This window comes from Mirounga angustirostris, unplaced genomic scaffold (assembly GCF_029215605.1).
Source record: "Mirounga angustirostris isolate CCGP_5_RB_7025 unplaced genomic scaffold, mMirAng1.0.hap1 SCAF_6, whole genome shotgun sequence".
Classification (NCBI taxonomy): Eukaryota; Metazoa; Chordata; class Mammalia; order Carnivora; family Phocidae; genus Mirounga; species Mirounga angustirostris.
In genome coordinates, this window is record NW_026991714.1 from 105,358,651 (window position 1) to 106,512,083 (window position 1,153,433).

The window sequence follows — 1,153,433 nt, forward strand, 5'->3', positions numbered from 1 at the left end:
ATTTAAAGTTATTCTGTACCCCTTGAGATCAGAGTTATGCTAAGTGAAGATAAACCAGATAGTGTAAATGGAAGAAAAGTAGTTCTAACTGCTCACAGAAATTTTGGCTTTTGCCTTTCCTTTATTTGCTATGAGATCCATTTCCCCATTTGGATTTAGGGCCTCATCAAACAATGGGCTGGGAAATGCAGCCAAAGAGCAGTGAGTTCACAGTGGGAAACTTACTGTGAGATCCCCACTAAGCTGAGTAATCGTGGGCATCCCCTTCTGGGCCTCAGTGTCTCCTCCCATAAAATTGTCTAACATTGTGAATTTGTGTGGTAGGTTTTCTCCTCATTGGCTTCCCCCACCACCATTCTCCTTATTTTTTACCTTCCCCACTTTTTTAATTAGAGGGTAAAACAGATGAAAGGAAAAAAATGAAAGAAAAAGCAGAAAATTAGCATTTTCTTGGCTGCACATTTCAGTTATTAATATTGCAATTTGAGGTAATGAAATTCACAAAAATGCAAAAGGTTTAAGGTTTGCCTGGTAGGGTGAACTCTGCTGCATGGTATATGGCTTGAATTTCAAGGTGAGGTTCATTATGCAGAATGCACAATGTGGGCAAGCTAACAATGCCATAAACCCTTCACTTTTGCATTTCTCGACTTTAATGTTGCATTACTGTAGGTTTTGGGTTTTAATATGCTGTATAAATACGGAATACATATTTGTAAGTACAGGCGCTATGAAAGAGAGGATTTTTCTGTTTTAAATCTCGGGCTTTGAAAGCCCAACTCTGTTTGCTCTCTGGTTGACTTTGTTAGAAAGCTGGTGGGAGAAAGTAGGGCAGGGTGAGTTACCTAGGAACAATCCTCATTTATGCCCAAATCCATTATGAAAGGCACAGGCTTGCTTTTTGCCCTCACTGCAGTTTGCGGAGGATTTAGTAATGGAGACTGAGGGCTCCTGAGAGGGGAAGCACCAGGATAAAGGGAAGATTTTGCTTGGCTCATCCCTGGCACCTGCCCAGGCCGGCCCTTCCTCCGGCTCTGCTGATGGTCAGTGCCAACTCTCTCCCTGATGTCTCTCCGATTAATGATGTTGCTCACATGGAGCAGGGGGTAGAAGTCTCTGGGCAACAGAAGAGATGAGAAAAACAGCACAGTTCATCTCTAGCAGAGGATGTGGTCAGTGAGCATGGGATGGATGCTCTACGGGATAATGTTGAGTCCTCACTGCCAAGGACATTTCAGGCCTCCAACCTGTCTACCCAGGTGCTCTCCACTGTCAGAGGCAGCAAAGGGACCACTCTCTTCTCCCTTAGGAGACATCATCACAGCCTCGGCACTCATGGTTGTCTGCTGGGAGACCCTTTGTCCAATGGCTGAGGTGGTAAAGGGCTTCTCATCTGGCATGGACTGAGGGGAGAAGGGCTCGATTTGTAAGAGAGGCTAATGTTGTTGGAAAGGCAGGTTTGGGGGAGGAAAGGTGAAAACCAACTTTTTTAAATTCAAAGAGAAGATGCCTTATACCCCAGAACGTCATTTGTGAGCCCTTACGCAGGGCCCACCAGGTTGCCCCCAGCACCATTCTGACCCGTGCCATGCCTCTATGGTGACAGCATCCCGCACGTCAGAATCACACATGCTCGGGGCCAAGGGAGGCCCTCAAGTTAACACAACTCTTCTCAGTTCTCTCCTCACTAAACTGCTATAATCTTTAAGACAGAAACCTCTGGGGGCACCTGGGTGGCTCAGCTGGTTAAGCGACTGCCTTCAGCTCAGGTCGTGATCCTGGAGTCCCAGGATCGAGTCTCGCATCGGGCTCCCTGCTCAGCAGGGAGTCTGCTTCTCCCTCTGGTCCTCCTCCCTCTCATGTTCTCTGTCTCTCATTCTTTCTCTCTCAAATAAATAAATAAAATCTTTAAAAAAAAAAAAAGAAACCTCTGTTAAGTGTCTTGATACTTTCTACTTTGCGTTGGAACCATTGGCATAATCTCCTATCTCCTTTAGTTTCCTTTGAGGTAAGATTTTATCATGTCACATTCAAACCACTCAGCATTTATGGAGGACCTACTGTGCGCCAGGCCCTATGAGATCTATGATACCCGCTTATTAATGCATAAAACAATGGTTCCTGCCCTCAAGGAGCTCACAGCCTGGTGAGGGAGGATATCACATGAATAAGCAGTGCTCATTCATTGGGATGAACGCTGTGATAAATAAGTACACAAGTAGGGAAGAAGGAATTCTCTCTGCCTCAGGGAGCAGAAGGGTGGAAGAATCAAAGTGCATAAAGGGAATGTTAAATAGTTTAGTAGGACTGTTACTTAGGACAAAAGGGTGATTCCAGCTGAGGTGAGAGTGGAAAGTAGGCCAAGGCCAGGAGGTCAGGGGCGTATTTAGGTCCTTGCCTAGAGTTGCAGATTAATACCTGGTGATCTAGTTCTTGAGACCCAAGAGGATCCACTTCCTCATCATGAGACCAAACTTGGGCCTTAGAAGGCATATGGAGCCAACCCAGAGGCCATCAATGCTCTCATTAGTGTGGGTCCTCTCTGGTCTACATGCTATATTTTGAAGAATACACAAAGTCTCCCCTTTCCTGAAATACTTTTCTTTTCTTTTTTTTAAAATATTTTATTTATTTATTTGACAGAGAGAGAGAGAGAGAGAGCACAAACAGGGGAAGTGTCAGGCAGAGGGAGAAGCAGGCTTCCCGCTGAGCGGGGAGCCCGATGCAGGGCTCGATCCCAGGACCTGGGATCATGAACTGAGCCTAAGGCAGACGCTTAACCGACTGAACCACCCAGGCGCCCCCCTGAAATACTTTTCTATGAGCTTATCTTTCAAATACTTTTCTAGGAGCTTATCCTAAAATTCATTGGTGTTACCCATGTGGATTCAGGCACAGCGTTAAACTAAAGGCATATATTAAACTCCAAATAATTTAGCAGGTAAAGGTAATGTATTCTGATGCTATTTGTCATGAAAACCTTAAACATTTTCAGGACAACTGCCACCACCACAAACCTAAAAGATCACACACAGGCATGCATGTCGGGCATCTGCTGCATCTAGAAAATACTAAGTCTGTGCTTGAATGAACAAAGCCCCTCTTGAAGGGGGCAGAATGGTGGCTCTAGAAGCAATGATTGCTATTGTCCTGGCCTAGAGCATCTTACCACCTCTCAAGAGTCCTTCTTCCCTAAGTCAGTACTGGGGACCTTCACTAAACCACCCTCTGGAGCGTGTTTGTGGGTATGTGTGCTAATAGGAAGGAAATTACACTCTCAGTGCTGGGATACAGAGGAGCTAGCTGTTACATTAGCGTCTTGATCTGACATGGCTGTCAGAAAAATTATCCATGACCCAGAAGGGGCCACACTAAAGGTGATTTATCCTCTTCCTTGGCTTAGGCTGAGCTCTCCCCAGAGAAGGCCATGCCAATTAAGCAAAAAATAAGGCAAATAGTGTGTGTTGTGGTGCCTGGTGCCTCCACTCCCCTAGAGAGACCTGCAAATTAATTTTCTTATCCTCTCCTTGTTCTGTAACCAGTTCCAAAATGGAAACCTCAGCAGTTTATCTCCTTAATCTCTTATTCCCTTCCTCATCCACTTTTTTCCAAAACAAAATTAAATCATTTAACAACGAATTTAATAAGCACTAAAAAGTGTAATGAACCAGATAATGAAGAAGAACTCATATTATTTTCTTTATCTACTTTGTACTTAATTTATTTTGTGTGTTTCCTTTGCATGCCTCTTCCCTGAGAGTGTTTCCAACATTAGGGTTGTAGGTAAATGTTTCATTAAGTTCCATTGAAACCTGGTAAAAATTCTGAAAGCTGGATGGACTCCTGTCCAGAACACCTGGGACAAGGTTTCAAAGCTCATGTCCAGGACCCAGCACCCTTTTTTGGGATTTGGTGTCTCTCAGGCTCTAGTGAATTTCCTCTCAAGTCTCAAATCAAATGGGTCCCTCCTGGGGCTAAGGAAGCCATACGGTTTTCCATTTTGAGTATGTAGTCTCCAGTATCTATTCTGTCTAAATTCCCTAGGCTGATTAGTCTATTTCACTATAAGGAATGGAGACAGTTCTTTTTTTTTTTTTTTTAAGATTTTATTTATTTATTTGAGAGAGAGAGAATGAGAGAGAGAGAACACCTGAGAGGGGATAGGGTCAGAGGACGAAGCAGACTCCCTGCCGAGCAGGAAGCCTGATGCGGGACTCGATCCAGGGACTCCAGGATCATGACCTGAGCCGAAGGCAGTCGCTTAACCAACTGAGCCACCCAGGCGCCCGGAGACAGTTCTTTAGAACAGTACTCTTCCATTTATCTGTTCGCTCTGCTTGTCTCATCACCCGGACTATTACTACAGGGAGCCACAGAAGGATTGTAAGGAGGAATACCTGGCTAATTTTCCCGACCCAATCTATATGCTTCACGGGCTATGGAATAGTCATGAGCATCTTATAGAGAATGGGCAAATGATGCTCAGCCACATAGCAGAACTCCTAGGAGCTCCAAGTACTTGGACTTAGGGTTTTGTATCTCATTGCTTCAGTCACATCCTAGTTTGTCTCTCTCACCCAAGTATCGAAACCACAGACAAAGAGAAGTCCAGTCCAGCATGGGCCACACTTCCTGTTCTGACTGTACTCCACACTCAAAATATATAGTATTTCTGTAAAAAGAAAATACAACTATATTTGTTAAACCCAATCTCTGGGTTTAAAAAAATATATATGAAGGAAGAGAGGAAGGAAGAAAAGAAGGGAAGGAGGAAGAAAGGGAGGGAGGTAGATTAGAAGGGTGGAAAAGAAGGTAACTCACAGATTGTGTTATATATTAGGACTTTTTATAAAGGAAAACACATCTACTAAATGACATCAACCATGACCCTATTGGGAATAGCCTTGAGGCTGGGATCAGGGCAAGGTTCCTGGAGACTGCTCCGATTACAGGATTACCAGCATCTCTGGAATGAATATGAAAGGATGGGGAATGGATGTGCCGGATATTTGCCTCCCAGCAAAGCAATTTGGGAGCATGTCTGAATGGAGGCACAGAATCTGTGTGGGGAGAGGACCCCGAGCTCATGGACTATAAGGAGAAGTGTGGACCGGATTGTAGGGAACTCTTAGCTCTCTCAGGGTCTTTCATGGAAGCCCCAGCGGAGCAGAATGAGTCACACACCGGGGCTAGGAATCCTGGCTCTGTCTCCGCACGCTAATTCCTCAGGGCCTCAGTTTCCTTGTCTGCACAGAGGCGCGATGAAACGGTACCTATCACACGGGGTAGCGATGAGCGCTGCATGAGCGTAAACCTGTGACCCAAGACCACAAATGCTGGTGGGTCTTCAGAGCCACTGTGGAGCAGTTTGTGTGCTCCCTGTCGCTCTGAACCTGTCCCTCTCTTCCCCTGCAAACACCGCATGTCCTCAGCTCTGTGCTAACGAGGGGTTTTCTTCAGCGGAAATTGATTAAAATGTAGTGGCATACCCTCATTTTGCGTCAACCATGTGTGTGACTAATAGCCACGGAATTCATGCCACAGATAAATAATTGGCCCTTCAGCCATCTTCCGTGTCTTCGGAGACACGCAACCACAATCTATCACAGCCGCAGACATCTCAATGAGCATCATCTCCAGATCATAATAGATCATGTTACATTTGTATATGCTCAGGAACATAATTTACTATTAAACCGGGCCAAGATCAGCACCAAAGAAATTATCCTTCCGCGGGGGCGGACTCTTCGACTGCATTATATGCACGCTGCGGTTTTTAAAATATTAATTATATTGTAAACTAAAGGTTTACTTTATATATCATAAATCTGGGTGTCCCTTCTTTCTGTGTGCCCAATAAATATACTTCTCATCAACTTTTAATTATGCTGTTTGCATTATTCTGTCCCGAGGATGAGAGTGCATGCTAAATCATGGCCTTCTAATGTGGACTACAGCATAAGTTTAGTTAATTAAACCGTATATTTTATTAGTTCTTGCACCTTCATCTTGTAAAACCATGCATTATTATATTGAAGTCGGGGGGCATAAAGTAACAGAGCAAGGGTCTTGTTTATTGTTATTATTATTATTATCATCATTATTATTTATTCTGGAGATTCAGATAATTAAAGGAAAGTTGAACTGTTTTATCTCTGGGTGGTTCTGCTGCCCTATAGACTCTGGGCATGCTATCACTCCAAAAGCAGGGGAGCTTATCAAAGGGCCAGGAAGTTCCAGAGCCAATGATGGAAACGCAAGCGTGTAGTAGGCTACAAGCTCTCTGCCAAGCTAAGAGCAGTTGCCCAGGCAGGCCCATCCAACCCAGTGCTATTCTTCCTTTACTCCGTATCTCTGGGCAAGTGGCCTGTGGTGTTTAGGACCATTTCTCTGCTCTTTAGTTCATGCACAGAACAACAGGAGCTTTAAGACACGATAATTCTTGTTCCAAGTTTAGAGAAGTCTAGGGTTCTAGAATGGAAGCCTAAGATGTCCCCGAAGGCCAGAAGCTTGAGAAAAGGATGAAGAGATGGAGAAGCTCAAAGCCTGATTGGGTGACATTGCAGGTCTGCCCCTGCATTGCAGTTCACAAGGTGCTGACATGTAAAAGCTTCGGAGTCAAAGGAAATTGAGAGCTGATATCCTACTTTGCCACTTCCTAGTCCTGTGACCATGTGAAAAAGGGGTGCGTAAAACTACCCCTCCAAGCTATTGTGCTGATTAAGTGAGATATACTTTAAGTCAAGTGCTTAACCCAGTACTGATATACAGCAAATGCGTAAGAGCAGAGCACCTGTTGCTGTTACTGCTGCTGCTGTTGTTCTTGACATTCTCAGGATCTAGCAGGTCTGATGAGCCGATGCACAGCACTGACCTGTGCCGCAGTCCCGGGGAGCCAAATCTGTGGGCGCAATCGATGACGATACCACAACACAGCTTGACTCGAGCCACCCTTGAGTAAAGGCAAGTGGCACTAAGAGCTAAAACTATTGTTTCTGGCAGATTCTCTGTGTTCTCTCATGTCCCCATGTTGACCACTGAGTTGTAGTGTCCTGTGGACCCCAACCTCCCTCAACACACCTCTTGGCATTGTCTCTGGCCATTCCCTTGGATTTCCCATCTGGACGCGCATGCCCAGGTGCCCAATGCCCTGTGCCTCCCGTTCTCCAGCCAGGTGCAGGTGACTGCCATGACAGCCCGTTCAACAGCGAGAGGGTCCCTAAGGCATTATGGGACCCTTTCGGTTCCTGCTCCTTTATAAATAACTCCCGAGGAATGTACTGGCTTTATCAGCTCCCTTGTTCTCTTCCCCTCCCCTGCACCAAAAAAATAAATAAAGAGCAGAGGCAAGATCTGTTTTATTTCAACTTTTAAAGGCCTTTGAAGGCACAGCTATTTGAGAACAAAAAAAAAAAAGGCATTTTGTTTCTTAACTGCAGCTCAGGTGGTGAAGCCCCCCAGTTCTTTCCACGGGGTGGGGAGGGTGAGGGGTGGCTGTGTTTTATGGTTGGCTCAGGCCCTTCTCCTGCACTCCCTTCTTCAAATGTGCTGCCCTCCAGGACAGAGTCCGAAGCAGAGTTTGCAATAGACAAACGCAGTGAGTCACAGCAACATGAACAGGGCTGACTGGACGTGCCTTTGCTGTCCCCCTCCCCTCCCCACCGCCGCGAGAGTGTGGGTGGGGACCGGGGAAGGAACTCCCAGAGGAAGACTTCTTGCCCCTAATGGATCCCATATGCCAAGGGCTGAGTTCTGATATTCTCCAGTCCTGAAGCACCTAGGCTTTGATTTTTATTTTATTTTGGATGGGTGGAGGGATAGAATCAGTATGCTTGGGCCTCAGATCTCAAGCTGACAGTTTGGCATTAAATAAAGCATTAAACACAAACATTAATTTTTTTTTTCTAGTGTGCTTGCGTGTGGTCTTACCTCCTCCTTCTGCCTTATGGCTCTCAACTCCCTTTCCTTAAGACTTTCTTTATCTACCAGTTTTAAAAATTACAAAGAGGTTTATGCTCTTAACTATGAGACTGTCATTAGCCTCCCCTAATCTGAGGATACTGAAGGGAGGCTGACACTTTCTGTAATTTATCTTCCTGTGGAGGAGGGAAAGCTGGAAAAGACAGGAGGGTGGAAGGTAAGGGACTTCACTGGAGGTCCCATACCCAAGTGTCAACGTTTCTAGTCCAACTGAGGAATTGACAGCATAAAAATCTAATTCGGGAATTTTCTGTGTCTTGAACTAAACGTTACACAAGCTCCTCCCTTTTCTGTTACTATTTTGTAGAAAAAAAAGCAAAGAAACTTTCAGTAAGATCTAGCCTGTTGACAAATAGAAATACCTCAACTATGTGCTAAAAGTTTCTAACTCCTACAGCCAAGCTCCCTTGGCTCTATTTTTACAATCTAATTTCAAACTCGCACCCCTTCGTGAGTCTGAGGAATTTCAGCAATAAGGCTACAGGCAGAGAACTTCTGAAAGAATGTAAGCTTGAACCATCATAGACTGAAAAGCCCCCACAATCCATTCTGTGCTTGACGAATCCAAGAGGACCCGGATAGAGCATAGACCTGGAGTGTTTTGCGTTTGATCTGATGGACTCTGCATCTCCCTCAGGACAAGGGGGCTTTGCAGGAAAGCAGAAGCCAAACTGAATTCCAGATGGAAAGGAAACCCAAGTGTCACCCTGGGATGCTGATGATCTGGTTTAGTCATTAAGAATGCCACAGCTAACAGAAAGCTTCATTCTGAGCCGTTAAGAATTTACTAGTTTTGTCTCTCAACCCCTAGTGCGGGAGACCCCTGAACTTTTATTTTCCTTCGAGGCTGTCCTGGGTTTTCTTCTTTAACATTGTCCCTGATTTATGGTATGTCCACATTTCCCTGGATAGTACCATCTTTTGAGTTATACATCATCAGAGTGACTCATTCTGATGATGTATGGCCCCAATACATCATCAAAGCTCCTTGCTCTGCCGTTGCACTAATGATATGTTAGTGTAATACATCACCGGGCTGAGCTGCAGCGGTGATGGATGGCACCGAGTGTGATGGGAGCCCATGGAGAGGGAAGCTGAGGAGCAGGCTCCGGGTATGAACAGGAGGAAAATCAGTCAATCCCAAGTCTACCTCCCTTCCTGGTACCAATGCCCATATTGAATTAGTACTGTGACATGGGTCCTGCAACCTTAAAGAAACACAGAAGTATGCATTTTCCCCAAGGGAGGGTGAACTCGAAGCCCATGCACAGATCATAGGTACCTTAGGGGTTATATACGTATGGCTATAATTAAGAGATAGGAGAAGTCTGTTGGATTAAACTGGGGCAGTGAGGAGCAAAACAGAAGGTGGGCTCTGTACAAGGGCTTCTTGGGCAGGAGGAAAGTGAGTGCTCATAGAAAAACACAGGAATCAGAAATCTACTACCTGGATTCATAACGGCCTAACAGATTTTGGATGGGAATTCTCCCATGGTTTCTCCGCTGCTTTTCTCTCAGAGCACCTTTCTGTTTGCTTACCTCCTCCCAGGGCTGTAAATGTTCACCTTAAGGGAACTCTGAAGTGTGAGTATTTGTTGATGGGCAGATCCAAGTGCTAGACTGAACCTGTATCTACTCAGTTTCCTTATCTATCCATGGGGAAAATAAATAATAGACTCTACCGCATGGAGATGGTCTGAGGATTATGGGAGTTAACAGCTCTAAAGTGCCCAGATTATGAACACTCACCAATGTTATCCATTACTACCACAGCTTCTACAATATCACCACTGCTGCAGGTACTGCTACCACCATCTGGGGCTAGTCTTTAAAGTTGGACTCCCCAGTATCACTCCTCACCCTCCAAAGGGCTGTTTATTCCATCTCTTGCTTGGAAGGTGCTGGTGTACATTAGCATATTAAAACAGCTGAGGAATTCTGCAGTTAAAAAAACAAAATGCTACTTCTAATTCCAGTGCAAAATGGACTAGGTACTCTGAAAAATCCCCCTGCTAAAATACACCCAGAACTGGGAAAATTACTGCAAATAATTTTTTATTGCACTGAAATTCACATTACATAAAAGTAACCAGTTTATAGTACAATTCAGTGACGTTTAGCATATTTCCAATGTTGTGCAGCCACCACCTCTATCGGGTTCCAAATTTTCACCATCCCAAAAGAAAATCCTGTTCTCATTAAGTATTCATTCCTCATTCTCCCCTCCCACAACCCCTGGCAATCACCAATTTTCTTTCTGTCCCTGTGGATTTAACTATTTTGTATATTTCATATGAATTGAATCTTAAGATCTTTTCTGTCTGGCTTATTTCACTTAGGATAATGTTTTTTAGTTTCATCTACACTATAACATGTAGATTCATTCATTCATGTTTTTTTTCTTTTTTTTTTTTTTACATTCATGTTTTTCATCTACATATTTTGTTTCTGTTTATTCATTAGTCCTTGGATGGATGTTTGGGTGGTTTCCACCATTTAGTTATTGTGAATAGTGCTTCTACGAATATTCAATACAAGTATTTGTTTGAGTACCTGTTTTCAGTTCTTTGGGATATACACCTAGGAATAGAATTGCTGGGTATATGGTAATTCTGTTTCTGACTCTTTGAGAGCCACCAGTTCCTTGAATTAATGTGCATTGATGAAAATTGTCTAGAAATCTCTGTTTCATTTTCATTCTAGAAAGATGGTTTTTTTGGTTACACAGCACAGCATTTTATATCTATTATCCATCATCTTTTGGCTTCAAATATTGCTACTGCTTTCATCTCGTATCTTTTTTAAGTGTTTGATTTTTCTCTGTTGCTGTTTTTAAGTCTTTTTGTCTTTAGTGTAATATAGTCTTATTATTGTATTGTTAATTATAACTGTTATTGTTATGTGTTCAAGTGCAAATTTTCTGCTACTTATAAGAACATATACTATGTTCTTATATCTGTGAATTCCATTAAAGAAGATTAAATATAAAATCATTGAACTAAATATATAATTATAAAATATATAATTATTAAACTAAGTATATAATTATATTATTAGAGAAAAATTATTCCTATTAACAAAAAGGAAACAGAACACAATGGACAAACAAAAAGTCTTACAAATAGAAGTGTCTTTCCTTAACTTTATGAAAGATGTTTAACAAAATAACTATATAAATAGAATTCTAAATTGAGAAGTTAGAGTTATTCCCTAAAAAGTGAGGCATGGGGGGAAATGAATCCCAATATCACTACTTCTACTAAATATTGTAATGGAGATCCTAGCTGGTACAGTAGGAAAAGGGTAAAAAGTAATAGGTATAAGGATGGAAATGAGAAAATAATATTGACAAAATGATATAATTGACTACATTGAAAAGACGAAAGAATCTGAAGATAAATTATAAAAATTAAGGACAGCCTTCCAAGGTGGCTGGATATAAGATCAATATTAAAAAAAAAGTCAATTGCATCTCCTTATAAGAAAAACAAAAAGATATAACTTAAATAAAAGTACACCATATATAATAACAAAAAATAAATACATAGGAATAACTTTAACAAAAGACTTGCAACTTCTTGATATAGAAATTAAAAATATATACTAAAAGACATTAAAGAAACTTAAATAAATGGAGAATATTCCTTGTTTATGAATTGAAAAACTTAAAATCCCAAAGATGTCAGTTCTTCTAAATTGACTTGTAGGTTTAATGTACTTCCAATAAAAATTCCAATTGAGGTTTTTAAAAGAATTGATAAACTGTTTCTAAAATATATACATAAGACTGATGAATCACAGACCTGTACCCCTGAAACAAATAATATATTATATGTTAATTTTATATATATCTATTTATATGAAAGATACAAATAGCCAAGGCACTCCTAAAGATGAATACGATGAGGGGACATTCCCTACCAGATATCAGTACTTATTTTAAAGCTAAATAATTAAGGTACTGTCACTATGGTGTAAAGAAATTTACTTTGGAACAAAGTAGAGTCCATACAGAATTCCATACATGAATGAATACTTGATAAATGCCAAAGGAAGCATGACACATCACTGAGGAACTAGTAAATAATTGGTACAGGGACAGATGTCTTTACTTAAAAAAAAATGATGAAGAAAAAAGAAATAAAATTATATACTCACCTCATACCACACAATCAATTCTAGATAAATTAAATACTTATGAATATTAAACTTAAAATTTGGAATGATATGTAAGGGAATACCTTCATAATGAAATTGAAATGGGAAATTATTTCTTAAAACTTAAAAAGTGCTAACCAAAAGAGTTAAAATGAGGATTTTTGTTCCTCCAAGGACACCAGAAAAAGAATAAATAAAAGACAAACCATAATACTGGGAAAAATATTTGTGTTGCATGTCACCAAGAAAGGATTAGTATCTGAAAAACATAATGAACTTCTCCAAATTAAAAAAAAAGGAAGAGGGCGCCTGGGTGGCTCAGTTGGTTAAGCAACTGCCTTCGGCTCAGGTCATGATCCTGGAGTCCCGGGATCGAGTCCCGCATTGGGCTCCCTGCTCAGCAAGGAGCCTGTTTCTCCCTCTGACCCTCCCCCCTCTCATGTACTCTCTCTCATTCTCGCTCTCTCAAATAAATAAATAAAATCTTTAAAAAAAAAAAAGGAAGAAACATTTTTAAATGGTTAGAGGAAACCCTGAAGATTCCATTAAAAAAAGACTGTTAGAACTAAGAAGCAAATTCATCAAAGTTGCAGGATTCAAAATCATCATGCAGAAAATTGGTTGTATTTCTATACACTGATACAAACTATCGAATAGGAAATGAACATTCCATTTACAATAGCATCAAACAGAATAAAATACTTAAGAATAAACTTAACAATGGAGGTAAAAGACTTGTACACTGAAAACTACAATATATTGCTGAAAGAAATTAAGACAACACAAATAAATGTAAAGACATCATGTTCATGGGTTGGAAGGCTTAATATTTTATGTCAATACTACCCAAAGTGATCTATAGATTTAATGTAATCATTATCAAAACCCCACTGGCATTTTTTTCAGAAATAGAAAAATCCATCCTAAAATTCAGATAGTATCTCAAAAGACTCTGAATAGTAATCTTGAAAAAGAAGAACAAAGTTGGGTCTCATGCTTCCTAATTTCAAAATTGATTAAAAACCTACAAAAACCAACAAAGTGTGATACTGGCATAAAGATAGGCATATAGACCAATTAAATATAATAAAGAGCCCACAAATAAGCTTTGCATATATATGGTCAAATGCTTTTCAACAGGGTGCCAAGACGATTCAATGAGGAAAGGGCAGTCTTTTCAATGCATTGGTTTTTAATACAATTGTTGGTCTTTTTGATAAATCCAGTTGAGAAAACGATATAAACATGCAAAAGAATGAAGTTAGACCCTTACTGCACACCATTAGCAACAATTAGCTCAAAATGGATCAAAGAAAGATCTAAAACTATAAAACTCCTAGAAGAACACAGAGAGGAAGAGCTTCATGACATTAGATTTAGCAATGACTTCTTGGTTATGACACTAAAAACATTCTGTGTATCAAAGGACACAATCAACAGAGTGAAAAAACAACCTACAGGATGGGAAAAAATATTTGCAAATTATTTATCTGGTAAGGGGTTAATATTCAGAATACGTGAAGAACTCTTACAGCTCAACAACAAAATAACTGGATTTAAAAATGCAAAGGACTTGAATATATATTTCTTCAAAGAAGATATACAAATAGCCAGCAAGCATATAAAAAGATACTCAACATCACAAACAGTTAAGGTAATGCAAATCAAACCACAATGATATAACATCTCACATCTATTATGATTATTATTAAATAATGAAGTAAGTTGGCAAGGATTTGGATAAATTGGAACTCACCTGCACGGCTGGTGGAAATATAAAATGCTACAGCCCCTATGGAAAATAATATGGTGGTTTCTCAAAATATTAAAAGTAGAATTACTGTATGAACCAGCAATTCCACTTCTGGATATATATACAAAAAAAAAGCAAAGTCTTGAAAAGATATTTATACACCCATGTTCTAACAGCATTATTTACAATAGTCAAAATGTGGAAGCTACAAAACATCTTGACAGATGAAAGAAAAAGTAAAATATGGTATATCCATACATTGGAATACTATTCAGCCTTTAAAAGGAAGGAAGTTCTAACATGTTACAATATGGGTGAACCTGGAGGTCATTATGCTAACTGCAATAAGTTAACACAAGAAGACAAATACTGCATTATGTGAGATAGGCAGAGTAGTCAAATTCATATTAACAGATAGTAGAATGGTATTTATCAGGAGCTAGACGAAGGGGAAAATGAGTACATATTAGTTAATGGATACAGACTTTTTTGCAGGATGAAAACTTTCTGGAGATTGGTCGCATAACCAAGTATATGCATATACTTGACACTACTGAACTATATACTTAAAAATTTTTAACATAGAAGTGTCTGGGTGGCTCAGTCAGTTAAGCATATGACTCTTAATTTTGGCTCAGGTCATGATCTCAGGGTTGAGAGATCGAGCCCCACGTCAGGCTCTGTGCTCAGCGGGGAGTCTGCTTGTCTCCCTCTCTGTCTTCCTCTCCCTCTGCCCCTCCCCCCCACTCATGCTCTCTCTCTAAAATAAATAAATTAAAAAGTCTTGTAAAAAATGTTTAAGATAGTAAATATTACGTTATGTGTATTTTGCCACAATTTTTAAAAATGGCTAAAGGACTTCAAAAAGCACTTCACAGAAAAGTTACTATAATGGCAAATAAAAACATTTTAAAAAGATCAAATTAGCCCCACATCGGGCTCCTGGCTCAGCAAGGAGCCTGCTTCTCCCTCTCCCTCTGCCTCTCTCCCTGCTCATGCTTTCTCTCTCTCTCTCTGTATCTCTGTGTCTCAAATGAATAAATAAAATCTTTAAAAAAAAAAAAGATCAAATTAACTAGTAATTGGGGATATGCTAGGTTGCAAAAATTGAGAAGTTTGACAGTACTAAGTGGTGATGGGATTGTGGAATACTGGGCATTTTTATACATGACCACTCTTAAAGTATGTGGGCTTCTAAGCAAATCCATTTTTCAGGGACTGTATGTAATCAATTAGATCAACCCATATCACCTAAGTCACCACTATTCTGGCAGCTCAGTCTCATGCAATCCTGAAAATGAAATACTGCCTCAGTCAGCAGAAACAATGTGCTGACTAGGCCAACCCTTGAAATGGAGACCCCACATTGAGGCCCCAGGACAGCCCCGTAGATGGCAGTCTGGGAACTCCTCGTGTGTAGATGGGCAGGTATGTTGGGATGGGGGTTAGAGGGGCAGAGAACATCCTAAAGAGGTGAACTAAAACTTGGAATGCCCTAGACAACTTTCTTGATCCAAGCCAGTCTTAAGCACTATAGGAGAAGTTAGATAATTTTCAGAACGTCAGTCCAAAGTGCACAATCCCCTGTGATACAGGCCAGGGCAGAGACTTCTTGCATAGGTATTAAGGAAATTCTATTCTTTTTTAAAAAATTTATTTATTTGTCGAAGAGAGAGAGTGCGTGCGCACAAGCAAGGGGAGTGGCAGGCAGAGGGAGAAGCAGGCTCCCTGCGGAGCAAAGAGCCCGATGTGGGACTCGATCCTAGGACCTTGGGATCATGACCTGAGCCGAAGGCAGACCCTTAACCCACTGAGCCACCCAAGCGTCCCAAGGCAACTATTCTTATATACTGCTGTATATAATGTGTATCTAAGATGTGTATATAAGATGCTGTAAAGAATGCATCAATATAATAACTTTGAAAAACAATTGGCTTTTATCTTGTCAAGTTAAACATGTACATTACTTGTAACTTAGTTCTACATGTCTATACTAGACAATTTCTTCATATTTGTCATAAGAGTCATTTATAAGGCTATTCATTCCACCACTGACACTTCCATGATCTACACTTATATACAACAACATGGATGAATCTTAGACATATAATGATGAATGAAAAAAAACAGTCATTCAAGATTATGTGTAGTATGATTCAATTTTTACAAAATTGCCAAAAATCAAAATTAAATGTCTAATACACACATGTGTACACATATATAGGTATATATACACATAATATGTGGATGGGGCAGTTGAGGGAAGCAGGGAAGAATTCACAAGTAGATTCAGAGATATTGGCACTGTTTTTGCTTTTAAGTTGTTTGGGGAAATACATGGATATTTATTTTACCATTAAGCTTCATAACTTATATATGCTATATATTCCTTTTGTGTATTAAATATTATATTTTTTCACTTATTTTTAAAGAGAAAATAAGTAAACTTTTAAAAAATCCTTTAACCAAGAATTTCCCAAACATCTTTGAGGACAGGGCATTCTTTCTGGGGGACCTTCATTAACATGCAGAACTAGCGCCCTTGGAATGCTTTAAGTGCCTGATTTAAGAGTAAGCTGAGCTTTATTAATGTAGTTTCCCAAGAGAGCAGGCTAGGATAATGTGTGGTTTTATGTCTCCTCATTTCAATAGCAATGCCACCCAGGAGGGGACATATTCAGTCTTGTACCTTTTCAAAAATGGGAGAGGAGACTATTTGGCACTATTAAAAATAATCCAAGCTTGATTGTCCTCAATACTTCACTCCTTTGCTTTACCTTCCTTGTGTGTATAAATTGTTTTCTATTCAGAGAAACATTAGTTCACTCTAAAACAATAAGCACTTTTGGTGGCTGTCTGCCTAAATCCAATCCATCATGTCCTTGCCCAAAACTTATCTCATCTCAAAACCTAAACTGTGAGTGAGAAATTATGTGTAAATTGCCACCACACCTTCATGGTGAGCAGTGCTGGTGTTTGAAGACCCAGTGATGTCAACCTAGGGCTAGATAAGGGGCTGTTTTGGCTCTTTGATCAAAATGTGACTTAAACTAGTTATGCACAATCATACTTCTACCCCACATGAGAGAAGACCTCCAGGGAATGTGGCAGTCATGTTTTCTTGGCTGAACAGTCTCAGAAATTTGGTTCTTGGCGGAACAACCGGTGCTTACTCATTTCCATTTCAAGTCAACAAATATTTATTGAGATTTATTGAGTGTTGGTTATAATTCTTGGACTTTGTGGCTGCAAATGAAAAAGATGAATTTGAAATTAGCCCCATCCTCAAGGAAGTTAAGTGAGAGACAATGTTGAAAAAGAAAGAGGCCCCACTTCTCATCTCAGCTCCGTTGTTAACTTGCTAGGTAGGCCCATGCAACTCACTTTGTCTGGGGCTCTGTTTTCCCTTTCATAAATTAAAGTGTTGGGGCTACATAATTGTGAAAGTTCCTTCCAAAGTTAAAAATTGATGTTTCTGTGAATCTGGTTGAGTAGATAAAATAATCACAGAACTATTTGATTACAAGCTGTAAAGGTCATCAAGTGATCCAGTCCCCAAGGCTTGCAAATGTGCAAACCAAGGCCCAGAAAGATGATGGGACTTGTTCAAGATCACCTAACTACAATATGAGAGAGTACTGAAGGTTTGAGGATGGGGGAGGAGATGTCATTATTTGGGGGTGCTTTGGATGCACTGAAATCATTGCTTAGGTTGAAATATAGCCTATGTCAGAAGGCCAGTGGACAATGGGGGGATTGAGCTGACCCTCCCCCCTCAGGTATCTCTTCTGTAGAAGGGGAGAGAAAATTGAGCCCACAGGTAAAGGAATTACATGATTAATTGTGTCCAGAGGACCGTGTTGCCAGACAGAGTTTGCTTTTAATACAGTGAAAGATTCTAAGGAGAATTAAAACAGAAAACAGAGAGATATCAAAGCATTTACTATCCCATTAACCATAGCCAGTGTGCCTGCCCCTCTTTTTGGCCTCAGCAGTTCAATAGCATTTACATTCTGTTATCATCTCACTTTGATTCTGCTAATGTCCTCTCCTGATATTAACCTGAGTTAAAAGAAGGCTTTCATGCCCATGAGACTCCTGCCTATAATAATTTATGAACAGTAAGCTTTGCACATGGGGCAAAGTGGGTCAGGTGAGCTCACCACAGGACACTTACAGAGCAATTCTGGAAGAAGGATTTAGGGAGTTTTTCCCAAGATTTATGTGCAGGAGACAGACAAAGAAAAATGTTATCGAAGATTGGACTTGAATCTATGTCTGCATTGAGTATCAGATCCCAAGGATCTTTCCAGAGATTTTAGAGCAGGCCAGGAACTTCTCATTAAGTATAGGGAGTTGGATCAGTTAGCTATTGCTATGTAACAAACTATCCCAAATACAGTGGCTTAAAACAAGAATCATTTATTATTATATGTTGAATATCTGTGGGTCAGCTGGTTGCTCCTGATGAGGACTAGGTTTGCTTCATTTCAGTTGGGCTTACTCATGTGAGTAAAGGTTTTTTTGGGGGGGAGGGGCTTTGCTCTGAGCTGGACTTAGTCAAGATACCTTGGTTGGGCCAGTTCAGGATTCCTTATGTTCTTGGGATCAGCAGGGTGGCCCAGGCATATATTTCCAGTGGTGATGACAGAAGCTAAAGAGAACCTGCTGAAGTACACAAGGTCTCTTAAGGCCTAAACTTGGAACTTACACACGAAATCTCTTCCTCATTATATAGCAAAAGCAAGTTCCAGGGCTGAACCCAGATTTGAGGAGTAGGGACATAGAAGCCATTTCTTTAACAGCAAAAACTGAAAAATCCTATAGAAGGGGGTAAGGTGAAGCATTTGAATCATTAATGGGGGTCTACCACAGGAACCTAAGAAAAGCAGTGCTTTCCAAACATTTTTTAAAAAATCAATAGACCATTTTGAGACTCAAATAAAAAAAATGCATCCTCTCCCAAGATAAATCCGTGGTATTTATGTCTCTGGGTTTATTAATCCTTTGAGGTTTATCCATGACTTCAAATTACAAATTACTGGCTAAGAGGGTCAAGGTGGCTCACACTTTATTTCTATTATGGAGAGAAAGACACCTGCCCACATGTGAATCTGGGAGGGTTCTCTGAGAATGACATGTGTTAATCCATCAAGAACAGAGATTTTTCTTTTTTTTTAATTTTATTTTATTATGTTATGTTAATCACCATCATTACATCATTAGTTTTTGTTGTAGTGTTCCATGATTCATTGCATATAACACCCAGTGTTCCATTCAATACGTGCCCTTTTTAATACCCATCACCAGGCTAACCCATCCCCCCACCCCTCCCCTCTAGAACCCTCAGTTTGTTTCTCAGAGTCCATAGTCTCTCATGGTTCATATCCCCCTCCAATTTCCCCCCTCTTCATTTTTCCTTCCTACTATCTTCTTTTTTTTTTTTTTTAACATATAATGTATTATTTGTTTCAGAGGTACAGGTCTGTGATTCATCAGTCTTACACAATTCATAGCACTCACCATAGCACATAACCTCCCCAATGTCTATCACCCAGCCACCCCATCCCTCCCACCCCCTACCACTCCAGCAACCCTCAGTTTGTTTCCTGAGATTAAGAATTCCTCATATCAGTGAGATCATATGATACATGTCTTTCTCTGATTGGCTTATTTCGCTCAGCATACTACCCTCCAGTTCCATGCACATCATTGCAATTGGCAAGATTTCATTTTTTGATGGCTGCATAATATTCCATTGTATATATATACCACATCTTCTTTATCCATTCATCTGTCGATGGACATCTGGGCTCTTTCCATAGTTTGGCTATTGTGGACATTGCTGCTATAAACATTGGGGTGCACATACCCCTTCGGATCCCTACATTTGTATCTTTGGGGTAAATACCCAGTAGTGCAATTGCTGGGTCATAGGGTAGCTCTATTTTCAACTTTTTGAGGAACCTCCATACTGTATTCCAGAGTGGCTGCACCAGCTTGCATTCTCACCAACAGTGTAGGAGGGTTCCCCTTTCTCCACATCCTCGCCAACATCTGTCATTTCCTGACTTGTTAATTTTAGCCATTCTGACTGGTGTGAGGTGGTATCTCATTGAGGTTTTGATTTGGATTTCCCTCATGCCGAGTGATGTTGAGCACTTTTTCATGTGTCTGTTGGCCAAGAACAGACACATGAAAAATGTGTCTTCTTTGGAAAAATGTCTGTTCATGTCTTCTGCCCATTTATTTTTTTTTTTTAAGATTTTATTCATTTATTTGAGAGAGAGAGACACAGCAAGAGAGGGAACACAAGCAGGGAGAGTGGGAGAGGGAGAAGCAGGCTTCCCGCAGAGCAGGGAGCCTGATGCAGGGCTCAATCCCAGGACCCTGGGATCATGACCTGAGCCGAAGGGAGATGTTTAATGACTGAGCCACCCAGGCGCCCTTTCTGCCCATTTCTTGATTGGATTATTTGTTCTTTGGGTGTTGAGTTTGATAAGTTCTTTATAGATTTTGGATACTAGCCCTTTATCTGATATGTCTTCTTTATAGATTTTGGATACTAGCCCTTTATCTGATATGTCATTTGCAAATATCTTCTCCCATTCTGTCAGTTGTCTTTTGGTTTTGTTGACTATTTCCTTTGCTGTGCAAAAGCTTTTTATCTTGATGAAGTCCCAATAGTCCATTTTTGCCCTTGCTTCCCTTGCCTTTGGTGATGTTTCTAGGAAGCAGTTGCTGTGGCTGAGGTCGAAGAGGTTGCTGCCTGTGTTCTCCTTTAGGATGTTGATGGACTCCTGTCTCATATTTAGGTCTTTCAACCATTTTGAGTCTATTTTTGCGTGTGTGTGGTGTAAGGAAATGGTCCAGTTTCATTCTTCTGCATGTGGCTGTCCAATTTTCCCAATACCATTTGTTGGAGAGACTGTCTTTTTTCCATTGGACATTCTTTTCTGCTTTGTTGAAGATTAGTTGACCATAGAGTTGAGGGTCCGTTTCTGGGCTCTCTGTTCTGTTCCATTGATCTATGTGTCTGTTTTTGTGCCAGTACCATACTGTCTTGATCATTACAGCTTTGTAATAGAGCTTGAAGTCTGGAATTGTGACACCACCAGCTTTGTTTTTCTTTTTCAATATTCCTCTGGCTATGCGGGGTCTTTTCTGATTCCATACAAATTTTAAGATTATTTGTTCCATTTCTTTGAAAAAAGTGGATGGTATTTTGATGGGGATTGCATTGAATGTGTAGATTGCTCTAGGTAGCATTGACATCTTCACAATATTTGTTCTTCCAATCCATGAGCATGGAATGTTTTTCCATTTCTTTGTGTCTTCCTCAATTTCTTTCATGAGCATTTTATAGTTTTCTGAGTACAAATTCTTTGCCTCTTTGGTTAGATTTATTCCTAGATATCTTATGGTTTTGGGTGCAATTGTAAATGGGATCGACTCCTTAATTTCTCTTTCTTCTGTCTTGTTGTTGGTGTATAGGAATGCCACTGATTTCTGTGCATTGATTTTATATGCTGCCACTTTGCTGAATTCCTGGATGAGTTCTAGCAGTTTTGGGGTGGAGTCTTTTGGGTTTTCCACATAAAGTATCATATCATCTGCAAGGAGTGAGAGCTTGACTTCTTCCTTGCCAATTTGGATGCCCTTGATTTCTTTTTGTTGTCTGATTGCTGTGGCTAGGACTTCTAATACTATGTTGAATAGCAGTGGTGATTGTGGACATCCTTGCCGTGTTCCTGACCTTAGGGGGAAAGCTCTCAGTTTTTCCCCATTGAGAATGATATTCACTGTGGGTTTTTCATAGATGGCTTTTATGATATTGAGGTATGTACCTTCTATCCCTATACTCTGAAGAGTTTTGATCAAGAAAGGATGCTGTACTTTGTCAAATGCTTTTTCTGCATCTATTGAGAGGATCATATGGTTCTTGTTCTTTTTCTTTTATTAATGTATTGTATCACATTGATTGATTTGCGGATGTTGAAACAAACTTGCAGTCCAGGAATAAATCTCACTTGGTTGTGGTGAATAATCTTTTTAATGTACTGTTGGATCCTATTGGCTAGTATTTTGGTGAGAATTTTTGCATCCATGTTCATCAGGGATATTGGTCTGTAATTCTTTTAATGGGGTCTTTGTCTGGTTTTGGGATCAGGGTAATGCTGGCCTCATAAAACGAGTTTGGAAGTTTTCCTTCCATTTCTATTTTTTGGAAGAGTTTCAGAAGAATAGGTATTAATTCTTCTTTAAATGTTTGGTAGAATTCCCCTGGGATGCCATCTGGTCCTGGGCTCTTTGTTGGGAGATTTTTGATTGCTTCTTCAATTTCCTTAGTGGTTATAGGTCTGTTCAGGTTTTCTATTTCTTCCTGGTTCAGTTTTGGTAGTTGACACATCTCTAGGAATGCATCCATTTCTTCCAGATTATCTAATTTGCTGGCATATAGTTGCTCATAACATGTTCTTATAATTGTTTGTATTTCTTTGGTATTGGCTGTGATCTCTCCTCTCTCATTCATGATTTTATTTATTTGGGTCATTTCTCTTTTCTTTTTGATAAGTCTGGCCAGGGGTTTATCAATCTTGTTAATTCTTTCAAAGAACCAACTCCTAGTTTCTTTGATCTGTTCTACTGTTCTTTTGGTTTCTATTTCATTGATTTCTGCTCTGATCTTTATTATTTCTCATCTCCTGCTGGGTTTAGGCTTTATTTGTTGTTCTTTCTCCAGCTCCTTTAGGTGTAGGGTTAGGTTTGTACTTAAGACCTTTCTTGTTTCTTGAGAAAGACCTATATTGCTATATACTTTCCTCTTAGGACTGCCTTTGCTGCATCCCAAAGATTTTGACCAGTTGTGTTTTCATTTTCACTTGTTTCCATGAATTTTTTAAATTCTTCTTTAATTTCCTGGTTGACCCATTCATTCTTTAGTAGGATGCTCTTTAGCCTCCATGTATTTGAATTCTTTCCGACTTTCCTCTGTGTTTGAGTTCTAATTTCAAAGCACTGTGGTCTGAAAACATGCAAGGAATGATCCCAATCTTCTGGTACTGGTTGAGAACTGATTTGTGACCTGGGATGTGATCTATTCTGGAGAATGTTCCATGGGCACTAGAGAAGAGTGTGTATTCTGTTGCTTTGGGATGGAATGTTCTGAATATATCTGTGAAGTCCATTTGGTCCAGTGTGTCATTTAAAGTCTTTATTTCCTTGTTGATCTTTTGCTTAGATGATCTGTCCATTTCAGTGAGGGGGGTGTTAAAGTCCCCTACTATTATTGTATTGTTGTCAATGCATTTCTTTGATTTTGTTATTAATTGGCTTATATAATTAGCTGCTCCCATGTTGGGGCATAGATATTTACAATTGTTAGATCTTGTTGGAGAGACCCTTTAAGTATGATATAGTGTCCTTCCTCATCTCTTATAATAGTCTTTGGCTTAAAATCTAATTTGTCTGATATAAGGATTGCCACCCCAGCTTTCTTTTGGTGTCCATTAGCATGGTAAATGGTTTTCCACCCCCTCACTTTCAATCTGGAGGTGTCTTTGGGTCTAAAATGAGTCTCTTGCAGACAGCATATCGATGGGTCTTGTTTTTTTATCCAGTCTGATAGCCTGCGTCTTTTGATTGGGGGCATTTAGCCCATTTACATTCAGGGTAACTATTGAAAGATATGAATTTAGTGCCATTGTATTGCCTGTAAGGTGACTGTTACTGTATATTGTCTGTGTTCCTTTCTGGGCTATGTTACTTTTAGGCTCTCTCTTTGCTTAGGGAATCCCCTTCAATATTTCTTTGTAGGGTTGGATTCGTGTTTGCAAATTCCTTTAGTTTTTGTTTGTCCTGGAAGCTTTTTATCTCTCCTTCTATTTTCAATGACAGCCTAGCTGGATATAGTATTCTTGGCTGCATATTTTTCTCATTTAGTGCTCTGAATAGATCATGCCAGTCCTTTCTGGCCTAAGAGCAGAGATTTTTCTATCATAGGATTAAAAGGCTTGAGATTAACAAGTATAAGATCCAGTGCCCAAGTGTGTTTAGAAGAAAGAGCTCTGTGTGGGTTGCTGGTCTAGAATGCACCACACTGAAATCCTCTCTTGACAATATTTTCATTAAATATGATACTTTATGAATTCCAACTTTATTGCTTCATTAGCATAGTGACAGGAAGTTATATTTCACTTTTCAAAATAAGATTGTCTCTTTTTAATGGCCTACTGCTTCTGGAGAGGACATAAGCAGGGAGAGGCAGTTGAGTCTGCAGAGCTGGTTTTTAAGAAACATCACTCCTATAGGCAGAGATTCCCTCCACCTCAAACCCCCACCAAGCAAGGAAAATGTGTGCAGGCCCTACCCAACTGCCAATAACACTGCCATGTGCAATTGACAAAGGAAGCTTGAGTTATTCCAATGAGTTTGTATGAATCCCTGGTGAATGAATAGCTCCCTATAAATGCACATTCGTTTGTCTATTTTCAGTGAATTGACCTTCCGAGTGCAGTAAATAAAATAATATCCATTTGATTTATTCATCTTTTCTTGGTTAATTAAGTCAAAACAGATGGATTATTTATGAAGATGTCATTTTAAAAAGCAGGGAACCTCAACAAACAGATTTAGGAAAACAAAGTAGGAAAGCCTAAGTGACAACATTCTGTTGTTTACAGTCCTACACGGGAAACTGCCTTATCTACAAAGCCAGCACTCAAGGTAGGACTGCTTTGCTCCGTATGGCAGTCATCACATTTGTGATTCTTTTATGTCTGCATCCGCCCCTGGATCATGAGCGTTGTGGAGGATGGCACCTGTACCTGCTTTTATTCCTTGTTGTGTTTCTAGAACACACCACCTTGTCTAGCACACAGTGGGTACTCACATTTGTCAAATGAACAAAAAGAATACTTTCTAAAGCTCTTGGAATAGTTCCTTCCATGCAGTAGGCATCTTATTGCATATTAGATTTTTCAACACTAATGAACCTGTAATTATAACTAAGATCACTCTCTTTGGGCTTTGCTGTATTTTCAGAATTCCTTGGGGAAGATAAGGAACTTGAAAACTGTGGTATTATAATAGTATAATTCTGAGTCAAAAAATGTATAATGAAGCTGAATTCAAGGAAGGATTTGAAATGCAAAATTTGAAAGCTGTTTTCCCACAGAGGCTTTATATGATGAAAATATTTTTTAGGAACTTTTTTTTCTTTTGACTCAGTGTTTAATCAGGAAATTTTAACGTGTTCTATTTTACATAAAAAGTTGGACTTATTATTAACAATAGGAATATTAATTGATAGTCACTATGAACCATAATACTGTCTTGCCTTTGGGATGAAAAATTAATTATTATCACGTTTTTGTTTTTATTTTAATTAAGCACTTATGCAGCACTTTACATATTTGATGTATTTTATAACCATTAATTACAGAATTAATACACAAACATAAATTATACATGTTCAGAAAAAAGACTCATCTTTAAATTACAAATAAAGGAGCTGTTAAGTTTGCAAAGTTTGTTCTCTTTGGGGAGAAATTTCTGCTCGTATGTAATAGAAGGTTCAAAAAACATTTTTCTATAAAGAATGACTGGACTAGTAAATGTTAACTAATAGTTTATAAGGAGGACTTGTGGCAGATAGCAAAAAATGAGTATGGTTTAATTTCTTTAAAAAAATATCTGCTGTTTTAAGGAATACATATTTTTGGGAGCTTAATGGTTGATAAGTATGCCCAGTGCCCCTAGTGCAGTGGGTTTGCTAAAGAAGTATATTTGCATTTTTCCTCCGTAATGGAGGATTTCGGGGAGAATGGAGGAGACATCCTTTCAGCTAAAAAGCACTGTGCCTTCAGAAGCAAAAGAAAGACCTGGATTTGGGATGCAGAGATGGGCTTTTTGAGGGTTCTGTGTGTGAAACACTGAGAATCAGGGCCCAGGGTTGCTGAGCTGGGGAGTGTCTGTCATGAGCCCAGGCAGCCTGCTCTGTGGACCCAGGAAGGAAAGGGAAGGTCTCAGAAGGGACTGTGCTGAGGAGGGACTGGCCTTGGTTGTTGGAAAACAGTCCTCAGAGCTACCCTTCTTCCCTTCCTGAGCTAATACAAACATTCTGAGAGGTGACGTGTGGCCTCTGGAATAAGATGATTGGGGGTCTGTCATCGGGATGACTTTGGGCAAGTTCCTCCACCTCTCGGAAACTCAGTTTCCACATCTGTAAACTGGGAATAACAATCTATGTGCCCCTAGAGGGTTGGTATGAAATGAAATGAGTTAATTCATGTGAAGGCACTTTAAACAGTAGCCAGTATATAGTAAAATTCTCAATCAACGGTAGTTATTTTTATTTGTTATTCTTTGTCACAAAACTAGGAAACTGCCAGGACATGATGCACCAGAGGCTTCTGTCATTGGAGTGCTTTCTTTAAGAAGCTGGTCCTGTAGTACACACATCACAGCAGGTTTTAAATTGGTCTGCTGGATGCTGAGAACATGCAGTACATGCAGAAGAGGGCTTGGAAGGAACTGGGGACGTTTTGATTGAAGAACAAACTTAGCAGGTTCATCCTTGCTGTCTCCAGATATCTAAAGGAATTAGTGGTGCCTGGGTGGCACAGTCAGTTGAGCGTCCAACTCTTGGTTTCAGTTCAGATTGTGATCTCAGAGTCCTGAGATCAAGCCCTGCGTCAGGCTCTGTGTCAGGCTCCACTCTCAGCACAGAATCTGCTTGAGTTTCTGTCTCCCTATCCCTCTGCCCCTCCCATTTGTGCTCTCTCTCTCAAATAAATAAATAAATCTTGAATAGAATAGAATAGAATAGAATAGAATAGATAGAATAGAATAAGAGAGGATAGAATAGGAAATAGAGTTGCTGCATGACCACCGGCAGCAGATCTGGGAGCCCTGTGAATATGGAAACATACAGTCCAGTACTTGGAACAGAAAACCCAACATATGTTTGTTGGATAAAAGAATGAATAAATGAGACAATAAATTTGTATGAGAAACAAGAGAACAGTGACTAACAGTTGGATTATCTGGAGTCAGCTAGATTTGGGTTAAAAATTGCCATGTGACCCTGGGAATGTTACTAACCCTTCTTGGCTACAGCTTCTTTATCTATAAAATGTGTACGTTGGTTGTACCAACCACACGGTATTGGTGTGAAGGTTAAATGAGAATGCACGCAAGGTAAAAGTTCAGTCTGTCATAATCATAACAGCAGTAAGAGGAGCTATTGTTACCATCAGACTGGGCAAATACACGTCAAAGGCATTATAGAGGACCTGGGGGATCAGATCAGAAAGGGGACTGAATGATTTTTAGGTTTTCCTTAAAATTATAGTCCTAGGCCTCTATTTTCAGCAACTCTATACTCTTTTAGAAGCTTTTGAGAGTAGTAAGTGTGTGTCTCTGTATTAAAGAGGGAGGAAGAAATCTGTCTGTTAGTAGAAAGGAGTGCAGCCTGTGGCCAGGAAAAAATTGACAACAGGTGCATCTGAGGAAGGATTACATCTGAGACCCTGTACTCTAACCACCAAGCAACCAGCCACAGAACTAGTCACTAGAGACCAGAGGTAAAAGGAAGTGAATGGAGAGTGGTTTCCCAGCAGCCATGATCTTTGCTAACAAGGTCTGTGTGTCACTCTGATTGTGATCATTCTCCATGGTCTCTATTTCTAGCACAGGATCAACTAGAAACTCCTTCATTCTCTTACTGGTTTGTTCACTCAATTCTCCTTGGTGCCACACTCCAAACTGAAGCTTTTACTGCTGGAAGGAATCCCCTCATAAGACAGATCCAACCTGATCCAAGTGGTCTTAGATGGTAGAACCCAGGTCCAGCATATGAGGACACAGGGAGGTGGTGTAAGGAAGGACTTTCTCACAGCCCTATCAGGGCCACTGTATTGCATCATTCTGGGAAGTGCCATTGATACTGGGGTTATATGCTACAGCATCCTGGACCTGCATGGAGGTCTTCAAAGTCATTGCATGCCTTGTCATCAGAGATGGCCCAGGGGAGGCTGGGAGACCAAGAAGTTGTGATGAGTAGATGGAATGTTGGTTCTCTTCAATCCAGAACTTTTGGTGCTAGAGCATTCTAAGACATAGCTCTTTCCCTCCTTCTGGGAACTTATGTTCTTTCTAGGGAGAGGACTCAGTTCAGACATAGCACATGGCTACCTATGATTGAATGCTATCCCAGTTACACAGGTAGTGCATTATGTATTATCTCACTTGAAATAAAATATCTTCCTAATCTGACCAAGGCAGGAAAGAGAGTTTGATACTGCAGTTTGTTTGGAGCGAAAAATGCTTATTAACAAAATGCTATTCATGAAGAGAGAGAGAGTTTGTCTTTTCACCTTTAAATATATGCCTTTATATATTTATAAACATAAATATATAACTGATAAGACTGAAGCAAGTGCAGTCTGGCACATACCACCTTCTGATCAGAATCTAAGGTGGTAGATAAAAAATGAGAAGAGAGACAGGATGAATTTGTTCACTTTGGTATGTGTTAGCCTGGAGAGCCAGAATTGGGAGCAGAGTCCCAATTACAAGAGGGTAGTTACTTCTAACACAGTGTTTATTTTGGAGACCCTTTGAGGATCTCAGCAAACTATGGATTCTTTTCCCCAGAAAAAAAAGGTGTATATATATCTGTACATGAAGGTATCTCACATACACGTGCACATGCATGAACTATTACATACAGAATCCTGTTCATGGACCCTGGAATTCCTGGATTCTACATAAAGAGCCCATGCATAGAGCTGCCCTAATTTCTCTGCCCTTATGCTCCTGCTGTTTCTAGGGGGAAAATTTTGCTGCTGTAACTTGTCTGGGATCTCCCCGGGAGTAGAAACCTCATTTTCCTTTCTAACCAATCAGTCGGTACCTAGTACAATGCCAGACGTTAGGGTTTGTGTTTAATAACTTCAAGTCAAATAAGTAAATGTTGAAAGGCTGACTCCAAAGTTAGACCCAGAATTAGCATTTTCCCCAACCACCCCAAGCCTAAAGAAAAACTCATGTTTTCGTATGTTTCCCTTCTCTTGTAGAGGTACTCACTGGACAAGCAAGACCTTTCAACACCTCCACTTGAAGAAGGACAGAAATTTCTTCCCTCTAAAAAGAATCTAAAACTTGCTTCCAAAAAGGTTTTTGAACCAGGGATAGACAGCCCCAAGCATGCAAACAAACATCACAAAACATCCAAATAAAATGACAATAAAAGGTGACTGTGCCAAGAGCTCAGAGGAGCTTAAGAAGGTCGCCTTGGGGAGGCCTTTAAGGGAGGTCTCCCACCAAGTTTCCTGCAGGGCCTTGATCACATGGGTTGATTTTGGAAATGTATCTGGCCTCCTTGTTCCTGGCCAACCACCCCCTCAGCCAAAACCAACTGGGACACAGGAATGTCTTCCAAAGGAGTGTGAATGTTACAATTGGCCCCTTTGTGAGCCTTCCTGGAAGTCCGGTGGTGCTCCAGCCCCCGGCTGGGATTCACAAGCTGAGATGAGCCTCTGACATGAACCTGGATGCTCTTCCAGGCCATGGCTCAGCCCCTGGAAAGTGGAAAATGCCACTGAGAGAGATGAGAGCAGTTTAAGAAGACAGAGTGGGATGCTGCAGTGGGCCAGACCCCTTCAGAGGAAGGACAAGCATGTGGTCACTAATTTGGCATGAAATAAGAGAAAAAGTACCTGCTGACTGGTTTCACAGAACAACAGTAGGCCTCTTGTGGTGGAGAGAAATGAGGGGAATTCAACTTCCCAGCTGCCCAGATCTGCCCTTTTGGCTCTGGGCTATGTAAGACTTAGGCTGCCCTGGGGCCAAGATGCTGACTCATTCATTGGCATTTCTGCCAACAATGGGCTCTCAATAAACCCCTTGCAAGGCATATTTGTGATTATTTGAGTTCTCAGAATCTGGAAGACCAGGGTTTTGTGGTCCATATTAAGCATGAGGCCTTGGGCAAAGAAATGACTTAGCTATATATGGTTTATTCCCATAATCTTCACTTATTTAGCATTGGCTTTTAACAAACATGAGTAAAACCCAGTCCTTTTCCTTTAAGCATGTACAGTCTGGAAAAGGACCATGGATATAGGCCCAAACAATTGCAGTGGCAGAACGTGATGATGAACCCATGAAGGCCAGTGGGGAACACAGGGGAAAGGGTGCAAAATTCAATTCTAAAAATCAAGAAGGCTTCATGGAGTAGGAGGTGTTTGAACTGAGATGCAAATCATATCATGTGAGAGGGAAATAAACAGCCCATATGCACCCCCCAACCTTCAGAGACTCTAAGAATAAATATACACATGATTATGTAGTTACAATGCTGATATTTACCTGAAAGAAAACCTTCGTACACTTAAAACCTTGATATTTGATAATCACTTAACATCATGACAACATCTGGCTTATCTGATATATCTCAATAGTCTTGTGTTAGTCACTCATGAAGAGCCAACTAAGGCATGATAAATGCTATATTATCCCCTGGTAGGGAAGACACATATGCAAGAGTTAAGGGTGGTGACACTGACTTTCAGACAGAAAAGTTCCACAGCTTTGGAACAATTCCAACATCTTCAATATCCTCAGAACACCATGTTTTCCAGTGAGATAGTCAGGATGACCTGAGTTCAAATCCTCATTCTACTAAAGTGGCATGTGTCATGTGGAGCGAGCTACCACATTCGCTGCACCTGCATTTCCTCAACTGGGAAATGGTGATGATTTTACTCACCACACAGTGTTGTTATAAGGAGTAAACAGTGATGCTTGTGAAGCCCCAGCCCCTAGCAGGCCCACAGTACAGGTCGGCACCCCTTCTAATACATCAGAATTATGACTCTTGATTGGCCTAATTCAAGCTCCCTGTCATGATCCCCTATCTTAGCGCTATTTCTCTTACTTCCTACCCCAACTTCCCCTTGTGCAGAGTATAAACCAAACTTCCTGGATTTGTCTAAGTTTCCTGTAAGCCTTGGACTTATGGCTGAGTTACAAATGACCATGTGGAGGCTGCGGCCACTAGGAAAATTAACCTACTCCCTCTTTCTCTCCCCTGCCAATTTCCCACTGGCAACTCCCCCAGATATTCCCTCTAGAAGGAGCTTTCATCTACTCACTATAATACATTTTTATCACCTCTAATCTCTAGAATTTGACAGTAAAGAGAGCCAGTGTAGGCCAAAGGTTTTGATGTTTATAGGCCTAGATCAAGCTATGGGAAAGACCAGAACTTTGATGGTGTGGGGAGAGAGTCTATGCTCAGAAAGTTGATCCCATAATGGCTGTTATCAGCCCACATCACTCTGTCAATAAATTTGTTAGGGCAGACACTGTTGCCAAGGAACAGGGACCTGCTGGAGACGACCTGACAAGGAGCATCCTTAATTCTTGAAGGGTGGACAAGGAACACCCCTTTATCAAGCATGATGGGTCGTTTGTGCTACTTGATTAAAAAACAAAACAAAACAGATTCATAAGACTCAGTGCAGACCTAATGGGTAGGGTGGTGAATTGAGGTGCTTGACACGTTCTCTAGTTGATTTTGATGTTCACTATAGTTTGGTATTTGCCATCCACACAGGAAGAACAGGGGCCTTCCACTGGCATGAAAGGATGACCATCAATATGCTTTGTAGTTATGGAAAGACACGGTAGCTAGAACAGAGGTAGGCTAGAGGGGCTGGTGAAGTCATGGGTAGAATAGAGCCAGGGTTCTGGGGAAAAAAAAAAAAAAAAGAGAGAGTAGTCTGGAGTGCATTATGCTTGGTGTGGAGGGGATGGCAGATACCTAAGGCCAGAACCAGACAAGAGGTCAGAATCATGCTGAGAAGACACCACAGAGGAAATGAAGGGCCGGAGCAAGCAGCAGTAAGAAGGTATGTGGCTAGACAGGAGCAATCAAACTATCCTGCCATTTCTAGAGGTGTCAGGCGTCCTTTGGGGGTTCTTGAAGGTACTTCAACTCCTAGAGGAAAAGAAAGCAAGATATAGGATGCCTAACCAGAGAGGAATAAGATAATCCTTGGCCATTTCTTTACAGAATCCTCCAAACAATCCTGAATCTCAGTGTCCAGTTCCCGTCTGTCACTTAGCTCTGATCATGGGACATTAAACACCAGCCACAGGTCACATTGGTGCAAGGAGCAAAGCCATACATCAGTGTCCTGCACATTTTGGATATTAATCCTGACAGAGAAATCTTTAGCATTGTATGGATTAGTCAATGTAAATTCATTACCTACTTGTCATGACCATAATATAATCTGGCCTGACGGTAAAGACTCGACAGCACGGTGTTAATCAAATCTATACAGAAAACAATGCATTTCTGTTTAGACTCAACAGTTGCTCCTCCTGCCAGATCAGAGGCTGGGTCCTTCCGGGGAGAAACAAAGATGGCCTGGTAGGGATGCTCCTGTCCTCAGAAGAGCCTCACAGCCCTGAGCATCTTCCATTTCCTGCAAACCTCACACCCTCCATGCAATGGAAGTCCATCCATCTCCAGTCCCCATCAGTGAGACGTTCACAGATAATAAAACAGAATGTATTCTGCAGGGTTGAATATTTAGTCCCAGGATGAGTCATTACCAAGTTTTAATCATGCTCATTAGGCAGCCATTAGAGTCCTGTCCAGCTTTTCACTGCCAGAGATGAGAGGAGAGAATGATTGTAGTAGGGGCTGCACCCTACTTGGTGAAATACTCACCATCTGTTCCCAGTTGTAACTCCCTGCGTGAAGCACCTTGGTTTATGGCCACAGCCATCGTAGATCCCTAGCACCAAACCTACTGTTTCTCTAGAGTGAGCTGGCCTGAGCCCACCAGAACTTGAAACGGACAGATTTTGACATCCACTGAAATCAGAGGCAAGCCCTCACCAACTTATCAGTCACGAGGCTTCCATTTCAGCAGAAAATGCATTTGAATTTCCACAGCTCAGAGCATTAAGGAACCAGTAAGAATGTGGCTTTGAAACAAGCTCAGTGGAAATTGCTATGAACCCGTTTCTTTTCTGTTCTGGAAGCAGCTGCCACTATAGGGCAACACGGGCTTTAAGACAAATGCAGAGTGAATATTTAAGATTTCTAATATCTCACCATCTGTATACTGTTCTCTAGCTCTCTCAGTTGTATGCTGATTGTCTCTGATTGGACTGTTCTGTGTTCTTTTATTCTTGTGAAATTCGATGTTTTATTTGAATAGAGTACCTGCCAGTGGTCTTCATACACAATAGGTGTTTCATAAAGTTTTGTTGAATGATAGAACAGTACATGTGTATTTTCTTAGCTAAGAATTGGAAGACAAAGTGATTTGATTTCCTTCCAGCATGAAAGTTCTTTTTTTTTGTCCCTATGTCTAGTGCCCCCAAAACATTTTACCTATAATAACCTATTACCCTACCTCAGCATTTTCATTTATAACCTGCTCATTTTAGAATTGTCTCTCAACTGTAGAACAAAACAAAATAAAGGTTTTCACTGTCCTTCCTTGTTAGAGAGGTATAAAATCTGTTCTTCCACTTTTGTATCTTTCTTAAACTCAGATTCTAGCCCATGTTAATTTCAATGTTACATTTTCTTACCTTTCCTCTCTGTTCCTACCTAAAGAATCCCCTTTAGTGTTCAATGCAGTAAGATGGGGCGTCTGGGTAAGCCCTTGACTTCTAACTCGATGGCCTCCCCTTCCAGTGTGGGAAGTCCGGTCACCTCAGGCTTGTCACCTGTAGCTCCTTTTTGCCTCCACATTTGACCTAAATGTTTATTACAGGATCAAGAGAGCATAGGAAAAAGGAAAAGAACCAACAAAGATCTTCTATTTTGTGCCAGCTAGTATTGGGTATTTGTACTATATTTGTACATTTTGGAAGCTGTTGAGGGAGACAGGGAAAGGCTGGGGAAGATCATACAATTTAGGTACTGGATTCTCCAAGCAATACATTGATTGATTGATTGATTGATTGATCTTCCACTCATATAAGTGATAGAATCACAATGTTACAGGATGTCAAGTCCCTTCCTTTGGTTCATAAGGAAACCAAGGCACAAAGAGGGAATTCCTCCTTCAGATTGTACAGTGAGTGAGAGATAGAGGTAACACTAGAACTCAGAACTCAGGTCTTCTGGCTCCTGCTCTGAGCCCTTTACCCAAATGTTTTGTAAGGGGTACAGGTTTGTGAGGGCAGGCTCTGGATAGTACCTTCTCTGCAGGGCCCAGCACAGCCCTGGGCTCACGGAGATGCTAAGCCAGACCTTGTCTTTGGTAAGAAGTTTGCCTGGAGTCTCTACAATAGTGCCTTCCCCATTTATTCCCTATTCTACCCCAGCTTAGGCTACTCAAGACACTTCCTCATTTCAGGTGTGTGGCTTCCCTTACAGCTCAGTCCTTGCCACCATCGCAGACCTGGTCTCTCTTTTTGTGACTGCTTTCCCACAAGCTTGTCATCCACCTTCACTTTGTTTCTGTTGGGTGGGCAGTATCAGATAGTGGCTAAGAGCTTGGACTTTAGAATCAAGTTCACCTGGGGGTGCCTGGGTGGCTCAGTTGGTTAGGTGTCTGCTTTCAGCTCAGGTCATGATTTCAGGGTCCTAGGATTGAGCCCCACGTTGGACTCTCTGCTCAAAGGGGAGCCAGCTTCTCCCTCTCCCTCTGTGCTCTTGCTCTTTCTCAAAAAAAAAAAAAATCAAGTTCATCTGGATTTTAAGTCCCATAGTTTGGCTCAGAGACCTCAGGCAAGTTATCAAACTACTTCCAGTCTCAGTTTCTTCATCTGTAAAAATGGGCATAATAGTAACTTTGTGTTCATGGACAGGTGAGACATATTAGATGAAATATTAATTTATATTAAATTAGATGAAGTATGAGGCATGCCTGGCTCATGACAAGTTCTTAAGATCTGATAGCTGCTCATTATAATGTTCATCCATACTAGATGCGGGGGGTATAGCTGGCAGGATTCAGAGCCAGAAAGCTATATTTAAAGATGTCCCACTCTTTATCTAATCCTATTTCCTGATATCAAGCATTCCATGCTGCCTATGTTTCCTTAAATCATCTTGTGCTCAGAGATGGAAATGTATCCTTCCTTTGGTCCACATTTACCGAGCACCTGCTCTATCAGTTAAGCTGACAGACAGTAGACACTCTGCCTCCAGCCCTGTGTCCTTTATGGAGCTGAGATTGAGGGCAGTTCACAGATTCTATGACCTGAGGGCTCCAGAGGTGAGATTTGACATTTTTCAATTATATGGGAAGTACATCATTCAGGGAAGGAGTGTGTCTGAAGACCTGCCCCCTGGGGACCGCATAGGCTCCCTTTGTCTCCCTCTAGAGGGAGTCTCAGTCCAAACAACAACACATTTACATCTCCTTCACTATAGAGACCCCTATACTACACAGCAAGAGTTGGGAGAAAGGAGCTTCTCCATGGCAGAAAGAGGGAAGCCCTCTGGTTGCTGACCCTGCATTGCCATGGCAACACCCCCCTTTGTCCATGGGTCATCTATGCCTTAACCACTTGAGAGTCACTCCCATTCTCCAGTTAGACTCAGACTGGAGCCTCCACTGGCAGCAGAGCCCAGGTGGTCAGGGCAGCCCTTATCAGAACAGGAAAGAAACATCAATCGGAAGACATCCCAAACCCAGGAAATAAGCCCATTCCAAAAAATAGTGACTTTTGCACTTCATGTAATTTTGTACTTCCACTAGAATAATGTGAGCTCCATGAGAACAGGATCACCCCTGCCTTGTATTGATTTACATCCGCAGTGCAAGGCAGAGTAGGCATTCAGTAAATATTTGTGAAGAGAATGATTCCCAGTGTCTAGAGGTTATTTTCCAAAACGAAGGGCTTACTATATGCTAGGTATCACTGGAAACACCTCACACGAAGTAACCTCTCTATGCCTCAGTTTCCTGATCTGTAAAATGGACAAAATATTAGGAATCATATTTACTGTCACGAGTTACAAGTTAAATAACTTGGCCAAGACCACATGGTTAACCAGTGATGAAGCCATAGCTTGAAATCACACAATCTGCATCTTAAGATTGCTAACAAGGCTGCAGAGCCATCTTAATGGAGAATTAGGGTCTGGGCCATCTGCTCTTATGGGTGCTTATGAATACCAACCCCTTCATGGTGTGTTCTGGTAAAATAACATTAAAATGACTATTTTCCTAGCTTGTTGGAGAAATAATACACACCAGATTGCAAGCTTGAGAGAGGAAGTTAGTGCTAGTCTCTGCCATGTGGCAGTCCTATGGAAAACTCTGGATTTGAAGTACTCTGGGGCTCCTCCCTCTTCTCTCAAGTACACTTCCCTCATCCCCATCACACATCCAAGTCATGAGCTAGACTAAACTCTGCAAGCACAAGGAGAAAGTCTACCCCATTATCTTATAGCTTCATTGCCCAGCCCAGTGCCTGGCAACAGCAAGGGCTAAAAAACAAACTGAATGAATGAATGAATGAATGAATGAATGAATGAATGAATGAAGAGATTAATGTGTGATGTGTGTGTGGGGATTGTTTTAAAAGAAAGAGCACTAAGTGTAACTATTCAGGGTTCGGAGAGAAAAAGCCAATTGACAGAGTTTTCTTTTTTTGAGACTCAAGTTTTGAATCAAATCCCAGAACTCAGATTCCAGAAGAGACAACAAAAATAATTATCTTTAAAATTCACATTGGGTAGTGTGACTTTTCTTTGGATATTTTTTGGTACATAAGTTTGAGAATGCCAATTGGGAGGGAAGATTATTTTTCCAATAAAACAGTACAGAGCACTTCAATTATCCCTGGGAAAAGGGCTGTCTGTTCTTCCCTCCTCCAGCCTTTCACTGAACTCTGCCTGCTTCATCAGGAACTATGGGAAAGAACAAGATGTGTCTGCTTCTTTCTTTTTCTCTAATAAAGTCTGTCATTAACTGAAAACTAAAATGCTGTCCTCTCCCCTGCAAGATTAATGCCCAGCTCCCCTCTGCAAGTTTTGGACTCTGAGCCACCAGTGAGGATTGGAGCCCCACTGCCTTCCTTTCCCCTGGAGAAAGCAACACACAACACATGTGCAACCAGACACACACAATGCACATGTATGCAAGCACACACCACACACATTCACTCCCATGCCAATCTGCTCCATGCTTCCATCAGCCTGGGCCAACATGCTCAGCTGAGGGAGAGGGAATTTGGCTTCTCTGCCTCTTACGGGGCCTCTGGGTTGTTTTTGTTGTTCTTGTTGTTGTTTGGGGGTTTTTGTTTTGTTTTGTTTTGTTTTGTTTTGTTTTGTTTTGTTTTGTTTTGTTTTACAACCTGCTGGTAGCAACAGCAGAAATCAAAGTTACTCTTTCTCTTCTTTGGGGAATCTAGCAAAATACAGAACACGGCAGAGCTAGCTATCCTGGATAAGGGGGCCATTCCTGCCTGCCTGAAAGGACATGAAGAGATGGGCTGTTGCATCTTCTTGCTGAAGCATAGTAGGTAGCCTCCGCAGTGCGCTCTATGAGGATGGGGATCCGTTTCATTTACTGATGTGCCCTAGGTCCTTAAAGTGTGCCTGATACTTAGTAGATGCTCAAGAAAGACATTTTGAAATGACGAATAATTCTGGATAGTTTTTAGAAAAATGCGTCATCTTTCCTCACATATGCTGCCTGGCATATTCCTCCATTTCTACCCCTTCCCAAGGCAGAGTGCCATGTGCATCTCAAGGGCCTGCACACGCTCACTTCCTTGTCTCATTTTGCATCATTTCCACCCCAGGTGTAGGGATTACTCCCCCTTCCCGGCCTTCAGAGCACTTTACCCATTTTGCTTTTCTTAAAGAAATGGACACACTGAGTTGCAATCATGTATTTACATTTTTTGTTCTCCACTGGTAAAAAGGTTTTTCTAATTAGACATTCCATTTGTTCCTTTCCATGTCCCTAGCATATACTAAAATCATTGCCAGTCACTATAGCACAGTGACTGAAATGCTCTGGAGCCAGGCTACCTATTGGCTAACCAGGTGGACTTGGTCTATTTCTAACTTCATTCTTTGTTTCCTTATTTTGTAATATGGTGATACTAAGGGTATCTATCACATAGTATTTGTCAGGGTTTTAATGCATGTAAAGCTCTTAGGACTCTGCTTTGGGCAGATTAAGCACTCAATAAATATTCACTTTTATTTTTTATTGAGAGCTTATAGTTGACATTTGTTCTAAATTTCTTTTTTTCAATGGACCGTCTTCAGTTGTTTAATATTCAAGCAATCTCTCCCCACTAGTAACCCTTGATTTCTGTGAACTCATCTCACCCTAAATCAGAAGGCCTTTCTGATAAAGTCAGTCTGGGTTAGACTTCCCATCACTCATCACAGAAAGAATCCTAACCTATACAAAGTTGATAAACATTTGTTGGATCGACAAGTTAATTGTTGAAAATCTGCTCTGCATTTTGTTGGGGGGCAGGTAGGGAAGCTAAGTCTCATGTCGTCGGACATCTCATGTCCAAATAGTTTCGTGCATCTAATTAGCCTTGCCCCGCAAGTCAGGCTCACTTCTGCAAGCCTTCAGCCACATAGTACCTGTGATGTATTTGCCAAACATTCTAATTCTCGCAAAACATATTCATACCCATGAAATTTCTTGGCCTGTCCAATCATGAGGGGCAGTATTGTCAACTTTGAGTCACTGGACTCAGTTTAAAGATTAACAGAGCTCGATAGCTAGAGGAAGAAAATAATTAACATTACTAAGTAGTAGACTATAATGAGTTTAATAGAAATTCTCAATAAAATGGCCAAATGCTCATAGACAGTTGGGAAAGTCTGGATTAACCAAAATGAAACAACATATTTTTAAATTTTAGTCTAGGACTTACAAAGTCCTTAATGTGGCATTCACCACCAGGGACTGTAAAGAACAGACTACTGTGAGGTAATTGGATCACAGAACATTTTTTTCTAAATCCCTCTTTTCCATTCTAGGAACACAGTTTGAGAAATAATGGTATTCCTAAGACAGATCTTGGAGGCAAACATAAACCTTTAGTATTTTTGTTCCTACTTGCCTTTTTTTTTTTAAGTTTTTTTTTTTTATTATTTTCTCCAGCCTATTCAATTTCATAGTTCTCATATAAACACTCCACAAATGGTGTCCATATGAGTATGACATCCTCTGATTCATTTTGGGGAATAACTGCTATCTTCCTGGGTGGGATAATATCTTTCATCTGTAGAATGTAAAAGACTCTATGGTATGTGGGAACTTTGACATGTCACTAGCAAGATAAGTCTTCCTGCCACCAAAAGAAGTGCCTTGTCCCAATTTAGAGGGGCTCTAATTCTTTATGACAGACTCACGAGTGTGCTGTGTCTGGGATATATTTTCTAGCTCTGGAAATTGGACCCAATCCTTCAAACCAGGACGTCCTTTTAAAGGCAACCCCATGAGCCAAAAAACAAATGGATATTCACTTTTCTCTACTAATAGCATTGCTTTGCTAATACTCATTTGTTGAGTTTCTTTACTTATACTTTGCTTGGAACTTGGCCATTCTGTGACTGGTTATTCTAAGCAGAAAAGGAAGTAGCAGCTCCAGAAAGGTTGGCTTCCTCTCAATGTTCTTCATTTCTCAGTTAAATGTCCTGGTACTTGTTGCTCCTATATATTCTTATCAGGAGACTTCTCTGTGGTTTCACCTGTTGTCTGGTACCTATCACTGTTAAATATTTACAGGATGCCAGCGCTCAATACATGACACATAACAGACCTACATGGGACTGAGCATCTATCCAGCAATTTACAATTCTCTTGCTGTGAGTTTCTGATGGAGCACAAACAGCAGGAGGAAATCTTATCCACCAGAAGGATGATACAGATGGATCACTCTCTTCCAAATATCTCCCTCTTTAAGAGAAAATTCAGCCCAATAATACAGAGGTCATTGGAAAAGAGATTGTGATTCTTGTTTAGATGATGTGGGCAATGATAAGAGAAGAGGGCAAGGAGGTAAACGATGGGCAAAGAAGGTAGATGCTTGGGTCCAACATTGCTCAAAGTATTTTCCAATTAACATCAATTCTGCAGAATATTAACAGTTCTTAATTGAAAAAGAGATTGTTTAGTCAGATGAATTTAGAAAACCTATGGTTAAAAACTTTTTTATTACAGGACTTATCAGAGCCTTTAATACATTAATTACTTTTGTACATCTGCAAAAGGGAGATGTTCCAAAAAGACAATGTTCTAAACACTTCACATGAATTAACTTATTTTAATCCTCACAATTCCATGAAGTAGGTAGTATTATTACCTTCTTTTCACAAATGGGAAAGTCGAGGCACAAAGATATGGCATTTCTTGCCCAGAGTCACTCAGCAAACAGATAATGAAATCAGAAATTAAACCCAGGCCATCTGACTCCAGAGCTTTTGTTCTGATCCACCATATTATACTGACTCGATAAATATTGAGGGAAGTGTCAATGGACCATTACTTCAAGGAAAAGGAATGGCACTGCTTATAAAGTGGTTTTATAGCATGTTTAGAATAGAGAATCTTTGATGGAAAGATGTTTGTGCCTTTTCATGTGACAATCATATCCCTGAGTCCTTCTAATGACACCAGCTTCTCCCACTTACATTATGTCCTTAAGCATACAATGAATGGCATATGGGGGGAGTATGAATCATGGGGTTATGTCTGGTGGTTCCTTCTTGACCCTGGGAAACCAATATTTTGGATTTCCAGTTGTTTAAGATGTTCTTAAATTATATTCCAAATTTTATGTGCTTTTAAAAATTAATAGAATTTATTTTTTAAAGAAGATTTAGGTTTATAAAGAAGATGAGCAGAAAATATTAACGGTTCCCATTTCCCCTTCTCCTCACCACCATAAACAATTTCCCCTACCATTAACATCTTGCATTGCTGTGGTATGCTTGTTACAACTGATGAACCAATATTGAAATTGTCTTATTAACTGAAGTCCATAGTTTATATTAGAGTTCACCTTTTGTGCTGTACAGTTCAATGGATTTTGACAAATGTAAAATGTCCCATATCCACCATTACAGTATTACACGGAGCAGTTTCAAATATTGTGCTCCAGTTATTAATCCTTCACTCCCTAGCCCCCAACCCTTGGCAACCATCTTTTTCAAAATGTTATTTACTTGGAGTCATGCAGTATGTAACCTTCGCAGATTGACTTCTTTCACTTTGCAATATAAATTTAAGATTCCTTCAAGTCTTTCATGGCTTGGGAGTTCTTTTTTTTTTTTTTTTTTTACTGAATATTATTCCATTGTACGGATGTACCACAGTTGGTTGACCCATTCACCTTTTGAAAAAATCTTGGCACTTCCAGATTTTGTCAATTATGAATATAGCTGCTATAAACATTCACACGCAGGTTTCCCTGTGGATGTAAATTTTTAATTCATTTGGGTAAATGCCTAGAAGTGCAATTGCTGGATCATACATGAAAAGTATGTTTAGTCTTGAAAGGAAGTGCCACCAGACTATCTTCCAAAGTGGTTGTATCATTTTGCATTTTCAGCGGCAATAAATAAAAGTTCCTGTACCTCCACATTCTCACCAGCATTTGATATTGTCAGTGTTTTAGAGCTTAGCTATTCTAATAGTTGTGTAGTAGCATCTAATTGTTTTAACTTCCTAATGACATATGATGTTGAGCATCTTTTCTTATTCTTATTTGGCATTTGTATATCTTCTTTCTTGAAGTCTGTTCGGATCTTTAACCATTTTTGAATTGGGCTATTTTCTTATTGAGTTTTAAGAGTTCTTGGTATATTTTGAAAATCTTTTCTCCTAGTCTGTGGCTTACTTTTTTGTTTCTTAACAATGACTTTCACAGAGAAAACCTTTTTAATTTTAAATCAATTCCAACTTATTAATTTTTTCTTTCATGGATTGTGCCTTTGGGGTTATATCCAAAAAGTCATTGGTAAACCCAAAGTCACCTAGACTTTCTCCTGTATTATTTTTAGGAGACATATTTTGCATTTTATATTTAGAGCTGTGATCCATTTTTTTTTCCATTTTTAGTTAATTTCTGTGAAAGGTGTAATGTCTATGTCTAGATTCTTTTTTTTTGCCTGTAAATGTCCAGTTATTCCAGCACCATTTGTTGGAAAAGCTATAGTTTTTGCATTTAATTATATATGCACCTTTGTCAAAGATTAGTTGACTATATTTGTGTGGATCTGTTTCTGGGGTCCCTACACTGTTCTATTGATCTATTTGTCTATTCTTTTGCCAATACCACACTGTTTGATTTACAGGACTGCTTTATAGCAAGTCTTGAGACAGGGTAAGTGAGAGTCTTTCAGATTTGTTCTTCTTTAATATTGTGTGGGCTATTCTCTCTATTGTTTTTCCTTATAAATTTTAGAATCAGTGTGTACCCACAAAATAAGTTCTGAAGATTTTGATTGGGATTGCATTGAATCTAAGATCAAGTTGGGAAAACCTGACAGCTCAACAATATTGAGTTTTCTTATCCATAAACATGGAATATCTCTCTATTTATTTAGATCTTCTATGATTTCTTTCATGAGCATTTTGTAGTTTTCCTCATATATTTTTGTATATATATTATTTACATATTTATAATATATATAATACATATACATAGTTGTTAGATTTGAAATAGTTATTTCTCTGTTTCTAGTGCCAATATAAATGACATTGAGCTTATAAATTAAAATTCCAATTGTTCATTGATGGTATATAGAAAAGTGATTGACTTTTTTATATTAACTTGTACTTGCTATAAGTATTTCTTAGTCCCAAGAGTTTTTTTCATGGGTTCTTTGGGATTTTCTATATAAACTATAATACCAGTTTCAAACAAAGACAGTCGTATTTCTTCCTTCCCAATTGTATACCTCTTATTTCCTTTCCTTGTCTCATTGCATTAGCTAGAACTTCTAGTACAATGTTAAATAGGGTTAAATAAGTTTGGTTATAGGGGACATCCTTGCCTTGTTTCTGATATTACAGGAAAAAACTTGTAAGTATTAAGTATCATGTTAGCTGTAGGTTTTCTATAGATGTGCACCAAGTCATGGAAGTTTCCATTCTTATTTTACTGAGAGATTTTATCATTAATAGGTGTTGGATTTTGTCCAGTACTTTTTCTGCATCCATTATTATGATCACCTGTTTCTTCTTTATAGTCTGTTGATGTTATGTATTACATGATTTGAGTTTTATCTGTTAAACTAGCCTTGCATACCTGGGATAATTCTCATGCTCTTGGTCATGCTCTGTAATGCTTTTTGGCAATGTTAGATTCAATTTGCTAATATCATGTTGAGAATTTTTGCATCTATGTTCATGATATTTGTCTATAGTTTTGCTTCTTATACTGTCTTTGCCTGGTTTTGGTATTAGGGTAATGCTGACCTCATAAAAAGTGATAAGACATGTTCCTGTTAATTCTATTTTTCTGGACAAGATTGTTAAAAAATAGCATAATTTCTTCCTTAAGTGTTTGGTAGAATTCACCAAAGAAACCATTTGGTGCTTTCTGTTTTGGAAGGTTATTCATTTCTTTCATTCTGTTTTTTTGTTGTTGTTTTTGGTTTTGGTTTTTACCATCATCACCCATTTAACTACCCACCCTGCCCACCTATGGCAACTACCAATCTGTTCTCTGTATTTATGCGTGTGGGTTTTGTTTTGTTTTGTTAGATTCCACATATAAGTGAGATCATACAGTATTTGTCTTTCTCTGTCTGACTTATTTCACTTAGCATAATGCCCTCAAGGTCCCTCCACGTTTTTGCAAGCATCAGGATTTCCTTCTTTTATATAGTTTTATATACACATATTTATATTATCACACACAAATATATATAGCCCATTTTCTTTATCCATTCATTCATCTATCAATGAACACTTAGGTGTTTCCATGTCTTTGCTATTGTAAATAATGCAGTAATAAACATGGAGGAGCAGTGATTTCATTTTGAGACAGTGATTTCATTTCCTTCAGATAATTACCCATAAGTGGAATTAATGGATCATATGGTAGTTCTATCTTTAATTTTTTGAGGAACCTCCATACTGTCTTCCACAGTGGCTGCACCAATTTACATTCCCACCAACAGTGAACAAGTGTTTCCTTTTCTCCACATCCTTGCAAACATTTGTTATTTCTTGTTTTCATTTTTGTGTTTGATACTGGCCATTCTAACAGGTCTGAGATGGTATCTCATTGTGTTTTTTATTTGCATTTCTCTGTATTTCCCATTGTTCATTACTGATTCAATTTCTTTAATAGATATATGCCTATTCAGGTTATCTATTTTTCCTTGTGTGAGTTTTGGTGGATTTGTATCATTCAAATAATTGGCCCATTTCATCTCAGTTATCACATTTGTGGGCAATAGCTTTGGCTATTGACTTTGATCTTTCTTCTTTTCTAGTATGTGCATTCAATGCTATAAATTTCCCTTCAACCACCTGTTTTTGCTGCCTCCCACACATTTTGATAAGTTGTATTTTCATTTTCATTTGGTTCAAGATATTTTAAAATTTCTCCTGACACTTCTCTGAACCATGTGTTATTTAGAAGTGTATTGTTTAATTTCCAAGTCCTTTATTGTTTTTCTGGCTATCTTTCTGATATTGATTTCCAATTTAATTCCATTGTGGTCTGAGAGACTACTTTTTATTATTTCTATTCTCTTAAATATGTGACAGTATGTTTTATGGCCCAGAATGTGATTTATCTTGGTAAATGTTCCATGTATGCTTGAGAAAAATATGTATTCTACTGTTATCAGATGAAATATTTTATAAATGTCAGCTAGATTCAGTTGACTGAAGATGCTGTTCTGTTTAACTATATTTGTATATGGTTGACCCCCAGATCTGTCAATTATTGTTAGAGGAGTGTTGAAATCTCCATGTGTCATTCATAATTATGATTCAGAAATTCATAATAATGAATTTTTCTATTTCTTGTAAGTCTATCAGGTTTTGTCACATGTATTTTAACTCTGTTGTTAGACACATACATGTTAAGGACTGTTATGTCTTCTTGGAGAATTGACCCCTTTATAATGATAATGCCTCTATTTATCCCAGATAATTTTCTTTGCTCTGAAGTTTGCTTTGTGTGAAATTAATATAGCTACTCCAACTTTGATTAGATTTAGCATAGTACACCTTTCTCCATCTCTTTAGTTTTAATATAACACTATCTTTATATTTAAAGTTGGTTACTTGTAGACAACATATAGTTGGTACTTATTTTTTTTTCAAAATCCACTCTCACCATCTTTTAATTGGCATTTTTAGATCGTTCACATTTAAAGTGACCATTGATATAGTTGGCTTAATATCTACCATATTGGCAACTAGTTTCAATCTATTGTTCTTGTTATTTCTTTTTTCATCTTCCACTCTTTCTTTCTTCTCTGATTTTCATTGAACATCTTATATGATTCCATTTTCTGTCATCTTAGCACATGAATTACAAATTTTAAAATATTTTAGTGATTTCACTAGAGTTTTCAATATAAATTTACAACTAATCCAAGTCCACTTTCAAATAACACTTTACTACTTCATAGCTAATATAGGTACTTTGTAAGAGAGTCTTCCCTTTTCCTCCCTCCCATCTCTTATAACGTTGTTGCCAACATCTCACTTTATCCATACGACTGAATACACTGTTGCTATTGTTGTGAACAAACTGACACCTGTTAGATTAATTAAAAATAAGAAAAAATAAAAATTTAATTTTGCTTCATTTATTTATTTTCTGGCACTTTTTCTTTTATTAGGCAGATCTGAGTTCCTCCCCTATATCATTTTCCTTTTCTCTAAAGAACTGTCTTAACTTTTCTTTCAAGGCAGGTCTACTGGAGATGTTCCCTCTTTTTTTTTGGTCTGAGAATGTCTTAAGTTACTCTTTACTTTTGAAGGAAAATTTTTCAGGCTACAGAATTCTAGGTTGGTGGTTTTGTTTTTTGTGTTTTTTTTTCCTTTCAACACCTTAAATATTTCACTCCACTCTTTTCTTTTTTGCATGGATTCTGTAATTTTTAACCTTGTTCCTCTATATATAAAATATCCCCATCTTCTTGCTTCTTTCAGGATTTTCCTTTTTTTTTTTTAATTTCTGCCATTTGAATATGATATGCCTAGTTGTAGCTTTTTTAGTATTTACTCTTTTGGTATTATCTAAGCTTTCTGGATCTGAGGTTTTATTATCTATCACTAATTTTAGAAAATTTTCAGCCATTATTATTTCAAATATTTTTTCTGCTCTTTTTTCACTCACTTCTCCTCTGGTATTCCCATTATGCACATGTTACATCTTTGGTAATTGTCCCACAGTTTTTGGATGTTCTGTTCCTTTTTATTTTAAGTCATTTTCTCTTTGTGAAGTTCTCGTGAATGTATCTTCAATTTTACCAATTCTTTCCTCAGCTGTCTCAGTCTACAGATGACTCCTTCAAAGGCACTCTTAATTTGTGTTACAGTGTTTTTGAATTCTCACATTTCCTTTTGATTCTTTCTTATGGTTTCCATATTTCTGCTTACATTACCCAGCTGTTCTCTAGTATACCTTTTCCATAAGAACCATAGAGTATTAAAGTTATTTTAAGTTCCTTGTCTGGTAATTCTAAATCTCAGCCATAGTAAGTCTGGTTCCAATGCTTGATTGTCTCTTAAAACTGTGTTTTGCCTGTTAGCATGGCTTATCATTTTTTTGTTGAAAGTCAGATGTGATATATTGGGTTAGAGAAACTGAGGTAAATAGGCTTTTAGGGTGAATTTTTATGGTTATCTGGCTGGAAGTTATGCCTATTTGTTAAAACCCAGTAAGTTTGCCTCAAGATCATAAATTGCTTCTTGTTCAAAGATTATGTGCAATAATGTTTATCACAGGGTTAATTATTGTTAAAACAAATTTTTTTTTAAGTGAAATGCCTCACAATAGGTAAATAATGGTTAAACAGGTGCTGGAATATCTATAGGTTAGAGTCTCAGGAAGTCCTATGGAGGCATTGCAAATTCATGATACTCAATAATACAACATGATTAAATGCTCTGGATAAAATACTAAGCGGTAAAAGAAAAGAAAAAAAACAAGATATAAAACTGGGTGATCCATATTTATCTATCTGGGAGGAAATATACCAAAATATTAATCATGCTTATCTTTGGGTATGGTAAATATGGTTCACTTAAATGTTTTTCTTTATATATTTCTGTGCTTTCAAAATATCCCACACTGAACATGAATAACTTTTCTAATGAAAACTGTCAGAGATTTTTATTTATTATTTTTTATTTTAATATGTTATGTTATCATCATACATTACATCATTAGTTTTAGATGTAGTGTTCCATGATTCATTGTTTGTGCATAACACCCAGTGCTCCATGCAGAACGTGCCCTCCTCAATACCCACCACCAGGCTAACCCATCGCCCCACCCCCCTCCCCTCTAGAACCCTGTTTGTTTTTCAGAGTCCATAGTCTCTCATGGTGTGTCTCCCCCTCCGATTTGGCCCCTTCATTCTTCCCTTCCTACTATCTTCTTTTTTTTTTTTTTTAACATATAATGATAGACATTGAAATATTTTATTTTTAGGGAAGGTCTTTAAGGAGAATGGAATATTCTGGGGATATTTCAAAATGGTTTCTTCCTCACTCTCCTTGCCACTACCAGAAACCCAAGGACATTTTTCTCCAATATATATCCTGAGAAGCCTGTGGGACTCCTGGAAGTAAATCTCACAAAAGTGCATGGTCCCCCACCCTCACCCTAAGACTTTGTCTTTCAAACTAGTCTATGCTGAGCCTCTGGAAATTTTTAAATTATAGTTTAAGTACTCCTACTAGCACTAGCTCTAGAGGCGGCCTTTGCTCTTGGGCTTCTGCTCTCAGTAAACTATGATTCTCTGTAACTACCTCTTTCTCCAGCTTTCAGAGCAGTGGTTTAGCCTATAGCCTCAATTCTCTGATGACCCAAGGAGAACTGCTGATTTTCACCTTAGTGGGTTTTTTTCTTGCTGTGAGCATGGGAGTGACAACTTCCAAGTTCTACCATGCCAGACTAGAAACCAGAACACAATTTCATATGCTTTGGAGGAAAAAATATATAGCACTGACACTTCCCACACTTTATTTGCTGTCTATATGGATTAACTTTTATTCTACTAGAAATTCCCTCCCCATCTCTAATTAACCATGAAAATCTTACTGTTCAATCAAGGCCCACCTCAAATGTTCTTCCACTAATGCACAGTGGAGTCTCTTGGCAACACACTTCTGTGAGACTTCTTCCCTACACCATCCACCTGACCCAAACTTTTATTTTGCTTTGACCTTTTTCTGATCATTTGAGGATCTGAACTTTTTCAAGAGACCATGGAAAAACCCTTGGGAGAACTAAAACAACCTGGGAGTTGATATCATTTCTTTCTCCCTGAGAGTCTCCTGAGGCCTTGCAGAATGATGTTAGAGACAAGAAATTCCATGGATGCTGACTATGAAGGGCATGTCCTCTCTTCCTCCGAATTTCAAGCTTCCAGTCACCCATAAGGTGACTTTGTAAGAATAAGAAAAAGGCAGGCATTCCTTCCCTAGGAACTGAAGTTCTATCTCTCATACACTAGCATGGTGATTTTGTGAGAGCAAGTTACTTTACTACCATCTGCAAGGAAATCTTGTAATACATACACACCTATGATCTTACACTGTGAATGGAGCCCTCTTAGACATGAACGCACAACCTGTACATTCAAACTGAGAGGCCCTGTCACTAATATCTTAAAGCATTTACAAGTGATTCTCAGAACCATAAAACAGCAGATATCTGAAACTCTCTTATTAGATTTAAAAGCTAACACTTTATTTCTTTAAATTTTATTTTTTATGCCCATGTAAATCTTCCCTCTGTTCATTCAATTTTTATCTATTCTTCAAAACACTGCCTAAGTCCTGCCTTCTCCAGGACAATTTCAGGGACTCCTACAGCCCCCAGTGATCTCCCACATCTCTTAAATTCTACACCACTGATCTATCCCACAGAGTTCATTATATATTGCCTTATCTTGTTCACTGTTATCTCAGAAATGTTAACTTTTCCATCTAAGGAGGTTGGGATGCCCTGAGTGCAGAGACAATGCCTTTATCTTTCCTTCTATTCCCTGTTGCCTTTATTTGGGGGCACTGAGTGGTCTTTTTTGTAAACACATTCTGGTTGGATGATAGTATCTTCAGGAGACAAATGGACTGTAGATTGTCTTAAACTTTTATTGCCTCAGCCCTTGATGTTTGACTTCTTGAATCTCAGCTATATGTAATTCTCTACATTTTCTCTTTACTAATTTTAGGCCTGGAAAAAGACATAAGCCAATTCTGAACAAAGAAATACTACCCTAGCTTGAAAGTGTGAATGAAACATCCAGAAAATGTAAAAATAAACAAAATGTAAAAATAAATAAACTTACTTTTTTTTTTGTAAGTTTTAGTTGTTTTATTTCAAGGCTGCCTCTCATACCGTCTGCCTTCTTAGACATCCAGAAAGCAGTGTTTCTAAAATATGTGCTTTCTGGGCACCTGGGCAGCTCAGTCGATTAAACATCTGCCCTCAGCTCAGGCCGTGATCCCAGGGTCCTGGGATCGAGTCTCACACTGGGCTCCCTGCTCAGCAGGGAGCCTGCTTCTCCCTCTCCCTCTGTCTGCCACTCCCCATGTTTGTGCTCTCTCTCTTTCTGTCAAGTAAATAAACAAAATCTTTAAAAAAGAAAAGAAAAGAAGAGAAAAGAAAATATGTGCTTTCTATCAGTAAATCCACCAGTCCATCAGAATTGTTGAGCCCTGCTGTACTAGGCGCTGAGAGAGGCCATATGCAAGCGATGAAACTAGATTGAATGCATTGTCTGCCCTCGGCAAGGCTCCAAGTCTTGTTGGTGAGTAAAGACAAGCTCAAGAGCACAGTGACTAAGGAGAGTGAATGTGATTGAAGTGTTGTGCAAGAGCTCGGAGGACAAGGAGCAGAGAAAAGCTAGAACAGGCAGGGGGAGCTGGTCCTGGACCTGGGTTAGAAACCCAGGAAAGGACTGGGAAAGCAACAAAGAAAGTATGTTACATTTGGCATGGAAAAGACACCAAATAGTAAAGACACAGAGAAGAGGAGTGCAATTGGGAATCCAATAAAGGGTACATATATAGTAGCCCTGGGAAATAAAAAGAGATGCAGGGAGGGGTCAAATTTGTAGAGGGCTTCTTACAGAAGCTATATATTAGTCAGAATCTTTTTTATCTGAACCCCAACTCAACTCAAATTTGCTTAAGCAAAAAAAAAAAAAAAAAGGAAAAGGAAACAGAAAAAGGAAGGAAGGGAGTAAGGGAGGGAAGAAAGGAGGAAGTGAGACAAGAAAGTAACTTATTAATGTCTGTATCTTCAGATGCCTGGATCCTGGTGTTCAAAGGTAATGTCATCAGAAATACCCTTCTGCAATTTTAACTGTATTCTCCTCTATATTAAACTCATCTCTACATGGTGGCAAATGGTTACCAGCACTCCACGTTTCCATTTTATAAACTCAGCAGTCACAATGGAAAGGGAGCTTCTCTTTTGTAATGACCCCAGCAAATGATCCCATGAGTGTCTCCGTGACACGTAGACTTGTGCCATGTGTCAGTCTCTTTACTGGTTACTGCAGCCAGAGAGATGCAGTGCTTTGCTTGGCTTGCTCTCAGTGTGCACTCTTAGAGTCCCAGGATGGAGCCTGTTGTGCCCAAACCACTTGAATTGTGTGTCAGGAGAGAGAACAGATGGTTCTCCAAATAAAAATAGGAAGCCATTATGTAAAAGGAAATGGGTGCAGGGCAGGAAACTCTAAGGGAAACCAACTGGGGAGGCCTTAGAAAACTGGGTAGAGGACAGCTTATGAAGTAGACATCAGTAAACAATAGCTAGAATTCAGTGGAAGCAATTCAGAGATAACTGGGAGGAGCACAAGCTGGACAGGAGCACAAACGAGACTTTGTAGCATGGAGTCAGGCAGCCTTATAGCAATGCAAACTGAACCCCAATACTCTGAGAGCAGTGGACTTTGCTTTTACTGCGGTCTCTTCTCTGTGCTGTCCATTACAGTCATCACTAGCCATACATGGCTACATAAATTAAAATTAATTAAAATTAAATAAAATTAAAAATTCAGTTCTCACTTGCACTATCCACATCTCAAGTGCTCAATAACCACATGTGACTAATAGCTACCATATGATAAAGCACAGAATAGAATATTTTCAGCATTGCAGAAAGTTCTATTAGGTAGTACTGGATTAAACTATCACTTCCATCATTTCAGTTAATTTTCCCAAGAAACATGTGCTCAGACATCACACTTTTCTGTTGCTGTTCAATTTAAAATAATGAGAAAATGAGAGTAGAATTATTCTGCTAATGATAGAGCCAATATAGAATCTCCAATGAGAGGCTTAAGCTCAAACCTGAAATTCAATTAAAAATGTTGATTATCTATCCATTGCTCCACCTAACCCCCTGTGTGCTCTATTTTTCTCTTCCTCTAAGCATGTCTTGTCAAGTTGGAAAATAAGTTGTGATTATTGGAAGCCAGTCATGTTGATTAAACAGATACCAATTAAGTATCTCCTGAAAGGAGAGAAGAATATGCTGGTTAATTCTGGCTTTGGAGCTCCATGGCCCTCGACTTGTATTATGCAGAGCTCCAGCAGGGTTTTAGGAAACAATTCTCCAATTGCTTCTGTCAGCGACCAGTTGTGCACCCTGGATGGCCCTGAGAGCATGGCAGGAAACCTGGAGTTCCAGGACTGAATCTTCCTGTACCTGATGACAAATATTTACACCTGCCACATTCCCAGATTGCACCCCATCGGTTTCCTATCTTAAGGGAAACGTCGTGCTACAAAGAAGACGTCCTTCAGGTTTTATAAATGTAGTGGAGAGGGATTTGGAGAGTGTCTGAGCGTCTGGCAGGAGAAAGAAAGAGGATGATGGGATGGCAACCATCATTTACCAGAGATATAACAACCAAGGACTTTAATTCAATTACCACACGAATGTGGGGATTATGTAGGGATGTCATGTAGGGATTATGCCCACTGGTACTAACGATGAAACTGAGGCTTAGCGAGGTCCAGCAATTGTCCAAACATTTCAAGTTTGTCACTAAGTGGCATAGGTGGGGCATAAATCCATCATTGTCTGATACCAACTTCAAATTCTTCACCACCTTGCACTCCTACGGTATTTGCTGTGCAGACAGTCGAGCTTGGCCCTTTGGTTAGGACCACCTCTTCCACTTTGTCAGGAGTCCACACAGACTCCAGTTGGTAAGTCTTATGATTTGGGGCAGTGCTCAAGTTAGAGGTTTGTTACCTTTGCCCGGGGTATATCAGTAAGGATCCTGGCCCACTTCTTGTTCACATGTATTCACGGAGTCATTTTTCTTCCAGCAAACAGTTATGGAGAATCTATTATGCATCAGGTGTTGGGGATATAGAACTGAATAAATAAAGCATGGACTCTGCCTTCAATAGCTCACGATATCCTGTGCTATATAGATATTTCAGTCAACTATCACAAAGCAGCAAGGCAGGTACAATGATAGAAGGAAACACAGGATTCTATGCAGCACTGTTCCAAAGGTGGGGTGCTGGGAAAAGCCGGGAGCAGGCAATGAAGGGATGAAATTAAAAATAAAAATAGACTTGAGGCACCTGGGTGGCTCAGTCAGTTAAGTGCCCGACTCTTGGTTTCGGCTCAGATCATGATCTCAGAGTTGGGAGATCGAGCCCCACTTGGGGCTCTGCACTCAGCAGGGAATCAGCTTGAGATTCTCCCTCTCCCTCTGCCCCTCCCCACTGCTTGCACTCTTGCTCTATCTCTCTCTAAAATAAATCTTTAAAATAATAATAATAATGAATAGATTCAACTAAAAGCTAGACTTCTTTTTATTATCACCATATGACAATAAATTATAAACAATGTCAGTGATAAAATTCTCCTTCTTCCCCAGATCATTTCTTGGTCTAAGTTCTAAATGATTGCTGGAGTTGCTGTTGAGTTTAAATTTTATATATATATATATGAAATCAGCACATTTTTGTCACCTGTCCTTTAAGAAACATTCTGTTCTGCGTGGAAATTAATTCAGAGAAATCTCGATTACACAGTCAGCTCCCCACCCCAATGCAGATTGACAACACTCATCCATTTCCAGAATTAAGTCTATAATGGTCCAGACAAGCTCACTTCAGAGGCAGCCTGTCTCCAACCTCTGTAGCACCACATCTTCCTGAATCTAAACAGGAGATTCACAATAAGCAATGATAGCACAATGAATGGAAAGATGACAGGATTAGCTTACTTATATAAACCCTCGGTTGTAACAGTGTAAGGAAAGATTCTAATTCATACATGAAATGTTTTACAGATTTTGTAAATATCTCTTAAATTGACACTTTTAAAATTGTTCATTGTTTATTTTAAGCTAGCGAACAAATCAGGAAAATAATGATTACTATTAATTATTATGTGATTTCAACTGAAAAGAATTTCATCATGTAGAAGAGAGAGGTGTTGAAGAAACCATCCCGTGTGGATCCAGCACTGGTGCTGTGGGCTCAAGAGAAGGAGGCCTCCCACACCCAGAGGCTTGAGAAAGGCTGATGCATTCACAGAGCTCACAGTGGCTGGAATCTAGGATAAGTGCTGGAATCCACAAGAGGTGAGTCTGATGCTGCTGGCAGGGACCATGTAAGGAAGGCCAGAGGCTTAGAAGGTTTTGAGCAAAGGAGAGAAATGGTTAGCTCTGTGCATTAGAGAGTCCATTGATAAAAAGTATGACGATAGGCAGCAGGCTGCTATTCTAACCACTTTATTTTTTTAACTTTAAATATTTTAACAACTTGTCATTTTAAAATAATTTCGGACTTAAAAAAAAAAAAAGTGCAGGAAGACTTTTCAAATATCCTTCACCCAGAATCCACAGCAGTTATATCTAATCACAATTGATAGAGTATTATTGGTATGCTACTATTATTTTATCTATGTATCTTATTTGAGCATCACCAATTATCCCACTAATGCCCCTTTCTTTGGTTCATGATTCAATACAGGATACCATGCTGCATTTAGTTATTATTTCTCTAGTTAGTATCTCCTCCAATCTGGGATAGTTCCTCAGTCTCTCTTTGTTTTTCATGACTTTAGCACTTTTGGAGAGCACTGGAGACACGTGATGTCTCCATGTGACTACATTCTGATTTAAATTTTTGCCAAAAATACTGAAAAATTGATGTATGTCCTTCTCTAAGTGCATTTCAGGAAGTACATGGTTTGTGCCATTCTGCTGATACTAACATCACCTTGTTAGGAGAATATATGCTAGGTGTTGTCACCCTGATTATAATTCTTTAATTTGCAATTAACAAGTATATTGTGTGGAGATATTTTGAAACCATATAAATATCCTGTTTCCTGCCATACTTCCACTCACTAATTTTAGCGTCCATGGATGATTCTTGCCTGAAATGATTATTACTGTGATGTTTCTCACATGGTAATTTTTCATTTCCACTGTTCCTTCTACCTGTGTTAGCTGGAATTATACTTCAAGGCAAAGCTGTTTCATTCACTCATTCATTCACTGATGTCAGTATATAAATGTGTAAATATACATTTATAGCAGTACCAGTATATAACTATCAGTGTAAACCTATGAATTCTTATTTTAATCTGTGGGTTATAATTGATTACTGCCATTTATTTTGTTCCTCAAAGTTCCCATTTGGCCATTAGGAGCCTCCTCCTCTTGGTTTCTGTGTCTTTCTAACATGTCCCTGTTTTTTATTGTTGCTAGTGACATGTGTATTTGATTTTCTTTTCAAAAACAAAATTTTGATATATTAATTAGATCTCTTTTTCCTATTCTCAACATTAAATCATTTGGCATTGTTTCATGGCCCCACGATGCCGTGTTCCATTCCCCCCACCCCCCTTCACTTTTCCCCTTGTGTTTCAGCTTGGGAAATTTCTATTGACCTATCTTCAAATTCACTGATTCTTTCCCCAACCATGTCTAGTCTACTGATAAGCCCCTCAAGAGAACTTTTATATCTGCTCTCATGTATTTTTATTTCTAAGATTTCCATATGGATTTTTCTTATAGTTTCTTTCTTCAAAAATTGCCCACCTGTTTATTGTTTATGAATGTTGTCCACTATTTTTCCTGGATCCTTTAACATATTAACCATAGTTATGTTTAATTCCCTGTCTGATGTTTCCAACATCCGGTTCACTTTTGAGTCTGATTCTGCTGATTACTTTGTCTCTTGCCAAGGTATGCATTTTCTTGCTTTCTAATATCTTACTGTTTTTGACTGAGTGGCAGAGACTGTTTGGAGACCAGAAGCAGCTGAGGTAAATAGTGTTCAACCTGGCAATAGGCACATTTCTTCTGTTGAGCCATTAGTGTAGGGGTTTAGTCAATCTAGTTAGAACTTGGGGCTGGATTTGGGTTTTACTGTTTTTAGTGTTACTTATAATGCACTCCAGCTTTAAATTCCGTAGCATTACCTGTGTTTAGGCTGGGGGCTCTGACATGGAATAGTGCTTCTTGGTGCTCCTACTCCATTCTCAACTGTCATCCTTCCCCATGAATTCGTGCCACAGAGTGGTTTCTCTCCATGCTCTTCCCCATTCTCTACTTCAGTAACTTCTATTTTTATCTTTTTTTATTTTCTACATTGTGCTTTTAATTTATTTTCTTGTACCTTTTTTATACTTTTGTCAAGCTGAATATTTCATTTCCTTACTTTCATTGTTTCATTTTTAGGTATAAGATTACTTATGGTTATGCATGTGATGCCTGCATGACTAGTTAGTTGAGTGTCCAATTCTTGGTTTTGACTTGGGTCATGATCTCAGGGTCACAAAATCAAGCCCCATGTTGGGCTCCACACTCAGTGGGGAGTCTACTTGAGGTTCTCTCTCCTTCTCTCTGTCCCTCCCCCAACTTGTGTTCTCTCTTTAAAATAAAAACAAAATAAATCTTAAAAAATAAAAGATTACTTATTGCTATGCAGTTCCCTGCAATCATTACTCTATATGTATCCATAGATTCTGATAACCAGTGTGTTCATTATTATTATTATTTTTTAAATTCTATATTTTCAATGTGTATTTCCTTTATGCAAGCTTGTTTTTCAATTCCACATAGAAGGACTTTTGGGGTTTTTAATTTTCTTAGTGATATCTAAGTGTTTGGCTTTGCATAGTTATCAGTCAGTTTTATTTACATTTCTACTTTATGAAAATTATTGCTGATTTCTTTGTGACTTATTAGGCTAAATTTTGTGACAACCCATGAGTATTTTAGAAGGAATATTCTCTATTATCACTGTGTTTTGCATGTATGAGTGTGTGTGTGTGTGTGTGTGTGTGTGTGTTCATGAAGGCTCACAGATTTTTCCTTTATTTTTAAGGTCATATAGTTTTATATGATATGTCTTAGTGCTGATCATCCAGGGTTGACTTCCCAAGGATGAGACCTTTCAATATATAGATTGTATCTGGAAAATAATACTGAATTAAAATTTTAAAGATTAGGTATGTTCCACTGGTTTCCTTTTCTTGTTCTGAGCCTCCAATTATATGCATGTTACTTCCTCTTTGCCCATCTTCCATTACTAACCTTTTTTCTCTGACTTTTTTCTCCTTTCTTTACCTCATTTCCATTATCTTGGCTGTTTCCTACCTTTTTTTCTATACTATGTATTAAATTTTTGTTTGAATCTATTTCACAGAGTATCTTGTAATTTAGTCTTCATTTCTGAAATAAATTTAATTATTTTTGCCTTTTCTTTTTTTGGTTCAACAAACTATCCTTTCATTTTTTCCCCTGTTTTTCTTTATCTCTTTCCATTTTTTGTTTTTGAAATTCTGACTCAAGGTGATTTGTTATATTCCCAAATGCTTGCCTGTGTATATTTAATTTAACTTAACAATGTTTTATTGTAGGGCTTTTTCTTCATGATTTTTTTTCTTTCTTTTTCTTTTTCTTTTCTTTTCTTTTCTTTCTTTTTTTTCATCAACTGAAATGTGTTGACTCTTGTTTTCTGATTTTTTTATAATAGCTTTGAATAGACTTTTTAAATGTCTTCCCTTGATTTTCAAATATTTTTTGATATTTAGAATATTTCTAATTCAGTACTGCCCTCTTCTGCCAGTATAGCCAAGTCCAATTCCTTAGTGGAGTGTGTGTGTGTGTGTGTGTGTGTGTGTGTGTAACACATGATGTGGGGAGATATTCTGTGTCCACTATTTACTGGGTTTTTGCTTGTTTGTTGTCTGGAACAACCTTAAAATTTTCCATTTGGCTTCTTTTCTCCTTCACTATTCAATTGTCAAGGGGGTCCTCTCTTTCCTTTTTGCATCTTCTCCCTGAAGTCAAAAACTACCACTTCAACTCATGTGCACTTTTAAGCACCTTTTTTGGGGCATCAATAATCAAATCTATCAATAAATATTTTTAGTATTTTCACATATAAGGTGAACTTTATCTTTCTGGCTGTGCTTGTAGAAAAATTTATGTCCAGCTTTAGCTCCCATCTTTTTTTTTTCTTATAGTTTTTCTCAAACTACCCTTCCTTATCATAAGCAGATTTTGGTGAGAGTCTGAGTGAGAGTTCCCTGGGATTTGGTAATTTTTACTTCTGTAATTATTTTGAAGTTTAGTAATTCTCTGTGCACTAGTTATTCTGAGATTGTGAGTTTTGTGTAGTTTTATTTGTTCTTCTTGTTGTTCTGTATTATTTTTACAGGTTATATGGCTTGTGTAGACCTAGGTAGCAGCTACTATTTTCAACTACCCAGAAGCTCCCCATGTAATATTGTAAAACAACACTACAATTTTATTATCAAAGACAAAAATTTTGAGGCACTTTGAGCAGTATACCCCAAATCATGCAGCTGGCAACTGACAGAAGCTGAGAACAATAGAGTGTAGTGATAAGAGCCCAAACTGTAGGATAAAATAAATCCGGTCTTAAGTACTGGTTTTCTAGCTGTGTGATCATCCACAATTTATTTAACTGCTCTAAACCATCCATATCCACATTCACCAAATGGAGATTATAGTACTTACCCCTTGGTTCTTCAGTGTAAACTAAATGAGACAACTTTTTAAAGTCTCAAATACAATACGTCTCAATAGATATAAATGGAAGCCTCTCTTCCCCAAAATATTCTCTTAACTACCTTTTTTCCAGAGTTCTACAATATCTTGCTGCCTGTCCAATCAGAAAGAGCTTTGACTAACCCAATCTTGACTTGCTCCAGGGAAGAGTTAAGTTCAACCTAGCATGTGAGTATGAAACATGGCTCTCATATTTTTAAAACATCAAAAGTAATATGTCAGATTCAGAAGGGAATTTCAGAAGGGTCTAATCTTCCATTGGATGACTAAACTGCTCCAAAAGATCCCAGCAATTGGTTATTCATTTCGTTTTTTTCATTTTGTGGATCTCCAATGGCAAATGAAAATAATCATTATTTCCTAAGCAGCCTATTTTTTTCTTATGTTAAACTGACATCTTCCTCCCTTCAACCTCCATTCACTGGATCCAGTCTTGCCAACTAAAAGTCACAATAATAATTTTACTCCTCAGTGATCCAAGGGCCTCCAAAATAGATCTGGCTCACTGGGGTTGTTATTTGAAACCAAGTGCTCCATTAAGCGTTTCTTCCAAGACTGTGGAGCCTTCATTGTTTGGGTGGTTGGTTCTGCTCTATTTGCAGAAATAAGTAGTCTTCTGCATGATTCTCCCTAGGATAGATCATAGGATAAGGATGTTTCCCCCTGTTTACTAAGTGTACCAGACCCCTTTAAGAAATGCCTACTCTGGATCTTTTCTAGAATCCTGACCTTCCAAACAGTGCACCATCTATGGCAGTGGTTTCTTTTTCTGGATGCTAGAGTGCATTATCTAGTTATAGGATATAGATGTGTGCCCAGCAGGGCTCAGGACCAGTAATGAAAGCTATTATTTCTGATTTTCTTTAGTCCTTTCTCTTATTAGACTTTTTTGGGATAGATTTTCTCACTCTTGCTCTCATTCTCCCCATTCCTGGCAGTATTTTCTTCTATTTGATTGAGTACTTCAGTTATATAAACTGATGAGTTGCACAGAAACATGATACAACTATAAAGGCAGCTTTCATCCAGCAAATTTTAAAATGGCCCCAAGTTTTAGATACAGTTACAAGTAGACATCATGTAGGGTGCCTGGGTGGCTCAGTTGGTTAAGTGACTGCCTTTGGCTCAGGTCATGATCCTGGAGTCCCAGGATCGAGTCCCGCATCGGGCTCCCTGCTCGGCAGGGAGTCTGCTTCTCCCTCTGACCCTCCTCCCTCTCATGCTCTCTGTCTCTCATTCTCTCTCTCTCAAATAAATAAATAAAATCTTAAAAAAAAAAAAACAAGTAGACATCATGTAACCCCATTATAGTAGTAAACATGACTACAGAATAGCAGAATATTGTCTAGTAGAGTTGTTACTTGTAGACGTCCCTTACCCATCATGATTTCACCACTTCACCACTTCAGGCTACATGTCATACTTTTTTCATCTGGTCAGCACAATCACCAAACGCATAAAGCATCTGATATTCTAATTTCCCCAAACCAGTGATTATCATCCACAAAACTATAGTATTGATAATAGCAGTAGTAATAATAATAATGATAGGTTGGTTTTAGTGAGTACTGTGTGTCTACTGGGTTAAATGCTTTGTATTGACTATTTAATTTAATCATCACAAGAGTCCTATAAATATTCCATAGACCATGCCTTTTCCTAAATTTACCTTAAAATATCTCTTTCTCTTCACCAAGCTTCTTGAAAGAGTCTCTACTTTCTTTTGCAGCCATTTGGTATTTTTCTCCTGCCCTCACCATTCTGTTAAATACTCATCACCAATAATCATTTTACTGACCAATTCTTATCTTGTTGGACCTTTCTTGAAGACTGACGTTATTGACCACTGCCTTGTTCATGCAATTTTCTAACAAGTATTATTATCTCCATTTTACAGATGAAGAAATCAAGGCTTCCATGTGTTGAATAATTTGCCCAAGGTTACACAACTAGCAAGTCAAAGAGCCAAGTTTGATAGAGAGTTCAAGCCCTTTGCCTCACCAGGCAATCCCATACCTCAAAACTTAAACTGCATAGTTCCTTAACCAACTTTACTCCAAAGATATTCACTTCATTTCTGTGACTCTTCTTTGAGCTTCCAAGATCCTAAACTAAAATTATGACTTACTGCTCACAACAGTCCACAGGTTAACCATACCTCCTTGAATGATGTTAATCTCTCCAATTCCCTCAATCCTCTTTTCTCTGGTCACACTGCTATATTTTCCCTATTAACCCAGCCTCAGATACAGAGTGAACCAGTCACTCTATTTCTTAATAGTTGCCCTCTGCTGGAAAGGGGTATCAGTTCAGCAACATCTTTAGTTCTCTTACAATTAATATTCCCATCCATTCCCTTTACCTCTTTCCCTAAGTCCAACACTCCACTTCTGCCCCTTTACTTTCAACAAATGATGAAGCCTTTTACTTCTTCAATATAATAGAGGCCACAGAAGTATGAAACAAGTGTATTTACCTCTCTTCTTTCTCCAAACTTATTTTCATTCATCCTCATCTTCCTACACCTACACCTCAAAATTAGCTGCATGTTAGAATCCCATCAGAAAATTATAAAATTCCCAATACCCAGGCAGAACTCTAGACCAAATAATTCAGCATCTCTTGGAGGTGGGATCCAGACATTGATATATTTTTAAAGCACCTCAGTGGGTTCCAATGAACAGTCAAATTTGTGGACCACTGCTCTAATTTCAAATATTCTTAGAGCAATTTCCCAAAGCAGCATGATTATAAGGGTCACTTGTGATGTTTATTATACATTGAAATCCCCTGGTCCCTCAGGTGGATCTTCTAAATCTACTAATTTAGAAGATCTGAACTGGGGCCCAGGGACATTTTAAACAAATACCCACAGGTAATTCTTGTTTATAGGTTAATTTAGGAAATGCCATTCCAAAATTTTCTGTATTTCCTCTCTGATAAATGCACACTCTATCAGTTTCTCTTTTGAGCTCAAATATCTTTAAGTATTTTTCATTCTTAATCATCTTCCTTCTGCTATATATCTTCCTAAAATTACAAACATACCTCTCATATCTTTTTATCATCGGAAGTCTTGACAGTGTCTCCCATTCAGTTTTCACCCGAGGATAATCTGGCTTCTATCCACACTATTCTTCTAACTCAGAGTTGCCAAGAATTACCCCAAAGGCTTTTCTATTCTGTTTGGTTATTAACTAAATTCACTTCCTTGTAGCATTTGCGATTAACCATCCCCCCTACTCCAGAAATATTATTCTCCTTTGATTTTTCTCCTACTTCTTTGACCAGTCTTTCTCTGTCTTTTTTTAGTGATTCAGTTCTCACCATAAGTATTTTCCATAGGATTCTATTTTTCTCCCAGTTCTCAACCATAGTCTTTTGGGTGTTCTCATCCATTCTGTGGCTTCAAACTACATACTGATTAGTTTCAAAATTATATGTCCAGTTCTAAGCTCTACATCATTAAATTCAACAAGCCACTAGTTAATCTGTGTTTCCAATTCATCAGCCCCAAAGTAAACTCAATATCACTCTGCCTATATCATCTTCTGTCTTTGCTACCTCTGTTAACATCACCCTCCTTTGAATCACCCAGCTAGAATTCTTGGAATAATTCCTGGTGTTATTGATTGTATCTGAGTTTACATGAGCACATATATTATTAAATCTCCTCACACTGGCACCATACCAAACTGAGGAATGATCTCCCGTGTACCCCGCATGAACAATTTGCCCCAACCATATTTCCAGCTCTGTATTTTGACCTCCACCAACTTTCACGCGCTTCTCATCTCAGTGATCCAATACCTCACTCTTACCTTTGGATCATCTTCCATGCTTGGCTCTTACAGACTGTTTCCATGGTGATATTCTTGGCTATCTTCTTAGACTAAATTTCTCCCTTGACTGTGCTGCCTTAGTTGGCCTTGTGCAAATTTTTCTCAAAGTCCTACACTCCCCCAAGACTAACTTTCTTGGAACAGATGCCAAGGTAACCCTTCAGCCATATATGCCCTATCCCTAAGAGCAGGAGTTTGGTAGATTATATTTATGAAGCATTTCTCTCATCTTTGTTCTTCTCTCTATTCCCTGATCAATCTTAATCCAGGATTTTATTCTTTTTGCCTGGAACTATTATAATGGTCTCTGGCTAGTCTTTCCTTGTCTCCACACAGTCATCTGATTGCATTATTCCTCTGCTTAAAATCATTAACTATAGATGAAAAAATCTAAATTCCTTAGCTTGCCATACAAATCCCTTCCTCTGGTGCCCATGTACCTTTCTAGTCTTTTCTGCAACCAATATGTCCCCCAAAGTCTCCTTCTCTATTCCATGTCCCTCCCATTTCACCAGTCTTCTCTGTTTCCAGATCTCTCTCTCCCTTTCACACACACACACACACACACACACACACACACACTACACTCTGGCTACACTGAATCTGTAATGTCTTTACCTACCTTACCCACTTAAAGCTTCTTGAATGTGTAGCCCCAAAGTCCCCTGTTTTCTGTCATTTTCTCTGAATTTTTTTGCCCTAGGGAGAATTTATTACTTTCATCTGTGTATTTTATTTCATTTCATTTCATTTCATTTGAGAGAGACACAGATAGTAAGAGAGAGCATGAGCGGGAGGAGAGAGAAAAGCAGGCTCCCCACTGAGCAGGGAGCCTGATGCGGGGCTTGATCCCAGGAGCTGGGATCATAACCTGAGCCGAAGACAGATGCCCAACTGACTGAGCCACCCAAGCGCCCTCTTCTGTGTTTTTTAATTACAGCACCTAATATACTGTATTATAGTCATGCACACAAGTAGCCGTCTTCTCCATTATACTGCAAATTCTTCAAATGCAAGGACCGGGCTTGTTCCCTCTTTTTTCTCTAACAGCTAGTGTTGTGCCTGACAAATACAAAGCACTCCATGAATGTTAGTTGGGTGCATGGAATTGCTGCAATCTTTTTGGTCAGGGGTCTGCAAACTGCAGCTAGCAAACCAAATCTGGTCTACTGCCTGTTATTATAAACAAAGGTTTTCTTGGAACATAACCACTCCTACTCATTTACATATCACCTATGACTCTTTTCATGCTATAATGGTAGAGTTCAGTAGTTGCAACAGGGATGATAAGGTCTACAGAGCCTAAAGTATTTACTATTTGACCTTTACAGAAAAGGATTTGATGACCCCCTGCTTCTGGTCACTGAAGAGTATTCTTAGTAAATGTTAAATGCAATTTTCTATAAAAAGTAAAATTTTTACCTTTGATACCATTGTTCCAATTTGTTCTAATTTGTTCATGCTGGAGCCCAGGGCTTTAACTGCATCAAGGGTAGAATGTTCCAGTAAGTGAGAAAAAATATTTCTGTCCAAGAATCTCTCCAGCTTCTCATTTCCTTCTTTGGGAGTTCTGTTCTCTTGCCATGAGGCCCTTCTCTTATTTTGCTGAACCATTGGATGGTTTGGAAAAAATTGCTCTGGAATCATAGGCTTAGAAGATTTAAAATAAGGCAAAATATTTCTCCTGGGAAATATGTTAAAAACTCTGTATATTTATGGCTTTCGCTAGCCCAGATTCATCAGTCTAAAATAATCAGCCAGCGCCACTGGGAAGAGTAGGCTTCCCGGCTGATGCGGGAAGAGGCATATTCCGTGAACGCCTCGTGTCCTTACACGTTGCTTTGGCAGGGTGTTAATGGGATTACCCACGCTTCATTTGGAGAAGGCTTGGCCCAGAATATATATTTGGATTGTACCTGAATACCAAAGGAGAGCCTACTACATCATAAACATTCCTGAGCCCTTGCATGGATGTTAAAACCTTGGGTGCCTTTGTTGTGGTCCTTAATTCTGTTAATCGCCCTAGGTAAAGATTAGCTGCTCTTGTCAATTTAATTCAGCTTCAAACAAAGCAACAAGGTCACTATTTTTTCCCCTCCTCTCTCTCTCTCTCCCTCTCTTTGCCAGCAAACAGGATTGAGTTGTCATGTAGCTCTAATAGGCAGCGCGGGGAATCGTTAGCCCACCTCAACGCCCTGACTGATGGGCACTTCACTTCAATCATCTGCCTGAGCAGTAGTGGCCCAGTACTATTGACATTGTGTCAGCTTCGAGAGAAGATGCCTTAATCGGCCTCGACACCCTCTGCATTGATTTGACAAGTTGCCGTAATGACCTTCTTGTTTTTCTGAAGGATTACTGTTTACTCGGGAGGTGCTGCTGACTAAATATACTGCATCGTCATGGAAACGCTGATGGTGGAGGCTGCCCTCCCGCCAGGCCCGGGGGAGGGTGACATTGATAGCAGACCGACTATTTCCATGAATTGGTCTGTCCCAATAGTGCTAATCCCAGCCCCACTAATCGGACCTACTCTGAAGAGCCAACTGGAATTAGGGACCAGCTTTGTCAGGTCCCCCATAAAAGACAGTTTGCTCCAAAATTCATTATTTTTCCAAAATTCGTGTTTGAGTTTTCCTTTCAGTGAGAAGGCACGGTTTGCTGTGACCACCTCCTGAGTGCACCTGGAACTTATTACCGTTTACATTTTACTGAAGGAGGCTGCCTCTTCTTGAACAGACACACCCTTGCACTAGAAGAAGCGGTAAGAATGGATACAAAGAAAACAACAATTTGAGCACCAGCCATGTACCTGGCAGTGGATTAGCACTGTTATGTTTATAAATAAAAGTTGCTCTGTAAATGTTAGCTATTATTATTATCTTATTTCGTTGATTCCAAGAAACAAGTTTTGCCCATCCTAACATTTCTGAAGTCAGAAATAGTTGTGACATAGTTGGAAGAAAACATTCTACTGATACCTTCTGGAGAGAACAAAAAACAACAGCATTAAAGTAACCTAGAATCAATATTGCAGATTTTTGCAATGAGTGTTTTATATGGATTACTTGTCTGAATCCTTAAACAATCTTAACAAAATTATGCATTGCATTTGGCTGCAAGTAACAGAGACTTGACTACAGAGGACTAAGCACAACCGGATTTATTTTTCTCTCAAACAGCAAGAAGTCTAGAAGTAAGAGGTTGCTGGCCTTGTTTCAGCAACTCGAGAATGTCAAAGCCAAGGTCTCAGCAATTCTCTTTGTCTTTCCTCATGGCCCCTGGATAGCTGCTGAAGCTGAAGACATCACATCCTAATTGCAGATAGAAAGAAGAAATAAGGGGCACCTGGGTGGCTCAGTTAGTTAAGTGTCCGCCTTTGGCTCAGTTCATGATTTGGGGTCCCGGGATCAAGCCCTGCATCCAGCTCCTTGCTCAACAGGGAGCCTGCTTCTCCCTCACCCTCTGCAGCTCACCCTGCTTGTGCTCTCTCTCTCTCAAATAAATAAAAATAAAATCTTTTTAAAAAGAAAGAAAGAAGAAATAAAGGCAAAAGAGTATCAGTTACATCAGCCCCCTTCATAAGGATTCCTCTACATCACTCTTAAAAACTTCCACTTCTCTTGACCACCCGCATATGCAAGGAAGGCTCAGTCTTTTTAAAATCATGGCATATTGCCACCTCTACCAAAACTGGGATTATGTTACTAAGGAAAAAGAGCAGAATGGATATGGAGTTGGTCTCTGACTTACCTTATGAGTAAGGTATTACTATGTGTCCACTGTACATGAAATTGAAGCTTAAAGAGATTAGGTGATTGAAGCCTCACACCTGTCTCATGAAATAGATATTCTTATTCCCATACTACAGATAAAAGATAAACCAGGCTTACAGAAATTAGGTAACTTACTCTCATTGTCTTACATCTAAGCTACCCTAGAATTTTAATACCAGGTACTACACCGCAAGTCATTCTAGCAAAGGCTTATATTTAAAGGCAAGATAATTTGTGGAGGAACTGGCCTAGGAAACATGATCGAGAGTACGTTTTTCTTCTTCTTCCAGGGATCCAGCCAGAGGTCATGGGTAGAACCCATCTTCACAGATGTCTGTGATTTGTTTGATGTTTATCAAGCATGCACAGAATGTCTGGCTGCTTTTCCAAGAATCTTGGATCGAGACCATCTGCCCATCTTTTACTGCCTACTTTAAGGCTTACTGGCCATGCAAGTGTTTTATCTCTTGGGCTTTTGTTGATTTCTGCTTTCCCTGGGAAAATCCTGAGCAACTGCAGCTGTGATTTAGAGGATGCTTGGGAAAAAAGTAGTTGAGGCCTGGGTAAAGGGTAATGGATTGGAAAGTCCCAAGTGTAGCAAGATTGGGAGAGATGATTAGCTAAGGTAATCTGAGTCAAGGTACCTAGGTAGGTAAGGTAGAGAGGTAGTTTCTACTTCTGATTCCTCTTTTCTATGGGAGCTGCTCTCCCCACCCTATCTCTCAACACACACACACCATTCCATGTGGTTATGATGAGGCTATTAATCATGGAACCCCATTTAGCCCTCTGGCCCTAAGCTGGGCTCAAGTCACTAGGCTAGACCGAAAGTGTAAATAGATCCAATGATTATCCCAGTGATTTGGGGTGTGACCCAAGTAAGGCCAGTCAGAAACCTCCCTGAGATTATACATATTGGCACTGAAAGAGTGGTTTTCTTTCTCTTCCATCATGAGCCTTTAGGGTAAAGGCCTGAGGATGCGAAAAACCATCTTTCTCACTACCTGGAAAGAGCTTATCTGAGAATGACATGAGCATACAGTGGAAAGTGAATCCAGACACAGCAAGATAGCCAGAGAGCCCTGACAATGTCATCTGAGCACCTGGATCTAGCAATGCCTAAAGCTATATAACCTATTTCAAATTAGGTTGAACAGAGTCACAGCAACCAAACAACAAGGAAATTCAATGTCTGATGTAACTAGAACCTCTCTATCACCTTTGATAAAAATGATCCTAACTAATAGTCTAGGAATGAAGCACCACTGCTAAATAAGCCCAAAGCATAGCCAACTAAAAAGTTTAAAGGAACATCAACAAGGCAGTTATGCAAGGTTGTATGGAGAACAAGTAAGGGATGGGTTGAGAAGGATGGTTCAAGATTGAGTTTGAGAACAAGGGAGATGAGATACAACTTTCCTTTACATCGTGACTGTATACACACACATACACACTCACACATACACATACACACATATATATACATACACATATATACACACGTGCACATACATGCATATGCGTGGACATACACTGTATTATCTCAAGGATGTATGTGTGCATGTGTGTGTATGTGTATACTGTTACTTTTCAGATCTATTGAAGGGCTGTTGTGATTGAATTAGGAGTGCTTGGAGACAAATTTGAATTTTCTCAACGATCCTTTTTATCATTTTCTAAAGCAAAAAATACAAAGAGAAGATTCACACTACATCACAAAATGGTCAATGAATTTTTTTTGCTATGGTCTGGTGGCTAACTGAGAACTCTCCCCTCCTCTTTTCTCCCAGAAAGAGCCTCAGACACACAAAAACTGATGCTGTGTCCCTGGTTCACAAAGCCACTTCTTTAAACTCTTTCCTTTAATGAGTTTAAAAATTCAATAATAACTATGCATATCGGAGCAGAATCAGTTGTGTCATCCTTGTTTCAGTTTTTCACTATGAAAATCATATATTTAAAAATATTTTCGTGGGAGGACACATGCATATTTCATATGCCGTCCTAGATGTGCTCTCTAGCCAAGTTGTCAGGAAGCAAAATATAGGCATATATGAAATGTTCAACTGGATCATATGCGACTTAGTCAAATAAATACCAAGATGACAGTCTCTAAAAGTGATTCACTGTAAAATTGCTAATAGACTGTACATTGTCTGTTAGGCCCACATTGTGTTTCCACTGAGTCAAATTAAAGGGTGAGGTAAGTTAGATTTGTGTGTCACTCTAAATTGAAACATGCTTCAATATGCTACTTGAGCATAATAAAAGAATCCCTATATACCACCGTATGTTGGCATGGTAATGTATTAAGCCAAGATAAATGGGGCAGTCATCTGAAGCAGAAACTAATGATAGCCAAATCAGCAGTTAACAAGCTAGGGGCCTGACATCTATCAGGTTTTGAGAGAGAGAAAGAACATCAACAGTCCTTCTGATCAACATCTGATGAGGGTGCAAAGAAAGTTCATGGGATCTTGCTAACCCATTTCTAAAAAGAAGAGTCACTTTTTTGAATGAGCAGAGGAAGCAACCGGAAGGAGGATTAGAGCTTCCTATTGACACTCGTCCTCCTGCCACCCCTCCCCCCAACAACCATGGCATCCTAGGATAACTGCCAGATGCCTTAGGGGTACTCAGCAAAATATACCTTTGTGGCAGAAAAGAAAATTCAAACAGCAATTCATGTTTCAAAACTTAAGTGTTTTTTTTTTTTTCTTGGTGTGTTTGGGGATTTTTGTTTCCTTGCTTTCGTTTGGTTTGGTCTATCTTGATGAAAGATGTGTGTTACTCCCGCCCCTCCAGACCAGAATGCTACCTCACTTAGGGAGCATGGTAGTGACATCGTGCTTCTTCCGGGTCCACAACCAAGCTCACTGACCCCGTAATTCCGCCTCTCCTTCCCCAACAGAAGCTAAAGCAGTTGTGCCTTTGGTGGCCTAGGGCTGCTCCTTCGATTCCTTTTTTCCATCCCCCTGTGCCAACCATCGTTCTTGGAGTTCACTCGTCTCTTTTTCTTCATGCTGCCTTTTTACTGATTCCTAAATGACCCACCCACTTAGGTGCCCACTCTCACATGCTACCCCTAAGATGTGGCTACTAAAGTTTCGTTGTCCATTTGTGATTGGGGCCATAAAACAACGCTGGAGAGAATGTGTATGTCCATCTCTGTGAGCCCCGAGGCAACTTTCACATGGACTGAAATGAACTGATCAATGAATATCACATTGTGATATCTATGTGTATAGATGGTGCTGGACACAGCCGTGTCTGTATGTGTCTGTCACAGTCCGGTGCACAACCTCTATGCAGGGGAAGACATTTTATCAAGGAATGCTAAGAGACCCCTTTGCTCCCCAAGTCCCAGCCCAGGCCATGGATAACAAGTAGATATCCCATCAAACTCCTTTCTATAACTGTATTTATGAGGACTGTGATAGTAATGAATTATCTTTCCTGCATACACATTTGCACCTGAATAGGAGTTTCACGGTGATCCCATAGATTAATAAGAGTGCTACACTGGTGGGATTTGGAACCCCCTGAGTAGCCAGTGGGATCTTCTAGTTCTCAAAACCATTTGCAGAAGCAGTCACCTATGTGGTTGCCATAAAGAGCTGGGTTTTATCATGGAGAAAGGCACGTCATGGACTTGTGCATGTTTATTATTCCCATGTGGCAAAAGAAACATGAGGTCAAAGCAACCTGGAACAAATTCTCTAAGACAGCATGGAGGAAGGCCAGATAAGTGATTGGAAATCCAACTTGCCTTTCTTCTTTTTAGAAATGGGTTAGCAAGATCCCATGAAATTTCTTTTCACCCTCATCAGATGTTGATCAGAAGGACTGTTGATTTTACTTTTTGGAAACAACGAACCCTGTGTGGTAGCTCCGTGGAAGTTTTCATGGGGAATAAAGTTCTCCTTGACTGGGTGAGAGCTGCATTAAATTCACCTGGCCCCTCAGCATCACCTCCTTTCCTTCACTTCAGAACACTTCCTGGTTCTGGCCATTACCTCCATTTCCCAAAGCGGCATCTGCCTATTGCCCCCAGGCCTATAGACATTCTCTCCTCCTGTCTCTTCACCTGCAAACCTCTCAACCAACGATAGTCTAGGTCTCAGTTTCTGTTCTCTCTGCTTACAACACTATCTCTAACTCCATGGTCCTCCAAGTGAGCTCCTCAGACCAGCAACACTGACATCATGTGGGAGCTTAATAGAAATGCAAACTCTTGAGCCCCTGTCTTGCTTACCCCTTTCAGAGCATGGAAACAAACAACCAAGCAGTCATCACTGATTGTGAGGCCTCACCCCATCAGTCTGGTTGTCCTTCAGAGCAGAGAATGTGCCCATTCTTGCTTGTATGCTTTGTATCCAGGTGGTGTTACTGGGGGGACTGACACATAGTAGGGGCTCAATAAATATGCATTGAATGAATGAACGATTCAACAGTGAATGAGAGGCAGAAGCGGAAGGTGCTCAGCTGTCCAGGCTCTGGAGCCACATCAAATCCTGGCTCCTCCATTCCTGACTGTGTAGCCCTAGACAGTTACGCTCTATGCTTCTTTTTAGAACAGGCACGGTCATGGCCCCAATTTTGTAGGCTTGGCACGTAGATTTGGTACATTAATACTGGTAAAGTACTTTGAACAATGCATGGCATCCAGTAAGCATCCACTCTTATGAGTATAAAAAAGGATTTTAACTCTCACATATTCGTGTTGCCAGAGGATTTCACTGGATTTCCCCAAAGGATACTTGGAATTAGAAGATATATTCTATGATTCTCTGTCTTGGTACTTTTCGACACAGCATCTGAAGAGCTTCTTCTAGTGATGTTGTTTTCCACCCAAGTAATGGTTTTTATAAATCCAGAGCTAAGTTGAGGGGAGCAGGGATTTGCTGACCAGCCCCTCTCACCTCCCTTTCCTCCAGCACTTTCTTCTCCTCTCTTTTCCCTCTTTCCCCTCGTTTCTTTCTCGTCCTTCTGCCCCTCTCCTCTCTCTGCCTCCCATTCTTTCCACTCACAGACTAATGACTTCTTCCTTGCTCCTCCTCTCTCTTCCCCCATGCTTCGGGAGTTGTCACAGCTGGTTTGGGCCAGAACTTTTAAATGCCACAAAGAGTCTGCCATGATTTGTAAGTGACTCTTAACTGTGCATGGTTTTTAGCCCAAATGAATATGCTAAGAAAGTGGCGAGGGCAGGGCGGGGGGAGGAATTAGTGCAAATGAAGTCCTCAGAGTGATTTTGTTCATCAAAAACCTGCAACTGAGCTTCTTTGCTGTGCTTCCAGCTGAGGGCATCTTGCTACCAAGCTGTCCACACAGCAAAGGCAGGATGGGGTGCCCAGGGACTGTCTTCCATGTTCCTGGGACCCCAGCCCCGGCAGCAGGATGCCAGTCTCACTGGCTCCAGTCAGCCATGCCGCTGCCTTGCATCAGCTGATCCCACCACCCAGGCGGCACGGAGGGAGCCTACCATGGAAAGAGCTAGTGATCTCCCCGTGGGCCAAGGCTGGCTCAGCCCCTCATGTGTACTGAAGAGATGATTCTGATGACCTCAGAGATTCCCTCAAAGTGGGAATTCTGCGACTATGTTACCTCTTGACTCCAAACTCTTGCGGGAGGGAATTGGAATTCTGCTCTGTTCTAGGTCACCCCGCCTAACGCCTCTAACCACTGAGGCCCTTCTCAATGGTCTGCATCCTCTCAGCCCTCTGGCAGTCAGGCTCGCCTCCTCTGAGTTCTACGTTGGCCCTGTACTCTTTTTCCCAGTCTAAACAATGAGCCAAAATGCCTCTCTCTGAAGTGGCCAAGATTGTGGGGCATTACCCACCCAGGCCAGCCGATGGTGGCTCACAGGCTCAGCTGGGGCTGGGGCTCAGCCTAGGAGGGAAGTGAGAGCGACGATGATGGACCATGCCCCTCCTTGCTTTCCCTCTCAGCCAAGAAGCCCTCTCTTCCTCCTGGGATGCAGCCTCCTCCCTTAAAAGCGAAACCAAATCGGTGCCCCTTTCTCTCCTCCAGCCAGACAGGTGACTCCTGCTGGGGCAGGAAGGGAAAACAGGCATTGTCTGCGTCTACCTCCAGCTCCCCTTCATTTCACTGAGCTCACACGTTCCCTCTTCATGTCACTGAAAATGTTATTTATCGATCCTGCTGACAGCAGCAGTAAATAGAGCCTGGGCGGTTTTACATCGCTGATGAGAAGGCAGGCTCCATAACTCATCAGGCCCAATCTGATTCCACATCAGTCCTCAGCCCTTTTTTCTCCTCTGTATCTCATTACAGAAACGGGAATTAATACACATGGACAGAAGAGAAATGAGTTCAGCTGCTCTTAGGGCTTTTGTGGGAAGCAAGCATCCTCAGTGGCTCCTTAAGAAAAATTGACGGATGGGTCAGCCCGGTTGTGTGTATGGGCCCGCCCTCATCGAGGCCCATTAGCTGTGTCCTGATGGTAATAGACTGTGGGGGTCATCACGCATCTGGGCTGGAGCCGAGACTGGGGGATTACCATACAGACAGAGAGCCCCCCACCATTCTTCTGAATCTCAGGGTATAGCTGTGGGCCATGGGTGCCCTGAACCAGAAGAGAAAATGGTGTATTTTCTTGGAATGCCTATTTTACTTCAAGATTTAAGCCGTAAATGTGTATCAAAATAAACACATATATTTTAATGTGGAGTTGGTTCAAATGGATGTGAATTTTAATGGGAAACTTTGAAGAAATTTCCCTCTTATGATGAGCCTCTTGGAGGCATGCTTCAGACCCTTGGTGACGGGCAATCACTTTACTCTAGCTTTGGGGCTTTCTCAAATAACACATTCGCCAAAATGAGTTAACTTATTTATCCTACTCTTCTGAAAGCACTGTACTGAAATAGGGGCCTTGCTTTGTGGAGTGCAACCCACAACGACAGACAGTGAGTCTATACCGAGAGACAGGGTATTGAGTGGGGTCCCTGCTGGCTGTAGGATGGGAAACCTGAGATTATTTTCCATGCCCATCCCTTTGTTGCTGGACTGCAGGCACCTAGCTCCCTCTGCGCCGCCCCCCAAACTTGCTTTCCTCCTCTATTAAATGCAGATGGTGGTAACTGCCTGCCTGGGTCTTTGCGGGCATTAATTGAGACAATGGGGGGAACTTTGCTTGTCAATATTCTTGTAAGTGGGGGCACCTGGGTGGCTCAGTCATTAAGCGTCTGCCTTCGGCTCAAGTCATGATCCCAGGGTCCTGGGATCAAGTCCCACGTCGGGCTCCCTCCTCGGCGGGAAGCCTGCTTTCCCTCTCCCACTCCCGCTGCTTGTGTTCCTGCTCTAGCTATCTCTGTCTCTGTCAAATAAATAAATAAAATTTAAAAAAAAATATTCTTGTAAGTGGGATTTTCTGCAGTACAGAATCGTCACTGATTTCTGATGGCAGGTACATCAACACTGTAGGGACATGTGAAAAGACCACACATCATAAATTGTCCCACTGTGTAACACACAATTGGTAGCATTGCTGAGCACCTGCTGGTTGAATGAAGACCAGAAACTGGGGAATACTAAGTGGGACTAAAGATGAAACTGATCTGAGGAACTCTACGTCTAATTGAGAACATTAGACAAGTGTCACCAATGTGGGACAGCTAGCAAGCAATAGGAAGAATGTCCAGGTGGACTGTGTGTTCAGACGTTAAAATAAAAAACCAGTCACAGGAAAGTTTTATGGAGACCTAATGTATGTTTGTCCAAAGGACTTTACCTATAGCTATCACCTTAAAACTCCTAACATCCAAAATTTGTCTTTATTTTATAACTGAAGAATTGAGCCTTAACAAATGAAGAGGCTTGCCTACGATCCTACCATGTCTGCACCCAGATTTGGGTGACTTCAAGGCCCATGACTAAGGGGCTTTCCCAGGGAGCCATGCCATGTTGGGAGCGGGTGCATAAAGGTTTCTGAGAAAGCCTGAATTCCTCTACCACCGACCCCCTGAGCACTAGGGCTCCCAGACTCCTCATTGTGCCTCAGTTTCTTCATTTGCACAATAAAGGGATTGACTTAGATGATCTCAAATCTGAGATTCTAGATTACCTGTGAAAAGGGAAATGAGGAGGATTTAACCTCATTCTAGAGAAACTTCTGGTATGATTTGAAGTCTTTATTCTAAATGGAATGAAGAAGGGCATGATACCACACTAAACTAGGTCTCATTTATCTCTCAGGAAATGATGCCTTTATTTTGGAAAAATAGATGTAGTAAAAGAACAAAACAAAACAAAACAAAATCCTCAACTCATCCATTGCTTTAAATAAATGTTGAATATATGTGTATTATATATACAATATATATTAATATGTGGGCATATATACATGTATTCAAATATAAAATATAGATATCCATATGTAAGGTATATGGTATGTACATACATAAGTCTGTGCATATGCATACAAACGTATCATTATTATCATTGTAATTTTTATGAACCTATTTTAATTTTAGAGTGACTTTCCTTCTTCTATACTTGGAGCTTGGAGCTCTGAGTAGGGAGACATCTGAAAAATCCCAGCTTTTACTCCTTTCTTTGTCAATCTTTAGAAGCTGTTGCTACTTGTTTTCCAGCTATTTCATAGTTCCTAACTTTGCTTAAAAGCATTTCTAATTCCTCACATTTAAAAGTGGATTGCAAATGAAGTTTAATACGGAATGTTTTGTACCACGAAAACTAATGCCCCGTTTTTCCCCCCTAATGAATGCCAAAATCATCACAGACTCAAGGCTCATGAATAATGTATATCATCCAATTAAGTGCAAATGCTGTTCAGTTCTTACAACGGGTATGTGATGCCAGTTCTGGCCTTGGAATGGGCACTGAGGCTGGGGCTGGGAGAAAGGGCCGGGGAGGGTGTGTGGCTGTGGGCATGTGTGTGTGTGTGTGTGTGTGTGTGTGTGTCTGACAGCTAAGCCCCCACCAACTGTAGCCTGTTCATTATGCCCTGGGAGTTAAACTTCCCATGCTCGAGTCCACAGAGACGTGTTTTTTCCGACCATAAATAGAACTCATCTTAAATATCTAAATCCCTAGTCCTTACCAGCCTGGGAGCTCTGGCTTGGTCATGCTGTCCTCTGCCTGTAAACCATCAATGCTAATTGGGCAGCTGACCTCTCTCCCCAGGCTGGACTGCTCCAGAAGGTCAGCTTCTGGAGGCCCCCTTTCCAAGGAAGCTACAACTGTGACTTTGTGGGTACCTCATTTTATTCTTTTGGCTCCTGATCAAGATGTCCTTCTTCACCAAGAGAACCTGGCAGCCTTTTGCAAGACCGCTGAATCAGGTGTGTTCTCAATCTTCCACTGCCAGAAGCACAGGGCCCCGAAGACATAATATAAGTCATTACTTTCCCAAACCCAGGAAAGGTGGTCATTTCACATATCTGAGCCTCAGGTTTCTGATCAGAAATAGAGGATGGTAACATCAATTGTTGTATCCCTGGGCGGGTGTATAGATCTGGGTGGATATTATCTGTCAATCCTGAAGCTTCGTGCAAATGTTTATAATTACCCTCTTTGCTTTGAGTACAGAGACATCCTCACTTACAGCTTCATGACTGGTCGTGACAAATTTCCAGGACCTGGGCTGGTCTGAGCCTGATTAATGTTGTTCGTAAAAATAGTCATCCATCAAGATTTCCATTTGTAGCATTTAGTTGTGCCAAATAAGAGCCAGCCACTTGTTTCTTAGAATTACACCATCTAATAATGAATGCTGGAGACAGATTTTTTTTTCAGCCTGAAATCTCTTCTTATAACTCAGGGCTGATGAGTGCTGCCCTACATTTCTCGATGGATCCAATTTAACACCAGACGAAGCAGTGACTCAGACTAACTTAAATATCTCAAGACGAGTTTCACCTTTTCCTCTGAGGCCGTATCAGTTCAATTGCATAAGTGCAAATTTATTGAAAGTGGTTTGGTGCTTAGCTTTTCTCTATTGGCAGTAATGGAGTTTAAATTTATAGCAGGCTGATGAATTTCAGATAAGAGAACCATTACCTTACAACAACATTAAGGAAAAATATATAACTCCGATTGCTGAACTTCGAATACGTATTGTTTGAATGAGGGGAGATGGATGAGGTAGGCTGACATTAGCAAATGCAATTCCTTTCCATCCTCACGGTGCTAGCCCAGGAGTTTGAAAGCATGGCATATTCCAGAAAGGGCTTGGGATAGTTATGCATTACAAGTGCATTATAACAAAATAGCAGGAGTAGGATATCATCTAGAGGTGAGGGATTTTTCTTTCTCTTTAGTAATATAATTGGAGGTGTCTTTTGGCAATGCACCAGGGCTGTTATAGGCCTTAGGTCATTCATTTGGTACTTGTAATGTGCTTCTCCCATATGTTATTTTCCTTTTACTACATGGCTTTGTCTTCCCACGGAGTGGGACTCTGGCATCGTGGAGATGAAAATGAAGGATGCCCAGGACGAATGAGCAAAGCCTCAGAGAGATTGAAAGAGGCCTGGACTTCTCTGTTTCCTTAAAGCTCCTGGTATGTGAAAAAAATACAAAGAAATACTGAAACAGAGTTATGAAAGTCATGTTATATGTTTAACCAGTTATGCTAAACAAGTTAACTCTTTAAGTTAAAAAAATACGTATTGTGCAGGGTGCAGAGGGGGCTCAGCCATTTAAGCATCTGACTCTTCATTTCAGCTCAGATCATGATCTCGGGGTCATGAGTTCAAGCGTTGCATTGGGCTCCATTGGGCTGGGCATGGAGCTTACTTAAAAAAAATGTGCTATGTCTGAGATAATCACCAAATTGATAAAATGGGGATTATGGAGACTATTTTTCTGAAATTTAACACAGGTTTCTGGTGATGTGATGAACCTTGTTTTTTCTCCAAATCTGCCATGCATCTTGGCAGTTGTATGAATAAGTTCATTTGGAGATACAGTTGAAGTCTAAATGTGAGATCCTTTGTGGGTTTGCATGTCACAAAGCCTACCTGTAAAACCCTTCCCACCCCATTCCCCTACAGACCAGAGTCTTCCAAAAAGTATCATTCTTGGGCAAGTCCTCCTTGGCTCTCACCCTTCTTATTGATAAGAGGCACATGTGTCCGTGGCAGCACAGAGGTGGGGGACGGTCAGCGCTGCAATGGTACTGGTGAGACCCCAGACCCAAATGCCTCCATCCATTTCCTCAAGAGGAGAGACCTTCCCACTGTTGGGGGAGGAGGGTCTCTAACTCCAAAGCCTCCGAGGAAGCCAGGCACTCTTGGGTCGTTTCTCTGTTTTCTTCACTCAGTCTGAAGTCTGCAGTTGGCCCCGCACGGGGCCTACTAGCCTCAGCTCGCCCCTAGGAGGAAAAGAAATAAGGAAAAGGACATTTCATTTCCTCCGTCTCCCTGAGAAGGCCGTGGCCTGGGAGATGAAGCCAGAAACGCGGTCTCTGTCCCAGCACTGCAGGCAGGGGAGAGAAGTGTAGGCGCCCACATAGGGGCTTTTCTGTGTGGCTTGCACACTCTGTTCTAGAACACCAGAGGCAGTCCAGCACTTAAAATGCAGTTAACTTTAAGAGAGAAACCTCAGTGTTCCGTAAGTAATACCAGAGGGATTTGTGTGGACTGAGACGTTTGCTTTGTAGTTATACACACAGCAAATTTGAAAGAAAAGGGGTTGAATTCGGTTGGCTAGTTGTTTATTTGGAAAAGAACGGGCTATTAACGGAACTCAACAAAGTCTGAATGAAATTAAATAGGCAAACAACTTGATGTTGTGCCAGCAGTCTTCTCAGCTAACAAACAGCTTTTGGTGCAGACCAACGCTTGGAAAGGTTCATACTGTCATTCTGGGCCGAAGCAATCAACTGTGGTCCCTTGTTGTAACAGCGCAACAGAAAAGACCCAGACTAATGCGGCCTTCAGTGGAAAACAGTATTTCAAATGCAAATTGCAGAACAGCGTCCAGTGTTGCCCCAAGAACGTCAATTACAATTTTAATTTGGAGTCTCTGAGGCTCTATCAATAACCCTAAGTTGTTTGTTTGGTTTTTGTTCATGTCAAGACAATGGCGCGCACCAAAATACTAAAAATAAAAGTAACAACGTCACATTCCACTTTGATTCACAGACTCATATAATTTTAAAAGTGGAAGAAAAATGAGAGATCATTTATTTCATTTCTCTTATTTTACAGATGGAGAAACTGAGGCCCGCAGGATGACCCAAGGCACAGTCTCCGGGGTACACTTTCCAGCTCATTCTTCCCGAGTGTCTCGGCTGACAGAAATTGACATCCCAAAGCTTCAGAATTAGGAAGGACAGCTTACTTTTTTTGGTCCCATTTTAATTTTTCTCCAAACTCATAAAATATCATTAGACTGCTTTTTAATTTTTTCTGAAAAGCAGGAAATCGTAAGATTGATAAATAGTTTAATGTGAACCTGATGGCTTGATTAATTAATCACCAAGCTGAGGAACCACTACAATTCATATGTCAATTCAGACTATTTTCGGGAAATGATTTGAATCAATTGCTAATGAAATTGAGAAATTTAGGAGCCGCTTTCTGACTTCCAAATGACAGGGCTCATATTTAACTCAAGAGACATGACAGTTAATGACAACATAAAAAGTGCCATGAATTATTTTCCAGATCATGGGAAAATTACAACATCTCTCCATTGAAACAGCTCTCAGTTCATCAACATGAAAATAAACAGCCTTAATCACATGCTAACAAATCTTAGATGCTGTTTAAAATCTAGCTTCTTTTTGAAATAAACAAAGACCATAATCCTTAGGAATAATTGTAATATTTCATAACCTCTTCCTTAACACAGAGTGATAGATGAACCTAGTCTAACTAATATTACAGCTGAAGCCTATGGAAAAAAAAATTGGATCATCATTCTTAGATCTAATTACTTTAAACCCTTAAAATAGGTTGAGTTGAATTTTTCTTTTCTGCTTTAATTCATAGACTGAGCTTTCTAGTCCTGTTTATGTTTAAAAGGGATTTCTTTCCATAACTTTTCATTTACATCCAAACTCTTTAATTAATTTAAAGTTTCATCTGGATATAACAAGACAGTTATTGTGTCATAATGAAGTATCAATGAAAAGTGCACTGATCAATATTTAATCTAATTAAGGTGTATACAAGGCGATGTTATTATGTAATTAACTCAAAACAGCATGAGTAATACATGCATGTTTAAATTTTTATTAATATATTTGTTAAGAATTTTTAGATCATGCTGTTTTATGGGCTTACTTGAGAGATATAAAATTAAAATGTTTGTCAAGATGCTACTGGAGCAACTATTAAATGTGGTTCTTAATCATCTTAACAGTCCTTGAGGTTCCTTTGCAGTTCTAATAGTCTCACTAAGGATGAAAGATGATCTTGTCACAAATAAGAGTCCACATGTAAAACCTTTCTGGAATTGTCTTTTTGGTTTTTTTTTTTTTTTTTAAGTTCCCATGCCACTTTGCAAGAATGATATGTACCAGGGCTTATAGATGCAAGAAAATTTGAAATATGTTAATATTTTTAGGAACATTCTTTAAAGAGCTATATGTTGCTAGAGAGAAAAATTTATTGAACAGTAAATATCACTCGATTACTCTGTACCCGTCTCATGGGATTTTAATAACACAGTTTCACAAATTCCTATCAAATTGCAACTTGGGGGGTGGACTTTGGTGGGACAGTGATTATCTCATACAAAGACCAGAATCAATTGCTATGATTTTCAGAGCTCCAAATACACACAGTTTCAATATGGGAAAACACTTAAACAAGGGTCCTTAAACCAAATCCAGGAACAGGTCACTATGCATAGACATTAACATGAGTAGTGCTATAGAAGTATATTTGTACTGAGTAAATTATGGTGAAGAATGAGTCCAAAGTTACAACACTGAAGCTCTTTTTTAAGGGTTATTGCTAAAAATTTTCAATTACTCATGATTCCCTAAATTCCATAAGCAAATCTAGCTCTTGAACCGGAAAACCATCGACTGGAATCTACCCATTTCATATACAAGTAGATGTGTTTAGAGACTCTCTCTTGGGTCCCTGTAGCTGCTGGAAAGCCCAAAACACTGGGAGACTTTATCTAAATAAATATAAAGACCACACTTGATGGAATGATGATTTTATTGCAAAGGCTTCCATTGCTTCCCTCAATCCTGCCATTTTATTGTGGAAAGAATATAGGAGTTACTGGGACAATTTATTTTGCTCCACCATTCCTAGTATGTATTTCTTGCCTAAATGTGGAAGTGGCATTTCTGTGTTTTTATCTCTGTGAATGAGGGAGTGAGGGATAACTCATACCGTATGATCCCCCATCTCTCCTATGAGTGATGATAACAACAGGGTTGAGTCATCATATATTATATACACAACATATTTTTCTTCCTCTCTCTTGAGAAGGGCGGCAAATGTTGAAGATGACAGTTACAGAAGATGAAAAAGCCATAAAAGGTGTGGGATAAAGATGTTCCAAAGAGAAGTAAACTTCTAAATACTTTTGTGTGACTATGTTAGTAATGAAGCCATCGATACACATGTGGCAAGCTAACAAGGATGGCTGAAAACGATTACACTCACCTCTATGTTTTTGTGGGGTTTTTAAACCATAGTTAGAAATATCTTGAGTCCACAGTTCCTACTGTGTTACAAATCTTTTCTAGCTAGACAGCTTTTAGGACTAAGCAGTTGTTAAGGCAAGTAAGGGAAAGATTCACAAAGCCCTTCGTTCTATAGGCTCATGTGTGATCCCAGCTCGACAGAGGGGGCTAAGGGTTCTGCAGTCAGTCTTGAAGCAAGCCGGCAGCCTGCACGTGTGTGTACGGGGGAAGGAAGTTAACAGCCTCTTCCCATACTGTCTCCGCACAGCAATGGTGAAATGGGGATAATGCGATTTGTTTACCCTTTGAATATCAAAGCTGAAATGTTAAAGGTTCTTTGCCAATAAGGGAACAAACAATCTTTAATTTCAAGGAACAGGTAACAAACAAACAAACAAAAAAAACAGAATAAAAAGTGGGAATTTCGGTCAGGAGAGAAGAACACAGCTAGGTTATTCAGGAGACTTTCCTCATGGAGCCACTTCTGACTTTGATGGAATGAAAGTTTTCTGAGTGGTCTCTTATATTATCCTCAGCTTTTTCTTCCCAAAGAAAAATGGTTCTTTACTTTCTCTGTCATTCCTGAGCCTTTCTTTTTTATTATTATTATCAGCTTTATTGAGGTATATTTTACCTACAAAAATCATCAATTTAAAACGTACAATTATATGAGTTTGGCAAATACAGATAGTCATGTAACAACAACAGTCAAGGTCTGGAGTAATTTCACCACCTCACAACTACCCTCTGCCTCTTCGCTGTCAGTCCTTCCCATGCCAGCCCAAGGTGACCGCTGGACTTCTTGCTGTCACTGTAGTTCTTTTTGCCTTTCCTAGAATTTTATTCCAGTGGAATCGTACAATATGCAGACTTTTGTGTCAGGCTTCTTTCACTTAGCATAATACTTTCAGGATTCATCATGTCATTGATTATTTCAAACCGCTACATAGTATTCCTCCAATGGACATGTCACATTATGTTAACCCATTCACCGATCTACATACCTTTGGGTTTTTCCAGTTTTGAGCTATTAAGAATAAAGCTGATATGAACATTTCGGTACATGTCTTCCATACACATGAAATAAACAGACATATGTTTTCATTTTCCTTGAATAAATACTCAGAAGTGGAAACACTGGGTTGAATGGCAAAGGTATGTTTAACTTCATTAGAAACTGCCAACAATGTTTTTTTAAAGTGGCGGCATAACTCTGTGTTTACACCAGCAATGAGAGGTGTAATTGCTTCACATCCTCACCAACACTTAGGTTGTTGGTCTTTCATTTTAGACATTCTATTCTACTGGATGTATAATATCCAGTAGAAATTTCACCTGGTTTTAATTTCCCTTTCAATTTTGTAAGGATACTTAGCATGTTTTCATGCCTAGTCATATATACTCTTTGGCAAAATAACTGTTCAAAGCATTTGCTGTTTTTGAAAAGTATTTTTTCTTACTATTTTATCGTGAGAGCTCTTTACTTATGCTGAATACAAGTTCTTTATCAGATATGTTTTGCAAATGTTCTCCCAGGATGTACTTGCTCTTTTGTTTTCAAAATAGCATATTTCTTAATTTTGATGAAGACCACTTCATCATTTTTTTTCTTGTTATGTTTCATGCCTTTTTTGTGTCCTAGAGAAAGCTTGGCTTAACTCAAGGTCACAAAAATGTTCTCCATTAGATTTTTCTAGAAATTGCATAGTTTTCTCTCTTTAGTCCTATGATCCATGATGAATTACTTATTACATATGGTGTGAGATAACAGGGGAAGTTAATTTTTTCAATGTGAGGTCCAGTTGTTTCAGGACTATTTGATAAAAAGAATTTTCTTTCTCCCATCGAATTACCTGGCAGGTTTCTTGCAAAACAATTAACCATATAGGTGTGAGACTATTTCTAGACTGTCTGTTCTATTCTATTAAATTATTTGTCCATCACACTGTCTTAATTACTGTAGCTTAATAGTAAGTCTTGCCAACAGGTTACATACTCCAATGATCCTCACTTTCAAAATAGTCTTCACTATTCTGGCTTTTGCATTTTCATACAATTTAGAATCAAATCATAAATTTCTTTAAACATCCCATGGAGATTTTGATTGAGACTATTATTTCATTGAATCTCGAGATTAATTTTGTAAAATTTGGCATTATAACATTATTCGGTTGCCAGATGTATGAATACTGTACAATCCTCCCTATAATAGTTGGTGGTTTCAACACACAGCTCTTGCACAGATTACTTTATATTTATCTCTATTTAATGTTTAATGTTTATCTCTATGTAATGTTTAATGTATATTGCAAATGGTATTATTTTTAATTGCAACTTCCAATTGTTGATTGCTATTATATAGAAATTCCATTTTGTATATTGACATTATATTCTGCCATCCTACTTAAATCACTCTTTAGTTTGCCTAGCTTTTTGTAGATTTCTTGGATTTTCTACATAAATGATCCTATTGTCTGCAAATAAGTATAGCCTTCCTTATTCCTTTTAAATCTGTTCACTTTTCTTTTTCTTGTTGTATTGCACTGGGTAAGATCTCCCATACAACATTAGACAGAGATAATGACAGCAGACATTCTTGTTTATTTCCTATCATAGGCATGAAGCTTTCAGCCTTATGAATGATATCAGCTGCAGGTTTTTCATCAAGTTGAGGAACTTTCCTTTCTACAGCTGAGAGAAATTTTAAATCATAAGTAAATGGAGAGGTATATTATATTCATGAATCTGAAGACTCAATATCCTTTAGGTATCAGTTCTTCCCATATTGAGCCAAAGATTCAATGCAATTCCAATCAAATTTTCCAAATGCTTTTCAGCGGAAATTGAAAAGCTGTTTGCAACATTTTCATGGAAATGTAAAGGACCTAGAAATGTTAGAACAACTTTGAAAAAGTTTATTCGAAAATTTGGAGGAACTGTACTATCTGACTTCAAGATTTATTATTAAAGAAAAAATTTATTATGAAGTTGCAGTAATCAAAGAAGTGTGATAGATGAACAATGGAACAGAATAGAGAAACTAGAAGTAGACCCCCCATAGATATGGTTAGTTGACTTTCAAAAAAGAGGGAAAAGTTATTTGGTGGAGAGTAAAGTGCCATTTTAACAAATGATGCTGGAAAAAGTTGGCATCAATATGCAAAACAAAACAAAAACAAAACTTTAGTTCATATCTTGCAATATTTACAGAAATTAAATCACAGTGTATTATGGACCTAAATGTAACACCTGAAACTATAGCATTTCTGGAAGAAAATGTAGGAGAAAGTCTTTCTTAGCCACAAGGAGAGAAGCCATAAAAAAATGATAAATTAGACTACATCCAAATTAAAAACTTCTGCTCTTTGAATGATACTATTAAGAGAATGAAGAGACAAGACACAGATTGAGAGAACATATTTGCAAATCACATATCTAAATTACAGGACTTGTATCCAGAATATATAAAGAACTCCAAATATCTCATTATAAGAAACAAATAATCCGATTCTAAATATCCACAGACTATTAAAAGGATAGAACAGAAGTCCCAACATGTAATAGATGTTGTGGAGGAAGGAATAGAGAGAATGAAGGGAAAATAATATTCCAAAAGATCACAGATAATTTCTAAACACTTAAGAAAGACATGCATTTAAATTTAGAGGGATGACAGAGCAAAACTAAAATACAAACTACAATAGCACCAATGCTATGTTGACATACTATAGATCCATCCACCTCAGGGCATGAGCGGTAAAGAGAAAATCTACTTATCTTCACATCTTTGCCTCAGAACCTACTTTAAGAATTCAGGTAACACTAGATTTGTCATAAACAATATTGGCTACAAGAAGACAGTGGAGCACTTACAAGTGCTCAGGAAAATACTTTAATTCTAGAAATCTATACTTACACGCATTGTCCTTTCAGGGTGAGTTTGGGCACCAAAGGTCTATAACTTCAGACCGTTTCTGAAAATAACTGCTTCTCAGAGGATGAACTACATCAGGAAAGAAAATGAATCCAGAAATAAGCAGGAGTATGTAGGATGATTCAGTCAACAGAGAAGGGAGAACCACTGGTTGTCAGGTCTAAGTAAGTATTTAAAAAAAAGAATTTTAACAATAATATGAGCTCTAATTCCAGGCAGCTACCACATGGGCCTTGGTAGAAGCTAGGGGAAAAAATGGGGAAAATGAAAGTGTTCTATGGTTTTTACACTGCTCTGGAGGAAACAGTTACTAATTAACTGATTCAAGACTTTAAAAGAAATAAAAACTATAACTAATTATAGAATCGCTTCACATAGGGACTGCTCAGTGAATGATGTTTTGCCATAACAGCTCTTGACAAAGTTTACATTTTTTGGATACAACTTTTTTTTTTTTTTTTGGTATAATAACCTTTTCACCTAAAACACACTGAGTAAATATACTTTAAGATGTGGTATTTCAATGGTATATTTTTAAGCAAAGACACATTCAGCAATTTATTAGACACACTTTCTAGTCAGAGAATATCATATGGAACAAATTTAAACTACAGGTCATGGTTCAATGAACCAAAACATTTTTATTTGTGAATATATGCCAAGTGAGAAGGATAAAGAAGTGCTTCCTCTTCATCTCTTCAGTCTATTGAGTATGTGGGCTTTTTCCATATGTTTCAATGTGTTTTTGGATTTAGCTTTCATTTTCTTAGATAGATGTTTTTCTGTCCTTTGATTTTATTTATAAGAGCTTGCAAGATAAAACATGAACTCCAAAATGTTAACTAAGAAAGAGGTACAGAATGATGAGTGCACCTTCCAAAAAGTAACTCCTTGCACCTCTCCTTCATCATCTAGCACCCATTCTGGAATTTTCTCTTCATCTTACAGTCAGCACAATAAACCTGTATTACATTATGTATCTTACTGGTTTTAATGATTGCTTCTATCTTATATGAAGTTATTTGACTTGTTCAATTTACATATCTTTCTATTTGTGCAAATTGTGTGGGTCTCTAGGATTGAAATGGAGCACATCTATTTTTTTTTTTTTCATTAAAATTGGTAGACACAAGTCTATCTCTTTCAGCTCTGACACTTAAGGAGCTTGCAAGTTACCACTTTCATCATTACAGTAAAAAGCTGGGCAAAGTAAAAATCAACAACTGTTCTTAAACCTATCACAGAACTGAGGTATTAGAGCAAACTGCTGCTCCAGAATCTAGAGACGGGGGCATCCAGAGAGATACAGCACTAGAGATATACTTACCTGGGGCTGAAGCCACTGGAAGCCATAAATTAAAGCTACTTCCTTTGCTAGTAATTCTGACAGACTGCTGTAGTCTGAGTGCTAACTAGCAAGATCATGACAAATTCCTGGATGCTACAATCAGAGAGCCCACACACTTTCTTGGGTTTTCCTTCCAGGAAACCCACAGATTCTCACAGTAAGGATCCAAGAAACATCTTTTATGGTGCTGACGGGGGGGGGGGGAGGAAAAACAGCCAAGGCAATCCTCTCCTTTCCTTTTCTATAATAAAAGCTTATTTAATCTCTGGGATGAAATACTTCAGCACAGAGCAATACGGAAACTTTATCTCACCTGGGGAAAGAGATGTCCTTTCCACCACACTCTCTTCTAGCACTTGTATTTCACCTGAGGGAGGAGAGGAAAAGTTAACAGGAACAGAGCGTAAGGAAATGTCTTGGAAGCTTGGTACGGGGAAGGTGGGGGGAAGCTGCATGCCTTGAGGAGGGACGGAAACACTCATGAAGGCCTCACCATGAGACAGAGGTCCACTAAATGACTGAGGTGTCTTCCCTCCCCCACATCCAACCACCACACCAGCAAACCTTTGGGATAACAGAATTATAGCTGAGAAAGCTGTAGGATAGAGAATGCCTCTGAGAAGTAATCCAAAGAGAAGGCTTAAGGCCAAGGGAGGAAACAAAAGCAGTGATGCTAGAGGGCTCTGGACTCTCTACTCCCTATGGCTACAACAAACATTAAACACAGCCCAACTCATAGCCAGATTAATATAAATCCTCCACCCAAAGGGTCTATTACTTCAGGAGTTACTATTGATACATGTCGACTTTCAGCAAAAAATCGAAAGGCCTATCAAAAGGCAAGAAAAAACAGTTTGAGGAAACAAAGCAATCATCATAACCATATTTCAGAATTAACAGATAAGGAATTTAAATTAACAGAAAAGGAATTTTAAGTAACTATGATTAATCTGTTAAGGATTCTAATGAAAAAAAAATAGACAACATGCAAGATCAAATGGGTATTTTTAGCAGAGTGGTGAAAATTATTTTAAAAAATCCAAAGAAAATATTAACACAAAATCAAAAACATAAAAATAAAGAATGTCTTCGACAGCTCCCAACTGGACTCGACACAGCCAAAGAAAGAACCAGTGAACTTAAAGATAGGTTAATAGAAACTTCCCAAGTGAAACACAAGCGGCAAAAAAAGTTGAACAGAATATCCAAGAGCTGTGGGATCCAATTCTCACAAGCCAAGACTGTTAAAGAACATCCCAAACCTATAGTCATTTGTTTTGTGATCTGGTTGGGCTGAGCTGTTGGTTCCTAGACAAATTTTCCTTCTGTAGACCTTTGTGAGATCTTGAGTGACAAGTTTTGTGAAATGGCTCTGGTCCTTCACTATCCCTGTCTTGTGCTCCCGGAAGGAGATGCAATTTTGGAACTATTCTAGAATCCATTTCAAAAATTAGGGAAAAGAGACAGAAAATGACTCCAAGTGAAATATCCCTGAGATTTCTTTGGGACAAACTCCCTAGAGGGAGAGGAAAACTCATTCCCAAGAGGCTATTCTTATCATAAGAGGGGAATCCTAGAGTTTTGGAGCTGGAAAAAGCGTGGACAACATCCTTGGACAAGATGTGGAGACCACGTCCCAGAGAGATTAAATGACTTGTCCAAGGTCATGGTTTGCTAGTCTCAGAGAGGAAACAATACATCTTTCTGAAATAGCACACTTCTCACAGTTTAGTCTTTCATCTCCTTAGCAAATTTAACCTTTTCCATACAGCTGTTGAGATAACCTACTGAGCATACAAGCTAAATCAACACAAGGGACATATCTCAGAAAATGCCCCCAAACTGCTTCCCTTTTCATTGTTGAAAACCGTGAGATGAAAGTCTTTAATAACTCACTGCACAAGAGGACCATTACTGTCAGCGTATACCACTCAGCCATATATTATAGCCTTTTACTTCTCCACACAAAATTGCTTTGAAATTTACATTTGCTATAAAGGATTCAAGTCCATCACTATTAATTTTCTTCTACAAATTATGTTTAATTATCACCTCTTTCCACCTAGGAAGAAACCCTTCTTGTACTCCTGTCTCCATATAGCTCTCAAGAAGAGTTTCCTCAGCACGAATCTTTGATGCTGATTTTATATCCCTTACTTGCCCTTCCTCATCAAACTCGCAAAGCCTACTTAGAGATATGGAAATGAATGGTTTGCCTGGCTCCGCATTTCCTGCATACATATGAAATCTGGTCTCTCTATGCAGGAAAAAAGAAGGCTAACATTTTCCAGCTTTAGCCTATGGACAATTAAGCTAGAAACATTCCATTTTAAGATTCAAAGCAGCTTTGAAAGTTGGCCCGTGATTGATTGCTTAACAGCTCATATACTACGTCTACTAAAGAAACTTCTTAGAGATTCAGCTGTCTTCCTGATGCCTCAAGAATCACCTTTATTCTCAAGCAGTTTTGGAACCCTAGATGAAACTACTTTAAAAGAAATAGAGAAATCCAAAAATTATATTATATTATCTTTTCCTTTAATTTTTTTATTATGTTATGTCCTTTAATTTTTATGCTTCCTTACTACATGGTATCATAAATAGCGTGGTGTTTGGAGTCAGAAACATCAACAGTCAGATCATAACTCGACCAAAAACTTAACACAACTTCAAGCAAATCGCTTACCTCTGAGTCCCTGTCCTCTCAACCTCAAACATAAAACTATTTCAAGTTTAACTAGGCTTAACATGTATTACGCTCAGCACATTCAAGGAATTCAAATGGTAATTGTCTTCCCCTTCCAATTCAATGAAGCAGTATTTTTGTCTAAAAACTTTTGTCTGCAACTGATCAAAATTCAACTCAAACTAGCTGAAACAAAAAGGAATTTACTGATTTACAGACTAGGAAGTCCTGGCAGAGGACTTTAGACATAGCTGGATTAAGCTTCCCAATGTTGTCATGGCTCTTGATTCTGTTTATCTCTGTTCTAAACAGAACAAATGCCTGGCAAAATAGCCCGTGTAAGTTATACAACTTTAGCCCCTTCTTAGCAGGCCCTCAGTCAAGAAAATTGTCTCCTACTATCTACATATCAAGTGCAGGGAAGATTCTAATTGACCTTGCTTGAATAGTGCACCCACATTTAGGCCAATCTCTGTGACCAGAGGGAAGGAACTACTCGGTCTGGCAAAACTGGGTAAGGACCCGTCATTGTAGTGGAGAGCAAAGTACCATGATTTATAGTCTTATCAGGATTATAAGGAGTGAGGGATCCTGAAGAAATCAGAAGAATGACTATCGGAAATAATATAAGGGGAAAAAACTAAAAATAAATAAATACTAAAACTTCCATTATGCTTTGTTGTCAATCAACAAATAAGTATTTGACTTCTTTTTTCTTTTTTCTTTTTTTTAAGATTTTATTATTTTTTTGTTTTATTTTATTATGTTATGTTAGTCACCATACATTACATCATTAGTTTTTGATGTAGTGTTCCATGATTCATTGTTTGCACGTAACACCCAGTGCTCCATTCAATACCTGCCCTCCTTAATACCCATCACCGGGCCAACCCATCCTCCACCCCACCCCCTCCAAAATCCCCAGTTTGTTTTTCAGAGTCCATAGTCTCTCATGGTTCTTGACTTCTTTTTTCACGAACTGATTTTCTTTTTCCCTTCTAGATTGTCTTGTTCAGGGACCTATAGTTTATGTCAGGGATCAGCAAACTACAATCCCCCAACCAAATATATCCCACTGCCTGTTCTGTAAATAAAGTTTTATTAAAACACAGCCACATCATTCCTTAACATATTGTCTATGGTTCTTTTCACACTGCAATATCCAAGTTGAGTAGTTGCAACAGAGTTCATATAGACTGCAAAGCCTAAAATATTTACTATCTGGCTCTTTTCAGAAAAATGTTTACTGACCCCTGATCTATGTTTTAACAACACAGATAATGAGAAAGTCAGAAGAAAATGCTTACTTAGAATATTTCCTTGAAATAAAATAGAAATATTGATGACAATTAAATGTTTATGTGATTTGCACTCACAGTCTGTTAGCAATAAAAGTATTTTAGAAGTTAGAAGAATATATCTTTCCAAAAAAAGTGTTCTCTACAGAGTAGATGCTTAGTCATATTTTTAATCCATATTTAACAGCACAACCATCCACTAAATTCACTCAAAACTCCCAAATTAGGAACCATCCTTGATTCACCCTTTTTGTTCATACTCTAATTCATCCATATTTTCAAATCCTCTTAGCTCTGCCTTCAAAATATATCCTGAATGGCTCTGCTTCTCTTCATCTTTCAGCTTCCTCCCTAGTGCAAGCCAACATCATTTTTGTCTAGATGGATGCAATAGTTTTCTAACTGGTCTCCTTACTTTTGTTCTTGATCATCTACACTCCATAACCCCCTCAACAGCCAAGAGGTACCCTTTTAAAAAAAATCAGGTAAAACTCTTCCCTGCCCTAAATCCATCCAATGACTTTCCCTCTTTGCTTAGACTGAAATCCAAATTCCTGTCCTTGGACTACTAGTCACTTTGTGAACTGGCCCCACCTACCTCTCAACCCTGACCAGATTAACTAACCACTTTGCCCCACTCCAGCTATGAAAGGCTTCTTCGGTTCCTAGAATATAACATGCACATTCCCATGGTAGGACGTTTCCATTCCCTCCCTTCGCCTAGAACTTTTGGCCCCCACCCCTACATAGCTGGCTGATTTGGACTAGTAATATAGGAATCAATTCAAAGGTCACCTCTTCATTGGATTAAAAGATATTTTCCCATAACTTTTAAGGAATATATAACATTGTGGTATTAAAAGTGATATTCTATTTTCTATATGGTTGCCACATACATCAGATTTACATTACATGTAAATACAAAGTAATTGACATCTATTATTTTATTGTTTATGACTGTTTATGATTGTTTATTGTTTATTTCCTTGATTTCCTAACATGGTCTAGATGGTAGAGTGATAAGAGCATGATGATATATGCTGGGTGAATGAACTATTTTAATATGATATAACAATACAATATTCATATATTTCTTATTTTCATAAACTTTGACTAATTGTTTCATAATTAGCTCCACCTCATCTACTTCCTTCAATTACTGAAGTTCTTTGAGCTTGTTGTTGAAGTTAACAATCATTGGCTAAAATAGACTTGACACTGATGTGTATGATCAAATAAGAAACTCTGCATTCTGTTTAGATTACTCAATGAAGCCGTATATTTTGATCTAAGAGCTGTTGATTTCAGGTAACTCAGACAAAAAAAAAATATCATCATCATTAAAACATCAAATCTCATGAGTTTTTAAAACATAGTGAGACAGGAAGCATTTACTGGTTTTTCTGTTGCAGGACAGAGTTTTAATTAACCCTGAATATGACCTTGGTCCATCAGGGTGTTAGCACTACATAATATAAGCTTTTATTGCACTATGACTGACCTCTGCTGGTTCACAGTTACTCTGATTATTCAGTTGAAATGGATGTATTAATGCAGGTTAAAACTAGTATATTGATTCATACACTTTGGATGCAATCCTTCAGCCAAGTACTAGCCACCTTCCAGAGTACGTCAACCTCTTATTTGTTCACAAAGATATTTTGAGAAGTTGGCCAAATGCCATAAAAAATGTGTACATATGCTTGATCTGCAAGCAACATCAAAAATAGGAAATGGGATTGATCTGTCATGATTTTTTTTAATGACCCCATCTTAGGTCCTGGTGGGAACTGCTTTTTCTCCCCAGTACTCATAAAACAGCCCGTAATTTTGATCAAAAATATCTCAGAAGTAGAAAGGGGAACCCTCCTACACTGTTGGTGGGAATGCAAGCTGGGGCAGCCACTCTGGAAAACAGTATAGAGGTTCCTCAAAAAGTTGAAAAAAGCTACCCTATGACCCAGCAATTGCACTACTGGGTATTTACCCCAAAGATACAAATGTAGTGATCCGAAGGGGCACATGCACCCTGATGTTTATAGCAGCAATGTCCACAATAGCCAAACTATGGAAAGAGCCAAGAGGTCCATCGACAGATGAATGGATAAAGAAGATGTGATATATATATATATATATATACCACATATATATATATAGGATAAAGATATATATATGTAATGGATAAAGAAGATGTGATATATATATATATATGTATGTATATACATAATGGAATATTATGCAGCCATCAAAAGGAATGAAATCATGCCATTTGTAATGATGTGGATGGAACTGGAGGGTATTATGCTGAGCAAAATACGTCAATCAGAGAAAGACATATATCATATGATCTCACTGATATGAGGAATTCTTAATCTCAGGAAACAAACTGAGGGTTGCTGGAGTGGTAGGGGGTGGGAGGGATGGGGTGGCTGGGTGATAGACATTGGGGAGGATACGTGCTATGGTGAGCGCTGTGAATTGTGTAAGACTTTAAATTACAGACCTATACCTCTGAAACAAATAATACATTTTATGTTTTAAAAAAAAGAAGATAGTAGGAAGGGAGAAATGAAGGGGGGGATATTGGAGGGGGAGACAAACCATGACAGACTATGGACTCTGAGAAACAAACTGAGGGTTCTAGAGGGGAGGGGGCTGGGGGGATGTGTTAGCCTGGTGATGGGTATTAAAGAGGGCAGGTATTGAATGGAGCACTGGGTGTTATACACAAACAATGAATCATGGAACACTACATCAAAAACTATTGATGTAATGTATGGTGATTAACATAACATAATAAAATAAAATAAAATTTAAAAGAAAATATCTCAGAAGTATAGCTTGTTATGTCTATCCTTTTTGGAAAACCAAATGTCTCTCTCTCTCTTATCATCTAGCACTTCTATTAATGTTAGGGATCTTATTTGGAAGCTGTATTCATACCTTGGGATACAAATCCAGCCACTGAGGAGCTAGGCCCTCACATAGAACCACAACTCAATCTCCTACAATCTGGCTTAACTATCTAGGGTCTCCACTGCCATACACCAGGCACCACAGATTTCAGTCCAAAAACATTTCCTTTGACCAAAAAGACCAAAAGAACTGTGAGTTTATTTTGCACATTATATGCATTGTTATGATAAAGAAGAGTCAGAGAAAGAGTTCTAGATATTAAAAAAAAACCCCAAAAACCAAAAAACTTTGGCCTTGTCACCACAGAATTTGTAGCATTTTCATGGAGTCTCATCAGGTAATTGTTACTCAGACAAGAGTTAAGATAAACATGTCTACAACTCACTGATGAACTGTAGAAACTTATAGATGAGCTTTAATTATAGGCATTCCTGGAGCTTGAGTCATCTCTGAGTGTTTCTTAGAAACACGTGGCCAGTTTTGGACGGAGAAGAGGAGAATCCCTCAATAGATACTGAATGTGGTTTCCATAAATGGATCAAAAGCAAAATTGAGAAATCCTTGGCAATTTGTCACCTCACCTCTACTTCCCCCTCCTTCACAAGTTCTAGCCCTTCTTTTTTCCCCGGGGCTCGGTCATCTTGTTTCTTAACAGCCGCCCAATCCCAAAGAGACACTTCCAAACCCTGTACCTAAAACTCTGTGTCCCTGATTTTTTTTAATGATAGACTCTTAGAAAGGAGCTACTAGGAAATATTGTAAAAGCATTTTGAAGGACTTTAATATATATTGCCAGAATGGCGTTCCATTTTTTCATCTCAGAATTGAGACCTCTTGCACCCACATAGCTTAACTCTCAAGACTGAGAACTGAAGCCAGCTGTATCAATATGATTTTACTCTTTCTGCCTGGAAATTGTTGCTCATTAAGATAAGGCTATAAACCAATAAATAACTCCACTTTTAGCTTTAGAAATTGTTTGGAAGCTAAGTTATATGAATAATTAATTTGTTCATCTGGATAAACAGACACCCTTGTCAAAACAATAGATTGTTCATGGGGCCACGCACTCACATATCAAATTATTTTTACTTAGAAGACTTACTTAAAGGTCCTTATCTTGCTGTGCTCACCAATCTTAAACTATGACATCATACTTTGGCCATTCCCTATCAGCTCTTCACACGAAACACCTGCCTTAAACCACCTAAGCCCAGATCCCCAAACCCTGTGGATTTGTACCCAGGATCACCCTCTTCTGAGACATGACTAAGACTCTGTCAAGGTAGGTTCTCCCATACTGCTGTAAGCTTAATAAAGTTAGCTTTGCTTTGGCCACAGTTTATTCTAGTGATCTTTTAGGAAGTCAGCCATCGAAAGATCCAACAAATATGTAGCAACTCTCTTATTTTCTGGCACCTTGCTACACATTGGTGACTAATGGTGACACAGTTCATATAATCCTGGGAGGGAGAAATGTACTAATCAAATAATTACAAATATATAAATTCCAATTGGGATTAGTGTTATAAAGTTTTGCTTATGAGAGCAAATAACCAGATAATTCGATGCTTTTAGGGAGTATAAGGAGACTGCATTGAGTAAGAAATGTTTGATCCAAGATTTCAGGGATAAGTAAGTCTAGGAGAAGATGGAGAGGGAGGGGAAGAGAGAAAGAAAGGATTGAAGGGAAGAGTGGCAAACATGGAAGAAGGGGAGGAGCAAGGAAAATGAAGCGGACGACTCAGGAACAGGGGGAGGGGGAGAGGCAGGGAATGAAAAGCAGGAGAAAGAAGTGAGAGGGAGGGAAGAGAGAGTAAGTTTGAGAGCTTTCTAGGCATGTGGAAAATCTGCATGATGACAACTGAAAAAAAACCAAAAACCTCCTTATTCTGAAACAGAGAGCAAAGGAGAAAGCATTAGGAGATAAGAGTAGAGAGGTCATATGGGACAACATATAGGCATATAGACCAGAAAAGTTGTACAGTTTAACCATCATCAATAAGAGTATGAGAGTCTCTGTTTTATCATATTATTGATAACATTAAGTATTATCATATGTTCATCTTTGATGAAAAATTGAGAGATGAAGAATATCTCATTATCTCAATTTTTAATCTTTTGTTGACTGGTGAACTGATGAAAAAAGGTAATTTAATTTTTTTTATTCCCTCCATATAAATTCTCTCTTCAATCCTTGACCTCAACATATGCATTGTGATTCCTGTTTTTCTGATCTATTTGAATGAGATTTTATATATTAAGTGATATTGGTCCTTCACCATAATTTTTTACAAATATTCCTCCTAACTTGTTGTTGGGTTTTAATCTTTATATTGTTTTGTAGATACACAAGAATTTTATTTTTATGTATTAAATTCATGAATATTTTCATTTATGGTTTTCCCTTTGCTTTTCTGCTGGCAGAGACTTTCTGAATCCAAAGACTTAAATAATCACCTAAATGTTTTGAAGACTTTTATGATTTGGATTTCTACATTTAAATCATGAAATATTTGGTATTTATTTTGTAGCATGCCATCTCTTAGGGATCTAAATATACTTTTATCCCCTTCACAATTTTCTGATTGTCAGGAGCTGTTTTTTTCTAATCTTGCCATCCCCTCTCCCCAAGTGTTTGATAACGCCTTTGTCATATTTTGCTTTTTCAAACACTAGAGTCTGTTAAAAAGCCACCAATTCTACTTCATTTGTCTGTTTGTTTATCCCTGGGGCCACACTGATATAATTAGTGGGGCTTCACACTAAGTTTTAATATCTGGTTGCAGCCTGTTCCAGCTCTCACCTGGTTATTCCTCCTGTAGCATTTTAGAAGAGCAGTATCAGGTTCTGAAGAAACAAATCTTTTTGAAGTGCTCATTTAGAGTGTGTTAACAGATTCACCCTCTTACATTGGAATGTCTTTCCAGACACTTCATCAGTACACGTATTCTTTAGCCTGCTGATTCAGGCTTCCGGAGCTGTAATCGGACAAACTAAAATCCAAAGACCTGCACTTGAGGTCAGATATCCCCCCTTTGGGCATCTACTTGAGGAGGTCTTTAAATTGCTGCTTTCTCATAACTAAGGTGGTAGGCCCTGTGCATCGCATGAAGGTATCGCGAGGAGAAGGTAACATATGGAAAACTTTTGTGGGTAAGAGGTCAAGATTGGTCCTAGAGTGTGGAGCTAGGTGAGGCTTCACATTGGTGCTGTGATGGGGCCACAGTCACACCAGCTCTCCCATTTTATTTTCACAGCCCTCCATACCTCACCCGCTCTTCAGCCTAAAAAGCTCCCACTTTTCAGGATCAAGTGCTGTAATTAATATAGTAAAAGCAAATACCTCAATGTTTAAAAGATACCACAATATAATCCTGCTATAAAGCGAAGAGCCTTAAAAGCAAACAAGCCTTAAATGGCCCTCCTTAACCCCAAAAAGCTTGGATTGGGGAATGTTGAGTTTTTTCAGGAGCAGAGGGGAGACAAATGAGGAAAGAAAGGGAGAGGGAGAGAGAGAGAGAGAGATCTGTCATTGGGTCAAGTAAACAGCTCGCAGAAAAATGAAAAGAGAAACAAGAGTGGACCTTTTTAGAAATTCAGCTGGCCCCCTCACTAGGGAGTGGAGATGAATTTCAATGAGGATGAAAATCCCCCACACTTTTCCTAGATGAGATCTCTTTTCCTCCAGCCTGTAAAGGCGGATCCCAGAGAGGCTTTCCTGAGGGCCCAGCGGCCCTCCCCTCCTCTGAGGCTGGGCTCCAGGTTGTCACACACCCCAGCAAACCCCAACAAGTTAATTTGTAATCTTAGGGGGAAAATGATGGCCGCACTGTGTCTGTCACTGAGCACTCTCCCTGCCAGTTTAAACAGCTGATTAGTTAGCGCCCCTGGAATCGATCCGCATCAGTTCCACCTGCATGCACCCACCAGGAACCACTTTATTGTAAATCAATCATTCTGAAAACATCTCACAAAGGGGCCAGGCTTCGCTAACAAGCCGTCAATTCCTGCTGCCTGTTGGCAGCACCCAGCAAATGAGGAGTGCAACCAACATTTATTCAAAAATTATCTCTTCAGGGTCTTTTGAGCCTGGACAGGAGGTGGAGAAGCAGGGATGGATTGGGGCTCCCTAATGTATGCACATGCACAAGGTAGATTTGTCTCCCAAGGTTTGACCAGGCCCACCCTTTAAAAAAAAAAAGTAGGCAAAATACTTGCATAGACATTTCACAGAAGAAGATCTATGTATGGCCATAAGCATGTGAAAAAGTGCTCAACATCATTAGTCGTCTTGCAAATGTAAACACCTCACTGATGTAAGTAGAGCACCACCCAAATGATTAAAATTAAAAAGACTGACCAAGCCCAGTGTCGGTGAGGATCTAGAGCTAACTGAATTCTTGAACATTGTTGGCAAGAGTGTAGCATGAGATAACCACTTCGGGGGAAAAAGGCTGCAATTTCTTATAAAAGTAAACATACCCTAGCCTATCACCAGCAATTCCACTCCAACATATTTACCTGAGAGAAATGAAAACATAGTGCATACAAAGACTTGTATACAAACACTCACAGCAGCTTTATTCACAGTAGCCAAAATCTGGAAATGGCATAGGGGCTCATCAACAGGTGAATGGATAAACAAAGGTGGTATATCCATACACAGGGGATACTACTCAGCAATAAAAAGGAATGAATTACTGGTACACACAACAGGGAAGAATTTCAAAAACATGCCAAGGGAAGAAATTTACACAAAAGAGTACTGACTCTGATTTCATATGTATGATACTTAGAGTGAACAAACTAATCTATGGTAGGGAAGAACATCATAATGGTAGTTGCTTCTGGGGAGGCGGGGTTGAGGACTGACTGAGATGTGGCATGAGGGAACTGTCTGGAACCAGGGTCATATTCTATCTTAACAGGAGTTTGGATTACACAGGTAAATGCATGTGTCAAAACTCAGTGAAGGGTCCACTTAAGATTTCCACATTACAGTGTACCTCCAAACTCAAAAGTAAGAGAGACACCTAAATAAATACTAAATTTAATAATAGTTGTGCTGAAGTATTTGGGGTGATGTGTATCAAAGTCAACTTACTTTAAAATGCACTTTAAGATGGATAACTGGAGAGATGTGGCAAAAAAGCAGGTATAATAAAAACTAAGTAGGGATAGGCAGATGAGTCACTGTAAAATCCTTTAGATTTTTCTGTATGTTGGAAAATTGTCATAATACAAAGAGCGGGGGAGAGATGAGATGGAAGGTTGGCCTTATCTGGTCAGCATTATGCCCTGGACAGCTTTGTGCCCTGTCTGAATGTCCCATGGGTCTTTAAATCAATCCTTACCCTTATCCATTGACTAGATGAAAAGATTAAATTTGGGCTCTCCAGAAACAAACCTGCCAGATAACACGGGGAAAAGATGAAGTCCTCAGTGAAAAGATGTGCAGGGAATATTATAATTGGTTTCCAAGAGCTTTCTACAAAACATGTTCAACTCTTTTTAGTTAAAGAGATGGGACAGGGGCGCCTGGGTGGCTCAGTCGTTAAGTGTCTGCCTTTGGCTCAGGTCGTGATCCCAGGGTCCTGGGATCGAGCCCCTCATCGGGCTCCCTGTTCAGCAGGAAGCCTGCTTCTCTCTCTCCCACTTATCCTGCCTGTGTTCTCTCTCTGGCTGTCTCTCTCTGTCAAATAAATAAATAAAATCTTTAAAAAAAAAAAAAGAGAGATGGGACAAAGGCATTTTGTCTTGAGATATTCTCCCCCTACCCTTGTGGCTGCTATCTGAATCTCAGTATGTGGGCAGGAAAGCCAAAGAACACTGTGCTCCCGTTCTGGGTAATGGAGAGCTCTATTGTTTGCATTTGGTTAGAAGGCATGAAGGTAATAACCTGATTTTGCCAAGTGTGGTCCAGACAGCCTCATGCAGGAATGGCTCAGCGCATTTGCTGACAGATGATTGCATTGTCAACGCTGCATGGTTGAGAGTAATTGTACGATGATGACTCCCTTATAAGCCTTGCATCAGAAGGCAAAACTCCGGGAGTAGTTTGAGCAGTAGGGAGGGGTAAAATTGGACTGCGAGGGAAAACAGCTGAATGCCTGTGGCCCATTCACTTCAGTGGGCATTTGTGGAGGCACAGATGGGAGAACCAACTTAAAGTCACTGGGGAGAAAGTTATGGTAATGAAACATCACAAGGTAATGGTGACAAGATAACATGGTTAGAAGGAACCTTGGATTGATTAGGACTTGGCAACCAAGGTGGCACCAGATTTCAGGAGGCCGTAGGTACGGTGAAACCACTGTTTCTGGTGTAGGAGCTAAGTCCCCGGCTGCTAAATTCGCTTTGCCCGAGTTCAAGTCTCAGCTGGCCACTTACTAGCTCTGTGACCATGGGCCAATTACTCCAACTCTTTATGCCTTTTACCTTATCTGCAAAAACGGCTTAAATAACTGTAGCCCACATACGGTTGCTATGAGGATTGAGAGTGGTGTAGAAAGCTGAGAATAATGCCAGCCATGTGATGGCATCATGGAAATGTTCATTGTGACGGGAGGCAGGCTGCCTTTCCTCCAGGCCCTGGGTGGGCTTGAGTTATAGTAATACATTATTAGGCTCCGAATATTACTCTCTGCTGCTTGGCTACTGTCTGCCCTCCATTTAGGCTAGAGACTCTTGTTCTGGGCATGGGCCATCACTTATCACAGTACGCAGTATACATGCAAGGTCTGAGCTAGTTTGTTTTAGGCTCAGCAAATACTTCTTGAGGACTCTTTCAGAGAATTATGGCATAGGGTTCCTACACTTCTGGGAGGTTATCGCTAACATTTCGAGGCCTTAACTTCCTCTTCCTAGAATAAGAATAATAATGCCAGCTTCTGCAGGGTTATTGTGAGGATGAGGAAAAAATATGTAGAGTGCCTGTCGCCATACCTGGCACATAAGAGTTGCTCAATAAATGATATGCTATTATATATATAAATAATATCATATATGATACATACATCCACATGCATATATATGTGTGTGTGCCACATGTATGTGTATATACGTATGCATATATATACAACACATAAATATACACATACCTATAACTATAGTAATAACTGTCATATACATAGTTATAGTTGTAGTAATAATATAAATCCAAAAACTGTAACCACATATATGAAGGTTGCTGGTGAATATTTATTTAAACATATGAGTCCCCTTTTTCTCAGGCAACTTAGAAAACATTGATCCAGCAAATCATCCATTTACCTGTGTCTGGTAAATTCTATTTAATTCTACATGATTCTATTTAGAAGTGATATATATTATGACAATAAAGCTTATGGGCTATTTAACACCCCATGTAGAGCAAGGGTTAAAAGAAACAATTTTTATGAAGCACTTATTAACAATAACAGACTGGTCGTGATAGTAGTGAAGTTGATGGTAACACAAAATACACAAAGTACTGCCAGTTTAATAGTTTATGCTCGTTTAAATCTTCCTTCTGAACACTTTAAAACCATCAACAAAAACAACATGTAACCTAAACTCTACATTATCATGGATAAGCAAATTAAGAACCTGGGAAACTATGCAACTTGACTCATTCTTTCATTTCATATGATGACGTATCATGTGCTCAGCATAGTGCTTTATGTTTTTGGTAAAAAGGGGCTAAGAAATTATAACTGTGTACAGAGAAGTAAAATCGAGGTCCCACCTGATGTACCCTAGAAACAAAAGTTTCTAGTTCCAAAAAATTCTGTGAATTTCAACCTCCTGCTTATTCCCCTGGTGGAGATTCTCAATGCACGTGGAGTATATTAAATGTTCTAAGAAGTCCTAGGAAAACCTCTTTACTCAAGTCTGTATTCCAATAATTATTTGACCACAGAATCTCTCTGCCAACAAGATGCACATTCATTTTATTTGGGAAATCTGTAGTATAAGGGATCAGGCATGCAAATTCAGTGATGGCTGGTGACAAAGACTGGGACACTGGGCAGCCTAAGGACAAAGAGGACAGAGGGGTCAGATCTACCTCTGCATTAACTAAGGATCAAGAAAGTCTCCCACATTTGAGCCAAGGTCACTTAGCCAAATGGTGGAAGCACCGGGATCGTCCCAGGTCACAGTGCTTCTGAAAAGAAAACACAGCTTTTCCACATATACGCTTCCCTTTCAATAGATGTCCTCCAAGAAGTGTGATGTTTTCAAGTGTTTTGTTCTCTTTGGGAAGTTCAGCATTGGTTTCTCCACATGTAAAACAAGGTGGCTGAACTTGTCATTTCTAATTGCATGCTGGCCTTCCATGATTCTGTGCTTTAAACGTAGACGCTGAAATGTTTGAGTAACGGCCAGTGGCCCACAGACCAGCACAGCAAGGTGTTTCTGTTAGAGCCCCAACCTCAATCCAGCTGAAAGGCAAAACTTTCCAGAGGTTTATCTTATGAATGGCAAAATGTATTAATTTAGGCTGGAAAGGCTCACACACCGCATCATAACAGATAACCAAGAAGAAAGAAACTACCAGGTCAGGTTCAACTGTAATATAACATTTGGAACTCAGAAAGCCCTATGGTAATTGCTTTGAAACCTCCACTTATGAAGGGCTTCGCCATACCAATGGGTAACTCTAGATTACTCTAGAATTTAGAGCTCTGTCCAACAGAAATACAGAGAAGAGGTTTGTGTGAGTACCTGTACCCCACTTTCATAAGCCGAGTTTCAACACCACAACCCTCTTACATAGTCTTCACAGATATTATAAGCATATATGGGATACTCAAAGAAGGGTCTCTAACCCCGTGGTCTGAATCCGTAATCTCAGATCATACATTTAGGAAGAGATTAAAAAAAAAAAATGACAGAGCCAGGGAATATTTTAGGGGCATGTTTGCTCAGTTAAAGGATGAGGAAAAAGAGATAGAATTCATGAATGGTCTTCAAATTTCTGACTTGAGCAACTTTGTGATTTAGAGAACAATTTTATGCAGGTCTCACTAATAATGTAATTTGACATTATCTTTAATTAAAATTGGCTTTCCAGGACTGTTCACTATGTAGTATTGATAAAGAATGAGGTCTGATTGTCCTGACACCTAGCAAACAAAGCTTGATGGCATTAGAATTCTGAAAAGCTTACTTTGCACACAGGCTTCCTCTGCACTAGTATTATTAAGTCAAAACACAGAAAAAAAATTCACTGTGGGATAGATCTGATGCTAAAATTTTCTATAATTAATGACAACTTCTATGATTTAGTTTCAGCAAAAACATTATCTATCACATTGAAGTAACAGTGTAAATTTGAATTGTATTTGTTTTATAATTTTGTTTTCACTTAATTTTAAGTTATTTTTCTTTATAGCCAATAGTTTTCAAATCATTTTGTTTTATAGTTAAGAGCTATATACATAAAGAATTTTATACTTAATTTTATGTTTATGCATTTATAGAAAATTGTAACACTTATGTAATACCTGTTATATGTCAAGGCCCTGATGTAAGTGCTTTGCAAATATTAATGTATTTAACTCTTGTAACAATGTTACGAATATAGGCATTGTCATTATCCCCACTTTACAGATGAGAAGAATGAGGCAAAGAGAAATTTCAGTGATTTGGCCAAGGTCACATGACCAGTAAAGATCCGAGATTCAAACACTGGCAATGTGGCTCCCGAGTGAATCTATGCTCTTAAATAACGTTAATAATTTAATGTAACATGAGGAAGGTCTGTACATTTTTTTCCTTTTAATATATTACTCGGGTTTCACTGTAATAGTCCTTCGATACCTTGAGCAGAATTTAGAGAAGATGTAATCTAGGATCATTCTTTTTTTATCCAGGAGGAAATATAAGCCCAGAGGGGAAGAGGTGAGTATTTGGGGGGAGATTTATGTGTTTCTTTGTAATGTTCTTCTAGTTACTTCACCTGTATCTGATCTCCCAATTCAGATTGTGAACAGACAGAGTTAGTGTCTTTTCTATCCTCCAGAGACCGAGGACAGCACAGAATAGAGACCTACAGAATTCACCATGGCTCAAATAGACTCAACTGAGATTTAGATCAGTTAGGGATCTAATTGGCTGAGGACAGCTGGGCACATTTCTCATCTCTCAAGTGTCACAGAAGGTCCCTAATATGAGATATCACAAGCCTGCTGGGTTGACTCTAAATATCTAAAATGCCCATTCTTTTCCTTGTCCTTCCCCATTGGCCTGGAGACCTCTTACTAAGACTGCAAGACCCAGAGCAAACACCATCTCCCTCCTGATGCTTTCTGTGATCCAATCAAGCAGTCCTTCCAATTTTTCTCTGTGCCTTCCCTACCTGCAGTATCTGCCTCTTTGCTATATTTCTTAAACTGCCATATAATCACTTTATTTCTGTCTCAATGACTGGATCCTTGAAAGGCAGGGACTATGTCCCATTTGTTTTTGTTACCCTAGCATCTATATGCACTAAATTGTATCTTCCCAAATTCTTATATTGAAATTCTAGCCCCCAAGTATCTCACAGTGTAACCATATTTGGAGATAAAGTCTATAAAGAAGTGATTAAGTTGAAATAAGCCCATAATAAGAGAGAAGAGACACCAGGGAGGAGCACACACAGAGCGAAGGTCATGTGCGTACACAGCCACCTGCAAGAAAAGGAGAGAGTCTCAGAAGAAAACCACCCTGCAGATACCTTGCTCTTGGACACCCAGCCTCCACAACTGTGAGAAACGCAATACCTGCTGTTTAAGCCCCCCAGTCTGTAGTAAAGAAGCTCGAGCAAACTAATGCAGCTAGTATGACACATTCATATGTACTTGGTGCTAAAGATAGAGGTAGACACATATTTATACTTACAGTTTTATGTTTATGTCTATATCTTAAAATAGAAGTGGCTTGTCCAAGGCCACAGAGAAAACTGGTGAGAGACTGTGGTTACAAAAACAGCCTTCTGCTCATCTACATCTCACCCTGCTTTCAACTCTAAATTTTATGTGATTATGTGATTCAATTTTTGTGATTTTTCAATTTATATGAGGACCCTCCAAGAAGTACAGTGTGTTGGCTTTGACATCATAAACCACATAAACAAATTCTTACACTTTGGGAGATGATGCTTGACTGATTTTATTACATTAGGATCGATTAAAGTAAAGAATAAGGCAACAAAAGTGAAGTGTGTGTGTGTGTGTGTGCTGGTAAGCATGCACTAATGTGTGTGTTTGTGAATGCACACAATCACACAACATGATTAAACTTATCAGAGTTCTCTTGGGCTCTTGTTGGAAGCATGATCTCATTCATACTTCTAGTATTTTCCCAAATAAGTGCCTGTGCTTTGAGCAACAACGGTAGACAGGAGGTGGGGGAGAATATGGCAATCTTACAAGAACAGAGTAAGAGATAGAAAATCAGCGAAGGCTAGGACTAGGACAGCCAAATGCTTGCCACTGGACTCATCTGGGGTGCACAGGGAGAGAAAAGTGGGAAGAGCAAGATGGTGGGAGCCATCAAAGCACATTTAGGGATCGCCTCCTTGAGCGCGCACGGCAGAGTTCTGCTTCTGCCCTCCCTCAGACTTCACACACATCCTAAGTCCTTCTCTACAAACTGTTGTGGCTCAATAAGTGTTTGTTGAATGGATGAATGAATCAAAGGGCTGATTTCACTGAGAACACACTTAAATGTCGATCATAGAAAAAGGAGGTGGGTTCGCATACTAGCCTGCAGTAGAGGAAGCAATTCAATTCCCAACACTAACAGACAGTAAACTCAGGCGAAAACATGGCAATTTTATGAGACTCTTGGCTGCGGCAACTTTGTCTTCCTTTTCTTGGTTTCTTCTTTCCATTTCCACCCCCTATTGACTATTTGTAAGCACCACAGCATGATAGCCCGGCTTTTAAATTTTTTCCTGAATCTCCTCATCACTGTGTGGGCCATGGGAAGTTTCCATTGGCTGATTAGTCATTTGCTTTTCCTTTTTTCCCCCATACAGTTGAATAACTCATATGGTCCACAGGCTGAGGAATTTGGCATGTGCGAACACCACACACACAATGAATGGAAACCTTATTTGTTTAGGAAATAGAGTCGGGAAGAAGTTTAAAGCACTGAAAAGGCCAGAATTTATCCTGACTCCCTGGTGGTTGTGTAGGTCAGAGAATAAATGTAACCTTGAGTTTTCTGCGTCCCTGCAAACAGGGCAAAGGCATTCAGACCAGGGGATTAGCTAGTCTGTTAGTTAACACATGAAAATGGCTTCACAATTTTCCCCGCAGGAAGCTGGGGAAGGGGTAGGGAAGAGGGATTAGTTGGGAGGGGAAAAAAAAAAAAAACCTTGAGGAAAGAAGGATGCTGATTTTTGGAAGCAAAGAGAGAGGACAAAGTCAGATGCACATTGGAATCTGTCCTTTGGATGACTGAGGGTAGGATGGGGCTTTGATCTATATTTAGTCCCCAAAGCTCAGAGCTGCGAGGCAACCTTTGTTATGCCAGGGAGACTCATGTTGGACACCAGAACAAGGGCAAGAGAGGACAGTGGGAGAGAATTACAGAAGAAGGATGAGGGTACGCAGGGAGGGGTTGCAGTGGGGGGAAGGGGAGCGCTCTCTTTCTCTTTCCCTCCTTTGTGAACATACAGACAAGTCCATCAAACCCGTGGCAGGCTGCTGTGATGAGAAAGATACATAATATGATAAAGCTTGGTAGCAGGCATGTGTGATTGAACAGACCAATGAAGAGATAACATTTGAAAGCTTTACTGCTTGGAAAGCTGTTAGCAAGCTGGTGTCCCCTTCATCATGTTTAATTTTACTTTTACTACCCTTCATTTGCTTTGACGGGTTGATGTTGCCATGGTGCGGTTGGAATTCTCATAAAAGTGCTGTTACCCTTTCAAGATGGCCATTTTTTTCTAGGGTTTATACCACATTTTATAGTTATGTCAGAAGGTTTACTTGGTTTATGAATTCTCCAAGCTGTAAGATTGCTCTCGAAAAACTCCGGGTTGCCTTCAGTTCTTGCCATTTAATTTGTGATCTTTTAACAACAGTCACATCTTTGGGTGATGTCCTGACATAATTAGAAAAGCATCTTTTGGTTCATGCAAGTAAACAAAGGGCACAGAGAGAAACCAAGCCCACTTTTCATAGGTTATAGGCCCCTGAATATATGTAACTGTCTATATGCTTCTGAATATTGCACTTGATGCATGAAATGGTAATAAATAAAATACTGTGACCAACTATGAAATCTGATGATTAATATCTAACCGTATAACTTGATGACTCCTTTATTTCCTCTCTAACAATTCAAGGCTGGTAAACTGTGTAAGAGGAAAACATTCTTTACTAAATCCCTACTGAGAAGCCCAGGCTTTGGGTCATGAATAAGACTCTGAACGGATCCTCAACTTCATCAATTATTATAGTCTAATCACTTACTCAAAGACATTTAATTACTCACTGAATATGTGTCTGTGAATTTTAAGAAGGCAGAGGAATTCAAGGCACTCTCTGCCACATTTGAGAAGTAATCCAAACTGAGAATGCCAAAGGCAGCATATAATTGCAAGACACTGTGCTAAGGTCTGATATAGAATATAATTCAAATGAATTGGAATGTGACTTTATGTTAAGATTTGAGGTGAGGGCGCCTGGGTGGCTCAGTCGGTTAAGCGACTGCCTTCGGCTCGGGTCACGATCCTGGAGTCCCGGGATCGAGTCCCGCATCGGGCTCCCTGCTTGGCAGGGAGTCTGCTTCTCCCTCTGACCCTCCTCCCTCTCATGCTCTCTGTCTCTCATTGTCTCTCTCGCAAATAAATAAAATCTTAAAAAAAAAAAAAAAAAAAGATTTGAGGTGAGACATCAGAAATGTATGCCCAAGTCTATCTTTCAGTTTTATGCTGGTCAATAAATATTTAGTGCATTCCTCCACATCGCCTTACAAGATCTGAAATGTGAAAGTAGTTTTAAGAAGTGGCAAACTACCAGTCTGTATTAGTTTCCTATAGTTGCTCTAACCAATTACCACAAACTCAGTGATTTAAACAATACAAATTTATTATCGTAGAGTTTTGGGGGTCAGAAGTCTAAAATGGGTCTTCCTGGGCTCACATCACGGTATCAGCAAGACAGCATTCCTCTGGAGGCTTTAAGGGAGACCCTCTTTCCTCACCTTTTCCAGCTTCTGGAAGCTGCCTGCATTCCTCGGCTTGTGGCCCCTTTCCTCCATCTACAAAGCTAGCAATGTCCCACTGGCCAAAGTCACATCTCCCTCTGACTCTTGTACTTTCCTCTTTCACTTTTTTTTTTTTAAGATTTTATTTATTTATCTGTCAGAGAGAGAGAGGGAACACAAGCAGGGGGAGTGGGAGAGGGAGAAGCAGGCTCCCCGCTGAGCAGGGAGCCTGATGCGGGTTCGATCCCAGGACCCTGGGATCATGACCTGAGCCGAAGGCAGACGCTTAATGACTGAGCCACCCAGGCGTCCCTAAAAACCAGTTTTATTTTATTTATTTTTAAAAAATATTTTATTTATTTGACAGAGAGAGACACAGTGAGAGAGGGAACACAAGCAGGGGGAGTGGGAGAGGGAGAAGCAGGCTTCCCGCTGAGCAGAGAGCCCGATGTGGGGCTCGATCCCAGGACCCTAGGATCATGACCTGAGCCAAAGGCAAGACGCTTAACCGACTGAGCCACCCAGGTGTCCCCCCTCTTTCACTTTTAAGAACGCTGATGATTACAGTGGGCCCACCCAGATAATTCAAGAAAATCTCCCTATTTTAAGGTCAGCTGATTAGTAGCCTCAATCCCATCTGCACCCTTAATTCCTCTTTGCAATGTAAAATAACGTATTTACAGGCTTGTGGATTAGAAGGTGCATATCTTTGGGGGGTCTTTATTCTTCCTATCACAGCACACATTGGAGGTGGCAAGCATGTGGGAGGACCCCTTGGAAAAGGATAAAGAAGGCTCTCCCTTAAAGTAGAGTGGAACTACATGACCAGAAGTCAACTTTCCAGCATAGACATTTTATGACACTTTGACATTGTACAAGGAACTGAAAATCTCTAATTTTAGCTTCCCCACTGGTATCATGGGTGTGGCAACATTTTACTACCAGCAAGCAAGTGTGTTTAAAGTGGCAGAGTAGGGGCGCCTTGGTGGCTCAGTCAGTTAAGCGTCTGCCTTCAGCTCAAGTCATGATGTCAGGGTCCTGGAATTGAGCCCCGGTTTGGGCTCCCTGCTCAGCAGGGAGCCTGCTTCTCCCTCTCCCTCTGCACCTCTCCTCTCCCCACTTGTGCTCTCTCTCTCTTTCTCGCTCTCAAATAAATAAGTAAAATCTTTAAAAAATAAAGTCGCAGAATGTTTGATTATGTATACAAACAGTGCTTATTTAACCTTTCTCTATTTTACACTTTAATAACTTTGAATTTTGCTATTATAAATAGCCCTGCAATAGACATCACTATATAGCACTGATTATTTCCCTGTGATAATGTCCAAGTTGTAGTCACACTGGATCCAAAGGTGTGAACACCTTTAAGGATATTGGCAATTTCCAAAAAGTCAGGATAGTTGCAAGTGTATATCTTGGAGGAAGCACGGATGGGACAAATAAACCTGCTCATGCTCAGTCTTTCTTGGTCCCTGAGGCCTGTCATGAAATGTTTAATGATACACATTTTTATACATCAGGACCACTAAATGCAAAAGAATCACTTTCTTTCTTTCTTTCTTTCTTTCTTTCTTTCTTTCTTTCTTTCTTTCTTTCTTTCTTTCTTTCTTTCTTCCTTCCTTCCTTCCTTCCTTCCTTCCTTCCTTCCTTCCTTCCTTTCTTTCTTTCTTTCTTTCTTTCTTTCTTTCTTTCTTTCTTTCTTTTTGGTACAAAGGAATCACTTTTTATGGTACTTAACCAAAGAAACTTCAGAAAGGAAAACCCCTGTTGGAGTTACTTATGTAGAAACATGGTCTAAAATGTCAAAGTTCAACGTGGCCTACAGAGCCCCCCATGATTTTCATCATGTGGTCATTCTTATGACACACAGCTCCCCTACAAATTGACTTTAGAGTCTAACATCTATGTGAGATATGGTTCACCTGTATCAAGGTACAATTGTGCCAGCAATGTACATTCAATGCACTTACTTAACCAGTATTTACTGAGGGTCAACTATGTGCCACACCCTGTTCTAGACACTTGTGATGTAAACCAAAGATTCCTGCTCTTAGAGGGTATACATTCCAATGGAATAAATTTGGCTACTTTTAAGTACTACTGATTGATGAAAGCATTCTTAGAACAAAGCTAATTTGAGTATCTTGATATTATCTATGGCCTAACTTGACCCTTAAATAGAATATAAATGAATAACCTTGCTTAGATAATATATTCCTAGATTATCTCCCAAAAGTTCATTGTCTCAGCCATTCTTTTGGCTGAAAGTAGTGATGTCAGTTGTTTTTAATCTACTCAACATCACCTCTTTTAGGGAAATGCTCCTCCCCCTTCACATGTGGTCCTGATGGGACTGCCAATCATAAAGCTCCTTCCCCTTAACTGCAGGGGTAGGCTACATGTGTACTTGGTAGTGGAAATGAGGGGGATGCCTATACTAATGATTGTATTCTTCCCAGGATTATAATTTTGCTGTAAAAATTAGAAAGCTTGCTAATTGATTAGACCCTGGCTTCTAATTATCATATGGAGGTTGGTCAAGTCTTGGAACCCCATCTGTCCTTGACTTCTAAGATGACTCCCAGTGATCCTCATGTTCTGATATTCATACCCTGTGTAACCTTCTCCCCTTAAGTGTGGACTGACTGATCTAGTGACTCACCAATAGAACGTGGGAAGGTGATATGATGTCAATTCATGATTAGGTGACAACTGTGACTTTCCCTTGCTAGTAGACTCTCTGGTTGGCCGGCCTTACTGAAACATGCTGCCATATTGGAGAAGCCATGTAGCAAAGAATTAAGGGTGGCTTCCAGCCAAAAGCCAGCAAGGAACTGAGGTGCTCAGTCCAATAGCCCTCAAGGCACTGAAGACTGACAACAACTAGAGTGAGCTAGGAAGCAGATCCTACTTTAGTTAAACCTTGATTGTTACCTGATGAGAGACTCTCAAGTTGCTAACCCAGCTAAGCCATGCCCAGATTCCTGACCAAAAAAACTATGAGCTAATTCTGTATTTTTTAAAGCCACTAAGTTTTGCAGTAGTTTGTTACACAGCAATAGATTGATTATATAGTCCTTGAAGAAATACAGTTTTTTGCCTTCTTAGGAGACTAAGGCTTTTCTCATAATGATTACATAAGAAAGTAGGTTGGGCTGTGGGTTTTGAACACTCTCAGGCTCATGGCCCCTGTACAAAGTGGCTAGAAGTACACTATGTCCTTCAGGTCAACCAGCTTTAGAGTAGCTTAGGGTTATGAAATGGGGAATTGGAATATGCTACCTTTCCATTGCCCACATGCAGAGTTTACTCCACCTTAGAAGAAATTTCTGCAAGAAAGAAAAATAAGAATCAAATGGCACTAATAGGAGAGAGAGTTTTTGAGCTATGGTCTCACTGCTGTCAATTGCACATTTTTATTTAGTTTTAGCCAACTGGCATTTAAACACCATTTTAATTATGTTAGCACTGGAAAAAGAAGAGTATTTGGTTTGAGTTTCTTGCTCCAACTTCCTTTCTTAATTGCCTTTTCATTCAAGCTGAAGACTTATGGTGGCAGCCACAGCCCAGTTGAAAAACAATTCATTGTATCAGTGACTGGGCCTCATAACAGAGCACCTTAATAAGACCAAGTTCTGTACTTCCTGACTCCCTAAGATGGATTATGTTCATAGTCCATTATTTGAACGAGGGTATCTGACTTATGGCAAATCTATCTGAAACAGCATTGTAGAACTGTATTTTATCTTTAAGAAATGTATTTTATAAAAGTAAGATATTTACTTCTGTTGCAGGAAGGAATTTAAGCAGAAAAATTTCTCTCTAATGTTTGTTGAATCATATGAGAATGATGAGGGGGAACAGGGTGATACATCAACCAACTAACTTGAACAACTCAGTTGTATTTTTATTTCAGGAAGAAAGGCTGAGCAAAGAGTGCCCTGTGGTATTGCATGAAATACTTTTCTTCTTTTTCCAAGTCATGCATATCACCCAGGAATTCACAAGGGTAGCATCTCTGTTCTCTATTACTTAAATTTGCACAAGCATACGATCAATTCTTCTTTCCTTTCCTTCCTCTTTAGGGCTTGTGAAAGGAGTTGAAATTTACAGTCTTTGAGGATGGCAATCTTTGTTTGGAATCATAGAATCATAGACTGTAAGAACCAGAAGGGACCTCTGAGATTATCTGGTCTGACCCTCTCATTTTACAAGTGAGTAACCAAGACCCTTTAGCAAATGATTCTGTCTGTGACTAATGCTTTTAACAACACCTGGAGCCCTGAACCAGAAGAGACCACGGTCAGGGTTCACAAAGAGCAAGGAAATCATGCACACAGGTGAGGAGTTTTAACTTCATTTCAGTACATTATTTTCTTCTTTTTTGAAGGGAGTTTGATCAAGGACAGAAGGCCAAAGGTACACAGACAATGGTGGCAGAGCCCAGGGTTCTCAGCCTGGCCTCCCCACTCTCTAAGTCTGTGACCTCAGGAAAGTCTCTTAATCTCTCAATTTCTGCATGGATAACCATGGAGAAAAACAATAGGGCCAACTTCTTGGGTCGTGGTGAAGATGACATGAGCGACTGCATGGAAAACTCCCAGCACAGGGCCCGACTCTTAACAAGTACTCATGAAACGTGTGTGATCATTATTACTGGTTCTTATGAGAATCATACCATACCAAACTTGTTAACCCTTGACAATGGCAAATCATGTCACCTTTTAGGCTTCAGATTGGCCACATATAAACTGAAGGAATTTCAGCATTAGGACTCATTTGATCTTGGGTTCTCCTCTCCCGCTGACCTGGGTTTGGAAGCAATCTCCTCAGCCTTCAGTGACCTCTTCCATCAGCTCACACCCTGTCTCTGCACTGCTGGACCAGAAGTGCCATGAAGGTAAAGCTCGCAGTTGACTCTTCTGTGCTTTTCCCTTGGACCTAACACAGTATCTTCGACTAATCGGTCCCCATATTAAATCAATACTTAGCTATTTAACTTTTATTACTTCTAGAGACAAGGCCAGCTTGATAGGTTAATGCCAAAAAAGAAGATCCTGGCTAAATAGCAGCTGAGGATAACATCAGAAAGTTCTCCAGAGAGCCCATGATTAGCGCCAATACCTCAGGGAACAGTGGGTTGTCCGTGCACATGGGGCTGTGGGAAAGCTGGTAGGAGGAATTGAAACAAGAATTGGACCAAGACATCAATTGAAGAGTTGGAGCTAAATGGAAAGATCAGTTTTAATGGAGAGGGAGTCTGTGGAGGGAGGTTAGGCTAGGTCTAGTGGTGGAGAGGGATACAACAATATTTATTTGTTACTTTTGGTCACTCATCCCTGAGGCAAAAGAAGAAATGTTGTCTTAGTTGATTTTTAAAAAGTACTTTAATGTAGTTTTTAAGTAGGAAGCTCTTTAGTTACCAAGCACATGCTCTAAGGAGGGGCCCTGGAATTGTTTTTCAACCTTGTCTGCCTTCCACAGAGCTTCTGTGAGCAAAGGATTTGGAGAAAACAAAGTGCAGTGCTTGGCTTGCTCAAATGGACTGTCCCCTGTTGTCAGGGCTTAAATTTTAAATCATTCTGGCTGCTCAATGTGGAACCCAGCAAAGAACCTTTGTCAGGAAAAGGTCAGATGCAGTTATTAACACAGAGTGACAACCGTACTTCAGAGAACAATTGCCCTCTCCTGTCCCTGCAACCTTCACGGAAATCTTTGCTGACAATCTCTTCATTTCCTTACATTGTCAGCAAGATATTTAGCAGCACCTTGTCGTCCATCTTGGCCCTCTCAGAGGTGTGGGCCAGGAGAGTGCAGGGTAACTTGGGAGAATAAAGGATGAAAAGAACATTTTAATCTCTGGCCAGGTCAATTCAATGCCACTGGAGTAAACGTTTAACTTTTTGTTGTTTTTGGCATTGCTAACAAGACTGAGGCAATTCTGAGCCACAGCTGTGGTATTTTAGACCTGGGAAGAGTTCTGTTCATCCTCCTAGGAACCCCAAGGAGCCCCAGAGTTCTTTGTCCCTGTGGCCAATATTGTGCTCTATATGGGTCCATTCTCCATCATTCTATCCTCCTGAGTCTCAGTCACTATAGGAAGCTCTTGGTTTCTGGTGACCTTGGGCCAGGTCAACCAACATGCTACTGTGATTTGGCCACACATTGCATCCTGACACAGCTTGATGTTCTCTGTCATCATGAAGCTGAATGGTACCTGTCCTGAATGGATACATTAATGCATTTCCCTAGACTTGCAGGACTAGGTCAAAATGGGCAAAGTTGTGAGGATATTTTGCTTTATAGATGATGGAGAAGGGACGGGGTTAACCCTCCTGAACAATACAGGTGTAGGAGAAAGGCAGTAATGCAAAATCTTGTAGCCATCTATTAGAGTGCTATATCTTGATCTGGGTAAGCAGGACTTTAGAAGCAGAGTGGCAAACCGTACTGACAACCTCTTTTCTAAACATGTCTGCATGTGTGTGTGCATGTCTGTATGTGCACCTGCATGTTAGCATGCTCATGTTTCCAAAGTCCATCATAGTTATGCATATGGAGTGATGAAGACCAAAAGCAGTGGAAGGAGAAATGACATGTATGCTATTGACAGCCAGCACTGTTTCATGTAAGCCCTCAAATCGAGTAATCACCATGAATTACCAGTTGCTGGTCTAGGTGCTAAGTATGGGTCAAGCCACTGTCCTCAGGTAGGGGGAGGGTCTCTGAATCTCTGTTTTCTTTGTGTGCTACTACTATGGACCCTTGAACCAGCCAGCCCTGTCCTGGTTAGATTTTATAGAAAGCTCTTTCACCGGAATGGTGATGCCTGTGGAGGGAAGGGAATCTTCTCTGGAGAGCATGTTGAGACCAAAAGAAGCCGTGACATCTGATAAAATGATGAGCTCCCGGGGGAAATCTCCACAGGCCTGGCACTAGCTCTGAGATTAGTCTTGTCCTCATTGGGGGGTGCACATTGCCTTTTTCCAGCTTCTTGGAAGGAATAATATATGATTGGGATATTACTCTGCTATTGATGTGCTGGCATTTCTGCTTTAACAATTTTTAAAGAAACAAGTAGGAGTTTACAGTTCTGGGTACTTAATAATCCTGGAAGACAGCTGAGGATGGTTGCATGAATGCATAGTACTTCCCCGTCCCCGCCCCTGCCCCGTCTTCCTTAGGTCATTAAACATGGCCATAGAGATTTGTACCCCATCTAAGAAAATAGTTGTGGATAAGGGGGATTTTCAATAAGATAGGGTTAGGGATTTCAAGTAAAATTCCCTCCACACCCAACTTCCTCCTGAAGATTGGAACTTTTTAATTGTTCTAGTGTGCGCTGATCTGTTTCATAGTGGTTCAATTTCAAGGACCCTAATTTGACATGAGCTTTCTCTAAAGCTGTATACAGTAATAAGTCTTGCCAAAAATTAGTCCACCTCTGCTTTACCCACAGGCAGAGCTCATAATTTTTGAACCACTTTTTGGAGATGTCATTGGGCATCACCTCTAATAATGTACTTATTCTGTAAATGAGTCTGTATCACTTCAGGTCCATGACATGAATTTGTTTTGATTTCTAGTGTGGAGAGGTGCTGAATGAGAATAAAACAACACTGAATTGAAGTGGAATAGAAAAGTTTGTAGTTAGATGCAAAGAAAATTGTTTACAACATTTTTAATCATTTTTTATTTGACTTTTTAAAAAATGGACTTGTTTATAAGGTTTAGATTCTTACTTCTTACCCACTAGTGATAATTTGTTTGCTTTTTGTTAGGCATAAACTCTGAAACCAAAACCAAAGCCAAACCAAATAAAACAAGCCCAACCTTACGGGAAGACCCACATAAAGTTAGAAACTATGGAGTGAGCCAGCAGTCTAGTCTGATCCATCACCATACTGTCCATGTGGCATAGTTCTTTTTGTGGGACTCAGTCTGAAGTGTTATGTTAATCTTTCAATGGAGAAAATGAAGGTTCTAAAACTCCTAGGAGGTCCCCACTTATGGGACAGAGGTGTTTGGGAGTAGCACGGATGGGGAAGGAAACGGGATGCTCAAAGGAGATGCCCATGTACGTATGACTTAGCTTCCCAAGAGAGTCAGGACAAGCTTGAGTGAATCATGTGCATCAGGGCAGAGACCTGGAACAAGAGAAGAGAAGATGTGAAGATGAAAGATATTGTGTGCCCTCACACACTGTTACGGGCTGAAATGAATCCCTCCCAAATTTGTATATTGAAGTCCCACTCCCCAGTATTTAAGAACATGCCCATGTTTGGAGATAGGGTTTCTTTTTCTTTTCTTTCTTGCCTTTTTTTTTTTTTTATTATGTTCAGTTAGCCACTGTACAGTACATAATTAGTTTTTGATGTAGTGTTCAATGATTCATTAGTTAAGTATAATACCCAGTGCTCATCACAGCATGTACCCTCCTCAATACCCATCACCCTGTTATCCCCCCCAACTCTCCTCCCCTCTGAAACCCCCAGATTGTTTCTCGGGGTCCATAGTCTCTCATGGTTCATCTCCTTCTCTGATTTCTCCCCCTTTGGATTTCCCTCCCTTCCCCTTCTTTTAAAGACATAATTAAGGTTAAATGAGGTCACTAGAGTAGGCTCAAATCCAATATGGCTGGTTTCCCTATAAAAAGAGGAGATCAGAACAGAGACACACACAGAGGAAGACTATGAAAATATAGGGAACAAATGGCCATCTACAAGCCAAGGAGAGAGGCCTCAGAAGAAAAAACTCTGCCAACACCTTGATCTCAGACTTCTAGCTTCCAGAGCTGTGTGGAAAAAGAATTTCTATTGCTTAAGCCACTCAGTCCATGGTATTTGCTGTGAAAGCCCTAGCAAACCAATACCCACATATGCAAATACACACACAGAGCCACTTTTTAAAGATTTTAAACAAAAGTGGATCAGACTATAAAGTTTTGCAATTCACTTTTGTTTTCCATTTTTTTATTATTATGAATGAAAACTTCAAACATTCAGAAAAGTAGAAAGAATAATATAATGAACCCACTAATGTACCTACTCTCAAAATGTAACAAATCTTAATATTTTGCTGTTTTTTGCTTTAAATCTTTTTTAAGGGAATAAAACATTTCAGGCACAATTGAAACTCCTTTGGTACCCCACCCAAATCCTAGCCTCTCTCATTCCCAACCAAGAGATTACACTCTCAGGAAGTTTTGTATATTTTTGAAATTTTAATGCATATGTAAGTATCCATAAAATTCATACTATTGTTTTATGTGTTTTAAAATTTTATATTAGGGGCACCTGTGTGGCTCAGTCATTAAGCATCTGCCTTCAGCTCAGGTCATGATCCCAGGGTCCTGGGATCGAGCCCTGCATTGGGCTTCCTGTTCCGCAGGAAGCCTGCTTCTCCCTCTCCCACTCCCCCTGCTTATGTTCCCTCTCTCGCTGTGTCTCTCTCTGTCAAATAAATAAATAAAATCTTTTAAAAAATCAATAATAAATAATAAAATTTTATTTAATGGCATCCCACTTCAGGGATAATTCTGCAACATGTCTTTTAACTAAGTGTTTATGATTTATCCATTTTGACACATTTGGTGGTAGTTGATTCATTTCATCTGCTAAATGATGTTCCATTGCAAGGTATATCAAGTTTATTCTAATTTGCTTACTGGTGGACTTTTGGGCCATCTTTAATTTGTTGTTATTACAAACAATGCTTCCATGATTATTCTTCAACATGTCTCCTTGAGCTCATGTGTAACAGTTATCTGGTAAGTGTATTTACATGTGGAAACCCCAAAATCCCTTCCAGTCATTAAATTAATTTGGCTCCCAGTATCAGTGTACATGAGTTATTTATTTCTTACTTCTTCCGAGCACTTCATTTTGTTACACTTCTAAGTCTGATGATTGTGAAATATCTCAATTTCAAAATTTGCATCTTCTTGATCTTGATTAGGTTGCCTATTTTTTCATGGGTATTGGTCATCTCCTCGGTGCCTCCTCTTTAAACTGCCTATTGTCACTGCAATAGGATTGAGTAACTTTTTCTTATTGATGTATAGGAATCTTTTGTATCTTCTGAATTTTAAAACTTTGTCAGTTATATTTGTTGTGAGCTTCTTCTTGTTTGTGGCTTGTCTTTTCACTTTTTTCCCCAGACTTTGGTGAAACAGAAGATTTTAAGTAACCTTTTTCTGTGTCTTATTTGGGATACCTCCCACAGTCCTGTAAAGATATTCTTTGTATACTTTTACCTTAAATTTTTAAAGTTTTGATTTTCATACTTTTCATCTTCTAGGGAAAAAAATATAAAGTGTGAGGTAAAGACTTGGGTTTGTTTCCCTGTGACTAAGCAGTTACCTCAACATTATTTACTTAGTAGTGAGTCCCTTCCCCACTGACCTGTGTTGGCACACCCATCACACATGGAGCTCCTACGTTTATTTGTGACTCTAATTCTGAACTACTGGTTAATTTTTCTATGTATGCACAAATACCGTAGTGTCTTAACAACTAATACTTTAATAAGACTTATTATTTGATAGGCAGCTCCTATTCATTTTTTTCCTTAATCCCCTTTACCTATTTTAGCCATCCCCTCACCCACCCCCCTCTGGCAACCAACAGTTTTTCTTCTGTAAGAGTGTGGTTTTTGTTTGTCTCTTTTTTTTCTTCATTTGTTTTGTTCTTTAATTCCACATAGGAGTACCATTATAAGGTATTTGTCTTTCTCTGATTGATTCATTTCACTTAGTATTATACTCTCTAGATCCATCCATGTTGCTGCAGACGGCAAGATTTCATTCTTTTTAGGCTGAGTAATATTCCAGTGCACATATACATACCACACCCTCTTTATCTATTCATCTGTGGATGGATACTTGGCTTGCTTCCATATCTTGGCTATTATTGTAAATAACACTGCAATAAACATAGGTGTGGATAGATCTTTTTGAGTTAGTGTTTTCATATTCGTTGGGTAAATACCCAGTAGTGGAATTACTGGATCATGTGGTAGTCTATTAATTTTATGAAGAACCCTCATACCGTTTTCTACAGTGGATGCACCAATCTACATTCCCACCAACAGTGTACAAAAGTTCCTTTTTCTCCACATCCTCGCCAACACTTTTTATTTCTTGTGTTTTTGATTTTAACCATTCTGACAGGTGGAAGGTGATATCTCATTTTGGTTTTAATTTGCATTTCCCTGATGATTAGTGATGTTAAGCATCTTTTCAGGTGCCTGTTGGCCATCTGTATGTCTTCTTTGGGGAAAAAAAAAAATCTATTCAGGTCCTCTGCCCACTTTTTAATTGGATTTTTTTTTTTTTTGGTGTTAAGTTGTATATGTTTTTTAAAAATAAATTTTGGATATTCACCCCTTATTGGATATATCATTTGCAAATATCTTCTCCCGCTTAGTAGGTTCCTTGTCATTTTGTTGATGATTTCTTTTGCTAGGGAGAAGCTTTTTATTTTGGTGTTCCCTTCTTGAAGTTCCCACCTCATTTTATTTTTTAAATTGACTTTTTTATCATTTATCTTTTTATATTTTTTATCTTTTATCTTTTTTTACCTCTTCATATAAATTTTAGAATCACCTTGTTAAATCCCATGACAAATCACTGCCTCAATTTTGCACTATAGGAAGGGAGACCATAACCAGGCACTGAAAGTGACTGATTTGTTTACACACAAATCTAAAAATTTAAGAGAAGTCAGGTGGCGCTCCGCATAGCATCAAAGTGACTATCACTGACCCAATGGCTCTGAGGAAGGGTGCAGTTGTGAGTGCTGCCAAACCCCAAAACCACTAAACTCTTGTTGCACTACCTTGCCTCTATGCTTGAAGATGTCATCACATGGCAAGCAAAGGCAACGTTTCCATCCAAGACAGTATTTGTTGACACTGGCCTGTCTTGGCACTTGAAAGCAGGTTCACAGCAAGCATTCTTGATCATTTTATTTGCCATCTGCTTTCCAGCATGAATAGAAGTTGTTTTCCCTCACACAGTTGGACTGAAATGACACATAATTTATACATAAATTTAGAGAATATGAAAAATTTGGGAATAGTGAAATTTCTAAAGAATAAGCGCAATGTATCTCTCCAGGTATTTAGGCATTTTTTCGTGTCCATTAATAAAATTAATTTTTTTTAATCCATGATGTTCTAAAAGTTTTGTTGCTGTTGGGAATTATATTTTTTAAATTGTATGTTGTTTTAAGATTTTACTTATGTATTTATTTATTTGACAGAGAGAGAGAGAAAGAGAGAGAGAACATGAGCACAAGCAGGCAGAGTGGCAGACAAAGGGAGAGGGAGAAGCAGACTCCCCACTGAGCAGGGAGCTCACCCAATGTTGGGCTCCATCCCAGGATCCTGGGATCACGACTGAGCTGAAGGCAGACGCTTAACCAACTGAGCCACGCAGGTGTCCCTAAACTGTATTTTTAATTTGTTATTTCTAGAATGTAAAAATACTATTGATTTTTATATTGATTTTCTATCTAACAATCTTACTATTTCTAATACTTTGTAGATTCTCTTGGATTTTTTTATTGTAGAAAATAATATTCTTGCAACAGAGTTTGCCCCTTTCTCTCCAACTCTTATACTTTTTGTTTCTTTTTTTCCTCTTACTGTGTTGGTTAGGAATTCCAATAAAATGTTAAATAGAGGCTGTGATAACAGGAATCCTAAATTTGCTTTTAACTTTAAAGGTTTCTAAAGTTTCACCATGAAGTTAGATATTTTCAGTAGGTTTTGGAGAAATAATATTTTATCAGATTAAGGAAGGACTCCTTCATTTTGCATTTTGATAAGATCTTTCCCTTTTTAAAAAATCCACAACGAGTGTTCAATTTCATTAAATTCCTTCTTGGTATTTATTAAAATGGCTATATTTGCTTCTCTTTACTCTTAGAGGGCTTTCCTGATATACAATTCTCCATGCTTGGCTAATATGGTAGATACAGCTATATGGAGATCTTAATATATGTATTGATTTTATTTGATAAATATATGACAGTATATATTACACATTTCATACTTAAATATAATAGTTGTAGATAATATGTTCAATGGTAATATGGTAAATTATGTAGGACTTTCTTCTAATGAGCTATACTTGCATAGTTTTCATAACTAAACAGGCAAACCATATACATCACATATATTGATTGTTCTATACAAATATATGTTGAAATATATGTATTTAATATAAAAATTTGGTATTATATATATTTAATACAATTCTGACAAATAATTAATAATATTATACAAAGGATTCTTGCATCTATTTTTATAGATAAAACCGGTCTATAATTTTATTTTAATTTATCCTTGTCTGATTATATTATCCATTATACAAACCTAAGAGAGTGAACAAGACATTTCCCTCTTTTAGTATCTGAAACAATTTATAAGACATGTGTTTCTTGAAAGATAGCAAATTCCCCCATAAAACTGTTTTGTTGTTAGGGAAAGAAAGTAAAATTAAAATCTTAAAATTGATTTGATTTTTGACGGTTACTGTTTACTCTTGTCTTCAAGTTTTCTTAAGACAATTGTAGCAACCTATAATTTCCTCATCTGTTGTCCATTTCATCTACATTTTTCAAATTTACTGTTGTCATTATTCATCACACTTTTAAATGATTTTTCCCTTTCAGAGTATCTAGACTTCAGTCTTATGTTGCTTTCCTAATACTGTTTATTTCATTTTGTCCTGATGTATATAATCTAAGATTTGTCTCTTTGGGCTCCCTCTGTGGCTCAGTCAGTTAAGCATATGGACTCTTGATTTTGGCTCAGGTCACGATCTCAGGGTCCTGGGATCCAGATCCCAGTTGGGCTCCACATTCAGTGGGGAATCTACTTGTCCCTCTCCCTCCTCGTCTGCCCCTCTCTCAGTGCGCGCTCTCTCTCTCTCTCAAATAAATAAATAAAATCTTAAAAAAAAAAAAGATTTGTCTGTTTTATTGATTGGTTTTTTTAAAAACTTTTCAGTGTATTGTGTTTACTGTTACATCTTTTTAATTTTTTTCTGCATCTAACTTTATTTTGGTTTTCATTTCACTTACTTGACATACACTCATAATTTGCTTCATTTTGTCTTTTTTTTTTTTTACAAAGTGGCAGGATTACCTCTATTATATTCAATATCTTTTTATTTTAACATATCTTCATATATGCACATAAATTTACCTCTGAGTAATGCTTTAGCTGCACCTCACAAGCCTTTACAGGCAATATTCCTACTGGGTTTCTAAATGTGTCATAAGTTATTTGTGGTTTCTTCTTTAATTCAAGTGTTAAAGACACGAATGCTCAGCTCCAAACTTATGTGTTCTTAATTATCTTTTGTTTTTTTATTTCTAACTTTATTTTCCTGTGGTTAGAAAAGATAGTCTGCATGATATAGATACTTTTAACTGTGTTGAGTTTTTCTTTCTGTGTTTATGGATTTTATTAGGTTGAGCTGAAAGTTTGAGAAGAGGTGGGTAGGTGAACATGGCAATGAATAGCGAAAGCATGATGATTTGCTCTCATATTCAGGAGATAATTGTGATTGTATTTCCATTCTTAAAATGTTAAAAGCAAATATACATAATTATAATTTTTAAATAATCTATAATTTTCAGTGAGGAAAGAAGGATGAACAGAAGCAGAGAATAATGTAAACAAGATGCCAGGAAAAGAGACTGGAAAAAGAAAAACAAAATGAGAAAGCAAACTTAGGGCAAATATCTCAGAATCAAGACAAGTAGAGACAGACTAAATGTACTTATTTAAAAACAATAACTCTCTGACTGAATGCAAAGAACCACTCAATTTTAAGCTAATGCCATAAAAATGATGCAGAAAAGTGAAATACAACTATTTGGGAAAAAGATAAATCAGAAAAATGTCACCAAAAGAAAACTCGTGTGGCTTTGTCAATATCAATAACATATAACTTAACCTAAAATGTATGATTAGAAATATAAAAAACTATAGAGAGAGGCACTTGGGTGGCTCAGTCGGTTGAGTGTCTGACTCCTGATTTTGGTTCAGGTCATGATCTCAGGGTTGTGCAATCCAGCCCCAGATTGGGCTCTATGCGGAGCGTGGAGTCTGCTTAAGATTCTCTCTCTCCCTCTGCCCAACCCCCTCCCCCACTTGTGCACTCTCTCTCAAAAAAAAAACACACACACAAAACAAAACAAAACTATAGAGATAAGCAGCAATTAATCAAGATGATATAAAAATCATGAATGTATATGTATACAACACACACACATACAATCATACTGGAGGATTTCCCACAATTTTCTCAGAAATTATTGGATAAAGAAGACAAAAAATGTATCATGAACGTTTTCTTATATCATTTAGATCTTTAATTTCATGTGTAATGCCTTTATAGTTTTTCTTAAATAGATTCACAATGAAATTAAATGACCTCTTTTGTTGTATATTTAGCATGATTCGAATTTTTTTGTTTTGCAAAGAGCAATGTAATAGATACACATATTATGCTATTTTTAGACTCCTGTAGATTTGAATTTCTATCTGGTATCATTTTCTTTCAGTCTAAAGGACATCCTTTAGCATTTCTTATGGTGCAGGTCTGCTGTCGACATATTCTTTCAGTTTTTGTTTGTCCAACAATTTTACCTCATTTTTGAAGGATATTTTCACCGTATATATGTTTCTTGATTTCAACACTTTAAAGATGACATTATATGGTTTTCTGGCCTTCATTGTTTCTAAGAAATCAATGTTAATTCATGTTAGTGTTTCCCTGTATGTGAAGATATAAAGTATGTCTTTCTCTTTATACTTTCAAAATTTCCCTTGAAATTTTACTCAATAATTTTACTATGCTGTGCTTAGGGGTACGTGTGTGTGTGTGCATTTATCCTGCTTGGGATTTTCTGAGTCTCCTAATCTCACAAAAATAAATGTTTTTTAAACTATATTTGGGAAATAAAATACATTTAGGAAAAAATAAAATATTTTTCTGCCTCGTCGTCACCATTTCCTGCCTCTGAGACTCCACTACACTTTTTGGGACTGATATTGTTCCACAGGATCCTGATGCACTGTCACTTTTCCTCAATTCTTTTCTTTCTTTTGAAGTTTGGATAATTTCTACTCATCTCTCTGCTTTGTTTCTTTCTATCTTCATTTCTGATTTGCTGTTAAGCACATCCATTTTTTTTCCCATTTAGATTTCTTTTTCTTTTTTTTCACATCTAGAATTTCTAGTTGTATTTTCTCTATAGTTTCTTTTTCCTGGACTATGGGCGGGCCAAGGCTTTCTTATTTCTTTTCCTGTCTACTGGGTTTCATTCTCTACTAGATGTTGTTAGTGATGAATTGTAGAGACTCTAGATTTTATTATATTCCTCTGGAGAAATTAGATTTGTGTTCAAGTATACAATTTAATTATGGTTATTCAACTTAAATTTGTGTGGGCTTGGTTTATTACATTTTCTTAGGCAGACTTGTGAAGAGCCTGCACTTTTTTTCAAGTTTGTTGTTGTTGTTTAACTTGGAAGGACTCACCTTTCAAACTCTGCCCTCTCTATAGGTTTTGTCAGATCTTGGTTTTAGGCTTTGTTAGGGAGGCTCTAGAGTTGGCTTTCTAGAATAAGTTTCTATTCTTAAGGTTTGGCCTTTTTGGCATCTCAGTTGGATGCCAGAGATGTCAGCAAGGAGTTAAGGAGGCCTCCGCTCCAGCCAGGCTGGACTTCCATTGTTCCCTAGCGCTGCCTGACCTCTAGTTTATCTGTTCTACTCTCATTTCTGGTGAACTTTCTCTTTGGAAATCCTGTTTATCTTGTCCTGTGCAAGTACAGCCCAGGCTTAGTCACAGACTTCCAGGAAATTCTCACACGTACTTCTGGGACCTCATGTCTGCACAACTTCCTTCTTTCTTGTGTCCTATCCACAGACTTAGGTTCTGCAGTGGCCCCAAATTCTGTTCTCTACCTCCTTAGTTCAGCAAGTTTCCTGAACTCTGTTTGGACTTTAGCTTGCTGCACAGTGACCTAAAAGTTGTTCTCATGTCCGTCTAGGACAATTGTCCTTAAATGGGGCCTACACCCTTCATGTTTCTTTTTCAGGAATCAGTTTGGGCTCCCTATTGCCCAGAGCTTTATAAACTTCGTGTTTTCTATATTTATTAATAGTGGGAGGACTAGTTCAGTATCAGTTTCTCTGTCATAGGTAAAAGCTAAATCCAGATACTGTATTTTTTTTTAATTCTAGAAATTTTACTTGATCTTTTTTTATAGATTCTGATTCTCTAGCAAAACTCTTCATCTCTTAATCCATTTTGTCTACCTTCATCTCTGTTGTCTTGAACAAATTAATTGCCTTTATTTTAAAGACCTTGCCACCCAAATCACAATGGGTCTGTTTCTATTTTCTGTATTATTTTTCTTTTAGGCTTTTGGTTAGATAGTCCTGTCTTTTTGTGTGACTAGTAGTGTTTTGTTTTGTTTAATTGAGGTATAACACATACCAAAAAAAAAAAAAAGGGGAAAATCTTAAGTGTACAATTTGATGGATTATTATATATGGATAATAAGTGTAGCAATCGCCAAGATTAAGATATAGAATATTTCAGAATCCTGGAAGGCTTGCTTGTACTTCCTTCCAGTCACTAGTTCCTAGAGGTAACCATTTATTCTGGTTTCTATGTCTACAGATCAGTTGTTAAACTTCGTATAAGTGACATAATATTTTATGTACCCTTTTGTGTGTAACATCATTCACGTTATGATGTCTTTAGGTTCATCCTTGTTGTCCTGTGTATCAGTAGTGTGTTTTCCCCATTGTGTGTATTATTCCATTGTCTGGATTTGCCCTATGGTATTTACCATTCTCTTTTTGTTGGACACAGAGTTTGCTTCCAGGTGGGGGTATTGAAATATGGTTGCTATGATTATTCTTGTATATGATTTCTGAAACATTTAAGCTCTCAGTTCTACTGAGTAGAGAGTAGTGTATATGGAGCTTTAGTTTTGTAAGATATTTCCAAATAATTTACCAAATATTTTGTTCTCATCTCAGCAAACCTGCTCTTTGGAATCTTTCCAGTAATCTTGCCCTGTGTAAGGACAGCCGACTCTCACTCACAGACCTTCAGGGTATCCCCAGATATAAGATATTCTAGTTGTTCTATCCCCTCTCCAAAACCTGACACTATCAGTTCTAATTTTCCCCATTCTCATGGGCATATAATAGTATTTCATAATGGTTTTATTTGGCATCTCTCTAGTGACCAGTGATATTGAGCATCTTCCTATATGTTCATTCATTCTAGCAATGCATTTATTTTATAAATATATAATAAAAATATAGTGATGCAAGCTGGACACTAACATTTTTCTGAAGAAGGTTCTTCTTCCTTCCCAGGGAAGGTAAAGTGGAGTTTGAAGTGATGATGTCTCTTACAGATATTCTGGGGGCTCCCCTGACTGTAATCCAGTGATGTGAGATGTGTACATCTTCCCCTAGGCCTTCCTCTGGCCTTAGTTTGTTCGAGAACTCCTCACAGAGCTCTATCTGTTAGAATCCTAGCACCCCTCTAGGTGCTACTCTGTGGCAGAATTCCATATATATGTATGGTACTTTAAAAGAGATAGTCCTTTTATTTATTTATTTATAATCGGAAAAATTAAATTGAGGTATAGTTGACATGTACTATATTGGTTTCAGGTGTACAACATGGTGATTCCATGATTATATAGATTACAAAATGCTCAACACAATATGTGTAGTTACCATCTGCCAATTGCAGAATTTTTAAATGGCCCCAGATTCACTCTTTGTCCTTTATGGCCTATCTTCTGTCCATAGGAAACACTCAGTAGCTTATGCTTGTGGACGCAAAGGTTATTTTCAAATGCAGACCCCTATTTCCCTCGGCCCTGTTGCTCAGGTCGGCAGCCACAGCCCTTTACTCTGAGATCCTCAGACAAGGTCTGACCATGGTCAGACTCCAGCGGATGTGTATCAGCCCCCCTAGTTGTTTCCCATAACTCACAAAGTGGGGATGCAGGTGCTTCCCCTCCTTTTCCCTTGCCAAGGGTACACAGCCCTTCACTAAAGAAGTCCTCCTCTCATAATCCATTCTTGACAACTGTATGCCCTCAGAGTGGTTGAGGGGTTTCAAGAGTCATGAGACAAGCTCTGTTATTTGCTTTGAAAATTCGCATTTCGGTGTGTCAACTCACTTTGAAAGTTTACATTTGTGGTATTGTGTTCGGCTGAATAATAGCCCCTCAGCTAGGTCCACCTCCCCAGACCATGGTCAGTTTTTACTGTCGCAACAGGAAACTAGTAGAGGTCTCTAGGTGCCTCAGGTAAAATTTCAAATTTTGCATGTTGTTACTCAGGCATGCAATGCCCGTAGAAAACTGGATTATTTGAACAGTTGGATTAGCCTGAGCCCTCACCGTAGGACAGACATGAAATACTTAGAAGGGCTCCTAAATTCTAAGTTCTACTCCCCTGTGGGCGGTACTGGCACCCACTGCATAAAGAGGAAGAATCCCCCGGGCACCTGGGTGGCTCAGTTGGTTAAGCGACTGCCTTCGGCTCAGGTCATGATCCTGGAGTCCCTGGATCGAGTCCCACATCAGGCTCCCTGGTCGGCAGGGAGTCTGCTTCTCCCTCTGACCCTCCCCCTCTCATGTGCTCTCTCTCTCTCTCTCTCTCAAATAAATAAATAAAATCTTTAAAAAAAAAAAAAGAATCCCTTTTGGGCTACACCAACTCTCTCAGTTTTATTAGCCAAGTGAGTGTGTTACTCTACCTATTCTTATTTATCTATAGAAAAGGGGATAGCATTATCTACCTTTCCAGATTTGTCTGAGGCCTGAAGTTATTTAAAATTCAAAAACCTTTTAATCAGTACCTGCCATGTAGCAATGGATTTGAAAAACAGAGCCGTTGAGCAATTAATAGTGAAATAACTGATGACAAAATTGGTGACATCTAGATTCATACTGAAGTCAATTTGGAAGCGTTTATTGAGCATTTACTCAATGCTCAGGATAATCTTAGGTGCTGTGGAGGGTTTAAAAATACCAATCCTTAAGGTGGTTATGGGGAGCTGCCTTACAGCTTCCATGGTAAGTACTGGGCCAGTCAGTACTAGCCCAGGTAGGTGAGATGTCTCTCTGATTCCAGAAGACAGTGTCTTCGTGGAAGGCAGTCAGCTTTGAAATGTCAATTTCCTTTCTGATAAAAAATAACTGCTCACCCGATATAAAATATATTTAGTAGGACTATTGATGAATAAATCATAAAAGAAGCACACTTGAAAGGTTAATACTGACATCCTGTAAGACATAACTTTATATGCAGCACAACTATTGATCAAGCTGTGGTGATGAGCTGGAATGTTCTTGTGCGGATCATTTACAGGAGGGGCAAAGCCAGTGCTCAGAGGACTCGGGCACTTTAAGAAGGTGAAACTTTGTTTAAACACACTTGGAATTTCCAGTCCAGCCCATCTGCTGATTCAATTGTCTCTTGCAACTATGATAACAAGAGCTATTCCCTGTGTCCAAGAAGAAACATTGGATATGTTTTGGTTAATTGTGACCCTCCCATTTACCCAGATAAAGGAGTCAAAAAGAAGCTCCCAGGGCCTTCAAAAGTGCTTTCAAAGAGAACCCTGTGTTTGACTTGTTCAACCCACAAAAAACTAAGAAAAGCTTTTGGTGTTATCTTGAGCCTTTACTAATTCCTTTCTGACTGATGGACATCAACAAGATCATTATTATAAGAAGATGTATCAATTAAGAATAATGTTTATTTCAGTAATAAATTGGACCAGAAATCAGTAGATGGCCAATAATTATCCTGGATAGAGGGTAAGATAAGTATATTCTGCTTAAGGAGCTGAATGTTCAAAGGGTACTTTTCATTTCTTTTCTCTAACTGCTACATATCAAAAGAACAATGAAGGAACCAAGGGCTAGATCTGGCGGTTTCTGGCATAATTACATAAAGAAAAAGAAAAAAAAATGTTATTGTGTATATGCACATATAGAAGCATATGTATATTAGCATATGCTACTATACACAAAAGAAATTAGATTATTAGACTTATTTGTTTCTTTAGTTTTTCATTTCAAAATCATTTCAAACTTATACAAGTGTTGCAAAAACAGTACAAAAAATTCTTGTACAAAAAAAAATTTCTTTTAACAATTAAAAAAAAATTCTTGTACAAGCTTTATCCAGATTCTGAAAATGTCAATAATATGATTATCATAATCAATAAATTAATGTTGATACAATATTATTATCTAAACTATACATCTTATTAAAATTTCATCAATTGGCTCACTAATATCTATTTTCTGGTCCAGGAACCAACCTAACATCACACATTACATTTAATTATTATGTCTCCTTAACAACCATTAATTTGAAACAGATCCTCAGTGTTTGTCTTTTATGACTTGACACATTTTTAAAGAGAATTGGCCAGCTGTTTTATAGATATTCCTTCAATTTGGGTTTGTCTGATGTTTCTTTGATTCAACTGCAGTTATGCATTTTGAGCAAGAATGCAAAAAAGTGATGTTGTGTCCTTCCTAGTACATAATTCAGAAGTTTTACCTCATCTTTGCCAATTCTTAGCAGTCAATTTGTCCCACAACTGGTAATACTAACTTTGATCACTTTGTTGTAGTGATGTTGCCAGTTATCTCACTTTTTTTTTTTTTTAGGCTTTTGAGAAATTCCTTCAAGACTGCTTAAAAATCCTGTTTATCAACCCACCTTTGTCCCCATCCCCAGTTTTAGGGTTCATTGATGATAATTACCTAAATGATCATTATTGTGGTGATTTTCAATTTCCATCATTCCTTCTATGTTTATTGCCTGGAATTCAACTATAAGGAAAAATATCCTCTTAATACCATTTTTTAGTTTATTCAATTAGTTATTAGTAATAGTATGGACTAGTGAATTCTTATTTTATTCTCTGTTATCAACAAGTTTTTTATTTATCCTTTCTGAGTTTCCCATGCTAAACGTGTATATTTTGTTATTTTCTCTTACATTTATACAGAAGCTAGCCTAATATAGAAATTCTTTGGGTCTAAATCTCTGATACAAATAAACTCTTGGTATTAAACATTCTTGTGTATGATGCAAGGTATGGATCTAATTTGACTTTTTTTGAGTTGGCTACCCAGCTGTCCCAGTGCCATTTATTAAAAGTCCATCTTGGCACCATTGATTTGAGGTACGAGCTTTATCATATACCTCAACTACCTCCCCCCCAGTGTCACACTCCCTAACTTGCAAACATTAGTCTACTACCTTTAAATTCTTGATTTCTAATATTTCATTCTGAATAGAATTTCCTATTCCCAGTTCTTACTTTAATAGTCCCTTAGTTCTCATCTGACCTCATCAACACTTCAGTCTCCAATGAATTAATCCTACCACTCTCTCATAATCCCTTAGTTCTGTTTCCATGCTCTCCTCATACAGGTAAGAGTCTGTCATCTACTATGACAATTCAGTGCTTGGGATCTCAGAAGCTTACAGGGTCAGGCAGGAAACATTAATGATTGAAACCAGCAAGACAGGGGCGCCTGGGTGGCTCAGTCGGTTAAGCGTCTGCCTTCGGCTCAGGTCATGATCTCAGGGTCCTGGGATCGAGCCCCACATCGGGCTCACTGCTCAGCAGGGAGCCTGCTTCTCCCTCTCCCACTCCCCCTGCTTGTGTTCCCTCTACCGCTGTGTCTCTCTCTGTCAAACAAATAAAATATTTAAAAAAAAAAAAAAGAAACCAGCAAGACACAACACAGCTAGAATGTGCAGGGATGTGGTGAACCAAATGGATTGTGCTCCATCTAAAAGCATTCAAATGCATTGTTTTAATACAATGAGCGAACCCCCCAAAAATTGGTCTCCAGGCTAAATGTGTCCATTTGTGTCTCACCTTATTTCCATTTATTGCTATCCTCTAAAGCCTCAACTTTTGTTGAACCCACTATCTGCTTTCCCCATGTCTGTATCCAAGTTACTTCACATTGCAGACGGAAAACTTTCAATTCACTATGACATCTGGAGGTGGGCGTTCCGTGCTCAGCAGCCATTCTTCCACATTTTTTTTTTTAAAGATTTTATTTATTTATTTGACAGAGAGAGAGACAGTGAGAGAGAGAGAAGCAGGCCTCCCCCTGAGCAGGGAGCCCAATGTGGGGCTCAATCCCAGGACCCTGGGATCATGACCTGAGCCGAAGGCAGACGCTTAACGACTGAGCCACCCAGGTGCCCTTCTTCCACATTTTCTAAAAAGCTTTCTATTCCTCTCTCAGACATGACTATTTCATACTTTCTCCTCTTCATGCGCCTTCTTACTAGGATGCTTTTAGCTGCAGTAATAGAGTTGCCAACTAAAATGATTTCTATATATAAGAAATCCACCCTCTAACTTTATTTATTTACTTGTTATTTACTTGTTTATTTCCTTAGCAATCATTACATTCTACAATCATTTGGGGTTTTGTGTACTGTTCCATTTTTTTATTTCCCACAACCAGAACATAAACTCTCTTGGGACAAAGACCACATCTTTTAGTATTCACCAAGTTCTCCGGGGTCTACCACAATGGCTGCCATACATTAGGTACTCACTAAAACTTGTTAAATGAAGGAATTAATCAGGACCAAGGCTCAGCACATGTGAAATTCCAAGAAATCCAAGACAAAGAGTTGTTGCAGGTAAAGTCTGAAGCAGGGCTTGGCAAACTGTTTTGTAAGAGACCAGATAATAAATACGTTAAGCATCACAGGCCAGACATTCTCTGTCACAACTATTCATTTCTGGTAGGATAGCGGGAAAGCCGCCCTGGGTAATACACAGCAAATGGGAGGGGCTGGATTTGGACCACAGTCATTGTCTAGATGAACAGATCTTTGCACCAGTCAGAATCCTGGGTTCACACTGCTACTTGTGGATGCTCAAGAAATTATATAGGAAACTGCATATTCACAGCTTTATTATTATTCTCAGCTGTACTTTCCTGAAAGGCAGCACATCAGAGTGGTTGAGAGTATGGACTGTAGAGCCAGATTACTTGGTTCAAGTCCGGGTTGACCACTGACATGATTTGTGACCATGAACAAGTCATGCCTCTCTGCCCTTCAGTTTTCTCATCCTTAAAAGGGAGATAATTACAGTGTCCATGTCATAGAGGTACACGAGGATTAAATGAGGTAATCTTTGTGAAACACTTAGAGCAGGGTTTGGCACACAGAAAGCGCTAGATGTCTGTGTTAAGTAAATGTGGAATAAGTCTTTGGTTAGCACTTTGCATACTTGTCTCATTCTTTTCTCACAGAGGCCCAGAGAGGTAATATATGTATTTTAAAGACACAGAAAGTGGGATTCAGAGAAACTAGGTAAGATTCCTGTGGTCACACAGCTAGTTAGTGTTAGTATTAAGGCCAAAGAAATACATTTAGAGTTTAAAAGCTCTGTGAAGAGAGTATAGTACATATCTCCAACTCAATATCAATTCTAAATAAAAGTAACTGATATGGATTGGCTTCTACACTCGTTTTCAAAGACGGCTGCAAATATTCTGAAGTCTTCTCTTCAAGAGCAATCGCTTCCTTTGGAAGCTAGGTGGATTTGAGACTGCCTTGACCAATAGAGTTCGATGAAAGTGACGCTATGTGACTTTCAAGGCTAGACCATAAAGGGCCACCCAGCTTCTGCCTTGTTCACCGGAAGACCATCTCTTAGAATGCCAACCTGTCATACAGAAAGTCAAATTACCCTGAGGTTGCCATGTTGTGAGGAAGCCCGGGCCACACGGAGAAGCCAGGCATAGGTTCTTAAGCTAATGGTCCCATTTGAGCCCAGTCTGGAGTCATCCCTGCCCAGGAGTCGTACACGTGAGTGGAGAGTCTTCACATGAATCCAACCTCTGGCCGTGGACTAACTCACAGACATTTAACTCTTCCTTTCTGAGGCTCTAGATATCATCCATACGCACTGTGATCGCCACAGAATCCATGAGCAAAATAGTTGGTGCTTTACACAACTAAGTTTTTGGGCGCTTTGTGAGTACAGACATAAACAGGACATTTTTCCAGATTTTCCTGAACTACAATTACAGTTCAGCTTATTAATTCCTGTCTTCCTTCATTCCTCAGTGGTCCTCTTTTGCTGCTACCCTGAAACTCTTTTGAGTCATCAAGCATTATAAGGACTTAAGATTTAAACCCAGAAATTCTTCCTTTGAAGCAGGGTCACTGACCCCCAAGCTCTACTGGCAGATCACAAGCAAATCATTTCATTTGGGAGGGGTCAGTTCTCTCTAATCTAAAATAGTGAGCAAAACCTGTTTTGCAAGATTGCCATGAGAATCAAATGATACCAGAGGTGTAAAACTGCTTTAAAGGAATTTAGACTCCAGACCTTTGGCAAGAGACCTGGGGCAGAGGGTCGTTTTAATCCCCCCGGAGTTCCAACCCAAACAAATCAATAGTGTTGATGCCACAGCCATCAAAAGAGCAAGCACACTTCTCATCATACACTGGGGGCTCCTAAAGGGTCTGTGTCGGGGCACGTGTGTGTAATTTAATAATGGACCAGCCTGGTGATTTTGAAACAACTCGAGTGTCTGACATGAAAGCGAGTGAAAAGACTTAGAACGAGGGCCATGAAATGCAAGTATATTGCAAATCACTCGGTTGTGCTGTCGGAGGAATCATAGTCACCATATATATTTTCCTAAATGTAGCTTCCCAGCAAACCTTTCACAAAATTCATGACTGTGACTGACCTCTGCTACATGCTTGCCTCCACAGCTTCCCCTATAACCCAGGCTTATAATGCACTGGTGGCAAATCACTGTTGATTGGCTGCTGAACAGCCATTCCTAGTGCCCTTCTCCCTTTCTTCCTCTTTCTATGCTGTCCTGAAGACCATTATTTGTCAACCTGATAAGGAAAATCTGTGTCCTAAGATTGCCGACCGAGCCAGCGAGAGAGTCCCAGTCCTTGCCCCAGGGTTCTTCCGGGTTCTTCTCCCTGCCCCGCTTGGCACCAAAAGTGCCAAGTATGCGGAAGTAGATGTGTATAAATTGCCCCCTTTGTTTGTGCTCAGGGCTGAGACCTTTGGAGACCACTCTCCTCTGAGCCCACCGCCATTAAATAAACCTCCAATCCTCCAAGATCTCTGGGTGCTGCTTGGTTCTTCTGTTGGGCAATCCAGCCCAGGTGCCGTAACATTTGGTTCCCTGACCAGGAAACCCAACCGCGCTGGCCCGTTGTTGCCACCTGTTTGGGGGCAATGGCAGGGTGGTGACGGAACGAGGGGTCATAATGGAGAAGGCATGCCCACCTAATTTTCGGCAGTTTCCCACCCCGATCGCCTTGGGCTGGCCCTGCTCCACAGACTCGAGGAGACTTGGCAGGTGAGGACCTGGTCCTGACGTCATATTCCAGTAAGGCCTGGGGCCCCTGGACCCAGACAGGCCCACCCCCATTGGGTTGGAAGGGGAGCCTGATCACCTCCCAGAGACCTCTTAGAGGTCTCACAGGAAGGGATTCCCAGGGAGGGAACGTAAAACTTCTGGAGTGTGAATGTGTGAGTGACTGTGCAGTCCGACCTGGCTTACTCAAGCGGACTGATTCTGTGACTCCATGGGCAGGCACCTTTAAGGTCCCCAAAAGCCTAGGGAGTCTGAGTGGGCCCGTCTGCAATTCCGTGGTGAACGGCATACAGTCTATGGCGGCATCGGAATAGTTTCTGATTGTAAGTCACAACACTGAGACCACTATGGCTAAGCCTCACATAAGCTCCTTTGGGACACAGCCAGATGGGCATCTGATTGGTCTCCTCACCTCAGGAGGCACCCCCCCTTTGTCTGTCTCTGTGCCACCGCACACGGGGACATCACCATGGAGTCAGGGCAGAGTAAACCTACGGTTCTAGAGACCATGATCAAAAATTTCAAGAAGGGGTTTTCGGGAGACTATGGAGTCAGGGTGAACCCCAGCAAGTTAAGAACCCTATGTGAATCGGAATGGCCCACCTTTGATGTCAGGTGGCCTTCAGAAGGGACATTGGATGTCCCAACGATTCGTTGAGTATGACGAGTCATAACAGGAGAACCAGGACACCCTGACCAGTTTCTGTACATTGACTCCTGGCTAGGAATTGCTCAGACCCTTCTCCCCTGGGTGCGATTCGCTTACAATAGGCAGGGACAGGCCAGGGTCTTAACTGCCTCATCCAAGCAACCTAAAGAAAATCAGCAAAAGCCCCAGTCTCCAAAAATCCTGCTGGAGATCCTGAGGACGAACCGGCCCTGCCCCCACCGTACATAACCCCAAGACAGTCTATACCTGGCCCTTCAGCTCCAGACACTCTGCCGCCATCGGTTTCACCGGCGCCCCCAGGCCCAGAGGATCCACCAATGCCTCCAGGCCCAAAAGATCTCCAGGACCAGCAGCCACGCTGCGCCCCAGGCCAGGCACAAGCATCCTTCAAATGCCAGTCCAAGAGATGCGGGAACCCGAGAAGCACAGTGAAGACGGGATGGTCCAACCTGGCCATTCCATGATGTATTATCAGCCCTTCTCCACCACTCACCTCCTCAACTGGAAACATAACACCCCATCCTACTCTGAGAAACCATAGGCTATGGTAGACCTCATAGAATCCTTCTTCCAGACTCATTGGCCAACCTGGGACTGCCAACTGTTACTCCACACCCTGTTTAACACAGAGGAAAGGAGGAAAATAATGAAAGGTGCATGGCAATACCTGGAAGAGCATGCACCAGCAGGAGTCATCGACCCTGCTGCCTGGGCTAATGTGGCCGCACCCAAAGAGCACCCAGCATGGGACTTCACCACAACGAGGGACAAGCTCACATCAGCCGTACCAGGAGGGCCTCCTCCAGGGAATCTGGGCAGGAGCTAAGAAACCCATGAACATGACTAAGGTATCCTCAGTCACTCAACAACCAGGGGAGTCCGCAGGGGACTACTACGAAACACTACGTGAAGCCTATAGGATATACACTCCATCTGACCCCGAGGCACAGGAAAGCTAACAGATGGTAAACACCTCCTTTGTGGCTCAGGCTGCCCCAGACATCAGAAAAAAGCTTCAGAAACTAGAGGGTTTTGCTGGGATGAATATCACCCAACTAATAGAGATTGCCAATAAGGTCTACATGAACAGAGAGGTCGCAGCTGAACAGGAAGCCAACAAAAAGATGAAAAAGAAAATCAGCCTCCTCGCCACCACCCTGAAAGAAAAGGACAGCACAAAGATGGGGAGACCCCAACCACCAAAAGGGGGGAAGCCCAGAACCCCCTTGGCAAGGGATCAATGTGCCTACTGTAAAGAGAAAGGGCATTGGAAAAACAAATGTCCCAACCAGGGAAAGGCTGAAAAGCCCAGCCACTACAAGGAAGAACCCTGAGAGGAGGACCTCATAAGCCTTGGGGGGATGGATTCAGACTGAGGGGGACCGGGTTCTTTCCTCCTTGGCCTCCCTGAGCCCATGGTCAAAATGAAGGTGGGGGGCCAACCAGTGACTTTTATGGTTGATACTGGGGCCGAGCACTCTGTTGTCACCTCCCCAGTGGCACCTTTCAGCAAAAGGACTGCAACCATCCCCGGGGCCACCGGGACATGGGCGATACAACAGCCCTTTTGCCAGGCTCACCAGTGCGAACTGGGAGGCCACAAGGTCTGACATGAATTCCTTTATCTGCCTGATTGCCCCATCCCTCTCCTGGGTGAGACATACTCTCCAAGCTTAGGGCTCAGATAACCTTTGAGCCCACTGGACACACTAGCCTCCGGTTGAACCCAAGGCAAGAGGAGACGGGGTCTCTAATATTAGCAATTACCACACCAAGGGAAGAAGAATGGAGGCTATTCTGTGCCCAGGTCCAACCAAGCAGCCCGCCGGAGTTCAGACTCACCTTCCCTTCAGTATGGGCTTAAAACAACCCACCTGGACTAGCCCAGAATTGGACCCCTATCATTGTTGAACTGATCCCAGGAGCCCAACCTCAGAGGCAAAGGCAATACCCCCTTCCACAAGAAGCTAAGATCGGCATCCAAGAACATCTGACCAAACTCAAAGAAGTACATATTCTAGTCGAGTGCCAGTCGGCCTGGAATACCCCACTCCTGCCAGTCAAGAAGCCATGAAGGGGATACCGACCAGTTCAAGACCTGCGGGCCATCAACAAGGTGACCATCTCTCTCACCCAGTGGTCCCAAATCCATAGACCCTCCTCGGCCAAATCCCAGGGTTGGCCAGATGGTTCACTTGCCTAGATTTGAAGGATGCATTCTTCTGCCTCCTCTTAGCTCCCCAGAGCCAGCCACTATTTGCCTTTGAATGGTCTGAACCTGATACAGGGCACCAGATGCAACTGACCTGGACACACCTCCCTCAGGGGTTTAAAACTCACCAACCCTCTTTGGGGAAGCACTGGCCACATACTCTGGGTGGGTCGAAGCCTTCCTGACCAGGACGGAGCAAAGCCGGGAAGTAGCTGAAGTCCTCTTGTGGGAGATTGTGCCCCAGTTCGGCCACCATTAACAATCCATAGTGACAAGGGACCCGCATTTGTGGCAGACATTGTACAGGTCTTGACCAAATCTCTCAACATAACCTGGGGACTCCACACCGCTTACCGGCCCCAAAGTTAGGGGAAAGTAGAGCGAATGAATCACACCCTCAAGGGAACCTTAGCAAAGTTTTGTCAGGAGACTAACCTCCCGTGGCCGGATCTGCTACCCCTAGCTCTCCTGAGTGCTCACTGCATGCCTGGGACATCAGGTTTCTCCCCATTCAAATTAATATATGGACGGCCTCCCCCATGCCTGGGAAGCCTTCCAGGAAACTTGCATCAGGTTGGAGATAAGGGGATAAAGGAGCAGCTTCAGGCCCTGGGGGCCACCCTAAATAAATTACAGAAGTACACCATTGAGAGGGCCCCAATCTCCTTAAGGTCTCAGGAACATTCCTTCCAGACAGGGGACTCAGTTTGGGTCAAAGATTGGAAGAAAGAACCCCTCAAGCCACAGTGGACAGGGCCCCACACTGTTGTTCTAACTGCCCCTACTGCCCTCAAGATCTCAGGTGTCACCCTGTGGGTCCACCACTCTAGAGTGAAGAAAGCTCATCATTCGGACAAGAAGCCGCGCCAGTGGAGAGTCCAGCCAGACTTCACAAACCCACTCTGGCTTCACCTTCGACGAGACCCCACCGACTGATGGACACCTGCTCACTGTGGCCGCTGGTTCTCATTGGCATGATTTCCCTCATCTTCGGAGTTGGACTCTACACTGTTGCTCCTCCTGACTGGACTTTCCCCCAGAGGCTTACTTTTGTCATTGCTTATTGGGTGTCCTTAGGGTGTATTACTGCACTTACTTGTCCACAGGTTTCATCTGCTGATGGGTTAGCCACAATGGCTCCCTCTACCCAAGGTCATAGATCCCACTTTTACTGGCCCTCTGCTGTCTACTCCTGAATGCATTTCACTATGGCTTTCCTGGACCCAGTCAGTCCTGGTCTTCTGCTACCTGGTGTGCTGTTCCTCCTCACTACCTCTAGCTTCCCCGGCCAGGCAAGGGGAGCAAACTCTCATATTGGCAAATGGACTTTCCAGCTTATCCCCCTCAGTTCCACACCAGTGCCCTCACTGACTTCTTTCACCTGGGATAGGCACACACCAAAGGTTAACCTCCATTTTGATGGATGCCAGCCTCTTGATACCTCCTGGGAACCTCATAGACGGTGTTCCTACCATGGCCCTCACTCAGGTTACTGGCTGGTAGATATCTACATCAGTGGGGGCCCTATGCCTCAACAGCCAAACACCTGCCCTCAGTTCTGCTCACAAGCCTGGGAATTCGAGTCATGGGTGGCAACTTGGCCGGGCATGGAAGGATGGTCCACCAGGTGGTGGCACCTCAAACAGCGCAGTGACATCTGGATTTCCTTGTCATGCAAGGCCACCCTATCCTCTTGCCCTAACAATCACTGTATACCACTCACCCTCTCAGTCTTAGAATCCAATGCCACATCATGGACTACAGGAATCACTCTCCTGTTGGGCCAATATCACCCTATGGGGACTGACCCCGTGGCCAAATTTATGATTAAGTCCATGTTCACTCCAAGTCTACAGTCAACCCCCAGAGTCAGACAGAAAGTAACTCGCCCTGGCACATCCCTGGGTCCCCCATCCACACGCAGCAAGCATCTATAGCACAACTATTAGGTATGATTAATGCCTCCCACCAAGTGCTTAACCACTCGAATCCACCCCTAGCGTCTGACTATTGGATCTGTATGAAGTCCGGTCCTTTCCAATACCTAGGTGTCATCCTCAACCAATCTACCGTGTCACCTCCCACTTCGGCACCAGGGACCTCAAATTATCCCTTTCTGGCTCTGGTACCACTGTATGGCAACTCTTTCTCTCCCATCACGGGCCACAGTCGGGTCTGTGCACCTAACAACACTTTTCTGGCTTGTAATCAAGGTGTATATATCTGCATTACCCCGAGCGATCAATCATGCACGCTTGTCAGTCTCTTACCCGATCTTTCAGTCCTCCCCAGGAGCAATGCCCCACTCATATGGAGACCTCCTAGCCACCGTCAACACTCCCCCATGGCCATCCCTCTTATTGTGAGCCTGCTGGCCACATCAGGTGTTGCCCTCAGCACCACTGGCATCGAGATGTCTCAGGTTCAGAACCAGGAGTTAACTCAACAACTCACAGCAGATTTTTCTGCCCTCACTCTGTCAGCCCTGGCCCTGCAGCACCAACTCGATTCACTGGCCTCAGTTGTCCTCCAAAACAGGTGTGGGCTCAACTTGCTCATGGCCACGCAAAGGGGGCTCTGCCTCTTCTTATAGGAGGAATGTTGTTTCTATGCTAATGAGTCGGGGGTGGTCCAAGAAACTCTGACCCAATTACAGGAACAAGTACATCGCTGGTGGGAAACACTCCAGTGGACAACTTGGTGGGATACCCTCTCACAATGGTTCCCTTGGTTCGCCCCCCTTGTTGGCCCCCTCCTATTGCTTCTCCTCATAGTAGCATTTGGTCCTTGTATTCTAATGCCCTTACTAGGTTTATCACTACTCAAATTGCTAAAATCAGACTCCAGTTACTCCTTACTCACTATCGCCCCTTAGAAGATGAAAATGATGACCTCTAGACTAGGTGTTTAAAGGGGCATCAAAGGGGGGAATGATAAGGAAAATATGTGCCCTAAGATGGCCGACCGAGCCAGTGAGAGAGTCCCAGTCCTTGCCCCAGGGCTCTTCCGGGTTATTCTCCCTGCTCTGCTTCCTGTGCACACCAATCCAGGTTCTTCTCCCTGCCCCGCTTCGCACATGTGCCAAAAGTGCCAAGTATGTGGAAGTAGAAGTGTATAAATTGCCCCCTTGATTGTGCTCGGGGCTCAGACCTTTGGAGATCACTCTCCTCTGAGCCCGCCGGCGTTAAATAAACCTCCTATCCTCCAAGATCTCCGAGTGCCGCTTGGTTCTTCCATTAGGCAATCCAGTCCAGGTTCCATAACAAACCAGTTTTCCGTGCAGTTAGGGGTAGCCAGTGTCCATGTGGAATAAACAAAGTCTTCTGGGAAATGTCTTTCATAAAATATTTCCCTTTCCTCATATAAGGACACATAATGCTGGCACAGCTTTTCCCACTTAATCTTTCCATTGCCTTGACTACATAATGGATGGAGCCTTAGCAGCCATCTTGTGACAATGAGGACAACTCCAAAAGTGGTGCCTGCTCTGACATCTTTGAACCAACCCCCTCCCTCTGTGAGGAAAATAGTCCAAGTTTGTGCAAACCATTGAAGTTGTATTTTCTTTTACTTTGCAGAGGCAGACAATTCTGACATGACTTGTGCCATGTGCAGTTGAACTCTTTCCATAAAGGACTAGGTAATAAATACTAACATATATGCATGTATATACTCACATCTATTCTATCTATCACTATGCTGGGTTTGCAGGTAACTTCTACTTTCCTACCCTTTACGAAGATGGTGGAAACAAAACCTCTTGGGTGTGAAATCACTTAGAGGCCACATACTTCTCTCTCCTTCTACTGGTCCATGACTTCATAGACACTCGCTCCACTTCTCCCCATACTTTGCCACTCTGCTGGTTCAGGTCATGATCTTCTGCCTAAACCACTGCCACAGCCTCCCTGATTTTCTTCAGTTCTCCACTGTGGTACCTCCCATTCTCTATACTGAGGCCATCAAGGTCTTTCTAAAAGCAACACCTATGTACGTATTCCTGTGAAAGCAGCATTCCAATGCTCGCTTCACTCTCCTGAGAAGACCTTCTATGACTTGGCCTTTGTGTCCCTCTCCAGTTTTTCCTACAGCCAGCTCTTTTGTACCACCTCCTCTCTATGATGTTCTCAGCTCCTCAATGTCAGCCAGGCTGAACTTAAAAATCCCCTCTCTCACTATTCAAGTGGGGGCCCTATGCCTCAACAGCCAAACACCTGCCCTCAGGTCTGCTCACAAGCCTGGGAATTCGAGACCTCTGCCTGGGTCACTCATCTTGGAAAAAATAGATATAGTACGATATAGTAAGAATGAAAACAGGAAAATGAGAAATGAAGTACTCAGTTGAGAAATCAAAATAAAGTTATGTGGTATGGTGGCAGTCCGAGGCTGAAACTACAGACATTGAAGAGACATTGCACATCATTTACACGATGCCTGGCTACCACGGCAGGTGGATACAAAAACTGAAGGACCCACTTCAGCTAGATAATCCTACTCTTCATTTTCCCTGACCAGTTTTACATATTTTTTATAGAATAAAACTGTTTCTTTTTTTTAGAATCAAACTATTTCTATATGAAAAATAAGTAAAGATTGCTTTCACAGAAGTGAGGTTGGGAGGGGCTGGCCCTGTATTCTCTGTCCTTCTACTCTCCCCAGTGGGGAGACATGAGAATGTTCGATGGGTGTCAAAGGGGCATAGACCATCCCATTTCATTCCTCTGAACAAATCAGGGCAGGGACAATTTGCAGTCCTCTTTGAGAATCTGATGAAATTTAATGACCCTCTCTTCAGAGAAAAACAATGCCCATATGCACACATTCATAAAACTCAGCTCAGAGTTTTGGAGAGTGAAGAATCCCACTTGAAAAGCAGAAACATTGACATTCAGAGGCCGTAACAGCCTCTTTCTCATCTCTCTGCCACTTAGCAGTCTATTTTTAAGAATTATATTCTTGGATCCCACCCTATGACTGGACAGTGCCAAGGGGCTCAGGACACTCTCTTCCTGCCAGTGGGACTGAAATTAAAGGCTAGAGATGAAGAAATAGGGTAAACATGACTACTGATAGCCCCCAGCAATAGTTCATATGGCAAATGTTCTTTTTCCTCATCCAGGTGTTGTGGACCACTATCCTCCCCAACCTCCTCCTGTGAAATCCCCATGCTCTAGGGCAGTCCCCACACTTCAGCATATGCCCCACCCTCTTTGGGATAGTCATCAGATGCTCGTCAGTTCCTCTCCTTTCTGAGCCCCATCCTGCTTTTCTCTGCAAGGATGCTATTCATCTACCTGTGTGAGGGTGAGCTTTCCCTGCACTGACCTCCATCTGGACTCAGTCCCCAGCTCATAATTTGGTCACAGCCTGGCTCTTTTGCAATTATATTTCTCCATGGGAAAAGCCAAAGGTAGGGATTCACGGAATAATAGGTCAACAAAGAAGGACCACCATGTAAATGCAAAAGTCAAGAATGAAACTTGACAAAACAGATAATGAGAACTAATTGCATTCAGGGAAGACAATATTAATAAGAGCTGTGTAAAACAGGGGAGGGGGTGACAGTGATGCCCAGATGTAGGCAGGCCCTTTAAGACACTACATTTATGGAGATTACCATGTGTTCAACCCTGTCCTGAATATCTCACTACACAGGCTCTTCTAATCCTCACAATAACCCAAGGGAAGCACTATTTTTGTACTCACTTTGCAGATGAAGAAACAAGCTCAGAGACAGTAAGGAACTTACTCAATATCAGAGAGCCAGGATTTGCACACAGATCCATCTGATGCCAAAGCTTTTACGGCACTCCAGAACATGTGATCGAAAAGGCCTAGCACATAGTAACTGCTTTGTCAATATTCATTGAATGAGTGAATGAATGAATGAGCGAATGAATGAAGCAATGATGTGAGGACGAGAAGGCTCAGACATCTTGGAATTGGATTATACATCCACAGTGGAGCAGAACGCTTAAATGGAGGAGGTGATTGTATAGCCACTGAATCACTGATATCTATTGAGTGCTTACTACGTGAGAAGTGCCTTAACACTCCATGACGATCCTCTTGAAGTCAACAGAAATATACTGAGCACTAAGACACTCTGCCTGGCCCTGTCCTGGGCCCTCAGCATGGCAAATTATCTGCAAGCATTCACAGCCCAAATGCAGCAGAAAGACCTGTAATGTTCTTCGCACCATAAATAGGGTTATCTGGGACCTTAATTTACCTACTCCCCACTTGCCCTCTACAACCACGAGCAATCCATCAAGAGCTAGATTTCTTTGTCTCTGGGGATTTGGGAGTGATCAATGGGCTTGGATATAGTAGGAATCCACCCCCTCCTCCAGTTCTCACAAACTCCTCATAATAGGCTCCCATATAGCGTGAGCAATTTACAGTATAATGAATTTGTTTTATTCTGGTTCAGCCTGGCACCACGGCCCCTGCCTGCCTCCCTGTTGTTTTATTTACTCCTCAGCCATTCTCATTCTCGTAGCTGTTCCCTTTAGCTCTCCTTTTCTGTAAGGTCATTCTAAGGACAGGATGTTGCAATGGCCAAGATGAGTTGGGAACAAGTGCAAGTCAGGTGTGTGCTGGTGATTCTCTCTCTTCTTTTGGGCTCTCTGAAATCTGGGCCATAAAGAAAAATATCACATGCTCAAGATTTAGAGCCCAAATTCCGATTTTGAGGTCCGTGTCGTTCAGATGAATGCCCCTGAGCCAGGCACAACAGAACAGTTATTGAGAGAGATAAGGTGATTCAGTGTCGTACCTTAGTGAGCTGTAACTCACGAGGGGTAGGGGGAGACATTTTTGTAACCACTAAAATGTGTAAGGCCAGCCTCGGCCTTATATATTGCTGTTTTCCACAATGGTTGTTTCCTGGAAAATCCATCTCTTTCACGGCAGGGTGCTAGGGGCATTGAAAATTAGTCAGTTTGCTCTACTGGCCTTGTTAACACTTGTGGCAGGACATTAATACAGGATAATAGTAATCACACTGGTGTTAAATATCTGTAGTGTTAGGGCAATAGCTTTGAATCTCAACCCACTATTTCTGATTAATAGCGATACTGGTGGTAGCACTGGGAAGATGGACTCCCCAGCCTTCTTGTCCAGACAGTATAAACACTCCAGAGCTAAATGCTTCATTTATATGTGAATGCAATTAAGATTAGCTTCTAATTATTTCTGGCACGTGCTCTTTGATGCTAGAGCCTTCGAGTCACAGTGGTCAAAGGGTAATGCATCATAACAGGTTACAACATCCCCAAGGATTTCTTGATTGACATCAAAATGTTTTGTTTTGTTTTTTTCCTCCAACTGATTGACACTATGGCAGGTGTGATGTGATGGCCAAGCTTTTAGCTGTCCATTAAAAGATATTAAATCAGAGGGATGCAGCTTCAATGATTAGCTTCCACATTTGGGGAGTGAGACCAGCTGACTGTGGATAGAGCTTTGGGGGCTAGGATACCTCAGGGATGTTGAAATAATTTTTCAGTTGAGTCAGAGCAAACTACTTGAAAAACTGATTTTCAAAATTTCTGGAGTGTCTTTTTTTTTTTTCCTAGAGGTACATAAGTGGAAACCAAAGGTTTACAGTGAAGCAACAAGATAAACTCCAGCTAGAAGTAGGAAATTTGCCAATGAAGAGAGTTTGTCTTTGTCTTTGCAGAAACGCTGTGCAAACAGGTAAGGAAATGTGTTTATCTTCAAAAATTTGACTGTATATTTCAACCATTCATTGGAAAAAGGAGCAGATGTGTCTCAAGAACTACAACGCACTGTAACAAATGGGTATGTTTGGGAAGGGTTGCAAAATGGACATTCCACTATGTTCTAAAATTCTGTGTGCCAGGAGGACAAGATTTCCTTGACCTTTTGTGACTAAGCTCCCATAGTCCTGCTACTTGCTCCATAAAACTGCTTTGGTTTGGACAGAAGGTCTTCAAATACATATTTGTTCATTGGAGTGTTTGAATTTTGCAAGAAATCCATGGATTTATAGCCTGCTGTCCCCTCAGGACTCCTGGGGAACAAGGACCTGAATTTTCCCTGTGTCTGTGGCTGATGAGCCAACAGGAGGAAGGAAGTATTACTAGGTAAAGATGATTCTAAAATCCTAGAAAAGCCAGCATCATGTTGTTGCTTAAAAATAAAACCCAGGCACGCCTGTTCAAAGTGTTTGGGTTAACAGCTCTTGATCTTCTGGCCTTCAAGTTCTCCACCCAATGAAACCAAACAAAAATTCAGTGTCTGCTATGCATACTGATGCTAGAATCCAAAGAAAATAGGCTTTTTGAGGGGCTCACTTTGTAATGAGAGAATAGGATATAATACGTAAGCCAAATAAGGACTCCCTAGTGCTAGAGCACTTGGAAACTGCACTCACCAAATGGTGCAGAAGTACAAAAAAACAACTCATTTCCCTGGGAAGGGAGAAATGATCCACAGTGTCAACAAAGACTTAACAGAGGAGTTGATATTTAAGTTGAACTTGAAAAATGAGTATTGTGGTGGCAAACACAGTGGCTCAGGTGGGAAAGGGGCATTCCCAGCAGCAGTGGGCTTAAAGCAGGGTGTCACGTGATCTCCACGCATTAGGAGCTCCCAGCAAGGCAGAGAGGAGAGCTGCTGCCAGGCCTCCAAGGGCACATTTATTTACTCAGGAACTGTTTGTTGAGGATCTTCTCTATCCCAAGGATTGGACTATGCAATAAACATCATGATGATGTGGATAGGATATTGAGGTTAGCCTTTTCTTTTTTTCCTTTATTCTTTCTTTTTCATCTGCTATGAATATGACTCTATTACAGACACTCTCTATTATATAATTTATCATATATATCATACATATTATCCAATTATATTAAATAGACTTGATATACTATATTATAGATACTATTATATATATAAGAAAGTAACCTATAAGAAAAGAAGTTAAAAGAGTTTGTATTCATAGTAATTTTTATATCTGTTGCCAAGTAGAAGAGGTCTGCTCTAGTGGGGGAAGGAAAGGATTGAGGTCTCTTAAAAACAATCATACATATACTATATATGCATTATATCATGTACATAACATATGTACTATATATACACTATATTATATACATAACTTATGTGTACATAAGTTATATTATATCTAACATAACTTATGTAGATAATATAATATATATACAGTTATGTTTACATAATACATATTTGTGTAATTATATAATTATATTCATATAATTTTTATATATATCCAAACCTAGACTTTTTAGTAGCAATTAAGTTCTTGTACCATGTTGCAGTTGGTCAACCTTTATAAGATCACTGCTGAGCACTGATTTGAGATGTGTGTGAAGGCCAGAGGAGAAAGGAAAGAAGAGAGCAGTAAAGAGGGATGTGCAGATTGGCACTAGATACTCGAGGCCTTTCAACACCATTACTTGCTGGGAGTAATGCACCATTGTAAATACTTAAGCTTGGGGGGGGGGTGGTGACACAATCACATCTAAGCATTAGAAATAGAATATTGTCAGAGGATGGCTTAAAGCAGGAAGGTGGGGGGCTGGTTCGGAGCATAAGATGTGACTTAACGATATTTTGAGGACCCCAGCTATGCCAGTGGCTGTGAGAATTGATGGGAGGGTCAAAATGGAGAAATACTCATTGACTGGGAGGTGGTTAGAAATGTCAGGTGTTGGCACAGAAGGAAGACATCGAGATTGGTGCTAAGGATTCCCCCTTAAGCACGGCTGTGAATGTTGTGCTATTTCTAACTTAAGACATCCAAGAAGAACAAGAAATGTGGAGAGATAACACCAAGTATAGTTCTGGGCAAGAGGAGTGTGGAATGTCTGTGGCTGTTCAGGAGGAAGTGCTAGATCTTAAAGCAAAGGTAGGTAAAGTGTAGGAAAAGAAAAGCCATGGAGGAAAAGACACATGGTCAGAAAGCCAGGAGGAACCAAGGGAAGGGAACCCATATTTATCTAGTATGTTTCAAATTAGACACTGCTAGGAACTTAACATGTGTGATGGCATTTAGTCCTCATAGAAGCCTAAAAATCATCTTATCCCACTTTATACATGTGGTTAAGATGTTTTGAAATATTAACTGACATTTTTCTTGCAATCTCTTTGTACCTATCAGTCTTTTCCCATGTGGAGCCCATTAATTCATAGACTGAATATTATAAAAGAAAGTAGGAGGAAAAGCCTTTTGATTTTTAAAGAGCCTAGGACTTTAATTTTCCCAAAAATAAATAGCTTTAGGGAATTTGAAAACCAAGAGAGCTGTGTCTCTGATTAACAGTGAGAGCCAGGGTGTGTCCAGCAGGATGGGCTACAGGCAGCCTCAAAGAGTTCCTCGTGTCTCAGCAAGCTGCAAGAGCAGTGGGGAGTGGCAGGGAAATGGGAAAAGGTCTTAAAGAGCCCCACTGAGTGTCTTACAGACCAATAAAGCCAGCAGACTGGCTCCTGTCCACTCACAAAGGGCATGAAACTAGCTCAGATAGGGGTGAGCCTGATGAGGCTTTGGGTTCAGGAATGAGGCACGACTCAGGGCAACCTGCATGGACAGACAGAAAAACCACATGGGAATGGACATCTCACAGATGTCAGTGTGGGTGGGTCCTGACTAATCCAGGATCAGAAATCCTCAACCCAAACCTTAGAACTATACGAATCCCCAAGACAAAGCAAGAATCTAGGGAAAAGAAAAGGGAAACCCTTGAAAGGATTGAGATTGACTATTTGCCCCTAGCCAAATGGGGGATCCAAACATTGGAGAAAAATAAAGGAAGTTCTATTTCTTGCACCGCAGAGTTTGAAGTCAAAGATTCATATCTACAATAATCAGTAAAACTGTATTTAGGAGAAAAGGTTAAGGTGACTTCCAAAGGCCATACAGGTAGACAATGATGGAGCTTGTATATAAGCTTAGGTTTGCCTGGCTCCAAGATCCTTGCTCTTGCTACTATTCTGTTTGTAATGTGCATTTCCATTTCCAAGAGTCAAGAGAAAAAGGGTCAGCTGTGTCAGACTTTGGGGTCTGGCCAGGAAGAGGTCCCTCACCTTTTGTGCTTTTATTTCCCTGTAGTGGTGAGGGCAGATGATAGAGGAAGTCAGCTGAAGACCAGCCTTGGATCTTCATCTGTAAACCTCCTATTGACTCACCTACTTCAAGAAGCTACCGATGAAGCCACTACTTCTTCTGACACACGAAGGTAGGAGTTAGAGTTGGGTAAGAACATGACTTTAGAAGGGAAAAAGTAAGTTAAAAGAGTTTTTAATTTTAGAGTAATTTTTATTGTTGTTGCCAAGTAGAAGAGGTCTGTTGAAGTAGGGAAAGGAAAGGATTGAGATCTTTTAAGGCAATAATGTAATGAAAATTTACTATATGCCAGGAGCACTAACAGTGCTCTCGAAAGTGTGACCCATGGGCCAATATCATGAATATCACCTGGAAGCTTGCTAGAACTTAGGCTCCCTCCACCCTGATCAACTGAATCAGAATCTCTGGAAATGGGGCCCAGAAAAAAAAAAAAAAAACTGTGTTTTGTAATCCCCTCCATTGGCTGTCATGCATGCTGAACTTCCTGAAGGGCTGCTATAGAAATATGAAAAGCAATGACCCAATTTGAGGAAATGGATTATGGAGAAATATAGGCTCAGGTGAGACTGGGCATCGTAAGTATGTAACGTATCTCATCATCATGGTTATCCAATTCTCAACATGCGCTCTTGGTGGCTAGCTTGGAGATAGATTCAAAGAGAAGGGATGGGTGTGTTGACCCTGAAGACATGAAAATTGCAGGATACATGAGCACAAGGTCAAGAAGAAGATGAAACTGAGGAATCTAAGAGAGTGTAGTTGATTTGATTAAGCCACATTAACCACACAGGCAGGGTGGAAATAATCCCAGGATGAAGACAACTGATGGGGAGCCTTATCTGAGGATGCTGTGATGTCTAGATGTCACTTGCCTACCGGGTGTGTCAGGAGAGGTGGAGGGAGGTGGCCAGATAAAGATGTGGTGGTATAAGTAGTTCGCTGAAGTGGGAAGGAAGTAAAAGGCAATGGAAGCTTTTTCCTCTTGTTCACAATTGCTCCCGTGCTTTTTCTGATATCCCAACGAGACCCAGTCATCAGCAACATGGGGACAAATTACTGGGAAAACCAGAGAAATAACCCCCTTCCTGTAGCCTCTCGACTGGTCTTACATCTCCCCTCTCCTCTCGCCTTCCTGGGATTCTAGGGTTGTGGAAAGGGGAGTAAATCTGCAATCCGGTTCCATCTCCCCCACCTGCGAATTAAAGTGGAGCATCAAGATGTGCACACACACAAGCCTCACTGCTCCGTGAGAGGTTTTTTTTCTCTTGCCTATCTAGAGAAATCACTTGACTTCTGTGTATGGCGTTAGACCACTGTCATTAACAACAGTGGTGTCATTTTGATGTGCTCTGTGAGGCAGTGGGTGCTTTGAAGGTGAAAGATAGAACAGACATGGATAAATAGTACTCTGAGCAGCCTGTTCTTGCACCATTATAGCCGGCAATTATTTCACCGAGTGACACATCTGATAAAAAGTCAGCTACCTTCCTCCAGGAAGCATCTCAGTAGCTACAGCTAGGGACTTCTGCCCAATTTCTTTCTTTCTTTCTTTCTTTCTTTCTTTCTTTCTTTCTTTCTTTCTTTCTTTCTTTCTTTCTTTCTTTCTTTCTTTCTTTCTTTCTTTCTTTCTTTCTTTCTTTCTTTCTTTCTTTCTTTCTTTCTTTCTTTCTTTCTTTCTTTCTTTCTTTTAATGGACAGAAGCTTGTTAATTTGCTGGCTGGAGCCTTCTGCTGCCTTTCGTCCTCCTCTGTTGGCTCTGTCTCCGATCCTGGGAGTAGGGGGCGAGGTTTCTGTTCTGGGCTTCATGGGAACCAGCGCGGGTTAGAGGCTGTTTCCCGGGATTGGCAGGGTAGTGGCCTTTTGATTGGTCCTTTCTGGGTTTCCTTTTTTGCTAGGTTCCTTCTCAGCCTGTCATTACTTTTGACAGTTTCCCTTTGCCGGTTTTGGAAATGCAGATGTGACTTCTTAGAAACTGAACAGCTGCGTCTAAAGAAGACCTAGCATTTGATGGGTAGTTATTTTGATCACTTACAGCACTATGTGCACGGCATCGTCTGAGTGCAGCTCCCGGTATTAACTCTCTCAGTCTTCGTAAGGGTGAAGATACTCATCCCTGTTTTTTTCAGACAGGGAAACTGAGGAACGGAGATGAAACAGAGACCACACAGCTAGTCGTCAGCAGAGGAAGACTCAAACCCAGGCATTTGGGCTGCCGAGATCCCCTAGCTGCCTTGTTGGCTGGGCCATGCTCTGTGGAAGATGTGCCTGGCATTGGTGTGGGGTAGAGGATGTGGTGTACGTCGTCAGGAGTTAGAGGGAACGGAGTTGGGCTTTCTGAGGTTTGCACTGAGACTTGTCCCTCGGTGCTTGGTCTGGAAGGATAGTTGCTCCAAGTGGCTCACACTAGGACCCTGACCGCTTGAATGGTGACTTCCACTCACACAGGACCCACTGTGTTAGGGGCCGCTATAGCCAGGACTGGGACAACCAGCTTCTGGTTAGAGAATTGTGCGTGGGAAGGACTAGAAGCATCCATTGAGGGGGCAGCAATTCCAGTGGCAGCAATGGAGTAATGGCCCCCACGTAAGTGAGTCTATGCAACTGGGAGGCGCTCAGCAACATGGGGGACATGGACCGAGGCTTGGCTGGTTGTATCAGGCCTGGGAAGAGGATTGCTGGCAGACATTCTTTGCACTTGGCTGCCAAAGGACGGGTCCAGTAGCCCTGACTCTAATCTGGCTCAGTGCAAAGAGGAGAGTTTCCTAAAATCCTGATATTTCTGCTTCCAAATTTGACATCCAAGGAACTTGTCTGGGTAGTCCATATCTGTGTGCATTTCCTTTTCTTTTTGTTCCCCCACAGAATTTATTATTTAGGTAGACTTCCTGCTTTAAGCAAGGATATGCAAGTTCTGCTTAAACAAAACCTGCAAGTTTTGCCATGGCCTGATTCCCTGGCATGACTTATAGATTGTGTGGTTTAATCAGGTGGTGTGTTGATGGCAATCACTAAGGCTGGTATCTAGAACTGAGGAAGTATGCTTTCCACCAGCTTTGCACAGTAAATATGGTAGAAACTGTGACCTCTTCACCTCCTTCTTTCCTTTCCCCATTCCTACTCAGGCTTTGGTAAATCTGGAGAAAGAGGTACATTGCCATCCTAAGACGTTGTAATTATGTTGAAAATACAATAAGGCAAAGGTTTACTTGTCTTGTAGGGGTTCCAAATGTCAGTTAATTATTGTGATGTGTGCCATGATTCCCACTGATTTCTACTATAGCTAGGAAGAAAACAATCTAAAGAGTTGAATTTTCAAAAGTGTTTTTGAGAAACCAAGGCAAAAAAGTCACTGAGTTACAAGAAGATGGCAAATGTAAATTCCAAGCTGCATCCTGAAACCAAAACAGAAGTAATCCAGACGTGTGGTACACCAAGAAGTGAGCAGACTAAATAGGAAGTATAGAAGAACGTATTATACCCAAAGTGCGGCAAGTCAGTTTAACATCAGCCTTGGGATCTTGAGACGGAGGTGAGAGTGAAGGTAAATAGCTGTTGGGTAAACAACTGCCATCAAGTGTTTAGGGAACATGTAAATTCATCCTTCCTTCTGTGGAACAGTCTTGATTTTTTTTTTTTCCACTTTTGGGCTCTGTTTTCCAAGATGGTGTACTACCCACCCCCAGTTTCAGGCAGAGACACTTGATCCAAGCCAGGAAAGGGAATATGTATTCTCAGACTTTTCCTGAAACAATCATGAATGGGGGGTTGCACAGCTGCCTGGTGTTAAGCCTGGAGCTGCTGTAGGCCATCTTTTCCCCCACAGTGAGAGAACTTGCCTGAGAATGAAGTCAACACAGAGGAAAGCAGAGTCTAGGGACACAGAGACAAAATTCTTACGATATCATGTTAGCACCTGGATCCTGCTGCACCTGAAGCCATCACCCTGGACTTTCAGACTCATGAGCCAATATTTTACTCCTTTTGCTGAAAGGAGTTTTAGTTATAATTCTATCCTTTGCAATTAATATAAAACCGCATTTACTTCCTTGATGCCAGAAGAAGTTTCATAACTAAAAGTGGTTTTGTTTGTTTGTTTATGAACCAGGATCACCCAGACTTACTAGGAAACAAACATTTAAAGTTCCAGGGATCAGCAAACTTTTTTGAAAGTGCCAGATAGTAAATATTTTAAGCTTTGTGGACCAAGAAACCAGACTGAGGATATCATGTGAAGACTTATATAGCCATTTAAAACGTAACCTTTGAAAAAATGTAAAAACCATTCTTAGCTGGATGGCAGAAAGAAAGAAAAAACTCAAAAGGGTGGGGAGAAAGAGAAGAAGGGAGGGAAGGAAGGAAGGAAGAAGGAAGGAGAGAAGGAATGAAAGAAAAAAAAAATCAGCACCCTCGATTTAGCCTGCAGGCCCAGCAACAGCAACAAAAATGACCCATCTTACTTTGAACATTCTTTCTGGTTCTGTCTCTTAGAAGAGAGAAAGAGGTCATTTCATTTTCATCCTGCAAGACACAGCACAAATATCCCCTTGCCATGGAGCTCCCTATAACTGCCCAGGCTGGGTCTATGCTCCCTCTTTTGTGCTCAGACTCCATCATGCTCCTAACCTCTATTTTATTCCTTCATACATTTTGACATTTAAAAATTGTGAAACTCCAAACATTACAAAATGATATAAAAATATTAAAATAAGCACTTGTGTAAAATGTGTAAAACCAAGCATACCGGTTAATGCATTACTAATATATTTGGTGCCCGTTTTAGACCCTTCCTCAAACACATTACCTCCCTCCTCTACGGGTACCTACTGCCCAGAGTTTGGCCCCTGTCATTCTTTTGCATTTCATCATAATTTTACACCACCTGCAAATATTCTTATATATATGTGTGTATAACATTGTTAAATATTACGTTTAAAACTTTATGCAAAATACATGGGTTCTTCTAAAATTGGCTTTTTTCCTTTTTCTTTTTTCACCCCAGGATTGTGTCTGTGAGAGTCATCAAAGTTGATTTATGTAGCTATAGTTCATTACCTTTTACTGCTCTATTGAAATACATTTGATGAATATACCACAATCTGTCTATTTTCCTGTTGATGGACAGCTAGGTTGCTTCCAATTTTTCTCGCATGCAAAAATGTGCTGTTCTGAAAATATTTTGCCTGCATTCTTGCAAACATCTGTGAAGGTATCTGTATAGTATATACGAAGGAGAGGAATTAGTTGGGTGTAGATCATGCACATCTTCAAATATTCTTGAGATTATTATATTTCTACCTAATGCATACGTTTCCCCCTCTTCCTAGCAGTCTGTAAGAGTACTTGTTGTGCCAAATCCTTACTAAAATTTGGTGTTGTCAAAAAATTTTTACTTTTTTTAATTGAGGATTGCTAACATACAAGAAATTGACAGAACAGTATAATAGACCTTATGTATCCATCATTCAGTTCCAAGAGCTATCATCTCATGGCCCATCTTGCTTCATTTGTACTTTTATCCATGATATATCTCTATCATATGTCATTTTAAAGCAAACCTCAGGCATAGGTATCACTATCATTTAATCTGTAAATATTTATTACATTAGAACTGTAAGAAGTATTTTAAATAATAACCCCAATAGCATTACCACACCTTATGAAATACTTTCTTAATAGTACATTTCCAACAGTGCCATAATCATCACCAAATTTTTTAATAGTCTGTTTTAACCAGTATCAAATCAAATCTACATATCACCTTTGGTTGATACATCTCTTACATCTTTTTTTAGTCTAGAGATTCCCTTTCCATTTTTCTTGTTTGTTTGTTTCCTCTTCTGTGTTTGTTTTATTTAGAAAGTAGGTAGTTGGTCCTGTAGAATTTCCCATAAACTAGATTTCAATGATTGCCTCTCCATGATGTCTTTTGAGATGTTCCTATAAATTATTAGTTCGTTCTACAGGCTAAATGGTTAGTGTTATATTTTTCCATCACAATATCTGATTGTCTCATTTTTTTTTATTTTAGCAGTTGATGCTCAATGTCTGGATTCATTGATTCATTTGGTGTTACAAAATACTGCATTCTGATTCTCTCATCCCTTCTTAATTGACTAGCTGGAATTCTTAGATAAAAGTATCCTTTCCTCTACTATTATTTAGTGATAGGGTTCATATAGTAAAGATGAGATAAAGATGACTCATTGCACCATTTACCAGTTCTTGAAAAATGACTTGGTTTACAGCCATCCTTCAATGACAACTAGTAAATTTATTTTTTGCATTATCTTTTATTTATAATGATAAAAAATGTATAAAAGCTCATGAATTCAAGTAAATTTGATGAATTTCAATGCATTCTACTTCTTGTTCTTTACAATGCTCAAGATTTCTCAATTTCGGCTAACGGAGCCTTCTTGAATTGGATCCTGAGTGCCTTTGACAGTTTTTTTGTGGGGGGGAGGGTGATACCTTCCTTGATATCTACCATGACAGGAGATTCCATGTATTATCTTGTATTTATCTTTGTCTAGACCTGGAATCCTCCACTTTTCCCCAAGGAGCTCTGGTTTCTTTTAGGGCAAAATGGCATTTGGAATCCAAAATCTGGGCACTGAGAATTGTTCATAAGATATTTTAATTCTTATTAATCTGATGGGTATATAATGGTATAAATGTATAAAACTGCACTGTGGTTTTACTTTGCACTACCTAAATGATTACTTAGGCTGAGTGTTTCTATGAGTATTTTTACCATTTGGGTTTTTTCTCCCACAAATTGTCTATTCATATCTATTGTTCATTTTTTTCCATTGGACTGTGGTCTTTCTTATTAATCTGAGGAAGTTCTTTATATATTCTACATACCTGCTCTTTGTTGGCTATTATTTGTTTCCAAAAGCTTCTCCCAATAGGTGACCTATCTTTTTACTGTTGGTATACTCTCTTAATGCATTTAAATATATTTTTTATTTCTCCTATGGTTTATACTTTTTTTGTATCTTGAAAAAAACCTTCCTGAAGAAGACGGTGTCCTAAGTGGAGGTCTGAGAAGACTTGCAGATCCTCTCCTGAGTAAAATAATTATAACTGGTAAAAATCATGAAAATAACAACCATTTAAAGTTTCCAGACATATGTTCTAGGACATACAGTAAAAGAAGAAACATTTATTCCAGAAAATTTACAAAGTCTTGGTAAGAAAAGTATGAATCTGTGGTCCTGGAGGCATGACCCACCCTTTCTGAGCTTGACATGATGGAAGCATACTCTGGGTTCAGTCAAGAAGATGAGGCTCCCTCTCCCATCTGTTCTCAGTGAAGGGCTACTGTTATCTCCTTGTAGCAGAGACCAATTTCCAGGTGAGTGTGGCCAAGATGTAAGGGCTCCGTCCTTCAACCAGGCCCAACTTGTAGGGCAGAGGCTTTAGATCAAGAATACTGATTGCTCTGGGCGCCTGGGTGGCTCAGTCGGTTAAGCAACTGCCTTCGGCTCAGGTCATGATCCTGGAGTCCCAGGATCAAGTCCCACATCGGGCTCCCTGCTCGGCGGGGGGTCTGCTTCTCCCTCTGACCCTCCTCCCTCTCATGCTCTCTCTCTCTATCTCATTCTCTCTCTCAAATAAATAAATAAAATCTTTAAAAAAATAATAATAAATAAAGAATGCTGATTGCTCTGATCACCCTTGTCTGAGCATGATAGTAAAGCAAAAGTTCCATGCTTGGGGAAACAAGGAAATGCCAGGGGCTACTGCCTCCACCCAGCACCATGCTTATTAGGCAAGAAGTGTCACTCAAGAGAAGCGTAGCCACTGTCTTCATCCACAGCCTCACAGCAGTGACCTTGGAATTTTGCTCAGTTGAAGTAGACCATAATAACAGAGAGATAGCTCCAAAGCTCTCCCCAGGGAAACTTACCTTATTTGGAACAGAGTGTGGGAAAGTTCAAGACTTAGAGTACTCTTGATGGTAAGCAATTAAGAGGGGGCTGGTGGCTGCATGAGAGCATCAGCTAAACTGTAAGCAAGCTGGTTCACTAGAAAGAAACCAGGGAAATAGACAGCTAAGTAGAGCCACCCTAGAGTTAAAACAAACCTCAACAACTTGCTTCAAAAACCACTCCTATCAAAGGCTTTTATTTAATTAGATCAAACAATGGAGCAATTTAAGCTCTAGGGTATATTAAAAAAACAATAGAGCAATTGGTGTGCAATTCATGAAGCCTAAACAGCTGGGTGTGATACCAAGAAAGACAGCTTAAGAGAGAAACAGAGAGACAACTGTGAAGCCCTGCTAAAATTGCCACAATCCCTGAGTGACATCAGCACGCATTAGGTTGAGTCCCCTGTTGAGCAAAGTGTAGGCTTCACACTTCAGGGAGAAATAAAGTTTACTAAAATAGTCTATGCAAGTCGGGAAATGAATTAACAATCAAACAACAACAAAAAGTGTCTAAGAAGGGGCTATACTAATGAGGTTCATACTTTAAAAACTCGATGAATATATATTTTTCCTTTTCTTACTTTTGGCTTCTTTTTAAGACGTAAAATTAGATAAAGTAATAATTATAGCAAGGTATTGTTGGGAGGAAGAATCGGTACTCAGAGTTGCTAAAATATATTATCTAAAATGTCCAGTTTTCAACAAAAATTATGAGACATGAAGAGGAAGAGGGATGTGAACCAAACAACAGAACCACCTGTGAGAGGGCCAAGATATTGGACTTAGCAGACCAAGACTTCAAAGCAGCTGTTAAAAATTCAAAAGGGGGCACCTGGGTGGCTCAGTAGGTTAAGCAGCTGACTCTTGATTTCGGCTCAGGTCATGATCTCAGGGTCTTGAGATCAAGCCCTGCGTCCGGCTCCACGTAGAGCCTGCTTGGGATTCTCTCTTCCCCTCTCACCCTACCCCACTTGTGCACTCTCTCTCTCTCTCCCTCTCTCTCTCTCTCTAAAAATAAATAAGTAAATCTTTAAAAAAATATTCGAAGAACTAAAGGAAACCATGCTTAAAGAAGTAAGGGAGGGTATGAGGACAATATCTTGACAAATAGAGACTATTAATAAATATAAAGAAGTTATGTATACAAAAAGAGGGAACCATGTGGAAATTTTGGAGTGAATAAGTACAATGACAGAAATGAAATATCTACCAGAAGGACCCAAGAGTGTATTTGAATGGAGAGAATAACCACCAGGTGTGACAATAGCTTGTTAGAGTTTTGCAATACAATGAAGAGAGAGAAAAATGAATGAAGAAAAATGAACAGCATCTCAGAGACATGTGGGACACCACCAAGCCCACCAATATGCATAGAATAAAACTACTGAACAGAGGCATGAGAGAATGAGTTGAAAATATGTTTAAATAAATAACAGTTGAAAACTTCCCAGAGAGGTACAGCATTCCAGCTTTCTGGAGGATCTGCCTCTGGAAGTCCTATTAACAATGTTTTAACTAATTTTTTAACAAATATGTTCAGCTCATTTTATGTCTATTTATCTATTTTGACTTCTTGTGCTGCCTTTTTATGTTTCTCTTTAAAAAATCTGTTCTGGCTGATTTCAGATTGAAATATTTTTTTGCTGCATTTTCTTCTCTACTGATTTGGGAATTATACACTCTGTTTCTTCCATTAAATGGTTATTCTTAAATTTTACCATCACACACTAAGCTTAATAATGTCTAAGATCAAGGAATGCCTCTGCCCTTCTTCTGAGCAGTTTGAACAATTATGAACATTTTAACTCTGATCACCAGTCTATATCTATTCCTCTTATATTGTTAACCTATTTTTTCTTAGCTTATATTGCTTTCCTTTTTTACAATAATCATTTCCTTAAGTTTACTCACTTAGATTTATTTGCTACTTTATTTGCTTTCTGCATTTTACAGTTTCCTTTTAGGATCATTATTCTTATTCCAGGCCAAGAGTGGATTCTTTGGAAAAACTAATAAACTAATAACATTAATCTAATAATAAAAAGAGGCACACAAATTACCAATAATGAAAATTTAAAAACGAGGCATCTCTTTAGATTTTCCCAAAATTAAAAAGAAAATAAGAGCATATGAATAAGTGCATCCTCAAAAATCTTGAAATTTTACTCAAAATGGGAAGATTCCACTCATTGTGACATCACAGAACACCAAAGACAAAGAGAATATCTTGTATGCATCCAGAAATAAGAGACAGATTACCTAAGAAGGAAAGGCAATTAGACTGTTGAGGCTGTCTAAACTAGACTAGAATTATATTCCTTACTAAATTACCATTTAAGGTCCAGTGAAAAATAAAGATCTTTTCAGACAAGGAAAAACTATGAGAGTTCATCACCAATAAATTCTTCCTAATGGAAGTTAAAAAGATGTTTATGTGAGGCTTAAAAACAAGACACAAATGACCAATAATAAGTATATAAAAAAAAAAGAGGTACCTACAGTTAATAATACTGTGTTATACACTTAAAAATCTGTTAATAGGGTAGGTCTCATATTAAATGTTCTTATTGTAATAAAATATAAGTAAGTAAGTAAGAAGGATTAAAAAGAGAAAGTAATAGAAGAAAATATACCAGACATGAAAAGTATTCCTCAGATTGGGGAAGGTATTTTAACTGACACAAAAGGCATTAAATTAAAACATTCTTGTAAATAACTAAATCACTTAAAAATATTCATATCAAAAATAAAATGTTCTGTATAACATCATAAACCCACTTGTCAAAAGACACAGATGGTATATTTATTTCTGGTAACCACTAACTGGTATATTGTTCCAAAGATCCCACTAAAGAACTAAAAAAGCTATTCTTTTTTTTTTTTTTTTTAAGATTTTATTTATTTATTTGAGAGAGAGAGAATGAGAGACAGAGAGCATGAGAGGGGGGAGGGTCAGAGGGAGAAGGAGACTCCCCGCCGAGCAGGGAGCCCGATGCGGGACTCGATCCTGGGACTCCAGGATCATGACCTGAGCCGAAGGCAGTCGCTTAACCAACTGAGCCACCCAGGTGCCCCTGTATGATCCATTTTGAGATAATTTTTTTTTTTAAGATTTTATTTATTTATTTGAGAGAGAGAGAGCATGAGAGGGGGAGGGTCAGAGGGAGAAGCAGACTCCCCGCCGAGCAGGGAGCCCGATGCGGGACTCGATCCAGGAACTCCAGGATCATGACCTGAGCCGAAGGCAGTCGCTCAACCAACTGAGCCACCCAGGCGCCCAAGATTTTATTTATTTATTTGAGACAGAGAGAATGAGAGAGAGAGAGAGAGCACAAGAGGGGGGAGGGTCAGAGGGAGAAGCAGACCCCCCGCCGAGCAGGGAGCCCGATGCGGGACTCGATCCCGGGACTCCAGGATCATGACCTGAGCCGAAGGCAGTCGCTTAACCGACTGAGCCACCCAGGCGCCCCTATCATCCAGTATTTTTTAGTATATTAATACAGGTGTGCAAATGAAGTCAAATTTTGGAACACTTTCATGGCTTCAAAAAGAACCCCCCCCCCAACCCCTTAACTGTCACTTCCTCCATTTCCACCCCACCCCCAGCTCTAGGCAACCACTAATCTGCTCTCTGTATAGATTTGTCCATTCTGGACATTTCTTTTTTTTTTTTAAAGATTTTATTTATTTATTTGAGAGAGCGAGAATGAGAGAGTGCACATGAGAGGGGGGAGGGTCAGAGGGAGAAGCAGACCCCCCGCTGAGCAGGGAGCCCGATGCGGGACTCGATCCCGGGACTCCAGGATCATGACCTGAGCCGAAGGCAGTCGCTCAACCAACTGAGCCACCCAGGCGCCCAAGATTTTATTTATTTATTTGAAACAGAGAGAATGAGAGAGAGAGAGAGAGCACAAGAGGGGGGAGGGTCAGAGGGAGAAGCAGACTCCCCGCCGAGCAGGGAGCCCGATGCGGGACTCGATCCCGGGACTCCAGGATCATGACCTGCGCTTAACCGACTGAGCCACCCAGGCGCCCCTATTCTTTTTTTTTTTTTTTTTTAGGGCAAACTGTCTGCCCTAGGTCTTGCTGTGCCACCAAGACAGTTTAAAGGTCAAGATTTACTGCTGGGTGGTCCCACCCTCCAGTGTAACACAGATGGATCCTGACTGTTCAGCCATGAAACTCTAAGCCAATCCCAGAACTATCAGTCCTTCTCTGGTTATCAGTCTGGGTGTGGCCACGGGCTCCCATCCTGGCCGGTGGGACCTGAGGGCCATGTACAAGGTCCATCCCTACAGCCTCCACTTGGCCGTGAGCACAGTGACGCCGGCACGACGAGGCAGCAGTATACCGAAGGGACAACACCCAGAGTCTCAGCAAAATGGCGAGCTCCCGCCTCAACCAACCCTGTGGCTAATTCTCCTCTGGAGTTTGCTTTTATCAGATGGTAACCACATACTGTCTTAGCCACTTTTAGCGCAGCATTCTGTTACTTGCAGTCAAAAGTATCTTGGTTAATCTAAGATCCCACGTTGAAGAGAGTGCGGAAAACCAGGGACTCGGTGATGGGTGGTAGAATACGATTTAAGACACGCCCTTTGGGGGATCATGTGGCAATATCAAATGCAATTAGAACGTTTTCAGAACACAAAAGGCATTAAATTAATTTCTCTATTATCTCTGATTTTTAGCTTACGTTTCCAGGCTCCCTGACTGTGAAAAGTTAGTAAGCATGAGATTCTGTTTCTTCTCTCAAAGGCCCAGTCCATTAACATTTAAAATAGTGCTTTTGCCGGTATTTACATTTTGATATTGTTCATGCTTTATTTCTTTTGCACACTGTCTGTTCTGTTCCCCCCAGTTTTTTTCCAAGGCAGAATCTATCTTATCTGACATTGCAAAGCAGTTAACATTGATTCTGGTGAATGGTCTACTTTGATTTTTGCTACAGGGAGATTTTAGCACAAATTCACATATATTGTTTTTGCAACAAATAGAAAAATATGTTCCACATTCATTGTGCTGTGTATGCCGAGCATGCTATTTTGTAACTCACTGTCTCATCTCTTTTATTTGCTTTCTCTGTCACTGTCGATCTTTTCCTAATACTTCATCTTTTATGCAGGCTCCTTCCTCGGAGCTGGATTTGGCAGTGGAGTTTGCCTAACTAATGGGGACCATATGCTCTGCAATTACACTCTCCCCAACAACATTCAGATTTGTTAGCAAATATTGGAGAAGGCAAGTCGAAAAGCTGAAGTGCAGAGCCTGGCAGGAATTGGCACATCCTGAGAGGTAAACCTGCTCTTGCTGACCCCGTGAATGAGGTCTGGTTTGGGCCGGTGTTGGCTTAGGTAGAACAGGGATTTGTTTTTGAAAGTATCAATCCATTGGTAGGTTGTTCTTCAATGATTGCATGCCTCTTATGTGTTCCCAACGGCATATCATGCTTACCCCTCTGGATCAGTTTTTAATACATGATTATTACCTATTTATCTCTTGATTCCATCCCTTCTCAGGCTGGAAACTGGGATCATGGTGTTACTCACTGTTGGATTCACAGCTCCCAGTAGAGGAATGTGAACATATTAGCTATTTAGTAAATATTTGGCTGATGAACAATGAAGTAATCCCTAGAATATATTAGGTGCCAATACATTATATACATTACGTGCATATAACTTGGATGGTTTTTCTCCCCACTCCAGCTCCCTCCCTTCCTCCAGGCTAGACCAGCCTTAATCTTGGGAGCCCAGCCTCCCTCAAAGAATTCAACTCACAGGATTCTGAAGATTTAAATCATGGCCCTGAAACCACAGTGCTCATTTTTAAGAGGCCTTTTCTGTCTTGAGACAAAGTTTCATTTATTGCCCTGTTGGGGGTGAGTGCGGGCAAGATGAGTCAAAACTTTAGTAGGTTGTCCTGGGTTTTGATCATTGAAATGCAGGGGGAAAGAACGTTGCTTCACTGTGCAGATGTCAAGAAAGGATAGTCAGCTTGGGAGCAGGTGACTGAGGAGAGAAGTGTTCTAGCTTTCCAAGGACCTGTCTGAAGGCTGCCTCTCTGTCTTTAGAGTCTTGCTTGCGGGAGACTGCTGCAGGAGCCTGTGGTCCCACCGGCCATGACGTGGCCCTAAAGGGTTCTCGGGTACCACGTCTAGTGACAGTGACTCTCCCTCTCAGCCACTGTCCATTGTAGCCTTGGGCTGCCACCCACTGACAGCCTCCTTGCACCAGTAAAGGTCTGTTTGCACTTGGAGCTGGAAGGGCAATAGAAAGGCAAGCCCAAGAGAAAGGCAAAGCCCAGTCCACGACTTTGCCTTCATCCAAGAGAGCTAAGCCATCTGGACAGGAACCTGGGGACTTTGCCACCACCCCCCCCCAAAAAAAATCCTCCAAAGACATGGAGGCTACAGAAACACAAAGCACACTCGTTGTTTTAGAACACAAATACATAAATTTTTAATTTGCGAAAAATACAAAATGAAACCATGTACAAGTTATGTACAAACCCTTTTTACAAGACAAGAGAGTTATCACTGGTTATTACAGACGACAGAGTTGGGTAGATCATTTCAGAGCACCGGCATTTATTCTCTCCTCCAGTTCCTCCTGTTCAGTCGCAGTAATTAATCATAATCATAATCGTAATCATAATGCCGACAAGCAAAGTTTGAAAGACAGATGAATAAGCCACGCTCTTTTTCCTTAATGAACATGTAGGCTGACCTCTGTGGAAGTGTACTTTTTTTTTCTTTGTCCCCTGAAGAAACATTGAGTGCAGGTTTCGGTGTTAAGTGGGGAAAGGTTTCTTTCTCAGCATCTGGGGGGTGGGATGTGGGCCAGAAGTTTTAGGCAGGATGCGACCGTGCCACCTGGGAATGGAACATTTTTAATTAGGATTTCCAGGCCGAGTTGGGTTTATGTCTGAAATGTTGCAGTTCTGGTCAAATGTGTCTCCAGCTGTACTTAGCGGAAGGAAGAGAAAGGGAGCAGGCTGCTCTGGGGGAACAAGGCTTTGCTTTAGTGTGGAAGGGGGGCTCTGTCAACCTTGTTGGCGGGAATCCCTTACCTGCTGGCTGCCTCTCACACTGACCCTGAATCCCGTGTGAGGAAAGCTCTGGTCTGCTCTGGCAGGCGCACATCCTTGCCATGTGTACATTCCCATCTAAGATTCTGAACAGCCAACCCAGCCATGCAACCTAAGGCAGGCAACCTGGAGAGCTTTGGAGTCACTTTTGTCCCTGTTCTGCTGAAGAGTAAGGTGGAGGAGAAGAAACACAGATGTCCTCAAGGGGTAAGCAGACCAAAGGAAACTTTTTTAAGCTTAAAATCTACCTGGAAATTCAGGTCAGTTTCCATCGTGCCAAAAAACCTCTCTCCTCCTGCTGCCTGCCCAAAAAAGCCACCAAAGCAAAGTGATTGTCACATTTGTTCTAAGAATGCTGAAACCAAGGCTTCCAGTGTGTGCCTTGTTCGGGAGGGGAAGAAGAATAATGGAGTGACATGAACAGGGAGGGGAAAGAAGAGGCCCACCTCAAGATCCCTCTCCTTTGAGTCCTCTCCAGGAAGAGTGTCAGTGACCTAGAAGATCTGCCTACCCTGCATTTCCCATGGAGTCCAAAGTAACACAAGGTGGTCAACTGACAGCCCAGCCTGAGCCAGGCCTCATGACGAGCTCTGGGGATAAAGACAAATAACAAAGTCCTTGCCCTTATCAAGTGAGTCCTTTCACTTCTGAGTCATCCCCTCCAGTACCCTTCATCTCCAACCCCATAGATGACCCACCCTTTCTTTCTTAGAGTTTCCCTCTCTTGCTTGCCATTTTCCTAGGTCTGGAGTACCCTGGATCTCCTATCCCAAGAGCATCTACTTATGTTGTTCCATTTAGCCCCTATAAATATGGCTGTAGCCCCCTAAGAGTCTCCTGCCAGATGGCCTTCTAGACCTATGCTTCCTCCTTTGGAAGATTCAGCCATGCTCCCCACTTTACAAGGACCTCCATGTCTGACTTCCAAATCCACAGGGCCTGCTGGAAGCCTCTCCCCAGCTCCGCTTGCCCACTCCTTTTGCCTGCAAGGTCTTCCCATAAGGAAAGCTCTCAGCTTCTACTCTGAATGAATCCAGTACAACATTGCTCAGCTGCCCACATTTGCTGGCTCCCCTTCCTGTCTTCTTTTCTTCTTTCCTATTCCTCCACATGGTTCTTCCCTTGGGCTCCAAAGTCAGTGTTTCTTTCACAAAGAACCTTTCCAGAACCAGTCATTGCCCCAACACCCTATCCACACACCAGGCCCTACAACTCCAACTAAACTTCTACAACTAGTATAACACTTATCTGAGGAAGGTAGGTGCTTCATATACTCTTTTTGACTTTGAATGTGCACCCTTGAGAACTCCATGCAGCTGAGAAAAATGTTTAGCTTTGCACATGCGCTCCTGATGACTTCCAGGAGGAACTGACATCTCAAAACTTTCAACCTAAAAAACGCTCAGGCATTGGTGTTCATCACTCTGTTTAAAACTTTTAGTGGCTTTCCATGGCTTTCTAAATCAAGTCTCGACCTCTTGGCTTGGCCCTTCAGACTATTTCCTAATGTCTCATCTTAGATTTCTTCAGCTCCCCTACAGGATCGTGTCACCAGAGACAAAATGGCTTATGTATTGAAATCACATTCTCACCAATGAGCCATGGCCCATTAAGTCGCCTCATCCTGGAAAACCTTCATTCTCTACATTTCTCCAGCCATCTATTTCCCACCAAAATACCTCCAAAACCCATCAAGCAATATATCACTCTGTGTTCTTCCCAACCCATATAATTCAATGCAACCTCTCCTTCCTTTCCACCCAAAGCACTAACTCTTGCCACCACATACCTGCACCTGGCTGATGGTGCTTGAAACTGCTGTTTATATCATTTTGTTTTTGTTCTTTCTTCCTAGCTCCCAGATGCATGTCCTGGTTTGGCCTGTCTTTAGATAGTTAAGTCTCAGGCCCTTTTTCAAAAAATGAGGCAAAAAAGGAAGGTCTGGTACAGATAGTCTAACTCAACATTCCTCCCCCAGTCTAACCACATGAGGCTGTGGTACAACGCAACCTCTAACTGGTGTTCAGCTTTCCCCTGTACGTATTCCAAGTGAGCTTGCCAGAGCAATGGCAAATTAGGCTCTGTAGTTCCTTGGGAAGTAAAATTAAGGATAAAAGTATACACTGAACTGTCTTATTTTATGGCAGTTTTTAAAATATGAACAACTGGTATTGCATGAACAAGCAACTAGGGCTGACTTCACTTTAAAAACCAATATGGCCATGCTCGTACAAACTGGCTGGAAATCATTTCTAATTACTACTCTCTCATTAATAAATCCAAAGGGCCATATCACCACTTCACATGATAATGGGATTTAAGTGCCAAATCATCTCTACTATCCGGATAGAAAAGTAAATGCGCTTTGGGAACCTGGGGTAAGTAGGGGAGGGGCAGAAAGGGAATTTACCAGATGAGTTATAAGTGAAATCTCAGTTCCCTCTGCTTTTTAAAGAGGATGAGTCAAGCTCTATAAATAGTAAAGTCCTTTGAAGGACCACAGTGATTTTGCCACCATTTCAAAAGCCACAAAGAGGAACAGAATAGAGAATAGACAAACTATAGGGACAGAAGACAAAATGGACAGATCATGCAGTAGAATTCCATGTCGAAGTTGAATGGATCTGCTTGGTCTCCTATGAGTAGGCTCATGATCAAATCAATTGATTTGATATTCTTTTATTCTCTCTCTTCCTACCTCTCTTCCTCTTTTTGCTCTTTCCTTCCTTTCTTTCTTTACTGAGGTTCCCATTGAAAATGAAGAATGACAGATCAAATTAGACTTACGAATGTAAGTAACAAAGAGAGAGTGTACTAATGGAAGAAAAGAAATCGAATAAACGGGACAGGAAATGAAGTGAGAAGTAAGATGGGTTGCTTCCTAAAGCCCAGATGCACCTGCGGAAATAAAAATGAGGAAAAATCACAGGAATCTAGGGGTCATGAGACTAACTACATATTGAAAAGTGGAGATATGGGTTAGTGATGAAGGGATTGACTGGAACTGAGCTTGGAGCCAAGAAAAGGGGCAGGCAAGGCTGAAATGGAGAAGAAAACACTAGGAACACACAGAAAAATCTGACCTGATATGACCCAGGAGAACCTGAATTTTGAAATTACATTTTGAACCTAAGGAGACTCCAAAGTATGAGGCAGAGGCATGAACCTAGCTTCCACGTGTCCAGAGCAGAAACTGCACACCACTCTCAGGAGTATCTGCTTGGGTGCTACAGCAAGAGGACTATCATTCCAGCACAGGACAAGATTGCTTCCAAGGGCTGTACCCATGCTCCCACTCCTAACCTAGCTCAGGTCCTCCCAGATCTGAAAGGCACCGTAGGGCCATTTAGGTGAATCACTTTTATTTACAAATGAGGTCCCTGGGACTCAAAGGGTTTACAAACATTCTCAAAGTGCATAGCTAGTTATTTGCAGATGTAGCTCTTGAACACTCTTAAGCCACAAGTAAGGAAGTTGCACTCTTTCGTCTTTCAACATGAAAATAATCCCCAGTTTTCTTATGCTTTCTCAGTTTCCCCCTTTTCCAACTCTAACCAAATAGTTTTAATCCCCTGTTGTTTTAAGTCTTTAATTACATTCTGTACAAAATACATCATAAGATGCCCCAACCTTTGAAAGGAGAGAGCTCTGGGTGTTCCCAAACATGCCTTAGTCACAATCACTTATATTTAAAGTCTTTTATATTGGCTCAAGGTGATATTTTGAAATATAAAATTGCTTAGATAAAAGTAAAACTTTTCTTAATAAGAAAGATGATGATGGTGATGATGTCTTTGTAAATAGGTGCTTTCAGCTTTTTAAATAGCCTCTTGATGAGTCTTGGATTCCCAAAGCACCCAAGAGTCTTTAGTTTGGGTAAGGACTTTTCTGGAACCCTAAACTGGGACAGGAGATCATAGTCTTAAAAGACAGGCAGTACCGATGATGACCATCATTGGTCTATGCTTAATTATTCAGAAAAATGGGAACGGGTCTGTCACAGTGGGGTCCGAAAGATGACCTCTTCCCGGCCAGAGCGATCAACACATAGAAACTAATCAGGAAGCTCTATAGCATTGGCTGGAGCTCTTCAGTGTCTTACAATCTTGTTTCTGTTCTCATGTCACTTGGACCCTACTAGGCACCAGTTTTTGCCAAAGGAGCCACCAACCATTTTGCATACTTCCTCAAAAAAAAAAAAAAGCTCATTTTTATTTTCTGTCTCAGAACAATTTATTATTGAATTGTTACTGAAGTCGTTATCAAAAGCAAAACAGCATGAGCTTGCTGCTCTACCGTAGAAGAAAATAGATTCCTGCCAATTAGTTTTGGGGCAGCCCTTTGCTATAGGAAGCCATTTTAGCCATTTTGGTCTAAAGGAAAAAAAAACGTTTTCTTTCAGCAATAATTGAATGGAAAGAAGGAAAAGAAGAAGAAAAAGAAAAAGAAAAAGAAAAGAAAAGAAAGAAAAAAAAGAAAAGAAAAGGAGTTTAGATTCAAATCTCTAGTCAATCAGGTCATGGAGTTGACCTTGTGTTTTCAGACTGACTTGGTATGGAGAGATGGGTTCGAGAGGCACAGGACACTGTGTTTCTCTACGGGAAGATCATTTAGGTGGCCACCATCACCTGCCAGAGGACACCAAACAGTTAGGACAAATTCAGAAATGGTTATCAGGAAGAAGCGTGAAGAAGAGCCCACCAGGGTTCATGAAGGAAAGAAGAGCGTGGATTAATATGAACGTACTAAGGTGACCCCGGTGCAAAATCATTATGTAGAAGAAGGCCTAGCTTTCAGGAAAGTTGTGAAATCCAAACTAGGGATTCACCCCCACAGACCCGTTTTGCTTCTGTTGGAAACCAGGAAATGTTCATAAGCCTGAATATAGACAGCTGACGTCATTTTAGTCTGCTGCGTAGACTAGTGATGGGTTATAAGTAGTTTTTAAACAATCCAATTTTGGACGTACATTATATTCACAACACTTTTATAGAACTACTTCTACAAAATGTGACAACAGGGTAACCACAGTCTGACAAATCACTTCAGGACGGCGCCTACAAGGCGGAAGCACAACTACATGGGCTCTGCAGCGAGTAGACAGGGATGGAAGCTCATTTTGCCTACACTGGTCATTGGAGTACTTAGTATGTTTTCATGGTGATTTCATTGCTTGGCTCTGATCTGATTTGCACTAATATCCTAAGTACCACAGGGTCATGGCCTAAAGAATTAATGGAAGAGATATCATGGGACTTTGGGGGGATATCTTGGTAAGTTTGGTTTCTTCAAGTGTCCACAGTTTACATTTTTAAGAAAAGAAAAATCACTATCACATCCATGCTTCTCCATAGACCCTGATGACTGTATAAAAGATTAATCATTTTGAAGTTGAAAGATTTGCTAAATCGTTTGGAACTTAACAGTTGCCGGGACGACTAGACACAGAGCATGCAAGCCACGGCAGAGCACTGAGACTTGGTAATTGTGTCTGATGGCTAGAAAAATCTTTGAGCACAGTTGGAAGTGGCTGAGACATTTGATTTCATTGCTGGTCATTTTCAAAGGTCTTTTCTAACAGTCTGTATTGAGTGCATTCATTGCTTTCCTTTTGTCGTTATTATGTTTTACGCTGTTGCAGCAAGTTTGTGTGTTTTGTCCCAGCAACTTAAGGAAAGCCTGAAAAAAACAAATAAAATCTGGGCAAAAGTAGTCTCCTTGGTCGTGGAAATTTTTCTGGCTTTTAGACAAAAACTCAGTGAAAAAACGAATGCGTTATCATATCCTATTGTGAAGTGAAACTATCCACTGGTGTTTACGAACTTTCAGGCTAAAAGCTCTGAGACTTGGGGCATGGGGAGGGTCCAACAGACCCTTCCAGAGTTGAAATTCCTGTACTTGCATGGGTGGTTTAGACATAGGAAATGGGAAGCATAACAGCATGAGGGAGTCCCCACCATTCGCACAACAAACAGAGCAATATCTCGTGTGCATCTGTCCTCAACTTCTACGTCCCAGGCATGCTCACAACCCTCCTGGCACCATTCGTTGGCTGGATAAACCTCATCTGGCAATTGTAGAAAAGCTGTAAGGAGGTCTTCCCTTCAAATATACGAACAAAGGGATGAGCAATACAGAATGAAAACTAAAACTACAAAAATATGACTTTCAACTGAGAAAATAAATAAGTTTCCATTTATTAAGAGCTGGTGTCAATGCAGCTAAGATACACACCCATCCAGGAAATTCACCTGCCCCCTTTTGTCTTCTTTTATGAACTTACTAAAATACATGTTTACATCATTGGATCATTTCTAAATTGTTTTAGTAATCCACTGCCCTTCATTACAATTAATTGTGGTGGTGACCATCATTCTCCTCAAAGGAAAAAAGAGAAAGAAGAGAAATACGTATTAAGGAGTCTGGCCACTTACTCATGTTGATTTTGCATTGTTTAGATATAGGGAAGATATTTGACAATGAAAAAAAAAAAAGAAAAAATATATTTTCTTTCTAATAAATAAAAATAATTTAAAATGCTAGAGGCTATACATGACTTTTTAGTATGTTCATTTATAAATGAAATCATTTTCTTTTCCAAAATACATGGAAGCAATATTCAAGGCAGACAAAGAGAAAGATCTGTCTACTTTATTTTTCTTGCAATTCTCACTTATCCTAACGTTTCCACCAGTGATTCAGCATGTAAGAGGAAGAAAAGTCACATCACCATTTATGAAGTTTGTCAGGCTTTAAAAAAATAGTTCTGGTCTCCTGGGAGTCAACATTCATCTTCAACTTCTCTGATTGGTGGAATCAAGCTGCTTGTGGATTTATATTGGTTGATCTGGTTAGCCATGTGGGTACTCATGGGCTTGATTTGAATGTTTCTGGGATAGGCATTATCCGGTTCATCTGTAAACCATTTCTTTTCTGCTAAAGGGCAAAACGGATAGAGAACAAGAAGGAGAAATGAGAAGTTTAATTAGTCCTAGGGTAAAGCCTTTGGAAAGTTCATTGAAAAAATGCAAAAATGTAATCAATAGAAGCTGACGGTGAGTAGTTGCTAAGAGAGTGCAGTGTAGGGAGAAGCCCAGAACGTGGGACACCTCTGCAGCCTGTGGCATGTGATGACCAATGCACCCTTGGGACTTGGAGGCACTGTGGGTGGACCTCTGAGAATAAGGAGGGGTTGGCAGAGGAACTCTAGCAATGTTCTCTGGGACTCCTTTAGTGGCCTGGAAAGCTTTGGTGGGAAGGAGATGCTGAATCAAATATTGGGCATGAACATTGTGCCTGAGGAAAGATTTGTACGTTCACTGATTTGAGTGGAACATGAGGGACATTGTCCTTGACACAGAGTCAGTGATCTAGCATCTCCTCCTCTCAACCTCTACTTGGCTTTGTTTGTAACAGACGTACTTAAAGTTAGACTCAATATGCCACTCTTCTTTTTTTCTTTTTTCTTTTTTTGCCGCCAGTTTTGAGGGTCTTAAAGTAAGCCCACAGATTTTGCTGGGCAATGAGACTAAAAATCAGAATAGCAACCAAAGTTTGAAGATGATTTTGAGATGGCTTTTATTTCAAGAAAGAAAACTCTGTGTTGGTATAAAGTTATGAAAAGAATTCCTAGTGGCAATATCTTAACCGACTATAATAACCCGAGCTGTTGACAAGGGAGCTCGACGAAGTCTTGGCATTTCATTTCCACCCTAAATACAGAGATGGCTGAGAGAATGCTGAGTCAGAGCGTTCGGGGGGGGGGGGGGGGGGGAAGGGGGGGGAAGGGGGGGGAGGGGGGGAATGGGAGAAAATGGCCTAGCATCCTCTCAGCATTTCAGTGCTATTTTACAGGACTCGGGCCTCGCCCCTGCCTTTTTCTAGGATTGAAACTTTCTGGATAACCAGCCATGTGTACAGACATGAAGAGATTGGGAAAATAGGACATTCTAATTTGGGAATCATATTAGTGCCTTAGGAAAAGAAAAGAAAAAGGGGGAAAGCTTTCAGGCACACCCACGGCTCTAGAGACAATGGGCTCATTTCTGCCTATCAGAACAAGTCACAACTGCCTTGTCAGTGGTCCTGGACTGATACGTTAACCAAAATTGCTCACCTGGCTTGATGGAAGAGTATATGTAGGTGCACGTGCGTGTTTTTACGTCTGTACGTCTGTCTGTCTGATAGGCTAATGATCTATAAATTCAGCATCTGCCATCAGCTCATAACCGCTCTGCTTGTTTCTCCTGGATGTGTCCTCTCTCTTGCTGTGTCAAGTCTGAGCCCTCAGTGTAAACACTGTCCCTGGAGCTGGGGTGTGCCTCGGTGAGAGCTTGCTCACTACCCTTTGTTCGGCAGCTCGGTTTACCCCCAGGAAACTACCGTCTCTCGGATCGTTCTCCACTCCTCTTTCTCCTGCTCTGGCTCTCTCACCTATTATAATTAAGTTCACTTTGATTTGAACAGATTGGACGATAGGAATTCATAATGCTACATCCTCACAGTGAAGCTAACTGATTAAGTGCTTTAAATTATTCCCCCTGACAGAATGATAAAGTTACAATCTGTTCTGAGATGATCTACAGCTTGCCAGACTCCTACAGCTTCTTTCTACATTCATTTATCTTTTTGTCAAGCAGAGTTTTTTTTTTTTTCCTAAGCTTCAATTCCATAGATCTTTTAAAGTCATCAGCACATCTGAATTATTAATGAGGCTTTAGAGGCAAGATTCCTGATGGACTGGTTAAAAAAGGTTGTATAGAAATCCAGGACTATGTACACATCAAAATAATTTCAGCTCCATTTAAAAAACCATTTAGTTCAAGTGTGACATAGATGAACCATTATGCATTTGTGGAAACCAATTTTTTGTGATCTACGATTAAACTAACCTTTCAGAGAGGAGTAGAGTGTGATGGTTATCATGTTTTAAAAGCATTGCCAGGCCGCTGAAACAATTTCAAACTACGACTTTTTCCAATGGTTTGTGTGTAAAGATGATTTTCAGAAGAGCGGAACCGGGCGTCTGTGCTGTTTGCCTGAGCTGCCCTTGGTTTTGGCTGTGCCGCTGTGGGGACTGATTGTGCAAAGGGATTTAGTGCTAGGTTGGACATGCCAGGTTGGAAAGGAAACTGAACTCTGCTGATGGAAACGAGTAGGTCTTTTGGGCAAAAGACCTAAGACAGCTGCAATTTGCTGAAATTTTTACAACTGCTGCAGAGAATAATTGTTCAGAATTTAGTCTTTACAGTTCAATTCAAAGTTGGCATTTTGACCTTTCTCGGCAGAGAGAATATCAATTTCCTTCTGCTGTCGGTAAAAAAGAGCATTATTTCCCCATTTAAGCTTCCTTCTCTCTTTCTACCTACACTTCTTGAAGAAAAGCTATGCAGAGTAGCCTCTGTGTTTTGGCCGTTCAGCTTCCACACAAGAAGGAGTTGTGTTCAAGCACATCCTGGAGATGAGTTGAGGTTCTCATTATGCCTGAGAAACAGGCTTTTTAATTTGGGTGCCTTATAAGATATAAATATATAAGTTGTTGGAGACTTGGTTGGATAGAATGTTGAGAAAATGGAAATATACTAGTGCTCTGAGTATTCTAGTAAAATATCCAGGGGCAAAGGTATTTTACGAAGAGATTCTCCCCAAGGGCATCAGAGGAACACACACTTTAATGATCGTCAGTCATTAGCTTCAACAGAGAGTGCTTGAAGTATGACAATGACACTTTGGTTTATTGAATCTCTCCTTCCAAAGAAGAAACTGTGCCAATGGGAGGCTACAACATTGGCCATGAGAAAGAATACTCAGGGAAGGGATTCAAATGAGTGCTGAAGTGGTCCAGGATAAACCCAAATCCCTGAGTTTACCTCCTCTCCCTGCTTCATCCCACAGACCAGAAAAATTTCCGGGAGCTTCGTTTTTGTCCCTAAGATGAGAAGGGCAATGGATCTGGCTGTGAGGGAGGACCTCCTAGCTGCCAGAGTAAAACAGCCCCATTTGTTAACAAGCCTCTCCAGGCTGCTAAGCATGACGTCATCCCTGCAAGGGTGGTGTGTGACCTGCCGGGATCAGGAACAGGAAGCGTGACAGTCTCTGGCAAGTGGGCTAGTAGCACGGGACAAAACCCGGACATTGACGGCAGAAAGATGCTTCTAAAAGAGCCGGCGCACTGCCGATGGGAGAAGGCACCTATGGAGACCAGGCGGGTCATGGGCTCTGCACCACGGACTGGCAGGGAGGCATGGGCTAGGGAGATGGCGTGGGGCAGGAGGGCAAGGTCAAAGGGATCTGGGGTCTCACAAGGGAGTTGCAGGGCTCCAAGCAAGTCATTGTGTAATTGAGCTCAGGTACAGTTTCTCTTCTGTAAAATGGGGTCGTGATCAGATCTTCCTAACACTGTTGTCTGGATGAAAGGTGAGCACTCACCACAGGTCCAGATGCATGGTAAGTAAACGTGAGCACTGGCATCTGTTAGTAATGGCAGCCTCCAGGACGGCAGAGGGGCAGAGTTCATAGTCCAGTTTTAAATGCCACTCTGCCACTTTCTGGCTGGATGACTTTGAACAAATCTGTCCTACAGATTCCTTCGAACAGAGATGCGAACTGCCTGTACATCTGAGCTTGTGTGAGGATTGAGTGAGTTACTATATGTAAAGGGCTTAGAAGAGTCTGGCACTAAGTAAGCACTAAGGTATTAGCTTGTTCTATGAGGTTAGCATTAATGTGAGTATTCTCAGTACTAAAGGGCTACAGTGAGGATGGGTGGTCCTTTTCAGTGTGGCCACAGATTAACTGGGGGTGGAGATCTAAGAGTCATAAATTTGGGTGCTGGCCTGCAAAATGGGGATTTTGGCAGTAGAGACGACAGAGGAAGATTTGCTCAGGTTATCTTCATTTGGAAGGAGAGGAGAGGAAGGAGTGACCCAGTGCTCTTTCTGAGGAGTCCAGGGTTGCTACCCTGTCGTGGGACCTGTATCCTTAAAATAATGGCTTTGTACTCAATAGGTGCCCTACCCCACCCACAAGCCATCTGAGTCTCCCATTACTACTTCCATTACTGAGATAGAAGAGTCCAGGATAAGAGCTAGGACTTCCTCAAGCCATGAGGAGCCTGGCAGGGTGGGCTGTGGGAGATAAGAACCCCAGACCTGGGCTGACCTCACCGCCTAGGTACCTGCAAGCAGAGAAACAGGCTGCACTGTGAAAACTGAGCCTCTTTGCTGGCTCTGTGAGTTGTCAGTGCTGTGGGATTTAGCCTTTTCACATAACTGTTCCCCAGAGAAGAATGCATTAAAGGAGAGACGATAATACAGCAAAGGTATCTGGAATAATTGGCCCTCTTCCTGCTGTACCACAAACTGAGGTCTAGAGAGAAAGGGCTTGAAAGGAAAAGGTTCCATGTGGCTAGAGACAACAGCTAAGAACAGTAAGCCCTAACCAGGAGCTGAAGCCTTCAAAGGTAACGCTGCATGGTTTCACAGCTCACCGTTCCAGCAGGCAGGCTGGCACGTGCCTTCTGCCCAGCAGACCCCAAGGCCCCCAGGGGACCCCACCCATGCATACTGCCCTCTTCCCTCTCTGTGAGCAAAGTGTGGCTATTTCATAGAGATGAAAACCATCCGTACCAGAACTAAAGCAGCCTCCATTCATGAAAACTGACACTTCTTTGCAATTGTCCGCCATGACTCTATTTGCCTCTTTTAACTGAAAGTCTAAGCTGCCATTTACTGGGCAGAGCAAACTGCCCGCTCCAGCCCTTTTCTGGGGTCCTTTTCTGGGGTCTTTGTGCAAGGACAGACTCTTCACTCTTCCCTTTTGGGTTGCAGGGGATAATCCCCCTCACCTCCCTATGCAATAGATGCAAGAGATGTGCGATCTCCTGGTGGGAGACAGGCAACCAAGTTTAGTGACAGGTGCCCACAGCTTGTTCTTCATCTGGTTATGACAAAGCAGGGATGGGCTGAAGAAGCTGACTGGGACACGGATTTTTACCCTGTCTTGACTTCCACGGGCCCCGAAGTCTCTATACGCTCCTCTTTATCCTTCAGGAGCCTGTTGCTATAGGAACCTGGCAGGTTGATTTAATTGTCTCTGTTGGGATGCAGACACCTTTAGGCTTTTCCCATGCTGAAGAAGAGCCAAAGGTTTTACTGGTCATCTGAGATCTTGACAATGCTGGCGGGGGCACGGTTGGTGCCTCTGTCTCACTGTACATATAAGACTATTATTCCCCCTCCCAGCTGTAAGCTCGAGAAAGTGCCAACAGCACCACAGCATCGGGAAGCACCCAGAGGCTTTCTTGTATTTTTTTTAAAGATAAGCCAAGGGAGTAAAGATAATTGATAACATGATGAAAGGTCTGAAAATATTTAAGATCGATTTATTTCAGAATATTTACTGAGCACTTATATTAAGGTTCTGGGTCACAACCTGTAATATTCATACTGAATTTGAAACTTCTCCCAGTTGTGGCAGAATTTTATGTCTAAGGGTCCAGCTTTCTCTTTATCCATTTGAACTGGCTTCAGGAAGGACCCTGGGTAGCAGCTCTTAGGGATGGTGATGATTTTACCATCATCTCAAGTGAGTGTTGAGGCTGAGAAGGCTTCACCACACCCCCTGGTCTACCCACTTATTTAAGGTTCAGCCCTTTCTCAGCCTAAAGCAAATTGGACTGAATGGCTTACAAATTCTTCTCTCCTAGAATGGTACAGATAATTGAGTTTGTAGCTGTTGCTCTTTTTAAATGTATATACTTTGTCTTCAAATAATTCTTTCACTTTCTACCCTTTACCTCTTTTCCTTTCTTTCTTTCTTCTTTCTTTCTTTCTTTCTTTCTTTCTTTCTTTCTTTCTTTCTTTCTTTCTTTCTTTCTTTCTTCTTTCTTTCTTTCTCTTTCTTTCTTTCTTTCTTTCTCTTTCTTTTTCTCCTTTTCTTTCTTTCTTCCTCCCTTTCTATTTCATCCCTATTCTTTTCTTTTCTTTTTTTATGGGGAGCAGGAAGGGGAGAGACACAATCTGAGAACCTTGTGTGCTTCCCTCCTAAGAGAAGCTGAAAGGGGAATGAGGAAGTTTGGAGTCACATGGAAAACAATGGAGGAGACTCTTGGTTCTATTGAGGAAAGTATAACATAGTAGTTTCAGCTAATAGAACAGAGGTCATAATGATACCTTTTCATCACTGAATGTATCATTAGCCAAATGCTACAGTCAACTCTCAGTTGTGCACCCAAGGTCCTGGGAAAATTCCAAAGTTTCCGCTCATGTCACAGTCTGTACCCACTCCATTCTTGTCACAACATCATCTCATCAGAGCTGCTAACAGATTGTATATAAAACGCCTTTTGGAATTCTTTCTCTAGCTGCCCAATCTCTTGTTGGGCTGTACCAAGTGCCTGAAAGGCAGGTGGCAGGAGAGACGTGGATAACACAGGGCCTGAGTCGTGAGGCCCCAGATAACGGCGTGCTCTGTGAGTTGATACACATAACTGAGCAGTTTTCCTTTGGGGTCCTACTGATCAAACATCAAGGAGACCAATGCTTTTGTCACTAATATGCCTCCTGGTCTAAGTTAAAAGGCGGATAAAATATGAACCGAGAAGCAGGTTTGCCAAATGGAATAGCTGCCAATGTTTTCCAGCAAAGTTTATCGCCTGGCATCGTACTTTGATTTAGTAGGTCTTGCCAAGATAAACACAGAGATGTGGACAGACCGATGGGGGGGGTGGGGGGAGACTGGGTTGGGGTGGTGCTGATGAGGGGGAAGTGGAGAAAGCTGGGTTTCTTGATGGGAAAATGCTTTTGGACTTGGAGCAAGGTACCAAGGTGGGCAGGGAGGCCACGTGCAGATTGAAAGGCAAGCCAGATGGAGAGAAGTTCCCCCCAAATTACCCAACCCCCAAACCAAGAACACCAAAACAAACTCTAGGGGATCCAGCATAGCAGCAGCATAGCGTCATCGCGCTGAGCAATTTAGAAAGTGGAGGAAGGAGGAGAAGTAGGGAAGGAAGAGGAGGGGAAAGGGGAGAAAGGAAAAAAGAAAAAAAGCAAAACAAACTAAATAAAACCACAAACAGAACAATATAAATAAAAATAAACAAACCAATAACAGAATAAAATTTGTAACTCCTTTTTTTTTTTTTTAATTTCACAAAAGTTTTCACAAGGACAACGTTATAGAAGAGAACCCCCAGCAGTGGCTAGGTCATGCAGAACCATTAATTGTCATACCTTGGCCCATTCTATTCATCCTTGTTGCACTTTAGAGAGAGAAGTAAGCTATGTGAGTTTTACAATGCTTTTAAACTGTCATATTTCCTGTTGAGCACTTTAACTGGCACATTCTTATCGTTATAAATGTTCTATGGGCACAACTTTATAACCTCCTTTGCAAAGAATGCATGAAAAGCTCTTCATGATCCCAAACTGGGGTATATGTGTGTGTATATATATACACACACATATATATGCGTATATATGTGTGTGTATATATACAGATATATATATATAGTTCTATATAAAAAGATAGTTATACATAATATAGAAATTGATATATATAGGGACAAAAATAATTTGAAAAAAATTTTTCCACTCATAGGGCTTTTTAATATACATGTATACAATTTTGCCCCACCCCATTCCTGGTCTGAATACTGCACTGCCCTGTCTTTGGTATGGGGGCAGAGGTTCAGACTCAGCCTCACCATTTTGTCAGTAAAAGTGCTTGTCAATTCACACAGCAAGCAAATCTCCAAAACTACCATGCTTGGGGGGAGAGGGGGTCCGAAATCTAAACTCAAAGCATTCACCATAAAAACACCTTTATAGAGATGGTATAGCTGTGGCATTTTTCTCCTCCCCTCCACCCCTATTCTGCTTGATGGAATTTTTTTAAAGTAGGCATTTCAAATCGGTATACACCAGCCCCGGGCTAGTCCACACGAACAAGAATTTGGTTCCCGTGGAGGTTGCCGATTTGTAAGGACTACTGCCCTGCCTAAAGCCTGATTTGCATGCATAAAACATCTGACGACCGTATATTGAAAAAAAGGGATTTTTCTACCTTTCCTCTCATGCTTCTAACTGTTAAAAAAAGGAAGGAAAGAAGGAAAACAAAAGAAAAAAAATAATTATACCAAAATGTGTTTGGCTCACTGTTGCACGCTTCTCCCCCACCTCCTGACGACAAGGAGCAGCTAGCTGTTGTTGTCGTTCGTCTGCCTAAGTGAATTGGCCATGTTCAAGGAACTGGGGAGGAGGAACCTTCCCACCAGCTCTCTGCTTCGGGACAGCCGGCACCACGCCGCTGTGCCAACAGTCCGAGGTGGTAGCTAGCTTTTGTCTTCGTTGAGTCAACTGTGGCTCGATCCCCCCTACCTTTTGATTTATTTAGCAGGTCGGCTCCTAGAAAAACATGATCTGCTGCTGGGTTTACCTTCCTCACGCTCTACCACGGCCCCAGCCCTTGCTCCTCCCTGGCATTGGGGCCCTAGCTAATCAAACAAAGGGGAGTAAAAAGGTCCCCTGAGAATGCATGGAAAAATACTCGCTCTTTCCTGAGCATTATTTATTCTGTACATAAGGTAAGTAATTCACCTTTTAAAAGATGTAAACGTCCCAGGAAGGCAGTTTTTAATGACTTACATCTGATATTTATGATACATATGGCTTTTCATCCAAAATGTCAAAAGTGAAAGAAAAAAAAATAGCTAGTCATATGGCATAAGGAGACAGAATAACAATTTAATATGCAATCAAACCTCTGTTCACTTAAACGACTAGAATTTGATACATCCACGAATGGGATACTGTTCTTTCCTCCATAGTAAGGGTAGAAATGTTCACACGAACTCCCAGAGGAAGCGAGCTCTGGGACAAAAAGGCCCTGGTGAGTAAAAAAATCTCAGATGTTCTCTTATAAAAGCAGGTGCTTAATAATCATCTACACAAATGGGGAAAGCCTTTTAAATGCTTCGTGAGACTTTAGCCCAGAGAGTGGAAACAATCGATATGTTTTTGTTGCTTTTTGGTTGCTCGTTTCAAATAAATGTGTATGTATATATTATTGCGTGTGTATTAAAAAAAAAAAAGAAAGGAAGGAAGGAAGGAAAACAACAACAAAATCAAAACCCGAAGCACCCTGATAATCCTGATAAATCAGAACAAACTTTTCTTCTACCTTAACTAAACTTGCCTTGCATAGCTGACATGGATCACAATGGCTCTCCCCTACTCTGCGAACTCCTTCCTGCAGTGAGCTATTTATGTCTGGAGCATGCCTTTGGGTTATTTTTCCCCTAGAATCATAAATAACTTTTGGTCCTTCTGCTTATTTGCTGTTGTGCTCAAGGGTTTTATGGTGGTGAAATAAAAATGACAACCACATGCACACTATCATACATATGCAAATATGTGTAAAAAAAGGGGGGGACTACAGGGGAAAAGGGGGGAAGTTACTGTTGGAAACACCCACTGGGAAAATGAGTGGCAGATACAGTTTCACACACGGTGGCAGTGGGTACACATATCAGAGGCGCTCTTCCTGCACGTACTTCTGTTTGTCTCGGGACTCCCGGGACTTCGGTCGGTTCTGTCGGTTTGCTGTGGATGGGATGGAGTGCACGGAGGAGCTCTTCTTGCTGGAGGACTGGGACGAGTGGGAGGAATGGGAGAGGCTGGCCCGGGACTGGCCGGCGTTGTGGTCAAACTGCATCAAGCAGAAGATCAGGTCTGTCGGCACGAGCTCAAACTCGTACGGGGGGTTGGTGATGACATACCTGCATGGGAAAGCAAAGGGGTCATGGAATGAGGATAACTGGCTGCATAGTTCACCCCCCCTCTGAACCAAGAGGATCCTCAGGTCTTGAAGAGCATCTGGAGGATGGGCTTCTAGCTGGTCCAAGGCCTTCAACATTCTCTTCCAAGCTGAACTAAATCTTCCTCTCTTTAGCTCAGGGCAGGAGGCCCGCCACAAGCCCTGGCAGAGATGCTGAATTAATGCCTATGATGGGAGAACCAAACTGTGCTTCCTACGGTCTACGTGCCCCTTTCAATTCAATATCAAGTTCAGTTCTGATCCTGAGTAGCCCAAATGCATTCAGGAGGTTCATGGAGTGCACTGCATCTTTCATTCTAGAATGTTCTGACCATCCCAGACACACATCGCAGGATAAAAAAAAAAAAAAAAAATCACCATTTCCTCTATAGTAGTATACCTCAAAGTGGGTCCTCAAGCCAGACATACCAGTATCACCTGGGAACTTAAAATGCAAATTCCTAAGCAACTCCACTCCAGATCTATGGAGTCAGATGCGCTGGGGGTGGTCAGATGCGCTGGGGGTGGTCAGATGCGCTCCCATAACCTCCAAACTCAGTGTTGGATATAATGTGGGCAGAGTCATTTGCATACTGAGAGCATGTACATAGACCTTTGCCTTCACAGTGGGGGACAAGAGAGGGTATTTCTGTCTCTGCCTTTGGGTTGGGAGAGCAGAGTGGAAATATACTCACCTCTTCGTGCATTGGCTGGGGGTGCTGAGGTGAGCATCTCTCAGCCGGTAAATTCCAAAACAAAGCATATTATACGTTTTCAGAGCTTTGCAGAACAGATCACCATAACAACCACCATCCTGGGAGACAAGAAAAAAACAGAGAGAAACATTTTTATTTGTCTGAAAGTAGAGGTCCAGGGGGAACAGAGCCTTTTCACGAAAGCTTGTTTTGGTGTCTCCTGAGTTGGAGGGTCCGTCCCAAGGGACTGAGGCTAAAGACGTCATTGTGATTAACAGCTTACATCCAATACTGGTCATTTTGAGAGATCAGCTAATGATGGGGTTCTCCTCTAGTTCTCTCCAGTTTTCCATCTGTAGCAATGAGAGCCCTAAAGAGAGTGTGCCTCTCCCTCATTTGAAGTGAAGGTGTAAAGCTTGAAGGTCTCAGATGCATGCTTGGCTGAGAAGAAACCAGCTCTTCGAAATGGTGATTATGTTTAGCCCCAGCTCAGCTGTAATCACTGTGATCTGACCGTGTTGTCAAAACTGCTCGAGTGATAATTAAAATCACTACCAGGAGAAAAGACCCCACCAGGTACTATGGTGACAGACTCTTTCAGGGAAAGGACTGTGTGAAAAGCACAATTTACAGACCTCCGAGATGGCACTGGTGGAAGAGAATGTGTTTCCCCAGAAGGCGGAGAGCTGTGGGCTGAATAAGTGGGATTCACAGTCCTAATCAGTTCACGGTCACCTTCCAAGGTCTGGGGCCTGATGTGGAATGTGAAAGCAAACCCACTCACTTGGAAATGCTGGCTTCATGCAGCCAAGTGGCTTCAGGTGGGCGTTAGAACAGGAAGGGCCCTGAAGGATGACTTCTCTGGGAATAAAGTGGCTGCCTTTGTCCTTCCTGCCATTGGAATTTCCACATGGGCACCGTATGACAGAACATAAACGGGGCCAAATCTTACCATTATTTAAAATCTTTATCCCTTCAGGGCGCCTGGGTGGCTCAGTTGCTTAAGCGACTGCCTTCGGCTCAGGTCATGATCCTGGAGTTCCTGGATCGAGTCCCGCATCGGGCTCCCTGCTCGGCAGGGAGTCTGCTTCTCCCTCTGACCCTCCCCCCTCTCATGCTCTCTGTCTCTCATTCTCTCTCTCTCAAATAAATAAATAAAATCTTTAACAAAAAATAAATAAATAAATAAATAAAATAAAATAAAATCTTTATCCCTTCAAAGTCAATGATAGAGCCCAGTCTAACAAAGGTCCTTGCCCATTACCACACCAAAATATGGTACAAGTTGGCATCAGGGTTTCAGAAGAAACAGAGAAAGTGACCCTCTCCCTGGGAGATACTGTTGTTCGTGCAATAAATGTATCTGTCCCCAAGACTTGTGGCTCCACCCCCTGAGCAAATCCCTGGAGGTGGAGTCGGGCTGCGAATAAGGGTCAAGACTGCAGACTTTGGCCAGAGTACGTGAACCCAGCTGGTGCATGGGGCCCAAGGGGAAGCACTGGTCATCCCCTCTGTGGCAGGGAGGGCATGGGGGAGAGTGACCCTGGTCCAGAATTAGAGCCATTAAAGGATCCACATGAGATGCTATTTGTCTGGCCGGTGGCTCTAGATGCATGTTGGTGTTTCAAAAATTTCCAAGGCCTGAGTCATACCCAGATACAAACACTCCGAATCCTGGGAACTGGACATGGCCATCAGTGGTTTTTAAAAGCTCCTCATGGGCTATGAATGTGCCTTTGGGGTGAAGTAGCCCTGCAGTATGCCAACACCCTGTGGAAAGGGGGATCCCAGCCTTGGCTGCATGCTGGAACCACCTGATGCCTCCCAGCTCACGACAGAAGATACCTAGGGGAGTGAGTAAGCGCACAAGCTCACAGGGCACAGGGTTCCTGGTGCAAATTCCTGATCGGGCCAATCCTCAGTCTCTCTCTCTGAGCCTCAATTTCCTTAGAATGTCTGATAATAGAACCAATGTCAAAGGATTGCCATGGGAATAAAAATGAATGACTGTATGTAAAGCACAGTGCCTGCTACCCAGTAACCATAAACATCCCCTCGTAGTTATTTACCATAGAAGACAGAAAAGGCAGGTACCCAGCTCCTCACTGTCCGGCACCCAGTTCACCCAGCCCAAGTTATTCCCGATCAGTGGGCTCAGAGGACCTCTACGCCATGAACTCACCCCCAAGTCCGCAAAGGGCCCATCTAGCAGTGCTAACTGGGCCACGCGGCAGCGGTCCCTATTGGCCAGCGTCTGGGGGGTGCTGTAGCCCCCTCGAAGTGCATTCTCCTCAGCAATCAGAGCCTCGAGCTCTGGTGTGGCTCCTCCGGTCACCAGGGTCCGGATCAGGGTAAGGATATTGTCGTTGAAGTATGTCTGGGGAGAGAGTTGGGGGAAAAAAGTCCTTTAAGCAAACACCCTAATGCCACAACAACAGACATCCAAATTACAACTTTTCCTGGGATCGCCTGTTTAAAGTTCTGGCCTGTCTCTTCAAATAATTTTATGTGGGAAGTGAAAAGACAGCAGCCTCCAATTATTCCATTCTTTTCTCTCCTACTTGGTTCTGCCAGGAGAGCCTGACTTTTAAAAAACCAATTCAGGGAACTTTCATTAAAGGGCTGAAATCTAAATGGTTGGTGTTTACCATAATTGGTGTTAGTAGGGAAACAAATACTGCTTCCTCTCTTCCTGTCCGGCGTGTCTACTGAGGGACTTTGGACTTGTGACACAAAATGTAGCCTGCCCAGGCTGCTAACCCACGTACGACTACTTCTGAGGTCCTGTCACCTTATGCCAGGAAGTCGCCTTCCCCAACAGTGGCAAAATTTCTCTCTGCATTGGAAAGAGATGCCAAGAAAGTCATTGAGGCCACACGCTCTACAGTTTACTACGTGCTTTGATAGTAATCTAACCCAGAAATCTCTATCAATTAAATATGCCAGATAAAATTATGAGGGGGAGGATGTCCTGGTGTGTACACTTTGGGTCTTGTCTTTTTAAGTCCTCTCAACAGTCTGAGGCAGATATAGCATATTAGAGAAGTTTCCCTCAATTGTACATTTGTCTCACATCTGAAACATAACAGGTCTGTCAGGAACAAAACAATGGGAGTTTAAAAAAATTAATAGGGTGTCAAATAAAAGAGCTCAAAAAGACATTTGTCACCCAGCATAATTGGAGAAAAATCTCAAGCAAGGGTCTGCATTCCATTTTCCAAGGTAAGAAGAAATCAAGCAGGTGAAATGAATTCAAACCAGAGTTTGCCCGTGGCTTCTGAGGGCGCGCGGACCTTTGGGAGAGGGTTAGGAAAGACAGCGGCATTTCACCTCCGCAATTTCTCAGACACTTGACCCGGCAAAACGTAGTGGGGAATAAACCAGGTAAGGAGGAGTTCTCGTCCTGGGTAGCCAGCACTAGTTCTCTGTCCTGGGGGAGGTTGACTAACCGGTTCTAGGCTTTGATATTCTCATCCGCAAAATTAGCACAGTCATTAAGATCAAGTTCATATGCAAATTATTCCCTGAGGACTTCTGAGTTCAGATGATAGCTGCTCCTGGGGCAAGATTCACTTTCCTCTTTGAAATACTCGCAAAACCCACCCAGAGTGATAGACAATCTCAACAGCAAAGGAGACTAGGAATGTTACTCAGGAGTCAGACCCTAAGGAGAACCTTGTCTCAGAGATGCCGGAGCTCAGATGTGCCCCGGGGCACAGAAGCAGACCGAGGACAAGCACAGGAGAAGTGTTGCTGGGTCAGTCAGGGGGAAAGAGTCAGGCGGTGGGTTTAATGCTGGCTTCACCTCGCAGGAGCTGTGTGACCCTGGAAAATTATTTGTCATTTTTGTGCCTCAGTTTCATGATCCGTAAAATGTATTAACAGAGTGGTTATAAGGACGATAGAACTAATACACGTGAGGTGCACAGAGCAGGGCTTGGTGCACGAGAACCGCTGATAAACACTTCTGACTTAATAGCAGAGACTCCGAGCTCTCGCTGGTGAGAGGAATGGTCAGCTCATCCTCAACCTTCCCTTTTTAAAAATCATTTATGTTGGGTAAGGGGTGGGCAAACCAAGGCCGTGTATTTCATCCTTGAATCTGTACTTCTCAGTTGCTTCCATTTAAGACCCTATTTGGAATCAGGAATGACACAACAAAGGTCACCAGGGCCCTGCATCCTGGGATGGGACAGCAGTAATGGCAAGAGCCTCCAGAGGTGTGTTTTAGGGGAGGTGGCCTTGGGGCACACCCACAAACATTTCCAAAGTTTTCAGAGGTAAATCCTCTTCCCTACAGTCAGATGGCACATCAGTAGAAGCAGGAGACCCCTCCTTAACACTGGGGCACATTAAATGTATGAGTGCTGGGCACAGAACTTTGACAAGGGCCTTTGAACTCTAATTACCCTTTTAGGTAAGACCAAGAGGAGGAATCTAACAGCTCGCAAAGTGGGCGGCAGAATATTCACAACCTCATATACCCAACTCTGTTTTTCGGTAGAGAAAAATTTAAAAAGCCACTATAAATATTTTTTAAAAGGGAACCACAGTATTTAAGATATAAAGGAAAAGCATCATTTTGACTGATTAAATGGTTGCTGGAAGAAGTAAAAGAAAAAGAAGCATCTGTTTTAGAATAAAATTTTTAAAAGTATAGTTTCTATAAGAAGTAAAAGATCAGATTATAAAAAAGCTGACTTCATACAACTTACCCAATTACTTTTTATGAAAGATATTTAAATTACGTAGATGTGATTAGAGATAATTAAAAGAATCCAATATCCTTTCATGACAAAAACATTCAATAAACTAGGAATAGAAGGGAATTTCTTCAACCTGATAAAGGGCATGTATCAAAAACCCAAAGTTATCAGCAGACATAGTGGTGAAAGACTGGATGCTTTCCCCTTAGAATCAGGAACAAGACAAGGAAGTCCGCTCTCACCACTTCTATTCAACACAGCACTGGGAGCTCTAGCCAAGGCTAGAAAGAAATGAGGGGACCATATCGGAAAGAAAGAAGTAAAACTATCTCAGATTACAGAGAACATAATGTTATATATAGAAAATTCTAAGGTATCTATTAAAATTCAATTATAGATAATAAATGTGTTCAGCAAGTTTGCAGGTACAAAGTCAATATACAAAAAATCATTTGTATATCGATACACTTGCAATGAACAATACAAGAACAAATTTAGGAAATTCCATTTATAATAGCATCATAAAGAATAAACACTTAGGAATAAATTTAACCAAGGAAGTGCAAGACTGGTACACTGAAAACTACAAAATATTGTTGAAAGACATTAAAGAAAATCTAAATAATGGAAAGGCATCCCATGTTTATGGATTGGAAGTCTTAATATGATTAAGACAGTATTCCCCCAAACAATTTACAGATTCAGTACAATCTCTGTCAAAACCCCCAAAACCATTTTTATAGAGATGGAAAAGCTGATTCTAAAATTCATATGAGGGGCACCTGGGTGGCTCAGTGGGCTAAGCATCTGCCTTCAGCTCAGATCATGATCCCAGGGTCCTGGGATGGAGCCCCACATCGGGCTCACCGCTCAGCAGAGAGTCTGCTTCTCCCTCTCCCTCTGCCCCCTGCCCCACTCCTGCTCTCTCTCTCTCTCTCAAATAAATAAATAAAATCTTTAAAAAAATTAAAAAAATAGTAAAATTCATATAAATTTGTAAGCACTCCAAATAATCAAATAATCCAAAAGAGATAAAGTTGGAGGACTCACACTTCCTGATTTCAAAATACACTACAACACTACTGTAGTCAAGACAGTGTAGTATTGACATAAGGACAGACATGGGACTGAATTGAGAGTCCAGAAAGAAACTCACATGCTTTTGGTCAATTGATTTCAACAAGGTGCCAAAACCATTCCATGGAGAAAGAACATAGTCTCTTAAACAAATGGTGCTACAATTCTTGGGCTTCCACATTCAGAAGAATAAAATTGGACCCCTACCTCACACCATATGCAAAAATTAATTCAAAATGGATCAAAGACCTAAATGTAAGAGCTAAAACTATGAAACACTTAGAAGAAAACATAGGGTAAATTGTCATGACCTTTGATTTGAAAATGGATTCTTAAATATGACACTCAAAGCACAGCAACCCCCCCGAAAAAGATAAATTTAACTTCATCAAAGTTAAAATTTTTGTGCATCAAAGTACACTGTCCAGAAAGTGAAAAAAAAAAGAAAACCTTACAGAATGAGAGAAAATATTTGTAAATCATATATCTGATATAGTATCCAGAATATATATATATAATACATATAATCTTATGTAAGACTACATAAATAAAATCTTTATATATATAAAATCTTATATCCCAACAACATAAAGACAAATAACCCAATTTTAAAAATGGACAAAAGACTTAAACATTTCTCAAAAAAAGATATACAAATGGCCAACAAAATAAATGAAAAGATGCTCGACATCACTAGTCATCAGGAAAATGGAAATTAAAACCACAATGAGATACCTCTTTATACCCACTAGGATGGCTATAATCAAAAAGACAAATCATAACAAGAGTTGGTGAGGATGTAGAGAAATTGCAACCCTAACACTCTGCTGGTGGGAATATAAAATGATACTGCCACTTCGAGAAACAGTTTAGCAGCTCCTCATACGGTTAAACAGTTATATAACCCAGCAATTCTACTTCTATATATATATACCCAAGAGAAATTTAAAAAATATGTCCATATGGAAACTTGTATACATGTTTATAGCAACATTATTCATAATAGCTAAAAACGGAAATAGTCCAAATGTCTATCACCTAATGTATGCATAAATAAAATGTGTTATATCCATGAATATTATTCAGTTATATGAATATTATTCTTATCATAAAAAGGGATGAAGTACTAATACCTTGAAAACATTATGTTAAGTGAAAGAAGTCAGTCACAAAAGACTACATATTGTATGATTCCATTTATAAGAAATGTCTAGAAGACATGTATCATATGATCTCACTGATATGAGGAATTCTTAATCGCAGGAAACAAACTGAGTGTTGCTGGAGTGGGGGGTGGGGTGGGAGGGATGGGGTGACTGGGTGATAGACACTGGGGAGGGTATGTGCTCTGGTAAGCGCTGTGAATTGTGCAAGACTGTTGAATCTCAGATCTGTACCTCTGAAACAAATAATGCAATATATGTTAAGAAAAAAAAAAGAAGAAGAAGAAGGTAGCGGGAGGGGAAGAATGAAGCGGGGGAAATCGGAGGGGTAGATGAACCATGAGAGACGATGGACTCTGAAAAACAAACAGGGTTCTAGAGGGGAGGGGGGTGGGAGGATGGGTTAGCCTGGTGGTGGGTATTGAGGGCACATTCTGCATGGAGCACTGGGTGTTATGCACAAACAATGAATCATGGAACACTTCATCTAAAACTAATGATGTAATGTATGGGGATTAACATAAGAATAAAAAATAAATAAATTAAATAAATATATTTACAAAGAAATGTCTAGAAGAAGCAAATCTATAAAGATAGGTGGTAGATTAATGGTTGCTTAGGGCTGGGGGAAGGGGACAGAGGTTAGTGGGGGTTGCTAAAGCATACGGAGGGTTTTTTTGAGGCAATGAAAATGTTCTAAAATTGACTGGTGAAGGTTGTACATATTTCTGATTACACTAAAAATCACAGAATTGTACATTTTAAATGGGAGAATCTTACTTATAAAGAGAAATAGTTAAAAGGTAACTAAACTTATAATGGCCAGATTTTTATCCATTAAGAAGCAATAATTAACGATACTGTATTGTACATAGAAAAATTTAAGTGGGTAGATCTCATGTGAAGTGTTTTTACCAAAACAACAATGAAAAAGAGGCACTATGTTGCAGAACTAAAAATCACATGCACACAAAATCAGTGGTGTGGAAGTAAGACTAAGAAGTTGGCCGAAACTACATAGAGAAATATGTAGAGACCTTTCTTTCTTTTTTTTTTTTTTTAAAGATTTTATTTATTTATTTGACAGAGAGAGAGAGACACAGCGAGAGAGGGAACACAAGCAGGGGGAGTGGGAGAGGGAGAAGCAGGCTCCCCGCAGAGCAGGGAGCCCGATGTGGGACTCGATCCCAGGACCCTGGGATCATGACCTGAGCTGAAGGCAGTCGCTTAACCAACTGAGCCACCCAGGCGCCCTGTAGAGACCTTTCTTTTTCTTTTTCTTCTTCTTTTCTTTCTTTCTTTCTTTCTTTCTTTCTTTCTTTCTTTCTTTCTTTCTTTCTTTCTTTCTTTTCTTTCTTTCTTCCTTCCTTCCTTCCTTCCTTTCCCTTTCTCTTTTTCTTTCTCTTTTTCTTTCTTTCTTTCTTTCTTTCTTTCTTTCTTTCTTTCTTTCTTTCTTTGTTTCTTTCTTTCTTTGTTTCTTTGTTTCTTCTTTCTTTCTTTTTCTTTCTCTTTCTTTCTTTCTTTCTTTCTTTCTTTCTTTCTTTCTTTCTTTCTTTCTTCTTCATTCCTTCCTTCCTTCCTTTCTTTCTTGTCTATCTGCCTGTCTGCCTTCCTGCCTGTCTTTTTTATGAGAATGTTAGTAGATGTTGAGGAAAGACAACAGAGGTCAAATTGATAAATAGTGTTTACAAGTTAACACTGTAAACAAAATTCAAGCAGGTCAAAATGAGTAAGCAAGCAAGGAAACAAATGAACACAACCTGTCTTGAGCTGAAGAATGAACAGAGGATGTGGCTCACCAAGTGAATGTGGCCATCATCTAAATCTGTAACAGGTGAATATTTAAATTTACAATATTAAATGAAGAAAAAATGTCACCTAACACAATGCTGTGAGGAAAAAAATATGCACACGATCAGGTTAGCCAGAGACTTCTCTAGAAAACTTAAGAATGATGCCAACTGAGTTTGGAAAGGACACATTTATTCCAAGAATTCTACATGCAGCTAAATCATCAATCATTTGTGAAAGCAATAGAAATATTAAAAAAAAAACAACAGAAATATTTTTGAATCTCTGAGTGCCTAAGCATTTATTGATTTACTTCATTAAAAAAAATAAGGAACAAAAGTCAGCATCCTTCAAGATCATTTGAAACTTTTAGAAATTAAGAAATGAGCAAATTTGGTTTTAAAATACTGGTGAAATATATTGAAACATGGAATTTAAGAAATGGTTGTATGTTTTATTACTAAACTAAATGCAAACATCAAAAATAATTCTTGAAAGAAAAAATGACAAAATTATTTGTTAATATGGTAATATTAATTTATTTTTAAAAGTCAGAAAAATGAGGTAGGAGAGAGGAGGATGGATATAAAGGAAGAATCAAGAGCTAAATTTTTCTAGATAATAATGCTAAGAAAATATACTTTCAAACATATTTATAGAACGTCTGGTAACCACTAATTAGAATCAAAAATAGAATATAGATAGTTTACTCATCACTAGAGAAACTATGCATACCAAAATATAGCCTATATACCCAAAGATGGATAATAAAAGACACAATTATAGAAGCATGTATAAAGCATAATGCAAAATTATAGCATTATATTTTAATAACTAAACATAAATGAGCTAAAGGATTTGATTAAATTGCAAAGGTTCTCAGACTTATTCAAAAGCCAAAATAAAAATCAAACTCAGATATTTTCAGAGAGAAATAGGAAAAAGCAAAACAAAATAGGCATACAAAACTGTATTTCAAGGGAAAATTTTTAAATGTTACATTAAGCAAGTTAGCTTTGTATTGATAGTTAAAATTTACAATAAAGATATAACCTACTTATGCACAAAATAATATAACTGAAATATAGAAAGTAAAACTAATTAGCAATTAGAGTAAAATAAATGTGGATTGAGAGTGATATGTAAAATATCACTGTGTTTCTAGCTTCAGTAGCTCACACAGACCAAACTATGAGAAAATTAAGGATATAATGAAAGTGCTTTAGTAGATTTGTGCTAAATTTTGCAACATTTTTAGATAGCTTACAAACAGTAATTACAAAAAAACGATCAACAGCTCAAAGTATAAAATTTCAATATATACAATAAAGCATAAGCTGTAGAGTCTACATTTAGAAAATTAAGATAATAGTAGAAATAAAAGTAAATATCCCAACATCTCCAGGCTTAAAAGAAAAGTATTCTAAAACCTAACTATAGGTCAAGATGGAAATCAAACTTAGAATATAGAGTATTTAAAAGTTAACTATTTGAAAATGGCATATAAGAATGTCATGGATTGAGGCCAAAGCTACAGAAACAAATTCAGAGCCTTAAGTGATTTTATTATTAAGTACAAAAGAATTACAATAAATAATGCTAAGCATTAAAAGAACTGTCTTTTACTGTTCTTTTTTTATTTTAGAAAAGCAGAAGGATAAAATAATAAAGCATCAATTAATGAAATCACAAGAGGATATTTATTAAAATGATAAATATAAGAAATAATTCTTCGAAAAACTAAACAAGCCTATGACAAATATAACTAAAAAAATAAAATGAGAAATAAGAAAGAGAATATAGTGTCATACATGTTTGAGAATTAACACTCCTATCCCGGAAGCTCTCTTTAGTATCACAGCTCCTGGTCATGCATAGGAACAGCTACTGTTGTTCAAGGGAAAGCAAAATAATGACCATCCATAGATAGAGAAGATTATTACGAAAAAATAAAAAAGAATACCATATTCCTTAACACGTCAACTGGATGTTATAATGTCTTATTTTTTCCAGTAAAATTTTTAAGTTTGATATATGTCATAGATTCAACTGGACTTTTAATATTTATTTATTTATTTGTTTGTTTATTTTGCGAGAGAGACAGAGACAGAGACAGGGAGAGAGAGAGAGAGAGTGTGTGTGTGTGTGTGTGTGTGTGTGTGTAGGGGAGGGGTGGCAGAGGGGCGGAGAGAATCTACGCAGGCTCCATGCTTAGCCCAGAGCCAGACATGGGGCTCCACACGGGGCTCTATCTCAAGACCCTGAGATCATGCCCTGAGCCAAAATCAAGAGTCGGGAAGCTTCACCCACTGAGCCACCCAAGTGCCCCTCAACTGGACTTTTTAAAAACTTGATACAACTATGCTAAATTTCCTCTGGAAGCAGTTTATGAAATTGTCCTCCCAGGGACTGTAATAAATATTAAATATTTCATAACTTAACATTGTAGACAATAGTAAAAATGAGAAGACCAATCAACCAGAATAGATTACTGAGAACAATAGTCTAATAGTTCTATGTACAAATGCAGGAGCTGGCAAATCTGGCCCTTGGGCCAAATCCAACCTGCCACCTGTTTTCTTAAATAAAGTTTTATTGGGACCTAGACATACCCATTTGTTTACAAATGGGCTTTTAAAGACTATACTTTCAGGGATCATTTCTATAGTTTATTACAAATGGGCTTTTATGCTATAATGACAGAAGTCAAGTACTTTCAACAGAGTCTTTATGGTTCTCAAAAACCTAAGATATTCACCACCTGGCCCTCTACAAAAAAAATTTGCTGATCTGTTCTTTAATATGATAAGGAAAGCATCATACACCGTAAGGAAAAAAATGTTTTTTCAAGAAATGATTTAGGGATAACTGGCTATCTGGAAAAAATTCTTCAACAATATGGTAATGATTAAATAAATCATGATATACTTATATTACTTACATTGTCCAGATATTTATGTTTTCAGAGAATATTTAATGGCATAGTAACAATTATATGATGTAATAGTAAAATATGCAAAAAGGCAGGATCCAAAAAACAACATGACATAAAATTCATGTTAAAAGGGCAGACCTCGGGGCACCTGGGTGGCTCAGTCCGGTAAGCGTCTGCCTTTGGCTCAGGTCATGATCCCAGAGTCCTGGGATGGAGTCCCGCATCGGGTGCCACTCTCAGCAGGAACCCAGATTCTCCCTCTCCCTCTGCCTGCCTGTCTGCCTACTTGTGATCTCTCTGTCAAATAAATAAATAAAATCTTAAAAAAAATTAAAATGCAGACCTCAAGTGATACAGGTTTATTCATGTAAAAATAATTGTACTTAGTACCCCCAAATTTTACTTGGTGATTAACTCTTGGTGATAGAATTCTGACTGATTTTAATTTTTTCCTATAATTTTATTTATTTTACATATTTTGACCGTGAAAATATATTTATATTAAATTTCTAAAAAAGGAAATGAATGAAATTCATATAACTCAGTAGCAAAAAAACACGAAAAAATCCTATTCAAAATGGGCAAAGAAACTGAATAGACATTTTTCCAAAGAAGACATACAAATGGCCAACAGGTACATGGAAAGGTGCTCAACATCACTAACCATCAAGGAAATGCAAATCAAAACCACAATGAGCTATCACCTCACAACTGCTAGAATGACTGTTGTCAAAAAGGCAAGAAATACACGTTGATGAGGATGAAGAGAAAAGGAGACCCCTGTGCACTGTGGTTGTGAATGTAAATAGGTGCAGCCACTATGAAAAACAGTATAACTGTTCCTCAAAAAATTACAAATAGTACTACCATATGATCCAGCAATTCCCCTTCTTGGTATATCTGAAGGATGCAAAATCACTATCTCAAAGATACCGCTGCACTCCCATATTCACTGCAAAACTTTTTACAGTAGCCAAGACATGCAAACAACCTAAGTGTCCATTGACAGATGAGTGGATAAAGAGAATGTGGTGTGTGTGTGTATGTATATGTATATATATATAACGGAATACTACTCAGCCATAAAAAGAAGGAAATCCTGCCATTTGCAACAACATGGATGAATCCTGAGAGCATTACGTTAAGTGAAATAAGTCTAAGAGAGAAATCCAAATATTGTATAATCTCACTTACATGTGGAACCTGGGGGGGAAAAAAAAAAAACAAAAACCTGACCTCACAGAGACAAGAGAACAGATTGGTGGTTGTCCAGGGCTGGACATGGGGGGTGGGGGGAAACAGGTAAAGGTGGTCAAAGGACACAAGTTTCCAGTAAGATGAATTCCATTCATTCCATAAGATGATTACGTTCTGGGGATGTAATGTACAGCAGTTAACAGTACTGTTGTATATTTAAAAGTTGCCAAGAGAGTAGATTTTAAAAGTTCTCACACACCCACACAAATATACAGCTATGTGAGGAGATGAATGTGTCAACTAACCCTACTGTGGCAATCATTTCTCAATATATGCATATATCAAGTCATTACACTATATACCTTAAATGTACATAGTGTTATAAGTTCATTATATCTCAATAAAACTGGGCCAAAGAAAGGAAGCAAATGTTATAAAATAGTGCAAGGCAAAAAATGCAGCCACAAACAACCTGATGAAAATATAGCTGAATATTTAACTGATCTCAGGATACCTGATAGTTCTCTTGTTCAGCAGGCACTTTTGAAGCAAAAACACTATAGAATAATTCACAAAAGTAAATATGCATTTACATGATTACATATAAGTTAAAAGTTTAGATACTTCAAAAATTATCATAAACACAATTAAAGGGCCTTCTAGAGAAAATGATAATCAGTGCCGGCTGGAGCACATGGGATAGGATTTACACACCCATGATGGCAGTATGAATTAATAGGAGAGAATCCAGCCATATGCATCAAGAGCTTTGAACGTGTTCCTATTTGTTAAAAACCCAGTAAGTTTGCCTCAAGATAATAAATTGCTTCTTGTTCAAAGATCATGTGCAATAATGTTTATCACAGGGTTAATTATTGTTAAAACAAAAAATTTTTAACGTGAAATGTCTCATGATAGGTAAATAATGGTTAAAGAGGTTCTGGAATATCTATAGGTTAGAGTCTCAGGAAGTCCTATGGAGGCATTGCAAATCATGATACTCAATAATACAACATGATTAAATGCTCTGGATAAAATACTAAGTGTTAAAAGAAAAGAAAAAAAAAAACAAGATATAAAACTGGGTGATCCATATTTATCCATCTGGGAGGAAATATACCAAAATATTAATCATGCTTATCTTTGGGTATTGTAAATATGGTTCACTTAAATGTTTTTCTTTATATAGTTCTGTGCTTTCAAAATATCCCACACAACATGAATAACTTTTCTAATGAAAACTGTCAATGATTTTTAAACATAAAACACTGTAAGTTCTGCTTTGCAATGATAAGTTTAGAAGGTCAACATGAAAGGTTATTGTTTTGTCAAATCTCAAGGATTTGACCTCAACATGTTTCCCCTTCTGTGTTGAAATCAGTTACACTGTAACAGCACAGAATTTTTGATCAATCAGTCGCTGACATTTATTGAGCATCTACTAATCCCTAGGTCTTTGTTTGGCTTGCAATAGAATTGTATTCTATTCAAAGAGTGTGTCACTTACAAAATTTCCCATCAACGGGTATAATTTCAGGGTGGGTCACAGGGTTTTATGGGTAGCTGAACAGCTCTGGAACCACTCATAACTCTGAACACAAATCTCTACCCTCCAACCTGTATCCTAGATCTCTCTCCTTGATTCTCCCATGCAGGCATCAAGGAGCCTCACTGTGGGCAGCATTATCTGCTATGACAGAGAATAATGACGTCTGTCTCTCAGCAGAGCACTCCTGCTCCCATTTGGTTGGCTCAATATTCAGCTGCAGAGAAGTACTTTGAGCATTTCATGTGGGTGTGTTCTGAGCACATATCAAGGTTTCTTTGTGATCTGAGTAACTTAGTGAAAAGACAATGCTTTTCTTGAAAAAGGATGTCTAGTTGGTCATAACGGAAGGCACAAATTTCTTCATACATTGATTGGTCGGCAGCTAAGCAGCAAATCCAGAGCTTTCTGCATAGAAAGTGGCTATTTCAGTACCATGCAGCAAACAGATGCTAGGCCCTCAAATGCCAATTATAACAGACAATCCCTATGGAGAATGTGCCAGCTAGAACAAACTTCTGTACAACTCACCTGACCCAGAGGGTATCATTTTTTTCTGGATTAAAGAAAACACTAGAATCGAAGAAACACAAACTTCCGAAGGGAGGATTGTAATATGGAAGTGTGATCTTTCGCCTCCTGAGCTACCCATGTAGTCTAAGGAATATGGGAGTCTCTCTTCCCACTACCAACGTCGGGGTTCCACCCCTAGTCAGGGAAGCCTTTCTTCCCAATAAGACAAGAAGACACCCCTGGTTATGTGTACTGACCTCAGAATTCAGCTCGTATGGTTTTAAATCCCTGATTCACCATTCAACACCTATGACAATGGGAACGTTGCCTGACTTTTCTATGCTTCCAATTCCTTATCCATGTAACAGGAACACAAAAACCCCAGTGCAGGCCAGCTTATAGGATAGCGTTAAATGAGATACTTCGTGTAACTTCAAATGCACAACAAATAAACGGTAGCTTATAAAAATAACAACCGGCTAGCAATGCAACCAATTTGGAAAATTCCCTCTCTCTGTGTTTCTGTGTTCTCATCTCTTATATCAGAGATCTGGCCCAGATCACACACATAGCCTCCTTGGCCTCTGAACTTTGACATTTCTCAGATCCCATATGTAGACGGAGTAAGAGGCATGGAGGAAGCCGAGAAATGCTGGGCAGAGGACCTGACTGCACAGGGAAATCTGAGCCTGCAGTGCCACCTAGCCTGCTCTGAGGACACCCCTCTGCGCCTGTGTTTCTAACTCACTGGTGCATCTTCCTCTTTTTATTTTTTTAAAGTATAATTACCAGAGCTTATGTTTCACAGTTAATGCTGTCAAGCCTTTTAAACTAATTGGTCTTTTATAGAAAATTTAACTGAAAATTAACACATCTTTTAATAACATTGCCTTAACTTTAATGGCACTTTGCCTTTCGTTTATAATTGCTCTAAAATTGTCATTTTCCATGCCACAGCTGCCATTTTTTAGATTTGTTAGTTTTCATGGTGTAGATTTTTATTTTTAGTATTTTTCTTTCATGAAGGATGAGAACGATTTGATTTTTTTTTTTTTTTTCAATCCTGGCCCTGCCTGGCCTGATGTGACAGTGGTGAAACGTTCTGGGTGCAACAGAGCACGCTCCCATTTGCCACATGGACACCAGTGCTAGGTCCTCTGCCTCGGGATGGCCCATGGGCCGTCCCTCACCTTGCGAGCAGAAGAAATGAGGCTCTTGAGTGGAGTGTAAGGAAGAGGGCCAGGGAGGAGTCATTTGTTTATGTAACATGGCACCGGATTAGCTTGGAGAACTTGGTCTGCTCCATGACACCCTCCTGGGGTGCAGCCAAAACACAATTACAATTAAGAGAGCAAATCATGTGGGTCCATCTTCCAGATGGTCACATTCTTCAGTCTTACCAACATAAGCCCAGTTATTTCTGACAGAGACCAGCTCTGATATTAGAGAATAGAATAGAGAAACATATAACATATGTGTGTGAGTACACACACATACGTGTATGTACACACACATATATAATAAATCTACTTCTTTGTAGTTACATTTGATCTGAAGAAATATTTGTCTATTCTGTGAAAGACTTTCATCTACCTTTGTTCTTACCCGATTACGCTAACGTGATAAGGGGTTGTTAATATCATTCCCATTAACAGTTGGACCCAACTGAGTCCCAGACAGTGGAAAAGACATGCATGGGCTGCTGGTGAGCTGGGACTGGAACCTGTACGACCTAATTCGTGGGCCAGTGCCACACTGTTTCTCCTGTAAGTCCTCGCCTTTGTTATGAAATGCAAATTCATTGAACATGCAAATACCCACCCTGGGCATTGGTGCAGTGAGCAAAGCAAAGACACGCTTGGCACAAAATGCTCATACTGAAGTTTTTCTTGGGCTCCTGGGGGATTCAGCAGCAGGGATCCCAAAAAAGGTTGAGGGTTCAAAGAAAATGGACATCATGTGCTCATCCTTCTGACTCCAAGCACAGGCCCATGGCCAGAAGCCCAAGGATGCTGGCTGACTAGAGCCGTACAGGCTCACAAAATTAGAAGCAGGAGGCCTGTAAGTCTGGTTCAGTGGTTCAGTGGGATGCATAGGCGGGGACCAGTGGGATGGGTGAAGCAGGCGAGTGGGAGAGTTCAACAGCGAACATGGTGGGCTGTAATTAAGGGAAGCATAACTCAGCTCTAGCCAACTGGTGCTTTGTGGGTATCCGGGAATCTGCTTTGTGACTCCAAACAAAATAAGCCGGAAATCCATATTTTATGTGTAATCTTATGATCTTAAAATATTGGCCACAAATTCCATTTAAAAATGAAAAACTTTGGGAAATGCAGAACTTGTCTGTGGGATGCGTGTTGCCTGTAATGTGTCATTTTGAGACTTTTATGAGAGACGATTCATTAGAAGCCAGAGATCAATCCAGCTCCTCATGCCAATACATTGTGCTTCTTCTCTTAAAATGAGTGCAGTAGGATGGAGTGTGGGACAGAAAAATAATCGGGGGTTACTTCAGGAGTCAACTCAGTGATGGGTGCGCCCCTCCAGCCAGCACACACAGGAAGCGGTGACCTCAGGAGGATCCTGCTGGGATCCAAAGGAAGATGACTGAAGTGTTTAATCCTGACTGAGAACTTGATGGGACATGGTCTTTTGTACTCAGAATACTCACAGTGTGGACAGTAGCTTTGCCTGTCTGACTGCTTCTTGCATGTCCCTCCCCTGTATCTACCATGTTCCAAGCATGACAGCCTTCAACAACTCCCTCAGACCCCCCAAAGTCAGCTCGGCACCACTGTTCAGCTTTGCCCCCCGATCTGTCTCCTGCCTTGGAAACTGCATCACCCTCGCCCCCACGTGCTCTCTTCTGACTTTTCAGTGTCAGCTTCCAAGTTTTCAGCTGAGACAACTTTACTCTGACCATTGCGGCTAACACAGGTCTCCACACCCATTCGAACGATTTTATGTTCTTCAAATCCGTTTCGCCCATTTGATTTTATTCATTTACTACTACCGATGGTAGCTATCATTACTGATTTACATAATTAGCTCCCACTAGAATGAAAGTTCCAACAACATGAGGGCAGGGTCTTCCTCTTTCTCCTCCACTGCTAAATCCCCAGCATCCAAATAGTGCCTGGCATTTAGTTAAGTGCTCAGTGAAGGCAATGATCAATAATAATAAATACAATATTGAGCTTGTCATGTGTGAAGTGCGGCACTAATCACTTTACAGCCTTAACTCACTTATTTATCTCAACAATTCTATGAGGTAAGTGCTATTATTATCCCAATTTTAAAGATGATAAAAGCGAGGCACAGAGAGATTAAGTTTACGCCGCCAGTAAATGCTGGTGCTGGGATCTGCATCCGGGAAGTCTGGCTCTTGGTTCATGACTTTTCTGCCTAGGGAGGGGCCAGGTAGAACTCAAATTGGGGCTGTGGGTGGGGCGAGGGGTGTCTGTGGAAAAGAAGTCTGAACACTTGAGCGCCAGTCTCGGCTCTAAATACAGAGACGCTTCCTTTCATCTTTTCCGTGTGTGTGTGAGCAGCAAGCTGGTACCACTCCGAAAAATACATCGCCTAGTTGTGAGCCTCTTCCTAGAGGCACATTCCCACAAGCATAATCATTGCCTCTGATCATGTGTTTCTGCTGTTGATTAGCAGGAGAAAGCCGTGAGGCCATGTCTGCAACATCCCTATCTGTTCAGGGATGCTTGTGACGAATCAAAACATTATTCTTTAAACAAATGAAGCAGTAAGCAGCAGGAGTTGAGTTATGAAGGACAATATTCAGGGGATGTTTAGACACATGATTAAGTGGCAATTTGGGGGCTAGAAAAAGGAGATCATGGACATCTGAGGAGGTGAGTGTGTGTGAACATCGTGGTGTTGCTTGTAAGCGAATGACTGGGATGGAAGCTTACCTCTGGTTCCTGCTGCTTGGAGTCTCAATTTCCCAATTTACATTCCTGCCAACCTTTTCAAATCCTTCTAATTACTGCCTTGGTTCCTGACTAGTCTCCTGGTTTTTCATAAATTAGGGTTGGGGTGGAATGCAAAGAAATCACAGGTAACATTTTTGTCAGAAGGCCCGATTCAACTGGGTCTGCTGAGCCAGACCCAATGCAAGACGTCACCGTGGAACTTGTTCATCCCAGACAAGGAAAACCAGGCCTGGAACCATCGGATAGGCGTTTTGACTAATGATCTGAAAAGTCACTGTCAGTGCAACAGTTAAATACGTCTTGCTTCAGGTTTATTCACATTATTGTCCGAAAGATCAGTCACTGTGGCTGAAGTGCCTTGCACAGTTCTGGGCCCTCAATAAATGAAGCTGATGGTGATTACAATGACTGTTACTAGATTCCTGATACTCTTCTTTCCCAGGCTGGAATTCAGAAGGAATGCTTCGGGGCAGACCGGTCGCATCCACATGTGTCTTAGCTCCTCTCTCCCAGACACTTCAGTTTGCATTTCAAAGGAGATTAGAGATGGCTTCTTAAAAATTTCAAACCAACCCACTTCGATTTCTCATCTGAGTTTCCAAGAACTGACTCACTGGTGGTGCTATAGACGGACAGAGGTGTAGCTCAGATCCAGAGGGGCCCCCTACCCCCACCCCATGGCCACCCAGTGCCCCTCCGGTTGTATAGGGGTGAAGTTCTTTGCTGCTTAAAATCCATTTTATGGGCTTACTGGTATGAGGGGCTGGCTTCACGGGCGTGTGGCCTGTGCGGTCACCCATGGTCCATGCTCAGAAGGGCCCCTCACTTGGCTTAAAGCTCTGCAGTCATCATTTTGAAATTCTTAATAACGTATGAAAAAGTGGCCTTGCTAATTATATAGCTGCCTGGAATATCCTGCATGTCTGATATGTAGAAACATAAATAATTGTATAAGTTTGGATTTTATAAAATGTTAATAGAGTATTTTGGAGTTCTTGGGGGAAAAAAAAAGCCACTGTACCCAGTTTCACCATCTTTTAGTGAGACCAGTCTTCTGGATTCTCTCTAATTAGGATCAGAAGTAAAATGAAATTTCTAAAGAGATGAATTACAGAAATCCATTGGAAACTGAAGACCAGTACAGACAATTTGGCCCTGTATGAGCACATCCTGTAGCTTTCGTCATTCCTTCTGGCTTGCTTAAGGAGTTTCCACAAACTGAGCCCAACATCACCAGCAGGTAGAGAGGTTAGGCCCAGAACCATCAGGCCATCAGAAAAAAATCACAAGTCCTGGGAAACCGAGAGCGCCTTCTCTAGTGACCTTTTTCTCTCCTTCTTGGCTTTGGAAAGCAAAGGTCTGGCATGACGCCTAGTCAACCTTAATTCAGATGAATATTGTTTCATAATTATTTTTAAATCCATAATTCTAATTTTTAAAATAAGATATGCTTGCAGCTGGACCACATTCAGGAATATAGAATAACCTAAATTAGTCTTAAAAAGCTTTGTTTTTTCTTTCCTCAAATAGGGGTTCTTCTGGGATTAGCTTTAACGAATAGAGAAGAATAATGCATAATTAGCATATCAGTTGTTTAACACATTCAGGAGAATAGCCTTCTTAAGCACTTTAAGAAATGTATGTATATAAAAAAAAAAAAAGAAATGTATGTATATAAAAACTCTCGGAGCTATGTTTATGGTTTTAATGTGTTCAATAAAACTCCTGTTCATGGATTCCTCAAAGGTCAGTTTTTATCCAGCTTATGTCTGTATTTTCATAAATTGTGAATTTGAGAATTCCAAAATAAAGAGGCTTTTCTCTATAATAAATAAAGACACTCAGTGGGAACACTTCACAATCCCCACTTGTAACCCATTCTACTGTCTGCTTTTGCCTTTCGCAATTCAAGAGAGCTCCATGAACTGGGGCCTACTTTTTAATACGTTACTTGTTTTTGGTCTCAAAAGTGAAAAAAACAATGCCTTGATTGTTTGGTGCATATCAAGTTATAAAAGAAACCAATGATGCTTTTGACCCCTAAGACAGCCCACCCTCCTCTCTCTGCTACTACTTCATTCCCTCCCAGCAGCAGAGAACTGGCCAGACCTGACCCTCGTGCATGGTCCTCTCCCAGGCCTTACATTTCAGTGGCAAGCAGTGACCTAGGAGTCACCCTCGACACTTTGTCCTCTTCCATATTCTGCTCATATTCAATCTATCCCCAAGCCCTATCAATCTTCCTGACCAACACCACTCAGATGCACCCATCTCCCTCTAGCTCTGCCAGCTCTATCCTTATCCAAACTTTGATAGCCCCAAATTCAGATTTCCTGCTGCCATCTTGCCTCCTGAGCCATCCTCCACACACCAGCCAAGACAATCCTCTTAAAACATAAACCAGATCACATGACTTGCCAGCTTAAAACCATCCTTCAAGGTCTCCTCATTGACCTTAAGAAAAAAACCAAAGCCATGACAATGGGTTTCTTGGTCTTATAGGCCCAACCTTGCCTCATCCTCTCCTCTTCCTCTCTCACTGTGGCCCAGCTACAAAGGCTTTCTTTGGCCTCCTTAGATTGCCAGTTTCCTTCACCACCAGGCCTTTGCATTTGCTTTCCTTCTTTGAGGGGGATATTCTTCCCCACAAAATCTCCCCTCTTCCTGATCTTCCTCACACTTTCAAGAATTCATAATCAAACGTTTATTTGTACAACAGTTTGGTATCCCCTTCTAGAGTGCAAGCTTTGTGTGGTCATGCTCTCCCCAGCTCCAGTCCTGGGCCATTGATGTTGGAGGTTGGAGGTGCTCTACTCCCATATCCCGCACCCACTCACCGCGCTCATGAGCGAGTCCAGGACACTGACTGCAAATGCTGTCCCACATGCAAATGGCTGCGTGAGGTACAGTTCTGTGTCAGGATCATCATCATCGTCTTGGTCCAAAAACTGAACGTTAGTATCATTCACTAGAAAAAGTGTAAAATGAGAATTAGCTCAAAAGACCACACACGGACAGTGAAGCCAGAGAAAGAGCAGGCTACTGATTTAGCAACACTGAAGTCACTGAAAAGGAGAGAAAAGCATGGGAGAAGCTGTAGATGAATCTTGGGGTGGGCGCCAGTGGACTCAATGGACCGCTCTTATGTGATTGTTCAAGCTTCCCAGGCCTGGTGAGCAATGAGTTCAAGCAGCCTTGATCCATGGCAGACCACTGGAGAATGGCTGGACAGTGCTGGTCAGTCCTTTGGTATAGTTTTAGAATCATGACCGAAAAGCACTTCAGGGTGCTTTTCGGTCGCCAAGTCCTTTGAGAGATGGACATATTTCAAGGATGAGTAGCCATGAGTAGCCATGCTGGGATGCTAAGTTTAGCCACAGGAAAAGAAAGCAACTTATCGAGACCGGAGAGCAGGAGACTAGGAGCACAGCAAAGGCGCATAGCAAGGAATTCACCTGTAGGCAGGACCTACAGCCTGCCCGGGGTCAGCCTGGGTAGGGTCTGGTGTCCCTAGCCCTGAATCCAGGCCCACCCCGACAGGCCCTGTTTGATAGAACAGTGACCCCAGGTGGGATGGATCCCTGGCTGTCTCCGTCTGCTTGCTGGCAAGTGCTTGCTGTGCATTCCAAGTTGCATGGGGACGCCCACGTTCTCCCTTTCCCCTTCTACACAGCTCAGTCTTTTATGTCCTGTGGCTCCATGACAAGCAGCATCTGATGCTGTAGTTCGTTTCCATCTGAGGATTCCTCAAGGACTCCTCTGGCAGGCGGGTGCAGACGGATTGGCTGTCACTAAGATGTCTTCAACTTATTAAAAATTAAATGACAAATTAATTTCCATTCCCATCTTGGCTTCAGAAATTATCAGTGTTGCAGAGCAAGTAATAGGGAAGAAAGTGTGTGGTGGGGGAGGAGATGAGCGCTCGTGGTTTCTGGAATAATTATGGTGCTTTTAGGAAAAGTGTAGATGAGGTTTCCTTTTTCTGATTCCTTTCTAAATGTATCAGTAGTGAATTCTCTTTCCGAGAGCTACTGTTTTAATTTTTTTTTTTCCTAAGCGTAACTTTCTGGATAACTTTTTCTTTCAACCTTTGCTTGTTTATTGTATAAGGCAGAGTAAATGATAATAGGATAAAAGGCTAGGCATGGAATTAGTTTTAAATGACACCGTCTTGTTTCCCTAGAGAAAAATTTTAATGGAGGAACATCTTTGCTCAGTAACACTTGAATTACAGGCTAGTGGGTAAAAGTGCAAAATGCGGGATCTGACAAGTAAGCTTTGAATCCAGGCTCTGTACAAACTCTGTATAAGCCTGTGGCTTCATCATTCTGCACCTTACTTTCTCTCTCTATAAAATGGGAGAGTTACTAGCAGCTCTCATGAGATTGTCAGGAGGCTCCTAAGGGATTGTGCTTGGTGAGCCTGGCCCAGGACCTTGACAAATATTAGCTGCTCTCAGGTTCGCCTGTCTGATTAAATATTCTGTCTACACTACTACACTATGAAAATTCCCACCTTCCTTCCGCCTCTCTCAGAAGCAAGTAAGGCCTTGCTCAGGAATCCTACAGGGTCAAAGTGGAGCTTTTCCCCTCCTCCCTTCATTTACCCAAAAGCACATTGGAGGCCACAGTTTTGGCTTCTTGCTTTGTGAACCAGAAAACATGAACTCTGGACAATAATGCAGAGGAGTGTGGTTTTAATTACTTAGAACAACCAAGGATGGTGTGTGCATTGACACTCCAAAAGGGGTAGCATCTGTTATCTCTTTTCAAGGCCATGGGGAAGGGCTGGTAGTAGACTTGGAGGAGAAGTGGCCACAGGTAGGGAGAGATGACTAGATCATCAGCGAGCCAGGCATGTCAGTTATTGGAAAAGAGCTAAGGCAGGAACCAGGGTTCTGTGAAAATCCTGTGTCTCGTTCTGGGAGAGTCTCATAGGGAGAGCAGACAGTGTTACCCAAAGCCTATTTCACAGAACAGTAATTATATGGTGCCAACATGTGATTTTTTAACCCCTCCCCCAATGTTTTAGGTCATAGATAGCTGGAAACCAGGTTAAGTAGCTTTAAACAAATGTCCTTCTTGTGGAACTTCTAGAAGCTTTTGACCCACTACCATCAATTGAAACTCTCCAAGTGGATGAAGATAGGAATATACTATACAGCTTTAAAAAAACCTGGTATCCTCTGTGCTTTTTAGAAGGCATTTTACTGGTTTGGCATTATGCAGAACACATCTCAGAACATGCAGGTAAACAGTAAATATTTGTGGGGGTGCGGGGTAGCGAAGTGGTCAGACGATGATGGTATGTTTGCCAAAGGTGGTATGACCACCAGGAAAATAGGGCTTAACACAGAAGGTAAGGGTGATGTGTACACATGGAAGGTTCTCTGAGCTCACAGAAGAAATCTGGTGAGGGACGAAGGCTTTGGGAAATTCAGTTATGCTAACTGAATGCCTGCATCATTGCCTCAGATTTGGGGCACCAAGCCTTCTCTTTCCTCTTCTCCTAATCACAAATCAAGATATCCTAGTTAGTTGGTAGCATACGAACTCCAAACAGAAAAAGAAATCCCTGGCAGTAATGATTTTGAAATGCCCCTGAAGGTTTCTGAGATGGAGATATTTGGATGAATTTTCCAACCAGCGGTCTGGGCTGCACAAGCTCCCTGGGCCTCTTACAACCCTAAGGTCCTCAGAAGAGCAATCCAGAAACCTAGGCTTTTAGCCAACTTCTCTAAACATGAAAAAGACACCTCTCCTACTGTTGGAAACAGAAAATAGTGCGATACTCCTTGACCTGAGTGATTTTTTCCTGATAAATAGCTACGTCTACAATAATGCAGTGCTGAATGGTGGACAATTTATTCCTTAGTTTCCAGACACCTCACAAGCAAGATTACTGTGTTAAAAGCCTGCTCTCTTATTTTGAAATATATTTTGGGGCCAAGAGAATGGCATGTTCATTTCATTTGTGAGTCATTCCAAGGCAGGTGCTCCCCACCTCTCTATCCACCCCTCGGCAGAGCAGTACTTTTGCTGTCTCTATTTAGAAGATCAATCCCCAGTTCTGAGACCTGCTGCTGATGGGTGCCTTTTACAGAGTTATTAACCAAGTCCCAGGGAAGTGTGAAGGGCCTGACAAATGTAGTCATGACCAGAACCCTTCATCTTCCTGGTGAGTCCACTCTGAATCTCCGGGAGGCTCTGTGCCAGCAGGGTGGGGGTCAGAGCACAGACCTGTGCCTCAGTGGCTGCTAACCTCATCCTCAGCACCCTTCTTGAAATCTGGCTTTCATAAGAAAAGGTCCCCTAGGAGCTGGCTGCTTTTATGGCCTCAGAACCAGAGCTTCTGAGAAAAGGTCTCGTAGGAAAAAAAGAAAAAAAAAAAGGCAAATAAAGTCAGAATAAAGGAAAATAAACAGCTGGAGGGAAGGCTCCGTCTTAGGTTTCTTATCTTAAAATTTTTATATTTCTCCTTTGACTTCTCTGAGAGCTGTGAAGACATGTCAGTCAAACTGACAGGGTGTTGGAAGAGGAATATAAGGGAGAAGGCGGGAGAGCAGGGGGATACGGGGGGGGGGGGGGGGAAGGCCCAGGCCAAAGAAAATGAATTAGAGCAAAGATGCTTTAGAAGCAACTGCCAGGTCAGATGGGTGTGATCAAAGGTTTACTGATGCTGTGTGGGGAAAAAAATCATTAAGAAAGGCCAGAACAAGACAGTCGATTCCAACCAGAGCCACAAATAAAACACATTCAAAGCAGTGCCATGGGGTAGTCTTTCTGTTACAGCCCATGAAATAAAAAACAAGCCGATGATAGTTGGAAACACCAACAACAGAACAAAAGGAGATACCGATGTGAAGGAAAACAGTGCTTCTTACCCAGTTCAGTTATCATTAGAATGTGCGTCCCACTGTTTTTTTCCTGATTGACTGATACCAAAGGCAACTTGCCAGGTTTAGCTAATTGGATACAGCATTTAAGGGTTGGGGAAAGGGAGTGGAGGAAAGTACAGAAAAAGAAGAGCATGAGGGAATAACAGAGGACACATTGTAACGTAAGGGGACCCAGCACCATAGGTGGTTAGTATTGTCTTGGGGGGAAGAGACCACTCAGCAGCTTTGCAAATTCACAGATGGTAGGAGGGAATGCCATGGCTGGGTTAAAAGTTGGGTTCCACTGGCCTGTGATCATGGTCGTCCAAACCCCATCTTATTTTAGGCCAGAGTGGCATTAGCTGAGAAGTTCAACGAAAATAGATTAAATGCCCATTGTCTCCACCCAGTTCTCAGAATGGGTTTGGCTTAGACCTGAGGCTTTGTACCTCAGTGGAGGGCTCTGATTGCAGAAGCTGTCTGGAGGTGCTTCCAAGGAAAATCACCAGGAAGAGTCCATGGATTATGCCTTTCCTCCTTTCCTCCCCCTTCCCTAATTTATGCCCTAATCTCAAATCCATCATCTCAAGCTCCGTTGAGAACAGTGACCAGCATGAAGGAAACTGTCTATTCATCTCAGAGGAAAGATAGATCAGTTTTCCTTTCGGTAATCTGTCATATTGCTACCCATACCTCTCTTCACTCCCCGCCCCCCCCCCCCCCACCGCCAACAAGCCCTACTAGAGCCCTCTATGCTGAAGGAGCTAAGAAACAGACTACCCTCGTATCCTACATGGCTGGAAGAGAGGACAACAAAATCTGCCCAAAGCTGACATTCACCCCTACCTAGTTCAGTAATGATGGGGATGTTGACCCCAGTCGTGATGGATGGCTGGCGTAACATCCCGTGCACTGGGCTGTTATCTGGAGAGGATCTGTCCATTCCTGGAGGTGTGAACCCTAGTGGAAAAGAAAGAGAGAAGGGAGAAAAGTCAGAGACATGGAAAGCTTGGGAATAATATGAGTACAACATACATACACAATTAAAAAAAAAAGTAGTTTATGCATTATTTACAGGTCAACAATTGGCACTCTCAGGATAAACTCTGATGTGTTGCTTTTGTGAAGGACAAAGTAGGAGGCCATTATCAATAATTCTAACCTGCCTTGATAGCTCCCTAAAAATGAGTCTCTACATCAATTACTGCTCTTGCTCACAGATTTTTGTTCCAGGCAGACAAGAAGATTGTACCTCTGTGCCTCCATGTGACAGGAAATGCTCTAGCCCATGAAAAGTGAACAGAACAATGTATACCATTGCTTCTGGTACAAAGATTTGATTTTCTGCCTCCCATCCCAGACTGTGGCAACCATGGGAACATGGGTTCCTATAGAGAGGAAGGCTGGGCAGCAGCCCTGGACAGTAACCCAGACTGTCTGAGTGAGTAACCCAAAGCATTCTGAGTGAGTGAAGAGGTGATCTCTGTTGCTTGAAGACACTGGGGATTGTGGTGGTGGTGTTACTACAGCACAATCTAACCTACCCTGACTATTACGGTAAACCAACTGATTACTTATTCTCTTGCCAGTGAGGGACTCAAGCCGGGTTTTTGACAGATTCTCGTCAAAGGGAAGTGGGAGGAAATCTGCTTGGGGACTTTTAGGAAGGGTTTCCCTGCTCTTAAAAAGAATCACACAGGAAGAGATTGTCTTTTAATTCACTGGGCATTGCTCTCGTACCTGTGGTGCCTGGAATTGTGGCAGCCATCTTGCAACTAGGATGGGCACCAGCTGAAGACAAAGCCAGCTTAATGAGATTGGCTGAACAAATGATGGAAAGACTTAACAACAGAAAGATCTATCCTTGAGGGAGCACCTGGGTGGCTCAGTCAATTGAGCATCAGCTCAGTTTTCGGCTTAGGTCATGATCTCAGGGTCTTGGAATTGAGCCCTGCATTGGGCTCTGTGCTGGGCATGGAACCTGCTTGGGATTCTCTCTCTCTCCCTCTGCACCCCCCCTACTCTCTCTCTCTATCACAATCAATCAATCAATCAATAAAATAGAAAGAACAATCCTTGAGTTACTGAATTAAATAGACTTAGAGCCCAAACCAACTGACCTCAGGATTTCTTACTACATGAGACTTTATATACAGTATATACAAATGAGATTACAATATACACTATGATAATGAGATTATGTATATATTTTATATATATAATAATTATATATATGTATATGTACATATACATATATATTTTCTTATGGTAAAAAATCCTGAGGTAGGATAGATTGGTTTTGTACACACACACACACACACACAATTTTATAAATATGTAGCTGATTCTTCCACAACACAGGTTTGAGCTGTGTGGGTCCACTTATATGCAAATTCTTCTTGATAAATATAATGCAGTCCTGTAAATGTAATTTCCTTATGACTTTCTAAATAACATTTTCTTCTCTCTAGCTTACTTCATTGTAAGACTATAGTATATAATACACACAACATACCAAATGTAGTTTCCTCGACTGTTTATGTTTATCAGTAGGGCTCCCGTCACCAGGACGTTATTAACAGTTAGGCTGTGGGGACTCAAGAGTTATACATGTATTTTCAACTGTGCAGGGGGCTGGCACCCCTCAACTCCCCCATTGTTCAAGGGTCAACTGTATATATTTTTCTTTTTGTGTAAGCCCAAATGAAGAATTTTCTTTTCTTTTCATTTGAAAAAGAAGTCCTCCTGACTACTGCATATGCCCCCAGCTTGTCGCGGGTCCCGGAACCCCCTGGCATGCCGAACACGGACCTCATATGGTAAATGCGGGCATAGGAACTTGGAAAGTAGCCTACTTGGTTTCTGATTTTTGCTGTTTGAGCTTCTCAGACCCAAATCCCAAGCACATATTAGAATGAGCTTGGCCCAACCACAACTTCAAGGCTGAACGGCTGCCTCTTTAAGGATGAGCATAGAGACCTATACACATGAGACATTTATTTACCTCATATATTCATTTGGCGAAAATTAATTTTATCAAGTGACGCACCTGGCAAGTGCTACCATCAACTCTGTGCCGGCTGCAAGACCCAGTTTGCTCCTGACCTTAGCACACAGGCAGACAGATGTTCACATTCACTTTGGTTTCCCTTCTTTGTCCTTAGGGGATTGGCTACGTGGGCTTATCAGTGAATTAAGGACTTGCAGATACAAAGTCACTTGCTAAGTTTCCAAGGATGAAATTCCAAACAGACCGTGAGGCCAGATCCCTGACTTAGTCTCCAGGAATGTGGCGATGTTGGATTGATTCTGCTTTACAGTACGTGTAAAGCTCCATCCATCAGGAATGAAATGACAGGTGTTCAATAATTGCCTGTTGTTTTCGAGGTGCATAATGCATGAAATGCCAGCAAAATATAAGAAGGTCTTCCTATTTTCTGCTCTCCTGTGTATAAATTTCATACTATTGAACGCCATACTTTCAGAAAGAAAAGTTTTATTTACTGTTCATTCTCTGATTGCCATTAATTTTATTCTTTGTGTTGATATGCTGTGCACAGGGTAAGTAATGTCGAGTGACAGTATAATTCTAAACTTTGGAATGTGTATTTTTCAGCCAACCACATAACCAAGAACACTCATTTTAAATGCTAGCTGTTTTCTTCCCCAGAATAGCGAAGGGGAAAACTAAACTGTTTTCATCAGAAGTTTCATTCAAAAGCATGAAAAACTACAAGTGACAGCTGTGCAGATTTGGTGGCTATGACGTTTTTGAATTTCTTCAACTTGACAAGTAAACACCTTAAATCGGTAATGCTATATGCATAATACATGGCCTGTATTTTGACATCCATCATCAAATGCTGACTTGAGAAAATACGGGTTTGTATGTCAAGGAATAGCACCCATAAAACAGGGAGAAATGCAGGTCACACGGTATTAGGAAAACTGTATTTCATTACAGAACCTGCAACAAGCCACAGCATCCTTTTATTTTATCTTATTTAAAGATTCCATTTTCAGCTGTGAAAAGACTCAACTCCTTTGCATGAAACCTTCATTTAGAAATGACATGCTTGCCTCATAGGTCTATTTCATTTTGCTTTCATATTCCATTTTCCCCTTCAGTCGCCAAGCCTGGTTCCATTAGCATCTGCAACTGACAAACTACGGTGGGTGTCCAAAGACATCTCTCCATTAAAAGTCCCTTCTCTCTCCTATGCATGACCCCAAGAACAGGGTGCTTTTGTTGGCAAGAAAACTTCAGCAATGATAATATCTCTTTCTCTTTTGCTACTTTTCTAGCTACATATTGTTCAAAGCAAAAGGCAGAGACAGAAGAAGTAGATTTCATCTTTTTGTTTCCTCCCCCCTTCCTATGGAGTTGTGTTAAAGATGAACAGAATTCATTAACATTGTTTTCTTAGAGGTCCTAATATGGGAAAACCTGTAGTTTGAAAGGACAGGGCTGACCCAGATTCCCTAAATGGCCTTGGAGAGCAGAGAAATGCAGGCGCCTTCCTTCAGAAGAGACGAGGCACTCTGGCCCTTGATGGCATTGACCCTATTCGTCACAGCTGCAGTTGATAAAGGGGCAGTTCCAAATTGTGTCCAGGTTTCCCAACTGTCTTACTCCCCACCCCATCATTGTTTGCTGCAGTGGATACATCTTTGGTTGAACTTTAAGTCTCTCCACATAAAACAGCACTCTAGTTCTGCACGTAAGAGCACAGTCACATGAAATATACTCCAGGGATCATAATCTACAACTGGAGAATGGTGAAACTGGCAAACTCTCCTTTCATTAGTTAAACTAACACTGGAGAAATTAATTTTAGAAAACAAGCGCTTATTTGGCCAGGAAAGAGGACTAAGAATGTTGGCATCTGAGAGAAAGGATGAGAAGTTCTTAATCAGGAAAAGATTCAAGCTCAATCAATCTTACCAAATTGGTCTCCTGATTCTTTACATGTGTCCCCATTCTCTCTGTTGAGCATGGCCATAGGCGGTAAGTTTGGGGCTAAAAATGACTTCCAAAGATTACATGATCTTGCTAAATTGAAGGCCCCTCCCCATTCCAATCCTCAGGGGCAGATGTGAGGGGCTTATGTTACCTTTCTGTTCTTTTGGCATTAGGCATAAATGGTCCCAATATTGCCCCCCTCCTAAGCATGCTCACTCCACATGCTGTATGAGAACTTTAGGCCAGAGACGGAGTTTTCTTTTTTTAAACTTCCTAGATTGTCTTTAGAATGCCCACCCACAGAGAAGAAATGGAGTAGATAGTTAAAAGTATGAACTCTGAAGTCAGATGTCTTGGGTTCTAATTCTGATTCATTTACTTACGAGCTACATAACTATGAGCGCAGCTCTGACTCTCTGTAAGCCTCTGCTACTTTGTCTATAAGCTGGAAGTATTTCATACATAGGGCAATTGTAAGGATAAAATGAAACCGTGTATTCAAAACATTTAGTATAATGCCTGGTATAAAGCAAGTACACAAAAATTTGACTACGGATGATAATACTTCACTAGGTACACAATAAATATTTGTGGATAGGTATAGCATCCATCACCACTTCTTCCCTATGGATAAAGAATTGAGGAAGCCTTTGGCATATTTTTTAAAAAGAATTTTCACGTAGAGTAAACCCTAGAAAATTAATGGTAAGGCAATGAGCACTGTGAATCCATTCTGGTAGGAATAATCAGATCACTTCAGTGATAAAAATGAATTTCAAAATATCTAAGGAACAAAGATTTTTGCATAGGGAGATGGTTAGGATTTTCTTTAGGTATGTTGAAAACTGGGGCCAGTTGTTAAGAAAGACTAAGAAAGTCTCTTAATTCCTTATAGCAACTGCAGAATCTCTCTGGAGCCTTCTTTTTTCAGACCTGATCTCCCACTACTCTTGATTATTTAGGGATATAAAACTTCCTTCTTGAGTTCCAAGGCTCCTAAAATGGTTTTTACTACTCTCTGCATTCTTTTCCAGCATTTGTGTTCCTAACCAGATGTGCCACTGTTGGGTTCAGGTGAACAAAATCAGCAGTGTCTAATGTTCTTTTCATGGTATCGGTTACTCCAGGGGCTGGTAGCACTCAGCCCCCACCAGGGAGGTTACCTTAAGTAACTTAAGTGACCTTTAGTTAAATGAGACAAGGCCATTTCAGTTAGGATAGCTTCAAGTTAAAGAATTTAACACAAACATTTGGGCCAACCCTAAGAAGTTTAAGGAGAAGAGATATAAGTGGATACAAAGGAGATCACCAAGGTTTTGTTTTTTCATTAGTTGTTTTGCGTGCCTGTTGCGTGCTTGCATCTATGAGCAGCATTCAGGAGGCATCATGTGGTTATAGGGGGAAAAAAAAGGCTGTGGCTCAGACAAGATTTATACCATTGAGAATGGCTAGATTTCTAGACTTGGGTTGGGTTCCAGGGTAATGCAGAGGTGAGTGCATTAGAAAATGAGACTCAGCATCACTGTTTGTATGGAATCCAAAACAAAGACAAGAGTGTTCTAGATTGGGAATGAAGAAGATAGGTGTAACTAGAACCTCAAGAAAAAAATTCACTAACATTTATTGAGTGCTTACTATATACTGCACTCTGTTCATGTAATAACTTTAGTTCTCAGAACCATCCTATGTAGATACAACTATTTTGCAGATGAGGAAACTGCAACATGGAGAAGGTAAGTAATTGGCCCCAGGACACACCTAGGAATTAGCAGATCTAATTACCTGTACCCAGGTAAATTGACCCCAGGTCTCCTCCAACCCACCATGCCACGACTTTTATTATGCGTTAAAGCTGGACTAAGAACTTTTCATGGGCCACCTCGTTTATTCCTCTGAACAACTCCATGAGTGTTGGAACTGTTAACATCTCCATTTGGTAGATAAGGTAAGTAAGATTCAGAATGGTTGAAGAACTTCCGCAAGCACAACCAGCTGGTAAATGGCAGATCTGGGAGTTGACCAGGCAGGCTGACATCAGAGCCCATGGATAACTATGTCCGTGCTGCCTTCCTGCTGTGTGGGATGCTCCCTCCTTCTCAGGGGCTGACCCAGGCAGGCAAGTTGGAGGCCTGAGCCAGTCTTATGGTTTTGTTGTTAAGTCACAGGGCTTGAACTCACAACCCTGAGATCAAGACCTGGGTTGGTATCAAGAGTCGAACACTTAACTAACGGAGCCACCCAGGTGCCCTGAGCCAGTCCTACTCTTTTACTGTTTTCACTTTTAAACAATAGCTGATAACAACTGGGACCCATTGTAGTTATGCTTAACTTGCTTTGGTACGGTAGCATGCACAACTCAGTACATATAATAAATGCTTTATTACAGTACTTTTCCATGGGGGAAAACACAAAGTACTTTCTAAATCTTCTGTAGTTAAATCCCCAAGCCTTTCCAGGGAGAGAGAGAGATGGAAATTCTTATCAATCACCTCCCCTAGAATAGATGGAGAAATGAAGGTAAGTGCCTCTCCCACCCCCATAGATTTAACATAAAGGAATTGGTTCAAATGGTGGGCCAAATTATCTTTTATTGTGTGCATATAAATGATGGTTAGAAATCCATAGCTACGTTAAGCTAGGGAAATAAATTAGGCCGAGTCATCTAGCTTTGCTGAGACAGGTATTCAATATGAAGTTGTAAAAGGAAAAGATCACCGTTAAAAATGATCTATAAAGACATGTTAAAATCAAGAGAAACATCTCATATTACATCACCTATGAGATGAATTAAATTTCCTGTTAATGCCAGGAAAAAAACAATCCCAAAGTGAAATGTCAGATGAAGTGAAGATCAATAAAAATATTTTGATAAGTAAATGCAACAATGCTATTTAACACATGATTGGCAACTGCTGAAACATAAATTATCCAGATTTCCCATTGCTGCTTATGGGAAAATTATGCAGATTAGAACTTGATTAGGCTTATATCATGAGACTCAATTTGGACTTTTAATCTATTAAGCTCCAATAAATGAGGCATCTGAATAGCTCCCCTGAGCAAGTATAGTAATAGCCACAGTAGTCATTTTGCAGTGTGTATTCCAACACATTCCTCAGCAGCTGAAGTCAAGAAAATTCCATGTATAAAAGCACGACTGCTTCTGCTTTCTAAGTTGTAGGAGGAACATCCACACGCAGAGGCTCGATGTGGAAGACGGATTTTTGGAAAAGTCTGCAAGAGCAACCCAGTCAAGGGAAAATTTTAGTTTAACCTTGTAATATTTTTTCATAGTAGTTTTCAGGGCCTCCTACAAAGTTGGAGTCCCAGAGTCATGAAGCCCAGGCAGCTGACCAGTTGACTCAATAAAAAAATGGTAATTTAACAAGGCAGCATCTTCTGACACTGTCCAAAGGGCACTCCAACCCACCGCTTTCTGCTTAGGAACCTGAGGTGTGCTAGCCCGAGAGAGGGTGCTGAAGGACAAAATTTGCAGAGCTGGGGAGGGGGGCATGGCGGGGAATGCCCCTGCCAATCTCAACAAATAGCTCATATGCTTGGAGTCGATAACTGCCCCAAGCCAGATCCTAAAAGCAGAACTTAAAAACCATATAAATAGACAATTCTGAGAAACCTAAACCACACCTTTGGGTCTCCTTGGCCTCTACCAATCACTCTATGTTAGACTCAAGAGCTTTGGAAATCCTCTAGTCAATCTTCCCATTTCACAGATGAAGAAACTGAGGCTCAGAGCAAAGAAGTTACTATGCCCAAAGTCATGGAACCAGTTGGTGGCAGAACCAGGATAGATGATGCTCTGCTTCCCTCCAAGTCCTTCTCCACACAAGAAACCCATTCCACAATGAGTGGGAAGAGGCGGAGGGCAACCTTGTCCCCACACTGGCCACAGGAGTGACAAAATGAAGACAGTGTGACTTCACAAGGTCAGCAAGATGGTCCCCCAAAATCCTGGGCACATGGCTGGTTTAAGATGAACCTGTCCCCCAAGCTGGGGTCAACCTATGCTCTCCCTAGAACCTGGTGTAAAAGACTTCTTTTTTTTTTTTTTTGCTGGGGTTGCAAAGCCAGAAGGAGGTAAGTACAGGGCTGCAGGTGACCATTTAGCCTGTCATGGGGCAAGTGAGTCAAGAGGTAAAGAGAATAAGATAGAGCTCTGACATCGTTCAAGCCTGTGGGCCCATGTGCATGAAGCCACAGGCACCACAGTTCTATGATTCCCTTTTTGTTTAAGCCTTTTCTAGTTGAACTTCTATCTCTTACAACAAAATGCTCCAAACAAAAAATCTGTCTGCTTGGTGAAATAGCTCATGCATGTCTGATTTTGTATTAAAACAAATAACTGTATCTTCATTTAAGCTTTCCGTTTCACTTCCATTGACTACGCACAAGACCTGGGTCAGTGAGACCTCTATTTCTTCTATTTATAGTAAGTAACATTGATATTGTTGACAGTACTTTTTTCTAGAGACCATATTTGATGAATGTCTTGGGAAGTTGACTCTACCCATTGTGTAATGTACCTCATTTTTTTTTTTTAGAATTTGTGTTTTGGGTCTGAATCAAACCAAAGCAAACTAAACCAACCAACCAACCAACCAAAGTTTCTCATAGCTGTTGCTCATTAAGTTTCTTTAAGCAGACAATGCCTTTCCTTAAAGTAAGCCTAAAGAGCTTACTGTCCCAATATCTATCTCTCAAAGGAAAGAGAAAGGAAGGAAGGAAGGAAGGAAGGAAGGAAGGAAGGAAGGAAGGAAGGAAGGAAGGAAGGAAGGAAGGAAGGAAGGAAGGAAGGGACAAAATTACTCACAACTCAAACACAACTAAGACCACAAATTTGGAAAGAAATCTAATATTTATCTGGTCTAATGTCTTCATTTGCCCCAGAGCTCATGGTGTCATGGTGAATTTTCCACAACTTCTCAATTGCTTTTTTACCCCCTCTGCATTCATCTTACAACTTAAAGATAAGACAAACTTTGGCGATACAAATCAAATAACTTAAAATTTTATGTGCTCTTTGGCCTAAGCAATTTCACTTCTAAAAATATGTGTACAGCCATAATTTCCTTATATTAAAGATTTGATTACAATAGTCTTCATTTGTAGTTATTAAGTAACAATGTTAAATTGAAAACAACAGGAATGTTCTGTTTTAGGAAACTGATTATGTTAAGTATAATCCAATAAATATAAGGCAGAAAAATATTTAATGACATAGAAAGTGGTCACGGTAAAATATTTGTGGAAAAACACAGGTTATATACTAATATATATGATCCTTTTTTGAGGGGGGAATATATCTACAGAAACAAGACTAATGTGTCAACACTAATACGTCCACATGGTAAAATTATAGGGAATGTGAGTTTTCTTCTTTTTGCTTATATGCACTTGCTAAATGTTCTAAAATGAATATATGTTATTTGTGCAATGAGAAAAAAATTATCAAAATTATAAATTAATAAAAGAAAAACTTGAAAGCTCATGTGATCTTTAGGAGTTGAGATACGGTGGATGGATGCACCCTGTTGAGCTCTAAAGATTCTAAATATTATTTTGAGATCTCACTTGGTTTGGAAGTTGGGGGAACTAAGGTTCTAGGATGGAAATAATCAGCTAAAGTTTACACATTAAAAAGTGAGTCTTCAGGAAGCCTGGGGGGCTCAGATGGTTGAACATCCAACTCTTGGTTTCAGCTCAGGTCATGATCTCAGGGTCATGGGGTTGAGCCTCATGTGGGGCTCTGTGCTCAGCAGGGAGTCTGCTTGAGATTCTCTGTCCCTCTCCCTCTGCCCTGCTCCTCCCACCCAACCCTCTCTCTCCCTCAAAAAAAAAAAGCGAGTCTTCAATGTTCCCAGGTCTCTGCCATGTCAACCTCCCATCACTCTGTAAGAGCCCCTCAAGCTCAGGGGAAAGCATGCCAAATACTCATGTAGCTTAAAGAGCACTGGGCACGTGGTGGAGGGAGGAACAGTCAGCTGGTTTCCAATACAGAGGAGTGGCACCTGCTGATTCTCATCCCAAGGCTCACCCACTTCAGAAATGCAGTTTCCTCTCTTCCCTCCAAACCCAGCTCCTGCCCCTCCTTCACCTCCTCCAGGAAGCCTGCCTTGACTACCTTCTTTCCCCCATTTGGGTACTTCACAAAGACATCTTTTTCTGTACTTTTCTGTTTTCTTTATTATTTTAAACTGAACAAATAAATTACTAATTATGTATGAATTACCACACTCTAATGTTTAAATGTTTTTTTCAGTCTTTAATGTTTCCCTTTTTTTTTTTTTTTTTGGTCTTCATACTTGTTAGGTTCTTCATTTCAATAAGGCATGGACTATATCAGCCTTTCCTTTATTATTATTATTAATTCCAAATTAATTAATTCCGAATTGCTGCCACCACAAGAGGTCAAAGCCTGTTTTGCCACTAATATGAGGTCTCCTCTTTCATGCTGGATCACATTTCCAGTAAACTAGAAGCATGCTACACCAGGGAAAAGATAGACATATACATTGCAAGACAGTGATATGCAGTGGGTACTAATAAAACACACAGAAACCTCCCCTGTGCTGCCAAGACTATATAGCATTTTATTTCCATTACATCAATTTTTTTCTCCCCCTTTTGTGAGCATTAATCAAAGAAATGCAAAGAGCTCATTAAAGTGATAGATTGACTGAAAATGTAGCCACCTTTACATTATAAATAGTTTCTTTATGTTCTCAGTGCTATGGGCTTTGTTTTTCAGCATTTGTCATGTAGTTCAAATGTCCTTTTACTTTTTAAAACACCAAATGCCAAATGGGCCCCAGTTGTTTGGTTTAATATGAACCAATAGCCAGCGTAGCAAAAACCAGAGCTATGAAATCCCAGGCAAACTAAAACATCCATATCTTAAGGGCACAGAAAATTAAGTAGCTGTAAGAGATGGATTTGCCAAGTGATCCAAGGCATTGCCATGCAATTCAGGAAAAGCAGAATCCCATCCCCGACAACTTTCAACCGGCTGTCTCTGAAAGGTTCTCGAGACAGGATGCCTGGCCTGAGAGAGCAGCCCAGGTTCCAAATATTTGATAGTCCTTTAACAGAAAGCACTGTAATTTTTTTTTCTTTTAAGTTTTAAAGGCTTTCCTGAATATGTGTTTATGCTGGCAGATGAATATATAACTGGGATCAGGTATTTCCCCATACCCACAAATCTTCACTAAAGAAGAGGTTGATTGGTGCTAATTTGATTTTGAAAAGTCGTTTACACTATAATCAATATCCCTTGACCACAACCTGAAATGAACCATGACGCTGTGGTTATAAAACTTGAATTCTGGAGCTAGACTGCCTGAGTTTGAGTGCTGCCTTGTTCAGTTTCTCGTTTTGTGATTTGGGGAAATTTTCTTCAATTCTGTGTCTCAGTCTCTTCATGTGTAAAATGGGAGAGTAATATATCACGAAGATTAGGTAAGGTAAATAATACAGGCAAACTGCTTCCAACAGTGCCGGGAACAGAGTAAGCACTTCCTAAGTACTAACCTATTTGATGATGATGATGATGATGATGATGTCAACAACAGATTGGTAATGCTGACAGAGAAATGTACAAAGAATCAAAAGACGTGGGTTTTAAGCCCAGGTCCACCGTTAACTCCCTATGAGAACTTAGAAGGACTCAATGCATTATTAAAACTCGGTTTTCCCATCTATACATTTGAGGCAGATAAGGCAATGCCCAATCCCTTCTGGTTCTCGAAAAACCTATCGTCCTAATTCCGGGGCATCGTATATGACAGTGGAACCCTGATAACTCTAGGTTTAATCACTTATTCAGCAATGACTGCAGAGTCCTCCATGGGGTTGTTTTTTGTTAAGGAAGTGGAAGACACGAACCCTTTCTTCCAGTATCCTAGCACATAGTCTGTATCAACAAACACGTTGACATGCACATACAAGAGGCACACGCTAAATGCACTCTATCATGGCAACAATGCAACTTGCATATCACGACTCCAGGCATGACATCATATCATCTTTCAGGAGTCACCCATAAGGCACGATCCTCCCGTCAGTAACAGACAATCCGGCTTCATCTCTTACTCTGTGATTATAGTTATGGCAACCACTCTGGTCCTCAGTTTCTTCACCTGGAAAACGGGGACGACTCTAAGGTCCCTTTCAGCTCTGCGGTTTATGTCTCTTACATGACCCCAAATTTTTAAAGTAAACGTGTCCAGAATACACTAGCAAAGAGAATCAAGAGGATCTCTTTTCAGAGGCCCTAGTACAGATCCTGCCTTTCAATTGTATTTTATGTCTTTGCCCAGAGAATGAAATTGCAGTGCTCAAACCAGTGAGAAGGACGTACTTTCTCCAAAGTTGCTATAATGGCCAAAAAAGCCATAAATAACCATTTATTAAACAAACAGTATGGGCTAAAGGAAGAGAAACCGCCACAATTAGGCCCCTGGGGCCTGCAGGCATGGTAACATAACAGTGGAACTCTCTCATAATCCCAGCAATATGTTACCAGTTGTTCCATTTTCTTGAAGTTATCTTCATAATCAAGATGCTATCCCAGCCATTGTGGGCTTTACAACTATTTTTAATTTTAATTTAAAGAGCAATTAAAGAAAGACAATGGATACTCGGCATGATAAAGTAAGTGATTAGCAGCATGCAAATGACAAAGGCTTAATGATAATATGGTTCTAGTCTCCAAAGGGCTTGTCAAGAGGAAGCCCTTTCTACATGTGGTTGTTCAGCTAATGTGCCTCAACCCACAATTACAACATTGCTGACACCATTAACCAGTGAAACAACATCACTTCGCGAAATCCTTGTTGTCTCATTAAAATGGAAAGGGTCAGGTAATTTACCAGCGTTGTATGTCTAGTTTTGTTGTTGGTAATTAGCAAACATTACCCAGCATGGACTCCCACTGGGAACTGGAGAAACTTTGTGAAATATTAAAGAGGAAAGTCTTTATATTTCACTAGAAAACTGAAAAGAGATGCAGTAATATTCTCCTTGTCATTCCCTTGCATTTAGGAAAAGTAAGGAGCAAGCTGGACACTCTTTAACTTAGGGAGACATGATCAGAAAGCACTGGGAAGTCACTGTTCAAACCAATACCCTGAATCAGGCTGTAAACTGGCAGAAAGGGCTTACAAAAGGGGGTGGGGTGGGAGGACAGGAAAATTGCAAACTACATCTTTATTGCTCTTACTGAGATTTTTTGAATTAATCTCCTTGAAATAGAGGAAAGGGGCTATAAAAAGTTTTCTCCTTGGAAGGCTTTGTAATTTAAATAAGCCCCAGAATTGTTTACTCAAAAAGTTATTGATAGATATTTTTAAATGTAGAGATTGAGGAAATATATCCCAGTACCCTGACTTCCTGCCTTTTCTGCTTCTTAATGAAAGGAACCTAGACCCCGCCCGAAATGCTGGCCAGCCCTCGGTGTGTTGTCAGGAAGCAGAACGGTCTCGTATTCTTTAAATGGAACTTTTGGAACATAAAACACATTCCAATAAATGTGAACAGAAAATTATGAATTCATTAAACTACTTTGGTATCTTGCACTATATATAATATTTGTATTCCGACTACTGTAAAATATGCTTTAATATCTTTAGGCAACTATGAGGACTTAAATATTTATAAAATGGCTAAAGATAAAGTATGGCCCTTTTATTCCTACATACAGATGATGTAAGGCGTGCAATCAAAGACAATAACACTCTCTGCCCATTTGTCATCTTAAAGGAGCCGATCACCACGCCATCCCTCGTGTGCCATCTACGTAAGAGTTGTTGCCGACACAGGCAACTCCAGAGGAGTTTGCGCCTTAAAAACTACCTAGAGTGCTATACTTCACGGAAAACAGGGCTTTCTGAAAATGGAGACAAAACAATAAATTTGCAGGCAAAACAGCTCCAGGAGGGGCTTCAAAATACTGCTGTATTTATCCCTGGGACATCTGGAAGCAGGAAGCATTTTGATTTAATATTTCATAACATAGAGGCAATTGCTTCCATGCATGGTATATAATTAACGCTCATAAAAAGAGGGTTTTTTAAAAAATCTACAGTATCCTAAATGCAAATAAATAAATAAATAAATAAATAAATAAATAAATAATGACACACCTGGACTTCCTTTAGAAATGTGGAACAGCCTCATATAATTCAATAACAAGAAAGCCACCATGAATTTATAATCACCTGGGGGCCTCTTAAAAGTAGGTTTATAGATTTAAGTGTGAAACTTCACCCATGACATTCCCATTATTTACTGTCCTTCTTTGTACCCAGGGTTTGATTGATTCTCAAACTTCTTCCATTTCCTTCACTGCAGATTAGGCATTCAGAGAACTACCCACACCCACCTGCCTTGACCTCTCCCGTGCACTCCCATGGCTGGGAACCACCTGGAAGTTCATGAGTCAAAGTTCATTTCTCATATAACTCGCATTTTTATAATGTCCATTAGATGCTTTGCAAACTTCCCCGCAAGCACCCTTGGGTGGCTGCCAGGTCCATGGAGATGTAAGCTAACTGAATCAGCAGCCCCTTATGAGAATCACAGATGGTTACCTTGAGTAACAAAGAGGCTAGGTCTGTGCTTCTTGCCTCAGGCTGCACCTTGGGATCTCTATTACTTGCATCCTATTTCCAGAGACCGGTTTAATTGCTCTGGGTGAGGTTTAAAATTTCCGTGGTTAATTGCAATGTGCAGCTAAGGTGGAAAACCCACAGGCTCGGCAAACTTGTTGAATCTGTATGCAAATATTTCTGCATACAACCAGGGGGAGGTAAGGAGAGGAACAAAGATTAGAGCCATCGTTTTATTAGGTACTTAAAGGGATCCAAGACCCCATCCCCGATTAAAAGTTAAAGTTCCCCAGGTCTCCGGGTTGAGGGCCAAAATTAGTAGTGGTAGTAGTAGTAAGGAAAAAAGAGGCCAAGGAGGGAAGACAGGTGTCCCTATCACCTAGCTGGAGCAGCATGGGCCCTACTCTGCCAGTAGCAACTCAGTACGCCGCTGTCTGAGGCCGAGCCTCTCTGCTTCATAGAGAAGCTCCATTGTGTGGTACCACACTAGCCCATCTATGGAGGGAAAATCCCAGTGGTCATTGTCAATCTGCCCCAGTTTGTCCTCAACTCCTCTGTAGGCTTCTGTAAATCTACTGCGCCCGGATTGCCCACCTCCCAAAGATGTTTTGGTTGCCACCATTATTTGTTTTCTATGCATATCTACTGACAAACAGAATCAACAACTATTCCGGCCGCTAGGTACAAATGGATAACCCCATCTTGCTATTTGCTATTTTGGGGGAACGAATGAAAGAAAATAGTAAAACTATCCAAAAATAATAATGACAAAAATAGCTAATGTTGCTTGATCTCTAACTGCATCCCAGTTACTAAGTGCTTTGTGTCCACTCATTCAGGGTTGTGAAGGTCCTCTAAGTAGGCACAACTGTGGTCATCCCAGATGTCCCAGAGAGAAATACAGTAGGCCATGTGTGGTCATGAAGGCTCATCTAGGTAAGTGCCACTCATACTGTGGACATGGTATATTTTCATATTTATTACAATATTCTTTTCATAGCAGATAGTGGACAAGTATATTGCTCAAACACAATCATATTATGAACATTTGTCAACAGATGGAAGTAAAGTGTCTTGGAAAGGAGTGACTTTCTCTGACTCACGTAAAGGTCCTAGATGGAATAGAGAAAACCCTGTCTTATTTACTTCTCAGAGCAATCTGAAGAGCCAGGTGCAATTTGTATTCTCAGAGGAAATTGAGGCACAGAGAAGTTGAAGTGTTTGCCCAGGCCTCGTAGGTGGTGGAGCTCACATTCAAACCCAAGCTGCCAGCTCTAGAGCCCACACACGCCAACGTTCAACTTGACAGCGAATCCTGTTTCTACAACTGTTGATGTTTTATAAAACCCCTCTGTGGCCATCACCTCTTTAGATTCACACATGATCCCTCAGGGTACTTAGGTGGGGCCACTTTAACAAACCTTAGTTTATAGATGAAGCAATGAAATCATAGAGTGTTTATCCAAAGTCAAATAACACATGATGGCCACAAGGAGGATTTAGAACCTGGTTCCTGACCCTAAACGATTGTGTCATCACTCTGACAGCCCCATTTGTGATTCAGCATCATAAATCAGAGCGACAAAACCCATCCGCTGAATTCTTCCTGCCCAGGTGTTGGGGCACCATTGGCTAGTCGGCTGCTAAGAGAAGGGACCATCTCCACGTGGCCAGGAAAGCTCTCCGAAACCATTCAAAGCTCCCTGGAGCAGAAAGCAGCGATGGTTTCTGCCCTTTATTGAACTTTGGAGGTCTCGGTCCCACAGCTTCCTCAGGGCTTGGGCTGGTATTGGGCAACACCACCTGCAATGAGCCCAGGGAAAGGTTGAGGATCGGGAGCTATTAGTTAGGGTGAAAGGACTGGGGTGATTTACTAGAGAACGTTTGGACAAATCTGACAAGTTCAACATCCTGGGTCTTTATAGCCCTTGCCCAGTGGCCAGTGGTCAAATCAATGAGAGTGACTAAAGCCTGGAAGGAAAGGATGTGGTATTTACAAAGTATCCAACTGCTTTACCTCATTTGAGGGCAAACGAAGAAAGCACAGACTACAAACAACAGAAATGGGGATTAAATCATTCATTTGCTCACTCCACAAACCTCTACAGGCTTCTGCTGGGTGTGAGGTGCTGTGCTACACATTTAAATATATTTCTAACAGTTGATGGGAGTGGGGAGATCAGTGAAATGATAGACCAGGCCATCCTTTTGAGGGCCTATCCAGGTCAACAGTGACCTCACCTATAATCCTTTCCTGACACCCTGAGACCTTTAAGGCCCCTCTGTTGTATCATCAGCAGAAACATAGCCAAGAGCCCCTTTGTGAACTACACTTGGCCTTCCTTGCTTATGAGCCTTCTCTTACTCCTCCTCAGCCTCTTCCATCTGCCTGTAGCCCCTTTATTACTTATTGATAATGTTCCTATTTTCAAATTCAACTCCACTTACTCTAGAGCCCCTGGCTGCAACCCTTGCTGCCCAAAGCAGCCCTTGTCTTCTCATAACACACATGGTGGTGACATCCATGAGGCTCTTAAATCTGGTAGAAACACTTTACTGGAAATATGCAACAAGATGCTCAATGACTACTATGCTGCTGTTCTAGAATTTGGGGGATGATTTCCACTAGACCATTCCTTGAAGTATAATTGAAATACTTAAGAACCACTCATATTCATTAAATATTCTATAAATCCAGAACTAAAGTCATTTAAAAATCAGTTGGTTTCTTTGCAGGGCCCTTTTAAAGAAAAGAAATAAAGGTTTTAGGACTTCATACGAGTTTTTGGTTATAAATAGATGGATAAAGACAAAAATCCATTGGATGATTGGTTAGGCTCATTTGCCGGCTCTTGGCTTGTGCGTTACCATCACAACATATGGATTAAACTCATGCCTCAGAAAATTACAAATGACTCACACCAGGCATTTTGCAAGGTACTCTGGAATGTTCCTGACCCCATATTTGTTAGATATGTGTGTTTCAAGTTGTGCCATACAACTTATTTTATGTTTGTGTCATTTCCTATGGATCCCATGAGTTCCATGACAGCATGACCATGGGAAGAGTGGGAACATTAACCTCAGCCGTGGGGTATAAAACAAAGTATTGTTCAGGAAAAGAACTCTTGATTGACTCATCCAGAATCTCATCAGGGCCCTTAGAGAGTCCATAGGATGACAAGACTTCTTTTACTTTTCTTTGATTATATAACCACACTTTCCTCCCAAAGGACCATTTATCTGGACCATTTTCGGAGTATCACACTCTACCTGAAATCCTAGGCTTTGGGGGCTAGTATGGTCTGTTTATTCTCATCTACTGCTTTTTATGGAAACGTCCACTTGGAGAGTGGGATGAATCTATAAAATCCGGAAATATTTTGTAAGTGTCTGGACAACAGAAAGCAACATCAGGGTCTCAAACTTTCCACCCATGTACTGACAGCTCCAAAATCAAATCTATATTAACAGGGAAAAAAGCTCCAACAATTAAACGGCTCACAGAGGCAGGCTAAGCAGAGCTCTTCATACTTCTCTCAACTCTACTCTTTTTTGTATAGCTGGTCAGCAAGGAAGACCGGGACCAAGAGAATCCCAATGTCTCTGATTGCTGGGGCAAGGAGGGCCAGGGAGCTACAAAATGGGGATGCACAGAACAAGAACATTAAACAACAACAACAACAACAACAACAAAAAAAAACCCCAAAAAACCTTAGTCCCTGGGTGCAAGGAGAAGTTTAGCATGCCCAGGGATGCTTCCATGACCCTTAAAAGCAGACGTATAGATTCAGGCCTGTTCTCATGAGAATAGCACTTGTTCTCTTTTATGGAGTTGACCGATGTGCTGAGGAAAGCACAGGCTTTGGAATCAGTTTGGACATCAACTCCATGTGCTCTTGACAAGCTACGAGACTTTGAGCAAGTTGCTGAATTTTCCTGGGCCTCAGTTTTCTCATCTGTAAAATGGAGATAAATGACCTCTGCCTTAATAGGTTATCGGGAAGATTAAATGAGATATTGCACATTAATGCACCTGGTACATGGCTCACCTGGTAAAAAGAGGACTTACAGTTTTTAAAAAAGAAGCATTAATGACACACACAAGTTTTAAGGGGGAAAGCCTGATGTGGGGACGATGAGTTCGGCCCAGCACCACCCGACATCTGTTTTTTGTTTCTGAAGCTAAGATTTTCTTTCCCTGCCGCTGCCCCAAGCTGGGCACAGCCCGAGTGGGGAACTCTATCCGCTCTGCATGCAGTCAGAAGGAAAAGGTGATTTGGTCCGTTTTTACTTTTAATCCCCCACCTCCACTCCCCAAGGAAGATCCTCATGTACGGAAGGTCGAGAAACCTCCACAGGTTCAGCAAGGAGCCCAGGCCTTCCAGTCTCCTGTTAGAACTACCCTTGTGTCTGTGTTTCCTTGTTGTTGTCGCTGGGAGTCTATTACCAGAATAGTCAATGGCGGTCTTAAGGGGATCCCTCATGTGGTCAAATATGCTGCGTAGGACAAATTCTCCCAAGCTGAAGTCATTTAGAAAGCAGCCACACATGCTGCTTTGCTGACATACACGTGCACCCCCGTGCCGAGATTAGTCTCGTCACGTCGGCCGAGAAGGCGCACCAGGGCAGGCCCCTCTCTATGCTGGAGACCTGCTCCAGCCCTAAGCCAGATTTTCTTTATTGGTTAGTAAGCTCTTTTAATGAAATGTACTACTCTTATTATAGAGGACTCAAAATAAGACCTAAATCACAAACCAATAAAAGAAAATTATTGGGCCGGGTATCTAAAGTTACTACCTAGAGGCTACTCCAGCGTGGTATTTATAAATCTCTAAACAGTTAAGTAAAATTGTCTTTCTGGTTTTGGGGACTGAAGCCAACAGCAGTTTCAGTTACAACTGAAGAAAAATATTTTAGCACGGAGCTTTGTTCATTCGGTGGGTAGAGAGAAATGGCTTCTCCCCCACCACCCTTTCAGGATTAAGAGAGGCTATCGTGGCAATGCATGTTATACAGGGAGCAGCTGAAAAAAATGCTTCTCTGGTTTCGGGGCGGGAGAATGTGTGTGAGGCTCTGTGTGTAGGTGCGGGTGGGGGGCTGGGGAGCGGCCTGGGTGTGCAGGGGTGAGGCTGGGGGAGGACTAAAAGGGGGGACACTGGGAAGGACAGAGGGTGATATGGGAGTTGAAGTTGGGGGTGGTCTGTCAAATTAACAGAAAAGCCAGATGTGCAGCTGCTCGCCCACGGCCTCTGAGACACAGAGACAGTGCCATTCTGGAAGGACTTGAAAGCTTCCACTGAAAGACCCGTTAGAACCGCAATCCCACCGAACGCCACAGTGCTCCCTCTGGAGTAAGAATGTAGATCATCGAAAACGCAGATCCGCATGTAATAAAAATAAAGAAAATACCACAGACCCTCAGTCATAAAGGACCAAAGAACTCATCTGATCCAATGTCCCTCTCATCACAAAGATCAATATCAGTGACTTTCCCTTGGCAAGTGGACATGTGGTGACAGAATGCTCACTACATTTTTAGGCAGCCCATTCTGCTCTGGAAATGTCTTCCTTATGTGGGGCTAAAATCTGGTTCTCCTTCATCATTAGCCATCAGTCCTGGTTTTTCCCATGGAGCAGAAGATAAAATGGCCCTTTCAGCCCACTATCCCCTATTCTCTTGACTGCTTGGCAAGTGACAGCTTGTCCCAGCATTTCCTCATTCTGACCATCCCCTTGGCGACATTCTTGAGTTTGTTAGTTCTTTCCTTCAAACCTTCATAGCTCTTGACACACTCCCTCTCAGAACGACCAGTATGAAACAACCATTACTCAAAATAAATCACATTTCTATCAACAAGGTTTATGCTGCCTGTCTTCAGTGATTATTTGAAACTTAATGCTCAGAGGTCTTCATTACATTCCATCCTGTGGCTTTTGCCCCAAAGTTCCAGGTTAGGAAGGTCCTTTCGAATCCTAACTTCTGCCATTCAATAATTTTGAGGTCTGAGAATCCATACAGCCTCCCCCAAAGATAAAAGAGAAGTCACATTTTCTTCTCTGGAACAGTAAAAGAAATCTCAGACTTCAGGATACACCCTACGCCCCCAATTAATGCTGTCTTTCCAAGGACCACGGCCATACTTCCAAAGAAAAATGTCATTCCCTACTGGAGGCTCTTAACCTTTGTTGAAAGGCAGACAAGGGAGAGCATCTGCTTATGTGTGGGTATCATTTCGTGTCACCGTGGCTGAGGGTCATGGAGGGCTGGAGGAACCATGGTGTGTGTGTGTGTGTGTCTGCACATATGTGTGCTGGTATGCACAAACGGACATGCTTGTGTACCTATTAGTGTGTTTGTGTAAGCCACTATATATTTTTTTAACCTGGTGGCTATAGAGAGGCATAGAATATAGAAAAATAAACCTAGAGCGGTGAGGAAAAGCAGTCAGGGGACATTCATTCTGCATCTTTGACACATGTTTCCTTGGGAAGTTGGGAGCCCAGCTCAGCTCGTGGAGCCTCAGCTTCTACCAACATTTTCCTCTGCCCTTTCTAAGATGCTCCTCATCCTTCTGCCTTTCACCTCTCTTTCCTCAGACCTCTCTCTGATGCTCTTCTCCACTCATAGAGCATGAGCAGTGGGGCGGACATTTAGCTGTGACCCTCTCCTGGATGCAAAACTTCATCTCCACCCATCTTCTCTTTGCGGTCTCCTGATTTTCTGCCAAATCCTATATAGAAATGAACCCTGGATAGAACCCCAACTTACCAACACCACATTCTCCCACAGCCAGACCCTCCGTACTGAGGCCTCTTTCTATAAGTGCATCGCTGTCCCCTGTCACTGAGAAGGAAGCTCATGATCACGCAATCTGTTTTACATCTACTCTGCCTCACAGTAAAATAATGTCCCCTTCTTTTTCCAGTTCAAGGTTCCTGGTCTCCTGGATAACCACAGTTCCTACCCAGACCCCTGCATCCTCTTCTTTCCCACTCCAAACAATGCTTCACAGGGCTGCCAGATCAATCTCCCTGAAGCTCAGGTCCAATCCCATCTCTCTCACTCTGAAAACTGCTGTAGCTCCCCAGTGCCTACTGAAATATTTATATCTTCATAACTCAAAATTTTAAAAAATCCCTCAATGCCTAAGCCAAATTTCTGCCTCAGGTGTCCCCACTGTCTTACACATAGCCTGTATTCCAGCCAGATTATACTCATCACTGTCCCTCGAACATGTCTCCAGGTCCCCCTGCCCCCTTACTTCTAGTCTCTGTGACTGCAGCCAGCTCTATCTGTTTCCACCTGGTGAAATCCTGTGCATTTTTCAAAGTGTCTCTCAAACCCACTCTCTTTTTCTTCCTGTCCCACGTTGGCCTCCACAGACTGTAATTCTTTCCTGGTAATAGACCAGCATTCGGAAGCAGATCTACACATTTGCAGAGGAGGTTGCCAGGACAGGGAATGTGCTTCATGGTACCCATGTCTCCCCAGCAATGCCTGGCATGCACAGTCTGGGCACACAACAGGTACTTAATAAGGGTTTGTGGAATTGGATTGACACCTTCAGGACAGGTAGCGTGAATCTGAGGAATGCAGAGCATAGAACAGGAAAGGGAACCACAGAGTAACCTTAACACCACATCCAAATTTAACCCCGAGGTTGAAATACACATGCTCCATCTTCTTGAAGAAACTCAAGTTCTTGAGGGGAACACACAGCTGGCTCTGGCGGTGAGCAATTGTTGCTGTTTAGTAGCAGGGTGGTGCTAGATCTCTGCACCGCTGTCTCTCAAAAGCTATGATCAGGAGGAAGGCCTGTCCACTGGGCAACTAATATCCTTCACTTATCACCATGAGACACATGACAGAGACAAAATGGCAGATACAGCTAGTAGGCAGAAACCAGAGCCTGGTCTCCAGCACATCCCCTAGCCCCTTTCTCTCCACTTAAAGCTTTTTACTCTTGGGAAGCTGATGACAAGCCAGATAATAGGAAAGAAAGAAGGCAGACCAACTAGTTGAGCCAACAGCATTGTCCTAAAGAAGTAAAATAGTTTAGGGGCGCCTGGGTGGCTCAGTCGTTAAGCATCTGCCTTCGGCTCAGGTCATGATCCCAGGGTCCTGGGATCGAGCCCCGCGTCAGGCTCCCTGCTCTGCAGGAAGCCTGCTTTTCCCTCTTCTACTCCCCCTGTTTGTGTTCCCTCTCTCACTGTGTCTCTCTCTGTCAAATAAATAAATAAAATCTTTAAAAAAAAATAAAAAATAAAAAATAAAAAAAAAGAAGTAAAATAGTTTAAAGTTTGGGATCCCTGGGAGGCCAAGAGACCCCGGTTAAAACCACTACTTCACTCCTCAAGGCCTAGTTTTCTCTTCTTTCCAATCAAAATGGTAACCTCCTTACCACACACACCACCTCTGAGGACCAACTCAGGCAGTGCTTCCTAACCCTGGCCACACACGGCATCATCTAGGAGTTTATAAAACTCCTCATGGCCAGGTTGTACCCCAGGCCAGTTAAACCACAGTTGCTGAGGTGCAACCCAGCTACCAAAATTTTTTAGAAGTTTCTCAGATGATTACAATGTGCAGTCAAGGGTGAAAACCAGTGATCTAAGAAATGCATATCATCTCAGTTGGTGAAATGCCTAGCACAGAATGGCAGCAAACGTTCATGAGCATTGGTGCTGCTGTTGCTGCCTGTGGTGGTGGGACAGGCTTGGCTTTGGACTCCGAATTCTCATGCGGATGAACGGTTTTCAGCATAGTACCACCAAGCTCTGTTCTGGCTCTGCAAGGAATATTTCATTCTCCAAGCTCATCACATATTCCTCTCTCACATCAAACCTCCCACGCTTCAGTTCTCCCATGCCTTTGCCTCACACCCTGTTCTTCGACCTCATGGGGATTTATTTCCTGCTTTGTTTTGGCCTCCCTTTCTATAAGCCCCAACACTGGTTTGACTTGTCTGTCTACCATCTTAGACCTGGTGGCCACTCATTTTCATATTCTCTCAACAGCTCCATGGAATCCTTCCCCTCCTCTGAGTCTCCATCCCAGACTAAAGCCATTTTGTATGTTTTCTGTTGTTTCTGCCAAGAACTGCAGAGAAAATCAAAGAGCTGTGTTGACCAGCATCATGGCACCATCACAAATCCAACCCCAGCTGGCCCTCCCCAATGCTCACTCATGCTCTCACCTCGCTCCAGCCATCTCTCTTACATGTTTACTGTAATGTCTGCTCTCAACCTTTGTCACCATCAGTTCCCCATCCCCATCGTCCTGGCCTGTCCTTAGATCTTCAGGGAAAACCAAACTGGCTGCTTTGTGAAGGAAGTAGAGCGAACAGACTGAGCTGCCTCCAGCTTCATCTTCCCCATCTAGCCTTCTGTCTCAGAGGGACAGGAATCATTCCTTCTCCTTTTCAAGGCCATATCATCTTCTGATTGTCTCTGTTCCTCTCTCTATCATTTAACAACTCTCCCCTAAAGCTTCAAACTTTCCCTCTCAATGGGGTGTCACCTCAGTCTACTGTAGCCAACAAATATGGTATCTTTCTCCACATGCTAAAAAGAAAAAGGAAATCTTTTCTTTGACAAGATACTCTGAAATATCCTATTTCTCTCCCTATCAGCACTTGAAAGAGTAATATATGGTTTCAAATTCTCACCTCCCATTAATGCTTCAGACCCCTGAATGCCAGCTTCTACTGGCAATCAGTTATTCAACCATTCTTGCCAAGGTCATCAACAACTTCTTGAGGGTCATATGTGCCATTGCCTTTTTTAGAACCTCATCTATATGACTTTTTTATAGTATCTGACAGTGCTAATCATTGCTTCCTTTCAAATCAGTTCAGCCCAACACATTCTTATGGCATATCAACTCTGTCAGCTCCTGTGCTTGGGGCACTGGGAACATCGAGATGAGCAAAAGAAGAAGGGTCCTTGCCTCTCAAAGAGCTCAAAGTCTACTCAAGGAAACACATGTAGCAACAAATAATTAGGATATATTCGAAACAGCTATCTGGAACTTATTCAACTCTCTTCCCCTTTGACAGCATCACTCCTACTTCCTTAAATTTTTGCCCTCAGCCCCTTTCACTGGATTCTCTTCCTCTGTTTGTCCCTTTGGTGTTGACATTTCCAAGGTTCCAGGTTTGGCCCTTTTCTCTTAGTTGCTCTGCTTTCTTTCCCTGAGAAATATCCACACTCAAGGCCTATACCCTGCCCAACACCAATGATTTCCAAGTCTGTACCTTCAGACCTAACTTTATCCCTATAGCTGTATGTTTGTATTTCTTCTTAGATATCTTGTTAGATATCCTACTTTCAACTCAGATGGATGAGGACCAAATTCTTTACCATCTGCCAGAAGCCTATTTCTCCTCTTGAGTTCTCAGCTTATTTCATCACTTTTATATCCACCCAGTAGCCAACCTTGAAAGTCATTATCAACTCCTCATCCTTGCTCATCCACACCTCCTTCTCACCCAACTGGCCTTCAATGGGCTATCTTTTCGGTTTCAAATCCACCTCAGTTTCTGCCTTGCCCTTGTGACTGACATCACTACAGCTGTCCTGTCAGTGCTTATTCATCCCTTCATGTCTACGACAACTGTCTCCCTTCACAGTTCATGCTGCCATCTCTTCCCACATCTAAACCATGCTCATATTCTTGCCTGTTATCTCTTTAAAAGGTGGATTTAATCACCATCTTCCTATCATCCCAGCCCTTAACGAGGCTATAAGCCTGTGCTCTAGACCTGCATTGTCCAATAGGGTAGCCACTAGCCACATGCCTATATTTAAATTTATAAATTAAATAAAAGGGAAAAAAGCAGTTCCTCAGTCACACTAGCCCCATTTCAAGTGCTCAATAGCCACATGTATTCAACTCATCCACAAATGTTACCTCTTCTTGGAAGCTTTCTCAACTCCTTAAAATATATAAAGTGAGGAGCTTTACGTACTCTTGTATTTCTAGTCTCATCCTTGTCTCATTGCACTGTAATTGTTTATGGGGGTACCTCCTCCATTCACCTGAGCCCTCAAGGATAGTGATTGGCTGCATCCAAGTCATCTTTGTGTTCTGGGCTTTTATAGTGCCTGATGTATAGTGGGCACTCGTTTATTCCTCTCTCTTTCTCTCAAGAGTTATCCTCACGAGAAGGTTAACCAGGAAGAAACTCTAAGATGCTCGTTTCATAATGTGATACAAAAGCACAAAGGGAAACTCAATCACATGTTCCCTCTTTTCAGGTACTGACTCAAGGGGCTCTCTGAGAATGGACCCTTCCTTCCTCAGCTCACCCTCCCTTTCAAGATCACACTCAGTTCTTGTCTTTTAGAACCACAGGGAAACAGTCTGGCAAGAGCCACTGTTGTACCAGTTGATTTAAATTGAAATGTTTTCCCCAGATAAATGCGTGCTAAATAATACACCAGCTCTCCAGCCAAAGGGAAGTGACAGGCACTCTGTAAATAAAGGCACTTAGTTGCTGGTAAAGAGCTGTAAAGTGGTTCTGAGCTGATGTTTGCTGACCAGCAAGAAGCAGCTTCACCTGCTTTATATAATTGTCACTGCAGTCTTGCCTGCTGTATATTAAAACTGCATCTCATAGACCCAACTGTCACATCGGATATACCATCCAGCATGGGGTATGCCACCTTTCTCTGTAATTGTTTTTGACAACCAGGCATCACATCTCAAATCTTTCAGAAAGTGTCTGGTCCAGAATCCCTAGGCTGGGTCAGTTCTGACACCATGTGGGCTAGAACAGTAACACCAAAAGGCAATGTGAATAGAGGAGAGGGAAAAAGGGAAAAGAGGTTTTGTTGGTCTCGGAGACCAAGTAATGCATAGTGGCAAGTGTCTGAACACAAATCTCAACAAAGACTCTACCTCCTCAGTGTTAAGACACATTTTTTATGTTACCTTGTATCATGTTAGGAAAACTTGCCATAAAAATGCATGGGTATTTTGGCCCCAAAGCACACACATTTGTTCTGAGTCCACATTTCTGTCCTGCTGAGTTCTGGAGACATGGTCATGTAGCTCTCAAGACAAAGCAAACGATGGGGTTTTATGAGGACTACAGAATAAATCATAATGAAAACTGGGTAGCAGTGGCCAGAAAGCTCTGTCATTATCACTCAGGGCAAGTTAGATTTGCCTCCGCCCACTGAAAAGAGGAACACAAAATCATTCGGTACTCTAATTCCAATTCACCTGCAGTGTGGTGGTGACAAATGCCCAGATGAAGGGTAGTGAGAATATCTGAGGCCAATGAGCATTCCTCCTGGTCCAGAGCGTCTCAAGGAGGGACACAGTGGCAGGGAAACCTGGTTTGTCCCTCAAGCCCCATGGGCTGGGATGAACCCAAGGAGTGCACTGCATGATGAGCAGCCCAAGGTGAACCCAGAGCACTCACCCATCAGAGAGAAAGTCACTTCCTGTGCTGATGGCCAGGAAAGTCAGAGTGTCCCCAGAGGAGAGTGTTAGAAACCAAGGGCAAGAGAAGAGCAGACAGAGTAAGAAAACAAGGGGAAATGTGGGCTCAGTGCGTCTATAATTCTGACAGTCTCTCACTGAGGGCAGAACAGACTGCCTGCCGGCTGCTGGCAGCATGGGCCCCATTCCACTGCGGACCAAGATACATCCTCTAAGCCACAAGCCCTAAGATACATCCTCTGCCTTCTTCTGGCCCCTGCGTGCCTGTGTGCGTGCATGAGTGAGTGCATGCACGCGTGCGTGCATGGGTGTGTGTGTTTAGGGGGATAGGCGTACAAAAGAAGGAGTGCCCTTCTCTTGTTTTTGTAAGAAAACTAAACTCCCTTTCCCTTTCTTCCTTATCTCCTCCCAAAACCTATTTTCCTTGCTTATTCCCATGCTAAAGACAGTAAAGGGAAGGCTTTTGAGAACTGAGTATGTGCAGAGGGGAGGGAAAGCATTTTTACCAGTTTGGCCATCATCTAGGATCTGAGAGGCTGGGAGCTGGTTTCTGAGAGCTGGAAGGAAAACCCATGTCAGATGCACACGTAACTCAATTGTGCATTGAGATTCTGATCTATGGACCTTGACGATCACAATTATTAAATTGGGAGAAAACAGACATGCACTTTTCTGCCCCTCCCGCTCAGTTCCATCTCCCCCACCCCGCCCCCTAAGGGAGTGCTTCTCCTGCCTCTGCTTCTCTCCATTCCCCTTGCTAGCTCCTGCCAGGAGAAGAGGAGCATCTGATCGGGTCGGTCAGTTTGTTCACTGGACCGGGTGTTGTTAGCTTGCAGATTATTGTGCCTTAGAGCAGTGCACAGGAGTCACCTGGGGACCCCGTTAGAATGCAGATTCGGACGCAGGAGGTTTGGGGTGGGCATGAGATGCTGCATCTCTAACAAGCTCCTCGGGGGATGCCCACGCTGGGGCAGAGTTGGGAGGACATACATGGAAGAACAAGTACTTAAAGGCAGGACCAAACGGTGGCTTGCCTCTTCCACTTCCTAGGAGGTCAGCTGACTGTCTCCTCATATCCTCTGTCACCTGCACTCCCTGCACAGGCAGTGCAGGCAGGAGGCAGGCGCTGGCTCTCCGGGACACAGCGGGGTAGGTAAGACTCTCGTTCAGAGCCTTGACAAGTTGCTCTGCCTGCAGCCCAGCTGAGCAGTGGATACCAAGATTTAGATTGGGGGACAGGCAGGGGTTGGTGGCATGGAGAGGTGAAAACCAGGCTTCAGACTGGATCAGTCAGGGTTGCCTCAAGCCACTCCTAACAGACACATGAAAAAATGCTCCACATCACTTGGCATCAGGGAAATACAAATCAGAACCACAATGAGAAACCACCTCACATCAGTCAGAATGGCTAAAATGAACAACTCAAGAAATAACAGATGTTGGTGAGGATGAGGAGAAAGGGGAGCCCTCTTACACTGTTGGTGGGAATGCGAGCTGGCGCAGCAACTCTGGAAAACAGGATGGAAGTTCCTCAAAAAGAAAAATAGAGCTGCCCAATGACCCAGCAATTGTACTACTAGGTTTTTATCCAAGGGATACAAAAGTGCTGATTCAAAGGGGCACCTGCACCCCAATGTTTATAGCTGCATTATCAACAATAGCCAAATTATGGAAAGAGCCCAAATGTCCATCAACTGATGAATGGATAAAGAAGAAGTGGTATATATACACAATGGAATATTACTCAGCCATCAAAAAGAATGGAATCTTGCCATTCACATCAACATGGATGGAACTAGAGGATATTATGTTAAGCGAAATAAGTCAGAGAAAGACAAATATATGATTTCACTCATGTGGAATTTAAGAAACAAACAGATGAACATAGGGGAAGGGAAAGAAAAGTAAAGTAAGATAAAAATAAAGAGGGAGGCAAACCATTAGAGACTCTATAGTTAAGAGAATAAACTGAGGGTGGCTGGAGGAGAGGTGGGTAGGGGGATGGGATAACTGGGTGACGGGCATTAAGGAGGGTACTTGTTGGGATGAGCACTGGGTGTTATATGTAAAGTGATGAATCACTAAATTCTACCCCTGAAACCAATACTACACTATAAGTTAACAAACTTGAATTTTAAAAAAGCAATGAAGACTAGAAGCCACTCTATTCCAAGTATGAAGAAAATCAGACATGGACGCAACCATTGGAAGGGCCGTTTCACTTGCAACACAAGGTGGAAGTTTCCACAGGAGGTGCTGGAGACCTCAAGGCAACTCGAAAAAGACCACAGCAGCCCCCTCAGTCCCTAGCAGCAAAGCCAGTGATGCTCAGAAAGCTCCCCTAAGAGCCGCTTTGAACCTCGCATCTGCTCAGGGTCAGGCTGCCGCTGCCTCCAAAGAACTAAGGCTTCTTTCCCTTTTCCAAATTCCAGATCTCGTCCCTGGGCCCCGCTCTCCTTGGCAGACGCTGGTCCAGAACCGTGCAGAGAAGAGGATTCTAGGAACGGCTGTTCCCAGCTTTGTTGCACTGTTGAACAGCTGTGGGAGGGAGATGGTGCTGAGCTGACAGAAGGTCATGCACGCGCAGCATGACCGGTCTGGGCGGCATGACGGAGCTGAGCTCTCCCCTGTCAGTAAGATGGCACTTCTCATCCCAGCAGCTATAGTTCTCATGGGCCCTGCTCCCTCCACCTTTGGTCCTGGAATGATGGGATTCAGGCCCCCATCAGGCCCCCAAGGCCACCCATCTGGTGGAACCTTATGGCAATGATCCTGCTGTTCACGGCAAGCCTGCACCGAGGCCTCACATCCCATCCTGCCGAGGCCCTGATTAGTGAGGCTGTTTGTTACGAGGTTTGGCTGTGCTGCCTGAGACTTCTAGATGACATCTTTACTAGCAGCTATCTGCCCAGTATCCCAGGGAAAATGACAAGGAAGATGGGGGCAGAGAAGAGAAGGCAGATGTGCATCATTTAACTCTGTCGTGCCTCCTGCAGAGAATGTGTGACCTGATGAGCATCACCTCTTGCTAAATGACTTCTCGTGTCCATACTGTCCCCACTGTCCAGGGGTCACCATCCGTAGGTCGGCATATAACAGGGCAAAGCTTAACAACCCCATGCAGCAATAACAATGGCAAAGCTTAACAGAGGTCAATGGCAAAAATATATACTGGAGAGAAACATTGGGAATTGTTCCGGCAGCATCTTTCCAGTGCCTGATGTTAATCAGGGGACCCTGGTCATCAAGCCACTGTTTGGGAAGACTGAGGGGGTGGCAATTTATTTATTTATTTATTTAATTTATTTTTTTTTTTAAAGATTTTATTTGTTCATTTGACAGAGAGAGACACAGCGAGAGAGGGAACACAAGCAGGGGGAGTGGGAGAGGGAGAAGCAGGCTTCCCACAGAGCAGGGAGCCCAATGCGGGGCTCGATCCCAGGACCCCGGGACCATGACCCGAGCCAAAGGCAGACGCTTAACAACTAAGCCACCCAGGCGCCCCTATTTTTATTTTTTAAAAATTTTTATTTATTTGACAGAGAGACACAGCGAGAGAGGGAACACAAGCAGGGGGAGTGGGAGAGGGAGAAGCAGGCTTCCCGCGGAGCGGGGAGCCCAATATGGGGCTCGATCCCAGGACCCTGGGATCGTGACCTGAGCCGAAGGCAGACGCTTAACGACTGAGCCACCCAGGCGCCCCATGGGGGGTGGGGTGGCAATTTAAAGGCTGCTTTCCTCTCTGGGACGGCAGCCTATTCTGAGTGTGGGTGTTCAGGTCTCAAGCCTGCTTCCCGCGATGGTAAGAAGAGGCAGTGGATGCCCCTTTGAAAGCCATCCCAGCAACCGCAGGTGTCACTGCCAGGCAGGCTGATGTGAGCCTCTTTGAATTACTGAGTGAAGGATATCCCTCTTGCCAGCCCCTGTCCCCTGTAGGCACAGCAGAGAAGTATTACAGGCTGTCCTTACCTTGGGAATTAGCCTGCAAGACCCCGATGCTGTCATCAAACTGCATAGATTTGATGTTGAGTGACGCCAAGATGCATTCCTTGTCCTGCAGCGAAGTATCATCAATATTATTCTGATTGGCTGACAGGATAACGCACATGTCACAGAGGTTGATGTTGACGGCCCTTAAATCAGCCCGACTTAATGGTGTACCCTTTGGCATAGAGGAAAGGAAAAAAAAAAAAGAGAGAGAAGAAGCCAAAGTGAGACCGAGGGCCGAGAGGGAACGAGGGGGAAAAATAAAAACAAATTAAAGATTGAGCCAGAGCTTTGGGAAATTATTTAACAAGTATCTTTGTTACGCCTTGACATTAAGCTGGCCTAACTACATTCAAGGGAATAGGAGCTGTGTGGTAATCTAAAGGGTAGTCAGGGCTGATGGTGGCATTTCAGGCTTGCTCTCCACGTTCAATCAAGCCGTTGCTAACAAACGAGGGAGAGGAATAATGCCAGGGTCCTACATCTTCTTCCTGCTTGGAAATTGTCTTGATTTAAGAAACTGTCCTGTGGCAACCTCTGGCTTTCAGAACATAACGAGGGGATGGGTTTCAAACGCCTGTTTATTTAATAGCAGGTCACTTCTGTCTCGGGCAAAAACAGCACCTCCAGCTAGAATTTCCAGTGCAGCCAAGGGGAAATAGCCAGTGAGCGTGGTGTGATGAGGGGGTGCTGATAGTGGCTGCTCCACCTGGAGGAGGTGGGAGGGTTGGAAGGAATGTGCATCTTGCAAAGGGGCGGGGGGAAAGGAGTTAAGCTTCAAGTCATATAATTTTATTGCGTATTTTCAGCAAGAAAAAAACAAAAACAAAAACAAAAACCAAGAGGGGCACCTAGGTGGCTCAGTCAGTTAAGCATCCGGCTCTTGGTTTCAGCTCAGCTCATGATCTTTGGGTTGTGAGATGGAGCCCCACACCTGGCTCTGCACTGGGCATGGGGCCTGTTTAAGATTCGCTTTCTCCCTCTCCCTCTGCACTCCCTCCCCTGCTCCCTCTCTAAAGAACAAAACAAAACAAAAAACAAGAAAATCACCTAATTGACCAACAACATAGGGATGGTTGAATATACCACTGGAATATGTTCAAGGGAAGTCTATGCAGCAGGTAAAGAGACCAAAACAGTTCTCCATGTAGGCATAGCCTTGGAAGGATCTCTGAAATAGTGGGTTAAGTGAGGGGGGAAAAGACACACACACAAAAAAGTTGTAGATAATTCAAAAAGTATGATTTCATTTATGTAAAAAGAAACCCACAAAAAAAACCTATATATTCATGAATATACTGATAAGTGCATGTACATTCAGAGAGAAATTTCAAGAAAAATATACACTAAACTAATAATAGTAATTACCTCTAGGGAGGAGAATGAGATTGGGGGTAAAGGAAAAAGTTTGTTTTGACTTTACATACTTCTGTCTTGTTTGAATATTTTATAACAAGAATGTATCTGTATATTACCGGTATAATTAAAAATAAATAAGCCAGTAAACAGATTTTTTTTTTAAATCCCGTAACAACAAAAAGCAGTGGGGGCGGGGAGAACAGAACAAGGAGGTAATGACAGAGAGGTAGAGAATGCAAGCTCAGGTGAAATAAAAGGATTAGTGCTAGAGGAGAGAGGTGTGACCTCCACAGCCTCTGTGTCCCTAGGAGGGATCATAGAACTGATCAGGCCAGCCCATGCTGGTGCTCCCCAGGGGCCATATGGTCTCATTTTGGAATTCACATACTGGGTTCTCCAGCCTGAATCCAGCTTCTGCTTTGCCTACATGGGGATTTGAGTTGCCTTCAACTCACTGACTGTGTAGGGAGGGGGTCTGCCAACCACCAGATATCCTTGGATCCCTTCCTCCCATTCTCCCTCCTGGAGAAGGGGCTTTGAGCTGATGGAACTTGGCTGCACAGATTGAGACCATCAACCATCTTTTATGACTCAGTGACAGTCATGATTCTGCTCTCAGCCCCCAAAAATACTGCTGCAAAGGGATATGATGGAGGAAGAGGCATTTAGGGCTCTGGGGCTGGGAAGCTACTAGGCTCTGGAGCAGTATCTTTTGAGAGGAGAAGAACCCCACTTTTCCAGGGATCTCTTGGTACAAAATAAATCTGACCAACTTCCTGAATCATTTTACCAGTGCATAAGCCTCAATTGCCTACATCCATATTCTTTTAATTTTCACCTTGTAGGGAATCCAGCAGTAATTGTGATCTAAGACAATCCCTGCACAGTTGTATACACATGATTTCAAAACTCAAGAAATACAAATGACATACACAGAAACACCATGTTTCTGTGGGCTGGCTCCAGATGGGGGGTACTGTTTAAACAATGAAATATGTGAAGACAGAGATGAAGGCCCATTTTGTACAAATATATTGTGCTTGAGTGAGCTAAATTTTGGAGAGTTTAAAAAGGACCTGCAAATATGAGAGCTTATTCATATGCATACCAACAGGTGAGTGCATGTATGGAAGGGTACAAAGAAGGAAACACACACACATACATCACACACACAGAGACTCATGTAGCCCAGCAAAATAATAAGCTCTTTTCAAAATACTTTTAGACCCCAGTCCATGTGTCCCCAGGGGACCATGTGGAAAAGCACATGTAGGAAGACAGTCGTGGAAATACATACTCAAATCTATGACGACTGAAATTAGAAAGGTATATATCTGTTTATGCTCTTCCATGCATAGGACTATTTGTTTTTCTTCAGGTGACTGTTTTTAACTACATGTGTTTACTAAATCAGTTTACTAGTTTACTAAATCTAGAATTGTTTAAAAGTTTATGAAAAATATATTGATTAGTGATTAGGAAGTAATTAGATGACTCCAAGATCATGTATCCCATGTTCTTACACTAAATTATGGAGTCTCAAACTGTTCCTTTTAGATTTGGGTCCTAGGATTTTTTAAAGTCAAGAATATCCCATGCACATATGTGCACACATACATACAAGCCCATGAAAACATTGCTAGGCTTCTAAATGAATGGAAGGCAGGGAGTGGCCAGCAGAAGGGGTTGGCAGCAGGAATAAAGAAAGAACTCTTAAATCCACTTGGTTAAAAACATAAAGTGGTACAACCAAGATTTATAGAAGCGTTAATAATGTCATAAGTAAATTGACAGAAGTAGTTCCATAAGTAAATTCTGCTATAAGCATCATAATATCTCAAAGCACTAGGTTTGGGTAGGCAAGAGAGAGAGTGTAGAGACACTGATATGGTAATGCATTTGATACCAGCCTAACTTCATGCTCGATGAGCAGCTGAACTTGGCTGCAAATTCCTTTTAATAAGGTCTCCCAGGGTTTAGCTATTCCTAGACAGAGCAGAGGGGAAGGGCTGAGTCCTCAGGCCCCTAACCAGATGAAGAAGCAGACGCATGATCAAAGCTACAACTATCATATCCACCTGGGATTTTGTTTTGTGAAGGGAAAGAAGAAAAAAACATCACTAATGTGACCCTGGACTTACAGGCAATATGGACACTTTGGGGAAGTTATGAAGCGTCTCCCATTCCCGCTTGAGGTACTCAATGGAGCCCACAAACACGATGTGCTTGAGCTCATGGTAATGAAAGTTGCTGGCACGAAGTGGCATCACCAGGTTCCGGAGGCCAATCAGGGCTGAGCTGACATCACCAAAGATGCAGACCACGACGTGACCGCTCAGGACTGTCATGGCGGCTTCACTTCGAGTCTGCAACAGGGAGAAGTGTACCAGCATTGGAGAAAAGACCTCAGAGGTTGTGGTAAGGATTAAAAAAATCACTTTCATAAAGATAAACGTTTGTTGAGTGCTTACTATGTGCTTTCATTTTTATTTCATCAATGTTACAGTCACGCCATATGTATTTATAATTTGAGTATGTGTGTATACATTATATTGGTGTAATAAGTATATATAAACATATATCCACACATAACATGACCTTTTTTGACAAAGATTTAAGAAAGTTATGCCATAATACATATGAGCCGGTGCTCTTTCCTGATGATTTTTAGGGGGGGAAATAAGAGGGAATAGCAATATTTATGTTGCTTAGAAAAGAAGTCTTAGTTTCCATGAAATTGTTGATAAAATAAGCTGCCTTTTCTGGCTCTCTTGCTGAAATGATGATAAAATGGTAAGATCTATGCTAGTCTCAGCTTGAGAAGTTTGAATTTTGAGTTCTGGACTCACCAATGGGATTTCACACTACATCATTACATCAGTAGATAGAATATAACATCCTAAGCCAGGGGCTGGCAAGCTATGGCCCACAGGCCAAATCTGGTCTATACCCTGCTATTGTTTGGCCATGACCAAGGCAAGATTGGTTTTTACGTTTTAAAATGGTTGGGAAAAAAAGAAGATTTCATAATATGTGAAAAATACATAAAATTCAAATTCCAATAAAATTTTATTGCAACACAGCCAATCTTATTCATTTAGGTATTGCCTATGGCTGCTTTTGCATTACAACAGCAGAGCTGATTAGCTGTGACAGAGACCATATGGCCAGCAAGATCTAAATTATTTATTAGATGACCTTTTGTAAAAAGAGTTTGTCGACCCCTGTCCACTGCTGCTTTGTGGTTTCCAGGGACATTCCTGGAGAGGCCCACCTGGGTAAGTCATCAGAGGAAGACTCCCAAAGAACAATTAAAAGGATCTAGAGATCGATCAGCAAGAGTAATAAGCCCATGTCTTCCCCCCGACCCTAGGCTTGATCTCAAATGAATGAATAAAATCACCCCAGTGAATGAGGACCCCCAACTTCCCATGCAAATGTTTAGCCACTGCCACCCTTTTGCTCACTGTGTTAGTGAAGAGAGCAACACAGGAGGCCACTTAGTGGGCCTTTCTCCACTCCTCCGTCTGGTCCAATACCTCCCATTCTTGCCTTTCTTCCTCCCGATCCACCCACTGCATGCCTGGATGGCCCCATGTGGCTTTTGGGGGGGCATATTAATGTCCACTGCACATATCAAACTCTGCTTGACTTAATCCCTAGAATTGACCAGTGTATTGATTGTTTAAATGCCAATATTACAATTCACGACAATGTCAGGGTTATTACAGTAACCCCCAGGGAGAAGAAGAAGCCAGCTTTCACTGCCTGATCGTTAGAATAAAGCAGGGCTGTCACCATTATCGGTTTCCCTCTGCAATAGCCCAGGAACACCTAAGACAGGGGCTGTAAGATATGTCTTAGAAACAGTGACCAAGGAGGACCCACTGGGAAGTCAACATCCCATTTCACTGCTTCACGGAGAAGACCTAGAGTTAGTTTTCTTGGCTGCTTGGAAGTCTGAGTGCCTGGATACCGTTAGCAGAGCATCAACCAGTCTGTAACATGCTGTGATGGGGTTTCTAATTACTTTTAATTGGAGTCTAGCTCTCTTCAATGAGCTTGAGGAATACAAACTGGGTCCAGAGCGAGGGTTGGAAATCTACATTGGGAGGTGGGTAAGGCTCCAGTTAGCAAAGTGGCTGACCACAGGAGCTTAGCTCTGGGGACCGAAGCACCAATCCTTAGACCAGCCATAGTAACATCACCTGCAGAATCTTGTTGAGATCCCAGTTCCCGGAGAGTTTGATTCTACCAGGCTTAAGACCCACCAGAGAAACTACTCTCATGTACATCTGGTGCTTCTTATACATCTGTGAAGGTTTAACCCCAGCTGGGCCTTAATGGTGTTAAACCCTTCAAAGCGCAATCTGTTTGCATCCAGTAAGACTCCTCTGGCCACTGAGATACATCCTAGTCTTCTCCCCTAGATTTGAATAGCGTAACACTTAGCTTTAAATACACTGTTTCATAGTTACATTTTATATCTTCTAATTAGATGATCATTTCCTCAAGATTGAGGCCACTTCAGGGGCGCCTGGGTGGCTCAGTTGGTTAAGCGACTGCCTTCGGCTCAGGTCATGATCCTGGAGTCCCGGGATCGAGTCCCGCATCGGGCTCCCTGCTCGGCGGGGAGTCTGCTTCTCCCTCTGACCCTCCTCCCTCTCATGCTCTCTGTCTCTCATTCTCTCTGTCTCAAATAAATAAATAAAATCTTTAAAAAAAAAAAACAAAAAAAGGTTGAGGCCACTTCATATTTTCTAACCCCACAGCAGTTAGTGTCCTGCGCCCAGGGGGTCCATGCAACCCCAAAGCATCTTCACATAGCTGGCTCTTCTGAGTATTCTCATCTCTGCTCCAGTGGGACTTTGGCGAGGGCTTCTTGGACCACACTGTCTAAATAGTACCTCCTGGTCCCTTTCTAGCCCATGGCCCTCCTTGATTGGTCTTCATAGCACTGGATCCGTGTCTGAAATGTTTTTCTATCTTCATCTGTTTACCTGGAGATCTTCTCTTTGCCTTCCCTGGAACATAAGCTCTATGACAGCAGTCATTGTCAGGGGCTTTACCCCTAGCCACAAAAGCAGTGCCTAGCACATAGATGGCCTGTTATAAATGTTTTGTTAAATGATGTTACTTTTCAGATGACAGAAGCAGTAACTCACTTCCCTAAACTCTTTCATGCCAGAGGGGATTTTGTTTGGATGTCAATTAGCCATACCCTCTTCAGGAATACCGGCAAGCCATTAAAACCCTGGATTCCAGATATGATACCCAGCCCTTTACCTGCCACAGGTGGGTAACACCAGTCTGAGTTTGGATCAACAGGGCAAAAGTGCAATGAATACACCAGGATGTAAATACATGGAGCACCTTCATGATTAGAACCATTTGTGCTCCTGGTAAATTGGACAGTAGCTGTTTCTTGAGAATTCTGACTTTCTGTGCTTTTGTCTGTAACATTCACACCTCTAAGACAGCCTCTAGCACAACACTGTATTGGCTCTTAATTGCTTGATTATAATTAAACTGAGAAAACACACACATACACACATTCAGATAAAACACACGGAAAAATCTAGTGTATTAGAGTACAAAGCCATTCTGAGGAACTGGGGCAGCCCATTTCTAAGAAGGGCGGCCATGACATCAGAAATGATAGGATTTTCCCGGCTGACACAAAGAAGCAGAGCACAGCAATCTGCGATGAGAAGGCATCTGACCTTCCTGATTATTAATCCATTTTTCATGGATTATTAGCAGGACAATAAACTGTAGGGAACCTGATGTGGGCATTAAAACCTAAAGCTGTTAATAGGACAAGTCCGCAGAGTAGAATGGATTGTTATCTAGGCTGACATTCCTAGCAGAGACCAGAAGAAGCCTACTGCCAGCTACCAAGATGACCCAACCATGAAACAGGACTCTGAGCCCCCACCTGCCCGAGGTGGACCCATGGCTCATCATTGTCATCATCAGTAAATGCATTTTGCATCATGTGCTAAGAAGGATCCCAAATATGTAAAGCTATTATCTAGAAGAAGACAAGACATTGTTATAAACAAGTAACATTGCTTATTTTATTGGTAGCATTCACATCTCTTCATGGCATTTAGTAATAATAATAAGAAGAAGAAGTAGGAGGAGGAGGAGGAGGAGGAGTAACTTTATTGAGTCCCCTGTGGGTTTTACTCTTTACTACAATCCTAGGAGTTAGAGTCAGTCTCATCTCATCTTCTTACAGGTAAGAGAACTGAAGTGTAAAGAGGTCAAGCAGAGCCACATCCATAGGAATTATATACATACTGCCTCCCAAGATGTCTTGCACACAGCACATGCCTGCCCCATATTGTAATAAGCCAATAAATACTCAGATTAAAAATTCCATCCTCGGTTCATATTCTGGTGAGAGTTCTAGCTCCTTCAATCTGAGTCCCAAATTTTAATGATCAAAAATAGTTAGGACCAGGGACTGTGCCTTCACCAGCCGGTTAGGGAAACCTCATTCCTAGCAATGGTAGTTTGGGACCACAGTGGATGGCATAGATTCTGCGGCCTGCCACTCACCAGGATGACTTTCTCTATCTCCTTGGGTGCGCACCAGTGAAACATGCCGGTGGAATCGTACTTCTTCACGTTGGAGTCCATGTTGTCAATCTGATCATTGCCAGGAATTAACAAGGGGTCATGCCTGGGGAGAAAAGGACAAGAAAACCTAAGTGGAAAATGTAATAAATTATAAATGGAAAGTGTCCCCTGAGTCACATCTCAGAGTAGATGAAAGATGCAGAGAAAGTGGCTATCACTGAAGGCCATTCTTTTGCTTGCAGAACCCATTCCTTGAAAGACAACTGCCCCAACCACCACCACCACCTGGAAAGGCAGGCGACCTTTTTATCAACTAGTAATTCTGCCTTTCCCTCCTGTTCCCATTTCCCTCAAAATGGCCTTCACGTCATTTTGTGGATTTAGCCTCTTTTTATGGATACCTCTCCCTCCTATTCTCATTTTACCAGCTATCCAATCTCCCCCATGTGTGCATGTATGTGCGAGCGTGCACACACACACACACACACTCACACCAAAGAGTTGTTATTAGCATTGGCAATGAAGAGGAAGGAATAGGAATAGAGCCTCATGCTGAATGACTGGCGTGAGGATGGAAAGCCAATTACTTGCTCTTTCTGACTACAACTTCTGACGTGATGCTCTTCGCAGTAAAAGCTTTAACAGGCTGCACTTTAAATATTTTAGCAATTTGCCCAATCAGATTTTGCTCTCCCCGGCTGAAGCCCTTTAAAGATTCAGCAGCATGTCACTTCAGAGCAGATTGACTACCAAATGCCCACATCTGGAATACATGATTTCAATACTAAACAACACCCTCTCTCCTTGCCTTGACAACTGTATTTGCACTCACCGTCCAATGATGGTCTCCCCCACCCCCACTACATCTCCCAACTGCAGCCTTCGTTGGATGAGAGCTCAAGCGCTGACGCATCTTAATAAACTTGTCTTGAATTCACTCTCTTGCCTTGTTTACTGGTGGAAAGGAAAGATGCTGCTACAGAGGCCTCTCCTCCAGTGGGTTGGCAGAGCCTCACCAACAACCTTAGGAATTACAATAAAATCAGGCAGGTCTAACAGGCTCACAGCATAAGAGACATACTCCTACATTTTGGGCCATATCCATTGTCCAGATTCCATCTCTGATAGTGATTCCATATCTCAGTTTTGGGGGAGGTCGTTTTGGTTTCTACAACATTGATCACATATAATTAGGACAAGTCCCAGGCACACATACCTAGCTGTCCTTTCAGGGGAGATATCTTCCCTAAATAATATCACCAATTCAAGATAGAAAATACAAATAGGTTCAAATTCCAAAAACTTATTATAATGTGATTTTCCCTCTTAAATTATCTATTTTAAGCATCACTGGATGACTATTTAGTTTTTAGTATTTCTCCCCCTGACATTTCTCTGATACGTCTCATTTATATGTCCACAACATAGAAAGTGGGACAGGGACTGAGCCTGGGTGGCTCAGTCGTTGAGCACCTGACTTCGGCTCAGGTCATGATCCCAGGGTCCTGGGATCGAGCCCCGCATCGGTGTCCCTGCTCAGTGGGAAGCCTGCTTCTCCCTCTCCCACTCCCCCTGCTTGTGTTCCCTCTCTCACTGTGTCTCTCTCTGTCAAATAAATAAATAAAATCTTTAAAAAAAAAAAAAAAAAAAGAAAGTGGGACAGGAATCTCTCCTACATGATCCACAGACCTAGAATTAAGCTTTCGGGATATCAGGATATGTATCATGAACACCCGCCACTCCCCCCCAATACTCACTCCACCCCCACTTAAGATGGGAAAACTCTCACTGCATTTATTTATTCCTGAGGATTTGCTTTTAGGTGATACCAAATGGCAAATACTGTGTGAGGCAATTCTGCAAAGTTATCTTCACCAAACATGCTAGATTACTATAGAAACTGTCATATCTAATCTTCAAAGGAGAAAAACAATCCACCTTGGAACAGCATCTCCATAGCTGTTGGGAGGTCTTAAGGTGTTGTAAACCACCAGGCCACCTTTCAAATACTGAACTCGGTCAAAAATGCTAAAATAAAAAGGCAGTTGCTCCTAAGAACTGGTCACAGATCAGGGCAAGAGCAACTTTTGATTTCTTTTTCACCTTTGAAACATCTTTAATAGTTTTTATAGATATCTGTCTGTGATAGGTAGGTGGACAGAAAGCACCAAAGAGAGGAGATTTCAGAAAATAAACAGAATGAACACTTCCCAGCCCTAGAAGAACATATTTTAGTTACAAGAGGATCTCAATAAATTTTCCCTGAAGAAATAGAGCCAACTTCAAATTCTCTTGCCCAGTTTATTGGTTAGAGAGGAAATATTATCTCAAGAAAGTTTGAGACTTGCCCCTAACGTCTCCAACCCTCATCTTAGAAGAGTAAATAACAAGCCTGATGATCAGTTATCCCTCAATGAGAGGAAAAAAAGACAGTTTTTTAATGTCAAGCCTCACTAACTGGGGTGAGGGTCTGGGGAAAGCAGATATAATTTCTTTTTTCTTTTTCTTTTTTTTATTTTTTATTTTTTTTTAAGATTTTATTTATTTATGTGACACAGAGAGAGAGGGAACACAAGCAGGGGGAGTGGGAGAGGGAGAAGCAGGCTTCCCGGCGAGCAGGGAATCTGACACAGGGCTCGATCCCAGGACCCCGGGATCATGACCTGAGCCAAAGGCAAACGCTTAACGACTGAGCCACCCAGGCACCCCTATAATTTTTTTTTTTTTAAATCTTATTTGTTCTTGAAGTATAGTGGACATACAATGCTATATTGGTTTCAGGTGTAATTTGACATTAGGGTTGCAAGCCATGATTGGCACTGGAATATCCAGAAGCATCTGAGAAGTCTCAGTGGTATGCCATGCTGCACTCTGTACTCCCTACACACGTCTCACCCTGGTCTGGATAATTTAAATGTATTACCCAGGATCGTCCTCAAAGGATCTGAGCTGAGAACCATTAAAAATCTCCCCAAACAAAGATATTTCCTTTTCTGACCAGCCCTGGTACCTGGACGTTGAACTTTGAGTTCTTGTATCATCAAAGCAGCCAATAAACATGAATTTTCTATTTTGATCCAGGAATGGAGGCTACTCTGATGATTAAGATGCAGTCCCTAGTCATAGAGAGGGTCATAATATAGCAAGAGAGAGGAAATGTCAATCAATAGTTGTGATACAGTGTGATGAGTGTTACAGCATATAAGGGTGGCATGAGAATACCAAGAAAGAAGCTGTTAATTGCCTGGTATTTGAGTAATATTAAAGAAGGCTGCCCAGAGAAGGGAACATTTTATCTTATCCCTGAAAGGTGAGGAATCTCAGCATAGTTTAGTGTTGATCCACTAGCAGCCATTAGGATCCACTCAGAGACTTGAAGTCCAAATGAGCCCAAGGATGGCACCCCAAACCATGGCTGGCGATGTTGGCTATGGTATCGTCCAACCTGAGGTATAGAAGACTCAGGCCAGGCACACTAGCTGTCCTCTGATGTGCAATGGTGGTCATCAAATAGAAGATGGAATCCACTGATTGCATATGACTGACTGAGAGCAGGCTAAGAACCATGTGTGGAATTTAGATAGAACAAATATCAAGCTTCCAAACATGAAGAATGTTATAAAAATGGAAGGGGTTCAAAAAAAAATGACATGTTTCCCAAGGCAGTGGATTTCTCATCCTTTGAGACATTCCAGAAAAGCTGGGATACAGAGATTTCATTATAAATGTTGGGTGAACCTAGAAGACCTGCTCAGAACAGAAGCACCATTCTCTCACTGAGAAAGAAGTAGCTAGAAGAATTCTGGAAATACTGGGCCACTGCTGGGCATCCCAAGGCCAGAGGGCACTAAGTAACTGAAGAAAGGTTGTTGTTGGAGCGAAGATGGGAGATAAGAAGAAATAAAGACCGAGTTCCATGAAGGACCATGAGTGTTCCTCATCCATTGGGTCCTACCATCTGGAAGGAAGCTTGGAACATGATTCATTCCAACAACACAAGGGTCTGTAACTACTTTGGGCCAGACAGGATGAATTTCTTTTTTTTTAATTTTTTAATTTTTTTTTATTTTTAAAGATTTTATTTATTTATTTGAGACAGAGAGAATGAGAGAGACAGAGAGCACATGAGAGGGGGTAGGGTCAGAGGGAGAAGCAGGCTCCCTGCCGAGCAGGGAGCCCGATGCGGGACTCGATCCAGGGACCCCAGGATCATGACCTGAGCCGAAGGCAGTCGCTTAACCAACTGAGCCACCCAGGCGCCCCAGGATGAATTTCTTTATCATGACTGTTCCTATAGTTATTTCAAGTGGCTTAGATTGGCTTAAACTGCAAAGGTCTCTGACATAGGTGAACAGTAAAAAGCCAGCTGGCCACAGGAACTTCTAAATTGAGGTTGATGGAGTTTACATCAATAAAAGAAAGTTCGAGCATTTGCCACTGAGCACAACAACCAACATTTCTGCGGTCAGGGGAGGCCCAGGGGAAGAACCAGACAGTTTGTTGTATCTGGAAAGGAAGTCCACCAGAAACCTCCCTGAACAAAGAATCCCAGCATCATTTGTTTACAAAATGATTAAGAGAATCACATTCAAATGTTCTCAGACGATTCCTCAAAGACCACTTAGTTGGAACTAAGGAGAGATACTAGATATTGTCTTTCCTGTCTTAATTATTTTATGCATTTCCTCAACTCACAAAGTAATCTCAACTCTCTTAAAATGCACCATAATTGATTTGAGGCTCATTTGTCATTTACCACTGAGCCAATGTGCATGCACTATTTTAAGGTAACAGAAACTCTATGAGCTGAGGTCTTTCTGCTGCATAGCTGCTAAATGAGCATAATTCTGTCCCCACAAAGTCTGAACTTTGTATATCGAAGTCTGAACTCTCAGTATCTCAGGATGCGAGTGGACAATATAGTCTTTAAAGAGGTAATTAATTAAAAAGAGGTCATTAGAATGGGCCCTAATTCAGTATGGCTGCTGAACTTAGAAGAAGAGGAAATTTAGACATAGACATGTAGAGACATGTGAAGACACAGGGATAGACAGCCATCTAGAAACCAAAGAGAGAGACCTGGAACAGAGCCTTCCTTCATTGACTCAGAAGAAACCAACCCTGCTGGCACCTTGATCTTGGACTTCCAACATCCCGAACTGTGAGAAAAATCAATTTCTATTGATTAAGATACCCAGTATATGCTACTTTGTTATGGCAGCCCCAGGAAACTCACACAACAGTCCAACTTGAAAAATGGGCACCATGTAACAGCTATCGGTCTCTAGAAGGGACCCCAGCTGCCCTTCTTGCCCCTCAGTCTCACCTGTTCATTTCAGGGAGAAAAGCATCCTACAACCGGATTAGGAATACAAAGACCAGAAATACACAATATCTTATTCAAAGAGTTTGGGCCAATGCCCCTCCCCTCCTCAGCACCACCCCACCCCAACGTGCATATACAATTAGATGCACTCTTCCCGAGAGGGCACTTCTCTCTAGTCTTTTAACTTGTATCCACATTTTTGGATGGATACATATGACAACCCAATTCAAAGGAAAGAGGAAGACTGGGCGCCAGCCAGTTAACTTACTCATTTGAACCAAGAGTCTTTCTCCAAAGGGGATGTTTTGGGGGTGGAAATCACTGAGGGCAGGAAATAACCTATTTCTTTAGTGACAATATAGCATAGTGACTCCACAACCAAAATATCTGTCTGCAAGTCTTGGTTTATCTACTACTTGCTACATCGTGCCTTGCTTCAGTTTCTTCATCTGTAAAATGAGAGTGTTAATCACCATCATTAAAGGGTTACATGAGTAAAGCTCGTCATGCCCTTAGCATAGAACCTGAGGTAGAGCATGCCCTCCGTAAGTGTTAACTACCATTATTATTATTATCATTCTTTATACTTTGCTAAAAGCCCACTCATGTATTTGTAGCTCTTATGAAAGGAGACAGTAAATGCAGAGCAGTTCAATAATACAAACATGGGGTTACTACAATTATTTCTACTACTGTTGCTACCAGGAATGGATAGCCACCACGAGTTGAAGTGCTACAAATGTTGCAAGGCTGAAACTTTTGCCTCCCTTTTATGATCTACTCATGACTGTAACACTTGCAGGTAATTTCTACTGCTATTACCCATCTGTGTGGTTGGGAAAGAGAGTGGATAAGTAACATGGCTAACGAGGCCCAGCCAGTGAGAGGAGAGGCGAGGTTTGACCAGACAGGTCTTGCCTGGAAGCCAATGCTGCTTGGCCCCATCCCACCCCCTCCCATTTGCAGGAGGCAGCTGGATTTTGTTCATTCTCCACTGCAGAGCCCTGAAGCGCAGTGCCCTGAGGTGCAAAGACAGGCAGACCAGCATGGGCTGGGGTGGGGGGCATTCATGAAATGCACAGCTCATGTGAATAATCCTTAGGAAATTACCCCATGAGCCTTTGTCAGGACAATGTGCTAAGGAGAGCCTCAGTGATCAATTAAGCCTGGGAGAGATTTTGCCATGTTCTAGTATGTGAGGGCTCCGTTCAGGAATACCCACATTTTTATAGCAACCGAGGAGCCCCAGTGAGTTAAATTTTTCATATGCATGCTTCTTGAATCTTAGCTCACACCTCCAAAGTCCACATCTAGAAATTAAGCATGCCTGACTTCAAATAAAGAATAAAAGGTCATTGTTTTGAGGATTTGCAGAGCAAGGAATGCCACTTGCCATCAGTTAATCTGAGGAAGTGAACTAAATGCCCTGTTAGAGCACAAACACAAAAAGCCTGCCTTGAAGACAAGTGCCTAAAGCAAAACCACAAATCCCTTTTCTAGCAAACCTGCTATGGGGAAGCCAGTATTATATTTTAAAGAGCACAGTTCCCCTTACAGGCAAATACAGCAAATCCCAGTGTTTTCTGTGGCAGTGGGTTCAACACTGGCCTTCAGAAATTTACATTAAAGTACAAGTAAACAAACAAACAAAAAAAGGTGTGAAAGAGGGAAGCTACAACATGGTTTTTGAATTGCATCCTTTGCCTGAGCTTCCAGGCCTCATTTCTCATCTCGTAAGGCCTCTCCTGTCATTCCAAGCATCCCCATTAGGTTGAGGCCCACCCTACAGTGGTGTCCCTGGGAAACTGGAGGGCAGATAAAATGTGGGAGAATTTCTCAGCCCTTGGCAGCCTCTTTGTCCCAGTGGCAAAGACTAATTCTATGGAGTATATCTATCACGTCAAGCATCACTGTGGGGCTATGGGGATATTTTTGAGACCTCACTCTTTGTTTCAAATGTTCCTCCTGAAGCTGTCCTCCTCCATAACCAGAGGCAGGAGCTGTTTGCCCTTCCTAGGAACTCCTACAGAAGTGAGAGATGCTCCTTCCGAGATAATAATTTGCATTTTTGTCTCATCCATTAGATGTTGAGCTTCTTGAGGGCAAGGAACTCCTATCTTACTCTCTGGTGAATTTCCAGAATCCAGCAGAGGACACAGTAGATGCTCAATAAACAACCAACTAACGACAAGAGCTGATGAACGATCTCTAGTCTCTGACTCTAATCTCTTGGCTCTTAAACCAGTCAATGGAAACTCACCAGACCTTTTATGGAGACCTGAAAATGTGCCCAGTGATAGCTCATTCACCTTTGATACCTTGTGACAATTAGTTTGCGGAACAACCAAGGTTCTTGCACTGTTTTTCACTTTGCAAGGACTATATTTGAAATAGAGCATCTTGATCTAAAGGGAGACTCTGAAAACATGACTTTAACAGGTCCGGCTGTCAGGAGTGTGCCTCGAGCCAGCTGCTGGAGCTGATCAGCAGGGAGGATCATGTTGGATGGCCAACAGTGGTCAAGACAGGTGTTCTTAATGAAGCAACTATTTAGGGCTCTATTGTCAAGTCTGAACATTTCTGAAAGAAGGGCCGCTATTACATCAAGCTTCATTTGCTGTTCTGACTCATGGAGGAGTAGTTCTCAAAGTGTGACCCCATACCAGCTGCATCAGCATCCCCTGGGAGCTTGAGAGAAATGCAAATTCTCAAGCCCAGCCCAGACCTACTGAATCAAGCTGTTTTAACAAGAGGCTCTAGATGATTTTATGCATGCTCAAGTTTGAGAACCATTTCTATAAAGTGTTGCCCAGATGGAGAAGCTATATGGTTGGAGTCAATTCTACCAGAGCTAGCAACTGTTTGCAACACACAAACTGAAAGGCTATGATTCTTTCGAGCAAGGTCAGGGCCAGAGTGATGCAAGTGAAGGGTCTAGGTGCAGAACTTAGGCAGCACCTCACATGGCTCACCCTAGTCCTGGCCCCCCTATCCAAATGGAGAGTTATAGGGCTGATGACAAAAGCACATCCAAGTTGCCTACCCTGACTCTCTCTGTGTGACTCTCCAGAACCTGAAGGGTTGTGTCAACACCTGATGGGGTTCCCAACCTGGATGCCACACTAACGCCTCTCTCTTGCTGACCTCCACTCCCATGACTTAATCAGCAAATAAACAAACATAAAAATGCATATTAGGGGCACCTGGGTGCCTCAGTCAGTTAAGCGTCTACCTGGTCAAGCATCTGCCTTCGGCTCAGGTCATGATCCCAGGATGCTGGGATCGAGCCCCGCATCAGGCTCCCTGCTCAGCAGGGAGTCTGCTTCTCCTTCTCTCTCGGCCCTACCCCTGCTCGTGCGCTCTCTCTCTCTCTCTCTCTCTCTCTCTGTCTCTCAAATAAATAAATAAAAATCTTTAAAAAAAAAAGGTAAATGAAATATTAGCTCTTATAAAGTACACTTATAATTCAGTTTTCTACCCTCCTTTCTCTTCATTTCCTCTTCTACTCCATAAAAGACAACAAGGCAGTTAGTAACTAAGTTCTTGAATCTAATGCTCAAGAGTGACAGGCTGTGCAAGTGAGTCTCTGGCTGTGCTGAAGAGGGTCTCAGGGGCTCATATTTGGGTTTTCAGCATCATAAATAATCTGCCTCATTCTGGGGTGCATTTCATGTCTGGGCGAATACTACTTCCTGTTATGTTGCAAGGACACTGGCTCTTGGTTCTGGCTCCTACCTTCACTCATCCTTTGACACTGTCCCCACCCTCCTGCGTCTGAGCATCTCTCTTGAGACATAGCAGCCCCATCACCCCATCACCCCCACCCCCACCCCCATCTCCCACCAAAGGGCCATCCCTGGAGCCACCTGGACACAACCTTCAGGCCAGGCTCTAGCCACTCTGCCAAAACCAGAGTCCCTTTCACCTTCTCTACCTATCTACTTACATCTTTTTTCCTGCCTAACAAGTCAACAGTCAAGAGCTACTGCCCCTCATACATCACCTCTCGTTAGGCAGCCACCATTCTATAAGGAAGAAGGAAATTACTGCCTTTATGTCTGGGAGACAACCTGGGAGGACTGACATGTTCCTCAGTCCTAGAGGAGAGCGTGCAAGATGCTCTTGAAAGGAGAGGATGGGATAATGACCCTCTGCTGAGCATGCAACTTGTCCAGAGACCTGTGTCAAATCCACCCCAAGCCCTGGTATGATGAGCCCCACTATTTCTTTCTTCTCCAGTCCCGTGGGGGCCTGTCATTTGCTATTTGCTGGTGCATTCAGAGGTGAATTTACTTAGCTAAGCTGTCCCTGCCTTCCTTCTTTATTCTGCCCAGTTGGAAGGAACTGCAAGAGTGGCATTCTGTCCCCAGCTCTGATGGGGCTCAGGACATCTTGCCATTTTCTATTACTAGAACCTTTCAAGTTGGCAGTCCTAACAAAAAGACCCCATGGTAGGTATGAGGCAAAACAGAGGGATGGGACTTAACAAGCAGATGAGTTTATTTCACTTAATGATCAGTAAATGCCCAAGAGGCTAATCAGTTTTCCTCAAATCCTACTTCCCCTCCTATTCAGGAATCCAACCAATCTCTAATATTTTCTGGGCCTTGTGACATGAAGCTTCCCTCACCATGTTCAATTTCTCTGTTTTCAGTATTGTCAATTATCCTTGCTAGCCTGGCTGGGGACCATCTCTTTGGTAAACACATCCTGCACGTGTCCTCATGGCTCATGGCCCCTCTATCTGACTCCAAGTTTCCGAGGTCCTGGAGAAACAGATGGAACATGGACTCATGTCAGGAATGCTGTGTGTCCTTCTTGGGAAGACTGTGGCCCACTTCTGGCCCACTATTCTACAGCAGACCCTGAGTGGTTTGGCACCCAAAGGACCTTGGCAAAGGCTGGGGCTGGCTGGGCCTTCTTCTCACACCTCTCTATTTATGTAACGTGTGTCTCCACAAGGCTGCCCTGATGGAGGGTTGCTTCTACACCTCTCCTTACACTGCCACCAGTGATCCTCCCAAAACACTGTCTCCTCAAGAACTTGCAAGGGTTTCCCAGTATCTATGACAAGGCAAAGGCAAAGGCCTTCAGGAGTGGGTACAACAATACTTTCCGATTTCCAAGTCCAGTTATGCCACTCTACGGACCCCTTGCTCCAGCCACACCAAGCCACTTACTACGGCCTGAGCACTCTCCTTCTTTCCTCCATTGGACAGAACAGTGAAAGAATTAATACTATGGGCTTGGAAGCCAAACCACCTGGGTTCAAATCTTCCTCATTGGGTAAGACTCACCAGATCCACCAGACTTTACTAAAGTCTCTGTTACTCAGCTTCTTCATCTGTAAAATGGGGGAAAGTGTAATTCCTACTCGTGGAGTTAGAGTTAAGATTCAGTGAGTTCACAGGCATAACACTCTTGGAATGATGCCTGGCACCCAGTAAACAATGAACAAGGGTAGGCATTGATATTACTAGAGAATTCTCCTCATCATCCAGGGCTAGGTTTAAATGAAAGCTCCTTCACAAACCAGCCTCGGCCTCCCAAACCGGAAGTAATGGCAGCCCCCTCTGTTCTCACAGCCCATGCAAGTACATCTCCAAGCTTTTTCTACTTATATATGTAGAAACATATATATATATATATATGTGTTTATCATATACACTTGCCCGTCTCCTACATCAAACTGATCACTTTGAAGACAGAGACCTACTCTAACCCATCTTACTTTACGTTCTTCAAAGACCTTCTACAACCCCGAATACAGTAGACTTTCAAAAAGCATCTGCCAGATGAGAATTAATCTGAGAAAAGGAATTGAAACAGACAGCTGAAACGCACAGCCTTTTTGGATCCCATTTGAGGATATAGTGTGAGAGTCCAGGCATTTACTCTATACTGTCTACCTGCTGGAGAAATATTCTTAGTGTCCACCAGCGTTTGTGAATACAACTCCTTGAAGGTGGCCATAGAAAGAACTGAAAACGATTGTAAGCCAGACAGGGATGGAGGGAATCCATGAATCCGCTTCAAGTGTAGTCAAAATGGTGTCCAGTGTGCTTTTTTCCCCCCCCAGAGAGCCTTTTTAGAGAGCTTTCATAAGATGTTCAGCGGGGTCTGTGAGACCCCCAAGTTAAGAACACTCGACGTGGTTATCCAGAGACAATGTTCTTGCCCTCTACTGCCTTGCAACGGAAGGAAAGCACAGCCACTCCCACAAGGCACAGACTCACCAGCAGGGAGAAGTGGGCAATGAGGGCTTGGTGACTCGAAAGGGAAACGAGGAGAGGTTCCTTAAATCATTCCATGTTAGGAGATCAACAAGGAAGGCAGATAAAGGAACCTGGGAAACTCCGTGGCCTGCTCCTCCTGGGGGGGGAGCGGGGGGCGGGTTTGTGAAGCCGAAGGTTATCTGTCATGATACAGGACTTGCTGGCTTGGAACACAGACACTTGCCACTTGGCTCAGTCGGTCTGTGAGAGTTGTTTTCTATCAGGGCGACTAAAAAACCTAGTGCGTCGGGATCCAGACACATAAACGAGGCTGTTCACCTAATGGCTGTGGGGAGAGCTAAGTGACACTGAAAAACCAGGGTGAGTCTGATCCCAGAGCAAAGGGGAGACAAAGACCATGAGTGCAGAGTCCCCGTAGCACTTCCTACTGGCCGATGGTTTGCAGGGAACCCTCGCGCAGGAGCTTGTTTTATTTGCTGAAGGCACAGCGGTAAATTAAAGCCCATCCTAGCCCCGTTCTGGGCTCTCGGGTTTCTCCTGGAGCTATTCCTATCACTGCCCATAGGCCACTAAAACCTTTCCACCTTCAGAATGATTGACTCTGCTCAAACAAGTCAAGCCACAAGCCATGTCGAAAAGCCCACTTCAGATAAGTCATTAGCTTCCTTTATGGATTTTTCAGGTCAGAAGGAATGGGACCTAAGAGTCCTATCTTCTGTAGAGTTGAAAGGGAGTACTGAAAGAGGTGGGGTGACCTGGAGAAGCCACAAGAGACCGCATGAGCCCCTTTCTTCTTCTCAGTCAACAAGAGACGCGTAACAGAATCAGGTCCTGGCCGCCTCCCTGTCTGTGCCAGACATTCAAACCAAGCGAAACCGCCCACGGGTTCTTCATTCACATGCTGGAAGTGAAAGGAAATGGAGGGCTCAGCACCCTGTCTTTGCTTCCACGGCAGAAGACGATGCAGAGCACCTGGGATGTAGAAAGTCACGGTGAAGGAGGAGCGTCGAAGACCCTCTGACTTGTCACGGGACGGCCCGTGCGAGCTGAGCTGTCATCAAGACCGCTGTGGGCAGGTGGGATAAAGCAGTAACTGTGGCCAGAGAGTAGCCCAAAGGCACCAACACCAGGAACCCAAGTTCTGTAGCTTGGCAAGCTTCAGCTCGCCTCCTGACCCACGTTTAGCAATTCTGATGTACCATGGAGCAGACAGCTCCAGCCCGGGATGACTGCTCCCTCAGCCCCTCTCCAACAGGCAATGAAAGCAAGACCCACTTTGAAAATTCTCCCCCATCATGCAAACTGACATAGGCATGCTTTTCAAAAACCCACAGCCAATCTGTTGATCATTACTTATTTACAAAGGCCTTCGGGCAGAAAGTCCTGTAAAAACCATGCTTGATACGGTATACACTAGCTTTTTCTGCTTGTGGAAAAAAAGTCCCCCCAAGGCTACCTCAAACCATCACTTTCTATTGCACATAAAATGTAGTGTGTAACACTAAAGTATTTAATATATATGGTATAATATATCTACAGGAAAGGCATTTGTGTAGAAGTATGTTACCCTGGATTTGGTAATTTGATGTTTTGCTGAAGGCTACGACTTAAAAAAGCTTCCACCTCGTACAGAAGACCTGTCATCTTGGTACCCAAGAGCCAACAGAATAAAGAAGTACCCTTAAGCAGCAAAACTTTGACACAGCTTTGAAGCATATGAAAACAGTATAACGCCTCAGAATTATTATTACTCAAGATCAAAGAAATGAGCCATACTTTACATAGCAAACAGGGACAGGGAATTTGGCTCCAAAGGTTTCAGATTTTTCAGACTTCTCTTTATTTATTTATTTGCTTCTCTAAATTTAGGCAAAAGAAAGCGCCTGGACTTTTTTCTACTTTAAATGGATAAAACTATTAGCATTAGATAAGGCGATTACCGAAAGGTGAGTAAATAGGAAATGAATGCTAGCAATGACAACTGGCATCATAAAAATGAGAAGCTTGGCAGTTGGTGCATTTTATTCCTCCTCATAAACTATAAACAAGCATGTAAATCAGCAATACCCCAGCAAGACTGCGTGAAGGGGCAGGCAGAGGACTGTTCAGGAAACATCTTACAGGAAGAGATGATCATAACGGAAAAGGACATGGGGCTGGGAGAGTCCTCCATGGGAACCTGTGTCCTCAGCCGCAGGGAGAAGGACCGCCCCATCTGTGCCCTAGAAGGGTGGCCATGGAGGGCCAGGGAGATGCGAACGTATGGAGAGAGGGAAGAGCAGGGGGAAATGGCCATCATTTTATTTCAATAATCAAAGGGAGGAGAGCAGCCAATATCAAAAAAAAAAAAAAAGAAGAAGAAGGAGAAGAAGAAGAAAGAAAAGAAAAGAAAAGAAAAGAAAAGAAAAAAAGAAAAGAGAAGAGAAGAGAAAAGAAAAAAAAGAAACGAAACATCAAGCATCAAGATGTCAGGTGTTTCCATGGCAGTGATCATTTAGGGATCACTCCTGTTTCATCACCGAGGTGCTAGAGAGTTAGGATGTTAGAGGAAATAAGCACTGGGATTGGCAGATGACTCAAAAACAACCAGGGGAAATGAAAGATGAAGAGGCCCAAAAGAGAAACCTGCAGAACTCTGTTGAAATTTGGTTTCATTTGCCATTTCCAAGACAAAGCCATAGTCAAGATGGATGGATGGATGGATGGAAGGAAGGAAGGAAGGAAGGAAGGAAGGAAGGAAGGAAGGAAGGAAGGAAAAAAGGGTGGGAGGGAGGGAAAGAAGGAAGGGAGGAAGGGAGGGAAGGAAGGAGGGAGAGAGAGAGAGAGAGGACACACACACTCTATTTCATAATTAATATTGCTTTTAGCCTGAGCAGAACTGGATTACTTTTGAACTTTGCTTTGGCAAGCCCACAGATTATTAGACTTTTTTATCAGTCAAAATCAATTAACAGAAATTTGATTTCAATCGACAGGATAAAAAGAAGGTAATCTTCAGGTTCATTTTTGATTGTGATGATACATCTCACATATGGCCTTAAGTACAGAAAACAGTCCTCGGAGGGACTCCAGCAGAAAGAGACTTGCCAGAGGCAAACTAACCACCCGCGTCTCTCTGATTGGTTCCTGGCGTCATTAGTGCCACCGCTGTTTAGGAACTACACACAGACAGGACATGGTGACAGCTAAGACTTTAAAGCCTATGTATTTTTCAAACAGCTTTTCAAACTGTTTTTCATGACAGAATTTTTTCAGCTCTATCATTAACTGCTGACAAGCTGACAGAATAAATACTCCAGCCTTTAAGAAGCCACCTAACGATCGGTCCCCTCCCCCGCCTCGTGCGTGCCTTGCCGGGGGAGGGGAGGCGCCGGGCCTGGGCCAGGCGGGGAGGGGGCCCCGAGGGGAGGAGAGGAGATGGAGGGGCGCCCCACATGGGCCCTCGTGGCCCCTCTTCTTACCTCATCAGCTTGGGTGAGGAGCTCGGGGAGTTCCGCATGCCTCCATTCCGCTGCTTTTTTTTGGGGGACAGTGTTGATGGCTGCTCATCTTCAACTGGAAAGACAGGCAGCTCGTGAGATTATGAACAGTTTGAGGGCAGACTGAGAGATACAGGCAAGATATCAAAGGACACACACTCACGGCTCAGTCACTCACTAGGAACTCATGGCTGTCTTTTAGGACCCAGTGACAAAGACCAAATGTGTTAGTCAAAGAGGCCGGCTTAGAAAAGGTGAAATCATCACCTCTTAGCACTCCAGCTTTTGAACATGCACTTGAAACAGACTACACCAGTTTGTAAGTGCCCTGCCATAAGAGAGAAAAGAAATCATGATTTATCTGTATATAAAAAATATACACATATATATATAGCATATATATATATATGTGGGAACACTCAATCATTATTCTTAGAGTTAATTTCAGTTACTTCGCTGAGTAATCAAATGGGTTTTTCCAAAACCACAATCAGAAATAAAGTTGTATGGGCAACGGCAGCGGAAGAGCTGCCAGCCAGTTGATCCTACAAACGAACCAACTTAGCTGGTGCCTAATCCCTGCACGCCAGAGCGAGAGCCTTGGAGAGAGGCAAGGATCTGAGGCCTTGACAGCCAATGTTTCAATCGGTCAGGACTGGGAACATTGGTGCCTGCTGGCTCAAGAATCCCCAGCCCATCTCAGCTCTGTCCCTGCTGCTCCCTAGAGGGAGAGCATGTTGGGGCGTGCACATGGGATCCTTTCTCCACTCATTAAGACTGGGCTGTGAGGTTGGAGAACCAGGCCGGAGAAGAGCACCCGACTGAAGGAGGAGGTTGCCACTGAGTGATATCTCTGATGATGTGGTGGGGGGCAGGGAGGGAGGGCAGCAGAGGGCATTGGAAACCAAAGGCTGTTTTCCAAATGTCTAAACCACACAGATCGCTAAGCAGTGTGAAGGTTCGCTCACAAACAACACAGCACACTCTACTGCTTTTGCCCAAAGACACCCACTAATAAGCTTTATAGATGTATTAGCTTGCATCATGCTTCTTTTTAAGAGAGCTGCTTGATAATTAGCAGATGCGCACCCAGCCTGTCACCCAAGGGCATCAGCAGCAAAATTCTAGCCCTCCTCTACCCACCCCCACAATTCAGGCTAAAGCTGTAATGTCAAGAAGGAAAAATATAGGATCCTTGGATTCTTAGAGTAGACTGCAACACAGACTGGGAGGAAGCACCCTTGAAACCCGGAATGCACGGCAGTTACCTTAAAGCTAAGAAGAGAAATATTAGCAGTGATGACATCAAAAGAAGCTTGACATATGTTAATGGTGTAAGTCTTATTCGCGGGTGGGGGAGTGGGGAGGAATGTCATCTCAGCTACTTGACATTGCCCAGGAAGACCCATATCCCTATCGGGACATGCATTATATGATACTTCCCTGAAAACCCTAAATAAATTTAGTATGTTACGATACATGGTTCGCAGGGATTCTAATAATCCAACTATCTTCCAAGCCTGCTTCAAAGCACCCCACTTGGTACATTCCCCTATTCCACTGTTAGTCTGGGCTTGTCTATATTCTGGCTGACACGTGGAAAAGGAACAAGAATGCAGTCTGAGGTGAGAGTGATTCCAGAAGCAGCGAAGGCAAGAAGCACCTACAAATGCCCACAGCCCACTCACTCTACCAGCTACTCCCCCGCCCCGTCCCCCCTGAGGCCCAGGCTCAGGCTGCGACCCTATCAGTCACTTAGGGCTCCAGGCAGGAACTATGTGGCTGGGAGGATATCACATCTTATCAGAAATGAGTATCCACAGCAAATCACACAGAGACTAAACAGCACTTAAAAGATTAAAGGAAATAAATACAAGCCACATAAATGGTATTGAAAAAAATCACTTAGAGTTGATATGCATCTCTCGGCAAGCAAACAGGCACTCTGAGCTTGACCTGAATTCATCTTCCTTTCACAGGATAGGGGGCCAGGCATCCCAGGTTAATAATGGGGTAGAAAGGCAATAAGTGAAAGAGAAAGGGGGAGAGAGAGAAAGACAGAGAGAGAGAGAGAGAGACAGAGAGACAGAGAGGTATGTGTATAAATATACTTTTGCATTTTCCCCATCTAAGGATGGGGTAGAACGTTTTGCACTGATTCCACCCATAATACAAGTTCACCTTTTAATATGGACCACTTGCAATTGCTGTATTGTGTTCAGGGTGACCTAGATTAGTTGAGTCACATGACAGACTGGATAACGTGTATGCATGTGAGTGGGTCTAGTTGGGGTGAAAAGTTCTCTCCTCTGTCACACAGGCCTTCTTATGGTTAGAGTGACATACCCAGAAAGGTCTTTTACCCAACCCAGGCTACTATGACTAGCTTTATGCAAGGCCACCAGATGTTGCCATGGTTTTGTCCAATTTATTCAGTGAGTCCATTTCAGTAAGGTCCTGAACAGAAGTCCCACTCACTGGCAGTTCTGTTGGAGTCTTTTGCTTAACTATTGTCTCCCCATTTGCACTGGACCTATAATAAATAACTCTCTTTGGCTAAGTGCCCATTATCCTTGCACCTTGTCACTGTTTGTTTACGTGCCGCGATCTTCACATGGAAGATGTGTAAGTTAATACCTGTTACCCAGCTCCAGGGAGACACTTTGTTCTAGTGCTAAAGTTACCCCTCCTTCTATGCAAGGAAACTATTTATTTTCATTGCAACTCAGAAAGATCATCCATCATAATCATACTGCATTTAAACCGGGATTTGTTCTCTTAAATGAAACTCATGTTCACAGGTTTCCTCCTGCACTCACAGGCCTGGAAATGCAGATCTGTTCCCTGAAGAAATGGGTGGAAAAAATGTCTTCAGCTTAAATATATGAACGTTGTGTAATGGAGACCATTACATATGGCTTAGATCCCACGAGAGAAGCAGTGATAACTTCTTTCTCATAAGTAGGTTATAAACCATATTTAATTATTATCCTTTATAGGGATTCTATCAATTTCTGCATATTTAAAGAAAGCAGACCTAGAAAAACTTTTAGTTAAGCTATAAAATATAATTTTCATTTCATGGCTTCTGTGACTATATGTAAGGAATAAAAATAGAATTAAAAGGGAGACTGAAATTTACGTACTTTCATGAAAGACAAATGTATTGAGGTAATTGGCCACTACCTCATGCCAACGCACATTTATGGGCTCCTACTTAGCCTGCTTTTTGGCTAATTACCATACACCCCTGTCTCCGGCATTTTCACTCGCATCGTGCTGTGGAAGCGCATGAAGATACGATCTTTGAAAGGAACCTGACTTACCAGCTTCTTTAAAACACAAACAAGTTCAGGAATCCAATGTGGAATTTTTATAGGAGCTGAACTCCATCCAGTCTCCAAGTGCTCATAAAATTCAAGGGCTTGTTTTTGCACATCCCTAAGTATAACACTTAATGTGCTGTTGTAACTTCCCAGTGCTCACTTGTCTAATAGGCTCTGAATCTAACAGTTTTACAGTTGGGGAAGACTCAGTGCTAGAAAAATGTCAGGCAAGTCTAATGAGGCTTCAGATCCCTTGGTTTGCGCTAGAGTTTAATTTAAAGTTACAATGATGTTTTAACATGTTTGCTTATACTTGACTAAAGAGGATTCATTATTTCAATGACATAACCTTCAGACAATGTTCTGGGAATTGATTTAAGATGTGGTGGTAATTCCAACAGCCTTAATGCAGAGTCGAACATCTGTAACAACATTTTACTCGACTTTTCATCGACATTCTGTTTTCAAGCAAAAGCAAGGCAACATCTTCCAGAAACACTGGCCAGAGCTCTGGGCTCATTTCAAGATGATCATATATTTCACTGGATTTTTTTTAAAAAAAGAAATCCCTTTCTTTATTGGCCTCGCCAGCTTGCAAACACCATGTCAGGGTTACCAATGCCTCTTTGGGGGCCTTTTGAGTAAAATGGGGCAAGGATTCCAACTTTCAGCTTTTCCAAATAGCCTAATGCTGACATGTGATGGATCCGGCGCTCGGGTCCAGCCTGGGACACATTCCCTCTTCCCCTTCCCCGGTTCTGCCCCAGGGTTTGGGGGCATGATGCCCTTTGACACTTAAAGGTGAATTTGTTGGCTGGAGTTAAAAAACAGTTCAAAGCAAATAACCTCGGAAATGCAATAAAAGGCAAACAAACCATAAACATGAGTCGACCGGCTATCTCCATTACGTTATGAATCACCACATCTGGAGAAACCCACATCTGCACACACTTAGCAGGTCATTAGTAATGTCATATTCACACTGGAATCACTCAGAGTGAGCAGCATGCAAAGTGGCTTGAACGCAAAGGCATCTAGCTAACAGGGCTTCCGACGAAGGTCTTGAGCAAGCTGCTAGACTGGAGGCAGGGCCGTTTTAATTGTTACTTCTTGTCTGCTATGGCTTTTCTCTTTGGTATTTTGCTGCCCAACAAGCTGAATGCATGCTGAAATCGACAACAGTACATCTGTCTTCTTCAACCGAGCTCAGCATGTTAAGATAGAACGCTGAAGCGTGTGGTTATTAAAAGAGGGGTGGGCTCCCCAACTCCTTCACCTGGCTCGGCCACAAGCCGAGGATTGTGAGTTGTGTCCTTGGACTCAAATGGGTCTTTGGGATAGCGCGATCTAGCTGCAACCTTGACTGCCAAACATCAACGAGAAAAGAAAATGGAAATGAATCCTTTGCGAAATTTTTCATTAGGGAAGTTCCAAACAAGTTTTATCATCGAATAGAATTATAGCTTTACATGAAAAGGGGAGTTTCTTCCTCACAGCTCAACTGCGGTTTTCTTCTACCCTGATGGCTTCTTGAAATTCTTTTTGCTGTGTTTTTGTCATCAATGTCAGAAGGGATAGTATGTCAGAAAACAATCCTGTTTGTGCAATAATTTCCAAAAACCTACAGAGTACCCTTCTCCCTATGACATATATAGACCGAAAACTCAGTTTAGCAGCAAGACCAGACCCTTATACCCTGAAGTCTGCTAGAATGCATCCTACTGAATAATTATTATATTCCAAGTCATCAATCCTCAATGTTAAAGTATCGTTTTCATCTCAAACAGTAGGCTTGGTCAGCTTGGTCGTGATTGCTGCTTGACTTGTGTTAAAAGCCATGGGTTTGCCACTCCTAAGAAAGAAGGAGGTATAGCATCTCCTTGTATCATGAGTGATAAAAAAGAAGTGGGTGCATGTTTTCCATCTTTCAGGATGAGAATCTTGTTTTACCCAAACTGAGGGTAAGGAGAGAGGGTCAAGTTGCCAGGCTAGGGATGTAATAGTGTGCTTCCTATTTTCTGTGGGTTTACCAGACTTTCTCCCCAAGAAAAATCATGTAAGTCGTAGTAATACAGTCTTTTCCCAATATGCAATTCACAATGGACAAAACTCCCAAGCTGACCCAATCTATCTCTAATATGATGGAAAGCCTAAGTCTTTCACCAGAAAATCTGAGCTACTTAATTCTCAAGGTCTTAAAATGTAGCCACGAAAGAGCACTCCCTGGATGGGAGCGCAGAATGGTGCCCACTTTCTGGAGGGATGTCTCCTGTCTTATAATCATAGACTACCAGAACCGTAGCTGCCTGTCACACAAACCAGATGGGTGAGGAGGTGCAGATGCTTCCAGAAGCAGTGAAGGAAAACAACAACAAGAACAACAAATGCTAGATAAATAATCCATACTATGAGTTTGGTTTTCTAATTGCTATACAGGAGCACTTGACTGTTGGTTCAGGAGGAATCCCAGAAGTGGGATAGGACGTGTGCCCATCAGTGAGGTTGAGCAGCTAAGGAGGCTAGGACACAGTGAGGCAGGCATTGGAGCCAAGCTCTATGCCTAGAGGGTCATGAGCAGCTCAATATCAGAACACGGGGGAGCTGAAGTGGGTGATATCCTTGAAATGAGAGCTTCTGGTCTGAAAACCTTGGGATAACATATATCCCCCAGCCGATGGGTGAACACTTAGCAGTATTATTGATAAGACCAATCAATAAACCTATTTTTGAAAGATCATGGAGAATATTAATACACAGATAATGAAAAGATGAAGGATGCTGCCTCTCAAAAGCAATGCCAACAATAATAATATCTCCAACATATAACATACATAATTGTCTACAGCTGAACAATCACTTTATTATTTACATTATCAGGCAGGACAATTTCACAACCTCTAGCTGAGATATAGGAAATACATTTATTTGGAAAATCTAGAGGATGTGGGTTGAAAATAACACTAACCTGCCATTATGTAACATGAGTTTGGAAGTGGCCCTGTGGACCCGAGCCCCCGCACAGGGGCAACTGCCCCCAAGTAGGCTGATGGGGCAGGGAGGGGAGGTTTGTTGCAGCTTTTTCATTTCTGGCTTTTGTAGAGCTAATAGGAGAATGGGGAGGGAGACTTTAAGGAACAATAGTTTACATAGAAGTTAATCACAGGGTGTATTTCTGGCTCTATTCACTGCCTGGGAAACCTGAATTGTGTAAGTTTGAGTCCATTAACACAGAGTAATGAAAGAATTCAGCTCCTACATGGGAGAGAGAAAAAAAATACTATATAAATATACTAACAGAACCCACATGACCTGGATTGCAATGTTCTCTGTGGAAACGCTGCAGGCCTAATGGATCCTATGAAATCAAACAGGGTGGATGAGATGTTACCTACGAACCCATGCCCCCCACCCATCTCAAACCATAAGCCTCATGTTCTGTATGCATCCTGGTAGGAGTCTAACATTCATCAAGTTCCCCTGTATCTAGAATCTCAGCTCATATATCTTTGCAAAAAACTTGACCTGCTGTAATAACTTGCCCAATGCTCTGCTTGGTATTGGGTAGAAAATTCCTTTTGGAGATCTGGTTGCCTTTGGCTCTTTTTTTCTTGGAACAGATTGTTTCTATCATCTCGAGGGCAAAGAAAAGTCTCAAGCAAAGACTAGATATTAGCTTCTCAGAGATGAGACGCAAAGATAAACAATGGAATTCTAAGAGCAAATACACGACTAACATGAGAAATGCAAGAATTTCCTTGAATTATTGCTATGGAGTTTGGAGATTGGGAAGGCAGTAGAAGATGGAAAATAACTTTTACTTTGAATCAAACTGAGGAAAAAAATACAGAAGTCCAACAAAACAGCCCCTTCTCAACTCTCCTTCTCTCCCTGTTCTTTACTCTGACACCAATGAGGTGCTAATGACTTCGAAGCCAAAAAGTATATGTATCTGACTCCTTTTTGTAGCTCCGGCATGTGCAGTACCTGTTTGCGGGGGACAAGTTTCCAAGTAGGGATGAGCTTGCCAAGTCCCTGGCACCAAAAGCTGCTTTCTTTCTTCTTCTTCTGTTTCTCAAGTTTCAGGGTCAGCAAACCATAGTCTAGAACATGTTTTTGTATACTCCATAAGCTAAAACTGTTTTTACATTTTTAAGTGGTTGGGTGAAAAAAATCTAAGAAGAATAATATTTCATAACACATTAAAGTGATAGGAAACTCAAACTGCAATGGCTATAAATAAAGTTTTATTGAAACATGGCCACAGTTGTTCATTTACCTATTGTCTATGGCCGTTCTCACTGTACAACAGAGTTGAGTCATGGCAATAGAGACCCAGTGGCCCGCAAAGCCTGAGATATTTACTCCCTGCCCCCGATAGAAATTTTTTGCTGATCTATGCTCTCTTTATCTTTTCACATTTTCCTAGCCGTCCAGTTTTTGAAAAGCACTATGTTCTTCCCGATCTGCCAAGACAGCCAAACAACAAAAGGAACCCACGTGGAGCCCACGTCAAGTGCACAGATCTGGGGAAGTTGGGAGGGACAGAGGTAGCTTAGCGATCCGATTATCCCTACTATCCAACCTGCTAGGGGTCCAGCAGGTCCCCCGGCATTTGAGGAAACCAATCAGGTGAGTTTCCCATCTTCCAACTCAAGTGAAGTCAGATTCATCTACCCCGCGCTTTGAGAATCAAGGCAAACCACATCTACCACGAGCAATTCCTTGAAGCTGTGAGTGTGTGCCGCCAAGTCCACCCTGAGAGAGCCCGCACAAGACAACAGATTAACCATTAGACTAGATATGTTGAAAATATACAGCTTCAACCTTTCCCCAGCTAGCTCAGAGCGATATATAGATGATTATTTCAACCGTCAGCTGCCGCATAGATTTAAACCCCTGCGCAAGAACTCCTGGATTCATCTGCCCCTTGTCAAACTTGCACGGCTTTAGTTGGAGGATACATGGTGTGGCAGTTTCACTGTGAATCCAGAATGATCCAGACGGCTGCTGTCTCTTTGTTAACAGGAAGCCAAACTGATGAGTTTGTAATGCATTTCTTATCAAAGGTAGTCTCGGAAAAGAAAATGCGCCCCATCAGTTTGGTTAGAATTTCACATATAGTAGATTAGGGGCTTAATCAGAACATCTCTGTTATTTTCATGAGGAAAATAGATAATTCTGCATCCATCCCATTAAAATCACTTTATGCTGATGAATTACGTATTTATAAATTTATAATTATCTTTGATTTTTCCCCTCCTTCAGTATGCTTAATAAAATCATCAGCTAGAGCCCAGAAAACAATGGTGCTTTGTAGACACGAGCACGCTAATATATTTTTTTAAGTTAATGCCGATCTTTTTGAGCTGTGTGTCTAAAATGATCATAGCGAATAAAGGGATTGTAATTTTCAACTCATATGTTTAACAAAGACAAAATGGACTATAATGGAGTTTATGGAGCCTGTAAAGGAACTCTTCCTCTAATATGGTTTGTTATCAAATAGATTTGGATTTACCATCGGATAAATCAGGTCCTTCTGAAATGTACCAAGAGTAAAGGACTGTATACTACTGAACACAGCTCCTGGCACATGGAGAGTGCTGCCAATTTTTTGTGGTGTTTATTCAGTATGTAAATGCCAGCATTAAAATAGCTATGTGTCCTGTCTTCATTCAAAATTCTGACATTTTATGCATTGGGGGTTTTGTTTTGTTTTGTTTTTTGAATTTTGATTTTTAAAAATTTTGCATGAAACTCTCTCTTATCTTGACTCCTGAGGGTTTTGGTGGCCCCTTAAATGTGGAGCCCAAGGCAAGTGCCTCGCTCTCCTTACTCAAGCCCTGGCCGTGCCCTGCCCATTTCTCCAGAGTGTTCTCAAGAACCTGCTGGTTCTGCCACCCTGCCTGTCATTACAAAGAAGTTAGCTTAGTTTGTATCCGCCTGTGTGTCTATACACTCCCTTGTTCAGAAGTGGGCAAGGCGAATATAAAACAAGAGTTATTCTTTTGATCACTTCATGCTGTTTGCATGAGATTGTTAAGGAAGACCCTTGCAAGAAAGGTTTCCTTGTGGATTTACAAATTGTCAGACATCCAAAGGAGTGGAGAAAAGATCGTGCTGCCTCAGGAATCTGAGATTTGCCACCTGCCTGGGGTGAGAAACAGAACAGAGAGAAGGGGTCAGGTCTCTCATGGACTTAATTTCACACTTCACATCAAATTCTCCTGGCTAACACAACGTTGATTTACATTTTCACTTTGGGGTAAAAGTTTTTATTTGCTTATATGTTTTGATTCAGATGTTACCTTCCTTCTCTTTTTGTTTTTCCTCCCCCGAAACAGCTTCAAGCAAATATGACTGGCAGCAAATGTCCACATTTCATTTCCATTTTCACTTTACTGTTTACATCTTAAAAATTAACGTTTGCTCCAATAATTCTATTTGAAGACCAGCCTAGTGTCTAATTGTGGGTATGTGAAATTGTTTCCTAAACCGTAAGATGTTATGCAGGTAAGGACCATCATTATTTTTTTTTTTAAAGATTTTATTTATTTATTTGACAGAGAATGAGAGAGAGAGCACATGAGAGGGGGGAGGGTCAGAGGGAGAAGCAGACCCCCTGCTGAGCAGGGAGCCCGATGCGGGACTCGATCCCGGGACTCCAGGATCATGACCTGAGCCGAAGGCAGTCGCTCAACCAACTGAGCCACCCAGGCGCCCAAGGACCATCATTATTATTAATATCATTAACATTACTGGTTCATCCATAAACACCATATCTTCCATTGAGCCACCTAGAATTCTAATATGTATTCCAGATGGTTGCACTGATACTTTCTTTGAAACTCAGATAAAGGTAAAATGCATGGGTTTTTAGCGCAAGCTAGGTACACCCCATGGCCTGATGAAGAATGTTCTGCCAGAACACTTTAGAAGTACTGTATGTTTTTAACCTTGGGAGGTAAGGACCAGTCTGGATTGTGATTTTACACTAAACACAGCATTTAGTATATTTCTTAAGGGCATAGTCACCTTCTAAAGATGCTCTTGAACTATAAAATCATTATCTGCATTCTACTATAATTTATCCTCAGACAGATCCTGTGCAACATTTTAAAATGCTAGCGCATGGTGGGTCCCTTTCTGGTCAACACAGAGAACAAGGTATAGAATGCAGGGGGAGGGCTGGAAGGGGTTTAGAGATATTCTGGTCTCATTCTCTTTGGGCTCAAGGCTACAGTAATATGCAGACCCAGAGCCAGGGCCCAGGTCTGCTGAATTCTAATCCAAACCAATTGCTGTCAGACTTCTGCTCATGAGAGTAGCATAAGAATACAAGTTTCTAGTCAGGCCTAAGTCCCACCTCTGATCCTTATTAGAGCTCTGATCTCAGACGAGTTACTCAACACCTCAATGTCACAAGATCTGCTGTTATCCCTGCTGGACACATGTAGACACTGGGATTTGGGGATGCTGGGGGGGTTAAAAGAGATAATCAGGGGCCACATGCTGACAGCCTGCGGACCAAATACTGTCCCGACATGCTCTGCTTGGCACGAATTCTGCTCCTCCACGGGAATTTTGTGTGTAGGGCAATCTTTGAGTCTGAAGCTTATCCCTAAAAATACGCTTTACTAACTTCTGTTTGAAAATCATGCAGAAGACTGGGCTTCCGTTCCAGGAAGGTAAAGGGTCTCAAAAGGCGTGAGCTCACCAGTTGGTCCAACACTCCAGTGCTGGTACTCCAGCCACAGGGCAGGCGTCCCTATTTTACATCTCTGGCCCTGGCTCCAATGATACTCAAGTGTGCCAGAAGGATTGTAAGGTATGGCAGATCCTTCTACATATGTCAACTCATACTGAGCTGCAAGAAAGAGTAACAGCTAACACAGGCCTTGTGGCCACACCGCTGGGTCCAAACCCAGGTATTGGCAACTTATCTAACCTCAGTTTTCTCACCTATAAAATGGGAATACTCAGAGTACCTTCCCCATAGGGTTGTTGTGAGAAGGGACTGAAAACCTAAGAAGTGCTTAGAAGAATTCCTGGCAAGCTCAGGATAAATCTTACCCATCACTATTACCTTGGCTTTGAGTAATCCAAGTAATTAGAGCTCTCGGCCATTTGGTCCTTCTCCACAAAGCCACTTGGCTCTTTTGACTTGGTTTTGCTCAGATGGGTTCATGTGCTCTCCTCTGCCTGGAGCAACTGATCCCGTATCTGTGCACTAGGATGGGGTGAGATTCAATTCCCACCCCGCATCCTCTGCTTTGGTTTGGCTGAGGCCCAAAGATTTCAGATGGCCCCAGTGAACTGCTCAGGTCAAAATAATTAGGCTATGCCAAGTGTCATAAGAAAAAAAAAAAGCCAGAAAATGTTTAAATGGGCCTCAACTGGAGAAGGCTGGGACCATTCAGAGCAATAACAAATGAAAGTCAGATACAAACATGGAGAAAGCCCACTGTTCCCTCTAAATTACAGGAAATTGGTACTGTCTGATTGCAAGGGGCTCTTTCCCTTGAATTTCTGGTGGGAGGTCACGAGATGGGGGCATGCATGTGGGCAACGGTGGGGGTCAGGAGAGCGATGGGGCAGAGGGACAGTGACTCTTCCACTATTCCTTCCCACAGGTCGTCTTTTCACCTACCTACTCTGCCCATCCTTCAAGAAATAGGTTAACCTGCCTCCTCCAGGAAGACTTCCCTGGCAACTGTCATAAGATAGAATCCCTCCTTTCTTTACAAATCCCTTGGCATTTCCCATCTCACACCCCTGTGACATCTCCTTATATTTTGGCATTATAGTTTGTTTTCTATTTCAATATGTCCTATTCCCCAATTAGACTTAGAAGCTCCTTTACTGTAGTTTATATATCTATGAATCTCTCACAGTGCTGAGCCCCTGGTAATGTTCCTAAGAAACAGATCCTAGTTGCCAGAGAGGTGGGGTTGCAAAGGGAAGAAGCTCAAAGGGAGCCCAAGTTTGTCCCAGCTTGGATCAAAGGCGTGGCCTTGAAAGACACCTCCCTCCTAGGGGATTGGCATTCATTAAGTAGATGGGCATTTTCAGCTCTGATTTGCAATGGTTCTGGGCTTAATGCTCTCTCCTGTTACTTGACAGATATCACAGGAACCAGCCATGGATGGAAGGCCTCCTAACTCTCCAGCCAAAAATTATGACCCAAAACTTCCTACCTGACTCAATCCCAAAGCGCTACAGACTAAGAAAGCAGAATCCCTGATCCAAGAAAAGTGTGGCCTAGCTCAGTAGTTCTCAACCCTGCCTTTCAACAAAATAGGCTGGAAAACTTTGCAGAACACCAATGCTTGAGTCCCACCTCAGACCCTATTCAACAAAACTCATGAGAGTGGGGGCTGGGACTGGGCATTGCTTTTTCTTTTTCTTGTTTTAAAGATGCACAACAGGAGAGAACCTCAAGTCTAGCTGGAGAGACAACTGCATTATATATAGATATTTTACAAGAAATAACAGTACAAAGGTGCTGCATGATAAAGTCAGGTGAGGGCTAAAAGAAATGCCCCGTATGATGAGTGCTAGAAGATATAGTGTGGTCAGGAAAAAAAGTCAGACTTGAAACAAGGGTGGGGTGGACAGAGCTGTTAGCCTTGTTCAGCTACATACCCTCCGAACGAAACACGGGGCCTGAACACTCAGGACATAGAAGCCACAGCGCGGAAGCCGCTCGATAGTGGTGTGCTAGGTGGAGGGGATAGCTTGGACAAAGGTGGGGAAATGGGAAGGTACTAAGCTAGGGAACTATAAGAAAATAAGTTTGGCTAAAGCAGGCAGATTTATCTGAAGGCACAGTTGGGGGTATAAGGGAAAGCCAGCCTAAGGCTTTAAATTCCAAATGACAGAATTGTGAATATTAGATGTTAATCTGAATCCTCTGGCAGTTACTTTTTCTTCAGTTTAAATACTCAGATTCTGAGACGGCAGCAGGTGGTTTGCATCTAGACAGGGTCTATCAAAAGCCCCTCACTCAGCCTCCTTTCTTGCTGCCCACTTAAAAATTATAAGGATCCAAGATAAGATACACACGTTGTGTGCATGAAACTAAACACGAGAAGGAGGCCCCTGGCAAGAGTCCAGTTCCCTTGGAGGTCTCGTTTTTACTCTGGAGAGTGTATCTGACAGGAAAATAAAGTTATTTAATGCTTTGGAAAGGGGTTCTGTGAAACTCACAAGGCTGCTTCCTCAGAGCTTGGCCAGGTCGATCTGACCTTTACTCTGGGACACTATCTCCCATCTTCAGCTATTCGAGAGGATCCTGTCCCATCTAAAAGGAACTCGGAGGAAAATCAGCAGGGTTTTGACTTGAACAAGAATACTGATTGCAGTCAACAGTTTGGAAAACATTTTCAACAAAACTAGAGCTTTCAGGTGGATTCATTGAGAAGGAAATGTTTCCCTCAATTCTCTACTCCTTGGTTTTTCTTAACCAATAACACTTCAGCATTTTGTCTGTCAAAAGCATAGAAGTGAATAAAAGAAGAATGTACATAATGTTGTCTGGACCCTTGACCTGCACTCCTGAGACCAGTATGCCAAAAAAATTTTATAAACTCAAGAGAGAAAATTCTTGGGGCAACTGGCTGGCTCCATCATGGAGCATGCACTCTTGATCTCGGGGTCGTGAATTCGAGCCCCAGGTTGGGGGTAGAGATTACTTAAAAAAAGAGAGAGAAAAAATACTAATTGGCTTTCCCAAATTAATGGTTTCAAATTTTAAAAAAGAAAACAAGAAAAATATTTGCATTCAAAGTTCTTTATAGTCTGATAGGTAACATTTAATAATGAACACAATGAACAAATAAATGAGTCGTCCTGGGACGTATCTTAATTCTTCCCTTGCATAACCCCAATAAATCCATTGTCTCCTATCCTCTCCTGGCCAGGAGGGACACCCCAACACCCTGTATAAAAGGAATAGTGTAGGTTTTAAAAAAAAGCATAGTTTTGTCTTTCAAAAAAATGGAAACAGGCTGTGTGTGGATGAAAGAACCAAAAAAAAAAAAAAAAAAAAAAAGGTTTTCCTTGTACATTTGTTGTTTTGCTTCACTGATGCCCAAACTGATGAGCTGATTGGCCTTTGTGTGGACAACTTTGTTCTAAAAAAACAACCTAAAACCTCTGATCCTGATTGTCAGAAATTTAGCTTTGGCCCAGTAAGAAAGCAACATTCTTTGGTTAACTTGGATTCTAAAGTAATTCTTGATGAAAGGGAATCACGTTAAAATTATTCTTATACAGCACACCAATCCACTACCTAAGTCACCTTTATAAAAATATCCCTCATTATCCTGGTGCGGAACGAAGCCTAGGGAATTAATTTGTACAAATAAGTATTAAATAAAAATGGGGACTTGCCACATAATAATCAGATGGTGGAGGTAATCCAGTCTTAGGGGTAAGAATCTGACATTGAGTGGTTACCTTTTAAAAACATAATAACATTCATTGAACTAGGATTTGTTCCAAATGAGCGTTAAATCATGCTAGTTGGATTTAAAGAAATCTTAGCAATGGAGAGCTGTTGTCTTAGTGGAGGTATATCTCCTCAATAAACAAACACGCAAACTCAGTTTTAGAAATTCATTCTGGAAAAATAGAGGAATATCTGGAAAAGAAAAAGCAGAAAGTGTGTATGGGGGGGTGGCTACCTAGACTACATCCAGGTAAAGGGTTTCATTTCTAGAAAAGCAGCGCCACCTGCTGGTCAACTGGCCCTTCAAGCCCCTCTGTGGTTTGCCGGCCATCATCTGTCTTGTAATCTATGCATAAATATACAGCAGTATTTCTCAGCTGCTGTTATACATAAGAATTTTATTACCAGTCGGCAGATTTCTAACACACTGGTTGCAGTTTAATAATCCCCTATTACCTGAAGTATGGGTTATATAAAAACCTAGAATGTTAATTGTTGACAAACCAATTCTAATATGTAAAGCACTGTAAGTCACCCAGTAAATATCCAAATAAATCGAAAGGGATATAGCTCTTTTTCCTCTAACAACATGTTATTAAACAACACAACTTGATCACTTACATAAAAATAATGTTCATGCATTTCGATGTACTAAGAAATCGGGAAAAATGCATTATAATCTTACTAACTGAAAGCTTTTCCTTCATTTACAATTTAGAGGAAAATATTTTTGCTGTGAATATTTTTTTCCCTTCCTTTAAAAAATGGACCTAAACCCAGGTGTCATTTAGGAAATTTTCTCATATAACAAAACCTGAGTTATAAATAACTAAGATTACATCTATAAAATGCTATATTTTTAAAATGGCAATAGAGAAGTCATGGAGAATATAAGCCACTGATACAGTGAGCAGAGAAACACTACCTGTCATTTTTCAGAAAAAGATCACACAAACGCGATAGCAAAGGAACACAATAAAAGGAAGAAACAGGAATGTGATAGGTGACTCTGATTATATCTGCAAAGGAAACTGTGATATAAATTAACACCCAAGCACCCACGAAAGGCATATTGTATGTAGCTTCCCCACGAGTGATCGTTATGCAGCAGAGAAGACTGGTGATTTTGAAGGAACAGAAATAAAATGTAGGCTGTGAAATCTGGTGGTGATAACTAATGACCACACAACTTACAACTCTGATTTGATCTCTAACAGAAAAAAATAAAAAAGTACTCTCCAGGATAGATGTATGCAATAGGGGCCGTATTTTTCACTTGAAACAAATAAACCCCAAATGGGATCAAAGGGCCCCAGTAAATGAAAAATGACAGTTCCTATGTTGCCCTGATTTGATCTCAAGCAAAACTACCATGCTGATAACATTCCAGAGCTTTGGAGGAAGGCAGGGCCTGGGTAAAGGATTTGGGCCCCATTTGGCCCCAATTCTCACACTAATCTCACTAATGAGAAAATCAACAAGAAGCAGAGCCCAACTATTTATAAAGCGATTTAGGAAAGGTGATGATGTGAAGTCTCAACACCAACCAGACCTCAAAGATGGGTTGAGATCAAGACCATCATCAAGAAAAGAAATTCTGATAGAATTTGAAAGGAAAGAAATGTCATCTCTCCCTACCGTCTGTTCTCCTCTCGTTTGCTCTCCAGCATTCCTTCCATCTTCCAAGAATGCACCGTCCATGTCCATGGTATAGATGGAAAAGTCATAAGGCAGTTTCAATAAGATGAGGAATGATGAGATCAAAGTCACAGGTGCTCTATGAGATAGGTCCCGTTATTACCTCCATTTTACAGATGGGGAAACTAAGGGATAGAAAAGTCCAGAAACTTGCCCAAAGTCCCACAGTAGTAAGGGTTGATGTTCGCTTAGATGAAATGAGAATAAAGACTCATACATGTGCAAGCCATTACTCTTATTATAGCAATTGGCACGCACTGAGCATCCATTTGGTGAACATATCAAAACATGACTGCTCCAGGAATGATTTCCAAAGTCCCCAGAAAACATACAAATCCCCCTGCTTCCCTCCCTTTCCCTACTCTGAGGTTCCCTAGAATTTCAGGCTTTAATTGCCAAGGAGAATCACTTAGCTCACTGCACAGTGAGATGAATGGCTTGGGAATCCCCAACTAGATAGCTGAGGAAAGACAGGAGATGTCTGCCTATTGGATATCCATCTTCATCTTCATTGAAGAAATCTGTGAAGGAGTGGCCCTTCCAGCAACTAGTCCCTTGCACATGTCACATCCATCTCCCAAGACCTCCAGGCCACATGACCTGAGCTCCTTCCTCCACCCCATCTGCATGCCTAGCAAGCTCCGTTCAGGCATTTTCACTTTTCCAGTAACACCTGTTTAGGGCTTTGGCTTTGAAGCATCCCTGCTATCCCTGTTCGGATGTGTTCTCTCAGTTGGACTTGTTACAGGCCATATGTGGAAATTTACTCATCTGCACTGAAGAAATGGCCAGATCGACCTTGACAAAATGCAGAGAGCAATTCAAAGCCACTCAAAGGTAAGAGAATGAATGCTTGGTGCAGTCTGAGAGCTCTGTGAGCAATCTGGAAAACTCTCTGTCCCCTCCTTGTCTCAAGCAGAATAAACAGAATCATGACACTTAATAGGAAATTGCCATGAGACACACTCAGCCTTTGGACACCTTGAGGTGGGAAGAATTGCCACTTGGGCACTGTTGGGTTCGATCTGCCTACCTTAAGTCAGGGTCAATGATCCTAACAGTCATGAGTGGACTGAAATCTTTCTCCATATTTGGGCGGGCTGATAGCTCTCTGCAAACCCATACCTCTCCTCATATTGGCCCTACCCCATGCATTAGTATTTTTGTGCCACCCTCACTCACAGGAAAACGATCAGGCTTATTAAATGCAAATGTCACAAGTCCTTGATTTTCTAGGACAAATGCCCTACATATACATGTATCCTTCATGTGGTGGTATCCCTCTCTCTCCTCATTTGATACTTCAACAGGGTTTTGCCTACTGTGATTTAATTCTGTCTAGATCTTTTTTAGTCTGGATCCAATTTAATCGCTTCTAGATCTTCTTTCCCAATATTTAAGCTTCACAAAGAATATGGATTGTACCTGCTAGTTGATAATTTTCAAGAGCCATCAGTTATGTCCTTGATTTTCTTGCTACATTTCCCCCTTTATTCTCCTTGTATCATATATATATATATATATATATATATATATATATATATATATGTATATATGCATGTGTGTGTGTGTGTGTGTGTGTGTGTATACACATTGCTGTAAGTTGTTTAGAGAGTTTTAGGAAACTTCACGGATCTGGGCAGTCCTGCTTCTGGTATACCATCTATTCATTCAACTGATGATTGAGAATCCCTTCATTTATTCATTCTTTCACTCCTCAAATATTTACTGAACTGGAATCCTTCAGGCCATTTCCTACTCAGGTATTCTTGCCAACACATGAAGCCCAGCCAAGGATGCCAGCATGCTGCATTTCTGACCTTGGAGGGAAGGAAGGCAGTCCCTGTGTCCTTTCTTGACTGAGTGCAATTCAACAGGCTCCGGCCCAGAAAGCTGCCATTGGCCAAAGTGGAGATCACTTTAATGCAAGCAGTCAGCTCCACTTCCAGAAGATGGCCCATGCTCTGGTCTACAGATGCCCTTCTATGCACTGTTGGTGCATCTTGTGTAGCTCGAGCTCCAGGAAGCAGTCTTTCTCACTTCACTTAAAAGCCGGCTCAGTGCAACTGACTATCCCTAACGTAGATCTGCTTCAGAAGCTTCCACTTTGAGTTTGCATAGAGTTTTCTCTAGGAATATTTGGTAGTATTTGCCCTGCAATATTGAAGGGGATAGAATGGGGGCCTTCGGGTTTACCAGAAGAGGTCAAGGGAGTTTCTCTATTGCTGTTTCCATTGTTGGCGGGAGGAGAGCTCCTTCTGTGGATGACCAAGGGAGATGCTCTTGAGAAGAAATGTCTCTGAGTCTCCAGACCCTTCCCCCAGTTTGTCTGAGCTGGACTTCAGAAGAATGTCTCCCCAGAACAAGAATCTATGGGTGTGTCTAGAATCTCCCTCCAAACCAGGCACCGTCTAGCTATTTACAAAAAAGTCTTTTTAATGCTCTCTGGGATCTTAAATGTGCAGGTATGACAATGCCGGACTTGTTTCTGCACAGTTTCCTCTTGGGAAAATGGCTGACTGGGGAAGCAGAACCCTTATAAGTAAATGTGGGGATGGAAGATTCCCTGATTATCTATGAAATTCACCATACTGGTTTGGGAGAAAGCCCTGGAGAGAGAAGAAACAGTGCACGGCCAATTGGGTGGGCGCATTCTGCCTCATTCCAGTTCCAGAAGCTGGCATTCTCGGCAAGTCCAGGAGCCCAGGACTCTAGTGCTTTTCCACGCCATTTTAATGACCCTTTGAGGTCACGGTGTGTACAAATCCCACAGCCACGTTTGGCCAACGTACAGTCACAACGAGTACAAAGGTCTTGTGCACAGAGAAATAAAAAGGAAAAGAAAATTGTGCCGTGGTACTTAGATATGCCACGTGACTTCCTCGGACTCTGTGTGGCAGTACTTCACAGGAAATGTGTTTTGTATTTCCACCGGAGTAGGATAAGTGGTTGGAAACTACAGTGGATTTTCAGTGGATGGGATGTGAAGGACTTTATTATTTGTTTCCTCCATAGATGTAAGGAGACATGCTGTCTCCCTGAGAAAGACGGGAGGAGAAAGGTCTCATTGCCAGCCACGGGGATTTGAAAAATAATTTTCATGAGCTCTAGCTGAAGCTACCACGTGCAGCTTGAGCCAAGACCTTCGGGGCTGGTCACATGTCCCCGCCGTGGCACCCACTTGTTTCTGCTGTCCAGCCTGGGCCAAGAGCATTTGTGGTAACAGCTGGGAGCTGCCTGCCTCTGTCCCTGTCAACACACTCAAGATGTGAGTCTTATTGGAAGTGGGGAGGATGACAAGGCAGGAAGAAGAAATGGGGGTTAGAAAAAGAAAATAGATGGAGGAGACCCCAAGACTGGGGATAATGGATGCAGCTTGGTAGGTCTCCAGTCTCAGCTGAGGCTTTAAATTCCCCTCCAATCGAAGAAAACTCTACTGAGCCCAAACAGGAATCACAACGACGGCTGGGTCAGCTGGGGAGAATTAAGCTCAAGAAATTTAACTAATGCAACTCAACTACTTCAGAGCCATTAATTAAACTTTCTTTAAAAAGATTTGAACTTCTCAGATCTGCATATGGATAATGTGCTTCAGCTGCAGAGTCCTGGCGGCTGTAGATCACGCCTTCCTTTCCTAGGGCAACTCAGAGCAGCTCCCTCCACCTCCTCCTGCCACAGCCTCTCCTCTTCAGGTCTTCCCCACCCTCAGGGGGGAGTCTCCCAACTGCCTCACCAGCCCAGCCCCTTCTTCCTCAGCGCGCCAGCGGAAGACTTGCTAAAACAAAGCCTCTGTGGTCCCTTTCCTGATCAAACACCTTGAATGCATTCTATTGTGTTGCAGATGAAGAACAAAACCCCTTCAGGATTCTCTCCCTGCGAATAGGTCTTAGGTTCCAGCCTAACTGGGTGACCAGTGGTTCAACGGTTCAACCTTGTATCTGAGTAACTCAACTAGCTCCACAGCCCATGGAGCCATCCGGCTTGTTCTGGAATCCCAGCCCCAACTGCGGACTCAGGCAGGACCCCAGGCAAGTTATCGAACCCTCTCTGAGCCTTAGTTTCATCTGTAAATGGCACGGTTTATAGGTGCCTCCGTTTACAGCTGCCTCGACCGTAAAAAACTGTTACTACCTCAAAATGAGGATTAAATTCGTATTTGTAAAAGATACCGCATCTGCAAAGCAGAAAATGCTGTGTTAAATTTAACAACATACACACACACATATAGGCACACACACACACACACACACACACCCTTGCTGTGTTCACCTTGCACACGGTAAGATCAGCCGCTACACCAAGTCTAGTCTCCATGGGAATCTAAGTTAAGCGCTAGCCACCTAATACCACCACATTAAGAAGCCTCGGGTTCTGCGTGATGGAGAGCCAATAAGATAATAGATCTGCCTGGAGAATGGGCCTTTACTCAGATAAGACAAAAACAACCACTCCCCAAAAAGGGAAACGGATTTTTCGGCAAATCTTAGCGAGTTTCACCCGTCCCTCCTCACGGATACGCCTGATCTGTTTATAATCTCCAATTCACTCCATTCTGAAAAGGGCTCCCATTAGGCTCATTGCTTCTAGGCTTAAATGCGAGTCAAAGATCCCAAACTCTAAGATCTTTCCTATGAGTGTGCTGGCAAACATCTTGAATTTGTTGGGCCAGATGACAGACGTCCATCTCAGATGAAGGAAGCATCGGAGTGAAGCGATGGGCACCATCCGAGGAGGAGGGAGAATCCCCGGGCATGACTGAGACCAGGCGGGTTGCACATCAAGTGCTCATTTCCATCTGGATGAGACTTGAAGGCAGGACGCGGTAGAGCCCATGCGGCCGCCCCCCAAGACTCTCGCCAGTGACTTTACACCATTACTGGTCTGATACTAATTTGAGACGAAGCCCATTCGCATCACAACAAATTAACCACAGACACGCGATGGCAATCAACTCAGGGGGCTATCCTGAACGCCGGCTGGGGGATTCCCTGTCTCCACGAGCCGCACGCTCCCACAGATGTTTCTAAGAGCCTCTTCCCAGAGGCCCATTTAGAGAGAAATTAAATGCAACTTTGACTTAATTAACGCTTTAAATGATAATGAATACAATGTAGATTCATAGGAAGCATTTACATTGTGTTGTAAAATTGATAAAAATTTAATAACTCTTTGTTAATAAGTTATGTCTCCCCAGACCCATAAAGCCTAAGGCACTGCAAACTCCAGACTGGGTCTAATCCAGGCTCCTGGTGCAGGTGGAGGAGGGAGCCAGAGATGGACTTGACATTTGCTCCAAGCCTGCTCTAATTCAAACCTCTGCTTGTTCATCAGTACTTTATTCCATACAGTAAAGGTCAGGATTTGGGCTCAAGGCAGAGCCTTGACAAGAGAGCTCAAGTGAAAGGCGGACTGGCCCTGGCATCTGTCGCCCGAGATAGTGGAGGAAGGGGGGAGATGGAGAGCTAACTGGCCACATCCGTCCCCCTCCATGGGGGTAAGATGGAGAATCTGATGCCCAGTGGTAGGAGCTGTCAGGCTGAGTATCGTGACAACCGGCCACCGTCCAGAGTAAAAGTGCAAACATAATTTCCATGTCACCTTGCAGAAGGACCTCTGCTCAGCCTACTTGTGGCACGCCGACGTCTTTTCTAGTTTGTCCTTGAAAAGCTGAGTCACTTATTAAAGTGTCGTACTCCTGGGAAGGGAGGTGTTCCAGTGACAGGAGTACACACAAGGGACCCTTCCGTCTTTCCTCCTTCTGACCTTTCTACTTCTTGTCTCCTAACTCTGTTTCAAAGGATTTCTTTTGAAAAGTTGGCTGCCTTTTGCTCAGAAGGTCCCTCTTCATCTAAACGAGGGGGCTCTTCATAGCATGTTTACCGTAAAGAATTCAACAATACTTTTTTTGGGGGGAGCACAACGAGGTCCCCAACACAAGTCAGCTACTTCACCTGACAGCTGAAGAAAGTAGCTATTTATTATGAGTGAAAGCATTTGAAGATAGGCATTTCAAGGGATTCTTTTCAAAGGAGATTTTGCCCACGCGTGATTTTGGCCTTACAATGCTGATTTAACGATTTGTCAATAGAACTAAAGTCACTCGAGTGTCACTTTAGTCACTTTAGTCACCTGTGTAAGCACGTGGAAAGCATATTTTTAGTCAACCCATTCTGTGTGCCTTCCACAGAATCGAGTGAGAGGCACTGGCTTCTGTAACCTTGCCCACTACCAACAGAAGTACCCGAAGATGCCCTCCCAGGTACATCGTTAGTCTCTCGGAATGATTAAATGGCTATCTGGCCCTATTTACCTTCCTGTTTTCACGTCCTGCAATGAAGTGCGAATGGCCAACTCAGGGAGCATGGGGCAGGGCTAGCGCAGAGCTAGAGTGGAATCCGAAGGTGCTTGAGTGTTTGCTCTCATGGAATGTAGGGAAGGAGAAAGAGACAGATCATAACCAGCATGCACAAGAAAAATGGGAGAAATTGCAGACCCAGAACGAATGGGCTTACAGAATGCATGGGAAACTATGATTACATTGATTTAGGCTGAGTTTCCTTTGGCTCTCCTTTTTCTTTCTATCACTGATGGTCGTGGTGGGAAGGGTCTTTGGTTTCAGGGCCCAGAAGTAAAATAAACAAATACAATTTGGGGGGAGCTTGAGGACGTCACCCAAAACTACACATAAAAGGAATCAGATAATGATAGGCTGTTGATTTTTAAATACAGCTTATTAACTCAAATCCCTCTTTAAGAGTTAACGGAGACTGTCAGGATAGGGTGTGTCCTGTTATAGACATTTTCCTAGAGCTAGTTCCACCCCTTGCCCTCGTATCTGATTCTATGTACTTCAAAATGCCATTAGTTCACTCGAGTGACTTTAGTTCTATTGACAATGTTAATTCTCTGCCCGTACAAACCAGAGGCTACTCGGGATAAGCTGATTTTTGTTTATTATCTGACAAGACTCAAGATCACACTAAACTGATTTTGGTATGTGTCCCTTCAACCTAATGGTATTGGACTGCTCCTCTCAACTTAACCACTGGAGTTGAATGCCTCCTTGTATTAGATTTACACCCGAAATAAAAGTCACGCGCCATTTAAAATTAGCTACAGTAGTTTGCAAAAGGGTATATGTAATTGTGCAGGTTTAAACTATTAGTAAATTGAAAGGTTGGTGTGAGTGATCGCACATGTACTTGAGCTAAAACTATTTCTAAGTGCAAGTCTAAAGATCTGTTTCTCTTCCAGCACATGATTAATTTGTTCATGCCAGGGCTGCTGATGGCTTGCGGCCGGCCTCGTGTCACACAGGTCTCGGCAGGTTTGAATCAATAGGGTCCTATGTTGTCACTGCTTCAAACTTTCACTGTCCCTTTCTATTAGACTGAGCAATCAGATATCAGGCAAGACCAAAACAACACGAAAAAATTCTGAACAGAGAAAAAGCACTATTTTATAAAATTCTATGGACGCAAAACGGAACTGATTAGAACCTACATCTATATTTTTGTGTTTATGTTGCTAGACATCATTTTTTAAAAAATATTTGATGGTCCTAGAACATGGCTACTTGTAAAACGTCTGGGCCCATATCATCTTAGTGTCTTTCCGAAGAGCTGGTACTCCCGTCCAGGATCATCTGGAGTAGAAACAAAACCAGGACGATCGGAAAATGAAGCTTTGTGCACCGACTCCAGCTTACCATAAGGAACCATTCAGTCTTGCCAAAAACATAAGTCTTTGATGAATCCTTACTGGTCACTATGTCCTTTACTTTTCTGACACTGTTTTTTAAAGTCTTTTGTAAAGGAGTCCTTCTTCCCTGAAGAGCTTTCTGTCTGCACAGTCTGACCTCACGTCTCTCGAGTTCAAAAGAAGACAACTGTCAGAACAGAACGTGACTTTGCAATGACCGATCCTCGGTAACAGGCCACACCTCCAAGGAGAGGTGCCCTGAGCAGGCGGGCCCTGCTGCTAGAAGGCAGATTTTTTAAAACTGTGTGAACACTTTTAATATATTACTACTCCTCTGGGAACTAGCTACTTTTCTTCCCACTTCAGAAAACACATAATGGGACTTTGTGTTTCAATTTAACGTCCCTTGAAAACGGAAATCTTTCCCCTTATGAGAAAAAAAAAAAAAAAAAAGCAAGGAGGGAGACTAAAAGCAAGAGAGAAATGAATTAGGCAGTCTCCAAAGCACACTGGCTCAACTGGGAAACTGCGACCAAAGCAAGCTCCGTAATAATATAATGACCTTTAATGAGTGTCTTGGGAAACAATACGGCCCCAGCATAAAAGACAAAGGGCAAAACCCATCATGGCTCTCCTGACACTAATTCAAAATGATTTTCAGAACAACTAAAGAATGTAAGAGAAGTAATCTGATCCGCCCATCTGACCTCACTTTGATTCAAGGGCCCTTCTCCTGCCATTTCTAATTGTCAAACCCTCTACATTTCACATCTGCTCATATTTAATGAAAAGCCCACTCTCGCCACTGCTCTTTGAGTCAACCAGCTCTGTCAAATGGGCACCACCCAAGCCCACCACCAGCAAGGGAAGCCCAGGGATTGCTATTGGAGCCCTGCCAGTGGGATTCTGCGCAGAGATAGACATTTTTTAATTGGAGAAGGGCTTACGTGGGTGCATGAAGGGGCTCAAATTGGAATGGATTTTTCTAACTTACTATTAATGGTCAAAGGTGAGAGGACTCACACAGGGGTGGATGAAATCTGCTTGCTTTTGATGGCGAGAGGACGGCGGGGAAACTGATGAAACAGAGGAGGCGACCCCCCCACCCTTGAGCTGTCAGTATCAGTTAACGCTTCCACATACAGCCCAAAGCTCCGTGTTTTCTACGGTGGGGCTGATTTGGGAGGATAGAGAAGGACAACAGTCTCACGCACAGGATGTTTCCAAGAGGATGGGACAATCCCACCCTAAGTTTTTCTTCTCTTGGCCTCCATCAATGTTTGGATTAAATTGCAGAGATGAGAAATCCCTCCAATTATGGTTTCTCCTGGATGAAATGGAAATTACACACGCTGGGTATCACGGGCCTCACACAGGGGACACACATGTTACTGTGATTGGTATGGGCAGCTCTTGCCAAGACACGACCACATACAGCCCAAATGGCTCCTTCCTTTTCTCCACTGAATTCCTGGCCAAGGTTTTAGAGCCTAGTGGTTATCTGAAAACAGAAGAAGTTGTGCCTTAGGCAGACGGGTAACCCCCGTGGCTGGTGGTTCCGTTCACGGCCATCAGTCAAAGATGTGGCCAAACGGTGCCACCACAGCTCACCACTTTGCTCTTCCTCCCCCAGCTCCTGTCTTGAACCTAGTGTCTTGCCGGACATCTTAGACAAACAAATCCCTTGTGCGGTTGCAACCGAGTTCTCCTTGCCACGTCATAGGAACTAGCAAGAATTCTCACGATGAGAATAAAAGGGTAAAGGTTCATACTGTGGCATCTGAACAAAAGATCTGAAAGGAGCTTCCTTCCTAGAATTTTAGGCAAATGTGGTCGGGACAGTCCAAAATCCCTCTCGACACAACCTCTATTAAGTATCACTTTTAAAAATGAATCCTATTTCTTGGCACTGTTCTGGAAGAACAGCGAATTGTGAAGAAGAAAGGACGATTCTCTGGTCCCAGCTATAACTTTTCCAAGTGACTCTACAACAGTTAGATGCCCAGATTGTGCCTCAGACCCGAGCAGCAGGTTCAAACACCAGCATGTGGCCCAGCATACCACTCCGCTGCATACAGTGACGTCAGGGCCCCCTCAGCCCCGGGAGCCTCTGTGGATCACTGTCCCACAAGCACACCATGCTGGGACCACCTCCAACACCAGCACATATCAGTCAGCAAGTTTCCCGCATCCCAGCACCTCAGGGTGCACACTGGGGCATTCAGTAATATCACCGGGCAACCGTCGGTAAAATACCCGCGAAGTCCACGCGGCGGACCAGGATGAGGGAGGTGTCAGGAACCTGGTATAGGTCAGCATTGCCGGTTGCCAGCAGCTAGACCCTGACCTTTGGTTCTTTACCATCCCTGACCTTGTGGGTGAACGAAGAAGACTGACCTCAAAGTCCTGTACAGCGGACTCCAGGAAATCATGGCAGCTCACGGCTTATAGCTTTTGTTGTTATTCGGAATCACAATTGCTACAGGAGACCTTAGTTAAAGTGTGAGATTCTATTTTTGGGAAAAAATAATGCTCCTTTGAATTAGTCAGCTTTCTGAGGGAAGCCCTAGACTGCATCAGTCAATAGAGGTTTACAGGTCTAGAATACTCATTTCCAGAACATAGGACACAATCTGGCACTGGAGGAACAAGATACAGGTTAAAAAGACAAAGTTTAAAAAATAAAAGAAAGAAATCCACATTCATCTTAACCCTGTTGTATTTTGGAAACTATCTAATTTAATGATTTAATAATTTAGTGATTTAAATAATTTAATGATTTAAATAATTGTAAATAATTTAGTGATTTAAATAATTTAATGATTTAATAATTTAATCTACTTTTACTTGTTCCCTCTCCTTCCTCCCTGCAACCCAATCCAATGGATAGCCTTGACCCAAATATTAAGATATGCATTTGCACACATCTTTGTATTAATACAGTATTTGACTTGTTGTCACATTAATTTCCATTTATATTTATTTAAAGGAGAAAGAGGGAGACTATCACTAGACTCTGCTATCACAGTCCTGCATGCCACTCCCAGAAGCGCAACGAGTTAACAGAATGGAAGGGAGGCCTTCCCTAGCAGGTACACAGGGACACAGGCAGCGAGGACGACATCCATCACCATATACAAGGTCACACTGGGAAGAAAACATCAGCCGGACGGACTCACAAGAACCACAGGGCACACAACACAAGACGGGGATGATACCACAGACAGCACAGACATGGAACTCCGTGTGTCGGGGTCAAACTTACAGGCACGGAAACTGGTGGAGCAATCATTAACAGAGACAGAAGAAAGTGGGAAGGTTCTCTCAAGGGTGTCCATGTTAGCACGCACACGGCCTGACATGCACGAGCAGTCACGCTCAGAACGTCCGCAATCAAAACAACATGCCCGTCTCATTCTCTTGTAGATGGACATCTTGGCTATCATCATGTGGTTGGATGGAGGAGAGGAAGAGCGGTAGTTAATGGCAAGGTCACACACAGCAAGGCAGCTAGAAGGGAGCTAAAGGGATTTAACACAGGTCTTAGTTCACATTAACAGTCTTGACCCAGAAAAAAAAAAATGCAGAGTGACTGCTGGTAACAGTTTGGTTGTACATCAAAAAAAGCAGCGAAAATATAAATTGCCTTTATCATCCCCCAAGGCTGTTGTGTATTATTTTTCTCCCCAGGTAAAGTGGGTGACTACAGGAAGCAGGCATGGCTGATTACAATCGGGTTCTTGGATGAGAAGAAGAGCACGTTAGAGACAGCAAAAATGTAACCAACATTTTTCCCCTGGCGCAATTAATACAGGAGGTCAAAATAAACACACAGCCAATCAATTAATTGCTTATTTGGTACAATAAATGGTTTTTGCAAGATGCAAAATATCTAATATGTAGGCTTTCTAATTTCCATCCATTTCTGGGCATGAGGCAGAGCCTAGGACAAGTTTTCATCAAATTAGATATGAAACGATTACATGTTAATATAGAATCTGAGGATGCCTCTGCTGAACTTCCCCAGAGTGAGTTTACATGATGCCTACAGGAATTTAAATTTACTCTTGACAGAACAAATATCCAAATCTGTCCATATAAGAAATGCAGCTACTCAAGGCTAACGCTGCGTATTTGACATTAAAGGCAGTTCACAAATAAGAAATCACCAAAAGCATATGAGATGTTGGTCTATTGGAATGCATTTAGCTACTCATGGGTGTATTTTCTGCTTAAAGCTGGGAGAATCTGAAAATCACATCTGCTTTTCTCTCCCCACCCACTGAAAATCCAGAAAGCCATCGAGCTATCGGTTACTCGTAATTTTTTCTTATACTGAAAATATTGGACAAAATAGATTAGAGATTATAAAACATGCAGTAAGAAATTAGGTCCCACATAAAATATCTTATTTATATTTGCGTGCAGCATTGATAGCTCTTCTAAAGCTGGTATCGTAGGATCTGGCCTGCCCGGGGATCCAACATGAGTGCTGACCTACCAAGTGCAAAACTTGCTGGACATCACCGTAGTGGTTCTCAAGACACTTCACCCTTAACCTTCAAGCCAATTTATATTTCAGTACGAGGAGCTTTTTTGTGCCTCATTTTGATGCTACAACAGGCAAACGTGTTTGCTTATCACTTAGCATGAACCAGCCTGCTTCTCTCCCAGGATTGGAGAAGAACTCGTATTTATTCCAAACATCATAGCCAAATAGTAAGCCTGAACCAGAAAGGTGTTATTCCCTGCGCCCACACCTTCCATTTGCAAAGTCATTTCCCCCCCCTTTCTTTTTCTTTGTGGAGAATGGTTGCACTCTTACTTTAAAATATGGCTTCTGGTTTTGCCCTCTTTGAATGTTACAGTCACCAGGAAGAGGGGTTTAAATCTCTCAAATGGGTCAAGTCCTGTTCTAAGACCTTTATGACTTGCCATACAGTATATTTGTCAAGCAGGGGTAACATTATGATTGTAAAGAACAGGCACTGGGGGAGATGAATGAGAGATCCGTTCCTGTTTAAACTTGGCTCCCATTTTTAGTGACATGTTCTTTTAGCATCCTAGCTAGCTGGTTGTTCAGATCATCATCATGCAGCCCCAGCCCTCTTCAATGCGTGGTACATCATTCCTGAGCTGAGCTTTTACCAAAAAAAAAAAAGAAAAGAAAAGAAAAGTTCCACTATAGCATTTGAATTGGAAGACTTTAGAAGGTATGGTATGAATACCCAGACACCCCAAACGGTAGTAGTTGAAGTCAAGAAAGAGGAAAAAGTCTTCAGCTGAAGACACAAAAATAAAATTATTTTACACTCATCCAGATCTGATGGACAACTTGTAGACTGCTCACTTATTTTTGGCTCGGTTCTTTTACTGGAAATATTGATTTGTTATTTACACAGAGGAGGGAAACAAAGATAATTTTTTGTTTCACTGTAAATAAATTGTTTTGAAAAAAATTTAATCAAATGCTGTAGCAGAAGAGAAGCCCATCAAACTCTGAAATGCTATGCTTCTCATTAGCAACAGTCCCTGGTTTTCATTTCCATACTGCCATTTTGGGTTCATATATAATAATAGAATCTGACACATTTATAGGGAAAGAGAGTTCTTCTATATATACCGTCTTTAAGGACAAGGGGAGGGCGGATGAGGAAGAATAACTTTTGAAACGATTCTGTCAGAGGTAAGCCCATCATAATGGGTGATTTTAAACCTCGTACTTGATAAGGGCTTCAGGTGGAAACACAACTTCAACCCAGTGCCTCTCAGGAACTGTTTGCAACGGTTATTGCTGGCTGTTCTGGAGACCATGCATTGTTCTAAAATTTCATATTGTTAGCATGCAGGAACAGGCTGAAACTGGTAATCGAAGCAGCAAAAAACCATTTGCTATAAGAAGATTAAATGTTAATTATAAGCAGTCACATTCCAAAGCAGCATATGCATAAAAAAGCAAACATGCTATTACTAGTCATTCCTCCCCAGTCATCATTTTTACACTCACACCAAATACAAAATAGAAATCTCAAAAGACAAACAAGCACCACCACAAAAAAAAAAAAAAAAAAAAAAAAAACCCAGCAAGAATGATCAGTGAGAGGCTCAAAGACAAGACAGAAACAGTTAAAAATGATTGAGCCCCACATGTTGACAAACCTTTGTGAATTACAATGTCTAGACCAAGGTGCCACCGGCTGGGAGGGTGGCTCTCTCGCTTTACTTCTGGAATAGTCCCATTTTCATTGACACCCCCCACCTCTTAGACGTCTTCACCTACACACTTCCGGGCCCGATCTCTTAACAGGTAAGCCCAGCTGACCTCCCTTCTGGTGGAGCGATTCATCAGGCTTGAAGGATGTGCGTCCCAGCTAGGAAGAAAGAGCCCTCCTCTGGGCCATTAAATGGGTCCTGAACAAGCACTTTAACTAAAAACATTTGATCATTTGCCCACGTGGTGGGAGCTATTCCAGAGGATGTGGACACTGTGTGTAAAATTATACTCTCAAGTTGTAAAATAAAATTATATCAAAATTAAGTCGTGGCTCTCCTGATTTGGAAAACACCACCCCTTGTCCCCTTCAACTCTCTGGCTTCCTAATCCTCCGGTTTTGTTTTAGCGAATCACGGATATTCAGAACCGCTGGTGTTTTAGTTCCATTTCCCCGTGACTGTTTCCTTTTCTGGAGCCGATGTGGGTTAGAAGGTTAATTTCAGATATCAGAGTGCCACTTAAAACTCCCAAGGTTAGGTTTCAAAGAGCAACTTTGAAAGTTTCAGTATTTACTTAAACCAGAAATAAGTTTCTTAATCTACTCCCTGGACACATAAAGTGCCCCCTCACCTTTGGCGTTTGCTGATTTTCTTTTTCATCGTCACCCAACGCTCTCTTCCCAAATCCCAAGCCTCAGAAAAAAGGAATTTTCCGCAGGAGCTCAATGGTAATGCAAAGTAGATCTATGAGGACATCTAGTGGATCCGTGTGGAAGAGCAGCTAGTCAACAGACTACCTGAACTAGCTGGCCTTTCTCTGCAAGGGAGCAGGAAGGGACACTGTGTGCCTCCAAGAATTGACATCTGTGCAGTGTCATCTCAGTTCAGTGGTTCTTACAATTCCCAGCGGATGTTCAGGGGCCAGTGGGGATGAAGTGGTGAATTCTAGGAGTTGGTTCAAGAGTGGCGACTTGCAAACACGTTGGCTCTGCAGCCATGGCCAGCAGAGTGGGACCAGTTCAGCAGCAGCTGGCTGGGCCTCCTCAAAGCCGTGCTGCCACTTCCTGAGACAGGAAACAGACAAGAGTGTGTCTCCAGTAGGTGTGAAGACTGTAGCTACTTGTCATTCCGTCTTAGGGCTTTTGGAACTTTATGCTCAATTAACTGGCCCCATAGGCCAGCTTAACTCAGGGAAAGCAGAAATATAAGCCTCTGGGGACTCCGTTTTCTCTTTGGCCCACGTCACAAGGTTCTTGTTCTTGGACTGGTGCCACCGATTCAAAGAGGTTATGTGGTTGCCAAGAATGAGACCCTGGGTCTCACCTTCCTCCAAAGAACTCTGGCTTAGCCCTTTTACAATTTGAGAAAAAGCTTCTATGTGCTTTCCTTCACCACAAGGGAGTGGATATTCATCCAATATTTCCATTAGGACTTCCTAGTGCTATTTGTAGAGATAAAATGAAAGTATTTCCCTAATGGACATCATCAAAGCTATCTGTTTACTCTTAAGTGTTTAAAAATGGGGGATTTCTCAGACCTACTCTCAGACCACTTTTCCTATATTTTCAAGGGTCGTGATCACGAGAAAAGAAACCTGTACTCAAGTGGCTGATGTAGATGTGGCTGGGTTACTGCACTTTCCCTGTGTCAAAGTGACAATCAGCTGTCACACTCAGGATCTCTGCCGGTTAGCCCTTCTGAGCCAAGCCTGGAATGAAGAGGGAGTTGGACTCCATCCTGTGCTCAGCACCATCTGCCTCCTGCATCAGCAACCAAATGGCCAGCCAATTTCCAACTGCAGGATCTTAATTTCCAGGGTGGGTTGGAAGGGGCGGGAAAAGCAGCGCAGGACTGAGAGGCTCAGGTGGAGTTTTCCAACGGCCGAAGAAAAAGTATTCTAGGTTCAAATGGAGCAAATTCAAAGGAAGACTAGCGTGGACGAAGAAAATATCTGCCTTTCGGTTCACAGATACTTTTTAGGTCGCAATGACATGTTTAAGATCAATCCCAGTGAAGGAAGGATGAATTCCAAGCCTGAACCCTGAAGCTGCTCTTCACATGCTCAGCAGCAACTAAAATTAGAACAAGAAGCCTCCACGGAACGAAAAAGTCCACCGAGGTAGAGGGTTGAGACATGCTTTTGATGTGACCCTGGGAATCGGCGAGCATTCTTTCCAGTCCTGTAAATGAGGAATGATGTCTTCACTTAGCCAAATTCCTCCTATTCGCTTCTGCAGGGAGAAGAAAGATCTGCCAGGTGGTTTTCCAAGAACAGAAAGAGGGGAAAGGAAAAAGCTAGTTAATGTCAGTGGCCCTAAGTACACAGAACAGAACTAGAGGATCCTGCCTTCCACACCAAGCGGCGGCTGTGGAAGGCAGAGGCATTTGGCACCAGAGCTGTTTGGTGACTGACATCCCCTTTCCTGTCTGCTTCCGAAGGATCACGAGGTACAGTAGGCGCCTCTGCAGGTATGAGAGTGGCACATGCCCTCGAGCCAGCCTTCCCGGTGCTCTGCAGATAAAGGGAGCCACGGAGTCCATCTTGGCGACGTTGTGTGACGGACTCAAGACGTCACTGATTTGTTTTGTTTGTACACTGAGCATTCTAGAGCCTCGAACTCTGAAGACTAGCCAGAACCAGATGACCCCCTTGCACGGTGCAAAGGCAAGGAGAGTTCTGAGTGCTGGGATATCTCCAGATGCCGGGACCACTGGACTGAACTGGTCTGCAGGCTGGGTCTCATTTTCCATGGAGTCTCCCGCGAGTCCGTGAGTAGAGACCTGAGGACGCTCACTGCTGGTACCCCTGAAGCAGCATTGCCCGGAGTCACACGCAGAAACGCTGGCCCTGAAATGGCCCCATCTTGTTGGGTGAGAGGGGCCCTACTCTGTGAGTAAGTTAGGGGCTCAGAGACTTAACATTTACTTGTTCGGACTTCTACACGGCTCCCTAACGAAAAGGAACATTGTCCTTGAGCCATTTTTTTCCACCTGAAACAAGTAAATGGATCTTCCAAGATGCCTGACTAACACCCACAGCAGAACTGGGTATGTCCCAGTGGGTACTGATTGGAAGGAGAACTTTATTTTAAAGCAAGGGAACTTCGTAGACTGTAGGAAATAATTACCACTGTGGAAATACTTGTCTCCGGTAAGGTGGCTTAAGATACTTACAATCCCAAAGTTTGGTGTCCAGTTAATTCTCTAGCAAGCACTTCCTCGCATAGAGAGGTACGTATATTATAATAAATACATTGCTCTCTCTATAAAATATCTCTATGCTTATATATAAAAATGTTCATTTTTACAGACAAAGTACTGGTACATATCATATATATATATCACAACATAGGAATATATATGTAGCATATGTGTTTCCTTCAGGATAGGAATTCAAGCTCAGCAGCAGAGACCAGGTCTAATTTATCAAAGGCGAGCATGACAATGACCTCCAGTTGACGAGGCATCTACAGCTATAGTAGTAATTACCTCAGCCTACGCAGTGTCCCCTAAAGGTCCCGAGACAAGGCCTTCAAGAGAAACACTGTGGTCAAGGTCTTATTTTCAAATGGAAAAATAAGACAGTGCCAGAAGCTGGCAAGAGGCTGGGGGATGGGAAGATGAACGGAGGGGGGTTCCCTGCTCTGGGGGGTCTCCAGCCCCAGGCTACTCTGCAGACCATGTTGGATGAGAGAGTTGGGGCATGATGTCACTGCTACATGCAACATAAATACCAAAAGAAAAAAGGAAACTGAAACTGTACAGAAAATAAAAGAAGTATCTCTTCTAGAGAAAGACAGGGGGAACTGGACTCCGGGCTACTGGGAACCCGTTTTACTCACAATATATCACTACCAGTGTGCAGTTAAAATAGAGTAGGGGCCGTATTCCAAGGCAGCAAAGAGAAAAAAAATAAATCAAAAATATGTCAATGATTAGAAGTTCAAGAAAATTCCTTCAAACACATCAATTCAGACATGACTTGTCCCCTGGGAGTCCACCCTTTGGCAAACTTATACAGGCTGGGGGAAAAAATGTAAATCATTAGACCAGGTTTGTTATACAGAAGAAAAAAATGGGTAAATAGTAGATTCTGAGAGCTTGCTCCTTGGTCAGACAGCTGAATTTGACTCTCTTCCTTGATGGAATGCTATGAAGAAATGGAAAGAAATGCAAAAGTTAAACTATACTACCACAGGATTTCCGGAAATGGAATGTCCACACTCGATATTTCTCCAGATAGTATGGCATGAAATGTTCAGGGTGAATGGGGAGGTGGGGGTGGGGCTGGAAGGGGAAGAGCTAGGTTGGGAGGGGAGGGTTAGGAAGCTGCGGATAAAGACCAATGACTGTCATCAGCTCTGCCCTCATGGAGGTGTATCATTCTAGGGTGAATTATTAATACCTGGTCTAATGGGTTTGGACCAATGACTGTGTGGGTGAGCTGCCCTCTCCAGCTTAGGGCGCCAGGCAATATGCCCTCAAACGCACAGGAACCCCTGCAATTCATTATTCACAGTTCTAGCTCCTTATAATCAAAGTGTCTTTGCAACCAAAACCCATCTTCCCCAATTTCCTGACTTGCCTGGTATGCATGGGGATGTTCGTGTTTAATAATTCACTTTATTCTGACCACCCCTTACACATACACATCTGCATCCTGCCCTCTGTAACACAGGCTGCTATGGCCTTTTAATTAGGAAGAACAATATTTGGACAATTTTGATTGTTATCAAACATTAACCTCACAGCCGGAGGCCTCATTGAGATGAGAAGCCCAAGAGGGAAGGGGGTACAGAGAGACGGGGGCAAGACCCCTGTCACGCTGGCTCAGCTTTGGGATTCCGCGGCAATCCATGCCACGCATGGTGAGAGACCACACACTTCACTAGCTGAACCAGCTTTAAGGGGAATGAAGAGAATAAAATTATTTCAAACAATTATGTGCCTTTCCCTCCAGGATGAAGTTAAAGTCAACTGCTGTTTGCTTGTCTGGAACCAGGATGGAAAAATACCCTAGAGGCCAAATCCTCATTTCTAGGAACCTAAAAGCTTTCTGCTGAGTTCCACTGCAGTGCCTACGAGTAACATTCCACATCAGAGCGGGGGTCAGAGACACTTTCTCTCCCTCATTCTGCCTTCTACCGTTGCCTTCCTAGAGTCTGTTCTCTGTCCAGTCACCATGGAGGTCATCTAATACAGGAATTGAGGATGTTATGTCCTTGCTCAAATCTCCCAATAGCTGTATCAATTATAGGACTAAAACCCAGGTTTCTCATCATGGCCCCTGCCTTCCTCTCTGACCTCATTTCATTCCACTCTTTCCCCAGTCCCACCAGCCCCACTGGCCTTCCTTCCTTCCTTCCAACACTTCAAACTTATTCCTGCCTCTTGACCTTTGCCCTTGCTCTTCTACCAGCCTGGACAAGGTCTCAGCTTCAATGTCACCTTCCAAGGGAGGCCTTCCAGATCTTTCTGGCTAAAGCAGCATCCTGACAAGTTCCCCATACCCACAGGCAGTCTCCTCTCTCTTCATGGCATTTGACTCTATCTGCATTTAATAGTTTCTATGATGATTGTTTGTCTCCATTCACTAAAGTGAAGACTTCAGAAGAACAGCGATGTTATCTTGTTCACCCCTCCATCCCTGGCATCAAGAATCCACCTGGCACAAAGAAAGTACTCAGAAATATGTGGATGGCTAATCAGTAAGTGAATTTCTGTGGTACTCCATGGGAGCAGGTTCTTTGGCAGATATCGGGACATGGGTAATTGGCCTCGAAACTCCTGCATTTTCCACCCCCCTTCATTACGAGAGTTTCCTTACAAAGGAGTTGACCCTTTTGTATTTGTTACTCTCGTTTACTTCCACCTTGGGATACTATGTTCCTCTGATGGATATGATCTGGGGGATGCCTGGTCATCCGAGCTCTGTTTCCGTGTTCACAGCCAACTAAGCAGTGCTGGGGTGGACAGCCTCGTAAGGAGGGCCTTTCGTGTCAATGAGTCCAGGGGATTGGAGGTGGGTTTGTTCTGGGCCTTACACCCCCTTAGATGCTCCCCTTAGGTTGTCAGAATCAGAGAATTCTTAGATCTCAAGAGCTTAGCGTCTCTTTGACTGAGAGCTCAATAAATACTCACCTTAGTGAGGTGTCAGAGCTGGGGGGAACGGGGACATGTGTGTTGAGTCAGTGGAGAAAGCGTAACAACGGGCCTAAGCTGCCCCAAACTTGGGAACCAGCCGCCGAGGATTTCTACAGAAACTGCTCTGGACCAAGAGTGCTCCCATGGGTACTTGCCTAAGAGATCGAGTGTCTTTGTGCTCCAGCAGAGTGATATTTATATCTTACTGGTTTTATGTTACTGTGTCCCCCTTTAGGAATGCAGTGAAAAAAGCTCTTGTTTTGGTTGGCATATCCTAGGAATAGTGCTCTTCTATCTGGTTTCTGCTTTTATGGGGCGATCTTCCATAACTCTGTTTCTACTCTTCAGAACCACAATCATTGCCTTGCCCTTCTCTCTTGCAAAAATGATTAGAGCACTGAGTGCACAACATGGAAAGGCCTTTGGGTGAGCCTGAACCCCTGTCTGTTAGGTCTCTGTGACTCTTAGCCATCTCATCCTCCCACTAAACTTGGAGCCTTGGTTTCTTCTTTTTGTAAAATGGAATTAATAACATCCCCTGACAATTACCCAGGGTTACGGGGAGGATCAAACAAAATAATGATCATAAATAAGGAGCTCTGAAAATACTAAATCACCATAGGAAGGAAGGCATCATTATTGTTGTTTTCTTTAGTGTCATGAACAACTTCTATTAGGCAATGCAACATAATTACTCTCGAGGCACGCCCACTTTAAGTCCTGGTTTCTCGGGAGCTCACGATCCAAAGTTCCTGACTTACCATATCTTTCTCAAGAGGTCCCATTAGCAAGCTGCTTTGGAAGAGATTTGAGACAGGATATACCAGAAGCTACTGAGCCCGATCTAGTCTACCCCAAGGAGCAAAGGTGTTTGAGGTTGGTTATTGGAGCAATGGCAAATAAAGCTGATTGGTGATGGCCATGTTCTCTTCCTGGGCCAGTCTGAGGGTACTACAAGGGAAAGCTCTGGATCTTGGTATCAAACCTTGCAGCAGTCCCAAATGGAAAGAGAGTCAGCTCCCATTTGGGAGACAGCGCCCTCGGACTCAGTTTCCCTTTCAGCCCTAGTACAGCCATCTTCACACTTGGTGGTCCCGTATCCACTGGAAATCACTTTGCAAAAATACTCCCTCCTCCATGGTCTTAGCTGTCCTCCTTTTCATGCACCGTACTGCCTATGTTCAAGTGGACACAACCACCTTGGCATCCCTTCAGGGTCCGGAGGTGGGGATTAGGCACTAGGTTCACTCAAAGGTGCTGATGGTGGGGATTTTTCACCCTCCGCTCTAATAAAGCAAGGACAGGCATTTTTTCATGTCTCTTTAAACTGCTGGGTGAAACATAAACATAGTCAAGAAACCTCTTGATGTTTAGTGTTTCTTTAATAGGAAAAGGAGAAGGGAAACGAGTTTGGGGAAAGGAAAAGGGGGGGAGGGGGAAAGAAACACTACTTACGCCGTTTGCAGCCGCATTTTTTTATTCTTTTGGGATCTGTGATGTCATCATGACAGGCCTTGCAGTAAAAAAATGCCCTGGAGAAAGAGAATGGAAAAACTGACACGCTTCATAATCCACCCGAATGAAACAAGCACCACATTTCCTCCACCGTGGTGCCAAATTAATGAAACACGCCAACACTCATTTCCTTTCATCTTTTGAAAGGTTTAGACGTTTACAGACGGGAATGTTTGTTGCAAGACCTTTTATTTCAAACCCAGGATTCTGCAAATTGAGTTAGTGCTTCTTTTAATATACTTTCCTTTGAAGAGGAACTGGGGGAATGGCTGCTGATGGGACACCCTGGGTCTGCTGGCTTGTCTTTCGTCTTTGAGCACGGCATTCAGTGCCGCTCATCAGAACACGCCGGCAACCAGCCCCGGGCCCTTGGTGGGGAAGTTGAATCCATCTCCGAAACCCTTGCCGTCTGGTCAGATATTTATCAAAGGGGCCCCAAGGATAAAGTTCCACTGTCAAATAAAAACACTAGCCTTGTCACTCGGAAAGCCCATTTCTTTTCAAAATGAGAGAGGTTAAGAGGAAGGTGGACAGGGAAAGACAAAAGTGGTGAGTCAAAGGGGTCCTCTGTCAGATGTTGGCGGGGATGTGGAGAAAGGGGAAGCCTCCTACACTGTTGGTGGGAATGCAAGCTGGTGCAGCCACTCTGGAAAACAGTATGGAGGTTCCTCAAAAAGTTGAAAATAGAGCTACCATATGATCCAGCAATTGCACTACTGGGTATTTACCCCAAAGATACAAAAGTAGGGATCCGAAAGGGTACGTGCACCCTGATGTTTATAGCAGCAATGTCCACAATAGCCAAACTGTGGAAAGAGCCAAGATGTCCATTGATAGATGAATGGATAAAGAAGATGTGGTATATATATACAATGGAATATTATGCAGCCATCAAAAGGAATGAGATCTTGCCTTTTGCAACAACGTGGATGGAACTGGAGGGCATTATGCTGAGCGAAATAAGTCAAACAGAGAAAGACATGTATCATATGACCTCACTGATATGAGGAATTCTTAATCTCAGGAAACAAACTGAGGGTTGCTGGAGTGGGGGGTGGGGTGACTGGGTGATAGACACTGGGGAGGGTATGTGCTCTGGTAAGCGCTGTGAATTGTGCAAGACTGTTGAACCTCAGATCTGTACCTCTGAAAAATATAATGCAATATATGTTAAGGAAAAAAAAAGAAAGAAGAAGATAGCAGGAGGGGAAGAATGAAGGGGGGAAATCGGAGGGGTAGACGAACTATGAGAGATGATGGACTCTGAAAAACAAACTGAGGGTTCTAGAGGGGAGGGGAGGATGGGTTAGCCTGGTGATAAGTATTGAGGAGGGCACGTTCTGCATGGAGCACTGGGTGTTATGCACAAACAATGAATCATGGAACACTACATCTAAATCTAATGATGTAATGTACGGGGATTAACATAACAATAAAAAATATGGTCAAAGGGGTCCTGTCAAATTTCTTCTGGCGTTTTTCATAGCCCATAGTTGCTCCCAAACTAGAAGGACCAACTCCCATACTCTCCAGCCTCGAGATCATGTAATAAATGGAGGTTTTCTTCTCATGGTAAAAGCACAGCTCAGCTGAGCTCTGCAACAGGGTGGGCAGAGGGCACTCTAGGGTTGGGTACCCAGTGGAAGCAACCAATAAGAAAACCCCTCGACTGACCTCAAGTGTCAAGCTGTGATTACCAAGCACATTGGCTGTGTCAAAGATACTCTGGATGAGACAAAACAAGATCATTCAAGCACAGAATGCATAGGACCTAGAAGAACAGCACTGGAGGCCTATATCCTTTCAGCACAGGAGATTACTGGGAAAAAATTCACTGGAACAACCTTACAAGCTCTGGATATGGGGACTAACAAAATCCTTGGCTTCACCACTCCCAACATGAAATTGAACGCCAGGGATAAACGTGATCTTGCCTTGACCAAGACTACAAAGAAAGAAACACAACTCTTGACCATTCTATTCCTAGATTCCTTTTAATGTTTTCACAGGATTTGCACATGTGATTGGCTCCAGGTGGAAAGCAATGTTAAGACTTTGGGATCTGGAAGAGATCATGGAGGTTCCCAGGACTCAGTGTCCTTATCTGTAAATTGAGGAGGTTGTCAACAACCTGCCAAAAGTCATCCTGTGCTGGGCTTGGCTGGGCCCAGGACTTCTAAATCCAAGCCCAATGCTCTTTGTGCCCTAACAGCTCATTCACTATTTCTTTAAATGCTAGTGTTCATCCGTCTTGAAAGAAAGAAAAAGAAAGAAAGAAAAGGAAGGAAGGAAGGAAGCTGATTGTTTGCCCTGAGTAGCAATGTGGCTAAGAAAGGGGAAGGACAGGAATGGAGGAAGCCATTTTGTTTCCACTTCCTTTGGCCATTTTCTCCCCCACCTGATGCTCCTACAGATAATAATAATGACAACAATAACAGGGAACATTTATAGAGCACAGACTATAGGCCAGGTGCTATTCTAAGCACTTTATAAGTATTAATGAATTTGATTCTCAAACAACCCTTTGAGGGAGTAATGATTATCTCTGTTTTACAGATAAGGAAACTGAAGCACAGGGAGGTTACATGACCTGCCCATGGTCATGCAGAGCCAGGATTCAAGTCCACACAGCCTAGTCCCAAAGCTCAAGGTCTTAAAGAAATCTCTAATAAAGAGATGATGAAACAGTGATGAGTCTGAGTAGACTGTCGAGAAGATCAAGTGGATTACTTCATGAATTAAAGCTAGATTCTGAAAATAAAGGTAAAGATAATGAGTGAGATGGGGCCAGGGAGCGGGGGTGGGAGTGGGGTCTCTGGTCTGCAGTCCTGGAGACACATTTCCCACCCAGAGGGAGCACAGTATCTAAGTTTTGCCAGCTGAGTTTTGCCAAGTGGCACTTCTTCGCAAGCATCATGCTCTTCCCCACCCATCTCTGCCTCTCTCATGCCCACCTGGCAAAGCCCCCACCTTATCGCACACCTGCACCTGAGCAGCTGAGCTCAGGAAAGGAAACACAACCGTGCTGACTGATCTCACTTCAAATCCATGGCCATAGATTCCAGAGGACTTTTCACACCCCTCAGGCCTACTGCATATCCCCTCCTTCCACCTCAACCCTCTCTGCTCTCCTCCCCACTTCCTCTCCTGTTCACCCCACCCCTTCATCAAGTGGCCCTCAGCTGGTGAACTTGAAACATGCATCACCAAGAAGACCCGATCCATACCCCAGAAAGCCGGTCTTTAGGGTGTCTTTGTCCTCTGGTTTCCTGTTGTGTCCAGCCAATCAGAGGAGCCAGCAGGAGACTGGAGGATGGGAAGGGAGAGTTCCTCCCTGCTGGGTCATGAATTGGTGGTGGCCCCCTCTGCACACTACAGAGCACCCACCTCCTGCCAGGCAGCCTTTCCTACACTACAACCTCTCTCTTCAGGTTCTGATAGCTCTCCTTCCCCTTGACGCTGTAGATTCAGGGCTGAGAATGGCTCCACTCTGTTTCTAGCTCTGAGGTGCTTTGCCATCCCTTGTTGGTTTTCCTTAACTCTCTGCCCACAACTTTATATGGTCCTTTCATAAAACTCTCCTCTCTTTTCTCATTTAGGTGTATCATCTGTTTCTGGCCAAGACCCTCCCTGATACAGCTCCCAAACTGACACCTCCAGCCCCCATCTTTCCCCCCAGACTCCAGAATCTTAGATCTGCCTTTATGACTACTCTATGTGCATGTTTTGTACATATCTCCTACTTAACATAGCCAAACAGAATTCTTAATTTCCTACACCCCAAACTTGCTCTTCTTCCAGCTTTCCCCATCTCAGTAAGGTGGGGAGCCAACAACCACCCAATTACATAAGCTCCAAATCTAGGCTCCATTCTTGATTCCTCTTTTTTCCCCCTCACTTCTTATATGCAGTCCACCAGTGGGCCCTATAGACTCTCTAGTAAAATATATTCTGAATCAGTCTTCTTTGTCTGCACCTCCACTCACCAGCCTAGCCCACGTTATTCTCCCTCGCCTACACTATGCAGTCTCCCTGTCTCTGGGCCCCCTTCTCCTGTGGCAGTACATCTCATTCTTTATAATGGAAGGGAAAGACCTTTCAATAATGTAAATCAGACTATATCACCCCCAGCTTAAAACCATCAATGACTCCATTTTATAACAACCCAACCCCTGTATCAAGTCCTATGAGAGCCAGCCCTGCCTTTCTCTCTTACCTCATCTCCCCACACTACTCCATCAGACACTTTCCTTCCCTTGGCTCCCTGCACACAACACTGTCCCCACCTGTCTCCTCTTCCCCTCCAATCTTTGTATGACAGACTCTTTCCCATCACCTCCATCTGTGCTCAAATGTGGCTCCTTCAGAGCAGCCCTCACACACAATCTAAATCAGTGCCCCAGTTGCATTAATTCTTTGATTAATGTACCATAAATAAACAAAACTGCAATTCTCTCCTCCCTAGAACATGAGCCCCTGAGAGCAAGGACTTCGTTGTTCACCACTGCTTCCCTGGCACCCGGTACGGAGTGTTCTCTAAAGTGAGTGACCTGCAGACATTTGATGGATGAATGAGTGTGAGAATGCTGCCCAGTAATGTTAGATCTGCCAAGTTTTTCAAGAGAAACCAGGAATAGGGATTTTTAGATAAAAGTTGATGATGTCTTCCTCTTGGCAACTCATTTATTTGTTAAAATTGTGAATCAAATAAATCCTGTCTGCAAGCCAAACTGAGTCAATGGGGTACCATTTTGTGATTCCTACATCACAGACTATGGGCCAAGGTCATTTGAAAAGGAAAATATTTAGTGGCAAGGAATAGGGGACAAGTGATCAAAAGTTCATCCCGAAGTGACCTTTCTAAGACTGGAACGGATGGTTTCACTCCTCTTTTCCTCTGCATCTGAAAGTTTCTGTGAGCTAAAATCCATTAGCTTCTTTGGTTGCTTGTTTGTAGGAGAGGGTACAAACTCAATCCTGGATCATCATAATCAACTTTTCCATTTTTACAAAACTTGTTTAGTTTCATTCAAATCACCAAGGCCCTTTCTGTGGTTTTCTGCAGTCTTCATCTATTTGAAATCCCCTAACTGACAGCGGTTGCTCAGACACATCACACGCTATGGAAAATTACAGGCTTGTGTTGTAGCTGATTTGTGTCAGCATGTATTTGTGAATACCATAAAGCACTGAAATGAGACATATTGCACTCCCTAATACAGGAGGTAATTTGTTTTTTGGACCGCCTGGTATTTGCGACATTCATTAGTGAGAGATGCAATAGGAAATAGAATTACACAAATGGGAGCTCCGTGTTATATTTGCTATCTGGGAGGTACACGTGATCTACGGCGCCGCTGTGCTCCCCAGCACGCCCCCCTCCCCCACCCCCATACATGGTGTTGAGATGCTGCTTGTGTGTCTCGCAGTCTGGATGTGAGTATAACCTTCTATTCCAGGGGACCTGGGTGGGGGGGCTTCAGTCCCATTCACCCCCACTTTCTGCTCAGGTGAACCCAGTTCTCAAGGTACTCCCGAAGAACAGGCAGGATCCATGAACTGGATTAGAAGGTTTTCCTGTCCCCATCTGAATAATGGCAGTTCTTTCCCAATTTGTAGAAGTAAACTTAAGCCATTAGCTCAGTTGAAAGAATTTTTCTTTTTTGTTGTTTTTTTGTTTTTGTTTTTCTGTGGTTTTTTTTTTTGCTTCTCCACCAACTTTTTTCCCCCCTAAAAGCTTTTATAACTAGTATGGCTAGTTTGCAAGAGTGGATAAAGAGGAAAAAAGTAATAGGCATCAGCTGTCAAATATCCTAGTTCTGTGCTCAGCTCATCAGGCTCACCTCTTGGCAAAGAATTAAGAAGGTAAGCTCTGGCACTGGACTTCCTGGTTTTCGATCCTGGCTTTACTACTCCTTAGCAGTGGGGCTTTGGGCAAGTTAGTTCACCAATCTGCACCTCAGTCTTTTCATGTGGAAAATGAAAACAGTAAGGCTACCTATCTCACAAGGTTGTTGAGAGGATGGCGTGAGTTCATGGCACCTGGTACTTAGAGCAGGGCTGGCACCTATTAAACTCTACATAAGAATTTGCTAGTATTGGGTGCCTGGGTGGCTCAGTTGGTTGAGCGACTGCCTTCAGCTCAGGTCATGATCCTGGAGTCCCAGGATCGAGTCCCACATCGGGCTCCCTGCTCGGCAGGGAGTCTGCTTCTCCCTCTGACCCTCCCCCCTCTCATGTGCTCTCTGTCTCTAATAAATAAATAAAATCTTTAAAAAAAAAAAAAAAGAATTTGCTAGTATTATTTAATTTCGTAGAAAGTGTGGGTTTGGGAAAAAGGAAAGACCATTTCCAATCCGGGCTGTGCCACTTGCTTATGTGCTAACCTTGGACAAATCATTTATCTCAACCTTACAGATGAGGAAACCAAAGCCCCAAGGGTTTTAGAAGAGTCACTTTATGAGGTTATTCTGAGGACTGGCAATAACGAACACAGAACCCTTACTTAGCACAGGCCTGGCCTTGAGTGGAAACTCATTACATGAAAACAATAGGCTTCCAAAAATAATTATAGACCTTTCACAATTAATCATTTATTTGAAATATTCTAAGTAACCTCATTGTTAAAGTCGGACTGCTGAGCCGCATTTTCTGCTAATAGGTTTTTCAGAGTTCATAGCATAGACTCAATATAACAATATTCCATGGTGTTCTCCAAAGAGCCCTATGATTCCTAGGCTGCTTAAACAGGTTTAAGGATACTAATAAAAGTGTCGTAAAATATTGAGGTCAATGAAATCCTGGGCTGTACCTACAGGGGCTTAAGAATTGAATCTGACAACTTCAACTACTTACCTAGAAGGCCACAAATAGAAATATAGCTAACAGAATATTTCATCTGAAATTAATCCAAACCTTTTGAGATTCCATTTGGCACTTAGATTAGAAAGCTGATAATACTCGAGTAAATCTGCCTGGATATTAGGTCAAAAGTACTAGACAAGGAACCAGTTGTCCTGTGTTATGTTGTTCTCAGTCATCAAGAATCAGGTTGACCCTGAACAATTGCTTCAGTTCTCTGGGACTCAGTTTCCTCCCTTGGAAAATGAAGGAGCAGTTAACTAGGCCCTCCTAGTTCTAAAATACTGTTACTCTAATTCAAAGATGTGGAATCAACTATGTGAAGAGGAGTTCATGGAAGCATTTGAAAGACTAGTCTCTTTTTCCCAAGACTTGGCACCATTGATACCCATGGACATGTTAAGAACTTTTGGGGTTAGGGCCCTATACATATGGAAAGCATGCCCATTATGGTGGATCAAGATGTCTATGGCTGGGCCAGAAAGGAAGGCAGATAAATATGAACTCTTACCTTTTAACTTCTTTGGCATCACTTGCGATGAAAAATCCTAAAGTACCTTCTTGGATCTTAAGATGGTTTCCAGGATTAATTAATATACTGCTCAGTGAACAAAAACAAACAAAGAAGACACATTTGTGAGGTCATGTTCTGAATAAAACCTTGAAGGCTACACTATACTGTTAATTTTATAGGGGGCCCACTAGTCTAATGCTTTTCCCAAAGGTGTTGTGTAGAGCTTGATGTCCACAGTCCCAGACATTTAAGTGGATAAGGCCATCATAAAGCTCTGCTGCTCAGTTCCCAGGTTGGCATACTCCCAGTTGCAGAAATCAAAGCACATCTAGGTTTCAGGGTTGGGGGTATATAATGGGGTAGCCATCATGGGCTTCTGATATGATATGTAGCCCTTTGGAAACTTGTGTTAATGGTCAACATTGAATGTGATTGGTCTAATAAAGCTACTGCTATAACAATTTTCTGTTAGATGACAGAGCATTAATGGGACCCCTATGTGCATCCAGAAACATACACATATACACGTATTACTGCAGGGAATGGTACATGACAACTGTAACCAATGCAGAAGCAAACATTACATCTGCACGACGTTGGTAAAGACATGTAAGTGGACTCTGCGTGCAGCCTATGTAGAACAAATTGGATCTACCCAAACAGTGAAAAAGAAAAATGCCAGCAGTTGGAAATGATTCCAGTCTGCTTTTACCAAAATGCAAGGGAGTGTTTGAATGAAGTGTGTGTCTGGTACCTCCTGATTGGGGCAAACTGTAATTATAAAACAAATGCAAATCATCCCTAAAAACAAACAAACAAACAAAAACCTTCCCCTTGCAGGGAAGTATGGAACTAAATATACACTGTCCTATTTCAAAGTGTTATAAGTAGATTAGCTGACCAAGTTGTGCTTGGACTGACAAAAGAGATACATGTATCCTAATCTAATAAATGGGTGAAACAAACAAGTTTAATTTTCTGCAGATCAAGAACAGAATGCAGGAATGTATGATAAAGAGACTGAAAGGCTTTGGGCTTAATGGACAGGGAATTGGGGTACTGTGAATGCAGGAATAGATACAACAAAGGTATTCTCTGATCTGAAAAGCCAACTTCAAGGTAATAGATGTTTGGAAGCAGGCTAAAGGAAGTCCTCAACTATCTAAGACAATCAAAATGGAGGATGGTAATTAACATGTAATTTTTTACTGCTGGCAAAACCGCTCTGGGAAAGTGCTGTGGCCAACAGAGTCATGCGTCTGCAGCAACACAGGGAGGACCCAGGTGAGCTTTTGCTCTGCCAGGAGGACTCAGAGTGGAGCATTATGGCAAAATAATTGTTTGTGGTCTCAAGAACATCCACTATTACCCATAACGAGACCTGACAGAAGGAAACCGATCCTGTGTCATCACTGTTATTAACACTAAATAATAGGCAGGGACCATGATGATTGGTCTGTTCTGCCCTAGAACCACAGGCTACAATGAGATTCTTCACAAATCAGGAAGCAGCAGACCACACTAATAGCAACAGCTTGCAATGAGCAGTGGCACTGGACGGGCACCTCCTAATTACCCCCCTGCCAATTCTTTACGTTGGTTTAACAGCCCTCTGACTTCTCACGATCACGAGGGGAAAGGGTCAGAGCTTAGACAGCTTAGATGGACTCCTTTTTCAAAGCCAATTAAATGTGATGTTGCAAAAGGGCAGAATGCTGGATTTTGCACACTTTCTTACCCCCTTTGCTGTAAGGCGTACTTGTATGCCCTGGCTCTGTGATCAGAAATTGCACCCAAATTTCAGCATCACCATTTAGTAGCTGTCTGGCTTTTGGGCAAATTACTAAATCTCCCTCAAACTCAATATCCTCATCTACAATGAGGATGATAATCATAGTCTTTCTTCAGAGGATTAAGCAAGATGATGCACTGAAGGCTCAATGCATATTGGTTATTGTTACTCTTATTATTTATTACTGCAAGAAAAAAAAAGACAAAAGTGTATTTCGTTTTCAATGGAATTACCAGATTTTCTTTAGCTGGCCCCATGGAATGGAACACAGGGCTCCTTATCAAAATATCCTGTTCAAAATGAGATGAAGTTACAGGGTAAAGAACCGTACATTCCAGAATAGTGTACAAGGACATACATGAAAAATTCTGGGTATGTATGGTGTCTAAAGAAGCTAATTTCTGAAAGCTGGGAAAATCTACATTTTGATATGTATTTATATAAGAGCGTAAAAAAAGCTTCTGAGTGAAAAAAATCCTATCGTGATTTCAACGATGCAATTCAAAAGGGGAAATTTGACACTCATCAATGTCTTGGTGACATATATGTGCAAAACAAGCCTTGCACAGAATCCTTTTTTACATTATATGCTTCATTAATTGCACTCCAGTGATCAAGCCCACTGTGTCACGGGAGGACGACAGTGATAGCAAGCTTCCTATCAATGAGAAGTTTCTTTTCATTTCCTCTGTTCTTTATCAACAGTGAACAAGAATTGGCTTACAATGAGAATTGGGATTGTCATCCCAGAGACTGCAGTTGAGATCATTTATTACAGCCTGCAAGCCTGCTTTAGTCAAGGTAGTGTGGTGGCGAGGAAAGATCTGGGGCACTGATGGAAGGCAGATTTGTGTTCAAATCTGGTTAAGCGCTGGTTAAGCGAGCAGGTGTATGTGTCAGGCCTAGGAGTTCAGACCCTGGCCTGAGGCAAGTGGATGCCACTCAGCCTCATTCTCCTCCTCTGTGAAATGGAGTGAATAATCTCTAGCCTATGGTGTTACTAAGAGAATTAAAGTACGTGCCATGTGCTAAGTGACTGCCACATAGTAGGTCCTTAATGCATGCTCACTATTAATAGTAAGCATGGTTATTAAAACAACTAAATGAGAAGCAAACAATCTCTCACGTGGTCTCAGCTCCCCATTTTGTCCTTGGTGCTAATAAATTACCAGGAGGCCCCCTATTGGCATTTGAAAGACCTTTTTACTGACTGCAGTATCCAAAACATTACATCCCTCTATAACATCTGAAGATGGGCTAATTTGGACTGGCTTTTTCCTACAGAGTGGAGTGTCTATCTGTTCCTCAAACCTTATGCACTTCCAAGACATCACTGCCCGTGTGATTCCAGGGTGCCTTCTGGTTCTCTTTTGGAGAGGGCTTAAGGAGGGGTAGGAAGCTTTAAATCATCTCTTTACATGATGTGTGAGGCTGTAGGCTCACATTAGCAGCTATCCAGATCAGGGGAAGGCAGCCTTTTGGGTGGGAATTGAAAGAACCAGCCCAGATCTTGAGAATAATGAAGGAAAGAAATCTAGATACATAAGAATCTTCACTGTGCTGGATTCCACTCATATATTTAAGGGTTTGGTTAGAGAAACATGTGCCCCTGATTCCAGAGCCCACTGCCTATAATACTCCCTATGTCAGGGTACAAGGTTTCAAAGACTCTTTGAGGAAATGTGTTACTCTCTCCAATACTGTAGACATTGTCTTCTATACACACGCCAAATCTAGAAAATTTAAATAAAACATTAATCCTCCTCTTTTTGAAAATATAAAAGACATAAGGATCCTAGACAGAAGTAATTTTTTTCCCAGCAAAGTGCCTACTACCCTCAGAATGGGTTATTGACCTCCTACTGGGAATATGTAAATCTTTCCAATGGTCTTTGCTCTCTTGAAAGAATATCCAACATTAAGTTTGTTTTGCTCTTATGACTGCCAGAAGTCTCCCTCCCTGGGCATCATGTTAAATCAGTCCTTGGTTCCAATTTTGCCTAATTCACTAGCTTACCAGAGAGATAAACTTCAAGATGTGTCATGTGAAGAATCAAGAGAATCTCTAAGAAAAAGTCCATATATCAATTAGCAGAATTCCAATAGAGACATCTTGGCAAAGATGGACTTTCCCTCATCTCAAGGAACATATAAATTATCCTCTTTCTTCTATGACCTTGCAAATTTCAACAGAAAACATTCAGTGGCAGCTGGAGGCAAAGGGCTTATGTAGCTCCTTCCCGGAGAATTCTTGCTCTCTCTTTTTCTTTGGCTCTCAGACTACTTTTTTATCTAGACTGATTCTTTGGCTTTTTGCCCACTATAAGGAAACAAATACATATTTTCTGTGGGGAACGCATAGTTGAAAAAGAGGAATGAAAAGCATGATCATATTTTATTTATTTTTGTAAATAAGTTTCTCATAGTAGCCAGCTTAGAGCCCTGTATGCAATAGGCACTTTTCAACTACTTGTGGAATGAATGAAAAATATAAATCACTGGTCTCAGCTCCAAAAGTGTTCCTTTCCCTCTCCAGTAAGGAGAAAGGTAGCCACAACTGTTCTTTCGAAAACTGAGTAGCAATTCTTACCAGTCAGGACTACTAAAGGAGCCACCACACCTTTTCTAGGGGGTTGGCAAGTGAGCTAACAATCTCCCAGATGCACTAAGTACAAAAATGTAAATATACAAATACATAAACAGCTAGCCACTTGCGGAGTAGGAGCAATTGATTTCAATATTGAAAGCACCACTCACTTAGAGTTGAAATAGGTTTCCAAACTAAAACACCAGAACATAGAACTGGCTAGCAGGGCTCAGTTCAATAGAGAAATGTCCCTGTCAGGTTCCTCTGGGAGGGGAGGTCCAGGCCTCAAGCTACAATGCATTTCATTGTGTATGTCTTGCTGAACTTTAGTCAAGTTGGAGATTTGGGGCTTGACGGGGCAAAATGATTTATTCCTTTTCTCAACCACTTATGCGTAACAACTAGGAAACATCTACTTATTCCTTCTTCAATCATCATAAACTTTACTTGTTTGCTGTTTTTGGAGACAACCAATGATGAATAGTTCAACTGAACCATATTTTTTAAAGGAATCCTTTATCCATTATGGGTAGATATGATGGGTGTGTATTTCTCCTCCCCCCCCCTCAATTTTTGGTAGGTGTAATGTACCATTCCCCGAACAATTACAAAATTATCAGTCACATGAGAATAGAGTTTTTACTTGATAACATGATAATTATATCTGTGTCTAGCAAGCTAATGGGACTTCATTAACTAGAGCAAGGGAATAAGAACCACCTGAGATTTCAGTTCACGCCGTGCCCAGATGAATCACGCCACTGGGGAGTGGCCTCTTTGACCACCCATGGTCATATATGATTGCTATTGGGAGGGACTTTGAGCCAATTGTCTCCCCTCTCAGGAGCACAACTGCCCTGTGGTTTATGGGCTGTGTGAGGGCACAGCCTACAGAAACCCCAAATCTCAAATCTAATTGCCTTTCTGGAACTTTTCAATTTTTTCTAGGCTTTCAAATGTATGCTGCTGGAGTCCCACACAACTAGACACACACACTTTTACTTAGAGAATATATGTAGGAGACACAGTGTGTATTCCATGCTTCAATATACTTGAACCCAGTTCGCTCACGCAGAGACAGCATAGTAAAGATTGCTCCCAGTTGGTCAGACTCAAATGCCTGCCACTGCGGTCCGCCAATGACATGGGCAAGGAACTGTTTTGCCTGAACCCATCACAATGGGTTTAGAACTGGCATTTAAAAATATATTTGACACATAAAGAAAACAGTAGCCATAGGGGATGGGGAAGAGATGGCTCATTTGGGAAGGACAATGGCGGCTATTTGGCTCTGGGAGCAAGCCATGTCACTGTGTGATACACTTTATGACAAGTCATGCTACATCACAACATGCCTCCATCACAAGATAAAAGGACTCAAAGGCCAAAAGTCAACAGCAGAGGTGCAACCACTGTGGACCTTTGAAGATGCGAAGTGTTGCAGTAACTTCTTGCAGTTGGATCATATCAATAATACCAAACTGACAGGAAGCCACCTCTAATGTCATACATCTAGTCCAAAAATCACAGAAGAAATCGGACTTTGGAAAGAGTTCCAGACAAATACCCTCACCTCACACACACACACACACACACACACACACACACACACACACACACACAATTACAAACACGAACACGTGACAGTGATTCCAACCACGGAGAGAAACAACTCTTGAGAAGATGAACACAAAGGCATCTCCATAGTATGTTTTCAACAGTATTGTTTTAGAGAACACGTTATTGAAAAACTACACTGGAAATATTAACCGAAAAAGTTAAAAGAAAATGCTGTCGATGAGGATTTGGTCATGCTTCATGCAACAGAAATCAGAGCAAAACAGGGTGATGTCACATGGTGAAAGCGGAGAAACTTCACAGTAAGAAATGTGCCCAAACACAGGAGGGAAAAAACAAAGCCATGAGTCCATCTCAATAAACGGTACTCATTCACTAAACCAAATGTGATGATCGGGCGATTTGGTAGCAGGTGTTCTAAGTCTGTACAGAGTCCTGCCCAAGAAATAAGAGATGCAAAATGTTATCATCAAAATAAGTGTAAGGGAAAAAAAAGCTGAGTGTTAGTTGAGCTTGGTCTCTGTTTTGTGGATAAAAGGACACGAATCCTGCTCTATCAACGGGAAACCGAACATGGGGAGGAGGAAGTCACTGGGAATGTGGATGTGGTATGCAGACAGATGGCACCACAGAGCCTGGTGGACACCGAGACACATCAGGACAGGACAGAAACAGACACCAGGGGCTGGAGAGGAGCATCCTCCTTCTCAACACTGATGGCTCTGGTTCCCATCATCGGTGCCATGACGGAACACAGGGATTGTACCTGTTGGGTTTTTAGGTCTCCTGCAAAGAAGTTAGTGCGTCATCCAAAAGAATCAACCAACTGAACAAGAAAAGCAATATGCTACTTTCAATTTCTCTGTGCTCTAGTTGGAGAGGGGTTTAACTATAAATAAATAAATATATATATGTGTATATATATATATATATATATAGACAAGGGAATGAGATTATATGTATGTGTATACATATATATAATCTCTATCTTCCTGAATTCTTGGCAAATGGTTAGTCCTGTGGTTAGCAGTGAAGATAGCGGGTGGGGGTTGGGAGGAAGGTTAACGAAGAGCGCATACCGCTTTCGGCTTCTGCAAAACGACAAGAAAAGAATTTAAAATCAAACAATTTGATAATAAATTGACTGACACCAGAAGGAAAGAAGGAACAAAACCTTTGTTTCAAATTATTTGAAGGATGCATGTGAAAACAAGGTTTTTCAGCAGAGCATGGAAAAACAGCGTCATGGGGTAAAACAACAGAGGAGGTAGTTCAACACAGGCTGGGGGCAAGGGGTTGGGAAAGGAGAGGCTGGGTTCTCCGAATCCTAACACCCAGCCACTTAGAAAATGGGAGAGGGAAGGAAATGGGAAATTCTTTAATGAAGGGAAAAAAAAATCAAAATTCTTATCTTGGGAAGGGTCAAAAACTCAATTTTTTTTTAGTATGGATATTGTGTTTGAGAAGTTTGGTGTTTTCTCAGAGGCATGATCCACATTCCCTCCAACACACCTTTTTCCACAAGAACCAATGTGCTTCCACACTGAGACCAAGCCACATGAGGGGATTAAAGTCGGTAACGGCACACAGAAAGCCAAAAACAAAGCCAAACAAGTCCTTTCCGCTCTTTTCTGAAAGGAAAAAAAAATCTAAAAATCTGTATCTACAAATATGGCTTTGTTGAAAACATCTCAGATTTGTGAGTTAGTTGGAGGGTCCATCAAAGAAAAGACTTTGTCTTCAGGGAAGGCTCTTAGTTATTTTTCTTAGAATAGTGACAGCAGATTCACACTGAACCATTAACAGGCTTTTTCTCTCCCTCCCTGTGACCAAAAGGTGGCAGGTGGGAGATGACTGGTCAAGGTTCAGGGGGCAGACTCCTGCCATGAAATTATACCAGGGTGGTCAAGAGGCGCTATATGGCATTAACGCCATCCACACCATGAGACTTTCTGAAAGATGCACAAAAGGGATAAAGAGAGAAGACTGAATTACACAGATTTACTGATGTGGCAACATGAAGAATATCACTGGCAAAAACCCAGGATACATGTTGCCCCCTCCACAGGCAAAGGTGACTACTGGCCACCACATGGGAAAGCAGTAATCCCAGAAACCCCCACTTTCTCTGTTGAACAGCAAAGAGCCAGGACTCCGGCTCCCATTTTTTTGCACATAATATTCTTCACTTTGCCAACACAAAAAAGAAAACCTTATCTATACATAATTATTAACTGCTACGGCCATGTTTTACACGTGGCCACCAAATCTACCATTTTTATTTCCTCTTGGTTGATTTGGGTTTTCCAAATAGCTTAGCCTTTGATCAGATCGACTTTGTGAGCAATCTGATCTGGTGGTTAAGGTAACAGAGAACATTGGATTGACTTGCTCACAATCCAGTGTCTTCTCGTTTTGTTTGGTTTGGTTTGGTTTGGTTTTCGTTTGGTTTTGTTTGTCAGAGACGCAGACTGTATGTTTGGAAGTCTGGCTTCATTGAGTTATTCATCCAAATAATGAAAACTCCTTAGATGGTGATAGCAGGCACCTTCTAGTCTTGCCCTGCACTCAACATATTAAGGCACATGTTGGAGAGGATCTGTACTCCACACTATGCCACTGGAAGACTTATTTACTATAGCTAGGAACAAACCCGGATGTCATCTTAGAGGACAAAAGCCCACGTAGTTCTCAATGAGCTCTTTCTTCCAAACCCATTGATAAAAATTGGGGAGCAAAAAAATCGTCTTTATTTTATCTGTAATGCATACAGTCCTGCATCAGCAAACTCCCCTGTTAATGGGATGCTTCCTTCTTCCAGTGTGAACTCATATATTGACTGGGCTGTTTTCTATTTCAACCAGACCCAGGCCCTCATCAGCCTGATCTGTACATAATTAAGTGCAAAATAAATAAATAAAGAGGGCTCCTGCCTCTGAGCCCTGCTCTCCTGGCTAATTTACATGAAGCTGATATTCTGCCACCTGGATTTCGGTTGCAACGGGAAAAGCACATATGGTACACAATAGGCTGCTTGTAATTTGGCTATCAAGAGAGCTGGTGTGTCCCATTACAGCCCTGCCCCATCCCTGCTGTGAAGGAGGCCAGAATCCACCTGCTTCGTGCTCACGACAGTAAACAGGGGTTTGAGGACAGGGCTTGTCCCTGGTTTTGTGCAGAGAGGGCGAAAAGTGTAAGTTGGCCCAATCAGGTGGAGATCTGGATGTCTCATCACTGTCCTCTGGAGAAACACTTTCTGAATGCCCAGTGGGGCTTGGGATGGCAGGTGGGTCTGCGATAGAAGTGGCGGTTGGGCATGCCCTGAGATGTGCCCAAGGGTCAGAGATGTGTCACATCAGGGGTCCAACCACGTCAATAATGTGTAAGAAAGAAGCGGGTGGACCGAGCGCTCCGAAAGCACTCTCACCATCTCATAAATGTCAGCCGGCCACTGGGCTGTGGCGAACTTACCGGCTCTCTCGGTTGGCGGACTTGTACTCAATGGCTATCATTAGGAGCTTGAGCTTCACAAAACACAGCCTGCAATGAGATGGAGACACCTCCCCGTCAGTGCTTCTGAACGGCCAGAGCCACATAACAAACATGATTACGACCTCTCCACCGCCTGATGCACTCATTATCCCGGGGACCCTCACTCCACAGTCACTGTGCCAAAGGGAGGGGGTGGGAGTGACACCTCCCCATCTTCCCCATTAAACCTGATTTCTTGCAAGTGATAAGGTGCTGAATGTTCAAAGTGCAAATTGCACTCAGGTCTGGATGTCTAGACACAGACCCCAAGCAGGGATTTGTGCCTGGGGATTTATGCTGGGCCAGATTCATTAGTTACTCGGTCGGGTAGTAAAATGTTAACTGCAGAGGGAGGGAGGTATTTGGAGCAGTTGGACCTGTTATTTGGATTCCATCTCGGTCTTTTGTACAAATGGCTCATATTGTTGTTCCGAGCAGACCCCTGTGTGCTCGGAATGATGGTAATAATCCTTAGCCTCCGTGTAACTGCCCAGCACATAACTGTGGGCACCATCACTTCTGGCCCCATCCGAGCTGCCTCACCTCATCTGTCCGGTGTTCTCATCAGCAGCCCAGCCTGCTCTGAGGCTGGCTTGCTCCTGACTCCATGCCTTCATGGAGGCAATTCCTACCCCAAATGCCTTCTCTTCTCCCGACCCTCCCTCCCAAGCCCCCGCCAAATCCAGCCTTCTGTGCAGCTCTGCTACAGCCCGCCCCCCGCTTCTGGTTTTCCATTCCCAGAATTCCTCCAGCGCCCTTGTCTGCCACAACCTCCTTCAGCTCTTCCCCAACTGCAAACTGGCTGTGGTTGCTCCCCATTGCAGTCTGTGCCTGAACGTCATCTCTCCAACCAGTGTGGCTTCTTTAAGAGTTTGGGACTTATATGGAATCCCCATAGGGCTGCACAGGGAACCACAGACAAAGAAGCTCAAAAAATGTGTGATTTCCACTTAGTGGGGTTCTAAGACAATAATAAAAGGTCCAGTGAGGTATTCATGCATACAGATGTTCAAGGTAGTAATATTTATACAGAGAAAAAAAAGGCAACCTTTTAAACGTCCAATAATAAAGCAATGGTTAAGTAAAGGATGGTATAATATAGTTTTAGCATTCAAAATGACTTTTTGAAGAATATTCAAGGTATAAGATTAACAAATAATATGAAGATACAAACATGTAAATAATGATACAATTAGGTGAAAACATATTATTTATATACTCATAGAAATAAAAGCACACGCACAAAAGAATTACATTACATATGATAAGTTTCTATAATGAGCATTTGTTTTAAGGACTTTTTGGATGATGAAACACTGGCTGACTGACAGGTTGAGAAGTGACCTGGTCATTGAGCTGTAGCTCCGTAAGGGGGAGGATACACTGGGTCACAAGGCGAGGTCATTCCTGGTGCTCTCATTTAATCCCCACAATATCCCTGAGAGGGAGAGTGGGCCCCAGGTATTCTGACTTCTACAGCTATCTCTATATTACAGGTGACGAACCTGAGGCTCAGAAAGCCCATGTAACTTGCCCAAGGTCTCCAGCTAGTATCTGGCAGGACATACATCTTTAACTCCAGGGAAGCCTATTTTGTACTGGGAGAGATAGATAATAAGCAAATATAGAAGTGAATAAATAATAAATTTCCAGATGAGGAAAAGCACTATGCAGAAAACAAAACAACCTAAGAGGACACAGAGTAACTGGGAAGACCCATAAATATGGAAAACACACTGATGTTTGCCAGAGGGGAGAGGGTAGGGTGATGCGCAACATTGGTGAAGGGCAGTGGGAGGTCCAGGCTTCTAGCTATGGACTGAATGAGGCTGGGGATGAACACAGCATAGGGAGTATACTCAATGGTATTGTCACAGCAATGTGTGATGACAGATGGAAGCTCCACCTGTGGTGAACATAGTATAACATACAGAATCGTCCAATCATTATGTTGTGCACCTAAAACTAATGTAGCATTGTGTGTCAACTATTCCAATAAAAACAAACAAACAAACAAACAAAAAACCAACCAAACAAAACAGAGTAACTGGGAAGGGGTGTTATCTGCAATGGTCCAGGAGGACCATTCTGAGAAAGTAAAGCTAGAGCACAGGAGGTGAGGAGAAGAGGCAGGCAATGAAAGAATCTGGCGAAAAATCTTTCCAGGGAGTGGAAGCAACAAATGCAGGGGTCCCGAGGCAGGGAGGAACTCGGGATGTCTGAAGATCAGCAACAAGGGCAACTAGACTGCAGCCGAGTGAGCAAAGTCACAAGTGACAGTGATTAGGGCAGGGAGCTAGGCAAGAGCAAGTTTGTGAAGACTGCTGGCTACAGCAACAAGTCTGCCAGTCTGCGATTTATTCTAAGTGAAATGGGAGGCCTTTAGCTGGTTGCAAATAGAAAAGCGATGGGGTTGGTGAAGGCCTCATACTCTCCAGTGGCAATAAGACCAATTGCTCACGCCTGCATGTGAGGTCATGGTCTCCTGTATTGCTTTCAACAGACAGTGAGATTTCAAAGGACCACTTCATCTAGGTGTATTTGGGCTCTCCTGGTGATTTGCAGGTTTGCCGATTCCTGCCAGCCGATTCTAATGACCTGGGCTTTGTGCTGATTATGCAGTTTGCTGAAACACCAACCCAAGTATCCAACTACAGCTGGAAAAATGCTCTTCTTAATTTATGTTCCATAAAGTACTGTTAACACGCACCCTTTATGGGACTGTTACTCCTGGAGCTTAAATTGTTTAAAATATCAGATGGCTTATGCAATATTTGTTGAACCAAATTACCAGATTAGGTAACCACTTTCTAATGTAAATAGCAACTAAATGCCAAAATCTCAAGGAGAAGGCCGATCTTAATTTAGCACAGATCATGAAGAGGCCAATATGCTGATATCCCATGAGTGATTGGCCACTCTGATTTGGGACTCTGTGGTTCATGGGATCATGGATCTTAATTGCTTTTAATGACCTGATCCTGTTGGTAGAAGCAAAGAAGTAGTCCATAGTAATGGTGAATTATGTCTTCCTAGGTACTACGATGCCATTTACCAACTTGATTCAAAAAGATAGCAGCTTTCTAATGCAGGAAAGTCAATAAAATCTATGCAGCCTCGTGCACATTCCCTAGCTAGCACGGTGGACCAGGAGATCTGAGTCCTCTTTCATAACTTCCAAATCCATATCTAAGATGGTTCTATACTGCTTCATAAAAGCCTCTTTTTAAGACACTCTTTGACCCAAAGCTAGCCTTTACTCACTGGCCAAAGTGGAGAGGAGAAGGACAGAGTGATGTCCACGAAGCAATTACATGCAAACAGCGCCCCAACCATGGATTATCAGATGCAGGCCCTTCAAGACTTGCTGGGGCTGTACTTCTCATAGAGATGACAAACTCAGGTCCAAAGAGGGGCAACTTGCTCCAGATCAAATGGCCTTTGGGAAGAAAGGCCAAAAGCAAAAATCAAATCTCAGTGTGGTGTGTTGCACAAATACTTCTTAGAAGAACAAAGGCAATGAGAGGGTGTGTCCAGAAGCCCAGCATGGAGCCTTGGTCAGTACAGCATTTTTAAAAACCCAGAATTTGATACTAACAGGTGATTTCATATAAAAACTAGCCTCTCAGCCTTCCTTGATAAATCATAAGTGGCCACACTGGAGCCATATTCTGTTTGGCTTAAAGGGACTGGAGCTTTAAAGCACTGACCCTTCTGGATGGGACACGTGCTCTCCAATATGCTACAGTCCCCAGCACTCCCCAGGTAGCCTATCTCTTCAGCCTTCTCTCTTTGTGGCTTGCCCCAAAAAGGCATCTAAGTTTTTAACCTCTGCCATAACAAGTACCTTCTGCAGGTCCACAAAACACAGATCTTGCACTATGTCCCCTCCTTCTAAAAATCACAGTTTTCGGGGCGCAGTTGTTAAGTGGCTGCCTTCGGCTCAGGTCATCATCCCGGGGTCCTGGGATCGAGCCCCGCATCGGGCTCCCTGCTCCGCGGGAAGCCTGCTTCTCCCTCTCCTGCTCCCCCTGCTTGTGTTCCCTCTCTCGCTGTCTCTCTGTCAAATAAATAAATAAAATTTTTAAAAACATAAATTTTTAAAAATTAAAAATTAAATCCCAGTTTTCTGTCAGATCCTGCCACAGAGAGTTAGCCAATGTCCAGGGAGCTTGGCTTAAGGCTGCAGCAGAGGTAGCAGGAGATAAGAACAGACCAAGGCCAGTGAATAGGGGCGCCGGTGTGTGGTGTGATAATCACTTGTTTACTCGTCTCTCTGCCCTCTAGTTGAGCTTCTTCGTGGCAAGACGCATGCTTTGTCTCCCTGGCATTCTGCAAAGTGCAAAGGGTAAGCATTCAATACATGCTGATTAAATAAACGTATGAATGAATGGAGGGCAGAATCTCATGACTTGCTGGAAGCACACATTTAGAGATAAAGTAGTCAACTAGGAAAGTCTAAGCAGAGAAGGCTTGGGAGTTGAGCATCAAATCATGAAACAAGATGCCTCTTAACTTGTTCAGGAGAAGCAGAGAAATTGGAAAAGAAGGATGTCGAAAGAAATAATAGCGGTGATACACTTTGGGAATCTAATGTTTGCCTCGAATCAATATGCCAAAATGCAAATACAATTCTAAGATCCAGACAGCAGTTTGTCTTTCTTTGGGACTCTCCACAGCTCCTGTTATAAGGGGTTCACTCCCCAGAACCTGTCTTCAAACTACTCAGAATTGATGTCCTGAGATGAAATATTTATTTGTATCATCAACACCATTGTTTTTGGTAAAGCAAAATGGGCTTTGCTCATACAGCTCTTAGAGTCCTTCTTAGGGCTTTACTCAGTGTCTCCACATATATAGGACTGGGGCGGGATAAGAAAGGAGCTTAGGGTGAGGGAGGGTGTAAGAAAGAACCAAGAAAGCCTCTGTAGCGTGATAAACAGCAGCAATTTAATTCTTGGTTTCTAAAATAAAATGTCCCAATATGTCCAAAGCAGGAAGTCGTTGCTGGTTGTGAAAATAATTACAGGGGAACAGAAATGACTTTTTTCCAGAAAAAAATGCCACTTGTCACAAAAAGGTTTTAAACCAGCAATCTGCAATAAAACTGTTGTAATAACAAGTTAGATTGCTTTCTTGATAATTATTAAGTAGAGGTCTACCAAATTTGACAATGACATTATCTAATGCCTTTTTTTTTTTTTTACTGCTAGCATCATCTGTTAACTACAGTAGTTTCAACCCAGATGTTCCTGAACAAAGGCTCTTAAGAATTAGAGTCCAATTGTTTCTACCTACCCAGAGGGACATAAATTGTTCTTGCCATTAAATCAGCCCCCTTGACTAGTAAGATTGCTTGCTGATGTGAATTAAGCAGAGAAACCCTTCGTAGAGCCTGCACCATCGAATGTGCTCAAGGAGGGTATGCGAAGATGTGGTTTGGGACTGTTGAAGATGGGTCACCCAGGAGTGAGGCGGTGAGGAGAGAAGAGGTACCCACATGGTGCCCTCCAAACTCAGCTCCCCTCCCCAAAGTGTAGGCCCCTCTCTTCAGTTATCTAGAGGGACCCTGGAGATGTCAGGCTGATGCACGTAATCAGAAATAGATGCAGATGTAAATACCGTGCATTGGGAAACCAAATCTTTAGGACCTAGGGGCTAGAATGAAAAAGATTCACATTTAGGAGTTTGATTTAAAATGATAGGCTCTTGAAATGGAAACATCTAGTTAAAGGAAATTTGAAACAACAGGATTTATAAGACTCAGGAGCAAGAAAAAAGGAAGTGATTTAAAATGCTCATGGAGATGTTGTTCAGATTTCATTTCCCAGTAGCTTTGATAGAGATGGAGCGGGGGGGAAGGCTTCAGCAACCCCCCCCAAACACACACACACACTCACAATAGCTCCACTAGCACACCTAAGACACTTGAATTTGGAAATAATTACATTCTTTGATACGGACAATTAGCATTTGCCTAAAATATGAATAAATGCATTTTAGGAAGCTTTGCTATTATTAATAGTCAGAAACAAAATGTAAACCGTGTGTTTGTTATGCGTACCTAACATCAAGTGAAGCTCCTAGCATCCCATTTCCAACTGAACTGCCTCCTTGATCCTCCTGCAGAGAATTCTAGATGTGCTTGTCTCTACAGCCTTTGGTTAAAAGTTTAAACAGACTTTAGGGTCATTTGTTCATTCACTAAGATATAGGAAGATTACTGGTCATCTCTGGGTCCCTGTAGTAGAAGTAATCATAAATGTTGTATTCCCATCTGTGTTCATATATGTTGTCTTAATTACAATAACTCCCCTCAAGTAATTGGAAGAATAGGGCCAGTTTTTTGAGAAAAAAATACTTTTTAAAGATGAGACTTGAGCCCCTCCACAGATACTCATAAAATGCTCATTTCTGCAGCCTGGCTAGATAAATCCATCACGCAACAATCAGGTTTGCCAGCTTCTCTCGTCTCCATGGCTCAGATTCAGAAGTCCTTCCCTAAAAATCTAATGATTTCGTAGAACTCAAGTTAAACCAGGTGTAGTTTGCATTGTACAGGAGACCCGGCTTTCTCTAGGCAGTCTTAGATTTTCCTCAAGTGGCTTCACTGGAAAGATCTGTCCATGCAAAACAACACAGCATGAGAGCATGATTTTCTTCTTCTTTAGGGGCCCTGAATGCAGGTGGATGAGGGTACAGAGAATCCCCCTCCAACCCCCCAGACTGTCTCAAACCAGCCCAGAAGCATCCATGCCCGCACCACCTGGCTGAGGGCAGAGCTCCTGAAAGCGAAGATCTGACCAGAGTTCCCCAAGTTCCCCAGGCATTAAATACTCTACATGGAATCTGAATTTTAACTGCTTCATCAGCTGCAGGGGGAGAGAGAGAGACAAGCTGTATTTTAAATACATGTTTTGTCCTAATCCCCTCTGAGCTGTAAAACCTGATACAATTAAGCTTTTGTATTTTGCAAGTGATGAATGACTAATACCCTCCATGTGAGATTCAGGCCCTGGTACATGGTATTCTTGCAGCAACCCAACCTCAGAACCTGTGGTTTCCTCCAGCTCCTCCTTCCCTACCTCTCTCCTCTCCCCTCTGTGCTCACTTTCTTATCTGGAGGCAGGGGTGTGCAACCTCACGTTTACTAGTTCTTATGATAAAAACACTATCGCTGTTTCCCCTGGAAAACGTCACAAGTCAAAAGAAATCTGATTTCTCTCCTCCCATCTAAAGGAGAAATCAGCTTTCTCTCCTTGGAAAACCTCAGAGACCTGGGTGTGGAGAGAGTATCCTGTGACTCCCAGTCTCCTGATTGCCTACCAATGAGAATATCTTCTTCCTTTTTTATCCCCTCTCTGAATCCAATCTCCTTACAAGGCACAGCTCAAGTGTCATCTCTTCCAGGAAGCCTCTCCTGGTCACCCCCAGTCTACCGGGAGCTCTCTGTCCCCCTGTAAGTCTCTGCCTCTGTCCTCTAGTATGTGCACCCCTCAAACACTTATCCATCAAGCACTTATGCATGCTTAATTCTCCCTGAGGATGGGCATTATTTTCCTTAGCCAGACTGCAAATTGTCTGAAGGTAGCCACTGTAGGGAAACAGTTCTTTATTTGTCATTATAAGTATTGCTATTAATCTTTTAATGTGCATATACTTTATTAGATCTAATTGCAGATTTCTCTAGAGATGGCGCCGTGCCCAGTACAATGGCACAAATATCCTAAGTTCATTACATATCTAGTTGATTGGCTGGTGACTGACTGACTGACTGACGGCAGGACTTTTCTAAAGGGTAAGAATAAATAGAACCTGGAAATGCCACAATGTGTCCCTTTCTTTCTTGTTGCTTACATTGTATTCCATAGGACAGGAATGATAGTGGGAAGAGGAGAGGTGGGAGAAGGGAAAAGGATATTAGCTAGTATTGAGAGATAAGTAATATTTCTATTTATCAAGTGCAAAGTCAGGCAGCTGGTCACTATCAAAGGAAGGAGGTATGCAGAAATCAAATATCTTGTCCCAAATGACACATCCACCAAGTGGCTGAAATGGGGATTTGAGCCTGGGTCTTTGCAATTCCACAGGTCACCCAGTGACATTACACCGCATCCTACTATGGGAACCGTGCAAAAACAAGACCCTTTAGTGGCAAACATGGCCTCATACCCCAGCTCCTCGCTTCCCGCAGGCTTGGCGTTGGCCCCTTGCACCCTCCACAGTCACTTGCTTCCCTGGGGAAGGTGGAGAGTGAGAGGGAAAGTGAACAGGTGGTTTTCTGGTGTTGAGAAACCTTCTCTTTCAGATCCCAAAGCTCCTCTGCCTTGATCATACTGTCACACAAACCCAGGGGCAAGCCAGCTACGCCAAATGAAGGGGAGAGGCTCAGAAGTTGCTGGCTCTTAAAAGGAACACCTAAGGGCATCCTGGGGAAGGTCCAGGACATACCCACCTTCGTTGCCAACAAGGTCAAGCGGTGTCTGCGTTCTGACTTGTACTGGTCTTCCCCTGGGCTTCTCGGCACTTAGCGCTGATCTGCTTGCTCCAGCATCAGCATTACAGGGCTCAGTACCCCAATGCCTTCTTCCTGTACTGACTTGGATTAGGCATGGGAAGGGGGCAGAGCAGTCAGTGGTCTGCCTGGTGTGGTGATGTGTATACTCATCCTATCTCCCTAGACATTGTAGAATACCCCACGTGAAGCAGGAATGATGGCAAGCTTGTGACATGTGGCCCACATCTAATTCTATAATTTGGCTAAAATCAGAGAGAAACCTTCCAGTGACTGAGCCCACAGTGAGGGATGAGGGGAGTTTACTCCAGCCTGTGGTGTGGAGGGATGAGGTAAGTGGTGGCAGTGGCGGGAGGTGGGGGGGGGGGGGGGTCCCAGTCATCAGATTTTGTATCAGAATCACCTGTCTTGTTTATAAAAAGTACAAATTGGGGTGCAGCTTCCCCAGATATTGAAATATACAGCTGGAGCCTAGGAATCTCTCTATTTAGTAAACTCCCCAGGAGATTCTTTTTTTTTTTTTTTGAAGATTTTATTTATTTATTTGACAGAGAGAGAGCAGGAGAGCATGAGCAGGGCAGAGAGGTAAAGGGAGAGGGAGAAGCAGACTCCCACTGAGCAGAGAGCCCAATGCGGGGCTTGATCCCAGGACCCCAGGATCATGACCTGAGGTGAAGGCAGTCGCTTAACCAGCTGAGCCACCCAGGCGCCCCTCCCCAGGAGATTCGTAATTAGCCAGCTTTCATCTAGCAACTACCCCAAGGTGCTCTCAATTACACAAGCCCAGCATCATAACCCTGGCTCTGTTACTTGGGTGCTAGGTGGCTTTGGAGGGGCACCAAATTCCTCTGAGTCTCAGTGTCCCTGTCAGGATAAGCCAGGGACAGTGCTATTAATATAAGCCACAAGATCATAATGAAGATAAAATGAGGAAATGTAAATGAACTATTTAGAAATAATACTGCATTTTGTCTATATGAGTTACTGGTTTTGGAACAAAGCTGCATCTTCTGCTGATACACACAGTGAAGCCAAAAGGCTAGTGCAGAGAAGTCCAAGGATAGAGCTGGTGTGGGTCGCACCTAGACAGGAGAGAGCATCCTTCCACTTGAAATCTGTAAAAAGCTTGCCTTGTGGGGGTCTTCTGTCCCTCCTGCTTCTCCTTCTTCCCCATTCTGTTCTCAGGGGAAATGACTTCAAATTTCATCCATGGATCCTGCTCCCTTATCTTTTCATAAAATGGCTCTCCTTGGGCCCCTGGGTGGCTCAGTTGGTTAAGCATCGGACTCTTGGTTTCAGCTCAGGTCATGATCTCAGTGTGGTGAGATCAAGCTCCTCGCTGGGCATGGAGCTGCTTAAGACTCTCTCTCTCCCTCTCCCTCTGTCCCTCCTCACCCTGCTGGCTTTCTCTCTCTCTCTCTAAAATAAATAGATAAATGAGGGCGCCTGGGTGGCTCAGTCGGTTAAGCGACTGCCTTCGGCTCAGGTCATGATCCTGGAGTCCCGGGATCGAGTCCCACATCGGGCTCCCTGCTCAGTGGGGGGTCTTTTTCTCCCTCTGACCCTCTCCCCTCTCGTGCTCTCTGTCTCTCATTCTCTCTCTCAAATAAATAAATAAAATCTTTTAAAAAATAAATAAATAAATAAATAAAAATAAATAGATAAATGAAATCTTTAAAAAAAGGGGGGGTTCTCCCAGCTTCTGAGAAAACTCCAGGCTCTCCTGTGCAGTGATCCCACCCTGCAAGGGGGCACTCTGCCAGCCCAGGGGAAGAGCAAATTCATTTCTTTTCATGCTTTAAGATGTTATTGGCTGCATATTGTTTTAATGTGGTGCATAATTACAGAAACTGCTCTGAAAATCTGTATATTTTATCTGTGCTTTATTGTACCCAGAATATTCCCCAATTCTTTTTTCTTCTACATGAACCAGCTTAAAATATATTTTGGCGTCCTTTTTGTCATCTTGAAATTGAATAGCCAATTCTTACTGTAATGAAAATACTTATGCGTCAGCCCGGTGATATACAACACTACACTCTAATTACGGCTGTGCTTTAATTAACCTGAATTGAAGAGTGTTATCATTAAACTGCTGGTAACTTTGAGTTATGGCTTTTCTTTAATTTAAAGTAGAAAACACAGATAATTAAGCCTCCAGATAATCAAATGCTTGAGGAGAGCTTCAATGTTTTGGGATGTTCCTAAATCTCATTAAATGTCCTTTCTTTATTGATTATTCCTACCTCTGCTGTATCATTGTGCTGAACGAATAATAGTACTAAGTTGAACACATTCTCATTCACATCAGAAGTTTGGTTTTTTTGTATTCCAGAAGCCGTGCTGAACAAATATTAAATTCTCAGACAACAAGTTGTGTCTGAAAGAGTCTCTCTTCCTTGCAACATGTTCTAAACATGAAAATCAATCAAGGGAAATATTTACAGCAGCAAGGAGTGTCCAGTTCTTGAGCTGGCTCCAAAGGGCAGTGAAGTTTCACACCACCCAGTGAGTCAGAACTGGCAAATTCACGTGTCTGTGGGGCCGGCCTGGGATATCAGTGCAAATCTGGCCTGGTTTAAGACATCAGAGCGGGGAGAACCCACATTAAACCCTTCCTTCTAACAAAATGGAGCCAGTTAGCATCCGGTGAAAATGCAAGTCCTGTGTCAGCTCATCAGATATTCAAGAGATGCCAGACATCTAGTTTTTATGTGAAATACCACTATTTTGAAATATTGGCAACTTACTTTGAAGACATTAAATACCGCATGGGCCCAATCTGTGAATCAAATGTACCTTGCGGGTATCCCAGTTACAGCTTCTAGGGGGAGTGGTTCTAACCTTCCAGGTTAACACTCTTAAAATGAACTGACTTGGTTCCCAGGAGCAGAAAAAGAGAAGCAGTGGGAATGCAGGCTTCCGAGGAAGCGCTCATGGTAGATAAAAACACTGGTCAAGCCAGGGAAAATCAACAGCGAAGGAGCGCATCTTCACACTCTCCCCTGTTAATGCCCCCAGCACCATAGGACCCTCTGGGCATTGGTGGCTTTGCAGTGTGCTCAGACCACCCCTACATCATATAGGAGGACTCAACTGTTTTGTTTTGTTCTTTAATAGAACCAGCTTCTATTAAAAGTCCTCCTGGGCTTTCTATCTCAGGCAGGTCAAACTCCAAGGTAGAGAAAATCCCCTGGGACAGCTTCAATGTTCCAGGACCCAATGCCTCTGAATGGTTAACTTCTTTCTGTGGCAGAAAGAGAAATAGCTCTCAAAGAAAAGAGCACATGGGAGTTACAATAGGGCATCCATTTTCAGAAAATAACTCCTTCCAAATCAATTACCTATTCACTTTTCCAGTCCATTTAGCGTTTAAACTTTCGCTTAGAGACAGGGTGAGAAATTTCAGTAAACAGCCAGACCATTTTGGATTGCTTAGGGTCTGGGCCCAGAGACAGATAGAGTACACCTGCTGTGTTCACTGACAGGAGTCTTCAGGTAAACACTAAGCTCCCAGGCACTCCGTTGCCTCTCCGCTGTGCACAGAACAGAAAGCTCTAAGACAGAGGAGCCCAAGGGCTCCCAGGACTATTGTCTTCAGACCTCACTTTCCAGAAGGCGGGTTTTGTTTGTAGGCACCCAGACAGCTCAAGGGAACAGCTTTTCTTCCTCAGCCCAATGCGTTCCCAGATTCCCCTATTTCTTCTCAGTCTTTATCAGTGAGACTGAGGTTATCAAGTCTTTTGCTAAAGCATCAGTGGATCAGGCTTGATGTTTCAGCATTCCCAGGGAGTCTGTGTTTTCACAGGGAACAAAACCCCTGTTTGACTTACACCCAACATCTGAGATTCTAAGTGGGAAATCTGAGGCATCATCATGATGGAAGTTTCTCAGGGTCTGGAACCCTTGGAACTCTTGAGGTCATATCCCTTAGATGGTCACCTACTCTACTTAGAGGGGCCATGGCAGGCTGGGGCTGCCTCTTGCTCAAATTCCTCCTGCTGAGCCAACAGAAGGAGAAGCTAAGTCTTCTCACTGTCATAACATGCCAGTTGTCCATATATGTTGGGGCTAAGTTACCAAGGGCTGGCTCAAGGCTTCCTTCTATACATTTGGTTCCACATTTCCTAAGCAAATCATGAATGCACTTTGAATAATGGCTTCTCTGATGTCTCTATGATCTGACTTGACTGAAAAATATTAAAATTCCTTTCATCAAGGAGCTAGCAAGATTTGTTTTCATCCTGGTAAAATCAGAGATATGGGTTCCTACCACCCTTCCTAATTGTGTCTATGGGGCAGGAGCCTAATTCACAACATGCAGGACTGTAGTTCATAATTTAGTGCAAATGATGGATCTAAGCATAAGGTTCTCAGAGCTGCAGGGAAAAGTAGGGCCAGCAGAAATCCCCAAGGCAGGGACCACATAATGACCCACCTTCCCGCTCACCACACAGGACGGAGCACACAGGATACCCTCAGTAATTGTTGAGTACCCAGACCATGCTGGGCAGAGGTGAGGTGTCTTCCCTGCAAGGGCCACATTAAACATCCCTGAGGGCCAAAGAGCACATGGTGAATGGTCACTTACTCACAAACAGTAGGGAAGGACAGACCCACGAAGGCACTGGAGAGATATTCTGTGTACATTTCATTTGAGACTCCTTCCAAGTAGTATTTCTGCCACGTGTCCTCCTCAATCTAAGAGAGAAGAACACAGGTTTAAGGTATGAGAGTACACCATAAAAGGGAAACCAGAGTATACCATCTGGCCAACGAAATGAATGCCCTAGTTATGTGATGGTGACCATCTTCAGCAACCAGGAACACAACCACATCATCTACGGGAAGCTGGCCACGACCCTAAGCTCATAGAATGGAAGGGCATCTCCTCTAAAACAACACTCTTTTCTAACCTGTATGATTTCCAAGGGTGTGAAGGCGTGGGCACTCACCCACGATACCGGTGGGCAGGTAAATCGATACAACTTTTCTAGAGAGCAATTTTGCAATTGTTAACAAAAATTTTTAAAGTACATGTTCCTTTACACAACAATTCCATTTCAAGTATTCATAGCAAAGAAACAGACGCATATACAAGGACATTTGCAGAAGAACATCCTTTTAATGAAAAATTGGAAATAACCACAGAAGGTACATTTTTCAATGGAACACAAAGAAACAATTAAAAATTATGGTGAGGGGCACCTGGGTGGCTCATTCGGTTAAGCATCTGCCTTCGGCTCAGGTCATGATCCCAGGGTCCTGGGATCGAGCCTCACTTCGGGCTCCTTGCTCAGCGGGGAGCCTGCTTCTGCCTCTCCCTCTGCTGCTCCCCTACTTGTGCTTTCTCACTCTCTCTCTCTCTCTGTCAAATAAATAGATAAAATCTTTAAAAAAAAATAAAATAATAAAAATTATGGTGAAAATGTGTATCTGTTCATATAGAAAGTATATAAAAAGGCACATTACTAAATAGTGTTTATAGTCTGACCCTACTAAAAAAATACCCTATAATTATCTGAATGCTTGTAAAGCCATAAAAAACTAGAAAACTTTATACCAAAACACTAACCATTGTTATCTGAGTGGCAGAATGACACTTTTCTCTATAGATTTCTGTTATCTGAAGGCTTTTATAATGAGTGTGTGTGTGTGCATAAAACAATATGTATATTTCTACTTCGGGGGAAAAATGATTTTTCCAATCACACCCTGAGTAACACAAAAAGTAAAATGTAGTTTCAGAGAGGTCTTACTCCAGATTTCATTAAAATGTGTGGGTTTTCTTTCTAATTAATCAAGCTCAACTGGTTTTCCCAACAACCCTCTTCATGCCAAGCATTTCTGGAAGGATTTTACATTGGAACTGATCTTTAAAAATTATAAAGTGAGTAACAACAAGAATGCTGAGCCCCTCTGGGAACTCAGGGATCTGAGCAGATTGATTAACCTCTACTGGAGGCTACATAAGCTGGTGGGGGGAGATGAGAGGCAGCTTCCCAGCCAACAGGAAGTGACTTTTTACAATGTCTTGTGCTTATGTTGAATTACAACTCATCTTGCCTATGGCCCAATAGTCAGTTAACTAGGGGAAATGCAATGCTGGAAGTTGAAAGAAACTTGGAAACAGTGGGAAATGAACACCGACCATCTACTTGGTGACACTCTGGAATACAAAGAAGGCAGGAATCATTTAGAAATAAATTGAATTCTACCTGTTTCTGTGCTATTTGTCTGCTTTGTGCAAGTCTGGATGATTAGGGTATGTGGGTTAACCTCATTAGTTTGAGCTGCTTCTAACCTACTCCCACACATTAGACATTAGCTATGCAATGCTGCTGGGTATGGGTTGTTTATCTACAAATTGGTCTTCCCCAGAGTGGGGTCTTTAAAAAAAAAGGCACTCAACCATTTCTACTGCTAAACTGTATGATTTTAAAAATTAACTGCAATGTGTTTAAGCATAAACTTTTTAATTTCCCTGAATCCTAAGAGTTTAACTTTTTTTTAAGATTTTACTTATTGGGGAGCCTGGGTGGCTCAGTCGGTTAAGCATCTGCTTTCAGTTCAAGTCATGATCCCAGGGTGCTGGGATCAAGTCCCACACCTGGCTTCTTGCTCAGTGGGGAGTCTGCTTCTCCCTACACTTGTGAGCGCTCTCTCTCTTTCTCTCTCTCTGTCAAATAAATAAATAAAATCTTTTAAAAAATCCAAAAAAAAGATTTTATTTATTTTTCAGAGGGAGAGAGAGCACAAGCAAGCGGAGCAGCAGGCAGAGAGAGAAGCAGGCTTCCCACTGAGCAAAGAGACCGATGCGGGGCTCAATCCCAGGACCCCGGGATCATGACCTGAGCCAAAGGCAGATGCTTAACTGACAGAGCAGTTATTTTATTTTCATTTATAGCAGACATTTATTTTCAAATAAAAGATATTTCTGATAAAGGTGTTACACATACATATACACACAAACTTAAAAATGGTTAAAATCCTAAATTTTATGTTATATGCATTTTACCACCATTAAAAAAAATTAAACCTATATCTATAATTGTAAGAGCAGAAGAGTCAGTAATTACAATTAATACTAAGACCTTTTAACCTGTAAGGACAAGAATGACAATTTGGGACAGATCGATTACAAGAACAGGCCAGTGACATCAGGAGAAGTAAGGAATGAGCCCCAGCCTATGACAGACACAGCATACACCACAGGCTCAGACAGCAGAGCTTCATCTTTATCCCAAGGCAAGGCTCAAACTATCTATCACTTCTTACCAAGGGTTTACCCTTCTAAGTCTCAAACATGGCCTCTTTAACTTAACTTTGAAAAAGCAAAAATGAAAGTGTATATCCCTTTTTCCTTTGTCAGCAGTGATGAAATGTCTTTTTTTTTTTTTTTTTTTTAAGTAGGTTCCATGCCCAATGTGGAGCCCAACACAGGGCTTGAACTCAGGACCAGGAGATCAAGACCTGAGCTGAAATGAAGAGTCAGACACTTAATCAACTGAACCACCCAGGCACTCCTGAAATGCATTCTTTTTTAAGATTTTATTTATTTGTTTGACAGAGACAGAGACAGCGAGAGCAGGAACACAAGCAGGGGGAGTGGGAGAGGGAGAAGCAGGCTTCCTGCTGAGCCGGGAGCCCGATGTGGGACTCGATCCAGGGACTCCAGGATCATGACCTGAGCCGAAGGCAGTCGCTTAACCAACTGAGCCACCCAGGCGCCCCCTGAAATGCATTCTTAAGAACAGAAAAGTAAGTGTAAAGTATGTTGAGTTGAAAACATTTGTGCTTCACACAAGAGACGATGGCAGTGAACAAAGAAATCTAGAAAGGGTGGAGCAAGTTATTGTCTTTATGATTTCCCTTTTACAGAGGATAAAACTGAGGCACGGACAGGTTAAATTCAGGCTCTTAACCACCCACCTTGTCACCTCTTGCTAGAGATGACAGGGTAAATATATAAGGCAGGAGTGGTGCTAGGATTTTGGGGGGCAGGGAGGATTTGCTGCACATAAGTACCAAAGGGGGAAAGACTAGAATTGAAGCTCACCAAGGACTAAAAATCTTGAGCCCTGGAGCCCATGACCTTGTGGGAGGTCGATGAGGAGTAACACTAATTTTGAGTTGCGCTAAGAGTGCGGGCCTCCTAACAGAGCATGGCGGCATCCTTTTTACCCTACAAAATGGAACCATCCCAGCCTACAACTTCTTTCCCAAAAACAGTAGATGCTATTCTCCACATTTGTGTTGTGCGGGTATTTTTAACTGTAATGTAATGTACACACTTCCCAGCAGAAAAATGAAGGAATGGGACCAAAATGACTTAAGGAAAGGTGCCAGGATTTATTTGCCAGCCATTCAGCAATCAGTCAAAGGCAAAGCATTTCCCGAGGCAGCAATCTCTCCTCTGGCTGTCACATCAAACTCCAGCTGTTTTAGAAGAGCAAAGATGAGCAGGTGATATGCTGTGGCTCCTTATTCATCAAATACAGAATCTTCAGTGAGTAAGGAAATTGAGCCACTGGACTGGTTCGTCTACACTTCTCGTTGGCTTATTTATGCTCTTTCCATTATCTAATTTTTCAACCAGTCTAGTCCAACCCCCCAAGTGAATGGTTGTACACCAATTCATGGGCAGTCGGCTCGACCATCAAAGGGTACCTTCCAACTGGAAACATGAGCCTTGGCTCCAAAGGAAATAACACCTTCTTGATCCTAGATTTTGCATGTGTTACTAATGGTGGGTCGGGAATGACACCTTTTACTTTTTATGCTTTCTCTGATTAGAGTGAAACTGTGTTTCTCTAATGCTAACAGCCCAGTGAATGTGAAAAATCAACCATCCTAGCTGGGGTATGCTACAGCCATGGTGCTTTCTGTTCCCAGCAAAGAAAAGAGCCTGCATTAACTGTGGTGATTCCAGTCAAATAATTTTGCTAACATCTATCCCCACCTCGGGAGTCATGTAAATAATTCCAGAGATTATCATATGCCAATCCTTATTTAATTGAAAACAAGTACACTGTTTTAATCTAAATGTATTTATATTATGCACATCAAAAATAATGAACTAAAAGGAAATTATAACAACCAATGACCATTATGTTAATAGCCGCAATAAGAAGAGGTTAAGTTGTTGGGCCGCCTGGGTGGTACAGTCGGATGAGCATCAGACTCTTCATTTTGGCTCAGATTGTGATCTCATGATTCTTGAAATCAAGCCCCACGATGTGCTCTGCGCTCAGTGGGAAGTCCGCTTGAGATTCTCTCTCTCCCTCTCCCCTGGCTCTCCTCCTCCCCCACCCCACCCCCTACCCCGCTCTTGCATGCATGCACGGGCTCTCTTTCTCTCTCAAATAAATAAATAAATCTTAAAAAAAAGAAGAAGAGGTGAGTCATAACATGCACACTAATATGGCCCAGCGTTGGTAGTAGGAGCCCTAGTGTATTAGCAGGTATTTATTGCATTACTATTTTTTTAATCTACCCAAATTCTGAGTTAGTATTTTTCCTCTAAAGGATGCACAATTTTAAATCATAAAACTGCTTTAATAAGAACCAGCCACATCTGAATGAACATTTGTACATATAAACTACATAATACATTGTCACTGTCCTTTATGATGTGACAGTCTAAAACAGAGTGCAGTGACATAAACTGATGTGCCTTAGATCCCATAAAAATATATTTATTCCTACAAAAAAAGAAAAAGAAAACGCCCACAGGAAGTGTCAAGCCCTTGACTACAATAATAAACATGGGATCAGCATTTATGGTTTCTAGGCTGATGAGTGTATGGTGGTCATTAAAATGTGTGGGGTCATTTATCCCCATTCCTCAAGAGCATGCTCTGTCACTGAGAAAAATCTGATTTAATGTTGCATCTAATCATTTCTTGCGGGAAAGAACAATGCTAAGGACAATTGAGTGTTAAGGAGGCTTTATCATTGGGCTTTCTGGATTCTCTCTGTCCTCATTTCCTCTATGTTCCAATCTTAACACACTTGTCCCAGTTTTTATCAATGGGCACATGGCTATCTCTTTCACCCTCCCTTTCTCAACATTCTTCAGTATAATGGCAAATCCTAAAATCAACTCATAGAATTAAAAAACAAAACGCTCACGTCTTGCTAGCTTAGGTCCTCATAGGCACCAGAACAGAGAATGCCTCGCTGCACAGCTTTCTGGGGGTGGAGCAAACTGGTGATAAAGTTGAAACCAAAGGAGAGAAGCAGAGGAGATGAGGAACGAATGGTGATTTCCACCTTTTCAGAATGTATTTCTTCTCTGTGCCAAATTGCACTTGAATGCTGTACTTCTTGGATGTGGAGTCAGGTCGGCTGCCCTTCTGAGAGGAGCACTGGATTTCAAGGACTCCATAATGATCTGGCATTCCCCAATTATGGCCTATTTCAGATTGCATTCTCCAGAATGTGAGAACAGGACGAAAGGATTTCAGACTCGTCCAAAGGCTTCAGGACAATGTCAATTAAAACAAATTATTTGGGATTTGATGGAATGCCAGATAACTGGTTGCTTCAGCACTGAATGAATAAATAAACAACTCCAAAGATTAATTTGGGTGGACGTGAGCCAAATCTCTTAGTCCCAGACTAGTGGGCTGCAGACTATCAAAAAAGATTCCTTCCATCAGGCATTATGAGAAAAAAAATTAGCCCACATGAGGTATCCTGAGAGAGATTAACAGACCACGCCACATGCAAAAGTGTAAGAATATATGGCATTTCCCCCACTGTGTTACCCCCAGCCCAGATTATTCTGAAGACACTAAGAGTGCCAGAGGGACCAAAGCTAAAGGGTTAGTATAAAGAGTAACATGAGAACTTTTTTTTTTTTTAAAGATTTTATTTATTTATTTGCGAGAGAGAGAATGAGAGACAGAGAGCAGGAGAGGGAGGAGGGTCAGAGGGAGAAGCAGACTCCCCGCCGAGCAGGGAGCCCGATGTGGGACTCGATCCTGGGACTCCAGAATAATGACCCGAGCCGAAGGCAGTCGCTCAACCGACTGAGCCACCCAGGCGCCCCACATGAGAACTTTTTAAAAGCATAATTATTTAGAAATGATTTAAGAAAGTATTGCTTATGTGGCTGGAAATTGGTATTTTCTCTCAATATGTAGAAGGCTTCTCTACTCTCTCCCTATTTTTCTCTCTAGTGTAGAAAACGTATTTATGCTTAAGAGATATCAGACCCTGTTAAAGGTTGGCCTGTTCACTCTCTGTCCAAATAGGACTTTGGTTTTGCTATCTTGCTAATGGTTAAGAACCTCATTTGTGCTTCAAATAATAAGGTTCTTAAAATATCACTACAAGAATTCTAATCTGGGTAGAGCAAGCAGGAAGTAAATGTTCTCAAGCAGACGCCTGCTGAGCAATTCTGGAGGATGATTCAGCCCCCAGCATGCAGGATCATCCAGGATGGAGCTTCTCGATCCATTTGAGGTAGGGGACCGGGGTTTTGTTTTTATTTCTAATATCCACTGTTTTGCAGACTCAAACTTCTACAGAACCTAACAAAAACAAATTCTAAAAAAAAGAAAAAAAAAAAGACAAGGCATGCAAAGTACAAGTCCAAAATTTTTCTCATTAGATTCCACCAATATAAAATTAATCTATCAAATTGCTCTAAAAGTTCTCAAGAACTCACTCTCATTTTCTGTACTTTCTTCCTTGTGGAAGAGTAGCCAGCCAAGAGTTCACAGCATCCATCCACAGACTGCACTAACAGATGGGCTGGCCTCTCTCTATCTTAAAAACCTAACTTCCCACAATTTCCCCCAAGCCTCAGCAAAGTGGAAGTATTCTCAACTAAGATTTCCCAGGTAAGCTCATCAGAACTTACTAATAGGTGTTATATCTCAAACACACGGAGTGGAGAGAGGGTCCCCCATGAAAATGTAGGTTATTTTGAGGGCAGAAAATTCTACCTGAATCTTCAGTGCCTGGAACAGTGCATGGTAAGCAGCAGTAGCTCAATAATATTTGAATAGATGAAATAAATTTGAGGGGCGCCTGGGTGGCTCAGATGGTTAAGCGTCTGCCTTCGGCTCAGGTCATGCTCTCAGGGTCCTGGGATCGAGTCCCGCATCAGGCTCCCTGCTCCTTGGGAGCCTGCTTCTCCCTCTGCCTCTCTCTCTCTCTCTGTCTCTCATGAATTAAAAAAAAAAAAAAAAAAAAATTAAAAAAAAAAAAAAAGAAATAAATTTGAGAAGGACTGGATTTAACAAAGCCAAACCAGGCATTTTTTTAGTGCAATGGCTAGAATCTTAACATGTTAATAGGAGTTGTAAATCTCGGGGTGGGGTGGGGTGGGGACATGGTATTTAGTCACACAATCCTTTATTTCAAGGAGCAGCTCAAGGAGCTAGGCAATGCTAATCTAAGAACTTTCCTGTGATTTCCTGTCACTTTGTTTCCCTTGATCCTTCTGTCAGAAATATGTATCTCTATAATAACTCTCTATTTTTCAGTTGTCAAATCTAATTCTTTCGATAGAGTTCACATCAGATGCCCCCTCACTGGTGAGGCTTTTTCCTCATTTCCCCAGCTTGATGTGCTCTTCTTTGCCTTATTGGGAATACTAACTGAGCCCACCTCTAGGGGGGTTGGGAGGGCGAACTGAGGTGATCAATATAGAATGATTAGAACACTACCTGGCCCACAGTAAGCACTGGGCATGTGTTAACTATCATTAGTTACCATCAGAGTATTGGAGTCCTCTGACATTCCACCAGAGCTACAGCCAAGTGGAATTTGGAACATGAGCCCTTCCCTTATGCACTCAACTTTGTATCTTCCAGAAAAAGCAACAAAGTACCTTCTAAGGTGCCTATATAAGAGGTGTATAATTAATATTTGTTGCACTGAACTAAGCAAGAGAAAACTAGAGAAAGAGACACAGAGAAACAAGCCATTTTCCTGGGCATCTAATCACAAGTAAGCACTGATAATTTCACAGCATTTAATGCCGCACCAAGAAATGAACCAACTCCTGCCTCCAAATGCTGAAAAATCCTGTATTCTTAGGTTCTAATAGGGAGCAGGTAGAATTGGGTCATTTTTCAACTTCCCAGAAAATTTCTTACTAGGAGCGATATTTTTCTGGAAAATTTTGTCATCACAGAACATCTTGGGCTACTTAACCAGTGACTTATGGTTTTCTAAATTCTAAATCCAATAACTTGGAGGCTTGAATTTGAAAGAAGGAATTCTCACGAGCTGGTGTACTGCCAATCCAACTGAAGTCCTTCCTCCTACAAGCTACGAATCCCACTGCCATCCCTGAGGAAGGCACCCTCCTTTTCACCCTTGTCTCATGACTCTACTGTCTTCCCCATGGGACTTAGCCTTCTGTCTTCTCCTTGCCTTCATTTTCTTGGCTTCCAGTGTAGAGTCAAACAACAATTCAACAGGACACAGACTGAGCCCAGCAAAGGCTATATCTGGCAATTCCATTACTCACATATTCTAAAACTGAGGCAAAAACAACTGTGGGTTGGCTGGCTGGCTGGCTGGCTATTTATTTATTTATTTATTTATTAATGAATAGGAAGGGAGTTAGAAAAGAAAAGCATTCAATTCATCACAGGAACCAGAACATTGCCTCTGCCTTTGTAGGATTTTCAGTATTTTAGATAGTTTGGTGAGAATCTCACTGCATTCATTTCTTCTGTCACTCAGGATAATTTCTCACCAGTGGGCACTTCGGAGGTTTACTTAAGAAAAGTCTTCTGAGGCTCTGAGTCCAGTGCTTCCCAAACTCTGAGGTGCATATAAATCATGCAAGGGTCGTAGTGAAATGTGGTTTTGATATCCTAGTCCTGGATGGGGGCTAAGATTCTGCATTTCCAACAGGATCCCAAACAACAAAGATGCTGCCCAAACATGAACCACACTTTGAGTAGCAAACAGCTATTCCCAAAGACAGTGAAGAACAGAAAACAAGCATTCTCCTTTGAGGACCAGAGATTAAGGAGAATCAATCACAGTCCAAAGGATTTAAAGATGAAAAAGAGTGCTTTCCATGAGTATCACTTAATACTGGAGCCAGTTACAGAGAAAGCTTAAACATAATTAAGCACTGAGTATCTAAGTGTTTGGGTTGTTGTGGTAATTAGTCTAAACAATATTTCAGGGTCCAGATTCATCTACTTAGTCTCTCTCCGTTGATTCAGTGACCCCAATGATAGTTTAGTCTCCATTTCAGTGCAGGCTTTGTAAAGACAGAACAATGAGATGGCTATATTTAATTTAATTAAAAATAAAGTTTCAAAAAATGACCCTGATTTGTATCCCTATTTTCTATTCAACATCCCCATTTTAGGACACAGTGTTGAGTGTGAGGACGAAAACGCTTGCCAACTCAGTCCTGTTTTAGTGACAGCAGATTCTGGATACTTATGTCTCCTATCTCTGTACAATACGGCCTAATAAAGTTGAGCCAAAGAGACTAGATTTCATTTCAGGGCAAAGCGTTCGGCCATAAACTTTTGCTTTCTGGCTGAACAGAACCATTCCAGCCACAAGCATAAATTCTGCTAGTTTTAGGTATCAGGGTGATTGGGAAGCCAAATGGGTTATTTGTGAGCCAGGTATCCAAGGCAGAGGCACCCGCTTTATTGTGTATTCATTGTTATCTGGAAAATCTCCTGCCAGCTACAGAATATTTTCACAGGAAGTTAGAAATGACTTCGGAAATTCCCCTCTGTGGCTTCCTAGAGTGGATTTTTGGCCTCATCAAAAAGACATTTGGTTCAGAGATTGAAAGTGGGCAGCTGATAAATTGCTGAGGTATTTAGCTGGGCTTAGCAGCTTCCTTTGGGCGGGGGGTGCCAAGATCCTCAGTAGCGTAGCAATGTAGAAAGTACCAAAGCACATGCAGGCTCTGGGTTCAAATCTTAGCCTCCCTAGTGCCTGAGCTAAGCTGTACAACCTCTCCAAGCCTCAATGCTCTCACCTGCACAACGAGAGCAACAGTAGCACCTACCTCCTAGGAAGACAGTTGAAATGAAGTGATGCATGTAAAGTGCTTAACATAGTGTCTGGCAAATGTGTCAAGTGCTCTTGTGGTTTAATCATACTGAAAGATGGCATTTACTGAGTGTGTACCTTGTAGAGTTCTATAAATGTCAGCTATCATTTTAAGTAATGAGTGATGATGATGGTGATGTGTTGAGATGGTGATGATGGTGCCAGTGATGGTGATGATGGTGATCATGGTGATAATGATGGTGATGATGGTGACACTGATGGTGATGATGGTGATCATGGTGATAATGATGGTGATGATGGTGATGAAGGTGATTGTGATGGTGATGATGGTGACAGTGATGATCATGATGGTGATAATGGTGACAGTGATGGTGATCATGGTGATCATGGTGATAATGACAGTGATGATGGTGATGAAGGTGACAGTGATGGCGATGATGGTGACCATGATAATGATCATGATGGTGATGCTGATGGTGACAGTGATGGTGATCATGGTGATAATGATGGTGATGATGGTGATGAAGGTGAAGGTGATGATGATGGTGACAGTGACAATGATGGTGATGGTGGTGATAATGAAGACATCTCTCCTGCTCACACAATGAAACATAGGCCAGTTAGTTAGATGTTAGCTTTGTGAGTCATGGCTTCCTATTGCTTAGCTGCTCCTAGAAAAGCCTGGAACATCACTGACTATCAAATGATCTTCTGGATTGAGGAGAAAAACTAAGCAGTTTGAGTGTGTCCCTAAAAGACAGCAGTGTTCTCTGGAGGTCCTCCCGACACACCCCCACCTTTCCTAGTGACCAGCAAGTTCACTCTGAATAGATATGATGATAAGACAGAAGGTAGGTGTTTGGAGGAAATGATGGTCTCCTAAAATAGGAGAAGGGTCACATGTCAACATTACCTTTAAGCTAATGGAGGAAGATCCTGCCTGGCCTTCTGAAAGAAGCCCCAAACCAGCAAGATCCTGATGGGTAGACTGGGTTAGCTCCTTCTTGTCCCTGGACTTGGCTTTTGCCCACATCCCTCAACTGGGGAATCCTGCACTCTACTCTTATTTCTCATCCTTCTCTGTAGCAAAGGGCTTTGCTCCTTATTTCTAGCCTTGCCTCTTAGGCTGTTCTTGAACTGATACTTGGCACATCCTTGGTCCACAGGATGGGCATACTAATAAACTGGTGCTTGTTCAAACATTATTTTTTAAAATACTTGTTCAACTCATATTTGGAGAAGAGCAAATGGTGGGGAGATAAGAGAGAAGAATGACTGCTGGTTAGAGCCTTCAGCCTCTACTGCTCTCATAATTCAATCCTGGCCCCAATTTTACATACTTCCCTCACCAAAAAAAAAAAAAAAATGCCTTGCAGTTATGTGGATCCAAGAATTATTTATTTGTTTATTTATTTATTTGAGAGAGAGAGAGAGCACAAGTGGGGGGAGGGAGAGAGACAAGCAGACTCTGTGCTGAGCGTGGAGCCAGATGCAGGGTTTAATCCTATGACCCCGAGATCATGACCTGAGCCAAAACCAAGAGTTGGACACCCTACTGACTGAGCCACCCAGGCACCCATGGATTCATCCTTTTTAGAAGGCAAGTTAAAAATATCTGTTGTTACTTGGGGAAAGAGAGCCTATCCCTTCCCTTCCAAATAGTTTACCAGAATATTCCTTCCAACTGCAAACTTTATGCCTCCTGAGAAGAGTTCTGGAAGGCATGTTTTCTCCTGGTTGTATTTCTAGGAAGATGTTAGCACTCATTATAGTTCATTATTCCAAAAAAACTGTCAGACTGGCCCTCATCCTTTGGTATAGCCTCATGATGATTCTGTTTGGGCAGGGAGAGGTCTCTGTCCCTCTATGTTCACTGGTCCCATGACCAAGGTCAAGTTGACAGTACATTTCAAGCCCCCAGGCACGAGCTGGGAGGTTGCTACTCTCTCTGAGTTCTCTCCAGGTTACTCATTCTAGCACATAGCTGTTCTCCTAGAGATCACTCCGCTGCAGGACTCTGTGCTGGGCAAAGCTGCACTAGCTAGTTGGGCTTTCATTATGTATAGGAAAGAAGAATCAGTGAATCTGTATCCAGTGCAGAGGCCTGGGAAAAGCCAGACAGTTGCACCCAGCTTTCACCTGTAAAATCTTCTAGCTCAGGGGGCTGGGGTGGAGTTTTTGATGGGAATGTTAAGAGGGTTGAGGGAAGCAGTGTTATTTAGACTGATGAACAATGCTGCTGTCCTAGAAAAGGTAACAGGCAGAAAATTCTGCTAACCCTGTATCTCCCTACAAAGAGTTCCAGAGACCTCTACCGCAACATCAGTCATTTACAAAGATGCTGGCAACACAAAAGTGTAAGCAATATTGGAAGGAATACCTTTATGCCACCCTAGAGATTGGTTCTATATTAGGCTCATCCCTCTATCTTCTCCCATCAGTGACTCAATCCTAACCCAGTCTCAAGTCTCATGGCAAATAGAAACCCAAAGAGTATGACCCACTCCTAAGAAAGAAGGAAGGGGTCAGGGGTTTTAACACACTGGCAATCATCCCAATAATCCTCTACACCCTTCCACGTTTTACAGTGGGTAAATATGAAGCTCAGAAAGATTGAGTAAGAAGTCCAAGGTCTTAAAACAAATTATGTTCTAAGTTAGAGTCTTACAATTCTCTCCCTACCCAGCCCTCTGCTCACTACACAGCTATACACATCCCTTCATATTTCACAAGTGAGGGAAAACAGGCAGAGTGAGGGCTGTGCTGACAAATTTGGGTAACATAGTGGTCCATGAATGTATCTGGATAGGGAGAAATCATCCAACATCTTTGGCTGATCAAGTCTAACACTTAATCTGAATTCTGAAAGGGACACCAGATATTCTTTAATTGGTTCTTTCTATACTAGTTTATTCAAGGAGAAGAAAAAATACCCAACCACTGAAAGAAATGGTCTTCTCACTGCCACATTTTAGCTAAAACAAGAAACCAACAAGAAACTCCTTTTAAAATAATACTTTGTCACAGTCTAGGGAAAGGAGAAGCTGATTAAATCAATTGTCCTAAAAAGCAATGCCATAAATATGAGGGCTAGGAATAAACAGAGACTTCTCTTGGTAGACTGTCAGCAAAGAGCTTTTGCACACCAAGCTCAGTGGGCACAAATACAGATGTTATTTCTCAGTGGGCAGAGATACCCTATCTACTGACACAATAGGGGGGAAAGGGAAGAAGTGCTATCTTTTATTCATATATGTCAATTAGTTCCATCTACTTCCCACCTACTTCCCATCCCCTATGGTATATAAAGGCACAGCACTGAGGCAGAGCCCCTGTATTTCTTAGAACCTCAAACCCTAATAAGTGGGCCTGAATCACTCTTGTTACCATGAAATACATGTGGCATTAATGATAAAAACTAAAAAAATCATACCCAGTTGAAAGGTTTTATTGCACACCATTTTTCGAGATGGCAGATGGATGCCTAAATTGATCTCAGTGTCATTTTACTGTTGTCCCAAAGTTTCTCTAAATCAGCCAAATGAGTTTGAAGTTGAAATAGCCACCTCATATTGTTCTACTAGGAGAGGCATGGGATTTTGCTGTAATGTAGCTTGCCATATTATGTTATTTATAGCCTCTGATGGAAAGGTGGATAATCTCAAACCCACCCCAAAGAGAATGATTACTGGATATGCTAAAAGGACCTGATGTCCTAGAGGCAAAAATTTCCTGGGTCTGGCTGCAAAAGACAATCTAAAGCAATATCTGGGTTTTTGGTTCTGGATAAGATGGAGTAAGTTCACTCTACCCTGTACATTTCACTGAATACATCTATTAAACCTGACAGAATGCATGGAGCAGCCATTTGAAGACTCTGAAAAGTGAACAGTAGCAGGCAGAATTGACCAGAATTGGAAGTACCAACAAATTGGCAGCAAGTTTACTATTATTTTTCCTCTTTATCCACTAGCTTGACCTCAGAACCTACAAGTGAGGACCAAGACATGGACAGAGAAAGCTTCAAGAGAAGCTCCTGTTTTGGCTCAAAGACTGGTAGGAGGAATTGCTAACACTCAAGAAAGAATGGGAGAACTCATGTTTTCTCTTTTTCTTTTCTACTCTTTTCTTGTATCTGTACCCCTAAGGCATCCAGTGGTGGCAGTAGCGTGGGTGGCATTGGGAGCTCAAAGGAGATTAAGGGAGGTAGGAGAACATTCACTGGATGAAGGATCTGAGGTTCCAAGACAGTGGGGCAAAGCCCTGCTGCTCTTTGTATTTGTCATCCCATTGGCTTGCCCCACATAGGCACATAGAAGCAGGAAATATACAGTAGGCAGGGTAACTAAAGCCCCAGCTTTCTGGTCAGAGGATAAATAAGGAAGGCCCTATGGAAGCTGACAGTTCCTTGGTGATCACAGAGAAAGAAGACTTGGGAAAGTAGCCGCTTACAATTATTTACGAACTCCTGGGTTTACCCTGAGCTGTGCATGGATGAAGCTGACCCTACACAGAATATTTAGATTTTGAGAACAAACTATAATATAGACTACCCCAAGCCTGAGGCTGATGTGGGACAGATCCAAACAGCACTGCCAATGCTTTGAAAACTCAACCGACACTGGAATTACTATCCCTAGAAGCCTGGTCAGAATGCATAGCCTAAAATCAAAGAGGGTGATTACATGTCAAAATAAAATTATCATATTTTTTGTAAGATTAAAACAAAACCCAAAGTTTCAAAATAAAATAATCGAAGTATCTAGGATACAACAAAAAATTATTGGGTTTATGAATAATCCAGAAAATCTCAACTTGCATCCAATGCCATCAGCAGATGGCACAGATATTAGAATTACCTAACAAGATCCATAAAGTAGCTATTTTAAGAATGTTCCAACAACTGAGAACACTTTTGTAAAGAATTAAAAGACATAAAGTCTTAGTGAAGAAGACATAAAGTCTTAGTGAAGAAACAAGATAAAAATAAGAATCATATGAAAATTCTAGAATTGAATAATACAATAACACACTCACTGGATGGGCTCAGCAGCAAAATGGAGATGGCAGAAGAAAGATCAATAAACTTGAAGTTAGGGCAATATAAATTGTGCAGCTTGAACAACAGAGAGAAAAAAGATTAAAAAAAAATAAATAGAGCCTTATGGTCCTGTGGAGTGCCTGGGTGGCTCAGTCGGTTAAGCGTCTACCTTCGGCTCAGGTCATGATCCCAGGGTCCTGGGATTGAGCCCCGCATCAAGCTCCCTGCTCAGCAAGGAGGCTGCTTCTCCCTCTCCCTCTACTGCTCCCCCCACCCCAGCTTGTGTTCTCTCACTCTCACTCTCTCTCAAATAAATAAATAAAATCTTAAAAAAAAGAAAGAAAGAAAAAGGTCCAACATTTGTGTCATAGGAATCCCAGAAGGAGAGTAAAAAGAGTACGGTGCAGGAAAAATATTTGAAGAAATAATGAACAAAAACTTCCCGAATTCCACCAAAGACAAATCTAGAGATACAAGAATCTCATGAGCCCCAACAGAATAAGTCCAAAGAAATCATGTTCAAACACAGTATAATTAAATGACAGAAAACCAAAGACAAAGAATATCTTAAAAGCAAACAGAGAAAAATGACTCATTACTTATAGGTTAATAACAATTCAAATGACTACAGATTTCTCATCAGAAACAATGGAGGCTAGAAGAAAGTAGAATAACATTTTTGAAGTACTGAAAGAACAGATCTGTCAACCCAGAATTCTGTATCCATCAAAAATGTCCTTCAGGAATGAAGGTGAATTAGAGACATTCTCAGATGAAGGAAAATAGTATTTGTTTCCAGAATACTGCTCTAAGGGAATTGCTAAAGAAAGCTGTTCAAACAGAATGGAAATGATACCAAAGGGAAAGCTGGAATGTCAGGAATGAAGAAAGAACAACAGAAAGGGGAAATATCAGGATAAATATACAAGAGTATGCTTGTATTGAGTTCTTTAAAATACGTTTAATGATTGAAAGCAAAAAATTATAACACTGTGCAATGGAGTTGTCAGTATATGTAGATATGATATGTAACACAACTACAACAAAAAAATGGGGAGGGTAAAGAGACCTATAGATTCATAAGGTTTCTACATTCCACCTAAAGAGGCAAATCTAAGTAGTCCTGGAAAGTTAAGTACATGCATTGCAATCCCAAGGGCAATCAATTAAAAGATTACATAAAGATATGTGATAGGGAACACTATAGATAAAATGGAATACTAAAAATGTTCAAAATAGTTCAAAAGAAGAAAGTAAAGAGGTAAGAGAACTAAAACAGAGGAAACAGACAGAAAACAAATAGCAAAATATTAGACCTACATTATAGCTAAATAGTCTAACACACCTTTTAACAAACGGATTCACAGAATGGAATTTTTTAAAAAATGTTCCAAATATAAGCTGTCTACAAGAAAATCACTTAAAATTTAAAGATACAGTTTCATTCAGACAGAAAATAATGAGAAAAGTTTTTTCCCCATGAAAACACTAGTCAAAAAGAAAGCTTGAGGGGTGCCAGGATGGTACAGTCAGTGTAGCATCTAATTCTTGGTTTTGGCTCAGGTCATGATCTCAAGGTCATAAGATCAATCCCTGAATCAGGCTCCATGCTCAGCGCAGATTCTGCTTAAGGATCTCTCTTCCTCTCCCTCTGCCCCCTCCCCACTGTGCTCTCTCTCTCTAAGATAAATAAATCTTGAAAGAAAGAAAGAAAGAAAGAAAGAAAGAAAGAAAGAAAGAAAAAGGAAGGAAGGAAGGAAGGAAGGAAGGAAGGAAGGAAGGAAGGAAGGAAGGAAGGAAGGAAGGAAGGAAGGAAAAGAAAGAGAAAGAAAGGGAGGGAGGGAGGGTGGGAGGGAAAGAAGGAAGGAAGGAAGAAGGAAGAAAGAGAGAAAGAAAGAAAAGAAAGAGAGAAAGAAAGAAAGAAAGAAAAAGCAAGCAAGCAAGCAAGCAAGCTAGCTCGAGTGGGTCTATTAACATCAGATCTGAAGTCTACTAGACTTCAGAAAAAGAGAATTACCAAGAATGTTAGGGACAATATGTAATGATAAAAAGGGCTGATTTGCCAAAAAAAAAAAAAAAAGCAAGAATGCAAATGTATATGCATTTAACAAGTTTCAAAATATACAGCAAGACCTGACAAAATAGACAAATCACTATTATAGTTGGAGACTTCAGCACTCTTCTGACTGTAATGTGTAGAACTAGCAGACATTAAATCTGCAAGGGTATAAAAGGACTGGGCAACACCATCCACCAAGTGGCACTAATTGATGCTTGATGTTCACAGAACACTCTACACAAAAATAGCAGAATACACATTCTTTTAAGCTCACATGGAACATTCACTAAGATAGATCATATAAAACATACTTTAACAAATTTAAAGGAATTGAAATCAGACAAAGTAGATTCCTTACTCATAATGGAGTCAGACCACAAATCAATAATACCAAAATAAGAGGAATATATCTAAATACTGAAAATTAAGCAACATACATTTAAATAATCCATAGGTCAAAGAAGAAGTCTCAAGTGAATTTGAAAAATATTTCTAACTGAATGAAAATACATATATCAAAATTTGTGGAATGTAGCTAAAGCAGTGCTTAGAAGGAACTATATAGCATTAAATGTTTATATTTTTAAGAGTCCCAAATCAATAACCTTCATCTTAAGAAGCTAGAACACTAAAATAAACCCAAAGCAAGAAGAAAAACAGAAAAATAAAGAAAATAAAACCATAAGCAGATTCTTTGAAAAGACCAGGAAAATTTACATGTGGTAAGATTGACAAATAGAAAAAAAGACACAAATTACAAAATCAGGAATGAGAGAGAAGATATTACTTTAGACCATAGACATAGATGTTAAATGGAAAGCTATGAACAACTCTATGCACATAAACTGAGTAACTCAGATAAATTAGATTAATTCCTCAAAAACCTCAAATTGCCACAACTCACCCAAGATTAAATAAATAACCTGAATAGAGCTATAACTATTAAAGAAATTGAATTAGTCTTTAAAAACCTTTGGAAAAGGAAATTCAGGCCCAGATGTTTTCACTAGTTAATTCTACTAAACATTTAAAGAAAAAATTACACCAATTTCTATATCCTTCCAGAAAAAAGAAGAAAGGGAAAGGCTTCTCAACTCATTTTATGAAGTCAACCATTACCTTGATATTAAGACCAGAGAGAGACAGCATTAAAAAATCTATGGAACAGTATCTACTCACAACACATACACAAAACATCTTCATAAAAATATTAGCAAATACATCACACTATGACCAAATGGGGTTTATCTTGGAATGCACAGTAGCTGGTTCAATATTCTCAAATCAGTCAATGTAATTCACCATATTAACAGTCTGAAGAGGAAAAATAACATGATTATATCAATTGATGCAGACAGCATTCAACAAAATTCAACAGACATTCATAATAAAGGAAAAAAACCTCTCATCAAATTATGATGGAAAAGAACTCCTACAATCTCAAAATAAGGGCATCTACAAAACACCTACAGCTAGCATTATACTTAATGGCAAAACACTGGATATTTTCCCCCTAGGACTGGGGAAAAATCTAAGCTGTCCACTCTCACTCACCCTACTCAACATCCTGCAAGAAGTGTTAGTGCAATATGGTTGCAGGATACAGGTCATTAGAGCAAAATAATGTGTATTTCTACATACCACCACTGAACAATTGCAAACTGATTTTTTTAAGATACCATTTACAGTAGCAAAAAAAAATTATAATAATTATGTGTAAATCTAACAAAAATGTACAGAATCTGTTTGCTGAAAACTACGAAACAATGATGAAAGAAGTTAAAGATTACCTAGTAATGGAAAGACAAGGTTCATGGATTGGAATCCATGTTCATGGATGCCAATGCTCCCCCAAATTGGTTTCTATGTTTAACACAATTCCTATCAAAATATCAGTAGGATTTTTTGTAGATATAGACAAGTTGATCCTAAAATTTATATGAAAAGGCCAACACTAGAACAGCCAAAATGATTGTAAAAAGAATACATTTGGAGGAACCACATTAGCTAAGGCCAATTTTAAGCCACAGAGGACTATTCCCAGATGTGAGGTGAAACCTAACAGAATTTGTCTGATTGGATTTTGAAGGTAATTGGGACTGGTAGAGCCTTTCTTCCTTCCATATTGTTCCCTTTGGAATGGCAACGCCTATAAATGTTATCCTATGGTCGTCCTATCATTATATTTTGGAGGCAGAATGTTTCTAGTTTCGCAGATCTGCAGATGAAAAGGAATTTTTCCCCAGAATGGATCATACCCAGAGTCTTATCCATATTAATTTTAATGATAAAATTTGGGACTTTTGAGTTGATGATATTTAGATGGGGTTCTGAACTTGAATCAGTGCTGCAGGGTTACAAATTTTAAAAATATGGTGTGGGAGGTCCTGGGTGGCTCAGTCAGTTGAGCATCTGACTCTTGATTTCACTTGGGTCATGATCTCAGGGTCCTGGGATAGAGCCCCACTTGTGGGGAGTCTGTCTCCCTTTCGCTTTGCCCCTCCCCCCACTCATGCTTGCTCTCTCTCTCTAATTTTTTTTTTTAATTTTAAAAATTAAAAAATAAATAAATAAAAATGTGGGATGAATGTATTTTGCATGTGGGAGGGATATAGATTTTTGAGGCCAAAGAGCAGACTGTGGTAGACTGAATAATGGCCCCCAAAGGTGTACCTGGAACCTATGAATGTTACCTTGCATGGCAAAAAGGACTTTGCAGATGAGATTAAGTTTAAGGATCTTGGGATGGGAAGTCATTTTATATTATCCAAGATGGCCCTAATTGTAATGTCAAGTGTTCTTATAAAAAGGAGGCAGGTGGGAATTTGATTAAAGAAAAGGAAGTAGGAAATGGGACATTGGAAGTAAATGCTAGAGGGATGTGAGGAAGGAGTCACAACCAAGAAATGCAGGCAGCCTCCATAAACTAGAAAATGCAAGGAAACAAATGCTCCTCTAGAGCCTCCAGAAGGAATCAGCCCTGCCAACACCTTGACTTTAGTCCAGTGAAACTAATTTCAGACTTATGGCCTCCAGAGAAGGAAGACAAAAACAGTGTTGTTTTAAGCAACTATTTTTTTTTTTTTGGTAATTTGTTATAGCAACCATGGAAAATTAATACACATGGTTTCATTTCTCTTAGGTAGACAACTAGGAGTGGAATTTTTGGATTATGTGGAAACTCCATATTTAATACAGAGAAAACCCCTAAAATCTTCAAAATTAAAAACTTTCATCCAGGAAAGACAGTGTTAACAAAATGCAAACTCAAGATATAGACTTGGAGAAAATATTTACAAATCTATCAAGATATCCAGAATATATAACAAACTCTTAAATTCAAGAGTAAAAAGCAAACAACCCAATTTAAAAAATGGGCCAAACACCAATATAACACTCAACACTGGCAAGAATGTGGAGCAAGTGAAACACTCATTCGTTGCTGGTGGGAATGCAAAATGGTAGAGCCACTTTGGAAGACAGTTTGGTGGCTTCTTACAAAATTAAACATATTTTTGCCATACAATCCACCAATCGCTCTCCTTGGTATTTACCCAAAAGAGTTGAAAATTTATGTCCATATAAAAACCTGTACATGGATATTTATAGCAGCTTTATTCATAATTGCCAAAACTTGGAAGCAACCAAGATGTCCTTAGATAGGTGAATGGATGAATAAATTATCGTACAACCAGACAATGGAATGTTACTCAGCACTAACAAGAAATGAGCTATCAAGCCATGAAAAGCCATATAAGAATGTCAAAAGCATATTACTAAGTGAAAGAGGTTAACAAAAAAGGCTATATACTATATGATTCCAACTATGTAACACTCTGGAAAAGGCAAAACCATGGAGACACATAAAACATCTGTGTTAGCCAGTAATCAGTGGGGAGGAAGTTTCATCAGTTGTAACAAAAGTACCATTCTGGTGGGAGATGTCAGTAACGGGGGATGCATGTGTGGGGCGGGGGATATATGGGAAATCTCTGTACTTCCACTCAATTTTCCTATAAACATAAAACTGCTTAAAAAAATAAAGCCTATTTTTAAAAAATGGGCCAAACACTTCACCAAAAAAGACAGACAGATGACAAATTAGCAGATGAAGAGATGTTCGACATCATTAGTCATTAGGGAAATACATATTAAAACCACAATGAGGTATCCTACACACCCACTAGAATGGCTAAAATAAAAATACTGATAATACCAAGTGCAGACAAAGATGCAGAGCAACAGGAACTCTCACACAGGGCTGGTAGGAATGACAAATGGTACAACCATTCTGGAAAAACTCTTTGGCGATTTCTTTTAAAGGTAAACATGCTTACCCTCTAGTCAACAATCCTACTTCTAGGTATTTCCTCTAGAGAAACTGAAACTTCACATTCACGCAAACTTCTACACGAATGCTTAGATCAGCTCTATTCATCATCTCTCCAAACTGGAAGCAACCTAAATGCCATTAAATGAATGAATGAATAAACAGGGGTACCTGGGTGGCTCAGTCAGTTAAGCATCCAACTCTTGATCTCAGCTCAGGTCTTGATCTCAGGGTCGTGAGTTCAAGCCCCATTCTGGGCTCCACTCATGGAGCCCACTTTAAAAAATAAATTAAAAAAATAAAGGAATGAATGGATAAAATGTGGCACATCTGTAAAATGCCATGCTATTCAGAAAAAGGAATGAAATATTGATACAATAACCTGGATGAATCAAGGGAATTATATTGAATGGAAAATGCCAGTCTCAAATGGTTACATCCTGTATGATTCTATTCACAACACATTCTCTCAAAATGATATAACGATAGTGACAGAGAACAGATCAATGGTTGTCAGGAGCTAGGGGTATGGGGAGGATATGAATGCACAGTGAGAGCATGAGGGAATTTGGGGGATACTGAAACTGTTCTGTATGCTGATTCTGGTAGCTGTGGCATGACTCAAAATGTGTGCTAAAATGTATAGAGCTGTGTACACACACATACACATCGATTTTACTGTAAGTTAATTTAAAGAATAAAATTAAAGAACAAGATAGCTGGACAATTAAAATTACTTCTAAATCTTAGTGGGACCACGTACTTTAATAAGCATTTTCCTGTAATGGAAAATGGTCAGAAGAAAGGCTAGGTAAATGCAGGTGGATTTATGTACCAATCTCAAGGACATCAATTCAGAGCCCCATCCCTGTGCCCAAATGGTTTGAGTTACTTAAATACTTTTACTTTGATCAGAAGGAGCCTTCGAGGCTCCTTAGGATTAACTATACTTTTTCCCCTTAGAAATTTTCCTTTCTTCCTTTGATCAGTACTTTTAACCCTTCTGGACCTCACACCCTCTTTACTGATACCACCTCTGTGCTGGAAATCACCACACTGCATGCTGACCCACTCGTTCCTCGCTCAACAAACCGGTCATCCTCTTCCTCCCCTGCTCAGCCACAGCACTTGGGCAATAAAGTCTCTCATATAACAAGGCATTAAGGTCTAGGGAGGACAGTACTACCTTGGTCTGAAAAAGGCCAACGCACCATGGTCTGCCCCATTCCCTCCCTTCGCAAAATGTCTTCATTTTTATATCATGTAGTTTGGCATGGTTGGGGAAACTGAGGATACTACTTTTACAAATATTGCAAGGTGATTTCTCTCCTTAGAAGGTATTGATTTGAATACAAAACCAAGCAATGCCTCTATCAAGACATTTCTCTCAGGGAAGCAACGTGTAATAGCAGGGAAAGCACTGAGCTGAGAACCCAATGATCTAGTGGAGTTCTGGCCCTTGCTTTACCATATTCCATCCAGCTGCACAACTAGAAGTCAGTCACCCTCCTGCTTTCGCTTTTCCTATTTCTTCCTCCTCTACACGTGAGGAAGGGTCCGAAATGCCAGCTCCTTTGCATCAGGCACATTTGCCAAATGATATCCAATAAAATGCTTGTGTATCTGGTCAAATAAAAAGTAATTTAAGTAAAACTGCATATCTTATAAACTGTAAAGTGCTATGCAAACTTAGGATACTATTATAATCTTAAAGTTCTTAACAAAATACTCACTGTATCAAATTAATGGTGCTTCTTTGCTTTGCATCCCCTAGATATGTAGAGCATAGGTTCCTCCTCCTTGTCCTGGGCATCAATTTATACTTGGTATCACTGGAGGGCAATGATTACCAAAAGATTTAACAAGGAATCTGAGATTTATTCCTAATGGTTTAATAGCATTTTGAGACTTTCGCCTGAAAAATCACCAACAGTGTGTGGTGACAAAGAACAGATCAATGGTTTGTCAGGAGCTAGGGGCATGGGGAGGATATGAATGCACAGTGAGAGCATGAGGGAATTACCAAGGCTGGTGATTAGAACACTGAAAGTGGGGGAGGCCAGGAGGACGCAGCCTGTGAATGCCCAGGTGTACTCAGAAATGCGTGCAATTAATTAAAGGCTGATAATCTCCAAGAGATACTTTTTATGTTTGTGACTTGGTCAAAAGGGCCTTATTTCACATTATTGACAATATCCTGCCAGCTGATAAGGGCCAGGGTGAGTGGCATCTTCTGTCGGTGTTCATAGTAAGTCCTGGCCACTGCAGCTCCTATATATGGGCATGGGGCTCTGTCTGTACATTATGTAATTTTTTGGTGCTGCCTTCCCCTTTTGTTCAGTCTGTGCCAAAAGCCAAATAAAAGAATCCATATGTGATTACGGCTATAAAACCAAAAGGAAAATATTAGACAAAAATTTAACATTTTGGGGTTTCTAAGTTTGTTTTACCTTTAATGCTAGGCAGACAGTTTACACAAATCATTTTGCTGCAAAGTAAAGAGTAATGAGTTAAATGTGTTCCCTGTCACCATCAATCATGTACGTTTGCCTTTGATTGACCAAACATATAGGACACATGAAATGACTTTCTAATCATGTTAGGGGGAGGGAGGGATGGAAAAGGGGAGAAAATGCGGAGGAGGGAGCATAAGCCTTTTTATTTTATTCAGAAATTCCATTAACATTTTCTGGCAATCTTCTAACATGCTGTATGGGCTTCTCTTTGCTAATAATGTTTGCCTTGAGAATTTGTAAAGGTCTAAGAACTCTTTAATTCAATGTTCTAGAAATTACCAGGGCCAGAGGGGAACGAAATCCCTGTTAATAGTTCATGGATTAATTCTCTCTTCATTTGAAATCATTTTCGGGGAAGTTGCTCTTTCAGGTGGGCGTTCATCATCTGGAGCAGGGTGAATGGCACTGGGGAAGGCAGGCAGAGCCGCTGATCTGATGAGAGTCACGGAGGAAAAAAGAAGAGGCACAGTGATGTTGACCCAAATGGGATACTGAGGCTTAGCAAATTCATTTCGGTGTATGGGTGTTTATTTTGATTTGTGAATTTAAACAACACACTGACTGGATTTCCTGGCAGTCGAAATAGTTTATAACCAAATGTAACCAGCCCCCATGCATCCTCGCCAAGCTCTGTATTTCAAGTTTCCACGTGGAGGCCAAACTCTTTAATTTGGCATGGGAACTACCTACAGTAGCAATGGAAGAAGTTTTCAGCATCGAAATCACCCCAAATTGTAATTGCGGTCCTAGCCCCACCCAGCTGTCTATGTAATCAAGGCTGGCCAGGCGAGACTGAGACCAATTTATTCATTTATTTATTCAACAGGCATTTATTGAGGACCTACTGTGCATCGGGTGCTGCTCCAGGCACTGGCGATTCAGTGTTGACACTGTCTCAGAGAAAGGAGGCAATAAACGAGGCCATGAAGCCACGTAGTAAAACAAAGCCAGGAACATAGATGAGGACATAGATATACGGGTTGTGGAGCGGGAGAGTGATGTAAATCTTGAAAATGTTATTCTGCTGTGCTTATGTATGGAAACTTTCTTCACCCCATGAAGTCAAGGAGAACGTCTAAATCCTTACTGGAGAATGTGGTGAAGTGAGACATCTCCTCCCTGTGGGGACCCTGGGAAGCCCCAGAGAAATGTATGAGCTTAGTTGCTGCTTAACTTTCCTGCATTTGCCAGGAAAACTGCTGAACGGCAAAGCATCTCTTTATTAGAGATATGCCACATTAGACTGGAGAACTCAACATTGTGAAGATGTCAATTCTCCCCAAGAGAGCCCAGAAACAGACCCACACATACACTGATATTTAAATAAATGGGCTCCTGAGGTACTGATAACGTATGGCTTCTTAATCTGGGTCCTGGTTAAAAGGGAGTTCTGAGTTTCTGAAGATTTAATAACCTGCCCATTTATTAGATGCACACTTTTATGTTTGTATATTATACTTCAATTAAAAATTTGTTTTTAAGCCCTTTTAAAAATGCAATTCTAATGTTTTAGAGAAGAGCCTCACCGAGAAATTAACACTAAGCAAAGACATGGAGGATCTGATAGCGGGAAACCATGAAGCTACTAGGGAAGAGTGTTTCAGCTGGAGGAATAGCAAGTGTGTAACCCCGAAGATTAGCCAAAGGGGGTGTGGCTGACGGCAAGGAGCAGAAGAGCACTTATGAGATGAGGCCAGTGAGGATTGCTTAGGACCTATAGACCTTTGTAAGAACTTTAATCTGGTGAGATAGGACGCCATGGAGAGATTGATGCAGAGGGGTGACAAGATCTGGTTCATGCTTGCGAAGGATTGTTCTGGATGCTTTACTGAGGACAGACTGGAGTGGGAGAGAGATAAAAGCGGAGCAGGGAGGCCAGTTAGGAGACTGGTGTAATGCTCGAGGAGGCAGACAATGGTGGTTTGGATCTGACAGGAAGAGCAGAAGTGGTAAGAAGTGCTCAGATCCTGGCCGTATTTGGAAAGTCAAACCGAGAGGATTTCCCGCTAGACTGAACATGGTGCATGAGAAAAAGAAAGAAGCTAGGGAAGATCTGAGCAATGGGAAGAACAGCATCACCAGTAATGCAATGGGAGAGACCAGGTTTCTGGACAAAGGACAGGAATTCAATTCTGGATATGTCAGGTCTCAGATGAATGAGACACTCAAATAGAGATGTTGAGTGGCAGTTAGATAGATGATATTGGGTCCGGGGAGAGGTTCTGGATGGAGATATAAGTTTGGGAATCCTCTCTATATATCTAGGACTTATGAGAATAAACAAGATTATGGCAAGTGAGTATATTTGTATTGTATCTGCAGAAATCCACTCTCATGACACCATTCTGATCAGGATGACATCACCTGTGGGTACGGAATAAGCAACAGTTTGCCTCTCACTATCTAACTTACGCTATGTGGATTTACTTTGCCAGAGAAACCCTCTGCTCTGGCACCATCAGCATCCCCTCCTAGAAACAGAAAGCCCCCTTGACCCCAGACTTATCAGTTGCAGCCCTGGCCCCCTTTCAGAGATCCTGCCGCCCACCTCTCTCCCACTCTACACAGGGTTGAGCCCTGTTTCTAGTATGTCTCCCTCACCTGGATGAACACCTCAGGTCTGCAGAGCTTACACCCATCAGGCAAGAAGAACTGTTTATTTTCTCTCAGAAGCACCTACTGAAGCCAATTAGCTTTACCCCCTGAACACAGCAGCAAATAATGTTATTTTCTTCTGGAAAGCCTGGTCATTTCCCTACCCTGACTCATCCCAGGATAGGTTCACATGTCTTGATGCAGTGACTTCTGCCCTTATAGAGCTGGTCAGAGAGAAAGGCCAACAAGACCCAGAGAATGGGTCTTGCAAAAGTGTGCCCACACATTCCAGTCATGACAGAAGCTTCCTAAAGCTTATGAGTGCCTCCTAGCCATGAGGATGACAGTGTGATTAGCACCCTGTCTGGAATACAGTAGGTGCCCAGGGAATCTCTATCAAAGAAACCATGTCTAACTACAGAAAGCTAAGATTCTGGCACTAGCTAAGGTTCCCCCTTACCATTTGCCGTATTTCTTCTTTTAAAAAATATTTTATTTATTTATTTGAGAGAGAGAGAGAGCCAAAAAGAGAACGAGCAGGGCAGAGGGGCAGAGGAAGAGGGAGAAGGAGACTCCATAAGCAAGAATCCCAATGTGGGGCTCAATACTAGGACCCTAGGATCAATGACCCGAGCCGAAGGCAGACATTTAACCAACAGAGCCACCCAGGTGACTCTACCATATTTCCTCCTGGTGTACTCAAAGGCCTGGAACCAGTTTGCTTGGTTTGACACATGAGTTTGTCAATTCCAGGCATTTTGTCCTCACGCAGGTCGCTGTACTTCTCATAACACGCAGTATCTGCCACTCTAAAGTGGGTATGATGATAGTACAGTCCCTGTGAGAATTAAATGACTGATGTCTATAAAGCACTTAGCATAGGACTTGGCACAGAGTTAGAACCCAGGATAGTTCAGCTGTTATTAGGGTCCTGATTTATATTTCTAGCTCCTAAACCACACTGTTTTTATACATGCATATAAAAAACACACAGATGCACATAAACATAACCCAAAAGAAAGGTATTAAAATGATTCCCTTGCCTATAAGTAGCGCTAGGACTATGTATTGTTGAAAGTTTATCTTAGGGGCGCCTGGGTGGCTCAGTCAGTTAAGCGTCTGCCTTCGGCTCAGGTCATGATCCCAGGGTCCTGGGATCGAGCCCCGCATCGGGCTCCTTGCTCGGCGGGGAGCCTGCTTCTCCCTCTCTGTCTGCGTCTCACTCCCCCCTGCTTGTGCTCTCTCACTCTCTCTGTCAAATAAATAAATCTTTAAAAAAAAAGAAAGTTTATCTTAATGCGGTCATATCAATAATGGTCTTCATGTCCAGCAAAGTCCACCTCAGCCAAGATACACTCTGAATAACACGGACCTGATTTTCCTATGGCTTCCTCATTCGGAAACAGAAAAGGTAACAGAGAAGACCGTGTTGTGATCGATATCAAGTAACATTTCACCCACAAGAAATAATTGCCGAGTACTTGCCATGTTCCAGGATGTGTGTGTGCGCGCGTGCACACACACATACATAAACGGTAGCTTAGCAGAGTTAAAATAGTCGGCAATCCTGAGAATAATTTAAATCTGCTAAATTTTGAAGACTTGGTACAGACTGAAAAAAAAATGTTAAGAGTTAATCACTCTCTAAATTATACACAACACCCACACACACAGTTTATCATGTCCAAGGACAGCTAATCCTAGTAAGAATAATAGCACAATTCACAAAGATGCAGGTCGAGCCCCAACTTGAAACCATATACGCTGCGGAGAAATTTAAGTGTTACATGCTAAAACTCCAAAACCAAGAGGAAACAAAAACATCAGTGGATCTTAAAATACATCCAAGGGAGGAAGCCAAGTGAAGGATAAGTGCAGCCACTTATTCAGGGACTCGGGGGCGAGGCAATGGCAGATAGGCTGAATAAATAAGTTCATGGTCTTGGTCTTTACAGAAGACCTCAGGAAGATTCTCACTTGAACCTGACAAGCGGGTGGTAGGAGATCAGATAGTGGTAAATACGCAGGATGTTCCAGACCTGGTTGGCAGTGTAGATGTAGACAAGTCACATCTTTATATATGACCCCTGAGTGGCCAACTTGTGCCTCTTTTTTTTTTTTTTTAAAGATTTTATTTATTTATTTGACAGAGAGAGACACAGCGAGAGAGGGAACACAAGCAGGGGGAGTGGGAGAGGGAGAAGCAGGCCTCCCGCGGAGCAGGGAGCCCGATGCGGGGCCCGATCCCAGAAACCTGGGATCATGACCTGAGCCAAAGGCAGACGCTTAACGACTGAGCCACCCAGGTGCCCCAGGAAGCTAAATTTATTTATTTTTTATTTTTATTTTTTTAAAGATTTTATTTATTTATTTGACAGAGAGAGACACAGCGAGAGAGGGAACACAAGCAGGGGGAGTGGGAGAGGGAGAACCAGGCTTCCCGTGGAGCTGGGAGCCCGATGCGGGGCTCGATCCCAGGACCCTGGGATCATGACCTGAGCCAAAGGCAGATAGTTAATGACTGAGCCACCCAGGCGTCCCTAGGAGTTTTTTTTTTTGAAGCCCTTAGAGAGCTACTGAGCCAGTGAGAAAATGAAGGGTAAGATCCTGGAGAGAAAGGAAGTAGAGAGAATCAAAGTACAAAGCCATGTCCCTAAAACCAGTGCCACTTTTTCCCTTGAGGCAATTTTCTTTTTTTTTTTTTTTAAGATTTTATTTATTTATTTGACAGAGAGAGATACAGCGAGAGAGGGAACACAAGCAGGGGGAGTGGGAGAGGGAGAAGCAGGCTTCCCGCCGAGCAGGGAGCCGGATGCGGGGCTTGATCCCAGGACCCTGGGATCATGACCTGAGCCGAAGGCAGACGCTTAACAACTGAGCCACCCAGGCGCCCCAAAGTATTCTTTTTTAAATGAGAAAAAGAAAAAAAAGTAAAAACCTGTCTCGGCTCATAGGCCATATAGAAACAGGCAGTTCACTGTTGCTGACCAACACCTGCTCTATACTCAGCAACACTGCAAGGAACTAAAAGTAAAAGTAGAAGACAAGGTTCTTCAACAGAAGTAACTTACCTTGTTGGAGAGAAAACAGTAGCACAAAAAAGCTTCAAAAATATATTCATTGTCTGTACTTTCCTATGTTTTCCTATTACTAAATTAGTGCCCTTTTGTTTCAGCTTAAAGAACTTCCTTTAACATTTCTTTTTTTTTTTTTTTAAGATTTATTTATTTATTTGACAGAGAGAGACACAGCGAGAGAGGGAACACAAGCAGGGGGAGTGGGAGAGGGAGAAGCAGGCTCTCTGTGGAGCAGGGAGCCCGATGTGGGGCTCGATCCCAGGACCCTGGGATCATGATCTGAGCCGAAGGCAGACGCTTAACGACTGAGCCACCCACGTGCCCCCAACTTGTGCCTCTTTCATGAAGTTATTGGCTATTGGGTTAGCATGGATTTGTTAAATCCCAGCACACCAGAAATTGCAGAGGGCATGCCGTGAAGGTTAAGCGGAACAAATTAAAGACGAACAGCCAGGAAAAAGTCTTTAACAGTAGTTAGCACACTTGAATTCGTTACCCCCAAAGATGTGGGCTAAAAATATAGATGGTCCAAAAGTTTAGAAAAATTCAGAGGTGACACAGCCAACATGGGAACTAGGCTTTCAGGGGAGCAATGAGGCCTGAGGGTAAGGGACTTTGAAAGTAATATTGCCCGGGGGATACACAAGTGCTCCCCATATTTTCCTGGTACCATTGGGCTGGGTATCTTGGAACCCCTGCATAGCAGGAGCCCCTCTCTCTTGCTGAGTTTTGTTATCCTCACTTTCAGCCTTGGCTTTTGGTCTCATGGGCCCTAAAGGCCCGGTGGGCAGCCACTGTGCTTCTGCCTGTGATATATATATACAGAGTACAATGTATTCTGCAGAACCAAGAAACAGACGCTGTACCTGCCCAGGGCAAGGGAGAGGCTGAGCTCACACTCCACCTCTGGCTTCCAGAAACGCTAAGTGTTCTCAAGGGATGAAATCTGCCAAAGCCTCATCCCACCTCCCTCCATCCTCAAGGCCCACCTGTCCCTGTGGAAGTGCTAATGAGTTCTCTGCCAGAGGACATGGGTGACACTGGGGAAGGAAGCAATTTCTGTCAACAATCATCCGTTTCTAGATTCCCTTTTCCATCTGCCCCCCAACCAATAAAAATAAGTGAAGGCTCTGTGACCTCTGGAATGGGCGATAATATATAAAACATGCTGAGGAGAGCATCATCAGGGTGTTTATTATGACCTCCAGGAGACAAGGATCAGGGATCTGGAGGGTCAGTGCACCAGGATGACACCGCCGAATGGGAAACACATGCTTCAAGCTGTCCTTATTTTAAATGAAAACAATAGATGCAGGGAAATCTTGCTATTTCCAGGTCACGTGCCTTAGCAAATTCCAACACAAAGACCACCTGAATGTCAAGAGGCCATGTGCAGAGAGCTACCTCTGAACACGGAGGAGCCGGCCCCAGGCAGAAATAACACAGTAACATAACCCTAGGAGGAAAATGTGTTTTCAGTTACACCAGGGCCCTGCCAGGCCTCTTCCACAGGCTCTTCCTAAATAGGAACTTGGCAGTGGGATTCGTTGGGCTGGAGGGGACGTCCTTGGCTCCAGAGGTGAGGCCCTCTGGGGTCTTGAGCAAAGTTGGACAGAAGTTCTTTCTCCCTGCTGGTAATAACACTGAGGAATCAGCGTCACATCCATTTTATTAATTTTCCTGACAGGCAGCTCTCGTTCCATGCAGGCACCACAAAATCAAAACATACGCATGTCAAGTGCCCCATGTGTGGTAGGGCCCTGCCAAGACCGTGTTACATCAACACAAGGAAGCGGAGCCCAGGTCTCAGACCCTGTGCCTGGGCCTGTGGATAACTCCCTGCTGGAGGAAACCCCCAGAGCTTGGTTGAATGAGCCAGAAGAGCTCTCTTGGTGACAGTCCTTTATCCTGGGGTCTGGGTTCCTTGTGTTGAACACAAGAGCCATTGGAGACACAGGCTACATCTGGCTTTGGGGCATGCCTCTCAGTCCTGCCACACAGACCCCCCTGGCAACTCCATTTTGCCTGCATTCAGTTTCATCCAGGCAGGGGAACAGCAGCCTGGATTAAAGAAGCCATTAAAAAAAAAAAAAACAAAAAGCCACACAATGTCCTTACTTGTGAGCTGGGTCTGAGCCTGGAGTTCTGTGGAGTTGAGGTCTTTGGGTACATAGTGAGCTGAAGGAATTTTTTGATCAAGGCATCCTTTGCTAAAGTGATGGAAGGGACTCCAAAACAATTTGTCCTTTTACATAAAGGATTATTATCTATGAATTGCCTAAGTACTGTAAATTAGGTGGGTACAGAGGGTTAAGGGCCGAGAGAAAAGCCCTGCTCTAATCACACGGCTGGGGATGCCCAGGGCGAGCACGCGCATGGAGTCGGTCCATCACCTGCAGCCGCACTCTTCCCACCCATCCTTCCCACTGACCCCAGGGCCATCGCCTCGACTCCCCCGGACAACTGACCACCAGTGCCACGTACAGCGGTGATGGCAGCCAAGGGCTAGAGGTCTCACACCTTGGATTGCAGCGCTTCCAGCCCCCTTCGTGGGACCTCCTGGTAACTCCAAATTTCCCACCTCCATCCCTACTCGTGCAGGAAGGGGAAATGGAAGTCCAAATCCTGAGCTAATGGCCACCAGTGCCAAGTCAGAAAGGCCCAAACTGGGCAGGTTTTACTGTCCTGGTCTGCCTCCTTGATGGTCTAGGCTAAGAACAATCCAAGGATGAGGACTGGTGTTATCATTACCCAATGTGCCCCAAACGCCCTCTTAGGAGGGTGCCTGGGCCCTCGACCCAATGTCCCAGAAACGGGCCTGGCCTGGGCTGGCCGCTGTCCCGGCCTGGCCTGTGAGGACAGAGCTGGGTCTTTCGTTGCCTGGGTTGGTCCAGCAGGCAGGGGCCACTCTGGAGACACTGGCGTGGCTGCCCAGTCAGCTCTGTGGGTTGAGCCGGCTGATGAGGAGGCGAGCAGAGCCAGACCGCCTGTCTCACGGCGTACGGGGCGCCACTGCTGAGGGTTCGGTCCCTCGTTTCACTCTCCATTCAAATAACCATGGCATGTCAGCCCTGCTGGCCTCCTTGATTGTGCAGAAATAAATAAATGAATTATTTTGTTGGGGTTTGGGCTTCAGCACAAACACATGGTCTGCATTTATCCACACAGTGAGAGGTCTACCAGCCACTTGATGTAAAAAAGCAAAATGATAATTCTTTTCTTTAGGCGCTCTGGTGCCATATGGAATGTATATAAATCATATTTTTGTTTTAACAGCGGAGGCTTTGTTGATAGATAAACATGTGGTTTATCTAAAAAAAAAAGAGGATTGTGCTTTGAACAATCATTTAATGGCCGTGGATGTGCCAAATAAAAATAAAAACATAATTTTGGAAGAAGTTGGCCTCGTGCCCAAATCTGTAGCAAGGAATTTCTCCTTAACCAAAGTGGTTAAAGCCCGTCGATCTGTTTTGAGTTTAAGCTATGCTCTCTACTCAACCCCACGACAAACCGAATCCGGGGCTAATGGGCTCTAATAGGACAAGACGTTACCTTTATGAATGACCTCATGGAGAAGAGGTTGGCGAGCATGGTGGAGAGGCCTTGAGCCAGGCAGCTCTGGGCTATGAACCCCAGCTTCAGCTCTGCGAGGCAGATTGCATCATCCCCCTCTTTCCAATTCCAGCTCGGGATGTTTAGCAGATGGGCCTGTGGAAGCAAAAGCAAGGTATGAGACCTTAGGTTGCTAAATGTTCAATTATTGTAAATCTCCTCTGGGAAATGCAGCATTGCCCAACTGCTCCGAGGCATTCAGACTCATCCTTCCTTTCTCTCGCCTGAGCCTGCTGTTTGCTGTTTCATTCGACTCTCCTATTCAGCAGACTTCAGTCTTCAGTGGCCTCTCCAGAACATTGCTTCTGTGCCTCCCAAACCCAGGTCTTCCCCTCGGGTTTGTCACCTAGCCAAACAGAGTCCACAGGGAATTTCCTCTTGTGACAGACACATCGGCCCATGCTACTAGGATGTCTGGCTAGGTTGTTCATAAATTGGCTCCTCAAACAGACTCAAGACTGTCAGATGCCTGTGTGTTTTAGAATCCTTTTTTATTTGCATCCCCGAAACTCCAGGTCAGTGGCCCCCAAGTCTGAGTGGGCCTCAGAATCACCTCGTGGGTTGATAGACATATTGCCGGCCCCTCCTTCAGAGTTTCTGATCTGGTAAGGTGCAGGGCGAGGCTGGAGAATTCGCATTTCTAATAAGTTCGAGGTGCTGCTGAGCTGCTGATCCAGGGACCACACCTTGAGAAGCACTGACCTAAATCATCAGGCAAATCACAGTGTAGACATATTACAACATCTTGCAGATGGACTGATCCTATTAGGTCACACCCCAAGATAAGGACCCAGACATGCTCTTCCGATTAGTTTTAAGTGGCATGAAGCAGAGAGTCAGAGATCATATGTTGGATGAAGGAATCAAGATTCAAAAACTTCTCCAGGGTTGAAAAAATGGGCAGAAAACCAACCAGGGAAGATTTTAAAGGCCTTAATGTCAAGCACAGCATTTAGGTTCAAAAAAAAAAAAAAAATCAACTGTATAAATTCAAAATGAGAAGACCTAACTTGGCAGTAGAGCTGAGGGGAAAGAAGAAAAAAAAACTTAAGTGTGTGGATAACTCAAATCCCAAAAAGAGGCCAACCGTGTGACAGATTACAGAGAAAGCCAATGCTTGCTTGTTAGAAATGGTCTCCAGATCAAGGGAAATGAATGTTTCATTCTGTTGTGAACTGGTCAGGCTAGTTCCAGAGTACTTGATCCAGTTGTAACAGTCAGATTTAAAGAGGGAAACTGATAAATTGAATAACTTCCAGAGAAAAATGACAAGCACAAGGAGAGATGGGGGTTCTGGAAAACATCTTTAGAGAAACAGTTAAGAGAGCCAGCAGTGTTTGGCCTGCAGAAGGGCCACAGCCTCACAGAGACGGGATGGTGACAACCTCTGAATACCTCAGGTGCTGAAGAGGGATTGTCCTGCTTTGTTCCAGGGGCCAGAATTAGGACTGACTGGTACACGTTACAAGAAAGCCGTTTTTTGGCTTGTTTTATAAAGGAACTTTCTAAGGATGTAATTTGTCTAATAAATGGAGAAAGCTACCTCCCAAAATGCAAGGTCTTTGTCCCAAAAACTCAGTAAGTGTTTTCCCAGGTCATAACAGAAAGACCGCTTGCTTTGCATTTGTGCTTGAATCAGAGAGCTGTGCTAGGCCCCCTCGGATGCCAAGACTTTATGGCCCTGAAATGACTGTTTCTCTCCAGATACCAGCAAGCACCAGGAGTACCCAGAAGGCTTCCCTTCACTGTCAGGACAACCCACTACAGTTGTACCTACTAGAAGAGATGGAAGACGCTATTATGGAAACAAAGAACAAGTCCAATGGGTCCTTCCTCTGCTTGCAGAAATACCACTCTTGTGAAATCCCTTCCTCAAAGTCCTGTGACAGTCTCACAGGTCCTAAGCCAGCAGTGACTCCTGGGAGAGAAGACTGTGTCCTCCCTAATGAGAGCATGATTAAAAAGTTTGGTGTGTGGGCCATCGTGGATGGTAATTTCTGTCAAGCTGAGTATCAGAGACCTTCTCACATCATAGGCTTGATTCCAGCGGATGGCCTTGCCCTTTACCCTGTTTCTCTCCCTACTCTTCACCGGCTCGCAAAGGCCACCTTCCTCCTTTACTGGCACCGCAGAGAATACACCAGTCTCAGTGGAGAGATACTCATTTGCCTTTATATCATCTGCGAAGAATAAGGAGAAATGAGATCTAAGTAATGAACAAGTAGATCACTGAGTGTGAAAGGAGGTTTGAAGGTCACATAACCTTCATGGTACTTTCAAGCAAGCAAGCAAACAAACAAAGCCTTTTCCAGAGAATCTCTCATATCCCCAGGTGCCAGGTTTTTGAAGGTATGAAGTCCAGGCTTTGGGGCCTTGGGTCCCCCATGTTCCCATCTGGTTTGAGTTCCTTAGATATATTTTACATGTTATTACGTGGGAAAGTCAAGTTTGTTTCATTTCTCAGGCTTCCATATGGCCTCCTTTTATGGGCCATCATATCTTCACCAACTGTGGGGCAGGGAGCAGGGAGGGATGTACCAAAGGCTAGGAGGAACATCTGTGTGCATGAAATGAAGAGAGGAAATTTCATCAGGAATTCAAATCCTCTGTTTCTGGCAACTCTGTCCTTCATTTGAGGGACATTTGGGTCCAGTGGAAAATGCCAGCCTCGCTGCACAGGAGTCTAGAGGCAAACCGTGGATCTGGAGAATGAGGCCTGATAAAGCTGGTGTAGCAGGACCAGGATCTCCCTTTGATCGGCCACTGGACCACTCCTCATCTCAAGAAGAAGGAATGTGAAAATATGCTCTCCTGGGAAACCAGGAGAGGTCAATTCTAGTCCCAGTTCCAGTCCTCCCTATACATATAACTTTGAGGAAGCCACCATAAGGAACAAAGTTCATTTCAGAGAAAACACTTTAACACTACTGCCCAAGTGTGTGAGGATTTTTAGTGAGAAAGCTCAATGAACTTGCATTACCATTGGGCCACTGGGACTTGGCTTCCAGATCCCAAACAAAGACCTCTTTTTCTAGAATCTGTTTGGAAAATAAAAAATCCATGAATAGTTAAGTCATCAGAAGTGACACTTTTCTAAGATACAAACTGTTCTTTCCTTGAAAAGCTTCAAGACATTTACACTCAAATCAAAAATGAGTGCCCTGTACCATTTTCTTTCAGTGTTCAGAGATGGCTGGGCTGAGTGTTTCTCTCCATAAAATCAGATCCACTTTAGAGAACACCAGTCCTTCTAGAAGGCCTACTGTGAGGAACCACAGTTTGGCTCAGTGGGGTGTGTCTCTATTTAAAGAGAAAGTGACAGTTGGCCATTCTGTCCTTAGTTCACTGCCTGCCAAGTGACCACGAGTTGTACCCACCAGAGCTGCTCTGTCTGAGAGCGCGTAGACTCCCAGTCTGAAGTCACACTGGGATGTTAGCATGCACAGATGGTCAAATGAGGATTAAATGTGATAATGGATGTCAAGCTCTTTTAAAACCATAAAATATGCCACAAATGTCTGAGATTACTATGATGACAAACTCAGGACCAGTTTTACATGGAGAGAAAGTAGGCAGCTTGCCTACATTCCTCTAGGCCCTGGAATACCAGCATCATTAGAGCACAAGGAATTGAAATTCTTTATATTTTAAGTCTCGTATCCAATTATGGAATTAACTGTCATTTGAAGTATGTTGACTATAACATAAGTTTACACACACATACCAGGTTCTTTCAAGAAAGCAAGTTTTAATGGGTGGAGATCTCTGGACATTTAGTCATGGGTGAAGAGGAAGTACAGAGAGGAAGAAAAATAATATTGTAAGGCAATGGGAAGAAAAACAGATTAAAGAGAAGGTGGGACCATCTCACGAAATAGCATAATTATAAAGCAGGGTGACAAGTGTCCATTTGCAATTCCATGAGGAATGAGATGACAATGACCAGTGGACTTTTTGCTCCCTCTAGAAGAGAGAAATAAAATGATCGAGAAAAATGTGCCAAAGTCACTCCATCCCTCGTACCCTTACGCATCTGACAGGGGCAAAGTCCCACATGTGGTTTTGCCTGACTCTGAAACCCCAAAATATTGGGGTGGTTCTAAGCAAAAATGTGTTTCCAGCAAATCGTCATGGGTCGGTTGAGGCCTTCATCATTGTTCCTGAATAATTACCATGAAAAGGTTTGTAAAAGACATTCAGCTTGTTATGGTCGTGTGAGTACTGACCAGGTTCCATCCAGATCCTAGGTCCATTGAGCTACTTGGAGTTTGACAGAAATCACAGCTGAAACCCTCCTGAATTTCTTGAAGATGTGGCATCACTACTCATTGGAGGGAGGAAAAAAAGGAACTGACAGCCCTTTCTAAACATACAACATTAATTTCCCTACTCAATCTAAATTCAGCCAAAAACCTAAACAGCTTAAAGCACTCTCACACTAAATGAAATTTCAAATCATAAATGAAAGAAGAGTTTATTGCCTGAGGAGCTGTCACCAGCCACAGCCTTGCTACAAAATTCACCTCCACCTACAGGGACTGCCGTCAAGAAACTTCTCCAGACCGATGCTTGTGAGTGTCCCCCGATAGCCTCACTTTATCTCTTCCATGTCCTTGGGTTTTCCAGAGACGAATAGGACAATGGGACCTTGGGTGCCCACCACCAAGCCCACTGGCTGGAGTGCAACCCGTTCTGCAGTGGAACCACCTGCCAAGGGCTGGGCAGTGGGCAGCAGACCCGAGTGGGAGGCCAGTTGCCGACAGCAGGCTCCACTCCACAACGGCCTCTGATGGGCCTCCACACAGCAAAATGGGGCAGCACTTGCCAGCAATTAAGAAATAATGGCATGGCACTGGTGCATTTGGCAGAATAGGATCTTCTCTGGGTCACCTGACTGCCTATTTCGTAGGAAATATGGCCTATAAGATGGGACACACACTCACTCACAACCCAGCGGGGAGTTATTGTGTTCAGACAGGACACCTGGTTCCAGGTACTGAGCAGCCTCCAGTTTCTCCGAGCCTCATTACGGGGAATAACCGGTTCCATATCAAACAGAGAAAGGTGCCACCTTCCCTCCCCCAAAGCTGTTTCCCTGGGAGTTCGGTGACAGGCCACGTGAGGGAGCAGTGCCTCTGAATGAGAGACTAAGAAGTAATCACAAGGGAAACAACACAGACTCCAACATTTGTTTTCTTTCCAATCCCCTTGTAAACTAGAACATGAGGAAAATTCCTTTATGTTTTTATCTCTGGAGAGCAACTTTTTTCCTGAATTCAACCAAGCCCGTTCTCCTCCTGAATTTGAGAATGCCTTGTTCCGAATTCTCCCCACTCCCACCCACCTCCCCCCGGCACGTGGTCTGCTCCTCCATGTCACCTGGTCTCTGCTTGCCTAGGACACTCTCTACCCCTGGACTGCCACGTCCCGAGGGCACAAGGCAGGACTCCTTCACTTATACCCATGGGGGGTTAGGGAGGTCAGGTAGCGTGCTGACCACATAGCAGGGAGTCAGGAGATACTGACTGAAGAAGTGAGTGGAGCACATAAAAAGTGGACATTGTTGAAATGGGATCGAAGATTACATCGATATTTGGACCCTGGGGGTCCAACAGATGCTTCCTTCTGGTGACCAGCGGTAAACAATGTGTTTGCTCTGAAGTGAGGCCCCGGGGAGGTTTGTACCCAGCACCCCCTTGTCCAGGCCTTTGGATTACAGCAGCACATGTGTGCGTGTGCGGGGGGGGGGGGGGTGCATGTGTGTGTGCACATGTGTGTGTGCACATGTGTGTGTGTGCACGTGCATGTGGGGTGTGTGCATGTGCATGCATGTGTGCGTGTGTGTGCACGCATGCGTGTGTGGAGGGGCATGTGTGTGTGCACGTGCATGTGGGGGCATATGTGTGTGCACGTGCGTGTGTGCACGTGCGTGTGGGGGCGTGCGTGTGTGGAGGTGCGTGTGTGTGTGGGTGTGTGTGTGCATGCACGTGGAGGCGTGTGTGTGCACATGCATATGTGTGTGTGCGTGTGCATGTGGGGGCGTGTATGTGCATGTGTGTATGTGTGCATGCGTGGGGGCGTGTGTGCACATGCATGTGTGTGCACATGCATGTGGGGGCATGTGTGCACGTGCATGCGTGTGTGGGTGTGCACATACATGTGGGTGTGTGCGTGCATGTATGTGTGGGCATGTGCATGTGTGTGTGGGCATGTGTGTGCACGTGCAGCTGTACAATGAGAGGAAAGAGACCGGGTACACCTGTGCATCTCTGAGCCTGGGATAGGCTCGGGCTCTCGCTGTCTTACCTTGTTGTGATACTGCAGCATCTGAGTGATGATTCTTATCTTCGGATGGTAGTTTTTTATGGAGATTACTCTGAAAAAGAAAGAGCCAAAGCTGAGGCAGGGTCTGCCTTACTCTTGAAGTCTGATGGGAACATGAATTTGCACCCAGAGTGAATGTGGGACCAGCAGCCAGGCCCATCAAGAGGGCTTGCGGGCACAGGACCAAGTTAAACTGTGTCCATCACTGTACCCCATGGCATGAAAAAGAAATCCACAGAACGGCCACAGACTGTGCCCTGGGCAGAGAAGAAGAGAGCAGTCCTGTGGTGCTTGGTGTCGGCGTGTGAACCCGCGTGTACTGGGGTGGGGGCTCCTGAGCAGGGGTCACAGGCTTACTGCCTACATAGACATGTAAATAAGGCAAGCTTTACCCACGGGGCGAGGGAGGTTTGCCATCTCACATACCCTAGGGACGAGCCTGAAACAATTTGCCCTGAGTCCAATTCTCCAAGTGAACAACTTGAGACAACAATGACAAATCAAACAAGCAGCCTGACAAATGATACTAATTGTCACACACACATGGCCACTCACAGAAATTATTTCTGAGCAGGGCTCTTATGATGGGATCAATGACTCAGCCTTCGATAGATAATAGTGTCTAAATGATGACTTTAATGCTGGTTGGAAATAAAAACCAAGGCCTGGTGGGGGCTACAGTCTGGTAGAAAATGCCACTCTCCCCCCAACGCCACGCCCTGGGAAACTGCCCTCAGTCTACACTCCGTATGAACCACTGCCCTCCCCCACCCCACCCCTCGCTTCTGCTCCCCGAGACAGTCACTGGGCTGTAAGTGGAGGAATAGAAACACCTGGATTCCAGTTCCAGTCTTGTACCAAGGAACTGGGTGACCTTCAGGAAATCCCTGGGCTCTTTGTGACTGTTTCCTCTTCTGGACATTGGGGGCAATGGTACCTGCTTTATTTATTTCACAGGCTTTGGTATGAGCAGCAAATGAAAGACCAGATGTGGAAATGCTTTGAAATCATTAAAAGCTCTCTCCACATGTAAGTTATGGTTTTTGTCATTACCGACTCTGTCAGAGGTGACATTGCACATTTCCTTCTGTGACAAAGAAAGCTAAAGAATGGAATTCCACAGAATGGCGCACCTCCTAAGCCTAATCAGAAATGCAAGCGCGTTTATTAGGACCACCCCCACAAACTTTGCACCAAGAACCGTCTCCATGCTTCATCCCTTTTTTTGTGCAAAAATGGAGAGAAGGCAGTCAGGGAGCAGTTTTTTTTTTTTTTTTAAATTGAACATTTTTTTTTAAAGGTTTTATTTATTTATTTGAGAGAGAGAGAATGAGATAGAGAGAGTATGAGAGGGGGGAGGATCAGAGGGAGAGACAGACTCCCTGCTGAGCAGGGAGCCCGATGCGGGACTCGATCCCGGGACTCCAGGATCATGACCTGAGCCGAAGGCAGTTGCTTAACCAACTGAGCCACGCAGGCGCCCCAGGGAGCAGTTTTGTCTGAAAAGCTGCAACTTGTGAATTTAGGAAATGGATCGCACAGAAGCCTCTTCTGCACAAATTCACCCTGGCTTTTGCACTTTAAGGAATTCATTTTATTTTTGAAAAAGTGTTGTGTTGGCTCTTGCTTATAACTCAAGGACTTTGAGCCTCGGTCAGCCCTCAGAATTCAGTTCACAGCCTCCACTGGTTTTCTGCATTAGCTCATTTCAAATGGATCTTTGACATTTTAATTTCAAAAGGGGCAGATTGGTCTCGTTAAACTAAGGAGAAAGGAGGATTATACAAATAAGGGAAAGCCGGAGCCCAATTTTTAACCCTGAACTTCCCGTTTCCTTTCACTGCCTGGGCCTTAGTTCTGATTCTGGTTAATGGATGGCTTCACTACATTTCTGACGCTACCTTTGTCCTGTAATTTTTATGCGGTGGCATCATGCCAAACACCCTGATAACTTACATGTCTTCATATTAGCCCTACCGCAGCCTAAATGAAATATTGCGATTAAGAGAAATGCCCATTTCCAAACTATTACTCATTTCAATTATTCACTTTTGGAAGGAAAAAAAGAAAGCACTAGCCCCAGACTTCTCTGGGGGTCTACACATTCAACTTTATCTTCTTTTGTTTTTTATGTCTGAAAATCTGAAAATCAGGAAGCCTAGTTCCTTAAAGGCTACATTTTTGTCATTTCAAATGACACAAAAACGGGGCAAAGGATGGAAATCCTAGTTCAGGGAAGGGGTCACTGAAGCTCCTGATGCTGAGCTGTTGTAGTCACTTTCCAGCTGTGCCTAGTTAGGGGGTGGACCCAGGTGTGGACGCACGTCCCCACTCCACCACCTCCCTGCAGGCTGGTAAGCCCCATGCGGACAAGAGTTCATGCATCAACTTCCTTAAAGCAACTGCATGAAGGGGCTCCTGGGTGGCTCAGTTGGTTAAGCGACTGCCTTCAGCTCAGGTCATGGTCCCAGAGTCCTGGGATCGAGTCCCACATTGGGCTCCCAGCTCGGCGGGGAGCCTGCTTCTCCCTCTGACCCTCTCCCCTCTCATGCTGTTTCTCTCTCTCTCTCTCTCTCTCAAATAAATAAATAAATAAAATCTTAAAAAAAAAAAAAAAAAAAAAAAACAACGGCATGAAAGCATATGGCCAAAGAAAAGTGGGAGGAAAGAGAACACTGTGCCAGATGTCGCTTGCCAGACACAGGGACCAGATGCTGAGGGAAAAATGTGCTCATCCCAGAGGCACCGAAGGATGCCCCCTTCCCCACCTCAGTGACGGGAAAGCTCATGTCACTCGGGGCCACCGATGAGAAGCAAAGGAAGGAAGGTGGGAGCATCGTGATGATGCAACTTCCCAAGCCCTCACCCCAGGTACATTCCCAGGCCACAGCAAACCAAGCTGCACCGAGAGAGAGTTCTGTATGGACCAAAGGATGGCTGCTCACAATTAGGCAAGAGTTCTTGGGAATGTAGTGGGAGGGAAATGTTTTCTCTTAGTTCATCTCTTCTCTCCAGAAGCATCTCTTTATTATTCCCTTCCAACGCAGGAGGGGAAAAAAAGAATCCTAAGGGGCTTTAACTCTCTGGAGCTAAATATCTTTTTTGTCATTCCATTGTCACAGAACAGTGGTCTTCTGAAATGAGAAACGAATAAGGAGTGGGGGTCAGCCGTGTCAGGCCAGGCCAGGTCATGGCCTTCCATGTGCTTCGCCTGTTTCCAGGGAGGGCCCTGGGCAGTGTTCTCCAGAGTGTGCCCCTGCCCACCCAAAGATGTTCTGTAAAGAAAGGGGGGGCGGGGCTTGGAGTCAAATAGGTTCAATAATTTCTCCGTAGAACATTATCTTAGAAAAGCATTTTAGTATTAAAAGCACTGAGAAGGCTTTCAGTGAAGACACTCTTTCATTCTGGGAAACTGGCCGAAACAAGCTCACCAGTCAACCAACTCCTCTTTGTGGGGGATATTAATCAACATACTACAGACACACTCAGAAAGTTCCAACATAGAGCTTCTCAAGCTTGGTACCACTGCCATTTGGGGCCCAGTAATTCTCTGCTGTGGGGAACTATCCTGTGCACTGTAGGATGTTGACCAGCATTCCTGGCCTCCACCCCCTGGGATGTGAACAACATCATCTCCTTGTTACGACAACCAAGAACATCTCCAGATATTTCTAAATGTCTTCTGGGGGACAAAATCACCCACAGTTAAGTCATTTCGGGTCCACTCCCCCTTAGGGAAAATGGTACTTTACTTCAGGCCTATCCCCATCTCAATCTGTCTGAAACATCTCAAACCCAAGACCCGTTGTGAGCCCCAGGTCTCCCCTCTGCCAGGGATAACCTTCCTGTCGACGATGCCTTGTGTCACTGCCCTCCACAGCCACCAGTGCCTCAGCTCCCCCTGGACCTATGCTTTGGCAAGGTGTAGGGTGGCTTATGAGGGATAGAAGTTCCCACAGAGATGGTGCTCTGCAGAGAACCCAAAAGGGCAGCCAATGGGCTGCAGAGCACCAAGTCCTGAGCCTTCCCTGGCCTCCCCGGTGTTACCTCATTATGTTGGAGGCATCTTCAGCATCAGGGTCAGCGCAGTACTTGTTGGCAAGGATGAGGCACGCATCTGCTGACTCTATCTAAGACACCGAAAGGGAAATCACAGAACACAAACATATAAATAGCCACGCTTGGTTGCAGTCTTTCTCTGTTGACAGCTTTTGGGGAATCTGGTGCTTTGCAAGGAAAGAAAAAAAATAATCCTGAGAGATTATAGTTTTTGTCAGAAGTGTAGGTTGCAAGTTCTTGTTATGGTTAAACATTTCATCTTGTTGTTGTTCGAGGGTACAACATGTATCTTGGCAATGAAACTTTTCAATTTGCATAGTCACTTAGATGTAATCTTCCCAGATTTCTTTAAATAACAATTAATGAAGCCTTTCAGTCCCCTCCCTGCCTCCTTCCCCGAACAATGGATCTACCCCATCATCCTAAATTTTTTAGTCGGGAAATGGCGTTAGGTGAGCTAAACCCCTTCTCTGAGGTTACCAAGTTAACCGAATAGTCAGGGATTCAGAAATTGAGACTCCAAAGTCCTTCATCTGACCTTTTTCACATCTTGACGGTGAAACAGAAGGAAATAAGAGCCCTAAATCAGATAACAGCTCAGTATTGTTTAGTATTCAATTAGCATTCAGATATTCAAAAGACAACAAATCTATGTGTATGAAATGATGTGTTACAGATGAACTCAAAACCTACTGACTTACCTAAACATGAGCCAAAATAAGATTTATGCCTTTGAGGGAATGATGAGTTATGTTAATAATTGCTTGCATCTAAATTAGGTCCTTGAACAGTAACTATTTTCTCCAAGTTCTCATTAGAGTTCACATTAGTCATAACTTGGGTCATGTCTGGATAATATTAAGAGTAACTGGACTCTATAAGCATAAGAATTCTCATGCTGGCTCAGGTCTGCAATCTGTCCCACTTGTTATGTTGTATTTAATAGACCATTCCCGCATTTTGGTGGGAGGCCATGGTTTCCTCCATGGTATGTCACAAATTGTCTCTAGTTTTCTTTAATAATCCAAAGAATTTACCCAGATCCTTCTGCTTATTCACGTTTGCCAATGACATTATTTACTAAATTAAGTAGTAACCACAGTTAACATTTAGATGTCAGTGGATTCACAATATTAATCTATACCCACTGCCATGCAAATATTGAATGTGCTTACAAAATCTATATAAAACGAGCAAAGTAGCAGATGCCACTTTGCTGTATCCTTTTCCTTTATAAGCCTCAGGTCTGCTTTATAAGAAGATTCTAACTTAGCAGAATTTGGAATGAAAGATTAGCCCTTTACCAAGTGATATCAGATATCTGCATGTTTAGTTTTGTGTTTTTAGTCTTTGGTAGTGGAAAAAAAAGGAAGCTCAAAATGTTTTATGGCCTAGTAGAATTTTATTTATACTTTATCCTTCATGTTCCTTTCCAATGTAAATAATAGATTTCAGAGCTACACTGAGTCCAATTTAAGTATTTAAGATGGGAATTACTCTATTATTATCTTGTATATGGGTCTCCTGAATCCGTACAACTGGTCTACTCCCTTGAGGAGTGCTGATCTTGAGGGAACCAGCAAAGTAACTTTCATTTTATGACTCGTCCAAGTGAGGGAAGTGGTCTAGCAAGTGCCAGTGGAACGAAGCTCTGGGACCAGTGGAAGGGTGATGTCAAGGCTGGTGGCATCTGACTTATCTCATTAGGGGTGTGGAGGTGACTCTTGGCCATCCTAGGAGGCATATACCCTCACCACAGAGTCAATCTCCCTCTCAGATGGAGTAAAAGCGGAAGTCACCTCTTCCTTCTTACCTTGACTCTTGCAAGATCATGTGGATTGAGGACTGAACCCTGATAAAATTCCACCTGAGTAAAATGTCGTTTGAACAGAGCCTCAAGCTCCAGGTTAGGGGAAATGCTGGCAGGGAGAGAAGAAACAACCATTAATAAAATAGACTCAGGTATTCCTGCTTCCATGGCCTTCTTTCTTTCTGACTTCCAAAGAGAAAGACCTAGGAAAAGGCTTTCACCTTCAAGGCAGCGCCCTTTCTTGCCAGAAATAAAAGGTTCACACTCGAGAGAAATAAAACCCCAGCCCCCTGAAAACCCAAACCAGTACTGAGGTAAAATAAAGAAGCTCACGGTCTTCACAAGTCTGAGGCCAATGAGGCGAAATGTCTTCAACTTTGTTAGGAATGGAATCTCTATTTTATGAATAGAGACTGAGCTGTGACATTAGAGATTAGCCAAAGGTGCCCCTGGCAGAGCCTCCTGCTGTTCCCTCCCTCAAAGCCTTTTCCCTGCTTCTCAGCCACATGGACTTCTCATGTCCCTGATCCCAGGGCCTGGATCAAAACATGTCACCTCTGAGCAGCCACAGACAGAGATAATTTACTCTTGGTACTGTTCTTGATTCACACATGCATACACTCCTCATCATTCTTAGTGCTGAGCTGTACAGACATCTTTCCCATTGGAGGACAAGGATTAAAACACTGATTGACCTATTCATCCATTTATTACTTCTGTAGAGATGAAAGATATCTACTCTCTATAGGTCTTAGGCTAGGTGCTGGGAGATGATATTTGGTTCGAACCTACTAGGTACCAAGAACTGTGTTAGTCAATGCTTGCCTAATATTCATTAAGTGCTTAGTATGAATTGTTAATGTTTTCCAGAACTTATTATGTGGCAGACACCATTCCAAGCACTTGACAAGTATTAACTCATTTAAACCTCAAAACAACCCTGGAGGAAGGGATGTTATTAACCCAAAGCCTCAAGAGGTTAATTAACTGGGCCATCTACTACAATGCTGACACTGACAGATGCTGGGGACACGAAGGTGAATCCCAGCAAGTGAAGCATTAGCCGCCAGCTTGTTGATCAGACTCAAGCAGTGGGTGAGAGAGAAACAGAGCCTGTGCAAATCCGACCAGTCTTTGAGATCCATTACTCGTCAGGCCCCTCTTGGGAAGTCTGCCTGGTCATGCAAGAAATGGTGGTCTCTCCCTGACACAAATGCCTAGTGCAATTCTACCTCTTGACTAAACCGACTTCAGTCAGTGAATATAGGTTAGATGTTGAGCTCTAATTGTTGCACACGTGCTCATCTTGAAATGCCCAACCAATATGAGGGCAGAACCTACGCATGCTACTTCTCTTGAACCTTCCATAATGCTCTGCAGAGGATGGGCCCCTCGGCTGGTAATGAGAGGCTAAGCACTGAATTGTATCTGTGAGTTCTGCTCCTGTGCTGATGGCCTGGCTGGTCTTTTCAGAACTTGGAGAATTCAGTGCTGAGAAGCAAAATGCTGGCGCTCAGACATGGTGGTTATTTTGGTACTCTAGGAACAAATGTCAAAAGGAAGGAGATGCACAGAACAGAAGCTTATAGGGAAGTCAATTTCCATGGGATCTTGGAGCAGGATTGAGGCCTGGGCCGTCAACCCCCTATGGAGCCAACACCAACTCATAAGCTTTGTCCCTTGGTAACTTGGGGCTGGTGCTGGCCCTATGGTGGCCTCATTTCCAACACAAAAGAAGACAGTGCCACCCAAGTCAACATGCCTGAGTCCCTAGACTCTCTATCCCTGTGGCAGACTAACTTTTACCTAAAAGGGGATCAGACGAAGCTTAAAATCCCAACATTGAGCAGATGGAGAGGTCTTGCTTTCGTCAACTGTACAACAAACATAGTAAGATCTATCTTCTAAGTTGCTTGTCAACCTAATATATTTTATCTTTCACAATAGCTAACATTTATTGAGCACTTACTGTGTGCCTGATTCTGCTCTGTATACTTTACATGGATTATTTCCTTTCATTCCCCCTACGTGGTAGAATGAAACCATTGTGATCTCCCTATCTTATGAATGTGAAAACTAGGGCCCAGGGAGGCTAAATAACTTCTTCGGCAAGAGTCATATGGAATACTCGTACTTTGACTCCCTGTGTTGACGAAAGGAGAGATCGTATGTCCGGGGACCAGCACAGGTTCCTATACCGAGGTTTCTAGAAATGGCAATTGTTGTTGCAGCTGTGGTTAGTACTTTATACCCTGCTTCCTCTTACGTTTACGTCTTGCGTGGCCACTCTGTCGCTCCTGCCCTTGTAAAGAATCCACATCAGACAGCTAATCATTCCACACCAGACACTGTGGAAACACCTGGATCAAATCGATCCAGACAGCTGATGGGACAGTAATGATGCGTTTGACCCATAACGAACTTCATTCTTACTTGCCAGAATTGCCTCCACAGAAGCAGGTACCGTTCTTACCATGGACTAACAGGTTGGTTCCCTTTCCATTGGCTCCATATTATCCTCTCCAAGGAGACCACCTGGGGCCATGGCCAATTCAACTCTGCACTGCCCCCCACACGGCCCCCCACACCACCACTCCCACAGGCACTCAGGGAGTCCTCCTCAGGGTGCCTGGTTGGGTGGAGGGTCTCAAAACAGCAGAGGCCCCTTACTTGTGAAGAAAGACGATCTCCACATTGACATCATCCCGGTCCTTGTGCAGGAAGTCCTTCAGGAAGTTGGAAACACTCTCCAGAGTGATGTGTCCGCAGACCACAATGTGCCTGAACAGGAGAAGCCAGTTAGATGGGGCCAGCCCTGCACTGACCTGGCACCCACCCCGGGCAAGACAGAGGAAGCGCACAGCTGCAGGGAAGCATTCATCTCCTCCCGAGGCCTCAGTTAAAGCCCAGCTCCCATCCCCAGAGGGCCGTGAGGCAAAGCAGCGGTGCTGGCAGGTGCTCAGAGACTCCTCGACAGAAAAGGCATATGGCTTCTCACCTGATGCTGCACAAAATCCTATTAAAAGCCCAACCGTTTGGCCAAGTGGTTTTATGCATTGAACAATAAGTGACATTATGCTTGTGCTTAAATGCTGCATTATCAAGTCCCTTGCAGATTCATATCTTTCCCTTTCTGCCCACAAAGCGTCCTCTTGAGAGATTTACCGAATGAGTCTTGGTTTATGACATAGAGCTTATCAGGTAATGAGATAACAAATCTTGCTGAAACGATGATTTTGTGTGTAAGAAAGCAGACTTTTATCAGGGTGGCTAATGTGCGGCTTGACACGTTATGGGCTCTGCTGGCCATAAGCAGTAAAAAGGAAATTTTGCATTTTTCCGCCATAACTCCTCCGACAATGGGGGCATGTAACACTTTACAGTAAGTGAGCATTAGTCAGGGCTAAATGGGGATGGGACGCCTATGGAATCGGAGATCATGCTGCAGGCTGTGCATCCCCAGGTAGCTGTTTCCCTAGGGTGCCCGGGATTTCCACGAGAGCCAAAGCATTTTACTTCAAGATGGGGAGAAGCTAGAAAGGGAAGAGGCTGGAATGGTTTGCCTTGATCCAGCGAGGTTTGGACTTCTGTTTCTGGAGATGGTGGCTTCCCCTGAGGAGATGAGCCTCTTTTCCAGAACTGCTGGGACAACCATCCCCCCGACATCTTTGGGCTCCTGGACCCATCTGATAAATCTGAACCAATCTGGCTACCCTGTGGCCATTGACATTTGCTATCTGATGCTCCATCAGGACTAAGCCCTTTGGTGCAAGGGTTAGCCCCACGACCCAAAGCCAGGGCCTGACTGTGGAGAGGAAACCTGCTGGCTTCTAAAAGAAGACAGTAGCAAGGGGCTCAGCCCAGGTCCCTGTGCCTCTCGGGCTGCTAGGGAAAGAGGCTGAATCCCTGGCCGGGCTCTGAGGTATGGGCAGGTGGCGAACACTGAAGCACGGTAATTTCGTGGGAAAAAATTTAGAACGGCTAGGCCCCTTGCACCTCATAATTGCTCGGTGCACATTCCAATAAGGTAGAAACCTCATTGGCTGGAGGCAGCTCATAATGGGAGGAAGTGATGATCACTTACGCAATGTTCCATTAGATGCCATTACAAGAGCCTGCCCTTTCGTTGTAATTTGGTGCTTGACTAAGTATGTGAGAATAAGGCAGTAAACTCATTGGTGAAAGGATAATGATGCAGAACAAAGAGTAAATCAATAATATGCACGATGCAGTTAATAATATCACCATTATGGACTGTTATTGTTACGGTGCCGCACTCAGTGGCCGGGCAAGCGAAGGCCATCGCAGGGAGGAAAGACTGTCCGTGGGCTGCCTCAGAAAAGACGTTCCAACACGATCACTTTGTTCTCTAGCCAGTACCGGCCAGGTTCAGGGAGGTCCCTTGGCCACCCATCCAAATGCCCCAAACCCACATAACTAACTCCCTCCCGAAATACACCCTGTGTCAGAACACGGGATGTGAACAGAACACTTGGATTACACACATTTTTATCCTGTCATCTCTTAAAATATTTCTTGTAGCACATGTGCACTTACATGGACAAAACAGGCTACAAATGAACTTGCATGTTTTGCATAAGATTTCTGATTCTGAATTTGCCAGGTGTGTGCAGAAAGTGACCCGAGATGCAGGATTCCCTCCTGATCTGACATCTAGGTCTGCATGGGGGCAATTCTAATGCCTTCTGCCCACAGACTCCCATGACTGCGAACAAGGCCAGCGTGAATCGATGTATGGGCACCTCCACAGGACAGATATGGGGTTGGGGCCCTCCGCCTCACCTGGATGTGAGAATAAGCCAGACTGGATCCCTTGCCCTGCCACCAAGGATGTGTGTGACCCTGGGCAAGCTCCTTATTCCCATTCAATAGATGAGAGAGCTGAGAGGTTAATGCCACCCAGCCAGGGTGAGCTGAGCTAACACAGGGCTCAAAGTTCTATACCAGTAGAAGCCTGGTGATTACTCAAAGCTGGACTCGAATCAATGAGAGGTCCGGGTAAATGCCTGAACATTCATCCTTCCCATCCTGTGTGCAAAGGACTGAATGAACATCTGTCAGCATCCCTCTCCCTGTTCTGAAATCATTCATCTCCAGGACAGATGTGTGAGAAGTAGAAGGGAAGGAGATGAGTTCACCCTCTCACCCTTGAATCAAAGGCCCCGCCAGCTGATTTATTCAGCCTTAGAAAGAGTCAGGGTTCTCCTAGTTGAAAATGTGCTGGGTACATATAAAATATATTCCAGTGCAATCAATATTATCCCTTAAGCCTTTAATTAGCTTTCACTTCTCTTAAGAAGTAGACAAATGCAGGCAGGAGAGGAGAGAAAAAAAGGATTGACTTTTCTCATTTGATGTTAGCTGTCCAATACCATTCTAGACAATTGAGAATATATATCTTTTAGCTACAGCATGATTTCTGGGGTGGAGAGCAGCCTTTATCAAAAAGGAAGAAAAAAAATCTTCCTTCAACATAATTGGTATTTCTGCTCAGGAAAAGCGAGATTGATTGAAAGCAGATTGCCTTTTTGCCCAAGGAGAGTTATTAGGTACATTATCATGGCAACCTTGGAGAACCCATATTGTTCCAATCTGTCCTATATCTGATTTGAAGATTTATGACTTCCCCCCTTTGTGCCAATAATCATTTCCCTCCATTTTGTTTTCCATACAGTGGAAGTTATCAAGAAGCCCACATATTGAACATGTTTGAATGCAGTTAGAGTTGATGGATGGGGAGAAGTCACCTCTCTAACTCAGCATCTGCATTAGAAGATCAGCTCCCACGAGCCTGTGTCTGAGGGAGCACGGGGGGCCCTGCAGGAGCACAAGGGATGGATGGTGGAAAGGGAAAATTTACTTTCCAGAAATATTATCAAGACTTTTGAAAATTCCAGGGACTGTAGTTGGGGGAAGGGTATTATTGCAGGGAGAAGAGAAGCAGAATTTGTTGTATCCTTGATGATTGAAAATACAACTGAAAATATTCTAAGACTGGGAGCTGGGTGTGCTCTCCTTGGATACAGAGTGATGGTTATTCACGGTGCATGATTTAAAGGATGCCAAAAAGATCCTCATCCAAAATTATCTCTGCCAGATTCCATGACACCTACAAATCTACTATGTGAGATTTGTACTTTGATAGCCCTGTGTTAGCTCAGCTCAGACACTAAATAACTAAATAGTCTTAGGCAAGGTACCAATTCTGCATTTTACCACTATAAAGTCAGAATCTTGGAGGGGCTGGAGCTAGTACCTGATTCATGAGGTTATCTTGAGGATTTATTTAAATAGATAATACATGTGAAGGGCCTAGTAAAGAGTCTGGGTCATTGCAAGCATTATTAAATGGTAGGATTCATGTGATATCTATAAATCAGTAGGTAACAGATGTAAAGTGCTCTAGGGCCCCTGGAATCTCACCTAATCCTCAAACAACCCTATGTTCCTACAATCTGCATCTTTGCAGATAACCTCTCTTAACCTCAATTTCCTTAAGTCGCATGCCTGACATCCCACAGCAAGAAAGTGACTTGCCCAGGATGTGACCCAGGTCCGCAGCTCTAATGCTCACTAAGATGAAGGTGTTAGGGTGCAGAGAGCATGGGCTGGAGTATTTCAGCTTCTGCTCCTTGATGACAGGCAGGGCTTAGCCAGCAGGATGTCCTCCTGGTCACACAGTGGAGGGAATGCTGGAGGGGTTCTCACTGGGCCAGGAGAGAGGCTTAGCCTGGGGACTGGGATGGAAAGAGATGATTCTCACTTAAAACATCCCAATGTTGCAGCATCACTAAATGCTGGCTGCATGTGGTCAAGGCAACAAAGGCTGAGGGATGGCAGAAACTCTAAACCAAGTCTTTTACACTGAAGCCACACAATTTGGCAAGCCGAGGGATGGCAAAGTGATGCAGATATCCATTTTAGACATCATATGTTACGTCCAGCCCCGGATGCCTCACCAGCCTAAGGATCCCAAAGATAAATGATCCATTTACGGTGGAGAATATTTAGGAAAGTTACGCTATGACGGTAACTAACACTGTTCCCAATGTGGCTTTGGATTTGAGCTTCTTTAAATGATTGGCATTCTTAATGATGGATTTCTATAGGGCCTGGCCATGTGGTTTGTGAAGATGGCCAACAAACCTACATCAATAACCATTTCTGATCTGATGGGACTTCTTTGTTTTTAAAATTTTGTCAAGTTCTGTAAACAAATCTTTCTTGGGCTAAACTAATGTTAATGGCTGGATTAAAAGATTCCTCTCAGATGCATGAAGAAGCATCTTAAATGCTGGAATAGTAGCAGATGACATTTTGTGTAAAGGAGCTAGTCATCCAGTGTAAGCAAATTCGCCTGGTCTGGGGGCAGGGCTCCATAAACACAGGCTGAACTGAATTAGGGGGTAACACTCGTGTGTCATGGAGCAAACATGGCATCAGTAGATGAGTGTGACAACCACAATAAGAATAATGCTTGACTATTACAAACTCTATCAGCGTTCACCAAACTACCGAGTGTTTTTTTCATGAGTACATCTTCACTAAATGAATATGGGTGTGCCTCTCCCATCATTAAGCATCTCCACCCCCAAAATCAAATCCCACGAATTCTCCTCAATCAGTCTACTTTCTTCCTGGAGATGGCGGAGGGAAGCCAGGATGCCCCAGTTGAGTTGGGACCTGTTTCAGAGCTCAGTTCCATTGGTGCCTTTCAGAATGGGCAACTTAGGGGAGGTGACCTAGGGCAGGAGGCATAAGAGGAGGATGCCAAGGGGGGCCCAAGCTCTTCAAGGCTCCAGGGAATGAGGCCTCCAGAGACCCACTGAAGCTGAGTTGAGCTAAATGAGAACTAAAACCTACACACTTTTAAGAAGACTCGGGTAGTGTTGCTTAGAGCCAGTAGCCTGAAAAAGGGAACCGTGACAGGGATGGGCTCCACTCCATAGACTCATGTTCATCTTAGTATCAGAATGGCCCTTTGGGAATGTTTAGTCTAGTGCCTGCATCATTATTTTAATGTGGAAACTGAGGCCCAGAGATTTAGTACACGGTGAATGGCAGAGCAAGAGCCACCCTACCCCCTCGCTCTGATGCCTTCTAGAGAGAGGGAAGGCTGATGCTGCTGAAAGGACCTGAGCTGGGAATCAGGAGACTGGGGCCAATCACTACAAAATGAAGGGGCCCAGACAGAGTGGGCTGCACCCACAGACACTGATGGATTCCCCCCGCCCCGAGTTCTAGCTCTCTGCCACTTCTAGTTTATGCCACCAGCATATCTTGTCTAGACGTCTGCAATACTTCCTAATTCAGTTCCCTGCTCACTCTCCCCGCCACCCCCACCCCCTCAAAACAGCCAAAGAGCAGGACTGAGGCAAATCCGACAGCATCAGTTTCCCCCTCGGGGCAGGGAGGTCTCAGATCTCTCTTTAGCAGAGCCTCATTCTAGGAAGACAATGTAAAATGCACAGCTCTGGGCTGTTTATTTTTAAAGATACTATATCCATTTTTACTGGAACAAGTATAAAGAACTTAAAAAACCCATAGCTATCCTGTCACAATAAATCACACAGAGTAAATTGAAAATCCTATACAGCTTTCCCTGAATACATTGTGCTCACTTTGTCAGAGAGGTAGATGAAACGTGGCATATATTGATCTAGATGTCTCTGTAAAACTATAATATTTATATCAAATACATATGCTAGAATCTCTTCTGTCTTTCTGCTGAGACTTCTAATCATGCTCTTTCCATCCCATCTCCCCCCAGCCCCCCCCCCAACCATTGGTAGCCACCAGCTTAATGGGAATGAATTTTAAAAAGGACTTGTCAAGGGAATTCAGCAGCATTTTATCATACAGAAAGCAGGGTAGGGGTGGCGAGAGACCTTACAAACCCAAATCACACAGTGGTCAGTACTCCAAGTTCATGTTGTCCCTCCAAGGTTGAATTTGAACCATTCAGTGTCCACATAACTATCTCTCCAAGACTCTCAAACAAGCTGAGGTTTTGGCAGATTCTGGGCTTGACATTCCATTATCACTGGTGGTGCTTTCTTTGGCTGTTTTGTCACATAGCTTTCCCTGGTTTGGGTCATGTCCTTCAGGGTGACGGTTACCCAGGTTCTCCCCTGAGGTGCAGGACCCCACTGCCCAAAAGAAAGGAAGCTGATCCACCTCTCGCCTTCCCACTTCCTCCTATACTGAGAGCCTGTCCCAAAGGAACTGACTTCCACGTAGGGGAGTTCACCTTTGGCCAACAAAAGATAGCTCCAGGCTGTGTGGGTCCCATCCTTCTATCCCACCTTGGGATCTGGATCAGGACCCCCAAAGCTTGCTGGACTTTCCAGAGCTATCTGCTGACCAATGGGCTGGTTGGTAAGGTGTGCTTGTCTTGGCCACCCTCTGCCACTGTAAGTGTAGGAGAAATATAACAGTTAACCACAAGACTGTCGGGTTAGATCATTGGCCGATTCTGCCACCTCAGATCTACTAACCATGTTCTACTAACTTGTGAGAGAACAGTACTTGTAAGGAGGACAAAAATGAAAACAAAACAACTGTGAATGTGTATTGAGGCCGCAATCTCAAACCCTGGCTGTAGCCATTTCCAGTTAAAACAAATGAAAAAACAAAACCAGCAAACGAAAAGCCCAAGGAAGTTTAGAGATAAGAAAATCTCCTACCCAGGGCCACAGCTAGTACTTTGCTAATTACAAAGAAAGGAAATGCCTTCTCCCTTCTAGTGAGGAAGAGAATAAAGTAATCATCTCATCCAGCGGTCAATAGAGTTATTCTGGAAGAGACAGGCTGTTTTGCTGTTTCCCTAAACAGGGGCTGAAGGCTGAGCAAATAGATCCCAACAGTGCAGCAAAGGCACCTCTGTAAAACAGAGCCCCAAGGTCACAGGACAGACAACTGGTAATGCCAACAGTGAATACTGAGATGTACTGACCAGACCAGAACTTTCTGCACAAAGTAGGTGCATCTTGCCATATGTAGATGGTTAGGACCTAAACCCTCTTAGGTGCATCTTGCCATATGTAGACGGTTAGGACCTAAACCCTCTTAGGTGCATCTTGCCATATGTAGACGGTTAGGACCTAAACCCTCTTAGGTGCATCTTGCCATATGTAGACGGTTAGGACCTAAACCCTCTTAGGTGCATCTTGCCATATGTAGACGGTTAGGACCTAAACCCTCTTAGGTGCATCTTGCCATATGTAGACGGTTAGGACCTAAACCCTCTTAGGTGCATCTTGCCATATGTAGACGGTTAGGACCTAAACCCTCTTAGGTGCATCTTGCCATATGTAGATGGTTAGGACCTAAACCACGCCAGAGGGATCTATGTCTATGCCACCACTATCCTAGATCACAATTAGATCTCCATAATTAGAGCACGCACACGGAATAATCACACATCTTTTGTAGTTTGTTGCCTAAAGGGAGCCTCAGTCCAAGTCTTAAAAATAAACTCTGAGGGGCGCCTAGGTGACTCAGTTGGTTAAGTGTCTGACTCTTGGTTTCAACTCAGATTGTGATCTCGGGGTCATGAGATCGAGCCCCACATCAGGCTCCAGGGCTCAGCACGGAGTCTCTCCCTCTGCCCCTCCCCCCAACTCTCTCAGTCTCTCTCTCTCTAAAATAAATAAATCTTTAAAAATAAATAAATAAGGGGCGCCTGGGTGGCTCAGTCATTAAGCGTCTGCCTTCGGCTCAGGTCATGATCCCGGGGTCTTGGGATCGAGCCCCACATTGGGCTCCCTGCTCAGCGGGAAGCCCGCTTCTCCCTCTCCCACTCCCCCTGCTTGTGTTCCCTCTCTTGCTGTCTCTGTCTGTCAAATAAGTAAAATCTTAAAATAAATAAATAAATAAATAAATAAATAAATAAATAAATAAATAAATAAATTCTGACAACTGCAGAGTAGGAGGCATTGGTTATATTGACCTGTCCAGCAGGCACCCTCTCTTCTGTCAATGGCACCTCATTTTTTTTTAAAGATTTTTTATTTATTTATCTGAGAGAGAGAATGGGAGACAGAGAGCATGAGAGGGGGAGGATCAGAGGGAGAAGCAGACTCCCCGCTGAGCAGGGAGTCCGATGCGGGACTCGATCCCGGGACTCCAGGATCATGACCTGAGCCGAAGGCAGTTGCTTAACCAACTGAGCCACCCAGGCGCCCCAATGGCACCTCATTTTTAATTTGGGTAACCAGTCCTCTCTAATCAGATACAGTCTTGGGACCTTGACCCAAGTCATGACCATCCCTGAGTTTCTGCTTGCTGGGTCCCAGGGTGGCTTGCCTGGCTCAACCATGTCCTTTCAGAGATCTTGTCCGTCAGCTTTTTTCTGAATTCCCTAAGGTACTCTAACCTTCCAAAAAAAAAATTCCTTTTCTGCTTAAGTTAGCAAGAATCCACTTCTGTTGCCTATAACCAAAGAACCCTGAACTGGAAGAGTTGTTTACCTTCACCTTAGTTTCTCCCTTAATTTTCACAAGGACCCAGTAGGCTGGTGTGGTTTTGGTTTCTTTCTCTCCCCTCTTCCTTTCCTTCCTTCTTGGAAGAGGACTTATACAGCCATCTTAAGTAGGCAATTCTATAACTGCCCGACTCTCAGAAATTACACTGTGTCTCTCCCCAGCACCCTAGCCCTTCCACGTTTTATTCATCCCATTACTGCAGGCTTGGTGGCCGCTGGCCATTTTCAAGTAAGTCAGTCTTCCTTTGACCTGGCTCTTCCAATCCTAGATGGTGCTCTGCTCTTACAAAGAAATCAGGGCGCTGAACTGCACTTTCCTCTATGCAGATCAAAGTAGATTTGCCTGTCTCTACTGGGTGGTGCTGCTTCTGAACACGAGGGACCCCGAGAGAAGAGAAGACCAGGGCAAAGGTCAACCACACCCTTCGGAGATGAAGGTAGAATAGAGGGAAAATGAGTCCAAGCAAAGAAATGGTTCTTACTTTTCGCCCTTGTAGAGGGGAGGTATGTTAGCTTTGATTTGCAAAGCGAGCCCCACCTCCACACTAACACCCCTGGTAAATCATACATCATCGCCCTAGGGCGTATCTTGTTTGGACTACCTTCCCATAAAGACAATCAAGTTGACACATCCTGGCCTTGTTCCCCAGCCATTCCCCAGGGTGTGGCCCCAGTTAGCACACACCACTAGCTATCCAATCCACTCTGAGTAGACCCAACATTCCAGCTGGCCTCTAGCATCTGTTATACACATAAGAACTGGAGGAGTCCACAGGTTCCAGGGTTTGCTGGGGCATAACACACCACCGGGGGACACTGTAGGGGATGAAAATGAGGGGGATCAGGGTAGCATCAGCAGCTCCCCCACCGTCCCAAGTCTCTCTGCATCCCTGTTTTACTGGGTCCATCATTAGATCCATAGGTTTTTAGGCGCACAAGTCACCCTGCTGTTACCTTTGCCCCAAACTACTGCAATGGGTACATTTTAAAAATATGAATTATCAACTGCTTTTAGGAGCACTCCCTCTAAAATGCCTGCAGCCTTCATGATTTCACTGAAGAAAATTCCTGCCAAAAAGCATTTTACTGGGATGATGCTCCTACATAATCAAGCTTCTGTTTAGCTGCCACTTGTTCCTGGGATGGTTCTGATTGGTCAAAGTCTCAGGAAAGCTCCAGGAGGGCAGAATCACATGTTCTCGGTCATCCTTTAAGCACAGCACTCAGCACAATGACTGGGACACAGCAGGAACTCGCACTTGGGAGCTGAGCAAACATGTTGGGATGGGAACTTTCCTAAATCTGTTCTACAGCCTAGCTGGCATTTGCCTTTGAGGTCAGTGGCTAAGGTCACAAAACCTCTTACAGAGATGGGCATGGAATCTCTTTCTGAACTGCCTCCATGTCCCCTAAATAAGAAGGTATACAGAGGGGAGATAAGATTGCCCTTACTGATAATCAGTACCCATATCGGGAGCAGCCCCCATGGTGCTGGAGTGGGAGCAGGTCATTGTTACACGACACTTATACTAGATGTGGGAGCTCGAACCCCGAGAGACAGAATCAGGTTTCCATGAGCCTCACGTTGCAACAGCTTCTAAAGTTCTTTTAATAGAAAGAGAGGAGGGGCTTGGACAACTAAAAAGTTTCCTGGTGCATGATGGCAGCATCAGTGGGACAAACCCCAAGTCTACCAGGAACCACTCTGCATAGCTCTGGAAAGACTTCTATCACAATGAACGACATCACAGGAAGACAGAAAACACAGTGCAACTCACTCTCGGATGGTGGCGTTTGTCCTCTCGACTTGGAACTTACCCAGGAAGGATTCACCCAATCAAACTTGAGATTGAGCAGAAAGACTCTTCAGGGCTTATAATTGGAAAAGTCATATTTGGAATTCTTTTTTTTTTTTTTTTTTATGGAAGAAAGAATATCTGAGAGCAAAAGTCTAGGTTTGAATATGACTTTTTATTTTTTTAGGTACACAGTTCATCTCCCACCTACATTTCTATTCTTGTTTTCAGAACAATAGCTGGAACATTTTGATAAGTGTGTGGAAGGGAAGAGAGACAGCAGGAAAGTGGAGGGGGGAGAGGGGGACAAGCCTTCATTCCATTAGTATTATCAGGAAATTGATTTAATATGCATCCCAGTCTCTTTAAATAGAGCTTCAAATTTGAAAGGGACTGAAGATGTGGCTTACAAGAATTCAAAGCAGATGCAAAGAAAGAAGCGCCCACATCCACACCCACCAAGACCCCTCTCATCAGAAAGGAATACCTAGCATGTTACATTATACCATACAGCATCTAATGACACTTGCTTTGGGTATCTGCCCCTCGGTTCTGAATTTCAGAAGTCGTCAAGGGGTCATTTTTCCAAACTATTAGGGCAATCTCAATTCTTTTTTCCTCCCCCAAAAGTTTAATGCTAATCAAAGCAGAATGTCTAATCAGTCCAAGATGGCCTGTCAACTTGAATTATCTGTCTTCCTATTTACTGTATCTGTCTGTCTACAGTTCTTCATATCTTTGTGAAGATCAGTTATTGGGGCCTGTGTTTCCTTCTGACTAGAATGGCTACCAGATGATCCTTCCTGGTGATATGTTGATGATTTGCTAATTTATGGCTTTTAAAATCGAGGAATCTGAAAACATTGCTGGGAGTTCAGGCTGCAAATCACGTGGGCCACGCAAGGAGAGGGCTGAATGGCTTCCCTGTCAAGGCATAGAAGTTTGTGTGAAATGCAAAGCCTCGGTCACATTTCAACTAGAGTGATGTCTGTGATATAGAAATTGCAAATGGCATCCTATAGGAAACACCCCCCACAGGAGTAACCCCCCACCCGCCACATCAGGCTGTGCAGAAGGGAGAGGGAGTGTTGCCCGAGCTGTGTGTAGATGGGAAAGGAAAGGAGGCTCATGGTACTGGGCCCAAGACAACACCACACGAATTAACCCCACATCTTATTCCCAAGTGCTGGAGTCAGCCCTTATCAGAAAAAGTCAAGATGGAGGGGCGCCTGGGTGGCTCAGTTGGTTAAGCGACTGCCTTCAGCTCAGGTCATGATCCCAGGGTCCTGGGATCGAGCCCCACATCGGGCTCCCGGCTCTGCGGGAAGCCTGCTTCTCCCTCTCCCTCTCCCCCTGCTTGTGTTCCTGCTCTCGCTGTCTCTGTCTCTGTCAAATAAATAAATAAAATCTTTAAAAAAAAAGAAAAGAAAAGAAAAGAAAAAGTCAAGATGGAAATGTTATTGTAGGAAGACGGTCACCTCTGGGAACCAAGAGGGGAATAAGCTCTGAGTTTGAACTCCCCAACCACTTTGGTGGCCAAATAATGTAACGTGTACCTCAAGAGAGATGAGGCGTATTTGGAAATCTCTATGGGTGTGACTATATTTATCCCCAGTGCCTGTGTGTTGTGAGCACTCAATAATCACATGTGAAATGGATGGTGATGAAGGAAGGACTCACGCCTACTCTCTTGGAGGAGGGTGTAGACTCTGGGGTAGATTAAGTGAGTCTTTGTAAAGAAATAACTGTTGACCTTTGGACACCATAGGAGCACCAACCCTCGTGCAGTCAAAAATCTACATGTTACTTTTGACTCTCCCTAAAACTTTACTAATAGCCTACTATTGATCCAGAAGCCTTACCAAGAACATAGTCCATTGACACCTATTTTGTACATTACATTTATTACAGACTGTATTCTTATAATAAAGCAAGCTAGAGAAAAGAAAATGTTATTATGAAAATCATAAGAAAGAGAAAACACATTTACTATACTGTATTTATCCCAAACAACCCGCGTGTACGTGGACCCACACATTTCAAGCCCACGTTGTTTAAGGGTCAGTGGCAATGCCTCCTCTGGCAAAGTAGCTCCTTTAAGATTCCAAACCTTTAAAAAACAAAAAGTGGTCTAGAACCACAGTGGGCAAAGCTTGAGTGTGGTTGAGAGAACGGAGTGGAACTTCAAGACCGCCAGGCAGGAGGGAATAGAAAGTGGTCTCAGGAAAATAGAGCTACCCTACAATCCAGCAATTGCACTACTGGGTATTTACACCAAAGATACAAATGTAGGGATCCGAAGGGGCACGTGCACCCTGATGTTTATAGCAGCAATGTCCACAATAGCCAAACTGTGGAAAGAGCCTAGATGTCCATCGACAGATGAATGGATAAGGAAGATATTGTATATATATACAATAGAATATTATGCAGCCATCAAAAAATGAAATCTTGCCATTTGCAACGACGTAGATGGAACTAGAGGGTATTATGCTAAGTGAAATAAGTCAATCAGAGAAAGACAATTATCATATGATCTCACTAGTATGTAGAATTTGAGAAACAAGGCAGAGGATCATAGGGGAAGGGAAGGAAAAATGAAACAAGACAAAACCAGAGAGGGAGACAAACCATAAGAGACTCTTAATCTCAGGAAGCAAACTGAGGGTTGCTGGAGTGGTGGGGGGTGGGAGGGATGGGGTGGCTGGGTGATGGACATTGGGGAGGGTATGTGCTGTGGTGAGCGCTGTGAATTGTGTAAGACTGATGAAGCACAGACCTGTACCCCTGAAACAAATAATACATTATATGTTAATAAAAAGAAAAACAAAAGAAAGTGGTCTCAGAAAGGAACAAAGGACACAGAGAGAGAGGAGGAAGCTATTTCTGATCTGAGAGGAGGCACAGAATTAAACAAGAACCCAATAATAAGGAACCAGGGAAGGATGCCCTCTCTCAGTAAGTCGGTGGAGATGACGAGACAAGCAAAGTAGAGCATGAGAGGAAAATAAGATTTTAAGACTTAGTCCCAGGGGCGCCTGGGTGGCTCAGTTGGTTGAGCGACTGCCTTCGGCTCAGGTCATGATCCTGGAGTCCCGGGATCGAGTCCCGCATCGGGCTCCCTGCTCAGCAATGAGTCTGCTTCTCCCTCTGACCCTCCTCCCTCTCATGCTCTCTCTCTCTCATTCTCTCTGTCTCAAACAAATAAATAAAATCTTTAAAAAAAAAAAAAAAGACTTAGTCCCATGGAAGTAGAATCAAAGATGGATGGTTGTAAGAGGGGTTCATGTAATAGGAATTTTAAAACTAGGGTGTTGGCTCCGCTCAGGTTTGGAGCATCAGAAGCTGGGGTCAACCGCCAGGACTCAGGCTGTACCATGTCCTCCTCTGAAATGGCACCTCCCAGGACTTCTTTAGGGTAAGTCATCCCTGTTTGTCTCTCTAACAGAATTTTAGTCTTTTTTTTTTTTTTAAGATTTTATTTATTTACCTGACAGAGAGAGAGAGCCAGCGAGAGAGGGAACACAAGCAGGGGGAGTGGGAGAGGGAGAAGCAGGCTTCCTGCCGAGCAGGGAGCCCGATGCGGGACTCGATCCCAGGACCCTGGGATCATGACCTGAGCCGAAGGCAGATGCTTAACGACTGAGCCACCCAGGCGCCCCAGTCTTTTTTGTTTTTATTTTTTGCCACATGCATTAAAATTTGTACTTGGTGTTTTCATCAGTCATAGCCTTGCTCACTGCCTGTATCCTCTTACTGGCTGCAACATCCATGAGGACAGGTTCCACGGGTAGCTTGCTCCCCACTGAACCCCTGGCACCCAACACAAACCACATCGCGCTGGGCACGGAGGCACGTGGTGAACATCCACAGACTGAAAATGAGCCAGTAGACATGATAACAGGAACAGAGAGTGAGGCAGGAAACAGACTGTGCTCTAATATTTCTTAGCTCATGAAATTCTTGTCTAAGTCATTGAATGCTCTTTAAAATATGACCACTGCATTAAAGAACATAATAAAGTATCTGTTTTCATTTTTAAGTGGAAAAGCATGATAAATTCTGCCGACCTCTATGGCTTTAGGGCTCCCACTTACAATCCAGAGGTGACACCTCATGTTGAAGGCAGACTGCCCTAACTCTCTCCAGGAAGACCCAGCCTCCTGAGGGTTACCACTCCCACCCAAAGCTCTGAAATAAACCCAGAGAGTGTATCTAACACAGGACTTTCCAGGAGGGTCTCTTGCTACTCTAATTCTCACTGACAATTAAAAAACTGCCCCCAGACGACCCATGGAACGTAAGGGAACAGGTGAGTATATCTGCCAGGGCAGGGAACATTCTTCTTAAGATGCCATTCAGGTAGGCTCTGCCTGGTTGAAAATGTTGAGGCCCACAAATAAGGCACAAATCTCATTTTGGTCATGATCTGTCTGTCCATCCTTAAGAGCCCCTCATTGTTACAAGTGTACAAGAGGTAAATACCTTTCTAGCCTCACCAAATGAGAAAAATCAAGGAAGAAATGGTTTTGTCCCCTCTCCACCTTTTGGTCCTTGACCCCAGGGGGCCAGGACCCTTAGAAGCAATAGGTGAGCATAAGGAAGAGAGAAGCCCCCAGTGATACTCAGATATTTCTCTTCCTCTCCATCATGTGCACAGTGTTGTGGCCCTACTCATGGGTAGAGGTGGAGGAAAACATACAACCATAGGACCATGGGGTTCAGAACAGAAAGGGATCTCAGGAGATGATCTCTAGAGACAGCATGGCCCAGTGAAACAAATTGCCCCTGGGTTCAAATCCCAAATTTAGCCTTTATTCACTGTGTGCCATCAAGTAAGTCACATAACCTCTCTGTTCCTTAGTTTCCTCACCTACTGCAAAGGGAGATGATAATGCTTTCCTTATGTGGTTGCTGTGAGGATTAAGAAATACGCAAGTTTGTAGGTATTACTACTGTCTAAGAAGGCAGTCTTAAGGCTTTCGGCCATAGTGATTCACTCTCAACTGCAAGTATGTGGCACTCCTCTTATATAAAGAAAAGTTCTAAGGGAAGTCATAACATTTAAGTTCCACAGCTTTCTTGCATTGGAACTAGAGCCAGATTGGTCTGTAACAACTGTTCCCCCCAACCAGAAGGGGGGCCCAGACTCTTCATGAGCCAGGGGACCATTCCTTCAAGTAGACCTCATTCACTTTCCTGGCCCCCTCTTGCCTTCTTCTTGTCCTCTATTATTCATTCTCCTCTCTCTGTGTCCTCTCAGCATTTGGCTACCAGAAACCAGTAGAATAATCCAAACGCATCCATTCTCCCTTCTCCCCAACATCTGGCCGAGGACTACCTCAGTTGGGGGCCCCAGAAGCCCATCATGGGATATACACAGTCTGGATGGCTCCCTGGCCTGGCCACCTCTAACAACGGGGTTACAGCAGATGGATTCCTCTCTGTGGCTGATTATTTTCCATGGCCCTTGGCCATGTGACCTTGGACCATGATCTTGTCAGTTCTCATAAACTAAGCAGGAGTGGCTGAGTCACACACAGAGAAGAAATCTCTGGGGGACACGGCAAGGGCTGTGGGAGGAAGGAGAGCAAGCCGGATCCCGAAGGCCATGGGAGCCTCACCCTCCTGCCCCCCACCTCTGAGCAGCTTTGATTTTACATGAAGGGAAGGAGGAAGAGACAGTACCCCAGGGGACAGGCTGGGCTGCAGGTGGGCTACCCTTATTAATAAGATCTGGGGTCTCAGCCCAAGAAGCCAATTGTCCCCAAGACCTCCAACCCACAGAAACTGCCTGCATAAGCTACTCACTGAACCCCCGGTTATTGACACCCAATTCCTATTCTTAGGAGCCCTGATACATCATAATCATAATAAGATAAAGTAGAGAACAGCCAACACTCACACATGCACACGTCCCCACATCTACCATTGGCTCTGGATGTCCTCTGGGAGGTCAAGTGATGAACACTGATAAAAGCATTGGAAAAAGACACTCCGGGCCCTTGATCCCATGTTGATGGTGAAGATGTTCTGGGGATGCTACGTGGAGTGTTTACCTTATGCCAAACACGTAGATGAAAACAGAAAATGAGGTAATGAGGTGCCAACAAAATCTCCATGTTCTCCAATATCCTGAAATTGGGTGTTGTGTAAACAAAACCCTGACTTTCCCTGCCTAATTTTTGTGTTTTTGTTTTTCTGGTTTTGGGGTTTGTTTGTTGTTTTTTTTTTTTTTCACTCTAAATCATCTTTAGATTTCAAAGTTGTGCGTGTCTGTAGCTTTGGGTCACAAGTTACCTTAAATTCTCTGACAAGTTAATGCATTGTTCGAGAGGTTATTTCTGAGTAAAATATGCACACATAAACAATCTCCTTAACTATGTATATGTTTTAATTACATTCTGGGCATCCACTTGATGAAATCCTAGGGAGAAGAGTATACGTATGTGTGTCCGTGAGTCTAGGGCGTATATTTTTGCATACACAAAAACACGGGGCAAAGCATGCTATTTTAAGAGTCTGAACTCTATCTTTCAACAAAGTTTAGCTGCTTTCCTTTTGCAAATGCACTTAATTTTATCTGGAAACTTTTTGACGTTAGAAGTAGAACAACTGTAGTTTCTCATTATGTTTGTTGCCAGAGTCCATGCTTGGTTGCTCAACTAAAGACCTTATATTGCTAATTACTACCACATGCCCATATCCCAAGCGAAAGAAAACTTATTGATTCTGACAGCCCATTCTCTCAACACTGAATTCCAAATGAAAACTCAAATTTTGGCCAAACATAACATTTCATCAATCTTGTTCTACTGACTGGAAAACAACATCAAACAAAGGGTGCTAATGGCCCTTTATTACCGTTCCTTTCCCAAGCTTATATTTTCTGATGAAAGATCTAAGTGACCAAAGGGCTTTTTTAAACTACTTAGTAATTAGCTTTTGAACCAGGAAACAATGCGTAAAGTAAAGTGAATGGTCCCAGTGTTGATGACAGGACCTACTCTCTGTCCTCAGGGTCGGGGGACATCGGAGACCCAAAGAGCACATTAAAAGCAAAGTGTGTATTTTCATAAAGGGAGGAAAAAAAAAGCGAAAGAGAAAAAAACAGGCTAAAAGGGCATGATAAAAGATGACAGAGACGGAGCCAGAACAAAAGCCATGGGAAGTCTGTGATCTGAAGTCACTTGAGGGTTTGAGTGCAAGTGCCAAGGCGAGAAAGATGACCAGATCCGACCAGGGGCGGGTGAGAGACTGCTGGTCTGAGGCCCCCTCTAGGGCGCCCACCGACAAAAGCCACCAGCCACCCGGCCCACCCACACTGGACCAGGGAAACTATTTAGAGGAAAAACATTGTACCTGGAGTGAGAGTCTAGAAATATGTTCAACATAGACTTTAGGGCAATTGACTTTATGGGCTTCTTCAGGGGCAGTGATAAGGAAATGCTGGCTGAGCTAGTGGGGTGGGAGGCCATAAAGAGAGCCCAGTTCCTCAGAATGCCTTCTGCTTTATGGCGACCTGTTCACACCTTAAAGGCGAAATGGACAGAGGAGCTGTTTTCCTCTTGGCAATGGAATAAATGACCAATGGGAATCTCTGGACTTCTCTGGCCTTTTGGATCCAACCAATGGCCCAGAAATCAGAACAGCTTGGTTCTCATCTCATCCAGGACTGTTAAGATAATAGGAAGAGGAGGGCTCCATTAGAGGGAAGGTGGAGGAATGTGCTGCCTCCACGGAAGAGACGCCAACTGGCCTCCTTTCGCCCACTGTCCTTTGTTCCTTTGAAAGGAAACTGGTATCCTGTGGGTAGTTCAAGAAAATGAGTCTTTTTTTTTTTCCACCTCCTCATTTTCTGAATGAAGGACTGGACACCTGAGCTCAGGATACACTGGGATCACCGACAGGAGATGAGGTTTGCTCCATCCAATAGGACCGCCAGTCAAGGAGGAGGCGAGGGGGAAGGGCAGTGCTATGCTTTTATTTTCTCTTAAAAAACAAAATAGGCTGTTCAATTGTTCATCTGAAAATTTATCAGAGGAGGGGCACCTGGTTCTGCGATCGGAGCTTCTAGGATTGGGAAGGGGCCTGAGTGATGAAAATACTCTCATCTCGTTCTGGATGGTAATGACTGAGTGTGCACATAGGGACACATCCCTTGAGCTGTACATTAAAGCTGTGTGCCTCTTACTCTATGGAAGTTAAAACAAAAACAACAAAGCTGAGGACCCAAGAAAAAGCTTTAAAAAAAAAAAGTAAAGTAAAGAATAGTTGCCACCAGCCCTGCCTGGTGCTCTGGCAGAGGACAGAGATATTAAGGCCCTGCTGTTTACAGAGGAGTCAACCTTCTGGTTGATAATGAACCCATGCATTGATACAGATATTGATAAAATGATCGGAGCACAAAATGAAACAGTCCCTAAGAAGAATGCATTGATGTACAGGGAACCAAACAAAAGACTCCCATCAGGACTAGTATGTCGTGCCCTGACATACCATAGATAGACTATCTTGCCCAGAAGGAATCTCAACTGAGTAATGAGTCCCTCTGAGGACAAGCTCGGTGTCTCCTGGCTAAAGAGAATTGGTTTCCTGGCTGCCACAGTGCCTTGACAGTAGGCAAGGTGACCTTGACCTTGCCCTCCCTAAGGCTTCCCTGCTGGAGGACAATCCCATGTTACTGCTGCACAAAAAAACCCCCTAGGATGGCATCACATTGGTCTGGGGGACCAGAATGTAATCACTAAGCCAGTCGATGTGAAGAATGAATGAGCTTGGTTTCCTGCGGAGAGATTAGAACAGAAAATACAGGTCCAGTTATCTAGGGATCCCTTCCAGGAGAAATGCAGTATGTGTCTCAGAAAGATGGGTGGGGAAGAAAGCCACGAATGGGCACAGATCTGGGTAGTCAGTCCACGGGTGACAGCTTCCTGGGGTAATTCTGACATCACACCCCACACAGAATGTGGCCCTTCCCTCACAGAAGCTTCAGGGGCGGCATTCAGGTGTCACCACCAGAGGGGCTCTGGAAAATCACTCAACCCCATCTCTTCTGATGCAACTGACTTACTTTCTGCCTCCATGTTTGTTAAAAGTCCCGCCGAATTTATTCCGATTCAGGATGAGACCAGCAATTTCGGGCACGTAGCGGGCAAACATTGCCTACATGCATGAAACAAAGAAACAAGAGCCAAAAAAAAAAAAAAATGGCATGCAGAGAGGATTCTACCACAGCAGAGGCAGCAAAACCTCTTGGCATACTTACTTTCTTCCACTAACCGCACTATAGGAGCCCCCGTATTTCTTGCGGTTTCCTATTAATTCTATGATTTCAGGGACGTAGCTGGCAAACATGGCCTGAGGAGAAGACAGGAGACAGAAGAGAGACTGAAAAGACAGGCCAAAGAAAGGTGGTGACCTTTTCAGAAGGCGGGGGGGGGGGGGGGCTCTAAGATCCAAAAACACAAAAGGGTTAGGACTGCAAAGGTATATACTAATACGGTGGATTATAAAGATAAAAGCACAAAAGCACAAAAAAGGCAAGCTCCTGAAAATACACAGGACCAAACAAACATTAGCCAACCTAGACAACTACCAAAAAAAAAAAAAAAATCACAGTCAAGAAAAATGCAAAGGAGACAGGAATAAATAAGTTGACATCTAGCTTTTCTTGCTGAAGGGTTCACTACAGGGGGTGCATGCTGGTGAAATCACACTCACACACACACACACATACACACACACACACAACGGCAAGGTAAGACCTTTCTTTCTAGTTAAAATTCACAGGAGAATCAATGCCTTTTTGAGTGACGAAAGACAATAAACACCAAAAGAAGATTAAAATAATATAAACTTTTTCCATTTAAAAAAAATCACTAAAAAGCACAAAAGGTAAATTTAGGAAATCACATGGGAGGACAGAATAGCAAGGAGAAACACAAATCTGCCATGTTTTGTCCAACAAACATTGTGCTTGTGGCTGGATTCGTGGGTCTCAGTATCTACAGGGACCTCCCAAGTGCTGAGGAAATGCTTGTGTTAGTGGACACACACACACGTACATTTATATACATTTTTTTAAATGTATATATGTCGTATGCATACAGAACAGAGAGATATATATGCATCTTATAAATGTATGTGCGGCGTACACACGTGAAAGCTCTGTGTGAGGGAGGATTCTAATCACTTACCGCAGACGCGGCAAAAATCTCAACTTAAAACGAGCTAGTTTGAAAGACAAAATGCAGCAACCGACCATGTGTTGCCAGAAATCGCCCTTGAAAATTACATCATAACCGACTGTTAGGATCTGCAAAGACCAGAAAAGCAAATAGCAAAACCTTCTGACTTACAAAGGGGGAGGAAGAACATCCCACGGGTCGCTGCATCGTGGAGCTACTCGGCCATTTACAAAACCACACTCGGCTCACATAATGATGTCCACCTGCATGAGACCCGTAGGCTTTCCATCCTCTGTGGGGACCCTACTCTTCAGGGCAGGCCCCAGCCACAGTGTTTGTTGGAAGTTTAGGGGAGGATGGTAAAGGGTGTGGGGGAGCTTTTGAAACTGCAAACTGTCTACAGAGTCTCCACAGCATCCACTGGGTCAGGTGAGAGCAGCTGTCCTTGCCGAAAGTATCAGCGGCTGAATTACATTACTGAGGGACAGACGCTCTCACTTAATAAGGGAGCATCACTTTCTTTAAGACAATTAGGTTTCCTCCTGGCTAAAAGGCTGACCCCGACAAGGGCAGGGTGCCTGGGCCTCTGGGAGACAAGTCTAACATTCCGAAGAAATATGCAGAAAAGTCACCATTTGCGTTTGGATTTACTTAGCCTGATTGTAACACTAAGGCAATCACTTGCTGGTGATGCAGAAACACAGAATCAAAAAATACAAAGCTTTAAAGAAACGGACCATAGAAAATATTAATGACCACAAAAATCAACATCATAATCAAGAGTTCTTACCAGTCCCCCGAGGATGAAGAAGACCATGAAGAGGCGCCCAAGCGTGGTTTTTGCGTAAACGTCCCCATAGCCAACAGTGGACATGGTGACCATGAGTAAATAGACACATTCCCAGTAGGTAAGAGCCTGGTTGTTTTGGAAATTTTCCCATGGGTCCCCTGAATTCTCCACCTAAAGCAAGGGGACAGGGAAGAAAAAAGATGACGTTATGTACGTAGGATAGACCAGGAACACAAAAGGTTCCGCAGGCTCAACACAAGGTGTCTGCGGCCCCAGGTGAGTCTTATAGTAATGACTTGGAACCTCCATGCAGGTAATGGAGAGAGTAGGGTGGTAGTAACACACACATGCCTTCCTAGCTGATGGGGCAGAGAGGGGGAAGGAACAGAGATATGTATCCTTAGTCCGTTTTCTTCTCCTTGTTAAAGATGTGAAGCCTGCAGAGTTTGAAGGCATCGCCCCTGGCCACGTTTTACAGCATTCTCTTCAAGGAAAGAGCCAGAGAGCTGTGCCCTGACCTTTCTCTGTGAGTTTCTGCTCAGTCTCGGAGGGCCTGGCTCCTGTACACCCAAAGAAATTTGAGACTCTCTCACCAGGGGCCTCCTCTTTTCATCGTTTTGACCAAGGCGATGCCTGGTGGGCTTCGCTCACTCAGACCTTACACCCAAACCCCAAACAGCATCTCTCCGAGTCTGACTCTGCTCTCCCGGCTTTGCAGAATGTCAAGGATGGCTCTTCTACCCTGCAAAGAGCAGGAATTTCCCTGAGCGCACAAAAATTGAGCTCATGAGAACAATTTGCTTTTGTGCAACCCCTTAGATGGAGGGTCAGCAAGCTGTCCCTGTAAAGGACCAGATAGTAAATAGTTTCAGCTTTGCGCAACATACAGTTACCGATCTCTGTAGCAACAACTCAACTCTGCAGTTGGTGAATCAGCCAGAGGCAATACTTAAACCCAAGGGGAGTGGATGAATTGGGAGCCCTTTTCCCCAGGGGTGCAGTGTGCCCAACTTTACAAAATACCTTACCTTCCCATTGATATGATCCACCAACAAAGCTGTGGGGGAGGCAGGAGAGATACTCTAGCTACTACTCTCAGGAGAGAGGGAGAAATGTGGGCTGGATCTCCAGGTCTACCCCGGATCCCAGCCCTGCAGTACAGCGCATGGGCAGTGCCTATGATCCACCAGCATGGCCCATGTGGGCAGCCAGCCTCCAGGCCCCCAATCCACTGAGCCTCTGGTTCTTCCTCTGCAGAAAGTTTCCAAAACCTAGCCTCTTTCGCACATCACTTCTTGAGCTCAACGTGCCATTTTCATGGAGGTTTCCTGGTGGAGCAGAAGCTACATCACAAAATGTAAGGTGAGCTCACCTCATGGAAATACTGAAGACCATACATGGTGATTAGGGTTTTTACCTACTAAGAGTGATTTCAGCCAAGAATTCCATCAGCATGAAAGGGTGGGTGGGGAAGCCCTCAGATATAGTGACTGAATGAGAGCCCCCCCGTCCCCTGGCTTCCATCCCAGGCCTGCCTCCCACGATAATTACATAAATCCTGATGATGGGAAGTAACTAAAGGCACCCCTCTGCCCCTTAACACAAGTAGAGTCTCAGCAAGGGAAAGGCACCTTTACTCAAAGCTTCAGAGTTAGATGAGGCTCCTTCCAGTTTTAACAGTTTGTGTTTGTATGAAACACGCTTCCAACAAAAGCTGTGGTCCCTAAAAGCAGGAATAAAGGCCTGCCTTGAGGAGGTGAGAATAGCTTGACTTGATAATGGAAACCTTTCAAAGAGTCATTAATTTAAAAGAATCAACGTTTTGGAGATACAAAATAACTTGACAAGTAATCAGGCAAAAGAATCAAAGGTGGCTTTTTGTAAGGGGGAAGTGGAAAGAAATTGAGGGATGTGAATTTGTTGTTTATCAAAAGATGTGGGTCAAACTCCCAACCTTGTCACCAAGACCTGTTCAAGTGTTGGCTGAGGAAGCACTGCCATCTTGTGGCTGAATGGGGTTACTGCAGACAGAGGGGAAAATCCACCCAACCAGTGAGCTGAAAAACGCAGGTTAATGAAGCAAACATCATTCACCATTTGGAACTAGTTTTGGGTAAAAGGGTTGGAAACCCAGACAACCGTGCAGTTGCTTCTCCTCCTACATTCTGCAGCGAGGCTGAAGTTTCTCTTCAGGGAGAAAAATTTCAAGTAATAAAATGATGCAGGGACAGATTTACTGCAGAAAAGCCAGAGCTGAAGCATCGTCAAGGATACTTACCAAATGGATGAACCCGGCTGCAGTTAGCCATGTGCTGATAAATATGGAGAGCAGATTCACCAGCTTGATGGAATTACTGTGCAAAAGAGACAACAAGCAAAATCCCCAAGTTACAAGAGAAGACCATGTTCGGGCTGCCTTCCAGAGTGACAGCAATCTTTAGGGGACAGATAGCCCAACTCTACTCCCCAGGGCTTCCTCCATCATAAGGGAAGGTCCCAGAAGACAGTCTTGGTAGGTAGGGACAGAGCCAATAGAAAAATGACTCTGGACCACTAAAAGTGACCCCTAAATTAGCCCCTCTATTGGGTTTAACTTTTCTTTACTTAAATTTTATTTTGAAAATTTTTATGTCTACAGAAATATGGAAAGAACAGTATATAAACACTTATATGCCATTCTTCTAGAGTGAGCAATTAGTATTTTGGACATTTTCTTTGTATTCTTTTTCTAGTCTTTTTTTTTTTTTTTTTTTTTGGCCGTACCATTTACAAGTACATTGTAGACATCATGACACAACCCTTAAATACTTTAGCATTTAACACTTAAGAAGGATACCATGCAACAGTTGTCATGCCCAAGAAAATTCACATGAATTCAGGAATGTCATCTAAAATGCACTCTCTCTTTAAATCTCTCCAGTTGCCCTGAAATTATTTAATGATGTTTTCATTCTTTCACCTTGATGCAGGAACCAGCCAAGATTCAGGCATTGCATTTGGTTATTATGTTGCTTTCTTTATTCCAAGGGTCAGGAAACTTTTTCTATAAAGGGACAGATGGTAAATCTTTTAGGCTTTGTGGGTCACAGAGTCTCTGTGGCAGCTATCCTACTTTGCTGCTATAGCATAAAAGTCAGTAAGAGAATGGATGTGTCTGTGTTCCAATAAAACTTTATTTACAAAAACAGGCAATGGGCTGGATTAGCCCTTGTACTATATAGTTTGCTAACCCCTGCTTTGTTCTCCTTTCATCTGCCCCCCTGCCCTTTTCTTTGTTCATTTAATTTTCTGTGCACTCAGGTCAGCTGTCTTATAGAATGTCCCATATTCTGGATTTGTCTGATGGTTCCCCCATGAGTAGATCCTGTTTAGATGCTTCTGTTAAGAATATCTGCCTGGGTTGTCATCACATCAGGAAATTTCCACTCAATTACACTAGGTCTAGTCAGTTGGTTAAGGTGGGAACATGAAATCTTGCCACTTCCCTTTGGAAGGAGCTCATTTCCCTTTGTAATTAATATGTCATCTATGCAGTGAGAATCTGAGACTATATGAATATCCTGTTCCCGCACAACCTCCTGCCTAATAATGTCAGCATCCACCAGTGTTCCTTGAGTGGATCAGTTGGGACTCACTATAGTTTAAGCACCCTGAAAGCAGAGGCCTTGTCTGTCTGGATCCCATAAGGGTAGTGAGTCCCTGGCACATAGTAGGGCCTTTATGCATAAATCCTGAGTGAACTCGCCCCTCCCCCTGCACTCTTCCCTCTTAGCTTCACCCCGTTCACTCCCGCTGGGGTCCAGTTCCTTGAACGCTGTTGTTAGCAGGTCACTTCCCTATCCAAAGTCTCCCTGTTGACTAAAATGTTATGTCCAAACTCCTTCCAACCTCAACACCTGCGGAAGGTTCAGGCTCACCTACCACCTCTTCAACATCCACTCTTGAAACCTCCATCACAGCCAAACTTGTGTCCTATGTCTGTTTTTACTACTATCAAAGATGGTCCTTTCCATCTTTGCAAATATTTCCCTTTCTTCAGAACCTGGTTCAATCCCCACGTCCTTGTTAAAGTGGTCCCCGCACCTGCGATACAAAGTGACTCCTCCTGGCTCTTACTTCCGGCCCCACTCATTGGTAATCAATCCCATCGTCTTAACACATCTTTTGTAATGTTGTTTTGATTGCTGTTTGTCTCTTGTGTTCCTGGCTGCATCTTGCGGAAACAAACTTTATTTTCTACCTCTGTCAGTCTCCCTCTAGTGGTGTAACGCCACCCACAGGTGGTCCAGTCCATCATTCTTGATTGACTGTTCCCTGCCCTTTCCTACTTCTTTCTCATGGGGAACCGTGCTCACCATTCTAAGTGTTTCGAGTGTATTCACTCCTCTACTCTTCATGACAACTCTGTGACGTCACCCAGACCCAAACTCACACAGTAAAGCAGCGGAGTTGGAATGTGAGCCAGGGCAGTTTGGCCATAGTCTACTCTCTTGGCCACTACAAAGTCCTCTTGGCCTTTGGCCTACAAAGTCATAGACTGGTGTCTGTCACAGTCTTCTGTGTCTGCCCCACGCCCCTGCACAGGATATGAAAAGGTGAGAGACAACTGCCCCAGTGAGGTGAGAGACTCACTAGACATATTGATTAACCTCCTGAACTGCCAGAAAAAAAAAGAATGGAAAGGAAAAATTCTGGTAACTACATCTACACTGGGGTCACCATGTGGAAGAAGGCAGGAGGGGGCTGCGGTCCAGTGTAGCCCAGGGGTTGAAGGAAGAGCCCCTCAGTGGAGGCCAGATCAGCAGTTCTAGAACAGGGACAAGGCCAGAGTCCAGCTTGCCTTTTTCTTCAATCTTCTTTTCTTTATGGAATTGAGCAGAGCAGAGGAACCTGTGGTCTTAGTTTTTTCTAGAGTTGGTTCTGACAATTCAAGGAAAATATAGCCAAATATTTTAAAATTTGTTTGATACTGATCTTTTGAAATGTGTGGAATGACTTCCTTCTGGTTCAAAAACAGAAAAACAATAAAAATGTCCATTCTGTCATTCTTCGTCATCTCAAGAGTTACCAGATTATAAGAGTTGCCTATAAAAATTGCCAGTATTTATTGAGTCCCTATTATATGTGCTAGGCATTATGTTGGGTTCTTCATTTTCTTCAGATTTTTACCATTCTACCTTTTGATACAGGTACTATCACTGTTCCTGCTAACTAAATAAGGAAACTGAGGTTTGGTGTACTTAAGCAGCTTGCCTGAGAAGACATGGTTGGCAGGTGGTGGGGTTAATATTCGAACCAGGGCTGTCTGATTCAAAGCCTAGTTAACACAATAATTTGGAGAAGCAGTACAGAGCTCTGTTTCTATTGCTCTTGGGTTGGTGCCACATCCCTTCCTCAAGGACAGTCCTGTCCTCAGCCTCTGACCTAGGTGGGGTGTCACTCAAAGGCTCCCACCTCTCTCTCTACCTGGGTGGCCTGAGCCACACTGGCCAATGGAGGAACTCTCGGCTCTAAAAGGGCTATGAAGTAGGGCTCATCAGAAGCATTTTTTAGGAACGGAGTGGAAGAGAAAGAATCTAAGTCCTCCCGAGATTCGGGTGCAAAAAATCTAAGTCTGGGGCTCTAGAAGGCCATCTGCCCTGGAGACAGACTGCCTGAGAGTGTCACCTCAAAGAGATAAAGAGAGAAGCAGAATCCTGATGAGAGACTCTGAACCCCTGGATCCAGACATGTCCAATTCTGTCTTAAATCCCAGTCATTACCAAGGCCGATTCAAAGTAGAGTCTGTCCCTCACAGTTAAAGCCGTCTGCCCACAGCAGAAGGGGTCAATATCCAAAATGCTCTCTGAGAATCTAACCATTGATCAGGCCTATAAAGTAGGTCGGGACTATCCCTACCTAAGAAAAGAGGGCGGACCCTGTACCACCACCAACTGTGCTCAACAGTGTGGTTAGTTCCATGGCTCTGCAAGTTCTGGATGGACCTGGCACTTACAAGGGCAAGCACAGATTGCTAAATCCTGGCCTTCGTCCCTTTTTCCAGATGCTACCATGGGTCATGCAACCACCTCTAGGTAGTTTCTGGAGCTGTGACTGGAAATCACCAACTCACCAAAATAATGTTTAAAATCTTCTATTTAAGCTTCTCCTGAAAGCAGAGAGATACCATAATTCTTGCCTTTCTGTTCCCTGGACCAGCCTGTCAGCCCCAGAGCCCTACTCACTGGACTTCCAGAGCGTTCTTGCTCTTGAAGGATGCCCCCCCCCCCCCCCACCAGAGACTGTCAGAGTAGAAATAAAACGTGTGGATATAAGGCATCCACCCAATGAGCCATCAGGAGAAGCAACTCTGGTAACCAGTGAACTGAACATTGTTGCAGCTGGAACATCACTATATCCTGCTCCCAACTAGTTTCTCAATGGGAATCCAAACTACAGCAAAGCCTCTGTGCCTCTACCTTGTGAGTCCTCCAAGGTGCGAGCTAACATGGGAGAGGGAGAAGCAGATGAGGAACATGTAGCTGGTATCTCAGAGAAGCATGTACATATAGTCCTTGACTTCACAAGGGTTGAACCTACAATTTTTTGATTTTACAACGGTGTGAAAGCCATATGCCTTCAGAGAAACTAGAATTTGAGTTTTGAATTTCAGTCTTTTCCTGGACTAGTGGTAGGCACATGATTTCTCTTGTGATCCTGGGCCATGGCAATGAGCTGCAGCCCCCTGTCAGCCAGGTGATCACCAGAGCAAACAACTGACACACCACTACTGGTTTTCACTTCCGGTACGGTATTCAACAAATTACAAGAGATATTCAGCACTTTATTATGAACTAGGCTTTGGATTAGATGATTTTGCCCAGGTGTAGGCTAATTTAAGTGTTCTGAGCACATTTAAGGTAGGCTAGGCTAAGCTATGATGTTCGAGAGGTCAGGTGTATCAAATGCATCTTTGACTTAGGATATTTCCAACTTACGATGGGTTCATCCAGACGTAACCCCGTTATAAGTCGAGGAAAATCTGTATTCATTTTCCGAAAGGATAATTAAATACCAAGTTGATTCACTTACACACTCCCAGATCCTTGGAACCTGAACAAAGCAGTGCCACACCAATCTCTATGTGGAGCCCTCTTGAGATATTAAAACTATCGTAGCCTTTGAGCCTCTTGGTGCTTTGGAAAAACAACCTAGATATGATGATTATTAATTTCTAAATGATTGTCATAATGATATTAAAAGTGCTTAAGGGAATTCTTGCTGTGCCTAGAACCGTTCATCATTGTTGCTGAAAGAGTCCATATTCAGCACTGAAATCTGATTATTTTTATGGCATTAGCATCATTACAGATCACTAGTATTAGGAATTTGCTTTCCAAATTAAAATGTACAACCAGACAATCATCTAAAAGCCCTCTGAAAGATTAACTCTTAGTGGACTTTCTCCATACTCTGAAATTTGAACCTTATCAGGTTGCACAGGGCTCCTTGGGAGGAGGGAGAGGGTAGCAGGGGTTCATATGCGTGCTCTGCATGGCCAAAGGGCCACTGGAAATAGCCATAGGTTCGTGACCAAGGCCACGGGTCTGAGCCAAACGTGAACTTCCCTGTGGTGAGAATGATTGGAACCATCCAGATTCAAGCCCCTTTCTCGTGCCTTGAGGGAGGGATGGACTGTGACCTTATCATGAGAACCTAACTCATCTAATGAAAATCATTTTTATGTTGTCCATTATCATTGCTGGGTCCCCAACTCATGAGTTCTCAATCGCCATGAGGGAAATTTACATTACTAGATACAATGAACTATCCAAGGGCCGGCACGGATATCTTTCTGTTCCTGTAGATCAGAGACCTTTCCAGGACCACGTACATACTGGAAGAGAGAAAGTCTGTCTCTTTCTGAAAGTATAGCTACAAACCCAGAGCTAGTGTGCACCATCTTTGCCCTCACTGTATTTAACAAGACATGTCTTGGTTAACACTGAAAAATGTCATCCACTTTCTACAAAAAAGGGCAAATCTGTCCCTGTTCGGCTTGTCCACTATTTTCCTCCTTTGTGGCTTAGGGTACAGCCAGGTGTCAGTGGCTTTATTTTTTTATTGTTACCTTTGCTGGACAGATGTAAGATACCCACCCCTGAAAAGTCAACAGGATAAGACCAAATTGAGATAAATGGTCTGAACTATAAGCAAAATCAGGTTCTGTCAATTCTGCCCCTTAAATACCTCTCCACCCCTCTTTGTGCTCTCCACCCTGACCTGTACTGCCCAAGGCCATTTCCTGGTACTGCTTGCCTGGATTACTGCCCTGACTGGTCTAACGGTCTCCAGTCTTAGATGCTTCAAACCCATCATACAATCGGTGGACTAGTAGATCTTTCTAAAATGTAAATGTGACCGGGCGCCTGGGTGGCTCAGTTGGTTAAGCGACTGCCTTCGGCTCAGGTCATGATCCTGGAGTCCCGGGATCGAGTCCCGCATCGGGCTCCCTGCTCGGCAGGGAGTCTGCTTCTCCCTCTGACTCTCCCCCCTCTCATGCTCTCTCTCTCTATCTCATTGTCTCTCTCAAATAAATAAATTAAAAAAAAAAATCTAAAATGTAAATGTGACCACATTCCTGTCCTACTTAAACCCTTCAGTGATTCCTTCTCGTTCTCCAAGTTAAATCCATGATGCGTAAGAGCCTTCACGGTGTGGCCTCCACCCGGACAACCCCTTGCCATCTCCATAATGAATACTCTTTTTTAAGAACTTAACCTTGGAGCCATTTCCAAGGTCATATTTGTAGTACAGTGATTTTAGTTCTCCAAATGTTCCCCCAAAATGTGTGGGTTAGGTAAATGATGGTGCACACATATCATGGAATACTCTGCGGGAAATAAAAGTGATATGGGGGAATATTAGTAATGTTTGTCTCAACCATGGGTGGGGTTGGGCAAGTTTTACTTTATCCTTTATGCTTTTCTATATCTTATTATTATTTTTTTTTTTTTAGAGAGACAGCACAGGGTGGGGACGGGGAGAGAGAGGGAGAGAGAGAATCCCAAGCAGGCTCCACACCCAGCACAGAGCCTGATGCAGGGGGCTCGATCTCACAACCCTGAGATCATGATCTGGGCTGATATCAAGAGTTGGACGCTTAACTGACTGAGCTCCAAGCATAGTCTATTTTAATAATTAGTAAGGCCATTGCCATTTAAAACAAATTGTTGGATGACCCACGTTTTCATCATCAACATGTACACACCAAATGAGATGTGGAATGACAGGCTTTAAAACCGAGCTACTTATTTTGCTCTGAGTGTAGAATAATTATGTGTCATCTCCTCTGTGAGTCTGCTTGTCAGTATGCAGGGCCACTGAGGCACTGTCAAAAGCTCAGACAATGACATGGAAGGGACCCTGTCCCCCTCAATAGGCCATTTTCCAGACAAGGAGCATGGTAGGCCGCCCTATTGGCTGGCAGTTTAAGGAATGGCCCTGATGCTGTCCCATCACTGTGACTTGTTTCTTTCATCTGTGTTTTCTCTGTCATTCTGTTCACTCCGGTTTCCTTTGCTGCCCACTTAATTCTCTCTCTCTCCCCCATATACTTCTCTGCTCTGTTTCTTCCAGCTCTTTGCGAAGCAAGGCAGCCAAAGGACAGAAAATGAAACTGCAATTTCAAGCCATTATTTCAAATCACATTTGCAAAGTCTCTATCCCTACCTAATGCCACAGATCAGTGGTGGGGATTGGCCACCGGAGAAAGCCAGACAAAACCCCCTAAAGAAGATTCCAGGGCTGCACCCACCCTCCTGGAAGGTCACCGTGAACACAGCAGAGTACAGAGGAGTCACCAGAAAATAAGCTCTGTGTCCAAAGCCCTATAAAAACCAAGGCTTCCTCTTCTCGGCATCAGAGCCTTCAGGATCTGGGCTCGGGGGTGCACAGAGGGAAGGAGAGAGAATGGGCTCAGAGAGTTGGTCTAAAGCCTCTAAAGTTCTTACAATTAAGTCAGGTTTTCTTCCGAGTCTGGGATCTGGCCCTTGCCGGCCCTCCTAATGTCATCTTTGGATTCCTAGCACAAAGCCCCCAGTATCCAGGCCCATAGGATTACTCAAAGCTCCCCCCAGGAACGATTTCTCTCACCTGTGTGCTTTTGCAACTTCTGTGATTGGAGGTCAGCACTGCCTTCTCTGGCCCTCACCTGCCCAAGCCCAGCCCCACATGGACGACACCTAGTTTTCTAGGAAGCTTACCTAAGACAATCACTTTTCCTTGAAAAGATCCTTGACTACCGCACACTGGTGTCCAGCCTGGTTTCATTCCTCTCCTCCGTGCCTCACCGCCCCCCGATGTACCTGTGTCCCAGCACCAACCCACCACGGGTCCTGCTGGCTCTCCCTCTCCTTGCCCTCTCTGATGGCAGGATGCTACTCTGGCACTTGCCTGGCCGCTGGTACGAATGGACACTCAATTCAGGCTTGTTGAATTAACTCAGTCACCTGATAAGCAACAGGAACTGGGATAATCCAGGTTGTGGGGTTGTGCAGAAAACCCCCTCCACCACAGAAAGAGTTTAACTGAGTGGGAAGTGGGGTGCTGGGGAAATGCTGTTTGGGTCTCAGGGGAGTAGACACCCAGCAGCCTGCCACCCCGGGGACCCTCTCTAAGGCCACTCTCTCCCGACTTATAGTCACCTCTCTCCCTAGCTGGATGCTTCGGCTCTCTCCCCTGTGCACTGGGAGAATGAACCACCCGAACTGTGCGGTTATCACCAGGGATGTTAGTGCTATTTCCTGCACCTAACAGAAAGGAAGCTTCTCCAAGGAATGGGAAATTGGTGGGTTTCTTCATAAAAGTCCAGGAAAAGATATTTTATTCACCTGGCTTATCGTTCTCCCAAGTCCAAAAATGATCCATATGGAATGCAAGGAAAATGAGAACACAGTTTTCTTTCCACGCTATTCCTTGGAGTAATGGCACATTCTTAAAACACTGGTGTCAGAGCATTAAAACCCCCCTAATTCATGATATACACACAAACCAGGGAAAGAGGGGCCTTATACCAGGTTCGGGAGTGTGGTTAACTCCACATAACACCTTCCACGCTGGAAAAAACAAGTGTCTCTTAAATACACTCCCTGCGCTTGGCCCTGGGTACTCACCGGTTCTGCCCTAAAAAATATAGTTTCGTGGGGCAATTGTGACAAAGGTAAGCATGGAGGGCCGCTAGCTTATCGATACTTTTAATTTCAAGAGTAATAGGAGTCCATTGCCCAGAAGAGCCATAAAAAGGGAGAAGGAGCCAAGAAAGTTTCCTGTCGCCCAGGAGAAATACGAAGAATAACAATATTCACTCAATATTAGTAATATTACATACTATTAAATGGAACATCAATAAATGTTCACCCCAGGGTAATAAAAATGCAGGGTGGCTGGGACACACTAGACAGGACTTCTACTGCAGTAGATGCTCGTTTGCTTTCCAGCTTGGCTAACAGAAAGCGAATTTACCCCACATGCACACAGATGAATAGTTATCGAGGAGAAACCGACGTGGAATTAAAACAAACCAAAATATCCAAAAAATAATAATAATAAATAAAAATAAATTAAAAATAAATTTTAAAAAAACAAACCAAAATAAACAAACAAAAAACACGAACCCCAAAGAGGGAGGCCAATAGCCTGTCACATGTGTTGGCAGGGACAGGTTCGGCAAGCTAAGTCCCAGCCTCAGTGACTGGGAAAACGATGCTGAATCCAAGGCCCCCAAAGTGCAGGTGTATTAATTATAAATCACAAAATCCAGAAGTGTCCTGTTTTTAATCATTTATCAAACACGTCAACCTAAGAGGAAATGGAACATTAGCAGTGAGCTTCTTAAAGTGTAATTTCCTATAAGAAAAATTTATGGCCTGTACTTATTCTCCATTAGAGGACGTCTAACCTCTCTTATTAGTTTATTCATCAAGGCAGCCTGGTTTCGGGCCAGCTCTGCAAACCCGCAGGTCATCAGGAAAGGGATCTCTAGGGGATTTTTCCTCCTGGTCCAGTAGTGTTTTCCAGATCATAACACAGTTAACAGAAGTAGTCATGGTGCATTCGGCAGGAGGTTTTTAGGTATTCCCCAAAAGGCAATTCACAGAGCAAGCCCCAGGGACTACCCTGGCTATAAAGTGAACACCCAAAATGTACTTTGAAATGAAATGATTTTCTGTTTGCCATATGAGGTTTGTGATTGTCTTTCTCAAAGAGCACTGCTTCCCTTGCTTTTACGTTCAGGTTCAATTTCTTATTTAATGATGTAATAAAGGGGCGATTCAGAACCTGGAAGCAAGGACTTCCCAATCAATGAGCTGCTCGATTCTTCATCCACTGGGCACCGTCTCTCCAGGATGCTATGGCCGATTTCCAAGCAACCCGCACAGCCCCCCAAAACTGTCTCCTTCCCCACATGCACAGCTGTTTCTCTGTTTATCAGATAGTCCCCAGCTCTGCAGGGGAGAGTAACCCAAGCCCTACTCTGGGCTTTCTCCAGATCTCTGTGTTAGATCACTCTGTTTTTTGGTTTTCTTTTTAAGATTTTATTTATTTATTTGACAGAGAGAGAGAGAGAGCACAAGTAGAGGGAACAGGAGAGGGAGAAGCAGGCTCCCCGCTGAGCAGGGAGCCGGATGTGGGGCTCAATCCCAGGACCCTGGGATCATGACCTGAGCTGAAGGCAGACGCTTAACTGACTGAGCCACCCAGGCACCCCTAGAGCACTCTTTCTGAGACTAACAGAACTCTCACCTTACAATGATGAAAACAAAAACACCTGATATTTACAACTTGGCAATGGGGGCCAGAGCAAGGAAAAAAATGTGAATATGAACATCTTACCTTGTTTTAAGGATATTCAGAAACTGCAAAATTTCTGAAAACTGTATCAGTCTGAGAGCTCTTAAAAATCTCAAACCTGGAAAGAGAAATGAAATAGAGACACATTATTCTCACTGCGTGGTTTTAATGTTCACACTCTGCCGTTTGATCTACGGCTGCCAAGGTTGAAGGGATATGAAGTTCTTGCAGAAGATTAAACCATCCGGTACCTTGGACATGGTCCTTCATTCTGATTCTTGACTGGTTTAATCTCCACTGCTAAACTTTCTCATTAAAGGAGGCCTGTTTTGAGCCACTGCAGAGGAAGGTGGGGAAAGCCCAGTTAAATGACGCTTCTCTCTTGTCCATCTCAGATTTAAAGCATTGTTTCTAAGTTACCTACTATTTTGAGAGGATTTTGTCTCTGAAAGGTACTGGGATTGGGGGAGGGTAACCTTTGCGCTAAGAGCAGATTACAAACAAATCGGATAACCTGATGATTTGATTTTTTTTAAACTTTATCTTCAGCTGATAAAATGAAGAGTATAGCTCACATTGTGATCCGTTTTCTAGAAAAGTTCTATATTTTTCTCCCAATCAAAAAAAAAAAAATCAGATCAGTAAGATCTCACACCACGTAACTTCAGGATCCAAAATGTATATATTTCCACTTTTAATAAGCATCAAGATAAATGTCTATCCTTTCTAAATTGGCAACCTCTGCTGAATGGAAATCAAGAGCCAGCATTTCTAGACAGCAGAAGAGAGGCAGGTACCGGGAAGGAAGCTACGATCCAGGATTAGAGAAAATACAAATTATTGTTGTGTTTTAATAGCCAGGGCTAATATATATTTCTGTTGAGATCAAATTCATGAGTCAAAAACATTCTGAGTCACTCATGGTGCTTTCATGCTTGGCCATCAAGTAAGAAAATTACTTACAAAATGCTGATTATCACAGCTTTGAGATAGTTTCAATATCACACACTTTGCTAAGGGGATTTTCTTTTACAGATTTTTGGAAAGCGTTTTGTCAAGCGCCCCCACGTGCCAAGTGCAGTGCTAAGCACAGAGTGGGCTAAATTGGTGACAGGCAGCTCTTAGCCGTTGGGTGAGACTTCATTCTGCCCCCATCCGTGAGGCAGGAAGTGGTGGAAAAAAGCTGGGGGAGTCACTGCAATGATCAAGGGAAGGAGACAGATGGGAAGTTCTCCACTGTACAGCTCCACATTGGACCCAGTTAGATTTCGCCTTGTTCAAGGACTAGGGGGCAAGGAAGGACTAATCCAAAGCCCAGGAGGGGAAAAAAAAAAAATCTCACTGCACAAGAGGGAGAAAGGGATAATAGCTCAAAAGGGAAATTTCTCATCTAAAAAGGATTTACCTTCATGAACAGAAGATTTTCTCTGAAGATGCTGGCCTTCTATGCCAAATGATATTTATATTACTTTTATTAAACCAGAAAGCGCAGAGATGAGAAGGGATGTTGATGAACTGAAGGCCCAGGAGCCAAAACACAGTCCTAAGAGAACTGATGAAAGGTTCACTTAACGCAGCTGAACACTGCAGCGAACAAAACTGAGAAGTAATCCCAGAACACAGAGAACATAAAGAAAAGGGAGAAAAAAGGATGAAATCTAAAAAAATGGAAATGGAGGGGAGATCACAGAAATCCAACCTATGAATAAAATGTTCCAGAGGGAAATACAAACAACCTGTAGATTATAAGTAATGGCCGGGACATAATAGAAAAGAACTTTCTAGAAAGCCAAAAAGGACTCGAGATTAAGAAGCAAAATAAATGACCAACTCTTAGAAACTCATGTCGAGGAGTATCTGCCTCTTCTTTTCTTCAAATTTTAAGTATTAACATAAATTTTTAAAAAAGTGTCAGGGTGGAGAGAGGGTCACCATGAATGCCACAAAGACTACATGATTTAATAGTAGGTGTAAATGACAATGGGCAACACTCAGAATCTTAAGACAAGGAGAATCTACCCCAGGACTTCTATACCTGTCAAGCACTTGTTCAACAATAAAGAAAACAAAACAAAACAAAAAATGTCTTCAAAAACCCAGGATCCCAGAAAATATATTGTTTGTGCAAAATATTTTCAAAGTTCTCAAGCCTCATTCAATCAGAATGAATAGCAGAGGCTGAGGGCTATATTTTTAATAAACTCTACTGTTGGTCCTAAGCATCCAGCCCAAGCTAGATGGCTGGTCTCAGTCCAGCATCATCGGCAAACACTGCTGGGAGATAAAGGAACACATTTAGAAACTTGAGGTAGAAGACTAGCAGCACTGAAACCTGTCAGGGCACAGAAGGATGCTTTAGTCCTATATCAGCTGCTAATGGTTTCAGCCTGAAAATCCTGTGTGTGTGTATGTGTGTGTGTGTTTATTTATATATTTATGTATGCATATATATATTTGTGTGTATATATATATTTTTTTTCATTTATGGAAACAAAAATAGAATACAAATGACCCAAGCTTTGAACTGGATTTCTTTCTTTTTACTGTAGGTGATACTCTTTGCATCCTCTATAATTTGTCTGTAGCTTCCCACATTTTAAAGTGACTCACAAAAATAGAATAGAATAAAAGCTTCCCTTGTAATGGAGCTGTATGGAAATAAGAGTAGGAAATACAGTGAATGCAGAGCCACAGATCCTATACTCTTGCTAGAGGTGAACTATAGATCTAGCTCTGAGCACTTTGTCAATAAAAAAGCAGGGAGACACTAGAAGATTAACAATGTACAGGAGAGAAAAACAAGCTGGTTCTCAAGGGAACAGCTTTTCCCAGGATGGAGACAGGAAAGAACTGGGTCCCGGAAAAAGCGACCCCAGATGATACAGGAACATTCTCATGGGCTGAACAACGGTGGGCTTTTATTTGACTGCCTTGTGTGGGTCATTTTCATGGCATTGGCTTTCATTAATACAAATGAGTAAACAAAGTTCTACGTGGGCTAAAAGAAAGCAGTCTGCATTTTATCCTTAGATTAAACCAAACTGTCTGGAGAAATGGTCATCTGAAGCACGTACCCTTCTGCTCCCTAACTGCTTTCTGCCCTTGACCCTGCTGGCCGATTCTCAGCATAGCAGCCAGAATGAACCTGGTAAAAAGTAAAATAGATCACGCCTCTCCTCTGCTCAAAATCCTCCAATGTCCCCATTTCACACAGAGTAAAAGTCAAAGTCCTCCAAGGACCCAAAGCAACACCACCCCATTTCCTTTCGGATCTGAGGGCCTCCTCCTGCTTCTGACATTATTCTCCTTCTGACCTGGCTGCCTTCCTCCATGATCCATCTCTGCCAGTATAGACATGCTCCTGCCCCGGGGTCCCTCACCATGGCACATGCTTGCTGTCTTCCCCGCATGGCCGCGGGGTGCATGCCCACACCTCCGGCAGAGGTATCCTTCCTGCAGCCACCTCAGTGAGACCTACCCTGGCTACCCCACCCAAACCGCAAGGCCCCTCCTTCTCCGCCCCCCAAATTCTTGCTCCTGTGCCCACTTTACTTTTCTGCACACCATGACGAAGCACTAGCGCTTTATTTACCTAAGTGATTTACCTCTGACTCCTTAGCCATAGCATCAGCTTGATGAGGGGAGGAAATGCGTCTGCTTTGCTCGTGGCTTTAAATTTGTGCCTGGCGTAAGGTGAGTGCTCAATAAATACCCACCTGAACTGAAGAAATGGATCAGCCTTTTGAAAAAGAATGAGCAGAGAGTTAAAGGGTACATACTCTGCATTCAGAACACTGAGACCACCCAGGCAGGGTGGTCTTATCCTGAAGAAAAGAGCCATGAGCGCTGAGGGCTCACCTGACAGGTGAGGGCTGACACCCTTAGGACATCTAAAGCATCCTAACCAGGGAAAAGCCATAAACCATGGTCACTCTGCTGCACCCAGAGAGGTCCTATAGAAATACAGACAGCAACTCAAATTACATAAAGGAGACCAAGAAAAGGGAGAGGTGGAATGGACAATGCCTCATTGACAAATCACTCATCTTTTTTACTTTATAATATTGTATTCTTATCATTTATTCCCTATAACTTAAAATCTCCGAAATAAAATGATATTCTAGGAAAATATAAAATGACTCTGATAGAGAAGAATATGTAAAGAAGAAAATGTGTGTGTACCAAAAACCATGATTTATGCCCCCACAAAGATCCAGATGAGTTCAAGTGAGTTCCTTTAAATATTGAGAAACAGTAAACTTCTTCATTATATTGCCAACTAATTAAAATGGACTATTTTCTCATTTTCTGTACTCTGCATTGGTTTAGAAAGCTGGAATTACCTGGACATAGGTACTCCACACATTGAGGGGAAAAAAGGTAAGCTCATCACACTAATGACTAACTATAAGAATCCTAAATAAAACACTTCTATATCATATCTGAGACTATATTAAATGAATAACACACATGAGCTGTAGTGGATATTGTGAGGCACAGCCCAGGTCCCTTCTTCAGAGATCTTTATTCTTTTTTTAAGATTTTATTTATTTGTCAGAGAGAGAGAGAGAGAGCACAAGCAGGGGGAGTGGCATGCAGAGGGAGAAGCAGGCTCCCCACTGAGCAAGGAGCTCAATGCAGGACTCGATCTCAGGACCCTGGGATCATGACCTGAGCCGACGGCAGACGCTTAACTGACTGAGCCACCCAGGCACCCCAGAGAGATCTTCACTATTCCCTGATTTGTGAAGAGGTCTCACCTAAGGTTATACACTTGCCAGGGATGGCCCCCAATAACCAGTAGACGTGGGGACAAACACTCGCTGCGCTGCCTCCATTTGGGACAACCTTAAGGAGCCATCCAGCTGTAGAGTTCTACATGGCATTGGCTGGGGCCTCTGTTGCAACTGTACCAGAGCTGGAGCTCTCCACCCAGTCTTAGTACCTTCATCTCTCGACTCATACCCTGAAGACACAAAGGTTCAAAATCTTTGGGATGCAGCAAGAGCAGTTCTGACTAAAGTTCATCAATTTTGTATATCTTTTCAAAGAACCAGCTCTTAAGTTTCACTGATCTTTTCTATTTTTCTATTTTGTCTCTATTTCACTTATTTCCACTCTGATCTTTATTATTTCCTTCCTTCTCCTAGTCAGACTCATTGAGAAAAAGAAAGAGAGAGGAGGGGGAAAGAGTACAAATAAATAAAATAAAATAAAATAAATTAATTAAATAAATAAAACAAATAAGTAAAATAAAAAATGAGGAGGGGGTGCTTAGCTGGCTCAGTCAGAAGAGCAAACAACTCTTGATCTTGGGGTTGTGAGTTTGAACCCCCCCATTGTGTGTAGAGATTGCTAAAAAATAAATAAATAAACTTTAACAAAAAAAGGAAGAGGAGAATTTACAACCAATACCACAGAAATACAAAAAATATATAAGATATTACTATGAAAAATTATATGCCAACAAATTGGACAACCTAAGAGAAATGGATAAATTCCAAGAAATATATAGTCTTCTAAGACTAAATAGGGAAGAAATAGAAAATCAGAACAGACTGATTACTAGTAACAAAATTCAATCAGTAATCAAAAAACTCCCAACAAATAAAAGTCCAGGACTGGATGGCTTCACAGGTAAATCCTACCAAACATTGAAAGAAGAATTAATAACTATCTTTCTCAAAATATACCAAAAAAATAGAAAGGAATGGTTCCAAATTCATTCTACTAGGTCAGCATTACCTGATACCAAAACCAAAGATACTATAAAAAAAAGAAAAGTACATACCAACATCCCTGATGAACCCAGATGCAAAAGTCCTCAACAAAATATTAGCAAACCATATTTAAAAATACAAAAAGGATCATTTACCATGATCAAGTGGGATTTATTCCAAGGATGGTTCAATATCCACAAATCAATCAACATGATACATCACATTAACAAAATGGAAGATAAAAATAGTATGGTCATCTCAATAGACCCAGAAAAATCATTTGAAAAAATTCAACATCCACTCATGATAAAAGCTCTTCACAAAGTAGGTACAGAGAGAAATACCTCATCATAATAAAGGCTATATATGACAAACCCACAACTAACATGATACTCAATAGTGAAAAGCTGAAAGCTTTCCCTATAAGATCAGGAAGATGACAAGGATGTCTACTCTCACTACTTTTATTTAACATAGTACTGGAAGTCCTAGCCATAGCAATTAGGTAAGAAAAGGAAATAAAAGGCAACCAAACTGGTAAGGAGGAAGTAAAACTGTCACTATTTATAGATGACATACTACTATACATAGAAAACCCTAAAGACTTCATTAAAAATCTATTAGAACTGAAAAATGAATTCTTTAAAGCTATAGGATACAAAATCAATATACAGACATCTGTTGTGTTTCTATATACTACTAGTGAAATAGCAGAAAGAAAAATTAAGAAAATAATCCCATTTACAATTGTATCAAAAAGAATAAAATATCTAGGAATACATTTAACCAAGGAGGTGAAAGACCTCTACTCTGAAAACTGTAAGATATTAACGGAAGGAACTGAAGACAACACAAATAAATGGAAAGATATTCCATGCTCATGGATTGGAAAAATTAATATGGCTAAAATGCCCATCCTACCCAAAGCAATTTACAAGTTCAATGCAATCCCTATCAAAATGCCAATAGTATTTTTCACAGAACTAGAACAAATAATTCTAAAATTTGTATGGAACCACAAGAGACCCCAAATAGCCAAAACAATCTTGAGAAAGAAGAACAAAGTTGGAGGTGTCACAATCTCAGATTTCAAGATAAACCACAAAATTATAGTAATCACAATAGTATGATACCAGCACAAAAAACAGACACAGAGATTAATGGAACAGAATAGAGAGCCCAGAAATAAATCCATGCATATATGATCAATTAATCTACAACAAAGGAAGTATGAATATACAATAGGGAAAAGACAGTCTGTTCAATAAATGCTGCTAGGAAAACTGAACAGCTACATGCAAAGGAATAAAACTGGACTACTTTTTTATACCATACACAAAAATAAACTCAAAATTGATTAAAGACCAAAATGTGAAACTTGAAACCATAAAACTCCTAGAAGAAAACATAGGCAATAATCTCTTGGACACCAGTCTTAGCAGTATTTTTCTATATATGTCTCCCCAGACAAGGGAAACAAAAGCGAAAATAAACAATTGGGACTATATCAAACTAAAAAGCTTTTACACAGCAAAGGAAACCATCAACAGAACAAAAAAAAAACAACCTCCTGAAAGGAAGAAAATATTTGCAGATGATATATCTGAAAGGGGTTAATATCCAAAACATATAAAGAACTCATATAACTAAACAACCAAGAAAACAAATAATCTGACTTAAAAATGAGCAGAGGACCTAATTACTTTTTTTTTTCCAAAAAAGACATATAGATGGCCAACACACACATGAAAAGATGCTCAACATCACTGATCATCAGGGAAATACAAATCAAAACCACAATGAGATATCACCTCACACCTGTCAGAATGGTTACAATCAAAAATATAAGAAATAACAAGCATTAGTAAGGATGTGGAAAAAAGGGAACCCTCATGCACTATTGATGGAAATGTAAAATGGTGTAGGCACTGTGGAAAACAGTGTGGAGTTTCTGCAAAAATAGAAATACATTATGATCCAGTAATCCCATTTCTGGGTATTTACCCGAAGAAAATGAAAACACTAATTTGAAAAGATATATACAGCCCTATGTTTATTGCAGGATTATTTATGGTAGTCAAGATATGGAAGCAACTGAAGTATCCATCGATAGATAAATGGTTAAAGATGTGGTGTGTGTGTTGTGTGATATCACACACACAACACGTATATACACATACACGTATATATATATACACAATGCAATATTACTCAGCCATTGAAAAGAATGAAATCTTGCCATTCGTGACAACATGGATGGATGTAGAGTATTATGCTAAGTGAAATAACTCAGACAGAGAAAGACAAATGCTACAAAATTTCATTTACACACACAGAACCTAAAAAACAAAGCAAACAAACAGAAACAGACACATAAATACAGAGAACAAACTGGTAATTGCCAGAGGGAAGGTTGGTAGGGGGACTGGAGAAATAGGTGAAGGAGATTAAGAGGTACAAACTTTTAGTTATAAAATAAATAAGTCATGGGGATGAAAAGTAGAGTGTAATAACTTCGTATGATGACAGATGGTAAATACACTTATCATGGTGAGCATTTCATGATGTATATAATTGTCCAATCACTATGTTGTACACCTGAAACTAATGTATGTCAACTATACTTCAACTTAAAAAAGGCACCCTGGAGATTATGTACCAGAAGGATAAGTATTCTGATAATACATGCAGGTACATTGGAGGTACTCAATAAATGGTAATTTCATCATATGAAGCCATAGAATTAAAAAGCATGGGATTATATACAACTCAACAGAAAAATAACAAGACAATCCAGAAAGACACACACACACACATTCACTCACTCACACACCGTATGTAACATTATTGTTATTTTAAATTATGGGTGAAATGATGATGTTGACAATGATGAAATCTACTATTATTGATTGTGTACTATTCTTAATTACTTCTTGCATGCCAAAACCTTTAACTATAGTTTACAAGTACAACAGAAGAAAATAGTTAAGGATAAACAGACTAGACAGCGTGTCCAGCACACAGTTTTTAAGCAACAGAGCCAGGTCTCAACCCAAATTTGTCTACCTGCACAAAGCCCAAGCTTATAAACACTGTCCTGCACAGACTTTGGCCAGTCAGTTCCAACTACAGACATCAGTGCTCAAGTAAGCACTTTCAACACTGAGATTCTCTTGCCATTCTCTAGCAATTTGTATTTCTACTGGTATGTAAATGATCATCTGCCCACATCCCCACCAGGTTGAGTACTAGGATAAGAAAAGAAAGCAAGGAGGGGGGGAGGGCGGGAGGGAAAGTGAGCCTCACCATTGGAAAGGCCCCAAACAGAAGCACATCACTACTTTAGGTTTCTTTTCTATGTCAACAAATGAAGTTAATTATTTTTCACATAATTATTAGTCATTTTATTTTCTTCTTTAAAGTGCTTTAGAGTGGCGTTTGCCAGATGACCTGTGTCTTCATCTTATTAATATATCTGGGCTTTGTTGGGGTACTGAGTGGTTCAGTCAGTTAGGTGGTTGGCTTTCGATTTCGGCTCAGGTCATGATCTCAGTGTCCGGGGATAAGAGCCCAGCGATGGGCTCCATACTCAGCAGGGAGTGTGCTTGAGGATTCTCTCTCCCTCTGCCCCTTCCCCCACTCATGCTCTCTCTTTCTAAAATAAATAAATGAAAATTTTTAAAATTTAAAAATTAAAAATTTAAATTTAAAATTTTTAAATATGTATATGTGTATATATGTATTGGGGCTTTATTGTGCTGTGGACATTATGCTATTATCTCCCACAGTTCGTCATTCTTCTTTTAATGTTGTTTAAAGGATTTTTCTAAGTCTAAAATTTTGCTTAAGGTGGGGTTTTCTCTTTTTTCTTTTCAGATTCTAAAGTTTGTTACATGGTCTGATACTTCAGTCTTCCATCACTGTTTCTTTTTGTTAAAATTCAACAATGGCCACCTCCAACATAAAAACAGATTTTTTTAAATGCATCAACCTTTCCTCTTTATACATTTAAGGCAGTGGTTCTGAACCTTGGCTGCACATTTCAAGCACCTGGAAAGTTTTTGGGTTTTTTTTAAGATTTTATTTATTCATTTGACAGAGAGACAGAGAGAGAGGGAACACAGCAGGGGGAGTGGGAGAGGGAGAAGCAGCCTTCCCACGGAGCAGGGAGCCTGATGAGGGGCTCGATCTCAGGACCCCGGCCGGGATCATGACCTGAGCCGAAGGCAGACGCTCAACGACTGAGCCACCCAGGCGCCCCAAACACCTGGAAAGTTTTAAGAATTACTGGTAACTGCATCTATTCTGACCTCATGGGCCTGGGTTCAGCCAGGCAGAGGGAGTTCTAAGCTCTGAGATGATTCTAAGGAGCCATCAAGGTTGAGAAGCATTGCAAACTTTCTGTAAATGGGCAGATAGCAAATATTTTAGGATCTCTCACAACGTCCCACTCTGCTGTAAATGTGTGTAAATGAATGGGCATGGCTGTATTGCAATAAAGTTTCACTCAAATAAATAGTCCAAGGGGTCTAGTTTGCTACACCTGTATTAGAGAACCACTATTCAGGGGCGCCTGGGTGGCTCAGTCGGTTAAGTGTCTGCCTTCTGCTAAGGTCATGATCCCAGGGTCCTGGATCGAGCCCCGCATTGGGCTCTTCTCAGCAGGGAGCCTGCTTCTCCCTCTCCCTCTGCTGCTCCCCCTGCTTGTGCTCTCTCTCTCTCTGTCAAATAAATAAATAAAATCTTTTCAGACAATGAATCATGGAACACCACATCAAAAACTAATGATGTAATATATGGTGACTAACATAATAAAATAAAATTTAAAAAAATAAAGTTATTTCCAAAATATAAATAAATAAATAAAATCTTTTTAAAAATTAAAACAAAAATAGAAACCCACTACTCAAATTCCACATGCACAGAGATGACCTAGGATTTGTTAACATTCAGGATCTGATTCAGTGAGTCTGAGATGGGGCCTGATACTCTGCATAGTTAACCAGCCCTAACATGGTGCAGGTGCTCTTGGTCAGAGACCACATTTTGAGAAAACAAGGCTGTAGGGCAGTTGTTCTCAGACTTTGCTGCCCATGCAATCTCCCAGGGATTTTAAAACAATACTGATACCTGCCTCCCACTCCCACACATTCAGATTTAATTGGTCTGGACTACAACCTAGGGGTCAGAATATTCTAAACTCCCCAGATGATTCTAAAGTGCAGCCACATTTGGGAACCACTGGTTTAGGATTGTTTCTTTTAACCTTGTTAATCTATATCAGTGTATTTATTTATTTTGGTCAATAGTATGCTAATGGAATGAAGCTTTACTTTTTTACTCAGATAGTTAGCAAATTTCCCCTACCTGAGTAATCACTTGAGTAATCTAAAATCACTAAGATACCCACCAAGCATGCTGCCTCTCTACTTATATTAAATTAATTTTAAAGAGCATACTTGCTAACTATAAGTTAGAAGATATCTATAGTATAATAATAATATAGTATAAGATATCTATAGTATAATAATGATAGTATAATAATCTATAGTATAACATAATATCTATAATATAATATAATGTAGTATATATAATAATATAGTATAATATATCTATAGTATAATATATAATTATAGTATAATAATTTTTTTATACCTATAAAAAAATGTATTCAGCGTGGGGTGCCTGGGCGGCTCAGTCAGTTGAGCGTCCAACTCTTTTTTTTTTTTAAAGATTTTATTTATTTATTTGAGACAGAGAGAATGAGAGACAGAGAGCATGAGAGGGAGGAGGGTCAGAGGGAGAAGCAGACTCCCTGCCAACCAGGTAGCCCGATGTGGGACCCGATCCCGGGACTCCAGGATCATGACCTGAGCCGAAGGCAGTCACTTAACCAACTAAGCCACCCAGGCGCCCGAGCGTCCAACTCTTGATATCCGCTCAGGTCATGATCTTAGCGTTTGAGATCCAGCCACAGTGTCAGGCTCCCTGCTCAGCAGGGAGTCTCTTGAGAGTCTCTCTCCCTCTTCCTCTGACCTTCCCCTCCCACCCTGAACGTGCATGTGCTCTCTCTCTCAAAATAAATAAATATTTTTAAAAATGCATTTAGCTCAAGATCTTAGGGAAAAAGTCATCTTAACAACATGAGGAGGTAGATGATTGCTATTTTAGTGTTTCTAACTGAATAATCAGAAAACCAATAAAGATTAAAAGTGATAAAAAAATTTATGGGGACAAACAAAAACAATCAAACAAAATAAAGTACTGGCTGATCCAATAAAGATGCAAATAGAAAAAAAATTCATGCACAGGTCTATACTAATAAAACCGAAAGCCTCAGTAATAGGGGATGACTTTCCAAGAAATATAAACCTTGAAAGCTGATACAACCAAAAAGGGAAATAGTTATAGAATAATAACTGATACATAAACAGAAAAATTTACTAATACCTTCCCCTCAAAGACTTTGCAACCATGTAATTTATTATTAAATTCTTTAAAACATTTACATTTCATTGAAATTCTAAACTATCCCATAATGCAAAAAAGACAGAAAACTACTAAAGTTGTTTTATAAAATAGACACCAACCCGGCACAAAAAAACTGATCTTCAAAGTACAAAAATAAAATAAAGTAACCTCACTAATGTTAGAAATGCCATGATTCTACATAAAATACCTATATATATATATATATATATATATATATATATATATATATATATAAAATTCATCAGTAGATTAAAATATATATAATTCATCAGTGATTAAAATAATAATCTGGTTCTGGTTAAACCAGTAATAGTTCTGGTTAAACATAGCAGATAGAATGGAATGCTTTATCTCTGACCCCTCTCAAAACCTCACTGAAGTAATGCTAGAATCCCCAAAGACAGAAAGAAGGAAAGAGAGACTATAGCACGTAAGAGAAAAGCGCAAAATGTTGGCAGGTGAAAAGTGGATATTCAGTTGGAAATTAACTTGGCAGAGCTGAGGAACCTAATTTCATATTTGTATAGCACAGAGTAACTGTGTGTGTGTGTCTTATACATAATATACGTATATGTTATATATTATTATATATTATTAAATTAATTTCCAGAAGGAGAAAATAAAGGCAATTGGAAGCAGGAAAAATTCAAAATAATATTAGAATCAAGTTCCCAGGCCAAAAGAATGACCTGCATCCTCAGATTGGAAAGGTCTGTTAAGTGTCCAGCAGGTTGAATTTTCAAATACCCAAATCTAGATATATCATGGTGACATTTCAGAACATCAATGTAAATAAAGATATAAGCCCCTCAGAGCAGTGAGAGAATCAAATTATTGTCACAATTCCCGTGGCTGTACTGGATGAAAGGAAACAAAGAAAGAGTATCTTCATAATTCTCAGGAGAAATCATTTTGAGGGGCGCCTGGGTGGCTCAGTCGTTGGGTGTCTGCCTTCAGCTCAGGTCATGATCCCAGGGTCCTGGGATCGAGCCCCGCATCGGGCTCCCTGCCCGGCGGGAAGCCTGCTTCTCCCTCTCCCACTCCCCCTGCTTGTGTTCCCTCTCTCGCTGTGTCTCTCTCTGTCAAATAAATAAATAAAATCTTAAAAAAAAAAAAAATCATCTTGAACCAAGAAAGACATACTTAGCCAGCTGGAAAAGAAATTAATCCAAAAGTAGTGAGATATAAGAACCAATGGGGGAAAAGAGTTAAAAGAAATTGATTAGTTTATGTGTTCACTGAATATTATAAAACATAATAAATAATAGCAACGACCCCAAAATTACAATCTCTGGATGATACTACATGGAAGATGAAGATATGGAGGGGGGGACAGCAGTGGAGGTAAAAAGGTGAGCTAAAGTCGTCATCCTGTTTGTGGGGAAGAAACTATTTTTTTTTAAGTTTATTTATTTTAAGTAATTTCTACACCCAACATGGGGCTCAAACTCACGACCCCGAGATCAAGAGTCACATACTTTTCCAACTGAGCCAGGCAGGTGCCCCAAGGGGAAGATACTATTAATTATACACATTGAGAGAAAAATTTAAGTTTGTGTATCAAAAACTTAAGAATGTATTTGGAATTATAAATTCAAAAATCTTAGAGGGGGAAAAAAAACAAAGAATTTGATCAGTCCAACTAAAGGAAAAGAATTGTGAAAAAAGAAACCAAAGAAAAGCATATTAATTAGAAAATACTATTGTAACAGCAAAAATAGCCCAATTATATTAGTCATCACAACAAAATCAGAGTTAAATTCACCAATTAAAAGACAGACCCTCAGATTGTAGAAAACCATCAGTAACACACTCCAGATGCATGCTGTTTGTAAGAAATACACTAGAAACAAAATATAAAGTAAAGTTAGAAATGAAAAGCTGGGGGCGCCTGGGTGGTTCAGTCGTTAAGCGTCTGCCTTTGGCTCAGGTCTTGCCAGGGATCGAGCCCCGCATCAGGTTCCCTGCTTGGAGGGAAGACTGCTTCTCCCACTCCCACTCCCCCGCTTGTGTTCCGTCTCTCGCTGTCTCTCGCTTTCTGTCAAATAAATAAATAAAAATCTTTAAAAAAAAAAAGAAATGAAAAGCTGAAAAATATGTACCAGACAAATGCTGACCAAAAACCAGGCAAATAAAGTGATAATGATATTAAATAAAGTGACAGCTACTGTGAAAAATTATGAAAGAAATAAAGAGTAATACCTCATACTGATAAAAGGAACATCCACCAAGAATGTGTAACAATGAAAAAACTTTACAGACCTAAGAATATACCTTTGAGATACGGAACACAAAATCACAAGAATACATCAAACAAACAAAAAACGTTGGCAATGCCACAGTACAATGGGAGATGTTAATGTTCCTTTTCCAGAAACTAGCCAAAAAATAAGCACAAATAAAGAATATTTGCATAACATTTAATTCCTTGGGATATATTCGTATGTATTTACCGGAATGGATAGGCAGACACATCTATTACTCACTAAACTAGGAACACACGTTCTTTAATAACAACCATTGAATAGTCACAAACACTGACCATGTATTAGGCCACAAAAAACTTCACCAAATCCCAAAATGCAGAAATCACAGAGGCCATTTACCACAAAGCAACAGAATAAGAAAATCACAAAAAGACAGGCAAAATAGACTGTATTACATAGAGAAGAATTTAACATATGAAAAGGGAGTCATCACAAGTTAAAAGGACCTGAGCATTATGCATTCATCATGGAAGGATTGGTGAATAGTGGTGATCAATATAAACAGCCATCTCATACCATAATTGAAGTTAATTTGAGATGAACTGAAATGAAATATAAATAATAAGCCACAGAAAAGTTAAAAAAATGTAATTATGTATTTATTAGCTGTCTGCAGAGAGGAAGAATTTCTAAACTCAGATGCAAAAGGAATCATAAAAAGCTTTTAAATATCAGAGCAGCCACCATAAAAATATCAAAATTCTGTATGTCAAAAAAAGTACTGAAGATGATAACATACAAGAAAAATAATTTAATATGATATACTAAGGATGAACTCTTTGTAATGCCAAAAACCCTATCCCTAGTTCATAAATAGGTGAAAAATCATAAAGGGGCACATCATGAAATAGTTAAGTATAACTAGTAAACAACCATTAGATATTATTAGACTTGTTTGAAATAAGAGTGGGAGAAGCAGTCTTCCCGCCATGCAAGTTAACCCAAAATACAGTAACATTGTGTTTTGTCTACTTAACTAGCAGTATATCTGAGTTTCACCTCCTAGAGATGACTCTCTAATAAAATAATCTTATAATTTGATGGTGGAATTGTCAATCAATTCAGCAATTTCAGAAAGTTATTCTGCGTTATGAATCAAACTAATTCCATTTCTGGAAATACAGCCTAAGGAAAAATAAAAAATATGGGGAAATGCCACAGAAACAAAGATGTTCTTTGCAAAACTACTCATTAACTAAGAAAAACAGATGGCAGCTTAATACCTAAACATAGATTTTCTTTAATATTGTCCATCTTCTTCATGAGATATTATACAAGTTTGATAATAATGTAACAGGGGAGGGCGCCTGGGTGGCTCAGATGGTTAAGCGTCTGCCTTCGGCTCAGGTCATGATCCCAGGGTCCTGGGATCGAGTCCCGCATCGGGCTCTCTGCTCCTTGGGAGCCTGCTTCTCCCTCTGCCTCTCTCTCTCTGTCTCTCATGAATAAATAAATAAAAATCTTTAAAATAATAATAATAATAATGTAACAGGGGAAATGCTTACGACAGTGTTAAGTTAAAGAAGCAGGATATGGAAAGCAGAATGGTGGTTACCAGAGGCTGAGGAGTGAGGGGGAGGGGGGTTATTTAATGGGCAAAGAGTTCCAGAATTGCCAAATGTCATGTTCTGAAGATGCATTTCACAACAATGCCGACACACTTAACACTACTGAAGTGTATACTGAAAAATGGTTAAGATGGAAAATTTTATGTTCTGTGTTTTTTACCACAATTAAAAACAAACAAACAAACAGGAAACATTAAAAAAAAAAGTAGTAGTATATAAAGTGCATGTTCTCAGGGTGCCTGGGTGGCTCGGTCGTTAAGCATCTGCCTTCGACTCGTGTCATGATCCCAGGGTCCTGGGATTGAGCCCCGCGTCAGGCTTCCTGCTCAGCGGGAGGCCTGCTTCTCCCTCTCCCACTCCCCCTGCTTGTGTTCCCTCTCTCTCTCTCTCTGTCTCTCTCTGTTGAAATAAATAAATAAAATCTTTAAAAAATAAAAAAAAATAAAAATAAAGTGCATGTTCTCTATGATAAAACTATAAAAACTACAAGTATATGAAAAACAAAAACTAGAAGAAAAACATAAAATGATGACAGTAGTTGTGTTACAGATGCAGGATTTTTGAATTTCTTTAATTTTCTTGAGTCTTTAAAAAATTTTCTGTAATAGGTACATGTAAATTTTTTTTTAAAGATTTTATTTATTTATTTGACAGAGAGAGACACAGCGAGAGAGGGAACACAAGCAGGGGGAGTGGGAGAGGGAGAAGCAGGCTCCCCGCCGAGCAGGAAGCCCGATGCGGGGCTCGATCCCAGGACCCTGGGACCAGGACCTGAGCCAAAGACAGACGCTTAATGGCTGAGCCACCCAGGCGCCCCTACATGTAAATTTTTTTATTCATAATTTTTAGTTGCTATTGTAGAGTTGGTGGCAAGTCAGGACTGAGCTCAGGTCCTCTGGCTCTGAGCCCTGTGTCCCTATTAAGAATCAGGACCCTGAAGCCAGAGGCTCCAGGCGGGGAGGACCCCAGCCACTGCTGTCCCTTCAGAGGGTCAGACTTGGCACCCAGGACCCAAACAACCAGGTTAGGGTCGTCCTGAGAATAGGTGCCCTGGCATCTCCACACTGGCCAGTGACACTAGTGAAGGGATTAGGACCTCTTCCTCAGATGGAAGCAGCATTGCTATTCCAGCAGAGACTGAAGGACATGGAGGGAAATGATAAATCGTTCACCATTCAGGGTTCCAAGGAACCCAGGGCAGAAACGACTCTGGAGATTCCTGCAAGCAAGGTCCCATCCGAGTAGAAGACCCAGGAAATACACAAAACACGCCTCCCAGCTTGTGCTGGAAAGCCTGCCAGTATATTCCAATTTGCTATTTTCCATTCTCTTTAACGCCTTCATCTTTAAATCCAAAAAGCTGAAAGGTTCAAATAAAACCCTGTCCTTTCCAATCCCTCCAACCCCACGTAAATCTGGAAGAGCAATTACAAGGTCATAGTCATCTGGCCTTGCAGCTGGAGAGCTCACACTGAGGCCGGGAGTCCTCAGGGTACCGGCGGGGCAGATGCGAGCACAGGGAGTCTTCTCCAGGGTGGTCACCCAGCTGCTGCCACCAGGTCCCACCACCCATCCTCAGCTCCAGGCCCACGTGCTTCTCAGCCCCAGCAGAGTGAGTGGAGCCTTGCCTTTCCAGCTGGAGGGAGGGGACCGTCTTTCTTGCTCTCAAGCGCCCCTGGGCTTTTGTTCCTCCAGGTAGAGCTAGTGTTTTAGAAACGGTGCTGCTCGCTTGTCTGACCTGTTCAAACCTTTTCCCTTGGTAATCGTTCAGGCTGTTTTGTTCGCCCACCGTATCCCAGTCCTGCTTCCTGTCCGACAGATACTAAACATCAGTTGATATTCAAACTGCGATTGTCACCTATTCCTCCATCCATTCATTCATTCATCCATTCACCCATCCATTCATTCATTCATGCCAGACATGTGCAGTGAGCATCTCTCTATACCAGTCTCCCACTGTTCTGAACACTGAAGGCACCAGGGGTGATGCTTCTGCTTCAAGAGTCTTCCATTTGAAAAGGGAAGCCAGAAAGTAGAGAAACACATTTTTTTTTTGAATAAACAAGCACGTCTTATTGATTTGATCTCTTAAAGATATATGAACTAACTCATCTTTCCCCTCCCCATTGCCAGAACCATGGTCCCAGCCACTGTTACCTCTAGCTAGGTGGGCAGACCCAAGCTGGTCTTCCTGCTTCACTTCTATTCCTTCAGCCCACCCTGCCCCTGACCATTCTCCAGACATCAGTCAGGTCACATCACTCCCAGCCGAGAGCCGCCTCACTAGAAATCAATTTTAGATTCCTTACCTTGCTCTGGAAGGCTTCACATGATCTCGTCTCTATTCATTTCACTTCCACTCTCCCCATCCTCACATCTCCCACACTGTGCCTCTACTCTACTCCTTGAACATTTCCCACGGCATTCTCAGCTCAGGGACTTCCCTTCCCTTCCTTTCTAGAATGCTCTTCCCCTAAATCATGGCAAGGCAGGCACAACTGGACACAGCCAATCTGTAGCCCCCCTCTCATTACCCTGTCCCTCTTTAGAATATTTATCACTATCTACCATGATCTTATTTGCTTGTTTATGTGCCCATTTTCCTCCGTAGAATGTCAGTCCCACTGCAGTAGGCACCTCATGCACCTGCTCACCACCGTGTCCGTCATCTTCCAGAACAGTGATGACTGGCACATAGTAAGCACTCACTGCTGAAAATGAATGAATGGATTTATGAGAAACCCTTCCAAAGGAAAGGAAGAAGACTGGATACTAAGTTAAACCTGTAGTATTACTCAGTTACTCAACTCTTACTCAGGAAATGGTCTATTTCTCTTAGCTTATGATCCCATCATTTCTGCTCATCTCTCTAGCTGCTTTCATGGTGGTCCTTGCCCATGCTGGATGTTTTAAAGCACAGAGCAGCTCTTTCCTGAAGTAAAGGGAGAGGGAAGATAATCCAGTCAGCACATCAAGGGCCCCAGCCACGGGGCATGAGTATTTACACTCCAGGTGAAGTCCACGCAGATGTTTCAGCCTTAGGGAGCCTTTCAGGCCAGTTCTAATGAGAAGGATTGGCCAGGATTCACCTATCACTTGCTTGCTAATCGGAATTTCACTATACATAATTAGATAATGCAGAGGTAGTCTGAGGGACCTATTCGCCTCAGAATCCTCATCTGGGCTCCAACGGGGCAATACTTCATTTTAAAGAAGCTCCTCGTACCACTAACCTCTCTGGAAGTAAAATATATCTCTTCCTAAGTTGGGGATCTTTAGGTCCAGAAACGTAAATTTAAGCCATTAATTTCAAACTCCTACACATTATGGATGACCAAATAAAACCAAATCCCTCTCAGAAAACTGTTGAGACAGAAGAACCTTCCCAGAGGATGCCTCTTTGATCTCTGCTGGGTAAGAAGAATGAAGCACCACACAAGACAGGCAAGACAGCGTCTCCATGGTCCAGTATGAGGACATAAGAAAGCAAACAGAAACGGCACTGTTGTCCCTGAAAAAAGAATACTGTTCCTAGCTCCAAAAGCTTCTTCTGAAAATGCTGACTCACTGGAAACTGGTGCCACTTAATAAATAAGAAGGAGGTTATTGCCGTCATTTGCCAAGCTTTCCCCAACATTTCTGAAATATATCCCTTAATAGCTCAAAAACACTGGGGAGCACTAGAGACCAGCCGCATTCATCTAAAAAGGAAAGCCTGGATTTCTGCCTGGCCCGAGAAACATCTGAGTTCAGGGGTATGCCAAGCCAAGAGGAATGGAGAAGGCTATCACCTGGCCACTGGATATCACCCTAAATCCAGCCGCTAAGAAGGGCACTTCTTTCCTGGGCAGCCTCCAGGAACATGGGATACATTTTGAGGGATAAATGCCAGGGCTGGGAGGGACCTTACCCCAAGAGGCGCAAACCCTGCTGCAGGACACCAGAGACTGCCAGAAGTTCTGCCGTTCCTCCTTCTCAGGGGTGGTGGGTCCAGACCTCACCCGGTAGCCATTATGGAACAAGTCCCCCAGAGACTTTCTGCGGCGCCTGATGGGTTTGTAAGCCTCTGTGGTGGTGCTGTTGGGTGAGTGATGGTAGACCAGAATCTTACTGGGGATCATGGTGGAAGCAGAGAGCTGGGCTGGGCTCCAGGTCCCCTTCAATTCATGTCTTGCACAAGCTAATGTTCTGCAAGGACCTGGAGGAGTCTGTTTCTCGGACCCGCGCTGCAAACAGGTCCTCCTGTCTAGCACAGTGTGGCTCACCAGCATTTATGTCCTGGTGGAGAGTCCCTCCTCCCTCACTCACCAGCACCCTTGCAAAAATCCTAGCACACTCTGGGTCCTCAGAAAGGCAGTTGGGGAGGGAGGGGGAGCACTCTCATCCAGTATGTCCTACAAGCTGATCAATCAGCTTCACTCTGTAAATTACCACATAAGCTCCTTTGGACATGGTTTAGGGGGATGGGAGAAGAAAAGGCTATAATTCCTCAAATCAAGGAGCACAGGAAGTGGTGTGGGGGTGGGGGGAGCCGCAGTTTGCATCTTACTGGGCCATTTCTTTTATTTTGGTGATCCTGTCTGATGATTGAGGGTTCTTAGGGAAGACTCCCTTATAGAATATGATGCCCAACTAGAGAGAAAAATTGAATGGTCCCACTCCTTCTGTCCCACCTCCCACTACCAACATAACCCAGATACATCAATTCTCTGCTAATCTCACGTGTAGGACTGAGGCAGAGGAGGGATTTTAGACTTTCCAGAAGACAGGAGGAGACACTCATTAGAGCTCCTGCCCCTATACTTCCCTACATTGTGGTTCTCAGCATTTCCTCTCATTCCTAACACCAATCCCCTCTTTCCCCTAGGGCACTGAGTGTAAACAAAAATACAGCAGGGGGGCACCTGGGTGGCTCAGTTGGTTAAGCGACTGCCTTCGGCTCAGGTCATGATCCTGGAGTCCCGGGATCGAGTCCCACATCAGGCTCCCTGCTCAGCAGGGAGTCTGCTTCTCCCTCTGACCCTCCTCCCTCTCATGCTCTCTGTCTCTCATTCTCTCTCTCGCAAATAAATAAAAAAAAAATAAAAATAAAAAAATAAATATTTACTGCTAACATGTTAAAAAAAATACAGCAGGGACAGAGAAAGTATTAAAAATATAGACAGAGAAATATCTATATTCATAAATTGTTAGTCAAGGCTCCCCATAATCTGGCCCCAACCTCTTTTTCCAGCCTTTACACTGCCTTCTAGCAAAGCTAAAATGATCAGATGGAATTTTCAGTGAGAGCAACTTATTTCTCTTCAGTATAGATTAGTTTGTCCCCCCAACCATGAAGTATTAAGTATCTATCATGTGCCAAGCATTGTGACGAGTATGGGTGTTCAGCAATTGACAGGAACAGTACAAGTTCAGCCATGATGGAGTTTGTAGTGTAGTAGGAGAGAGAAGCAATATAAAATTTCTATCAGAAATTCATTTAATTAATAGTTTGAGTAAAGTGTTGCAAAGGAAAGCCTAAGTAGCTATCTATATGAGTGTGTGTGTGTGTATGTGTGTGTGTGCATGTGCACATGTGTGGTGCATATTTGTGTATCTGGATGGATATGTGTGGAAAATGTTGTGATGTGTATATCAGAAAGGGCTTCATATTGATTAGGAGTCCTAGCAGTTGAGTAGCAGACAGACAGCTGAAAAGAAAACAAGTTGTAGTGAGGGGAATTTTTTGTGGCTGAGGAATCCGCATGACAAATATCCCAAAGAGGGAAGAAAATGAACTGTTCCTGACTTGAAAGGAACTCAATGTGTCTAAAATGAAACAACTGATGGGAGACTAACTTTTTAAAACTTAGAGTTCTCTCAAAAGGATCAATGTAACTATAGGTCCTACAGACATCAAGAGGATAATGAAGGAATATTATAAACAATAGTATGTCTACAAATTTGAAAAGTAAATGAAATAGATAAATTTTGTTACAAATACAACTTTTTCAAAATGACACAAGAAGAAATGAAAAATCTAAACAGCCATGTAGCTGTTAAAGAAATGAAACTTCAATGCCACAAAGAAAATTTCAGGTCTAAATGATTTCCATTGGAGAATTCTACCAAACATTTAAGAAGGCAGTAATACCTATCTTATAGAGAAAAAGGAAACATTCCCCAAATTATTTTATGATGTCAGCCTAGCAATGACACCAAAATCTGACAAAATCTTACAAGAAGGAGGAGGTGGTGGAGAAGGAAGCAGAGGAAGATGGGGGAAGGAGGCAGAGAAGAAGAAGGTGGGGGGAGAGAAGAAGGAAGAGGAGGAGGTGGAGGGGAGGAGTAGGGGGGAAAGAAGGAGAAGGAAGAGGAGAAGGAGAAGGAGAAGGAGGAGGAGAAATTATAGACCAATATACCTCATCAACATAGGCACAGCAATCCTTAAATACATACTAATAAAGTTAATCTGGAATAATACATCATGACTAAAGGAGTTTATCCTCAGAATACAAGATTAGCTTAACAAATGAAAACCAATAATGTTATTCACCACATTAACAAATTAAAAGAGAAAAATCATACAACCATTTTAACAGACATCAGAAAAAAAATTGACAAAATACAACACCCACATTGTGATAAAGACTATAAAGCTACCTGTGATAAGAGTTTGAGACAGTGTGTTATGACCTAAACAAAGACAAATTGATTAATGAAAGAGAACAGACTCCAGAAATAGACTCATATATACATATGGGATGATATACATATATATGGGGTGGGGAGAGAAAGAGAGTTATGGATTTACAACAAAAGCACCAATACAACTGCATAGGGAAAGGAAGGAATCTCAACAACTGTTGATGGAAAATCAAGATCTCTGTAACAGAAAAGAAATGAACCTCAACTCTCACTTAACATTATATACAAAATCAGTTTGAAAGGGATCACAGACTTAAATGTAGAAGCTAAACATAAAGCTTCTAAAAAGGAACACTGGAGAGTATCTTGAGGACACTATGTTCTTATGACACAAAAGGCACTGACCGTTAAACACTTGCTAAATTAAATACAATTAAAATTAAAAACTTTTCATCAAAAGGCATTTCGTGACTTTAAAATATAAGCTACAGATTGGAAGAAAATATTTTTAATACCCTTACCTGATAAAGAACTTAAGGAAATGCAAATTAAAACCTCAATAAAATATCACCCCATTAGAATGGTTACAATGAAAAAGTTGACAGTACCAACTGTTGGCAGGGAAACAGAGCAACTGCAGTTCTCATACATTAATGGGAGGGCTATAAAGTGCTATAACCTCTTGAAAACTGTTTGTCAGCTCCTTAAAAGTTAAGTATACATCTATCCTATAACCCAGAAATTCCATTTCTAAGTATTTATTCAAGAAAAATCAAAACACATGTCCACAAAATCACTTGTACAGGATGATCATAAAAATTGTATTCAAGATCACCAAAAGTCAGAAACCACCTAAGTGTCCATCAACAGGTGAGTAGATAAACAAATTGTGCCACATCTACATAATGGAACCATATTAGCAATCAAAAGGAACAATCTACTGAGATATATATAGATAGCAACATGCATGAATCCTGAAAGCCTAACTTTGAGTGAAAGGAGGTAGACACAGAAAGAATACCCTGACTGATCCCATTTATATGAAGTTCAAAAGCAGGCAAAACTAACCTATGGTGATAGGAATCAGGACAGTGATTACCTATGACTAAGGGAAGAGGGCAGTTATTGGCTAGAAATGGCAGAAGGAAACTTTTCAGGATAATGGAAATGTTCTGTATCTTGCTATGGGTGATTGACTATTTCATACAAGTGCATACATCAAAACTCATCGAACTGCACCATTAAAATCTGTGCATTTTATTGTATGTCTCATACACTTCACTAAAAATATTGAGATGGACTCCTTCCTGATGACAGTGACCTCCTGGTCACCAGAGGTATTCAAAAAGTGGCTGCTTGTACCAACCTGGGGAACATGGAAATTGAGCTTGATGTCTCAGCAGAGATCATCTGCTCTAACCCATCAATTCCCTCCCAACAGTAGGGTGGACAGTAGGTCATGAAAGTCCAGCAAATCAGAGAGAGGACTGGCTTAACAGAAAGAGCAAAGGACTTATATATTCAGGCTCTGCCATTACAGCTGTGGGACTGAACAGGTTATGTGTTTCCTCAGTTTCCCCATCTCTCAGTTTCCCCACCTCTCAAATAGAGATTTTAATATCTACTTCACAGATGACAATCCAGATTAAATAATGTATGCGAAGCCCTGCACGGGTACTGACACAAGGTTGTCCTCAGCAAATTCCCCTCCATCAACCTACCCAAGTTCTAGGGCCCAGCTGAACTGGTATGTCTTCTGCTCATGGAATACCCCATCATTGATGGGCAACCCGGCCACCAGATGTCAATAACCCAATCCCTTCCTATATCCTCAGAGCAGGCCTGACAGCTGTTTCATAAGACTCCACTGATGTGGTCATGACACGTATGGCTTCTGGAGCCAGATGGCTGGGATTTGGGGTCCTGGCATCTCTATTTATGAGCCACGTGATCTTGGAAAAGCTATTCAAACCCTGCCTCAAGTCCCTGGCTCTTAAAATGGTAGAAACTTCTCAAAATAACCCTCCTTCAGTAGAAGAAAGTGTTTCTTATAATAATTTTTAGAACTTTAAAGAGAATTCTACCCAAACATATGCAGAAACTCAAATACATTGGGGCTTATTGCTCTGGACAGGTGTGTATTGCAAAAAATTGTCCTAAATTGCATCCACATTTTCCACACCCTTCAGTGTGTCCCACAGTTGCTGCCCTATATCATCTGCCCCAAGGAATTCAATGAGGGTTTTATTTGTCCCCCAGAGCCCAGTGTTGCCAACGTGAAGTACTGTCCTTCATCCACAATCGCTGCAAAAAAGTCCTGCTCCTTCTCTACAATAGGCTTGTTTCTCTCGAGGTGGAGGGGTGGTGAGGAAAGAACATGAGAATATTAATCCATTCTTTTAAAAGTATCGATCAAGAGATTAATTCTGATGCAATTAAACTCTTCAGTGAAATCAACAGATATTCAATTCCCTAGATCCTATAGTTATTCAACTAATCCTATACATTTATTCAACTAAGCACCTATCTAGAGGAGAGGCAAGATTCTGGAACCCAGAATTATGGGATTCAAATCCCAATTCTGCCATTACTAGGGAAGGAACACTGGCAAGTTCCTTCAACTCATCATGTCTCGGTTTCCCTAACTATAAAATGGGAGTAGTAATGGTAACCTACCTCATAGGGTGGTCGTAAGGAATAAATCACTGTATCTATGTTAAAATTGTCCTCAGTACATAGTAAGCACCACTGAGTGTTTGCTGTTATTATTACTATGAGCCAGATACTGAGCTAGGCACACTGGGGATACAAACATTATCAGCTATAAGCCCACCCTCAAAGAATTTAGGTATTATGGAGCAGCTTATGATCTATAATTGTATTTAGTTCAATGGGAAAGAGGACTACCTACATCATTTTATTTTAGGAGAAGACCCCCTAATTTGGTGCTAATTTGCACTTTTCTCTCACTTGCTCCTTGATGCCTGAATATCCACTGGAAGAGTAGCAGCGATGCATAGTAAGAAAGACCTGTGCTTCTGGTATCAGATAGATGTGGCTCTGAACCCTAGCTCCCCCCTCCTTATGCAATGTGAGGACTCGGGTTGGTTATTTGAACCCTGCTAACCTACCACCACACATTCCCCATAAAGGTAATAATTATGCCTCTGAGGTGGACACACAGAAGGTTCTACACAAACACTCACTCCCGGTCTCCTCCGAAGCCCCTGCTCTTGGTCCTTCTTCCTAGGGTCTGATGGTCTGGTCCCTATTAAAATGCACATTTGCCTAGGAGTCTCTGATCCCCCGGTGAGGAAGAAGGGGTTGATGGTACTCTTGGTTGCAGGAAAACTATGAAGCCACCTGGGCATGGGAAAGGGGAGCAGGTGCAGGGTATGGGGCTCGAAAGGGGCAAACTGTGGACCAAATTGAGAACTGAACCTATTCTACTTGCTGGCAAGTCATGACCCTGTTTTTAGGTGATGGAAGAGTACTTCAATGTCTGTGATTCAAAATAGGGAAGATAAAATGTCAAGGCTGAGTCTATGATCGGGCACATACTACTGTTTATTCCCCAAATCCCAGACCATTTGAATTAAGTGCCCCAGATTACCTCCCAACACCCTTAACTCTTTTTAAAATTGGAGACCAGAGCCTGCCACATTTGCACAGACCTCCAGGCACAAGGGGAAAGGATGCTTTGCTTTGGTCCCTGGTTTGTCTATTCAAGAAAATATTGCCTAATCTCCAGTTAATCTGCCTCCTCCTACGCCACTCCATCTTCTTCCCTCTTTCTCCCTCCCTCCCTCCTGAGAACGAATCCATCTGAAGGGTGAAGTCTGTAACTGGACCCATTTCCCTCTGCCCCTCTTCACCAGCTAGTGCTGAACATCACTAACTTCTCGGTCCCGGTATTTTCCTCTCCTTTCCAAAGTAACAGCCTCTGCCTGTCCTGACACACCATATGTGATGTCGGAGACAAATGAATCGAACTACATCCAATATCCTCTCCTCTTCCCCAAAATGAAAACCTGAGCTCAATGACGAAAACTGGAATAATCCTCCCTAATCCCACTTCCCACGCTGAGCCCCAGCTGGAAAGCTTACACGTGACCCCGAGCTTCCCTCCTGCCTGACATTTGGACCCACAGGAGACAGATGGCAGTCCCCACTCACTGAAGTGCCCACAGGTTTGATGTGTGAGATTTGCACCCCCATCTACTGCAGGGAGGACCTGAATCAGTTCGTGTGGTCAAGAAATCAAATCAAAACAAAACAAAATGCATACCTAGGAATAAACTAGGACAGGGGTCCTGCCAGCTGGCACAAGAGGGGCTGAATGTTATGCACCTGGAGCCTCAGGACAAGAGTGAGGCAAGAGAGGCACCTAGCGCACAAAATTTAAGGAGGCACCCTTTTTTAAGGCCAACCCTGCCCTTGCCTTGCCCTGAGAGTCAGTCATTAAATTTGTACCCCACGCCCCTCTCCTGCCTCACCCTAGTCCCCTCCCTGGCTCCTGCAATGAGTCTATTGCCAAGTTCACCTTTGAACATGGCTCTGCATTTTCTGTCACCTGGGGCAAAGAAGAAACATACGGGGTTATGATGGTTGTGAACTCGGCAAACCTATAAAGTCAATGCAGAGATCAGCGTTATCCTAAAATTAATCTCAAGCAGAATTTTTGCGTCAGCGCTTTGAAGAAAGACTGAGGAACACAGTGAATTATATCTTCAATTACAGTTTACAAAGAACAGAGGCATTCCTTCCAAACGGGTGCTCTTGATTTAGCTCTCTATAAAGGCAGAAAGCAGAACGCTGAATCTTAGGTCAGTAAAAACATTTTCACAAGGGCCTCAGGTGCCACAGGATTTAGCTATGTTTAATTCTGATGCTCAAAATTAATTTACAGTAAACTCAGAGGATGGAAACAAAGTGTTTGTTTTGGGGAGGATTAATCTACCACCTCAGGTGCACCTCAGTTACGTTTTGTTCTAATGCCTTCAATTAACACCAGGATAAACCTGGATAATCGAACTCAGGGGTCAGCAAATGTTTTCCTGTCGAGGGCCAATACTAAATATCTCAGGGTTTGGGAGCCATACAATTTCTATTGAAAACCACTCAATTTGGCCACTGTAGTGTGAAAGCTAGCCAGAGACAATAGGTAAGAAAATGAGCTTGGCTACAATCCAATAAAACTTTATTTCCAGAAATAGGTGATGAACCAGATTTAACCTACAGGCCAAACTTGCCAACCCTGATCTACTGACACTCTGGAGAGAGGAAGGAATGGTTAATTTGCCAACAGGTTCTTTTTCAAGTTAGTAATACTTGGTCGTTCCTTCTGTTTCCCCATAACACTCATTCTAACACCTGAGATGCTCTTTCTGCTTTCCTAGCTTAATTCAGGTATTTATATACCATTTCAGACTATGAACTCCTGGAGGTCAGGGTCTCTGTCCCTCTTCTTTGTGTATAATTTGCAACATTTAGCACAGCTTGGCACGCTGCACCTGCTTAAGATTCTTCTCTTTCGGGACAAGGGTGATTCACATCTCTGGTTTTGATATGTGAGGACTTGGAGATATGTTAACCTAACAGGTGAAAGAGTTTCTTCCAAAGGATGGATTGTCACTCCCTCCCCAAATGCATCCTTTTTTCTAATAAGTCCTGAATAAAGCTACGTTAAAGGCATAAACCAATTTGTTCTGACCAAAACCAAGTTAGCAAGTCCCACTTTGTGATTCCCAAATCCTCGGCCCAGGTGCTTATTTCAGTCTTCTTCCCTATACATAAATGGCGACATGACTTCTGCCTCCTTCTGTTCATATCCCCAACGCCCAGCATATAGTAGCGTTCAATAAATACGTGTGGAAGGAATGAGGAAGTGAGTATGATACGGGTTGAGCTCATAAACGCTTTGTTATGCGAGAGGCCTTTGCCAACTAGTTCAGGCAACAATATCTGCGAGGCAAGACTTTGTACTGTTGTGCAGCTTAGTAGAAACCCACCTTTAGCACTGCTTAGTGAACTAACCCGGCTTCCATCTCAGCCTGCACCTAACCCCAATTTGTCCCCGACTACACGAGGTCTCTGATCTGAGTTTGAATCGCAGGCTTCATGGACCTGCCAGTTCCGCTGGTCTCATCCATTTCTGCATCCGACTCTGAGTGACAGGGGATAAGCACTGAAATCCCTATCTGTTCATGGAACCAGAGCAGGAGGCACAAAACTCTCTGCTTATTGGTCACGTGGCCACAGATCATGTCTGGAAAGTCCTTACAGCATATTACTTCACTGATGAAGATGGATCACACTGAAGCAGGGATTCTTGATCTCTATGAAATAGTTCCTACAGCACAGAACAATCTCACAGATAAGACAAACTGTGGCAAGCTCGTCTCTGGCTCTGAAAATGCCTGCCAAGACATGATTTATGTGAAAATAAATAAGGTGGGTCACTGCTATATCATTAGCAATAAGTGGATTCTTTCTTCCTGCCACAGAGTGGGGATGTAAATGAACATGACACTCATATTGTTGCTTATGCTGGTTTTCTTTGCCAACTGCCTGAGGTGTGGGTTTGCAAATGAAATCAACCCGCCATGATTTTGGACTGATTATTTTATGAGGGGGTAAGATAGGCCAACTCTTTCCTCTTCTGCCATCAGATGCCTTCCTTGTGACCATTGCACTAACTGCATGAGGGGACAGGAGAGAAGATAAACGGGCTCAAGTTGCAAAGCCAGCAAACAAAGGGGAAGGATATATATAGTCATCGATAAGTCACTGTGTCCCCATGGCACGTTTGGTCCTTTTCTGGGAGGTGTTAGGGCCAGAAACACTAAGCGACATGGTCTCTATCCTAAAGAAACACAAACAATAACAAAAACTTAAATCAAAAATCAAAAATAGCACATAACTAATCACAACGACTTATTGGAACAGGTTGAGATTTTGAGTACTGAGAGCATGATCCACAGATACTGCAAAACCTATGTTGTTTGGCAAATTAAACTTCCTTTCCTAATTCTTCTATCAAAACTGCTGAGAGGGACAAAAAGGACAATAAAAATAAAAATGACTTAAGATTTCTTGTGGTTGTGAAAAGGACACCTACATGACAATTTGAAAAAACTAAGTGGGTTCTAGTTTAGAGAGCATTCCAACACACCATATTACCTTAGACAAGTCATGCTCCCTCTTTGTGCCCTAATGGGTTTCTCATGGGAAGGAAGGAGGGAGGGAAGGAGGGAAGGAGGGAAGGAAGGAAGGAGGGAAGGAAGGAGGGAAGGAGGGAAGGAGGGAGGGAAGGAAGGAGGGAGGGAAGGAAGGAAGGATGGAAGGAAGGAAGGAAGGACAGAAGGAAGGAAGGAAGGAAGGAAGGAAGGAAGGAAGGAAGGAAGGAAGGAAGGAAGGAAGGAAGGGGAGAAGAGAGGGAGGGTGAGTGTTTATGAGTAGATAATCTTTAATGTCCCTTTCAAATCAAATTTCTTTAACTATGTGGCTCTGTGCTTCTAGAGGTCATTCATGAACAAAGAAATAATACTTTAAAAATAGCCAAAAGAGAAAAAATAAAAATTCTCATAAATCTGTAATTTCTGTAGCTACTTTGTAACCAGAACCAAATGCTCCTGCATATGGACGCCTGACTCACCCCAGTAAACTCCCCTTGCCTTCCGCTTAGCCCGCCTGCCCAGCTGGACCACAGTCATTTGAATGCTGGAGTGCTGGGCTTATTGAGATGCTAATTTCTGAATGATCCCACTCACACCAGGAGGACAGCTTTGGAACAAGATGTTACATCTCAGTGGCCTCACCTTTAGAATGATTTCTTTTTATAAATGCTAATTGCAACTCATTAGTTAAGAGAGATGTTATACTGGGCAGGAAAATCATAGAGTCAGCAAATCCTGCAATTTTCTCCAGCATTTATCACAAACCAAAATCTCTATCTGACGCATTTCTGTATGGCCTAGAGGGCAGCACAGGAGCTGAATATTACAGCTTCTGACTTGGAGGTCACCATGGGTCTGGTATAGAAAGAGTCTTTCGGTTTAGAAGGGGTCAAGCGTCCAACCTCAGTGAATTTGGAGTTCTGTAGTTGAAGTTGGAGACTTGGAAGACAGGCCTAATTTATTTCTGTCTATTGTTCAAGACAAAGAGGGTTGTTTTTGTTTTTTTTTTCATCTTGTCATCTCATCACCTAGGTTAGTGTAGGACATACCGTGGGTGCTCAGTAAAAGTGCTGATTAAATTTAAATCATGGCTTTACCATTGGTGAACTGTGACCAGGGTGACTTCTATAGCCTCGTGGAGACTCTGGGGGATCTTTTGGGTTTTTTTGTTTGTTTTTGTAAAACGAAATATCTCAGTATAAATTATCTACGAAGCAGAATGTGAGCAAAAGATTCTGTTGTGAATGGTTTATTTGGGAGGTGATCTCAGGGAACACAAGTAGGGGAGTGAGGACATAAGAAAGGGATAGGAAAGCAGGCAACAATAAACAGTTCACCAAGCAAGTATCACTGGGGACGACTGGAGTAGAACCCCCCTGGGGGACCAGGCAGCCACTGGGGAAGGTGCAAGGAGAGCTCTCTCACTGAGGGTTGGGGGACCAGAGTACTGGTCTATCACCTCTAGTAGGTCACTGGTTGAGGGGAGCACTAAGATCTGAGCCCAGGTGTTCTGGAGGCTGGCCAACAAGCAGACTTCAGTGACAGGAGAGGAGCCTCAGGCAAAGAAATGCTGATGCTGGCGATTCAAAATGCAGCCACCTCCACACAGGGGAGGGCAGGGGATACAGGTGGGGGACCAGAAGGGCCTGCCTCACCAGAATAATAAAACCTACCTCTTGGGTTGTCATGAGGCTTAAATGAAATAGTACAGGGAAGTTCTTGTCATTATGACTACTCTCTGCCCAGAGCCCCCCCTTGACTGAGGGCTTCCTGCTGGGAGGCCATGGCCAGTGGCAAAACACTGCCCCAAGCGTGTCTGAAGATGCCACAGGTCCAAAGAGATGTCACATCCTGTCCCCTTGGACACTGATAATGTGTACCAGCATACTAAAGGCTCTGGGAATTCTTGCAGTGAAGAAACCCTCTAATTAAACTAGGATCTCCCAAACTTACTTGACCGTAGAGCTCTCTTTCCAGAATGCCTACTAACTTTCTGGGTAATCCACAATTCCATAAAACACATGTTGGAAAAAGAAGGCCTGAGGCTGGTGGATTTTACCTAGGAAAGCATGCCATAATTTCCAGCTCAGCTCCAAAATTCTGCTGCCAAATATGTTTTCCTAGTGCCATCCAAATCTTCTGATTTCACCTTCTTTCTTGAAGAACTCAAACCCACACTGATGATTCCCTCACTTTTCATTCCTCAGGCTCATGGCTGGCACTAGCTTGCAATATAAAATTTACTCTTTCTGGGACCCATATGTACAGCTTATATCTCCAAAGGAAAGACTCCTTGCAGTCTGCCTAGAGTTGGCTAGCGCCTGCCATGTCACACTTCTTTAATAGGAAGGATTCCCTGATGGACGGGAGTCTCCAGTTCCGGCTCTACCACTTACTAACTTTGACAGATTAAATTAACTTTCCCACCATCATTTGTAAAATGGGGAAATGAGTCTAGCTCACAATTTGCTATAAAGGTTGAGTAAAAGACAGCACAAAGCATCCAATACTGTGCAGCATACAGCTGGTACTCAATGAATGCACCTGCCCCTCAAATCTCTTCCTCTAGCCACTCCCACAAGAACCCTGATTCAAGTTCTCATTGACTTAGAGAATTGTCATTGGAAGAGAGAATGGAATGATGAGAATAATTGGCCAGAATGATTCAAGCCCCTTAGTGAGTATATCTGTATCAAGTCTGCCGGCTACTTTCTGATCTCCAAAATGTGTGTGTGTGTGTGTGTGTGTGTGTGTCCCTGTGTACCTGTAGATAGGTAGCTATACAGGAAGAGAGAGAAAGAGAAATTGATAGATCAATCTATCAATACCCATGTAGCTACCCTTCCACAGATACATAAATAACTCATTCCATCCCCACAAAACCCCATATGAGGTGGCTCTAGATTGCCCCCATGTTACACATGCAGCAATTGAGGCACAGAGAGGTGACACAGCTTGCCCAAGCTCACCCAGCACGGCAGGGGGGACAGGCAGGAAGGCAGGGAGGACAGACAGAGCTGGGCTTCCTAGCAGCCTGAAAGCAGTTTCTCCACTGTTACTCTCTGAGCTTACAGTGAAAGCTAAACAAAGAAAGGACCTGGGTGAGGACTTCACACTTTAAAATACGTAACTAAGGGGCGCCTGGGTGGCTCAGTTGGTTAAGGGTCTGCCTTCGGCTCAGGTCATGATCCTGGGATCCTGGGATGGAGCTTAGCAGGGACTCTGCTTCTTCCTCTCCCTCTACCCCCACCCAACTCATTCTCTCTCTCTCTCTCAAATGAATAAATAAAATCTTTTAAAAAATACTTAACTAAGACTAAATGTAAATGAAAACTCTAGTTCCAGAAGAGAGTGTTATAAAGCCTTAAATGAAATGAAAATAAACGCAAGGTGGGGGGGAGGTGGAGGATATGGCGGAAATGTACACGTGATCATTTTCTCTTTTCACAGCAGAAAGTTCACCCATCTTACGTCACATTTTAAAATAGAGTTAAAAGAAAACATGACTCCACCTTCCCCACTTTTGTGAATTGTCTTCTCATAATCAGACCAGCATGTCTTAGGAACTAAAAGTTACAAAGTTCAGCAATTCCTGCATTTTTCTTCAAAGTTGTTCCTGTCACCTTCAAATAAACTTAATTTAACATTTTAATTTTAAGAACAGTATGGATAATACTAGCTCGTTTTATATAAATTTCTGTTTATCTAACATTCATATACCTCATGCATAGAGAGATGGCTAACATGATCTTCATCTAGTTATCAAAATTTGTATGTTGTCTGTTTTAGTTTGATGTATTTTTTGCATTTTCTGGGTTGTTCCATTTCTTTTAAAATGAGAATGTGTCATTTTTATAAAAATTATAAAAGAATGACTTTGAAAATCCATAATTAAGATGTTCAGACTTCTCTTACTCTGCCCCATAAAATAGAACCTTCTTGTGTTGGAATAAAAGAAGAGCTTCCTTATCTTAGAGGGACTGGAAGCATTTTTGTGGTTTCTGGGATGCAATGTGCCACACAAAAAACAAATCCCCTCATCCCGTCTTGGGGCTTGGCAAAGTTCATCAGTGTGGCCAAAGTCAGGGAGGTTCTGAGCTTGGGGCTGTAGTGTCCTCTAAGCCCCACTGATTTTAATGGGAACAGAGTCCCTGCACCTCCTTGGGGACCACTGCAGTGAGGTCTGGCCTCCGGTTACCCGCATCACAAATGCCCCAGCAAGGTCCTTCTGCTCGGCACTGACATACCTTCCTTCTTGTTGCTTTGGTGCCCTGTGGGTTGGGGCCAGGCAGGAAATGAACCAGGAGCATTAAGACTCTGACCTCCAAAAGCATGTGGTCACATCAAAGAAAGAGTATAAACAGGTCCTACACAGGGAAGTGATCAGATTTCTAACAGACTCAGGGAAAACAATCAGGAATAACTGAAAAGATAGAAATGGGATGGAACAAAAGAAAATACATTTAGAGAGAGGGAAGTCTGAGGTCATCATCGTCTAGAGTCTTCTTTGAGGTAAAAGGGTTGAATGCAATGAGAGGGAAATGAGACAGGCAGAGCAAAGGAAAAATAGGGATCTTGGCCACTGGCTTAGGATTAAAAGATGTAATATTTCCTTTGATCTTCACAATAACTCCTTTAGGTAGCCAAAGCAAGAGCTCATCTCCTTTTTACAGGTGAGTTGTTCAAGGTCAACCAGAACCAGACCGGCAGGGCTCCTACCTGGACCACAGTGGGGTCTCTGGACTCACATCTGGGGCTTCTCTCGCCTGATCACTGGGCTGTGGGGTGTCCTCTCTTACTCCCTCCACCTTCTCACAGAAGTGAGAGTTGTAGGAATCTGATATTCCCCACAGTCCAGTATTACCATCCCCAAGCCTGCCCCAGCCCCGTCCCTCACTAGCTCCATAACAGGGCTCAAAATCATGCTGACTTGAAAAGCTTGGTGGAAATCCCATTGACATTGTCCTGCAGAGCCCCTTCTTTTCCCAGGAAGGAAGGACTCCCAGGGGAGCTCAAGTTTCTTGCTCGGGTTTAATGTGAGTCAAGGTAACGCAAGTCAGGCTTTGGTAGATGCCCAGGCATAATTTCAAGGGAAGAAGGGGTCCAAGGTGACCACTCTCTTTTGGGGAGAGGCGGGGTAGGATTGCACAGCTTGGATATCGCAGTCTGGCCAGCCAGTGTGCGAGTGTAATAAGTAACCCTCACACCCCAGTCCACTGCAAGAACTGGACCAATAACCTTAACCAACAGCACACTACCCATCCTATCAGTGCAGATTTAAGCAAAAGGCATTACACATTAAAAATGACAACACTTTATAAACTTCCTGTTGTGTGAGTTTTTTCTCCATGCTTTTTCAAAGCAACTGGCTTGGTATATAAATCACACTGTGTGCTGGAGAATATATGACACAGCTGTGAATTACAAGGTCATAATTTTACCAGCAATTTTAGATGCTGCCATAAACCATCCAAGGTCTGTAGAGAGCTCTAATATATTTTGATTTTTTCCTAAGCCCCCAGAATGGCATTCTAGGCCAGCCATTCACAGATACTTAATTTCTTGCTTTTGTTTTAGGGGGAAAATAGCCTAGTACCATCATCCCTTCCCTTCTTTCTTTTCTTCTCTAGTGTATCACTGCCTTTTCTCTTTCATCTTAAATTGCTGGGCATCTAGCCTTAGACAGATGTTCCCTCAGCCTTCTTGGGAGAAAGATGAGTTTAGCCTTGGGCTACGACTTAGGAAACTTCTCACAGCAGTACCCTTTTTACCTAGGACTTGCCTAAGGGGATGTAGACCTGACCTTAGACCAGGTGGTCCTGTTTGGTCTGATACAGAAACATTTTTCCTGCCTCGCCTGCTGGGATGTTCCTTCCCCTCTTCAGCTTGGGTTACACCCACTTTCCTGCTTTTTCTCAAATACTTAGGCCTTGGTTCATTTGCAAACACTAACTCAGTTTGGTCTGCCTCTCCTCCCCTTCTCTAGCTGCCATGGTCCAACTTCTGACTCCAAACACCACCAAAAATGCCGCTTGTCTTAGAAAGCCTTCCCTGGCCCCACGAATCGTTGCTTCTCTATCTGGTCCCAGAGCAGCGCACTGCCACATTTAACCCAACTGGAACTCTCTTTACTTCTCTCTCTGACAAAGGAGCTCGCCAGCCCAAGTCCCATTTCTTTTCTTCATTCATTCATGTCCTGATTCACTAAGCATCGAGGGCTCCTTTCAGTCACTTCATCTACTGTGCATCTGTAGGAGGTGGTCAAAGAGAAGGACCATAATGGGGTAACACAGCAGGCTCTCCTCCAGTTCCTCGAACTTCCCCGTAGAGCTTCAACTACCCTCCCTTCCCCAGGGTAAATCCACTCCAGTTATTTTTACCCTCAGTGCAGATCCATCAGCTGCCTCCACACAAACACTGAAGTATCCACACTAGTCTACTTACTGGTTCCCCAAAGCAGCATGCAAATTCCTCCCCCTGCTTACCTTCTTCTCTTGTCTGCAATGTCCTTTCTCCACTCCATTTAATCAAACCCCACCCACGCTTGCAACCTCCACTCCAACCCTATTCCTCCAGCAAGGCCCCCCTGGCACAGCATCTCCCTGCTTGCACCTCACAATACCCCGCACACCATGCATGTGGCTCCCAACCAGAGCATAATTCACCCCATCTGAGCGTATACCTAGATTAACTGAGCAGCAGTGAGAAGGCAGGGCGTGTCATAGCTCTTGGATCATAGTGGGAACATGCCTGATGGAAAGACTCCTCCTTCTCGCCCTGGCCATGCTCCTTACTGGTCGTGTGACCCTGGACCCATCACAGACCTCTTGGAACACATTCGTCTACATCTGCCAAACAGAGACACAACAACACCTGCCTCACACAGCTGATTAAATACAATAACATTCACAGAATGTTCTCACAGAATTGAACAGCTGGAGAAATGGTGTATGTCTTAGAAATATACAGAAATCAACTCAAGCAGCCCCATGGGCCCCACTTCCCTTTAGGCATCAAGGCCACTCCTTTTCTAGGTTACACTCCCTTGGCACTGAGCTTCCTTTCAAATTAAGAATTGAACATTCAAGCAGGAGACTCAACAACTCATGATTTAGGTCTGCTTCCACTCTCACCATGAAATACATACAGGGAGCTGACACCCTGCTCTTGACTTATAGACTATTTTTCTAGAGGGCCCCATCTCTCCAAGGCTCTTTCATCCACTCGATATGGTCAGCCCATTGATGGAAACATCGTCTGTCTGTGTCACAGCCCTTGCCCACGTGATGGCCTTCAAGGACAGATGTTGAATAGGGAAATAAATAACAGCTGTTTCACAGATGCCTATGTTCATTCATTGAGGGCAAGATGAGTAGGACAGGGAGGATTTGCCATTTGGGTTCACTGGTATAGTCCATGGGTTTTAGTATTGGTTACTGCATTGTGCCAGCAAGATACCCAATCTGAGAAAGGCACACCAGCTTCTATCATCCAATGACTATCCTACTCAGTTGAACTCCATTAGAGATCATGTGTATAGATAAGTGTATGTCTCATGTGATCAACACACAGACAACGTGTGAATTATGTCCAAAGTAAAGAGTGCATTTGCATGCATTCCAATGCATATCTTCTTATGTTCACTCGTTAGTCTGTTTATTCATGCCTCTGTTCTATTTAGTTATCAAGGACGTCAAAGTCCCGTTGTAGACAAGGTATTTTGAATTCCCATATCCACAATTAGATTAAGCTACTCTAGGCTGAAATTGTCTTACATTTCACAATGTACCCTTCATGACAAGCACAGTGCTATAATCAATACGTTAGCTATTGAATGAATCATTTATTCATCTCCACGTGCATCCCCAAACCCTGCTCTTTTCTCTCTCTGCCTTTTTTTTCCAGGCCTCAAGAGGTACAGTGATTCTGCTCAAATTATTATTACTTTGGGCCCAGTTAAAAGCACGCAAAATCGGTACTCTGGGCGTCCCCGTTCCAAGCATCCTTTTATGCAAAAAGAGCTATAATCCTATGGGCAAGGAACTGGAAAACTGATGGAAGCTAAGGGAATTATTCCCCATGCAGATAATGCTGTGGTCCCAACAGTTCTCAATAAGCAAATAAAATCTCTGAAACAATTAAGTTGCTGTCTAAGGCTATTTGCTCTGGAATCCCCAAAAGTACTCTGAAAGATTGCAAAATGTTGGTGATGAAGAAATAAACTACTAGCTGGAACATAATGGATTATGGAATTAAGACAGGCCAGGGGGCACCTGGGTGGCTCAGTTGTTAAGCATCTGCCTTCGGCTCAGGTCATGATCCCAGGGTCCTGGGATCGAGCCCCGCATCAGGCTCCCTGCTCCACGGGAAGCTTCCTTCTCCCTCTCCCACTCCCCCTGCTTGTATTCCCTCTCTCACTGTGTCTCTCTCTGTCAAATAAATAAAATCTTAAAAAAAAAAAAAAAGACAGGCCAGAAAAAAATGAGAAAAGTATTATGCAAAATCTTTCAAGGTTCTAATTTTACCTTGCTTCTATGTTCATTAATATTTTCCCGCATCACTTTCTATTGTCAGGAAATAAAATAGACATGGAGTTTTATTGTTTTCTGACTACAATGTAAAGATCACATCTTTGCCTCTGGTTTTGATCAAGATAAAAACTGGGAGGATCCAAGCCAAATGGGAAAAGCTGGGAATGTTTTTTTCTAAGGTTTTCTTTCTAATCTGTAAGGAAGTTATCTAAAAATCCACGGGTACTCTCCAATGGGCGAAGAATGAGAGACAGAACAAGCAGAAAGTCTTCGAGCACTAGATTGGCAAATTGACTTAGAGATAGTGGGGAAATCACTCTGTCTACATTGACTTTCCAATCTGTAAATAGGCAATATTTGAAAGAAGCTTGTGACGTTTGGAAGGTGTAGTCTAGAAGCCTCCAATTACTTTTAGAGTGTTTCACATACATTAACTAAATGGACTGTGGGGTCCTTATTTACTACACAGTCATGACTCATCCTTCAAAGATCTGATCTGCTGAGTATAATGATCTTGTCTTTGTACAGGTGACTAATCAACATTATGACTGCCAAGAGAGGCTAGCCATACCAATTCTGTTTCCCAAAGAAGTACAGAAATAATTATTCCTGTTTGGGGACTAAGTCTCATAAGGAGAACTCTTTAAAAATCACCAAAGAAGGAAGCTCCAGATATCCAATTATCCTCTTCTAAAGCCTGCCCTCCTTCACTGTTCTCTGTGAGGAGGATGTACCATTCACGGGGAGAGAGCCAAGCCAAAAGCCAGTCATTCTAGACTTTTCTTTTTCTTTTTTTTTCTTCAAGATTTTATTTGACAGAGAGAGAGACAACACAAGCAGGGGGAGTGGGGAGGGAGAAGCAGGCTTCCCGCAGAGCAGGGAGCCCGATGCGGGGCTCGATCCCAGGACCCTGGGATCATGACCTGAGCTGAAGGCAGATGCTTAAGGACTGAGCCACCCAGGAGCCCCTCATTCTAGATTTTTATCATTCCTGCATCCTCCACATATCCATCAATCACAAAGTCTATTAGGGTCTTTTTTTTTTTTTAGAAGTTTTAAGATTTTATTTATTTATTTGACAGAGAGACAGCGAGAGAGGGAACACAAGCAGGGGGAGTGGGAGAGGGAGAAGCAGGCTTCCCACTGAGCAGAAAGCTCGGATGTGGGGCTCAATCCCAGGACCCTGGGATCATGACCTGAGCCGAAGGCAGACGCGTAACGACTGAGCCACCCAGGCGCCCCTTTCTATTAGGGTCTTCTTCCTTGATATATCTCTTGATGTCCGTCTCCTCTCCATAACTCTACTGCTGCCTTAATGGCCGTAAGCCCTTATGACTTCTTCCCAAGATTCTGAAGTGGTCTCAGTTAGTCCTGTCCCCTGTCTTAACCCAACTCCGTCCTAATTTCTCCCACAGGATGCTCTCCACAATCTTTCCTGCAGACTACAGAATTCTAGAGGATTTTCAAGGTGACACTTCCAAGATCAGACTTGCACATTTCAAACTCCCTCACATAATACTCAAAGTTCTGGCAGATATGGCTCCTGCCTCTTGGAGTCACCCTTCCAGGGCCTTGTCCCCATCGCATTTGGGTCTCATAGAAAAAAATGGCTTCTGCACGTCTCCACACACGGCTCCTTCCCTATCGCTTACTCATCATTCGGGCCTCAATGCAAGCAACACTATCTCCATGAAGCTCTCTCATCCTTCTAGAACAGAGCTGACCACTCCCTCCCTGCCAAGCTTAGGTCACTTCACTATATTTTTATTACACTTATTTTTTTTACATGTATCTTCTTCAATTATATGCTAAACCAACTGAGGACAGATACCGTCTTATTTCTGCTATATATCCAGTGCCTGGTACAGAGCCCGGCTCAGAGCAGGGACTTAATAAATGCTTGAATAGATAAATGAATCACTCGATTAAAAATTTCATAAGACCTTGCACAATTCATCTACTCCTATAGCAGGGATTGGCAAACTACAGCCTATGGGACAAATCTGGCCTCTCACCTCTTCCTTTATAGCCTGCAAACTAAGAATGTTTATTTTTTACATTTTTAAATAGTTGAAAAAATGTTATAATAATATTTCATGGGCCAGGAACACTGTATGAAATGCAAGTTTCAGTACCCACGAATAAAGTTTTCCTGGGATACAGCCATACCCCTTCTCTCACGCATTGTCTATGGCAGCTTTTCTGCTACAAAGGTAGATTTGATGAGTGGTGCTAGAAACTCTATGGCCCCTAGAGCCTGAACACTTAATAGCTGACTTTGTACTGACCTTGGCTGATCCCCATTCTATAAAATGGGACATGGGTCCCCATATCATTTTGTCATTCATTCCATTGTTCATTCAATGGATATTTACTGAGTATCTACCATATGGGTCAAGTGTTTTGCCAGGTTCTGGGGATAAGACATAGAGCCAAGATAAGGTATCTGCATGATGAAACTCACAGCCTGGGTTTGCAGCAGGAGGAAAAGACTAATCAAATCATCTTACAAGTACCTTTGCAATTACAGTGCTGATGGGTGTCAAGGCATGGTCCCGGGGGTAACCGTCCACTATGCATTGATAGTTAATGTCATTATCAAAGACTGTCAAACCAGTGTTCACACTTGCAGCACTCAGGTGGTTCTCTTTTCTCCCTTCTTTCTGTTTCTGCCTTGAGACTCTTCATCCTCAACCAGGTTTTTCTTCTAAATTGACTTGGGATAAGTTTCTGTTCCCTATATGACACTCACCTCTTTACAACCCCAGCACCAGAACAAAGCCTGACCCAAGAGAGACACTCAGGCATCATCAGTGAATAAATTAAAAAAAAAAAATTAATTAATTAGTGGAAGAAATGTAGGCAAATTCCTTGGCATCGCTGGGTCTCAGTTTTCTCCTAAGTGAAATCAAGGACAAGATGTTCCCAAGTCCTTCCAGTTTTGCGTTCTGCAATTCCTCATGTCCTCAGAGCGGGCCCCCATCTGGCTTTCTGATTCACTCATTTCCATGGACATAAGGCAGCCTCCCTCTGCTTCTGCAGCCTGATGCATCGTCTCCTGAATGACACATGAACCCTGCCCAAGGCAACGCAGCCCACACCAATCCATTCCACAGATCACTGCTGACACTGAACAGGGAGGATACCTTGGGGTTTTAGCCAAGGTCTGCTCAAGGTCTTTGGCACGAAGGGTGGCCGGGCTGAACACACAACAACAGAGGAGAGAGATGATCCTGGCTTCATAAATTGGCCCACTCGATCTAAAAATCATGAAGCTTTTCTTTCCACACCCATTTTTAAGTTGCAGCTTCAAGATGGGTGGGCATTGTCAAGCACAAACACACATATACACACAAATCACCCCCTGTGTTGTCCATTCCCCCGACCCACATACACATGCATGCTAATGATCTTTTTTTTTTTGAGGGTCCTGGAACATAAGGAGCTCTGAAAACCTGATCCCAGGATTACTTGGTAGCTCTTTCCCCCTCTGGAAGCAGTTGTTTTCCTTTGGTATCTCAATCCCATGGAAGTGGTATGAACAAAGCCCATTTGCACCCACGGGTCATCTGTTTTTCCTGCCCCGTGAACTGTCTGGTGCGCTACAGCTGTTACCGTGACATTAACTCAAGTGCTCCCTGAACAACCACAAATGCTCCCAGGATTCCTGCCAGCCCTAAAATAACAGAACCAGCCGTTTGAATACGTTTCCTCCTTGAAAACCCTAAACTTCCCATATGGCAACAGGACATCCAGACTTCTGTCTCTCTCTCTCTGTTGTGGCTCTCTCCTTTCTTCTGGTATCTTCCCATCATTTTTCCCCCTATCTAAAATAGTTTTTTCAATTTTGCTGAGATGAAGTCCAGCCAGAGTCAAAAAAAAAAAAAGACAGAAATGTCATAACATTAAAAAAAAAAAAAAAAACAGGCTTTCTCTTCCTTCAAAATGAGTTGATACAAGGAATGACAACTCAGGATAAAAATATACACTACTTTTTTTGGTGTCTTTTCAGATTATTCTGCATCTGCTAGGCGGCTGAAAGCATATCATATAAAAAGCTCTATTCTCTTCCCCAGAAATGACCTTTGGGACCCACCCGATGGCAGTCAATGGTAATATTATGCTAACTCGCCTCCCAGCAGGAGGACTGAAGTAGAAACACAACACTAACACAGTGCAGTCCTTCCTTAAACACTGCACTTCTGGGTCATATATCAGAGCTGCTTTATGGGGATCCATGTATTATATGACCACACTCAAGTTTATTAATAAAGCTCCCATTTTTGTTTAGGTTTGACAAACATATCTATTCAGGATCTGCACATTCTGCCATTTTTCAAAGCCAGCCAGCTTTGCACGCAAGAAGGAAAGTGACAGATCCTTCAATATTTCTTTCAAATCCAAAACCAATTCAGTCAAAGGACAGAAAGAACTTATCCTACTGGGCTTAAAAGGATTATATAAACAATTGAGGTCGGGCCTTCATTTTAGGGGAACAGGTAATGTCTTCACTCTGGAGTCAGGCTAGGGCTCTCCCCTCCTCCGCCTGCCTGGGAATCCACTGAGGTTTGGTTTTGTATGGGCGGTGATTTCAGTGTATGCTTAGCCTGAATACCTATGCCTACTTTTCAAACTCCTAGCTATTGGCCTAAAATTTGTCTTTTTCAGGCTTTCCCACACTATCAGGGGACCTTATGAGGGATATGCTATCTCTAAGAGTTAAAAACAGAAGCCTATTTCAACCGAGGTTAATTCACCAGGATTGAAGGAGACGGAATTCTGAGAGCTACTGTGTGTTTCATTCTCACTTCCTCCCACTAGGGGGCAGAAGGACACAACAAATCTTTTCAAAACGGTAGCCTGGAAAATGCGGTTGTACTGAAGTGAGGGACTAGGGAGGGCCTCTGAGAGCCAGGGAAGAGGACAGACATTTGGAACAGGTCACTGCAGGGAAAAAGCGTGTGACATCTGGGTTTCCCCCAGGTCCCCTTCTGCTTGCCTTGGAGCCTGGATCTCTCCTCTTCACCAGACTAAAAGCACTTTTACTAAGACGGGGGTGGGGGTGAGCAATGGCTATTGTCCAAAGTGAATAAAAAACAAAAATAGGAATAAGAAGTCCTGAGACAATGTGCATTTTGCTCCAGACGCCCTAACAGTTGAAAACGGATTCTGTCCCAGTTCATAAATTCAAGTGAAGTGTTTTAAGTCATCTAAGATATTCACCTACCACATTAAGGATATGTATTGGTTAATCTGCTATAACCTGTTCAGTGTTGTCAGCAGATGCCAAGTCACAGCGTTTGTAAGGATGCTAGACCACAGATGTGGTAAGTAGGAAAACAGTCTAGTATGACTAGTATGACTATTTCTTATAGAGGAGACACCAGAATTTCTATGTCCCAAGCAGAGAAAGAATGTTGCAACCTAGACCAGTTTTTAAAGGGCAAGTCACTGGGGTCAAAAATAATTGTTCTCAAGGAGCAGAGGGAGGGGAAAGGAGAGGAGGGAGGGGGAAAGGAGAAGGCCCTACTGGACAATGAGGTGTCCACACAGCAAGAATCAGCCAAACGTGATCAACAGCGACCCTTTCAAGAGGGGTATTCGCTCCCCAGCTAGAGACAGCCTTCACCCGGCATGTTTCCCTCATCCGTTATCTTCCTTTGCCTGTAAACATTCGGGTTTGCAACTTGTAAACATCTGGGTTTACAACCTGGGCTTTATTGACTTGCCTTTCCCACAGCTGGGGAAAGATACCTCACTCACAGTTTAAATGCCAAGCTCTGCAGGACAGCTAACACACTGTACTTGTTTTAAGGTTTGGGAACGAATGAAGATGGGGATGGCAGTAACAACGGTGACATTTAACGGAGTCTCCTAACTAGAGCTGAGATTCGGTAAGGTGAGTGAGTTACAGAGGGAACAAGCACCTAGAAAAGGCTAGGACTGAGCCAGGAATACCTAGCAGTAATGAAAAGCTCAGACTCTGAGATCAGAAAGACCTGAGTTCAAATCCTTGCTGAAGTCACACAGCAAAAGAGACAGCTCACCTCTTCAAGCTCCAGCGTCTTCTATCCAGGGCTGTTAAGAGGATTAAATGAGATAGGCAGATAAAGAGCATAGTCCACTACCTGCTACAGAATACTTAAGTAGCTATAATAGTAATAGCAATAACAATAGCAAAAATCAGGTGTTATTTTATTACTAGTACATTTCTTACTGATTTCAGAGGAAAGTTCGTGCCCAGTTTATGAAACGGATAGGTAGTTTTGAGCAAAACACTGCGGCGAACATTTAAAGGAATGTAAAGGAATATATAACACAGCTGCTATTCTAAAGCAGAAAATCAGATCCCAAACTTCCTATAAAGAGCCAGATTATAGAAATTTCAGGCTTTGTTGGTCATAGATCTTTGTCTCATTGCCAAAGACAGTATGTAAATAAATGGGTGTGGCTGTGTTCTAATAAAACTTTATTTACAAAATATTTATTTACAAAAATAGGCAAATGGGCCAGTTTTGCCAATTCCTGATCTAGTGAATCAGCCAGGACATATACTTCTAAAAATACTTTATATATTACTTATGAAAATACAGCCAACATCAGAAGAGAGGCCATGAATGATTCAGATGATAATGGTTTTAGAAGAGGCAAGATCGTAACTGGTTGAATTCAGGTGAGTAGAGAGGATGGGTGAGCACCTGCTAGACAGGGAAGCTACCAGAGTCACAGAGATGGGATATAGCCACAGTTGGGGTGGGGATGCCTGGTAAGGAGGCTGCTTGGTGACAACAGGGGAGAAATTCACAGGAAGAGGTAGAAAGGGAGACTGGGTGAGAATATAAAGGACAAAGACTGTGAGATTGCATTGTGACAAAAAGGAAGAGTTCGTTCTGCCCCTGGTCTGGCCAGCGGGGATGGTTGCAATCCGCCCAGGAAATAATAAATGAATGGTACCCTTTGTGAGTGGGTTGCTAAATTCTCATCTGGCCTTAAAGAGAGAAGTTGAATTTAGCAACTGTCACATGGGAGCAAAGTGTCACCATACTGGTATTTGGTATTTATTTCTAGTAATACAATGTGTTTCATAAAAAATAGAGCTTTGCTCATCATCCATCATCTGCCCTTATTTTTGCCAGCAGGCCCAGGTCCAGGCTGGGGCATCTCTGTGTCTCCAGGTAGGACAACTGGGAAAGAGTGTTTGTTAAAATAAATTATCCTGGGGGTGGAAAGGGGTCAGGCCCTATCCTTCCCCAAGGGGAGGGAGGAGGTCAGGTTCCAGGGAAGGGAGAGGAATTGGGTCTGGGATCCCGCTCCTTCCTTCCTCTCCCCAAATTTCCAACATACCCTCCTCCTATTTTTTTTTCTTTTTTTTTTTTTTAAAGATTTTTATTTATTCACTAGAGACACAGGGACACACACACACACAGAGAGAGAGAGAGGGCACAAGCAGGGGAAGAGGCAGAGGAAGAAGCAGGCTCCCCGCTGAGCCAGGAGCCAGACATGGGGCTCGATCCCAGGACCCTGGGATCATGATCCAAGCCGAAAGCAGATGCTTAACCATATGAGCCACCCAGGCGCCCCTCCTCCTATTTTTCTTAATAAGTCAACTCTACCCCAATTTCAAGGAGTTTAGAAAGAAATATTAACCCTAACTGACTCTGGAGGAAATATTAGTGTCTAATAAACACAAGCAAACGTCCCTACTCTCAGTGTACCCCAGCACTTGGAATGCCTTAGAAAAGGACTACATATGTGAGACCAGAAGTCTTTCTCAAGAGGGCTCCTCTGTTCCAGTTGAAATTATAATGTGGAATATCACATGCTGGGTATCTCTCAAGATGTAAATGATTCTGATTTTAATTTCAAAAACATACTAAAATAAGGGATTACATCAATAAATATATTGGAACTTTGGTACCCAAAAAACGGTAAGGTTTACTGGAATACGAGAATCCTGGAAACTAGCCAAGCAGCCACTGCTAGAATTCAAGTGAAGCCTCATGCTAGGAGAGACCAGTGTGGTTCTCAAAGTGTGGCCCCAGTCCAGTCAGGCAGCATCAGCCACTGCATGGGAACTTGGTAGCAATGCAAACCCTCAGGCTCCCCCTCCCCGGGTATACTGAATCAGAAACCCAGCTATGTGGGTTTTCCCCGGCCGCCCCCGCCCCCCCACCCCCCCCCAGGTGATTCGATGCAGCTCAAGTTGGAGAACGGACTGGTCTTTCCAGAATAGGTTAGTGTTCACATTCTAAAGCCATTGTCCTTGATCATGAGCAGGGTGTCTGACTCAGGAGATCTGGGAAGCTGCTTCAGTGTTTTGTTTCTGTTTTTTAAGTGTCTCCGGTATTCAGGTGTGTTCCTGAGTGAAGAACCACCACTGCAGGGCTTCTCAATCCTGGCTACACGTTGGAATTACCCCAGGAACCTTAAAACATTCTGATGGCTGAGTTCCACCCCAGTGATCCTGATGTACTTGATCTGAAGTATAATCTGGCCGAGGGGAGGTTTCAAAGCTGCCCAGGTGATTCTAACATACTGCCAAGGGTACTGGAATCTACATTCGTGTATTAATGTAGCTAATATGCACTTTAGCATGTGTAAGAATCACCTGGATAATTTATTAAACCAAATTCCTTAGTCCTACCCCCCAAGGAGTCTACAGGTGTGGGGTTGGGCCTGAGAATTTTCATTTCTAATGAGCTCCTAGATGTGCTGGCTCACAGACCACACCATAGTGGTACTGCCCCCAGGAAGAACACGCTAACTTTTTAGACACCTGCCATCTGCCCTGGGTTGGGCTGGCCGACGTTCCTCCTTCTGTTCCTCCTCTGAATTCTTATACATTGATTATTCTTCCTTATAAAGTACCCACCCAATTAAATGATCAACATCTTAAAGGCAAGATCTAGGTTTTCCCTATTAGTGAGCCACTCTTAGGAATCGGTGGCTTGCACATAGTAGGTGTTCAGTTGAGTAAGCGCAGTAGTATGATCAATACTATGATCCCTATTTCATAGTATTGTTTGGAAGATTCCCTGGGATATTCATAAATTGTTTCTGTACATGCACACACATACACACACATACACACACACAAACATGTAAATCAACACATCCAACACTACCCTGGTTATGGAAGCACTTTCTCTTTAGAGCACACACTCCGTCTCTCCCTTTCCCCACCTCCAAAGACATTTGGCTCCCAAAAGGAAAGCCACACTTCTTCTCTTATTGTTATAGAAAAAATAACTGCCCCCCCCCCCCCGTGTTCATTTTCCCCCTATCCAGTTTGCTGGCCAAGTCAATCCATCATGGCCCTATCTCATCGAGAAGCATCAAGGCATCTATTTTTTGAAGATGATGCAAAGGTAAATATACGTCCAGTCCTAGAGATTTAGGTTGCTTGAGCAGACTGTTCCAATAATACCCCAGATGAAGTACAGCCATCTGGAGAGGTTTTGGTATCTATGAAAACCTACTGCTGAATTTGTTCCTTGAAGACATTCATTTTGAGGTGTTATTCCCAATTTGGCATATAACAGAGCTGTACACGTCAATGAGGATTTAGAATCCCAGCTACCTGCAGAGGGCATCTTATTTAAAGCATGTCCTGACAAAGCAATATCAAGGGAATACAACTGGAAATCTCTTACGGAGGAATAAGTTCTCTAGGAGTAGTTTCAGCCACAGCAGTGGCTACCAGGTCAGCAATTAGGTCCCCCAAAACCAGCTAAACTTGCAGCATGCCATTTTGCTGGAGCTGCCTTCCTTCAGAGTCCAGTCAAAGGGTCAGAATTCAATGAGTTCATTTCTCTTGCCACACTATAGCCATCCGGTCCCAGTGCCATTCCCAAGGTGCATGGCGCCACTGAGGACCACCCACCACTGCGTCCCCCCCCACCCCAAAATAAGCTCAGGCAAAGAGCAGAGCCCATAATCTCTATCATGACACTATTTCAGTATGGACTCATGGTGGTAACAGATTATTTTTATTTATTTGGTACTTGCAGAGAATAAACCAAGAGGCTCAGAAAAAGGGGCCTGGGGAAAGGGGGAACAAATGTTTTAAGGTTAAAAAAAGTAGCTAGAAGGCTCACAAGTTATAGAAATTATATTAATTCAATTTTTCCAAAAAATGGATTGAGTTGTTTTTCTTCTTAATTTCCTTTCCTACCTGGAAGTACCAAAGAAATTCTGTTTAGGGGGTCCCTCACCTTTTGTCAGGAGACTGGAACACGGAGGAAGCAGCATTCAGTATTTGGTCTGATTAGACGGAACTGTTAGACTAATTTTTTGTACGGGTAACTATAACGGCTAGTTAATTTTATAGCTTGAGAGCCAGCATAATAGAACACTGAGGAACATAAACCTTGGAGGTAGATTGCCTGGGTCCAAAACTTGGCTCACTATGTGACCCTTGGCAAGTTACAGAACCTCTCTAGGCCTCGGTTTCCCCACCTGGAAAATGGAGCCATAAATGATCCCTATTTCATAGTATTGTTTGGAAGATTCCCTGGGATATTCATAAATTGTTTCTGTACATGCACACACATACACACACACAAACATGTAAATCAACACATCCAACACTACCCTGGTTATGGAAGCACTTTCTCTTTAGAGCACACACTCCGTCTCTCCCTTTCCCCACCTCCAAAGACATTTGGCTCCCAAAAGGGAAGCCACACTTCTTCTCTTATTGTTATTATTTTAAATTAAACCACTGACCACAGGGAGGGGTTTACTTAGAAGGCTCTGGGCTTTAGAGCATCTGTGTCCAGCCGCCTCAGGTCACTTCTGGTGGTTCTCAAAGGCCCTTCCTTCCAGACCCTGGGCAATGGAACCAGGAACCCTCTCGGGGGGGTGGTGGGTGGGGGGAGAGAATGGGAGTTCATGGTCATAGTGGTTGACTCAAGTCATTAGATGCTAAATACCTTATGGGCATGCAAAGTGAGCCTATCCTTACCTCTACCAACGACCAGCTACCCCTTGAGTTTGAGCCAAATTGTCTCCCTTCGCTCCTCCAGCCTACTTAATCTCACACTGATCCAGCAAAGTCCAAGACAGCCCTGTAGGGGGAACCAGAGACCTTTCTTTTCAGAGCCCAAAAGACCATTTCAGATTGCAGTAGAGTCCTGGGGAAGAAGCTAGGGCTGGAGCCAGTCCCAGGGCCTCTTTTGTGCCTTTTTTTCTTTGCCTTCAGAGGCCTTAAATAATTTAATCTGAATAGGGTGGTGGGGAGTTTCCCTTCGATGGTGTACTAATGATTTCTCTATATCCGTCCATTGGTCCTTCCACTAAAACTCACTTCAGGAAACATTTGTTAAGCTTCCACTGTTTATAGGAGTGTCCCAGACATACAAAAAATAAAAATTCAGGGTAAGTTCTCTCACCAGACACACTCTAGAGCAGCGTGGTCCAGTAGAACTTCTGTGATGATGGACATGTTCTCTACCTGTGTTGTCCGACCCCATAGCCACCAACCACATAGTGCTAATGGATACTTGAAAAGTGGCTAGTATGACGGAGAAATTTACATGTAAATAGGCCAACGTTACTAGTGGCCACCTTATTGGACAGCATGGTCCAGACTGGAAAGCCTTGCTACTTCGAATACACTCTCCAGACTGGAGGCAAGAGCATCACCTGGAAACCCGTAGAAATGCAGCATCTCTGATCCCACGCACACCTCCTGAATCAGAAGCTGCATATTCCATCAAGATCTCCTGGTGCTTCCATGCACACAAAGATTAGGAAGCACTCTTCTAGGGAGAAATTACCTCCACATTCACAGTCAGAAGATGTATACACATGGTTCTCAACCTGACTGCATTTTTGATGCAACAGGAAAGCGTTAAAAAAAATGCTGAGCCTGGGTCATTGCCTCCAACCCAGAGACTCCGATTTAATTGGTTAGAGGTTTGGCCTGAACATCATGAGTTTTAAAACCTCTCTGGGGGATTCTTGCAGACAGCCAAATTTATAACCATCCCAGAATAGCCTATAACAGTGGTTCTCCAAATTGGGTGAACATCAGGATCGTCAGGAAGGCATGGAAAACACAGATTGTCAGATCAAACTCTGGGAGTTTCTAATTCATTGTGTCTAGGTTGCATTCTAAGAATCCGCACTTCTAACAAATTTTCAGGTGATGTCGATTCTGCCGGACTGGGAACGACCCCTTGAGAACCACTGGCCTCGTAATTTTAAAAGCATGGGCTCCAGAATCAGATTGAACCGGGCTGAGTCCTGGATCCACATTTACTACCTGGGAAAGTTACCTAACTCCCAATCCCCAGCTCTCTAAATTGTAAAATCGGACCAACCGTATTTACTCATTGGGCCGCTGTGAATATTAACGCAGATAATGCCTATGAGATGCCGATCCCAGTGTCTGCTTTTAATAAGCAGTCAATAATTGTTCACTATTATCATGGTAAGAAAACATATTCATTCATTCAACGAGGACTAATTATGTGCCAGGCATGGTCCCAGGCACCAGGGCACAGCAAAAAAAAAAAAAAAAACCAAGACAGTGAATGTCCTTGCACAAGGCTGTCATGGAACTTGCATTCTAATTGATAATATAACCCAGATGATCATATCACTCTTATAGCACTAATCATAAGAGTAAAAGAAACAAAGTTCAGGGAATTCATTCCAAATGGAAGAATGTGAAAGCTTCACATGGGAGGTGGAGTTAGGGCTGTTGCCTGAATGGGGAGAGAGGCGCCAACCAGCGAGATGGGGCAGAAACTCACTCCTGACTCAGCAGGAGGCAACATTCAGAAGAGGAGAAGCAACTAGCAGCCTGGTGGACCCAGGGGGCAGGGATTTTTAAAAAGGGTAAGGGGAGGCTGGGAGTTGAGGCTGTATGCCTGGAGTTGCCCACCAGCAGCTGCCTACCCTCTCTGGCCAAATCACATTCTGTTTTTATGTTTTTAGTTTTGTTTTGTTTTTTTTGAAATTTCAATACGCTGAAAATTTCTGATGTCAGGAAACAGAAACCAGTCGAAGGCTTTCACCATTGAGTATTCTTTTTTTTTTTTTAAGATTTTATTTATTTATTTGACAGAGAGAGAGAAACAGCGAGAGAGGGGACACAAGCAGGGGGAGTGGGAGAGGGAGAAGCAGGCTTCCTGCCGAGCAGGGAGCCCGACGTGGAGCTCGATCCCAGGACCCTAGGATCATGACCTGAGCCGAAGGCAGAAGCTTAACGACTGAGCCACCCAGGCGCCCCACCATTGAGTATTCTTATCAAATGCAGAGGCTAGTCAACAGAAGGCTGGCTATTCACCTCACCTCAGCTGCTGTGGGTTTCTTCAAGCGAGGGAGTGGCCCTAGGGCCAGACACTGTGCAATGTAGAGGGCAACAGAAGGCCTCCTGAGACTGCAGCTGAGCCCTGAGAGAACCACCAAGTACTTGCAGAGGAAAAGCCTTGTTGTGACCCCACACGCTGCCTGCCCTGGGAAAATGGTGACATACGTCACACCTCATCACCTCAGGTGGCATTCTAAAATTCCGGTTTCTCTCCACTCTTTAAAGTAAAAAAAAAAAAGGCATGAAAGCATGAATTCAAAGGAAAGGAAGCTTTTAAGCAGGGGACATTGCAGACCTAACATGTTCCTCTCAGTTGCTGCAGCCACATAGGAAGGGGCGTCCAGAACAAATGGGTGAAGAGTGAAGAGCAGGCACGTCTGCCTAGTAGTTCTCCTGGTCCCAGGAAAAGAAGGAAAACAAAACCATTACATGGAACTGAGGAGAGGGGGAAGGTCTCAGGCTCTAATGAGATTTCCCTAAGCGTCTCCTTTCAAAACACGCTGGAAAAGTACAAGGCAAAGGCACGGAGGGCTCAGAATGCCTGCCAGAACTTTTGGACTCAGAAGACTGAGCAGAGCCACTGGCTCTATGATTTGGGGCAAGTTATTTAGCTCCTCTGGGCCTCAGTTTCTTCTCTGGAGAAATGAGAATATTAATAATAATTCCCCTTTGTCAGAAAAATGGCCCCCGGAAACATTCATGGTAATCCTCAGAACCTGGGACTCTGGTAATTTACATAGCAAAAAGCAATCAAAGTAGCAGACAAATTAAGGTTGCTCATCTGCTGACCTTAATATGGGGAGATTAGCTTGGATTATCCAGGTGGCACCCCAATGTAATCACAAGGGTCCTTAGAAGTAGAAGAGGGAGACAGGAGGGAAAGTCCAAGAAAGGTAATGACAGACAGCAAGATCAGGGAGAAACAATACGAGGACCCACCCCGAGGCTGGAAGCAGGGGCCGGGAGCCAAGGAATGTGGGTGGCCTTGGAAGCTGAGAAAGGCAAGGAAATGGACCCTTCCTCCGAGCTTCCAGAAAGGAGCACAGCCCTGAACACACTTGCACCTTGGCCCAGAGATACCTATGTCGATTTCTAACCTACACAAGCCTACGAAATAAATGTGTGTTAAGGCACTCATTTGTTCCTGCAACAAGGGGAAATGAATACATCCGTCTTGCACGGTTGGGGGGCTGACGCCCGGCACGGGGAAGGGTGCTTTCTGATCTAGGACGGCATGATCATTGGTGGGCACCTGCCATCCTCCACACAGGGTAGGCTGAGCTCCTCTCCCCCAAGAAGTGCGCATGGCTCCCGGCTCCGTCAGTTGCACCCACCCTCAGCTGGGCTGGCATCTTGCAGAAGCCTCCTTACGTTCTTCCACCCACGTGAGCTCTTTCTCCTGTGAACTCCCAAGGCCCTGACAGCCTGTACCTGGCAATTTGGGACTTAATTATACAGCGGGCAGTGTTACCTGCTGTTGCTGCATGTGTGTTTATTTTGGTTCCAAATCTAGATTCAAACCTCAGTCTCAAACAGGAACTACGTTTGTCCTTTTGGTGTTATTGTTGTTGTTTTTAAGAACCTCTACTTTTTTTTTTTTTTACAGTCCTGTTTTTATCACCTTTGACACAAAAAGGAACTGCCCGGCATGTATTTATAAGCAGATATCCTCAATTATTTTAATTGCCCTGTGGCTGGGCACTACTCATTTTTCTATTTTTTAGGAGCGTTTTCTATTTTGTAGTACTGTTTGCCGAAGGCACTAAAGTCTAACATGGGTTACAAGAGCAGGTAGGTTTACTGTTTACAGTTTTTCCACCCTGGGTTCAAGGTCTGGGGCTTCTTACCGTCCCCTGACTTCATTAGCCAGAGAAGAGGGACAATGCTGGAAATCATAGCAAGACTAGGAAAGAGGGTGGCCAGACATGCCCCCCTCATCTTACTGCTGAGCACACAGTAAGCGCTCAATAAAAGCTAGTGAGATGAGTGGCCAGTAAGCGCCTCATTATTTTTTTCTCTACTCTCTTCTCCTAACCACACAAAATGACCCTCAACAAAACCACATAAATCAAGACACAAAGGAGGACAGCCTGTTGACCTACCTTGGGGATACAGTTCCCCAAAGGAGACAGACAGAAGAGTTCTCCCCAGAGCATGTTATTCTACTCTCAAAATAAAATACATCTCTCATTTCAAGGTACATTTATTTTAGTTAGGTAGGATAAGGATTTTGTGAGAGAAACAAAAATGAATAAGCTGGTGTGTGGGAACAGGAATTAAAATTAGCAGCGACTTGCCGCCTGCCGACGTGGATGTCCTCACATCCCACTGCCTTATTTTTGGTTCTGTTCTGGTTTGTTTTCTTCCTCAGTACTTTAAAATATGATAGGTAGGTTAGAAAGACAAGCCAGGGATAATCATGAAGCTCGTCCTATGTACGTGGTACTTTACTGACTCTGCCTCACTGAATCCCCTCAACAACCCTATGAGGTGAGTACTACGATTACCCCCATTCATTGGACAGGTGGAAAACTGAGTTTAAGACAGGTAAAATGACCTTGCTCAAAGTGACCCATTGGCCAAGCCAAGCTGTGAATTGAGGTTGTAACCCAGAGCTTGGCTTGACCCACTCCGCTCCATTGACTGCATGTGTGGAAGCCCCTAGTCTCTCCCTCTCTCTCAGGTAAAGCAGATCTGATCGCCAAGGTGCTAAGGTACCTTGGGAATCAGGAGACACCACACAAGCTCTCTGTGTTTCCTGGGTCCTAGTGGCAACTCTAGAAACTGGAGGTGGACAAGGAGGAGTGGGAAGGAGAGGAGGAGGCATGAGGATGTGTGTTCTTAAATAAGATCTCTTCCCCTCCCTGCCTGCCTGAAGTGAAGCTCTCTGAGTAAGGAGAGATGGAGGGGTGCCAACAGAAATGAGCAAAACCAGCTCAGTCACACCAACCCAGTCCTCAAACCCCCCAATCTTTTAAGGGTAAGGACAGAGGCAGAAGAGCAGCATGAATATGGACATAAAGTCAGACCAAATTGGAGGCAAATCATCCCTTCTGCCACTCCCAGGCTATGCGACCTTGGACAGGAATGAACATCTCTGAGCCTGTTTCCTTATCTTCAAAATGGGGGAAAATAATTCCCAGCTCACAGGTCTGCTCTGAGAATTAAGTGAGTTCATGTGTATAAAGGGCTTATCAGAGCGCCCAGCACATAGTCCAACTGGAATTAGCTGTTATTAGTAATATGCCGTCAGATGCACTAAGAGAATATATACAATAAAGTACATGAATACTATGCTATATAATACGCAACTATATATGATGATAAGAAATCAAGCGTGGTGGGTGTTATGCTCCAGAGAAGGTAAGGGTGGGGGTGACGGCACTCATTCTGTTTTGTACCCACATGGTTTCAGCTACGCAGGGCTCAGCAGGTGTGTGCGAGAGAAGAGAACAGACTGCAGCTTCCTCATCTTATACCAAACCTCTGCCAGTAAAGGTAGTACCTTTTCATTTTCCAGGAGGAGGGCAGCACTTCCTGAAATGCCCCCACTTAATGGGATTATTCCTCCTACTTTGTAAGCCATACCTCGTGGGAATGTTCATTTTATCTCTGGCAGCTCGTCGGCACAATAATTGTTTCATGATGTAATAAACCCGTGTATTAAATCAGACACGGGAGCCTCCTTGAAATATTATTATACTGAATTCTCTTCCATAACAGGCAGCCCAGGGGTGGATCTCACCCAAGGGGCTTAGTTACTAAAGAACCCAAAGTATTTCATTGAAGGTGCCTTCTCCTGTAAGAGGAGAAAGGTTATTTCCTGTTGTTATTTTTATTATTTCATAGTCCAAAAGTTTGTTGGTCTGTTTTCAGTTTCAACACACTTGTGCTTCCTAATGTACTACATATTTGCTTATTTATTAGGTTCGTTTTTTTCCTGTTCTTCCCCCACTGCAATGTTACAGGGTAGGACACTGCCTATTGTATTCACTGTTGTTTCTTTTTCTTTTTTTAGTGTGGGGAGGGGCAGGGGGAGAGAGAATCTTAAGCAGGCTCCATGCCCAATGTGGAGCCCAAAGCAGAGCTTGATCCTAAGATCCTGAGATCATGACCTAAGCCAAAATCAAGAGTTGGATGCTCAACCGACTGAGCCACCCAGCACCCCATTATTCCCTGTTGTTTCTTAATCATCTGAAAAATTATCTGGCACATAGTAGGTGTTTAATAAATATTGTTCAATTAATCAACAAATTGAAGCATGCTTTAGAGCATATTTTTTGAAGAGCAACCACAATTGATGTAAGAGCGTATCTCATTTTTCCTCCTTTTCCTTTTTCTTCTTTTCCTATTCACTCTAGTGGATTTTCACTAGACAAGAACACAACTCCAAAAATCAGGATTAAATCATTCACAAAAAGACATGAATTTTTAACATCCAAGTTCTCCTGACACAAAGACGCTTTCAGTCTCACAAGGAGACTCAGCTCCACACCCTTAGCTGGGATGAGACCTGCTCGCTGCGCAGGAGGGGTGTCTCCACCACAGTCCTGAAGGGGTCTCCTCAATCATCTAGGACCACGAGGGACCAAGAGAGAATGGACCCTGACATAAAATTCCGATTCCTGAAATGTGAAGACTAGAAGGTATTTGAAGTCCAAACCTCCCACTTTTCAGAAGGAAAAACTGAGGGTCCAGAAAAGCAAAATGGTTGTTGTAGTGCACAGAGTAATTAGAACACAGGCGGGAAGAAAAGGCAGATTCCTTTCCTACCTTCCTTCTTCCTTTCCTTCCTCCCTCCCTCTCTCTTGCTCTCTTCTTCCCTCTTCCCCTTTCTTTTTTCCTTGTCTGTCCGGAGTTTTTCAGGGTGTGTGCATGCACATGGGTGTGTGTGCATGTGTGTGTATACTCTTCACAACAGGATGGTCTAGGACGAGCCCTGGTTAGCAGCCTATATGTAATTTTGCCTCAGAAATGTTGATGATTTGATTTCACTAACTTCCCAGTCCTTCCCCACAACCTAGATCCCAAACTTCCCATGAACAATGCAAGAGTCTTAGAGGCATCCTGAGCTGAAAGTACTGGAAAAATCAAATCATCTAACCTAACCTTTATTTTACAGATGAAAAACAACAGGCTGAATGAAGGAAAGTGAGCTCCCTAGGTCACAAAGCCAGTTAACAACCCAGCTGAGGTAGCTGGGACCCTCAGCACCAGGGCACATTCAGGTCACACTCAGAACACTTCTCAAGATTTGTGGGTGGCTCTGACAGTCCCATCATGCTGGCTGGAAAACCCAATCTAAGCAAGCATGTCTCAAATCAAGGATAAAAACTTTTCCACTGAGCGAGTGAATAGAATTCTAATGAGAAAACGCGTCAAAAATAGAATCTTTATGGGATACACACACAGAGATACACACTGATATGTGCATACATGATTACTGCATACATCATATAGAAAGGGTGCTTCTTTTTTTAAATACTTGATACTAGGCATATAATAAATCACAGAGCTAGCAAGGACATCAAAAACATATTGCTAGGGGAAGCATATCTTGGCACAACATTTTTGAAAAATGAGCCATCAATATCTGTACGAACTAAAATATACGCATTCTTTGATCCAGCGATTCCTCTTCCAGGAACCTGGATCCATCTAGAGAAACAGAACTGTACAGATAGGTAGATGAGGGTGTTTACTAAACCATCATTTACAGCGCAAAAAGGAAACAATCAGGTGGTCCATCCTTAGGGTTATGGCCAGAGGAACCATGATATAACAATTTGTAGAATTTTGTGTAACTCTAATAAAATGAATTATTATAGAGCTGAAGGGACACCCATCATTTGTTAGTAAGAAAATCAAACTGCAGTGCAATGTGATGGACACACTTATTTTTACGAAGACCACCACCGCTCCATCATGTCTATGTGCATCCACGTTTGGGGCAAAGGGACATGAAGGAAAGATGGAAGTCTGTTAACACTGAGCATCCCAGGGAGAAGGCATGATTGCAAGGAACCCAGAAATAGTCCTCTGGGTCCCTTTTCAGCCTTCCTTTTCCCCTGTATCCCTGCAGTAGCAGGAACATTCTGAGAGAATTATTCAGTGCAACCAAGAGAAGCTCGAAGCTGCCTCTTTCTGTCCCTGGCTCCCATGACCATCGTCTGAGCTGGTTATTTCTCCCAACAAAGTGTCCTGGTCCCAAGGCAAGAAGTGATCTGCTGAGCAGATACAGCAGGTGAGATGTGAACAGAGCACCAGCAAAAGCTCATCCTTTAACACAGGAAGGGGGCTCCATCTCCTTCAAGGAGAAGGTGGCTCGTGATGCTTGATGCTCCCCTGCCCCACAGAGGAACTCATAACCATAAATAAACCAGGTAGGACCCACTCTGCTTAAAACTAAGAAGCAGACAGAAGTAAGTCTGGCAGGCAGGCCTTCTAGGGCACTCGAAGCAGCTACTTGGAAATCTGGCCTCGTCCCCACGGGCTTCTCTGTCCAGTCCTAACTGCAGGTTGGATGAAAATGACAGAACCATGGAGGCAGAGGTCCCGACGAGGAGAGTGTGACTGCTAGGTTTCAATTAGGATAAAACTGCCTTCGCTGAAGCCCTAACTGGGCAGCACATCCTCCTGGCTGAGTGTTCCAAAGAGAACTGTCACCACCAACTCCCAAAACTCCAAGAGTTGTGCACACGAATACATAAAACTTTCCTTCTGTGGGGACAGCGCAGGCCTCTGATCCACCAGAGCTTGGGAACCAGTGGGAAGAAAGGAAGAGAGGTCGACTTACCAAGCCAACTTCTGTTTAAGTACACAGACACAAACACTGGGGGGACCGTGAAGAAATCTACCACAGAGTTCACTTCCAGCCAGAACCACAGCTTATCGTTGGCTGCAATAAACTGGGGAGAGAGGAAAGGAGAAAAACATGAGAGGCACGATGCTGGCATTCGAAGTATATGCTTTTGCCAAAGGCTATGTTTTGGTTTTTCACAGGGGCCTGGAGGGAGATGTTATGTCCTTCTCACATCTATACCAATCACAGGCCATTTCTGTCTTAGAATTCGGTTATACAGTCTCTTGTAGAGAATGACTGTAGACTATGTTAACCTTGGAGAAATATCAGGCCATCTCTTTTCCTGTGGTTTTCAATAGCATCATAGGAGAGTTTGAGTGGTCTCACTTCCATTAGACTCTAACGGAAATATGACTTAAGTAAAGCATCGATGTACGCATCCACTCACACACACATGGACACACAATCTCCGTAACACACATTCTGTACAGCTCCCCTCATAGACAGGCTCGACTACAAATCCTCCAAGCCCCCAAATTCTACCAACCTACCGCCTCGATTCAAGCCTCACAACTGTTCTCTCAGGATTCAACTAAGTGAGCCCCAATAAACATAATTTTAAGAGTTTTTTTTTTTCTCCATTTAAGACAACAATGCATTTGCATTTAGAGAGATGAGAAACAGTCGGCCAGTAGAAGTATAATAGTTACTTCAATCCCCGGTCGCCTCCTTGGAACAAGATTTTAACATGCACTTCTGAAAATGTGAAGTTAAGGAAAGGACTCTCTCAGAGACTGAAAATCAGAATGTGGGTCTGTTGTCCCCCCTGGAAACACTGGGCTTCATCTCTGCAAGAGCAGATGCTCACGGGGCATGGCCCCTGGGTACAAGCGGCCCCATGATGATACTGAGTTGTGGGGATCAGACTTACCCGCAGGCCAAAGTAGAGAAGGAAGAACACGTTGAAAGCCATGTCGATCTGTAATGTGAAATCTTTGTAGAAATTCTGGCAGGATTCTATTGGGCTATTAGACAGGAAGAAAAAAAAGCAAGAGGTAAATGAAAAGCATCATCACGTCTTGCACATAATGTGTGGCAGTGGTGCTTGGGGTAGAGGACAAAATGAATCTTTATTGACTAAAACATTTGGTCTTTCTACCCTCTGTGATGATCAAGCAAGCATGGCCAAGGGGTCTTTCCATTCAACCATTTAGTCTTTTATTCTTTTATTTGTTTTTGTAGTTATATATTTATATATATATATATATTATTTTTATCATCATTCAACAGTTGAGCTAAGAATCTAAAAAGGATCATGCAGATACCTTGGAGGAAGGACAAGCAGGAGAGACCATCAAATTCCTTAATTTCACATTAACCCTTAAAGAACTGACTTCTTTCTTTTAGAGGACATATACCAAAGCTCAAAATAGTCCCTCACACCCTCTAGCACATTAGAAGTAGAGCCCATTTTCAGTTAAACTCAGTGGCTGTGTTTGAGACCTCTTGAAAGCCATCGGTTGATGAATAATAAAGGACCCAGGAGCATCTCAGGAAAGCTGTGGAGGAGAGGATCCTGGTTGATGTTCTGGCTAGACTAAGTACGGACTTGATGTATAGCACTCTGATCTGGAGAAAGAAGGATTGCTCAACTGGTAAAGTTCAAGACCATTAAACCAAAATGTTGAAGCAGTACTCTAAGGGTTAATTTTTTTCTTTTTTTGGCATGCAAGTTAATTGGCTTTGTGTGTGTCAAGCAGCCAATTCGAACCCCCAGCACACTCTACTTTGTTCAAGAGTAGACAGTTTTTTAAAAGGGTACTGCTATACAAACTGGTACATGGCTTCCATGGGCTTTCCCATGTCAAACTGATCAGAGGATCAGTGTGTAAAAAGTCCCAAGTTTGGGGCTGGGTGGGAAGCAGGAAAGCCTCATAAGCATCTCAAAGCTGTGAATGAAAATTCATAGTAGACTGTTATCAGTAAGCAAATGGTAACACTCAGGACAGAAACATAAAGAGGATGAGGTGGGGAAAGGGGAGGGAGTATGGGGAGAAGCAAAATACTTTCCCTGGATGGAAAGCAACGTGGACCTTTGGGCCAGGAGAGGGCTAGCTTGAGAAGTGCAGGATGGAGGATTTCCGAGTACCACCACTTTGGGAATTGCTATACGCAATACCAGTTAGTATAGTTGTACTTCTGCGAGGACAATGCTTGGTTGTTCAACAGGCAGGAATCTGTGCAGTATGGGAATGCAGGGCCCACATAGAGGCATGGTGGGTCGGTCTATGGGACTCTCCAATCATATTACATGCACTGAATTTATCCATTCTTCATCTCTATTACAAGTCAAACATGCCCTTTGTCACTCCTAAATCACAAATAGGTGGGAAAACCTCCAGACAAGCATGGGGGGGAGGAGGAGCAGGTTACCTACATTTGCATTTACCAACTAAGCAGACTAAAGGAAAAGCAAACGCTGAAAAACATTTCTTTTATAAAGGAAATGACAACTTCTAGGTTTTTGCTAAGGTGGGGAAGTGGGAGGGAAGACAGCATGGAATTTGCTTAGTCCAATGCTGGAAGGAGTGAGGAGCACAAAAGCTAAACCACTGCTCTTTACCTCCTCCCCTACTTGGGTATTAATTTAAATGAAAAAAGGAAAATCCAGACCTAGAGTTAATAAGAGACACTTCTGCAATCCCCAAGCCAGGATGGTGTTTTGTTTCATGTCAAAAACAAGACCCACAAGGTCCACAGGTGTCAGAGTTCTTAGCTTCTCTAGTCACAGTGAAAAGAAGTACATGAACTAGGTTGACCAGAAATCCACTACAGATTCCAAGGGAAGAGACAATGCATCTCTGTGCTACATAAGCCACTGGTATGATGTGCTACTGATAAATGAATGGTGTGTGTGTGTGTGTGTGTGTGTGTAAGAGAGTGATCAAGAGTGAGGGTGGGAAGCTCTGTTGGTAAATGCTGCACTCATGGTTTTACTTGTACCAGGAGTGACTTAACTGTGCATTTAAATTCATATTCATCAAGATTGAGAGTCATAGTCAAAGGGACAGAGAGAAAGTCTTGGTTCCCAAGTCTACTATGGAAAACCCACTATCACTTCACCAAGGTCAAACAATAACCTTACTATTGCCCACACAATATATTTGGATGTCCTGTGAATTTCCTAGCTCCCATTAATTCCATGGCCTTTGCGGTAAATTTTGTAGTAAACTTAAAATCTATCTAATAGGTAAAACACTTGCTAGGCTGTGGAAGGGAATGGGATAGTGGGGGAAAAGATGTTAGCTCAATGCCGTTGAGGATATTTTGGTTCCACATAAATGGCCTTTTCCTCCATATGTTCAAAAGAACGTAAGGAATCAGACTGTAGCAACTTCTTCCCATTGATCCTTTCCTTCCTTGTAATTCCTGCTGTTCCCTCCTCTATTGCCCATATGCAAAGGCAGCAATGAGAGGGCTTTCTGCTAAAGGACACTGTGTTGAAAAATATACCTCAACAGCATCCCTGATTTACAGAGAACAGAGCTGAAACCATATCAAACCTTTTCCTTAATACTCTTTCAAAAATTTTGAACTGATTTAACCACTGTTTCATAGTATTCCTTGAGTCCTAGACTTTAGGCTGAAAAAAGAAAAGGAGTATACTATACTGCTGGTGCTAGCAGATTGTCCTCTGGCTGAAGCTTGCCAATGGTATGGGTACGCTCTGTTAAGATAGAAGAGACGAAGAGAAGCAGAAAACTCTGGGATAAAAGAGGCCCAGCCTCTGTGACCCAGGTAGGACCAGAGTGATGAGGAAATCTGTTTTCTATCCCTTTTAGCTCTTTCCTGCTTGCCACGAGAGTCCAAGGAGAAATGTCCTGCCTAGTTTTCTCAAGTGGCAATAGAACTGTTTATCAGGATCCCCTCTGAGATAAATCTTCTGAGTGCCTGCAGTCTACAAACTCACACAATCAGAGACCACAGAGTGGAGATTCTAAAGCCCCATCATTTCATTCCCTAAATGGAAACAACCCACAGAGAAGTTCACTGATCTTATAAAAAGAAAATATATAATTCAACAATAAAAGGGCTGGCCATATCAGCCAGGATTTATTTTCCTCCCAAAGAGATTTTTATCTTAATGATTAATGCTCACTGTAGGGTAGAAAATGAAATACAAACTGCTTCTCCTTCTCATGTACAATAAGAGAGTTCCCTGTCTAGATACACAGAAGTTTCAAGAGCTAGAAAAGAAATCACTTTTTTTTTTAACACAAAAGAAAGTGACTCCGAAGTACACACTTAAATTTGGATTGCCGTTCTTACGAGGCATGCCCACATCCGAATAGGCTGTATGTGGATATATGTTGCCAATAAAAAAAAAAAGTGGAGTTTTAAGAACTGAAATAGGGATACTGGTTCTGATCCTGGCAGTAGTAAATGGACTTTCCCTAAATTGTTCCTGGTTAAACTAATGATTTACCAATTAGAGGACACAAGATAATTGGTTAGCTGATGGACTCCTCATTCTTAGACTCCCACAGTCCATGGGTCAAATGTGATACTAAAACCTTAGACAAGTTTAGTGTTTTCACCAGGACTCTATGATTGGGACACCTTCAAAAGAACCTCAATAAAGAGCTGCTTGTGTTTTAAATATTCAGTGTAGGAGAGTCGTCTTATTTCCTCTTGACCATCCAATAAGCGCATCTTTAGTATTTAGACGTCTATAGAGGAAAAGGAGACTCACTCAGAATGGCAAATATATCTCTTTCTTCATCTATTTAACAACATAATATCCAATGAAGACCCCTGAGCGGGAAGATCCAATAGTCCTTCCTGAAACTGACCTAAGACCTTGTCTTTCCAAAGCACAGGGCAAACAATGGCTAGCCAGGTTTTCTTTCAAGGGGCAGGGACTAAGGACAAAAAAAACTCACTTCCAGCAGGTGTTCCTCTGGATATCTGCATCATCACCAAAAGGGTAGTAATTGCCCTGTCTTCTCAGCCTCTAAACTCTGGTGTTTTCTGAAGTCTGTTTTCCTAACTCCCTGAGTCTGGCTGCTCAACCTAGTGGAGATATTTCTCCAGGACAGTGGTTCTCAAACTTTAGCATGTACCTGGAAGGCTTATTAAAACATTGACAGGTCGCTTCCAGAGTTTCTGATTTAGTAGGGCTGGGGTCGGGCCCTGGGAATTTACATTTCTGACAGCTTCCCAGATACTGCTGCTTGTCTGGGGACCAAACTTTGAGAACCACTGTTCCAGAAGCACTTTCTTGCAACTACACACTAATTACAGGTGTTGCTTCTCAAGAAGATTCCCATTCAGACCTGAGCAGAGATGATTAAACGTTTGAGCCCACCCCCAGATAACCAGCTGCAAACCACTTAACTAATTGCTGAGATCAAGAAGTTGAACAGATATTTTCACTTCCAGGTGGGAACAAGGGGGAAAAAAATTAAGACGATACAGAGAAGTAATTACAACACCACTATGTGAGCTTCACCACCGAGATTCTAATTAACAGAGTGCCTGAGAAGCACATCTTTAGTTTAAGATTAAAAGGAAAAATGAAGTATAGATGGGGAGAGGTTACGGAGACCATCATTTATGAGACAACAAAATGTTAAGCAGTTTAGGGACATCAACAGCAGCAGCAAATATCTGAGATGATTTCATAAATAACCACATGAGAGGGAAGGGACTAACTGAGGAACAAAATAGCACTTTGTGAAATAATTTCTAACATCTGAATTCTCCTCACTCTTATGGCTAGTCCCTTTTTAAATTGGATGGAGCCTTCTCAATTCCCACCAGGATTACGGACCACCAGATAGCACCACAGACATGAATCAATACAGTAAGTTTAATGACTCCAGACTCTTCTCCTAGTCTCACCTCTGCAATGTTGCCAGATTAATTTAATTAAAAGATGTCATTCATCTACTATCATGGCTCCCTCCTGCACCATACATCAGCTCTAACCCTGACTGTGATGAACCTCTGAAACCCAGCCTCACTACATGTCCCATTTTATTTTCTACCATCTGCTCCATGCCAAGCCCTTTGCTACTATGAGCTGCTACCTTCCTTATTTCATGACTTGTATCTAACCCTGCTCTGTAAAGACGGTCATACGGGACATTACTAATCCCCAGGAGTGCTTCTGGGGCCCCTGAGGGGGTAGTGGCATCATGGAGCCTGACCCTATCTGCTGAGGGTATGTTCCTCTGCTTGTGGAGAAATAACTCCTAGTTATCCATCTGCTTAAAGATGATAACCCTCAAGATGCCCTAATTTTCTCTTGTCCTCTCTTATTCTAAAAGAACAAGAATGGATATAGTAATGGATGATATTTAGATACTGAGAACACTTCTAATTATGGAATAGACAGTAAAGTTTTGCATCCCATTCCATTCAACTGAAGTAAAGAAAAATGATAGCATCATATAGCCGTGGATACTACAGAACCTATCTGCAGCCGAAAGGGAGGAAATCTAAATGACTGGATGTTTTTCTAATAATGTTTGGATATACTGGATAAGCAAAGTGCCTGCAAAATAGAAATAAAAGCACCTAGCTGGTCAGAATATTATGAGAGCAAAATATTTTTAAAGGGAGGCAATTCTTTACAATATACTCCAAATTATTGGTATTATTATTATTCATATAATTTTAGGTCTCAGAAAAATACCTTCTAAGTTAATAGTAATAGTGGATTTAGTGCAAATGACAAGATAGTAATTAATCACTGAGAAAGTAATAATCTTTATATACAACGTTGTCTTCTAACCTAGACAGCACCCCAGGTCTTGAATGGATCCAAGTTGAAAGCTTTCTATCCTTTAGCTTTCATTAGTACCCCCATTTTAACTACCTTGTCAGAGTTATGTCCTTAAGAGCTTGTCTTTCCAAAGTTGGTGCTTTTAGTGTTTATACTGAGTGGAGCATATATTCAATAACCTGTGTAGGTTTTATCTCTTTTATCAAACAGAAGCCAGCTTCTCCTGTTGACCATCATCTTGACTTTATCCCAGAACATCTGAGTAGGTATCTTCTAAGACGTTATTATTGTTGATGGGGGAGTTTGCATTCAGTCATTAATCAATACTAATGACAATGACCTCAAAAGGAGCCTTTCTAAATCTTAAAGCACTTGTTTTAGACCTTGCAATGGTTCTAATGTGAATAGAAAACATTTTTGTTACTTGATCCCAAGCCAGTTAGTTAAATGGCTTTGTTGGGAAATCTTCAGTTATGGGTTTGTATCAACAGGTCTATTAATCTTTCTGACAACATCAGACTTCCAATTCTGCCTCCACTCAGTTGACGAGATGTGAGCCAATAGCCACAAATATATGCCTTATTAGGGTCATGTTGAAATGAACTGGAACAAATGAAAAGTTGGTATATAAACCCTTACTGCTCTGGGATCCCATGTGCTCTGTCTTCTTGAGCTCTGACTGTTATAGAGAATCCTGGAAGAATGATAGCAGTAGACTTCAGAGCAGTTGTATGGCTCAGGGTATCTACCCAAATAATTGGTCCTAATAATTAAGCATTCTTCAAGGAGACAAACAAAATTACACAGATTGCCGATGAAGAGAAAAAAAAATATGTCAGTTTCTTACACACTGGATTTCTCAGTGAAACACACTGATAATCTGTTTTCATGAAACTCAGATGGTGAAATCTCTGTCACTTTCTGATAGAGTTCCTCTAAATTTTCTCACATGATTTCAAGATGCTATCCGAGCTTAGGGTCTCCTTCTCATCTTCATTCTGTATGTTTTTATCCATTTAAGCACCCAAATAAGTAAATCAAAAGCAAAAATGTGGGCATCACGGGACATTACTAATCCCCAGAAGTGATTCCGGGGCCCCTGAGGGGTAGTGGCATCATGGAATCTGACCCCATCTGCTGAGGGTAAGTTCCTCTGCTTGTTGAGAAATAACTCCTAGTTATTCGTCTGCTTAAAGATGGATGATCCACAAGATGCCCCAATTTTCTCTGATGAAGTTGAGAAGTTAACCTCAAGCTTGTATAGCAGTTAGGTAGTTTTGGAATTCAATGGGAGAGTTAAAATTCCAGCTCTATCGTTACTAGCTGTATAATCGTAGACAAATAATCTGAACTCCACAACTTGATTTTCTCATCTGTAAACTGGAGATAAGGATACAAACCGCAAAGGTTGTTGCAAGAATGAAATCGGATATCGAGTAAAGACTAAGTGCTGAAGAGGTGATAGTTATTTTTAAAACTAAGGTAATAACAATAGTGATAGATAAGGACTGTTTGTAGAAAAATGCCAAAAAAGGCAATCATCCAAATGAACAAAAACTGATAGAATCAATTATTTCACACTTAATTTTCCATTTGTACCTGCTTTATTGCTTCCTTATCGGACGCTGTAAATGAATTCAAATGCCCAATAGGTTGTGCAGTGAGCTAACATCTGGTGTCATTCTATATATTAGAGCATTTCATTTGGGTAATATTAAAGAAGGAACACCAGGGAAATTATATTTCCATAAAGGCAGCCACATAGTCTCATAAATATTAAATAATTAACCAAGATTTCCTGACAAAGAAAGCCATGAGTCACTTTAATGAGTGGCCACAGGAGGTTGTGTATTCTTTTCCCGGGTCTTTAGCAGAAGAGAGAGTTTCATTTGCCTGGTTGGCTTACCATGAATCTGGAGGAGAGGCAGGGGGAGGAACCAGTCATATGTCTTCTAAATATCTTTTCTAATTCTACGTCTGTAAGATCATGTATTTCTTCACTGTTGGACTCTTGGAATGATGTCCAAGACAACCTACCCACTAATGCTTGTTTTCTCCAATTTGTCTACAGACTACAATTATTTCAATCACAGTTGTTACCAGACTGGAATTAGTGTTCATATTTGCCAGCAACTTTTATGTAATAAATCAGAGTTAAGCTACTACATGAAACAGAGTCTTGCCAAATGAGTGCTGCTTTGGTTCTCACTGAACTGTCTGAGAACCCATGACCGATTGCTTCTTACTCTTATTTCTCTACCTCCACTGACTCCAGCCATCTCTTCTTCTGTAAACTCTTGTTTACCTAGTAGAGGGATGTGATGAAGTAGAAAATTCAAATACACACACACACACACACACACACAAATACTACAAAACAGACAGAGAATTCTTCAAGGGCAGGGTCAATGTACAATTGTGAGTGGTACATGTGGATGGGGACACATGCGCACACAGGGCACATACCCACAGCCTTCCAGCAGAAATGTATGCTCTCTATCCAACCCCAACCTCACTCTGGGACCATCCACAAAATAGGATCGCTTGGGTGAAGTGATTAGAAAGGGGGAGAAGAGGGAAGAGAGAAGAAGTTCCAGGTCTGAATGAAGAGCAGGGAACCCAGACACATTGCCTGGCAATGGGGGGAGAGGGATTGGAGAGGAGGGATTGCAGTAGCTCTGACCCCTGAAGCCAAACTACTCTCATGCCTACAAAAATGTAGACCTGAAGAAGCAAGAAAAGAGGATTCATCCTAACATTACTGGATATTAAATGTTGCCACACATGTGCCGAGAGGCCCATAGACAATCATCTCTTGCCCATAATAACCACTAGTCGGCTCCTAGACACTGGGGGGCAATTGTCTGGTGTCGCCATTTCTTAAGGAGAGAGCAACCATGAGGAAGCAGCCTAGGGGCACAGTTTCAAGGCACTTCGGACTCAAGGCTTCCCAAATAAACTATGAAGGTCTCATAATTGCATAGAGAATGGTAGGGGCTCCTAAGGTTGAGCATGTGGGTTGGGATTCCCACAGTATAACAGTCTTCCAAATCACTGTGGGATCTCTTTGAGCTGTTATTGGGCACAGACTTCAAAATTCTCCTGTTTGAGCCTTCTTGTCCTGATGTTTGTCTTGGATTCTTCTGGGTATTCCCTGGTCATCCTACTAGTCTCCTACTTAGCTTATGCCCTATGCTCCCACCCCCATCCACCTCCCTGGCTTTAATGTAATCCTGACACACCTGAGCAGCCTGACCTTGGCAATGCCTCCTTGCTATGGGTCTACCTGCAAGGATTTAAAGTGGGAAATCCAAAACTCCCAAATCTACACAGCCAGGCCCAGCCTGCTCTGGGTCCCAGACTGATAGCCTAATCAGATGGGGGTAATGAGGATGCAGGAGACAGATCCCTTTCCTGTTCCCTTCATGGAACTCCAATTTCCTGCCAGCAGCCAAAGAGACCTAGATCTGTCACAGTTTCAATCTTGCTATCTGCCAGCCACATCTGGACCCAAGCAGAATAGCACACTCCTCGGTGGTCTCATCTGAAGAGCTTCAATGACAAAGAGTGTCAATGCTGGAGACCTGCCTCGTACTGACCTGGGGAGGCTCGAGAGCATTAGGGAAAAAATAATTAGGTAAGGAAATAGTGGTTCCATTTATCTGCTTTGCTTCACTTTGAAGAATAGAAAACACTGTCACATAACATACATACTCACCACCAGGACATTGGCATTTGTTAAAAGCTACACATGAATTTATATGTGATGCTAAAGGATAATTATGATAGTTTTGTTTCTGATATCCTGAGATTGGTTTTTTCTTTTTGGTTGAGAACTTTTTTAAGAAGACACTGAGAAAGACCTGGTACACGTTCTTCTGACATCTGGCATAGAAAACAATTACAACCTTTATATTACACAAGAAAATTAAATAGCCGTGTCTTAGCTCTGTCTTTGGCTGACAGCTGAGGCGTGGAAGTTTTGTAAGTATTCCTATTTAGGAGTTTTGTTGGGAGCCCAGCAGCCTCACAGCCAAAAAGGAGAGTCTGATATGCTGCTGATTAGAAGTCATGAGTCTGCTGAGTCCAAAACAGGAGTCACGCCTTAGGAATGCCATAAAGTGACCTGGGCAGTGGGGACCAACATTACCACGGAAAATCAGAGGTGACAAGTTACCTTTAGAGGCAAATTGTCATCATTAACACAGAAAATGGTAATGGCTTGTTAAGCCCTATGATTATACAATCATATCTTCAAGTATACACTCTTCTAATTTGCTCTTTAACTACTTCATGGAAATAACTTCTTACCTCCAGGAACATTTCTTTTCCTTCACTTTTTCTTTCCCATTTGCTTCTGGTTAGCACTGGAAATCACTTATTATCAAAACTGTCCTGCTCGTACCTCAGAAATAATAGCTCCTTCCACCATATTAATGGTATCCACTTGACTTCTGTATCCATTCAGAAAGTAATATCATGAATTGTGTGCTCATTGGGGTAAAGTTTCTTTTTCCTTGCTTCTTTCTGCAGTTCCCCTTTTTAATTCTATTGCCATATCTTTGATTTTCTCTAGAGTCATTTTCCCCCCTCACTGTAAAAATAAAAGGTCTGTGAGGGACCCAGGATGCCCCTAGGAAGCTGACTTCTTATGATTCTCTCTTTTGTCTCCATAAATGGATCCATTTAACCCCTCTCTATGTTGGGTTTCAGAAATCCTTTCATTTTATCTGGAAGCACTGTGTTTTTCTGAGAAAAAGGAGTGGGTCCCTTTACTGAAGAACCCCAAAGAGAAGAATCAGTTGTTTCCTTCACCAAACCCCCAGATGAAGGAAAGCTCTGGTAAAGTGAGAGCATGTCATCATGCTGGTCAGGATCACCTGCTCTGCATAGGTCTATAATTCCATCTAAGCTTTCAAAAAGGGAAATGCTTCCATTCAAAGGGCCTTTGTACTGGTAACCAAAAGAACATGTTATGAAATTCTAAGCAAAGTCTATTTCTATAGGGCGAATAGGATATGTTTCACAGAATAAGGGAAAAAACATTGTGGAAAGAGCTTCAATCTACTAAATCCCCTGGATATGAGGAACTCGGGATTCATGAGGAAAAATAAAACACAAGATATGAAGCTTCCAATTTTGTGTCATTATGACTGCTTAGTGCAGAGTTTTAATCTAAGAGGCTCTAGCAAGCTGGTTCCACCAAGAATTCTCTAGGAATTCTTATTCCTGCCATAGGATTATTAGAGTTTGGTAATGCCCACCTGTCATCGTTCTCAAATGACAGCCAAGGTATGTATTAAAATGTAAAGCATCTATTTACGGGAAATAACAAAAAATCCAGTTCAAAAAAAGAGCCTAACAATTATTTTTGTAACAGTTTATTCTGAGAATAAAACAGAGAAAAAAAAAGAGCAGGAAAAAAAAAATGTTAAAAAAAAAAAAAAAGAAAAGCAGTTTTAAAAGGAGTCATTAGACACCCCTAAGGCAAAAATATATCTCAATGAGAGAAAATGATCACGATTACTAATCAGTAATATTGAATGCAATGCCAACATGTTTTGATGAATATGGTATTCCTTTATTGTACTACCACTGACATCTTTTAAAGTTGAATTGGAGCTCCTGTTTGCACAATAAACCAAGACAAAGGCCAATGATTGTATTTTTCAGGACAGTTAGCCTAAGAGATTTTTTTTAATATACACATTTATTAATCTCATTAGCTCTAAACAAAACCAAACTAGGTAACAGTGTTCAGAAAGATGTGATAAGGCACCATAATAATTTGTAATCTGGAGCACATCCACACAGAGTTGGGAATTTGCAGGACTGATTGTCAGGTAAATGGTTACTTGGAAAACTGGCCCTTGCTTCTAAATTCCATGTTGTTAGCCTTTGCTCAGCATACATCTAAAAACAGGAGATTTATTTTTCTCTTTCCCATTGTTTTAGTCTTGCGTTTTCAAGGGACGGGGTGGCCTTCGTGGCATCACAGCAAATTGGGGGCCCACGAAGATGTCCAAAGAAAACCCTAAATCCCAGCGCTTCAGTGTAGTCTAACACTTACTGCTTCAATCCCACTCATGCGCCCAGTGCTCATTACATTCAGGTCCGGGCCTGGGGGGAAAGCTCGCAGCATGCACGGGCAGTGCAGGAAAAGGATCTGGTTAACCTGGAGGCAACAACCGAAAGGGTGAGCTTGCAGCATGCAATGAAAACCACAGCTTGGCCTTAGCTGCCATGCAGAAAAGACCTACATCAAAGAGTCTGCAGTGCGGCTCCTGGGTAAGAGTCGATATGAGAGAGGTGAGTTACTTCAGCAATGAAAGACACGGGCAGAAAAATGTTCCAACCACTCTAAACAGAACACTGTACAGAGCCCTGGCATTACACACAAGAAGAGGCAGTGTAGGGGATGGGGAGGGGAGAGACAGAGGAGGGAAGGCGAGGACAGAACTGGTCGTCATGTTGATGAGATGGTTTCCCTGGCCATCCTTTCGAATGCATGTCTTATTAGAATGTATGTTACTTCAACAAATAACCTCTAGAGTCTTTAACATTAACCATAATTTTTTAAAATGTTCTGAAAATTCAGGAGAAGCAAGGCATCAGTTACATAAAGATACACACCATGATTTCTTGTGGATACAGTTCATTATACAAGCAGAGCTGAGCCGGTCAGATAATAAGAGACAGTTAAGTGCCAACATCCTTAACACTTTGGTTACAGAACTCATGGTAATTCCCAAGGTATAACACGGCAGTGAAGCCACCCAACACGGTCATGAAAGCTCGGGGCAGCGCAGAGTAGGTAAGTCTATGCAACTACCACCCCAGGAAGGAACTTATGACCCTGAATTTAAACCCACTCCCAAGGGGCGCCATCTTTTCTTCATCCCAGCATGCATGGCAGGTCAGAAGTGAGTTCATCCACATATACCTTGACCATTCCACAAAACCTTAGTTACAGGTGAGACTCCCCGAAAGTGTTTTTATCAAAATCGACTGATCAGGAGGAAAAAAAAAAGTTTTCCTAAAGGAATAAAAATAGTACAGCTTCAGCAGGAGACCATCAATGCCCCTCTGATGTCAAGGCCACGTGGGGTCTCTGAGAACTGCCTTATTGTGAACTGCCTGCTTCACATCTGCTTTCTTTTCTCCTCCCCCTTTGCCTCTTGTGATCTCTGACACATTGAACACAATGCAAAGGATGGTGTGGTCTAGCCCTAACTCACAATTTCTCCCTCCTGGCTCTGATTGGAGGAACGGGCACTCCTCTTAAAATGGGCTCCTGGAGCTCAGCCTTCTCCCCTGCAGGTGTGATCACAGCCCCGAGGGGAGACACAGGGATAGCAGGGTGCTATCTCAGCCTCACATGCTCTCTGAGAGCTGACCATCCACCAAGACTCGGGCGCCGCTCTGTCGTGTGGCTGGATGTGCGTAACAAAGGAGCCGCTCCCTGTCCCAGCCTCCACACGCCTCAAGATACAGCTGCTTCCACTTGGTTACAACTCATTCCTTCTGATTGGAAACCTAAAGGCTTAAGGTGAATGACAGGTTTTCAAAGAGATTATAGTTTGGAACAAAACCATAACAGTCTGTACATTGATTCAACAAATTTCTCCGAGGTTCTTTTGAGACAGGCACTATGCTAGTTTGGGGGACATAAAATTCAATCAAACATGGTTCCTGTTCTTCGGTCATTTTCCATTTAGTAGAGGAGTCTACCCAGATTTTAATTTCTGGAAGCATATATGCAACAGTGCCTTGCTTCCAAATTCTACCATAGGACCTTAGGCATGTTACTTAATCTCTCTGGGCCTCAGACTCCTCATGTATAAAATGCAAAGAATACCCGCCTCCTCAGATTGTTGAGAGGAATAAATGAGTTAGTAAATGTTAATTGTTTTGTTAGTGGCTGGCACATGGAAAATGCTGTGTCATTTTAGCTATTACGATCATTAGTAGCCAAATACAGATAAGAAACTGGGATAAGACACAAAGGGCTCCGAAAAAGGTGGCCTCTGCTTAACTTTTGAAGTAGGTTATGAGTGATGAGTAAAATCTGTCAAGGGCAGAGGCAGGATAAGGTACTGAAGCAGAGGGATAAGAGTGGGCAGAAACCTGGAGGCACCAGAGTGCACAGCGTACTCTGAGAATGGAGGGAGGGGGCGCCATATGACTGGAGCCTAAGTAGACTGTAGGATCGACAAGAAATGGGGTCGGACGGAGACTGTGAGGCATCTGTGCACCTCAGGGGCAACATGTCTAGTCTTTTTTTTTTTTGAAAAAAGATTTTATTTATTTATTTGACAGAGAGAGACACAGCGAGAGAGGGAACACAAGCAGGGGGAGTGGGAAAGGGAGAAGCAGGCTCCCCGCAGAGCAGGGAGCCCGATGTGGGGCTCGATCCCAGGACCCTGGGATCATGACCTGAGCTGAAGGCAGACGCTTAACGACTGAGCCACCCAGGCGCCCCATGTCTAGTCTTTATCCTATAGGAAACAGGGAGTTGACAGAAGCTTAAATGCAGGAGAATAAGGCCATTATGTTTTGTAGGAAGTTAACTCCGGTAATGTTATGGAGAAGGAATCAGAAGCAGGAGCATGTGGAAGCAAAGAGGTTAATTAGTCAAATTAAATTCCAAAGGGAAAAAAAGCCACCAACGCAGATAATAAGATAAAAACTATTGTCGCAGCACAAAGTATCCTAAGATCCTGCAAAACGCCCCTTCTTCAGGGCAGGATGCTGCCAGGGCTCCCTAGGGAAAGGGATTACCCACAGTCTTGCTATAGCAGCCACCTAACCACGTGGCTACTTCTCCTACCCCGACCCTCCCTATCATTACAGTCTTCGTGTCACAGAGCATGCCTCTCTTCATCTTTGGAAAGGACCTACCCTATTAAGAAGCCATTCTCTCTGCTTTTTGGACAGCAGTCTCTAAATTAGACTTAGAATCTATATACAGTGGACAAATTTCAGTACCTTGAAGGGAGGGTACATACTAGACACTTGCGAACAATGACAGACAAATTACATGTGAACACACGTAGGCACGTACAGGAGTTACAACTAACACCTTCTCTGCTCACTGTCTAAAGACCTTGGTTAGCAGTATTACCAAGCATCATACTCCACTACCTCTTAAATGTCCTATCAAACCCTATGTGCATCTAGGCTTCTATAAGCATGATGAACTGGTTGTTCTTTAGAGACTTAGATTTCCTCAGATCCCAGAGGGCTGCTGAGAATAGGAATTTTGAGGGGTGCAGCCTTCTTTTGGTTGGAGTCAAGAGAGCAAGAGGGAGCGGGCCATTTGTGAGAATGTGCTCTCCCTTTAAATGTTATTAAGTGTGGTGCTCCCTGAGCCCAACTTTCAAGGACAAATGTGGTGGGAACTCTGTACGCTCAGCTGCCGAGACAGGAACAGGAAAGGTCTGTATACTGCTGTGACCATGTGATCATACTTCTTTGGTGGGTTCTCAATTGTTCTAAGTGCATTCTAGTTGGAAGCTAGGACCAGAGTACAAATGTTGACCTGGGGTGGGGGAGCATGAACCCTCTGCACTTGGGACTTGAGAAGAAGAAAACATGATGAGCTGAAATCATGGCAGAAGCCCAGACTGGTACTGTCTACAGTGACGGCCACTGTGTAATTAGCAGACACACGAGGAACCGGGCAGCTCAGCAGGAAAACTTTGTGGGGCAGCTGCCGATTTCAAAGGAGAGGGGGATAGGTCTTAACTAAAGCTAAAATAAAAGGTCCCACCTCGGTGGCAGTTGCCTCTGAAGACAGAGGAAGGAGTATGTCTTGTCTGGGAAGAGGGTGAATGTTTCTCAGCTCCCTAATGCCTCTCCTTTACTCTCCCAGCTGGGTAAAAAGATGGATACCCAACAAAAGCTTTTCCCTCCCTACTGCTGCCCTAGTAGGTGAAAAAACCATAGATGCACAGAGCTCCAAAGAGATGACATCAAGCAGCATCAGAACCTCATCACCTCCCCCCGGTTACTCTCCTGGTACTTATTGGACAGAAACCGACTGGGAATTTGCAAGAGCTAAGAGTGCCTGTCCGTGTCCCTGACGTCTTTCCCAGCGACTCAGTAAGTAGATCTGCTTCACCTGCTCCTTTCAAAGCCTGTGCTTCTGCCAAGAATAGGGATGACTTCTTGGTGTGCACCTTCATATGTATGCATCAGTGTGCAATTTTAGATGAGCATGTTGAAGTGAGAGGAACTTTTCAGTAGGTAACAAGTTTACAGTTTGATCAACAGAACCGACCAAGCTTCAAGGATGCTGATATTTGGAAAGGCTAAAAAAAGAAAATAGATGATTTAAAAATAAATAAATAAATAAAGCCCACACATACTGTATTTACAAGTACTTTACTGAATAACAGTTGGTTTTTAGTTGATTTCAAACCTCAGTTGAAGTCATTCCGAAATTAATGCCATTTTTAAAATTCATTCAATGTGACCTTATAAAAAGTTTGGTGTATACTTTTCCATTTGTTTTTTTCTCTTTTAAAAATTTAGTTTCTCACAAGGGAGTTTCTTTGTGCTGATGGAAGGTATCAATCTTCTGATTGGGAAGGGAAAAACACAAATCCAAATGATAAGACGCCCTCAAACAGTACAGAAAAAAAAAAGTGCCTCTAAAAATGGGCAAAGACCTAAAAAATGTCTGTACCTGAGTACTGTGTTGTGCTCACATCAATCTCCTGGTTTTGATAATGTGCTATGGCTATGTAACCTACAATAGTATGGTTGGAGGAAGGGTACACAGAAACTCTCTATTGTTTCTGCAACTTCTTGAGAATCTTAAACTATTTCAAAATAAAGTTATAAGAATAAAATAATCAGTTACTTTGCCTGCTTGGTTTTACTTTAGTTGGGTGTCAGGTTAGAGGTGATTCAGAGCCTCAAAAAAATATACAAACGCATTTCTTTAAAAAGTGTTTATTTGGCACCTGTTACATAAGGAGTACTGTGTTCAATCCAAAAAGATATAAAAGAGGCATAAGGTAGACTGGAAATGCCAATCAATATTATTAACTATCCTCCTTCCTTCTCAGAGGAACACTAATTGAGGCAGAGAATGTCGTTTATTAACTTTGCAAATTATCATAGACAATCTCTCAAGATAGAAAGAACTGTCAATAAACATAGGTTACTGGGCGCCTGGATGGTTCAGTTGGTTAAGCTACTGCCTTCGGCTCAGGTCATGATCCTGGAGTCCCGGGATCGAGTCCCATATCGGGCTCTCTGCTCAGCAGGGAGTCTGCTTCTCCCTCTGACCCTCCTCCCTCTCGTGCTCTCTCATTCTCTCTCTCGCAAAAAAAAAAAAAAAAAAAAGAATAAACATAGGTTATTAATGTGATAAGAAAGCTCCTAGAATTCACCCACAGCAGTCTCCTCAGGTAAGCAGATGTCAGGTGACAAGCTGTGTTGAGTAATGCTACTGATGTTATAATGACCATGTAACATAAAGCTGGTCCTGGATGAAGCTATTCTTTATCTTGTTTTTCCCACCTCTTTCCCTTCCCAGAGTCCTGTGCTTGCCTTACTAAGGAGCCAATAACCAATACCTGCTTAGTTAAGGTACAAGGGGGTACTAAAAATTACTGAGATTTTTAAAGACAACCAAAAAGGCTTCAAGAATGAATTTATAATTGTAGATTTTCAGATAAGTTGCAAGTAAGGAAGAGAAGGATTTTGGAGTATAGGGGTCTTTGCAGCACGCCCAAATCACCCAAGGGTAGCCATCCACTCCACCTACTAAAATAAGGCTTGTTCGTGGCAATTCTATTGAAAATAAAGTCAAGACCAAAATGAGGCAGTTAAGATGGATCCTTAGAATGCCAAAGACTTCACAAGGAATATGTCCACTGCTTTATCTTTCTGAGAAGCTTCCTCTACTAGGAACAAAAGAAAATTGGAGAAATGTGCAAAGAATAAAATCTCCTAGAACTGAAGCCTCACAAATGAAAACCCAGGAAGAACCACTTCAATCCTTCCTGAAATAGAAGATGGGGCAATGCTGTTAACCTAACACTGTTATTACCTGCAGGTGGTTTGGGTTTGTAAGGAGTCTGGAACCTCCACCTTCCTCTAGCTGTTTAAAGGATAAACAAGCAGATCTGCTCACCCTGGAAACAAATGAGTTATATCCCCAAAGAGCTGGGAAAATCCTACTATGCAGAAGGATCCTATCCTAACTGCAATAATTTTCTTTAGGAATTTCTTAACCAGGGGAAGACAGAAACTCACAGAATGACCCACTGGCATCTTTAAGAAAGTATACCAGCTAAGGAAGAATGGGCTGCTGAACTCTTCTGTTTCACACCCATGCTATTCCCTTGAAAACTCTTCTTTATCCACCTTTGAACAACCAGCTCAGTAGTTACTTCCTCCAGGAAGACTTCCCTGATCCTCCCCTCACCTGGAGGTAACTAAGCCCTTTCCTGGGTTTTCCCTTTCTTTATGAGTGCTTCTGTTGTGGCATTCATCATTCATGCAGTGGTCATTTATCTGTTTGCTCACCCCCTTGCCTTCCCTGCTAGACTGTGAGCTCCCTAAGGGGACAGGCTTTGTTCTTTATGTCTGTGTTTCCATTAGCACCATGTCTGTGGCAAGAGGTCCTCGACAAATGTTTAGGGAAGAGGAGAAAAATAAAAGGATGGAGGGAAGAAATGGAAGGATCTGGGCAAAACTGATTATTAATCCAACAGTATCAAGATGAGGTGCCAAGCCTCCTAAAGAAATTCCATCTTCTGACATGACTTTAAATGAACCCAGAATCCTGTAGGGATTGAGAACTTAAATCATTTGACAATTATATCAGCTATGATATTACTACAATCCTAACGGATGCAGTGTCTTCAATGGACTGATATGCGGACTCCTCCTGTGTCCCAGGAGAGTTACAGGTTATCTCACCTAGATGTGATTCTCACCTATGAGAAGATTCTAAGCCCTAAATGGGGATGGTCTTGTAGATAGCAAGATTCACTACTCAGTGAACCCATCTGACCTAGTAGCCATGAAAAACCAAAGCCCCTAGAGGGTTGTGGGAGATTGTCTGTGTCATTAAACATCACAAAAATAAATGCCTAAAACCAAATTAAAACTCATTTCTCTTAAACTAATGGATGTGTTATTTTTATTCTTAGTATGAGGATTTTCTTCTATCCTGGAAGGCCAGGATGGAAATAATATATACAGATAACTATAGAGTCTCAATTCATTCTTCTCTCTTTTCTCAAATAATATATGTTTGTGCTATAGATCAGAAAGCTTGGTCCCAACTTGACATGAAGCATATTAGCAACATAAACCAAAACTCTAGAGATGTCTGCCAATCAAAGGTTAGGACTCTCTCTTGCTGATCTACTTCTCCAGGAACCAACCCAAAGAATCAAGTGTTGAAGTAACAATAGAAAGAAACAAATTAAAGGGTCCTCATAAAAACCAGGGGGCGGGAGTTTAGATGAGTATTTGAACCTAAAAGTTCTTTTTACAAACAGACTAGTCTTACTGGATATGGACCAACATGCTTCATTGTTCAAGTAATGCTGAATATAATACATTCTAACCTTCAAAAATTACAGTAATGTTTAATGCAATCTTACATCAGCGAAGATGGGTCCATCACAGTTTTTACCCCATGATGCATATGTGATGAAGGTGCTATTTGAGACTATCTCTGAACCAAGCATTTAAATCACTTAATACTGACTTTCCTTTCATTTGTCCTCTCAAATCAGCACATATTTTGATGGACAGCTCCTTCCAGTCATCATTCTCCGTAAATATTAAGTGGATAAAAAAAAACAGTACTGGGCGCCTGGGTGGCTCAGTCGTTAAGCATCTGCCTTCGGCTCAGGTCATTTTCTCAGGGTCCTGGGATCGAGCCCCGCATCGGGCTCTCCGCTCCGCGGGAAGCCTGCTTCTCCCTCTCCCACTCCCCCTGCTTGTGTTCCCTCTCTCGCTGTCTCTCTCTGTCAAATAAATAAAATCTTTTTTAAAAATCAGTATTATTTTCTAAAATGGTGTGAAATTGTAATAATTTTCTAAGTTGCCACAAGCTTCTGAAACACCATGCTCTGTGTAATTCTAAAGAGACTATCTGTAGTTCTGTGTGAGCTAACTTACAGTAGAGAAGCAAAGATGTAATAATATTTGTTTATTATGAGTGCCAACAAAATTGTAGGCATCAGAACACCACTTTTGCTCAGATGAAACTATGAACAACCATAGTGTGAACAGAGCAAACTAAAGCTATTCGGTGGACCCATTTGCTAATGAGCCAGTTTCATCAAAAGGAGGGAGAACACTAGGCACATTTAAAGTTTAACATTAATCCCATCAAATATAAAATACCTCTCCTCCGTTAAAGAATTATCTATTAGTGCTAATGCAATTAAATTAGAACATCATCACTGAAACTGGGAAAAAAAAAAAACAATTTAATGTCATTGTGTCCTAACTCACTGAATAGTTAAAGAGTTTTTATAATTATCAACCTGACATTGACTTCATTGTTTTTCAACTTAGTAGAGGTGTTTTAAAATTCCTGGAGTGGAGTTGTGATGTTCAAATGAGTTAAAATATGACAGATGCTTAGGCATGGTTGCTGGCACCTTTTAAGGGCTCATTAACTGCTACCTGCTGATGTTGTTGTTAAAGGTAATGCCATAGACCAAGCTTCTGTCTGTTCTTGAGTAGGTCTCACTGCAATCTGGACCTCTTTTGCTTCTAGAGAAGTCCCCTATATGCACATCGCTCTCCCTCTTGCCCACCCAGCTCCAACCACACTCACCTTTGTTCTGTTCCTCCAAACCCCGCCCCCAAGTTTTTATCCATCTCTACTGGAAGGCAAGCTCCATGAAAGCAGAAAACTTACGTGTCTTGTTTATTTTTTTTAAGATTATTTATTTATTTATTTGACAGAGAGAGAGACAGGGAGAGAGGGAACACAAGCAGGGGGAGTGGGAAAGGGAGAAGCAGGCTTCCCGCGGAGCAGGGAGCCCGATGTGGGGCTCGATCCCAGGACCCTGGGATCATGACCTGAGCCGAAGGCAGACGCTTAACGACTGAGCCACCCAGGCGCCCCAAAGTGTCTTGTTTATTGTTCACCAGAGCTTAACCTGGTGCCGGGGACATGGTAGGTATTCAATAATCTTTGCTGAATGAATTTATAGAACAAAAGGAGGATCAAGGAAAGGAATAAAAGCAAACTCGTGTGCCTTGTTTCTCTCATCAAACCATGATCATTCTCTCATCAAACCACCTCAGTTCCTACATATATATGACTTCTGTACCCACATCAAGGGATTTTCATCTCTTATTCCAAAAGGAGTCCCTTGATAATTTAATATCTCTAATAAATGCACCTGGAAGGAGGTTTAACATCTAATTTTTGATTTACACTTAACCACATACTTCCAGTCTCACTTGAAGGCAAAACAGAACATTTTCTTGCCAATTGCTTTTCTAGGTCATGTGAATAAGAAACTGACAGCCTGTTCTGTATTAATCCAAAGCTCTTCTTATTACGTATATTAATAAAGGAATGCCCCTAAATAAATTTGAGCCCACTTATGCAAATCTCCCACACTTCAAGTGTGTTGAAAATGAGGAAATTGTCCAGGGCTCCATACATATTGGCATATAACAGGATGTATAATTTTGGAGTTAAGAAAAACTGCTCTGGATTCAGGCCAGGGGCTTAAATTCTGATCCCAATTAGTAACCATGTGACCTCCGGCAAGTTACTGAAACTTTCTGAGGCTCCCTTTCTTCATCAGCCAAAAGGAGAAAAACACAGTACTGCCACTGGGTAGAATAATCAGATAAGTTTGTAAAGGGCTTATCTTTGCACATAGTAAGTTCTCAATAAATATAGAAACTGCTTATAGGCCTAGAGAGAGCAAACCAGAACTAAAGTCAGAATCCCTTAATAATAGCTAGCTAAGCCAGGACCTGACCTCATGAACATCTGATAAATATTGGCTGAATGAATGAAACGTGGCGGCCCTCCTCCCCCATCTTTGCGGATAACTCTCCAAGTTGTGTGGTGCTCCATAGACTTAGGAGACACATTTTGTAGAATCTCTTTCCTTGAGCCTCTTACAGCCAGGATTGCGTGCATACCATAGATGCTTAAGTGGGGAAGTGCCCCTGAAATACTGATGCCAGTTCCAGCTCATGGAACTTTATACCCAAGTCCATTCCATTTTCATCTTTGCATTGGCATTTCTATTTAAAAGGGCAAGCCAGGAACGGTCAGCTCTGGGCTAAGAATCTGGAATGCAGATGATCGCAGCTCAGCGAGTTGACTTGTTTAACTGCTTATGCTTCTTTCGCTCGCATTTAGAAAACAGCTCTGGCTGCACATCTTCCGTTTTACATGCTCCAAGTGTCTGACGAGAGAAGTGGAGAGCGAAATGCAACGCTTTTGCAAACCTGCTGATAAGCATCGGCTTAAGCTTACTTGATTTGGTGGATTTGGGGAGACGAGGAAAGAAATATTTGGGCTACGGAGTTCCAGCCCAACTCTTCTCTCTTAGTTCCAATGTCACAGGATTCACTTGCTCAAATTCCCAACATAACTGCACCACCCAATCTTAGGCCCCCCCTCCCATAGCGGCAGGTTGACCGCAATAGGCATTGAACCTCCATGCCGAAATGAATGCCCAACATCACAGAGCAAACACGAAACACAGTCCTGGAGCTATGGAGGAACTGAAGGACAGGTGCATGCCTTTAGATTAAGATCCTTTAGCTTCCACTGTCCATCTCGGGGGCTTCCATAGACAAACCCAAAGGAGAAGAGAAGGCATTAACATGCCTTCATTTTAGACTTAAAAGCACATTCTTCCTCATTTGTTTATTGTGGTGATGCACTTTGTTCATTTTTAATGTACAGGAAAAAGCTAACCAAGTACACTGAACCTTCAACCTGACCCTCAATAGCATCGAGACTTATTTTTATAGCAGTGTTAAGTACTCACACCAGCCATTATGTGTACTTTTGAAGTAATCCTCATCCTGTCAACTGCTGTAGGATCCTGGGGCAGATGCTGAGCAATTCTGGTGCTCAGTGGTTACTCAGCCAGGCCCAGTGGGTAATTTTCCCTAAGTATATATGGGCTTAAATGGCACCTACCAATTATATCTCTTTGTAAGAGCACACATGCGGTGGGCCCACTCTCCCAGATGCACGCACGGTCCCACCTCCCCAGAGCACGCTCTGCCTCTCCTCCCCAGAAACACTAGGGCAGCCCTTCTCTGAGGCAGAGAAGAGCTAAAAAAAACCAACTGGTGCAGTCACCACTGGTCTCTACTCTGGCTCTGCAACCTGAGCCAGAGAAAACGTGCTCCCAGACAAGACCACCCCTCTGGGATGTCTCCCTAGAAACAACTGGTCCCTGTGAAACAGCCCCACCTGTTCACAGGCACTCCAGCTCACAGCTACCCACCACCCAAGGACAAGGCACATGAGGGGCCATGACAAGGATGGCACTTCTTCCCTGTTCCAAATACTGGGTTTCCCTCCTTTTAAGTTTTGGTCTCACAGATTTAGTCTTAAAGCTGACAGGTGACTGGTCCTAAAGTTCCAGCTTCAGGTAACGTCCTCAGAAGGAGTTTGGGGAACTAAACTAAGGGGGAAGGACAGAAAAAGTCAGAGTGGGTCAGATAAGGACTAAAGTTTAAATAATAAATCTGAATTCTCTTAGCACTGATTCTATGCCCCACATTAAATGATACTGTACTATTTTATTTTTTTAGAGAGAGAGAGAGAGAGAGCATGAGCGGGAGGGGCAGAGAGAGGGAGAGAGAATCTCAGTCTCCACACCCAGCACAGAGCCCAACGTGGGGCTCGACCCCACGACCCTGAGATCACAACCTGAGCCAAAAACAAAAGTTGGACACTTAACTGACTATGCCACCCAGGCACACTGATACAATAATATTTTTAATTACTAAATGTCTAATTTGTTCTCTTACTCCCCTCTCCTCTCTGTCCCCCTCCTCCCCGCCCCCCGTCCACTTCCCTCTTTCCCTCCCTCTCCCATCAGTATCTCTTGCTCTTTGCTCACTCTTTCTCTCTCCCCTTCTCCCCTTCCGTATTAAAGAAATAGGAGCAATCTGTTCTTCCAGGCATAACAACAGTGCATCAGTATTCTTGACTTTGACAACCTCAGTTCTTACCACCACACTCTGTTGGAGAGGAAAATGACAGGAAACTTCCAGATCTCCTGCCATGATCCTTAAAGATCTGTCCAGATCACACCATTCCTTTCTCTTGCTAATTGGTTTCATAAGCCTTCCTCCTTTCTTGTTTCCTATTCTTGTTTTCAGGGCAATTGCCAACATATGCACAGTTCTGGATTTTATTTTAAGTAATTCGTAGTTGACTATCGTTTATTTGTGCAATTGGTATAATTAAATCTAATTACATAATTGGTGAAAGACTGAGTAATCACATAATTAGAATGTGCAATAATAACTGTTGAAATCCCATTGTTATGACGTGCAATGATACAATTATGATGTGTAACAATGTGGTATAATTCACAGGAATCCCTGCAAAAAGGAAGAACAGCTTTAGTCCTGCATGTGGGAAATGCAGCTAAGGTTGAAGACCTGGAAAGTAGTTGTCAGCATCTAGGCTTGGACTTCTTATTCATCTTCATCTCATTAATCTAACCCTCCATGTCTATGCTCTGTGCTAATCCAAGGCTGCAACAGAGTAAGCATGAAGAAAGTACTTGTGAGAGCAGAAGCACCCACATCTTCAAGGACCAGGTTGCTGAAATGATCATCCTTAAAAATAAAGCAGAAGAATGGGGGAACCTGGGTGGTGCATTCAGTTAGGCATCCAACTCTTGGTTTCGGCTCAGGTCCTGATCTCAGGGTCGTGAGACTGAGCCCTGCATCGGGCTCCATGCTCAGCACGGAGTATCCTTGAGATTCTCTCTCTCTCTCTCTGCCCCTCCTGCCCATGCTTTCTCTCTCTCAAATGAATAAATAAATCTTAAAAAAAAAAACAACATAAAGCAGAAGCTGCAAGGGATCAACTTGAAACTCTGACACTTTCACTCCCACAGGTCAATTTTAAGTTCAAAATTGTAATCAGGACATAAGAACTACACAGATAATTAGAAGTGGGGCCAGTGATTATGGCTGGGGCCGCAGCTCCCAGTTCACAGTCTTCCCCATCCTCTCTACCTCCTATCATCTTTTTGACATCGATGAACCATGGGAATGCTGGCCTCTTGGTTCCTTGCTCTGCTCACCATCCATGACCTATCCCTCCACTACACGTCACCCATCCACTTCCACGGTCATGCTCTGGACCTGGTCAGCAGCAGCAACCATCTCTTGCTATAGCAAGCATCTGCTACCTCCATCACAAACACCTGGTCCTTCAACCACAGCCTCTCACTCTGTGGGCTCACCTATTCAGGAGTTCCCCTCTGGCATCCTTCTTCAGCTTCCAAGAAACCTCCAAATCACTAAGTTGCCAACCACCCCGCCAGCCATTTGCTCCCTGCCCTGCATCATGACCCTCCTTGTCCATCCTGATTCCCCCGCCCAGCACTATCACCACCCCTCTGTTGCCACCCTCCATCCCTAACAAAGGCTTCCTCATGATGCACTGGATTCTTCTTCTACTCCAACCAGCCTCTGAGCAGCTAAAACCCCCAGATAAAACCACACAACTGAAATGACTGCTTTTACTCTAAATTCATGATCTCACACTGCAAACTGACACTCAATACTGACAGGCCAACTGCTATTTTTCTTGAATTGGTTTGCTTTCCAATTCCCCAAGGCCACTATTTCATAGTTTCTCTTCTCCTCTGGCCTCCCATGCCCTTTTGTGCACCATAGTGCTCAGCCCATGGCCTCGCTTCATAATGTCATTAGAAGGAATACTACATGGAATAAGATCAAGTTTCACCCTTTTCTCTACCAGCAGCCCTCCAAGCCTGCACTCACATACACCAGCTCCTCCTCAGTGCCTCCTCATTTCTTGGTGCCAGTTTCCCTCCTCCCACGAAAGGGCATGCTTATCAGCTCTGGCCGGTCTCTGAGCTCTTGCCATCTCTTTCCCACTACTGGAAGGCTGGCATCCAAATACATACTTGCTCAGCCATCTCCCATTATACAAAACAAAAACATTCCTTGATCTCACATCCCAGTTAGACACTCGACTCTTATTATCTTCATAGCCAGCCAAATTTCCAGAAGCGCTCCTTCCCTCAGTCCACCTCACTGTGGCCTACCTCTATCACTTGCTAAGTCTGCACTTAGCCAGGACATGAGCAATGCCCATGTAGCAAACTCCACACATGACTCTGGGCCCTTATCCTTCCTGATGTGCACTGGGCAGTGGACTAGCTCGTCCTCCCTGAAACACTCTCCTCTCCAGGCTCCCCATCCTGGTGGTGTTATTTCTGTTTCCCAGCCAGGTTGCTCCTGCTTTACCCAGCCTCTGCATGGGGATGCTCCTCCCTCCCCCCAGCCACCTTCTCCTCTATCTCCTAAATAATGCAATCCATTCCCATGAGTTCAAAATCATCTTTATATTTCCTGAATGTATAACTCCAGCTCAGACTTTCGTCCAAGTTCTGGCCTCTCACATCTAACTTCCTCTTCACATCTCCTCTTCCATGTCTCACAGACTTCTCAAATGTAACACCTCCGTGACATCCTAATTCCTCACCAATGCAGCCCTTCCCTTCTCAGTAAGTGGCAGCACCCTTAACCTGTTACTCAAACCAAACACCTACAAGCTCCCATGATTCCTCCTTTTCCCTCACTTCACATCTAGCCCCCCAGGGAGTCCCACCCCAAATACCTTTCTCATTAACTCCTCTGCTCTCCCACCCATTCAGTCAAGCCATCACCATCTTTGTCTCATGTTCTTTCTTATCTTCAGAGCATGATTACAGATTAAAATTGGCTTCTAATATTCATCTGTTTTATTTTGGTCTTTTTTTTTTTTTGCATGTCTCCCTTACTAGATTATAAGCATCCCCTGATTATGTTTATTGGCTTGCTGATTTACAGCATCCAACACTGATCAGATAATTAAGTTTCCACTGAGTGAATAAATGAATGGCCACAGTGTTTGCATCTATAAGCATCGGAGTCACTACCTCATAGCAAACTCATTAGGATCACTATAAAAGCTGGGGGCAAAACAGAGTTCATAATAAAAGAAGCTAAAAGTTATTTCAAATGTTAAGCATAGAGATAGCACACCACGGACTGACTTGTGACTCCCCAAAACTCATATGTTCAAGCCCTAAACTCCACTGTGATAATGGTATTTGGATGGGGCCTTTGGGAGATAATTAGGTTTAGATGAGGTCATGAGGGTGGGGCTGTCATGAGGGGATCGGTGCCCTTATAAGAACAGACACAAGAGAGTTTGCCATGAGAAGGTGTGCAAGCCAAAAAGAGGGCTCTCACTAGAAGTCCGCTATGTTGGCACCTTGATCTTTGACTTCCCAGCCTCCAGACATATAAGAAATAAATGTGCTATTTAAGCCACCCAGTCAATATAAGGTATTTTGTTACGGCAGCTGGTGCTGACTAAAACATCATATGACCCAGTAATTTCACTACTAGGTATATACTCAAAAGAAATAAAAACATACATCCACACAAAATGCTGTACGCAAATGTTCAGAGAAACATTATCCATAATAGACAAAAAAGTGGAATCACCCTAAATGTCCATCAACTGACGGATGGAGAGACAAACTTTGGCATATCCATACAGTAGAATATTATTTGGAGGAGGTACTAATATGTGGTAAAACATGGATGAACCTTGGGAACATTATGTTAAATGAAAGAAGCCAGTCATAAAAGGCCCTGTATTCTAAGATTCTGTTTATGTGAAATGTCTAGAAGAGGCAAATCCATAGAGACAGAAAGTAGATTAGTGGTTGCCTCGCACTGGGAGGATTGTGGGTGGGACGTGGGGAGTGACTGATGATGGATATATGGTTTCTCTTGGGGGAGTTGAAAATATTCTAGAATTAGACTGTGGTGATGGTTGCACAATTCTGTGACTATACTACAAACCACTGAACAATTTAAATTGGTAAATTTTAAGGTATATGAGATATGTATCAATCAAGCTGTTAATAAGAACAAAAAGAGGAAGAAGAGGACAGAGGAGGAAGACAAGGAAGAAGAGAAGGAAAAGAGGGAGGAGGAGAAATTATACATTACACATGTAACGTCTAACAGGCTCACCTTTAAAAGTATAAATACTCCATTTTATCTAAGTTGTCATCAATAAGAGGGACACTGTTTTATGTATCACCGAGAAGGAAAACAAACTCCATCAATTATAGCCTTAAGAAGCTATCAATTGTAAAGACATCTCTTGATTTTGGAAATGTTAAAATATCATTTTAATTTTTGTATCTTAAAATGAACTATGGTAGCTTTATTAAGGTCTAAGCATCAGCTCCTGGTGTCTTCTAAATAGGCATGAACTCACTTATTAAAAAAAAAAAAGAACTAACATTTATCAAATGAGTACTATAAGGTGGATACTGGCTTTGCATGTGACTTTGGCTTTGTGTACATCATTCATTTAGTCCTCAACAACTGTACATCATTCATTTAGTCCTCAACAACTGTCTTTCAAGACAAGCATAATGCTCCCATTTTATAGACAAGGCAATGGGCTGCAGTTAGTAAGCAGCAAAGCCAAGACTCTAAGCCATGTCTCTCACTCTACCACATTATGGATGAAAAGCTAGTGAGCAGAGGCCTTCATTATGGGCTTTTTAATGAACCCTATTTTTTCCTGTATCAGCTATAGAGATGTAGATCCCAGAGCCATCGCATCATCCCCCACTATTTCTTGGTCACTTCCTCCCGACATCAACTGGTGTCTGTTAAAGGAATGGGCATTATGATCCATTTGTGGAGAATGTTTTGGGGCCAACCCTGAGCTCCCTACCTTCAATATGTGGGTTTGCTGTGAAGTCTCCAAGAGTTGCAAGAATGAAAACCCAGAGATCCTTAAAGATGACACAGACAGAACAAAGTGGAAAATGAAAAACACACTGAGAAAAAAAATGGTATTAAGTGCAGGTGCACCTCAATTTATGCTGCAGATGTTTTCCTGAAAATTATGTGTAGATCAAATTGATTTATAAACTAAATCCTATTGTAAATTCAACCAGAACACTGTGATGAAAGCTTGCAGTGGAAACTTTTATAATGAGAAAACTCCTTTTGTGCTGAGAGCAGTCAATTTCCAATCTCTGTTTTGAATTCAGGTTTCTTTTTTTTTTTTTTATTCTTTAAGTGGGACCCACCTATATATACATCCGTAACCCCCTTGGACCTTTGGTGGACAGGAATGTCATGAAACTAAAAGACTGTTTAAAGACTTTAAAAATGTGCCCGGATTCTACCCTTTGTATGACAGTCATTTCTATAATGCTTTAAATACCTATTTCAACACAATAGGAGAGCCGGAGGATGCTTCCTAGAAGAGATGTTCAGGAATGGAATTCTAGGACCACCATTGGGGGGGGGCAGAAGGCTTAGAGGAGAAAAGTATGTCCCTGGAGTCCCCAAAAGCTGTGAGCCCTTCTCTCTTGACAGCTGAGGGGGGTGGCCAGAGTTGAAGGAGTCCAGCACCCCATTGCCAGTCCTCTGGCTGTCTTGCCCATACAAAGCAAGTAGTTCCCTGGTCTTCTTCTACAGTCAAAAGTTGCAAAATGGCCACCCACACGGTTTTTGAAAATCGGAAGTGTTACATTAAAACAAAACATGGATTTCCAGAATCACTTGAATAAATAGAAGACCTGAATGACCTGCTCCATGTTCCCACTGGGGAATAATTCATTAAAGTTGACCCCACAACTCCTTGTTGCGTTATGTCCAGCCTGACTCCTGTGGGCATTTTCACTGGAACCCCTGAAGGGGGCGCTGCAGGGCTAAGCCCCACCACATGGTTCAACCACTTCAGCCCAGAACCAGTTCCACCTCATGCCAATCCTAAGAACGGCCCACAAATATCCACGACCTCAAGAAGGTCCTTTCTCTACTGCTGGGTCAGTTTTCAACATTTATGAGACTATCTCTTTTTCCTCTTTAAAAAAAATGTATTAAATTTTCTATTTTGGGGGAATGGGGGATCCATCTCAAATTCTTTCAGATCCCCTGGGCTCAAAGTACCTACTTGCCTGTTCACCTTGTCTAGTGACAATCAGTACTCTCTATCACTGCTGTCCCCAGAATCAACACTGGAGTCACGCCCCCAGAACTTTTACTTCACAGACATACTTAATAAATTAATTTTACCCTTTTAGACCACAGGGCCTAGAGAGAAGCACTGATTTCTTTTCTGCTTTCCATCAGCATAATACAATCTTGATGCCATTCTTCTAAGAAGAGCCTAATACCTTCATTTCTTCGAAGCACTATTAGCAGTAAGCTGGTACCAGAAACTTAATATACAAAGGCCCAAGCACTCAGGTTCACTGTGCTCAAATGGAAGAAGGGCAAATCCCAAACCCAGGCAGTCCTGGCATCTTGGGTACCAAGCAGTGTATTGCTCTGGGCCTCATACACCTTGACACTGACGGAAGCTACATAGGACATGGTACTCTGAGAAGCCTCTAGCAGCCACGGACCTGGCCACCAGCAACTGCGTTTTACTAATAATGGCCCCAGGGAGCTCAATAAAATTGTCAGTCACTCACCTCCACTGATCTTAATAGAGAGTGGATAGGTGGAAGGTTTATAAATCAGGATGAGTCATTTGGTTCACCAAGGGAAAAGATAAATAAACCAACACTCCAATTAATTTTAATCTGAAAAGAAAATGCTTGTAAATAGTGCTTCAACCAAGTCCGTAGGGTCTGAACAGCCTTAATTATTCACAATGCAAATTGCTTTTACTGCTTGCTGGATAATTTCTTAATGCCTTCCACCCTGCTTCCTCTTCTCACTCATCTCCTCTCCATCTTCCTGTCCTCATCCCCGTTCTTTAGTCCTGAGGAGCCAGAAGGAAATTTCTGGAAATGGCCTTCCAATCACCCAATCTTTTTCTTTAAAAATGTTTAATGAATCTTTTACTTTTAATAAATCTTCCCAAGATCTTAATTAGCTTAACCTGGGATCCTGAGACTCCCCTAGGTCTAAATAATCCCCAGATAGGCTTCAGAGGCCCCATGGACTCCCAAAAATTGTATGCAAAATTGTGAAGTTGGGATTATCTCCCAGCCCTCTGCCCACCCAGAGGTGCACATTTTTCATAAAATTCTCAAGGAGGTCTATGCCCTCACCACCCTCCAAAAAAAGAGCATTATGCATTAAAGAACTAATCTGTACCTGCCTAACCACTGTATCAAATGGACTTTTACGATGTAGGGTGGGAAAGCCTGGACTTCAGAGCCAGATTCAGGTTTGAATTGCAGCTCTGTCACTTACATGCTCTTAGACAAGTGTCTTAACTTCCCTGAGCCCCTGTTTCCTCATCTGTACCATGATGATCCTAAAAACAACTTCATTACAGGATTACTGGTGATTAACAAAATAATACATGAAAGCATGTGGCATTCATATACAAAAGGGGCAAAATGAAAATCCTCTCCACAGGAGAGAGAAAAAGGTAAGATCTAGGCTCATTAGTAATGACCTTGCTCTCCAGTCTTCGGGAGGTGTGTCTTAGGCTTTGTTACAAGTGAAGCTCAGGGTTCTACAAGAGTCTTCAGCTTTGTTACAGGTGAAGCTCACAGTCCCTGGGAAATCAACAAGAATTAGATAATAGGAGCATTCTTTTTTTTTTTTTTAGACAACCCATATTTTAGGACTTTTTTTTTAAATTTTATTCTTATGTTAATCCCCATACATTACATCATTAGTTTTAGATGAAGTGTTCCATGATTCATTGTTTGTGCACAACACCCAGTGCTCCATGCAGAACGTGCCCTCCTCAATACCCACCACCAGGCTAACCCATCCTCCCACCCCCCTCCCCTCTAGAACCCCGTTTGTTTTTCAGAGTCCACCGTCTCTCATGGTTCGTCTACCCCTCCGATTTCCCCCGCTTCATTCTTCCCCTCCCGCTACCTTCTTCTTCTTCTTCTTTTTTTTTTTCTTAATATATATTGCATTATTTGTTTCAGAGGTACAGCTAGGAGCATTCTTTTTTGAGCATCATATTGAAATGTCCAATCTGAATTAAATAACATTAAATTAAAATAAACCTCCAACATTCCACTTCCCCACCCACTTTATCCACTGCCCCCTACTCCCAACGTAATATGACAAGCAAGGTCTAAATCTTTCAGTCATGTAAAATGTGGAGTTGCATCACTGTCAGGTTACTAACATGACCTGAGGGAGCCTACACAGCCACCAAGTGTCCTGCTGCAAGATCCACACCTTCTCCATCCCAGCAGCAGCCTGGTTCTACTTGGGCTAGTTGGCTGCTCTGGGGTAAATACCAATGGGATGACTCTAGAAGCTTTGGCTGCTGAAGCTTCCAGGACAGCAGTAATGATTCCAGGAACATCTTGATTAGCTGGCTCCTGTTTTATTGGCCAGATTCCAGATTTCAGGGAGATAGGGCCAGGAAAATACTGGGGAAAAGAGGACCCCACTCTCTGCTTTTCTGTTTCCCAAGGCAAAGTTGCCCCAACCCCCAGGGGTAAAAAAAAAAAAGGACTTTAGCCTAATTAGCTGAGACTAGGTCAGGGATTGGAGCTGATAGCCATTCTCTAGATATCCAATTTTACATTATAAACTGGACTGTGGGGTATACTACTGCAGGATTGAACTTCATTTAAATAATTATGCCATTTCTCTTCAGCTTGAAAGAACTATATAATTCAGAAGCCATTTAGAGCGGTCATAGTTTTTCTCATCAGACCATGTTGTAACAGAGAATGTGTTGGTTTTTCAGATGGCATTGACCCAGCCACTTGCTCAACTTGGTCTTCTCTGGTGATCTTTGCCCATCTATACTGTCATCCAGAGAAGCTATCTGTCCCCAAAACAAATTTAAAAGAAAGTGCAAGAAAGCTAGAACATGCCTAGGATGAACCAAAAATGAGAACCACATAATAGTGGTGGCCTGTTGGGATACCTTCTTGATTGGACTTGCAGACATGGTGGCAGGAAACCCAGAAGGGAGGAAGACTGGGCCGATGGTTCCAAGAGCCACTTCCAGGGCTAATGAAGATCACTAGGCCACAAGTCCATTTCCTCAAATGTGGGTATCTTGCCCTTTCTCCTGGTTCTGAGTGGTTGTTATACCTCCTTCCCTTCCTCAGTTCTGGGGGGTGGTCCCCTGACCAAGGGTAGCTTCTCTAGGCAACACAGCTTCAGACAGGACAGGTTCCAGGAGGGGGAGCTCAGGCCACAGATGTGGTCACCTGGCAGAGGTCATTAGCAACATGCAGAGGGAGGTGAAGAGTCTCAGTGGTGCTGGTTCACTTGCAGAACCAAAGAGCTCAATAAACCAGAGATCTGGGGCAGTAAGGAAGTGTGTGGGAGTCTCCACTACTTGGAATATTGCCTGACATCAGAAAAGTTCCAGAATAGAGCAGTCTCTGAGCAAGCTGACTGTGCCTCTCCCAGCATGAATCTGATGGCTACAGAAGGGTTTGGGAATTTCCCTGCCACGTTTCTGCTATTGGCTTGCTGCTTAAGTCAGGGCACGGAGCAAGGGATACTTTCCATGAGTCCACTGATCTTAATCCCTGCCTCTGTCTCTCTCCTTTTGCCAAATTTACTGAATATCTGGGATGTTACAGTTCCATGGACTCAGACACACCTGGGGTTTGGCTGATCTAATTAGCCCTAGATGTGTCTGCTCCCAAATAGAGAGTTAATTATTCTAATTTCTGCTCTAACCAACAAGACATGGCCTGAGCCCATGGCTCAAAGACTCAAATTGGAAGAGAAGCCACATTCCTTCTGAATGGTTCCCAAAACGTGTTTTATCCCACATGACTATAATTTGAAAGCTGAAGCTCCATCTGAAGGTGGAGCTGAGCACATAGATCTATGTATGTATCTTCTTTCCTTTGCATATAGGTCCCAAATTCCTGGATCCAAATGGAGAGCACTGGTGAACTTGCCTCCTTTGCGAAGGTCCTCGCACTGCAGGAAAGGGCTGTGGGGCAAACCCAATACCTGGAGACTGAGCCCAGAGATCAGGAAAACAGGGTTGCTTCTCACTGATGCTGAAGACTAGGATGCCTTGAGAAGAATTGGGACCCAGCTCAAGCATCACCTCCCTAGAGCAGCTTTCCCTTAGTCCATGGAGGTGCTGAGCGCTCCTTCAGCTCACATCCACCTTGCCCTAGACTCAGCCCCACTGTAGCACCAGTTCAGAACATCTATCCCTGGAGCTACAGCTCCCAGGACTCAGATCTCGGTGGTACCACCCATTACCTGTGTGACTCTGGGGGAGCTCCTTAGCTTCTATGAAGCCCAGTTTCCTCATCTATAAAATGAGGATGATGATAATAGTAAGGTTCAGTTGAGTTAATAAGAGGAAGAAGCCTAGAACGTGAACTAGAACATACTAGAACATAGGAAGCACTCAATATACGGGTTGCTGCTGTTGTTGCCACTATTACTACTTGTCAGATTCCACGTAAGACTGAGCTCCTTGAGGGCAGAAAACTTTTTCTGTTTCCGTCTGTGGCCACAACACCCAGCACAAAGCATGGTGCGTGAGGTTCAGTAAATGTTTGATGGATGAATGAATCTAGTAGGCAGTGCTGGGCTCTTGACACTCAGCTTTACTAGGCAAGGGTTGCCTTACTGAGTCCTCCTCTGAAATATCCTGAGTGAAGGGAGGATGTCATGGGGCACACCAGGCAGACAGGATCTGAGCAAGGTGAGGACAGACCAGGGGAATGAATGTGGCAGCACTGAAGTTGACCAACTGTGTGTTCTTGGGCACATGCATTTTCTCTCAGGCCTCAGTCCGTCCATCTGCTGGCGTGCCTAAACAGAGGCTGAAACTATTAGGAAGATGGGGTTATTATTTCAGGAAGAACAAAGTAGGGAGGAGGAGCATGACCCATCTTTCTCCACCTGCCCCAGAAGACTCCACGGTGACTAGGAAAACCAGCAAACTCTCAACAGACCCTGCTTCTGAAGTCACGGTGGAAGCCAACTGGTATACCCAGCCATTGTCAAGGGTGTGTTGTTGTTCGTGCTACCAACCCAAGGGCCAGTTTGTCCCCATGGCAGCCACTGGGCATTCAGTGTCACACTCTGCCTCTCCCCAGATCCATGCAGCAGGAAGTCTGTGACACTCCCGTAGCTGCTCACGGGCAACTCACAGAGGTAGCCTGGGTAAGCATCACTGAAGAGGCATTTGTGGCCTTCCTCCTGGGCCCTTAAGAGGAGGCAGGAGCTGGCACCCGGCAAGCAGTCAAAGAGCCATGGGGGCCACAGGCCCAAATGTAGGAGAGCAACAATCCCTTTTGAAACTGAATCTGCTGAGGTCCCATCTGCAGCTCAGACAGCACTGTGGGCCCCTCTTTCAGGCTCATCATCTCACCCGGGCTCTGACTAAACAGCCTGTGATGCTGCAGGCTCAGCCTCCAGATTCTGGCCCTAGAGGTATCCTCCTGCCAATGCCCTGGGGGCCTCTGTTGCTAAGCCCTGTATGACTGCCAGGCAGGAGGCCCCTGCTCTCCCAGAATCTAGAGGACGAAGGGGGTACCTATACAGCTGGAAAAGGTGTGTTCTAACAGTCCGTTGTGACCTTAGACATGGTATTCAATCTCTTTGGAAATGCCAAATAATATTGAAAGAGAGAAGCCTATTTTTGTGATTTTTTTCAGGAGGGGTCATGAACTAGTAAGAGTTTGGGAACGTGGCCTGGAGGGTTCCTGCCCCTGCTGTGTGTACATATCACTATTCTATTTATGACTGGCATTAGCCTCCTCACACTAACAGTTACATATAGAAACAACACAATAATCCAGGACTAACAGATGTACACATCCCTTTCCCCTACCTACTTCCTCCCTCAGATCTGGAATATTCTGGACTTGCAGCAATAGCTGAAAGGAGCTGACCAAACACACCGCCCCCTTTGTCCCCATCCCTCTTTGTCTGCATCCAGGAGACACCCTATCTGACCCATCCCAGTCTCCCACCTCCCCACCCCTCCCTGAGCATGAAATGGCAAGGAGAAGGCTCCCCGCCACCAGAAACATTTGTCAGGGTGATTTGGTGAGGTTCAGCACTGAAAGCAATTCCTTACTCAGAAAATCATTTATCATGGACAGTCTGTCGAAAACAATCTCATTTTAAACCCTTCCCAGGGAAAAAAGAACTGACAACTGGCACTAAGTAATCTACAACACGGCCACTGGGACTCATTTATCTTTCCCCCGCCCAGCCCAGGACTGGATGCTTTTAGGAGAGAAGAGGAATAAATCATATGGGCTCTGAGGAAACCTGTTCACCCCACAAGGAGGGGCCTCAGGTGAAAGGAGGAGCTCTCGGGACGGACGGCCATGAACTCCTGGGTGTGTAACTGGAGATTCTTCGTGGTCTCCATTTTACTAAGCCAATGTTCCAAAAAAAAAAAAAAAAACTTCGTATTCGAAGAGAGAGGTGCACCTCCCCCATTACAAAATATGCCCTTTTTGTACTTTTAGTTCATCTTCAAAGCCAGAATTCTCCTTCTTCATGAGTAACGAAGGAAAGGCTTATTGTTTTTTTTTTATATAATCCGAGTTCCCCTTTGCCTGGAGCAGTAAGTAATTCCTTTGCCAAACCATTGCGTGGAGTTTATGGCATATTAGATAATTATTCTGTGCATGCCGTTTCCACTGACGTCAACAGCCTGGAAACAGCCAGAATATCAAGCAATTTGAGGTCCATGGAGAAAAGGAGAAGATGGAAAAATTTCCCTGTGAAGTTCCGGGCATTTTTTTACAATTAGTTACAGATAGGAAAAGCGATCAATCAACTTCCCTTACTGAGCATCTGACTAAACCCAGGTTCTGATTCTGAGGTTCACCAGGCCCCAGAAGATGCCTGTGAACTCCAAAGTTCCATCATTCTAAAGCTTCAGCCCGTCAGTGACTTGGAAGGTACTGACAAATGCAAATTATGGCATAAATGCTATACTTCCTGGGAACCAAATTAAAACAGAGCCACCTTCAAAGATGGGTAACTCCTTCCAGTTCTCAGAAAGATTTACATTACAGATACTTATACTTCATGATTATAACAATTTTGATTCTGAAATAAATCACTAGCGTTGGTACGTGTGATGTTCTAGTATCAAATTGTCCCCAAATGGCTTTCATTTTGCCTTGTCATTATCAGGGGTCTGAAATCCTGACTTTGAAAGAAATAATACATGATTTTGCCTAAGGAAAATATAGGAGTTAAAGTTAAAGGCATGGATTCAAATCCTCCTTCTGCCTCCTCCTCGCTTCACCATAAGTAAGTCACTTTCAATACCCTGTGCATTGGTTTCCTCACCTGTTCAGTGTGGATGGCACAGATACATACCTTATTGACTGTTGGGAGGGATCAGTGAGGTGATACTTACAAGGGGCTTAGCACAATGCCTGTCACAGAGTAAGCATTTAATTCAAAATTTTTTATTAAACTCTCAGCCAGAGGTGAATTAGGGAGTGGCCCAACTGGGCAGTCTCCTGGGTGACAGTCTATATGGCGCTCAAGAGATCACTGGAAAAGTAACAAGATAGAAAAATGGGATTTTCAGGGACAGTAGTTAGTTATTATACATGAGCAGGAAGAATATTTGGAAAAGTCACTTGTGAGAAGATGAGACTCTGCAAGAACACATTCCAACATCAGAGGGTCTCTGAACTACTAAGGCAGCTGACCAGGGCCTCTGAGGCATCTCTAACATCATTTTCTTCCACCTCTTCTTTATCTTCACCCACACAAAGCTCAGTCTCTCCACTATTTAATAAATATGTAAAGAACACTGATTTGAAGGGATACAAAATTATTAGCCTGCCGAGGCATCTCCTTGGTCCACCATTCCCTGAGCTAAGTTGGCATTGGGCCCAAACACTCACTGTTTTTCTCATTCTCTCTCATTATTTAAGTAGCTTGGGCAACTTGTAGTCACACAGTGACCCCTCATGAGTCACTTCCAATGGGACCAGTCCAAAACCCTCATTATCATCGGGACCAAACCCCAAGGGAGGAGTGGCCCTCAGTGCTCGCTGTGTGAGGACCTACACCACTTGAGACCAACAAAAGAACAGTCCATCATGAAAACTGCACCACTGGGACTTATCAGTGGATGTTATTTGGGAGATGTAGCTGAGCTTTGAATGTAGGGATCATCTCACACCCTAAGTCATATACATAGTTGTTGACTCCTCCAAAGTTAATGAGGCAATTTGTGGCCAATATTTGCTCATTTTTTAAAAAATGATAAGCAGGGCACCTGGGTGGCTCAGTTGGTTAAGCGACTGCCTTCGGCTCAGGTCATGATCCTGGAGTCCCTGGATCGAGTCCCGCATCAGGCTCCCTGCTCAGCAGGGAGTCTGCTTCTCCCTCTGACCCTCCCCCCTCTCATGTGCTCTCTCTCATTCTCTCTCTCTCTCAAATAAATAAATAAAATCTTAAAAAAATAATAAAATAAAAAAATTAAAAATGATAAGCAGGCCATGTTATGGAAGGAACACAGAGATCAATAACCACTCCAATAACCAAGTCTATCCTCAAACATGGACAAAATGGAAAGTAAATAAAGGTGGATCATCTACCCGAGGACTCTCGAGATCAAGAGTTAGCCCACTTTATCTTCCTGATTTTGTCCCAAAGATTCATCTCCCGTGCCCCATCAACTGGGATACACAGAGAATATAAATACATTAAAATTTCACTATTGGGCGCCTGGGTGGCTCAGTTGGTTAAGCAACTGCCTTCGGCTCAGGTCATGATCCTGGAGTCCCTGGATCGAGTCCCGCATTGGACTCCCTGCTCAGCAGGGAGTCTGCTTCTCCCTCTGACCCTCCCCCCTCTCATGTGCTCTCTCTCATTCTCTCTCTCTCAAATAAATAAATAAAATCTTTAAAAAAAAATTTTTTTTTCACTATTAATTTAATCAAGCATGATTCAGCAGGAAATCCACTACAAAGAAAACATTCTATGATAAGGTCCAATAGCAAAAATAAGAAGAAGAAGAACTTAAAAGCAGACTGTTTAAAACCCACCTCTTTCACTCTACCTGTATTCATCATTGAGAAGGAAGAGCATTTATTCAGCCTACCTATCTGTCAGGCATGTGCTGGGAAGTTACTCATCCCTTCACCCCAATGTTAAGGCAGGTGGTATCATGGCCATTGTAAAGACAAAAGATTCATAGAGATTATAACTTGCCCAAGGTTATATTCCTAGAAAGATGCAGACCTAGACCTGAATCACAACTCTGTCTGAGTTCAAAGTCTGTGGGAAACAATTTGGTGATTCCTCAGAAAGTTAAACATAGAATAATCAGATGACCCAGCAATTCTAAGAATTGAAATAGGAATTCAAACAAATTCTTGTGCAGAAATGTTCATAGCAGCATTATTCAAAATAACCAAAAAGTAGAAACAACCCAAATGCACATCAACTGACAGATGGATAAATAAAATGTGACAAATCCATACAATGGAATATTATTCAGTCATAAAAAGGAATGAAGTACTGATACATGCTACAACATGGATGAACCTTGAAAATATAATGCTGTGTGAAAGAAGCCAGACACAGATGTATGATTCCATTTAAGTGAAACATCCAGAAAAGGTAAACCCGTAGAGACAGGATGCAGACTGTTGGTTGCTAAGGGCAGGGAAGTGACTGTTTATGGGTATGAGGTTTCCTTAATTTCTCTTTCTTCTTCTTCTTTTTTTTTTTTTTAAGATTTATTTGAGAGAGAGAGAATGAGAGAGAGAGAGCACATGAGAGGGGGGAGGGCCAGAGGGAGAAGCAGACCCCCCGCCGAGCAGGGAGCCCGATGCGGGACTCGATCCCGGGACTCCAGGATCATGACCTGAGCCGAAGGCAGTCACTCAACCAACCGAGCCACCCAGGCGCCCCAATTTCTCTTTCTTCTGTCTTGTTGTTGGTGTATATAAATGCAACCGATTTCTGTGCATTGATTTTATATCCTGCCACTTTACTGAATTCCTGTATGAGTTCTAACAGTTTTGGGGTGCAGTCTTTTGGGTTTTCCACATAAAGTATCATATCACCTGGAGAGAGTGAGAGTTTGACTTCTTCTTTGCTGATTCGGATGCCTTTTATTTCTTTTTGTTGTCTGCTTGCTGTGGCTAGGACTTCTAATACTATGTTGAATAGCAGTGGTGATAGTGGACATCCCTGTCGTGTTCCTGACCTTAGGGGGAAAGCTCTCAGTTTTTCCCCATTGAGAATGATATTTGCTGTAGGTTTTTCATAGATGGCTTTTATGATATTGAGGTATGTACCCTCTATCCCTATACTCTGAAGAGTTTTGATCAAGAAAGGATGCTGTACTTTGTCAAATGCTTTTTCTGCATCTATTGAGAGGATCATATAGTTCTTGTTCTTTGTTTTATTAATGTATTGTATCACATTGATTGATTTGCGGATGTTGAATCAACCTTGCAGCCCAGGGATAAATCCCACTTGGTCATGGTGAATAATCCTTTTAATGTACTGTTGGATCCTATTGGCTAGTATTTTGGTGCGAATGTTGGCATCCATGTTCACCAGGGATATTGGTCTGTAATTCTCCTTTTCGATGGGGTCTTTGTCTGATTTGGGGATCAAGGTAATGCTGGCCTCATAAAATGAGTTTGGAAGTTTTTCTTCCATTTCTATTTTTTGGAAGAGTTTCAGAAGAATAGGTATTAATTCTTCTTTAAATGTTTGGTAGAATTCCCCTGGGAAGTCATCTGGCCCTTGGGCTCTTCTTTGTTGGGAGATTTTTGATGACTGCTTCAATTTCCTTAGTGGTTATGGGTCTGTTCAGGTTTTCTATTTCTTCCTGGTTCAGTTTTGGTATTTTATACATCTCTACAAATGCATCCATTTCTTCCAGATTATCTAATTTGCTGGCATATAGTTGCTCATAATATGTTCTTATAATTGTTTTTATTTCTTTGGTGTTGGTTGTGATCTCTCCTCTTTCATTCAAGATTTTATTTATTTGGGTCCTTTCTCTTCTTTTTGATAAGTCTGGCCAGGGGTTTATCAATCTTATTAATTCTTTCAAAGAACCAGCTCCTAGTTTCGTTGATCTGTTCTACTGTTCTTTTGGTTTCTATTTCATTGATTTCTGCTCTGATCTTTACTATTTCTCTTCTCCTGCTGGGTTTAGTGGGTATGAGGTTTCTTTTGGGAGTAACATAAGTGTCTTAGAACTAGAAAGAGGTAATGGTTGCCTAACATGGTGAATATATTAAATGCCACTGAATTGTACACTTTAATATGACTAATGGTTAATTTTATGCTATGTGAATTTCACCTCAATTTGAAAAAACAACCAAGAGTGGTAAAATATGGAAGATGATGTCACAAGGTCTCTAATTCAACTCTATCCTCTGTGGATGAGGAAATTGAACCCATGGGTCTGTCTAACCTAGAGTTATACAGCAAAAGGCAAAGTTCTGTTGGTGCCGTTGGGATTAGAAATGAGCCTTCTGTCAATTAATTTCATGGGGCTGGATATCCCAGCTCCTGAGGGGCCCTGGAAGAAGAGGGAAAAAATATTGAGGGAAATATATCTTCCTCAAGCAAAACTGAATGCATATCAACTCCTGCCTCTCTGGCTCAAGGCTAAGGTTCCTGGGACGTCTTCCTCCAAACTCCCCCCCACCAGGGAAAATGCCTTCTGTTTCTATGTGAACATGAGCCATGGAGGACTCAGCATCATGAAAAACCCTTGGCTCCCCACAACAGAGCGATATACATGTTCAGGAGGAGTCTGTTCCATTTACTTCTGCTTGAGGTGAAGCGAATAATCTCAATTAACAATCTGATTACTTCTTTAATTTCCAGAGCTCGTTCATTACTGAAGCCACGCTGTCTCCAGAGAAGGACCTTAAGTAACAAGGATTTTAACATGCCTGTACTGACAATTTACTTAGCCTGGGCTTCAGTTGGGACCAGGTGACTGAAGCAATCATGGTTATTTTATTATTTTGCTAACATTATCAAAATCCTATAATACCCAAGGCCCTGAAATGACATTTTCCTCTCCTTCACTATTTGTACATGTGATAGGGAGAAAATTATACTTGATGGACATGTTTAAGATACATAAATTCTTGAATAGATTCTTCCCTACTTGCTCTGATGACAGATCTCTTTTCACTGAACAAATTTAGCATCGGCATGAGAAGTGATGAGGCCGAGGGTTCATTCTCTCTCCCCTGGCTTGGCTTTCCAAAGCGTGTGGTTTTTACATTCTTTCTCTGCATGCATGAGAGGGCGTGTGAAGATGTGGTGAGTGTGTGTGCATATGCATGTGTATAATGAATATTTTTCTCTGTTAAAAGCTACAATGAAATTGATAATGATGACATGGTGAAATCCAGCTCTTCAAAGAGTTTGTAGTGTTTAGGTATCCTCTCAATGTTTCTACAGCTTGTAACTAAGCCTCAGGTCTTCTAGGAAGAAAATACCAGTTATTAAGTCAGCAACCCAGAAGTCACTCTTCATTTTTCTCTCTTTGCAACTGAACAACACTGTCTGTGATCCCTCCAGCATGCGCTCGCCACCTCCACTGCTTCCCTCCTAGCCCAAGGCGTCATTCTCTCAACTGGACTAACGAAACAGCTCTCAAATACTTCCTTCCTTTAATCCTGTGCCCCACACTCTGTTCTCCACATCACATCAGAATGACTTTTTTTTTTTTTTGGTAACAGCTTTATTGAGTTATGACTCATATACCATATAATCCACCCACTTAAAGGACACAATTCAATGGTATTTAGTATATTCACAAAGTTGTGTGACCATCACCAAAGTAAACTCTAGAATATTTTGGTCACCTTAGAAAGAAAGCCTGCACCTTTTAGCCACCATCTCTTCCCACTCCTGCAAGTCTGAAGCAAGCACTCATCTATTCTCTGTCTCTCTGTATTGCCTATTCCAGACATTTCATATAAATGGAGCCATATAATATGTAGTCTTTTGGGACTGGCTTCTTTCACATGGCATAATGTCTTCATGGTTCATCCATATTGTGGCACATAAACTTCGTTCCTTTTTATGGCCAAATAAGATTCCATCATGTGTCATCATTATCAATTTCATTGTAGCTTTTAACAGAGAAAAATATTCATTATACACATGCATATGCACACATTTTCTTGATCCAATTGTCCATTGACAGGCATTTAGGTTGTTGCCATTCCTTGGCTGTTATGAATAATGATGCCCTGAACATCTGGGTTCAGGTTTTCATTACTCTTGGGTATATTTCTAGAAGTGGAATAGCTGTGTCTTATGGTAACCCTATGATTAACTTTTTGAGGAATTGCCAGACTGCCTTCCAAAGCTGCTGCACCGTTTTATATTCCCACCAGCAATGTACAGGGTTGCAATTTGTTGACTTTCTCAGGCTTACCAACACTTGTTATGAGCTACCTTTTTTAGTATAGCAATAGGAGTGAGAGTGAAGCAGTATTTCTTTGTGGTTTTCATTTATACTTTCCTGATGATGACTGCATTCATGAATATCCATCCTTTGCTCATTTTTTAATTGGGTTGTATTTTTATTACTGAGTTTTAAGAGTTTTTTTTTATATATATATATACTCCAGGTACAAGTTTCTTATAAAGTATATGATACACATATATTTTCTCCCATTCTGTAGGCTGTCTTTTCATTTCTTGCTAGTGTCCTTGGAAACCTAAAGTTTTCAACTTTGATAAGGTCTAATTCGTGTATTTTTTTCTTTTGTTGCTTATGCTTTGGGTATCATATCTAAGAATTAATTGCCAAATCCAATGTCACAAAAGTTTACCCCTATGTTTTCTCCTAAAAGTTTAATAGTTTCTGCTCTTACATTTAAGTCTTGATCCATTTTGAGTGAATTTTGCATATACAGTGAGGTAGGGGGTCTAACTTCCATTATTTTGCACGTGGCGCATCCAGTTGTCATCCAAACACCATCTTTTGAAAATGCTATTCTTTCCCCATTGAATGAACCTGGCACCCTTATCTAAAAACCAATCAACCATAGATGTATGGGTTTATACCTGGACTGTCAATCCCATTCCATTAATCTATATGTCCACAATGGCTTTTTAAAAGTATAAATTGCATTATTCATCTCTCAGTAAAACAGCTCAACCCCCAGTACAAGTCATTCTCTATTCCAGGGGCTTTTACATGGTGGCACAGATTCCCAGGAGGCCCTTGGATAATATTCAGGGATTCCATGACCTTAAGATGAGAAAAATTACATCTTTACTTTCATTAACCTCTATCTCAAATTTAGCATGTTCCCTAATTATAAATGAGGGCAATAATCTAGGATAGTATCAATGACACTTCTGACTCTGTCAGCAATAAAAATCTCAGGTATTTATATGTAAGATTACAATTGATGCCAATACCTCAAAATATCATTTACATTAATCCTACTTTAAAATTAAAGGGGCACATTAGAACTATTGCACTTGATCTTGATCTTGATAAGAATGTACTAATAAAGAAGCCCACACACTCTATCATGAGTTTGTTTTTTATATTCTGATAACTGTATCTCAATATAACTGGTTTTCTTATCGTCCAGTGTTTTTACATTATGCATTTATAAATATTCTCAAAAGGGAGTAACAGTCTCCACTAGACTGCCAAAGGAGTCCTCAGCACAAAAATGTTAAGAAATCCTGCTTTTCCTATTACCAGTTTTATTTTCTTCCCAGCACTGATCATCAACTGAAATTATTTATTCATTTGTCAATTTGTTTATTATCTGTCTTCCTCTGACACTACAGTTGGTAAGTGCCTACTGCTTAAAATAGTGCCTGGCACATAATAACCATTCAATAAATATTTATTGAGTTAATTACCAAATCATCAGGCATTTTCTAAACAAGAGCTAAACCATCAGCTTAGGGTAAAAATCAAAACTACTGGTACCAAGTTAGTGATGTATAATTCATACTGAAAATAATTTTACATTCATAGCATCAGATTTAATAAACGCCAATATAGTCTATGTCCTGTACTAGATGCTTTATATGGAGTATTCATTTACTGTTCTCAGTACTTAGGAGCAGAAATTATTATGATGCACATTGACAGTTGTGGATATTAAATCTCAGAGAGGTTAATTTCTTCCCAAGGGCACACAGCTAGTAAGTGACAGCAACAGAATTTGTAACCAGGTCTACCTGCCTCCAGAATATCAGTTTTTAACTAAAACAAAACACTTCTAGGAAAAAAAAATGGGTATTTCAGAGAAAAAGAGAAAGATTTTTTTATTGTTCAATTGAGAAAGTTGAGATCCTGTGAAGTTAAGAAATATGCCCTGGGACATAGAGTACAGCAGAGATTTCCAGTAAAATGTTCTTTCCACTGTCCTGTTTATGAGCCACAGCAGGAAAACCCCTTAGCAAAACTATAACAGAACTGGGTGCTAACAGATTGCCTGCATGAAAGGATGAATTTCTAAAAAGGTTGATTTTACAAGCACAATTAATACTAGCAGCTATCAACAAAAGTCTGTTCTTTCCTTTCCTGGGGTCTAGCTTGCTTCTCTAAATATTAGGACTCAGCCTCATTCAGGACATTAAGCACTTCATTAAGCTGAAATCCAAGTTAATTTGATTGCACAATTACAAACTGTCCCTGGCTGGAGACTGTCTCATTTATCAGGTGGCAAGGGGGCAGCATGGCCTGATGGCATGCCGGATCTGCATTTTATCCCCAGCTTGAGGTCTCAGTGTTTTCTGGTTTTGACCTCATCAAGCCTTATAGGGGGGGAAGTTAAACTGGAGCAGGGAGACAGATGTTCTCCCTACCAAAGTTGCCAAGGACACCTGGAGCCCCATCCACTGGGTCTGCAAAGGAACGGGGCACAAGAAGAGCCCTAGTCACCTAGAAATGGCAGCAAATGGGCTCAACCCAAAAGCCTGCTGTGCCCCAGGCAGCTCATTCACATGGGGACCATGTATCCAGGTGGCCCTTTTCCTGTCCCCGGTGCCCAACTTTACCAACTGCAGGCTCACCTGTTCAGCTATTAAGCTTGGGTGTACACAGGGATGGATAAATCATTGTTTTCAACAGTAATTTTGCTGACATTAGCAGACCCTGGAAACACCAGACTTTATGAATTAGCATTTCCCTCTCCTCTCTATTCTTGCATGTGATCAAACGACCCACCCTGAGTCCTCTCCAGGAGAGACCCCTCCTCCAGTCAGCATAGTTCCCTCACTGACTCTGGTATAAAGATATTAACCTTGCCCAGAGAGAAACCTGGCCTTGGCCCTCAGCTTCTGTGACACAATCTCTAAGTCTCTGGATGTCAGGCCTGATTAAAAGTCTTTGCCTGAGTGTCTTGCATCAGCCAGGAAGTAACAAAGCAATTGGCAGGGTGGGGAGGAGTGGTTAACCACACCAGAAAGTCTAACAATGTGATATATGGTGGGGACTTTGGGTCACATGGTATTTGTCAACTTTCAAAAAGACTGGAGACTGAGGTCAGCCTATGCTATGGACAGTCACCCAAGTTTGTATGTTGGAGCCCCCCAAAAAACTCTGACCACCTAGCTTGGGGAGCTTCCGCCATAGACAATATTCTCTGTGTGTTGTCACACATGGATGTTGGAAAAGTAACACTGACCATGACTCCATAGGGAGAGAACAATGGAAGCTCCATGTGTGGTACTTTGCTGGATCTGCCCTATGTACCTCTTCCCTTGGCTGAGTTTAATCTGTATCCTTTCCCTGAAGGAAACCATCTTTGAGCATAAAAGCGTTTAATGACTCTTGCAGTCCTTCTAGGGAATTATCAAAGCTGGGGGTGGTTTGGGAAGCTCTTCGAACTTGCCATTGGTGTCAGAAGGTAAGGGTGGCCTTGTGTACTGTTCATCCTACCCCTCCTTCCATATTATCTAAATTCCTCCCTGAAGGTGTCCTAAATTAGTACAGCTTGGAAAGCATGCCCTCTTCTGGACTCAAAGCTAGCACAGCTCAGACTACATTTTCACAAAACCCATAGTAAGATACAGATTTTAAGTCAAGAGCCAGTGAGACATACATCTATACAGTATACAGAGCACTATGGATAGAACTGAGACAAATTTTCACCCAACACAATGACCTTCTGGAACAGTGTTTCCACCAAAGCCTGTTCAATCTCATCCTTTAGAAGTGCTCATTGTGACCCACTCTACCGCCTTCCCCGACCATTAATGAGTCGAGAGCTACAGCTTCAAGAAGCTCGGGTCTTGCACACCACCTCGATAAGGAACCACACCACCGCTTTGCAAATTCTTGCTTTGTTTCCTAATTTTAATGTGTTTACATCTTGTCTCTCTAAAGACCTGATTAAAAGCTTCAAAACAAACCTCAAAAGGACAACAGAAATATCTAAATTTGGGGGGCCGCATTCACGCTGGGCACGGCACTCAGAGCCTTCTACAGGCATCATCTGATTGCGTGCACACACAGCTGCAAGGTAGGGATTATTGCTGTCCCTCGTCACTCTTTTCACCCCATTTCACACAAAAAAAGACCTTACAGTTTAGGAAGGCTAAGTACGTTGCCCAAGGACAAGGTCTATGAAGTGGTAGAGCAGGGTAAGGCCAGGACGGTCTGATTCCAGATTCTGCTCCTTGCTCTTAGGCAGTGGCTGCCCTTCCGTTCCATCCATTCTCATTCCAGACCAGAGCCCCCCAGCAACCTCTCTGCCCCCCAGGGACAAGGCAGCAACAATACACATGAATGCACAAAACTGGCCAAGCAACTCGGGGTGGAAGAAGCTGGCAGACAGTTCCTCCAGCCAGCACTCTTTTCTAGCAAGGGTCATTGACCTTCTGCCCCTACCCGGCGCTACCAGGCCTGTCTGTCATGGTTCCCCTCACTCCTCTCAGGGGAGTCTCCTTCTTCTGGAACGCCAGTCACCCCTGACTGCTTCCCCCCACCCCACACCAATTAAACTGTCACAGTTGGCTGGCTTAGAGACAGGCGCTGGCAGGAAGAAATTTGAAAGAAGCAGGGAATTCAGGAGGGACGGGGCTTCTCTCCGGAAGCTGCTCTTCGGTTTTCTGTCGAACTGGTCTGCAGATGGGTCGGATGAGCCCACAGATGTCCCCAGAGACTCTGTAGCCACAGGTGAGAGACTTAGCCTTCTGGAGAAGCGGCGGCTGCTTGCATCTGTTTGGGCACCCCAAAGCTGCCCAGGTCCTGGTGCTCCAGAGCTGGGCCCTGGATGGAATGATTTTGACTGTGGATTATGTGCATCCTGAATCACAACCTGGGGAGGAAATTCTCCTCCAAATACAGGTGCTAACCCACAGGGTGGAAGAGAAGCAGAGAATAAAGCGTGCTTTGGCTCTGCCCTGTGGACCCGTCTCACCTTACATACCGCTTTCAGTGCTGCCTAGTATTAAAGCAATGGCCAGGAAGCCTAGGGGCCTCCCTTCCCTGGTTTCAGTAGTATTGCCCCACCATTTTCAAGATGTCAAATGCAATGGGGGGAAGGGGTATGACTGCCGAGATGAGAAAATATGCCACAGAGAGTCTCGCACTTAGATGTGTTTTATAGACCAAGAGGGGAGGGTTCCCAGTCTCTCTTTAATCTTCCCAGCCCTCGGTCACGTGATCTTCATGGCAGAAGAAACAGCAGTGCCTGAGCAGATGAACCCACCCTACGGAGCAGAAATCCCTAGCTTCGGCTCCGTGGACCAACTTTAGGGTCCCTGGCAAGCAAAACTCCTACAGTATTCATCAAATTTCCAAAGGGGTGCTTGACCCACAAGAGAACCATCACCATGGCACATGGCAATCTATACATACTGCCTTCTCTAATTTTACTTGCTGTAGGTACCAACTCTTACTCATTCATGCCCCCTCTAGGCGTATGCACATGAGTGCCCACAGACACGCAGCCACCAAATGCCCCATCCTTGTCTACTCTCCAGCCTCACCAAGTACCCGGTAACAGATTGTGATCCAAGGCACTGACAGGCTGCATGGCTGCCTGGAGCACATCTCAATTATTACTGCTGCTCTTTACAGACCTTGCCTTATCATTCTTGTTCATGCTATTATGAAGAGGGCAAAATCCTTAATGCACTCCCCATCCTTCTTCCTGATGCTAAAGGAAAAGCGTGTACCAGGTGGGGTCATCTCATGACATCCATGTCTTTCATCTTTCTTTATACACAGTCCCTGAAGTCCCCTCTAAGGCATCAAGATCAACTGTGTCTCAAATTGGGCCATTGGTTCATTTTGGGATGGGAGGTAGGCGGAGGCAGAGAGAGAGAGGTGAAAATACCAGCTCTCAAAGGAAGAGACAGGGGCTCTCTGGGCATAAATAGGAACATGGATCGAATATCTTTAAGAAGGACAAGTGCCTTGGGCACCTGGGTGGCTCCGTCATTAAGCGTCTGCCTTCAGCTCAGGTCATGATCCCAGGGGTCTGGGATCAAGCCCCGCATCGGGCTCCCTGCTCACCGGCTTCCCCCTCTCCCACTCCCCCTGCTTGTGTTCCCTCTCTCGCTGTCTCTCTCTTTCTGTCAAATAAATAAATTAAAATCTTTAAAAATTAAAAAAAAAAAAAAGAAGGACAAATGCCTTACAGTAGATTCCAACATCTAATGGCCCTGGAGTCCTACCTACATTTTCTTCCTGAGAGTATCATGATAAGTGAAAGGCAGTATAAGTATTTTCTACTTGGAAACCAGACTGATGAAGCAGTTCTACTGGAATCGGAGTTATCATAATGGAATGGCCATCTTTTTTGTAGCTTTGAAGATATCCAGGCTCTATATTCAAGCAAAGTCTAACAACGCTACCTTAACATTAGCTGCCAAGTTTCCATGTAAAAAGTGAAAGATGAGGGAATGAAGATGTAGCTCCGACTTGGGACCATATGTAGGAAGAAGGGTCCAGAGATGCTTCCGATTTTGTTTTTAAAGGGGCCACAGCCTAAGAATTTCATCAGTAAATGTTGAACCAAATGCTCAGCAAATTGCAAGCTTTAAGGTTGATTAAAAAAATACAGCCAAGGGGCGCCTGTGTGGCTCAGTCGGTGAAGTGTCTGCCTTCGGCTCAGGTCATGATCTCAGGGTCCTGGGATCAAGTCCCACATCGGGCTCCCTGCTCAGCGGGGAGTCTGCTTCTCTGTCCCCCTCTAACCCCTCCCTGCTTGTGTTCTCTCTCTCTCTTGCTTGCTCTCTCAAATAAATAAAATTTTTAGAAAAAATACAGGCAAGATTTATCTATGTTAACCCATGCTTTCATACCCACACATGCTAGAAATTAAACCACATTTCATATAATGTGTCCATTTAGACAAGTAAGTCAGAAGATAGTCGCTAATACGTATCAACACACATGCTTAGTATAATCAACTCAGTTTTGGTCATGTTAATACACCAGCAGAACAGACAGATTTGGGCCTCTTTTCTTAAAAAGAATATGACAATTTAAGGGGGTTATGTTCACTTCCATTTATGTCCTGGAAAATACACTCTTGTGACTTAGCAACCATGTTTAAAAAGCTCTTGCAGTTCTTAAACAAACAGAGTGTATGTTTATGAGGTCCTAACGACATTATTTTCAGGGATGACGTTGAGTTCATGATATGTAGCTTTAGGGATTTACAGTAAGTTGTGGGTGATTTATTGCTGTGACATATAGTATTTGCCTAGAGAAAAGTGGACACTTACCTAAGCAGCATTTGCAAGTGTGTTAGATGGGCAACAAGCCAGAGCACCTGGAGACCAAGGACTCCTCACTTTGGAGAGGGAAGGGGCCCTTTCTGGGGGATGGAGAATCAAGAGTTAAGAAGATTTTCTGGCACTCAGAGAGCAGAGCTAATTCAAGACCAGCAAGAGAGAGTTTAGAATAAAGATTGAAGACAGGAGGCCCAAATCTGGCCTGCAGAAGTGTTTTGTTTGGCCTGCAGAGTACTTTCAAAGATCTGGAGCTGTGGGCAGTATTTTAAAACTGGAGATTCCACATAAAGCCTGGTTTCCTCTCCTCTCTCTGAAACACAGGATGATCAGGCCACACGGGCCTACGCTCTGCTTGGGGACAATCAGCCGGAGCTGGGAAGCCACCTCGGGAGAGGCTTGAGCTCTCACCTCAAGCCTCTGGTCCTCACCAGATCTGTTTTCCTCCTTCCTAACATTTGCCCGCCCCCATCTCCTGGAGCTTACCAACCTTGCTAGAGGGAATGGCATTTTTCACTGTGGTGCTCTCAGCAAACATATCCCCTAAACTGGCAAGGCTCATTTTCAGATAGAAGGATGGACAAAGCACATGTTTCTCTCTAAAATTCATCAGAAGATTATTGGATTTTCTGAAAAACAAAAAACTGGACCTATCTACAGGTGCCATTTTTTTTAAGGCTGGGTTGCTGATGTTCCTATTTTCCAAAGCCAAGTCAAAAGACATGGTTTGAAATGGAATGTTTATTTTTAATTTCCTCATCTGAAACAATTAGATGACACTGAGAGGGATGGGACATTAGGCCTCTGTCTCTGGGCTTGTTTTGTTATCTGTGAAAATTTCCAGATGGATGGGGCTGACAGGAAGGGAGGAAACAGGGCCAGCTTTCCATCAGGCATGGCAGATACAGTGCCTACGGCCCACCAGACTTCCAGCGCCCTACAAAAACGCCTTAATTTTCATTTCTTTCAAATAAGAAGAAAAAAATATATAATAATAATGAAGATGTGATAACAAATCCAGCCTGGATTTTATTCATCTTTATATGAATGCAGTCACAAAATGTAACTTTTAATATTCTGTACAGAGAAAGGGACCCAAAAAGGCACAAGGAACTACACCCATGAAAAGCACCATGTGACCCTCGAGGCAAACCCTGGTCTCCAGACAAACGTGTCATGACCATTTTGTCAGTAGCACCGCCTCCTTTGGCCATAACGTTCTTCCCTACCACACCCTGGGATGTTCTGCCTGTGGCAAGTTCATAGACAAGGTCCCTGAAAAACACACTACACCCTGACCTTGGTCTCAGAAAGGTGGAGTGGATGCCTTTCAGTCAACCCACTTCTAGAAATTTCCAAAGAGAAGTTTCCAAAGATTTTCATCACGTGCAATTGGAGAACAGATATTACCACCACCAGGGATGGTTTGCTTGTGTGGTTTTGTTATGCTACCCCTTGAAGTACCCTCAATCCTTTATCTCAGCAGCTCATGGCAAGGCAGGGCTTTGCTGGACTCAGCACACACTGAAAATACAAGTCAGAGGACACAGCACAGGCCATAATGAGAGGACCCTCTGTGGATTCTTAGAATCAAGGGGAGAAGGAGTTTTCTACCTCCTCAACTCAAAACCTTCCCAGAGCCAAAACACTCCCAAGACCCAGCTGTCTCCTTGGCTTCTCTACCTTCAGCCCGGATCCTCTGCAATGCTCATATTAGAGAGTGATGATATACTGCCTAGTGAAATCTCACTTGTTATCTTGTTTTGTTACCTCATTGTTCCTATCTTTGTCTTTTTCCTATGTTTATGCCCATTTTCTCTCTATTTCCTATATGATGGCTAGACTTCCTGACCCTTGCAAAAATATATATAATTTAAAAGTTTTAATGAAAAAGATCAGGTCTGACACATAGTATTTTCAATCCTCCATACCTAGCAAACGTCTTACATGCAGTCAGTACTTAATAGGGATCTCTTACCTGACTGATACCTTTAAGGGCATGGGTTCATGGCTCTCAGCTTCATCTCTGTTGTTATGATGAGACTGGTGGCCAACCCTCCCATGCTATGCTTTCCCATCAGTCTAGAGTTGGGACAGGATTGTCCCCTACACACACACACTCCCTTCTCCCAAATTCTATGAATAGTGACATGTGCATCAAAAAGCCCCAAGGGCATCTTTGCTGCAAGAAATTCTATTTTTAAACCACAAATGACTCATCACTGACCAGGGTCTCCCCAAAGCTACAATTTGTCAGGCTGTCAGGAAGAAGGACAGGGGGAATAAAAACAAAGCCAGAGGTCACATCTCCATTCTCATCTGCAGCCTGTAAAACCTATCATAAAGCTGTAATAGTCTACACCAAACCTCAGGACAAGCATGCTTGTGTTAAGCATGAGCTTCGCCCTTGTGTTTGGATTAAACCATTCTGAGCGCTAACCTTTCTCTCCAGCTGGCTCCCACCCTGATCCCTTGGCAGTCCTGCATGCACGTCTGACTGTGACTTTAGGTAAAGGACCAGTGCTATGCATCAGAGAGAAAATCCAGCCCTCTTGCCTTATAAACACATGCTCATTGCAGAAGACATAAACAACTAATGAATCTTCAAGGAAATGCATTTTCTTCATTTTCACTGAAACAATCTTTCTTTTAAAAGAAGCAAGAGGGCTGAAACAGTGTCAGATAATCCAAAGTTTTCTTTTGAAATTCTGGAGAGTGGTGAGAAGAGAAGAAAAAATTCATTCTAATTTTGGAGAGAGTAGATATGGATTTATAGACATAGTTATCAGATAGTGTTTTCATGGGCAAACAAATGAGCCATTGGGCAAAATGCCCTCAAAAGTCAGGCATAACAAATTCCAGGGAAAAAAAAAATTCCAAACAAAGCCAAACCAATGCATTCAGTCTTGTTAACCTTCCACAACACAGTTGAGCTCTTACCTCCCCCTCTGAAATAGTACAGGAAAAAAAAAAAAAAAAAAAAAGGATCATAAAATCAAGGAATTCAGAGCCTCTTGCCCAGGGGGATGAAACAAAGGAATCCCAAGCGCCCACCTGGCATTACCTTTGTTCTTTTCCATGGCCCTAAAGTTGCCCCCATGATGACAGCCTGAAACTCCAAAATGGGTGTAAAAATCACTATTTGCTTTGCTGTTCAATGGGTAATATTTGCCATCCCATCTTTGCTCACTTCGTATTTGGTAGAATGAACCCAAGGGATCAGGGAGAAAGGGGCCTGGACTGAAGAGAATTGCACTGGCTCTCATTCCGCCCCTGGCTAGCTGGGCGTCCTTGAGCAGGTCACTTCACCTTCCTGTGGCAGGAGAGGATGCTGAGGCACAGGGAACAGTGATACCAAGAGGACTCTGAAGTCTCTTCAAGTTCTGACATGTCATTCTCTCAAGTTACCTTTTGCAACACACCTGGAAGGTCTAGATCTGTCTTCCCTCCCACTCCTAACATAGTCCCTGATTTTTTCCAAGGAAATGCCAAAGATGAGCCAGTCCTTGATGCTTCTGGATGCTGTCACATGTGGTGTGCAATGAGAAATGAGGCAGGAAGCTGAGACCACCTCACCCAGATGGAAGGGGGGAAGGACAAAGAGGACTTACCCCTTAGGCATATCCTTATTCTCCATCTGTCTCCTCTACCAGGTTTGTGCTCACCTGATTTTTAAAAAAATGGCATTCTGGAAAGCTAGATGAGGTAGAACAATTGAGTTAGGGCTGCTCCCATGTCAGAGAATCTAGTGTGGCCATTAAAGGTTAGATTCTGCAAGGGGACAAGGACTTCCCATTGGGAGTTATTTACAGACTCTTTGCCCTGAGGGTGCCTCCCCTCCCCACCCCTCCGTGGGCCCAGCTCCTTCACCATCTGACATTTTATTCTTTCAACAGCTGCTGGCTCTCCTGTTGTGCTCCCTTCACAGATGTGCAGTGCTGTTCTGAACATCCTGCCCTTGAACTTTCCCTACCCATAATTTTCCAAACCAAAGCCTGGCAATAAAAATGTCAGGGAGGGATAGAGAAAATTGGGGGGAGTATGTAAAAAGGAAAAGAAAAGAAGAATAGGGAGATGCTTTGCACACACAGTGACTTGTGTTGACTTCCTCAACAAAGGTTAAATGCATACCGTGACTCCTCAACAAGGACATCAAGGAGGAGAATGGCAGGGAATTTCTCAGCACACCACCTAGAAAGATCAAGTTCCATAAAGGAGCTGGGCACAGAGTAAGGTGGTGAGCTTCCTTCCCTATGCCATGGGCTCCCAGCTGTTCTTCCTGTGAGGCTGGGGGGGGGGGGGCTCTCTCATTACCTGCTTTAGTGTGCCAAATGACAGGCACAGAGGACGAGGTAAGCATGGTGGGGGGAAGTGAAAGGTCTTTCTACCGGGAAAGAATCCCTTCAATGGGAGAAGCCCTTGAGAAACAATCAGCTTTCCTTATTCTTTGCTAACTTGACCCTATCCCATCACCCAATGCTGCCACACCACTGAGATAAAAGAGAAGCCATAATTTAGGAAGAAATGAATCAAGATGTAAACAGACATCAGACAGCTCACATCCCACAGACCTGTCCCACACATCTCGTGTCCTAGGGAGGAAGCTGGGCTAGGACCCCCGTAGGTACTGCTGACGTGCAGACTTGGTAGCCCCAAAGGTAGGAAATGGGATGATGGAGAACAAAAGAGAAAATAGGACAGATGAGTCGGCTCAGGAGGCTAAGCTACTCCTCATTCTTGCAACTCCTCACTCAACCCATGGAGTCACTTCCACAGTCTGGAATTGTACTTCGAGACACCTGGAAGAGAGATGCCTTTAGACGTGCTGGGTTCGAATCCTGACTCCATGATGGACGAGCTACATGGTTTGGGACAAATGCTGCATCTTCAGCCTCCTCACCTGCACAGCGGGAAGGGCAGTCACACCCACCCAATCAGGTTGTTGGGAGAACTAAGTGAGGTCGTGTGTGATGTGTATTATAACGTGCTTAGCACCATACCTCGCACAGTCTATGATCAGGGAATGGTAGTTCTCCCAGCCACCTGCCTGTCTCTTCCTTTCTGAGGAGAATTTCCTGGCTGGGGGACTAGAGGCCCGCCTGTGTGAACACTCAATGGGTAAGATCGCTGGGGATTGGCCAGTTCCACGAAAACTCTGGGTATCCCCATCACATCAACGGTACCAGTTTTATTTTTGGAGACGATGTAAACAATCTGGTCAATTGCTACTGCAATCTTAAAGATAATCTTCCTTAACCATACCTAACCCTAAGCAATTTTACGGCGTGGAAAATCTTCGCATGAGTACACTGAAGAGGTCTCAAATGAGCATTCGAATGAATACAAGATGAATGAGCCCATGAATATATATGTAAAATGTTAAATGAACGTTGAAGACCTGGGGAGGACCATTTTCACATCATAACACTGCCATTACCCTGGAAGCCAGCCCTTGGATGAGATGCTTTCCAAAATTTGTACTTCTGTTCCCTCCTCCTTCCTAATGGCCATATCCCCAAAGCAGCATCGCTGATATGGGAAGCCAAGAGCAAAGACTGGTGAAATCAGCAGGTGCCCCCACTGTGTGCCAGATAATTTTGGAGCAGGTAAAGTCATTAAGGAAAATTTTAACAATGTATAACCTTTCAGCTTTACTGGGCTAACAGCAGGTACCTTGCCTTGCAGAAGCATGAGTCTGCACTGAAGTCACCAGCAAGCAGGACTTGACCTTCATTTTCAGTATACGCAGTATTAAATATTCATAATCCACATAACTGTAGCATAAGAAGTAGCTGAGTTTAAACCCATGAATCAAAGGAATAAATATCTCCCCAAAGGTGAGTCATCCTTTCCAAGAATGCCCCTGGAAAAAAATGCAAATACCCAGGGCCTGGAGCCGCTGTCTCTTCCAACTTTCTCTTGAAATTCTAGAAGCAGCAGGAACTGCTGCATTATACAACCCGTGAATCCTGCCCTCACGCTGGCATCGTTGGGTCTTTTTTTTTTTTTTTTCTTATCTATTAGAGAAGAATTACTGTTCCTATGTCAAAGAGAGGAAACAGACAGGGATGGAACCAGCAATGGTGACATTATTACCCACAGGGTGTCTGGGGCACTTTTGACTCGGTTGTACAATTTTTAAAAAATCTTTGCTTCACAGAGTATCAGAGCGTGTGGGAGGAAAGGGTCGGCATAGAGATCAAGAGACATCAGAATTAGGAGCTGGAGTGGCATATGCTTTAAATTGGGCAGAACACCTTTAAAAAGAATGAAAAAGAAACAGAGTTCTTTTGGGCAATATCTGCGTCCTGTGGCTAATTTAGTATCTTTTGAGAGATGGGGTTACTGTGTTTGGAGGGCTTAACGCTTCTCTGTGTCTGTAAGGAATTGACACTTTTGTCTATCCAAAGACTTGGAGGAACAACTCCCTCTGCTTGGGTATTTCTAGAGAGTCTACCGCTGGGATGATGAAGCATAATTTTAACACAGTTTAACGTAATTCTCTTTGGCTTTCAACTCCAGGAGCTCTGAGCGCAATCTGTCTTAGCTAGATAGCAATCACTCGAGGCTGTGCAAGTGATTCTTCTGTGGCGATCACTCTAGGAAAATTAAGACCCAAAGAAGGGCTCCTCAAATCCTTGAATGAAAAAGAGCTGCTCAGGGACCTATCTTGGCCTAACAACGGGAAAGGAAAGATGTGTAGGAGAGGCTCTTTGGAAATGACTTACCCACTGCCTCTTGATAGTACAATAAGCTTGGAAAGGTGAACAAGATCAGAGAGGCACCAATTATGACACGTATCTGAACTGCCTTCCCTACCTGCTGCCACACAGAAAGGGAATAACCAAACCACCCAGCCTGCCAGCCCATTCACACGACCTGAATCAGCCTGCCTGACACTGAGCCTGCAGGGCAGACCACCAGAGCATATTTCATATATTAATCTGCCTCTTCAAGGGGCTGGGTGCAGAGTCTTACATCTTGAACTTGTGCTGTGGAGCCTTCCCCACCATTGTTGGGGAGGCCAGCGCTGATTAAAATTCACTGAGACAAGCCACCTCACAACAGTGTCTGCCCAATTAAGCTCATACAAAGGGAAAGCCTGTAGATTTATTTATTTGACTGATATATTTGAAGGGCATAAATGCTAACAAAAATTGGTCTGAAGAATATTAGGTTTTTCCAGGGAGATAATATAGTGTAATGTCCCAAGAGAAGTTTAAAGGTCTCTTTCCGAGATGCCCAAATGGCCAGCCAAACCACCAGTGTGTCCAATCGATGAGAGTTTGAATGGGAAGATGGATTTTAAGAATTTACATTCAGCTTTCTTACACATTTTCCTTTGCATCTTATATGTGGATAGAATTTCATTTTCTCTTGTTTACTCTGCTTGATTACAATGTCTCATAGGTTCTTTTTTTATTCCTGGGAATCTATGGACTTGCCATAAAGGTTGTTTTACAGATTCTACTTCTTCCCCTTACTTAATGTGCGCATGCTTCGCGACTACCCCCAGGAAGATGGAAGACTCCTTGGTGTTGGCTGTGCTGATCAGGTCGCCCACAGGGCAGAACCTTGGCAGATGGCTATAACCAAACGTAGTAATGCAAATGAGAAGTGGAAGGGCTGACAGAAATAAACATAAGGTCTTCTTATAAACCAAGTCTCACTATGCCAAACCACACAGGTCAGTCACAGAGAAGAAGGACTGAGGCTAGGACAGTCCCCAGGGAGAATGGGGACAAGCTTGGTTCCAAGATTATTGACATTTTTGCTGAGAAAAACAGAAAATAGGACTGACTGCCCATCTTTGGAATAGACTCTTTGCAAGTCCATAAAAGAAACCACAGCCAGAGAGGGCTCCCAATGCTGGCTTTCCCAAGACTTAGCAAAATCATAACAAAACCCGAAGAACACTGCAGTGCTGCAGGGTATCCAGGGAAGGGGCTCTTTGCTTTGGGGAATTCCATTCCTTTCCATCCTCTTAGGTAGAGCCGAGAACACCAGAATCTACAGAACAAAAGACTACCTCTCATAGACACTGTAAAAAAGGACACAATTCAAATCCATCTAACAAGAGCATTTTATTTCTGAGAAATACAGAGGAGCAGAAAGGCTGGGGAAGGGAAAGAAGGTGCCGAGGCATCTCTCCTAACCGATCACCACACTCACCTCCATGTAAGGGTTTGCTCGGTCTGGGGCACACATTCTACATGCCCAAACCCATTTCCTGAGCCTGGCATGGAAGTTGACAGGGTATGCACCCCCTGACATGTGAGAACACTCCTCACTCCTGGGAAGAGAATGGAGAAATAAGACCAGGGCTTTAGAAGATCTTTGGTTCAATTCAAATATGATCCAGAATCATTAAGAGTAGATATTTAGAAGAGGCTTACCTTCAATGACATACCAGTTGGAGTTTTCCAGACTTAGGCAGCCCTTCTCTTTCTTGACCAGGAAGAGCTGATGGAGGGAGCGTGTAGAATCTTGTCTCCTGGAGGACTTTGAAAGGACCCTCCACCTGAGGTGGATGAGGGCAGTCCAGCCTTGTGCATGAGGTCGGGCTGAAGGATCTCTGATATTCTCAGACTTGGTTGATCCCCAGAGGTAAGTGATTAAAGGGATGCTTTCTTTATTTTCCCTGACATGGCATTTTGGCCTCAGCACCCAACTGCACAAAATCCTTTGGATGGTGACCAGATGCCTCTGAGAAATTCAGAATTTAGGCGTGCATGAAATTACTACCATCCTGAGCCACAGAAAAAGAGCACTAAGCTCAGAATCCAGGCACACCAGGGTCTGTGCCAACAAGGACACAAAGCAGGTTCCTGGAATCAAACTCTAGTAGGCAGCCATACCACGGATAGAGTTCAAAGAGGTGAAAACACTCTCACAGTGGACAATGAAGGCAAAGAGTTCAAGTTCATGTCACCACAGAAAGGCGCATCAGACCAGCTCGGCTCCAGCCTCAAGCTTGCAATAGAATAGTTGGAACAAATGAGGTACCCTGGGGTGACACCTGCAGGAACCCAGGCAGAGTGGGCCACCACCTAGCAGTTCTGCTCGGTGACCTCTTCTGCCTCCTATAAAGTCTTAAACGCTGTCACAAGACCCCACGTCAGGCTCACCCTAGAGTACCAGTTCACTCAGCTCACACCCCAGGGGTCTGCATGAATGTCCGCTCTAGGAAATCCTAGATGGCCGTAGGCCTGCACCTCTGGGAGTCGCCATGAACTCCATCCCATCTGTTACCTTCACAAGTCAAGAAGCACCAACTAGCGATGCTCCCACAGAATATTCTGCTTGATAGTGGCAAAGGACAGAGCCATGCTTCCTAATCTGAACTCCGATAAGATTAAAGCATCAGAAACCCTAATGAGATGAGGACCTTACATCCATGGCAAGAATGGCTCAGGCCCATGTTGGCTGGATACTTGGAACCCTCCCAGTGGTTGGACACTCATACCAAAGCCCTCTTAACCTCTCGACATCTTTAGTATAAATACTTCAACAGGACACAGCTATTTCAAAATAAATAATACCCAGCAAAAAGGCTTACCCTCAGGTACCTCTCCCTCCCCCTTGTGCCAGCTGAATCAAAGTAACCTTCCTTGTGTAAGCTTATTTTCCCCTTCAGAAAACCAACACAGAGCTGCCCTGCCTTCCTTTTACAGCCTTCTAAATTTTGGTGTTAAAGTAAATGGATTGATCAATGCAGAGGCTCATGATTGTTTTAGCAAAGAGGGCAAGACAATGTATTTGAATACTCACTTTGACGAATCTATGAAGTATATTACAAGTGCACCAATGCTGAGAGCAAAGACTAAGACAACCTGCAAAAGAAGAGGAATATGTCATCACTTAAGAGCCAACACCGAGAGGCTTTGTGTTTGGTTTTGGGGGTTTTTGTTTTTTGGTTTTTTAAATTTTATTTTATTATGTTATGTTAATCACCATACATTACGTCATTAGTTTTTGATGGAGTGTTCCATGATTCATTGCTTGCGTATAAGACCCAGTGCTCCATGCAGAACGTGCCCTCTTTAATATCCATCACTGGGCTAACCCATCCCCCACCCCCTCCCCTCTAGAACCCTCAGTTTGTTTCTCAGAGTCCATCGTCTCTCCTGGTTCGTCTCCCCCTCCGATTTTGACACATGCGGCAGCAGCTGGGAAGCAGGGTTCCGACTGCCTTCTGGGGCCAGCTTGGGAATCTCAGCCCCCTGGAGGTCCCCACAGGATGCCCTGATGTGGCCTCCGCACCTTGCAGTGGGCAGCAACCTCAGTGCTGGCCAACAGGGGTCAGGCCAGACTCTTGTATCTGTGGCGCTGGGTTTCATCTGGCCCTATCATCAACAGCATCTAGCTTCTCTGCAGCTGAAGTCAGCACTCTCCAGTGGGAAGGGCAGGTAAACATTTAGGGTAATACAATGGGTCATATTATGTGCAACCTCGGCCAGAGGAACTCAAATATGGGAATATCAATTTTTCACAGCTCTGCTAAGATACCACTTACATACCATAGAATTCACCCATTTTAAGTATACGATTCAATGACTTCAAGTGACCTGACCGAGTGGTACAGCCATTCCTGTCATCTAGTTTCGAACATTTTCGTCAATCCCAGTAAGACCCCTCACACCCATGAACAGTTAATCCCTGCTCCTGCCCCCAGCCCTAGGCAACGCCTGATTTACTTCCTGTCTCCAGGCAAGAACCATCAATTTGAAAAGCACAAATTTGCTGCTTGTACAAATGTGTGTGTGTGTGCGTGTGCGCACGTGTGTGTGCCTGTGTAGTTACAACACTTCTCAAGTATTCTGGAAATGGTTTAGGTGAGGAAAGCCAAATTCGGTAATACATCAGAGCCAGCTACACGAGAATCCTAGTTCATCTTTACACTCTTCACTCAAAATTAATCGCCATTGACATGAAAGACAGTCTGGCACATCCTCCAAAGGATGCCTGTCACACTGAAGCCCATCAAGTGCATGTGTCGCAGCTGAGGCTGACACTGACACTCTCCATTCTAGTTTGTTTATTTAGGCTTTCACAGAGGAGACCAGTAGGGCAACTAAATGGATGCTCAGAAATAAGAAAGATGCAAAGATTGGAAACAAAAGTAAACACCACTGCCAAACACACCACCAACAAATACCTTTCAGATGCGCTAATATCCAAAAGGGACTTTGGATGAAAAGAAGTGTCAGTCTCCTCAGAGTATCTACATATTGCCATCCCTGACATCAGCTGGTGGAGAGAGATGAATCCCAACTTACGTAATGACTGGGCACGGTCAAGCTGTGTGTGTGTGTGTGTGTGTGTGTGTGTGTGTGTGAGAGAGAGAGAGAGAGAGAGAGAGACAGAGAGACAGAGAGACAGAGAGAAAGGATCAAACACACATATCTGTATTGTGTGTGTGCACCACAGCGGTGGAGGGGAAATGAAATCTGCATACGGTATTCACTGAAAACATTGCAGAACCCCATGGAGCTACTGGACAGACAGCCAACCACACAGTAAACAATGACAAACAGCCCGACATTGCAGAAGGAAGACACAGCCTCATAGCACCTGACAAACTAGCCTTATGAAAGGAAGTGGTAAAACAGTACACCACTGGGGCTTATTTAATTCTTCCATTTTGTCTCAAAAACTAAACCACGCTGCAGCTGAATCCAAGGTAACACTGCAGTCTGCTGGCAATCACCATCTCTTCGGTGCTAATCCCCTTGGCAAGCTCACCCCAGGCTCTCCCCTCACACTCACTCATTCATTCTTTGCAAAATCATCCACAAAAACAAACAAAGACATAAACAAGCTTCGGCTTTTCCCTCTATTATCTGAATGAGGCAGCAAAACAAATAGCTTAAGATTAATTTTGATCTGGTTGCTATTTCTGAGACATAAGCAGTTAGATCCTGGCCCCGACCTCATTCTCAAAATGCTGCAAAGAGAAGGGGCGTGGCCAGGACACAGGGGAAGAACCTCTTCTTCATTCATAAACAGCTGACCCAAGACTAATCTCTGTCAGCTGGGCTATGTGTGTGTGTGTGTGTGTGTGTGTGTGACTGCTGAGCTTTGGTCAGAGCAGACTATACAGGCCAATGAGGGGAGGGCAGGGCAGGGCAGGGCAGGGACGCAGGGGAGAGGGGAGAAAAGAGGATAGAAGCCCTTGCAAATGGCATCTACATCATTATGAAACAAGCTCAGAATCTAAGCTCTCCTGCAATGGTAAGGATTTCCCAGCACTGGGGGGCCAGACGAAGTAGCTGACACTAATTTGTCCCAGTTGCCTTCACTCGGCCTCTGTGATGGGGAATAATGTGCAGCTTATTTAAGCAAATCAGCCAGTGACAGGAGGGGAGGACTCCTGCTAGCTTCTTAAGATGCAAACTCAAATATCAGCATCTCTCTGATAGGGTAAGGGAGGGAAGAAATCCAAGAGGAAAATGACCTCCAAGAGCTGAAGATCCTGATGAGTGAACCTATTCTTGGGTCCCCATGTTCAGACGGAAGGCTTACTCTTGAGGAGGTATAGGGTGCCCAAACTGTTCCACCCACCTGCCTCCAGGGCTGAATGATCAATGGGGAGGGGACCAGCTTCTCAGGATTAAGGCAACTGTGCATGTGATTTTTAAACTTGCTAAATGGCCCTTTATCATGTCAGGCTTGATTACATTGTCAACCTGGATCCAGGTGCTGCAGAAAATGAATCAACCCTTTGGATTACGCCATGAAAAGAGGAGTCCAACGGACTCATCTTCTACGGGGCCCTGGCAAAGGACTAGCAAGTGCTCACTCTCTCTCCATCTCTTATCTCTCTCTCTCTCTGATAAATCCCCCACTGTCTGAGAAATCTTCTCTAAATATGACAAAATTCAGTCCAACTACACAAAATGGTTAGATTTTTAGCCTAAATGCTAATGGTTATGTTATAGAGCACCCCCAAATAATTATCTAAGTATTTATTTCACATCTGCTCTACTCGAAGCCCTAGGAAACATGGAAAAAGTCCACTTGGAGTCATGAAATAATACTTCTTTGTGGAGTAATCCTTACATAGTAACCAATGTTATGTTATGCAATTAGTGCTCAATTGTATGGCATAGGAATAGTCAATCTGTAATAAGGTATTGACTAGGTAGAGATATAAATGGGAGAAGAAGTTGGGGATGGGCAGGAACCATAGGGGCTCTTGTCTCAACATGCTCTTTGTTCTCAGTGTCCCTTCTTCCTACCTGTAATGACTACTCCAGCATTCCTTCAGTAAGGGGGAAGCCAATGGGAGTCCTTCCATGTGCCTCGATAGTCCCAGGGATAAAAGGCACTGAAGCCCAAGGGACATGGTAAAATGAGGCCAAGAGAAGCAGAATACCCAAGATGGAGAAACACTAGCCCTCCTGCAGCGGAGGCACAGAAGACCTCTTACAATAACCAAGCACTTTACCAAGTGCTGTCGCAAACAAGACCTTGTAAACACAGTCTGATATATGGGACAGTATGAGCATTCCCTCTCTCAGCACACTGTGTGCTGACCTCTGCCAGAGCCTTTCTAGCTTTTCACAGACTGGGGTCACCACCAGATCACTGCGGCTACCTGGGACAGTGCGAACTGCCATATTCTTAGCTTGACTGAAAATACCTACAAGCTATGAGGTGATATCAAGTACTGAGCGATATTTATGGAGGTGCCAGATACCTAACAAAAGTGATTTGATTAATGTCATTGAAACAAGGGGACTCTTGAGTTATCTGTTCTCAGAAATGCAAGATCAAACACAACATGTGCTTGCACAGAAGAATGTCGGGAACACAGACCCACAGACCCACAGACACACACACTGCATTAAAACAAACAAACAAACAACTCTGTCCATAACACTTGGCACCAGGAGCCTGATGATAAGTGGAGAACAGAGAGGGGGAGATCCACAGATATCTTCATGATGGACATTCCAGCAGGCCCTGAAAATCTCTCAAATGTCTCAGAAAGTTCATAAAAATGGGAAGCAAGATGGCAAAGCACAGAATATCCCCCATCAGATCACTGAAGATCTTCAAGGAAAGGACAGTCCCAGTGAGATGAACACAGAATGAATGAATCAGGAAGGTGGGCTCTTAGACACACTGCCTGTTCTAGAAACTGGTTTCAAGTTGTTGAGTTTGACCCAAGTGCTTTCAATAGACACAAGTCATGAGTCTGTGAGGGCCTCCAGACACTGATTGGAGCAGAGGCTCAGAAAGGCAGCTCCCCCACAACCCCATCACTTGAGTGGCACTTCTTAAAAAACAGAGATGCCGTCATCCTGCCCTGGAACCAGAGAATGGCCAGCTGGGGGGACGGGGAAGCTGGGCACCTCTATTTCTCACAAGCTCCTCCAGTGAATCTGATATATGGCCAAGAATGGGAGTCACTGAATTAAAGCCATTAGGGGAAACCACTTAGCTCAAGTCAGAGATTAATTTACAAATGTCGCCTTAACAATTAGCCCATTAGAACATATGTACGAGGCCTGTAGGCTTTGAGAATCGTGCTAGGAGGACTCTAGAAAGTACAGAGAGGAGGATGAATTAATTCTCTCCTGAGCAGGTTATATATACATTCTGCTCAGCTCACAGCAGAACAAATGACCCTAATTAATGATTCCACATGTTTGATTGGGGCCTAGCCAGCTACTGGCAGCAGCAACCCCTCCAAAAATGGACTATTTTCTGCATATAATCCCAAAGGCACATCACTATTTTTTTTTATTGAGGTATAATTTATATACAGTAAAATTCACTATATAAAAAACAATAGACATGAGAACTCCCAAGGCAAAACAATGTGGGGACGTTTCGTTTATGAGTGATGACATCGTTCCACCATCCAAATTAAAATGTTTGGTCTGGTGAATTTAACAACTCCGACAGACATTTATTGAACTCCTACGTGCAAAGCCCAAAGGGAGAGAGGAGGAAATAGAAAACGAACAGAGCAAAGTCAGGCCTGGTCTTTGCCCTCAACAAGCATGAAATCCAGAATTTGAAATTACTCAGGAGTCCCCTGTGGCTTTGATAAATGCCACACGTATGAACGGACACTTCTGGGATGTCCAAGGAAGGAGAAGACCCAGAAGTAACACCACCACCACCACAAACCCCCAAAGTGGAAGGGGAAGGGGAGGATGGAAAACCCGGGGAGAAGAAAGGAAATCCCTCACACCCCCGCTCCACCTGTGTGCTGCAGGGCAGGGCAGGCACTAGGCGCATCGGCAGAGAGACTCGTGGCAAAGGGGGCACGGGCCCGTCTGGGTTTGAGTCCCGACTCTGCCCCAGTAAGCAGTACGCTCTTGAGCACATCCCTTCCCACCTCCAGGACTCCGCTTCCTGATCTGTGAAATGGGGCGTTGGAATAGATGAGCATCAGATCAGGACCTCAGTAAGTTATCGCCCAAGGCAAAAGAACTCAGAACTTTTGGCTTGAGGAGGCAGCGCTCTCTGATGCCAAGGGGATACCATTTCTGCATATTGTAATTCAGCACGATGGCCGTTATGCGTTCACTAATCTGTGTCAGAGGGGCTTGTTTCTTTCAGATAATCATAAGCGGGAGTCCTATGGACACTCGGATTCATGGTTTCGTGTGTCCTGTAGCACAATCAATTGCCCATTGCAGCCTGCCATCCCACAAAACTACAACACAACTTAGAGGGGCCGCTGACTGGCCCTCTCCTGGCTCTGTGCCTCATTCTGTTATTGCTATAGGGAATTGGGGGGGGGGGGGTCTCACTCAGTCTCCTTTCCTCCTGCCCCTATGAATCTTTGAAAACCCACGTTTCTGTAGGTTTTGCCCAGAGAAGCTCACACTCTGAGTATCAGTGTTTTCTGAAGGGGAAAAACAGAAAAGATATTTTTTTCTTCCCGATCTGGCCAGTATATTCATGTTTTCCTCACCCTTCATCTACTCTCACTCAATAGAAGACATAGTCTTGCTACCAAGAAAGGTATTTTTGTTATCCTAAATAACAAAAGATTTGTAAAATATAAAACCAATATTTTGACAGTGCCATTTAAACATCCAAAGGTCCCCTAAGTTTCCAAAATAACATTCTGGCACATTACTTTTGACTTATGAAGTGCTTACACAAAAATGCTGCAAGATGATTCACTGAAAGCCAAGACTCCAAACAACAGTTTAAGTACAGATGTATTCAAGATGAAAGAAAGGAAGAATAAAGAAGTGCTTTCAGTAGTCAGTATTTAGAATTATAAAATACATGGGACTTCCAGATAAGAGTAAAATTGTGCCTTATTCAAATGCCAGCACCAGGGAGAGTAGAAAGGGTAAGGATTCAGTTGGATGGCAGGAGCCTCAAGAGAAAAGGTTTTGTACCAAGATGGAAGAGGCTATGGAGGCCCAGAGTGTCCAGGAGTCCCTGGGCTATAAAGAAACAAGCCACCTACGGAGAAGTGAGGGAAACTATGTCTCAATGAAAGATAGGTTCAATTTGAGGTGATAGATATCAGGAGTGCTATATGAAGAAGTTGAGAATTTAAATTAGGATCAGGACTGGGAATGTGTGGAAACAAAGTGAAGTACATGTCATAATGAAGTGAGGCACAAAATAATGTAAATATAAATGTATAAGTAATGCATGAATACACGCACACACACTGCAAGGGACACAGAGATAAACTGATACTTCACTAATTAATCACAAATACTGGGTCTCTAGCAATATTTATTAACCAACTACATTCCTAGCATGTGTCTCTGTCCATTTCCAAATTAGGTAATTTCAAAATGACTATAGATACAAACTGGAAAATAATAGGGTTCCTTCTTAATGTAAGCTACTAAGAACAATTTTATTGTAAATCACACATCTGCTGGCAAATAGATAAATTAGGCACAATAATGAGCTTTTTAAAGAGGGCAGAGTTTGACTAATATGGAATAGATATAAAGGATCCTTCTTCTCTTTTTTTTTTTTCCCCAAAGAAGAATTGGGGGCATAATTATACGTCAGTCGCCCAATCTCTTCCCTCCTGAGGGACCATGTTGATATAACACCGGGGCACAAGCTGTGTGAATTTCTGCAGGCCAGTGGTTCCCTACTGCCATGTAGACGTCAACGGTATTATATCTTGGGTTTTGTTGACATGCTCATTTCATTTTGCACAACACAAAAATGCAGAAGAGTTAAATGTGCTCCTCTAAAGGCCTCAATTTATTATAACTAAAAACAAGAAACTGAAGTAGATGGAAAGCAATTGTAACACTGAGTAAGAAAACTTTCCCTAAAACCTGTGACCTGCCTGGGAATCAAGGTTTAATGACACTGAAATCTTATATCATGGGATCATAAAACTTAAAAGGCTGATTTTCTCATATTTTTACCAACAGCATTAAACTGGTGCATTGGCAAGCAAGATAAAAGCCTTCCATTCTAGGACTAAAGTTTGAGAGACCTTTCCTGTCCAATTACTGAAAAATCCAGGGGAAAATTTTCCATCTGCCGGTAGAGCTTCCAAGTTTGCAGCCAATGAGCTTTTGGGGAAATTGTCTGACTTAAGTGCATGTGGGTCTGGCCAACTGGGTTTTTAATTTAATTAGATTCATAAGATGAGAAAATTTCTGTAGAACTGTCCAGTCACCAGTTGCCACTTACCATCACCAAGGAGTAAATTTATGGCCATCTTTACCCTCCTTCTCAAACTTGGCCATTCTTATAGTATATTAAAGGCAAAAATGGAAGTGAAAGCAGGGTTTCAAACAGATACTTGTACACCCAAGTTCATAAGCAGCTTTGGAGGCAACCCACATGTCCACTGATAGACGAACTGATAAACAAAATGTGGTCTATATGTACAATGGAATACTAGCCTTGAAAAGGAAAAAAATTCTGATACATGCTACCACATGGGTGAACCTTGGCGATATTACGTTAAGTAAAATATGCCAGACACAAAAAGACCATTATGCATGGTTTCACTTGCATGCAGAACCTTGAGAAGTCAAGTTCACAGAGACACAAAGTAGAATGGTGGTAGCCGGGGTCTGGGGGGAGGCGGGAGTACGGGATTATTGTTTAATATGTATAGAGTTTCTGTTTAGATTGATCAGAAAGTTCTGGAGATGGATAGCAGTGATGGTTGTACAGTATTGTGAAGGTACTTAAGCTACTGAACTATATACTTACAGATGAATAAAATGGCAAATCTTACATGAAGCTAATCACAATAAAAAAATAGAAGGAAAATTCTGAGAATCTGCAAGCAGAATCTAACAGTATATTTAAACTTCAAAACTCAAACATAATCATCTTTCCAGAGGGATACTAATATCTCTCCTCTCAATGGCAGTGGGAACTTCTAAGAAAATTATACTACATACAGGTGACTCTTGCCTCTCTGGGATGTTCGATCTTATTCCTCAGTAAGCTGGAATTTCCCCCTTGGTTCCAGAATCTATCCCCTATTTAACCACAGAGAACTTACATGGGTCCTCACCTTCCCCTCCCACCTTCAGCCTCATCTATTACTGATACATGAAGAAGATTATGAATTTCTCAGGGACTAGGGTTTCCTTTTTTGTTTGTTTAAATTCAATTAATTAACATATAATATATTATTTGTTTCAGGGGGGATCAGGGTTTCTGACTAGAGCCAGAACCTATTATGTCTTTTGGTAACTGTGGCTAAAGTCCCAGATATGACAGGGATTTTTAAAAGAATGTACCCTCTACCACAATTAAAAAGAGAAGAAAAGAAAAGAATGTACATCTTTGGCTTATAACACTTTTAAAACATGTAACAATGTCCCCTAGAAGATAATGTCATGGACACAAGACATTTGGTCCCTAAGGTCTAAACTTCAAGGCCAAGCTGCAGCAATGACTCAGTTACAGCCACTTAGTGGACCTTAAAATCACCCCTGGAACAACCTAAATTTCCATCTTTTACAATAATCATTTTGCCACCCAAAGTGTTGCTTTTAAAAAAGGATTGTCAATGCAACCTGGAAAGCAGGGCCACCAAAAGCCCTCCACATCAAGATGATAAACAATCATTCAAAACATTGACACCAATACTGACCAAGCTTCAAAATCAGTGTCCCGCCCCACGCCAGGCTTGACCATGAAGGCGCACGTTCATGTACTTGCTTCCCAAAGCACCACACTGTTTCCTCTTTTGTAGACCCAACAGCTGACCATGACAAAGGCGTTGACCTTGGCAAATGCCATCTAGATAAGAGTGAAACTCTCAAGCCCCCTGTACTAAGGTTTACGGTGGGTGGAGATCCAAGTCTCCAAAGAGAAGGTACTAGCTTGTCCCCTTTTGACATCTCTCCCTCCTTCCCTCACCTCAGAGAAAACAAATTTTTGAATTTACTCTGATATTCTTACAAACAAGCTGCCTTTCCTGAAGGAAGTAGAAATCTTCATGAGATAGCATTCCTCATGCTCACACATCCCCGCCCCAACATCATGGAAAATCAGAAGGCAAGGGTCAGTGGCACACATCTCAACCCATGTAATTACGGTTGTCCTTAATGGGGGTGGATGCCCCACCCAACACTGCATCGCTGTTCATTTAGAAAGGCTGGACCACAGCCCCAGCTGCCACCCCACCTCCTGCCACATCTTACCCCGTGGCGTGGTGATGACCAGATGCTAATAATGCCTCACAGCCTAACTGCAGCTCTGGCTCACCGGAGACCAAGTCAGAAACCTGCAAGCTCCACTTGCATGGGGCACGTGTTAGGGGTGGAGGGATGGGAGCCCAGTCGGGTAACACAGCTTCCTGCCTCTCTAGACCTCTCGCTTACTTTGGAAACAGAACAGGAGAAAGAGGATTGTCTGTGTAATGCTACTTGTTGTCTTTCAAAGCCATTTAAAAAGAGGAAGAGCACGTGTATGATGTTCAGGCCTCCTCTCTACAGGCAGACCAGGCACACAGGCTGTCTTCAGCAAGGCAGGAGCCAGAAAACATGGGAAGAATTTTGTATTTCCTATTTTTAAAAGCTTTGACACAGCTATTGAGGAGACATCAGAACCAAGGTGGATGTCCTTAAGTCTTTGTATGGGTTTTCCAAGTTTTCAATTTATATGTGGGGGAGAACCATCACCTTCTCAGGGTTCTGGGGCTCTTGTCATAATCCGGCTGTGTATTTCAGCACAGCCCCAACCTGATCACTGAAATCCCCTCCCTGTCCACTCCATTATAAGATCTCTATGCACAAGAATTCATTCCTCTGAACTCTCCACACCATCCCACAGCTACCCATTCATTCATTCATCACGTGCAGTTGCCAAGTGCCCACTACAGGCTCAGGGTTGAGCTGGCACGGGATCCAGAGTAGGAAAGAATGGTCCTGCTTTAGAGAACTTGAACTCTAGTTTTGATTCTTGTGCAAAGGAGGATGACAGATGCCAAGATGAGGTTCCCAGCATCAAAAGCCTTTCCAGACATTTATGCTGTAGTCTAACAGTGGTTGTCAACATGAGTATGGATCGGAACTTATCCACAGGGCGTGTTAAAACACATATTGCTGAACCTCATCCCAGAGATGCCAATTCAATAAGTCTGGGGGAGCCTGAGAATTTGCATCTCTAACAACCTCTAGGCGAAGCTGATGTTGCTGGTTCGGGGACCATATTTTGAGAATCACTGCTTTAAGCCATCAGAAAAAATTTTAATCCTTTCAAAATATTCTGCCTTCTTTGAGTATGGGTGTAAAACCTTTTTAAATTGGGGGTGCCTGGGTGGCTCAGTTGGTTAAGCGACTGCCTTCGGCTCAGGTCATGATCCTGGAGTCCCGGGATCGAGTCCCGCATCGGGCTCCCTGCTCGGCAGGGAGTCTGCTTCTCCCTCTGACCCTCCTCCCTCTCATGCTCTCTGTCTTTCATTCTCTCTCTCTCAAATAAATAAATAAAATCTTTAAAAAATTAAAAAAATTAAAAAAAAATAAAAACATTTTAAATTGGTTGTTTTGGTTCCATGCTATTTGGACAAAATTCCCTTAAAATATCTATAAATTTTGAAGGCTTCCAAAAGGGAGAAAACTGGCCAGAACTCTATCTTGAAATATTACTCAAAATCATTTTCATAGGCTAGTTCAATGTGCTAGACAATGCCAGCCAACATGTTTTGGGTTTGTTTTTAATTAAGTTGATATATCTTCTCCATAGAAAGATATGTCATGAATTTAGATATGTCACCATTGCTAATAAAACTATTAAAATCCCCATTTTTTTTTTTTTAACAGAGACAGACACAGCGAGAGAGGGAACACAAGCAGGGGGAGTAGGAGAGGGAGAAGCACGCTCCCCACTGAGCAGGGAGCCCGACATAGGGCTTGATCCCAGGACCCTGGGACCATGACCTGAGCCAAAGGCAGACGCTTAACAACTGAGCCACCCAGGCGCCCTGAAAACACGCATTTCTGATATGTGAGCTTAGATATCTGAAGAGATACTTCAACTAAGATTTGTAACGGTGTGGCTGAGAAGACTGGTTTCCAAAGAAAGTAATCAAAAAGTACCACAAATGGAAAATGGGAGCTCATCGATAAACTATTTCCTTTCTTGTTGGAAAAAAGCAGTGCTAAAGAATAGTTGTCCACAAGGCTTCCAAAATCAAAGAAACCAAAAATCATGCTTCCGCCCATTTTTCCCAGACATGTCTAAGACAGAGGAAAGACAGACCAACTCCCTTGGTTCAAGCTCCACCCCCCTACCAGAAATTTCTGGCACTAATTTGGCTTCCCTGTGTGCTCTGGGCTGACCAACCTTCCTAAGAATGCAGGTCTACTTGACATGTTCTCTCCAAAAGCAGCCAGTTATCATTTTTAAGCTACAATTCTAAATGTTGTTTTAAATGCCATTTCAACTACACAGGGTGGCTGGATTTTTTTAGAGTCTTGTTTCTTTTTCCTTTCTTCCATTTCATTCCTTCCTTTCTTTGTTCTTTTAATCCATGATAGCAAAGCTACTTCCTGAATTTTATGTTATGAGGTTGTCAGTGTCCCCCAAACATTTACCTAGTGGAACCCTGGAGTTCCATCAGCTTTTTCGGAGTTCCTTGGTGAAGAAGCATCAAGGCTGGAAGGTTTTCTTGAATAGCTATGATGGTAGGACCACCCCCCCCCAAAATGGGGACAAAAAAGGTAAGCATTGGCCCCACTTGCCCCCCAAACCATAAGGAACCCTCTCTCCCATCCCCAAGGAAATAGCATGTTTACTGCTTTATGTATACATGATTGGCACAATTTCCATTCTTATACCCCATAATGGAAAATTCTTTTATGAAGTCTAAATTTAACAGTGAGAATCACTAGAGATCACTTCCTTTGAATTTTACATTAGCCTTCTTCCTTGGCCCTTTTAAAAAACACAAGGGATGACAAAAAAAAATCCATACGAAGTTGTTAATGACTTGATACAGCGATGTTGACATCACAGTATACCTGCGATCTATTGGGGCTGTTTGTCAAAAATTCTGTTTTTGTTAAATATTTATTTAAAATTTCCCAAATATTCTGATTCCAAGAGCTTGAGAGATGACTCAGAACTCTGCATTTTCAACAAGCACACCATACCCTTTCTCCTTGGAATTCTTTTTTTTTTTTTTTAAAGATTTTATTTATTTATTTGAGAGAGAGAGAGTGAGAGAGAGCACATGAGAGGGGGGAGGGTCAGAGGGAGAAGCAGACTCCCTGCCGAGCAGGGAGCCCGATGCGGGACTCGATCCAGGGACTCCAGGATCATGACCTGAGCCGAAGGCAGTTGCTTAACCAACTGAGCCACCCAGGCGCCCTCTCCCTGTAATTCTGACACATCTGGAGAAACATCCACTTAATGCATTGGTTCCCTTATGAAAAGGAGAACTTTAAAGTTTCTAAAAGATTTTACAACCCAGATCACCAAGTTACACCCCAGAGCAATGACACCAGCATCTCTGGGAGGTAGGACAAGGCATCAGCATTTGTCTGCTCTATTAGAAAATAAAGTTCCTTGGCTAATTCCAATGTGCAGCCTGAGTAAAAGCACTCACTGCGTGTATATGAAAATTGTAGTCACCTGAGCAGTGGGTGGGAAGACTATTAAGGCAGAGCGAAGTGGAGTGTGCAACAGGAGTCAGGAGGCTGGGCAGATGGAAGCCCCACACAGCCAGGGCTCTGCGTTGGCAAGAGGAGAAACCACCTGGTTCCTCCAAATCTCCACTTGAGTGATTCCAGAAGAACAGTCCTCCGTGAACTCAGTCTCACTGAGGAGCCCCACCTCTCTCACACACACCAACCACCCTCCTTGACACCAAGGCTGACGGGGAGGTTGCTGCATGCCAGACCTCTGGGGGACATAGATGGCACGTGGGACTGGGCCCGAGCCAGAGGCCCGCACTGATTGGGCCATCTGCCGCCACCTGGATTTCAGTAGCCCGGGTGTCTTGGCAGGTGATTTTCCTGCAAGCAAAGCCACCTGACCCCCTGCGCCCTGGCACCTCTGGGTCCGGGTGCAGGGTTTGGCCCTCACATGGGGGGATGGGTGGACAGCTGCTTCCTGCCGGAACCAACCACATCCAACCACTGGAGATGAACATCTGGGTCAGGCTACCAGGTAAGCTACCCAGACCGGGAGAGGGTAAGGGGAATCTAGAATGGATAGAAAAGGAGGGAAATGAAGAACAGCCTGTGGTCTCAAGACTACCTACAGCAAAGGAGACCAATCTTACTCTTCCAAGTTGCAGGCCTCAGGCCTAGCCAAGAAACAGGCAAGAGTAGAACAGCATGAGTAGGATCTGGTTCAAAGATCCCTCAACTCCAACCAAGTCCTCATCTTTTTTAGCAAAATGGGGGTTATGTGCAATGTATGAGTTCCCACAAACGTCTGTCTCACGGTACTCCATCTGCAAAACCTGTATCACAACAGCTCACATTGGTCCCTGGGAACAGGAATGAAGAGGTGAGGGCCCAGGGGTCCACAGAGAACTGGTCATCAGGACGATGGCGCAGTGTCCACCAAAAACACAATAGGTACTTCTCCTTTGACCAAGCACCCTATCCAGTAGCCTGAGGGTGAACTAACTTCAAGCCAGCTGCATCCAACAGAAATACAATTCAAGCTACATCTGTCATTTAAATTGCCTAGTACCCACATAATAAAAAAATAAAAAATAAGCAGTATTTACGTTTCAGATATTTCACATATAACCCCATATGTGCAAAATACATTTTACATCAACATGCAATTCATATCGAAAGTTATTGAGGGGCTATAGAAACAACCTGTGTGCACCCACCACACCTCCTACAATGCAACAGTGTCTTACATGACCCAACAGTTGTGGCATTTAGTGAAAATGACTCCTAGGGAAACAACACAGTTGTGTTTAACAGAAAAATATCTTAAATTGCTTCGGTTTTGAGGTTCACGTTGAAATGAACCAAAGTTAAATAAAATTTGAAGACTCAGTTCTTCAGTCCCACGAGGCCACGTTTCAAGTGCTTAACAGACACAGGCTGGTGGCTACCTCATTGGTTTTCATCTTTACAGAGAGTCCTGCGGGGCAGTGCAGCTCTAGAGTCCTTAACCAACTGAAAGGTCCCTCTTCTCTTTCTACCAATCCAGGCTGAGGACACTTTGAAATGTCCTGAGTGATGTGGGTGATCCCTCCTCTCATGGAGAGGAAGCACAGTGGTTAAGGGCAAGACTGTAGACCCAGACACTTAGCAGCCATGTGACCTTGAGTAGATCACTCTCTATGGCTTGGTTCCCACATCTGTCAGAGGGGAGTAAGAAGAGCAACTACCTCAAACATTTATAAAGATTAAATAAGTTAATATTTGTAAAGCACTCAACACAGTGTCTTCCATATAGTAAGTGCTCTATAAATAAATGTTAAATATAATTTTCCAGCATGATGCCTGCCAGTTGGCACTGAGCACACCGATAGCTCTCATTCCAGAATGATCTTACTGAAAGATGCAACAAAAATCTCTCACCTGTCAACAGCTACCAACTTTCTGACTGCCAGAATATTCACTGCTTCGCTTGAGAAAGACTCACTGAGGTCTTACCTTATGCAGAGCACTGCAACCCCATGCCTTAGGGGGAAAGGAGCTCATATAGTCTGAAATGTTCCACAATGTCTGTCCCTTTCCTGTCCTCCAAATTATATCTGCCTGGTTCTTCAAGGCAAGGATAGAATTCCACCTCATTGGCAAGCTCCCTTTCCTTATTCAGGCCTCAGTTCAGGCCAGCTCCTCATGGAAGCCTTCCCTGACTACCCTCTCTAAAGTTGCATCATGAGTGTGTGAGTGAGTGTGCATGTGCATGCAGGTGCACACAGCTACTGGCCTGTACCCTCACACAGTTTCATTTCCCTCACTGGCTTATCACTCCTTGAAATCACTTTGCTTATTTACTTCCTTACTTGTCTAACCTCAAGAAATGGTAAACTCTGTATGGACAGAGACCTGCCTGTTTTGTCTTGGTTATAATCCCAAAACCCAGGTTGGTGGATAGAACATAGTAAATGCCTTATATAGAACTGCTGAATGAATGAATGAATGAATGAATGAATGAATGAATGAATGAATGAGTGAATGAATGAGTGAGTGAGTGAATGAATGAATGCCCTCCAATGATGTATAGATTCCCCAACTTCCCTTTGCTTGGTATTCCAAAGCACATTTCGTTCTTCATGTTTTGAGGACACTCCATTCCATACTACTTGATACATATGGTTAACTATTTTTGTGTTTATGTCTTGTCTCCTCATCTAGACTACAAACCCCTAGAAGTTGTGTCCTGAATGTTACATTCGTCCCGTGGCCCTCTTAACGCCCAGCATAAGGCACATCCTCAATGAATACCTGTTGATGAATGAATGGGAAGGATCAAGCAGAATCCCTAAATTAATCTTCTTGGCCACACATACTGGACTATTTCTACAGATCATAATTTGCAAAATGAAGTAAATATATAAATACATACATCTATCTGCGTGCGTGATATTTCTCATTCTAATTAAATGAAGCTATTTTTGTAACTATTTTCCAGTCTAGGAGTAAAACTGTACAGAATAATGCTAAATGTTAGATCATTAAGTCGGTTTTCTTTAATTATATGGCAGTGTTTCAAAAAATCTTTGAGTCATCTTGGAGATTCTTTGCCAGGGGTACAGCACGCTACAGCTAAAATGGCACTTATCTCAGTAAACACATTACTATTGCAAATGATTTGTTCCAATAAAGCAATTTCTTGGCAAAGGACTGCCATTTCTTCTAAACCCCCTACCAAGAAGAGATACATGGAACCATTAGAAGCACAAGAGGCAAAAACGCTTGCAAAGTTCCCTTTGTCAGAAGTCACCAAGATATACCCCCTAAGGCAGAAGCAGCACCAAGTTGTTGGCCCTCTTCCCCAATTTCAAATCCTATGGCACTTACTTTGTGTAAATATTTTCTATAAGACAGCTGTAAATAAGCTCTCAAAACTCATACTAAAGTAAGCTATGGGCATCGGCAAACATCCCTATTTGTTCTCTTTCTTTTGTTCTCTTCCTCTGCCTCCCTCCCATTCTTTTTCTCTTCCTGTCTTTCTACGACAAAAATCAGGAGTTTGGTCACATGCAAACATAAATTCCATTTCTACAGAAAGTTGAGTTCTTGAGCGATTAAGCATACAGACCAATCATTTGAAGTGGGGTGGGAAAAAATCCCATAAAGGCTAAATTATTTTCTGATGTACTTATTACATGAAGGGTCTATTATGATAAGCTATTATACTTGCAAGATAAATTGAATTCACATTTATGCAACTCATCTATTCCTAGAGAAACGCAGATAAAAATTTTATAGCAACCTGAAAAGGTCTGTGAAAGGGATATAAAAGAGATCGATACTGCAGGAGTTTAATGTCAAATTGAGACAATAGAAAAGATGGTCCAAAGCAAGGACGCAATTTCCAATTCTTTTTTTCCAAAAAGAAAAGTACCGCTAATCAAGTAAGCGGAGGAGAGAATGGCCATTCAGGCAAGGACTGTCGGCAAGGAGCCGGTGGAAGTGTAATTAAGCTGTGAAGGAATAATGGGTGGAATGTGGAGGGTGGAAAACAGTCCACTTATCATTTCTTCTGTTCGCACATATTTATTGATCTCCTACTATATGCTGGGCAACATTCCCAGCACGAGGGATATTACAGAGAATGAGGGACCAAGACCCCATATGTAGCTGATATTCTGGTGGGAAGAGGACACTTTCTAGAAATTAGTTATGACAAGACATGCGCAACCTGGTGTTTACATGTACGTACAAGAAAGGGAAGGGTTTACTTTCTCTTTCCTGCTGCCTTTCGCTTGACTCTTGAGGGTCTTGCTTTAGGATGACATCTAGAATTTCTCTGGGCTTTGTGAAGATTTGTGTTGCAAACAAGGAGCTTCCTCACAAAGCCTGTCTTTTCCTTTCTCCTTCCCTCTCTCCATTATTAACCATCGGATGCAGTTAATAGCCATGACAAATCATAAAAGATTTCTCCTAACTCCTTCAAGTGTGACTATCCTGATTACAGCCTGCAGGTATAGCCAGCCGTGAACCACACGCTATTTATAGGCTTAAAACCCAGGCAGAATTTGTGTCACTCGTGACGAAAATGCAAGCTTCTCCCAGGACCCAGGATCCTCCTCCTCTTCCGCAAAACCCCCACCGGCAGTGAGGATGCCCACACAGTTCCTCCCAGAGATGTGTTTAATCAGGATCCCCTCCCTCACTCCCAATCAAGGAGCCTACACAATTACTGAGCTAATCATTTAAATGATGCTACTGAGAAACAAAGCCATTTTCCTTGTTAAAAATGTGTTTGCTGTCCTATCCATTTATCTCTTTCCTTGGCAGTGCTCTGTATTAATTTATTGCCCAATAAAGCCTAGACACTAGCAGAGTTGCTGGGCCATGCCCAGTGGAAGGCCCACTATTTCATCCCAGCAAAGGCGGTCTGTGAGCCAAAAACACAAGCATACCAGGCATTGCAAACCTTGGCTGGCTAATCCTGGCCTCATTCGCTGTCCCAGGGATTTCAAAGAGAAGAGTGTATACAGCTTTGGGAAGAATGCAGGTGATTGATAATTACTGATTATCAGAGGAAACGGAGCCCAGTTTGGTCTGTTAGCCAAGGCTAAGTGCCCTTGGGTTTCCTTTCTATTGGACAGTAAATCTCACTGCCAGAGGTAAGCTCATGGTGAGCTTTGTAGGGAGAGAAGCTGAGAAAAGAAGTGGTAAAGATAGAGATGGCCATGGGACTTGGCTTGCCGTGGTGTGCACCATCCCAGGAGACTGCTTCCCTCTAGATGAAAGGGTGATGTGTCGCTTCCTTTGCAGTTCACACTCAGTGATAGAATCCTAAGGTCCCTGTTCAGATTTGTGCTTCAGTGTAAAACCTTGGTAGTGATTATCTTGGGTATATGGAGGGTTTATCATCTGAGAATCTCTTTCATGGCTGGTTACTGGATGGTCATGGATGGTCAACTATACAGACAGCACGTTCTTCCTATTTGGAAGGGTTGGACTGATGGAAAGTTCATGGACAAAGGTTTGAGGGAATGGCCCTGGGCATCAGGATTCCCTTCTCAACTTCTGGATTAGCTCCAGTTCAGCAGAAGGTTCAAAGGGGAATAAACGCAGGAATCTGGGCCCTTGCTCAGAGAGTGAGCTCAGATAGTACCTACTAGTGCAGGAGGAAGTCCTCAAAGCCAAGAGAACGGAACACCAAGGAAGGCTCCAAGTATTCAAAAAAGTCATTGAATGTTACTCTGGGAAGGAATCATCAAGGGCATCTAGCACTAGGCCTGCATTTTAGGGGAGAAAACTGTAACCCAGTGAGGAATTCACTTGTCCAGGGCCCTACTGTAAGCCAAGGTAAAGGCACAATTAGGAGGCTGGATGAGGAGAAGGACAGGAAAGGCCCAGAGGGCCTGCCTTCAATTTGTCATAGTCCCCATCGTCATCCCCCCCGAGACGATATACCTGGCCAAGCTACTCACAAGCACAAGACTTATGAAACCACAACAAAACCCCCAAAGCAGATGGACATCAGTGACTTCTGCAGGAAGTTCCCAGCAGGCTACACTGCTGAGAACCATCGTCACTCAGCAGAAGGGCAAGAAGGAGGTGAGAGGAACACGCAACACTGCCACCAGGAAAAAGAAAATGGCACCCACCAAGGTCCCACCCATTTATACAAACCCCTTTCTTCCACGTGTCTTACCAAAGGTTGTGCTGCCTTCCATCTCCCCTCCAAGGGGCCCCTTGGTGAAAGCTGAGGAAGGCACTGTGGAAAAGCCACTGATTTGGCAGAAGAAGGCCAGCAGTTCACGGCAGCAAGTCGAGAAAGTGCCACAGGGAGCCCTTCGCGTCCCCACCACATGCCATTCCTTCCACCTCTGAACCTTTCCTGCAACGGTGCCCCCTCTGCACTGTCCTCCCTCCGCTCCTGTGCGGTCACAAATCTGACCAGTCTGTGGGGCTCTATTTATGAAGCTTCTCCTGGCCACTCCTGTCCCCACCGGCAACAGGTGTATCATGGGCCTCGCTGGTTCCCTGGACTGCAGCTCAGAGCGGGCATAGCAGACATGCGCAGAATTAATGCCTGCCATGCACTTTTGTTCAATTTGACAATTACCTCCATAATAAGACCCCTCAGCAGCCATCCCTTGTATACCATCCACCAAGGTGCCTGTTGTAGGCTCTGAGGCCACCTGCGCCGGAAGCTCCCAGAAGTGTCAGCTAAACAGGCAGATCCCTGGGCCTAACCCCAGATTTACAAACTCAGAATCTTGATCCAGGTTGAGAATAACTGCCTGGGAGCGCCTCCCACGGCAATGGGTGTACAGCAGAGAGGAGGGAACACTTGCCTCCCCACCCCCCGCCGCCCCTTCCCTCAGGGAGAGGGGGCGGGGCTTACATGCAGGGAACCTGATTTTCACCCTACCTGTGTGGTCCCAAGGAAGTTTCTTAACCCTCTGGGCTTCAGTGCCTTCCCCTCTGAAACAGGCACTGCAGGTTTGTGGCCCGTGGATGTGAAGTTTCCTGCACAGATCCAGGCTTAGCAGGTACTCAGTTGGAGGCATTTGCATTAGAGTGAGGTCTATGCAGGATTCGCACTGGTTGATCCAGTAACTACCCTGAACCAAATCCACAAGTGGGTAGGTATCAAAAAGCTAGTGACTGGGCCTGGCTTGAGCGTATACTAATAACATAATAACTATATAATAACTTAATATAATATATATCACACAGTATACGATAAATTAATAATATAATATTAGCAGCTGCAAATATGTATATGGTACACCTTTTGGGCCGGGCACTATCCTAAATACTTTATTTATGGTAACATATTTAATCCCCACAAAAAAATAATTACTATTACTATTATCCCCATTTTATAGCTGAGGAAACTGAGGCCCAGGGCTGCTGGGCTATTTGCCCAGCGTCCCATAGCAGAACCGGGATTCTTCTAACGGCCACCCCTTCCTGACATACCTGGTGGCTTCATGGTTCATCCCTTCTGGTCTCTGCCCTGAGACCTGCTGAGATCTTCTCAGCAAGTCATCCCTTTGCCTCCCCCCAGAAGAAGCCCTCCCCCCGCAAGGGAGGCCAGGAGGGGTCAGGAGCTACTGATACAGCCCGTTCCATCCACTGGCAGGATTCTCCGGGCTGTGCTCCAGGCCAAATCCTGACAAGAAGGAGTGTCCCCTGGACCTCTGCTCCTGGAGGCTCAGATTCTGGGGCCCCTCATAATAAAGAGGCCAACTCATGCAAAGTGCAGAGGCTGCACCCTGGTGGCTTTTCCATGATGTGACTGGGCCAGGATGGGGGGACTGTCCAGATACCCACTGCATTTTTAAGACTTCTGAATGATTGATGTTGTCTCCCCAGGGAGAGGAATTAGCTAAAAAGATCACATGGTCCGCAAGGCCTGCCCCTGACAGCTCACCTCCCGGGATAGGAAGTGGTTCCAAACTGAGATGGGTATTCCTCCCAGGAGTCATTCTCTGGACTTCCAGAATCACTAACAGGGCCCTGATCATTTATCCACGTAACTGGCTCTACCTTCTAAATAGACTCAGCACATCACACTTCTCCCGACTCCCGCAGCACCAGACCGTGTCCAAGACACCATCATCTTTCACCAGATTATTACACTGTTCTTCTAACTCATCTTCATGCTTCTACACTTGACCCTAAGCACTGTGGGTCAGTGGGACGGTGCTGGTATTCACAGCTGCCCGAAAAGTCTACAGTTATCCCCATGGACGTGGACTATTGAGATCTTTCAGTTTCTAATAGTTCATCCAAGGGAAAAAAGAATGCTAGAGATGGCTCCTTTCTGCCCAAACAATTAAAGGTTTAAACCCTTCCATTAATCAATGCCAGGAGCTGCCCAGCCAGTTAAATCACCACTGTGCGCACCCCCATTCAAAAATGAGCATGGCTTATTTCTCAAGTCAGTCCTGCTGATTATATATGTACGTAATCAGTGTGCTCTGTTTTAGATCTTTGTGACAATCGACGTAACTTAGTGCAAGTCTAGCCAATGCCATTTGCATTTAGGAAATTGGAAAGAATTTGCTCAGCACCCACAGTGACTCTGGCCACCTGCTAGGTGTTACAGAGGACAAAAGAGAAACATAAAATAGGATTGTCTCCTTTAACCAAAATGTATGTCTCATAGGAAGACAAAACTAATACCCAACAAACAGACTAACAATCATATCAGATTGTTACGGTTAAATGGAGCTTTCAGTAGGAGAGATAATAAAAACCTTAGGAATTGAGATGCAGAGGATCAGTGTGGCTAGACTGGCTGGGGAAATAATGTATCAAAATTAAATGGAGTGATAAATGTGTGAATTGAGACCTAGCACTGCCTCCTGAATAGCAACAAATACCTAGTGCCCGAGACTGAAATGCTACCGTTGTTTCCCATGCCCGCATTTGTCTAGAAATAACAAAGCACTCTTCAAAACCCAGCCTCATCTGAGTATTACAGAAACTTGTCATGACAGGGAAGACAAAAATAATCTTCCCTGTCATACTGGGTCACCCAAAGGAACTCGACAGTAGATCCCCCCCAGATCCAGGATCTGGTGGCATAGACATTAAGAATCACATGCCTTGATTTGTAAAAGAATATTAGCTCAGCTCAGGGGAGAAACTGAGGGATAGTAAAGTCATTAAAATGTCACAGCTAAAAGGAAAAATAAGTCTTCCAGCCACTCTTTCCCTTTCCACTGCTAGTCAGTTTTGAGCAGAAACACAATGTATCACATTGCAAATGCACTAGGACATTCCTATATAAATGGCTTTTTTTTTTTTTTTTACAGAGCGAAAATATTCCTGAAGACCCCCTCTTGATGAATAGGAATGGAGTCAATTCTGGATACTCGGATCTCAGAAATGTTCCCGCACTTTTTTATTATTTTTTTCTTTCTGGAAGCTCCAGCATTTTCCTTTCCAACACCTGCAACGCTGGATCACTGGAGCTTTGCCTGGCACAGCCGACAAACACAAAGCTCTGACAAGACTAATTTTGAACTTATAGCAGGTTTTGTAAGACAACCTGATGCTTTACTACATTTAGAATAATTATCCCATCAACTATTTACTTAAACATTTTTAAGGAAGGGAAAGAAACTGGGGTGCTTGTTTTAGGCTTTTTTATAACAGATCTTTTTGGAGTCAATAGAAATATCCCAAAGCAGCCATTGAAAATCCTTAGTCTCATGGTGAGGACCCCACCTGCTACAGTGGAAATTAATGGTGGGAAGAGAGGAGAGATGGAAGACAAATCTACCCAGAACATCGAAATCCCAGCAGGAATACAAAGGGCAAGGCTGAACAAATTAATAATACCACTCCGCAGTTAACTGGTACCTTTCATCAGGGAAGCTCAACGTACTTTACAAATAACACTTATTTTCCTGTCTCAAAGAGGCAGGGAGATAAATGGCAAGCCCAAAGGTCACACAGAAAGTGTGTAAGGATTTTAAGAAGAAAATCCAGGCCTTATTCCCCAGCCTCTGGTCTAACAGGTTCCTCCCTTCAAGCCCCCTGAGTGTATTTCAGCTTTGCTATTTCAACCAACAATGGTGTCTGAAAATGTCCAGATTCTTGCTCCTCCAATTGAGATCATCACATACCAAAGACCATTTGAAATCTGAAGGAAACCTTATTCTCATACTGAAATTTCAACTAGAACAACAAAAGCTTATCTAAATTAACCAATGTGCTAGAGACACCACAAATCACCAGTGTAGGGAAAGACATGTGGTTTCATAGAAAAAGTTGCATGGTCAGACTAGAGAATACTTCTTTGGGCTATCTGATTCTGATTGTATGGAAACTATTTTAACCATTCTGTAAATTGTAGATACATGATAGCAATGCAAATAGTTCTTGCCTGTGGCCATGTAAACTCTGTCTTGTTTGAGAGGTTCAACTGACACCCCCCTCCCCTTGTGGAGGAAACAGCTTTGCTTTCATTTGTACATTTCTTCTATTATTCCTGATCTGTAAATGTCTGTTCTTTTCAACAGTTTCCCTCATCGATTAAGTAGAATAAAAGCTTTAACACATGTGCATTCTGATAACTGATAGTCATAATTTTATCCTTTCTGTGAAAATTAATTTTTAACACCAATCCAACCTCAGAAGTGCTCTACCCCAAAGTTAGAAACACAGATGGGAACAGCAAGAGATGTTAGAACTCAGAAGAGAACTGATGGAGAAAACAGAAAAGTTGAAAATTTCCCTTGCTCGTGGTAGAGCTGTAGATCTCAACACGAGACAGGGAACAAAATTCTTATGGGAACAAATCCATAAATTAGAAAATATCTGTAACTTTATCCTCTATCTTGTCAATACCCAAATCTTGTTAACTCAAATATAAGGCACATTAACTGGGCCCAAGACCTCAGCTCTGACACATGCTCAAGACAGGGCAGAATGCCAACCAAAAAACTGCCAGTGCCCTGACAAAGTTCTGGGTTAGAAAAAGGCAACCTCCTTCTCTGGATGGACATAGCTCCATTCTGGGTCTTACAGCTTGGCATGTGGGATGCAAACTGTATTTGAGCCCTTTCTTCTGACTTCAGCTAAGCACCCTCAGGCAGTGTTCAACCTACACAACCGTCCATGGTGGCCCTGGATAGAAGGAACACTCACAGCTCAAGACCCAGCACCATAACAGGAATGGACAGCTAGAGCAGGGCTGCTACTCAACAGGGCAAAAGAGACTCTAAGAGGCCTGTGTCTGGGCTGACCTGATCCAGACCACTAAGGTCCAACTGAATTAAAGACCATCAATGACGCTGTGGTGCCCTGCTCTAACCACACATTGGAACTGGTGACTGCTCCGTGACTGCATGTTTTTCTCAGGGGCTCAAGAAGTGCTTGGGCAGCAATAAAAAGGGATGAAGTACTGATATATGTTACAACATGGATAAACCTTGAAATCCTATGCTAGGTGAAAGAAGCCTGACACAAAAGACCACATTATTACATGATTCAATTTATATTAAGTGTCCAGAATAAGCAAGTCTATAGAAATAGAAACACAGACTCATGGTTGCCTAGGACTGGGGGGTGGTGGTGAGGAGGGCCCCAAGACACCCCAAACCTAGATGTTGTGATAGTGATGCTGCTAAAGGGACCAGGAGTTCAGGGCAGGGCTTACCAGGAAGGTTCACCTCAGTCTCCCAACCCCATCACTGGCCAGATCTGCCACTCTCCTTAAAATATGCTGTTAGAAACTCTTATTTTCGGGCGCCTGGGTGGCTCAGTTGGTTAAGCGACTGCCTTCGGCTCAGGTCATGATCCTGGAGTCCCTGGATCGAGTCCCACATCGAGCTCCCTGCTCCGCAGGAAGCCTGCTTCTCCCTCTCCCACTCCCCGTTTGTGTTCCCTCTCTCACTGTGTCTTTCTCTGTCAAATAAATAAATAAAATCTTTAAAAATAACAATAATTAAAAAAAAGAAACTCTTATTTTCAGGGGCGCCTGGGTGGCTCAGTCGATAATGCATCTGTCTTTGGCCAAGTCATGATCCCAGGGTCCTGGGATGGAGCCCCACATCAGGCTCCCTGCTCAGTGGGGAGCCTGCTTCTCCCTCTCCCTCTGCCTGCCACTCCCCCTGCTTGTGTTCTCTCTCTCTCTCTGTCAAATAAATAAATAAAAAATCTTAAACAAACAAACAAAAAAAAGAAACTCTTATTTTCCATTCCTATCACAGGTTTTCTCCCCAACCTTTCCCTGCCTCCATTCCAGCAGAGATCCCACCCCTTACCCTCCTTATTCAAGACAGGATGGCAGAGCAAAATCCATACGGTTTGATCCCTGTCATTGCTGTGACATCTGGCACCAGGCCCCTCCCCCTCTACAAGTTCCAGCCACACTGGCCTTTCCTCTGTGATGCAGGTGTCTTCCCCCATCCCCCCACCAAGGCCTTTGCAAATGCCACTCCCTCTGTCTGGAATATTCTCCCTGACCCTCCACCATCCAAGGCTCTTCCAGCAGATGACTCTTTTTCGTCCTCTGGGGCTCAGGCCAAGTGTTGGTCTGAAAAGTCTTTCCTCATCTTCAGTCTGTGGGTTCTCAAGCAACACTGCTCATGTGTGTGTGTATTTGAATCCTGTCAGCTAAGTCCACATACTGCAGGACTCTGTGGACTAAATGATGCCCAGGGGATCGGGGGAGGACAGACCTCCTCTATAGCATAGTTGTTCATCCATTCTGCCCTGGAGCAGTGTGACAATCTCCCGTGGGGCCCAGCCTCCAGAGAGAGCTAGATGGCCTGATGAGAAACAGGAGTGGCTGCATGGTCTGGGCCCCGGAGGCCGAATATATTCCCACCTCTGGCAGGATGGGCTGCCCGGCTGTGGGAGTCAGACCAGGGAGGGCCGAAGAGCCTTTGTGGAAGCACGTGGTGGTGGAAAACAGAGGCTTTGGAGCCAAACAGGCCTAGGTTTAGCCACCAGCCCTTTCCCTGTCTGTTGGTTCCTCGGTTGCCTCATCTGTGATGATGGAGGAATGAAAGGAGATAATGGGCGTGCATACGGGTGACACTGGTCCCGCGCCTGCAGTTCAGTGAATGGCGAGTGACTGTCCGTTCCCTCTCTTCACCTGTGACTTCTTTCTTTGTCAATAATTTCAAGAAGAAATTCTCTTCGTCCAAGTGTCCAGACTGTCTAGATAGAACTTAATCCCACCTGTTTTGTTTCCAGATCGGCCAGTCCACCCCAGCCTGGTGGTCCTGCGACCCAGAAAGAAATGCCAGCCATCCCCATGGCTGGCCAGGGTGGCGCTTATCAGGGAAGTGACACGCACGTGTGCAGACTGACAGCTCCACGGGGAGAGCTGCTCTCTCTCTCTCTCTGTCAGGTTCTTGATAAATTCCACCAAATGCCAGGAAGTCCCTGATCCCTTCACACACTTGTCGTGCTGGGTCAAAATCAAAGGCCACGTCAGTGAGAACTCAAGGAAGATGGTAGAGCGCTGGGTTTCTTGGCATTGAGGGCCAAGCTGCAGAACACAGAGGGAGGCGCATGCTTCCATTCACGGAGGAATTCCACAAACACTTACCTGTGCTGGGCACCCAGGCGGATGCCAAGGATACAACTGGAGCAAAAGTTACAGAGAGCAGCTGCTTTCAGGAAAAGTCACAATTTATCGAGGAGGCGGGCCCTCAGTCCAGAGTCACCCCCAGTGAACGAGGGAACCCAAACTGAAACAAGAGTGTGAAAGAACGGAACACAAGTCTGGGAGAGCTGCTCACAGAGGAAGAGGATGAAGGGAAGTGGCACTGGAGCTGACACCTGAAGGATAAGTAGATGTTATCCAGGTGGAAGATGCACAATGCAGGGAAGGGAGACCAGAGGAGAAAGAAGTATCCAGACAGGGCAACAGCAGGTGCAAAGCCGGGGACGAGACAAGACTATGGACATGGGGAAATTGGACAAAGCCAACATGACTGGAGCCCAAACACGGAGGAGGAGAGTGAAACACAGCGCTTGGGAAGAGGAGCATGATTGCTAATGGTTGTGGAGAGGTGAGTGGAGAGGGGTGCGATCAGAAGAAGCAGGTATGGTGCTGGAAACAGCCGGTGCTGGAAACAGCCCCTGTGATAAGCAACTAGAACCAAAGTGCCTGGAACAAGATCCCGCAGGTCTCCTAGAAAGTAGGCTAAATTGCCACTGGACAGAGGTTGAGATTGATCACTGATGACTTTTTTTTATTTCTTAAAAGTGATAGGGCATATTAAAATGTTAAAATTAGAGCAGAAGCAACTCTAACGTGGCACCATTTTGTAACCCTTTCAGGGGAGACTCTGTGATGCTGCAAACACTGAACTAAACGATGGTGTCATTTCTCTGCAAATATATGTAATTGCCTTTTAAATAATTCTCACATGAAGGGTGTTAACAACTAGCAATAAACATTCATTTGTTTCTCACAATATCAGAGAATGGGACCAGCATTAACAAACGACCTTCTCCTGTTTGCTCATGAAACGGCCTTAAGTGTCTCATTTATCATGAGTTTCTGTAAGCACTAACAACTTGTAAAAAGAGTTATGTTCTTGGAGGTTTAATAAAATCTACCAACTTAGGAAATATCCTGGTGGCCTTAAAATTTACCCAGAAAACTTAGCAGAAAAGGAGTAAATGCATGCAGCGGAGCTGAACGTCATGTAGATTTACAGACAGCATCTATTATCCTATAGCAGTCGTGCTAAGAATACTACTGTAAGAGTGCTAGATGGACTCTGAATCAAGTGTAGTTGCAAAGGGATCCCTCCCTTAATATAGAAAACCTTCACAGCAATGTATAAATATTGGCATATAGACAAGTCAGGCATTCCAAATCCAGAGGCTTCGGTGATCCAGACTTTGAGAGAAAGAATTATAAACTCTAATCGTTAATGAGCAAAGTAGGGATTTTCAGAACATCCATCGATCTTCAACAGTCATTGGCATGTGGGAAGCAGAGAACGGACAGGAAACAGAGGTGACAGTCATGCTGTCACATGGGAATTACACATGGGTCTCGACTGCCCACATTTAGGTTGGTGTTTTCTCGCTCTCTTTTTTTAAAATGTGTTTTTCTTTTTCGTCACTAGAAATTCAATTTGCCAACAGTTAGTAAACTGGAATGTGTAGAGTTTTCTCTTATTCCAGTGCCCTGGTCATTTGCTGGGGATGTTACTAGGTGTGAAATGGGCATAAGAGGGAAGTGCCAGGCTCGGAATCAAACCGCCTCTGTTCAGATGCTGGCTCTGCCCCTTACCAGTCCAGCGTCCTTGGAAATGTCAACCACCACCTCTATGCCTCCACATCTTCTAACAAAGGGATTGTAATAATACACATCTCCTGGCATCGTTTGGATGATTAAATGGGGGTGTATTAAAGGTAGCTTAGCCTCTGCAAAGATTAGCGATCAGCATCGTTCTATTGGAAATGGCGGCAGGGTTTACAAGAAGGAGGAGCCCATCCCAACTGCCCTCCCGCAGTCAGAACACTCACCATCTCCTATACCAAGGTCTCCTAACCTGTCTTGTCCCCACAGACAACATCTTTTAACTGGGTTCCACCTGCACAATTAATTATCTAGTTTTCTTTTTTCCCCTTTAAACTGCCTCCTTCCAAATGTAGTTCTAAAATGGAACTTTATATTATTCCCAGAAATGGAAAGACTGTCTCACTTGCCATAACTAGAAAGTAACCCTATACAGCAAAAAAGAAAATCCAGATGACTTAGACTCTACCTGGATACTGTTACTCTAGCAAAGACTTGGCGCCTGAGGCTTGAGGCTGACTACTGCAGTTCAGAGAGGCGTTACGGGACATGGTAGAACCAAGCAGAGACTTCCTCCCTGTGGTGCACGGAACGGAGAAGGAAGCATAACCTTCTCGCCACATGAGTCTGTATCCTGTAACATGTGATGCTGGCTCAGCCCATCAGCTAAAGTCCTGGCAATACCCATCTCTCACAGTGTCACCTCAGCGACTTCTATTGCAATTTGTGGAATTTTATGGATAAACAAACAGTGCTCCATAGCAGTAAAGAATATTTCCAATATTCTCTTGAAAGGAAAGTTCCCAATTAATTCTAGCCTATTGCTCTCTAAAAGTGCAGAGTGAGGCATTAGAATTCATGGAATTTGTAGACTAGTGAATTCCTCTGGCATGCAGCAACGTTATTAGCTCATCAGTAAGTCTTTGCAAATTTGACTGGAGATGGTGTGTTTGTGTGCACATATATGCATATGTGTGTGTGTGTGTATGTCTCTCTCTCTCTCTCTCTCTCTCTCTCTCTCTATATATATATATATATATGCATGCATAGGGGCGCTACTTAAACTTTATGCAGCTTCAATCAGACCTCTATCTCTCCTGAGGTTAGGCTTCTAAGCTGATGGCTCATACCTTCCATCTCTGCCTGTGAATGCTTTTGACGCAAATATTCTGTGAGTCCACCAGTACACATGTCTCTTAAAACACCTTAAGTGGAAAGCATTGCCTGTTGAGGATTAGAGTAGACATGTAATCACGTTTCATACTCAGCTACGGCCTTCATCCAATACAAATGCCACATTCACTTAGGAAGGGTGTCTGTACACCATAAACAGCAGGAGAGTTGAGGGCGGTTTCCCAAATCAGCCTGCTCAGCAAATCTGAACTCATTCAGCCACAGACCCAGTTAATTCACACTTCAGAGTGCGCACCACTCTAATAAGATACGTGGAAAAGGGAAGGCGTGCACATGGAGGGAGTCCCTTTCTACTGTATGCTATCACCTTGTGCCTCCTCATACTTGAAAACTGGATGCACTGCACAGATTGTTCAGAAGCACCCCATGAACAAATGTCACCTTCACGGAGCCCGCACCGGGAAAGCAGAGACTACACCCCTGCACAGGGAGGCTCTGAGTCAATGTGAGGTCCTCCTCTCCCACCTGTCGCACGGAGTTTAACCATGTTAGATGATAGAGCCTGTCCAGAAGTTCCATCAGCGGCAGGGAGTCCCAATTTAGGATATGGACAATGGGAGTCATCTGATTTGTGGACTGAGCAAAAGCCAACACCCTAAACACCTCTGCACATCTGAGAAAATGTATTTCTGAATCTAAAGGCATTTGTTTTCGAGAGGGGGGGTTGACATGAGTATCACCTGCAAGGAGGGTAAGCGGTTTCCTGGAAGGGGTGGGTGCTGGCACGCTCAGTGCTGAGCCCGGGGACACGTGTGCGAGCTGAAAGCACACCAAGTGCTTCTCCTGACTCCCAGCACCTCACACATCAGCTTGAAGGGCTGACAAGTCCCTGGATCACTCAACACGCAGGCAGCAGGCTCTCAGGGCAAAGGGAGTTAACACTGCCTTATCTTGAGCTCCACTATTAACCAACTTGTCATCACTAAACTGGGTTGTTAGTCACTGGAACAATTTGATGGAAAGAGTGAACACCAGAGAGAAACAACTTGACCCAGATGGGCGAGCCAAGATCAAGTGGCAATAAACTGTTATCGCTCCTGGTCAGTGAATGAAAGTTCTTGCAGAGGACACATTCTGGCTCCCTAAAAACTATTCCCTATAGCATATACGGTGGTCATTATGCTGATAAATAAACACTGCAAAAATATGTTTAACACTAAAACTCTATGGGGGCCACCTGGGTGGCGCAGTCGGTTAAGCATCCTACTCTTGGTTTTGGCTCACGTCTTGATCTCAGGGTCGTGAGATCCAGCCCCATGTCAGGCTCTGTGCTCAGTGTGGAGTCTGCTTGAGATTCTCTCTCCCTCTCCCTCTGTGTCTCCCACTCGTGCTCTCTCTCTCTCTCAAATAATCTTAAAAAAAAAAACAAAAACCCACTAAAACTCTACTGAAGGAAGTGACATCTTTCTCTAGTGATATGGGTTTGTTGATCTGGACATTAGTTACAATTGTCTTGACAATGCATGGGAGTCCAAGTTATTAGAGGCTTCCAGTTAATAAACTGCCCCATAGCAAACAGTGTATACAGACCATCAGTTTTCTACTTCGCCGAGTGAAAAAAGGGATTGGGGCGCCTGGGTGGCTCAGTCGGTTAAGCGTCTGCCTTCGGCTCAGGTCATGATCCCAGGGTCCTGGGATCGAGCCCCGCATCGGGCTCCCTGCTCCGCGGGAAGCCTGCTTCTCCCTCTCCCACTCCCCCTGCTTGTGTTCCCTCTCTCGCTGTGTCTCTCTCTGTCAAATAAATAAATAAAATCTTTAAAAAGAAAAAGAAAAAAGAGATTAAGAGCCAAGAGATATCTCTAGTCCTGGTCTGCCACCAGGCACAGTACTAAGCCTTTGCAGACCTCAGCTTTCTTCTCTGTAAAGTGAGACTATTAGACTAGCCAACAGTGCTCAAACTGAAGAGGTCACACACTAGTGTTAGAGTCCACATGTGGAGGCTTCAAAAGTAAATGGTATTTGGTAGTCACTTTATACACACTGACAAATTTAAGCCTCACACCAATCCTGTGACGGAGATAGTATTGTCATCCACATTTTACAGATGGGGAAACAAAGGCCCAGAAAGGTCAACAAATTGACCAAGGGTCCCCCCAGCCAGCCAGACATTGGGTGGGACCTGAAACCCATGTGGTCTGGCTCCAGAACCCTGCTGTTAACTACTCCACTATAATGCCTCTCAATAACGGCAAATAACAGCTATTAGTTATAGCTAATCGACTGACAAGTGACCGATCAGAGGGGAGTAGAGGCTTAAGTTCAAAAGCTTATTCCCCACCCTCATTTCAACATGCCTTTTTCTGAAAGACGAAGAGATGGAATTATATAACACAGCCTGAGACTTCTGTCTCAAAACTGAACGTCACCCACTGGCTAGACCAGAAGAAGGTTGACCAGACAACCGACATGTTGGTTCCATGGAGCTTAGCCATGGGGTCTGTGATTCCTTGGTGCTTTGAGGAAGAATGCTGCATCTTGCTGGCTCCCCTTTTGGGAAGACCAAAGCCCTGCCTTGCAGCAGTGACAATCCTGGGCCTAAAACGGCAGAGAGGATCTTGACAGGCTTATCTCCTCCAGCTCCTTGGGAAGTTTCCTGCTGGTTGTCAGATGGAGATCAAGAAAGTGATTCTCCCAATTACCTCCTTGGCAGACAATTACAGTGGAGCAGTTCCTTTTCCACCTTGAATCAAGCAGTCTCTTGTCCCCAGTCCAACAGCCCCATTCTCCTGGCAGAGCCCAGCCCCAGAAGCGTGGGGCTCCCGAGGACATGGATATGATTTCGTGTGCGGTCAGTGTTTGAGAGGGCCCGGTGGCTCTGGCACACTGAGCTAAGTGGATAATATTCTGACAATCACCAGGCATCTGGAATTCCAGATGGCCTCTCTGCAGGAACACCAGCTACACCTGTAGTTGCATAAGAGAAATGGACAGCCACCACCGGAAGTTACCAAAAACCACTAGGTGCCCGTGTCTGGGACAGAAACGAAGGTCTCAAAGCTGCCCTTTAGCCCCTGTCCCTGCCACCAATCTCCTGAAATGAGTTCTCTTTTAACGAACCATTCAAACTCTTCTAAGCTTGTCCAAAAAAGAGTAAATAATGAAATGATGCAGATGACCCCAAAGGATGAGTATCTGCTTCAATCAAAAAAGACCCATAAAAGAAGGCTTTCTCGAAAGGTCACATGCTAGGGTTCTATGTACTGACATTTTCAGAAAGACAAAATTATAGGGACGGAAAACAGACCAGTGGTTGCCAGGGGTTACAGGTAGAGGACAGAAGTTTTATGGGGTGAAGTGAAGTGAAGGGACAGTCTGTATCCTGACTATGGTGGTGGTTACATGCATCTATGCGTGTGCTAAACTTCAGAGAACTGTACACAAAGGGAAAGAAAGTCCATTTTACTGTACGAAAATTTAAAAACTAAACATGTTTAAAGGGCCCATGAATAGATTTTTCTCCAGAAGATGACTTTTCATTTTTTAAAAATTGGATCATACTAAGAATACTCTTGAGTATCTAATAAGAACTTGAAGTGGGCATAGTTGCAGGGGAGATTAAATAAATAACACATCGGAGTACCCTTAAAATAAAAAGAGCATGGAACACGTAAAGGGAGAGGTAGTGCTGGGAGACAGAAGTCAATCAGGCTTTCCAAGCCCCGCCCCAGACGGGGGTCCGAGCCCCGCCCCTTCTCCTGCCACGCCCACTGCCCTCACAACTCCACTTTCTCCGGCGGTGGGGGAGGAGGGGCACCAGACTGGAGGCCATCCTTTTATGCACTTTAAGTCTAGCATACAATTATTTATGTGCAAGAACCCGTCCTTGGGAGCTGGCTGTTTGCCTTCAACACTGAAAGCAGGGCAAGTTTGTCCTTTAAAACTGGAAGTGCTGGCGCCTGGGTAGCTCAGTTGGTTAAGCAACTGCCTTTGGCTCAGGTCATGATCCTGGAGTCCCAGGATAGAGCCCCGCATCAGGCTCCCTGCTCAGTGGGGAGCCTGCTTCTCCCTCTGACCCTACCCCCTCTCATGCTCAATCTCTCTCATTCTCTCTCAAATAAATAAATAAAATCTTAAAAAAATAAACAAATAAAACTGGAAGTACTAATGTCATGAATGAAGGCTGATGGAATTCTGGTCTTGTGGGAAATTCCACTTTCTGACAGGCTGACAGTATCTCTGAAAAAGAAAAACACAATGACTCCACTTTTGAAGAGCAGGAACCAAAAGACTTAACCAGTACTTTTCAAAGCGAGGAAAATTCTATGTCATCACAAGCTTGACTAAGCCCAGTTCTGTGAAATGATAGGGAAGAGGGTAACTGTTCTGAAATCTGCAGCATATTTTTCTTTGGTGTCTCTTGAGGCTGACAGGGAGTGGCAGTGGAAAGAAGACCAGAACATTCAATATACAGGATGTTCACCAGACACGAAGTGTTCTTTAAAAGGCGCCCTTCACCTACCGTCACATTAGCAACTCAGACAGAAATCTTGGAAAGTGAACACACACATCCCACCCCGCCCTCCTCCCGCACCACAGCTGCCCATGCATTTCTTCCCCATGAATTTAGCCCCAGCCTCCATGGGCTGTTACCTTCCTTTCTGCAATTCAATCAAAGTCACTTCCAGAAATGCCTAATTACAGAGTGCCATCATTGTTACATTAGAGGTTTAAATAAAAGTCCCTGGATTCCAACCTGCTGAGATCTCCAATAATGCAAGGTACTTACAGAGTTTTGATAAAGCACCAGTCGACCCTAACACTGAAATGGGAAAAACTGTTGCAGCTCAAAATTCAACCCTCAGGCAAAACTCTGGGGACGAGGCAGCCAAGGCACCACCTCAGCAAAAAAGAAAGGAAAAGAGGAAAAAAAGAAAAAAGAGAAACATGCACTCCATAAATTACCCGCAGAAATCAGTTTAGGCAGACTACAATTTTATTTTTTAACACAGACAACCTATAGGGAAAAATGCATATAAACCCACAATTACTCCTTTAACAGGACAAAATGTCAAAATGAGGAGATGTAGTGGTAAGTGGCCAACCACACTCTTCCATGGAAGGTAATCAGCAGGAGGAAACCTGAAAATCCACACAGAGCGGCACTGAGCCCTTGGGTGGGAGAAGGGAGAGGGGACATCAGAGCCACCTGCCAGGGTTTGGGGCAAGGAACGGGAAAGATTCGACGTCAGCTGGGGCCTTATCTTGGTTTATTTCACTATTTCATGTTCTCAACTCCACCTCACAGACAAATAAAGGCTCCGATACACTGAATCAATTCTCCTAGGCCACCCAATAGAGGTCATCAAGAATGTGGAATTCGGCTCCAGTTCCTTAGCACCCCGAGGCCATGGATAAATCCAGAGCGCTGGGAAGGGTCCCAAACGTTAGAAATTTTAAAAATTGAATGAAGGAATGAAAGTTTAAAATTGCCTTCAAAGGAATTCCTCAAGCAACATAACCCCACACATATAAAATCGACAGCGGGCTCAGATTAAAGGGATCGTGAAAGAATGTTATTTCCAGAAATCATAATCCTTCTCCCTTCCCCAGGGTTGGGTGGCAGAGAGAGAAGAAACAGCAGGCTCAGAACCTATCGGGGGCCACAGAGCGTGACTGTCAAGTCCAGGCCTCAGACGGAGCTCCTCCCTCTTACATTCTGGCATTTTAACAGGGGTCAACCCCATTAGAATTGACACTGGAACAGGCTCGTGTGGAACGGTGCATTCGTACATCCATTCGATAATTACTTACTGGGGACCTATCACCCGCCAAGGACTGCCAGAGATGCTGGGCATAGAGAAAGGTGCCAGTCATCTGCTTGTCCTCACATCAGTTCCTCACCTCTCCCCTGCTCTGTTCCCGGTTACAGACGCTAAATCCCACAGGCTACGTGATCCTGGCGGCACCCTTGCCTGTGGTCCACTGCTGGGTTCTGCCAGTGGGAGCACTGGGGCCCTGGGGGAGGCTGGTGGGTGAAGGAAGGGAGAAGCTGGGAGGCTGCTCCCCTGTTGCTCCACTCCTCCCTCTCCCTCTCTCAGGTGGTGCCTCTAGCAGTGATGCGAGCTCCTCCATAACACCTCCTCCTCCCTTCGCCTTCGGTCCCTCGCTCTGCCTAACCTCTGGGTTGCCCTGCGGTGGCCTATTTGGCCCCTCCACTCCTCCTTAGCTCATGTCCCCAGTTCCCACGCTGAATTCCCTCTCGTGAAGCCCCTGCTTCCCTGACTGGACTCAGACCCTCACAGGCACTGAAGATGACTAACCAGAGCTCTGCCTTCTTAGAATTTACATTCGAGTGGGGAGAAACCCAAAGGGTAAGAAAACAATCAAACAAATAAATACTAGTTTCTGGTCGTATGAAGGATGATGAGGGAAATCAGCAAAAAGGTGGCAGGAGTGGGGAGGGGGCAGGCTGGTAAGGGTAAGGGAACATCTCCCCCAAGAGTCAAAGCATGCAATTGTACCTGATTATGAAGGCCAGGGGAAGAGAATGAATGCCAGGCAGAGGAAGCAGCAGGGCAAAGTTCAAGAGACAAGAACTACCGTGGTGTGTTTAAGGAGCCACAGGCAGGCCAGTGTGATTGGGGCATGTGAGCAAGTGGTAAGTGAAGAATCTGGACGTGCAGTCAGGGGCCAGATCCTGGCAGTCCTTGGAAGTCATGGTAAGGAGTTTGGAACTCATAATTGATCTGATTTACATTTCAAAAAAAATCACTCTGTCTAATGTATAGGGAGTTTTCCTTTTGTCCACAGAGACAAAAGTTCTTAATCCCCCTCCCCCAATGGCATCCAGGTCCAGGTATATCACCTCACCTTAAAGAGCTAAGGGAGAACTAACCATCCCCCTAATCAACTTGCTCAAAGATGGACAGAGGGGGCCACCACAGCCCCTGAAGCATGCTTGTGGGGAGACAGCTGGGTTCCCTTGATAACAGTTCTATCATGTTCTGCAGCTAAAGGAGAAGAGAAATAACCGCTCATGTGCATGACAGCTCCAACACTCAAAGGCCTTGGCGGGCCCCTCCCCAACCATTCTGGAAGGTTCGTGCTGGAAAGTCCAAAGCACACTGGCATAGCCTGGCATTCCGAGGCGGTCCACTGGGCTATCCAGACTTTTATTTCAGGACTCTGGGCATCAGAATGTCCAACCTACGCCCTTGGACTACCAAGAAAGCTGCAAGGATCACGCTTTGCTTCCCGGTTATTTCTCTACTACATCAGCTGGTCCTTTTCTCATTTCCTCAAAGTGACAAACGTATGCTGCCAAGCAAGGCTGAGGGAAAGGAGAAAATAGACATGCACTCCCCATCGTGCATTCGTCTCCCAAATGCTACTAATCTGGCATTTAGGTTATTTGCTCCTTTAATCAGAAAGCCCTTAAGATACCTCTGCCAGGTTTCTGTACACAGTTTTTTCCTCCAATGAAGCATCAGATCTCTTTCACAAACAATAGCTGTCACATCCAAGCACTCTGGGCCCAGCCAGCACGACCGAAAATCTCTGGCAAGTGCAGAGCAACTTTCAGGCCCGTCCGTCCAGAACAGCCTGCCACCGCGGTGGTCAGGTCGAAGTCTCGACAATGTCTGCCTCCAGGAACCTGGGGAGACAAAAGGAGTCCATAGTTTTCAAGGAGACACTGTGTTGAGTCTCCAGCATTCGACACGGGATTTTGGAATGGGATGCTTCAAAAATCGCCTTTTGAGTGAGTATGTCTGTCCTGATTGCGACTCTGGGTCCAGGTGTGTGGCAGTTCACTCAGAAGAGGGGACTTGTAATCCTGGCCTTAACCTAAGCGCTGTGAAGTGTGCAAGACTGTTGACTCTCAGATCTGTACCTCTGAAACAAATAATGCAGTATATGTTAAGAAAAAAAGAAGAAGAAGAAGAAGAAGAAGAAGGAGGAGGAGGAGGAGGAGGAGGAGGAGGAGGAGGAGAAGAAGGAGAAGAAGGAGAAGAAGGTAGCAGGAGGGGAAGAATGAAGGGGGGGAAATCGGAGGGGTAGACGAACCATGAGAGACGATGGACTCTGAAAAACAAACTGAGGGTTGCTGGAGTGGGGGGTGGGATGGGAGGGATGGGATGACTGGGTGATAGACACTGGGGAGGGTATGTGCTCTGGTAAGCGCTGCGAATTGTGCAAGACTGTTGAATCTCAGATCTGTACCTCTGAAACAAATAATGCAATAGATGTTAAGAAAAAAAAAAGAAGAAGAAGAAGAAGGTAGCGGGAGGGGAAGAATGAAGCGGGGGAAATCGGAGGGGTAGACAACCATGAGAGATGATGGACTCTGAAAAACAAACTGAGGGTTCTAGAGGGGAGGGGGGTGGGAGGATGGGTTAGCCTGGTGGTGGGTATTGAGGAGGGCACATTCTGCATGGAGCACTGGGTGTTATGCACAAACAATGAATCATGGAACACTTCATCTAGAACTAATGATGTAATGTATGGGGATTAACATAAGAATAAAATTTAAAAAAATTAAAAAAATAAAAAAATAAAAATCCTGGCCTTAACCCCCTCTTAGTGACGGCAGATGGGGTCAGAGACAGGGCTCTGAGGAGGTGCTCGGGGGACGGCAGAGCCCCGCGGAGTGTGACATCTGGCCACACCCAGACACCACAGTGTCTATTCTTCTTGGAAAGCAATGGAGTAATAACTGTCAAGGTTTAAGGAGCACATAGCCTGAGACCTGGCAATGCCACTAACAGGAGCTTACCCTGTAGATACGCTAGTACACGTGTGCGAAGCCAAATGCAAGAAGGCATTTGCTATTGCATCATTTGCTTCAGCAAAAGATTAGTAACGATGAGAAATTCTGAATAAGGGGCTGGTGACATATATTCTGAGACGTCAGTGCAATGGAACACTATGTCGCTGTTAAAAAGGATACCTAGGGGATGCCTGGGTGGCTCAGTCGTTAAGCATCTGCCTTCAGCTCAGGTCACGATCCCAGGGTCCTGGGATCAAGCCCCGCATCGGGCTCCCTGCTCTGCGGGAAGCCTGCTTCTCCCTCTCCCACTCCCCCTGCTTGTGTTCCTGCTCTCGCTCTCTTTCTCTCTATCAAATAAATAAATAAAATCTTTAAAACAAATAAAATAAAAAGGGTACCTACACAAATCTTGATATGAACAGATCACTAAGAAATAGTTTCAAAAAATGGAAGAGTTATATATATATATATACACATGTATGTGTGCATATATGCCTGTCTATGCGTGGATTCCCATTGGAAGGATACACTAGAAATTGCTAATGAACATAATTTTCACCTCTCGGCAGGGGAAACAAAGCATTAGAAACCAAGGGTAAGTAACATTTTAAATTATATCTGTTTCTGTACAGTTTCTTTCTTTTCTTTTTTCCTTTTCTTTTTTTTACAAGTGCATATTTTCTCTCTTAAAAATAATGTTTTAAATGAGCAAATGTGATGCTCCCTGAAGCTTGGAGAAATAAAACAGAGAAATCACTGATTGGAAGTTGAGGTAGACAGAATCATGGCTCCCCAAAGAGGACCATATCTTTATCCCCAGAACCTGTGGACGTTACCTTACATGGCAAGAGAGATGTTGCTGATGTTACTTAAGGACCTTGAGATGGGGAGATTATCCTGGATTATCCAGGTGGGTCCTAAATGTAATGACAGGGTCCTCACTAGAGAGAAGCAAGAGGGTCAGAGTCAGAGAATGAGATGTCACAATAGAAGCAGAGGTCAGAGTGATGTGGGGAAGAGGCCAGGAGTCAAGAAATACAGGGGCTTCCAGAAGGACAAAAAGGCAAGGACATGGATTCTCCCCTGGAGCTCCCGTCCTGCCGACACCTCATCTTTAGCCCAGTGGGTTTCAGACTTGTAACCTCCAGAACAGTGAGATCATGTGTTTATGTTGTTTAAAGCCACTGAGTCTGTGGTCAATTGTTAAAGCTGCAATCAGACACGAAGACAGGAGGAAACTTTTAAAACAGTCTAATTCATGTTTCAGAAGGGGGACACTCAGACAGGTTTGCCCCAAACTGTGGCTCGTCAGCCACAGTTGAATGAAACTCCTGCCGGAGACACACAGGTTTTCCATAACACTGTCCGTTACAATAACGTCTGATGAATGACCAACTTCTCCGTTCGTTGGTCAGATAGCAACAGAGTCACCATCCCAGCCCCACACTGGGGTGAACTCAGCATCCATCTGGCCTCTCTGCTACTCTCTGGACAGAATGGCATCTCTCCTCTAGCATGTGTCAATCCCATTTGTTCAAGCATGTGACATGGCAACAGGAAGGGAACAGATGAGAGGCCCTACCTGCCAACCTGCTTAATGGGAACTATAAAACCTAAGAGAGGGTCTAGGGGGCTGATATGGAGAGGGGCAAAGCTCTTTCTGGGGCTTCAGAAAAGTCCCACTGTGAGCCTGATCTTCCCTCTGCCTTTGAACCATTCACCTGATGGCACCCAAGACACCTGAGGAGGACGCAGACTTGTCTCCTTGCTCCAGAAGGTAAGACCACCCTCCATGGTGAAGACTGAGGACCCAATCCCCATGAAGAAGGCTCTGGTGGGATACAGAACAACCTGTGAGGGGTGAGGTTTATAATCAGAGCCTTCCCCTGGCTTCGGGAGAAGTGCAAAACCAAGAGAGCACCACTGTCTCTCGTCCAAAGGCGAGAGCCAAACCAGGCGGCCCCATGACACCCAACATTATGCCATGTGGAGCCCAAACCAGTGGTCTTGACTCACATTTCATCTACAGGATGTTGTTCCCAAAAATCCTTAAGTATCTTAAACAAGAGGTTATGAAAGAGCTAAAGACGGAGTCGCAAGAACCTCAATGGAACCTTGACAGCTGCTTCCCTTTGCTCGGGGAATACAGGCCTTTAGCAGCCTCTTTCATTTAAGTGACAGCTTCGTTCTAGCTCCCTGGTTGTCACGCATGGGCACGGTGTTGCTCTGGTGATTTATAACCCGTTGAATCATCATCTCATTAAGTCAAAGGAGATTAGTATGTGAACCCATTTTGTAAACCGTAAGGCGCTATACACATGTCGGGTGGCAAGACCAGTAAAGCCCTAAATACACACATAATTAATTTGGCTGTGCTCTAAGACAGATGGTACAAAAGAGCCTCTACCTAGGAGAGGAAGGGGAGAGAAAAAATAAAACACATTTCCTTTTGCAGCCAGGTTATATCTGCTCTCTCATGCCTCAGCCTCTTCATTCCCAAGATCTGTACATCACAGGAGGGGAGAGAGGAAGATGCACTGCATTCCCTGGATAATTTCTCCTGCCTGGATTCCAAGAGGAAAACCCAAATGAAGAGATCTGTGCATTAAACAGCCTCCAAATGAGTGTACACAGTGGTCCCCGTAGTGACACCAAACAGTGCTGATAACCCTCAGGGCAGCAACTGGTATCCATCCCAAAGGCCTTCGGCTCACCATTTCCTCCCAAGGCAGGCCCTTGGTGAAATTGTCAAGAAACAACCTCTACTCGAATATCCAAACCAGTGTCATGAATTGAATCACAAGGATTCAACAATAATTGTAACCTAGCGTGCTCTGCCGAGCCAGAGAAAGCCTGTCAACAAGAACGGGTGGCCATAAATGTCCCTCAAAGAGTCAGGGGGAAGGGGTTTATTTGAGGGGCAACGAGAACCATCAGAAATAGCCAAGGAGCTTATTAGAAATGGATGCTTGGGCTCCATGGCCAACCTACCATAATGGAAAAGAGGGTGTACTCTAGTGAAACAAAACCCCCAGATGATTCCACTACCCTCCTCAGTTTATCCCCTACATGGACAGGATGACCTCCCAAAGATCCCCTAAGTTAAGGCTCCTGGTCACTCCCTGCCTGACAGCCAGCAAGTCCAGAAAAGAATGGCCCTCAGCACCTAGTGGTGTTCTTCCCAGCACCAGTGGAGTGATGGTCACCAACCCCACAACCTGACTGGGCTCCCACGGCGTGCGGGGCAGGGAGAAGAGCATAGGAGGTCTTCACTGCGGACAGCCAGGGCAGGGGCTGACCTGCACAGAGAGAATCCCGGACACCCACCCTACAGGCACCCAAGGAATCTGTACCCAAGTGTCAGACGGGCCCCTCTGGCTATGGAATTCCGAGTCAATCTTTGGAACAACTGGTTCCCTGGCCACCATTTGCCCACACATAGATGTTCACCAGCGCTGGCTCTATGAGTGTGCCATCTTACTGCACGGGGTGCCTGGCGCTTTCTGAACATCCATTTGCAGAGCCAGCAGACTATTAATTTAGACTGCGTGCTGAAATGGAGGTGGCTTTTGGAATATGATAGGGTGGGAGAGATAGAGCCCTAACACCGGCCACCCCACCCCAGCTGACGTTCTGCTGCTGCCCGGGCACACCCCTCTTCAAAACAACCAGCATTCCAACGCCAGCTACGTGCTGCCCGTACTTATTAAACCTTTCCTCCCATCTCCGAGTCTCCCCATGGAACAATCCTGTAAGGCTTGCAGTGAGGGTCCTAAGGAGGCTGCTGCCCTGGCAGCCCAAACGAGCAGTAGAAAAGACCTCCTTCACCAGGCCAGCATCTGGATTTCCCATCTGCGGGACCCTGGCCCTCCTCCAGTGAGCCGCAAAACGTTATTCCTGTTCCGGGTCCAAATGGATGCTTTCTGAGAAGTCGCTGCAGCCCATCGGGCTTTGGAAGGTGGCTGAAGTTGTTTCTGTACTTTCCATTACCCGGGGTGTTCTGGAATGCAGCGGCTGCGAGGTGCAGCCTGCCTTCCCGTCAAGGAGCCTGAGAAAAGGAAAAACAGGGGAGGAGAAACCTGCACAAGCCAGGCTGGGTTCAGGAAGTCAGAACGGTAGCTCTCTGTGGTTCCTGGTCCGCCCACCCTCCCCTCTCCCATTTCCAGCATGCACGGTGGAGCAAACTGCCGTGGAAAACAGAGACTTTTGTTCTAGAAGGATAGCATCAGAGGCCCCAGACCTAGAGGGAGCTCAAATTCCTTCTCCCCAGTCCTCTGCCCCCACGTAGGTCCATTACAGTGGTTCTCTATGAAGCCATGCATGGGAGGTCACAGAACCGCCAGGAAGTGGTGGGAAGGCCTGCTCACTGCTCAGTGATCTCTCCTCGGCCCCGTCACCTTGGTTCCTGCCCCTTGGGCAGGGCTCCACCAGCTCACGCAGAGCCCCTGTAGAATTAGAAGGAGCAATCCCTTGTGTTAAGAGCCTGGTGAGAGACTCAAGTGGGATTTCGTCCTCACTCATTCCCTCAGCCAGACGCCTTGTGCAGGACACAACAGAAGTAACTGTACAGGATGCCCCTGTTCTTGGAGGATTCCGGGCCCTGCTGATGGGAAAACCACATCCCTGAGAAAGGGCAGCCTTGGTTCTCACGACATTTTCTGGACTACCTCTGAAAACCAAACCTCAAATTCCAGTTCTTTTGCTGGCCAGCTCTGTGGCATTGGACAGATCATTCAACTTCTCCATGCCTTCAGTCCCTCCCCTATAAAACGGGGACAATGATAGCACCAGTTTGGTAAGGTTTTTGTGGGGATTAAATGAGCACATCTATGTAAAGCTCCGTATCATTATGTTATTAGATCAATTCCAAGAGTCACATTTTCCAACATACGATTGTAAAGTTAAAAGATATCTTATAATCAATGCATATTTTAATACATAGTTAATATAGAGTTTTTTCCTGTCCCTGTTTTCCAAAAAAGCAGTTATTAAATCAGTGATGCATCTTACTAATCAATGTATTTTGAAGTCAAGAAAATACAATTTTTGCATTACCATTTCATGCCTATAAACAAACGCAATGTTCACGACTCCCTTCTTCTCAGAGAATTTTGCAGCTTAGTCTCCACAAACACCTCTGGGGATGTAGGTACCATTCAAGCTAGCATCTCCTTCCTTCCACAGCATCTCTGACCCCTGCCTGTGCTCTCAAACCCAAACTGCAAGGAGCTCTTGGAGGACTAGTGCTTCTCAGCCCTGACTGCTTCCTGGGATCCTAGGGAGCTGGGCCACCCTGGAGATTCTGATTTAATTAGTGGAAGTGGGGCCTGGGCATCGGGATTTTTGAAAGCTCCCCAGAGGATTATAATGTGCCACCAGGATTGAGAGCTATGGCCCCAGTGAGTCTCGTCCCATTCTCCTGTCTGAAATCCCCTCCAGCCCAGCAGCTACCAAGTAGCTGGCAGCCTCCTCTTAAATTCCAGGAGAATCTCAGCCCTCACTAACTCAGGTCGAAGAACACCATAAAAAAGGAGAGGTTCTTCCTCAGGCAGAGCCTTTGTTATCTTGGGATGGGGTTAAGACCTGGAAGGCAATTTTAAGCTGGGAAATAAGGAAACCTCCCTTAATGTGATTCCCCTTCATCCTAGCCAGCTAAGCTCAGATACCCAGATAGTAACCTCTTTTGAATTTTATAGAAATCTTTTGACTTACAAATGATCTAATTTTCGAAATTCACCATGCTGAGAATGAGAAGTAACTTCTACGCTGGCTTGATTCCTTAAGAAATGGCAAATGGTGAGAGTAAGTGTCGGAAGCAAATTTCTTCTAGCAACGTTAAGTAGATCTGTTTCTAGGTAAACTAAATCCACCTTTGAGGGATTTTCCCCCCTTCCTTTTTCTCTTGCAACCATGCACCAAGTTTTCTCTTTCTTGCAGACCTTGATCGCCCTTCATCTCTACTTTCGGAGCCATAGTCCACCAGATTATGCACATTATTCATTTCGCCAACCACAAAGATGCTGCCCCTCTTTGGAGAATTAGTGTCAGTTAGTTTCAACTCAACTTTAATTGACCCCCCTAGAGGGGTGTGCATACATTTCCATGTGTACTCAGCATTGGGAGCTATCTGATTAGGTGCTAAATGTTTAATTTTCTGAGAAATTGGCAAAAGTTACATTAAGCATGCAAGATGCTTTTAAATCAAAATAATGGGAACATCTCACAAAGACTTGGATATTTTCAACCCATCTGAAAGCAGAGTCCCAGTGAACCTGGAAGCATGGTGGTGAAACAAAGCCAGTTAAAGCCAAGCAGGGTAGCCTCTAGTCCCGGGCTCCAGGTTCTGGGGGCAGAGTCTCAACCATCCACGTGGAGAAGAGCCACTGAATTTGGAGGGCGCACTGGGTGCCAGAAATCAGGTTGGGTCCTTTATGTGTACCGTCTCATCTGCCTCACTGGGAGGCAAGGATTAAATACAGGCTCCCACAAGGTCACAGTGATAAGAAACAGCAGACCTGGGATTCAGCCTCGGTCCCTCTGACCTTCAAGCCTCCTCCCACCAAAAGGCAGAGTAACTTGCTCCCAGCCCATGGACCCAGACCTGGGGAACAGGGTGTACTTCTCTGAATTCCAGAAGCTCTTGGCTGAGAATTCTGTTTTTTGCATCCCTGTATTGCTCCCCCTTGAACACTTAGCTAATGCTGCCCTATGAGCAATCCTGGGTTCAAATCCCCATCCCTCCACTTACAAGCTGTGCAGCCTTGTCCAACCTTTCTGGCCCCAGTTTCTTCATCTTTGAGATGAAAATAATAATACCTACCTGTCTCTCACAGCTCCACTGTCTGCCCTTTCAAGTGTGTGTGTCTTATAAACACCTTCAGGGCAAGTCTTGTCTTTCTTTCATCCCCTTAGGCCTAGCTCACTGTAAGTACTTAATGATCATTATCTCATAATGGATTTTGAAGCCTACTAAGGGCATTTTTATAACTGAAGGAACTTCTGGCAAACTAGTACTACTTACCCCAGCCACCCACTTGCAGAAAAATCCTTAAGTGATGTAAGTGATGTAAAAATCCACTCCATTCCAGAAAAATCCATAAGTGATGTAAGTAAGCTAAATGCAGTATTGCTTCTTGGCCTCCACAATGGTGCAGTGTGGACGCAAGGTAGCACACTCCCTCCTGTGCTATGCTCCACCCTTGCCACTAAGTGTGGCCTGCAGACCAGGGGCAACAACACCCCCTGTGAGCTGGCTAGAAATGCCAGATTTTGGGCCCCAACCTATGGAATCCAAATAGCTGGGACCGAGGCACTGAAGCTATTTGAACAAGATTACTAGATAATTTTTATAAGACTCACGAAGCTGTAGACCACTAGCTCGACACCCTGCCTGCACACTGGAATCATCCAGGAGAGACTTTTAAAATACTAAGGAGCAGGTCCCAACCCTAGAGATTCTGATTTAATTGATGGGGGTTAGGCAGGCACTGGGATTTTAAAAGTTTCCCTGAGTGTTCTAGTATGCACAGATAGAGACTTTTCTCACCAGCCCTCTTTGGTCCTCACTGCCGCATCAATAGGTCTCAATTGTATTCCTTTATATCTCAGTCGCATTCAAATCTATGTGGTCCTAGCAATATACACAGTTCTGGCTTTAGATCTTCAAAGACAAGATGTATAGCCTTGGGCAATATGAATTTTAGCAAACACTTCTGTAGGACCTACTATGTTCCAAGAACTGTTTTAAGTATATGTTAACCCAAGGATTTTAGCTATTAACAACCCTACCATATAAGTATTAATATTGTCCACATTTTATATGTGAAAAAACTAAGAAACAAAAAGGCCAAGTAACTTGTCCAATTTAGCGAATTCCAGACATTGAGCCCATGAGCTTTGCTCCAAAGTCTGTGCATTAAAGTATACTGTTTGTCTTTATCAGCAATAAAATGGAAGGTTACAACTCATTTCCAGCCCTGTCTGTTGACTTTAAAACAGGAACAGCCCTTTCATATTTAATTAATTTCATATTTAATTAATTCTTTTCTTCTATATCAGAAATAAGACTGGCAATTTGACAGATATATTCATGCCTTGACCCAAAGGAGTAACAAACATGGACATTTCAGGCCAATGCTAAGGAATCAACAGAACATGTTGATGTTCCGCGGGACCATGATGGGTTCCTCAAACCACACCCCAGCTGCCCAGTTTTCCTGCTCATGGAGCTGGTCCACCTTACCTTCCAGAAATATATGAAAGGAAAAATGATAGAGGGGAAAATGGAAAAGAGAGAAAATGAGGCCACACTCTTCACCCTGTAGGCATCTTCTTCAATTGGGAAAGTCTTTGAGAATGACTGAATGCTCTTAGCAAGGGATGAGGAAAAGAATATTATCTTGTGCTTAGTAATAGCCAATAAGCATGTCTTAGAGACTCTGCGGTTTCCAGAGATGATCCCACTGAAGTTCCCATCCACCAGGAGTCACAGCTCCTGCCTTCATCTCCACAGGAGAGGGACCCTGATACTGAGGGTCTCCACCCATGGTACCCACAACCTCTCTGCCCTGGTCCTTCAGATGTCCAGAGTAAGTCCCTGAGGCCAGGAGCAGGGAGCTCTGACAGCCAAATGGAAGAGGACTCTCTTCTTATTTGCTTGGTTCCGGAGAATGGGCCTTCCAGACAGGGCCAACATGTGCTATGATAGTGAAATGATATACGGAGAGCATTTGAGGGTGAATGGTCAAAGAAATGTTTGCTTTTGTGTTATATCACCCAGAAGTGAGTCACTGGTTGCCAGCTGCCTGATTTTGACCCTTTCTGGCCCCTGAGTAACAGTACTTACATCCAGTGCAGCCCTCGGCAACCATTATTATGTGCCCAAAGGGCAGGATGGACTTCAGCTACTTAAAGATGTTACTCCTGCCCTTCTAGCTCTAAAATATATGGTGGGATTGTTTCCAAAAACACCAATTTACGTCCGTCCTCCCTGTGGGTTGCTCATATCTACCAGGTGGTCTCAATGAGGGGATTTCTGCAGACGGGAAAACAAATGACTTGATGACAAAAGTTCTTCTTTTGGGTCATACAGTGGAGTTCATGGAAGAGATGAGTGCTAGGGAGAGGCACCAAAGGAGAAAGGAAGAGATTTTTCTCCAGACTAAAGAGAAGTATTAGGTAGGGCTTACAAGCAAGAGATTCACATTGTCCCAGTGGCAGTAAGAGGGCAAGATCTTGGAGGGAGTGGCTGTGTGACCTGGGGAGGATGTACCAGCCGTGTAGGTTATCTCCCTGCCCAGGGACTCCCATGCTCTGTGTGCAGCACGGGATGCAGCAAAGCCCCAAACCCGAATGGACGTGGATGATGTCACATAGCAAGCATCTCAGCAGGGACCGGGTGCACACATCGTTGAGTGGCCAGAAACCCATGGCTGGGCTGTTTCTCAGACTCAACAGTTATGCACAACCTGGAGTAGGAGGAAATCCCCCATACAGACACATGGAGTGAGATTTCAGTTCATGAGACCATGAAAGAAATGAAGACGACATTGTTTGCACATCCGAGTTTGTGAACTGAGCCACCTACTTCAAGCGCTTTGGCTGTGGATTAACCCACCACCTGAGTCTCCATCCAAATATCCTTCCTCCTCAAAAAGCCCACCCATTTGTCTTTCCATCCTCAAGGTCCAGCCACAGCACCATAATTACCACAAAATCCTCCCTTATCCCCACCTCTCAAGGCCCTCTCCTCTCACCTCTGCCTGTGCCTCTCAAGTCATCAATTACATTCCACCTCGTGGAAACAGTGGCATTTTCCCTGTGACTTAGAGTCATGTCATCAACTAGAGAGCACACTCCCCGCAGGCAGAGTTCAGCCATTTTATCTCCCCCTCTGCCTAGCAGAGGGCTGGCCCTACAAGAGACACCCACTAAGCTCTGGGTTGACAGGAAGAAGAGATCATGGTTCAAAGCACAGAGCCCAAACCTGAACTCAGTAGGTGTTCTTTGGAAGGCGAGCTGGGGCAGGGTGGCTGTGGCAGTCATGTCCCTTTCCCCAGGAAGAGCTGGGCTCTCAAGGACCCTTGAGCCTGGGAGCATTGCTGCAGCTCCTAGGCAGCACTGGGGACTGTCCTCGCCTTCTTCTCTAACTTAAACCACAGGCAGACCTCATCTGCATACCACCAGGCTGAGGGCCAAGTGCAATTCTCCCAGTAAATATTCAAAGCACCTCTCAGAGACAAATCCAACCGACACCACCCTATAAGACCTGCCCATCCATCCCTTCCCCCTCTGTAGTGCCAACCTTCTGCCTGATACAAAGACCAGGGGCACCTAATTCGGTCTCCAAAAAAACCTCCAGGATAGAACACGTGCAGGCAGAGAAAAAGAACTTCAAAAAAGACCTGGTAAAGGCAGAGATGGACTCACCTCCACATCAGCTTTCTGAGGGACACGTCAAATGACTGCCCCGAACACGGAGGGCAGCCCTCCCCTTGGAGGGCACAGCAGTGGGTCAGGCTCTGAGGAAGCAGGTAAATCAAACCACAGGCACCTAGCGCTGTCCAGGCAAGGCCTCCTCCTCTCTCTCTCATTCTCTCATGGGTCTATCAGGGCCCGACTCATAGGAGTAAATCTCTGAAACACTCAGCACAAGAACAGTCAACACCGTTTAAGTCCATGACATACTTTGCAGACATCTGTGTTGGTAAAATGATGATGGTCAACAAGCACAACAGGCCTGCTCATGAACTATGTCATCACACCCCACAAGGAGCCCAGGGTTCAGAGCAAGTGGGGAGACAGGAGGCAAGGACCGCATCTGCCTTCCTCATGACGCACCATCAGGCTTGCCCCGCGTCAGCACTTTATAGACATTCAATAAATACCAGCAGAAAAAATAAACATTCCCAATTTAGAAACGAGGAAATTTTACCTCTCTAAGCTTAAATGGGTTGCTCAAGGTCACAGAGCACACGTTTTCTAATTGAAACTTGAATTCTGGTCCTTCATCTCCCATTTTACTCCCAGCCCCATGGAGTCACATCTCGGAGCATGAGGAGGACACTAAGGTGACATTAATTAGCACACCCTGTACTGGTCACGTGCAGGCCCTACAGGTACTTTTCTCATGTAACTCATGTAATCCCCACAATGACCCTAGAACAGAGATCCTAGCATGCCCCCCATTTGCAGATGAGGAAAAGGAGCCTGGTGAGTTTGAGTAACTCAGCCATGGTCACTAGGCAAGGAAGAGGCAGAGGCCATACTACTGAGAGGTAACCAAGTAGTGGCTATACACACAGATACTGCATCAGGCTGAATGGATTCAAATCCCAACAGAGTCTTGATTTAGGATCCTGGACTCATTCCTCTATTCCACTCTGTTCTCCTCTTACCATAGGCCACCGTGGTCCAAGACACTGAGGAGGAAGGCTCCTGGGGTGTCTGCTGCTCAGGGAGCCAACATCAGATGTGATGTTAGGGCTATGGACACGTGCGGTAAAATGCAGATGGCTGAACCCCATCCCCAGGGTTTCTGAGTTGGGGGCCTGGAGTGGAGACTGAGAATCTGCATTTCTAACAAGTTCCCATGTGATGCTTGCCCACAGACCATATTTTGAGTAGCACCACCACCAAAATCATTTGAGGCAAACCTCTCATTTCACTAGTGCAGAGTCTGGGACCAGAAAGGCTGACTAATTTGCCCAGGGTCACCCAGCATGTCAGTGACAGAGTTGGAACCAAGTGTCCTGAATCTTAGTTTTCACTTTGCTCCCCCTAAACCAGGCTTACATTAAAACAGCAATTAAAATAATCATTTTATTATTTTGAGTACAATTCATTTTGAGTACCAAGCGCTTTTTCTCTTTCACATCCTTTGTCTTTAGAATCACCCTTTCAGGCTAAGGGCAGTAGTCATGACTTATAGAGGAAGAAAGGAAGGGTCAAAAAATTAACAACAACAATAACAAAAATTGGCTCAAGATTACAAGCTAAGGGGTAGAACTAGCGTCCACCAAGTTTTGTCCCATCCCATCTGCTCCTTCTTAGGCCTCCTCAAGCTCTAAGAAGGGAAGCTCTCTCTGCCAAGAGTAGAACGCAAAATTCCACATAGTCACTTAGCTTACAAGATGGAGGGGCCTAGAGACCAGGGTAAAATTAAGGTAATAAAACAGTAAACAGAGATTTGTAAAAACATTTAAAAAATCATATCCAGGAAGAGCTAGAGGCAAGCCTCCTGAGTCTCTAACCACTCAAAGACTGTTTATCCTTCTCTTTCCAAAATCTTTCAGGGGTTGAAGGCCTAGATCCACATGTCTGACACCACAGCCCAGTAAATTCTGTCCCCAAGAGTCCTGGCTCTCCACAAACAAAATTAATAGCCTGCAAACTCTAAATGGGTGATTACAATCTATAAAGCAGCCCATAAAATGATATCATGGGGATTCATATTTATTTTCTTCCACTGATTTCCACTATAAATTTGCTCAGTTTATGAGTCAAAATAGTTTCTTCTGCTACGCGCCTGGGCTAAAGCACATCTAAAGACGGAAACATCTGGGCCGAGTGGCCTGAAGCTCCTTTCACCTCCAGTGGTTCCCTGGTCAGTAGGACACCCAGCAGGAAACTCTAAAGAAGCTCTGGAAACCTAAAAGACCCACTACCTCTACAAACATGCCCTGAAACCTGCTGAGTTGTAGGCCCTATGCTAGGTCTTGAGCAGTAGCCAACAAGACAGGGGTGGTGATTCTTGCCCTTGGGAACCTCGTGAGTGATTGGAGGAAAGACAGATATTAAACATCAAACAACAACCAAAAAAAAACCCTACACAGATAATAGATGGTAACTCAAAAGGTGATTCAAAGATAAATTACAGAAAGCTGTGAGGTATAGAATGGGAGGAGCCATCCTATCCTGGTCTGGTAAGAGATGATGTCCATGAAGGGTGAATAGGAGGGAGCTAGGCCAAAGTGGGAGACATGAATGGACATCCCCAGGAGAGGGAGCCACATGGGTAGAGGCCAGTGTTTTTTGTTCTTAAGTTACATTGTGAAGAGCACTTAGGGAATGAGAAAAGTTCAGGACCGGACAATCCACGATGAGGAGATGAATTTTCTTCTATGTACAATGGGGACACGCGAAGAGCTTTTAAAATGGAATTAACATGAGCAGAAAACCATTTTGGAAAGGGATCCCTGGCCACGGTTGGAAGAATGGATTTGATGGGCAGGGTGTGGCTGGGAGGGAATGTCAGCAGATTTTTAGGCCACAACTGCAGTCATCTGTGCAAGAAGTGATGGCAGCCTGAACTGGGTAAGAAGCAAATGGACCACAGCAACACCTAGCAGGTAGGACCGACGGGGGCTTTGCTGGTGCTCAGCACAACACAGGGCAGGGCACTGAGGAGGTGCACGAGAGCTAAATGGTGGTCATTTGGCATTTTCAAAATACTCTGAATCCAATCTCATTAGCCAGGGTCACAGCTGGAAGCCAGTCATCACCCACAATGGGTACTAAGAGACCACCTATCCCGGCCACCATGGCGGGTGTATGGCAACCCCAAGCAGTCCCCAAGCTAGAAGGAACTCTTAGCTTGCAAAAGGACACAGGAGGCAGAACTCTCTTCCTTCTATTTTACCCGGGCTCTGCAATTGCCCCAGGCTCAACGTTCATCAAATAGGGAGGCAACAGAGAGGGCGTGGCCCCGCAGTGGGTGCATTTCCCAGTAGGCTGGGCAGGGCGCTGGTTCCATAGAGCTCCTCCAAAGCCAATCTCTTTCAGCCTTCTGATGTTTCTCCAGCTTCTAAACTCCAAGGACATTTAGATCAGCCCTAAACATATCTATCCTGCTTATATTCCATTTATAACCATAATTTGTACTGTCTTTACTGCTGCCTAATAATTCCATGTTCATTAATCACATTTCCCAAGAAGATTTTAAGCCGCTAGAAAACAAGCACAGCCTACCCAGCAGCGCGATGCCGCACGGGAGCGTCAACTAAGTATCAGGAAATGGAATCAGCTGACTCGAGAGAACAGCTGGGTTTGGAAGGAGATACTTAATGGGACTATCATGCTGCCAGATAAACAGAGAGGAGCGAGTAGGGGAACAGGCTCAGAGAGCTATTCGATCCACAGTTGTCCTCACGTACTGGCCAAGACAGCTGTCGCTCCCCAGGTGCCTAGCAATGGCGGCTTCCTTGAGCATTTGATCTGAAAAGAGGTCCCCCAGAATGATCCAGTCATTTTCACACACCATCCAACCTGTGTCCCATGCTGAGTACAACCCCGATGAAATTACTGCCCATAGTTAGAGCACAATCACAGGCCAGACCTTCCTGTGTCCCACCCACTACGGAAGGAAAGACCCTGCTCCCTTACGCCCAAACATTAGCTTGGCTTACAGAAATGCATTCCCATTTCAGAATGCCTGCCGTGATTCCAGGTAATTCCTCTAAGTGCACTAATAAATCCCAGCAGCTGTTCTAGATACCAGCAAAGAAGTAGACTCCAGCTGCTCCCTTGTGAGGACTCAGGAAATGAAGCAGGCCAGCTGGAAGCTTTCTAACACTGAAATGTGGCTAAAATGGCAGCCCACGGGGTCATTTTACGTGTGGGTCTCTCCATCACCATGCATCCCTTTCCTGCCCTGAGTCCACTCTCATGCCTCAAGCGAGCAATCTCAAAATTATGGGCCATCTTCCTCTAAGCTATCCATTGCAGTTATCCTTGAAAGCCCCGTGAAAAGGAACCTGGAGTTAACACTGAGCCGCTCCCCACAAAACACCCCGAGTGTTGGAGAGCTGCCTAAGGCCACACAGTTGGAAGGCAGCTAAGTCGGGATTTGAATTCTAGTCCTACAGACTCAGAAGCCCCATGCTTCCCTACCCTACATTGTTCCCTACTCCTCTGGAAGCCACTCTATGTCCCTTACCCAAAGGAGCCTGATCCTCTTAACAGTCTTTTCCCCATCAGGGCCAACCACGTGCCAACCCAGTGCATAAATACCATTGTTGTGACGAAAACTGTGTTTCCTCACTGGATCCAACATCAGCATCTTTGTACCTGCTACTTTCCTTACTTAGGACGGATTTTTCCATGAGGCAACGACAGAGTTTGCAGCCAGCAAAGGGGATCATGGACACACATGTACACACAAACACACAAACATTTATCTCATAGCCTCTTGGCCTAAATGACCCCTCCAGATGTGCCCGTAAACCAGGTGCTTCAGAGGCTGGCCCGCGTCTCCCTGCGAGAAGCACAAGTCTGACTAAGAAATTTCCATTTGAAAGCAAGTCCTATAAAAGCTAAGCCAAGCAAGGTCTCTAATAAACAGTGACACTTTGCCCTCCCAGCACAGGGCTTAGTTAGCTGCCCCCCGCACCCCACCCTATGCCAGGTGGGTAAGAAAGACACGGATGCTTTCTACTTCCCCAGCCCTCCCACCCTGGCATGCATTCTGGGGTGGGGACCTAGATGGGAGACCTCACCCACACGGACTGCCCGGCTTCAGTTTTCCCAACTGATGGATGCCATCTCCAAAAACAGCGTGCTTTCCCCCTACCTGCCTCCCTTCAGAATGACTCAGCGAGCGTGTGCGGGGTGGGAGGGGCATGGCGCAGAGTGGGGGCTGACTCTGATCTAGTTCCAGCCTCAAGGAACAGCCTCAGTCATGGGGGACTGGACAAGAAGCCTAGGCAGCGATTCAGGATACTCAAGTTCTAGACCTGTTCTTGATGACTGCCCTGGCCTGGGGCAAGGCCCTGCCCCTCTCTGGCCTCAGTTTCCTCGTTGATAATTTTCAGGCCAAATGCTCTGTGATGGCTCAACTCAGTGGCTCAACTGGCTATGCAGGAAAAAATCTCCTCTTTCTTCCCTTCTGGATAAAGAACGCAGGGCATGAGGTTTATAGGTTTAGAGCGGGAATCACAGTCATGTATGAGGTAGAGTTTGAGCAGGATCTTATTGATGGGTGGGATTCGAAAAGGCAGTAAAACATGGGGGGTTGAGTGACACAAAGACATGGAAGTAGAGATTTGCTTGGCTTTTTTTTTTTAAGTAGGCTACATACCCAGCATGGAGCCCATCGAGGGCCTTGAATTCACAACCCCGAGACCAAGACCCGAGATGAAATCCAGAGTCGGACAATTGACTGCCTGAGCCACCGAGGTGCCCCTACTTGACATTTTTGAAGGAACCACCAGGGCTGATACTTTAAATAATACGCATGGATACAGCCAAATGGACCTCTAAAATAAGGAAACCTTTCGTACTGGTTGGCAAACAGGCACTGGCCAAGCCCCCATGAGTGCCCCCTCAGCTGCCCTTGCTGCTCCAGTCCCCATCCCTCCAACTACCCCAAGATCCAACAACCAGAAGGTCAATGCCTGAGGTCTTGATCCAATAGGAGTCTGTACCATGGTACCCATGGGCCAACCCAGAGCAAACATGGCACATTATTAAACATCACTAAATGTCAGGTATCATGGTAGACATGTTGACACTTACTACTTCCTACAACCTTCACATCAACCCCATCAGATTAAGAAACAGTCTTGGAAAAGTTAAGTGACTGTCCAAGGTCATTTTGCCTATGACTGGACAAGGCAAGACTTGAACATGGATGATAGGACCAAGTCCTTGCTCATTTCATAAAACCCCAGTGCCTCTGAGTAGCCTTGGCCCATAGACAGACAAGCTTTGGAGGCAGCAGGAAGAATTTGTTAGACAGTGGAACAAATTATTGTGGGAGCTTATGCAATCACCTTCTCCAGAGAGTCTTATAAACAAGAGGGTTTAGAATAGGCCAGGGGCAGAGGGATGGAGGAGATGGCCTAATAAGGCCCTTCCTACCCCTGAACTCCTCGGTCCCATACGAACAGGAATGCCTATTGATTTTTAAAGCCCCAATTTACCTCCTGGAGGACTGAGGAGACTTAAATACGTCTGAAAGCAAAATAAATGTCCTCTTTGTCCTCTTTCCCCCACTCCAGCTCTCCATTTTAGATTTTCTTCTGGCAGGTTTGACAAACAGAGCTTTTTCAGCCAGAGCTGCTGTCAGTTCAAAAGTTGAGTTCCAGCATCTGAAGACCAGAGTCTGCTTGAGACTGATCTCTTTCTAAAAAAGGTTCTTAAATTCTGCTGGAGTCTCTGGCAGGGGGGAAAGTGGTATAAGAGAGCGATGAGGATGGCCGCAATGCGCCCGCAGGCCCACTTTGCTAAAGCCTGTGCAATTTATGCTAGAAGCTGTCTGCCGCTCCCCCAGTTTTCTCTCACGGCAAATAAGGTGACTGGCCCCAGCAACCCCATCAAGGCCCAGCAGCAGAACCAGCAGCGGCCCTTGTCAGAGGAGTTCCAGTCCGTGGGGAAAGCAGCCTGCTGTCTGGTTGCCATGGTAATGGATGCTCCTTCCTTCCTGTCTCTTGGCTCCAGGGAAAGACAAGGACACCCAAGAGAAGACAGTGGCAACTAGGGGGAGGAGAAGTAGCAACAGGCCCCCTTTCCTTGTAGCCCAGGCAGCTGTCACCCCATGTGCTGGCGATTACAGCTCTCATTGACCTTGGGCAAGCCAGGGCCCAGCTCTGGACCTCCATTTGTTCATGTGTAAAAGGAGAGAACTGGACAAGAGAGGATCAGCAAAACCTTTCCAGCTCCAAACACCCAGGATCCAGAGGCTCATGGCACCAGGCTAGTCACTGGAAATGGCCTTGCCTCATCTTTGCAGCCCTCAGCATAAAAGATACGAGGAAGCATGGCATTTCATAAGACTGGAATCCATTCTCCTCACTCAGAAACCATAGCCTTATTCATCCCCCAAAGCCACGCTGCCTCCCCTACGAGGGTCTGCTCTTCAAGAGACCATCTCTGTGGGTCATTCCGGAGAGTAGACACACCCATCATCACACACATTCCTGAGGGTGCACAGGTCTCTGGGGGTTCACTCAAGTGATGGTCTGGCAGGTGAGTCAGAATGCCATGGCACCCTATCCAGCAACTTGCATCCCACCTCACGGACATCACTGGGTTCAAGCCTCAAATACCAGTGTGCACAGCTCACTGGGTGCTGGCCCCTGCTACAATGCTCAAGTGAAGAAACTCAAGACAGAAGGACACCAAAAGAGATCATTCTATCCAGTGTGGAGAGTGCTGGATGAAGTGATTGTGGGGGGTGTAAGGGAAGCTCCCCGGGCAAAGGGCAAACAATGAGCAGAAGCAGGGAGCTGTCAGGCCAAAAGCACCTAGGGTTTGGGGAAGTATTTGTAATTCTGGCTGACTGGCCTAGAGTGGAATAAGGGGTGTGGCATGAGGTGAGGGCGGGGAGAAAGGATAGAAACACAGATAAAGAATGTCAAGAGGTTCAATGACAGGGTGGTATTTCTAGGGCTGGTCTGAGGGGAGGACAGGGGGTTCTTGGGTGAAAGGTACAAGCCGTTGCTCAGTGCTGGCTTTGGAGAGTGACGGGGGACTGGAGAAGAAGGTAACTGCCCTTCCTGTGGGCCAGATTATACTTAGCCTTCCCCATTGGCCAGCTCGGGGGTTGGGGGCGGGGGGAGTACTTGTTCCATTTAAAAATGAAGAAAGTGTAACCCAGAGCCACGGAGTGACTGGTCCTACCAGCCAACTGTTCCTCTCCAGGAGTACACAATCTAGCTGGGGAGCAAAATCAGTAAGAGTGAAAAATTAGCACGTGATTCTAAACTGACGTGTGGCCACTCTCCCTACGTCCTCAGAAGTCCAGAAGCTCAGGAAGAATCCACATTGAATAGGACATCTGAGGAGAGTTTCTCATTACAAGGGAGCTGTAAGGAACGTCTAGCCCCTCTCCACACCCCTGGGCCCACTTTATCTCTAACCCATCTGAGAAATGGTCAAACAGAGCATTTCGGCTTGAGTCAGGAGCATCCTTAAACCCTAGCATAAAGCTGGTCTAAGCATAAGAAATCTGATTAGCTCCCAACACTGAACAATCTCATTTACTAGTCCCTGTAAGTCGGTCCACGGGATTAGTGGTCTATATGGGACACTAATCAATACACAACAAGTAATTAGGGCTCCTAATACCTGTGAGAGAGCCCAAGAGAGGACAGGGCCACCCCAGCTCCACCGGCCTTGTTTTGTAGCATATGCTTCATTTTGAGTTTGGTGTTTATTAATTGCAGCATGTTAAATTCTCTATTGGGCTAAGGCTTTAGGGCTAGATACTTTGTCCAGAAACATCAAGAAGAATGTGCTGGAAATAAAGTTTCAAGGGTCCTACCTCCCAAGAGAGGGAGCTGTTGGGACCCTCACAGCCCAGGGAGCCCAATCATTATCCCTCTAACTAGGCACTCTTCCAGGACAGGGGTCGTGTTTTATTCACTGTATATCACCAGAGCCTACACAGTACGTGATACATGGTAAGTTATGAATGAGCGAGTGAATCAATGAGTGATTAATACAGTTTTCAGTCAGTCAGCAACTTTCTATTGGAGCCTGCTTTACACAGAATTCGTATCCTAATACGATGGTGATGATTTCCACTGCATTCACAGAAGTTTGAGGTTAAAAGGGAATTTGAAAGTAACCTAATCTGGTGTTACTTTTTAATGCAACCCATTAATGGATCATGAAATGGAACTACCTAATGAGTCCTGACCATCATTTTACAAATGAAATGGGAATGGAATGCAATGGAATGAATGGAATGAAACGAATGGAATAGAATGGAAGGAATAGAATAGAATAGAATAGTTCAGTAGAGTACAATAGAACAGAGTACAGAAGAATAGAATAGATCAGAGTGCATCACATGTAGTAAGGGTCAGTATAGATCAGCCGACTTGTGTTTGTGGACTATGGGTGTGTGGACTAGATGCACCCTGCCCTAACAAGTCTAAAAGCCACTGATGAATCCAACTTTCATCCAGTGATTTCACGACCTCGGAAACCACATCCGAGACAAGTGATTCTTTTCTGGGCTCCTCTTGTTCTAGGAAATGAATTTCATCCAGGATCAGCTGAACGTTCCCCTTAGAGACTGTCTAGCTGTGGGAATTGCAACACAGTTCAGAACACACCACAGACACACTCATACACATACACAAACACACACCAAACCAAAATACCATTTTATGAGGCAATACTTACTATGTAGAATGAGATGCACTATATTTTATTTTATTCTATTTCATTTTTTAGTTATGTTGGTGATAAACCATTAAATAGATTTTATAAGCTGCCCACAGTGACATTGGACTGGATGGTATCTGATAATCTGAAAATGGCAGGATAGGGTTCTAGGACAATTTTCACATCAATCCCATTTCTTTTCATTATGTTCAGCTGTGTGCCTACAATGGGCTATGTGCTAAGAAAGATAACTGCGTGGTGAGCTGGAGCCCGGCTACTTTGGGGGCTCACAAAGGAGTAGTCACAGCTCTGCCTGTCTCTTATTGCCCCTGTGGACAAGCTCATGGAGAGAAGACTGTGAGTCTTGTATAGAGCATGCTAATAGCTATTGTAAATGCATGATTATTCTTGGTTCTCTTGCTGGTGGCAAATAGCAGCTATCATGGGTTTTCTCTTAAGACTTGACAGCAAAAACATTTCAAAGATTAAAAGTTAGAAGCAAAGTTTAAATGGTGTTTTGGGTTTTTTGTTTTGTTTTGTTTTGTTTTTTCCCCTCCAACCCAACTTGGAAGAATTTGTCTTTGGAGAACCAACCTAATCAAATAAAGTAGAATCAATTTACCGGAGACATAATCCAACTTGCATAATTGTCCTGGCTGGTTAACACCACAGCTGTTCACCGGACATGGTTCATTAAATAATGAACTCTTCATCCAGACTCTCCTTCACTGGGCTGTGGTTCTTTTCCCCCATACCACCAAAGAAGTGCTGCCTTCATTAGTGTGCAGTGTCACCAATCGCCAAGGGGATCATCGGGGGATTTATTTTTATGACATTCTGTTCACCAGACATCATCAACTGCATTAACCAAAAGCCACTGTTTTCCCCAGTGGAGAATCCTATCACTAGAGAAGCACAATAGACTGTGGGTCCTCTGTGGACAGGGACCACATCCCTTCATCTTTCTATCCCCAGTCCTAGGCAAAGTGCCTGGCATTTGGTGGGTGCAGGAGAAATATCTGTTGAATCAAGAAGAAAACATCTCCAGTGTGGGATTCCTCAAGCTTCACAGGAGCAATGTCTAGAAGTCTGACAGCACCCTGGTCGCAATAAACATTTGGTCTCAAATTGTGTCCCCTTCCTTTCTGGTTTGTTAATTTTCCACTTGACTGAACCAAATTGTCCAAGTTCACATGAAAGCAGACAGGACTCTCAAAATCCCCTCTGGCCAACAGAAGGTTCAGCCATGCCAATTTTGCTGTCTTCAAGCTCAGAGACACACTTAACCCCTCTGGGTGTAGGAAAACCTGTGCCAATCTCGGGCTTCCTAAAGAATCCCACTGTTAAAAGAGGCCACCAGAAGCTGGGATGCTGAGAGGTAGCAATGACCTTGTAACTTTCCTGAGGTGTGAGACGCCAGCAATTTGGTTTACAAAGCATGGGAAGAGAGACTCACTGTGAAACTGGCAGATTTGTGGCTTAGACCAACTCAAATGTATGCAAACACAGATAGCTAGCCCCACTCCCCGAGTTTCTGATTCAGGCATTTGCATCTCTAACAAGTTTCCAGGTTGATGCTGATTCTCCAGGCACCCCACTTTGAGAAGCACTGGTTTAGGCTGCTGATTATAAGCAAGGTTCCGGAGCAAGCTGTCTAGGTTGGAGCCCTGAATCCACCACTTACTACTCTGTAACTTTAGGCAAGTCCTTTAAACTCTTCCAGCCAATGGTTCCAAGTGTCAAACGAAGGCACCAAGAGCATCTTTCTCACAAGGTTGTTGTGAAGGTCAACAGAGAACATCCATTCCTTAGCAGGGTACTTGGCAGATAGAAAGGGCTCAATTAAAGTTAAGCACATAAGGAAGAAAGTTCTGGTAGAAAGACTGCTGGACCGGGAAGCCAGGCATCCATTCCAGTTCTAGCCCTGCCACCACTGCTGTAGGATCCTGGGCAAATGGCTTCCCCTGTCTAGGCTTCACGTCCTCATTAGTAAAATGAGCGCATTGGACATTTTATAACAGACTAGGCTGCCTTTGAGCTAGAAGCTTCCAAAGCCCTTTGCTCCTCCACCTACCACACAGCACCATACATCTGGTCAGCCTCCCCAAACACTTCCTGCCCGCTCAGGCTTTCCACTGCCAGGTGTCCAGCAGGATATTCCCAGACTGCCTTGGAATCACAGCCTGAAATCCTCTGCCCCAGAGGGTCCTCCTGCTTGGCTGATACCCGCCGGACTCAGTTAATACAAACTAAGGGGCCCACTTCCTCAATAGCTTAACTCAGGATCCTTGTTGCTGAAGCCCTATCACATCCCCCCATAATGTTTTCTCTCATTTGTAGCCAGCTCCACTTACAACACTCATTGATATTCTTTTGTGCTTGCACTCTCCACTGAAAGATAAGCAGGACTCATGGAAGTTCAGAGAGGACAAGTGTGGTTTCATTGAGAGCACTGTGTGCGGAAGGGTCTTGGAAGATGAGGCACACACTCTCAAAGGAAGATGCAGATCTGACATTTATTTTCACAGCCCAATCTGGGGGAGAGGGGTCTCGGGAGGAGATATGAAGTTCAAACTCTGAACTGAAGATACAAAACTCATTTCCCCCTCTGTATTTCCATTAGCCCCATTCCAACCTGCTGTACTAGCTTTCTGCTAACAGCTGATGACAGGGAGAGGGCTCTTGTTGGCACCAGGCCACTGTGCATTTTGCTTTCATCAGATACTGGCAAAATTTCCCCATCAAGGAAGATAAATTCGAGGCGTTATTAATAAACCTCTGAATGTGGAGATCAGATCTGGCTGGCACTCTTAATGATCCCATCAGCAGTGAACCATTTCCAGCCGGAGGAGCCCAGAAATTTATGATTCTATGGAAGGCAACCTGAAGGCTGGAATCTCCTTGCCTGGCTCCTTGGGGAATCTTGAGCCCAACTGTGGCTTCCCTGGGGTTGGGGGGCACTCCCCCATGACCCCAGGTGAAGCAGGAGCTGAGGGAGGAGGGACACTGACAGAAAAAGCCCTGAGTAAATGTCACCCATCATTGTTTTGTATCCAGAGAGTGCTAAGGGTTTTGTGCCAATCATCTCATTTAATTTTTTTAAAGATTTATTTATTTACTTGAGGGGGGAGGGGCAGAGGGAGAGGGAGAGAGAATCTTAAGCAGACTCCGGCACCGAGCGGAGCCTGACGTGGGGCTCAATCTCATGACCCTGAGATCACAACCTGAGCCAGAACCAAGAGTCGGACGCTTAATCAACCATGCCACCCAAGCACCCTCATTCAATTTTCTTAAGTTCAGTGAGGGAGGTACTATTTTTAGGCAAGGACACTCCTGCTAGGAGAGGTTATCATTAGCAATACAGGCATCATCGTATCGGCTCACGCCTACCGACCGAGTGTTTTCCAAGTGACGGAACTTCGGATTTTGCCTGCATTTCACAACAATCCTACCAGCTAAGCACTGCTGCTCTCCCCACTTCTGAATCGGCACTCACGGTTTACAGAGGTTAAGTGTGTCGTTCAAGGTCATACAGCAAAAATGCTTAGCCGATACTGGGATCCATGTCTGCTGGATTCCGAAGGCCATGCTGCCACGTGCTGCCCCCGTTACAGGGGTGTGTAGAGGATAGCACCAGAGAGGACCATCCGGCCCACTGCTCCCTGCTGCCATAAATGGCTCACCCACAGTTCTGCTGCCTTCCCACAAGAAAGCTGCCCGAGTTCCTGGCTACATCGCACTAGACGCCGTGGCACCAGCGTTTGGTGCAGGGCCTGGCACTAGGAGGCATGCTTTAAATCTTCTATATATAAATCAACTGATGAGCAGTCCCCACTCATGTTCTGGAAGACTTTACAAATGCATCTCATTCCACTCTCCTTTGGGAGAGCTAAAATTAGGCTCCAGAAAAAGTGAGTTGCAAAGTTCACTAAGAGGCCTTAGAGCAAGGCAGTGGGGACACTAAAAAAAAAGGAACCCCCCAAAATCCTGTAGAGGGAGAACTGAGCACCAAGGTGGCCATCTGCATAGGACTTGTAATCATAGTAACAGCACAGACATGTCTAAGTCCTTAAGCCCTTTACAGTTGTTAACATAGTTCATCTTCATGGCAACCCATTTTATAGATGGAAAAAGTAAGGCACAGCAAGGTTGAAGTACTTGCTCAGGGGCCTACAGGTCATGAGTGGGAGAGCTGGGATAAGAACCCAAGCCATTTAGCATGACAGCCTGTGATCTCCCCATCTCGGCTTACTGTGTGTGCCACACAGTTGTTGGCTGTGTGCAGGGATGGGGAGGCTCTCCCAGGCCAGAGAGAGTTCTCTGAAAGTCCACCATCCCAGGCCTCAAGCTCAGGCTGAGAGGAAAAAGCAAGGCATTTGCAGCAGCTGGAGGTTAAATTCTGAGTAATTAACATGTTTATCCATCATAGCAGAATTGTTCCCCAGAGAATTCAAGTGTCATTTCACTGTGCCTTTAATTCAGGAATGCTTTTACTGCGTCTTGCCAACAAATACTAAGAGGGAGAGGGGTTGGCAGCTTCTTGACAGAAAAGGGAGGGGGCAGAGTTTCGGCCTGAACCAAATAGAGGAAATGGAGCTCTCATCCACATGGCCAGCCACATCTTCCAGTACAGATCCTCCAACTCCCCTCTTGTATTCATGTATTGATACAACAAACCAGCACATAATGGTTATCTATCCATTCCCAGTAGTGCTCGAAGAGCTTCACAAAATATTAACTCTTACCAGCCTTATGAGGTTTTACAGAGGAGGAAAAGGAGCACAGAGAGGTAAGGTAACTTGTCCACAGTCACAAAGCTAGCAGGAAATAGAGTAGTCTGCAGTCACAATCCATCCCCTTCGGCCCCTCACCCCCAACCCACCCCTACCAGAGCCTTCCCCGCCTTCCTGCCCTGCCAGAGCCTAAAGCCTGCCACCCCAAGCACTCCCTCGCTTGGGGCCTGACAGCCCATCCACACAGCCCTTGTCCCCACCAACCCCCATCCCACACAGGCTGCCTCATGGTGTTTATATTCCACATGCGTGTGTTTTGTCTCCCACTAGTTTTTCATCTCCCCGAGGAGCGAGACCATATTGTCAATTTCTATGGATTCCCAGAACATCATAAATACTTCAAAGTAATAATAACAACTACCATTCATCCACGTGAATGCAAGCTCCATGAGAGCAGAGACCTGTGTTTGTCTGTTTGTTCTCTGCTCTATCCCCAGGGTCTGGTAGAGTGCCTGGTACAAAGCAGGCCCTCAAAAAATATTGCTGCTGAATGAATGAGCCAACACATTAACTTAGCACTAATCATGTGCCAGGCATTCTAAAGGGAGCTCCATACACACTCTGCTTTATCACTGTGGATGACAGAGGGAATGAAGGCATACGTAAATAAGTGAAGGAGTGAGTCAACCAATGAATGAGTGGCCAAGGGAAGCTATTCCAAGGCTGGCATCCTGTCCATTGCCCACAACACCCAGTCCTCACAGGTGTTTTGCCCCCCTGCCTGCCATCCCCCCACCAGCTCCTGGTCCAGGGCTCCTAGGCTGCCATTCGCCTCTGGGCATATTGGGGGAGCCACTCTCCAGAGCCAACTGTTCACCAGCACAAGTGAGAATGGTCAAGGAAGCTTTCTACAACCTACTTTGGAGAATCCTTGGAGCCTTTGCTCCTCTAACAGGCTTAGAAGTCAAGGCTGGATGCAGAGTGCCAAGAGCTGCTTTTCTGAGCGAAGACAGTGCTGCCCCCATCCCATGTCCTCCCTTGGCTACCTGCCCACCACAAGGCTTCCCAGCACAAGGCTTCCCAGCACAAGGCAAAAGAAGCAGAAATGCATTCACTCACGTATTCATTCACCCACAAACATGCCTCAAGCAACTGGGCACCTACTGAGCCCAGAGTCGTTCTGTGCTCTGCAGGGGACATACACATAAATAAGAAACAGTCCTTGACCTTGAGGAATTTTTGATCTAGGAGGAAAAAATAACAGGTATATTAACTCAGATGTTGGCCATCTCTGGCTTATTCAGCGCCTGCACAGAGATGTACAGCCTCTAATTTTGCCCTGAATGACTTATACCCTAACTGTGGTACTAATTTGAGACCCTCCCTCCTGCCCCCACTCCATCTCAGGCTCCCAGACACAGGCAATAAGGAACAACCCATACTGCCGAAGATTTCACAGGTAAGGTGGAGAAAGGATAGGAATTGCCTAAATGGGTCTAATAGGGGATTCTGAATTCACCTCAGTTCCTTCCAGGCCATGGTACAACCAAGGACTCCTTCTCCGACCCTTCCCCTCACAGCCCCTCCAGGTAGAAACGTGGTCCTGATAAGCCAGAGTCCCTCACTCTCCCTGCTAAAGCCTCTGGACCCTCACCTTTCCACTACTGTAGGCTCTATCCCTATGGACATCATCAGGGATATTCACAACTATTCCAATTCTTTCCTCTTTTGGGGCAATTGGTGGAATACTTTCCTGTCTCCTTTAAAGTTAGGTGTGACCAAGTGGTTTGCTCTGGCCAATGAGTCATGGCCAAAGTGTGTGCCATTTCTGGATGGGAGCTTCCAGCCAGGGCAGTGCACCACTGTCTTGGGCGAGGATGATGTTGGAAGCAAATGCCAAGATGGAGCTTCTATTGGTTTGTTTCACTCTCTGACTTTAATGAGGAGTCACTCTCTTTCCAAACCCCTGCCCTTCCTGACATTACATATGTATGGAGCATAAATAAACCTTTCTTGCATTATGCCACTGTCAGGGGTGTTTGTTACTGTAGCAGAGTATGGCCTAACCTGACTGATAGAGCCTGTTTGATGTACCACAACTCAGCTCTGCCCTGATCTACAGGTAAACTGTCATACTCAACTAATTCTGTCACTCTCCAAACAAAAAAAAAGGTCCTCCAGGTAATAGAATCCACGCAAAAAAAAAAAAAAAAGAATCCACACTCTGCAGAAGATAATTTATGGCATCTTTTGATAGCTTGAACATTCTTCCTGAGGTCTCACCCCTGGCTCTTAAAAGACTCATCAACATAGTTTTTTTTTTTTTTTCTAAACAAAATGGTGGAGACACCAAAAGGAATTCTGGAAAAGAAGCGTCTACCTGGTACAAAAGAACTCTGCTCTGGTAAGTGCCGTGAGAAAGGTGACTGTGGGACACAAGAAGTAGTGGAATTAATTTGGACACAAGATGCCTTCAAGAGGGAGGTAATATCCCCCAAATCCTCATGAAGGCTATTCTGGAAGAAAAAAAATAGTGAACAATGCCCTCAGAAACACATTTGAAAGTGGCTCTGAACTCCAAAGCTGAGGCTGAGGCCCCAGGCAAACCTGAAGAAAGAAGGAGCTCCAGTGGCTTGAAGAGCTCTGCATCACTGGGCTGAACCCTCCTCCTTGCCAGACAAGCGTCAGAGCCTTTGCAGGCCCATCCACTCCTGCCCGCCTCCCAGCCTGCTCCCCAGGCCAACATGCACAACGGCAGGCACTTGCAGACTTGGATGCCGCCTCACTTCTCTCTCCTTCGTACCTGCCAACCCCTCCACATCTGAGGAGGGCAGACAGTTCACTTGACCTATATATGGTAGGACACGACTCCAGCCTAAGAGTTACAAGAAAAAAACCTGAACACACCTAAAGTGTTCAGGAAGCATGTGTTTAATGTGATAGAAATCAACCCCAGAGCCAAGGCTGACCCTTCACCACCCAAACCCATGTCATTGTCCACATTTAGGGTCAGACCTCTCAGGCTACGCAGGTCCTCCACTCCAGCATCCTACTCACACTCACCCCGCTATCCTCTGTCCTAAGTGGCTCATCTCTCTCCTTCACATCCCCCATCAAAATGTATCTGACTTGTGTCCCATTCTCTCAGGGGTTTTCTAAGGAAGTCATATTTATGCTGTTAATGACTTACTCTTTTTCCCTCCCTAGGAAGGTATTTATATTTAATCAAACCACTTGCGGGATGACATACCTTTAATGTAAAGGCATGCATTACTCATAATGGAATTTTTCAGTACTCAATCAGTCATGAGGGACAAAAGACCTCTTCCTGAGTACTCACCCTCTATGTCATTCTATAGCTCACATATGCCAAATAAGTCTCTTACACACAACTACAAAAATACCATGTAAGTGCCCATTCTCAAATAAGTGACTTTTGCCCTTGCCAGAGGAGAAAGGATCATATTAGTTAACTCTAATGAGTGGTAAAAGTCCCTTAAAGAGGAAGCCACTTCTCCCACAGACAGAAAAGCAGCTCTAAGAAGCCCAAGTCCTGAGGATATTGTCAGTGAAAACATACACAGGCTGCAGCCGGTTATTAATCAATTAATTCTCAGCTAGCTTTGCCCCAAGTCATCCAGCAGAGGGAATAAGAAGAGATTTACAAGCTGTGTGCATTTAAATTAATATTTTTAAATGGTGGGAATGTGTAATTAATATTTTCAAAGAACACATCCACACCAGATCAGACAGTGGTGTTATTTTTTTACCCATGTCAAATATGCCTCTTTTTAATTCCTTTCTGAGAAGAAGACAACAGCTCTAAGTTTGTTTTGTTTTGCTTTTCTTCTTCTGAGACTCAAAATAACCATGTTCTTTCTGCTTCAGTAAATCACTACTGCAGCTTGAAAGAGTTCCTAGAAAGTTATAGTTTCATTCAGTCTTTAGGAGGAGAAGCAAGCTACAAATGCCAAGACCTTCGTGCACAATGAAGTCTGCTGCAGGACAATATCAACCTCATTAATCAGGATACACAAGATTGTGCTGCAGTAACAAAGAAACCCTAAAATTTAAAGACTTACTATTTCATCATTTATTTCTCACTCATGCAAAGTCATTTTGGGTCAGGTGGCTCTCCAGGGTAGTTTGTTTTAAAAGATGACATCCAGGCTGGTTTTAACTTGTGGCTCTACCATCTCAACATGGTCTCTATAACTGCCATGAGAGGGCAAGGAAAAGCATGGGGAAGCAGGAAGGAGCTTTTAACTGTCCTGGGCTGGAAGAAACACACATCATTTCTGCTCAGAGTCCACCCAACTGCAAGAGGTCTTGGAAGAGTGGGAGAGTCCATGGTTATTTGGTGGTCATCAAATGTCTCTCCACACTGGTTATCAGTGGGCAGTGTTGGGACACTTTATCTACTTAGCAACTGTTGGATTCCAGCCCTTAAATTCTGTGCTCCAAGTTCATTATGAAACCATCAGCAGAAGTGACAAAAGGATACGAATACCATGAAGCTCACCAGGTAAGTGGCACAGGTATGTTTATTAGAACCCGAAGTTTTCTTCTTTTTGTCCACTCAGTATCCCAGGAGGGCCAGATGGAACTACTTCCTGTGCTTTGGGAAGAGAAGAATAAACCAGAGGAGGGTCACCTTGAGCTTTTGATGATAGCTCTGCTCCTCAAAAGGAGAATAAAAGCTGTCAGGGTGCAGAAGGGAATGAGAACTGGCCAAGAGCACCCACACTGGGAAGATTTCATCACAAATTTTCCTCTGCCTGGGAGCTGGTAGATAAATGAGATTGTTGTTCCCAAACACTGGAAGGAGGACTGGCTGTTAAAAAATATAGAGTCTAGAAATTCTAAGTTGGCCAATCTAGTGTGGAATCCACGAATCTGCATATTAGCAAACAACCCCAGGTAATCTGATACATAGCCCTATTTGGCAGCCATTGCCCTGGAGAAAAATATAAGGTTTCACTAGCACCAGGATTGACTTATTCAGTCTTAAAATAAGAGCCAAGACCAAGTAATTGGTTTGGAGCCAACCAAGATCAGCAGACCACTCAGCTCTCACCAACATCTGACAGAGGCAAAGGGCCTGAGGCTGGTCTGCATTTGAGAACAGACTGGCACATCAAAAAAGTGATTAGGGGGCACCTGGGTGGCTCAGATGGTTAAGAGTCTGCCATCAGCTCAGGTCATGATCTCAGGGTCCTGGGATCGAGCCCCACATCGGGCTCCTGGCTCAGTGAGGAGCCTGCTTCTCCCTCTCCCTCTGCCTCTCTCCCTGCTCATGCTTTCTCTCTCTCTCTCTCTCTGTATCTCTGTGTCTCAAATGAATAAATTAAAAAAAAACTTCAAAAAAGTGATTAGTGGGGCACCTGGGTGGTGCAGTCAGTTAAGTATCCGACCCTTGGTCTCAGCTCAGGTTGTGATCTCAGGGTCGTGAGATTGAGCCCTACATCAGGCTCTGCAGTCAGTGCAAAGTCTGCTTGAACTTCTCTCTCCCACTCCCTCTGCCCCTCCTCCTTATGTGCTCTCTCTCTCAAATAAATAAATAAATCTTTTTTAAAAAAGTGATTGGTCCCCCTCATTTGGCAACCAAGGTTCTTAGAATTGGATTTTCCCTTCAGTGACAAATGGAACTCCCTAGAAAGATGTTTATAGGCTTGGAAGAATGGGTTTGAGATGGGAACAAAGCCTTTGCTGATGGTAAGCACTGGCCTTTCCATCCCATGCCAGTTTGGGAACCCACTGGAACACAGGCACATATATGGGCCTAAAAGAATAGGACTTTGCTCTGGATCTGTGGGTTTGCCCTCCTCAATTGTGGTCAGGCCCATCACTATAAAAGAGCATAATTTTGTGGCAAGAGATCTGTCATACCTACTGAGCTCTGTGTGGGGGAGGGGTGTGATATGAACATGTAGACAGATTAGGTGAGCTGAGAATGCTAACTTAGCGATTGAAGAAAAGATGCATAATATATAGTAGGTATATTTATATGTGTTTTCCACTTCTCTCTCATGCCTCATGTATCACTGTAAACTCTAAAGGTCAAGTTATCATATCAGACCGGTGGGATCTCCCTCCTGACAGAATGAAGGACCAGAGGCAAGTGAATTCAGGGAAAGGGGATTGAGGGATACGGGTGTTCCAGATTGAGAATGGGCTCAAAGCTGTAGTGCCATCTACCAGCTTAGGGCTGTCATAGGCGAGCCCTGAAGGCAATTTCTGGAGAGAACATTTTATTAGCTTCTGAGTTATCCTGAGGGAGATATTCAGATGTTGGGTTACTGGATCTAGTTGGGCAAGACAAGAGACTAAGAAGTCATGTCTCTTCTGGGGATTCTGGGGCAAGGCGAACAATGAAGCAAAAGAAGTGGTTCTCTAGAACACCTGTGACTCCATTACAGACCACCGCTTGCTACTGGAGTGGAACAGGACCAGACAGTGTAGCACCCACTGGACTCTGCCCACCCTCCAAACTGATCCATGCCCTCTGAAGCAGCAATGTGGTGGCTTATTAAGGCCAGGTAGAAAGTGGCCACTTTCCCAGCTGAAAAAATTCTCAAATACTTCTAGTGTCCTTATCTATAAAATGGGACAATTAGAACCACCCCCCCCGGGGGGCCTGGTGAGAAATAAATGATGTAATGCAATTAAAGAACCCAGTACCAAGCCTGGAACATTATAAGTACACAAAAGCCTAGGTCTTAGCTTCCTCACCCAGAATGGCACCCACCCTGCCCATCTCACCAAGCCACTGAGAGATGATAAAAAGGCATAAGCCCTATAAATACTAAAATCCTTGTGGCTCTGTAAGCAATTTTTGTCATGTTCTTAGCATTCCTGAATGTACATAGTAAGAGTTCAATCCATGCTCCATCCTGTCTAGAAATGGTTTCTGTCAGTAGCTGGAAAGCCCGGCCAGGATGGAGGCATTTCAAAGTGTCCAAGTCATCTGGACTGAAGTTGCAACTTTAGGGTTAGCAAGGAAGGAACTGGGGAAAAGCAGACTTCTGAATAATCAGTATAGCTGTGGGGACTCCTCACACATGCACAGGTGTGTGTGTGTGTGTGTGTGTGAGAGAGAGAGAGAGAGAGAGAGAGAGAGAGAGAAAGAGACAGACAGACACAGACACAGAAAAAGAGATAAGTTTGAACTGACCAGGAGGCTTCCCTTCATTACTATGTGGATTTGAAATGCCAAGACTACGGCCTGGTCAGACCACTGAGGAAGAAAGACAATAGGAAAACAGAAGGCCACTCAGGATGCAAACACCTCATCGTTGCAGTGCAATAAATGGATTCACCCTTTTGCTAAATGTCAAGTTAATATTTCTCTTGGCACCAGCTGTGTTCTGCCCTCCCCTCCTTCCCCCCACAGCAAGCTTGGCCTCCCGGAAACCTGCCCTTCAGCAACCACCCAGCCTCAGCACTGGGAATTGAGGAGGGCAGGAGTGGCCAGCACAGTAAACACAAACACATCCAGTCCAGCAGTGGAGGGGAAACAGCATTTGTGTGGAGTGATATCCTCTGACAGCCCCGAGCTCTAGCTGGGGGGAGCTCTGGGCTTCAGGCTGCAGCTCTGGCAGCTGACTGTGCCAGCGAGTGCCACTAACAGAAGTTCTCCCTGTCCTGCTCACGGGCAGGGAATAGGCAGGCAAGGAAAGACAATGACCTTCAAAGCCAGCTACCAGCTGGGACCATGTGCTCACCTGCACTGCCCCAGGTCTCCTTGTCTCCAGGCCACCCTTGACAGTACCAGTAGTGTAGCTCCAAAGAGAGGAGAGGTTGGCCCCATTCTTCTGAACTCACATGGTCCTTTGAGTTTGCCCCTTGCCCAACCCTATCATTCAGGATGATGGTTGTCTATTTGGGGGTCTTCTCCCCTATTCATTAGTGCAAGGTCTGTGTCTCTGGCCTGGAACAAAGAATGTGCTCAGTAGACTGGAAGGCCATTCATTCATTCCTCAGACCACTCTACACTTAGTTCTCTTCTAACTTTCCACCTTCTTGACTGCAAAAACCATTCAAGGACTGCCTACTCCAGTGTCCTCCCCTTCCTGTTCACTTCCACTGTCCTTATCACTCTTACAGCTTAGCTCAAGGCCGCCTGCAAGTCTTACATTCTCCATGAAGCCTCTACAATGTTCTGGTTTTTTCTAAGCTTCTATTGTACCAGATTAACTGCATTCCCTATATGGAGCTTCATAATAGAAAGCTTTGTAATAGTTATTTTAACACCTCTGAACCTAATCTGTAAGCATGCTTAATAATAGGTTTGCCATACGGTTTAAATGAAGACTAACATAAAGCATGTAGCACAATGTCTGGCACATAGTAGGTGCTCAAAATAGGTTTTTGTGATGATGGCAGCTGTTTAAATACACATGATGGTGACAGTGACAGTGGTGGTGATGATGATGGTGATGGTGCTATCTCTGTTTTATATCTCTGACCCTAGGGTGTCATCCTCTGCTTATTTTGTCTTAATAAACTTCAAATCTTGATCCCAATGCTTTACTCTTGGTGGAAGTTTTATCAACAATGTTAACACTACTGAAAATATTTTGTTATTAATATTAATCATGTTTGCAGTTTGATAGCATAGAATCATGTAGAAAGCATTGGATTAGGGGTCAAACATTGACTTTAGTTCTTTTCCTACTCTGGGCCTCAGTTTCCTCTGCTATATAAAAATGAGTTTTCTACAAGGATCTGAGGTTCAATCTAGCGATGATATTGCAACTCTGTGGTTATTAATGAGATTAGTTGACACCAAAGTGAGCCCTTCCTCCATCCATATGGTCATCCTTACCCAATATGACTTGGTACACAAATGCAAACCTACCAGTGGGGAAATGGAAGAAACCGGGATTTGTGTCAACCAACCAACAGGACGCCAGTGCTCACTGAGACATACAAATGCTTTCTGTTTTAAAGGTTACTCCAGGCAGCATCATGGTTGACATTCCCCCTCCCAGCAGCAGGTTAGCAGATGTTACAACACAATGATCCACACTGGAGATGCCTATTAACTCTCCTGCATGGCACACCCAGTTTTGCTTCTGAGCTCACACTTTATGACTCTTAATGCAGCTTCATATTGTCATCCCTAGCTTCTAAAGTGTCACGACCCTCTTGTCTAAAGAAGCTTGGATCATAAGCAGAACAAGGGACTGAGCATCAAACTGTATCAAATACCAACCACATCTCCTACATCTCTACTCAGAAAAGGTTATCCTTCCCTTTCCACCCTATAGACCCCCTGGGGGTGGACGCAGGATTACCCTGAAGTTCAGAGTGTGGGCTCTGTTCCACTAATTATGACCTAACTGGGTTATCTTGAGCAATTTACTTAGTCTCTCTGTGTCCCATTTTCTTCCTCTACAAAACTGTAATACATTGCCTAGGAATGTTGTGGTTGTGGGGATTAAATAAAATAACATATGCAAAGCACTCAGGGCAGAGGCTAGCTCACAATATGCATGCAATATATGTGCATTGTCATTGCCCATGATGTCGTTATCATGTAATGATATTGAAGAACAGGTAAATGAATTTCTTTATTTGATTGTGGCACCAACCACACTAAAGGACCAAAATCTTAAGTAGCAGGCCATACTGTAAGGCAAAGTGTCGAACCTGTCAAGTCCTAATAAGGCCAGAGAAAGCAAAAAAGGGCCAGTACCAACTACACAGATTATCCTTGGAAAATGTTTAAAGCATTATACACCCTGATGTGAGCATGTGTATATTCAGACAATGCTAGTATGACTTACCACAATGCTTAGAAATGTGTCTTATGGAAGATGGAAGATAAACTGAGGCAAGAATACAGGAGTAACCTAAATAAAATGTTTGCCCTTTCCATCACCCAGAGCCCTGTCCGTGGTCCTGAAATTTACAAGTCCACAAAGGCTGATGGGAGTCATGACTTCTGAGAAACTGCCAAGGAGGAAAGAGAGAGATTCTTTGGAATCATTCAAATAAATGCAGTTATTGAGAATTAATGTGTTTTGGCTTAATAATTGGGCTTCCTCACCTATTGTGCTCCTTATTTTAAACTTATCATAAAAAAATTAAAAAAAAACCCCACAAAACCTCGTAATGCAGACCAGAGCTAACATAAATTACTTAGAGAGTCATTGGCTCCCCTCTGTTGGCCTGGATAATAAGAAATTGAACATAGATCTTCTATTCTAAAATGAGTTAATTCTTCTATTCTCTAATTTACCTACTGCAAAGAGGTGGCAGGGAATATTTATTGAGAGTGAGGCTCTGGAAGCAAACTGCCTGGATTCCAATCCTAACTCCTCATTTATCAGGAGGCAACACTGGGCAAGTTCCTTCACCTCTTCGTGTCTCAGTTCATTCATCTATAAAAATGATCATAAAAATAGTCCTCAGATCATAAAGTTATTTTTAAAATTAAGTAAGATAATGTACCTAAATTACTTAGAAAGTACACATACCATAATAAGAACTGAGTATAATTATTATTGTTATTAATATTATAATTGTCTTTTGTTGTCATTAATGTCAAATTAGACTTAAAGATGAAACCTTTTTTCCTCCTATATTTTGGTTTGCATGGATGCCCTTCCTTCTCTCTGCTCCTATTAACTGCTCCCTTCTATCATGTTCCTGAGCAAACTCTGGAGACAGATCAAGTAAGAAATGAGGGAAGTTACACTCACCCACCCACTGAGCTCAACATAAAAAGAACTCAGACATTCCTTAAAATGGGAGACAGCAAAAACACAAAGGCCACAATTCTCCTAAAAGCCATCAAGAGCTCAAGTGTCCTCAGTCCATATCACAACAGAGCCACTCTCCACCCCTTGCTCAGCCATGCTTGAGGCCACCCTCCACTTGCTTCTCCATCAGTCTGTCAGCTCCCAGAGGAGCCCAGCAGGCTCACAGGTCTGACACAAGCTGTGCAGATCACTAAAACCAAGGCCCCAGTTGTGTGGCTCCTTTGAAGAATGGTCAATGCTAACTCAGTGTTCTCAGTCCATGATCCAGAAACTCTAGCAGTCATGATGGAAGACAAACAGTGATAATGACCCCATCTGATACTGAACTCACAAAACTTTCCTAAATACTGCCGTGTATCTAACTTCCTTCAATCTTCTTAGCATCCCTCCAAAGCAGGCAATTAGTGTCATCCCCACTATACGGAAAAGGTAGCTGAGGTCAGAGATTGATGTGCCTTGGTAAAAGTCATACAGCTACCAGTGAATGGAAAATTCAGGACAGCCCAGGCTGTCTCTTCAGACAGGAAGGTTTAGTGGGGAAAGCATGGAAAAGCAGCCAGACAGAACTCTGAAAACCAGTTTCACCACTTACTAGCTGCATGACTTTGGGCAAGTGACCTAACTTTATGAGGACTCGCTTTCCTCATCTGTAAAATGGAAACAGTATCTCTCATTCAGGATGTAGGAGAGTGAGCAATAATGTGAGCAAAGCACTGAGCATACTGTCTAGCATAGAGATGGGGTTAAATAAGAAGACACTCTTGTTGTTATCGTCGCTATAAGTCAACCAGTTCTCTTTCTAATGTGCAGAGACACACAGAATCTGCACTAAAGGAGGCAGTAACATACAAAATGCTGGTGTCCTACTGTCCCCTCCCCATCTATGCTCTCTGATGTACTTGCCAATCACATGCCTGAACTGAGAAAGCTCAGTTATCACATGGGGCTTATCTGGAAAATTTTACATCCCATTCTGGCCTGACTCACCCCACTTGGGCATATTCCCAGACTCCTAACACCGACTGGCAGTAGGTCTGAGCACGGGGACTAACTAATAACTTAGAAAACCTGCTCAAGCTTATGTTCAATTTATATAATAGTGCTTTACGACATAAGTATCAGGGCAACCGTGGGTCAATGAAACACATCCATTTCCATAAACAGTTGTTCGTGTCTTCACTAGGTAGAACCAATAAGGATGAAATAATGCTGGAGGCAGTGCAAGGCATTTTATGATATCAATATTCAACCACCACCAAAATCCTCATTTTTATTTAATAAATATAAAAAGTATCAAGAAGCTACATAATCTGTCCCCCTCCCCCAAACTGCCCTATGGAGCACCGCAAAGCCTTTTTTAAACAAAGCATATTTTGGATTAACACCCCTTCTGGCTTTTCCAGGCTGCTAGTTCCTTTCATTTAGTAGATAATCAAGAGCTGTCTGTAATCAATTAAGTGATACCATGCTATACATAGATGGGATTCCCTCCAGGCTACAAATATTCATAGCACTGAGTATAATTTTCAGGGCCCTGGAAATACATTGTGGGATAAGACTTAGTCCCAGCCACCAAGAAGTCACCACCCAGTGTAGGAGACAGCTTATAGAGGCAATAATGGTGTGGTGGACCAAGTGCTTGGGGCTGGGGGAGCACAGCGGAGAGGTATGTTGCCTGAACTTTGGGCATTTAGCTCAGAGCTGAGACCTAAGGGGGAACAAGGGAGGAGAGGGGGGGACATGAGAGGAAGTTGTCCGGGATCAAGAAAACACTGGAGCAAAAACCCATTTGTCACAGAGCTTGGGGACCTCAGTGCAGCCACTGCACTGAGGTGGTGAGTGGCAAGAGATAATCCATAAAAGCAGCAACTCCCAGTCACCCACCCAACATTGTTCTTCACTTGCTCAAGAGCCGAAACAGCTCCCAGCTGCTGCCACCTTCTGCCAGCAGGGCTGGTTCCAGGTGAGCTGTTCTGCCCAGGGGTCATGGATGATACGGTGTCTCCTTTGGGCGGCTCAGCCCTGCCTCCACCTGACTTCCTGGGTGGCAGAATAGACAAGCCTACCATCTGCTTCCCTCCCCAGAGCACCAGGCATGGAACACTGGGGATTTGTGGGGTCACCAGGCAGAGCTAGCAGAGTCTGGGAGCAACAGGGAACTATGAACACATCTGTGGGATGGCAGCAAGGAAGCCAGAAACGACAGGCTAGCAATCAAAAGGAGAGAAATGGAAACAACAGACGCACGTGGCTCTCAGAAGAAAGTCATTTAATCAGCCCTAGCCCAGCTTCCAAACTTCAAACTCAGAGAGCTACTGGACTCATTTAGCACATGATTGAGTCTATGTGTTAACCTCATCACGGGCAACTTTTCTGGTTTCAAAGGTGAAATTAACAAAAAGGAGATTCTTCTCTTTTCACCAAGTGGGGCCCTTACCACACAGAAAGACTCAGCAGCCGTGAATAAAATAAACACAAGTTTTCGTTCTGCTTCCTGCCTGGAGCTCCAGGATGACCTCACAAGGTCAAGGTGGGTCTCAATCCTGCCAGCCAATTCTAGAAGATCAACCAGCAAAGGCATAGATGATACAAGGCAGGATGTGAGTCACATTATCTTGGACTTCCCTGGACAGAGGGCCTGTTGGCTCTGGTCTTAACAGACTAAACAGGTGAGACACAGCATGCATCAGGAAGGGCCTGGCAAATAACCCACAGTCCTCTCAAACCACATCACCACAAACCAGTCTCATGCGTAGAATTCAAAAATAACCCGTGTGCCTAAATTCGAACTACCACACTGCAACGAGATGGCAGCATTTCAACTCATTTTGGGTTCAGGATGCTAACCAGAGCCTCCGAGCATTTGCTCAAAGGACCCAGGCATCTTGAGAGGGATCTCCCCTGGCTAGAACTCCAGTACCTCTTGCATTAGAGGATATTTCGGATGAGGTGTACTCTTGTTGCCTGAGAATACGATGGAGTGACTACAACTGCTGAAGTGTTGCCTAATTGAGGATCGACTTTCGAGAGGATGTGAGTGTGAGGTATAATTGGCACATTTTTCATGCTTCTGAGACTAAGCTGTGAGCTCCTGAGGAGGCAGAACCCACTTCCTCATCTCACCCAGCGCCTGAAGCACATAAAGGTATTTCAGTACGTGTGTGTGTCGAGTGGATAAACAAATGAAAGAAACATGATATTGGGTGAATGACTGAAACAATAAGATAAAGTGAACCCTTCTTCAGATATTCGATCAGTATTTACTCAATAATACCCCCACAGAAGAGTCCCAAGTCACCCACCTGACCCCTCCACACCCTCTTCTCTTTGCCTTGTGTTATTTTTCTCCAGGCTACTAATTATACCATCCGAACTATAAACATTTTACTGGAAATGTGTTTGTTTTCACATACATGGAAGGAAGGTTCAAAGAGCAGGCATTTTCAGCTCATTTGTTTACTGCTGTTTCCCCATCACCTACTACACTTCACTAAACATTTTAGGAGAGTTTTAATCATCAGACTTTTAAAACTTGCTCCATCTCTAAATAGAATTGACCGAAGATCTTTCTGCTCCATGTACCAAGGCTCTTTATATGTGTAAATTAATCAAACAATTCAGATACATTTGAGGACCTTTATTCTAAGCAATGTATCCATTTCATCCTGCATGTCTTTTCAAAAATCTTTGCAATTTGGCCCCAATGTACCATTTGAGCGTTATTACATCCTCAACATTATCTTCATACCACAACCATCAATATCATCACCATCATCAACAGTTACAGAAAACATTTATCACTGCCTGCTGAGTGCAATGTGTTCTGATAATAGGTGTTGGGGGACATAAAACAAATAGGATGCTGAGGTCTCTGTCCTCAGACTGCCCATCTGATAGAAACATCAAAACATACTTATGTATGTTTCATATACTGAGTGTCAAAGGAGAGGTTAATATATGTCTGATAGCAATATAATAATGCAAGCTACCTAGGAAACTTACGTAGCCATATGAAAAAGTAAAAAGAAACAAGTGAAATTAATTTCAGCAATATTTTACATAACTCAATATATCTAAAATATTATTTCAACACATACCCAATATTTTAAAAAATTTTGTCAATAAGCTCTTTTACATTCTCTTTTTATAGTTATTCTTTGAACACATGACACAGCACCTATCAACTCAGACTAGCCATATTTCAAGTGTCTAACAGCCACACGTGGCTAGTGGCCTCCATACTGAACAGCTTGAGATTAGACCAAGGGTTTTTAGAATACAAAGGAGAGGAGTACCTTTGTGGGCAGGGGGGGTGGGGCGGCGGGGGAAGCGGTGTCTGGAGAAGGCCCCATGAGGGTCACCCTGCTCCCTCCTTTTTCCTTCCCTCCCCATCTGCCCTTTTCTTGGAAGCAAGAGTGTGGTTACAAGCACAATATAGACATCCCCAAAAGAATACAAGCAAAGGGTGTGCCTAGTCCCACCCACTGAAAAAACCCCGACTCCACCCCCCTCTTCTCTTTATTCTCTCAAGCACAGTCAGTAAAGGTACAACCCCATCCCAGCACTAATGAGAGATCTGGGTCTTTGCCCACAAGCACTAAAATAAGTTCCCTGAGATCTCAAAAGAAAAGAATATTCAGGCTTTAGGCAACCCTGGGGACTTAGAGTTGTTCTCAGCCCTTGCATGCATCAGACTTACCTCGAAAGAATATTTAAAGGAAAGATGCCATAAGCATATACCCCCAGATTCTGATTTAATTGGTCTTGGGTGAAACCTGGGGATTTGGGCACCTTTTAAGGACTCCTAGGTGATTCTAATGTGTGTCTCGGGCTGAGAAATGCTAGGCTGGGGTGGAGGAATGGCAGGTTGGAGGAGAGGGAAGAATGGCCTGTTGGCTATTGATGCCATCACCCACGGTGCTGGGCATTGCGCTTTGTGTAGTTTCCCATTGACTCTGTACTAAAGCCCCGTGAGAGAGGTATCACTAACCCCATTCTACGGGTGGGGAAACCAAGGCTCTGAGAGGCTAAGTGACTTTTCCAGGAAAGGTTAGCAATTGGCAAGGAAAGAAACCCAAACCAGCTATGACTCCAAAAGCCATGCTCATCTCTTCTTACCCGCCCTTGCCTGTCCTCATTATCAATCGTGCTCCCCATCTCTCCCACCCCAGGCTTGGTTCAAGGTGAGAAACTGGGATGCAGATGAGAGGATGAAGATTACCAGGCAGAAAAGGGTTGGAGGCAGGGGAGAAAAAGAGTAGCAGATGCATCACAGAGGGTACTAAGGCCCTGGGAGACTTCCAAGTCCTGAAGAGATTGAGCATAGAAAGAACACACCGGCGAGGGTACCAATATTGATAACTACACTTGTTTGGTATCACAACAATGAGGTAGTGGTAAGAAAAGATGTCTCAAAAAAATAAACATTATCCAGTTTCCACAATGGAGGAGCTTGTCTTCCCTAATCAATGGCTAGACTGAAAAGAAGGCCAAATAATAGAAGAGAAAGAATAATTGGGCCGGAGCAGAGATATGCCCTCTTTCTTACCTCATAAAATCACCAAGTAGTAAAAAAATTAATTCAGTACTTTTAAAAAAAAGGAAGAAAAGGGCAAAGAGAGACAAAAGGAGGAGGGAGAGAGAGGGGGAAAGGAAGGATGGGAGGGAGAAAGGGAGGGAGGGAAGAAGGGAGGGAGGGAGGGAGAGAGAGAGGGAGGAAGGAAGGAGGGAAGGAAGGAAGGAAGGAAGGAAGGAAGGAAGGAAGGAAGGAAGGAAGGAAGGAAGGAAGGGAGGGAGGGAGGGAGGGAGGAAGGAATCTGGCAATAATGGAAAAGAAATCAGTCGTGCCTGACAGTATTTAAATTGAATGTCTGTGAGCATGGCTCATAATTTTTAGTGAAAGTAGAAGCTATTAAAAAGTCGATGCACAAGATTAAAATTTAGAATGCTATTTTAATAATACTGAATTCTACTCAATTTCAAATGGCTGTCATTTTTAAGCTCCACCAATTTGAGAATGTTTGATTGATGGTGCTGGGAGCTGAGTGATGGGAAGCCTGAACTTGGTGGGTCCAGCTCTGCTGACACAGCCAGAGAGGACATAAGCTCTCATCCACACAGAATTAAGCTGACCAGGCTGAAAGGCCAACTCGGAGACTGCCCATCTGTCAAATGGGGGCAATAATATCGTCCTGCCTAAAGGAACAAGTGGGATGAGAGGACAAATGAACCATGGTTAAAAGCAAAGTACTATGAAAGCCAAGGATGTCTGACACACCTGCCCCATGGGGAGCTTGGACGAGGTCATCACTCACAGGCCATCTCCTTCTGGAAGCTTCTTCCAATACACCTCCCATCTCTACCTTAGATAGTCAATCAACAAGCCATTGGCTAGGTTTGTTGACTGGCTAGAAGAGGGCATGTCCAGGATGTTCTGTAAGTCAGAAGCAACTCCTGTGTCACTCCCCGCCCAGACCCACCACTCTGAGAGACGAGGATTGTGTTCTGTGCACCAGCACTGTGCCTGGTATATAGTGTGTGGGCCCTCAATAAATATCTGTAGGTCTCTCATTCAGCATACTTCTTGCCCTTAGGAGTTCTGACTTTACCTGGGGCAACAAATAAATATTTACCAAGCAGTTTAATATGAGCACTAATGGAGAAATAATCAGAATGCTACACAGAACAGAGGGGGGAAAAAAACCTAAACATTTCTACTTGATCTTGAAAAATCAATTTAATATCTTCATCATGTGTTATTATCCCTGGGGTCATCTTTAGTGCTGTTCACAAGTACCTCCTGCTCCTCACATCTGGGGCACATGACAGGAATATATTTCTCTGCTCCCTTTGAAGTTCGGCTAAGCCACGTAAGCTTCGATGGCCAATGAAACGTCAACAGAAATAGCATGAGTCACATCTTGGCAGAAACTCTGGGAGCCGTGCACAATCCTTCATGTTCTCTTCCCCCGCTAGAGCCATAGTGGAAGCACATGTGAAAACGCAGCCTCCAGAAGCCTGGGTTGCAATCAAAAGCATGAAGAACATGAAGCCTGAGTGGGAAACACACCTTCGCTACTGCCCTCCTGAGATTTGGAGGCCCTTTGTTACCGAAGCCTGTCTTCACTGATAGTCATGTCCGTAGGAGCTACAGCAAAATACCTGTCAGGGAAGGCGTGAGGGAGCGAGAAGGGTCTTGGGAGTGACAAGGAAACAAGAGTCTAGTCTCTCTTCAGTCACACACTCTGGTACTTTCTTTCAGAGATTTCCTCCAGACACTCTGAGAAGACTGCTCAATTTCCAAAAGCCCATGAGTTAGGAACCTCATCTATCTCCTACCCTACCCTATGAAGAAAATGTCTTTGCGCCTCATGGGAATTGTGGCAGGTATGGAGGCTGGGTCCCTGGCTCAATACCACACTCTAACCAGAGTCCATAGAGTGACGGGCTTCCCCAGTGCTTTTTGTCTCTTTGCCTGGATGGCTCCACCCTCGTCTCCCTCAACTCAAGTCCTAAGCCTTCAAAGCTCCCATCCCCACTGCCTGGAACTCTCATTTCTGGGTCTTCAAAGCCCATTTCCATCCACTCCGCTCCAGAAAGTACCACCCCAGACCCAGCCCCTCTGTTCTCCTCACGCCACCAGTTCGGAACCCATCTGACACACAACCATGCCCTGCCATAGGAACAGCATCACCTCGTTCATCTGGGCAAGTTTGGTCCCTGCAGAGAAGGGATGAACCTCTGAAACTTGATGCCCTTATTTGTGAAATGGGGTCATAGCTCTGACCTCCCATCAGGTGAGATGATGTATCTCTAAAGTGCCTGTCTTGGTGCCTGGCACATAGTAGGTGCTCAAGAAATGTGAGACACCTCCTAGCTCCCCCTCTCCATACAAATGTCTGAGCTGGGAGGGCAGGGCCAGGTTTTCCCCTCCCCTACGAAGCCCAGATATGCCCCCAGAGATAACTCCAATGCATGTATTCTCAAGGAGGGGGGCAATATCTCCTCCAAGGGGGCAAATAGGATATTTGGGGGAGGGGGGATACAAAATTGTATTCCTTTCACATAAAAGCAGATATCCATATAGTACCTAAACAGATATACAGTATATCTGTGATATTAAAATTTCATGGGCGGGTGGGGAGATGATTAGGGAAAAAAGTGTTTTAAAAGGCTCCACAGATAGGCACTAATGAGAAATCGGTTGAGAATCACTGGTCTGATGTTACCTCCACTGAGAAAACAGGCAGCCTCTCTCATGCCCATCTCGGCTAAGCCTCTTATCACCCACCTCTTACATTTCCTCTGTTGTGTCTCCTCCAAATCAATAATAGGATATTTTAGAAAATTCTGTCAAATCCACATTCATGCCTCCCCCACCCCCTCCCCGGCCTCTCTGCTCCTCCACTGATCTAATCTGCTACCTCTCCTGGGACGTGAGCCGTGCAGCTGGCTGCAGAGAAAGCAGGCACTAAAGAGCTGAGAGACTCCAGGTTTGGTTTTGCAGACACGACAGACGTGACTGTGTTGATAGCTACTTCCAGCAGCCACAAGGCAGGAAGGAGCCTGGCGCCCCTGCCTCCCCCCTCCACCCACACCCCTGCTGCCCGCCACTCTGCTCCACTCAGAACGGTCAAGGCCTGCCTGGGTCTTCCAGAGAACTAAATGAGCTGGCCCAGGGGGTGAGGGTTCGAGCTTTGGCTGGTGTGTTGGAATATGGCAGACACTGTAGCTTGGCTCACCCAAGGTGGAGTCCCTGCCCGACCTAGAGGCTGTAAAGCTAAAAAAATCTCTTCTGGCCTCCCTTGCCCCTATGGACGACCCTGTCATACACTCTGGACGGCAGGAAGTCCAAGGAGGAGGAGGGAACGGCTTAACCCTGATGCTGCCCCTTCCCCTTTTCTTCCTACCTCCAAATACACAGAAAATCTGAAGCTGCCTGTTTGTCTTGTAACCATGAGCAAAAAGCCAAGGGAAGCTTGACATCCTAGAGAGGTCAACCTTGACATGATATAGCAGCTGAACTAGCACCAGCAACCACCTGGGTCTAGATTTCTTTTTTGTGTAGGAAAATGCTTTTCTCTGTGGGGCACCTGGGTGGCTCAGTTGGTTAAGCATCTGCCTTGGGCTCAGGTCATGATCTCTGGGTCCTGAGATCGAGTCCTGCATTGAGCTCCCTGCTCAGTGGGGAGTCTTCTTCTCTCTCTCTCTCTCTCTCTCAAATAAATAAATAAAATCTTTTTTAAAAAGGCTCTTCTCTGTTATTACCCAAAAGCATCCCAAGGAACACAGGGGTCAAGGGTGAGATGCATAATACTCACCCATCTGCCTTCCCTGAGGTCTCTCTGCAAATACATCTCAACTACAAAAGAGAGCCCTGTGCCCCTCAGTGTCTGGGCACGAAGCAGGGCTCCGATGTGCTCTGTCACACTGCCACACTCCGGAGTGATGGCTCTCTGCAGGGGAGAAGCACATGCACTTTGCAGTCAAGTGGGCCTGGGTTCCAGTCCTGACTCTCCAACAAAAGCTGTGTGATCTTACATAAGATCCTGACCTTTCTGAATGTCCACTGTTGTCACCATAAAACAAAGTTGAGAATAGTACTTACAGCATAGTCTGGTTGCGAAGATTAAATGAGATCGAATATGTGAAGTGCTTAGCTCAGTGCCTGGTACACACTAGGTTCTCAGCACCAGATAGTTCCCTGATGATTTCTACTTTCTCTTCTGTTTCCAAGAGTTCTCCCACTTCCCAGTCTCCCTCTGGTTCTGTCCTTCTACAGGGCCCTGCAGTGTCTCTGTCTCGCTCTGGCTTTTCTCCCTTCTCCCCCACCCCATTCATTTTTACACCAGAGGGATGTGCAAGGTGCTTCATTTACCCATGATTCTGAGAGCTCACCTCACGCAAACACAGCGCCAGGTCCCCGCACACAGCAGGCCCAGACTCCTCTGGAAACAGGGGCTCTTGGTACAGCAACTGGATTTGGCTGAGGCTGTGGGCTCAGGGGCTGGGAGTGGAACCCATGGACTTTGGGTTTCCTTAGAGAGTGAAGCTTCACCGGCATGCCTCATGTTCTGGGAGGCAGGCAAGGGCAGCCGGGAAGGTCAGGAAAGAACCCAGAGGTTGTGCCCTGCTCAGCCCGTGAACCTCAGATCAGACCAAAATGCCAGTGCTTTTAGGGACCTCGTGGCCCCATCTACACAGGGGCTCTCCCCAGCAAGCTGACTCTGCTCCTGGGAATTCACTGGGGACAGGAAATGTGTCGACGTTAAAGATCAAACAGCAAACAACTGGTATGCAATGGTTGAGGAAGGGTTGTTATTGTTTCAGAAGATGTCCTCTCCCAGTCCCAGGGAAAGCCCTTCCCAGGCTCTCAGTCATAGTTCTTCAGGCACTTCATGGTCCCCAGTGATGGGGTGGGGGGCTTTCTGCAGGGACCAGCTGCTGAAGGGCTCCCAGCGGAGAGGAGATGGGTCAGGGAGCGAGGGGTCTGCTGCCCCTTCCCAGAACTGCCTTGTTTCAAGGCTTCATTGATCAGCCCAGCCTGAGGGCTTCGGAAGGAATCGCGGATCCACGGACTCACTCCCATCTCCCTCTGGGGTCTGCCCCAGGATCCCAGAGCAGAACTCGGAGCTTAGCATGGTTAGGGCAACTCCTTCTCTCAAGAAGCTCACTGCCCCAAATGGAAAGCAAGACCTCGGTACATAATACTAACCCACCATGCAGAGACTCCTCTCCCCTGACCCCTGCAGGCCTCCACAGCACCTGACCCCCTCCTTGGTGAGGGAGGAAAATCCCCCCTCACGATCTGCGACGGCTAACGTCCACGAAGCACATGTCTGTGCTGATGCTGTTTGTTCTCGATGCTTTCCACGCGCTCCACCCTGAAAGGCTCCCAGAAGCACGGGGAGCAGCATCACTAGCCTGTTCTCACCTTACAAACGGGAGCTAAAGGCCCACAAGGCGTTAGGGATGGGTCCAAGGCCACACCGCTACTGAACGGCACAGATGCACTTCAAGTCTGGGGACAGCCTCTTCATCACGATGAGAAAAATAGCAGAATGTTTTAAATAATTTTTTTACAAAAGACAAACCTACGCAACATTCACCATATGCCAAGCACTGTTGTAAGTGCTTTACATATATTAGGTTATTTAAAGTCACACCAACCCTGTGAAATAACTACTAGTATTACCCCGGTTTGCCACATGGAAGTGGAGGGACAGTCATCTGCCCAACACCTCAGTGATTCAAGACCCTAAGAGCGTGAATTCAGGGCTCTGCTCTGCGCCAGCACCCTGCGAGCCCAGGGGCAGCCATGCCGGTGAGGGATCAGCTCCAGCCATCCCCAGGCTTGACCTCGCAGGCCATTAAGGACCGGCCACCAAACGACATGTTTCCTCCTTAGTCTCACAAAATGTGAAAGGCGCTATTATCGCAGAAGCCAAGGCTGCTTGCACAATACAGAGGTGACACGAGGTAAATTCATTTCCTTCCTGTCAAGAGAAACTCAACAAGGGTATAATCAGGAGCTAATGTGTGCGCTCGTGATTGGGCCCATCATTGGGGTGGCACATAACTGAACAAGTCCTCCGTGCCCAGAGGAGCAGAGCAAAGCCCCATCACGTCGAAGTGTCACTCATCTGGCCAGCATACATCGCTTTTTAATAACATTATGGAAATCTTGCTGAAGGACTTTGGGAAGGACAGAGCCTTGAGGGCGGGGCCTCACGGAGCCTTGGGGAGCTTCAACCTTGCGAAAAGGACCTTCTGTCCCCATGCCACACTGGTCAGTCGTTTTCCTCAGGGACTCCCCTTCTAGGCTGGGTGGGTTTATGAGTCTTGGACATAAAAACTGGGCTGGACCTGCTTGCTGAATGGACCCCAGGGGATCCCAGTGAGCAATGAGGCCAGGTCTCCAGGTTACTGAAGGAGTGCCCAGGGGACACCTAAGGGACAGATCCCTCTCCTCCCCCAACCGTTGGCAACAAGGCAATTCTTACAGACCTCTTCATAGGAGTCAGGCACTTTTCTGAGTATTTTACGAGTATTAACTCATACAATCCGAAAAGCAATCCTATGCAGTAGGTACTGCTCCTATCAGATTATAGATGAGGAAACTGAGGCACAGATGAACTTGCCCAATGTCACACAGGTAATATGTTCTATTTAAGCCCAGGCAGTCTGGTTCTGAAGTCCACCGTCCTAACCAGACATTCTACTGCCTCCATGAGCTGACCCTGCAGCCGGGCCCTGAAGGAGGAGACAGAGGATGGGAGACATGAGGGTAGGGGGGGAGGTGTCTCCCTGGCGACTGGCATTCCTTCATTCACATTTTTATCAGGCACCTTCTTTGTACCAGGTACTGTTCTAGGCACTGAGGATACAGTGGAGTATAAACAGACGGGAGATTATAGTCTAGGGAGAAGACACAGATAATATATAAACATATAAATAAGATAATGTCATAGAATGGCAAATACAATACAGAAATCACACACAGGATGGGGCACCTGGGTGGCTCAGACCATTAAGCATCTGACTCTTCGTTTCGGCTCAGGTCATAATCTCAGGGTCCTGGGATCAAGATGGTTCTGGGATCAAGCCGTGCATTGGGCTCCGCACTCAGCGGGGAGTCTGCTGGGGATTCTCTCTCTATCTCTCCCTCTGCCCCTCCCCTCCACTCTTTCTCTCTCAAATAAATAAACAAATCTTAAAAAAAAAAAAAAAGAAAGAAAGAACACAGGAAAGTCAGATCGAGTGACTAGGGCAGGAAGAGGTGTGGAAGTTAACTTTAATAGAAGCAGGAGCAGGCCTAGCTGAGGCTGAACGATTCGTTTGGTGGAAGTTTTCAAATGCCTACAAAACACAGGGAGTAAGCAATCTTTGAGGCCCTTGAGAAGCCAGAAGTCAGAGATGCATGAAGACAAAGAGTGAGGGTTCGCCCACCCACTCTGGGGCCTGGACTGACGGAAGCTCTGCCATCTTGCACCACCCCATCAGAAGCACCCAACCTCCTCGGGTGCCATCACAGGGAAAGGGAGTGCTGAAGCGCCCCACGTGGGGATCCCCTGCCTCACACCAGAAGTGATGCCGCCCATCTCCTAGGTTCCCTGTAGAAGCTGGGAAGCATACAGGAGCAACTGGAATATTCGGTGAGCCTTACTGCCTCAGCCACAGGCCCAAAGGGGACATTAATGGAGATAGCAGAGATGCACGAGGGCTCATGCCCTAAGAGATGGAACTCAGCCAGGCTAACTGGATAGTGAGCCATCTAGGAGCAGGGAGTTAATAGGTTTTTCCAAATGGATGGTCCTTAATTTCAATTTGATGAAGTGAAGGGGATCAGGTGAAGGAAGCCAGGTGAAAAGGAGGATTAATCCATCTATCAAGGACCTTTGGTACTGAAAACATGAAAAGATGAATTCATTTGTGAGCCATAATGATTCACTACCGGGAAAAATAATTATATCAAAGCTTGTTTGGCCCCAGAATCAATCTTTATTTAACTATATTTATTTTTGGCTGCTTATCCTGCTTGCTTCTCTTGGAAACTCAAAGCATACTTTCCCTCTCTCTCTCTTCTTTTTTTGGTAAATTCCAAAGATTTGTTTATCTCAGAATGATCTTTGTGTGTAATGCCTATCTCCCTCTCCCCTGTCCTCTCTCTGTATTATTGGTCCTCAGCTCTACTCATTCACTCCCTGGTGTTCTCTCTTCTCTCCTCTACTTATCACTACCTTAAGATACATTATTTGTCAATTTCTTGGCTTTTTAGATAATCTGGCTCTCCCACTGGAATATATGATGGGTAAAGCAGAGACCTTGCCAGTCTCCACTGTCTTGATCTTTTTTTAAAAAAAATATTTTATTTATTTATTTGACAGAGAGAGACACAGCTAGAGAGCGAACACAAGCAGGGGGAGTGGGAGAGGGAGAAGCAGGCTTCCCGCCGAGCAGGGAGCCTGATGTGGGGCTCGATCCCAGGACCCTGGGATCATGACCTGAGCCCAAGACAGACACTTAACAACTGAGCAACCCAGGTGCCCCTCCACTGTCTTGATCTTAACACCAAACCAATGGATAGCCATTGAATAAGTAAATAAAAAGATACCTATAATGAACACATGAAGCTCAATCTTTTTCAGTCCTCATAGCAACCTCCATTTACTATTACTGATTATTCCCATTTTATAAATGAGGAAACTGAAGCACAGAAAATAATTAAGTAACTTAATACAAAAGTAGTAAATAAAACAGCCAAGGTTTGAACCCAGGCAGTCTGGCTCCAGAGTTCATGCTCTTTTGACCTAGATATTTAAGAAATATTTGTAGATTGGATGAATGGCTGCCTTCCTGCTTTCCTTCCCAGGCTTATTTGGGACTTTTAATGGGCCCCCTATGTATCAGGCATGGTCCTATATTCTCTATTCATATTGTTCCATTGAATCGTCACATCCTGCCTGCTCTCCCTGGCACCTGCCCCAAGTCTGGTACTTAGAACCACACCTCATTGTCCCTGTCAGGTTCTCTCAGTTCCCCCTTGGCCCAGTCCTGATCTGAAATCATGGACTCAGTTCCTTCAGAAAGAAAAACCAAAATGAAGATTCAGGAGGAGGTATTTACCCTGAGAAGCATGTGGCTGGGCTTAGCATATCTGAAAGACCTCCTCCTTTGTCCAGAAACTGAATCCCAGAGAGATGAAGTTATGTTTCATATCTATATTCACCTTTTAGCCCGAGGGACAAAGGCAAAATACATAGCTGACTATCAATTGCTAGATGCTAGGAGGCGAGGGTGGGGAGGAAGAAAGTAAAGTGTTGTTCCTACTAAGTTGGCTCTGAGAGTGGAGAAGAACCAAGGTAGGTTAGTAAGGAAGCATAACTATACAACACAGACTACCCCCAATCCAGTGCTTCCTCCTCCACCATGCTGGTCCCATGGTCCATGCTGCCATGATAGGACTGGGTATGGTTGTGCTTGACCTCACTGCTCACAGCTTTATGCCCTTGCCTTGAACAATGCCTGGCACACAGTGGGTGCTCAGTCAATGCTGACTGGGTGAATGAATGAAGGATCCCCATTCCCTCCCTGCCTTGGCCTTGCCTTCATCCCTACTCCCACGATTGCCCAGCTGCACCTGGACCCTTCCCCTTGGATCCAAGTGTTGGATACATTCATGTACTGGCCAACCTTGTATCATACTCCCTTCCACCCACATTGATGCTTATAGGACTCTGAGCCAAAGATGGTAAAAGAGGGGTATCCTGGGAAACGTGCCTTGAGCCATGGAACCTGCTACTCCCCATGAACAACCCTCAAGAGCAAGAGTGCCACGGCGACTCTCCTTCCCAAACCGTGGGACTTCGTAGACTCGGGCCAGGGCCAAGTGATGCTCTGCCGAGCAACTTAAACCCAATCATGCAAAGCCAAGTGCACTTTCATGTCCTGGGAAACAAAAACATTCCAACTGTTCAGCACATCCAAATCAATACTCCCTAGCTCTTCCCCTGGACTCTGAACACCAACCTAGTAGGAAAAGCATGGTGGTAATCTTGGACTCTCCTTTGCTTTCCTTTCCTCCCCCTATTCTAGTGTCTTGCATCCAGTACTTCAGGTCATTTGTTTTGTTCTTGTCCCTCAGACTGAAGGGCACCCATGGTCTTAAAATTGTTAACTAGAAGTTATCTGGATGATTCAGATTAGGAATGCATTCAAACACTCTTGTGTCCTGCAACGCACTGGATTTCGTCCCCCAAGCAGCCGGAGTACTCTGGCTGAGTACTCTCTCGGTTCATCTTGCAGGAAACCGTCTCTTCTGGTCACCTGAAGTGTTAAGTAGGTAACCGGACTCACGGGGTCACTGTGTCTTGTGCCATGGCACAGACTCTAACCCCAGCCAAGCAGGCACATATGAATGGGCCACCATCTCCGAGGGAACTGCCGGACCCAAGAGTGGACTTGGTGCATCCCTCCTGGTGAACAGCACTAACCTTCTGCCTTATCCTCCTGGCTCAGGAACACTGTGCTCAAGCCCAAATGACAGTACTATCCTGCATAGACATAGTTAAAATGTAGATTGCCAGACCCGCCCTGCTGCCCGAGGAGCACGGCCAGGCACAAACCCTGCCTGTATCCCAGCACATGGCTCTACAGAAGAGAAATGGCAAAGGGTTTCCACGGAGTCAGGCCATCAGGGTTTGAACCTCAACTTCACAATCTATGGCTTTATGATCTTGGGCAGGTCACTTAACGACACAGAGCCTCAGTTTCCCCATCTGAAAAAATGAAGAGTACAGACCTCCTGCTGGGGTTGTGAGGATTTCGTGAGATTTTGCATGTGAGGCAGGCTGGCACAAAGTCTGATGCAGAGTGTCACCATGAGCTAAGACTTGCTGAGCACTAACCATATGTCGGCCTTGTGCTTGACCCTCACAGACGTGGTATCATTAGCCTTCTTGTGTCCAGGAGATACAGGTATTTCCATCTCTACTCTACAGCAGAGAAGACTGAAGATCAGAGAAGTCAAGTGACCTGCACAAAGGCAAGGAACTAGAGAGGGACGGAATTAGGACTTGAACCCAGGATCTATGTGGAGGGTGCCTCCTACCAGAGCTGACACCAGGCCCATGTCGATGGGTCCCCCTGAGGGTCTGATTGACAGGCAGCTCTGCAGGGGTGTTTGGGGATCAGGGGCTTGGAGCCAACAAGCCTGGCTCTGCACCCTCTATGTGTTGTGTGACTTGGGACTAGTCTCTTTACGGCTCAGGTACACTCCACCGTAAAAGAGAGACAAACTGCATTTTTCCTCTAAGATGGTCATGAGGCTTAAATAAAACAATGGTGCTTTGCAATCTTTCACCCAAGGTAGGTTCTTAGCCTATCCTGTGCTCTACAACATGAGGAGGTGGCATGAACACCACTTAGCACAGTGTCAAAAATTTAAATTAATAATGTAATAATTAATAATAGAAATAATAATGTATGATATTAGTCATAATAATAGCTAACACATATAGAATACATTATATTTCAAAAGCGGTGCTAAAAGCTTAACCAAAGCATTTAACCCTCATGATAGTGCTGTGAGGTGGGTACTTTTTATTAGCCCCTTTTACAGATGAGAAAACTTGAGGCATGTAAGCTTTGGTAACTTGGTCAAGGGCACAAAATGAGATGCTGAAAACTTACAGCCTTGCTATTCACCGGGCTGCCTCCAAACTTTATTCAAAGGATGAGTCAGTCCAGGTAAGCAACACGTCTACACTGTGCCTTGCAGAATACCCGCATCCTGGTCTCGCTGGAAACCATGGGGATAAACAGAGGCAAGCTTGTCTGGGTCACTTTACTATAAGACTTCCATGGTCTTTAATATGTAAATGTGCATGGAAATCACCAAGTGGGAGACAGAGTATGCAGGCTTCTTCCAAATCTGAGGGGCACCAGCATGTCCTGAAATAGGATTTCAGAAATACCACTTCTGAGTCATTTACTCTAGTCATTTACTTAGAGGAAACACTAAGTACAGTAGTACTTATCCACGGCTTCAGTTACCCACGGTCAACCACGGTCCAAAAATATTAAATGGAAAATTTCAGAAATAAACAATTCATAAGTTTTAAATCGGGCACCATTCTGAGTAGCATGATGAAATCTCAAGCTGTCCTGCTCCACCCCTCCCCGGATGTGAATCATCCCTTTGCCCAGTGTCTCCACGCTGCATACACTACCCACCCACTAGTCACTCAGTAGCCCCCACAGTGACCAGACCTACCATTGTGGTATCACAGTGCTTGTGGGCAAGTAACCCTTATTTTACTTAATAATGGCCCCAAACCATGAGACTAGTGAGGCTGGCAATTTGGAGATGCCAAAGAGAAGCTATAAAGTGCTTCCTCTAAGTGAAAAGGTGAAACTTTTCTACTTAATAAGAACAAAAATCATGTGCTGAGCCCGCTAAGATCTATGGCACGAACGAATCTTCTTTCTGTGAAACTGTAAAACAGGAAAAAGAAATCTGTGCTAGTTTTACTGTTGTTAATCTCTTATTGTGCCCAATTTATAAATTAAACTTTATTATAGGTATGTATGTATAGGAAAAAACATCATATGTATAGGGCTTTGTACTATCTATGGTTTCAGACAGCCTCTGTGGGTCTTGGAACCAGCACCCGAAGATAAAGGGGGATGACTCTCTAGGCAAAAGGAAAGAGAAGAAAAAAGTGAACAGCCCAAAAGTGAACAGTCCTTCATCCTATGTCTTTTGTCCTTTTGTCCAGATCTGTAGAAGTGTGTCTGCCTACAGACCCAGACATCCACGCACTGAATGGAAGGCCCTCGGAGACCCCAGCAAGGGGTTGGACCAGGGAAAAGAAGTCAACTTGGCACAGTCCTGGGAAGTGAGGCTCTGGTCAGAGCCCTCTGGGAATCAATGGCCTTTTTAACACAGGTGTGACATTCACCTGGGCTGCTGGGTTCCATCTGGTGGGAAAGAAGAAGGTTTTTATAGCTCTGCTTTGATCCCCAGCATGCTCCAGAAATATACTTCTGTAATTCCCTTAGCTGATAAGTATGAAAAAGAGAACACTGAATATTCCAATAGGGATCTGACAGAACAGGGGCACATTCATTAGCTGCTGAATTTCCCAGTGACTCCTAGAAATTGGCACGATTGAGGCAAATTAAGTGCTTCCGTCCCAACTATAAGCTGCCACTGTTCTTTGAAGTATATCTTTGCATTGCTGCCCTTGCAAAGGAAGGTGTCGGAATTCCATACAAAAGCAGCATCTCCTTCCCTCTTGTTCTCTGAGCAAATCTAAAATCTGGTGCCAGATTCCTTGGAGCAAATTCTAAAGCCAGGAAGGCTTTTCATAAGATTACTAAGATTGTATTGACCTTTGAAGAGGAGTTCCTTTGCTCTGCAGACTCCCTTTCTTAATGCAGTCCTTGGAATTCTCCCCATCCTCCCCGTGGGCAAGAGGGTAACATCTCCTCCCATCTCTAGGGTGGGTACAGAGAGCAGAAAGTTGCTCCCAACCCACTGAGTGAGTCAGCACGGAAACCGAGTTTAGAAAATAAATTCAGTCCCTTTCCTCCCCATCATCTGCTTTCCCCTATAAGAAACTGATGAGCAGTTCTTCTGCATATAGAGTCGATCTGAAAACCATTAGCAAAGGTTAGACAAGAAACCGCAGCTCTGGTTTCTTTGGTTTCAGAACAAGAACAGCAATGACATTTTACGGAGCATGGCAGGAATGGGCTCTGAGATGGAGGCCAGGTATACCTACTCTCTGGCTCTATAACCAACATCTACTTGGGAAAATTTGCTGTCAGCCAGTTTCTTCAAAGAGCCTGAATCTTCCAGTGAGTCTTGGGTAGGTGTGTTTATATGCCCATTTCACAGGCAAGAATACTGAGGCCTTGGACACATGACACATTAGACACAAGAGTCGGTGGAAGACAAGTGTTCAGTCATCCTGTGCAAGAACCAGTTGCACCTGTGGACACTCTGGCTGCAGCTGTTTCATTCCAGTGACAGCCTGAGAGGCAGAATGAGCACAGTGGGTCTCATGAGCCTCGGCTGGAGACCACGGCAGCCTTCCAGATGCTCTCACCGGAGTCTGCAAAGCAAGAGGAACTGGAGCAACCTAGAGTTCGAGCTAGGCTGAAAACCTTCCTGAGGGTCTTCCCAGCAGAATCCCTGAGAGGAGCGCACAGCCACCGTGAAGACAGGCGACATGGAGGCCAACCTCCAGCTTGGCCTGGGAAACCATGAGCCAAGTTCTACTAGGATATGCTCTACTGTAGAAAAAAGTCTAGGAGCATCCAGTCCCTACCCCACCAGTGACTTTGAACAAGTCCCTTCCCCCTGCGTCCCTGTCACTACAGACCCTCCTTAAATGGGGCCAAATGGTGTGGAGGCCCGTCTCTCCTCTCCGGCCACCACCCTAATTCCAGGAGCAGCACAGAGTTGCTGTTGTGACCAGAGGACACACTGGCAAGGCTCGGTGGGCGATGCTCTGGAGTGGCTCAAAGACGGACAGAGGGTCTGGGGGGCAGAAGTTCAGTGAGCCATGCTGCACATTTCCTCCCCTCGGTCACCACTCCATTTGCATCTGGAAGGCCTGGTGGGTTCTAGCCAAGGAGTCACTGCAACAAAGATTTTCAAGGACTGCCCCCCACCCCCCACCAAGAAAAATGAGTTTTAAAACCACTAGGATAATGCTCCTGGGGGGCTCTATTCAAAAGGATACAAAAATGTAAAGAGGTATTATTACATTTATTACTGTGATATGTTTAGAGTATTACAAATCTTTTAAGAGTTTTATCAGTGACAAGGAGTAAAGAAATTCTCATCTTAATGTCACCAGGCAGCTCTGAGGGGACTAAAGTTCAAAGGGCACCAAAAAGAGGGCTGAAATCCCCAGGATGCCACAAGTAAGACTACAAGGACATTTGGGGAAGATGATCCTCTTGTCCTGGGATTTCCGGTCTCCGGAAAATCCTACAGATATTCTCCACCAGACTCCAGCCTGTTTGGTAAGCCAGCTGCAGACAGTTTGGAACACAATGACCCCCATACTCACCAGAGGCCCTGGGTACTGCTGGATAAGCCCCTCTAAGGCAGGCACATCAGCCCTTTCCTGCACATGCTCTGTCAATCAGACCTCAGATCTGGGGGGCAGCCCTAGAACCTTCCTGTCCATGCTTTCCTGTTAGCTCAGACAGCCCTCTGCTTCCCCCCCCCACCCCCCAAGGACTGAAGGACTCAGAACCCTTGTCCGAGTATGTGGATTAAACTCTGCCAACTGATTAAATTAGTCATTCTCAAAACTAGGTCTGGGCGGTCCCCAAGAGGTCCACAGATTTTTTTGCAATATTCATGCAATGATGCTCATCTTTTTGGATCTGGTACTACTGGGTAACCTACTGATATTTAACAACAAACAACAGCAGACGCCTTTTGTTATCAAAAGCCATTGTGTTCTTCATACAGGAATTCAGTAAAGTGGTAGGATATAAAATCAATGCACAGAAATCAGTGGCATTCCTATACACCAACAACAAGACAGAAGAAAGAGAAATTAAGGAGTCGATCCATTTACAACTGCACCCAAAACCATAAGATACCTAGGAATAAATCTAACCAAAGAGACAAAGGATCTATACTCAGAACACTATAAAATACTCATGAAAGAAATTGAGGAAGACACAAAGAAATGGAAAAATGTTCCATGCTCATGGATTGGAAGAACAACTATTGTGAAGATGTCAATGCTACCTAGAGCAATCTACACATTCAATGCAATCCCCATCAAAATACCATCCACTTTTTTCAAAGAAATGGAACATATAATCCTAAAATTTGTATGGAACCAGAAAAGACCCCGAATAGCCAGAGGAATGTTGAAAAAGAAAAGCAAAGCTGGCGGCATCACAATTCCGGACTTCCAGCTCTATTACAAAGCTGTCATCATCAAGATAGTATGGTACTGGCACAAAAACAGACACATAGATCAATGGAACAGAATAGAGAGCCCAGAAATGGACCCTGAACTCTATGGTCAACTCATCTTTGACAAAGTAGGAAAGAATGTCCAATGGAAAAAAGACAGTCTCTTCAACAAATGGTGTTGGGAAAATTGGACAGCCACATGCAGAAGAATGAAACTGCACCATTTCCTTACACCACACACACACAAAAATAGACTCCAAATGGTTGAAAGACCTCAATGTGAGACAGAAGTCCATCAAAATCCTAAAGGAGAACACAGGCAGCAACCTCTTCGACCTCAGCTGCAGCAACTTCTTCCTAGAAACATCACCAAAGGCAAATAAAGCAAGGGCAAAAATGAACTATTGGGACTTCATCAAGATAAAAAGCTTTTGCACAGCAAAAGAAACAGTCAACAAAACCAAAAGACAACCAACAGAATGGGAGAAGATATTTGCAAATGACATATCAGATAAAGGGCTAGTATCCAAAATCTACAAAGAACCTATCAAACTCAACACTCAAAGAACAAAGAATCCAATCAAGAAATGGGCAGAAGACATGAACAGACATTTTTCCAAAGAAGACATCCAAATGGCCAACAGACACATGAAAAAGTGCTCAACATCACTTGGCATCAGGGAAATCAAAATCAAAACCTCAATGAGATACCACCTCACACCAGTCAGAATAGCTAAAATTAACAAGTCAGGAAAGGACAGATGTTGGCGGGGATGGGGAGAAAGGGGAACCTTCCTACACTGTTGGTGGGAATGCAAGCTGGTGCAACCACTCTGGAAAACAGTATGGAGGTTCCTCAAAAAGTTGAAAATAGAGCTATATGATCCAGCAATTGCACTACTGGGTATTTACCCCAAAGATACAAATGTAGGGATCCGAAGGGGTACGTGCACCCCGATGTTTATAGCAGCAATGTCCACAATAGCCAAACTGTGGAAAGAGTCAAGATGTCCATCGCCAGATGAATGGATAAAGAAGATGTGGTATATATATACAATGGAATATTATGCAGCCATCAAAAGGAATGAGATCTTGCCATTTGCAAGGACGTGGATGGAACTGGAGGGTGTTATGCTGAGCGAAACAAGTCAATCAGAGAAGGACATGTATCATACAATCTCAATGATATGAGGAATTCTTAATCTCAGGAAACAAACTGGAGAGTTGCTGGAGTGGGGGGTGGGGTGGGAGGGATGGGGTGGCTGGGTGATAGACACTGGGGAGGGTATGTGCTATGGTGAGCGCTGTGAATTGTGCAAGACTGTTGAATCACAGATCTGTACCTCTGAAACAAATAATGCAATATATGTTAAGAAAAAAAAAAAAAGAAGATAGCAGGAGGGGAAGAATGAAGAGGGGGAAATCTGAGGGGTAGACGAACCATGAGAGACGATGGACTCTGAGAAACAAACTGAGGGTTCTAGAGGGGAGGGGGTTTGGAGGATGGGTTGGCCTGGTGATGGGTATTGAGGAGGGCACGTTCTGCATGGAGCACTGGGTGTTATGCACAAACAATGAATCATGGAACACTACATCTAAAACTAATGATGTAATGTATGGTGATTAACATAACAATTAAAAAGAAGGTAAAAAAAAAAAAGCCAATGTGTTCTTGCAGTCATTTCTGGTGCCTGCTTTTTGGAGACAAATGAGTAGACTGGATGGTTCCTAAGTGGATTTGCACACCAGAGTGGTCCACAGCCAGAAGTGTTCAAGTTCAAATTGGACAGGAGTCTTTAAAAGTCTTGAGCCAGTGCTAGACTTGCCAGGCAATGTTCTAAAACAGTCTTCCTAAACCCCACCCTCACCAAGATAAACAAGGTTCTACACTGGCCACCATCATGCCAGTCAGTGACGGGATGAAACACACGTGATGTGCTGTCCAAGTTCACTGTTCGTGTAAGGTAACAAAATAGGCCTTTATATTTCTCTTAAAATAATCCAGGGCAACCTTCTTGGATGCCCTCCCTCCTTGGGAGCTTTGTACTATCACTTTGCTATCACTCAATAAACTCTGCTTTGTTTCGCACCAAAAAATAAAAAATAAAAAATTTAAAATAATCCAATTTTCAATGAATGGTTTCATGAATGTGTCAGATCAAAGAACAGTATAATCTCTCGTTTCTCCTGGTATAAGTGTCCTTGGAATCGCAAGGGAGATACACACAGAGTGAAGACAGAAGAATATTTAATATTTGTTGGTCTGGGGTACTATGCGGCTAATGCTAACACTCATGTACCCATTCCCTCTCCCTTTCTCCTTTATGCCAAATGCTGTCTGGCACAACTTCCTGCATGAATGGAAGTGCTGTCCGTATAATACAGGAGTCACTAGCCACATGCGGCTACTGAGCATTTGAAATGTGGCTAATGAAACCAAAAAGCTAAACTTGTAATTTCATTTAAATTTGAAAAGCCACATGTGGCTAGTGGCCACCACATTAAACAGTGAACTAATGTAGAATTCAGGGCCTTGGAATGTGTATGATGTGTGTGTGTGTGTGTGTGTGTGTGTGAGAGAGAGAGAGAGCACATTTTAACAAAGCAAACATTGCTCCTTCCATAGCGAGCAATGCTCTATGGTCAGGGTCTAAGGAATAGGCACAGGGGAGTGACTGGAAGTTGCAGGCTTCTTGCTTCTCTAAGGTCTTACCAAAAGAAATTTCCTTAGCACTCCCTCTGGGCAGTATAGCAAAACATCCATTAGGAAGAAGAGCACATGCAGATAGAGACACAACAAAAAGTACAGACACATTAGAGGCAAAATATAGATGCAACCTTGTAAACTGGTTGATAATTCAGAAGATGACAGCTCTCCCCGACTTAGCTGGAAATCCAAATGCCAAATGGGAAACATCAGTCTCTTCACGTCCACGGAAAACAATCCCCTGAATGCAGAATTAGAACTTGGTGACTATTTCCTGATCCAGCCCTTTGTATTTTTCATGAAGCTTAAAGGAGATTAATGGGGCAATCAGGATATTACTGATGAGAACCACATGCATTTCAAAAGAGGCTATGACAAATGGCTGGGAAGCCTCCAGGATGGAGGGCAAGGGGGTGTATAGGAGCCTTGGACAAGGAAGCTCCTAGCCATGCGTCCTGTCCTCATCCCGATAGCGACCACCTGACCAAGACACCCTGGGAAGGCATTCAACCCTCCCCTGAGATCCAGTGGCCAGAAGAAGGGGCCCCATCCCTGAGTAGCTGTGAGGTCCAGAGGGGATGATGCTGGCAGCAAGCATTCCAGCAACGATCAAGCTCTATTCAGATGACTCACATTATTATTAAGCAGTTTGATCAACATAATTATTATTAATAATGGCTAACATTTATTAGGTGTCTGCGATATGCCAGAGAGCATATATGAACGTCTCTAAGGCTAACAGCAACCTTACGAGATAGATCTAGTTATCCATACTGTTAGCGCTTACAAGATGCCGTGTCAACTGTTTACCATATATTAACTCATTTAATCCTCACATCAACCCTCTAATGTGGATATTATTTATATCCATATTTTACAGATGAAGCAACTGAGACCACAGATGTAAAGTGACTGTCATCACCCCCGCAACAAAATTGCAAGGTCAGATGACAAGAGGAAACCTCAGAAAACAATCCCCTAAATGGAAGATTAGAACTTGGTGACTAGTTTCTGATCCAGGTCTAATAAACAAGAAAGCTGGGACAGGAACCCAAGCACAGCTTGCAAACAAAATCCTAAAAGCCAGGATTTAGATGCAGGCAGTCTGACTACAGTCTGTATTCCCCCATGGCACACTGCCTCTTCAAAAGTGACAGCATCGGGACTGGAAACCTGGGCCTCCCCACCTCCAACTATTCAGACATTCCTAGAGCCATCCTGTGTGCTGGATAATCCACACATGATTTGCCAGCTCTGGTCAATAGTGGCCTTGGATATGTCTTCCTCCCATCCATCTTGGGAAGCCTTTTCTTTTTTTTCCATTCCATGACTGAGAATAAATTTAGCTACCTTGGTAGAAAGGAAAAAGTAGTGGTCTTGGAGTTGGGGAAGAGTTTTAGAAAATGCTGTGTCAGATTTTTTACCCTCTTCGAAGAAAGCAGCTCTGTAGAAGGCCTAAGAGATGACCTGCTATAAAGCTCTAGACTATCCTGTGTGGTACTTATGCCCTTATGCCCAGAGCATCCTGGTCTGTCCAGAAAATTCACTATATACTCCTAGAGAGTAGGTATTCTGGGTGTTCTCAGACAAAGTCAAAACAAGCTTGTCCAGGAGACAGACTAGGAAAAGACAACAGAGAGAAAAAAGGTAGTTCAATGGCTGGACTACCCAAGGTCAAGGTTGGAGTTTGAGGTACCACAGATTGAGCATCAAAGGTTCTGTGCAATAGGTATATGCCACCTTTACTGCTCAAGAGAGAAGGAATATACAAACTTAAATGCTGTGGTGAACATTTCTTTGATGCCTTCCCAGCATCCATTGTCCACTTCCTCTTTCCGTCAGTCCCCAAAATTCCATTCGGGGATCCATGAGTTTCCAGAGAAACTGACGCCATCCATGTCCTTTGGCAAGGATGATTGGCTCAAGATTGGGCATGTGACCTGAGCCAGTCCAATCTGAGTGCCTCAGGTCTTTGGCTGGGAATGCTGGGGGACAAAGCCACCTTTCCTTCCAGATGAGCATAACAAAGGAGCTCTTTCAGCCATCTTGGCACCCTAAAAGGAGCCAGCCATGGATGAAAAGACCATTGCATAAGACACAACAGAGAGATGGAGAGAAACCAGACCCCTGGTGATATTGGTGAGCCAATGGATTAAGCCTCACTCTAAGCCAGCCCTAATTCTGTGCCTTTCAATTAAATGAGACAATAAATCCCCCTTATTGTTTGAACCAGCTTGTGTTGGGGTTTCTATTCTTTGCAAATGAAAGCATCTGAACTAACACAATCGAATCACTTTGGCCATCCAGTAAAATGAGAAGGCAGAGTACAAAGTGATATTTTATCCCCTGAAACTGGCAGCTCCATCTCAAACAAAACTCATGTATTACTCAGTTAAAGAACAAATTCCCTCTGCACCATACCCACGTGGAAACTCCTACTTGCTCATGAAGACCTAGCTCAAATGTCCCTTCCTGCCTCCTAGACTACACTCAAGGAAAATTAATCACTTCCTTCTGTTTTATCTTTTATTCCCATTGAAACATATTACTCATTCTTTTATGTAACTGTAAACACACAGCAATTACATACTGTTCAAGGGCACATAACATAACATGCCTTCTACATCCCTGTATGCATCAAACCCTTCCAATGTCAAGAAGCAAGATGGCAGAAGGAACCTTCCAACAGCTGAGGTACTTTATAGGAAACCAAAGAGGAAGAAATCACCTAAGAGGATCAGCTGGCAAACATGGGTTCACCCCGACTGGCCCCTCAAATCAACCTGACCAAACCATATCACAGTGGATAGCCCTTATCTTTATCTACCTAGTACCTATTGCCCCTTTGGTAACAAAACTCCCTCACCTCAATCCTTGTGGTTCAGGAAGGGCCGCAACTCTACCCTCCAGGTCCAGAAGCAGGTGCCCACCAGGCTTACCCAGTAGGAGAATTAGACCCATCTTCCTGGCCATGGTGACTGGCTCAGGAACAAGCATGTGAACCAACCTGTTCTAATGAGAGTTGGTTCTGGGACTTTTGCTGGAGCTTCTGTATGCAAAACAGAAGTTGTTTTTCCACTGAGAGCTCAGGGTAAGAAGCGACTGTGATATGCATTTGAGAAGGAAACCTGCCTGGGTATAAAACCCACACAGAAGGAAACAGAAGTATGAGATAGAAAGAGAAATGAGTGAAAGAGTGGGAGCAAGGGACCTCAGGACATCATTGGACTGCATGGAGTCAGCTAACTCTGAAGGCAAACCTAACCACTGAGCTTTCCAGTTACTGGAGTCATCAAACCCCACCCCCATGTTTTTGTTTTGTTTTGTTTTGTTTAAGCAGCTGGAACCAGATTTCTCTTACTTGCATACAAAAAATCCTGGATGATACATGCAGTTACCCTGGTGAGGCTTCCTATGAGTTAACAGACCCTGGCTTTGTACCCTGACACTCATGGATTTTGGGACAGTCCTTCTGGCAGCATCTTCTGGTGGTCCTAGAACCAGGACGGGGAGCATCTGCGGAAGGTTTGCCTGGTCCTGCTTAGGTGGAGCCCACTGAAAAGGAGAGATGATAAATTCAGCCTAGATTTCAAAGTCTGATCTTGTAGATTCTATTCAGCATTTTGTATCTTCCTCTATTCCCTTGGTTCCTCCCTAGCTGAATAAAGAACCATTTTTTGAGCAAACGTGTTCATTGTTTTTCTAGCAGAGCCTTCCTCTTTATTGGAATGTGGGATTTATTTTAAAAATTAAATTTCCCATGAGATGCAGTCATTTAAGTTAAGGGAAAAGCTAATTCTTCTTAAACCGATATTTTATAGATTCCAGAAACTTCTATAGTTATGATGAAGGTCTTTGGTTTTACTGCTGGATTCAGGTTCTCTTCATTACTTAAAACATCATGAGAAGGATTAGTCACAAATATAATCTGGGAAAACCCAGAAAGAACAACCTAAGATTTCAAATGTCAGCTTAAGAAAGAACGAGTAGCTTAAAAATAAAAAGCAAGATGAGGTGAAGTGGGCTGGGGTCTCTGTAACACCAAGTCACAAAATCAGCTTAGAGTCTGAGGGAGCTTACAGATGATCAGATTTAGGGTATAGAGGAGTGTTTTGGTTCTTGATGCCTTTCTCCAAATAAAACATTTAAGCACAAGCACAATAGAAAAGCAGATATGCTTTTTCAAAGAGGAAGGTTTAAGAAGGAGCAGTGAAGGTCAGCCGAGAACCATGCTCAGGACTCCCTGCAGCCCAGCTGGTGGCCTCAGACCCAGTCCTTTGTCTGTGCCACTCTTCAGCACCCAGAGCTGCACACCTCTAGTTCAGCTGGGGCCGCACTAGCAGAAGTCCTTCCAGGGAAGCTTCCAGAACTAGTCTTTTTCAGCTAGCGGTCTATTATAAGCATCCAGGGTAAAGAGTAGGACTTATCTTATTGGCTTGTCTGTAGTAGATCTGGTTAAATACACTTATCAGTCCCAAGCCTCACCACCAGAGCAGGATGGAATCTATGGGCTGATATCTCCCCTACCCTCCCATCTGGGACACGGCACCAGGACACCGCCTAGGACCTAACAAATGGTTGTCCTCCTACCCCCAGGACACTGCTAGGCTCACCTCTTCTCTATATGCCTCAGTGACCTGATCCCCCAGCATCTTTCCCCCAGGCCACCGTCTCCCTGCAGGAGCCTGCCAAGGAGGAGGATATTCCCTACCACGCCTACACTTCTTAACCCAGCCTTCTCCAAAACAAGTCCACCAGCCTTTCAGGATTACACTGCTAGGACCGACAGGGAGGGAATGCTAAAGTATCAAAAGCTAGGATGATTTTATAAAGTAAGAGGAAATGTTCCACATCTTGGTAAAATACGTGCAAGGCCTTCACACGACTATACAGACTTCGTGCGTGGTTCTTCCTTCTCATCCCACCATCCCCAGCCTTCCGTCATCTCTGTAGGTCTCACTCTAGAAGCCATCCTCAGTCAAGCCTCCTCTCTGTTATGATATGAGCAGAGCATCCTCAGTTTCCCCTTGATACAAAGAGCAAGCCCCAGGGTTGGTTTGTGCCCACCCCGTTTCCCCAAGCTCTCACTCCTGAAGGAGCCAAGTGTGGCACTTCCTAAGGAAGACTTGTTCATATCCCAGAGGAGGTGATGTCTTATCTGCTTTTCCCATTGTGCTCACGATCGACCATCCAAACCCTAGTCCAACCCAGAAGCTGAGAGATGCTCACTGTCCAGCAGGTGATTACAAGCTGGGAGTCTGCAGTGAGACCTCCCTTCACATCTTGGAGGCTCACACCCTCTTGTTCAATCTGCCGGGCGTCATAGAGCATAGGGCATACTGTTGGTTCTGTACCTGCAGGGTGGGGGCACGGGCTGGCAGGAAGGTGCAGGATGGTGTGTCCAGCAGGAGGAAGAGCCAGCCACAAGATGTGGAAATGAGGGTACGCTGTCTGACCCAGGGTGGCAACCACAGAGCTGTGTGTGTGTGTATGTGTGTGTGTGTGTGTGTGTTTAAATGGGTGCTGCTTATTTGAATGTGGCATCTGTCAAGGCTCAGTGAGGATGACAGATGTCTCTCTGCTCTAGGAACAAACAACACAATGCTGTGGGGGTGACAAAAACAGTCTCAGCCAAACCAGATCAGAGAGGTGCAGTTCTCCGGGAATAATCAGAAGACAGCCGCGTAGGAGTCCAGAATCTACCACACACCTGCTCCCCTAAGAAAAGCCTGTTCTCATTATGAAACCTTAGAGGGTAGCTCCCACTCCAGGAACAAGTGCGTGTGAGCCTGGGTGGCCTCATTCATTACCAGAGGAAACACTCATTCAAGAAAGATCTGAGGCATGTCCAGGAAAGTGTCTCCAGATACTCAGCCCACAAAGGCAGCTCGCACAGGATGTCCACTCCACGGGCGATCAAAAGCTAGGATGTTGAGCCTCACCCTAAGTGAGCCTTAATCCTGTGCCTTTCAATTACATAAGCCAATAAATAGTTTGTTCACTGCTGTACCCCCAGTACCTAGAAGAGTGTCTGACACATAGTAGTTACTCAGTGGCTCCTTGTTGAATGAATAAATAAATGCCAAGACAGGAAAATCAACAGGAAGCAAAGCTGTTAAAAAAAAAAAAAAAACTAAGCAAAGTGATAACAAGAATAATTAATAATATCAGCTACAAAGAAAAGGGAAAGGATCTAAATACCCAAGAGTATAAAGCCACCGTGTATGCTAAATTATGCCAGCAGTATTTTAAATATTTCATGGAACTGACTATGCACAGAAGGGACCACCCCAGGCTGAAAAGAGCTTGTGGTCTAATCTTGGAGAAAAGGAAGAAAAATATATAAAGCATTTAGGTAAGCTACAATGCAGTAGCTGTTCTAGAATAAGGTCTGCAACCATGATTCTGGGGCAGCCAGAGAAGACTTCCCAAAGGAGGTGTTGGTGAGTGGGTCGGCCTTGGAGAAAGAATGGGAGCCTAGGAAGAAGCAGGATAGCCAATGAGCATAGACAGGACGGCTCCCAAGAACTGTCCCCTCTATGGACCCAGGGTCCACCCAGAGAGCCTCTGGGCTTCCCAGCCCTCCCAGGGATGGGGAGGCCGGCCCCTGGTGGAGCATGAGGCTCTATCTGGGCTGAGGAAACCCTCCTTGCTTTGTGCTCTGATGGTTTCAGGGAAGTAGAGTCAAGGCTAACCGGGTCTCCCTCCACCTTGACCTCTGCGGTGCCAGGGAGGGCACTCCCCCCACTTCAGACCACTCTAAAGATAAATACATGCCTGACCACCTGGGGAGATGGGCAGCCTCTGCACATGTGAGGTCTTCGGTCTACTTTTTTTCCAATTTTGCTTGTTTCTTTTCATCTTCCCGTCCGTTTTTCAGATGCGTTTCTTGGGGTTCCAAAGGGCAACTCAGAAGAAGCCAAGTCAAACTGCTTTGCATTTCCTTCGTGCCTGGCACTTTCCAAAGCACCCAGTCCAGCCAAGGGAGAGTCAGGCCCTCTGCAGGCACTCAGAGGGTGGGAGGGAGGAACTCAGGAACAAGGAGACTAGTGCAGTCAGGGGCCTGAACCTCCTCACTGCCAGGGTGACAGAATGATCTGGAGCCCTGACAGCTCTGGGGGGGCTTCTGAGCGAATGACCCTGGGGCTCATGAAGTCATGTGTCAGAGCAACCGGTAGACAGAGCTGAGCTTTGGACATAAACCCCACGCTGTGGACATAAACCTCAACTCAGTAACCTTCCATCAGTTTGACTCCGCGAAAGTCACTCAATCTCTCTGAACATTAATTTTCACATCTGTAGGGTAAATCTAATACCTGTCTTGCAGGTCTAAATTGCTTTAGGTATAAATTGGCATTTGGTAAATGAGAGCTATTTTAACTATTATTACTATTAGTATCATCATCATCATCATCACCATCGTCAAGGTTAGACCTATCTCAGACCAGGCCCCGGGCTTCCCAAGTCTGCATCCAGAGTCCTCTGCTCTAGCAGACAACAATGAGAAGGGGTGTCCAGAAGTAGAACAGACCCAGAGAAGTCACAGTGTGCACTTAGCAGCCAGGAGAACTTCCCCCCAGGGAGGCCACTTGCCTGGGGTTCCATCTGCCCCCAGCAACAAGGTGGCTGGCCCCTGGATTTGCTCTCGACAAAGAACAAGAAGGCAGAGCAGAAGAGCACAGGAACTAACAAGATTCCAAGAGCTCGAAGATTCTAGGCAATAGGAAGAATGTTTCCACCTGATTGCTCCAACACCTCCCACTGCCACTGCAGAGTAACTGTGAAGATAAGGCGAGAGCAGAAGGAGGGGAAGGGCTGGGGGTGCTGGTGATCCCGGAGCATTGGCTCCAGCCCGGAGGGGCCTGAGGGACTTTCTGTGGCCAGGCGGGACCAGTGACCACTGCCCATGGCCAGCCCGCATGGTCTATCTTGTGGGCCAAGAGCTGCCCCTGGCTACTGTTGGACTCTAAGCAGCAGGGATGAGAGCCCACCCCGCCCCCCCGCCCATGCAGCCAGGCGGGGAACAGGACGCCCAGGCACCTCCTCCACCATGCAAATGGAAGCTGGTGCCGTGGGCTCCGGAACAGTTTCTGACCCAGCCCAGGCCAACCGTGGCCCAGCTCTCTGTTGCCTAGGAGCGGAGCACATTTGTAGCCAGGCCAGGCCCACGGTCTCTCTCAGCAGCCTACTGGCAGTCTTGCCTACCCGTTAGCACCTCAGCTTCCTCTCTTGTGCTCTCTGTTCCCCAAAGACCTTTCACATCCATTATCTCACTCAGGCTCCCGGCAGCCTGGCAGAGGGCAGGCCAGCAAGGTGGGCAGGCTGACCCTGCTTCACAGGGAAGAACGTAAAGGCCCGCTGACAAGTCAACACTGGGACCCTCCATAGTCAGTGACCCTTCATTGCACCTCCCCCAAGGGCAATGGCTTTGCACCAGGACACATGCTTGGGAGAAACGTGTCACTCACCCTCTCCCCGACACGCAAAAAGCTGGGACAGGCTGTGAGACAATGTGGAGAGAGCCAGAAAGATGGGTGTTCAAATCCAGTTCTACCCGTGACTTAGTCCGTTTAGGCCGCTATAACAGAATACCACACACGGAATGGCTTGAGCAACGCACATTTACTTCTCACAATTCTGGAGGCTGGGAAGACCAAGATGAAGGCTCTGGCAGGTTGGGTGTGTGGTGAGGACCCGCTTCTGGGTTCACAGATGGCCATCTTGTCCCTGTGTTCTCCCATGGCGGAAGGGGTGAGGGGGCTCTCTGGGGTCTTTTATATGGGCACCAAGACCATGAGGGCTCTGCCTTCACTACCCAATTGCTTCTTAAAGGCCCCACCTCTAAACACCTGCACATTAGGGGTTAGGTTTCAACATATGAATGTGGGCGGGGGGGTGGGGGGGACATTCAGTCTATATTAATCCCTTCTTGCCCATGTGCCTTTGGCTATTTTATGTAACCACCCTGAGCCTCAGCTGCTCCATCTGAAGGCATGGGGCATCACTGGGAAGGATACATGGGATGGCATGGGGAAAGGGCAGAGCACAAAGAGAGCAGACTCTCAATAAATTTGAGATGCTCTTTGGATGGACCTTGCCTGACGCCCTGCCTCAGACCTGGTCGGTCACCCAGCTCATGGGGCAGCTGCAGCCTTGTAGAACATGGGAGCTGTGGTCCATCTGCCTGAGCTTCCCTGAGCTTTCTCTGCCATGGCCCCTCTTCTTAGTTAGAAAGGACTCTCCCCTGGATGGTTAGCTTACAAAAATACATGCATCAGTCAAATGGGCCTCTGACAAATCTCTCCCCATGCTACTTGTTTGTAGAGAGGAGGAATATTATAAAGGGTCCCTGCCACTCCCCAGATCAGGCCGAAGTGGGGATGAGGGGCATATGTCCCCTTTTTAAGTTTTTATGGTCCTCCAGTCAGTGGGAAGAGAGAGGCAGGGCTGGCTTAGCTTGAGCCATTTCCCAGTGGGTATCCATGAGCACCAAGATGGCTAGGCCAAGCACCAGACAATTCTAATCCTTGTGCTGTCAAGGTGACTTATAATATTGAGAGTAGTTTCAGTTTCTTAAGAATTTTTTTTCTGAAAAATACATGGTGAGCTTCCTCAACCCAGTTTATTCCAACTGACACCACAGCTTCCTTGTTTCTCTTCCAATCAATAGTAGAATGAAATCAAGTTGGAATTCCAGTTCAGGCCACACAGCTGACATTTTTTGGATTCCCACTCCCGAGAATTCTCAGACCCAAAGGTGTAATGGGACTGGGTCATGGGAAGGTCTATGGCTTCAGAGGGGCAGAACGCCACGGCCCCCAGAGACTGCAGCATCCATCAGCTTGTCCCCAGCTCCACAGCAGGGACCAGAAACAGGAAGAACCAAAGACGATCATCAACAGCCACCCTTACTTTATGCCAGCCCTCAGCACTGAGTGCACAAGCTCTTCCCATAAAAATGGCATCTGTATTCTTTTTTTCCTTTTAGATTTTATTTATTCATTTGAGACACAGAGATACAGAGAGAGAGAGAGCATGAGCAGGGGGAGAGGCAGAGGGAGAGGGAGAAGCAGGCTCCTCGCTGAGCCAAGAGCCCAATGTGGGGCTCGATCCCAGGACCCTGGCTCGGTCACGACCTGAGCCAAAGGCAGACGCTGAACCATCTGAGCCACCAGGCGCCCCTGTATTCTTAATGACCTTTTATTCAATTCAACCTCATCTGGTCCTAATAAATAGAATTACATTAATTCCTTGCTCAAAGCCCTTCTATGGCTTTCAGTGGCACCCAGATAAGATGTAAAATTCTTCCTGTGGCCTGGGAGGCCTGGGTGCTCTTGCCTTCCTCCCCAGCCTGCTTCAGAAAGACCCATCCTTGCTCACCACACTTCGACCTCCCTGGCCTTCTTTTTCCTTCCCTGAATATGTGCAGCTCTCTCTTGCCTCAGGACTGGACACATGCTTTTTCTCCTTTTTGTGTAAGTGAGTTCCCGCCCCACCCGCATTCTGGTCTCAGCTCAAATGCTGCCTCCTCCAAGACAACTCTCCAGACTACTCCCCAATGCAGGTTATTCCCACCCTCTTCTCTCTTCCAGACCTTTTAAAAACAGACTTATTTAACATGCATGATTATACATTTCTGCGCTCATTGTCCTCTCCTTCCCTACCACATAAGCTCTGTGAAGCCAGAGACAATCTCTCATTTTCCCCACCAGCTTGCATAGTATCTGATGCCTAGCAGATTCTCAACAAATCCTTGCTGAACAAATATGTTCTTGTATTCATTAAATTCCCCAATGTCTAACTTCATTCATTCAAAGAACCACACAAAGAACCAGCTAATGTAAGCCTCCATGAACCACAAAGAAACCACTGCAACCAACCGTGGTACTGGAGGCTTACATTAGCTCATTTACATTTGTAGTTAATAATGCTGCCACTTTAAAATGAATAAATCCTGGGGCACCTGGGTGGCTCAGTCAGTTAGGCGCCCGACTCTTGATTTGGGCTCAGGTCATGATCTCAGGGTCATGACATCAAGCCCCACATCGTCGGGCTCCACGTTCAGCAGGGAGTCTGATTGAGATTCTCTCTCTCCCTCTTTCCCTCTGACTCTGCTCCTCCCCCACTTGTGCTCATTCACTCTCTCTCTCTCCCCCCTCTCAAAATAAATAAATAAAATATTTTAAAAAATAAAATAAAATGAGCAAATCCTGACTCCAAGAAGCTAAGTAACTTTTACAAGTCATGGGGTCAGCAAGTGGCCAAACCGGAATTGGAACCTCTGGCTCATAACTTCTTGCTTTTTCTACCAAATGACATAAGTGGCAATAGCTGGGTGCCCAAGTCTGATTGGGTAGCAACTCCTAACTGTGTTGGTCCTCAACCCTCTGGCAGCCAGGGTCAGACCCAGCATGACATCGTGCCTCCACCCCAGCAGAGAGGGTGGCTTAGGCCAAGAAATGGAATTGGCATGTTTACCTGCCTCCGATTAAACCGAATTTTTACTTGACAGCAGTTGCTGAAATAACTTGTGCTATAAATAAATAGGAACTGGGCTAGAATCTGAACCTGCTTTCAAAACTGACTCCTCTTCCAATGGAGCTGCACAAAATCCAATCTGCTCAGGAGGAAAAAAGGGAACAAGGGAAAAAAAGCCTTTCAGTCTCTGGGGCATTTTAACTGAGGATTAATTGGAGTTGCATGCAGAAGGGAAGGTACTGTCGAGGAGTACTTGCCAGGAAAATTGAGGTTCAAGAGCCATCTGCATAGAAGAATCAACTAAGGTTATCAACCAAAGCACAACTGAGGGCAGTGGTACCTGGAGAAAATGACAGAGACGTCACAACTTCACATCCCAAGACCCCAACCTAGGAAACAGGTGCACCTTGTCTTCCGCCTCCTCACTGCCTCCCTCGAAGGCACCACAACCCACTGCAGGGTTATTCACAGACATCTTCCACTCCCAAACCTTAAGCAACACAGATACTCTTTCCCAGGACTTCCAGAGACAAGGCTTTCATTGACTTGTCCAAGATCTCTCAATAAGGTAGGTATCAGCTGAAGCAGACTGAAGCCCAGATGTTCTGACTCTAAAAAGCCTCTTATTCAACACTGGAATGTTTGTGCAGTCTCTCCTCTGGTTGGGGGGTGCGGGGAGAAAAGGAAACTAGGAGTAAGTGATAGTATGGTTTCCCATAGACCCTCCATTTGACAAAGATGCACCCTTCACTCTGTATTTAAACCTACCCTTGACAGTCACAGTTTTGTTTTCTCTCTTCTTTTCCCTCCCCTTACTTTTTTACTGTACCCCCATCCAGCATTTTATCCTGCCATTTTCACCCTGCTGTGTGAGCTGGTAGCCTCCTCCGCAGAAGAGTCCTGAGAACCTAATTCCCGTGCTTTGTGCTCTGTGATGGCTCTAGCCATTCAACATGCCTCTCATGGGGATCATGGGCACTCTGGTAGGTAGGAAACCAGCTTCTTCCTTGCTCTTTCACTAACACACTCTATAACCATAACCTCCCAGAGTCTCAGCAGAAGAATCCCTGCCCCAGGATCCCACATAAATGCAGAGAATCTAAAATAATAATAACAACAACAACAACAACAATACATAAGCACTTGGAGAAAAGAATAAAACTCTGACAGACTGGGCTGAGGTGAATAATTCACTGTATCTTCCTTAGGACCCTCCTAACTTCTGTAGTTCCAAAGAAGCACTACACAAATTGTCAGGCACTGACAACTGGTGAAGTGTTTGTTCAAGTCTTTTGCCCATTTTTCAATTGGGTTGTTTTCCTGCTGTTGAATTTGGAGAGGTCCTTATATATCCTGGCTATACAAAGTCCTTTGTGTGACATGTGATTTTCAAGCATTTTCTCACAGTATGTAGCTTATCTTTTCATTCCTAAATAGTGTCTTTCACAGAGCAAAAGTTTCTAAATCTTTTTTAAAATTATTTATTTATTTATTTTTTGAGGGAGAGAGAGAGAGCACACATGCGAGTGGGAGGGAGGAACAGAGGGAGAGGGAGAGAGAATCTTAAGCAGGCTCCATGCCCAGTGCAGAACCCAACAAGGGCCCTATCTCATGACCCTGAGATCGTGACCTGAGCCAAAATCAAGAGTTAGATGCTTAACCAACTGAGCCACCCAAGTGCCATACAAAAGTTTTTGATTATCATGAACTTCTGATGAAGTCCAATTGACCCATTTTTCTTTTATGGATCGTCTTTTTGGTGTCATGCCTAAAAATTCTTTGCGTAGCCAAAGGTCACAGAGATTTTCTCCTATGTTTTCTTCTAAAAGTTTTATAGTCTTACTTTATTTCTGTGGTTCATTTTGAATAAACTTTGTATAAGTGTGAAGTTTAGGTCAAGGATTTTTTTTGCTTTTTTTTTTTTTCGTTTTTTGTTTTTTGTTTTGCCTTTGAATATCCAATTGTTTCAGTTCCATTTGTAGAAAAGACTGTCCTTTCTCCATTGAATTGCCTTCGCAACTCTGTCAAATAATAATTTGGCCATATATGCTGTGAGTTTATTTCTGGACTTTCTATTCTGTTCCATTGACCTGTGTGTCTATTCCCTTGCCAATACCACATTTTAAACCACATCTTAACTACTATAGTTTTATAATAAGTCTTAAAATCAGGTAGTGTGATTCCTCCAAATATATTCCTTTTCAAAATTATTTTAACTCTTCTAGTTACTTTGCTTTTCCACATACATTTTAGAAATTAGCTTAAAAAGTCCTGTTTAGATTTTGATTGGAATTGTATTAAATCTATAAAGAAATCTGGGGAGAACTGACATCTTTATAGATGAGTTCTCCAGTCCATGAACATGGTATATCCTTCCATTTATTCAGGTCTTCAGAATTATTATTTTAACATCCCCGGGTAACTTCCCTGCACATCAGAGTTTGAGAAGCATACTGCTCTAGAATGGAAATCACAGTGAAGTCATCTGGGAATATTTATAAAATATGGATGCCTGTGTTCCACCTAGACCGACTGAGTAAGAATCTCTGAAGCTGGGCTAAGGCACTGGAAATTCTTCAGGAGATTCTAAGTGGCAGCCAGGTGTGAAACCCCTACTCTAGACTCAGACAAAGGCTTTATGAGAATTTGGGCTCCCATGGCTCTGGCCCCCTACTTGTTATGTCAGTCTGTTTAAGGCCATAGGTCCATTGTTTCCCAATCCCACTGCACATTATAATAACCCAAGGACAGGGGTTATCTCACTGAGAATTTTGATTGATGGATTTACCAAACTCTCTCTGTCAGCCCAACACATCCCCTATACTTGAGGATTATCTTTCCCCACCCACGCCAAGAACTGGAGCAAGATTCCAGAAGCCCATCTTCCAGCAGTTTTCAGTCTTCAGAAGTCTCTCTGGAAGTTACTGAAACAGCACAAGACAGAAAATATGTGTGTGCATATGAGAAATGTCCAATGCATACGTCTGATCAATAAGATCCATGACCCAAAATACTTGCTTCATGGCAAGGGAATATCTTCTGCTTTCATAACCACCTCCTTCCCCTGCTGAGTCAGAAAAACAGCTCCATATATAACAGCTCCAAGAGAAAAACCCTCCTCTACTCTCTAAAGGCAAATGGAAGTTTTCCTCTGTCTTTCTCTGTGGCTCCTTGTAAATGTTAAATGCATGTCTCAGTTACAGCAAGGTGGGGCCTGACATATTGGCCTCCAAAATATGAACCAACTGAATGCGATGTGAGGAAAGTTCTGTTTCTATCTTTTGATGGGTTTGGGGGAGAGAGGAGCAGATGTAGATAAAAATGGATATAAAACTTAATGCTTCCGTTTTGGATGTGCACCAACCCCAGCCAGCCAAAAATAGACTCGGTGCATCAATAATATTTCTCTTTGAAACTGCAGGTCCTCGGGGCAGGGGGACTGTGAACATTCATAGAGAATAGAAGGGCAGAAAGATATGAAAACAGCAAAAGCTGCATTCTAGGCCTCCAGGTTGGGGGCCTCAGTGACAGCCATGCTAGAATGCCTATTTTTTAGACATCCATGTGCCTATTTCATACAAAAAGCCCTTGCAAGAATGACGAGAATGCATCCTTTCCCACAGGGCTGCCAAGTTCATTCTCAGCCCTGCTGCTCCTGACTGTCTGAGGATGACATATCTCTGATTTCTAGTTCTTTGTTTGAAGTGAAACATTCAAAGACCTTTGGAATCATAAAATTCCAACATGCAAAGGGCTCAAGTACAGAACCACAACATGCTGAGGTTGGACCAGACAAGCCCTTGGTTTCCTCTCTTGCCCCTTTGTGCAAAGACAGAAATTACCTATCCAAGGTCACACAATGGGTTAGATATGGAGCTTGAGGAGGGACTTGGTATGGGCCAGAGCAGTAGTGGGATCCATAAGAAAAGTAGTTGGCCTTAGGAATCCATCTGACCTGGCTTCCAATACCAGCCTTGCCACTGACCAGCTCTGTCAAACAAGCAGACCTCCAGCAAGTGGAGTCACAGTGTTCTCTAATTCACAGGGTAGCTTGGAGAATTAGGAGAATTAATGAGAATGAGCATGATGTGCCTTATACACAGAGGGTACTCAGTAAACAGCAGTGACTTCTATAAGCCTGATCTCCTGACTCCCAGGCCAGTGCTCTTTTCACAGTCCCACCATATGAAGACTCTGAGCCATTCTAAGAAGCTCACTTGGGTTAAGGGTTAAATTCCCTGCCTTCCTCACAAGTACAGGCCAGCATCACCCAGGCTTTAACTGAAGTATAATTAATGATATAAATTGTTAGTTTCAGGTATACAATATAGTGATTCCACAATGATCCTGATCCCCTTTACCTATTTCACCCCTCCCCCCAACCCCCCCACCCATCACTGGAAACCACCAGTTTGTTCTCTATATTTAAGAGTCTGGTTTTTTTTTAATCTCTTTTTTTCTTTGTTCATGTGCTTTGTTTCTTAAATTCCACATATGAGTGACATCATATGGTATTTGTCTTTCTGACTGATTTATTTCACTTAGCATCATACCCTCTGAGTCTATCCATGTTGTTGCAAATGGCAAGATCTCATTGTTTTATGGCTGACTAATTAATAGTCCAGTATATATATACATATATATATGTATATATATGTATATGTATATATATACCATATCTTCTTTATCCATTCATTTATTGATGGATGTTTGGGTTACTTCCATATCTTGGCTATTGCCAATAATGAAAAGATACCCAACATCACTAATCATCAGGGAAATGCAAACCAAAACCACAATAAGAGATCACCTTAAACCTGTCAGAATGGCTAAAATCAAAACCACCATAAACAACAAGTGTTGGTGAGGATGTGGAGAAAAAGGAACCCTCGTGCACTGTTGGTAGGAATGTAAATTGGTGCAGCCACTGTGGAAAACAGTATGGAGGTTCCTCAAAAAATTAAAAATAGAGTTACCATATGATCCAGGAATTCCACTATTCGGTATTTACCCAAAGAATATGAAAACTCTAATTTGAAAAGATATATTTACCCCTGTTTATTGCAGCAGTATTTACAACACCCAGGCTTCTTTAAAGAAGTAAGAAACTGGATTTGTACTATTCACCCAACCCTGCTCCAGGCACCTCACTCCCTTTCCTTTATGTACCCTTCTGTTCTGGGTCCATGGTTCTTGGTCAGGGTAAGGTCTGCTCTGGTCGTAACTGCACAAGGGCCTGACCCTAATGCTGCCCACTCCTTGCTCAGTTCTCCAGGTCAACACCCTCATCTTCCCTCTGCCACCTGCCTGGTGACACCCAAGCCTGGAAGGACCTTCAGTGACCACACTGCCTACAGAGAAGTCACATGTCTGTTTCTTGACCCATGGAGGGATTCTTTTTTACTTTTTTTTTTTTTTTTGACAGACAACATGTAAAAAACCAGCAGACTTCACAAAAATGCAGATTTCTGACTTCCCTTGACATATCACAAACTAGCCAAATAGCCAAAGTCAGCCAGAGCTCCAAAACAGCTTCCCTCACAGTCAGCCAGAGCTCTAAGACAGCTTCCCTCAGCTAGGAAGACTCTCACTGTGCTGACCAAGCCCCCCAACCAGACCCCCTCTCTGCATCACACGAGCTTCCCAGTCCCTGTGAGCATCTGGCATTCAAGCCCTGGGATAATAATGGACTTCCGGTTTCTCAGCTGGAGACTCAAGGTGCTCCACCACCTGCCCACCGCACCTATCCAAACTCCTCTACCAAGACCCCTGGAAAATCTCCCTGCTTCCAGGCCTCTGTGGGCAGCTATTCTACTCACAGCTTAGAATGCCCTGTCTGCTCTTTTGTTTACTCGACTCTTGATGGAGTGTCTCCTCTCCAGAAATTCCTCCTGACCACCCACGCCACAAAGAGCTCTCCTTCCCCCAGAGCTTGAGCAAACAGTTCTCATACCCACCACTGCACATTGTTAGCTCTTTCTGTGAGTGTGGCCTGTTTTCCCAGCCAAATCATCAACTTCTTGAGGAGTTCACCAGGTGCTTACACTTGTTTGCCTCACCCAGGGGGTCAGCCACGGGCTTTGCCTAGAGAAGGTTCTGGACAAAGATGAATTGGTCAAGGGTTATCATCCATATCATCACTCAGCTAAAGGTTAGACTCTCCCACTTCTCCAGGCTCATTTGTCTTCACTCCACTGGGTCCCCCTTTCCTCCTCCCAAATGTACCTAAGACCCCAGTCTCCTGAAAACTCTCCAAAGAGGACTTGTTTTCTGCTCCATGGATAAATGTCTCCATCTCCTCCACTCTCTGCACATATCCTAGGGCCAAGCACAGAACTTGGCACATGACAGAAGCTCAACAAATACACATTAAGTGAAAAGCACCTTACTTTTTATTCCCAAATCTTTGTTTATGCTGCTTACTCGGCCAAGCTGGCTCTGTGCCCTTCTCCCTTTCCACGAATGACTCCATTCTATGGGGCTTAGAGATCCCCTATCCAACATTCCTGTCTCTTCCCCTACTCCCTTCCCTTACTCAAGGTACCCCTCTGCCTAGGCTCCCACAGCTCTTTGCTCTTGCCTATCACGGCCATTACCAAATGGTGGCACAGTTATTTGCACAAGTCTGCCTCTCCTGTAGATGTCAAGTTCTCCCAGTGCCAGGACTGTGTGACCTCCTTCCATGTGCCTGCCCAGCTCCAAGCCGTAAGTCAGCACACCCAGCCCACAAGGGAGGTGGCGTGATCTTCATGTCACCAATGAGGGAATGGAAGCAGGGACCCAGGATCTGTGCATGCGTGCACATGTACAGAGAGCAGAAGGAGGCAGGGAGATAATGAGTTTGATGGAAAGACTTCATTCTATTGTCAGGATGAAGGCACAAGAAGGGCAGCATGTTCTTTCAATGTCATAGTTAGGGCGTGGTTTGACAGCCTTCCCTAGGGATGTCTCAGTATCTAGGGGAGGGCACCTTTGTTTGGCTTGTTTAAAGGCTCAGAATCTGTGAAGCTGCATGTTCACATGTGGGGTTTTGCCCAGTAGAAAGATAAACGATTTTTGTTCAGTAAAAAAAAATAATCCCAAAGTGATGATTTTACTGCCCTGGAAACCATTAATTAGATCTGTGTCTAATCTAGCAATCTTATCCCAACATTCCTTCTCCAGTGCCTATGTAACTCCACTTTGTTATCATGTGGGTTCCCCCATTAAGGAGCTAAATGCAATTTTTGACATGTGCACAGGCTATATGTGTCCGAGTCACATTTTTAACTTGCAGAAAATTCTACTTTGACACCAAGCCTGCCACCAACCCTGACAGTGTGGGCAAGTCTCTCCCGTCCCTCTTTGGGGCTCGGGCTCCTTGCCAGTAACATAAGGAAGTGGGTCTAGGTGGTGAACTACAAGCCCTAGGAATCTTTGAGTTTAATACAAAACCTTAGAATAATTTCCTCAAAGGGTTGAACATCTTCTGGAGTTATTTTCAAAAACAACAACAGCAGCAGCAGCTAAGACTTCTCCAGCCCCAGGTATCCCACGCTATTCCATCTAATTCACACAGCACGACGTAGGTGCTGGCACCACTAGTCCCACTGACCGAGGAGGTTAAGCAAGCTGAAGCATGGTGGTTTTTAATCAGGAGACACTACATTCATCCCTCTGTCTGTGTTTCCTTCCATTCATCTCTCCGCCTCCTCAGCCAGCCAGCTAACCCAGAACAAAGATGGCTCCCACTCACTTTCGATCTACTTGGCTGAAATGACATTTAGAAGAGGTAGCAATTGCTTTTAGCTGTGGGGTCCAAGAAGAAGACTTGATGCAAGAGATGCCATTTTGAGCTTCATTCACAAACTAGCCAAAGAGCCAAATCAACCTCCCTGAAGGTTCATGTGAGCATACTTGGCTGAAGGAACTGTGGGTGGCAGAAATACACAATGACCAGGGAGCAGTTGTGGCGGGATGCTGAGAAGGCCTTGGGGGAAGGCAGATGGCAGCAGATGGGGATGGAGAGAGAGACTGATTGGTCTCAGTGTATGTCAATACCTGATTGAGAATCAGGATAAGTAAGCTTCCTTGACCTGATGCTCCTCCACACTCACCCAGACCTTGAGTACCAGGTGTGGGAGTGAATGAGCAGAGACAAACCAGAGTCCTGAACTCTTGGACAGTAAACAATCATGGAGGGAATCTACTCCAACCACTAGCCTCTCTTTTCCAACACATGGCCCTGAGCTAATTTAAGCTAGTCTGAGCTCACTTTGCAAGCAGTTGTCACGCTGAGCTACATCAAAAGACTCCTGAGGCCTAAATATTTAACAACCAGAACACTCCCTCCATCCATCAGTTTGGTAATTCTATCCAAGGGGGGGAAAAAAGCTATTGGGGTTTCTTTTCTGGCCTGCTCATTTCTTATAAACGTGCCAGGACCATTTACAGCTCACAACCCACTGCTTTCTAAACATTTACACGTTTTTCCCTCTTAACACATCCTTGGCCATCAGATTAAGTGGTAGGTCACAGGGGCTGGATGTCAAGGCCTTGGAACCTTTGGGTTTTGTCCAAACCTGCTTTCAGATGACTTTTGTGCCAACCTCCCCCATCAGCAAACATTGGGATCGTCAGAGTCCTTCAGACTTGCGGATGCCCTGGTCTGCCCTGCACCCCCTCTCAGGAACATAAGGTAGGGCAGGTAAAGACCCCTAAGAAGGCACAGATGTGAGAATTTTTACCAGCTGGGCTTCTGGTGGGCAAGACAGTGGCTTTGCCCATGACCCCAAGGGCTGAGTGGCTGCCAGCATTTCACAACATCCCGATTCCCAGAAAGGGGGGTTAGAGTGTCTCTGTTGGGGGAAGGAAGCCACCCACACCAAACTTCCTAGACCGTGAGCACAGAAATCTCACAGAAGGCCTAAGTACACACATACAACATTCCTGCCCTTTGTAAGGGTGCAGTCTCTCAGTCTGTCTCTGCAACCAGAGAACATAATTATGGCCAGCTGAGAAACGTCAAGGCGAGGAGGAAGCCATGTGGGCTGGAGAAGGGGGGAAATCTTCATGAAGGAACTGTAGAGAAACGGCCTCGTGGGCGGGGGAACGGCAGGAGCAAAGGCAGGGAGGTGAGCCTGGGTGTGGGCAGGCTAGCAGAGGGGATCAATCTCCCACAGTCACGTGGCTCCTGCTGGCCCCACCTCCCAACTCAGGGGCAATTCTGAATACAGAGAGGCACACAACCTTCAGAGTTGGACCTGAACTTGGATCCTGGTGCCTTCCCCTACTGGCTGTCTGTCCCCTGCAAGGTCCTCAACATCTCAGAGCCCTGCCTTCCTCATCAGCAAGCAGGGCGCTGACATACACCTCCTAGCAGCACCAAGGGGAGCACTGAGGCTGTGGAGGAGCAGGCGTGTGCCTGGGGCTACTGAGCAGCACCAGCTACAGCCCTCCAGACCTGCACTCATCACACTGGCGTCTGAGCCACAAGACTTGCAAGCATTTTAAAAGACAGAGACCAAGCCTTTGGACTCTATCCGCAGTGCCTTGCCATAGTGCCTTTGCCAAGAGACAACCATGATGAACACAGACCCCCCCCCCTCCAGGAGTGACCTGCTGCCCAGCTGCTGAGAGGGTTGTCTGAAGCCTCTTTAAGGCATGCTCAGCCAAAGAGAACTGCCTGGCCCAAGCATGCCCTTTGGGGCTGGCCCACACCCTATGGCTGACTGGGCTGGGGAATAGAGGTCCACGTCAACGCATCCTGGGACAACGCTGGCAGACCATCTCGGTTCCAGCTATCTCCATGGGGTTGGCCGAGCTGCCATTGCTCTGGGCAATGCTATTCCACTCCTCGCATGGGCACTGGGCCCATGGACACTCTGTAGTAAACATCCTGCACACACTCGACTCTGCCTCAGAGTCTGCTTCCCAGAACCCGACCTGCAGCAAACCCTGTGTTTGTGGATTGAATAAATGTCTGAAAACAAGACTCACTGCCTGCTAAATCCAAAGTGTTCCCCAGATGCCATGTGCCCAGCCAGGTGGTGGTCCTGGCCCTTGTATGTCCTAGGCACTCTTGCTGCTGGCATGGCCAAGAGACCAGGGTAAGGAAAATGGCATGTGGGGGGCTGTGACCGCCCCAGTGGCCATACTTGCCCACGGGCAACTCCCCCTTCCAGGAGAATCAGGCAGCTGGTTGCCAATGGGGTCTAGGAAGTTTCAGGTAGAGGGTGGGATCTGTAGACCTTCTCCACCACAAAAGCCACCAGGTTCACTTTCCCCACATAGCTGGGACAGTCAGTCCTGGGCACAGGCGGGGGGGCGCACAGGGGAGAAACAAATGAGGCCATGAAACACACCGAGGGGGCGCCTGGGTGGCTCAGTTGGTTAAGCGACTGCTTTTGGCTCAGGTCATGATCCTGGAGTCCCGGGATCGAGTCCCGCATCGGGCTCCCTGCTCGGCAGGGAGTCTGCTTCTCCCTCTGACCCTCCCGACCCTAACCCCTCTCATGTGCTCTCTCTCTCTCAAATAAATAAATAAAAATCTTTAAAAAAAAAAAAAAGAAAGAAAGAAACACACCGAGGGAACCCTGCAATTTGACAGTACCCACATTTTTTTTTTATTTGACAGAGAGAGAGAGAGAGACAGCTAGAGAGGGAACACAAGCAGGGGGAGTGAGAGAGGAAGAAGCAGGCTTCCCGCCGAGCGGGGAGCCCAATGCGGGGCTCGATCCCAGGACCCCGGGATCATGACCTGAGCCGAAGGCAGACGCTTAACGACTGAGCCACCCAGGCGCCCCGACGGTACCCACATTTTTATCCAAAGAGTCACTGAGGGCCTTCAATGGTTCAGATAAACACAAATGATGAAGGATGGTCACTTCAAGGCATTATTTGGAAGAGCACCCTGAGGGCAGAGGAAGCTCTTCCCAATAACGAAAGAGAAACATTTTTTTTCTAGAAGATAAATGGCCAATTCCAAAATAATTATTTTATCAACTGCTGCATAAGCTTTTTTTTAAGTTAATTAAAAAAAAAAAAAAAAGCCAAACATGAAATGCTTCACTTTTCAAATGAAGAGTTGGAACATTTAGATTTAAAACGCCAGTAAGTTCTTTTAGGCAGTGACGTGAAGAAGAGAGGGAGCTGGCCGAGCCCACACGCCCTCGGGCCTGCTCAGAGCCTGGCAAAGAGCCTGGCACAGAGGGGGCAGCCGGAAAAGAAGGGGGCACAAGTGGGATCTAAGGCAGGTCTGCCCACAGTGCACTCCAGGGCAGCCTCCCCGGCCCGCTTGGGGCAGAACCAGCTTGCCTTAGAAGTCCCAGGTCACCTTTGCCCAACCTGCACCCAGAATGGCCTTTTCTACTTCAGAACCCTACCACCTGTGCATTCTCCCAAGCAAGGGCCTTGCTGCAAAGGACCCGAATCTCCAGCAGTCTCATCTGCAGCCTCACAAAGGAGGCCTGCGTCCTGTCCCACTTCCAAGGACAAGGACAATCCCTCTGTGATTCCTGTTTGTGGAAAAAGAGGTAGGCCAAGGAGCAGTGGCTGCTGGTCTTCCCTGCCTCGAGGACAGGAACTCCTCCTGATTTTAGAGGAGGGAAGTGGAGGCCTGATAGGCAGCATCATCTGAGAAGGGGCCCACCTGGGCTTCCAGAGAAGGGGGCATAGGTGGAGCTCCAGCCTCCCCCCAGACCCAACCCTGTAATCCAAGCAGCTAGGTTTTTGTCCATTTACACAGAGCTCTGGGCCTTTACAAGTATGAAAGCAACTGCCTTAAAAGATCTCTCCTACTAGAGATCCTGGGGAGGAGGGGCCATAAGTCAGCCCACTTAGTGGCTGTGCAACCATCAGCAAGTTACTCAACCACTCTGAACCTGGCATAAAACAGCAGTTTTAACAGTGTCTGCCTCGTGGTCTGGGCACGAGGGTTAAAGGAGGCCCACTAAGTACTTCACCCCCTGCTTGACTCTTAGCGAGCTCTCAATAAGCATGGAAAGCCACTGATAGCATATAATAGCTTCCTTAAATGAGCATTTGCCCTTTTTAGTGCCTGAAGCAGATGAGCTTCCAATCCTAGGGTACAAAGGCAAAGAAGCTTTATTTCTTTTACTAAGTTTAAAGAAGTCCCCAGTGTTTAAATTGCTTCAAGTCTGAGAAAAGAAGCCACGGTTCTGAACATGCTTGCCCTCATCCACCTGAAGCGACACTGGTCACCACAGCCCCAGAGTGCCCAGAAGTCAATGAGCCATGACAATAAAATGCATTGCCTCACCCCTCCAAGCGGAAGGGTTCCCAGAGACCTCGGCGAGGTGGTAAGGCCGCTGCTCTTCTGGAGACCACGTGTTCGCACTTCCCCTCGACCCCACCCTCATCTCACAAGTACCTGAGGTCTTGGGGCAAAGGCTTAGCTACGAAATATTTAAGACATTTGCTTTTGCCTTGAGCCTTTAGGGAGAGAAAGAATTGTCTCTTGCTAAGGTGAGGGCCACCAAGCTGGAGAGCTCACTCTGCCAAGCTCCCCGTTCTCTGGCTTCAGCACAAATGCTCGTGTGATGTCTCCCTCCAGCCATTTGCATTCAGGGGGAAAAAAAAAAAAAAAAAAAAAAAAACCTGGCTCAGGAATCTGGAGACCAGGATTAGGTCAACTGTCACTACTGGTATGCTGTATGTCATCAGGCAACTGACATCACCTCTCTGATCTCCAGCTTCCACACTGTAAGGAAAGATCTTAGTTCCAGGTCTCACTCCTTTTAGGACATGTGAGATGTTCAAGTGCCAAATAAGGTAATGTTATGAGAGAGAGCATGCTGACAACTGAAAAGTACTATGTGCAAATATAAGGCACTATTATCTTCATTATAAACCCACTAAACTATGGTGATCACTTGGCAGGAAGGATATAAGGAAGTAATTTGAAGACAGAATTACTATTCATTGTAGAACTATTTGTATAATGTTGTAAATGACAGCTCTTGGCCCCATCCTCTGATTCAAATTAAAAGCCTTATTCCATGGCCCCTACATGTACCTTCATTTTCACTGTTCAATTACAAACACCAAAATGAGGTGCAGATGACACCCTTGGTAATTGTCTGGTTTCTACTGAGAGCTTCTTGCTTCCTAAGCATTGTTTCATTTGATGTTTGGGGAATGACAAGGCTTTCCCCTGACACCGTAGATAGAAAACACTGTCTGTTTAATGATTTCTATGTTAAACTGAGTAATAAATAACCGAGAAAGACAACAGGCCAAGTAAGAACTCTTCGACGAGAGTAGTTAACAGAAAATTGTGATCCACACACCCCGACCAAAGACCATTGTCCAGTAGAGAATAGTTCTGGTTCTAATGAAGGAAAAAAGCAACCTAATGTTATTGTATTTTAAAGAGAGAAGGATTAAAATCATCAATTTTTAAACCAAAGCACAAAACTTCCTTCTATTTAATTAACAAGAAGAATACAAGAATTCTTTCCTGTGGGTATTTCAGGAATACTAATAGGTACAGAGAAAAAAAAAGGAAAAGTAAAGAAGACAGATGAATAAATATATAGGCAGAGAAAACAAGAGTGATAGAAAAGAGAAGTGATTAAGAAGGCATCTAGGAGGCAGAGAAAACCAGACATAGGTAGGCAGAAAAGAAAACAGTCAACCAACCAAATGACAACCATAAAATGAGAAATAAAGAGCAACTGTCATAAAGTGACCTCTAATTTGGAAGATTAGCACCAAAAGCTTTTAAAGCTATGTTACAGATTTACAAGTACAGAAGTTAAAGGGTCTGTAACCTCCCGCTAACTGCTTCCTTGATGAGGTAAGATCACGTCAAGACTACATCCAGCACACGCGCCAGCTGCCCCACATCCCTACCCCAGAATGCCACGCCACATTATTTTTCAACAGAAAACATTTGACGTCTACAAGGGTCAGCACTTCCATCAGGCCTGCCACTTACCAAGGCAATTTCCTCACCTGTAGAGTCCTTAGAATGGGGATGAACATTCCACCCCATTGCAGGAATGTGAGGGTTACAGGTAATGGAGGGAGGGCACCTGGCACCAAACGCCGCACTTAATAAATCCTTAATAAATAGTACCGTTTATTATGGGCTGGGGTAACGAAGAGGGAGAAAAGAATGACTGTGTGTATAAACAAAAATATGTGGAAATTTTAGAACATCATTTGAAAGGTCTTTATTAGGTTAAAGGTGTCATATTCAGCACCAGGCTCCTGTCATGCCCAACACAAAGAATATTCAGTCTCTATCAAAGACCTACACACTGCACCTCCTTCCTGCCCCTGGGTTTCCGCACAGAGCCCTCCATCTCAGTGGGTCCCCCTCCCCATGAGTCTTCTTTAGAAAACCCAGCCTGGAATCTAATTTTAAAGCATTCCCCTTATTCCAGGTCATCATTCAGCCTATGGTTCAACCACAGAATCACTTCTGTTTCCTTCCTTCATTTCCCTTACAAAGGAATCCTTTCATCTGGAGCCCTGAGGCATGGCTCCTTTGAAGAGACTGTCTTCCAGCATTACTTTCTTGTTCAGCCTACCTTGCCAAAGAATGAAGGCACATTTCAGGAACTGGCAGAAAATGTGCATCCTTCTCTCCTTAGTGTCCTACTCATGAATGTTTCGTCCCTCAAAAGTACTCACGAGCAAGCCATAGATCCACATCCAGCCTGAGCCTATCATGTTGTAAGTGCTCAGATGAATGTCAGCTGAAGGAAGGATCATGTATGTTGGCCTTCACAGCTTTGCTTCTAGCAGTCCGTTCCTTCAGAACATCTGTTCCTCTCCCCTTAACCTAGTGAATCCCTGCTGGTACTTCATATTAAAGATGCCTCTGCTTGGAAGGAAGGATGTGCCAAGTATCCACCCTATTTACTTTAAACAGAATAGTGGGCATGACAATGTGAAATGACTTGAGGACACTCAGTCCCAAACGTTAGGACCTCTTAGGAAGTCAATATTGATAGCTTATTCCTGAGCAACTCTATGCCTTTCTAATATTAGAGTTCCATTGGGGTGAAAATGGCATTCATATTTCTCTCCGAGGGGCTCTGAATTAGACAACCAAGGAAAGATGACTTACACCAAGATGGACCTATGAGACCCCATTAGGCTCTCATCCACTCATTCAACATTCATTGGGTCAGCACCTACTGTATTCCAGGAACTGGATACGAAGGATACAGCAGTGGTCCAAAGAGACAAAAATCCCTGCTTTTATGGAGCTAGTATGTCGTCTAGTGGGGATGGGAGAAGATACATAATAAATAAAATGAATAAGCAGAGTATATATTAGAAAACTATGAGTGTTATAAAGAAAAAAGAGAAAACAGGAAAGAGGAGTAATTTAAAATAGGGAGAAATTTGCTAAAAAGTGGTGGAAAGTTACAGAAAATACAAAGAAAGCTCCTTCAGGAAAAGTGTGATGCTTGGTGCTAATTTGCTATGCAAACTTGGGCACGTCCTCTGCTCCCCCCCAAGCCTCAGTCCCTGTCTTTGCAGAACTCCCTATGCAGCCTTCTAGCACCGATGCAGCACTTCTCTAAGCAATAGGCAGCAATTTGTTTTTATTTTATTTATTTATTAGAGAGAGAGAGAGAGCGCGCACACACAAGCGGGGGAGGGGAGTGCAGAGGGAGAAGCAGACTCCCCGCTGAGCAGGGAGCCCAACATGGGGCTCGATCCCAAAACCCTGGGATCATGACCTGAGCTGAAGACAGACATTTAACCGACTGAGCCACCCAGGCGCCCCAACAGGCAGCAATTTGAATTGAGATGGGAGTCTTTCAAGATCTAATCATTGCAGTCTAAGGTTCAATGACATGAAGAACATCCCCACATCCACTGGAGATCCCAACAAATCCTGCATGCATACCTTTGGTCCCAAATAATTGTGAAGGCAATCACACATTCACTTGTGATTTTATTTTCTTCAACTGTTGACTTAGAAACAACTTTAAATCCAGGCCTTCCTTCCCCTCAGATACCCTCAAGACACCCTCCTGATAGCCACAAACCCCTACAAAGGGTCATAAGGGTCTCAGTGGGACTCAGAGCAAGGACGCTGGGCCACCTGGCTTCAAACACCTTCTTCTCCTGGAACCACACAAGTGGGCACAATAGGCTTGAGTTCAGTTAAGTTAGACCCGTCCTAATGAGGTGGCACCCAACAAAGGGTTTCCTATTTGTGGACCTTTTCTTCCCTCTTTATTTCCCATGGAGCTGATATAAGCCTCAGGAGAAGGCCATTTATCTAGGAAAAGTCCAACAAGCACTCACCATCACATCTGATTAAAAGCTCCCTTTGGGGTGATTCCTTTGTGTGTCAGAGTCAGCATTCTTCCGGCCAAAGAAGCGGTGGTGTGCAGGTTGGGGAGGGTCTGGAGGCTCCTGGAACAGCCACTGGCCCCCATGCAGTGCCTGATGGGAGCTGATCTTCATTAGATTCTTCCTATGTGCCAGACACAGTTCTATGTGCCCTACATGTATCAACTCCACTCATAACCCGATGAAATAGGTGTTATTCCCATTATACAGAAGAAGCAATCAAGACATAGTAAAGCAGCTTGTCCAAGGTCACAAAGTTTGTAAAGGGGAGAGAAGAGCCCAGACCCTGCCTTTATCCACTAATACTAGAGAGCAGCGCTGTCAAAAGAAATATAATACAAGCCACATATGTAATTTTAAATTTCGTAGGAGGCACATATTTTTGACACTTAACCGATTTACTTACAACCAAAAACAGATTTAGAGACAGTAATATTCCAAATGGGGAAGGAAATCTTCAAATTGCTTTCACCTAATGCTCAGATACATTGATTTTCTTATACATTTTCCTTTAAGGTTGCAGTGTTGGCTGCCATTTTCCCATCTGTTCCTTCTTCAGAAGTCTTGGTCTTTTTCTAGTATACGGGTAACTCACCACAAGAGATCCTGACCTCACTCCTGGGTAGACCTAGTTAGTCTGAGCCAATCGGGTGGTCTCATTCCTTTGTCCGCATTTGGTTTAGGATGACACCTGTAGCTCACTCCTGACCCATAAGATAAACAGGAAAGTGTCCTGGGGACTTCTGGAAAAATGATCAAGACTCCGAAGAAAGAGACCTAGAAGAGACGGTCCTTTTCCCATCAGACTTTTTTTTTTTTTTTTTTTTTTTTTTTACTTTTTGCTTTCTTTTAATTGTGGTAAAATATACATAATGTAAGACTCATCATTCTAAGCATTTTTAAGTAACAGTTGAGTGGCATTCAGTACATTCACACTGTATAATCCTCACCACTACCCATCTAAGAGCACATTTTTAAAAAATAAAAGGAAACAAGTGACATTAATTTTAATAAGGAAGTTTATTTAACCTAAATTAGGTTCTAGATAGGTTGTCCAAAATGTGATCATTTCAAGATGCCATCAATACAAAAATTATTAAGTATTCATGATATTTTTCCATCTTTCTTTTCATACTAGCTTTTATACCTACAGCACACATCAATTTGGACTGGCCAAGTTTCAAGTGCTCAATGGCCACCTGAGGTTAGTGGCTCCCATGTCGGACAGCCTAGGTCTGGAGCTTCTTCAAGCCTACGCGCTCTGGGCCAGCTCCCGGGCCTCCCCAGGGGAGAGGAGCAAGCCATCTGTTGATGAAAGGTACGTGCGCCACCATGAGCCCTCCAGAGAAGCCTGTGACTCACTGCAGGACCCTACACAGTGTCTGACTCTAATGGGTCTAGATCCACATCTCTAACATTCCCCACCCCGGGGATCTCCATCATCATGCTCACACACAGCAGAAGCTTGGGAGCCTAAAGGAGAGCTTTTCCTGATGGGACAAATCTTGTGCCTCTAACCGCCCACCTGCGGGTCCATGTCCAAACTGAGAGTGACCTCAGCAACGGAAGCACAGACAGCACCTACGTAACCACTCGGGTATTCCCGGGTGAAACCAATAATAAATAAACACATGCCTATGTGAAAGGAGAGAAGCGTGTGTGGGCAGGATTGAGGCAAACCGTGGTTGCCATGGAAACCAGCCAGCCTCACTCCAGACTGTTTCCTGACACCTTGATCACTTAGTGGCTGATGAAGCCCAAAGGACATTGTCCCTGTACCTCCAGAAGCCTTCCAAATGGGCCCATTATGATGAAAGCAGATTGAAAAGCAAATGGTTAAGTATTTCTTTCCATCCATCATCACCTTCACTTCTTGTTCTCAGCATGACCCAAAGGAGACAGAAATAAAACCAACTTTGTCTCAGAGAGAAACGGTGGAAGGGCATCACAGTGTGACAAAAGGGGTGAGGTGGCCCCCAAAAGGGAAACAATGAAACTGTGCTACCTGTCCACCATAGTCAATGCTTGACTGGACAAATGGTTACGGCCTCAGGTATTTACTACCCGCCCAACCTGATGTGGAATGCACCCTCTATGGCAAATCCCTGCTTTGAGTTTCTCTTCCTGGAGCCGTGTCTTTGGGATCTTCCAGTTCATTCTTTCACAGATTCATTCCTTCCTTCACTCATCCTTTTCTCTTGCTGTTACTGAAGTATAATTAACATAGAGTGTTATATTAGTTTCAGGTACACAATATAATGACTCAACATACGTGTCTCAGTGCTCATCAAGATAAGTGTACTCGGAATCCTCTTTACCTATTTCACCTATCCCTAACCCCTTCACTCCCCACTAGCAAACTCCAGTTTGTTCTGGGTTTTGTCCCTTTTATTTTCTTTGTCAGTGTTGTTACTTAAATTCCACATGAGTGAAATCATATGGTATCTGTCTTTCTCTGACTGACTTATTTCACTTAGCATTAGACCCTCTAGGTCCATCCATGTTGTTGCAAATGGCAAGATCTCATTCTTTTTTATGGCCCAGTAATATTCCATTATATATATATATATATATATATATATATATATATATATATATATATATATATATATCACATCTTCTTTATCCATTCATCTATCAATGGAAACTTGGGTTGCTTCTGTATCTTGGTTATTGTAAATAATGCTGCACTAAACAAGGGGGTGCATATATCATTTTGAATTAGTGTCTTTGTTTGCTTTGGGTAAATACCCAGTAGAGAAATTATGGGATTGTATGGTAATCCCATTTTTAATTTTTTGAGGAACCTCCATACGGTTTTCCACAGTGGCCACATCAGTTTACATTCCCACAAACAGTGCACAAGGGTTCCTTTTTTCTCCACATCCTCGCCAACACCTCTTGTTTACTGTGTTTTTTATTTTAGGCATTCTTCCTTCACTTGTTCTTGAATAAGAAGCACCATGGTACAGTGGAAAGAGCCTGAGCCACTGAGTCATAGGAATCTAGGTTTAAATCCCAATTCTGGGGATGCCTGGGTGGCTCCGTCGGTTAAGCGTCTGACTCTTGGTTTCAGCTCAGGTCATGATCTCAGGGCCATGAGATCAAGCCCTGTGTCCAGCCCTGCACTCAGCAGGGAGTCTGCTTGGGATTCTCTCCCTCTGCCCCTTCCCTCACGCTCTCTCTCTCTAAAATAAAATAAAGAAAGAAATCTTTAAAAAAAAATAAATAAATCCCAATTCTTAAGCTTACTGGATATGTGGTCTTGCCTAAGTTACTAAGAAAATCTCTATGCCTTGGTTTTCTCATCTGTAACATGGGGGTGAGATCAGAAGAGCCAACATGTTCAGATACAGACTTACATCTCTGTCCTGTCCCCTAGACTGTGGTGAGCTCCTTAAATATTGAGACCATATCTCATCCCATTTTGATCATTAACAACTACTGAGCACAGAGCCTGGTACTTCCAGATACTCAATAATATCAGTTGAATGAACAAACGACAAATACATGCTTTCACATGTATTCTATCCCTCCCTCCCTCCCTCTCCCTCTCTCTCTTTCTCTCTTAAATTTCATTCTCACAGCAATCTGGCTCAGGATTTTATCTTAGCTCAGTATAAGACAAAGGTGATTATAATATTAAAATACGTGTTTCCTGTTCTCAAGGAACTTGAAGTTTATTGTATTTATTTAACAAACAATTTATATAATATTTAGTCTGTGCCAGATATGGTTCTAAGCACTTTATAAATATTAGCTTCTTTAGTCCTCATACTATCCCTTTGAGGTAGGTACTATTACTGGCTCCTGTCACTGGCCCTAGGTCACACAAGTACCTGGCAAAGCAGAAGTCAAACTTAGGCAGGCTGGCTCTACAGCCCGTGCCCTGAACCATTAGGTCAGTGCCTTTAATAGGGCACACAGGTCACCCACACAAGTGTACGTGAATAGGGTACAAGAGTGCTGGGTTACACAGGAAGGAGGACCCTGCACTGCACCATAAGGGTGAGCAGGATCTGAACACACAGTGTGTGTGGAGCAGAAGAGTGGGAAGACTGGCTGGCAAGAGAGTAGGGGCCAGAGGATGGCGAGCCCTGACCCTCTGCATAAGGAGTCTGGGCTTGAGGACATGGAAAGCTACTGAAGGTCCCTGAGCCATGCGGGAACCAAAGCAAAGCTGGCTTTAAGGAGGCAAAGGGCATCTGGCAGTGGCATGCAAGGAGGGGCCAAAGGGAGGGGATGGAGCAAATGGGGAGAGTGACACAGCCATTGCTATAAATGGAGGAAGGAGGTCACAGGGCCTCCACCAGGACAATGGAGGCAGCAGCATGGCTGCTCAAGGACTCTGCAAGGACTGAGCAAGGCTGCTCAATGGAGGCAGCAGCAAGGCAAGTTCAAGGACTCTGTTACTGCCAGGATGCGAGATGTCTGTATCAGTTTCCCACCAAGCAAGCACTCAAATCAGAAACGAGTTCCAGGGAGCACTCACAGGGTGTTTTCTTGGCCACCCAGCACAGCACCTGGGCTCCTTACAGCACTGCTTTCTAAAGAAGGTGAGCCGTGAAGGTCCCCTGAGCAGTGTGCATGGAAATGGAAGTGAAGCCCTTTGCAGTTGTGTGGCTGGCTACTGAAGACACCATTCAAGGCTGACAAAGGATTCCAGCCACCCCAAACATGAAAGATTGCCTGGTACGTGCAACTGCAGTCCTGCTTGTTATACTGCCCTACCCCTCACAACCCCAGAATCCCAACCCAGCCTGGGTCTCCCTGCTACTGGAGCTCTCCATGCCCATCCCCATTAGGCTGGAAGGGGGCAGGCAAGAACTGAGGGATGGATAGGGAGTTTGGAAGTGAGTTATGGCCCAAGATGCCTTGGAATCCCATTTTCATCTTGATGGAGGCAATAAAATCTTAGCAAACTTTTATGGCTCCCAGGATAAAGCCGAGGACTCTACCCTGCTTCCATCCAGCCACTCTTGCAGACTTTGAAATTTAAGTCAGGGCAGAAACTGCTCTTGGTCCGAGGCAAAACGTATTTATCTTTGTAAGCACAACCATTAAGATGTGAGCATGAATACCTGAGAGATAAAACATTAAGGAAGAAAACAGGAAGAAAGAGGAGGTGAGGCTTCTGAAGCCTTAGAGGGAATGATGATGCATGAGCCCCCACCAAAAGCATTTCATAGAGTGTCAGGGAGCGGGGCGGGGGGACAGGCATCCGCAGAGATCGGGAGAGTGGAACCCGGGAGTAGGCCAAGGGCAAAGCTCCGCCTTGGGAAAGGCCATGACCGGCACGTGCTCCGTGCTTAAGAGACGTTTTGAGAGCGGACCTCACGAATGGGAAAACGGAGCTTACATTTCTGTTTATCTGTTGAATCACTGTGGACCTGAAATCCACCCCCTCTGCTTCTCCAAACACTAAAGCAAGTCTCCAGATGGAAAAAAACTGAAATCAGGCTACAACATTTAAAAAAAAAAGGAAGAAAGAAAGAAAAGAAAAGAAAAAGAAGGCTCATCAGAAAGCTGACAACTTTCTGCTCCTCTGGAACCTAACCTATGGAGCTGGGGTATCAAATGCTAGACAGTCGGGAAACGTGGGTTCTTGTCCATATGCTGCTTGGGACTATGTGACCTTGGACAAGCCTCCTCACTTTAATCACACACGAAGTGAACTTTAGGGAAAATGACCTAGAACAGAGATACCTAGGGCATCATAGGGCATAAATAACACTGGTACTACCCCTCTTCAAGCAGCTGCTCATGACAGGAATCACTAATCGATCACAGCAGCCCCAGTTAGTCTCTGCTGCCGAGCCTTGAATCTTCAGCAAAGCATTCTTGGAACCACTACCAGTTAATCAGAGTGGGCCCAGGAGATGACATGTTCACCAATCCCTGGACCAGATCTCTTCTAATCCTTGAACACCAAAGCCACAAAATGCTACACGTCCCACAGATTCTCATTACAAATCCCCTTAACTAAGTTCTACCTCTTTCTCTCTTTTGCCTTCTCCCAAGACTTAGTAGCCCAGGCTAAGAAGAAAACACCAGCTTTTAGGCCCTCACTCCATGTCTGAAGCTCTGAAAGTGACCTTGGGCATTTTCCTTGAGCCTCTTTACCTTCCATTCCCCCAATTCTGCTAGAAAGCACCTCTCGGGGCCGATGTCCCCTCCGCCCTCTAAGGAGCTTATCAGGGTAGAGAATTCTATTTCTTTTCCAATGCTTTGCAATCATGGAATAGAAGACAGCCTAGGGAAGTTCAAAGACATTTAATTATTACTGTTGGTTCTTTTGAAAATTATTAAAGAGCCTGAAATTAGAAATTTAGACTTCCTCCCGATCCCTAAGAACAAACAGCTCGCTTATAAATGGTTTAATGTGTCTGTTTAATGTACACAAAATTATCTTTCAGGAAAGTGGATTGTTTTTTCATGTCATTTTGCATCTCTAAAATATACCACCTCTGGCAAGAGGAGAGGGATTCGAGGTCTGACAAAATCTACCGCAGAAATAATTAGCACCAGAGGCTGTGTCTGAAAGAGCGTTAACTGAAAGAGAATCTAGTTTCTTATTTATTTCTGGTCTATCTGGATCTCTCTATCACACCCCAGGGAAGAGGAATTGTATCTTTGACGGCTGGAAGGATGGCTCACCTAGTTGCCTCCACAATTGCCTGATGACAATGACCCCGAGCCCCCAGCACAGCAACTCCCTCTGGACCCAGCACTGAAACTTTCTGGGGCAACAATCAGATACACCCACTGGTTTGCAAAGTGGGCAGAGGTCACTGGAACAGTGACGTTTTATAAGGCAGCATCCAGGAAGCTGCTCAAAGACTCGGACAGTCTTTGTTTAAACCATGTTCATTAAACTGAAAGAGTCAATCAAGGGTTTGTTGTGGTTGTTTTTTTTAAGCTCATTGAAGTTCACCCAAAATGAAGCTTCATTTGGGGAATTTCCCCAATGCCCAATCCACCAATCACCCACAGCGTTCACACCCTTGCTGTGAGTCTGGGCTTAGCCTGGCAGCTCCCACCAGCCTCCAGGGTATGCCACCTTGCTCCCAAGATTTAAAAAAATAACTTTCATGACAGTGATGTTTCCTCACTGCTCAAGCCCTTCTGGGTGCTTCTACCACTCACTATTTTAAATAAATGAGCCTTTTTTTTTTTTTTTAAGATTTTATTTATTTGTTTGAGGGAGAGAGAGCACATGAGAGCGGGGGAGGGTCAGAGGGAGAAGCAGGCTCCCCACTGAGCAGGGAGCCCGACACGGGGCTCGATCCCAGGACCCCGGGATCATGACCTGAACCAAAGGCAGACTCTTAACCGACTGAGCCCCCCAGGCATCCCTAGTGTGCCTCCTCTGAAATGTTTACAGGTACTGCTTCTACCCCCAGAAGAGGAATGGGCTTCCAGGAACATGTGACTTGCTTCAACAGCACTTCTGTCACAGCAAAGGACACAAGCTGTGTGTCACCCAAGGTCTCCCCAGACTGAGTCCGCTCGGTCAGAAAGGTTTCTCTTAAAGTCAATGTTGGTGCTAGTGTGGTTCCGAGTCCCAGCACGATCCCCTTGGAGGTTTCTGACTGTTCAAAGACAACTCAAGGAGGATCCAAGATTGAAATGGTTTAAAAAAAGCCCACTTCCCCTGGGAGGACCTGGCCTTTGGGAGGTGACCTCTCCTCGTAGGGCATCCTTCCTCCAGCCTGACTCCACAGTCACACACAGGTCCTGCTCCCTCTGCTAGATGCTTCCCTTTCTGCATATCGAGATCCGCCTGGAAAGGAGTCTGGGAGAGAAAGAATCTTAGGTGAGTGTAAGGCAGAGGCCCTCTCACACAGGGAGAGTTTTTTTAAATGCAACACGAAGCCAGGGGAGGGCCCCACAGGGACGCCCCGGCCTGTCTCCTGTTCTCTTCAGTTGCTCCAGCAGATGAGGAAAAGACTACTCTTCTTTGTCCTGTTGTAGCTCTCCCAGCGCCAAGCACATTGCCAAGAGCACACAGGTCAGAGGTAAACCCTCACTGCCTTTATGGATTGAAGGATAGTAGAGGGAATGAGAAAACACCGTAAGGGAACAAACTATTGCCATCCTCTTGTTTCATTCCTAGAGACACCAAGACCTTGAAAGCGAATTGACTTGTCCAAGGTCACCAGGAAGGTTACAGCAGAGCCAGGATAAGAACCCAGTTAGGTTTCTGCTGACCACCTTTCATCCTCAGATGAAAGAAAGTGATTGTCACCTTTACTTTTATTTCCCAAATTGATCTCAAACACTGTCACTAATCCCCAAGGCCCAGAGAGATACACTACATGAACCTAGGGGAGCAAACTTTTTTCTTTTTTTCTGATGATCTTTCCTCCTGGATAGGTCTAAGGTCCAAGAAACCAAGTTGCCCACCTTATGGCTCAGAGGGAGACAATAACCTTATGGCAGCTTCCCCAGGAGCCCATGTAGGTGCCTGTGGGATTAGGCAGCTCCTGAAAACAACCCTTTTCCTTTGCAGGAAGTTATTTTCCACCCCTGAGGCACAATCCCAGGCAGAAGGCCCCTTGAGTGCCCAGCTGATATAATTAGCTCCAGAAAGATCTAGCATGACACACTAGGAGAATGTTCTGGATCTCTCCCAGTGGGATTCCAAACCGCACGCCTTCCTGTGCAAGTCTGGGTTCAGAGGCTAATGGACCTAGCAGGCGTGTGTGGCAACCAGGGAGCCAGCAGATTGCCCTCTGAAATGCCACCCTCTTGCAATTCGGCCTCTGTTTCAAGCTATTTTTAATGTAAGCGAAACTTGAATTTAAGAGAAGGTGGTGTAGAAACAGGGTCTTTTCTTCTCTCTTTTTTAATGAGCTGCTCCCTGTTTCCCTAAGGACAGTCACTTCACTAAGAGCCACCAAAAGGAAAGAAAAAACGGCTAAAAAGAGCAATGGGGAAAAGGTCAAAATTCAGTCTCTTTGCTGAGGCAGGCTGGGAACAGACCTAGGAAGGTGAGGGTCTCTCGATCCATCAGAGCAATCTGCTGGACCCTGGATTCTCCACAGGTGCAAGAAACCAGCATGACCTGTGTATTCAGCTTCTGGATTCACCTGTGCCCAGCAAACAAGGAAGGCCCAGAGGTCTGCTTGCCCAGGAAGGCGGCACATACAGTTGACAGGTAACCTCCCAAGCCCTAGGGAAAGACCTGTATCTCAGTAGGCTTGGGAATTGAGAACCAAGCTTCCATTCAGACAGGCCCCCAGCTTCCCGGTGTTGTTGTGATCTTCCACATCAGTGCCAGGCCAATTGTATGAACTAAAATTAACTGGATGAGCAAAAACATGGGCCTGCTGCTTAAAAGGCCTGTGTGCATCTAATGGAGTTCTCGAGTGCCCTAATTCCTTAAGAAAGACAGACAGGCAAATGTCCTGCCCTAGTTCCCTCACTACGCAAGTGCTAGAGAACATTTTTTGCAATAAAATTTTTAGGGCAAATGGTGGATTTCTGTTGTTGTCATTCCCCTGATGTAGTTGTTTTTCTGGAAAAGGCCTCCTTCTGGACCCAGACCCCTAAAAATGGGGCTTCTAAGTGCACCCAATTGGGATGTTTGGGGCCTGCAGGCACGAGTCAGTCTGCCTCGTCCTAAACATAGCCTAGTAAACTAAACTGGGAAGCATCAGCTCGTGTGTGGTCCCAAGCGCGACTCTGCAAGCACGTGCCCCCAGTAACGACAACGGCTGGCGACTCTGTCATCCGCGTCATCCCTATTTTTGAGTCTCCCTGCTAAACAAACTTCCACACAGCTGGAATGGAGGCTCTAAGGAGATTTCAGTCCACCAGGGTATTTTTCTGGCAAATAGGGGCTGCTAAACCCTCAGCATCCTCCAAAGGCCCTGGGGGGAAAGCCAAGTGAGAAAACTCTCCCGGCACAAGAGGGTATGCTCTAAATACAGGCATTCTGCTTCCTACGAAGCCTCCAGGGGTTGCCAGCTTTGACCGGATGGGAAAAGGGAAGTTAGTCTAACATCAGTCATAGAAACACATTTGCTCAGGCCCCTCGGGCCCAGCAGCAGGAATACAAAGGATGTGTGATCAGGACTAAAAAAGTCGGGCTCCCAGGCCTGTCCAAGGACGGATGGAGAGGTCATGGGCTCTGATTTATGACCAAAGTATACTTCAAAAATCTTGCCACCCAGAGCCTTGTAGCAAAATGCAGGCATAACATTTACACTTTCAACACTTTGAATGATTTCACTTTGCAGATTTTGCTAGAAGAACTAACATGTGTCCAGTGCCTTAAATAACATCTGACACCTAGTAGATCTTCCAGGAATGTTTCAAAGAATGAATGAATAGCTCAAAGGAGATGCCTTGCATGTACAGCAGAATCTGTGTCCTCTTCTGGTGACAACACACTTTCCCGCATCCTTCCAACAGATCTGTGCTTACCGCCCGCCAAACTGAACGTTGAAGACATCTTCTCATAAACTGGAGATGATGTGTTCTCTGAAACCAGCTCTGTGTCTGTCAGCTTCGCCCCATATCCCGGAAGGACTGGACATGGGGACCACGGTGAGTGCACTTGACCCTTTTTGTAAAAGACCCATCTGTCATCCTGCTAAGGCATTTCCTATGACACACACTCCTACGATGTACGGCTCCCAGGGTGAGCCTGGTCTGCCCTGCAGCCCCCGGCCGGCTCCGGGAGGCTATATGAAGTGAGAATTTCCTGGCCGACTTGACATTGGTGAGTCAGGCTGGCATGAGCCAGCTTCAGAAATGACAGGGCCGGAATTGTGTGCATGGAGCAAACATCATCAGCTGGCTGGACTCAAACTAGGGCCTGCCTGGGACACTCAGAGCCCTTTCAAATGGCCAGGCCCAGAACTGGTTCGGCACTCTTAAAGGACATCTGAGTGTGGTGAGGTCCGAGGGCTGCTCCATCTCTGTTGCAGGAAAGGATTTATTCTCCACTCCCTCCACACCAGCCCATTTCCTCCGTGACATGTCACTGGGCTCTCACAACAATGACAAAGTAATAATAGCTAATGCTTAGTAAGCATTCACCAGGTAATAGCCACCATTCTAAACATCGTATACACACGGAGGCATCAAATCCTTACAAGATTAAGCAGGGACTATTACTATGCCCACTGGACAGATGAGGAAACTGAGGCACCAAAATGAAGCTATTCGCGCAGGGTCAAAGCCCTAGAGAGGGGCAAGTTGGGACTCTGCAGAAGGGCTGCAGAGGCTGGGTCCCTAAGTGCCCTACGGGACCATGCACAATAGCCCTCAGCTTCCCTTCCTGAGGATGCATGTCCCAGGGAGAGAGGAAAAGCAGGAGTTGGGAGATGCTGGGAAGGCTGAGTGCTCTACCTATCCTCCTTGTTGGTTCCAATCCAATGAGAAAAAGACACAAGGAGCCAGATGGAGAATAAGAGAGTAGAAGCCCCCGGTCAGAGAATGCTGGCTCAGCAAAGGGGGAGGGCTCCTATCTCCCAGCCCACACCCAGAAGCTGCAGCAGAAAGAATAGAAGCAAGGGTGCCTGGCACAGGAGAGCCCTGCCGTGCCCTACCTTATTGATCAGGCATCTGCCGGGAGCTACATTCAATTCCGTGTGCCGGGGAACACCAATAAAGGCACGTGGATGGGACAGATGGATGAATGGATGTTGATGAATGAATAGACAGATAAGATGGGAGGACAACGTAGGCACCCATCTCCCTCCCCCTCCTGCCCCTGGAAACCCGGAGGAGAGAGGCAATGGGGCATGAGCACTTGCCACCAGAGCCCCGAGGCCCCTGGGAGTCAGAGACAAACAGCCAGGATGAAGCAGCCTGCTCCTGGGCCAGGAGGTTTTCCTCTCCCCAGAGCTGTCCGAGGATTCCTTTCTGAAACTCTCCTTCATTTCCACAGGGGAGGCCAGAGGAGCCAACACACCAGCTAGTAAAATTAACAGCTGCTCTTTACAGAAGGCGCTGGGGAGGCCGGCTCGCAGAGCACGTGGCCTGCGGACCAGCAGTGCACATGACAGCCAGTGTGGCCAAGATGTAGGGCCTGCAGGCCCGAACCACGCGTGTCCTCCGTGGCAGGGACTGGACTTCGGCTGCTGGGCAGGGCCCGGGCGGGCTGACTGCAGGGGATGCAGGCAGGTGGAGATGTAGGGAGCGACCCTGCTGCAGAATTCCCAGACACACTCCACTGACCTTGGGAAGGGGAAATCCGTTAAACTGAGCCAGCTGGGAACCTGCTGTCGAACTTGGGGGCCCACCTGGCTCTGGCCTTTGTCTCCCCATCTCTACCACATCATTTGGTTGAGGTTGTGGGACTAAATGTCTGCCTAAGGGCCTAGATAGTACACCTTATCCATTAACTTGTGCTACGGGGAACTGTGGGGCAAATCCCTCTGGCTACTTAAAAATACTGACAGTCATGGAGCAGAGGGGGAACTTAATCTAGTTTGGGGGCTGGCAAACGTTTTCTGTACGGGGCCAGACAGTAACTATTTTAGGCAGGTGGGTATTTTGGACTCTGTGGATACCACTCAATTCTGCATTGCAGTTCAGTACAAAAGCAGCCACAGACAATATGTAAATGAGTGAGCATGGCTGTGTCCCAATAAAGCTTTGTTTATGAACACTGAAATTTGAATTTCATATAACTCCACATGTCACAAGATATTCTTGATTTTTTTTAAAACACCATTAAAAATTTAAAAACCATCTTTAGCTTGCGAGCTTGTGAGCCAAACAGGCAGTGAGCTAGATTTGGACCGTGGGTTACAGTTCACCGATCCCTGGACTACTTAACTGTTTCCCAAAGTGTGTTCTTTATGATGCCCACAGGTGTTTCATGAAGAAAGGGTTCGATGGTGAAACAGGAATGGGAAATGCTGGGCAAAGCAGTCTTTCTGCCTTTTTACTACAGGACTTCTTCGAGGCTTACATGCTGATATGCACTGACAAATCTCAAAAAGAGGAGAGAAATGAAGTCTGTCCAAGTTCCAGGAAACCCATTTTTATCCTAGAGCATCTCCTAGATCTAGTTTTCTGTAGAACCCAATTAAAGCCGTGGGGATGAAGTCTAAGCAACCGACAGCAACGGCACCAAATGTGATCCTGCCTGTCTTTGAACGTCTCCAGTAACAGGCAGTTCACCACCCATCATGAGTGTCTGCTGGATTCAGTGACTTCCCTGACTCATGTTCTCCCACCCAATGGTGCTGGGTCACAGGTAACAAATCTAAGGCAATCTAGTGCGCCCTTCAACAGGTGAGGACAAAACATCTCCTGTTTAATGATATAAAGAAAACACCCCTTCCTTGACTTACTGATTCATATCCAAAATATAAACTCTTTGCACAGGAAAAAATGAAGGGCCATTATTAAGTCCTGGAGAGGGACTGCCATGCATCTCCTTTAAAAGAAGGCTCCTTACGGGATTTAACAAAAAACTCAAACAAAATCCCAACTGACCCCCAAGTGCACAGATAGCAGGATCTACCTCTTCACTATGAGAACATTCTTACTAAGAATGCAGGCCCATGACACCTCTGGTCTTTCCGCGACATAGGACATTTGTAGGTGAATAAAAACTTTATGTAGATTTGCCTAAAATGTAATAAAAAGGGGAGGGGGCGTGGAGGAGAGACAAAGAGAGATGGAAATGTGAGCGGTGAGTGAATTTGCCACCAGGCAGCCCTGGAAAAGAAAAGTAGAGGCTGCTGATGAGAAATGTCAGCAGCACCATGAGTCACCTAAGGGAGAAATGAAAGCAACAAATGTCACATATTTGATTAAGCCCATGCCCATGTGCACCTCCATTTTATTCAACTGGTCCAATTTCATGTGCAAATGGCACAACAGAACACGTCTATTTAACCCTATTAAACCGATAGGATTATTTCTATTTGAAAGGCGTATTTGATACATATTTTCTTTGGGGCCCTAGGAGATAAAGATAGATATGGCCCAGCCTATGTATATAAAGAGGGCAAGAAACAGAGTAGGCTTTTGTATTATTTACGTGAATGTAAAATGCCACAGGCGATGTATTTAGGGAGATAAAGGGAAAGATTGGTGTTTTGCTTTTTTTTTTTTTTTTTTAAGATTTTATTTATTTATGAGAGAGAGAGAGCATATGAGAGGGGGGAGGGTCAGAGGGAGAAGCAGACTCCCTGCTGAGCAGGGAGCCCGATGCGGGACTTGATCCCAGGACTCCAGGATCATGACCTGAGCCTAAGGCAGTCGCTTAACCGACTGAGCCACCCAGGCACCCCAAGATTGGTGTTTTTCTTTCCCCTCCTTCAACAAATCATCCCCATGACAGTAAAGGAAGTAGCATACCTTCTCAGTTCATGGATTAGATTTAGATGTTTCCTGGAGCAATATGCAAATGTACTGGCATGGGAATATAGGGAAAATAACCATAAAGAGCAGTTCTAAGAGTTCTATCTTTGCTCAAGGAGCTGATCATTGTGTGGACAAAACCAGTCTGTGAAGAGAAGCACAAAGCACTGACTGTGTAAAGGGACTGGGGTATGGCCCAGGCAATGTAGACCCAGCTTACACCTTGAGATGTGGCCATTCTTGGCCACGAGACATAGTTTTTTCTTAAAGAGACAGCCACTCGGAGATCAATATAGGAATTAACATGAAGGTTCAGAAACAAGATGCTTCACAGAGATGGGGTGAGTGCATATGTGTGTCTACTTGAGGTCGTGTGTGTGTCTATAATTTTCCTCATTACAAATGGGTTCTCTGCTACTGTCCCTCTTGTGCTCTCTTTACCTTAGAAAATTCCTTCCTAGGGAAGTTCTTCCAGTTTCTGCCTTTTGATTTCTTTATTTGCTAAATAAGGAACTAAACAGATCATGGGTCAGCAACCTATGGCCATGAACAACAATCTGGCCCACCACCTGTTTGTGGCAAGTTTTATTGGAACACAGTCACACCTGTGTATTGTCTACGGTTGCTTTCAAATGACAATGGCAGAGTTGAGTAGTTGTGACAGGGCCCCTATGACCTGCAAAGCCTAAAATCTTTACTATCTGACCCCGTACAGAACACCTCACTGACCCTGAACTAGACTAACTACTAACCACTGACTTTGGCTTCTGATTCTGTAAAGTACAACGAAATAATACAAAAGCCTACTCTGTTTCTTGCCCTCTTTATCTATACACACAGCCTTATTCTTAGAAAAATTTAATTAGCTCACCAAACAGTAATGGAGCATATAACCACATACGTGTAAAGCGTGAGGAGGAGAGTAAGAAAATCAGGACAAAGGGAAAATGAGCCAAGAGACAAAGAGATGAAGTCAGGGGGATGTGAACGTGTAGAATGCAAATCCTGAGATGCTGTGTGTTTTCTGTGGGCCATGAACTTGGCTCATAGCAGCCACTACGAGGAGAGGGCCATGATCCCTTTCCCAACTTAAAGTGTTCACGGAAGGTCCACCAGGAAGACCACAGCAATCCCTGGCACAAAGAACCACCTATCTCCTGAGTCTGTGCATAAAAGGGATAACATGAGGTGTGGTGAACAAAGCCCCAGCAACACCCAAACAGCTGGGGGGTATCTCCACGGCATTCACGGCTGCACCGAACATTCTGCAGCGTGGGCCAGCTCCACGTCCCAAAGTGGACTTTCCACCAATTCTCCCAGTATATTCCCAAATTTTGAAATAAGCATTTACCCCCTTTTATAATCAGAAAATAATAAATATCTGCAATTTAAAAAAAAAAAAAAAAGGAAGCTGCAACCGTTGCCCGCCTGGTGCTCGCTTGGAAGCAGAACCCCTCAGCCATGCGCTCCAAGCGGAGACTCTGTCCAGTCTTGCTCTTTCCTGGAAGCTAAGCCTGAGTGTCACAGCGGGAGACAAGGGAGGCTCTTCCGAGACCTGAAGCCGAAGCTCCAGGTGGGAAGTTAAAGCCCTGCTGAATGGTGACTATCATTTATCCTTTTTCACACGGAGCTCTACAACTTTATATCTAGTTTATCAATATAAAGAGTTCACACCCAGCATCTCTGTCGCTTGTGGCTTTATGCCCAGGGCCCAGAATAGTGTGCCTGGTGCAGGTGAGAAATAAGCACTTACTACATGAACCATGGGCTCGTCCGAGAGATCCTAGACAGCAGGTGTGTCTACAGATGTGCTGGGGTTGTCTTGGGGAATCCTCTCCGACCTGGGCCTTACCCACAATGCCCAGCTCTGAGACTCTCACCTATGACAACGAGACAGGTAAGAAAGGGGCCCAGGTGTGGAGGCCAAGCTCCTGAGCCATGTGTCAAAAAAAGAAAGAAAGAAAGAAAAAGAAAAAATTAAAAATTGAATAGGGAAACTCTGAACAGCTGGATGTCTAGTCTTGCTTCAGTCCCATTGTTGCAAGGATAAACATTTGGACAGCTCAAGACAAACACATCCTTCGGTTCTGAACAGGCAGAGCTGCTTTCTCGTGCGCACTGAGACTTCCATGTGAAATCTGCTCCCTCCTCAGAGCAAAGCCCTGCCTCGTCCTGAAGGAGAGGCCTGTTCCGGAGGCACTGCCCGGAACTCCCAGACGCCTGCTCTCTGTGCAGCGGGGCCTGCTCTGCTCTGAGTGAGCCAGGGCGGCCTGGGCAGGATTTTCTCCAAGGAGACCTTCAGAGAGAAGCTGGCGTCACGGGAGGCTGAGGCAGATGGTGCTCCTCTGGGCGAATGTTAAGAGAATCAGGCCAAACCACCTCAGGACCTAATTGGCTCAGACAGTAATATCAAAATGTCACAGCCGAAGCAACGGCTGACAGTGGCTTAGAAAAAGAAGAGGCATTATCTTCAACTGGGAAGTAATGACACAGAAAGAGCACTAGACGGGGAGTCCAGAGGCCTGCAGATCGGAGCCCGGTGGTGTCACTTGAGGCTGCATATTCTTCAGCCAGGTGTTGCCCTTCCTAAGCCTTGGGTCTCTCGACTGTAAGACAGACATGAATTCATTGATAAGACTGGCTCACTTGCTTCCTTGTAATGAACCCCTACAGCCCAACGGCAAAATGGGCGATAGGGAGCAAATACAACATGGCCTTCGCCCTTCAACCTGATCATAATGTATAGGGCCTCGCACAGTGCCTGTCTCACAAGAGGCTCTCAAGAATGTTACCGTGAGCAAGAGTATCAAGACGACTACTGGTGCACTTGGCCTGTAAGTTCTGCTTCCAAAGCACATCTGCCCACCTGCCGGCACCGGGTGGGGCTCGTTCAGGCCTTGCTGCAGCGGCTTCGCTGGTGGCCTGTCCCCAGCACCAGAGCTCATGGTCCTCACTGACCCTAGCCCCTCGAGCTCCCACCTCCCCAATCCACCCTCCACCTGTCCGCTTGTATTTCTCTGTGCACAACCTCCCATCGTGATGCCCCTCCCTCAAAATCTCCTTTCCCTACAAAATTCAGTCCAACTTCTTCAGCTGGGCATTTGAAGACCTGACAAGCTGTCTCCAGCCCACCTTTCCAGGCTTCCGTCCCCTCGGGTGGCTTTGTGTTCACGACCTGGGCCTCCCTCCGCGCCGTGCCCTTTCTCCGCCACCCCTTCCCTCCCTCTGGGATGATCCCCTCTCCTCAATGGACATTCATGATGCTAGCTCACAGTTCAAAGTTCAACTCAAATGCTTTCTGTCTAATTGTTTATTATTTAGGTATTCTCCTCAGCCTCTGGCCCACTAAGTGGTCCCTTTCTTGTTCCCAAGCTTTTATCTTTGACATCTTCTCTGTCATCAAGCATGGGCTCAGTTCATCTTGAAACGGAAGTTTTAGCTCAAAGGCTCTCCTGTGAACTGCCACGAAGGCTTGCTTGATGGTCCCTATGTCCCCATGCTCAGTGCCCCCCACGCACACCCACACAATGCTTGTACTCATCGCGTTTCTCCTCCAGACACTCCTTCAATAACTTTCGTCCGTGGTGCAATGGAATTAGATCATTCCTTGTTTTCCATAGGGCTGGAAAAAACACCTAGCCGAGTCATCCTTGGTAACTCTTGGCTGATGCTGATGAAGATAATTAGGGCTGTCTACAGTGGCCACGTGGAAGCGACAGGCATCACATTTGGGCAACCAAAGTGTCTGCTGATCCTCGTCCACCATCACTACCACAGGTAGAGAATGCACTGCCTGCATTTCCTCCCACATGAATGCCCAGACCCGGAATTCAACCTCCACAAGCTTCCTACACAGAATCCACTCTTACACAAGCACAAAAGAGCAATGGAGCCTTTACCAAAGACTCTGCAGGGAGGTGAAGATGGGGGTAACATGGCACAGCCCACAGCAAGCCACCTTCACTTGCTCATTAGACGCTCCGTGCCACCAGGTCTCTCCTGGTCCTACTGACCCGGGTTGTCTTGCTCCAGGCAGCAACTGGCCTCACTGGTTCCTCTCTCCTCCTCTCCCAAGCCCCAGCTTTAAATTTCTCCCTTTTCTATGTTGCCAGCAACTAACATCAGCCACAGCTTCGCATCCAGACTCTCCAGAAGGCTCGGCTCCTGAAAGCTCCCTCAGTTCATAGAACCTTGTCCTCCTGGGAGGCTGTTTGGCCACCACCTTTGTGACACGAGCATGACATTCAGTGTCTTCTCCCCTCCCTTAAGCAGTTTGTGAGATATTCATTGCAAACATAATGTAGAGTTCTCTCCAAGAAGGATTCTGACGGGTGGAACTTTCACCACCTCCCTATACCTTTCGTCACCTCCTTACTGAGCTTTTGCCAGGAAACATCAAGGTTTCCAATGTCCCTGCCTGATCTTTGATTCACCCAACTGTCAGGACATTCCCATTCATTCTTTGAGCCAAATGAGTCTTGACCAAGCCCCAGCTTCAGGCCCAGGAAGGGCAGCTTCCAGAACTGTAACAAGAAATCATTTGGAATGCAGCATCCTTCTCAGGGGAACTCCTGTCCAGAGCAAACCCAAGAGAGCCAAGAGAACTCTCTGGATCCTGGCATTTATCCTTTATGGGCTCTCTGCAGAATTCTGAGCACACATTTCTTCGACTCCCTTCTCCTCTCCAAGATTATCAAGCTGTGTACGTGTGCGTCTGTGTGCATGCTCATGTATGTGTGCATGCCTGTGTATACCTATGCTGCTGGCAGAGGAAATGCTCTACATCCTCCCCAACAGACCCTCTTTGCCCCAGCTGCTGGCCCACTCTGCAGATATCCCTCAAACTACTGGCTCATGTACACAGAGAACCCGGCCTCTATTCCATGACCCACTGCTCACCCCCCACTTCCCAATAGCCGGAGGCCTGGAGAAGCCCCGGGAAACATGGTGTCCCTCTAAGCAGAGGCATCATGGACCAGACAGCAGGCCTCGCCGAGGAGGAGGGAGTTGGGGACTCACCAGGACTCTGCCAGTCAGTGTCTGGGCAGATATCATCACCCCCGCCCAGTCCTTCACGGAGGTCATCCAGCCGACCTCGGCTGCCGTTGCCTCCTCTTTTTCATCCACTGGCTTGAGAGTGCCATCCGCCTGGCTGGAGCCATTGTTAATCTTCTGCGCCTCCTGGCAACAGAGAGAACAGCGTTGAGAATAGGAACCAATTGAATTCATTAAACACAACCTACCCAAAAGAATCAAAGTTGGAAGGGTCCTGGCTGATGGGGGAACTGGCTTGAAGGTACAAGGGGCAGGGAGATGGGATGCATGATGCCTTTGATTTTCTTTTAAATCTTTTTTTTTTTTTAAGAATTTTTTCTTTATTTTCTCTTAAAATATCTTTGTGAAAGAAAGAATGAAATTATTCTCTTTCCACTTTAAAGGGGGATAAAAAATCACTAAACTCAGGAGAGAAAGCATCTTGTCTAGGGTCATGGAATAACTACAAAGGAGATGAGGTTGGCATGCTGTGGTCTCCACCTGCCCAGGTTTCCTATCCTGCTCGCAGGAGCGCCCTATCTTTCTTAAGAAAATCCCCATCTCCTCATCGCCATCTGTGTAGTTCAAAAGGAACTGAAGGCCCACAGTGGCTCCAGGAATAGAGATGGATTAATTGGACCATCCCATCCCTTAAGCAAGAGCAACTGGGCCAGTGACGGTTACATGACCCATGCCAACTCAATACACCTCAAGCCTGGGACTTTTGCTGGAAAGAGTAGGAAAGGTAATCCTTCCCTGAGAATGAAGCCACCACAGAGGAAACTAGGAGAAGTGACAGAATACTGATGTCATTTGAACACCTGAATCCAGCTGTGCCTGAAATCCACACCAGAGCTTTTTAATTACAAAAGAGAATAAATTCCCCTTCATGGCTAAAAACATGCTTGAGGAAACAAGGTTGATTTCTTTAGATAAATGAGGCCAACTTGGGGCCCTAAACTGCATGCTTTTGTATGCAATGTGCCCTCTGCCTAGAATTCTTTTCTCCCACAGGGGGTCAAAGCTTCCCCCTCCCACCACCTCCCTCAAGTCTTTGCTCAATGAAATCTTCTCTGGCTACCCTTTTAAAATTCCACTTCTGCCTTCCAACAGCACCACCTTTTCTGTTTTATTTTTCATTCATAGTCTGCCACCCCCTACCAACTCCGGCATCCCCAGGGCCTAAAAGAGTGACTTGCAGATAGGTGGCTCAATAAACATGAATGAATAAATAAAAAGGGTTATGAGTATCACCCTTCACTGGGCCTAGGATTGCCAAACAAAATACAGGACACCCAGAGAAAACTGAGTTTCAGATAAACAACAAATTTTTTACACGACACATAGCTATACTAAAAATATATTCATTACATAAAATTTAAATTTAACTGGGCCCCCTACTCAAATATCCACTGAGATTATTTTTGCAAGTATAGATGTAGAAAAAGATGCCGGAAAATTATGTTCAGCATTTAAAAGCTTAGAATTAAGTTTCAAAGCAAACAGACACCGGGGATCACTGTGAGTTGGATCAAGGGAGAGAAACCAAGGCAGAGGTGAAAACCTTCGTCTGCAGTGAGTGGGGGTAAGGCAGAGTGAGGAAAGGACAGACCTGTACCCCTAAAACAAATAATACATTATATGTTAATAAAAAAATATCCAAAAAAAAAGAAAGAAAACAGAGATGAGATGCACAGGATGAGTCATCCTCTTGGGGATTTGCAGGCAGGCAGGAAGCTGCTCCTGACACAGGGTTCTCCCCTTCTGGCCTCCATGGGTTCAAGGGAAGCTGGGAAGCCAGAAGGCACATCGGCAGAACTGGGTGCTCATGTTGTCTCTCTAAGTGTATGAGGCCCCAGGGAGCTAGAATAGTCTAAGAGAAGGCCTGTGGTGGGGGAGCCCCAGGGTGGGCACACTCGGGGGCCAGCTATTGACACTGTGGAGTCTGCTACCCAAGCAACCTAAGGCCAGTCTCAGTGGCCTGTTAGGACCCTGAGTCTTCACCATGTGGAGATTCTGCATAGCTGGGTGTCCTGAAAATCACAACAGCCCTGATCCAGAGGCCCTCACTATGAACCTCAGGAACTGCAGGTGTAGATTCAGCTCTCATGCCCCATGGGACAGCCCCCCCATAAGATGGGAGAAAATATGGCCTGCCACAGAGATGTTGACAGGACTAACCAGTGCCCAAAGGCATACAACACACTTTCAGTTCATTAGTCCCACCACCTCCCACCTCTCCTTGAGCCACTGGCCCTCGAAAACAGTGATTCTCAAGTTCACGTGGGCATCAGAACCACGTGGAGGCCTTGTTAAAACAGAGTGCTGGGTCCCATGCCAGAACCTGCATTTCTACCAAGTTCCCAGAGAATACTGATGCTTCCCACCCGGGAACCCCACTTTGAGAATCCCTGTCCCTAATCATGCTGACATGGCTTAATCATCCCTGCCCTGATCTAAAATGGGATATGGATCTGAACCCCCAGCTCTTTCCCAGTGTTTCCCTTCACCCAGGACAGAACCACCCGCTTCTTTCAGAACCAGGGGCTGGGGGTGGACAAGGGCGAGGTCGGGGCAGGGCAAAGCCCTCAAATCAGAGGCTCTTGTGTCTCCTTCCGAACAGTGCCCCCCTAGCGACGTGGTCAGAGCTGGTCCATGGCCACAGGCTGCCCTCAGCCCTGGAGGCTCAGGCCCCACAGCCACCTGGCAGACCAGCAGACCTTGGAAGAGAGAAGCCGCATGGAAAGGGCCAGGAGCCAGTGAGTCCACCCCAGTCACGGTGCTTTCAATGCATCAATAATTCAGAGCACAAGAGGTGTATTGCAGATAATGCCCTTTTGCCAGCCCTCTTAACTATTGTTTTACAAGGCATTCATTATTTTAATTACTTTATGATAGGCAAGGAAAAACACAGACTAAAGAAAGATAATGCCCGTGTTCGTATTTGCTGACACTAGATGCTGTGGGCTTAATTACCACATGTGGGAGGCAGGCCTGGGGGAGCAGGACAGCAAGGAGGCCGGAGCTCTGCAGAGCGTGCTGCAGAGGGCAGCCCCCTTTGGCCTGAGGGCAAGCCCCCCTCCACTCTGACCTCACTCCGACCAAAGCATCCCTCGCTGGCAGCAGGTACAACCCCACGCTCTGGAGAAAAGAGGGCAGAGGCCCAGGGGGGTTGTGTCCTTGCAGAGACACACGGCAGGGAAGGAATGGTAAGGACAGTATAATAGTGACTGGCCACCATTTCTCAAGCCAGAACTAAAAATTAAGTGCTTTCCATGTCTGACCTTACTCAGAGCTTATGATAATCCAACAGGCAGGTGGAGTTATCCCCATTGCACAAACAGGGTAACTGAGAGCAGGCATTTCTCAGAAGAAGGCACAGAGCTTGAGAGGGCTGGAGGCAGACAGCCCGCCGGAGCTTGGTCAGCTCTGCCACTGACAAGCTCATGAGCCTCACCTCCTCCATATAAATGTGGACCGGCATGCCGACCCCATCAAGATGGTGGCGAAGCTTAAGTCAGATCAAGGACATACAGTGTTTGGCCTGGAGCTAGGCAGCTATGGTTGCCAAGACAGAGCCCCCATTGCTGGGACTGGTTGCCTCCAAAGATAATCAGTTAAAATGCACCATCACATTGATCGGTGGCCCTGAGAGAGACGCTGATGACCCTAGGCGGGACACTGACCCAGAGAGAAATCTTCATAATTACAGAACGGAGGATAAGCGAGTATAAGTTCTAACAGCTATGACTTTTCAACGAGGCAATGGGCCCTGGGAGGGAAGGCACACAACTTCTGGAGGGGCTCCAGCAGGAGCTGCGGGGCACCCCCCAGGACAGTGGGGGCAGGGATTCCTACACAGAGTGGGCCCTGGACCAAGTGGCCTCTTAGATCCCTTCTGATTCTGAACTCCATCAGATCAGCCTCCCATTAGAGATGAGGAGACTGAGGGCCCAAGGGAAGCTGCCTCCTGGGTCCCAGGACACTGCTCTCTCTCCTATGCCTCCAGGACCTTGCTGGGGGGAGGGGTGGGGTACAGTGGGGACTGGTGCTTTGTTCTGAACCCAGAAAGTGGGCATCCATCAAAACTTCCACTTCCCAGTGCAGAGAAGGACTCAGCTACCCTTCCGGGAGGACTCTTGAGCAGGGTCAGGCAGGCTCCCTGGTATCAGGAGAGACCTGGCCCTGATCCCCACTCATCCTCCAGGGAGACCACTGTGTGCATGTCCCCCTGTGTGTGTGAGTGTGTGAGTGAGAAAGAGAGAGAAACCCCACAAGCTATAGGCTCCAGCTACCCCAGCCTCAGGACACCAGAGATTTTCTGAAATGGAGACAAAGATGCCTTCGGGAGAAGAGAGGAATGTGGAGGAAGAAGGAGCAGGAAAGAACAAAACAGGGTAGGGCCTGGGGGTGTGTCCCGGAAGATGCAGATCTGGCTACAGCCACCTCCATGATAAAGGGGCTCAGTCTTACTTCGGAGGCCACTCTTCCCTCTAGCCCTGCCCTCTCTCCCTACCAGAGTCTTCCATAAAACAAGCCACAGCTCCCTCGTGCAGACAGCACGGGACATCTAATGTGTGCCCAGATGGCAGGGTGGGCAGGGCTGCAGGGCGAGGGTGCGGGTCCAGGGGTCTGAGGGCACAGTGGACCAGTCCCCGCCTGCTGCCTGCTCATTCAGGCACTCTCCCACCGGCCTCACCCCTGCTGTGCCTTCTCCCTATTCCTTCGAGCATTCCCCTCAGTGACTTCCTATTGGCGTGGCCACGGAGGGCCTCAGGCCTCCTCTGTCATCTGTGGCCAAGGGCCTGACCAGACCACATGCACCTGGTGCTCACTACACAGAGCACACGTCAGTTGGATGCTCAGGCATTGCTCCTGAATCATAAGATCAAACACCAAAGCGTCAGAAGGGACCTCAGTAAACCCTTCGGATGCCAACCCTCCTCATTATACACATAAGAACACCGCGGGCTGGAGGGGAAGCCACATGCCCAGTGCCCCCCAGCCCAGCCAGGAGTGACCACCCCCCCCCCCCCCCAGCCGCCTCTCCTGCTCTTATCCTTGCTGCCTCCTGGGCAAGATGATGCATCTCCTCAAATGCAGCCCGAAGGAACCAGCCACTCCCAAGCACATCCCTCTGCTGCACCAGCCTGCAACCTGGAGTCTGGGTGTTCCTGGGACTGGCAGAAACCACTGGGCCAGGCTTCGGGTGGAGGGGCCACGGCAGGAAGCAACCTTTCTTGTCTTCAAAGGGCCTGGCTTTCCCCAGCAATGGGAGCGGCCCTGGCCCAGTACTGGAGAGCAAGCCCGTTCTAATCCCAGGACTCCACAACCCCCAGACCTCAGGTCTGGGCCCCCTCTCCGTCTCTCATCCTTCCTGTTTTAGACCCAGTATCCTGCAAACTTCAGGTTTGTGGTGTGGTAGGAAGAACCCAGAGGCTCACAATACTCAAATCCAAGTCAAGCTTTTCTGGATGGCCTTGAAGAAGTTAGTTCATTTCTCAAAGCCTCTTCTATAAACACCAGTGAGTGCTGCCTTGTGATCTGATAAGGTGGAGCATAGCACTGAACTGTCTTGGGGGGGCGGGGCGCACTGACGGCAGCATTGCTGTCCTCTGGTTCGGACAGGAAGCAATGCTCTTCTGGAGAAAGGAGTCCTGGGCCCCAAAGCCAGGCCTCCCAGAACACACGGTTCAACTCTCAGATCCCCGCCCAGCTGCATCTTGCAGGGCAGGGCCCCCATTATCTCCCTGAGCCCCAGCAGGATGTTGGAATTGCCAAGTCCTGCCAGGTGGCCCACTGTGCTGGCCCCACCCTCCTGTGAGCTGCCACTGCACCTGCTGCCTGGCTGGGCTCACTCACCCCGGGGTACACTCGTACCAACACCTGTCGGCTGAGGCTGGTGCCAAGGCCACCCTGGGCACCACACCTGCTGGGTGACTGGAGAGGGGATGGGGGGGTCAGCTGCTGGGAGGAATTCAGAATTTCCTCATGGCTCCCTGCTGGGGCTGCCCCCAGGAGCTCCGAGGCTGCCTCGGGTTTGATTTCATCTCAGCTCTCTGGACACCGGCTCCTCATTCCAGATCTGGGAAGTGGCTTGAACAGCTCATCTGGGAGGAAAACTACTCTAAAAAATATAAGTCAGATCGTGTTGGTGCTGTTCCAACCCCCTCCTGTGGCTCCTCGTCCCACTTGGGAGGACAAGTCACAGCCTTCACACAGTCCAACGCACCCAATCTGCCGCCATCCTACAAGTCTCCCACTCACTCACTCACTCTCTCCAGCCGCATCAGCCTCCTCGTGCTGCCAGAATGTTCCAGACCCATTCCCATCTCGGACTAATTGCACTGGCTGCTCCCCCTGCCCCCAGAGAGCCCCACGGCTACTTCCCTCACCATTCTCAGATCATCGTGACCTTTTTACTGAGAGCTTCCCTGCCCGCCCTGTTGAAAGTGACACCCCCCCACCACCACCCCGCGCCTTTGCTCTATTCCTCCTCAGAGCACTGATACCACTAGCCTGCCAACGTCGGTCCTCTCTTATTGTCTGTAAGCTCCGTGAGGGAAAGACTCGACATTTCTTTCTAGTTCACTGCCGTGTCCTCAACAGCACAATGCTGTGAGCTCCGCGGAAGCACCTGCTCCATCTTGGTGAGGGACAGGAGCCAAGGGTGTGCAGTTAGGAAGGAAGGAAGGAGGGAGGGAGGGAGGGAGGGAGGGAAGGAAGGAGGGAGGGAGGGAGGGAGGGAAGGAAGGAGGGAGGGAGGGAGGGAGGGAAGGAAGGAGGGAGGGAGGGAGGGAAGAAGGAAGGAAGGGAGGAAGGAAGGAAGGAAGGAAGGAAAGAAGGAGGGAGGGAAGAAGGAGAAGGGAGGGAGGGAGGGAAGAAGGGAGGGAGGGAGGGAGGGAAGGAAGGAAGGAGGGAGGGAAGGAGGGAGGGAGGGAAGGAGGGAGGGAGGGAGGGAGGGAAGAAGGGAGGGACGGAGGGAGGGAAGGAAGGAAGGAGGGAGGGAAGGAGGGAGGGAGGGAAGGAGGGAGGGAGGGAGGGAGGGAGGGAAGGAAGGAAGGAGGGAGGGAGGGAGGGAAGAAGGGAGGGGGAGGGAGGGAGGGAAGGAAGAAGGGAGGGAGGGAAGGAAGAAGGGAGGGAGGGAAGAAGGGAGGGGGAAGGAGGGAGGGAGGGAGGGAGGGAGGGAAGGAAGGAGGGAGGGAGGGAGGGAAGGAAGAAGGAAGGAAGGAGGGAGGGAGGGAGGGAGGGAGGGAGGGAGGGAAGGGGGAGAGGGAGGGAGGGAGGGAGGGAGGGAGGTAAGGAAGAAGGAAGGAAGGGAAGAAGGAAGGAAGGAAAGAAGGAGGGAGGGAGGGAAGAAGGGAGAGACGGAGGGAAGAAGGGAGGGACGGAGGGAAGGAGGGAGGAAAGGAAGGAGGGAGGGAAGGAAGAAGGGAGGGAGGGAAGGAAGGAGGGAGGGAGGGAAGGAGGGAGGGAGGGAGGGAGGGAGGGAAGGGGAAGGAAGGAAGGAAGGAAGGAAGGAAGAAAAGAAGGAAGGAAGGAAGGAAGGAAGGGAGGGCAGAAGGAGAGCTGCAGCAAATGGGAAGTCAGTTCCAGGCACGCACAGCATCTAGAACAGGTAGTTTTACAAATCAGTAGTAACGATACCACCGCTGACTACTGTTGCTGAGCATGACTGCAGTAACTCTGTAACGAGGCTATGAACGCACTCGTTGCCGAGGAGGGCCTAAGCAGTTGGCCCAGGAAGACACAGGATTTCAGCCCAGCTGTCTGATACCAAAAAGAGGTGAACACCTGTCCTTACATCCTCGCAGCGAGAGCGTGAGAAGCAAATGGGATCATGTGTGTGGAAGGATTATGGACTATTGCAAAGTGCCTATGAAAGGTTTATGATCATTATGAGGACTCAATCCGCCCCACTCCAGGGTACCGCGTGGACTGCAGAGACCCTTCTGCAAGGTCCCTGTGCCTTGAGAGGGTGGTTAAATCAAGGACAGAGACACATGGTTCCTTTCTCGGCCAAGAACCAGCTTGGAGCCATAAATCACCCTTCGTGGAGCAAATGCATTGAATCAGAAATGAACATGGCCAAGCTGACAAGCCATGAAGCCTTCCTCCTAAGCACTGAGGTGCCCTCGCAGATGTGGCCGGAGGAGGAGATGTAGGCGATCCTGAGTCCTGCAGGGCCTGAGGCCCCTGCAGGGTGGGGCTCTGACAGGGACCTGCCTCCCCCGTCCTGGGGCCCGTTGGTGGGGAGCACAGCAGGGGCAGGAGAAGCCCCATCTCAGGAAGTCCCATGCCTGCAGCCTCTGCCCAGAGCCTTGCACCACAGGATGTTCCCTGGATGCTCAGCTTCCTCAGGGCTGTGGGGGAAGGAAGGACTGGAAACCCCGTCTGTCCTCTCCTCTGTCCTCTCCTTGAGTCTCACGGGGAGTCCCACTCCATCCTCACGTTTCCCTAGTCACCATCAGAAACTCATGTCCCGGAGTCTGTATTGGAGGATTCTGTTACTGAGTTATCCCTTCCACCTGCCTGGGACCCCAACCCTCACCCTGTCTCCAGCGGCAGCTCCCCACCTCTCCTGAACCCTCTTGTCCTTAAAACTGACCCAGCAGTCCCACATGCAGCAGCCCTCAGCTGAGCACGAAGCAGGAGTTTTTCTCTCTTCCTAGAGGACTGGGGGCGGGCTGAAGAGCTAGGGGCTGAATGTCAGGAAGCTAGCATTCTAGCCCCACTTTGCCCAGAACAGCTGTGTGGCCTTGGCCAGTCACCCAGCCTCTCTGAGCAGAGACCTCATGTGAGAAATGAGAGGGAGCAGGGGGTTAAGCCCATGGTTTTCTGTTCCTGGGGGCCCAGCCTCGTGGAGTCTGTGAGGCACCCCAGGGAGTCAGCAAGGGAGGGCAGGAGAGGCAAGGCCCTGGCCCCCGTGAAAATCCAAGCATCTGCACACTGAGCCATTTTCACTGCGTAAGGTCCCGTGATAGACTGTGTCTGAGTGAAGTGTTTTCTGTGGGGCCTACAAAAGTTTGAAATTCACTGAAAAATCCATAGGCCTATTGTAGTTTTGAAAAGATGCTTTATTTCATGGTGCCTGGGTGGCTCAATCAGTTAAGCGTCTCCCCTCGGCTTGGTCATGACCCCAGGGTCCTAGGATCGAGCCCCACTTCAGGCTCCTTGCTCAGCGGGGAGCCTGCTTCTCCCTTTCCTGCTCCCCCTGCTTGGGCTCTCTCTCTCTCTGTCAAATAAATAAATAAAATCTTTAAAAAAAAAAAAAAAAAGGAAGAGAAAAGATGCTTTATTTCATGGCAATGATTATGACATTCTGGGGGCACAGTCTTGCCTAAGACCCAGAAATGCCGAGCTCCCGGTACCTCCATGCAGACCACTGTCCTGTTTCCTCAGCCTCAGGCCTAAATGCTGGGGAATGGTCTTCCAGACACCCCCATTCCTTCCAAACAGGCCAAGAGGAAATCCCTTCACGGCAGCCTCTTTCACATCCTGGACGTGTGGCCCAGCATGGGATTCTCCCAGGTACTGATAATCCTACATATTAGGAATTAGACAGATTACTTAAAGCAGCTCAGGCAAATAAAGCATAATGTGGGCACCACCAGCTGGGATTTTCATGGCAAGAGCTCTGCTTGGGAGGAAAAGGAAGACGGGGTAGCCCTGACACTCAGGGGTGGGGGAAAGCAGGGCAGCTGAGGATCTGGGCCCCACCTGGAGCTGGTATAAGCAGTTGGCGATACCTGCTTCTATCCTGGACAAGTTCCAATTATCCAGCCCCTCCCTTGCAGGTCAGAGCCTCCCCTGCACCCCACAGCCTCCCCATCTGCTCCCCCCACCCGGGACCCCACATGTGCAGGAGGCTCCACGTTGGTGCCAGAGGAACCTACCCAGCAGCTATCACCTTTGCCAAAACCTACAGGTTCCGCCTCCAGGGAAGGGGTACAGCACCCACAGACAGGCCACAAGAGCTTTAAAAGAAGCTCGGACAAAGCCAAGTGCTCTAGGATGTCAGGAAACCACTGGAGCTTACTAGGTCTCTCCGCCGGTCATAAGATATTTCATCAACACAGGCATTTTTAGGTATAGCTTCCCGCGTGCACTGTCCAGTTTCTCACTCCTAGGAGCCCCCTGGGCTGTGTGTGAATAACTGCTCTTCATAGGTCTTTGTGGGAAAAAAAGATGACAGCAGAAAAAGGCTGGGTGACCTTTAACAAGGCACTTAGCATCTTTGTGCCTCAGGTTTCTTTGTCTCAAATTCAAAGGGGCTGTGTAAACGCTCCCTGAGGCTCTGTCTGGTTTGCAAAGCACCTGACCTTGAGGTCTAGATGGCAAGCCCCTCACTTGCACGTGTCCCTGAATGTGAAGGGCTTGGGGGAGCAGGGGGCCCTTTCTGGCCCCTGTCAGGCAAACACTGTAAGCTGCTTGTCAGTCTCCCGGGGACTGAGGAGGCTGGGCTGGCCCTCAGGAAATCCTGCCTTCCCTCCTGCACCCACAGGCCATGTCCTCTCCTGGCAGTTTTAGACCATCTTATTCAATCCTCACAGTAAGGCTGTAAGGTAGGAATGTCTTGAGACTCAGAGAGGCTGAGTAATTTCCAAGATCACTCATCTTATAAGTGGCAGCACTGAAATTTAAATCCAGTCTATTCTAAGACTAAAGGCCATGTTTTTCTTCTATTCCTTGCTGCCTCGGGATAGGCAAAATGTGCAAGGAAGATATGGGATCTCCTCATAAAGTGCTGCTTATTACTACCACTGAAACAATCATATGCCCCATGGCTTCTAAATAACACAATTTTGTTGTTCAGACATCTAAATCTGGTCATGCTGTGTGTGGATGGGGAGTTGGAGAAATGGCCCAGGGAAGGCAATTCCAACCTAGGAACAGAGTGACCCATGAGACACAACGTCCCGTAGCGAGATGTGTTCTCAAAAGGCCACGTTTGCTGCTTAAGCCTGAAAGTTAACCAACTTTTAGGACAGACGTATACATCTCAGCCACTACTCCACACATGCAAACTAATAATCTCCTCCTGCAATTAGCGCACAAAATGAGAACATACATGACAGTCCAGGGTTCACTACTCAGGCCTCAGAGACTTGGAATTGTATTAGCAGAGACCCCAGCTCTGATCCCTCAGCCAGAGTGACCCAGGCTGGGTCCCAGTGGGTCCGTTCTCCTGCAAAGACATGGCCTGCACCTGCCCTGGGAGAATGGCTCATTAACCACCTAGACGAGAAAAATATCACAGGGGCCGAGTCAGAAGACAAAAATCACATTTGTTTTTTAGCTGCGGAATAATTTGTAATCACACCAGGCAAGTAAGCCAGGGCCAAAAGTTCAAAAGGATTAATAACAAATGTGATTTTCTGAATGTAGTGTCTTGGTTGGTGAATCCTGGGAACAAGATTGCAAGTTAGACACTATTATCCCCATTATGAAAATGGGAAACTGAGGCACTGAGGCTCTCTGAAGGTCTACGGTTAGCACGGTGACCTTCCAAATCCCAGCGAGGATTATGAGCTCCATAGCAATCCCTTTCCTTTGCAGGAAGAACCTTGCATTTTATGGGAAGGCAATCTCACATGCCTTCTTGCTTCAAGGAGAGCACTCAAACCCCTTCAAAAAAAAAAATCTTTTTTTAATGAAATGAATCTCAGGGTCACAGGGCCATAGAGGTCAAAGTTGCAAGGGACTTGAGAACTTGTGCAGTCTGATTCCGTCCCTTCGGAAAGGAAGAGCCGAGGGTCACAGAAGGGGGGGGGGGTGCCTTTTCAAGGAAACGCAGGCTGTTCATACTGTAGAGAACCCCACGTGGCTGAGAGACGGCACGAGAAGCGTGGGAGGCACGGGTGTTGTTGTCAGAGAGCCAGAGTCTGCCTCCTGGCTTCCCCTCCTACCCACTGTGCAACCTAGAACCTCATCCTAGTCTCCGTTTTCTCGCTGGAGAAACAGGCTCACAGATACCTTCCTCAGAGAATATCCGTGAGGATCAGCCATCATGACAAACACAGAGCAGGAGGCGAGGGCTCAGTAAACAGCAGGTAATATTACCAGCTGAGTGCCAGACTAGGCACTCGTACAGCCACAGAAACAACCAGCTCAAGGTCCCACAGCTAACAGCGCCGATCGGGATGTGAATCCTTACTTTCCAAACAGCAAACCTCATTTCTGTCCACTTCACCAACGCGGAGGCCAAAGCTGGCTTCTAGTCAAGACAGACTGGAGATGCATAACTAAGACCCACAGGAAATCCAAAACCCTCATTTTCATAAAAGGAGGCAGAAATCTCCATGCCGCAGCCAAGTTAACTTTTATGACTCAAGTTGGTGGGGGGAAAAGGCACATGAATCAAAACAGGGATGTGGGCATGGTGGGGAACAAACGAATGCTACCCAAAGACAAGGCATTTTCACGTCTGAGGGACCGGTTCATCTGGTCAGGGAAGTCATGGACTATTCCTCTCTCCCACCTTCACCCGGCTTCTGAAAAGCAGCCCAACCCCATTTAGAATGTCCCCACTTCCAGAGGAGTTACTGAGAGGGAGACAGTAGAGGATCAAGAGGGGGAGAAGCAGAAGGAAGGGAGCCCATCGCCGCCTTGGGGATCAGGAAGAGGATGGGGCCCATGTGGGCTCTCGCTCTCTGCAGCAAAGGATCCTGGGAGGTTGGCTCACAGGCCCTCTGGTCCCAAGGACCCCACAGGTTGGGCCACACCACACCGCTGCTCCAGGGAGGAAGTTTGGAAATGAAAAGCAAGAGCACAGTGTAATGAGGTATGTCAGTGAAGGACGGCCAACAGTCCTCTCCAGGGAAGAACTGTCCTTTTCTTTGACATTATGTCATCACTCCTTCGTTGGGTATTAATATGCCCTTTTAATGAAATGACAATGATGGTAGGGCTGACATTTGACGGTTTCTTTTTTATGTCCCTGCTTCTCAAAATAAAAAGCTGGCAACCCTGTGATAGTCTCTGTGTTGTTGTTTTTTTGTTTTTTGTTTTTTAAGATTTTATTTTTTTTTATTTGAGAGAATGAGACAGAGAGACAGAGAGCATGAGAGGGAGGAGGGTCAGAGGGAGAAGCAGACTCCCCGCCGAGCAGGGAGCCTGATGTGGGACTCGATCCCGGGACTCCAGGATCATGACCTGAGCCGAAGGCAGTCGCTTAACCAACTGAGCCACCCAGGTGCCCCGATAGTCTCTGTGTTTTTAAGTGTAATTGATCAGCCCATGGAAAGTCTAGGAATTGCTCACCTAGTCCTCATTCTACAGATGGGAAGTTAAGGCCCAGAGAGGCCGGGCTCATCGCGGCCACAGCCCCCTACCTGGAGCTTAGGGTGTGTCTGCTATACCCATCAGGGACACCCTCGGGGCCAGGAAAGGCAGGGCCCAAGGGATGGAGACAAGGTCTCTCAGGGCTCCAACAGCTCAGCCAGCACCCCTCACGAGAGCGGGAGAGAGGCGAATGCGTCCGCTTCGAGGGCTCGGGGCGATACCGAGGGTCCTGAGTCCCCAGCCTCACTGCCAGTTTCTGAAGTCCTCACTCCAAGTACAGGAGGAAGTGCCCAGAACCTACACGATGTCCCAGGCATCAGTGCCGCTGCAGCCACGGCCCCAAACCACCACTCGGGGGACAAGTGGGGGCAAGGAACCTGCCAGCACCCCGCAGGTGGGAGGAACTGCTTGCGGTTGACTATCGCCCGCCACGTCAACAGACAGAAGCAACACAACGTGAAAAGGTGGGAAACTTGTGAACAATCTAAGTAACGGCCCAACGCCCCAAATGACACAGACCACCTCCATCCCCTTCGCTTGCCGCCCTTTCCATCCACCACGGGGGTGCGCGTTCTCCATCAACCCCCGCGACGCGTCCGCTCCTGGAGGCTGGGGTCTTGGCCCGACTTGTTCACTGCCTATCCCCAAAGCCTGGCATCTGCCTCGCACAGAGAGGGGGCTTAACGGTGTGCGGCAAGAATTATTGGACGACTTCTGGTTTTTGTTTTGTTCTGCCTTGTCTTCCCTCTGTTCATATTTTCTGGAATCTCACAATCCTCCCCAGCTCCCACTGCCCGCTGCCCAGAAGCCCTCAAGGCCGGCTCTTCAGGCCTGTCTGCTACATTCCCTGCTGTTCCCTGAGCTTGCTTTCCCGCTGGATTTCCCTGACGGGACTTGGTCCTCCTCAGCACCAACCTCTGTGCTAGCTACTCCCTCCTGGGGCACCTTCTCCATTGCTCTCCCTCAGTCAGATCCCAGGGGGCCAGTGTAAGTCCTCTCCCTGGCTACAGCCCCTACGGCTCTCCCTGTCCCCACTACCTGTTCCTCTCCTTTGTCACTGGACAGGCAGAGGTCGGCAGTCTTAGCTGTCCTTTTATCCATGCATGTCACATTGCCCCCATTAAGCCTGAAAGCCACTTGAAGTCCAAGGCTCAGGGTGTCTGACATACAGCAGGCGATTAGCAGATAGGTACTGACCGAGTCAATTCAAACTCTGCTTGGCAGGCACTGGAAAAGCAAGCCCCTTCCCGGGCACCACCGACATCCTGGCTAACCCAGGCCGGTTTCCCCTGGCTCCCTAACTGCCACTCCTCAGCGCAGCTACATTTCCAGATACAAACACCAAATCCCAAACAAGATCAGATGTTATGAGGCTTCGGAGAGGCACATGCTTCCCCAGACAGGTCAGTCAAAAACAAGATGAACGTTCTTGTTTACAAAAGGATTTGTCCCACTCCAGGAAAATTTCCACCACGATTTAGGACCCAATCCAGTGTGCACCTACCTATAGACCTCTCACTGGTCTTTCTGCCGCTTCCGTTTGCTGAACATGGGATGGGGTTTGGATTCAGGTCAAAAGAGAGGTCCCAATGAGGGGGCCCTACTACCTTTCCCAAGGCGTAACATGACCCCCATTCAGGAAACCAAGGCCCAGCCAGTCAGAAAGACCTCGGGAGGCAGGAAGATGGCCAGAATACCGGGCATACAATGCACTAGGGACCAAGCAATGTGAACAGCCACCCAGCGTGGGCGCCCGGGCTCAGACGTCCGGGGCTCCGCAGAGCTGCCCGCCTCCCCATGCTCTGACTCTGCACCCGCCTTGGGAGGCCACGCTGGGCTCTGAAACCTCAGCCTCCTATGCTCCTGATTTCCCACAACCCTGGTCTGGATCTAGGTTTCCAACACAGCAGCCAAATACAAGACAGTCTGGACTGGCTGTTAATGTGAAGTAATAACAATGATTCAACAGCCGGGGGAGAAGCGAGGGGACTTCTATTTCTAACCGGTTCAGATGACGGTTTCTCCTTCTGGATCCCTGATGGGAGTTGGGAATGGTGAGCACCCCAACGCTGCAAAGGCTCGGCTCTCTACTTGGCACCCCTAGACCCATCAATCTCCTTCCCGTGGCCTGGGACCCCTCCAACCCTGGACGGCGGGGAGAGGCTCAGCAGCTCTGAGAACCTTCTTTCTCAAAGAAGGTTTTTCCAAAATTATATCAGGTTTCCTTCTACCCCCAGCTTGTCAGCAGGGGGACTCTTTTGCCTAACATGGTTGAGGAATGTCTTAGAAACTGGTGTGATTCAGTCTGGCTTCGGAGGAGGTTTTCCATCCAGACAGAGCACACCGAGTGTCTGGACGTGGTGGCCCACTACCCCCAGGGGCACCCACACCCCTGCCCCGGCTCCAGACCTCAGTCAGCAGGGCACACTTGAAAGAGTGGCAGGTCCAGCCCCAGGATGAAATTAGATATAGAAAACAAGTCAGTAGGAAGCTGAAAGGCCTTGTTCATCCACTTGCATACACAGGGGCTCCTTCCCTGTGACAGCATCCTTCCCTTCCCCCCAGCCAGTATTCTGAGTTTGCAAATCTAGTTCCAGTGCACCCAGTATAAATGCTGAGGAGCTACTGGGGGAGGTAAAGCAACAGCTGAAATCTCAAAAGGCACAACCCTTTCTCCCGGAACAGAGGGCAAAGTCATTCAGCCTTCTCTTCCGATGGAAATTGCTTTTTCCCCTCCTGCCTGTTCAGACTAGCCTCCTTCTACAAATACAGACTGTAATCAGAGGGGGGCCCAAGACAATTGTTAGAAAATGCAGTTTGCAAAAATGCCTGTAACCTGAATATCAAGTTTACTAATGAATTACTACTGAACTGTTGTTAGTTCTTCACATTTTCCCCTGAGGACCCACAAGCTCCCCTAGATGAAAAGAAACATGCTTTCCCTCCATTAGTGCTCCATCTACTGTGCTCAGGAGGGCCATACCAGGTGGGCATGGAGACCAAGATCACACAAGGGGGAAACTTCTTTTGAATCTCACAAGTGTCTTACTGTGAAGATCTAACAACCACAATGAGGACAGGGGCCCATCTGAGGACTGTGGTCATCCTGCAAGCCCTGCGTTTCCATAGCAACTGTCAGTCCAGCCCCTAGAACTCACGGAGGTGGGACCTCCTTTGTGTGGGCAGCTCTGGAAGGAAGGTCGGATCCTTGTCTGAATCCCAAGTCTCTGTTTTTCTTCTCCTGCTACAGCTGCTTTTCTGACCAGAAGCCTGACAGAGATAGTTGTTAGTATTTCTTAGCATTGACACATCAAAAGTGAGAAGCTGGCCAAGGAGAAGGGACACAGAGAGAAGCTTCTGGGGATATGGGCAATATTCCATTTCTTGACCAAGTTGGTGGTTATAAATATTTTGTCGTCATTATTCACTATTTTGTACTTCTATGTTTATATACTTTTCTGTGTATTTGTTTTATTTCACTATTTTTAAAAAAGACTTTAAAAAATAAATCAGCCAAACTGCTCTTAAGGGACCCATCATCATCACCCACACTTATTAAATATCTTTTGGCACAGGACAGAAGACTCAGATTACAAATGACTCTGTGTCACAGCCCTGGACAACAGAACCAAGAAGCAGGGCAAACTTCATTGAAAGTCATGGGTCTTGGGATACAGCCAGGGGCTAGGCACCAGCCAGAAGGAAGAAGTCGAAGCAGAAGGCAAAGGCAATCAACAGAGCCATAGAAGGGATGGGCTAGAACCCCCAAGAGAACTTGTTGATACAACAGTTGCTATTGGTTCAGGTTAAAGGCTGTGCCTATAAACAAGGTCATGGGGAAGGGAGTGTGTTTTACAGTTTCTACCTGCATCAGGAGGTTATAAGATGAAGAAGGCAGGGCCATCAGAGAAAGGGTGAGCCTTCCACTACCCTGCACTGCTCCCCCAGCCCTTCCCCGCACACACCTCACACCATCACAAACTCATCCCTTTGCTCATGTCAGATTCATTATCTCTCCACTCCTTCCCAAATCTTACACGTCCTTCAAGACGCAGTTTAAAAACCACCTCTTCCATGAAGCCACTCCAGAACTCTTAATTAGAATTAATATCTCCCACTGGTGTTTGTTCAACACTTACTCCCTGTTCCCTGAGAGAAATACTTGCTTCTCTGGTTATGAGCCCTCATTACATTTGAGTACTGTGGATACATCCATCATTCCCCCAGCTAAGAGGACTAGATGACTAGAAAAAGCAGGTCAGAAAACTGATCGTATTAGTCCTTATAAATATAGAATATAAGTATATTATCTATAGAATATGTTCTTTTTTTTTTTTTTTAAAGATTTTATTTATTTATTTGACAGAGACACAGCGAGAGAGGGAACACAAGCAGGGGGAGTGGGAGAGGGAGAAGCAGGCTTCCCGCCGAGCAGGGAGCCCGATGTGGGACTCGATCCCAGAATCCTAGGATCATGACCTGAGCCGAAGGCAGACGCTTAACGACTGAGCCACCCAGGCGCCCCATAGAATATGTTCTTTTTTTAAGATTTATTTATTTATTTGAAAGAGAGAGAGAGCAAGCACAAGTGGAGGGAGAGGAAGAGAGAGAAGCAGACTCCCCACTGAGCGCGGAGCCCAACGCGGGGCTCGATCCCAGGACCCTGAGATTATGACCTGAGCTGAAGGCAGAAGCTCAACCAACTGAGCCACAGAGGTGCCCCAATAGAATATATTCCATACTGTGTGTATATGTGTGTATATATACATTCTTATTCTACATCTAGCGCTCTGCCAAATGCATATGTAGTAGGTATGCAACAAGCAATCAGTGTTGATTAATAAACAGGTTTAAGAGGAGGCAGGCCCGGCACCTAAGACACAGGTTCTTTAGGTTGTCAAGCAGCGCACAGAACCTGCGGCGGGGGAGGGGGGGTCACAGATGTCATGGAGAGCCGTCCAAAATCCACTTCCCTCCATACCCACTCTATCTCCGCCAATGGACAGCCAAACTTCATAATTATCTATGCGCTGCCCAGCCTTGCTCCAGCCCTCCATCCATTCCCACACCAAGGCCAGAGAGACCTCACAAACTTTAGATTACTCATATCACGCCTGTGCTTCAACTCTTCAATTAGTTCTCATTGTTCTTGGGTACAGTTCAAAATCCTCAGCATGGCCTTTAGAGATGCTCTTGTAAGTCTGGCCTTTGCCTGGCACCTGGTCACATATGGAACCAGTCTTGGCCTCACCTTCTTGATGTTCCAGCCATACTGGACTTTCTTCCATTCCTTCAATGAGTGGTCCTCCTTTCTGACTCACGGATTTGCATGTACTATTTCTTTTAACAACCATCTCCACCCTGTCATATGCCAGACTTCCTACTCAGCCTCAAGATCTTTCTCCAGAGAGCCTTCCCTGATGCCCCCTCCAACTCCATCTCTCTGGGGGCCTCCATAACACTCAAGGTGCCTGCAAATACTTGTTCAGAGCCTCTTTCCTTTACTAAACCAGGGGCTGGCCAACTGTTTCTGTGAAGGGTCAGACAGTAAATATTTTAGGCTTCGTGGGCCGTAAGTGGTACGGTCTCTAAGGCAACTACCCAACTGTGTCATTAGAGAGCACAAGTGGCCACAGACGACATGCAAACAGAGGAGAGAGATTCTGTTCCAATAAAATTTTATTTATGGACATTGAAATTTGAATTTCATATAATTTCACATTTAAAATAAATAACTTATCCTTCATTGAAAATGTTTCTCAACTATTTAAAAAATGCAAAATCCATTCTTAGCTCACAGGCCATACAGAAACAGATGGCAGGCCAGACTTGGCGCACATCCTGTAGTTTGCAAGCTCCTGCACACAACTATGAGTTCCATGGAGAGAGAGAGAAACTATGTCTTGTTCACGGATGTATTCCTCCAGCACAGGGCCTGATTCCTAGAAGGTGATTCATAAAAATTTGTTAAATGCCTTGATATGTGGATGAGAGCAGTGTTTCCCAGTGTATACTCTGCAGAACGCCAGTTCAATGGGAAACTCCACACAGAAAGGATGAAGGATGATTCTTTTACCAATGAAATCTGTCAGTGTTACTGTTGCCCTTCCTGGAAATTTTCCATGTTTAGTGCATAAAGCATATCAAAAGCTCAGAACTACTCAAGGAACTTGTTTGACTGAGACCAATACAGTACTTCCCAAACTCATTTGACCAAAGAACTTTCTACTGTAACCCAAACCTACCAATATCCATGGGCAACCCCATTAGAAAGTATGACAGTGAGGACAAAAGGCAAGAACTTACGAAAACAGTCCTCAGACTTCACCGTGCATCAGAATCTCCTGAAAGACCTGTTAAAACAGAGATTGCAGGGCCCCACCCCAAAGTTTCTGCTTTAGGAAGTCTGGACTGGGGCCTAAGAATTTATATTTCTCACAAGTTTTCAGCTGATGCTGATGCTGCCAGTCTGGGGTCCCCACTTTGAAAAACACTGATCTGGGGGGACAAAGGACCTTCAAGATATAAGTCCTCCCACCTGACGTTTCCTCCTCCTTCCAAGGACCCAATTCCCAAGAACACCCCAACCTGTCCACTTCCTCACACTGGTAACAAGAAACCCTGAGCCATCTTCCTAGCATCAGGACAAAGCACCTGTAATGTTGCATTTGTTCCCCCCCCAAAATATGTTTAAGTCCTCCTAACCCCCAGTGCCTGTGAATGTAACTTTATTTGGAAATAGGGTCCTTGCAGATGCAATCAAGTAATCCAATATCACTGGTATCCTTACAGGAGGAGGAGAAAGAGACCCAGGGAGGAGAATGCCATGTGAGGACAGAGACACAGGAAGAAGGTCAAGAGACAGCAGAGGCAGAAACTGATGTGATGCAGCCGCAAGCCAAGGAATGTCCAGGATGGATGGCCATTACCAGAACTAGGAAGAGGCTGGGAAGATTCTACCCTATAGCTTTCACAACAGCACGGCCCTGCAAATCCCTGATTTTGGACTTCTGGTCTCCAGAACTATGAAAGAATAAATGTCTGTTGCTTTAAGCCACCCAGTGTGTGACAACCTTTCCCTCAAACAGGGTGGTTCTTGACATCACAGATATAAGAGTCACATACACAACATACACAGGACCCAGATGAAGCTCTGGCCAAGCCTTAACCTTGGTGGCCTCAGTCCTCTGATCCTATGCCCATCTCTGCATCACTGCTAGCTGGAGGGTATTTGAGCTAGGGTCTCTCTTTGGAAATTAAATGATCTAATTTGTATTAGTATGATGTTTTGTTGGATTCCTTCCCTGGGGCTGGTTTTGGCAACAAGCATGCGATCATTTTTTTAGTCTAAAAAGTCAATGAATAAATTAAGGAGACTTGGCTTTCCCCCACCCTGTTTCCACTGGTCCTGTTTCTTTCTCATTGAGAGTCACTCACAAAGAACTTCCCAGTGACAAATAAAGAGCTGCTTTTCCTCTGAGTCTGAGCTAGAAATGCCTTCTCTAATCGACATGGAAACAACTCAGCAGTAGATATTTTCACAGCCTGAGCACCCTGGTTTTAGCCACAAATTATACCCCTCTCCTTTGGGAAAAATAAGGGGTGTAACATTTATTCTCAAAAGAGGCAGACATAGTTATGCACCCAAGGAGCATATAAGGGAGCCAAAAAAGGGAATGTGGATACAGCTTGTCGTTGTTGACGGATAGAAAGGGCATGCCAAGGGATGGGGACTTTGTATTCTCGAGCTTGGAGGCCACAGAATGGAAAATCAGAACGAATCAAACACCTTCCTTGCCTCTCCAGCCCACGCCAACCCAGGGCTGACTGCTCACATGGAGTTGGTGTGAACTTGAAAGCCTTCGAGTCTTTTACACATAGGCCAAGGCCATGTTTTCTGCCACAACAGATCATGAGTTTCGGGATGCTATCTCCCACCTCAAGGCCCTTGAAAAATAAGAGAGGGGTCTGATTCTTTGAGACAGGTGGAGGAGACATACACACACACCGGACGTTAAGTATTCCCTCCCTCATCCCTTCCAAGGACAGCATCTAATCTCAAATGTCCAGTAGTTCCATGAACAGCACATTGGTCTTTGGCTGAAAGAGAAGACTTCCAGAATATCCACCTCCCAGCCACCAACTAGAGTTGAGAATTAAACCAGTTAGAGGAGTGGCATGCTATTGCAGAGTACAAAAGTCTGGGTTTGCAGATTTGCTTCATTTTATGTATGTTTTGTTTTGTATCAAAATCTCATTTGAAACAGGTTAGTAAACCTTTCAAAACTTCAGGTTTCTGAGCTACAAAATAATAATAATAAATGCTTAGCAGGGAGTTTGGGAGAATTTTGTGAGATGTTGAATATTTCTGGAACATTACTACTAACTTACAAAGCATTTACCATGGCCAGGTGTGAGTCTAAGTAGCACACATGCACGACCATTTTTCAGTGTTATGACAATTTTACTAACATCTCCCATTCTGCAGATGAGGACCCTGGGGCACAGGGAAGTCAAGGCCCTTACCCATGGTCACACAGCCAGTAAGCAGCTGAGCTGAACCCAGGCAGGCTGGCTATGAAGCCTGCGCTCAAATCACAGGGACCTGACATATCCCCATAGGGTGTCTCTGGGGTAGGAATGGAGGCTGATTCACTCATTCAACAACACTCTACCTGTACGCCACTCATAGAGGGAATTCTCACAGTGGGTTCTCATGCAATCAAATATAGCCTCTCCTTCCAGAAGCTGAAGATTTGTCAAAGCAAATAAGACAAGTGCCCCAAATTAAAGGGAGAAGGTGACACTGCAGTGGAAGAGAGAGCAAGGCAGAGGCCTATTGTGTCATGAAGGCAGTGGGCTTCTGCCTGGCCTTGAAGGGTCAGTGCAGGGCGCCCCAGTCTAAGTGAGGGCCCCTTGTTCTCCTTTCTCTCAACAACCCATTAGTTTCCTCTGTCAGACTCTCTACAGTCTAATTTCACAGATGTTTGCAGATGTATTTGTTTAATGCCAGAGGCCCTTGCTAGACCACAAGCTCAGGAGGAGAGGCAGCTGGTTACTGTGCGCACCATGGTACAACCAGAGCCTGGAGTGGAGCAGACACAGGAGAGGTATATGTTGAAGAATGAATGAATGAGTTTTGAAGTGCTGGTGGTTGCTTCCTAAAGGAGGTATGTGTTATGTTATGTGTAAAGACACCGCCCAGATCTACCTACCAGTGTAGTCATTCCAAACCCTTGGTTACCCTCACCTGAGAAATCCCGTGGGAAGTTTTCAAGACCATGACAGTTCCCCTAGCCCCCCTCCCCTGATTCCTACAGTGCTTCGGTTTAGGCTTATGCAGTGAGTGTCTCCCAGCCTAGCCTCCTCCTTCATGTTTGTCCAGTGACTGGGGAAGACCCGGACATCCAGTGGGTGATAAGTCCAAGTCCATCAATGGCCTGTCGCTGAGAGCCACTCCCACTGTCCTCATTTATTCCCATCAGTCAACTGTCAATCAGTCCACACCCACCCCGGAAGCATGGGTCCCAGGGTGGGCCCCCCTGGCAAGGCAGTATGGGATGCCTCCTGCCTTTCCTAGGCAGAAGGACTTTTCCTGCTGAGAGCAGAGCCAAGATCCTTAGTTCCCTAGTGCTGAACCAGATGACTAAGAGCCCTAATGATTCCAGCAGTTGCCAAAGGCAGGAGGGCACTGAAAAATGCATGAGTCTCTTCTGTGCCATGATCCTATGTGGAAGCCTCTTTAACACAGCACTTCAAATAGGCGCTGGCATTTGTCACGGGCTCTCTGTCCAGTGAGGGCCTCGACTTCTGAGATGGAAAGAAGATGAGCCAAGTGTGGGGCAGAGAGAGCTGTGACACATCTCTGACCTCAGCACAACCAGACAAGGCCATCAGGAGGCATCTCGGAAGCTCCCAGAGCACCTAACAGAGCCCAGCTCAGAGTGGGCTCTCAGCCAACCCCTGCTGATGGACCCGCCGAGATGTGCTCTGCCTCCTCCAGCAAGCCATGGCCCAGCAGAGACTCAAGGAGCCAACACCGCAGGCCTCTCTCTGGAGTGTTCGCTGCATGCCCAACCTCCCTCCAGGACAGTACTTTCAAACCTGTGACCTTCACCCACAGAGACACACGCTGTACATCGTGACCCGTTCACATCTAAGACATAAGTAATTGCAACAACAGACTCATGAAACAACACCTAACCTTATTACCAGGGATGTACTCTTATATCTTCTTTTTTTTAGCATTGGTTGTGACCTGCTAAATTAACTTTATAATCCACTTACAGGTTGCAGCCAGGACTTGATAAATTCTTCTTGGGGGAATTCAGCTCCATCACGTGGCACGCTCGATTTCTGAGCACAGCGCACAGCAATTCTTCCCAGAGGAAGAGCTAGACAGCCTGTCCACTGCATGTGAGTGCCATGGTGCTGTCCCACCCTGGACAGTCCCTGGGACCCTCCCCTAGAGCTCAGAGCCTGGCTGGAGCACTGAGGTGTGGAGACTGGGTACCAGCTGGGAGCTAAGGACTCGAGATTCCAGCTTCAGCACTCATGGGAGGCAAAAAAAAGTAACAGCAGGGCTTTAGATTCTGCTGGAAAAGAGTCCAAAGCCTAGCTCTGCTAGTTACTAACTGGGATGGGTTCTTAACCTCCCAAGAGCCTCGGTCCCCTTACCTGGACAGGGGACTGTTAATATCCACCACAGAGGGTGGCTGTGAGGGTCAGCTGAGACGCAGAAGGCACTTGGCAAAGTTTCAGGACTTGTCATACTGAGTCCGTGCCAACCAGCAGTAGGAGGTCTCTGCTGCCCCCTCTAAGCCTGACCCAAAAGCCTCCAAGGGTTTTTTTTCCCTGTGCCTCTCTGCATCTCCATATTTTACAGATTCTGCAACCTTCAAAAGAAACGGCAGGACTCCCTAGCACATGGCTAACACTCAGTAAGTATCTGAACCAAGTAGGCAAAGGCCTGGAGTTTTCCCCAATAAGTCATCCATCACTGACCGTCCTTTTGAAAATGGGGTTTCCTACAATCCCCTCCGGGGCCAGTGGTCAATAAAGTCTGTTGCATAAATTTCACTCATTCAGTCTCCTCTGATATCTCTGGACATGGGATAATGCTCTACTCTCTACAGATGGGAAAGACATAGATGGCAAATCCCAACGTGGTTTCCCCAAGGCCTCCCAGGTCTCTGTTAGTGACAGAGCCGGCCCCTCATTGCCTACACTGCCTTCTGAGGGAGCAGCAAGCTCTCCGTAAATGGCGCAGACCCCTAAAGATGATGAGACCCCCTGTGACGAGAATAAGCAGAGGGTTGCTGGGGCGGAGAGCGCAGGCCCGAAGTGAATCTCCACCTTGGGCTGCGGTGTTCACACGGTGCAGGGGTAGCAGAATACCCTTAGAGAGAGCGTACCTCCGAAGCCTGGAGAAGGAAGGGAAGCTTACAAAGAGCACACCCCGAGGCGTGGCAGGCTGATTTCCCTGAAGTTGTCCATAGGAAAATTCACTCCTATAAGAGGCTAATTAGTCATGACAGCACCTCGCTTCAAATATAATTGCACCGGTCCCATGCGGGTCTCTGTGGGCCAGCCTGTGACGGAATTTCCATTACTTATTCTGTTTTGGTTACGAGAGAAAAATGTGTGTCTGAAGAAGCAGGGGGTGGGGGTCAAGAGGAAGCAGAAAAAGCTAGAATACCTTGAGTAGCCATAAAAACCATCTGTGATTTTAAAACTTCATAAAGATGATGAATCTCTGTGAGCTGGAGATTCTTCTTAGAATCTCAGCTCCATCTGCGGGAACAGCTCCCTGGCAGGCAGCGGATTTTGAAATCCAAGTTTCTTGGGCAACAGAGCAAAGTGAGCTCCCCCAGCTTGGCCACTGAGGGTGAAAACAAGACCCAGGAAAGGGAGACTTCGTGTTCTTCTCACCTCACCACCAGCCTCTGAGCTGCCAGAAATGCCAGACCATGGTTACCGAACATATGGAGACACGGATATGCAGCTCTGGAAGGAGCAGTGGGCGAATATCTACAAGGATGAGGCAGAAGGGCCTCACCTCTCCTGCCTTCCAGAGAGCAATGGCGTTCAAGGGCTGGAGGTCCCGCAGGGTAAACCAGTGTACCACGTTGGAGAGGGTCACACCAAACTACCCAATTTGCTAAGCGTTAGAGCTGGGAGAAGGGTGGGAGCTTTAGGCCAGGGCTTCCCCACCCCACCCTATGACATAAACCTTTGTTGTGGGCACCTGTCCTGTGCGTTGGGTGTCACTGACCTCCAGCCTCTATCTCCTGGATGCTAATGGTACTCGGCCTTCCTCCTGACTTGTGACAATTAAAATGTCTCCAGACATTGCCAAATGTCCTCAAGGCGGCAAAATCACCACCAGTTGAGAAGCACCCATCCAGCCTGGCAATTCCCAGATTAGATTCCAAGGGACATTAGTTCAGTAAGCTCCCCTATAACACAAGGTCAACTAAGATTGGGAATCACTGCCCCCTGGGGATGGTGATCCCTGACGTTAGTATATTAAAGGTCCTGAAAAGTTCTGCAGTAGAAAAACCCATGGGATAACTTTGTTTAATCTAGCATTTGGCAAACTTTTCAAACAACTTTTCAAACAAACCCCTTTATTATCTATTTGCATCTTTCAGAGTAATGTTCCAAAGACTGTATTGTGAGATTTTTGTACATGTGGTAACATGTACATGTGTAGAGGGAACCATCCCTCCCAATGACCAGATGAATGGAAGCAAGAAGCCGGTCATGTTTCTAAGTATCATTAACAGATGAGTGGCAGGGCCATGGCCCTGTCTAGAAGCCTGGGGTCCTGAGTCTGAGTCTACTTCCTCCTGCATAAATGGTTTGGATGTTATTTACAAAATAGGAGTCCACCCTCTCATGATCATGTCACAGTTTGGTTCTCTCATCACCATTCAGAACATCCACCTGGGAAGCTAAAGCGAGTGAACTACCAGCGTGAATATTCCCCCAGGAGAGCAAACAAAGCAAGTACCTTCTGCGGGCAGAGTAGAGGAGGGCCCCATGTTGTGATGACCATCACCAGGGGAGGATGCAGGGAGGTGCCACTTAATATCACATCCATGTATTTCACCAGCCCATGAAAGGGCAATTCCCATTAGAGCCACTCAACCTAACCCATCTCTGTATCAACACAATGCACCTTTGTATCATGGCTGGCATAGAGCAGGTCTCAATACAGGCTGATGGAAGGTATAGGTCAGCCAGGAAAGGTCAAGCCTCCACCACTGCCATGCCTTGATTAAAATTCACAGATCATCAGTAACAGAGTAAAGGCTGCCCACTCCCCTCCTGTCTCATGGTTTCTTGGGTCCTATTCCACCCTGGCCTTTCTAGGCTGCAGAGAATTACTCTTTTTAGGGACAGAAGTTGTGCCCTCCAGTGAAGTGTCCACTGTCCATCTCGGTACCTGCATCAGTTCCAAGAGATAAGAGATCAATTTCCAGCTTCAATCAGCTGGTCCAGTGTCCCTCCTGAAGGCAGCATGTCAAGGAACCAGTTTCCTGTCCCTCTTGGCCCCACCACATGCAATGACTAATCATTCACTCCCCTGATGGTCTCAGCTGCCAAGACCAAGCGCTGGAGGAGCCACAGGTTGGCTCCCATTCTGAGATTCCAAAACAATCAAAATAATATCCAGAAGTAAAGTGTTGATGGTGTGACATTCTACATTTCTGCATAAGGACTGAAATCGAATCGTACCTCTAAGCCTCTGGTGTCCCAGGGATCCTCTTTCAGCCATGAGGAGCAGCAAAGGATCCTAGGGATTGCTCGGGGTCCTTTGTGGCTTTCCAAGCAGAAGGCTGTTAAGGATATGGGAATGGGGGAAGGGTCTGAGCTGGAGGGCAGGCCTGGGGCCCCTCTCCTGGTTTACCACCGCTCCAGCCAGTCTGAAGAATACAGAGGTGACCACAGGCCACTGAGCTCAGCCAACAGCTGCAACAGGAATGCAGCAGCAACTGCTGGATGTCTGCGGCTTCTTCCTGGAGTCTGTGATGCGAGAAACCTGCCAGCAAAGGGCGCAGAGGCCTGGAAAAGCACACGGCAGGTCTCTCCCACTTCAACGGTTCCAGACTCAGAGAGCCACACCTCCACTCCCCCTCTCTCCTCCCCTCCCGCTTTCCCAGCACCGTTGAGGTACTGTGGTACAGTAATGCTTACGGGGAAGCCAAAGGGACTTTACCTTCTGGGGGCTTATTTATTGCTTTGCACAAAACGTACAATCGCCTAGTGTTCTTTCCTTCAACCCATTTGTATCAGCGCCACGCTAGGCCGTGGGCATCGGGTGGTGAACCAGACAGAGAAGGGCCCTGCTCAGGTGTTGATCGTATTCTATTATGATGCCTTCCTTAGAAAATCCACCTACAACAAGCAGGTGTCCTGATTTCACTTCCTCATCCCCCAACTGTGGAACTCAAGTACAGTCCTCAAGGATCAGACTCAGAACTTGAAAATGGGAAGAGGCCCTGGAGATTAGCTTTGGTGTCACCATCACACCAAGGAGCAGACTGACAGCCAGAAATAAAGAGACTCACTCATCTGGCCCAAATCCCTTTGGCGACCAATGAGAAAATGGGGCCCAGGGAAAGTGAAAGTTATCATCAGGTGGGGAGCTGGTGGCCGAGGCAGGCCCAGAAGGCAGAGAACTCAAAAGGCCCCCACCTTCAACCCAGAGTTTTCCCTGCCCCATCATTTTAAAGGTGGAACATTCTGATACAACTTAAGCAACAAACTGTTCAACTTTCAACAATTTTTAAATTATCAAGCAAGAGGCAAAACTGACTCTGCTATCATATACCTGGGTGGGAGAGACACAGAGGAACAAGGGGTGGGGTGAGGAAGGGAGGAGGGCCAAGAAAGGTGTGAGGCAAGGGATTAAGCTAGGGTCACAGAGGGGTCAAGGTCAGGGATGGAGTAGTGTCGGGGTGAGAAAAGATCAGCAAAGTCTGTTCACGGCAAGAAAGAAGAAATGGCTTTGTATTTCAAAACTAAGGAAGGCCAAGTGCTCAGAAATCAGGCCACAATCGTGTCTGCTTTTATTTTTTGTAAAAAAGTGACTTCATTTTTTGACGGATCATTTTGACATCCCAATCCACACAGAGGCATCAAGCAGAGTGAAGCACCATGTCTTCATCGTCCCAAGCCCGAATCCCGTCTCTCGCAGTCTGGGCCATTTTCCCCATGGAAGAGCCGACTGCTGGGATATCGCACTGCACCAGAACCAGTATCTTTCCCGCCACGATGGAGGAGAATGGTGGGCCCCTGGCTCTGAACAGCCTGGAATAGACTTGCATATGAGCAGAACTGGGAAATAGCGTGTTCTGGAGAAGCAGCTATTACTGGGAAGCCCTCTCCCCACACACATCTTGAGCCCCACCTCGGGATACCAGCTCAACACTCTCCTCAGTGTTTTTGAGTCATGACGAATGTGAATTCTTTCATATGAAGACATTCCACATTCAACAACAGCATCTACCAGTGTCCTCAAAACCCCAAGAGACCGGGGTGTGGACCCCCCCCGGGGCCAGCACAGGCTGCTGGAAAGCAGGTGGCTCGCCGACTTGTGTGTTATCGAGTAGATGAATAACCGTATTATGCCAGGTCCCTGTGTCAGGCACAGGATGACAAGGATGAAAAGGACGCTGCCCTTGACATCAAGGCTGACAGAAGTTGCTTCGATGTTACTTGTCAATGGTGAGGTCAGAAATGGAGTCAACGTCAGCAGTTTCGGCACTAATCCAGGAGACTGACTCAGTCGGTGCCTCCTAAAAGTGTTATTCTCACGCCCCCCCTCAACCTCTGCCCTGTCCACCTGCCACCTACACTATTAACGACAGGCTTTTTCTTTACGTGAACTCATATTTTAAATTAAGTAAATATTTTTCATGAAACCTTGTAACACTGCCATATGTAAAAAACTGGTATTCCTTCTTAAAAAAAAAAAAAAAATAGAAGATAGCCTTCAAAAGAAACACAATGCAAAACAAACCCAGATCATGCGATTCCAACTAGATGCTACCGCAGGTGAAGGCTCGGGCCTGAGGATGGCCGGGTCACAAGGGTGGGTGTTGAGAGGAGCTCAAAACACCAAAATGAGACTTCTGCCCTCAGATCACCAGAAAGACTGGAAGAAAACTGAAAAGGAACTATCTTCCTCCTGGAGACTCAAGGTCTCACCATCACACCAAGGAGCAGACTGACAGCCAGAAATAAAGAGACTCACTCATCTGGCCCAAATCCCTTTGGCGACCAATGAGAAAATGGGGCCCAGGGAAAGTGAAAGTTATCATCAGGTGGGGGGCTGGTGGGGAGGCTTTTCCAGCTTCTCTGCAATGCTTAGCTTTCCCCGTCCTACCTCCTAGGCTCTGGAACTTATCTGGCCAGCCAGACGGCACGGATAACCGCAAGGTATCTGGCGTATTCCCCACCGTGTGCTTCCCACACTCGGGGAAACCCTGAAGCCGAAACTAACTTGAGCGTTTCTGTCAATGTCCAGACTCTGTAACAGCAGAAGTCCTCGGCTTCTTCTGCCAAAGAAACCAGGCGCAAGGGAAACAGACAATGCTCAACCGATGCCGGGCTGCAGGCTGATGGAGGCTTCCAAAGTTTCTGCCCCTTCCCCCCAAGGTTAAATATATCCTACCGTCTCTGGGTTACAAATGGGGACATAAAAGACCAGAGAGGGGAGAGAGCATGCCCAGGTCACCCTGCTGGCAGTGAGAGTGAAGTGGGGAAATGGAGTTCCCAGAATCCCAGGTACACCAAAGCCAAAACAGGCAAAACTGTAGAGGCTTGCCCAAGTCAAAGACTTAAATTGGAGGTGCCTATTTACATTACAAGGAGATCCTTCACTCTCCAAAAGCAATCCGTTGTAGTCTGAATTTCCCCGGAATGCGTAAGTGTCTGTTAACAGATTATTAACTCCTTGGCAGATTCTCAAACTCTGAAGAAAGTTAGCAGGGAAAGGAAGGGGGAGGGAACTGGAATCCCCGCTCTGTGGGTTTGCCAGGCTTTCTGCTAAGTGCGTTACATACAGTATATCTCATTTAATGAATCCTCCCAGCAGGGTTAGGAACGACACCTCCATTTTATAGAAAAGGAAACTGAGCACAGAGAAGTAAAGTAACTCACCCAAGGCCACACAGCTACGATGGCACCTAATGCATGGGCTGTTCCCAGCAGAACAGTGTGGTCCTCCCAGGGAAGTACCGTTTATATTTTGTTATCACCAGGTACTGAAATATGCCCCATGGGGCACAGTGACTCTTCGAAATGAATATGCATAAATGCTAAGAATGTCATACACAATAAAGATGACCGTATCAAGCTTAAACCTTAGTACGTACGGGTCAGAGGCATCAAAAGATCTAAATGTACCAGACTAGAAAGGGAGGGGATTCCTGGTACCTGAAAGTCTACCGTTCCAAGCCTACTTCTTTACACATGGGCGCACACACACACACACACACACACACAGTCCTTCAGCCAAAATGTTCTATGTAGGAGATGGGAAAGCAAGAGCTAGGGAGGCTTTTCCAGCTTCTCTGCAATGCTTAGCTTTCCCCGTCCTACCTCCTAGGCTCTGGAACTTATCTGGCCAGCCAGACGGCAGAGCAGAGAGCTCTATTACCAAGGGTGGGCCTGGGCTGCTTTTTGAGCAGGACTGGGCGACTGCATCCTCCTTCAGGCGATAAACCCTGGATGTAGAATAGAAGCATTGCGTTACCTCGCAGCTATCAGGTGGGCAAGGATGGAAGGAAAGGGACAAGAAAAAACAGGGAGAGCAAGGGAGGGAGACAGGCAGGGAGGGTGGAAGGCAGGAGATTGGTTAAAATATATTGTCACTGGCACAAGATAAAAATAAGAATAGTTTTTTTCTGTGATTTAAAGCATTTTTAAAAAGCAAAGACAGTGTTGCTGCGGTCTGCTGGTGGGATCGTGACTGGGATTTTTCAATGTCTTTTAAAGTTCTTATTATATAGTTTTTACAACAGGTAAAATTTGGGGGGGAAGGGGTATAAGAACATTCATGGATAGAAAATTCCGAACAACTCACCAAGGGGAGCTTGGTTTGTGATTTTATAAAGCACTGTTACATACAGTCATCTCATCCCCTTCGGCCGCCTGAGAGCTGGAAACAAGACCACTGGACCGGGTTGATGGGATTTCTTAGAGTATGCATGAGGCTTCTGATGGGAGGGCTTCAGAGAGAGGGGTCCCCGATATGGAGGTGTGGGACCTGCCCTGGGAGCCAGGACCCTGCTCTGTGGACAAAATGAATGGCTTTGGACAAATCCCTTAACCTGACGGGCCAGTGTCTACTTCCTGAAGGGCTGCATGAGACCAGGGTGATAAACTCAAATGCTCTGAAGGGTGAGGCTGGAACATAAGAATGAAGGGACTATGGTGACCTAGAGACCACATGCACCTGCCACTCAAACCCAGATCATTGCTAAGATCTGACAAATCAGTACATTTTCTTCTTTTTAAGAGAAGCTAGAAATCTACACCTTCATGTGGACTCTCTTAATTTTTTATTTTGCAAAAAAATGTAATCACCCCGAAGGTGACACAAACCCTGGACATGTTCTCTGGGTTAGATGTTCCAGAAATTCCCTCAAGTGCAGGGTGTCAAGGAGGCCTGCTGTTGGCCCCCTGCTTTAGGACCACACAGCAAAGGCATCCCTGGCCCCATCGCTCCTCCAAGATAGCACTCATCAGACAAAAGAAAGGGCAATAGAAAACTGCCACGGGGAACTAACCAATTCAGTTGCTAGAGGGGAGAAGAGCCGCTGCAAAGGTCCAGCTGGGGCCTGATCCACAGTTCCTTGACCCCAGAGAGAGATGACAAAGTACCTGGCTGGACCATTCGATGCCGTGTCCTGCCCCAGGCAGTGTGACACGGCATCTGAGCACGCAGCCAGAGCCTGGTGAGGTTCTTCCGGTCCTGCCATTCAAGTGGGTATTCCAGCCCCCACTTCTCCACCTTGACCAAGCACAAGCCTTCTGCTTTACTAACGAGCTCCCAGGTGGTGCAGCTGCAGCTGGTCCTTGGACCGCACTCTGAGGAGCAAGGTGGCACATCTACAACTTTCCTCCCTCCTGCCCTTTCTTTCTTGCCCTGTGCCCTGCAAAGAAGTCTCCTCTGTCCCCCTGGTTCCCTCCCCTTCTCTCCTAGATCTAACAAGCCTTCTGAAAGTGGAGTCTCTGCTTGGTGTCTTGACTTCTCCACCCACCCCCTATTCAGACTTTTCCTCCCTACTGGACCACACTCCTAGACTAATTCTTTCATGTTACTAATAACCTTCTAATTACCTAATTCGATGCCCTCTTCTAAGGCCCTACCCAAACAAAGCTCTCTAATTGATAATAATCATGATGGCTGATACTTAACAATTAGATAAGTGTATCAGACACTGTCCCAAGTTCTTGCCTAAGACGTCCTTCAGATGCATTATCTTACCACCTATGATATGTTCTAGGATTATCCCTATTTTTGCAACTGAGGAAACTGAGGCTCAGAGAGGTTAAGTAACTTGTCCAAGGTCACACAGCTAAAAGGGGCAGAGCTGGGACTGGCTACCGAGGCAGTCAGCTGCAAAGTCTTCACTCCTTCCCCCTATATTTTATTATAAAAAATTTCAAACATACAGCAAGGTTGAAAGACTTTCACAGAGAATACATGAATATTCATCACCTAGATCCTAACATGAACATTATTACATTTTACTATTTTGTTTTATCACAAATCTATCCAAAGGTTGTCACCCTTGGTTCTATTTGAAGAAGCAGCCTGGAAAATACTTTGGAGGCTCGGGTCAGATGTTGCCATTTCTGACTTAGAAATCATTTGGCATCTTCTGAAGCCCCCTCATGCCTCCCCTCTCCCAGGCTAGGGGTGGCTTGGGGGAGGCGGAAAGGGAAACAGTGATCTTAGAACACCTGTGCACATCATGCACCAGATGTCCCAGCCAAACTGACTTCTTCCCTGGTACAAAGCAGGGAGGGAGGGTGTTTGGGAACAGCCCCTCGAAAGACCTCCCAAACCCTGAGGGGTCTTTTGACCTGTGGCAGTAACAGCAAGGGCAGCTGTGCCTACCCTCAGAGGCCTTCGACCTGTTCCAGCGGGATTTGAACAGCAACCTTGGCTCTGAGGCTTTTGTGTTTTCCAGGTGCAGGTGGCCCTGGGCTCTATGACAAGGCCCAAGAGTGAGATGGGAAGGTTATCAGGGAAATTTCCCATCCCGGGGCCCTTTTGTCCACCTCAAGGGGAGGCCATTCCCATAAAATACAGTGTGAATTGTCCCCTGGGATTCCTGCAGGGCCATGACATCCCTGCCACCCCCCCACTCCATCTGCTTCATGGAAAAGTCCTGCAACCATTAAAAAAAAAAAAAAAGCTTTCTCTCCATGTCCCCAGCAAAGACCCTCAATGGGGAAGCACATGAAAAGAAAGGCCTTGGGGCCCTTGGAGCACTGGGATGTCAGTCCTTCTCTCCACCACTTCCTGCTGTGTGACCTTAGGAACCCTCTTGCCCTCTCTAGGACAGAGCGTTCTCATCTGTACAAGCGATACTACATCAAATGGAAAGAACAAGCAAGTCTGGCCCATCTACCATCTCCAAGGCAGGGGCCCGGGGCTGGGTGGAGGGCAAGTAGGCATCTCAGCATGCACCCTGGAGCCTTGCTCTAAGCCTTTTCTTTCGAAGTATCAGCTCACTAAATCCTTACAATTCTGAGGCGGGTGCAATTTTTTATCTACATTTTACAGGTGAGGAAACAGAGCCATCGAGACAGGGAGACTTCCCTGGGTCATACGGTTAGTAAGAGGCAGAGCGAGAATGAAAGGCAGAGGCAGGCTCTGGAGCCCATGCAGGTGACCAGCACACATCACTGCCTGCTAGACAAGCTGGAGACCCTCTCTCTGCCCTCCAATGACGCTCTATCCAGTTGAGGTGGCAGGACAAATATCAAGACTTAAATGCTGATGAAATATTTAAATAACCCTTTGAGATAATAGTGGAGAAGATACTGCCAGGCAGAACATGATTAATTGCCAAATGAAAGCATTCAGACAGAATTGCTCTAAACGTACAGGAGGAAAAAAAAAAAAAGTGAGCTCATTCTGACATTATAGGAAGCCCGGGAGATTGAATGCAAACTGACTTTTGCAGGGTGAGTAAAATTTGAACAGGCCAAGAGGAAAGATTTCAGCAAGAGTCAAAATTCAAAGAGGCAGCCCCCATATTTGGAGGTGGGGAGCCCCAAATGACTGACGGTGGTTCAGGAGAACAGGGTACAGAGCTAGAAAGATGGGCTCAGGCCAGGCTGGAGAGGACCTCAAACACCAAGCAAAGAAGTCTGAAATTTACCCTGTAGGTAATAGGGAGCCATGGAGGAACTGGGATGAGGGTAGAGAGGTATCATGACCAAAATGTCTACAGGTAATCCACTGGATACACTAGGAGGTGGCAAGGGGTGAACCTGATGAATCATCACAGGTGTTGGCCAAGGAGCCCTTGGGTCTTGACAAAGGAAAGCAAGAGGTTAAGTCATGACACGCCTCAGACCCTAACTAAGGTGTATGGGGACAGCTGAAGTCTTCAGATGGGCTTCTTCCCAGGGCTATTCAGAATTTAGTGCACTGTGCCATCCGGAAATTGAGTAAATGTGATCCAAAGAGCCCCCCAGATCACACACAGTGAATGAAATTTTTTTTAATACTATTTTTAATCCTTCTGCTGACCGGAAACACACTGGGAAGAAATGAAGCATGAACATTGACAAGAGGCTCTGCAAACTCCCCTCTCTCCAACCTATTAGCCACATGGTGACCCTGCAGACTCACCATATGGCCCACCCAGGCAGCCCCTTCTGATCCTGGACACGTTGATCTGCTTAATTATTTGGTGGCTATAAATAGAAGGGTTGGACAATATGCTGAGGTTTTTTTCTGTCTTGCAAGCAAAGAAAGGGCCCCCAAGCGACAGAATGAGGAGTGCGAGGGTTTCACGCACTCGATCCAGGCCTTTTTCCCCTCCGCATGAGCCATAAGCCTAAGGCAGCTTCAGAAACACCTTAGGTCTGCTGGGGACCCACCTCTCCCCCAGCAGAGCTGGCTTGCCCACTCACAGTTCTTAGAGGGGGCCATGGGGTCAGGAAAGAGACCATCCATGAGACTCAAAAGGTTCTTTCGTTCTGAGGTGTCTCATTACACGTGGGGTCAAGACCTAGCTCCGGTCACTCAGGGCCTTTCCTACCTTACCACCCACCACGCCCATGTTCACCCATCCCTCCAGCCCCATACCATTCCCAGACCTTAGCAGTCGCCCCAAGGATTGGATTCTGGGGACCCAGAACCGGAAGGTGAGCACAGTGAATACTCAAGGGCAGGAACACCTGTTCTGGATTCCCGGTGCCCACTAAGGGAAGCCTAACACTCAGCACCCCTGACCCTTCCCTTGATGCCAAGACCTGTGCCACACTCCAGCCCATCACCAGCCACCACTCCTGCCCACTCCCCTCCCCTTCCAGGTGGCCTCTCTGCACCCTGCACATTAGCCTTCTCTTGCCCCAGCTCCTCAGTTGTCCTCCCAAAACTGAAACTGCAGTGGGCATCCAAGTTTGAAGTCAGATAAGCCTAGCTTTGTCTTCTGGATCTGCTACTTTACTAGCTGTTAAGAACCTGGCCAAGTGGCTCAAACACTTAATGCCTCAGTCTCCTCAACTGTACAATGGGCACAACAATAGTACTAACCTCCCAGGATTGCTCATGAGGACCAGCAAGAGAGAGCACATAAAGGGTTTCTCCCAGAGCCTGGTACATGGCAATGCTCCCCAACGGAGTGTCACTGGCAGCTTCTATCAACATCCAGCCCCCACCCCCAGATGCCCCCGACTCAGCACGTGTTCCATGAGTGGCTGGTTTCTCCCCCTGCCCTCTTTCCCCTTCACACCCTCAGCAAGACAGCAGGAGTCTGCACATTCGGCCTCTGTAGTTGGGGTTCCCGATCCTGGCCAGTGTGAATCTGAACACATTCTTGTACACTAACACCTACTGTTTACCCTCTGCCATTGTCCCCCTCCCATCCTAGCAGGGGGTGGGGCCCACTCCACCCAGGTGGTCAAGGTGCGAGAAGAGTCCTCCTTCCTAGCCCATGTTCGCTCTTCAGCTAACGTGTTTGCCCAGCAACACAGATACCATGGTGACAGCCCAGGTTGCCCGAGATCCTGGAAGGGATGGGTACACGCAACAGATGGGAAACCAGGTGAGAGAAAAAGCCCCTAGAGGCCACCAGTCTCCCACCAAGGGGTCAGACTGCCTCTACATGAATGTTGTCCCAAGAGAAAGGTCTTCTTGGTGGTCCCAGCAGGCTTCTGGGACACTCCTGCAGCCAGGGGCTCAGACGCTCTTGGTCTTGAAACCCCTGCATTCATGGAGTCTGCTACAGACACCTACCTTCATGAGATCACTCGCTAAGCCTCCTCCTGGGCACTCAGGGCCACTAACGGGTCATGGTCATGGCTTGGAAAATTCGTTAGGGAAGCTGATGTGGGCTGGGCTTCCGGTGACAACAGAGGACAGGGTGAGATGTCTGCCTGTCAGAGAGAAGGGCAGCCTTTGCGAAGTGCAGAGACCCCTGCACATGACGGACCAGGGCCAGTTGGCCCTGCGCCGACTCAGGTGGAACACGAAGTCAGAGGCCAAGGTCAAATCTCAGCTGTGCCGCTTCCTAGCTAGGTGAATGCTGGTGATACGTTTAGCCTCTCTGAGCCTCAATGTTCCCATCGAAGAAACAAACATTTAATAAATGCCTTCTGCAAAGCACTGTTCTGAGAGTCATAAGGATATCATTCCAAAAGGTAACAGACACATAGTAGGAGCTTGCTTCATGGGGCTGAGACTGGCCAGCATGCAGAATTACTGTGGTGACTTGTCCAGACTCCACCTGCTCTGGGAAAAAAAGACTTAGAGAATCACCTAATGTTTCTCCAACGTGAATTCTCCGAGGATGAGTAGCAAGGAAAAGAAAAAGACCTTTTCTCTCTCTTCTTCAAAAACTGCAGGCATCCAGAGGAAGTATAGTGTAGGTGGCCAAGTAGATAGATCCTTAAATAGCTACTAATGTCTTTGATTGGAATTAATAATGAAAAGGCACCTGTTAGCTGACTTGGAGTCACTTTAATTTGCCACATGGCAATGATATTCACTATCCAATCAGCTGATCCAGGAGATGTAAAATGCCAGGCAATCTGCCATAGGGGTCTCGATGCTAAGAGACAGAGGCAGTCCCCAGGGTGATTATCAGCCCCTGGGTTCCCACCCACTCCAGAGGTTATCCTAGGCACTTCCCAGGCATTCCCAAAGGCCCAAGGACTCCCTGCCCCAGTGAACAATGTTGAGCCTGGAGGAGAAGCTGGGCAGCCTCTCCAAAGGTGAAGACCCAGCCCGAGCAAGGAAAACACCACCCCTCCAAGAGTTACTAACTTCCTGCTGTGGTCAACATGGGCAGGGCCTGGAAAAGCCCCACTGGATGGCACAGGGAATTCCCAACAGGCCATGAGCAAAAGTGTCACCATCACCATTTTTTTCCCAGGTCAGGGGCAGGACATGGAGAAATAAACAGGCTCTATACCATACTGTGAGACTTGGTTTCCATAGCAACCCTACTGTGGTGGCAGGAGCACCTCCTAGAGACACAAGGCTTGCCCCAGACAGGGCTGGAATGCTGGAATCCCAGCAGCCAAGAGCCCCCAGCAGGATTTAGAGATGGAAAACAAGCTCTGTTCAGGTTCAGAAAAGCCCAAGAAAACCACAGGGGGGAAAATGCAGCTACTATCTCAGCCTTCTATCAAGGCAAACTGCAAGAATATCTTGTGCGCAGAGCTGATGCAGGCCCCGTGGGTTAGCTCTGCTAGCAAGGTTAATGTGAACAACCAACCTCTGCGTCTTCTGCAGAAAGATTCCTTCTCTCTCTCTCTCTCTCTCTCATGCACACACACACACAATGCGAACACATGTGGAGAAAATAAAAATGCACATAGTTCCCTGTGGTTAACTTGTAGATGTGAAAAATATCGACGAATGACCAATTTCAACAAAATCCTTTAATGAAAACTTCCGATTATCTTTACCTTTGGACACTTCTGTTATTACAGCTGCAGAGTACTTGGAGCTTTAGCCATTCGCTATTTCCTAATCGACCTGGCGCTGGGAGGGCCCTGAAACCCGAACCCCACACCAGGTACAAGCCTGCTGATACGGAATAACTCAGGAAACTCAATCACACAGGGTTGCACCAGGGACCTGCCTCCTGTCCACAGATGTCACTGCCGTCATTAGTCAAGGCTGAGGGAGGGTACCACAAACAGGCCACGGGGCCATGCTATCTCTGTACCTTCATCAAATCCCAAAATATCACGACAACACCCAAGCTAGGGCCTCTGAGGTTACTCGAGAGGAAATCCAATGTCAAGGGACAGGGACTTAAGATGTGGCCCTTGTTGGCCAAGGGGCAGCTTGGGCCAGGGAGCCAGAGGAGAGGAGGGAGGTGGGAACAGCGTGTGTGAAAGGGGAGGATGCTAATGGGTAAGGCAGGTGTCAGCAGAGAGCTGGCTGGACCCGGGTTACCTGCCTTCATGGCATGACTCTTCTGTTTCTGTGTTCTTCTCGTAGCACCCCCTGCTGCCACAAGCACTTGGCTAAGGAGGACACCCCCCCCCCCCCCGCCAAGACCACCAGGGAAGGTGAACAGAGGTGGTGACTAGGAGAATCCCTTCACCTCGGGGGCTATATCAGAAATCTAAACAGACAAGCTGTCAGCCCAAAGACCAGCCTTTCTTCATCAGAGGGGCTACAAGATGCCCAGCAAACACGTCGCCTGCTGCCAGCTTCCCAGACACCCGTCAGAGGCTGAGGGTGGCCCCTACCCTTGGGAGCCTGGGTGCTCTCTCTGGATCCCTGTACCCTCCCCCTCAGGAGAGCCTGTGAAGAGAACTGGGTGACCAGGCTCAAGGAGGCTCTCAAGGCTCTGGTCAGCTGCCCTAGAAGTCACCTCCACCTTCGTCGAGATGAGCCCTGAAAATCCAGGCTTTGTGCAGGAGGAAGCAGATAATCTTCCCAGTTGCCCGAGGTGAAGCGGCTAGAGGACACAGAGGAAAGGCCACTCCAGGTCACGCGGGAAGACACATCACCAGGTTGACTTCGCTTCCCTAATGGTGACAGGGAAAACAGGCCTCAGAGGAGGGGTAGAAGGCAAACAACTGGGAAGGTCACTCACGTGGTGGCCCCCTGCGCTGCTTCTCAATGACGGCAGCACCTCTGCCCCGATAGCCAGACGTCAATGCTGCACATACTGGCTCTCAGCGATGATGCGCTGTTTTTCTTCCTCCAGACCTTTGCTCGTGCTGTTGTGCTCACGTGGAAGCCCCCCCAACCCCCCATTCCTCTGTGCCCACCAAAGCCTGAGGTGTCCTTCAGGATTCAGGGGGAACTCCAGTTCCCTCATCAGGCTCTGCCTGGCTGTGGGCATGCCCTGGTCCGATCCTCCTTCAAGGGACCTTCAGGGCGTGGGGTCAGCAGACAGCCTCCAGCTGTTGGCTCCATCAGGGTCAGCCTCCACTGCAGGCAGTGACTTCACCCAAGGTCACACCATTCCTGGTGTGTACGGTCAGTATCTGGTGAGTGCCCGAGGTGGAGTAGAGAGGCCCAGCCCTTCCAGCTGGGAGACCTCAACTCTGTTGGGCACTCTTCTCCCTGAGCTCCCTGCTGGGCTGGTGAGGGCTTGCTGGGGTGTGCATCAGCCCCCCACTTGTTCCTGTGGCCACTGCTGCCTCTGCCCCCCTCTTTTCACAGGTGTTGATCCCCAGCAAACATCCTATGTCCACACTCAGGTCCATTTCCAAAACACCCAGTCTGTACCAGTGCCCAGCCCCTCTTACTAGTCACTGGCTGGCCATGATTAGTACAACCCGGGATTCCTCCCATAGAAGATGCTCGATGAACGTCTGCCCAACAGACGGAATCACTTCATGTTTCTATACTTGTTAGCCAAGCTCTCGCAGAGCTGGGCCCCTCTTCCACGCACACTCACAGGAGCTGTTTGTCAGGTAGACTAAAGGACGCTGAGGCCAGCAAAACAGACCATCACCCCAGGAAACGCCTTCCTCTGGGTCCTTGGGACTTGCACAACACACCTGCTCTTCTGTCTCACACACGCAGCCTGAAGACCACAGGGACATGCTTCAGCTGGGACATGTTGGGGCCTGGGCCCCAGAACAGCGGCTCCCTGGGTCCTCTGCATTCTAAGTGATGGCTCAGCCGATTTTCCTGGAAGGGCAGCTTTAGCAGCACCTTCTCATCAGCAACGCTGCCACTGGGCACGCGCACAGCCAGGCTCACCATGGCACTTTAATCAGAGTGGTGTGACAGCATGGTAAATGTTAAAAAGGTTATAATTAGAGATGCTGTTAAAACAACCCAGGGCTTAGTGTTACGAAAGATATTTGCAGAGTTTAGTGCAATATAAATAGGAGGGTTTCTGGTGTCACGCCTACAGTTTTGAGCAGGCTGACGTTTCCAAGGGGACACTCCGTCCATGCCCATCCAAGCTGTCACTCCTCTTGCCTGATTCTTCTCTCCTTAATGTCAGAGTTCTCAGAATAGGAATCCAGGGTGTGTCCATCCTAATAAAGGGGTGATGATATTCTGCTCCTCAAAGAGCCTAGGCGAGCACACAAGCTCAGTGCACCTGCTGCTGGAAACTGTCTCCTGCTTGCGGAGCTCACAGCACTGTGATTCTGTCAGGCCAGACTCAAAGCAATTGGGCAGAGAAGGGCCTGCATTCATCAGAATGAGAGAAGCGCTTTCCAGCACAATCTCAGCCTGAGTCTGTGGATTCTACATCCCACAAAGAGCCGCAATCATTCAACAAACACGACACCCGTAACAGTGCCTACCATTTGCCAGGCCCTCTGCACACACCCACTTCATCCTCACAATCCAACAGGGGGATCCTTGGCACACTCAGCTTACAGATGAAGAAACCCAAGGCCCAGCGACTGCGTAACTAATCCACCATTACACGGCAACATCCAAACTCTAATTTAGGTCTGTCCGATCCTGGTTTGGCTCTAACAGGGCTTATTTCTGAGCTGAGGATGGAGGTTGAGGAGGTGCGCCCCTTTTACTTTTCACTCCATGAACTTGTATGTCGTTTGAATTTTTTATAAAGAGCAGGTCTTCTTCTATTACTTTTTTAATCTTCAAGACATCGAAAAGAACTGATGGGCAAGAGAAATGGTCCTACTTCTATAGAAGAAATGTATCATAGGGGCGCCTGGGTGGCTCAGTCAATTAAGTGGCTGCCTTCGGCTCAGGTCATGATCCCAGGGTCCTGGGATCGAGCCCCGCATCGAGCCCCACATCAGGCTCCCTGCTCAGCAGGGAGTCTGCTTCTCCCTTTCCCTCTCCCTCTGCTGCTCCCCCTGTTTGTACTCTCTCTCTTTCAAATAAATAAATAAAATCTTAAAAGAAGAAGAAGAAATAATAATAATAATAATAATGATGATGATGTATCATAATTGGACAGTATCTACCAACAGCCAGAAAAGTTTCTATCCTTTGCTATAAGAATTCCATTTCTAGAATTCTATTCTGAAAAAAAAAAAAAAGCAGAGGTGGGCAAAATTATATATAAAAATGTTTTTAAAGTATTACTTTTAATAACAGATAAACTGGAAAGAAACTAAATGCCCAACAGAGAACAGAGATGGGACAGCTTCATGACAGACTAAGGTGGTGCCATTTAAAATATTTTTGAAATATCACTAGCAACAGGAAGAGATGCTCCTTACCTGTTTCTAGCCTATAAGCACAACTAGTCACGTGTATGAGAACTAGTATATGTGTGCTCCTCCCTACCACCACCACCCCCAGGATATACAAAAGAATCTTTGAAGAGTTGGTACCTTTAGAGAGAGGTTTCAGGGATTAGGGCAGGTGGGTGGGCAGAAAGCTTATATTTTTCATTTTATATCTTTAAGAAATATTTGAATACCCTATGTGTTACTTTTATTTTTAAAAGCCAGTATTTTTAAAGTTTTCTATATCTTATGACCCAATCACATTTTCAGCATAACATTTCATTGCAATAATAAAATACACCAAAATAGGGATGCTGCGTTGTAGAATTACAGAAGCAATTGCTTGCTCTTTATAACTTTTTGTTATTTCCCATGTTTTCTACCATAAACACACAATTTTATTATCATAAAAAGCCTCATTTTTACTTTAAGGTATCCTATTAGAGGATGTACTACCTGTAATAAAAACCTTAGAAATTTCAGAGTTTCACCAAGTGACAGTCTGCCTGCCTCAGACCCACCCCAAGGGTCCCACTGTCCTGAGTCGAGGAGAGGGAAGGGGCTGCAGGAGACCCATAACAAGTGGTCAGCTAATGCAGCAGACCCAAACTCTTACTGGCTTAGCCCCAAATCCCAGCTGAAGCCACTTCCCACCAGCCCTGGACCCCTGAAATACAAGGGCAGCCTGACCCAGAGGTACCCCCGAAGTAAAAGGGTAAGATCCTTCCTTTATTTTCACCCTCTGCAATACACGGGCTGAAGGACATTAAGCAGATGAAAAGGAACCACCAATGAGAGGTCACATCTGCTCTCTGGCAAGCACTGAAGGGGTCACAAAGATGGCTCAGACCTGGACCCGGTCCTCCAAGGATGGGAGAGTCCAGCTGAGGAAGTAAGAAGGTAAGTAACTAACTCAACTCCCAGGCAGAAAGTGATCAGAGCCCTAACAGCAAAGATAAATGGGGGAAGGGCAGCTGGGGCTCAGAGGGGGAAGCTCACTTCCAGCCTGGCCTACAAGGGTGGCTTCCCAAAGAGGGAGCACAGGAACTGGGTTAGAAGTCTGGGTGGATTCAAACAGAGGCCAGGTGTGCACCTGCCCAGGTGTGGGCACTCTCCGCAGCATGCGGACCACATATGCTGGTGACTGTACCTCCTGCCTATGCGCAAGGCTTACGGCCATCACCATGTGGGGCACCAATATTTTCAGAGACCTCTGTGCCTCCCTTTTTTTTCCTCCCTATACATATAGCTCAATTACAAACCCGCAGTAAACAAAAGTATGTAGATGTTCACAAAATGTTTTTGAAATTCACAACTCTTTTCACCTTAGGAAACTAGGCCTAACAAGAATTTTCTGGGAACCACCCCCTGGGTCTGACTAAACTCCCCACCCAATGTCTCCTTCCCACCAAAGCTTTGCTAAAAACAGTGGAAATAAAAGCACCGATCATATATTTGATCGATGCTCTGGACAGGGGCTGGCATTCCAAGCCAGCAAAGTGTTCTTTTAACAAAATTCAACAGGACTGTCCCCTCCCCACTGCCCACCGATGATCACATGGAAAGAGCCACATTCGAGCAGGAGAACAGGGTGGACACCCAAGGGAGCAAAAGTGTGTTGACATCTAACCAGAGTTCTTCTCTAGATGGAGGCAGAGGGGTTAACTTTGGGAAAAGTTCACTAGAGAATAAAATAAGTGGGTTAATTTAATTGTGAAAGGCATTTTGATGGTGATGGTGAGGCAAGGTGATGATTCATTTACAATCGACAAGGTTGTACCCATCCAAGGTTGTATTCATCCATCCAGTTATCCAGGGGTGATTGTACACTTTAGAAATGCATAAGGAAAAGCCCTTCACATAGTGGAGACTGGGGCAATTAAGGAAAGTCCTGCTTCCTATCTGCCCATGAGTGTGTCACTGCCACACCCAAAAGCTCTGGGCCACTGGCCACCACTAACACCAGCTGGAAGGTGAGGACTGAATAATCTCTAAGTTCCCTTCTTAAAATGAGGCCTTTTCCAGGAATAAGTCTTGGCCTGCATCTGCTTCTGGGGATCTTTTCTTATCTCAATGCAGGGACCAGGAAGCATCCTTGGTCTTGTACCTAATCTGTTGTTTTTGATGTGCTGATTGAGTTGAAGTCCCAGCTCTTGGATCCTCCCTAATCAAAACGCTGATGAAGATACTGGACAATGTAGCATCTCATTTAAGGGCCAACAGAACTGCATTCAAACTCTAGATTTGGGAAATTTCCTTAAGCTCTCTGCAGTTTCCCCTTCCGGAAAACAGGGATGACAGCACCCGCCTGAGAAGGGTGCTATAAGGACAGAAGGAAATCTTGGTGTGCAGCATAACCTCACTGACATGACTTAAGGGTAAGTCATGGTAAAGAAAGCCCTACAGGTTGATGTCAGTTCTTTAAGGCTGGTGATTCCAGCCTGACCTATTTGAATGGAGTCCAATGTGACCACCACTTGCACCTCTAAGGGCTCACAAGCACTCAGCTTAACAATCCAATCAAAAATTATTCCCAAGGATAAGCCACAGTATCATTAGAATGGAGATTCCAGAATCCATTGTCTAACATGCACTGAGAAATACCAGCAAGAACAAAAAGTTCCAGAACACTCCAGGTGTTCTCCACTACTCAAAGACTCTCCAAAGGAAGTAGGAGGGACTGGATTTAAGAACCCCCTCCTCGAAAGGGGAACCCTCCTACACTGTTGATGGGAATGCAAGCTGGTGCAGCCACTCTGGAAAACAGTATGGAGGTTCCTCAAAAAGTTGAAAATAGGGGCGCCTGGGTGGCTCAGTCGTTAAGCGTCTGCCTTTGGCTCAGGTCGTGATCCCGGGGTCCTGGGATCGAGCCCCGCATCAGGCTCCCTGCTCCACGGGAAGCCTGCTTCTCCCTCTCCCTCTCCCCCTGCTTGTGATCCTGCTCTCACTGTGTCTCTCTCTGTCAAATAAATAAATATAATCTTTAAAAAAAAAAAAAAGTTGAAAATAGAGCTGCCCTACGACCCAGCAACTGCACCACTGCAAAGATACAAAATGTAGTGATCTGAAAGGGCACATGCACCCTAATGTTTATAGTAGCAAAGTCCACAAAGCCAAACTATGGAAAGAGCCTAGATGTCCATCAATAGATGAATGGATAAAGAAGATGTGGTGTATATATACAATGGAATATTATGCAGCCATCAAAAAAAAAAAAGAAATCTTGCCAACTGCAACAACATGGATGGAACTAGAGGGTATTATGCTAAGCGAAATAAGTCAATCAGAGAAAGACAATTATCATATGATCTCACTGATATGTGGAATTTGAGAAACAAGGCAGAGGATCATAGGGGAAGGGAGGGAAAAATGAAATAAAACGAAACCAGAGAGGGAGACAAACCATAAGAGACTCTTAATCTCAAGAAACAAACTGAGGGCTGCTGGAGGGGAGGGGGGTAAGAGGGATGGGGTGGCTGGGTGATGGACATTGGGGGAGGTATGTGCTATGGTGAGCATTGTCAATTGTGTAAGACTGATGAATCACAGACCTGTACCCCTGAAACAAATAATACATTATATGTTAATAAAAAGAAAAAAATATATAATACATAAATAAATAAAAATTTTAAAAGAACCCCCTCCTCAAAACAACTAAAAAATCAGAAGCAACATTGGAAACAAGGACTTGCAGACATTGGAGCTCAGGAAGAGCAAGACAGTGATCCCTGAGAGACAAACGAGAGGAGCCCATGATTGCCCTAGCCAGCCACCTGGAGGGTGTCTGTCTGGGTTGTGTGGCACAGAGTGGGGGACCCAGGCAGAGCCCAGAGCTCTCGCTGAATTGAGGAGATGAGTTGGGATTCCAGGGAAGCCGAAGTGGCTAGAATTCACAGGGCAAGGCACCAGAGAGGAGAAAGCTGCCAAAACAGCACTCCAGAGATCAGCAGAGGGGCCTCCTTGAGTCTAAATATTGATCAGCACAGGTCTGTGAGGAAACTGCCCAAGGTGGATTAATGTGGATTAAGGAGAGAAACATCTTGAAGGGACACACAGAACAGCATGGAGCTCACACGGGCCTGGAAATAGGTCATGTCCAACCAGCCAGAACAGAAAACCTCAAAATCCATGAGGCACCAAGTCACAGACCAAATTGTGTCCTGTGGTGAAGCACTAACCCCCAGTGCCTCTGAATGTGACAGTGTTTGGAAACAGGGTCTTTAATGAGGTAATTAAACCAAAATGGGGTCCTTAGGTGGGGCCCCAATCCAGTATGACTGGCGTCCTTTTTAAGAAAAAATTAGGATACAGACCACACAGACAGAGGGATGATTATGTGAGGACACAGAGAGAACACGGCCATCTGCAAGCCAAGTAGAGAAGTCTCAGAAGAAAAAACCCTACTGACACCTTATTTCAGATTTCTAGCCTCCAGAACTGGGAGAAAATAAATTTCTGTTGGTAAGCCACTCGGTCTGTGATGTCTTGTTATGGCAGACCTAGCAAACTCATCCAGGTACTCAGAATAGCATTGCCTCTATGGTGGGGAAAATTCAGCCCTGCCTTAAGGCAGCGCTAGTCCCACCTAATAAAGTTTAAAAGTAAGACCCAAAAGGATCAAACTGTTTCCATGAAACTTAACTGTTTCCCAGAACAAAGCTCAAGAATATTTACAGGAGCACTAAAATATCCAGCACCCAACAAGGTAAAATTTACTGCCTGGCATCCAATCAACAATTACCGGGCATGCAAAGAAGCCAGAAAATACAATCCATAATGAAAAGAATAATCAATCAAAAGACTCCCCCACACAACTCTGCAATCATATCCATCATACCCAAAGTATATGTCAAGACCCTGCCATAGGACCCACTTGATCCTAGAAACCATTTTAAAATGACTCTCTAGTTCCTTGCAAGAGACTTGTTCTCTTTTTCATTCCAAAGAGGGTTCATTCCAGGTGGAGAAGGCAGAGAGAAAAAACAGAAAACACTGACTTTTCTATTTTGTTTCTTTGTCTGGTAACACTATCACCTTTCCAGAGTAGTGATACTATCCCATCCCGTTCACCTTCTAACTCTGGGGCTATTATTTTACAAAGGTCTAGGGCTATCTTTGGCTCTTTTTATGAGCTTTAGTTCATTCTGTTTCAGCCTTCCTGAATGTCTTTTGATCAGCCCTAAGTCAAATGACTCTTCATTGCTCTTCATAAGGGCCTGTTAAAATCAGAGTTTGTCAGTAATCACTGCATATGAACATGTGCTCTTCTTTTGATGCCTTCTCCTTTCCTTCTTCATTTGGCGATTAATGATGTAATTATTTCATTAGTGAAGCACCCTCAAAATGCCATGGTTAGAGCCTTTCCTCACTCTTGGGCTTGATTCTCTTTTAAGAGCCTCATATGAACAGCTGTCTAAAGAATCCCGAGGAGCAAGAAATTCACAAACAGACCCAAGCACCCAGTATTGTGATTCAGTCATCCATCCTATAGGAGCAGGACAATCTGCATTATGTCCAGAGCATGTTCTTCCTGCAGTGAGGACACTTGATGGAGCTGGCCAAGCCCTTGGGATGATGAATCTTCATGGGTACCTTGCAACAGTCCACCTTAACTTCCTCCTTGTCACTGCCATTCCAATGCTCATTCCTTATAGTCATAAAGTTCCAGATAATATACCAGTTTTGGTCTCTCAGTTACTTATTTATGCATTCTTTCCATTAAGCAGCCTATATTTACTCAGTACCTACTATGTGCCTGGCAGCACTTTCAAACCCTACATCCCTTTGGAACCCCACACCAACCCAAGAGGTGGGATAGACAGGTATTAATACTTCCATTTTAGAGGTGAGGAAGCTGAGGCCTCTAAACAAGATTAGTAACCTGCTGGGGCCACACAGCTAATGAAATGTGGAGCCAGGAATGTGAACCCAGGATGCCTTGAAGTAAGCCCTTCATGGACACTGCAATCACAGCACTAGACTGCTCACAGGGATGAGCTGGAATGTCCCCTGCCCTCCCTGCCCAGCCTGCCCCAGGCCTCCTGACAATTCCCCCTTTTGATCACTCCTTTGCAGTCCAGAGGAGCAGCAATTTCTCCTTCTCATTTCAGTTACATCACAGAACCAAGAAAATGACCTTCACCTAAATCTACACGTGCCCTCACTACTAAGGGAATGGGGTGCTGTCAGACAGGCTTGAAGTGTCCAAGATGGACTCAGGCAGGGCACGAGGCTGCTGTACACTGTGACCCCCGCCCCATCTTATGAGCTACCTTCAAGAACCCTTCCATGAAGCCCGACTTGCACAGAAGTCCCATCCCCTGTGAAAAGGCAGGCTGGAAGAGTGACCAGCCCCTGGGCCAGCACAGAGAGAGCCAGAATGCAATTTCCTCTCTCATCACTGCTGTGCTGGATGGAAAGTGGGTCAGAGCTGGTCAGCCCATTCATTTAATCCAAACTCCCCCTCTCCATTCAGCTTTTAGTCTTCAGAGCTTTCACTCCAAGGAAGTGCTATTTCCTCTGCAAAATAAACAAAATAAATTAAGCCTGTGCTCTTTGCTCTCTGGGCTTTTGTGTGACTGATGGACTGAACAGAAACAATCTGCCATCCTCCCGGCATCTCAGAGGCACCAAAACATTCAGCCCCTGCTCTGGGGCGCGGAAAGTCAGCTTCCAGCCACCTGCCACACAGCCTGCTGAGAACAGAGCATGGCAAAGGAAGGGACACTTGGCCACTCATTTCACCCACAAAAGCAAGAAGAGTCTGCATGCGGCATGGCAGGGTCCATCAGAAGAGTCAAAGACTGTCAGGGCAAGAGTTCTCATTTGGCGTCAGTTACATGGGCCCATTTTTTGTTTTAGTCTCAGTTTTTGTTTTTGGGGTCCTCATTCCCACCCCAGGGCCTTTGCACTGGCTCTTGCCCCTATCTGCCATGCTTTTTCTCTTGGGAAGCTGACTCCTCCTCCCTCACATCTCTGCTTAAACATGTCCTCCTAGGAGAGGCCTTCCCTATCAAAAAGAGCTCCCATCCTCAACCCTCATTACTGTATCCCATTTCCCGGTTCTGTTATCTTCTTGGCACTTATCATGGTCAGAAATTATCTTGTTTGTGCCTTTGTTATCTTGATTGTTTTCTAACTCTACCTCTACTTCCATGACAGCAGGGTCATCATCTATCTTGATCGGCACTGTCTCCCCAGTACTTGGCAAAATGCCTGGCACATGGCAGGTGCAAGGTCCATGTTTACTGAACAAGGGAGACGGAGGGAAGGAGAACTGGGTTTTGCTCCCAGGGCCAGCTCTGCCTGCATCACACACTGTGTGGTGTGCCTAGGCCAGGATCCAGATCAATGGCATGGCTGCCATAGTGCAGGAGCATGCTGGACGGAGCACTCCTGTGAGCCTCAGATCAGGAAGGCTGACCAGCAGGAGGAGACACACAGCTAGTTCTGGAGAGGCAGAGAGCAGACAGGGGACTCTCCTAACACATGGCAATGGAAGGACAACAGCCATTTAGCAAAAAGGACCCTAAACCAAGAGTACAGGTGTGTTTCTCTGCACCCACAGATTTCCCATGAATAAGACAAGGTGGTGCATCTATCGATTGTGCTGCATCTGTCGGTGGGTCCTGGGCAACTTGAGAATCTGAAAAAAGACACTAGCTCTCTTTCTAGAGAATGCATGTACATTGGAGACAAAATAGTGCCTACATTCCCTCGAGGTGCTTGGGCTCCCAGGAGCTCATTCGCAGGTTCCAGGATGAGAACATCTCATCTAAAGGCTCTCTGAGCCCCCCATGCTGGTCATTGGCCCTCAGACCCAGTCCTGAGTACTCCTCTACAAACCACACTTCCCTCACCCCCAACCCCAGCCTACTCCCTTGCCCTCTGCCTTCTGGTAGATCTGGCCATTAAGAATATAGGCAGAAGGGGCACCTGGGTGGCTCAGTTGGTTAAGCGACTGCCTTCGGCTCAAGTCATGATCCTGGAGTCCCGGGATCGAGTCCCGCATCGGGCTCCCTGCTCGGCAGGGAGTCTGCTTCTCCCTCTGACCCTCCTCCCTCTCATGCTCTCTGTCTCTCATTCTCTCTCTCTCAAATAAATAAATAAAATCTTTAAAAAAAAAAAAAAAAAGAATATAGGCAGAAGACAGTTTTTCTTCCTGTAAGAAGGAGGAGAAAAACCAGGATGCTTCTCCCTCTCTTTCTCTGCTTTGGGTGGTGTCTCCACAGTGGCTCTACCACCTCTCGGTCTTCTGCTGTCCCCAGAGGGTCACCTCCTCTGAGGTCCTGCCCCACCTAGCAGGCCTTCCAAATTTCCAGCATCCCGAGATGCTGCTGGATTCTGAGCTCCAGGAAACCAGCTCTCCCTGACCGCCCCCTGCCCCCAGCCCTAGGGATGCTAGCAGCTTCCTGCTATTGCTGTTCTGGGGGTCACCTCTCCATTTCATGCTTTGCTTTTTATCCCCTCCAATACCTCTATACTTAGTTCCCCACATAAACTCCTACTGCACTTGTTGGCATGAGCCCTGGTTTCCTGAATGGTCCCTGATGGCTCAGCACCCCTCCAGCATGAACGTTCTGGGAGGTGTTGAGCTTCTGGGCAAGGCAAGTCTGAGCTGAAGGAACAAACCCCTGGAAAGTTCAAGAAGTTGGAGGGAACGAGGAGAATCCACACTGCCTCCAAGTACAATGGCCCCAGCCTGTCTAGTTCCATTCCACGAAAAATCTAAAAAGGATAAGCCTCACCATCACCACCTATTTAAACTGTTTCCTGCCTTTTGGTGGACAAGGGAAACACATGAGAGGCCCTCAGCAGCCATCCACTAAATCATGCTCTCGCTCTGATCAGATGGCAGCCAGGGTGAGTTTTCCCAGCGTCCCTGCTCAGGAGCTCACGCTCATAGCTAAGTGCACCCTGCCAAAAGAACGGAAGTAGGCAAAGACAGCCTCAGGGCACAGGCATCCCGGGCAGCCGGGAATGCCGATCCTAGCATTAAAGACGTTAAAGACACACACCGTCCGGATTCCATCAGCCATGAGCAAGCTTCCCTCCAGCCAGGGACAGGGTGCTGCTGGGGCACCGCACCTGGGAATGGCAACTTACAGCCTCACTGTGCTCACTTCTAATGACTTGTCCTGTCTACGAGCTCCCTGGCTCCTTCCAATCAGCCTGTGAGGCAGGAAGGGCAGGCAATGGGCCAGGGGAGCAGGAAGGATAATCTTCACTGAGGACTGAGGCACAGACAGGCTTGGTGGCTTGCTCAAGCCTGCACAGCCACCTTGAGGCAGGGTTGGGATTAAAATCCCACCTGGGCAGGGAATGACTTCAACCACCGTTCCCTAGCTTGCACACAAAAACTAACACAAACCTCGACACCCCCATAAGGCGGGGCTTCCCCCCGGATGCAGACCCAAGGTGGGGATTTCAGTGCAAACTGAGTCGTATGAAAGTACTAATATTCAACCATTTTTTTGATGGAAAAAATGGCAATTTCATATGGCTGGAATGAAGAGTTTATTTGGATGGCAACTCCAGGGAAGAATCAGCTGGGGGGTGGGGAAGGTAAGGAATTCAATGCAGGGTTTGTTAACAGTGAGGACACTGCCAAAGACAACTGAGCCAGGCTCAGTCCTGCTGAGGACCTCTGGGACACAGGGCACAGCTGCCCTGCTCCACACCAGCCACATCTGGCTACTGACATTCAATTACTGAAAATTCAAGATACAGTTCCTTGGTCTTGCCATACTTCAAGAGTTCAGTAGCCACCTGTAACCAGTGGCTACCATATTGGACAGCACCGTTGTAGAGCATTTCCAACATCCCAGAAGTTTCTGTGGCCAGCTCTGGTGCAGAACATGCCTCGGGGCCATGCCACTGAGGAGCCAGATGCTGGGGTCTGCGGCTGGGGCCGTGCCTGTGGGCACTGACTCTGTCCGGGCTCACTTTGGCTCCGAGCCATGGGGAGGCCACAGAGCTAGGAGTAGCTGCACAGGATAGGAGTGGAGGGTGCTGAGGGACGGGGCGGGGCACCCACAGCACCTGCTCCATCAATGATCCTCCCTGCCTGTGACTCTCGGCTGTGGGCGAAGCCTCTCGAGGCGCAGGCATCCTGACAGCTCCCTTCTGATACCGCTGTGGCCCCAGAATCCTCTGGCCTGATGAGACACCATTCTGCCCCGAACAACACACTGTGAAAAACACAACGCAGGCCTTCCAAGCATTTACGATCTACGGCAGGCAGCTAGGGCACAGACCACAGCACGTGGCAACTGCATAAACACTGACCGATAATCTAAATTAGGAAGTCTTTGCGGAGAAGCTCTTGTGAGCAGTGCCCGGCTAATGGCATGCAGGTGTAGCATCCAAGAATGATCTAGAGCTTCAGGGATACAGTTTGGAGACCGAGTAACCCCAAAGGCAGGGTGGTCCCTGGACATCCACTTTACGGCAATTTCCAAAGCAGAACTTTGACACATTACTACTCTGGACAAGAGCCTGGCAAGGTCAAGGTAGCACTCTGAAGATGAGCCCCAAAATCTTCTCAGCCCATTGTCCCTCCCCAGGGTCCTCTCTCGGCACTGCAGAGTGGCCTAAGCTCCAGCCCCCCGGGCCCCACTGCCTAGGTTCACATCCTGTTGCCTGCTTCCTAACTGCGTCGCCTTAGACATGGTATCTGATACCTCTGGGCTTGAGTGTCCTCATCCATCAAGTAGGCACAATAACACCTTCCTAAAAGGGCTCTTAGGAGGATTAAGTAAGTCCATATTTATAATGTACTTAGAAGAGGGGTAGCAAGCTTTTTCTGTAAATATTTTAGGCTTTGTGGGCCAAATGGCTCAGACTGCCATTTGTGGAGTGACTCATTCAGTTGCAGAACTGACTAATTCTCGAAAGGAGATGATCCAGGGTCTTCATTTCATGCTAGGGAAGCAAGGCCCAGAGACGCCAAGGGACTTTCTCCAGATCACACAGTAAGGATCAGGACGAGACCCTCACACTCTAACACATAGAAACATGGACACACACGGACACTGACACAGAACACACATACACATGAGCACACAGGTCCATGAACATGCACAGACACGTGCACACACTGACACATACACACACACACACACTTCCTGATGCTTTTAGCTTTTTCTTTTACAGATGGACACAGCATGCCTGCCCAGGAAGAGGCCTAAGGTCCTGGAGAAAGGGACTGTGTCCTGTTCACTGCCCTCCCTCTCGGAGCTCTTGGGCAGCCTGCCCGGGGCCTTGAACCCAGCTGGTGCTCAAGTTTAATTGGTGGAAAAATGCATGAAGTTGCCACCTCCACAGGCCTCGGGTCCAGAGGCGGAGCTTGGTTAAGAAATGCCAGCCACTGACCATGTCGCCCTGTGTTTGGAAGTGCCCCTCCACGCCCCCGGAGAGGCCCTGTCCAGCCCGGCCCAGCCTGGGAGCCAGCCTGCCTCTCCCCGGTCTCTTGGCAGTGTTGCTCATTAACACCTCGGCCACAGGTGGGAGAAGCTGGGCTGAAACACAAACCCAGTCACTTGATAACACTGGTCTGGGGCCAGAGTCAGAGGTCTCCCCAGGGTGGAGAGGGCACAGCAGGAACCACTGGCTGAAGCCTGGTGGTCTTCTCTAGCATGAGGATTTTCTAGCTGAACTTTATAAATAAAACCATCCTACCAGAGGGTGGCATGGGTCACGGCCCCCTACCTGGCTTCCCTTCAGACTAGCATCTTGCAAAACAGTGGCTCAGAGAGTCCCCGGCCCTGCTTGGCCTGGGAGAATGTCCCTCTTTCATGCCCTGTCCCAGAGGGGAGGTGAAGGGCTCAGGGGCCCTGCTTCTCAGGACCATCACACTGCACTTCCGGACCTGACCTGTCACTTGCTCTGGGCCACATCTACCAAATGGGGTGGATAATCCCTCCATCCTAAACACTGAGGATCCAGTCCCGAGGGAGAAAGCCTGACTTCAGGAGAGATGGGAACAAGGAGGGAGCAGCTCAAGAATGCCTGAGGAAGAACTCTGCCGGCCCCTCCCTGATGAGCAGAGCAACGCCACTCTGCAAGTGAAGTAATTGATGGAGCACACTCTAAAAATATGAACTAGGTTAGCACTCAGGGTGGTTTATTGCTCCAGAGGGAGTTAATTCAGGCATTTGAATCTCCCTGGAACGGGGACTGTGAGCCTACAGCAAGCAGGCTTGTGAGCTGGGGGCCTCTCAGAAACCAGCTAAGATGTGACGTTCACTTCAAACATGGAGCAAGAGGAATCCAGAGAAAACAGGCCGGGACGGTGGAAGAGAAAGAAAACTCCGGAAAAAGTTGGGGGCACACCAATCAATGAGGAGGCAGGAGAGGACAGAGGGCTCACTCCCACTTGATCAGGCTGCAAAGACCCCGGCCTCCTCGCTTCACTCCAAGGAAGATCATCAGACCAGCAGCATCAGGAGCACCTGGGCCCTTGTCAGAAATTCTGAATCTCAGGCCCCAGCCCAGACCTCCTGATCTGCATTTTCACAAGACTCCCAGGAGATTCCTGGGCATACCAAAGTTGGAGGAGCACTGGATCGGAGTCAACACCCCTGAGTTCTATTGCCTTCAAATTGCTGTGTGACTTTCTGAGAACCACTTGACCTCTCTGGGTGCTGGAGTTTCCTCGCCTGGGCTATTGGGCCAGGGAGCCTTGTTTCTCTCTCACAGGTTCCAGGAGATTCAAGTCAGACCCTCCATCTGCAAGCTCTTGGAGGAGGGGAAGGATCTCTATAAAGAAATGATTCCATGCCTACAGGGCTATGCTCCCCTCCCTTTTCTTGATGTTTTTAGTGCACAGAGAGGAAGGTGGAGAGATGATCCTTGAAGCATACACTGAGGCCAGGAAGATTGTCTCTTAATTCCTTTTTAAGCCTTAATGCCCCCGAATTAAAAAAAAAAAAAAAAGGTGATACGGCCTCTTGCTAATGGGGAAGCAGCAAATCCGAGGCATGCTACTAAGTAAGCCGGAGCATCGCATCTAGAAATCCCAGGTCTGGCCCTGTCCCTTGCCTTAAGGCAACTCAGGTATCACTACTGAACTCCCATTTGAGACAGGAGAACTCCTAGGCTCAGAGAGGTTAAGTGAGTGGGTCAGAGCCACACAACCAATGACAGGTAGGGCCAAATCCAGAGCCTGGCTCCCTGCCTTCTAAGGCAAACTCTGCACCCGTGTCCCTGACAGCCAAATCAGCCCGGTGTGCAGACAGACAAGAGGGGGAAGTCATTCTAATATTGGTCTGAGTTGCACAGAATTGAGAAGATAAATCTGCCGTGAGAGGAAATTACATCACAGAGCTGAGACAGAAAGTTTCTAAATTATTGTATATCTTGTTTCATCAAACTCATTGCTTTCCTCCATGAGCTCCGGGGGCTGAGACGGCCAAGCACTTGTCTTCCACACAGGGCCATGGTTGTGTGTCAATCTACAGGAGTGGGGAACAAAGGGATATGGCTCGAATTCTAAGCCAAAAACAGAGAAGAGACTTAAGTACACCCAAAATGGAACACACACACACCGGTAATTTGGATGGTCCGCTCTCAGAAGACCAGGCCTTGGTCCTCCAGGGCTCCCACCTGTGGCCCAGTCACAGTCTCTGATGAGGCTGGGAGTAGCAGGGAGACCTCAGCAGGAGCAGGGCTCCTTGCCCACAGCTGGCTTCCGAGAGCACCAAGAGCAAAGTGCTCAGCCTTCCAGGCTCTAGGAAGGGCCCTCGGGCCAGAGATTCGGCTGAGGGCAAAGCCAGTGGCCCCGACCCAGGGACACCAGGCAGTCTGCAGGAAAGAAAGGCATCCTGGCTGGATCTTGCATTCTATGGCACCTCCTGTCTCTGGAGCTGCCTGGTTCTTCTTAGGCCTTAGAATTCATCTTGCATACAAATGCTTGGGGTTGGGGTTGGGGGAGCCTGAGTTTGAATCTGGACTCTGTTACTCACTAGCTGTGCCCACCTTACAGGGGCCACTTAAACACACTGAACTTAAGCTTTCTCATCTGTAAGATTGGAGAATGACAGTACCGGCTTCAGAGAGCTGTAGGGAAGATTATGTCAGATGCCATGTACAGAGCATCTTGTTAGCGCCACACACAGCAGGCATCTAATTTCCTCCAATGTTAAACAAACAACCTGTTGAGGGATGCGCCCTTCCTGGGAACAATCTCTTCCCTCGTATATTATACTGAGAGCGAGCCAGACCCTCCCAGATGCCCACTTCCATCCCTCAGCCACCCCCCAACTACAGGGAGCGCTGCCCACATTGTGGCGCCAGGGCTGGCGAGCCCACACTCTGCCTCAGCCTGTGGAGATGCCCATGGGATACGGACCTCAATCCACCCTGGCAGGGAATGGGGCCACCCCCAGAAAGTGCTCCTGGCAGGGGTTCAGCTGGCAGGAGGTGAGAAGTCCAGCAAAGGCACACCCTTGGCAGGAACATCAGGAACACACCGCAGCTGCTGAAGGTGGAGGCAGAGACCAGCTGTGTGGCTCAGGGTGACCCACCCGTCCCTAGCCCAGAGCTCACTGCCCCTTCGAGGCCTGGCTGCCTGTGTCTCACCCGTCATACGGCCTAGCACGGCTCCTTGCCCGGCCCTCCCCCACCTCCCCCTGGCCTCTCCAACTAGAGAGGGACAGTGATGGGTGTGGCTCTGGTCCCCTTGAACAGACTGCAGTGACAGAGCCCAGGTCTGTGTCTGCTGATGGCTGGCAGAGATGTTTGGGCAAAACACCTAGCTACCTGAACCTATTTCTTCAGCTCCAAAGGAAGACTCATCCAATCACCTACCTCCCTCACTCATTCAACAAACAAGCATTGAGACCTACTGTAAGCCACACACTGTGCTTAGAAGCCCTGGGACCACAATGGTGACAACAGCAGAAAGGATCCCTGTCCTCAAAGAGCTTATCCTCCAGTGAGACACACAGGCAAATGAAGCACACACACACATCATTTATATCACGTATGTGTTAAGTTGTGATAACTTCCAAGAAAGGAGTCACTGGACTCCATTTTCCAATCAATCACTGAAGACTTCAAGAGTCATAGGAAAGAGTAATGCATGAGACAGGCAGCATCTAGCCCTGGCAAGAGAGTTAAGGGGTCAGAGAGGGGCAAGAAAGGAAAGACCATGAGCAAATAACCCTTCCAAGCCCATTCACAGAGCCAAGGGTGCACCCATTACATCACACGGAATGGAGATGCCCACGGGAGGCAAATTATCCCCTTCAATTTGAAAGCTCGCATCAATAGGACTAGAAAAGAAGGAGAGAGGGAGTGAAGAGAGATGAATAAAGGGAAGGGAAGGGAAAGGAAGAGAAGAGAAAAGAAATAAATAGACACCTATGCTGAGAACACACAACTGGAAGAACACAGAGCCTGTCCCAAGATCTCAGGGTGACCTCCAGGCCAGACTGTGAAGGACACCGTATTATAAAGCTATTGCCACCTCCCTCTGATATGCATCATCACCTCCCATAGCTCCTGGCCTTATATCTCCATCTGGTAAAACGAATCGCACATTGCAGAGACCATGGCTCCGCTGTTAGGACAGGGCAGGCTCCACATCAGATCAAACAACCACACTTTCATCAACTCCTCTTTCCTGATTGTGTTCCCTCGTGATGGAACGGGGCTCTGCCACACAGTCGTCTGCAACCATGTGGGCTGAGAGGCATTCAGCGGATGTAAGGCCAGGCGATCAGAAGATCCCGGGGGCTTCTGGGTCCCATCAAGGACAATCTGATAGGGTTCCAAACACTACAATTTCATCTAGTTTAATTGTCAGCCATAGAATCGGGAGACAGAGCTCTCAGTCACAGCATCAAAGTCGTGGGGACATATGGATCTGCTGAGACCCATAAAGGTCACCTTTATTACAATACCTCCATTTGAGATAGGGAAGGTAAGCTTGAGGCATATGACCTTCCCAAGGTCACAGCTGCTTCCTGGAGAGTCCAGAACCCAAGCTGCCAGACTTGGGAGGAAGCAGAGCATGGTGGTCCAAGACCACAGACTGGGGAGCCCCAAAGTTTCAGAAAGGCTACCCCAAGGAGGTGGGGGGAGCCATGCTGGGGGCCACGAGCCAAGTCAGTCTACATTCACTGGGGCCTCTGAATTAGACCTCAGAGCAATCCCTGATGAGGTTACATACACATCCACAGAGAGGCACCCACAGGATGGGAAAAAGATACCACTGTCCATCAATGTTACACTTTGATCCAGTTACCAGATCTCATCCCTGGCAGCACACTAAGAACATTACATTTGCACATTAAGTAACTGTCCTCCACATAGCATGATCATATTGTATTTGACTACTTTCCTTGTTGAAAGAGCTCCTTTATTTAATTCACATAAACATTTAAAATAGACCACAATTGCATTCCCTTGCTTTGGCATTTCTTCATTATTTTTCCAGGACGCACAGAGCCAGGGGATTCTGGAGTCAGACTACCTGACTTCTAATCCTGTAGCTGTGCAACCTCGTCACGTTACCTAGCCTCTCAGTGCCTGTGACGGGCTGACCTCTTCAAAAAAATTCGTGTTGCATTCCTAACCCCTAATACCTCAGAATGTCGCTGTGTTTGGAGATAAGGTCTTTAAAGAGGTGATTAAGTTAAAATGAGGCCTTAGGTTGGGCTCGATCCAATATGACTGGTGTCCTTACAAGAAGAGGACACGGACAGGTTCAGAGGGAAGATGAGGTGAAGATACCGTGAGAAGATGACTGTCTACAGGCTAAGGCCCTCACAGCCCCCGGACGGAACCAACCCTGCCTGATCTCGGACTTCTTGCCTCCAGAACGGCAGGAAAACAAATGTCTGTTGTTTAAGCTTCCCCCCACCCCCACCACGCTGTGTGTGGTACTTGTCATGACACATCAGCAAGCTTGGCTTTCCTCATCAGCAAAAAGTAGAGCAACAGTCCCTTCCTCACACCGCCGTGTTGAGCACCCCGTTCCCCGCACTTAGTAAGTGCCCAATAAATGCTTCTCCCACATATTATTACTAACAAGTAGCCTTAACCAAACCTGGTCTCGGCAAACCGATGATCTTACTCTTCTGTGTGAGCAAAGAGGCTCACAATGAACGCACTGAGTACTCAACTCTGCAGGCAAGCCCCCTCCCTCACCCCAAGTACCTCACCGCAAACCAGTCCGAATTCCCGGACCTGCACTCAGGCCCCTTCTGTTCCTCCCACTCATCAGGCTGCCTCTCCTGCTCATCGCTGTTTTAGGGCCCTGCCTGTCGATCCCCACGTTCTCCCACCCAACACCTCCGAAGGCCCAAGTAGGCAGCCTGGTTCTCCTCCAGTTTATCAACGTCAGACCATGTAGGATGTGGCTCCAGAAAATGGCAGTGACAGAAAAACATGTACAAGCCATCCGAATCCCCATATTATGGGAATCCTTTTGGTTTACTGGAGACAGAGGATTCCTGGTCAAGACGGTCTACTTGGAGACAGCTGGAGAGCTGACATGGCGCTGGACAGCGCTCCTGACCACCCAAGGATAACGCAGGCCTGTCAGAGGCTCCTGGTTCTTGGTTGGTCTTGCAAAGGGCCCCTGCACGTAATGGCCACCAGAGGGGGCTCCTGAGGGCCTACGACGAGTTAAGTGGAAGGTGGTGGAAAACTTGCCGCGGGTGTGTGAACCCACCTAACGCTGAATGAGAGCCACTTGGGTCAGGCCAGCGAAGGAAGGGGCCATCCGGAAGCCCTTCAGAAATCAATAAGGCTTCCAGAGGGATCCCCCAAGAACCCAGAAGCTTAGCCAGACTGTGAAAACCCCAGCACTCTGCTGCCTCAGCAAGTACCAAGAGATTCAGCAACTGGCTTCCAAACCTGCATGGCACTGGTGATTGATTAAAATTAAGGTCATTTAGAAACCCAGAAACCAAAAAAAAAAAAAGAAAGAAAGAAAGAAAAAGAAACCCAGAAACCAAAGCTGTTCTGACTCTGAAGGGAATTTTAATTTGTTGATGGATTTTCCCGCTGATGATTGGGGGGAAAGATAGCAATTCACAATGGGTCTGAGGCCAAAAATAGGGCCACATAAGCCAGGAAGTCATTGAAAGCTCCTCAGTCTTTCTTCAACTGCATCAAGAACAGGCTGTCCCAGGATGCAAATTTTTCTTTTTCCTTTTTTTTCATTGTAATCAGCTAATAGCAGATGAAGACCTAAAAATGCTGCCAAAATTCTTTAATCTCATCAGTCACGGTGAGCAAGGAAGCAAAGGTTGAAGGCTTACTTGTGCCTCAGGCTCTGCTCTCTGAGTCCCTTTTGGAGTGGTACGGGATTTGGGGGCTGGGGCAGAAACCCTAGAAGCCATCTTCTTCACCAGTCGCCAACTGTTTGGAGGGAACTGGAAAAGAGAAGGCAGTGGAATTCTCTGTCCCCTGTGCCAGTTCTGGAAAGGAACTTAGAAATGGAAATCTATTCATTTATCCCACAAATGATCATGAACAGCCTACAGAAGGCCATGGTTACACTGAAGACTAAGATGGACACAGTCCCTGCCCTCATGGGGTTTAGGGTCCAGCAGCAATGATTCTGACTGAGCGCACCAAGGAGGTGATCCCACAGACTTCTGTCATTAAAGTCCCTCCCTGGAAGGCAAGCTGGTAGAGCCACTCTGGAAAACAGTATGAAGGTTCCTCAAGAAGTTAAAAATAGAGCTACCCTATGACCCAGCAATTGCATTACTGGGTATTTACCCCAAAGATACAGATGCAGTGAAAAGAAGGAGCACGTGCACCCCAATGTTCATAGCAGCGATGTCCACAATAGCCAAACTGTGGAAGGAGCCCAGATGTCCATCAACAGATTAATGAATGAATAAAGAAGTTGTGGTTCATATATACAATGAAATATTACTTAGCCATCAGAAAGGTGAATACCTACCATTTACACCAACATGGATGGAACTGGAGGGTATTATGCTAAGTGAAGAAAGTTAATCAGAGAAAGACAACTATCATATGGTTTCACTCATATGTGGAATATAAGGAATAGTGCTGAGGGACAATAGGGGAAGGGAGGGAAAACTGAGTGGGAAGAAATCAGAGCAGGAGACAAACCATGAGAGACTCTCAACCCTAGGAAACAAACTGAGGGCTGCAGAAGGACGGGGGGTGGAGGGATAGGCTAACTGGGGGATGGGCATTAAGGAGAGCACGTGATGTGATGAGCACTGGGTGTTAAACGCAACTAATGAATCACTGAACACTACATCAAAAACTAATGATGTATTATATGTTGGCTAACTGAATTTGACTTAAAAAAAAGTACCTCCCTGGACACTACAAAGGGAAGACGTGGGGTAGGAGACTCTAGGTGGAGTGTCCACACAGAGAAAGTAGGAGTCAGGAGACGAGCTTCCCCTAGAAACATAAATCAAAGGCCACACACCTCCTGAGCACCCAGATATGCCAAGAGAGCTTGGCCACCACATGAGGCCTCAGGGTAGGGACTCTCCTCGGGAACAGTTGCTCTGTGGTGAGGACAAAAAAGAAAAATCTAATTCCTGAATCTTATTTTTAGCAGCACACCAGGCAGAAGAGGAGAAATAAGCCACTCGACTATAATCCTGATCATAGTGAACAAGTAATTTCATCATTTTGAAAAGCTTGCCCACAGAATCTACCATCTTGCAGGGTCTAACCTTGTTTCAAGCGAAAAGGGTTTCTCTAGAAGAGCCACTGAAAGTGATCTCCCTGAGAAGCGCAATTTCCAGGCATTTGTTTTCCCGAAATTTGGATTCTTCTGTTGGGTTCTTTTAGGTAATGTAAGCACAACTAGGCCAGCTGAGGAAGTGAGCAGGAGCAAAGTGGGGCGGGGAGTGGGAGTGGGCATGTGGGCATCCCTGTTCACAGAGGAACACACCTCATTTGTCCAAAGAATAAATACACACACTCACATGTGGACACACACACGGACACACACACACACATAGTATGCTTGCGTTTAATAGAAAATACAGAAATTTTTAAAGGAAACAGAAAAATTGGTATTTGGACAATTAGGCCGATCCTACTATAACAGCTCCAGTGAAATGCCTTCTAAAGTCTGGTTTTCCCACCTCTGAAAACTAACTTATTTCTTCTTGTTCTGTTGTTGGTGTTGGGCACTACAGTATAAATATCTGTCCCAGCAGAGGCATCTGCCTAATCTTTCACCTGTGAGAGAGAGCTTTGGGGCTTGTGGGTTTTTTTGCAGGTGTCACCCCATTTCATCCTCCAAACAGCAAAGGAGGCAGGTAGAATCTGAAGATGAGGAAAGTGGGGGACATTTGCTTGAGGTGTCACAAAGGGTAAGTCAGGCATAGAGCTGACCATTCAGTGTGACATTGAAGGTGTGCCTACTGTGAGCCAAGGGACACGGCCCTACACAAGATGCTCTCCAAGCTCTCCCTGTCAGGAGCACCCACAAATGGGGCAGGAAGGACCCCACCATTCCCAGGCCTGGCAGGGTGAGGTAGGCAAACCAAAGGTGCCCAAATGCTCATTTCCCAGAAGGACCACCCACCAGGGTGCTCTGGCTTTATCCTCCCATCCCGTGGCCTGACCCAGGTCCCTGGAGGGGCATAGTGCCGCCCTTCTCATGAGCAGATCCTCTCTGTCAATACTCGGCCTCTCTCCTGGCCAAACCAAAGCACAGGCGTCTGCTGAGTGATTTCTTTTTAGAAGTGGTCTCTTTTCCCTAAAATTTCTCAACAAAGACCAGTTGACTACAATTGGCCAAGTTTCATCTAGACCCGGAATTACAGCTGATTCCATGAGGGAAGGTTCTGGGGAAGGTACTGGACCCCAGAACTGAACATCCACATTCCTCAAAAAACAGGGTAGAACTACATCCTGAGAGGAGCTGCCAGAGCATAGACTGGGGCCCTTAACCTGGAGCAGGGAAGGCCAACAAGGCCATCAGCCACATCTTCAAGACTTCTGAAGAGCTGCCAAATGGTTAGACACATTCTGTCCATCCCTAAGGGTGGACCAGACCAGCAGATGGATGATTTAGAAAGAAGCTCCTTCTAACTTTCCTAGGATAGAATGGGCCCCTTGAATAGAAAGGGAGTCCCTGGCACTGGAGGCATTCAAGAAAGGTGGGATGGCCCCTCAGTGGGACACTGGGGCAGTGATAAAAGTGACAGGTGGAAAGATGGGCTGATGGGACCTTTTAAATTTCTTCAACTTTGAGAGTCTCCAATTGGAGAGAATGGACTCAAAGCCCCCGGACACCTGGTCACCTGCCTACAGGGATCTCCTCTGGGCCTAAAAATAAGATTCCCAGAGTCTAATCCAAATTACATCCTAAAAAATGTGTCACCGTGGCTATAAATATGTCTCTTTGAGGGCCAGCTGATATGATTATTTTAATCAGGTACATTCCCTGGAAGAAGTGCCTGCTCCCTCTTCAGCCCCGAATGCATTCTGCGCAGGCTTGGTCCTCCCGCCCTCACTCCAAGCAAATCCATGGATGAATGTGGTGTGATCATTCACCAAGGCTCCCAATAGAAGACAGTGCTGGGAATGCAAATGCCCATAGGGACCAAACAGCAAAGGGTGTAAATTAGACACAGGGTGACATGAGGGGGAGTATTAGGGGCTGACGAGTGCCCCCCAAATCCATATGTTGAAGTGCTAACTGCCAGTACCTGAGAATGAGACTGTGTTTGGAAACAGGGTCTTCAAAGAGGTGGTTAGTTAAAACAAGGTCCTTAGGGATGGGCCCTAGGCCTATCCGACAGGTGTCCTCATAAGAAGAGGAGAGGAGGACACAGACACACACATGAGGCAGATAATATGAAGACCCAGGGAGAAGAAGACCAAGGAGAGCAGCCTCAGGAGAAACCCACCCTACGGACACCTTGACCTCAGACGTCCAGCCTCCACTGTGGGACAATAAATGTCTGTTGTCTAGCCCCCCAGTGCAGGGGATTTGTTGCTGCAGCCCAAGCTGACAAATACAGGGAGAATGGGCCATTGTCCCGAGGCTCTAAATTTTTTTCCCCCTCTCTCTCAAAGATCAGCCAAATAAAATGGAACCCTGGACCTCGCTTTCACCAGTGCATGACCCTCTGATGGAATTTCAGGGGAAAGAAGGCAATAAGGTGTGGGAGAAAGGGCACTGTGTTCCTGGTCGGGAGGACTGGTCATCTCCAGGCCATTTTAACCAGCGACGACGTGGCCTTGGGAACTATCCAATCATCTTAGCCCCCAGTGCAGCATCAGCTAACTAAAACAGTTGGACCTAATGACATCTAAGGGTCCCTCCAGCACTAACACCCTCTCCTTTCAAGTCCTCAGGCTTGAGGACCCCCGCTAGCAAGGGGCAGCTTTGGAGCCCAAGCCCAGATGAGGAGGTCCCGGACGGCAGAGCGAGGCAACCAAAGGAGAAGAACACAGAGGTGGGGGTGCTGTGGCAGGGCAGCGGGGCTGAGTCTTGGAGCTAGAAGCTTCAGTCCCTGTCCCGCCCCTGTCTTGCTCCTCCGTTTATCAGCTGCAAGGCCTTGAGCACCCACCTCCACCCACCTCCCATCTGTGAATAAGACAACTCGAGCGTCCGTGCCGGACACCAGTAACACATCCCACCACACCAAGTGTGCTTGCCATCCCTAGTGGACGAGACAGAAGGGCAGACACCGAGGGGTTTTCTCAGGACGGACATCCACTGCTATACATCTCATGAGATGACTCCCCAAAAAGGCAGGGTGAGTCTTCAGAGTTGTAACTGGGGTGCCCATCTTCTCCCCACCACTATCCTGGGCGCCAAACGCCCACAGGACCCTAGAGATGCTCTCGGATTGTGGCCCTGTGTGGGGTGAGGCAGTAAAGAAAGTGCAGTTCACCTCTTCCAAAGGATCCGTGCAAGGCTAGAGTGAGAGTCTAGAGATCCCTACACTTTGCACTTTACACAAAGCTTCACCAATACCCCCTCCCAAGTAGGAGCATGCCCATTTTACAGATGAAGAAACCAAGGACCGGGGAGGTTAAGCAAGACAGTGAGGAAGAGTGGAAAGAAATACAGGGCGTGGGCCCTTACCTTGACCTTGAATGAAGTTATTTAATATCTTATTATCAAATTACGTGCAAATGAAGTCACGTAGCTAGTCCTAGCAGTGTCTCAGGGCCTCAACTCTGCACATTCCGTGACCACATTTCATAGACTCAAATCATCTCAGAACTGGAAGGGCCCTGGGCAATGCCAGATCTGATCCCCTCAGTATACAGGTGAGGCAACTGACATTCACAGAGTGTCTTGCCCAGCGTCCCACCGTGAGGCTCTGGCCAAGCAAGGATCAGAGCCCAGGAGGTCTTCCGTAGACCACCTTGCCCTGTCCCATTTCCCTTGAAAACACTCCTCTCTAAAAATGAACAAACCACAGAGAGAAGTTCTTCTGGGACTTTGGGTTGTGGAGAGACGTTTCCATCCCTACTCTCAGCAAATCTGGATCCTTCCTCCAGGCTGCATACTGCTGGCCTCCTACAGTGACTTTGAGCAGGAGAGCAAATGTGTCAAGTGCTCCTCTCACAGGATAAGGCTGCTGGGAGCTGCTCAAAGGACTGGAATTAGAAATTCTAATTATTAGAACTCTCCGAATGCACTGAAGGACAACGTATAATTAGCACATGTCAAAAGGCCATCCCCAAAGGGGACACATTATAAATCAGAAAACAAAGATGGTCCAGAGAGAGATTGGGGAGCTAGGCTACTTGGCCTCCTGCCTCTCCCTACAGCCCTAAATCCAATCGACTTCCCACCCTCCAAGTCCTCCTAGTGCCGGCCTCTCTCCGGCTGCCTGGCCCTGAGCCCCGGCCCGGGGGCGACTGCTCCCCAAGCCCTCCACCCTTTGCAGCAGAGGCACTGCCACCCTCCTGGAAGGCCTTCTGCACAGGGATCCCCCTATTCAGGACCCCTGGTCTTGAGCTGGTTAGAGGCTTGTGGCGCCTGCTGTCAGGGCTGCAAATAAGGGTTTAATGACAAGCCTCTTTGTGGGAAAGAAAGGCCCAGTGGAGTGATAATGTCATTACCTGCTGCACAGGTGTGGTTATACCTGGGTGGCCTCGAAGCCAGAGCTGCTCTTGTGATTATAGCCCAGGGCACTCCCCCGACCCCAGAGTGGGAAAGGCCAGCGTGGAAGGGAGGGGACATGTTTCTTACAGGAGGGAGGGAGGGAGGGAGGGAAGGAGGGAGGAAGGAAATGGAGAAAGGTTTCTTCTGCCGACTTATATGCCATAAAATTTTCCTAATCATTTCCTGTATTAGTCACAATACTCGAGACTGGGGAGAAAAGGCAGTCAAAGACCCAGCAATAAGACATGACCCTGCCCCAGAGGAATTTACGTTAGTGCAAACTCAAAAGGTTAAAAAAAAATTAAAAATTTTTTAAAAGGGACACCAAAGGAACTCCTGCCCGGAGGCGGGGACACCTGGCTGTGCGACTTGCCTCGTGCAGGTCATTTATCTTCCTTCAGCCTCTATCATCTGTTCCATGGAGATAATACCAACCTTGCTCATCCCACAGGTGTTGCTGTGGAGAACATATGATAAAGCACAGAAACAAGTCCTTGGGGAAGTGCCTACAACATAACTCATTATCGTAACATAAATCAATCTCCAGTCTGGTGGCCCATAATAAAAAGGATATCTGCGTTTTCCCACCTTCCCTGGTTTTACTCAAGATGGTACCCAGTTCCTTGGACAAACATCACTGGAGTACAGAAAGGCAATTTATCAGGCCACCGTATATCTGTGCTTACCAAGGAACCTTCCAGATGTTGATTTATTCTCCCATATGGTGTCGCCCATAGGAGAAAGAATTCATCTATGCCTAGGAATGACAAGAATGTTTTACTCCAAAAGCACTGAACCCCATTCGTTTGCTAGAGGCTGCTTGGAGCGCTGCGTTAGGAAGGTTTCCGAACCCGCATTTTGGCTTAGCTGGAAAGAATATCCTGATAGATGAAGAATGTCTGTCATGAGTAAGGGATAAGGGGTGGCGCTTAGTCATTTATGACTCAGACAGATGATATTCTCTCCCACCCACACCCCTTGTCGCATGCCTTTATAGTTGTATGCCCCAGTCCCTCAAGAGTGCTGAGTAGTGGTCAAGTCTCTGAACCCGATTCCTTCTGTGTGAATTGTTAAAATTAAGTTCTTTGAGCCAACAAAGCTAAAAGCTTGACCCCAGCAAGAAGCAGCTATCCTTGGGGCGCCTGGGTGGCTCAGTTGGTTAAGCGACTGCCTTCAGCTCAGGTCATGATCCTGGAGTCCTGGGATCGAGTCCCGCACCGGGCTCCCTGCTCAGCAAGGAGTCTCCTTCTCCCTCTGACCCTCCTTTCTCTCATGCTCTCTGTCTCTCATTCTCTCTCTCTCAAATAAATAAATAAATAAAATCTTAAAAAAAAAAATACTAAGGGGGTGCCTGGGTGGCTCAGTTGGTTAAGCGACTGCCTTCGGCTCAGGTCATGATCCTAGAGTCCTGGGATCGAGTCCCGCATCGGGCTCCCTGCTCAGCAAGGAGTCTCCTTCTCCCTCTGACCCTCCTTTCTCTCATGCTCTCTGTCTCTCATTCTCTCTCTCTCAAATAAATAAATAAATAAAATCTTTAAAAAAAAATACTAAGGGGGCGCCTGGGTGGCTCAGTTGGTTAAGCGACTGCCTTTGGCTCAGGTCATGATCCTGGAGTCCTGGGATCGAGTCCCACATCGGGCTCTCTGCTCAGCGGGGGGTCTGCTTCTCCCTCTGACTCTCCCCCTCTCATGCTCTCTCTCTCAAATAAATAAATAAATCTTTAAATAAAAAAAAAAAAAAGCAGCTATCCTTAATAAATTAGCAGGTCTTCGGTCCCTGTGCAAATGTGCTGGCTTGTCTCAATCCTGTTATGTATAAACTGAAAATGAGACCTCATAAATTTGAATGCCATTACCTGGGGTCTGTGGACCTTGGGCATGGCCACACACACTCACCCAGCTAGAATGCCCCACAAGTACCAGATGGCCTGTGGCCTGTGACATCTTTTTAAAGTCTTTGCAATGTTCTGCCTTCAACACTTTTCAAGACAATACTTTCTTGGAGTTTATCATGGGTGTAATGCGGTAGGGATCCCTCCCATTTACCCTCCTCATGTTTCAAAAGGGACCTCTGGCCATGTCGGCATTTGGTGAAGAGTCTTCTTTCCTTGGTTGCTCTGCTCACAGTTTCATAAGACTCTGTTATGTCTCTGCCAATTCCCAGCAGAGCTGGGCTACTGTCAAACCCTATACTACCATGCAAAAGAAGAGCTGGACCAATGGACACTGTGATCATGATCAGGAGGGTAAGAGAAGAGGCTGTGCCCAGGCCCCACAGCAGCATCTGTGCACCAGGGATTCTCCAAACATAAACAGCCTCAGTGAGTCCTTAGGAAAGAGGGACCCTGGCGTGATCTTACATTTGCAGTTAGAACCACAGCCTGTTGGGGGCAAAAAGCAACTTTGAACCCATCTAGTGACTACAGATGTGGAAACTGAGGCCCAGAACAATTAAGCTGCCCAATGTGCTAGGATAACCCAGGAATTGTGTCTATAGAAACATCACAAAACCATGCATGTTCTTTTTTTTTTTTTTAAAGATTTTATTTATTTATTTGAGAGAGAGAGAATGAGAGACAGAGAGCATGAGAGGGAGGAGGGTCAGAGAGAGAAGCAGACTCCCCGCTGAGCAGGGAGCCTGATATGGGACTCGATCCCAGGACTCCAGGATCATGACCCGAGCCGAAGGCAGTCGCTTAACCAACTGAGCCACCCAGGCGCCCCACCATGCATGTTCTTAAGTAATTCATAAATGTGTGTTTTTGTGATTTGGTTTCCTCCTAAGTCGTCCCATGACATTCTCAATATCCAACACTAACCTAAAAGCCCTTTCGCTCTCAGGGCTAAAAGCACATCGTCTTGCACATGGGAGGTATTCAAGATTTTTTACATAAATGAAAAAATGGGTAATGAATGTAATTCTGAAGAAAGATATTCAGTGCAATTCTATTCATAATAGAAAAAAGGGGGAAACTAAAGGAAAATTTAAGGAAAAGGGGTGAGCATCCATATCATGGGACATGAGTCATTTAAAAATACGTTTATGGAGTCCCGATGCATGTGAAAATACTGATTATATGACGATGTTAAAGAAAATAGCAGAACAGTAAATTGTACATACACTGTGATGTCAGCACTATAAAGAGAAAATGAATGGTAATATTGTTGGAAGAAAATAAAGCAAAACATGAATGGTAGTAATGTTTCTGATGTGATTACAGGTGATTTTATTTCTGCTTCTCTGCAAGCGTCTGTCCTTTTCAAATATTTTACAATGTGTCCAAAGGACTTTGATAAGCAATGGAAGGGGACTAAGGAATAGGAAAGAATGTCCAGAGGTATTACTCATCCTTGTTGGAGTTTCCAAAGAAACAGAATTTGTCTCTTCTCATGTAGATAAGTTGATGAAGCAGAAAGACACAGAGGCTGGCCAAGGAGGCAGGCTCCCTGCTCCCTATCCCTGCCCAGAGGTCACTCTCCACTCCAGACATTTGTGTCACTGAGCAGATGCTGTCTTGGGACACCCCCTGAACTGCCATCCACGGCCTTGTCCCTGAGGCTAGTATAAGTTGTTAACATTTCGTGTGGGTCTCTCTCTTGCTTCCCTCCACTGGACTGGGAACTCCTTGAGCAGAGGAGGCAGTCCCTGATGTAATTCCTTACATCCCTACACAGCCAAGCCTAGAGATTTTTTTTTCAATACTTGACACCTCGAATCTCAGGAAATACTTGCTCATCAATTGACTAATTGGGTAGGTTAAAGAGGAGAATGGTCCCATGGGGCACCATGGCCTTCAACCAAGACAGAAGCTGGTGCACCTCCTTCAGGACGCACTGACTTCATCAACCAGGATGTCAATGCATGTCAACTGTGATGCTGGCATCTGCCCCCCATGGGACTGAGCCACCGACCAATACGTCACAGGACATTCAGACCTCAGGGTGTGTCCCTCACTTCGCCCCAGACCTGGGCTGGTTACAGGCCTGACAGGGAAGGGCTGGTCCTGCCTGCCTCCCATCTGGCCGCAGGGATCCAATTCCAGTGTCTGACCTACAGATGGGGCTGGCACAGGGACCCAGGGCTCCAGCAGGCAAATCATGTCGTACAACTCTAGTCTGATTGAGATCCGATCTGCAGTGCCCCCCAACCCCCACAAGCTGCAGCAGAGTAGATCTTCCTCCAGTTGAGCCAAAGGCACTCAGATAGGGTCATGTGTACTTTTCCTGTATTATTAAAGCATCCAGGCAAATAAGGAAACAGATCCCCTCTCCTGAAGCAATTCTATCCTTTAAGCCTAAACTTGCCCCGGAGCTCCTGCATATCTGGAACCTTCTCTGAGTTCTTCTGAAACCCCAGGGACTACTACAGGCTTCTTCATGCCTTCCCTAGCACAGGATTTACTGCTCGTTGAAAGCTCTCCCTAAGAAACCTACCCATAGTAATCTCAACTTTTATGAACCTTTTTTCTCCCTGTATGATGAACATATTAAGACACAGACACAGACACACACACACACACCCCAGTGTATACACATGATTTCCCCAATAAAAGCATATCTTCCATATGGGCGGAGTCTGATCGCTTACACTTCCTGTATCTAGCATGAGCCAACAGCCTTGAGTTAGTGGACAGATGAACAAGTAGGTTTGTTAACAAAATGGCCAAGTGATAACTCCAAGAAACTACTGGAAGCAGATCCTCCAAAATCCAGTGCCTTCCCAAATCCAAGGAGAGATGCGACTCAATCATGATATGGTAGAAATAAAGTAATAATGATAGCGATAATTTCTTAGAACCTACTAGGTGCTAGGTACAAGGAATTTGATATGTCTCACACAAAATCTTATAAGTAAGGTATCATTATTATTATTCATGATCATTGTTATTCCCGTTTTGTGAAGATCAGAGGGCTATCCAAGGTTGAGAATATTGCAGCTGGGCTCTGTTGGGATAATACCATAAACTGTAAAGGGCTGCTGGTCTTAGAATCACCCTTCTTGACCTCAACCGGGGTGAGTCCAAAACTCTGGAGCACAGAGAGTCAGGGATGACACATGATGCAGGTGGGTTATACCAGACTCCAGATGCTCCCAGGAACCAGATCCCAGGCAGAAAGTAACGGCCATGACTTGCCTTTTGCTAAAGTGCTGAAAAGACAACTCTCATCCTTCAATTTTATTTAATCAAAGCAAAGAATTCATAAGAATCTGCAAGCGTTCATTCATCAGACCGATTAAATATTTGATAGCCCTGCAGTTTAATTTTTTATGGCTCAGTGTGTGGTGGGAACTGTTCCCAGGGAGGCCACCACTGTCCCCAGAATGAAGCAGAGCTGGCCCAGGCAGCCAGAAGCAGAAGCATGACAGGGCTCTGCTCCATTTCTGCTCATCTGCCCCGACCACGGTAAGATACCCCTTCTGGAACTCTGGGCCAAAGGGCCACAGCTACCATTTTCTAAGTTCTTTTTTTTTTTTTTTTTAAGATTTTATTTATTTATTTGACAGAGAAAGACACAGCGAGAGAGGGAACACAAGCAGGGGGAGTGGGAGAGGGAGAAGCAGGCTTCCCACAGAGCAGGGAGCCCAATGCGGGGCTCGATCCCAGGACCCTGGGATCATGACCTGAGCCGAAGACAGACGCTTAACAACTGAGCCACCCAGGCACCCCCATTTTCTAAGTTCTTAAAGAGAATGTACAAAAAGGAAAGAGAAGTTGTGGGAAGGCAAGGCTGAGGACCTCACAAGGTCAGGGAGGAACTCAGGTGACCCCAAATATCCAGGTCCCAGGAAGGGGAGGCAGCCTCCCCTTCTGCCTCTTTCTGAGATCACCCAACCACACAGTGGAAAAAGCTTCTGGACAAATGTGTGTCAGCATAGGGGTAAAGTAATCCCATCCATCCCCTGGCCAACTACTAGCACCATGGGGCCACCCCACACCTTCCACTGCCTCTTCCAGCAACACCTGGCCACCTGGGTCTTCCTTACAGCTCACCTGAGCCCAGGCTCACCTGAGACTCTAGGAGTCTACAGAGAAAAAACAGCATTTGGAAGTAAGAGCACTTCACAGCCTCCAACTGTTTTCTGCAAGGCTAGAGAACGTCTCTCTCCCAGCCCTCTGATTATCTCCAAAATGAAATTCCAGCACACTTTGTCTCCTATACCCCAAAACGCTCAAATCACACACAGCATGCTTTCAATCCCTTAATTGCCCCCCAATTCACCCCACAGCCCCTGAGTCCCTCCCTCCATTTCTCTCTCAGTCTCTCTCTCTCTCTCACTCTCTCTCTCTCACACACACACACGCACGCACACACGTTCCTCTCTGCCTGCTGCGGAAAGAACTGGTACCTAAGCCTTCAGCTGATACCCAGTCACCATCCATCCAATTAATTTGTTCAAGGGTTTAAAGGGGCCAAGAGAGAAGACTTTTGCATTCCAGCAGTCATCAGAGATTTCTGTTTTAATTTCTTTTTAATTGGCTGCACCACTACCAGCATATCAGAAATCTCTCTGCTCTGACCTTTCCTCTCTCCTCAGCTCCCTTCACTCTTACAGGGGAAGGACATCCTGGCAGTTTGCTAGAAAAGTAAAGAAATGCCACAGCAGAGCCCAACTCATTTTTCCTGCTGTCCCTATTCATCAGCAGCCTAATGAGGACGCGTGGTTGTGACATAAGCTTTCACTTCATCGGTGTGTGGCTCACTGGGACAGGGAAGTGCAGGAAAGGGATGTGCCTCTCCCAGAGAGAAGAGCTGCTGTGTCCCGATGGTTAGGTTGGAGGGCTCACCTCCCCCGGAGTCTCGGGCTCTAGCTCTGCTCTGCAGACCCCTTCCCAGGGCCCTCAGTACTCTCTGGGAAGACAGGAGCCTTCCAGCAGCCTGTGCTGGCCGGTCCCGGGCCTCTCTGGTGGTGGGTGTGTGGTCACTGGACATCACCATGGAAAAAGTAGGAGAGTGTGGGGAAAGGAAAGCTGCTTGCCCATTTTTCTCGTTTAAGAATCTGGTGAAATGACGAGCAAAGCTTATCTCTACACTGGGACGATTCACGCAGTAAAAACAGCACTGAGACATTTAAGAGGTGGAGACAATTTATTTGATGTCTTGGCATAGCCACCCAAGCAATTATCATAACGGCAAAAGGGCATGCTGGACAGTCCTCCTCCAGGAAACCAGACAGTTTTCATGACTTGTGGTTGACATTTTAATAAAGGATCAACATCAGGCCACAGGCGGAAGCAAGTTGAAGACAGGATCTGGCCTAATAGGGCCAGAAATGGCATACAGAAAAGTAGATTCTTGGGGCAAAAAAAGTCCCTGTGGGAGCCAGCCTGCAGGTCCAGCATGGTGGGATTCCTGACTTTCTTTTATCATTTGGGAGAAGGGAAGGGTTTTCCCAAGAGGACAAAGTATAAACCACCCCAGTCAATAACTATGCAGAAACTTCTCATATTTAATTGATAGCTTATAAATTACAAAGGACTTGGGGCAACTTATCTCATCTGATCCTGTGAGCTGGGTCACATTTTATAGACAAGGAGACTGGTTTGCCCAAAGTCACAGAGCTAGTAAGTGAAGGAACTGGGAGTCAGACATTTCGGGCCCCCTCCCCCCTCATCTCCCTCCACCCCACTTACAGAACTTGCTGCTGCCCCATCATAATCCAATTAATGAGAAAAACAGTAACTGATACTATATGCTTTGCCTGGTGGTAAGCACTTTACATCAATTATCTCCTATTTTAATCCTCGTATTGAGGTTGGGAAAGAAAGGATATAGCCCTCATTAGTCAGATGGGGAAACAAGGCTCAGGGACATTAGTAACTTGCCCAAGGCCCCAGGAGCAAGCAGGGCAGAACCAAGCCTCAAACTCCGAGCTCCCGCCACTGTATCTCAGTGGTTCTCCGTTTTCCCTGGGTATCAGAATCCCCTGGGGGGCTGGTTAAACCAAGGCAGGCTGGGCCCCAACCCCAGACTCTCTGATTGTGAGGGTCTGGGATGAAGCTGAAGAATGTGCATTTCCACCAAGTCCCGAGGTGGTGCTTCTGCTGCTGGTCCAGGGACCCCACTTTGAGAACCGCTGGTCTATCTACCACGGCCTCCTGCTGTTCATCAGCTAACACACTCATCCTGCTAGAGACGTGATAAAATGAAGTGTGCAGAACGTGACTGCTGGAAGCAAGGACCGCTCTCCTGACACTTGATACCAAAACTAGAGTACACAGCATCCACGAGTCGCTTAAGCGCCAACCATCGGCATCAGCTGAACATGGACTGAGGGATGTTCTACACCAATTTACACTAAAACTCGCTCTGTGCTTCATCTGGACCTCCCCCGGCTGAAAGTGATTCTAGCATCTATCTTCCAGCCAAGGGATCTCATTAGCATTAAAACACCTCTTCTTCAGAAGCAGGGAGAGCACTTCCGGATGCACGACCCCCATCACCCTGCACCTCCACACGCGTACCCTTATGTCCATCAGATCCCATACGGCATTTAGAGCACATACATTATGAAATGTACACAGAAATCGCCACCTAAACGAATGGTAAAAGTAAAATCGATGTTTTAGTATTTTCTTCCTGTATTCCAAAAACACAGTTTTGTGCATCCCACTTTGGAGACTAAGGGTCTAGAATTCAGAGTTCCCACTGAACACGGAATGGGATCCCAGTTCCAGGATCTGACGCTGAGAACCTGTTGATTGCCCCCCTGTCCCTGGCTCAAGAATGGCTGTGCTCTTGTTCAGGAAAAGTGCATTCCTTAAGCCCCTCAAAGTTACCCTGATAAGCCCCCAGCCCAGCACAAGTGCTCCATAAGGAGCTTTCAGCTAAAGCTTCTCAATAATGAGGGTCCCTTTTCCAACAGATGATGAGAAGCACTGAGGAGAGCAGAGAGAAGACAGCAGCTGCTACATCTCACCGGGGGAGAACAGGAGACCAAGCCTCCCTTCTACAGGCTGCGGGAGGAGAGGGTACTGGGTGGTGAGTCAGAGAACAGGCCTGGGATCCATCTCTGTTAATAACCATGACTGAGGCTTATGCACACTGTGTCCCCCTCCCACACCAGTGTCCTTGCCAATCAAATCAGGTATCCAGTGACCAACCATCCCAGTCTGCCCAGTTTAACTACGGGGCTTCCCTGGATGCCAGACTGCTGAAACCAGGGCAGTCCCAAGCAAACCAGGATGGTTGGTCACTAAGGTGTGGACCAGGCAGCAGTTCTGGGTGAGCCTGAGTGTGTTATCAGCCCCACCCTTTAAGGCGTCTTAGCAGAGCAGGAGGGAGTCTGAGGCCTGTCCCTGCTCTCAAGGGCTTTGCAATCCAGCAAGATAGAGTTCACAGTAGTAATGGGAATATGCCCTTCCCTCACCCTCACCTTCACCTTCTTCCCACCCCTCGCCACCCCCAATTCGAGCAGGACAGCAGGGCAATTAACCCAGGTTCTGGGGGTCACTGTCTCCATGGCTTCAGTATTCTTTCATTTAAAAGGGAGCTGATTACACTCCCATTTCTGAGGGTTGTTTTAAAAACTGAAGGAAGTCACACATGCAGAACACTGTCTGAGAGCATGCGCTCCATCAGAGTGGACTCTTCTTAACCTCTTGACCCTTCCAATCTGTTATGAATCGAAGGTGTTTGCACATAGCAGTACTCTGCTCACAGGAGACACTCCACTAGTAGGAATTGTTAGGAATACTTTTGTTATTAAAGTCACTGACAGCAGGTGTAGTTCTGCACCTGCCGGGCACTCCGGAAGCCGAAGATGATAAGAGTGAGGGTGTGTGGAGGAAAAGGCACAGGGAAGCCAGGCCTGAGCCCAGGCAAAGCCCAACAGCTTCTCCTAGCCCTGCTCAGAACAAGCAGCACATTTTTCCTCTCTCATTTTCTAGTTGGAGCTCATAGCCCTGAGCGGTCACCAGGGAGGGGCTTCCCTCCCTCCTCAAACCCCCAAGTTCTGAAGAAAGGTACTCAGGCCTCTTCCCCCTGCTGCAAGGGCATATTCCCTCAGGCCATGACAAGTCCCTGGCTAAGCATTGGCTCAGGACCACTTAAGCCTCTCGGAAATCAGCTTTCTAAGAGCATAGCACGTTCCAAGAATCCCTACAGGTAAATGTCAGCAGCATTCCCCATAAACTCAGGGGGCCAGTTGACACGGGGGGCCAGGGAGAGTACCCTCCTGCTTAAGGGCCTCCATCCAGGACAACCTTAGAAGCAGGCATATATAGAATCCAAATCAGTAAGACTCCCACAAACAACTGGACCTGAAATTCCACGATTAGGCATTCACTTCTTTGATACTGACATCTTTCCTTGGGCAATACTTTTATTTTTATTTATTTATTTATTTATTTATTTATTTATTTATTTATTTATTTATTTATTTTGGTTGCCTACGATGTCCCCAGAACTAGAACACACTTATAAAAGGAAAACCAAAAGTCACCTCTGTCTCTGCCCTTCGAGATCTCACTGGCTAACTGGAGACACAAGTCACAAAGAAGCGCAATACACAGAGAAAAAGAGACACGGTCACACTCATCTTCAAAGGGATCCTACCCAAATGCCCCTTCTCCTGCACTCCCCTTGCACTTTGAACATAGTACCCCCGTAAAAGCAATTAGATTAGTGGGCAACTGTTTTCAGTGCACAGTTCTCTCACTATGAGTTCCCCAAGGCCATTTTTATCCTTTTATGCCCCAAACTTGGTACACTGGGACACAGTAGGCATTCAAGAAAGATTTGTGTAATTCATTAATTAATGACTATTTAAATAAAAGTAACACTTAAATGCAAAGCATTTGAGAAGGGCAATGATTTAAGACTGTGGTTCTCAAAGTGTGACCCCAGGCCAGAAGCATCACCTGGGAACTTGTTAGAAATGCAAAGTCTTGGTCCCTTCCCAGACCTCCAGAGCCCCGGATCCTGAGGTTGGGGCTGGTCTCTATTTAAGCAAGGCCACCAGGTGATGCTGATGCCTGCTCAAGTTTGAGAAGCAGTGACTTCAGCCTTTATCATCAGATACCTTCGCGAAACAGAATTACTACACACTTCTCCTTCATCTATTCGCTCCACACGCACTTATTAAGCACCTACACAACAAAGGCCAGGTGTATCCCCTGGCTCTCTCGTGGTCCATGGATGTCCACAAGATGGCAGCAAATGTGATAAATCCCCTAAGCAGTTGCCCCCAATGACCCTCAAAGGCTGTTCCCAGTGAACATGAAGAAAGACCACCATGGCCAGCTGACTGCCCTTCAGGATGTACTGAGGGGATGAGCTCCCCCAGCAGGAAGCTGCTCTGGGGAGAGGGGACAGACGGCATCCTGAGGCCCAGGAACAACAAGCCTGGACCTTGGTGGAAGGGATGGGGCAGGACAGCAGCCCCACCCCCAACACGGGCTGTCAGCACCTGACCTTGAACTTCTCAGCCCGCTTGTTAGCAGCCTCCTCTTCTAAAGAGGAGCTCGCAGTGGCTGGGCCCACTGGCTCAGAGGCAGTTCTGCAGGTGCTTCCCCCTGCCCTTGTCCTCTCCCCATCTCCATCCCCAGGGGCAGGCTCAGACCAGGGACCATGTGGGGACAGTACTTCAGTCCTGGAAGGTGCCAGGGCCCAGCTGCAGCTTAGGTGCTCCTCGGGCCCAAGTGGCAGTGCTCTGTGGAAGCCAGCGAGATGGGAAGGACACTGTGCTCCTGATTTAGGGGCAAAGTTGCCAGGCCTCCTCCCAGACCTGGTGTCCGAGGCACACAGCTCACTTGCTGACACTTCAGCTGAACTATTCTCCAGTTATAAAAAAGGGGCAGCTCGGCCACCCTCTCAGCTTACAGAGCCTTTAGCCCAGAGTGGAAGGCCAGTCCCTCCCAAACACTTGTGGGCCAGGAGCTAGGGATGCCTGCTCAACTCTCCAGGCCACCTGCCCTTTCCGTCTTCGCCCTCCAGGCAGAGGGGCCTATGAGTAATGCCAGAAGCCTCACGCAGGAGCGGGAAGGTCCCATGGCCTGTGTGTGATCTCAGGGCAGTAGGTAGAGATTGTAAGTTTACCAGGTCAAAAACAGGATGCCTCCATCACATCTCAATTTCAGATAAACAAGAAATAATTTATTGGAATCATATGTCCCAAATATTGCAGAGGACATACTTAAACTTAAAAATTATGTCTTATTTAGGGTGCCTGAGTGACTCAGTCGGTTAAGCGTCTGCCTTCAGGTCAGGTCATGATCCCAGGGTCCTGGGATCGAGTCCTTCATTGGGCTCTCTGCTCAGCGGGAAGTCTGCTTCTCCCTCTGCCCCTCCCCACTGCTCGTGATCTCTCTCTCTCTCTCTCTCTCTCTCTCTCTCTCTCTCTCCCCCCCTCTTTCATGCTCTCTCTCAAATAAATAAAATCTTTTTGAAAAATATGTCTTATTTATCTGAAATTCAAATGTAACTGGGCATCCTCTATTTTTATCTGCTAAATCGAGCAAGCCTTCTATATTAGCAAGCCTGGAATAGAAAAACCTGGCTCCCCCCAAAGCGGAACTCAGAAGAGGACAAAACAAAGTACCTTGAAAGTGATCGAGTGTAGAGTAAGAGCTCAGCAACGTGATTAAAGTTGATGATTTGCTTGAACAACAAGATGAAGGCACTAAGGTACATTGGAAATGTTACAGCTGCTAAATGTAAATCAGCATAGCAACGACATCCAAGGGCTGTTGTGGGGATTAAATGACATATTCGATCTAAAGGGCCTAGTGCAAAGGCCTGGCCTCTGGTCAACCAGCTCAGTGCTGGGTCCCAGCTCTGGCTCGGATGTGCTGGGTGACCTTAGCAAGTCACTGCCCCCCACCAGGGCTCAGTTCCCTCATCTTTAGATTAGGGCAGGGCTTCTCAACCCTGACTGCTCTGGTCCGGACAGTTCTTTGTTTTGGGGGGCATCGCGTGCACTATAGAATATTACCCACCCCGGTTGTGCCAGACACCCCATGGGAGGGCCAAGCCATGCCTGGTTGAGAATCACTGGGTTAGAAGACAGCATGTCCTCATGTCTAGGGTCCTGCCAACTTTACGTGTGGGTTTGCAGAAAAGATTCTTCTTAAACAGCCAGCGCCCATAATGAATGTACCATAGGATGTGACTTAGTAAGGTTTGATTACATGTAAACCCTGACTCTAGCATTGGAAACTGGCCTAACTGGTTTCCAGTAAATGACTCCAGCTTTTTGATAGCTATACAGATAGCAGTGACTTAATAATCCTCAAAAATTAAATTACCCTTACCTTGACTGGAGCTTCTCAGGCAAACACAGTTTATTAGTTTAATACTATTGTAACTACTACTACTGATCTCTATAATGTCTGGAGGCTCCTATGACACACCAGGACCCCACTAGGCCCTTTGGATCGATTATGTCATTTAATACCCACAACAGCCCTTGGATGTCGTTGCTATGCTGATTTACATTTAGCAGCTGAAGAAGCAGGTTCAGAGAGGGGAAGCAATTTGCTGCAGTCACGGAGTCCACCTGACTTCAGAGCCTATGATCTTTCCACTAGAGAAACCTTCCACCGCATGCAGCTTCCACGGGGAATGGGAAATGCACTTCTTCGTGGGCCACCATTCCAGGTAAAAAAAAAAAAAAAAAAAATTCGCAGGTCTTCCCCTCCAGAACCCAAATCTCTAGGGGCAGTACAAGGCCAGGGGGCATGGGGGTGCAGCAATGTATAGACGCGAAGTTCCCCCTTGGGCCACACAGAACGCCAGGCCCTGGGGGGCTGCCGCTGGCTTGTGGGTCCCGACCTTGCCTTTACCTTGCACTTCTCACTGTAACTCCTGTGCCTGCCACAGAGCCAGCCCCATACTAGGAGCTCAAGAAATGCTTGCTCATGAATCTCTGAATGTGCCTCCATGTCAAAGATGGGGACACTGGGGCCCACCTCTTTCCAGGCAGGTCATTACCTAAGGGAAAACCAACCTCTGGCTCTCAGGTTCTGTCTGTCCTGCATCCAAAATCCCTCTCTCGTCCAGTGCTGAGTCACTTTATTTTTGTAACTCGCTCTAAGGATCCCCACATTCCCTTCTGTGTTATGAGTGAACGGAGAACTGACTGGGCTTGAGTGACCTGGTTGCCTGGTGGCCCAAAGGACTGGCACAGAAGACCACTGAAGAATTCTGGAGCCGTGGCCTGGAACGAGGGCTTGGCCAATCATGTGTCCATGCCCTCAGTTACCAGGGCACCTTGAGTGGGGCTGCCTCACTCTTCCGTGGCCCAGTTTCCCCCTTGGACAGCAGGCTGAGCGAGGTTCCCCCCCACAGCGTGCTATTATTACCTGGCACACCACAGAATGAGGCCACCCCCCCCCAAGATTCTTCAAAATCCTGCTCTTTGGGGCAGCACAACTGGGCAATGTAGGGCAGCAGCTGCCCCAGTTTGCCAAGGACTGGGGGGTGGAACTGGGCATTGCAGGGATGAGCTGGTAACCACGGCTCTGGGACACCCAGTGACAACAGAAGGAGCCACAGAACAAAAGGGCACAAACCGTGGGCCTCACCCTGGGGGAGATGAGTCTAAAAATCACGCGCGTGCGCGTGCGCGCACACACACACACACACACACACACTCCGGGGAATCTAATTTTAGTAGCCATTCGCTCCAGCAAGGCACTTTGCAAGCAGTTATTTTGAGAAATGCTATTAGCCACTGGGTTATTTTTAATACCCCTTGTGGGACAGGCATTTGTGACACAAACAGCAGCTGAAAGGCAGTAAACTCGGGGCCTTGGACGTGTCCAGGGTCTAAGGCTAGCCCCTTGGGATAGCAGATGGAAGGAGCGGGCAAGCATGCTGTGTGCCCGGCTGGGTCCCCTCCTTTGTGACTACCGCTCTGCTCACCAGGGACAGGCGGCTAGATTCAAATGAATGAGAAGTCCCTCCCGTCTGTAACAGCCAAGCTGCTAAGAGGCCAAAAGAGTCTGCTGTGATCCCCACGAGCCTGCCATCCCTTAATGTCTCCCCACAGCCCACAGGTCAAACCCCACACCTAGAGTCCCCAACTTCCCAAACCCTCCTGGTGCCCGGCCTCCGCACTCCCTGCTTTCCCAGATCCTCCCATGGCCCAGACTGCCCTCCTCACTTGGAGGACCCCCTCCCCATCTCTCCTAATCAGCCCATGCTGAGCTCCACACTCTAAACACCTATCATAAAAGAGCCGTACAGCCCTGCTGGCATCCTGCCTCGAATAGCTTGCAGATTTGGTCACCTGTGCACAGCGTTCCCCATCAAGGAGCTGCCGCCACTGACGGAGTGTTTACGATGGGCCAGGCATCCCGCTAAGCCCTTTACAAAGCTCAAGGGATTCTCCTAAGGGTCCTAGCTGGTATCCTCATCATTCCAACTTCAAAGATGAGGAAATTGAGGTACAGGGAAGTTGTCCAAGATCTCACAGGTGGGTCCAAGCAAGGCCATGTAGCATGGAGGTTCAAGGCCCAGATCAGGGGCCGGACTGCTCACGCCAAATCCCAGCTCTACGCCCTGAGCTTCAGACCGTTCCTCGCAAGCAGTCTGTGCGCTCAGTCTTTCCCAGGTTCCTGGGAAGATGGCATGTGGTGACCCTTGTAAAGCCCCCCCAAGGTGCCAGGTACACAGCAGGCACGGGCTATGGGTCAGCCCCTGTCACTACAGTGGGGGCAGGGGGCCCAGGGTGTCAAGCTCATATTTACTGGGTTCCTACGATGTGCCGTGAGCTCTGCTAATGCTCAAGAAAACCTCGTGAAAGTATACCAAGAAATTAAATTGAGAAAAATGAAATCGTTTGCCTAAGGTCAAAGCTGGTAACTGGGGGTTTCAACCGGTAGTTAAATACAAATCTGAGTTTTAACTAGAATAGAATGCTCTGCTGCTGGTCTAGTCTCTGGAAATAGTGATGTGTCTCCACATTCTCCAAAGTTCCCGGTCCTGGGTCAGACCCTTTAAATGTACTCAATAACTACTCCAGGTTTCTGTCAAGTCTTTCTAAACGGGCCCCCTGGTTACAGATCAGGAGCCCTTCCCCATCCCAGGTGCCCTGGCTTCTCATCCCCTTTGCCACCCACCCCCTCGCAGGCATGGTGCTTCGAAAGCAGAGGAAAAGCATCAGAACACTTGATGAAGCCTCACTGAGGGCCAGGGCCTGGTGTTTGGATAGCAGTAAGCTGCCCGTGGGGACCCAAGGCCCAAAGGTCAGGAATCTGGGACAAGCCGGACATGCCACTGTGTGCTGAAGAAGTCCAGAATCATGAGGCGTCAAGCGTGAGCTGGAGACAGGATGGCAGAGAGAATGCAAGCCTGACTGAGCAAGTGCGTGTGAGTGAATTATGTGTGTGGTTCAATTTTAGGCACCAGGCAGATTTATAAAGCTCATCGCCCTCCTAGAGTTGCCTGCAAAAGGCCACACGTTTAACACCACACTCATCAATCAGCACAGGAGGGGAATGCGTGCCCAAGCCGGGGCTGGGAGCCCGGGGGCTGCAGCAAAGAGGTTATCCCTGTCCCGATGGCTCACTGTCTTAGCTGAGGACACCAGATTGGCCCCTATGGAACACTGGGCACACCATCAAACAGAGAACTCTGATATGGTGCTTATCAAGTTATCTCACTTCCTATGGACCTACTATGTGCAGGGGACCCCTGGTCTAGCTCTGCTTGTGTAACACTGAATAAATCACTCTACCCTGAAGTCCTGTTTTCCTCCCCTGCCCAATGAGGATGAACTGATAAAACACCCCATACAGACCTCCTGAATGAGGGGCCACAAAAGACAAGCCCTAGGCACATGCTGGCTTCCAGTGTGCAAGGTAAATGAGACAGGGAGAGGTCTTTGCCCTCCAGGGGCTCATAAGTACTATAAAGGGGGTGGACTCGACATTCCAAAGACAATGAGCACTGGCCAAGGGATAAATATACAACTGACCATGCCACTCAGGGGAATGGGATTATCACGGCCAAGGACTCTGAATGCCACAGAAACTCACGACACTGCACTTGACTTTAAAAGGTGGCTTCTGCTTAGTCTGTGCGTCATACCAAGCAGACCGTGAGCAACCCAGGGACAAGGTCCTCATCTTCATTAGGGCCAAGGGCAGGATAGGGGCAGGGGGAATCCCTCAGTGGGGTGTGCAGGAGTGCAGCCCAGCTGCCTGGTTGTACTCAGCACACACATCCCCCAGCAGGGGCAGCTTCGCCTGCCACCTGACCCCACAGCAGTTTCAGCAGGGTCTGGTCAGGCAGGTCTGTGGGGGAAGAAATGGGGAAGAAAGACCCAGAGGCAGGCTGTGAACTGGCCACCTCTACCCATAGGAGTTCCCCAGATTCTCTGCAGGTCAGAGAGCAACTCCTGCTTACCACTGGGGAACTCCCCAAGGTCAGATGGTCACATACATAATCCTTTGACATCAGTGGGAGTGGTTTTCCAGGAAGTGGGAAAATGGGATCTGGAAAACGTGGCATACTCATTTGCCAAGGGCTGCTGTAACAAAGTATCACAAACCAGGGGTCTTAAACCACAGAAACATATTATCTCACAGTTCTGGGGGCCAGAAGTATGAGATCAGGGTATCAACAGGGGCAGGTGTTCCTAAGGGCTGTGAGAGACCATTCCGTGCCTTCCCGTTAGCTTCGGATGCTTTGTTGGCAGTCATGGGCGTTCCTTAGCGTATAGATGCATCACCCCAACTTTCTGACTTCATCTTCACACGGCATCCTCCCTGTGTGCCTGTCTGCGTTCACATTTCCCCTTTTGATAAGAACACCAGTCATATTGGAGTAGAGCCCACCCCAATGACTTCATCTCAATTTGATCAATCTGCAGGACCTTAATTCCAAATAAGTCACATTTACAGGGACATGGGGCTGGTACTTCAGTATCTTTTCAGGGGACATAAATCAACCTATAAGACTTGGGTTCCCCGGGCACCTGCGTGGCTCAGTTGGTTAAGCGACTGCCTTCGGCTCAGGTCATGATCCTGGAGTCCCTGGATCAAGTCCCGCATCGGGCTCCCTGCTCAGCAGGGAGTCTGCTTCTCCCTCTGACCCTCCCCCCTCTCATGCTCTCTATCTCATTCTCTCTCTCAAATAAATAAATAAAATCTTTAAAAAAAAAAAAAAAAAGACTTGGGTTCCCCAAAGGAAAAACAGTTTTTGTTTTTTTCAAAAAGCCAAGCTGGAATTCCTAGCGTCACTAATGTACTGGGGCAGAGTCCTGAGAAGCAGGCTAGATGTCTAAAAGGACTTCCTGGCTCCAGCCCAGCCCTGGCCTTTCTGGCCTCATGCCTCCATCCACTGAGATGGACTCCTTGCTAGTTGGCCTAACTTTGGTCAGTCTTCCTTCAACACCCTCCAGCATGCTGCTGCCCGACCTTGAACCCTACCATCAAGTCCCACTTCTATCCTGCCCCACCCCCATCCTGCTCTACAGCCCCAGGAGCTGCCCTGCCTAGAGGACAGAATGTGTCCCCAATCCCCACTACCTTCTGCACCCTGATGCTAAGCACCACTGAGAACATCAGCTGAGCTTCCTTGACTTCTCAGGCCATTTTCTTGTTCGTGAAAGGAGAAAGAGCGAATTTCCCAAACATCACTCCTGGAATGTTCTCCTGAGACACTGGCAAGGAAGCACCCTTGGAGGCCAAGTGGAGGCTGCCACCTCTCAGGGGCTGGCACATGTGGACACAGGTAGTGGTGCTGTGGCCCCAGGCCACGGGGCGGGGGCACAGGAGCGAAGGGGCCCGACACTGCACAGAGGCAAAGAGGAGGCCCTCAGACTGGAGATGGACATCTCGGCCCCCTGAGCGGCCTCTGCCTTGCTCCGTGAGGCTTCTCATGGAAGGCTGCCAGTCTCTGGAAGTCGTCCTGCCGGGGACACTCACTGGCACCAAGATGGCCAGACATTCTCAGTGAGAATCAGTCTGATAAAGAAGCATAGCCCTCCTCGGAGGCTGAGAAGCCCCAGCATCAGAAGGAGGCAGAAGGCTTACATGGGTGTGGACAGACTTGATCTCCAACGAAGACTGGCCTGAGGACTTTCCTGTCTACCTCTTCTTCCTGTCCCCAGGGCCCCTGAATCATCTTCAGCGTAGCTGTACCCACCTGGCCAGCCCTCAGTACCACCCTGGACTCCAGACCCTTCCTTACCACCTCACTGACAACAAAATCCTATCTGTTACCTTTCTAATCAAGATCCTCCTCACCAGGGGACAGGCCTCCCAGATAGGAGAGCACAGAGAATGTTCCAGAAAAAGCGCCCTTCAAGGAAGAGATTTTGAATACCCAGTCAGGCCAGCAACACCACATTTATTGACTTACGGGATTTCACAACAGCCCGTGAGCAAGTTATGAATATTCCAATTTTATGGGTAAGGTAACTGAAGCTCAAAAAGTTAAGTGAGTTTCCTAAGAAAGATACAGAGCTAAGTAGAGGGCCGAAGCCACCCTCTGCACCACCGTGGACATATTCTCTCCACTCCCGCAGTCTACTGGCTGCCTTTACCTGGCATCCCCTGAGTACCTCCAACCCAGCCTCTCCAAAGTTCGACTCATTGCCTCCCCAGCTCACACTTCCTGTTCCCCTTCCTCACCAGTCTCCTACCCCCACCTTGCTCTTCCTGTATGCTTTCTCACTAGGTCATCACCATCTACTCCACTGGCAAAGCAAATGAAAACATCAGTATCCCCCAAGGTCTTTACAGGGGCCAACGCATAGCAGTAAGCAACATCTCAGAGAGCAAACCTCAAACTTGCCTGGGGAATCAACCACTGATCTGTCCTCGCTCTCACTGGAAAAACCCTGCAACATCCCTTGATGAATTTTCTGAAGCAGAGTGTGCTTTATTATCAATTGTCATTTATGAATACTCAAAGTCCAGCGGGGAGAGATCATCATGGTTAGCCTGGGAGTGAAGGCTGTTTGCATATCACATTTGATGCGTCTGGACTGTCAAGTACCTTAATGACTATCCACCAAGTAAGCCTCAAGGATAGGACTGTGCCTAGCACCAGACACAGACGGATTGGGAAGTCATATACCAAGTCCACGCTGGTTGAGGTTGAGTGAGCTCACACCCTCAGTCTATTCCTGACACTGCTTCTCTCACCTTCTGACAACAAATCAGTGCCACATTATTATGTCCAGACCCCCAGACAGTCTTCTAAAACCTGACTGCCCAGCCTGAGACCATGTGATGTATAAGGAGAGAGGGTAGAGGATCGATTCTTTATTATAAAGTCTCTTGATCTCCTGAGAGCTCAGTTCAGCCTGACCTAGACCACCAGGACCAATGGCACAGAGTCATCGAGCCAGAAGCTATGATGGCTCATCCAACTCAGCAAGAAATCCAGAAGCCCCGCCAGTCTTCTGCTCAGACTTGAGATCTGAGGTGGGGGGAAGTGGAGAAAGTGAGAGGTGCAACCAGCAGGTGAGAAATCAGAAAGAAATCATGCCTTACCCCCTTCCCCACCCTCAGGAGCATGGGCAGTACAGAGAGAAGAACCCTGCCACTGGCTTCGGAGGGAAGCTTCCACGTACGGGTCACCATGGCGACGGGAGCCCAGGCCTGCAACGCCTTCTGCCCAGAGTCCTGTGGACACAACCAACCGAGTGCAGCAAGCCTGGGAAACCTACAACAGCTGAGGAAGTGAGGAAAAGGTGCCACCCCAGTGCCAGCAACCAAAAAGAACATCTGAACAAAATATGATGAGGAAAGGGGAGAAGGCAGTGCGGCCCCCGGGCAGCCGTGCTTTGGGAGAAGTGGCAGCAAGATCGTGCCACAAGGAGTGGAGGTCACTGAGGAGCTGCAGAGCAGAGCTGCCAAGATCAGGACGACAGGACGGGACAGGGGGCCCTGCATGGGGCAGAGAGGCTGAGCACACCTGGCTCCCTCTTGTCGCCAAGGAACGACAGCAGCGTGTGTCAGCAGCAGCCCCAGGAAGCCCCAGGAATCACATGGCAGGTACCCCAAAAAGAAAACTGGCTGGGGGCAGGGACTTGTCCCTGATGTGGCAGGTGGCAGCTCCAGGAAGAAGGACAAGTCCAGGCACAGTCTGTACCTGGCATGGCAGCCAGGTCAAATGGCCAGCCAGATGCAAACAGTTGGCTCCCGGTGCAACGGGTTCACCAAACTCAGGGAAGAAATATCATGCGGATTAAGTTTCCCTTCTGGAAATCCTCATGGTGGGAGCTCACGTGCCCTGCCTTACAGTTCTCTGGGTCATGCAAGACTTCATTTTGTCAACCACAGCCTTGCTGTAAGAGCCAGGAGGAACATTCTATCAGCAGTGCAGTCGACAGCACCGGGACCCAGGAGAAAGGACCCTCCCTATTGACAGGCAAACATGCCCGCATTCACAGATGGAAAACATAAAAAACCTCTCACCAGACCTGCAGAGGCACTCTCAAACACAGAAAGCAGAGAAGGTAGCACTCAAAGTGAAGAAGAGATTTGAAAAGAATCACCGGTTGGAAAGGCAGTGCACGTCATCAAGGCCAAGGGCACAGGCACAAGCCCTGTTGTGAACTCTGGCCCCAGCACTCGCCACCTGGGGAGCCTGAGCAGGGCTCCATCTCTCTGAGCACCTGGATCCCAATCTGCAGAGGGAAGACACTCAAAGCACAGGCCTCTGAAGCCTTGTTCTAAGGCTCATTCAAGGTCATGCACACAAAACGCTTGGCACAGTGCCTAGAGCATAGTAAGCACTCAGTAAAAGAGAACTCTGAGGATAACTGAAGCACCGAGGAACCATCTATTCCATGTCTGCAATAAAAGTCGAGAGAACTCATCTCTGAAACAAGATGTGTTGTGAAGGACAAATTTAAAAAGCACTCCCAAGAGGCGCCTGGGTGGCTCAGTCAGTTGAGTGTCTGCCTTTGGCTCAGGTCATGATCCCAGGGTCCCAGGATCGAGTCCTGCATCGGGCTCCTTGCTCAGTGGGGAGTCTGCTTCTCCCTTTGCCCCTCACCCTGCTCGTGCTCTCTCTCTCTCTTGCTCTCAAATAAATTAAATCTTAAAAATAAATAAATAGCACTCCCAAAATAAAGAGGAAGAAAGACATAAGCAGAAATACCATGACATCTAAGACCACAGGTTATATAAAAGATGACAGCTAAAAAGGACAGGTAGTCAGTTCAGAATAAACTGAATCAAAAATTTATGAAAATGCAAGAAAACTTTCCAACACTGAAGACAGATCTGGGTCTGAAGATCAAAAGGCTGACTGATGACCAGGGGTCTACGTATGTATTTATTCATTTCATAGTGAAGAGGTGTAAGCTTCCCAACAGTAGATGGTGAACAACCTAGGACAGGAAGAAAACTCAGGCTGGTAGTGGGTTACAACCTTGCAAAACTCAGCAACAAGGCTAAGTTGTCCTCCACATTAGAAGAAACAAGGTGCAATGAATCAGAAAAAATATTTCAGAAAGCTTATATAGGTGTTAAGCTTCTCACATTTCCGAGAAAGACATTAATCAAAGTAAAAGCTTCAATAATAGGGAATGCCCATGGTAATAAAGATCTGGCAATGAACAAGAAGATCCATTAGGTCTCAATTGTTATAGTTGTGATATATCACAAAACAAATTAAAAATTAAAAATTAAGCTTCCTTAAAGAGAAGATAAAATGTAAAAACAAATAAAATGCAGTAATACAGCAGAGACTTAAAATATCAGAATATACAATAAAAATATCAATGTAATATGATAGGAGTAGAGGAATAAAAAAAGGGAAAACCTACTGTTATTTACCATACATGGTAGAGAGTCAAGAGCTGCTGTTTCATTCTTTACATTAACTATTCGCAAAAGATGATTGAAGAATATTTTTAAAGATTTTCTATTTATTTATTTATTTTAGAGAGACAGAGAACATGAGCTGGGGGGAGGGGCAGAGAGGGAGGGAGAGAGAATCTCAAATGGACTTCATGCTGAGCACAGAGCCAGACGCCGGGCTCAATCTCACAACCTCGAGATCATGACCTGAGCCGAAACCAAGAGTCGGATGCTCAACCAACTGAGCCACCCAGGCGCCCCTGAAGAATATTTTTAAATACCTGAGAAGCAACAAAGATAGAACTAACCTTGTATCAAAGAAAAGTATAAAATTAAATTTAAAAATTGTGCATCAAAGCAAGACAAAGGAGACTAAGACACAAAAAAAAACAAAAACAAAAACAGAAGAAAGCCAGAAAGGTCAAAACATATTAGCTTTTAGAATAAAAAATACATATATACATCACACACACAGACACACACAGACACACACACACACACAAAACGGATGATGCCAGGTTGGAGGCACTGGTATCCAGATCAAGAGAAATTCAAGACAAAAGACATCAGACAACTCAAGAGGTTTTGTGTCGATAAGGAATATAATCCAAAATGGGTGTCTAAAAGTCAAGGATTATGCACTAAGTAAGAAACCATCAAAACATGTAGCAGCAAATTTTCTATTTTTTTTCAAGTAAGCTCTATGCCCAATGCAGGGCTTGAACTCATGACTCTGAGATCTAGTCTCATGCTCCACCCGCTGAGCTAACCAGGTGCCCCAGCAGCAACTTCTCAAAAATAAAAAGAGACAAGGGACAGAAACAGTAGGAGAGTTTATCAAACTGTTATTGCTCTTTCATAAATTAAATTGGCCCAAACTAAACACAATTATGAGTAATTGAAAGAACAACACTCATGGTGGTAGACTCCATCCTTCCTGTTTCACAGGGGAGGAGCCTGGGATGGGAAAGATGAGAAGATAGAACAGTGGTTCTCAAAGTGTGGTCCCCTGCCCCTCTCCCCACCCCCCGCCCTGCCCCATCAGCATCACTGGGGAACATGACAGAAATGCACATTCTCAGACTCATCCCAGACCCAACCAGAATCAGAAACTATGGGGCAGAGCCCAGCCCAGCAGGTGGTTCTGATGCAGTTCCACGCTGAGAATCACTGATGCAGTGATTAAGCCCACAGACTCCCCAGGCCCCGGTTAGTCATTGCTGGGTGACTTCAGACAAGATGATTAACCTCTCTGTGCCTCAGATTAATCATCCACAATCTGAGAAGAAGAAGAATGTCTCCCTCTGGGTATGGCTGTGAGAGAAAATGAGATCACTTCTGTAAGGCACTCACAGTGCCTGGGGGGAAGCACTCACTGACGGCTCTCACTCTGATTCGGGGATGCCCAGCAGGGCCCCCCTCGGACCGCACTGCTCTTCTGCCCACCCCCCCAGGTTCGGTGAACCTTTCGTGCCCACTCCTCCATGCCTGTGCCCAGGGAGGACTGCCACCCCCTGACTTGAATCGATGCCTTCTCATGGTTGGTTCCTACCCTGCTGCATGAGGCAATGCCCTAAACCCCTCCCTGACTCTCTCCAGCTGGAGCAGACGCTGAGTGACTCACTGAGCTTGTCATTCCAGGGCCTCTTCCCCCCACCCACATCGCCCTCCCTTCCTGCCTCCCAGCCCCACTCGTCCTCCCCCTGGAGAGTCTGCAGAGCTGGGCAGAGGCAGAGGCAGACCCAGACCCTGAGCCCCAGACATGTCCCAGGACACTGCCCTCAAGCACCAAACCGGCACTGCTACCCAGAGCGGGAGGGAGCGGGACAGGCAGAGACCTCGGGCCACACAGCAAATTCTCTCCATCCCTAGGCAGACCAGAGTCAGGTGCGTCCTAGTGAAATGAACACGTCCCAGGAGGCAGGAGACAATGTCTCCACTCATAAAGATGTAATTCAAGTTTGAGAAATGGCAGTAATTTCACTGTTGCTGACTGTGTGTCATCACAATTAGATCATATGCTCAGGCATTTTCGAGCTACAAGTGCCCAAGGAAATCAAGCAGTGTAAGCCCTCCTCTGCCAGGTGAGACTCAGGAGGCACAGAGAGGCTTGCGGCAGCCCCTAAGTCACACAGCAGAGGAACCTAACAGAGAGGACTCAAACACACTGAGGACAGCTGAGGGCGCCAAAAGAAGCTTCTTTCTACTACATCAGGTTGCCCCGAAACACAACAGCTACAGTCACTGGGAAGAGAAAAACAGTCACAAAAAGAGAAGTTTCTCCTTGATACTGATGATTGTGCTCCTGCCACCAGAAATGCCTCTCTTCAATAGCGCTTTGCGTTGTGTTATCACTTCATTCATAGTCAAACATGCCCAGGAAGATGGGGAAACTGAAGCCAGAACAGGTTGAGCCAACTGCCTCTGAGTACTTTCTCAGGTTACTTCTTTCACCCTAAATGCCTGCCCCTCCTTCCACCTGCCCCAAAGTTTCCACACTTCAGGCCCTTACAGAGCGCTCTCCTCCAGGAAGTCCTCCCTCCGAACTTCGTCTTACCCCTAGAGGAATCAGATCTCAGGTTTACTGTATGCCGCCCGGCTGATCCTCAGACTCCCAGCTGTGTCTGATCTGGAAGGAGCGAGCACCATCCCTACGTTTCTCATACCCCATGGACATCGAGAGAAGGACCAGGTCTGTCTGAGGCAGAGCCTGAACTCTCACCTTGCCGAGGTCAAATGTTACCTCTACCCCTCGTCCACCCTGTGGGCAAGCCACTTGACCCTTCTAAGCTTCAGGTGTCCCACCTGGAAATGGCAATAATACTGTTGCCATTATCAAACTGTTATTGTTCTTTCATAAATTAAATTGGCCCAAACTAAACACAATTATGAGTAATTGGAAGAACAACACTCATGGTGGTAGACTCCATCCTTCCTGTTTCACAGGGGAGGAGCCTGGGATGGGAAAGATGAGAAGATAGAACAGTGGTTCTCAAAGTGTGGTCCCCTGCCTCTCTCCCCCCGCCCCGCCCCGCCCCATCAGCATCACTGGGGAACAGGACAGAAATGCACATTCTCAGACTCATCCCAGACCCAACCAGAATCAGAAACTATGGGGCAGAGCCCAGCCCAGCAGGTGGTTCTGATGCAGTTCCACGCTGAGAATCACTGATGCAGTGATTCCTCCTAGGTTGTTGTGGGAAGTAAATGAGATTACATGAGTAAAGTCCCAAGCACCAAATAGAAGTCGCTATGATAAAAACGATAATGATAAGGATGATAAACAGCATCGGTGTATAATATGTACTTTTCAATTTAGTTTGATTTGTCCAAGACCACTTGGCAACACTATCACAGAAATGTTGACAAATCAGACCCTTTTGGGGTACAATACTGCAGATACCTCAACTCTAATCTCTCTAGGTCAGAGATGGAGAGCGGGGTGGTAACAGGCTTCTCGGTTTAAAAACGTAATAATGAAATCAATCTTCCAAACAAAAACCAACCTAGCCATCTCGAGAATCCCAGGGAAGCATGCAAAGAACAGTTCAAAGGTGACACTATCACCTCTTCACCTTAGGAATCTAGGTCTCCTTTTTTTGAAGCAATGAATATATAGTTTACAAAAAGGCACAAAAGACACATCATATCTAGGGGTGTGAAGTCTGTTGGAAAAGTACATCCAACTCACAGGAGCAAAACACATCAAAGGCAATATACAAGGGAGGGTAACAATGATTCACTTGCAAATAGCTGATGACCTCATGACAAAGACTAATTACTGGCCCAGGTAAAGCAATCTACCTGGAGAAGAATCATGGCAGCCTTCCCACGGACTGATTTCTTGATCCCCCTCAAACACTGTTTTAATACACATTGAGGTTTCTCCTCCCTCTCTTCCAAAGCTTGGAGAATCAGTTCAATCCCTTAAAGAGAGAGTATACTGACCTCTCTCCTAGCATCAGTGACTTGGAGAGAAAGATCACTTCACTTATATCCTAGACACATCTATATGCCACCCAGTCGGTGCATTCCACGTGACCCAGGGTTTAGTGCTAGGCTCCTATAGAAAGATCCAGAGAAGTCTGGTAGCTTTATTTCCAATTGAAGAGGTCATTAAATTCACAATATTTTAGCAACTAACTTTCTCAGAGATTCTGAGCACATCCTCTGGTGCCTGTCTGCCCTCAGATGTTAAATGGATCTACCTCCTGCATCTGGCCATCCAATGTTGGTCCTACGAAACCCCAGGCACCCTTCCAGCGGGTAGAGAGACGGGGGCAAATCAGTCAAGTCCCCACCTGCGTGCGGCTGGCATTCTTTAAACCACTTCTCTAGAAACCTAAGGGAGCAAAGATGCTGACAGATTCTCTAGGGCACAGCGGGGTCCTTACCATATTGGTCACAAGGTATCAAACCCAAAAATCTTTGTTAGGCATCTTACACGAGTTGTCATCGCAACAACCTTCTGGATCAACTGTTTACTCACTTAACAAGTCAGGTACCAAGGGAGTGGACATGTGACTTGCCCAAGGTCACATAGCTAGACCATGTTCATCATGATGAAGGGCCAAGGGTGGGGGGTTGTAGGGAGGGGCAGGAACACAGGTTGCTGGGGTGTGGCACTGGAGGGGCACTCCACAACGGGATACAACTGAGGAGCATCGTCAGCTAAAGTGCTCCCAATTATCCCTTGTTTGGGTTATACTCCTGCCTGAAAGAGTGTGTTTCTCACACTGATCCCCGTGGGCTTCTATGTCACCAGCTACATAATTTATTCCACCTGTCCTTTTCAGTCTTATCATGTTTCCAGCATTCATGTCTCCCCTCTGGAAAGACAGAGTGGGAGTGTCTCTTCCCCCATCGCCCTCCGGATACAGTGTCTACACAGCTGGAAGGATTTGAACCCAGCTCTGTGCAATTTCCAAGTAACAGTCTATACCTTGCTTAAGATCAGCCATGGGGTGGGGAGGCAGTGATGGGAAACTAGCAACCACGTGGGGCAGGGGGTAAAGAACTAGCCCAGATCCTTACAGACTTTTCCATCACAGCCCCTGAAGGTGAGAAGAGTGAACACCAACCTCCCACCTAGCAAGGGGAGCCTGGGTAGGAACCTGGGGCAGGGGGTAAAGAACTAGCCCAGATCCTTACAGACTTTTCCATCACAGCCCCTGAAGGTGAGAAGAGTGAACACCAACCTCCCACCTAGCAAGGGGAGCCTGGGTAGGAACCCGAGGCAAGCCTTCAGCAGGCAGGAAGCTTCTTGAAAGTTTGGTTTTATCTTTTAAAATGTATGCATATTTGCATTTCTCCCGTGATAACTGTGATTGAATATTAAAGAATATTTATTCCCAAACCTTCAAAAAGAACTGGTTCTCCAGGAAAGCATGCCATGTTTAGACAGAGGCTTCCAGCACTCCCCATGAGGCCCTGGGCTGTACTTGGAAAGCTGGGAAGGAAGCATGGATCCAGGAGACCTAGGTCCCCTGAGAATCCGTGACCATCTGTTCATTCATACCATCCACTCATTGATTCATCGCTCAGAGGAGCCCAGGTTAATGGCTGGTAGCTGAGTCAGCAACTCTCAAGGCGATCACCTTCTCCACCTACTCATGAATCACTAACCTGCCGCCCCTTGCTACGTGCCTGGAAACAAACAAAGCGGTAAGTGAAGTAGTACCTGGGCTGCAAGTTGCTCACCAGCAGGAACCAGTGCAAGTGAGGGGAGGGCAAACAGGGCAGGTTTGAACACCACTGAACACCCTGGGTCATTTGTTCATTTTCTTCATCAAATACTGCTGCATATTTGCCATGTGTAATGTGCAAGGCCCTGCAACCAGACAATGCCAGCACTCAGCCGTGAATCAGAGTTTTGCAAAGACCGAGGAGACAAAACTAATAGTCAAGAAACCCTAACAGAACGTACAAACATTTAGTGCTTTAAGACAGGGTATGGGGGAGGAGGGTGCTGGGTAGAGGAGAGAGAGAGAGAGAGATTACTTCTAGTTTGGAGCATCCTGGAGGAGGAGGATTTGGCCCCAGGCTATGAAGAATTAATGGGACCTAAGAGTACACAGACCAGGAAGCAGAAAGGATAAAATGAACTACCACATGAGGCAGGGAGAGGGAGTAGTTAGGTGGGCTGGCACCCAGAGACATAAAGGGGAGGGAAGACAAGGAGGAAATATGGAGATTTCTGAACGCCAAGAAAAACATATTTGGGCTTTTGTTTTCCTTTGGCTAATTAGAAGCCATGAGAGAGTATTTGATGAGGAAAGTGAAATAATCGGCTAACATCTAGAACATTTAATTGGGCAGTCAGATGTATAACTAATCAGAAATGAGAGTCATATGGCCAGCTGGAAGACTACTGCAGTGGTCCAAGCAAGCAGCAAAGGAAGCCTGAACTGGGCAAGAGGCAGTAGCAATGGAGAGGGGGAATGCATGCAAGCAATGACAGGGAGAATCATTAGCATCTGGCAACAGACTAGAAAAGGGGCAGGAAAAGCCAGTCCCGGAAACCACGGTCCCTGTCAAAAGACATACTCTTTCTCCTCTTAGAGAATGGTAGCATGGCTCCCCCAACCCTCTTTGGTGAATTTAACCCCACTGGCTCATGTGTAGAGCTAATTAGACTTCTGAAAGTTCTGAAACCATCGACAGTGAGCCTCCTCGGTCAGACCCTCACCATCAGGCCCATGCCTCATCCTGTTTCCTCTTATCCTCTCCACACCCAAGAGGTACAGCTCAAGGGAGCCCCACTCCTCTGGGTATGGTGAGAGCCAGGAAACCTGTCCTTTCAAGAACAGCCCAAAATCAGAAAGAATCTTCAGGGCACCCTGTCAGGGCTTCCTACACAGAAAGAAACCAAGGACACAGAGTTGCTATTCCCAAGTAGTGTGCACACGTGTGTGTGAGAGAGACAGAGACAGACAGACAGACACGGAGGGAAAGCTCTCAAATGCGGAGAGAGAGGAGCCAGAAAGAGAGAAGGAGGCAGTCTTTTGTCTGAAGCCTTCAGCTCAGTCCCAGGCTCAGAGCTCTCAGCCCCTCCCGCCACCAACAGAGCTTAATTCCGGAGGAACAGGTCATTCATTCCAGACCCGTGTTTATTCTGCCCGTTCAGGATAAAGAGCACCACACTATTTCCCAAATGGGCTAAAGCAAGAAAACATTTGTTTCTACAATCCACAAAAAAATAATTTTTAAGAACAGAAAATGCGTTGCAGCCTCAAAATTAATTTTTTTCATTCAAAAGGTAAATGGCTATATGGAAGACTACAGGGAAGTATATATCCTCGCAACTTAGTTTCACTCCCCGATGAATAGAAGAATGTCTGTTAGAAAGTAGGCACTGTTTTCTCACACCTTAAAATGTTCTATCAGCGTATACTGGAGAAAAGCAACACAGAGACTCTCGAGCATTTCCATCTGAAATGAGGTCTGAGGGCCGAATCACGGAGCTCAGCGAACCCCGCCTGAGCAGCTCAGCAGACAACCAGCGCTGCCCCAGCCCAGAGCTGGACTGGCAATCATCCTGATAAAAATCTCCAGACTGGAACCAGAGCGCCAATATCAAGGGATTATCCCTGAACTGGCTGTTCTTTCCCGCAGGCGGGCTCCGAACCCCTGGCTGGCCAGAGCGCTAATTAGCTCTGTCCTGGCTTGCTAACCAGGCACCCACTAACTGCCTGGAAAAATGCACAGGCAGAGACCGAGCTCTGGGATCTGAAGGGACCAGGCTTTCTCTTTCTCCCTCTGCATCCTCTAGGCTCCCTTTAGGGAAGGTAATGAAAAAAGACACTCTTTCTCACACACTTCTGGTGAGGTTGCATGAAAGCTGCATGACCTTTCTGGAAAGCAACTTGGCAATGTGTACAGAGAATCTTAAAAACATGTGCATTCTGGCCCAGCAAATTCCACTTCTAGGCGTCTGTCCTAAGGAAACAATCTGTGGTGTGAATAAAAATGGACATATACAGACCTGAACTATTATAGCACAGCCTAAAACAGTGAAAAACTGGAAATAAGTTACACAACCAACAACAGGAAGATGTTTTAACAGACTGCAGTGCATCTACTTGAGAAACTACATCATTAAAAAGCACATCTTTAGGACGCCTGGATGGCTCAGTCAGTTAAGTGTCTGACTCTTGGTTGCAGCTCAGGTCATGATCTCAGGGTTATGAGGTCAAGCCCTGGATCAGCTCCATGCTCAGTGAGGACTCTGCTTGAGATTCTTTCTCTTTCTCTCTGCCCCTCCCCTCGCTTGCTTGCTTGCTCTCTCTCTCTCTCAAATAATCTTTTTTTAAAAAGCATTTTCAACAAATTATTGATGAAATTGGAAAAGATCTCTATGTGCATGTAAATGCACAGGGAAAAGACTGATATGCAATATATCCAAATATTGACAGCAATCATCTCTGAGATGGAACAGTTGCTTTCATTTTTATACTTTCTAAAAATTGCAGTAAGATACACATAAAATGAAATTTACCATTGTAACGATGTTTAAGTGTATGGTTCTGTGGCATAACTAAGTTTATTCAAATTATTGTGCAACTATCATCACTTTCTGTCTCAAGCACTTTTTCATCTCCTAAACTGATACCCTGCACCCACTAAACAGTCTCCCCACACCTCCCCAAATCTCCCCACGCCACCCCAGGCAGCCACGCTTCTCCCTTCTGTCTCTCTGAATGTGAATACTCTAGGGCTCTCATAAAAGTAGAACCATAATACAGTATTTTGTAACTGGCTTCTTTTGAGGAGCATAACATTGTCAAGGTTCATCCATGTTGTAGTGTGTGACAGAATTTCCCTCCTTTTAAAAGCTGAATAATAGGGGCACCTGGGTGGCTCAGTCGGTTAAGCGGCTGCCTTCAGCTCAGGTCATGATCCCAGGGTCCTGGGATCGAGCCCCATGTCGGGCTCCCTGCTCAGTGGGAAGCCTGCTTCTCCCTCTCCCACTCCCCCTGCTTGTGTTCCCTCTCTCGCTGTCTCTCTCTGTCAAATAAATAAATAAAATCTTTATTTTTAAAAAAGCTGAGTAATAGGGGCACCTGGGTGGCTCAGTTGGTTAAGTATCTGACTCTTGGTTTCAGCTCAGGTCATGATCTCAGGGTCATGAGATCAAGCCACGAGTCGGGTTCCACATTCAGCACAGAGTCTGCTTGAGATTCTCTCCCTCCCCCTCTGCCCCTCCCCCTACTCACTCAAAAGCTGAATAATATTCCAGTGTATGTTTATCCATTCTTCTGTCAGTGGCCACTTGGGATGAGTCCACCTTTTGGCTATTGTGAATAATACTGCTATGAATATGGGTGTACAAATATCTGTTCAAGTCCTTGTTTTCACTTCTTTTTGGTATATATCCGATATTGAAAGGGCAGGATCGTATGGTAATTTTTTGTATAATTTTTCGAGCAACTGCCATACTGTTTTCCACAGCAGCTGCACCATTTTACATTCCCACCAGCAGTGCACAAAGGTTCCACTTTCTCTACATCCCCCCACACTTATTATTTTCTGGATTTTGGCTAATAGTCATTTTAATGGGTATACATTTATGTATTTTCAGAATTTCCTACCAGGAGCATGTGTTACGTTTATAATCAGAAAAACAACGTTGTTTTTTTAAACAGAGCTGGGGAAAGGCTCACACCCTCCCCCTGCCCTTAGCACAGCATGGTACCATCTCACGGTGCAACACACAGGTCTGGTCCTCTGTTCCATGCGTGCCCCCTGTCTCCCTCCCCAAGCTCTATGAGGTGAGAAAGAAACAGAAAGAAGAGATATGGGGCTCACAGAGTCCTGGAATACGATCCAAGTTCCACCACCTACCCGCTGTAAGCCCAGCAATTTCGCCTTTCTGTGCCTCCATTTTTCATCTGCTAACTGGGACTAATGATATCAACTCGTTATGGTTGTAAGGTCTTGCACTGTGCCTGCCATAAAGTAGGTGTTTGATCAGTAATGATCCCTATTCATTTCTGGAATTGCTCACAGCTCTGCCACAGGAACGAACACAGCATACCTATTAGTAAACACAACTTACTTGATTGAAACTCATCATTGTGAAGATCCCAATTTGATCATTTGTATCTCCCCTAGAAACCCCTATGGAGTACAATGTTTCACAAACATTAGTCCTGTTATTTGCTCCCCACAAAAGGGATTTAACAGTCAAATAAGTTTGGTAAATACAAACACAGCTATCTCCAAAAAGAGTGAAAGAATAATCACCATTTTAAAGGTCTGCAATAAAGAAACCTACTGACCACCGATACCTTTTTGGCAAAACACCTGTTAGCGTCCCGTGGAACTGATTCTGAGAGATGCTGCTTTGTGCCGCATCCCACGTACAGCCTTGAAACCTGGCTTCTCAAGGACATCCAGCCTTGGATTTCCCAATGCAGATGCCTGTGAGTATGTTAGGATTAAAATTTAGCAAGCATGAGAACCTGGAGCGCTTGTTAAACCAGAAAGGGCCAAACCGATATCAGCCTGTTTCTGATTGAGGAGATCCAAGGTAGGACCTGCATCTCTAACAAATCCTCAGGTGATGCTGCTGATCCAGGGACCCCACCTTTACAAACACTGAGGTAGACAGTAAAAAAACTCCCCACCTACAAGTTTAACACAGGACATAGATGAAATCTGTATATAGTTGACCCTTGAACAACATGGGTTTGAACTGCATGGATCCACTTATATGCAGATTTTTCTATAGTAGAGTACTATAAATGTATTTTTCTATTCCTTATGATTTTCTTAATAACATTTTCTTTTCCCTAGTTTACTTAATGGTAAGAATACAGTACAAATAATACATTATATGTTAAAAAAAAAAAAAAAGAAGTTAGTAGGAAGGGAAAAATGAAGGGGGGAATCGGAGGGGGAGACGAACCATGAGAGACTATAGACTCTGAGAAACAAACTGAGGGTTCTAGAGGGGATGGGGGTGGGGAGATGGTTAGCCTGGTGATGGGTATTAAGGAGGGCACGTATTGAATGGAGCACTGGGAGTTATACACAAACAATGAATCATAGAACACTACATCAAAAACTAAGGATGTGATGTGTGGTGATAAACATAATAAAATAAAATTTTAAAAAATTTTTAAAAAGAGGTTAGTGAAAATAGTTTCCCCCCCCCAAAAAATACATATAGCATACAAAGTCGACTGTTAATCAACCGTGTTAATCAACTGTTCATGTTATCAGTAAGCCTTCCGGTCAACAGTAGGCTATTAGTACTAAGTTTTGGGGAAGTCAAAAGTTATATGTGGATTTTGGGCTGTGGTGGAATTGGCATCCCAACCTTCATGTTGATCAAGGGTCAACTGCACTTCCGGCAACACCAAAGAAATCAAGTCTAACTCAGAACTTGAAATATCCATTCTCTTCCGGGGTAAGTTCTCAGAGGAAACATGTCATATTAGTTAGATAATCAGACTTTGGAATCAGAAAGAGCACATCTGCAAATCCCGGCTCCACAACCACCTGGAAAGAAGCATATACAAGTTACTAAAACCTTCTAAGATGTAGCTTCATCTTCTGGTTCACAGAATTTCTGATGCTGCAAGCCTGCATCCCAGCATGCAAGATCCTAGCAAGAGTGCCTGGCACTTAGTAAGTGCTCAGTGAATACTGGTTGTTCTTTTCAATTCCTTTGTTATTTAACCACCTGATCTAGGAAGTAGCTCATCATCTGTGTGCTGTCAGGTGACACCTTAAAGTCAGTGGCTAGGGCAGATGCTGTTGTCCCTCCTTCTCCCACCTACCACTCTGCACAATGTGCACTTGCTCTCTTTGTGGACCCCGTGGGCCCTCCCGCGCTTGCGGCACTGGGGCTGGACTCTTGCACACGGCCACTGCAAATATCTGCTACCACTGGTCATTGTCCTGAAGACAAACCAAGTGTGGGTCCCAGGTGTTCAAGGAGAGTAGCACCACACATAAATTCCAGGCCAAGCAAACAGGTTGGGAGGCGCTCAATTGCATCCCCTACAAAATTCATATATCGAAGTCCAAACCCCCAGTACCTCATAAGGTGACCGTATGTGGTGACAGGGTCTTTAAAGAGGTGATTAAGTTAAAATGAGGTCATGAGACAGCAATATGACTGGTGCCCTCCGAAGAAGAGATTAGGATACAGCCAGGTACAGAGTGAACACCATAAGACAACGCCGGGATAAGGCAGCCAGCTACAAGCCAGGAAGAGAGGCTTCAGAAGGAACCAACCCTGCCGACACCCATCCTCAGTCGTCCAGCCTCCAGAACTGTGGGACATTGAATGTCTGTTGTTTAAGCCCCCCGGTCCGGGGTATTTGTTATGGCAGCCAGAGCAAACAGATACTCGGACCCACAGGGGCTGGCTACCCTCACCTCACATCCCAGCATCACGCCATGTGAGAGGGAGGCAGGCAGCCTCCTCAGACACCACGGCTGAGGTGAAGAGAGTGTGCAAGTCCTTAAACTTGGGGCTCTGGTGCAACTGTTAGCCCTGTAGCTTGCTGGCCATGGGACAAGTCATTGGTACCCTTTGAACCTCTGTTTCTTCCTCTGTCTCTAATGGGGCTGCTCTAAGGCTTGAGGCAGTATGTCTGATCTAAGCCTTAGAGTCCAAGCCATGGTCGCACCCTTAACTCTCACCAGCAAAAATGCAGTAGCCCTCCTAACAGGCCCTTCTGCTTCTACTCCTGCCCTCACTTCCTGGCCTCACTGCTGCAAAATCAAGCTTTTAAAAATGTCCATCACCCCACATGCATGGCTACTGAAAGCCCTCTGATAATGCTCCATCACACTGAGAAGGAAATCCAGACTTTACACCATTGCCCACCACACCCTACAAGAAATGGTCCCTGCCAGCCTCCCGTCATAGCACTGTACCCTCCCTGCCCCAAACTCTGTTCAGAGTGGCTTTTTTGCTATTTTGGAAACGAGCCAGCTTATTCCTACCTCAGGGGGTGCACACTAGCCGTTCCCACTGCCTGGAATGCTCTTCCCCCAAATTTCCGCCCAGTTAGCTTCCTCTCAGGTGAAATGTCTCCTCCTCGGAGAGGCCTTCCTCCCCATCACAAAGAAACCTTCAGGAGCATCTCACACTGTTGTCTTCTTAGATGATAGCAACAACTTTGCTGCCTCCCTGAGAGCAAGCACCATGCCTGCCCTGGTCACTTCTGCTCCCCCAGCGCTTGTCCAGTGCCTAGAAGGAGCTCCATCAATGTGGGCTGCCTACTTTGCAAACCATAGAGTGCTGCATACACGTAGGAGAGTGTCACAAAGACCCAAAAGAGCCAGCCAAAGAATTCAAAGAAAACAGGGTGGAGGAGGGGATGGGATGGGCAATTCAGGGTGAACATGGAGGGGTTCCAAGTGGTGATTTAAGAAATAAACCAAGCAACCCATTTTCTTAACTCTGAGGCTTGCAGGCCAGAGAAGCACAAACCGCACTGATGATTCATCTACTCTATTCGTGCTTTATCTGCTCCAACCAGCCATAGGAACCACCTCAATTACAGGCGGCTGCAGTCCTCCCGGAGCCAGGCAGCAAAAGCCCCTCCTCGAGGGTGGCCTGGGCTGAGTCACCCTCCTTGCCCTGGCCCTACTCCCCTCCTGCATCTGGGTCTTTCTCACTCCCGCGGCGGGCGGGCCTGTGATTCACAGATGGCCCATCACTCCCAGTGCCAGCAGAGCACCACCCAAGCCTATCTTTAGAAGTTCCGCAGGCTGAAAAATCAATTGACCCGCCTGGCACCTGGGCCCGGAGCCTCCCCACAACCATCAGTGGCCGGGAGGCTGTGGCTTCTTCCCCCGGCCCGCCCTGGGGCATCAGGCCTTGCTCAAGGTCCAGAGGGCCTGGTGGAGCCACCTTGCAGACTTCTGAGCCCAAGTATATGCTGATCTGCCCTGAGAGGGAGGCCAGGCCTCGCCAGAAGCTGCAGGCAAACACCAGAGCTTGGAAAGTACTGGCAAAGGGAAGCAAATCACTCTGTGTCCTGGCTGTCCAGCTGGCACATTCCCCAGGTGGTCATCTGATCCTAATCCACGTGTGGCCCCATGAAAGCCGCTTGCCCAGGTGGTGTGAGCTCAGTCTCCTCAGAGACTGGACCAGAGGTGAGAGAACAGAACATGACTCCCCACTTCAGTAAAGACTCAAGAGGCAAATTCCAAATGCCTCCTCCCAGCCCACCCTGAGGCTTGCCACTTTCTGGAAATGACCACATGTGAATCCCAGAGGCTAAAGGGAACCCAGTGTTATGGGGTGTGGGGAAGAGATCACACCATCCAATTAGACCCTGACCCTATCAATCATGCCTTCTTTCTTTCTATAAAGACTCACTGAGGACCTGGCTCAGTGAGCAGCCTGGGTGATAGGGAAGCTGGGGAGTGAGGGCAGAGAAAAGGAGGCCTAGCCATGTTCCTGCCTTCTGCACCCATGAGCTCTCCATGCTCAGCCTGAGATTTCCAGAGGGCTTCAGACCTTCTACCTCTTCACCCACATCTGGACACGCTATCTTTATAGAAGCCAGGCGATGCAGCCTGTGTCTTCCAACAATGCAATCTAGGGCCTGCCCACCCCCACGTCTCCCCGTTCTTTCTTTTTTTCTTTTCTAAGATTTATCCATTTGTTTTAGAGAGAGCATGTGCCTGTGAGAGCGGGGGAAAGGGCAGAGGGAGAGAATCTCAAGCAGACTCCCCGTTGAGCACGGAGCGCAATGTGGGGCTCAATCTCATGACCCAGGGCTCCATCCCACGATCCATGAGATCATGACCTGAGCCAAAAGCAAGAGTCGGACACTGGACCGAGCCACCCAGGCAACCTCCCCATTATTTCTGACATACAGTGACACCCCAGCTGTCCTGAAGCAAATATAAACAGAGAGGGGGCTCCCACCCACTGGCTTCTAGTTGAGAAGTGAGAATGATCTGGAAGTATATAAGGACTCAAAAGCCATCCCTGAGAACTGGCAGAAACCCAAAACTGTGTTTGTTTCCTAAATGCAAAAAAGGGGTCCAAGCTTACGTCCCCATGGGAACCAGGCTGCTGTGGTAAGTAAGGGACTGTCCATGGCAAGGGCCACAACTCTGCCTGGCCAATCATCACCATGAGGGGACCCAGGCCCACAAATGTCTGTCTGCAATCTTTTTCTTTTTTCCAAGAAAAGCTAGAAACCCGGTTTTGTTTTTTTTTAAATCCCAAACCTGCCATTTTATAAATGTAGTCAATTAATGCAAAAAAAAAAGCACAAAATGAAACTCTGAAACCATGCAAACCAATCCAAGCACATTTGCAGACCACCAGTCTGTCCCCTCCGAAAGGGAGGCACAGTGACTGGATTCTGGGGAGCACGTTCAGAGGATTCCATCCTTCTTGGCTTCTCCCCAGGGAGGGCTTCCTGGCCTGCCCCTCAAATAGCAGCACCAGCCGGAGGGTGAGACTTGACAGACAAGCCCGGAAATTTGGCTCCCACCACTTTAAGGAGGGAACAGGTGAGTCAGGTGAGTCAGGTGTTCCCAGTCACGGGGATCGGAGATGGGGGGCGCACAGCCACAGGGCTTGCCCCCATAACAGCATCAACTCAAGGGTGAAGCATCTGGCGCCTGTCTTGCTTCCTTCTTGGCCCACGAAGGCAAGAGCAGATGGCAGCCCTGGAGCCCCCAACTGCTGGGAACCCAGCTCCATACACCTTGCGGGTGTCATTTCCCTAATCCTTGTCACTCACTCCTCTGCCTGCCAGGTCTCTTTCCTCCTCCTCCCTCTCACTCTAGGCTCATTCCTCTTCTTCCTGAAGATTCTGCTCAGGAGTCAGCTTCTCCAAAGAGCTGTCCCCTACGCAGGGCCACTCGCCAGCCTGCAGGTTCACCAGCCCCGGCACATCCCTCTCGGGGCACTCAATATTCACGCATCTGGCTGGCCGCCTCACCAGCTAGGAGCTCCTCAAGGGGAGGGCTGGGTCATTCCATCCCGTGATCCCCGGCAGCAAGCACAGATATCTTGGAACAGAGAAGAAGTTCTGTGTAGAACTGAGCCAAGCAGGGTTGTCAAGGGGCAAGTATTTTCTGAGCACGGATCCGTGCCAGGCACCATATAAGGAGCGCACAAGACCCCGGAGATGAATCCCATGCATCCAGGGGCTTCAGGGGATCACAATCATTTGGGGGTGACAGATGTTTAAGAAGCTCCATCAGAGGGACTCCCCCCGACTCCCCGTTATCCCCACCCATGGCCCCACTCCCAGCCTTTCTCCATTCCTGCCCTCCTGCCCCTCCACACATCTGCACTTGCTGTTCCTTCCTCCCACAGCACTCTGAACAGACACCTGCTCAAAGCTCACCTTCCACAAGAGCTTGTCTACCTGTGCCGTAGGAAAGCACACCCTCCTCATCACTTCCTTCCCTTTACCCTCCTTTATTGGTCCTATTGCCCCATCACTATCTGACTTACCCTGCTTATTTAATGATCCTGTGTATGGTCTGCTCTACCCCTAGAACGTAACCCAAGAGAGCAGAGCCTGTGTCTGCTACCTAGGACAGTGCCGGATGCACCAGGGGCTAAATGAATAAAATAAGACCCTACCCAACAGCATGGCACGAAGCCCTCTGAGCCCCCTATGTGCCCAAGAAGCAGCTGGGAGCCCTGCTTCCTCCTCCTCCTTTGCTATCAAAGTGAGCAGGACACCTGCAGAACTTTCCACTTCTCACACCTTATCACATTTCTGTGGCTCAGGTGCCGCAAAGCAGGGCAAGAACCACCCCCTGTGGAAATGTAAGAGGAGATGATGAGGGGGTGCCAGGTGAGGGGAGCTGAGGAGGGGTGATCGGCGTGAGTGCACAGAGGTGGGAGTCCACGGAGGCGTGTTTGGGGAGCTACATGTGTGTGAGCAAATGTGTCTGATCAGGGAGTGGAAGCGTGTGGGCCTGAATGGGGGGTGGGGTGAGGGGTGAGAGTGTTTGTGGGGATGTGTAAAAGCAGGTGAGGGTGAGGGGAGGCGGACACCCGTGTGTGGGTGCATGCAGGTGTGCCCGTGTGCATGTGCACATATGTGAATGCGGGAAGAGTGTGTTGGTGGGTGAAGGTGTTGGTGCTTCCCCTCCCCGGGGCAAAGGCAGCGGAGAGGCAGAGACGGGGACCAGGTGGCCACTGCCCTTGGGTCTTCAGCAAGAATTCCTCCCTCTGCTGCCTGCTGCCTCGCCTAGAAGGACACGATGTCACTGGAACCCAGGCCTCCTCCATTAAAGGACCAGAAGGCAACTACAGACCAGCAACCAGGCACTTCAAGCAGCCCCTGGAAAACGGGGCCCCCACACCGAGCATGGGTGCCTCAGGCCCCCCGGGGATGGCGTCAACCAGCATCCCTCGGAAGGAGCCCAGGCTCCTTGTGATTTTGCACCCGGGCTGAACATATAGATCTGGATTCCCTGGAGGTTCTGGAAAGTGAGAGAGGCATTAGGGCAGTGTGGGTGCTTTTTCATTAACTACACATCCTACGAGAATGTCTCAGCTCCTGGGAACAGCAAGCCTCAGAAGTAGGATGACCGGACAGTCTTTCTGCTGAGCTAGGGCTCCTGGAGCAAGAAGGCCTGTTCCCTGCCCGCCCCATCCAGCAGGCTGTGAGACAAGAATGCAAACACCTGAGGAGTGTTCTCAGCCTCTCCTCTGCCCCCTACATGCTCTGACTCCTGCCTACCCCGCCGGTCACCTCTCCTCCCACCGTCCACCTTGCTCACTGCCTCCAAACACAGGCCTCCATCCATTTCTTCATCCGGCAAGAAGGTACTGAGCATCAGTACCTCCCAGGCATTCTTCTGGGCACCAGCGACACTGCAGTCAGGGAAGTAGACAATAAGCCACAGCAACAAAGCAAGGTATAAACCCAAGCTATGTTGGATGGTGACAACTTCCCTGGAAGAGATAAAGCTGGGGAGGGAGGCAGGAGAGGGGGCAGTTAAACAGAGTAGCCAGGGGAAATCTCCAGCAGCCCAGCTCACTCCCTCCCCAGAGGCTTCACAGCTACTATTTCCACATGCCCGAAGCACTGTTCCCCCGAGACGTTCCCCATGGTTTCCTTTTCCAGGCAGGTCAATCTCGTTCCCCGCAATGATCCCTTCCTTAGACACATCATCCCCTTGCATGTCCACCTATGTAAAACAGAGGCCCCTACACGCTCCTACCACTCACTACCCCTCAGCCTGCTTCATATTCTTAAACCGCTTCTCTGAAGTTAAATTCTCATTCATCTACTATGTTCCCGCCTGCCCCGTTGGAATATAAGGTCCAAAAAGAGAGAAGATTTGGGTCTGTGTCACCATTGTATCCCTAGTACCTAGAACAAATGCCCCACAGGCCACACGGGGCCCGAAATTCTGCTGTCCAGCTTTCCTTTTGGTTAAGCAATGCCCTCCCCAGGCACCTTTTCTTAAATCCTCCGGGTGGGCTGGGTGGCAACACAGAAAGTCATGGATGCTAACGTGAACCCATCATTTCTCTCTCTGGGGACTGCTTACAAATCTCAGACAAAGCGTTGGCTTTGAGGGAGTGGGCTGAGGAGAAGGGAGAAAGCACAGGGCTACTTTCCAGAGCACCGGAAAGGCGGCGAGGAGACGGGCGTGTTGGCCCCAGCTCTGCCCCAGCTTCTGGGTAAGCTCGCTAAGCATCCATTCCTTCCTGACTTGCAGCTGAGAGGGAGCTTTGTGGTCACCTGAGGCCTGGGATTCCAGGGGCAGGGATGGATCAATGGGGAAAGGACACAAATTCAGCTGCCTCCCCAGTCTGCCACCAAGGACAACATGTTTGTGGTCTGGTCTCCCAGACGGCTCTCCACAGGACGGTGACAGAAACAAAGTGGGGAAAAGCCAACAATGGTGAGAAGCCACGTGCCCTTGTATTAATGCACACTCAGTGAAGATCATCTCCCCGTTGCTAAGCACCGGCTGTACACACGGTTACTATTAGAAAGTTAATCATGGAAAATGCTGAGGTTTCTTTCCCCGGCCCGGCATCTCTCGGCTCCACGCTACAATTTCATCTTCCATATAATGTTACCGGACAGTGCCATTGGCTCCGTCCACTCCCTTGTCCCAGGCCTCTATGACCTTTCCGTTCCCTTCAAGCTGCATCTGCCATGTCTGCCCCGCAGACCTCGAAGACGCACCGGCCCTGGCCTGTGCCCGGCCCAAGACAGCACGCTGACATTTTCCATGAGGCCGCACCAGCTAGTGAAACGCTCGGGGCGGGGGCGGGGGGGGGATTAAGACAACTTGCTCCATCACCCAAGTTGCTTTAGGAAAAGGGAAAACGTCACTAGCCCCACCTTGGCTGCGGACGCCACGCCTATACCATCTCTACCCAGAGATCAAAGGCTGGAGCAAAAGCTGCTTCTCCATCCCCGCCTTGCAAAGCATGGACTGTTTCCCACCTCGCACTTTGTGAAAGCTCAGCAGAGAAGGGAGTCGTGTTCGAAGGCCAGCCTCATAAAAGGCTTAGTACTTACTTGTCAGTCAACACCCCAGTGAGCACATATTTGATTTTCTTGTTTTATGACTATTTGTGGACACTGCTTCCCATTCCATTAGCCTGGATAATTGAGAGGAGACTGCAAAAGAGTATTACCATCCCAACCAAGGTTATTCAGTTCCCTCTTGCTGCCTCTCTAACCCAAAGACTGTTATTTTGGCTTTTATTAATAATAGCAAGAACAATAAATAACAAGCGTACTTATAAAGTACATTAATCCTGCTAGTACCTCAACAATAAAGGCCTTCCTCGGTGAAACACAAGAATGGAAAATATTTTCTAAGCCTCGAGCTAGGAATCTTCAGACAATGTGAGAGCTTTCTGCTTGGGGACACTAAAAATAAGCCCAACGACTTGTTGGAGGGTGTACAATGTGAACTCTGGGACTAGCTTGGGTTGGGTTCCAAGCTCTACCAGCTGTGTGACCTTGGGCGAGTCATGTGACCAGCAAATTTCCACATCACACAGGGACTAGAAAAGATTGAATGACAGGGTGCCCTTAAAAGGCTTGGCAAGGTATCCATGCATAGCAGCACTCCCTAAACATTAGCTCCTATTTTAATCCTTACTACTGATGATAATGATGTGTGCTCTTTGGTCCCCACACCAAACCAGCAATGGAGATGAGAATGGCGTGTTCTCCACTGTCCCTCAGCCTATCTATGTGCAGCACCCAGGGCAGGCCCCTGGTCACCCCATACCACACAGTCCTCTGCTTCCGGCAGCCAGCTCAGCCCTCGCCCTCCCTCCCATCCTCAACTGAGAGGAAAGGGCACCGCCATTTTAAAGAGACAGCCTGCGAGTCATCCAAAAGACTTTCTCAAGGACTGCCCTGAGGGAAAGGCAGGGACTACAGCTTAGCCAGGGTGCCCAGGTTCCTGTGGGCATCATCTCTCCCAACAACCCTGGCCTTTGGAAGACATCTTTAAAGGCTCAGCTGCAGAAAATTCTTTCAAACTCCTCAGTCTAGTTATTTCCCCAAAGTCCAAGAGCTTTACTTCTCATTCATTTTCTCAGCAAACACTTACTGAGCATCTAGTGTGTGCTGGGCTCCGGGCTGGGCACTTGGGAGACAGTGGTGACCAAGACACCCAAGGTCCCCACCCCCAAGGGACTTACTGTGGGAGGCAGGCAGACAATGATCAAGTAAACAAAGAAAATAATTACAAATTGTGATAAGGGCTTTGACAGGAGCAAACGAGGTGTTAAAACAGAATAGCAAAATCACACACTACAAAATTTTACTTGCATGTTATGTTTACTGCATGTTTTTTCTCTCTCCTAAATAGAACTAAGCTCTTCACAAGCAGCGATTTATGTTTGTTCACTAGTATATGCTGTATACCTAGAAGGATGTGTATGGAAACACAATAAATATTTGCTGAGTAAGTGTTATTGGATAGTCAGGAAGGCTTTTCTGTCCCAGTGGCTTTAAGCTAAAACAAGACAGATGAGACAGGGCCAGCACACAAAAAGCAGGCAGAACAATGATCCTAGCCACAGAGGACAGCACATGCAAAGGCCCTGAGGTCGGGAGAGACTGCCATTTTTATGTCACCCTCATCCAAAAGCAACCTTCAAAAAGCCACAGGAGGTACTACCTTCCACCCAGCACATCTCTCTGAGCCTTGTCTCCTGTCTTCCCCTTATACATTCTTGCTCTCATCTGGTTTCCTCCGTTTCTTGGTGCCTTATGCCTGGTGGCAGCAAAATGCAAGGTTAGGGGCATGCACACTAGTGCCAGGAAGCCAGGATTTCAACCCCAGCTCTGCCACTTAATGCTTCACTGATTTGGGGCAGGTTATTTGACCTCTCTGGGCCTCAGTTCCATTATCTCTAAACCATGGATAACAGAGAACCAATTCTGAGAGCCGCTGTAAGCATTATACAAGTTATAAGATGTGAAGCTCTCAGCTCACTCCCTGACACACGGGAGGCACCCAATTAATGTGAGCATTATCATTGTCTATTTTTAGCATTGTCATCGTTATTATTAGAAGCCCCCCTCTACCTGGCCCCTTAGGAGAGGTAACTGGGTAGGTGAAAGACACCCACCCCAGTACCTCATCCAGATTCCCAAACATCCAACCCCTCTTGCCTTGGGGGTGGGTATCAGTCAGATGTGCCCACCCCACATTCTCAAGCAATACCATGATTTCTGGGGACCCTAAGAGGACTCAAAGACCATGAACCATCCCAACTGGCTCTGTGGGGCCACCTCTAGCTCCTTGGCAAAGTAGGGGGATTCTGTGACCCACAGAGGGGATCTGCAACCATGCCTGAGATTTACATTTCCCCTAGCTGATAGTCTTCCCTCTATTTAACTTTGTAAAAAAACACCTGCAAATGTTTTGCCTTTTCAAATCACCTCTCCTCCCCCTCAACACCCCCCCCCCAAATCCCAGTAGTTTCAAAATTGAGTAACTGCTGGGAACTGCAGTTAAAGATGCTAATTTAAACACACACGTCAGACAAGGCAAGCTGGGATCGTTTTCTTAGCAACAACCCCTCACCCACCCCTCCCAGCTGTCGCTGCCCAGGAGCAGGGCTCCAGCAAGCTGGCAAGGGAGCAGGACAGACAGGGGCAGAGTCTGGGTGGGGGGGGCTGGCTTCGGGCCTGCTTCCGGCCTCTACACTCAGAGGGCGACCTTCAAAGGTCCAAACTCTGCCCAGCTGCCAAGGGAATGAGAAAGAGGTCTCAGGGCAACCAACTGTTTAAGCAAACCCATTGGATCGTATTTTGAACTTACAGAGCTTCTAGCACAGAGCGCTCTCATTTCCTTTAATAAACCCAAAACCTTCCCTCTGAGTAAGCTTCACACATTAAATAGCAGCACCTACTATCAAAGCACAGTAAGACTCCTTTCCTTGTCGTTCATATCATAAATGTGAGCATGGGTCCCCTAGAGGAGCAGTCACATCTCCAAGTGGCAGTGTAAAATGTCCCTCCTTGGGGCACCTGGGTGGCTCAGTCGTTAAGTGTCTGCCTTCAAGCTCAGGTCATGACCCGGGGTCCTGGGATCGAGCCCTGCATCAGGACCCCTGCTCAGCGGGAAGCCTGCTTCTCCCTCTCCCACTCCCCTTGCTTGTGTTCCTGCTCTCGCTATCTCTCCCTCCATCAAATAAATAAATAAAATCTTTAAAAAAAATAAAATAAAATAATAAAATAAAATGTCTGCTCCTTCACACGGTCCTCCAGAATCCTCCTCCCCACCCTCAGATGGGGGTGATCCCCCGACTCTCTCAGCCTCTTCGATATCTCACTGATATAGCAAGTTTATGGTCAGGCTAGCACACATCTGTGTCCTCCAGTTCCCACCCCAGGACTGGCATATCTTTGAGCAGAGAATCCATGTCTTACTCAGCCTTGGATCTTGCCTCCTGCACTCAATGCCACAGGTAAACACACACACTATCTCCCAGAATGCCTGGCGCATAGTAGGTGCTTGATAAATAGCTATGGATTGTTAAGATGGATCACTTTATAAATGCAAGGGAAGAGCTGACCCAATTGAAGGAGCAGTCAAGGAGGAACAGTAAAAAAGAAAGCAGTGGATACGTAAGAAAACAATAAAAGAGTTAAACAACAAAAGTGTTAAGTAAGACTATCCCCAGTTGGTCTCATTGGTAAATATGAGCTTTCTCATATGTTGGGTTTACTTAACATGGAGGTATATGAATCCTCATTTAAAAAACAAAGTCCAGGGTGCCTGGGTGGCTCAATCATTAAGCGTCTGCCTTCAGCTCAGGTCATGATCCTGGGGTCCTGGAATCGAGCCCAGCATCGGGCTCCCTGCTCAGCGGGAAGCCTGCTTCTCCCTCTCCCACTCCCCCTGCTTGTGTTCCCTCTCTCGCTGTGTCTCTCTCTGTCAAATAAATAAATAAAAAATCTTAAAAAAAAAAAAAAAAAAAAAAAAACGAAGTCCAAAGCTAACACATAAGAAATGCAAGCCAGGTAACCCCTCCATGTGAGAGAAATTCCCTGGGTTTGGTGATGTGTAGGCCAGACGGTGTCAGAGGGGTATACTGTGTACAGAAATGCTACTGAAAGAACATACATGGGGGACTTGTATCTCTAGTTAAGAAATTACGGAGATGTTCTGTTTCTTGATTTGGCTGCTGGTGACACGGGTAGGTTCAGTTTGCAGAGATGCATAGACTTTATGGTATGTTCATTTTTCCGTATCATAGTATAGTTCAATTAAAAAAGTAAAAAAGAAACAAGCAATATTTCCCCCATGGCAACTTATCTTCACTGCCCAAGTGAAGTCAATGCAAGAAAAGGATTTGCTTTACAAAAATTCACTCTGCAGAGAACTCAGCTGTTACCGCATACAAAGCAAGATAAGTCTCTAGTGCACAAAGGCAAGCAAGAGGGCTATTGGAGATGTCGAAGGGGGACGTGGAGTGTTTGAGTAATTAAACAGATGTGGAGAACTTTCCATCGGCATGACAAGAGGAGAAGCTTTGATGGAGTTTGCTCTTCATCCCCACGCCGACCAGACTCCAGAATCCAAATGTTGAGGAAGCCAAGAATGTGCAAACTATACTTTCAGAATAATAAGAAGGCTATTCCTTGCTCCTCTGGGAACCTTCAAATGTGTTGGAGTTTCGGACACTCTCAAGATGGCAGAAGAAACAGAGCCTGATTTCAGAAACTTCAACATGATGGTGTGGTCACCGGTGTTCTGAGTTCTGAATGATTGACAGTCCTGTTGACCTGGCTCTAGAAGACAAAACAAAAATGCCAGGCACCCTGACACAGCTGTGGGCTGCTTATTTCGCTTTATTTAGGATGGCATCTAGGGACCGGGGGATCTGGGTCTAGTTGTCCACAAGCTACTCCCCACCCGTTTGTTTTGTTTTGTTTTGTTTTATTGCAATTGACACCAGACCATAATGGACAACCAGAGCCATCCTGATGGTAAGAGAAGGCTCTGAGAAGTGCCCTGAGAGTTAAGTAGGAGGCAGGAGAGGACACATTTCCTCTAGATCCTGTGGCCAAGGGCAGTCATGGATGACCTGCATGGACACGAGCTCCAGCCTCCCTCAGCACCATCACTGCCTGACTCGCTGACCCAGTCGATACCCACCATCAAGACCACAGTCCTGGGGCACCTGGGTGGCTCAGTCGGTTAAGCGACTGCCTTCGGCTCAGGTCATGACCCTGGAGTCCCGGGATCGAGTCCCGCATCGGGCTTCCTGCTCGGCAGGGAGTGTGCTTCTCCCTCTGACCCTCCCCCCTCTCATGCTCGCTCTATCTCATTCTCTCTCTCAAATAAATAAATAAAAAATAAAAAATAAAATCTTAAAAAAAAAAAAGACCACAGTCCTCAAATAAGGCTAGATGTGTTCACTCTCAGGAGGGCATGTTTTTCTTTGCACAATCCTGTCTAGAGGATCTTTAGCATGACTTCATTTTATGCCTACCTTATACAGGTTAAAATAAGATAAAATTAACATTTTCATGGCCTCGTGCAGTTTTAATCAATGTAATTTGACATTCATTTGTGGAGTACTAGTTGTGTTCCAGACACTCTTGTAGGTCCTTGGAATCAGATAATGAGAAGATGAAAACTGAGAACTCTCCCCAGAAGAGAACACATCCCCAGCTCTGGCTATGCCCTCACGGGTTGGAACTTGTTCTTTTGTGATGCCTTGAGCTTCTTTACTGCACTTATGCTCATAACACCCAGAGAGGGCAGACTTAGAGACTCAGCGGTTGGTCAGTACATTTATTGAAAGAAAATGACAGGCCCTACAAATGGTTTCTAGAAACCCTGACAACATATTCCCACCCTGGCTTCTGCTCCTCCTTCCACAAGCTGTGTAACATCAGCCAGAACACCCCCAACCACCTGCCATGCCCACACAGTTGGAGCCTGGGTTCCAGGGTGGATCAGGTGACTTTGGGCAAGTCAACCCCACTCCTGGGGTGCAGCTTGTTCATCTGTAAAAGGAAGGAACTGGAGCAGATCATCTTGATCTCTCTCCCAGGTTCAAGTATTCCCTAATGCCTTATGCATCCAGGTATATGGGAGCCGCCTTTTTCTATTTGTGAATGCAAGAGACAGCTCAACATCACCCTGTTCCTCTTTCATAGCATGGTCCCATTTTGTTCAGGTTCCTACCTCTTCTCTACACTGCCCTGGGCCTCAGGTAAGCTGGGCCCATTCCCTTGCCAGCTCCTACGTCCTGTCTAGTCTATATCTAAAGGCATTCCTATTCCACTTGCCTCGCGGAGGGGAATTGGCCTATGGAACAGATGGAGAATTTCTTGGGAGCCTTCCAAGAAAGATTCCTCTCTCTATCAAGTCCTCACCGGAAGAGATGGTCCCACCATGCCTCTGGACATTGCCATGTCTGGATGCGATGCCTGGACCTGCTGCAGCCATTTTATAGCCATGAGAGGAACGAGATTTAGGATCAAGCTGTTACTAAGGACAGCAGGGTAGAGAAACAGGAGGAGCCAAGACCTCAGACATCACTCAACCAGACGCATCCACACCAGACAGCCCCCACCCCCACCCTAGCCATCTCTGTTCTACTTGCGGGAGATACACTTCCTTACAGCGTAAGCCAACTTGAGTCCATGTTTCCCATTACTTGCACCCCAAAGCATGCTAGTTACTGTAGTGGACCACCAATTTGAAAAGATTGAAAATATTCTGAAACACACTTAACACTACAACTATACTCTACACAGCTGAATCTTCCTTTCAGGTCTAGGAAAATGCTCTAGGACACCATCTGGATGGAGGTTACCCTTTCAAATAAATCCCTGACATCTCTTCCATTTCTTCCTCATAAGCCAGTAGCATCCAGATATTTATACTTTGCAGTTGCTTGGTTTCCAGACAAATGCAAGTGGTCTGCACATTCCAACAAGAAACAGCACCGACTTGCCCTTCTCCATGGAAACAGTGAGCACAGCCATGAACTCAAGCACGAGAGCAGAAGAATCAAAATTGGCACCTTGAAGGCAGAATTATGTGTCATGTTCATGATTCAGAGCTTGCAAAGTGTTATTATTCATTTTGTTCTACCTGTGAATGAGTCCCAGATTTCTCAATCTGCTGACTAGCTGAGACAGATTTTAGCACAGTTTCAGGGAGAGACATAGGTTCCCTCCTCTCTCTCTCTTTCTCTTTCTCTCTGTCTCCCTCTCCACCACCCCCCCCCACCACCTCTCACCAAGGTAACAAAAAGAAATGATAATGAAAGTCAATGAGCATTACATGGTGCCACCATGTGCAATAAAAAATGCCTCCCATCTTACATTGTCATTTCCTTTGTAAACCCTCCAGGGGCATTGTGTGCAAATATAGTAAACAGCATAGAGGGAAATAATGCTGCACATACTTCTGGGAGCACGTCGTGTCCCTTTAAGACAAGGCCCACTGTTCAATTCCATTCTAGGCCAGAGCTCCGGTTTCAAGCCTGCGGCCCCCTTACTGCCTCATGCAGTATTAATATGGCCCTGGCATGCTCCCAAATTTGCATTGTAAACCATAATCTGGGCCAGCTCCCACAAGACAAACTGGTTTGGGGCTCCCTCTTCATCTCCCGGGAGGGGCCTCCGCCTCTCCAAGACCCGGCCACCCCTTCTCCAGGGTCCCCCACTTTCAGCCTCAGCCAAGGCAACAAACACAGGCTTGTCCACAGGCAGTTAGCAGTCCCAGCATGCTGCGTCCTCTGTGGGTGCTGCTTACACAACAGCAGATGAACAAGACTGGCCTGTGGTGATGGGGGGGTAGGGGGAAGTGCCCTCCGACACCAGAGCCCAAGCCCAGCTCCGAGTCACCTCTGCAGCCTGCAAGCACCAAGAAAACCCCCGGGGCTGCATGGCCCCGTGGGTTCTCCTCTGATCCGCTGAAGGAGCACTCTCTCCCCGACCCTCCCCACCACTAACCAGAGGGCAGGGTCTTTCCACGGTATAATTCTCAGAGAGCCCATAAACCACCTTCATGTACTGAAAGGGAAAGAGGGGAGGCAGGTCACTGCAGTGGGGGTGGTGGGGAGAAGCAAGGTGGAAAAAGAACAAAAGGGTGGGGGTAGAGCTCAGTGGGCCCCAAGGCAGCCTTCAAACCCTCGGGCTCATGTGGGTTCCACGCTGCAAGTGAGACTCAGCCCACAGCCTCGTCTGTGAACGCTCCCCTGTCTGAGGCATCCTGTGGTGCGTCGGGGAAAGACCAGGCTCTGCAGACAGTCTGTCTGGGTTCAAATCCCCAGTCCGCTACTTAGGAGTGGTACGACCTTGGGTAGGATGTTTAACCACTCTGTGCCTCAGTCTCCTCATCTGAAATCTGGGAACAAGAACAGTGCCCATCTCCTGGGGTTGCTAGTGAGGATACAACACCGTGCCTGGCACCCGGTAATTGCTCGGTGCGTGCCCCAGAGCTTGGACCCAACAGCCCACATGAGAAGGGCACGGCTCTGAGCAAAGGGTGAAGCCAAAATGTACCCTCAAGAATCCAGCAATCTCCTCAATGTGTTAAATGCAAAATTACCCTTATAACCCAGCAATTTCACTCCTACGTATATGCCCAAAAGAATTAAAAACAGGTGCTCAAACACTTGCACACAAATGTTCGCAGCAGCATTATTCCAAAGAGGTGAAGATCGAAACGACCAGCAGATGAACAGATCAACACAATGTGGTATATCCATACAACGGAGTGTTCTTTAGCCAGAGAAAGGAATGAAGTGCCAACACACGGATGAACCTTAAAACATTATGCTCAATGAAGGAAGCCAAACTCACAAAGTCACATATTGTAGAATTCCACTTCTATGAAATACAAAAATAGGCCAATCTATAGAAGCAGAAAGTAGATCATGGTTCCAGGGGCTAGAGGAAGAAGGAGATGGGGAGTGACTACTAATAGGTATGGGGTTTCTATTTGGGGTAATGGGAAAGTTCTGGAACTAAGTGGTGGTGATGGCTGCATGACCCTGTGACTACGTATTTTTAAACGGTTAAAATGGTCAATTTTAGAGGCACCTGGGTGGCTCAGTCGTTAAGCGTCTGCCTTCGGCTCAGGTCATGGTCCCGGGGTCCTGGGATCGAGCCCCACATCGGGCTCCCTGCTCCGCGGGAAGCCTGCTTCTCCCTCTCCCATTCCCCCTGCTTGTAGTCCCTCTCTCGTTGTGTCTCTCTCGGTCAAATAAATAAAATCTTAAAAAAAAAAAAAAAGGTCAATTTTATTATATATATATAATTTAAAAATACACACACACAAAGAAAAGGCACAGCACACAGACCCTTCTCCCCCCGAGGCCTCTTACCTGATGGGGGTTTGAAAGGACAGAGGAACTAGGGTCGGGCGGCTGGGGGCTGCTGACACATATAGTTCTGCTCCTGTGCTCCCGTCTGCCCTCTCTTTCCCCACACCACACTGCCCTTGGTTTCTCACATAGGTCATGCTGCCTATCCTCCTTGTACTATTTCCTCCACCAGGAGTGCACCCCTGCCTCCTCCAGGACACTAACTCCCCTCATGCAGGGCGGAGGGCGGGGGAGCCCAGAGGAGGAGCCCACCTCACAGGAGATTCAATTCCTAGATCATCTAACACCAGCCCGCCCCAAAACCTCCCAAAGGAGAATGACCATAAGACCCCAAGCAGTTCAAGGCACCAGAATGAGCCTCTATCAGGGAAGTCATTGGCTGGGGGGCCGCAAGGCCCTGAGCTCAGTTTAGAGTGAACAGCCTGGCCTCGGCCTCAACTACATTGACCCAGCGAGCCAAGCACTAGGCCTCCCCCACCTCTTATCTCATTTAAACCTGCAGAGGTCAAAGCATCTGATAGAGGAGGAAATTCAGGCCCTGGGAAGTGAGCCACAGGTATGCAACCCTGCAACCACAAAAAGCCAACATGTGAACTTAAAATTCATTTCCTCTTCTTTGCATGAGTTGAAACAGCAGCTCCCCAGCAGGAGAAACCCAGAAACACAGGCTATGCTCAAGAGGAAACCCTCACAGTCACTGGGCTTACACGTCTGGGGTCTGGCGGGCTCCGTTCTAAGAACACACTCCGAACAACGAAGCTATCGCCCATGATGGGAAGCAGGATGGAGGAAAGAAAGATCTTCAGGGAAAGACACGTAAAGATTTGTCCCAGCCACTGCACTGTTTGTGGGTCCCTGAGGAACTACCTCTCTGTGTCCTTTTGTTTGTAAAATCATTTTTTAAAGAAATCACCTGAGTCTAATATAAAACGGAATAGATTGTCTCCGAGATCCCTTCTGGCTCTAGGGCTCTAATTCTGAAATGACTAACACTTGTCCTGGAAAAATCTGGAAAAGTGGTCATCTTGTCCAGAATCACTTATCAGAATCCATGGCTAGGAGCAGACAGCATCCCATCAGGTGGATGCAGAGCGTGAAGTTGAGCTACCAGCAACTTTCTTCCTGAGCTTCTCACACCAGCGCCCTACCCCTTCCCTGCGCCAGTACCAGACAAGAAAGCCAAGGCACACTGACCCTGCTCCTACCACATAATCTGAGATTTTTAATACAACGTAGCTCCGTCGCACTCAGAATTCTGTCCTCCTCACCCACCTTCCTGATCTCTGCTGTGTCTACATGTCCTGCACTGAAATTCACTGCACATTGTTCTTTAAATCAAATTTCAATGGTCTCCCTTTTTTAAAATTAGCACTGTCCTGAGCAATAATATCTGCGAAAGCACGAGCTCTGATGTGCTAGTTCTATTTTTTCACAAGCACATTCGAATACATAACTATAATAAGAAATTCGTCTGTGTCCCACCTCAAAGCATCCTACCAGTGTGGGGATGCTGCAAAGAGTCTTCACTCATTTAGTCTTTCCCAGCAAACCTCTGAGGTGAATGCTGTTTTCTCCCATTTTAGAGAAGGTAAGCCGGGGCTCAGGGAGGCTAGTTTCTAAGGTAACACGGCCAAAAGCACCACTGCCAGCTTCAGACTCGGGCTGTGCCTCCTTCCAAATCCCAAGTCTCTGCCACTCCTGTAAGAACCCAGCTTGTCTGCAGGCTATGGGGGGCGCATAAAAGTCAAGAGATTGTAAATAATGCTGATGACCTTTATCACCTATTCTCCTTAATCCTGTCCTAAGAACTTGACAGTAAGATTTTCCATGATAATCTGAAACAAGAGTAATTCATCTATGCATGAGCAAAGCTGACAGCCAGAGCACTGGGATAGGGAGAGCAATGCATGAGCCCAGACTGGTTAGCTCCGTGGGCAGGTGCCCCTCCCCCACACCAGCAAGGTCACAGTTATTCCCCATCTGGGCAACACTGGGCTCAGGCCATCCCAGTTCAAAGGCTGCACCACTGGGCCTGCCAGCCCTCCTGAAAATGCACAGCTTAGTCACAAGGGACTCTGGCTGTGCGTGTGTATGACTCAGCACACATTCATCAGGCCTCCTGGGAAAACAATGGCAAGAGCACATGGGGTCAGTGGTGTCATCTGTGAATGCAGGAATGCCCAGGTCTTCGCACACCAAGCCACCAAAGAAAAGGGCTTCCATCCCAGCCTGGAGAATGTGAGAACTGGGAGGGCCAGCACGCCTTGGCATCTGGTCTGACCCCTGGTAGGATGGCAAGAAAAAACCAGAGCCAGGAAGGAGACAGCAAGGGCACTGAGCTGTGTGGGGCCAGGGCTGGACAGAAGCAACCCTGTCTCAGGCAAGAACCTTGGTCCTGGAATCACACAGCTTCGGGCAGAGCCAGCATCCACAGATACAGTCCTCTTCTCTGCTCATGCTCGGTGGAGGAAACTGTCAATTACAGGGCCATCCCCTAAATTCAGGAATCAATAAAGCGTAAGTGGAGAGCCCTATGAATTCAACAACAATAACAAAGAAAAATGAGGAGGGAAAGTACCCAGCTCATTATCCCTCTGAAGCATTTTCCACTAACAAGTCAATATGCATCAGAAATAATCTCCTACAAAAAGCAGCAACTAGGGGGGAAATGCACTAAATTGGCGCTCAGAGAGAGAAGAGGCTTGCCATGCATTTCAGTGTGATGCAAAACCCCCTGTGTGTCATGCAATATGTCAACTGCAGAAGGATTCCCCAAGCAGGCATGTGATAACACGTCATTTGAGTCCAACAAGATGCCTTTGAGCCTCCCCACAATGTGTGCAAAAGGGGCAGATTCTCTCCTACAGGGCACTGGGCTCTCTGGACCATCTGACCAAGTGAAGAGGGCAAAAGGCTGCCAGCACATGAGGGACTGAAATGAAGCAAATGAAAAGAGAGAGACACCCTATACCAAGCATGCTCCTGCTGGGGAAGAAGGAGTAAGGATCAATATATTTCTCCCCGGGTCTTTTTTTTTTTTTTTTTTTTTTTACTTATTGAAGCCTGGAAAACACTTTCCTCCAAGTCTTAACCATCAGGAACTAGCCAAAGGACAAACCACACTCAAAAGAGAAAACACAAACGCTAAAATATTGCATGTACTGACTATTTTTAAGATAGGGTTAGGATTTCCTCGGTGTGTTTCCACCATGGTGGTGGTGGTAGAAGCAACGAGGTAGTTCGATTATTTACAGCAGAATTTTACAATCTCTTCATTCATATAATCGCTCTCTTATAGATAAAGCAAACAAGACGTAAAGAAGCAAATGACTTTTTGAAAGCAACCCAGCTGGTCAACAGTAGAGCAAAACCCAAGTCCAAGTGGAAAAAGTCTAGTTATTTTAATAAAGGCCTCCCCTGGCACTAGGGGGCCCTGACTTCTGAGTCCGGGGCATCTGCGTGATGCCGGTAGGTGCTTCCCAAACTCTACCATGCCCCCCTGCACATGTTCTCTTGGCAACCTGAAACCACTCTCTTCCTTGGCTCTTCTACCATCTGTAATTAATTAATTCTATCACTCCTGTTGACAACTTTCTCCTCTGCCGGAACAGAAGGTCTACGGCTATGCTCAGGACAAACATAGAAAGTACTTAAAAATATTTGTAGAAAGAATGCATGTGCATTTCTGATGGATGGATGAACATTCATGCATTCAACAAACACGGGCTGACCATCCACATCATAACAGGCCCTTGCCTTCTTCACCCTGGGAAATCACTCAGGGTTACTAACATGTCCATTGAGTCCTAACAAGGTCATGTCACACATGTGGGGATTCAATAAGGGAAGACACAACCCTGAGCCCCCAAGGAGCAGACAGCTTATGAGAATGCAAGCCAACACATGTAAGGGGCTGCAAGACATGGTGGACAGGGCACTAGGAAAGCTGGAGCTCTCTGGTCTAGTTTTCCATCCCCATTCAATGGTGACACAGCCTTAGACAAATATTTTAACTTCTCCAGACTTGACTGCTTAATCTGCAAAAATAAGACAAAGGGAGGAAAGGCATCCCAGAGTTGGGAACATCCAGGGCTAGAAGAAGGGCCCCTAGGAATCACAACCTCCTTGAGTGAAGGGGCCAGTCTTTCTTCCATATTCTACTCCCACACACACACCGCTCTTCATGCCAGGCTCTGCCCCTCCCATTCCCCTCCACCATCCCTCCCCCTTAAGGTTCACCCAACCCTATGAAGGGGTCACTCCTCCAGCCACTGACCTTCCAAGATCCCTCTCAGGAGCACCAAGCAGTGTTTCCCAAGCCCTGACAAAGCAGGGTCTGGGTGTGGGAGAAGCAACTGCCTGTTGCTTACTGACAACTCAGGGCAGAAATACCAGAAATACCAGGAGTATAGCTGCACCTTCCCACCCATGCCCACCTCTACTGGCTCTATAAACCCAAATCTCTGGGGGTGCCTGGGTGGCTCAGGAGGTTAATCGTCTGCCTTCGGCTCACGTCATGATCCCAGGGTCCTGGGATCGAGTCCCACATGAGGCTCCCCGCTCATGGGGGAGGGGGGAGTCTACTTCTCCCTCTCCCTCTGCCCCTCTCTCCACTCACGCTCTCTGTCGCTCCCTCAAATAAATAAATAAAATCTCAAAAAATAAAAAAAATAAACCCAAATCTCTGAAAGGCATCCATTTTCCTTAGCTCTGTGCCTACATGTCCTTACTCCTGTCTAAAGAAAGGAGAACTCTTCCCTCTCTCACTGCATCTACTCCAGGGCTGGCCCACTACACTGCCCAGTGCTGGCCTTTGGACCTGCAGTCCCTGCCAAGGGCACACTTGAACCAGGCAGCTGTGTAAACCCAGGCCAGGCTTCCCATCAGGGAGTTACCAGGCCTTCCCCAGCCTCTCCCAGGCATGGAAAACACCCAGTCCCACGATCCCCCTGGAAACCTAAAGATACCAGCTTCAAGAAAACTTAGCTCAAAGATGACTGTTGTTACCTTAGTTATGAAGCCAAACACTACAAACAGCCTAAGTATCCCACACTGGAGAAAGGCTAACAAAGAAAAGGTGATACAGCCATCCTGAATAACATGCAGTCATTAAAAAAACTTACAACAGCACAGAAAATGTTTATTACAGTAATGGGGGCAGCATACAAAACTGGATAAAGAGTACGATCACAGCTAAGGAAATTGAAATAATCTGAAAATCTGTACAGAGAGGCTTGAAGGAAATGCATCAAACCAATGGGTGTCTCTAGGTAGAAGAGACCAAAGACAAGGTCCCTCCTCTATGTTTATGTATATTTATAACAGCAAATATAAACAATACCTTTGAAACACATCTCATCATTTCTCACGGAGGAACATATACTCAGAAAGACCAGGGATCTTGGCATCAGAAGATCTGGGTTCTAGGTTCAGGGCTATCTGTTTCTATGGCATGTGACCTTGAGAAAGAAAAGTCCTTTGTTTCTATTTCTTACTTACAACCACAACTCATACCTACAACCTACATCTCTAACCTACAACTTACATCTACAACCTACACTTACAACCGACATCTACCAATTACACTTAACAACTATACCCACACCACACCTACACCTATGACCTAAATCTATATATAACCCACAGGGTCGCCGTAAGGGTTGTGGAGCTCACCCAAGTGCCAGTCCTTACATGAAAATGTTATAGGGAGGTAGGGCGTAAAATTATTATGATTTCTTGAGATCGACACTCATATACACACTTCCAATATCGACAACATATCAGTTCACAAAGTGGGTCTTGATCCCAGGGGGAAACACTAACACACCAGAAAATTCTTATCAGGGCTCAAAGTCAAAATGAACACTATGTGAGTCCTGTTCACCTACCCCATACTTCTCAAGGCCTAACAAATTTGATTCAAAAAGTTTATCACCCGGAGTGCCTTGGTGGCTCAGTCGGTTAAGCGTCTGCCTTCAGCTCAGGTCATGGTCCCAGGGTCCTGGGATTGAGTCCCGCACAGGGCTCCCTGCTCGGCGAGGAGCCTGCTTCTCCCTCTCCCTCTGCCCCACCCCCTCACTCGTGCTCTCTCTCTCTCTCTCAAATAAATAAAAGCTTTTAAAAAAAAGTTTATTACCCTTCTGTTGAAAAACACAGAAGAAGCTTTAATTCAGCTTTGTTTTTGTTGTGTTTTTTTTTTTAAAGACAAAGAAAAGGAAACATACTGGCAGGTGCATTTTGCGTAATTATTTGGTTTGGCAACTACCTCTTGGTCTAGAAACAATGGTTTAGAATTTTCCCCCAAGTGAGGGCACACTAGTTGGCATCTAGGAGCAAAAGGAAGCCAGCACCCTTTCTTGTTAAAAAAAATCAGAGAACACGGGCTTTCCGAGACAGCGATCCTACTGTGGTCTTTCTTCTTGGTGTTGTTCAGAACTCACTGAAGATACTGCCACCAAGATTCAAGAGTCCTTGACTAAGACAAAGGGCCTCTTCTCTCTCTAGCAGATGTCACTTCAAAAGTCAAGAACTCTACTCTTCTCCTTATCTAGTTGGTAAAGTCACAAGAGGTGGAGGCCAAGGCTGGGGCATGACCCCCACCCTTCACCTCCCCCTGAGACTGGATTTGACATCCAGTCCCACCATGTACTGGCAAGTCACCTCACCTCACCAAGCTTCAATCTCCTCACTGTTAATAGCAATACCAACGTTTTTAAGCTCCTAGAATGTACTAGATACTAAAGCTTACCTCTAATAACTCCTCTATTCCTTGCAACGGCGCTATCATGAGAAGTACAGTAGGTACTATTACTGTCATGCCCACCTTAGAGATAAGGAAATGGAGACACAGAGAGGTAGGTACCTTGCTCAGGGTCCTACAGCTACTTGGCAGTAGGATGGGATTGAAACCAGGTGGTCTCTCTCCCACGCTCTTACCATTTACTCTGTAACATCTGTTAACTAGAGAGGGGAAAAAAATGCCAGTTGACAAGGTCATCATCTGGACTTTAAAAGCCAACTATCTAAAATACCACAGTAGATCCCCAATAAATAGTAGCATTGCTATTTCCTCCCAACACAGCCAAATCTGTACCCTTCTCTCAACAGCCAACTTGACAATGCTTCCTGTTAGATACAGAAAGGATGCATAATTCAACACAGCCAATGGCTGGGAAATAGAAAACAAAACTCAAAGCCCACTGTATAAAGTTCGAGGTCCTGGGGGCGCAGGCTGGGTCTTCTTCGTCTCTGAGCCATCTGCACAACCTAGTAGAAAGCCTGGCACAGAGCAGGCAATCCAAAAAAGCTTACTGACCCTCTTGCATTTCCTTCAAAGACACCCCCCCGTCTTACTTTATATTCCTGTTTGTTTCCCAGAGACAGCCCTAAACGGTAGGTATCACTGATTCTAAAATCACCAGGGGAACTCACAAACCACCCCCCCTGAGCTGGGAGGAACCATGTCCCCTAACACCAACCCCCACCAGATCTCTGAATTCTCTCTAGAATCTAGCTTCCCTCTGTCAACTTCCCCCTTCACTTTTCACTGCAATCACAGGAAATGCCTTGCTTTTGGTCCATCCTAAGCCACACCCCACCAGGTGCCAGCTCAAGGGACGGTCCTTTCTGCCCCAAGGGCCAATCACTCGGTAGAATCAAGGTGAGTGTGTGGGACCCAAGCCATGCTATAGGAGAAATCTCATCCTCACTGCCTCCCCCTGGGCCCACGTTCCCCAAGCTGTAGACAAAGGCCAGAACAGGGTCACACAAGGGCTCTTCCATGCTCTGAGACATGTGAGCTGGCTTGGAGAGGGTCTTCCATGTTAAGATCCTCCCATGAGTGTGAAAAAATAAAAATCACTCAAAATTCTTTCTTCTGGTTTAGAGTGTCAGAATTTACTCGACAATCCCTGAAATCTTTCCATCTGTCTTGCAGCCTGATTGGCTGTTAAGACACTGAGTAGGGCGCCTGGGTGGCTCAGTCGTTAAGCGTCTGCCTTTGGCTCAGGTCATGATCCCAGGGTCCTGGGATCAAGCCCCGCATCGGGCTCCCTGCTCCGCAGGAAGCCTGCTTCTCCCTCTCCCACTCCCCCTGCTTGTGTTCCCTCTCTCTCTGTTTCTCTCTGTCAAATAAATAAATAAAATCTTTAAAAAAAAAAAAAAAGACACTGAGTAAGCAGGATACTGCAGGGGAAGTGGTTAGCACAGGGCCTGGCACAGACTCCCTGCTTAATACAAGTTACCCCCGAGGCTGGGCTGCTCCAAGAACACGTCCCTCCTCCTGCTGAGCAGTGACCTGTCTCCCTCATGCCACCAGTTGCAGTCCTGCATCTACCCGTGGGGCCGAACAGATTCCAATACAGGCCAGTTGGTCCAGGAGGCCCCCTGGGAGAGACTGGGGCCTCCAAGACGTACATAAGTCCATGCAACAGCTCCCCCACCCTAGAAAGGAAGCAGATGTCCCCAAGGAACCCCCTTCTCTTAACTCTCTCCCCTCTCCAGAGCCTGCTAGGTCATTCTCTCATGGTACTTCCCAGGTCCCGGGAGGAAGCAAGGGCATTTTACAGATGGTCAATCACCCAAGTCAGATGTCCGAGATCACATGGTGATGGGAATGGAATTAAAACCTAGTTTATCTCCCGATCCCTTCCACTAAAACACCTGCAATTCTAAGTTTACAGGTTAGGAAACAGACACCCAGGTGGGAAGTGAGTGGCCTAGGATTTCCCAGATAATGGATCACAGCAGTGAAGCGAACCCAAGGCTGGAGGCAGAAGTGTATCCTCTCCAGGGCGGATCCGGGCAACACCTTCAAGGATGGGACCCAGCTCTGACAGCATCGCTCATCCCCAAACGTCCAGGCTTACCCTACTCCAGTCCCCTGCTATTTCTGGGGCCATCAGAGGAGGACAAGCCAGCACTGGGGCGCCATGGGTTGGACTCTCAGCCATACTTCTCTGTTCTGAGCTCAGTCTGTGGGCACCAGGCACGAACGTCACCCCCTCCCAGAGTATCTGCACCACCTACCTCCAGGAAGGCCGCAGCCGCCGACAGAAAACAAAGCGTAGCTCACTGCCAGCCCAGCCCTGCTTAGTAATCTGCCCTTTGCATCACCAGGGGAGCAGTGGGAATGCAGCTTCAGTACCTGATGGTACATCCAAAAAAAGTCAGCTGAGGGGGCCCACAGACTCCCACCTGTCCTCTCCCACCGCCACTCTGGGAGGGTTTCAAGGAGCTGCTGTTTCTTTTTTCTCCCACCCCAAGGAGATCAATATGTTGTGCAAAAACATCTCCATCCAGCCAAGCTCTCCTTTACACCTACCTCCATCTGGACCATCCCTCAGAGCATTCCGCTAATTCACCAATAATTCCTCCTAGAATTATCATGATTGATTTCACAGTGCCGGGCTGCTTCCTGCCTGGCAGTGCCCCAGCCAGGGGGAGCTGAGCAGGCACATTCATACTCAACCCACTGGAGCTGTAGGTCAGCAGATTGGAGCCAGAGGGACACACACACACCAAGAGCTGGCTTTCGGGGAAATAAGGCAGGGTAATGCATCAAGGCTGGTGTGTTTGAAAAGGGAAGTTCAGCTTTGTATCCATAGACATGCTACCAGTTATTGAACACCTACTCTGTGCTAAGTGCTTTGCAAAACTTACCTCATTGACTACTTAGTGCAACATTTTACAAATAAGAAAAAAGTCACGTAAAAAGATGCTGTCATGACCCCAGGGACAAAATGCACCAGGACGCAATGCTATCTTCCCTAATAGGCAGGCCCTCCTTTGGGAAAAGCTGTCACTATTCAGACTAACAATTTCTCTGCATAATTTTCATAATGTTCAGGTTCTTGATAACATACTCATGGGTAAAAATAATGCTTAGCAGCTCTCTGGGTAAAATGATGGTATTAATATTAATTGTAGTGTTGGCAGTAGTAAGAACAGCACTAGTAACTGGAAAATTATCATGCATTTTAATGACTATCAGGCACTATGCTGGTTCTGTACATATAATATTTTATTAATAATCCTGTAGCAGGGTGCCTGGGTGGCTCAGTTGGTTAAGCGTCCAACTTTTGATTTCAGCTCATGTCATGATCCCAGGGTCCTGGGATGGAGCCCTGCATGGGACTCTTTGCTCAGCGGGGAGCCTGCTTCTCCCTTTCCCTCTGCCTGTCACTCCCTCCCCTCTCCGGTTGTGCGCAGTCTCTCTCTCTGTCAAATAAATAAGTAAAATCTTAAAAAAATAATAAAAAAATAGGGTGCCTGGGTGGCTGAGTCGATAAGTGTCTGCCTCCGGCTCAGGTCATGATCCTAGGGTCCTGGGATAGAGCCTCACATCGGGCTCCCTGCTCAGCAGGAAGCCTGCTTCTCCCTCTCCCACTCCCCCTGCTTGTGTTCCCTCTCTCGCTGTGTCTCTGTCAAATAAATAAAATCTTTAAAAAATAATAATAAAATAAAAATACTTCATTGCTAAAAAATGCTAACCATCATCTGAGCTTTCAGTGAGTATTTAATCGCTGATCACAGATCAACATAACAAATATAGTAATAATGAAAAAGTTTGAAATATTGTGAGGATTACCAAAACGTGACATGGGAACACAAAGCAAACTAATGATGCTGAGAAAATGAAACCAATAGACTTGCTCTACCCAGGGTTGCCACAAACCTTCAATTTGTAAAAAAATACAGTATCTGCAAAGTACAATAAATCAAAGTTCAATAAGACAAGGTATACCTGTACATTCAAAATATTAAGAGTAATCACTAAGAGAATAGAATATGATCTATAAATTGTGAACCAGCAAGGGAATAAAGGAGGGGATGTGGAAATGTCCATCAACATAGAAAAGGAAAAAAAGGAGCAAAGAAAAGGATTGGTAAAAAAATAAATAAATAAAACAGTAGGGAAAAGAACTCAGAAATTAGATCAGTGATTATAATAAACATAAATGGATTAAATTTATCCATTAAAAGACAGAGATTATCAGACTGGTTTAAACAATTGAACAAAATTCAATTGTGTTACGATTACAAGAGATATATCTGAAACAAAACCTTATTAAAGATTGAGAATAAAGGGACACAAAAGGATATATCAGGCAAACACTAACCAAAAGAAAACTGATGTAACATGTAATTGAAGTCATTCAAAATTACTACAGGTCTCAAAACAACCTTCAAAATAGTACAAAGTAGATTTGAAATCCCTATTTTGCATAAGAAAACTGAGGAACAAAGAAGTTAATTTCCTTGCCCAAGGTCACACAGGCAGCAGGGGCAGAAAGAGGATCCACATTCAGCTTTCTATCACTCCAAAACTCATGTTCTCAACCACAACACACCACTCTTCTAACGTTACCTTGAGAAATATTTAGTCTGTGTAAAAGACATGTTTCATAAGCAAGGCTTGGTGTATAAGTAAGGAAAATGGAGAAAGGATCATAAGTCACTAAAGAAATAAGAAAGAACAACCTACCGGTTCTCAATCCTGGAAGTAGATTAGCTAGAACATCTAGGGAGTTCTAGGAAAGGCCAGTGATTTGGGCTGCACCCCAGACCAATTAATTCAGCATCTGTAGAGTAGTAAGGCCCAGGCGTCAGTATTTTAAAAGCCCCCAAAGTGACAGTAACATGCAGGCAGGGTTGAGAACAATTTAACTGCACACAAACTCAAGGACAGCCTAGTAAAAGATGGAGGGTAGTTTTAGGTCGCTGTGGAAAGCAAAAATTAGATGACCCTATGACCTCATCCCTCCAACCTACAGATCAAAAAAGAAATCTTCAGAACGAGGGGAAATATGTGACCCCTTCTTCCACATGATGAGGGAAACCACATCTGGGAATATCTGGGAAAAGAGCTGACAGAATCCCTGTACTAACACCACCTCCCTGCTTATTAAAGAGAACAGAATGAATCACAGAATCTTAGGGGTGTAAAGAATCTTATAGGAAACTTAAAATGGATCCTAGAGACTTGGCTAACTCTTAGAACTGCCTTGTGAACTTCATAAAAATATACAGTTGACATTTGAAAAACATGGGTTTGAATGCGTGGATTCACTTATATGCAGATATTTTACAGTAACATATTATAAATGTATTTTTTCATCCTTAACAATTTTCTTAATAACATTTTTTCTACCTTACTTTATTGTAAGAATTGTAAGAATTCAGTATATAATATATATATATCATACAAAATGTGTGTTAATCAACTGTGTTATTGCTAAGGCTTCCAGTCAACAGTAGGCTAGGTTGTAGTTAAGTTTTGGGGAGTCAAAATTTACACCTGGATGTTTGACTGTACAGAGGTTGGCACCCCTTACCCCTTCACTGTTCAAGGGCCCATTATAGATCTCTGCGCCCCACTGATAGGGGAGAGTGATTCTATGTATCTGGCTCAAGATTGAGAAACAATGTTTTTTAAAAGATACTCAGAGGCTTTTGGTAAAAGATGGTGGAGTGAAGCCACATCAGAATAACTCCATCTCCCAAGACATAATTAAGCAAAACAAAACACATACCTCCCTCAAAGAAAAGGGGTGAGGAGTGAGAACCAACAGTGATCAAACAAGGAATGCTATCAGCATCTAAAGGGAAGACCTGGGGTGAGGGTAGGGGAACAGGATTTGGCATGCCTTATGAAGCTGCTATCCCCACACCACTCCCAAGAAGCATTATTGGTGAGGCCATAATCCTGAGACTTTTTACCAATTACTACCATTGTTATACTACTATTCCTACTCTTTAGAAAGAAGCAGACCGTGGTTGCACTGTTATTTTTTTCCCTTGTCTGACTTGATGGGAGAGTTGAAAGGATAAACTGGAAACTTCTAGAAGACAGCCGTAAAGCTGGGGTTTCAATTATTCAGGGTCCTCCCTCCCTCTCAGATGGGCATAGGCTCCAAGGCTCACTGCGTAATTCAAGGGATCATCTAAATGTCAAGGACATGCCCTCACAGAAGACAGTATACCCACCATAAGTGGAACGAACTTGGAACAGGACATTGAACAAAATCTCAAGAGAGCAGCACATAGTCCTAACCGAAGGAACACACAACTCTGAGCTCCCACTCTCCCTCATCCCCATGTTCCCTACAATGCTCTCAGGCATCAGAAATCATCTCAAACCGCAGCTCAGATACCAAGGTAGAGGTTTTGAATAAGTTACAAAAGGAGTCATTAAAAAAAAAATTGAATGTCATTTTAAAAAATCATTTGCCCGCTATCAGAGCAAATAGAAGGACTAGACAAAGCCACCCAAGTTCAGCAAAAGCAAGATAGTATCATGGCACTTGTATACATATACTAACCAGGGTAAAAATAAGGAACACAGCATACAGAAGACGAAGAGCCCGGTCTTGAGGAAAACAGGACCGAAGAAACAGGAAATTCCCTCCAAGTGCTTAATGTATAGGAGAAATTAATCAGAATATATATTCACTAAAACAAGAAAAGTTAGATTACCAAGAAGTTAGAGCAAAGGAAACAAACTGAAGACCAAAATGACACCCTTTCAGATTGCTGAATAAGCTGGAGACAGAAAGAATACAAGTAAAAATTGAATTCCTCCATAGGGGAAAGGCTCGACACCAGACAGCTCTGGGATTTACTAGATATTATCAACCTTGACGACGTAAAAATAATGGTAGTACTAAAATAAGGCAGAGGCAGGTGGTAGGAGAAAGTATGTGAACGCATCTTGCTGCATCTTTTATAGCATGCACTTAAAAGTCTAAAATTAAAATCAGCTGTTGACCAAAAGGAATGACTGCAATGTTTCAATATTTTTTGCCACCTCAGTGGTATCTTTTAGGAAATATATTTCAGTGAAGAAATATTAATCCAGAGCACAGCACTTCCTTCAGAGGCTTCCTCTTAGAAAATCAAGCAAAGTAAGTGAATACTCTTTGTTAAAATTAGAATGGAGAGTGTGATCCTATTATTCTAAAATTATTCCTGTCAATCTATGGTCTATGTATCTTTCCAGCCATATATATCCATAGAAAGATTCTTTAGTGATTTCCTCCTACTGCTTAAGATGATTATTCCTAGGTGGTGAGATTTTTAAATTATTTTTACAACTCTCTGTGAATTTTTTTACAGTGATTATTTTGAAAAACAATTGTTATTTGTAGAGGAAGAAACTCTCAGGTGGTTGAGATGGTCGCGGCCAAGTCTGAGGACCACTGAATGCAGCCCAGGAATCTGATGCCTCAATCTGGCCCAGAAATCTCCGTGCAGCACTCCTGGGAAGCATTAAGCCACCCAGCCCACCAAAACCTCCAGGGAAGCAGCCAGCCACCCAGCCCACCAAACCTCCAGGGAGGATCAGGCACTCACTCACCGCCGGTCCCCTCCCACCACAGGGTGACTCTCACTGCACAGTACAGCTAATTTTCCCACTGCTGCTACCCTTGTGATCACGTCTTCTAGCAATAACACCTACTTGTTCCTGAATTGCCCTAACTGGGAGCTAATCATGTTCTTCTATATTCTCCTTTAATCCTCAGAGCAAACTTAAAAAGTTGTAAGGTTTCATGAGTTTTTCCCATTTCCTGCGGAACAGACTGAGCCCTGGAGAAGTGAATTTTCCCGAGGCCCCACAGCCAGGAGGTGGTAGGTCTGGGCTCCAAAACTCTAAAGTCCATGTTTTTAACCAACATGCTTTGCTAGAAAGTGCTCCCTGGGGGCACCTGGGTGGCTCAGTTGGTTGAGCATCCATCTCTTGATTTTGGCTCAGGCCATGGTCTCATGGGTCGTGGGATCGAGCCCCATGTCAGGCTCCCTAGTCGGCTGGCAGTCTGCTTAGATTCTCCCCCTCTGTCCCTCCCCCACTCACGCACACATGCATGTGCACTCTCTCTAATATAAATAAATCTTTAAAAAAAGAAGAAAGTGGTCCCTTGCTTTGATCCAAGACCCACCTTTCTATAACTTCTAACCAATGGCACTTACTCTGCTCCCTAGGGACACACCAAAAAAGGTTAACCCCTTTCCATATGGCACTGCCTTCCAATATAGGAAGACAAAAATCCTATGACCCTCATCTGCCCAGCCTTCTTTCTCCCCAAGCGATCCCACACCAGGTGCAAAAGATACAGGAAAAAAAGAAACCTGCATTTTTTTTTCTGACCTGTGATGAAGTCACTGAATGATGAATTTAAATGGAATCATGAAGTTTCCAAGATGCTCTTATCTATATGCTATCATTTAAGTTCCATTTTTAAGGAGTTCCTAATAGTTGGGTTCCCTGGGAAAATCTCCCAAGAGAGTTTCATGCTACAGACAACTGCCAACACTGCAGGTTAATGGATGGGGGTAGTGGTGTGGATAAAGGAATTTATATCTGGCACAGAAGTGTATTATATGCATTTTCCAATTTATCTTCCTAATTATATTTTTTCATAGATTCATATTTAAATAAGTTTCTACTCCCCTAACGCAAGCTGACTGGCAGTGAGGGGAGCAGGATGAAAATGTTAAGATTTTCCACCCAGTGTGAATCTTTCCTATGCCTTCGCTGAGAGCTCTCTGGGCTAGGTGGGGGGCCACAGGGTTGGGGTGGAGGGTGGGCTGTCTTTGGTTTATAATCTCCCCAAGTCTGATTTCCACACACAGATACACCAGCCTGTCCAGCCAGCAGTGTATACCATCTGGCATCTCCCGTGCCAGGAGCCATAGGGCAGCTGGACACAGGGGCCCCCAGGCCCTGCCTAGAACACATTCTCCTAGGAGTGTGCACTTCCCAGCAGGGCCTTGTTCCAGGGAAAGACTCTGCTGCCTTGGTTTTGCACAGAGGTCGGCAGGCCTCCACCAAAATGCACACCTGTGTTTAAAATGCACACATTTTAAAGCATTACTGCTGTGTTGGCAATGGGGCCATGGAACGGGGCCTGGAAAACATGGCCTCACGCCTCGGCGTAGGAACAGAGACCCACTATAGCTCAGTCCAGACTGAGTCAAGCCGCTGACCCCACTACCCTGTCCCTAAGTCCTCTCCTGCAGTGTCCTTGATTTCACCTTCATGTCCCCAGATCCAAGCCCCCGAGTCCCCTTGGGTATATGCATTGTTCTCTACTTCCTCCCCATGGCTTTTCCCCAGGCAAAATCTGAACTCATTTATCACAGCCCGTCTGTCCCTTACAGGGGAGGGGAGACACCCAACACCACAGCCCAGAAGGAACCTCCGCAGGGAATCAGTCAAAAGCCAGACACTAAAATTACATTTTCTCACTCCCTTCTCATTTGGAGGGAAGTCTGTGTAGGGCTGGCTGTGATCATACACTCTCTGCTGTAAATGAGCTGCCTCCCTCTCCTTCTCTTTCTTCTCCCTGTCCTGTCCCCTCTCTGTGCCTTCAAGGCCTCCCTCCTCCCCTGAATTCCCAGCTTACTGCCTCCCTCTCACTTGCAGTGTGCTAGGGGCATGCAGCTCCATAGGGAACGTGCAGAAAGCTCTGGTCCCCCATCAGGACAGGGTGAGCATTGCCACTGCCCAGCATGGACATACAGGATGCAGGAAGCAGCAGGGGTATGCTGTGTATGTGGCCGGGGGGGGGGGGGGGGGGGGGGGGCGCAGGACAGAGGGGGCCTCATATAAGGGAACAATGCAGGAACATTTCAGCCTCAAAGAATCTACAAAAACACCAGCACAAGGGGAGGGGCAAGATAAGCTCTTCAAAGCAGGCAGCCCGAAACATGCAGAGTCCCAGGCCACTCCTGATTCCTTCTTCTGGAAAAGGTCACACAAGAAGGTTATCTTCCAAGATTCACAGACAATGCCCCTTCCCCTTGGCGCTGCCTGGCCCCATAGTGGCTGAATATTTCCAGTGGGTAGAGGAAGGGATAGTCTAACTCTCAAAAATTCCTGTTCCCCAGGCAGCTATCTGTCCTTTCAGGACCTCCTTCACATTTTAAAGCATTACTGGTGGGTGGTTACTCAGAGAGGCACAGGAAAAACCTCGAAGATGTTGAACCAAACCTGGAGAGTTGAACTGAATTTTTATTTGCCTTATAGGCCACCTCCTATGAGTCAGGCACTGTGCTGGGTGCATTTGCACACCGACCCTCGGTCTCCCAGCAACAGTGGGTATGGTATCATCACCCCCTTGTGCAGGTGACGCCTGAAGCTCAGAGAGGTTAAGGAACTTGCCTGAGGCCATTACAAGTCATGGCACACAGCAAGGACATAAATCTAGTCCCAGAAACCATGATCTTCCTACCACACCAAATGTTTCCCCTAAAGAGTGCCCATAACTCCACACAGGAACCCAGCCCAGCCTGAATAATCCATCAGGGCAGAAGAAGAAAACTCCTCTGTCAAAATGAAAGATGCTAATAGCAAGAGTATTTAGCTGGGAGTGTTCAGATTTCCATAAAAACCTCCTTGTGCGAAGATGAGCTGAAAAAAATCCTGCTGAATCTGCCTCTTAGAAGCCAGTACCTCCTGGAATCCAGACATCTGTCCTCAGCCTGCTGAAGAGTCCCACTGGTTCCCCACCAACCTGCAATCCCCACCATGAATTATTGAGGAACCATACAGGGCTTGGCTAAAGGAAAAGAACGGGTCAATTATATTTCACCCTACCCATTAAACCTTAAATATGATGCCCAAGATCAAACAGCCCTTGCCTTTCATTTTTCTTGGCTTTAGGAAGGCACTGAGGGGGTATGGAGCCAAGAACACAAGTGTCTGAGCATTTACAGTAATCCAGCCTCACGCCCAGACTGGTCCCCCATCCAGGCCCACCCTGTATAGCTTTTCCAGATCAACTGGAATTTGGGGTGAGAGCCAGTCTTTCCATCCACAGTCAGCCTTCTGCATGGAAGGCACATGTTTCCAGGACCTCTCCTAAGCAGGTATTCTGAGAAGAGTTCTAAAGCAGAGACTGAGAAGGGAAGTCAACATGGAATTGCCTTCCCTTTGGATTATCCGACTCAGATAGTACCCACGACCGGCAAGACCCACGGAAATGGGCTGACCCTACAGAGAATCATTCAGAACAAGGGTGGGCAAACTAACAGCCTGCGGGCCAAATCTGGCCTGACGTTGGTTTTTGTAAATAAAGCTTTATTGGAACTAAACCATGCTAATCTGTTAAGTATTGTCTATTGCTGATTCCATGCTACGCAGGCACAGTTGAGTAGTTGCAACAGCATGGCCCACAAAGCCTAAAATATTTACTATCTAGCTCTTTACAGGAAAAAAAAAAAAAAAATTGAAACCCTCAATTTAGAAAAACCTTCAGAAGATGTTGGGCCTATTTCCTGAGTCTTTCTAAAAGCAAATAATATCTCTAGAATATATTTGGTACAGTCTTGCATGGAGGTAAAAGGATGGAAAAAAGAATAGCCCTGCAGGGCCCCTGCAGCCCCATGGGAAGCCAAAAAGAGACAAGATGCCTGGAACCCAGTGCCTCACATGACAGACGTCCTATTTACAGAAGGGCAATCTGCGTGCCACCTCTGGGAGGCTGGACCGACACACCCGCTACAACGACACAGCCTCCCCCTGCTCCCACATCCCGAGCCTGAAAGCCTCAGGTAGGTAACACCGGCTTCCAGGAAAGCAAGCACTCATTTGCGCCACCCCACTCAGCTAGGGCCCAAGAAGCCTGCCTGAAGCTGTCCCTCAGCAGGATTCATGCAGCAGACACCACTGGCTACCAGCTCCAGAGCCTCCCATGTGCAGGCCACACACATGTAAGTGCACGTAGGGAGGTCCAGGGCAGCAGGTTGGATGAAGATCTGGGAAGCCGACCTGTAAGCAACCAACCTTTTATTTAGCCCCTGCTCTGGGCAACCAATGGGCATGACTCTTACTACAGGCAACAGCACATGGGGCAGGACTCAGGAGACTGGGGGCCCTCACCAACTCTGCTGCTAACACCTCATACAACCTTAGAAGAGTCATGTCATATCTCAGGGCCTCAGCCTTTCCCCCTGTCAAATGGACTCATACTACCCGCTATGCCTAACTCACAGAACTCAGACGTGAGGCAAGTCATCACTGAACATCTACGACTGGCCAGACCTTGTTTCTAAGCATGAGATATCGTGGCAAGCATGACAGGCAAAAGCCCTACCTCATGGAGTGTACCCTCTAGGGTTGGGACGGAGCCTTCTAAGACATGCATGCAGGAATACTTTGAAAAACCATGACGTGCTACCCTTGCATCATGGATGGGGACATTATTCTCCCACTCTGGACCAATTATGCACCGGACTCACACACACAGCAGACCTGTTCTAAATGCCTTGCATGTAGTAACCCTACAATCACAAGCAGCCCCCAACACCAAGGAAGGCACTTTGAATACACACACCCCACAAACAAGCAAGCTGGGGCCCAGAGCAGGGAAGCCGTCTTCCCAGGATAACACAATCAGTCGAAGGCAGAGATAGGCATTTTGATACCCTGATCTACCCATGGCATGGCCCTGCCTATACTGAGAAGGAAATTAAGTGTCCTACCCCTCTTGATAGCTCCCATGCTGGCTGGAGGTGCTGAACTTCCTGTGTTGAATTCTTCTATCATGAACTGGGGGAGTAAGGCCATGCCACCCCAGGCTAGCAGGACTGCCCCCAGAAGGAGGAAAGGAAGCTCCATCCTAGGATGGACGTCCTCTAACATCCTCTAACGAGAGGACAGCTTCTTTTTTTTTTTTTTTTTTTAAGATTTTATTTATTTATTTGAGAGAGAGCACATGAGAGGGGGGAGGGTCAGAGGGAGAAGCAGACTCCCTGCAGAGCAGAGAGCCCGATGCGGGACTTGATCCAGGGACTCCAGGATCATGACCTGAGCCGAAGGCAGTCGCCCAACCAACTGAGCCACCCAGGCGCCCCGAGAGGACAGCTTCTAACAGGACAGCTGCACCCAGGAGAGAGGCCTCAAACTGACAGGGAGATGGTCCTTGCATCTCCCTCTCTGGGCCCCTCTCCTGGCCGGGCTTCTGCAAGCAGGCAGATCTCTAGTTGCGGGCTGCCAACGGAGGCAGGCCAAGACTAGGACGCGGGCAGGGCCACGTTATGCTATGTAAGGCAGTAGATCTGGCTCTGTTATTTCCCTAGTGCCAGCCCCAAGTTTTTTTGTTTTTTTTTTAAAGATTTTATTTATTTATTTGAGAGAGAGAGAATGAGAGACAGAGAGCACGAGAGGGAGGAGGGTCAGAGGGAGAAGCAGACTCCCCGCCGAGCAGGGAGCCCGATGCGGGACTCGATCCTGGGACTCCAGGATCATGACCTGAGCCGAAGGCAGTCGCCCAACCAACTGAGCCACCCAGGCGCCCCAGCCCCAAGTTTTCAGTGAAGCCCTGTGTCAATGTCCCAGGCCAGGTGTCCAACAACACAAGGAATGAAGGAAAGGCTGAAAAGCTATGCCCCCAAACTTGAGCCACAATGGTTAGAGGAAAATGGTGCTCCCTTAACTAGTATCTTGCTGGAAGTACTAACAGGTGAGACATTCCTCAAGAGAAAGGTAAAATTGGAGAGAGTCAAGGACATACCCTTTGCCCACATGGAGTATTTTTCTCCACTGCCCATGTTGAAGGATCAAAGTCCTGGCTTCCTGAGGCAAGTAACAGCTTCCTTTTCAGAAGGGAAGGATGCTAATTTAGGGCAGAGAATGCAACGTGGAGGAAAGGGGCGAGATTCAGGGACTGTGCAGTGACCTCCCCGCCCCCCCCCCACCTCAGCCATCCAAGAGACTCTCCTGAGCTGGGCAATGATGCTCACATCTGGTGTGCTCACCGCCAGCGCCAGGGTGGAGCAAAGTAGAAAGGAAAAGAAGGCAGAGACAAAACCCCCTCTGGGGGCAGTCCTGGTGCATCCAGTTGGGAGGATGGAGCCTCAGAGAAGACAGAAGACTGGCCCTGCTCCCAGGCCCAGGGGGCATCATCACTCCTGGGCAGCTCCCATCTGATACTGGTTCTAGCTGGAGCTGCCTCTCTCTCGACGCCTCCAGCATAGATCTGAGTGTGCTGCGTCCCGAGGGGTGCCACGGCATCCCGAGGGGTGCCACGGCATCCCGAGCTGTCTTCATTCTGCCGCTGGAGGCAATGGGAAATCCCCAGAGCCTCAGGCTGCCTCTGGGATTTCACACTGTTTTCTCCTGCCTCGCTTTCTCTTTTATCTCCTGGATTCACACACTGCTGTGCTGTCTACATGGTTGTCAGCCTGCCCGTCTTAGCTCTGTGACCTCATGCAGACACACAGAACATACGAGCTGGAAGGGGCCTTGGAAAACATTCCCGAGCAAGCATCTCAGACTCGGGCACGCCTCTCCCCCGGAAACCGGGTTGTGTCTAGGCAGAAGCGAGGCTGGGGAGTGGCGAGGGCTGGCTGTCCTGCTTCTGAGCACATTTTCAAAAGTGGAGCATTTTTTAAGGTAAGATGTTGACATCATTGCTAAGTCCGTGAAGAAAAGATGCTAGAAGCAGTGTGAGAATAAGACCCTGAGACAAGCAGAAAAGGTAGTACATGTGTGGTACTGTTTTTATATGCTGCCCCCCAACCTAAGCATGGCACAAGCCCCCCAAGCTTTGCCTCCCAGATGGAAGGCCCCAACCAAGGTTTTGGTGTCAGGGTATATAAAACCACCCAGAGAATATACTCATGGATCATGAAATTGATTCAAAGATGTAGGCAGAGTACTATTTACATGAAATAAAAAATATATATATCATGGAGTGACAGGAAAAATCTGCACAACTTTATTAAGTAAACGTGTGCATGGAGTGGGTAACTATGGATGATGCTCCTATATTTTGAGGAGAGAAATGGAGAAAGAGCCCATTCACCTTTTTTTTTTTTTAAAGATTTTATTTATTTGACAGAGAGAGAGGGAACACAAGCAGCGGGAGTGGGAGAGGGAGAAGCAGGCTTCCCGCAGAGCAGGGAGCCCGATGCGGGGCTCAATCCCAGGACCCTGGGATCATGACCCGAGCCGAAGGCAGACGCTCAACGACTGAGCCACCCAGGCACCCCATAGCCCATTCACCTTTTATTCTTTACTCCCCTTAAAGAATTTCAGTAGAAAATTCTCAAAAGCACCAAGTTTTTTTTCCAGCTTTACTGAGATGTAAGTGACATATAACCTGGTGGGAATTTAAGGTTATTACTTTGTATACCAAGTTCCTAGTGGCCCCACTTTACAGATGAGAAAACTGAGACCTAGAAAAAGAAAAGAACAGAAGCAGACTAAAATCCCAAGCCCCTGAATCCCATAATCAATGCTCTTCCCAGCCAAGTATCACTCAACCATAGGGCACCCCACTAAGAGGCCAGGAACTGTTTCCAATTGAACTCATCCTGCCCTGTGACTGGGACAGCATGCTACAGAGACACATCCTTAACTAAAGAATTCTGCCAAGCACAGCAAAACTTTGAGATTCCAGCCAGGGTTTGGCTGATATTACAGACTTGATCCTTCAGGAAAGACCCTCTGTCCCCTGAGCACGGCGTGTGTCGAGCAGAGACCCTTCCATGCAGCCTGGCCAGCACGTCTATTCCAGCTACCACTAAGATGATAGAAGGGTACCCGGAAGTCAACCTCTCCTTCCGGAAATTCTGGGAAGTTGGTTCTGCAAAGGGACACTCCACGGTTCTAACAGGATAGATACTTGCACAGTCCACAAGGGGCATGGGGGAGGTCACCTGTCAGTGACAGAGTAACAAACCTCCCTGAGCCTCAGTGGGAAAATACTCCCTAGACAAATCTGCAATTTCCAGGCACTTCTGAAACCTGAAGAATAAGAAAAGGGCTTGGATACAGAAGACGAGAGAGACTGTATTCAAAGAGACAGCAAAGTCCTGGGAGCAGAGAGCCGGCCAGTGCACTGGGTGGCAGGAAAGCGGATGGCACTGTGTAGGATGGGACCCTAGTTTGCCTCTGCTGCAGAAAGGCAGCACCAGTGGGGGTTAAAACAGGGACCTCCGCTGGGTCAAGCCCCTGACCAGGCTTGAATCCTAACTCCTCCATTCACCAGCTATGCGACCCTACTGTGGTGCTTTAATTCTCTGGGTCTATTTCCTCATCTGAAAACAGGGGCAAAAACAGTGTACAAACGTTATACGTACGGAGAGGACGAGGAGGGTGAATATAGGCTGAGCACTTGGCTCTCTCCACGTGGTGAGTGTGACAAGTACCCACGGAGGCCTCTGCCTGCTGGGTGGTCAGACAAGCTGCGGACATATGCACTACAGCTCTCTGCTCCCCGTCTAGGTTTCAAACATCAAGTAGTGGGGCGCCTGGGTGGCTCAGCCGGTTAAGCATCTGCCTTCGGCTCGGGTCATGGTCCCAGGGTCCTGGGATCGAGCCCCACATCCCTGCTCAGTGGGGAGCCTGCTTCTCCCTCTCCCTCTGCTGCTCCCCGCCCCCCGCCACTTGTGCTCAAATAAAAAAATGAATAAAATCTTTGGGGAAAAAAAAAAGAAACATCAAGTATTAGGAGTTTTCTTTAGGAATATATACATGTATTCACGATTGCTTTTTTTTTTTTTCCAGCTTCCTTGAGGTGTAATTGACAAGTAACATTTTAAGATATTTAAGTGTGTGTCATGGTGAATTGAAGTATGTATACATTGTAAAAGGACTTCCACCAAGAAGTGCTGAGATCTGACACTCCAGAGGGCCTACTTTTGTTCTTCCTGCCTTTGCCATGATGTGCACGGTTTTCTCTCATCATGGACACACCACCGGCCGGGATGCAGCCCTTGAGCTCATTTAATTGTGCAAAAAGTTGGGATGCCTGGGTGGCTCAGTCGGTTAAGCATCTGCCTTTGGCTCAGGTCATGATCTCAAGGTCCTGGGATCGAGTCTTACATTGGGCTCCCGGCGCAGTGGTGAGCCTGCTTCTCTCTCTCCCTCTGCCCTTCCCCCTGCTTGTGCTCTCTCTCTCTCAAAATGAATAAATAAAAATCTTTAAAAAATAAAAAGAATGCAAAAAGTTAGGAAGCAGCCTTTGCATTACTACTCCCCAAACAGCACAGACATTAACATTTTAGTGACAAAAAGGCAACATCCATTTTCTCAATAGCATCCTCTTGATGAGTGAAATATTAATCTAAATGGGTTTTTTTCCTTTTTTGCCCTTTGGGTCTCCATAAAATTACTTCTGTTTTGAATTTTTGAAAATGTGGCCCATCCATCTTTTAAATGTTCCTGAGTTGGCCCTCATGAATAAATGGTTCTTGCCGTTGCCCCAGCTCTTCCCCTTCCCCTGCACCAGAGAAAGGGGCCCTGGGGAGATGAGGTGGCAGAGGACAGAGGCAAGGTGACACTGCCCAGTAAAATGAAAGCTCCTCTCTGACTGGGCGCAGGGTGAGCACTGATCCAGAAGTATGCCCACCTCCTGCTGGGCACTCACCAGGCCCCCTGCACCGTGAACCAAGCAGTTCATCCATAACACACAGCTAGCCAGAGCCTGGGTGCCTCTGTGGGCCCAGAGGAGCCACTGAATTGCTCAGCAATGAGCCCACCTCCGATGTCTCAGGTGCATCACACTCCCAGAAAGCAGCTTCCGTCTCAGGGCTGTTCCCAGGGAAATACCCGCACCAGGCCCAGAGCGTCCTGCTGACCCACCCTCAGGGCTCAATGTCAGCAGCAGGCTGTTATCATGAAGGTGTAGGTGGCCAGGAGATGAGCTCAAGGCAACCACAAAGACACAAGGTCCTATCTGAGGGTCACCTCGCCCCTCCCCCTGCCTTGTCCCACTGCCTAGTTGATGAGTGAAGAGTCCAGTGGTTCTGAAGCCCGGAAGGGCATCAGAATCCCCCATAGAGCTGGTCTAAATAGCACAGATTTCATATTCCACTCCTGGATATTTCAATTTAGTAGCACTGCAGTGGGGTTTCATCTATTTTTTTAGGTTCTAACAGGTGGTTCTTGTGGCCACGACTAGGAACCACTGGCCTAGGCTACTCACTACCAATAATGGGAGGAGAAGCCCACAGGGCCCCCTCTCTGTGGCAATACAAGCTCTTCAAAGCAAGCTGAACAATTTCTTCAGTCAGAGCCGGATTTTCCACCTCTGCGGGTGAGTCTAGCTGTTTCTTTAACCCTCTGAAAGCCCAACAGAAAAACTGTCACAGGTGCCCTGAAGACACGTCCTAAGGAAAAAAAATCTCTGATGAGGTGAGGAAGACTCCACAGAAATTGCTTTTGCAATTCAGAAATGAAGAAGACCAAGAAAGAGTCCAGAAGAACCTTTGCCTCCATCTAATGAGCACACATACTTCCCAAGGCCTTCCAGTTCCTGGAAACATTGCCGTCTGCAAAGACTCCCAGCACTTGAAAGGCCCTAACTTCACAATCATGGCACAAAGCCCACGGAGTCAACCGCCACAGTGCATCTTCTCAGACTAGGCAGTTCCTGAGGGACTTGGGGAAGGTGGGAAACAAGGAAGATGGGGAAACAGTCAGTCACAAAGGGGGTCAGGTGGGGTTGGCGATGACATCTTACTAGCTACCCCCATCATGTGAAAGTGATTTCTCTTCTGAGAAAAAACATCTGCTAACAAGAACTTTATCTACGACACTTCTTCCCTATGTCTTCACTCCAACACACACGTTGGCACACATACCCAATCAGGCACACACGCACACAGGTGTGCCCCACAGAAACATGGAGCAGACAAAGAACTCTCCTGATCAGGAAGAGGACAGCATTCATTCTCGGGAATGGTCGTGGGAGAACAGAGAGATGGAGAGATGGAGAGATGTGTCTGATGGACTTTGGGGAAAGGATCAGCAGGGCCTTTCCTCACGGGCCAGAGTGATTATATGACAAAGTCACAAGGCCTTTGGTGCTTCTGAAGACTTGATTTGAGCCCAAATAAAACTATGGATCGAGGGCCATTTCTGACTATTATAAGAAGTGAGTCTCCAGGCTGACAATCCCATAGGTCAGGAAAACAAAACAAAAAAAAACAGAATTATATATCTTAAAGAAATAACCTGAAAACTAGAATCAAGGAACAGCCAACCTCCCTTCTAAGAGAAAATAAAAATCATTTACTCACATGACACTTCAGTGTCACCTGCTTTTTCAACCTCGGCTTTCTGAACCGAACATAAAAAAACAGTTGTAAAACTTTACTTCAGCCAACCTCACGACAAAAAAATCTAACAGTTTCTTATAGCTTTAAGCAGAGTCCTGTGCCAAGCATCTTGAAGTGTTCCAAGATCCCAGCCCCCACGGTGGAGTAAGAATGATGTATGAAGCCATATAAAAACATCATTTTCCATTTGGTGCAGAGAGCATGGAATAAGACTTTGGAGGTTAAACTAAACAGATGGAAAGGGAACAGTATAGGGATCCAAACTTAGCTCCCCCATGCCCCTTGCACACACATAGGCCTCACATGGGTGACATCTAGAAATGAAGTTAGTGCGGGAGAAGCCAGGAAGCTTGGTTGTGTTTTAGGGGGACTCTGGTTCTGCACTAGGGTCAACTAGATAAATCCCAATGAACGATGAGATTCTTGATCATCACTACCTAAGAACGAACTTGGGCAAACACTGACATTCTATAAAGAAGCAACAGCAAAATGCAGGTTTTTGAAAGCATTCTGAGCTCCTCTCAAAGAGGGCTGGGCAAGAATCCACAGTGGACACATGGTGTAGCCAGAGAGAAAGAGCTTGGACTTCAGATTGAGGTTCTAAGCCACTTTTTACCACCTACCATCTGGGGGACTTTGGACAAGTGAACGAACCTCGCCGAGTCTGTTTCTTCATCTTTAAAAAATGGAAATACAGGGGCGCCTGGGTGGCTCAGTTGGTTAAGCGACTGCCTTCGGCTCAGGTCATGATCCTGGAGTTCCGGGATCGAGTCCCGCATCGGGCTCCCTGCTCAGCAGGGAGTCTGCTTCTCCCTCTGACCCTCCTCCCTCTCATGCTCTCTGTCTCTCATTCTCTCTCTCTCAAATAAATAAATAAAATCTTTAAAAATAATAATAATAATAAATGGAAATACAGGCACCTGGGTGGCTCAGTCAGTTGAGCATCGACTACTGATTTTAGCTCAGGTCATGATCTCGGGGTCCTGATATGGAGTCCCACATCGGGCTTATGCTCAGTGCAGTGTCTGCTTGTCCCTCTCCCTCTGCTCCTCCCCACGCTCGCACTCTCTCTCATTCTCTCTCCCTCACACACAAATAAATAAAATCTTTAAAAATGGAAACACCAAAAAAAAAAAAATAGAAACATTTTTCAAAATGACTGGGAGAAATTGAAAGTCATAATTCAGGTGACAGAGGTCTGTCTCCTACAGAAGCATCAGTGTTGTTGATGACAATGAAGACAGTGATAGAACAAGGCCACTCCTCACTCATCTCGAAGCCACGATCATGCCACATCAAGTAGAACCCAGGACCCTGGAGATATGAACCAGGTCCATCTAGAACCCAGGATCACGATGAACATGGGTCCCAGGGTCATGGACACATCCAACCGAGTGCCTCATGCTCAACACCAGGGGATCATCTTTCATCAGCACCCAATGGTCATATTGTGATGATGCACCTGTGTGCCAAAACACACTAAGAAAATGCAGTCACTGGGGCATTTCCCCAGCTCCAGCCTCTGGCCCATCGATCACGGATACAATCAAATCCCGATGCCTCAAACTCCTCTCCCACGGGCCCTCTGGGGCCAAGACCGAAAGTCACCGAGGCAAACAAGCATGTGTTCTATTTGTTGGTCCTCTAGCTGTAATTGCTGGTTGGTTGGAGACTAATATAAATAACTCACTCAGATAATTCTGGCAATTAAGTCTGGCAAAACAGCAGGAGATGAACGCGACATATAGTGAGCACAGAGGAGCAAAAGAGGCAGGTCTCTCAAAGGTAGGGAGAGCTAGGCAAAGAAATTAACTCCAGAGTGGTTTGCAGGGAATCAGGCTCTCCAGGCTCATTAGTTCAATCTTGGCAGCTATCAATCACTGCCAAAAGGCAGTTTAATCTGGCCCCAGAGCTTTCAGGAACACGGAATCAAGGCCCACAGTTAGCCCTTCAATGTTGAGTTCATGAGTTATGAGCATCCCCCAGCTGGGAGGGCACAGGCTTCTCCTTCCCAGCATGTGCCCTGGGCATAAAGGATGTGTGGATAAATACAAATACCCAGACAGCCAGAGGTGACAGAAACAGGTCTATAATATTAGCCCAACTGGGTTTATGAGAAACAAGTGTGCAGTTCAATCCTGTTTATATGGTTCATGGGAGACTCTGGAGCAGTGACAGAGAATATAATTCTCATGCTCTTTAGGGCTTCCAGAGATGAACAGGAGACCCAGAAAAGACAGTAATAATGTGCTATTAGCAGAGGGGCTGGGTGATTCTGAATCCCCCTCGCCAATGTTTTCAAAAAAACTTTAAGCTGTCTGGCCAAGTTAAAAAAATTCTGACTGCCAGGGAAAAGAGTTTGTTTTTTTTTTCTCTTTATACCATTCTAGAAGCAAGTAAGCTAACATCCCAATCTGGAATTACAGAAAGATTGCACCAAGCAAGGCATTTGGGTGTGCAAATTATAACAAATTCTAAATAATAGCAACATTAATTAATAAGAATTCTTCTCTTTCACCTTCAGCCAAATAATTTGCCAAGTTCCATCTCATATGATCCTTACAACAAACCTCTAAAGTGGGTATTCTTATCCCCCTGGTATGGATAAGAAAAAGGCTCAGAAAGTGGGTTCTTGCCTCTGCAGATTCCAGATGAACTCCTGGAATGTCCATAATTCTGGTCTTAGAAAAATAAGAACACAGATGTCAGGACATGCCTCTTGAGTCAGGTGATACCCACGTGGCACCTCACTCCGGGTGCAGACTCGCAGGGGCAGAGCCTAAGGAGATAGCTGTTTCATGAGATCCATCTGACAAGGGTTATACTAGGGGAGGGGAGAACAGAGAGGAACAATCGAGGCCCTGAAAGACAGAACTGAGAATTCGGGCCCATGGTTCAGCAGCTTACCTGAGATGACAGGGGCCCTAAGGAAGAAGACGCCAGGCTCCCAGCCAGTCCCAAGGAGGTAGGTTCCTATTACAAAGTTGCTATCAGTTATGCACCTTTTGTCCACAGACCTGCCCCGCTAGTCAGAAACACTGCTGCATCTCAAAGAAGGCCTCCACAGCAGCCCTGGAGTTCCAATAAGGTCTCTGCTTGTCCAGATGGAAGAGGACGAAGGCACAAAATAAACTCGAGAAGCAGAGGCTTGGAAGTAAGCACTGAGCCAGACATCTTGACATAGAATCGCCGGCAGAGTCTCCGTGTGCTGAGCCCCAAGGCCTCTCCAAGCAACACCACTTTCTAACAAGCGGTGTTAAAATGGCTGTGGCCTATAAGCCTTCGGCGGAGAGCAGGTAATACAACTTCATCACAACACCCCCATGCACACTTAGGCTCCTGAGCTACATGGGGAACGTGAGGGACTGACTTCCAGCCATATGCTGGAAAAGGCCTGATGGGTTATGTTGCCTGGGGGCTTCAGCCCCAGAGGCTGGGCCCTCTCCATGCCTTTGGTTAGCCCAGCCCCTGTTGCCTGGCAACATTCAGTGGGTGTTCAGAACGGTTTCAGCTGGTCTGTAATAGGTGGGATCTACTGGTGGTCTCAGGGACAACTGCAACAGGGCTAAGAGTTGGAATGTTCGCACTGGTGCAGATCCACCAGCTAAGACACTGAAATACTTTGTCCAGGCCCATCCCCATCACGCTGCCCACACACGCGCCTCCCTTCGTTCCCGCTGGGACTGGGGACTAGGGAAGCAACAACAGCCCCACAAGTTATATTCATACCTTTGAGTTTATGTAAATATCCACTTGATTTCGAGGAAAAAGGAAAAAAAAAAAAGGAGCGGCTGCAGCTGGCTCCACCCCTGGACTTGAACACCCAGCTGCTTTTTTACACCATTTCCCGCCCAACAGGGAGAAACCACCATCTCCCCCCATACCATCCCAGCAGAGTCATGGCACACCAGCCCTCAAGGGCTCATGTGTTTAAACTGCACGTGATGACCCATCGGCAGCTCACAGAACCAACTTCACAGCTCACAACTGGCATTTTTCAACTGAAACAGAAAACAACGTAACAGGAGCGCCTGGGTGGCTCAGGTCATGACCCCACGGTCCTGGGATTGAGCCCCCGCATCAGGCTCCCTGCTCAGTGGGGAGTCTGCTTCTCCCTCTGCCTGCCACTCCCCCTGCTTATGCACTCGCTCTCTCTCTCTGACAAATAAATAAATAAATAAAATCTTAAAAAAAAAAAAAAACATAAAGGGGGAAAGTCTGCCTTACAGAAAGGTGCTGATCCGTGGAACTCTGGTTTCATTATATTCATGGATATATTTAATGAGTCGAGAAAGAAAAAGGACATCTCTTGTTGTGGGTCTCGAGGGGAAAAACAGTTTGCAAGCCCCGATCCAGCTAATCCCACCCTGCCACTGATGAGGAAACTGGCCCGTGCAAGGCCACCGGAGGGCGTGGCGCATGGACGTGGCTAGCAGTCCACAGGGCCTGCAGCCTTCACTTCTCTTGGAAACGGCTCTGGCTCTGGACACGGATATCAGGTTTCCTGGATGCTAAGGAGCCAGCTCTTCAGCCCCCAAGAGTGGCACTCAAGTGGTCTCTAGTGTGGCTGTGACTTTGACCAGCAGACTAAACCTAGCACCTGAACTCCTGACCCCAGCCACGAGGCCTCCACCGAGACGCAGCTGTCAGGGCCTCCCATTCCCCCAGCCAGGCTGAGGGCGGTGTGGTTGGTGTCCAGCCTCCACCTCCAGAACCTTCCTCTGCCACCTCCAAAGTCACCTTCAGACCCATGTTCGTCAATGAGAAATCGCATAAATCCCACAGGAGAGACGACTGAAACCTGAAACCATGGAAAACATAACTTCTTTTTCTAACAGGACCTGGTTAGATAAGAGCTAACATTCATTGAAAATTAACTATTTGGCAAGCATTGTGCCAGAGGCTTGCACACATTATCTCACTTGACATATAATAAAGCCCTAAATGGTAATATCACTCACACACACACACACACAGCCATCATCTCTACCATGTGTGTTCTATTCTAAGCATCCCATATGCATTGACCAATCTCACCCTCAGCTCTAGACAGCAGGTGTCATTATAGCTGCCATTTTGCAGGCAATGAATTGAGGTAAGAGAGGCTACATGACTTACCCAATATCACACAGCTAATGGACGACAGAGGCAAGACTGGAACCCAGGTGGTCAGGTTTCAGAGCCCACCCTTGTAACTACCTCTACTGTTTATGATTAGCTCCATTTCCAGGTGCAGAAACAGAGATCCAGAGGAGTTCAGTCATCATGCTGACTCTACCCAGACACTACCTGTGAGCCAGGGTCCTCCTGGACCACCTGTCCACCATACTTAACAGTGGGTAAGGCAGGGCCAAGAGCATCAGGATGGACATGGATGGGTAAGCTGAAGACCCTCTCAGGGCCAAACCTCAAGTCTTTAATAACTGCCTCCTGGGGAGGTCCAGAGGCTTTCAGGGGAAAAGCCAGAGTGATAGAAATACTCACACAACTCGGGACAATAGCTATTTTATTTTGTTTTTTAAAAATTTTTTTATTTGAGTAGAGTTGACACAAATGTTAATGATAGTTCCAGGTGTATAACGCAGTGATTCGACTTCTCTGTATGTGAGGCTATGCTCACTACACAAGGGTAGCTACCATCTGTCACCACACGATACTACCACAATCCGGGTGACTATTTGACAACGGCTACCTCAACCAGAAGGGAGGTTTTTTATTTTTTTTTTATTTTTTTTTATTTTTTTTTTTTAAGATTTTATTTATTTATTTGAGAGAGAGAGAATGAGAGAGACAGAGAGCACATGAGAGGGGGGAGGGTCAGAGGCAGAAGGAGGCTCCCTGCCAAGCAGGGAGCCCGATGCGGGACTCGATCCAGGGACTCCAAGATCATGACCTGAGCTGAAGGCAGTCGCTTAACCAACTGAGCCACCCAGGCGCCCCAGAAGGGAGGTTTTTTAATTATGTTATCACTTTTGACTACTACAAATAGCCCAGATAAGAGAGAGCTAAAGCTCTTACTTGACTCCTTGAATTTTGGTTTGTTAATTACAGGGTCGGGGATCTGTAAAGGACCCTAAAACATATATCACTCAATACCGTCATGTTACTGATGAGGAAACCAGAGCGTTTGTGTGAAGTGTCATGCCCAGGGCCACACAGCTAGCAAGTGAGAGAGTCAAGATGAAATCCTAGGGCTCTGGGATTGGCACTTTCTGGGTCTGTCCACGGTAGTTTGTCTATCCACCCCTGCTGACTCTGCTCAATAACTAGCTAATGCACATGTCTACAGCCCAGTCCACAGCTGACCCAGCGCACCCGGACAATCCCGGGATCCTGAGACACAGGCTCAGCTGCCCAAATTTCCACCAGTGACTATGCCAGTCTCATGTGTATTTAGATTTTTTGAGTAAGCACCTGAATTCTGTGTGACCGATTTCAGCATCCATTGGAGGCAGCTGCTAAATTTAGAATTAACATCCCAGGCAGTCTGTTGCACAAATGTACACTTCTTCGGGAGATGTTGTCAGAAACAGTAAAATTGACACATATAAAACAGTTTCTTCACTCCTTAATAATATTGAGCTGTGAAAATAAAGTATCTCAAACAAAGCTTTAGCCACAATGCCCTTTAAAATTAACTACAGTAGTCAAGGACTGTCCAGATTTGTTTTTAATGAAAATTCAGAAGCATCCCATCCTTATTCTCACTTCCAGTGCAGCTCCCTGGGCCTGGCACTTAACTCTAGCCACTTGTCACTACCCAATCTAGAGTGTTAGTAATTGATCATTTGGGGTGCCGACCTGTACTCTATGTAATAAAACCACGTTTGCAGAAGCTGAAGCATCTGCTAATTTTAATCACCGCCTTCTTTGTCTATTCCAATTAGTTACTTACATTCCCTTAAACATGTCTCCCCTGTCCTCTGCATATTCATTCAGTGGTGCCTGGAGAGGGAGAGGTCTTTCATTGAGGACCTCTTAACCAAATAGCTACTGCAAAGCAAAGCAACAATGCAGTGGGACTCACAGTCCACGTTGACTTGCAACCTTCCATCAAAACACCTCATCATCCCTTACCAGAGCAGATGGAAAAAAAAATTACTCTTATGCCCTGAAATTTTCCATTCTTGATCTCAGCCCAAAGGTGACCTTTTTATTTTTATACTTGAGCAAAAAAAAAAGTTCAACTATTTTTGATTCATGCCCAGGCTAAAGAAACACACTTTGTTCTTGTTAAAGCAAAGTAAGATTTTTTTTTTCTTAACACATAGGTAACTCATACAACTGAACTTACAAGGCCCAAGCCTTCCCACTAGCTAGTGTTCACAGTGGTAGCACCTTTGTTGTAATTGGAAAGCCAAAAATCAATAGTCAGGGTGAGAGGGAGCTAGGATTCCACTTTCTGTATACCTTGTCCCCAGTTCCACTAAATACTTTAAGAATCACGTAGAATTCTGAAATTTTTCAGCTGGGTGACTGAGCCTGAAACTTTTCCTGGATGATAAGGAATAGGTCACCTGACTGCCTCTGTCCCCAGACCTTACTCACCTGCCCTCTTCCCATCCATCCTACCCACTCCAGCCCCCTCCCACACTGCTCCTTCTACTCTTGCTCCATCCAGCTACTCCCATCTCCATGGAAGAAGAGGGGGGATGGGTAGAGCACCTGGATGACAAGCATTAGGGGTGCAAATCACCCTTTATCTAACCAACCCCATAACCCCGTGTACCTCCCTGCTTCCCTAATGAACCCCCTGGATTGCAGCTGCAAGAGTCTCCTCTCCACTCTCTCATCCTGCCCTAACACACACACACACTGCAGGCCCAGGGGAGAGCCCACAGTGATGGGGCTGCCTCCATCCACCCTTGCGGGGGGGCCCGTGTGCCACACTTGGCAAAACCTCAGGCCCAAGCCCTGCCTCTGCCCCTCATTAAGTGTGTTCCTGTGAGCAAGTCACACCCATTCTGCAATATGGGCCTGACCACATCTGTCCTGGCTGCCCCACAGTGTTGTTATGAGAGTCAAGGGAATCACGGAAGTGAGCACACTTGGGACTCAGCCCTCAACGTAAACGTGTGTTCCTATTAATAGGCACACAGTGCAGTACAGTGCGGTATGTTCCTTTAGGATAAAGTCCAAGAAATACTGGCATTAAGTGAATAACACCAGGCAGAAAACAAGGCACTAAAAGAGAAGAACAGATACTGGGATCTATAGGGCTCCTACTAAGGGCAAGTTTACGGTGGCTATAGCAATCAGTGAAGATTTCCTGGAAGAGGAGCCTTTGTACCTAACCTAGAGTGGCTCACCACGCTGATCCAGGACCCAGAGCTCTTCAAGGGCATGGGATCTGTCTCATATGTCTCGGTTTGCCCAGCCTCTTCCTGGCACCAAGTCATCTCATCATGGAGGAGTGCTGAATGAATGGAAGGATGGGCAGAGCCCTGAATGAACAAGGGACTCGGACACCTGGGGGAGGAGGACGGAGTCCCAGGGAAGAACACACAGGTCAGGAGGGCTTGTTGAGGGCATGCTGCAGACCCATCGGGCAGAGCGAGGCTCCTGGAGGGCAGATGAAGAAGGGGTACTTGGAAAGGCAAGCCGAGGTCTGTGGGCAGAGGTGCAGACGGTGGGATCCAGGAAGCATTCAGGTTTCTGAGCACAGAGAGGAGCAAAGGGAGTTCAGAGTGATGTCATCAGATCAGTATCTGGGGAGATGGCTGTGGCAGCTGCGTGCAGGACAGGCTGGGGAGTAAACCTGGCAGAGCGATCAGAAGGCAACTGCAATAATTCAAGCAGGTGGTGCGAAGGGCCAGCGGGCCGCATCACGCTTCTGGCAGCACCAGTCTCGGGGGCAGTGGGAGCTCCATTGAGGGCCACGCTCGGCAACTGTCCTCATTAGACTGGACCGCAAGTGTCCACCCATCCTCCCGCCTGACGCCCGGCCCCGGCTTCCTGCAAGTGGTCACCTTCCCCCTCCTGAATCCTGCTAGAGTGGAGCCAGTCCATTTTTAGATGACAGCTCCCTCAGTACGCGCTCCCTTAAAGGAGATAATAAACAGGGATGAGGCCGGGGGGGGGGGGCCTGGGGGGGGCGGGGGGGGCAGGGAGAGAGCCTCCACAGCTGAGCGCATTTTCCTAAAGTGGTGTCCTCCCAACGATTTCATAAGGTAATATGTTGATATGACAGTTAAGACTATGATTAAAAAAGAAGGTAGAGAAAAAAGTGGGAAAGGAAGGGCCAGAAAGTTAACCCACGTTCTGTTTAAACATCAGTGAGATGTAACTCCTGGTGGGGAGGAAGCTCCAATGACAGGCCACCTTGATTCCAATCCAGCCCCTGTCGCTTCCTAGCCTGTGACCTTGGGCACCTGGACTTTTTGTGAGTCAGTTTCCCACGTGTAAGATGACGTTAATGATAGTTCCCACCCAACAAGGGCAGTTGTGAGAATTAGATGGTTGATCAGTGCAGGACTGGGCGCTCGGGCTGTGCTTGATAAGTGGGCGGGTGACACGGCTACTGGGGGGACTGTGTTAGAGGCTGTCTCCCCAAGCACAAACTGGCTCTGACTCCTGAGGCTTGTGAGCAAGCCCCCTGCACTGTGGTGTCCCCTAGCAGGGGCGCCACTGGGAGCCCCCTGCTCCCACTGGAATTCCAAGATGAAATGTGTCTCCCCCCACAACCCCGGTTCTCTCGCCAGGGGACACCCAGAACAAGCTGATGCCTCTTTCCCATCACAGACCTTCAGACATGGGATGGTCACTGCTGTGTCTCCACAAAACAGTCTCTTCTCTACAGTGTTTCTTTGTGTTTCTCTCTCCCTTCACTTCTCTCACACTCACCTGCTGCACAGAGATTAGGCATCAGAGATAGCTAAATAAGAAGAAAATGTTCTTTAAATGGAATAGCCAAAAAAAGAGCTTTGAGGGGCGCCTGGGTGGCTCAGTTGTTAAGTGTCTGCCTTCAGCTCAGGTCATGATCCCAGCGTCCTGGGATCGAGCCCCGCATTGGGCTCTCTGCTTGGCGGGAAGCCTGCTTCACCCTCTCCCACTCTCCCTGCTTGTGTACCCTCTCTCGCTGTGTCTCTCTGTCAAATAAATAAATAAATAATCTTTAAAAAAAAAAAGAGCTTTGAAAATTATTGCCTAGGGGGGCGCCTGGGTGGCTCAGTCATTAAGCGGCTGCCTTAGGCTCAGGTCATGATCCCATCCCAGGATGGAGCCCCGAGCCCCAAATCCCGAGCCCCAAATCGGGCTCCCTGCTCAGCGGGAGGCCTGCCTCTCCCTCTGCCCTTCCCCCTCCACTCAAGCGCTCGGGCGCACATGCGCGCGCTCTCTCTCTCTCAAATAAATAAATAAAATCTTAAAAATAAAAGAAAATCATTGCCTAGGAATGCAATCCATGGGCTCTGGAGGCCTATATAAATGGAATCCCTTAGGCATGAAACTGTAGCCCTGTGGGGAATGTCCCTGCATCCCACCCCCAGGAACCCTGCTCCAGAGAAGACGGAGGCTAGCTTCAGGTCCCCCTGATCTCCCAGGGCCCTGCTCAGGGCAGCCACCTGAAAAGCCCAGCAGCAGGAACACTTCTCACCACGCATGAATGCTGTGGGAAGCATTTGAAAATAAAGTTTCCGATTACTGCTGGCATTTCTGGAGTATCCTGCTGCTGGCTGCAGCTGTCCTACGGAAGGCCAGTGACGTCACCTGCAGGCCTGACTGTGCTGAGTTCCAGGGCTGGGCTGGGCCCATGTCACTGGGGAGGGGAACCTGCCATTTCCTCCCGAAGGCCAGCTCTGCTCAGGCTCACTGCTTCCCTTCCTGGGTAGAATTCCATTGTCATGACTTGGATTCACACCAGGAAAGGTCCAGAAACTATTCCGAGGTCCAGGACAACCTTATTAGATAATTTCTAAAATCTTAGTATATGCCAAGCCTTGTTGCGGGTCCAGGCAAGCCCCCCAGATGAGACCTACTCCCCAAATCCTCACTGTACGCATTTCACAGAATGAAAAAAAAAATGGTCTGCATTCCTCTGCTGGAGAGAAGGAGAAAATACAAAGATAAGAAGGGAAAGAGAAAAAAGGGAGCAAAAGTCAAAGCAGAAGAATGGGTGGGGAGAAAATGGAGGGGGTCAGGGGAAGAAAAGCAGGAGGGAGGGAAGGAGATCCACATGCGAGGCTCTTTTTTGCCTCTGAGCTCCCCTACAGATACTTCCCATCCCCCTCCCTCTCCCCACTGTTCCAGGAGCTCAGGTCCAGTCCTCTGTTAGAGCTGACCAAGAGGACAGGGTGCACCATGCCTAAAGGACAATGTAACAGACTGGGCCCAAGCCCAAAATAAGAGTCCAAGCTCAATGCAAAACTCAGATTTCCCAGGGGTTGGGATTGGATTAATTGGGAATAGGATTTGCAGGCTGAGCCTGACCAAAGATCCATTTCTGTCTCCATATTAACCAAATTCCGGCCCCACTCAAAGTCAGAACCCCACCATCCGTTCCCACCTCGGGACGGGAGGCCTGGCCAGAGCCTTGCTATCTGAGACTGGCCCCTCTAGCTAGCAGCCCACCTTTCAGCCATCGTGGCTGAAATTATAATTATTAAATTATATTTATTAACTATTATAATTATTAAATTATATATTAAATTATAATTTAATAAATTATAGAACCCTTCCCAAAGGAGAAGGAAATAGGAGAGACTATGTATTTTTCAGAATCAAGAGAAATGAAAGGAAAAGGAAAATCAAGACCCTTTCAAAAACTATCAAACAGGGCCTTCAGAGCAAATCTGTGCAGTCAGATTACATAAAAGGCAACTGCATCTGAGAGGTTTAAAAATTAACCCAAGGTTACATAGCCATTAAATGAAAGCCTGCCTGGGTCCCACGTGTTTTTTCCAATATATTATAATGCATTCAACTCTGCAAAACTGTAGATTTTTTTTAATGTTGTCTCTGATGTACCCTTATTCAGAATTGCTATCTTTATATTTCTAATAAAAATAACCTGCAAAAGTGCATGCCTAATGCTGAAGACCATATTTTCAATTTGTTATTATATTTTTCATTTCTGGAAGGTCTATTTCTTTTTCTTCAAATATCCAAACATTTTTAAAATTAGTATGTTTCTTGCTCATTTTTTTCAACAACTTATTTTTTTAACGTTTTAAATACATTATATATCCAATTGGTCTTATCCATAAAACCCCTGGGGATCTGATTCTTCTATTTGCTGTTTCTGCTGACTTTCACTCATGGTGACTTGTTTCCTTGTGTGTTTTCTAATTTGGGGGTAAAGGCCCATGTTTTAATGGCTGGGTTTTACCTACAGGAATCTTTCAATGCTTGAACTATGAGTATGTCCCTCTAGAGAGAATTTTTCATTTGATTCTGACAGACCCTATGGAATACTATCAACCCAAAACAACATCAGGTTACTTTCACAGCTTGGGGTGTCTTGGGTCACACAGGTAGTATAAATTCAAACCCGAACCTACATGAACGCAGATCTATGATGACAAATTCTCACAGAAGACATTGTTTCACCCTCCCTCAACCATGCCAAAAGTGAAACAGATAAGGTCCCTTGTCTCCTCCCTTTGCACTGCCCTCTCCACCCCCCACCCCCTCCCAAATGTTTGTTGGACCACCTGTTCCCTGAGGATAGAGCCCTCCCCCCCTCAAGGGCTGGCTTTATGCAGGAATCTCATTTCCAACTTCCCACCTGGCAAGGGCCCAAGGTCTTGTCTCCTGGGCCTTCATAAAAGCCATGTTTTCAATCCTGTCTTAAAGTCTGACACTCCCTCTCCCTGATTTCTTCTTAGACATATCAAAGAATCTCTGAAGGCCTGGATCTGTGCCGTCTTCTGTACTTCACTGAAAGCTGAATGCTTCCTCTCATCTCCAAAGCCTAGAATTCCCAGGGCCCTCTAAAGCAGAAGCTTTAAAAACTTTAAGATTTTGAAGCCTTTATGGGGCGGGGGGAGCAGGCCCAGCAAGGTTTTAATGACCTACAAGGCTAATAGTAATGAAGAAAAGTGCATTTCACTGTGCAGTCAGCAGTTTCTATTAAAAGGCATCTGAACTATTATAAAGAAGAGAGAACAAAGAAGAAATATTAGAACAGAGCCAAGTAGATGTGAAAGGAATCTACAAAGAATGCAGAGACATTCCTGTCTTTTTACTTTGCTTGGTTATTCCTCATCTGTGGCACAGCAAAATAAAGGTGACACCTTCTCAGCATGTGCATGTATGTACACACACACACGACGTTGGCCTTTGTTAAAGCTGGAAATAAGTGCATCATTTAGAGAATAATTCAGTTTTCTAAAGAAATCTGATCACACCAAACACCTGATATCACTACAGGCCACTAGAGATTCCATTGTTTATTTCATAGCCTTCGCTCACATCATCCTCACAAAAAAAAAAAAAAAAAAACCCTCTGTTTTTCACAGGCTGTTGACAGTCAACCTCCTGATAACTGGCCCTCCCCACTTTCCTCCACCCACCACTCTTTCCTCTCAAAAGCATTCACTGTTTAATCAATAACACGCTCACATACACTTCAATTACGTCTGTAGGTCCAAAACTTCCTTACTCAAAACCATGGAGCCAGATGTGTTTTAGAATTCCAACTGTTTCAGATTTTAGAAAATCAGGCGAATCTTTGGGATTCGGGCCACAAATCACTGTCACACACACTACAGTTTCTACAGGGACACACAGAACTCTCCAGACTAAGCTGGATGAATAAAGACCATTAACAGCCTTTAAGGGGAGGGGGGGGGGCTTCACTCTGAAAAGTGAAGGTTTTCAGAGCTTTAGGGATTTGGGAATTGTAAACAAGGAGTTGTGCAGCCAGATCAATGGGTTCTCTGTCAAAATCTCTCACACTTAAATCCCCAGCCCAAAACTCCTTGGGACTCAGCAAAATCCATGCTCTTGTTCTCAGAAGAGGAAGAAAAGGACAGTGACCAGGAAAAGGAGCAATGCATTGAGATGGGTGATGGCCAGAGAGAGCCTGAGCCTAGCCAGGCCTGGAAGCCACGGGTTTACAGGCATAAACCCACAGAGCATGTCAGGAAATGGCCCCCAAAATGTCTCGAGCAAAGTCTCAGGTGCAATGGTCAGGCTCAGGCCGGGTAGATGGTGGCAATCAGTACAGTTGGATTCTAGTCTCAGATCTGTGACAAAGTGCTGTGCAATGTGAAGCAAAGCTGTGGCTTCCTCTCATACAGTGTGAGGAGCCAGATCTCACCAGTAATTTGCAAATGGCAGGAATTAGCCCACTGGTTGATCATGAAATTTACTTAATGGAGTATGAGTGATATTTTTTAAATAAAATAAATAGAGTAGAATAAATCCAATACATCAAGTTGGCCCATGTGGTAAGAACTGTTTCATGAATTTTTATTCTGTGAGATATATGTATGTAGGTAGATAGATATAGAGATATATACATAGATACACATGTGTAATCTAGTACATTATATATATATGTATACATATGGGCATGCATATATAATACACAGATATATATATACACATACATACACAATGTCCAATGTATTTCTTCCTATGGGACATTGTCTAAAAAATTTCAGATTTACTTGCTAAGGAATTCCTTGTGAAAGGCAAAAATGAACTACTGGGATTTCATCAAGATAAAAAGCTTTTGCACAGCAAAGAAACGGTCAACAAAACCAAAAGGCAACCGACAGAATGGGAGAAGATATTTGCAAATGACATATCAGATAAAGGGCTAGTATCCAAAATCAACACCCAAAGAACTTGTCAAACTTAACACCCAAAGAACAACTAATCCAAGCAAGAAATGGGCAGAAGACATGAACAGACATTTCTCCAAAGAAGACATCCAAATGGCCAACAGACACATGAAAAAATGCTCTACTTCACTCGGCATCAGGGAAATACAAATCAAAACCACAATGAGCCACCACCTCACACCAGTCAGAATGGCTAAAATTAACAAGTCAGGAAATGCCAGATGTTGGCAAGAATGCCAAGAAAGAAGCACCCTCCTACACTGTTGGTGGAAATGCAAGCTGGCGCAGCCACTCAGGAAAACAGTATGGAGGTTCCTCAAAAAGTTGAAAAGAGAGCTACCCTACAAGCCAGCAATTGCACTACTGGGTATTTACCCCAAAGATACAAATGCAGTGATCTGAAGGGGCACCTGCACCCCAATGTTTATAGCAGCAATGTCCATAATAGTCAAACTATGGAAAAAGCCCAGATATCCATTGACAGATGAATGGATAAAGAAGACATGGTATATTTAGGCAATGGAATATTACTCAGCCATCAAAAAAAAAAAAAGAAATCTTGCCATTTACAACAACGTAGACGGAACTAGAGGGTATTATGCTAAGCGAAATAAGTCAATCAGAGAAAGACAATTATCATATGATCTTGCTGATATGTGGAATTTAAGAAACAAAACAGAGGACCATAGGGGAAGAGAGGAAAAAGTAAAGCAAGACAAAATCAGAGAGGGAGACAAACCATAAGAGACTCTTAATCTCAGGAAACAAACTGAGGGTGGCTGGAGGGGAGGGAGGTGGGGGGATGGGGTAACTGGATGACGAGCATTAAGGAGGGCATGTGATGTAATGAGTACTGGGTATTTTATAAGACTGATGAATCACTGACCTCTACCTCTGAAATCAATAATACATTATATGTATTAATTGAACTTAATTTTTTTAAAAAATAATTTCTTGTGAATCTGAACAAATATCCTGTGAATTATTTCTTCTGGTATCACATAATACAGGCAACTCTGTATTAAAGTCACCCCAGACTGAAAATCAAGAAGAGGTTTTGCTAAACCCTTTGTTTTTCTTTTTTTTTTTAAAGATTTTATTTATTTATTTGAGAGAGAGAGTGAGAGACAGAGAGCACGAGAGGGAAGAGGGCAGAGGGGGAAGCAGACCCCCCGCTGAGCAGGGAGCCCAATGTAGGACTCAATCCCGGGACTCCAGGATCATGACCTGGGCCAAAGGCAGTCGCCCAACCAACTGAGCCACCCAGGCGCCCCTAAACCCTTTGTTTTTCAAGATGTGCTTTAAAGACTAGGACTTGACTTCTTATTTTGTCTCTGCTGCTTACTCACGATGACTCCTTGGGCACATACCTAATCTCTGGGCCTCAGTTTCCCCATTTGTGAAATGCAGAGGTTGACCATCGCAGACCCCCCAAGGGCAACTGCTCATGTACAACGGGAGAAATAATGGTCGAGAGGATTCCATGAGTTAATACTAAACATAGTCCCTCAGGCACTTGGTAAGAGCCATATAATTTCGTTTGTAAGATTAAATTAGGATTACTTTCCACATCTGGTGTTTCATGATGCTTTTGAGTCCAGCATTTATAATGCACATACAGCTTCACCCGGTGGTTGGAGCCAATGGCTATTTTCGGAGGCCCTCGACCCCGGCCGCTGCAGAGCCTGGGTCTGGAGACCATAACCACCACCTTTCTCCTGCCTTGTCTCAGCCCTTGGAAGGCTCAGCTCATCCCCTCAATAAATTATGACCAGAATTCTGTGTTTGTTACCCAGCCTCCTGGGAGACGGGCAGCGGCATAGCAGAGGGATTACTCTGGGTAAATATTTCTCTAAACTTCATTCTTGCCACCACCAGTGTTCAGGGCGAGAGGGCCAGGCTCCCAACAACCCCCATTCTAAGGGGGTTGGGAGCCTGGGATGCTACAGACTTCATTGTGTCCCCAACACAGAGCAAAGGGCCCCACTACAGGGGGGCTCCCACAGTAGGTGGCGGCAGGGGGCGGCAGGGGGCGGCAGGAGGGCAAGGAGAATTCCTGAACTGGGCTCTCACAGAGCTAGTGAGTGCCTTGTACAGAATATAGCTATTGCAGCAAGCAGGGTATCGACTTTACAGCACTTAGTACTTGGATCCACAAAAGGCCACATTATAATTCCACCCCTCAGCCCGTTACGGGTATCCAATCCCGCTTCCACCTGCACGGGAATCTCAGCAGCACCTTTCCTGACACATGGAAGCCTGCCTCCCTAGGCGCTTTTCCAGGCCCCAGGGAGCACAGTGAAAGGCTCCCTGAGGCATACAACCTGGGGTTATTCTACCCAACTGTCCCCAGTTAACAGCTGAGAAAACTGAGGCTTATTTTTTTTTTTAAAGATTTTATTTATTTGAGAGAGAGAATGAGAGACAGAGAGCACGAGAGGGGGAGGATCAGAGGGAGAAGCAGACTCCCCGCCGAGCAGGGAGCCCGATGCGGGACTCGATCCCGGGACTCCAGGATCATGACCTGAGCCGAAGGCAGTCGCTTAACCAACTGAGCCACCCAGGTGCCCCAAATAAATAAATAAAATCTTAAAAAATTTAAAAAACATCTTAAGTCATTTAGGATTAAAGAGAATTTTTTTTTTTAAGATTTTATTTATTTATTTGAGAGAGAGAATGAGAGACAGAGAGCACGAGAGGGAAGCGGGTCAGAGGGAGAAGCAGACCCCCCGCTGAGCAGGGAGCCCGATGCGGGACTCGATCCCAGGACCTTGGGATCATGACCTGAGCCGAAGGCAGACGCTTAACCAACTGAGCCACCCAGGTGCCCCAAATAAATAAAATCTTAAAAAATTTAAAAAACATCTTAAGTCATTTAGGATTAAAGAGAATTTTTTTTTTAAGATTTTATTTATTTATTTGAGAGAGAGAATGAGAGACAGAGAGCACGAGAGGGAAGCGGGTCAGAGGGAGAAGCAGACCCCCCCGCTGAGCAGGGAGCCCGATGCGGGATTCGATCCCGGGACTCCAGGATCATGACCTGAGCCGAAGGCAGACGCTTAACCAACTGAGCCACCCAGGCGCCCCGAAAACTGAGGCTTATTATCGCATGGGCCTATAAAGCACTGGTCCGCAATGCTGTCTGCACATTCGTGCGAACCACCCGGGGAGCTCGTGGCTTGCCCAGTGTCCCTGCCACTGACCCAAGTATTTCCTCTGTTTATCTTCCCAAGGGATTCCACCGCGCAGCCGGGGCTGCAGGCCAGTGCTCCCAGTCCTGGTTATCAATCTCACCAGTGCTGCAGAGACACCTGGACCCCCCCACCCCCAGGGGGGTCTGATTCACTGGCTTCAGAGTGCAGCCGGACCCCCCCACCCCCAGGGGGGTCTGATTCACTGGCTTCAGAGTGCAGCCGGAGAACTGGCATTTCTAACAGGCTTCCAGGCTGACGCTCCTCCAAGGAAAGAATCAGTGCTTCCCTGGTGGTCCAGAGAGCAGCAGAACTGTGAGGACCAGGACTCAAGGCCCACATAAGAGCCTCAGTTTTCTCAGCTGTGGGCTGGGAAGACGGACTCCTTGCTTAAGAAGCACTGGTCTAAAGCCGAGCCCCTCAGACTTCCACATGCGCACCTGTGAACCTGGCTGAACTTCTAACCGTGCTTGGAGTGGCAAGCCCAGACTGGCGTGCCCACCACCGGGGCTACGTTCTTCCCATGCTTCTCACTTCAGGCAGGTGTAGGGCCGGGGAACTCGCCCCTTCCTAACAGGGATTTGTCTTCCTGACACTTCCACTCTGATGTTCTCGCTCTGTGGCACAGGATAAGGCGAATGGGCTTCTCTCCCAGGAGACCTCCTAGGTATCTCGTCCCTCCCTCCATGCCTTGGCCTCTCTCCACACAATTCCAACAATTCCCGCCCGTCCCTTTATCTCTTCTTCTTCTGTCAGGGCAAACACAGCTCTCCACCAGGGGTGTGTTTCCTGGGTGCCCACCACATGCTGAGTCTGGGGACACAAGGGCAGAGACACCGGAAGAAACAGCATCCCTGTAAGAGGGGTGCCATGGGGGCTCCAGAGAAGGGACACTGAGAGCTGGAACAAGAGGACTGCGATGGAAGAAGCCTCGACCGTCCATCTTCAAGCCAGGGCATCTCAGGACCAGCCCTCTGCCCTCTGGGGTACCAGCCCCATTCTCCATGGAGGAGAGCAACATCAGCCTGGAGGTGCTGCCAAAGGTGGACGAGAAGAGCGTTAACAATACTTACGTGGTCTCACAGCTACTGGGTGCTAGGCACTGTGCTCTAAAGTGGGTTATCTCTTTAATCCTACCAAAACCCCAAGAAATGCTCATTACTGTGGTGTCCCATTTTACAGATGAAGAACGGAGACAAGATGGGAAGTAATATGCCTGAGAGGGAGTGAGAGAGCTAAAACTGAACTCCAGGCTGAAAAAGCTACACTCTTAACTGCCACGCCGTACTATCGAATCGGAGGCTGGGAGGTGCCTAGATTCAGCATTCTTCCAAGATCAAGGTTTCCGTGCAAGACGGTCACTCAAGGGTAGGTTGCTTCCGGAGCTGTCCCCATGCAGTAATAAATAACAATTTCATTTGACTCAAGATACTAGGCTATTTTAAATAATATATACATAAATTACTTATATTTAATTATATAACAGAATATGTAATTATATCATTATAATACATAAACATATCTATCAAATGAGTATATGTATGTGCACGTATCTCTTTAATCTTACAACATCCTTATTAGGCAGAGAGTAAGTCCTCCACTTTACAGATGAGAAACTGAAGGAAGAGAGTTCTAGCAACTTTCCCAGGGGCTCACAGTTGTGAAAAGCCAGGATTTTGAGCTCTGACAGCCTTGTTCCCAAGTCATGCTCTCGATCCCCGACTCCTCTGTTCACACTGGCTCCCTCTGACTATAGTATCAGTTCAGAGCACAGTTCAAAGCTTCTAGGTGCTGTCTGTGCCCACACCATGCCCAGCTCCATCACTGAATCCTCTGTAGGTGCCTTGATAAATGCCTACTAATGACCAAACAGGTGCCTCCCACCCTATTTATAGCTCCCAGCATGGCCAACTGGCTATAATTAGCACAGCCTCCCCCAGGACTGCAGCTAAATTAAACCAGTGGGATTAGAGGCAAGAGCCTCGCTCAGTGCCTCCGGACCTCCAGCAAAGAGCAGTGCTGGTGCACAGGAGTCCCAGCTAGTCGGCCTTTCTCTTGGATGGTGCCTTGATCCAAGGGTTTCCCAATGGCCTCTAGTGGCCTTAGCTCAGTTCTGGGGGCTGATTTCTCCTAGTATCCCCTAATCAAGCGAAAAGAAGAGGAGTGATCCCTTTCTCTGACATTCAAGGAACCAGGAGTCTGGTCCTGGCTCTGCCTCTGATCAGCCCAACGGCCAAGGGACTCTATTTCTCTGGCTTTCAGTTTCGCCTCTTGAAATGAAGAGGCCAGATGGGTCCATTGCTAAAGTCCCTCCCAAACATTTCCCAGAACTCAACAGGTGGCTACTGGGGATGTCCTGGGGTTGCGGCAGATGCCAGGAAGCTCTAGACAAGGGCCTAGGGAAGGTGCTGCCCACCCACCAGGGAGCTTGCTGTGACTTCTCAGGCCACTGCGCTGTGGGCGTGGGGAGAAGAGCTGCATGGCCTCTTGCCACCTCTTCGAGGCTGAAGAGGGAATGGAAAAGACAGTTTTAGAAGAGAGCTCATCCTTCCCTGTCACTCCAGGGCTTCTGGCTGCCAGTGCTCTACTCATTCAGGACTTCGATGTCACCTCCTCGATGGCCTTCCTGGCCTCCTGATCTAGACAACCCACCCCTCCATCATTCCTACCCCACTTCCAGAGCACTAATGAGGACTGGAAACTGTTTCTCACTTCTGTGTTAATGGGTACATTGTCTCCCCCTATGGAATCCTAGCCCCAAAGGGACAGAGCCCAAGTCTGTCTTCTCGACCTCTAGAGTACATGGTGTGGACCAGCCACTCCATCCACGTCTCCTGACTGGGTGAGCCATTTCTACCCACACAGAGGCTGCTGTGCTGAGCATCTGGCCCCAAGTTCTCAGAGCCTTTGGGCTTTCCCCTAGTTTTCCTATCCAAACAGTGAGTCCCCAAGCAGGGAACCACTAAACCAGAGAGGTGGGCCTGGAAGGCCTCCTGGAGGAAATGATCTCTGCAGGGATGAGTCAGTGACATCTAGCCCAGGAAGGGGAAAGGATGGAGAGAAGAGAAGGAACAAAGCACAGAGGTGAAAATGGCCCATGCAGGAGATAGAAGCAGCCGGAAGTTTCTAAGAGCATAAAGCGCAAGAGAAGTGAGGTGGGGTGGGGAGGCTGGCAGATGGCAGTGACTGAAGCCTTGGACGCCATGCCAAATAGCATGAATTTTATCCTACAGCTTGGGTATCAGCAAACTTTTCTGTAACAATCTGTGCCACTGCTCAGCCGCCATTGTTACATGAAAGCAGCCACAGAAAATATGAAAATGAATGCACGTGGCTATGTTCCAATAAAACTTTATTTACAGACATTGAAATTTGAATTTCTCACAATTTTCATGTGTCAAAAAATAATACCCTTCTTTCTTTTTTCTCCAACCACTGAAAGATGTACAAATCATCCTCCACTCATGGGCCAGACAGAGGTGGCCAGCTGATCTCTGCTGAAGGCATTGGGGAGGTTTTGAAAGGTTTTAATTAAGTGAATGACAAGTCTAGGTGACATTCTCAAGGTCCAGGTGACATCATCAACCTCTCTTGTGGTTCACGGAGGATGGGCCAATGGGGGTGTTTTTCTAAAGGCCAGGAGAACCTTTAGGAGGCCCCTGGTATGGGTTAGGTGAAAGAGAGAGAAGGACCCAGGAGAGAAAATTAGACACAGAGTCTCCTCCTGGAAAGTGGTTTTCATTCTCATCCACTGGGGCAATGAAGCAGGTGTCCCCAGATCTTTCTTACCAAAATTATGAGCCACTACCTCCTATGAATTGCAATTAAATGTAAACAAGCAAGGAGAGTCTGAATCTGGATAACAGCCCTTAATCCTAGCAAAGCAAATCTATACTAATCACTTTACCTCCCCACAAATACCTAGCTAAACTTTCCACAAAATGCTGTTTGTTTGTTTGTTTGTTTTTTAAGATTTTATTTATTTATTTGACAGAGACAGACACAGTGAGAGAGGGAACACAAGCAGTGGGAGTGAGAGAGGGAGAAGCAGGCCTCCTGCGGAGCATGGAGCCCGATGTGGGGCTCGATCCCAGGACCCTGGGATCATGACCTGAGCCGAAGGCAGACGCTTAACGACTAAGCCACCCAGGTGCCCCTAAAATGCTGCTTTTAAAGAGGGAAAAAAAAAAAACTTCAATGTCTATAATAATGTCACTATGTGTATATAAGAAAATGCCCTTGGGGCGTCTGGGTGGCTCAGTCGGTTGGGTGTCTAACTCTTGGTTTCGGCTCACGTTGTGATCAGGGTGGTAGGATCGATACCCATGTCAGGTTCCACCCTCAGTGGGGAGTTTGCTTGGGAATTTCTCTCTCTCCCTTCTCCTCTCCCTCACCCCACTTACACTCTCTCTTTCCCTCCCTCTCTCTTTCTCTCTCTCTCTAAAATAAATAAATAGGGGCACCTGGGTGGCTCAGTCGTTAAGCGTCTGCCTTCGGCTCAGGTCATGATCCCAGGGTCCTGGGATCGAGCCCTGTATCGGGCTCCCTGCTCGGCAGAGAGCCTGCTTCTCCCTCTCCTCTCCCCCTGCTTGTGTTCCTTCTCTCGCTATCTCTCTCTGTCAAATAAACAAATAAAATCTTAAATAAATAAATAAATTAATTAATTAATTAAAATAAATCTTTAAAAAAACGAAGAAAATGCCCTTAATTTTCAGAGAGGCATAGTAAAATCTTTGGAGGGAAATTCTGTGATGTCAGGAATTGACTCTTTTCAGCAAATTAAAAATGAACGCAGCAAAAAAACAGCATCCATTTCTCCTGGCCGCCCTCCAGCCCACAGCTTGCGGAACGTAGGGCATGGCCTGCGCACATGTGAGAAGCCTCCCTGCTCCCTCCAAGGAGGCTTCTGTGCTTGGCAAAGGTGAAAGTCCCGAATCACAAGCAGGTGAGAGCAGAGAACAAAGCCCAAAGTGTTCCTTCAGCTGAGCCATTACTTGAGGGTCCCGCTGCCCCCCACAGTCCTTTGCCCATGGCCCAAGATGAGGCTGTCAATTTCTGACATGGCACTTATTAAAGCTAACTTTATCAAGTCCTTATCATGTGGCCTAATGCTTTAACCTCACAACAAGTCCCTGCGGGATATACTACTATTTATTATCTCCACATCACAGATGAGGAACCTGAGGCTTGACATACAAACTGAGCAGGCCCACAGGTCCCCAGGCTTGGCCTAATGCTCTACTGTCACCATCTTAAAATCCTCAGTAATTTTTCTTATTATTTAAGTTCAATTAATTAACATACAGTGTATTATTAGTTTCAGAGGTAGAGGTCAATGATTCATCAGTTGTATATAACACCCAGTCTCATTACATCCTGTGCCCTCCTTAATGTCCATCATCCAGTTACCCCATCCCCCCACCTCCCTCCCTCCAGCACCCCTCAGTTTGTCTCCTAGAGTTAAGAGTCTCTTATGTTTTGTCTCCCTCTCTGTTTTTGTCTTATTTTTCCTTCCCTTCCCCTCTGTTCATCTGTTTTGTTCCTTAAATTCCACATATGAGTGAGATCATATGGTATTTATCTTTCTCTGGCTGACTTACTTCGCTTAGCATAATACCCTCTAGTTCCGTCTACGTTGTTGCAAATAGCAAGATTTCATTCTTTTTGATGGCTGAGTAATATTCCGTTGTATATATACACCACAACTTCTTAGCAATTTTTCAACAAGGGACCTCAAATTTTCACTTGGCACTGGCCCCCGCAAGTCAGGTAGCCCATCCTGCTGAGAGTGGCCTCAGTCACATGGCTCACTAGTGAGCCCAGGCCGTTAGACTCTAGCACCGGCCCACCCAACCATGACACGGTTAGAAATTACATTCGTGAAGGGCCTCCTAGACTCCATGCTCCTAAAGGAAAAGCCAGGCCAGACACCAGGATTTGTGTGACACCCAAGTTTGGACTTCTCCCTAGGCAGGACAAAGACTGGGTGGCCTGGGCCAATCAGCCGCTGACCACAATTCCCCTTCTCCTACCACCCTCTCTCTCCTTGGGGAACACATGGCATCCCCATCTACTTCACAGCAGCCTTGGGCTGATGACGGGGCTGCATGGGGGCTGGCCTTGGAAGGGCCACCCTGCATTGCGTGGTCCAGGCCTACCATCTGGCTCTGACTACAGATGCATGGTCCCCTTGACAGTCAAAGGAAGACTTCAAGGAGCAGCTGAGTTTTAGGAGAGGTGGAAGATAGCCAGGACAAAGGCAGGCGATTATCAGTTTCCCATGGGAAGCTGGTCAAGAAAGCCTGCTGTAAAAAAGAAAGTAAAACCTCTCTTAAAAAATTCAGCAAATGAGGAGACATGCCCTTGAGATACAGCTTTGAGGTGCCACTTCTCAAACTTTCCAAGGGTTGAGAAGATTGGCAATTTCCCCAGCAAGATCAATGTATGTCAGCCCAGCCCCACCCGGGCAAGGGCAGAGTCCATCCCCAAGGTCACTGATGCCACCACTGATGTTGAGCTAGTGAGCCTGGGGTTGAATCCCTGGACCTGCACTCACTGGCTAATTAGCCTTGGCAAGTCACTTAACCTCCTTCACCTCAACGTCTTCCTCTGTAAACCAGAAATAACAATGGGTTATTGCTACCCAGGATTGCTATGAGGCATAAACATGTTAATATATGTGGAATAAGAGTTTACCAATTGCTAGCAATTTGTATTTTTTTTTTAAGATTTTATTTATTTATTTGAGAGAGAAAGAATGAGAGACAGAGAGCATGAGAGGGAAGGGGATCAGAGGGAGAAGCAGACTCCCCGCTGAGCAGGGAGCCGGATGCGGGACTCGATCCTGGGACTCCAGGATCATGACCTGAGCTGAAGGCAGTCATTTAAACAACTGAGCCACCCAGGCGCCCCGCAATTTGTATTAATAACATCATCTTCCAGCTGGAATTTAGGAATGTGACGACATGCTCACTCAGCAGGAAGCAGCCCCTACCCTAAATCTCTCCCCTCTGGAATCTCTTAAGATGAGCCATTGGGATTGCCCTCTCTTGACCAACTGCAAGGAAGCGCCTGTCCCCAGCAAAACACTCAAAAGGGCAGGCCACAGAACCATGCCCCTCTGGGGGCCTTTTTGACCTGAGCAGTTGAGGCCTTGGCAGACACCCAGGTGTTTGGTTCCATATTAGCTTCCTGATGAAACTTTCAACTGCCTTATTTAAAGGACATGTGACTGCTTAGTTATGGGCATGGTCCCAAAGTGTAGGGCAGGCAGCCAGACAGGGAAGCCCCACTTCCTGTGTGATTTGTCTGCACCCATAACCAGCCACCAGCCCCAGCTGCCAGTTTGCAGGGCAAAGCTGACTCTGGCCAGGTGAGGTAATTCCAGCACCTCCATCCCCTCCTGCTCCGGTCAGCAGCACTGTGGGCCTCCAACCTTCCTCTGGCTACAGATGTTGCTCACAGGGCCAGGACTAATGGTCATGGCTAATGGACACCTCTGTGCCAAACTCATAAGTGGGGCTGCTCTTGCCGACCTCTGACCCCTTGGAGCCTGGCTCTCATGGTTTTGCCCAAACCTCCTGGGTCCTGACCCTTTGCTTCTGCTCCCTGGACTCCCAGGTTGGGCTTCCTCCTGGTCAGCCCCACCCTGGCCTGTCCACAGCTGATTCCACTGTGAGCAGTTGAAGATCATCAGAAATCACATCAATGTATCACTGGTCCAGTTTCACAAAAAGATGGATGAGGACACAAATGGCCCCTGGAATCCAGGTTCTGGCAAACACGGACTCGACAGAGCCTGGGTAGGTATCATTTCTCACACAGGGACACCAGTTCCGAAGGCAGTATCTGCGGGGACTGGTCCAACACCTGGAGAGTCTAATCCCAAGAAGAAATGATTATAAAACGTGTAGCCTAGGGCGCCTGGGTGGCTCAGTCATTAAGCATCTGCCTTGGGCTCAGGTCATGATCTCAGGGTCCTGGGATCGAGCCCCGCATAGGGCTCCCTGCTCAGAGGGAAGCCTGCTTCTCCCTCTCCCACTCCCCCTGCTTGTGTTCCCTCTCTTGCTGTGTCTCTCTCTGTCAAATAAATAACAATCTTTAAATAAATAAATAAATAAATAAAAATAAAATGTGTAGCGTTTGGAGTCTATGTTGCTATAATTTTCTGAGATCTGAAGTCAGAGTAATATGATAATCAGCTTCATAACAAAAAGTCCATCCTTGAGGGGAATTGGTCCATCCTTCTCTAATCAATGACCTAACTCTCCACACAGGCAGAGCAGGGTCAAAATTTGTCCTGGGTTTGGGGCAACATCCTTGGTTTTGTGGCAGAAGAAAGGAGAAGGGTGTTGACTCCTTATGGCTTTGGGACTCTCTCCCAGACAGCCCATTCATGTCACCCACTTTCCATGCTCAGCCTCAGTGCTGGCTCAGAAGGAAAGACCAGCATGTCCAACCTTACCTCCTAAAGGCTTGATCTCCAACCCCCAGCCCTGACCATGCCCAGGCAGGAGATACTAAGGAGGCACAGCCCGATATTCATTCAAAAGGAATCTTCCATTTCTGAAAAGTAAGATCTCATTCATAAAAGACACAATTTCAGGGGGCTAAGGTAGAAGTAGGATGATTAACCTCTGTTTCCTCCTTCATATGTCATGCTTTATCACACTTTATCAAGGACCTGACCTGGTGATTTGTTGATTTCTTCAGTTGCTTAGTTCAGTTCCCAAAACCTGGAGAGCAGGACTTGGGTACCCTGCCAGGCAGCAGCTCGGGGCCAGAGAAACTTTCAGACTACAGTGCTGGCTCTTTGCTAAGCCCTGACTCCCTCAGGCCAGGCCTTCATCCCTGCCACCCACCCCGTCTTCCTTGGCAACAAGCACCAACAGCCCAACATACAGATAAGAGCATTAGCCCATGAGCAACGTTTATGTATCTCTCTAGCCACAGAATGTGGTACATTTAAGTTGCTCAATGCATGTTTTTAACCAAGGAAATGCTCCCTGGAATCCAGGCTATGGTGTGTTCAGTCCCACACTCTGTTTCTGATACAGACACCAAAGGGTGAGCTGGGGGAGCCTGGTCATCTGATATCCCCTCAGAGGCCAGGGGTCCAACGCAATCCTTCAGAGCCTAAGAAGTTCCGCAGAGGAGCCAGCACTCACCAGAACTCACGCCCTGCAGCCCCCCTTCCCAAGTCACCTCTAGCTCCCTAGATGCACCCACACTCCCGCCCAAGGAACACCAGACCCTTCTTCCCCTACCCACTCCTCCCACTTACCCACTCCGGCACTTTGCTCATGTTCTTCCCTCACCCTGAAATGCCCTCCCTTACCTTCTCTAAACTGTCCTTCAAAACCCAGAAGATGTGATCGCTCCCTCCTTCGAGTCCCCAGAGCAAATCTCTGGTACTCAGCATACCCTCCCTGAGCTCAGACCACATGCCAACAATTTGCTGCATGACCGGGATGAGGGATGAAATGCGTCCCTGCTCCCAAGCGGCTCACACTGCTGGGGGAGGTGGGCAGAGAAATGAGTCACTGCCGCTCAGGGTGAGAAATGGCAGCCTGAGGTGCCTCAGCGAAGACCACAAGCTCCACGGTCGGATGAGCAGGTGGGAATCTCCACGTCATGACATGCTAGCTGCGTGAACTTAAGCAAGTCACTTAACTGCAAACATCTCGGTTTCCTCTTCTCTAACTTGAAAACCATTGTGGTTCTTACTTCATCGAGTTGCTGTCATGATTAAATGAATCACTACAATGAAAGACATTTATTAGACTCAACAATTCCTGTAATGAGTAAAGATAAGCTTGGTTTTGTACCAAGCACTTGCCTGACTCCCCTCACCAAATGGGAGCTCCATGCACAGAGAAGGCTCTCAAGAAAGATTCCTTAACCTGCCGTGAACATGCTCTGTACCTTGTCACCTTTCTCTGTTCCCTTGACCTCTTCCATCGCTGTTTGTTTATAAAATATATATTCTTCAGGGATGAGCTCAGGTGCCACCTCTGTAAGTAGGCTGACATGTTTCATGAGCCTCCAGGTGAATGGCTTTCCTGCCCTGTGTTTGGATTTCTTTGGCAATCAAGAATGCAGGTCCTCACCACCATTAATGACCCCCTTTCGTGCAGGGGCACTATGTGCCCCCATCAGTCTGCAAAGCTCCTTACGGGCAAGATTGAGTTCACTCATGTTTTCGTTCTTCGGTGCCAAGCCTCTAGTGACAGAATGATTACAGCCGTGCTATTTCTGTGGGGGAACACACCAACATTCCTCTCTGAAACCTCTTTCTCATAAGCGCATAAGCCAGAATGGCCTTCTGGAACCTCATTTTTATCAAAAATAGAAGTCAATTTGACCAACCACACTTTATATCACAATGACATTGGCTGGCCAAATCAAACAATGTGTTTATCAACACACAATTTCTATCCCCTCTATAGAGTTAAGGGCCCCAATTTTTATCCAACATTGTACGTAACACCCTCCACTTCTGAACCTAAAACCGGTTGGTTTCTCTCATCACTGGAGAGACTTTGCCAGACCTGTCTCCATTTGTAAGACGGGATCACACGGTCAGTCATTGTACTGAGCTACTCCCGTCCACGCTCCTGGCTCTGGGGACCGTGGAGGGAAACGGATTCTCACATTTAGACACAGACTCACTCTCTCATATCTGACAGCCTTTGACAACCTCTGCTCGTGCTCTATAGGAAACATGCTCTGGATCCTGTGCGGGCCACCCTCCATGGTCCACATTCATGGCCGACGAGTCCTGTTTGGGGTAGGTAACAGTTTTTGTTCCATTTCATGAACAAACAGAAGGGCAGTCATGAATTAAATGATTAGAGCCCTTATCAGTAGATAGTGAATGTTATTGTTTATTAAAAAGCTAAGAATCCATTCCATTTTTAAATTAAGCAATAAGCCTCACATATAATAAATTGGAAGAATTAAGCCTAATATTAATGGAGTGAAATCATGGGGGGGGTATAAGTTCTAGAACTTACAATTTTTTCCCCCACATACAACATGCTGGTAATGAAACAACAGGAGAAAGAAGTTTTTATCCACAGGCCATTGGAGCACGTATTTGCCAAAGCCAAGGTTCCCATATATGCTCCTGTGGCTGTAAATTTCTAAGGAAGTATCATTTTCCTAAATCAGCCCTCACTAGTGACTCCTACCTCTATTTCTATGTTATCTCTTTTTATTGTTTGTTTCATCTCTTTCCATCACAGACTAAGAATTTTCGACTCCAGTTAAAGTGCTCTGACCAGAACCCAGGCTTACAACCTCGATGGGTGGTCTATGCACTGCTCTCTTCCCCCTGCTCCATAAAATGACAGCATCCTAAGTTCCAAATAACCTGGCACAATGGTTCTAAACAAAGCACCCCTTGAAATGATTTCTTCGGAAAGGTAACGCTCCTGCCACCTTAATGGGATAAAAGACACAAGGCCTGAGCACTGTGTCTCCTTGAAGACGACACTGGGGCAACAGCACGCCCTGAAGAAGGCAAGGAGCACTTTCTGAGAGCACAGAGTACAGGCTTGCGTAAACAGGCAGTGAAACTGCCAGGCAGAGATAAAACATTTGCACTTCTCTCCGAGCACGCTAAATGGGAAAGCGAAACTCATTATACAAGCTAAACCTCTTCTACATTCTTAAGTGTCCAAACAAACTTCTTCCCGGCAGCATGCACTTCTACGGCCTGGCGTGACTGGGATCCGCCAAAGGGGAAGGGAAAAAAGGAGCCTTTTGCATGAGCCCAGGGAGAGGAGGGTAAAGAAAAGAGTCCCGGAGAAGCGCGGGAAATCCGCGTGGTGAGCGTGTCTCGGAGGGTGACTTTCTGTGGCCACAGCTCTGAGGACATCGTTAGCAGAATCAGTCAAAGGCACACATTGGACCTGCTCTCAATAATAATCCCCTGCTTCACAGATCCTGGTTTGCTTTCCCGAGCACTTGTGTATCTTGTAGCGATCCACAAGCAAACGTTTCCTGAGCATGTCCCAAATGCGGGCCTGATGCGGAGATAATCTCACCCACAAAGCCTCTCACAGACTTAATCTTATATATGTGTGTGCTACTCAGAAAAAAAGAGACCCAGCTCTGCCTTCAAGAGGTTTCCAATTTATCTGAAGAGATAAGAGTCTCATAAAAAGATAAATACTGGGGCGCCTGGGTGGCTCAGTTGGTTAAGCGACTGCCTTCGGCTCAGGTCATGATCCTGGAGTCCCGGGATCGAGTCCCGCGTCGGGCTCCCTGCTCGGCAAGGAGTCTGCTTCTCCCTCTCCCACTCCCCGTTTGTGTTCCCTCTCTCGCTGTGTCTTTCCCTGTCAAATAAATAAATAAAATCTTTAAAAAAAAAAAGATAAATACTGCTGCAAAGCACCCTGTTTCTACTTACTGTTCCTCAAACTGTGGTCAAAATCATAACCACATGAGGAGTTTGTTAAAAAATAAAAGAGAGAGAGACCTGGCCCCACCTTTGGACATTCTACTTCCATGGTTCTGGGGTCTAGGATGCTGGGTTTTTTTAAAAGTGTCCCTGGGGATTAAAAAAATAACAACGGGGGCGCCTGGGTGGCTCAGATGGTTGAGCGTCTGCCTTCGGCTCAGGTCATGATCCCAGGGTCCTGGGATCGAGTCCCGCATTGGGCTCCCTGCTCAGCAGGGAGTCTGCTTCTCCCTCTGACCCTCCCCCTTCTCATGCTCACTCTATCTCATTCTCTCTCTCAAATAAATAAATAAAATCTTTAAAAAATTAAAAAATAACAACAAAAACACTGCCCTGAGTGGCAAAACAGGCAGTCACTCATGTTGGCCAAGGTCCAAAGACTCCAGCAAGGTCAGACCCAAGGGGGACCTACAAGGGCAGACAGCAGAGAAGCAGGAAGAGTAAAGGTCGGGGGTGGGGCACAGGGTCCCAGCAAAAGTGCAATAAATATGTAGGGGACATCATGCAGAAGATTCTGGATGCAACAACAGGTTGCACTGGAGAAGTGAGAGACAGACAGATAGTGGCCAAAATAAGGAAGGTCATGAATGACCATGAATGACAAACCCATACATGGCTACTTAAAACAAGAGAGGTGTTACAAATAAAACAACTCTGGAACACAAGGTAAAGAGAGAGCAATTTGGTGTGTGGCCTGGGATAGTCGAGGAGGTGACATTTGAGCAGAGCAAGTAAGTCACTTAGCCTTTAAAGGTCTCAGTTAAAATGAAGGGGTTGAACCAAAAGCTCACCGATGTCCCTCTTGTTCCAACATTGTGTGATGTGGATGACACGCTGCCTTCCTGCCCAGAGTCTTCCAACTACACAAGCAATCCATGGCCTCTCCCAAGCTTCCTGATGCCTCCACCTCTAACACCAATTTTTGAATGCCACTTAAAGGAATAAAAACTGCTAAATGAATCTGGAAGTTTAAGCCACATAAGCATGTGTGTAAATATTCCTACCACTGTTGTGTGTTAAGTCCAAACATAATTCAATTATTTATCTCCCAGCATTTCTCCTACCATCACAGAACGTCCCTCTCCTGAAAAGAACCCATCTGCTCCACGGCAGATACTCTAGTGAGACTCAAATGCTCTACTCGACCAAGTGCTGGCCTCAAGAAGAACATGGAGCAGGAAGAAAGCAAGGGTGGCCACACACCTCATCTGCCCCCGCTGAGCTGGTGCCAGACGGGAAAACAGAAATAGAGCCACGGAGCCCAACAGCAACACCTCAGAGAGTGCCAGGAGGCAGGGAGCAAGGCCCAGGCAAATAAACACATTCGGACAGCCTGTGCGGTACGGACACATCCAGGCCTCAGAGGGACTGCATCCAAGCCGGCCAAGGTCAACTCCCATCAAAGGCTTAGTCAGCCTCCTCTTCCGGGGGCTCAGACTTCCCTGGCCAAGACTGCTCACTGTAGCAAGAGGACTGGACAAGGCCACAGTGAGGCCAGAGGCTAATGTGGCAAAGGCAGGCAAAAGGCACCCACAGATTGCAGGTGGCAGCCTCGAGACAGCCGGGCCACCACCCAACCTTGGGAAATCCTATCCCACTCAGCCTGACCTTTTCCTTCGTGAAGTCTTCCTGGCTTTCGCTAACTGGGAGTGGCCTGTTGCCCCTCTGAACATCTAGAGAAGTGGTTCTCAAAGTGGGGTCACTGTACCAGCAGCTTCAGTGTCACCTGGGAACTTGTGACATGTGTGATTTCTTGGGCGCTACCCCCAGACCCAGCAAAGCAGAAACCACGCCGGTGAGACCCAGCAATCTGTGATTTGACCAAGCCCGCTGGGGTGACTGTGAAGTCGGCTGGAGCTTGGACACCACTGATCTAGAGTCCAGATGCTAAACCACTAACTCTCTGTAGCATGGCCACTGGCTCTTCCCATGTGTTTCCCTGGGCTCTGGGTCCACAAGGACAGTAACCTCATTTTAGAGGCTGCATCCCAGGTGCCCCGCACAAGGCTCTGCAGCAAAAGCACATGTTCAGCTAACACCTGTGTGAGTTCATGAGTTTGGATTCCTATACCATCGTTGGGGATATTCTCAAATCACAGAATCTGAATGCAAGAGGCTTCGGGGCCCAGCCAGCCCAGCCAGCCGCCAAGGCCCAGCCCTACCCCGCTGCTCTGGGTCTCTCCCACTTCAGCTCAGATGCTCTGCTAAAGCTGGGCAGTGTTCCACCTGATCAGTTCGCTCGGCAAACACTGAGCACAAGTGCCAGGCACTCTAGCGGCCCCCGGGGCACGTCGGTGAACCCGATGGGCAAGGACACTTGCTCTGAAGGACACTGTGGCCTTGTCCAGTCCTCTTGCTACAGTGAGCAGTCTTGGCCAGGGGAGTCTGAGCCCCCAGAAGAGGAGGCTGACTAAGGCTTTGATGGGAGGCCCTGGGACAGACCCCCAGTCGACAGTAAATAAAATCAATACACGTTAACCCTAAGAAGATAGCAGAAAAACCCAAACTGGGGAACGTTCTACAGAAACAATTCAAGAGTGCTCTTCACAAATGTCAAAGTCATGACCAATAAAGTCGTACTGCAGCCTGGAGGGGACCAGGGAGACATAACAGGTAAATGTGACGTGGGATCCAGGATGGAATCCTGCAAAAGAGAGAGAGAGGACATCAGTGGGAGCACTGGTGACATCCACAGGTCTGTGGCTGGGGGTTCGCAGGAGACCAGATTCAATTCCCAGGCGCTAGCACTCCTGTGTCGTTGCTCCCTGGGGTGTGGCCAGGAGGGGAAGCTGGGTGGAGGGCAGACGGGGACTCCCTGCACTAAGCTGCCACTTTACTGTATGTTTTGGGTGATGAATCCAATCCAGAAACAGGGATCAACATGTGGGGGGTGCAAGTCACATGTCCAAATAGAGGGGTTCCCACAGGCCTATCTAGAAGGTGACATGTAAGCAAGACCTGGAGGCGGGAAAGGGGTTGACCAGAGGTGTGAATGAACAGGAGGACAAAGTCAGTCTTTCCAGGGCCTCCACTCACAGGTTCCTCTTCTATGTGGACCAAGCCTGCCTGCCGTCTGAATACTTCAGGCATCGCTGGGTGCCCCTAGCCGCCTCTCCAGAGGGCCCTTGCAGTCCTGCAGCAGTGTATGTCCTAGTGGCCGGCGCCCCCTGGAGAGGGCAGCCAGAGAGCGCACAGCGGGGAGGGGCCTGATGAGGACCACGGTCAGGAGCCGGGGGCCCCTCCACCTTCTTTATTCGGGACCGGCCCTGGTTTCCTTTTCTTGCTGGCAAACTACTTCAGTTCCTACTCTCTGCTTCCCTGGACCCTGAGCCCAAGCATCTGGGCTTCCCTGAGCATTGTCCAAATTTGCCCAGAACCCTGTGCAGTAGAGCTCAGAGTGGGGTCAGTGTGAGCGAGCAGACATGAGTCAGAACTGTAACTCCACCTAATGACTAAGGATAAACGTCCCACCCAAAGCTCCTGGTTTCTAGTGTTTTCAGAAGCACAGACCATCAGAACACAAAAAGCAAAACAACCCACTCTGTGGAACTTAAAAGAATACACAGTCCCAGGTTCTAGGGACCTCAGGCAAGTCTCTCCCCCCAGGTGTTAGTTTCACCATCTATAAAGTGATATGGTTGGATTAGTTAATCCCCAAGATTATTTCCAGAACATTCCATGATCATTAAGTATCAAATTAAATTGCACATAGTAATTGCAGCTCTGAGTACCATGTGGGGTAGTCAAGGTAGCAGTGATGAGATCTATGGTTTCCTACCCCAAATGAATCACCAGGGTTGCAAATGACAGTTATTACTATTAATAATGTCTTATATTGTCAAGTGCTTTCGCATTTACAAAGCACTTTCATACAAATTATCTTGTATGATCCTCATAAGAGCCCAGTGAGAGTGTTTTGTAAAAAAGATGTTATTTCTGTCGCACAGGTGAGAAAACCAAGTTCAGCAGCCATTCAATGAGAAGTGACAGTACTAAGCCCAGACCATCGGCCTTTGGATGCCTCTTCTTCTTTCTGTTGCTTGGTGCTGACTTTGCTACCACAACACATGCAACCACCTAGGATTCTGTCTCTGTCGGCTTTGACTAGGTTAGTGAAGGCATTCTCACTGCAAGGAAACCTAGGTGTCCGCCTGGTGGGGAAGCTTCCAAAGTGTGCCAAGAACTGTGTTGGTTTTGCCCATCTAATGGGCTTTTGGAGGCACCGTCCTTACCCAGAGGGCAGGTGAGAGCATCCCACACTTGTTTCGCTGCTGCTTGAAATAGAACAGATGAGATATCACAGCTCACATGTTGAGCTCACTGCAACATCAGGTATTTCAAAATAATTAAATAAAAGGAAATGGGAGCATGAAGAAGAAAGCCCCAATTTCAATCTAGTACCCCACACAAATGATAAGAAAGGATGATGGCCAAAGTCTGGGCAAAGAACAGCTCCCCTGGAATGGCCAGGTTTATGGCAAGTCTATCCTACATAAGATCCCTTGGCCAACCTTCCTACCCGTATGAGTACAACCACCCCTCACCATTTGGGTACTATTTACAAACGGTAAGAGACACCCTCCCCTCTTGCTATACCAGGGTAGAAGATGCACTCTGACCAGCCTCTGCTATCCCCTAACCAAACAGCCTGTTCTCCCATGTGCAGAGGTTGGCCCAGGCATGCCCAGAGTGGGTGACTGACTGCCTTTGTATCATGTTGGAAAGGCAGGCCAGGTGACAGCTTTGTTCTCAAGCTTACTCTATACACACCTCATGTCCATACCTCAGTGCCTCACCAGCTTGTGTAGGATACTTACCTCCCTGGGCCTCAGCCTCCTCGGCTCCAAATGGGGGTTAAAAGCATTCATCTTACCTCTGTTTCTCAGAGCTGGCAAAGGACAGAGTGAGATCACACTTAAGAAGACACTTTGAAAACTTACAAGTTCCACGCAGCACTAAGAGACCATAACACAACAAGCCCAGCCTCCCTCCGCTTAGATGGGATACAAGACCAAGTTCCGGCCAGAGAAGCATGGGAACAGCGTCCGGCCCGTGAAACCATCCCACACATAATCCTCTTCTCTCCTATCCCCTCCGCTAGCTGAGGACCCAGAGGAGGCCTCTGGGGATCTAGAAAAGGCAGAGCCACAGACAGAAGGAGTCCGGATCCTTCCCTGGACACCCCGGCACCTGCCCTATTAGGAATACCCATGTTGGTTGTAACCTTTGTATTGTGTTAAGTTATTGTTGGAGGTTGTTTGAAAGAGCGGGTAGGCCACCTGGACAAGCACAATGACCCAAGGCAGTCCTTGCTTTGAAAAGTCCCACAGTGGGGCTGTAAATTCAAGCAAACAGAGAAAGGAGTTACAGTAGCAGATAGCTAAGTTTCTACTTTATTTCCTCAAACCAATGATGGGATAAAAATGAGACCCTATAAAAGATGTCCCCAGGCTGATGGACTCCACAGTCCCACAGTTCTTTTTTTTTTTAAGATTTATTGATCAATTTTAGAGAGAGAAAGAGAGAGCACGAGTGGGAGGGGCAGAGGGAGAGAGGGAGAGCCTCAAGCAGACTCCATGCTGAGTGCAGAGCTGACGCGGGGCTCAACCTCACGATCCTGAGATCAGGACCTGAGCAGAAACCAAAAGTCAGATGCTTAACCAACTGAGCCACCCAGGCGCCCCCCACCGTTCTCTGCTATGTCTGAGTTCAAGCTGTTTGAGGAACAGTCAGTATAAGACACTTTTCAAAACACAACCATTATCTACAGTTTGTTGTTGAGACGTACTTTTTTTTTTCTCCAACACCTAGATTTCCACTCCTGACAATAAAGACAGTGTGGATTGACCTCTAACTAGTCAGACGGGTTAGGTTATCTGATCACAGTGTCAAATGTCTTCATAATGTGGACAGACCATACCGGAGGAGGCCAGATAAGAGACTAATAATCCAACAGAAAAATTAAAAAGTGTAAAGGATCTGCAAGTTCAAAAACATAAAACAGAAGTAGCTCTTGAACATCTGAAGAGGGGTTTGTCCTTACTTATGAGACAAAATAAATACGAAATGGAAATGAGGTACATCTCACCCACCAGACTGGCAAAAATCACATGTGACAAGACTATTGCAGAGGGCCTGGGGAGAAGGCACTCTCTTGCACTACCTGTGGATGGGGACACTGGTCCTTCTCCCAAGGGAAGTCAATTCGGCAGTATCTATCACCATGCAAGCAGCAAATCCCTTCCAATTCAGCCATTCAACTTCTAGAAATCTACCCAACAGATATGCTCATACATGTGCAAAAAGACTCACGCACAAGATTATTCATTGTTTGAATTGCAACAGATGGGAAACAGCCTAAATGTCCAACGCTACAAATCACACAAGTACATACAGGCTATTAAACAGATGAGAATCGGCTTCAAAGTTTACAACATCCCACTCCGGAACGTCACAGGGCGGGGAGGAGGGCCAAGCAAGCACACGCCCACTGCTGTCCTACCAGCATTCACAAAGCTCACAAGACTCCGATGCTAGGAGGAAGCCTCATCATTCAGATGCTACAGGAACACCACTCAGTATTTGACAAGGTGTGAATCTCTGTCCGTGCGGCTTCTCGCTGGTGTGCTTATTTTAAGCATATGGAAAATTAGCCATAATGCAAACAACATAGCAACAGCTGTGTTTTCATCTTCTTGGCTATCTTGACGTCACCAAGATCAAATACAAGCTCCAAAAAAGAGCTAATGATATTGTTCCCAGCAGCACACCCCAAAAGGCCACACACCTTCCCACCAGCTGAAGGACTCCAAAGCTGTCCCTTTTTTGTAGGTGTGATTTCCCCTCTCTGCAGGGTAGCTCTTTAGCAACTCAGGGACAAAGCCAGCCATCTGAGACTTGGGAACGATTCGATCATAAAAAGCAAAAACCTTTCTGGAGAGAAAACATAACACAAAGATATTTATTACAGCACTGCTGTAGTGGGGGGAAAAAAACACCCTAGAAGTCCATCAAAAGAAAATGGCTGAATCTGTTACGGTACATGAGTATTTTGCAAATATTTTTGAAAATGAGATCTCCATCTATGGACCTGGAGGAGTGTCCACGATATATTATTAAACAAGAAAAGCAAGTTGCAAGGATAAAGAATATAACGAGATCCCCTTTTCATTACACAACCATAAAGCCCTATCTCATGCCCACGAGGCCCTACACAATCTCCCCTCGTCCAATTCCTTCCTCCTCCCTCCATGACTTCATTTCCTACCTCTTTTCCCATCTCACACCCTACTCCAGTTAACAGAGCATATTACCAGGCCAACCCTGCCACAGGATCTTTGTACTTACCCTCAGCCTCAAAGCTAATCCCAGAGATCTCATGGCTTTCTCCCACATGTACATTCTCACTCAAATAAAAATACTTCCAGACCACCCTTCCCACCAAGCTCCGCTGCTTGAGTAATAAAGGACAAGGCCAACTGCTAAAGACAGTAAGGTTTGAAAAAGGCAAGTGGAGAGGAACACACGGGAAGGGGACTTTGCTCTGCCTCTTACTTACTTAGTGACCTGGGGAAAGGTCACTTGAACCTCTCTGAGCCACAGGTTCTTGCTGCGTAAAATCCAAAATAAAGTTACCTGTTTGGCCCCGGTGGGCTGGATGTGTGTGACAGTGCTTTATCACACTACATAAATATCCCTGGGAGACATCACCGCTGTGCCTGCCACATGGGATAATGTCAAAAGCCTGCATACAGAGAGCCTAGGCTTCCTCAACGTTGTTTCCAGTAAGTTGCCATTGGTCTATGAGAAAGCTATGCATTCTGTACTTGACTTTGGCCCCCTGGCCAAATTTCATTACTTCTAATAATTTATAGATTCAGAGTCTAAGATTTCCTCTAGCCAGATGATCAGATCCCCAGCAAATAATGATACTGTTATCTCTTCCTGTCTGATGCTATGTCTCGCTTGCCTTTCTCTTGTCTTACTGCACTGGCTTGGACCTATGGTTCAAGGGTGAACAAGTAGAGTTGATAGTGGACATTCCTGTCCTGTTTTTAGCTTAAAGGGAAGGCATCTCATGTTTATCTATTAAAAATAACATTCGCTATAATTCTAGTTGCTATCCATCACCAGATAAGAAAGTCCTATTCTGTGCCCAGTTTGGGATGTTTTCTCATGAAATGTCAACTGGATTATATTGAATGCTTTTTCCACAATCACAGAGATCATCACGTTTGTGCCCCCCTTCACCTGTTTTAATAGAGGACTGCTCAGCACCAAACACCCCACCCCAATGCTGACTTTCAAGGTCAGGTGCAACAAGGCCTGTGACCCTGGACATAATGATGTCATCCTACCTCAGCAGCCAGAGATGTCCTGATGGTCACCTCCACTCTTCAACACTCTCTCTGGGCTAATCTCTACCTCACCAGTCCCTCAAACACCCTGGCCTTCACCTGTATGGAGGGGACATCAACAGAAAGTTCACTGCCAACCCATCTCCACGACAAGGAAAATCATCCCAAGTCTATACTGTGGGAAGTGGGCTGATTCTACCATTTTCTCAAAATGGTAGCTCATCATTTTGATGTGAATAGTTCACCATCCACCTCGGCGTGTTCTATGATTCATGTGAAACGATTTCAAAATGGAACAAAATGTATGCCTTAGGGGTAGTGAGCTCCCCACTCCCAGGGGTATGTAAGCAGAGGTGGGAATGCCCCCATGATATTGTTACAGAGGGTATTTCCACACAAGATAGAAAGTGGCCTGGGGGGGCGCCTGGGTGGCTCAGTTGGTTAAGCGACTGCCTTCGGCTCAGGTCATGATCCTGGAGTCCCAGGATCGAGTCCCGCATCGGGCTCCCTGCTCGGCAGGGAGCCTGTTTCTGCCTCTGACCCTACCCCCTCTCATGTGCTCTCTGTCTCTCTCATTCTCTCTGTCTCAGATAAATAAATAAAATCTTTAAAAAAAAAAAGAAAGTGGCCTGGGTCTCCTCATCTGTAAAATGGGGGTGATAGACCAATTAAAAGGAAAAGGAGGAGGAGGAGAAGACAGTGGTGGTCCTACGGTCGAACAGAAGTAGGACATACTGAGCATTTCCAAGCACTGGACACACATCTCCTCACTTAGTCCTCAGTAGACCTTTTATGTAATGGGATACATAGAGAAGTTAGTACAAAATACACGCATACACACACCTTGTTCAAGGTAACAGAGTCAGCAGGTGACACAGCCCAGGGATGCACCAAGGGCCTCTGCTCAAGGCTTCAGTCTCCCTCCTCTATACCACTCTGCCTCCCTACAGGGCATAAATCTGCTTGTTAAACTGCCTAAAACAGTGACAGCCAATAATGGGCACTTCATGATTGCCCCCTGGGGGAGATGACCAAAGGTCCTTGTCACCAAGCAAAGGCCATTTTCTCATTTGCGAAGCAAAGGAGACACTTCATCCTGGCCCTTCATGCACAGGAACGTCTGACTGTGTGGCTCTTATGTCCAGCCTTTTACACCTTTTCAAATATATTCAGAAGCATGATCTCATCTAAGCCTCACACCTCTGAGAGGCAGAGCCTTGACAGAGAAGGTCAGTGAGGCTCACATGTGAAGGTTCTGCCCAAGGTCTCATGGCTGGACTAGCATGCTCATGTCCAGGGACACCAGGGACACCATCATTATCTCCATCCCAACCAAACCTCTCAGATAAAAAGAAAGGAAAATCTCATAAGTTGCATTAAAAAGCAAAGCTACAATTAAGCCTATGTTCAAATCCAAATTTGTGATGTTGATTAACGTATGATATGCACTCCAGAGCTCTTTGGTGACATCAGCGGGGAAGCAGCAAGCCCATGAACTGGTCAATCAAGCACAAATAATGCCATTGTCTTTAGCCTCAGACCATACGACCTTTACAGCCTTGGTATATACATTTGTTCTCCTTTCATAATCTGGGAACAAAAATTTCTCTTAGGGCTCACTCCCACCAGCCCCAAGATGAAGAAGCTCCTGCATTTGGTCCCAACACAGAAGGCAGCAAGGCTGTGGAGGCTACAGCCTAGTTCCAATGGTCTGTTTATCATCAGAGGTCATCACCATGGTGCCTCCCGGTCCCCTGGGTCCTGGTAAGCATCAAGGCCAATTTATTTGCTAATGATTCAACCAGAAACCATGTGGGCCTCAAGGAAACCTCCTGGCCCTCAAGGACGTGGCCAAGGTCAACCTGGTCAAGAGATGTAGCAAATTATTTGGACCCAGACCCAAAGCAGGTGGCACAGACCATGCTAATGTTCAGTTCCAAGAAGTGCTGCATTGTGAGCAATGGGTGGAATAGATGTCCAGTCCTTGCTTCTTTGCTTAAAGGAGATCCATGCCACCTAAGAAACTAACCTTGCTTCTCACCAAAACCATACTCTACTAAAGGGCACTGAGAATGAGGCCATCCCTTATACATATCATCATCCCACTTAATGGGAGGGGCCTTCTGAATTTACTCCAACTTGCCAGGCACAAGAAACTCACCAATGGTTGGCAACAAAATTTGATGGAGGCATCCCAGCTCTCGCATCGCCACCTGGGCACCGAGGCTGAGAGAGACGCCCTGATAGTAGTAACTTGTCAGAGTCTAATGACTCATGTGTCCATTGTGGACAAAAGTGCTCAGAGAAAAAGGACAGAGATTCACTCTTGTAATGCGACATGAAGAACAAAGAAGTCACATGTTGTATGATCCCATTTATAGGAAATGACCAGAACAGGCAAATCACAGAGACCAAAAGCAGGTCAGCGGCTACCAGGACTGGGGGGAGGAGGGAATGGGGAACGGCTGCTCAGCAGTAAAGAGTTTCTTTGGGGGTGATGAAAATGTTCTGGAGTCAGATAATAGGGATGGATTCACCATCAAATCTACGAATACACTAAAGACTATTTTAAAAGGCTAAGCTTTGGGGCGCCTGGGTGGCTCAGTCGTCAAGCTGAGCCTTTGGCTCGGGTCATGATCTCAGGGTCCTGGGATCAAGCCCTGCATCGGGCTCCCTGCTCCGCGGGAAGCCTGCTTCTCCCTCTCCCACTCCCCCTGCTTGTGTTCCCTCTCTCACTGTCTCTCTCTGTCAAATAAATAAGTGAAATCTTTAAAAAAATAAATAAAATAAAAATAAAAAATAAAAGGCTAAGCTTTATGGTATGAGAGTGACATCTCAATAAAGCTATTATTATGTTTTTAAATTGTGCTGGTGGCCAGAGAGAATCTGAGCGTACCAAATTAGCAGGTGCTTCTCCGCCCCACATCTTCCCATTTGTTCCCCCTTTTGTGCCACAGGTCCTCAAATCCTAAGCTCTCCTGGCAGCCCTGCAGCGGTGGGATCAGCACCCCACACGCCGTCCTTCGACTGCCCGGCCCTCAGCAGGCCCTTCCCACCAAGTGACCACCCTCATCCCCGCCACAGGCTCAGGGGTTCTAAGCAACCAAGGCAGGCATGGGAACATTCTCAGAACAGTCCCAGGGAACACCTCGAAGGAGATCCATGCCATTCATTCATCTAGTAGGGAAGCTGGCTGCTTTCAGAAAACCCAGCAAAGGATGAGGAAGTATATGAAGCCTGAGAGAGACAGCCACCTTCCTTCTCCAGAAGCTGGAGCCGGTAGGAAGAAAGCGGTGCACCCCACTGTTGACACCATGGCTGTGTGACTCCAAGCTGCGTCAAAGGAGAGGTACACTTTGGGGCTGCAAGCATGACAGACTTTGGAGGAAAACAAATGAGGCACAAAAACTGCCAGAGGTTCCAGTAGCAAGACAGAGCAAAAAACAGGATTCCCACATCCCCCCCCGCCCCTGTTGCCCTCAGGGCCCCTCATGCTGCTAAAAATAAAGCAACAGGCCCTGATATTTGTGATGCCGGAGTTCTCAGGAGTCCCTGCAGGGCCAGCCTCCCTCTGGGCTTCCTTCCGAGTTCCTTGCCTCCCTCTCCCCTCCACCTCAGCAGGGGTTTCTATAGCGTGGCAGCGGGGGAAGGGGGGAACGCAGGGGGTGGGGTTGCGGGGACAGCAAGGAGTCCAGGACAGAAAGGAGGCTGGGACAGATTTCCTTCTGACGGCCCACTTCAAAGATGTGGGACGGGGCGTGAGAACCAAACACCAGGACAGGTGCTGTGTCCCTTTGGGAGGACAAGGTCTGAGCATCTGTGTTAGCGGGGGGAGGGTACAGATCCATTCAGTGACGGGACACCCCACGCTCACCCCTTGGGGTCCTGGCAGGCGTTTGGGGGAAGGAGTCAAGAGTGTGCAGGCAGGGAGACGGCTGGGGCAGTCTGTCAGCCTGAGTTCACACCCACCCCCTCCCATTATACAGCAGGCTCCTTCCACAGACCCACCCCCCCCGAAGTGCCCAATACTCAAGCATAACCGTAGTTTCTCGAGAGAGAACAGCCTCAGGAGCAAGATGGCTGGGGGATCGTGAGTGGGGACCGGGTGTCGGTTGCCTGCATCCCCATCCCAGCTCTACCACTTACCGGTGTGACCTTGGACAAGTTACTGACCCTCCACTCTCCAACTCTAGAATGAGGATAATAACGTTTCCTACCCCAGAGGGTTAGTCTGAAGCTCTTACAATAGTGCCGGACACTAAAAGATGTGCAATGAATGCAAGACATTAATGGGGATCCACTGACAACCTCTCCAGGGAAGCCACTGACATGGGGGCCGGGCAACTCCTAATTGTCTGGGGCTGCCCCACATGCGGCAGCATGTTGACTCTTCCAGCCCCAGGGAAGCAAATGCTGGTGGTGCTTCTCCAGCCGGGTGACAGTCAAAATGGACACACAGCGAAGACAGGATTCAAACCGAGATTTGCATGACACTAAGCCTGGACCTTTAACTACCTACCCCAAACTGCCTCCTGTGAAACCCACTCTAGGCCCCCCCAAAAAATCTTTCTCCTCAAGGACAGTGGGGACCAAGGAAATAAGAACTGAAATGAAATGAAATAAAATAAAATAAATAAGATAAAGCAATCAGCAGACATGGCATTTATTAGTTTTATAAATTTTTTTTAAAGATTTTTTTTTAATTTATTTATTTGACAGAGAGATAGCACAGGTAGGCAGAGCGGCAGGCAGAGGGAAAGGGAGAAGCAGGCTCTCTGCTGAGCAGGGAGCCCGATGCGGGGCTCGATCCCAGGACCCTAGGATCATGACCCGGGCCGAAGGCAGCCTCTTAACCAACTGAACCACCCAGGCGCCCCGGCATTTATTAGTTTTTAAGCTACCAAAGTCTCCTCTTCAGGTCCTTTGAGGTTAACTTATGCCAGAGCATAGAAACCAGGCTGTCATTCCCTTCCTAAAGATTAGCAGACGGTTCTCATCCCAAGTGGACAACCAGAAAACCGACACTTTTCTCTGAGGGCCTTGGGGTCCCTGGAAACCCCAGGTGCTGGCCTCCCGGCCCACCCCACCCTCACCCCTCCCTTTCACAGGCAGCCCAGGGTGCCCACCACACACCACTGCGGCCCACAGAGGCTCTGGGAGACAGCCGGCCCTGTCTGAGGTGTGGATCCAAGAACACAATGGCCCATAAAACAGCCTCAAGCCTGGGCACCAGGAATGGCTATAAAAGCCCACAGTTGTAACAGCAGACTCCCCTGCGGCTGGAGCAAAGAAGCCAGCTGCTGGGCTCCCCATGAGCCGCAGAGGGCTGTTCCCTCCCCAGCACTCCACCCAGCTGTAGCCTAGGGACACGGGACTCTAAGGTCCGCGGAGGCCACCTGGCAGAAGAGGCCCTTCGCTGAGGGCTCACTAGCCGCCAGGGACTGCACCAGATGCCCTCCCAGAAGGAGGTCAAATAGATAACTCAGGAAAGAGCTGGCCCCCTGCCTGGGGCCAAGAAGGACTCTGTGAATGGTACCCTTCATCTCTCCGAAGCCTAAAAGTGCCCAGCAAGTTGGGCGTGATTCCCATCTTCAGGCGGGGAAACCAAGCAGTTGCACAACTAGGAAGTGACTGCACTGGGCTTCGAGCCAGGTCTGTCTCCAGACATGGGCTTTGCCCACCTCCCTTTGTCACTTGCTCCCGGAGACACTGGGCAACGGGCTGCCGGGGATGCTAGTGGAGGCCTGGTGGTTCTCTGCGAAGCGGCCTCCCGACACAGGGCACACCAGCTTCCAGGGCAGCGTCCCGGGCATGCTGGGCAGTCCGCAGCGGTGTCTCAGGCAGCAAACCCCAGCAGCCATGGCTGGAGGGGGGCAGGGGTGGCTGCCGACTCCTAGTCCCCTTTCTAGGAAGCTTCTCCTCGTCACAGGTAACGATGGCAGGAGCGGTTCATCTCTAGCAGGTGCTTCCTAAATGCCACGTACTTAACCTGCTTTCGCTCACTGCATGGACGCAGATGCTCTTTGTGGGAGGTGCTCAGTTTCTGCAGAAAACTGAGGTTTATGGAGGATACACACCTCGTCCAAGGTATGCAGCTGCAGATGGCAGAGCCGGGACTGAGTCCCCGCTCCTCACCACACCACCCCACCTCTCGGGGGTCATACCCATAGAAGCGTCCACTTGGCCACCGTCTTCCCAGAAACACCATAATGGCTGGAGCCTGGGTACTGCCCTCAGGCTCCACCTGCCACCCTTCGCTCAAATGCCCTGGCCTTCCTTAGCTGCTTGTGCCTTAGACCCTTTGCAGATAAGACTGCTGAAAGGCCAGGTAGGTTCTGAGGGTGGGGTCACCCAGCCCTGCCCTGTACCCACTCGTGATTGTCTGAATCACGACAAGTGATTCCTCCAGAGAAACACCCAAACCCCGAAGGTCCTTAAAACAACGCCCCAACCTGGAGTCAAGAAAGATATGTTTGCACCTGGCAGTCCCTTCTTCCTAAGCCCCTTCTGGGGGCCCCAAGCCGAGGGGTGCTGAACAGGCAGTATATTGCCCTATCACTAGCTCCCCCTTGGTGACGTGGAGCTCCCTTCCTGAAGCAGGCAGAGCCACTAGGGATTTCCTGTGTTCAGCCAACAAACCCTTGCAAAGAGCCATCTTGGTTGTCCAGTGCCACCTTGGGCATCTTGACCATGGGGAAGACCCTATAAGACCTGTAGTGAAGCTGACCTTCCAGAGACCCTTGCCCCCACCTTGGCAGTGGCCATACTCCATTCTCCCTCCCTGTGACCATGTGCCTGCAGTAAATCATCCTGGCCTGGCCTGGCCTGGGGTTCTGACTCCACTAACTAGATGGGGCAGGAGAGACGTGTGCAATGCTGGATCTGGGATGAAGAGAAGAACTGCAGGGTAGGGAAGGAACAGAAGTCAGGAAAGGGTGTGAGTGGGATGTCTGAGGCTGAGGAAACCAATCTCGTGTCACTCAGCAGTGAGAAGGGGTAATCAGGAGTGGCCACGGAGGACAAAGGGTAGTACTGCAGAGTCAGGCCAGCCAAATGAAGGACCGGTCTTCCTTGCCTGTTTTCAAGGTGTGGCCCCCCTGCTGATCATGCTGGGGACTCCCCTACCCCCAATACCCTTTACAAACATCATTCATTGACACACTGTGGTCGGTGGAAGCACAGCCCCACGACGTCCACGTCCTAATACCCAGTGTCTTATCTGGCAAAGGGGGCCCTGCAGGTGTAATTAAGTGAAGGATCTTGAGATGGGGCGAGTGTCCTGGATTATCCCTCAACGTGAGCATGAGGGTCCAGAGAAGAGGGAAGCAGAGGGAGATCTGACTGCAGATGAGAACACAGAAGATGTGGTAGTGGGAACAGAGACCACAGTGATGGGTTTTTAAAGACGGGGGACAGGCCCCAGGACCAGGACCACAGGTGGCAGCTGGACGCTGCGAAAGGCAAGGGAAGGAGCCCCCATCAGAGCCTCCAGAAGGAACCAGCCTGGCGGATGCCTTGACGTTAGCCCTGTGAAACCAATTACATACAGACTTCTGGCCTCCGGAGCTGTGGGAGCGTAATCGCTGGTGTCGTGAGCCACTAAGTTTGTGGTGATTTATCACAGTGGTGATCAGAAATGGAAACACACACTCACTCCACCTGCGAAGTCAGGATGTGCTCTCCATGCTCAGCAGCGTGCTGGCCACTAGAAGCGAAGTGATGAACAAAAGAGACCCATCCCTGGCCTCCTAGAGCTTACAGTTACTCTCTCCTCCTCCTCCTTCATTTCTCTCCCGGAGCCCGGGCCTGGAATACACTTGCCATCTGCCCCTCGAAGTCTCTGTGTCCTTCCCACTTCCAGCCCACGCCTCCAGGCAGCTTTGCTGGGGCCCCCAGCACATTCTTCACCCACCCAGGCCTGGCTAATAACACCTCCTCTCCTTCTGGCCCCGCTTCTGTGGAGAAGCCTTCCCTGAGCCTCTCCCACGGCCTGTCATCACACCACGGACTTCCACATCTGTGTGCGCGTGTGTGCACATGAGTGTACAAGGGGGCCATTATCTGTCTTCCTAGCCCTCGGCACTCTCGCCAGACCAGACTGAACAAACAGTTCTCATCAGTGAGTGACATCAGGTGTCGTCTGGACTAGGCCTACGGTCACTGAAATTCAGCAGACACAACATTTAAAGAGAAAGAGCATGAAGGTCTTTAAATAATCAAATTTTTCTTAAAAAAAACAAAAAACAGAAACAGGTGATCGGCACTATCAGGCCTGAGTCAGAAACAGGAGGAAGTCTGGGCTCAAGTTTCAGAAGCAAAGAAGGGGATTAAAACCCCAGACTTCAAAGCCTTCTGGGACAAATCTCACCATGACCTTTGAGCAGTGGTCAAACCCTCCCAGGCAGAGGCTGCAGGTAAAAGGTCCTGAAGAGGGAGGGACCATTCGGGGAAAGCAGAAAGCACCGTCATGTCCAATGAGACCGACTGCCACCCAGTTCCCACCCTCAGACTCCACCCTGGCCTCCTGGGCCTGAGGCACACTGTCCCCATCCTGCATGGCCACCTCTGCCCACGGGCAGGGCTCAGCTAAGTGAGCGCCTCCTCAGAGAGGCCTTCCCTGGCCACCCACAAAAGCAGCCCCTCAAACACCCTCGATGCCATCACCCTCTTCCGTTTTGTCCACTGTGAAATGATCTTATTCATTCACTGATTGATTGTTGATTATCTGCCCACTCCACCCCCCGCCTCTGCTCCCCATCTACCCAGCCCTTTCCCTTGCTGTTCTCACGGGGCACATGGGGGTGCTGGAGAATGCACAATGAACCCTCGCTGTGCATATCCGGGACACACTGGGACACAAAAGCCCAAGCCTGTCCTCACAAAGCCCCAGCCTGGTGGCTCCCCGAAAACAGCCCGCCAGCCAGTGTGTCTTTCACTAGCTCAGAGTCCCTTTCTTCCCCGGCCAGCAGCACCATCCTTTCTCCACCCGTTTCAAGTCGGGAAAGATGGGAATGGAGAATTTCTTAAGGTCAAGCACAGCAGATCCCAGTCGAAAACAACTCACTGGCTCAGTGACAGAAGCCAGACAGAAAAGGCCACGTATTATGGGATTCCATGTATGTGATTCCAGTTCAGGCACATCCACCGAGCAAGAAAGTAGATTATCCAGAGGCTGGGAGGACGGGAAGGGGGAGTGACTGCGGAATGGGTACAGGGATTCCTTTCACAGTGGTGAAAATGTTCTGGAATTAAACAGTGGTGATGATTGCACAACTTCCGTGAATATACTAAAAATTACTGAGTTGTACGCTCTAAAAGGATAAATTTTATCTCAATTAAAAAAGAAAAGACCCATTGACTAATGCAATGGAGTGGTCGGAACTGCAGGTTTTAGAGTCAGGCTGTCCAGCCTCAATTGTGAACTTGTGTGAACTCCAGCAAATGACTCAGTCTCTCTGTACCCTGGTTCCCCTACCTGTAAACGGGGGTAATAACTGTGCCAACGTCAAAAGGGTGTAGTGAGGATTAAATTCGATCATCACTTGCAGGGAACTTTGGTTGACTGCTTCCCAGATGTCCATCTTCTCCTTTCCCTGCAGACCCCTGTTTTCCATTTAGAGGTCTTTAAGGTTCTGAGGACATTGACCATACAGCCCGGCCTCAGCCTGGCCGGTCAGAGTGACCCTCGGCACCTGTGCAAGGAATGCTGGGACAAAGGGGCTTTAATTCCTGCAGGCATGAACATAACAGCACATGCCCTCCAGAGCTGTGGCAGCCATCTGGGAATCCAGAGGCAAAGAAACCTCAGGATGAAACCACTTGTAAGGAAAGTAGACTGGAGAAACAGAAAGAAACTGGGTCCTTGGAGACATTGAACCACTGGATCAAGCCTCACCTGAAGTCACTCAGCCTTTCAATTACATGAGCTAATGAAGTCCCTTTAATGTTTAAGACAATTAAAGTCAGCATTTCTACGTACTATCAAAAGCATCGCAACTGATTCAGCTACATAAAATCCTTCACTTTGGGCCTAGCACATAGTTCCCTAAAAGTGTGAGCTATTGTGGCTTTTTTCCAAATTTCTCCTATGCTATTCACCAAGGTCAATGTTCACCCTGATGTCTAGAGATGAACACTACTGGTTTATAACCAGATACTTGCTTATAACCCTATAATTCAATTCCACATCCCTCTGATGGCAAGCCACGGACAACTTCACCAAAGACCCTAAAATCAACACACACAAGTATTCATGAGGTGCTTTACTGTGTGCTCACATAAGACTAGGTAGGCCAGAGGAAAGTGTAAGAGAAGAATAAGATGCTGTGGTTATAAAACCGACAGAGAAGTTTACAATCTGGTCTGGAACGCAAGATTCAGGGCCATAAGACAGTAAAGCATATATCTGCCTCCTTATGTGATTCAAGCAATTCAATGTGAACACTAAGACAGTTTGAGGAAGAAAGACATGAAAGTCCTGGGGGCCTCTGGTGTCTCCTTGCTCCCTCTGCTCCCACAAAGGGGCTCAGAAAGATCCAAACACACTCGTTCCGAGAACCTATAGAGAAAGCAGCAAGCCAGAGCCCAGCACCAGGCCTGGTCTCACTCCCACAAACCCCAAAGATCAGGCACACATGCCATGTACATGGCCAGAGACCCAGACACATTCCCGGTCATGTGCACCAAGGTGCCTAAACTATTCAAGGATTCAGCCAATTTCTCATCCCCCAATTTCTCTTCTTCCCAATGCAGCAGGAAGGAGATGCAAGAAGCACTTATTCTGTAGAACCCAGGGGCAGGTGGGGAGCCTCAAATCCAGAGAAGGCAAAGTGTAATGATGCAAAAAGAGATCAAGATACACGAATATTCATCTTCCTTTCCCTTATGATCGAAACCCGATTTGTGAGAGTTCACTGAGCTCCATTTCCTCTGAATCCCTCAGAGCTCTCAGGGTCTGAATCTCATAACTCTGCCTGAACACAGCACGCAACGTGGGGTGCTTGCCTCCAAGAGCTGTGGTTCCACAGGTGCATTCATATGTAACAATCCACCAACCTGCACACTTAAGATCTGTGCGTGCCCTCTATATATTTAGACCTCAGTTTAGAAACTGAAAGTCAAAAGATTGGCAGATTTCTTCTCACCCTTCCAGGCATGTTTTAAGTGTGATATTCTCAGGGGAGGCTTCCTCTCTTCACTGCTGAGAGTAAGTCCTCAGCTCCTCACCTTGCCCTACACACATCCCTGACACGGCTCCTGGCCCCAAAACACAACAATGAAGGTAAAGAGTCCCCTTGAGACCTTCCCAGGAAGACAAAGCTGAGGCTGACTTATTTCGGATCCCCTGCCCTGTGCAGATATATAGAGTACATGCCCAATAATTGTTTGTTGCAGGAATAAATGACAATCTGGAACTTTTGCCCATACAATAGGACTGTTAAGTTCTCAAGGTCTGTGTCTTCCACCTCCAGGGATGCCTGTGTGACCCTGGGCAATTACTTAACCTCTCTGGGTCTCTCCTCCTGAACAACATCTGCCTTTCAGGGTTGCTGTGAGAATTTTACCAGCCAAGATGCAAAGTGGCCAGCTCAGAAGAGGACACGCTGTAAGCTCTCAGTAAATGGCAGCTCCCCTGCCCCAACCTCCCCCCATCACAGTACAAGATTTAAAACTTCCAGAAACCCGGGGCGCCTGGGTGGCTCAGTTGGTTAAGCGACTGCCTTCGGCTCAGGTCATGATCCTGGAGTCCTGGGATCGAGTCCCGCATCGGACTCCCTGTTCAGCAGGGAGTCTGCTTCTCCCTCTCACCCTCCCCCCTCTCATGCTCTATCTCATTCTCTCTCTCAAATAAATAAATAAAATCTAAATCAAATAAATAAATAAATAAATAAATAAATAAATAAATAAATAAATAAATAAATAAAACTTCCAGAAACCCAATACATTCTGCTTGACTGGAGCTGACCAGTCCCACCCTTGGGTGCTCTGTGTCTCTTTCCAATACACTCTGTGCCTGGTTAAAGAACTCAAAGCTATCTGGTTCCAAAAAATGCTTTTGTCTAAAGTCAGACCCAGTGGGGGTAACAAGTAAAGGGAAAAGCCCATGAAGACATCTGGGCCAACTGAGTTTGGCTACCAAGGGGCCTTCCTTAGAGGAGGTGGTCCAGGCTGCAAGCCGGCTCATGCAGCAATGCAAGCATGCACCGAGGGGTTAATTAGCAGTAAAGAGATGCCGAGATTCACCTCTGTGCTGTTATTCCCCACACGCGGCAAAAACTATAATCGTTCTGTTCCTTGACAGGATGTTTGCGTTTGAACTAAAATTGCCTCCTCCATCCAATTTGCTGCAATTCGGTTCCGCACGGTACGATGAGGGACTTGGCTCCTCTCATGATGGCTGGTGGCTGGCCCGACAGAGGCCCCTTCACAGGGGGAATGAAAGAAAGTGATGGGCAGGGGGCGGAGGGGAGGAAAGCACGGATCTGTCATTTTATCAAACACAGGCAGAGACCATCGGCAGGTGGGAAGCCGCTGTCCAACACTTACACAAACAGAGCGCACAAAGTATCCTTTCTTCTGGGGAAGCTGGCCAAGCCACTGGCAAACAGAGTGGGGAGAGGCTCCCTTTGCAGACATCCACACCCTGGGCCTGCCCAGGCTGGACAGGCGTCCCGTGTCCTCAGAGCCTGGCGAGGGAGTCCCGAAAGGCTCAGTCTCGGCTTCCAGAGACAAATACCCTCAGCGCTCAAGAAGTCACAGACAAGAAGGAGATTCAGGGCCCAAAATATAATTTTAACCAGTGTGGAATACTAGTCAATTCATCGGCAAGAGTTTGTTCACGCCCATTTGTTCATTCATTCACTAACATCTACCAAGTGGCCACCTTGCGTCATGCGTCACGCTTGGTTCTGGGGACACAGAGGAAATACCACGAAGTCCACGGTGTGCCCACTCCTGAAGGATCCATTGTTGGGAGCTTACCATCTTGCCAGAGCACTGGGCAAGTGCAACCACGTGGAACCCTCCAGGGCGACTCCACCCTCCACCTAACATAGTACTTTGTCTGGGGGTTGGGGGGAGGCGCTCAATGGCAGGCTTGAATAGATCTACTCCTGCTGAATAGCATCATGCCACCTTCACCATAATAAAAATGGTGACCACTATGTACTGAGCATCTCTCATGTGCTAGGTAGAACTTTCTCTGGGGTCTGCATCTTACAGGCAAGGGAAGCGGAGGTTTGGGGAGGGTAGACCACTTGCCCAAGACCACATAGCCCATCAGAGGGAAAGACGAGACCTAAGCCCAGATCCTTGCACCCCAAATCCTACACCTCTCCATGTCACCCAGCAAACAGGAAAGAGCACCCATGTCTGTCCCTCGCTCGGTCCCAACTCAACTAGGGTCTCCCCCAGGGAAGCACCACTATGACTAATGTCCCTGGGATCCTCTTCATAGCCTGGCCCAGTATGGGACAACTTACTGATGATGAAAATATTTGCTTAACTGAGTGACTGTGGCAGAATAAACGTGAAATGGGGGGAGGGGGCAGGTGGGAAAGAAAGATGATCTGGAAGTCTTCCTGGAGGAGTTCAGTGTACAGAACAATGTTTTTGTGCCTCAGAACACATAATCCCCAGGAGAGGAACAAGTCTGAGGACAAATACCAGACGTTATGTAAACCTTAAAACAGGCACCTCACCTGCCTCGGTGTATCAGACTAGCACATATTCCTAAACGGAGGAACCTGTCAAATAAGAAGTAAACCTACCCAGGTGAGGAGGCAGAGGCTCAAGAAGGCGCTCTTCTTGGCCCTTCCAGCCCAAAAGGTCCCCTGGTCCATTTACAGCTCCCTAGGCCCCTATAGGCACTCACAAGACAGGAAAGCCACACAGGACAGAAGACAGATGGGCCCACCAGACTCAAAAGCCTCTTTGTAGACCTCAGCCTTTTGGAGAAGCACTTTCCAGGCCCTCCCTCACTTCCCATCCCTCTTGTCCCCTCTGCTCTAGTCTCCGTCTGCCTGACGACGACGTGGAAGGTGGGCGGTGCTGAGCAGAACACTTAGGAGCAAAATCAAAACTCTTACAAAAACACAGGGAATTGTTGGACAAGGGACCCTGAGAATCACCTCCTCCAACCTTCATTTTCCAGGTGAGCAAACTGAGGTGCTCCCAAAAGTGACCCTTTTAAAGTGAAGTCTCTCGTCCTCCAAAATTCTTCCTTTCCCTCTCCTCCCTCTCCTCCCTTCCCCCTGCTTCTTACAGTGGGTGGGGTGGGGGTGATGTGGAGGTAGAGGGAAGGGAGTATTTCTGACTCCTCTTTTCTTTTACCCTAAGCTCTGTCATCATCTGTAGTATCCAAAGGAAAAGTCACCAGCTCCCCATGGACCCATCTTGGTACTCACAGCTGGCCCCTGGTGACCGTGCTCCCTCAAGTGACCCCCTCCTCCTACCTCAGCAGCATCCTCACTGTGGCTCTTGATGGAGGAGAGAGAGCTAAAATAACTTGCTCAGACAGAAGCCCTCTATGGAGCACCTAAGAGGTGCCGAGTGCTCCTAATGATCACCTCATCTTACCCGCACAAAAACTCTATGTGGCAGATATTTTTAGTATTCATATTTTACTGATGAAGAAAGTGAACTTGGCAAGGTTAAGTAAATTGTCCAAAGCCACCGAACTAGTGTAAAGTGAAGCTGGGATTCAAGCCTGCCTTTGTCCCTACTCCAAGGCTAGGCTATAAAGTTCACAACCCTAAACTTAAGAGAGACCAAAGTTAACATTCAAAATGAGTATTCTGCCCCTCTGTGGTGGGGAGCAGGGGGTAGGGGGGTGAATTACATATTCACTCCAATGCTGCCAGAACTCAAAAGCACTTGGGGAACTTTTCTTTGGAAATCACCTACAGAGGTCATTTACGTGTCACCCAGAACTTTCAGATTCAATACATCCTAATTGCACATGTGGGGAACCAGAAATACTTTACCCACACTGGCTTCCGCTCTTATTCATTATACTTGCCTGCCAACCACCTCAGTTTCCTAAAATCACAGTGGCTTTCAACTGCCGAGAGGTATCACCCCAGCAACATTCAAAAGAATGCATGATGCTATCAACAAACCTGTTCCCAAAGACAGACCCTCATTTTCCAAGTAAGAATGAAACCATTTGTTCTTTCGTTCTTGCATTTAGTCAAAAAGCATCTTGTGATGCTGGACACTGTTGCAGGTTGCTAAGGAAACAGAGATAAACATACAAAGTTTTCGGTCTTGGAGTTCTCAACGTGGGGACAATATTTCAGGCAACTTTTGCCGAGGACCTCAAGTGCCCCAAACACTATGGATGCAAACATGGACATACAGTCCCAGACTTCAGGAATGCTACATTCCAGCAGGGGGACAGGCATGCCAGCCATCCCTCTGGAAACTGGGTAAACTAGAGTAGAGAGTTAGGGAAAACAGAGCGACCGCCTAAGCTACTGTCATGGTCCAACTTAGGAAGAGTCAGTCCCCAAAGGGGACCAAAGTGAAATAACAATCATAATCAATACTTATACAGCGCTTGTTACATATCAGGTGCTACTCTGAGCAATTAACACATATTATATCCTCCCAACAAATCCATGAAGTCGTTGCTATTATTAGTCCCACTTTCCAGGTGAGTAAACTGAGGCACAGAGAGGTTAAGCAACTTGCCAAAGGTCTAAAAGTCACCAAGTAGCAGAACTCTGATTTGAGGCCAAGCTATCTGGCTCAAGGGCATGCTCTCGATGACAACACTGAACCAAGTGGGATGAGGGATGCTCATCTGGACATGTAAGTTCGGGTCTGCTGGGTTTTAGAAAAGCAACCACGTTATACTCATGTTATTCTTCCCGTTTGGTCCTCCGTTGTCTCAGCAATGAACTCGAACTCACTCTGCTTAAACATGAAATCTGAACGGGGTGGAATGGAGTAGAGTGAAGTGACATTTCCAAGGGAGAAGCACTTCACTACAGGGAGGAAGATGAGGGACCTGGGAACCAGCCTCTGCCTCCATCCCTGTCATGCTCTTGATGGTCCAGGCAAAGAGCCACTCAAAGTAATATTCGAAGTGGAAGACAGCTGAAGGTCAGTCACAAGGCAGGGCACAGGTAACCGCTGTCAACATACCCCCTCACCGTGGTGGAGAATGAGGGGCAACCCCATCTGGTGACAGCCAAGTCACCTTTGATCTCTCTGTCCTCTTCGGAATGTAGAGAGATGGGGCAATTTAGCCCCTTGGTGTTTAACAAGTGTTTAACAAGGAGAGTCTCCTGCAAGTTGAAGGCAGTGACAAGAAGGCTTTCTGGAGCCAGAAAAGCCTGGGTTGGAATGGAGCCCTGCCACTTATGAACAGACACCCCTTGGCCAAGTGCCGTAACTACTCCAAGGCTCAGTGTTTGCGCATCTATAAAATGGGACAAGGGTCATAATACCTACAACATGGGCTTTTTGAGAGGATTAAGTGACATAAAGCGCAAGGATTGCTTAACACCATTTGCGACACCTAGCAGCGCCCAGTAAACATCCAGTGGTATTAGTGGGTCGTAGTAATCGACGGGAGAAGCCCTCACCCCAGTTTTCCCCCAGCATGGCCACTCTGGAGCCCCTTCTGGAGTCTGGGTATTCTCCAAATCCATCTCCTACTCCTCCTGGCTGCCCTGCTCCATTTCCCAGGACCCCTTGCTGTTAAGGTACTATGTGACTAAGTTCTGGTCAATCGACTGGGTGGGTAGAAGTGATGTGAATGGCTTCCAGGACTGCTCCCACAAAGCCACCCCTCATGATCTTTATTTCTCACTCCCCATCTGTCAGATGGATGAAGAGGATTCAGCAGAGACCGTCAGAGTCCCCGGGAAGATGGCAGGTCCATCCACAGGTAGAAGGAGCCAAGGTCCCCGAATGACTGCGTGGAACAAGTCCCCACCCCATCCCACCCCACACACACCACTAAGGGCACTTTATATGAGCAATTCATACACTTCTAGTGTATTAAGTCATTGACGTGTTGGGGTTGCTTGCTGCAATAGCTGGCCTACCCTGACTAATACATGTAATTGATCATGCCTCCAGATGGCCTCACGGGTCCCTGTTGGCTCACTGCTTCCATGACCCCTGCGTGCACCACAGAGTCTAGATACCATAATACGGTTGCAGAGAGAATCAGCAGCTGTGACTGGTTAGGCATGGTAAGCCATGAGGAAGAGCAAGCAGCAGCAACGCAAGAGAAGTAGTGCAAGGACCGCTAGTCTAGAAGAAACGAGACAGCCCAGCAGCAATATCACCTGTGCTCATGGTCAGCTATAGGTTCTCCATGGGAACAGTGTAGTGCCCTGGAAAGAGCATGGTCTTTGAGGCCGTGTAGACTAGAATCCAGGTCTACCCACGACTTCCTTAGGAAAGTAAAACTCCCCGAGCTTCAGTTTCCACATCTGTAAAATGTGGGTAACAGCACCTGCCTCCATGTTCTGTGACACCATGTTGCTATCTTGAAACCAGCCATGGTGGGCATATTTACACGGTAGGAATTGACAAATGCTACAAATAGGGGCTTTCTTCCTAGAGTGTAAACGCTCACCAACACATCAATGGATAAAGGAGTCAGCTAAGTGGAACGGGAGAGGAAGGACAAGGAAAGAGAACTCCAGGAGCGAAGATCATCTGTGACATGAAGGAAGTCCTATGTGGCTGGCCCCAGAGAGTTGGAAAAAAGAGAGGCTGAGAGGAACCCAGAGAAGGGGCTAGGAGCCGGATCTGGTAGAAGGACCGCCCTACATGATAGCTATTTGTTCTAGTCATCTATTGCTGCATAACAAATCATCTCAAAGTGTGGTTTAAAACATTTTATTTTATCAATTTTAAGACAGGAATTCAGGAAGGGATGAGCTAGCTGGATCATCTGTGATTGTGTCAGCTGGGGTTGGAGGACCCATTTCCAAGATGGATTCTTCCCACCACGTCTGGTGCCTTGGTGTTCCTTGGAGAGTCCCTCTCCTTACCCCCCAACTCCATGTGGCACCTCAGCCTCCAAGCCTGTCCCTGTGGCCAGGACTTCTCACAGCATGGTCTCAGGACAATCAGACATCTTATACATGATGGCTGGTTTCTCAAAAGCCAGTGTTCCAGGAGACCAAGAGAGAAGCTGCAAGGGTTCTTCTGACCTAAGTCTCAGAAGTCCTAGAGTCATTCCCACCTCATTCTACTGGTGATGAGTAAGTCACAGGCTGGATTCAAAGCAGGGGAATACCCAAGAGGATGAATACCAGGAGGCTTAGTTTGTCAACGGCCTTCTTTGAAGACCAGCCACCCCACCATTACTGATTGGCAAACACGCACCGCCTACTCTCCAGGACCACCGGGAGGAGGCACAGGTCAGAAAAGGAGAACTACCAGCCCTGCCCACAAGGGGCAGCAGAGGCATGATGCTCACCCAGGATGGGCGGGACACACAGTGGTGAGTGTCAGAGGACCCAGCAAGGCCAGGCAAGTGCAGAAGGCTTCCCAGGAAGGGGACACTCCCAGCAAGTGAGCCAAGCCTCGAAGAATGGGGGAGGCAAAGTGGAGAGTTAAAAGGGAAGGAATGAGCCATCCCTGAGGTCACACCCGGCCTTCTACCACACCTGGGCCACTCACAGGCCAGGCCAGACCACCTGCACATTCCCCAGGACAGGCATGTCACTCAGCCCAGCAGTGGTGCCAAAGCAGCTCCTGACTCTGCCAGCCCATCACCACCCCCGTGAGCCTGGCCCCTGCACCAGGGCTCAGGGAGGGGCCCTGGAGTGTAGACCTGTTTACTCTGGCTCGACCTCCTCACCCAGAACCAGCAGGCAACACGACCAGCAGAAAGGCCAGTTATGCAACCACCCTCACAGCAGCCTGCCAGCCCCTGAGATCCAGCCTGGCCGCCGGGCCCAGGAGTGAGCCTGCTGCGGCCTGCCGGCCATGCCTGGGCTCTGACTGCCATTTTCCATAGAGGTGCAGGATGCTCTGCTGATGAACACCTGGGGACAGCAGGGGCCAGGGGACGGAGCTAAAAATAGCCCAGCTGGCAATGGAGAGGCCCTTGCCAAATCCTCTGGATCCTGTTATTCTTCATGCACGGGCCTTAGGGGCACACACACAGGCTGGCCCCCAAGCATTCGCCCTTCTCCAAGGCTTGTGCTGAGAACAAGTGAGGGGGCCTGGGAGCCCTCCTCCATCACGTCGGGAGCTGTACAGTCATCAGAAGTCACAGAAACAGCCTGTCCCGGAGCTGGGCCAAGGGATGGGAAGGCTGGGTCCACCTTCACATCTCCACATCCCCAGTGGTCTGTCTGGCCACCCCCTTTCTGACCAATTCTCAGTGTTCTCCACCTTTTCCAGACCTCAGGTTCTTGATGTTTCTCTTACTTGTTTGGCCATTAAGAATTCAGGGCCTTGCACTGTTTTTAATTTCTTATGTAAGTGTATATAACCAAGCTAGACACCTAGAAAAGCCACCTGTGTGGACGTGTGGGATGTACACTGCACAATTCCAGGGGCATCGGTCATGACTATGATGTGAACGGTGCCCCCTGGAAGCAGGCAGTGTGGCTACTGGCCACAGGAGGAAACAATGCTTTACCCAACTCCATATCCTTGGGAAAAGGACAGCCATGCTAATAAAGACTCACAGACTGACCACTTCGTCTCCCAAACATTCCATGCATGGGGTCTGGCAGACGCAAGGCAACAATACCCAATGGTCTAGAAAGAAATCCACATTGTGATACAATAATGTATTTCCAGGCTGTGGAGGTGGAGAGTGGCAAGGAATCAATCTTTCTAAGGCAAGGGAAGATTCATAACCACTGAATGAGTTAGCACTACCCTCTTCTGAGTGCACAGATTAAATTCTCTGCCCCACCGACATCTGAAATGTACTTTATTTATAACAGATTGGGGAATTCAGATATAGTTAGATGTTTTTCACAGAATTCCCATTCTTTTAATAACACGGTTTCAGAGTTTCAAATATGAGCAAATAGCATGTGGGAATAATAAGGCATCATGTCACATTAGGATGCTTGCATTCACAGTTTAATGATAAGGGTTTGCTGGTGGGTGTCAAACTTTTCCACTCTTCATGCTCTCCCGCAGGTGCATGCACAAATATACACATACCATACACACCTCAAGTTTTTAAAAATATGCTTGAATTCTGCATCCTACTCCTAATATCTCCCATGCATGTGTTAATATCAAAAATAGTGGTTGTATCCAAAACTTCAAGGAAGACTGATACTCAGAAAAATGCCCTGTATTTATTCTGTGCCTCCAAATACCCACCAACAGGGAGATATGGCACATGCGCCATAGTTCATAAAGTCTAATTATGTATTTATTATCTGATATGAATCTCAGAGCTGCCCTAGAGTTGTGCAGTGAGCAACCTGTACAACTGCACACAGCACACCTGCCAATCAAGTAGAGAAAGGGTGATGACCCCATGTTCCAGCAAGGAAAAGCAAGACTTAGAGAGATTAAAAGGACTAGATAACCTTTAAGATTCATTTCTATCCTCACAGTATAGAATTCTCTGAATTTTCTAAAGGACCTCACACCTCATTTAGGGATGATGCATGAGTCTCCACACACCAGCTCTTCTTTTCAGTCCTACCTATGCCTACATGTTTTCCCTCACTCTTTGGCACGGATGAGCTGAGCAGAGCCAACCTACCACTACAGGAGGTAAACCTGTAGGTGTACAGGGCCAGGATGAGACACACAGGCTCCACAGCCCGCCTTCCTGGACTCAAACCTGGCTCTGCCCCTCACGTGTGTGACCCTGGGCAAGGTACTCAACCTCTCCATGCCTCAGTTTCTTAATCTGTAAAGTGACAGTAGTACCACCTATTCCACTGGGTTGTTGTGAGGATTAAATAAGATAATACATGTAAAGAGCTTAGAAATCACTAGACACACAGTAAGCACTCAAAGTCTGTCATCCAAAATTTTACAGATATACAGATATAGATGTTCTCTGTGCCTCAGTATTCTGATCTATAAAATGGGGATTATAAACATGGTTACTCCATAGGACTGTTTTGAAGGTTAGATAACATAGTAAACATAAGGAGCTTATTAAAACAGTGCTTGATGCATAATAACTACTCTAAAAAAAAAAGTTTGTTATTTTTATCCCTAAGAAGTCAGTTATCCCAGTACACATAGACTTACCAAAACAAAAGCACCAGTAAGGGATCCATGGCATGCCTGAAGAGGAGGAACAAATGGCCCAGAGAGACTGTCTGAGAATCTACTGCTGTTGGCTACAACAGGTGACCGATAGGATGTATTAGAGAGTAGAGGTCTTGGTTTTAACTTAATTCTTCCTGAGGTCAGGAAGTGCAGAGGAGTGTAGGTGAGGTAGGGAGGAAAGAATGGACCGCTCACTTGCTGGTTTCTTTTTTCACCATTAGAATCCTTTGGAAGCCTTGCCTTGCATTTAAATAGCATCATCCCCTGGCAATCGCTGTTTCAGCTTCATTACTGTCTGTGTTCACAGAGTACAAATAGAAATCTTTGTGATTTTATTAATTTCCATGCAACTCAGGAGAGATTTGCATGATAACATTTCAGCTCCTGACTTAAAGAAGGGACCAATTAAAAATATAGTGCTTGTACTGCCTGTCACCAGAAAATGAAATGAAAATGAAAGGATACCCAGTTTTAAAAATCTCTGTCACTGGGCGCCTGGGTGGCTCAGTCAGTTAAGCGACTGCCTTCGGCTCAGGTCATGATCCCGGAGTCCGGGATCGAGTCCCGCATCGGGCTCCCTGCTCAGCAGGGAGTCTGCTTCTCCCTCTGACCCTCCCCCCTCTCATGCTCTCTCTATCTCATTCTCTCTCTCAAATAAATAAATAAATAAAATTTAAAAAATAAATAAATAAAAATCTCTGCCATATCTGGTTCATGGCTATAAATCAACCATTCAGTACAGCAGATCCAATAACTACCGTCTCAATTTTTAGTTTATTTTTGTAAGAAATACTTGCAGGACATCTGCACCCCCTAATATGAGCGTAACAACACTACAGAAAAATCTAAAGAAGTATTTTTGTCCGGGCTTCGTCAAGTCCTACACAATCGCCAATTCACTCAATAATACCCAAAAGCTACCTGGAACCCTGCGGATCTGTGAAGTGCTAGTGTAATGTGTCCGTGACAAGTTAAAATGTAACACGTGGCCCCCGGTAGCATGATCTAATTGATGTTATGTAACCTAAGACTATTCGATCTGATGTACTAGCTGCTCACAGTTTGGGGGTGGAGGGATTTTATTTCAGAAGTTATTGAATGTGTGGGGATCGTCCCTTCAGACACTCGCTCGTTCCGTTGCCACAGAAGCTCTGATCAGCCCATCCTGGCTTCTGGAGGCTGGAATGCTCCAGGAACAGAGCCAAGATGAACATTCTCACTCCAGGGTTGCCTTCTGGGGCAAGTCAAAGAAAAGCATCAAAGGAGGTTGATTTGCACGACCTTCTCTTTAATGAGAGGTTTCTTTTTATGCCCAACCTCCCCAATGCCAGCATATCACAGTGCACCACTTACAGTCTATAATCTAAGACCTCTTCAACCTTGCCTCCACACCAAAAATTAAAACTGAAACCTAAACAATGATGTGGCTATTTCCTTAGAAGTAATAGCAGAGTCACAAAAACCTACTTCTGAGAATTTTTTTTTTTTAATGACAAGTTTGAGGGTATTTCCAAAAGGGTCTATGTCCTTAGATTGTAATTTTTAAATATGCCACCACATCAAAGCCAGTATTGACGTTCTGGGGACACATCAGTCAGATTTCACTCTTGTGATTTATAATAGAACCAGAGCTGCCCGTTGGCCTTGAATGATTTGCTTTTGGGTTCTTCAGCAGGTACAAATGATAACTTTAGAATCTGAAGAAATGGCTATATATTGAAATCACTGAGTCAGAGAACATGTTACATATAAGAAAACTGAGGCCGGGGGACAATGACTTGCCTGAGACAACAGAGCCACTCATATGTCAAAAATCAATACTCCAGCAGCCTTTAACTTTACTCTAAGAATAGACACCATTAAACCAGACTCCTCAGGCAGAAGCAGGGTTGTTCCGTCTGCTCTCAGGGTGGATACCACCTAAATCAAACAAGGTCAGGTTGGGTACTTCTCATGGGACTGCCATTTACCAACCCTTAAAGGAAAATTACTAGCTGCCCCAAGGACAAACATGAGCACCACAGTGAAGAATGTGTCTGGAAAGAAAATGTGCCCAAAGATAATGGGGGGGGGTCATCTCCAGGAGGTAGGACTTGAAGGAATTTTTTTTCCTTTTTTTTTTTTTTATTGTGGTAAAATAGGCATAGCAGAGAACTTATCATCTTAACCATATTAAGTGTATTGTTCAGGAGTATTAAGTATATTCACACTGTTGTGCAGAATATTTCCAAATGACACTTTGTACCCATTAAACAACTCCCCATCTCCCCCTCCCTGTAAGCCCTGGCAACCACAATTCCACTTCTATCTTTATGAATTTGACTATTCTAGGTACTTCATTTAAGTAGAATCATACAGTTTTTGTCCTTTTGTCTGGCCCATTTCACTTAGCATAATATCCTCAAGGTTCATCCACGTTGTAGCACATTTTAGAATCTCCTTTCTTTATAAGGCTTTATAATACTCCATTGCATGTATATAGTACATTTCGTTTTTTCATTCATCTGTCAGTGAACATTTGGGCGGCTTCTACTTTTTGGCTTTTATGAATAATGCTACTATGAACATGGGTGTGCAAATATCTTCTTTTGGATTTGTACCCAGAAGAAGAATTGCTGAATCATATGGTAATTTAATTTTTAATTTTTTTTTTTGAGGAACCACCATACTTTTTTCCACAGTGACAGCATCATTTTATATTCCCATCAACAGTGCACAAGGATTCCAAATCCTCACAGCTTAGCCAACACTTGTTACTTTCTGGGTTTGTTTGGTTTTTTAATAGTAGCCATCCCAGTGGGTATAAGGTGTCCTTTTTTTCCCCCAAATGCCTTGCTGTACATTTCTACAATGAACATAGAGTACACTTACCCTATGTTGAGGATAAAAGTGCCATACACTTACTCTATGTTGAGGATAAGAGTGTAGGAGTACACTTACTCTATGTTGAGGATAAAAGTGTAAAACACTGAAGTTAAAAAAGAAATCTTATGGATGGATGAAAGACTTGACTGTAAGACCCAAAACCCTAAAACTCCTAGAAGAAAACACAGGCGGTAAGCTCACTGACATCATTCTTGGCCATGATGTATTGGATTTGACACTAAAAACAAAGGCAACAAAAGCAAAAATAGACAAGTGGTACTACGCCAAACTAAAAAAACCTTTGTACGACAAAGGAAAACATCAACAAAATGAAAAAACAACCTGCTGAATGGGAGAAAATATTTGCAAATCATATATCTGATAAGGGGTTAGTATCCAAAATACATAAAGAACTTATATAACAAAGGAGAAACAAAAGCAAACAATCTGATTTTTAAAAAATGGACAGAAGATCTGAATGGACACTCCTCCAAAGAGGACATCCAGATGGCCAACAGATACATGAAAAGATGCTCAACATCACTTGTCATCAGGGAAATGCAAATCAAAACTACAATGAGGGGTGCCTGGGTGGCTCAGTCAGTTAAGCATCTGCCTTCTGCTCAGGTCATGACCTCAGGGTCCTGGGATCGAGCCCCACATAGAGCTCCCTGCTCAGCAAGAAGTGTGCTTCTCCCTCTCCCCCTCCCTCCCCACTCATTCTTTCTCTCTCTCTTTCTCTCCAAATAAATAAATTCTTAAAAAAAAAAAATGAAAAAATAAATAAATAAATAAAAAATGAGCTATCACTTCATACCTGTTAGAATGGCTATTATCAAAAAGACAAGAAATAACATAGCCAGGAAGTGAAAAAAAGGGAACCCATGTGCACTGCTGGTAGGGATGTAAACTGGTACAGCTACTCTAGAAAACAATATGGAGATTCCTCAAAAAATTAAAAATAGAATTACCATATGATGCAACAATTCTACTTCGAGGCATTATCCAAAGAAAACAAAAACACTAACTCAAAAAGATATATGCACCCCCATGTTCATTGCAGCTTTACTTACAATATGCATGATATGGAAACAACCTAAGTGTCCACTGATAGAGGAATGGATAAAGAAAATGTGATTGATAGATAGATACACAGACAGACAGACAATGGAGTATTATTCAGCCATAAAAAAGAATGAAACTTGCCACCTGCCACAACATGGATGGTATTGAGGGCATTATGCTAAGTAAAGTAAAATAAGTCAGACAGAGAAAGAGAAATACCATATGATCTCACTTACATGTGAAAGATAATGGGGGGTCATCTCCAGGAGGAATTTTTTTTCCTTTTTTTTTTTTTTATTGTGGTAAAATAGGCATAGCAGAGAATTTACCATCTTAACCATATTAAGTGTATAGTTCAGGAGTCTTAAATATATTCACACTGTTGAAAAAAAGCAAAAACAAAAAAACTTCAAAGATAAGAGAACAGATTGGTGATTGCCAAAGGCTGGGAATTCAAGGTGTACGAAATAGGTAAAGAAAGATACAAACTTGTTGTTATAAAATCAATAAGTCATGGGGATGTAATGTGTAGCAAAGCAACTATTATTAATAAAACTGTGTTGCATATTTGAAAGTTGTTAAGAGAATAAATCTTAAAAGACCTCATAACAAGAAAAAAATTCTGTATCTATAAATGGTAACAGATATTAACTAGACTTACTGTGGTGATCATTTCACAACATATAAATATCAAATTATTACGCTGTATGCCTAAAACTGATGTAATACTGTATGTCAGCTATACCTCAATTTAAAAAAAAAAGAAATCTTACGACGAAAATAGGCTTGCGCACGAGCTTAAGGAAAGGATGCCATTTTTAAGACTGAAACAAACCACTGACTTCTCTTGTGTGTTCAGCTAAAGACACCATTCCTACACCCTTCAAGAATCTTACACCTGATCAGCTGTAGCTGACACAATTCACAGGAGAAATGGCCATAATTCATAGGTGGCTAAAACAATTCCCAGGAGCACTTTCTTAAAGCACTTTATAAAAAGTGCTCCCAGATGCACAAAGAAGAAAAAAAAAATGTATATGAAGCTGTTGCCAGCCCCAGCACCTGGATAAACCCTGCTTCTTCCAAACCTTCCTACAAGCCTAAGAGCCCTTATCTCTGAGTTCTCCACTTGATTATCATTGGATACCCACTTTTTCCCCTCCAGAGCCATAAAAGGTCTATACTCCAAAGTCACATAAAGGGAAAACAAGTTAATGCAGCAACTGCTCTCCAAGAGGGGCAGGATTCTGCTCCTGTATAATAGACACACAAGGAAGATCCCCATGGAGCCTGTGACTCCCAGTATCTGGGCCATGGGCCACCCAGGCTCCATACCATCAGTTAGCTAGACAACACTTCTCACTGGAAGGGCTAAAATCTTCCAAAGGTGAAATCATTCTTTCTACTGTTCTTTACATAACGCTTCACTCCTTGGGGGTGAGGTCACTTACTCATTGTCATGACTTATTCATTAAGACAAAGGTGCAGGAACTAAAAACAAAATCCATCCAATTATATATTTACCCAACCTCTAACTCCCAGAAGAGAAATTCTATTTTTCATTGTGTGAACATCTCCCTCTACCCCCTACTCTCCCTCACCTTCTCCTCTTGCATGTTCTCTTTTCTTTCTGTTCCACAGAATAGGAGAAATGGTGACAGTAATATATGGAAGCCCAGAGAAGAGGTAAGATGAGCGGCTGGGAGGAAGTACCCTCGATCCTAAGAAGCAGCTCTACTTAAATGGTGCAAAAAGAGGCTCCAGATCCAGATCTGCTCTCTCTCCTTCCGGAACAGCCGACACCTAGAAAGCAGAGTCCAACTCAGGCGTCTTAACAAAGGATCCACACTCTACATCTGGGTTCCTGGCATGGCCCCAGAATCACATCTGCTCCCAGCCAAGTCCAACACTAAACTGTGAAGGGAGCTAAACTTTGGAACACAGTGCATGTGTCATTGACAAAGAGGTAACCTGATGGCCCAGGGACAGCCAAAACCTCCACCCACAGCTTCTAACAAGACCAGACACATCCTGGAGGGCAAACTATCAGAACCAACAGCCAAAATGGGCCACTTTCCAAACTCTGGGGAATGGGACAAGGAGAAACCTTACAACCCCAGGTGAAGGACACCAGGAAGTCATTAAGAGAAAAAGAAAGGAGCTTGAGAGGGGATAGAACTATGGGCATTCTACCCCCCAACAATATTGCTGACATTAACCACCACCCAACTCTGAGCCTTCCTGGGCTGGATTTAGAACCTGAAATCTATTATCTACCAAGATTTGTTCTGTGTGTCATGGAAACAGACCAGAAGCAAGACAGGTTAGGGCAAGGAGAAGGATCTTTCCATGCATTCCAAAGTGGGTTGCCCTCTGGGGAACAGCAGCCTCAGAAGATCATAAGCACCCCCATCCCCAATGATGACGGAGCACAGGGCTCCCAGCCCTGGCACTGGGGAGAAAGTAGGACCCAGGCCCTAAGTCTCCCTTCCACCTCTATGACTTTGTAATGTCATGTGCTTCTAAATTAGCGAGATCAAGTCCCTGTTGCTGTCCACTAACCAGCCAACTTCAGTCTCTGCTCCCAGACTTGGCAGGAATCACTATGGAAGAAGGGAAGGAAGGAAGGAAGAGCAGCAGGAAGGAGAGAAGAGAGGAATACAGGCATTTCGGCTAATTACCTTTGAAATGCCCAGAGTAAACCAGATCTGGAGCCCTCAGAAAACCAGGTAGGGAAGCCAATGAAACAGCAAGGAATACAAAGTGAATGAGATGTCTTAAATAATTTCATGTTTGGCCATGTAAAAAAGCATTAGTCATACAGGTAATGAGATCTTACAGGGAGATGAGGATGTTAAGTATATCCATTCTGGACCTGGAGTGTCAATTACATTTCCAAATTGGCAATTAGACAAAGACAATCACCAAATAATGCTGAAAACAAAGCAAATTCCATCTTCCATTATTCTGAAGCTGCCCTTCCATCCCCTGCCTGACTCATCCAGCTCACAAACAGCTGCTCATCATGAACTAAATCCTTGCTAGCCACTGGTCAAGAGAGACCTGGGTGGCACAACTAACTGAAACCCAGGAATGACTCAAACATCATCATGTCACCAAATCAAGCCCCTCCCTTTCACCCAGACTTTCTCTGTAGCTTCTAACGAATTACCCAGAAAAAGCAGCAAAATGTATTTGCACCTACTACACTCCCACCTGGCCCCCAGCTAACTACCGTGGAAAGGGCCTTCCCAACATATATGTGTGCTTGTGTTTAGAGGACTCCGTTCCTGCCCTCGGGGGGTTTGCAGGCAACTCAGAGACCAGACATGAGCACACCCCATAAGAACATAACTGGTAAGTCACAACTGGGTCTTATTTTTCCCCTAGCACGAGCTCGGTTTCGGACACATAGTACATATGTACTTACTAGGTCATAAAAGCAAAATCAACAACGACAATAGTAACCATACATTAATCTGAGGACCTAGTCTGTGCTGAACATTGTGCTAAGCCCTTCTTCATTCTGGCTGCTGAAGATGCTTTTGGCTGAGAGTTTACTCCAGCTTCTACTCTTTGACAATGGAACAACATGAACCGCACACCTCAAGGAAAAAGTCCCTGAGAATAGGAGCTGCAAACAACCGGGCTAAGGTGACAAAAGGAGCTACTTTCCATTTCACCTGCCAGAATCCTTGAGAAGAACAGCTGGAGGGGGCACAGCACAGCCCCCACCCCCCCACCCCCATCTCCCCCACACTCAGGATCTGTCTTGAGGCCAATCCTTTTAAGTTCCCAGGTCCCTGCGGAAAATCAGGCTGGCAGTTTTGCTGCCCCCTGACTTCAAACACCCCGGAGGGAGTGGCCAGCAGCTGGCTTCCTGGCGCATCACCACAGTGCAGCCCGGGCGACACCACGAGTCTTTAATTTTGCAAGAAGGTGGTTTGACTGAGTTGCCATCCTGGACTTCGGGAAGCCTCACCCCTTGCACTGTGACCGACTGGCGAGAGGGAGAGCCCGCGGGTTGATGGGCCAGCAACACACACACCACACCCTGTGCATCCACAGAACGCAGCTCTGGCCACCACAACCCAGCCCCAAACCAACAGTGCTTATGGGTTCCTTGGGAGCAGGTACCCGAATGGGTGGCCATAGCAGGAAGGGCCCAGACTGAACCACAGCGTCGCGGAGGGGCCTGAGCCGAGTCTTCTCTACCTGGCTGTCCTGGCAACAGTGAATCTTCCTCGTCCCACCCCTCCCCTGCTGCTCTAGAGCTGGGAATTTCCACAGTGTCCAAACATAGGCTTTTTTTTTTCTTCCAGGAGGCACTGACTGGAGGCTGAGGAGTGGCCCAGATCCTTGCTCCTCAAAGTGTGGTCTGCACAGCAGAAGCATACCCGCCCCTGTCCGGTCAGATGCGCAGGACCTCAGGGCTGACCCTGGGCCTTCCAGACAAGCTGCATTTTAATGCTCCCCAGGTGATTCATATGCATATTAAGGTGTGAGAAGCCCCCCCCCGGACCAGATCAACAGATGTTCTCTCCAGCCCTCGGAAGAAGAGCTCTGATACCCCAACTGAACACTCCTTGAGACTCCTACCCAGAATGCTAGGAAGCCCCTGCCTCTGAGGCTGAGATTCCTTCCCCGTGTGCCCGGGGCCAGGATTCCACCCACTCAAGATAAGCATTTCAAAAAAGGAGGCACTTTCGGTCTGCTCCCTGCCGGGCACAGAAAGGCTGTGGAATTTCAGAGGTCCTGCAGGAGGCCTGACCTTGCCTGACCCCTAGACACGTGTCCACGAAGGGCAGGATTCCCGGCAGGGCCCAGGAGCTGCAACGTCACTGCATAAACACAGCCCTCCCCCAGCCCAGGAGAGCCACAGAGGCAGCCCTCCAGGGGCTCCACCGCTCTGAAGGCCCGAGAAGGTGGTGTTGGCTGCTGTGATTCACTGGTTAACACGGCCACTGCCACCATGAGCTGGGACACCCCCGCTGCCCACTTTGGGCAAGAGGTCCTGCCACCGCACTCCAGGACCAGCCTGACTGTTTCAACAGCACCCTTCTCTTGCCCTGGTGAGACTAGAGAGAGAGACCCAAAGCAAGCACTTACTCCCCACTACCAGGCACCCAATGAATGTCCCCACCCAGGGAGGAGGACAGTAGCAAGGCAAACAGGGGGCCCACTTGGCCTTACCCTTGGAATTCTCTCTGCCCCATGCCAAATGATAGGGCAGCTCTTCCCATCCTAATGATATATGTTTGGGTAAGTCCCCAGCACACCTGGATAGAGTCAGCCCAAGGCTTTAGGGCACCAGTGTCCTCTTAGGAAAGTCTGTAAATAGGGCTAGAGAGAGTAGCTACCCCACAGGGCTGTGCTCTATGACAACCCCCAATTTGCAGATGAGGAAACTGAGGCACGAAGCAGCAAAGTCCTTGCCCAAGGTCACAGGCTGACTCTTGGGTATGGCACAGCAGGCTTGACAGCTAAGCAAGTCCGCTCAACGGGAGCTCAGGTAAGCGCAGTTTCACCAATTTCTCTACTACAGGACGTCCCCAAGCCTGGGATGTGACTCTCCAAGGGGGCGCTCAGGTGTGCCATTTATTCACAACGCTTTTCACAAGGTAAGGGCAAGTGCTCCACAGAACATACTTGGGGAAACACCGCTCTGAGGAGAGCTGGTGCTGGTACAGAGAACCCTGGCCAGGAAACTGTGACATCATCAGGGGAACAGGTCTGTGAGCTCTGGACTGGGGTAATAGGGATGGACGTGGTCCCTACTCAAAGGTATGACGCTGGCCGGACCCTGCCCTCCTACCAAACTGTTCACATCCTCTCGGTCTACCGCTCCTGGAGCCAGACGGTGTCAACACTAGTCAACACTAGTCCACCAACGTCCCCACCATCCAAAGAGCAACCATCAAAACACAGAGCCTTCCCTGGCTGCCCCCACCCCAATCCTCCAGCCCTGCAACAGCCAAGAGCCATGAACCCAAATCTCAGTCTGACCCTAAGTGGTTGTTGGACCCAAGGACAGGAGACTTCAGAGTCTAGAGGTTCCTTTTGGCTCAAAAAAGTTCTACTTGTTGTAGTCTGTGCCCCTCTGGGGCCAAAAACGTTCAAGGAATCGAGGAGAAAACAAACTCACCACTTTGTGGAGCTATTTACAGGAAGCCTGCTTAGTGCCAGGCATTTGCTGGGTACTATATACCCATTATTGCTACTCCTCATAAGCATCCTACAAAGTAAGCCTCATTTTGCTCCTTTTACAGATGAAGAAATCAAGGCTTGACATGGCTGCCAGCCAAAGATGCCCTGCTAAGTATGTGATCAAGGATTTGCACTCGGGTCTGACTGACGAGTCTCTACTATAAAGTGTGCATTTCCATGAAGAGAGCCAGGTAATGGGAAGCGCCCTCTGCTCGAGGGAAGGTCTGTTGGAACTCCCCTGTGGCTGGGACCTGAGAGCTTCTCCAAGGCCACCCTAAGTGATCTGATCAGAGAGAATTAGCTGAAGGTCATCCAGTGCAGGCAATCCCCAAGATGAGATGAGACAGCAGGGCCAATCTGGAATCAAAAATTCTGAGGCACTGGAGCTCCAGCCCTGATTGGATGCGTCAGGCCAGACCCTGGGTAATTACCAAGCCATAACGGGATCTGATATTTATATTAGTCACAAACCTGACAGAGAAAACGTGTTGTTTTCTCAGACACAGCCATGGAGACAATAATTCATTACATGCAGACCGGGCTTGATCAAGCCCAAGCTTCTACAGGGTGGATAGCTCAACCTGAGAGCAGGCTTGAGCCTATGCCTGGCCACATTCAGGTCCCCCAGCAAGCCACAGCTCCCTCAGAAAGCTGGCCTCAGTTTCCCCAGACTAATCTGAAGAGAAGGAGACTGTGTGCTGGAAGAGGAGAAGGCAGGAATAAAGACACAGAAGCACTCCAAGGCTGAATTCCTAAAGAATTTGCCAGAAAACTGCAAAACACATTCTGAGCTAGAAACTTTCCCCATAGTTTCTCAACTCCTTCCAACCACTGACACTGAATCACAGAGCAGGAAGGGGCATCAGAAGTCACAGAATTCAATCTCCACATTGTAAACACAAGGAAAAAGAGCCCAGAGATGTTAAATGACTTCTTCAAGGTCATGGCCTGATCCAGGCTGCCTGAGCTGCTCACTGTTCACTACAGTCTACAACTGGATTGGACCTCAAAACGTCACAGCCTCGTGAACACAGAGCTCTGATGAAACCCAGCAGAGAAAAACAATAATGTGATAAAGTACAGCAAAGAACACAGTACTGGATGATTGTGCCCAAGTTCCCAACCAGGGGAAATGTGATTAGTTCTCTCATTTCCCAAAAAAAGTCCACATTCCATTCTTTTCAAAACAGTAAAGTCACTCACCACTTGAGATTCAGAGGCCAAAGGTGCTAATGATGCGAGGCCCCATGAGGAACACCCATAGTCCCAGCTTCCTTTGATCAAAAAAGATGGTGCCGTCCCACTTGTGATGTCGGGACACCCTGCGGAAACTTACCTCCCATGGAATTTCAGAAGCTAGAAACCAGCCCTCCACGAGACCCCAGCTCCTGTTCAAACCATCTTGGGACTGAATGAGGGTGAGGGTGAGGACATCTGAAGGCCAACAGAATTCTGTGCAAAAGCAGTCTCAGTTGGCTTGGGAAGCCTAGCACTAAAATCATTATTCCAAACTTAGGACAAATGCATTCTGCCATACGGCACCTCGACAACTACCAAATACTTGGAAAGTAAAAAGAATGAAGGACAAAAAACCATGATGGCAGTAAAAATACAGACCTCGGGGGTAGAAAGAAAAGCTCAGAAAAGGTCTAAGTTACTATTAATGAGCTGGCTACACATGGTTCAAGTGAGCAAATCAAGGGGTAGTTATTAAGAGATTCTGGGCATGTTTTAAGTCTACTCTAATGGTATCAAAAGTGACCTGACCTCGTCCTCCATTGGCCTCATAAGCTCCCAATCAACTGCAAGCATCTCTCGTCCCAGGTTGATTTTTTGTAGAAATTTCCAGTAAGGTCAGCTCAGTTGGTCTCATAGCTACAAAATACAGCCTAATAGACAGGGATCATTTTTTCTAATGATCATTGCCAAAAACCTCTTTTCTTGAGAAGACTGACAGAAGTTATGCTTGGTCATCATTTTATGAAAGAGATTATGTGAACAATCCAATTAGCATTTCATCACAGGGACTGCAGTGACATCTGTGGACCCCTAGGGTAAAAGGGACGTGGAAGCTGTGTTTAAAACCCTACGATCACAAAAACACCACAACTTATTTTGACTCATTGAAAAGTTTTCGTTATGATCAAGAATGCCCAATGCCTTAAGGATGAGGAGGCTGTTAAAAACTGCACCCAAACCACTGAGTGGTTTTGAACATTTTAGATGCCCACGACCAGGAGCTATCCCTCCCCTAAGGGCAGACACAGACTCTCAGTAAAGGAAAAACACAAACAAAATGCCAGGACTCAAGACTGGGAGGAGAAGGAGAGAAGTGAACGTGTGATCAATAAGGCTCTATGAACAAGCGGTTAAGAGGAAGGCTAAGGCAAGAAGCATGGTCTCGGGGTCTCATGGTTCTGACTTTGCTTAACCTGTTTGCTTCTCTGGAAGGTGGGAGGTTTCCCACCTGGACAAGTAAGGCGAAACCTCTATGGCGGAGGAGGTAATGCCAAAGCTGGCTGGTCAACATCTGGAAGCCTCAGGAGAAATGGGAGGAGGAGGACAGAGAGATGGCTTTTATTTTTCTCCCTTATTTCCAACACACCAGTATTTTCCAAAACACAAATGTGCTGCCACAAAACACAGCTGAGCTCCAGCACCCAGCGCGGTGTATAATTAATGATCAGGAGAGAGAGCCTGGGTTCACCCTCGTGCTTCACCAACAGCCCCTGGCTTCCCTACTTCCCACAGCAACTAAGGAGGCTGCTACAAGTTGTGGAGCCCTGTGGAAGTTTGAGGGGTCCTGGGATTAACTTTACTAGAAAAAGGTGTGAACATCCCAAGATCTGCCTCTACCCTGGGCCGTTCCCCTATTCCCTTTGATCTCCCCTCCCTCCGAAAATGTTGGCGCTGTGAAGTCCCCTAGGATGGGAATTACTCAAACACAATGCAGCTCCGTCCCTTTTTTCCAGTTCTTTTTTATCTTGCAGTTTTCTGTGAAAAACTGCCCCAGCCCTTCACCTTCAGCCAGTGGGGGGAGGAGGGGGAAGAGGACATCTCTAGGGACACGGCGACAGACCAGGCAGTCAGCCTAGCAACCATACTTAAGGTGTAGTGAGCCTCGGTGCTGGTGGGCGTCTCTGCGCCAGGAATAGCTTAAGCCGACATCCAGCCACCTCAAAAGCGCCGGGGAGGAGGCTCCGCGCGAAACCGCGGCCTCGGAGGCTCTCGCGCGGACCTCCTTGCTCCAGCTCCCCGCTGCTGGCGGCATTTCCGGGGACCTAAGGAGGGTGGCGTGGGGGCGAGAATACAGAGGCTGAAGAACCTGGGGTGGGGGTATGTTCCACGAGAATATCTAAGGGATGGGGAGGAAGGTGACATCAAATGTGCGACCTCGCCACATTCCTAAAGTGGCAGCCTCCGTGGGTTGCCTCCAAAACTGGGATGCATCTCCCCAACTTTCCCTCGCTGTACCCGAGGTCCCCCCCCCCCCACGTCCTCTGGCCAGGTTCCTCCCCCGGGATTCCCCAGCGCAAAAGATTTTCTTCCCTGCCCAAAGGGTTTCCCCTGCCGTCCGACTCCGCGAACTCGGCTCCCCAACAGGTTTCTGGAGTGCGGGCCGACGTGCTCCCGGTCTCCCACCACCAGGAGCCCGGCCGCGGCGGGCGAGGCGGGCGGCACACGCACCCGGAGGCCCCCCGCGGCCTCGGGCCCCGCGTGCTCCGCTCTCCCTACCCCGCACCCCGGGCCCCGAGCGGCGCGCGTCCCCCTGCCCGGCCCCAACCGCAGCCGCCGGCGACCCCACCATAAACAAGGGGACGGGACTGGGCGTCCGCGTCCCGGAGCGCACCGGTCGGGGGCAACTCCTCAGCCCCGGCGCGCCGCCCGCCGCGCCAAGCGGGGCGCGGGGAGAGCGGAGGGAAGGGCAGGCGGCGCGGGGAAGGCAGGCAGGGATGGAGGGCGGCCCGGCGCGGCGAGGAGCGAGGAGGTGGGCTGGCGCAGGGGGCGGGCGCCCGGGGCGCGCGTTACCTTCGTCTTGCCCCCGCAGTGGCAGCAAACGGTCCACAGGTACTTGAGCGTCCGCCAGAGCAAGATGATGAAGAGGCCCCCGAAGAAAGTCACCATGGAGGAGGCCAGGAAAGCCCACCACATGCGCTGGCCCCGGCTGTCGCACGGCACCTCCATGGTCATCGGGATGATGAGCGCATCCATCTTGGGCTCGTGGACCGAGGACGAGGAGGAAGAGGAGGAGGAGGAAGAAGAGGAGGAGGAAGAGGAGGAGGAGGAGGACGCGTCTAGGCTGAGATGGTTCGCGTGGATATTGCTACTCATTCTAAGACTGCTGCCTCCGCCGCCGCCGCCGCCGCCGCCGCTGCTGCCGCCGCCGCCGCCGCCACCATTTGCCATAGCTAGCAACGGGCAGCCGGCGCAGGGGCTCGGGGGAGCTCCTCCCGCCGCCAGCGCCACCCCGAACACCCATCAACAGCCATATTGCTGCTACTGCTGCCGCCGCCGCCGCCGCGGAGCGCGGGGAGGGGGCGGGGAGGCGCCTGGGCTCGGGGCGCTGTGCGCGACCTGGCGGGGTGCGCCGAGATATATACGGCGGGCCGCCGCCGCCCGCCCTCCCCCCGGCCGCCCGCCCGGGGAGGGGGGGGAGGGGATGGAGCGCGCGGGCTGCTCCCCGCCCCGGCCTGCGCCCCGCTCGCCCGGGGCTGCGCCGGCCCCCAGCGCCGAGAGCGAGGGGGCGCCGCGGGCCGCCCGCGCCCGGGGTCTGCGCCGCCCCCGGGCCCGCCCCGGCTCTGCGCGCCGGCCCGCCGTGCGCCACGCGAGTGCGCTGCGCTCCGGCCCGGGACCCTCCCCGCGCTCAGCCCGCGCCGCTCACCCGCCGCTCCTGGCTTATTAGGCGGCAACTAGTTAATAACGGGTAATCAGCCCCCTCCTCCGGGACGCCCCCGCGCCAGCCTCCAGTCCCCGGCTGCGCTCGGCTCCGGCTCGCCGCCCCTGCACGTGCGGGGCCACGGAAGGTCCACCGCGTCCGGCTGCCGGGCCGCCCCGGCCGCTAGCCCATGCCCCCCGGGGTCCCTGAGCCGCGTCACCACGCCGCCGAGCCTCCTCGGCCTCCGCTCGTTCTTCCTCCTCGCCTCCTCCGGCTCCTCCTCGTCCCCGTCCTCGCCGCCCGAGCCTCTTCGGCGCGCTCCCCGCGCTCCCCGCAGCCGCCAGCAGCAGCAGCTGCAGCAACTGGAGCGGGCGCGGGCTCAGGCCGCCCGAGGCGGGAGGGGAGGAGGCCCGCAGCGCCCGCTCGCCTCTGCTCGGGGCTGGACAGGGGGCAGGCTGACCCCTCGGAGGCCCCCTGGCACGCACCCCTGACCCCCCGAGCGCAAGGTAGAGCGCCCCAAAACAAGGCTCGAGATGGGGCGCCTCTCTCCAAGGTGCTGCGCCCCCAGCCGAGCGACCCGGGGGCCCGAGGAGGATGGCGGGACACCCATGGCAGACCATTTTTTTTACCAAAGGACCCCCCGGTGGGGAGGGAAGGGGTGACCAGCTATCGACACCACGGGCCGGACACCCCCAAATCCTCGGGCTTCGGGAGTGAGGAGGACCCTTCTCCAGGATACACACCCTAGTTCGACCCCCTCCGGTCCCTAGTTTGCTCTTCCCTACCCCCTTCCTTGGTGCCCCAGTGCCCCACGCATGGCCGGAGGCTAGCGGGTGGTCTGTGGCTCTTGACAGCAGCAGGTGGTTTTCCTGCGTTTTCCTTATTAAGGGACAGAGGCTACCTGAGAGAGTAGGGAGAGATGAGCAAGGGGGACCTGGCCTCAGGGATGATGCAGGCTACAATAGACAATTGAGTTCCCCAAAGTCGCTCCCCTTTTATCTAGCCCCAGGCCCCATCGTGTGAGGAGGCCAGCTGGGAGAAGGGGTTCTCTAGGCGCCACTCAAGCCTGCCTTTCCCCATATAGGGTCTTCCCTCCTACCCCTACCCTTCAAGAGGAGGAGGAGCCTGGTTTTGTTCAGCAGCCTCTATTCCCACACCACACCTCTTGTAATGCTCCCAGAAATTTTGCTCCCTCTGTACACTGCCCTTCCTCTTGGCTACCAGCTGGGCCACAAGTTTTTCCAGTGCTAATTAGAAGGAAGATGGTCACACTCTCCCCTCATTGCCCACAGTGGTTTCCCCAAAGTTTCCAGCTCATTAGTTTAAGCCTAATTGGAATTCTCAAGTTCCTTTCAGCCCTTCCTGTGGTGAGGCCAAGTTAGCATCCTTTACTGTAGGGCCAGGGCTGCTTCTGCCTGAGTGAGACCTCGGCCTGGCCCCTCGCCTCTGGAGGCCCTCGGATACTGGGGAGGACCCGAGAAGGGAGGCTTAGCTGGGCAGAGAGGCTGAAGGGAATATTTGCAGCTTCTCCAAGCCTCATCCAGAATGTGTTCATTGTGCTCAGGACACATACCCATTAGAAAAGAGTCAGGGTCAAGGTCAAAGGGGGAAATAGAACGAGGTAAGTGTTCTTGAGTGTTTGGTACTCAAAAAGCAATGCGTAAAAGAGAGCAGCACTGGGTGTTGTACACAACTAATGAGTCCTTGAACACTACATCAAACACTACTAATGATGTACTACTATATGTTGGCTAACAGAACATAATAAAAAATAAATAAATATAATCTTACTATTCAAAAAAAAAAAAGGGAAAAATAAAGCAATGCATAAAAGGGAGCTACAGACGGTATTTTCCAGAAAGTGAAATTGTCACCCAGATAGTACCTGTAGCCTCATCCTTCGTGTTCAGCAACCTCTCTCAACACATCCATGCTGCATTAGTCCCTGCAAAGACCCTGGGTTCTTCCCAGCACTGGGTCGGCGCCGGTCGGCCTCAGAAGTGCTGTGATGTTGCAAGAAGGTAACTGTGACCTTGAGACGCCTTTGATTTATTAGCCTTCTGAATGGCTGTACTTTACTCCCTTTGGGCCTCAGCATATGCCGGGAAAATTAAGGACTTTCCTTAAATCAAGTACAAGATTTGAAATTTAAAAATAAAATGCCCATAGCAAGAAAAGAGCAGGGAAAGATAGGATTGTCTGCCCACAGGGATACGAAACCCCCAGAATGGATTCCCTTCCCCTTAAAACTGAGCTTCCACACACCATGAATCCTCTCCAGGCCTTCCTGGACAGCCCCCACAACCTGAGTTCCCCTAAAGTACCAGTCTGGGACTACTAGCAAGAAGTCACAGGTTGCTGTGACTTCTTCACCCCAACTGCAGAATCCCCACCTGTTTCTCCTCCGCTGTCTCCTCCATCATCCCATCATGAGTCGGGATTCATCAGAGTCCCTCACCATCAAAGTCAATAGCCTACTTTTCGTACAACCCCAGTCCCACACTACTTCCCGGGACAGCTCGACTGGTAAGCAGTGAATGAGAGAGCCACCGTCCACCAGAGAGAGCCCTCAACGGGCCTTTGCCGGCCTCTTCTGGTACCACCCTAGCATCCGCCAACTTTAGCACCAGGTTCGGAAGACCCACACCTGACCTGGCCCAAGTGAGGAAAAAGTTCTACGCAGAACAGAACCAACCTCAAACTCAAAAGGGACCTTCAGTACCTTGCGTTTATCGTATTTCCTTACTTGTAAAATTGGAATAAAAACAGGAACTGCTCTGCCTACCTACCTACAAATAACAAAGGGGTATTTGTAAGGATGAAAAAGAAAACATGATACAGGTCTGGGTTATAACTACTGTGACCCAAAACACAGCCAAACACCAACCGCATCTTCTGACCCCAAACCAGTACTCGTGTGTGTGGGGGGGGGGGGGGGCAGGCATCAGACCGTGGGGCAGATGAGTCCAGGCAGGACTATTGCTCCTTGCCCCGACTTTGCTGTTCTGCCCCCAGCAAGGCCCCTCACCTGGATTAAGGACTGAGGCAACGTGTCCCTGCCCTCTGTTGCAGCCATGACGCTGTGGCCTGGAGGGCCCCACCGGCAGTCCGTGGGCAGACTCCAGGGCAGAGGATAGAGAGGCACCTACGGATAGCCCCAGGGCATTCCCCCTTCCGTAGGTGTGTCTGCAGGCTGAGAACCATGGCCCATCACACAAGCACCAACAGCCTAACCACAAAGACCAACGCACCTGGGTGGCTCAGTCATTAAGCGTCTGCCTTCAGCTCGGGTCGTGATCTCGGGGTCCTGGGATTGAGCCCCGCATGGGGCTCCCCGCTGAGCGGGGACCCTGCTTCTCCCTCTCCTCCCTGCTTGTGCGCTCTCTCGCTATCTCTCTCTCGCTCTCTCAAATAAATGAATAAAGAAAATCTTAAAAAAAAAAAAAGACCAACTTCAGCCTCCTCCGTTCTGACAACAATATAGGTCATGTATTTATTTCTAAATACATTTATAAACTTCTCAGAGGGGAGGGCAGCCTCTTTATCACGTGAACACATGCCTATGGCAGCTTTCAAAGCCAACCAGGGTCTCAGGTTTCTAAAGTATTCTCATCTGAACAGTCTCAACTGACGGAGAAGAAATAAATAAAAGTACATTAGCATACAAACCGAAAAAGCAGAGCGACTAAAGTAATAGCCAAGGAGAAAAAAAGAACCCTATTTACTTAAATGTTGGCCCAACATCATAACTAATGTACACTGGATTTCATTTTTTTTCGGGCCTGGACCCAGTTCCAATACTCTTGACATAACAAATCATGGTGGTTTGGCTGTGGAAGCCAGTGGGACAACGTAAGTGATCTAGCGCCCTCTGGTGACCCTTTCTGGAACTTGACATTATTTGGTGAATGTTTGAAAAGGGGGCCTATTAAAACATTCAGAAATTCGGTGGGGAAATTCCAAAGATCCTGCAACCACAATAATATTAATTACCCAGTTTTCAGTCCTACCATCATATGAAGCATTGTGATGCAGACGGCTAACAGGGTTGATATTGTTACCATGCTTTAATGTCAGATCTTCTAAGCTGTAACTACCATTGGTAACATACCAATCCATCCATTACCATCATGTTCTGTTCTAAATGGTTTAAGTATTCTCTCCTTCCTTACTCCCTTCAGTCTCTATAATCTCTTTGTGGTATAAGAAAGGACAGTAGCCATTCTCCCATTGTACAACTAAGAAACTGAGTCTTAGATCTGTCAAATTACTCAGCATGATAAGAGCAATTTCTCTTTGTGATTTATCATGGACAAGGAAGAACACAGTGGCCCAGTGCTGAAACCATGTCCAAGAACCTCCAAGTTCCAGAAGGGAGCACTGGTCCCCAAGATGAAGAGAGGGACTCAGAGAGCAAGCTCTTCTTGAAGGGTTTGTTTATAATAAATATTTGTTTACTTCTGCTTATAAGAATAACTCAGACTCAAAGAATTTGGAAAATAAACATTTCATAAAGGAATATAAAAATTACCTTAAAATTACCACAGTCCACCAAAAATCATGATTGATATTTTCATATATTTCACATTATTTTCTTAGAGGGGTGTATTTTTTAAAAATTGGGCTTAGATTGAACATCTAACTTTTATCCTACTTTCCCTTAAAATTAAATTGTATTTTTCTCCGTGTCTCGATATATCACCAAAAAAACACTTTTTTAAAATAATCGAATAATATTTCATTAGATGGCATACTGCTGACATTTAGGTTATTCCAAAATTTAACATTTTTTAAAATAAGTCCTAAAACCATGCGTAAATGATCCACAGTAGTCGAAAAGATGTCCTGAAGATCTCTGCTGATATTCTTACATCCTAGACCCAGTACCCGTCTTCCAGGGAGGGTACACGTGTGAGCCAACCCATCTGTAGGATACTTCCCAGTCTTGCCCCGAATCACTGGCCTCAGATCAGCCAATGCTGAGTGAAGAATGTGAAGAATAGTGTCCTATCATCCTCTGTCATTGTCCCCAGTGCCAACCAGTATACAAACTTGCAAGAATATAGTCTTCATTCCCCTACACTACCTCCTTGGCTAGGTCAAAGTAGACCCAGCTCACGGACCGTGACCGGGTTTGAATTTGACTCCCACTTGCATTCCACAGGACTTCCAGAATAATGATTCTGCAAATTCCCATGTCCCTTTCATTCTCTGATTTGTGTCCCTGCCCCTGAATGCCCATTCTATAGACCTTGCTTCTGGGAGGTAGGCAGGGCAAAAACTAGTCCACCCATTTTTGCTGGTGGGAAAAGAAGGAGCCAAAGGTGAAGAGATTCTCCTTGATACCCCCCAACGTGTTCCTACTTCCAGACCAAGAGACTTTTTCTTTTTAAAGATTTTATTCATTTATTTGACAGAGAGAGACCCAGCGAAAGAGGGAACACAAGCAGGGGGAGTGGGAGAGGGAAAAGCAGGCTTCCCGAGGAGCAGGGAGCCCAATGCGGGGCTCGATCCCAGAACCCCAGGATGATGACCTGAGCTGAAGGCAGACGCTTAACGACTTAGCCACCCAGGCGCCCAGAGACATTTTTTTAAGTAGGCCCCACACCCAATGAGGAGCTTGAACTCACGACCCTGAGGTCAGGAGTCGCATGCTCTACAGACTGAGCCATAGAGCACCCTAAACCAGACAAAGAGACTTTTTTTTTTTTTTAAAGATTTTATTTATTTATTTGACAGAGAAAGACACAGCGAGAGAGGGAACACAAACGGGGAGTGGGAGAGGGAGAAGCAGACTCCCTGCCGAGCAGGGAGCCCGATGCGGGACTCGATCCCGGGACTCCAGGATCATGACCTGAGCCGAAGGCAGTCGCTTAACCAACTGAGCCACCCAGGCGCCCGCCCAAGAGACTTTCTAATCCTTTTCTTGGAGGATCCCTAATTCGGTCTTTGCAAAAGCAGTGGTTCAAGATCTGGGCAGTCTAGTACGCCACTCATCCCTCGGACCACAAGGTGCTCTAATGACTAGACCATATAAGGGACTGTGCAGATGAACCAAGGGCTTCCTTCCTGCCTCCGCCCGGAAGCTCGTGTCGCATTTGCATGTAAGTACAATGCTGAGACCATCCTTCCCACTTGTAAGCCTTCTTGAGCATAAGGAAAGATGAGTCAAAAACCAGACATCCTGTGGGTTTCATTGACTTCTAATTCCAACTTGCTCTGTTGGTGTCTGCTTTGGGCACAACGGTATCCAGAGCAGGATCCATCTCTTCCTTCCACACTGACGACTGGCCTCCCTGGAGGTCACCTCACTCTTTCAGCTTTAGTATCTATCTCACAGTTGTCAATCTTTCTACTTCCCGAAGATGAGATCATGATTTCATGGCTTCAAAAATAATAAACTATGGTATTTTTATGAGAGGTAAGTCCATCTGTGTGAGACCAAGAAATCCTGCTTCTGCAATGTTTTTGCAAAACTAAACAAGACAAAAAGCTAAGCTATCAATATCCTGGGAGTTGCAGAAGAATAAGACATAAAGGAAACGGACAAATAAACTGGCTGCTGAGTTTAAAAAGAAAAGTTTATGAAAAGTTTTTATGGAAGGGTTTTGCCATGTTTGGGCAGAAGAAGACAGACTTCAAGAATGTAGGAAACACAATTCTAGGAATACTACCTGAGGACAAGAAGGAGAGGTAGATCCTCACCATTGGCCGGGACCTAAGTCCCTGAGTCTGCCACCAGGGAAATTCCTCTTTTGCATGGCTCTCCTTATTAAGGAGAATTGCCTGGCCATTCTAGTAAATCCAAACCCACAGAGGTTTTTCCAGGTGCTGAGGCCACTCCTGTTGGGAGGCATCCACCGAGTGCTTTGCCAGATCTTCCTTCCTGGGGACCTCTTGCATGGGCTTATATGAGCACAAACCTTAGATACTTGAGATACTTCTGGAAAGACACCTTGCACTATGCAGCTGGAACAGAACGGGGAGTGCCAGGTATGTGGCTGAGTCTTTGCTTTCAGAAAGCCTCCAGGAGCATCAGAACCCTATGCTAAATGAATTTTCTGCAAGGTGCTACACTGGATTGGAGGCTTACGAAAACATCCTTTTGGTTATAGATAAATCTCATTTTTTTTCTTCCCTCCTTGTAACAAAATCGAAAACTGTTAAGTTGAACAAAGTAACCCACAAGTTGCCCTAACAGTCCTGAGAACTCCCTGGGTGATGGATAGTCATGGACTTAAAGCTTTTTTTTGCCTTGCTCTTGGCTCTTCTGTCAAGATCTGTCTTGGTGACACTATACTGAGACAGATTGGCTGGTATGCATAAGTGGCTTTTATTTCAGAAGGTAATACATATTCTGTTTAAAGCACAATGGCTCAGATGGGAATTCCAGCCCCTTTATCATTACTGTAGAGGTTCCATGGTTCATAATCTGGTGGCCATTGAAATGGCTTTCCATTAAATTCAATGGGGGAGACCATCAAAGTCAGAGCCAATCTGAAGACTGAACAGAATTCATCCCCACATTGCACTGCCCAGAGGGTTTGCTCTGCTCTTTCATCCATGGGGCTTTTGGGGAGACTGGAGTCCCCAGCACCTGGGAGCTGAGATCGCAGGCAGAGAAATGGCATGTAGGAATTACACGCCCTTCCTTGTAGGGCAGTAACAGTCATGATTAGCCACATGATTACCACTCGACGTGGCCCCAGATTTAATGCAAGCACTCCCCCAACTCTTAGATCATCTTCACAACTTTATCACTGTGCTGCCTTTACTAGGTATTACTATTTGTCTCCAAGTGACTCATCTTAGTTACTCAAATTTATTTCAAAAGGAAATTTTATAACACTAGCTTTGTTTAAAACCAGCATTGCCATAAATACAAGGTAAATAAATGAAAATAAAAACACAAGGTAGAAACAGAAATATGTAAATAATAAATAGAAGAGAAACAAAAACAGACGTAATGAATAAAAACGATGTTATCAAATCAGAGCTTAGTGTTGTCAACTGAAGACCCGCACCCTGAGGCCTGGACTCTCTGCTAAACGGAGAAATTGGTGAGTGTTACAGGGTTGGTACAGGCAGGCGGGCTGTCTCCGTGGCAACTAGACTTCACAGGGGATTGAGCAGGGTATGGCTTTCTCACTGAATACCAGGATGGAATCTGAGATAAAATCGTCCTTTGCACCACCTGCGGTCACAGAGCTCATCCTTTGAGAAACGCTGTACTTTCCTATTTGAGGTAGTTCTTACAGGATCCTCTAAAGCAAGCATTATCCTCACCATATAGATGTGGAGCCTGAGACTCAGATAGGTTAAGTACCTTGTGCAAAGTCACACAAAGAGCTCATATTTGCTCTGAGGCCTTTCTACAGGTCAGGGGACAACAGCACCATTGATGGTCATGCCCGTCACCCTTTCACTGGGCCATCAGAACCCTAGAGCTGGGAGGATCTCTGAGGTCTTTCTGTCTGACATTTTCTTTTGAGAAGGGAGGACGGTAAGGCTTGGAGGTATGAAGTAACCTGCCCAAACTCTTTGCTCACCAGTGGCTGAGCTGAAGTTTGAATCCAACTCTCCCATTCCTCATCTGGTGCCTTCCCTGCCCTTTCAAATGCCACCCGGTCAGCAGATGGGCCTGTTGAGGACTGGGGGGGGATGGTGAAGTTTCCTCACCAACATCCCTTTTGCTCCCCGCAGGTCTCAGAAATCCTTTCTTGCTGACCTTTCTTTAAAATGCTAATCTGGGCCTCAGAGCTCCATGGGGTCCTTTCCCCCATGGGGAGCCCACTGCCCCAGTGAGTCCCCCACTGTAGGTCAGCACAAAGGACCTCAGAAGTTTCCTAGGCTGGTGGCACCAGGAAGTTGGCCCCCACTGCATCTGGGCCTCTGTGCACCCTGCAGGGGCGGGGGCTTCCTAGTTAGCCCACCAAAAGCTCCCCAGTGGGGGGCGTTCAACACAGCAGGTGCATCTGGCAGCCCAGATCCTGGGCCTCTCGCTGGAAGCCAGACACAGCCTGAGGCCAAGACGGGAGCTTTGAAGAACCTCTGTGGGATGAGCCCTGGGGTTGCAGGCAAGCCAGGGCCTTTCAAGGCCACGGGGAGGCTGGTGGGTGTGAAAGCGAATAGCAGGAAAGGGTGTCCCTGTGGAGAGAAAGAAGGCATTATGGGGTGGAGCTGTGCAAAATTTCACAGGAACAAAAGTGTGAGACCTGGGAGAGGAACTTGGAGATGAGAAGGAGAGGGAAGAAATGAAGTGAAACATTAAAGGAAGGAGAGGGAGAGAAACAGAGACAAAGTCAGAGAGAACCAGAAAGAAAGAGACATGAGACCCAAGACACAAGAAGACATAGAGACACACAGCTGCCCCGAGCTGGTTGCCTCTCCTGGGGGTTCCACTTTCCTGGGAAAGCACAGCCACAATTGTGGCTGTAATACAAGAAGGTTCCAAAGCTCCAAAGCTTCAGCAGTAAGAAACAAGTCATTTCCCCTGTAAAGGAATGACACAGAATCCTGGTGGCCAATCCCAGCAGGTGAACCTTCCCATCTCCTCCACCCTCTCCACCCAACCCCGACACCCTGGGCTGTCTCACTGTCCAGGAGAATAGGTACTTGAGATGCTGGGTCTGTCTGCAGGGCACAGGCCCAGGGAGACCCTGCAGCTCTGTAAAGTCTCCTGGTTTGCTGGGGGTGAGCCTGAGCTGGGGGAGTAGGAGGTGAGATGAGGAAGGAATCCCTTCATTACATAGACTCACCAAGATGAGGACTGACAATCAGACTCAGCAGGATCAATATCTAGAAATTGCCACAGAGCCAAGAGAAGCTCCAAGCAGCCAGCATTATCAGCCTGCAGTGGGACACGCTTCTAGAGAATCCCACCCAGCCCAGCCTGCTTGTCAGGGAAAGTGATCAGGACACCGTCTCTCTGGCTGACAGTGCAGTCCTTTAAAGCCAAGGGTGGGGCAAGAGAAGGAAGTGTCACAACCTAACATGTCCTCGTCCACTTCTCTGGGGCCCAGCTCCCCAACTCTGCAAAGGAAAAAACATTATTTATTTATTGGGTAAATATTTATTAAGCACCCACCATATGCCATGCACTGTGTGTTATTGACAGTTCCAATAAACAGTCTTCCCACCCAGAGCAGTTCTCCCAGCACCACACGAGGGCTCCCTGGAGGACCTAGCACATGCATTAAAGTATTTTTACATCGTAACCCAGTGGAAGTGCATGTTCAGCCCTGAAGGGTCTACATGTGCCGGCTCGGGAGCTAACAGAACTGGGTTCAAATTTCAGCTCTGCTCCTCTCTAGGGCCGTGGGGTCCGGGTTAAGTTTCTTAGGTTCTCAAATTTCAATTTCCGCATCTGTAGAGTGGGGGGGGAAGTGCCTCCTTGATGAGTTCTTATGAGGATCAAATGAAAGAATGTTGATCAAGCCCTTAGCACAGCACGTGGCACGTCGGGACCCTTTACTGTCACTTGCTATTATTAATAAAAGCAGGAAAGTGGTTATATAAAGCTATTCCCACTTTCTCAGAGGCTCCATCCTCTGAAGCATACAATGAGATACCTCCCTCTACACTCTGGTCCATTGCCATGTTACCTTGTCTTTGCACCCCTGTCTCAACCCAGGAATGATGGTGTTCCTGTTTACCTGTCTCTGTTTGCTGTAAGATGTTGTCTCTTCTCCTGCGACTAAACAATTGTTCCATCCTCTTTTCCCCCTTTCCAGAACCTTTGCTCATTTCTCTTCTCCCGAGGTTAGCTACATTCTCTGGTCCCAAGAATGCATGTCTCAGTAACAATAAAAATCTCACATACTCACAAGTAGAAAAGCTTGGAGGGAACACATGGTAGAGAAATAGGTCCCCTTCCAACGAGTGGGTAAAGAGATTTAGTTATCTTTTTGTAGCTTATCCATATCATCAGCAAAGATGAGTGCTTGCTGGGCACCTACTATGCATATGAAAGTATATTAATTGCTGGAAAAAAAATACACATCTTCAGCTGAGGCTGGGAAGGATTCCCAAAGATAAAGCCACATTGACTATGATGAACTCACAATCCAAAATCTCAAAACCCATGAAAAAGCAATCACATCATGAACAAAAGTCAATAAATAGAAGGAAGCCAAGCTCATATAACACAGTCAAGAACTTCAGGTAAGAGAATAATATGATGGAGACCATAAAATTAATGACTTTAAATTATTAAAAGCTTAAAAGAAGGAAATAGAAAATTAAAAAAACCAAAAAACTAAAAATGGAACAACCACAATAGAACAAAACCAGTAGGTTTGGAAAAGAACCAAAAAGAACTTATGGGAAATTTCTCTTAATGACTACTGAACTTTTAAAATTCAGTGAGTAGGACAAATAGTAGATTGGACTTGGTTGGACTATAAGAATTAGGCAAATAAAAACAGGTCTGAGAGATATACCCAGAACGTAGTGTATGGAAAGAAAAAAGAAGGAAAGAAGAGCTTTGACACAGCAAACACGCAGATAGAACAAGAATACCCGTCCTGTAGTATAGCTAATGAAAGTTCCAGGGGCGCCTGGGTGGCTCAGTCAGTTAAGCATCTGCCTTTGGCTCAAGTCATGATCCCAGGGTTCTGGGATTGAGTCCCGAGACTGGCCCCCTGCTCAGTGGGGGAGCCTGCTTCTCTCTCTACCCTTCCTCCCCGCTCGTGATCTCTCTCTCACTCTCTCCCTCAAATAAATAAATAAAATCTTTTTTAAAAAATGAGAGTTCCAGGAAAAGATCAAAGAGAAGGGGGAGAGATAATATTCAAAGAGATAATGGCTGAGAATTGATGAAAAACAAGAATTCACCAATTCAGGAAGCACAAGTTCTAAGCAGGATAAATAAAAACCCACCTACAGATGCCTTGAAGAGAAACTGCAATTCACCAAAGTCAAAGAGGAAACTATTCAAAGCAACAAGAGAGAAAAGTGAAATTACCCACCGAGGAATGACAATTAGCAGACTTCTCAACAGCAAAACTGAAAGCAGGGACAGCAGAACAGTATCTTCAAAGGACTGAATGAAAATAACTGTCAATCCAGAATTCTACACTGAATGACATTGTGACTCAACCGTGAGGTTGAAATAAAAGGTTTTTAGACAAGTGAAAACTGAGAGAATCTGTCACCAACAGACTCACCCTGTAAGAGTTTCTAAAGGATAAACTTCAGGGGGTGGGCAAGTGAACCCAGAAGAAAGTCAGAAAGAAGCACTGATGAACAAAGACACTGGTTACCATAGAGGGAATTCTAAACAAGCTTGATTTATAAAACAACAACAATATTATTAAGGATAAATTTTGGAACCCAAATACTAAACACAATAACATGTGAGTGCATCAGCCTTAAGCATATCAATATTCATCAAATATTTGTAAGAGAGTGGAGGTATAAATTAACGAGATTGTGACGTCAAGTGAACATGTTAACATTTTAGGGGTAACCACTGAAAAAATGAAAACCAAATGGACAGCTCCCAAATCAAAGAAGATGAAGAGGGAAATGAAGGCAGAAAAAAGGAGGAGGAAGCAGCATAAAATAGGGTAAACAGAAATAATAAAAGAAAATGATGGCTATGATCCAAAAGACAAGAAATAACAAGTGCTGGCGAGGATGTGGAACAAAGGGAACACTGTGCCCTGTTGGTGGGAATGCAAATTGGTACAGCCAGTGTGGAAAACAGTATGGAAGTTCCTCAAAAAATTAAAAGTAGAAATACCATACAATTCAGCAACTCTACTTCTGGGTATTTATCCAAAGAAAACAAGAACATTAATTCAAAAAGGTATCTGCACCCCCATGTTCATTGCAACATTATTTTTTTTTAAGATTTTATTTGTTTGAGAGAAAAAGAGAGCACAAGTGGGGGGTGTGGAGGGGCAGAGGGAGAGGGAGAAGCAGACTCTCCACTGAGCAGAGAGCCCATCGTGGGGCTCGATCCCAGGACCCTGGGATCATGACCTGAGCTGAAGGCAGATGCTTAACTGACTGAGCCCCCCGCCCAGGCACCCACATTGCAACATTATTTACAATAGCCAAGACATAAAAACAACCTAAGTGTCCATTGATGGATGAATGGATAAAGAAGATGTGGTTATATATATACAATGGAACACTGTCAACCATAAAAAAGAATGAAATCTTGCCATTTGCCACAACATGGATGGACCTTGAAGGCATTATGCTAAATGAGATAAGTCAGACAAAGAAAGACAAATACCATATGATCTCATTTATATGTGGAATCTAAAAAAAAAAAACCCCAAAATAGAGAAGAGATTGGTGATTACCAGAGGCTGGAGGTGGGGGGTATGCGAAATACAGTTAATAATATTGTACTGTATATTGTATACATGAAAGTTGCTAAGAGAATAGATCTTAAAAGTCCTCATCACAAGAAAAAAAAAAACCTCTGTAACTATGTGTGGTGATGGATGGTAACTAGACTTATTGTGGTGATCATCTCATAATATGTACAAATATCGAATCAGTTTGTTCTACATTGGAAACTAATAGCATGTTATATGTCAACGATATCTCAATTTTAAAAAAGAGAAAACGGTAGAATGTATTCAAACATATCGAAAATCACAGTAAATGTAAATAGATTCAACTAAGCAATTAAAAGAATTCCCCGATTAGATTTAAATTGTTTCAGAATGTGTGTGTCCCAGAAACACACCTGTAATTTAAGGACCCAGAAAAGTTGAAAGTAAGGGACTGGAGAGAGATGAACCAGAGAAATTCTCACCAGAAGAAAACCATGTTGCTGTTTTATTCTCAGACAACACAGACTTTAAGATAAGAATGAGCAGAGCTGATGTACCTGGAATGGTGGGTGAAGAGAGGCAGTCGTAGACGGCAGACGGAACTAAGGAGCAAAGATGGGAAGGGAGGGTGTGTCTAGCAAATTTCAGTGGCCCACATTCAAATAGGGAGTAAACAGAAATTCTTTTTTTTTTTTTTAAGATTTTATTTATTTATTTGTCAGAAAGAGAGAGAGAGGGGGAACACAAGCAGGGGGAGAGGGAGAGGGAGAAGCAGGCTCCCCGTGGAGCAGGGAGCTTGATGCGGGCCTCGATCCCAGGACCCTGGGATCATGACCTGAGCCGAAGACAGATGCTTAACCGACTGAGCCACCCAGGCGTCCCCAGAAATTCTTAATCATATCATGATATTCTGTTATTTTTAAAAATGCACATTTTGAGCATCTTGGTGCCAGGCCCCATGCTAACTAGTCTGTCTACGTTATTTCTACTCCCTCGATAACCTCAGCACACGGCATCTTGCTCACATGCTTGCTGAGGGTTGCTACAGGAAAGAGAAACTACCCACAGCCCAGACCAATGGGAAGAACCACTACCAAATGTGTCCCTAACCGGGGGACACCTCCAGGCCTGGCTGACTGCCCATAGCCGGGGCCACATCCGAGGCCTGCACTTCCCCCACTCCTGATGGAAACCCCGGCTGGGATGAGCAGACGGTCTGGTTTCCAGGACTCCTTTATCAGAGTTCTTTCTCCCTGCCATAGCACGGGCCACCCTGGACATCTCTGGAGAAAGAATCACTACATCTTACTAGAAAGGAGAGGCTTGAGTTAGCCAGGGAGACTTGAACTATTAACCTCTGGCTCAGATCCCCAGGACACAGCCCGAGGGGAGGTGATTTTCTGGGTTACGTTGGCTGCTGCTGATGGCAATAAAACAAAAAGCAAACAACACAAAACACTACTTTTTCTTCTTCCTTACCCCCATGCTACACCCCAGCAAGGGAGGCTGGCTGTGGGAAATCAGCTGATAAGAGAAACAGAATACAATAAGACCATTTATCCAGAAACAAACTGGCCCTTCAGTTTCCACGGGACATCCCATAACTCACCCCCTCAGGGAAGCACTTGCAAGTCAGTTGCCTTGCTCTCTGGGTACAGAGCACCATTAACTTAAAAAATGGATGAAGTGTTGCGAGAGAGACAAGTCATCAAGCATGGGGCTGGGAAAAGTGGTGTGGGCTTCCTTTATGGAAACACACTGGCCACTTACAGGCTGCGAACTTCCCCAACAGAATCTTCTGGAAAAAGCTTCTCCTTCCATCTGGCAATCCCACCAGCAGGAGACCTGGGCCGTGGAAAACGAAGCCTCCAATTTCAATCTGCCAAATGCCAATGCTTTTGCCTCTCAGCTTACTCTCAAGGTGGGGTCCCTTCTCTGAAGTCAAATGAGGATGGAGCCCAGAGCTCCACCTCTGGACCCTATTTTTAAATATCCTGTGATCGAATTATTTTTACAACCAAATTTTCAGTGGACAGTTGGGCCGCCTCTGGGACTCTGTAATTACCTGGTCCTATTTGCAGGTTTAAGCACATGGCCCTGAGGTTGCCCGAACACAGGAAAAGGTTTTCTTGTGCATACGTTGCCTTTGTTGCCAAGTTATTCATAAATCATTAACCAGTTTTAAAGACATGTTCCACAAAAACCTTCTTCTGGGCTCCATCCAAGGTGGTGGAGCCAGCATGGTCTTGGATGGAGATTTCAGGAAAGCTAGGAGCAACCGCAAGGAAGCGTGGTGCCTAATTATGGCACTTGTCTGGATATTGTAGGAAAACTGCGGTCAAAAATACCTCGTGAAGACATAATGACCACACGGCCTGAGGCAGACTGGCGGAGTGAAGGTGTTCGGTTTTTTCCAAGAATGGCACCTAGACTACTGGAGTTGAGCTTTGCTTGGAAAATACCTGTGTCGATACCAGGGGATGCTCTGGCAGTGTGGAAAATAAAGACACCCCCCCCCCTGCCTCTACCACCACCAAGAAAATCTATCACAGGGCAATGGCACAAAGAGAAGGACGGCAGAGTCAAGAGCCACCTGTGATGGCAGACGGATCTGGGTTCAAATCCCAGCTCTGTGCCTTTCTAGAAGTGTGGCCTTGGACAATGGAATTAACTCCTCCAATTGCCAGTTTTCCATCTACACAAATACAAACCATTGTGTCAGGATCAAAGAAGATCACAGATAAAAAGTCTTTAGTGCCATGTCTGGTAAACACTTGAGCAATGGTAACTGTTAGAGTATTATTATCATAATTGCTTTCTCATTATTAAGCCCTTATATCTGTAGAATGTTTTGGAGTTTGTAAAGGGTCTTCCTAGCCTGACTTTCTTCCCTCCCTCCCTTCCTTCCTTCCTCCTTCCCTTCCTAGAAAATCTGACTAGGTAATTTACTCATACAATTAAAAAAATCAAAACAATATACAAAATGCAGCCTTGTGTCTGTCCATTCCTCCCTTCCTCACTGAGGACCCTTCAGGCAACCACTTTGTCTAGTTTATGTATCCTCCAGTATTTCTCTACACACATACAATACATATTGTATTGGTGGCATTCTATATGCAATATTCTGTTCTTTGATGTTTTTACCTTACAATAAATCTTTACTATGGACAGGCCCCACGGCAGAACTTTCCACATTAGTACAGAAAGCTGCATCCTTGTCTTTCTCTCCCCTCCCTCCCTCCCTCCCCCTTCCTACCCCCACCTCCTCACAGCTGCACTCTATTCCATGGTGTGGCTCTGGCACTGTTTGCCTAACCAGCCCCTCTAGATGTTTCCAGTGCCATCTTCTATTATTCCTGACACCACCGTGCTAAAGAGGCCCGTCCACCATCATTTTGTACAAGAGCAGGCACACTCTTTGAGTAGTGGCGAGATCAGGGACTCAAAGGGCATGAGCATCTGCGATTCTGGTCAACATGGCCAACTGCTCCCCATCAGCTCTGTGCCATTCTTCCCCACCCCCTCCAATGAGGGGAAACATTCCCTTTCCATTCTTTTCATTGTGTCTTCTGCTAACTATCCCTCCCTCCTCCCCACCTCCACCTCATGTCCCCAGACATGCCTGGCCACTGTTTGTTTTTTTCTTTTTCCATTGTAACCATTTTCAAATGTACAATTCAATGGCGTTAAGTATACTCACAAGCAACCATCACTTCTACCCAGCTCCACAGTTTTATCATCAGCCCAAACTGAAGCTCTGTCCCCATTAAACAATATCTCCCAATCCCCCTTCTCTCCATCTTTATCTGTCCATGTAGCATGGTTTGAGGGGAACCAAGCCTCCTGAGAGACTCCTACCTGTGTTTGGATTCATAACATTCCTTTAATGATAAGGGAACAAAGCTTTCCATTGTATTGGGAGAGATCAGCCAGACAGCAATAATTGCCCTGGAAGAGGAAACCAAAATCTTTAAATTTCATATAAACTGGTGAATAATTCATTTCTATATGAAGCTTTCCATGCCGGGGGGGGGGGGGGGGGCGGAGGGCGCCGGAAGGGGCAGTGGTGATGTTAGAGCTCATGGCGTGGGGGATGGGGCTCACAGAGGGAAGGCTGGGTCTCTGCTTACCCCACCACAGGTAAGACCTCCTTGTCAGACACTGAAGGGCAAACTCATTTTTGCACCAAGCAAGTACTTTGTTTTCTAAGCCCTGGACCATTGCTGTCCCAGGCTGTCCAGGCTTGTCAGGATTCCTCAGTCCAAGCTCTATACTTCCTGAGGACCACAAGCCAGAGGGCTCGGAGGTGGGGAGAATGGGCCTCTGAGAGGAAAGGAGGTGGCAGTAGACGGAGGAGATACATGTCGGTGAGGTGCTCAGCAGAGTGCTCAGTCGGTGGTGATGAGGACGAAGATGCTGGAGACGGAGATAATGCTGATAATGGATAAACCTCCTCCAGGATCAGCTGCCTGAATGGGGGTTCAGCTCCTAACTACTGCAGCTATTGATTTCCTTATTCTGACCTGGAATCTGTTCCCCTCCAGCTCCCCTTCAGGGATTTGAATTCTACCTCTTGAACCATCCAAAATCTCACTATTCTTCCAGAGACACACACAGGTGCCAGTGAGCTACAGAGAGCGACCATGGTTCTTTCTGGCATCTCCTCTTCTGTAACCTGAGTGTCCCGTCGTTCTTCAGCTATCCTTCACAGAACCTGGTGTCCAGAGCCTCGGCCAGCATTCTGACAGACTGAAATAAGGGAGGCAGGGAGGGTGTTGTCCTGTCCCATGCAAGGGAGAAGGAGCACAGCTGAGGAATGGGTAAAAGTGGAAGGACCTGGAGACTGAGAGAACAGGATGAAAAGTCAGGATCTCCTTGGGTCAGAGGCCCAGACAAAGAGTTCCTTGGGTCTCACTGCAGACCGCAGACCCGCCTCCACGCTGACCTGTCAGCTGCGTTAGCCCCGGGGCCAGGCGATGCCAGGACTTGACAGGGCTCCGTTAATTAGTATTTCTGAGGTTCGCCTCAGGTGAGCCCATCTAAGGAGGGTATTAGGGAGGCTCCCAACATCCTCTCAAAGCCACCCTCTCTATCTTTAGGTGGAGAATTAGCTGTGATACAACAACTTTGAACTCCACATCCCAGGAGTCAGGCACCACCATGACCGGAAGATCTCTCTCTCTCCCTTCCCAGTGATCACCTGGTTGCAGCACAGGACAGAGCAGAGGAGCTCCGTGTAAAGTGGGAAGGACACACATTGCAGCTTTACTCTTGTCCCCTGGAAATCCCTGTGGACTCCAGAGCCCAGGGAGAGCGATGGTGTCAGAATCAAGACCTACTAATGGACAGCAGTTCGTAGGGTGGCAGACCCCAGGTGGTTGAACCCCAGTTACATTGTATGTATATGCACATCTTTTTCAGTCCAATGTGATTTTTCAGCTCAAATTATCCAAGTACCTGCTCACTGCTGCAACTTAATAGCTTAACCCCCTAAACATTCGTTCTTTCCTTTCCATTGAGCAAATCTCCTTTATCCATTTTCTTTCCTGCTCATGCCACTCTTTACCGCCAAAAACCTCCCCTGGAGCAAATACCATGTCAACGCCCGCTCCTCTATTAAGCCCAGCAGCAATTTCATGAATGGAAGCAGAAGTGGCCTTTGATACACAGAACACAACTCCAAGAAAGAAAGCTCATGGCACTGTTGTCCCCTCTAAGGGTGTCACCACACAAGCATGAACAGAATAATGATCACAAGCTCCCTGCTTCTCCCAGGTCACTGACCACAGGGCCATGCAGCCAGGGGCAAGATGCCTGATCAGTGTGAAGGGTCCCCATTACAGAGTCCCTCAGCCTGGTTACTTCCGCACTGCCCGCTCCAGCTCTCCTTGCCAGAACACACGGGGCCTCAGCGGATTCACCGTCACCGGGCATGGATGTGGAGGTCAAGGGCGGGCTCTGTTTCTCTGCCTTGGCCCCAGGCAGAGGATATGTGTGGCTGCACATAGCCAGCCCCCTCCCAGCCTGTGGCTGCAAGCTGTTCCCAGCAAAGTAGCATCCCCTCATTGATGCTGCCCAATTTCCCTCCCAGGCTCCTTCTCTTTCCTTTTTTGGATGGTAGCAGCTGCCTGAGTTAGCTCTTCTAAGTCAGTTCCACCTACCTTTAGTCAAACTCCACTCCTGGTTTGGTCATCTTCCAAGACAAATTCAGAAGCCACAGGGTGCTGGAGAGTTGCCCTCGCGGACAGCTGCCCAACAGAACTTCAATTAATTTCTCAGGTTGCCAGCAGGACCTCTCACATGGGAGGGGAGTTTAGCATCCAAGCCTGGCAGGGCACTTGGCTGGCATCCTGGGTGGACATTTAGGATGCCGAGCCTCTTTACTTCTGCCTTTTACTATGTGAACCAGTTCCTGATTCCAATACACACACACACACACACACAGACAAATCTTTTGAATTCTACATTATTTCCCAAAGTCAAGAGTCAGAATGAACAAAAGGTGAGAGAGGTGGTGAGGTGGGAAGAGACAGAAGCAGAGAGAACAACATTAATAGTCGCTCTGGTCCACCTGTCACACTCAGACCCCTGCCGAAGCTCACCCCACATCTCTGAACTCTCGCCCTTCCTGTTCCCCAGCCCCTACAGTGGCTCCGGAATTTTCATATATAAGGACTTGATGATCTGGTTGGAAGGGAGCTAGGAGCTTATTTTGACCCTACGATTAGGTATTAATCATGCTGTTCTGATTTTGGATAAGTACTGATTTGAGGTGGCTGATGTGAGTGAACAGGGCGTTCCCACTGCCTAGCACGATGTCCACTCCAGTGGAGAGGGTCATTCTTTATCCCCTCAACTCACGATGTCCATTCCCATGTACCTAGCTTTGCTCCAATCCTCCCTCCCCCTCATGCAAACTGCACAGACCTGCCCAGGCTTGGCTTTTCAATGAAACCCAATTAAACACCATTCAATGACCATTACTTACTTGGCAGCTGGGTATGGTATCTGGATAGATGCCAGGCACTGCCTAATAAAGCCCTGAATCTATTCAGGTCTTTACAGTTTGCAAAGCTTTCATCTCCAATATCTTACTCAACGTTCAGAGCTACTACTTATGGCAGCAATGAGAGGGTCATCATCCCGTCCAAAAGGGTCATCATCCTGTCAAAAGACAAGGAGAGAAACAGCACGTGCGCACAGATTTTAGACCTACAGACCCAAACTGAAATTCCACCTCCCGTAGCTACTGCTTTGTGTGGGCTGGGACAGGTTTTGTGCCTCAATTTTCCCATCTATAAAACGGGACTGTAGTTACCCACCTTGCAAGATTTTTGTTAGATCTAGAGATAACCTATTTAAGGCGACTACCAAAGTGTGTGGGATGGAGTATGAGTTCCTAAATGGGAGCAACTTCGATGGTGAAGATGCTGAGGATGATGGTGATGAGATTGGTAGTGGTTTTGTTATTTATATTTTCTGTTTTTTCTACCGATAATCATGACTAGTATCATTTAAGGGGGAAGAAAACCACCAAGTCCTTTCAGGTACTCCTGATGAGCACTTTATTCTCCTACTCTAGGGCAACATGTTAGTTGTGTGGAAAGCCCATTATGAAGCCAGCGGCCACGGGCACGTGCTGTCTGAACGCCTGGCCCGCACTTCCTTCCCCTCGCTTGGTCTCTCTCCATGCATCCAAGTCCAGGTAATTGTGCCCAGCGGCTACCAGTTCCCTTATAATTGTCCTCAAATTGCTCCGGGTGGCCTTTCCAGGCAGGAGCTCTTCACAATTAGTCCACACATCGAGATGTTGAAAGACAAGTGATTATTTTGGGGAATTACTTGTCAGCAAGAAGATGCAGCTCTGATAGGACATAATAGAGGCCGCGTGTTAATTACAATCAGCAAGATGCTATCACATCATTTCTTAATCTACAGCTCATTAGGCATTCCAGCCTTAGCTCCTGCCATTACCGAGGGCTTGTTACAATGTGCAAAGAAAAAGGCATCTCAAATGAGCACAATTTAAGGACTGTGGGGATGCACCCATATGCAGGTGGTCAGCAAGCATCTTCTTTTTTTTTTTTTTTTTAAAGATTTTATTTATTTACTTGACAGAGAGAGACACAGGGAGAGAGGGAACACAAGCAGGGGGAGTGGGAGAGGGAGAAGCAGGCTCCCCGCGGAGCAGGGAGCCCGATGCGGGGCTTGATCCCAGGACCCCAGGATCACGACCTGAGCTGAAGGCAGACACTTAACGACTGAGCCACCCAGGTGCCCCAGCAGCAAGCATCTTCTTAATGAGCCTAATTTTGCCTTGGATCCAAATCACATATATACCTAGGAGGGCAAGCACACCCATGTAGACACACACACACACGCATGCACACACAGAAGCAGACACTCTCAGAACATCTTGTGAAAAATGTCCGAATGTTTCCTGATTACATTTCCTCTGCTTCACTTTCCTTGGCTTTTTTAAAGGAACTAAGAATTATTCTTTGAGATAGGAAACCAAAACTCTCAATTATTTAATATTCACTATTTCCTGAGGGCCTATTGTGTGCAGCACCTGCTACAGGCCCGGGGAAGGGGGATGGGTCACAGACAAGAACACGTGTCCTCCTGGAGGTTTTAAATCTAGTTAGGGAGAAAGGCTCAGCGCCTGCAAAACAAGAAAGTAAAAAGTGACAGCAGGTGGAAAATGAGGGTATAATCATATTCTAAATGCTCCTGGCATTCTGAGAAGCAAAACTAGAAGCTGGGCTTAGCCTAGAGGGATGGGCCAGACTACACAGGCATGGGGCAGAAGCAGGGAGGAAGGTCTTTGTGAGGAGAGAGAAAGCCTGTGTGTGTGTGTGTGTGTGTGTGTGTTGTGAGTTTAGGTGTGTGGGCAAGCACTTAGCAGGGGGCGGGGGTGGATTACAAAGCAGTGAAGACCCAGAGAATGATCTCGAATATGTGATTAGATGTGGCGTAAGTGATATACTGTTTTAGGCTCTTAAGCAAAGAGTATAAATTGATGACAGGAGTTAAAGTATTTTTGAAGGTCAATCCGGGGGCTGTTTACAGATTCTTTAAAACCCTGTTTTTTTCCAAGAAACTTCACTGACTTAGTTTAGCCTTGCAGGGTCTTAATTTCCTTTAAGAAATAAAAGGGAATAAACTGGGAAAGTGAGAGATAAGGGAGTGCATGCATGTGTGCATACATGTGCATGTGTGCGTGTGTGTGTGAATCTTAACAAGAAACCAGATAGGTCTTCATAGTGCTAATCTAATGTTTTCTGGGCTAAAGTGTTGGGGGTAAACAGACAGGGAAGGATGCCCTTGGCCTCTGGAAAGTTTATGGGAAACTGGCTCCCACAATCTTGTTTTAGAACCTATAACCCTGGCAGGACCCTTCCATGTCAACATGATTTTTGACTAAGGATTTTTCATGCTTGCTGAGAGTGTGTGTACTTGTGGATTACTTGTCCCCTACAGTTTAAGGGGCCCAAATTTCTAAGGGCAATGGCCTCAGACTTAATCCCTCATTGTCCAATCCGTAAGTACAAGCTGACGTTTTCATTCCACCCCGCCTCCCAAGCCAAGTCATTTTAGGAAATAGCCGCGGGGGGCCAGTGCTGGGTCAGCTCAGAGTGATGGGCAGGAGGCTCACAGGGATTAAGGCAAGGCAGGGGACACCAGATTTGGTTTCAAAGTCATATTTACCAGGATATTGGATTCCATTTGAAGGAGTCACTAATGGAGGAGGCCAGCCCTTTGGAAAATAATAACCCCTGAAGATTTTCCATCCTGATAGTGAAATCGAGTCGCCCAATGACGGGCTGCCCCCCCAGGATTGCGGCTCCACTTTGCTTGTGTAGGGGGGAGCCAGGGAAAGGAAAGCCGGCAGCAACGCCCTCTCCAAGTCGGCATCCAGGTGGGACAGGAAGGTGTTTGCTGAGCTCCCCAATTTCCTGAACCCACCGAGTGAGACACACATGTGGAGCAGGCAAAGGGTGGTCCCCCAGACAGTGAGGGGTGCCGGGAGACCCTCCTGACAGCCTGTATACTGCCCGAATAGCCAACGGTGGCCGTTACTTCTCTAGGGCAGCCTGGAAGGCTTTGGGGCTCCGGGAACGCCTGCGTGGTGTAAATATGCGCAGAGGCCCAGGAGGGGAGCTTGACGTGGGGCAGGGGCAGGAGGGGGTGCGGTAGGCGGCGGAGGGTTGATCTGTAGCTGATTGAAAGGCCCCTCGTGGGGTCACAAGCAGTCTGGGCCTGGGGAGGGGGTGAAAAAGTAGCTAAACTTATTGACCTCCCCATTTCGCCAAGGTCGTGCCTTCAGGGGAACGTGGCCTTCAGTATGGCTGACTCAGAAGTTACCCTTTACTGCAGACCTGGAGTCTAATCCCCCTTGTCTCTCCTTACTGCCAGGCCAAACTGTTTGCCCATCCTTCTCAGAGCCATCTGCTGCCTCCTTTCCCACTTCCCCTGAGGCCACTCCCACGCCTCCTGTGACTCACCATCCAGGCAGCCTCCCTGATTTCACCCCCCAACCCCAGGACGTCTCCCTACAGTGCAAACCTGTGGGAGGGTGGCGAGGTGCCACAGGAGCATGGGCCCTGGAGTCCCCCGAGGCTGGAATTCCAGCTGTGACGCTGGTGAGCTGGGGCGCTCTCGGAGACTCTGTTTACGGACATCATTCGACCTCACTCTGGAGTTGTGATGAGGACTCAGGGAAGTGTGATATATGTGAGGTGGCCAGCATCCAGCCTGGCACAGAGTAGGAGCTACATTATTTCTCTCCCTTCAGAACGTCGGCGTCTGAGGGTAAGGACTCTGTTCTCTCCTTGGGACCATCCCAAAGTGGCTAAAACAGGATTGTGTGTGCAGGGAGGGCCACCAAGTCCCCCCAGTGGCCAGCACCCAGAGATCTGCATTACCCTCCACGGGACCACCAGGCAAGAGGATAAGACTCAGCCCCCGGGGGCCAGGGCTGCATGACCGTTCCCAGGGGCTCCGAGACGCTGCAGCTTAGGCTGCCGGCCAACGAGCTGAAGAAGGTGCAGGCTGCCACCCCTCTCACACTACCACCCTCAGCAGCCCCAGCCCTACCCACCTTGCCGGACTCCCACCCAAACCCGCCCTTTGCCGACAGGGGCAACATCAGGAGCAACTTCTACGGGGCACAACTTCCCTCACTCTCTCCCTTCTTCCTCCTCAGGCGACAGCTGTCGTTATCAAGATGGAAAATCCTCAGAGCTGCTTTCCAAAGGACGGGTAACCAAGCAGGAGCACAGCCCAACGGAAAGAACCAGGAGGCGAGGATGGAACCCCGCTCCGCCATTCATTAGCTGAGCAATTCTTTTTTTTTTTAATTTATTTTTTTATTCTTATGTTAATCCCCATACATTACATCATTAGTTTTAGATGTAGTGTTCCATGATAGCTGAGCAATTCTTGAGCCAGTCACTTAACTTCTCTGACTCTCCTTTTCCATATCTGTGAACGGAGAATCAAGTAGGAAAAACATACAGGGCTTTTCATGAGAGGGTAGAGCAAGATAATGTATACAAAAGGGCTTTGTTAACACAAAGGGCTATAAAAATGTGAGGGGCGGTTATCAGGAAGGGCATATTTTATAGGAGACAATAAAAGGCTAACTGATTGTGTCATTTCATTGGCCACATAGTGATTGTAGGTTTCCTATGTGACAGGCAGGGCACTAGGCTGGAGGGAAACAGCAGTGATTCAGAGGGCCTGTTTCTGCGCCGGAAGAGCTTCCACGCTAACTGGGTAGACAGACAGTACATATGTCCACCCCACATAGCCAGTGCTAGGAGAGGCCAAGCAGGTGGGCTTAGGGAGCTGAGGCAGCTGGGGTTACTACTAGACCGAGCATGGTCAGGGAGCACCTTTCTAGCAAGGGCTACTGCTTGTCCTCAGAGACCTCCCACAGTAAACTCGCCCTGCTTCTTCTGAGAGAGTTGGATTTTAGCCAATGGATGGCAATGGACCCCCTCTAAGGGTCTTCAGAAACAGGAATCTGCCACACAAGGCATTGTTAAATATTGCTCTGGAAGTCCAAGCCAGTGCAATTAGATAAGGAGAAACATAAGATGCAAATATGATATATTCGAAAGGCGGGAGCAGATTTCATACAATTTGAAGATGATATGATTATATATCCAAATCAACTGAAAAGCTTTAGAATTGATTTGGGTGGTTTCTTCTTATACAAACAACAGCCAATTAAAGAATATACTGAAAGAAGAGATCCCATTTATAAGAATAAAGATAATGCATCTAAGAGTGAATTGCACAAGAACCATGCAGCATCTGTACGAAAAAAGCTCTAACCCTCCCGTGAGAAATTTTAATAATATTTGAATAAATTAAAAGACATATATTCTTGAATACAAAATCTCAGTGCTGTAAAAAAATTCAGTTTTCCTCATTCAAAGCAGTTCCAGTTAAAGTATCAACATAATTTCTCTTGACTACACAAACTTATTCTCAAGTTTCTCTGGAAAAGCAAATATGAGAATAGCCAGGAAAATGATAGGGAAAAAGGAAGCTAGACTTCCTCACCAGGTATTTTAAAGTATGTATCATAGGGGCGCCTGGGTGACTCAGTCGGTTAAGCATCCGACTCGGTTTCGGCTCAGGTCCTGATCTCATGGGTTCGCAGGATGGAGCTCTGTGCTCAGCAGGAGTCTGCTTGGATGGTCTCTCCCTCTGCCCCTTCCCCTGCTTGTTCCTGCACACTCTCCCAAATAAATAAATAAATCTTTTTTAAAAAAAGTATTTATCATAAATCTGCAACAACGAAAACACTTTGGCACAGTGCATGAACAGACAAATCCACAAAGCAGAACAGAGTCCATATATAAATCCAAACTCATATGGGACTTCGGTAAATGACAAAAATGTGATTCAAATCAGTGATAAAAATTAGATTATTCAACATATGGAATTTATTTAAAGGGGAAGAAATTTAAAGTGGAATTTAAAGGGGATTTAAAGGGGAAGAAAAAAAAAAACCTAAGCTAGAAACCCACATTATACCTTTAACTAAACTAACTTACAAAGGAAGCAAAAAAATTTAATGAAAAATATAAATCCTAAATGTTCTAAAAAGATACATAAATGACTTAAAAAAATAATCTTGGGGTAGCGAGCTTCTCTCCAAGCATAACACAAAATGCAAACATCATTTTAAAAAATGACCAAGTTTAAAAAAAATTATAAATCTGTATGATTAAAAAATAAATAGCATGGAAAGGTCAAAAGACAAACACGACACATATTTGATATATAAGTTAGAATAGGCTCCTTATTAGGTATTTCGTGTACTAGTTAGAGGGGGCTGGCTACTATTTAAAAAAAGATAAACCGTAAAATTCATAATGGTTCAATTAACCAGTGGTTTCAATTAACAGCACAGAACAGAACGGGTCCCCTCCTCTACATCATCCAGAGACTAGGCTGACAGAGTCCTTGCCGGCTTTGACCCTTGGGATCATGGAGGATGGTTGGTGAAAAATTCTACCCAGCTGCCAGGAGGGGGGGGGAGGGGGAGAGAGAGAGAGAGAGAGAGAGAGAGAGAGAGAGTGTGTGTGTGTGTGTGTGTGTGTGTGTGTTCCAGGCTCGCAGCCCATTGGCTAGAGCTCAGTCACGTGGCTCCACCTGCCCTAGTGGAGAACCGCCTGCAAAGTGCCGTCCCTAGCTGGTGACCTCTTCCCAGGGACAACTCCACACAGCAGAGGGGAGAGCACACATTTCTGATGAACAGTCATCCAAACCTTACTGTGAATTTATGTCACACAAAGACAAGCAAAGGGCAAGTACTGTTAAATTAGAGTTTCATAAATCTACTTAAAAAGACAAGCGGAGCAAAGGATATGAACACACAGTTCATAGAAAAATAAGTGCAACTACCCATTACACACAGAAAAAAATGCTAAAGCTCACTCTAAATAAATAAATAATAAAATAAAAACAACAGCAAGATAGCACTTTCTATCGATCAGACTACGAAGGATGAAAAAGGTTGGTAACGGTCGCTGAGCAGGTAGGTGCGCAATACACACTTTTACATACTACTGGCAGGAGTGTAAATTAGTGAGACGATTTTGGAGAAGAATCCGCAATATCAATAAAAGCTTTAAATATATATATCTATCTTTTGTTTAACCCAACAATTCCACAGTAAGAAATGTATCCTCTAGGGGCACTTGCGTGGCTCAGTCATTAAGCGTCTGCCTTCGGCTCAGGTCATGGTCTCAGGGTCCTGGGATCGAGCCCCGCATCGGGCTCCCTGCTTGGCGGGAAGCCTGCTTCTCCCTCTCCCACTCCCCCTGCTTGTGTTCCCTCTCTCGCTGTGTGTCTCTCTGTCAAATAAATAAATAAAATCTTTAAAAAAAATAAAAATAAATAAATAAATTTAGCTTCCTGGGGCACCTGGGTGGCTCAGTCATTAAGTGTCTGCCTTTGGCTCAGGTCATGATCCCAGGGTCCTGGGATCAAGGCCCGCAGCATCAGGCTCCCTACTCAGCGGGAAGCCTGCTTCTCCCTCTCCCACTCCCCCTGCTTGTGTTCCCTCTCTCGCTATGTCTCTATCAAATAAATAAATGAAATCTTTAAAAAAAAAAATGCATCCTGAAGATACACTGGTTAAAGTACAGCAAGGTATATGCGCAAGGAGACTTACTCAAGCATTTTACTTATTAGCAAAGAAGCAAAATGAGCAGATAAAAACTAGAAACAACTTCCATGTCTACCACCAAGAAACATGTAAGTTAAGGCATATGGGACGACTAACTATGCAATGGTCACTATGCAGGATATAAAAAGAATGATGTGGAGCCATTTGCACTAAAATAAAAAGATTTCTAAAAAAAGCCAGAAGAGGCTCATTTCATCAGTCTTTACCTACCAGACTTACCAAATCATGTGATGCTCCCCATCCCTCTGCGAGCCCACCGTGGCATGACCGTGGCCCTCTCCAGCATTCCAAGGCCCTTCTCCCACAAGCTGAGTAGCATGCTTGGCAGGAATCGGCTGTGTTTGTTCCCAAACCTACTTATGCCTGCTATGCCTGGTGTTAATTCGTAACTAAATACTACAAAACACCAAGTAAGTCTGAACACAGAAATGAGAGTCCTTTCCGTGAAAACTAAGGTGAATGCTTTGGACATGCTCAGTGAAAGTGAATTTCTAAAAAAAACAAAACTCAAAATGATGGCAGAATAGGTGTGAGTGAGACAACTATAAAAGAGGGCAGGAGACAGTAAGAGCCTTACCTGGGAGAATTCTACCACCACAGCTCCCCAGATCTCTCTGAGTTTTCATTCTGCAATAAGAACCCTGAAACCGCAAGTTGTAGATCATGCATTAGGGATGTGGTTTTCACTGAAAGGCAACACGGGCCTCCCGGGGCCTGAAGCGCAGGCAAGACAAGAGCCCTGGCCCTACATCAGAAGTCCACCTGCTGATCCCTGCTGAAATGAAGGAGTCAACCGTCCAGTTTGTAGGTGCAGAAATATTATTGCTCTAGTTGCTTGTTTTAAAGAATCTTTGTCTTTTAAAGATGCTCTATGAGCATCAGCTGCCAAAACAAATTATCAGGGACAGGGTGGCTTGCACAACGGAGTTCCTTCCTCATGGCTCAGGAGACTGGAAGTCGAAGCTCAAGGTGCCAGCAAGGTCGGCGTCTGGTGAGTGCTCTCTCCTTGGGTTACAGATGGCCACCCTCTTCATGATGTCCTCATGTGGCCTTTCCTCGGTGGATGTGGGTGAAGAGAGTGAGCAAGCTCTCTGGTGTCTCTTCCCACAAGGGCACTGATCCCATCATGAGGACCCCACCCTCATGACCTCATCTGACCCGAATTACCTCCCAAATGCTCCATCTCCAAAAACCAGCACTTCGGGGTCTGGGTCTTCAACATAAGAATTTTGGAGAGACACAGTTCAGTCCATAGTAGATGCACACTGAAATATCAGGGGTTAAGCAAAATTGCATTTGGTTCTGCTTCAAAGTAATAGCACGCTGGGAAGACAGATATAGATAAAATAAGCTTGGCCATGATTCAATAATATTAGAAGCTGGATTATGGGCACAAGAGGGTTCATTATACTCTTCTGCCTATTTTGTATATATTTAGAATTTTCCATAATAAATTTTTTAAAAAGCCAGATGATTATATGTTCATGTTTGTAAATTAGAATAAAATATTTAAAGTATGTGTATAAAATTTTTATAATGATTGTCTTAACGTGCTCTTTAACTAGGAGTGATAACACCAGATAAGAGAGAGGGCTTCAGCTATATCGTTAGAGGAAAAATAAAAAGGTATAGATCCAGTATTATTACATTACACTTAAATATGCTGGCATCTGCAGCATGTTTAAATTTTGTCCCAAAACTCAGATAGAAGAAACATTACTTTTTTGGTGTGCTTTTCTGAAACCAAACTTAATCTGTTCTAGTCCTTATTTGGCAAAGGTAATAAAAATGTTAATCTCAGGCATTCTGGGACTTCTCCTCATCCCATCTAGGGAAGACAATGATCCTTCTGATCATTCCTGTATCTTCAAGGTGGTGATGAGACACCGCAATACAAGGCTCTTAAAGCCACAGACCCCACTCCCTTACCCTGGTGCCTGAGGTCCCAGTGTCCTTCCTCAATTCCGGCTCCCATACAGCAAGCCCCCACCACCCATATGTCCCATCCCCAGCCTTCGCACAGGGCAAACGCAGGGGGTGCACCGAGCCCCGAGGGGTTCTTGCCCAGCCCCCGCACAGGTATCCCCAGAGCTCGTGCTCTCTGCACAGAGAGAGGCGGCCCAGGAAAGGGGCGGTCAGGCCCCTCAGGGGCTACCTAGGGGAAGCCTTTCTACCCCCTACTGTCTCTCTCAGTTACTCTTGCTTTTAAGCCAAACTGTGTTTTATCATCGGCAGTTTAGAAAAGTCCTTTTCAGCTTCATGACCTATTATTGGTAATTCTTCAGAATTGTTACCAAATGTGGGGAAACTTCTATCAAGGTTCTTTCATATATATTAACTGGAAAATGTCACGACATTTCAAGTCTTCTGAAGTGTACAAGTCAGGGGTTTTTATGAGGCTCCCAATTACCTTCTGGAATGCAGCTGCTGGAGCTTCCAGACCTGTGGTTTCTGAGTCATCAGTTAAAATGTTGATTTCTTAGAAGAGGTTGCAAGGCCATCATCTTTCTTGGAAGTAGACGTTGGTTTGCAGCTGGGGAGAGAAAAGAGAGCTAACAATTACCAAACACCTACTGTGTGCCATACTGTGGACTCGAGATCCTTTTCAGCACATACATTTTATCCTCTCTGCGCTGCTGGGAGGTAGGTATTCTTGTCCACTTACTTTTATGGGTAGGAAAGGGCACCACTCAGTTGCATGTGGTGGGGCTGGGATTGGAACCTGACACCTTGTGGCTGTGGGCCCCAGGACCACAGACAGCCCGCAACTCATGAAGTGGGAGCTTTTGCCCCCTGCTGGGCTGAGCACTAGACCCCTGAGCACCTGTCTGGGGTCCCTGGGCCCATGCATGTTTTTTTCCCTTCTGTTTAGAAAGTTCCTGTCATTTGCTCTGCTTTAAGCAGCCATCAGGATCATCTGACTGTGGGCAATCACTGATTTTAGGAATGTTGAAGAATTAAAAATAATGCACACAAAAAGCCCTGCTCACAGTGCCAGGCCTGTAGTAGGTCTTCACTACGTTATGGCCAATACCGTGATGGTCATTATTCCCTTTTCCCACTCCCCTTCCTTTCCCTCCTGCCTTTCCTTCCAGCAAAGGTTAACTGGCTCCTCCCTGCCTCCTGGCTTTCCAATTTGGGCTGCTAATGAGCAGCTGTTCCTGGAGATCAGAGGGAGTGTGGGGGAGAGGAGACGCGCGGGGACTCCTGCAAGGGCTCCCTCTCCCTCTAGGGGAGGCGTCTGCAGACCTAGGCCACCTGGTGCCATGGAAAGAATACCTCTGCTGACGTGCACAGCTGGAGGCCTGGCCTGGCTCTCTGGCTCTCCCATTTCGTGGCTATAAATACTGGCTTAGCTGAGTCACCTTCCCTTGCTGGGCCTCAGTTTCCTGCCTAAAAAGGAGAGGGTTGAACTAGGATGGGTTCACACTCCTCGTCAGTGCTTTCATTCAGCATTCCCTGAGCGCCTACTGTGTGCCCAGCGCAGGCCCAGGCCGTGGCCCGTGAACAAGACTCAGCCGGCCCTACCTGCCTGCCGCTTAACAGAAAGCTCTTGCAGCCTAAGCTCTTGGAGTCTGAGGGTCCTCGACGTGTTTCTCCATCCCCAGACTCCTGCTCAGAGGCACTTCTCGCATCTGTTTTTTTTTTTTTTTAAAGATTTTTTATTTATTTATTTGAGACAGAGAGAATGAGAGACAGAGAGCATGAGAGGGAGGAGGGTCAGAGGGAGAAGCAGACTCCCTGCCGAGCAGGGAGCCCGATGCGGGACTCGATCCCGGGACTCCAGGATCATGACCTGAGCCGAAGGCAGTTGCTTAACCAACTGAGCCACCCAGGCGCCCCTCGCATCTGTTTTTAAATGACAGAACCAAAGGTGTTGAGATCAGCCTTTGATGGACCACCCGCCCTTTACAGGGAGAAACCCAGCAGACACTCACCCCACCAGGGAGAAAATGTGAGCGAACCCCAGTGAGTCCCCCAGCTCCCCGCCCCTCCTCTCCCCTGCAGCTTCCAGGAGGCTCTCTGCCCTGCCTGGGTGACTGAGCAGACAAGGCACAGGAAGTAAGATTCCTGACGCTTAGCCCCTTGCCCCAGCCACGAGGACACTCAGCGGCTGCCAGGAATGAGTACGGGTTTCCCACAGAGACACCTAGGAGAACGGCAGCAAGAGGGTTGGAAGGAGCATTATTCTGGGAGGGGAGGGTCAGCTTCCAGGGCATGAGGTCATGGGCCACACAGGCTGAGGTGGTGGAATGTGTCCTGAAGGACTTTCTTGCCTTTACTCTGGTGGCCGGGCTGGCTTGCCACCACCCCAAACATCCCAGGCCCACACCAATGAAAAGAAACTGTGGCAGCCAGTCCTCAAAGCCCAGGAAGCCAGTTCATGCCAAATTCCTATCTGCTTCCTGCCCACTGCGAGGGGCCACAACACAGTGGTGAAGCACACAGGTGCTGTGGCCACATGCCTGGCTTCAAGTTCTGGCTTTCTCACCTACTCACAGTGTGATCCTGGGTGAGTTACTTAATCTCTCTGTGCCTCAGTTGTCTCGCCTGTAAAGTGGAAATGATAATAACTTCTACCCTATAGGGTTGTTGTGAGGATTAATGGATTCTTACATTGTGTGTGTGTGTGTGTGTGTCTATCATTCCATTAAATCTTCATATACATAATCTTCATATACATTATGGACATAACCCTTGTACATCTTATATGTGATCTTCATGTACATTATATACATAGCCTTCATCCACATTATGTAACCCTCATATATATGATGTACATAATCCTCATGTTTTTATACATAATCTTCATATATATTATGTATATAATCCTCATATATATTATATATAATCTTCATATATATTATAATCTTCATATATATTATACATAATCTTCATATATATTATGTACATAATCCTCATCTATTTTATACACGTCTTCATAATATACTTTAGAACAGTGACTGGCACATCGTCAATGCATCACATAACTGCTGTGTTGCTAGTATTACTAGCATTCCTTCATTGTATACAGCAGGTAAAGCTTACAAATTCCCTTCACATTCATTGTCTCAAATACAAATTTGTACACTTTATTCTTTTGGCTACTAGAATGTAAGCCTCACGAGAGCAGGGAATTCTTTTTTTTTTTTTTAAAGATTTTATTTATTTATTTGAGAGACAGAATGAGAGAGAGAGAGCATGAGAGGGGGGAGGGTCAGAGGGAGAAGCAGACTCCCCGCTGAGCAGGGAGCCCGATGCGGGACTCGATCCCGGGACTCCAGGATCATGACCTGAGCCGAAGGCAGTCGCTTAACCAACTGAGCCACCCAGGCGCCCGAGAGCAGGGAATTCTTAATTGTTTCATTCATTGCCATATCCTTGAAGCCTAAAATAGTACCCAGGACAAAATGGATGCTGGATAAATATTTGTTAAATGGGTGGATGAATGACTTCAACAGACTTTTCTGGAAAGCCTATTTATATGCCAGGCACTGAGGATTCAAAGGTAGAAACTATGGTAATCCGCCTTTGAAAAAGACCGAAATCGATTGGTAATTCACTTGTAGAGTGATAAAATGCATGACCCTGTGACAGACCAGCCACAAGAGCAGTGGGTCTCAGCAGTATTTTGCCCCAGCCTCCCCAGGGGACCAGACTCAGCCCAAGCAGAGATGGTGGCTGTGTGGCTCAGGAAGCCTCTGGGGAGGGTTGGAAGGAGAGAGGGAGTGGACAACACATGCCCTTGAGGATCACTGTGCTCCTTTACTCTACCAAAGTATCAATGTCTACTGTCCATTGGGTACCATTACGGGTTTGGTTTTGGTTGTTATTATTACATCTTAAATAAACTGCTTCCACGTTTCCATGGAGTCCTCTCTGCCCTCACCTTCTTAAGGCTATTTTGGTCTGGGCTTTTTGTATCATCTAAGACAGACTGTCCCATCCTCTTATTATGTTCAATAAAGTCTTCATACAGGGGCCTGGAACAAATCCATCTCCCTTAGACACAGTTGGAGGGAATGGTGGAAGAAGATACTTTCCTTCCCCCTATCATTGCTCCTCCTTTTCTTCCTTTGATATTGTGGACCAAGCAGTGACTTGGGAATTGAGTGACGTGGGTTCAAGTCCCAGGTGTGCAGTAGGGAAATGCAAATCAAAATAGCAAGGAGATTCCACTTCATGCCCGCTCAGGTGGCTAAAACCAAAGACGATGATGAGTGTGGGTGAAGAGATGGAGAAGCTGGAGCCCTCGTACACTGCTGGGGGGCATGTGATGCGGTGCAGCTGCTGCAGAAAACAGTGTGGCAGTTCCTCAAAGGGTTAAACTTAGACTTACCATATGACTTGGCAATTCTACCCCTAGGTGTGTGCCCAGACGTTCCTAGCAGCATTATCCACAATAGCCAAAAAGTGGAAACCATCAAAATGCCAATCACCTGATGGATGGATGAATAAAACCTGGCATATCCACACAATGGAATATTCCTTTTCAGCCATAAAAAGGAATGAAGTTCTCATACACGCTACAACATGGATGGACCTTAGAAACATGGTAAGTGAAAGAAGCCAGACACAAGAGGCCACATATTGTGTGATTTCTGTGAAATGCCCAGAATAGGCAAATCCATGGAGACAGAAAGCAGATTAGTGGTTTCCAGAAGGAAGTCCATCCCGAAAATACATCTGGTTGAAACATGGTCATCTTATTAAGTCCATACCATACCCTCAGAAGAAATAGAATTTTATTTAAAAGTCACCAGGGATTGCCTGTTTAAAGGGCTCCTTCTGGAAACCCATCCTGTGTAAAGTGCCTAATTACCTACTAATGTACTTTTCCTTCCTCCGGCCTAATTTTCACATGCGGAACTTGCTTCAAGTCAGGTGTTGCTATATTCTGGAATGGGTGCTGTCCTTACCAGGACATCACCCTGCCGACTGCCTGCTGGTGAAAATATTTCAAAGCACTTTTCCAAGTATAAACAAAGCTCCGAATAAAACCTTCTTCTCTCGATGTCTAACTCTGTGATAAATTGGCTCCCTCCCACCCCTTCTTTTGAAAGTGCCCCTGAACCAAATCAAATGAGGACAGGCTCCATCTCACAAGCCTGAGTAAGGAAGCAGACAATAATCTTTTAATGGAATCCTATTTTTCAAACCGACATTTAGCCTACGCGAAGCAGACGTGGAAGCAGAGAGGATAGGAGGTGGGGGCACTGAGAGGCTCTGAGTGTTTGGAGCAGGAGGCCAACAGGAAAGCAAGCTCTGCCTGCTGGACTGGGAGGTGCTCATGGTGGAACTAGCAAGGAGCTGAGGCGGCAGTGACCCCATCTCCTTCCCTGGACAATGGCTGATGAAAGCCCCCTGGAAAAAAAAAATCATACGGGAGTGGAAAATCCTTAACAATGAAGTTGGAAAGAATATTAGAGCTGCAAAGGACCCTAGCAATTGTTCTTCAGTCAAACACCTCATTTTACACCTGGTGGAATGGGGGTGAGCCAGCAGGGGGAAGGAAATGGCCAAGGTATACTTGGTCCAGGTGATTGGGAGTGGGGCCAAGGGAGCAGGCATTAGATGGAATCACCCAGGGAGGAGGCTGTTTCCTTCTCAGTTCATTCCCAACCGTTCTGACGATCTCAAGGAGAAAGCCTTCATGGGAGCAGGTCTATCTTGCCATCCCCATCTGGATCCAGACGACGTGGTGGGCAACAGTACCCAGCTAGGATTTGGTAATACTGCTTCAGTTTGTTGTCGTGGCAATGGTGAATTTTTAAGCATTATTTTCTGTTTATAACGTGCTATTCTGGCTTCCCTTTATGATACTGATTTCAAGTTTTCTTTAAACATACATTTATGTCCAAAAGAGCGAATTATTTAAAGGAGTAATAGTGTATAAATGAACAGGACACCAATATGTCAAAAACCTGGAAGACGGCACATGAAGGGAAGCATTCATCTAGTGCAAACTTACACAATAGTTGTGTGTGTTGCCATTCCTCCTTGAGACACACACACACACACACACACGATCCCTGGCAAGTGATCCAGTCTCCGCTTGAATACCGCCAGTGACAGAGAGCTTACTACTTTTCTACTGAGTTTCTACCAATCTATAGTAGAACATAGCTCCATATTCAAAATAAGAGAGCATTTATTTAATACTTCCCAACATAACAGTGCCCCACCCCCAGCCCTATTGCTGCCCATCGCTGCCCCTCGTTGAATGGCTAGGATTTGACCCTCCTGCCTGGCAGATCCAGGGCTGAGCTCTGTGGGCGACTGGTGCCAAAACAGAGATTTCAAACTCAAGTTTGGTGACGGTTGACAATGCTGAGGTCCCAGCTGAAGGGAGGGAAAGAGTTTTCTCTCTCTCTGAGTCTGTGCTTGGGTGGAGGGAAGGGAAAGGGCCAGGCAGGCCAGGTGGCCCCCCTGGATGCACAGGACTTACAGGCCGTGCCGTGAATTCTGGGGCCACAGAGAGGGAAGGAAGGAGAGGCTGGGACCCCCCTGAACACAGACCTCTAGGACTCCCTAATTTTCTGTGGAAGCTTGTGATGCAGAGGGATCTTGAAGCCCATGGGTCAGCCTCAGAGGTTCTCACTGTCACACTCCGGCGCATGCGTGCCCACACGCACACGTGCACTTAGACACACACACACACACGTGGACTTACACACACACACACGCACACGTGCACTTACACACAGTCACTTAGGGGGCCCTGCCCAGGAAGCAAAAAAGGTCTCCCTTTCCACAGAGCACTCCTGGCGCATCATTTTGTGGCCTGGCCACCGTGTGTTGCCAGGGGTCCCCGTGGTCCTGCTGCCAGGCGAGCCCCCAGACCCCTCACCGTTCCAGGCCTGCTTCCTTCCCATCGGCTCCAGGGATGTGCTGCTTCCAGCTCCTCAGGCAGCTCCAGACTCAACCTTCCTGACTTCCTTCCCCGCCCCAGCGTCCTCAGCTGTCCTTCCTTCCCCTCCTGTGATCCAGGTCACAAGTCCCTTTTCTTTCATCCTGGCACAGCTGACAGTCAGCACACAGAAGGGAGAAGTGAGAAGCGAGCAGACCGGCAGACAGCAGGAGGTGATGTGTCCAGCCTTTGCAGAGAGGTCCCTCCTGCTGGGTGCTAGAGCCAGCCCCCGTCCCTCTGATGGCTCCGGAAGTCTCCACACTGTGCTGTGACATTTATCCCTGCACCCTCCCCCGCCCCTCCGACCCACTGGGGCCCTTCGTCACCCAGGAAAAGTCAATTAAAGGCATTCTGTGCCAGCTCAGAAGTCCCTGGAAGCACAGGTCCTGTCCTGCTAGGTGGCTCTCAGCACACGGATGCCTTCTCTGGCCACCCCTCGGGGATGGCGGTGACTGGGAGAGGCCGACACCTGGGGATTTTCCAAGCCCTGGTGATAACATCTATGCAAAAAGTTGGATTTGGTTTTTCCTACTTGAGACTTTTTTCAACTGATCTGAAGCAAAAAGGTAACATGTGTTTCTTTACCCAGAATTTTAAGCAAAAAGTAATTTCCCACTTTCCGGCTCAGACTTGATTCAAATCTCTTGTAATCCCCCACTCTGGGATCAGGACCACAAGCGGCCAACCAGCCCGGGCGGGGCGGGGGGGTGGTGGTGACCAGGAGCAATGTCTTCTGGGCCAACCCCCTCTCTGGCAGTCCTTAGAAGGTGACCGCCTCTGGTCTCCTCACCCACTCCCATCTGCCCGGCAGACCTGCGCAGGGTGGCAGAAAGCCAACACAAGGAATGACAGTCAGTTACTCCTAGAAAGGGACACAGCCCAGTCCCCACAGGTCAAACATAAACAGAGGCAGGTGGAATGGTGTCGGTTCCCTCAAGCTGAAGGCAGAAGATCCTCAAGTTCCCAAAGACCAGCTCTATTCCATGTTGCCTGTTGGATGTGGGAGAAGCCAGGGAAGCAAGGAGGAGAGAAGATGGGAATCATTAGTCTCAAGACTCTTGTTCTCCTGAGAGGAGTGAAAAATGGTGCAAGCTTTCAGGGGGCCTTTGCCATGCCAACCAAAATATTTCATAAACAGGCAAGACTAATTCACGGTTTAAAAAAGTAATACCAACAGCAGTTACCTCTGGGGTTGGGGAGCAGAGATTGACAGAGATGGGATGTGAAGGAAATTTCTGGGGTGATAGGATTCTACCTCAGAAGAAAAAAAGTGCAAACAAATAGTAAACTCAAGCAATGCTGTCTAGTAGAACACTTCTGCGGTGATGGAAGTGTTCTGGGTCTGTGTCATCCAGGACGGTCCCCACCCATCCCTGTGGCTGTGTGGTGCCTGAAATCAGGCTACGGAAGTGGGAGCTGTGGCACAAAGGCTCTTGCAGACCCTCAGAGCCCTGCAGCCGGCCAGGGCAGGGCCGCCTTCTCTTTAGAGACAAAGGCCAAATCACCTAAGATCATTCACGGCAATGAGCCGGTCAAGGGCAGAGACCTCCACGTCTCCCGATTCTGAGCTGTGCGCTTGTTCCCCAGGCGCCCCAGACAGAGAGAGCAGCCTCAGAGTTGCGGGCAGGGGCGCCCTGAGGGTGGAGGGGCGAGTCCCAGGAGTCCCAGCCCTGAGAGCACAAGCTTCTTTCTTCGGGGGACAACCTCTGGTATAACAGTGACAAACTCAAGTGCACACTGACCCTTGACATTTTATAACCCATTTTCACACACAGTCTCTCATTTTGTCCTCATAGCCTGGAAGACATCCATCCTTCCTTCCCTCCTTTGCAGCCAAGCGGTGGGCAGCGCATAAGGTCGGGGGGGGGGGGTGCAGGCAAAGTCTAGACTCTGAGTCAGACTGCCAGGGTTGGAATCCTGATTTACCCGGCCCATGAGTCTGTAACATGGCACATCTTCACCGCTCCGTGCCTCAGTTTCCCAACTTGTAAAACTGGAATGATGATCGTACCTGCCTTGCTGGGATGTCATGAGAATTAAGTGAAACAACCTGACCACACAAAGCCCTCATTATGAGTATTATCATTACTGCTGCTATTGCAATTATTGATTGGGCATCATCAGCGACAGCGCCAGGACCTGAGGCGGTGCCAGGGGCCAGTTCAGAAGCCCCAAGGAGGGCAGAGCCCTGGGCATCCGAGTCGGTGCCAAGCCACCCAGACTCTGCAGGAGGGGGGATGGAGTTACCGGCACCCTCTCTCCCCTCCCAGAGCAAACACCTGAGCTGCGCTTGGCTCTGACGTGTCTGCCCTTAGAGAGAGATTACCTTTTGCTCATGAATCTCCCACCTGGAAAATGTCCCCTCCTGAGCTGACTGGCGTGATGGATCAGTAGGACCATCACCGCCGTAGTTAATGGTCCATCTCCTGCTGCCCAGCAAGCAGCACACGGGCCCTCCTCTCTGGAGGCTGCAGTCAAGAGGGGAGTTTACACGAACAAATTAATGTAGGAAAAGGGGACTTCTGCGGCCTCCCATCTTACCAGCAGCCCACCCAGGTGGGAAGACGGGCAAAGCCATCACTAGTAACCCGTGTGCGTGAGAATGTACGTGTGTGAGAGTCTTTCCATTCACAGAGCATCTTGCTTAGGAGCTAATTCGGTAGCTATAAAGGCTTAGAAGGGCAGGTATTTTTATTCCTAGTTTTGAGATGAGAACTGAGTCAGTGAGGGGCTAAAGGACCTACCCAGGAGCAGCTGTATTAAATCTTGCTGAGTGTTACCAGCATCCAATCAATAATTACATGTCTGGAAAGTTCCCTGAAAGTACCACCTATAAGCAGAACGGGCACTGCTCAAGTCAGAGCCAGGAATCTGTCCAACAGGGTCCTCCTGGCTTTGTTTTTTTTGGCCCCACACCCAGGCATGGTCATTGGGCCATCCCCCAGAAACAACTTCCCCCAGCGGATGGGTGGCACAGTCCGTTCTAGCGGGCAGACCAGTATGGAGAACCTCTCTGTGCTCAGCATGTGTCTGGGGCAGGTTGGGGGTGGGGTGGATGGTCGCAGGGACACCCAGGTTGCAGAGGCTGGCTTTGCAAAGGTAATAGGCATCCAGTCGCTTAGACACCAGGGCTCCAGACCAAGCTCTCATTCATGTCCACAAGTGGGGAGAAATATCTGTTGATATTTGGCTGCAAAGATAATGCTTTGTAAGTTTAAATGACATTATGTGTCTTAATGATGGTAATAGCTTCCATGATGGAGCACCTCCTATTTGCCAGGCCCCATGCTAAGTGCCGTAGACCGCACAGCCTCAATCCAACCTCACCTTCATTGGTAGACCCCTTGTGAAATAGACAGCTCTATCATCAGAGTCTTACACGTGAGGAAGGTGAGCCTTGCCAGAGAGCCGTCCACTTAGCTACTCGGTGGTGGCGCCAGGATGTGAATCCAAGCAGTGAGATTCTAGAGCCTTCTGCTGAACTGTCACTGTAGGTCTCTCGCTACAAAACACACAGCACACACCAAGTGAAATATTTCACTGAAAACCCATCTGATAGCTTTAGCCACAAAGGTATAAATAAAGTTCTTCTCTATTCAATTTACTAATCATCTGTCCACCCCCAACCCAATACTTTGGCCACATTTTTGTCCATAGCAATGGCATAAATCAAATACACCAATCTTGGTCTATCTGAGCATACAGGGTTCCTAGGCTGCAATCTGGGTCTTGAACTACATTGTTCCATTTTGTGGCCAATTCAGAGGGCCCCTAGGCTGGACATCATGCTGTGCCTGGGACATATCATCTAGAGTAGAGGGCACTAGGGCTTGAAATAGGGCTCTGTCCTCTAGCAGCCATATGTCCTGGGGTCGTCCCTTCACTTCCTTGCAGCCTGGTCTCCTCTGTCCAATAGGCTCTAGAACCCTGCCTTCCCCAGCGTGGCAGAGATGACATCATAACACATAGCTCTATCACTGACTGACCACTTGCTCCGTGCCGGCCACCATTCCTACCTTATCTAACTTGATCCACACAACGAGCCTGCAAGGTAGGTAATACTACAGCCCGCATGTACTGATGAGGAAGCCGAGACTCAGGAACAAATGATTTGTGCAGGGCTAGACACAGGGTAAGCGGCATGCCCATGTCCGTTCTAGACAAGGCCTTGCTCTTGAACCACTGATGGGTCTGCGGTAGCCTGTAGAGCTCTGCAGAAGGCAAGGGCCCAGCAGAAGAGTGGAAACGTGTCCCAGCTCCTAGCACCTGGTCTCCCTGGGCGGCCTGGCTTCCCGGCTAATCCTGTTCTCTTGGTCTTAGGCTCACTGGTTCAGAGGTATGGAAGACTCCATGTCCTCCAGCCTGCTTCTCCCTGATGGTGCCCATCTCTGGAACGTATACTCATTGATTCATCAGCCAGCTCTGTGCAGCTCTCAACATAGGGCAGGGTTTTGACGAATGTTGACCCGGAATCCCATGAATGTTCCATCCCCGTGGCCGTGGAATCCCATACCGGTGATGCCTGGCGGGCCCAGATCAGACATTTCTTCCCTGACACCAAGGCGGAACACGTGGCCCTCCCCCGCTGGCTCGGGCAGATCTGTGCAACTGCCTGAAACGAAGCAAGTCCTGAGACTCGTCAGGCAGATCGATGCTGAGCTGCCTCGGTAGGAGCTCATTAAGGGTTTGCTTCTTCCGGGACTGCTCGAGAGCCCCCTCTCCTTAGCCCTCAACACGGTCGCATCCGTCTTTCACCATCCCCACCCTCAACACTCCCGTAAGCACACTGCTGTAGTGTGCGGCCCTGTTCTAAATGCTGACATGTACTAACGCATTCGTTCTCATGACAGCTCTTAACCACACGCTAGGTTTGCTGGGAAGAGTCCTGGTTTATATTGTCCTATCATTTCACATCACATCACATCACACTGTTTGAATCAGTAATACAATTTCATGGTGAAAAATACAAAAGGGATACAAGGATATAAGTCAGCCTGGACCTAGGATGAGCTGTCCTACAACAGCTTCTAAATAGGAACCAGATGGGGTCCTCTTTCTCCTCCAGCGGCTAGCTCTCCACCGACCCCGGCTGTGGCCTGGAGCAGAGCCAAAGACCTGCTATCCTTGAAGCAGAACCATGGAGCCTAGGCTAAGCGGACGCTTCCAAAACTTGGATCTCCCAAGGACCCTGTCCCAATGTTTGCCCCATTCACATAGTATCTCTACTTTTTAATTCTTTTTTTTTTTTTAAAGATTTTTATTTATTTATTTGGCAGAGAGAGACACAGCGAGAGAGGGAACACAAGCAGGGGGAGTGGGAGAGGGAGAAGCAGGCTTCCTGCTGAGCAGGGAGCCCAATGTGGGACTCGATCCCAGGACCCTGGGATCATGACCTGAGCCGAAGGCAGACGCTTAACGACTGAGCCACCCAGGCGCCCCATCTACTTTTTAATTCTTAAGAATTATCTTTAAATTAGCTCACTTTAATTTAAATAATTTTTTTTAAAGATTTTATTTATTTATTTGAGAGAGAGAATGAGAGACAGAGAGCATGAGAGGGAGGAGGGTCAGAGGGAGAAGCAGACTCCCTGCCGAGCAGGGAGCCCGACACGGGACTCGATCCCGGGACTCCAGGATCATGACCTGAGCCGAAGGCAGTCGCTTAACCAACTGAGCCACCCAGGCGCCCTAATTTAAATAATTTTTAAAGGAAACATAGTATCACTATCCTAAAAGAGACAGTGTGGAATAGCTCCTAAGAAGGTGGGCTCTGGATTGAAGCCAGGCTTGTGGCATATCCCTTGCCATAAGGAGGAGAAACTACAAAAATAAGCACAAAGGAAACCAAACAATTTATGAAACATTAACCAGAGACTACCTGCCTGAGGCCCAGTTTTCTCTTTGTTAAAATTGAGATGAACAAAGGCCAGCGGTGCTGAAAACCTATAAACCCCAAACGAGATTTCCCAAGCATTGAGAAGAGCTGAAAGGAGAATCAGTCTCACCCTGTGATGCGCTGTTGCCTTCGCCACCCCTGCGTCCATCTACAATCAGCCTGCATGTTATCTGTGTCACTCAGTCCACACTCTGGGAGATGTGAGGTCAAGCAGGAATCTCCTGGGGGTTGTGGGGGAAGGTACGCCTCTCTGGCAGAGGGGCTTGTTGATTTGACAAGGTGCTTTTTCAAACTAGTTGTCCCAGATCCCTCTCTAGCTCTACCCCCATTCTGCTGTGTCTGTCTTCCCCAGTGAGAATCACTATGTCCAAGGAGAGCCACTCTTCGTGGGAGAGTGTTGTTCGTGTGGACAGCCTAGAGGCAGGAAAGGGGTTGAGACCAGTGTGTGAAAATGCACCCAAGTGGAGCCTCAGGGGTCCCTGCACACACTGCAGCATTTGAGGGAAATTTCTATTTGCTTTATTAAATTCTTGACCAACCCAGTGAAAAATTCAGACATATGATGATAAAACCAAAGCAAGCCACAATTAGCTTAAATTGCACAAGGTAGTAGATGACATTAAGGAATTAGTATTAGTATTGCTAGGTAGGATGATTCTGTGGTTATGATTTTTTTTTAAGTCTGTATCTGTTAGAGAAATATATCAATGTCTTGGATTTGCTTTAAATTACTCCAGTGAAGGAGGGGCAGGAGGAGGAGGAAGGAGAGGAGGAGGAGGGAGAGGGGAGGAGATGGAGGAGGAGGGAGGGGGGAGGAGGAAGGGAGGGGAGGAGGGGAAGGGGAAAAGATGGAGGAGAAGGAGGAAGGGGAGGAGGAGAAGGAAGGGGAGGAGGAGAAGGAAGGGGAGGAGGAGAAGGAAGGACAGGGGCATAAGGGAGGGGGGAGAAGAGGGAGGGGAAGGAGGAAGGGAAAGAAAAGGAGAGGAGGAGGAAGGTCCTGGGGGGGGGAGGAGAGGGAAGGAAGGCAGAGGGGAGGGAAGGAGGGGCAGAGGGAGGAGGAGGGGAAGGTCAGGAACAACAGCAGAGGGGGAAGAATATATTTTTAAAAGGATGAAAGAATATTGATATTTAGTGAAGCAGAGCAATGAACACATAAGAATTCATTATGTTTGTTTGATATGTATGTGATGCATATGTGTTATGATCCATATGTATGTTTTGATACATAGATCCATACGTACACACATTTCCGTAATAAAAAGTTTTCTTAAAAAGTTATGTTTACTATATTCAAAGAGATAAAAGAAAAAAATTAGCAATGCTAGCAAAGAAAGAACTAGAAACTACAAAAAGACATACCAGACTCGAAAAAGAAACAAATAGGAATTCTAGAACTGAAAAATATAGCAACTAAAAGTAATAATTCAATAGATAGGTCAATATTCCTAAGCAGATAACTAATGAATTGGAAAATTAATTAGAAAAAAAATTCTCCAGAAAGATGCAGAGAAGGGAAAATATGTATGAAAAAATACAGAAGTATTTTTATAAGTAGGCTTTTTATAAGTCAAAGATGAAGGTTCTAATTTCTGGGGTGAACACCAAAAGAATATTACAATTTGTATAACTTCCAAGGTAACAGAGAGTTTGAAAGGAATGATAATATACTCAATAAATCCAAAGAGCAAGAAAAGAGGAAAGGGAGAATTAGACTATGCAGGAGAAACAGAAAGAGCCTGGTAAAATGGTAAATTTAAACTTAAATATATTAGGAACTACAGGGACTCCTGGGCAGCTCAATAGGTTAAGCGTCTGCCTTCAGCTCGGGTCATGATCCCAAGGTCCTGGAATCAAGTCCCACATCGGGCTCCCTGCTCAGCGGGAAGCCTGTTTCTCTCTCTCCCTCTGCCTGCCACTCCCCGTGCTCATGCTCGTACTCTCTCTCTCTGACAAATAAATAAATAAACAAAATCTTTCAAAAAAAATAATTTATTTAAAAAACATATTAGGAACTATATTAAGTAATTAATTAACATGTCATTTATTATTGATATAAACTGTTAGTATTTAAATTTATACTATTATAACTAATATATGAATAACATATTAAAATATATGCATTTAAGGCTATACATTTTCCCATAAGCATACCTTTAGCTGTAACCTACATATTTTGATATATAGTATTTTCATTATCATTCAGTTTCAAATTATTCACAATTTTCATTGTGATTATTCCTTCGGCTTATGTTCATTTAAAAGCAAGGTTTAGATTTCCAAATTAATGGTAAAGTTTTTAATTATTTTTTTTCTAGTTCATTTCTTTCTCTTTTTTTTTAATATTGGGAGGGGAAAAAGCCCTCTGCATTATTTTAATCCTTTGACATTTTTTTGGATACTTGCTTTATGGCCCAGGATATGGTCAAGTTTTTATAAATATTCTATGTAAGTTTGAAAACAGCGTGTGTTCTAAAGTTATTGGGTGCTATGTTCCATATATCCATTGGCTCTGGTTTGCTAATTGTGTCTAAATCTTTTTTACTTTTGTCTAATTACCTAATCAGTTACACAGAGAAGTGTGTTAAAATCTGATTATGATTGTCAATTTTTTCTTTTAGTTTGTCAATTTTTACTATGTATTTGAGGCTAAGTTATTGAGCATATAAATTCGAATTGCCTCAATTTTCTGGTCATCTGCCTTCTACATGGAGTTTAAACATTTACAAAGAAATAATGCCAAATTTTTCCAGATATTAGAAAAAGAAGAAACACAGTCCAACTCATATTATGAAGCCTACAGAATTTTGATACCAAAACTGACAGAAATACTAAGGGAAAGGCAAACTATGGGCCAAATCTTGTTTTTGAGATTTAATATTTTATTCAGGCAAAATTCATTAATAAAATATTTGCAAGTTAATTTCAACTGTCTCTAAAAAGGATAATACACCATGACCACACTGAGTTTTATTCTAAGGACACAAAGATGGCTTAACACTGTGCCATATACCACAATAACTAAAGGATAAAAATCACGCTACCATCTCAATAGATTCATAAAAAGCATTCAATAAAACTCAACACGATTCACACGTTTTAAGAAAATTCAGACAAACAGAAATAACAGGAAACTTTGTTATCTGATAAAATGTACATAGACTTCGATTGCTCTAGAGATTCAGTAGAAGGCAGGTGACAGCCTCAGATGGGGTGACCTGAAGAGTTTAATACAATGACTTCTTACAAAGGTGGGGGAGCATTTAAAGAAACTAACAAGGTGTAATGTAGTATCCTAGAACTAGTCATGGGCAGAAGGAACTGAAGAGGCGAGAGAAGGGAGCAACTACTATAAAATGGGATGAGTGGCTATATGGAGGGGGCTACATGACAGAAGCTGTGGCCTTTGGTAGGACACACCTCGTCTACGTAACATGGCAGTGAGGTAGTCTGGGGACTAAATACCTCAGCACAATTCTCCTCCCTACCCTGTCTCACATCAGTGCCTATAATTGGCCACAACCAATCTAAACCAAAAGGGCAATGGAGCCCATTGACCCAGTCCCTACCCCAAGTTGCCTCTTGGGGTACAGTACAGCTGGAAAAGTATGGAGAATGGATCTGGGGAAGTAAACAAAAAGCATTCAGCATAATCTAATTTACTCATAAAATGTGGAAAATTTTCCTTTTTGAGATTTGGAACAAGACAAACACATTCCCTTCCATTCAACATGCTACAGGAAGCAGCCGGTATAAAAGGCAAGAAGAAGATATAAAAGACACAGCATGAAAAAGGAAGAAATAAAAACAATCAGGAAAAGATAATTTGATTGTGTACAGAGAAAATGCAAAATAATGTGCAAATAAAATGTCAGAATTAATAATAAGTTTAGGTTGTTTAATAAAATCTCAATAGACAAAAATCAATTGCATTTATATATACTACAACAAATAGCAAAAAACAAAACAAAACAAAACAAAAACCCTGATACTTAGGAATTCATCCGAGTATAAGACCTTGCAGAAAACAATGAAACACTAAGATGATCAATAAAAGAAGATATAAAATACACGAAGCTGGGAATGAGTCTCGTGGATTGGAAGACTTTTATTTTAAAGATAACAATGCTTCCCAAACTGTTCTGTATATTTAATGCAATCTTGATCAAATCCTAATAAAGAACTTTTCCAAACCTGTGTGGAGAAGTAAATCCGCCCACCACAAGGGTAGACTGTGGCTGCCACAAGTGTGTCTTACAGACCTCCAACTACAAAGAAAATAACCAACCAAGGACCCCAGTGACCGCATGCATTTAGGGAAACTACAGCAGACCTGTTCTGGGGAGGCAGGGACCCTTCTGATTGCCAGCTTTAGCTTTAGGAATCTCCAGTATTGTCAAACCGTTCTCTGACTACACAGTCGCTTACAATTCCACCCAATTTTCTCTTCTCTTTACTTGGAAGCAGATTGTGCTGCAGTCCAACAGCTCCCCGGCCTTAGTAAGCTCCCTCCCCGGTTTCTCTCACATAAGCATTTCTCTTAATGACATTTATTTATTAATTTTTAGTGCCATCTTAGTGTCTGCTTCTTGGAGGACCCAAACTAACACAATTCCAAGATGTTCAAGAAGAAGTTGGGGCAACATGCTTGACTTCATATCAAGATCTGTTATAAAAGCACAGTAATTAAAACAGGGTTGTTTTGACACAGGGTTGGACAAATCAACCCAAAGAATAGACCAGAAGACCCAGAAATCTTGCAATGCATGAGCACACCCACACATACACAGACAAACACACATACACAATTTAACAAATGTGGCTCTCAGAGTGGAAAAGGAAATGTATTTTAATAAATAATGCTAGATATTGGGTATCCATACAGTGAGAGAAAAAATGAAACATCTACTTCACACTTCACACAAAAATTAATTCCAGGTATACTGTAAACCTGAATGTAAAAGAAAACAATAAAGCTTCTAGAAGGTAATATGGGAAACTATCTTCATGGCCCTAGTGTAGAAAAAAAAATCTTCCTAATCAAAACACAGAAAGACTAACCAATAAGGAAAAGACAGTTATTTGGACCCCATTAAATTAAGAACTTCATGTTCATCCAAAGCAGCCATTTAAAGATTGAAAGACAAACCACAGAATGGGAGAAGATCTTTGCAATGCATATAATTGATGATGGGATCACATCCAAAATATAAAAAGAACTCCTACAAAACAGCAAGAAACAAACAGTTCAAGAGAAAAAATGGCAAGAGTCTTGAACAAACAATTCACAGGAGGAACTCAGCCCCACTTATTATCGGAGAAATGCAAATTAAAATCACAGTGAGATTTCACTATATGCCCACCAGAATGGGCAGGAAGTACAAAAGTACAAAGGCTGACAAATATTTAGGCGTTACAAAAACATACCAGTATACACTGTTTGAACTGATGAATCCAAGTGTGGGTGAGGCTGGGAAGCAATGGGAACTCTCATACTGAGAGTAGAAGTGTAATTTTGGTATGACCACTTTGGAAAACAGGTTAGCACTATGTACCATAACTGAAGACAGGCACACGCTAGAATTCAGCAATTCGATATTTGGTGGAACAAAATGCACAACCATAGCAATGGGATTCCTACAGCCCCAAACTGGAAATCACGCCAATGTCCATTAATAACAGAATGGGCAAGTATATTGTGGTAACTTCATACAACGGTCAACTACACCAAAACAAAACTGTAGCACACTCCTGCTACATAGAAATATATGCATGAATTTCTCAAACGATATTAAGATACACATTTCAAAAAAACACACACATAGTAAGATTCTATTTATAAAAATTCAAAATGAGGCAAAACTGTATTGTTTAGGAATGAGTACACATATGGCAAAATTATAAAGAAGAGCATACTTACCATAGAAGTCAAGATAGTGGTATCCTCTAGGAGAAAGTTATAGATAGTCACTTGGTGGGTTTTTTTTTGTTTTTTTAAGTAATCTTCATGTCCCATTAGGGGCTCAAACTCATGATCCCGAGATGAAGAGTCACATGATCTACCGACTGAGCCAGCCAGGCGCTCCAGTATCCTTTAGGAGAATGGGAGGGAGAGGTAGGCAGGAAGGGGCATGAGGTGAGGTTTCAGAGATGCTGGCAAAGAGTGATAAGTAAACGCGTTTGCTTTTTTATTATTTATTGACCCATAAAGTTTTGCTTTATAGACTTTTCTGAATGTTTGTCATATTTCAAAATAAGGAAACTTGACTTGGCTAATTGATTTGGCAATGAGAACCAGCTTCGTCAGCTAGGATATTCGGTGGACATTTTCCAAGGTTTGGATGAAAATATGTTGAAAGCTTTCACTGCGACAAAGGCATTGCATCAAAAATATTATGTTGATAAAGGCAAATTGAAATTTATGTTTGGATTCTTTCCAACTCCTTTTGTGAATGTCAGTTTAAACAAATGTCGCCCTGTGAAGGAATGAGAGGGTAATTAATAGTCATTTGATAGGTCTTGGTACATAGCCTTTGTGATGTACTTCCCAGAAATTGAGAATGTGAATTACTCTAATGACTGAGTTGCAAATCGTTTGCAAATCAATGGTTTCTAATTCTTTGTTTTCAACAAAACTAAAGAAGGACTTAGTCAAAGGATTAGCTGATAGAATGTTAAAAATGGGTTTTTGATATATATATATCATTGTGATTTTTAGCATGTATCTGATAAAAAGTTCAAAGAATTATATGACAATGCTATAACAAAACATGTTCTATTTAGGGGCGCCTGGGTGGCTCAGATGGTTAAGCATCTGCTTTCGGCTCAGGTCATGATCCCAGGGTCCTGGGATCAAGCCCCACATTGGGCTCCCTGCTCCGCGGGAAGCTTGTTCTCCCTCTCCCACTCCCCCTACTTGTGTTCCCTCTCTCGCGGTGTCTCTCTCTGTCAAATAAATAAATAAAAGCTTTTAAAAAAAAAAAGTTCTATTTCTATTAACCTGTTTATGTGAATGAGGTTTCCTAGGGCTTACCTCTACAAAAACCATCAATAGGGAGAGAAATTAGCTGAACCCTGTCTCGTTCTAACAATAATACTCAACCACAGATAAATGATACTCAACCACAGATAAATGAACCAATTATTTTTAAATGCCTAGTTCATGTTATTAAGAAATGGATATCCAACTTTTAAGTTACATGTTTATTATTTATAAAAACTTTATATTGTTTTGCTCAATTGTATATTCATTAAAATTGCAATGTAGTTCAATCCAGGTCAAAATTTTCAATCTCTAAAGATACGTGGTTACACGATTTTAATATGTGTGTGTGTATAATCTTATTGCAGAGACACAAGGTAATCTATAAAAGACTTTTAAGCATAAAAAACATGTTAGAATGAAATTCTATAAGGTACATAGGATGGAAATAAGAGTTCAAGAAAAAAAATGAGTGATCTAAAATTTGACTGCTAAGGATTTTGTTTGTGTGTTTTTTATTTGAGTACAGTTGACGTACAATGTTACATCAGTAATTTAACAAGTTTATATATGATGTTCACCACAGGTGTAGCTACCACCTGTCCCGTTACATTGCTATCAACAATGTCATTGACTGTGTTCCCTATGCTGTGCCTTTTATTCCCGTGACTTATTCATTCCATAGCTGGAAGCCTGGATCTCCTACTCCCCTTCACCCATTTTGTTCTACCCTTCACCCTTCTCCCCTCTGGCAACCATCAATTCGTTCTCTGTATTTATAGATCTGATTCTGCTCTTTGTTCATTTGTCTGTCTGTTCCAGATTCCACTTATGAATGGAATCATATGGTATCTGTCTTTCTCAGTCTGACTTACTTCACTTAGCATAATACCCTCTAGGTCGGTCCATGTTGTCTCAAATGGCACAATCTCATCTTTTTAATTTTATTTATTTATTTATTTATTTTTAAAGATTTTATTTACTTGAGAGAGAAAGAATGAGACAGAGAGAGCATGAGGGGGGGAGGGTCAGAGGGAGAAGCAGACTCCCCGCCGAGCGGGGAGTCTGATGCGGTACTCGATTCTAGGACTCCAGGATCATGACCTGAGCCGAAGGCAGTTGCTTAACCAACTGAGCCACCCAGGTGCCCTCATCTTTTTTATGACTGTGTAATATTCCATTGTATATCTATACCACATTTGGTTGTGTATTTTTTTAAATGATGGTATTAGATTACTATGAAGTTTTTATTTCTTTAAATACATTTTAAAGTGATGTGACAGCTTTAGAATGTAAATGGTTTCAATAAGTCAGAATTACATTCTTTGCAACTATTTAAACTTATAAAAAATTATAGATGTCAACTTGAAAACCTCCACAGGGGTACATAGTTCTTTAAGCCCAATGACTTAAACAGACTCATGGTTTATTCTCTTACAAAAAAGAAGCTAGAAACAGACAATCCAGGCTGGTATGGCAGTTCCTGGAAATCATCAGAGGCTCTGTCTGGATCTTTCAGTGCTTCTGTTCCGCCATCCTTGGAAGGCAGTTTCTACCCTCAAGGCCATAATATGACTCCTGGAGCTTCAGCCATCATTCCTATGATCTGGGAATCCTGGGGAGAGGGGGCCACAGCAGCTTTGCCAGGAGCCCTAGCATGCCACATCACCTGACCACTCCTATCAGTCAGGGAGCCTGGGAAAGGGAATTTTGCAACTGGGCATAATGCCCAAAGCCCCTGTTACTAAGGGAGGAGATGAGAATATATGTTTGGCAGGCAATTAGCAGTCTTAGTCACATGGAGTTTGATCCATGCTCGTTACATTGTATACAGATGCATGTTTATTTATGCATTGTTACCAGTCTATGAATGATTATCAATGGATGGGAGGATTTCAGGTTATTTTTACTTACGTCTTAGCACTTTCATATATTAATTTTTTTACAATCAACATGTTAATTCTTACAAAAACTTTACTGATATTGTCATAAGTTAGAAAGGGGCAAACTGGGAAAAAGAAAAAAAACAATCAGACTTTAGAGTCAAAAGACCAGACTTTAACTCCACTCTACAAAATGACTTAGGCATATATCTTCATCTCTGTGAGCCACAATTTCCTTGCCTACAGAAGGAAGGTTGGTTAGATTTTTCCATTACCTCTGGCTTGCCTTGTTTCTGATGAGAAGCCACAGTCATCCTGATTTTCATTCCACTATGTGTAATTCTTTTCCTCTGGCTGCTTTTAAGATTTTTTTTCTCTTTATCATTAGTTTTCAGCCATTCTCTGAAGTGCCTGGTGTGGTTTTCTTTGCATTTATTCTGCTTGTCATTGTTGAAATTCTCATATCTGTATATATCTTTCATCCTATTTGCAAAACGTTCAGTCCTTATTTCTTCAAATAAAAGCTGTTTGCAAGTCTGTGCCTGCTAATTCTATCATTGCTACCATTTCCAGGTCTATCAACTGCATTTTTTTCCTTTTGATTTAAAAAAATGTATCATTAGATGCTGAACATTATGAATGATATGTTCTTGAGTACTGGAATTTGCTGTCTTTCTTTAAAAATATTATTTTGTTCTGACATTCACTTGTGGATCTGCTTGCTACTTTCAAAACAATTTTTGTAAAGCTTTGTCAAAGTACATCTAGGATAGTCTTTGCTATAGGGATAGTTTAACCCCTCATCTAAGATATGATCTTTGTGAAGTCCCTCCTGAGAGCTCACAGTATTCATAGAGGTTTCTTGTTCTGGGTGGTCCGAACTCAAAGTCTTCCAACCTTGTACATGATCTGGTAGTTATTCAGCTCCTTGCTTGTTGTCCATTCGCCAGTATTTGTTCTTTATCTGTTCTTCTGGGGTCTTACCCTACACATGACCAGCTTAGTATTCAGCCAAAGACTTAAGGGGATCCTCTTTGCCCGCCACCCACTTTTTTTTTAATTGAGGTGTAATTCATGTATCATAAAATCCATCCTTTTAAAGTGTCTAATGGGGGCACCTGGGTGGCTCAGTCAGTTGAGCGACTGCCTTCGGCTCAGGTCATGATCCCAGAGTCCCAAGATTGAGTCCCACGTCAGGCTCCCTGCTCAGTGGGGAGTCTGCTTCTCCCTCTGACCCTCCCTCCTCTTGTGCTCTCTCTCTCAAGTAAATAAATAAAATCTTAAAAAAAATAAATAAAGTGTCTGATGCATTGGTTTTTAATATATTCACAAAATTGGGCAACCATCACCGCCATCTAACTCCAGGACATTTTCATCACCTCATGAAAATCTCCTTCTGGGAGATTTCCAGAGCTTTGTGTCTGCTCTCCTCTTCAATACTCTGCCCCACAAATGCCAGATGCCTCAGCCTCCTTGCACTCAAGACTTTGCTTGCCCAGTTCAGTGAGACTGCTGAGCTCCCTTGGGCCTTCCTCCTTGTGCTGGGTTCTAGTAAATGCCTCCAGGCAGAAAGCCAGGGTGATGGCAGGGCTCCACTGGCTATTGTCCAATGTCTGAAAACACTTATTTTTTTTTTCTAGTTTTGTGGTTATTTATGGAAGAAGGGTTACTCTTGTATAATTCCTCCAATGTGGCCAGAAATGGAAATCTCAGTTTATTTGATTTTTGAGATTAAACCTTCCTGTCATTGTGCTTGGCTTTAATAAACACTAAACTATTTCATATATTACTGAAGTGAACGTTATCTTCCCAGTATCTCTTGTACCAAACTCCCATTGTCTAGTACCCACAGACCAGTGCGGGGGGAGTCCCCTCAGCTACAGCTCCACACTGGCCCCACATTGTTCCAATCCGACTGGTGTGATTCCACCATTGCACCCCCCTCCCCACCGCCATACTGATTAGTTCAGTTAAACCGGGCCTAAGCTAAGTAGTGCACGATAGTCTCCTGGCCACATGGATGGGTTCTGGTACAGAGATTTGAGGGGCTAGGGGAGGAGAAATGTATCTTCCCCTTTCCTAATAATTCCTTCCCTTAGAAAATCCATTAATGTGGTTTCTGACCTCTCTCTACCCCCTTACTCACTGCATCCCAGGAGAAGCAAAGTAATCTCTCTAAATGAAAACCAGGGAAGAATAAATTGGGCATGCTCAGCCCAGCTCAGTTCTTCTTCCTGTCTGAGTGAACTGCCCATGGAGAGCACACAGTCACCTCCGCTTCTCCAGACCAGGAGACTTACTCAGCTGACAGGTTGCCCACATGGGGAGACCCCAACTGGGTGAGCAGGCTATCCTTACTGGGGAGTTCTGGAAGGAGGCCCACCGTGTTCTCACCCTAGGCAATAGCCTCCAACAGTATCAGAATTAAAAGTAATATTTTAGGGGCACCTGGGTGGCTCAGTCGTTAAGCGTCTGCCTTCGGCTCAGGTCATGATCCCAGGGTCCTGGGATCGAGCCCCGCATCAGGCTCCCTGCTCGACGGGAAGCCTGCTTCTCCCTCTCCTACTCCCCCTGCTTCTGTTCCCTCTCTCGCTGTGTCTCTCTCTGTCAAATAAATAAATAAAATCTTAAAAAATATATATTAAAAAAAAAGTAATATTTTACTCTTTTGTTTTATATATCAAAATTTTTGTAACTCAGATAGAGACAAGGAGTTATTCACTGGAGGCCCCCTCAGAGACCATAACAGATATATGGCCCAGTTCAGACCTGTGAGATACAGCAGCAGGTCTGGTGGATGATCTGGGGACATTTCCCCCTCCTTCTCAAGGATCTCTCTTTTCCTGTGGGTGTAGCGAGAACCTGTGCCTCCTGCAGCCACCTCAGCCCAGCCTCAGGACGACACTGCACCGGGAGGAGGACAGAGCTGAGAGAAGCCCAGGGAAGCCCTGGTGCCAGTGTCTGCCCAGGCTTTGGATTTTCCAGTTACAGGAATCAATACATCTCCTTTATTATTTAAGCCAGTGGGTTTTGCTTTAACTTGTTCACTGGAAGCCTCCCAGCAGACACATCCCCATTCAGTGTAAAGCACTTGTACTTCCTTTGATTCTCTCACTGCGGTCAAGAGTTATAGTAGATGAGGAAATAGAAAGCCAGCAATACAAAACGACTCGCTCAAGATCACGTGGTAGAAAAATGGCAGACAGGGAGGGGACACACGCCCAGGTGTCCCTACTCTAAGCTCAGTGAGCTCTCCACTGGGCCACACCACCTGTGCCCGCGGCCAAACAGAAGGTGTTCTGAGGACTCAGAGGGCTTGTCCACAATATAGGTTTCATGTTAGGGATGCAACCAGGCTTTGGGCTGACATCAAAGAGGGCAATGGCCATGGTGTCCCCAAGTCACCCTCCTCTGTGCCCATCAGGCCTGGGATCTCAGAGTGACTGGCCCTCAGAACTGAGCCCCCAGCAATGGGGTATGGATGGGGATCTTGCTTGGTTTTTTTTTTTTTTTTTAAGATTTTTTTTTATTTATTTGATAGAGAGAGACACAGTGAGAGAAGGAACACAAGCAGGGGGAGTGAGAGAGGGAGAAGCAGTCTTCCCGCCGAGCAGGGAGCCCGATGCGGGGCTCGATCCCAGGACTCCGGGATCATGACCTGAGCTGAAGGCAGACACTTAACGACTGAGCCACCCAGGCGCCCCGGGGATCTTGCTTGTTAATGGAGAGACTCCTGGAGGAACCAAGGAGGTATTTCCGGAGTACAGGGATCCCAGAGGACAGTGATCAAGGAAGTTGGGAGTGAGTCTGGTGAGGTTTCACTGAGTATGGGCCTGAAGGTAGGCATTTGTTACTTAAATTTAAAAGTTGAAAACAAACAAACAAAAAAACATTTTGAGAACAGCAGCTGTAGTAACATCCAGCATCTGGGTACCCCTCCCCCAGGCCGCTCACTGACATGTGAAATTCTACCATTCCCTTAACTTGACAGTCGAAATGCAACCCCCACCTTGCCCCTCAGCACCTCTGGGGAGCAGTAAGCTATTAAGCATTCTTATTCTTTTTTTATTGTTTTTAAAGATTTTATCCATTTATTTAAGAGAGAGTGAGAGCAAGAGAGAGCACAGAGGGAGAGGGAGAAGCAGACTCCCTGCTGAGCAAGGAGCCCAACTCCGGTCTCAATCCCAGGACCCTGGGATCATGACCTGAGCTGAAGACAGACGCTTCACCGACTGAGCCACCCAGGCGCCCCAAGAATTCTTATTCTTCACTGTGATTGAGTTACCACTCAGTTCCTGAAAGACCAGAAGAGGAAGAGAGTGAGAGTCTTGGGCAAGACAGGAGGGAATCCCCAAAAAGCAGGGTACGTCTCCACGGCATGGGGACACCTGCTCTCTGAGCGGCCTTGGACCTCCCTCCCATCTAACCAGGAACAGGGCAATCACTGTGGGTCTGGAGAAGTGGCAAACAAGCTCACTCAACTGGTCTGGTGCTACAAGGAATAATTCCTTCCCCTCCCACTCTTCCTTCCCCTACCACCTAGGGAAAAAAAAAAAAAAGCCAACAGGAAGAAACATTTCCATTTCCACCTGTTGTCCTCAGAGTCTCTTTCTCTCATCCCATGGCTGTTCTCAAAATGTTTTTTTGTTTGTTTGTTTGTTTTCAACTTTTAAATTTAAGTAACAAATGCCTACCTTCAGGCCCATACTCAGTGAAACCTCACCAGACTCACTCCCAATTTCCTTGATCACTGTCCTCTGGGATCCCTGTACTCCGGAAATACCTCCTTGGTTCCTCCAGGAGTCTCTCCATTAACAAGCAAGATCCCCATCCCATCTGCTTTGATGTCAGGGGCTGGGGCTAGGTGGGCTGAGTCCTGCTGTGGTCAGAAGAAGAAGGTAGAGGCCACCAGCAGCTCCCTTGCCCGTGGCTCTCTCTGTGAGGACACCTGGGTTTCCCAAATTCATAAGGCAGACAGGCAGGAGTAGAAGGAACAGAATGGGAGCTGCCAGCCTCCTGGGGAGGACATCACCGTTAACCTGAAGTCGGCGAAGCACACTGGCCGTGTCGGATCAATAAAAGGGACAAGAATAAAAACTAAACCCAAAAATCTCTTCTTACTCGGTAGGACAAAGTTCCGTGGAGTCCAACAGCCCTTGTTTTTGCATCTGGGCTCTGCCACTCCCTAAGTGTGACCTCACACAAGCTACGTAAGCTCCTTGTGCATCAGCGTCCTCAAGTATGGAGAGTAGTGAAGCTAACCACTCCGCTTCAGAGAACTCTTCAAGGAGACGATACACAGAAAGCACTTAACACACACCCGGTAAGGAGGAAGTGCTGATTCAATGTGGCTCTTTCTTTTACTTATCTTGGCTCAGGGAGATGGACAGGAGATGGGACATATCTTGGAGAAGTAAAATATAGATTGTGGGTGAGGATGATTACATGAGCATTTTGTGAGCATTATTAATAACACGGCAAACACTGAGGAAATGGTCACCAGACCTAGGTTTGGGCAGGCGAGCTGCTTACTAAGGCTTTCCAGTTGGATCTAAGGGTCCTTCTGGAGCTTTCACAGAGTTAGGGGCTACAGTTTACCTTCATTGCTTCTGACACCTGTGGCTGACTCCAGAAGGTGGAGCATCCCCACCGAGTGAGTGGAGGAGAGTGTGCTCGTTTGCAAAAGCCCCTTGGCTTCACCACTAAGGACCACACTCTCCTTGGGGCTAAGAACTATTGACAAGGAGGATTCGTGGGATTTGGGTCTCTTAGGAAGTCAGATCTTGGTCCACCAGGTCCCCATCTTCCCCCATCTCTAACCAGCTCCTTGTTCTCCTTTATCCTCTGCCCTTGCCATCTCGGCAGACCACTTCACTGGATGGACCCTTAGGGTCCTCTGGCCCCACCACCTCATTGACAAAGCATGGAGGACTAGAATTGGATAAAGGCTTGTCCAGGTCTGCACAGGAGGCTTGGGATGGCTGTGGGGCTCACCTAGGTCTGGGGAGCCCAGGAGAGTGTTGGTCGCCCACGCCCAGTAACCACGTGCTCGGCTGTGTGTGGATGGCTCACAAAGCACACACCTATGTCCTGTGCCTGGTTGACAGATGTGCAGCCCTGACCACGAGGCTGGCATGACACACACAGGTAAGTAGTGGCTATTGTTACTGCTCTTGTTATTTCTCATCTCCTGTCTTCACACCGTCCCCAAGTCATGGTGGGTACTAGCATCTTGTCTTACAAGAGCAAACTGGGTTCAGAGGGTCATTTGAAGGACTGTTCCCACACTTTGAAGTTATTAACAGCACTGCAAGCCCAGCACCCCAGACTCCACGGTGCACCCCACCACCGTCCTGCAGTCTGGGACACAGACAGAGCCCGAGAGGATGAGATGCTGGCCTGGCAGCAATGACCGGGACCCTCTGTTCTTCAGACCCACTGTCATGCTAGCACTCTGCCAAGGTCAGCTGCCAGGCCCTGGAAACAACCCAGCAAAGAGAGAAAGGCCAGTCCCTCGGTGGCCCCGAGACATGAGGCCTGGGACCCCATCCTGCCGCTTCCCCCTGCCAGAGGGGTCATCGGAGCCCCCCCCCCAGTGAGGAAGGCAGGGATGCCGACCCAAGCAGGCACAGCTCACGCCGTCCTGGTGCGAAAACCAGTCGTGTCATGCCCCATGCGGGTCCAGCGCATTGTGCAAGCGGTGTTTCACTGCGGGTGCTCATTGTGGCTTGTGGGACCCAAACCACAAGTGTATCCTGGAGAGGAATAGGCCCACCCCAGCAGAGCCACACAAGGGGGGAGCAAGGGGAGAAGTCAGAGACCCCCCTCCAGGCTCTTCCACCCTCCTCCCCGCCCTGTTCAGAGTTAGCAGAAAGACCCCTCCGAGTCGGATTGACAGGAGCAGCTGGTGGGCGGTCAGTGGCTCAGGAAGGGAGGCACTTTCCAAAAGCGTGCGTGGCACCCCCTCTTCTGCCTCTAATCCACGGGCTCTCACCCTGGGCTCCTCTCCACAGCCGTGGAACCCCTGCAATTGTGGGCCTAATGGGGGCAGACCCCTATGGATATATATTTTTCCTATGGAGGTTGATAGCTTTCAACAGATTTTTAATCCTCTGTGCAGGACACTGTAGTGTGGACAGATGGAAATAGACTTGCTGCCTCCCCGGACCACGGGTTCCTGCAGTGGGAGTGATCAAGAAGGGAGGGCATAGAGCCAGGCCCTCCTCCTGAAACACAAAGAGTTTTTGAGGCCCAGTGTCCAACTCCACCCCTCACCTTTAGGCCTCCACTTAGGGGTCCCTTCCTCTAGGGAGCTCTCCTTGATCTTCATGTCCACGTCCCCCCTGGGGCACTTCTCACCATGTGGCAAGTGCCTTCTCAAGTGTTTCCCTGCACTGAACCTCAGATCCCACCGAGGCCGTGGGCTGTCTGTTGGGTTTCTTGGCCCTGCCTGTGACAGCCTGCTAGGGGGCCTGGCACATGGGAGTACCTGGTCAATCCTGCATGAATGAATGAATGAATGAATGAATGAATGAATGAATAGTAGCCTAAATCAGGTGGCTGTCAAGTGGCTCACATCTCTGAGGAGGGTTCTACGTTTTATTTTTTAAGCAACAGAGCTAGAACTTGGAGTCATTTCATTCGTTCCTGCCAGTTTATAGGTGAGGGGAGAAGCTGCAGGCCCAGACCAGTCGGGCCAGGGCTGGTGGAACGGGGCTCAGAGACACAGGGCTGGGGGGCGGGGTGCAGGCAGGCCTCTTCCGTTATCTGAAGAAGAAATGCAGTAACTGACTTGCAAAATGACGGGCCATCCTAAATGTTCACATTTAACAACTGGAGCTGTTCTGGCCTCGTGCTGCGGGCCCTGTCAGGGGACCTCCCCCATCATACATGGACCTTAATCTGGAGGTTGTGTTCCACGTCTCAGTTGGAGGCCCTTTGTGCCTGGGGGCCTGGGTCCAAAGGCCCTTTCCCACCCCCACACATCCCCAGCCCCAGGCTGTGACAGGCCTCAGCTATTATTTCTATCTGTCCACATTCAGGGTGCGGGTGGTGCTCAGGCCATCTCGGGCTCAGAGAAGCCGGGATGCCCAGCCCAGGCCGGCCCAGCTCTGTGGGTACCGCAGGGCTGGCGCCACGCGGCCATCCTGGCTGTCCCTGGGAGAGCAGGAGCCCTTGGGGCACTTCCGGGCAGGGCTCACGAATGGCCACGCCCCTGGGCCTCTCTCCTTCCCACTGGCCCCACAGATACCGCCACTAACTGGTGCTTCTCCAGGTGGGGGCCTTGAGGAGGCCTGAGGCTGCACGGCCAGCTCCCCACCAGCCCCAGCGGCTCGGGGAGCCCGGCCCGGCCCGCAGACTGGCGCCACCGCCTGGTGGGGAGCGGGACTGGCGCGCTCCGTTCCATCCCTCTCCGCCCCGAGCCGTGGGCGGGCTCAGTTCGGAGCGCGGGCTGTGTTCCCTGCCCTCCCGGAGGGATGTAACGGCACAGTGGCCACCACCCAGAGCTTATCATCCAGTTGGGGAGACACGTCAGGCCAGAGGAGCACAAAGGTGAACACGCTGAAACACCAGCCAGCAGAGTTGAGAAGTTTACCGGCAATCGGGCCGCCTGACTCAAGAGGAGGAGGAGGAGGAACAGAGAGAAGCAGACGGAAAGGCCTGGCCGAGGCCTCCAGGGCCTCCGGGAGGCACAAGCTCAACCCAGGCCCAGCCTCCTGCAGAAGATGCCTCGGAGACAGGGGTCAAGTGTGTGAGCTTTAGGGCTGGGCAAGCGGGGCCTCCATAAGCCAGGTGCGTGACCCCTAGCGAACCACCATTCTTCCTAGAGGCACGCTTCCTTAATCTGCAAGAGACGGTTACGAACACTCGCTTTACTGTGTTGTTGGAACGATTACATTAAATACTGGATGTGCGGCACTTGACACAATGCTCAGAATAGACTCTATTCTTAAGATTTTATTTATTTATTTGAGAGAGTGTGAGAGAGAGAGAGAGAGAGCACGAGAAGGGGGAGGGTCAGAGGGAGAAGCAGACTCCCTGCCGAGCAGGGAGCCCGATGCGGGACTCGATCCCGGGACTCCAGGATCATGACCTGAGCTGAAGGCAGTCACTTAACCAACTGAGCCACCCAGGCGCCCAGAATAGACTCTATTCTTAAAAGCAATCCCCCGGGGCCCCCCGGGTGGCTCAGTCATTAAGCATCTGTCTTCAGCTCAGGTCATGATCCCAGGGTCCTGGGATCGAGGCCCACATCAGGCTCCCTGCTCAGCGGGGAGCCTGCTTCTCCCTCTCCCTCTCCCCCTGCTTGTGGTCCCTCTCTCGCTGTGTCTCTCTCTGTCAAATAAATAAGATCTTTAAAAAAAAAAAAAAAAGCAATCCCCTAATAATAGGGAACGAAGGCTTGAGAATGATTATATTTAAAAAACATAAAACAGATTCAGGTTCATTCCTCCAAGAACATCCCTCTTGGTTCTTTTTTTTTTTTTTTTTTTAAGATTTTATTTATTTGAGAGAGAGAGAGAGGGAACACAAGCAGGGGGAGTGGGAGAGGGAGAAGCAGGCTTCCCGCCGAGCAGGGAGCCTGATGTGGGCCTCGATTCCAGGACCCTGGGATCCTGACCCAAGCCGAAGGCAGACGCTTAATGACTGAGCCACCCAGGCGCCCCCCTCTTGGTTCTTATTCACATTCTGAAGTAGAAGAGAAAGGAGCAGCATGGCCACCAGCTGAGGGAATGGCCTGCAGCTCCTCATCTATTTTATCTAGCCCACAGCCATGCAGAGACCCTGTAGAAATGACATCAAGAGTGGTGGACATAGCAGGGAAGAAATGCTCACACTGATTGCTTGGGGGATGCATTCACGGCTCTGCGCTCCTCGGCGCACACACTCATTTACTCCTCACAACACCCCTGCGAGCAGGTGCTATTAATTCCCCTGTCTTAGAGATGCGGGAAGCGGGACACCCAAGGTCACCTTGCTTCTAAGTAGCAAAACTGAGACTGTAGAGTGGCAGCCTGCCCCACAACCTCTCCTCCCAGCACCAGACAAAAGCTGCCTCTGTGAGGTAGGCACTGCGTTCACCCCCATTTTTCAGACGAGAAGACTGCCATTCAAAGAGGCGAAGTCACTTCTGCAAGGTCGCCTGGGTAGTCAGGGCAGAGCCAGGACAGTCTCGGTCATGAGCTGTGATGTTTAGTCACCTGAGTGTTCTCTTCAATCCAACCCAGAAGCCAGAGAGTGAAGGCCAGCCCCCCTCCGGTAGTAGGAATGGCACACTCTGAACCGAGGGCTCCGTCGGCAGCCAGGCTTCCCTCATGCGGCAGGAGCTGCTCGGTGGTGAGAGGCAGCGAGACCATCCCACAGGGGGAAGCAAAGACGGGGCTCTGCCAGCAGACTCGAGCCCTCGTTCCGGTCATTTGTGAAACCCAGCAGCACTCCTCCCTTTCGGAGATCCGGTTGTTCAAATTCAGGATCTTATTCCACAAGGCAATAAAGTTCCCCTGGGGTCCCCAAGTTGTGATGAGTTGGTATCAGTCACTTGCAACCCAAATGGGTTTTTCCCTAGAAAGTAATGTGCAGAAACAAGCAGCTGAAACCAGAAGACAAGAGGACCGGGAAGACTCACAGAGAGGCCAAGAGAAGCCGAGAGAGGCAGAGAGAGCTTCAAGGGGCACAAAGCTAGAGAGGGCTATTCGCCCAGCCTCCCGAAGCCCCAGCACCGTGTGGCTCCTGAGCTCGGTCTCCTGCCCTCAGGCTGCCCCGAAACAGCCATGAAAACAACGTGAACTGGCACTTCTGAACATTTCCTGTTCCAAATGCATGGGAGTTTCACCGCCCTTCGAATTCCATGTGTAGACCTCATCTATAGCAGTTTCTCCTCAGAAAGGGTTCACTTCCGGTAAATCTGCAGATCAGCTAGAGAGAAGTCCCGGTCCTTCCGAACCCCTGCATACTTTCCCAAAATGCCTGTCACCCTGCCCCCCAACTATCCACTGCCCCATCCTAGCAGGGCACTTCTGGGAAGGCAGATGGTATTAGCGCTGAGCTGACACCCAGCCCAGCCCTCAGGAAGGCAGGGCTGGTGGTGAGTCAGCAGGGTCTACACAGAAGCATCTGGCCCAAGGAACCAAGACAAAGCCTTCTTCATCTAATTGCACACAACCCCACAGGCGGCACCCCATGTGGGCCACCGCAAGGCTGCCGTCAGTCACACGTGCATTTTAATTTAGCTACAGAAGGGGGTATGAGCTAAGCACACAGAATAATCCTTCCATTAGAGAGAAAAAAATGGCGCCTGGGGGAGGTTCCATGACTTCCCGAGGTCACCCAGCCCGTCAACCAAGAAGCTCTCTCTGGGGACAAGTTTCCTGGTGCTCATTCTAATCCTGTTCCAGCCAGAACTCCAGTCATCCTAGAATCAGGATCTGGTCACATTCCTCACCTCTCTTTTTCTCCCCTGCTCTAATTTTACTGCCTCTCAGAGCTCAAAGTCAAGGAGATCTGATCTCATTCCATCAATCAGTCACGGATTGACCCTTGTTCACAGTGTGCCGCTGGAAGAGACCTTACAGCTCATCTGACCAAATCCTTCCCGTCCAGCGTCAGTTGGGCGCTTTGATTCTAAGATACAGAAATTGACTCTTAGCTAACTGAAGAAAAAAAAATTGTTTATTATTTTTTTTATGAATTTGAGGAAGATAGGAAGCCCATAAAATTGAACAAAAGCTGAAGACTTGGGTCCCTGATAGGACAGACTCCAGGGATCTTCAGAGCAAGGATCCCTGAGCAGTCTCTTGAGGGGCACCCCCTGCAGCCTTCTTAACAGCCCCCCCCCCCCCCCCCCCCCCCCCCCCCCGCTTCCAGCAGACAGTGAGGTGCCGGTTGTTTTCAATGTTTTGGTGGAATCAACAAACTCTCGCATAATGCTGGGCCCCACTTTAGCATGAGAATCACCTGGAGGGTTTCCTAAAAAGCAGATTGTTGGGTCCCATGCCCAGAGTGTCTGATTCCGAGGTAGGAGTCTGGAACTTTGCATCTGTAACAAGTTACCAGGCAATGCTGGTGTTGCTGGTGTTGCTGGTGCGGGGACCACACTTGGACAGCAAACCTCTGTAGGCAAACCTCACTTAGGTTGTGTGCCACTCTTAGCTGAGGATCCTGGGGCACCTCGAGAAACCGTCCCACCAAGGTTGTATTCAATGGAATCAGCAAGTCCCACAGGGCTGTGCTCAGTGGGATTTCCAAAACAAAATCAGAATGCTATGACTAAAGGGTGAATGGGTGTTAGTTGGGCAGGAGAAAACACAGATGTTTTCTATTAAATATAGAAGACTCTCAGGCTTCCCTGGGTTGGGTTAAATAACCCCAAGTTACTTCTGCTGCTCTCCACAAGGTATGCTGATAACCCTCCTTGTAATCTTTTTTTTTTTTAAAGATTTTATTTATTTATTTGAGAGAGAGAATGAGAGACAGAGAGCACGAGAGGGAAGAGGGTCAGAGGGAGAAGCAGACCCCCCGCTGAGCAGGGAGCCCGATGCGGGACTCGATCCCGGGACTCCAGGATCATGACCTGAGCCGAAGGCAGTCGCTTAACCAACTGAGCCACCCAGGCGCCCCCTCCTTGTAATCTTGAAGGAGAACAAGCTCTCTCTGTCAGGCAGGCAAAATGTTTATTGCAAGCCTGATATCTGGCCAGCCCAATGCATTTACAGGCCATACAGTAGCAAAAAAAGGCAAACACGGTCCCAACTCTCATGCAGCTTTCCTGGGCAATCAAAATGAAACAGTTCTACAGATAAGGTCTCTACAGCATACAACAACGAGGCTATCAATATCACCTCCCTTATTCTAGTTAACATGCTTCTATTAATGCAGCCTGAGAGGACATGAGGTTTCTCAGCAGCCTCATCCTACCATTGACTTATTGTCATCATCCAAAATTATTTAGTGAGCATGCATGGTGCACCCGGCCCTATGCTGGATATCACAGGGGTGCAAGAGAAGCAAGAGGCCAGTCTCAGCCCCTTGGGAGCTACCAGCGGTCTTTCTGAAAGGTTGGTTAACTGGCAACTGGACAAGATCTCCAGATCTCAAACTGGACACCCAAAAAGTCATATTTATCTATGCCAGTAGGAACACTTGGATCTTCTGCATCAGTGTAGCCCATACTGGAAGGTAGGAACACAGGCCGAACAATCTGGCATCATATTTCTATAGTGCAACATACAGCCTGGCACCCTCTTTGAGCCTCCCCCAACTGAAGCAGATGGGGGTTCCCTCTGCCACTCCCTTAAAGGGGTCTATGACTGGTCAGCTCTAAATCAGGAGTGGGGAAAGAGTTGAAGCATCAAACAATCCTGAGCTGGAAGGACCTTTACTGCTCACCTTAGTCCAACCATCTCATTTAACAGAAGACCCTGGACCCCAAGAGGTAAAAGGTTTGCTGAAGTTCACACAATTGGAAGAGGACAATAAGGATCCAGAACCCAGGCCCCCTCCTACCATAAAACCCAGTGCTCTGTCCACTACACCACCAGAAACAGAGGCGGGTGAGGCAAGGGATAGAGAAAAGAGGACACATTTTGCTCTGGAACTAGCACACCCGGGAAACACTAGTAGAAAAAGTGTCAGAAAAGGCACTCCATACATATATCATTAAGCAAATGATGCAATGTGAGCAGTATATCAGGGAAAACCTTCAGTGCCCATAATGGAAGAACCCGACACAGCACATTCTTCAGAATGGCTGGGCAACAGAAACAATGGGCAGATATAACTCAAGAGCTCAGAAAGCTTTTGTTTTTAAACGTGCAATGCCATGAAAAGGAGACAAGGGAGCTACTCCTCAGGAGACAGGGCACGGGGCCAGATGCATTAAGGTGATCTATTGGTCAGACGGTCCAGATGCAATTACTCTTCGAGGAAAGGTGGCTTGTGAACGAGCTCTATGGAGGAAAGGCAATGGGGAGAGTGTCTTTCCAAAGCCAGAGCTACACGGATGTGTGCAAAAGAACTATGGAGATGGTGTCGGGGTGGGGGACGGAGCATCTCGGTGGGTGAAAGGAAGACACCCATCCCCTGGAGCACCTGATTGCATGGTGCTGTTTTCAGAAGATTAGGATGGAGCTTCCTGGGTCGGTGATAATAAGAACTAACACACGTGTAGTGCTGACTCTTTGTCAGACCCTGCTCTAAGCGCTTTGTAGGTATTAGCTTCTCACAGTAATACCATAAGGGAGGGGTGCTTGCTTATCCCCATTTTACACGAGTCAGCTTTGTCACAGAGAGGCTCAGGATGCTGTTCTAGGTCACACAGCTTGTGCAGCTCAGCTAGGATTGAATCCAGGTATTCTGGTTAGCAGTGCCTAAGCTCTCCTCTGTGCCACCTTCGATCGGGAGAACGGATGCGTGGCTGTGGATGCCCCCAGAACGCCCATATAAATCTTCAGAGTACTCCAGGACTCTGGCTTCTGACCTGCCATTCGGGACCTGCCTCAACTTTCCAACTTGAACTATTCCTCGCCGATATCAACACAAAGTCCTTAATTCTGGCAATAATAATTTTTTTCCTTTTGCTTGTTGATTAGAGAGCTCTGATGTATAGCCAAACTGCAATACTTTAGGTTTCTTACAAGGCAGAGAATTGGCACATCAATACAGTGTATAACGGCCAACTGTTCCCTTCGCATGTGTTTCTTACTACCTATTGATACACTGAGGAGTTGCATTCGACCCTCAGTTCAGGGAGTGGCCACCTCCTTATCGTAAATAAGATGATCTGTCCCATGTATCAACACTTCCTAGCCTGGTGCCATGCGAGTCACCAAGGGGACCACCAGCGGGTCACATACAATCTCTGCCTTCAATGAATTCAGTTTCCTGGAGAGACTGAGTGCAAAGGACAGTTAAACATGGTGAGTGGCCCCGGAGAAGGGTCCAAATTCTTTGGGAACAGAAAGAGAGCCTAGCTCTTGGGAGAAGGAAAAAGGCTCAGCCAGGGACGGAGGTCCGATTGTACACAGCCTAGGCAGGCTGGACAGTCTCACAAAAGGTGGGGGACACATGTTTTAGAAAGAGCACCCTTCTAGCTGCATGGGGCGGGGGCTGGAAGGGAGAAGGACCAGGAGGACAACCAGTTAGGAGAGGACTATGGAGTTTAGGCAAGAGATGAGCATTAAACCAAGGCAGAGGCACTGAAATTGGAAAAGAGACCACGGATTCAAGCGGAAACTCAGAGGTGATGTGAATAGGGCTTTTTTTTTCTCCTGTGAGGCTCACTTAGGCTGCAGATTCACTTGCCATGAAGAGAGCTTTGGATGTGACTGATCATGCCTGAAGAATCACGGAGACTGGGTTTGTGATTAGGTCATTTGGAGCTTCCAGGAAAAGCAAGTCCAACCGGAAGACTAGGGTTCAGATGGCGCCCATGTGCTCTTGTGCCAGTGGCCTGCATTCTCTGAAAGTAGGTCACATCATTTGCAAAGTGAGAATCATCACGTCTCCCTCTTGTGGCAGCAGCTGACTCGGGGGCAATATCGTCTCATCCCCTTCTACCTCTCCTTCCAATGACAACATCAGCCTCCACCATTCACGGAGCGCCTACGATGGGCCACGTACGATTCTAACGTGCAGTAACTCACTGAGTCCTCACAACCACCTGAGGAGGTAGGTACTATTATTAGGGTCATTCTGCAGATAGAGAAGCTGAGGCAGAAAGAGATGCAGTAACTTGCTGACTTCTCACAGACCATAGCAGAGCAAAGATGTGAAGTCAGGAGAGTCCCCTCTTGTGATTGCCTAAGCACGCACCTACCCTTATGTACAGGAAGCCTAGGCCCTCCCTCCTGAGCGCCCCCTCCTCCCCCGTACTCAAAATCCCACTCCTTTGGTCCTGCTTCCTCACACCAGCCAAAGAACAAGCTCAACCTCTTGCTGCCATTGCAAGATGCTACCACAAGGTGTCGCTATTGAGAGGCAATCCAGTAAGGCTGGTTCAGGTGGTCTGTGGGTGGGGATGGGGATGCCCTTACTGGTTCAGGTTTCCGGCTAAGCTACAGTGGGGTCCTACACAGGAGCTCCGAGGCTTCACTTCCTCTGTAGTTCTCACCACCTGCTGATATATTGTTCCTCAAATCATGCTGGGGGTGGGGGACTCTGATTCCAACAGGGCATCTAGTCCCTTAGCGGTTCAGCACCACCAGCCCAGACCCCCTTTTCCTCTCTGGTGGGTCCCTTTTGGATCCTCTGGGATTCTTTCCTACCAGAATGCCATGGGCAGGGCCATGCCAACTGAGCTCACCAGGTCCCCTTAACTTCAAGTTTCAGGAGAGATGGAACTTATGGTCCAAGTGCCTTTACACACAAGAAACCCCCCTGGGTCACTTGTGCAAATTGGCTCAGCCCCTCTGAGACTGACTACTAATGACAGCATTTTCTACACAAACACCCCAAGATGTCTGTTGTACCTTTTTCCCCCTTACCTATGCATAGCTAACAGAAGTTCAAGTGACTGCTTTCTGAACAAAAACCTACTCCAGAACATACAGTTCTGTTCACTGACATGTAGCAATGCTAGAAGCTTCTTTCTCTATGTCTAAAGAGGCTATTACATACCTTAAGGCCATTAGGAACCCTCTTGGATATCAAGTGAAAGCTTCCCGCAACAGACATTAGAACAGGCCAACAGGCCACCAAGACCTTATGGAGTGTCACATGAAAGACTTTATGGAGTGTCATCAGAAGGTTGATGACTGCAGTTTTCTGTCCCAGGCAGAGAGAATCAGAAAGAGACACAAACCTCTTCATAAAACAGAGGGTCCAATACCAATCCTCAGCAAGAGGAGGAGAATGCTGTGGGAAATCACATGTATCCTGAAGTTTAACCATGATTAGTGCAGCCAGATTTAGCCAATAAAAGCACAGGATATCCAGTTAAATTAAATTTGAGTTTCAGATTTCAAAAGGGGTAATTTTTAGAATAAGCATATCCCTTGCAATATCTGGGACATACGTTATTTAAAAAATTATCAGTTGTTTATCTGAAATACAAATTTAACTAAGCATCCTGTATTTTTTTTTTTTTTAAAGATTTTATTTATTTGACAGAGAGAGGGAACACAAGCAGGGGGAGTGGGAGAGGGAGAAGCAGGCTTCTCGCCAAGCAGGGAGCCCGATGTGGGGCTCGATCCCAGGACACTGGGATCATGACCTGAGCCAAAGGCAGACGCTTAACGACTGAGCCACCCAGGCGCCCCCCTTCCGACACCTAGGTCTGAAGTATAACGATGATCAGAAGCAAACCCATATCCTAAGCAAGCAAAGATCAAAGGTATTTTAAGAGGTCAACAGTTAAAATTCATTTGTCTACTAAACACTGACTAGACTGTCTTTCACTTTTAAGCAGTGGTTCCTAAGCCTGACTACATATTGGAACTAGCTGAGGAATTAAAAACATATATAGATGCTTGCGTTGTCCCTGGGGATTCATTTTAAACTGGGTGGAGGGCGTTCTAATATGCAACTGGAGTTACGGACCACACCGTCTTAAAGTGAAGAGTTGTCTGTACCTGCCTATTCAGCAGAAAACTTCTCCCAAGTTGTCAAAGAAATAAGACTGGTCCAATTTCTCTGCAATTATATTTCCTTAAACTCATAACTCACGGTGAATTTCCACTGACAACAGCTCTGAATGTGCTGAGGATAAACTGGCAAAGAGATGGATTGGCTATGAGTAATTCTTGTTATCAAAAAACATTTCGGGGCACCTGGGTGGCTGTCATTAAGCGCCTGCCTTCGGCTCAGGTCATGATCCCAGGGTCCTGGGATCGAGCCCCACATCAGGATCCCTGCTTGGTGGGAAGCCTGCTTCTCCCTCTCCCACTCCCCCTGCTTGTGTTCCCTCTCTCGCTCTGCCTCTCTCTGTCAAATAAATAAATAAATAAAATCTTTTAATAAAAATAAATGATATCAGGATGTGAGGCCTTTGGGAGGTGCTTGATCCAGGAAGATAGAACCCTCCCGAATGGGAGTAGCATCTTTTAAAGAGGTTCCAGAGAGCCCCCTAACCCCTCCTACCTTGTAAGGACACAGCCAGAAGGTGCCAGCTACCAACCCGGGAGAGGCCTTTACCCCATCATGTTGGGCCATGATCCTTGGACTTACAGCCTCGGTGACTATCAGAAGTCTACTCAGTATGTGGTATTTGGTTAGAGCAGCCTAAGTAGACTAAGACAGATGCCAAAACACATGTCTAAGAAGCCAAATAAATCCCAGGGAGAAAGTTTTAAAAAGAAATCCATGTCTACACACTTTCTGGTGAAACTGCAGAAAACAAAAGATAAGGAAAAACCCTAAGAGAAATCTTTAGAGTGTACCATTTAGGCTGACAGCTGAATTCTCAAAAAACCCCCAAACAAACCAACAAACACAATGGAACCTAGGAGACAGAAGAATGACCATCTCCATGGGCTGAAAGATTAACTCCCAACATAAAACTCCTTACCCAGAAAAAAACCAGTAACCATCAACATGAATTGAAGGTATATTCAACAAACAAAACCTGAGAGCGTTCACCACCATACGCCAGTATGCATTCTCTAATATGGAGCAGAGCTCACCCCAATGTGGGTAAATCTAAACACCTGGTGGGTAAATAAAACAATAATGATTCTACCCACACACACCTTCCCCACACACAGACACACATATAGACACACAAACACATACCTTCACACACACACACCCCTTCCCCACAACACACACACCCCTTCCCCCCCCCACATAAACAGAGGTATACACATACACACATATGCACACATACACATACATACACCTTCCCAAACACACACATATACACACACCTTCACACACACGCACACACACACACACACACACACCTTCCCATTTATTTTCCCTTTTTAGTGTTCTTTCTTACTGATCCAGGCTTCCTCTGATATCATTTCCCTTTAGCCTGAAGAACTTACGATTTATTATAATGACAGGCTACTAGAGTCAAGTTCTTTCAGAGTTTTTTCTGTGGACAAATGTTTTTTTCTTTCATTCTTTTTTTTGTTAAGATTTTTAAAGATTTTATTTATTTGAGAGAGAGAGAGAAAGCACAAGACGGGGTAGGGTCAGAGGGAGAAGCAGACTCCCCACCGAGCAGGGAACCCGATGCGGGACTCAGTCCCGGGACTCCGGGATCATGACCCGAGCCGAAGGCAGCCGCCCAACCAACTGAGCCACCCAGGCACTTTCTTTCATTCTTGAAGTAGGTATTTTGAATGATTTTTTTTTTAAGATTTTATTTATTTATTTGAGAGAGAGAGAATGAGAGACAGAGAGCACGAGAGGGAAGAGGGTCAGAAGGAGAAGCAGACCCCCCGCCGAGCAGGGAGCCCGATGCGGGACTCGATCCCAGGACTCCAGGATCATGACCTGAGCTGAAGGCAGTCGCTTAACCAACTGAGCCACCCAGGCGCCCTTGAATGATTTTTTTTTAAATTTCAGCATTTTAAAGAAGCCGGAACCACCATGTTCTGGATTCTACTGTTTTTGATGAGAAGTTAACCATCATTCTTGTTATTGTATTGTTAAACTTATGTGCCCTTTTTCTCTAGCTGTGCTTATGATATTCTCTTTAATTTTGATTTTCAGTATTTTGACTATGATGTACCTCAGTATGGTTTTCTTTGTATTTATTCTACTTTGGTTTTCCTGAGTTTCTAAGATCTGTGATATTTTTTGTTAATTTTTGAAAATTAACAAGCATAATCCCTTCAAATATTCCCTGTGCCCCATTTTCTCTCTTTTCTTTTGTAGGTACTCCAATATACATATGTTAGTGTTTGATATTGTCCTAAAGTTCCATGTAAGTCTGTTGTAACTTTATTTAAATTTAAATTTTTCTTTCCCAATGCATAAGTTTGGATAAATTTTATTAACCTATCTTCAAGTTCTGCCGCTAAATCCTTCAAATGAAATTTTCATATCAGTTCTAGGATTTTCACTTTATTCTTTTATGGAATTTCAGATTCTCTGTTGCAGTTTTCCATATATTTACTTATTTTGCCCATCTTTTCTGCTAAACACTTTAACAGAATTATACTTATCTTAAAATTTTTGTCTGCTGGGTTCAACATCTGGGTCATTTCTTGTTCTGTTTCTATTGGCCATTTTTCCCTCTTGATTATGGGTCACATCTTCCCGCTGTTTTACATGTCTCCTACCTTTGACTATGTGTTCATTTGGGAAGGATTGATGGGCATGTGTGCCTTGAGGAGGTCTTTATCCTTCTTCTCTGTCCCTGCTGCTGCTATGTACTCAATGAAGACTCAGAAAAAAGTGACAGGTTGAGTGCTCCCAAGGAAATCTCTCTCCACCATTACTCCCTGTCCTTTACCTTCACCAGGCCAGAGCCATGCAGTTGGTGAGGTCTTAAAAATGAGGATTTGCAGGTGGGTGCCATAGGTCTTTTGGAATTTCAAATACATCATGACAGCTCATGCAAATTTCAGCCAGTTCAGCTAGTTTCTCACTGCAACTCCAAAAATCCCCTATCTATGATAGGTTTGCTCTTCCAATACTCCTATATGAAAGCAGCCTCATGTATAACTCTCCTAGAAAGGGCTCTTTACACTCTGGAACTAGGTCATTTAAAATTCTTTGCATCCTCAGCTCTCTGATGAGTTTTTAACAACTATGATTTTGTAGCTTATTCAGCGTACATTGTTACCATGAGAGTAATGGTCTCTTGCAAATTTCTATAGCCCAACTGGAAGTGGAAGTCCAGATGTTTTTCAGAAAGGCTTGTTAATTGAAAATATGGAAAGACAGGATGAAAAGAAGCCTCTGACATCTGTAGACTATGAGATTATCTATCTCCTCTTCATATCTAGAACCAAATAACACTAACTGGACTCAGGGAAACCCCCCCCCCCCCCCCGCCCCAGCTCACATGCTGGGTCTGTATCCCTGCTGAGAAAGCCCAGGAAGGCTAATGTATTCAGTGCCCACTACAACAGAAACAGCTGCCTTTAAAAGGACACCTGTTTTTAAAATGGAATTTGGGGGAAATGAAGTAAAAAAGATTTTAGTCCGATTTCACCAAATGGGATTTCTGATACCATTTAAAATGCCCTTTATCCTCATTTCAATTTATTTCCACTTCTTAATCCTTGCTGGACTGGCACCAAATTCAAAGCCAGTTTCTCTAACATACCTGCTGGGTCTGAAGAGATAGTTGTGCATGCAATTTCACATAAAGAAAAATAGAAAAGGGGGCTGACATGAGAGGCCCTTTGCAGCAACAATTCCTCTGAAGCAGGAGTGAGGATCCGAAATCTGAAACACAAACATCTACCCCCAGAACACTCAGTCAACTGCTCTAGGTCTTATTATGTAGAAGGATACAATTAGATCCAGTAAGAAATTACTTAAAGATCCATGCTTAGGGTGCCTGGGTGGCTCCGTTGGTTAAGTGACTGCCTTCGGCTCAGGTCATGATCCTGGAGTCCCGGGATCAAGTCCCACGTCGGGCTCCCTGCTCAGCAGGGAGTCTGCCTCTCTCTCTGACCCTCCCCCCTCTCATGCTCTCTATCTCATTCTCTCTCTCAAATAAATAAATAAAATCTTTAAAAAAGAAAAAAAAAGAAAAAAAAGAAAGAAAAAGAAAGATCCATGCTTAAATAATTTTAAATAGTCCAGAACATTAGGGTCAGAAAACACTTTTAAAAATCTGATGAGGAGGCACAATGATGGTGGCTGCATGGGCTTTGAAACTCCCCAGTGCCTCCCAGGAACAGACACAACAATTGGGACTGAGGGAAAAAGACATTTGTAGAATAGGTAGTAGAAGCAATGCTTAGAAGGAAGAATGAAGATCTAAATGCAATCATCTAAACTTCTATATTAAGAAAGTAGAAAGAAAAGAGCAGCTTAAACCCAATATATATAGAAGAGAAACATGAAGGCAAAAACAGGAATAATGAAATAGAAAATGGACAAAGAGTAGAGAGAAACCAATTAAACCAAAAGCTCTTTTAAAAATGTAATACATTTGATAAACCTCTAGAGTTATCAAGAAAGAACACAAATTACTAATATCAGGAATTAAAGAGGAGACATAACTACAGGTCCTACAAACACTAAAATGATAGAGTGATAATATATGCAAATGTATGCCGATATATTCATCAACATAATGAAATTACCTATTCCTTAAAAGAGGCAAATTACAAAAACTACCATAAAAAGGGAAATCATTTAAATGATCTTATGTCTCTGAAAGAAATTGAATTCATAATAATTTTTTTAAAAACCCTTTTCACAACAAAAACACCAGACCAAATGGCATCATTGGTGAAGTCTATCAAATGTTTAAGGAGAAAATAGCACCAGTCTTACACTAAAACTTTCAAAAAAGAGGTGAAGGGATATCATTTTATAATGTCAGCAGTATCCTGATGAGAAAAACAAAATCATTATAATACAATTACAGATGAATATCTTTCATGAACACAAATCCTTAACAACAACAACAAAAAATCAGTAAATTGAATCCAGCAATATTAAAAAGGATAGTACATGTGACTTGGTGGGGTTTATTCCAGGAATGCATAGGTGTTAACATTTGAAAACTCAATGTAATCACAACATTAACAGAATAAAAGAGACAAATTATAATCATCACAAGAGACACAGAAAAAAAAAAACACAACAAAATTAAACAACTGTTTATGATTTAAAAAAAAAACCGTCTCAGCAAAACACTGAAATAGAAGAGAACTTTCTCAACCTATCTCCCTTATACCAAAAACCAAAAATGGGAACATTCTCTACATTCTGTCCCACATTTGGCTGTCTCAACAATATGTCTTGGAGATCACTGCATAACAGGACATGAAGTGTCTCCTCATTATTTTTTACAACTGAGAATGGTCCCATGGAGAGATATGCCATGATATATTTAAGCAGTTTCCATTTTACAGGTATTTGACTTGTTTCCAATCTTTTGCTGTCCTTTATTAAGACGAGCAAAATGGCCACCTTCAAGGGACTCAGGACAATTTGGGAACCTAAGCTTATAATAAAAGTATAATGTTATTTCATCAATAATTTTGTCAGGGATTACATGTTAAATGGCTATTAATGAATGCAAAATTTTAGGTCATTAATCAGGAAAATAGATTTGCAAATGAATGATTTGTGGTTATGATAAAATAAGGATGTGGATGATGTGGGAAACAAAGCCAGAAGAAAAATTATTAAATTTCCTTACTACCTACAGCCCATTGACAAGTCCTTGAAACAGGCAGAGTGACATTCCTCTAGGGACTCAGCTGCCTCCATGTTAATACTTTCCTAAGAGCAAAAGGCAATCCTAGCCTGACCACCCCCCTCCCCCCCCGCAGGATCCTGTAAGTCTAACATATAAAAATTCCTTTGGAAACTTCCTTTATCTCTAAACCCTCCCAAGATACATGTTGGTAATCATCACCCCAGCATTTGGCCCACCAATACACATCTGAAGGGTCTCATGACTAAGGTTTTATTAGATGGTAATAAATAACCTTTTCCCAACAATAGCTAGCCCCCTCAAGGTCCTGGAAACCTTGCTTCCAAAATTCCTTAGAGACTTACACTATCCCTAACCCTCCCCCAACTTGAAAGTATATAATGGGCCACTCCTCCTGACCCCTCTGCAGCTCTTTCTGCCTATGGGGTCCTGTCCCTGTGCTTTAATAAAATCACCTTTTTGCACCAAAGACATCTCAAGAATTCTTTCTTGGCCATCGGCTTCGAACCCTAATAACGTTCTTCCTACATCATATGGTGCCTGAACGTGGGGCTTTGAGTCCAGAATCTCATCTGGACTCTGACCCGCGGTACAAACTTGGTGAGTACTTTCTCTCCTCTTCCTTTACTCTCATTCCAGGGGCCCTTCAAGGAGTACGGTCTTACTGGATCAGGCTGCAATCTTCTAGCCTGTGGCTACTCTACTGGGAGGAGAAAGTCTGCCTTTTGGCTGGAAGTTAGTACCCTGGCCGGAATGGTAATAAGACCCAGAAACTTGATGCCCTCTCTTTATTCCTGTCCTTATACAAAGTTGTCTGTCTTGGGCACGGGACAGCCACCTAAGTCACCAGGACGCTGCCGATCTTAAGACTCCCGTGTGAGGCCTGCTTCTCCCTCCTATTGATCTAATGTGATCTCCTCCACATCTCTGGTCTAGCCACTTCTGGCTGTGGGACCTCCACTCAGAGCTGGCCAAAACCAGTACCCGATGGAATTAAAACCCAACCGGGGACCGTTTCCTAGAGAAGTTGGCTGTAAAGACCACATGGGTTGGAATGTCACTTAGACACTGATGGATTTCTATCTTTACTGTTTTCTGTCCATGCCCTCTACTAACTACTTAGCTACAAAATTGGGTAATTTCCCCTTGTAAAACTTTTCTAGTGTTCTCCATGGGTTAAAAACAGTGGGTTCTTCAAGGCAAGGTAAAATAAGGCATGACCTTCTATGGCATGACCTTCAAGGCAAGGTAAAATAAGGCATGACCTTCATGGCATGACCTTCAAGGCACGGTATTTTGGTCCATACGCCAGGCACCCATCTGTAGCCTAGGATGCAATGGGGAAGCAGGGGGACGCTAGCATCCCTCCCACAGGAGGCTTTATCAGCATTGGTGGTCACAGCGATTTTGTTCAGGGGACACCTTGGGTCACTTTGACACCAGGAACCTCTGGCATATCTTGCATGGGACGCCACCCTGGAGTCAGGGGGGCATTTTCTAGGTAATGGACCTTCTCTTTTCTTCAGTTCCCAAGGACTCTCCCTTGGGGTGCCTTTTAACCCACTGGAAACAATTCAGATTGCAAAACTTAGGAAAGGACTGAGCTCCTATAACACTGCATGGCCTCAGTGGGATCGATCAGATCTCCTCTGCAGGAAATAGGGCAAATGGACCTAGAGCACCTTCATTGCTCATACCTAGGCTTTCATTGCTCTACACCAGGACCCCAACCCTTTAAGGGTGTCTTGCAGAATGTGTTTGCCCGAATGTGTCTGGCTAGTAACCCCTCCTGACATACTGAATGATAATTATCTAAATAGGCCTCCTCCCTGTAAACCCATGTTACTGGAGGAAACACAAACCCTCCCTAGCAAAGGGGACCCTGACTCTCTTTCTCTCTGTTCCTCCCCCTAATAGATGTGGGGGCTTCTCCCTCACTCATTTCCCAAGTTAATGGCTGTAACTACAGCCAACTGTGGTTAGACTCCCTTGGGACGGGGAATTTTTGGAATATTCCCAAGCAGCTGCCGAAACTCCCTTTGTTTCGGGGAAATTCCCTTTCTTCTCTGGCCCAACGTGGATTGCCTATTCCGCCTTATTGGTGGAAAAACATGGCATCTGTGCCTCTCTTGGAGCTGATGAGCTCTAAAACTGGGAACTCTTTCTCTGCCTTCTGGCAGGACTTTGCCTCTTCTGTTTCCCCCTCCTCCTCCTCCTCCTGTTTCTGCACCACCTTGGGTGCAGCCTGCATAACTGGCTTCTAGACCATCCTCCGTGCCTCAGGCATCATGGTTCATTCTCCCCTCACTGTCAAGGAGCAAGAAGAGCACCCCTGGACCTAACACCGCCTACTCCAGATTTCCCCACCAGTGTCTCAGGTAAAAATTGACAATGGGGAGGATCCAGGTGAAATGTAATTCAGTATTTAAACTAAGTTAAGTTTGGTGGTTTAATTAAGATAGACATGTCTTGTTTTTTTTTTTTTTTTTTTTAAAGATTTTATTTATTTGAGAGAGAGAGAATGAGAGAGAGAGAAAGCACTTGAGAGGGGGGAGGGTCAGAGGGAGAAGCAGACTCCCTGCTGAGCAGGGAGCCCGATGCGGGACTCGGTCCAGGGACTCCAGGATCATGACCTGAGCCGAAGGCAGTCGCTTAACCAACTGAGCCACCCAGGCGCCCCTAAGATAGACATGTCTTTAAGTTATCAGCAGTAAACGTGCAACTTTTATTCTATCGAGGTTTGCTGAAGGTCAGATAAGCTCATGTTATCTCTGTTGCAATTTGTTAGCAAAAGATGACTAAAATGATGGTTAATTGTCTATCTCATCAAAGTTTTCATGGGTAATTGCTAAAATAGCTTTCAAAGCCTTTGGTAACCTGAAACTTTAAAGTTTTGCTTGGATGATAAATGGAATTAAATTTGTTGGACATCTCAGTCTTTTCCAAATAGGATAAAGGGCTAACTCATTGATAACTGGACATAGGTTTGTGCTTTTGACTTTTTATTGCAAAGAAACTAAGGGTATTTAAATCTGTTGGTAAACATGTTTTGTGCTTAATTGATTCATAAATTTACCATCTAAGTGTATCTTTCCGTATGTATACACACAGTATATATGTTTCGGGATTGTCGGATTTTTTTGTTGTTAATAAATTCTGTGTCTACCTTTATCTTCAACATTTTTTCCTCAGGTTCTTGAATTGCAAAAGATAGTAATTTAATTTAATCTGGCCTTAGACAATATCCCCCAGAGCCCGAGCACACACAGGCAACTACTCCTGACCTAAAAGTCTCTCTTCCTCCAGGAATCAGAGCCTAGGACCCATCCTCTCCTGGCATAGTTTCTCTTCCATTACAACAGCCTCTCATGGGTTTTCACTCCTCCAACTGCACAATCAGCCCTTTGAGGGTAGGATCCTATGGCAACAAGGTTTCCTTCCCAGCCACGGGCAGGCCCGGGCAGGGTGGACAGCTCGCCTGGGCAGCGCTCCTCCGGCGGGTGGCTCCAGGCCGGGCTGCTTATCTAGTGTGGCTCCACCATCCCAGAGTCCTAAAAGCCGAGGATCTGGCAAACTGTGCTAGACGTCATTTCCTGCCATGTTCCGCGGCCTGACTGAGCCGGGAAACACCACTACCTGTAGGGCAAGAAACGGGACGGCCGGAGTCCGGCCAGAATCCACCCTCCCAGAGATTTCTCGAGGGCCCTCCGACGCCTTCAGAAATCGATTTTCGGATTCCCCCGGCCAGGGTCGGCTCGATGCCTGCACTTACTCTCCCTGACCGATGCACAAATTGGAGGCCCAAGAGAATGTCGGGGTCAAAGGGCACACACTGGAGCTCAAACTCCAGGCTCCTGCCCCACCAAATGGTGTGCCTCGACAAGTGACCAGGTCTCCCCCTCCAAAAATTCCAGATACGAGAGTATCTACCTCACGAAGCTGCTGTGAGGGTTCAGTAAGTTAATGAGGGGACAGTGCCTAGGTCATGTTGTCTAGTAGTCCTCTTCCCCAAAGTATCCAGGCCTCAGAGGCTGCCCACCAGGAGGTGCTCACGAAGACCTGAGTGGGGGAAAATGACTGATTCTAGAGCGCTGGACCAAGGAAGCGGCCTTAAGGGAAGATGAGCTTCTCCAGACAAGATGGCTGTGTTCTCCTTGAATGAAGGAGAGCTGAGCCCCGCCGAAAGAGCCCTCTGGGGACCTGGGTGTCCCTGTCACATGCTCCCCGGGACCTCCTTGCCTGAGTCCAGCCACACTTCTCCTTTTGAAGTCACACCTTTGGGTGTTTGTCTGTGCCCAGGCTTCCCGCTCTGGGGTGCGGGCGGAGTGGGCGAGCCCGTGGAAGCCAGGCCTGTGCGCAGAGAGCAATGCCGCCAGCCAGGACACACCAGGCAGGGTCTAGGCTTGGGCTTAGGGTGTCCCGCGGGAGGATCGCCACTCTGACATCCCCCAGGTCAGGCCGAAGATCTTCGTCTCACATGTGAAGGCGCCGGACTCGCAGAGAGGACAGGTAGAGGGCATTAGCTGCACACCAGCAATGGGCGGGCCTGCAATGACTCCCGTGCTTGCCACGGCGCTTGCTGAGGCTGTGAAGATCCTATCCCTAGTTTCTGTACCAACACCTCCTCTACTAATGCAGCTACCGCATTGCAAAAGAGGCAGTCTCCTGTGCCAGAGCCCCCCAGGCCTGGGCCCCCGCCTCAGTATGCTCCCACAGGGGAGGACATAGCAATGGCGCAATGGTGAGGAAGGGTCTCTCCTCAGGACAGGTGTGAAATTCCTGGGGGATAAGTCCTCCCCCTGGAATGTGGCCTTTCCAGCCAAGACCGGCTCCAGGAAACGAGCATGTTTTCAGGCAAGGTCCTCTTTCTCTGGAGAAAGATTTTCCAAATATGAAAGGATGGGGGTTCTTGTTTTGCATGCAGCAGAAAAACAGCACAGAAGGTCAGGGGAAGACGCGGGGTATGGACACAGGGACGGGACCCTCTGGACCTAGCATCAGGCATTCATTCATCCAGCGAGCTGGGCCACGGGTGCAGGAGTGCCCATTCACTACCCATGTCAGGGTGCTGAAACCACACCAGGCCAGCGCCACGAGTCTGGATCTGGTTTTGTCATTTACTAGTCATGGGGCCTTTGTCCATGTTAACTGTCTGAGCCTCAGTTTGTCAACTAGAGATAAAACTCCTTCCCCAGACTTCTTCACAGGGTTCTCCTATGAACTAACAAGAAAAAGCCCATGAAAACACTTTGTAACCCAGAAAGAATTGTTTTAAAAGAAAGCTTTGTTATTACTGTAGTTGTTAAGCTAAATGCCAGCTCTCCAGGAACCTACAATACAGTCGCAGAAATAAATTACAATACGCAAAGCAGTTAAAGTAGCAAACCATGATAGTCTGCACTTGGCACAAAATAGTGTTATCAAAATTACCTGCAGTAAGTGTTCTGAAAAAGAGACAGGCGTAGAATGAATCAGACAGAACAAATTTCATGGAAATGGTGGGGATAAGGACTGAAGTGAGTCTTGGAAAAAGAGAAGGTTGTGGAGAAACTGGCAGAAGAGGGAAGACACAGACTCAAGACTAGGGAAGGTGGGAAATAGGTCTACACCAGGGGTTGTAGCTATTACCCCACAAGCCGTTTTTTTGTGCAAAAACTGTTTCTTAGCATGCAAACTAAGAATGGCTTTACATTTTTAAAATGTTATAGACCTACTGGAATGGGTAAAATCAAGAATATTGACAACACCAGGCGCCTGGGTGGCTCAGTTGGTTAAGCTACTGCCTTCGGCTCAGGTCATGATCCTGGAGTCCCGGGATCGAGTCCCGCATCGGGCTCCCTGCTCAGCAGGGAGTCTGCTTCTCCCTCTGACCTTCCTCCTTCTCATGCTCTCTGTCTCTCATTCTCTCTCTCTCTCAAATAAATAAAATCTTAAAAAAAAAAAAAAAGAATATTGACAACACCAAGTGCTGGTGAGGATGTGGAGCAACAGGAACTCTCATTCATTGCTGGTAGGAATGCCAAATGGTACAGCCACTTTGGAAGACATTTTGGTAGTTTCCAACAAAATTAAACATACTCCTACTATATGATCCAGCAGTGACACTCCTACCAAAGGAGTTGAAAACTTATGTTCACACAGAACCCTGCACACAGATATTTATAGTAGCTTTATTCATAATTGACAAAGCTTGGAAGCACCCAAGATGTCCTTGAGTAGGTGGTACACCCAGCAATGGAATATTATTTACTGCTAAAGAGAAATGAGCTATTAAACCACACAGAGACATGGAGGAAACTTAAATGAATATTACCAAGTAAAAGAAGCCAATCCAAAAAGGTTACATATTCTATGAATCTGACTATGTGACCTTCTGGGAAAGGGAAAGGCAAAACTATGGAGACAGTGAAGAAATCAGTGGCTGCCCAGGGTTAGAGGGGAGGGAAGGATGAATAGGTGAAGCACAGAGGATTTTTATGGCAGTGCAACTACTCAGTGTGGTACCATAATGGTGCATATAGGTCACTATACATGTGTCCAAACCCACAGAATGTATGACACCAACAGTGAGCCCTAATGTAACCTGTGTACTTTGGGTGATTATGATGTGTCAGTGTAGGTTCATCAATTGTTAACAAAGGTACCACTCTGGTGGGGGATGTTGATATTGGGGGAGGCTACGCACGTGGGGATATACAGATGATATGTGGAAAATCTCTGTACTTTCTGCTCCATTTTGCTGTGAATCTAAAACACTCTAAAAATTAAAGTCTCTTTTTAAAATGTTACAAGGAAAAAATGTTATAAGAAGAAGAAAAAAGAGGAGGAGGAGGAATGATACAGACCTTATATATTCCACAAAGCCTAAAGTATTTAGTATCTTGCCCCGTGCAAAGAAAGTTTACTGATCCCTGGTCCAAAGGACAAACATCTAGACTGAATGACAATGAAAATACAATATAATCAGGGTACCTGGGTGGCTCAGTTGGTTAAGCGTCCAACTCTTGGTTTTGGCTCAGGTCATGAACTCAGGGTCGTGAGATCGAGCCCCACATCAGGCTCAGTGCTCAGTGTGGAGTCTGCTTGAGATTCTCTTTCTCTTCCCTCTGCCCCTCTCCCCACTATGCTCTCTCGCTCTTTAAATAAAAAAAATCTTTTTAAAAAATACAACATAATTAAATTTGTGTTATGCAGCTAAAGTAGTGCTGATAAAGCCTCAGATCAATAGTCTGATGGAAACTAGGAAACTAGGAAAAGAAGAGTGCACTAAACCAAAAGTCACGCAATACAGTGTAGATAGCTTGAACAGCCCTATAACTACTAAGGAAATTGAAGTTATAATTTTAAAATTCCCCTAAAAGAAATCTCCAGGCACCGATGGCTTCACCACCGAATTCTATCAGACACGTAAGGAAGAATTAACACCAGTTCTACATTGTCTCTTTTTTTTTAAATTTTATTACGTTATGTTAATCACCATACATTACATCATTAGTCTTTGATGTAGTGTTCCATGATTCTTTGTTTGCATATAACACCCAGTGCTCCATTCAATACGTGCCCTCTTCAATACCCATCACCAGGCTAACCCATCCCCCCACCCCTCCCCTCTAGAACTCTTAAGAAAATAGGTGAGAGAACGCCTGCTAGTTCATTTTTTTAGCTTTATTGAGGTATAATTGACAAAAAAGTTATATATACTTGAGATGTACAATGTGATGATTTGGCAGGTGTATACACTGTGGAATGACTGCCACAATTTAATTAACGCATTACTTCACACAGTTACCAGTTTTGTGTGTGTGATGAGAACACTTAAGATTTACTCTTCTAGGAACACCTGGGTGGCTCAGTTGGTTAAGCATCTGTCTTCGGCTTATATCATGATCCCGGGGTCCTGGGATCGAGTCCCGCATCGGGCTCTCTGCTCAGCAGGAAGCCTGCTTCTCCCTCTGCCTGCTCTGCCTGTTTGTGCTCTCTTTCTGACAAATAAATAAAATCTTTAAAAATATGTATTTTTTAAAAAAGGATTTACTCTTCTAGCAAATTTCAAGTATCCAGTACAGTATTACTATGGTCACCATGCTATACATTAGATCTCCAGAACTTACTCATCTTTTTTAAAGATCTAATTGGCTTTATTAAGTGTTTTTTGAAGATCTAATTGGCTTTATTAAGCGATTTGTGAATCGGGCAGCATTCTACCTAGCAAGTAGAGGGAACCTCTGAGGAGTTGTACAAAATGGAAGGTTTTACAGGAAGGAGGGTGAGGCAAAAAAATTGTAAGCAAAAGAAAAGAAAGGATTGTGTCAAGGTGACTTTCCCTTGGGGGGCCGGGGAGAGCAGGGAGTCTTATCATGCAGATTACTTCTTCTTTTGGGGAATAGAGAGGGTCTAGGTGACAGATTACCTCATTAGTGCTTATAAGAAAATTCCTGACTGACCAATACTTTCCGGGGGACATTCAAACTGTGATAGGTTAGGTATCAATCCCCAGTTTGGCAACTTGGCTGAAGTGACATCATTTGGGGCCTGTGGCTTTCTTTTTAACAATTCCTCAGTTTTGATCAGACTCAGTTTAACTGAGAGAAGTGATCCAAATGAAGGCATTAGCACCACTCTCAGCTCCTGCTCTGAGGTTCTCTGAAGTTGTTGCTGTTGGTGTGGTATCCCTAGGTCATAATGTTTTTGTTTAACCTCTGTGATATTCACAGGTCACAGCTTTAGGTTTACATTCTTTAAGCCAGTTGTTTTCTTTGCAGAAACTATACATTTTATAACTTCAAAGTTTGTACCCTTTGACCAACATTTTCCCATTTCCCCCAACCCCTCGTCCCTGGCAATCACCATTCTACTCAGATGTCACGGATAGATCATGCAGTGTTTGTCTTTTTGTATCTGGATTATTTCACTTTTCATGTCCTCCCGATTCATCCATGTTGTCACAAATGGCAAAATTTCCCTTTCTTGTGGCTGAATAACATTCCAGTGTGTGTGTGTGTGTGTGTGTGTGTATCACATCTTCTTTACCCATTCATCCATTGATGGACACAGGTTGTTTCCATATCTCAGCTATTGTGAATAATGCTGCAATGAACAGGGAGGTACAGATATCTCTTTGAGATTCAATTCATTTTATAAAGCCAGTATTCCCCTGATGCAAGACAATTACATTACAAAAAAAAAGAACTAACCCAAAAACAAAACAAACAAAAAAAAGACAAAACACTGAAGATCAGGGACGCCTGAATGGCTCAGTCGTTAAGCGTCTGCCTTTGGCTCAGGTCATGAACCCAGGGTCCTGGGATCGAGCCCCACATCGGGCTCCCTGCTCTGCGGGGAGCCTGCTTCTCCCTCTCCCACTCCCTCTGCTTGTGTTCCCTCTTTTGCTGTGTCTCTCTCTGTCAAATAAATAAATAAAATCTTAAAAAAAAAAAAAACACTAAAGATCAATATCCTTCAAAAACCCATAACAAAATATTAGCAAAGACAATTCAATAATATATTAAAAGTATTATACAGCATGATCAAGTAGAGTTTATTCCAGGGATACAAAGCTGGCTCAAATTTTAAAAATCAATCAATGTATTCTATCAATATTGACAGGCTAAAAAAGGAAAATCACATGATCCTATCAACTGATGCAGAAAAAGCATTTGATAAAATGCAATACTCATTTATAAATAATCTCAGAATACTAAAAATAGAAAAGAACCACTTCAACTTAATAAAGAACATTTCCAGGGAATATTCCAAACCCATTTTTATGAGGCCAGCATTACTCTCATACCAATAAAGGATGACAGTATAAGAAAATTAGGCCACTATCTCCAATGAATACAGATGCAAAAACCCTCAACAAAATACTAGCAAATAGAATTTACCAGCATGCTAAAAGTATGATACACAATGATCAAACTGGATTTATCTCTGAGATGCGAAGATAGTGCAACATATACAAATCAATAAATGTGATACACCACATTAACAGAAGGATAAAAATCATGATCTTCTCTATAAATGCAGAGAGAGAATTGACAAAATTCAAGATCATTTCATTATAAAAACTCCCAACAAATTAGGTGTAGAAGGAATGTATCTCAACATAATAAAGGTCATATACGAGAAGCCAATAGCTAACATCATACTCAACTTTGAAAAGCTGAAAACTTTTCCTTTAAGATCAGAAACAAGACAAGGATGCTCATTCTCACCATTGTATTCAACATAGTACTGGAAATCATAGCCAGAGCAATTAGGCAAGAAATAAAAGGCCTCTAAATTAGAAAGGAAGAATAAAATGGTATCTGTTTGCCAATAATATAATCATATCCCTAAAGATTACACACACACACACACACAAAAAAACCCTGTTAGAATAAATCCAATAAAATTACAGGATACAAAATCAATATAGAAAAATCAGTTGCATTTCTACACACTAAGAATGAACAGTTAGAGAAAGAAACTACATAAACATTCCCATTTATAATAGCATCAAAAATAACAAAATAGGAATAAATTTAACCAAGAGGGTAAAAGACCTATACTATAAGACCTATGAAAACTATAAGATATTGATAAAAGAAACCAAGGAAGACACAAATAAATGGAAAGATATCCCACGTTCATGGATTGGAAGAATATTGTTAAAATATGCATACTACCCAAAGCAATCTACAGATTCAATACAACCCCTATCAAAATTCCACTGGCCTTTTTCATAGAAATAGAAAAAACAATCCTCAAATATGTATGGAACGACAAAAGATCCCATATAGCCAAAGCAATTTTGAGAAAGAAAAACAAAGTCAGAGGCATCACACTTCCTGATTTCAAACTACATTACAAAGCTATAGTAATCAAAACAGTATGGTACACATAGATCAATGAAACAGAATAAAGAACACAGATATAAACCCAATTGTATATACAGTTAACTAATCTTTAAAAAGGGCGCCAAAAATGCACAATGAGGAAAGAAGAATCTCTTCAACAAATGGTGTTGGGAAAATTGGTTATCCACATCAAAAGAATTAAACTGGATCCTTATCTTACACCATACACAAAATTAACTTGAAAAGGATTAAAGACTTAAATATAAGATCTGAAACTGTAAAACTCCTAGAACATAGGGAAAAGCTCCCTGACATTATCTTTGTGATGATTTTTTGGATATGAAGTCAAAAGCAAAGATAACCAAAGCAAAAAATAAGCAAGTGGGACTACATCAAACTAAAATCTTCTCCACAGCACAGAAAACAATCAACAAAATCAAAAGGCAATCTATGGATGAGAGAATTTGCAGACAATATATCTGATTATTATCCAAAATATATAAAGAATTCAATAGCAAAAAAACCCAAATAATCTCATTTTAAAATGGGCAAAGGATCTGAATTTTTCCAAAGATACACAAATGGCCAACAGATACACAAAAAGGTGCTCAACATCGTGCTCGCTTCGGCAGCACATATACTAAAAAAAGGTGCTCAACATCACTAATCATCACAGAAATGCAAATCAAAACCACCAATGAGATATCACTTCACACCCATTAGGATGGCATTTATCAAAATGACAAGAGATAAGGATTAGGGAGGATGTGGATAAAAGGGAAACCTTGAGTACTGCTGGTGGGAATTTAAATTCGTACCGTACAAAAAACAGTATGACAGTTCCTCAAAAAATCAAAACTACCATATGGTCCAGCAATCCCCCTTCTGGGTATGTATCTGAAGGAATAAAAATCAGTATCTCAGAGATATATATATGCACTCCCATGTTCATTGCAACATTACTCACAATAGCCAAGCTATGGAAATTCCCTCAGTGTCCATCAATGGATGAATGGACAAAAAAGATGTGAGATTATTATATGATGGACTATTTGCAACAACATAATCTTACCATTTGCAACAACATAAATGAACCTAGAGAACATAATGGGCCATACAGAGAAAGACAAATACAGTATGATCTCACATATATGTGGAATCTTAAAAAAAATACATAAATAAAAGTCAAACTCATAGAAACAGATTGTAAAATGGTGGTTACTAGGGGCTGAGAAGTGGGGGAGATGGGGAAATACTGGTGAAAAGGTACAAGGCTTCAGTTGTAAGATGAGGAAACTCTGGATATCTAATACACAGAATGGTGACTATAGTTAATATACTGTATTAGGTACTTGAAATTTGCTAAGAGAGAAGATCTTGGGCACTCTTACTACTACTACACACACAAGGTAACTACGTGAGGCGATGGATGTGCCAATTAACTTGATGTGTCAGTCATTTCACAAAGTTTACATACGTCAAATCATCACATTGCATACTTTAAATATATACAAATTTAGTTGTTAATTATACTCAATAGAGCTAAAAATTTAAAGAACATCTATAAAAAACCTATACTTACATCATACTTAATGGTGAAAGAGTGATTGTTTTTCCCTAAGTTCAAGTATAGGACAAAGATGTCTGCTCTCACCACTGCTAGTCAACATAATGCTAGAAGTTCTAGCCAATGCTAGAAAAGACATAAATTTGTCCTACTTGCAAATGACATAATAGACCTTATAGAAAACCCCAAGGAATATACTAAAGCAAGACAAAATAAAACAAAAAAACAACACCCAACTCTTAGAACTGATAGTAAGGTTGTAAGATATAAGTTCAATATACAAAAATGAATTGCACTGCTCTATACCCATGGGAACTGAAATTAAAAATATAATACCATTTTTAGTTGGGGAAAGTTTTTTATTTTTTATTTTTTTTTAAGATTTTTTATTTATTTGACAGAGAGAGAGAAAGCACAAGGAAGGGGAGTGGGAGAGGGAGAAGCAGGCCCCCCACTGAGCAGGGAGCCCCATGCAAAGGCAGATGCTTAACCATCGGAGCCACCCAGACAACCGTGGGGAAAGCTTTTTAAATACTTAGGTATAAATATAACAAAATGTATACAGGACTGAATGCAAAACATGACAAAATGCTGATGAGAAAAATTAAGGAAGTTCTAACTAAATTCAGAGATATAGCATATTCATGGATTAGTACACTCAACATAGTTTCAGTACATATATATGTTTACTGCAATTCCTATCAAAATCCCAGGAAGATTTTTTTCAGATATAACAAGATTATTCTAAAATTTATATGAACAGACAAAGGAACTAGAATTTCTAAAGTAGTTTTGAAAATAAGAAAAAAGTAGAAATCACTCTACTCAATTTCAAGACTTATTACAGAGCTACAGTAATCAAGACTGAATGATATTGATGGAATGAAAGACACAGATCAATGGAATAGAACAGAGGACTCAGAAACCACATATAAGTACAGTCAATTGAATTTTTTTTTAATGTACAAAAGCAATCCAATGCAGGAATGATGGTCTTTTTAACAAATGGTGGAGCAACCTGACATCCATAGGCAAAAAAAACAAAAACAAAAACAAAACACTTTTGACCTGAACATCAAACCTTATATGAAAATTAACTCCAAATGGGTCATAATTTAAATGTAAAACTCTAAGACTTCTATAAGAAAATGCAGGAGAAAATCTTCAGCACTTAGGGCTTAGAGAAAAGTTCTTAGTCATAACCAAAAGCACAATCCATAAAAGAAAAAAAATTAATAGGACATCATGAAAATGAAAAACTTTTGCTCTCTAAAGACTGTGTTAAGAGGATAAAAAGGCAAGATACATACTAGGAGAAAATATTTGCAAATCACTTATCGGACAAAGGACTCATGTCCAGAATATATAAAGAACACTCAAAATTTAACACTAAAAAAGGAAAAAAAAAATCCCATTAGAAAATAGGCAAAAGACATGAAGAAATGTTGCAGCAAAGAGGAGACACAGATGACAAAAAGAGCACATGAAAAGACATTCAACATCACTAGCCTTCAGAGAAATGCAAAATAGGACCATGATGAGTGCTCACTGTATGGGGAGGCCGAGGCAGAATTTGGAAGGCAGAGTACTGGAGGGAGAGGAAGGAGCTATCAGGGAAAGAACTCTGGAAATCTGCAAAGGGATCCACTTGACTTTTGGGCTAAATACAAATCTGTGCGCGTACAGGGTAAAACCCAATAAAGCTGGGCAAGAACAACAACCAGGGGAAGAACATTTTCCAGGGAGCTTTCAGCCAAAGCGTTCTCAGAGATCACACAGGGCTAGGTATCATTTTCATTCCTACAAGCCAGAGTGGAGAGACTTTGTTGAGTACATGGGGGATTTAGTATAAACCCCAGAAGAGGGGCGCCTGGGTGGCTCAGTTGTTAAGCGTCTGCCTTCGACTCAGGTCATGATCACAGGGTCCTGGGATCGAGCCCCGCATCTGGCTCCCTGCTCCACAGGAAGCCTGCTTCTCCCTTTCCCACTCCTTGTGCTTGTGTTCCTGCTCTCGCTGTCTCTCTGTATCAAATAAATAAATAAATAAAATCTTAAAATAAATGAATAAACCCCAGAAGGGTCAAATCTTAATAGTATAACTAAAATAACCCAAGAGTACAAGATAATCTAGAATTGCCCTTAAAAATCTCAAAAAGTGGGTGCCTGGGTGGCTCAGTTGTTAAGTGTCTGCCTTCGGCTCAGGTCATGATCCCAGGGTCCTGGGATCGAGTCCCACATTGGGCTCCCTGCTCGGCAGGAAGCCTGCTTCTCCGTCTCCCACTCCCCCTGCTTGTGTTCCTGCTCTCACTCTCTCTCTCTCTCTGTCAAATAAATAAATAAAATCTTTAAAAAAAAAAATCTCAAAAAGCATGCTTCGAAAGGATTGAGATGAACCATCAGTATCTTAACCGCCTTCCAGAACAAAGCTAACACTCTTAAAAGTGATGCGACAAAATACAGCACTGCTAAACATAAGATGGAAAGTACCCTGCACAATAAAAAATTACCAGGTATATGAAAAGGAAAGAAAGTGCTACCCATAACCGGGAGGTTAGGGAGGGAAGCTAATGAGAAAAAAAATCCAAATCACCTATATGATGGGAACATATCAAAGTGACAGGAGCCAACTTGAAGAAGAACCCAGTGGGTAGGTCTGGGTCAATTTAAACAAGAAAATATTAATAATGATAGCAATGGATTACAACATATAGAATAAAATAAATATCCATGAGTCCACATTAATATAACTGAATAAATAGAAGAGAAAGATTGGCTCTTCTTTTCAGTAAAATTCCAATTTATAAATGTAGAAGAAATGATGGAAATAAAAAAATCACCATTTGGGAAATATCACAGTAATAATTATTGCTAGCAAGAATTTTCAACGAATGCTAAAATTAGTGGCCCAAAATATGATGAAAAAGGAGATATTTGATTGGTCTCAAACTATGTCCCCAGAAGATACTGATAATAAAAGAAAAATAGTGACTTTACAGTGGACAAACCTGGCAGACCCTACATTGAGCAAAAGCTAAAAGTTAACACCATGAGTAATAAGACATACTGATATCTTGTACCTCTTGATAAAATACCTGGAGAGGGTACAACAAGACTTCTGCAGTGTTCTTGCCAAACCTAACTTCTTGCCAAACATAACCTCAACCTAATCATGAGAAAATATCAGACAAAGCCAAGTTAAGGATGATTATGCAAAATAACACTACAGAAGTGTCAAAGTCATGAGCTGTCTCAAATTGGGGGAGACCAAGGCAACATGATACTGAAATGCAAAGTAGGATCCTGGATTGGATCATAGACCAAAAACATGACATTAGAGGGGCAACTGGTGAAATTTGAATAAGGTCTATAGATTCATAAATAATATTGAATCGATGTTAATTTCCTTGTTCAGATCACTGTGCTGTGGTTACATGAGAGGTTACAAAAATCCTACAGTCATCATCACACAGAATGATAAAACATGAAATGCCTTCGCCCATAAGATCAGGAGAATATCCTTACTAGTTTTATTCGATATTTTACCAAATACCTTAGTCATTATAAAAAGGTAAGAAAAATAAAAAGATATCCAGATTAGAGAAGAAAAATTATAAAATTGTCCTAATTGATCATTGCCATGCTCATATACATAAAAAAAATCCCTAAGAATATATCACAAATCTACTGGAATTAATAGAGTTTAGCAAGGTTGCAGGATACAATCTCAACATACAAAAATCTATTGTATTTCCATATAGTACATATCAGGAACAAACAACTGGAAAATGACACAAGAGCAACCAAAAAATGAAATATTTAGGATTAAAATAGAGGCAAGTTCTAAACACTGAAAATCTACAAAACCTTCCTAAAATTTAGAAAGACTTGAAGAGATATACCATATCTATGGGCTAAAAGACTAAATATTATTAAGATATCAATTTTCCTCAAATTGACCTACAGATCCAATGTAATACTTATCATTATCCTCAGCAGCCTTTTTGTAGAAATTGGTAAGTTAAAATTTATAAATTTTCTAAATTTATATGGAAATGTAAAGAGGACTGGTGGAGGACTTAGACTACCTGATTTTGTTTTATCATAAAGCTACAGTGGAGGACTTAGACTACCTGATTTTGTTTTATCATAAAGCTACAGTGGGGCGCCTGGGTGGCTCAGTCATTGGGCGTCTGCCTTCTGCTCAGGTCATGGCCCCAGGGTCCTGGGATTGAGCCCCGCATCAGGCTCCCTGCTTGGCAGGAAGCCTGCTTCTCCCTCTCCCACTCCCCCTGCTTGTGTTCTCTCTCTCGCTGTGTCTCTCTGATAAGTAAAATCTTAAAAAAAAAAAAAAATCTTAATAAAAAGCTATAGTAATCAGCAGAATGAAGAATTGGCTTAAAGTTAGCCATGTAGATTGATGGACTATAAAGTCCAGAAGTGGCCTCCATTCATATATGGTCAGTTGACTTTCAACAAAGATCCCAAGATAATTCAATGAACGAAAGGGGAGTCTTTTCAATAAATGATGCTAGATCAACTAGATACCCTTAACTAGTTGGGTTAAAAAAAAAAAAACATCTCAACCCTTACCTCACACTACATACAAAACTTAACTTTGGCTAGATTACAGAATGTTTGTAACAACTTTACTCATAATAGCCAAAATTTAGAAATAATCCAAACCAAAACAAGTAAATAAAGTCTTGTGTATTCAAACAATGGACTATCACTCAGCAATAAAAAGGAACTAGTGATAAATGTGACAACATGAATGAATCTCGAAAACATTACGCTGAGCAAAAGAAGGCAGACACAACAGAGAACATACCATATAATTCTATTTATATGAAGCTCTAGAAAAGGTAAATCTCACTGATTGTACCAGACAGCAGGTCAGTAGGGCTGGGGCTGGGTGGTGGGCATTAACTGCAAAGGGACATAAGGAAAATGCCCTTTATCTGGATTGTAATGATTACAAAAGCATAAACATTTGTCAAAGCTCTTCAGACTGCGGTTTTATTTTATTTTATTTTTATTTTTTTAAAGATTTTATTTTTTTGACAGAGAGAGAGACAGCGAGAGAGGGAACACAGCAGGGGGAGTGGGAGAGGGAGAAGCAGGCTTCCCACTGAGCAGGGAGCCCAATGCGGGGCTCGATCCCAGGACCCTGGGATCATGACCTGAGCCGAAGGCAGACGCTCAACGACTAAGCCACCCAGGTGCCCCCAGACTGCAGGTTTTAAATGAGCATATTCTACTATATGTGAATTATACCTCAATAAAGTTGATCTTTAAAAATCAACTATAAATATTACAATTTTCTGCTCATCCTTGTAACCTCATCCCCTGTATCTGTGGTCCTCAAACGTTAGTGTGCATTGGTCACCTGGGAGGCTTCATTAAAAATTCATCTTCCCAGGCCCAGGCCCAGGATTAGGTGGGCAGCCTGGTACTTGACATTTGAAACAAGCCTCCTAGACGATTCCGATTCAGGTGTCCTCAGACCACACTTTGGAAAACTGGCCCTAAGTGGACTTCGGCATTAGATTTTTCTCCTGGATCAGACTCAGGCCATGTTTGATCATCTGGTAAGAGCCCTGAGCTGCCCTCAGGCCCAGCATTTCCAAGGGAGGGCCGGAGCTGCCGCTGGAGGTCCTCATGGCAGATAGTGTGATATCCTCTCTTCAGAGAGACTGTCTGGGTTTTAATCTCAGCTTTAGTGACTTATCAAGCCATGCCCCTGGTCTTGGAAATGCTGTTAAGTATTTGTTGCCCTGTCACCCTTTCTAGCTGGCAAGGAGGGCCAACGGAAAGTTCTTGAATAACTGTCATCAGCTTTGGCAGTTGGTAGGCTTGCCCCCGCCCCCCATCATGTTGCCAGGGCAACCAAGCCATCTCCCAGAAGCCCTCAGGGGTGCTGCTCCCCTCTCTGAGGCAGGACGAGGCTTGAGCTGAGGAGAAAGTGAAGTGGGTAGTCCCTTCAAGGGTTTAGGGACCCAGGCCCTAACACAGGGTCCCCTAAACGCAGGAGCCTCCCGAAGTTTTCTTTCAGAAGTTGGGTCACAAGGAAGCCTCAGAGCTGTTGCCAGCCCTGGGAGGAGCCACCATCAGAAGTGACTGCTGAGGACAAAGTCCTTCTGCTCAGTCCTGAAGGGAAGAATGCTTTGCCACCATGGGTCCCCACGTGGGGTGGGCCCAGGTTTCTCACAAAGGGACTAGATGGGGGGGCATGGGGAATGGTGAGATGGGGATTCAGCAGAAGCTTCCAATGGACCTATATAAATACGTGAAAAAAGAACAGGACCAAAGCTTGTTAGCGCAAAAGGGGATGGAGGGTGGGGAGGGAGGAGAGGTGTAATGATCCCGAAGAATCAGCCTCAGGAGGCTGCAGTAACTGCGCACAAAATGTGGCTCTGGGCTTGTTGGCAGTGAAAGCAGAGAAGGGAGCACAGGGGGGACAGCAGACTCCTGGACTAGTAAAAGGAGCATCGGTACTGATTCTTCAGGAAGGGAAACGGATTTCCTGACTCCTGAGCAAAGCAGCAAGCCAGAGCCTCTCCTGTTTCCTTACACTTGAAATAGGGATCAGCATCTGCAGCAAAGGGAACTCGTAGTTCAAAGAGAGGATAGTGAGGGGGGTTCCAAATCAAGGAAAATGAGGAAATGTTTAGCTCAAAAGGTAGGAGGAGGTTGACCCGAGGCTATTGCCTTGAAGCTGATGAAGCCTAACATCAGGACCCCACACTTGCGGGACCTCTCCTCAATTTCGCTCCCCTTTTGCTGCCCATCCAGGGCACGTTGTCTAAAGTGGATTTTCCGCTTTTACTGATTTTACAAACTCCAATCAATTCGTGGGCAGAGACATTTAGAAACAAAAGCAAAAGCAGTGAATGCTGCACATTGGGAAGTTAGCCTGGGAAGCATCTGGACCTCTTTTCAGACCATGCATTGCTGGGGAAGCCAGGAAGGAGCTGGCTGGCAGGACCAGGAGCACAAGAAATGCCTCATCAGTTGCTGTGGGAGGGGTCCAAGGGTTGGAGGGTGGTGGGTCAGGCACCAGGACGAAGTTTAGCCTCTCTCACTTACTGTCAGTCTCGAGGCCTAGCTGCTGTCCCCTCCCCTGCAGCATATAGCCAGGATGACCTGCTGGGATGTGGGGATAGTGGGGTCAAGTGTCAGGTACAGGAGCACTCTGTACTTCTCTTACCTAACCGAACTGCCTCCTTTGTCATAGCCTTTTGGACTTGATCCTCCCAGCAATATGTACCTTGATCCAAGGACAAAAGCTTCCCTGCCTCTGCTCCATCCAGGAGCTCATAAGGTTTGCACAAAATACATGGCAATGTACTCTTGGGGATCTGATCCAAATGGAGGTAAAGAAAATAGGAGCCAATAGTGAACTCTGAGCATGTTTCCAGTCCTATTATAATAAGACACTAGCAAGCACACTCAGTCCCACAGGTCAGTGAGGCAGCACAGGAGAGTTACCACCAATGGTCAGGAGGAGAGACACATGCAGCTTTTATGTGGGCTGGAAGTTTCCAAAAACAGGAGATCTTCTTTAAGAGAAATAATGCAAAGTTACAAATACAAAATAAGGCCCAGAGCTTGGGAGTTGGGGGCCCCTAAAGGTTAAGATCCAAGAACCTCAGGGTAAATAGCCTGTGGTCTTGAAAGTGACTGGTGAAGGTATTAAGGAGATGGGACTTGAGTTTGGTGAGCCTCAAAGGATGGGCAGGATTTGCAAAGACCTGTGTGGCAGGATGAACAAAGAGATTGAAGAATGTCAGAGAGCTGCCAGGGAGCCCGGGGCAGACCAATCCAGCTGGACAGAAACTTGGCAAAGCACAGGTGGAGAGACACAGGCAAGGAATCAGCTAGTCAGCGTGGGAGGCCTTGAGTGCAGTCCGTGGCATCTGAATGGGATTTCACTGGCAACAGGAACCATGGGCCTTTTTTTTTTTTTTCCCACATGATCGCTGAGTGACCTGAATAAAAGGTTTTGGGAAGACTAGCCCAGCTGTGTTGTTTTAAGGCAATGAAGCAGGGGGCTTTTTTTTTTTTTTTTTTTTTACAAGAGCGTAGGGTTGGGGGACAAGGGCTGGCACCTAGGTTGTGGCTGTGTGGAAGGGAGTAAAATGAAATAACCACCTTGATGGGCTTTGGTGGTTTAGGGCCCAAGAGGGGAAGGACTCCCAAGATGACTAGAGTTTCTGCTGAGTGTTAGAGAAGAGCTGTATCAGGAAGGGGGATGCCAAGGTCAAGAATGAGGGCAGATTTGAAGGGGAAAATAGGAGGATTTTAGACATTTGGACTTGCGGTGATGGAGGACTATGGATTTTGAGATGGTCATCTGACACCTGGGAAGTGAGGAATGGAGAAGTCTCATTCGGTAGTCAGAGCATCCGTCCATCCATCCACCCATCCATCCATCCATTCATTCAACACGCATCTGTTGGTAACCTCCACCACACCCAGCCCTGTGTTGGGTGTCAAATGGTGTAAGAGGCGAAGTGTTCCCTCCCTTCGGATAATTAAATTTAGGCTCTCAAGAGAGAAGAGACAGAGGGGAAACTAGTTGAGTAAGGCAGGGTCTGTTGGGCACAGAATGAACGACCCAGAAGTAGGGGAGCTCTCGGCTATGACATCTGTCACCTCGTTGTCTTCCAGAATGTATTTAACTCCACTGAGCTGTGGATCCCTTTACCATGTGGATACCCCTTTACTTCTCCCCCCCACTTGTGTTCCTCCCCAAAGGACTTGTCTGAAGAGAACGGTGTTCCCAGGGCCCACATCTGTACTCTGGCCAAGGGTCCTTGAGTAAAATGGGTAGTAGGAGACAATGAGAGGGGTTCACAGAATGGAGAAACCCCTAAGAAAGGAGGGACAGTTAGAGAGCCACCACGCTCCCAGATTCCAGAGGAGGTGGGACTGAATCTGAATCCTAAATGGTGGAGGGGTTTGCATAAGTAAAGTGGAAGGGGAAGGCAGACCTGGCCGTAAGAGCTAAGTAGAAGCCAGCTTCATCTAATAGAAAGTACCTGATCTGATATTGGGCAAATGCTCTTTAAACAGTAAAACCTCGGCTCTGAGGAGGAGGAAGCAGCTTTCCCCATGGCTGCTATGTTCAAGCAGGGACGCTGGCCCCCGGGAAGGTGGTGTGATTCCACGGCACACTTGCCTGACTCTTCTCGGGCTGTCCCCTCCATCGGGAAGGGCTTCACCAAGAAGCAAGCATCAGAAACTAAGGAAGGGGAAACGAAGTCAAGGTGGGCAGACAGAAGGAGCGACCGGGTCCAGGGAGGAATGGGCAGCAGCTCCAAGATATTAAATGTAAACTCCCAAATTCTAACTTGAAGACGTTTTCTTGGCAGTAAGCTTGTCCAATGCCATTTTTTGTGGGACCTTAAAATTAATCAGTGATCTCGCGTTGTATGTTTTTTTTAACTTCTATCACTGAAGTGTATGTTTCCATTTCCTTGCTTCATAATGCCCTTTCTTGAACATTCCATGTGAATGTGTAGAATACATATTTTAATGTAACACATGAATTTTAGGTATTTCAGATCAAAAGAGCCACGGATGAGGGCAATTTGAAATCCACAGGGCGTGATTTCCCTCTTAATCTCCCTTCCCATCAAGTGGTGCATCTCACGCTCTTAAGAAAAAAAACATTCACTGCATCCCTTCAAAAGCATACCTCAGGGGGCGCCTGGGTGGCTCAGTCATTAAGTATCTGCCTTCAGCTCAGGTCATGATCTCAGGGTCCTGGGATCGAGCCCTGCATCGGGCTCCCTGCTCAGCAGGAAGCCTGCTTCTCCCTCTCCCACTCCCTCTGCTTGTGTTCCCTCCCTCGCTGTGTCTCTCTCTCTAATAAATAAATAAAAATCTTAAAAAAAAAAAAAAAAGCATACCTCAGAGATGGTCGTATCCCCAGAGAAGCCCCATGTGAACTACTGTTACTCTGTGTCTCCTTGGCTGCCTTTTGCTCTTAAGTTTTCTTTGCCTTGCATGAATAACGTGAAGACAGGAAAGATCAGAAAAAGGAAGAGGCAACAATCGAGTTAATTTTGCCACTTGTTCCCACTCAGCCACCAGGGCATGATATGATGCTGAGGTTGTGAGTGTGTGGTCCCTCTGTAAATGGCCGTGCCCCAGACCGATGGACTGGTGGCCCACGAGGCAAGGATTGCTGGGCACGTCTTGGTCAGTGGAATGGAACTCCCTGTGTCAAGTGCTGAATAAGCTCATACCCACAAAGACTGAGATAAGCGGAGGGACTGAGGCCCCAGGGGCTTTGCCTGTAACTTCTATTGCCAGTAGGCACGGAGCGAAGCTTCTGGTCCTGACCCCTGAAGAGTTCTCACACTGAAGAATCCTACCCTCCTCACTGCAGAGAGAAGCTTGCTCACACTTAAAGCTACTCCTAATTGGAAATGGGAACGGGATCTTAGATAGGAAGTAGGACCTTTTCGTTTATTGATTATGAAATATTTCAGCAAACAAAAATATTAAGGATGAATGCCCATATGCCCCCTACCTAACTTGAGCAAATCCTACTATTTTCCTTTTTCTGGTTCTGATCTTGTTTCCAAAAGTAAAATGCTACTGATGTCTTTGAGGCTTCCGTTCTGGTATCGGGGCAGATAGGATGACCTGAAGAGCTTCTTGCAGCAAAACACCTAGAAAATACTAGGTACAACTTATAAAATTTAATTTTAATGCATAGTGGAGCTTGCAAGAAGGCAAGGGAAATTTCCCTGGGTCAGAACACCAAGAGAACAGAGAACTCCATAAGCAGCTGCTGTTGGCTGCCTATGGTGGGAGGATGTGGTAGCATGGGGCCATGTTTCACAAAGCTTGGTCTTCAACGCCCACACACAGAGGGGAGACCGTAGACTTGCTAGGGGTTGTTGGAAGTAAGATACTCCTCACACAAAGTTGGGACTCTCTCAAAGCAATACTTACTCTCAGATAAAGTGAAAATTAGAAAAGTTCCCACAGGAAGACAAGGGAATTTGTCTTAGTCTGGGTTCTGCATAGAAAAGCCTCCCCCAGAGAATTCTTAACCAGTGTCTAGGACTCATAGGCCTTGGAGTTTAAATATATACTCCACTCATATTTGGGGAACTAGAAAAATTGACACTGGGCTGGTGATATCCTTAGGTTACCTGGCATAAACAAATGAAATATCTCTGTACAGGACCCACCCACAAGTCAGGGCTCACAGGGGTCCCACAGATAAAAGCCTCCTAAAGATGAGCTCATAGTCCCAAAAGGTAATACACTTAAAGGAACAATTCACCCCTTGGCTTGTATTTTTTTTTCTCCACTCTTTTCAGCTACAAGATACCCCTGCTGTATGATACCAACTGTTCCTGTTCTGCCGCAGAATAAGGCCTGAAGAACTATGTGCCCCTTTGCTATCTTGTTCCTTCCCTCCCTGAGAATGACCACTAACATCCCCGATAATTCCCATGCATCATTTTAGACTTAAACTACACTAAGTGATTCCATAAGTAATATATACATTTGTTTGCAACCTCAAGCTTACAGATGAGGAAAATGATGCTCAGTTACAAAGGCCTGGGAGCCAGCTCATGTCAGAATTGGTCGAATACAAGTCCATTGATTCCTGGCCTCCTCCTCTTTCCACTTAACTATTTTGCTTTTCTCTTTCTTAAAGCCAATATTTGCAATATTAAAACTAGTCTCACTTCTCTGATAATACACCAACAATATTTGAGAGAAAGCACCTGAAAAGTCAGTTTGTTTTAAAAAAGTATGACTAGTTCCCAAGGCAGATGATCTCTGATTAGATGACTGTCACTTGACTGTCCATTAGATCATGGTTGATGTAGAGAATTGAGGAAAGGTGTGTCGGGATTACAATTTGAAGTCCATTCAGAGGGGGAAAGCCACGTGTGATCAAAAATGACCACTGAGGATCTCCTAAGTCACGTGGAAGCTGAAAAACCCAGGGGTGGTGGGGCGGTGGAAGGATTGGGGGGACGAGGATGGCATAAGTCAAGGACTCTGTGTTTTGCTGGGAGCCCGCTGCTAAAGGAAGTGCACATTCCACAGTCTCAACAGAGGCTGAGTGTTCCCCATGACTATGTGGAGGGTGAGGGGCCCTCCTGGCATCAGCATCACTGGATGGTTGTCAGCATTTCAAGGGCAGGGCCCATGTCTGATTCAATACCCTTGTATCCTGAGCACTCAAAAGAATATGGCACTCTGTCAGTGTCCAGGAAAAAGTCCCTGGGTGATGCATTATCTGGGCAACACAGCAGGGTCAGGCCAGAGGCAAGGGAGAGATGGCCACTCCGCTGGCTCAAGATAACCAGCAAATCCCCAACTCCGTGAGAACACTTCCAAGGCAGGCAGGTGGGAGAAGGCGAAGAGAGAGAGACATGAGGTGGGGAGGCTCTGAGCTCTCCACCCACAGTGACGGGGCTGGTGACCCAGCTGGAGACCCCGGATCGTCTGTCCCACTGAGGGCACTGCCCCCCTTCTCATGGCCCATGCACATATCCCCACCCCTCGGCTCGTATTTGCTCCCCACTCTTTGCAGCTATGAATTACCCCAGCTATGCGACAGCAATGCCTCCTCCCTGGAAGCCTTCCCTGTGCCTGGTCCGCTGCGGCAGCCGCTGGGAATATTCTGCCATCGCTGAGATGCTAATGCTGTGTGCCTGGACAGCAGAGCCTGGAGCTGCCCCAGGGAGGAGGGGGCTTGCAGGCTAAAGTGCAGGCAGGCATGTGGGCTCAGGCTCAGGGCCTCTCCCTACTGCTGGCAGGGTGACTGTCCTGGCCAGGGCCCCAACTCCCCTCACCTCCTACTGAGTCCCTCTGGGTGACTGCCCTCCTGCCCTTGGAGTGGGCCCCTCCCAGCCACACACCTTGGCCTCTTTCCGAACAGTGTTTTCTAATACTGAAGCCAGAAAGATAGGGCAGGAAAGTGAGGAGGTAAAGGGAGAGGACTTCTGAGTTCTGAAACATCAGCTCTAACCTGGCATGAGCTTCTCTACAACACAAATCTGTGTTAAGCCCCTCATCACCGTGCAATCCTTAGACCCGCTTCTAGGGAAAAAAAACCACAGTTCTGTCTGTCAACCATGAATCATCCTGCATTCTCCCTTCTACACCTTACAGGCCTGCCATCCCTCCCCGCCCCCCCCCGCTCCGTCCTGGTCTCTGCACTGGCACCAACCTGCCCTCACTGACCCCCGCCCCATGCGCCTGTCAGTGCAGAGCACACCCTGCCCACCCACACTGCTCCTCACCCAGAACGTGGCGGCTCCCCTGTGAAGAAGACCTCTCCAAATGGCTCAGGCAGACTGAACTAATTTTCTGCCCCCACACTCAGCATTTCCTTTTGTAGTCTTTGTCCTTTGGGGGTCCCTGAAGTGACTTCTAAAAACTGAAGAAAAGACACAAGCCACTATGATTTGTGAGCCCTTGGGAAACTCCTTCCCCAGGGCTTCAGGGCAGACAGACCTGTCTCAAAAGGGTGCATCTGACCGAGACTCAACCCACCTCACAAGGAATCCTTCTCCCCAACCAAGCAATCTACCATCTTACCCCACCTCTGTGCTCTCCTCGGACTACCACAGTACCCACACCTCAAATGGTGCTGGCAAGGAAGGGCTTTCTCTGCAGAGATGGGTTCCAACACTTGCTCCCAGCCACTCTGGCCCTTTGTTCCAGGAGTTCCCCACCCTCATCTCCTGCTTGTGACAGACCCTCTGCCCAGATGCACTGAGGGATCCTGACTAGAAAAGCTACCCTAGCCCTTGGGTCCTTGTCCCATGTCCAGCATAAACAGGACAGCAGGAAAATCCCAGAATTGGAACGATCCCCCACGCTCAGCAGAGGAAAGGGACAAAGCATGCTAAACCCAGGGAGTGGCGCCACACAGAAAAACTCTCATCCCATGGAGAAGGCAAGAGGGCAGGGAGCTGTCTCGACAGAGCTCTACCATGGCACCCAGGCACTGATGCATGACCGGCTGGCAGGCCTATCTCCCCACAAGACTGTGAGCTCCTGGGGACAGGAACCATGTCTTATTCACCTTTGTTTCCCTGTGCCCAACATGAGCAAGCTGTTCAATGAATAAAAGCAATGAATGGCACCTGAAAGAAAGGTCCATTAGGAACCAGTGAGGGTGGGACCTAAGAAGGATGGACGTCTCTGATCAAATCTCCATCATCCACTGGGATTGAGTTGGATCTCTTCGTTTAAGATGCGATGGGGACTGAGGGGGTAGCCAACAGCTGGGTCCACCCAGCCCATCATGAAGACAGGCTATCTCAGACTCTGATAGTCACCAGGGACCGCCTCTCACTTCCTGTGCTCTTACCTGAGCCCTTCCCATAAGTCAAGGCCTACTGCAAACACACTTTTGCTGGGAAGCCTACCTGAGCTCCCCCGCACCACCTGTCTCTGCCTGGCAAAAGGAGCTTGCCTTTGTCTGACCTCCTGGAGCCTGGTGCCCAGATGGCCCACTCAGGTGTGGAGACAGGACAAACGTCAGGAAACAAACCAAACAAAATCAATAGTTAAGTAACCAAGGAATTGGGGCACATGTCTGCTTGTTGCTATTTGCATGTAGTCTCCCAGGGAGAATATCCTGGAAATGTAACCAGTTTTGTGGTGCCATGGCTGTCTCTAGGGAGGGGGCTGGGTGCTGAGCATAAACAAGGGAGACCTATCTTAACTGGATATCCTTCATAACGTTTGGGTTTTTACCATATGTGTGCAATCATTTTTTTAAAAGTCAATAACTATAATATCAAACCACAGAGAAAACCACAAATTCCAAAATGCAGAAATCGTTAGTGGCCATAGTCACAGACCAGGTTATAAATAATTGAAGTTCCAACGACATCAAAACAAGATGGATGACAAGCATTATTAAACAGAAGGCTGAAAGTCTCTCCTACAACCATAAACAAAATCAAGAATAAAATGAGCAACTATTTTGAAAGTAAAAATACTATCAATTTAAATGAGATGAAAGCAGGATTTTTCAGAGGACACTTTTTTAATGCTTATATATCAGGAAATATTAAGAGGAAATAAAGGAAGAAAATAAGCCAGAACAAGGATGGCCGGGAAACCAGGGAGGGAGAAGAATTTGTCAGCCACCCTGAATCCACAAGAAATGTCATTTCTGAACAAGTTTCAGATCTGAGGTATCATCATTAGGAACATTCAATTTATTCATGCCTTACCAGTAGCTTCTCAACTGGTTCCTTCATCTGACCCAATGTCCCTCGCCTCCAATCCATTGGGAATTACCCCTCCCCCCAAAATCCAATGCTGCCATGTTCATTTTAAAACTGTAATAGCTTCCCAAATGACCTCCTATGGAATATTCTGAATCTCATAGTATGTCTAGCTTCATCTTCCACCCCTCTCTCCTGGGCCCTTGGTCCCAGCTCTGTGGGCCCAAGTCTAAAACACACCCCACTCCTCTATGCTACTAGATCTCTCATCTAGCTGCCCCAGTGGCCCATACCCACCTCCCCACATGGCCAAATTTGACTCTTCAAGCTTTAGCTCAAATGTCACTTCTTCTGTGAAGCTTTGCTAGACTTTCCCTGGAAGTTTCTCATCCACAGGGCTTTGTTCATGCCTCTAGTGTAGTGATTTCTATGTGTTTTGTAACGTCTGCCTCACCCAAGGAGTTAGGGCAGAGACTATGCCTTATTCATCTTTGTATTCCTAGCTCCACCCACCCCAGCAGAGAGCCTGGTGACTAGACTCCCCTCAAACGGAAGTTGAGTGCCTCAAGTGACTTCGTAAGAAGCAAACGAAAGCGAAAAGACTTCCCAGTCCCAAGACACCCCATAGACCCATCTTAAAGTCTCCTGCCCTCCATGGATCTCAGTCTAACAGACTGTTGCTGTTCATGATGGTACTCAGACAATCCCTTTGCTTGGCTGAAGCTTATTTTGCTCACTCTTTAGGACCTAGGTGCACTGCTGGGGATGTCTGGACTCTGTTCACAAAAAACAAACAAGGAAAGCTTTATGATTCTCCTTCTCTTTGATGGGCCTTGCCCAGATGGGTTCCCACCCAGGTCCTTGTACACACATGTCAGTGACTCCACATCCTGCTCCAGGACCTGGGTCTGGGCTGAGGCCATATTTAGCTCCTGATGCAGTGTCTCAGACCTAAAGGAGAAAAGCAGATGCATTCAGTTATGCATCTGGTTGTTTTTCTACATTCCTCCTGATCTCCTGATTGGATAGCCCAAACTGAAGATTTACCTTTGGTTACTCTTCTACAACCTCAAGAGAAAAACACTATAGGGCGGCTGAGCGCCCACCAAAATTCTGTGGGTGAAGGTGACGGGCCCTCCCAGCGTCACCAGCACCAGACAGCTGTCAGGATCTTAAAGGCAGGACCCTGGCATCTTGAGCACTCAGAAAAGAATCTGGCACACTGTCAGCCCTTCATCGAAAAGTCAACTGGATGATGCATTACACAGGCCACATAGCAGGGTCAGTCCAGAGGTTATGAGTGGTGCCCACTCCCCCAGCCCAGTACAACCTGCAAATCCCAGCCAGGAAAGCCCATGTTCCAGGCAGGCAAATGGGAGGAGAAGAGGGACCTGAGACGGGGAGGCTCTGAACATTCCACCCACAGCTCCCAGCACAGGCTCTATCCTTCAGATGCCTGAGTCCAAAACTAGCTTTCTGGTACACATTTGAATTTGAAAAAAATGAAACATTTTTCCATCTTCAAAAGAATTTTAGAACACAAGCTTCTAGAAAGCAGATTTTCCTTTCTGTAGAACAGCAAGCACAGTACTTTTTATTCATAAATATTATTTGATAAGGAGAATACTTTACAAAATGAACAAATATTCCTGGTTTGTTATTTTAGGAGGTAACTCCTAGAATGAGAACCTTGTGTGTCAGGTAGAGAAGTCTTTATTACCTCAACAGAGGGTGATGAATGTGCTTCCAGTGCATAATCCTGAAAAAGGAATCCTTTCTATTAGTGGTAAAATTAGTATCCTCTCGAGACTGTATGTAGTATTTCATTTTTAAACCTAAGATTGGTTGGGGAAACTCAAAGAAACTTAATCATTCCCCTACTCTTCCCATCCAGTGTTTGAACTCCCATCTAAATCTCTATCAGGATAACAAGCTCAGGACCTCTCAAAAAATCCTACCCCATTTTCAAACATTTCTATTAGAAAATATTTCTTTACCGCCAATCCAGTTCTTTTTCCTTAGAATACTCTTTGCTAACCAAAAAAACCTGAGACTCACTACCAGATGCTGGCATCTAAACTCTGCTTCTGCTTTGTACCAGGCCTACATATGTGGCCATGTTCCAAACCCTACAGCCCATCTCTGCTGACATGCAGAGGCACATTTTTGAGTGAGGAATTTGACCTCCACCTTCTGTAAAGAATGTCTGTTGGGGTTAAGCATGGGTCCTGGGGCTCTTAGCCTCTTGAGTTCTTATCTTAAAAGGAAGATGTTATTTTAAATATGTTATATTAAATATATTTTTAAAGGTGATTCATGTTAAGTATGGCTGACTGTATTTTGACCAAAACTTATCCAATCCACAAGGACTCCCTTTCCCCAACCAAGCAACCCACCATCTTACCCCACCTTTTGCACTCTCCTCAGTACCCACACCTCAAATGGTGCTGGCAAGGAAGGGCTTTCTCTGCAGAGATGGGCTCCAACACTTGCTCCCAGCCACTCTGGCCCTTTGTTCCAGGAGTTCCCCACCCTCATCTCCTGCTTGTGATAGACCCTCTGCCCAGATGCACTGAGGGATCCTGACTAGAAAAGCTACCCTAGCCCTTGGGTCCTTGTCCCATGTCCAGCATAAACAGGACAGCAGGAAAATCCCAGAACTGGAACGATCCCCCATGCTCAGCAGAGGAAAGGGACAAAGCATGCTAAACCCAGGGAGTGGCGCCACACAGAAAAACTCTCATCCCATGGAGAAGGCAAGAGGGCAGGGAGCTGTCTCGACAGAGCTCTACCATGGCACCCAGGCACTGATGCATGACCGGCTGGCACGCCTGTCTCCCCACAAGACTGTGAGCTCCTGGGGACAGGAACCATGTCTTATTCACCTTTGTTTCCCTGTGCCCAACATGAGCAAGCTGTTCAATGAATAAAAGCAATGAATGGCACCTGAAAGAAAGGTCCATTAGGAACCAGTGAGGGTGGGACCTAAGAAGGATGGACGTCTCTGATCAAATCTCCATCATCCACTGGGATTGAGTTGGATCTCTTCGTTTAAGATGCGATGGGGACTGAGGGGGTAGCCAACAGCTGGGTCCACCCAGCCCATCATGAAGACAGGCTATCTCAGACTCTGATAGTCACCAGGGACCGCCTCTCACTTCCTGTGCTCTTACCTGAGCCCTTCCCATAAGTCAAGGCCTACTGCAAACACACTTTTGCTGGGAAGCCTACCTGAGCTCCCCCGCACCACCTGTCTCTGCCTGGCAAAAGGAGCTTGCCTTTGTCTGACCTCCTGGAGCCTGGTGCCCAGATGGCCCACTCAGGTGTGGAGACAGGACAAACGTCAGGAAACAAACCAAACAAAATGAGTATCAAATAAATAATCAAGGATTCATTTCCTCCTTGTTATTTTGTTTGAGTCTCTTGTTTCCGCAGCTGAACTAAAAGCTCCTGAGATTAAGACCACGTTCTTCCCGTATCTCCCCACAGCTGCCCGCGCTGGGCTGGGCTATGCAGTCTGCAAACGTTAGGCCTCTGTCTCTGTGTATGGAACCTACCATACACAAGTGGGCCCACCACAAACCCCTACTCCCTATTTAAGGAAGAAGCACCTTTGCAGTTTCTTCTTGTTGCAAATGACAGTGCTGGTGACCACACCTGTCTGTCAGTAAAGAAGGTGAGCCCCATAGCTTCCAATCCCAGCTTTAGCACTTTCTAGTTAGGAGATCTAGGGCCAAATTATTTCTATTTCCATCCTGGGCTTCCTCATTTATTAAATGAGAGTAAGAATTTTTCTAGGTCATTGTGAGGATACAACTAATACACATAAAGGATCTGGCACATGGTAGGCCCTTAATTATCACTAATTCACCGTTAGAGCAAACAGCATCAGCCAAGCATGCTCACTGACCAACAAAGCTCCAGAACGCTGCTGCCCCATCCTGATTTCCCCACCAGCACATCCTCACCCTAGAGGTTAGTAAGGCAGCCTTGCTTGGAGAAGTGACAGGAGCCGCCGTAGGTTATGCTAGGCCAAGTCACCCGGACTGCTCTTTCTTCTTTAGTGATTTTTTTGGCTAATGTCTTCGTGTCAGGCTTAGTATATCTGCCCCAAACAATCCTCTCCAAACTGGAGTCTAATATACTGGCAGTTGAAAAACACTGATAATAAAATGTATCTACACTAAGAACCAAAATATGCCCCAAGTGCCTGGAAGGGTTTGGTTTTTTTCATGCAGTGTCTTCAGCATCAGTGCCTGGGTTCTGGAGCATCTATTTTCATTGCTGTAATACATTGCCACCCCACTTTTTTGTTTGTTTTTTTTGTTTGTTTTTTTACCATTTCAGATACCTGAGGTTGCTAGGTAAAAGAATCCCTATACAAATGAGGTATTGTTGCTAAATATTTTCAACCATGATATAGAGATCCTAAGCTTTAAGAAATTACCATAATAATGGTATAGCAAAGTTCAAACAGACCTGAACCTATCACAGAGATAAGAAAGGGTGAGGTGTTCTCAGAATAGCATACAGGGGAAGGCCTCTAAGCAGAGAGAGCATACTCCCAGCTCCAGGCCACCAGAGGTGTGAGCTAGAGGCTGTGGATTGGTAACAGCGAGGAGAGAGTCTTTAAGTGATTCTTTTTAAAAAAAGATTTATTTATTTATTTTGGAGGGAGACGAGTGTGAGAGAGTGGGGGGAGAGGCCAAGGGAGCCTTTAGTAGACTGGAAGACTCCTTTAGTATAAGGAGATAGCAGAGAGGGCAGTTCAAAAGGTATGGTAAAAACACCAGACAGTGGTTTAGGACATGGAATGCGAATGTCACCAAAAAAAGAATCCATTAAATAACAGTTTTTTCTTTTTTCTATACCAGAGGCATGTGTCATTTTTTATCAGAGGTCTTTTTATTGTTTGAACCCTTCACAACAACAAAAGGGGGTTTTGTTGTAGTTTTTTACTAATTTGAAAGGTCAGTATAGTAAGTAAAAAAAAAAAAACCATCAAGGAAGTCAGTTTTTATTACAACTTTGAACTGTGCACCATTCAGGGGCACCTGTGTGGCTCAGTCGGTTAGGCGTGCGACTCTTAATTTCGGCTCAGGTCATGACCTCAGAGTCCTGGGATCGAGCCCCATATCGGGCTCTGTGCTGGGCGTGCAGTGTGCTTAAGATTCTCTCTTTCTGGGAGCCTGGGTGGCTCAGTTGGTTAGGCGACTGCTTTCGGCTCAGGTCATGATCCTGGAGTCCCTGGATCGAGTCCCGCATCGGGCTCCCTGCTCAGCAGGGGGTCTGCTTCTCCCTCTGCCCTCTTCCCTCTCATTCTCTCTCTCTCAAATAAATAAATAGAATCTTAAAAAAAAAAAAAAAAAGATTCTCTCTTTCCGTCTCCCTTGGCCTCTCCCCCCACTCTCTCACACTCGTCTCCCTCCAAAATAAATAAGTAAATCTTTTTTTAAAAAAGAATCACTTAAAGACTCTCTCCTTGCTGTTACCAATCCTAAACTATAGTATCATAAAACTTTTGCCAATCTCAATCAGTTTCCTGTCTGCCTTAAAACGCCTGAGCCTAGATCCAAAACTTCACAATTACCCAACTGCCCACTTTTCCTTCCTGGGATATTACTAAGATCATCCAAGTGTTTTCTCTTACGGCAGTGAGTTCGCATAAACTTAGCTGTTGTTTTTTTTAAAGAGCAAGTAATACAATACATACAGTATGACCCCCCACGTATGCGTAAGGAGATTACATGCATGTAGATGCATTAAGAAAGACCTGGGCAGGTGCCTGTCAAATGCTTGCAGCAACCACACGGGGAAAGGGACATGCCGAAAGCCTCTGGGAACAAAGCGGGGGCTTTCCTTCTTCACATTATATTCCTCTGTGTTATCTGAATGCCCACAATAAGCAAATATTATCTCTGCGATTTAAAAATCCAATGTTGAAAAGAATGAAAAATTGAAGCTATGAGTTCAAAGGAATATGTTTGACTCAAAACGTATCATGGGTCAGAACTAATTTTTTGCTGATCAGTATAACCTAAGCAGGGAAGTGTTTTATTTTTACAAAACTTTGTCTTAAGTCATAAAGTATAGGCATCATAATCAGACTCTAATTCAGCCCACCCTCAGGAGAAAATGAGCCAGTGGGGTGGGAAGGCCTGCCCTTAGTACAGAAAGGCCTTGGGAGGAAGGCCCGGCCCCAGTCAGAGTAGAGCAGTCCCAGGCAGACTCTCTTCTGCTTGGTCAGACCACACTCTGAGACCCAGTCAACCTCTGAGCAACTTTCCCTATGACCCCAGCTCAACCCATCCTAGTCCAGGCCAAGAGGCATCACTACCATCTCATCAAGAGCCAGCTGCCCTACCCAAAAGGATAGACAACCTGCATCAGCTTGGCCATGGACTCCTCTCCAAATGCCACATGGCCAAGGACTCCTCAGGAGGCTGACTGCTCTCCTAGGGGGATCTTCCATGGTCCCTTTCCCCAAATCCTATCTCTACAGCTGGGAACACTGAGACTCAAAGAACTTGGGTGTCTCTGGCCAAGGTCACAATGATTCGAAGGCAGTATGCTTTTAATGCTGACGCCCTTGGCTTGAAAAAAAGAATCATCTCTGGCACTCTGAAGAGATTTCTGTACTCAGAAAATACCTTAACCCTTCGTACAAGGAAGAAAACTCAAGTGGCTTCCTCAATCCACATGCCCTAAGCCAGGTTACAATTCCCACTACCTACCTACAAGCAGTTTAGTCAGGCTTTCTAAGGAAGCTAGGACAGCGGTTGTCATGCTGAGTCTCTCAAGAAGGCAGCCTTGGGTGGGATGGCACTGACAGCGCCTTGTGCTGCTGTGTCTTCTAGTTCCGAGGAGTGTCACTGAGACTTCGTGAAGAAGTCGTTTTAGTCGTCATTTTGAACCAGTAGATGTGAATCGGCCCTCCTAGGCTGTGTTCTCAACCTCCTCCCAAGACGGCTCATCTTCAGGGACCCAAACATACATTGCCAAGAGTCAGTGTGGAGAGAACGTGAACTTGGCCTCCTCCTGGGTTCTCTCTGACGGAAGCAGTCCTGCCTGGGGACTGAGTAGCTCAGACGGCAGGTGGACGAGCTCCACGTGCAGGTTGAGGGGCTGCCCGCCTGAAAAGCGCCATGCAGGAACATCTGGTGAGGGGTCCGGGATCCTTTGGGATTTCCCCGTACTACTTGTGTGTGTAAGCAGGGGGCTGCGACCTGAAATCGCATCCAGGAATGGGACTGGGGTGAGGGAGGCAGGATCGGGGACCTGTGCCCACACAGTCCACAAGCCACTCCTCACCCTGCCCAGCGTCTCAGTGCCTCATCACACCATGAAACAGATACAGCGGCCAGAAAGTTCTTCCCCAGACTAAGCCGCAACCTCCCTCCGGGAACGTCTGTCCTTGGGCCTGGCTCTGATAGTCCTTCAGATATTTGAAGCCAGGCATCACATCCCCCTTAAACGTCTTTGGATTCATCCTCGGGGTCTGCCGTAGGGCTGAAGCATGCAACGCCTTCAAAGGGTGGCGCAGGGGCTCAGGGAATCTGACTGCCTGCATCTTACCTCTGTGCAAGCACGTGGCCTGCTCCAGGGGTCAAGGACAGCACGTTGTGTAGCATTTTCACGTACGTAGACCTCCTCCTGACTTTCTGCCTTCCAGATGAATAGGCCAGCCCAGGATCTGTCCCGGGGACTCCTAATGCTGCCTGTTCCCCTGGCCCCGTGGGGCAAGCCTCAGGAACCCGCCATAGTATTTTGCTGCCATTGCTTCTGCTGCCCCTATGCAGCAACTTTCCCTATGACCCCAGCTCAACCCATCCTAGTCCATGCCAAGACAGGGAGGGGGTGGGCTTTCCTTCTTCTGGCCACTGACCCCCGACAGTGAGACTCACTCTTGCCCACGAGTAGGATGGTGTTCTTGATGGTTCAGATCCCCCACTGATGTCGCAAGCTGGTGCTGTGATTCTGCAGACACTCAGCTGCTGTGTCCCATCCTCAGGATTGTCCCCCGGGGCCAACCAGATTCCTCACCATGACAACGCCTCCCTGGTTGTTTCTTTGCAGCGGCCCTCCGCTGCACACTCTAAGGCCGAGCACTGTTCCAAGGGAACCTGCCTCTCCAGAGGCGTGCACACTGAACCACCTGTCCCTGGGAGCTGGGAGTTTTGTTCGAGAACTTTCATCCCCACGAGGCAAGGCTGTCCATTGAACTCACACAGCTCAGGGGGGCTTCTCAGGAGATTCTTCCCCAAGCAAAGATCCTGACTCAGGCTCCTGCCTACACACAGAAGGAGCAGGATGCTTGAAAATTGCAGCTTGGTTGAGAAAACATTTGAAAAATATTTCTTAGTCCACCGAGCAACACCTATAGGTCTTTTTTATTTCTAGCAGGTCCCTTCTAGTTAAAGTCTAAAAACATTGTCTTGAAAGTGATTCCTTAAAAGGAATCTCTTCCAGTCAACAGTGTCCACTCTGGAAATAGATGGCCTCCCAATCCTGCCTCTAGGGCACGGGGAATGGAGGGCAAGGAGGGAAGAAGGCACCATGTTTGGTGAGTTCCCACAACTGAGGAACCTCCTGTGAGATGACATTTTAAGTCCTTGTCTTAATTGACCAGATGCCTCCCTCTGTCTGCAGATGGGGCCACAATTATGAGTCCATAGTGTCATGGTGTAGTCAACGGTCCCACACCCGTCCCTGGTCCTGCTTCTACGTTGAAGTGGACATTGGCAAAGCTGGTTGTCTCAAGCCTCCAGCCATGGCATAAACCAGCCAGCACAGACACCGCCCCAAGGGCTCACGTGCCCTCTAGGTAGGACATAAGGAGGCTAGAAAGGCAGCTGTCCTGCCCTAAGGATGTCCTACAGCTACGCGTAACTTCAGAGCCCATGGTGCTCCCCAGGGCTGGCTGAGTTGGAGGACAGGCTCCACATCCTGTGTGGGTTCCCCTTCCCTCTGGCTCCCCTTTCCCTTAGCAACACCACGTGCCTTGTTGGATCAGTGCACCCACTGTCTTCTGCAGACATGGGTCCTCCTCCCAGGCCTGGCCCAGTCACCCAAGTCTGGGATGGGGACGGACGCCTTCTCGATTGCCTGGCAGACATTCTAGGAAAGGTGTTAAGAGCACAGACTCTGATTAGCTGTATGACCTTCAGCAAGTTTCTCAACTTCCCTGTGCCTCAGTTTCCCCATCTGTAAATGGGAATAATAGTACCCACCCAATAGTGTTGCAAGTTAACATACACGAGGCACTTAAGGAAGGATGGCACACAGTAAGGACCATAAAGCTGTTACCACTACTGTTACTATTCCAGCTTTCTCAGGACACCATAGCTCCTCACCCCTCCAGATGCTCATGGTTGAGCTGTACAACCAGTTAAGAATCTCTCATTCGACACCTGGAGACCAGCGAGACTCACCCACCCTTACCAAGGATCCCACCTCTCTCACACTTCTTTCTGTCCTGGGGTAGAAGTGTTGACAAGGGATGGGAGGCGGCCCCTGGCCTCCAGAGGCCCACAGGCTGACGCCCCTAACCCTGCAGTTACACTGATGTCGGGGAGGCAGGGAGTCCACGCCTCCGAAACAGCAGAAGCGCCTGAAGGGCTCTGAGAGCTTGGGCAAGTCTCAGTATCCTTATTCCTAACTGACAAGGCTGGGACCAGATGGTCTCCAATTTTCTTTAAGTACTGACAGTTTAGGATCTGGCTTCTTCTAAAGGATCCCTGACTTACCTATGGCTCTTTATAACCCATAGAACCTAAATTTAGGGACTGTGGAAAAATGCCCAACAGAAGACGAAACCCTCGGCAGGTATGAGGGTTTAAAATCTGAGTTCATTACAATCAGAGTCATAACAATGAAGTTCTCCACATAAATGGGCTGGTTTTCCAAATGACTGACCCTCACTTCTCTAAAGCACCAAAACTTGGAGCTCAAAACTGTAGGACGGTAGGAAAGAAAATAGCCCTAGTGTTCCTGGCAACCTCCTCATCCTCTTTTAAGGCAGATTTTCAGGGAAACCCAGTTACAGACTGAATTTTAACAAGTGGCAAATGGAGGAGGAGAGTCCACTTGGGCGGTAAAGCTGTGATGGGGAGCTGAGAAGCCGCTGCTCTAGGGCGGGGCTAGAGGCTCCCTCCTCGGGGGCAGCGCGGGGCTCTCCACCCGAACCTTGGTTCCATGGGGACGTGTGGGCTGTATATTTGTACTCGATGTACGCTGTGTGCCTGCATGGCATTTCCCAGTAATGAGGGATTCTACGGAGCAGCAAACAAGCCACTGGGGCAGTTTTCATAACCATCGTTTGCCTACACTTGGGTGCAAAAAAGCAGCTCAAAAGCCACCCCTCATTTCACCAGTGAAGACGCGTCACCCAGTCTCCTTCAAGAGAACCCTCTAGGGGCAGAGCTCCCCGCAGACTGAGTGCTCTCGGCGCCTGCCCCCATGAGCCCGAGTCTACGCTTCCCCTGGGCTGGGCCCTGCTAGTGACTGACTACAGCAGAGGTAGTCCTGCCAAATAAACGCAAGGCTCTTCTAGCACCTTCCAAATGCAGCTTTTGCTCACGGCCCTTGGCCCGGCTGAGATTTTCTCAGAATTGCACTGCAGTTTGAGGCCCTTCCTCTGTCCTTCCTTCCCTCTCTCCCTTCACAGATGTCAGCTCTACCTGCCTCCAGCTGAAGGCTTCCCTGCATACCCAACTCCCTTCCCATTTATCCTTCACAGGCGTTTCCCCCAATAAACCTCTTGTAGGTCTAATCCCATGTTGGCACCTGCTCCTCAGAGGACCCCAACGGGCACCCATTTCACAAGGCTTTTGCCCTCCCATCCTTTAAAAATAATGAGGCCATCCTCAATGTATATGGTTTTGCATATTTTTTCATAGACCCTATCTTGAGCATTTTTCTGTGCCATTAAATGTTCTTCAAAATAGGCTTGTGAAATGGTGGCGCGATATTACATGTTACGAATGCACCACATTTATCTTCAGATATTTGGATTCATGGTGTACATTTGCCCAGCCCCTTTTGAAGAGCCTCCCTCCATTTGGGAAATCCCTCACATTAGGGGGTCCTGCCTCCCCAAGCTAAAAACCCACATTTGCTTTCTTGGGCTCCCTTGCAGCTAGGGTACGGACAGATGACTCCAGCAGACACGCTCACGGAAAGCTGGAAGTAGTAGTGCACTGTGTGGGAAACATTTCCTATTGATGGCAGTGACAGAGGTGTGTGGCTGTCCAGGCAGTGGTCCCTGCTTGCTCCTCATTCTTCGAAGACATTATCTTATGGGTTGTGAGGAAGCAGCAGCCCCACTTATAAAAAGGATACTAAAAATCAAAGACAGGTGTTGCAAGGGGCCCGTCCATTGTTAGATACCAATCAGTTGAGGTATTTTGACTCTTGAGCATATGTCCCCAAATTATATACCATGTGACAGATCAGCCTCTGAGAGGCCAAAGACCAATCAGTCCCAGAAGGAGGAAGCTAGAAGCAGCACTGGTTTTATAAGCTGTGTGCAGGGCTCTAGAAACATGAACTCGGTTTCAAAGGCTGGTTCTCTTTCTCACTTGGCTATGTGTCTTCGGGCAAGCAAGTCTGTTTCCTTTCATGCCTCCTTTGCTCTTTAAGAGTAGAATTAGATACCGCTTTTAACAGCAGAAAAACTACTGTAAAAAAAGAATCTATATTAAATAAATGCTGATTCGTTCATCCAATAAATACTCTGCATGCAGTCATAAAAAGAATGGGGCAGATCCACATGTTTTGATATGGAAGAGTCTCCACGGTATTGGTGGGGAAAAATCAAGCAGCTAGGTTATGATTTTATTTAGGTGAAAACGTAAGGGAGAATTTACAAGTCTGTTTTCTGCTTGTATCGGCATAAATTGTGATAGTGGTTATTTAGATGAAGAGGAACTGAGAGTGGATCAAAATAGTCTTTTCTAAGCATTAGTGTAAGAAGTCCAAACAGAGAAGTCCGATTTTCTGTGATGAAAACCGACGACTCACCCAGTCGGCCCTGCTGCATCACCTTGATTTCACTGCACCCCTTCAAAGGAAAGTACGCTAGACGCCTGTGCCTCTGAAGAGTTGAGACTCTTGCCACGACATCGTCCCCCAGCACCCTCACATCTCAACCTGTTCCCTAATTTCATTATGAATCCATATCCAGACCTCATCCAACTTTTTTCCTTGTAGTTGGTTATATGTCTGTCAAGATACTTTGCATTTAAATCGGTCCTGTCTATCCATCTACTGCCCCCCCACCACACACATGTTTTTATACCTAGCCATTGAAGAGACCAGGTGATTGCCCTGTAGAATCCTCCTCCTCATCGCTTTGCCTGATTGTTTCTTCATTCCCTAAACTTCCTATAAACGAGGAGCTGGATGTAATGGCTTGATGAGATCCAGGTGAAACATTTTGGGCACGAATGCCTCACAGGTGATGATGCTATGTCCTCACGTCACACAGCATCTCATCAGAATAGCTGGTGATTTCATTACGAGACTGAATACACCCATGGACAACAGCCAGGCCATTTATAAAAAAAGGACTTGGGGCCACAATCTGTAGCCACCAGCCCAGGAAGCCAAAAACCCCTATAACAGTTGGCCCCAAATGGCCAAGATTTGATCCATACCTGTCAGCGTTCGTAATTTTTGCCCCAGCGTCTAGCTTAGTAAAAACAACTAGAGAAGCCAAATATGTACCCCTAACCAATCACACAGGATGCCCCACTGCTGATTAGCCTGCCTCCAGCTTCCCGGGGCCAACAGACTGATCAGCGCACACCTGAAGCCTTTCCTCTTCCCACTGCACAGCTCTCCCGAGCCCCTGCTTGCCTTAGCATCTCTGCCAAAGGCAAGTGATGGGGGCTGACTCCCTTCCTATGGCTAGCTGGGAGTAGCCCTTGCTTGTTCTCAGCTGAGTGGCCCTTATTTATTCCCACAATTGTTACTGATGCTAAGTGTGATCACAGTGAACCTGGTAAACAGCCAGACCGCTCCCAATGTCAAAGACGATGGAATCGAACTTTTCAATTCATGCCCTGCTAGATACCATTTGCGTTTTTTGGCCATGTGCCTACGTTAATATTTGCAAGAAAAAGACGGTTTAATTTTTCACCCAGAGTTTATTTTAATATTTTAAACTAAGAAAAATTAAACTAAATGCGTCCAAGTATGCAAATTTAAGTTTTGCATATCTGGTTCAATAAGGCAAAATAACATCCTGTTATTTTAAAATGACAGGGTGTCACCCTCTTTTCATTAGACATGTATGTGGTTAATTAAATTGGCCTCCTAAAGGTGAGTTTAATTTTAATTTGAATAAAAGGATGCTACAATCAAATACGGACCATTAAAAAAAAAAGAATTTTAACCCTGAAAAAAATGTCGAGTCCAGAGCCTAGGAAAGTCAGCTAGTAGAATGTGTGGCACAGAGTAGGTGTTCTGCAGTATGAGGGCCCGTTCCCGTGGGGGCGCACACAGCACATGACCCGCCCTTTCTTCTTTCAGGTTCGGTCACGATCCGCAGCACATCCTAAAAACAGCACCGCCACCCCCGCAGCATGGTGGCCTTGCTAGAGGGCCACCAACCTCCCCTCATGCCCAGTGGAAAGCGCACCACCATTTTCCTCCCTGGACAGCATCACACGCTCCCCCACTTCCCGGGACCTAAGGACAACACTTGGTGTCCCTTTCTCCAAGTTCCTCCCTTCATGTTTCAAGGTCCGAGCCGACACATTAGGCGCAGGATATTCTACAAGGATCGAGGGGGTCTCTTACTTGCTGAATTCTAGCAGAAACCCTCCACCCCCTAGGACCCCGGGGTACCCAGGGCTATTACATGCACAGAAATTGCTACCCAGAAACCCTAGAGCAGGGGCTGAGCCTTCTCCTAGCACCCCCACCTGGAAGTGTGGGCCCAGAGCAGAGCCTCCAGTCTGGCTTGACACAAAACATCTTTAAAGCTTTTTCTTTCTTTTTAAGCCACATTCCCTGTTCTCAACTGCCTAAGGAAAACAGGAAATGGTGGCAGCTAACACAGCCTCAGGGCTGCCCTCTTTACACACTTCCCCCTCACCCCAAACATCTATCGCCATCTCTGGCCTTTCCCCAGGGGCTGTGTGGCATTTTAGCAGTGCCTTCTCTGTCAGCCAAACGGCTTCCATGAACCTTGTGCCCACTTCCCATCGGCTTCCATTTTCCTGCCTCGAGGTTACGTGCCCGATGGCACCCTGCGTTTCTGCTCCTCAGTGGGACAGCCCGTTTGCTCCCACAGTGGTGTGTGTAGAGAGTGACAGGCCACACCAGTACTTTGGGTTATGTGGGGAAAAGTAGGATACAGAGTACTCTGTGTGTGCTCCTCCTCGGTGAAGGGGGGGGGGGCTTCACTGCATCAAGAAGCCCCAAACTGATGAAAATATGTCCTCTTTCTGGGGTGAGGAGTGGAATGACCCTGAGATGAGACCTCTCATGTATAGAAATATACATTTTTAGATCTTTTCTACTTTTGAAGCAAAAACAAAACAAAAAACAACTCCCCCCCCCCAAAACAAACAAAAACCTCCAGGAAGCTCTGATCACCAAATCCTTCCAGAGAGAGGTCTTCTAAACCAAGGAGGCACTTTCCGTCCCACCTGCTGAAATCCTGGAATCTTTTATTGGCCCACACCCACCTCATCACTGATGGGTTGTTTCCTGCCACGGACTTCCACGTGTCCTAGGGGGTCATCTGAGGCCCGCAGTGGCGAAACCACAGCCAGGAGTCCAAGAAGCCTTCTCTGCCCACACTTCCCACAGATGGGCCGGCTTACAACAAGGGGACACGCATATCCCCCACTGTGGGGCTCTTGGCTTTTCATCCCTGCATTTCCCCCCCATAGACTGGTTGTCATACCTATGTGACCAAGCTTGAGGGCACTGAGTGTACCCTGGAGGATGTCTTCACCGTCAGAGCCCACATATTTGATGATCCTGTCAGCTAATGTAGTAACGAGCCTGAGCACTCTGACTGGTGCCCTTTCTAGGAAAGTTCCTGGTGTCAAGGGCTTTGAACCCAGCACATGATGGTGCGTGCTTTATCACCAACTGGCTGCAGTGGGGACATCAGAAAACCTTTCCGGTGAGAGTTTAACCCTCGCGGGGCGCCTGATGGAGCCTATTTATGGGCCTTCTTAACCTCTGGTATTGCAGCAGGAATGCCTGGATGTCCCCTGCCCGTCGGAGGCTGCACTCCCAACCCTGGTCTTGGTTCCCCCGACAGTGCCGGCTGCTGTGGTCTGGGCGCATTCAGATATGTCCTGACTTGCTCAGCTAGCTCCTTCCCTGAGGACCTGAATGACCTCGTGAGGAGAGCCAACACAAGGATCCAAGCCAGGGCCGCACACTGACCCAATCGGGATTTGGAGCAGAGCTGTCAATGACCAGATCAACAACTCAGTGAGTTCCTGCTTACAGGCAGACACCACAAAGGCCTTCGACTTCTTTGAACGTGATGGGCACTGGCAAGTATCCGCAGATCCAACTGCACCAAGTGGACCCGGGACACACGTGCATGTGGACACCACTTTGATGACAGTCGTCTGTCCTCCTGAGCTCACCTCCTGGGCAGAGGGTCCGCTGCACCCACTTTTGCTGGCTGAGTAGCTGGGTGGTAAGCAGTGACCCCTAACCTCCTGTGAATACCACTATCATCAAGAGCACCACAGAATCTAGGACACAGCAGGGGAAATCAAGCCCGCTGTCACGGGATGAAGCACCGCTTTGGCAGGGAGGCCAACACATTCCTGTCCCCCCACACCTAGGCCCTCCTCCTTGGACTGTTGGGGAAACAAGTGAGCAGCCCGCAAAAGACCCAGAGAAGTTCTTCTGATGGGCTTCCCTCCATGTTCTTTTGCATTTGTAGGCATTTTGATTGGCTCCTTCCCTGCGTTCTTAAAGGCAAATTATCTGGGCTGTGACCTGAAATAAGGAACCTGCTTTCTGATCTTCAGTGATCTCTATGTGGACACACACCTTTCAGATTCAACTCTTGAGATTTTTAGTTTTAAATAAACAATTGTATTCCCCGCAAATGAAGATGACCTCAAGCAACACCCTCCTGGAGAATCACTGGTTGAGTCTAGACCCTATAACATGTACAAACAGATTATTTAGAATGCCATTAAAAATGTAATTTAAAAAAATACACGATTTCTTAGAAAGGGACTTATTTAGAAATTATAAAATGTTATCAAAAATAATATATTTCAAACACGAAAACGTAAAAACAAGTTTCTGTACTTCGAGAAATGTCAACTTGTCAAAGGCCAAAGTGAAGCATACATTACCTTCATTCTAAGTATTAGCAGATAATCTTAAAAAATAAGCTGTTTGGGGCACCTGGGTGGCTCAGTTGGTTAAGCGACTGCCTTCAGCTCAGGTCATGATCCCAGAGTCCTGGGATCGAGTCCCACATCAGGCTCCCAGCTCAGCAGGGAGCCTGCTTCTCCCTCTGACCCTATCCCCTCTCATGCTGTTTCTCTCTCTCTCTCTCTCTCTCAAATAAATAAATAAATAAAATCTTTAAAAAAAAAAAAAAAGCTGTTTGTCAAAAAAGAGACAGACATTCCCAGCAAAATATCGTGCAATTTTTGAGTTATTCTTTGTATTACCATAGAGAACTAACACTAGCATGCATTGTTGCTAAACTCAGAAGACCTTCTGATTCTGTTTTTTTTTTTTTTTTAAAGATTTTTATTTATTTATTTGAGACAGAGAGAATGAGAGACAGAGAGCATGAGAGGGAGGAGGGTCAGAGGGAGAAGCAGACTCCCTGCCGAGCAGGGAGCCCGATGCGGGACTCGATCCTGGGACTCCAGGATCATGACCTGAGCCGAAGGCAGTCACTTAACCAACTGAGCCACCCAGGCGCCCTGATTCTGTTTTTATCATCATATATTCTTGGATGTGCGCCAGATGCCAGCCACGTGCCACCACATGCTGTAGAGCCCTCCTATCTGCAGGTGGGCCCCAGGGGGCCTGCCAGTCCCCCTTTTTATCCTCACAGTCACTTAGTTCTCAGAACCTATTTTCCACGGACTCAGGCGGGCGTAAAGTACCTTAGAGGGTTAACGTCCCCAGAGCGGGTAGCATCTGCGAGGAGCTAAAGAAAGCAACTCCAAAATAAGCACAAGTCTGCTTTTATCCCAAAGGTAACATGGCATAAGAAAAGGTCTCAGGGAATTTCCTGTAACTGCCTAAAGCCTCAGCGTCCTTATCTGAGAAGTACAAACTCCACATAGAAGATAAAGTTAAATTAAGTCTACAAAAAATAAGTCTATAAACAACAGCAAACTTAATCTGAACGCCCATTTGTGGGGAACTGGTTAAGTAAATAATTGGCAAATACCCCAGTGATGTTTTTGTTTTTTTTTTTTGATGTGACCACTTGACTAGGCCACAGTCCCCAGTTACTCAAACACTAGGTGTTGCTGTGAAGGTATTTTCCATTTGCATGAAAGCCCCTAATCAGTTGACATTAAGAGTAAGGAAGTATCCTAGATAATGTGGGGGAGGCTGATTCGTTAGTCGAAAGACCTTAGAAGCAGAAGCCTGGAAAGGCCTGGACAGGTGAAACCTCCCTAAAAATAGGGGGGAAGAAACTGCACATGTAGACACAGCTTCAGCTCTCCTGTGGAGTCCCACCTGTCCACTCTTCCCTCTGTCAGTCCATGCCGGGGAGCCCCACCTGCTCCTGACCGTCAGGCGGAACTCCCAGCCCTGTGGACCTCACGCGCATCAGCCGTACTCCCACTCACAGAAGCCCACGGCTTGAAGCAGATTTCTGAAGTTACACACTATCATACTGGTTCCTACTGGCCCTGCCTCTCTGATGGAGGTCTGACTGACACACCAATTGGCAGAGGGCTCTGCCACTGAAGGAATGAGTATGCGTTTTAGGTCCTTCCAAGCCCCAGTGAGAGTAAAAACGAGAGTAAAGGGACATGACAAGGTGAACCTTACTTCTGGGATAAAAAGAACAGAATGATACATAAACTTAATTTAGTTCCTCCAGTAAAACCTCATTAAGGCAAAGTAAATAGAGGAAAAGGATTTCTTTTAGAAAGACATAAATTCGGAAACATGGGGAGAACAGAGAAACAGCCACCACAAACTCACTTTAGAAGATGAAAAGGAGACGGCCCAGCGGCAAGTTATGTAGCTGACCTGAGCACGCCAAATCCTAAAACAACATGAGAAAGCAAGGAATCTTCGAGTGCAAGGAACTGAGGCATCATTCCTTCTAGAACTCAGGGTAGAGAGGATGGCTTAAATGAGGAATTCAGGAAGGCTAGACAGAGACCAAGCTCTGGGGCTCCTGCATTTCCCTCAACTCGGCAGAAGTCAGGGAGGTGTTCAGAGAGCTTTCTGGACATACCAGAGGATTGGTCCCACACTGAAAACAGAAGTGGCTGTGTGCTGCCATATTGAATGCTGACTGCAGAGTACCAGCCTTTCCCCCACAATGGCTGCCAGGCCAACCCTTCCAGTCAGGGCCCAGAGGACTCTTCTGGGGAATCTGAGATGCCAGAGGTCCAATCCTCTGATGGGCAAGACTGAGACCAAGACAAATAGGGGGAAAACGGAGAAATTAGATTGATGAGAAAGGACAAAGGGGAAAAAAATCTACGTTCAGATAAAACATCATACCCATGAGACAAATACAGAGTGATATGAAGACGGACATTCAGAAAATAAGGAGTTCTTGGGAATTAAAAATGTGATAGCAAAGATGAGCACTCACTAGAAGGGACTGAAAGGTGAAGTTGAGGGAATCTTCATGAAAGAGCAGCGAAATGACAAAATGCTGCTGACGGGAGATCAGAAAGGGAGGGACCCAGGCCAGCATGTCGGACACACAAATAACCAAAGCTCCAGTAAGAGGGATGAAGCCCCACAACGGCTGTCGGTGCACATTCAGGCCTTGTTATCTGGGCCCTTGGCACTGATGAACTCTCTCCCGACCCAAGGGTGCCAATCCGTAGAAAGGGGTGCATACAGACTGCTTTTTTCTTAATCCAGAACTTTTCTAGAAGACAGTGTCAGAAGAAGGTAAACAGAGTCACCCTCCCGGGGAGAAAGAATTCCCATCAAGGATGGAGCCTTTCCCCTCACAAGCGGCAAAGGATGCAGGAGACCCATCAACAGAGAGGAGAGCCAAAGAAAGAAATGGGGAAAATCCCCAGGAAATGCTCAGGACAGCAGAGGAGAGGCGTGAGCACGAGAGCGGTCACTAGACTTCACGGACAATGAGTCTGCTTTGGGGCAGGGGCTCAAGATGGAGACGTGAAGGGCTGTTCGCACCAGTGCCTCTGTCTTCATTGGCTTAGCTCAGAGCAGAACATTCAGTGATCCTGGTGCACGTTCTCATTTCTACTCGGCTTGTCTTGACGCGAGCTGCCAAGAGTCCTGCCCTCCAGACCAGCATTCCACCCCACAGATGCGTCTTTGACTCGCCGGCAGAGTCCAGAGGACGGCAGCAGTCAGCCTGCCAACCAACAGCAGCCCAAGCCCTCCGACCGTTTCCGCAGACAGTGAGGACCTGGTGTGTGGAGGCCCCAGTACCCCCAGGACCCATTCCCGTCCTTGCTCGCTGACTTCCCCAGAAGGGGCGCTGGTAAATCCCCAGGGAAGTGGAGATTCACCCAGAGCCAGACCCAGAGATTGCATGACTCTTTCCGGCCGACTTCCCCTAATAGTGGCAATACTGTTCTCTCCCCACACAGCTCCGTTTGTGCTTGACGCCAGGTGTGGTCAAAACTGGACACTACATTGTTTCAGGGCATCCCCACTGGGGATCAAAACAGGAAAGTGAGGAGATAATTGAACCACAAATCAGTGCAGTGCTCACTTTGGTGGAAAAGGTAGAGAATTTGACCACGTTGGGCATAAGAGGCCCTCTAAGGGACTGGTAGTGTTCTGTTCCCTGAAGATGAATACACTGCCCATTTTATTTTTGTTTAGACTGTACGATTACATTGTACGTGCTCTTCTGTATGTAGGAGATATTTCACAGTTGAATATATATATAAAAACTCATATAATCGCAAAGAGAACTTAAGGGGGAACCATCAAGAGGCCAGAGACTATACTCGGGAAGGTACGAACCGACATGGTTAAGAACAGATGAAGTAAGGTCGATGAAACCTGCAAGTCAGCACACCAGCGGGGGCGGGGGGGGGGGGGTGCGGCGAAGGCCCAGCTGTCCGGGGTCCAGCCTCACAGCCCTGCGCCCTGTGAGTCATCATTCCGAAGCCAGCCGCAGGCTCCCTGTGAGCATATGCTGGCTCGGGGGACCGCCCTGCACTTGCTTGCATTTCTCTCCGTCCTGGGTATCTGACCCAAGTGGTCCTCTGCCCTGTCCATCCAGGGTGGGCAGCAGGGCAGCCTTCTTGCACCAGCTCCTTCGTTGCAGCCAAGGAGAGGCCCGAGACTCTGGGCCAGTGCTTGGCTCCTAGTCTGGGCCCCTTTGGCTTCCACTCCTAAGCGTGAGGTGTCCAGGGGCTCCTCTAGCCTCTGGGATGGCTCCCCAGATCTGGAGTTCTGCTGAAGTCCCATTCCCTGCCCCTATCCCAGATGTCAGCTTGGGAAGGGGCCTTAGAGATTATCTAGTCTGCACCGTCCTCAAAGGCCAGGTGTTGAGGCCACCACTGTGATCCGTCCAAGGCCTCACAGCTGGAACCAAAAGTCACCTCTCCCTTTCCACCCCTCCCCCTGCCCCAGGCCCGGCATGGCTTGGAGACGAGCACGAATTCCCTCAGCGCTGTTTGGCAACATCCAGAAACAGTTCGTGACCTCAGCAACTTAGCTGGCCTCCATTTTTAAGAGAGTGGGATTTTTTCCTTGTAATTATAAAAGAAAACCAAGTTCCCTATAGAAAATTTGGAAAATACAGAAAAATTTCAAAGAAGAGGTCACTCGCAAAGCCGCGCATGCAAACCGTTAAGGTTTTGGCATCACTGGCCTCTTGAAAAGAACCGTTCCTAAAACAAGTAGCTGCCGCCCCCATTTGCCAGGTGGGTGACAAAGTCCGTGCAGCAACTGCCCCTCTTGGGTCAGCACTGGCTCTGGGCTGTCGGGGAGGTGTGGGCAGCCCGATGGCTGGGCACACGTGGGCAAGAGGGATGTGCCCTGGGCCCCAGCCAGCTGCACCAGCCCCCCACACCTCCACAGTCCCGCGCAGCCCCGTGACTGCTGTGGCCACAGGTGAGGCCAAGACCGCAGGTGCACAATGGAACTTTATGCAGTCACAAAGGACTAAGGAGGCACCAACCCAAGTCTGCCCCCGTTGGCCAGGTCACTGCAGCAGCATGAGGCTTTTCCACAACACCGTGCCCCCGCCTCCTCCAGGCCATAACAGCAGAGGAGGAGGACTCTTCCCTGACCCAGACTCGGGGCATTTAAAGAGGCCAGCCCGGGCTTCCTGCCACCCTGGAATTCCAGAGAGCTCTACTTGGTATCACAATGCAGCCCCCATGCTAGGCAAGGCCTTCTACACCCTGGGGACCCAACCTGGGCCTCACCCACTTGCAGACAGGTCTGACTGAGAACATCAGGAAATCCCAGCATCCTTCAAATCCCTTTCGCTCTTCGCAGCCCTGAATGTAAGTACCTGCGGGCGCGATCTGAATCTTACACAAATCAGGTGCCTGGCTGCAACCACCATCCACACTATGCTGGACGAATGGAAGGACAGATGGACGCATGGGAGGTTAGGAGGGAGTCAGAGGTGCTGATGCAGCAGGGAAAAGGGGCACCTTGGGGATCAGGAGCGCTGGAAAGAACCTCTCACGTCGGCCAGTTCCAGCTACCTGCTGCAGAGGGGAGGAAAGCCATCTCATATTTAGGAATAAAAGAGAGCCAAGGGGTGGGGAACCGATGGAAAACCAATTTAAAAGACCGCTATCTTGGGCGCCTGGGTGGCTCAGTTGGTTAAGCGACTGCCTTCGGCTCAGGTCATGATCCTGGAGTCCCGGGATCGAGTCCCGCATCGGGCTCCCTGCTCGGCAGGGAGTCTGCTTCTCCCTCTGACCCTCCTCCCTCTCGTGCTCTCTGTCTCTCATTCTCTCTCTCGCAAATAAATAAATAAAATCTTTAAAAAAAAAAAAAAAAGACCGCTATCTTCATGACAACAAGTTACAGAAATTGACCTTTATTTATTGTACTAAAGTCTGTTTAACTTTTGATACAAAGTAAGGTTTTAGTACAGAAAATCCCAGTCTGTCAGAACAGTACCTGTGCACACTGTACCATCATAGTCCCGCTCGGACCGCGACCCGGCGACCCGGAGGAACAGCCCCGCGGCACCGAGGAGGGCCTCAGCCCGCCGTCCGTCTTGGTTGTCTGAGCTAGAAGAAGGCGCGTACCTGTGAGACCAAGGGCAGCACTGAGGACTGACACGTGTCTCTTTTGAACAACTGTACAAGAAAATAGATCCCTTTTTTAAAAACGTCAGTTTAGCTAAACTACAATCTAGTGTCTAGAATTACAAAGAATAAAATGAAATAAAAGATTTCTTGCTAGTAAAATGAAATGTTAGGAACAGTATTAAAATATAGGTCCTACCCCAGTGGCGCTTACACGGAGCCCAGTACAGTACCTATTATTAACAGGACGCACAGTTTAAGGAGGAACCACATCAAATCTTCAGCCAGAGACATCCAGCGTCAGAAGTGCAAAAACAAAACAAAACAAAACAAGAAAAACCCCCAAAACCCAAAGACGCCCTCGTGGGGTACTGTTTCTGCCGGGAGTGCTGTCACCGAGACTAAGAGGATCCCCAGCTTCTCCCTAGATGTCTGACAGTGAGGACACTCCTCATTATGCTTCCCCTAAGAGCTCTTGGTTCCAAGTCTGAAACGTGTCTTCCTATCAGAGAGAGCTGATGTACCTGCCCCATCCTATGGAGTTTAAGAATTACCCTGCAAAAATTGCACTGACAAAGCGGTCATTATTTACAGAAGCGAAAGAGGACCCGGTGGCACGTGCCAGCCCTCGGTTTACACCCTGCCTGGAACTATGGCATGGCGGTGACCCCAGGGAGCCTGGACGGCCCAGCGAGAAGGCGGACATAACGATTGCAGACAGAGAAGAAATGAGAGGACACAGAAGGCGGGACAGAAAGCCTGAGCGACGAGCTTGCGAGATGCCCAAGTGGCCTTCCTGGCGCAGGAGGGGAGAACATGGCTGCTGGTGCCTCAGCCCCACAAAGGCACTGGTCCTACTGCCACCATGTCTGAGCCCTTGCAGTCGCCGTGTCCTGCCTGGAGAGGGGTCACTGAGGAGCAGTAAGTTTGCTGAAGCTCTGGTCCCACCGACAAGAACCTTCCAGAGCAATGCAGCCGCCAACGAGGTTCCAGAGTCGTTTTGCTGAAAGCAGGAACAAAACCCAACACCAAAGCAACGTGGGGGGTTGACAGGGTGGGGGGCAGGCCTGGGCACCGACAGCACGGGGCCATTCAAGTAAACATAAACAACCAATACTTAGAAAAGGCTTGTAAACTTGTGATCTGAAAGGTTCTCTTTGCAGCATCTCTGATCAGCTGGCTAAGGAAAGGGTGGTGTTGAACCCCTCTATCGAAAGTCTCTTGTGTTTTTTACTTAAAGCACATGTGTGAGAGGAACGCGGTCTTCTGGCCTGGGCCCGGGTCCTGGTCACCTGTGGCCCTCGGGCTACAGAGGAGGTGCTTCTGGAGTCCATGTGCGTGGATCCTTCCCTTCCGTGCTTATATACAGATAGACGTGTACTTCCGACCGCTGGGCACGAGCGGGGCCAGGCGTGCCCGTGGGCAGCCAAGCCACAGCCACTCCCAGAATGGCATTCTTCTACAGTGGACAGGCCGGAATCCACAGGACTTTATTTTGTTCCTGATTGACCATTGCCAAGATCTGAGTGCAAATGCTCGACAGGGCTCCTCCCTGGATGACCCCTGCAAAAGAGCCCCCAAACACACACATCATTGAGCTCAGAGTCAGACCCCGGGTTCGAGGCAAATCAAAACATCTGTTACTCTTTCTGGTTTTCTGCCTGTTGGAGCTACTTGGCCTGCCTTCCTCATGCTCTTCCATCAGCAAGAAATTGGGGAAGAAAAAGAAAGTAAGAGTTGAGTACAAATAACTTTGGCTTTTTATACAGATAAAACTGCTCTGCTGTTCAGTAGGATACTGACAATGTGGGCTCAAATGAAGGTTGGTGTCAAATTTTGCCAGGCTTCGAGGGCCTCGGTAACAGGGACGACCAGGATTTGATCACTTGCATTAACTGCATGCCCCCATTGCACGCCCTGGGTTGGGTCTGCCCCGTCTTGCAAGGGGGAGTCCAGCACCCTGGAAAGCAGTCTGAGGTTGTGTTGTGATGGTCCAAACGGCAGCCGGAGTCTCCAGGAAACAAGAATGGGTGTAAGGAGCCGGGGCATCCCATAGCCCAGTGAAGATTCCCATGCAAGATGACGACACGTCCCCAGCTATGGCCCAGCCCTGCTCTGCAGGCTTTCGCCACCACGGGTCCTGCAGACACGAGCCCAGGCTCTCCGTGTGCTCCACGGAACAGTGCCAGTGGACAAACATGCCCGGCCGCTTGCCACAAGGTATGGACCGAAATAGACAAGGGAGCGCTTAGAAACTGCTTTGGAAATGTGCCAAGAGGAGCGCCTGGGTGGCTCAGTCAGTTAAGTGGCGGCCTTCAGCTCAGGTCATTATCCTGGAGTCCCGGGATCGAGTCCCGCATCGGGCTCCCTACTCAGCGGGGGGTCTGCTTCTCCCCCTGCCCCCCACCCGCTCATGCGTGCTCTCACTCTCTCTCTCAAATGAAATCTTTAAAAATAAATTAATTTTTTAAAAAAAGGTGCCAAGAGTAATTTTATGTCTGTTGAAACTAATAAAAAGTCAAAGGCTTTTATTTTGTAAGCTTTGGAGTTTTGAATTTTTCATTTCTCTAGTAATTGTTAATATATTTGACTAAATAGTGGTTTATGATGGATTAGAGATTAAAACTCACACACACATACGTAGAAGCTCCAAGCTGGGTTTTTGAGACCAACTGTTTTTGCGTGAGAAGCGTGAAACGAGATCCTAACAGTCTGTACAAGTGAATTAAAATCACTGTCCCTGCCTCCGTGACCCCAGCGTGATTAACCCCCTACAGAAGACTGATTTTAGCAGACGGGGGGAAGCCACAAAGTACCATGGTAGCCAACAGACTGTGGCTTTTGGTTTGCTGTGTTTCAAAGACCAGAGCTGTCAAGAATGCAGCTTTCCTTGGCCAACCCTTGTGGCTACACTGGACTGCCCGGAAGGTGTGAACACAGCCAGGCACAACCAGCACCACCGGGCTGCCTGCCGGGATCGCCGGAGTCCTCTTGCACAGCACTGCTGCTGGGACACAGACCTGCCACTGCATGGGGAACACCTGGGGGACGAGGCCAGGGAACCTTCCTCGTCAGCCCGTAGCACTCCAGCAGGACGGCTTCGATGCAGGGGACCGCGGCGGCACCGACCGGGCATCCGTCCCCACTGCCCACTCTTCCTCTCCAGCCCAGAGGCACACCTACCTGTGAAGTACCGACTGTACTCCTGTTCAATCTTCTGAGCCGTCTCAAACTGCTCTTTGGAATGCCTCTGAGTCACCTTGTCCTTCAGGTAGATGGGGTCTCTCTGCTCCCTGTAAGACATCCAGAGAAGCAGGCTGAGTGTCTCACCTTCCCGGGCCCTCCTCTTTCCTTTGTCCAGAGTAACAGGGCCTCCAACAATAGGGCCCCAGGTGCTCCCCTCGTAAAGCACAGCAAGCCTGCAGGCCCCAAGGGGAGCTCCGGGCATGGGGGGGAAGGTGGGCACCCTGCTGCATGCACGCGGAAAGCAGACACCCCAGCTGGCCCCGAGGTGCAGGGACCAGAAGCTTGGAAGCACAGAAAGGCAAAACGGAGGGAGGCCCTGATGAGCGGTCAGCCCAACCAGCACGGAAACTGGAGCACAGGGAAAGCAAAGGCTCATCTGCGTCCCAAGCCAGCTCCTAGCAGACCGGCCCCAGCCCAGGTCACCTAGCTGCTTTGTGTCCTTGGGAGCCCTAAGCTGAGAGGCAGAAGGGGAGAGAAGGACGGGATGCACAGGGAATGACGCACATAGGGAACTGTGGCAACGACCGCATAGGAACAAGGGCTGGTGCGGTCGAGGAGTGTGCCTGGTTAGCACTGCCTGAGTGAGCGGGAGATGCGGAACGTTTCCTACACCTACCACCCGTCTCATTCTTCCACGCCCACCTGCACCGCCCTGGCGTCTGAGCCAGCAGCCTCGCCCCCAGCAAGCCCCCCCAGCCCACCAAGCCCCGAGGAGCCAGCCACCTACTTGATGTGTTTGGCGCTCTTGTAGTGGATGAAGATGACAATGGGGTAGATATGCATGTGGTGCAGCCGCTCGATGGCGTGGGGGGCGATGTCCAGGAGACAGTGCCGGTTCTAAAGGGGGCATGTGATGCGTCAGGGCCTGGGGATGGCCCGAAAGACACTGGGGCCCTGCCACAGATGGGGCCCCCCTCTCTCCCACACTGCCCCACCTCCTGCATCAAGGAGGACCAGTCTAGTATGAAGACCACGTAGGAAAACCTGTGGAGGGCTTCACCCCAGAAAAGCTCTCCCCACAAGCTGTCAACTCTGATGGTGGTCAAGGCTAGGAGCCAGGGCGGAATGGGGTCTGGACAGCCCACCTCCAAACTGCCCTTCCTGCCTCTGCCCAGACACAGGGAGCTTCTTGAAGCCCGACCCCAACCCGGCCTCAAGAGCCTCACTCCTGCCAGATTGAGCAAATGAAGACGGGGAGACTCAGCAGGGCCTGACCTGGGGAAGGGTTGTGTGTGTCTGCGTGACTGTGACTGAAACGTGTCCCGGGGTCCCCTGAGCCTCCAGGTGGAGTGTGAGCCAAAGAAAGACCACGGGCACTCTGCATGGGGCTCTCCTTGACCCCGAAAGCTCCACTGAGGAAGCCCAGCCGAGCCGAGTTTCTAACTCCCTGGGGCACACCTAACTGGAGTGCATCCACTTCAACTGGGCAATCCATACTCCCAGCTGCCAGAAGCCACCTCCCTCATTCAGTGAGGAGCAAACCAAAGCCTTATGGGGTGAAATGAGCAGCCCGAGAAGGACAGGGCCCGAGGGGTACACCCTCGACGTCTGCTTTTCCAATACACCTTACAGGTCTCCCCACTTTTCCTCACGCTCCCTGGCAAACGGATCCCAGTACATTCAAGAGCCTAAAGACACAGAGAAATGGCTCTTAACACTTTCAGGGGCAGAGGCCCTGATGGAAGCTGGGCACCCTGTCCCCAGAATAAGGCACACATAAAGCTCTGCACACCCACTGAGCAGGTGCAGGACCCTCTTGTAGAATCCTCCATGTGGGGGCTTTCCTAGAGCTCTAGATCCGAATCCTCAGAGGGAGAGGGGTGATGTGTGCACAGGGACCAGCACCCAGTTTATGACGGTGGAAACACACAGAAGCAATGGGGGCAAACCCTGATGGAGGGTAACTTGGACTAAAAGGACACGGGCAAGTGCACTGAAGCCCCAAGAGACGCACAGGGCAGAGGTCCAGAGGCACAGCGGGGCGGGGGGCGGGGGGGAGTCCAGGCCCAAATGCTCAAACCCTAACCCTTGGTCTAAGCAATGGGTACCTTTTCTGTGATCTCCTTTATGGAAGCCACTGTGGTCACGTCGAAATGGCCACTCCTCCGCTTGTAGTCGACAAACAGGCAGTCTTTGACACCCCGCTCTATGGCCTGCTGGGAGGCCTTCATCACCTCTGCAAAGCACAGAAACAGGAATGAGGATGCCCCCTGGCCCGGGGAGCCGTCGCAGCGCCCTCTGGGTAAGAACCCTGTGCAGAAGACCTGTCCTCCTGTCCTTCCTCCCAGAGAAACACACTGCTGTGACCCGAGTCAGGAGGGCTCTGAAACACCGAGGGACCCAGCCCCAGGAGACCGGCAGGCAGAGGCCAGCAGGCACTGAGGGTGCCCCTTACCGAGGGGGCATCTGCAGAACTTGCCGGGCGCCTCATTCACCAGCATTTCCTTCACCACGTCCAGTAAAGGCCCCAGGATCAGGACAGGCCTCAGGGAGGTGCAGTCTACTTTCTGGACCCGCTGATAGGCGAGGCTCACCGAATCTGAGGGAGAGAGGGGCAGTGTCACAGGCACGCACCCGGAGCGGAGGGAGGGAGGCCAGGGGCCCACAGCTGCCCTGGTCTTGCTCACCCCAGGGAGGTCCGCCCCCTCAGTCCACAAATCCCGAGCCAGGCCGGGTGAGTGGCTCAGCACGGCTCACCTGGGACTTGCCCAGGTATAGCGCGAAGAGCCCCCCTGTCCCGGGCACGCCGGGGCACGGCCACTCCTGCAGCCCAGCACAAGTGTCCTCGCTCTGGGAACACCCTAGAGCAGTCATTCCAGCACTTCCTTCTGCTCCGATTCTTCCTCACGTGTCTTAGGCCTGCTCCCCTTGACATCACTATCCATTGTCTGCTCTCTAGAGAGACAACGTCCCCTGCCGGCAGGTGTGGTCATGTGACCCAGTGGGCAGAAGTGAAGCTCCCACCTCCTTGCCCCCTTCCCAGGGGCTAAAAAGGAGAAGACCGGGGCTGCTCAGCCAGCCTGGACCCTGCTGATGAGGACAACCTTCAGAAGAATGGCAGAGCTACAGGACCAACGGGACCTGGGTCTCCGGATGATTGCTAGGATAGAGCTGTCTTCCTGGAGCCATGTTACCAGCTGGGACTTTTACGGGACGCAGAAATCACGCTTTGGCCACTGTTATCTGGTCTCGGTTACAGAAGTCAAACCAATAGCCTCGGCAATCTGCGTAGGACACCCCCCCTTTCCCGAATGAATAAACAAGTCCTTGCCAAAAGAGATGGCCTAACACCAGCACCTCCTCAGTATCGGTCACCGTGCTGGCACCTCAGAAACTTTGGAAAGAATACAAAACACAGGCTTACCAGTGTCACAAGACAGAAATTCGTGAAAAGCCCCAATGGCCATGCAAGAGCTCTCGACAACTCCAGGCAACAGAGCAAGAGGTCCCAGAGAGCAGAGGGGTTAAAGGAATCCTGTGCTGGCCCCGAGGATGAAGAGACCAATGGCAGGCCCACAGGAGGGGCGCAGCAGGAGCTGCAGCCCTGGCCAAGCCTGGCAGGACAGCAGGCTGAGGGCAGGGTGGGCTGGGGCGGCCTCTGGGGAAGGGTCAAGGGGAGGCTCTGCCCGGAAGGCCTGCACACCGCCAAACGACAAGGCCTGACTGGCGATGGGGCTGTGGGTGAGCACACGGCGTGGGGCCAAGTGCAGCCCGGGCTCCACTAGGAACAAGCTTGTGGGCAGACCTGAGGGGGAAGCAAACGCAGTCTCTCCCCTCCCTCACCCACACCAACACATGTATTTTTTTTTTTTTTAAGGACTGATGATTATCCATGTATACCTCCATGGCATTCTCTACAGCATTTCTCAACCTGGTGGCCAGCTGATCTGTTCCGGTCGGCAGGGAAGGGTTTGGTAGCCACATCTACCATCCAGGAATGCCTGTGCATTTCTGACTAAAGCCTCTGAGGAGTCTCAGGGCAAAGGACTTTCTCCAGGAGAAGACGAACACATCCCTCTTTTAAAAATCAGAACGTTACAGGTAAAGTCAAACAGCTCCTCTGACACCCCTTCTCCAATCCATCCTGGTCCCCACCAGCCTTAGAAGCTGGAAGGATATCCTTCCAGATGTTTGTTATTCTCACGTCAACATTCTGCACCTCCCTCTTTCACTCAGTGTTATGTTTCTAGAATGCATCCCTATTGATTCATCTTGCTCTCCTGTATTCCTTCTGAACCTCCCACGCATGAGTACACTGCATCTATTCACCCATTTCCCTCTGTATGGACAGTAATTCTCTATGCCTTCAACTTATTTGAGCAAGAATCATACTCTCCTCTAACGACTAGTAACACTCCACGCAGTGGGATACCAATTTAGAAGATTCCTGTTCCTTCCTGAACAATCTGCTTCGTTGGGAGTCCTCATAATTACAAAATTAGAGAGCCACAGAGCATCTCACAAGTCATTAAATCCAACCAGCAAAAATGTAAAGCTCCTTAGGAAGGATAAATGTACATATAAATAGAGAATCTGAAAGTAATGTAATATAGGTATGTAAATCACTTTTAAATCTGGAGTAGGTTTTTAAGAGCAACAGCACAAAAGTAATTATAAATCTATGCTAATATATACATTGATATAAAGGTGTCATCAACATCAAGGGGAGGGGGACACAGAGGTGTAACATGGAATTTGTATAGGAGACTGAAATTAAGTTGTTATCAGTTTATTTTTTTTTTATTTTTTTTAAAGATTTTATTTATTTATTTGACAGAGAGAGACACAGTGAGAGAGGGAACACAAGCAGGGGGAGTGGGAGAGGGAGAAGCTGGCTTCCCGCGGAGCAGGGAGCCCGATGCGGGGCTCGATCCCAGGACCCTGGGATCATGACCTGAGCCGAAGGCAGACGCTTAACGGCTGAGCCACCAAGGTGCCCCATGTTGTTATCAGTTTAAAATGGATTGTTACAGGGGCACCTGGGTGGCTCAGTTGATTAAGTGTCTGATCTCAGCCCAGGTCTTGATCCCAGGGTCATGAGTTCAAGCCCCGCGTGGGTTCCAGCACGGGGCCATGGAGGGCGTGGAGCTTACGTAAAAAAAAAAATAATGAAATGGATTGTTATAACTTTAAGATGTTTTACGTAATTGCATAGTAGCCAAAAAGAAAATATCTGTGAAATATACACAAAGGGATGTGAGAAAGGAATCAAAACCTGTCACTACAAAACAAAGGCCAAAAACCAAAAAAAAAAAAAAAAAAAAAAAAACCCAAGACATACAGAAAACAATTCCAGTGGCAAGAGTAAGTCCTCCCATATCAGTAATTGCTTTAAATGTGAATGGACTGGCTAAATGGACGAATACACAAGATCCAGCTCCATGCTCTTTAGGGGAGACTCGCTTCAGATCTACAGACACACACAGGCTAATGAAAGTGAAAGAGTACAGCTATTTCAGGCAGTTAGGAATCTTATGCGAGCAGGCAGCCACAGTTACAGCAGGCCAAATGGATTTTAAGGCAGAAGCTCTCACAAGAGACCAAGAAGGACATTACGTAATGATAAAAAGGCCAATTCTCCAGAAAGATCCAAAAATTACAAACACACATGCACCTCACACAAGAGCTCCCAAATATGTGCGGCAAACGTTGAGAGAAATGAAGGGAGAAACAGAGAGCTACGCAGTATTTGTAGGGACTTCAATGCCCCCACCTTCATTACGGATAGAACAACCAGAGAGAAAATAAGGAAGAGCACTGAACCACAAATACTATGGACCAAATGGGCCTCACAGATGAGCGCCTAGCACTCCACCCAGCAACAGCAGAGGACACATCCTTCTCAAGTGCACAGGGAGCATTCTCCAGGGCAGACCACCTCCAGGACAGACCACCTGTTAAGCCACAAAACAAACTTAAGAAAGATTGAAACTACACAAAGTATCTTTTCTGACCAAAATGGAAGGAAACTGGAATACAACAACAAAAGGAAAACAGGAAAATAGACTCATATATGGAAATTAAACAACTCACTCTCAAACAATCAAGGTGTCAAAGAAAAAAAGCAGAGGGCAATTCAGAAAACTTCGGGAGACAAATGAAGACAAAACCATAGCATATGGACACTTACTGCAGCAAAAGCAGTACTAGGAGAGAAGTGTGTATTGGTAAATGCAGACACTGAGAAAGAAGAAATCGACAACCCAACTTACACTTGGGGGATCAAGGGAAAAAAACAAACTGAACCCAAAATGAGCAGAAGGAATGAAGCAATAAAGAGCAGAGATAAACAGAGAATAGAAAAACAATTAGAAAAGAAATCAATGAAACCAAGAGTTGGTTTTTTGAAAAGATCAACAAAATTAACAAACTCTTGGCTAGACTAATGAAGAAAAATGGAGAGAAGACTTAAATCACTGGAATAAGAAGAAAGGGAAATGATAACCGATTCCACAGAAATGAAAAGGTTTATCGCAAACTACTACAAACAATTACATGTAAACAAATCAGACAACCTGGAAGAAATGATAAATTCCTAGAAACATAGAATGTATCATGACTACATCATGAAGAAATTAAAAAAAAAAAATCTGAACAGAGCTATACCAAGTAAGGAGACTGCAAGTAATAGAAAAACTTCCTCACAAGAAAAAGCCTAGGACAAGATGGCTTCTTCACCAGAGAATTCTACCAAACACTTAAAAAAAATTAATACCGGTCCTCTTCAAGCTCTTCCAAAAACTGAAGAGGAGGGGACACTTCCAAATTCATCCCAAGACACAACAAGAAAACTACAGGCCAATATCCCTTATGAACATAGATGCAAAAATCCTCAACAAAATACTAGCAAAATGAATTCAGCAACACATGAAAAGGATCATATGTCATGACCAAGTGGGATTTATACCTGGAATGCAAGGATGGTTCTTAACATACAAAAATCAATCAATGTCATACACGTTAACAAAATGAAGGACAAAAACCACATAATCATCTCAACTGACACAGAAAATGCATTTGACAAAATTAACTACCCTTTCATGATAAAAACACTCAACAAAGTAGGAACAGAAGGAAACTACTTGAACGTAACAAAAACCATGTATGAAAAGCTTGTAGCTAACATCCCATTCAAAGGCAAAAGACAGGAAGCTCTCCCTCTAAGATCAGAAACAAAGGCGAGGATGCCCACACTTGCCATGACTATCCAACACAGTAATGGAAATCCCAGCCAGGGCAATTAGACAAGAGAAAGAAAGAAGGCATCCACATTGGAAAACAAGCAGTAAAATTATCTGTTCGCAGATGACAGATCTCGATGTAGAAAACCCTAGAGAATACACACACACACACACACACACACACACACACACAACCTGTTAGAACTAACGATTTCAGCAAACTTTCAGAATACAGATTCAACATGCAAAAATCAGTTGCACTCCTATACACTAACAACATACATTCTGAAAAAGAAATGAAGAAAACAAACCCACTTACTAACATCAGAAAGGATAAAATACTTAGGAATACACCTAACCAAAGAAGTGAAAGACTTGCAAACTGAAAACTACAAAACACGGCAAAAAGAAATCAAAGAAGATACAAATACATGGAAAGACATCCTGTGCGCATGGACTGGAAGACTTAGTATTGTTAAAATGTCCATACTACCCGAATCAATCTATAGATTCAATGCCATCCCTCTGAAAATCCCAACAGCATTTTTTTGCAGAAAGAAAAAACGGCCATATCAAGCAACTGTTATTGCCAGAAGGTGTACACATCTACAGACGGCCTTTCTTACTACATTTAAACATGTAAACATCCACTGTTAGCTCTAGGCCATACAGAAACAGATGTGGCCCACCAGCTGGGGTTTGCCATCCCGTCCTGACAGAGGGACAGTGGGCCACGAACAAGGGTGGGACTTACTCAACTCCCAGGGCCTAAGGCCTTCATTTAAAAAATAAAAAAGGTGGGGTGCCTAGGTGGCTCAGTCATTAAGCATCTGCCTTCGGCTCAGGTCATGATCCCGGGGCCCTGGGATCGAGCCACACATTGAGCTCCCTGCTCGGCAGAGAGCCTGCTTCTCCCTCTCCCCTGCTTGTGTTCCCTCTCTCACTGTGTCTCTCTCTGTCAAATAAATTGAAAAAAATAAAATAAAATAAATAAATATATATATATATAAAAGGGAGCAGGGAAGGATGAAATAAGCTGTCCTATCGTGTGCTGCTCATTGCCGGCTTTGTAGCCTGCCTGCCCGGGAGGGCAACATTCTAGGACACTGGACACACACCAGGAACCCACGAGCGGCAGTCCTAAGAGCCTCCTGCTTTCCAGGACAAAGGCATGCTTTCTCCAAGGACAATCGGCCGGGGGATGTCTAACACTCCCTAATCTGCAGCTCTGGCCCTCGTGCGGTGCCTGGCCCAGGAAGATCTCGTAAGAATCGTTCATGGAGGGCGCCTGGGTGGCTCAGTTGGTTAAGCGACTGCCTTCGGCTCAGGTCATGATCCCAGTGTCCTGGGATCGAGCCCCGCGTCGGGCTCCCTGCTCAGCGGGAAGCCTGCTTCTCCCTCTCCCACTCCCCCTGCTTGTGTTCCCTCTCTCGCTGTGTCTCTCTCTGTCAAATAAATAAATAAAATCTTTAAAAAAAAAAAAAAAAAAAAGAATCGTTCATGGACACAGGAATGAAGCCAGAAAAGGCCAAAGATCTCCAGAGACTGGTGGCTCTTGGTTACCACCAAACAGCCTACAATAACCCCCAAAGAAACCAGAAGCAATGCACTGAGCACAGACTGCTTTTGCCTGTCCGATATCCATCCTTCCCTTCTTCTGTACTAATGGAACCTACGTTACTGAGGCCAGCACGGTGCCAGCTAAAACCCCGCCTTTCCAGGCTCTCTTGCTGATGCAGTGAGTCGAGGTTGCAGGGTGGGACCTCCAGGGAAGCAGTTTAAGGAGGCACACTCAGCTGCGGCACAATTTGGCCCCATCCTCCTTCCTGCTGCCTGAATCGGGATGTGATGGCTGGCGCCGCAACGTCACGTGCTGACCGTGGAAGCCACGCCCTACAGATGGCAGACCCTGAGGACAGCAGTACCACCACCCCGACCGGGACTTTGGTACAAAAGCAGGGTGAACCTCTATCTTGTCTAAGTCCTTGCTGTGCGGTCTCTGTGGTCAGTGGCAAGCCTAATTCTGACAGCCTGCTGGAAAAGTGAGCTCGGCCACTTGCCTTCGAAGAGTGGAATGGTGTCGTTGGAAAAGGTGTCCAAGGCAAGGAGGTCTTTCCCATCTTTGGACCCGCTGCGTTTGTGCTTATGTTTCCTTCGAAAGAAGGATCTGCGTGCGGCCGCCGACAGCGTCTTTGCAGCGTTGTTGTCATCTTTGACCTCAGACATGCTGAGTCTCCTGGAGAATTCTTGGTCCATCCTGCAGGCACAGGGAACGGTGATGCTGGGAAGGGCCTAGCGACCGCCTCCTGCCCACCCCGCCCTGCCCATGCGGAGGGGAAAGCCAGGACCCCAGGCTCCTCCGATGCTCTGCGGCAGGTCTCTTGGCTATGCCACCCACCCACACCACCGAGGACCCCTCAGTAGTGCTGCCGTGGGGGGACCCACGCACCAGAGCTGGGGGACGCTCTCAGAGCAGGCCAGTTCCTACACTCAGGTCAGAGTCAAAAGGAAGTGCTGGGACAGCTTTCCCTTGGTGACATGACAAGTGAGACTTCCAGCCACAAAAGGGAATGAAACACGGCTGCACGCCACGACACGGTAGGACCTTGAAAACACTATGTAAAGCGCAAGAAAGCAGGCACAGAAGGCCACATTCACAGGAAAGTCCAGAACAGGGAAATCTACAGGGATAGAAAGTAGAGTCGTGGCTGCCCCGGGTGGGGGAGCAGGGCAGGAAAGACGGAAGGACAGGTGGGGTAGCTAACGCATGCAGGGCTGCTTCTGAGCGGACAAGAAAGCTCTGAAATGACAGTAGGGATGGTGGCGCACGGCTGTGCGTACACCGAAAGCCACTGAATCGGACCCTTTGGGTGGACTGCATGGTATAGGAATATATCTCAATAAATCTGCTAAAAATAAAAAAGTCATGTTTCCTAAGTTGCCACGGTTCTTCTGTAGAGCACTGACTTACGTACACCATTGCACTGCACTAGAAGCAGCTTTCTAGACAAGCGGTTTGGGCAAAACGTACAGACCATACGCCAGGGTGCACAGCAAACTGAGCCCCGATCCTGTGGGACAGCTCCAGGGGTGGGCGCCGCCCCTTCCAAGCCCAGACATGAACACTTACACGTATTTGCTGGGGATCTGGCCACGCTGGATCTTTTGGGCATTCTCGTCCAGCTGCCAGGCCATCCAGGACCCAAATGTGCCCTGAGGCAAGGTGTCATCCACGTAGAGGATGTCATCTTTCTTAAAGCTCAGCTCACGCTCCACCTCCGCCAGCCGGTCATACAGGGCCCTGGGCCAGGAGACAGAGGGGACAGGATCAGGAGGAGGCTACCGGCTGCTGGAAGACCAGCCAGCCGCACACTTTGGCAGCCAGTCTCCTGAGACAGCTCTCCTGCTCTGAGCTTTCCCCAGACCACGATCAGGACCCACCTCTCCCCATGCTGGGGGCAGTTCCCAGAGAAGGGAACCCCTGGCTTTATGTAACAGAACAACGTTGTCTTGCCTCCCCTAAGACTAGGGGCTCCCTGGGGACGAGGGCTGCCTCACATCCATCAGATACAGAACGTCTTGCCAAGGACCATATCCCGTCTTCCAAATGGGCCTTCCCTCCCTGCCGCCAAGTCAAGGTCAATGGTTCCTACAGAAGGGAAACTCCCCAGGATGGACATATGTCATCTCCCACCCAGGAGGGTGTCCTAGAGACAGAGACCGTATCTCACAGTACATAGCTGCTCGGTGCTTTTTCCTTTCTGTGGCCTCAGAGCTTAGGGAACATGAAGGAAGCTAGAGCTCCTTCTAGAAAACACCTGGTACCTGTGCCCACCTGCACACAAGTCATACCGTACTTCGGGCACACGCGTGCCCTGATACCCACACACACCGCAGACGGATCTGCCGACGTGGGGTGGGGGGAGACCAGGAGAGGAGTGCAGCACACAGGAAAATGGGGCTCTGCAGCCTCAAAATTTCCCAAGCCCCAAACCCTAAAGAGGGAGCCCATGTGGTCCTGCAGGCCCTCAAGCAAAGTTTCCCTAAGTCACAAGCATCTAAGTCACAAGCCGTGAGCACGTGGTTTGGGGCCCAAGCAACAAGGACCACAGTCCGGCCCTCTGTGTTGCAGAGACACTCACCAGGACCAGTCTCCTCAGAAGGCACCTCCCCTGGCCCCAAATCCCTGGAACCCCTGGCCCCTGGTACCTGATGTAGAAGCTGTCGCCAGGCAGGCCCCTGACCTTGGTGAACTCCTCAGGGCGGTACTGCACCTTGAGACGGACACCGTCCTTGGGCTTCAGCATCTCCACGTAGACCTCCTCCACAGTCTTATTGCGCACATCCAGACTGCCATACTGCACAAGGACAGGGGACTGTGCTCAGAGGGCAGAAGCCAGGGGCGTGTCCGGCACCAGTGAGCGAGCGGTTGTGGGATAAGGCAGAGATTTAAGATCCCCTTCATTGGGAATCTGCATGCCTCGCCTCTGCAGGTAAGGCTGAGTCCTCTGCCAGGGTCTGCTGGCCTGTTTTTACAGCCCTCACTTGCTTATACTACCTTTTGCTTATAGTATCCGTGTCTTTGAATACCTATGAACCATCTCCCCCATCAAATGGGAGACCCAGCAAGAGGGAGAGGACGCTCCATCAGACCATGGTCCTGCTGCTGACACAGTAGAGGATTCTCCCTCCCGACACCAGTGCCCAAGCCAGGGCCCCGCTCACGGCCCTGTGACCCGTCCCCAGGGTCCTGGCAGCATTCAGCACTACCAGGGGGCGCCAGGCACGACAGCCACCCCGTGCCGCTGGAGGGTGCAGGAAGCCCGCGGGGCTGGCGGGGAGGGGCGGGGCCTGCCGCTCAGCAGCTCAGAACTCACCTCGAGGATGAGGTCTCCGGGCACAAGGCCATCAGGGCCCTTGGCAAAACTGTCATCCTCCACCTCCGCCACGAACACCCCGTGCAGGTTCCCTCCACATAAATGGACTCCAAGCTCCAGCTGGGACTTTTTGATGAAGACGACTCGCGGCTCTGGGGTCTTCTTGTTGACATCTCCCACCATCCTTTGGGGAAGGAAAAGAAAGTCCCTCAATCACAGACAGGGGGAGCAGGGCATGCAAGACTACACAGTGGCTAATGCCCTGGCAGGTTTCCCTTTACTCCATGAGGTCTCCCGGCGCTCCCATCCGGGTTCTGGCTCCAGCGACTTAGTTTACAGGCTGGAAGCTGAGGTTTATAGAGGTGAAAACACAGCCCCAGTTGAGAAAGCCAGCTGGGGACCGAATGAAAACCAGTGCCCTGCTTTCTGGCCCAGCTGTCCATTGAGTGCCGTGGGGTTGCCTCTCTCCCCACCTGGACGGCACCTGTTCTCCTAACCCTGTTCTGCCTGAGGAAAGTCAGAGCCGGTCTCACAGCCCAGGGCACAACAGACCACTTGGCAACGTGTACAGAGCAGCTTCTCTGGCCCAGGAACTGTGCTACGCCACCAAGAGGGGGCCCCTGGCCATCGGGGAACTCACAGCACAGTGAGGGAGACACTGGTGAGCACTCAGAGGGGAAGAAACGGGACAGCGATGGGGACCTGGGGACAGGCCAGCTGTGGTGACCGCATCCAAGTCCCAACGTGACAGATCCAGGGCAGGAACGCAGAGCGGGCCTCGTTCTGAGGGAGGCCAGGGCTTGGTCCGGGCCTACGGAACGATGGCTGCACGCCCTGGCCCGTGCGGCCCTCTCCCCATCTTCCCTCTGGCTCCTGTGCATGCCCTGCCTCCTCCTGCCCTCTGTCCATGCCTCCCGCTCCCCCCATGTGCACAGCTAACCCCTGCTCACCCTGAACGTGTTGACTTAACTGGCTCTGCTCCCTGCCACACTCTTGCTCACTGCCCCGCGTGACCTGCTCCGGCCCTCCCAGCACGTGCTGCACATGCCTGGACCCTGGCCTGTCACCCTCTAACCCCGGAGCTCCCTGGGGGCGACTGCTGGTGGCGGCCACAGCCCAGGACCTGGCTGGGTGGAGACTAAAGACAGACCACGAGTAACTGAGAAAAGGAGGAAAGGAAGAGAGGCAGAGCTAGGAACAAGTCAACGAGGAAACAAAAGAGAAAAAACAAGAAAGTGAGAAAGGGCAGGAGGGCGGGAGGAAAGGAATGGCATGCTTCCCACCCCAAGGCCTGACAGCCTGCTATGCGGCCAGCCGTGGCCCTGAGGGGAAGGGGGGGACGCCGGCAGGGTGTGCTCAGGCCACGACCACGACCGCCTGCCCCACCCCCCAGGCCGGCGCGCACAGACAGAAGGCTCACAGCAAGCGTTGGCTGACCTGGAACTGGGGGTGCTCTGCTTGGCCGGGGGGGTGCCGGGGCCCTCCTCCTGCTCCATCAGCGGGTCAGTGACAGAGGGGTGCTCTGGGGCGGTGGTACTGCTGCCCTGGAGTGTGGAGTGGGTGCTGGCAGGGTCCAGGTGGGAGCTGGGGATGGAGGGCAGGAGGAGTAAGGTGCAGCCTGCGGTCCCTGGCCGTCCTCAGCCACCCCTCTCCGGTGCTGACCATGGCTGGTGGGGCTGGAGAGAGGGACTGGGTCACGGGGCTTGGAGCCCGGAGAAGAGCAGATGCCTCGGGAGCTGGGACTCAGGTCGTCCACCCTGTAGGATCTGCCTGTCCTCAACCTGGGGATCCTCTCTGAAGGTGTGGGCTGGGGGCCCACAAATTCACCGTCCCTTTGCCTCCGTTTGTGCATCTTGTCCCCCTTGGCTGAGCTGCGCAGTGCTGCGTGGCAGGGGCAGGTCTCCCCCTTCTCCCGCATGCCCGGCAACCCACAGCTCAGGGGCAGACATGGACAGGGGCCAGAACCCTCTGTGTGAGAATCCCGCCCCCAGGGCCTCCGTTCCTGGCTACCACACACCTGTGGGGGGGGCTTCCTGCTGCACGGGGGGAGGGGATCCAGCCATGTGCTTCCACACCCTACACCTCACATCCTCCTCCTCCTCCATGTTCTTTTTCCGAAATCCGGGGCTGGCCAACTCTCCTCTTCCGGCCGCTGAATGGCCGGAACTCACAGTCAGCCCCCGGGCTGCACCCTCTGTCCTGCCCCAGCCCGGAGGCCCCCCATGGGACGCCCAGGCGCTCACCTGGACCGAGAGTGGCTGCTGAGCTGGTGCATGTGTGGGTTGTACTGGGCCAGGATGGTGACAGTGTCACACTGCTGCCCAATGATGAGCCGGGCCTGCTGCTCCGTGGCGCTCCGCAGGTTTATGCCATTGAACTAGGGAACATCCAGAGCACGCTCAGTGCCGCGGTGGGGGCTGGGGACCGGGGAAGCACAGCTCTTCCCAGGAAGGGAGGAGAGGACAGAGGGAAGAAGGCAGTGCAAGGGGCAGCTCTCACTCACCTCCAGTAACTGATCCCCATACTCCAGGCCGGCTTGGTGAGCGATGCTCCCCCCTGTCACCTTGGAGACGTAGACCCCACCCTTCTCTCCACTCACGATGGAGATGCCCAGCGGCTCCGAGCCCTTCTGCAGCTTCACGTGACGTGGCTCCTCTACATAGGGCCTTGGAACAGAGCCAACAGTTGCGGGGACTCAGACACAATGGAAAGGTCTGGGGCAAGTCTGCAGTCAGGCATGCAATCACCCACGCAGGAAAGGCCAGGGACCCCCGGATGCTCCTATAATGAAGAGCTGGGTGGGAACGCGATGACACCACCTTCGTGTGGCAGTGATAGGCTTTCCCGCAACCTCATGCAATACAAACACGACACGCCCCCAAGGGCCACAGAAGCGCCCAGTCCCAAAGACACAGAGAATGGTCCACCCGAACTATGAACGCTGACACAGGCAGGGAAAAAGCACAAAGAGTTTCATAACGTGAGAGGAGTCGCTGTAACAAAATGTGCAATGAACAAACCCTGGTGGGGTCTCCAGACTCCCCAGGAGGAAAAGAAGTGGCTCCTGGGACAACAGTCACCCAGAAGAAACAATATAAAGTATCAGTTTTTATATCTACCAGTATATACAGTGATGTACAATGACCATGGAAATGAAGCCGCTGCAAACCCAAGCCATTAGAAAGGGAGTGGGGAGGCTGGGAGCAAGGCGGGGACCATGCACTTGCTGGCCCAGGGGGGGTGGGGGGGTGGGGAGCCGTCCGCTGTGACAAGGGCACGAGGGGGCTTGGGCAGGGGCCTCATGTCAGGCCAACCTCAGACTCCTCAGGGAGGAGAACCTGGGCCTGGTGGCCACGGGCAGTCTCAAGAAAAATCTGTGGTGGTGGAGACATCTGGAAGGTACAAAAAGTTAGAAAGAAGAGAGGGATGCTCAGAGAAGGATGACAGACACCTGGAATCTAACAGACAGAAAGGCAGCCAGGTGATGCAGAGCCGTCCCGGGAGGACTGTGCTGCATGCTGCCCCTGAGCTCTTCCCGCAGAACAAAATCATAGCCAAAGGTGAAGGGAGGAGCCAGCCGGAGTGCCACGTCCTTGGGCTCCCCTCCAGAGCACGTGGGTGGAGACAGACTCATGCAGTGATGGACAGCCAGGCCCCTGAGCCACCCCTCCCCTGCCACCCAGAGGCACAGCAGTCTCTCCAGCTCAGCGAGCCTCAGGCTGGGACCCCACCGCCCAGGGCCCAGTCCTCTGGCAGTCTGAGATCAAACTCCTTCTTGACTTGTCCCTTCACCTCTCCCCTTCCCAAACTCACCCGCACTACAATGCCCTTCCAGACTCATCACGTATCACAGTGCCAGGTAGTTTGGAGTTGTAAGGGCCCATATATATATATGTATATATATATGCTTAATATATATATATATATATACACACACACACACATACACATATATACATGCTTAACAAAAGGGGAACAGGAACTGAGGAGATTATATGTGACTTTTCTTCTTTCTACTTTCCTCTATCTTCCCAGTTTCCTCTAATAAGAAGTTACACGATAATGTACGTTAGAATCGGGGGGAAGAAGCTGTTTTCCTTTCAGTCAAGTCACACACATTAAACTGTACGCCTCTGACTAGATCAGAAGCACCGTGAAGGCAGGAACGTGGACACCCTCCTCTCCCCAGAGCAGCTCCCGGTTCTCTGCACGCTGTAGGAGCTAACTATGGGATACCTGATGGCAGGGGACAGGCCCTCTCTGCTTCTAAGGAACCCACTTGAGTTGGCGGAAGATCTTGCTGCTCAGTGACCTGACCTGGGGTCAAGTAAAACAACTCCCCCACCCAACCCGGGGACTTGGTGCAGGTTTGTGTTCCCATGTGCATCACGTGGGTGAGACATTTCCACATGAATTGCACCTGCTTCCCCTACGGGCCCAGGTGCACTTCTGGGCTCGTTAATATTCAATGGTTGTCAGGGTACCTGTTAGGTTGTCTTACAAATTCAGATTTTTCAAGTCAAATGATTTTCTTAATGCAGAGCCCACCCTGCAGGGTTCCTTCCATGGCTCAGAAATGAGGGCCCTCAGCATTTTGGATTTGAGTGGACAGGAGTGGCTCCATTCCTCTTAAGTGATTAAATAAAAGCAAGTTCCAGTTTAATCAGATCCCCTGAAGACTGACAATCTAGACAGGACCTCTTAACTATAAATATGATCTGGTAAATTCAACTCTGAAACAGCAGAGGTGGGTGAGGGGTGTGGAGCTTGTGGGGGGAGTGAGGGACCCCTTAGAGGATGGGGTCCAACCGTCTGGACTGACATCAGCCTCAAGTTAACCCAAAATCTCAGCAGATTGGCCAGCATTTCAAAACGAACCAATAAATGGCTAAGCTATACTTTTACATACATTTTTTTCCAGCATGTTTTATTTCACAATAAAAAGCCTAGGAATGAGGGGGACAAGTGATGCAGCTGTGTTCTGGAGCCAAAAAGCAAAGAATAAGAACGAGCCCTGATTCTAAGGAAGGTAGGCAAATCACCAACCATGTGACCACAGATAGGTCACGCCAACTTTCTGGCCTCAGTTTCCTTATCTGTAAAAGAGAACCAATGATGATGACGATGATGACTATGCACGATGCTCACAGGGTCACTGTGAGCATTTCATGACTTAACACATGGAAAGTGCTTAATCAGGGGTCAGGGAAGCAGTGAATGGTGCCACCACATCATCTCGGCCAGGTGGCCCCCAGCATCATCTGCTGCAGCTCAGCCCCTCCCGTGGACATTCTGTGGAAGGAGCCCACCCTGCTCCTCACCTTGCTGTCTATGTGCACCCCACCTCCTGGCACCATGCACCTGCAGGGCTTCCTCGTGAAGGGCTGAGGCGGCACACCAGAGAACGCTAGGTGACCCGAAGCAGAGAGGTCTCGCCCTGGGATCGACTCAGCTGGAACCCTCCAATGCACCTGCTGCTTCTACCAACAAGCCCACTCCCTCAACCAAGCCCTGGCCTGCTGTAGGGATGTGCCACCCACTGCCGTGCCCATGGGACAGATGCTCAGTAGTGCTCACCTGTCCTTCCTCCGGTCCCCGAGGGCCACAGGGTTGACGGCAATTCTGGGCAATGTGGAGGCTGAGGTCTGCGACTGGCTACACGAGGACAGGGTGTCGATGTTCAGGGGGGACTGCGGAGGTGTGCTGCATTCCGAATGTGACAACGAACCTGTCGGGAGAGGTGCAAAGGAACTTGGGCTCTGCAATCCGCATCTCCGCTCCCCCATGGCCCAGACCAAGAGGGAGGCACAACCCAGGCACGTGGCTCCACGCGGCGGCCACACCACATGGCCTTGAATTCGGGGGCTGGGCTCTGCATGGCCTTTCTATCTAGCCCCACGTCACCAGACCTGACAGCCAGGCTCAACCAGCCTGCGTGGACCGGCTGAGCAGAGGAGGAGGTTACACGCTGTGCCCAGCCGCTGCACCACGAGACCAGTGCGAGCCGGCAGGCTAGGACGGGAGTGCGAGTTCTCACCTCTGTCGGAGCCCACAATGGACCGGGGGTATCTTGGCGTTGACGGGATTTTAATGCGTTCCGCCTTGAACTGCAAGTTGCTCGAAGACCCTACAGTTCCACGAGGAGACAAAACTTCAGGCATGTGATTGAACACTGCCCTCACTCCCTCGCCACCACGTTAGTACTTAGGGAAGAAGCACAGTCATGACAAATGCAAAGCGGCCTTGCCATGTATCCCCCGGGGGGCTAAGTGTGAACCGGTCAAGAAAAGCAGATACTCAGTACCCAGTGATCTGAGTGAACTGTGCGGGTCTGGACTGCTCCAGAACAGGATCACACGAATCTCAGTGACAGAGGGGACTGCTTGCTTCCACTCCACGTGGCTGGAAGTGGTGCCACCTGAGTCTCTTTATGAGGTAACCGCTGGTCTCTACCTCTGGGTTGCATTTCCCACACATGAACAGCACTACAAACCCCCAGAATCATGGACAGGCTCATGGACAAGCTCAGGGACAGGAAGCGAGAATCGTGGGCCCAGAGGTCCCCTGGAATAGCCGCATGGCTGCCAGGGAAAGCCTAAGAGACACAGAAGGCTGAAGGAGAAGGCTCCCAGAGCAGTGTGGGGCCAACCTCGGGCCCAGAAGCAGAGAAGGGTCCAGGTGGGCAGGCCACCTGGAAGTCTGGCCATGAGGATGCAGGTAGAGAGGGAATCAAGGCTAGTGCCCCACTATGGTGAGAAGGTTCTAGTGGTACCATTACCAAGGCGGGCGCTGGAGGGCAGAGAGTTGGACCCGTGGGAGGCTCTCATATCTGAGTAGTCACTGCCAACCCTGTGGCTCAGGTCCAGGCTCAGGCGTCCCTGGTGCTGGACGCTGCGAGAAAACCAGACATGTGAGGTGCTCGGGAGGAACACCAGGCCTGGACACGGCCACTGGGGAGAAACAAGCAGCAGGCCTGGGCCAAGGCCTCCCTGAGCCCACAGAAGCCACTCGCCGCTAGGTAGGAAGAGCGGACTGCCACACTCACAGGCCGCATCCAACGAGGGCCCTGCCCACAGAGAAAGGTCCTGCTGTGCCTGCAGAGGAGTGGCACACCTCCAGCCTGGCACCAGGGCTGGGCTCACCAGGAGCAAGGGCTTCCGCCAGGAAGAACAGGCTCGGAACCCTGTCCGGGCCCAGAGAAGTGGAGCCTCTCCTCCAGGATGGGCGGGAGAGGCTGGATGGGCATCGAGGACCTCGGACGGGGACCTGCACACCTCGCTCAGGACAGCTGCCTGGGACACTGGAGGGCAGAGAGCCCAGGCCTCACCCACCTCGGGCAGGCCTACAATCAGACCCAACAATGTCCTTGTCTAGGTGTGTAATGAGACTGTCTCTTCCCTGCCTAAAGCCCAGACTAGAAAAAAATCCCAACTCCACATCATGGCCGCAGGCCCTATAGGATCCGTGCCCTATAGCCTGTGTGCTCTTCCTGACCTACTGTGCCCATGCATGCTCCCCTACTCTGTCCCAGAGCCCAGCACACTGCTCCTAGGTGTCTGTGGCTCCTACAGCCCTCCTTCCTGGGGACTTGAGCCAGGTCTTGCGCGGCTGGCTTCTTCTCAGCCTCCCGATGTCGGTAGCACCCCCCTCCGCCCCTCCCAGGGCCCTCCCCTCCATCCTCGTCCACAACCTAGCTGGCCACCCTGCTCTGTGGTCTTCAGAGCGACCCAGCACCACCTGGTACCACCCCGTCTTGTCCGTCTGCCTCCCACACTCGAACATAAATGCCCCATGAAAAGTACCTAGTTTAGTTGATTTAGTTCTCCACTCTATATCCCTCTGGAACTAGAAAAGTCCATGCCATGTAGTAGGTGCTCAATTAAAATTTGCCAAACAACTGAATGAATGAATGGGTGACCCTGAGCCAGTCTGTTCACCTTTTAAGGCTCAGTCTTCTCATCCATGAAACAAAGCCAACAACAGTCCTTAGCTCATGAGGTTGTGGTGGCCATTGAACGAGATGAGGTTTACAAGGGTCCCAGCACAGTGCCTGGCATGTGAGCACTTAAGCACCAGCTGCCATCACTCTCTCTCTCTTTAAATACCTCTTCAAGCTCCATGCTAGGAATGAAGAGAGGATCCTTAGCGTTCACTCTTCTTGGGGCCCCAGCACTGCTCTAACCAGCCCCTTCCCGGCTAGGCAAGGACACTTCTCTGCCCGTGGGCCACTCTGTGCACCAGTGGCTTCATGTGCCCAGGGGCTTGGCCGCCCAGGGTGCAGGGAGGTATGGGGTGACTTCACATACCTGGGATGCAAACCCTGGGGGCCGACCTCTCTGGGCACAGGTGGAGAGCTGCAAGGGCCGACCCTGTGGCTATGCACGGTGTAGATGGGGTTCCTCAGGATGGAGCTCACAGTGGTGCTCGGGGTCATGCTCCAGGGTACAGTGCCTAGAAATGGGCTGGGTAAGAACAATCACCCAAAGCACCCAGCCAGCCCCAGACCTGTGCAAGCTCTTGGCTTTCTCCATCTGTAAGATGGGAGAACTTGCTTTATTGCTTCCTATTTCTCAGGTTGCTATGGAAAAAAGGGGCCCTGAAAAGCTAAGAAATGTCCCTGATACAAGACTGAACATCCCAGACAGGGCAGCCATTGCTAGTTTTCTGGACCTCTGGGCTGAGGACACACAGAGGCACCTTGAAATGACTGCCTCCACTCTCCCCAGGAACGAGCAGCCCTGCAAGCCCACCATGGACCCTCCTCCCCGCCCCGATGACTCACCCACAGATGCCCTGCCGGGGTAGAATGGGGGGTTGCTGTGCCGGCTGGAGTGCCCCGGTGAGTATGGCGACCATTCCTGGAGCTCTGGGCAGAGTTCTCCACTGGCCGGGATGCACTTCTGCTCCTGCAGGACCCAAGACAAGAGACAGTGGCCAGAAATGGACATGCACAGGTGTCTGCAGGTCTGTCCCCTAAGCACTAGCTCGTCCACTCGGACACACGACGTGACAGTCAGGAGAGGTCACTGCTCATTCATGTTGCCTCAAGCAACCGGAAGAGAAGAACTTCCTTCGACACTACTCTGGAAGAAAACCACAGAGAAAGAACCTGGTCTCTCAAGTAAACAAACTGGGTAAAGACGCGGAATGCATGAGTGCGTCAGGCACATGTATGTAACGGCTCCTCAAAACCTGCATGGCTGGGTGAGGGTCTTCGTCTGCAGAGTCGTATGGATGTGGTCTCCAGCTCCCATCTGGAGACAACTACAGCACCCAGCACCCACCAAAACCAGCCCACCGGACATGGACCAGCCTCCTGCTGCCAGCCGACAGATTCCCAGGTGCTACCTTGGCCCCCCCGGACCCTTCCAGGCTGGTCCGTGTCCCTTGCTTTTGTTGTGCAAGTTCAAAAGCTTCTTGATGAAAAAGCAAATCAGACACCACAGCCAAGAAAATGTTCCTGTCTTGGCATCATATGCCATTAACATGCATACCCCCCTACCCATCCCTTTCCAGTCTCCTAAGGAAGGCTCCTTCCCACCAGCATCCACCGGCCACCCCACTCCCCTTTTCCTCGGACAGGTGCTTAGAGCAAAGGCAAAGGAGCCAGGGCTAAGCACGACGCTGGGGACACCAGCTCAGGGCCCCTCCCCGTGCCTTCGCCCCGTCCCCACCCCGAGGCTGAGCCCCACCTCCAGGAACTGAGCAGCAATCACCACAGGAGCCAGCTTCGGCCGAAAGCTAGGAGCGGACTTGGGGCGACGGCGCTTCTGCCCCAGCTCGTCCATTTTCTGGGAGGTGAGGTCCCCGTCACAGGACTTCTTGGCAGGCAGGTAGGAGGAGTCCCCGTCCCCTTCAGGGTAGTAGCTGGAAGCAATGCGGACCCTGCCCTTGCGAGGGGGTGAGGTGTGCGTGGGTTCGCCGGGGTCCACGTCAGGGGGCAGTGCGCTCGGGGGGCTGGTGGACGGCGAGCTGCCCACCAGAGTGGCCTCAGACTCGGAACTGGTTTCCAGTCTGTGCTGGAACTTAATGGAGTCACTCCTCCTGGGAGGTTTTGGGGGCGTCAGAGGCCCCATCCTCTTGGAGGGCTGGGGGGAGTGAGCAGACCCAGGGCCAGGCTGCAGGTAGTCTATTTTGGGGGGAGTCTGGGGGCGTTTGAAAGTGTTAGGGTCAAAGATAGACTTTCTTTGCTTTGGCTTCTTATAAACAGAGAGCTTCTCGGGCCCTGCTATGGAGCCCAGCACGGCCTTGGGCCAGGTCCCGCCGCTGCTGGAGCCTTCGGGGTCTGCCTTATCCAGGGGGGCTTCTGCCGCCCCACAGGGACCCCCCTCAGTCTCGAAGGGCAGCAGTGGTCGCCGGCTGCGCACATCCACCAGCCCGTAGCCACGCTCCCCAGAGGTGTCTGAGCGGAAGGAGCTCAGGCTGCGCTCAGAGGCGCTGGGACAGGCCTGGGGGGACACTGGGAAGGGTCCCCCAGGGAACGGCTTGTGCAGGAAGGAGCTGCTGCCTCCCGGGGGGCCCAGCTCCCTCCTGTCCTCCAGCCTGTCCGCGTAGAAGATGTCCGTCTGCGTGGAGTTATTGTGCTGTAACAAGCTCCGTTTATTCTGAGCCTGGACCTCGGGGCCGTGGGCTCGGACGCTCAGCATCTTATCAGAGTCCTTGATGGTCTCAAAGATGTTCTGGCCACTCCATGAGGAGCTCTGAGGGAACACCTACGTGGGGATCGCAGAGAGTGAGAAAGAGTGGGTAAGACCGCAAAACCAGGCGCTGCCCACGAGCGCGGTCCCCATGGGGTGGGGGAGGGTCAGCAACGGGCCACACACACCCCAAAGTGTGCCCGAGTCTCTCAGATCACCTCATTATTCAGTTCAGATTCAAATGTATACCACTGTCCTCAAAATGTCCCTCATGTCTTGTTTCGCTTTTCTTTTTAAACCAGGATCCAGTCAGGGTCCATGCACACCCTGCACTTTGTAAATTAATACCTTTTTTTTCAAGGACTCCCAGCGATGCAGAGTAGCAGCTCAGGTATATGGAGCTGAGGCTTTGCCTGCCCCACAGCCGATGAGAGCAGAGCCGGTGTTGGGTGGGGGTCCTTACCTTCAGGAGGGAAAGGGTCAAGGAGTCCTGGCAGCTACGTAGCAGAGATTCACACTCATTCAGAGATTTGTTGTCCAGCGCAATGCCATTGATCTAGGGCCAAACAGAGAGCCATCAGGCCCACCACCAGGTCAGGGTCTCTACCAGCCCGTTCTGGACGGTGGGCCTGGTTCTTCTGTAAGGGGCCCAAGTCTGGAGTTGGCAAAGGAGAGAAAGCCCCTCCCCAGTAAGGCCTGAGAAATCCAGTGAAGCGGCTTCCAAGGCAAACAAAACACACAGCCTTAAAATCACGTTAAGGGGAGGTGCCTGTCTGGTCCCAGTCATGGGGAATGACCAGGCTCTGTAGCTGGCTGCCGTGTGAGGCATGGCCATGGCTCAGAGCTCCTTCACGCACAGAATGGAAGATAAACATGCCTGACCCCGGGTCAGGAGCCTAAAAAGGAGATCATGGTGTGGAAGGCCTTTGTAAACTGTTAAGTGTCAGGTGAGATGAGATGTTATCATTCCTGTTCACAAAGATTCTCGTAATCCCACAGGCCTACACCTCTGTCCACATTTCTCTCAGATATGTTCCCATCTTTTAAAGAAGCGTATGTGCAACAGTGAATGGTGAGACTGGGATGCATCCAGACCATGGAATGCTGCCCAGCAGCAAAAAGAACATGCTAATGGTACCCCCAGCCACCTGATGGGTCTCACGGGATCATGCTGGGACAGCCAATCTCAAAAGGTCACATACCGTATGATTCAACTTAGATAAGGCTCTTGAGGTGACAAAATTATACAGATGGAGAGCAAATTAGTTGCCAAGGGTTATGGATGGGGAATGGAGAGCAGGGCTATGGATGCCTCTATCAAGGGGTAACAAGAGGGAGATCTTTGTGCCCGTGGAATAGCTCTGTATCTTAATTTTGTTGTTGTTGTTACTTAAAACGTGATAATAAAATGACACAGAGCTACACATGCACGACTCTGTTTGCCTGGTTTGGATATTATATAGTCACATAAATGTAACTGACAGGGGAAACTGCATGAAAGGTACACAGGACCTCCCCATACTACCGTCGCCACTTTATCTATTTCTCAATAGTATTTATTTAATGTCATAATCGAATTATTTCTCTAATTATTTCAAAATCAAAAGTTAAAAAAATAGAGTGATTATTTTGGGGTGATGGATTGATTCATTTGGTTGTTTTTTTTCTACAACTTATCCACATCTTAAAATTTTTTCACAATGGCCATATTGCTTTCAAATTCTGGCATCCCCCGAAATCTGAAAAACACTGGCAAAGATGAGAAGCAATGAGCTCCCACACCCTCTGCAGGTAGGATTGAAAAGGCCATGATCTCTTTGACCACATGGGGGAGATCACGTCAACTCTTAAATGCTGATGCCCGTAGATCCCGCAATCCGCCCCCTACAGGGAAATTACGCCGGGGCACACTCCCGTGGGTCCCTGTGGACAGATGTAACGGTGGCCTTGCAGCCCTACTCGTAAAAGCAAAGATGTCCTGACTGTCCATCGGGGGGACTGGTGAATGGCCACCACTAAGGAATAAGCAGCTAATTAGTTACTGACATGACCTAGGCAGATCTAACGATGTGACTACGGAACAACCTTCAGGGCAGGCTGTGGGAAACAAGAAATGAGGTTAGCAGTTCAGTCTATTATGATCCCATCTGGGTGGAGAAGAAGAGAGGAGAGGAGAGGGAAGGGGAAGGGAGGGGAGGGGAGGGGGAGGGGAGGGGGAGAGGGAGGGGAGAAGAGGGGAGGGGAGGAGAAGAGGAAAGCAGATTCAAATGTTTTTAATATTTCGGGGGGGGCGCGGGTAGGACCAGAATACATTGTTAACAATCGCTGCCATCGGGGTGGGAACTGGTAGAAGGGGGTCTAGAACCAGAGCAAGAGTTATGGTCATGTGTGCCTTCTGTACAACTGGGACTGTGTGTGTGTGCTGGGGGAAAGTGCGTGACTTCCATTTTAATGAGTCAGTTAGAGATACTAAATTAGGCTCCATAATCTCACAGCGTTTTGGGGGTTTGGTCACCAGGGATGCCATTCGGTGTCCCCAAAAGGGCTGTGCACACAGGTGAAGCCCATGGCAGGGCTGCCTACAGTGGCAGAAAATGAAAACAATGTATATGTCCACCAGGGGGCGTGCTTTCAACTACAGACAACCAAACATCAGAACACCATTAGGTGGATAAAAGTACTGAGGGTCAATTTGGAAAGCTATCCGTGATGTGGAATAGCAGGATGATCCCACTATTATAACTTAAAAAGAAAACAAAGCCCATAAAATTTATCTGTGTATAAAGATTTGTATGAGCACTCATGATCTGGCTGGGAGCACATCTTACAATGCGACGGGGGTGCAGGGGCGGGGTGCAGAGATTTTTCTCCAGGGGCAGGATTAAAGGGAAAAGAGCAGACTACCACTTTATACATTTTTGTATCGCCTGAATATTTTATGACACATACGTCTTACTCTGGTATTAAAAAAGAAATTTAAAAATAAATGGATATAATGTTTAATAAAAAAGATTTTTTTAAAAAAATCACATACAAAAAAATAAAAATCAATCAATCACAGATATCTTCTTTTTTAAACTGGTATAAATAGGGGTGCCTGGGTGGCTCAGCCAGTTAAGCATCTGACTCTTGGTTTCAGCTCAGGTTGTGAACTCAGGGTCCTGAGATCAAGCCCCTGCTCAGTGGGGAGTCTGCTCGCCTTCTGCCCCTCCCCCCACATGCACGCTTTCTCGCACGCGCTCCCTCTCTCAAATAAATAAATCTTTAAAAAAAACGGATGTAAATATACATTCATGTGTAGAATAAAGGCTGTACAGAAATATATTTCAAATGTTCATAAAGGTTATCTGTAAGGTGGTAGCCATGAGTGGGATTCTTATTTCCTTCCTAAACCTTCTTTGTATTTCCTGATTTTCTACTATAAATAGAAACACACTATCTGGAAGAAATGTTTGTTCACATTAGAGAACAAGGTGAACGTGAAAACTCTGCTCATTATCTCGTGTTCAACCTCCCAGATGTCATTTAATCGTCCACGTGGGGCAGACAGCCCCGGCCCTGAGGCTTACCGCCACGATCCTGTCTCCCACGGCGAGGGACCCCTCCTTGGCGGCCGGGCTTCCAGGCACCACTGCGGCGGCAAACACACCATTCTCCAGACTGATGCCGCTGTCTGCGAAAACCACAGAGGGCAGACACGGGCAGTCCCCAGTTAACCCTGGCCCTGGTCGCCTGGCCCTCTGGTTGTCCCACCTTGTCTTTGTGAGATAAACTTCTGAAGGGAAAGTTAGCAGACTGAAACCTGCCCATCCCAGCACCCAGGCCAGGTCGGACCCCCCAAGGGCTCAGTCACGTCTGCTCGGGTGAATCGAACACTCGGGAGACCAGCAAGACCTGGGACCCAGACAGCCCCCTGCCAGGGAAACACACACGCTGCATTTAAGCAGCATCAAGGCCCCTGGAACAACACCCCCAAAAACGCACATCTCCCCTCTGCACAAGGAAGGGGTGCCCTGCCATCTGGGGCGCTCCGCCCACTTCTGCGGGCCCACTACCTTTCTGTCCACTCAGGTTGATGTGCAGTGGTGTGATCACCTTCCCGCCCAGGGACTTCCTCCGCCGCACGACCATGTTGATGGCCCCCTCCCCGTTGAGGAGGGCCTTGATGGCCTGCTTCTTGTCCTTGTTGATGAGGTCCACGTCATTGATTCTCAGCAGCCAGTCATTGACCCTGAGGAGGGGCAGAGCCAGCTCAGTGCCCTCACAGGCCTTGGGACCAGCGGGCAGGCCCCACCGCTCCAGTGTGGGAGACGAGGGGCAGAAAGTGGGTGCCCCACATACACACTCGGACAGATTTCCTCTTCAGGATGGTCAAATGGCTACACTCACAGAGGCTGGAGCCAGACTGCCTGGGTGCAAATCCCGGCTCTACCACTCGCTAGCCGTGTGACCTACCTCCTCCGGACCTGTGTCCTCATCTGTAAAATGGGGCAAGAGCACTACAGTACCTACCTCACAGGATTTTAAAGATTAATGAATTGATTATACAAAGTGCTTAAGCCAGTACTCAGCAAATAGTACTTTATTATCATTGCTCTGTCATGGAATGGGCATGCGATGCACACCCTACACTCCTGCACATACCACACCTGAGCCCTTTCCTACCTAGACAAGTGAGTGGCAGCACCTGGGGCCTGAGGAATGGTCAGATCACAGGCGCCAGTGAATCACAGTCTCCTTTAAGAACAATGTTAGCAGCTGAGCCTGCAGGCCTGAGACTGCTAGGCCCTCAGACCCCAGGGTGCGCTCCTTTAACTGCCACCTGGCTCTCTGGGTCCTTCGCAATGGGTCGGAGGGGCCCCCTTCCCTCCGGAGCCTGGGCCTCCTCCTCTTACCGTAAGCGGCCGTCAGCAATGCTTCCTTTGTCCACTTTAGTGACAAATATCCCACAGTCCCCAGGCAAACAAGGCTCATTCACACCTTCTGCCATATCGAACCCAAGCGCTTTCAAGTCAATATCCTCCTGTCAAGAGAGAAGCACACGCACTTTACACAGCAGCGATTAGAAACCTGTGGCTCTTAAACCTCAAGCTACTCGCTCCACTGTGAGCACCGCCCCTTCACCACGCTGGACGGGGCACTCGGTCCCCAGGATGAAGCCCAGGGGCAGCTACCATCGGCCCCTTCAGCCACTGTGGACACTTGTCCCCGCAGAAGGGCTCTGCTCTGCCCTCTGCCTTCCACGCACCACACCAGCATCTGCCGCTGCAGAGGCCACGGGGACCAACCCACCGGAAGCTGGCGTGGACAACTGCAGGGAAAGGATGCATGCACCTCGGGAAGAAAAGCCGCAGCCCCAAAACTGACAGCCATGAACCTGGAAACCCCACAAGGGGGCCATCCTCTCCCGCCCCCATCCAAAGTGTCCCAGTCAGGACAGCAGGGGAGAAAAGACATTTAGGCAGCTCACCGTCTCCCTTTCGAACTCCACAACTTCCGTTTCCCACTCCATGGAATCTGTGTCGATGGCCGAGTCGTGGGAGCTGTGGGCCATCAGCTGCCGGAACCGGGCCTCCTTCTCCAACTGGGACTCCATCTGCTCCCTAGGAACAGAGAGAGCCATGGTGATGGTCCCCTGGGAGGCGAAGGTCATCATGAAAGCTAAATGGGGCTCCTTTTGCTCTTGGACTTCATGCCAGTTTCCCAATAAATCTGGAGCAGAATGCCAGGCAGGGCTTCCTGGATATCAGTGGGTTTTCAAAGAGGTTTTTCAAAAAAGACCCAAATTCGTCCCAAATTTATCCAGAGGTTTAATGCAACTCCTCAGGAATTGCCAGCAAGACTTTTTGTGGATAGAGACGAGACTATTGTAAAATGCAGAGGGAAAGAAAGATAAGGAACTAGAAGAGCTAAAACAATTTGAAAATGAAAAACTAAGTGGGAGGAATCACTCTACTCGATTCTAAGACTTTTTCTATAGCTCCAGTAATCAAGAGTGTGTAGAACTGCCAGGAAGACAGACACAGAGATCACTGGGACAGAATGAAGAGTCCAGAAATTACCACAAGGTACAAGAGGTACAAAAGTACTTCGGCTGAAGAACAGCATTCAACCAGTGATGTGGGCACACCCACAGCAAGAAAACTGAACCCCAACCCGACACCATGACTCACATGAAAAGTAACTCAAAATGTATCACAGGTTGAAATGTTAAAGGTCAAGCTGTAACACATTTAAAAGGAAAATACAGGAAAAAAAATCGTTAGATGTAGGGCTAAGGTTAAGGGTTCTCATACACCATACAATCTATTAAAAATGAAAAATTAAAAATCAGTAAGTTGGACTTGACCAAAATAAAAAACTTAAGCTCTCAGAATAGACCCAGTTAAGAGATGAAAAAAGACTCAGAAACCTTGTACCATCCCCCAGTGACTTGCACCTGACGTCCTTCGTCCTAAAACCTGTGCCCAGATGACCTTGCCAATTCATCAGCGCTACCCGCTGGGCTCCCAGCACACTCGTGACCTCCTCCTGGTTCCTGCTCGAGTGGACATGCTCGCAGGTCCACACCTTTGTCTGGGCTGTGCCCTCACTGGCCAGCTCCAGAAGTATATATAGCCTCAGGGCAGCGCCCCAAAGCTGCCTTTGCGGGACACAGCTCCCACCAGCCCTGCACCTGCTCATCTCTCACCCACTGGGGCATGTCTGCTGTCTCTGCAGACCGGGAGCTTCCTCACCAGCACCGGAACAAAGAGGAGGGACAGATTCAGATATGCTGAACAAACAAGTGGAATTCGACTTTCTTAGAAGTTCCAGGCAATTCCAGCTCCATTAAAATGCACGACTCCCCCCTACCCCCCGCCCCGTGCTCAAGCCCCCAGGGACCAGGCTTTACCTTAATTTGATCCCACCACTTACTAGACAGAAGGTGGGTCCCTGGAGAGAGTGTATCACTTTGCCTCTTAGCTGGAGATTTTCTTTAGAGCACCCAAGCCCAAGAAGTTCTGGGTTTTTATCTAGTAAATGAAGCTGGTTGGCTCATGTTAGAGTTACTGAATGGGGAGGGGGGGTGCTGTCACTCCGTCTGAATGCCACTGCTCCAGCAAGTGCAGCTTGCACGTTCACACTCACGCTCCTCACCGCCCTACACCACCCTATCAGAACGGAGAGCCCCGGCCTCTACCCTGCAGAGACAGCTACTGGGTTCTGCCAATCTCCCTTTGTAGCTCTGATCTTTGTATCTTCACCCCACCCCTTCGGGTCACCAAGTCTCAGATCACAATCCTGGGTGCAGTGCCATAACTGAGGGGAGGCTATCTGACACCCCAAACAGTCTCTTCCAAATGGGCATCCCAACACGACAGGCAGAACAGACTGCAAAGTGGTGAGGGCTTTCCAAACACTGCATCATGATGTCAGCACCTTGTTCACGGAGCTGTCGCTGTGTCTGGCCGACCTGTGGTCTGTCTCCTCCTATGTGCTATGAGCCCCACAGGGTAGAGACCTGGTCCACTGTTTGGTGGCTTCCCCAGGGCCTCCCACAGGCCTGGCCCATCCAGAGCAGGCACTCGGTAAATCCTTGTAGAGTTGGTGAATGAATGAGGTAGAAAGGGAATGAATGAATGAATGAATGGACAGTAGACGCTTGCCTGTCTCCAAATGGATTGGCTAGGCACAGAGACCTTCCTTCCTATGTGCCTTTGCACATGGTGCCTGCCCACCTCCACGTGCTCATCTTCTGTGATGGTCTAAGAATTTCTCATTAACTCACAACACGGAGGTGGCATTCAGACCCATTCTACAGACTGACAGAGTGAGGCAGAGTGAAGGGCCGGCAGGCAGGGCGTCCCGGCCCTGACAGGAGAGGGGCCACCACGCTCCCCGCAGGCAGGCACCCACCCCCACGTACTTGAGCTCCTTGAGCTCCCGGCTGACATCATTCTTCTGTTTGCGCGTGTCGTCCAGGCTTCGCAGAGCTTCGGCCAGCTCGCTCACTGCCCGGTCCCGCTCTCGCCTTAGGTTGTCACAGAGCGTCCTGGCAGAGGAGGCAGAGGCTGAGGTCACTGTGAGGGGCAGGGGGCAGAGGACTCACAGCCTACAGTGGACTGCAGCCCCAGCCCCCAAATACCCCAGGTGCCCACCTCGCCTCCAAATGCACTGAGGGAGCATTGGAGAGTCTAGAGGTGAAGCCACCCAGGCCAACCCCATCGAGGGGCAGAGAAGACACTGAGATCCAGGAAAAGAGACATCTCTGCAGTTACTGGGCAACGGGTTCTGAACGTTCAGTGCTCATCCCACTGTTTCACCCTCAATGTGCCTGGGTGAATGCCCAGCCCAGCCCCAGCCCACCTGGCAGGTCCCTGGATTCCAGCACCTACCACATGCCTCATCTCTACTCACATGCAGGCCTTTCTAGAGCTGTCCCCGACCCTACAACTAAATTGAGCTCCCCACTCGGACAAGAATCATGCCTCATGCATCTCTGAAGCCCTGAGCTCTGTGCAGGTGCAAAGTGCAGGCCTGATAATTCCCCACCAAAGGACGTGTGGCTCCTGGGACCCCAGTCCACCTCAGCCATTCGCAGAGAAGGTAGGGACAGGGGACTGGGCAGCAGGGGAGTGTGTGCTCTGTGCCACCCCCAGAATGGCACCCTACCACTGGAGGTCCTAAGGGCTGGTCCCCACCTCTCCATGGCCCCCAATCCCCTCCACCCTGAACCCTCACCTCCTGACCTGCCTTGCTAGATAGTGGTCTCTCCTCCCGACAACCACAAGGGATCTTTCTGAAAATCACAAGCACCACCACAAACCCTCATGGCTCTCCCCCTGCCAAGAATCAAGACTATACTGAGGGCTTCCTTCTTGAGGTCCCCACAGCCTGCCCTCAGGAACCCTGTCAGCCACCTCTCCTATAACTCCCAAGTCCACAAGCATGCCCCTGCCCCGGGCACACCACACGCCTTTGTTCATGGCCATGCCTATCCCGCCCTCCACCTGGAAAAATCCCACTCAGGCCTAAGTTCTAACTTGAAGGTCATGCTTTCCAGGGACACTTCCCCGCCTGTTCCCCCACCCCCCGCCCCGCCCCTGCATGCCCCCATCACAGCTCTGACCGTGGCCCTGGAATTCACCATCCATATTATCTCCCTCCCCCGCTGCCCTGTCCAACAAAGCTGCCCGTGGTCCCCCAAGCACTGGCCCTGCGGGGGCATCACACCCGTCTGGGAGCCTTGGAGGTTGTTTCTCTCCCAGGGTCTCCTTGTAAGAGGGACCTAAGATCCTGGCACACAGTAGGTGCCCACAGAATAACAACTGAAAGAATGCATTCTTGGTATGTCCATTTTATCAGAAGTCCCCTAAGAAAGAAACCTGTCTTTGCACCATTTCATGGCAGGGGGAGGGTCTCATCCAGACACAGTGCACACGCAGACATTGAGGGTGAAATGAAAAGGGAAGTAGAGACATAATGGGCACCTCTAACTCAATGGAGCAAGGCTCAGGTGAGAAGAGAGGAATCGAGGTCACTCCCATCTTATCAGGACACGTGGCAAGTGATTCTGACCCTCCCCACCGAACCAGTGCGGCACGGGGAGACGAGCCCACGCCAGCCCAGGGCTTCCCCGTACCGGATGCTGTCCCGCTCCGCCACGATCTTGTCCCGCTCCTGGAAGGCCCAGTCCCGCCGGCACTTAGCCACGTCCGCCTCCTGGAGGGCTTCCTTCAGCTCCTGGCACAGAGCCTTGCACTGCTTTCGAAGGAGTTCGGCCTCCTTGTTGGCTCTCCCTGCATCCATTGTCACTGTGTCTTTGATCTAGTGGGGTCAAGGGGTAAGCAGAGGGGTGGTTACTGAGCCTACTGGTCCAGAAGTGCCCTCTAGCTGGTGCTGGGGCCAAACCCTCCGGAGCCGGATGGAGGGAAACACAGGATCCTAGCCTGAGCCCATCCCAACACACCCCTGTTGCGCCTGCACCCCCTGGGACTACCTGTCCCACAGCCACACTCGAGACACCTAATGACACTAGGTAGGGTCCTGTCCAAACTCTCCCGGCCCTGCAGAGCCTGTCCCAGAACCCTAGCCCCTCCTCAGCCTCAGTCTCCGTGGCCCAGGTAGAATGCCTCCCCCGGAACGCTTGTCCCAGGCTCCTCCCTGCCACTCGCATACTCCTATCTTAGACAGCCCACCTCGTCTCTCTAAAGAGCTCTCCTGTCAAAACATAACGACACAAGACCTGAATGCAGTGAAAGGTGCAGACATCAATCATGATGATTCCCAACCCCCTGGGTCTGCAATACTCATTTTTATGCTCTGGCATACAGAGTTATTTTTAAATCTGAAAATACACCAGTATTTTTGCTGGTGAAGTCCTGTGTGTCTCAGTTTGTTTAAAAAGCTGAAATCTGATACATTTGCATCTTGACACCTCCCAAAGCATTACATGCTTGGCTACCGTTTCGAATCCAACTCTCGGAAGCACTCATAGGGAAAAGCTCCCTCTGCACCTTGAGAATCCTTAGATGACGCGGGGAAAATAACAAAGGGAGCATCTACTGCAGGAGGCATTCCCACTTCTGCTCAAACGCTTTCAGAGGCAAAACACGAACAGGACACAAGAGGAACAGGCTCTGCTGTGTGTGTGCCGGGCACCCCTACCTCTGAGCAGTAGGAAGAAGGAAGAGAAAGACAGCAAGTAGGCCCCTGCTGGAGCCACGGCCCACCTGTCACAGTGAGCCCGTCATGCCACCTCTGCTCAGGTGCTCTCAGAGAGATCCCAGAGGTTCAGCCAAGAGACGAGGAAGGGGGAGACAGAGGAAAATACAGAGTCACCTTACAACCACCCTGCATCTCTCAAGTAGAGTCAAGAGTCAGGAGGAGCTGGAGAAAAGTCTGCCCAGAAAGTACACCTTAACTCCAGAGTGACAGTGGCTGGTGCACTCGGCTCACATCCCACATTTCTCAAGATCAATTCAAATTATTTCCGTTCTGATCTTTTCCCCCTTTCATGCAGCGCTGGGGGTTTGCTCAGTTTGCTATTTTTTGAGAACCGATTATTATTATTAAAGGTGTCAAGAATTTATTATGATAAAGAATAGGTTTAATGATAACATTTATTTAAATTTACATTTTACTCAGTGTTCTATAATATATTAATACAGTTTTATATTTGGAATGTGTTACCATGTGGTTCCACTGAAAGGTCTTTCCACTTGGCCCTGGATAAGCGTCTCCAGGTGAGGGCCACAAGGGGGACATGAGAGGTCAGCACCAGAGCTAGGCAGCTCCCATGCTCTCCCCTCCCCACCTCCCCCCGCCCCCATGGTTGGTCCCCAAAATGAAGTCACTCCCAAAACACCGTTTCCAGATGAGAAACACAAGAAGTACAAGACTTCGTTTTACTGAGAGGGGAGAAGAACAACGGGGCATCGTAAAGGCACAGTAGAACTGGGAGCAGAGATCCTGATAACACGGATGAGGATGCTCAGGGCCCAGGAAGTGATTGGCCCAGGCCCCACCCGTTAGTGGAGAGCTGAACTCCATTCCAGGTCCCCCAATTCTTGCTTCAGTGCTTCCTCCTCTACACTGTGCTATCTCCAAGGGGCAGGTCTTAATCTGCAACAGCACCACCCGAGATCTCCTTCTGTCCACCGTGGGTGATCCAGGGGGCTGCAGGCTCGGGAAGCCAGGGACCGGTGCTCATGAGACACGCACCCGGCCCAGGCACCGAAGCCAATGAGAATGACCCCGCGGAGGCACACCAGGGTCCCAGGGAGAGGGCGGTGCTCCCTGAGCAGACAGCTCTCCCTGAGCACGCCCGTCTCTTCTAGCTGGGCAGTATCTCAGAGCCCTCCCCAGATGTGGGAATGTTCTTGGAATGCCCTCCTGGTCCCCTGCTGCTTGTCCTCCACCTCCAACAGTACTCCCTCCCTCACACGCGGCCTGAGCTCAGCTCCACCAACAGCACAGACGTCAGAGGTACAGCTGCATTCAGGGCCAGAAGGAAGGTGAGGACGTGGGACAGGAGCTCTGGTGGAGACGCTGGTCTTGGGACATAACTTGTTATCTGGAAGAACCTCTGAGTCAGGCAGCGGTGCCCCACAGCTTCCCAGGGGCAGACACCAGCTGCCCCAGGCAGTCCCTCCACCCTCCTGAAGGCAGTGAGTCCTCATCGCACCCGGTCGCCAGTGGCCAGAGGCTGGGACAGGGGCCCTAGACGGGGAAGCTCCCGTGGACATGCCCATTCGGGGAGGGGGCAAGCAGGAGAGAGGGCAGCGTCCGGAGCCAGGCAAAGACCCGGACAGGCCCCCTGAAGCCCTTTTTTCACCACAACCCACTCCAGAGAAGAGGGGGGAGAGGGCAGAGGGTGGTGAGAGAGGAAAGAGGAAGGAGCAAAGAGAAGGGAAGAGTGTAGAGGATGCACAGTCTGTCAGAAAGAAAAGAACCACTTCCTTAGCTGAGCAGAATGAAGGCAGTTGCGAGATCAGGGAGGCAGCCTGGCTGGAAGGCCCACCTCAGCGGACCCCACCATGAGGCGGCTGCTGGAGAGAGAGAGAGATGAGGTTAATCCCAAGGGGCCTCGTCCCAACCACACCTCAGGGCTAGCATGACCACGGCCACACACGTGGCCTCCTCTGGCCAGGTGGGGCGTGGTCTTGTCTGAAAAGCCAGACAAACTCGAGAAGGAGCCGAGGGTTTCAGCTCTGGAAGCTGCCGGGGTGGGAGCAGGGCTTCTCCACTCTGGCCTGCTGACTCAGAACGGTGCCGAGACGAGATTCCTGCCTCAGCTGACAGGCACACTTGACACCCAGCCAATGCCCCCTGCGAAGGCCCGGAAACCGGCTCCGGGCTGAAGGGCATGCGGAGTGCTGGGAAAAGGCGGGGGGACCTGGGGGGGACACACGACAGACCCCCTCAGCTGCCGGCGCTGCGGGAGGCCCAGAGCCCTTCCATGCCGCCACCGAGCACGGTGAACCTCTGGAACCCAGGGGCTGCTGGCCCAACACCTTCTCGGCGGGTCACACGTTCTCCCTGACTGTGTCGTTTAGTGACTGACTCACAGTTTTCTGCTTCACCGTTTTGTTTTCCTTATTTAATATCGACATTTTCCCCAACAATTCAGCTCTCAGATGTCGGAATGTAAAAATGAGGGGATGGTTTCTCTAGGACGATGACCAAGTTCTAATACTTTATCTTTGCTTATTAAAAATGCCCTCATCATGCTCCTATTCCTTTTCACGAGGGTTTCTCCTTCAAGGTCTGGAGAAGTCTCACTCCCCTTGTATGAAATCGCTCTTATTTGGCCCCCTTTTGCCTACAGAAACAATTTCATAGGGTTCACTCCGATCCTAACAGGGCAGTGAGACTTGGATGGGCATAACTATCATCTTAACGATAAAGTAAACAACTACGGTCCCAGCTATCCCGTGAGGCACTGCTCTCGTGTCCATTTTGTAGATGAGGAAACCGAGGTCCAAAGAGGCAAGAGATCCCATAACTGAGGAGTGCCACTCTCCAAGCACAGCCCTTATCCCTTGCATTCCCATGGCCCTGAGCACTGCCTGGGCATAAGGAGGCATCACTGTCTGCAGAGAGACTCACAGGCCCCAGTCACCCCCTCGGGCGTCAGCCCTGCCTCGGGCTTAGTCCCAAGGGCTCTGCCGCAATAGTCTAATGCACGCTGCCCCCCTGCCTACCTGCCTGACCTTTAACACCTTGCTTTTCACTTCTCACAGACCAGTCTTAAAGGCTGCATTGTAACTGACCTGCACAGCAAGCAGAACAAAGAGGCAGGAGTGGAGGACTATTTCAGTGGGAAAAAAGTCCGCTGCGATCAATTTCAGCAGTTCTAAGGTGAGCCACAGCACCAACCAACAGGACGGGAAGGGAATCTCAAATAGAAGGAATCCATGAGCCCATACAAGCCCCAGCAGGGCACACCTGGACTTGGGGGGAAATCATGTCAGCAATGAGGCCAAAGTGGCTCAGGTAGGAAAGAGACTCCTTGCTGATCATTCAGGAGTCAAGCTTAGTGGCCCGATTCTGATGCCACTCAACTCCAGCCCCTGACCCTGAGGCATGTTGCCCAGGGAGCAAGGCTTTAGAAGGGCCTTGGGCTCAGCCTAGTACATCTTCCCAGCAGGAGCCCAGACCTTTAAAGAGCAGACTCCTCAGCTATTTGGCACGGTAGGGGCAGTGTGTGTGGCGTCCCTGAGGGTGCTCTTCTGCATTCACAAGGTCAAGGTATCGATGGCTCTGGGCACTTGGCCTTGGGCTCTTGCTTCCCAATGAGCAAGTCTTTGAGATGTGCACTGACCGTCAGCACATGGCTGATCTACGGTCACTTAACCAAGGGCTGGGTGTGGGGTGTCCATGTGCGGAGTCCATGCATGTCTGTGTGTGTCATCTGACTTGCCTGTGTCTCTGTAAGCTCCAAGGCCCCGCCCACAGCTGGACTTCCCTTTGCAAGCCCTGCAGCCCACACTGGAGCTGGGCCCCAAGTGTGAGCTCAGCAGCTACCCAGGGGGCACTCGATAACCCAGCATGTAGGCCTAACAGGACAAGCCATCCGCTCTAGCCCTACTCACACCGCTTTCCCAGAGGCCAGGAGGCCAGCCGCCCCCCTGCGCACCTGCCGCAGGGCCTCCATCTCCTCGCTGGCCGCCTTCTTCTCGGACGTGCTGCTCTTGAGCTTGGACTCGGCCAGCTCCACCTCGGTCTGCAGCTTGTCCAGCTCGGAGATGACCTGGTCGCGCTCGCTCATGATGAGCTTGTACTCGCTGTATACCGCATCCCGCTCCTCCTTGTACTTCTCCGACTCCTTTGCCATTTTTGCCTGCATGGTCCTCAGCTCGGTCATCTCGGACTGCAGCAGCTCCATCTCCCACTGCAGGTCCTTGTTCTGGGCCGTGGCCTTGTTCAGCTCATGGTGGATCGCCTCAAACCTGGGGGAGAGAGGCAGCTGGGACGTGGGGGTGGGGGGCTGCCCAGGCAGCACTGCTGTCCTGGACACTTGAGCATGAAGTTTCGAGTAAGGTCACCCGCACGTCTGAGAGAGGGAAGTCACGCGGCGCTGGTGCCCCTGGACCTTCTACAAATACCACAAGTTGATCTGAGGACTTCATGCCTTCTGCTCTACTGGAAATAACAGTGTATTTCTTCCATAGTCAAGCTACATTCTTTTTTAAGAATAAAAACAAAACAACGCTAGAACCACAGCATATAAGAAATAAACATGGCCTTAACGATCATTTAGTCTGACCACCTCATTTCCCAGATGCAGACGATAAGGCCTGGGTGTGGGTGACTGGCGCAAGAGGACAGCTCAGCCCTTCCAGGCCGGGAGGCACCTTCCACACAGGCAACCCTGCAAGTCAGAACCCGCAGCTCTCCACCAGCATTTCTGAACGCGTGTTCTTTAGAATACCAACTCTTCACGGAACTCCACTGAAAAAGAATGTGTGTTCTCTGATGGCCTACACTGGGAAACACTGTGTCCCCTCCTGGAGTGGCTAGTGCAGAGTCCCAGAGGGAAGGCTCTGAGAAATCCTGCAGTGCAGACACCTGTCTGAGTGTAACTCAGCAATTCTTAATCCTTTTTACATCCAGAGAACACCTTGCATAGGACACCAGTGAAAGCTCCAGGGGACTGGTGTTCCATAGGAATGCGCCCTACCAAACACTGTTTGAGAGCATGGGTCACTTCCCTAGATCATATACACCTTGAAAAAAAAATGAAATTTTAGAGGGAACAGTGCCTAGGACAATACACTCTCCTGTTTGCTGGGCGGGTGGGTGACACACAGGGAAGAGGCTTGTGGGGAGACCTAAGAAACAGGGTGGGCAGAACACACCAGAGCTGTTCGGATGGCAGGAAGGAGCACAATTCCCAAGCCACACCGAGTGCCAACAAAATGTTTCCCAAATGTTCCAAAAATATTTTTTTTGCCTGAAAAGGCACAGGCCATTTGCCCCCCCGCCGCCAACCCCCTGGAAGTGGGGGGAGCCTTGCAGATAACAGTAAGCCCCTAAAGGAAAGTGGGTCCTAAGGCAACGGCGGCCCACTCGGCCCTGTGGCCGCTCCCTGTGCAGGAGCGGGGCGGCGGGGCGGCTCTTACCTCCGCAGGGAGAGCGCACACTGGTGCTGCAGCTGGATGGCCGTGTCCCTCTGCTGCGTCAGCATCTCGGCCTGCTTCAGCAGACGCTGGTTCTCCTCCTCCAGCTGCCCCAGGCGGCTCAGGTCGGAGTTGTGGATGGCGACCTTCTCGCTGTACCTCTTCCGCAGGGCATCGTAGTCCTTCTTGACCACCTCCAACTTGTCCATGGCCGTGTCATACAGCTTATTGAGAATTTCTGATGACCCGTTGAGCTTCAACACCTGGGGATCAGAGCGTCACACTTACCAAGGGCCTGAAGACAGGAGGAAGGACAGACGCACCACTCTCGTCAGTCCGTCTGGGGATAGTATTGCTGACAAAGGAGGGGAGGCCACACCTTCGGGCCTTCAGGAGTCTTGAGGTCTGATTCCAAAGGCCCTGCTGTCATACTGGTCAATTTACTCATTCACAAATATTTCTTAAGTGTGCAGAAAGGAGTTACTGAAGCGGGCCCGAGACTTCTATCCTAAGAAAGGCCTGCTTACAAGTTGACCTTTGGCTGGCATCCGGGAACCTGAATGGCAGGTTCCTGACACTCAGGTAAAACGCTCCTCAAGTGGTCAGAGGGGCTCCTGGTGCCTGGACTGGACGAACAGTGTGGCTTAGGCTAAGCATAAGCTTTCTTCTGGGAGTCCAGAATTTCAGTACATGCTAGGCAGAGGGTGCCCAGGAGGCAGGAGCCCAGTAAAATCCCTGGGCCAGGAGTAGGTCACAATTCAATGACAGAAGAAGTGTGTCCCATGTGACTCCACAGCGGAGGACTCCTGGAAACTTGCACCTGCTTTCCTCTGGATTTCGCTCCATGCACCTCTTCCCTTTGTGGATTTTGCTTTGTGCGCTTTCCCTGAAATAAATTTTGGCCCTGAGTATGATTATATGTTGAGTCTTGTGACTCCTCCTAGCAAATCACCAAACCTGGGGGAGGTGTTGAGGACCCCCAATACCAGTATCTAATATACTCTAGATGCTGGTGATGTTGGACAGGACACATAAAGACTGTGGCTTGTGGACCTTTTATCCTCATGCAAGGATACAAACACACAGAGACAGGTAGGTAGACAGGTAAAGAGAAAGAGAGATAAAAATAATAAATAAAATAACTTCAGAGCATAATAAGGGCTATTGAGAAAAGACAGAAGGCCTAAGGCTTAAGGAGGCCTCTCTAAGAAGGTGACTTCTGAATTTGGATGCAAATGAAGAACAGCAGTTAGAGCACAAAGGGGTGAGCAGGTGCAAAGGCCCTGAGGCAAGAACCACCACACCTGTTCTAGGCACAAAGAGGAGGGCAGGGCTCCAGTCAGAGCCCAGTGAACAAGGAGTGGATTCGAAATGAGGCTGCAGGAGTGGGCACACAACTTCAAGGCTCATGGCAAACAAAGACTGTATCCTGAATGAGATAGGAACCATGGGAGGGCTTTAAGCAAGACAGTATTCTACTCCGAATCACAGATACTGAAGTTCACTCAAGCTGCTCTCAAGAATAAAAAACAAAATGAGTCATTTGGTTGCCAGGGGCCTGCTGACTTCTGCTAAGCACCTCAGGGGATCTGAGCCCTTGGGTGGGTCACTCCACATCTCTGGGTTTCGGTTTCTTTATTCCTCAAATGATAGGACTCAACCAGAAAAGCTTGCTTAACCGTTCCAACTGCAACAGGCCAGGAATCATCTGCTTATTCAGCATGGACCCTGAGTTATCAGATTTCTGCAGCCCCAAGATCCAGAACCTAAGACTACTGAATACTCCCTTTAAAGGGAGGGTTCACCCTCAGTAAAGACAATGAACAGGAAAGAGCTAAAAGTCAAAATCACAGAGACAGGGAAAGGGATTCTATTCCTCTAAGACCTAAGCACTAGCTCAACATTATGAATGCATGAAACACTACTGAAAGGGACATGTAAAAGTAAGACTTTTACTCTTAAGACTAAAAATAAGACAGTACAGACTGCTGGAGATGAAGGGTACCCCAGAAATCAGCTCAGTCAGGGCAGGCAGTATTTTTCCCTTTCTCTTCTCTCTCTTTTTTTAGCAAAACTCTTCCCTTCAAAGGTAATCTTATCTTACAAGGCAAGGATACTGAAATACAAACCCATTTTAAAAAGCAGTACATAGGTTCCTCGGGCACTTAAAACCTTCACTGTTTTGTAAAAATGCTTTCACTGTGGCAGATCAGAACTGCACATTGTGAAATCGTCAGAAAACCACTAAGCCCACTCTACCGTCTAGAGTCTTTTTCTGAAAAAAACAAACAAACAAACAAACAAACAAACAGTAGAGTATATTCCAAACATACAGAAAAGCAGCGCACATAATATAACAAGATTTTAAGTACTTGCCGCCTAGCTCTAATCCTGATTTTCTTGTCACATGTCTCAAATTGCTCTCCAAATAAACCACTTCAGCTGTCCCTAAATCCCCCGCCACATCCTCCTTTTATCCTCTCATCCCCTCCAGAATGGATCACTCCCCTCAATTTGCTGCCACCCATTCCCATGCACAACCTTCTATTTATACCACCTACGTGCTGGTAAACGTTTCTAAAGCTCCGTTAATTCCATGCTGCGCTGGAGACGCAGGGAAGTAATGCCAGGCAGGATTTCACTACATGAGCACATCGCACATTCTTTTTCTGTTTGGTGGACGTGTCCCTGGTCTCCATCACGGTCTTCACCATTTCTTACATTTTACGCGTCCGTTTCAGTAGTGTTTCGTGTATTCATACTGTTGTGCGACCCACCGCCAGAACTCTTCCATCTTGTAAAACTGCACCTAGGTCCCCATCAAACAACAACTCTCCATTCCCCCCCAACCCTCCTTCTGTACTTTCTGTCTCTGAATCTGACGACTCCAAGTACCTCAGACAAATGGGATCATACAGTGTTTCTTTTTCTGTGACTTATTTCCTTTAGCATAATGTCAAGGTTCATCCATGCTGTAGTATGTGACAGAATTTCCTTCCTTTTTAAAGATGAATATTCCAGTGTATGTATGTACTGCTTTTTGTTCATCCATTTATTTGTCAAAGGACACGGGTTGTTTCTACCTCTTGGCTATTGTGAAAGTCAGATTTTTCTTTAACAGTATTGCCAATCTCATAGACAAATAAGGGCTCTTTTAATTTGCATTCCCAATTACTAGAGAGAGCAACTCTCCTTATGACTCCTACTGACTATACACATTTTCTCTTCTATGAATTGCCTGGCCGCATCCCTTGATTTTCCTTCCTCCCTCCTTCCCCACTTGCTCCTTTCTCTCCTCCTTTCTTCCTATACGACTTAGTTTTAAATTCCAGGTACTAATCCTTTCCCAGTTGTATTTATTACAAAATCTTCTCCCAATATGTGTCTTATGTTATATTAAAGTTTCCCACTTTGATACAGTAAAATCTATCGATCATTTCCTTTATGGTTTGGGCTTTGGTTGTTCTATTTAAGAAGCTCCTTCCTACCTTGAGATCATGAAGATTCTCTATTTTTTTTTCTAAAAAGTTTCAGTTTTACTTTTCACATTTAAATCTTTAAACTACTTGGAATATCTTTCCTGTATGTTGTGGCATGGGAATATAACATTATTCTTTTCCATAAATCACCGAGTAAGAACTGAGCCCAAGTCCAGGACAAAGTGAGGACAACTGAATGTCTCCAGGTGCAGACAGTGAGGGCTGAAGGACACCAAGCACATCATCCCATGCAGGACCCACAACATAGACAGGCGTCCCACAAGGACCCACGCCCACATGTGCCCAGGACACAAACAGCGAATGGAGAGTTCTCCTGATTTCTGGGTCAATCAGTGTCTCTACCTGTGTCTGAAAAAGGTCCAGTTTCTAGACTGGATTGCCCCGACTTGTGGACAGTACCTCAAACATTCCAATTAAAAATCACTTCAAGGGGCGCCTGGGTGGCTCAGTCGTTAAGCGTCTGCCTTCGGCTCAGGTCATGATCCCAGGGTCCTGGGATCGAGCCCCATATCAGGCTCCCTGCTCGGCGGGAAGCCTGCTTCTCCCTCTCCCACTCCCCCTGCTTGTGTTCCCTCTCTCGCTGTGTATCTCTCTGTCAAATAAATAAATAAAATCTTTAAAAAAAAAAAAATCACTTCAAGGGGCGCCTGGGGGACTCAGTCAGTTGAGCGCCTGCCTTTGGGTCAGGTCATGATCTCAGGGTCCTGGGATCGAGCCCCGTGTCGGGCTTCCGGCTCAGTGGAGAGTCTGCTTCTCCCTCTCCCTCTGCTTCTGCTCTCTGTCTCTGTCTCAAATGAATAAAAAAAATCTTTTTTAAAAAATAAAAAAATAAATCACTTCAAATGTTTTAAACTCTGCACATCCCCTAAGCCAGGTGAGAACCCCATTGGCTCCAAAGGCACGGACTGGTTTCTGCAGAGCAAAGGCCCTGCTGCCAGTCTCGGTCCTGCCCACTAGGTGGCAGCCCTGGGTAGCCCGGCCAAAAGCTCTCCTGCAGTTGCCACATCTTCTGAGCTTCATCAAGAAAGAAAGAGTTCTAAAGGCAGCCTAGGGGCGCCTGGGTGGCTCAGTCGTTGGGCGTCTGCCTTCGGCTTGGGTCATGATCCCGGGGTCCTGGGATCGAGCCCCGCATCAGGCTCCCCGCTCGGCAGGAGGCCTGCTTCTCCCTCTCCCACTGCCCCCTGCTTGTGTTCTCTCTCTCGCTGTCAATCTCTGTTAAATAAATAAAATCTTTAAAAATAAATAAATAAATAAATAAAGGCAGCCTTGACACAGCACAAACACCTCATTTGGGGCCTTGCTATCTTCACGGGTCCACAACAGAATCTGGAATCTACACCATGGCTTGCCCTTTCTTCCTTGGGAGACAGTCCCCCAAAAGCCCCAACCTTGAGGAGCTTGGATTGGAGCCTGCATGACAATCCAGGGCAGTGAACTTGCTGCCAGGATAGGTCACAAGTTCCTGGGGAGACAGCGTCAGTCAGGGAAAACCCCAGAGCAGACCCAGAAATCCCTTCTGATGCTCAACCCAGATCTCACGTGGTGGGATTTGGGATCAGAAGGGACCTGGGACCATCGGGCTAATAGCCTGTGTTGTTCTGGCCGTGGCCCTGCCCACAGGTGAACACTCCGCAGGACCAGATCTTGCCTATTATGAGCTGAAATCCACCTTCCTCAACTTCTACCCTCTTGTTCTCATTCTAGCCCTAGTCACGAAGAAGGATCCCTTTCCCACAGGACAGCATCCAGACATTCAAAGAGGCTCATGAGGGGCACCTGGGTGGCTCAGTTGTTGAGCGTCTGCCTTCAGCTCAGGTCATGATCCCAGGATCCTGGGATCAAGCCCCGCATCGAGCTCCCTGCTTGGCGGGAAGCCTGCTTCTCCCTCTCCAACTCCCCCTACTTGTGTTCCCTCTTTCGCTGTGTCTCTCTCTGTCAAATAAATTAATAAAATCTTTAAAAAAAAAAAAGAGGCTCATGGGACCCCAAATACTTCTCGACTTTTCTCTACAAGCAGGACTCAAAATGTGGGCAAATGTCATTAAAGCCTCTGAAGAAGTTTGGAAAAATCATGGCCACAGTTAACTCTGGAGAACTGAAAAGCTATCCTATTTATTAGCTTAGAATTTTTCCTTTTTATAATCAGATGATTATGGTCTTTCAGATGATTATGGTCTTATTAGATAGTTCAACCTACACACACACACACACACACACACACACACACATTCAGCTTCCCAGCAAGGCTAATGGAATTTTAACTGATCAAGACTATCTAATTTGGCAGAGAATTCTAAAATGAGACAGGCAGTAAACTTCTCATCTCAGGCAGGCACAGAATTCTTTAGAGATAACTCCCCCAGCTTATGAGGCCGGGGAGGAAGTGGCCGGAAGCGAGGGTCTGGTTCCATCCACACAGCAGGCCAGAGCAGCTTGGCTGTGCCCCACAAGGAACCCAACAAGAGAATGGCCCTCATCTCTGCACTGGTCAGAAACACTCTCCGCTCTGGGCTTGTGTGAAGCATGCCCTTCAGAAACTCAGAAACCCCTTTCCTGGATATCTGAAAAAAGAAGTCAACTTTCACAAATCACCAAAAGCTGAGGTGGGGGTGGGTGACTTCACTGCTATTTGCAGATTTTTTCTTTTTTAACCAAAGAATACGTATCACAGTAGAAAGGAAAAAGGATCCTCCATGTTGCTCCCCCAACCAAGGCTTGGCAATCTCTGCCCGGGCTCTCTTGCGCATTTCAGAAGCACCCCAGAAGAATCCAGATGGCACATTCTGACTGAGGGACCTGGAGATGGCGCTTCCAGGCTGCGAGTCAACCCCCACATACGCATGCCAACACACGCATGCACACAGGCAAAGTGGGGGAGGGCCCGGGCCCCAAGCCCCAGGCCCGTGGTGCCCCTCCCAGCCAGAGCCACCTCAGTTCCTGAGAAATAAATCATGCAGAGGGCTGGGGAGCCCCACAAATCCCTCAAGCAAACACACAAGTCAAACAGCACCATTTATCCTGCAAGGGCCTCTTCAAGTGAACAAGGCATGGGAGGGGCCAGGCAACAAAACCGGCCTTGTCCAGCGAGGTCAACCTTTGCCCTCGGGCCCTGTGGGGAGGAAACCTGTGGCCACCCCCGTGTCCCCTGCTCCCCTGCTTCCTCTGCTGCTGGCCTATCCAGGAATGAGCTTTCCACAGCCCAGCATCCAGCCCAGACCCAGTGAAGGTGAGGCAGCCCGGGCTGGGGAGAACAGGTGGTCCTGGCGGCTCAGAGATGCCCCCTCACCCCCGCCCTCGCCCCTGCGGCGGCCGGCCTCCTGTCCCGGTGCCATCCTAAGGTGGCACTTGCCAAGGGACACCGGTCCAGCTGAACAGAACTGGGGAAACTCACTGACCACTGTAACAAACTAGCCCCCCAAGGGTCACAGCTGTAGGAAAGGCCAGGAGAAGGAGGCATGGGCTGGAAGGGAGGGGCAGTGACCGTCCCATGTCATTTGTGGGGAGAACAGGAAAGGGGGGGAAGGGAGAGAGCGATCTCAGTCCGGATGTTTGTTCAAGCTGTGAAAGTCCTCGGGACAGCCAGAGAACGGGAGGTCATGAAACTTAACGCCTCATGAGGGCAGACTTTTTTTTATGATGAGGGGATAACCGGAGTCGTTTTCCCCAGCTATAATTCATACACTGTACAATTCGCCCTTTCAAGTGCCCCAGTCTGTGGAGCTGGTATATTTACAAGGTTGCAAATCCACAAGGTTGTGCAGTAAGTACCACTGCATAATTCCAGAATGTCATCATCCCCCCCACAAAAGGAAGCCCATGCCCATGAGCACCCACCCTCCCTCCTCCCGTCCCCCTGCTCCACACAAGCCCTCGGCTACCTTCTGTCTCTAGGGAATGCCCCGTTCCGGACATGTCACACAAGGGGAATCGGACACTGTGTGGTCTTTTGTGACTGGCTTCTTTCATTTCGCACAGTTTTCAAGGTCCATCCACGTGGGAGCAGGTGTTACTGCCTCATGTGTTTTCATGTTGGATGTTAATATTCCGCGGTAGAGCACAGACCACACTTTCCATATCCATTCGCCAGCCGATGGGACATCTGGACCATGTCCCTTTTCTGGCTACTGTGAATGACGCCGCTACGGACATTTACACCACGGGTTTCTGTGTAACAGCTGTCTGCAATTCTCTTGGGTACACACCTCGAAGTGGAATTGCTGGGTCAGAAGGGGACTGCATGTTCACAGCTGCAGGAACTGCCAACCTGACTGCAGAGGGACTGCCCCGTCTGACGGCCCCGCAGCAGGGCGGGGGCTCCGGCTACTAGTCCACATCCTCCAGGAGGGCCGATTTTACCCCAGCCTTGAAGAGACTCGAACGAGAGCAGCGATGAGAGCACACACTCAGGCAGGCACACGGCGCCACCACTCCACGTGCGACATCAGCTATCCTCCAGGACGACCATATGAGGTCAAGTCTGCTGCCCTGACAAAGTCCCATTCCGCCACTTTCTGGCAAGGCTATGGGCCTTCCCTTAGGCTAAGATGGGGCCAGAAACACACCTGAAATGAGAAATCACTCAAAGAAAAGTAAAATCCAAACTAAACCCACGGCGGAAGGCTGAGCCAGATTTAGACAGGGTGGAAAAATGCCCATAAATAAACGCGCCCGGAAATGGTGGGGTGAAGGTAAAGACAGGGAGGTAAAGCCGGCACCCCCAGCCCTGGGCAGAGAAGGCGCACAAACCCTCGGCTGGGGCCATCCCTGCCTCTCACTGTGGTTTCCCACCGCTGTAAAAGGGAGTCAACAAAAACAGAAAGGGAAGCAGCTAGAATGAACCCATGGTATTGTGGTGTTGGACTGGAACTGGGAGTGTTAGCGCAAACTCACGGTTTTCAATACTGCTGCTACATATCGAATATCCAGATATATGAGGGGGAGTGGGAGACAAGAGACATGGAAACTCAGATATTCCCTACTCTGGCTACTGACACGGCTTGGGAGCAGTGATTCCCCAGGAGCTATGTGCACACCTGGCATTCAGATCTTGCCTCTAAGTACCATCCTCTACTAAAAGGAATGAAAACTCCTTGGAGAAATGGCTGATTCCCAGGGCAAGGGCAGGAAATGCAATGAGCCTGGGACGACATCTCCCAGAGAGCAAGAAAGTGTTCAAAGAGAGAGAAGGGCCTGTCAAAAAGTCAGAGAAGCATCTTGAAGGGGCTCCCACCGGCCACAATGAATCACAACCCGCTGAATAAAGCAGGAAATCAAGAGTCCACATAGAGACAGACGGGCAAAGGGAAAACAAGTAACTCTGCAGAAGAGAAGGCTGGAGACATCACCTTCATCAAGTGACCAAAGGGAACATCACCGGTAGCGGCTCCTAACCAAACAAGTCCCAACCTCTAAGACAACTGAGAAGGTGGCAACATCACTTCTATGACAGTCCCAAGATGCACAAATGGAATCAAACCACCAAGATCAGACAAATCCAGGTGGAGGGACATGCTATGGCTGGCCTGGCATCTTCTGAAGCATCAAGATGAGGTAAATCAAAGCTGGAGGAACTCTTCCAGATTGAGGGAGACCAAAGAGATCTGACAACTACATGCAATGCCTTATTCTGGCCTGGATCCTTTTCCTATTAAAGACATAATTCATACAACTGGCAAGACTCAAATTGGGGTCTGATGAATAGATGGTATTATGTATCAGTGTTACCTTCCTCATGTTGATGTTTGTGTTACTGTCATGTAGGAGAATATCCTCGTTTATTAAAAAGCACACAGGATGGCAGTTTGTTGTGGAATGACAAGGGGTAAAAATTCTTTGGGCTGTACTTGCAACTCTTCTGTAAGTTTACAGAATTTAAAATTACAAAATTGAAATTGTAAATGAAAAAAAAAAGCAAGACAGATAATGTCATGCTACATGATCAGATGAGCAAGGATTGTCCCATATGAGCTTTGTGTGGAGCAAGCCCCAACAATCCTGCTTTAACTCAGGGAGCCATAAATGATTTCGATGGGGACAGGGACGCTCTACAGCAGTGCTCAGGATGCTCTGCCGCTCACTGGGACTGCCTTCCCACCCTAAACACACAACCATCTATGCACACAGGACATGGCCTCGGCCCCTGCTGTCAGCCCGGGCAGTTCCATCTGTGAGCTCTAAGAGGAGAACTGGCCAACAGCACTCACAGCAAGCCAGTTTTCTCACTGACTGGTCCACTCCTATGCTTTTGTCCATGTGAAACAAGAGTCGAGCAAAGCGAAGAAACTACCTTGCAATGCAAGCCAGGAGCAAAGGAAGAGGACACACTCCCACCAAAAAATAACAACAACTACTACTCCATCTCTTATCTGCACAGGGCTTCAATACTTCCAAGCTTCTCTCCATCTGTAAGAGCTCACATGACCCATACAAAGGGAGGAAGCTACAGACCCACAAGTCCCCTTACTCTGTCAAATTCCTATTCCACGCTGAACAGCACTGCAATGCACCTCCTCCCTGATAGCCCTTGCAACGTTCACAGAGATACAGAGATCTGTGTGATCATTTGACTAGCATTAGTCTCCCCCATGGGACTGCAGAGTTCAAGAGTGTCTGCTCACAGATATCCCAGTGCCTCATATTAGACATTCCAAAAATACTTACTAAATGATCACATGGCTACGTAGGAGGGTGGATGGATGGATGGTAGGTGTGTGGGTGAATGGGTGGAAGAATGTAAGGGGAGTAAGAGGATGGATGATGGGTGGGTGAGTGAGGGATGCATGGAAGGATGGATGATGGGTGGAAGGACAGATGGGAGGTGGAAAGATGGATGATGGGTGGAAGGATGGATGACGGGTGGGAGGATGGAAGGGAGGTGGAAGGATGGATGATGGGTAGAAGGACAGATGATGGGTGGAAGGATGGATGGTGGGTGGAAGGATGGATGACGGGCGGAGGATGGATAATAGATGGAAGGATGGATGATGGATGGAAGGATGGATGGTGGGTGGAAGGATGGATGGTGGGTGGAAGGATGGATGGTGGGTGGGAGGATGGATGGTGGGTGGGAGGACGAATGATGGGTGGGAGGACGAATGATGGGTGGGAGGACGGATGATGGATGGAAGGATGGGTGGAGGTGGGAGGATAGATGATGGATGGAAGGATGGATGGAGGTGGGAGGATAGATGATGGATGGAAGGATGGATGGAGGTGGGAGGATGGATGGAGGTGGGAGGATGGATGATGAGTAGATGGATGAGCGGGTAGGAGGATGCACAACCTTGGTCTGCCCCTTGCCACCCTGCCCGGCTCTACCTGCTGCTGTTGGGCCCGGAGGTCACCGATCTCCTTCTGGTCCTCCTCATGGAGCCGCTTCATGTCCTCCCACGACTGCTGCAGCAGGTTACGTTCCCGCAGCAGCTGTCCGTTCTCCCGCCTCAGCATGTCCACGTCATCCTTCAGCTGGGTCTGGTCGCTCAGGAGCCGGCTATGGAGTGTGCTACAACCCCCATACACACAGTGAACGGCAGCCAGCCTCCAACCCCTGCCAGCCCCCTTCTGCAGCCCCTCCAGGCCCAGTAGGCCCAGTACACCCGATGGGAGCCCACAGCAACCAGGACAGCAGCACTCAGAGACAGGCCAAAACTCGGTATCAGCCAAATGCCAGAAGGAACCAAACCATCTTTAAAAACCTCATAGCAAAGGGCACACGTATGAAGGCCAAGGCAAGGAGACGAGCCCTTACCTGGTACAGGCCTGGCACCTCTGAGGACTGAGGCCTGGGCAAAGGTCAGCAGGTGGGCAGGTAAAGCAGGTCAGTACCCTCAGAGGGGCCCCAGGAGACCAAAGGGGAACAGGCCCATCCACCTCTCCTACCGCAGGAGCTGCAGCAAAGCCCTTGGACAGTGACCCAGGAGGCCAGCCATCTGCCTGGCCTACTGCCTAATTTTCCCATCCAAGTACTAACCAGGCCCGACCCTGCTTAGCTTCCGAGATCAGATGAGATCAGGCGCGTTCAGGGTGGTATGGCCGTAGACCCTACCGCCTAATTTTTGATCCCTTTCCTACCAGCTCTGCTTCCGAAGCTGTCACTAGCTGGTGTGAAGGGTTCACATCTCAGCCTGCACTTAGAAAAACTGAGACGCAGGGCGTCTGGGTGGCTCAGTCGGTTAAGCGACTGCCTTCGGCTCAGGTCATGATCCCGGAGTCCCGGGATCGAGTCCCGCATCGGGCTCCCTGCTCGGCGGGGAGTCTGCTTCTCCCTCTCCCTCTGCCTGCTGTTCCCCCTGCTTGTGCTTGTTCTCTCTGTGTCAAATAAATAAAATCTTAAAAAAAAAAAAAAAAAAGAAAGAAAGAAAAACTGAGACCCAAAGACCCAACCCCACTTGCTGAAGGCCCACTAAGTGCCATGCGGCGGTCCCACTCACTGGTAGAAGTCGGTCTCCTTGGCCACCTCCTCGCACCTCTTCAAGGCATTGGCGTGCTGCTTCTGCAGGCTCTGCAGGTCCGACATGGCCCGCACGCACTGGATCTTCAGCCTCTCGTAGTCAGGATTCAGCCTGTGGTAGGGCCTGACCCAGAGAGCGGCACTGAACACAGGCCCTGGGATCACTCGGACAGGGGATGTCTCTGCCCGGGGAGCCTCCAGCCCAGTGTCTCCGGATACTGGTCTCCTGTGCACCCCAACCACCTGGCACTTGTTCAACTCAGACATCCTGGCCTCCCCAGACCCACAGGATCCCTGGCATGGAGGGCCATGGCTGCATGGGCTCCTTGCTCGGGCCTGGAGAGCTCAGAAGGTACTGTCTTATTCTCTAGCAGCTCCCAGGGAGGCCGTGCAGCAGGCCTTCACCCACAGTGGGCCCCCCAGAAACCTGTGAGGAAGCTTCTCCTCTTTTTAGGAAAGCGACTGTCAACCTTGGGATAATCAAAACACCAAGGCCCAGTCCAGTTACATGAGCATCCTTGGGGGTATGACCCAGACACCAGGGTGGGGGTTCTGGTGTGCAGCCACTGGTGAGGACACTGGCCCAGAGCATGGCTTCTCAGAGTGGGGTTCCCAGACCTGCAGCATTAGTTTCACCTGGGAATGTGTCAGAAGTGCAAATCCTCAGGTCAGCCCCAGAACTCCTGAATCAGACACGTGGGAGGGAGGGCTAACCAGCAACCTGAGCTTTAACAAGCCCTCTGCTGATTCCGGTGCATGCTCCAGGGTGAGAACCAGGCCTCCAGCTGGCCTTGGTAACCCTGCTCTGTGGGCGGCCGGACAGCAAACGCTGCAGGCTCGGCCAGCCGTCAGTCTCTGGGGGACCCCTCGCTCTGCCTCGGGGACACGAGGCAGGCATTGGACAACAGGCACTCTAGCACACCATGTCTCCACGGGCCCTGCCTCTGTGCTGAGGACCAGATCTTCGTCAAAGCAACCTCAGGGGACCACCTTTGCAGGCCTGACATCACCCCAGACGAACTTCCTCAGGACAAGGCACTCACATGCCTGATGCTCCTAAAGGCAATCCCCCTCCCCTCAGAACCCCTATCAGCACCTCCTAGAAGGACAAATCAGACTCTATCCCTCCTCCTCCATGAAGCCCTCCTGGATGGGGCAGGTGGGGAAAGACCTTCCCTTCGCCCCCACCATGGACTTGGTATCCACCTCTAAATGCCAACAAAAGAAGTGATCAAAGATTTTCTCCAAAACCACATAGAAGCCAGGTGGAATATACCCTCCTAAAACACACACGTGGCAGGGAACAGTGAACATGGGAACACGTTAACTAGCAGTGAGGAGAGGCACATGCAGACACACAGACGTACGTACACACACACACACAGACATGCACACACACAGACGTGCACACGCACAGACGTGCACACATAGACGTGCACACACACACACAGACGTGCACACGCAGACAGAGACGTGCACACACGTGCCTGCACACAGCCAGACCGGTCGAGGGCTCAGCACGGGGACAACTATCTCCATCAGGAAGGGGCCGCAGACAAGACAGCGAAGAAGTATACTGCCCTGGTGCTGGAAGGCAGAGGCCTCGAGAGAGGCAGTGACGAGCCCGAGGCCACCCAACCAACCCATGACGAGGCACCAACATAGGACCAGGCCCTACCAGCTGCTGCCAAAACCGCCCACCAAACCACCTGCAGAGGACGAGTATATGACAGACACACCCACACTTCTCAGTCTCTGCGTCGTGTGACTCAGGCCACGGGCTTCTATGTGGCTTGGAGGAAGCATAACCGACCTGTGTCCCCTCGCCCCATGCAGGGCTGCAGGGAGGGCGTTTCCAAGCAATGGGGGCAGTGAGGCAAAGGGACACCCTAGCAGCGTAGCATGGACCCCCGGGAGCTAAGGATGAGTGTCTGAGGGGGAGGGGCTGGCATGATGGCAGCGGGAGAATAGCCCTGGTCCATCGGGCCTGGCCAGGGAGGCAGGTGCATCACTACCTCTTATCAAAGGTCGTCCCATGGGTCGCGAAGGCCAGGCGCTTCCGCAGTTCATTCCTCTCTCGGGTCATCAGCCGCAGCTGGATGGAGAGGTTCTCCACCTTCTCGTTCACCTGCCGGTCCGTGAGGAGGGGTGGCGGGGATGGAGCCTTCCCGGTGGTACCTGGCAGGGGAAAATCAGTAATAAAGTGAACTGGCATTTAGATAGCACTCGCTAGGTGTGCCAGGCACTGTTCTTAGTCCTTGGCCTGCATCAGCTGCGCCCAACAACCCTACCAGGGGGGTCCTGCTAGCATCTGTCTTTCAGATAACACCAAGTCAGGAGTAAAGGGGGAACGGAGACCTAAGCCCAGGCTATCTGCTCCAGCACCCCAGCAATACCCACCCATTCTGCTGGCCCTGACTGGAGACCCCTACTCTCTTCCCAGCCCGGTTGTGACACCTCCAAGATGGAACCCTTTGGGCCCTGATCTGCGCATCTCTGCCTGGTCTGGAAACAGCAGCTATTCCCAACCCCTGGGCATGGAGAGGCCAATCTAAGAGAATGGAATACACAGCTTGAGGAGGAAGGGACAGGCGGGACCTAGTGAAGCTTCTGAGGCGCAAGGCAGCTGGCTCTGAAGCTGGGGCCCAGGGGCTGTGTTCCCACCCCCACCCCAACCAGGGCTGAACACACTACACAGCCCCCTTCTCCAGCCTCTCCAAATGTCCAGAGGACCTGCCCCAGCCGGCCCAGGGCTGTGGGCTCAGAGAAGGCTCTCAGGGAGAGCCGCCCACGGCTAAGGTCAGTGTGACGTGATGCAGGCCAAGTCCTCAGGCCTCTGGCTGCCCAGTCCTTATCAGGCCCTCATCACCTGTGCCCAGGACTCTCCCAAAGGAAACCCCATGCCTTATGCGATTACTAAGGACCAGCAGCAACAGTGACCACCAGCAGTACCTCTGACGAGATCCAAATCCTTTTCTAAGAAGAAAGCATCTCACTCAAATGTCCAGGAAACAGAGACAAAATCCGTGGTGCTTTTATCTTTAACTCTGTCCACACATTCACCCGGGATATCCACGCTAACCCTCAGAGATCCTAGGTAGGGTCACAGGAACTCACAGCAGCCATCTCATTTTATGAATGTGACCCGGGAGGCCGATTCACCACAGGGAACACAGTGTCTGTCTCCCCTGCAGCCCTAGAATGTGCGAAGGGCAAGGTGCAGGGTCTTCTGACCCTGGGCCATCTTGACCACGAGCCCCCGACCTGATCCTTTTGGCTGACTGCTTGTGCAAGCCAAGCGTCCCCCAAAACAAAAGATGGGCACTCAGGTATGGTCTCGCATCCTCCAGGAGCACCAGGGAAGTTGGGGACTTTGACACTTTTGGGGGACAGGCTAGACCACGGTGTGAGGTAGGAGCTCCCACCTCTCAGTTCAGCGTTATCCCAAATGGGAACCCCAACCACTGAATCGGGCCCCCCAACCCCAAAAGTGCATGTTATTATAGAACCGCCGCCACCACCACCGTAACAGCTGGGACTGCTGGGCTCCGGGCCAGGCCTCTGGGTCAGAATGCCCTCTGAGGTGGGGCCCACAAGCATCTCCCCCGCCCCCACATAGTTCTACTCCACAGCCTAAGAAGCCTTCCCTCGCCTCTCCCCAAAAGACCCTGGACCCTCACCCCTGCTCCCGGAGTTCTGGAAAGCAGCTGGTTACAGCTGTGTAGTCTCTGTCACGTCCTCTTCTGGCAAACGAAGTCACTTGTAAGAGCCTTAACCCAGAGCCAGGTCTACACCGTCATCCAACCTGCAATAACTTAGCCGGTGCTCTGACAAGTGAGGCTTCCTCTGGACGTGTGTCGGATGCCCCTCCCGCTGATGCCTGTGAGTCACCCTCTAACTAACTTTAGGGGCAACGATCCATGTGGGACAGACAAACCCAAGAGAGTGGGATGAAAAGACAAGGAGCACCTGGAAAGGGGGGATCTCAGTGTTCACAGTCACCACGAGCCACAAAGCAGCAGGCAACAGAGGTCCCAGGGGTTAATCTCCCACACCCAGGTGGGCACTCACATCGTTATCCCCGTTCTACAGCTGAGAAAACGGAGGCCCGGCAAGATCAGGGAGCGGACTCAAACCTGCATGAAGAGCCAGTGATGCCCAGGATGAGAGCCCAGGCACCTGCATTGAGAGCACACGCTCTCCACCTCCGTGCCTCACTGCCCCCAAACAGCCATGACTCGTCCTCACTTCCTACCTGGCGGTTTCTGAAACGCATCCCATCCCCTTAAGGAAGTTGCTGCTGCTATTCCCATTTTACACAGCAGGAAACAAAAACGTATCAAGATTAAATGAACTGTCTAGGTCACAGAGCCAGTAAATGACAGCACTGAGTTTTGGATCCCCCTCCATCTACCTGACCCCAGAGCCCAAGGTCTTCACCTGAAGGTTCGCAAACTTTCTGAGCTTAGGATCACTTTACGATCTTAAAAATGACTGGGGACTCCCAAGAGCTTTGTTTACATGGGTTATAACTCTCTAATGATCACCACCGGATTAGAAATTAAAACTAAAAAATTTTAAATATCGGGTGCCTGGGTGGCTCAGTTGGTTAAGCGACTGCCTTTGGCTCAGGTCATGATCCTGGAGTCCCTGGATCGAGTCCCGCATCGGGCTCCCTGCTCAGCGAGGAGCCTGCTTCTCCCTCTAACCCTCCCCCCCTCTCAAGTACTCTCTGTCTCTCTCATTCTCGCTCTCTCAAATAAATAAATAAATCTTAAAAAAAAAATTTTTTTTTAAATATCTATGAATTGGGGTGCCTGGGTGGCTCAGTCATTAAGTGTCTGCCTTCGGCTCAGGTCATGATCCCAGGGTCCTGGGATCGAGCCCCACATCGGGCTCCCTGCTCAGCGGGAGGCCTGCTTCTTCCTCCCCCACTCCCCCTGCTTGTGTTCCCTCTCTCGCTGTGTCTCTCTGTCAAATAAATAAATAAAATCTTTAAAAATAAAAAATAAATAAATATCTATGAATTTTAAAATAACTGAAAATCCATCCCATGTTGACATAAGATTTTTTTTATGAAAAATTAACTACACTTTCCATTACAAAACAAAAAAAAATGTAGCAAGAAGAGTGGCATCGGGGCACCTGAGTGGCTCAGTCAATTAAGCATCTGACTCTTGATCTCAGCTCAGGTCTTGATCTCAGGGTCCTGAGTTCAAGTCTCGCCTTGGCTCCCACGCTGGGCGTAGAGCCTACTTAAAAAAAAAAGTGGCATCGCTTTGCATCTTTATAATGCTGTTGATGTCTGGCTTCATAGAGATAGCTACAGTCCCTTATCTGCGCAGTATCACACAGGATGGATGAACCTGTAGAAAAGTCTGCTCGGCAGCAAAGTCTGTGTGAGGATGACAGTGGAAAAGGCAAGTGACATCTTAGAATCATTATGAAAGCAGTTTTGACCTCACCGGCCTCCTGAAAGGACCTCAGGGACACCACGCCATGCTCCAAGAACAGGTGCTCTGTGCTCTAATCAAGTCCAAGAAGTATCACAGAAACATCAACTCGAGAGTTTCAGAAATGAAAAGCACCACCAGGCTCAGCAACGTGCCTCCAGGGAGATAAAGGATTCTCACCCCATTTGGGGAACAAGGCAACAGAAAGATGCATCCCTTCTTTGGCTTTTGAGGAAGATGGAGAGAGAAGCAGCAGGACTGAAATCGGGGTCATCAGATCTGTCGCCACACACAGCCACGGCCTCCTGTCCCAGCCTCCAGCAGGATGAGGACACCTGCTCTGCACATGTGAGGACCTGAGGGGAGCTGACCATTCAGACAATGAAGTGCGTGGACGTTGCCCAGCATAACGTAGGTGCTGGGTTCTGTGCTAAGGGCACCCTGTCCTTACCTGATTCATGCCCACAGCACCCTCCCAGGGATGTGCTGAGATCATCCCAGGAGAAACTGACATCCACAAAGACTGCACCGCCAGGTACACAGTGCACCCCAAGGCAAACGTGGCTCCAGCTCCAGAGCCAGGGCCTCAACCACGACACTACACTGCCTCCCGACAGGTAGTGCTCCAAGGTTCGAACATGCATGAGATACACAAAACAGAAGGCCAGCCAGGTCAGAGAAGCCATCAGACAGCAGACTGTCTGACTTAGGGGGACATGCTGCCTGGATGCCTATCATTCACAGTCAGGAAGGTGGAGGGCAGAGCAGGGCCACAGGACATCTCAAGAAGAATCCCAAGATGGGCTAAGCCTGGACATGCCAAATTAATGGCAAATGTTGCAGAAAATCCTCTCCATTCCCAGTCGACTAAAAATAAAGTTTTTCTGGGTGCCTGGGTGGCTTAGTCGGCTAAGCATCCATTCAGCTCAGGTCATGATCTCAGGGTCCTGAAATTGAGCCCCACATTGCTCCGTGCTCAGCAGGGAGCCTTGCTTCTCCCCCTGTCCCTTCCCCTGTTTGTGCTCTCTCTGTCTCTCATATAGATAAATAAAATCTTAAAAATAAAGGTGTCTTTTTTTGGTTGCACCTCAAGGTTGAAAGACGTTTTGAAGATGATGCAGCCCTCCCATCCAAATTGGTTGCCAGAATCCCCCAAATGGCCACCAAGACTGTTGGAACTCCTCCACGGTGAGGGAGCTCACTACTTTACAGCAAAGCCCAGCTAATATCTCCCCATAAAATTATTCTCTGTACAGAGTTTGAATCCGTCTCCCTCTATTTCCCCCACTGACCTAGATGTCCTCCTAAGGGCCACAAGGTACCTACAATCATAACTCCTCTTCTACACAACAGACCTGCAAGCATTTGAAGACAACTGTCACGTCCATTTATCACTATCAAAACAGCTACAGTTAAGAGGTGACAACACCAAACGCTAGCAAGGGGCGGGGGCGGGGCAGAGAAACTAGAATTCCCAAGCATCGCAGGTGGGAATATGAAATGACACAGCCACTTTAGAGAACACTTTGGCAGTCCCCCTTTTTTTTTTTTTTAAATAATCTCTACACCAAATGTGGGGCTCGAACCTACAACCCCGAGATCAAGAGTCACATATTCTACCTACTGAGCCGGCAGGCACCCCTGGCCATCTGTTATAAAGTTACACATGCATTTACCCTATCACCCGGTAATCCCACTCCTGGGTATTTACACAAGAGGAAAGAAAAGTTATGTGCACACAAACACCAGCACACAACTACTTAAAGCAGGTGGCGAATGTATAAACAGCAACGTTCCCTTCCTCCAAAGGACTACTACTCAGCAAGAAAAGGGAATGGCCACTGGACAAACCAGGACCCGCGAGAACTGAGGGATCTGAAGGCCCTCTGCTAAGTGAAGGCAGCCAGATTCAAAAGGCTGTATACACTATGTGATTCCATCTATAGGACATTTGGGAAAAGGCGAAAACATAGGGCAGAAAAAGAGATGAATGGCTGCTAGGGACTGGGGGTGGAGGGAAGAAAGGCTGAGTACAAAGTCACAGAAGGGAATGTTTTAGGGTGAGGGAATGGTCCTCTATCTTTTTTTTTTTTTTTAAAGATTTTATTTATTTGACAGACCGCGAGAGAGGAAACACAAGCAGGGGGAGTGGGAGAGGGAGAAGCAGGTTTCCCACTGAGCAGGGAGCCCGATGAGGGGCTCGATCCCAGGACCCTGGGATCATGACCTGAGCCGAAGGCAGACACTTAACAACTGAGCCACCCAGGCGCCCCTGTCCTGTATCTTCTTGTGCCAGTGATTACATGACCATGTGTGTTTGTCAAAACTCACTGAACTATATAAAAAGGAGAGATTTTACTATGTGCAATTTATACCTCGATGACATGACTTCTTAAAAACTTATGCTAACAACAAAACCTGCGGTGTCCCAAATGGAAGCCACCCTCCCAGGAGCGGTGTGGTTGCTGGAGTTGTGGACCATCAGCCCTCCCCACCCCCTCAGTCACTGCAGGTACAGCAGTCATCTTAATGAACAAGAAAATAAGAACTCACATCAAGCGAGTTGTCCACAGAAGCCGTGAACGTCTTTCCCTCAGCTTGCCTATCCCTGCATAGTTGCTCTTTTGGATTCAAATGCAACGGTCCACTCTCCCCGACTTCACTCCTTCCTCTTTCCAATCTGGAACCCGGTCAAGAAGGCAGATCTCTTTCTTCCTGTGTCCAGGATGGGGTCCGAGGGGTAAGGGACTGCATTACAATGGCGGTGCTTTAGAGATGCCAGGAGAGCAGGCACAGGCCCTGGACTTTGGAGCCGTCACTCACCGGGCCTTGGTGTGACAGGGACAGCAGGAGCAGAGTCCGGCAGGGAGACAGGGCAGGCCCCTTTCACCCATGAGTCCTGGCTCTGCCTCCCAGTCGCCATGGCTGGTGTGGCCACCTCCACAGACCACTGAGGCTCAGCGAACTGCTTGGCAGCTGGGTGATCTTGGCCAGAAGCCCCTTTGTCCTTAGCTCCCTTGCCACCACACGCCAGCTGAAGGCCTCCCCCTCTGTCTCATTTACAGCTGGACAGTTGCAACTCTGCTCCAGAGCCCTATGGGCCCATGGTGCCAGAGCCAAGGAGAACACTGGTCGTGGCCAAAAGCAGTCAGGTGGAGTGGCCGTGCCCAGCTTCCTTGCTACCTCCAGGCCCCGGCTCTTGGGGGAAAGCAAAGCAGTGGCAGAACACAAAACCAAGCCACCCTCATCTCCAGCCCAGGAGAGCCATAGCCATCAGGAGAGACACAGTCCCTCATCGTGAACCAGGGCTTCTGAAAGCACCTAGTGTCACGAACTTGCGAGAAAGGTACGTCTCAGGCCAGCCAGACGTCCTAACTCAGAAACCTGGGAAGTGAAGTCAGCACTCCCGTCCAGGTGATTCTGAGGCCTGCTCAAGTTCGATAACCTCTGGCCTGGGCCAAAGTTGCATCTGCTGGCCAGAGTGGCTCTTTTCTCCCTTGTTTTACTGGCTGTCCAGTAGCTACTGCCCACTGATGACATGCAGAGAGGACCCCTACCCCTGGGTCAGTCAGGACAGCTCGGAGGCCCAGCCCTCCCAGGACTGAGAGGGCAGCCGCGGCAGCCACGCCCAGCTCTCGGGTGAAACACTTGCTCTCAGAGCACAGCCTCGACTCAGGGTCTGCTCCGCAGGAACCCGAACCAACAGAGGCAGCAACGGCCTCTTGCCTTCTCGCTGCTCCTACTTTTTTTTTTTTTTTTTAAAGATTTTATTTATTTATTTGAGAGAGAGAGAATGAGAGACAGAGAGCATGAGAGGGAGGAGGGTCAGAGGGAGAAGCAGACTCCCCGCCGAGCAGGGAGCCCGATGCGGGACTCGATCCCGGGACTCCAGGATCATGACCTGAGCCGAAGGCAGTCGCCCAACCAACTGAGCCACCCAGGCGCCCTCGCTGCTCCTACTTCTGAAGTTTCATTCCTAGAAGGCCCAACACAAGGCCCACCTCCTCCACGAAACTTACTCTGATGCCCCTCTTCAGAAATAGCTGCTGCCTCCCCTGAGCTGTTTGTTTCCTTCTGTTTTACACAGGGCGCAATGCCAGATGCTTAGCCCTCTGGTGCTATGGTCTGAATGCCGGTGTCTCCCGGCTGAAACCCCAACCAAGCTCCAAGGTGTGGGATTAGGAGGCAGGGCCTTCGGGAAGTGATTAGGTCATGAGAGAGGGTCCCACATGAGCAGAACTAGTGTCCTGATAAAAGGACCCCAGAGAGCTCTCTCCCCGCTTCTCCAGGTGACGACACAGCAGGAAAACGCCATCTGTGAACCTGAAGCAGGCCCTCACCGGACACGGCATCTGCCTCAATCTTGGACTCCCAGCCTCCAGAAGCGTGACCAATAAATGTCTGTTGTTTCCCAGCGGCCCAGTCAGTGGTGGTCTGTTTTGGCATCCCGGACGGACTGAGACACCGGCTGGACTGTGAGGTCAGGGGCCAGGGCTCTCTGTGACCCCTACAAGCACTAAGCACGTGCTCTAAGAGAAGAAGGTGCTCTCATTCTTTGGAGGAACTGAGAACACAGGCCCCCGACCCAGGAAAGGCAGGGTCAGAGGGCCCAAGGAGTCAGGGTGAGAACCTGTCTGCATGATGACTCACCCCACCTTCCCATGCCAACCAGAAGCTGCACTTTCAAGGAATGGGACACAGAGGAAGCCCTCCAGCTGCTTCTCCTGCCAACAAGCCAAGAGACCTCTTTGTTTAATAAGAAACCTCTCCTGTTGCTTCAATCTGCATAAAATTTAAAGCTCATTTTATGAATGCTACCCAAGGACGTCTGTTCTCCTTAAAACTTCCCCAGTTGTCCCAGATGAGAAATCAGGTCAGGATGAATGGGGAAGAAAAGTATCAACTGCCTGAAATAAGTGTGTGCTCCCGGGGCAGATCCATGAGGCCTACCCACAGGACGGGTTACCTACGGACGGCTGCACGGGATGGGGGAGGCCTCCAGGAAGCCACAAGCGCTCAGCTGATGAAAACTGCTCAAAAAGGCGTCAGCAGAAAGTCTCTAGGTTAGCACCGGCGTGCTGAGCTGTTAGCCGTGTCAAGCTGAGAGCCAAAAGGGGACAGGCTACCCGCTGACCTAATGCTAGCCCGGGCAGTCGACCAGGCACCAGCTGTCATAGAGAAGACACGACACCCAAGGCTTCCCCCACCAATTTTCTCTTACGCGGACTGTAACTTGCCGTTCTTTTCCCAAATGGTGTTTGTTAAGGAGACATAAGTGGGAAAGCAGAGGTGATGTTTTGTTGTTGTTTTGTTTTATTTATTTATTTATTTTTTTAAAGATTCTATTTATTTATTTGACAGAGAGAGACACAGCGAGAGAGGGAACACAAGCAGGGGGAGTGGGAGAGGGAGAAGCAGGCTTCCTGCTGAGCACGGAGCCCAATGCGGGGCTCGATCCCCAGGACCCTGGGATCATGACCTGAGCTGAAGGCAGACGCTCAACGACTGAGCCACCCAGGTTCCCCGTTTTGTTTTTTTTAAAGATTTTATTTATTTGCCAGAAAAAGCACAAGCAGGGGGAGTGGGAGAGGGAGAAGCAGGCTTCCCGCTGAGCAGGGAGCCCGACTCGGGACTCGATCCCAGGACCCTGGGATCATGACCTGAGCCGAAGGCAGACGCTTAACCAACTGAGCCACCCAGGCATCCCACGGAGGTGATGTTTTTATCGTAAGACATTGCTCTTGCCTTGCCTTTCCTTAGCTTCGTAGAGAGAGACCGCAAACAAACAGTAATAGCCAGTCTCCATCTGACCACGGAAAGAGCATGGCCTGTCATTAGGTGAGACTGAGCCAGGAGGAATCCTCCAGGAGGCCGGCAGTGCTCCCCATGGCTGACCCCACCGCTCATTCCACTCCAAGGGACAGGTCCAAGCCAGCCAGACATTCCAGCGCCCTTGCCAGGGCCAGCCCATCTCAGCCCGGGAGGCCTGTTAAATGTAGATGCTGGACCCCACTCTCAGAGCTCTGGATGTAGCAGGTATGGGGCGGAGCTCAGGAACCTGCACCTCTAACAAGTGCCTGAGTGCTGCTGGTCCAGGGACCATACCGCACGGGCCGCTGGTTTGGGCCCAGACTAGTGATCCAGCCACGGTCAGTGTGAGGAGACCCTGCCGAGGAATGTCTGCGGAAGGCTGCTTGCTGACAAGGAGACACGAGAGGACCCCCTTCATCCTCTGGACCATGTGACGACAGATGTTCTTTTATCTGCTCTGTCCAGTACGACAGCCGCTAGTCACAGGTGGCCAGAGGGCACCTGAAATGTAGCAAGTGTTACTGTTGAAACTAGAAGTGTTCGTTTTAGTTCATTTTCATTCATCTGAATTTGAACAGCCACCTGTGGGCTAGTGGCTCCCACAAGGGGCCGTGCAGCCACGGACACCGCCAGGTCTAGATGTGATAGCTGGAACTGCGGCTACAGATGCCCTGCCATCAGCCCGAGGGCCAGACACACACAGAGGCTCACAGAGCCACGTCCCGGGGTACTCAGCCCACCCTCAGCGGCCTCTTACTATGAGAGAGCACGCAGTTGTCTGTTGTTTAGGGTGGGGTGAGCAGGTATTCCTATTGCTACAGCCAAAGGTCTCCTGGCCGATGCAGCCACGAGGACATTGAAGTCAGCCTGCAGAAACGTGGGGCTACTCACCCCAAGGATGATGTCAACTGCTGGCATAAGAACAAGAGAAGCAAGACTTGGGTCCCAGTGAGCTGAAGAGGGTCTGACGCGAGGGGATGCAACCAGACCCGTCAGCATTCAAGATCTGGGCACCAACAACCATGGCTCAGCCTACGACAGGAAGCCCACAGCCCTACCTTCTGCCTGCTTGCCAACTAGCATCTGGGGACACTGCTGACCCCCCCACTCCCAAGGACTGAACCCAGCCTCAGGTACATGTGGAACCAACCAGCGGGGGGTTGACATGAAGCTTCTTCCAGAAGATGCAAAGGTTCAGCTGCATAAACTCTATCTTCCTGCTCCTCCTTAAAAATTCCACTATTAACAATAATTGCTGTGGTTTAAGTTAACACCTCTCTCTTTGGAGAGACTAAAATGCAAACGTTCCTAAGAAAGGTACCACTTTAATCCCCGAAGCGTTGATGTGATGAGTTTGTCAGCTATCTGTTAGATCACTGCACTTGTCCCCAAGGGGGAGCATGAGAGAGGCAAGAGAGGTGCACTCAGGGTTCAGCCACTTCGGTTTTACAAAAGCCCATGTTGCTGCTCCACCCATCTGGACTGCCCCACCCCAGGGGCTTCCTGGGGGCCAGGCCCATGGTCGAAATTCCAACAACCCTATCATTCGGCCTGCGACTCACAGCAGGTGGCACAGAGTAATAAAGACTGAAGCTCTGACCTGTGGTCCCAGAAGTGTCCTCCCTGAACCCTGGACAGGGATGAGGGACCTATGCTGGCCTCACTGTGTCCTCCCAAAAGTGTTGAAATCCTGACCCCCTCATAAACGTGAATGTGACCTTATTGGAAACCACAGTCTCTGCCGACGATCAGGTGAAGACGAGGTCAGCCTGGAGTAGGACGGGTGTCCCTTTGAAAAGAGGAGATGTGAAGACAGACACGCACACGGGGAGAACACCATGTGAGGACAAAGGCAGAGACTGGGATGACACACCTACAAGTCCGGAACATCCGGTCCAAACACTGCCAGCACCCCGGCGAGAGGAAGGACAGAGGCCTGGGACAGACCCTGCCCCGATGCCAACAGACTTGGGGCCTCCAGAGCTGCAAGAGAATGCAGTTCTGCTGTATGAGCCACTCCGTCATGGCAGCCCCAGTGAACAGTGCCCTACCTCCCTACTGCTACCAGTCTCACTGGGCTGACCTCCCTCACTGTATTCACTCACAAAACCGTCTCCCCCGTGGGCCCTAAGATCCACAGGCACTGGGACCACATCTGCCCCAGTGCCCACACATTCCAAGCCCACTTCTGGCCCAGCAGAGGGGCTCTGTAAGTGTCCGTCGACTTAACACATGAAAGGTCTGCCCCCAACTGGGTCTGGAGTCCCTGGCAAGAGCATCAATTTCCCCATCTGTCTATGTGCAGGAGATAAAATAATTGGACCGGATGACCTCCGGGGGCCCTTCTGACTACAGAAACTCCAGGACTCTCCACTGAAGGTGTACCCATCCATCAGGGTCACATCGGGACATGAGAAACAGCACGGAGGGTGTTAAACAGAGGGCACGTGACGCAGGAATGGGTACCAGAGGTGTGGGAAGGCTGGGAGACCAGGACAACCTTCCTGCTGGGAGTCTTCAGTGAAGGGAAAGCAGGACCAGCTGTGGGCTTCTGGAAACACATGGACGGGCCACTCCTGTCCCCAAGGCAACAGGAGGCCCAGGGGGCTGTTCCTGCTTACAAAGGACAGTCCCCAAAGGGGCCATTCTCATGGACAGTGGTCACTGAGGCACCAGGTCGGGGGCAGGGGAGACAACAAGCTCACTAGAAGTCCCATGCCCTGACAAAGTAAAGGAATGGTGAGACACAGCCTCCCCCAGGACCTGCCAGCACCAGATTCCTGCCCTCCTCCATTAGGAGGACGTGCTGCTGATGGGAGAAGGTGGGAATGGAATCAACAGAAGATGGCCCCATGAATGATCTGACAGGTGAGGCCGACTTGGGGCTACCTCGGCTCACACCCAGCACCCCCCCGACCTGCCCGGTGCCCTCCAGGAAGGAGGGGTGCCCAGGTGGTACTCACCCACACTGCTGAGGGAGCTGCTGCTTTCTGAGTCTGAGGGCATGATGGACAAGACGCTGTAGGTGGAGCCTGGGGAAGAAGGACAGACCATTTGTTACTAACCCCAAACTACTGTCAGACCAACCGATCTTCAGTCAGCGCCAGACTGAGAACCAACACCACGTCAGGGACTAGAAATCGGATCTGCGGGGTCAGGCAGGTGTGGTCAGCAGGGTCTAGTCCGTGGTATTTCTGCCTGGCCTCTCACCTGACCTTCCCACGACCCTCCTGCCCTGGAAACTTACCCACGCACAGAGAGGAACTCGGAGCCAGTCAGCTGGCCTCTCCTTAAGACATCTGGGGAAAAGCTTAGCAAGGGAGCAACATGCCCCCAGGTTAAAATAGGGTGTGGGGATTTCCTCCAGATCTTTACCAATATGATACTGGCTTCCATGCAGAGAGCAACAGAGTATAAGTTAAACATCTACGAACTATTTGTTCTTTTTGCCCAACTGTTCTGCTCTTGGGTTCTGACTGTATTCAAGCTCGGTCCTTAATAATTTAGTCAGTGACTGCCTCCTTACTAAAAGTTATTCATAAAATTATGAGCAATTACACTGTCACCAAAGCCAAAGAGCAGTCCGTGCTCCCTTTTTGGCCAACACTTAATGTTGGTAACTCGGTGCTGGACACACAACTGCGTCACACCATGGTTCAGTTTGAATCTGAGTATTTTCTAAGCTAAGGAGATTACCCGCCTGGCATCGGTATAACCTCTGGGTCAAGAAACCCCATTTCCGAAGCAGCTCTCGTCCACACATGAGTAGCTGGGTCACACTGAGCAAGTCGTTTGTTTTCTGGAAGTCTGCTCCCTGGCCTGTACAGGGAAGGGGTTCAACCAGATGGCTTATAAGGTCCCATCTCAGGATTACACTTACCCCGATGGCATGCTTTTCCTGTGACTACAGGTGACACCAAGTTAAGAGGGAGAACTGACTCCAAGACTATCTTGGGAACGGAGAAAAGCACCGCACACACAGACGGTGGGTCAAAGAAAACAAGATAACGGCAGGAATGCAATGTTTTGTCCTTGGAACCAAAAGAACTACAGAGGGAAGAGGTGTGTGCATCGGGCAGGGCAGAGCGGTGAGCGGTGAGCTAGAGACGGGATTTTTGCAGTGAAGCCTTTGAACAAGCCTCAGGGCTCTGATGAGGAAAAGCAGCCAAGAACTAATGAGATCTAAGGCTCCAGAACCAGAAAGGTGGGGGCCGGATTTAAGGTTTCTCTCCCCCCTCAACTCTTGACTAGCTACCTAATACCTGCACACCCTCCGAAGGGACAGCGAAGGGATGAAGAGTTGGGGGTAAGCAGGGCAAAGGAAGGAGGAGACTTGTGGGGGCAGGGAGGGAGGAGACCACCAGGGTGACAAGAGACCCCGAGCAGAGGAGCAACCTCAGGGGGAGGAGATGTAGGGCAGACAGGCAGGCAGCCCTGGTATACTGGTGTGCAGGGGAGCTGGCAGCCGTGCCCCCCAGAAAAAGAGATGAAAGCAGAGAGCAAAAAGGAAAAAACAAGGAAAAGGGACTTTGGTAACGGCGAGAACTAGGACAGTGGCCGGGCATGACTGGTGGCCTCATTATTGAATTTTCTGAGACTCTCTTGAGAACCTGTGGGTGTTATGTCATTATATATTTGTCCAAACCCCTGGAGTGTGCAACACCACAAGTGAACCCTAATGTAAACTACAGAGTCTGGGCGACAAGGATATGTCCGCGTAGGTTCATCAATGGTAACAAATGTACCACTTGGGTGCGGGATGTTGATAGTGGGTGAGGCCGTACACGTGTGGGGCTGGGGGGATACGGGAATTCTCTGTGCTTTCCCCTCAGTTTTGCTGTGAATCTAAAAGGCTCTTAAAAAAAATTTTTTTTATTAAAAAAAAAAAAAGAACCTGTGGATGTTTTGCATGGATTGAAAAGGATGATTTCGGGAGTAGAAGACAGATGATCTGTCTTCAGATAGGACTGTCAAAGGGATCCATCTGTGCCATCCGGCCTCCAGGAGCAGGACCCGCCACAGCAGGGAGGGGCTGGAGAAAGCCGCGGGTGGGGGCGCCCAACTGTCAGGGCTGGCTCCGTCTGAAGAGACCTGGGAAGGGCGGGGACCTCCTCAACGCACACCTCACTTCACAGAGGCCCCCTGCCACCTGGCCCGGAGGCCACATCACTCGAAGGAAGAAGGAACCAGAAAACCCCATTCAGCCCTGAAATTCCTTGATCCCACCAAAAAATGAAGAGCAACGTTCAATGAAATACCTCCTGTATTTCAAGTTCCACCCACACGATTCATTTTGCTGTCCATTCAACAACAAAACAATGAGCGCCACCGATTTCTCCAATCATCTCTCTTCCCACACCATGAACAGTAGTAGGCATTGCATAAGGATCGGTGAAGGTAGAATTCAGGCACTCCGTTGGTATCTTCAAACGACAAAAACGTCAACACAATGCCAATTTTCTCAACTCAACTGACAGTGTCTTAATTATTTTTTTCTTTACAGGGACAAGGAAGGCTAGCCAGCTGGTATGTTGGTGGACTGTTTTCGAAAGATGCCCACTCAGAAAAGCAGGCACAAATAAACTCTCCCACTCACACCTCCCAGATCTCTGAGCCTGCGACACCATGGCCCGCACACGGACAGCCGCTCCCTGCAGGAACGCCTTGCTTCTTCCTCACTACGGGCATCAGCAGAGCCCCATCTTCCAGTAAAGCACCCCTCCTCATCAAGGCGTCTCTCTCCTCCCCCATGGCCAGTTTCCACTGTTAATTAAATTTGGCAGACATCTTTGTCTCTCTCCACCCATCTCCCTCCCTGGCTAGGGGAGTCAATTCGCCAACCAACACATTCTGTTCTTCTTCCCTGTCTCCAAAGCCCTGCCGAGGTTCTGGGGCATGACCTGGGGGCGGCGTGACATCTCTATCTGCATCTCTGGGCATCTCTGGGCATCTCCGCCCCTGAGTCGGCTGGCAGAGCTCCTAGGAGCTGGGAGCTGGCAGGGAGTGATGAAAATTGGACGGGGCCCAGTTTTTACAATGTTCCCAGGGCCTTGGACGTCATTCAGAGGGAAAAAAAGGCCCGAAGACAACGTTGTCTTGGTCATGCTTTGTCTCTGCTGCTATTGTTGTCTTAAAAAGCCTATGTGGTCAGGATGTCGGAAAGGGCAAGAGGAGACACTCTCCTCCAAAGTCACGCAGTGTCCTTTCAAAGCCAGTGGTTTCAGAAGGGCGGGCATCAGGCGTCATCTACCTCTGGGGTTTCACAATCAAATCTGGAGGCCTGCAGGAGTCTCATCTCATGGGTGCACACTTCCCAGCCCCCCACAATTTCCTCAGGAGCTCCACGAAGGCACCCGCACCCCACGTGCCCTGAAACCTAAGGCATGCGCTCCACCTGGCACAGAGGCCCAGACTACCGAGGGCTGTGGAATCAGCCTGGCTCCCCGACTGGCACTGCCCCCTCTCCCTCCCCATGTGCCCCCCCACACCTGCACAGGACAGCCAGGCACTGCCACCCAGAGTGTTCCCACAAACCCAGGCAAGTCTGTGCACAGGTCCTGTTAGGACCCAGAAGTCAGGTGATCTGGAAACATTTCCAGGAAAGGAGAACAGAGCATGAGCCTCGATTTTTTCATGGACGTGTAACCAGACAGGGACACGAGGAAGGTCTCTATTGCCATTGGGGCTACTGGGGGACCCAAGCAAAGTGCAGGCTCTGATGTGGGCAGATGAGGGGGGCCTGAGAATCTGCGTTTCTAACAAGCCCCCAGGGCATGGGGGTCCACAGAATAAATGCAAGGCAGCAGGGCACCAAGGTTCACCAGAGTCATCAGGTGGGAAGCCAATGTAAGCTATGGCAGAGGCCGTGAAACAGAGCCGGCAAACTCTGGGACCCATGCATTGTCTGCATCCTTCCCAAGAGCCCAGCCCCTGCTAATTGTGTTTACTCTGTGACTCAGCCCCACTGGGTCATGGAGACCACTTCAAAAGAACTTCCAGTAAAATCACCCGAGCGACAACAGAATGCCCCAGCCCACAGCCTGTGAGGCCCAAGAGAGAAAAACTTAGCTTGTCACCTAATACACCCCTCCATTCACCTGGAGCTCATAAAGGCCCCGGTGACTCACGCTTCCTCCCCATGAAAACTGTAAGCATCGAAGGGACTTGTTCCAGCTTTGAGCCACTCCCTACGCTCCGGGAGGGCGAGGAGAGGGTGGCCTGCCGCACGGACCTGAGACAGCTCCGGATCACTGGGAGCACACGCGAACCAGCCCCCCCAAGCACTGAAATTGATAGCTGTACTAGAGTGACAAGGTCAAACAGGGCAGAATGACAGACGGACAGACTATACAGTACTCTAATAATAATAATAATAATAATAGCAGCTAACAGACACTGAGCATTATTAAGTGTCAAGTTGCGCTAAGCACTTGGCATGCATCGTCTCTGTGAATTCCTAAAACAACCCTGAGGCTGTCATTAGGCCCATTTTACGGAGGAGAAAACTAAGGGTTAGGAAAATTAAGAAACTTGCTTAAGGTCTTGATAGAGCCAGTAAGAGTATGAACAAGATACAAGCCCGGTTTAGCCCAAAGTCTGCACTCTTGATCCCTATACCCAACACTGCTGCTGGGCTCTGAAGGTGGAAGGGCAGTCAAGGGAGGCTTCATGGAGGAAGCAGCCTGGAGCTGGCCCTGGAGGATGGTGAACTTGGACAAGCATCCGAGAAGCCAACTCAGCCTGGAAGAAACACAGGCAGAGCCTGTCCCCCTGTGCAAGTGGAAAGTCTCAGAGCAGAGCCAGCCCTGCTCTGGACCAGCCCCCCCACAACCCCCAGAAGGGGCTTGTGCCCTTCCTGTCCTCCTTCCCCCACCAAGAGGACACTCAACAGCCATTGTTGAGATGGCACTGCTGAGCCAGAGATGGGGACGAAAACTGGCAAGAGGGTGAGAGGAGCCATGGCTCCATGGCCCTGACATGCACCGCTGCTTCCTGCTGCCCCAACCCCCGTGCCCATGCTGGGTGCAGAGGCAGGTCCCAGAGCATGGGCACACTCATTCAGGAGGTACCGACTCCGTGAGGTGCACAGGTGAGGAAGCAGGCAAGAGCGTGAAGAGTGCTGTGCGCTATGCAGAGAACACCTCCCCACTTCTGAGGACCTGCGGAGGTGCTGGGAAGGAGAAGCTTTCCTGCAGAATCACAGGATCAGTGCAGCCACACCCCTCCCCCAGGCCTCAGCTGCCTTCCCTTTAAAAATATGGCCCAAGGCTGTGGACACTGAGACCAAAACTAGGAGGCTGACAAGCTCCAACATGTCAGAGAGGCATGGGGTGACCACGGCCCCGGAACGGAGAAGCCAGAGCCTGGCATATCAGTTAAGGAAGTCCTGCTTCCTGCACCCTACACGCCTGCCTCAGGACGGGGAAATGAGCTCCCCAGCATGCACAGGGAGGCTGGCAACAAACAGAAGGCCTGTTGTTATGGGTCAGGTGAAGATGCACCCCCTAGAGTGCACAATCCACCCCCACAAAGTGTCAGGTTTGTAAATGAAGAGCCAGTTAGTCTTCCCCAACTGAGATACATCTAGAGTATTCTCTGCAAAGGTTAGAACAAGAATAACAAGCTTGATGGTGCAGCCACTCTGGAAAACAGTATGGAGGTTCCTCAAAAAGTTAAAATTTTTGCGACCCAGCAATTGCACTACTGGGTATTTACCCCAAAGATACAAATGTAGTGATCTGAAGGGGTACATGCACCCCAATGTTCATAGCAGCAATGTCCATAATAGCCAAACTATGGAAAGAGCCTAGATGTCCATCAACAGATGAATGGATAAAGAAGATGTGGTGTATATATACACAAAGGAATACTACTCAGCCATCAAAAAAATGAAATCTTGCTATTTGCAATGATGGAACTAGAGGGTATTATGCTAAGCAAAATAAGTCAATCCGAGAAAGATAATCATCATATGATCTCACTGATATGTGGAATTTGAGAAACAAGGCAGAGGATCAAAGGGGAAGGGAGGGAAAAATGAAACAAGACAAACCAGAGAGGGAGACAAACCGTAAGAGACTCTTAATCTCAGGAAACAAACTAAGGGTTGCTAGAGTGGAGGGGGGTGGGAGGGATGGGGTGGGTATGTGGGAGGGGATGGACATTGGGGAGGGTATGTGCTATGGTGAGTGCTGTGAATTGTGTAAGACTGATGAATCACAGACCCGTACCCCTGAAGCAAATGATACATTATATGTTACTAAAAAGAAAAAGGGATAACGAGCTTGCTAAAATATCACAGTAAGGATGCTTACTTCTCCCTTTTTGAGGTCATGAAAAGAACCCATAGCCCATCTTTCAAAGGTGAAAGGGGGTGTTCATTTCCTAGCTAAGTGGAGTGTTAACCTCCAAGTGCGCAAGTGAGAAGTGCCGGGGGTAGTGGGAAGGATGCCTGTGGGGCTCTAGGCTCGTTCCTTAACCTCCTCCCGCTGGACTCTGGAATCATCTGGGAGATAAGGAACTGAACTACCTGACCCTGAGGAAACTCCCAGATGTCAGGGCTGTCACCGGGGACCCACCCCCATCTCCGGCCAAAACTGCCCCCAAAGCTAAAGTCTGAAAAGGGAGGGAAAACAACACCGGCATGCCCAGAAATGATCACTCAGTAAGATTAAAATCAAGAGCCTCCTCTCACTGTCAGGTCCTTTGAGTCCTCCCCTCCCCCAAGGCACAATGTGATGGAAGTTTGCTGAATTTCCAGGGATTAAAAACAGCAGTCAGAAAGCTTGCTCCCCCTCATGAGGTTGGGGAAGGCTGGAGGCGTTCTTTGTTGTCTCCCGGTCAGAGGCTGTAAGTTCCAGGATGGGAGCAGTGGGAGGAACTAGGACCATCAACTTGCCGCCAAGTGGGAATACTGCTCAGTTCTGGCTTCCTGTCACCCCGAAACAAGCCCTGTTTTCTTCTGTCATCTCCCAGCTGGGCTGGGTCATAGTTCTGCACCTAGGATGTGGCCCAGGCAGGGTCTGGTGGGCTCCCTGGGAGGGAGGCTAGGCCAGCATTTATAGCAGGAAGGGGAGGGGACTGGGACAGGTGTTAAGAGTCTCCTACTAAATGCAGTGATCTAGAGGCGCCTGGGTGGCTCAGTCGTTAAGCGTCTGCCTTCGGCTCAGGTCATGATCCCAGGGTCCTGGGATCGAGTCCCACATCGGGCTCCCTGCTCGGCAGGAAGCCTGCTTCTCGCTCTCCCACTCCCCCTGCTTGTGTTCCTGCTCTCGCTATCTCTCTCTCTCTCTGTCAAATAAATAAATAAAATCTTTTTTAAGAAATAAAATACAATGATCTAGAGGCACGTTCCCCACCAATGAACGTGACGAAGCCTGACCAGCACCCCCAAACCACAGCTCATGCCCCGAGCATACAGCAGCAACAAGGACTCAGCAAGAGGGAACAGGGAACCACAGCAGCACAGACCCAGGGGGCAGCCAAGCCCCCAGGATGCTGCCGATGGCCAACTCGCTGTGGCACATCTGCCCTAGAATAAACTTCTAACCAGCACCACCCGTCACAGTGGGCAGGAAGCAGCTCTCTGCAAGGCACCGGGCACTGCCAGCTCCCTCCGGCCCTCAACTGGGACTCCCTCTGCGCTACTCAGTAAAAGAAGAGGCTCTCTCCTCCGCATGGACTCCCAGCGCGAGGGTGCTGCCCTGCCCCAGGGCAGGGCGCGGCACAAGTGCAGACTCTGGCCAGGCCCCCCCCCCCCGCCCCCACCCCCCCCACCCCCCCCCCGGTGCTGTGCGGTCTGCAGCAAGTGGTTTCCACTTTCTGTGCCTCACGTCCTTGCGTATAAAGCAGGGAGAGTGATGGGTATGAGGGCCAAAGGAGTGAAGAGAGGTAAAGCCCCGAGGAGAGCCAGGCACACGGCAAGCACCCCATAAACCCCAGCTCTCGTGACTGTTACCTGACCCTCCAGCAGAGATGTGCCCTCCTTGTATCTGAATACAGCCCTGTGCCTTTGTTTTCTTGCCTTTAGGATAAGGAGCGCCCCCCCCCCCCGCCCCCGCCGCCGCCCCGGCTGCCTGGGTGGCTCAGTCAGTTAAGCGTCTGCCTTCGGCTCAGGTCATGATCTCTGGGTCCTGGGATCGAGCCCCACATCGGGCTCCCTGCTCAGTGGGGAGCCTGCTTCTCCCTCTGCCCCTTCCCCCTTCATATTCTTCCTCCCTCCCTCTCTTTCTCTCAAATAAATAAGTAAAATCTTAAGCAAAAAAAAAAAAAGGAGGCCCTCTTTTTGCCCTCTGCCATGGCCAACCTTTTTTTGCCTGGCCATGGCCAACTCCAATCCATCCCTGGCCTTCCTTGCAGGTCTCTTGTTCTGAGTCACGAGGAACAAGCGAGAGCACTCCTTATGTGCCTGGCATCCCTCCAGCCCACCCAGACCTTCTCAGAGTCCTCACTACCACCTTCCTACACATGGGCATCGGTCAGCACACATCAAGAGAGATGGAGTGAGGGCGCTCTGTGCAAGGCACCACCCCTTGGTAGGCATGTCTGCCCCGGGGGAACACAGAGCCCATTCATTCACCAAATGCTCAGCAAGCACTGTGCTGGGAGGTCCTGGGGGTGCAGCAGAGAATGAGAGACAGAGTCCCTGCTCTCATGGAGCTCACAGGAGTGGGGGTGGAAGAAGAGAGCTAAACTAATAAACAAGTGCAAACTGCATCAGGTAATAAACACACGATGGAGGGTGACTGGGATGGGGTGGAGAGGTGGCTGTTGTGGTACAATGGGGGGTGTCTCTCTGAGGTCACATGTGAGTTGTGGTACAATGGGGAGGTGTCTCTCTGAGGTCACATTTGAGTTGTGGTACAATGGGGGGGGTGTCTCTCTGAGGTCACATTTGAACAGAGACCTGAAGGAAGTGCAGAGCACTGAAGACAGATTGTTTCAGGTAAAGGGAACAGCAAGTGCAAACCATATCTCCACTCCACCCCCTCCCTGAACTTCCCTGGGTATCAAAGAGACGGATGGAAATAAGTCCGAGGGACAGGGAGAGCCATCAACGAGCACTAGGCACCTTACATGTTTGGGCTCAAGCTTTTCTTGAATGTCCTAATTACCACATTCTGACTACTCATAACAGCTAATATTTATTAAGTACTTGTCATAGGGAAGATACTATTTATATGGATTATTTCATTTAATCATCCCAACACTATGAGAAATGGACTATTAACTCATTTTCTAAATGCTGAAATACAGCCTCAGAGAGGCTAAGTAACTCACCCACATCCACAAAGCTACTAAGTGATGGCTCCAGATTCAAATAAGACTCTTATCCATTAGCCCTGTATTACTTCCTTTCCACCAGGGTCAGAAAAAACAAAACTCACCAGTTCCTTGTCTCAATGGACAGCAGAGGGTGTAAAGAGCCACCCCCTGCTCAATGACAATGCTCAGGTGAGGAGAAGCATGGAGCAGTCACAACTGATGGGTTAGAAACCCTGGCGGGGCCGTGCCAGAGAGCGGCTTATGGGCCAGCATTTGCACTGTGGCCAACGTTAGCTTTCCAACAGTGGGAGGGAAGAAGGGAAGCAAGAGAAAGACGGGTTCCAGTCATCTCTGCCACACGTCAGCTACCAGCCTTGTCCTCCTGCCCTGGTTCGACCCCTCCAACCTTGTCACTCCTCCGGCCACTGGCCCATCCTGGTCCACCCAAGGGAGACCAGCACAATCTCTGGAACAAGGCAGATAGATATTTCCATCCTGGCTTAGAAGGCAGCAAACAGAATGAACCAGTGGGGTTTGAGGAACCTGCTCATGACTCTAATGCTCAGACTGAAGGCAAAAGAACTGCAAAATGTCTCCCTCCCAGTCCCCTTAATGCCACGTCATCCCCCAAACGGCCACTGTCCATTAATCTGAAATCAGGGTAGGCTGAGGAGCCCCCCAGAGGGAATGATGGCTCTGGGAACAGCCCAAGTCTCAGGGCGTAAGTGAAGTAGGCAAGGACATAATATCAAGGCTACATGGGTCAGGGACACTCAGCCCACAAAGGCCAGAGAGGAAAGCTCTTGCTCTCACCAGCAGTGGATGAGCTGCTGCCTCTGCCTCTTTTCCTTCAGCATCATCAACAGCACCCTCCCCACCGGCTTTGCGTGGCACCTGGAAAACTACTGACCACCGGGGCGCCTGGGGGGCTCAGTCAGTTAAGTGTCTGCCTTCGGCTCAGGTCATGACCCGGGGTCCTGGGATCGAGCCCCACACTGGGCTCCGCACTCAGCAGGGAACCTGCTTCTCCCTCTCCCAGCTCATGCTCTCTCTCTCTCTCTCAAATAAATAAATAAAATCTTTAAAAAGAAAGAAAGAAAGAAAAAAGAAAACTACTGACCACCACGCTGGGTCCCCAGGACTCTGAGACCATGGAGAACCACTTACCTCCCCCTCCATACAACATTCCTGCTGAGTTTGAACCCACCAGGACCCCAGCCACAGGGGTAGGAGGTACAAAGTGACTGCACAGTGCGCAGGACAAAGGGCACAAGATCAGGAGCTGGATGGACCTGGGCTCTTCCTGGTTTGGTCACCTACAGATGGGTGGCCAGGGGCAAATTATTTTCCTGAGCCTCAGTTTCTTCATCTACACACCAGAGCTATAAAAAGTCTTTATCTGTATCTCACAGATTGTTGTGCTGGCAAATAAAGTTACAGATGCTGAAAATGCTTTGTACCTGGAAAGAAACTGCTCACAAACGCTAACCTGCCCGAGACCCAAGGCCCCCTGCTCCCTGACGCCCCTGCACATTGTTCCCAGCTGCCTTTACTCCCTACTCTTCACTGCTGGCCTCTTCCCTTCCAGAAACTCCTCCTTTTCCAGCACTCTTATTCAAAACACAACACTGCAAGAAAACACAAGGAAATTAATAAAAAGCAAGGACTGTGTTAGATGCCAACATTACCCATTGTGATCTAAAGACTCAGTGCAATCCCTATCAGAATCCCAATGACCTATTTTGCAGAAATAGAAAAACTCATTTGAAAATTAAAATGGAGTCTCAAGGAACTCTAAATAGCCAAAACAATTGTAAAAAAGAAGAATAAAGTCAGAGGACTCATACTTCCTAATTTCAAAGCTTGCTATGAAGCTACAATAATCAAAACAGTGTGATACCAGCATAAAGACAGACCAGTGGACCAATGGAACAGAAATAAACCTTCCCATAAATGCTCAAATAATCCTGACAGGTGCCAACACTAGTCAATGAGGAAAGAACAGTCTTTTCAAGAAAATGATGCTGGGAAAATTGGATATCCACATGCAAAAGAGCGGATTTGGACCTTTATCTAAAACCATATACAAAAATTAACTCAAAATTAATCCACGTCCTAAAGATCAAAGCTAAAATTATAAAACTTATAATAAAATATAGGGCTTCATGACATTGAATTTGGCAATGATTTCTTAGATATGACACCAGTCATGGGCAACAAGAGAGAAAAAGACATAATAGGCTTTATGAAAACTTCAGAATTTTGTACATTGAAAGGCACTGCCAAGAGAATGAAAAGGCAGACCACAGAATGGGAGAAAGTATTTGCAAGTCACATATATGACAAAGGATTAATATCAGAATATACATAGAACTCTTAAAACAATAAAAAAAAAAAACCTGATTCAAAAATAGGCAAATGAGGGGTGCCTGGGTGGCTCAGTCAATTAAGTGTCCAGCTCCTGGTTCTGGCTCAGGTCATGATCTCAGGGTCGTGGAATTGAGCCCCGAGTTGGGCTCCTTGTTGGGCACAGAACCTGCTTAAGAGTCTCTCTCTCCCTCTGCCCCTCCCCCACCCACAGCATGCTCTCTCTCTCTCTTTTTAAATGTTTTATTTATTTATTTATTTGAGAGCGAGAAAGAGAAAGACAGCACGCGTGCATGAACGGGGAAGGGGGTAAAGAGGGAGAAGCAGACTCACCACTGAGCAGGGAGCCCAACGCGGGGCTCAATCCCAGAATCCTGAGATCATGACCTAAGCTGAAGACAGATGCTTAACCAACTGAGCCACCCAGGCGCCCCTCTCTCTCTCTTAAAAAAAAAAGGCAAATGACTTGAATACTTGGACACTTCTCCAAAGAAGATATACAGCCAACAAGCACATGAAAAGATGCTCAACATTACTCATCCTTAAAGGAATGCAAATCAAAGCCGCAAGGAGCGACTCCCTCAGCCAGCTTGGGGGGCTTGGGGTGGCTACCATCAGTAGAGCAAAAAGTAACGAGTGTGTGAGCGGGGCGCCTGGGTGGCTCAGTCGGTTAAGCGACTGCCTTCGGCTCAGGTCATGATCCCGGAGTTCCGGGATCGAGTCCTGCATCGGGCTTCCTGCTCAGCAGGGAGTCTGCTTCTCCCTCTGACCCTCCCCCATCTCATGCTCTCTCTATCTCATTCTCTCTCTCAAATAAATAAATAAAATCTTTTAAAAATAAATTAATTAATTAATAAAATAAATAAAATGTGTGAGCAACGTGAGTGGCCACTGCCAGATGAATGGATAAGCAAAATGTGGAGTTACCCAGCCTTCAAATGCTAGGAAATTCAGGGGCACCTGGGCGGTGCAGTCAGTTGAGCATCCAACCCAGTTTCGGCTCAGGTCATGATCTCAGGGTTGTGATACCGAGCCCGCGTTGGGCTCCGCGCTCAGCAGAGTCTGCTTGAGATTCTCTCTCTCCCTCTCCCTCTGCCCCGCCCACTTGTGTTCTCTCTCTAAAATAAATAAATGAAATCTTTAATTAAAAAAAAAAAAAGCTAGGAAATTGGGACAAGTTGTACAACACAGATGAGAGTTGAGGACATTACGGTAAGTGAAACAAGCCAGTCACAAAAAGACAAATACTGTGTGATTCCATTTATATGAAGTACATGACGGAACCAAAATCACAGAGACAGTAGAATGGTGGTTGTCAGGGGCTGGGGTGAGGAGGGGGAAATGGGGAATTACTGCTTACTGGGTATAGTTTCATTTTTGCAAGATGAAGAGTTCTGGAGATATATGGTGGGGATGGTAGCACATCATGAATGTGTTTAATACCACTGAACACTATACTTAAAAATGGTTAAGATGGTAAGTACTGTTATATGTATTTAGCCACCAACAAAACAAAACAAAACAAAACAAAAGGCAAGGGCTTTATCTCCCTCTCTATTATAGGTACCCAAAATCCTTGGGGACCGTTGGAGACTAACACAGTCCCCGTGGGAGACATCCCACAGCGCCTGGAGGACGTCAGTGAGAAGCCCACAGCCACTACCTGTAATGTGAAGCCCTCGGGTCAGAAAGAAGTGAGGGAAAGGGGAGGGCCAGATCTAGGACTTCCTGACGGGGAACCACACGGTAAGTACTGTTCTAGGCACATACAAAATCCTGGGATGGACACCCAGGAGACCACTCAGGGGGACAGGAGGAGCAAGAGAATGAAATCTCGGATGCCTGGGTGGCTCAGCTGGTTAAGTGTCTGCCTTCAGCTCGGGTCGTGATTCCAGGGTCCTGGGACCGAGCCCTTCTCCCTTTCCCTCTGCCTCTGCCTGCCATTCCCCTTGCTTGTGCTCTAAGTAAACAAAATCTTAAAAAAAGAGAGAGAGAGAGAATAAAATCTTCTAGACGGCAATGGGGTAGAGAGTGGTCAGAGGGGCTGGTCTGCCGCACCAAGTGCTGGGGTAGGACACAGAAGGCAAAGAAACACCTGATGTCATCTGGAGGTCAACGATGCTCTGCCGGTTAAGTAAGGCAGTTGACTGGCTCCGGCTTCTCCATCAGAATCGATGAGCTTGGATTAGACCAGAAAAGGCAAGAGGTTCATCGTGAAAGAACCACCATGTCCTGTGGCAACTGCCCGAAGTCCTGTGTCAAAAGAGCTTGAGGCCACACCTGCACTTGTCAGGAAAGGAGCCCATAATGGATTAGCTAGGTCTGGGGAGGGCAAGATGGGAAAGGTCTCCGCCTGGCTGGTTCCTAAGGGCCAGTCCAACAACAAGAAACACTATTGCAGGGGCACCTGGCTGGCTCAGTTGGTAGAGCATGCGACTCTTGATCTCAGAGTCATGAGTTCAAGCCCCCTGTTGGGTCTAGAGATTACTTAAAAATAAAATCTTAAAAAAAAAGAAGAGGGACGCCTGGGTGGCTCAGTTGGTTGGGCGGCTGCCTTCGGCTCAGGTCATGATCCTGGAGTCCCAGGATCGAGTCCCACATTGGGCTCCCTGCTCAGCAGGGAGTCTGCTTCTCCCTCTGACCCTCCCCCCTCTCATGCTCTCTCTCTCTCATTCTCTCTCTCAAACAAATAAATAAAAATATTTTAAAAAGAAGAAGAAGAAAAGTTGGGGGGGGTGCCTGGGTGGCTCAGTCATCTTGATTTTGGCTTGGTCCTGATCAAGCCCCGCCTGGGGCTCTGTGCTGAGCAGTTGGGGGTTTGGGGGAGTTGTCTATTTGAGATTCTCTCTCTCCGTTTTTGCATACTCTCTTACTCTCTCTAAAATAAATAAATATTTTTTGGGCGCCTGGGTGGCTCAGTCGGTTGAGCGACTGCCTTCGGCTCAGGTCATGATCCCAGGGTCCTGGGATCAAGTCCCGCATCGGGCTCCCTGCTCAGCGGGGAGTCTGCTTCTCCCTCTCCCACTCCCCCTGCTTGTGTTCCCTCTCTCGCTGTGTCTCTCTCTGTCAAATAAATAAATAAAATCTTTTAAAAAAATAAAAATAAAAAAATAAATATTTTTTTTAAAAAAACACTATTTCATGGTGCTCAGTTCTTAGCGAGCTTACTATAATTTTTTCAAAAGTATTTTATTTATTTGAGAGAGCGCGCGCACATAAGCAGGAGGATGGGCAGAGGGAGAAGGACAAGCAGACTCCCTGCTGAGCAGGGAGCCCAAAGTGGGTCTCGATCCCAGGACCCTGAGATCATGACCTGAGCCGAAGTCAGATGCTTAACAGACTAAGCCACGTAGGTACCCCACAAGCTTAGCATAATTGATTACCAACTGGAATTAACTCTAAAATCCAATCTGTTTCTCCAGTCTTTAAATGACCAGGACCAAAAAGGCCCTCGGGGGAAAATAAAAGGACAGTGAACTCCCATGTATTCTTTTCTTTTGAGGTCCTGAGAAACAGAGAACGTAAAGAAGGGTTTGGCCCTTCAGGGGGTTCTGGGAGGCCCAGACCAAAGCGGATGGTTTCCTATCCAAGAACGGGGAGGTGCACCTGCGTGGCTCAGTCAGTTAAGCCCTTCGGATCAGGTCATGATCTCAGGGTCCTGGGATCAAGCCCCATGTCCGGGGCTCCCCGCTCAGCCGGGAGCCTGCTTCTCCCTCTCCTTCTGCCCCTCCCCCCTCTCATGCTCGCGCTCTCTCTCTCAATCTCTCTCTCTCTCGCTCTAATAAATAAAATCTTAAAAAAAAAAAAAAGAGCCCTAAGACACTTTATGCACCCTTCCTCTTGAATAAGGGGACACCATACAGGAAGGTTCACCCTTATTTACACAGTGCCTTGCATGAATTTTAAACAGGTAACCTCCAGCAGTGGGTGGAAAGAATCCATTCCTGAAACCGCAGGGACCTTTTACACTGTATTACAAAAAGGACAGCTTCACGTACTTACCTACAGAAATGCACTCAGGTATGACATGCTCACCTCCATCACACCCAGAGCAGGGGTGAGGAGTTTCTAAACACCTGCGGTTACAGGCCCACTGCACCAACGCACTCAGGCAGTGAGTGCTCCTCTCGGCAGCCACCCCACCTCCCACCAAATAAAGGTGAAACATCTCGCACAATTTTCTCCCTAAAAACCCTGTAACAAAGGCTTCCTTCCATAATGTTCCAATTTCACACCTATTTCAGCGAATCTAGTGTTCCTATTTACCTTCAACCTGAGTGCATAACCAATCTCACATTCGAATGTTCAGGAAACAGAACCATAGTCATTCTTTCCTCAAATGCAGAAAGAAGAGCTTCCTCCACCCACCCGACGCAAAATCTGGCCACACAGGGCCTTCAAAGTGCCCCAAGTCAACCCCAGGAAATGGAGGAGGAAATCAGAGAAGTATTTCAAATGCACAAAGGGATGTGGGTTATCTTTCACACACAGGCAGCCCTCAGGAGAGAAAGTAACAAGATCTTGAGTAACGAAAGAAAATATTTCAACGAAGAAAAAGCCAAAATCCACATCCACAACCCCAGAGTACAGCAAATGAAACCAAAGTGGACAGCCCCCAAAGATCCCAGTCTTCTCCTAGCTCCTGGTCCACAGTCCACCAGCTAGCAGCCCCGAGTGCGAACACCCCCAGCCTCCTGCCTGCGGACAGGACACGCCCATGCCTGCATCACTGCACCTGCTATCCCCGGCCCTGGCACAGGGCAAACGGTGAAAGTTTGAAGAGTGAGTGTTGGATCCGTATTTTCCAGTTACCTTCAGCTGTGTCAGAGCTCACGAGGACCCCTGTACTGCCCGGCCCTGACATTGTGCAGATGTCCAGAGGAAGCACGACTGAGCCAGGTCACACTGAGAGCTGGAGACTGGAGACAGTGCCAAGGCCAGCTTCAGATCCCCCCATCACTACAGGCCCATGCATAATAGAAATAACAGCTGTGAAGGCCTGAATTGTGTCCCCTCCAAAATTCATAGTTTAAGTCCTAAGCCCCAGTGCCTCAGCATATGACTGTATTAGAGATAGGGTAAAAGAGGTGATTAAATTAATATGAGGTCAGTAGTGTGGGCCCTAATCCTTATAAAAGGAGGAAGTTTGGACACAGACCTGAGCACACACACATGAGGACACAGAGAAGACAGTCATCTAGAGCCTCGGAGAGGGACGCAAGACATCCCCTGCCAACACCTTGATCAAAGCCTTCCAGCCTCCAGGGCTGGGCGACAATAAATGGCTGTGCTTTGAACCACCCAGTCTGGGATACTCCGTTATGGCACTGATAGAGCTGCGGCCGTGCCAGGCTCTGGGCTGCCTTTTCCAAGACAAACACCCAGTACAGTGCCAGCCAGGAAAAACCATCAAATTAATATTATCTTACTTAACTCTAACAGCGCTCCAGGAAAGAGGTGTTGCCATTAGTCCCAATTTACAGACAAGGACCCTGAAGCTCAGAGAGATTAAGGAACAAGCCCCAGATCATTTAGCTGCACTCACCTCCAAGCCCTGCCCCTTTAACTATGGCCGTGCTGCCTCTAAACCAAACCCCTCTGCCCATCCTTACCCACTCAGCAGTCCTAATATGATCCCCAGAACGGCCCCACCCCCCTAGATGACCACTGTCTGAGGCCACTGAGCCTTCTTCCCCAGCCTCCGGCCCCCAGCAGATATTCGGGTTTAAGGAAACTCAGGCTTTCTACCTTATTATAGTTCTGGGATCTTCCCCCCCCCCTTTTTTTTTAATGAGCATTGCTTTGATAATTGGGAATAAAAATTATGCTTAAGGAAAAAAACATTAACACAGTTAAAGAATCCTATAGAATCTTCAGGCTGTGTGCAAATAAGTAAGAAATCAAAAGGTATATATTTGGAAAGACTATTAAGAATAAAAAGTGGGGGTGCCTGGGTGGCTCAGTTGTTGGGCGTCTGCCTTCAGCTCAGGTGGTGATTGCAGGGTCCTGGGATCCAGCCCCGCGTCGGGCTCCCCGCTCCGCGGGAAGCCTGCTTCTCCCTCTCCCACTCCCCCTGCTTGTGTTCCCTCTCTCACTGTGTCTCTCTCTGACAAACAGATAAATACAATCTTAAAAAAAAAAAGAAGATGATAAAGGGGGGGTGCCTGGGTGACTCAGTTGTTGGGCGTCTGCCTTCGGCTCAGGTGGTGATTGCAGGGTCCTGGGATCGAGCCCTGCATCGGACTCCCTGCTCAGTGGGGAGCCTGCTTCTCCCTCTCCCACTCCCCCTGCTTGTGTTCCCTCTCTCGCTGTGTCTCTCCCTGTCAAATAAGTAAAATCTTTAAAAAAAAAATTTATAAGCATCTAGTTAAATAATAACACAAACAATAAGTTACTTATGGGGCACCTGGGCGGCTCAGTCGTTAAGTGTCTGCCTTCGGCTCAGGTCATGATCCCAGGGTCCTGGGATCAAGCCTCACATCGGGCTCCCTGCTCGGCAAGAAGCTGCTTCTCCCTCTCCCACTCCCCCTGCTTGTGTTCCCTCTCTCGCTGTGTCTCTCTCTGTCAAAATAAATAAAATCTTAAAAAAAAAAAAGAATAAAAAGGGGAAGGGGGGTGGGGGAATGGGTTAGCCTAGTGATGGGTATTAGGGAGGGCAAGTATTGCATGGAGCACTGGGTGGCATACGCAAACAATGAATCATGGAACACTACATTAAAAAAAAGAATAAATTAAAAAAAGAATAAAAAGGGATTAAAAAATAATACAAGCAGCCCTTGCAGCGTCCTATCCACCGAGATAAGATAAGGGACTCACAGGGCAGAAAAGAGAAGACCCCCACAACCAACAGTCCCAGCCAGGTCATCTCCAGAAAATATCCATTTTTAAAAGCACGTTCCATTTCACCACATTTCAGAAAAACAAGAGACCTTGAGGGGCAGACAAGCAGGCCCCAAAGCCACTGGCAGCGTGCATGCCTGTACCTCAGGCCGCGGTCGCCCGTGGCCAGCCAGTGATTTTCATCGGAAAAATCCAGATCTCAAGTGACAGACGGGGCTCAGACAGGGAGCTACCATCAGCATGCAGCCCAACGAAGCGCCAATTTTCATATTTCCTGCAGCCTCCTGGGCCCCCAACTTCTTAGTTAAAATGGAAACTGTCAGACAGGATTTTGTGCAAATATGCACTTTCCTTGGGGGCAAACATTCTGAGTCTACAGCTTGTTCTTTCATTTTCTGAGCTTTCTGTCTGTGGTGACTACATCAAAGATGAGAGAGGCGGGTGGGGAGGGCGGCGGGAGGGAGCATCGGGAGAGCAGCGCAAACGCAAAGTGCAGGGAGGGCCGGCTGAGTTACTAGAAGGTAAAATGCTGCAGGAGCCTATATGCTCAGCCCCCTACAGTCCCAGAGAAATGACCTCGCCAGGCCCCTCCTTCTGCAGCTCCGGTGTGTATGTCCCCATCTGTGTCAGCACATCTTGCCTCCAGATGACCTGAGAGGGAAATAATATGAAAGAATATGCAAAAAAAAAAAAAGAAGAAGAAGAAGTTTCAAGGTGGGGAGAGCAACAAAACTATGATGACAGAGGAAAAGCAGAATTCCCATCTGAATGGGGATAAGAGGAGCAGGTTAAAACTATTACTAATGTGCATCAGGCAAAAGTATTGGATGTAGGGGCACCTGGGTGGCTCAGTCATTAAGCGTCTGCCTTCGGCTCAGGTCATGATCCCAGGGTCCTGGGATAGAGCCCCACATCGGGCTCCCTGCTCGGCGGGAAGCCTGCTTCTCCCTCTCCCACTCCCCCTGCTTGTGTTCCCTCTCACGCTGTGTCTCTATCAAATAAATAAAAAAATCTTAAAAAAAAAAAAGAAGTGTTGGATGTAGTTTTAGTTAATGATACCGATTCTTCTGGAACCATTTTATTTTTTTAAAGATTTTATTTATTTGAGAGAGAGCACACAAGCAGGGGGAGGGGCAGAGCGAGAGGGACAAGCAGACTCCCCACTGAGCAGGGAGCCCTACGCAGCGCTCCATCCCAGGACCCTAAGATCATGACTGAGCCAAAACCAAGAGTCAGATACTCAACCGACTGCACCACCCAGGCACCCCTGAAACCATTTTAAAGGGCCAGCCACTTTTTCATTATAAGATCATTCACTGGAGCTTCGTCCGATAGCCTCAGAACACAGCTAGGCACGTGCCCAAACTCACCTTTCCACCATCAGCGTGTGGGGCAAGTGGAATTCTGAGGCCAGGGTGTCTGTGAGGACCAGCCCAGACCCTATTACTAAATACATCTTCCTCTCAAGTTTCATACTTTAAACCCAATTAAACTGCGTCACCTAATGTTTACCAAGTTCCCTTGAGGTGTGTGGTCTTTTGAAATGTGTGGTATGTTTGGGGTTTGCGTTTGGGTGGGGGAGTGATAGAAAGATTCCTCCAAGATAACGGAAGAAGAATTGCCAAAATTGAAACATTCCAGTCTCCTAGAGTCTCATTTCCCCTCTGGTGGCATCTCAAGGAGACACAGTAAAAACCCAGCCATGAAGAAGGATGACAACCCCCAGGGGACCTCCCAGGCCTCTGCCAGGTAGAAGAACCCCTGACGTCTCCTGATACAGGCACTAGAAAACTGCTAGAAAACACGGTCTTCAATAGCAACCAAAAGAGGAGAGGAGTGGTCCCTGCAACTCTGTGCCCCACACCCCCATCATCAAGGAAATGGGTCCGCTGTGGGCCTCCCAGCCTAGCAGGCCTGCGTGTGCAGCCACCTCGCCCATGCTGACGGCCACTCTGTCCACCAGCTCACCACAAACGCCACTTGTTTCCCAGGAGTGCCCAGAACAGTGGCTCAACCAGTTGGCCCAGTCGGGGACTGTGGTCCTGGTAGATGGGTGGTAACAAGGGCTCACTGTGACCTCAGCAGACAATTAGCAAGGCAGTGTCAAGTTACCAAGCACCTGCCAGGCTGGGAGCCTGCAGGATTCAGCTTCCAGACCCAGGAAGGGTCAGGCGGGGTCAGCTGCAGGCTACTTCACCTCCATCTCTGTCCCTATAACACTAAGCATCAGATCCTCCCATACTGGGGGCTCACAAGGAGGAGTCACATGAATAACCAGGGTAGGTCTTGGGGTGCAAGGTAGAAGAGTACAGTCCTCCAAGGGGGTCCTTGGAAATGTGTAGGGACATGGTCCAGTAGACACATAATGGGGAGGGGCACCAGCAGCCCCCAGTGGGTAGAGGCCAAAAATAATGAGTGCCTGAAAAGTGCAGGAAGATCCAAAAGCCAACAGCACCTGCTGAGACATGCAAAGTCAATCCCATCTCTCCCAGCTAACCACACCTGAACCACCGCACTCAGTATAAAAAGCACAGCCAACGGAGGCCAGACCAAAGAACCAGGAGTTGCAAAAAAGGAATAAATAAAAGCTCTGGAGGAAGAGACTACCATCTTTACATACCCAAAGGGTGATGATGAGGAAAAGGAGAAACTCAGAGGCAGACTGGGCCGAAAACCAAGAGATAACAACCGGCAGGATCCACCGATGAGAAAGACAAGCAGCTCCTCAACGTGGGGTGCCCCCACCATTGTTGCCACTGAGCCACGGCAGGAGGCCCCCCACCAGGATTGCACGATATCTTCAGCTGCTGGGAACTCCTGACCACGAGAGCCACGCAGGTGCCCACGTCCACCATCCAGGCACCCCTCAGAGCTCAACCGTTTCACTGGCCTCCTGATTCACCTCAAGTCTCTAGGATCCCAGCTCCGCCGCCTACCACCATGGGCAAGGTACCTAACACCTGTCTGCACCTCCGCTTCCTCATCTGCAAAGGCCTGGGAGGATGAAGAGAAAAACAAATGTAAAGTGGCTCAACATCAGAGCCACTCCCAGATGTTGGAATATTGAGGAGCACCAGTCCCCAGAGTGCTTCCCAGAGCCCAGCTGGGCCAGCTCCCAGCTCCCAGCAATCGCTGGCTGCAGAATAAAGCCTGCCTTGAGGCTGGCATTCGAGGGTCTTTGAGGACTGAGCCCAGCCTGTCCGCGCCCCAACTGCTCCCCACCACCACCCAGCCCACCAGCCAGGCTCCAGGGCCACATGCTCACCACTCCCTGCCCATGCCCACACGTTCTGCCTCCACCCCCACCCCCACCCGCAGCACAGTCCTAAGCCATCCCTCCAGGACCGGCTTTAGAGGGGACCTCTCCACGGAGCCCTCCCAGGTCCCTCCGGCTGGAAATCACCTGTTCTGCCGTTACCCTGCTTGTACTTGCTCGTGGTTCTAACCGACGACCGCCAGCCTGGCCTTGCCCACGAGCCTGAGGACCAGGGCTGACGTCAGGGTGCACAGCCTGGCTGTCTCACAAACCCACACTCGGCTTCACGCTCTGCTACCACTGTCTTGATCCTTGGTGATTTATGAGCAGGGGCCCTATGTTTTCAATTTGCACCAGGCTGCAAATTAAACATCCAGTCCTGCTGATGACTTCCCAAGGAAGAGGCTTTTGTTAACCTCTGTGCTCCCCACAGCACCCAGTAGTACCTGTTACACAGTAGGGATTCAACAAGGGAGGAAAGGAGGTGAGACTCCAGGTATCTCTGTTCTGTGTGAATAGTGAACGTACATCCCTGCCACCCTGGCCAGCTCACTCGCACATGGCAAGGTAGCCTTCCCCTCTCCCTCCTTCTGCCCCCCCGCCCCCCAGTGCTCACTCAGCAGAGAGAGCAATTCCCCTCAGCTCATTCTCTAGACCCACATTCCCCTCAGGTCCCCACCACATACACATCACTCCGCAGGACACCATGAAAAAGGCCCCTGGACCCAACTGAAGATAGAGCATCTCGGTGCTTCTTCTTAATAAGACACTGGTTTGCTGAAAAGCTCACTCTCTGAGGATGGTGAGGACGCAGGAACATGGGCTCAGGAGGCATCCAGCTCTACCACTTGCTGACTGTATAACCTTGGCCACGCTCACTAGCATGGGGCCCAGAAAGAAGGAGCTCTAGGGGGACAGGGCCCCCTGGAACCTCCCCTTCCAACCTGACCCTCCTTCAAACCTGGTCCCAGCCCAGCCCCCTGCTGTGGCCTGGTTCAGGGATTCAGGGCTACGGTGACCACCTCACCCCGCTCCCACAGTCCATGCATGTGGTGCCCACAAGCCCCGGACTCCGTACAGACACGCCCATAGGCCCGACGTGGCCCTGGGAACCAGGGATGGCAGCTGATTCCTCGGGACACCCCAGTCAATGGAATCATCCCCGGTCCTGGCTCTGACCCGCAGGAGCACATCTGACGAGTGCCCTCAATCCCTCTCCACCCTGTGCCCCATAAGCAGCCTGCTGGCATCGGCACACAGCCATCAGCCAAACCAACTTGTGAGGAAAACATTCCCTGGCCATACACAATGAATGTATTTGGCCCATTGGAGAATGAGTAATTGTTGGTGGAAAGAGACATAGAACCCAAGAGACTCCTCCCTCTCCCTCTGACTTGGGAGCACCTCAAACATAAAATTTTGGTTGACGCTAGGTGTGTTTTAACCCCCAGGATAACACTCCTTTCACGAAGAGTAAGAATGTAAAAGACAGAAAGGACCCCGAATATCAAGTACTCCAATGCACCCATTTGACAGATAGGGAAACTGAGGCTCTAACAGTCAGGACTGTCTACCCCTGCGCTCCCAGAGCCGCACCCTGCTCTGCTGGGACACTGCACCTGCCCGCTGTATCAGCGCAGACGATTTACAAGCTGCCGGCCACGCCAGACGGTGTGTTCCCCGTGACCAGGGTGTTACCTCGTGCGTGTCTGCAGCTCCAGCATCTCCCACAGGACCAGGCAAGCATCTGTGCTCAATAAACAATCAGGGAACAAATAAATGGCCCACAGAGGTATTCCAACGTCGCAGAGTTGGGCAAACAAAGCCGAATCTGGAGTCCTGGCTTCCTGCTCGCCTCTCAGACGGAACGCAGTGCTGGACAACTGGGTGAAGGAACACGAGCCTTCGAGTGGCAAGAGCAGGGTGCTGCATGCTGCGGGGTTAGGGCACGGCCTGGAGGCCACACCTGCTTCCAGCCCTGCCTCTGACACAGGTATGCAGGTCATGGGACCACATGGAGGCTCGACAAATCTCACCTTGCCCACCTGCCTGCACCAGAGCAAGGAGAGAGAACGAAAGTGCATGCGCACTGAGGACCAGAAACCACTGGGACTGAGCTGCCCGATGATGCCGCATCTCCCAGTGCCCCAGCAACTTGGGCCTCCCATGACCCTGGTAAGCAGCAGGAACAGAGAGCATCAGCCCACTGCACAGCTGGGAAAATAAGGTACCGAGAGGCTGTGCCAGTCCCTGCAGAGCTCACTCCTGCTCTAACAACTGCCCCAGGGGCAGGGAAGGCTTCCAGGAGTGCCTGCTGCCAGGCAAGCCACACCCGCCAACCCCACATCACACCAATCCCACATCACGCTGGGCAGCAGGGCAGCAACTCCTGGCTGTGAACCGCCAAGTCCATAGCCAGTACCTGGATGCCACAGGGAAGGACCAGCTGTGGGCCATCCCAGGCCCTGGGGCAGAAGGACAGAAGTCCAAGGAAGCTCAGATGGCCAAGTGAAAAATAACCAAAGAATAACTACACCCTATGGCCTAGAAATCACTGCAGACACCATTACCTGGTCTACCAATTCTCCCTGGAGAAAACATTATTAATGGCAGATGGAGGGAGGGGTGCAGCTTTAGACCCCACCTACTCCCTGGGCCTGAGCTGCAGAGCACTCCCAGTCTCCTCTTCCTAACATGGCCATCTTGGGTCCTTCCCACGGTTGGACTGATTTCTCCATCCCTCAGGCAACTAGAGCAAATAGGCAAAATCTTATTTTTTTTTCCAAAATCTTTTTAAGATTTTATTTATTTGAGAGAGAGAGAACATGAGCAGTGAGGGGGGGAGAGGGAGGAGCAGATGCCCCAACATGGGGCTCGATTCCAGGACCCCGGGATCATGACCTGAGCCAAAGGCAGATGCTTAACCGACTAAGCCATCCAGGTGCCCCAAAATCTCTGTTTCTAAACTGCAGGCCACTGACCAAAGGCTTTTGTACAGGGAGCTGTGGGTGGAAGACGGTGCAGACTCACCATGCCCATCCATATGTACCAGTGCATGGTGGTTAGAGTCTATCGTGAACTGAGAATCTGAATGGTGGCTTGCGTGTGTATAAGGACATGCGCGCACGTACAAAACTGATCAGATGTTGGCAGGGGTGGTCAGTGTCCCAGAGGGGTTACCAGTGTGAGCTCTGAAGCCCACCCTCCTGCTGGGAGTCCCAACTCAAACACGTTCTATGTGACTCAGGGCACCTTCCTTAACTTCTCTGTGCCTCACTTTCCTCTCCCATAAAACAGGGATAATAAAAGTACCTACCTCCCAGGGTTTCTGTGAAGATGAAACAAGATAACATTTGGCACGATGCTTGGCATACAATCAAAGCTCCATTTTCCCTCAGCACAATGTTAATAGGGTTGCCTCTGGGATTTTGTGTGCCTTTCCTTTTTCTTCTTCATTAATTGAATTTTCTACATGAATGTGCATGCTTTATTGTCAGCAAAGAATAAAGCTTTTTTTTTGAGATGGGGTAGGAAGAACAACTCATAATCCCAAGTAACCCTTTCCTCGAAACACAGTCCTAAAGCAGCCTTCTCCTTGCAAGTCTGTTTTCGGGGATCTTCTTTAGGGCAGGCCCTGACTCTTCTGCTCCCTCTCACTATACCTCTTCTCTGCCCGTGCGCATCCAGTAAGACTCAAGCCGGACCTTATCTCAGAAGCTCCTGCTGTGGGCGCACACTGCCATCTTCCTGCTCCAGAACACCACCTTTCCTTTCTCTTGCCCTCCCCTCTCTGGTGCTTGCCCCCCACCACCACCCAGAGCAGGCTAGTCTTACACCAGTCTCTGACAGTTCCCAGGAGGATGAACTTGCCAACAGCACTCCCCCCGCCCCCACCATGGACAGTCTCAAGGACAGGCCCACCTCCTTCCATTGCAATTTCAAAGCACTCACCCACCTTCTCCTCTCGGATCCTCACAAAAACCCTATGGATTGTGGATGAAGGGTTCAGGGAAAGGGAGGAGATAGTCCCACAGCTGGACTTAAAACCAGTCTGACCAATTCCAATCAAGGACACATTCCTAGTTCTGAGGGAGACCTAGAGCAGGCCCTGGGCCAACAGACCCAACTGAGAGGCCTGGCTCCGTAAGGCCAGAACCGCGCTGGCCACCCTCTCTCTCACACCTCCTGTCACACCTACCGCCCCCTCCCCCGCCCTGTGTTCAGAACTTTCCTCCTCCCCCTGACTGGCCTTTGGTCCTGGGGGGGCGTCCCCCCTCCCCTGCTGCAGCAATCAGCTCTTCTGAGGGTGTCCAGAGCTAAGGAGGCCAGTGACCCCACACTAAAAGGGAGAGGGGAGAGGGAGGTTCTGAGTTTTGTAGAAGATACCACTGGTTTTTCTCTGTTTTATGTCAAATGACCTTTAACACTCCAGGCAATGGTATATTTGAGCCCTGGGTACTTAAAAGAATTTAGCAGGACAGTTTAAAAAGTCCAGACTTGGAGGTATCAGATTTCATAAACCAAAGAAATTCAGAACACATATGCAGACCTCAAACTGGGACACTGGAAAGGTCTCTCCAATGTTGAGACCACAGATTCTGTAAAAACAAAAACAAAAACAAAAACAAAAAGAGGGCGGATCTCCCAGGCCCCTTCCACGTTTCCAGAACTCTAAGACTGCCTAGGGGTTATCGATGAGTAATGTATATACGTACACATCTGTGTTACAACACTATGTTCTAACAAAGATGGGTCAATCACTGATAACCAAGTTTATAATCCATGTTTTTAAAAATAACATCAGCATAACAACCAAATACAACATGTTTATTAGAGCCTTGATTTTTAAAAATCTATAAAGGCATGTTTAGGACAAATCGGGGAGACTTGAAAAGGACTGCAGAGTAGAACGTACTGTACTTGCATGGAACTCCTCGGGTGGCGCGATCGTGGTGGTGAGTCATGTGGGAGCGTGTCCTGGCTCCCATGTGACACACACTGCCGTGCTCAGGGGTGAAGTGTCCTGACGTCCACCACTTTTTCCCAAGCGAATCAGAAACAACCATATGTGAATATACAGAAAGCAACCGAATGAAAAAGCAAATGTAGCAGGCTGTTCCCCACTGGTGAATCTGGATGAAGACTGTATGTACAAATATTTATTGTACTATTCTTTCAACTTTTCTGTGCATCAGAAAACTTACAAAATATCGGGGGGAAAACAGTAATGTTAGAAATCTGCTTAAAACAAAAATATGAAAAAAAAATGACTCATGATACTACTGCCTAGATAATTCTTTAAAACTGTTGCTACTTAATTGTTGATTTAAAAATAGTGAGTAATGCTGCATGTTCTACCCACCCAAGAGGGAAGATACTCTAAGAGCATTTTTTCTCTTAATAAACGAATGTTCAGGCAAATAAATAATACAAAAAGAAAAAAAGTCTATTGTACCGTTTTTTAGTAATACAATGACTTAAAAAAAGAAGGAAGGAAGGAAAGGAAGGAAGGAAGGAAGGAAGGAAGGAAGGAAGGAAGGAAGGAAGGAAGGAAGGAAGGAAGGATGTGATTCTCAAAATGAGGGCCTGTCCAAAGATAGGCGACATAGGGAAGAAGCTTGGAATTATTTTACCCAATCATTCTGGCCCCTTTGCCTGCGTGTCACCTGAAGGCACGGGAACTTCCGGGCAGGACCCTCCTCTCCATCTCCCCTGCCCACGGGCAGTACAGCCGTCTGGGCTTGCTCAGAGAGCCTCAGGAGCCCTGTGACCACCAATTCAGGGTGCGGGGGCAGGGGCCCGCCCAAGACCACTCAGGGCCAGGCCGGCTCGGAAGGAGCACCTTCCTCCCCAGATTTGCAGCTCCTGGGGGAGCCAAACAGCCTCCTGCACCAGTGACCTGCAGCCACAGCTCAGCTGAGCTGGCCCTGCACTCCCCCCGCCCCCTTCAGCCTGCCCCCAACCCGCCTAGACTCAGTTTCCCTATCTCTACCTTGCCCCACCACACTTCACCTGCAGTTCCAGGGGACTTTGTTTTTCTCAGACAGGAAGGGAGAAAAAGGAAAGCAAATCCCGATGAATGGCTCATTAAGACTTTAAAACCTGTCCCCAGAGGGAGACAGGGGCAGAGGTGCCATCTGAGGAGGGCAGTGCTGGCAACAGGAGGGAAAGGACTGGAGGGCAGCAAGAGGAGAGGCAGAGGCACCCAGCAGCAGGGGCTGGGAGCACCCGCACAGAGCCCACCGTGGCCTGGCCATGGAAGCCAGCAAAGGGCCGCTGCTCCCGCCAGCAGAGTCTCCTTTTAATCCAACCCCCGGTGACACCATCTGGCACCAGTGCAGGAGCAGCTCCTGAGGGCACACGAGTCACGAGGCTGGGCACCGGCCCCTCCTTTCAGGCTGGGGCTTGCTCCTTGCTCCCGCGGAAGCAGGGCCTCCGCCCCTCCGAGGCCGGGCTGCCCACAAGCCCGCGCATGCCTGCGAGGGTGAGGCAGGCGGTGAGGAAGGGCCGGGAGCTGCCCTGCTCTGCGGGGTCGCCAGACGCCACGTGCAAAGGCCGGGGGAGGGAAGGCACGGGGCCCCGGACACGCCGGCCTGGTCCTAGGATCCTCCTTCCACCCAGGTGAGGCTAAGAGGTCCGCGGCTCCGTGGGGCGTGTGGGTGGCTCGGTCGTTAAGCGTGTGCATTCGGCTCGGGTCATGATCCCAGGGTCCTGGGATCGAGGCCCACATCAGGCTCCCTGCTCCGCAGGGAGTCTGCTTCTCCCTCTGACCCTCCCCCTGCTTGTGTTCCCTCTCTCGCTGTGTCTCTCTCGGTCAAATAAATAAAATCTTTAAAAAAAAAAAAAAGAAAAAGAGGTTCCGCGGCTCTGGAACTGCCGCCATGGACCGGCCGCGGCAGGCCGCCTGCGATTGGCCGCAAGACGAATTCTAGGGGCAGGCAAGGCCAGCAAGACCTCTGCGACGCACTAGCGAGGAAAGTGCCCACACCTGCCACCCGGCGTGCGCTCTCACAGCCCATGGACCAGCCCGGAGTTCGGTGCCACCTGCCGGGCTGCTGTCTGAGCCATACAGTAGCAACACTCTCTAAGACCGGGCTTCTTCCCGCCCCCATGCGAGGGGCTAGCTCTGTGCCTGCGCCTGTGAAGGATGTGGGGGGAGAAGGGGTGGGGGAGGTGGGGGCCTCAATCGGGAAGTCTGGAGGCTGGCAGGGAGGGGAGGCAGGTGGCCCCTCTCCTTAGGAGGTGCACACTCGCCTTCCGCCACTCCTGCAGCAGCCCTGGCAGGCCATCATCCAGGCCCTCCCAGGCTCGGGAGCACACCACCTCCAAAGGCAACCGGCCGTCACTGACCAGTTCTTTGTGCCCAGGGCTCTTCCTTGTGGGCAACTAAAACCTACCAGCCGGAACTGGTTGCCAAAACTCCAAATCTAACAGCTGCTCCATTTCCTACCACCACTCAGTGGGTGTGCCCCCTGAATTCCAACCAACAGGGGCGAAATCCTGACTCACCAGCTTGGGACTCTGAGCGAGCAACCTCCCCTTTCTGTGCCTCAGTTCCCTCGTCTATAAATGGGGACAGTAACAGCCCCTCATCTCCTGGTGGTTGGCATGAGCCCTGAGGCATCAACATAAGCTCCCTAGCACACACCAAAAGTGGTCCGTAAATGTGTACTATGGCTACACTATGGCTGCCATCACGCCAACCATCGCCATCATGGCCCACTCCACGGGCTCTAACCCAGCCTTTTGACACTCATCCCACTTTCTCATGACCAGACTCGAGCCCCACAAGTATCCAGTTCTGTAGCCTCCCTGAGGGTTAACTGGCTCCCTCGGAACACACTTCAGACTCTACCCTCTCCTGGCAAAACCTCTGCCCAAAGCTCAGGCAGGCCATCCCAGCAGCCCACTGGAGCTGACGGACAAGAAATGCAACAGGGGACCATGTGGGGCAGGATTCTCCTCACCCCTCCCGGTCTTGGCCTGTGTCTCTAGCCTCACCACCCTTGACCCCAAAAGTATCCTCCAACAGACTAACAAAGTTATCTTTAAAACATACAAACACCCAAATAGATAGATATAATCTTATTAATTCCATGCTCCGCAACCTTCCATGGTTCCTTTGGCCTATTAGGATAAAGTCAAAAAGTCTCACCTAGCATCGCAAGGAGGAAAACAAATGTTTATGGAGCATGTGATTCTGTGCCAAGTTCTGGGCTACACACTACACATTTTATGTGTATTACACTATCTAATAACTTCCTCTAAGGTTGGTCTGATGACTTCATCTCACAGGGGAGGAAGCCAAGGCTCTGAAATATTAAGCACCTGGCCTAAGCCACACAGCTGAGATGCACCAGAAGCAGACATGGAGGCCAGGTCCATGGCCCGGGCCCTGCCCTCTCCAGTCACCATGGGGCCCACGATTACCCAGCACGCCGGGCTCCTCCTTGACTCACTGCTCTTTCCTCCCCAGCCTGGAAGGCACCTACCCAACACCTGCCAATTTCGACTTAGTCCTCAAAGCCCAGCTCTCCAGTTACGTGCTCCATGAGATGGCCCTCAGCCCGACTCTCCCTTCCATCAGACAAGATCAATCCCTTGCTTGGCTGTGCTTCAGAGTGCCGTCTCTAACTACATTAGAGCCCAACTCACCAGTCCCCAAGCCAGCAGCATTGCTCTCTGCTGGATAACGTAGATCATTCATCTCGGCACCACCACAGCTTGGTGTGTGTGCTTGAATAAGTGAATGAATGACCTCCCTTCTAGACTTACAGACCAGAAAACAGGACAGTCAGAGGCGGACCTGACCTTTGCAGGGACAACTGGTAAACAGCCTGTCTAGAGTAACCTGCTGGAGATTACACATGGCAAGCAGTTCTTCCTTAGCTGGGGACACCTGAGCAACCCCATCAGGACTCCAGGGTTAGGACGCATTATATCCACATGGTGATGCTGTGGCGAAAGGCAGCATCAGTGACTCCTGGGAGCCACACTGCTGGGGAGTGAGCTCCCGGGCTTCCCCACGGCCCCCTGGTGCTCAGCCCCTGGGCCTCCTGGCACTCTCCCTACCGGACACAGGAGGCAGCGATCCAGGGGCAAAAGCAGCTCCTCTCTGCTGGCCTGGACAGAAAGACGCCGGTGCCTGGAGGGGGCCTCAGCCAACAGCACCCTGCCGCAACAGTTTCTCAGCCCCGGGTCCCCTTGGGGAAGAGGCCGAAAGAGGAGCTCTGTGTCCTGACCCACTTTTCCCAGCGCTCCCTTCCCAGATCTGGCCTGGCCCAGCGAGATCCTTCTCACCTCCTGACACCAGTAAGAGAAACACTCACATATGTATTTGTACAGAGAGTATTCCGGTTCATCAAAACCACGCGGAGACTCCCACTTTCCACATAAGGAAAGCGGTGCCCGGACGTAGGTCCCCGAACTGTGCTTTTCTGGCTCAGAGGCCTCCCCGGCCTCGCCAGCTCGCATGAACATTGCAGTCCCTCAAACGACAAAGAACAGATGGGCTCCTCTGCTTCCCTTCTCCTGGCAGCTCCCACACGGAGGAAAGGCCGCACTGAGTCAGGTCTCCTGCACACTGAAAAATGTGGATGCGGAGACCAGCCCACCCCCCAGATTCTGTCTCAGGAGACCTGGGGTGGGCCCCAGGAGTCTCAGTTTTCAGGAGCTTCAGGAGCTTTCAGGGGGTTTCTGAAGAAGGCCGCCTGCACAGCACCTGAAGAAACCTAGCAGCCACTGGATCAGAGCCATCAGCCTGGCACCGTGCATCAAAGACGTCCACGCCCTTTGACCCGACTGCACCTGCTGCTTCCAGCAACTTCCCCTGGAGACACAAAGAAGCGCACAAATATCTATGCATCAGGACAGTCACTCAAGCATGATTTGTACTGAAGAATGGGAAATCTCTGAACCTCCGGGCAGGGGGAGCGGGTGACACACCTCAGAACAGGACAATACTTGTGTACCCATGAAAAGCGATTCTCACTCTTGAAAAAGGAAAGAGAGCGTAGTTCTCTCCAGCTAGTAAGAGGACCTGCAAACTTATTTTCCTTTTGATTACCTAACTTTCCTAAATTCTCTACCATAAGCATGGCTAATTATAGAATTTTTTTTTTTTTAAAGATTATATTTATTTATTTGAGAGAGAGAGAGAGCACAAGAGGGAGGAGCGGGAGAGGGAGAAGCAGACTCCCCGCCGAGCAGGGAGCCCGATGCGGGACTCGATCCCGGGACTCCAGGATCATGACCTGAGCCGAAGGCAGTCGCTCAACCAACTGAGCCACCCAGGCGCCCTAGAATATTTTTTTAAACCAAGTAACTTCTCTGTTTTAATTATCAGCATCAGACCTCAAATTTGAAGCCCTGAAGTCAGAACAGGAAGGATTGCAGGTAGCCCCTCTTCCAACCACGAGCATGACAGAGGAACTCCCTCCCTGCCAGGTTTCAAGTTCTACTCAAATACTTCCAGCAGCCAGGAGCTCATTCCCTTCCCTAAAGCAATGCTTTCTGGCACTTAAAAGGTGACTCCTTACCCTAAACAGGATTCCACCTTCCTGAAGCTAAACTGCCATCTCCCTCTACAGTCTGCACCGCACAGCATCACCCAATCGATAAACACATGGAACAGAGCTGTTTATTAATGAACCGACTTACAGGATGACTGCCCATACTTTCCCCCACGACCAAGATGAGAACGTGGGGTTTTGCAAGCACCGATGATGCATATTCACAATGCCAAGTTTAAATCAAGCATCGTTCACCTCTCACCCCCCACAATCACCTAGAAACACCTGCGTCCCTACTGAGTCCATTGTTCCATGGACAGCTGCCCGTGCCCAGTGGCCCAGTACCAGTATGGGGAACTCTCCACTGAGGCCATTTTTGAGTGAACCCTCTACTGGAGGTTGCCAGCTCAGCCAAGACACACAGATGCCACACCACCAGAAGCTGAGCAATCAAGCACAGCCGAGATGGTGTAGAAAAGAGGCCCTTCCCTCAAAGACAGCAGCCTGAAGGAAAACTAATGTTCTTTCCTCCCTCTCTCGTTTTTTTCCTCTTAGTCCCATTTCCCTGCCCATTCTCCTCCCCCACATCCATAGGCAACCATTCTTTTGTGTTTATATTGTGTTCTTGCAAAATGGGTATTATCTGTATGGTTCATTTACATAATAGCACAGCTTTATCCACCTCTACTTACTTTTTCACTGAGCTCTATGCTTTAAGATCTATCCCTTTGCCACAAGTGTCTCATCGGTCATTTGCAACTGCTGCGGAGGACTGCGGGTCCGGGCTCACCACTGCACGCATCAGCTCTCCCAAGGATGGACGCCACCCTGCAGGGCACTGCGGTGAACCTGTCCCCTCAGGGACCTGTGTGACGGGCTGGGTGATCCCCACCTAGCCGGGGGACTGCAGTGCGGGTCAGGGCTTTGTGGGGGCCCTACCAGAGGCTCCAGAATGGCTGCACCAGCAGGAGTAAGTCCCTGCACCCCTAACACTCTGCTGTGCATGGACAGCATCCAGCTAGCTTGCTAGCTTGCTTGCTTGCTAGCTTGCTTGCTAGCTAGCTTGCTTGCTTGCTAGCTTGCTTGCTTGCTTTGACAGAGAGAGAAAGAACGGCAAGTGGGGGAGGAGCAGAGGGAGACAAGTAGACTCCTCTAGGAGCACAGAGCCCGATGCGAGGCTGGATCCCAGGACCCTGAGATCATGACCTGAGCTGAAATCAAGAGTCAGACGTTGGGGCGCCTGGGTGGCTCAGTTGGTTAAGCGACTGCCTTCGGCTCAGGTCATGATCCTGGAGTCCCTGGATCGAGTCCCGCATCGGGCTCCCTGCTCGGCAGGGAGCCTGCTTCTGCCTCTGACCCTCCCCCCTCTCATGTGCTCTCTCTCTCTCATTCTCTCTGTCTCAAATAAATAAATAAAATCTTTAAAAAAAAAAAAAAAAAAGAGTCAGACGCTTAACTGACTGAGCCACCCAGTCACCCCAGCATCCAGCTTTCTAGTTGCTGCCAGCCTAAGAGGTGGAAGGGACAGAGTTCACAGTGGATTCTTCGCAAACCTGCCAGAAGCACAGCTGCTAAGAGAACAGCAGAAAAGGCCTCTGCTATAGTGAGCAACTGCTCATTAACACAAATCTCCATTGGGAGACCTCACTGCCTTGAGCTGTCAGACTGCTGGAGCACAAACAGCATGCACTGGCTTGCAAAATGCCATGGATTCGCCTGCTCTGTTCGGTTGGCCAAGGCTCCTCCCAAGGAAGCCTACTGTCGAGGGGTGGGCAGCAGCAGAGTGCAGCGCTCACCTTATCTGCAGTCCCATGGTCAGGGCTCCTACCGCGTGTGACGCCCCATGTGATCGGACAGCACCTGAAGCAGTCCATACCTGTTCAATGAGTCCTGGCAAGGTCAAACTAATTGCTCTAAAGGCTGCCAAACGCTTATTCTAATCTTGGTGCTAACTTCATCACGGATCGGGAACCAAGAGTTTACAGACCAGCACTGGTCTGGAGACCACACCCCGAGTATGGGATAGAGCAGGGGAACAAACCAAACCACCCTGGCCTGGAAGTCACAGTTTAAGGTGCCACTCACTCAGGCACAGGACAGGGGCACTAATAACAACACAGAGAACAGTCTATGCTTACATAGTGCCAGGCACTGCTCTAAACAATTTACAAACAGTAATTCTTTTAATCCTTACAGTACAAGGTCCTCTTACTACCCTCATTTCACAGATGGGGAAGCAGAGACACAGGCAGGGAAACTGACTTGCCCAGCCCCATACTTTGGCTCAGATACAGGCTCTTAACCATTCTGCTGAACTGACTCCCAGAGTGACATGGCCTCCCCAAGCTGCTCCCTCACTTGTCAGGTGGAGTAAGGATCCCCAAAGGTTGCTAATGAGATGAAACGAGACCATAAACACAAGAATAATAGACAAAGCATCCTGTGCAACAGAAGCATGTATCATTTGCACAGCCCACAACCATCTATGTGCACGGGACCGTTTCCCTGCACCCTCCACCTCCTTTCACTCCAGCTCTGGGACAGAGGTGGTGTCACAGACCCCATCAGACAGACAAGGACAAGGCCCGGAGAGGACACGGCTAGAGACTAGGGGTTGTTCATTCCCCTCAACCGCCTCACTCCTTAACCAAAGAGAAGGCCAGCAGATGGGACCGCGGTCCCAGATCTCTCACAGGCTGGCTTCTACACATCCCAGCCAGAATTCTCAGACTTGGACCTTAGGAAAAACCTGGCTTTTCAATCCGTCTAACAAATCTCAGAAAGCCGATCAAACCTCTCTGAGGATTGCACAAAGGCCGCTCAGCCTACACCCCTCACCCCATCCTCCTCTCTCTGGCACAGCACCCTCCCACCCCATGCCAACGCTGCCCGTTCTCTCCAGCCCCGTGCTCAAGGCGCGTCACAGAGAACCAATCACAGGGAGAATGACTGGCAGCAGCAACCAGGCCTGCCCTGTGCCTCCCAGGGCCTGGTTAGCCTGGCCTCATTTTCCCACTGCCTGCTGAGTGCACACCCCAAGCAGAAGCCTGGAATTCCCGTAAAGACCCACTACTCACAGAATGGATTCTCCTCCCAGTCTCCTGTTCTCGCCCTGAGTCCTGCCTTCACAAGGCCTGCCTTCCTCCTCGTACGTCTCCAGCGCCCATCCAGCCTGCTAGAGCTCTGCCCATGCCCAGCGCGCTGCACACCCCAGTCCCCTTGAGGCAGCCTCATCTGCTCCAGGGGATCTGCACGGCTGGACAGCTGCTCCTTCCGGTTGGGGCCTTCCAATGAGCAATGAACTCCTAGTGGGCAGGACCCATCTTCTTTGTCGTTCTTCTGAGAATCTTACAGATTTTTACAAACAAAAACACATGCCATTTGCTTCAAACCACCAAACAGAAGGTGAGGAGTAGGAAGTCAATAAGCTGGGCTGATTATTTTCTGGCATTTCTAAAAGCTCCGGGACAGAGCAACCGAAAAGAAAAACCTCTGATGAACAACAGGATATATATTCCAGCTAAAAGGAGTGTTCAGTATGGGTCTGTGGTGCTGTTCACAGGTGATGCTAATGTCTTTCTCACCTTTTCATGCTCCGCACTTAGCAGAGCACGGACCAGGGACATGCTGCACAGATGATGGGTGGGCAGATGGATGGAAGGATGGACTGACAGGTAACATCCGGGTCTGAATCTGGGCTCCACCCTAAAGTCAGGTGATCTCACGCAAGAAGACACCGTGGCCAGCTCTAGTGAGTTTTCACGAGAAGCCTTCAAATGAGGGGGGTTGAGAGCAGAACAAGCTTACACGAAATTCCACAACTTGGCACAGAAAATAAGGACAACTGCTCACTGCTTTGTTTCCTCTCCCTGGGCTCAAAAAACAGGAGAGAAAATAGGACAGGATTTAGGAGGGTGGTCTGCCATTTTCTATCGGAAATGAGTTGGGAAACTACTCAGGCTTATATACTCTCACACACATAGCCCCTAAATTCTAAGCTGCTTCAGGTTCAGCTGTCATTTTTCCATAGAAGGACCCAGAACCAGCACATTTTAGTTTTATCTACTTTCTTGCTTTTTCCTAGATTCAGTCCCCACCAAGGTTAGCCATGGAGGTGGGTCCCAACTCAGTATCCATGGGCCTTTACCCTCTTATCTTTGTTCAAGGCTTTCTCCTCTGGAGCCAGAGGCTCCATGGCGTCATTTTCCTGCTTGAACTCTGTCCTGTGACTAAGCAAAGAGAAGCCACAGCCATCAGCCCTGGAAGTTTTTGCTGTGTCACAAAAAGAATGAGACAAGGAGATACCTCCTGCCAATTTCAAACCCATCCTCTGACTCAGCACTAAATTTAGACGTCACATCCTATGTCTACATCCATCCAGATAGTCCCCTGGTGTGACAGGTGCTGAATGAATGAATGCTGTGACAAGGAGGGAGGGGTGTCCGAGGCTTGGGACACAGACATCTCAATGGGGACCTTCATCGAATGGGCCCGAGTCCAGAACAAGTGCAGTCTTTATAAAGAAACTGACAAGGACTCCAAAGCCTGCCCAACCTCTCAGCAGCTGGTGGCCCTGAGCAAGCCGATAAGACTCTCTTGGCTCGGTTTGCCCATCTGTAGAACATAAATACCAACTGCACGGGCTGAAAAAGATTTTTCTCAATGGTCAGGAATGCGAAGCTAGAGCACAACTCTATGAACGGAGATGCCTGTTACTTGCTCACCCTCACTGGAAAGGCTGGTGCCTGCAAAGCCAGGCCCAGATCAGGAAAAACCAGCCAAGGTTCCCGAGACTCCCCACCCACCCCGGGGCTGGCAGAGACACCTTGGAAGGAGCCCCTGGGAAGACACTGCCCTGCCAGGGGCTTGCTCTAATAACCTGGTAGAGTGTCTTTGTGTCTGTGGACTACGGTTGCTCATTTACAAAAATAAGCTGTTTGGGCAAAGTGGTCTCTAAGACCCCTTCCAACCATGATCCTCAACAATCTTAAGCTGCTTAAGAAACATAAATAGGAAATGAAACTTCTGGCCAGATAAGAAGAAAAAGAGGCTACCCTGAGTAAGAACAGAGATTATCGGGAGTACTGAAAAGGTCATTATAATTTTTTAAAGCATGACTTCTTACATCACAACATAAAAACAAAATTAAATTTATTTCCATTTGTTATCACGTCACTCCCCACCGGCTGGACAGATTTCCACACGTGGACAGCCGACTCACAATGGCCAAAATGATTCACTTGGGGACCCCAGGCCATCTTAAGGAGTCACACAGGTACCGTTCAGACAAGTAACCTGAAGCTGACTCAGGAAGAAGCCCGAGAGACACAGCACACCTAGAAAAACGCCGTGGGCAGAGAGAACGCGTGCTGGCTGGACGTGGCCACCAAGGCAGCAGCTCAGCGCTCTGGGGGACTACCTCCGATGACACTGCTTCCCACAGGGGCAGCCCCCTGGACTCCCCCGGCAGGCTGCACAGCAGCGGGGGCAGATTTATGCACGCGGTGATGCCTAACAGTTCTCTTACGCAACGTAGGGGTCATGCCAGCTAGGGACAATACTAAAAAAAAAGAAGAAAAAGAAAAATTTTTCAAAAAAAGGTAACCCCGTCCCACTCCAACTCTCTGTCAACAGATGGGGTTTCACTCAGCTCCTGCCCACGGAACTGTCTTGGATAGCAGAGAGCGGGGTTTTTTTTTTTACTAGCCACATTGTGGTCATCTGTCATTTCTGAGAGCATGGTTCATCCCAAAAGGAAACCTACAAAGGTAAACAGAGGAAGCAGGCAAAGACAAGAATATCTCGTGGAAACAAGGCTGTCACCGATGGCAGCCTCTGGGTCCAGCCATGACTCGCCAACCCAGCCCAGCGAGGCAAAGGAAGGTGAGGCTTGTGGGTGGCTCCTCTCTTTCTCAGCATGGGGAGCATCTTGAAACAAAAGCATCCAAACAAGTGGTTTTCAAACTGTGTTCCGTGAACCCTGGACAGCCCCAGGGGAGGACACAAGGAAAACAGACAAGCTCCAGGCCTCCACACCCAATTACCACAGCACCTTTCTGTCGGCTTTACACATCTGCCTTTCATATACAAGGCTGCCCAATGAAAAGAGCCCTACCGCTAAATAAATAAATGAATAAACAAACAAACAAACATTTACACTTCATGTTTTCATTTAATTGTTTGTAACAGGGACGCCCGGGTTGCTCAGTCAGTTACCTGAGCCTTTGGCTCAGGTCATGATCCCAGGGTCCTGGGATCAAGTCCCGCACTGGGATCCCCGCTCTGCCTGCCGCTCCCCACCGCTTGTGCTCTCTCTCTCTGACAAATAAATAAAAAATAAATAAGTATATATATATATATACACATACATATATATATACATATATATATACACACACATATATATATATACACACATATATATATAAATAACTGTTTATAACAGCCTTGTGAGGAAACAGAGGCTGAAGAGGCTTATGGTTGGACTCCACGGCCCATTCTCTGAGCAACCACCCTGTGCGTACCTGTCATCTATGTGGACTCTTGGGAAGGGACCTACAACGGTCCACTCCACGGCTGGCTGGCACTGACAAGTTCTTCCGTGAGCAAAAGACCAGGGGAAGGGGAGCTGCCCGGGATTACAAAAGAAGCTCAGAAGACAGTCATCAACTAAATGCATTGTATGAGCCTTATTAAAATCCTGATTTGAACAAACCATCTATAAAAAGGCATTTCTGAGACAAGGTAAAGAGTATCAAGTGGGTAAAAGACGTTCAAGTACCATGAATATTGTCGGCTTTAAACATGGTCTTCTGGCTACGCTTTTTTAAAAGGCCTTATTGTCTCTTAGAGCATTTATGGGGAAGTGGTACACTGTCTGGGGCTTGTTTGACATGACTGCGGACAGCTAAAGTCGTTGGGAGAGCGGGGTGTCCATTACATTGCATGCTCCAACACAGCGTGCATTTGAAAGTTGTGTAATGTGTGGCGCCTGGGTTGGCTCAGTCGTTAAGCGCCTGCCTTCAGCTCAGGTCATGATCCCAGGGTTCCGGGATCGAGCCCCGCATCGGGCTCCCCGCTCAGCAGGGAGCCTGCTTCTCCCTCTCCCTCTGCCTGCCACTCCCCCTGCTTGTGTGCACTTGTGCTCTCTCTCTCTCTGTCAAATAAATAAATAAATAAAATCTTTAAAAAAAAAAAAAAGGAATTCTGTTGGAAAATGATTTCCAACATTAAAAAATTAAAAAAAAAAGTTGTGTAATATGAAGTCTAAAAGGAGAGGCAGGTCCCTCCTTAAATGGAACTCAGTTCTACCTCGAGGTATCTTCCACCTGTCAGCCTGTGATTAGCTCTCTGGGGTCCAAGAGAATTAGGTCTCACCCCTGTCCTGTGTCCTTTCGGAAACAGGCATCCAAGCCCCCCTAAGTCTCCTTTCCTCCAAAGTAAGCTCCTCCTGAGGTCCTTCTGGAGCCGATGATAATGCCCTCCTTAAAATGTAGGCTCCGGAGCCAAAACACTGTGAAAGTGTGTTTCTGAGCAGCCCCAGGAGGCAGGGCGTCCCAGTCCAAGCACACTCTAGACAGACTCTAACTCCGAGCATGGCCTGCACCCTGCAATGCCTCCTGATTGCCAGCACAGCAGGACCCTGCCTCTCCACTCAAGGGCAGGACACTTCCAAGAGCATCAGTGGCTCCAGTGGCTGGCTCTCACCTCACATAAATCGCCTCAGTCCTCACCTAAGCCCTCGGAGGAGAATGCTATTAGCCTTTTTACAGACAAGGACAAAGAAGACCCAGAGAGGGTAAGCAACTTGCTGAAGTCCCACAGCCTAAGACGGAAGAGCCAGGATTTAAACCCCAGTCTGGGGGAGGGTGGGGTCCCAAGACTGGTTTACGACACCCAGCAGTCTCTAGTCCTGTGGCCTCCCTCCCTGGCTCCAAACCTACCAATGCTGCTCAAGCCACCTGGCTCATTCCTCTGTGTCAACCATCTTCCTGGCACTCCCAGGGCAGAGACTACCTGCCTGCTCTCCAGCCCAGCACGACAGCTAGCCAGTCCCAGACCTACAGGTGTCAACTCACCAGGACAGATCACACAACCTCACGAGGCGCCCCTGTAAACCCTGACTGGGGACCAAAGCCCAGTCCTGCTCACTCAGGCCTAAAGAAGATGGCAAGACGCAGCGCCTGCTGGCTCAGTCGGTGGAACATGTGACTCTCGACCTCAGGGTCGTGAGTTCAAGCCCCACGTTGGACACAGAGCTTACTTTAAAAAAAAAAAAAAAGAAGAAGAAGAAGACTGCAAGAGGTTTAACCATCTCAAAGATCAGCCATCACGAAATCAGACCTCATTCTTGACAAGCCACGCTGGGGAAATGGAGGCCCAGGGAGGTCCCATACCTTACCCAAGGTCACACAATCTCAGCATCTACTGGTCCCAGAATCTACTGCATATCCAAGTTACCCACACATCCAAAAAAAATCTACTGGTCCCAGAATCACACGTGCCTATTTCAGCTGGTACTGGAGTTTAGAAGATGGGGAAGTTCAAGGTCTGGCACCTGGGGCGGGAGAGAGAGAGAGCTGGGAGAAAGTCTAAGAAACGATGATACACGCTGATGTTCCAGTTCCACGCACTGATGCTAAGGTTTCCCGAAAGTACGCTTCTCAGAACTCTGATGTCGCAAGATGCTCAATGAAAAAAGATGTGTGGTCAAATCCGTTTGGGAAACACTGCCTGGTGAACCCACTCCAGTGACATCCCAAAGCACACTGGCCTATTAGGGCTCTCAAGAGGCTCCCAGTAAAGGAGCCTGTGTGACCTGCTCACACCAGCACTCCTCAAATGCTTTGACCACAGAACCCTTTTGTCCAAGCAACACCACGAACATCCCACCAGACCAGTACTGAGAAGAGGTTTCCTGGGGAAATGCTGACCCAGGCCTTTTGAAAGAAAATCTTGATAGCCATTACCCTGGATCCAAGACTGAAAAACTAAACCAACCCAGGATGGGACAAGGAGGAAGTGTGTGCGAAGCAGAAATAACTAGCATACTTCGGGGCCTTGGGGGATGGAGATATTAGTACTGGAAAAAAGGCGGAAATGTGTGAACACCCCTGGGCTGCCAGATATGAATGATGCTGAGATCGTACAGTTAACTTCTGGCCTCGGGAGTCACAGAGGACTCCTGAAACCAAAATCTTTCTTTAAGGTCCAAAGAAACTGTCCTGAGACTTTCCAAAATAGGTTGTGGGCAAAAATCCACACGTTTTAGAAGAAAAAAAGGAAAGAAAATGTTGGAACTAGGACTCCAGCCAGGCCATTCGCCCTTGAGTCAAGATGCTGTGGACAGTATGGATTTCCTAATTAAAACTCAGGCAAACCGAAGGACGGTTCCTCAAAAAATAAACACAGAATTACCAGTAATTTCCAAAAGAACTGAAAGCAGGGACTAGAAGAGGTATTTGTACACCAATTTCGATAGCAGCTTTATTCACAACAGTCAAAAGCCGGAAGCAAGTGTCTACTGACAGATGAATGGATAAATAAAATTTGGTCTATACATGCAATGGAATATTATTCAGTCTTACAAAAGAAGGAGATTTGGACATGTGCTATACCAAGGATGAATCTTGAAAACATTATGCTCAGTGAAATAAGCCAGTTACAAAGGAATAAATATTACATGATTCTACTGACATGATGTTCCTAGAACAACCAAATTCAGAAAGACAGAAAGTAGAGTGGTGGTTACCAGGGGCGGAGAGAGGAGAAAACAGGGAGTCGTTTAATGAGTATGGAGTTTCAGTTTTGCTAGATGGAAAAGTTCTGGAGATCTCCTAAGTAACTACGTGAATATACTTAATACTACTGAACTATACACTTAAAAACGGTTACGATGGTAAATTTTATGTGTTCTTCGCCATAATTGAAAAATTTTTTAATCAAATAAAAAAATCTTTTAAAGGTTTTATTTAATTTGACAGAGAGAGAGAGAGAGAGAAAGAGAGCACACAAGCAGGGGGAGGGGCAGGCAGAGGGAGAAGCAGACTCTCCGCTGAGCAGGGAGCCTGACACGGGGCTTGATCCCAGGACCCTGAGATCATGACCTGAGCCAAAGCAGACACTTAACTGCCTGAGCCACCCAGGCGCCCCTCAAATAAAAATTTTTTTAAAATAAGGAAATTCTGACACATGCTACAACAGGGATGCACGCTGAGGACATTATGCTAATTGGAATTAGCCCACTACAAAAAGACGAATACTGTGTGATTCCACTTCTATGAGGGAGGTCAGACTCGGGAGACAGAAGTAGAATGGAGATTGCCAGGAGCTGGGGGGAAGGGGACAATGGAGAATTACTGTTTCATGGGTACAGAGTTTCAGTTTTGCAAGATGAAGAAGTTCAGGAGATGGATGGGAGTAATGACTGCACAAAAGGGGGAATGTATGTAATACCACTGAACTGTAGACTTGAAATGCTGAAAATGGTAAATTTCATGTTATGTCTATTTTGCCACAATAAAAACACAGGAAAAAATGGCTCAAATGCTAAGTTTTATGTTTTGTATATTTTATCAAAATATAAAATAAAACAAAACTCAAAGCAAATGGGTTATGACCCTTAGTGTGAAATGAACATCAAGGTCAACAGTCACCTCTCAATTATCCACCAAGGGTTTAGAGTTGGATGACCAACATGGGATACTCCAAACATCTCTGTTCAGTTTAAAATGTTTCTGTAGGGACGCCTGGGTGGCTCAGTCGGTTAAGCGTCTGCCTTCAGCTCAGGTCATGATCTCAAGGTCCTGGGATTGAGTCCCACATCAGGCTCCCTGCTCCGCGGCGAGCCTGCTTCTCCCTCTGCCTGCCGTTCCCCCTGCTTGTGCTCCCTCTGTCTCTCTCTCTCTGACAAATAAATAAATAAAATCTTTAATAAAATAAAATAAAATAAAATGTTTCTGTAGCACTTTTGTGGAACTCTGTCTCAAAAAGATGGGAGACACACAATTCAGGGATATGCTACCTGGCTCCGGGAAAAGGTGGGAAAAAAGATATTAATACCCATCGCCTCCTCCCAGCTCAATTCCATTTAAAATTTTTCTCTGCTGAACACACTCTGCATCCCTACTGCAGACTGATAAGCAGCTCAGCCCTCTTGTTCTATGCCCAACATTTCTGTGGCTCATGTCTTCCCAAGGTTACAAAAATTATTGAAGAGCCCCTTTGCACTGGCCTGCAAATATCGGAGGGGAGCGCAAAATACCTAACACAAAATATTTCTCTTATGCTATGTACTTTTTCAGGGAAAAGAAAGCCAGAGTATCAAAAAATCATTGAACCCTAACACTAAATCAGAAAATAGTAACCATGGCACAGAGCTAGAAGACGACTCAGAATCTTGTCCAACTTTGAACTTCCTTGGACCGAATGCCACCTCGGCAGTGCTGAGAATCCCACAGGACTGAGTAAGCCCTTACTTAGTCAATGCTACACTTCTAGTTTGACTGTCCTGGGGAAAAAATAAAAATAACAAAAAACCACGCAAGCACCAGGTGGCTAAGAAGCTCATCCAAGCTTGATCCAAGGTCAAGATGTTGCACAGTTAGGAGCAGATCCCCATCCAGGTCTCTTTCGAGGACACCAAGCTGACATTCAGATTCTGAGTATGAAAAGGAAAGGTCTCTCCAATCCCATAACAGACAATGTGGGCACTCCACATGGCTCCTGGCAGCCAGCCCCAGCATGCGGATACCTGATGGGTAACCTTGGGAACTTCAGACACCAATGTCACACCACCTGCTTCCATCACAGACATACCGTGGGTGGTGACATCCGTGCGTGCATCTGGGACTCACTCTGGCCTTCCTGTACTCCCACAACCTTCTGTCCCTGCGAAGTCACCACTTGGGAACATACTTCTGAAGAGGATCTGGACTTATGTGCAACACACCACTCATTCCACACACAGCAGACAAGTCATCCATTCAACAGAAATTTCTTGAACACCTATCTTGAGCCAGACTCTATTGTAGGCATCAGGAATCCAACAGTGAATACACAGAGATTACATTCCACTCTTGGTGACCCACAGCCACAGGAAAAGCAGCCCTAACATCTGTTCAGCACAGTTTATAAGGAGCTCTCACATAACCCTCAGAAATATCAGAAGAATCCCAGGTTTCCAGTTCTAAGGCTGGCTGGAGGCTGCACTGCTCACCACAGTAACAAAATACTTCTCCCTCTTACTACTGATTGTCAAGTAGCATACAGTGAAGTAGTTACTGTTGTAACTACTTTGTAGAGTAGGAGATAAGCTCAGAGGGGTTAACTGCCTTGCTCAAAGTCTAAAACTTAGTAAAGGATGACCACCTGCCCCACCACCCCACTCCAGTGATGACTTTATCTACAAACTGCAACATGACACAAAGATGGGACCACATACAGTGGTCATTCATCTACCGTTTTAGCTGCACCAACATCCTTCCTGCTTGCCTTGCTTTGGGGAATGGCCTCCCCCACGTCCCCCGTCTCAAGAACCATAGGATACTGTGCAGGCTGCCAGGCACTGCATCCATCACCCTACCCTCTTCATTGGGTCATCTGCGGAGACACTCTCAGTCCCCTAGCCCTTGCCACAGTGACTGGGCCTGACATGGACACAGACCCTAGTGAGGCCAAGCAGAACCCCTCTGCGAGATTTTCTGCCTGGGCTCATTAGATGGATCTCCCTTTACTCTCTGGTCAGGGACCATGAAGATGAAGTCCACAGGGTCCTGAGGCCATGCTCCATGGAAAAAGCCCACAGCATTCAAGGGTCAGTCATCCAAAAGCCAGTTTCTCCCCTCCACCCCAAGCTTTCAGAATATTACATAATAAATTTCTCCTTTCTGCCTACTATGCTTTGAGCTAAGTTTCCATCACTTGCAATAACGGTGTCCTGAACTAATACCCACAGAAGGAGAAATAAAATCTGCCCTTCTCTTAGAAATCTCTTGGGGCGCCTGGGTGGCTCAGTTGGTTAAGCGACTGCCTTCGGCTCAGGTCATGATCCTGGAGTCCCGGGATCGAGTCCCGCATCGGGCTCCCTGCTCGGCAGGGAGTCTGCTTCCCCCTCTGTCCTCTTCCCTCTCGTGCTCTCTGTCTCTCATTCTCTCTCTCAAATAAATAAATAAAATCTTTAAAAAAAAAAAAAAAAGAAATCTCTTTTCAACCCTTACTTTCAAGTTCCTCCACTACTTCCTCTTAAATAACACAATTAAAAGAACCAAAAGAAAAACTACAATGGTTGGAACTTTTATGTCCCTATTCCAGCTGACCCTCCAGCCTGGAGAAGATGAAGATGATGTAGCTGGTACCTGAAGAGGGTAGAGAGAGAACAAAAGGCCCAGGCAACCTCTAATGAATAATAAATAATCCACACCTGACAATCAGCAGCCAACTACACTCCATCCTGCTGGAAAAGCATTCCTCCAGGGGCGCCTGGGTGGCTCAGTCGTTAGGCGTCTGCCTTCGGCTCAGGTCATGATCCCAGGGTCCTGGGATCGAGCCCCACATCAGGCTCCCTGCTCGGCGGGAAGCCTGCTTCTCCCTCTCCCACTCCCCCTGCTTGTGTTCCCTCTCTCGCCGTGTCTCTCTGTCGAATAAATAAATAAAATCTTAAAAAAAACACAAACACACACAGGAAAACCCCACTCCCAATCTTTGGGAGTGGGGGGAAGCACAAACTGGGGGAAAAAAAAAAAAAACATTCCTCCAGCCTTAACTTGTGCCAAGTGTCTGTGTCTAAGTTCCTAGTGCCTCCCGAAGCCCTCGCTCAGCCCAGCCATTATGGCCACGCCAGATTACCTCTGCACCCCCATCCCCCGCAGCCTGTGCCGACCCCTGCTCTGCTCTGGCTGCTTTCATTTCCACAACCTGAACCAGAACGTCCTCCTCTCCTTTGCCTGAGCACACGTTCACATGGCCTCTTCGACACCAGCTCCAGCCCCAGTCCCTCCTCCGAAGCCTTCCTCCAGCAGCCACTGCTGTGTCCACTCTCTTGCCTCTGGTGAAGCCAAGCGGGCAGCTCGCGAGGAGCCTGAGCAGGAGGCACGGTGGGGGACGAGAAGGAAACTTTCATCTCTGAGCACACAGGGGCAACCACCCAGTTCTGCCACTTCTGTCTCATAAGAGAGGCCTAGGGTGACATGATTTGGGGAGACTCTCACGTTTAGGTGGTAATTAGAGCCACGAGAGGTGGATGAGAATACTTGGGGAAAGAATGTGGTATACAGAGTTTTAAAAGGTGGAAAAAGCCTGCTTGGATCCGTATCACTCAATTGATCTATCTCATTATGTCACTCTCCTGAGTGTCCCATTCCCCCATCTAGGTGGCAAGCTGAGGGCTGGAATTACATCCTCCCCACCTCTGTCTCCATCTGCATCGCAACCCCACCTGGACCAAGCACAGGACCAGGCACTTCAGTCCTCCCCCATTACATACCGTCCCCACCCCCGACCCCAGCGGCTGAGGCAGGCAGCCTTGCACCCTTAGCCCCATCTCACAGATGAGGACACTGAGGCTCCCAGCCAGGAAGGGGCCCTCACTCCAAGGGCAGGCAGTCAAGGATCTTCAAGTGAGAAAACCCAGATGTTAGTAACTGAATCAAAGAGAAAAGACAAGGGACTGAGTGGGTTTTGAATGACCAAATAAGATCCTGGTTCACCTGCAGAAAAGACATCAGACACCTGAGCCACTCAAAGGAGAACAAGAATTCTCCCCTCTTACTACCACCAGCGGGGGCAGATTCATGTATTGGGACACGGAAAGGCTACATAATTCCAGAGTTTCCCAATGCAGGAAATGGCCTGAAATTGAACTGAGGGGGCCTAATCAGATAATAGGAAAAAATATCCCAACATGGAATCAGGAGCACTGGGCTTAGCCTCAACTCAGGCCCCTTTCTGCCCTGCAACTTCTGGCCTGTCTTCACGCCATACATATATGAGCGTGGAACCCAGCGCAATGCAGACAAGACACCCTCATCTGGGGTTGCTACAAAATCAAGTGAGATATGAAAGTATGCAGTAAGATTCAAAATGCTGAGCAGCAACGTACCATCAATCCTGGAAAAGGAATGTCCCTGCCCCCAAAATAAAATACACTGTATGTTCCTTAGTCATCTTCATACCCCAGGCCTGAGCACGGTGGGTTATAAATGTCTGGGTCTGAGCATGAGCAGCGCAGATGGGTTTGGTTTGCGACCTGCCCAGTACCACCCAGGCCAGTTTCCCCCTCAGCTCCAGGCCCACGTGGGGGGGCTGCCAGCCCACATTTGCCTACCGCACAGCAAGATCCCAGTGCACCAGTGCCAGCCAGGAGATGGGCATCCTGGACCAGGGGCCCACAAGGGGTGTGGAAACCACCAGGAAAGCCCCTAATGGGTGATGGCAGAGCCGCGGACCCGCATGCCCCGGGAAAGGTGCCTCCAATCCTGCAACCAGAGTAGCTCTTTATGCACTGAGATTTTTGCCCTATAAGAAGGGCTCACTGGCGAAAAGAGGGGGAAAAAAAAAAAGCTGGAAAACCACTGCACAATAACTCATCCTTTGGGAAGCCTGGGTAGCTCAGTCAGTTAAGTATCTGCCTTCAGCTCAGGTCATGATCCCAGAGTCCTGGGATTGAGTCCTGCATCCGGCTCCTTGCTCAGCAGGGAGCCTGCTTCTCCCTCTGCCTGCCACTCCCCCTGCTTGTGCTCTCTGTCTCTCTCTCTCTCTCTCCCCCTCTGACAAATAAATAAAATCTTTAAAAAAAAAAAAAAAATACTCGTCCTTTACAAAGGTCCCAACATTGCTGTTTACTTGCATACCACGTTACCCCTCCCCAGAAGCTCTATCTTGCCATACCAAATGCTATCCTAATTTTTCTCTAAAGGGGTAACTAAAATGAATGTTACTTCCCCCTGACAACTATTTTACTGAGGATTTCATGACCCTCTGCAAAGCCACAGAATTCTGCCTTGTGGTAAAACTAGGGTCTTAAATCACTGCCCTCAGGGGGGAAAAATCCAAACCCTGCTCCGTCCCTTCCTCAGAGGTCAAGACCAGCTCCTACAACCTCAGCCCAAGTGAGGCCCCACCTTCTCTGCCAGGCACGGAGAAGGGGGACCTAATTAATGGAAATCCATCCATCTATTCCAGAGATTAAAGCTAGAACTGATTCAAACACATCCCAAGGAGGATGTTGGTCTGCACTCTAACTTCTTCACTTCCTTGATCAATTTTTCTCCTTCAAAAATAGAAAGATAAAAGCAATTGAGAAAAAAAAAGTTACCCCAATGAGATTTCTCTGTGTCTTTATCCTCATGGGTACATCTGATGCCTTCTTAGGAGGCTGACATTCACTTCCACCGCCCCCCACCCCCCGCATTCCTTTCCTGCCTCCAAAAGCAAAATTTTCTCCAAGATTCTGCTTCTTTAAGGGGAAGAGTCATTTTTATTTAATGGAAACAAACTTTATATACATAGTGGTTAGAAACAAGGGGACCAGAATTTGCACTTCACTGTTGGATTTCCCTTTAAATAACTGTGCAACGTGGGAGCAAATCAGTTTCTCTGGCTGAGAGAAGCTTGACTTCTTCCCCCAAAGCACCAGCCCAGAAGAGGACTGTGTTTGCCCAGCGACTCAGTTATGGCCATAACTGGGAGACCTAATGCAGGTTTGAGGGACGTAAATGCTAGAGTCAGAAATCCCAAAGTGGAGACAGAGGGCCACCAATGAAATGATGTGCTGTGTGCACAGCAGTTTATTCTTTGCGTCTCAGTTTCCTCCACTACAAAAAGTGAGGCTGAGACCAATATACACTGCAGCTCTTACCAGGGACAGCTTATAAAATCACCCCCTCAATAAGTGAGGCTTTTAACAGCCAGATAATTGGGTCTCATCAGCCTTGGGCCCACAGTTACTCAGGGCTCTTTGTCAGCCCTCTCAGTTCACTCTTAAAACAAGGACAAGATATAGAAAAGGTGGCATTTGCCACTCCCTGGCTCAGAACATGTTAAACAAAACAATAGGTCATAACTGAAAACTCCTGGTGCCCAAAACTTTGAGCCTCTGAACCCCTCCAAACTGGAGTTTTCTCTCTGGCAAAGTAATAATAAGTAGACAGCTTACACAGTAGCAACAATAAATGTAATAAAGCAGAGTGCCTGCCACAACAGTAGGAGCCTAATAAATGCAGGCTTCCTGGGCGCCTGGGTGGCTCAGTTGGTTAAGCGACTGCCTTCAGCTCAGGTCATGATCCCAGGGTCCTGGGATCGAGTCCCACATTGGGCTCCCGGCTCAGTGGGGAGCCTGCTTCTCCCTCTGACCCTCTCCCCTCTCATGCTGTTTCTCTCCTGCTCACTCTCTAATAAATAAATAATCTTTAAAAAAAAAAAAAAGGAAAAAAAAATTGCAGGCTTCCTCAGTGCTATGCCTTCTTCCTCCAGCTTCCTTGTCTAAAAGGCTGGTTGGCTTTCCACACTCCCCAACCAGGCTAGGCCAAGCCTACCACTTGTCACAAACCCCCAGTAGTACCCCCACCCCCAACACACACACAGGAATACTCACAAACCCATCACCCAAGGGCACCAGCCACCAGCCTTCCCTCCTCAGGCAGCTCAGCACCGCCGGGGAGGGATCTGAGCCCCAACAGCCACTACTAGGATTTTCCCATGGTGCAATGCAACTTCCCCAACTTTTCCAGGCCCACAGTTTCCAAAGAAACCTAACAGGCATTGTGCATAATCAAGCGCAAGTCTCGGTGAGCAAACAGACTGAACTCTGGGCAGAGGGAGCAGACAGAGTCAGAAAGTGAAAAAGCACCAATGGTCATGAAACGGGGTGGCAGGGGCCAAAATTCAGGAGGACCAGTCCTGGCCCAGGCTCCATTCTCCTAGACTGTATCACTGATTAAAGCCTAGCAGGGACTCCCAAATGACCGGCAGATGATGAAGAGTCTTAGCAAAGGGACTGCGGGACATCCCTCCGAGGTCGGCTGGACCTGGTGGTCTCAGGAGCACCCCGATGCGATGCCGTAGCAACCGGAGAGTCAGGGCCTGCAGTGCCGGGCATTGTTCACAGCGACGGGCGGGACCGGGGGAGGAGGTGCGAAGTAGGGGACCACGCAAGTCCCCCCCCACCCCACTCCCCAGACGGCCCAAGGGAGGGAAGCCCCGACCCACGGCCAGAGCCAGGTGAATGAGTGGCCCTCGAGAGTTCCCCCCTGGGAGCTGCATAGAGAGATGGTGGAAGGCCGTCCCAGAGGCAGGGCCAGGGGCTGCCACTCACCCGCGCCCTCCGAGGGCTGCGGCGGCCCGACGACGCCGTTCAGGTAGAGAATGGGCAGCAGGTGAGGCTGCGTCTTCTCCAGCGCCGCCCGCAGGTCCTGGAAGTGGTCCCGCTCCTTGGCCAGCAGCAGCTTGAGCAGCAGCTCCGCCTTGGCGCCTCCCGCCTCCTCGTCCAGCTGCCGCCGCTCGCCGGGGCTCAGCGCTCCCGCGGCCTCGAGCAGCCCGAGCACGGCCTCCACCTCGGTCATGGCCTGGGCCAGGCTCTGCTGACACTGGGCGAGCAGCTCCCGGCGCTGGGGCTCCATGGTGGCGGGCCGCCCCGCCCCGCCCCGCGGACGGCTCCGGCTCCCCGAGGCCGGCGGGCGGGCGGGCGGCGGCGGCGGCGGCGAGTGGCCTCGGGCGGCGGGCGCTCGGCTGCAGCCCTAGCGCGCCTGGGGCCGCGGGGCCGCGGGGGCCATGGGCCGGGGCCTGGCGGGCTGGGGGCCCGGGCGGCGAGCGGCGCTCAGCAGCGGCCGCCTCCCGGGCTCAGGAGCGCAGCCATGTTGGCTGCGGCGGCGGCGGCGGGACTGGAAGAGGAGGAGGAGGAGGAGACGGAGGAGGAGAAGGAGGAGGCGGAGGAGGGGACGGCGGCCGGGGCGCGCCCCGAGGCCGGGCTCCAGCCGGGCATGCTCCCCCGCCCCCTCCGCGCGCCGCCCGCCGCTCCCTTCCCGGCCCCGCGAGAGATCGCGCCCCGGCTCCCGGGCCCCGCGCCGCCCCCCAAACTAGACCACAACTCCGCGGGGAAAGTCGCCGGCGCCGCGCTCGCCAGGCCCCCGACGGCTCGGGCCTGGCTCGGCGGCCGCCACGGCCGGGCTCACCGGGGCCCCGGGGCCGCCGCCAGCTCCGCCATGGCCCGAGCCCCGCCGCCGCCGCCGCCGCCGCCGCCGCCGCCTCCCGTCCCTCCGCCCTCTCCCTTCCCCCGCTGTCCCTCCGAGCGTCCGGGCGGCCGGTCCCGAGGGGATGGCGAAGGGGAGGGGTCCCCGCCTCCCCGCCTCCCCGCCCCCAGCCCGCCCGGGAGGCGGGGACGCCGCGCTCCCTCGCTCGCTCTCCGGGGCCCCGAGGCCCTGGCGCAGCCGGCGGTGGGGACGCGGAGTTAGGGGACACGGCGAGCCCCCGGGCTATTGGAGACGGCCTCAAACAAAACCATGCCCCCCGCCCCGCATCCAGTGTCTCTAATCTGAGAACTCCAAAATACAAGCCTGGACACAAGTGAGGAGGGAGTCCGCTAAATTTGGACATCTCCAAATTAAGACCCCCTCAGAATCTGTGAGATTTCCCCCACTCCGAGGAACCCCTAGCGAATTTCCCAATAGACTCCCCTGAGTCTCGGTTAATCAGGATCTTTGCCCTCATCCCCATTTGAGGCGGCTTGGCCCCAGAGTCTTAGAGGAGTTTTGGATCTTGGGAGGAGCAGGGGATGTGTTGCTAGATGAAGAAGAGAGTGGTGGGGGTTTTGCGGTGGAGCCCTTGATCTTTTTGGCAAGACTCACCACGAGATTCTAGCTAGTCTCAAAGGCAGCAAATCAATGGACTACAGAAACCTTGTACCCTGACGCCCTCAGTGAGGATCTACAGTCCCACTCGAGTCCAGAACTCTTCTGCCTTCCTTTATAGCCTTTTGCAGACACATACCACTTACCTCCCAAATGCAGGAGGTGGTCCTTAAAGCTAGAGTCCCAACTGTTTGCTCTCAGCAACCCCACCCCACTAGTGTAAAGTGGGATTCCAGGCCCATTGCAAATGTCTGTGCTGGACCGAATGAATCTCAGTCACAAACGCTAGGGGCCCCGGGGGGCCTTTACTCCTGACATTCACTTCCACCGCCCCCCACCCCCCGCATTCCTTTCCTGCCTCCCTCCAAAAGCAAAATTTTCTCCAAGATTCTGCTTCTTTAAGGGGAAGAGTCATTTTTATTTAATGGAAACAAACTTTATATACATAGTGGTTAGAAACAAGGGGACCAGAATTTGCACTTCACTGTTGGATTTCCCTTTAAATAACTGTGCAACGTGGGAGCAAATCAGTTTCTCTGGCTGATCTCACTTTTCTCCTCAGGAAAACAAGGTGGGAAGAGTGTATTTAATCAGGGGTTATTAGCCTTGAGTTCATGAATAAGCTAGAGGGTGTCAGTGCAGCTTTTGAAATTATGTGAACATTTTTGTGGACATGCATGTATTTCTGGGATGGGGGGGTCCATAGCTTTGATTAAATTGTTTAAGGCCTCGGGGCGCCTGGGTGGCTCAGTCGTTAGGCGTCTGCTTTGGGCTCAGGTCATGATCCCAGGGTCCTGGGATCGAGTCCCGAGTCAGGCTCCCTGCTCAGCGGGAAGCCTGCTTCTCCCTCTCCCACTCCCCCTGTTTATGTTCCTGCTCTCCTATCTCTCTGTGTCAAATAAATAAATAAATAAAATCTTTAAAAAAATAAATAAATAAAAATAAATTGTTTAAGGCTTCCATGACCAAAAATGGACTCCAAAATGACAGAACTAAATTCTTTTAAGAAGCCTCCCTGCTCAGATAGTCTGGACTTCTCTTAGCTGAGCAAGGTTCTAGGGGAGGGGAAGGCTGGCTACTGTGCAGTGCCAGGGTCTAGACAGGCTCCCTCTAGCTGTCCCTTCCCCCCTACCCCTGAGACATGGTTCCCCCTTCTGGCCACCACCTCCCCTGCAGCAACTGCAGAGGCCGAAATCATCCGCAAAGGCATCCATCCTTCAGGACACACCTGAAGGACAGGACCTCTGTTCTTACCTGGATTAACAAGAAATCTAGGGGATGGCAAGAAGGAGGAACATGGGAGGAGGAGAAGCTGGAGACTATTTGATTTATGGTTAGAACCAACTGTTGAGTCCTGATCCAAAGGGTGCCTGAGACAGCAGGGAGGCATAGTGTCCTAATGCCCCCTAAAAGGATGGTGGTAGCATGTGTGTTTTCTCTCTGGAAGCCTTCCAGGAATGCAATGAGGAAGCTCATTTGCTAAGAGCATTTTCTCCCAGTGATGGACACTACTTTCAGCAAACCCTTTATTGGAAACTATGGCATTTTATGCAAAACACAAATTCTGGAGAAAAAAGTTGACTTTATAAACATATTTAACTTTAACATTCCTTTCACCAGTGACCTTGTATTTCTGTAGCATTTTATACCCATCAGGACACCTTCCCACACACTATGTCCCTTGTGCCCTGTTCTGGGTTGAATTGTACCCCCCTAAAAGATATGTTCATGCCCTAACTCCCAGTACCAGTGAATGTAACCTTATTTGGAAATAAGGTCTTTGTGATGTAATCAAGTTAAAATAAGGTCAAACAGGATTCAGGTGGGCCCTAATCCAATGATTGGTGTTCTTATACGAGGGAAATTTGGACACAGACACACATATAGAGAATACTATGTATTGTCTCCCAGAAGACGGAAGCAGAGGTTGGAGTGATAGGTCTACCAGCCAAGGAACAGGCAACCAAGGATTACAGGCAACCACCAGAAGCTAGGAACGAAGCCTGGAATGGATTCTCCCTCAGAGCCCTCAGGGACACCGGCCCTGTGAAGCTTGACTTCAGACTTCTGGTCTCCAGAACTGTGAGCTACTAGATTTCTGCTGCACGGTTTATGGTCATTTGTATGGCAGCCCCACAAAACACAGCCGCCTCACGATGGAGGAAGTTTGAAGGACAAAGCTGGGCATTCCCATTTTACAAATCACCCTAACACCTGACCACTACTGCCTGAGAATTTTTCTGTAGATGTACCCACTTTTCCTTCTTTCTTCTGATCTTAGAAACAGAGGGCCCCTCCTCCTTGAGAACAGGCCTTTCATGTTCTGGGTACAATCCCTGCACTCTCCACGCATGTGTGCACATGGTCTGGCCCCTGCACTGACCCCAGTCTCCCCATGCTCAGAGGCGCCCTTCCCTCTCTCATGTCCTCAGGAAGGAGCCACTCACTGCCTGACAAGGGGACCTCCACAGGCTCATAGAACGCTCACTCCTTAGCTGGTGCTTTGCAATCCGCCTTCTGAGCACAGCTCCACACAGAAAAGTGCTCTCTCCGCAGGCCTTCACCTTTCACACCTCCTGCGGTGTCCACTCTGCTCTGCTTCACCTCACTCTGAGAACTCCTTGTTCTCCCTCAGACCCCTCCCACCCCCACTAGCTCCTTTCTCCCCATGGCTGACCCTTCATCCCTCTTGTCTCCCCAGCTCCTTCCCTCCTACAGGGCAGTCCCACTAGAGCTGAACAGAACTGCTCTCAGATCCCACCACAGACACTCAGTGGCTCTGTATGCCTGGGCTCCTGCTTAACTTTTCTGAGCCTCCGTTTCTGCATTTCTAAACTGGGAATAAACATCACCCTTTGGCAGAGTTAGGAGGGTTCAGAGCTAGGGCTGATACAAAGCCCTAGCACAATGCCTGGTATCTGGTGGGCATAGAACCCCCATAATGTAGCACTTGAACAGGCAACTTCTGCAGACAGAATGCCTGATTTAAATACTAGCTTTGCAACTTAGTAGCCATGTGATGTTGGGTAAAACTCCTGTGCCTCAGTCTCCTCATCTTTAATATAGGGATATAGTAGTTAGTGCTCAAAAGTATATATATATATACTTTTTATATACATATATATATATGTATATAAAGTAGTTAGTGCGCAATCAATGGTAGACGTCACTGTGCTTTTGGCTTCTACTCTTGTGGGTCTGAGAGGAAAGACTCTCCAAGGCACGTAGAGACAGGTTTTGAGCAGATGTTTCCAGATTCCTGAATGAAAGGCTGTGGCCTCCGGCTTAAAGACTTGCATTTGACTTGTATTCAGATGGCATGAGCAGGGGCCCCTTCTACCTTGTTCTCTGCCGTAGCCCCCTAGCACGGAGCCTGGCCTGTGTTAGCGGCTCAGGACAACTGCCTTCGGCTCAGGTCATGATCCTGGAGTCCCGGGATCGAGTCCCGCATCGGGCTCCCTGCTCGGCAGGGAGTCTGCTTCTCCCTCTGACCCTCCACCCTCTCATGCTCTCTATCATTCTCTCTCTCTCAATAAATAAATAAAAATCTTAAAAAAAAAAAGGGAAATATTTTCAAAAAAATAAAATAAAATAATCTGTGAACATATGAATGAATAAACTCAAGAGTTTTTGCACCGTGGCTCCATTTCAAAAATAATTTCTGCCCCAAACAGAAAGATGGGAAGAATACCTCAGCTAGGAGCAGCCTCAGAAGCAAAGTGAGAGAGATCCCCCCGGAAGCGGGCAGCAGGTGGGGAGCTCAGTATAGATGCCCGAACTCCACCCACTTTGGGGCCACCACCCCCCCTTCCCCACCGTGCTCAGCACCAGGAGCCGCACCCTCTCCTGCCTTGCCCTGCTCCACGCTGGACCCACCCGATCCTGCTGGGAAACGGATGCTCAAGCTAATGTAGTATTTGTTTTTTTTTTTTAAGATTTTTTATTTATTTATTTGAGAGAAAGAGAGAATGAGAGAGACAGAGAGCACATGAGAGGGGGGAGGGTCAGAGGCAGAAGGAGGCTCCCTGCCGAGCAGGGAGCCCGATGCGGGACTCGATCCCGGGACTCCAGGATCATGACCTTAGCCGAAGGCAGTCGCTTAACCAACTGAGCCACCCAGGCGCCCTCATTCCCTTTACTTCTTAATAATACAGTGTGTATTTCTTTTTTTTTTTTTAAAGATTTTATTTATTTATTTGAGAGAGAGAATGAGAGAGAGAGAGAGAGAGAGCACAAGAGGGGGGAGGGTCAGAGGGAGAAGCAGACTCCCCGCCGAGCAGGGAGCCCAATGCGGGACTCGATCCCGGGACTCCAGGATCACGACCCGAGCCGAAGGCAGTCGCTTAACCGACTGAGCCACCCAGGCGCCCCTAATGTAGTATTTGAAGGCAAGGCCCCCTCCAGGACTGCAATCCCAGTCCTGCCTGGGAGTGTTAATCCTTTGATTCAGAGCCCATTCTTCACATTTCAGCTTCGATGTTATTTACTTTAAGAAGCCAGACATGCCTTTCCAACCTCCTCTCATAAGGGCAAAATGGCCCCACCTAAGATGTCCACATCCAGTCCCCAGAACCTGTGAATGTGAAGTGTGTTATGTTACAAGGCAAAAAGGGATGGTGCAGATGTGATTAAAGTTACAGACTTTAAGATGGGGACAGCTGCCTGGATTAGGCAGGGGGGCCCGGGCAAACCACAGGAGCCCTTAAAAGCAGAGAATTTTCTCAGGTTGGAGACAGTAAAGGGGGAAGTCGAGAGATTGCAACCATGAGAAGGATTTGACTTGCCGTTGGGGGCTCTGAGACGTAGGGGCCCAGTGCAAAGACCCAAGAGAGGCTGTAGAAACAAGGGATGGTCTCCAGCTGACAGCCAGCAAGCAAACAGCCTCCCTATTAGAGCCCCGCTGGCTGATAGCTTGATGTTTAGGCTTGTGAGACTCTGAGTGTAGAAACCAGCTGAGCCAACTGGGACCTCAGACCTTCAGAGCTATGAGATAGTAAATGTGGGTTTTAAAGCCCTACATTTGAGGCAAGTTTGTTATGGCAGTCGTAGAAAACTGACAATCCCCAAAGCCTCTGAGCTCTGCAGACACAGGAACAATATCTTCGTGTTCACTGCGAAACCCCCAGTACTTACCATGACGCCCGCCGTTTGGTAGGCACTCAAAAAACAACAACGACAACAACAAAACAGCAACAACCCTGTTGTATGAGTGAATGGAAACCTACTCTTCCAGCAGGACTTGCTTTGGGGGTAATTATTTATGGCATCTTTTAAAAACAAAATCCAGTTCTCCACCAACAATCCGAGGGAAGGTTTTCGAATGAAGAAACTCAGAAACCAGGCTTTCTCTGCAGTCTGAGTGAGCTGGGGCCCCAGAGGCCTCTGACCCTGAATTTTATGTTCTAATAGATAAGCAACAGCTGTTCCCTGGAGGAAGAGATCCTGGTGCTCCGCTCCACGTGTGCAGCTCCTTTGGCAGGAAACAAGGCTGCACGCGAGAGAGCACGTGAGCATGTGTGTACAACACGCGTGGGAGGGCATCGTGGGACTGTTTCTGTGTGAGCGGGGGTGTCTGTGAGTACACAGGGATGTGTGTGAGCAGAGAAGTAATCCTTTCTAGGATAGTCTCCCTGCCCCACCCTAGAAAGTGCATGTGGCCCTATCCCTGAGGTGTGACATTTAAAAGGATTTCCTTGCAGGGGCACCTGGGTGGCTCAGTTGGTTAAGCGACTGCCTTCGGCTCAAGTCATGATCCTGGAGTCCCGGGATCGAGTCCCACATCGGGCTCCCTGCTCAGCAGGGGGTCTGCTTCTCCCTCTGCCCTCTTCCCTCTCGTGCTCTCTCTCATTCTCTCTCTCTCAAATAAATAAATAAATAAATAAAAATTAAAAAAAAAAAAAAAAGGATTTCCTTGCAGAGTTCTTGAAGTGAATGAATTCCCCCAGGATGCTGAAAATGGAATTCTATTTATGAAGACGCTATGTTTCACCCAACTTTTTAAGAATGCTGTGACAATGAAATGAACTATATACCTGTTCAGAAAAAATACTAGCTTAAGCTAGGCTCTTGGTAGCTTCTCGAATGATGAAGACATTTTCCTCCAAACGGCTTTTGTTCTTAGTTCAGGAATAGCCCAGAGGCAAATTTCCTAAAATTTTAAAACAGGAAATCTGGGAGAGTCTCATTTAGCCATAAGTCTTGCCCAAGGTACTGGGACAGGGTGAGATCAGAGATTCAAAGCATCTGAGAACCTTAGAAAGAATTAATTCATGATTAACAATTAAATAAATAGTTAACAACTATTTATTGAGTGCTCACTGTGTGCCATGCCCTAGGCTAGGCCCTAGGGCTACCCGCCTCGTCTTGCAAACAAAGAGCCAAGAAGTTGCTTGCCCAAAACTACACGGTCAGAACTGGGGCAAGGATTCAAGTTCATCACCTACATTCATCGCTCTGTCTAGACTAGCCCGTGCCCTCCTTTGAGTCTTCAACTTCAGTTATTTTCGTCCCTCTGCGTACCCACACAAACTGTCTGCAGCCCCTGCAAGGCTTATGCCCCAGCTCCCATCCTTTATCCTTCCTGGGCATTTATCTCCCTCTCCTTCTGCCTGCCACTCCCCCTGCTTGTTCTCTCTCTCTCTCTCTCTCTCTGTGTGTGTCAAATAAATAATCTTCTTTTTTTTAAAAGATTTTATTTATTTGACAGAGAGAGACACAGCGAGAGAGGGAACACAAGCAGGGGGAGTGGGAGAGGGAACACAAGCAGGGGGAGTGGGAGAGGGAGAAGCAGGCTTCCCATGGAGCAGGGAGCCCGAAGTGAGGCTCGATCCCAGGACCCCGGGATCATGACCTGAGCCGAAGGCAGACGCTTAATGACTGAGCCACCCAGGCGCCCCAATAAATAAATAATCTTAAAAAAATATTAAACACTTCCAGAGGGTGTCCCTTCTACAGAAACCAGTTTCAAGCCACATTTGGAAAGGTTCTGATATCATGTGATCACATCTTCCTTTAGTTACTTCTCCCAAAGGGTTGTTAGTTTGACAACAATGATGCTGAACTTCAGGTATGAGCAATCATCATGAAGCTTAGTGGGGCAAGACTGGTCAGCCTAATCTCCCATCTATGCTTTAAGAATTGCAGGATTCCCCTCTTCAGAACACTGCTACCTCCTCATTTCCTCAAGAGTCTTTGCTAGCTCCCCATTGCCTACAGGACCAAGTGCACCTCCTCAGCTGGATGTCTAAGGTTTGCCGGCTTCTAATGTCATCTATTATCCCCACCCCATCCCTACCCCCGAATGCTCCAGTGACTGACCCTCTCTAGCCCTCTCCTCCGATGCCTCCTCTTTACCTGTCCAAACCCCTCTCAACGTTTAGGACCAGGAAAGCCTCCTGCTGACTCCACCCTCCGCTCCCCAGAACTCCAGAGGTGCTTCGGCCTCAAACCACTTCCCCCCCTCCGTTGTCTTCACCCATTGTCTCGCATTGTTTACCGTGTCGCCGGGGTAGGTTCCAGCACCCAAACACACTGGGACAGGGACTTCGCAGTGTTACTTTTCTCACAGCCCTGCCAGGATGGCCCTATGATGGTAGAGGCCTGCAGCAGATGCTTCAGAAGTACCTGAGGATCCAAAAAACCAGGCAAAGGGGCAGAGGGAAGCTAGCACCTTTCCACCCTTCAGACCTCACTTTAAAGGTCATTTCTGCAGAAGCCCACCCAGATCCGCATCTCCCCCAAATTATCAAAATGGGCTTCGAGTCCCTTTGAGCAGTAATTTTCCTTCCTGGCATTTCTCACAGTTTACATCATCTCTTATGGGACACCAAGACTATAAGCTCCACTGAACACCTGTCCGGCTCACCTTTGTATCACCAGCATCTCGTCTGATGCCTGACGGAGGCTCAGAACTATGTGTTGTAAGAGCGAATTAGAGAAGGCCAGGAGATTACCTGCTTCTGGAGCCTGTGGTTGCGCTCAGGAACTCCCTGGGGCCACTTCATCTCTCTGGTCTAGACCAGAGACTCTAGTCTGGGAGCACCAGGGTCTCTAGGCTTATTACAGCCCCAGCCACAGGGCACACGATGACAGTCCCCCCTTCCTGAGGGCCAACTACACGCCCTGCACTAAAACGTCTCCCTGGCAGCCCCCAGTTACTACTCTCCACCACACACGGCTAGTATGCGCCACCATCAGCTCCATTCCACAGATGAGGTCCCCGAGGCTCAGCATTCCTACCTCTCCCAGCCCACTGGCTGTGTGTGTGTCTCTCATCTGGTAGGGAGAAGAATCCCTACCGGCCAAGAAGCCTCGGAAAATGCATCAGAACTACCCCTGCCTTCCAAGGAATGAAACCCCGTGGCCAGAGAACAAGCTAGAAAGCGACAGTTGTAAAGCTGTGCAGACATATGTACATCAAGTGCAAACGGACCCATGGCCCTGGCGAACTCTTGGAGGTGGAAAGAATGAACCAAAGCCAGAAACCGCCTGCTAGAGGGGACGGTGCAGCCTGGAAACTCTGGTTTGTGTAAAATCAGAAGCCCACCGGAGCCCCAACCCCGCCAGGGCATTCGAAATCCTTTCGCACATTCTCTCCGTTGTCTCTCCCCCACACCACGTGGTGGTCACCGTGCTTCTAGTCCACATGGAAGCTCAGAGAAGCAAGCCAACCTGCTCAGGATCGCAAAGATGGAAAACGACGGCACGAGGGGTAGAACTGACGGCCTTGGGAACAACTCCCCATGGGTGTCAGCAAGGCGGCTGTTGAAGCAAACCTCCCTGGTGGAGGAGAAACAGTGGCCGGATGGAATGCGGGCCTTTCGTTTCCAGCCAGGAAGCGTCCAGCTCTGCACAGCTTTACTAGGGTTGGTCCCTGGGGGAAAGCACCTCCGTGGGAGGACTCATGAGGCCGCACACTCAGGCGGCGGGCCACAGCAGAGGTAGCTGCGGGAGTGCAAGGCCATGAGGACCTCTAGGAGACTGCAGATCCAAGTGGACAATGGCCAGGCCATATATAAAAATAGAACTCTGACCCACCATCTGAAGCCAAGGTCGGAGAGCCAACCCACTGCCTCCAGCAACTGGTCCAGGGACCAAACAATAATGCCTGCAGCAATCGGCCGGAAGAGCCAGGACTTCAGAACTGACAACTTCCCGGATTTCTGCCTCCAACGTAGGACCCACCGGAGAAAGCCAAATCGGCTTCCCTCGCCAATCCCACAGGGTGCTCCGCTTCCAGCCTCCCCCTGCCAAGCCTCCAGTCTGGGTGCTCCTGGAGTCTTCCCCCTTTCCACTACGAAACTTAACCACTTCTCCGCACACCAGAAAGCAAGTGATGGGGGCTGACTCCCTTGCTAGAGCAAATGGAGAGTAGATGGCCCCTGCTTATTCTCCTGTGAGCGGTCTCCATTTATTTCCACCTCTCTTAATTGCCTCATTGCTTTGTGACTCTGTTGTCATACCTGTGAAACAGGATAATAATTCTGGGCACAAATCTCTGGGGAAGAAACGGCCTTGGATTGAGGGAGAGCCTCCTGATATGCCCCCATTCCCTGAGTCCCCTCTGATCTCCACTCGGGGGCCACATAACCCAGTACCCTCTTGTTTTGAGCACGCCTGGGTATATCCACATGTCCAGGGCCCTCATTTTTCTCAGAGAAGGACCCTGAAGCCCACGCAGAAGTGTCTACTTACCCCAGGTCCTCTCCTCCAGAGGCTTCTGAAAGCAAACACGTGAGCCTTTTCCGGAACTCCATGCATGTCACCTTTACCTACGGGTGAAAGTAAAGTGGGCTAAAGAGAGCAAAAGTGCACCCAACAGTGAGTTATCAGGAGCCCAGAAGCTTCCCAAGCAGGGAAGGCTCATACGGCCTGTACATGGAGGGATTTTTCCTTCTTGGTTTCGGAGTGCCCCACCCAGCCTCTCCCAGCCTCCTTTATTCAAGCAACTCACTCTGGTGTCCCTTCCCTTTCCAGGGGTCAGCTCTACCCCCGGCTGGCCCCAGCTTGGCACAAGACAAAAGCAACAGGGCATGATCTCGGCGCATGAACTACTTTCACAGCTTCTCATGTATTAGCTCTCTCGGTCCTCAGAGCAGCCCGCTGAGTATGCGCCATTCTCAGCACACCCACTTCACAAATGGAGAAACTGAGTCACAAGGAGGTCGAGTGAGGTGCCCAAGGTCACACAATTAGCAAGTAGAAGAGGTGCCAAGAGGACAGACGTGAATAAGGCCTTCTCCACCTGAGGTCTAGCACCTTTCTGGGAATGAAGAGGCCACTCAGTCCCTCAGGGCCTCCCAAAGGGTGAAATGCCTTACATTCAGAAGGGAGCAGAATATACGTGTCGCTAGACAACACGTGCGATCACAGAGGAGAGAGTCTGACATGCAGATTCTGGGGCCCCAGCTCAGACCTGCGAGGCCAGGCCCTCCAGGGCAGCAGCCTGAGAACCTGAGCTGTTAACCAGTGCCCCAGGTGAGTCTGGGAAACCAGGACGCCCACACCGGGACTCTGAATGCAGCTTGCGCGCTGAGCTTGGAGAGCTTCCCAGCACACCAGCCCCAACAACACTCTGAGAGCCTCCACTGCTGTGCTAGGAGGGGCAGGATACACCTGGGATACAGAGCTGCAGGAAGGCCCATCCGGGATCTCAGGTACATCACTGCCTTCAGCTCAAATGTTGCCCCCTCTATTAGAACCCAGGCCCCGAAGGCACGGGGCCAAATGAGGCCACATTTTAGAGACTCATGCGCGTCCCCGACTAGACTCTGAGCTGCAGGAGGAGAGGCCAGGTTTGTTCATCTGTACTGGTGAACTCCCCCCTGTCGCCCCCTCCCTCCTGCTGACACTTTGGGGACTTTCAGTAATTGTCAGCTGAATGAATAAATTAATGACAGAGGGAGACAGATGTGTTAACAGCTCAGAGCAATTCAAGCAGAATGGAGTAAGTGCTAAATGGTGGTGGAATGAGTCATTATTGCTGACGGGGAAGGAAGAGGAGAAAGGCATTCATCCTCTCTCCTCTGCACTGTCAAAACAGAGCCTTAACTCTTCCTCCCTCCCTGTCTCTCTCACGTTCAGAAAAGAGCAGAAAATGCACGTGGATAGTTGAGAGTATAATGCCAGAGCACACACCCACAGAGTCACACCCTCTCCCGCCGCCCAGGGTAAGAAATAGCATTTAGCCAGACCTCCAAGGCCTCCTGTGCTCTCTCCACGGACAGACCATCACCCCCCTCTGCCCCTCCAATCTCCATCCTGAACTCGGTGTGAACCATTTTTGGCTTTTCTCTATAGTTTGGCCATGAATATATGTATGTATATGTATATATATATATATATATATATATATATATATATATATCACTAAACAACACTGTCTAGAGTGGCCTGGTTTTGGATTTTCTAGGATTGCGCATTTTCTTCTGTGCCTCACGACCTTTCTGCAACATGATTTATTTAGAGTTTTGCCCACGCTGATGCTTGCGGTGGTAGTCCATTCCTTCTCCTGGTGGCATGGTCAATTCTATTGTGTCAACACACCCCAATTTACGGAGCCATTCTCCTGTTGATGGTCATTTGGGTCGTGTCCAGTCTTTGGTGATTACTCACAGTGCTGCTGTATGTGACTCCTGACTGATGCACGTGTGCACAAATCTCTCTCAAGTATTTAAAGGGAACTGCTGAGGGGCGTCTGGGTGGCTCCGTCGGTTAAGCGGCTGCCTTCGGCTTGGGTCATGCTGGGATCGAGCCCCGCATCGGGCTCTCTGTTCGGCGGGGAGCCTGCTTCTCCCTCTCCCTCTGCCTGCTGCTTCCCCTGCTTATGCTCTCTCACTCTCTGTCAAATAAATAAATAAAATCTTTAAAAAAAAAAAACTTAAAAAAAAAATAAAGGGAATTGCTGGGTCATGGTATGCAATTGTTAATGTTAGCAGGTAAATGCCTAACTGTTTCCTGAAGTGATTCACCTGCTTCCAGGTATTCTCATCTGGAGTTCATCTCACTCGGTGGCACCAGGGTGGTTTCTCTAACACCAATTGAATTCACTTTCTTCAGGCTGAGAGTTTGAGGGAAACTAAAATCGTTCAGAAAGGCCACCAAAGGGAGTTAAATC

General features: G+C 45.6%; 2 protein-coding genes and 1 pseudogene across 31 annotated transcripts; 1 reads left to right on the forward strand and 2 right to left on the reverse strand.

Moving 5' to 3' along the window:
• Nucleotides 1-161,710: 161,710 nt before the first annotated feature.
• On the reverse strand, nucleotides 161,711-895,811 carry KCNMA1 (potassium calcium-activated channel subfamily M alpha 1). 22 transcript variants are annotated; one of them, XR_010412485.1, is made up of 30 exons: nucleotides 895,098-895,801; nucleotides 676,946-677,107; nucleotides 531,550-531,611; nucleotides 470,995-471,088; nucleotides 470,058-470,169; nucleotides 411,600-411,675; nucleotides 401,005-401,080; nucleotides 398,727-398,897; nucleotides 397,015-397,106; nucleotides 377,115-377,225; nucleotides 374,448-374,553; nucleotides 372,623-372,705; nucleotides 368,558-368,627; nucleotides 362,192-362,347; nucleotides 328,592-328,701; nucleotides 315,426-315,494; nucleotides 305,995-306,081; nucleotides 298,563-298,639; nucleotides 288,016-288,189; nucleotides 260,556-260,649; nucleotides 245,512-245,635; nucleotides 241,086-241,310; nucleotides 237,568-237,760; nucleotides 206,406-206,519; nucleotides 201,520-201,650; nucleotides 181,990-182,184; nucleotides 179,808-179,926; nucleotides 178,850-179,074; nucleotides 169,028-169,230; nucleotides 161,711-162,082 (listed from the first exon to the last, which is right to left on the reverse strand). XR_010412485.1 is itself a non-coding variant. In XM_054508237.2 (30 exons), the coding sequence occupies exons 1-30, from the start codon at nucleotides 895,473-895,475 to the stop codon at nucleotides 169,079-169,081; spliced, it is 3,774 nt and encodes a 1,257-aa protein (XP_054364212.1). In that variant the 5' UTR covers nucleotides 895,476-895,802; the 3' UTR covers nucleotides 168,476-169,078. The 22 variants fall into 22 exon arrangements, 17 of the variants coding, with proteins under 17 accessions (XP_054364212.1, XP_054364211.1, XP_054364207.1 ...); XR_010412484.1 differs by having other exon boundaries at nucleotides 169,028-169,233; XM_054508237.2 differs by lacking the exons at nucleotides 161,711-162,082; nucleotides 288,016-288,189 and adding exons at nucleotides 176,529-176,557; nucleotides 205,566-205,646 and having other exon boundaries at nucleotides 168,476-169,230; nucleotides 895,098-895,802.
• On the forward strand, nucleotides 191,182-191,270 carry LOC123847308 (small nucleolar RNA U3; annotated as a pseudogene).
• A 28,545-nt stretch (nucleotides 895,812-924,356) lies between the features above and the next one.
• On the reverse strand, nucleotides 924,357-1,140,693 carry DLG5 (discs large MAGUK scaffold protein 5). Of its 9 annotated transcripts, XM_064594864.1 has the most exons (33): nucleotides 1,139,788-1,140,692; nucleotides 1,089,203-1,089,271; nucleotides 1,076,991-1,077,153; nucleotides 1,074,956-1,075,099; nucleotides 1,073,844-1,074,027; nucleotides 1,063,030-1,063,289; nucleotides 1,061,544-1,061,856; nucleotides 1,056,546-1,056,730; nucleotides 1,054,830-1,054,955; nucleotides 1,052,391-1,052,523; nucleotides 1,051,816-1,051,943; nucleotides 1,050,976-1,051,151; nucleotides 1,050,490-1,050,593; nucleotides 1,047,384-1,047,476; nucleotides 1,045,976-1,046,995; nucleotides 1,045,066-1,045,189; nucleotides 1,044,590-1,044,734; nucleotides 1,043,056-1,043,174; nucleotides 1,042,321-1,042,410; nucleotides 1,041,861-1,042,011; nucleotides 1,038,787-1,038,949; nucleotides 1,038,527-1,038,660; nucleotides 1,037,721-1,037,867; nucleotides 1,036,284-1,036,467; nucleotides 1,035,616-1,035,764; nucleotides 1,034,537-1,034,707; nucleotides 1,033,467-1,033,663; nucleotides 1,026,621-1,026,764; nucleotides 1,026,274-1,026,401; nucleotides 1,024,953-1,025,062; nucleotides 1,024,163-1,024,272; nucleotides 926,363-926,485; nucleotides 924,357-925,275 (listed from the first exon to the last, which is right to left on the reverse strand). In XM_064594864.1, exons 1-32 carry the CDS (start codon nucleotides 1,140,089-1,140,091, stop codon nucleotides 926,412-926,414), a joined length of 5,742 nt encoding a protein of 1,913 aa, XP_064450934.1. In that variant the 5' UTR covers nucleotides 1,140,092-1,140,692; the 3' UTR covers nucleotides 924,357-925,275; nucleotides 926,363-926,411. The 9 variants fall into 9 exon arrangements, with proteins under 9 accessions (XP_064450934.1, XP_064450933.1, XP_045734143.2 ...); XM_064594863.1 differs by lacking the exons at nucleotides 924,357-925,275; nucleotides 926,363-926,485 and adding an exon at nucleotides 944,706-944,848; XM_045878187.3 differs by lacking the exons at nucleotides 924,357-925,275; nucleotides 926,363-926,485 and adding an exon at nucleotides 1,020,750-1,020,979 and having other exon boundaries at nucleotides 1,043,062-1,043,174.
• Between the last annotated feature and the right edge of the window lie 12,740 nt (nucleotides 1,140,694-1,153,433).

What these genes read in the sequence shown, in the direction of transcription:
- DLG5 (XM_064594860.1), bottom strand. Translation starts at nt 1,140,091, where the DNA reads ATGGAGCCCCAGCGCCGGGAGCTGCTCGCCCAGTGTCAGCAGAGCCTG. An exon ending in CCCCAGGGTTTGCATCCCAG is followed by an intron (nt 1,043,175 to 1,044,589) that starts GTATGTGAAGTC and finishes GTTTTCTCGCAG; the next exon opens with CGTCCAGCACCAGGGACGCC. An exon ending in CAGATCCCCAGCAAATACGT is followed by an intron (nt 1,033,664 to 1,034,536) that starts GTAAGTGTTCAT and finishes CTGTGCCTGCAG; the next exon opens with GATGGACCAAGAATTCTCCA.
- KCNMA1 (XM_054508237.2), bottom strand. Translation starts at nt 895,475, where the DNA reads ATGGCAAATGGTGGCGGCGGCGGCGGCGGCAGCAGCGGCGGCGGCGGC. An exon ending in GATGCCTCCAACATAATGAG is followed by an intron (nt 368,628 to 372,622) that starts GTAACACCGGGG and finishes TTTCTTTTTCAG; the next exon opens with AGTAATCTCCATAAAAAACT. An exon ending in TGCTGCAGTATCACAACAAG is followed by an intron (nt 362,348 to 368,557) that starts GTAAGACAGCGA and finishes TTGCTTCCACAG; the next exon opens with GCCCATCTGCTAAACATCCC.